Below are 1,127,008 nucleotides of genomic sequence, written 5' to 3'. Positions count from 1 at the left end.
AAGTGCTGAAGAACTGAGGCCTACCTGTCCAGTTGGAACCACAGAGTTGCCGTCGGGAACTTCCAAGCCACAGGGAACACAGAGAACACCAGCTAGGCTAAGTATTACAATGGCGCCCGTCTTGTCTCCACAAGATGGCGCCGGCTTCTTGATGAAATCGACTGACGTCGACCCGTGCGTTCGCGATGTCATGCGCGCAGACGACCCGATTGAACAAAGAGCCCTTGGGCCCGCGCTGCCGTCAGGGGAGTCGGGGACATGCAGGAAGGCGTTGGAGACCGCCCCTGCGCAGTCCCTGGCCCTGCCAGGCATGCGCGGTGCATCCAGGGTCCGCAATTTATTGGAGCATGTGTGGTCTGCGGGGGAGCCTGAGCAGCAGTGCCCCAATGTGGTCGGGGTGCCGTTGTCGGGTGTCCAGACCCGCAGGCGCACGGGAAAAGTCCTGACAATGCTGGAACAAGAAGAAGACTTACCTTTCATGGCCAGTTCACAGGAACAATTGTAGAAGGTGGGTCTCAAGATGTGGCACTGGAATATGGATTGAACTCTATTTTTACTGTGCCGGAAGGGATTGCTTACCATATGGATACTATGGCTCATCAAATGACTCAAATGCAATCTACAATGTTTAATGTCTCTGAAGATCTATCTACACTTAAGAGAAATGTTAATAAATGCCTTACTTCAGTAGATGAAGTACAAGAACATTTTAAAAAGCTCGAGACAGCTTTCTTTGAATGTAAAGAGCAGGTTGTACATAATAAAGATAAAATAGAGAAAGTGGATTGGGGAATTCAGAAGAAAGATTTATTGAAAAAAATTGATTCATTGGAAAATCAAAGTCAGAGAAATAATGTAAAAATTGTGGGTTTTCCAGAAGATATTGAAGGTGCAGATCCAATAAATTTTTTTAAGAACTGGATCCCTGAGATGTTAGGTAAAGAGTTCTTTCTGGGTGGTTTGGTACTGGAAAGGGCACATAGAGCGTTGAGGAGGAAACCATTATCGGGTCAACCATCACGAGCAGTATTAATTCAGTGCTTGAATTATCAGGATAGAGAAATTATTTTGCGGTTGGCGGTACAGAAGGCAAGACAAAGTCAAGCTCCAATGATAATTCAGAATAATAGAGTTTTTTTCTATGCTGATTTGAGGCAAGAAATTATTAGACGTCGACGTGAGTTTAATTCGGCCAAGGATGTGCTGTGACAGAAAGGATATAAATTTGCTTTTCAATACCCTGCAGTGTTGAAGGATTTTTATGGCAATTATCAGTCTCAATTTTTTGAGAATGATCATGATGCAATGGTTTTTGCTAATTCGTTACCGGATTTACATGGTCACGGAAGAATTTCACCATTGTCACCTAAAAGAAGGGCCAAAGGACATGGAAATGGACAGAATGGAAAGAATGGGAAGAATGGGAAAGATGTGAAGAAGAAGGCTTTGGCACACAGTCCTAGTGATGTTGAAGATTCGAATCAATCTCTGGAACTGGAGTCCCAGGGCTGAATATATTAATTATGTTGAATTTCATTATTATATATATTGTATTTCTGGCTGGGGGGGGGGGAGGTGGATGGCAGTAATATCTTTGATAGTCATCTGCCACTGGTGGGGTGTTCCACACCCAGTTTTTTAGGGAAGTACTACCTTTGGGTGGATTTTTCTTCTTTTTTTGGGGGGGAATTAATTGTATCCCTTTTCATATTAACTTTTTTATAACATTAGGTGAGGAAGAGTAGATTTTGTTTATTAACAGGAGAGCATTTTTTTATACTGCGTGTTTATATTAATAGTTTATTAAAATGTCTAGTTTTAAATTTGCAACTTTTAATGTTCAGGGATTAAATAATCCAATTAAGCAAAAGCGAGTTTTAACTTATATTAAGAAAATGGAAATTGATATTGCTTTTTTAAAAGAAACACATTTGACTGAAAAAGAACATTTGAAATTGAAAAGAGATTGGGTTAGTCATATTTTTTCTTCTCCATTTAACTCTAAGGCAAAAGGTGTAGCGATTTTAGTTCATAAGAATTTATCTTTGAGTTACAGACTCAGAAAGGGGAATGCTGGGAAGGTTTTAAAAGTGGATTGTAAAATTTTTAATGAACTTTGGACTTTACTTGATATCTATGCACCTAATGTGGATGATCAATGTTTTATTTCAGACGCTTTTTTGTTATTAAGTCAAACTAATGAAAATATTCTAGCTGGGGGAGATTTTAATTGCATTTTAGATCCATTAATGGATAAATTCCCAAAATGTATTAGAAAATCAAAGATGGCGATACAAATAGGGGCTTTAATTGAAGACATAAATTTGGTAGATATTTGGAGAAGGGTTAATTCTATAGTGAAGGATTTTTCTTTTTATTCTTCTAGACATGATTCCTTTTCGAGAATAGATTTTAAAAAAATATCAGCACATTTACAGGGAAAGATATTGCAGGCAGATTATAAAAGTAGAGTAATATCTGATTATTCTTTATTATTGTTTTCTTATGAAAGTTCAGAGGTGTTATGTCCATCTTATAGGTGGAGGTTTAATACAATGTTGTTGAAAAAAACCTGAGTTTGTTGCTTTTGTTAAGAAACAGATTGATTTTTTCTTAATGGAAAATGTTAACTCTGTTCAAAGTAGATTTGTAGTATGGGATGCGTTAAAGGCTTATTTAAGAGGACAAATAATTAGTTATGCTACTAAAGTTAGGAAAGTGTATATGGCTGAAAGTATTAAATTAGAAAAGCAGATTGATGAATTGGAGAAGGAATTTCAGAAAGGAGTAACAGAAGATCAGAAAATAGCTTTGACTAGATTCAAATTGTGATATAATATGTTACAGACTTATCAATTTGAATGTTTACTTAATTGAACCAAACGACAATATTATGAGTGGGGTGAGAAGGCACATAAAGTACTTGCGTGGCAGTTAAAGAAGGGGCAAACCTCAAGGGTTATTAATGCTGTCAAAACGGATTCATTAGTTACCTATAAACCTCAGGAAATCAATTTTATTCATTTTATAAAAAAATTATATACTTCTGAGGGGAAACAGGATAATGGATCTATTGATTCTTTTTTTTATCTACATTAAAGTTACCAGCATTAGATGAAGAGGACATTATAGATTTGGAAGGTCCATTCACAGATTTAGAAATTAAAACCGCTATGATGGAAATGCCTAATGGTAAGTCACCAGGAGATGATGGGTTTTCCGTGGAATTTTATAAAGTTTGTGAAGGTATTACAACAAGTGACTGAACGTTATGAGTTACCAGAATCTTGTTCTAGTGCTTTAATTACTGTAATTCCAAAGAAAGATAGAGATCCATTAAAAGTGTCTCCATATAGTCCTATTTCTTTATTGAATGTGGACTATAAAATAATAGCTAAATTGTTAGCAAATCAGCTTGCTAAACATTTACCTAAATTGATACATGTAGATCAAACAGGTTTTATTAAAAATAGATATGCTTTGGATATTCTTCAACTAATTAGTTTGACTAATGCATACCGACAGCAGCCCAACCATCCAATCAATGGTGGTTGCACTTGATGCAGAAAAAGCTTTTGATAGGGTCGAATGGAATCTTTTATTTAAGGTCTTGGAAAAGTTTAAACTTGGCCCTTTTTTTATTGGCTGGGTTAAAGCTTTATATACAAACCCAACTGCTAGAGTGATGACAAATTGACAGATTTTGTCGTTATTTAAATTAACACATTCTACTTGACGTGGTGGTCCATTGTCACCAGCCCTAATTGCGTTGGTTATTGAACCATTCTCTCAATTAATATGGCAAAATGAGCAAATACAAGGGATGAGAGTTTTGGATGAAGAGTACAAGATTAATTTATTTGCAGATGATGTTTTGATATACTTAACAAATCCAGAACAATCTTTGCCGCACTTACGGGAATGTTTATTACAGTATACCCTGTCTGGGTATAAAGTTAATTGGGATAAAAGTGAAATTTTACTGGTAGGTGAAGGAGATTATTCAGTTTATAAAAATGTTATTAATTTGAAATGGACAGATAAAATTAAATATTTAGGAATAATTGCGAATACTGAGTATCAATCTTTATATAAATTGAATTATGTTCCATTGTTGAAAAAGATAAAAGTGGACTTAATTAAGTGGAAAGACCTTCCGTTAACTTTAATTGGCTGGGATAATTAAATTGAATTATGTTCCATTGTTGAAAAAGATAAAAGTGGACTTAATTAAGTGGAAAGACCTTCCGTTAACTTTAATTGGCTGGGATAATTGTATTAAGATAAATATTTTTCCATGTATTCAATATTTGTTTCAAACAATACCGTGTTTTCTTACAAAGAACTTTTTCCAGGATTTAAATAAAACTACCAAGGAATTTTTATGTAAAGGTAAGTTACCAAGGGTAGCACTAAATAAGCTTACTTGGAAGGTGGCTTGCAATTACCTCATTTTCAGAATTATTATGAGGCAGCCCAACTTAAATTTATTGGTGGTTTGATTGGTTTGGATCAATCTCCAACTGGGGCTAAAGTTGAGATGGCATGAATTTCTGAAACTGCAGTACATCAATTTATATTTTGGTGGAATATAGATTTAATACAGGAGTATAATGTGCTGATATTAAAACATCTGTTGATGTTATGGACAAAAAAGAATAAGATTATAGGATCAAAAGGTAAATTATCTATTTTAACGCTATTATATAATAATCATCTTATTCCTTTTTCATTGTTTAACACTCATTTAAAGAATTGGGATTTTAAAGGTATAAAAATATTGCAGGATTCTTTCGTAGAAGGTCAATTTCTTTTTTTTACTCAATTGAAAGAACATTTTGATATTGCTGAAAATTCTTCATTTGTTTATTATCGACTTCTATCGTTGGTAAAAAAAAATGTATGGTAGAGAGATGATTTTACCTGTATTGTCGGAGTTTGAGTCTTTGATTTCTTCTATGCCTGAAAAGGGTGATATTTCTGTTATGTATCAAGTATTACAAGATAATATGGATGTCGGAATGGGAAAAATCTAAATTTAAATGGGAAAATGATTTAACTTTTGGTTTTTCTGAAGATTATTGGATGGATATATGTCATGTGTTACTAAATTGACAAATGCATGATACAGTATGGTTAATTATAATTTTTTGCATCAGTTATATTTAACTCCTGAGAAATTCAAAAAATATGGCTTTAGTAATTCAGATTCCTGTTTTAGATGTGGTACCTGTGTTGGAACTTTTTTTACATGCTGTTTGGTCTTGTATGTATGTACAACCATTTTGGGAAGAAATTAAGTCAATTTTGGAAAAATTCTATAAATTAAGTTACCATTAGATCCATCTGTTTTTTTTTAACTGGATTATGTGATTCCCTTAAGGGGATTGGGGTTGGATAAATTTCAAATTGCATTTGTATATTTTGTGTTGTCCGTAGCTCTAAAATGTATAGCAAGTACATGGAAGGATAATACAGTGATTAGTATAATGAGATGGGATAATGAAATGAAAGCTTGTATTGTTATGGATAAAATTACCTATGTTCTGCATGATAATTATTCTTTTTTTTGTTTATAAGTGATCATTGTATTTGGAATATATGGATTTAGAGGTACTTTGATTTATTTTAATTTTTTCATATATATTTCTTTGACTCTCCTTAAGAGAGCTGGCTGAAGGGGTGGGAGGGGGGTGGGGTTTCATTTCTTTTTTATTCTTTTTCTTTTTATATATATAAAAATTTTGTTGTGAAGTGTATTTTGTATGTTTACCAATAATTTTTAATAAATAAAGTTTGAAAAAAAAACTTGGAGGAGTTGACATTTTTACCCTGTGAAAAAGATTAGTGGTGTCACTAGGGTTGGTGTCACCCCCTTCCCAACCTCCACCATGGACTGAGTGTATGAGTGTATTGAGCATAGAAGAAGTAGGTGTGTGTTCCTTGTATGCCTGTGGTGGCAGTGGCACTGAGCGACAGGGGAGGGAGGGTGGTAGTGGTGGCACTGAGTGGGGGGGGGTCAGGGGGAGGGGAGTGGCATAGCGGCAGCGGTGCTCAAAATGTAAATTAGCATAGAATTTTAGCCTTGTACATGTAAGATGGGCTTACGAACAATGTTTTTGTTGTTATAACAACTATAGGGATATGTTTATAAAAAATAATAAATTTCTGCCAAAACTGAACAAAAGTTTTTTAGACAGTCATTTTGGTGTCACCCCCTCTGATGATGTCACATATCCCAAGGCGGTTCACAACCCCCTCAACCCCCTAGTGACGCCAGTGTAAAAGATGCCTATGTAAAAGATTCCGAATGATTATCTATAGCTCTAGTTAATAGTTTTGATGAAGGGTTTCAACCTGAAATGTTGACAGTTCCCTTCCCCCCTACCATTGATGCTGCCTGACCTGCGGAGTTACTCCAGATTTGTTTTTTGCTCCAGACCACAGATTCATCAGAGTCTTGGTCTAACTATCAGTAAAAACAGTTTAGTTATTGTCTGATTGCAGTTTATGTGTCAATTACATTTAAATTTTACATTTATTTACAACATGGTAGAATCGGATTCCAGCCATTGAAACGTTCTGCCCAATTAACTACTGAATGTGCATTTATTTGGACAGTAGGAGAAAATTGCAGCACAAGGGGAAAACCTATTCAAGCCATTAATTTACAGCAGTGCTGGATTCGAACCTGGGTTACTAGTGCTGTAATAAAGTAGCACTAATCACTATGCTAATTGTGCTGGCTGTGTTTCCTACCTTACTTCAATAGCCACAAAGGTAGTTCTGTGGCTGAAAGCACTTTGCGATTTCCCCAAAAGGATGTGATGGATGTTATTTAAGAGTGAGTATTTATTTCAGTAATTATATGATCATGAGTGGAGGTCACAATCAGTTACTCTTTCCCCTCCCCTTCTCTCCTTGTCACTGTCTCCCACTTTTATATTCAGGCATTTACCAATTTTTCCAGATTCCCAATGAAGAGTTCATGCCTAAAATATTGGTTACCCTTTACTTCCAATGGATGCTGCGTGACCTGCTGAGTTTCTCCAGCAATTATGTTTACCCTGTATCGGACTAGACTGCAAATTTTCTTGTTTAACTCCACCTGAATACCTCTCTGATTTCTATTGGTTAACCATCCTCTATTCATGCTAATACATCACCCCCAATTCCATCCATCTATATCTTCTGTATAAGTCTTTTATGCACCACCTTATCGAATGCCTCCAGGAAATCTAAGTAAACAACGTCCATTTGTTCCCCTCAATCTACTGCACTCATTACATCCTCAAAGAACTCCAGTAAATTTGTCAAAAAGGTCTTCCCTCTACTGAATCCATGCTGCATCTGCCTGATGGGTCCATTTTTCTCCAGATACCTCGCTATTTCTTCTTTAATGATTGATTAAAGCATTTTCCCATTCACTGGTGTTAAACTAACTGGCCTATAGTTCCATGCCTTTTGCCTGCATCCTTTTTTGAATAGTGGCATTACATTCACCATCTTCCAATCCACCAGGACCTGCCCGGACTGAGAGAATTTTAGTAAATTATCACTAAAGCCTTGACTCTAACATGCCATTTCTTTCAGTACCCTGGGATATATTTTATCAGGACCAAGGGATTTATCTATAGAAACTCATTTTCTGAGTATGACATCTTTAGTGATAGCTATTACATCCAAGTCCTCACCTCCTATCACATTCATAACATCTGTCTTTGGCATACTTGATGTCTCCTCCATTGTGAATACTGCCACAATAGGGAAGCATAGTTAGTGTAGAGGTTTGTGCAGGATCAGTGCTGCCGATCGGGACTGGCGTTCAAATTCCGAGCTCTCTGTATGGAGTTTGTATGTTCACCCCACGTCTATAGGCCATCCAATAATAACATTACAGTGGCACAGGCAATAAACCAAGAAATATTGGAGGCATCTTTATGGAACAGCAGTTATTGTGGGGACTTTAACATGCATATAGATTGGGTAAATAAGGTTGGTTGAGGCAACCTTGAAGAGGACTTCATAGAATGCATACGGGATGGCTTTCTTGAACAGTATTTCACTGAACTGGGTTTTCTCCCAGCATTCAAAACATACTGGGGTTGAAGGTTATTTGGGTGTAATTAGACGGCACAGGCTCATGGACTGAAAAGGCCTGTTATCCTGTTGTATGTTTAAAAAAAAGTAATTCAAAGCCTCAGCCATTTCATCATTATTCATATCAATTCTCCTTTCTCATCTTCCAAGGGTCCAACCTTCACTTTAGTCACCTTTTTGTGCTTTAAATAATTATAACAACTTTTACTGTCTATTTTTGTATTTTGTGAAAATCTTTTCTCATGATCAACCTTCCCTCTCGTTTTGTGGTTCTTTGTTGCTTGTTAAAGTTTTCCCATTCTTCTAGTTTCCCAATGTTCTTGGCAGCTTTGAATGCATGAGCTTTTAGAGCTGGCTGACCCTGCCCTTACTGTCCTCACTTTTAACTGGAATATACTTTTGTTGAGCATTGTGAAGAATATCTTTGAAAGTCTTCCACTGCTCCTCAATCATCCTCTATATCACCTGCATTCCCAGTCTACAATGGCCAACTCCTCCCTCATCCCCTTGTAGTTTCATTTGTGTAGGCATAACACATTGGTTTTAGACCAAGCTATTGTGCCCTTTATTTTTTATGAGAAACTTAATCATACTGTGATCACTCTTTTGAGGAGGATCCCTAACTACAAGATTGCCAGTTTAATCTGTGTCATTGCACAGGACCAGATCCATGATAGTATGTTCCCTTGTAGGTTTAGTAATATGCTGTTTAAGTATATACATATATACTGTGCACACACACACACACACACACACACACACACACACACACACCTTAAGAAAAACTATTTTTTTTTCATCCATATGCCTATGAGTCTCTTAAATGCCCCTATGTTCCATCTCCTCCACCACCCTAGCAATGCATTACAGGCACCTGCAACTCTCCCCTGATGCCTTCCCTAAACCTCCCTCCCTTCACTTTGTACAGATATCCTCTGGTGTTTTTGAATCATCCCCTGGGAAAAAGGTGCTGACTGTCTACCTTATCTATACCTCTCATAATCTTGTGGGACTACTAACAAGCACATATACTCCATGACCCCGTTTTCCGGACTGTTTTTATACCCAACTACCAGCTGGTTTGTAGAACCACAGAACCATAGAACACTACAGCACAGAAAAGAGGCCTTCTAGTCTGTGCTGAAATATCATTCCACTAGTGCCACTGACCTGCACCCACTCCATAACCCTCCAGACCTCTCCCATCCATGTACCTATCCAATTTATACTTAAAACTTTAAGAGTGAGCCAGCATTTACCACTTCATGTGGCAGCTCATTCCAAACTCCCACTACTCTCTGAGTGAAGAATTTCCCCCTTTTCCCCTAAACCTTTCCCCTTTCACACTAATGCCATGTCCTCTCATATTTATCTCTCCTAATCTAACTGGAAAGAGCCTACTCGCATTTACACTGTCTATACCCCTCATAATTTTGTAAACCTATATCAAATCTCCCCTCATTCTTCTACACTCCAGAGAATAAAGTCCTAACCTGTTTCCCTGTAACTCAACTCCTGAAGACCCAGCAACATCCTAGTAAATCTGCAGGCACCTGCAACTCTCCCTGATGCCTTCTCTAAACCTCCCTCCTTTCACTTTGTACAGATGTCCTCTGGTGTTTGTGAATCATGCCCTGGGAAAGAGATGCTGACTGTCTACCTTATTTATGCCTCTCAAAATCTTGTAAACCTCTTGCTCCAATCTTACTAATATCCCTCATGTAGTTAGATGACCAGAACTGCACACAATGCTTCAAATTTGGCCGATTCGCACTGCCATTCTCTCCACCTTGCCTGCCCAACTCACACTGCCAGTCTTCCCCTCTCACCCACCCAACTCGCGCTGCCGTCTCTTGCCTGCCCGACTCACGGTACTGGTCTCCCGCCCGCCTGACTCGTGCTGCTGGTCTTTCGCTCGCCTGACTTGTGCTGCCGGTCTCTCCCCCTCACCCGCCCGACTTGCGCTGCCGGTCTCACCACCTCGCCAGCCTGACTTGCGCTGCCGTCACTCTCCCCATTTGCCGGATTTTGGAGCTTTCCTGATTTTAGATGTCCGGATAAAGGATTGTGTACCTGTATCTGTTTTCCCAGATCTCTTTGTTTCTCCGTCCTCCTCACTGCTCTACCATTTACTGTGTGCATCCTACCTTGGTTTGTCCTTCCAAAATGCAACACCTCACACTTGTCTGCATTAAATTCCACTTGCCATTTACCGTCCCATTTTTCCAGTTGGTTCTGATCCCTCTGCAAGCTTTGAAAGTCTTCCACAACGCCACCAATTTTAATGTCATCAGCAAACTTGCTGATCCATTCAGGTCATTGATATGACAACAAACAACAATGGTCCCAGCACCGATCCCTGAGGGACACCACTAATCACAGTCTGAGAAGCAATCATCTACTACTGTCTGTCTTCTCCCATTCAGCCAATTTTGATTCCAGTTTTCACTCTCCCATGGATAATTAGTGTCTCAACCTTCTGAACTAACATCCTGTGTGGGACCTTGTCATACTCGGGTTCATATTGTAATTACCCACGGACCCAGTGTAGTATATATTATGAAAGGTTAAAAATGGTCGGAATCGAAAGTGTTAATTGAAAAAAAGACTATTATAAATTAATTTCTTCTTTATTAGTACCATTCCCTCTGCATATTGTAAATGTATTTTAATTTACACTCTGAATTCTAACTGAGTTGTAACTTACAGTTGCATTGCAACTTATGGCTTGTTGTGGTTTTGAACACTGTGGGTATTCAAAACACCTCCCTTACAATGTATGTTAAAGCATTTTCTGTGGCACGTGAGAATGCGATATTTCACACATTTTAATGTGGCTTATGTTGTGCTCTTTGCATTGTGGGTGCCTTGTAGCTCATAATGTGAATGTGTCGTGGTTCACACAGCACCCTCCATATGTGGCAAGCATCTTATGACTCACTTTGTATGCTATTAGTATGCTGTGTTTCACTGTACTCTCTTTTTGTTGTGGTTCATCTCATGTCCTCTATCTATTGTGCTTTTCATTACCATTTCATTATTTATCCTTAGCCTTTAATATTTCTATCTTCAACTACATTTTGTTTTACTCAGAGGTAACAATTAAATGTGAATCAAAAGTCATGCTTCCATATTTTAATAAGTAGGTAATTTACCGAGTTTTGTGGCATGGCTATTTCATTTGCAAATGTTATAATTTTTTTTTAGCGTGTTTCATCTCACTTGGTAGGGATATTTTTAAAAAATTGCTCTGGTCTCCAGTGTTCCAGCCTCTCCCACAAATCAGCATGTGTTTGAAGTGTAGGGCACAAGTGATGATGGATTTTATATTTCTTCCCTTCACAAGGGAAGAATCAAACCATCAAGATGCTTCAGAATCTCTCGCTTTGTTCATTCAAGCAAGCTGTAATCACTAGCTCCAGAAAATTGTTGATGGTTTTCCATTTTCGCACCTGGATCTGAAGTTCTAGAATGCCTTGAATGAGCATTCTGAGCAGGCGCTCTCATTTTCTTTAAAACATCCTAAAATAAAACAAGTAAGACCTATAAAATATAAACAAAAATCAAATATAAATAGAAAATGCTGGAAATACTCAGCAGGCCTGGCAGCAACCCTCAGGAGAGAAGCAGAGCTAATGTTTCAGGTCAACAGCCCTTTGCCAGAACTGGAAAAATGTCTTTAAAGTTGCCAAGAGCAGGAGGAGTGCAGAGAACAAGGGGAATATTTTCCATAAGATCAGGGTTGTCATGGTGAACCAATGCTAAGGGTGACACAGTGGCATAGTGCAATGTCAGCAACCCAGGTTTGAAATTTGGTGCTGTCTATTTATTTATTTAGACATACAGTGCGGAAACAGGCCATTTTAGCCTATGAGTTCGTGCTGCCCAATTTACACCCAATTAACCTACACCCTGCTATGTGTTTGAAGGGTAGGAGGAAACCAGAGTCCCCAGGGAAAACCCACGCAGACATAGAGAGAAGTTACAAACTCCTTACAGACAGCATGGGATTCGAACCCTGGTCTCAATCACTATGCCAACCGCACTGCCTGTTAAAGAGTTTATGTTGTTAAAGAGTTGTATGCTCTTCCTTTGTTTGTGTGGGTTTCCTCCTGGTGCTCCAGTTTGCTCTCTCATTCCAAAGATGTATGGGGTTAGCAGTTAATTGGTCACATGGGTGTATTTGGGAGGTGTGAGCTCATGGGTTGGAAGCGCCTGTTACTTTGCGGTATGTTACAGAGTTCTGTGTTGTGGCCTATGTGTTGTGTGGTTTTGTGTTGGAAAGTGACAGTTTGCCTTAGAGAGCTATGGTGAAGGTGGACTGCTGAGAGAATGGGAGATGGATTGGGCATGTGCAGAAAATGATCTAGAAATTTCTGGACTTGGAAGACAAACCACCACTGGGTATAGCTGTGAAGTGGAAGGAGGTCCAAGCAGAGTCATCGTCTGGGAGGCAGTTTAGAATGTTGGGCATTTTAAAAGGGATGAACATTCGGAAGGCAGCCAGAAGGATCCAGACCAAGCTATTGTTCCTCTCTCTGCAAGCAACACAAGAAAACAACTTCAAATTCTGTGCTCTCTCTCTCTCTCTCTCTCTCTCTCTCTCTCTGAAAAGATCTTTTGGCTTCAGTTTACCAAACAAACTGAATTTTGTTTATGATCTTTGCTTCAGTTGAGATCGAAGTTTTGTGTTTGTTTTGTGACTAGGTTTTTCCCTGGGCTGGTTGGAAATATAACTTAGACTTTAATTACATATGTTATATTTAGGCTGGGGAATTTATTAGTTTTACACTGTTATGGAAATTTGCATAGTAACCAGTGGGCATTGTTATAAAATGGGGGATTTTGAATTAAAGTTTGAAGGTGAATTTTTGTTAATAAAGTAATTGTTCATCTTTACCCCTGTGTGATAAGTCTTCTTTGTGGTTGCTGGTTTGATCTTGTAACAGGTATCTCTAAATTAAATAAGACATAAGAGCAGGCGTAGACAATCTGGCCTGTTGAGCCAGCTCCACCATTCGATAAGATCTTGCCTATGGACTCAGCTGCACTTACCATCCAGTCTCCATAGCCACAAATTCCCTTATACTTCAAAAACCTCTCTATCTATGTCTTACATACATTTAATGTGACCATCTCTAGTTTAATTGGGTAGGGAATTGCACTGATTCATTTTTCTCAGGGAGGAAGTGTTCCTCCTCATCCCTGTCTGGAATCTTCTCCTTGAAACTTGAATCAATGTCTCTGAATTTTAGTCTCATCTGCTAGTGAAAACTATCTCCTTGTTCTATCTTACCAATTCCTTTCATAATTTTATGTTTCTATAAGATCTCCCCATCCTAAACTGAGTTGTATATAGTCACGAGCCTTTTAATCTCTCTGATTAATCTAACACCTTCACTTCCAGAATCAACCCCATGAATCTCCTCTACACTGCTTCCAAAGCTAGCGTATTCTTCCACAAGTAAAGAGACCAGAGGGATGATCAATGTTTTGTGCTGAGACCCTGTATCAGGACTGAATTCTTGTATCCAGTCCCTCCCTATCTACATCCTGGACAATTCACATGCCCTCCAAAAACCTCCAGTTCCTTGAACTTGATCGCCTCATATTTACCGTGAACCTCCAATCCCTATACACCTCCATACCTCATACAGAAGGCTTCAAAGCCCTTTGTTTCTTTCTGGACAAAAGACTCATCCAGTCCACCCTTGTCTGGCTGGCAGAACGTCCTCACCCTCAATAACCTCTTTTTACTCTTAGGTCAAAGGGGTAGCCAAGCATGCCCACATGGGCCCCAGCAATGCCTGCCTTTTTGTTGGCTATGTGAAGCAATCCATGCTACAAGCCTACAAGGGCAAGGGCCCTCAACCAGGGCTGGATTAAGCTAGTACGAGGCCTGTAGCAAATGTTATAAAAGGGCCCTAAATTTTAAAATTACACATAAATATTAGAACATCTAATGGTTTAAAGGAGAGAATGAAATGCCAGGGGAAGCTAAATTCAAAGGATAGAGATGAACTTAAAGCGATAAATCATTGCAAATGTAGCCTCACGCATTTTATGAATGGACACAAACATGGGTGACTTGAGGAAATAGGTTCTCTGCTTTTCTGGTGACTAGGAGAAAGTCTGCTGTGGTTTATTCTAAGCATGGCAGTATAACAAACTGTGTGCTATTGTTTTTTTTCAGAATTGCGGAGAGGGTGCTCTTTACGTTTATCAGGCAGCAGGCTGATAAATTGTTTTCCCTTGGGGATTGTGTAATTTTTAGGGTGGCTACAGAAGGGCTACCCGGAGAAAGGTTTCTACAGAAACCCTTTTAGCCCACAACTAGATTAGCATATTCATGAGGCTGTAGTTTAATCCAGAATTGTCCACAATTGCATAGTGGCCAGGATTTACTATGCAAATAGACTGGTTTTATAGATGGATAGTCCATCTTCTCACTAAAAGGCAATCTAGCTGCAGATTAATCTGCCCTTGTTTGCTGCCATTCTTTCCTTTTAAGGTAAACATCAGGATTTGTAAAGGGAAGCAAGAGTCATTGCTTTGCACTTTGTCAATATTATTTTCAGCTAACTCTTCCTCACAACTAACTACATGACCTGAAAGTTCTTGTTTCCTGAATACAACATTATCATCCACCCATGAACTTCTAGCGTAACTGCATTTCCACAGTCACTGCGAGGTTGTCAATATAATTGGTAAATCAGTTATCATCATGTGCTTCTTCTAATCCACCAGTGATAATGTTGCCTTCCTTGCAGATTGCTGTGGCTGGGTCTTTTTCCATGTCACCTGTTTTGTCTTTAGGTTGGAAGGGGAGTGGGGAATTGCTTTCTCAGCTTTGTTGAAAATAACAATTGTTTTAGTTTGCCTTTATTATCCTACCTTTTAACAAGAACCGTTGTGCTGCTTATCTATCTTTAATAGGATTTATTGCTATTTGCATAATCGTCCATGTATTAAAATGGCATTTGGTCTTTTGATGAAAGATTGCCTATTTCAAAAGAAAGCAGGCAAAATGCATTACAAAGTAAAGAAGAGAAGTGCAGAAGAATTTGTTCTTTGTTCAGAGCAGATTTAATCTTTTAGATCACCTGGTATTTGTGGGGGATGAAAAGATGTGTCCCTATCTCTGGCTCCATCCCATTCTGATGCTAAAAGGGTGCATGTCAGAGCTGAGTCAGCTGGTTGAGCCTGCGATTCCCTGTCCCATTCAAGCCAGCTTGATGATTTGACTCTGCAAAGGTATTGTTATTGAGCAATATTGGAACAAAGAAACAGTTGCTTTTTGACATTTGAAATCATGCCCTGGGCTCTCCACATGTCTTATAATGTAAAATAAAAGGTGATATATCTCCTACCCCACCCTGCGTGGCAGATAATCATGTTTCAAATCCATTAATATGAGTTCCTGGTTGGAATTGATAGCTTACAAGCATTTAGCGTGGGGCCCTTGAAAATGCCCATAGCATATGCTACTTTTACTACCAATGAAATCTGGCCCTGCCCTCAACTCTTCTTCTGGTATATTGATGATTACTTTGATGCTGCCTCATGCCCCCATGATGAGCTCATCGACTTCATCTACTTTGCTCCCAACTTCTACCCCAACCTCAAATTCACTTGGACAACACTCTTCCTTTCCCTGATCTCTCTGTCTCTATCTCAGGAGGCAAACTCTTCACAGATATCTTCTTTTCTTCTTTGGCTTGGCTTCGCGGACGAAGATTTATGGAGGGGGTAAAAAGTCCACGTCAGCTGCAGGCTCGCTTGTGGCTGACAAGTCCGATGCGGGACAGGCAGACACGATTGTAGCGGTTGCAAGGGAAAATTGGTTGGTTGGGGTTGGGTGTTGGGTTTTTCCTCCTTTGCCTTTTGTCAGTGAGGTGGGCTCTGCGGTCTTCTTCAAAGGAGGTTGCTGCCCGCCAAACTGTGAGGCGCCAAGATGCACGGTTTGAGGCGTTATCAGCCCACTGGCGGTGGTCAATGTGGCAGGCACCAAGAGATTTCTTTAGGCAGTCCTTGTACCTTTTCTTTGGTGCACCTCTGTCACGGTGGCCAGTGGAGAGCTCGCCATATAACACGATCTTGGGAAGGCGATGGTCCTCCATTCTGGAGATGTGACCCACCCAGCGCAGCTGGATCTTCAGCAGCGTGGACTCGATGCTGTCGACCTCTGCCATCTCGAGTACTTCGACGTTAGGGATGAAAGCGCTTCAATGGATGTTGAGGATGGAGCGGAGACAACGCTGGTGGAAGCGTTCTAGGAGCCGTAGGTGGTGCCGGTAGAGGACCCATGATTCGGAGCCGAACAGGAGTGTGGGTATGACAACGGCTCTGTATACACTTATCTTTGTGAGGTTTTTCAGTTGGTTGTTTTTCCAGACTCTTTTGTGTAGTCTTCCAAAGGCGCTATTTGCCTTGGCGAGTCTGTTGTCTATCTCATTGTCGATCCTTGCATCTGATGAAATGGTGCAAGGATCGAGATATCTTCTACAAATCCACCAACTCCCACAGCTACCTTGACTACACCTCTTCCCACCCTGTCCCCTGTAAGGATTCCATTCCATTCTCTCAATTCCTCCATCTCTGTTGCATCTGCACCCAGGATGAGGATTTCCATGCCAGATCATCAGAAATGTCCTCCTTCTTCAAACAACGTGGCTTTCCCTCGGCCCTGACCTGCTTATCCTTCAATACCCACACAACTGCTCTGGCCCCCTCTGCCCCCATGTGCAACAAAGACAAGATTCCTCTTGTCCTCATCTAACACCTCACCAGCCTCCGCATCCAGCACATTCTCCTTCACGATTTCTGCCACCAACTACATGATTCCCCCACTAGACACATATTCCCCTCTCCACTCCTCTCCACCTTCTGCAGGAACCATTCCGTCCATGACTCCCTCCCCACCAATTTTCCTCTTGGTATCTATTCCTGTGACTGCAGGAGATGGTCCACTTCTGCCCACACCTCCTCCCTCACCACCATTCAGGGCCCCAAATGGTCCTTCCAAGTAAAGCCACATTTCACTTGTGAATCTGCAGGGGTCATCCACTATATCCAATGCTCCCATTGTGGTCTCTTCTACATTGGAGAGTCTGGGTGCAAACTGGGTGATCGCTTTGTTGAGCACCTCAGCTCTGTCTGCTGCAAAAGCGTGGATCTCCCAATGGCCTCCCATTTCAATTCCCATCCCATCCCCTTGCTGACATGTCTGTCCACGGCTCATGGACTGCCAGACTGAGACCACCTGTAAATTGGAGGAACGACATTTCATCTTCTAACTGGGCACCCTTCAACCGGATGGCATTAATATCGGCTTCTCTGGCTTTAGTTAAATCACACCACCCACCCCCACTTTTCCCCCCCATCACCTTCCCTCAGCTCTGTTTCTCTCCCTTTTCCTTGTCTCCTTTCACACAAACAAAATGATTTCTCACCTCTCCCCATTTTGTTGGTCGGGACTCCTCCCTCAGCAAGCACTTATGGCTTTTAGACTGCAATGACAGGAAGATCACGGAAAAAAATTACATAATTACTGCCCATGTGATCATTCACCCTGGGCTCCTTTTTAGACTGCAAATACCTGAGTGCAACAGTCCCAGTGGGTGAACGTGCAGCCGAGTGGATGACCGTCAACAAATTCTTCCAGTACGATTTACGCTGCAGGCTTCCTTCCAACAAGTTGTAGGGGTCCAGCAGGATAAATTGTGGAGCAGGAATTGACTCAAGATTCCTGCACATTCCTTTTTGGACTGACCGTGTAACATGCCTGCAGTCTAAAAGCCATAACCGTCTCTATTCTGATATTTCCTGTTTTTTGCTTATATTGTGTATTCTGCGGCTTTGGCCTAAAACGTCGGCAATATATCTTCTATGGACGCTGAAAGACTTGTTGAGTTCCTCCAGCATTTTGATGTATTCTTACTATAATCGCAGTGTCTGCAGACCTTCGTGTTGCACTGAATTTTTGTGTCGCCCATCAACATTGAGTGAGGAAAAGCTTATAAGAGCTCAGTTAATAATGTTACAGGAAAAAGTCACAGTTCAGGAAGAAGCAGGATATTTCATAAAGACTGAGATGGAAAGGCTTTTCATCAAAGGTGTAAGAGAAATACTGAAAATGGAATGGGGTGAGAAATTTAAATTCAGGTGATTACATAATCCTAGAATGAAAAACTAGCATCACTTTAGAGCTGTGAAACCATTTAATCGGAAACTCTTGGTTCTCTTGTGTTCTTCATGGAAGGAAATCCTAGTTTACATGGCACCTACATTAGCATGACTGTCTTTTGATTCCCACAGCGTCATTAAGTTCAAAAGGTTGTTAAATTTAATTGGAAACAGAAGACATAATCGGGAGGAGGTTATCACAGTGTCAGACACTGAGGTAGCATCAGTTAATTGGGAGGAGGCTGCGGAACTCTTGGGACACCCCAAAAATACACATCTGAGTGACTCGTAGGAAAGAGCTCCATTGCTGGAGCTGAACCAATCTCACAGTTCTCTGTAATGAAAGGACTCCCAAGCAAAGAACTGTAAGTAATGGTATCCTACAATCAAGATTCCTTTGTTCTGCGTAGTGATTGGACGATACCTTTTTTATTGCAGAATATGACTCACATGACAGCAAGGTGTCAATCTTCATTGGGGCACAGAACTGAGGGATGCAAATTTTGTGCCACTTAATTTACAGTGTAATTTAAACCTATCATGTTTGAAACCCATGCACTGTGCAACTGAATCTGTAGGTCTAGAGATTGAAAAAAGATGCAGAAAGTTGGGGAACTTTTAAAAAAATTAATCTATTAATCAATCTAAACTGTTTGATTCTCTGTGACACCGTCCACTTTGGATCAAAACAAGATTAACCAGGATATTTTCTTAATGGAGAAAGCTAAGGCACCAAGAGCACCAAAAGGTTTTAAAGTGTCTGTGGACACCAAGCTGTAAAAGCTAATGCACTTATGCAAAATCTAATCACAATATCCTTTGGAATGTCAGGAGGACTGAAATTCAAACACAAGGAAGAGAAGCTTCAGCTGGGCAGATTGGCCAGATCCACTTCGAATACTAATTTTGGACACTGGATATCAAGACAGAAATAGATGATTTACAGCAAAGATTCACTGGAATTATTCCAGTGTTTAAAGAGTTAAAAACGGGCATATGGCCCTGTTCTGTAAACTTTGGTTTGTTTACATTAGAATGTAGAAGGTGAATTGTAACATAGTTAAGGTCTCTACAATGATCACTGATTTGACAGTGTGAATAGAGTAAATCGATTTCTCTTCAGGGACAGAAACCAAATCAAGGCTGCACAACTGTAAACTCATTGTTCACCCATTTCAGAGTGAAAGCAGGAAGCAGCTCTTTACACAAGGATAATGGAAATCGGAAACCTGGTCCCCGAAAGACATTGGGCACTGGGCCAGTTAAAATTTATAAATTGGTGTTGGGTAAAGGAATTAAGATTACTATGTGGAAATAGGTGCTGGGTTATAAATGGTAGAATAAACTAACAGGGTTAAGTGGCCTGTTCTTCATTCCTATATTCTGGAGATGCTTTGTTTTATTTTGAGAAGTGACTGAAGTTTTGAAGTCATTACATTATAAACAGCACTGTTGGTCATTCAAAACTTTATGATTTCTGCACACTTGGTTGTTTGATTAAAAGAACTGCATATTGAACAGTAAGATTACTCTCTGGGCATTGGTTGTATAAAATTAGATGTATGGCACAGTAACAGGCTCTTCTGGCCTGCAGTGAAATGGTATTGTTCAGATTGCTGGCTCCTCCCCTCGCTCCACTCTCACCTACCCCAATATAAACCTTGGTTTTTCCGCCTTACCTCAGATTCACCTGAGGACTATTGTGTCTACCGGCCATTGATTGTAAGCTATTAAAAGTATGTTTGTACTTCTCACTTGTCTCCGAGTGTATTCAGTCGTGTTACGCAGCCCACGAGCCTTTGCCGCCCAAATACCCCAATCAACCTTCAATCCCCAAACGTTTTCAAGGGGCAAGGAAACCGGAGAACCTGGGGAAAGCCCATGTAAATAGGGGGAAAACATACAAACTCCTTACAGATAGTGCTGGATTTGAACCCGCTAACCATTATGCTAGCTGTGTAATTTATAAATTTGGATTCACAGAGAGAATGTGGGATTTTTAGAACTACTCACAAACTTTGCTTCAGCTTTCTCCAAGCAATATAGTTGGAATGTTTTATTAGCATGGTCTGTAACTGCTTCAAAAGACTGGTACCACAGGGCATTCTTACCCAATGTTCTTTGCACATGACAGAATTCAGTATAGTTGTGGTTGTCAGAAAGATACGAGAATAGTTTGTCAGTGACTGACAGGATCAAAAGACCTCTCTCTGTAGGAGATGGATTTCACTCAGCTTTGATCCATCGGGATAACGTTTTACTGTTGTCATCTGATAGTGAGTGATAGAAGACAGGATATAGGGACTTGAAACATTAATAGACCATTTCTACCCATGGTTGGTGTCTGACCTGCTGAGTTCCTCAGCGACTCCTTGTCTGTTCAGGATTCCCGCATCTGCAGCATTTATGTTTCTCTAATTTATGTGAAACATTGGCAAGGACTATGGGAAGACAGAGGAGTTCAGCAAATCAAATAATGCCATGGCATTTAAGAGAAAGAGACAGAAAGAGGGAGGGGGAGATTTTTGGCTTATAACTCAGCCAGCACAAAGTATTCCAATCAGTCAAGAGCATTCTCATTCAAACTATCTGTGATTTGAAGCTGGCCAGAATTATTACACAAAAAATGTTATAGAACAGGGAAATTGTACTTTTGATTGTTGCCACAAATTGTTCAATGTATTTTGAGTTTCAATAAAAGACCACTGTCCTGTTAGTTGCAGGACATCTGTTGAATATGAATACTTATCAAATGGATATATTTCACCATTGATAAGAATCATTTTTAATAATTATGTAAAGAGGAAAAGGATAGCTAGAGTGAACGTAGATCTCTTGGAAGATGATTAATATGGAAATGGCTGTATTAATATTGGGTAATGTAGAAATTGCTGAGTTGTTGAATGACTGTTTGCGGTTGGTCTTCATGGTGGAAGACATGTCTAACATGCAAAAAAATTATATCGACTGGATGGGAGGCAAGAATCTTGATACAATTGATGTCACTTAAAGAGGTAGTGCTGAACAAACTAATAGATCTAAAGGTAGATAAATATCCTGGTACTGAAAGGAATGACAGTTTTAATTGAGGCACAATTTAACAAAATTTGCTGGACTCTGGGTAGACACCCCCACCCTCCTGGACTGGAAGGCAGCCAATATCACAACACTGTTTAATAAAGGATGTAGGAAAAATGTACGTAACTAGAGGCTAGTTAGCTTAACATCTGTGTCAGGAAAGTACTCAAAGCTATCATTAAGGAAGAAATAGTGAGACATTTGGATAGCTCTTCATTTCTGTCCTTTATCTGCTCACCCAAATCTTGAGGATATATTTCCTGGTTCAAGTCTCACTTGCTAGTGGAAGGAACTTTCCTTCCTCCAGCTTGTTTAACCCTTTTACAATTTTCTATGTTTCAATAAGATCCTCTCTTATTCTTCTGAATTGCAGTGAATATGGTCCTAGGATATTCAGTCTCTCATAGTGAATCTGTGAAATTCTGACCAAGGAAGCATATGAGGCTCCCTTATTAAATATATTTAAGAGAGATTTTGATAAATATTTGCATAGTAGAGGAATTAGAATTATGGGGACAAGGCAAGTAAATGGAACTGAGTCCACAGCCAGTTTATCTTTGATCTTACTGAATGGCTTGACAGACCAGATGGTCTACTCCTGCTCTATTTTCTATGTTCTTATGTTGAGTGCATAGATTCTTTTAGATTTTTTTTTAATTGTTCAAAACTCCCTGTGTATTTCCATTGTTCCTGGCGAAGTTGGGAAATTTGATTTCAGTTCAAAATTGCAATTACATCACAGGATGTTTAAAAGTATGTTATCAAAAATATATTTAATTCAGATAAGATCAGGTCTTGCATTTTGGTCATATTCACCAGTGAACGCTGATGATTAAAGCAATTGTATGGAAAAGCTTTTGTTTTGCTTTTTTTCCCCTTTGGTCTCTGCCAGGGTAGATACGATAAGAATTAGGATAACATCGGAAACTGACGACAACAAGGAAAATAAATCAAATTTGGCTTGGACAAAGGCTCTTGTTTTCTCCAAATCACAAAGTCATGTTAACATGCTGCTCAGTTATTTTTTAACATGGGTAGAGGTTTCTTCCTGACTTACTTGAATTGTGTATAAAATGCAGTGGGAGTGAAAGGAGTAGATTCCAGTCTTTCAGAGTATTGTCCTCTAGCTTCTGACTTGTCATGACAAATCAGTTTATGAAATTGAAGGTTAATTATTGACTTATTTAGATGCTGTAAGGTTGAGGAAAGGGATAATAGGATCCATTTAAATTGAGAGGAACAAATTACATCCCCTCTGTGCAGTAGTCTCTAATTATGAACCATAAAAGGATAGATCTAATTTGCGTAAAAAATATGAAAGGCAATTCAAAAGTAGAAATGAGCTGTGTCAGTTGAAGGGAACAACCGCATGAATGACTGGAACCCTTTTGTTGGAATCTATCACAAGCAGCTCGCTAGCACAAAGCATCTTGTGGTCTTCCACTGCATTAAATGCAGCACAGCAATGGAAATTGTTTTGCCACTAATGGAATCCTCCTTCCCCTTAAAAATCGTGACATATATGGTTTTCACACAGCCACTGTGTAACGGGAAATAGTCACAAAATTCCCACAACACAGGCTGAGTAAAAAGTTTGGAACGGAAATGAGTGACTCTTTCCCGATCCTAAATTTTTCCCGTGGCAGTCCTCGACATTTTTGTGGACAACCTGCAGACTAAACTGAACTACCGGCAGTCTGCAACAATGGTCTAATGCAGGGTTTCCCAACCAGGGGTGCTATCTCGCACCCCAAAGGGGTGCGAGATAGCATTCCAGGGGGTGCGAGATAACATTTCAGTTTTTTTGTTTATATTAAGGGTACTGTCCTAGATATTCAAGATAAAAATATCGATTTTTTAAAAAAAGTCCAAATTAAAGATGGGGATGTCCTCTTTTTTCTCTATTCAATAGAATGAGATTTTCTATGAATTTTAGTACATTTCTACGTGCTGTTTCCTTTTAAATGGCATCGCCCGATTACTTTTTTTTAATTGGGACATTTAAAATGGGGGCTAAACTTATTGTTTCGTGCTTTGTAGTGAATTACATTCGATTTTTATTTCTTATTATTTATTTGTGTTATGTAAATTATTAATTAACCCTTCGTTATGTCAAAGAAAAGGAAATGGAATGATGATGATGTGCAGTTTGGTTTCACTTGCACCTGAGGAACAACTGAGGATCTGCAAAAACCCCAGTGCATGCTTTGTGACGTTGTCTTTTCAAACACAAATTTGAAGCCATCTAAGCTGCAGGAATACTTCAACAACCGGCACGGTGGAGCAGATGTTGCAGGCCATGTTGTTGAATCATTGAAAACTAAAAGGGCCCGCTTTGATTCTTGAGTAACCCTTCCAAAATTAGGTTTTATATCTGCTGACAAACCACTGCTGATGGCTTCATAACACGTGGCGTATAAAGTAGCCAAATCCAAGAAGCCCCATACAGAAGAGGTGATAAAACCGTGTGCATTAGAAATGGTAACAATTGTTCTGGGAAAAGAAGCCTCAAACAAGTGCTGTTATCAAATAAGAGCCGAATTGGTGATTTGAGTTTGGACATTTTGGACCTGGTTATCGCAGAGATCAGGGCTAGTCCCTTGAAAATCTCTCTCCAGTTGGATGAAACAACTGATGTTGCAAATTGCAGTCAACTCATCGCATTAGTGAGATATGTCCATGATGGTGTCATAATGGAAGATTTCCTGTTCTGTGAAGATCTGAAAATAACCACAAAAGGAAAAGATGTCTTCTAGTGTGTGAAGGACTTCTTTGCAAAATATGACTTAGATATCCAAATTGTTGGTTCTGTGTGTACCGACGGTGCCCCTGCTATGCTAGGAAATACATCAGGATTTTTTGCATTGATGTAACTAGAGATTCCGCACTTGCAAGGTACCCACTGTTTTCTTCATCGACACGCTTTGGCATCAAAAACATTGCCTCCAAAGTTGAAAAAGGTCCTTGACACTTCTGTGAAGACCATCAACTGGATTAGGGGTTGTGCTCTGAACCACTGCCTCTTCAAGTTGCTTTGTGAAGATATTGGAAGTGAGCATTCAGTTTTGGTTTTCCACACGGAAGTCCACTGACTGTCATGTGGGAGAGCTTTAACGTGCTTCTTCGAACTGCGAGAAGAAGTCAAAGCTTTTCTGAGGAACGTGACTATGATCTGCCCGGAGAAATGGAATCACAAGAATTCAACCAAATGCTAGCCTATTTGAGTGATATTCTCACTCGTATGAATGACCTGAGTGTATCTATTCAAGGGAAAATCATAAACATATTGAAATGCTGCGAAAAGTTAAATGCTTTCAAAGAAAAGTTACATCTTTGGTGTCGACGAGTTGAAAGAGGGAATCTTTCAAATTTTCCATCACTTGAAGAAAAGGTTGATGACGATGAGTCCCTAATTCCAAGTGTGTGTGAAGAAATTGTGGATCATTTGGAAATACTATTAAACTCATTTGATGAATATTTTGGAGGAGGAGAACTGGAAACTTCTGAAGAATGGATTATAAATCCATACTCCTTCAATTTGGATAATATGTCGGATAGTGAAGAGCTGAAGGAATATCTTATTGAACTGTGCACAAATCGTGTTCTTGAAATGCAGTTTGAAAGCAAAACTTTGGAACAATATTGGTGTTCGGCAATGGGCATGTTTCCAAGACTTCGTGAAAAAGCACTAACTGTGCTCATCCCATTCGAGTCTGGATTTAGTGCCCTTTTGTCAATCAAGACAAAATCTAGAAATCGCTTGGGTACACAGGCAGACGTGTGGATTGCTGTCAGGAACAAAGTGCCACATTTTGAAAAACTTTTAAGCAATAAACAGGAACAAAAGAGTCATTAAATTTAAATTGGCTTATGAACATTTGAACATTAGTTCTTTAATTTTTTTAAAGAAATTTCATGCATGGATGAAAATTTAATTTTTTTGTAGGGTTTATGCAACTTTTAATTTGTTGCAATATTTTTTTCTTTTCCATATGTTTCATTTTTGTTTATATATTATTAAAAATTGATTATACAAATTTGTTTTTGTCACCTTCACCTTTATTCTTAAATAAATTATTACTTTAAGGGGTGCGAGAACATATTAAAATTTTTTAGGGGTGCGGAGCATAAAAAAGGTTGGGAACCACTGATCTAATGAATATGACATACTTGATGACGCGTTCAGCTCGTGACAATGTAACACAGGAGATTTAAATGTGAAGCAAGGTGACACTTACTTTCCAGCAGCAGTCAACTATTATGTTGAATCATGGGAGTGATGCTGACTTTACATGATCTGTGGATCGAAGAGCCATTTTGCTCTTCTTTCTTGAGGCATTTTGGATGCAGATGAATGACATCATTAACAATGTCAATGCAGTGATGGCATGTGTCGATTGTACATCACAGTCATACATCACGGCCGATGTTGACTCACGTTCAGCCTACGTAAGTACTGCACCTATGGTACTTTGTTTAAACATGCGGTGATATGTCCATACATTTGTCGTTCTGTGTGAGCGACCACTCCAGAAGGTAAGTCTGAAGACTGACTTAGCAAAAATTACGTTCTTTATGTGTAAAGACCATGACTACGGCCTTCCAAATTGCTTCCTGTAAGGACACCATTCTGTTTTCCCTGTTGTTCCACCTTTTGCAGCTCAATTGTAGCTGGTGTGATAGTTACTGTGACACGCTGTGGTAACAGAAAGCAGAATCAAAACATAAAAGACTGTACTACAGGCTTTATTCTGCTAAAAGTGTGTACACACCAGTTTCAGCTGTGGTGGCTCCCGAGTGACTGGCTCAGGAGGGGCCGACTCAGGCTTATATTCAGGTCGGCTGATTGACAACTGGCCAGGTGGAGTCAGCCCCCAGGTGGTCCTTCTGCAGGTACAGAGATCGCCCCCTGCAGTAGGCTAGTGGTCGTATCACCACAGTGACACCTATGATGCTGGTGCTTCCTACCACCCACCATCATGAGCATCAATTTACAGCAGCTAATTAGCCCAGCAATCAGCCTGTTGTTTGAATATGAGAGAGTACCCAGGAGAACTCATGTGGTTGAAGGAGAATGTGAAAAACCACAGAGACCTCACCGGAGGTTAAAACTGAACAGTGGTTCCTGAGCTGTGAAATTGCCTGCAACATCCATTATTTGTAGTAAAAATAAACTGTGTTGATAAAGAGAGACAAAAAATGAGCTGATGGTGGAACTCAGCATTCATGGATAGAAATGGTCAAGCAGCTTTTCGGGTGGGAACCTTTATATAGTTTCAAGTAGGAAAGGGAGATATCTTATCAAGGAGCAGAAGCTGGGGAGGTACTAACAGGGACTGGGGAGGTGATGAACTCCGGACAAAAGGGTCTTAATCTAGAGGTAGATATGAGGAGGTGTCTGAGAGCTGATGACTGATCAAAGGATGATAAAGCTTGCTCTTGTGCATTTTGAAGTGAAAGCCACCTTTATAGCAAGGTTCAATTCAGGTTTGTCATCCAAATTTCCAAAGCAAGGGAATGTACAGACATTTAAATTTGAGTCCTTTGAACATATGTATATTTTCACTACACACACACACACACACACACACACACACACACACACACACACACACACACACACACACACACACTCACACACACAATGATTATCGGGGGAAGGAAGCATACCTATGAAACCAGTAAAACATGAAAATCTGCAAACACAATGTTTGAAGTAAAAACACAATGCTGGAGAAACTTAGCAGATCAAAGAGTGTGCTTAATATAGCAAAGATAAAGATACAAAACCAATGTTTCAGGTTTGAGCCCCTCATCAGGTATGACACCTTTGTGCTCATTCCTGGTTTAAAATTTCAGGTAATGAATTTAGCAAATGTTTGAAGTGAGTGCATTCAGTCGCATGTTTGATGACATGGTTATGCTTATTCTTTCAAGAAGAACAACTTTACTTAACCAACCTTATTTTCCTTGAGCTGTTTCAACCGACTTCCAAAGTTAACCCCCATCATATGTCACTTGCAGTTTCCACCCTTCTGTGAGCATTGCATGCTGGGAAATGTAGTTCTTATTTACAGGCATAATAATATATTTTTCCCCTTAAAAACAATAAAAGAACCACAAAAATAATAGTATGTCTACATACCAAAAGTATCTACATTGCATGGTCAGTCTCTTTCCACCAGTTGCATTTGATGACTTCTGGCTTCAAAAAGTCATTCAAGTTCATTTAGGGTATCCACAAGACTCAGCTGAAGTTCAGAAATCCGTGAAGAGGTTTTTTTCCTGCTCTTCTTTTTCATGTTTATCAGCAAGTTCACGAACAGTCACCAGTAGCTGTTGATTTTGCTGTTGCAGTTCCTCAACATTATGATAGGTCACCAGATGCTGAGAACTCACTTTAGAGGAACTGCTTATGTCATCAGAACTAACTTCATCTTCACATAAAATATGATTTCCTTACGCATCTTCTAGTTCCATTAAAAACACCCTATTCTGCTGCGAAAGATCTGACACTTGCAATTTGTATCTCTGATTCTCCCTGTTGAGTAATAATGCATGTTTATTCATTTCATCAGTGCATTTTTGTAAATGGCAAATTTAATTTATGGCATCTTCTAATTTAGCTAGGAGGTTTGCCACAGATTTTTGCACTCGTTCATATTCTACACACTGGTTCTTCAGAAGCGAAGCTTTTATCTTCACTTATTTCACAATTTCATCCAAATATTTATTCAGTCTCTTATTTTCCTGTTTTGCAAATAGCAATTGATTTTGGGCTTCAACATATCCGTTATACATCTCTGTGAGCTTCACAATCTTGGCCACAGCTGCTGCAGTGGGCGACATAGCTGCCAGTTCCTGTTCTGACAATGTGGCACCTCCTTTAAGTTTTGCAGTTGAAGGAAGACGGTTTGCATTTTCCTAATCCTTATCATGAAGAGACTCTTCAAATTGTTTTCTTAAGAGTTCTGATTCTCATGCAGCCATTCTTTCTTTTAGATGCAGATGAAGCCATTCATTAGACATTGTCAACAATCCGACCACTGTGTCTGACAGTCGCTTATTGTGTTCTTCATTCATTTTCTCTCTCTGTTGGACCCTTTGCAGTTCCTGATTCTTTTCTTCAAGCGGAGCCCCTAAATGTCTCAAACATTCTTCTATGCTGCCATGCCGCTCTTCAACCTTTGTCAGAGCTGCAATTTGCTGGGCAAGTTCAGCTTCTACTTCTGGTAACATTTCTGCTTGCTTCACTGTTTGTTGCAGTTTCTGTTCAGCAAGTTCCAGATGTTCCTGTAAGTATCTATTTTTGTCTTCTAGCTGGTTTAAGAAGGCATCCTAATTTGTCAATTCATTTTCCAGTTTGTCATTCATGTCATGTAATAAGGTTGATTCTCTCTGTTACGAGCCCAGAGGACCCCAAAACCCAGCAACAATAGATATTCACCAAGACAAATGGTTACTTAAACAAAACTTGTTCTTAACTATCTTTAAACATGAAAACAGAATCACACTCTAACTTATCACTATTAACTTAACCTAATTTAACCCCCTTCTAATCCTAAGCGCATGTGTTTGTAATGTGTGTGTAAGTTCAGAAAAGTTCTTTGATTCACAGTCCAATCTCACTTCTCATTCCTCTAAGTTCACCGGTATCAGGCAATTCTTATACTGTGCACAGAGTTTAACATTTATGAAGTTAACCAGGCTCAGGACAGTTCTTGAGGGTTTTCAGAGAGAGATTTTTTGTTCGCTGGTTACGCACAACTGATTCCTTTTAATCAGCCACTTCAATGTCTTGTCGAAGAAACTTGCCCCATCGCGGTTTTCCAGATGATAACCTCTTTCTTAAGGTAACCACAGAGTTCCTTTTTGTTTCTCTTATTTAAAGTGAAACATTAGGCAGCCAGTCCTCTCCTCTTGTATGAACCATAAGGGCTTTGACCAGGTTGAACTAAGCACTCACAACCCAACATCCAAATGTGGTTTTCAACAAGCTTGCCACTTTGTCCTGTTCCAGTCCCAGCTGTTGCTCCTGACTATAAAACTGCAGAACTGATCTCCCCCCCTCTCTCTCTCTCTCTCTCTCTCTCTCTCTCTCTCTCTCTCTTTCTCAGAGAAAAACCTGTTTGACTCCCTCTCTGCTTGCAAAACCACATGATCCTCTTAGAACAGCAAGCAGAAATCCCAGACAGCCTGTGGCTCTGAACCTACTCCTTCGACTTTTTTCATCTATTGCTTTTCAAGACAACAATCCATTAATGAAGTCCCCTGGGCACACTTCAAAGCTTTTGCAAAGGCTCTTGGAGCTAGCCTGTCTAGCTTGAGCAGAGCTCCAGTATTTTAAATGAGATTTGGTTTGAAGTGTTTGTATGTGACCTACACTAAAAAACCTGGCCCAATTTATCGCCCAAAAACATATCTATACTTTGTCACACATTCACCCTACAAAGGAATTTTAACTAAATTGACTTTAAAATCATTAAAGAGATAACAATACACAATATATAACACAGTATAACAATGTAACTTAATGTTGAGAGTATTTTTTCTATACATGATCAATTTAACAGCTTGACAAACAATTTGCTATCTCTTATATGATTAATTTGCAGATTATATTCTTGTAATATTAAACTCCAGTTTAACAATCTTCTGTTTTTATTCTTCACTTTATTCAAAAACACCAGAGGATTGTGGTCAGTAAATATCACAATTGGTTCATGAGAGGTACCGAGATGTACATCAAAATTCTGCAGAGCAAATATGATAGACAATAGTTCTCTTTCAATAGTGGAATAGTTCCTTTGATGAACATTGAATATTTTTGAAAAGTAGGCAACTGGATGGTCAATTTCATTATGTTTTTGTAATAAAACTGCACCTGTTTCCCCCTCACTGGCATCCACTGCTAAAGAAAATGGTTTGTCAAAATCAGGAGATTTTAAAACAAGGTAATGGCATAGCATCTCTTAAATTTTCCAAAGCTGCCTGATAAACTTTAGTGCACACAAATTTCTTCCCTTTCTTCAAAAGAGTGGTTAAAGGAAGAGCAACCTCAACAAAATTTGCTATAATATCCTGCCATTCTTAAAAAAACCTTCTGATTGCTTTCTTGCCATTGGGAATAGGAAATTCAGGAATTGCATTTACCTTAGCTTGAATAGGTGCAACTTTGCCATATCACAGTAGCATTTACAAATTCACTTTTTGCTAAATTAACAGTTAAGTTTGCTTTGGATAATCTTGCAAACAATTTGCCCATCTCCCTCAGATGTTCTTCCCATGTGTCACTTTTTGTGACCAAGTCATCAATATAAGCATCTGTATGTGTTAACCCTTGGATTACTGAATTAATCATCCTTTGGAATGTTGCAAAAGCCAAAATATTCTTTCCTCTCTTAGTTAGAGGTATCACTTTTCCAATGGAGTTATCCCTCCTTCCATGAGTGTTGTGTGCTTACCTTCGGTCTGTTAAGCCACTATGAAAACTTTTTTCACCAGGATGAGCTCTTCACATGCACACAGACCTAATATTGGCTGTACTCTCCTTTCTACAATCAATAGCTGTGACTTTAGTTGCCGCCCTTTGTGTTTGAAGGTTGCCATACAGCCACCTTTTTCTGGACATTCTCTCCAGTATAGCCTGTCATTTTAATTTCACAGGATAAATCTTGCTCTTTACGGTGAGGGTCTTGTAATCATCCATAGTTAATAGATTCACCTGGGCCCCAGTGCTAAGTTTAAATGGAATTACTGCCTCATCACATTCACTGGAACAATCCATTCTGTTTTACCAGCAGGAGCAATCTGTAGTGAATTCACAAAGAATTCCTTCATTTCTTCATCCACTGTGTGCACCTTTCTCTTGGCAGCACTTTACAAAATGATTCTTCTTCCCTCATTTATGGCAGGACTTTCCACAGGAAGGGCACATCTTTGGAATATGTCTACCTCTCCACCTGCTGCATTTGCTGTTTGAGTTTACCACTTTGCCTTGTTGTTGCTTTGGGAAACTCCTGATGCTCTGCTTCTCTGTTTCACCACATGCACTGTTGTGTCCATCCTGTGCAGCTCCTTAACTGTTGTGTCTATCTCATGCAGCTCCTTTGCTTGTGCTTGTGTGGTCTCTGCTGCCTTAAACAAATTCACAGCCTTTTCCAGAGTCAAATCTTTTTCATTCAACAGTCTCTCTCTAAGTTCATTATCTGGGATTCTGCAAACTATTCTGTCGTTAATTTGTGAATTTTTGTGAAGCTTGGCTAAGTATTGGTCAAAGCTCATACTTTGTTTCTAGTTGTAGGAGAAAAACTTGAATGTCTCAAATGTGATGTTTTTACTTGGAACAAAATACTCCTCAAATTTTGTCATCAGTGTCCAATGTGAAAGCTCTCTGTCTCATCAATTTGAAAACTGTTATAGATGTCCAAGGCATCTTCACCATCACATGGAGAAACAGACACTTCCCGTTTTCCAACGATTTCTCCTGTTCCACCAGCTTCTAAATAAATGTTGATTTGCTGTTTGAAATATTTTAAATTATCGGCTAGATTGCTGGTAAACTTCATCAGTGTGGGAGGATTTAACGTATCCATGCTTATGAACTACAAACTATAATGAACACTTCTGACACCTTGTTATGCTTGTTATTTCAAGAAGAATGACTTTACATGGGTTTAACACTCAACCAACTTTATTTTCCTTGAGTAGCTTCCACCAAATTCCAACAACATCCCCTGTCATATGTCACTTCTGGTTTCTGCCCAACCATGCACATTGCATGCTGGGAAACGCTGTTCTTATTTACACCCATTCTTTGGCTTGGCTTTGCGGACGAAGATTTATGGAGGGGTATGTCCACGACTGCTGCAGGCTCATTGGTGACTGACAGGTCCGATGCGGGACAGGCAGGCACGGTTGCAGCGGTTGCAAGGGAAAATTGGTTGGTTGGGGTTGGGTGTTGGGTTTTTCCTCCTTTGTCTTTTGTCAGTGAGGTGGGCTCTGCGGTCTTCTTCAAAGGAGGTTGCTGCCCGCCGAACTGTGAGGCGCCAAGATGCACGGTTGGAGGCGATATCAGCCCACTGGCGGTGGTCAATGTGGCAGGCACCAAGAGATTTCTTTAAGCAGTCCTTGTACCTCTTCTTTGGTGCACCTGTCTTGGTGGCCAGTGGAGAGCTCGCCATAGGACACGATCTTGGGAAGGCGATGGTCCTCCATTCTGAAGATGTGACCCACCCAGCGCAGTTGGGTCTTCAGCAGCATGGATTCGATGCTTGTGGACTCTGCCAGTTCGAGTACTTTGATATTGGTGATGAAGTCATTCCAATGAATGTTGAGGATGGAGTGGAGACAGCGCTGATGGAAGCATTCTAGGAGCCATAGGTGATGCCGGTAGAGGACCCATGATTCGGAGCCAAACAGGAGCGTGGGTATGACAACGGCTCTGTACACGCTGATCTTTGTGTGTTTCTTCAGGTGGTTGTTTTTAATCAGATTTCAGGATAAGGTTCATGAACCAGTCCAAGTGAGCTTTATCTGAAGAGATCCTTGATAAACCTGAGCAAAGTTTTAGTATTTGATGACAACATAAAAATCTGTGAACTTGAACTGCTGGTGACAACAACTATACTATAAAAAAATAGCACTAACTAATTCTGAATCATGAATGAGACAACTTTTTAATGCTAGCATTTCCATCCAAATGTAAAAGAATGAAATTAAGAATTTTGGGATCTATACATTGTACTTGTATGAATGACAATGAACTCATTATTATTATCAGTTACTGTTGATATCTTTGCAATTTTTAAACATCAATTTATCACTTGGACTTGACAATCCTGTTCATTCATTTTCCTTTTTGGATTGTTGTTAGATAATCTCAGCCAGCAATAGACACCAGAGAGGGAAAAAAACTCCTGAGATAATGGGTACAAAAAGTCACCATCAATGGAGCAGTCTCACTGATGGCAACCTACTCTTCACAATTTACTTCATTGTTGTGAAATACTTTACCCAGCAACCCTTGATCAAAAGTCATTAAAGCAAACGGCCATTCTGATATGAGAAGGACAAAGCAGCTCTTGGAGATCAAGTGAATGATGGTTGTGGATGCTACCCATTAGTGACAGCTGTGATCAATCTTTATAAAAGCTGCATTCGCCAGAAGTCTGTCCTCATTACAGAGCAAGGGTCATCGTAAGGTGGAAATAATCAAGCTGGAGGGCAATTTGGTAGATGTTGTATTTGGATATGATAGGCAAGGGAACGGTGCTTACCTCTACAGGCACTAATCAGACATGATGTCACCTTCAAGCAGCTCCCGCATGGGCTGAAAAGCACTGGACTTTGTATTAGTTTTGGAGGAAAGAAATGAATTATCATCAAATAATAGCTTTAACTCTGTATTTTAATGACATGTACATTAATTATATGAACAGCGTTAGGATCAGTGATAGGTTTAAAAATTTCTTGTTCCCTTTCTCCTTTTTTCTCTCTTTTTCTACTTTGCTTTCCCCTTTCTCTGCTTTCCTTTCTTTCTTTCTCTCTCTCTCTCCTTTTTATTTTGCATATAAAAGGAACGGCTCCCCATTTCTTGCATTTCTGGAATCCCATTTCTGGGATTAAGATGCCAATGTAATTTTACATGGGATGGAGATCCACTCTTGGTGATGAACTAAAGCCCCATATCTCCTCTTGGGAGGATGTTGAATTGTCCTTGCCACAATTTCAAGATGAATAGGAAGTTCTCCATGGTGAATCTATCAATACACATTACTAATGTAGACTTGCCAAGATATTCTAGTGTGTGTTCGTATGTGAAATATATAGGTCTTGCAATGACACACTGATGGCTATTTTGATTATGGGACTGCCGTAAAAAGTTTCAAATATTGGGGAAAATAATAGGTTGGCAGTCATAAACCATTGAGAATCTGGGGACTGGTTGGGTTACAATCAAATATGTGGATGGGTAAGAGGGGGAGGAGGGAGTACATTCAATGCCAAAGAGTTAGGAGTTGGAATGGGGTGGATTGGCAATCAAGTTGGAGATCTTGCATGGGCTGTGACCTTCAAAACCAGGAACCAGAGGGAGGAGGAAGGGTTGGGGGAAGTGGTGGGCAAGCAATTTGGTAACATTTTCAAGATGGAGAGAAATGGAGGTTGGAGCATCTGGAAATCCTTAGTTCTGGGGCCTTTTGGTCAGAAGTTCCAAAAATCAGAATGGGAGTATGGGCTAAACAAAAGGTTAGGAGAGGTTGCTGGGTGGGTACAGAACTCCAGGGGGATGACAAAGGAACTGGTCAATGCCAGCTAATCATGGGACATTGCTGCCTAATTTTCCCAGCAATGCCTCAGAAGGGTCTTGGTATGGGGAAATGACATTATTTGATATGTAGTTGGTGCAGGGGGATGTACAAATGCAACTCATTTCAGAAGTGAAGCAAAATGACTGAGAATTCATGGGTTATCAGATTTCACTCCCTGATAAGTACATTTCCATCATGTCCTCCAGAAATGAATAACGCTGTGTGATCTAATTTCTAGGCCATTTTCACATTTGTCCTTTGTGGGAGTCCTTGCACAGGTTTTTACTTTCACTACAACAATGACTACATTTCAAAGGGACTCCTTTTCCAGCAGTGTTTGGGCTGCCCTGACATCATGACAGGTGCCGTATAAATGCATGTCTTTCTTCCATTTCCCATTCCTTAACCATCATGTAAACCTAGTTCGGTACTCCTTTTTAAATAAATTATAATAAATTGTTTATTACAATTTAAGGTGATACATACGTCCAAACTTAAATTATCTAATTTTTATGCAGATGTTGATACACTATGTGAGGAGTGTAAAATTTTTAAAGCTTCATTGATCCATATGTTTTGGGAGTGTCCCAATTTAGGAAGGTTTTGGGGAAACCTTTCTCAATCTTTATCAATGATTTTTAAGATCAAAATAGAAACATGCCCTTTAATTGCCTTGTGTGTTTTTTTTTCTCATGAACTGGATATACTTCTATCTGCAACTCAAGAGAAAGTTTGTCTTTTACCATATTGATAGCCAGACAGGCAATTTTAATGAAATGGAAAAATGAATCTTCACTTACTCATGCACAGTGGTTACATGATGTCACATCATATTTAAACTTGGATAAATTTAGATTCAACATTATAGATAGAAAGTTTCAATTTGAAAAGTTGTGGGACCCATTCATAGAATACTCTCATGACTGGCAGATTTAAGTAAATTGGATGCTTCAGCGATTCACTGTCTGGTTTCTGAAGGTCGTTATTTGATCCATATCTTTACTTTTTTTTCTACAACATAACCTTGTGGGGGTAGATTAGTGGATCTCAACCTTTTTTGCCCTAGGCCCCACTTTAATTTTTCAAAAGAATGTACACCCCACCATTCAAAATAGGTTTTAATTAAATCATTTACTGCTAGTATATTTCAGTGCAATTAAGGTTGGGAATACATTGGAACACATATTTCATATTCAACTACTACTTCAATACGTCAACCATCTCAAACACACATTCAACAATGGTTATCACTTCAGTGGGAACCTTGCCCCTGATGCTGGCTGCAGATTTTTTTGATTTGAGGACTAATTTTGTTAGTTTCAAACTTAAATCTCCACGTTTTGTAATTTCCAGTTGGTTTCTCTGATCTTTTAGCAACTCTCTAACAGCATTGAAGCTACATTCTACTAAATAATATGATGGAAAATGTATCAATATTTCTCTTGCTAAAGTAGTTGAGTTTGGGTATTTCATTTCAATCTTGTTAGGCAGTCGTATCATGGTTCCTTTAATTTTGAACAGAGTTTTCACAGATTCATTATGTTGCAACTCCTCTTAGTATTGCACTGGAACTTCAGATAAGTCCACCAGCAATGGCTGAATTAACTAAGAGTGAAAATCCATTGCCTTTAATCACAAAGCCAATCATTGAAGTCGGTGACAAACATTTTCAAATGGTCAACAATGACATTTGTAGCAGCATTAATTACCTCACACTTATTCAACTAATAGAATTGACTGAAATTTCCTGTAGAAATATTCCTTTAGCATAATTCTAGAAGTGCCATGAATCCAAATATCTTTGTTTTTGCATCAGCGAGTGTCATATTTGCTACTTGGAGTTACTTGTTCAATGTAATTAGTTTCTCAAAAATGTCCGTCAAGTGACTCACATAAGCTTTGCCATCTGTTGTTAGCAAGAGCTTCATTTCAGGTTTGTCCTTCAAAAACTCGCTGAGGAGATCGAACAGTTCCATAAACCTTTTGAAGTAGTTTCCCTTTGACAACCATATTACTTCAGTGTGAAGCAATAATCTCACATGTTCTGCATTTTTATCAACACAAAACTGATTAAACAGATGTTCATATTTGGTATTAGCTTTGTTGACATTGATACACTTGATCACAGAATGCAATATCTCATGTAGAACAGCAGAAACTTTCTTGGCAACTAAGTTTCCTCGGTGGATAACACAATGCACAACCAACATGTTTGGATTTTCATCCTTCATTAATTTTAAACATCCTGTTTTTCTTTACCCATCATAACAAGTGCACCATCTTCAGCACCAGATACAAAAATGTTTCCTTTTGGTATTTCATTTTCATCCCAATAATTTTTGAGCTTGCTGTAGATATCTACTGCAGTAGTGGTATATTTCCAATGATTCACAAAACAACATCTTCTTGAAACTCTTCCTGATCAATATATCTCACATATGCCAATAACAGAGCCTCACTGTCCTATATGGTAGATTCATCCAGTTGTATAGAGAACTTTTGTGATTTCAACTTCTCACTAAGCTGTTTTTCAACATCTTGATCCAGGTCATCTATTTTGTTGCAGACTCAACGGCATTGCTCAGTCATCTTTGTCATCCTTTTGCAGAACTGTTTTGAGAAACAATGATATTGCGGGTTTAATAAGTTTCTCCCAGTCTTTTGATTCTTCCCATGTTTTGCTATCAGCAGAGAAATTTCATAGCTCAAGGGTAGGATTCAGGGCTGTAGTTTGCGCAGTGAATAATGAAGTGATTTTTAATCTATTTTCAAACTTCTCTTTCAGTAATTTAAAAGATTCCAATTTCGAATTGATATGGTTAGGATGCTTTACCCACAAATGAGCTTCAAGACGGCCTGCTTTCATTTATTCATTTTTCAAAGTCTGTTGGCATAATAGGCAAAAAGGACCACATTCATTGTGTACAGCAGGTATAAACCCAAACTTCAAGAACTCCACTGAATATTAACAAACCTTTGGCTTGCTTGTTGCTCATTTTGAATATACAATAGCTCAAGCTCCCTGAAACAGATTAATACAACAGTGCAAGCTCGCTGAAACAGATTAATCAATATTTTACTATGTCTTAGAATTTAAAAATGTAATAAAAGTAATGATCGAATCAAAGGAAGCATACTGACCCTTAAAAACATGAAAAAAAACATTAGTGCGGTTTCTGACATTTTTTTTCTCGAAGAGAGTGCATCAAAACTGCACTAGCCTCATGCTTAACTTTTTGGGGGTCCTTTTTATTCCGATGTTGCCATCTCCTCAGGCTGGCACTTGGGACAGAACCCCACCCCCTCAATATGCTTGTGCACAAAGATACATACCATGTAAATGGTAAAGGGGTATGGACGGAGACATGATTGTTGAGATAATTTGGAATCCTCATCGCCAATGAAATAATTTGGAATGGATGACAATAAGACTGGTTAGAAAAAATATAATTATAATGTTAACCAAGGATAAAAACAGTTAAAATAAGAGAAACAATGAAAAAACATTGGAAGAACAAAAAACACATGTTATGAAAATAAAAAGAACAAAGTGATTTTACTGGGAAATTACCTCAATTGTGTTATACTGACAATATGGCCAAGCAACACCAACATAATGAGTTTATTTTTTCAAACCAACTTTTTAATTATTTCCCAAAATATTCTTATGCCCCATTAAAATACTCTTAAGCCCCACACCCCATCTTGAGAATCTATGAGGTAAATTAGATTTTGTTTGCTCAGTTTTGTCCAAGGATTGGTATTATGTGACTCAATTGGTTTCTATCCAGAATTATTTTTAAGAAATAGTCGAAAAATATGGATAGATTTTTTAAAATTAAATTTATATTAATTTGTGATATGTATATGATATGACATGCTTTCTTTTCTATTAATAGACTTTGTATGTGGGATTATTATGTTAAACTCAATAAAATATTTTAAAAAGAAAGATACTCCTTCTCAAGCTTCGCACCACAGGAGGATGTAAAACTGAGGCTGTGGTCATCCTTGAGTTTGCTTTTCTGTTTTTATATTCTCCCCCTTCCTTCCCTCAGCAAAGCAAATAAGCAAGCCTACACTTGGACCAACAGCTGTGATGATAGAAGCAAATAGTTTTTTTTCCATTTGACTAATATAAATCACTAACAGAGGATTGATGACTTTTAAGCAACCTAAATGTTCAATGAAATAGATTGATTAATAAACCACTGCATAACACATAACCTGTCCATGATGGCTTCAGATAATGAGTTGCAGAAATGAACATTTCCCCATGAGTAGACAACTGAGAAAGGGAGGGCATGAATTCAAGGTGATTGGACAAAGAATCAAATACAACATGAGGACAATCATATTTACCTGGTGAATGTTTAGCAATGTAGATGGAGAATGAAATGTTGGTGAATCTTTGTGGTTCATGCTCTCACTCCTAAACCAATCAACAAACTGCTACCTGCCTCTGCACTCTTATGGGAACACTACTTTGTGAAACCCTAAGGTTATTTGATGAATAACCCAGGGAACAGAATGTACAGATGGCAGACGTATGTTCATGGAAAAAGAAGAAGAATCACAGCAGTGTAGTGTGAATAAAAGCTAGCATAACTGGAGGGAGAACAAACTCTTTTATCAGCTTATAACTAAGTGTAGAGTCTCACAGTAGTCTTCATAAGGGTTCTGGGTTTAGGCGGGAAACCAGGGTTATATGTGAGCAGATGGGGGTGGAACCAGGAGGCCTGGCCAGCCATCAGCACAACACTCTACCAGTGAATCCCATTTCACTGTATTCACTCCTTCCTGTAGAATTTATGGGCTGTGAATTAAGACAGAGAACATGGGTTCAGAAAAAAAGGTTGAAAAATATAATTATTTACAAATTTACAGATTTAGGTGGTCCGGGGGTCCTTGGACTCCTGGGGTCTCCTGGTCCTCTTGTGAGGGAAAAGAGGCGGGTTGGGCCTCCGGCTCTACGGTGGATGGATGCACTTTCCTCCTGAACCAGATTCCCTGAGGCCCTGACTGGAGATGGCGAAAATGAGCTTAGTGGCTCACAGGGCACCTGAGGCAATGGACCCTCTATTCCAGCGGGTGCCAGGAACCTGATGAAGACGGTGTCCTCCCTGACATCTGAACACTCCACATAGGCATATATGGCATTGGCATGGGGCAGTTTCACCCTTTCCACCAGAGGGTCAGTCTTGCTTCTCCTCACATGCTTCCTGAGAAGGATTGGACTAGGAGTGGTGAGCCAGTTTAGGAGTGTAGTTCCCGATGGCAATCTTCTTTCAAAATTGAATAGGAGCTCGTGAGGAGTAGCGATGGTCATGGTACATAATAGCAACCAGATGGAATGCAGCGCCATAGGAGGACTAGCTGCCATCATGAGTCTGGAAGGCTTTTTGACCTCAGGGCCAGTTTGACAGCCTTCCAGACCATTCCCCTTTTCAACCTGCCCATTCCCCCGGGGGTTGTAGCTAGTAGTCCTGCTGGACGCAATGCCCCTCACGAGCAGGTACTGACATACCTCGTCACTCATAAAGGATGAGCCTTGGTCGCTATGAATATAGCTAGGATACCCGAACGAGGCAAAAATAGAATCTAGGGCCTTTATGACTGATGAAGTGGACGTGTCTGGATACGGAATGGTGAAAGGGAAGCGAGAGTACTCATCAATGATAGAGAGGAAGAAAATGTTCCTGTTTGTGGAGGGAAGAGATCTCTTAAAATTGACACTGAGCCATTTGAAGGGCCTGGATGACTTGATCAGGTGCACCTTTGTGGAGAGGTAGAAGTGTGGCTTTCACTCCTTGCAGATCTGGTCATTTCCCTAATATTCTCCAAGGTGTAGGGCAGATTGTGCACCTTAATAAAATGAGCCATGCAGGTGACGCCTGAATGGCAGAGCTCATTATGCAGAAACTGCAGTTGACCAGTGTGGGCAGCGAAACAGCTTCCTCTGCATAAGGCATCTGGAGGGTCATTAAGGGTTCATGGCTGATAGACAATGTTATAATTGTAGGTGGAGGGCTCGATCCTCCACCTCGCAATCTTGTCATTCTTGATTTTTCCCCTCTTGACATTATTAAACATGAATGTATCCGAGCACTGGTCAGTGAGGAGCATAAATTTCCTACCAGCCAGGTTGTGTCTCCAATGCCTTACGGCTTCTACAATGGTTTGAGCCTCCTTTTCCACAGATGGGTTCTGGAGCTTGTGCCCTTGCAATGTCCAAGAAAAAAATACAACCAACCTGCCTGCCTGGTTGAGGGTAGCGGCCAGGGCTACATACAAAGCATCGCTTTCCACTTGGAAAAGTACATTCTTGTCCACCGTGTGCATGGCGGCTTTTACAATGTGGTTCCAGAGGTAGTTAAAAGCCTTTTGGGCTTCAGCCAAGAGGGGGAAAGTAATGGCTTTTAAGAGAGGGTGAACCTTATCAGTGTTTTGAGGGATCCACTGGGTGTAATATGAGAAAAACCCCAGGCATCTCCTTAAAACCTTTGTGGTCCTGAGAACGGGGACCTCTAACAGTGGGTGCATCCTAGCGGGATCATGGCCATGATGCAATTCTCCACCACGTAGCCAAGGATAGCCAACCGTTTAGTCCTGAATACGCACTTGTCAGAGTTATAAGTGAGGTTCAGCATTTTCGCCGGGTGGAGAAAACTTTGGAGGTTGGCGTCAAGGTCTTCCAAGGTATGGCCACAGATGGTGATGTTACTGAGATATGGGAAGGTAGGCTTCAACCCATACTTATCGACCATTCTGTCCATCTGTCTTTGGAAGATTGAAACTACATTAGTGATACTGAAAGGGACCCTCTGGAATTGATAGAGATGACCATTAGCCTCAAATGTTGTATATGGATGGTCCTCGGATCAGATTGGCAGTTGGTGATAAGTAGCTTTCAGGTTGATAGTCGAATAGACTCGATATTGCACAATATCATTCACCATGTTTGAAATTTGAGGGAGGGGGTAAGCGTCCAGGTGTGTGCACCAATTAATGGTTTGGCTATAGTCAATTACTAGTCTGGACTTGTTTTCCCCTTTTACCACTACCACTTGCGCTCTCCATGGGCTGGAGCTAGGTTCAATTATACCTTTGTCAAGCAGACGTTGTGTCTCAGACTTTATAAAATCTCGGTCTGCTGTACTGTACCTCCTGCTCTTGGTAGCAATAGGTGTACAGTCTGAGGACAGATCCAATATTCAGTGTGGAGAGGCTGCATATGGGTTCAGATTTTAGGGGCCCTCTGTTCTGAACCGTTACTGGGGGGAGGGGACCAGAATACTCCAAGGTCACGCTTTTAAGGTGACACGAGAAGTCCAGACCCAACAACACCAGAGCACACAATTCATTAAGTATATACAAGCCAATCTTACAGAATTCCCCCCCCCCCCACCTTCAAATGACAGATGTACTATACAATGTTATTGAATACCCAAGAAATATATGGTAATTAGAAGGATATATGTCAGCTTGTAATTTTGCACAGTCTTTGAGTCTATGAAGCTTTCAGTGGAGCCTGTGTCAATTAGGCATTTAGTGGAATGTCCATTTACCTTTACAGTCACTATGGAGTTGCTGAGCTGGTGAGGTCTGTCCTGATCTTGGCCAATCGAAGCTAGGTCCCCGGAGACTCCATACTCTTCACTTGGCCACCACCGTCCTGAGCTCCCTCGCATGGGTAAGATGGCATAAATCTCGTGGCGCGGCAAGATGGCCGCCCTCCTTCTTCCTCTGATGATGATGGCACCAAGTTTGAATTTGGGATAGTAAGAAGGCTGCTAAGCCTTTTCGCGCCATTTCCTCACTGCCACCCTCCATCGGCATGTCATGCAGCAAGAGGGTTTGGGCGAATTCAGGTCCGATGGCTTGGGGCTGGAATCGGATCCAGGAATGGTGCAGGCTGATGACTTTCCTGGGGTTCCCCTCGCACGACAAAACCTCGCCTAATTCTTTCCAAAGCTGGAACACTGTCTTTAGCCAGGTAATGAAATCAGGGATGCTGGTCTTGCACAGAAAAAGCACTCCCTTGCATAGGAAGTGGCAGCCATTAGGGCAGGGGTAGCAGGAGCAGACGGTCCTTGGAATGGGTGAGCGAGCTCGCTGGGTTCGAGGTTGTCGTTCTCAAGCTTGGCCTGTTCCAGCGATTTTGCCAGCTCAACATGATTAGCCAGGTCCTTCTTTCCCGACTCGAGCAGTCGCTGCCTCATGTACCTTGAGCAGACCCTCGTGACTAGAGTGTCCTGGATCTGTTCTTCCTCACGAATGCGACCCGCAGCTGCTTTGTACCTGCACTTCTTGGCAAGCGTCCACAGATCCAGCAGGTAGTCATCGATGGTCTCTCCTGGCTGCTGGTGATGTAGAGTGAGTTGGTGCCTCGCTAGAACCTTATTCTGTGACTTCCAGTACCAAGCCCTCAACGCCTCGATGGCAGCGTCATATGCAGAGCAGTCCCTGATGACTGCATATCCTTTTGTTCCTACCCTGGAAACGAGTGCGGACCTCCTGAGTTCATCGGTGTAGAAGACGTCTCTGGTCATGTTCGTGTAGGCCTGGAAGCAGTCTAGTCAGTATGTGAATGCGTCAGGGGACAGAGGGTCTATCAGTAGCATACATGGCTTGAGTAGCGCTTCCATCGTTAGGGAATAAGCTAATAACATTGTAGTGTGAATAAAAGCTCTCACGACTGGAGGGAGAACAAACACTTTTATTAGTTTATAACTATTGGGTAGGGTCACACAGTAGTCTTCAGTAGGGTTCTGTGTTTAGGCGGGAAACCAGGGTTATATGTGAGCAGATGGGGGTGGAACCGGGAGGTGGGGCAAGCACTACCAGTGAATCCCAGTTCACTCTAGGCAGTGGACAAGTGAGAGGGCTCTGCAGCTGAAAGGCCATGGATGTGGAGGGCTGCTCATGACTCAAGGCGAGGAACATAAGGAGGCTGCTGGATACTACTGTTGGGGGTCTCACGCTGGGCTGCCAACTGCTGGAGACTGGCTTGAAACTGGCTATTGGAACTGAGATGCGAGGAAGTGCCGAATGTGCTGAAAGGTTCCTGATGGTGTCAGAGGTTTGGATCTGGAGCTCGGATTGCCAATGGTCTGGACTGTGAGGCTGCAGAGGTGCTGGAGGTGAAGCTACAGACACTTGATGACTCTGGGAGACTCTCTTTAGCTTCTCTTCCTCTGACTGTAAGAGGCGCTTCACGCAATTTCTGCTGATGGCGAATCTGCCTTACAGCAGGCAAAAGCAATTTTGTGTAATATGACACTTTTAATGCATGGCAATAAATTGAATCTTGAATTTCTTACATTTTTGAGTGTTATGTTTCAAAGCTTCCCCATCTCTCAGCATAACTTTCTGTTCCTTTCTCCCTCATCAGCTTATTGAGCTTTCCTTTCCCTGCCTGAAAACCCATTTGTAGCGAAAACCACATTTTAATCACTTCCTTGATAAAGATGATTTGGTGATTTTTTTAAAAAGATCTGTTGCCGTGAGTTTCTGACCTTTAGTTTTGGACTTGCATGTTGATGCTCGTGATTTGTTTTACTTCATAATATGACTACCTATGTGTCTCTAACCACTTGCATAACTGGATACAAACTATGTCTCGGGTGTAAACAGTGCACTACAGCAGAAGAATGCCAAAACACATCAAATGTTTGTTGCTTCCTCCCTAATTTACAAAAATACTTTCTGTTCAAAATAATTATATCAGAAAGGATGAACTGTTATTTCATTCTGCACATTCTTTCAGTTCAACTTGGTTCGTTTTGATATGTTCCAGGTGGGTATTTTTTCCCAGGTCACCTTTGCAAAGTTCTGAAATTACAATCGGGGAATTGACAAAACATAGGTCTGATGATGAGAATGCAAGGGCTGTAGATGTTGGAATCTTCATCAAGCACTGAGAAGCTGGAAGGTCTCAGCAAGTCAGCCAGAATCCATAGAAGGTAATGGACAGTTAATGTTCCGGCAGAGACCATTTTAAAGTCTCAAACTTTGATCTGTCCATTTCTATCCCTGGATGATGCCCGAGCTTTCTTATCTCTGAACCTTCTCATTGTATGCTCAAACATCTGATGTGCCTCTTTTCCCCTTGAAACTATGCTCCATCCCATGGAATTCCCATGAAGTGAATTTCTTGATGAAAAAAGTGAATCATCTAAATCCAGTGGACTGTTGACTTGCGAGCTGCTTCATTGTGCATCACAATTATGCGCAATGATCTCAATATATCAGATATGTTATGCTGAGACCTCTTGTTATCTCTTTGATGCGCTATCAATAACTCCAAAGACTAGAAGTTACCTGACTTATAGGCTTTTATTACCACAAATAGAAGGCACTTCTCATTTGCTGACCCAAGTCCTGAACTTGTTCTGGGGGAGGGGTTATGGGGTTACCGCCTTTATTAGGGGAACCAAGGGGGAGGAGCTCTTTGCATGTTTAGACTCTCCGAAGACCTCACTTCTTGGTAAACCTCTAATGTAGAGTTCAAATGTTTTTCTTTATTTTCTTTATTTTCTTTAGGGGTTGGGGGAGGGGAGGTGAGAGGATGGGATGGTGGGGTGGGATTATCTATACCACATGTTTAATTTTTTGAATAATTTTTGAAATTGAATGTAATGTAACTATTACTGTGGTTTAAAATTCATAAATAAAATGATTTTAAAAAGGGGAGGAGCCACAGCTACAATCAGCAAAGGGGCGGGCACATATACAAACAGTATTAACAGTGGTTCCACCACATTCTTCATTCTAGAAAGATCCATTTCTGAAGAAAGGGCAGTTCTCCCGGTGTCTTTGCCGGTTTTCACCTGCCAATCAAAGCACAAAACAAATGATTTGCATGATACTACTTTGCTGCTTGTGAGTCATTGCTATTCAAATCTTAGTCACCACACTTCTTACTTTACAAAGGTGATTACATTCAAAACAATTCATTGACTATAAATAGGGCCTGCACTGGCCTGTAGTGTTCAATGTTCTATAATGTACCTTGTGCTGTCCTATATTGTGAAATGCATTCTATATTAATGCAATTTACAAATTTCCTCCTTTGACTCTCTCACTTTAATTTGAATATTTCTCACTATCTCCAGGAAAATGCAAAAATTCCAATTCCAAATGCTTAGATAAACATGCAAATGAGAGAATTCTGAAATCAAAGTTGTTTACTCTGATTGGACTTTTACCATGACTTTTAAGAAATATCTGTATGCTGATTTTTAAAAAAAAAAGTATTTTCTTTTTTGTTTAATTTCTTCAGTGCTTAATTGCAGTATTTTTCAGTGCTTCTGAAATGCTAATTTTCAAGAAACTTGTGCTACAATGAATAAAAGTGAGAGCAGTCAAACAGGCTCCTGAAACATGAACACAATCACGGAGGCAAGCAAGAAACTGGTGAAGAGAAGGGGGGAAGAGTCAAATTCTAGAAGAACTCAGCAGGCTGGGTAACGTCTGTGGAAGGAAAGAGATGGTCAATGTTTTGGGTTGAGGGCCTGCATCAGGACTGCAGGTTTCAACCTGCAACTGCAGAGGTCTGTTCCCAAGATGCTCAGCAGTGGCCATGAGGGGTGCAGAATCTAGGGCCTGGTGGACCGGTGCAGGGCACCAGAAATGTTAAGACACCCCCTGATGAAAAGGAGAAGCAGCAGAGATTACCCTACAGGACAATGACCAGACCAGCGAGGGTTCAGTGGCTGAAGGACCCTAAAGGGAAGGTGGCGGATGAGTGAGGGGCTCTGCGGCTGAGGGTCCCAGACAGTCTGCAAGAAACCTACGTTCGAGGGAGCTACTGGAGACTGGCTCAGGCAACCACATATCAGGGCTAGGATTCGAGAGGGTGCTGAGGGCAAGAAGGGCACCTGAAGAGCCTCAGCTGAAGGCTTCCTGGTTGTGTCGGAGGTTTGGATCTGGAGCTCTGGCTGCTGATAAACAGGAGTATGTATGGCTGGACAGGCTGTGGGATTGCTGGAGGCAAATCTACAGAGTGATTCTGAAGGGAGTCTCTATTACTTCTCTTTCTCTTACTGTAAGGGGTGCCGGGCAACACTAATGGCGGCACGTTATCTGCCTCAAGGCAGGCAGAAGGAAATTTTGCGTAGTATTGCATGACAATAAAGGAATCTTGGATCTTGGATCTCTCTGCAAACGTTGCCAGACCTGTGAGTTCCACCATCAGTTTGTCTTTTGCCCCAGATTCCAGATTCTGCAGTCTCCTGTGTGTCACACTCTCTCTGTTCTGACTTTCACATATGTCTGGATATTAATTGGGGAACTGTTCACCATATAGGGTTCAGTGTCAGAGCTCAGTGAATTCTGAGTCCTCGTCTGCCTTGCAGGCAAGTAGTTGTGACAGATTTTAAATGGAAAGAGTGGCATCCTAAAAAGCTTTCAAGGTCACGGGAAACGAGCAGGCATCACACAACTTGTTGAAATGTAAAAAGCCAAGATGGTCTTGATGAAGGGTTTCAACCCAAAACATTGACAATTCTTTTTCTCCCACGGATGCTGCTCAACTCGCTGAGTTCCACCAGGGATTTTATTTTAACATTGTAAAAGATTTTGTTTGTAGATTGTACAGGTGTGGTGGTACACCACCGGCCTACTGCAGGGAACAACCTCTGTACCTGCAGGAGTGTAAGGGGACAGGACAACACCTGATGGCTGTCAATCAGTCGGCCTGAATGGAACAAGCCCCACCCGGTTGGGTGTCAATCACCCTCTGGGATATAAGCCTGCGCCGGCCTCCCGAGGCCTCACTCAGAGTTGCTGCAGCCACAGCCAGCCTGGCTCTGTGGAAGTCTTTGTGGATTAAAGCCTGTTGTACAGTCTTTATCTTTGCCTGTGTCTGATTCTGGCTAACAGTGCACCACAACAGGGTTCCCTTGAGAATAATCATCCAAAGCAATTTGGGTGATTGGCAATAGCGTTTAGTGCCACACTTACAGCATCAACGACCGAATCCGGTGCTGTAATGAGTTTGTATGTTGTCGCCGTTTCTGTGTGAGTTTCCTTGGCTGATCTGGTTTCCTCCCACCCTTCAAAGCCTATGGTGGTTGTGGGTTAAATGGGAAATTTGGGCTTCACAGACTCGTGGGCCAGAAGGTCTTGTTATCATGCTGTATGTCTATATTTAAAAAATAAATAAATATTGTAGAGCTCGTCGAAAGAACCAAAGACTTGTTGATCCAAACCAAGGCTTTTATTAGCAAAAGACCGGAGCTCTTCACAGGTGGCCGACCAGTCCGGAATGAACCGACCTGGCTAGGGACACAACCCTTTAAGGCCCAAACAATAGGTGTGGCTTAGCTCTCAGCCAATCGCTGTAAGCACAGTCTAGATACAGTAACTATATACACTATGTACATTGGTGATAGATCTGTACTATCACATTCACCCCTTCTTGGAGAATTGACCCTGGGAAAAAAAAAAACAAAAACGAGGGAGAGAATGAAAAGGAAGGGGTAGGTCAAGGACTGTAGCGGTCAGGGGGTCTGACCATCCGGCGTGACCGCCGTGGTGCCGGGATTGGGGTCACTGGAGTGGTGTCGCCAGCGGGCTCATCGGGTGCGACTGCTCCGTCGCTCAATTCCCCAGTCGTTTTGTCGGCAGGGTGGCCCGGGTCATTGGGGTGCTGTTGGTCCTTCTGCTGCGGCACGGGGCCTGGAGAATAAAGAGTTGGGGAAGGTTGGGTTGGGGGGGTTTGCTGGGTCTACCGCGTCCTGAGCTAGGTCCCGCACCGAAACAGTGTCCTCCCGCCCATCTGGGAACTGTTAGGTCTGCTTTGTTCATGAATGAGTGAGACAAACACCAGGCTGAGTCGAAATCAGGGTTCTTTGTTCTTTATTACCGGATTGTAACACTTGCGACTAACAAAGTTAGTCGGAGAATGCATTCTGCCGTTATCAGCAAAATGGTGATTTTTTATACCCTTGGATATGTGCTTAGAACATCATCATATCATTACTTGTCCAATGACTAAAACTGTTGCTATCCTTTCCCTGCTAGCTTCCTGCCTCTCAATCCATCAATGTCTCTCTTATCTTGTAAGTACAAGGATGCATTCTGTTACTCCTTAGTACTGGGTGACTCCTTCTCCGGTCCCATCTCATGATGTTTTACCCAACAGGAGTACAAGGACACCTCCCCTTCTTGTTACTGCCCTGTACAGGGTAACTCCCTACACATTCCCATCTCATGATGTTTTACCTTACAGAACTCAACGTAGGCATAATGTGGGTTCGCGTGGAGTAGAGTCACTCGGTCGACCAAGGGATCGTTCTTTGAGTGCCGGACGTGGCGTTGCAAAAGGACGGGGCCAGGGATGGTGAGCCATGCCGGTACAGTGGTTCCTGATTCGGATTTCCTCGGGAAAAGGAACATCCTTTCGTGGGGGGTGGCATTTGTTGCAGTACATAGGAGGGAGCGGATGGAGTGTAAGGCACTAGTGAGAACCTCCTGCCAGTGAGAGGTGGGGAGTCCTTTAGACTGGAGAGCCAGTGTAACTGCTCTCCATATGGTGGCATTCTCCCTCTCGACCTGGCCGTTACCGCGTGGTTTATAGCTCGTGGTCCTGCTTGAAGCAATACCACACTCCAGAAGGTACTGTCGCAGCTCTGCATTCATGAATGAGGACCCCCTATTACTGTGGATGGAATTGGGGTACCCGAAGATGGTGAAAATACTGTGAAGGGCCTGTATCACTAAGGTGGCAGTGGTGTCTGGGCAGGCCACAGCGAATGGGAAGCGGGAGTACTCGTCGATGGCTGTAAGGATGTAGGTATTACGGTTGGTCGACGGTAGGGGCCCCTTAAAGTCTACGCTAAGACGCTCGAAGGGGCGGGTGGCTTTGATAACGTGGGAGTTATCCGGACGGAAGAAGTGGGGCTTGCATTCAACGCACACCGCACAGGCTCGGGTCATGGAGTGGATCTCCTCGACTATGTAGGGTAAGTTGCGCGCCTTGACAAAGTGAGCAAACCTAGTGACCCCTGGATGACAGAGCGCCTCATGGAGTTTCCGTAGTCTGTCCATCTGTATGCTGGCGCACGTCCCCCTGGAGAGCGCGTCAGGCGGGTCGTTGAGCTTACCAGGCCGGTACAGGATGTCATAGTTAAAGGTGGAGAGTTCGATTCTCCATCTGGCGATTTTGTCGTTTTTTTATCTTACCACGCTGGGTGTTGCTGAACATGAAAGAGACCGCGCGTTGATCAATCAACAGTGTAAAGCGCCTCCCAGCGTGGTAATGTCTCCAACGACGCACCGCTTCAACTATGGCCTGGGCCTCCTTCTCGATCGAGGAGTGTCTACTCTCAGGACCCTGGAGGGTTCTGGAGAAGAAGGCTACAGGCCGACCGGCCTGGTTCAAGGTGGCTGCCAGGGCGAAGTCGGATGCATCGCTCTCGACTTGAAACAGGACAGACTCATCAATCGCGTGCAGCATCGCAGCAGCAATGTCGGATTTGATTCGATCGAAAGCCGCTGTGGCTTTGGTCAAGAGGGGAAAGGAGGTGGTCTTGATAAGAGGACGCGCCTTGTCGGCGTAGTGTGGAACCCATTGGGCGTAATACGAGAAAAGGCCCAGGCAACGTTTGAAAGCTTTCTGGGTATGTGGGGGGGGGGTAAGTCCATTAGGGGACGCATGCGGTCAGGATCTGGCATGACTATCCCGTTCTCCACCACACAACCTAGAATAGCGAGTCGAGTGGTCCTGAAGACACACTTGTCCAAATTGTAAGTCAGGTTCAGCCGACGGACAGTTTGAAGAAATTTGTCTAGGTTGGCGTCGTGGTCCTGCATGTCGTGGCCGCAGATGGTGATATTGTCCAGATACGGGAAGGTAGTGGTTAGCCTGTTCTGGTCCACCATCCTGTCCATTTCCCGCTGGAAGACCGCGACACTATTCATGACCCCGAATGGTACCCTGAAAAATTGATATAGCCGCCCATTCGCTTCAAATGCCGTGAATGGTCGGTCATCGCAGCGGATCGGGAGCTGGTGGTAGGCCGAACGTAGGTCAATAGTGGAGAAAATGCGGTATTGGGCGATCTGGTTCACCACATCTGTGATGCGTGGCAGGGGGTACGCATCCAGGAGCGTGAAGCGGTTAATGGTCTGGCTATAGTCGACCACCATCCGTAGTTTTTCCCCATTCTTGACAACCACCACCTGGGCTCTCCAGGGGCTTGAACTGGGTTCGATGATGCCCTCATCCAGCAATCTACGCACCTCACTCCTAATGAATTGCCTGTTTTCGTAACTATATTGCCGACTTTTGGTGGCCACAGGCTTCCAGCCAGGGGTGAGGTTTGCGAAGAGTGCTGGCAGGGCAATCCGGAGTGTGGAAAGGCCGCAGGATTGGCCCCGGGGCACGGGGGCGGGTTGCTCGGGTGCTTCGGGGGTGGGGCGATGGCAGACCGAGAGGGGGGCATGGGGACCCCAAAGTGTAGGGACACCATTTGGAACTGACACTGGAAGTCTAATCCCAGCAACACTGGGGCGCACAATTGGGGAAGGATGAATAATTTGAAGTGGGTGATCGTTATGCCCTGTACTTCCAGCGTGGCGATGCAATACCCGTTTATCCCAGTCAAGTGCGACCTCGTCGCTAATGAGATCCTCTGTGTAGTGGGGATAATGTCAAGTCCCCAACGGAGAGCCAGATCTGGCTGGATAAAACTGTCAGTTGACCCAGAGTCAAATAAGCAATTGGTGTAGTGTCCATGCACTTTAATCAGTTCCATTGCTCTGGTGAGGGGATGAGAGCATTGCTGGTTTAGTGTTATTGAAGCAGTTGACAGGGGAGTTTTGCGCGATGACGTCACGCAACGGGATGATGTCACGCAACGGGATGATGTCATGACACGGGATGACGTAGTCAATACTCGAGGAGCAGGTTGGAGGACCTCCCGGAAGTGCTGTTGTGGCGGCGTTGGTGGGTGAATGGTAAGTAGTGGGGTTTGTAGTTGCTCGCGATTGGCGGTGGGTAGGTTGTTGGTCGCGGCAGTCGGGCCCTGGCGGTCGTCGGCGATGGACGCTAGGGTGAGTACCTGGTTGGCCACGGGGGTGGCCGTGGCGGTGGCAGCAGCGGCAGTAGCGTCGGCCCCGGGGCTGGCTGTGGCGGCGGCAGCAGCGGCAGTAGCGGCGGCCCCGGGGGTGTCTGTGGCGGCGGCAGCAGCGGCGGCCCCGGGCGTGGCTGTGGTGGCGGCAGCAGCGGCGGTAGCGTCGAGTGTTCCGCACGGGGGCGAGAGGCGGGCCAACACCATGGTTGCGAGGGTGGGCTGCCCCTTCCGGGTTCGGCGTCTCCGTGACGTCAGGCGTTGCCATGCAGGGGAGCCCTCGCTCTCATTGGACGAGAGCTCTGGGGAAGAAGAGTTTGAATGGGATAGTGGCGATTGGGCTTCACACGAGGCACTGTGTTTGCTGGCGGCCATTTTAGACCTACAGACTGCAGCAAAGTGGCTGTTTTTAAGGCACTTCTGGCACTTGGCTTTTCTTGCTGGACACTGGGACCTGCTGTGCTTGTCCCTCCCGCATAAATAACATTTTGGATTCGCATGGGGCAGGGTAGCAGCAGCCGACAGGCCGTCAGTATCTCGGGGGGTGGTAGGGTAAAAGGGCACTCTACTCACATCAGAACGAGGGGTCCAGTCCCTAGAGAGCTCGGTGGACTTTAAGGCTGCATCTTCCATTGTGATTGCAATCCGGGCCACGTCCTCTAGTTTTTCTACCCCTTGTTCGAGCAAGCGCAGCCTCACTTCATTCGATCGGAGCCCGGCCACATAGGCATCCCGGACGAGATCATTTGTGATCTCGGCAGCAGTTTTGTCCACACAGTTACAGTCCTTGCCCAATGCCTTTAATACTTGTAAATATGCCCTGCTGGACTCGCCGGGCTGTTGCTTCCTCGACGCAAGCACGAGCCGGGCATGAACTCTGTTCACCGGTTGATTATACAGTCCTTTCAGTACCTTTATGCCTGCGGTGTAAGAGGTCTCATCCTGGATGTTCTCGTAAACTCTCAAGGACACCATAGACAGCAATGCTGTTAGACGCTGGTTATCCTCCTCCACCTCAATGAGTCTCAGGAAGTTTTCAAAGTTCAGCAGCCAGAAGTTAAAGGCTTTGAAGGCTGTAGCTGACCGTGGGTCGATATCAAGTTTTTCTGGCCGAATTAAACGCTCCATCCCTTTCAAAAAAAATTCTTTTGCTAATAAAATTGTTGAGCTCGTCGAAAGAACCAAAGACTTGTTGATCCAAACCAAGGCTTTTATTAGCAAAAGACCGGAGCTCTTCACAGGTGGCCGACCAGTCCGGAATGATCCGACCTGGCTAGGGACATAACCCTTTAAGGCCCAGCCAATAGGTGTGGCTTATCTCTCAGCCAATCGCTGTAAGCACAGTCTAGATACAGTAACTATATACACTATGTACATTGGTGATAGATCTGTACTATCACAGCAGTAAAAGCTGTTCTCGGTCAATGGAATGGAGTTAGAGTTTCTGTTTCCATAAGAATCACTCAGCAAACATCTGGACCACCACAGTTAGTGTAGCGGTTTGGTGCAATGTTATTACAGCACCAATGACCCAGGTACAAATCTGACACCATCTGTAAAGAGTTTGCACATTCTCCCCATGACCACTTAGGTTTACGCCGGGTGCTCTGGTTTCCTCCCACATTCCAAAGATGTGCGGTGGGGTTTGTAGGTTAATTGGTGAACTGGAAGGGCCTGTCACCATGCAGTATTTCTATATTGATAACATTGCATGAGATTACATGATGTTAGCATAGGGGAAATCCTTGCGCCCACAGATAATCTCATGGGGAATTTCAAAAATGACATTGTAAAACCACACAAAGTCAGTACTTCTGGGAATTTGTGATATTTCTGTTCTTTGCTCTGCTGGTTCAAACTAGTTTTGGAGTTTCTGCTGAAAATGTGTACCATAGTAACAATGTTATAGGAGAGGCTATAAACTTAAAAATGCTAGAAGGTAAACACTACTGCTAGATAGCATTTACCTAAATTTAGTTTGGCTGATTGTAAATGGCATCAGAAAGATTGGCAGCAAAATAAATAGCTCAAAATACAGAGGGGAACATGAATGGAAGATCAGTTTGATTCTCAGAACCTACCAACAACAACCATTTTTGTATTAGATTTAGAGGGACTTAAAAGCACTACAAAGTGAAATGAAATGAGAGGAAGAAGTGAAATGAGGATGATCTACACCAAGTGACAGGGAAAGGTTTCAGCTTTGGATTTTCCTAAAGGCCGTGATGGATTCGTGAATCACCTTCACTCTCAAAGTCAAGTGTCAGGATGGGAGCTAGCTGCTGGTTCCTCTCTGAAACCCTTCAACAGATACAGAGCAATTCTCGTCTTCCCCAATTTCTGGACGCACCCTATCCCTGTTCTCTAGCCTTCACATCCTTCTGACTCCGTGTTGTGTTTGGGAATAGTATCGGGGTTGGTAGATTCACAGAGTGATGAGTCTGGACATGTGTTACATTTAAAGGTAACTTAATTGAACATACAGCACACAAACAGGGGATGTCATCAAACTGTACTTAATTACTCTACTACTAAACAACTCTATGGACAATACATCGGACCCGGGTTGGATTCTGACACTAGTGGCCGCCTGTCTTCTACATGCTCCCACACATGAACATACTTCACAGACAGGGACTTTCAAACACACTCCCAATTCCCTGTATTAACAGGGATGCAGCTCTCTGCAAGCACTGATCTATCACAGTACTATGGATCAACTGAGGTGTAGTATGCATCTAACTCCCAACTCCTCCAGCAATGTCCATAGTAGTGACCTGGTGTGGAGGGAAGTCCGGCACTTGGATCAAGAGGTAGCGAGAGAGAAATATGGTGTCCATCAAATATTTATACTGTTTTGAGCTGGGCATTTGGCCAGTGATGACGCTGAATCATTTAAATGAGCCAACGGTAAGGTGTGCACTAATGGGTGGCTGGAGTCCGACCTTGATTGGCAGGTGATGCGACTACTGAATACATTTCAGACAGAGGTTACATGATCCTCCCCCCCCCCCAATCCACAATGTTCCAGACAGAGAAGCAATGTGTTCCTCCACAATCCACATATAACACTACTTCCTCTCTTCCCTCTGCCCATCATCCACACCTTCCTTTCTCCAGTTCTACAGGCCCGCCCCTTCCTTTCTCCCATTAACAAGCATCTTTATCAGCCCTCTGCCCCCTCCGTTACCACCCAGCTTCTTATCCCCTTCCCCCCTATCACTTGCAAGGCTTCCCCTTCCCCTCCCCCACCCACCTTCTTATTCGAGTGTTTTCCTGATTTTTAGCATTCCTGAAGAAGGGATCATGCCCGTAATCTCAACTGACCATTCTTTCTATGGATACTGAGTGACCTGCTGAGTTCCTCTAGCACGTTTGTGTATTGTCCCAAATTTCTGTGTGGGGGTGTGAAGTCAAGGGGCATTGAGGTAGCAAGAGGGACCTGCTCTGCCCAAGTCAGCAAGAAATTGCAGAGTTATGAGTGCAGCACAGGTAATCACACAAACCAAACTCCCTTCCATCGACTCCATCCATACTCCTGCTGATTCAGGAAAACTGCCGACATGTTAGAGCAATGGTTCTCAAACCTTTTTTGTCCTAGCCCCACATTTAATTTTTCAAAAAAATATACACCCCACCATTAGCAGAAAAATGTTATATATTCAAAATAAGTTTTAATTAAATCATTACTGCATATGTATTTCAATGCAATTAAGGTTGGAATACACTGGAACACACATTTCATGTACTACTTCAATATGTCAACCATCTCAAACATACATTCAACAATGGTCATCACTTCAGATGCTGCCTGCAGATTTTTTTTTTAATTTGAGGGACTAATTTTTTTGTTTCAACCTTAAATCTCCACGTGTTGTAATTTACAGTCAGTTCCCTTAGTTTGTAGCAAACCACTAACAGCACTAGACCCACATTCTACTAAATAAATCAAGCTGCTTTCAGATGGCCACAATACCTGACTGTAAAGCCGCACATTATACTCCTGTGCGGCTGTCGGGTGGCCATCTGAAACCGGAAAAGCTGGCCGGGGGCTTACTTACCTAACTCTTCTCTGAGAGGTATTACAATCATACTCGGAGTATCGATTCTGGCTGCTGAAAGCTGTCTGGGCTGCCAGGGGGTGCGCTGATGATGTCATGGTGACAACGTCAGCCATCGATTTCTGAGTCAAGGAAACCAGACTAAAGCAAGTTAGACTTCAAATTTTTTTCGCACCCTCTCCCGCTGCCACTGCCGGTATCCCCCCCCCACCACCCTCGCCCGCCTGACTCCCGCTGCCACTGCCGGTCTCCCCCCCCCACTGCCCTCGACTGCCTGACTCCTGCTACCGGTCTCCCTTCTCCTCCCCTCGCCCACCTGACTCCCGCTGCCACTGCTGGTCTCCCCCGCTCGCCCAACTCCCACTGCCAGTGCCGGTCTCCCTTGCCTCCCCCTCGCCCGCCCAACTCCCGCTGCCGCTGCCAGTCTCCCTCACCCGCCTGACTCCTGCTGCCGGTGCCCGTCTCCTCGCCCACCCAACTCCCGCTGCCGCTGGCGGTGTTGCCCCCACCACACTCGCCCACCTGACTCCCGCTGCCACTGTCGGTTCCCCCCCCCCACCCTCGCCCGCCTGACTCCCGCTGCCGGTCTCCCCCCACCACCCTCACCTACCCTGCCATCAGTTTGTGCTACTCACATCTGTAACTCTTACTGATGCTGAAGTCATGATAATTGTATGGATTTTCTATTGCTACAGGTTCCCTGTTTGAAATTCAGAATCAGCTGCTCCAAAAGCTCGTTCTTCTTATGTACTTTGCAAATTGTGATAAACATTCTCCATAAGTACAAAATTCACTAATTCAAATTTATTTAATCTGTAATACCAGGTTGATCAATTGCGTCAACTCTTCTATAAACCACATAAATGCACTTCCCCCAGTTTTTCTGCCTGGCAGAAAATCTTGGAAATTGTGTTCCCCTCTCAGAATTAATGTTGACCGATCTCTACAGCCAATGATTTTAACACTAAATTATTCAAAGCCATAATGTCTCAACAATGTGAAGTGTGACTGACTACCTACTAAAGGCAATTCTCATGATATTACCATCAAACAGTTTGAGACTCATACAGGACCATAGCCAGAAACTGCTTTGCTTTATCCATACCAGACTTGGTGAATGTCATGTACTTGCCATATGCACTCTCTCACTTGATAATCAACATGTAGATTCATAACTGAATTCAAAGTCAGATTGACAGATTTATCACAAGTTTCTCATACCAATACTTTAATTCTAATGCTCATTTCAAATGTTATAATCATTCCCTATATTTCCATTGGGTCACTGAATAAACTATATTTGAATTTTTTTTGTCTTCAATATATGATTTCCTGTTCCTCTAGATCAGTGGTTCCCAACCTTTTTCTTTCCACTCACATACCACTTTAAGTAATCCCAATGCTATTGGTGCTCTGAGATGAGTAAGGGATTGCTTAAGGTGGTATGTGAGTGGAAAGAAAAAGGTTGAAAACCACTGTTTTAATTGTACCTAATTGACTCGTTATGTCCATAGTTTCACAATTCCAAAGGAAATGGGCCAATGACAATTTGTCTTGAGCAAAATATTTCAGTAACAATTGGGTCTAGAGCAGTGATTCTCAACCTTCCCTTCCCACTCACATACCACCTTAAGCAATCCCTTACTAATCACAAAGCACCAATAGCATTGGGATTACTTAAAGTGGTATGTGAGTGGAAAGAAAAAGGTTGGGAACCACTGCTCTAGATCAAAATTAAGTTGGTCATTTCACTTGATTAATCTCATTCTCAATTCTTGCAAATTCTGGTTTCAACTGAATCCCTATCCTCGTTTCCCAGTCAACAGGTTTAATACTCCATCCCACCTGACTCTAATTGCCGCTGCCAGTCTCCCAACCCCCCCACCCCCAAAACGGCAGCGGGAGTCAGGCGGGCGAGGGTGGGGTGGAGACCAGCAGCGGGAGTTGGGCGGGTGAGGATTGGGGGGGTGGGAGACCAGCAGTGGCAGCGGGAGTTGGGCAGGTGAGGGGGGAGGCCGGCAGTGGCAGCAGGAGTCGGGCGGGCAAGCGTGGGGGGGAGACCAGCAACAGGAGTCGGGTAGGTGAAGGTGGGGGTGAGACCAGCAGCGGGAGACAAGTTATGCTGAGTTATTTCTCAGGCATGTCTTGACGCGCTGCTATGACGTAAGGTCAGCGTGGGTGGGACTAGGCCCCTGTCTGGAGTAGCTGACTTTCTCTGCTAGATGGCTAGCAGTCAGCTGGCACGTTTAGGTGCCAGAAAGCTATTCATTCTGTAGCCAGCTGAACTCTTCTAGCTGCGCCTGCAGGCGCCTAATCTTCTATCAGAACACCTAAAAGCGGCTTCAGATAATTCATCTTGGTGCTGCACTAGAACTTCACATAAGTCCACCAGCAATGGCTGAGTTAACCAAGAGGGAAAGTCCATTGCCTTTAATCCCAAAATCTATTATTGAAGTTGGTAACAAACATTTTCAAATGGTCAACAATGACGTTTGTAGCAGCATCAGTTACTTCTCATTTATTCAGCCAATGGAATTGACTGAAATTTCTTGCAGAAATATTCCTTTGGCATAAGTCTAGAAGTGCCACGAATCTAAATATCTTTGTTTTTGCATCAACAAGCATCATATTTACTACTTGGAGTTACTTGTTCAATGTAATTAGTTTCTCAAAAATGTCTGTCAAGTGACTCACATAAGCTTTGCCATCTGTTGTTAGCAAGAGCTTAATTTCAGGCATGTCCTTCAAAAACTCTCTGAGGAGATCAAACAGTTCTATAAACCTTTTGAAGCAGTTTCCCTTTGACAACCACCTTACCTCATTGTGAAGCAATAATCTTACATGTTCTGCATTTTTATCAACACAAAAAACTGCTTAAACACTTGATCACAGAATGCAGTATCTCTGATAGAACAGGGGAAACTTCCTTGGCATCTAAGTTTCCTCGGTGGATAACACAACCAACATGTTTGGATTTTCATCCTTCATTAATTTTAAACATCCTGTTTTTCTTTACCCATCATAACAAGTGCACTATCTTCAGCACCAGATACAAAAATGTTTCCTTTTGGTATTTCATTTTCATCCCAATAATTTTTGAGCTTGCTGTAGATATCTACTGCAGTAGTGGCTGTTTCCAATGATTCACAAAACAACATCTCTTCTTGAAACTCTTCCTGATCTATATATCTCACATATGCCAATAACAGAGCCTCACTGTCCCATATGGTAGATTCATCCAGTTGTATAGAGAACTTTTGTGATTTAAACTTCTCACTAAGCTGTTTTTAAACATCTTGATCCAGGTCATCTATTCTGTTGCAAACAGTACTATTACATAATGGCATTGCTCAGACATCTTTATCATCCTTTTGCAGAACTGTTTTGAGTGGCAATGATATTGTGAGTTTAATCAATTCCTCCCCAATCGTTTGATTCTTCTCATGTTTTGCTAACAGCAGAGAAATTTCATGGCTGTAGTTTGTGCAGTGAATAATGAAGTGATTTTTGATCTATTTTCAAATTTCTCCTTCAGTGATTTAAAATATTCCAATTTCAAATTGATATGGTTAGGATGCTTTACCCACAAAATGAGTTTCAAGACGGCCTGATTTCATTCATTCATTTGTCAAAGTCTGTTGGCATAATAGGCAAAAAGGTGCACGTTCATCATGTACAGCAGATATAAACCCAAACTTCAAATACTCCACTGAATATTGACAAATCTTTGCTTGCTTGGCCTACTTATTTTGAATATACAACAACGCAAACTCCCTGAAACAGATTAATACAACAGCGTGAGCTCCCTGAAACAGATTAATCAATATTTTATTTCGTCTTAGAATTGAAAAATGTAATAAAAGTAATGATCGAATCAAAGGAAGAATACTGACCCTTAAAAAACATGAAAAATAACACTAGCGTGGTTTCTGACATTTTTTTCTCACCGAGAGTGCCTCAAAACTGTGCTAGCCTCATGCTTTATTTTCTGGGGTCCATTTTTTTCCAATTTTTGTATCCCCCTCAGGCTGAGGCAGACCCCCCAACCCTGTTTCCTCCCCCCCCATCAATACGCTAGTGCACAAAGATACATACAGATACAAGTTTCACTCATTACTGAACTGAAAAAGTAAAGGGATATGGATGGAGACATGATTGTTGAGATAATTTGGAATCCGCATCGCCAATGAGATAATTTGGAATGGATGATAATAAGACCAGTCAGAAAAAATATAATTTTAATATTAACCAAGGATAAAAACCAGTTAAAATAAGAGAAAGAATAGAGAAACAACAGAGAAACATCGGAAGAGCAAAAACAAATGTTATGAAAATAAAAAGAAGAAAGTGATTTTACTTGGATGTTGGAGGCTCCCGAACCTCCCCATGTCACATGAACCAAAACATTACTTCAAGACCACCAACGATCTGTTAACACCACTGACCCAGCACATTTTTTGCCCTACTGCCCAACTACGAATATTTGTTAATAATTTTGTTTTTCTCTTCCTTTTTGTATTTCGTTCCTCTTCTCATGTGTAGTCTTACTTAGACTATTGTTTGTGTGTTTTATGTTCCAACAGGCTGCAGCAAGTAAAACTTTGATGTGTGTAAAATCATAAAAGCCCATCTTAGGGTAAATGGGGAGGTTCACTTTCCCATAGCAGAGGAGAAAAAAACAAATTTAAAATAAATAATAGAAAGGTTGGAGGAGAGATGAGCAGAAATATTTTCACCCTGGGGTTAGTATAGGGGACTGGAACTCAGTGTGTGGCAAAGTGAAAGAGGCAGGACCCCTCAACATATTTAAATTGTGGTTAAATATGTACTTGAAAGGTTGTGAACTGTAGTGTCATAGACCTAATACTGGAAAGTGGGATTGGCATGAACATGATGGGCTTCTTCTTTACCATGTGATTCTCTTCAAGGAGGTGATAGACGCTTTGTGTTTTTCTTATTGGAGAAGCTGTTTTGAAATGTTCCTTGAATATCTTTTTTATTCAAAATCCCTGCCTGCATCCATGGTAACTGTAAGCATCATGTACTTGGATATTAATTGAACAACTTTTTCGTGAGTACAATTTCTTTCAGCTTTAGCGGAGGAGTGCAATTGTTTCTTTTAATTTCACAATGCCTTGCTGTGGACAGGTATCCGGATTAACTGGCTATGAGAAGAAATATGCAGGCATTTGAACAACTGTAAAGCTCAAATGAAATGAGCTGTAGTTGCAAAGAGAGCTTCTCTAGGGTTATAGATGTTCAGGAATGGATTGCAACCTATCGAAGAGAAGATAAAAGTAATTGTGGAGTGAAGGAAATCTGAAAATGTCACAAAATGTAAGTAATTCCTTGGCTTCATGCAGGAATATTTGATGTCTCTGCCATATTGTAACAATACTGGTGAGATTGCCCTTTTTTAGTTCATGATGTGGTGACCAGCACACTGAAACTTGAATGTGATGTTTCAAATTGTGGATTGGGATCTGTAATCAGACATAAAATAGACAGTGGTCAAAGAAAACTAAATATATCTGCATCACATGCCTACACCTCCTCACTCACCACTATTCTGGACCCCAAAAAGTCCTTCCAAGGGAAGCAACACTTCACTTGTAAACCTGTAGGAGTTACTCACTGCATCCTATGCTCTCGATGCAGCCTCCTTTACATCAGGGAGACTGGGAGCAGACTGGGAGATCATTTCATTTATCGCCTTTGCTCTGTCCACCACAACAGCAAGGACCTCCCAATGGCCAACCATTTCAATTCTACACACCTTTACCACACAGACATGTCTGCCAAACCGAGGCCACCTGAAAATTGGAGGCACACCACCATCTCGGCATTCTCCAACTAGAGAGCATTAACGTTAACTTCTCAAATTTCTGTTAACTATGGGTGAGGTGACAGAGGATTGGAGGGTAGCTCATGTTGTTCCTTTGTTTAAAAAAAGCTCCAAAAGTAAACCAGGAAATTACAGGCTGGTAAGCCTGACGTCAGTAGTAGGTAAATTATTAGAGGGTGTTCTGAGAGATCAGATATACAAGTAGTTGAACAGCCAAGGGTTGATTAAGAATAGTCAGTATGGCTATGTGCATGGTAGGTTATGTTCAACAAATCTTACAGAGCTTTTCCAAAGAGATGACCAAGAAGGTAGATGAAGGAAAGGCTGTGGATTTTATCTACATGAACTTTGTGGATTTTGTCTACATGAACTTTGTGGATGTTGCCTACATGAACTTTAGTAAGGCCTTTGACAAGGTTGCACATGAGAGGTTAGTTTAGAACTTTCAGACACTAGGTTATCTATCCATGGAGGGGTTGGAAACTGGATTTGAAATTGGCTGAATGGGAGAGGGCAGAGAGTGGGAGTGGATAATTGCTTCACAGACTGGAGGCCTGTGACTAGTGATGTGCCTCAGTGATTGGTGCTGGGACTATTGTTGTTTGTTGTCTATATTAATGATCTGGATGATAATGTGGTCAATTGGAGCAGCAGGTTTGCTGATGACACTTAGTTTGGGGGTGTTGTTGACAGGGAGGAAGGTTTTCAGAACTTGGACCAACTGGAAAAATGGGAAAGAAAATGGCTGATGGAATTTAATGCAGACAAGTGTGAGATGTTACATTTTGGAAGGACGAGTCAAGGTTAAGACATACTTAGGAAATGGTAGGCACTGAGGAGTGGGGAGTAACAAAGGGATCTGGGAATACAGATACATAATTCCCTGAAAGTCACATCACAGGTAGACGGGATTATGAAGAGAGCTTTTGACATTTTGGCCTTCATAAATCAAACTATTGAGTACAGGAGTTGGGATGCTATGGTGAAGCCAAATTTGGAGTATTGTGTGTAGTTCTGGTTGTCTCACTACAGGAAGGATATTAGTAAGATCAAAAGAGTAGAGAAGATTTACTAGGATGTTGCTGGGTCTTCAGGAGTTGAGTTACAGGGAAAGATTAAACAGGCTAGGACTTTATTCTCTTGAATGTAGAAGAATGAGAGGAGATTTGATAGTGGTTTGCAAAATTATGAGAGGTATAGACAATAAATGCGAGTGGGTTTTTTCCACTTAGATTAGGAGAGATGGCTTTAGGGTGAAAGGGGAGAGATTTAGGAGGAACATTAGGGGGAACTTCTTCACTCAGAGAGTAGTGTGAGTGTGGAAAGAGCTGCATCTGATGTGGTAAATGCAGACTCACTCTTAGGTTTTAAGAATAAATTGGATGGATATGTGGATGGGAGCGGTCTGGAAGGTTATAGAATAGGTGCAAGTCATTGGGACTAGTGGGATGATGTTTTGGCACAGATTAGACAGGCCAAATGGCCTGTTTTATGTGTTATAGTGTTGAATGGTTCTAGCCCCCTCTACTGTGTCTCTTTCTTTCCCTGTCCCTCTGTCTCCTTTCCACCAGATCCCCACTCCCTTCCCTTCCATCTCCTATCAGAGAGCAACCCTTAGTTCTGTCAGTTCTCACCTTTTTTTCTCATCTACCCTCCCATCTATATCAACCTATGACCTCTTACCTGTTAGCCTGTACTCCTCCCCTTTCCTCTCCTCTCCTCTCTCTTCTCTCCTTCCCCTTCCTCCACCTTTTTGTTCAGGTGCCTGCCTGTTTTGGCTTGTACCTGATGAAGGGGGTAGGACAGAAATGTTGGTTACTCCCTTTACTACCTATGGATGCCTAGTGACCTGCTGGGTTTCTCCAGCAGTCTTGTGCATTGCACTTGACCCTAGCATTTGCAGACATTGTTTTAAACTATATGTATGCTGTGTAATGGTATACTTTCAATTATACTTCATATTGGTGGGATAGTTTCCAAACAAAAAGTAAAGAACACATACAGTCCTTTGAAAGTTGAAATATCTTAAATAACACTGACTCCTTTTAACAAGGAACAGCAGATTGTTAATTAATAAATGGCTAGTTAAAGGATGTAGCTCAGAGATTACATGTTTCAAAGGTCTTATGATTGCACAGTGTTAAAATGGAGGAAGGATCATCTGTTTTTTTTATTGCAAGTGGAATTTTTATCCTCAGTTAAACAAGAAAGTGCAGATTCTGGGGTTGAGTGTAATGCACAAACATGCTGGGGGAACTCAGCAGGTCATGCAGCGTCTATAGAAAGAAAGATGTGACCAACATTTCAGGTCTGATCCCTTCGGAAAGTATGTGTGCTCCAGGCCTGTAATGTTAGTTATCCTTTACAGGATCTGCTGAGTTTCTCCAGCACATTTGTATATTGCAAATATCTATCCATGTTCTAGAATGATTTGTTCCGCTGATTTGGAAAGGTCCTTCATTTATCTAAATCTGTTCTAACAGGTTTCACGACATTTCTATTCTATCCCTCAAGAAATTAACTCTAGTGATTAATTTGCAATTTTAATGAGCATGGTGACCCCTTGAACAACACTTTTTTATTAGTCCATTATACCTGGATTCTTTTTGGCTCCTCAACTCTTCCCAGTCTTCTACCTTCCAAGTATTATGTTTCATCTCTGCTAAAATGCGTTGAACGTTGTTTGCCAATTATTTGACCATTCTTTAATGTCCATCTGTAATCTGTTGCAGACGTTCACCGATGATAATCTAATTTGGTATGATCTGTTAATTCAGAAATCTTTCTTTAACCAATTCCAAAATCTGAACAGCATTAGTCCAGGCAGTATTCTTCATGGAATACACTGTCAATCTTCTTCTATAGATAGCTATCCTTTACCTCCATTCTTTGCTCTCTGTCTAGAAACCAGCAAGCAAACCATTTGACCCTAAATCCACCTTCTCTGAACTTGTTCATTAGTTATGGGAAACTGAAAACCATTTGAAACTTTAAATACTGAAACAGCATTGCCTATTCTCTCCGATAGCTCAAAATAACCCTGTAAGATTGGACAGGCAGAATCTTTGAAATCCAGGCAATTCTAAACATGCTTCAATGCTCCTTTTCAGTTGGCTTCTATTATATTTTCTACTACTGATGCTAAACCAAATGATCTACAGCTCCCTATTTATTCTCTGCTTCATGTTCTGTATTTTTTTAATATATATATTCTACCCTCCAAGGAAATAAAATGGGAGAGGGGGGTGGGGTTGGGGGGATGAGGGCAGATGGGACTGATGGGACTATGCGCTTTCAAAACAAATGATCAAATTATGCAAATTATTCTGTCATCTCTGGATTATTTGAATCCAGTCATTATCCTTTATCCTTCTTTATTTTACTTAACATTTCCCTGTTTTCTATTTTAAATGCACTCTTTTATTATCTTTTTGTCTAATGACATATCCACCATTCTATGTCTTTAGTAAATATTGAAGCAAAATATTTCTACCATCTCCCTATTGTGGCATTTACCCACGAATTACATAATGGCCTTCCTTTCATTATTGATGTGTTTAGATCATTTTACTATTTAGGAGACCCAATTTTTTTTTTGTTTTCTTCCTTAATAATTTCATACCCATTGAGGATGATGAGAGTTTATTGCCTTACACATAAGTTCTTGCCTGGTGCGGGTCCTCAGGTACATAAAACACTCGGTGGTTCATGTATTGATTTATCCCAAAATCTATCTGATTATTTCTTCTCTCTGATTTGATGATCAGTAAACAACAGCTTTTGGTGTAATTATTATTTATCCATATCCATACTGATAATTTTTTTGTTTCCCTTCTCAGTCTATTTGCTAGTATTATTACTTGAATCGAGTATTGTTGCTCCAACTTCAACCCCACTTTTTCCCCTCTCTGTTATACCCAACAATATTTATTTCCCAGACCACAAAATCCAAATGGCTTCTTTTTATACCAGTGTAATTTGAGAAGTGCCTGAGGTTAATTAATTTCCATTCTTTTCCTATGCATCACAAGTCTGGGATAAAACTAAATGAAATCCAGTTGGTTGCTTCATTTAGATCAGTGGTTCTCAAGCCTTTTTCTTTCCACTCACACACCACTTTAAGTAATCCCTATGCCATTGGTGCTCTGTGATTAGTAAGGGATTTGCTTAAGGTGGTTTGTGAGTGGGGAGGGAAAGTTGAGAATCACTGCTCTAGACCCAATTGTTCCTGAAATTAGGAAAAATTGTCATTGGTTCATTTCCTTTGGGGTTATGAAACTGTGTACATAACGAGTCAATGAGGTATGATTAAATTAGGTAAGGTTTTCAACCTTTTTATTTTCATCCACATTCCATCTTAAGCAATCCCTTACTAATCACAGAGCACCTATGGCATAGGGAATACTTAAAGTGGTATGTGAGTGGAAAGAAAAAGGTTGAGAACCACTGATTTAGATGTAATTATTTCACCAACTGAAGCTCTCTGTAAGTGATATGTAAGCTCATGCTGAATGCCTGCCAATGAAGATCACAATTAAGGCAACTGAAATCGAAATCGAAGACTAACTGGAAAAAGTAAAGTATAAATTTTTACCACTAATAATCATAAAACTCCATCTATAAGATCGACTTCTTTTAAAACGTGACAATATATTTTATATCGAGTGAAACACGAAAGTCTGCAGACACTGTGATTGTAGTAAGAACACAGAAATGCTGGAGGAACCTCGATGGTGTCGCAGCGTCCATAGATGGTAAAGATATATTACTGACATTTTAGGCCTGAGCCCTTCTTCATACTGTTATTGACATCTTTTTTTTTAAATTTTTTATTTTTCACACCATAAATCACGTTAGCCATGATATACACTTTTTCTTTTTCACACATATACAGTGACTTTTTCTCCCCCCCCCCCCTCCCTCCTCCCAAGCCAGCCCCCCACCCCCTCTCTCATCCATTTTAGGTATACAATCTAGGTTGCATTAAGCCAGTCAGACAATGTTGTCATTCAACAAAAATACACCAGAAATTCTACTGAGTCCATTCTTTTCTTTTCTTCTCCTTCCATCAACTTAGGTAATGTTTGTTCCCGGTAGGTTTTCGCTATTGTATTTAATGTAAGGCTCCCATACTTGTTCGAATATTTCAATATTATTTCTTAAACTATATGTTATTTTTTCTAATGGAATACATTTATTCATTTCTATATACCATTGTTGTATTTTCAAATTATCTTCCAATTTCCAGGTTGACATAATACATTTTTTTGCTACGGCTAGGGCTATCTTAACAAATCTTTTTTGTGCATCCTCCAAGTCAATTCCAAATTCTTTATTTTTTATGTTACTTAGGAGAAAGATCTCTGGATTCTTTGGTATATTGTTATTGACATCTTTGAAACGTGGTTATCTGTGCATAGAGGAATAAACTATGACCGTTGCAAAGTCATTGGAGCTGAGCATGAGAAAAGAAAAACAGATAATCTTTCCTCCATGAGAGACGCAATCTCTCTGGTCTGAGCCAACAGTGGGTACAGTGTGTCTTCTATCAGAAGGTTTAAATTTATTTATTATAGTCCATTGTCATGAGAAACGGCGAAAAGCATTCTTTTGCCATTCCAAAGCTGGCAAGGAGTTGCCACATTTCGCTGCCATTTTGGAAAGAAAGTAGAAAAGGAAAGAAAGAGCATCCCTTCAAAGGCAGAGAGGAGAGCTCCACCTCCTCTGAAGTAAGCCCTGGCTCCCACATGCTTGGTTCAAACCCCAAAACCAGCTGCTTACTCTCCATCCCCTCCCTGGTCCCGATTCCTCAAAGCTGTCGGGTCCTGCGGGATGGTGGGAGACCAGCTCGACATCCCACCTCCTCGATCCTTGGTCCCGATTCGCTTCAGTGCCTGCAGCCTGGCCAAAGACTTCGATCACTGAGCCCAAGGTGGAGCCTGTCTTATCTAAGTGCTTTCATTCACAAGTTCAAGCCCCTCTCCAAAATCCTCAGTGAAAAAAATGGAGAATGATGTTCCAGTGAGAGTGCTTCACTCTTGTAGGTATCATTTTGTTTTCCATTGTGGCATTAAACTGAGAGTTGCAGAAGATCTTATGCCATTACTATCAAGAACAGGGAAGTTATTCCTAATAACCTGGTTATATTTCTATCAGTCAGCAATTCTAAATCAGATGATCTGAACATTACTGATTGTGGAAGGTTACCAAGCAAAAGTCTTTAATTGACTTGACAGAGATGTGAAAAGAGCTACAAAATTGTAATTTTATTTCATTTTTTTTCTCAGGAAGATGATGCTCTAAAAACAGTTTTCAAACTAACATTCCACTTTAAGTATTCCCTATGCCATAAGTGCTCTGTGATCAGTAAGGGATTGCTTAAGGTGGGATGTGAGTGGGAAGGGAAGGTTGAGAATCACTGCTCCAGACCCAATTGTTACTGAAATATTTTGCTTGAGAAAAATTGCCATTGGCAATTATGAAATTATGAAACTGTGTACATAACGAGTCAATTTGGTACGATTAAAACAGTGGTTTTCAAACTTTTTTCTTTCCACTCACATCCCACCTTAAGCAATCCCTTACTAATCACATGGCTTAGGGATTACTTAGGGTGGAATGTGAGTTTGGGGGGGGGCAGTTTGAAAACTGCTGCAGATGGATGCACCTGTTGTTGGATCACTGATCAGAGATTACTCATGGAATTAAACTTTTCAGAATACAGGACCAATGGATATAATTTCTTTGATGGCTTTCTCATTTTCCTTTCAAATCTTCCTTGTAAGAACAGTGATTCATTGCACTTGAGGTTTATGTTGGTTAATCATGATATTTATCTCCATTTTGTTTATATTTTCAGATGCCCACTGAGAAAATAACATCTTGCTTTATGTGGAAGGCGAGAGAGGGGGAGGATCGTTTTCAGGTGGGAAATGGTGAAGAGGTCCATTTGCCCCATCAAATTGATGTGAAAGACACCACCTTTTCACTGAATGTAAAGCATTCCGAGGTTGCAAATGGGACAGAGTGCTATTGAACAGGATCATTTTAAACCTTGCAGAGGGCACAAGGTCATTTATCCCTGCCATCTGTTGACCGTTCCAAAATGTGCAAACTTTGGAGAAGTATTTAAAATGGAGGGAGATGAATAAAATGACATTAATCCACAGAATGACTCAGATTTCTAATCCCAATTTCCAACCTCTATTCTGTCTCTGGATGTCAGATGCAGCAGACGCTACTTGCTCCCTATGCTTTATCAGTGTGCTGCTGCCACGCAAGTCACTCTATTGCTCGTGGACTTGCTTTACTACTACCATGTAATTTAATCCCAAACTAATATCAAAGACAACATTTCAGCATGGTGAGGCTAATGAGCTTGTGCTACTTTCCTGTCTGATCCCATTTTGTAATGCAGCAACTTATTTAATTTGGGCTTACTTCTGCACTATACTGGCATGTGGAAGATGCTGCACATTGGTAGGTAGTGCTTAGAAATAGCTACTGTATTTGTATTTATTTCTCAAAGAACTATAATGAATGTAAAAGAATTACATTTTCAGTGTGAGGTCTCTTGCTTCATTTCTGAGCTATTCAGTTCTTTAGTGCAGCCTTTCTCAACGGGGTCAAATGCCACACCTCACCCTCCCAGGGTCCACAGCACATTTAAAGGGAGGCTACGGACTGAAATCATAAAAATATTTTTATGTAGTCTGCAGGACAGAAGTACAGAAGAAACCAACTAAATTTCACTGTTTCACAGTTAAGAGGGGACATAAGCTTTGAGCAGAGTCCTGAAGGGGCCATAGGCAGATTGAGAATGGCTGCTCTAGAAGATGGATGAGACCTGGCCTGTAACTTCTTTGCTTTGTCCCTTAGTCACAAGAACATTAAACTGTAGGAGCAGGAGTATTTCCCTCAACCCCAGCCATTCAATATGATCATGGCCGATCAACCTCATGCCTCAATCCTCTGTGGCAGATCTCAGTAGCTCGCAATCCCCAATCCATCGAAGGCATCTAACTCCACTTTAAAAACTTCTAATGAGCAAGCATCTACACTCCGGAGACAGAGAATTCCAGAGGTTCACCTCCATCTGTTCTATCTCCTTTGATTTTAAGTGAACAACCCATTATGTTTGTGATTCTTCCATGAGTGAAAACATCACAACATCTAACCTATCATGCCTCTTTAAGACTTTTTACATTTCAGGAAGATTACCCTTCATTCATCAATACTTCAAAGAATATAGGCTCAACCTATTTAGTCTCTCCTGATAGAACAATGCTTTCATAGATGCTAGAGCCTTTCAGCACAGAAGCAGTCCCATAGTCTGAGCTTGTTCATTCGTAACAAAGTGGCCTCCTGCATTAATCCCATGCCCACATTTAGCACATACCCATCCAAGTCCCTCCATCATGCAATTGTTCAACTGCCTCCACCACTTTGTCTAGCAGTTATGCCCACCTCTCACTGAGTGAAGAACTGTCCCCTTGTGATCCTTCTAAATCCCACCCTCCTCATCTTAATAGTCATGTCCTCTTTTCTTAGGTTCTTCACTCTGGGAAGCAAACTGTCACTTTTCACCTTATCTCTGTTTTTCATGATTTTATAGACCATAATGAGATCCCCTCTCAGCCTCCTCCACTCCAAGGAAAACAGGTCTAGTTTTTCCAATCTCTCACAATAACTCCCCTTTCCTAATTTGTAAACCTCCTTCATAACCTTTCCAACTTTATAATGCCCTTCCCATAGCTAGGCAACCAAAACTGCACACGATATTCCAAGTGTGGCCTCACCAACATCTTGTTTAACTTCAATATCACATCCTAACACTTGTATTCAGTGCCCTAACTGATAAAGTCAAGTGTCTGAAATGCTCTCAGCACTACTCTGTCCACCTGTGCTGCCATCTTTACAGAGTTACATATCTGAACCCTAGGCTCCTCTGCTTGATAGCACGCTTGCTTTTAAAAGAGTAAGTTCGATTTACTAAATGCACTACCTCACACTTCTGCGAGTCAAACAGCACCTGCCATTCCTTAGTCCACGTTCCCATCTATCTTGATCTCGTTGGAAACTGAGGTAATTTTCACTGGAGCACATATTTTCGTGTCATCAGCAAACTTACGTTGCCACAAATAACTTTGTCCAAATCATTCCTGATTATTACAAAATTCAAGGGTCCTAAGCCACTCCACTGATCAGAGTGCTTGTCCGAAAAACTGCCTTATACAACTACTCTATGACTCCTACCACTAAGGTTTTATCTAATTGGCCAGATGGCTTCCTGTTCCGTGTGCTTAAGCGTCCATACTGACCTAAAAAGTGGGACCTTATCAAATGCTTTACTAAAAACCATATAAATAATGTCAACTGCCGTGCCCTCGTTTACCTTCTTTCTCACCTCTTTGAATAATTCTATCGTCATGAAGCATGATTTTCCATGCACAAATTTAATTTTCAAATGTTTATAGATTCTATCTCTCAGAATCCCCAGCAGCAGTTTCCCTACCACTAATGTCAGACTAATGCATCTGTAGTCAGCTCTTTTGAAACTATGGCACCTGTAGTGTGACCTCTCTGGTTGGAACCAAGTCAGAAGTCACCTCACCTGCTAATCCCCGCCCACATGTCAGTGCACACCTGGTCATTGGCCCCTTTAATTTCCTCACCGATTCCTGGGCTGGACTCTCCAGCAGATATAAAGCCCAGCACATGTGGACTATCTGTCTCTCTTCTGGGACAAACCCCAGCTCCACTCCAGGTTGTGCAGTGTAGGCGACACTGGCGAGTCATTGATAAGCTGTGCACAGACAAAGAGTTGGGAGCTGTGTATTGTGTGTCTAGAAATCACTGTCCCTAGTTTAGAGTAGTTAAGAGTCGTGCCTGCATTATGTCACTGGGTGGTGGGTAGTAATTTGATTATAAACCTTTCTATCTTCGAGTGGTTGAGAGTGCATCATATAATACGGCGAGTGTGTGTGTGCGTGTGCGTGTGCGTGTGCGTGTGCGTGTGCGTGTGCGTGTGTGTTTCTCCCCTACACAGACCCACCAAGAGGGCACCCTGCCGACCCTACAGAACGTGGAAGCTTCAGAGACCAGAGCAGCTGGGGTGGACGTACCTGTGGCTGTGGAGAAATCATGCAGACCCAGGATTATTCAGTGAAAGAACGGATTGCGCAGGGGGACAGACACCACCAGTGACTGGATGAACACCTGGCTGCATGGCTGCTCAGGCTCTGGGATGAGGGGGCCCCCAATGTGAACCTCTCCAATCAGGAAGTAAGTGCCTTGGGCAGCTTACTGGACTAGCAGACAATTAAAGATGCCCTGTGGGAGCTGCATAAAAGGATCTGCAATGGCACCTCCCCATGGGACTGCGGATTGAGACTGATACTCCACTCTTCTAGAATGGGACCTATACCGCCGGGTATATTAGTGAGGGAACGAAGGTCATTTTAGAATGGAAGTTGATTACAGGCACTTATGGGGGAGCCCATGACTGTCATTTCTCAGAGAACATGAGAGTGACTGAGGCACTGGTGGGCTATCTAGTCATCACGGTGTGCCCCAATTTAAAATCAGTGGTCCTGCCCCTTATGAGACTGGCAATCAGAAAAACTGTCTGGGAAGCCATCAGATCATTAAAAGGACTTGAATACATGGAGCAGGGGCACCCAGTCAAGTCCACAAGGCTGAGGCAAGAATGGGTGATGAGGGCCTCTGGTTTTATCCACAAGGATTGGTGCATGCCAGCATTGAGCATGTTCGAATTAAGGGGATCCCCAACCGCTTTGTACCTGGTCTGTAAAGAGCACTGCGGTGGAATCACAGTTGTGGAGGAGCTCAGAATTCCCCATCTATGGCTCAAACCAAAACTCCCTCAGCTCCTACCCCACCTACAGTAGCCCTCGATGCTTTTAGGTTAGAAGTAAGAACCTTGCTGCGAGAGGAAATGGCCCATATCCAGCACTAGGAAGCATCACCCAAGGGGTGACAGATTTCCAATAGGAAAGTGGCCAGGGCACCCGACAGATATGCTTAGCTAGCCTATCCCAGCTGGGCGACCAACGGCCATACATCCCAGTGAGGCAAGCAAAATATGCAGCATTGGACGGCCCTAGTTGACACTGGGGCCGAACATACCATCACACCCAATAATCACACAGTTTAGGGAGGACTGCAGAGGAGTTAGGAGGGTCCGTAATCTCAGCCAGAGAGGACACTCTCTGCCAATCCATAGGAAGTGATTCACCCGATCCATTCCCATTTTGGTTGTTAATTCCCCCAAGGGCATCTTGGGCATGAACACATTAAGGGGCAGCCTCTGCACTCCAACATGGAGAAATTTGCCTTTGGAGGGTCACTCATGCAACCATGGTAGTTGGAGCGGCTAAATTGGAGCCCACAATCATTTCCCCAACCTCCAAGGTAGTCAGCAACCAACAATACAAGGTGCCTGGGGGCACCAAGGAGATCACAGATTCTGTCCACACATTATTGGAACTGAACAAAGTTGCCCCCATTCCCCCTCCCCTCATTGCTGCAGTTCTCAATATGGTAACTGTAGTGGAGGACATTGGGGGATGGGAAAACAAACAGTAGTTGTCCATCTCGCTAACACTTTCTTCTCCATCCTCCTCAGTCCTGAGTCCCAGGATCAATTTGCCTTTACCTGAAAGGGAAGACCATATACCTTTTGCTATCTGCCCCAGGGCTATGTGCGCAGCCCCACATTATGTCATGGGTTAATCGACTGGGAGTGAAAAAATATCGACCTCCCCTGGATATCTCAGTGGCACACTTCATTGATGATATCCTTCTCCAGGGCCCCTCAGAGGTAGTGGTAGCACAAGCCCTCAACATGTTAATCACTTCACTGCGGGCCATTAACCTAGAAAAGGTACAGGGACCTAGTCAAAATGTCCTCTTCCTGGGCATCAAGTGGCACTCGCCACAGAGAAATTCCTGCGGCCACCAAGCATGCAATCCTCAATGTGGTGATACCCTCTAACAAAATGGAAACAAAATGTTCTTTTGGGCCTTTCAGGTTACTGGCGCCAACTCATTATGCTCTTTCACCTACTACACAGTGTTTCCAGGAAAAAAAGCTGTTCCAGTGGGGACCTGAACAACAAACTGCTTTTGAGGTGGCCAAACAGGCCATTGAGCAGGCACTGCTGCTGGACCCCACCAGACTGGAGTGCCCTTAGAACTACAAGTCTCTGCCACAAAAGCCATAGCTGAGTGGAGCCTCTGGTAGATGTGGCAAAGTCACAGAGTCCCACTCAGCTTCTGGACCAAGTCCCTCCCAGAAGCTGCCTCCCCATTTCAGTGCCAGCTCCTCACTAGCTACTGAGCACCAGACAGCAGCAGAGACCATTACATTCTGGCCGCACCTCCCCATTATGTGATGGGTTAAATCTGCAGATACCACCCACAAGGAGGGCCGTGCCCAGCGGTCCTCCATAGTCAAGTGGAAGTTGTACATCGCAGACTGTGCAGAGGCTGGTCCCGAGGGAGTCAGCTCAGCTGCTTACATGAACAGATTATGTTCCTGCCTGAAGGCGAAGGCCCCCTCGCCTGAGGTACCCATGATATAGCCTTCCCCCGAGGCTTAAGGCCAACCGTTTGACACCCTGGACCCCGACCATCAGCAGGAAACTTGGTTTATTGATGGCTCCATCCGGTGGAAATGTGGCAAACAGCTTTCGAAGGCAGCGGTGCTCTATCCAGTCACCTGTTGCTTACTCCTGTCTGATCATTGGCCTTGGCCCAATTTATGATTCTAACTTGAGGACAAGTACTATCCTTTTCTATAACTATCTCAAAGCTAATGGAATTGTGATTACTGGCCCCAAAGTGCTTCCCTACTGATACCTCAGTTATTTGACCAGCTACAGTCCTCAGTACAATATTACCCCCTTCCCTAGCAAACCTATTGTAGTGAACTAGCATTCATTAGAAGTGTCCTGTACTGACGACTGGTCCTGCCTCCTGGCCCCACCCCTGGGGATCCATATGTAACCCTGGTTTCCCGCCTAAACCCAGAACCCCTTTGAAGCCTGTTCATGAACTCTACCTGTATTGTAAGCTAATAAAAGTGATAGTTGCCCCTCCAGTCGAGTGTGAACTTTTATCTATGACACTTCACCAGGTTCACCCCATCCAATTCCCTAACACTTTGCCATTCCTAATTAACATTGGGGAGGTTGAAATCACCTACAATTACAGCCTTGCTCTTTTCACAGACATCAGCAATGCCTCGACATATTTGATCCCTGAGCTCCAGGGGACCTATATTATAAAACTATTGATGTGATTTATTCCTTTTCAGTTCCTGATTTCCACCCACATGACAATTCTCCTGCAATATCCTCTCTAAAGACTAGAATGGTTTCTTCTTCAACTAATATTGCAATTCCACCACCCCCACCTCTCTTCTCACTGTTGTTATCACATCTGTAACTACAGTAGAAAAACAAAAAAAAAAAATCTGCAGACACGGTGATTGAAGTAAAAGCACAACACTGCAGAAACTCAGCAGGTCAAACAGTGTATTTTATGTAGCCAAGGTAAAGATACAGAACCAAAGTTTAGGGCTTGAGCCCTTCATCAAGGTACGAGCAAAATGACGGCAGGTGCCCGAACAAAATGGTGGTGGGGAGGGACAGGGAGAGAAGCACAGGCAAGAGGCCAGAGGTGGATATGGGTGGGAGGCAGAAGAGAAAAAAAAAATCTGAGGTGCTAGGTGGAGGGGCTTGATCTCTGAATGGTGAGAGAAAGGGGATGGGAAGCTGAAGGAAAAGTGACAGATGAATGGAGAAAGAAGGAGAGAGTGAGACAGGGAAGTAGCCAAACGGAAACCAAAAAGGTTGATGTTAATGCCATCTGGTTGGAGAATGGCCATATGTAACATTAGGTATTATTCCTCCAATTTGCATGTAGCCTTGACTTGAGAGTGTATGAGGCCATGGACAGACATATCACCATGGGAGAGGGGCACAGTATTGAAATGGTTGCCCATTGGAAGTTCCCTGGTATTACAGAGTAAAGGTGCTCAATGAAACAATCTCCAAGTCTGTGTCCAGTCTCTCCAATGTAAAGGAGGCCATGACAGGAGCACCGGATGCAGTAGATGACTCCTGCAGTGGACAAGGTTTGCCTTGCTCTCACCTACCACGCCCACCAGCCTCTGCTGTAATTTCCATCAACTAAAACGTGATACCACCAGCAGCCAAATCTTCCCCTCTCCTCTCTTCTCCACCTTCCGTAGGGACCACTCCCTCTGTGATTCCCTTGTCCACCTCCCATTAATTGTCTCCTTGGCACCTTCCCCTGTGGCTGCAGGAAGTGTCACACTTGCTCCCACACCTCCTCCCTTACCACTATTCAAATCCCCAAAAAATCCTTCCAAGTGAAGCAACACTTCACAGGTATCTATGGGAGCCATCTACTGCATCTGATGCTCCCATTGTGGCCTTCTATACATCAGAGTCGCTGGACGCAGACTAGGAGATCACTTTGCTGATGATCTTCACTCTATCCGCATCAGTGACAGGGATATCCCAGTCGCCAACCACTTCAATTCTGCGCCCCACTCCTGTGTTGACATGTCTCTATCCGTGGCCTCGTACTGCTAAACCAAGACCATCCATAAACTGGAGGAGCAACATCTAATTTTCCATCTAGGCACTCTCCAACTGAATGGCATTAATATCGGTTTCTGCTACCCTACTCCTTGTTCTCCGACTCTTTCCCATCCCCCTGTCTTTCCTCCAGGTCTCCACCTCCTTCCCTCTCCATTCATAGAGCCTTCCCCCCCCCTCCCCTCTGTTTGCTGTTGTGCCCTCCCTCCCTTATCCACATATTACCTCCTACCTGTGGGCCTGTGCTCCTCCCTGCCCCTGCCCCTCTACCATTTTGTTCAGGCGCTTGCCTAAATTTTGCTCATACCTTGATGAAGGGCTCAGGCCTGAATTGTTGGTTATGTATCTTTAGCTTTACCACATAAAGCACAAAGTTTGACCTGCTGAGTTTCTCCAGCATTGTGTTTTTACTGTAACTACAGTACCCTGGAATATTTAAATGAACAGTCCTGCTCCTCCTTCTCTATGGCTTCTATATCCCATGGTTCTAGTTCTAACCACAACTGCTTTCCCTGTCAGGCTTCTCACATTAAAATAAACACAATGAAGCTTACCTGTCTTACATAAAAGCTTGTTCTCCACTATCCTTTTCTACTTCCTTCGCCTCCCTCGCTATCCTCAACCCTTTCAGTTGCTTACTCTCCATCTTGGATCCCATCTCACATCAGACACGTTAAAAGCCATTTAAGTGAATTTAGAAAAACTCTCTGGCAGAACATTGGTCCCCTTCCAGTTCAGGTGCAATCCCTTTCACTTGTACATGTGCAGTGAACTGAGATTCGCTGGTGGTGTGTTATACTGAGGGCTTCTGCCCCTGGTTTCCTGCCTAAACCCTGAGCCCCTCTGGACCAATGTAAGACCCTACCCTCAGTTATTAGCTAATAAAAATGTATGTTCTCCCTCCAGTCGTGAGATCTTCTATTCACACTACAATTTTATTTGCTTATTCGCTAACAGTGGAAATACTATTCAAGCCTGGTTTGCTGCTGATAGACCCTCTGTCCCCTGTCGTGGATGAGGAGTTCATGTACTGACTAGACTACTTCCTGGCCTACCTGAATGTGACCAGAGATGTCTTCCACACTGATTAACTCAGGAGGTCAACACTCGTTTCCAGAGTAGGAATGAATGTGTATGTAGTCATTAGAAAGGCCAAAAATAGGCATGAAGAGGCTTTGGCTGACAGAGTAGAAACAAATCCAAAGGGTTTCTATAAGTACATTAAAAGTAAAAGATTAGTGAGAGATAAAATTGGACCCCTTGTAGATAGCGAGGGTAGGCTGAGTGAGAAGTCTGAGGAAATGGGGGAAATTTTGAATGATTTCTTTGCCTCGGTATTCACTAGGGAAAAAAATGTTGAACCAGTTGAAGTAAAGAAAAATAGTGGGGAGGTCATGAAGCATATAAGGATAACTGAGGAGGTAGTGATGGCTGTGTTAAAAAGGATAAAGGTGGATAAATCTCCCGGACCGGACAAAATATTCCCTAGGACACTCAGGGAGGCTAGTGGACAGTTAGTGGGGCCATTAACAGAGATATTTAGGATGTCACTGGCCACGGGGGTGGTACCAAAGGATTGGAGGGTGGCGCATGTGGTTCTTCTATTTAAGAAAGGGTCTAAATGCAAACCTGGGAATTATAGGCCTGTAAGTCTGACGTCTGTGGTGGGCAAGTTGATGGAAAGTGTTCTGAGGGATGCTATTTACAAATTTTTGGACGTACAAGGATTGATAGGGAGTAATCAGCATGGTTTTGTCAGGGATAGATCATGCTTGACAAACCTGATTGAGTTCTTCGAGGGGGTTACAAAAATGGTTGATGAAGGGAAAGCTGTGGATGTTGTCTATTTGGACTTTAGTAAAGCTTTTGACAAAGTTCCCCACAGGAGGTTAGGAAAAAAGGTGGAGGCATTAGGTATAAATAAGGAGGCAGTGAAATGGATTCAGCAGTGGTTGGATGGAAGGTGTCAGAGAGTAGTGGTAGACAATTGTTTGTCCAATTGGAGGCCGGTGACTAGTGGAGTTCCTCAGGGTTTGGTCCTGGGTCCACTATTATTTGTTATATATATTAACGATCTGGACGTAGGGGTAGAGAATTGGATAAGCAAGTTTGCGGATGACACAAAGATTGGCGGTGTTGTGGACAGTGAGGTAGATTACCGTAGATTAAAAGGTGATTTAGGAAGACTGGAGGTGTGGGCTGAGAAATGGCTGATGGGATTTAATACAGATAAATGTGAGGTGCTGCATTTTGGAAAGGCAAATTTAAATAGGTCATATACATTGAATGGTAGACAATTGAGGAGTGCAGAGCAACAAAGGGATTTAGGAGTTATGGTAAATAGTACCGTCAAGGCTGATACTCAGGTAGATGGTGTGGTGAAGAAGGCATTTGGAATGTTGGCCTTCATAAATCGGAGTATTGAATTCAAGAGTAGGGAGGTTATGATGAAATTTTACAAGGCATTGGTGAGGCCAAATTTGGAGTACTGTGTACAGTTTTGGTCACCAAATTATAGGAAAGATATAAACAAATTAGAGAGAGTGCAGAGAAGGTTCACGAGAATGTTGACAGGATTTCAGGGTCTGAGTTACAGGGAAAGGTTGTGCAGACTGGGGCTTTTTTCTCTGGAGCGTAGAAGATTAAGAGGGGACTTGATAGAGGTGTTTAAGATTTTAAAAGAGACAGACAGAGTAAATGTGGATAGGCTTTTTCAATTAAGAAAGGGGGAGATTCAAACTAGAGGACATGGTTTAAGATTGAAGGGGGAAAATTATAAGGGGAACATGAGGGGAAATTTCTTTACGCAGAGGGTGGTGGGGATGTGGAATGAGCTTCCGGCAGACGTGGTCAAGGCGGGATCATTGGTTACATTTAAGGAAAGACTGGATCATTACATGGAGAGGAGAGGACTGGAGGGGTATGGACCGGGTGCTGGTCAGTGGGACTAGGAGGGTGGGGATTTGCTACGGCATGGACTAGTAGGGCCGAACTGGCCTGTTCTGTGCTGTAAGTGGTTATATGGTTATTATATGGTTACATATGACGCTGCCATTGAGGCATTGAAGGCTCGGAACCTGAAATTGCAAAACAAAGTCCGAGTGAGGCACGGACTTGCTCTACGTCACCAATGGCCAGGAAAGACCATCAATGACTACCTGCTGGATCTATGGATGCTTGCCAAGAAGTGCAAGTATGAAGTGGCTAAGGGCCACATTTGTGAAGAACAGATCTGGGACCCTCTAGTCTCGGGGTGACTGAGGCAGTGACTGCTCAAATCGGGTAAGAAGGACCTGGCTAGCCACGTTGAGCTGTCCAAGTTGTTGGGACAGGCCAAGCTCGAGAACGACGACATTGAAGCCAGCAATCATGCTCACCCAGGTGACCCCTTCCAAGGACTGGCTGCTACTACTACCCCAGCCCTAATGGCTGCCGCTTCCCTTGCTAATGTGTGCTCCTGTGTTAGGGAGAGCCTTTTCTTTGGCAAGAGCCAGCTTCTCGATCTCATTGTCCAGATAAAGACTCAGTGAGTTCCAGCTGGGGCAAGAAAGGACATTGGGTGAGGGTTTGCCATGCAAGGGGAAGCCCGGGAAAATCCGCGGCCTACTTCCCTCCCGGATCTGACTCCAGTCCAAAGCCATTTTCCCCCAAGTTCACTTGAACCCACTTGCTGCACGGCATGCCGATGGAGGGTGGCAGTGAGGAAACGGCGCCAAAAAGGCTCGGTGGCTATCTTGCCATGACCCAAATGCCAACTCGGCACCATCACTGGCAGAGGAGGAAGGAGGGTGACCATCTTGCCGTGCCACGATGTCGATGCCATCTTACCTACGAGCAATCTAGGAAGGTGGGGGCCACTCGAATGTGGAGTATGGAGTCTCCAGTGTCCTAGCCTCATTGATCCTAGATCAGGACAGACCTCACCAGCTCAGCAATTACATACTCATTGTGAAGGTAAACAGACATTCCACTAAATGCCTAATTGACACGTGCTCTACTGAAAACTTCATAGACTCACAGACTATGCAAGAATACAACCTAAAGGTGTATCCTTCCAATTATTGTATATTCCTTGCATCTCAGTCGCACTATACGCGTATTCAACAATATTGTATAGTATATTTGTCATTTGAAGAGGGGGAGTTTTATAAGATATGCCTGTATGTACTTGATGAATTGAGTGCTCCGGTGCTGTTGGGTCTGGACATCCTGTGTCACCTTAAAAATGTGACCTTGGAGTATTCTGGTCCCATCCCCACGTAATCGTTCGGAACAGAGGGCCCCAAATTCAGATCCCACATGCAGCCTCTCCACAATGAATATCAACCCCTCACCTCTCTTCCCGAATCTATCCTCTGATTGTAAACCTATTGCTACCAAGAGCAGGAGGTACAGTACAGCAGATCGAGATTTTATGAAGTCTGAGACACAATGTCTGCTCGATGAAGGTATCATTGAACCTAGCTAGCATCAGCCCATGGAGAGTGCAAGTGGTAGCGGTAAAAGGGGAAAACAAGTCCAGACTAGTAATTGACTATAGCCAAACCATTAATTGGTACAGACACCTGAACGCTTACCCCCTCCCTCAAATTTCAGACATGATGAATGATATTGTGCAGTATTGGGTCTATTCAACCATTTACCCGAAAACTGCTTATCACCAGCTGCCAATCTATTATGAGAACTGTCCATATACGGCATTTGAGGCTAATGGTCATCTCTATCAATTCCAGAGGGTCCTTTTCGGTATTACTAATGGGGCTTCTATCTTCCAGAGGCAGATGAACAGAATGGTCGATGAGTATGAGTGAAGGCTACCTTCCCCTATCTCAATAATGTCACCATCTATGGCCACACCTTGGAAGACCTTGAAGCCAACCTCCAGAACTTTATCCATGCGGCGAAAGCCTTGAACCTCACTTATAACTCACTAAGTTTGTGTTCAGGACTAATCGTCTGGCTATCCTTGGCTATGTGATGGAGAATGGCATAGTTGGTCCCAATCCTGATAGGATGCACCCCCTGTTAGAGCTCCCCTCCCCAGAACCACAAAGGCTTTGAGGAAGTGCCTGGGGTTTTTCTCATATTACACTCAGTGGATTCCTCAAAATGCTGATAAAGTTCAATCCCTCTTAAAAGTCACTACTTTCCCCCTCTTTGTTGAAGCACAAATGGCTTTTAACTATCTCCGAAACCACATTGCAAAAGCCGCCATGCATGTGGTGGGCAAGAATGTACCTTTCCAAGTGGAAAGCAATACTTCGGACGTAGTCCTGGCTGCTACCCTCAACCAGGCAGGCAGGCTGGTTGTATTTTTTTCTTGGACATTGCAAGGCCATGAGCTCCAGAACCCATCTGTGGAAAAGGAGGTTCAAGCCATTATAGAAGCCATGAGGCACTGGAGACACAACCTGGCTGGTAGGAAATTTACGTTCCTTGCTGACCAGCACTCTGTCACATTCATGTCAAGAGGGGAAAAATCAAAAATGACAAGATTGCTAGGTGGAGGATCGAGCTCTCCACCTACAATTATGACATTGCCTACCAGCCAGTGACCCTCCTGATGCCTTATCCAGAGGAAGCTGTGCCTCTGCACACACCAGCCAACTGCAGTCTCTGCATAATGAGCTCTGCCACCCAGGCATTACCCGCATGGCTCATTTTGTCAAGGTGCGCAATCAGCCCTATGCCATGGAAGATGTTAAGGAAATGACCAGGTCTTGCCAGGTGTGCATGGAGTGCAAGCCGCACTTCTCTTGCCCTGCAAAGGTGCACCTAATCAAGTTTTCAGGCTCTTTGAATGGCTCAGTGTTGATTTTAAGGGACCTCTCCCCTGCACGAATGGGAACACTTTCTTCCTCTCTATCATTGATGAGTACTCTCGCTTCCCATCCACCATTGCATATCCAGACACGTCCACTTCATCAGTCATAATGTCCTTAGATTCTATCTTCACCCTGTTTGGGAATCCCATATCCTTTATGAGTGACGAACTACATCAGTACCTGCTGATGAGGGGCATCACATCCAGCAGGACTACTAGCTACAACCCTCGACGGAATGGGCAGGTTGTAAAGGAAAACACCATGGTCTGGAAGGCTATCAAACTGGCCCTGAAATCAAGAGGCCTTCCAGACTCACACGGCGATCCATTCCATCCGGTCGCTGCTATGTTCTGCAACCAACGCTACTCTTCATGAGCTCCAATTCAATTTCAAAAGAAGGTCGTCCATCAGGAACTACACTCCCAAGCTGGCTTACGACTCCCGGTCCAGTTCTTCTCAGGACAAAACAAGACCAACCCTCTGGTGGAAAGGGTGAAACTGCTCCATGCCAATCCCATGTGTGCCAATGTGGAATACCTGGATGGCAGGGAGGACGCCGTCTCCATCAGGGATCTGGCACCCGCCAGAACAAGGGTCCATTGCCTCAAGTGCCCTGTGAGCCACAGAGCTCATTCTCACTGCCCCCATTCAGGGCCTCAGGGAATCCAGTTCAGGAGCAAAGTGCATCCCCTCCACTGTAGAGCCGGAGACCCTGCTCACCACTCCTCCCCCACAAGGGGGAATCAGTGTTCTCTGTCTTCATCCACAGACCCTAAATTCTGCAGAAAGGGGTGAATGCAATGAGCTGGGATTCACTAGTGTTGTGTTATACTCATGTCTGGTTCCGTCCGCATCTACCTACATATAACCCTGGTTTCCTGCCTATAAACCCTGAGCCCCTCTGAAGACCACTGTAAGACCGTACCCTCAGTTATAAGCTGATAAAAGTGTTTGTTCTCCCTTCAGTCATGAAAGCTTTTATTCACATTACAACATGTCACCTCTGCCGCAGAAGAGATCCCAATTGCACCCTCCTTGCACCAACTGTTCAGCCACGTGCACATGTGCCTTACTCTCTACTCCTGCTGTCACTGGCACTTGGCACTGGTAGTACTTCAGAGATTATTCCAGAAATTATCTAGGTAAGTCTCTTTTGGACTGCCCAATGCTACTCTGCCTTTTCTGAGGAAAGAAGTCCAAAAATATGCGTCGTACTCCAGGTGTGGACTCACCCTGTACAATTGTAATAATTGCAATGGGGAGAGAAAGCTTGAGTTTGCTCTGCGACCGAATGATCCAATTTCTTCCCAGATCCCTTTTGAAAGTTTTTTTAAAACCCCAAAATGGTAAAGGATCTATGGAAAAGGAGGAATAAAAAATGAATAGCAGAACTGGCTCCAGAGGCTAAGTTGCCTATGTTGAGAGCACAGTAATTGGCCGTTTGGTCTACTGAGCTTGTGCCAATTAGCCAGCATTTATATTAATCCTATGACAACCTCATCTTAAGCCTTACTTCCCCCCACCCCACCTCCGCTTCCCCTTCCACATCAACTTCAATCAGATTCATCTGTGAGTTTACATTTACATTTGCCATGTAGCCTGACTTCAGGATGTGGGAAGAAACTGGAGCTCTGGAGCTGGTCTAGGAGAACTCCACACAGACAACATCGGAGGTCAGGATTCAAGCAGTGACACTTGGTGGATGCATCTTCATCAGCTGTACCATTGGACCATCCTCTTGATACTTTGTTCCTGTGTCCCTAAAAGCCATTCTAAACTTTGTCTGTGTCCATCAGCTTTCCTGTGACCATGCAGGAGAAGATTTTTCAAATCTAAATATGACATTTGATCTTAGCCAAAGATTGAGACCAATGGCAATCATAGATCTTCAAGTTCATTATTATCTGATTTCCATATACAACCTGACAAAACAGCATCTCTACAGACGCACAAAAATACACAATACACAGTATATGGAGATCACATAAATAATCATAATAAATATGCTGCATTTAAATATTTAGGATGATTTACCTCAGCTTTGTGATCCATTTTTTTCTTTGGCTTGGCTTCGTAGATGAAGATTTATGGAGGGGTATGTCCACGTCTGCTGCAGGCTCATTGGTGACTGACAAGTCCGATGCGGGACAGGCAGGCACGGTTGCAGCGGTTGCAAGGGAAAATTGGTTGGTTGGGATTGGGTGTTGGGCTTTTCCTCCTTTGTCTTTTGTCAGTGAGGTGGGCTCTGCGGTCTTCTTCAAAGGAGGTTGCTGCCCGCCGAACTGTGAGGCGCCAAGATGCACGGTTGGAGGTGATATCAGCCCACTGGCGGTGGTCAATGTGGCAGGCACCAAGATATTTATTTAAGCAGTCCTTGTACCTCTTCTTTGGTGCACCTCTGCCTTGGTGGCCAGTGGAGAGCTCGCCATAGAACACGATCTTGGGAAGGCGATGGTCCTCCATTCTGGAGACGTGACCCACCCAACTCTTCAGCAGCATGGATTCGATGCTTGCGGACTCTGCCAGCTCGAGTACTTCGATATTGGTGATGAAGTCATTCCAATGAATGTTGAGGATGGAGCGGAGACAGCGTTGATGGAAGCATTCTAAGAGCCGTAGGTGATGCCCGTAGAGGACCCATGATTCAGAGCCAAACAGGAGCGTGGGTATGACAATGGCTCTGTACACGCTGATCCTTGTGTGTTTCTTCAGGTGGTTGTTTTTCCAGACTCTTTTGTGTAGTCTTCCAAAGGCGCTATTTGCCTTGGTGAGTCTGTTGTCTATCTCTTTGTCGATCCTTGCATCAGATGAAATGGTGCAGCCGAGGTAGGTAAATTGGTTGACCGTTTTGAGTTCTGTGTGCACGATGGAGATGTAGGGAGTGGGGGGGGGGGGGCTGGTAGTCATGGTGGGGAGCTGGCTGATGGAGGACCTCAGTTTTCTTCAGGCTGACTTCCAGGCCAAACATTTTGGCAGTTTCCGCAAAACAGGACATCATGCGTTGGAGAGCTGGCTCTGAATGGGCAACTGAAGCGGCATCGTCTGCAAAGAGTAGTTCATGGACAAGTTGCTCTTGTGTCTTGGTGTGAGCTTGCAGGCGCCTGAAATTGAAGAGACTGCCATCCGTGCGGTACCAGATGTAAACAGCATCTTCATTGTTGAGGTCTTTCATATCTTGTTTCAGCATCATGCTGAAGAAGATAGTAAAGAGGGTTGGTGCGAGGACGCAGCCTTGCTTCATGCCATTGTCAATGGAGAAGGGTTCGGAGAGCTCATTGCTGTATCTGACCCGACCTTGTTGGTTTTCGTGCAGTTGCAGTTGAGGAACTTTGGGGGGCATCCGAGGCGCTCTAGTATTTGCCAAAGCCCTTTCCTGCTCACGGTGTCAAAGGCTTTGGTGAGGTCAACAAAGGTGATGTAGAGTCCTTTGTTTTGTTCTCTGCACTTTTCTTGGAGCTGTCTGAGGGCAAAGACCATGTCAGTCGTTCCTCTGCGCGAAAGCCACACTATGATTCTGGGAGGACATTTTCGGCGACACTAGGTATTAGTCTATTTAGGAGAATCCTAGCAAAGATTTTGCCTGCAATGGAGAGCAGAGTGATTCCCCTGTAGTTTGTGCAGTCTGATTTCTCGCCTTTGTTTTTGTACAGGGTGATGATGATGGCATCACGAAGGTCCTGAGGCAGCTTTCCTTGGTCCCAGCAGAGCATGAAAATCTCATGCAGCTTTGTGATCCAGAGCTCTGTTAAACATATAACTTAACATCCACTGAGCTTGTTCCAACTAACAAGCATTTACACTAATCCTATCCTAATCTCAATTTATTCCCAACGCCTTCCCTCCTTTCCCGAACTCCACTCAGATTCTACCACTCACCTTTCATCTGGCGTGAATTACAGAGTCCTCGTGTGACTTCTAAGTAGGAGCAAATTACAAAGTGAGATCAAGTGAATTTCTTATCCCATTGGTGTAAGTGAGAACTGATTACAGACCCCATTGAAATGTATAGGGAACCTGCTACTTGGACACCATTCCTTCAGTAGAAGCAGAGGAAGCCCTTTTGTTCAAGGCACCAGGAGGATTATTTGTGCTTGTGTGCTGCATGTGTGGACTGAATGCAGACTAACCTTTCGTCAATGAGGAGTGTACAGCTGGGCTCTGCAGAGACCGGGCCTGTGGGTAACCAGGTTCTCGAAGCACAGCTGTGGTGAACATTTTAAAGCTACCCGAAGACGTAGTGAGGACTGTGTTCACTGTCCGTGCTACACAGTGGAGCCTTTGACGCAATACTGAAAGGCAAATAGGGCTCGCTTTCTGTTTTCTCAGCAGCCAGTTTGGCCGAGGTTGGGGTCTGTGGTTTCTCCTGTGCCCCACAGGGAAATTGGTGTGAAAATATGGGCAGTGTTGAACTGCAATGGGATCCCTTCTGAATTGTTTGCTTTCAGGAGTAGTTGAGCTGAAAGCAAGTCTTTCATTCTATGTCATCATTTGAACCTCTGACTGAAGCATTTACTTCTGTAATGTTACTTTAACAAGCACCCTCCAAGTTAGAACTAAGGCAGTGGGAGCTGAGTTCAGCTCACTGTCTGATTTACATTGTAGTTTCACTCTGAATATCACTTCAAGGTCAATTTTGTCATTTTAATGAAAATTAATTTTCTTTGCCTTCTTTATGGATGTCTTTGAGTGCCACAGAATAGACCCAGCCATGTCTGTCTAAATTCCATAGGATTTTTACCTCTTGCTTCCGTCCTTGTGTGTTAATATTCCTCTCCTTCCTGGACTATTTTAGGGTGGGGGGGGGGGGAAGTCTAAGAAAGAAACAAAATAATTAATTCTACATGCAAGTTTTCTAGTCAGAGGTGAGTGATTTCAGCCAACTTAACTATCTTCTCACTTAAAGCTCTTTATACAGCAGTAATGAATCTGCTATGCAATGATAATTTTCCCTTGAAACCCTTTCTGCTCTCCTCTTTGAGTCTTCTTGAATATGATTGCACAGAGTCCTGTCTGCACTCTCATATCCTTTATTTAGAGGGCCTAGTGTCTGGATTTTGAACTATCTCTTCCACTACTCAGGATAATCAATGGACTTATTTTGAAATGCTAACATAATTTTCCTAAGGCACGCTATGGATGTGCTTGCCCCTGTGCCTACTGATAGCTTCTGTCCAGATGGCTCCATTCCCCTTAAAAGACTTGCCTAATTGGGAATTCACTAAACCAACAATGATAATGATGGGGCTCAACCTTAAACCTAGCCTTTGACATCCTGTACAGAGAATCAATGCTGTACTGCCTTTTAATTTCCCATTAATAACCTTGATCTCCTCTGCACCAGCTGAGGCAGTATTAGAATGGAAAATATCCAGAAAATGATTGTGTGTGTGTGTGTGTGTGTGTGTGTGTGTGTGTGTGTGTGTGTGTGTGTGTGTGTGTGTGTGTGTGTGTGTGTGTGTGTGTGTGTGTGTGTGTGTGTGTGTGTGTGAGTGAGATTGGATGTCAAGGCAATGATATCAACATCAGTTAGAAGGACCTACACAGTAATCAAATGCGCTGTTCTATGTAACATTTTAAAATGCAATAAATCTGAAAGAAACGAATTTAAAAACTCATTTGTAAGAATTTTTGACAGCTTCGAAGATGGTTGGCAGCTCAAGTGATGCTTGAGAATGCTGGTAGTTGCCATCACTGATTAAATTTGGGCACCAAAAGATGTCAGTACTAAGCCTCAAGGAACAAGGGCTTCTGTCTAGTAAGATAACACTTATGGATGTGTTTCAGAGTAAAGGAAGAAGTTGATCGGGGTGGGAAACTTTGTTGAATTTAGAATTTGGCTGAGCCTACCAAACTTTGGGCTGTGACACTTCTGATTTGCCCCAGAATTATGATGTGTCTGTATTATGTCCTTGGATGGTATTCAGTTTAAGATGAAGAATAATTTAACTGTTGAATATCTACAGGAATCAAAGTTTACCTGTAAGATGCAACACTGAATATTAAATTGAAGAAATCAGATGCTTTTTCGGCTGATGTTGCTGTCTCGAGAATCTGTCCCCAGCAGTAAAAACTGTCAGATAGGATCAGCATTTTGCATCTGTTGTCAGCATGGATAATTCAACTTTTGTTTCATGAATACCAATACGATCTCTTCACAGATTCAGATATCAAGTTCTGAAAGCATCTGGGATATCACTGGTTGGAGGCTAGTACATTAGTTGTCCACTGTTGAATTTGCAAATCGCTTTTCAATTCACTATTACATTTCACTTGCAGATTGCACAGGTCTACCACCATTCAGATTTTAGGTAAAGCAGGATTGAGAGTGAGAGAAGGACAAATAGGCAGCACAGCATGGATTCTCTGTACAAGATGTCAATTATGGATCAAGGCCCAAAGATATAATTAATTTCCTTATTCTTTACATTTTCATAACAATTTCCCATGGTTAGAATAAGAACAGCTCATGCAAACTTTGCCACGTTGTATTTACACACTCTTTAAAAAACTATATTTTTTAATAATACAATAGACAATAGACAATAGGAGCTGGAGTAGGCCCTTCGGCCCGTCGAGTCAGCACCGCCATTTTACAGATCATGGCTGATCACTACCATCAGTACCCCTTTCCAGTCTTATCCAGAAGAAGGCCATTCCAGCCCATGAAACCCATGCTGCCCAATTACATCCAATTAACCATTTTGGAGGGTGGGAGGAAAAATCTATTCAATCTAATAAAAGATTTTATCCCGGAGGATAAAATCTACGCACGTTTACAGCAAGCACTGGATTTGAACCCAAGTCTCTGGCACTTTAACAGCATTGCGCTAACAGTCTTGTCCACAGTGACATGATCATTGAGCTGTATAGCATGGAAAGAGGCCTTTCAGCCCAATTCTTCCATGCCGACCATGTTACCCATCCAAGCAACATTATAAATGATGACATTTAAAAATAATGTCAAAAGCCATACCAAAATAAAATCAAAGACTGCTGCTCTTGATGCTAAAGAACCATTCATTCAGGGAACAATTGTGATTTTAGATCATGGGATGTGAAGCATCACATGCCAATCAACTTGCCCTGAAGCAATTTGTTGACCAGCCAATGTGAAATGTTACAAGCATTCCTACTCACTGTGGCAGACATGGTTTCCAGCACAGTTTTCAGAAATAGTATTCGTTTGTCAGGTTGGAATAGACCATGAATCCTTCCTTGTGAATAGTCATTAAACAATATGACACATTGTGAATAGTCTGCAGATGCTGGGGTTAAGTGCAATACACAAACATACTGGAGAAACTTTGACCTGTGCTCCTCCCTCTGATCTCCTCTCCACCCCCACCTTTTCATTTAGGTGCCTGCCTGCCTGCCTCATGAAGGGCCCAGGCCCAAAATGTTGGTTATCCTTTACTTCCTATGGAGGCTGCATGACCTGCTGAGTTTCTCCAGAACGTTTGTGCCTTGTATTGTGAATAGTTGTGTCGCTTCTTGTCACATAAGAGGGATGATACTTAGCACAATTTTGGACGAATCAGCTTGCTTGCTCATAAACTTTACTTCATTTTTAGTGCATTTTGATTGCACGGCCCATAATTTGGACACCACAAATCACCAAAATTTCTTTCAATCACTCCCTTATCTGTACTATTTGAAACCTAATCCCTAAGAACTAGTGTTGTACTATGGGAAACGCAGTATCCCAAGCCTAGCTGTTTCACTTGTGGCAATCCCAGGGGGACAGATTGATGAATTTCACCACTTGTACCCACAGAATTGGAATTCGCAGAACCAAAAGCCCCTGTATTAAATGGAGCTTGAGTCACAAGTTGGTGAGGATATGGAGTTTCAGATGAAATGAGGAAAGAGGCCAGAAATCCACTGAGAAATGTGGAGACGTCAGAAACCCTGGTATTGCTCAGTGAGAATCAGGGTTCACATTTGCGATCAATTATCTTGCATCAGACCTGGAAAATGGAGGAAGGTGCAGTGAAAACTAAGTTACAGGTAACATGTTGAGAAGTATGTAGGAACAGAGGAAGTGAAGGGAGCAAGAATGAGAGTTAAGGATAAGATGGCAGATTATATATTTTCCCTTATTAGCTGGTACGATAAGAGCAAGAATGTCATGCTGAACTAAAGAAAATACATGCCTTGTTCTGGTGAGAAACAAGAATCAATGTTTCGGATCAAGGACCCTTCAGAACTGGAGAAGTGTAATTTAGGTTCTGGAGAGTGCAAGGATAGGGAACAACTCTGATAGGATAGATACTAAATCTGTCAAGGTAATTATTACTTTCACAAACAGCAATTGGAGAAGAGAAGAAAAATAACACAGATGAAATCAGAAATGAAACATCCACATTCCTAGAGAGAGATGAAGAAAAGGAGTAATTTGTTATTAGTTTCTTTTAGCTGTGAAGATTCATTGAAGGAGGATGCCACAATCCTTGGGCTCATCTTCAACATTGTTGGAGAACTAGAGGAGGTCAAAGAGAGAGAGAGAGGTTCTCTTCATCCATTCACATACTGACCTCTCTGTCTTCAGCTTCATCGTTTATCTCACCAGTTGTTAGCAATTAGAATCATAGAACACTACACCACAGAAACAGGCCCTTCAGCCCATCTAGTCCACTCCGTACTATTATTCCACCTGGTCCCATTGACTTGCACCCGGACCATACCCCTCTCAATATCATTTACCTGTACAAACTTTTCTTAAATATCAAAACTGAGCCCACATTCACCAATTCAGCTGGCAGCTCATTCCACACTCCTATCACTCTGCATGGAAAAGTTCCTCTGAATGTTTCCTTTAAACATTTCACATTTTACTCTTAACCCATGTCCTCTGGCTTTTGTCTCATCTAACTTTAGTTGAAAAAGCCTGTTTTCATCTATCTATACCCCTCATAATTGGGATTTAATATTGAATGTAGCAATTTCAGGTAATCTGTTTTATCTCTCCAAGATATGGTTATTTAATTACAGCTTGTTTTATTTTTCTTTCTGACTTAGATCTGCACTCTTACCACAAACAAGCCCTCTGTTCTAACTCCCCACACCACCCCCACCCTCATTCCCCTTTTCAACTAAAACACAGCGGCTTTCTCACTTTTCCACATGATGGAGAGTCACTAGGCCCTTTCAAATTGCCATGTAAAGTGCGGTTAACCTGGCAATTTGATCAGTTAAGGACCCAGGTACACGGCTATTTGAAAGGGTCCAACTGGGTCAACCTAGTCAAAATCAAACCAGGTCCCAGTTCTACCTCAGAGGTGATCAGGGGACCCAGTAAAACTTACCCAGGCATCCTGCTTTGGCTGACATGGTTACTCTGGTGAAGTCAGTGCTTTTGTGTGTGCATCACATGGAAACCCCTTGTAGATAGCGAGGGTAGGCTGAGTGAGAAGTCAGAGGAAATGGGGGAAATTTTGAATGATTTCTTTGCCTGGGTATTCACTAGGGAAAAAAAATATTGAACCAGTTGAAGTAAAGAAAAATAGTGGGGAGGTCATGAAGCATATAAGGATAACCGAGGAGGTAGTGATGGCTGTGTTGAAAAAGATAAAGGTGGATTAAATCTCCGGGACTGGACAAAATATTCCTAAGGACACTCAGGGAAGCTAGTGGACAGATAGTGGGGCCATTAACAGAGATATTTAGGATGTCACTAAAGGTAGTGCCAAAGGATTGGAGGGTGACTCATGTGGTTCTGCTGTTTAAGAAAGGGTCCAAATGTAAACCTGGGAATTATAGGCCCGTAAGTCTGTCTGTGGTGGGCAAGTTGATGGAAAATGTTCTGAGGGATGGTATTTACAAATATTTGGAGGTACAGGGATTGATAGGGAGTAATCAGCATGGTTTTGTCAGGGGTAGATCATGCTTGACAAACCTGATTGAGATTTTCGAGGGGGTTACAAAAAAGGTTGATGAAGGGAAAGCTATGGATGTTGTCTATTTAGACTTTAGTAAAGCTTTTGACAAAGTTCCCCACAGGAGGTTAGGGAAAAAGGTGGAGGCATTAGGTATCAATAAGGAGGTAGTGAAATGGATTCAGCAATGGTTGGATGGGAGGTGTCAGAGAGTAGTGGTAGAAAATTGTTTGTCCAATTGGAGGCCGGTGACTAGTGGAGTTCCCCAGGGATCGGTCCTGGGTCCACTATTGTTTGTTATATATATTAACGATCTGGAAGTAGGGGTGGAGAATTGGACAAGCAAGTTTGTGGATGATACAAAGACTGGTGGTGTTGTGGACAGTGAGGAAGATTACCATAGGTTAAAAGGTGATTTAGGAAGGCTGGAGGTGTGGGCTGAGAAATGGCTGATGGAATTTAATACAGATAAGTATGAGGTGTTACATTTTGGAAAGGCAAATCTAAATAGGTCATATGCATTAAATGGTAGGCTATTGAGATGTGCAGAGCAACAAAGGGATTTAGGAGTGATGGTAAATAGTACCCTCAGGGCTGATACTCAGGTAAATGGTGTGGTGAAGAAGGCATTTGAAATGTTGGCCTTCATAACTCGGAGTATTGAATTCAAGAGTAGGGAGGTTATGATGAAATTGTCCAAGGCATTGGTGAGGCCAAATTTGGAGTACTGTGTACAGTTTTGGTCACCAAATTATAGGAAAGATATAAACAAAATAGAGAGAGTGCAGAGAAGGTTCACGAGAATGTTGACAGGACTTCAAGGTTTGAGTTATGGGGAATGGTTGTGCAGACTAGGGCTTTTTTTTCTGGAGCGTAGAAGATTGAGGGGGGACTTGATAGAGGTGTTTAAGATATTAAAAGGGGCAGACAGAGTAAATGTGGATAGGCTTTTTCAATTAAGAGTGTGGGAGATTCAAACTAGAGGGCATGGTTTAAGATTGAAGGGGGAAAATTATAAGGGGAACATGAGGGGAAATTGCTTTACGCAAAGGGTGGTAGGGATGTGGAATGAGCTTCCAGCAGACGTGGTTGAGGCGGGATCATTGGTTACATTTAAGGAAAGACTGGATAGTTACATGGAGAGGAGAGGACTGGAGGGGTATGGACCGGGTGCTGGTCAGTGGGACTAGGAGGGTGGGAATTTGTTACGGCATGGACTAGTAGGGCTGAACTGGCCTGTTCTGTGCTGTAAGTGGTTATATGGTTATATGAAATGCTGCTACTGCGAATGGGGGGAGGTGTTGCCATGATCAGGGGGGTCTTCAATGTGCTGCTATCATGAATGGGGGGAATGGTGATCAGGGGGGGCCGCGATATGCCACTGCTGCGAACAGCGCTTCGGTTCGCAGTGATGGCTTGATGCGGAAGTGCGGGAGTAATGGCTGTCTTCCTTACCCATAATCCCCCACACTGCTGGAACTGCTCTGGAGCTGATGGTGGGGAAGGGCGAGGACTGATGGGGGGACTGATGGGGTGGGGGGGGGGGAACTGACTGCCAGAGGGGTGGTGACTGACAGCTGGGAGTGGGTGGCAACTGACAGCCGGCGGGGGCGGGGTGGTGACTGACGGCCATGAGCAGGGGACAACTGATGGCTGGGGGGGGGGGGGGTGACTGGTGGTGGGGGGACGTTTAGGAGAACTTTGAAACAGAAAGGGAACTGACTGCGTGACATGTCACTCATCATCGCTGGGGTGGGATCCCCCTTAAATCGCCGGGTTGGTGATTTATCAGGTAGGCCTGGCTGCGATTTGAAAGGTGCATCCTGCACCCACAACCCAGTAATCACACCTGGGTTCCAGGAGGGCTACCCTGGTGCTGCAATTTGAAGGCATCTATTGACTTGGGTCATCATGTCTGTTTCTCCCACTGATGCCACTGGCCTGCTGACCAGTTGCAGCTTTTTTTTTGTCTCGGACTTCCTGTATTTGCAGTATTTTTATTCCAATTAAATATCATGCTAAAATGGCGTGTGGCACAACGGTTCAGCATAATTAAAGAAGACGTAGACATTTTGAGTCACTGTATTATTTCAAAGTTGAAAGACAATGGAGGATAACCCATTCTGTTGTTTCTAGAATTGAATAAATTTGGTCATGAGGCAATTTTATACATTCTTAGCTGTTCTTCACATACCAGAAATGATCCATTTATGCCTGGGATGGAAGATTTCAATTATAAGAAGAGATTGGATAGGGTAGATTTGTTTCCCTTGGAATACATAAGGTTGAGGGGAGATCCAAGAGATATACACAATTATTAGGAGCACAGAGAAAGTATATAGTCAAGAACTTTCCCCCAAAGCAGTGGCATCTAAAACTCAAAGTAAAAGGGTTAGGGATAGGGGTAAATGATTTACGTGGGACCCAAGGAAATTTATTCATCAAGCGGGTGATTGGAATCTGGAACACATTTTGTGAATTGATGATAGAGGTGGTTATTCCCACAGCATTTAAGAAGTATATGGATGAACACCTGAATTGCCAAGACATAGAAGGCTGAGGATTAAGTGATGGAAAATGGAATCTATATTGATATGTACATGATGTCGGGATAGACATGGTTAGTCAAAGGGACTGTTTCTGCACTGTATGACTCTATATAAAAAAAAGAGACTTGCCCTATGATAAATTGAGTGTCTTAGAATGGATGAGAAGGAGAAATCAATAACTGGATGGCACAGATATCAAGTAATATGTAGGAGGAGGAGGGAGTTGATGAAAATGTAGGGGTGTGGAATTCACTGCCTGGAAAAGTAGTAAAGGGCAGTGTCTTTCTCCTTTGATTTTCATTTTCCAGCACTTATTACTTTTTTGGAAACTATGGACCGAGGTTTGGGAATTAGGCTCCACAGCCCCATTATGGCCCACAATGCAGAAGATGGGCTGAATCGTCTCATTGTGTTCCAACATTAAATGATTGTATGAACATAAAGGCAGATAAAATGGATAAAGAAGAAAGAAGGAGAAATTAAATGGAAAAGAAAGATAATGGCACAAGGCAAATAGTTGAAAGAAAAGGGCTTGTTCTGCACACTCTTCATAATGATGTCGAAACATCCAGGAGCAAATCCACCCCAAATGAATGAAAGAAAAGTCTACAACTTAGTGCAAACATTTATCAATTTATTGCAACAAAAAGTGAGCCTTTGGCACTCTCTAATTACTGTGATTTGATTGAAAAAGTGCATCAAATGATTATCTCCACTTTTTATTTGGTCTTTAGAAGTTACTATCTTGATGAAGGTTTAAACCTAAAACATCCATAATCCTTTTTCTCCCATTGCTGCTGCTCAACTTATCATTTTCTTTGACTGAGTTCCATTCTGGATCCTTTTTCTCTCTCAGGGCTCCTGTTAAGTGCAGGTCCCTCACTGCCCTTTGTTGTTGCTTCTTTTTTAAATCGGAGGCTCTCAAATGACCAGATGATTCTATTTATAGTGACCATTTACGTGATTGGGCTGGGAGGAAGAAAATACTATTTTGTTTTAAATGGCAGTGACTCAGTATAATGTATTAAGCAAATTGGTGAATTAGAGCTTACTGAAATTGACAAATAGCTTGTCATTTTCTTAGTGTCTAGTCAGAAATGACAAAAAGAAATAATGTAGCCCATGTAATCTTACCTGAAATTATACTCAAAGCACTCGCGTATTCTGTAATGCTGCTGTTTGGTTTAGCAAACTAATTTTTCTACAAACTACTCTAGAACATTAAAAATATTAAGCATTTGTGGATGAGTTCTCTCATTCTTGGTGATGTTCTGGGCTACATATTTGATTCTTCATTCTGATTCTGCGAAGTCCAAACCTCACACTCACAGCTTCAAAGGTTACAAGTTGATTACTATGAATTCTAGACCCATTTTTCAGTTGATTTTTTACTGCTGGCGCAACATGAACTTCACACTTACTTGCTACTGCTTTCAAATCTATCCTGATGTACCTGTGAAGAGATTTTCCAGGCTAAAATAAAATGGGAGACACTTAAAAGATTCCACATAGTTTAGTATGCAAACATTTACTTCAAGTTCAACACATTCAATATCTCTCACACATAACTGTCTCATTTATACAAAAATATCTCTTAATAACGAGTTGGAGCATATTTTGATTTTTGCAGAGGAATGATTTTTCAACTGAACTGGTATCTTTTATTTTCCTTGTTTCATTCTTCCATAGATTATATGTATTGTGAGCATATCAGAATCTTATCCTCCCTCCAATCGCCCATGAGAAGATATCATGAATGTGGCTTCTTGAACTGCAGCCATTCTTGTATGAGAGCGATACCAAGGATTAGAGGGTTAATGTATGAAGAGTGTTTGATGGCTCCAGGCCTGTAATACCAAGTGTTTTGAAGGATGGGGGGTGGGGGGGCGGGGGAGGGAGTTCTCATTGAAACATACTAAATATTAAAAGGGCTGGATGGAGTGGATGTGGCAGAGCGATGTTTCCAGTGGTGCGAGAGTCGAGGACTAGAGAGCACAGTCTCAGAACAAAAGGAGTTCTGTTTAAAACAGATATGAGGAGAAATTTCTTCAGCCAGAGGGTACAGATGGCTGTTGCAGCTGTTATTGAGTACATTTAAAGCAGAAGTTGATAGGTTCTTGATTTGTAAGGGCATCACAAGTTATGGGGAAAGGCAAGAAAATGGGTTGAAAGGAAGAACATATCAGCCATGATTCGAATAGTGGAGCAGACTCGTTGGAGTGAATGGCCTAGTTCTGCTCCTAGTTCTTATGGAGAGAATTGGCCATTAACTGTTAATCCTACATATGATGCCAAGGATTTGAGAGAGAATTTTCAGATTAAGATTTCAGATTAATTGTTAGAGTACATAAATGAGATTACCTACAACCCTAAGATTCTTTTCCTGCAGGCGAGGGGCAATTACCTCTTATTGGTAGTGCAAAAATAAACTTGTACACAGAGTATACATGTAAACAAATAAAGACTGAAAACAGATAATGAATGTAAACAAACTGACTGAGCAATATAGAGAGAATTTTTATAAAGCATACAAGTAAGGGTTCTTAAATGAGTCCCTGTCATTGAGAAGTCTGATGGTGCAGAGGTAGCAGCTGTTTTTAAACCTGGTGCAGCAAGTCTTGTGGCACGTACCTCTTTCCTGATGGCAGCAGTGGGAATGGAGTGTGTGCTGTGTAGTGTGGATCCTTGATGATTGCTGCTGCTCTCTGATGCAGTGTCCCCTGTAGATGTTCTGGATAATGGGGAGGGTTTTGCCTGTGATGTCCTGGGCTGTGTCCAATACCTTTTGGAGGGCTTAATGCTCATGGGTATTTACCAGACTGTGGTGCAGCCAGTCAGCACACGTTCCACCGCACCTCCATAGAAATTTGCCAAGGTTTTCAGTGTCATACCAAAGCTCCGCAAACTCCTAAGGAAATGGAGGCGCTGACGTGCTTTCTTCATGATGCCATTAATGTGTTGATTCTAAGAAAGATCTTCCAAGATAGGGACTCCCAAGAATTTAAATTTGCTCACCCTCTCTAGGAATTTTAATAAAAGGATTATTTTAGATGTTCCAGGAATCCAAAAGCATAACAATAAAGGGACTGTCATATTTTTAAGTCAGTATTGTGTGTGAATTGCAGGGCTAATCTGTAGGAAATGGAAATTCCTCCAGGTATTATTGATCACAGCTTTTGGAGGTCCTGTTGGTAAGTGGCTGCAGTGGACAATACACACAACAGATACATTGTGGTAATGATAGAGGGAATGAATGCTCATGGTCGTGGACTGGATATGTGTTAAACAGTTCATTTTACCTTGGATGGCATATAGCATTCTTAATATCAAGGGAAGAAAGGTCATTGACTTGAAAGGGTTATTTTATCTCTCCACATATGCTATCTGACCAGTTAAGTATCTCCAGAAATTTCCATTTTAATTTCAGATATTCAACCTCTGCAGTTCTTGTTTTTCAGTTTTATATTCCATTTCACACTTGCTTATGCCTTATAGATTGGACTCTGGAGAGTCGGAAACAAATCATTGTTTCAGAATGTCCTGCCTCTGATTGGCTCTTGTAGTCGGGGTAATAATATTGCTAATTCATTTAAGTTTATGGGCAGTGACAACACATAGGATGTTGATGCTGAGTGGAACAGCAATGAATGTCCATTTAAGGCCAAATCTAGACTCTCTGCAAGTCATAGATTTATATACCATAGAAACAGATCCTTTGCCCACCCCACCCTGAGTCCGTGCTGGCCATCATTAATTTCATATCTCCTCATATTTTGCTCATTCAAAATCTGGTCCAAATGCCTCTTTAATCTTGTTTCTGTTCCTGCCTCCATCACCTCATCTGACAGCTCATTCCAGATACCAGCTACATTTTCAAAATAAGATTCACCCCTTAGGTCCTCCATCTAACTTTAAAACCATACCGTCTAGTTTTAGATACCCCTACCACAGGAAATACACTCTTCTATCTACACTCTCTGTACTGCTCATATTTTTATATAGTTTATTATGTCCCAGCCTCCTTCACTCCAAGGAAAACAGGCTCAGCCTATCAAATCCCTAATCCAGGCAACATCCTTGTAGACCTTTACTGCATCCTCTCAAGTTTAACATCTTTCCTGTCGTGTGTCTACCAGAACTGCACATAATACTCCAAGTGTGGCCTCTGCAAAGTATTGGACAAAAGTATCGTGTCCCAACTCTCCTGCTCAGTGTCTCAACTGATTAAGGCAAGTATACTATACCTCTTCCTCAATCCCTGTCCACCTGTGATACCACTTTCAGGGATCTATGTATTTGTCCCCAATTGTTCTCTATTCAACAACATCCCCCAGCTCCAACATACACTATGCATATCCTGCACTGCTTTAATTTCCCAAAATGTACCCACTTTGCATTTGTTCACGTTTAATAATATCCGCCATTCCCATTGTCCATTGACCACCAATTTACTTCCTACATTCTCATCCACATCATTGATAAATATGATGAAAAATAAAGGATGCAGCACCAATTTCTCTGGGACAGTATTTGCCACCACCCTCCAATTTAAAAAAAAACCCTATTATACCTGCCTCTGCCTCCTATCACTAAACCAAAACCTCCTCTGTAATCTCGATGTGCAGCCGGATATCACTACTCCCTCCCCTGGACTATCACTTCTTTGTTTTCTTTCCCCTCTACCCTCTCATCTATATCCTGTGCTTCTCCCCTTCCCCTTTCTCCCTCCTCTCCTGCACTTTTATAGTCAGGAACCTGTATCTGTTTTTCCAGATTCCCGACAAAGGGCTCAGATTCAAATGCTAATTGCCTTTTACTTCCTTTGGTTGCTGCATGACATGTTGAGTTTCTCCAGCATTTCACATTAAATACAGATGATAAGACCTTATTTAAGACTTTGCCAATTACCATGGCTCTTGTGATGGAGATAGTTATTGCACAGAAGATAGAACAGTGCAGCGCAGCACAGGAACAGCCCTATTTGGTTCACAATCTTTGCTGCCAACACAGGATACATATCCTTCCATTCCCTGCATATTAATGGACATATGGGAGAAATTTTAACGGGATGTTCAGGGCAGTGAAGGTCTGCCCTGAACACAGAGAGTGGTAGGTGTCTGGAACAGGCTACCAGGGTTAATGGTTGAAGCAGACACAATACAGTGAAACCCCATTATAACACGCCCTGATTTTATGCAAATTCAGATATAATGTGATGAGATATATGGGCTTGGGCGTCAGGCTGCTGGCAGGAGCGGGGGCGTCGGGAAAGACATGGCAGTTTCTGACCGACTTACCATGACCCTGCTTCTTTTGCAATGAAATTTTATGGACCCCAACAATCGTGTTATAATGGGGTTTCACTGTAGTAATATTTAAGGGACTTCCAGATAGATACATGAATATGTGGGAACTAAAGGGATATGTATTCTTCCTTCCATTTTACCCTCCCAACCCACTATTTACACCCTCTAAACCTGATCTTGATAAAGCTAATATTTTCTCACTGAAAGTTATATTTTCTGATTCAGCAAATTTTTACCCACCTTCCTTCTTATGAAGTTCAGCAGGGACAATACATGGCTAGGATTAGTTTAGGGTGGCAGGGTAGTGTAGCAACTAGTGCCAGTGACCAGGTTTCGAATCTGGCCTTGTTTGTAAGCAGTTTGTACATTCTCCCCATATCAGGGTGGGTTTTCACGGCTGCTCCCATCCTTTAGAACGTATGGAGGTCATAGATTAATTGGGTGTTTGGGTGGCATAGGCTCATGGACCGGAAGAGCCTGTTTCTGTGCAGTATGTGTAAATTTAATTTAAGTTTGGTTACTGCTGAGGCCATTGGAAGAATGAACATAAATGATGGTGAAAATCATGATATTCATGAATTATTTCCTGTTGCTCTCCTGTTGTCATCTGAACTGTTAAAATTGTCCAAACAAAATACTGATGTCAGCAATGGAGAACTTGATTTTTTTATATATATATCCCAGTTCAGGACTAGGCACTGCCAGTTTACAATGAAATGCATCACTTTCATATGACTGGAAGTAATCCAAAAAGGATAGGAAAGATATCCTTGGCGTCTTGCCATATTAAAAAAAGTAGTGTAAAATTCCAGAAAAACTCAGTAGGTCAGGCTGCATCTGTAAAAGTAGGAAGATAATTTCTCTTCGATGCCCTCTGGATACAACATGAAGAGCAGTGGAGAGAGAGAGAGAGAGAGAGAGAGAAGAAGCAAATGAACTTGGAGCTGTGAGATCCAGAATAGAGCATTTGCTGGAAATGTGAAAAAAAAATGTGCTGGAACTATGAGACAGAACAAGTAACATCTTAAGAAAACCAGCAACTGTCAGGCTCTTGAACATCTCCAAATTTCTCCAAACATTACTCTATTCCAAAGACCACCAAAAATCTCTGCATTGGTGTTTCAACATATTTTGCACTTTGACCAACACTGAATATTTATTATTTACTTTTGATCTTCTTTTCACAGATTTACACTGGACAATATTTTTTTTTCCCTCAAAAGGGTTGCTTCCTGAAAAAATGGGGATTATGATATACAACTTAAAGCTGAACACAAAGTTAATTTCAGATTTGCTGTATTACATGGGAAGTTGGAGAAATTAACTTTTGTTGGATTGAGCATGTTCAATCACATAATATACATCTATGCCAAGGTCTGAGGTTAACTGCAAATGTTGCACAACAAATTGAGGAGCACAATTTTATCTTGGTCACTAATTTTATAATTGAAGTAGAGCTCATAGACTTTTTTAATAAGTGCAGTCATGCTGCATCTTTGACCATTAAGCATGTACTCGCCACAAATGTAACAGAATGTAATGCAGCTGTGGCAACATTGATGAGACATTTCTGCTGTACTGTATTGAATCTTTCTCAAGACAAAAAATGCTATCCTATTGTTAACTACACTTACTCTGCTATTGGTTGAAGAACATGTGTGTCACCATGATAAATATATATCAATGTAATGCACAGCACCTCTATATGTGAGCTGCTTTTATATCCTATCTGCATCTATCCGGACTATGCATACCCAGGCCTAAGACAATATTTGCATAGAACTTGCACAGAGTGCATGCCTCGGCCTACTTGGCCTGACCAAAAACAGATTACTTTGTGGGCAATATACTAGTCAACTTAAAATATGACAGGAAATAGATTCCAGCTTAAAAAAAAAATCAGTATGTGATAGGATAAATGTTAGGTGACTTTTGTGATCATCAAAAATCCATAAAATATACCCAAAAGTGTTCAGGAAGCAAAATCTTCATTGTCCAGTGTTATTTTTCTCTTCTTGCATGCGTGTTTCATGTACCTAGGAAGTTGCTGCATGTAAGATTTCCAATATGTCTGTACATTGTAATTGTATAAATGACAATAAACTTCATTCATTAAAAAAACCATAGATAGTTTTAACGGTGGATTTTCTGCATCTGCAATTATTTCTCCTTAAACTACAAAAACAGGTCAAACAGCTGAAATTACATTATTGATAATGCAGCACACTGAGTGCAAATTGGTGCTCTCATTCCCGACCACAGTCTTTTTAAAATTATTTTTCATACTATGAACCATATTAACCAAAATACACACAAACATTTCCCTCTTGAATATACAGTGTCATTTTCTCCCATTTCCCCCCTCCCTTCCCTCCCTCCTTCCCATCCCCCTCCCCACCCACTAAATGTTCAACATATACAATAAACCCATTAAACAATGTCATCACACAATGAAAATAAACAAGAAAATTGTGTCATTTACTTTTAAGCACTGGGTCAGTTCATTTCGTCGTCTTCTCATTCTGTCATTTTAGGGGGTGGAGGTCCGCGGTAGGCCCTCTCTGTTGTGTTCCATGTACTGTGCCCAAATTTGTTCGAATACTGCGACATTATTTCTTAAATTATATGTTATTTTTTTCCAATGGAATACATTTATTCATTTCTATGTAGCATTGCTGAACTCTCAGGCTCTCTTCTTCAACTACAAAAACAGGTGGAACAGCTGAAATTACATTATTGATAATGCAGCCCACTGAGTGCAAATTGGTGCTCTGCTTCCAGACCACAGTTCTGAAAGATAAAATAAAATCTGCAGATCCTGGAAATCCGAAACAAAAATAGGATTTGTTGGAAATATTCAGCAGGTCAGGAAGCATCTTTGGAAAGAGAAGGTCCACGACTCTTCTGTAGGCTGTATAACGTTTCAAGTGTCCTGAAGGGAATGTTAAAAGGTACAATAGAAACACAGGTCTCTTCTTCCTTAACAATCGTCTTTGTGTTCCTTTCCTTCTTAACTGTGAGAAGAGCAATAGAATGCGTTGAACTGCAACCATTTATTTAATGACTGGAGCTTCCATTTGCTCGTCTCGTCTCTGAACCAACGTCAATCCCTTTCCTCGTCACTGGCTGTGTTAATAACACTCGTCTAAATTGGGAAATGAGTCATAGCCCGTTTACAATTGGCAACCTGGTGCCACTTTTCTTGAATAAAAGCTGTCGAAAATGTCTTCAATTTATTGCGTGTCAGGAGATGAAGAGAATTCGGGGTTGAACTAAAGCAATAACATGCCCCCAACACTTAATAAAGTCCTGGAAAAAGGACCGAATTTGAACTCCCTCGGCGTGGGTGTGGCAACGCTGACGGAATCAGCACCGAGCTCTCATTACGCTGCCCCTTGCAATAGGAAACACCCTCTCCTGAACAGCAAGACAACAGAGACTGCCTTTAATATTTCACCAGGCTTTGCTGCACGTTGCCTTTTAAGCCAGTGTGGGTCAAATCTATACGAGGCTTTCCTTTCTAAATAACTGTTCCGCAAGGTAAGTGCAGTGTGGCAACGATGCCTTTCCCTTTCATATAAAATTCCTAGTAAACTACAGACCGTTAATCCTGCAGACCGTTTTTTAAAATCAACCGGGTTAGTGTTAAGAAAGAAAGTCTTTGCTTCAGTCCATTCTCTGTTAATATCAATTATAATGTTGGAGAGCCACTATTTTTGTTAATTTCAACGAGGTCGCAAGTGTGTTTGAGGGAGGGGGAGGGTGTTTGTCTTGAACAAGACCTTATCCTGGACGTGTTGAATACAGTATTTCGCAGTTCTGGGCGACGTTTGCGAATCCTGGTTTCGTGTACAATTTGGAGAGAAATAGGTATATTTTCCCTCTCGCTGTGTGGTTACTTTGGATTTCTACTCGCAACATCCTAACTTTGTATTGTGGCTGGGTAGCAGCACTCGCTCGGTTACTGGAGCATGCAATTGAATTGGAAGAAATACCTTGAAGTGAAATAATAGTTGGTCCTTGGTTTAAGGCGATGATTTTGCACGTGAGAAATAGTTGGAGACGGTGCAACAGCCTGGTGAGTTTCCAGTGTTACAAACTGCTGGCAAGAGGTTTGGGTGGGGTGGGGTGGGGTGGGGGGCAATGGTCGCTGAATGTAGTTGGATTCACAACACCAAAAACTTGCTGAAAAGAAAACTCCACCAAGCTGTTATATCCACAGTCTGATCTATCCTGCTTGTTGGGCTCTGAGACGACAGGCAATAGGGGGTGCGAGAGACTGCGTTGGCCACTCTATCAACTTGCCTTTTGATGCAACGCACACTTTTCTATTTCACGAAGTTGAGAGATCCGGAACAGTGAGAACGTTCTTTGTCTGAGTGACCAACATGAAATGTATCAAGTGGAAGATGAAACAAAAGTTGCAGATGCTTCTATCCCCTTTACATGCACGAAGTGTCACCGCTTTTCATTCTTGACTCGATAAAGGCCCCGAAACGAGAACTGATCTGGGTGCAGATGCTGCTGTCCATTGAATTTCTCCATCAGCTTTGTTCAAGATGTATTACGCAGATTCTTGTAACCATTATTTCCACAGGGCTAGTTCTGTTTTGTGGCCAACAGCTTTCTCAGTGACACAAATGCTCAAGCGTTTAATAACTTGATTGTAACTCGTTGAATTAAGAGACCCAACACATTGAATGTGGGCATTTTTTTTTGGGCTACAAACAAAATCCATTCAATTGAGTTTTCTGATTTTTTTTGAGATGCCAACTTCCACTAAAACGTTATGTTAATTAAAATATTAATTTATTTAGTGGAATCCATTATTAATGTGTTTGGAATACAAATTTTCTTCGTAAACACTCTAATTACCCTCTCCCCCGCCCCCACATTCAATGGAGCTTCCGCCGTCCCATCCAGGACAGGAAGGTGTAATTAAAGGGTGGAAAATTTACATCGGTAGTTTCCATTATAAATATGGTCAAGATTTATAATAGGAATCTGAAACCAGAGAAAGCTATGCTTTAAATTGGGGAATTTGTTACTTTGCTCGTGTTGAAACAACCTTGTGCTCTTCAATTCAGCTTTGTCTTCAGCACCACTTTGCCACGTCTAACTCCACAATGATAAACTTTTAATGAAGGGCTGCTAAGGATTGGAAAAAGTGGTGGGCCATCCAGTCCTTTGAGACCATCTTGCTATTCAAGTCTGTGAGTCCAGAGGTGCATTGCAACATTCTGTGCCTCTAAATGTGACCCCAAATGCAGACTTGTTGGGTAGAGCTAGGGGCTCACTAGGAAGGGATAATTGTTGGTGCAGAAATGTATGGTGGTTTCAATTTGATTAATTATTAACTGATTTACACTGGTGACAGAGGGATCTGATCAGTGGTCAAATATTTAAATATGGAGATTGGCCCATTATTCCTATGTGCTGAGTGCCATCTAAGGTAAATTTATGTATTGGGTAGCTGCCTAGAACCTGGATGTGACGTTTGTTGTACTATTTGACTGGATAAATCTTAGCCATGCTTTATTCTGTCCTCATTTAACATCTAGACAGCAACAGGGGAAACTGGATAATGACTTTAAAAATACTCACTGCTGCTTGATTAAACCCCTGCCCCCTCCTTTTATGGGGGCCTTTGGATCTGCATCTGAGAGCACTGAAATCTGTTTGTCACAGATGCCCTGGGTGTTGTTAGAACTCAGCATATCAGAGTTGAATCGGGATCTAAGATCCAGACCACTTGCTGCATTTGCTTACCATACCACTAAGGGGCACAATTTTCATGCAACACAAGCTAACTACATCCTGTCAGCAAATGTAATTTGCTCTGACTTAAGGTAACAGGGTCTTTATATACTTTACAGTTGGCTTTTGATGTTTTTGGAGTAGCTTCTCACTCATCCTTCCTCCCCATAAATATACTTATCCTGTGCTATGAGAGTATGTTTATTGTTCCACGAAAAGATGGTTTCCAGAAGTTTGCAGCAAAGCTAATCATGTTTTTTTTTTAAAAAAAGATTAATTGTGGTTAAAGACATCAGTTTTTTTCTATTAGGCAATAAATTTTCCTGTAGTATTTTCAGGAGTTATTGAATAGTGAATTTTGCATTTCTGCATGTGCATGCAGAACAAGTTTGCTTATTTTCTTCTTTTATGTCATCATTCTTTCTGAGTTTCTAATTTTCCTCAAGAATTGTTCTGTATGTGATGTTTCTTTTATTACAATAAAGAAACCTGGGTTCTTTTTAAAACAACTAGATTACTAGATTAATTAACTAAGCAACTAGTGCTAAAAACAGAACACACATGCAGACCTCATGGGAAGGCATCCATTCTGAATCTACTAAAGATGCAACAACATCCACCAAATGCAACATTCTTCAGATGCTACATACTCCATCTCTGACTCCTCCTCTATCACTGCATCCCCTTTCCTTGAGATATTTAATAAAATATGACACATTAATACAGTTTATTTCAATTTAAAGTTCAACACAAATGCAACATGAACATCAGCAGCACAAACTTTTAAGTGTGCAGTTTTTCTTTCTTTTGTAGATTGTCTGTCAGGTGCTTTGACAACTTGGGTGGATCTTCTTAACATGAGTGCTTGTGTCAGCTCTGCAGGTCCACTATTGTCTAGCCTGAGTGGTGTTTCCTCTGTTTCTGTGAATCCTCTGCATTTATCTGTTTCTGCCGTATCTCTGGCATTTTCAGCAGGCTCCTTCGATTCCTTCTCAGTATTTGACCCTCCTCTGTTCTGACAGGGTAGGATCTTGGATTTATTTCTCCCAGAACAGTAGCCTTTTTTGTTCCAAGTGTTAGAATCTCTGAGTCTCATTATGTCATGTTGTGCCAATGGCACTAAGCTAACTTTTTTCTCCCTTGTAGATGCTTTTCTTTCTGTTTGACAGCTCAGTTCTTGTTTGCGTCTGCAGAGTAGGGAAGTGTGGTGCATAGTGTACATCCCATCAGAAGCTCAGCAGGTGACATGTCATGTTCAAGTGGCAAAGCTCTGTAACTCAATAGAGCTAGATACGGATCTGAGCCACTGTCGAGTGCTTTCATGAGCAACAGTTTAACTATGTAAATACCTTCCTCAACTTTGCTGTTTGACTGTGGATGCAGAGGACTTGAAGTCGCATGTCAAAAACCATACTCTTCTGCAAAGTTCTGGAATTCTCTACTGGTGTAGCAAGGTCCATTGTCACTGTAGACAATCTGAAAAATTCCATGTCTTGCAAAGATCGGTTTCCTATGTTTAATCACAAGCAGCAGACATGTTGGGAAGCAGCACAATCTCAGGATGGTTCAATAGTCAATAACCAGCAATTAATTCTTTCCATCCACGTGGAGCAGATCAGTCCCAACCTTTTGCCGTAGTTCTGCTGGTAAGTCAGTTATTATTATCATGTGTTCCTTTGTCTGCTTTGCATGATGATTCAAACAGGTCTCACAGCTGGAAACCATCTTATCAATGTCAGCATTTATCTCTGGCCAATAAACAGCTGTTCTGGTCCTCCTCTTGCATTTTTCAATTCCAAGGTGCCCTCATGCACCCTTTTCAGCATTTCGTGTCACAGTGATTGAGGAATGACAATTCTGCTCTGTCTGAAGAGAAGCCCATTGACAGCGCTCAGCTCTGAAGTTGTAGTATGGCTGACATTCACCTTTAGGCCATCCTTTATTCAGATTCTTGATGACTTTCTCTAGAACTGTTCTTTTTCAGCTGCAATCTGCTTGAATTTCATGTCAGATATGGGAAGAGATTCAGTGATCAAGTTCACATGCAGATTCACATCTGTCTCTGTGAAACTCATATGCGCATCACTCTGTATTGTTGCCATGGATAACACATCAGCTAACACTATGTTTCCCTGGTGTGTACACCAATTTAAAGTCATAAAGTTGTAGCTTCAACATCATTCTTTGGATTCTCAGTGACATTTTACTGAGATTTTTCTTGATTATTGCTATTAATGGCTTGTGGTCTGTTTCTGACATGAATGTTGGTAGACTATACACATAACTGTGGAATTTCTTGAGTCCATAGACCAGACCTAGACACACTTTATCAATCTGTGCGTATTGACATTCAGATGTTGTCGTCGTCCTTGATGCTTATGTTACTGGCCTCCATTTTCTCCTTTGGCATGAAGTAGTATGGTACCTATTCCATTTAATCTTTTTGGATGCTTCAAAGAAAGTCAAAAGTACTGGTTCTGTAGTTAGAATGGTCTTCAATCGTCCCCATTCTTCCTCGTGGTTAGCCGTCCACTTGAATTCACATTTGTCCTGTAACAACGTCCTTGGGTATATTGTTTGGGAAGACAGGCTTGGTATGTATTTACCAATGAAAATTATAATTCCCAGCACTGTCAATACGCATTTTTTGTCTGCAAGTCTGGACAATTTTTGGAATATTTTATTTAAATTTTCACCATACATACAGATTAATATAATAATACAAATTACAAAAATAAAATAAACTAGAAATTACATACATATCAGAATATATATAAAATAATTTTTATATAGATATATATCATTACAAAAAATGAAAGAAAAATGAACTTTCAGGATTGCACAGAGGGATGCCGTCTAACACACATGCTTAAACAAAGTTCTTTAATATAATTCAGAGGAGATTCTTGCAGGTCTAGAGGTACAGGAAGCACATTACAAATTTAAACATAATATTAGAGAACACAGGTGCTAAATTTGTAAAAATATAGAACATTTATTTCTCAAATTATGTAATTTTTTTCTGAAGGAATACAACTTTGAATTTCTGCATTCCATCTTTTCATACCCAAATGTGCATCTGATTTCCAAGTAACTGCAATACATTTCCTTGCCACCACTAATGTAACTTTACAAATTTCAATTAATATAGTGACAGTTTGAATTTAGGTCTTGTTCCTTCAATATTTCCTAATCAAAATAAAGCTGGATTTTGTGAAAATAAAACACCTGTAACTTGTTCCAAAATATTCCCTAAATCCACCCAAAAAGGTCTTACCTTAGGACAAGACCAAGTTTAATTCAAAAATGTTCCTACGTCCTCGCCACACCTAAAACAATGATCTGATAAATCTGACTTCAATCTATTCAATTTTTATGGTGGAAGATATAACTGATGCTTACAAAAATACTGAACTAATCTATACCTTGCTTTAATAGTATCAGTCATACAATCCCTGACCATATTTGCTCATGAATCACAATATTCAAATCTAGTTCCCACCTCTGTCTAGATTTATGAACTCCACATTTAGGAGATCATATTTGTAATAAAGAATATTGTAGATGTAAACTTCTTCACAATTCCTCTCCTAATAAGAATTTCTACTTTGCTACAACCAGGTAGTAACATGGCTGGTCCTAACTTGTCCCTCAAATATACTCTTAATTGAAAATAGCAAAAAAGAGTACCTTGGGTTATTCCATATTTATTTCTCAATTGTTCAAATGACATTAATTGATCCTTTTCATAACAATCTTCAACATGTTATAATCCCCCTTATAAAACCAAATATCTAAAAATTGATTATCTTTTGAAAACTGATGATAGAATTTTGAGTTGGGAATTTTGGGCGATAGATGTGCTCTTGCACCAATTTCATCACTTATTTTATTCCAAATATTAATCAAATGCTTCAGCATGGTGTTTCTTTTACACCAACCATCTATTTTGCATCCCATTTGTATATGAATTCTCCTGCTTGTCTCTCCCTTATTTTATTTAATTCTATTTTTAACTCGTGCCACTTTTCTTTATATTTAAAAAAAAAGTAAGAAATTTCATTTGTGCAGCTCGATAATAATTCATGAAATTAGGAAGATGAAGGCCTCCCAATTCATATTTCCATGTTAACTTTTCTATTGAAACTCTTGACATTTTACTTTCCCAGAGGAATTTCCTTACATATTTATTAAATAAAAAAAAATTTTTGAGAGATTTAATAGGTAATGTTTGAAAAGTATGTTGTATTCTTGGAAATGTAATAATCTTAATACAATTAACTCTTCCCACTAAGGGTGGGTGTGGGTGTGGGTGTGGGTGTGGGTGTGTGTGTGTGTGTGTGTGTGTGTGTGTGTGTGTGTGTGTGTGTGTGTGTGTGTGTGTGTGTGTGTGTGTGGGGAAAGGGCTTTGGCAAATACTAGAGTGCCTCGGATGCCCCCCCAAAGTTCCTCAACATCGTTATCCAACTGCACATAAACCAACAAGGTCGGGTCAGATACAACAATGAGCTCTCTGGGGGGGCGTGGCAAGATGGCGTAGGGAACAGACGTGCCTTCCAGACCTCTCCTGACTCCGATTTATTGTTTTGTCTTTAAGTGCCCGTTAAAGTTCTTTTAAAAGTTTATAAATAATAAGAGGTGTTGGATTAGTGCCTAATGGTTTATATGCAAAAAAAGAGGTAAAAGAAAACATTTTCCAAAAATGTCTGAGCCTACTTGTTTACAAGAAGCCAGGACTCAGTGTAGAATGGATCCAGAGGAGGACGTGCAGAGTTCAGCATTGAAGCTCCGTTTTAAGCCGGTGAGGCTCTTTGAAGGTCGCATTCAACAGCTTTCGGACCAAGGAGCTGGACGGGTGCCAGTATTTCACACAACGGCAACTGTGAGTGCTGTTACTCAGTCTTTGACAGTTGAATCAGCTGGGGCGCCACCAGCTGGAGAGTTAAAGAGCTGTCATTCGACTGCTACAGTGGTGGCGCTGCAAAATGCATCTTCAATTACAACGCTTTTTCCAGATATCGATTCAGTGAAGATGATTAAAGAGATTTGGCTTAAAGATAACTCTGATCTTCAGTCTCCTGGCATTGCTGGGGGGACTTTGAGAGGGATTTTTATACGAAGTCAAACTGCTAGAAAAGATACTAAATTAAGGGAAGGGACAGAAGATCCCGTGGTCTCTAAGGAACAGCAAGACCCCATTATGCCTGAATCTACTTCTGTTGAAATGTCTGTTAAGGATCTTGAAGATAAGATATATTCTGTATCGAGTCACTTAGCTAATTTTGTGAGCCTGTTTATTTCTAAGATTAATGCGATGGCGGAAGTCATTAATGGAGCTTTTAAGCTTGAAACCATTGAAAGATTTGAAATGTGTGATCAAGGTTTAGTCGATACACAGGATCAACTGCAAGATGAAAAAAGAATAATTGAAACATTGCAGATCCAAAATAAAAATTTAGCAAAAAAGGTTGATTATTTGGAGAATCAATCTAGACGGAACAACGTGAAAATTGTTGGCTTGCCAGAAGGCATAGAAGGACCAGATCCAAGAAAATTTTTTACTGAATGGATTCCACGAGTGTTAGGACAGGATAAATTCCCTGAAGGTTTAATACTGGAACATGCTTATAGAGTTTTAAGAAGAAAATCTTTTTCAGGACAGAATCCAAGATCTGTTTTGATCTGTTGTTTAAACTATTGTGACAGAGAGACAATTTTACGTACGGCTACTAGAAATGCCCAGCAAAATAGATCTCCTTTGATGGTTCAGAATAATTCTGTTTTCTTCTATCAAGATTTGAGTCAAGAAATTATGTTTCAACGACGCAAATTTAATTCTGTGAAAGAACGGTTGTGGAAAAAAAGACATAAGGCAACATTCAGGTATCCTGCGGTACTGAAGAATTTTTAGGATGGAAATTAGCCAAAGTTCTTTGATAATCCTAAAGAGGTTATGGACTTTGCTCAGCCTCTACCAATCATGCAGTTTTAGGAACGATGTAGTCCTTCAAGGTCTCCAAAGAGAGTAGAGATGCAAGGTGGGATCCAGATTTTTAAAAGAAATGGAAGCAATGGTGACCGAAGTGGTAACGTTGATTATATAAAAAAAAATCTTTTTTTTTTTGAGAAGAGTTTAAATAGTTTAAATAATGATGATAGTTTAATGAAATGGGAGTTGGGAGAGGGAACTGGGTGGGCACTAGTTTCCAGAAGTCATCAGCTACCTGTGAGTTATCTCACACCCAATATTTTGGGGGAGTAACCGCTTTGGACGGTTTAAACAGGAGGAGGTAGTTGTGACCTCCGACCTGTTTTTTTTTCTTTTTAAATTTTTGGGTTAAGAAGTGAAGGTTTTTTATTATTTTTTAAAAAATAAATATTTTTTTTTAACTCATTTTGTTTTCTGATTGTAATTGAGAGGGAATTAGGAGGTTTTTTTCACTCCTTTTTTTCTCTTTTTTGGGTTTTTTTCTCTTTTTTCTTTTTTAAGAGGATGATATCACAGAAGATAATAAGTCAAAAATTGAGGATGTTGAATTAGATGAAGAGGAGGATGAGGGGAAAGGTGATAAGAAGAAAAAGAAGAAAATTAAGTACAAATACATTGAGGGAGAAGAGTTTAATAAAATTAAGTTAATTTCGATAGAGAATTTTGAAGATGTTATAAATGAAGAATATGGAGAATTTTATAAGAGTTTGAACTTTTTTTTCTTATATAAGGGGAGGGGAAGGGAATAAAAAGTTTATCTGATTGTTTTTCTAAGGGATGTTTTTGTTCTCTCGATGAATTATAAAGGAAACTTGGTATTAATGGAAATTCTGTATTTATGTATTATTAATTATGATTTTTTGTATAACAGATATGTGGTTGATATATGATTTTAATATTTGAACTTAGTTTTAAACTGGATTTCATTTCTTAAATACATGTATTATGTTTGATTTAAATATATGTGTAAGGGTATTGTTTTAGTATTGATTTTTTTGTTGTTAGTAATTTTTTTTGTTAAGTTTTATCCTTTTTTTTGTAAGTGGGGTTTTTTCTATTTTATTTACAACATTGTTAATGAATTCTTCACTCTTTATTTTGGGCGGAGTGTTGGACTAATTTTAAATTAGAAGATTAATGTTGTGTTATAATTATTGGGGGGTTAATTTGTGTAGTTTAATGATGTAGTATTCTAATTTTTATTATCTTATTTTTTATTATTTAAATGTAATTTTTATTTTATTCATGTCATAAAATTTTAAATAAAGTTTAAAAAAAAAAACAATGAGCTCTCTGAACCCTTCTCCATTAACAATGGCGTGAAGCAAGGCTGCGTTCTCGCACAAACCCTCTTTTCAATCTTCAGCATGATGCTGAAACAAGCCATGAAAGACCTCAACAATGAAGACGCTGTTTACATCTGGTACCGCACGGATGGCAGTCTCTTCAATCTGAGGCACCTGCAAGCTCACACCAAGACACAAGAGCAACTCGTCCGTGAACTACTCTTTGCAGACGATGCCGCTTTAGTTGCCCATTCAGAGCCAGCTCTTCAGCGCTTGACGTCCTGTTTTGCATAAACTGCCAAAATGTTTGGCCTGGAAGTCAGCCTGAAGAAAACTGAGGTCCTCCATCAGCCAGCTCCCCACCATGACTACCAGCCCCCCCCACATCTCCATCGGGCACACAAAACTCAAAACGGTCAACTAGTTTACCTATCTCGGCTGCACCATTTCATCGGATGCAAGGATCGACAATGAGATAGACAACAGACTTGCCAATGCAAATAGTGCTTTTGGAAGACTACACAAAAGAGTCTGGAAAAACAACCAACTGAAAAACCTCACAAAGATTAGCGTATACAGAGCCGTTGTCATACGCACACTCCTGTTCGGCTCTGAATCATGGGTCCTCTACTGGCATCACCTATGGCTCCTAGAACGCTTCCACCAGCATTGTCTCCGCTCCATCCTCAACATTCATTGGAGCGACTTCATCACCAACATCGAAGTACTCGAGATGGTAGAGGCCGACAGCATTGAATCCACGCTGCTGAAGATCAAACTGCGCTGGGTAGGTCACGTCTCCAGAATGGAGGACCATCGCCTTCCCAAGATCGTGTTCTATGGCGAGCTCTCCACTGGCCATTGAGACAGAAGTGCACCAAAGAAGAGGTACAAGGACTGCCTAAAGAAATCTCTTGGTGCCTGCCACATTGACCACCGCCAGTGGGCTGATATCGCCTCAAACCGTGCATCTTGGCGCCTCACAGTTCGGCGGGCAGCAACCTCCTTTGAAGAAGACTGCAGAGCCCACCTCACTGACAAAAGACAAAGGAGGAAAAACCCAACCCCAACCAACTAATTTTCCCTTGCAACCGCTGCAACCGTGTCTGCCTGTCCCGCATCGGACTTGTCAACCACAAAACAGTTTCTCCCAGAAAGGTGATTTAATTCCCACCAAACTGACATTTTGCTCTGTTTATCTTTAATCCATGCTTCTGGATGTGTTGTAGCACTTTGAGCCTTTTGTTGTGTTGCTCCTGTGTGGATCCCCGTAGAATCATGTCATCCATGTACATGCATATCCCATTTATGCCTTCTCTAATGTGCTCCATTGTTCTGTGGAATACCTCCGGAGCTGAGGAAATTCCAAAAGGCATCCTCAGACAGGAGTATTGGCCAAGTGTTATATTAAATGTACAGTATTTTGTGCTAACATCATACAGTTTAATTTTCCAGAAGCCCTGGGATGCATCCTATTTGGTGAAAAACTTTGTACCAGCCATCTCACTTGTAATTTCATCCATGATTGGAATCTGATGATGTTCTTTCTTTATATTTGCATTCAAGTCTTTTGGGTAGTTCACCATTCTTCTTTTTGACATATACCATTGAATTCACCCATTTTGTGAGATCCTCCACTTTCTTTATGACCCCAAGTGCAGTATTTTGGTCAAGTTCTTGCTTGAGCTTTTAATGGCGCCAGAACCAGCCTTTAGCCATGCACTACTGACTCTGCTTTCTCTTTTAACTGTATCTTATTGGTGAATGGTAGAACTCCGAACCCCTTGATATCCGGAAATAGATCCAGTATTTCCTCTATGCTGTTCTGTGCATGGTCATTTTTAATGTGATACACCCTCTTGACTAGGTTTAAGTTTTCACATGCTTTGTCACCAAGCAGTGAATAATGTCCATCTGGGGTTACTGTGAACCTGAGGTGGTGTACTTTATCTTTAGCTTTCACCTTGAGTTTATATGTACCTTTTGTGTCGATGCTCTGTTCATTGTATGCTTTGAGCTTTACAGGATTAGCATGGATGTATGGCTTTATCTTCATTGCGCTGATGTTGTACTTGCAGATCAAATTGACCTTTGCCCTTGTGTCTAACTGGAAAGGAATATTTGTTCTCTTTGTATGCAATGACACAGTCCATTTATCCTGCTCGACACTGTTCATTTCTGCACCACCATGGCCATGAAAAATGTATGACTGAGAGCAGTTTCTTCAATAGTGAGCACAGTGCCTTCTACAGCACGTACACTTTTTACTTCTGTTTAGTTTTCCTTGGAAAATATTGCTTTGCATAGTGATTCTGCCCTTTGCACTTGTTACAGACATTTCCGTAAGTTAGGCTTTGCTTTAGTGCATGCTTAGTGCCACATCATTTACAATTGAATGTCTCTCCATCTTTTTGTTTGTTCCTGTATCTAATTTTTTGTTCGTGTGTCTAGACATTGTGGCTAAGATGATGCCTTCATTATCTCTGGCTTTTACATTATCACCAAACTTTTTCACGTGCTGCAGAGCTAGTTCATGCATGGCACATCTTTACAGCTCCAACTAAGGTAAGCTCTGTCTCTCGCAGCAATCTCTCTCTCACTTTCTTATCAATAATTCCGAACACCATTTGATCAAAGATCATTGAATCTTGCAGCAATCAAAAATTGCACGTTTTTGTTTTTAGTTTTTGTCATTAAAAAAAAAAGTATCAAAGCTCTCTTCCTGAAGCCGCGTGTGCGAGCAAAAGACGTACCTCTCGAAGGTTTCATTTTTCTTTGGTGAAATGTTCGTTAAACATCTTGATAACCTTGTCGAATTTGCTCTGGTCTTCTGCCTCAGCAAAAACAAATGTGTTGAAAGCCTTTAGAGCTTGAGGTTCCTCAAGGTAAGTAACATTGCAATCTTCTGTGTATCCGGTTGGCTATCGATTTGAATCGCTTGCAGGTAAAGCATAACATTTTCTTAAACAGCCTCCACTCATGGTCAATATTTCAAGTCCAATTTACAGCATTAGGATTTTTTAAAACCTTCCATATTTTCTCTGCTGATACTGACTTTTACTCACTATGCACACTGCGTTTTTCCCCCCCCCCCCCTTTCACTCTTGCGCACAGCAGAACTTAACTTTTTTTCCCCACTCTTGATTGTTTCTTCCACTATGTGACATTTCATTACATTAAAGAAACTTGGGTTCTTTTTTAAAACAACTAGATTTATTAACTAACCAACCTGCACTCTCTCACCGCACTGTATGTTCATCATTTTACAGATTTAAAGGTTTTATTTCCCTCTGTTGCCTTGGATGCATTTGGGGATGTGCCTTAATGCAGGGATCTGGATTACTTAATACTGGTCTCCACCTTTCCAATATCTCAAGTATTTTTTTGTTTTTAACAATGTTTGAATATTCTGGTTATCAGACCTCGGATTCTGTCTGTTGCCACCAAAAGAAAGTTCTATAGTTTGTAATATCTATTACATTAATAACATTGTTAGAAGGTTGAGGAATAAACATAACTTTAGTCTTGGGTATAAAATCTAGAGAAAGGTTTTTGAGTGCAGGACTGGGAGGTGTGGTAATTGCTCCTTTACAGAGACATGACATTCCTAATTGACACTATTGAAAAGAAGCAAGAAAGTGTGAAGGAAAATCATTTGTAGTGTTAGCTTCATTGGCAAGGATAGCATTTATTGCAGATTATAAAAGAAAACCTCAAACTGATGCTGGAATATTGAGCAAAGAAAGGGACTTAGCAGATCTGGAAGCATCCATGGGGAATTCGGAGAAGTCAATGTTAATGCCATCTGGTTGGAAAGTGCTCAGATGGAATATTAGATATTACTTGGGTGGCCTTGATTTGGAAGTACACGTGGGTGGGAAGTGGAGTGCAGAATTGAAATGGTTGGCCTTTCCCAATCCCTCCAAATCTCCCATCTTTTTTCTCTCATGCCTTCCCTCCTATATCCACTTATGACCTTTTGCTTGTAGGTCTGTGCTCCTCTCCCTGCCTCTTCCCCCCCTCTTTTTAGTCAGGCTGTTTGCTCCTACCTTGTTGGAGATCAAGCCTGAATTGTTGTTTATGTATCTACCACATAAGAACGCTGCATTTTTCCAGCAATTTTGTATAAACTACAATCGTGGTGTTTGCAGACATTTAAAAAAAAAAACTGTATAAATGAAAAGTAGTTCTTTGCTTTTTGGCAATCCAAACTGAACAGAAAGATTATTGATTAGAAAAGGATTACCTGGTTGATCAGTTAGTATCATTGTAGTTGTGGTCAGGAGGATTCAAACCTACTGTTGATGTGAATCGTTGAATATCCAACATGATGGAAACTCTGTAAGCCAAATGTATTTCTTTTGGGGAAGTGAGAGAATTTTATTGAAGGAAAAATTGTTTCGGTTAAATTAATTTCAGACATGAACATTTAGTTTTAAGCAATGGTTAATTTAAATATTAAAAATGACAACAGTTCTTAAGGTTAGACTACATGATTTCAGTATAGTTGAAAGTCTTGCATACATTTGTACTGTTCAATGAGTATAATGCACTGAAGGCTGGATCTTCGTGGAAGATAAATTGATCAGTTTTGATCCAAAGGGGAGCTCGTAGTCATGGAGCATGGGCAGAAAAGTGGAGCGAAGGCCAAAATCTTACTGAGTGGAAGAGGAGGGTTGGGGGCTGTGGTCTATTTCTTTCATTTTTATTGCCAGGGGCTTTATCAGAGGTTAAGGTTGGAGGGAGGTGGCTGTGCTCACTCTGTTAATTGGTGGTTTTTAGGGTCTTGAGTTGAAAGTAATTATCAAGCATTTTATTGTTGTGTCTAAAGATGAGATGAAAATTTTCATCCATTAATTTTTTTGTTGCTGAAATGTTTTTTCTAAAGTCAGTCAAAAGGGAAATAAGAATCTATTGTATGCATAAAAGGTTATTGTCATGTTTTTTAAAAATAAAACTGCTGGAGGAATTCAGTAGGTCATGCAAAATCCATGGAGGGAACTCAATATTATGAGTTGAATTTCTGGTTCAGGACTGAGAAGGAAAGGGAAGATGGGCAGTATTAAAGAGTGGTGGGGAGGGGTGGAAAGGGGTTGGTAGCTGATAGATGGAATGGCGGAGGGTGAAGGTTGACAGACAAGGAGCTCATCTCCTTCCCTCTCTCTAAACAGGGTTTCAATGTGAAGCATCAACTGTCTCTATTTCCCTCTGTGGATGCTGTCTAACCTGATGAGTACCTCAAGCACTTTGTTTACCTGCTCAAGATTTGAGCGCCAGTAGTCTCTTGTCTCCTTCTGATTCTTGAAACTGGTTACAAAGATTGAACAAATAGTGCTAATAGAATTATTGCAGAAGAAAACTGTTTAGCTATGTCTGGCCAAAAGAGACTTTGGGCCAGGTCAGCAGTACAAGATATTACATTCAGCCTACTAGGTCTGTCCCAACTGACACACGATCAATTCCGCCAAAAGACAGGGTTTTGTTACCATAAGGCTGGACACATGCTCCTGTTGCTGGCCTGATTCCAGGATTCGTACTGATGAAGGGACTTGGTTGTAATCGCCTTTATTGGGGAATTTCAGGGGGTATGAGTTACAAGGAGGAGGCAGGCCAGACATACACAGAGATCCAGTACAAATGCAATAATAGCATCACTGTGGTATCATCACACCAACTATCTGAGCGGGTGGTCAGGCTAACTGTGACGAGGTGATTTTAATCTGCTTGCTTGATAATGGCATTTTTGTTTCTTTTGGACATGCTTTAAAGTTGATTGCATTTCTTTGGTGTCATTCTGCATGTAGCTTTAGGTCGTGGCTTGGGACAGTTAAATGAATTGTGCTCACTGATGTGAGAACTCAGAAGGCCATGACATTGATTCTACTCAGTTTACTGGTTAGATCGCATTTGATCTATATTTCAGTTTTGTTTTCTGCTTTGTCTGTTTTTTCCCATTGATTTTCTTTTAATAATAAAGACGGTTGGAAAGCCAAAATCCATGATTTTGAAAGCTGTGTGCTGAAGTTCGCTTGAAACAAAATTGTTAAGTAGAGATGGTATTTCTGCTCGAGGCATTTTACTCTGAATTGCGCGATTGTTCTGGTTATCCATTCCATAGGATGATGAGGGTTCCTTTCAATCAGTTTGTGGGGGTTGATATGCGAATACTCCAATCCTCAAAGGAATAGCGTGTGTGTCAATTGATTTAGGTGAGTAGGAGTTGGACACGTCCAGACCCACTCTATCAACATCCTCCCCCAGATCCAGTGGTATGGTGAGGTCCAAGACAGCTGGGGGAATTTCTTTTCCAGTCAATGGCTGCACCAAGCTTTGATGCCATTTCTGCGCTTCACATCATGTGTTTGCTAGGTGGCTGTTGACCCTATGAGAAGGTTCATCTGCCATTTTTTTCATCCAGGAGGGAGTCTAGCCACCCTCCCCAGCAGGCAAGCCTGGTAGGGGAGTTGGTTTAGTCGTTGACCACCTGACCACACAACAGGTAGTACTGGGTGACGTGGTAGCAGTGACCTGACATAAATTGTGACAATTGAGCAATTGGCTAAATTGCGGCACCACTCCTGGTCATTTGACATGCTTCCACTGTTTAATTTTTAAAATCCTGATATAACTCACCTGCTTTCTTCATTTATTTAAACTACATTTTGATTAATTGTCATCAAAGGTCAACCTCCAAGTTGGCTCCAGAGTTGTGTAAAAGGCAGACTAAGAAAGGATCATGCCAGAAGTACGTGACCCTTTTACAACAGCAAGCTCTTTTCCAGACAGCAGTGGCTCCAGCATGCTCTTTCAGCTGGTAAACAACAATCCATTAGTGAAGTCACTTGAGCACTCTTCAAAGCTCTTGCAAAAGCTGTGTAGCCAATATGTCTGGCATGTGGCAGAGCTCCAGTATTTCAAATAAGATCTGTTTTAAATTGTTTGTATGTGATCTATTCCATCAAATCTTTCCCAATTTATCTCCCAAAAACATATCTATCTACTCTGTCCCACAGGCTAGATCCAAGAAAGGGGTTTTCCTGAATAGAGGAGTGGGAGAGTGAAGTTTGAGCAGAAGGGACAAAACTGTTTCAAGAGTGGAATGAGGTTTCTCTTTCATTCAGAAGATGTGGAACCCTTGGGATTCTGTACCTCAGATGACTGATCATCTGATCAGAGGGAACGAGGGATTTGGAGATGGTGCTGGAAAATGTCCTGAGAGAAGAAAATTAGCTATGATCTTGTTGAATGGTGGAGTAGACTATTGAAAGCTTTTTGACCTTTTCCTTTTTTTCAATAAAGTGCAAATAAGATCAGAAAATGTTTAGCAGGTCAGATGGAATCTGAAACAGTCGATGCTCCAGATGGATCTTTCACCCGAACTTGGAGGAAAAAAATTAGGAATTGAGTATGCTTTCATTGCAACGAATGGGGTGAGTTGAAGGGAAAATAAAGGGAATGCACAAGATTGGGTAGAAAATTGCATTCTTCTTTGACCGAGGGAGGCTTGCTAATACTGATCTGATTGACATTCTTGAAATCGACTTAGAGGACCAGCAAGCAGGGTTCTGAGAATTCTGTGCTAGTATGGCCAGAATCTGGAGCCTGAACAATAGAAATGTGGTCTGGGTTGATCTGTGTACTCTTGTCTTCCTGGTCCTTTGTGAATCCCATTGCAGAGTTATGAATTCCTGTCTTCATATTCATGAGTTCATTTCCCACTGGAGGCTCACTTGCTCTCCCCCATAAGCTGACACACCTAAACTGCAACCACTCCTGGATGCACCATGGCCTGCCAGAAGCCAGCCCTTCCAGTGAAAGGGCTCAGCGTGGACACAGGCAGTCTCTCAGCAGACGTGAAGGGGAGCACCATACCTGGTGGTAGAACCACAAGTCCAACACAATAGATTGGCACTGAACCACAGCGAGTTAGAATTATTCCTAGTGCTCCCCTGATCAACAGAAAGATGAATGTTACTACTCTGGATATTTTAAGATTTTGATTTGAAATTTGTATTGTTAACTTGAAGCTTGGTTGAGGCTAATAGGAGGTATTGTTATATTCTTCTGACTATTCATTGAGTTTTTGGATTTAAACTTAAATATGGTATTCTTTTTTTCTTCTTTGGCTTGGCTTCGCGGACGAAGATTTATGGAGGGGGTAAAAAGGGGGTAAAAATATGGTATTAACCTTCAAGCATCTCCTGAAATATTAGTAAGCTTTGTCGACCCAGGGGTCCTTCAATATCACGCAGCTATTTCTATTATTTAATGGATTGTGCTAGTTGCATTTCAGGACTGTACCATAAGCTTTACAAGTAGGGATGTAGCAAGTTAAAGGAGATGCAATGGTGTGTGCAAGTTATTTCTATAATGTTCTTTGTGTGGTTGTATATTTATTCAACAATAACGTACTAAAGAGAATGATACAAGGCTGAGTTGGGAGGATTTAATTGTGTTGCATCTGGCCTACGATGGGAAATTTAGAGTGCTGATATTAGTTCTTGTTTGCCCAAATTGCTGAATTCAGGAAAAAAAACAATGTTCCCTCACTGTTCTAATCAAGGAGGGAATTAAACACTGCAGGGTCACAAACAGGCCCCTGAAAAGAGCCTCCATAAAATCCCCAGCTCTGACTGTATTTTGAACTCCGTTCTTCTTGGTGGGTAGATTTTGCTTTCTTTTGACCAAGGGGTTAATTAAGCATAACTCAGTGTTGCTCTCTGCTGCCAGGCCAGTTGCTGCAGCTTGCGGGCATTTTCCAGCATCTTGGTTGTACCAGTGAGTAACTAGCAGTGTTATCTTTTGACATCCACTCAGCATCAAAATTTTGGAATCTTTGCTGAATGGCTGCCAAGTAGGTCAAACAGGTTAAAAGTGTTCCAGAGCATGGGCTTGCTGTGTATCTCTCTTCCCCTATTGCCACCACTTTCTATGGAGCTGCCTTTGTCATGCATGAATTCCCGAGCCATGAGAACTTGGAGCCCTGTAATCAAATCACTAAGCCAGTGTTCTGACTTGAACTAATGTCCTTCATCATGCACTGCAAGCATTGTACTACTTTAGCAGCAGGGCAATGACGTTGTTTTAAGATTCTAATCCTATTCAATGTAGCAATGGAGCCTTGCAATTTTAACAATAATATCCAAGACAATGTTTGCAGGGAGTGTATTGCAGCTGACTTTGGCAGGATCTGAGCGCTGGGTCTGTTTTGGCACAAGCCTTTCGATGGCTGTAATTTTTATTTTCCACAGTATTTAATTAGATTTGACAGAGGTGAAAATTAATGAAAATATTGGGTACTGTTGAATTGGGGAAGGCTGCAAAGTCTGGTTTACTCTATCAGCCAATAAAATGGATTGTAGCTTCAGCGTGTAATTCTTCTTTTGGCTGCTAATCGTTTGCGTCTGTTTGGAAGAGGCCAAAACGTACTTTTAACTATTGTGCCAATTGTAGCCTGGGTTTAATAATTGAATCTAATTGTGTCTGCATTTACTCTTAAACAAGTAAAATAGCAGTTAAAAGTGAGAGCAGGTAAACTGAAGCGCATTGAAGCAGGCCATGTGGCCCCTCACATCTGAGCTGGTAATTTTTTCCATGTGCCATCTGAGCTTGTCCTGCTCATTTCATTTTTTTTAATTTTTTTTTTTATTTTTCACACTATGAACCATACTGACCAAAATTCACACAAACATTTCCCTCTTGAATATACACAGTGTCATTTTCTATCCTTTTCCCCTTCCCTTCCCTCCCTCCTTCACCCCCCTCCCCACCCACTCAACATTCAACGTATATGATACATTAAACAATGTCATCACACAATGAAAATAAACAAGAAATTTGTGTCATCTACTTTTACATACTGGGTCAGTTCATTTCGTCGTCTTCTCCTTCTGTCATTTTAGGGGGTGGAGGTCCGCGGTAGGACTTCTCTGTTGTGTTCCATGTACGGTTCCCAAATTTGTTCGAATACTGTGATATTTCTTAAATTATATGTTATTTTTTTCCAATGGAATACATTTATTCATTTCTCTGTACCATTGCTGTATTCTCAGGCTATCTTCTAATTTCCAGGTTGACATAATACATTATTTTGCTACAGCTAAGGCTATCATAATAAATCTTTTTTGTGCTCCATCCAAATCGAGTCCAAGTTCTTTACTTATATTACTTAGAAGATCTCTGGATTTTTTGGTACGTTACTTTTTGTGATTTTATTTAATACCTGGTTTAGATCTTTCCAAAACTTTTCTACTTTCTCACATGCCCAAACTGTTGTTCCCGTTTCCTTCTTACAGTGAAAACATCTGTCTGATACTGTTGGGTCCCATTTATTTAACTTTTGTGGTGTGGTGTATAGCCTGTGTAACCAATTATATTGTATCATGCGTAACCTCGTGTTTATTGTATTTCTCATAGTTCCGGAGCATAGCTTTTCCCATGTTTCATTCTTTATCTTTATGTTTAGATCTTGTTCCCATTTTTATTTGGGTTTACAGCTTGTTTCCTCGTTCTCTTTCTCTTGCAATTTGATGGACATGTTTGTTATAAATCTTTTAATTATCATTGTGTCTGTAATCACATATTCAAAATTGCTTCCTTCTGGTAACCTCAGCCTGCTTCCCAATTTGTCCTTCAAGCACGTTTTCAGTTGGTGATATGCAAACATTGTACCGTGTGTTATACCATATTTGTCCTTCATTTGTTCAAAAGATAATAATTTATTTCCCGAAAAATAATTTTCTGTTGATTCCTTTTCTCTCCCATTCTCTAAAGGAAAGGTTATCTATTGTGAAAGGGATTAGTTGATTTTGTGTCAATATTAATTTTGGTAATTGATAATTTGTTTTATTCCTTTCTACGTGAATCTTCTTCCAAATGTTGAGCAGATGGTGCAGTACTGGTGAATTCCTATGTTGCACCAGCTTTTCATCCCACTTATATAGTATATGTTCAGGTACCTTCTCCCCTATTTTATCTAGCTCTATCTGGTCCAATCTAGTTTTTCCATTGTTTGATAAAAATCTGATGGGTATCTTAATTGTGCTGCTCTATAATAATTCTTAAAATTTTGTAGCTGTAAGCCCCCTTGTTTGTACCATTCTGTTAATTTATCTAGCGCTATCCTCAGTTTCCCCCTTTCCATAAGATTTTCCTTATTATTTTCTTTTGCTCCTTGAAGAATTTCTCTGTTAGGTGAATTGGTAACTATTGGAATAGGTATTGTATCCTTGGGAAGATGTTCATTTTAATGCAATTTACCCTTCCTATCAGTGTTAGTGGTAAATCTTTCCAATGTTCTAAGTCATCTTGTAATTTCTTCATTAATGGCTGATAATTTAGTTTGTATAGATGGCCTAGATTATTATCTAGTTGTATACCTAGGTATCGGATTGCTTGTGTTTGCCATCTAAATGGTGATTCTTTCTTAAACTTTATGAAATCCGCATTATTCATTGGCATCGCTTCACTTTTATTTGCATTGATCTTGTACACCAATACTTCTCCATATTCCTTCAATTTCTTATGTAATTCTTTTATTGATATTTCTGGTTCTGTTAAGTATACTATGATGTCATCTGCAAATAGACTGATTTTATATTCCTTCTCTTTTATTTTTATCCCTCTTATTTTATTTTCTGTTCTTATCAGTTCTGCCAGTGGTTCCTATAGCTAATGCAAACAGTGAGGGAGATAGTGGACATCCCTGCCTAGTTGATCTGCTTAATTTAAATTGATTTGATATATATCCATTTACTGTCACCTTCGCCAATGGTCCCTTATATAATGCTTTAATCCAATTAATATATTTCTCTGGTAGGTTGAACCTCTGTAGTACTTTGAATAAATAATTCCATTCTACTCTGTCAAAGGCTTTCTCTGCATCTAAGGCAACCACCACTGTTGGAGTTTTGTTTCCCTGTACTGCATGGATTAAGTTAATGAACTTGGATATTGTCCGTTGTTCGTCTTCTCATTTCATTTTCTTTATCTTTTTATTTCTCACCTTTGAGGAGCCAAGTTCTTCATCCTCTTTTATACAACTAAATCTAGCCCCATCATCAATGGTTCCATAAAAATAAATGTCATTTTCTCTAGCCTGAGTGTCAGAAATTGTTGGATTTAATCATGGTTCAAGAATGCATGAGTTTACCTTGGATATGTGGTGCAGTCTTTAGGGCGAGATGACTTTTAGATGAGCTAATAAAGATGCTGTGGTTATTGATCCTAGTATAGAAGTTCCAATGGGCCAGCTGATACACTTCACTCAAAGGATGAACAGGAAAACTTGTGGTTATTTAAGGCAGCACGGTTGGCATAGCAGTTACCACAACATCTTTACAGTGCCGGTGATCAGGACTGAACCTAGGTTCGAATCTTGCAATCTGTAAGGAGTTTGTACATTCCCCCGGTGTCTGCGTAGGTTTTCTCCAGGGGCTCAGATTTCCTCCCACCATTCAGGTTAATGGCAAGTAGGTTAGTGGGGTGTAAATTGGGCAGCATGAATTCGTAGGGCCAAATTGGCCTGTTACAGTGCTGTATGTCTAAAGTTTTAAAAAAAATAAATAAATTTCTCTTCCAATTTGTGTGACCACTTGCTCTATTGCTAAATTTGCCTGAGACAATCAAGAATACACTTTTAATATAATTGATTGTGATATGTTTGGAGCTATGAATTTCTATTAATTTAATTATTGCGCGCTCTCTCAAAGTGAAACATTAAAAACTGCAGAATCTGGAATATTGAGTGAACAAAGATAATATCAGGCAGCGTCCATGGAGAGAAATGGTCTGTCATTGTTTTGGCTGGGGACCCTTTCCTGAAACGTTGACTGACCAGTTCTATATCTGGATGCTGCCTGGCCCATCGATTCTTTCCAGTTTCTCCTTGTTCGCTCCTTAACAAGTTGGTCACTTTCTTGCTCTCCACCAAACTTGTCTTTCATTAGGCATACTCCAAATTTGCCATTTACTCCATTTGCAAATTTTCAATAATTTCCTCTGCTGTCTTCAGAGCCTTTAAATGTGTAATATTTAAACGGAGTGTGCCACTGGAAAAGCAGACACATTTTGCGTTGAATTCTCCGAACTTCATTGTCTTGGTTGATTGTTTCTCCTTGTATAGTTATGTAAGGGTACTCAGAACAACAAACACCATTCTAATTACAAATTGAAACAGTCCAATAAAATGTAAAACCAATTTACAGCTAACTGGTCCAAATTTGTAAGATGATGCCTGCATTTGGTTGGGGCAGGACATGCTCTCTGCTTTCCTACCTCCGGTCCTTCATTGTATGACCTATGTTTATTATTGTGTAGTTTCTCTCTGAGCATGACCCAATTGCAATAAACACCATGAAGAACTATTTGAGCAGCAAATGTAGAATTGGAGTTTTCACTCTTCTGTTGGAATGTAGCTTGTAATGGATTCTGGGATGAGTGTGAGTGAGATCACCACGGGATCATGTTATACTAGTATTTCTCTTTCCCCCCCCCCCCCCCCACCCCCCCAACAAGGTCATATCTTTTTGTACAGGAAAAAAATATTCCTGAAGCCCTTGGGTATTGTTAGTGATGGACCAACTAACTCTGCTCATTGGTAGAGCCTAGAGAGCAAGAGTGAGAATAGGTCCCTTTAAGACAGTATTCGATGGGGAAGAGTGGAGAAAGTCTGGATATACACTATATACACTCTGCTGCTCTGTTTGCTGATTAATGTGATTTCAGTTCCTGTCGAAAAAGGTGATTTCTGCCATTCTTTAATGCCATGGGAAGGAGATTGCTTTCCAGCTCCTTGAACCACCTCTCCATAATGGGGCTTCCATAGTAGTTTCAGATCGCAAGCTCCAAAACTCTAAGCCAGCTGTGATGAAGGAACAACAATGTATGTCTGAACCAAGGTGGACTGATATAACTTGGAGCCAGTGTTGTGAAGACCATGGGGAATATTTCTTTGCTGAAGTTGTAATACAAATGAATCTGCTTGCAACTGCACATTGGAGAAGATTAAATAGTGACAGGGAAAAGTATGAATGTGAGAATTTACATTTGGGACATTTTCATGTCTTTGGAACATCACCAGCATAGAGATTGAAATATGGTCACTCCAGCTAGTTGATGCCTTTTGAGTTGATGAGAGCTCAGGGACACACAAAATGACAAGTATAGCCAAGTGCACCATAGGCACAGGGCCTCCCATCCATTGAAAGCATTTATGTAAGGGACTGCCTCAAGGCAGCCAACGTCCTAAAGAATCCCCATCACCCTGGTCACAACCTCTTTTCATGCTACTGTCAGGCAGAAGATACAGCACCTTGAGGTTCAAGGACAGTTCTTGTCCAACAGGCTTTTAAACCTCCCTGTATTCCCCTAACCATATAACTTGCTGGACACCACCAAAAGATCTGTCTGCATTACTGAAATGCCTTTTTTTTGTAACTGAATATTTATCTATTCAAAAAAAGGGATTTATTTCAGAAATGTATGCTTTGTTACAAGATAAGATGAATAAATCAGATTAAAGTAAATCTAGAATTAAATGGGAGAAAGATTTATCTTTTGATATATCCCAGGAGGAATGGGAAGTTATTTGTCAAGACAGTGTGACTAGATTGATTAATGTAAGATATAGTTTAGTCAATTATAATTTTTTACATCAGTTATTTTTGACTCCTGAAAAGTTAAAAAGATATGGTTTTAGTAATTCAGATTTATGTTTTAGATATGGGATTCATATTGGAACATTTTTATTTTTTGGTCTTGTGACAAAGTTCAACTATTTTGGATAAAAGTTAAAAACTTTTTGGAAGATTTATTTAAGATTAAATTGCCATTGGATCCATTAATTTTTTTGTTGGGTTACAGTGTATCTTTAGCTTCTGGTTTTAAGTTGGATAAGTTTCAGATGGCATTCATTCGTCTGGTATTGGCGGTAGCACGGAAATGTATTGCGATTACATGGAAAGATAATGTGGAATTGAATACGGTTCATTGGCATAATGAGTATTTATTTGGAGAAGATAATGTATAACTTGTATAATAATTAGTCTTTTTTGTTAAGATGTGGTCGCCTTATTTGAAAATTATGCGTTTGGAAATATTTTTTTCTCTCTGGTATTGTTAGTTTGACATGTCACACAGCATATGTAATTAACTAATATGTTTTTTGCTCCCCTTGAAGAGTTAGTTGGGGTTGGTGGGAGGGAGGGTGTAGTGGGGTTGATTGTTTTATTTTGTGTATCTTAAATTTATAAATAAAGTTTTCAAGAAAAAAAAGTAATTGATGCATCTTGTGTACTTGTTTGTATGCAGTGCATCTGTACATTATACATAGTATGATGACAATAAACTCTCATTGCTGATTTTTTGCTTCCAGAACAGCAATTTTTACACAGGAATGTCCAATAATTAGCAATGAGTGAATAACCAATTTATTACTACTGAAGAGCCACAGTGAACCAGGGAACTGAAGGAATTAGTGTGCTTTTCCTCTTTTCCGTACAAGTGGAGGGGTGCTGACAAGATCTCAACTTTTTAAAAAGTTTAGACAAGCAGCACAGTAACAGGCCCTTTTGGCCACAGTGGGAGGAAACTCCGCAGAGCACCCGGAGGAAAGCCACATAGATACAAGCTACTTACAGACAGAGTGGGACTTGAATCCCGGTCCTGGTTGTTGACACTGTAATAGCATTGCGCTAACCCCTGCGCTAACTATGTCGCCCTTGTGTGAATTGTTTTCCTTTGAACAATAACACTTCTGAGATTTCAACACTCCCTTGGTTCTTGTATTGTTTTTGAACTCTGACCCTTTGTTGGGGTATCATGACTGATGACGTTTTGGGTTCAATCATTGATCTAATATTTGAAATGATCTTTAGTATGGATCATAGGGTTTTTTTTAAATCCTGGAAAAATGTAACACCAGTAGTCTCAATTGAATCCTAGGGAGTAGTTGAACCTTGGCTCTAGTCTCAGTAGCTCGCTTTCCCCTCCTCCACGAGAGGAGAGAATCATTCACAGATGTAGTGCTATTAGAAGAGGTCTTCATTTTAAGGAAGAATTAAAAAAAAAACATTAATCCAGCTTGAGATGCTTAAACGCTCCAATTGACAGGAAGTTGATTTTCTCTGTATTTTAAGAGAAAAAATACCTGATGATATCCCCACCCAATCTATCCCCTGCCTTCTAACATCATTACCGTCAACTGTAAACCAATCAGTCATTTCTGATTGAATCATTTGTCATCTCCTTGCCAGAATGTTGTGGGACCAAACTTTGCCCCTGTGCAGTTGTAGCTGCTTTGCTGGGGGATTCTCGTTAGTACAAACTCATTCCATAGAAATTAGCTGCAAGTTTTCTGACTTTTTCCTTAAAAAGTCACTTTAAAATGCGTCTCTTCTGATGGTGATAAAGTGCTTTATATGTACAATTTACTTTTCTGTATCTTGGTTGAGTGGGTTGGCTGCTGCTCGCTTTCTTGAGGCACATTAATCATGATTTGACTTATATTGGCTTCTGGAGGAGAAACTTGTATCAGAGTACTGATTCTAATGAGATTGGAGCTGTCCCTTTCCTGTCTCTCTTTAAATTAAATTGGAGCCATAGATGTGGGGTCAAGTTCATGCAGGAGTTTAAAATGTTTATTGGGACAAATTTATCTGCCTACATCTATTGGATCAGTCTTTTTTTAAGTGATACCCTTATTTTATAACCCTGCAAAAATGGTCATCCAAAATATTTTATTTTACTCTGGAAGTAAACAAATCTAATGAATTGGGTTTGGTGCGTTTTGAATTCAAACTATCACAGTTTACTAGGAATTTGAGGGTCATTTGACCTATGACCTCTTGTAGGTACTCATTCTTCCATCTTGCTGTCTCTTGACTCTTATGGTCATGCATTCCTTTCTCTCAAATATAGTAAAATCCCCATCATCTTGAATTCAAGCAAATGGCAAAAAAAACAAGGAAGTAAATATTAAGATGAATAATAATTTAAATAAAAGTTTTAAATTGTAAAAGTGTTCTGTGAAGCCACACATAAATTTTTTGTGAAAATGGGACCAAGCATTCAGCAAGCAGAGCACCCTGATCATTCCCTACCTGCAGCAGCTATTTGAATAAAATTTAAATAAAGTTGTGTGTTGAATAGTGTTGCCCAGCATGAAGAGCTGATTGATGCTGCTGTGGCGACTCTCCCAAAGTGTCTCCCTACCTAAAAAGAGTCTTTATCTTTATTACTATATTATTAAAGTATATTAGTAAGGCTTTAACTGTAAACTTGGGAAGGGGGTGGTTAATTATGATTTACAGAACGGTTAGCACAATGCTATTGTATTGCCAGCGACTGGGGTTCAAATTTAAAATTTGTACATTATGGGAATGACCTGGTTAAAGTCCTCATCAAGGTCTTAGTAGTGGATAGGGTCAAGAACTTCAAATTCCTGGATGTCAACATTTCCGAGGATCTGTTCTGGAGTTTCCACATTGATGCAATCACAAAGAAGGCTCACCAGCGGTTATACTGTGTGAGGTGTCTGAGGAGATTTGGTGTGTCACTGAAGACTCTCGTAAACTTCTACAAGTGTACCGTGGAGAACATTCTGGCTGATTGCATCTCTGTCTGGTATGGAGGTGCCAACTCTCAGGACAAGAATAAACTCCAGAGGGTTGTTAACTCGGCCTGCGGCATCACAGGCATCAGACTTCACTCCATCGAGGACATCTACATGAGGCGGTGTCTTATTAAAAGCAGCCTCTATCCTCAAAGACCCCCACGACCCAGGCCACACCCTCTTCACTCTGCTATCATCGGGGAAAAGGTTACAGGAGCCTAAAGACGCAAGTACAGCTTCTTCCCCGCTGCCATCAGATTCCTGAATAATCAATGAACCAAAGACATTTCCTGACTTTTCATGCTCTATTATTCTTATTATTATTTATTTGTTTATAGTACTGTTATAAGATGGTTATAATATGTACGTTTACACATGACGCTGCTGTAAACATAGAATTTCATGACTTGTTCATGACAATAAATCCTGATTCTGACATGAAGTTTACATAATTAAGGATTACAATACTGCTTTATTCTTTTACCAAATTACTTTACATTTTGCATTTTTGTTTTAAAAACTGTTTATTCTTTGCATATCTGGCATCTGCAATCCCAGAAGGTGCAAAATACTGGGGGGTTATGGTGGATATCATTGATATCTACTTCAATAGCAACATTCACAAAGCAAGAACACACGAAGGTGCATCGAATGAAGTATTGATGCTGAACTACTGAAGAATGGTAAGGCCAGTGGACCAAAATTGATCAGAAGCAGATTTTAAGACAGGAATTAATGGAGAGGCCCCCAGGAAGGATTCCCAATTCCGCATGAGAATAAACCTGTTGTGGTGCTGTTACATTTGGGGATAATATAAGATCAGAAGTACAAGGTTATAAGCTAGGAAGATGCAGCACTTTCTAAGAAGATAAATAGGACAAGGATGAGCATTTGCCAAATTAAATGCTATTACAAAAGCCATAGCCCAATCAGACATTTCCTTTTATAAATTATTCCTCTATTTCAATTGGTCTGCAAATGCCCTCCTTGTATCTCAGACTAGAAGAATGCACAGTGGTTTATATTAATTTAGCAATGTCACCTTTTCCTTCAAAAGCATCTCCGTGCTTTGTACTGATTTGGATACAGATTTTGACTGCCATTTTCAATGTTTAGATTCAGTCTTCAATCTGCCTGCTTCAGTAATCCTGTTGGTTTTGTTTAATTTCCTGTGACTCACTTTGTGAGTATTACAATCGCAGTACTTCTGTATCCTGGGCTTGGTTTCTGAAATTGCTAGTAAAATGGTTATTTAATTCCGGATACCTTTTGACATTAACAGCTCAATAAAAAAAAGATTTGCTTTTTAAAGGGACTTTCCCAAACACAGCACACATCATTTTGCCTTGCAGTGATTGCTACACAGTTAAAGATAAGTAGTGGTTATAATGCAAGGGAATCCATTTTGCACCATAAGTATAGGTCTGTTTGGGTATAATGTTAACCAGACCTAGTCACAGTAAATACAAATTTTTACCTCAGCCCACAAACTATTAACTTTGCCAACTCCTGGCAGATGTCTCTGTCTGAACGTGGCACCTGGAGAAACACCCCAAGCCTTGGGGAATGCTCCCTGTTCACTCTTTTGTGACATTATCAGACCCAGCCATTGGTAGGTCTTGTGTCAATGACCAAACATTGTCCTTTCATTCTGAATCAAACCACTCATATGCTCCCTGGCTTGGTGTTTGTTCAACATTGCTGCTGCCTTCTGACATGAAATCAAACTAATTTTGAAGTGCTGAGCTGGATCGAGCAGAAACCAACCTCGCCGAACCCCCCCAAAAAAATTTCTGGAGGAACTCTAGTTGCAAACCATTAGTGGGAGAGGGAGATAAAATGGTTGAGGTTTTGAGCTGGAATCCTTTATCAGGACTCTTGATGAAGGGTTCTGATTACAAATTGTTGACTTTTTTTTCTCTCACTGATGCTGTTTCATCCAAGTTCCTCCAGCAGATTTTTTTTTTTTGCTCGCCTATTGCAACATCTGTAGTTTCTTAACCCAAACTCAAATGTTTCAGCAGAATATACACCCAATCTGACTCCAGCCAACATACACTCAAGTCCAATCACTTTGGGGTAACCAGTTAACAGCAAGTGCCCACCAACATCAAATGTGATGACATGATATTGTGTCTTGGAGATGCTGATGAAGAATTATTTATGAAAAGGACACGATTCCTGTCCAGCTCTCCAACAAAATAGATCCTTGGTATACTTTGTGTCTACCTGAAAGAGTTGACAGCTCCTTGGTTTAAGCTCTCGTCTTGAAGGTGGGCATCTACAGCAGTGCTGTACCCAAAAGTGGCAGCCTTAATTGTATGGCCAAGTTTCTGCAGTGGGATTGAAACCCACAAAATTCTGTTTTGGGTGACTGCAATAATTGAAACCATAGCCAGTTTTACATAAAAATTAATTTGGATGACCTTCAGTCAGTGCTGTGGAGGAAATGATAAAGCAGTGTCCAAGCGTAGGTGGGAATGTAGGAAGCAGTTAAGATGATTTATAGTAAAAACCTCTTCTATGGCGTGTGAGATGGAGCAGTCTTGGAAATAATCCAAGGCATTTGGATAAAGGTGGTGAGTGCTAGAGGGAATGAGATGATAAAACCTTGCAAGTGATATGCAGAGCAGGTTTCCTTTTAAATTATGCAGTGTAATCTGCCAATTGCTGTAATAAACTCCCCCAAGCTGTGCTATTCAACTGTCACAACCTATTGTGTTGTTATTTCCATAACTTTTCTGTGGGGGGGGGGGGGGGTTCCATTTGTCTTGTTAGTCTGAGATGCTCTTGCCTGTTGAGTTTTTTTGTACAATAGTTCTTTCTTCCTGAAAGGACATTCACAACAATGAGGTAATTGTGTTTTATTTTCTGGTTTTTTAACAGTTTTGTTTTTTTAAAAAAAAAATGGGGATCCTGCTAAGATTTTTACTTTGATTTCAGACTTCCCTCAATGATCCACCAAAGAAACTGGGCCTTTCAGAGGTAAAAGGCTACGCACTACAGGTTCTTGGTGGTGCCTGACAAGGTGCTAGTTATTTTGTTTCTGCTCTGCAATGATGTTGGGGAATTTTGTAATGTTTGTATGGTAAACAAAGATGGCAATGGTAAGCCCCAGAATTGCTCGCTATCTCTAAAAGGCTGTTTCCTGTTCACCTGGCAACAGAGTTAACAGATTTTGTGCCGTAACTGGTGATGAATAATGAAGGGACAGCTTTGGACACCAACAGCCTTGAAACATGTGAGCATGTTAAACACATTAAACAATGTCAACTCCCTGCAAGCTATTACTTGCAAGCCCAAAATGAAGATTATGTAAGATATTGGATGCATTCTGCATAGATGTAATAGGAACGAGCCTGCAGCAGACATGGACATACCCCTCCGTAAATATTCGTCCGTGAAGCCAAGCCAAAGAATGGGATAATATCAACCATAATAAGTCTTTGGTCTTTGTGTCATGTAGCGACTGATTTGGCCTCTTTACAGCCCTGAGGTTAGAATGAGACTTGAAACGTTGGCTGCCCGTGGCCTGAACAACAGCTGAGCAGTGGGGTTTCAGACATCTGCTCCATTCACCTTCTGATCATGACAAATCATCGATAGGCTTCAGTCGATAATCAGAGACACTAGTTCAAATCCCTCCATGGTAGTGGGAAATTTAAATGGCTAATTAGTTGTATCTTGATTAAGGAAGTTGGTAACCATTACGATGGCTGTAAAGTACCATATTATTGTAAATGCAAAAAACAAATTTTACTGGGTCATTTTGTGTGTGGGGGGGGGGGGGGGGGGCGGGGGTTGGATCTGCTGTCCTAGCCTAGCCTGGTGATACTTATTCCAGGTCCAGACAGATTTCTAGTTGAATTGTTCAAAAGACATGAGATCCCTCCATATAACAATCTTCAATACCTTTTGAAATGACATGGGAAAGAACCCACCCTCCCCCCAAAGCAGAATTAGGATTGGCAATTCATCATTTTTGGCAGTAATATTTGGATTCTATGAAAGAAAATGTATGGTATGGTGTCTGCTTCATTCTTTTGGATGTTTCTCCATTCCATTAGTTTGCTTCTATCTGTTATGACTAACTGTGTCTTTGGGGTTGTTCAAATTCTTTCTCTATACTTCTCACTAGATTGTTTTTCATTGAATTCTTCAGCCAGATCACATTAGGGATTGACATTTAAGTCCAGCTTCTGTCACCCCCTATCTTGGAGTTTTCCCAAAAAAAGGTGGTGGCTCTGCCACTGGTTGCGGACCTGGGGAGATCAGGGAGCGAAGACACAGTGCTCCCCTGCGAGGTCCAACTGCCGTCGACTCCATAGAGGCCTTAAATGGCCTGTTTATATATATATAAAAAAAAAAGCTGATGGTGGTTTATTTTAAAATCCTATGACCTCTCCACAGTGGCCACAAGGGTTTGCAGACTCCAGGAAAGCAGAGGACTGGTGTAGGGTATCAGAAAATGGGGAGGGCACTCCCCGTTTGAGAAGGAGAAGCAGAGGAGACAACCCACGGGATACTGACCACGGCAGTGGACCTGCGTGGAGCTCTGCGGCTAAAGAACATATAGGCAATGGGCTGTTGGTGACTCAAGGCAAGGAACCCAGGCAGGCTGCTGGTAACTGTATTCAAGGGACTCTCACTAGGCTGTGTATCTTGGATATAAATTTAGGTGTATTCCCGAACCAAATTGTTCATTGCATCTCACTAATTTCAGGTGGGGCCAAGTTTTGTCCCCATCTTTGTCTTAAGAATGTTCTTAACGGGAGAAAGCAAAAAAAAGTCCCATTAGCCACTCCATACTTGTTTCTTAATTGTTCAAAAGACGTGAGATACCTCCATATAACAATCATCAACATATCTTATTCATTTGACATGCCATGAATTCAATATTTTGTTACCCAGATTCATAGGCAGTAGTAAATTTTTACATTATGGTGCCCCCAGTGATATATCTGAAATCGGAAAAATCAAAAATCCTCAATTAATCAAAATTTCTTTTGGAACTGAATGGGAACGACAGGCTGCCAGCAGCAGCGGGGCCCTGGTGAGGAGGTGTTGGTGATTGGCGACGGCCAGAATTTTTTTTTGAGAGAGAATTAAACATTATTTTATTGCTTACAAAGCCGTCCCTTGTTGTTTGTTGTTGTTTAAACACTGTTACAATGATTTGCTGTTGCTACTGGGCTGTTTTTGTTTCAAATGACCTGTTCTCTGAAAAAATGTTTATCCAAAATAGGCCCAGTCCTGACCATTTTGGATAATTGGAGTTGTACTGTACCTGCTTTTTTATGATGCATTAATTTATTTTGAACCATATTCTAATCATATGAATTAATATAAGATTATCTGTTTTTAATTAATTGACTTAACATTATAAATAAAGTCCTTAATTGTCTCTTCTTTTATTGAGTTCAGTTCCATTTGAATCCACAAAGGGGGACTGTTTTCTTCAAAGAAAGATGATAGAAATCTTGCTTGTACTGATATTTAATAATTTAAATCCAGAAGTCTAAGTCCTCCCAATTTATAGCCACTTGTTAACTTTTCCATTACAATTCTTGGTACTTTATTCCTTAAGAATGGCCTTATACAATTATGTAATAATTTAAATCAATTTTTAGTTAGTACAATAGGGAATGATTAAAAGAGATACTGTAGTCTTGGCATTACCTTCATTTTTATACAATTTACCCTTCCTATTAATATAATTGGCATATCTTTCTATTTCTGTTGATCTTTTTCTATTATTTTTCTAGTAGAGGGATATAATTAAGCTTGTATAAATTCTAATTATTATCTGTCATTATTCCTAAGTATTTAATTCCCTCTTTCTTCCATTTAAGTCCACTAACTTTTTGATATCTTTCATAATCAAAGATCTGTAATCCCTCTTTCTTCCATTTAAGTCTACTGACTTTTTGATATCTTTCATAATCAAAGATCTGTAATGGCATGATCTCACTTTTATTCATATTTATTTTATATCCTGATATTCTTCCATATTTTTCTTGTATTGTTTGTAATCTTATCAGTGATTTAGCCAGGTCAGACATGTATAATAGCTCATCATAAACTAATTTTATGTTCTTTTCCAACTTTGAAACCTTTAATATCAAGATCTCTTCTTGTAATCTCTACCAGAGGTTCAATAGCTAGGATAAATTATGCTGGTGATGGGGGACACCCCTGTCTACTCGACGTACTCAAGGGAACAATAGATGACATTTGATTATTAGATATATTTTTAGCTTGTGGCTTGTGATAGTTTTTATCCAATTTATAAATTTTCTACATACACCAAATTTTTCCAACATACAAGAAAGAATATTCTAGTCGGTCAAAAGCCTTTTCTCCATCTAAAGAAATAGATAATTTTGGATTCAACCTTGATTTTTGCCAAATGTATTGAATAATCTACCTAGACCATTTGAAGAATGATTTCCTTTAACAAATCCCACCTGATCTAGATGTATTCGTTTTGGTAAATGCTCACCCTGACTGTTGGCTAGTGCCATTTATAGAATTTATCGTCTGTATTCAGAAGTGATATTGGTCAGTATGAGGAGGTTTTTAATGGATCTCTAGCTTTCTTTGGTAGCACTGATTATAGCAATTGAAAAGGTTTCCAGGAGGGGTTGGGCCTCCACTGGCTGTTCTAACACATCTATCAACAATTCTTTAAATAGTCCATAGAACTATGGAACTGAATGGAACCCACTTCCCCCTGAGGACTTGTTAGCTTGTAAAGTACCTAGGGGTTTCTCTATTTCTTCCCTTGTAAAAGGTGCATCTAAGTCATCTTTTTCTCTCTCTTCTCGTTTAGGAAGTTCAAAATTTGTTAAAAATTTTTCCATCTTGTTTTAATCTCCTACTAATTCTGATTTGTATCGTTTCATATAGTATTGTTTAAACATATTGTTTCTTTTGATTATATGTTATAGTGTCACCTTCTGTTTCTATTTCATTATCATTCTGGATGACTCTGCTTTAACCTGCCAAGGCAACACCTTTTGTTCCTGTTCTTCAAGTTCATAATTATTTTTAGTTTTTAGTATCATTTTTTTTACCATTCTTTGTTTCTGGTGCATTATATTGTAACTTATTGCTCTCTATTATTCTATATTTTTCTTGTGTTCCTGATATTCTTTTTCCATTCTTGTTGTATCCTTCTCTAGACCCTTTTAAGTCTCTCACATATTCTCTCAAGATTTTTAGTGCAAGAAATAATGTGTCCCCTCAAATAAGCTTTAAGCATATCCCATATTAGAAAACTTTTCAGTGGAAGGAAGATTGTTTTCACAAAATATTTCTATACATCTCTTAATAAATGATCAAAAATCCTTTTTTTAATAATGTAGCATTAAGGCGCCATCTGTACATTCTTTTCCATTATCATGATAGGCTGATAAGTTTTGCCAAATAATCTGTTTTTAACCACTCTAATTTGTAAATGGACAGACGTTAAAAAAGTAAGTTCTTGTATGTGAATCATGTATGCATGAGTAGAATGAATAGTCTCTTAGGGTTTAGTCACCTCCATATATCAATTAGATTTAAATCCTTCATAAATGATAGTGTTGACTTTGCAGCTTTTGCCCTTGCTACTGTTCTTGCTGATTTGTCCATTATTGGATCTAAAGAAAAATTGAAATCTCCTCCAATCAATATATTTTGTCTTCCCACTGCATACATATCCTTCATAAAAACTTTACTGCCATAATTTAGAGTGAAATATTTATAAACACCCATGATTCTGCACAAATTTTGCATTGTGCCATTACAAATCTTCCAGTTTGATCAGTTAATGTCTCTTCTATTATTATTGGTATATTTTTATTAATTAAAATTGCTACACCTCTTGCTTTTGATCCAAATGAAGATGATACTGTATTACTTACCCCACCTATCCTCTTTAATTTTGCATGTTCTAATTTGGTGAGATGTGTTTCTTGTAAAAAGACGATAACTGCCTTTAATTTTTTTTAGGTATGCCAAGACCTATTTTCTCTTCACTAACCCGTTAATTCCATTAACATTAAAAATAATTAATTCTAATTTTCTCTCCATATTCTTCTTTAAAACAATATTTTTAACAGTAAAATCTCTTCAAATTATAAAATGATCCTTCCCTTTTAAGAAAAACACACAATGTCCCTGCCCCGACAGAGACATTGAATAAAGCCCATGAAAAAAGCCCACAGAATCTCTTTAGGAAGAAGAACCCCTCCCTTTAGTGCCATTCTCACCCTTAGACTGGAGTCTCCACCTTGCTACCATTTTTCCCAGATCTTTTTTCTTCTACTGAGCTCTCTGTGAACATTTCTTTACACTTTTAAACAATAAATACAGATGATTTAAGAAAAAAATTAAAATACAACTTTTACTAGTTTAATTCCATCATAAATATTTTCACAATCTTATCACTCGACAACCTTAATTTGTTTATTTCATTCTTGGTCTTGAAAAATTGCCAGTTCCCTTCCGCTACTTTGACCCTCAAAGTTGCAGGATATATCATTGAGTGTTTCAAGTTTTTAGCCTTTTGGCATCTTCAAATTCTTCTTGTTTAATCAAGGTTAGGCTAAAAAGTCTTGGGGGGGAAAAAGTACATTTTAATGATCAACCTCAGGTGAGCCATTATTCTGCTTAGAGTAATCATGTGCTGCTTCCAGAATTATCTCCTGTTCTCGGTAGCTTTAAAAATCTGGTCTTGGTTCTTGATTTTTTTTTCTTCCTCCGAACACTTGTGGGATCCATTTTTGAAAAATGTTCACCGGGTCTCTTCCCTCTATTCCTTCCTTCAGTCCAATAATTCAGATCTTGTTCTGTCAACTAAAGTTCTCCATGTGGTCAAAAAATTTTGTCAAGCAGTCTTTGTTTATCTGACTCCCATGCTTTGGCTTTTTTTTCCCCAAAGCCTCAAGTATTTCATGCTTTTTGTCAGTTCAATCTCTGCTCGACCCATTCTCTTCATCCTTTTATTTTGGTAATTTTCTTCAGCATTTCTCTCATAGCCGTTTCAACACTTAAGAATCAGTTACTCAAATTCTCTCTTTATTTTCTCCCAGGATGATACCCAAATCTTGACCTGACTCCCCAGTTTTACCTAATTCTGCTGGTCTCATTGCTATTTTTGCCCATCCCCTTTCAGACTTTCACCTGATATTCTCAGTTGAATAGCAGCTTCTTCGCTCTCTATTTTCAGCTGCCTTGGCTTCTTCATACTAGTTCTATTCATTTTTTTTGATGAAGAAAATTTTGATTTTTTTTTTCCCCAAGTTTTTAACAATCTATTTAATATTTTTCATGGAGAGCTCAACCAAAACAATCCTAAGTCCTTCACATAGCCACACCCCCGCTGATGGTCAATCTTTGTTTGCCTTGCAGTAGACTAAAAGGAAATTTTGTGTAATATCACATTTTCTGTTTTGTTACATGTGAATAAAAAAAAATCTGATTCTTGTTTAGAGGAATGTGATGGTGCCTTATTGAAACTTGCAAGATAGTTTGGGATGGCATGAGAGGGTGGGTGTAAAGATAATTCCTCTAGCTGGAGAATCTTGAATGTGGCATGAGAGAATGGCTATTGAGATAATTCCTCTAGCTGGAGAATCTTGAATGATGGGATATCATTACTAGGTTGATAGTGATCATTTAAAAACTGAGGTATTTCAGAACTTCTCCGTATTGGGCATTTCCTTCCCCAGATGATTGTGGAGCTTGAATGATTGGGCGTATTTGAAGAGGAAATAGATCTATTTTTGAAAGTTCAGGGAATTGAGAGCTATATGGAACTTGCACAGAAAAGAGGAGCCCTGGAACAAATTATCCAGGATCATATCGAATGGCAGGGCAGGCATGAGGGACCCACTATTGCCTAGCTTTCTTCTATACTTATCAAAGCTGCTGCATGCAAAGGTTTGAATCATGTTGTTGATCAGTGGTAAGTAAATGCTCTTGATGCCAAACAATTCTGGTTATTTACTTTGGTGGCAATAATAGGAAGGTAGATTATTATCTGAATGGTGAGAACTTGGAGGGAAAGGCTCCATTGAGTAAAATGAGAACGGGGTGTCATAATGCATCAATCACTGAAGTTAGTGTAAGTACAGCAGCAGTATGTTGGCCTTTATTGTGAGATGTTTTGAATATAAAAATGGGAGTCTTGCTGTAGCTATATGGGGCCTTGGTGATGCCACGGATTGAGTGTTGAGTGCAATTTTGGCCTCCTAATTTGAGGAAGGACATTCTTGCTTTTGAGGGGGTGCAATGAAGGTTCACCAGATTGATTCCTGGGATGGCAGGACTGATGGGTGTTGAAAGACTTGAAGGACCAGGATTATACTTATTGAAGTTTAGCAAAATGAGAGGGAATCTCATAAAGCTATGTAAAATTCTGACTGCTCTAGACCAGTTAGATGCAGGAAAGAGTTCCCTAATTTTGGGAAGTCCACAACAAGGGGTTGCGGCCTATGAATAAGGGGTAAGCCAATGATTAACTGAGATGTGGAGAAACCTTTTTACTCAGAGTTATAAACTTGTTGATCTCCCAGTTGTTGAGGCCATTTCAACAGATCTATTTAAAAGAATTGAATTGGAGAAAGGGACCAAGAGATAGGGAGTGAAAGCAAGAGTAGGGTATTGAAGATGTACAATCTGCCATGGTTGAATTGAATGGTGGAGCAGGCTATAAGGACTTGATGGCCATCCCTGCCACAATTTTCTATGTTTATAATCCTTGGCATTCAAGGCAGTTCAGAAATCCTCTGAATCCAGTTTCTCTACCATCTTGATGGGGAAAGATGGCACTTTCAATGTTGTCTGGTGTGAGTTTGCATACATTGTGCAGTAATGAGTAATCAGTTCTTTTTCTATCAATTGCTGAATGACCTGAAGGGTCAAAGGGCTTCATCCAGTGTTATTGCACCTTCCCACCCCCTCCAAGATTAATGCAGCACGATTTTCTTTTATGACTCTGCAGCTCAGCATAACACTGGGCCACAGGGGAAATGCTTTAAAAATCATGTGCTTCCTGGTTCTGATAAAGAAAGCAAGGCTGAAAACTTTAAATGTAAAAACCTGCCTGGAATTGACCTGAACAGTGTTGAGGGTAGTTTTTGCAGTAGGGACAGTTACAGATTAGGTCTGAGGAGAGCACATCTGAGGAGGTGTGCATGGCTTGGGCATTAGGTGAGAGAAACAGACAAAGGAAAAACCTCTAGAGATGAGGGAACTCGTCAGTCACTGCACCCAGTGATGATGTGCACAGGAGATTCTGAGAAGATCCAATGGTGTACAGCTGAGTGAATTTGCATGATTGTAGACGGAAAGGTGACACTTTGTGTAATTGCGCAAGTTGGGAATGTTATTGAAGAAGTCATCTTTTTGTGATATTGGAGCCTTTTGCTGTCTGGGGATTTGCAATATTGATTATATCCATCTGGGAGTGTTCGTGTGTCAGTTTTGCTCCATGGTCTGAAAATAACAAGAGCTGCGGTGTAAGGGCAGTGAGGCACTTGGGCAGAAGCCATTTGCAAAAACCACACAAGGTTGAAAGAAGACCTTAAATGGTATAGTGCCAAGAGAAATGGGGCAAGATGCCTGGAGTGGCAAAGAGTCTGTATAGTTTGTGTATGGAGTGCAGAGGAAGAATGACTGCTTTCAATTTTGTGATACTTAAGGATATTTTGAAGTTCATAAATGTAGTGGTTAATGGACTATTGATCTGCAAATCTTGTGTATCCAAATTGACGCTGAGACATCCATGTGGTATCCTGTGAATATAGTTGAAGTATTCCTACAGTGCAAGATTTGAGATTTTGTCTAGTTAATGTTCTGGTGTTGAATTTAAGTCACATGCACAATTTCTATTTAAATATTTCAGTTATTGATTTCATGGGTTTATTATTTTAGGGATATCTATAAACCTCAAATTATAGTAATTGGCTGGTGTTTGCAAACAGAGTTCAATTTATTGGTGTATTTCAGTATCAATCTCTTTTTTGTTGAAGTGGTTCCTTGTTAAAGGATGTTTGGCTGAATTTATCTTGTCTTAATCACAACGTACAAAAATTCACAGATCTTCTGAAGCAATGGCCCAGATTTTCAGGGTAGTTTATAGCATGATTTCTTCATAATCATCTGAAATTTAAGACTGTTCAAGAATTTCTCTTGATGGCCAGGAAGAAAGCTACAAATACAACCTTCACATCTCTCTAGTCAGTTCATGTAATTGTTTGCAATCCAGGGACAATGGTACAACTCAATCTTGGAGGAACCTCGTGGAACATGCAAGTGCATTGAAACAAGAACAAAAAACAAAATGGGTAAATGAAACAGGTGAGCATTAAGTCAATAGAGCATGGTCCCATTGGTGCAGAAACTTGTGGCACAAACATTAAGATATGTGGAGTGTGAAGGGGTTCTGAGTCACACAACAGCTTTAAATTTCTAGCCCCTCTCGCACTTGGAAGTGATCCTTGGAATTAACCACCAATTGACCTTTAAAGTGCCAAGTGTGAAAGCGAAATCAGATGACATCATCTCACGCCGGGGATTGACTTCCTTGACCCCTAATACATTCTTGGTGTATGCAGACCCCAGCATTGCGATCAGGCAAGTGTGAAATGGGTAATTGCATTGTGGGATTGAAATGACCCAAGTTTTTGCATGATTGCAGGAATGTGAAGGAAGAAAAGATTAAAATGAATATATAAACTTTGCCATGGAAAAGGTGCAATGGTGGGGGGGGGGCGAGAGGGCGAATTAATAGCAAGGGTGGACAATTTTTAAACAGTGTGGGAAAATTGGTAGAGCTATAGTGCACAATTCATAAAGACCATAGGGAAAAAAAGCAGTGGTAAACCTGACATCCCAGAATGCCATGCAGCAGAGTACCCAATATGAATGCTCCATTCATGCGGCCAGGCATACAGCCTGTTCTGTGATGCATGGCATTCTGGGAGGGCTTGTCCGCCATCACTTTATACCCCATAGTATTTATAAATGATATTATAGTGCTACCAACTTTCCCACGCTATATAAATGGTGCGCTAAAGTGCTACAAACATTCTCACACTATATAAATTGTGCACTAAAGCACTACCAACTTTCCCATCCTGTTTAAAAATTACTCGCTATTGCTATTTATTACTAGCACTTTCCCACAGTCCCTTTATAAAGGTTTATATAGATCAGCCCAACAACAACGGGGGCTGAAGGGCTCATACTGTGCTTTACATAAAGTTTAATTATGTTTTAATTAGGCATGATTAATTTTGTTCAGATATAGGATCATAATACATTGATCAGGATTTAGGTTAGGTCCACCATCACTTGATGCGTCATGATGTCGCTGGTTGAAGGTAGAGCAATCTTAACCCTGGGGATGGCTCCTTGCAAGTGTGAAAGTGTTCAGTGTCCTAGTTAGGAGTGGTCAAGTGTGAAAAGCCAAACCCTCATTCCTACCCTGGGACACTGAACAGTCAATTTAGTGGGATGCAAGTGTGAAAGGGTTTTTTGACACAAGTCGTATAGTTGCTGTTAGTTTCATGAAGTACTGATGCTCAATATTATTTGTTTCCTTTTCTGTAAATTGGGGCAAAGCAAGTTTCTTATTTTGGCATTTATTCTGGGTATAAGTTTGGAGCCCCTTTTCCGGATTCCACACTTCTTTGCCATCTACAACCTCTACAGATATTATGTATTGGAATATTACATAACCACCATAAACTTCCCCTGTTGCATGGGGTGTGGTAGAATCTGGGGCGAGTTGCTGAGAATGTGGGAAGAATAAAAATGGTATCAATGTAAATGGGAGCTTGATGGTTGGCATTAGGGGCCTGTTTCTGTGCTGTATAAATGAGAAGTGAATTCCTGTAGTGTATGTAATGCCTAGCATTTAAGTGCTTGCTTAGTAATAAGGTAAACAAGAAAAATTGCAGATGCTGGGATCTAGTGCAATACATGAAAGAGCTAGAGAAACTCAACAAGCATCACAGCATCCATTGGAAGACAACATTTGGGGCACAGCCCCTTCTCCAGGGAAGTGGAAAAACAGGAGGACATGAATAAAAAAGTGGGAGGAGGAAGGGGGGAGGGGAAAACTATTGTATTTATCTATCTGGTGTTTATTCATTGGAACGTAGATGACTGAGAGGGAACTTGATAGAGGTATTTAAAATTATGAAAGGAATAGATAGATTAGACATAGACTCTTTCCCTTGAGGGCAGGGGAGGTTGGAACAAGAGGCTGAGTTAAGTGTAAGGGGGCAACACTTTTGGAGAAATATTAGAGGTGGCTTTTTCACTCTGCGAGTGGTGGCAGAATGGAATGAACTTCCGAATGAGATAGTTGCGTCAGGATCCCTTCTGTCATTTAAGAGAAGGTTGGATGTGTACATGGAGCTGTGGGGGTCGGAGGGTTAGTGGCGATAAGCGGGAGGTTTGAGCTAGTGGAGTTGTTCTAGTGAACCGGTGTGGACTCGAAAGGCCGACATGGCCTGTTTTTGCTCCGTATATGGTTATATGGTGATCAGTTTATGTTCCCAGGTGTTGCATCATTGTCTGAATTGCATGAGCTGTGATAGATTTGTCACTGAGGGTGTGAAAGTTTGCTTTGCCATATATTGTGAAATAATTTTGTGACCTGACAAGTTGAATTTCTGTTGTTTGCCTTGGAGTTCTCTGTAAACATGTTAAAATATTTAAATCCATCTCCATTACTAGAAGAACCTTTGAGGGGATAGGGAGGAAAAGATGGAGGGTGAAGAATTGTTTGAACAAATTTGTTTTATCAGTTTGCTGTGAAAGGAACCATTAAATTTCTTATTAATGGAAAGTTTCCATGGCGTTCCCAAGACTGGTCAAATATCTTGTGATACTTAAAAGGAGTGAGGAAAATTCAATCAGTTACACAATCTGAAACTCTTCTTGGTGAAAATTGGATTGCTGAGCTGGGGTTTTCCCATGTTGATGCAGGACTGTGTGACCAATTCAAATGAGCTGGCACAGATTCATGAGCTGTGAATGCTTGGGATTGCTTTCATGAAGGCAGCAGAATGTGGGAATGACATACTTAGACATCTGGGAACATTGAGGATGCAAGGCAATTGGTTGGATGTCTTCACTGGCATGTAATTAGATACTTGTTATAAATGTTAATTCTCATATTACCACGTCTTGTGTTCAGTCTTTCTGCCAATCAATTAACAGAAACATTCTGAGTACAGCTGCTGTTTGGAGCATCACCATCCTATTAGTTTGGATGTAGGTAATTGGACAAGTAGATTTGTGTACAGCACTGGAAAGAGTGGAGACCCTTTTTACATAATGCAACACAGGCATGCAATTACAAATTGAATAATTACCCAACCCCCAAAACATTGAAGAGGACAGCATTGTATATTATAAATTGCATTAAAGGCAAGATATTTTGAGTGCTGGATTCTGTGAAGACAGTGATTTGGACATTGGATCTTCTGGGCTTGCTTTACAGTTTGCGAAATCTTCATCTTGCAGGATAGCTAGGTTGTTTGGTGTGTTCAAGCCCACAACAGGGGTTTCTGCCTTGGTGAATGATGCATTTTTTTTTTGACCAACCCTCAAGAATTATGAAATCAACTTCAGGGGCAAGGAGTGGAAATGGGCGTTACTTCTGTCCACCCCATCACTGAAATTGGGCTGCAAATTTATTTACTAACCTTTGTGACATACACATCATGTATTGAGAGATGCAATGGAGGACATCCAGAAATCTTGGCCAACGTGCATCTCTCAACCAATCCAGTAACAAGTAATGTGTTGACCTCCCATTGAATCTTGAGGTCTTATGTGCAGATCATGTTTCTATACTTTAAATTCACAATTGGACATCCTGAAGATGTATGTAAACAAAGATCTTTCTTGCCTCCACTGGATTTGCAGTGTTTCTGTTTTTATAATTAGTGAGTTCAGTCTGGTTCCAAAGTGACCTTTACAGCTCTCTGATTCCTTCTATTTATTGTCAACTGTGGTGACGTTTTTGCAGACCACACTAATACTATGCAGCAAATGAAGGTGAATGCCTCTTTTAGCTGTCAGATCAATGCTGGATGGTAGAATGACCATTGGAAAACACTAGTTAAACTCCCCTGCAAATCAGAGGTCTTCTGTTGAAAGAGAGAAGTTATGGTTAATGGTTGTGTAGCAGTTAGTGCAACACCTTTACAGTGCCACCATTCGGGACCTGGATTCAAATTCTCTGCTGTTTGTAAGGAATTTTTATGTTCTCCCCATTTCTGTGTGGTGTTTCCCCAAGGGCTTGTTTCCTCCAGCATTTGAAATGTACAGGGGGTGTAATTGGGTGGCACATACTTGTGGGCTAACAAGGCCTGTTACCATGCTGTATGTCTAAAAATCAAGAAGTGCTTAATATAGCACCCTTCATACCCCGATTATAATATACAAGGAGTCCCGAGGTTAAGAATGAGATCTGTTCCTTCATCTGTCTTTAAGTCGAATTTGTAGACAAGTAGGAATAGCTACATATGGTTCTTATTTAGCATCAGTTAGTCAAATGTTTGTCTTAGTACTGTAAAAAAAAAAAAGAATCTATTCTTAAAACAGTTTAGGGGAAAAAAGATCATAATTGACAGTCAACACTTACTCTTGTTCCGTCGATGCCTTGTATACTGGAAGGGGCATTTATGAGGTAACATTATGCCCATGTGGAAATTTGGGGCACAATTTGTTCGTAAGTATGAGTTGTCTGTAAGTCATACATTCGTAACCTGGGACTTCCTGTAAAATCTATGAGCATATTTAAGTTCTGAAAAAGATGTGCTGAGGATATGCCCTCAATGAGTTTGAAAATGTTAGGACATGAGGGCCAGTGGATGTGGCTTGAGTGATGAATGTTGGCCAGGATACACTCAGGATAATTGCCTGCTATTGATTGAGATGGGATCTTTTGCAGGAAATTTTGGTTTAATTTTACATTCAAAACAAGGGCACTTGTGATGATGTGGTGCTCCAGGTCCACAACACTAAGGCATCTCAGGAGCAACTCTTAAACTGAGAACCGCTGTAATGTGCGTCAAAAGAACCAAAGACTTGTTGATCCAAACCAAGGCTTTTATTAACTAAAAGACTGGAGCATATCACAAGTAGGTTGACCAGTCCAGAATGACCTGGTCTGGCTAGGAGCAATCCTTTAAGACCTGCCAGTAGGTGTGGCTACACTCTCAGCCAATCACAGTCATTCTACACTACCATCTGTACATATACACATTGGTGATAGAATCTGTACTATCACAACCGCATCAGAGATCATAGAACACGGTACAGTAGAGCACAGGAACGGCCTTTGGTACATAATGTCTGAGAAGTGCACAGTGCTACGCTAAAGTTGACTGGGCTGAGTCATAGCTCAGTATGTAGCAAGAGTTGTAAGCAAATCCAAGTTGTGTAGGTTGATTTCTTTATCAACTGTCTCATTATTTATAAATTATTTGATGACATTTGTACTGCATGTTGTAATTTGAGATGCTAATTATTTGAATTGGAAATCCATCTATATAAAAGAAAGAGCCTCTTGGCATGCTTTCATCCATTTAAAAATAAAATGGTTGGTTTATTAGATGCTAAAGTTTGCTTACCTTTCTGTTTGTTTTAATTTTTACTCAAACTTGAGAGAACAGAAATTCAGATGGAATTAACTAATTCCAACCAGAGCTTCATGCTGATGGCTTAAATGAAGGGCAAGAATTTGTTTTGTACCTTTGTTGCCCAATGATCCAGAACCACCATCATCAAACACTTATAAGGCTTCTGTATCACATCTTGTTTCCTCCAAATGGGTCTACTCTTGCATTCATTGATATTTCCATGAAGGTAAATCTAATGATAAAATATGTTGATGGAAAATTGGTTTTGAATTAAGTTTGTATGGGAGTGGATAATGTGATATGTGCTATCTAGTTGCACTGAGGCTGTACATCTGACACTGTTACTAAAATAACAAACGTGTACTTCTGGCCCATGTACAGTCATGTCAACTGCTGAACAGAGATGGGTTGAAGCATCGTTTGCTGAAATAAACTACAGAGCTAAAACCGTGGCAACATTCCCTTGGACACCAACTCCATAACTCAAACTGGTCACAATCTGGTGTATACCCATGGAATCAACATAACCTGAGACCAGATACAAACCCCCTTTAAATTGACTTCCCTTTCACCCCCTTAACTTTCTCAGCTCCTTGGATGATCTGGTCTTCTGCCACATTTGCATCATCCTCTGTCTCCACCTTTGGCAGGTATTTAGCATCTGTGAGACCGGCTTCAATTTGTCCTACTGCCCTTTTTTTTTACTGTCCTCCTGGTTTCCACATTCCCTGAAGAACTTTGCCACGTTCACTGAGTTGTGAGGGTAAAGCCATCCTATCATGCTACTCAATTACTCAATTGATCAGTTCATCTGCTGGACACACTACCTCTATGAATAGGTGTGCAGCTTCCTAGTTTACTGTGATATCCTCAATGCTGCAGGTTTTCCATGACTTGTTGCTTCTCATGATGCTTTGCTCAGGAGGATATAGCACATTGCTCCTGATTTGTATTGCAATGTTGTTGCTTGCTCTTGCACCAACACGTTTGCATTGATTCATCTTGTCGTGGGTCCTTTCACAAAAGTGACCTTGCTTGATTAGAGTAAAATTGGAAAGTCTGCAAATGCTATGACTGTGGTAAAAACATAGATGCTGGAGGAAATAGGCCAGTCTTGCAGCATACATAGGAGGTAAAGATATATTACTGATGTTTTGGGCCTGGAATGGCTCTTTACCTCCTATGGACATTGTGAGACCTGTAGAGTTCCTCCAGTTTTCTGTGTTTTTACTTGCTTGATTAGAACTAGCGATTCTGTCCCTGAGCTTGCCATGGATTTTACTTCTGGATTTAGTTTTTTTTTAAAAAAAGGTCCTCTTCTTTATGCACTGCTTAAAGAAATAATTTTCTGACCTACGTTGTTACACTCTTCTTAATGCATGGTGTTTTAGCCACTCATTGGTTCCGTTGTACTTGCAACATCTAAATCACCTTGGCTGAATGTTCTTTGCACTAACTGTTAACTCACATTTTAAAAAAATATTTTATTTAATACTCCATACATGCAGTAACTACAATTATTATAATATACAGATTTCAAAAAACCAAATTGATGGTTTTCAACCTATCCCAAAACCCCTCCCTTCCACCACAAAAAGAGGAAAAAATGCAAAATGAAAAATAAAAATGTATAAAAAGATAGAAAAAGAGAAAGAAACAAAGAACCTTGGATTGTAGAGAGATGCCGTGCAGTGCAACTCATCAGTTCTAAGATAAACGTATAGAGGAGGATTCTGCAGGGCCAGAGGGGTAAAAAGGATATCACTATAAATTTAATCCCATTACCTGAGTATACAGGTGTCAAATTTGCAAAAACATAGAATACTTGTTTTTTAGATTATAAGTAATTTTTTTCCAAGGGATACAGCTTTGAATTTAGCATGCCACCTTGGCAATGTTAAAGATATATCCGATTTCCAAGTAATTGTAATACATTTTCTCACAATTGCAAATGCTAATTTAACAAATTTCAATTTAGGAATTGTATCTTCAATATTTCCTAAGAAAAACGGATCGGGATTTAACGGGAAAACTGCTCCTGTATCTTGATGTTAAAAAAAATTACTCAAGACACCCAAAAGGCTCCCATATTTGAACAAGATCACGATGAATCCTCACCACATCTAAAACATTGATCTGATGAATCTGATTTCAATCTATTCAACTTCTGTGGTGTAAGATATAATTGATGTAAAAAAAAATTGTATTGAACTTATCTGTACCTTACATTAATAGTATTAATCGTAGAATTTCTACATAAATTTTCCCAAATTTGTTATCTATTGTAATATTCAAATCTGTTTCCCATTTCGGCCTAAATCTATACAATCCTAATTTAGGAGTTCCTTCTTGCAATAATGAATATATAAAATAAATAAATTTTTTGACATTCCCACTCCTAATAAGAAGTTCTACCTCAGTAAATGAGGCAAAAACATTGCTGGCCCTAATTTATCTCTCAAATATGCCCTTAATTGAAAATAATAAAGAGTAGTATATGGTATATAATATTTATTCCTCAATTGTTCAATCAACAATAATTGTCCTCTCTCATAGCAGTCTTCTACATTAACAATTCTTTACAATAATATGTATTTAATAACTGATTATCTCAGTTCTCCAAAAGAGGATTAATCAATGGCATTTTAGGTGATGAAGACCTTCCACCAATATCTTGATTCATTTTATTCCATAGTAGTGTGTCTTTATCAGCAACCAACAATTTTGATTCCCACTTGTATATAAATACTTCTGATTTCTTTTCTCCAATTTTAAGTTCTATGTTAACCCATACAGGTTTTACATTTTTAAACAAAGAAACAAGAAATCTCAGCTGTGCTGCTCAATAATAATTAAAATTAGGTAGCTGTAATCCTCCTAATCCATGGTAACTTCTCTATAGAAACTCTTGCCATTTTATCTTTCCAAAGAAATTTCCTTATTTGTTTGTTTAATTCTTAATTTTTTTGGAGGTATTAATATTGGTATTGTCTGAAAAAGATATTGTATCATTAGTAATACATTCATCTTTATACAATTCACCCTTCCAACTAAAGTTGTACGAAAATGTTTCCAATTTAAAAAAAAATTCCTCAATCTTTTTTAAGTAAAGATAAATAATTCAATTTCTATAAATTCTTCAAATTGTTATCTGTACGTATTCCTAAATATTTAATACCTTCCTTTGGACATTTAAATTTCATACCTCTCTGATACTGAGTATAGTTATCCACTGTCAAAGGTATAATTTCACTTTTACCCCAATTTATTTTATTACCCAAAACTTTCCCATATTCTTCCAGTTTGGCATACAATCCACGTAAAGATGACTTTGGTTCAGTCAAATATGTTAAAGCATCAACTGCAAATAAACTGATTTTGTGTTCCTCTTGACCTACCCTAAAGCCTTTAACTTGTAAATTGGAGCAAATCATCGAGACAAGTGGTTCTATAGCTTAAACAAATAAACCTGCTGATAAGGGACATCCTTGTCTATTTGATCTTGCTAAATTAAATGGCAGGGATACCTGTCCATTTGTTACTACTTTAGCTTTAGGACTATTATATAATACTTCAAACCCAATTTTTAAAAAAAATTAATCCAAATCCAAACTTTTCTAATACATTTTTAAAAGAAAAAAAAATCTCATTCTAATCAATCAAATGACTTTTCTGCATCTAAAGACACTGCAACATTTAGGTCACTTTTTTTGTGTTAAATGAATTATACTAAGCAATCTAGCTACATTTTTCGAAGATTGTCTATTTTTTTCTAAACAAATCCTGTCTGATCCATATTAATTAATGTAGGTAATAACACATTATTCATTCTATTTGCCAAAACTTTTGCTGCTATTCTATAATCTACATTTAATAATGAAATGGGTCTATACGATGAAGGTTTCAATTGATTTTTTTTAGGAATCACAGTAATTATTGCCATTGAAGATGATTCTGGAAGAGTTCTAGCTTGTGAAGCTTGATCCAATACTTGCATAAATTTAGGAATTAATAAATCCTTACATTCTTTATAAAATTCAGATGAGAAACCATCTCTTGGAGATTTATTACTTTGAAGAGTTCTAGCTTGTGAAGCTTGATCCAATACTTGCATAAATATAGGAATTAATAAATCCTTAAATTCTTTATAAAATTCAGATGAGAAACCATCTCCTGGAGATTTATTACTTTGTAAAGAATTCATTGCTTCTCTTACTTCTGCCTCAGTAAATGGTGCATCAAGTTCAGTTTTTTCTAAACTTAATCTAAGCAATACTATCTGTGATAAATAATCACTTATTTTAGTTTCATCTAAAGATTCCGAAGTATATAATTTCATGAAAAATTCCTAAAAGTTTAATTATTTCTTGAGGTTTATATGTAATTGTATTAGTATCCTTTTTTATTGAATTAATTATTCTCAAAGCTTGCTCCGCTTTTAATTGCCAAGCCAAAACTTTATGCGATCTTTCATAATATTGTTGCCTCATCCTAATAATAACTTTTCTCAGTCTTATAAATTTGCAATGTATTATAATGAAGCTTTTTATTAATCAATTGTCTGCATTTATCTTCAGAAACAGACTTTTGAAGATCTTTTTCTAAAACAGTAATTTCTTTTTCTAATTGGTCTACTTCTTTCATATAATCCTTTTTAATTTCAGATGTAAAACATAAATTGCCCTTGCAAATATGTTTTTAAAGCAAAGGTTCTCAGCTTTTTTCTTTCCACTCACATATCACTTTAAGTAATCCCTATGCCACAATTGCTCTGTGATTAGTAAGGGATTACTTAAGGTGGTATGTGAGTTGGAAGGAAAGGTTGAGAATCACTGTTCTGGACCCAATTGTTTCTGAAATATTTTGCTTGAGAAAAATTGTAATTTGCCCACTTCCTTGGAGTTATGATACAGTTGTTTTCAAACTTTTCTTTCCAGTCACATGCCACTTTACGCAATCCTTTACAAACTATGGCATAGGGATTACGTAAAGTGGTATGTGACTGGAAGAAAAAGATTGAGAACCACTGTTTTAAAGCATCTCATATAATTATAATAATAATAAATGTATCATTTATCAAATTCAAATTTGTATCACAAAATATTCTAAAATGATTTTGAACAAAGTCACAAAAATCTTTCCTTTTCAACAACAGAGAATTTAATCTCCACCTATTATATCAACTTTGCTTTAACAGGTATTTCCATAAATATTAACAAAGGTGAATGATCAGATAAAATCCTTGTCTTATAAACTGCGTCAAGAATCCTATCTTGTATTTGAGCTGAAACCAAAAATAAATCAATTCTAGAATAAGAATCAAACCTATGAGAGTAAAATGAATAATCTTTCTCTCTAGGGTGAATTCTTCATACATCAATCAAATTCAGATCTCTCATCAGACTCAATGTAGCTTTGGCAGCTTTCGTTCTTGTTGTTACACGATTAGCTCTATCTAACAAAGGATCTAAACAAAAATTAAAATCTCCTCCTGTTAAAATATTTTCACGAGCCTCTGCTAATTAAAAAAAAAATCTTGAATAAATTTCTCATCAACAATATTTGGAGCAAACAAATTCAAAAGTGTCTACATTTCTGGAAAAAAAAATTGACAATGTATCATTACATATCTACCTCTTGGGTCTATAGTATTGTTTTGAACCTTAATAGGAAGATTTTTTAAATCAAAATTGCTACCCCTCTTGCTTTAGAATTAAATGAAGAAGATATCGCACATATTACCCAATCTCTTTTTAATTTCAAATGTTCTTTTTTTGGTTAAATATGTTTCTTGTACAGGTATATGCATTTAAAAAAAAAACTATATCCACTCCCAATTTTTAAATATATATATATGTTAACACTCTTTCTCTTTGTCCCATTTGACCCATTAACATTAAAATTTACAAACTTAATTACTTTACTCATCAAACCAAATATTAATTAATCCCTCCCTCTTACTTTGTCCCGCAGACTTCCTCACAATCCAACAATGTGTAGTGCACTGTTAGTTAGAATCAGACACACACAAAGATAAAGACTGTACAACAGGCTTTAATCCACAAAGACTTCCACAGAGCCAGGCTGGCTGTGGCTTCAGCAACTGAGTGAGGCCTTAGGAGGCCGGCGCAGGCTTATATCCCAGAGGGTGATTGACACCCGACCGGGTGGGGTTTGATCCATTCAGACTGAGTGATTGACAGCCGGCCAGGTGTTGTCCTGTCCCCTTACACTCCTGTAGGTACAGAAGTTGCCCCCTGCAGTAGGCCAGTGGTGTACGACCACAGTATGCATCTGCACGCACCTCCTCCAGCAATCCAAAGGAGATGGGGGGGGGAGGAAATACTACACACACTCACACCTATACTTACAACAATGCAAAGAAAAGCCCTCCCAACAAATGTTGTCTTAAACAACACAAATTCCCTCCATTTTACAGGTTGTGACCAGAGTCACAAACATACACATTATCCCACTGTTGTTCTCTTGATTTATGACTTCTCGCCGATCCGCAGTGGGATACTTGATTCATTCTTAAGCAATGTTGGTGATCCAAGTGCAGTGTTTGTTTGTGTACCCAGCTAATCTTGGAAAAGAGCCATAATATTGTACTCTCTTGGATGGATAATAACACTGACCATACATTTTAATATTGTGACTGAATTATGATCACCTCTAATTGCCTCATTTGGTTTTTCCTCAAGAAGAGGATTTGTTCCTAACCTCAACCCGAAAGAAAATCCTAGCTTTTACCTCACTGATAGCAAGACGAGAAATTCTATTGAAATGGAAAGCTAGCACTTCACCTACTCGTATCCAATGCTGATATGATATTATTATCTTATTTAAGTTTGGAAAAAATTAGATACGATATTAAAGATGTGAAGTTTGAATTTGATAAAATATGGGGCCCATTCACGGATTATTATCATGAATTGAAGATTAAAGAGGTATAGATGCTCCAGAGATTTCCTGACTGCTATCTGAAGGTCGTTACTTGATCCATATCTTTATAATTTATACAACTTAACCTTGTTTAGACGGAGGGGTAGATTACAATGGGGGGGGGGGGGGGGGGAGTTGATTTTTTTTTTCTTCCAATTTTTCTTGGTGGAATTATTAGATAAAATTGGGTTTAAGTGTGGGTTATTAGAGATCATATCACAGAATAAAATGAAAATACTTTTTTAATAGAATTTTAATTGTATCTTATCTATTTTCTATTCAATGGTAATTTTGTTATATTATGAAGAATGGATTGACTCTTTAATTATAGAATTCAATGTTTTGAAGGAGACAAGTAAACAACTATGGGTATATTTCTGATTTACAGTTTATCTGTTATGTATATGATATGACCTGTTGTATGCTATTAACTAGAAGATTATGTACATATGGTTTTATCTATTAAACTCAATAAAAATATTTGTAAAAAGATATATGATCAACTTTGTAGATCTTTGAAAATGATGGTTCTATTTTCCCTTTGTACCCACCAAAGAAACTTTTGAAGATTGATTCATGGAACGGATCAAAAGTAATGCCATGGAATACTATGTGTATTGGCATATGAGATGGTACTTGAAACTTTAAAAATGTCACCCAAAAACAAGTATAAAATCCAAACCTTGCATTAAAACAACAAAACTGTATTATAAACCTATCCAACATGCCTTTACAATAAGAGCACAGCAAGCAACATACACCAGTCACCATTTTCAACAGCTGACTAACTGCGAAGACTCAGCCCTCCCCTATTGGGTCCATCCACCTAGTCTGACTGCTGTTGGCTCTGTGCAGGCTTTAAATTGGCCTGTTACAGGAGCGGATGGTGGTTTATTTTAAATTATGCTCATAAAATTTAAACCTTTACTGGGTAATTTGCTTTTGAAATATTGTGAATTAGTATATTAAATGTGCCAAGCAGCATCACTCCATTGGTCAGCATTAAGAGCCAGACTTGGGGTAATCTTGTATAGCTCAAAACCTACATTTTAGGTGGAAATGCTAAATGTCATATTATACACAAATTGTCTTGTACACTGACATGCACGGTATTTATTTCCATTCATTAGAGATTTAGTCTTGGGATACAGTACTACTGAAAAGCCATTAAAAGTCTAACATTGCCTAGAGATTCAGGAATTGGATGAAGTAATTGCTGATGTATTTGTGGAAGCTGTAAGTCAGTTTAAATCAAGTTCATTCTTATCTGATTGGACAGGTACAACCCGACGAAAGAGTGTTCTCTGATCCTCGGTGCAAAACATGCAGGCATGTGACCAGACATTATCCACATACAGACAAACAACAAATATGCAGTTGTTAACATGATCAAATCTGGTTCAAGTCATGGCAAATGATGTTCACTAGGAGTCTTTTTATATATGCTAGATCTTGGGTACAATTACTATGTATAATAGCCCTTTAGATAGACAATGAAATGGTACTATATGGTCCTAATGTGGGCAAATGTGAGAGCATAGATTGCCAGAGATGTTGGTATGGATATGGAGCACTGAGGGCCTTTTTCTGTGCTGTATAATTCTAACTCCACAGTAGCATTATTTCAATGGCCAACCACAAGTCTCATACAGGCTGCACAACTCTCTGGAAAATGTGTCAAGTAGACTGATCAAAACCAAGATCACAGTTCTCACACCTACAGCTGGCTTCAGCAGAACATTCTTCAAAATGGAGTAATCAGAAATACCAGAAGAAATCTTAGAAATACTTAAAAGTATCAAGTAAGGATTAGGGGGGAAGAAAATCAGGCAAAAGTGATGCAAAAGACCATTGCCTTGTACAACTCCTGCAAGAGATGCTGTCTGTACAGACTGACCTTCCACAAGGTAGCTTTTGTGCACATGATCTTGGAAAGCCAAACTTGCCAAGGAACTTGGACTTCATTCGGAGTCAAAGTCCTCGAACTTGTAGAAATCTGTTGCATGCACACAAAAGCTGTCCTGGTGAGGAAACTCCACTCCAGCATTCGGAGTTTTTATGGAATCTTGACTGCATTTATGGTTCCCCAAAGCCCAGTCTTCCTCGCAGGGACTTCCACATTATTCAGATGCGTGGGAAGCTTTCAGCCAGAAGTTCCATAAAGCAAGGAGGACACCTCCTGTGTGGACTTGCTCAACAGCTTTCTCCTCAGCTAGAAATATATTCACTACCTGTGATCAGCATTCACCAGTCGTTGGCAGAGTAGTTTGTTTATTGTGATTTTTGCCAAGTTTGCTTCTGAGGTCAGACCTTGCAGGCATAAGTTTGAGAAATTTGCTAACCTCTGAAGTGGCCATGTTATACAATGAAGTCTAACTGAACTCCAAATGGATACTGCCACATTTTGCTTTTTTTGTTTTACAAAAACCATTTTAGGAAAGAGGTTATCGCTGTTTTATTTATTTAAAGCAGCACAGCTGTTTTTCCAATGATAAAATCTAGATGTAGCTACATGAAGAGCACATGCTTTAATTCAGGCACCTGCCTGTCTTTTGCTCATACCTTGACGAAGGGCTCCAGCCTAAAATGTTGGCGATCCTTTAGTTCCTGTGGATGCTGTATGACCTGCTGAGTTTCTCCAGCATTTTTGTGTATTTCATTCGACCCCAACATCTGCAGGCTTTCTTGTTTAACTTTGAATTGAAGAATGTTTTTGAACCCCTTCTGTGATGTTTCCTAGTCTTTAATGTATTCATTTTCTTTCATTTCCATGGGATTACTGCCAAAAATTCAGATTTGAGAATTCAATTTCAGTACTTGCCACAGTAGGGTTTGAGCTCTTGCTTCAATTCTTCTGACAGTAATTTTGCAAAGTCAAATTAATTTTAATTTGAAGTTCATCAATTTTAGATTCAATCTTACTTATTTCTTTCTTGTCTTTTTTCCCCCCCCTCTCATCTGTTCTTCTGAACTTGATGTATCATCTTCACTTTCATACTCTTCTGAAGCTTCTTCCAGTGGGCTTGTGTTTCCTTCATGCTCTGAACTTGACCTACCGGCCTGTCCCTTTAAGAGACTTGGAATTTTTTTTTCTCGGCCTTTTCTATTGCACCCGTGCATGCCCAACTTCTCGTGCATGCACGGTGCAGTTTTAAGTTTTCCTCTGGCGCCATCTTTACGGCTTGACGCGAAGAAGGCTCCGGAGGAAGGTGCCTCTCCTGGGTCCTCGCCGGCGGATCCAGAAAGTATCTCAGCGGCCTGCTTCGATGCTAAGGTTGGCCCCTTTTCTTTTACCTTCTCTTCTGACAACTTAAGAGATAGCTTAGTTTTTTCCTTCTTAGATGACATCTTAAAAAGTTTAGTTAGATGGTTTATACTGACTTTAAAAATTTTTTTTAAAAAAGGTTAGATTTTTACTAATCCCACGGGAGACATGAGGTTGCTTGTCATCTCTCATGGCATCACCTGACGTCCCCCAGGTTTGAGCTCATGACTGGAGGGTTGGTAGTCTGATTTTGATCCCAGTCCTAGAATAATGCACTGGAGAGAGAGTTTCAGACATCAATTATACCAATTTCTGTCAGAAATTTTTAAAATATTAAAGAAATGTCATGGTTAGCGTATAGTGGTAAGGATGGCGTGGTTAACATAATGGTATTACAGCTCCAGTGCCTTGGGTTTGAGTCCGCTGCTGTCTGTAAGGTGTTTGTGTTCTCCCTGTCGGTGTGGGTTTCCTTCCAGTGCTCAAGTTTCCTCCCACGTTCCAAACAATTCCATGGTTTATAGATTAGTTTATTGTGTGTGCATATTTGAGGGCTCGTGGGTGAGATCGGCCTGTTACTGTGCTGTATCTCTTAAACCAAAAATATCATTTTGTCCCAAAGAACTTTGTTCTCATTCTGAAAGTTCTGCTGTTTTTCAGTGATCTCTGCAATGATTAATCTTTATATAAATCTGCACGATTTGTAGAAGTCACAACACAGAAGTAAACATTTAGTCTAACCAATCTTCATTTGTTTAAAAATGGGTCTAATCAGTTTACTCTTTCTCATCAACAGATTTATGTTCTGTGAATTAAAAAAAAATATATCCTCCCCAATTTTTTTTATGTAAAGTTTTTTTTTCTCTACCTTTCTCTTAAATCTCCTTTAATCTGATGTTTAGGGATGTTCATTTAGGACTCTTTATCAGGCTTCCACTTGTGCTTAAATATTGTGTCTCAATAAGATAGGGGATCAATTTTATCCTGCCACAAACTGTTCTCTTAAAAAATAATTTTGAAAGTTCCTCGTGAATCTGTGTTGCATCCATCTAAGGTGACATTCTGTGGTGCACTGTGAGCCAGAATCAGACACACACAAAGATTTCTCTTTGGCTTGGCTTCGCGGACGAAGATTCATGGAGGGGGCAAAAAGTCCACGTCAGCTGCAGGCTCGTTTGTGGCTGACCAGTCCGATGCGGGACAGGCAGACACGATTGCAGCGGTTGCAAGGGAAAATTGGTTGGTTGGGGTTGGGTGTTGGGTTTTTCCTCCTTTGCCTTTTGTCAGTGAGGTGGGCTCTGCGGTCTTCTTCAAAGGAGGCTGCTGCCCGCCAAACTGTGAGGCGCCAAGATGCACGGTTTGAGGCGTTATCAGCCCACTGGCGGTGGTCAATGTGGCAGGCACCAAGAGATTTCTTTAGGCAGTCCTTGTACCTTTTCTTTGGTGCACCTCTGTCACGGTGGCCAGTGGAGAGCTCGCCATATAATACGATCTTGGGAAGGCGATGGTCCTCCATTCTGGAGACGTGACCCATCCAGCGCAGCTGGATCTTCAGCAGCGTGGACTCGATGCTGTCGACCTCTGCCATCTCGAGTACCTCGACGTTAGGGGTGTGAGCGCTCCAATGGATGTTGAGGATGGAGCGGAGACAACGCTGGTGGAAGCGTTCTAGGAGCCGTAGGTGGTGCCGGTAGAGGACCCATGATTCAGAGCCGAACAGGAGTGTGGGTATGACAACGGCTCTGTATACGCTTATCTTTGTGAGGTTTTTCAGTTGGTTGTTTTTCCAGACTCTTTTGTGTAGTCTTCCAAAGGCGCTATTTGCCTTGGCGAGTCTGTTGTCTATCTCATTGTCGATCCTTGCATCTGATGAAATGGTGCAGCCGAGATAGGTAAACTGGTTGACCGTTTTGAGTTTTGTGTGCCCGATGGAGATGTGGGGGGGCTGGTAGTCATGGTGGGGAGCTGGCTGATGGAGGACCTCAGTTTTCTTCAGGCTGACTTCCAGGCCAAACATTTTGGCAGTTTCCGCAAAGCAGGACGTCAAGCAATGAAGACGCTGTTTACATCCGGTACCGCACGGATGGCAGTCTCTTCAATCTGAGGCGCCTGCAAGCTCACACCAAGACACAAGAGAAACTTGTCCGTGAACTACTCTTTGCAGATGATGCCGCTTTAGTTGCCCATTCAGAGCCAGCTCCTCAGCGCTTGACGTCCTGCTTTACACACAAAGATAAAGACTGTACAACAGCCTTTAATCCACAAAGACTTTCACAGAGCTAGGCTGGCTGTGGCTGCAGCCATTCTGAGTGAGGCCTTGGGAGGCCAGCGCAGGCTTATATCCCAGAGGGTGATTGACACCCAACCGGGTGGGGCTTGATCCATTCAGGCTGAGTGATTGACAGCTGGCCAGGTGTTGTCCTGTCCCCTTACACTCCTGCAGGTACAGAGGTTGCCCCCTGCAGTAGGCCGGTGGTGTAGCACCACACATTCTCCTATACAAAAGTATGGGGCCTTGTAGTACTCACAATTGTTAACTCTTGTGACGAACTTATTTTAAAATCAAATAATTTTCAGGCATTTGTATTCCCAACAACTTGTGATTTTTTGTTTTAAATGACCTTAAAATCTCAGGTTGATTTCTATAATTGAAGGACTTCTGAAGTACAATACATAATAAATCAGTTTCACTGAGAAGCATTGGTGCTTGCATGGGGAAAACCAAACCTTGCAGTTGTGTATTTGTGTCCTCGCTCACTTCTGAAATCACTAATGCTTGCCCTGGAATGTCAGCACAGCATGGGTGAAAGCAGAAAATTACTTCCCTGCTTTAGGGGAGATTGGAACTGAAGTTTTAAATATTGGAATTGTTGGGTAGGGAAAGTAGAAACACATATTGAAAAGCATTTTGTTCCAAGGTAATAAAATTGCAGGAGAAGAAAAAAGCTGATTTTTATGAGAACTTCTGTTAATAAATAATTAGCATTGGCTTTAAATTTTCAAAGGACATTATACTTATTAAAAATGGCACAAGTAAAATCCAAAATATTTAACCACTTAGTGGAATCGAAGTTAAATATGTCTAACATCTGTGAAGGAAAAAGACAGTAAATGTTTCAGACTGTGACCCATTGTCAGGAATGATAAAGTCACGAGTGAGTTATGTCTAACTGAAGCCCCAAATGATATAAAGCATATGTAATTACACAAGTTGTCTGGTTTGGGGATTTTTATTTTTCTTTAGTCATTTTTGCTTTTGGAGCAATAACACGTCCCTGGCTGCAGAAAGAAGTGGGAAATTTCCCATCCCCCGGTCTGTCCTCATTCTAACCAGGTGTAAAATGCTTGGGAAATCTGCATTCTGTTTCAGTGCTCTGTTTGGAGATTGGATTCTATTTTGGTCCAATTTTCAATCTGGTAAATGGGCACAATTTTATTACATAGTTTGTGTCAAACTGGGGCAGAAAGTCCTTTCTGTAGTCTCAACTGGCAGTGAAGCTCCATCCAATAACTTTTTAAAAAAAAAGGTTTGGGTGATAATTGCCAGTAACCAATATCTTTTACATTTTGTTGCTTGGGTCTCTGAATTGTTTTGCCATTACCTATCCTATTGATTCTTTTGAATTTTGGGGGAAAATAACTACCATCCAGATTCGAGGTTTTCTTGTGCAGCCTGAGCTGGTATGAATTGGAGGAAGACTTGTCCAGTTGTGCTGGTGGCTGCATTACAAAGTGGTTTGTGCAGGCTCCTTTTAATGGTGTTTTTGAAATCAACTTCCCTTAATGATCTGCATTTATCAGATCTGCATCTTTTTGGATGTCTCTGGACTTTTAAAAAAGAAACTGGGATCTCGGTTGAAACGTTGGAGTGGAAAGAATGAGGTTGGGAATGTGGCCCTCTTAAGGAGCAGGCAGTTCCTGCACTTTCCAAGGAAACATTGATTCTTCACCCAATGCTATCAAATCTTGCACAGTTCTGTAGGGATTTTCTAATATTTATGTTTTCCAAAACATTGTTAGACTGACTTGCATCAAGTTTCACTCACTGCAGGGCAAGGATCCCTCTAAATTGACCTTTTGTGATCCGGATGGATAATCCTACGACATCAAAGAAACAATGTGATTGGCTAGGCAGTTTCTCCAGCTGTGCATTCTGATCCCATTTGCAAATAACCAAGATGTCAATCAGGTTATATGATACATCTTGATTTGTGTTCATTGCAAATATTTTTTATATTTTGAAAGGACCCTTCCGGTCCACAAACCCACATCACTCAAATACACCTACTGTGACTTCTGGTTTCCTTCAAAAAGGTGTTACCTGAGCCAGTCACAGTAACCATGTAATGCAGATATCTCCCCTAGTGTTTATAGCCAGTTTTATCTGATCTTAATGCTCTGGCAGTGAAGCTTTGACGTGCCCTCTGATCAGTTGTGCAAACTGCATTTGTTCCACAAGTAGCTGCAGTGAAATCTACTTGGCATGTGATCTGACTCTCTTCATTATTCACAAATGATTCACATTGTCTGTGACTGATGCAGTTGACAGTCATCTCTTTGTGTGTAATTAATACCAGGTCTCTGAACCATTGAGGGAGGAAAATGTAGGTTTACATTTCTGGGTGAAACTCTTCGTTGGAATGAGCCACTGCATTTCCAGGATTTTATGTCTGAATTCCAGCATTCATGGGTTTTTCATGTCAGGTTTCAATATTTTAAACATTTATGCAGAAATTCTACTTTGATCATCAGCCAGCAATTTACTGAGGAATGGGGAAGTGGAGTGTCTTCCCTGGAATTTCCAGCAAGTCTTTGGGGTCAAAACCATGGCAAGAAAATTGCTAAAGGATTCTTCTGACTGCATGTTATGACCATGAGGCAAAAAGGTTATTGTAGGAAAGAGAGACAAGCTTAGATCTTAGATTAGGATTATGATGTTGCGGCTATTGTTGAAACTTGGCTGCAGTAAGGGCAGGCATCCACTCAATGCAATGGAGGAATGATGAGGGAAGGTTGGGGGGGGGGTGGAATTTAACAAAAGCCAGAGAAGCCTATATTAATGCCATCTGGTTGGAGGGTGTCCAATCAGAAGATGTGTCATTCCTCCAATTTACAGGTGGTCTCAGTCTGGCAGTACATGAGACCATGACAGACATGTTGGCAAGGGAATGGGATGGGGAATTGAAATGGATGGCCACTGGGAGATCCACGTTATTGCAATGGACAGTCACTTCGATGTAGAGGAGACCACAGCGGGAGTTCTGGATGCAGTAGAGGACCCCTACAGATTCACAAGTGAAGTGTTGCTTCACCTGGGAGGACTGTTTGGGCCCCGAATGGTGGTGAGGGAGGAGGTGTGGGCGCAATTGGAGCATCTCTTGTGGTCTCAGGGATAGATCCCAAGGGAACAATTGGTGGGGAGGGAGGAGTGGACAAGGGATTCACAGAGGGAGTGATCCCTCCGGAAGACTGAGAGGGGAATATGTGTCTAGTGGTGGGATCACATAGTAGGTGGCAGAAATGGCAGAGGAATTCTTTGGATGCAGAGGCTGGTGGGGTGGTAGGTAAGGACCAAAGGAATCCAGGGAACTAGAAGTTGATGAAGAGATGGAGAGCATGTGAAGTGTTCCTGATGTAGGTGGGTAGGGACTGGATCAGGGGGGAACAAAACAAAGTCAAGGTAAGTGGAGACCAGTTCATTGGAGCAGGAGGACGCAGACATGTTGGATCTATCAGGACATTTGGGTTTGTGGATCTTGGTAGGAGGTAAAATGGGCAGTACAGGGTTGTGAAACAATAAGGTTGGAGGCTGTGCCAGGGAAGTGACTGGAGGTGATAAGTGGTTTGATGAGTTTTGGTGGGGTAAGTAAGAAGAGGTGTCTGAGAGTTGCTGTCTGGCTTCAGCCAGTTAGAGGTCAGTGCTCCAGACCACAACCATGCCACCCTTGTCTACTAAATGATGGGGAAGCAAGGGGGAGGTATTTAGTGAAAGCCAGGGAAGTCCATATATTAATGCTATCTGGTGGAGGGTGCCCAGATGGAAGATGAGGTGTTGTTTCTCAGGAGGGTAGAACTGGCAGCTCAATGTTCTGGGCTTCTGTTGCTTCAGAGATGTTAGAATGGGGAGAAATTAAAGGGGGAGGAGTGGCATTACTCATTAGGGAAAATATCACGCCTGTGCTCAGAGAGACAGACCAGAGAGCTTGTCTACTGAGGCTATATCAGTGATGGTGAAGGATGGGAAAGAAATGACCACACCCATTGGTTTGTATTGTAAAATGCCCAATAGTCAATGAGAATTGGAGGGGCAAATCTGTGGAGATAGCAAACAGCTGCAGGAAACATAAGATTTTAACTTTCCATATATATTGACAGGGACTTCCATCCTTAAAAGGGCTGAATGGCTTGGAATTTGTAAAATATATTCAGTAAAGTTTTCTAAATCAATATTTTGAGGTACCAACTAGAGAGAGTTCAATACTTCATCTCCAATTGGGGGAACGTGACAGGACAGGTGACAGAAGTATGTATAGGGAAACATTTTATGTCAGGTGATCATAAAACTATTAGGTTCAAGTTAATTTTGGAGAAGGTTTGGTTTGGGTCTTGGGTTGAGATTCTAAATTGGAGAAAGATCAATTTTGAAGAAATGAGAAAGTATCTAGAATGTGTGGATTGGGATAAATTGATTTCAGGCCAGGATGTGCGAGGTAAGTGGAAGACCTTCAAAGGTTAAATTTTGAGAATACAAAGTTTGTGTGCTCCTGTCAGGATTAAACCAAGGTTTTCGAGGGATATTGGGAATCTAGTTTGGAAGAATCTAGTTTAGCAGGTATCGGCAACACACAGCAAATGAGGTTCATGAGGAATATTTAAAAAAACTCAAGAAAGAAATCAGGAAGGCTAAAAGAAAACATGAGGTCGCTTTGGCAGACAATGTGAAGGAAAATCCTCAGGGTTTCTACACGTTTATTAAGAATAAAAGAATAGTAAAGGACAAAATTGGAGATCCGAGTGGTCGGCCATGTACAGAACCAAAAGTGATGGGGGTAATTTGAAATAGGTTTTCTGTGGGAAGTAAGGAAAATGAGCAGTGAGGTAATGGAACCTGTACAGATTAAAGAGGAGTTGTTTGCTGTCTTAAAGCAAAAAAGGTGAATAAATAGATCGGTACGGACTGGGGGGGGGGGGGGGCCGAGATGGCCTGTTTCCAACCTGTAATTGTTATATGGTTATATGGTTAAATCCCCAGGGCCTGACAAGATATTACCTTGGATCTTGAGGGAGGCCAGTGTAGAAATTGCAGGGGTTCTGGCAGAAATATTTAAAATGTCCTTGGCCATGGGTGTGGTGCCAGAGGATTGGAGGGTAGTTTGTGTTGTTCTGTTTAAAAAGGCTGCAAAAGTAATGCTGGTAGTAGGTAAATTAGGAAGGTTCTCTAAGAGGTCAGATGTACACGTATTTTTGTAGCTAGAGACGGATTAGGAATAGTCATCGTGGTTTTGTGCTTTGCTTAACCAATTTTGTAGAGATTTTCAAAGAGGTTACCAGGAAACTTGATGAAGTAAATGTTGTGGATGCTGTTACATCGACCTTTGTAAGGCCTTTTACAAGGTTCCACTGGGAGGTTAGTCAGGAAGGTTCAGATGCTTGAAATTCATGGTGAAGTAGTGAACTGGATTTGACAGTGGTTGGGTGGGAGATGCCAGAGGGAATGGTGGATGACTGCTGCTTAGAATGGAGGCCTCTCTTGTGGTGTGCCTCTGGGACAATTGTTGTTTGTAATCTATATCAATGGTCTGGATGATAATGTGGTAAATTGGATCAGCAAATATGCAGACGACACAAAGATTGGAGGAGTTGTGGACAGGGAGGAAGGCTTTTAAAGTTTGCAGAGGGATCTGGACCAAATGGAAAAATGATCTGAAAATTATCAGATGGAATTTAATGCAGACAAGTGTGAGGTGATGTATTTTGGAAGGATAAACCAAGAAAGGACATACACAGTAAATGATAGGGCACTGAGGAGTGCAGTAGAACAGAGGGATCTGGGAATACTGATAGATAATTCCCTGAAAGTGGTGTCAGTTAGTTAGATAAGGTTGTAAAGAGAGCTTTTGGCATATTGGCCTTCGTAAATCAAAGTATTGAGTACAGGAGTTGGGATGTTATGGTAAAGTAGTACAAGACATTGGTGAGGCCAAATTTGAAGTATTGTGTACAATTTTGGTCACCTAACAACAGGAAAGATATAAATAAAATGAAAAGAGTGCAGAGAAGATTTACTAGGATGTTGCCTGGACTTCAGGAACTGAGTTACAGGGAAAGGTTAAACAGGTTAGAACTTTATTTCCTGGAGCATAGAAGAATGAGGGCAGATTTGATATTCTTATGATCTATGTGACTGTGACCATCCCTACATATGACTGATTTTTATAAATAAAAATAATATCTAGTGATGGATGAATATTGGGAGAATTTGGTAAGATTAGTGGGCTACATACATACACACATTTTAAAACAGATCTTATTTGAAAGACTGAAGAATTCATAATCAGTAACATTGCAGGGATCTTTGGAGACTTTTATGCACATTTCATAAGTAGGTGCTAATTGAATTGACATCATAAAATGAATAGCCATTGTTTGGAGGAGACAAACTGGTTGTTAAAAAGTACTTACACTGTGCTCACAGAAAGGTTACACCTGGGTTTTGTTTATGTAAGACAACAGCTTGACCAAAGAGAAGAACTCCTGTTGTTTACTGAAGAAGGTGGGAGTTTTGCAAGTGAGAGAGTCACATGGACCTTCTGGCAGTCTTAGTTGGAGAGAGAGAGAGAGAGAGAGAGACAGTTTGACAAGCTCTCTCAGCCAGTGTGGGTGACACTGAAAACAGCTGAACCAGTGCAAGCCAGGAAGAGCTGGTTGGAAACAGAAAGTTCCAGAGCAGTGGATGGCTGGAAGTGCTATCTGTCTGATGTTTCTCTTGGAATAAAAGGAATAGAAAGCAACTCTGTGATAGCCTGAAGAAAGAGGTTACCATCTGGAAAACCCTGATGGGGCAAGTTTCAACAGCAAGACCTTGAGGTGACTATTGGTGGTACCTCAGTTGTGGAAATCCTGGAACAACAAATCATTTTCTGCAAACCCTTCAACAACCTTCCTGAACAGTAAACATTTAGCTTTCGAGCACCAAAGGCTGGTAAACTTTATATATGTTAAATTCTTTGCACAGTATAAGAATTGCCTGCATCCAGAGAACTTGAAAGAGGGAGAAGTGAGATTGAACTGTGAACCAAAGAACTTTTCTTAAATTTACATACACATAACACACACGTGTGCTTAGAATTAGAAGGGTGTGAGAGATGGGAAAATTGATCTAAAATTATGAACATGGAAGAAACTAAAGTTCATCAGTAAAATGGCTGAAACCAGTTCAAACAGGATAAGTTTGGGGCTTAGGATGCAGGAAAGCAGAGTCAGCACGATTAACATAAGAATCTTCTATCCTTTGTGACAAGACCATAGGACTAAGATAAGGAATGGTAAGGTACAATAGAATGTAGGAAGTTGAGGTAGTCTGGATCAGATAAGGGTCTCCTAGCCCTGGACAGAAGTACCAAGTCATACATTTCTAATTAGCTAACCATACACAGATTTATACATATGAAATTAGCCAACCCTAGATAGAATGAGTCAACTCTGCATATCAAGAGACTGTAGCCCAGAGAATCAGGAAGGTGTGAATAAGGACAATGACATGAAGGGACACCGACAGGATAACCCCCCCTGGTTCTCCAAGTATACTGAAATTGCACGTAGGCAGGCAGGATTGCCTAATGCCAAACCTCTCCAGCAGGAGGCAGAAGAATGTAAGGGGGAGGGTATTCCTACACTGAAATCAACTGTATAAAAGTTGGGTGAGCCCCAGTGTGTGTGTGTATTCCCAGGGTAAGGGGAAGCACCCAACTTTGCATTGTTGTAGTAATAAATGTTCTTTGTTCTCAATTTTTGTCTCGAGCAATTTCTTTAAAGGTACTTTAATTCCTAACAAATGGGGGCTCGTCCGGGATCACACTCCCTCCACTGACAGAGTGCCCCGACGACGAGAGTAGGTGCACCCCGGCTGATTCAGCTGGACTCACGGGCGACGGGTGGCTGGTCAGTGGAAGAAGCGAGTGATATCCGAGAAGAGGCATTGAGAACAAACGGCGGAAGGACGCACGCTAGAGCAGTACTGCCAGAACTCGGTAAGAGTATTTTACTTGTTCCTAAGTATGGGAATAGCGGGCAGTAGAGATGAGAGTCCTGACACAGGACGTGACCACCAGATAGCTACGTACAGCCCGCTTGGGATGATGTTATCTGAGTGGGGCACAGGAAAGACCCGCGGTAAAGACAAACTGACGACGGTCAGGTATTGTTGTAATGAATGGGTGAGATACCCGGTTAAAGGGAGCTCCGTGTACTGGCCAAAATTCGGATCCGAGGATGAATGGATGTGTGAAGCTTTGAACTTATGGCTCTATCAAAACCAGAAAGACAATGTTGAGAGCAGGGAATATGCAGCCTGCTGGCTCAAGGGATCCATTGAACAGCTGGTTTTGAATGAGAAAGAATCCAGGGATAAGAGAGAGGAGGAACCTCTTGTCCCTGAATCACAGGGTTGGGATGTGTTACATTCCCTCCCTCCACCCTATGTTCCTCCTATGCCAGCTCCTATCTTTCCTTCCCCTCCTATGACCTACCCTTCTGCACCTTCCCCACCTCCCCCACCACTAGAGAAGAGAGAAGAGAGCAGGAGTGGTATGATAACTTGCTCACAAAGCACTCGATTACCACCTCTGTTGGCAGGAGAGAGAGGTAACTTTAATTCAGAACAGCGTGAGACTCTTCAGGAAGAAAGGGCAGAACCCTTTGATTCATTTCCCAGGGAGCAGGAACCCAGACCTAATAAGCCAGAAACCAATTGGATGAGACCACTGCGGGAATTTCCCATGAGAGAGGGTCTCGGTTTCGTAAATGTGCCCCTGACCAGTACTGAAGTGTGTAACTTTAAGAAAGAACTGACCTCCCTGATAGAAGATCCCCAGGGATGTGCCGAACAGTTAGACCAATTTTTGGGACCAAATATATATACAATATGGGGGTCTCGACATAGAATCCCCAGCAGGGGAACAATTGGTACTAACAGGTTTTGTTACCAACTCAGCCCCAGACATTAAGAGAAAATTACAAAAGACAGAAAATTGGCATGAGCAGGGAATAACCCAGCTTCTACAGATCACACAAAAAGCATTTGTCCAGACATCTGAGGATAAGCAGAAAGCAAAGGCTAACATTTTGATGCAAGCAGTTAAAGGAATAGTAGATGAGTAACATGAAAAAAAAGGCAGGGACTGTGTGCCAGCTCCTGAATGTTGGGAGAAGTGCAGGGAGTGGGAGAGTAGAGACCAGAGATAATTTCATAAATCACGACTTCCCACTTCAGTCACTGACCAATATTGATTAAAATTCATGCTAAAAATTAAATGTCATAAATGATCGTTTTTCAATACTGTAGAATTAGCGAATTTAACTACCAGTTAATTCCAATTTATGAAATAAATTGTATTTAAATGTGATTTTGCACAGGGAGTACCTGAGAGTTGAGTGATGTTATAACATTTGCAGGGAGAAATGTTTGCGCAAATAGGGTGAGTTCTATACATCTTAACTTTAAGTGTATGTGAGATAAAGAAAGGATCTGATGTGTAAAGTGGCTGGATCAGCCAGTTGAAGGGGGAGTGTGCATGTCCCTTTAAGTGCACTGTGGCACTTGAAATTGAGGCTTCAGGCTCTTGTCTTGCAGTTAGAGGTATGGAGCCCTATCAACACATTTAATACATTTCTTCTACACATTCAGCAGTCAAGGTCCGTGAGTTTAAAGATCACCCACCTCTGGAGAATAAAGATACCTCTGGGGATTCCTATGGGGATTCCTATAAGTTTAATCATTCATTTCTCTGGTGCATTTTCCTCCGGAGTGAAATTAATGCCTCAGCACAATTTCTCTGTATTGCCGCTGTTATTTAATTCATGATAACTTTCCCCCATTCATCAGGTTTATATTTAAATCCGGTAGTGCGGAAGTTACATTGTAAATAATCACGGAGGTAAATCCTGCGCAACTGGATTCAGCTTAATGGAGAAATAAACCTGCGAACTGGTCTATGGTGGTGTGTGAGTACTGCAATAGGTGGAATATGATTTAAATTGGTGGCATAGTGCAGAACAATTGGGTGCATAAGAATAATAATATCATTAAGAACTCACAGATCTTGTACCAGATGCTATTCAGTACATCTTGACTTAAGGACTGGAGAAATTGGCATGTTAGAATGAGATTGGCATGGTACCAATATTTCTTGATTCAATAATGACTCCACAAGCTCCAGGATTCATGCAGCAGAACTTTTAAGTGGAATATAATAGAAACTAGCCTGTACTTAAATTATTGTGTGTGCAATCTTCATAAGAACATCTTTTAACTTTTTTTTGGTGCCTGTTTTACAGACTGTTTTAAATAAGGCCAGCTCCTGTGAGCTGTGGCACAAGGCATTTTACTTAAGGCAGAACTAAAGGTTGAATATGTTTCAAGTTCTCTTGCAGGGGCTCTTGTGCTGCAATGTCTGTTATGTACTCACTCTAACAAATTGGAGGGTTGTGCCCCATACAGACAAGCAGCTCCAACTGCATTTTAATAAGGTCTAACATATTCAAAACCCATGCAAATATGGTTTGTGTTTCATTTTACAATTTTTACACTAACACAAGGGAAAGTCAGATTGTTACAAAGTGCCGTAATTTAACATTTTTTTTCGTTTCTTTAATGGTTTATTCAGTTATTGTTGTATTTTACTTGTCTTTTGATTATTCAGTTATTGTTGTATTTTATTGCAGTTTTCAATGAGCTTTACATTTATTGTGTTTTATTCAGTTCTTATTGTATTTTATTGCAGTTTTCAATGAGCTTTACATTTATTGTGTTTTATTCAGTTCTTATTGTATTTTATTGCAGTTTTCAATGAGCTTTACATTTATTGTGCTTTATTCAGTTCTTGTTGTATTTTAATGCTGTTTTTAATGAGCTTTACATGTATTGTTCATTGTTGTTTACTAATTTCTTTGGAATATTGTTCGTTAATGTTTTAAGCCCCCCTGGAATAGGGGCAGCAGAGGTTACAATTCAGCTCCTTTAGAATGTAGACAGGGCATAGATTTAATGTATAATCATAATGGGATATAAGGGATCCCAATACGGACCAGGGGAATTAAACAGCTTTAGTGGAGTACATCTAATTTGTATCATAGCCTACACAGGTATTAAAGACAGGAGTTTTGAAGCGATAGCACAAAGGACATGGTGGGACAAAGACAGACAGAATGGTAGTCAGCATTGTACATGTAACAGAGAGAGAGAGAGTTAATACATATGCTAATGTACACAGACAGGCTGCAACTCACAAGTTCAATGATATATATGCTAATGTTAGCAGACAAGCTGCAACACACAGTTAAATCACAAGAAACAATCCCGCCCCCTGCTTGGTCACTTTTCATCACCCCATGAAAGGGAGCACCAGTTTCCAACAACGTGAGCTGCTTGACACTTTAATATCAGGCTCCAAACAGCCTTCGGAGATCGGTGGCCCTAGGGTTCGGGGCTGAAGAGGACATCAGATACGAGCCACAATCAAACGGAACCGCCTGACTACTGCTACTCGTTCGCTGCTGAAGGCAGCGCTTCTCATAGACTGCTACTCGTTCGCTGCTGAAGGCAGCGCTTCTCATAGACTGCTACTCGTTCGCTGCTGAAGGCAGCGCTTCTCATAGACTGCTACTTGTTCGCTGCTGAAGGCAGCGCCTCTCACAGACTTCGTCGGGACAACACTTACAAAGGTCGTGTGCTTCAAAGACACTGCTTCAATATTTCAACGTATGGGATGGACTAGACTCTTTACTGAGAACTGGAGCCTGATACTCCAAACCCTAATAAGCAGCTGGACTCACTCCCCTGACCTTCATGGTGCTCCCCTACCTAAAGACTTTACACAGACATTACAATTCGGTTATTGACCAGCTGGGTAAAACTACACCTTACACTTGAAAGATCAGTGTTACTGATCTAAAAGAAAAGTGAGGAGAGGGGGGGGGGGGGGGATCAGTCACACTGACACTAGTAACCAAAGATCAGTAACACTGATCATGGTGAAAGATCAGTATTACTGATCTAAAAGAAAAGTGAGGATTGTGAGAGATGGGAAAATTGATCTAAAATTATGAACATGGAAGAAACTAAAGTTCATCAGTAAAATGGCTGAAACCAGTTCAAACAGGATAAGTTTGGGGCTTAGGATGCAGGAAAGCAGAGTCAGCACGATTAACATAAGAATCTTCTATCCTTTGTGACAAGACCATAGGACTAAGATAAGGAATGGTAAGGTACAATAGAATGTAGGAAGTTGAGGTAGTCTGGATCAGATAAGGGTCTCCTAGCCCTGGACAGAAGTACCAAGTCATACATTTCTAATTAGCTAACCATACACAGATTTATACATATGAAATTAGCCAACCCTAGATAGAATGAGTCAACTCTGCATATCAAGAGACTGTAGCCCAGAGAATCAGGAAGGTGTGAATAAGGACAATGACATGAAGGGACACCGACAGGATAACCCCCCCTGGTTCTCCAAGTATACTGAAATTGCACGTAGGCAGGCAGGATTGCCTAATGCCAAACCTCTCCAGCAGGAGGCAGAAGAATGTAAGGGGGAGGGTATTCCTACACTGAAATCAACTGTATAAAAGTTGGGTGAGCCCCAGTGTGTGTGTGTATTCCCAGGGTAAGGGGAAGCACCCAACTTTGCATTGTTGTAGTAATAAATGTTCTTTGTTCTCAATTTTTGTCTCGAGCAATTTCTTTAAAGGTACTTTAATTCCTAACAAGGGGATTAACTTGGGTTACTTAAGTATAGAGATAAGTTAAAGTTTGATTCTATTTTCATGTTTAAAGTTGATTAAACACAACTTACATTTTAAAAAAACTACTTGTCTTGGTGAATGTCTTGCTGGGTTTTGGGGTCCTTTGGGCTCGTAACTATATATTATATACATATACACACATTATATTATATAATATATATATGTATTGTAAATTTTATATATATATATTATAGCCACGGGTCAGGAGGGTGCTAAGACATCACTGCTGCCGAATATGTTCTATTTTTGGGATATGAAGGCAGTGGACCTGGCATTTGGGGGGTGGGGGGGGGGGGAGAGTGCGCAGGCCCAGACTTGCAAACATTTCAAGGTTCAACCTTTCGGTTAAAATGGAACTTGAATGCATGTTGGGGACCACCACCTTGCATTTAAAATTGAGGGGGTAGATTGGCTTTTTCCACTGAGGGTAGGTGAGATACCAACCGGAGGACATATGTTAAGAGTGAAAGGGGAAAAGTTTAGGGGGAATGTGAGAAGAATCTTCTTCACACACAGAATGATGGGAGTGTAGAATGAGTTTCCAGCTGAAGTAATGAATGCAGGCTCGATCTTGTGTTTTTAAACATAAATTGGATAGCTGCATGGATGAGAGAGGTCTGCTCAGGGTGCAGATCAGTGGGACAAGAGAGAATAGTCTATCACTGACTAGAAGGGGAAAGGGCCTGCTTCTATGCTGTAATGTTCTATGGTTCGAAAAAGAAAAACCTGACCCTTTTTGTCAGAAGTAGATGCAGTTGCATGTGATTCATTCAGGTGTTTGAGTTGAGGATAACCAGCAAAATCATTAGGTGAACTGAAAGCAACTGTGGTGTAATTCTCACCATTTGGAAATGTGACCGAACTCCATGTTAAATTCTAACTCTGTGTTAAAGGTGGGCTCAATTTTAACATTTAAAAGAATTTGGACAGGTACATGGATGGAAGAGGTATGGAGGGCTATGGACTTGGTGCAGGTCAGTGGGACTAAGCAAAATAAAAATAGTTTGGCACAGACTAGAAGGGCTGAAGGGCCAGTTTCTGTGCTGTAATGATCTATGATTCTAAGTGTTAAATAGAAATTTAATCAAAATATAAATACACTCCAGAATTTAAAAAAATAAATTTATGGTGGACAAAATGACTGGAGATGGTATTCACTTCTGGAAAGCAGTGTTGAAGAAAAGATTCTCTCAAAAGAAATCTCATTTCACAGTAAAACATTTATTTTACTTTTGCATGCGATTCTGAGTCACATGGCACTCTTTGCTTTCCTGTTGGGATTCTGTCCCAATCGCTCCTTGGTAAATTTTCTTGGCGCCGTTTGTCGCTGAAAATGTCTGGAGTCCGGTTACTCCTCTGAATCGGTGAGATGGTGAAAGCCAGAATGGCATTTTTAAACATAAACTCTGATATTGGATTTCCTCACTGTATCTTTCTCGCTTGTGTATATTGCAAGTTCTTTGTTCTTGATGAGCTGGTAATGTCTCTGCTCTTCAAAGATGAAGTTATTAGTATTGGCATCTTGGTTTTTCAATTAATGCATGACCTAATATGAAGTGAACGGAGTTTGTAGATCTTGCATTGTGATGGTGACACTTCAGGCTAGCCTCTGTGTACCCTGGTGAGGTAGCATAGACTCACTCAGGAAGATGCCAAGCAGACAATTTAACTTACCCTTTTCTGATAGAGGGAAATTTTAGAGGAGGATGTGAACCAGAGCTGGTGTCAAGTTTTTAAATCAAACCTAATTATTAAAATAATTCACTTCTATAATAAAGCTACACACTGTTTCGATTGTGCTTACAATTTTACAAGGTTGTAATTTATCAAATTTAGATGATCTTAAGGCAGTTATAGGAGCTAATGTATGAGATTTAGTTTTGTTTACCTTTGAGTTTACACAAGTATTGGTTGAAAATGAACACAGGCACATGTGTACTCTCTGGCTCAGAATGGAGACTTCCGTTGTTACAGGCTCTGGCTTCCAAACTTGAAGTTTCCTCTGACAACCAAACAGAAAATTCTCAACATTGCTCTTCAAGAACTTGAGAACCCAGCTCATTTGGTCTTTGCAGCTCTCAGTGCACATTTACAATGGTGCCTGTTGACTTGGTGAATCATTTCTCTGCAATGCACACCACCTTTAACCAAGAAGGTGCTGGAATCTTGCACACTAAATCAAGCCAAGTTTTTTTTTGTTCTGAGCTGGACTTAAAAATGTATCTGGAGCCTATGTAAGATGTTCTATTTTCTGGCTCTCCAGCCATATGCCTTCCATCTGTTTCCTTCCCAATGCTGTGAATGTGATCTGCTTGAAGAAAAGAATCAATCAGAATTTTGGATATGGCTTCTCATGATGAGGCAGGTTTGGGTTTAAGTGACATCCACATTCTGTATGAATAATATATATGACCCAGCTGTACCACAGCATATTGTTTCTGGATACTGTGAGGTCATGTCAACATTTTATTTTTAAAATCCTCCTTCCCATTTCAGGGCCTGTGTTGAAGCCTCAGCCTCTGGCAAGCTAACTGCATTCAGTCATCTGGAGACTGCAGATTACTGTGAACATTCTTCCAATGTGATTTTTAATTTTGGAGCCAAAATATTTTATGCACGTTGCCCAATTACACCCATGTGACCAATCAACCTATTAACCCCTGTACCCAGAGGAATCCCACGTGGTCACAAGGAGAACAAATAAACTCCCTGCAGATGGCGGCAGATTCAAACCCATGTTTCTGGCATTGTAATCTTCTTCTTCTTTGGCTTGGCTTCGCGGACGAAGATTTATGGAGGGGGTAAATGTCCACGTCAGCTGCAGGCTCGTTTGTGGCTGACAAGTCCGATGCGGGACAGGCAGACACGGTTGCAGCGGTTGCAGGGGAAAATTGGTTGGTTGGGGTTGGGTGTTGGGTTTTTCCTCCTTTGCCTTTTGTCAGTGAGGTGGGCTCTGCGGTCTTCTTCAAAGGAGGTTGCTGCCCGCCCAACTGTGAGGTGCCAAGATGCCGGTTTGAGGCGATATCAGCCCACTGGCGGTGGTCAATGTGGCAGGCACCAAGTGATTTCTTTAGGCAGTCCTTGTACCTTTTTTTTGGTGCACCTCTGTCACGGTGGCCAGTGGAGAGCTCGCCATATAACACGATCTTGGGAAGGCGATGGTCCTCCATTCTGGAGACGTGACCCACCCAGCGCAGCTGGATCTTCAGCAGCGTGGACTCGATGCTGTCGACCTCTGCCATCTCGAGTACTTCGACATTAGGGATGAAAGCGCTCCAATGAATGTTGAGGATGGAGCGGAGACAACGCTGGTGGAAGCGTTCTAGGAGCCGTAGGTGATGCATTGTAATAGCTTTGCGCTAACTGCCATTTGACCAAACCTCATGGAACCTACTGTATAGTTTGTTCTAACAGGTCTGAAAACAGTGTAATTTACCATTTTACTTTGGCTGAGAGTTTATGTAATGCCAAGGAAGCATGTTTTTGTACTCTTCAGATACAGAGTTAATGTTTTCTAATTACAATAAAATCCCTGGTATCTAGCAGCCCTGGGGATTGGTAGAGGCCAAATAAGTTTATATTCTGATTGCTTGAGACTTGCTCTTACAATGCCTAACTACAGTATTTTCATTCATATAATGTACACATGCATTGAAACACACAAAATCATGAACTGTCTAAAATATTTTTGTACAATGCACACACGCATATACTGCGCTGGTGCCAGTAATTCTAAATTCTGACAAAACAATTTGCATTTAAATAGGACATGAGACAAAGTATCTGCCACAGTTAATTGCAATTAACACCCAATCCACTTGCCCCAGAGGTGTCAATTGTCTATAGATGTAATCCTGCTGCAACACATTAAAAAGGATTGGATAGGAATCAATTAAATAGATCAAAGACAGATTGGAGCAGAATTTTAATGTAAATGTTGTCTCAAATCAGAGGCACTTGATATGGTAATCTCCTTCCTCCTTCAGGGATGGGTCTGGGCAATTAACATCGATAAGGTGCAGTGCCCAAGCCAGAAGGTCCTATTTATAGGAATACCAAGATCAAAAATTTCCACAGCCACTATAAATTGTGCGTGTTCTTTCAATGCTGCTATCATATTCCCATGCATAATATAACCATATAACAATTACAGCTCAGAAACAGGCCATTTCAGCCCTTATAATCCATGCCAAACATCTCCCACCTAGTTCCATTGACCCACACCTGGCCCATAACCCTCCACACCCCTCTCGTCCATATACCTATCCAACTTTTCCTTAAATATTAAAATCGAACCCACATCTACTGCTTTACCTTGAAGCTCATTCCACACTCCCGCCACCCTCTGTGAAGAAATTTTCCCTCATGTTTCCCCTAAATGTTTTCCTCTATAATCTCAATCCATGACCTCTTGTTTGAATCTCCCCCATTCTCAACGGAAAAAAAAACTGCCCTTATTGACTCTGTCTCCCTCATAATTTTAAATACCTCTTGCAAATCACCCCTCAATCTTCTATGCTCCATGAAATAAAGTCCCAGCCTGCTCAACCTTTCCCTGTAACTCAAACCCTGAAACCCAGACAATATTCTTGAAAACCTCCTCTCCACTGTTTATATTCTTCGTATAATTCTGGAACCAAAACCACACACAATATTCCAAATTTGGCCTCACAACTGCCTTATACAACTTCAACATGTCATCCCAACTTGTGTATTCAATACTCTGATTTATGAAGGCCAACCCGCCAAATGCTTTCCTTACCATGTGACTCAACTTTCAGATAATTATATACCAGAATTCCTAAATCTCTTTGTTCTACTGCACTCCTCAATTGCTAGTTTGACTTTCCCATGCCTGCTATTAATTGTGTGTTCTTTCAACATGTAAAAATACCCACACACCCACCCTTGGTAAAGTAATAGCAGACAATTAATAATGAATGTGGGGAAAATAACATGGGAACAAAATACGCACATGCACTCCCCGCCCTGCGCAGTGAGGGGGGTGTGTGTCTGGTTTGTAAAATATGCATATAACATGCACGCTATATGTGTAAAAATACGGTAATATATCAGCATCAAGAATAAACAGTTTAAAAGACAAAAATACAATGCTGTACTTAGAATGAACAAACTTTTATTGCATGAATATATAAACCTCAAAGCATTTGACTTTGTTTTCTTTTACATTCTTTGAAAACATTTAATCTGTAGGTTCCTTTCCCCCTCCACGAAGCCGCCTGAAAGATGGATAATGATAATATATATAATTAACCCCGCAAATTTACAGATAAAGCCTCTGACCCAGGCGACTCTTACTAAGTTGAAATAAGCGGACACTTTGAGAGAGTCACCCCAATAGCAAGTGGCTTCAGCCAGCTCTTCATCCTGGGCAACAGTATTGTTGTTTCACACAACTTTTTTCAAACAGTTGCTACATGCAAGCATGACCAAGGCAATCTGCTGGCTGAATATTTGCTCCCATCCTCACTAAAGGTTTATGTGTTACTTCAGCGAACACTCATATTCTTTAACTATTTAAAAAAAATTCTTATTTATTTTATTTTTTAAAATTTATTTTCCTTTTTCAGCCGGTTGCTTGAATTCCAGATAAAAGGGGTTTTGTTGTAGTTATAATTGGAGATAATCTTGTAAATAAAGTACTTGGCTAAGAGTCCTGTAAAAGGGTGAGGTCCTTCTATTTCTAATAAGCTAGTTGTTGGCAGCCGCTGCCATCAGCTGTTCTGCACCTACTGCAATCGCTTTGCAGCCACCGTACTCGCAACAGTGCGCTGTGCATATGCGAGCACCATGAGGGCACATTAGTTGAATCGAGTATTGGCAGGGAGTAGAGGCCACACTGTGGTCGTGCTCTTGCTCGTTTACTCTCGCTCTCTCTCTCTCTAGCATGTTTCGTTGTGTTCATTAAAATATTTGGTTTATCTTACCTGCCAACTTGCCTCGTTATTAAGCATGCAATAACGAACATAAGTGGGATCAAGAGTATCCCAAGTCTGAAGTCTTCTAATCTTAAATCAGTCGCACAACCACATTTTTCACAGTTGCCAGGCGGCCCGACCCACTTGTGTTTGATGGGAATATGGCAGAAAACTGGTGTACCTTTGAACAGGAATATGACGTATTCATAGCGGCAGCACATAGCGATAAGCCTGCCTGTACCAGGGTATACATTCTGTAACATTTAGCGGGCCCGGAAGCCATTGAAAGGGAAAGGTCAGTTGTATATGTGGGCAAAGTGCGTGACGAGAACCTTGTTACTAGCCTGGCTGAGTTGAGAGAGGACCCCGAATGTTTAAAAAGTAAACTTAGAGAAATGTGCAACCCTCGAAGAAATGGGACAAAGGAAAGAGACAAAGTCAACATGAGAGACCAAAAGCCTGGCAAGTTGATACACTCATGAGTCAGAGATTTTAAAAATCAGGGCGGAAACCTGCAATTTCGACACACTTTGCGATGAACTCATTAAAGACAGTGGTACTTGTGGTTAAAATATGTGGCAGGCACTCCTGCGAGACAGTGGGCTGACACTAGCAAAGGCCATCACGACATGTTTGGTACATGTTATGTATGAAACTACCGAGGAAAACCAAAAAGGCTGGCCTCTCCACAACAGCAGGCCACAAGCTTCGACGTGATACAGGCAGGACCAGTGAGCAGACAATGACTGGAGGCCAGAAAGGAGAGCCAACCAAGCCAGCCAGGTCACCCCAGACCCAGGACATGATGTGGCAACAGCGGAGGAGACCATATACCGAGAAGGGAGATATGCCCAGTGTTCAGACAGCAGTACAAGAATTACGGCAAATGGAACCACTTCAGCAGATTTGCTGCAGATCCAGGTAGCAGACCACCACATGGACCAGACTCGAGAGGACCATCAACCACTTGGAACCGAAGCACAGAGGGAGTGACCCTGATGAGTACTATGTCGATGGGCTCATTGCAAGGGCAGCAGGCAACCCAGCAGAAACCTGGATCAGAGGTAACAACGTGGCTTTCATATCATTGGAAGTCAATGGCAAGATGGCCGAGATGAAGGTCTAAACCAGGGCCAAATGTAATGTCATATCACTGAAGACATTTAATCTGCTGAGAAAGATGGGTCAAATCAAACCATGCATCATGTCTACGAACCTGGTGGCTTATGGAGGTAGTAGAATCCAGATCAATGGCACAGCTGCGGTATTTCATACAAGAATGGCACCATGTGCTAACCTTCATGTTCCATGAAGACATCCTGCCTCTGCTAGGCCTCTGTGGTGAATGAAACTAGCCCCATGTTAATACACACTGAGATCCATCAGACAAGCCCACCTGAGGATGATTTGTCACAGAAGTCTTTTCTGAGTATGGTGAATTTTTCAAAGATGAGCTGGGGAAGCTGCCTGGGATGTGCTCCATGCGGCTTGACCTGGAGGTAAGACCCATACTCCCGCCAGTGCACCACATTCCAGTAGCAATGAAGGATAAAGTCAAGGCCAAGCTGGACAGAATGTAGAACTTGGGCGTCATTGCTCCAGTCTCGGAACCAACTGAATGGGTGTCCTCCACGGTGGCCGCCAAGATAAAAGATTGTCAGGAAATCCAAATTTGTATAAATCCACGAGACCTCAACGTGGCCCTAAAAAGACTACATCACCCCATGTACACCTTAGAGGAAGATGCTGTACAGATGGCCGGTGCGACGGTATTCTCTGTCTTGGATGCAAAGAACTCATTCTGGCAGGTCTCACTCGACTACTGCTCATTGCTACCTGACCACATTCTGCACCGCATTTGGTCGATACAGGTTCCTGAGGATGCCATTTGGCTAATGAGGTATTCCAAAGGTCCATGGAATAAATTTTTGCCTTGTACTCCTGTGCCATCATAGTCGACAACATACTAGTAGGGAGTAGGACATTAGAAGAACACGATGCCAACCTAAAGAAGGTGCTCGCCTGGCACAGAAGGTAAAACTGTGGCTCAACCCCTGCAAGTGCAGGTTCCACCTAAATTAAGTCAGCTATGCAGGACACCATGTTCACCAGCAAGGACCTGCAGTCAGACCTGTCCAAAACTAGGGCTGTCAGAAAAATGCCAGTGCAAGTGGGTGTGGCTGCCTTGCATCGGTTCCTGGACATGTTGAACTACCTGGGCATGTTCATACCCAACTCCGCTCTGTTGACCTATAGAGACGTTGAATGGACCAGGCACGAACAACAACAAAATGCCTTCGATGTCATAAAGAAACACATGTCCTTCCCTCCAGTCCTCGCCTACTACGATGTACGTAGACCAGTGATGGTGACCTGTGATGCCTCACAGTATGGTTTAGGGGCAGCATGCCTGCAGAATGGAAGACCAGTGGCATATGTTTTCAGGTCCCTTACAGACATGGAAAGGGAGTATGCTAAGATTGGGGGAAAAAAAGCTACTGGCAATGGTTTTTGCCTGCTCAAAATTGAATGATTATTTCTATGGCTGGTCAAAAACTGACCACGGCCTCTTGTGATTGTAATAAACAAGCCTATTCATGCAGCTCTGGCGAGACTGTAGCGTAAGATGCTCAGGCTCCAGAAATACCACATTGCCCTCGTACACAAATGCGGCAAGGAAATGCATTTAGCTGATGCTCTTTATCATGGGCTTCCAGAAAATGCACAGTCCAGTAAGTCGAGGAAGAGGACAGTTTTAACGTGATGATGGTAACCCATATATCCTCGGCCCATTTGGACAAACTAAGAAGGCACATGGCAGAAGATGGACCCCTAAACACCCTGGGCACCTTCATTAAGGGCGGCTGGCTGGCCAAGCATCGCAACCCTTCTTTTCTTACTGCGACAAACTGCTTATTTATGAAGGGGTAATCACGAAGGGCCAAAGGGCAGTGACCCCCAGCATACATACGTTGAGATATTGCACAGAGGGCACTGTGGCATAGAAGCGACATAATGCAGAGCAAGGACATTGTCTTCTGGGCAGGTACAACAGAGAATATAGATGATGAGATACAGTCCTGCTCGGGGTACAACAGTACCAAGCCACACCAGTAAAAAGAGCCACTGCAACTGCACCCAGTACCCAACCTACTCTGGTCGACCATGGCTACCAACATCTTTGAATGGTGGACCCAATAGTACCTAGTACTAATGGATTCATACTCAGGTTGGTTCGAGATCAACCTGCTCCAGGATACAATCTCTGAGGCTGTCATTACCAAACTAAAATGGCATTTTTCAGTACACGCAGCACCTCATACACTTCCCTCGGACGATGGCAGACAGTTCACCACCCAGAGGTTCCGCGACTTTGCGACAGCGTGGGACTTCACCCAGATCACCAGCAGCCTAGAGTACCCACAATCAAACTGGCTGGGTGAAGGAGCGGTGAGAAGAGCCAAGCAGTTAATGGAGCAGTCCCTCAGAGAGAAGACAGAGGTCTTCCTCCGCCTACTCAACTTAAGAAATGTCCTTTGCAACATTACCCTGGCCTCGCCAGCACAACGGTTAGTGTTGAGGCAGACCAGGACTATCCTACCTGTGGCAAGGAAACATCTGGAGCCCCAACTGAAGGACCTGCAGGATGTCAAGGGTCAGCTGCGAAACAGAAGGCTGGTACAAAAGAAAAGTTACCACAAAACCAGCTGGCCTCTTGTCCCATTGACCGAAGGGCAAGTCGTAAGGATGCAGACTCGCGGGTATAGTGGAAATGAGCTGCCAGGAACCCAGGTCATACCTGGTTCATTCAGGGGCAGAAATATGCAGGGGGAACAGACGACTCATCCTCCCAGTAAGAGAGCCACCCCCATCTCAAACCGACCAAGACAAATTGTGTTTTCTTGGAGTTGGAATGTGAGCCCCCTTGTAACCACAGGTGAAGGAAGAGATGGATGATGTCCTTGAGACTATGGACAGCAGAGACAATCAGAACAAGGTGTCCCAAGCGTCCACATCAGAAGAGGGTTATTACAAAACATGTGCTGGGCATGTCCATAAGCCCAACCCAAAATACCACGACTGAGTATATATTCTTTGAATGTATATATTGTTGTACTAGTGAAAGTTGTATATATCCACTGTATCATGGGGGGGAGGGGGGTAGCTCAAGAAATGAGATGTAGACAGACATTGCCATCAGACTGCGGTCACTGTACTCGCAACAGCACACTGTTCATGCGCGAGCACCACAAGGGCGCGTTAGTTGAATCGAGTAATGGCAGGGAGCATACGCCATGCTGCTCTTGAGCTCTCCTCTTGCGGGTGCTCGCGCTCTTTCTCTCTCTCTCTCTTGTTTGGTTGTGTTCAGTCAAGTCTTTTGTTTGATTTACCTCACCTGCTGACTGTACTTGTGATTAAGCACGCAATAACAAACACTAGTTTATCCCAATAACCCATTTCTATGTCAGAATTTGTATTTTTTTAAAAATAAACTCAACACATAACGCAAACAGAACTCCTCCACTTCCCACCATAAACGTTGGCGGGAGTGAACAGAGGCTACCAATCAGATAAGCATAAGCAGTTAAGAAATTAATATTAATCAAGTGTTAACAGGGCACTTTAGTAAATAGTAGGAGCAGGAAGAAGTTAAATGGATTAATTAAAAGGCAATCCTATTCAGTATGTCTGGCTCTTGATTGTAACTTGCAGAGTAGATCAGGGGAAATGGTTGATCTTGTACTTTTAGACATATAAAAGCCCTGAAAGTACTACACAAAAAGTTTTTAAACAGTAAAACTTATGGATTGAAGGCAAAATGTTGGCATGATTGAGGATTGTTCAAGGACAGAAAATAGAATATGAATAAATGGTTCATATCAAGCTTAGGAGGCTAGTACTGGTAGGATACCTCCTTGATAATTGCTGGGACTTTGATATAATGTGTACAGCAATGGTTTGGATGAGGAGTAACTGCAATACCTCTCGTGACACTAAACTGGTGTCGACTGTGTGTTGTGAGGAGGATGCAGAGGGGATTCATGGAGTTCTAAGAAGCAAATGGAATATGGAAGAATGGCAAATGGAATATTACTTGAGATCATCCATTTTTGTTTTAAAAATGGAGAAGTGTTTTATTTTAATAAAAAGTGGCAATGTTTAGAGGGACCTGGTTATTCTCATGCATGAATCACTGCAAGCTATAGTCTGGTACAAGATCTTGGGAAGACCAAAGGTGCTTTGCTCTTTTTTTGCAGAGAAATTTAAATACAATAGTAGAGACCTCTTGCTGGTATTGTTTTGGAACTGGTACAAGTACACCTATGTACAGGTGTGGTGTCCCTCCCTGTCTGAAGAGGGATAATTTTTGTAACTGAAGGAGTCTGATTTCTGTGATGCAGGATTATACTCTGACAATCAGATCCATGCACTTGAGGAATGAGAGGTGATCTCAGGGAAATTAAGAATTTCTTGCATCACATGACAGGGGTAAAACTGGCATTTCCTCTAGCTGTGTTAACTGGGGGTTTTGCTTAGAATCTGCCAGGTATTCAGAACTGAGGTGAGAGGAAAACTCTTCACCCAGAGCAATATTTTTCAACTTGTGGTCCACGGGTGGTCTGGTGAAGACCAATACAATAAATAAGTTGTATGGAAAAAAAATTGTAAATTTTCCATGAAAGAAAGAAGCAATTTTCAAAAAAAAAAACAATTCTTACCAAAACATTAATCCCTTAATTGGTCTTGGAAACTGCTTCCCCCACCTAAACTGGTGGTCCATGTGTTTGTAGTACATGATCCATATGAAGTAAAATAACACTTAAGTGGTCTACGGGTGATAAAAGAATGAGAACCACTGGTGTAGTGAATCTTGGAAACGTGTGCCTGTGAGGGCGATGGAGGCTCAGTCATTGTGTATTGAAGACAGATGACATGGTTCGTACTGGGACGTAACAATTAGCAGGATCTTAATGAATGGAAGATGCATGGATCTGAATGGCCTGACCCTGCTATCTCTTTGTTCTTTTATATTTAATAACATTGCAAGATCCCAAAAGATTTTATATTACTAATTTATGCACAGCTACCTCCTATAGACATCAGTGAGATGCGCATATTCTGGTTTAATGATTTGGGGTGCAGGATAAATATGGAAAGCCCTACTATCCTTCTTTTGAACAGCATGAATTCTTGTGCTTTTGTTCATCCAAAAGGTTATCTTGGGGTCTTCAAAAAAATCAACAGGTCAGAGTGTAGACATTGTTTGATTCTGCACAGATTTGTTAACCTGGATTATTTCCTCACAATTTTGGAACCCTGGACCCAATGAAATATTTTATCACCAGGCTTCACTGGGCACTGATTTTTTTTAAAAATTGCATTTGTTGTGGAGATGTTTACTGTTTGCTTCACTGATTCTCTGAGCCAATTTTGTTCCTAGTATTTACTGAACTGGCGCGCTGAGGTGATGTGGAGGAATTTAATTATTTATTGCCATATTTACCAAGGTAAAATGAAAAAAATCTTTGTGTTCTATCGAGGCAAGTAAACCAGTAGCTCAGTGGTGAGAGCACTGGCCTCGTAAACTAGGGATTGTGAGTTTGTTCCTCGTTTCTGTCAGCAGGACTTGACAAAGAGCGACTCTGTCTTATGATAGACAAAGAATTTTGTGTATGTTACATTCTAAATGCAGTAGATCGTGACAATAATGGGACCTTTACCTTTTACCTTTACATCGTACAACAGGTAGCATAAGAATAAAAACAAAAGTGCGGGCTATAATTTTGTAGGGAAGATACAGCTACATAGGAATTGTCTATTAATGTTGAGATCCATTCAAGAGTCTGATAACAGTTCTTGAAAACTCGAGCTGTTTTCAAATATATATTTCCTGCCAAGGAGGAGGACGGAAAGTGATTGAGGTGGGATGTGTTCTTTTGAAAATATGCTACTATTGGAATAACAATGAAACAAGAATAAAGCACTGATTTCTTAATGCAGTATAAGTCAGGAGACAGAGGCTACTTAGTTGTTCATATATTTCTATGACTATGGCAAGTAAGAGGTTGCAGAATGGACTATGATAAATAATTTTGGCATATTTGTAGCATAAAGTCTACTCTTTGGTTCATCATTTGGGGCAATCGCTGCATTTGTACTCAATGCTTTTCTAAGCATTGGAATAACGTTGTTTTCTTGGTGAAAGCTAAAACAAAATGCATTAATTATGTTTAGCACAGTCAGATTTCCTGTAAATGCCTCACTTTCTATAAACAACACCCTTTTTCTGTGAGTGTCAGATTTCACACATCAGGTGTTGCATCCTAATTTAACGTGCATTTCAACACAAGAAGTTCTGAGGTTAACTGTACTATATACAAAACTGTTCCTTGTTCATGTAAATATTGCCTAAGGGAAAGAAGATATCAAAACTGTTCCAGGACATTGACACAGGTGGCCCAAACGCCCTTGTTAAAGGTGAAGATTATACCCCCTTGTGGCTAAATACTTACCTACCTGAATGCCCTGAGAGTGCTTCTGAGGCGCCGATGCCAACCCTTCTCGAGGAGGGATAATTGGCAGAGCGCTGTGCTCCGCCGATTCACCTGAATGTACAGCCTCACTAAGTGGCTGTTTAGGGGCAGGCCAATGACTCCATCAGCCCGTGACCCAACCCCCTGCTGCCTGATGGAACCCGGGGCAGGGGAAGTCGGCGGGGGCCGCCGGGGATGGCCAGTGCAGGCTGTGACAGCCTGGCTGGCCACTCCGACCCCTCACTGGGCGCTTCGGTCTTTGGGGCAGCTCTCTGCGACTCAAAATGCGGCATACCCATAATCTCCCACGCAGCTGGAACTATTCTGGGAAACACAGTGGTTCCACCCTGTGTAGGGTATTATGGGCAGGGAAGGCATATTTTTTGATGGGTGGAGCTGCGGCACCAATCTCCCCGCCTCCATCAGATCCGGAAGTTGCTACAAGGTGCCTCTGGGTATGAATGGGACACTGCAACCACCTTTTAGAGCTGCTGCCTGAAAGGTGAGTTCGTAGTTTTCAATCTGCTCCCGTCACCAGCCTCAAGGGTTCACCTGAAATGGCCTAGTATGCAGCTCTCTACTTGTGTTAATAGTCGAATATATTTGGCTGGGAAAAAGAAAACCACTTCTGTTGAGTTTTTGAAGTTTATACATACAAATGTATATTTGTGCCTCCTAATCAATACGAGGGTTGAAGACTGCTTTTGTGATTTGGTTCCACCAAGGTCACTTGAACAGAATTTCAAAGTGGAGTTCAAGACTTGTATTTTACTGGTAATGTGTTTAGTGCCGATGTGAGCAGATGATTTCCTACTCACTGTCTGAATGGAGCAATTCATGGAGAACTGAAAATGAGCAACAACCAATTTTTTTTATTAGTTGTCTGTTCCCTCCATCCTCTACTCCCAAAAGCTTGTTTGAATTTTTTTTAAAACCTTTCATACTTGGTTCCTTCAATTGATTCCTTCAATTCCTTCAATCATCAAATGTTACTCATTACATTTTAAATTAAATTTAAATTTAGAAATACAACACAGTAACAGGCCATTTTGGCCCACCACCCAATTAACCTACAACCCCCAATATGTTTTGAATAGTGGGATGAAACTGGATTACCCCCCCCCCCCTCCAACCAATGGTAAACCCACATGTACAAACTCCTTACAGACAGCGTGGGATTTGAACACTAGTCCTGATTGCTGGCGCTGTAGCGGTGTGGCGCTAACCGCTGCGCCAGCTGCAAAGCCCTCCTATTTTATCATTAATGGAGTCCATTTAAATACATTGACTTCAGAAGTCAAAATGCTGCTTTAACTCCAAGCTAACCTTCGATCCATGCAGATGAGCAGTCACTCCTGGATCATGTCTCACTGCATAGATCACTTGTACCTCATTGTCATCATATTCTCCCTGTGGGCTTCTGATCTGATGAGTAATTGTTTTTTTTCCTTTCCTCCAGCAAAGGTAGTTTTAATTGGGCTCGCCTTTGTTCACCATGTTCCAGAAAATTTACATTCATCATTTCTACATAGAAAGATTACTTTCATTAAGTGGTAGGGTTGCATGTTTGCTTGGTTCTGCAGCATCTCCTCTCGAGATTATAAACCCAACTTTCCTTTATTTGCAGTAAATGGAAACACAGGGCATGTGTGGTTTACATATTACCGACAAAATCCTTTAAGCCTTGGCCAAGCTTCTCATTGTATCACAATTTTACAGCTATTCACAAAAGTTGAACAGGGGTTTGCTCCATATTATTACCTCCACCTAGTAATGTCCTATTTTTTCTTGTTCTGCTTTATTATCAGCATTGCAATTTGTTCATTTACTTTTTGTTGAGGATATTTAATTCAGCGGAACCTTGGAATTTGCCACGTGATTGGATTGGCAATGCCCTTTCAATCATGTGCTTGCAAATGTCAAGATGGCTATAAATATGGTCTAATATAATGTAAACAATGCTAAATTGGGGGAGAGAAAATTGTGACATGAGGCAAGAGTTGGGGTGTTGATTGGGAGCAGCTGTTATTGGGGAATGTCCATAACTGTCATATATGTACAGATTTGAGTGTGAGTTCTGGCTGGTAAATCATGTAAAAGCAATGAACTGTTTTGTGTGAAAATGAATGCATTGAAGTTATTGAATAATTTTTTTTTGGTGTTTACAGTAAGCGTGTCTTTGTTCTTCCAGATCCTTGTCTCCTGGTAACTACTAGAAAAGGAACTTGGTCAGAAATGAGAAGATTTGAAAGAACTAAAACATTTTGTGCAGAGACTGATGGTGTGGCTGCTAAATCCTACTGGACTGAGTCTCTGGACTGATGGTCCAGAAAGGGGAGATGTGGTTAAGAATAATGCGAAGAGGAACACCGGCTTGGATTTGGCAGTTTGCCACAGTATTGGTTTTCCTATGCAGCATAGTCTCCCTGTTGTACATGCTGGCATGCACTCCAAAGGTGGAAGATGGACAGCCCTTGTTGCCTGGGGTTAGTGGGCCAACTGGGAAAGATAACTTTCAGGTGTTGCTCGAGGAGCGTGAAGAGCAACACCGTAACTACATCACTAGCCTAAAGAACCAAATAGCACAGTTGAAGGAGGAGCTTCAGGAACAAAGTGATCAGCTGAAGATTGTACATAACCGCCATGGTGACTCACTGGGAGGACATTCTGATTGGAGCAACTCAGCAAAAACACACGAGGACCTTTTACGATTTCTGCACTCCCAGATCGACAAAGCGGAGATCCGTTCTGGTGTCAAATTGCCGACTGAATATTCGGTGGTACCATTTGAGAGCTTCACCCTCCAGAAGGTGTACCAGCTGGAAATGGGCCTCACCCGACATCCTGAGGAGAAACCAATCCGAAAGGACAAACGGGATGAATTGGTGGAAGCCATTGAGGTTGCGCTAGGGATTTTGAACACCCCTGAAGATGGAGCAGCAGCAAACCATCGGATGCACGATGCTGCTGAATTTATTGAAGGTTGGTTTGTTCATTTTTTGACCACTGATTTTTTTTTTCTCTCTGTTTTGAAGATGGAATGATCATGTAACTCTGAGGTAGAATCAGTTCTCACCTTTCCTCTTATCATATCCACTTAACACTTTTTGTGGCTCTCCCAGTCAGTCTCAGTCTTTATTCTGATGCCTTCCTGTTCTTTGCTCACAATTTGAAGGGCTCAGGAACAAAACGTAGGTAATGTATTTTTACATCCTATAAAAACTGTGAGACTGGCCGAGTTCCTTCAGTATTTGTGTATGTTTTTACTTTAAAGGCTTGATTGTAGGTAGTGAGTTAATTATACCAGCAATTGGTAAATAGTCAATCACCTATGAAGTGAATTCTACAACTTCAGGTAACTTAATTTCCATCTATATCATAAACCCGTCTGTTATATTGGCAGGGTTTATTTGTTTTCCTCTCTGGAAGCAGAGGACACGCCTGACCTGCCATATTCTTGCTCTTGAACTGCTCTCATTCACTCACTGGCTAAATAACCTTGTTGACAACTTATCTCACGGTCACCAGCTTATCCTATCAGAGGCGGCCTTCCTCGCCAATCTCCCCCACCCCTGCCCCATCTTAATGAGCTGCCTATGTCTCTTTCCCAGTTGTGTTGAAGGGTCTTCCACCTGATAAGTCGATGCTATTTCTTTCCCACAGATTCAATCGGTCCTGTCAAGTATTTCCAGCATTTTCTGTTTTTATTTTAGATTTCCAACATCTACAGGTTTGATTTTTATCTAGTATGTCATGATGCTTTGTCTTGTGAAATGAACAGATATGCAGGAGAGGACTCACAGAGCCTTGTGCTAGATGTCCAAATAAGAATCTCATCTTGTGACATCATTATCTTTGCTAAACTGATGCCTCAGCTAATGCTCGGACTGTGGTTGAGTTCCAGTGCTGGCATGGGATAAAGCTAGCATTGGCATCTTCACACCTGCTGCCTTTGACAGCTGCCCTGTGCTGCACTAATAAATTCCTCACTGAGCCTCATGGGGAGGGAATATGTGTAGGCTTCCAGCCTGGAAGCGCCTGCCTTGTCAACTGAGCCTGCACTAGGTTAAACCTGACATAGGAAGAAAAGTCACCATACAAATAAATGCAGAAATTTCCCATCAGAAGAAAAATCAAGTCGTCAAGTTTATTGTCATCTGATTGTACAAGTACAGTACAACCTGAGGGGACAGTGTTCTCCTGTCCTCAGTGCAAACACACACAGACATTCAACCAGACATAACATTCATACAGGAAAACAAGACCTATGCATGGCAAGTACTTCCTCTATACAAATAAATAAATATTGCTTTGCAAATGAGAGTCTCGGATAGTTAGTGTGAGCACTTCCTTTCTCACTACCTGTGGGAAGAAGCTGTTCCTCAACCCGATACTCCTGTATTTCTTTTCTGATGGGAACACCTGATGGATGCTGTGTCCAGGTGGAAGGGGTACTCAATAGTTTTGCGCGCCCTCTTCAGACAATGATCCTGGTAGATTATGTAGTGAGGGAGATTCCAGTGATCCTCTCTACCACTCTTATGGTCCTGTGAATTCACCTCTGATCCATTTCTCTGCAGCAACCTGACTGCGCTGTGATGCAGCTGGCCAGGACACCCTAAAGCTCCTATGGAAGGGTGATGTAATGGAGGCCAGTAGCATTTCCCACTTCAGTCTTCTCAGGAAGTACAGTCGCTGTTGTGCCTTCCTGATGAGTGAGGAGATGTTGAGTGTTCATGATAGGTCACCAGCTAAGTACTTGGTTCTCTCCACTGCTGATGTGCAGTGGAGGGTGGTTGTTCTTAGTCCTTCTGAAGTCCATGATCATCTCTGATGTCTTGTCCACAGTGAGACTTGGGTTGCTAACTCTTAGGCCATTTCATGAGCTTTTCTGTAGTGCGACTCATCATTGTCGGTGATGAAGTCATCTACTGTTGTGTTATCAGCAAACTTGATTACTCTGTTGGAGCTAGGTCTGGCGATGCAGTTGTGGGTCAGTAGCGAGAATAGGAGTGGGCTGAGCACACAGCCCTTGGGTGCGCCGCGTGATGGTGCTCGATGATTAGGTTTCATATGCAGTAGTTTGGCATAGTATACTGCATATGCTGTACGAAAGTAGGAAATCTTCAGTTTAAATGGTGACATAGGAATTTACTGTGCAAAATAAAAATAGAAAAACATATTGTACTGATAAGTAACTGTTATGTCTCTATTGCTCAAATACAGTTTTCCTAGTTCTCTAACCCTGCTTCACTTTACAACTGCAGTTAATCTTAATTTTGCAACACAAGAGAAATATCTAACGTGTTGTGATTTGAACTAAATGTCTGTTACACTGTCAATCAAGCTCTCTAAGGACATACAAAAACCACTGATTATTCTTAGGGGTAAGAACCTTTCTATATAACAGAACATGAACAGAAATGAAAAATGTGAACATGCATTTTCCATGCTTTTTTTCTAGCTGCCATTTTGGTCTTGATGGAATTGATGTCTTTATTTATGAAATTACCTTTCCAACTGATTGAAGTGTTATAAATAAAGAAACGTTAACAAAACAATATGATATAGCGATTGAGAGTTGAGCCTGTTTTGTGGATTTTCCCGAGTGGTGATAATACCATTTTAAAGCAATTTAAATGAATTATTCTCTGTGGAAGTTAGTAATGTATTCCTTTTGATTTTATGGATAACTGACCTGTTGGTTTTGATGATACGATTAGTGGACTTTGGAGAAATAATATCTTCACATTAACTGTACTTAAATGTTATTGCCAGGAAGACATCCATTGGATATTGTGTGTTGTTAATTCAAAGACCAAAGCAACAAATCTTTTCAAGATGTACCTCAAAATATTTACTGATGAAATCCACTCCAAATTGGTCTAGTTTGTTATGAGTTCATTTTCAATGTTGGAAAGGGTTCTGGATTAATCAGGAGATCGATGAATATTAGAAACTGAACCCTTTGGCTGGTTCAGCTGCTTTCAATTTGGATCAAGTTGGCTCTTATAATTACACGTTCAATAGTTCAGGCTCTTTCAGATAAAATGCTGACTAATGGCATGTGCAAAATATTAGGGGAATGGCTGGATGATAGTTTCAAGAGTGAGCTGAAGGGCTCTAACTTTGGAATCAGTTGTGAGAATTCTATAGTGAATGATGAGTGGAGTAATAAGATTTCCAATCTTGAGAGGTTTTCACATCTGCAAATGAATGCATTCTGCTGTCCATAATCCATATTACACATTTAATATTGTGTACATATTTTGCAAATATAACACTTCATGAAGGATTATTCTGTCACAGTTTGTAATGCTCCATCACTTTTAATCAGAGTCGATTTGTGATCAGCCCAAAGTTGATATTAACGGGGTTGATTTGAGTTTGCTTTTGTGTCACTTACTTCTTGCAACCTCTGGGAGATGCCACAGATTTTGGAAATGTTAATTTAATGAACAAGAATCCAAACAGCCTTGAAATAAAGTGTGCTTGTATTTTATTACAATGGAAGTATTGCAGCAAGGAGAAATTGGTCAACCTTGTGCTGGGACTCCTAACATTAGATGCTCCTAGCACTAGTGTTTATCATTGTGCATTCCAAAAACCACATACTGAAAGGACTCAGAAAACTAAGCAACATCTGTGGGGAGAGGTACAGAGTTATTGTTTGCAACTACTGACCTTCTATTAGAATAGCTTTATGGAAACTTATGAAGCTAAATGATATTTCTGTTTCTTTCTCCACAGCTTCTGGCATGCCTACTAAATTAACATTGGTGCTGGATTGGGATGCCACCAAGTCCAATTGCTTCTATCCTTTGTGCTCTCCTATTTCAACCCAATATCCTCATCCCAGATTGTCTGACTCCTCAATACTACTCCCACCAACCCTGGCCTCTTCAATAGAGGCCCCATAATAACCCTGCCCTCATTCTCCCTGTCTCAACTGTGTGTCTGGCTGTTACTGTCCACAGCATCTTGGGCCTATCTATTCAGAAATACTGTGTAACAACCATGGCATGATTTTCACCACATTCTTGATCCTGAAGTGTGTAGCTTTTTGAAAAGCCATCCAATCAGTGGAATTCATTTTGTTGTTTTTCCGTAGTGCTTTGAGGTGCTCTTTTACTCTCTTAAGTGCGCATCATGTCAGGATTACAGTGGAGAGCATCACTTTGCTATGACTCATTCTGTACCAAGCTTCTTCACTGACTTGTAGTGAATGACTGAAAGATTTACTAATGTCAATAAAGATACATTTCTTCATTATACATTGCCTTTCTATGATTAAATGCTGTGTGGGAAATTTCTTGTTTATTTTCTTTTGCTGATTGGCTGGCGATAAGACTCTTTGCAACCTGAAATATTCCACCCTTTTCTTTTTCCATACATGCTGAGAGTTTCCAACATCTTCTGCTTTTATCATAGATTTCTAACATCTGATTTAAAAAATAAACTATTTACAAAACATTGTAATCTTAAAATAATCCATTGTTTCTAGCTAATAGGCTTCAAAACTAGGTATTTGTCTTTTGGTTTGTTATCATTTTGTTAGGATCTACTTCTCATTTCACAACAGGCTCCCTGCAGATCACATGATTAAAAAAAGATCCCTTTCAAGTTGAATGGATGTTGATTTGGAATAAAATCATTTGGCCATTTTTCCTTTGTTCATAGCTAAGAAAGGCAAGTCAAACTCTACACTTGAGGGAAAAATCTTTCTAATTTAGTCAAATATTCTCTGCTATTTGGTGATTCTTTGCTTACTCAATAAAGATGACAGAATTTAAATCTATTCTAATCCTGATCATTTGGTAGGCTGATGTAGGTTTGATTTAAGTGGCAAAGAAAATGATGAGTAAATGCAGCAAGTCATGTGGCAGCTGTGGTAAAAGAAGCTATTAATATCTTGGGTTTTAGACCCATGTCGGAACACTTTATTTCAGGTTGGAGCAATGTATAAAATGCTGGAGGGACTCTATGGTGAGGCAATGTCCATGCAAGGTAATAAATAGTCAACACTTTGGATGGGAAAATTGATTGTCGATTGGCATCCATGGATTCTGCCTTGCCCACTGGGTTTCTCCAGTATTCTGTGCATTGTTCCAGTTTTCTAGCACCTGCAGTCTTTCTTATTCACTTTGATTTCAGATTTTCTGAAGACGCTGCAGTCTTTTTCACTTTAATGAAATGGCCATTCTAGCAGCATGCCAGGATTTTGTTAAGGTAAGCTTGAGTTGATCTGTGGAAATCATAGTCGAACAGCATGGAACAGACCTTTCAACCCAACTTGTCCATGCCAACTGAGTTGGCAGACTGGGCTAGTCATGCAAGTGATTTATATGCTTCCAAGCCCTTCTTATCCATATATTTGTCTGAAAATCTCTTTTAAATATTTGTAAATGTCAAAAAATGTAATAAATTTAAATGGGCTAGAAGTCGATTCCCACCATTGAAACCCATCCTGCCTAATCTACTTACCAACTTGGTAGATTTTTGGAGGGTGAGAGGAAATTGTAACACCAGGGGAAAACTCATGCAGGTCACTGGAAGAGCATGTGAACTCCATGCAGACAGTACCAGATTTGGGCCCAGACTCTTGTTGCTGTAATAGTGTTGTGCTAATGGCTACGCTAACTATGTTGCGCATTAAAGTTGTGCTGAATGTCGTAATTTAACTTAAGGGTCCTCAGATGCTGTTACACTGGGACACTGAGCTCCATGATTTGGTCAAAATCCAACACTTTCTGGTGAAATTAGACTGCATACAGGGGGTGGTGAGCAGGCGAAAGGTCATCAATTTTACTTTGCCAAGGTGAAAGTGTTGAATTTGTGAAGGGATTGGGCAAAATGAGGGAACATGCACTGAAACCTGCATCATGACAATTTCTTTTGCTTCTGATAGCCCTTGGGAGTGTGGTAGATAGTTCAAGGAATAATCGAAGGGAATAGAAATGGTTGGATCTGCTATTTTCAGATTTCAAATATATTGTCAGAGTACATACATGATATTACATTAAACTCTGAGATTCTTTTTCTATAGGTGAGGCAGTTTTACCACTTATTGGTAGTGCAAAAAAATATACGCAGAACATGTAAACAAGTAAAGAACTGTAAACTCTAAACAAATGTAAACAAAAACGTGCAACAGAAAAGAAAAAAATGCACAAGAGTCCTTAAATGAGTCCCTGATTGAGTTTGTTGTTGAGTCTGGTGATGGAGGGGTAGCAACTGTTGAATTTGGTGGTGCGAGTCTTGTGGCCCCTATAGCTTTTTCTTGATGGCAACAGCGAGAACTGAGCATGTGCTGGGTGAAGTGGATCCTTGATGATTGCTGCTACTGCTTTCAGATGGCAGCGTTCCCTGTAGATGTTCTGGATAGTGGGGAGAGTTTTGCCTGTGATGTCCTGGATTTTGTCCACTACCTTATGCAGGGCTTTACGCCCAGGGGTATTGCTGTCCCCATACTAGCCCACGATGCAGCTGGTCAGCACACATTCCACCACACATCTGTAGAAATTTGCCAGTTTTCTGGTGTCATACCAAACCTCCGCAAACTCCTGATGAAGTAGAGGTTCTGACATGCTTTTTTCATGTTGACTTTAGTGCATTCAGTCCAGGAAAGATCCTCTGAAATAGTACCTCCTAAGAAATGAAATTTGCTCACTCTCTCTACCTCTGATTTCCCCCCCCAATAATTACTGGATTGTTTTCTTCTAGCTTTCCCTTTCTGAAGTCAACAATCAGCTCCTTAGTTTTGGTGACATTGAGTGAAAGGTTATTGTTGGTGCACCATTCAGCCAAGTTTTCAATCTCCCTCCTATATCCTGACTCATCACCTTTCTTTATACAACCCACTACAGTGGTGTCATCAGCACATTTTGGCGCACAAGACAAAAGGAGAGGTATTTTAAGGCAAGATATCACTACCTTCTTAATTTAAAAAAAGTGGGTTGAACAAAGTGAAAGAGAACTTGATTCATGTTCCATTCCTTTGCATTGCACAGGATGGTCTTCTGCTACCTCTAGTCAAAGATGAGACCTTCCTATTCCCATTGTGGCCCTTGAACCATCTGAATGCTTACGACATCTGCTCGCCAGCACCCTGTAATATTGGTGGCTCTGACCATCATGCTCGTTGGTAACTTGCAAGTGTGAAGCCAGCTCTTGCACCAAAAAATGGAACAGTGCCACCAGACAACAGAATGCAGCCCTTATACGTAAGGGTCTTCATGGACACTTTAGTTAGTTAGTATTCAAAATGGGGCACTGTTGGAATGCTTTAGCATGAATAACTCATTTTATAGCCTATGCCAATATTTTCTTTAGAAGATATTGATCAGCTTAGATTACATACAAGGAGAAATTGTGCTTAATTTTATGATTCAATTGCTTTGCCAGTAACTCCAGGCATCCACCCCATCTTGCAGGATTCCTATTGAAGTTCAGTGGCTTTCTGATTAGGAGTGGAGAAAATGATAGCACTGCATTTCTGGTCTCGATAGGGCTGTGACTGAAGAGGCTTGGGTGCAGGATTAGAATGGGAGAGAAAGATTGTGGTACTTCTGTCTTGTGCTTTCTGCAATTAGATATTTGGAATCTGGGTTGGTCAGCCTTTATTTGTGTCCCTTGACCAAACAAGTGCTTCAGGCTTCAATTTCAGATAGCAAAGAGCATGGGTGGACAAACAACAAGAGAGGGGTGGAGCTCATTCCTTGGTGCTGAGGTGGAGATGATGGACAGCTCTGTTCCTGGGGGTAAATGTCTCCAGTGAGTTGATTGCACATCAATGTAGTGGCCAATTAAGCACACAGCACCTCCAATATCTAAGAAACCTGAGGAGATTTAGCATGTCACTAGCATCCCTTAACTTTCATAGGTACACCATTGAAAGCGTCCTGTAAGGGTGTTGCTCCGTCAAGACCACAAGAATCAACAGTGAGTTGTGAACATGGTTCAGGACATAACACAAACCACCCTCCCCTCTGTCAACCCCATCTATAAATTCCTACTGCCTTGCAAAAGCAACCAACATATTAAAATGCTCATCCCATCTCATCTACACTCCCTTCACTCCCATCCTGTCAGGAATAAAGATTCGTGAATATGAACTTGCGCTCCCCCAGATCCAAGGATTGTTTCTTTCCTGCTGTCATCAGACTTCTGAATGAACCCTCAGATAGTAAAATTATGTTGGTTTTGCTCCAAACCATCAGACTTCACTCTGAAATAGCACTTTTTTGTATTATCTTCTTTGTTGTACAATGTACGAGATATCAACTGGTCTGCTCGTAAGCACCCACAATCGCTACATCTTAGTAAATGTGACAATTAAGTTGAACAAGGGAAGAAACTTTGTGATCGGCTTTTTCAATATCCATGGATGCATGACAGGCAGCATTGAGATGTCAACTATGGCTCAAGGAGTGTTCCACTCTCTGTATCAGGAGTTGCAAGGTCTTCATTGCATTCCTTCCCCCTTCCATTACATATCTGTTCCTCTGCCTTTCTCTTGCACTCATTCCCCACCTGCTCATTCAATACTACCTGTCTTCTAGCAAAAGGCATTAAAGCATCAATCCATTACCTCCAGTCCCAGCTGTTGCTAGGTCAGGCTGGGATATGGCCTACCTTTTATTCCTGCATCTTGCCTCAATATGTCATCCAATCCAGAGGGGCATGGGTTTGGTGGGCCCCAGAGGGATGTGCCATTTCTATCACTGGGGACCTGCTCCAGAGATGTGCAGCATTAAGGATGGAGCCAAGCTCTTGTTCGGGGGTGGGGAAGGGGAACAATCACCATTTGGTTTACAAGTGACCATGTAAGATTTTTCTGATTTTAACTCTGCAGAACTTAAAAATATTGGGCATCCAAAGAGTTGAAAGGTGTGACTTTACTTATTTCTTGCAAACTGCCAGTAACTTGTGCTGCAACAGTGACGAAACTATAAACTCCCTGAACATAGTATAAGAAATAGGAGTAGATCATCTGGCCTGTGAACCTGCACCACCATATAATAAGAATGTGGCTGTTCTGACCATGGACTCAACTCCCCCCACCTGTCTTTTCCCACTTAATTCCCAGAATGTGGTAAGTTTAACGAGACAGCAGTGACTGTTCTCTTGGGCAGAGAATTCCCCAGATAATTAAAGTCTGTGCAGAGTATATGTGTTCTGCATGGGTTTCCTCGCACATCCCAGGTATGTTCAGGTTGATTGGCCAATGTAAAATCTGAGGTTTAATGGAAAAAGTGTGGTGTATAAAAGCAGAGATGAATGTAGAGTTTGTGTAAATGAATGGTTGATGTATAGTACAGAATTGGTGGGCTGAGGGGTCTGTTACTGTGCTGTATCTTTCTGTATTCCTTTTCCTCAACTGGTAGCAAGTTGTCCTATCTCCATGGACTCTCTATAATCTGCTTCTCTCGTGGTCTGCTTTGCAGTTTCCTTGGAAATTTTGAAGTTTGGGAAATATGTCATAAGTGTGCAAATCTTTCTTCCCTCAAATGTACCCAAAACATTTCAATTAATCTCATTTTCCCAATTACTTCACTAATAGGTATTGTCTCATTAATTTCCCCCTAATTTTCTGATAGCACCTCAACCCTAGGAGCAACGTACACTTGCACTATTTCTTTGGGATGCAAAATGAACCCGAGGGCCCCGGGACAACCTCCATGGTTGTAGGGAGAATATACAAAGAGCGCACACACAATATTGGTGATTAGTGCTGAATCCAGGGCACTGCAGCAATATGGCCAACTGCACTACCTGCTGTGCGATTTATTTTTATTTTTTGCAGCGGTGAATGCCAAATGAATGTTCCAGCCTCTGAGGGCTGCATTAGTCAGCAGATGTATATTTTTAAATGCAAGCCCTCATTTATTTTCATCACCTTTAAGTCCCTGTTGCAAGATCTGTTCCTGTGCTCCTAACTTAATGCTCTCAACCTTAACTGTCTGAAACTAAACTGGAATATTTTTAGGAGCTGGGTGTTACTGGAAAAGTTAGCATTTATTGCCTGTCCCCATTTGCCTTGATCTGTATGGGTTATTGGGCTATTTTGGGTGTTATTGAAGTTAATCACATTGGATCTAGAATTGCCTGTAAATATGTAAAGTGATAGTAGATTTCCTCTGCTGAAGGATATTAGATTTCAGATTTATTGTCACAGTACATACATGACATCACTTATAACCTGAGATTTTTTGTCCTGTGGGTGTGGCAGGATTACCTCTTATTGGTGGTGCAAAAAATAACTGTACACAACAGATACATGTAAACAAATAAAGAACTGTAAAACAGATGATGATTGTGAACAAACTGTTCAATTACAGTAAGAATTTTTTAAAAATCAATAAAGTGCACAAGTGAGTTCCCGATTGAGTTTGTCGTTGAGGAGTCTGATGGTTGAGGGGTCGCAGCTGATCCTGAACCTGTGGTACCTCTACCTCTTTCCTGGCAGCAGCAGTGAGAATAGAGCATGTGGTGTGGGACTTTGATGGTTACTGCTCTCCAACAGCAGTGTTCCATGTAGATGTGCTCAGTAGTGGAGAGGGTTTTGCCTGTGATATCCTGGGCTGTGTCCACTACCTTTTTCAGGGTTTTAAGCTCAGAGGTAATAGCATCCCCATACCAGACCGTGATGCAGCCAGTCAGCACACTTTCCACCACACCTCTGTAGAAATTTACCAGAGTTTCTGGTGTCATACCAAAGCTCTGCAAACTGCTGTGAAGGCTGTCTACTACAACTGAATCTGTCCCCGTCTCAGCTCATTGGCTGAGCCCTTCATTTGTGTAAACATCTAATTTTACTCCAGCAACTCTTTCATTCAACTCTGTAAACTTGAGGTCATAGTGTAGTCTGACCTTTCATGCCACAAATTATATTTGGCCATCACCCTTCAATGTGCCATTGTTTTGAGTAAACATCCTTTTAACAAACATGTCCCTGAGTTTTCCATTTGAATTTTTAATTCTCTCCAGTCCTACAACCATTCACGAGTCCTGTACTCTTGTCATTCTGGCTTCTTAATTCTATGAAAACGTTAATTGTTCCATCATCAGGATCCATGCATTCAGCTATCAGGGACCCAAGTTCATGAATTCCCTCCAGCTCTCTGTTTCTCCTCATTTTTTAAACTGCAGCTCTTTGTGTCTTTTGTAGCTGCGGCAAGCAAGAATTTCAGTGCATCTGTACATGATGATTAACTCAACATGCATTTTCTTTTGGTTAGCTGTCCTTTTTTTGTTTGGGGCATCCAACTTTATCCTTCTGTGAAACACCTTGGGATGGTTTTCTTTACAGTGTGCTGTTGAAAGAGTTGTTAGACTGAGCAAAGCATTTCTCTTGAACTCGAAGCACATGTGTCTTGCAACATATTTCCATTCCATCATAGAACACTAATCTAATATCTGAGCAACTTCACACAAGGTAACATTTTGTCTTGTACCCAAGCAGAATGGATCTGTCCGTGTAATGTAATTTTAAAGCTCAACTGAAATCTATATTGGCTGATTCTGTTCCAGAAAAATTACTTTATAAGATGATTTCTGTGCTGTGAGTGTATAGGTATGTGGAAGAGAATCTTAGAATCCTCAAGCCTTTTTCCATATTTCTTTGAAACGGAGAAGCACTTGGCCCATTGAGACCGAGTCCCACATTGCAATTCTATTTTCCTTGCATTGTGTTAACCCCTCGACTCCCCCCAGATTCTACCACTCATCTACATTCAGGATAACTTAAAGTGACAAATTAACCCTCAATTAGCTTGTGATCTGGAAAAGCATGTGGTCACAGGGAGAAAGGGAAAAAAAAATGAGACAGATAGGACTTAATTGAATCTGAATCACTGGAGCTGTAATTTGGGAATGAATGGTATTTTCCCTTTTTGCATCCATTGAACTGAATGGTGTGTTTCTATTTTGTAGCATTCCCTGAATTCCGAGTATTTGTTTAACAGCCAGAGAAGGATGTTTGATGCATAGTTATTGTAGTATCAAAGCTCGTGGGCAGCTATTTTGAAGTATCTTAAGTACCACCAACAGTGCAGATGATTGGAGTGGGCAGGTAATCTATTTGACTGATAATGCTCTTCAAAACTGTTGCATGGATTCGTTTCCATTCACCTGGGGATCTGCTTGATGCCCTTTCTGAGAGTGACACCAATTGTTGTGCTCTCTTGGTGCTAGTCAAAACAGAAAGCTGGAGAAACTCAGCGGGTCAAGCAGTGTCCTTGTGGAGCAAAGGTAAAAATACAGTACTGACGTTTCAGGCTTGAGTCCTTCTTCAAGGTATGGGCAATGTTGGTAGGTGTCTGAACAAATGAGTAAGGGGGGGGAGGGGAGAAGGGTGATCACAAGACAGGAGGTGATGGGTGGAGAAGGGAGGGAAGGGTCAGCAGAGATCAAGGGGAGGAGGGATGGCTGGGTGAAGGAAGGGGAAGGGGGGAGGGTGTTTTTACTTCAACCACAGAGCCTGAAGATTTGTGTTTTTCTGCTCTCTTGGTGTTTGTTGCCTAGCATTTGGTGCTCTAGTCAACACAGTAGAAATTAAAGAAAAAAACAGTAGTCATATTGTGCATAGCATAAATCCATAACAGGATGAAGAGAATAGTGTACTTTTTAAATATGTGTTGGGTGTGGTACCATTGTTCAGATTTAGTTTCTTAAAATTGTTCCTTGGGATCCATCATTCATACAAAAATGAATGCGGACCATGTTTCAACATATCAAGGGCACCCCCGATGGTGCAGACCTCCTTCTGACCTCAACTCAGATGGTAGTTTTCTAACTTGAATGTGAGAACAACAGAACTATTGTCACTTAGACACATTGATTCAAATTGTGACATTGTGCATCCTGAGATCAGAAAGTGTGATTTGATATTCTGGAAACCCAGTTTGTTTTTGGGGGGTGGGGAGAGGAGGGTTGGAGAAGGGGGAGAAATATCTATGTTTCAGTTTGGACTTCTGGGATTCAAGTTTATTCTGCTGATTTATTTGCTGTTCTGTTGCATGGTTTCATTTGGTCAGAGCCTATTAAGTCAACGCATCATCACATTTACAAGTCCTCTTTTCCCATTTGAACTTTTCCTCACCTGAAGCACACCCCAAACTAATTGTGAAACAAAGCTTGATTTCAGTTCATAGTTCATTTCTATTTCTATGTCTAGCGTCAGGAGCAAAAAGATTTGAAATCTTTTACAGTGAAGAAGGTAATTGAGGTAATGAGTTCATTATAAAGTTCTAAGTCACCAGGGAACGATGGATTTCCTGTAGAGTTTTATTTTTAAAAAAATAAGGATCTTTTGATACCTCCATTAATGGAGGTATTAAACCAAACATTGAAAACTCATTCTCTGCAGGATTTCTTTTCAACATCAATCATTACTCTAATAACTAAGAAAGATAGAGATCTGTTGAAACCAGCTTCATATAGACTAATTTTGTTATTAAATGCTGATTATAAGATATTAGTTAGTGTTAGCAAATATATTGATAAAATATTTACCAAAATTGATACATATGGACTAAACTGGATTTGTTAAAAATATGAAATCTGCAGGTAATGTGGCATAATTGATCAGTTTAATATATTTAGTTCAAATAAGGGGTGGGATAAGGGTTTAGATGCAGAAAAAAGCATTTGGTAGATTAGAATGGGATTTTCTCTTCAAAGTTTTGGAAATATATGGGTTAGAATCAATATTTATTGATTGGATTAAAATAATATATAAGGACCCTACTGCAAAAGTAATGACTAATGGTCAAATTTCAACAACTTTTCGATTGACTAGATCAAGTAGACAAGGTTGTCCATTGTCACTGGCTTTATTTGTTTTAGCAATTAAACCCTTTTTTAACAGCTGTGTAGCAGGCCGAGTGCGTGCTCAGTGTGGTAAAGCTAACCGCCACCATCAGTGCAGTGCACTGAATTATCTAAGGGCTGCCATGCTAGTGGTACTGAGGGACAGCACGTTGATCAGCTGGGTCCCCTGCTGAAAGGCACGGGACATTAACAAGTCTCAATTTAAACTGCTGGGCCCGTGAACTAGCAGCTGTCCCTTAACAAGGTCCCACCTTGTCCCGTGGAGCCCGGGACAGGCAGGGAATAAAAGCTGCTTGTAAAGCTTCAATAAACCAGTCTTGAGTTGACTACTCTGGCGTGTGTTTGTATTTCTGTAGTAGCTCTACCATAGTAGCCGCTACACTTTGCTGAATTAATAAAATAGGATTCAAAGATAAAAGGTATTAAAGTGAATGAGAGAGAACATAAAATAAGTATGTTTGCAGATGATGTTTTGATTTATTTAACAGAACTGTTAAATTTGTTGCGACAACTTAAATTTAGATTAAAAGAATATGGAGAATTATCTGGTGTGCAGATTGTTATATTTTGTATTGTATAGATATGTTTTAAAGAAGATGAATTGTGTGTGTGTGTGTGTGTGTGTGTGTGTGTGTGTGTGTGTGTGTGTGAGAGAGAGAATTCAGTTCTAAGTTCAGCAGCTGGGACTCGAACATGACAAGCTCGCAAGCTTGTGGAAAAGCCCTATTTTGAAAACTGGTTGTGAGTTCTTAGTTCAGCCTGGTCAAACCCCTTGTGGTCCATACAAGAGGAGATGGCTGGCTGTGTGGTGTTTTGCCTGAGATAAGGTAAACAGAAAAGGAACTCTGTGGTGACCTGAAAGAAAGAGGTTATCATCTGGAAAACCCTGATGGGGCAAGTTTCTTTGGCAAGACACTGAAGTGGCTGATAGGAAAGAATCAGTTTTTGTCCAATGAGCAACAACTCTCTCTCTGAAAACCAACAACAACCTTCCTGAGTGGTAACCATTAACCTTTCAAGCACCAAAGCCTGGTGAATTTCATAAATATTAAATTCTGTGCACAGTATAATAATTGCCTGCAACCAGTGAACTTGGAGGAATGAGAAGTGAGATTAGACTGTGAATCAAAGAACTTTACTGAACTTGTACACACTTTATATACACATGCGCTTAGAATTAGAATGGGGTTAAGTTTATTTAATAGTAATAAGTTAAAGTTTGATCCCGTTTTCATGTTTAAAGAAAATTAAAAGGAACTTTTGTTTAAGTAACCATTTGTCTTGATGAATTTCTATTGCTGCTGGGTTTTGGGGTCCTCTGGGCCCATAACATTGGTTATAAAATTAATTGGTGAAAAAAGTAAAATTATGCCTTTAATAGAGGAAGATTATGTAAAATGTAAGAAAGTAATTGATTTTAAATGGCCAGATGAGGAAATAAAATAATTATTTGAATGGAAGCATAATTTTAAAAATATATATAAATTATTCCCAATTATTAAAAAAATAAAATAAAATTTGGAAAGATGGAATATGTTACCGATGACTTTAATAGGTAGAGGAAATTGTGTTAAGATGAATGGTTCTTCCTATATTACAATATCTTTTTCAATTGATTTCTATAGCAATTTCTCAAAAATTCTTTAAAGAATTAAATGCATGTGTTAGGAAATTTTTATGGAAAGGAAAGATGGCAAGAGTTTCTTTGGATAAATTAAAGTGGAATTATGATTTAGGAGGTTTGCAGATCCCAAATTTTATGAGTTATATAAATCAGCCCAGCTGTGTTTCGTTAAATTAATGCATGATTTAAATAAATTTCCATCTTTGGTATATTATAGAACTTAGTAAAATAGGGGAAATAAACCCACAAGATTTTATTTTTAAATGGAATCCAAGATTGTTAACAATGAATAGAGAAACTCCTATATTGAAGCATTTCATTGAGCTTTGGAATAAGGTTGATAAAGAAATTGGGGGAGGAGATTTATTGTCTGGAAATACATCATTATTACAGTATAGATTGATTCTGTTTTCCATGGGAAATATTTTTTTTAAAGACTTGGCAATGTCAGACAATTAAAAAGATGTTTTTGAAGCAGGGAAATTTATTTCTTTTAATAGAATGAAGAACTTCAAGAAACCTTAAAATACTAGATTAATATCAGGTTATGCAATTTCTAAATGAAAATTTTGATCTAGAGCCATTTTTTCTAGTCAAGATTTAATTAGAATTATTGTTATGTAGTGGAGATATAAAGAAATTTATTTCAAAGATGTATAGCTTAATTTAGAAGGAAGCTCAAAAAAATAGGGCTTTATAAATCTAGACAAAGATTGGAAGTAAATTTGATTTTAAAAATAGATAAACAAGATTGGATTGGGATATGGAGAGAAAATATGAAAAGTACAATAAATATAAGATACAGAATGGAGCAATATAATTCATCAGTTATATTTAACACCATACAACTTTAAAAAAAAACAGAATTAGACTTTCTTGGATTTATGTTTTAGATGTGGACAGGAAATTGGTACATTTTTGCATTCTACTTGACAGTGTCCTAAAGTTAAACCTTTTTGGTTAGAAATAGTTAATATATTGGAACAAATAATGGGGATTAAATTCCCACAGGATCCAATTTTATTTTTACTGAGTGATGTTAAGGGTGTTGAACTGTAGTTGAAATTGAATATTTATCAAAGGAAGTTTGCTTATATTGCAATAACAAGAAAATGTATTGCCATAACTTGGAAGTCTGATATAAATTTGGATAAAGAAAGATGGTACGTTGAATTTCGGAGTTGTATACCACTTGAGAAAATTACTTATAATTTAAGAGATAAATAAATATGGGTGTAAATATTTAAATGAAGTTCTGACATCCCCTTTCTCCTCAAGCTCTCTGTATACTATAAGAAACTTTAAAGTAATAGGCACCTCTGTTGAGAGTCTCTTGTCCCTTTTTCTTTTGAATAGGGATAGAGGGGGTAGGTGGTAGAGGTTTCTCATCTTTTTTTCCTCTTTTTATAAGTCACATGTATTTGTATTGATTATTATTTTTAATTATGTGTAATTTTATAATTTTAAATTCATAAAATTTATAAAAAAAAATAGTTAATGGGCAGAAAGGGAAAATAGTTGCAAGGTTTTTCAAATTATGCTTCATGGTCACAATCATTTTATTATGTGAGCTTCTAAATAAAAGTGACTCACAGTTGCGGACCAGGTTCTGCAAACTTAACCATGTCTGTTTTTGATAAGATATTTTCTGTGTGCAGAAAATTATAATCAACTAATTTAAATCTGTTAATACTGGTTCGTGTTTCCTTGTCAAAATGCTGAGCATTAGAGTTTCATGCCGCTCCACCCATGATGATAGATGGTTACTCAGAGTTTCTCTGGAGTCGGAATTCAAGTATGAGACTAATTTTTATTTCTGTGTCACATCAGTGTGGCAATACAGATATAACTATGCAAAGAAAGGAAAGCTGGTTTGTGAGTAGAGAATGTTGTTGTGTCAAGTTTCATACTGGAGCTGGCTTTCTCAAATGTAATATTTAAAATTGTTTTCAAGTCTCAGAGATGTAAATTCCAGACATGGTCATGACCTGATAGCAACCATTCATCAGGTGGAGATTTTGAGCATAATTTTTTTCATGCTGTCTTAGGGAATGTGGCACTTGATAAAAATCCAGGGATAAGGGTGCCCTGCCAGGATGCTCTAAGGATGAACATCTCAAATACTGTTGCATCCTGCTTTCACTCCCATTGCACTGTTGCCAGGTTCTAGCTCTCACACCCATGGCCCCTCTGCCTGTCTCTATACTCATGTCCTGTCTGATTTCTCTTGTACCCTTCATAGTGGGGGCCATGTAAAGAGACCACTTTTCCAGATGTATGACCTTATAGAGTTCTACAACCAGGTGACAGGTCATTTGATGTCCATGCTGACCAAGCATGTCTGTTTTGCTTCCATTTGGCCCATATCCTTCCTCAACCTTTCACATCAATGTAGCTGTCTAACCTATTCATGTGCACCTCGGGTCTTGTGCATTTTTGGAGCAGTTGGGCTGTGAATTAGATTGTCCATTTGAAATCTCCAGTCAAAGGCCCAAACTGATTTCAATGTGGCTATTTTTATTTATTTATTCAGTGAATTTATCTTAAAGAATACTCTTGAATCTGTGGCACAGAGAGAGGCATGTACTGTACTCAGATAGCTTTTGTTGATATTGAGTGGGCAGCAATGGGTCAACTCATAAAGATTTGTAATCTGGAGTTGCAGTCAACTGAAAAGGGAAGATTATATTACACATCAATTTTGGAGAGCTTCTGACTTTGCAGTTTTTGATCCAAGAGCAAAGTGATGATATGACCAAATAGCAGACAACTCCCCATGTGTTCCTCATTTAGTTCACGCTGTGTGGAAAAAGTTTTGAGTGTCTGCCCAATTCCATCTCAGAATTTCTACCAGTGCCACGTTGCTTTTTATAATAATTTGAATGCTGTGCAATAAATTTCCAGTGAGTTTGTGTTTTTTTTAAAATTCTCTCATCCTTTGTTATATCTGAGGCAGTGGCACACAATGCATGATTGACAGTGGTTCTTTGATTTGAGCCACTCGCAAATGATTCCAACCTGCCTCTGTTAACCGAATTCCTCCCTACCTCTCTTATTCTTGATGGGAAGCCACCCAATGTAACCTAATTGCCTGAAGCAATGACTCACCATTGAGTCTCCTGCTGCTCTCTGCAACTTCAATGTGCTGCTCTCTCCCATCTCCCCATCCACTCACTAATTTCCTACTTCTCAATGTCTCCACCACCTGCTTGCCCACGTCCTCCCTCCCTACCCTTACTGCTGTCTTGTTTTCTGAGCCAGTTTCCATCCCCATTTACTACCTAATTCACCCCCTCCTCTCCCAATCCTGAGTCTCACTCCCACCATCCATTTCCTTGCCCACTGTACTCAGTTTTGCCTGGTTTCTTTTGTGGTTTTACAGAGTAAATGTTTTTCCAAGTGTAGTTGGTTCACTATTGCTAAATGCCCTAAGCCTTGAATACTGAATTCTGTAGTACCATGTCCTAAAACAAAATGCTCACTGGCTTATTTGCAGCCTCTGCAATGCACAAGTAAATGGACATGACTGTCCATGCATGTGTTTTCCTTTCTTCATGCACGCTGGATGTTTATTTTTCTAGGTACATGTATATTGGAACTAATGTATGACCTTGTGGTGTCTGAAATAGAAAGAGCAAAGTTTCTTCATTGTGGTTTTCACATTAATTTGTTTTTAAGTGGGAGTGGTAACAAGCTGGGAGTACGAGGGTTGGTGACTTTTCTCAAAGGGAACATAATTTGTGACAAATTTTCAATGCCTTGTAACTTGGCATAGGTTGGGTGAACTTGGACTCGTTTCCTTGGAACAACATAGAATGGTGACATGAGATGTACCATTGATTAAGGAGAGGCATTGATTATGTGGATGGCTAGAGGCTTTTTTTTAATCCCCAGGGCTGAAATGGCTAAAACCAGGGGGCATAGTTTAAGGTGCTTGGCAGTAAGTACAGGGGGGATATAAGAGGTAGTTTTTTCATGCAGAGAATGGTGGGTGCATAGAATGCGCTGCTGGCAACAATGGGAGAAATGAGTACAATAGGATCTTTAAAGAGACGGTAGACAGCTGCTCCCATCAGCTGCTGTACTCACCACAGCGCTACTGTGCATGTGCAAGTCTCGACAAGGTGCAGCAGTTGAGAATGGAGCTTGGCTGATATCAGATGCCATTACACAAAGCTCCTGTTGTACAAAGTGTTATGTAAGTTTAGCAGTGAAGCATTGACTAAGGTTACCACTTGTGCTGCCCGTTTATTCGGTGCAATAACAGACAGGCTATAGGATAGATATTTTTACGCTTACAAACCTCACAAAGATAAGCGTATACAGAGCCGTTGTCATACCCACACTCCTGTTCGGCTCCGAATCATGGGTCCTCTACCGGCACCACCTACGGCTCCTAGAACGCTTCCACCAGCGTTGTCTCCGCTCCATCCTCAACATCCATTGGAGCGCTTACACCCCTAACGTCGAAGTACTCGAGATGGCAGAGGTCGACAGCATCGAGTCCACGCTGCTGAAGATCCAGCTGCGCTGGATGGGTCACGTCTCCAGAATGGAGGACCATCGCCTTCCCAAGATCGTGTTATATGGCGAGCTCTCCACTGGCCACCGTGACAGAGGTGCACCAAAGAAAAGGTACAAGGACTGCCTAAAGAAATCTCTTGGTGCCTGCCACATTGACCACCGCCAGTGGGCTGATAACGCCTCAAACCGTGCATCTTGGCGCCTCACAGTTTGGCGGGCAGCAACCTCCTTTGAAGAAGACCGCAGAGCCCACCTCACTGACAAAAGGCAAAGGAGGAAAAACCCAACACCCAACCCCAACCAACCAATTTTCCCTTGCAACCGCTGCAATCGTGTCTGCCTGTCCCGCATCGGACTGGTCAGCCACAAACGAGCCTGCAGCTGACGTGGACTTTTTACCCCCTCCATAAATCTTCGTCCGCGAAGCCAAGCCAAAGAAGAAGGGATAGGATAGATATGTGGAACTGAGGAAAAATTGAGGTTTATACACTAGAGAAATTCTAGGTAGTTGATAGAATAGGTTATTAGGTCAGCACGATAATGTTGGCTGAGGGACCTCTCCTGTAGATTTCTGTACATTTCTTCCAACTCTCCCCTCCTACCCAAAGAGAAAAACCATAGCTTATTCATTATCAAATTACGTTTTTTAATCTATGGTAGGGGTGGGGTAGGTCGAATAATGCAAGCCTCTTTTGTAATATTGATCAGTAATACCACTGGGATTCAGGATAATGATCAGCATTGTAGAGCATCTTTTCATAACTCTCTTATCCACATTGGAGTCTGGGTAATTCCCTTCCTCACTCGTGTAAGATTTAGAGAGCATGTAGACAAGAATTACCAGGATGCCACCTAGATTAGAGAACATGTTTTAAAAGGAAAGATTGAATAAGATACGGATTTTCTCTTTGGAGTGACAAAGAATGAGAGGAACTTCAGTGCCCTCCATAATGTTTGGGACAAAGGGACTTTTCCCCCCCTCTATTTGCCATGTGCTCCATAATTTTAAATTTGTAATCAAATAATGTGATTAAAGTGCACAATCCAGATTTTATTCAAGGTTGTTTGAATACCTTTTCATTTGACCATGTAGCAATTTCAGATTTTTTATTCATAGTCCCCTCATTTCAGGGCACCATAGTGTTTGGCGCATTTGGCTTCACAGATATTTGTGAGTACTCGGGTACATTTAACTACTTCATTGGTGCAGGTATAAGAGAGCTAGGCTTGCTTCTAAACTTTTGATCACCTTTGGAATGTTAGTTGCCATTTTTATTTTTAAAATATTTTATTGAGTTTAGCATATAAATCCTACATACAAAGTCCTCTAATAAAACAAATAACAGATCATGTCATATACATAATACAAAATAATATAATGTAAATCAAAAAATGGATCCATATTTGTTCATTTAACAATATTTCTTAAAAATAATTCTGGATAGAAACCAAATAAGCTACATTAGACAATCCCTTGATCTAAGCAAAGGGTAAATTCTGTCCAATTTAATATGATTTATGACAACCATAATTAAACTCCTATTAACAAGCTAATCTAATAGAAACAAAAAAATAGAAACAAAAAAAACTAAATCTAATCTACTCCCTCCTCTAATCAAGGTTACCTTGTAGAAAATGATGTAAAGTTATGGAGCAAATAGCAACCAGTAGTATTCTATGAATGGGCCCCACATGTTTAAACTTTCCATCTTTAATATTTTAATATCTTTAAAAATTTTGATTTTATTATTGGATAATTAATATGTTTAATCTACTTTTATTAGTACATTTTGATAAATTAGTGAATCACCTTCTTGAGTAGAAATGGAACTGAAGTTTTCTAAAAAATCATCTATGTTAGCAATGTTAGGTTTCGTTTTACCCTTTTCCTTTTCTAAACTGACACATAATCTGATAATGAGAAATGGGTTGAGAATATGGGATTGTTTAAAAAAAATGTTGCCCTTGACAGTTTTTCCCTTGCTAATTACATTATAGATAACCATCTTTTTCAGCCATCTGTGTTAGACTCAGGCTTTAAGGAATGGTTCAGATTAGGTATCAAAAGTTATAAAGATCTTTTTGTTTGAGATAACTTTGCCTCTTTTAAATGTTAGCTAAATTTAATCTTTCTAATAGACATTTTTTTTAGATATTTACAAGTTAGGCATTTTGTTCAGTCCAAACTTTGATTTTCCTCGAACCTCAAATTCTAATATTCTTGATTTATTCTTTAACTTACAGTTTGTTCATGGTGGATTAATATCATCTATTTATAATGATTTATTTGAATTAATATCAGCCTCAATGATTGGGAATGTGACTTGAATATAAGATTTTCAGATGAAGATTGGTGCTCTACTTTTAGCTTGATTAATGATTCCTTATTTTGTACAAGGCATTGTTTATTACAATTTAAGGAGGTGCATGGAACACATACGTCCAAATTCAAATAACCTTGTTTTTATGCAGATATTGATCCATTATGTGAGAAGTGTAAAATTTTTGAAGCTTCATTGATTCAAATGTTTTGGGAGTGCCCCAATTTGGGAAGATTTTGAGGAAACATTTTCCAAACTTGATCAATAATTTTTAACATGAAAATAGAACCATGCCCTTTAATTGCCTTGTTTGATTTTTCTCGTGAACCGGATATCCATTTGTCCACATCCCAGGAGAAAGTTTTAGCTTTTATCATGTGAATAGCCAGACAAGCAATATTATTGAAATGGAATGTTGACTTGTCACCTACTCATACACAGTGGTAACATGATGTCATGTCTATTTAAGCTTGGACAAAATTAGATACAATATTAAAGATGGTTGCCATTTTTCAACATGAGGATCAGAGTTGTGCCAATGAAAGTCAAAGAAGCCACTGAGGTTGAAAAGCAAGAATAAATCAATAAGAGACATCACCCAAACCTTAAAATTATCAAAATCAACTCTTTGGAACATCGTTAAGAAGAAAGAGTGTACCAGTGAGCTCAGTCATCGCAGAGACTTGAAAGCCAAGGAAGACCTCCATTGCTGACGACAGAAGAATTCTTATTTTGATGAAAATCCTCAAACTCCTGTTTGACAGATCAGAAACACACTTCAGGAGGAAGGTGTGAATATGTCAGTGGCCACTGGTACTGTCCACAGAAGACTTCATAAACAGAAACAGTGGCTATGCTGCAAGATGCAAACCACTAAATTAGCCAGATTACAGTTTGCCAAGAAGTATTTAAAAGAGCCTGCAGAATTCTGGAAAACAAAAATTTATTTTTGACAGATGAGACCAAGATTAAACTATCAGAGTGATGGCAAGGGCAAAGTGTGGGGGTGGAAAGGATCTGCCTAAGATCCAAAGCATGTCACCTCATCTGTGAAATGAGGAGATGTTATGGCCTGGGCATGTATGGCTGCCACAGGTACCGGCGCAGTTATCTTCATTGATGATGTAATTGCTGATGATGGTAGCAAAATGAATTCTGAGGTGGATAGAAACATCTTTTCTGCTCAATTTCGAGCAAATGTCTCCAAGCGCATTGGACGGCACTTCATCCTATAGCAACTCAAGGATCCCAAACATGCCGCTAAAGCAACAAGGAATTTTTCAAAGTTTAAAAACTGGAAAATTCTTGAAATGCCAAGTCAGTCTACCTGATCTAAATCCATTTGGCAGGAGTTGAAGATGGCTGTAATAGAGGCCTGGTAGAGCACCACCAGAGAAGATACTCAGCACTTGATGTGTATGAATCACAGTCTTCTAGCAGTAATTGCATGCAAGGGATATGCAACAAGCACTAAAAATGACTAATAAACATATCATTGCTATGTCCCAAATATTATGGGACTATGCATAAAAAGTGCTATCATGGGGGGCATGGCAAGATGGCGTAGAGTCTAGACGTGTAATCTCGACCTCTCTGGCCAGACTTTTTAAGTACCTGCTTTTTAACCCTTTGTTTTCAAGTTTAAACTTTTTAAAGTTTAGTTTAAAGTATTAAGGAACTATTATGGCCATAATGGTAAAAATATTAAACCTCAAGTGCAGAAGAAGTTACATTTTCGAAGTCCTGAAGATTTGGGGCCTAAAAGACTTGATACAGCTTCAGGTTTAATTTCTTCAGTGTCTAAACCTCAAAGACTGCCTGTGGGAGCTGAAAAAAAAATGTCTACTACTCACCAAGTGAAGGATGCGCTGGAATTACCCATTCTCTGGAAGAAGGTGTGTGTTCCCAAGAAGTGGATTCAGATTCTGGAAGCCTTTCGATTTTAACGGAGAGAGCACGCAGGAAGACGACTCCATTGGTGGAAATGCATCAGGTGGAAATTGGTGGAAATTTAACCTGAAGATATTGCTTTCCTCCGTGATTTTGTGAAAAAACAACAAGCTGCGGGAGGATACCAGCAGCAACCCCCTGAGGAAGTCGGGGTGCCGTCGCTGGGAGTCTAGACCAGCAGTTAAACTTTTAAAATGCCTTTTGTTGAGTTGCAGCAGGAGCTGCAGTTACCTGGTCCTGCCACTACGTCAGAGAAAGCAGGGCTGAGCTTTTCTGATTTACAGTGTAAGCAACTAAATGCAGTCATTCAGCCTTTAATGAATGAGATGGTTCAAATGATAAGTTCAGAATTGAATACAGTTAAAGCACGTGTGGTGCATCTTATAAAGAATTTTAAAAAATTTCAGACAGATTTTTTTTGGACTGTAAACAACAAGTGGTTTCTCACACAGAAAAAGTGATGAAGGTTGAAAAATCAGTCATAGAATTGGGAGAACGTGAGAAGGAATTAGAGAGGAAAATAGACTACTTGGAGAATCAAAGTAGAAGGAATAATGTGAAAATCGTTGGTTTGCTAGAAGGTATAGAAGGACAAGATCCTCTTCGTTTTTTTAAAGACTGGATCCCACAAGTATTAGGGCAAGAAGTTTTTTCTGGAGGCTTGGTACTGGAAAGAGCTCATAGAGCTTTAAGAAGAACACCTTTACCTGGTCAACCACCGAGACCGGTAATAATTCGATGTTTGAATTATTTCGACAGAGAAGCAATACTTCGACTAGCAGTGCAAAATGCGAGACAACGACAAACTCCGTTATTGATTCAGAATAGCAGAGTTTTTTATTATCCTGACTTGAGTCAAGAGGTCATTCAACGCCAATGTCGATTTAATCCAGTTAAAGAAGTTTTGTGGCGTAAAGGTTATAAAAGTCTACTTTTTGCTACCCGGCAGTGTTGAAGGTGTTTTATGGAGACCATCCATTTTGGTTTTTTGAAAATGATCGTGAAGCAATGATTTGTGCTGATTCATTGCTAGATATAAGAGGACAAAGACATAGCCCACCATTGTCTCCTAAAGAAAAATCTGGTTGTTCTGGAAACGGAAGAAATGGCAGAAATGGGAAAAACTGGAATGGAAAGAGTCCAACTTCTTCTGAAATGGGATCTTCGAGATTGGAATTTCTTGGATGAAAAGAAGAATATTCTTATTCTTATTCTACATTTTTTTTGTTATTATGATATTTTGATGTTACTGATTGTTTGGCTGGGGAGGTAGAGATTGGCTCCAAGTTCTTTACTAGTCATCAGCCACTGGTGGGTGATCCACACCCAATTCTTGTTTAGGGATCACTACCCTTTGGTAGTTTTTTTTTTGGGGGGGGGGGATTTATTTATTTATTTTTTAATTTTCATTTTAGTTAGCTTTTAATTTGTGATTTTTTTTCCTCCTACTGGAGGGTCTATATACGTTGATTACTCGAGATGGCAGAGGTCGACAGCATCGAGTCCACGCTGCTGAAGATCCAGCTGCGCTGGATGGGTCACGTCTCCAGAATGGAGGACCATCGCCTTCCCAAGATCGTATTATATGGCGAGCTCTCCACTGGCCACCGTGACAGAGGTGCACCAAAGAAAAGGTACAAGGACTGCCTAAAGAAATCTCTTGGTGCCTGCCACATTGACCACCGCCAGTGGGCTGATAACGCCTCAAACCGTGCATCTTGGCGCCTCACAGTTTGGCGGGCAGCAGCCTCCTTTGAAGAAGACCGCAGAGCCCACCTCACTGACAAAAGGCAAAGGAGGAAAAACCCAACACCCAACCCCAACCAACCAATTTTCCCTTGCAACCGCTGCAATCGTGTCTGCCTGTCCCGCATCGGACTGGTCAGCCACAAACGAGCCTGCAGCTGACGTGGACTTTTTACCCCCTCCATAAATCTTCGTCCGCGAAGCCAAGCCAAAGAAAGAAAGAGTTTTCATATAAAGATATTATTGGTATTTAGTAACAATAGTAGATATGTCAAAGTTGAGGTTTGCTACTTTTAATGTTCGAGGTTTAAATAGTCCGATCAAGCATAAGCGAGTCTTGGCGTATATTAAGAAAATGAAAATTGATGTTGCTTTTTCACAAGAAACACATTTGAATGTGAAGGAAAGTATGAAATTAAAGAGGGACTGGGTTGGGCATGTATATTCTTCTTCATTTAATTCTCGGGCTAAAGGCGTAGCAATTTTGATACATAAAAATTTATCTTTTGAATTACAATCAATGGAGGAAAAGGCAGGATGTATTCTTAAATTGAATTGTAAGATTTTTAGCGAATTTTGGACTTAATATTTATGCCCCAAATGTAGATGATGAAATATTTATTTCAGATGCATTTTTATATTTGGGTCAGGCTAATGATAATATTTTAGCTGGTGGTGATTTTAATTGTGTTTTGGAACCTTTATTAGATAAATCTTCAAATAAAGTTAAGAAATCTAAGATGGCAGTTCAGTTTCAAGCGTTGATGAAAGATCTTAATTTAGTGGATATTTGGAGATGTCTTAATCTGACAGAGAAAGATTTCTCCTTTTATTCATCTAGACATGAATCATTTTCAAGGATTGACTGTTTTTTAGTATGGGCACTTTTACAAGGGAAAATACAACAAGTGGAATACAAAAGCAGGATGATTTCAGATCATTCTTTGTTATATTTTACATATGCAACTTCTGAGAAAATTCAAGTGGCCTATCGTTGGAGGTTTAATACAATGTTATTAAAAAATACGGAATTTATTGATTTTTTTGAAAAAACAAATTAATTTTTTTTTGAAAGAAAATTCTAATTTTGTTCAAAGTAAGTTTGTATTATGGGATGCTATGAAAGCTTACTTGAGAGGACAAATAATTAGTTATACTTCTAAAATAAAAAAAATCAATTAAATCAGTGTCTTGAATTAGAGAAACAGATTGATGAGTTAGAAAAGGAATTCCAGAAAGATGCTACAGAAGATCAGAAAATAGAATTATCTAGGTTGAAATTGGAATATAATACTTTGCAATCTTATCAATTTGAATGTGTGATTAATAGGACTAAACAATGGTATTATGAATGGGGAGAGAAAGCACATCAGGTATTGGCATGGCAATTAAAGAAAGAACAGGTTTCGAGGTCTATTAATGCTGTTAGATGGAATTCTCTTATTACTTATAAACCAAGTGAGATTAATGATGAATTTTGTTCATTTTATAAAAATTATATACATCGGAAGAAAAACAAGAAACTGGATTGATTGATCTTTTTTTAATCACAGTTGAATTTACTGATATTAGAGGATGCAGATATACAGGAGTATGAAGAACCATTTAATTATTCAGAAATTAAAATGGCTATGATGGAAATGCCGAACGGTAAATTGCCTGGTGATGATGGATTTTTGGTTGAATTTTATAAAATTTTTAATGATGATTTATCTACAGTGTTTGGGGATGTATTACGTCAAGTTGGAGAACATTATGAATTACCTGAGTCTTGTTCTAGTGCTTTAATTACAGTAATCCCAAAAAAAGATAGAGATCCTTTGAAAGTATCTTCATATAGACCAATTTCATTGTTAAATGTAGATTATAAAATAGCTAAAATATTAGCGAATAGATTGGCTAAATTTTTACCCAAGTTGATTCATATTGATCAAACAGGTTTTATAAAGAATAGATATGCTTCAGATAACATTTTGCGCGTGATTAGTTTGATTAATAGATTTTGACAATCTTTAGATCACCCGATGGTGATATCCTTAGATGCAGAAAAAGCATTTGATAGAGTTGAATGGAAGTTTTTGTTTAAAGTTTTGGAGAAATTTAAGTAAACCGGTAGCTAGAGTATTGACGAATGGTTTGATTTTGGAATCTTTCAAGTGAACTCAATCAACTTGTCAAGGTTGTCCTTTACACCAGCTTTGTTTGCGTTAGTGATTGAACTTTTAGCACAGTTGATAAGACAAAATACACAGATACAAGGTATGAAAGTTTTAGATGAGGAGTATAAAATTAATTTATTTGTCGATGATGTATTGGTGTATTTAATAAACCCAGCTCAGTCACTTTTGCATTTGAAGGAATGTTTAATACAATATGGATGTCTTTCTGGATATAAAGTTAATTGGGAAAAAAGTGAAATATTACCAGTAAGTGAAGGAGATTATTCAGTCTATAAGAATATTATTAATTTGAAGTGGACTGATCGAATTAAATATTTGGGTATAATTTTGAATGTTAATTATCATCTTTATATAAATTAAATTATGCTCTGTTAATCAAAAATTATTATGAAGCACCCCAACTTAAATTTATTAGTTCATTGATGGATTTGGTAAGGCCTCCTCGTTGGGCTAAAATTGAGATGGCAAGTATTTCTGAATTTGAAATACATCAATTTTTGTTTAGATGGAATATAAATTTGTTACAGCAATATAATGTGCCTATACTAAAACATCTAATGAAGTTATGGATTAAGAAAAATAAAATGATAGGCTCTAGGGGTGAATTATCGGCTTTGACTCCGTTGTATAATAATCAACTTATTTCTTTTTCAATACATAATCGGTTTATTGCATTGGAGATTTAAAGGTGTGAAAAATTTGGGAGATTGTTTTAAAAAGGGTAAATTTTTATCTTTTAATCAGATGAGGGACAGTTTTGGTATTGATAAGAACTCTTTGTTTCTCTATTATCAAATTTGATCTTTGGTAAAACGTAATTTTGGTAGAGATATGATTTTACCTGAAATAACTAAATTTGAGACTTCTTATGAAGGTACCAGAGAAGGGTTATATTTCTTCTATGTCAAATATTACAGGATGGTATGGATAAAAAGGGTTGGGACAGATCTAAAAGTAAATGGGAAGCGGATACTGGTTTTATTTTTTCCGAGGATGATTGGTTAGATATTTGTTATGATAGTGTAACTAGATTGATAAATGCACGTTATGCAATGATTAACTATAATTTTTTACATCAATTATACTTCACACCTGAAAAATTTAAAAAGTATGGTTTTCATGAATCAGATTTATGTTTTAGATGAGGTAATTCTGTTGGAACTTTTTTTCATGCTGTTTGGTCGTGTGTGTGTGTTTGTGTGTGTGTGTGTGTGTGTGTGTGTGTGTGTGTGTGTGTGTGTGTATATATATATATATATATATATATACACACACAATCTTTTTGGAAGAAAATTCAATTGTTTTTAGAATACCTGTATAGGATTAAAATACTTTTAACCCGACAGTATTTTTATTGGGTAGTTTGCAACCTTTGAAAGGTTTGGGATTAGATAAGTTCCAGCTTGATTTTGTATATTTAGCTTATCTGTAGCGAAAAAATGTATTGCTAGTACGTGGAAAGATACAAATATGATTGATATTAATAGATGGAATAATGTGATGAAATATTGTTTAATAATGGAAAAAATTACATATGTTTCATGTGATAATTATAGTTTTATTATTAATAAGTGGTTGTTATATTCAGAATATTTACATTTCAATTTATGTTGATTAGATCTTAATATGTATGTTTAATTTTTTTTAAATATTTTTTCTTTTTTCTTTATGGCTCTCCTTAGGAGAGTTGGCTGAAGGGGGGGTTCTTTTCTTTTTTTTCTATATATAAAACATAATGTTCATGTTTATGGTTAATTGTTGTATATGTTATGTACTATTTTTTGAATGAATAAATAAAGTTTAAAAAAAAAAGTGCTATGATTTCTGTAATGTCAAAACAAAATTTGTACAAATAACCTTAATTAACATCTAGAATGTGCACTTCAATCATATGTGAATTGTATAATTACAAATTGAAAACTCTGCAGCACAGTGGTAAATAAAGGAAATAAGTGTCTTTGTCCCATACATTATGGAGGGCACTGTTTGATTATGAGAGGTATAGAGTGGATATAGCTAGCATGCTTACCATGTGGTGCCAATGGCCAACACCAGAGGATGTGTATAATGTGATTGGAGGAAAGTTTAGGGGAGGTGTCAGAGTTATGTTTTTGTCCAAACAGGCTGGTGTGTGCCTGGACTGCATTGCTGAGAGTGGTGGTGGAACCTGGTACAATAGGGGCATTTAAAACCCTCTTAGACAGGCACATAAATGTAAGAAAAAGAGGGTTGTGGGTGTGACGTTGGAAAGAATTAATTTGTTGGGAGGAAGTTTATATAGGTCGGCACAATGACATGAGCTAAAGGGGCTGCTCTGTGCTCTAATGTTCTATACAAGATTATGAAGGAGCATGGAGTGGACAGTGAACTTTTTCCCAGGGTGGCAATGGCCAATACCAGAGGTTTAAGGTGAGTAGAGGAAAATTTTGGGGAGATGTCAGATTAAGAAAGAAAATTGTTTACACAGAGACTGGTGGGTTCCTGGAATGCCCACCTTTGGGTGGAGGGTAGTGGTTGAGGCTCGACAATGGGGATATTTTAAATGCTCTTAGGCTGTAAAGAAAAGGGTAGGAAGATAGATTGCAAGGCAGTGAAGGGTTAGATTGATAATGGCGTAGGTATAAACAGTATAGGTTGGCACAATATTCCATTCTCAACCCAGCTAAAGTAGGACGAACAATCCAAGACTGCCTTAGCTGATTATCCACTGTGTACTAGCATTATGTATAATAATCAGAATAACATTTTGGAGATTCAATACTGCCTTGTAAATGGGATTCCAGGATATAACAAATCTATATGTATTTTACTTTCCAAAATAATTGTCATTATTGGATGTGACTCAATTCTTGCACATAAGAGACATTTTCCCCTTGCAATATCCATTTTTTTTTTGTTGCAGTCTTTGATTTCCAAGGCCCAATTGCATTATTCATCATCCACCTCTAATGAACTTTCTCTCCATAATTGCAGTGCAGCTGATAGATAATGGAAACTGACCAATGGCTGCAGTAATATTGCACACAGTTTAACTCGTTGGTGATTGAAGTATGAGAAGCATCATAGGTAATTGCCTAAATTGATTGGCTCCTCCAAACTCTGCATCATGCCAACAACTTACTGGCAGCCTCATCTCAAATCAAATCAAATCAAATAGCTTTTTATTGTCATTGTACAAGTTATACAACGAGATTTATGACAGCAGTACAAGGTTACCAATGCAGTGACGCAACCACAGGCAGCACCACAGAAGTTAAATAAATAATTTAATTTACAGTGCCGTTTATGTCCTTTATGTGAATGGAGGTGGGAGGGGGGGGGTATCGCCTGTATGTATGATAGATGTAGAGGACAGAGAGGGGAATTTGTGGATATGTGTGTTCAGTATAGAGACAGCCTGGGGGAAAAAACTGTTTCTGAGTCTGTTCTTGTCTTGATTGACCTGTAGCGTCTGCCAGAGGGTAGTAGGTCAAACAGATGCAGGGCAGGGTGGGTGGGATCCTTTATAATTGCTTGTGCTCTGCTGAGGCAACGAGAGGTGTTGAGATCCTTCAGGGAGGGTAGGGGACATCCAATTATCTTTTCTGCTGCCCTCACCACCCGTTGAAGTCTTTGCCGCTCTTCTTCAATGCAATGGGAGAACCATACTGTGCTGCAGTACAGCAGGATGCTCGTATGGTGGAACTGTAGAAGGTAATCAGCAGCTTCTGACCCACCTTGCTCTTTTTGAGCATTCTCAGGAAGTACAGGCGCCTCTGGGCCTTTTTGATGACTGCTGAAGTGTTTACAGTCCAGGAGAGGTCGTCTGAGATATTGATGCCCAGGAGGGTGAAACTGTGGACCCTCGTCACACAGTCACCATCTATGTAGAGGGGGAGCGGGTCAGACCTGTGCTTCTTGAAGTCCAGAATGATTTCCTTTGTTTTTGTGGTGTTTAGGATCTGATTCGATGAGCTCATAGTCTTTCATTTCTGAGCCTCTGAATATTGGAGTTTTGATGTGAATTCATGATGCGATGATAACTCTGACTGTGAAAGGATAAGTGAAGGAGTTATTTGCATGCTCCAGTTTGATGTTGCACAGGAAGGGATTATATTATCAATGCTCAAACAACAGTGTCTCAGTGATTCACAGTTGGTTTTGTGATATCGGAGGAGCTGTGTCAGCGCTGAAATAGAAGTTGAGATTCAGGAATGATATTTTACAACCAAAAGAGTGTTTTTTGAAGAATGATCCTGATGCAGTCTGGAGAAATATTGACCCACCTGTATAAGCTCTGGCAAAAAGGAAATCTAAGATACTCTACAAGTTAAACAGTATCAGTGTGGAACGAGAACTAGAGTTAATATTTCTGGTCAATGATATCTGTTTAAGGTAAGAGTGGGAAAGTTTAGGGGAGATGTCAGGCATGTTTTTTTTTACTCAGAGTGGTAAGTGTCTGGGGAGTGGTTTTGGAGACTGGTACAATAGGGATATTTTGAAGACTCTTGGATAGGCTCAGGGATAGCCTATCACTTTAGCTGGCAGCTCGATCCAACTCTCGCCACTCTGCATGAAGTTTCCCCTTGATGTTCCATTTAAATGTTTCACCTTTCACCCTTAACCCATATCCTCCAGTTATTGTTTCACCTAACCTCAGTGGAAAAAGCCTGGTTGCATAATTTCCATCATATTTTTCCCTCATGGATGTGAGACAGGGAAAAATTAGATTGTCATGGAGTAGGTTTACACAGGATCGAGGACTGAAGGGCCTGTTTTGTGCTGTAAAGGTTTTAAAGGAGATGAAAGTCTATCACAGAGAAATGCAGCTGCTAAAGGTTCTGATGAAAGTTTATCAACTGAAATGTTAACTTGATTCTTGCCCAATCTCTTGGGTATTTCCGAGTGATAACAGTCAGATCATTTGGTTCTGTGTTTGATGGAGGTGAATCCACGGACACTCAGTGTCTCTGAAGTGAGACTCTTTTGCTTTTGATTTCATGTCAGATTTATTTCAGAGTACATACATGACATCACATACAACCTTGAGATTCCTTTTTCCTGTGGGCATAGCAGAATTACCACTAATTGGTAGTGCAAAAAAAAACTGTACACAGCATAAACATGTAAACAAATAAAATCTCTGAACAGATAATGAATGTAAACAAACTGAAATACAGAGAGAAGTGCACAAGTAAGAGTCCTTAAATGAGTCTCTGATTGAATTTGTCATTGAAGATTCTGGTGGTGGAGGGGTAGCAGCTGTTCCTGAACCTGGTGGCATGAGTCTTGTGGCACCAATACCTCTTTCCTGATGGCAGCAGCGAGAACAGAGCGTGTGCTGGGTGGTGTGAATCTTTTTTTCCAGTTTATACAAATCTTTATTACTAAATCTAAAGCTGATTTCAAACTGCAATATGCAAGCCCTTCCCAATTATACTTATCAATGTCTGGACTGGTCCCAAATGCCGAAGCGAGGCAATGACCGCACACTTGTAGTAGGTTGTCGGGGCGCCGGTAGCAGCTTCTTCATCTCCCCTGACCGGGACGTTGGTTGGACTTGAGAAATTCTTGCTGAGAGACGTTTCCACCCCTCGGAGAGTCTCTGGTGGTGTGAATCTTTGATGATTGCTGCTGCCCTTCAATGCCAACATTCCCTGTAGATGTACTCAATAGTGGGGAGGGTTTTACCTGTGATGTCCTGGGCTGTGTCCACTATTTTTTGGAGGGCTTTACAGTCAGGGGTATTGGTGTTCCCATACCAAACCATGATGCAGCTGATCGGTACACTTTCCATCACACCTCTGTAGAAATTTGCCAGGGTTTCTAGTGTCATACCAAAGCTCTGCAATCTCAGAAGTAGAGGTGCTGATATGCTTTCTTCATGATACCTTTAGTGCATTCAGTCCAGGAAAGATCCTCTGAGATAGTGTCTCCAAAGAACTTAAATTTGCTCACCCTCTCCATCTCTGATCGCCCAATGATTACTGGATTGTATACCTCTGGCTTTCTGTTCCTGAAGTCAACGATCAGCTCCTTAGTTTTGGTGGACATTAAGTGCAAGGTTGTTGTTGGTGCACCATCAGTCAAGTTTTCAACCTCCATCCTGTATTCTGACTCATCCCTTCCTTTGTACAACCCACCACCATGGTGTCGTCGGCAAATTTGTAGATGGTGATATTGTTGCACTGAGCTACACAGTCGTAGATATAAAGTGAGTAGAGCAGGGGGCTAAGAGCACAGTCCTGTGGTGCTCCAGTACTGATGGAGATTGTGGAGGAGATGTTACCAGTCTTCACTGATTGTGGTCTGGAGGTGAAGAAATCCATGATCCAATTACACAGTGGGGTGTTAACTCCCAGGTCTTGGAGTTTTCTGATCAGATTTGAGCGGACAATGATGTTAAATGCCGAACTGTAGTCAATAAAGAGCATCCTGATGAATGTATTTTTATTATCCAAGTGATGTAGCACTTTCTGTAGAGCCAGTGAGATGGCATCCGCTGGAGACCTGTTTCTACAATAGGTGAACTGGAATGGATGCATGTCACCATGCAGACAGGAGCTGATATGTTTCATCACCAACCTTTCAAAACACTTCATCACTGTTGATGTAAGTGTTACTGGTTGATGGTTGTTAAGGCTGGTTACTACACCCTTCTTGGGGCACCAGCGTGATTGAGGCTTGTTTGAAACAGGTTGGTACCACGCCCTGCTGGAATGAGATATTGAAAATGTTTGTGAATACCTTGGTAAGTTGATCAACACAGATCTTTAATACTTGGCCAGGTACTCCTTCTGGGCCAGATGCTTTCCTTGGATTCACTCTCCTGACAGTGAAAGGAATCTATCAACTTTTGATTAAGAATTGAAATAGTTAAGAGGAGCATAAAAATAGTTTTTTCTGGGCTGGTCAGGCAGGATGTGTAGAAAGAGAGTTGCAGGAGACAATGTAGGCACTGAATATGTAGAATTCATTTGGGAGGAAGTTCAAAAAAACGAAGGAAGGAAGGCAGCAGTTGGAGCTTTCCAGCCGCAAACAGTAATCGCTGTAGAAAGACATAAATGAAGAAATAATGGGAGGGTGATAAAGATTAGTGAATTAATCATGGGTGGCTTTAAACTTCATGTAAATTGGATTAATCAAATTGAAAATAGTTGCATAAGAATCAATTCATAATTTTATAAATTCGCATTCCATTGAATCATAGAACACTACAGTACAGAAACTGCTCCTTTGGCCCATCTAGTCTGTTCCAAACTATTATTCTGCCTAGTCCTATTGCCTTGCACCCAGACCATATCCCTCCATACCCCTCCCATCCATGTGCCTATACTATTTTTCCTAAGATGTCAGAATCGAGCTCACTTTAACTTTAGCTGGCAGCTCAATCCAACTCTCGCCACTCTGCATGAAGTTTCCCCTGATGTTCCATTTAAATGTTTCACCTTTCACCCTTAACCCATATCCTCTAGTTATTGTTTCACCTCTTCTTCTTTGGCTTGGCTTCGCGGACTAAGATTTATGGAGGGGGTAAAAAGTCCACGTCAGCTGCAGACTCATTTGTGGCTGACAAGTCCGATGCGGGACAGGCAGACACGATTGCAGCGGTTGCAGGGGAAAATTGGTTGGTTGGGGATGGGTGTTGGGTTTTTCCTCCTTTGCCTTTTGTCAGTGAGGTAGGCTCTGCGGTCTTCTTCAAATGAGGTTGCTGCCCGCCAAACTGTGAGGCGCCAAGATGCACGATTTGAGGCGATATCAGCCCACTGGCGGTGGTCAATGTGGCAGGCACCAAGAGATTTCTTTAGGCAGTCCTTGTACCTTTTCTTTGGTGCACCTCTGTCACGGTGGCCAATGGAGAGCTCGCCATATAACACGATCTTGGGAAGGCGATGGTCCTCCATTCTGGAGACGTGACCCATCCAGCGCAGCTGGATCTTCAGCAGCGTGGACTCGATGCTGTCGACCTCTGCCATCTCGAGTACTTCGACGTTAGGGATGTAAGCGCTCCAATGGATGTTGAGGATGGAGCGGAGACAACGCTGGTGGAAGCGTTCTAGGAGCCGTAGGTGGTGCCGGTAGAGGACCCATGATTCGGAGCCGAACAGGAGTGTGGGTATGACAACGGCTCTGTATACGCTTATCTTTGTTTCACCTAACCTCAGTGGAAAAAGCCTGGTTGCATTTACTGTATATACCCTTCATAATTTCCATCATATTTTTTCCCTCATTTGCAGTCGCTCCAGTTTTAAAAAAATATTTAATAAACATGTATAAGACCAAATAATTGACAATAATATACCAAAATAGTATATTAGAATGCTAACAAATATATGTTGAAACTATATATAAGAAAAAAAACTAAAATCTAAAATCAAAAAACTACCTTCTACAAATAAAAACTAAAACCTCTATTAACCCACCTTCCCCCCTAAAACTAATCTAATCCCAAAACTAAAATACATAATATTTCATTATAAAACAATTACAATTGATTAATTTGGATTGCGTCTGTTGACTGATCATTATTCTAGCATAGGGACACCAAATTTGCAAAAATAAGGAATATTTATCCCTTAAATTGTATATAACTGTTTCTAAATGAATACAACTTTGAATCTCAGCACGCCATCTATCTACTGTTAATGAAACATCAGATTGCCATGCGAGTACTAAAACCAACTTAACAAATTTTAATTGAGAATCTGACAGCAACAATTTAGGAGTGGCTCTTCCAAAATTTCCTAATAAAAGTAATACAAGGTTTAGAGGAAAATTCACCCGTTGCAAAAATTTACGATTAGAAACTTAGAAAGAGTTGACCTTTGAACAAGTCCACGTAGCATGAAAAAAAGTTCCAATTTCTATTCCACATCTAAAACATTGATCTGATAAATTCGATCTCCATCTACTCAATTTTTGAAGAGTAATATATAATTGATGTAGAAAATTATAATGATGTAATCTATATCTTAAATTAATAGTATTTGTCATAACTTCTTTACACAAATTTTGCCAATCTTATTGATTTATAATCATATCGAAATCTTTTTTGCATCTTTCTTTTGAGCCTACTTTAGGAGTCTGTTCTTGTAATACAGGTACACAATCCTTTATCCGGAACCCTTGGGGGTCTGTGTGTTCCAAATTTTGGACTTTTCTAGATTTTGGAAAGTCAGATTTAAGCCCACCTGGGTTGTGCTGCCGTCTATCCACCCCCACCCCCTTCCAGTCTCGCTGGTGTCTATCCACCCCACCCCCTTCCAGTCGCGCTGCTGTCTATCCACCTCCACCCCCTTCCAGTCACGCTGCCATCTATCCACCCCCACCCCCTTCCAGTCACGCTGCCGTCTTCCCCCCACCCTGCCCAGCTGACTCGCACTGCCGGTCTACCTCCTGTCCACCTCACCCGCCCGACTTGCGCTGCTGGTCTCTCCCCACTTGCTGGATTTTAGATGTCTGGATAAAGGATTGTGTACCTGTAGTATATATGTAATTGAAAAAAAACTTTTTAGTCATTCCATCAAGCATAATTTGTTCCAAATTTGAAAAATCTTTTAAAATAATTTTTGATCTTAATTTCTCTCTTAAATAAGCCCTTAATTGAAAATATCAAAATAATGTATTATGAGGCATATCATATTTAATCATTAATTGATCAAAAGACATCAATCTATTATTACCATAGTAATCCTCCAAATTAGAAATTCTCTTATATTTAAAAAAAAGATTATCTTTTGAAAAAATCAATAAAGGATTAATTAATAGCCATTTTAAAGAAAAAGTATTTCCATCAGTTTCTAATTTAACTTTATTCCAAATATTCAATAAATGTTTTGATATTGGATCTTCTTTATCATTTACACGAGATTTAGGTTCCCATTTATAAAAAAAACTCATCTGGTCTAACTTCTCCTATCTTATTTAATATCCACCCATGATATTTTAATATTGGCAAACTGCAAACTATAAACCTTAGATGTGTTGCTCTATAATAATTTTAAAATTAGGAAGTTGTAATCCTCCTTGTTCAAATTTTCATGTTAGTTTTCTAGTTACTTTCTTACCATTTTCCATTTCCAAAGAAAATTGCTGACTCGCTTGAAAACATTTTTGAGGTAAAAGTAGAGGTAGAGTTTAAAATAAAGACAGTTTCTTGAAGCCATACGAAAAAAAAACATTATTCATTATTATCAAAGATGATCTGCTCCATTCTCCTCTCCTTTTCTGTGCCAGTTCCCTATCTAAATTAATCAAAATATATCTACTTCTTTAACACTACCAATGATCAGGTTTCCACAATCCTCTGAGGCAGAGAATTTCAGCTGTCGTCCCTCCTTCCATGCCTCCACAACTTGCAGCAAGAAGTCTGATGTATCTCTGTTTTAAATGGACGAAGAAGTAGAGGGATGGATCGGTAACTGGGACAAAGAGATAGATGGATGGGTCAGTAGGTTTGTAGATGATATAAAGGCTGGAAGAGTGTAGATAGCGCTGAAAGTTGTCATAGGTTACAACAGGATATAGACAGGGTGCAGAGTTGAGTGGAAAAGTGGTAGATGAGGTTCAATCTGGATCAGTATGAGGTGATGCAGTTTGGAAGGCCAAGCTTGAAGGCAGTGTACATGCTTAATTGTAGGATATTTAACAATGTGGAAGAACAGAGGGACCTTGAGGTCCAAATACATCATTCTCTCAAGATTGCTGGATGGTTAGGCTTAGATGATGCTGGGCTTCATTAGTTGGGGGCGGGGGGGGGGAGGGAGGATTGAGTTCAGGCCTCAAGTAATGTTGCAGCTCCATAAATCTCCAGTGAGACCACATTTAGAGTATTCTGTTCAGTTCTGGTCACCTCATTACAGGAAGGATGTGGAGACTTACCAGAATGTTGCCTGGATTGGAAAGGGCAAGGTTAGCAGAGTGAGGGCTTTTCTCTTTGGAGCTAAGAAGGACGAGGGGTGACTTAATATAGTTCTAGAAGATTATGAGAGGCATAGATAAGGTTGACAGCCAGCATCTTTTTTTTTCCCCCAGGGCAGGAGTAGCAATGTACAAAATGAAGTGAGGAAAGTTTAGGGGAGACATCAGGCGTAATTTCTTCTATACACACAGAGTTGTGGGAGCTTGGAATGCATTGCCAGAGGTGGTGGTGGTGGAGGCTGGAACATTATGGGTATTTAAGAGATGCTTCGACAGGCACATGGATAAAAGAAAGATAGAAGGTTATGAGGTAAGAGAGGTTTTTTGGGGGGGGGGGGGAATAGATATTTATAGATCAGCAGAACATTGTGGGCTGAAGGGCCTGTACTGTGCTGTAATGTTGTATGTTCTATGACATTTCCCTAACTTTGTAACTATGTCCTATTGTTTGAGTGTCTTGGTCATGTGAACATTTTGACATCAACCCTATCAAAAGCCTCCTGAGGATTTGGGGTTTCCTTAATTATGCCTGCTGATTCGATTAAATTTGGAAAAAATATGGATTTAATTTCTTCAGCACTTACGATTTGTTCATGACAATAAATTAAGACTGGTTCATGGAAATAAATTCTGATTCTGAGTTTATTCTGGACAGGATCCAATGCCATTGTATCTTTTCTAAAATAAAGGGCCCATATCTTTCCACAGCAGCTTGTCTAGCATGCTGTACAAATGTAAAACTTCTTCCTGATTTCAAAACTCTAGCTCTCTTGTAATAAAAACCAATATGCAATTTGCCTTCTGCTGTACCCTCTTGTTGACGTTTTACATTCATAAACAAGGACATTTAAATCCCTCAGTACTTCACCTGTCTGCAATCTTAATCCATTTCGATAATAGTCTGCCATAAGATTCCTCTTCCCAAAGTACATGACCTCTCACTTTTGCACTTTAAATTTCCATTTGCTAACTCTTTCAACCTATCTATATCCTGTTGCAGAATCCAAATATCCTCATTGCAACATGCCCTTATGCCACTTTTAATTAGCACACTTAATTAGCACTCCTGGAAGTAATTGATATGAATTGGAAATCATTGAGGGGTAATATTGATTCTTGAGGCTCTCTTTCCAGCCTAAAAATGAACTGTTTATCCTGAAACTCTATGTGATATCTTCAGTCTTTGCTGGTACATTTTCCTGAATGCCATGAATCATGTCTTGTGCACTAGCTTTTCAAGTGCTTCCTTGTCAAATGCCTTCTGAAAATCCAGATGCTCTACTTCTTCAGGTTCCCCTGATGGTCGTCATCTTGAGAAGTTTGAGATAAGCAGTTGTTTTAAACTTGAAAAGGAGGAATTGCAAAGGGAAGAGGATAGAACTGATTGAAGTAGATTGGGAAAATAAGTTGGCATGTAAGCTACAAGTTATAGTTTATTGTTACATTATACCTGGTACAACAAGAAGGGCTCTTTTGCAGTCTGACAAGTTGACTAACATACAGCTGTACACAGTAGATAACAAGAAGCTAACTACAGAGTATAGAGTTAAAATAATCAGTTAGTAATGTTGCAGCTCCATAAATCTCCAGTGAGACCACATTTAGAGTATTCTGTTCAGTTCTGGTCACCTCATTACAGGAAGGATGTGGAGACTTACCAGAATGTTGCCTGGATTGGAAAGGGCAAGGTTAGCAGAGTGAGGGCAAGGGAACCAGTTGTGGGGTTCACTCAGGAGACTGATGGCTCGAGGGGAGAAGCTGTCTTCAACCCTGTTGGTGCATGATTTCACACTCTTTAATCTTCTCCCTGATGGGAGTGGAGAGTGTGTATGGGTCCTTCAGTACATTCACAGACTTTACCAGGCAGCAGCACGATGTTCTGAGCTGCATTCACATCCTTCTGCAGCTTCTTCTGATCTTGGCCGTGTCACTTCCTGCAGCACACTGATGCATCCTGCTTGGATGCTTTCAGTGGTGCATTGGTCGAAGTGGTAAAGAGACCTAGGAAACCAGATAAACTTCATGGCATTCCAAGGAAGTAGAGGCATTGATGTTGCTTCTTGACTGTCGTGGCAACATGGTTGGTTCAGGTCACTGGAAATATTTGCTCCCAAGAACTTCAAGTTCTTCACTGTCTTCACTTCAGGAAAGTGAGCTCTACCTGTTCTCCCTGAAGTCTGTAATATGCTCCTTTGACTTACTATCATTGAGAGAAAGGTTGTTATCTTAGCACCAGGTCAGTATATTCCCAATCTCCTTCCTGTATTCGCTTCATCTTTATTTGTGATATTCTGCTGATGATGGATGTTGTCAGTGAACTTAAAGATTTGGAGTGGTATTCAATTACATTGTCATCTTTGCAGTAGGTGTATAGTAGAGTATGAGTACATGGGCAGCACAGTTGGCATCGTGTTTAGTGCAACGCCTTTACAGCACCAGGAATTGGGACAGGGTTCGAATCCCATGCTGTCTGTAAGGAGTTTGTACATTCTCCTGCTGTCTGCATGGCTTTTCCCCAGGGGTTCTGGTTTCCTCTGATCATTTGAAAAATACTGGGGTGTATGTTAATGGAGTGTAAATTGGGCGGCACGGACTCGTGGGTTGAAATCGCCTGTTACTGTGTGGTATGCCTAAAATTTGGAAAAAAAAACATGCTCATGGGGTGCTATTATTGAGTGTGATCATGGAGGAGTTGCTGATTGTAGTCTCCTAGACAAGATCAAAGTGGCAGATGTGGGCGCTGAAATTTTGCAAGGAGTTTGTTGAGGACAATGGGATTGAAGGTAGTATTTTAGTCAATGAATAGTAGTATGCCATGGTTGACCTTGTGGTCCTGGTGTTCCAGGGCTGAGTGGAGGACCTCTGTGATAGTGTCTGTTATGGACCTGTTTGGACGAAAAGCAAATGAAATAGGTTAAGGTTGGCTGAGAGGCTAGAGTTCATCTGAGCCAGGACCAGCCTCTCGAAGCACTTCATGATGGTGAATGTCAGAGCCACTGATCAATCATTATTCAGACCTGCTATTGGACATTTTTTTTTCCAAATGTTGGCCTTCTTGAAGCAGTTGAGATCTATGGCATATTGCAGAGAAGAATAAAAAATATCTGAGTTGCCCAGTGTCTGTGATGTTCTGTGAGACTTGAGCCTAAAGCAGTACTGCCTCTTGGCTCCCTTGATGGCCTTGTGAGGATCGAACTTTGATTTCTTATCTAGGGCTGAGTCCCTTACCTGGTCTTCAGTCATGAGATGACTTAGTGGTTCATTCACCTTCTCCAAATTTGCAATGTCTGTATTGCCCTCAGTCGCACGGTCTTCCACGTACTTTCTGATGAAATTGATAATGGCAGCATGTTCGTTGAACTCAGTAAGACAAGTATATAGCAAAGATAGAGACACGTAATCAACGTTTCAGGCTTGAGTCCTTCATAAAATATGAAAAAATGTTGGCAGGCACATGGTACCAAAGGCAGGAGATTGTTATCTGAAGAGCGCAAAATTATCGAGGACCCCTTCCAACCTTGCATAGCGTCTTTCAGGTGCTCTCGTCCGGGAAGAGATACAGGAGTATCAGAGCCAGCACCACCAGGCTGAGGAACAGCTTCTTCCCACGGGCATTGAAAGTGCTGAACAATCAAAGGAACTGTTTGCACTAGCTGTTGTATATGCACTCACACAATTAAGACTCAGAGACGTGATTCTTTCTTGTCCTTTAGTTCTATTAGACTACATGGCTACTGACAGACAGGGTTATATATATGGAAGGATGACATCATGACATGGGTGACATGATGTCTAGCAGAGGGTGGGCTTATGCCCAACATTCTTTTCCCCCTCTGTGTGATAAATGCTGGCTGGGCCCCTTCAAACTAATAAGATTACATCTGGCTCAGGACTACAAATGAGAATTAGAATACATCCCATGAGTAATTATAAAAAGGCAAAGTATTTAATAATGATCAGGGCACATAGTCCTTAAAGCATTTAGATGGCCTTCTTTCTCTTTCAGACTGCCTTGGCATGGTTTGCTGTGCCGGTCTTTGCTCGGGACCTGTAGATAGTCGGGTCGACGATTGAATCGGCGGTGACTGCCTGTCTTCGCTGTCCTCCTGGCTGTGTCACACAGTTACTGGACTCCTTACTGGACTGATCAGCTCCGCGACCATCTCTGCCCCTGCCCTCCCAACACTTGGTCTGAGGGGTGGGATGGTCGGGGCAGGTCTGATTCCACCTCCTCCAGTTCATGAGGCAGTTTGTGGACCTTAGTGTCAGTCAATGCTTATAATTGGTCAATGTGTCACTTCCACAATCTGTCCCCCACTAGAAGAGTATGAGCAGGTGTTCAATTTTTGTAAGATTACTCTTACCACCCATAATATAAAGATATTATCTCTAATTTTGTACCAGAACACTCTTGCCCACTTCCAATGTTCTAAGTGAAGTTTGTTGTTTTTTTGCAATTGGAGACCTATATCTGGTTGAACTGTGGACAGCCTGGTCTGCAGGTTGTGGCCAAACATTAGTTCTGCTGGGGTTCATTTTGTGGTAGAATGCAGTGTGTTTCTGTATCCCAATAGGAAATCTGTGATTTTGTGTGTCCAGGAGGCATTTAGAAGTTTCATGGTTTTCATTGTTTTTTGTGAAAAACTTTCTGCCTCCCCATTAGTACTTGGGTTATAGGGTGCAGCAAAATACGCCTGATATTGTTGGGATCTGCTTTGGTGTTTCTCAGCTGTGAAACTACTGGCCATTTGGAGTGTGCAACTACAACTATTAGGAAAGTCTCACCCATGAATAGTCCAGCAAAGTCTACATGAATCTGATGCCAGGGTTTGGATGGCCATTTCTCTGGGTTACCTTTGGTTGGTGGCACTTTTAGCTGCATTGACTGACGTACTTTGCATTCTCTTACTGTTGTTTCAATATCTGTCCATGGCGTGCCACCAGACATGTATCCGGGCCAGTGCTTTCATTTGTATCATTCCTGGATGGTTGTGGTGCAGTTTTGATAACATGGTAGTTTGCCATTTGGCTGGAATAATTATACACGTACCCCATAGTAAACATCCTTCTTCAACTGATAGTTCATGATGATGTGTGTGATAACATTTTAGATCTTCTGAAATGACTTGAGATTCAATCCATCTATTAAGGGTGAAGTATAGGATCTTGCTTAATGTTGCTTCTTTTTGGGTTTCCTTTGTGATCATCTATGCTGTAATGGGCAGTTGTTGAAGTTGTTCTTGGTTGATGGCTGGTACTTCTGTCCATTTAATAATTTCTTCTCGTTCTGTCTTGGGTAGTGGGATGTGTGATAAGGCATCTGCATGGCTGTTGAGTGTTCCTGTTTTATATCATAGTTATACACCGCTAGTAGCATGGCCCATCTTTGAATTCTGGCCACAGCTAAACTCAGAGGCTTGTTGTCTGTGATCAGGGTGAATTTTTTTTCTATAAAGATATTGGTGAAATTTCTTTACACCAAAAATTATTGCTAATCCTTCTTTTTCTAGTTGGGCGTAATTGCGTTCGCTTGTGGTTAATGTTTGCGAAGCATAAACTACTGGTTGCTCGCCTTTTTCTGTGATTTGGAATAATACCGCTCCTAGTCCCACTGGTGAAGCATCCATGGCCAGTGTAACTTCTTTACTAGGGTCGTAGTGGATCAGCACCTTATTTATTGATGTTAGTATTTCTTTTAGTTGATCAACTGTGTTCTTAGTTTCTGTGTTCGAATACCATGTTCGATCTTTCTTGAGTAATTGGTTCAGTGGGCTGCATAGTATCGACATATTAGGGATATGTTTTTGGTAGTGATTAATAAGTCCTAAGAAGGACTGTAATTCCGAATTGATGGTTGGGTGTGTGGCCTTCCGAATGGCTTCTGTTCCTGCTGGATTTATCTGCACCCCATCTTTGTCGATTGTAAACCCAAGAAACATTACTGATGGGCGCATGAAGACACATTTGTCCTTCTGTAATCGTATATTAGCCTGTTGTAGTCTGGTTAAAACCTTTTCAAGGTTTTGTAAGTGTTCACTGATGTTTCGGCCCGTGATGATGATATCATCTCGGTAACATCTAACTGAGAGTTCATGTAGTAATTTGTCCATTGTTCATTGAAAAATCACAGGCGCTGCTTAAATTCTGTAAGGCCCATGTATAGGTGAATAATCCCAGATCGGTATTGTCACATATTCCCTTGATTTTTTTTTTGTCCAATTCTATCTGTTGATATGCTTGTGACAAATCTAGTTTTGTGAATTTTTTGCTGTCCGTTTAGTGCTTGGAACAATTCTTCTGCCTTGGACATGGACTGTTCAGGTGTTTTGAGTGATGGATTGATGGTGACTTTGTAATCGCCGCAAATGCGAATCTCACTTTTTTGTAAGGGTACGATGGGCGCTGCCCAATTGCTGTATTGTATTGGTTAAAATATGCCTTCATGTTTTAGTCTGTTTAATTCAGCTTCAATGTTTCCTTTCATAGTAAATGGGACTGTTCAAGCTTTGAAGAATTTTGGTTCTGCATCATCTTTTAATTGCAGTTTGGCTTGAACACTTTGACTTTCCCCAATTCTCGTTGGAAAACCACTGCGTGGTTGTTGAGGATTTGGTCGAGTTCTGGCTGGGAGGTGTCCGTGTGGTTTACATTTAGTGCTGAACTGATTTCTTGCCAGTCTATGGGAATGTGTTGTAGCTAGTTTCTTCCGAAAAGTGCTGGACCCTGGGTATCTACATGTAGAGAGAGAGTGTTTTTTGTTGCTGTTGTTTGTTTTGTACTTGGACCATACATTTTCCAAACACTTTGACTCTGTCTCCTGTAACAGATCTTAGTTATTTCATTTGTTTTACTGGGAGGTGTGGTAGGAAGCGTTCCTGTGCCTCTGCCCCTGTGTTGAACTCCAAATTCCGGGGGGTGTCCATTTATTTTTAGCTGTATAAAGACTGCTGTGTTTCCTCAGATGTGTAATATCTCAGGAGCTGAAATGTCAGGAGCTTGAAGGACAGCCATTGGGCTGTTATCAATATCGTTGCTGGGTTGCCTCTCTCTCTCTCTCTCTCTCTCTTCAATTGCTTTGACTTTAGCTGCCTGTTTAATTGCAGGCTACTTGCACTTTGTAAGTGAATATTTAGTTTTGATATGTCCTTGTGTTTTGCAATGGTTGCATTAAGAATTTTTGAAGAAACAGTTTTCTGGTCAATGGTTGTATTTCCCACAACGGAAGCATTGTTGGTGGGAAGACCTCTCAACCAGTAGGTCTGGTTGACTCACATCTATATTCTTATCTGCCATTTCAGAGCTGTAGGTAGTTCTGTATGGAATTTGTAATGTAACGTCTTGATCCATTCATAATAATTTTTGCCTTGCTGGGCGATTTGCCAGCCCCCCTGCTTGCTGTGTCTGATTTAGAAATTGCTCGAAATGACAATGCTATGCCAGTTTGTGCAACGATGCCAGGTATTCACTTATTGTTCCTCCTGGTTCTTGTCTCCTTTCATGGAATCGTTACCTTTCTGCTGTAAACTGGTGGTTTGGGACTTGAATGGTTTCTTAGAGCTGTGCATAATTCATTGAATGTCTTTATCCCTGGATCCTCCGGGGCTAGCAAAGTCTTAAGGAGGTCAAATGTTTTGCTGTCCATTATACTGAGGAAGAGAGGGCACATTTGCGATTTACTGGACCTTCCACAATATCCGCAGTAGTGGTTAAACTGTTCTAGCGAGTTATTCCAACTTTCTTCTACTTCGTTGAATTTCCAGAACTTTCCCTCTGCCATCTTGGCGTGTTTTCACCTTGATCTCTTGGCGGAAATTTGTTGGGGTTATTGGGTAGTAATTTTCTACCTTTCTTCTGTTGCTTTTTGTCTCACAGTTGGCGCATAGAATATGCGTAGGGTTCGTTTCATTCCTCGTCGCCACTGTTGTGTATGCACTCACACAATTTAGACTCTGAGACGTGATGCTTTCTCATCCTTTACTTCTAAAAGATTAACATGGCTACTGACACACAGGGTGACATCATGACGTGAGCATATGATGTGGAGCAGAGAGAGGGCCTATACCCAACACTAACCATCCAGGACTCGTATGTGCAAAATTTTATTATTATTATTATTGATAAATACTTGTCCTGTATATGTATTATTTATCTGTATGTGTGTTATGTCTGGTTATGTGTCTGCATGTTTTTGCACTGAGCAATGGAGAACACAGCTTCGTCGGGTTGTATTGATACAATCAGATGACAATAAATTTGTCTTCACTAATAGGTGGAGAAGGGAGGGGGGACACAGCAGCAAGCAGGAGGAAAGATGGCTCGGTGAATTGAGAGGGAATGGGAAAGAAGACATGGGAAAAGGAGGGAGAATGGAGAGTAGGTTAGCTGAAACTAGAGAAGTCTATGTTAATCTGGTTGGAGAGTGCTCAATCAAGTGTTGCCCCTAAAGTTTACGGGTGGTCTTGGTTGGATAGTGCATGAGGACATGGACAGGCATGTGTGAGGGAAGTAGAATTGAAATGATTGGCCACTGGGAGATCCCTGTCACTGATGCAGCAGAGCAAAGGTGCTCAAGAAGCGATCTACCAGTCTGCATCCTATCTCTCCAATGTAGAGAAGGCCACAAAGGGAACAATGGATGCAGTAGATCACTCCTGCAGATGTACAATTGAAAAGACACTTTAGGGCCCCTAATTGTGATGATGGAAGAGGTGTGGTCACAAGTGTGGCATTTCCTGTAGCCACAGGTGAAGGTTTTGGCGGGGAGGGAGGTAGGTGATTGGTGGGGAGGGATGAGTAAATGAGGGAATCATGGAGGGAGCGGTCCCTATGCAAGATGGAGAAGATAAAATGCATCTAGTTGTGGAATCATGTTGAAGGTAGTGGAAATTACGGAGGATAATATATTGGGTGTGGAGGCTGGTGGGGTGGTAGATGAGGACAAGGGGAATCCTGTGTTGGGTTTTTTTCATCTGGGGGTAGAGTGGGCTAGGGCAGATGTATGGGAAATGGAGAAGATGTGGGTAAAGGGTGAGTTGAAGTGTTTGGAAAAGGCAGATTTTTTTGATGATCTGGACTAGAAGACTTTATCTTGGGAACAATTGCGTCAGAGCGGAGACATTGAGAGAAGGGAATAGAATCCTTGCAAGAGATTGGGTGTGAGGAAGTGAAGTTGTGGGAGTTGGTGGGTTTGTGAAATGTGTCTGTGGAAAATTGGTCTCCTGATATGGAGGCAGGGAGTGTGTTGTCGGAGATGGACCAAGTGAGTTTGAGATCAGGGTGGAAGTTGGCGGCGAAGTGAATGAAATTGATGAGCTCATCACAGGTCTGTGAAGTAGCCTGGAGGTAGTCTGCAATATAGTGGAGGAAGAGTTTGGGGGGGGGGGGGGGGTCTTACCTGTCTAGGCTTGCAGCATGGATTTCTCCACAAAGCCTAGAATAAGGCAGGTGTAGCTGGGACCCATGCAGGTACCTGTGGCTACTCCTTTGATTTAAAGGAAGTGAGATGAGTGGAAGGATAAGTTATTAAGAGTGAGAACAAGTTCTTCCAGGCGGAGGAGGGTTGTGGTGGACGGTAACTGCTTGGGTCCCTTGTAAACCAAGGAACAAAGTGCTTTCTGTATGGGGAGGGAGGTGTAAAGTGATTGGACGTCCATAATTGAAATGAGGAGGTCCAGTTCAGGGAATTTGAAGTCATCGAAGAGATGGAGGGCATATGAGGTATTGGGAATATAGGTAAGGAGAGATTGGACCAGAGGAGAAAGAAACAAGTGCTTTGAGACCTTCTGTATGGGGGAGAAACCTAGACAATAGATGAACAGTGCAAATGTTGAACATGCAGTTGTAACAGATTGTTATATTTTATATTGTACAGTATATAGATATGTTTTAAAGGAGATATTTGTGGCAGGATTTTTTTTAGTGTAGATCACATACAAACACTTCAAAACAGATCTCATTTAAAATGCCTGAGCTCTGCTCAAGCCAGAATGTCCAGGGTCCAAGTGCCTTTGTAAAAACTTTGAAGAATGCTTATAAGGACTTCACAAGTAGCTGTTAATTGCACATGCTGTAGAGTTTTGGAAAGCAACAGATGAACGAACACATAAGATTGGGTCTGGTGCTGCAGTCAGAGTGCAGTTTGCACTTCTAATGTCATTTTCTGAGTGAGAGAGAGAGAACTTGATTCTACAGTTCAGCAGCTGGGACTGGAACATGACAACCTGGCAAGCTTGTGGAAAAACCCCATTTTGTGAGTTCTAGTCCAGCCTGGTCAAAGCTCTTGTGGTCCATACAAGAAGAGATGGCTGGCTGTATAATGTTTCATTTGAAATAAGGGAAGCAGAAAAGGAACTCTGTTATCATCAGGGTTATCATCTGAAAACCCTGATGGGGTAAGTTTCTTTGGCAAGACACTGAAGTGACTAATTGGAAGGAATCAGTTTGTGTCCAATGAGCAACATATTTCCCTCTGTAAACCAACAAGAACCTTCCTGAGCAGTAACCATTTACCTTTCAAGCACCAAAGCCTGGTGAACTTCATAAATGTTAAATTTTGTGCACAGTATAAGAATTGCCTGAGACCAGTGAACTTGGAGGAGTGAGAAGTGAGATTGGACTGTGAATCAAAGAACTTTTCTGAACTTGTACACATGTGCTTAGAATTAGAAGGGGGTTAAGTTAAGCTAAATAGTAATAAGTTAAAGTTTGATCCTGTTTTTATGTTTAAATTGAAAACAACTTCTGTTTAAGTAACCATTTGTCTTCATGAATTTCTATTGCTGCTGGGTTTTGAAGACCTCTTGGCCCATAACACAGTAAAGTACAGCAAAAGGACCTTTACAGGCCCATGACAACTTTGCCAAACATGATGTCCAATTAAACCAAGTCTCTCTTCTTGCACATGATCCAGACTCTAAAGTTCCCTGAATATTTCTTGTCACTGTCCCAAAATCTGATAAATAGTATATTTGTATCTGCTTTCACCATTGCTCTTGGCTGCTCATTCTAGGAAACATCCACTTTTTAAAAATTGCTCTTTTAAACCTTTCCCCTTCACTTTACATTTATGCCCTCTTAACATTTTTACCCTGGGAAAATATTTCTGACATTTTATCCTATCTATCATAATAATTTTATCAACTTATATCAGGTCTCCCCTCTGCCTATGACACCCTGGAGGAAAAAAACAAGTTTATCCAACCTCGCCCAAACCCTCCAATTCAGACAGCATCCTGGTAAATCTCTTCTGTACCCTTTCCAAAGCCTCCACATCCTGTAATGGGGCAACCAGAACTGTACACATTTAAGATATTTCACAATTTACAGCAAGTATATGTCATAATGAGGATTCTAAGCGAGCAATGAATCAGCTAAGAAATTAAAGGATAATATAAAACTTATAAAAAAATATAAGGTGACAAAAGTTAGTGGGAGACCTGACGGATGGGATAAATTCAGAATCCAGCAAAATAGGAATAAAAAACAGGGGAAAGTAAATGGAAGGCAAAGTAGTGTGAATTAAGAATTGACAATGAGAGTTTCTTTAAGTACATGAAAAAATTAAGAGAAAGATAAAAATGAATATAAATGTCTCAGAGGATCAGGTTGGGAGAACGATAATGGAATGGTGGAAGAACTAAACCTATTTTGCATCAATCTTTATAACAGATGTAATGACCACTAGCAAGGCCTTGATTATAGTTCCTGTTTGATTAGACTTGGCTTCCAGCAGGGGGCTGACACAGAGACTGCAGTAAGTGAGATCTGTAATGGAGACTTGCAGCCTCATGGTGCTGTTTACAACAACTTTAAAGTTTAAAAAAAACCTTTTCCTTCATCCATGTTTTGTCTAAAAACTCACACATACAAGATGAAACATGGTGTCAGATGAGGGATGAAGGAAATTAAAAGAAAATACTTTAAAAGGAAAATCTAAAGTCAGCAACTGATCAGTGAAGAAAACCTAACACAGTGAAAAATGGAAGGATTACATCCATCAGTGAAACTTCAGCTGACGGGCAATGTGGCTGAAAATTGGAACAGATTTAAACAATGTTTTGGATTGTAGTTAGTAGCAGTTGAAGCTGATGAGAAAAGTGATAAAGTAATAGTGTCAGTTTTCTTGCATGTTGTGGGTGATGAAGTCCTGTAGGTATATAATAGTTCACATTTGCTGCTGAAGGAGACAAAATGAAACTGGAAAAAGTAATAAAGTAGTTTGAGGCATACTGCATACCTAAATGTAATGTGACATTTGAGAGGCACAGATTTTTCACATATGTACCAAAAATGGAAGAAAGCATTGATTCGTATGTGACTGAATTGAGAAACAGAAGCAAAACTTGTGATTTTGGAGGACTGACCGACAAGCTAATAAAAGACACTTGTTTGTGGTATTCCAGATAATTGTCTTAGGGAAAGACTGTTAAGAGAGCAAAATCTAGACCTAGAAAAAGCCATAGCACTTTGTAGGGCTACAGAAACTGTAAAATTGCAAGCAAAAGAGCTGTTCAGTGGAACGAGCTGCAACATGGATGCAGTGAGCAAGAACTGACATAAACTGTTTAACAAAAAGCACGCCAAAGTGGAAAGAAAGGTGTGGCCAGCGAACAAAAATGAAAGGGACAATCGAAAGCCATGTCTTCGATGCAGTACACAACACCTACCAAAAAAGTGTCCAGCATATGGTGAAACATGCAATATGTGCAACAAAAGCAACCATTATGCATGTTGCTGTAGGAACCAAGTGCAACAAAGCAAGGTTCATGCAGTAGATGAAAGGGAGATAGAGGAATTCTATGTAGATGTTGTTACTGAAAACAAGAAAGAAAACAGACTGAATGTTGAGATTAAAAGTGAATGACATATACATTTCAATTAAATTGGATACTGGAGCACAAATTAATGTAATATTGGAGACTGATTTTAAGAAAATTAGGCCCAGACCAAAGATGTATGGAACAAAAATGAAGGTGACAGGATATTCAGGTACCGATATACCAGTGCAAGGAGAATGTATGGTCAAAGTGAAGCACGCGGACAAAGAGCATATGCTAGCATTCATCGAGGTACTAAAGGATATACGAGGTTTCACGGCCTGTGAGAAACTGAACCTGGTAAAAAGTATCCTCGTGGTGGAAAGCGAAGGAGTGACAGTCTATGATGAACTCGTGAAAGAGAACAATGACCTATTTCAGGGTCTAGGCTGCCTTCCAGGAGAAAAAACACAATCAGAGTTGATAAACGTCCATGCAGAAAAGATCCATTTGCACTTCAAAAGCAACTAAAAGGAGAGTGGACAGGATGGAAAGCCTGAACGTGATTCAGAAGTTAGATGAGCCAACAGAGTGAGTGAGTTCACTTATTGTTGTGGACAAAAAGAATGGAAAGCTTAGAATGTGCATGGATCCCAGAGATCTAAACAGAGCAATAAAGAGAGAATATTTTAAGCTTCCACCATGTGAAGATATCATGTCACAGTTTGCAAATGCAAAGTTTTTCAGCAAGTTAGATGCATCATCAGGATTTTGGCAGTTAAAATTGGATGAAGCAAGTTCAAGACTGTGCACGTTCAATAGTCCAGTTGTCAGATACAGAGTCCTAATGTTACCTTTTTGTATTTCCTCAGCTCCTCTAAGTGTATCACAAAACTATCCATATGGTCTATGAGCATCTGGATGAAGTTGATACCATAATGGATGACATCATATTATGGGAAACCATGAAAATGAAGCATGATGAGAGACTAAGGAAAGTGCTGGAAGCAACAAGGAAAGCAAACCTGAAGCTGAATGGAGAGAAATGTCAGCTCGGGGTGACAGAACTAACATTTGTAGGAGATATTATTGGCAATAAGGGTATCAGACCAGATCCCCGAAAGGTGTCCGCAAATGGGAACATGCCAAGGCCACAATGCATAAAAAAGGATATACAGAGATTTAATGGAATGGTCAACTATATGGGTAAATTCATATCCAACCTCTCAGAAAAGATGGCTCCATTGAGAAGACTAACAGAAAAAATACATTGAATGGGAGTGGAATCATGAACATGAAAAGTCATGGAGGGAACTAAAGAAACTGCTCACAGAGGAACCAGTTCTAAGGTTTTATGTCCCAGCGATACCCATCAAGATATCATCAGATGCACCACGTAGTGGGCTCAGTGTAGTTCGTCTGCAAAAATATGATGACTAGCAACCCACTGCATATGCATCACACTCAATGACAGACTCGGAGACACGATGCGCTCAAATTGAGATGGAGCGTATGAAAGATTTCATTAATTTGTGTCAGGACAAGCAATCAGTGGAGAGACTGGCCATAAGCCCTTGATTGCATTGCTCCAAAAGCCATTAAATGAATGTCCACTTAGAATACAAAGAATGATGATGAGACTGCAATGCTATACATTGAATGTGGCGAGCATTCCGGGTAATCTAATGTACGCAGCAGACATATTGTCTAGAGCTGTTGACAGGAGAGAGCCCACAAACACCAAAATGGATGAAGACGTGAACACCTTCATGGACAGGATCATAAGTGCACTGCCCATATCAGATGCAAAAATGGAGCTCATAACGTCAAAGACAAACAAAGATGAAACACTGAGACAACTGAGAAAAAGCATCTTGGATGGATGGCCCAATATGAAGCTGGACTGCTCACTTGATATTGCAGAGTACTGGAATTGCAGGGCGGAACTATCAGAGGTTGAAGATATCATCTACAAAGGAAATAAAATCCTTATCCCAAAAAGTCTGAGAAAAGAGATGCTAAAAAGGATCCATGGAGGACATTCGGAATCGAAAAGTGTAAGAAAAGAACACGAGAGGTGATGTACTGGCCAAGAATCAACAGTGATACAACAAATGAAGTGTCAAACTGTACAATATGCAGGAACTATCAAGCAAGCAATCCTGAAGAACACTAAAGTCACACCCAGCACCCCATAAACTTTACCAGAAGGTGGGCACTGACCTATTTGAATGTCAAGGGAAGGATTATCTTGTAGTTAGAGATTATTACTCCCTGTATCCAGAGGTGTGTAAACTGAACACCACCACTGCAGATTGCTGTAATAATAGGTATGAAAGCCATATTCTCAAGACATGGCATGGCAAGCAAGTTCTTCACAGACAATGGACCCCAGTTTTGCAATTTAAAGTTAGATGGTTTGCCAAAGAGTGCAACTTTGTACAGACCAGGTCAAGTCCTCATTTTCCACAGTCTAGTGGAAAAATCAGTACAGACAGTGAAAAGACCGATGAACAAGGCAAAAGACAGTGGAACAGACTTCTGCCAGACTATGCTAGTATACCACACAGCGCCGCTTGAGTGTGGTATGTCACCAGCACAACTCCTTATGGGATGTAGGCTAAGATCAAACCTATCCATCCAGGAGAACCTCCTAAAAACAAAAGAGGGGGCGAAAGTGAGGAAATTAAAAGAACAACAGAAGGAAAAGCTAAAGTATTTCTTTGACAGAGGAACAAAAAACCTACTGGAACTGTACACTGGTGACCAAGTAAGGTTAAAAGACAAAACAAACTTAACGACTCAGAAGAGAACTGTCCTTCGTGAAGTCCAGCCAAGATCATACACATTCAGACAGATGAAGGTGCTGTTCTGCAAAGAAATCGTCGAGATCTTCAAATGGGATCAGCCACAGTAGATGGAAAGATGGATAATGTTGAACAACCTGAATACACAGGTGAGAAGATATCATCTGAGGTAACAAATGAGATTCAAGGATAATCAATTAGGAGATCATCAAGACCCGTGAATCCTCCTAAGAGTCTAATTGAGCAAATTTAAAGACTCCTATTATAGAATGAAGAAGTGCTATCTTATTCACTCTTCAAGTTTTAGCGTATCTAAATGTGAACACACGAAACAAGTTTAAAAAATGTTAACAATGTTGATAATAATGAAAATGCATGTTCCTAGTGTTAAAGTTAAAATTGCAGAGTTATGCAAAGAAATCATGTTAGTTAAAAGTAAGCTACTTTTGTTTTAAGAAAGGGAGATGTATTGATAGTGATCATGTTTGCATGGCCACTAACAAGGCTTTGATTTGATTATACTTGCTGTTTGATTAGACTTGGCTACCAGCAGGGAGCTGAGACACGGTATACAGATCTGTAAATGAGGTTTGCAGCCTCATGACATGCCTCATGTGCTGTTTACATGAATTTTAAAATAAAGAACTTTTTCCTTCATCCATGTGCTGTCTAAGAACTCACACAAACGAATATAAGATCAAACAACAGAAGATCCTCCTTTTTTTAAAATGAGGGATTGAATTAGTATTAAGCAAATCCAGTTCAATTCCAAGGATTTGACTGTTTTCATTGAAAGATACTAACAGAAGAGGTGACTGAGATTATGAAATGTTCTAAAAACCCTCCCCAACTTCTGAAGTTATCCTTATGAATCCCTTGTTCAAAATGGATGGAATGTGTACAACTGCAGATTGGTTAGTTAGATTAATGTCTGTTATTTATAAAAAATACAATTCAAAACTGAACATGTGGAAAGTTACAATGTGATCAAGCAAAATGAACATACCTTCATGAAGTCATATCGGACAAATGTATTTGTGGCTTCAGAGGCAGTATCAGCCAGAGTGGATAGATAGGAATACGTAAACATAATATGCTTGGATTTGAAAAAAATTGACAAAATGCCACACAAAGTATTACTTTGCAAGATAACAACTCATTACTCTGAAGGCAAATTATTAGCATTGATAGTGAATTGTAGCAAATGCGGCCATCTTGAGTTTCCAACCTGTTACCATGTGGGAGCGAGGGTGTAGAGATCATTGCTTGGAACCACAACTATTTACAATTTTCCATTTCTCATTTAGAGCAGCGATTTTCAATTTTTTTTCTTTCCACTCATATCCCACTTTAAGTATTCCCTATGCCATAGGTACTCTGTGATTAGTAAGGGATTACTTAAGGTGGTATGTGGGTGGAAAGAAAAAGTTTGAAAACTACTGTTTTAATTGTACCTAATTGTACTCGTTATGTGCATAGTTTTCATAACTCCAAAGGAAATGTGCTAATGACAGTTTTTCTCAAGCAAAATTTTTCAGTAACAATTGGGACTAGAGCAGTGGTTTTTCAACCTTTTTTCCCCCACTCACATACCACCTTAAGCAATCCCTTACAAATCACAGAGCACCCATGACATAGGGATTACTTAAGGTGGTATGTGAGTGAAAAGAAAAAGTTAAAACACCACTGATTTAGAGGAAAGAAGCAAAAGTACTATCACCAAATTTGCCAATGTCACAAAAGGTAGGTGGGAAGGCAAGCTTTGAGGAGAATGTGTGCAGAGAAATTGATAGGTTAAGCAGTCGGCAAAATGTTGGCAAATGGCCTATAATGTGGGAAAATGTGAACAATGTTCACTTTGGAAGGAAGAATAATGCAACAGATTATTGTTCAAATTAAGAAATATTGCAGAAAGCTTGGAATACAAATCTAACCAAAGAAATTTGAGATAACAAATCCATTCAAAGTAATATGCAAAAAAAAAGAGAGTTAGGATCCTGAAAATGAGAAGTCTGTCGCATCATCTCAAATCTCTTTTCGAGAAAGAAACCTTGGGCCCAGACTCTGGACAGCAATTGATTGCAATCCCATGTGTTTCTCCAGCCACAGTGGGATTCCACCCCCCCCCCCCCAACCCAACAGTCACAAATACCCATTGTAGCGTGAATAAAAGCACTCAAGTCTACAGAGAGAACAAATGCTTTTATTAGCTAATAACTAAGGATAGGGTCTCACAGTAGTCTTTGGAAGGGTTCTGGGTTTAGGCAGCAATCTAGGGTTATATGTGAGCAGATGGGGGTGGAGCCGGGAGGCGAAGACAGCCATCAGCACAACATTCTACCAGTGAATCCCAGTTCACTGCACCTTCACTTGGATTTTTTTTTTAAAAGAGCACTTTCTTACACTGCGTGGCAGAAGTGTCATGAACTGTTGCAAAATGAAGAAACTGCAAACACTCTGTCGATCCTGTTTTGGAATGCAGGTTAGTCACTCCGGTTAGTGCTCTGGATCTGTGAGTAGGCCTACATGCAAGAGAAAAAATTATAAGCATGAAGAACAATTGAAAAGTTTGGCTGGAATGTGTCCGTTGGGAAGTGAACTTGGGGCAGTCAACAGTGCTGCGTAGTTATTTACAGAATTCCTGAAGTTGTCGTCAGTGTTTCCTGCCCCTCCACAGTTGGTTGGCAATCCACAAACTGGATGAATTGATGAGAATTTTAGGCACAAGTGCCTGTGTACTTCATAAATACATTGTGCAGGAAATGGGTTTTTCTCCATTTAGCATTAGGGATCTCCTGTTCTTGGCTGCAGCAACACATTGCTGTCTTTCTCCAATATGATTTAGTTTTGTTTTAGAGATTTCTGTTGTGTTAAAGTCAACAATGACAGTTTTTTCAATGAAAAAGCTTGTGCATTGACGTTGGGTCATCTGTGCTTATAGCCTCTCTGCTCAGGCGAAGTATTTGTGAACAGACTTGTTTCATTTTCAGAAAAGCATTTACTTCAGAGATTGGAAACAACTGATATTTTTCAGATACAGCACTTGAGTTGAAAGGGCATTGTCTTTGACTCCTGTCTGATATGTGCAGCTCTCCTCTCATGATACCTTCCCTACAGGGGTCTGTCTATTAGTTTGCCAGCAATGATTCGGTTTGATCTATAATATTGGCCAAGAACATTTTTTCAGTGGAAATTAAATTGAAAAACAAGAGTTAAAAGCACCTGACTTGCCTACCTTTCTTTAATCCTATAGTTTTACTTGCACTTGGAAGTTCGCCATTTGAAAAAATCAAGCTCAAAGACCTTTGCTTCAATCTACTATATTTTGTTTGCAATCTGCACTTTTTGCATGGCGACAATTTTTAATTGATCAAAGTATATCAGAAATCATAAATTAGACACTTGACCTTGAGAGGCTTTACAGTGGGTGGCCTGGAAGAGGTGATAATCCTTCATTTGGATTCCTCTGGTCATCTTAAACACATGAAATGAATAAAATAATGAACCAGCTGGAAAACATGGCTTGCGTTAGGAGCCAGAGTTCTGGGGGTTTGAACAGCTGCCAAGATATTCATCCAATGTATTTTGCCACCATATCTGCTGCATTGTAACAGCTGTTTCTGAACTTGGATTCCATGTATTGTAGCCTGAAAAGCAATACTGACCAGGGATGAATTTCTGGATGAGCATTCCAAATACAGATGTCCAGCTGTGTGGCTACTATTGCTTATTTTGTGTCTTTGGAGCAGAAAGTAGATGGAAGAAAATGGCAGGATTACAAGCTTGGAAAGTAGGAGTAGGCCATTTTTCCTTTCAGGTTTTGGCTGATTATCGGTGTAATTGCCTTGTTCCCATCCTATCCTGTTCTTCTTGATGCCTTTTGGTCCATGTTCTTCTCAAAAATATCCAGTGTCATGGCCCCAGAGCCCTCATTGCAAACTCCATAGGTTTACTACCCTCTTAAATTAAGTAAAGAAAGTTCTTTGAAACTCAATCCTAAATCAGTTGCACTCCAACCTCCAAATGTGACCCTTTGTTCTACATAACCCACCTGAGGGAAACATCCTCTCCAGATCCAGTTCATCCCTGACAAACATTTTTCATGATTCCATTGGATCCCTTTTCAGGGAATACAACTTGGTTGATTACCCTCTCATAGAGTGGTACAGCCATCCCAGGTGTCAATCTGGTGAACCTTCACTGCTCTCCGTCAATAGCAAGTACAGCCTTTCTTAGGAAAGGAAACCAAAAGTGTACCTAATTCAGTACAACTCCAATGTTGCAAAATTGGATTCTCTGAAATCCTCACTTATCCAAAATTTTGGATAAATGAAAGGATTTCTGATTTATTTGGAATATCCTCATTTATCCAAAAAAACTTTTCAGAGCTGAACTGACCTCAGGTGGTGGCAGTGGGGGCATCGGGCTCCCAATGGCAGCAAACTCCCAGTCACGAGCTCCCAGCACGTGCGGGGCCTCGGTGGGGAGGTGTTGGTGATTGCGGTGGCCAGCATTTTTTTTAGTGAGAATGAAAAATTATTTTAATGCTTAAAAAGTCTTCCCTTGTAGTTTGTTGCTGTATAAATGCTGATACAAGTGATTTTCTGTTGCTACTGGGCTGCTTTTAAAAATAAAATGACCAGTTTTCCGAAAAACCATTTATCCAAAATAGGCCTGGTCCTGACCATTTTGGATAATCGGAGTTGTACTGTACCTAGTAGCAGATTAGCCATTAGGCTGAGTAGGCTGAACCCCACACATGTCAAACTCTGGCCCGCGGGCCAAATTTGGCCTGCGATATAATTATATTTGGCCTGCAAGATCATATTAAATATATATTAGAGTTGGCCCGCTGGCCGCCGCGCCAGTATAGCGCATACACACTGAAGGTGAAAATGAAGACGCCGGAGGTGTGGAGGGATCTGAGTCCCGAATCCCGGGGATCGGAGCGCCGCACTCAGCCCGCCCGGCTCCCGGACACACAGACGCGGCTGGAGTTGGGGACCATCCTCGCTGGGTCTGCGCTTCAGCGGCGACGCCGGACCGAATGTCTCGTTGGCGATGCCTTCCCCCTCGCTCCGTGCGCGGCGGACCCTGCCTCCTGCTCCTATTGTTGGAGACGAGCCCGGCGCCGTGAGATCGCAGTTTAATCCCTCTCCAACCGTGGGAGGGGGGTGGGAGCAACGCGCTCTTCTCAACCAATTCCTCCACCGCCCCGGATGCCGGCGTTTCAACGGGGGGTTTGGGTGCCTTTGTCAGTTGACCGACCTGTTGGTCCAAGACAAGGGGAGAGCGTACAAACTCCACACAGACAGCACCTGAACTCGGGTGAACGTGGAGCTGCGACCCCACATTCCACATCAGGACTGTGTGTAAGATTGGGAGCAGTGAGACGGAAGCTTATTTTGTTCCTGTGATTTAAGCCTTTCTTGGGGTGGGGGGGGGGGGTCCTTCTCTGACCACTTGCCTAACAATTAACCTAATCAGATGTGGAGTTACCACAATACAACAGTTCTCAACCTTTTTCTTTCCACTCGCGTCCCTGTGCCATTGGTGCTCTGTGATTAGTAAGGGATTGCTTAAGGTGGTCTGTGGGTGGAAAGAAAAAATTTGAAGACCACTGCTTTAATCATCCCTCATTGACTCGTCATGTGCACGGTTTCAGAACGCTAAAGGAAATGGGCCAATGACAATGAGAGTTTATCCAAAACTATTATTAAACATTTATTTTAATAAGAAAAAGTTTAACATTACATATGTTGAAAGAAGAGAAAACATGCAGATGTTGTTGAAAATTTTCAATAAATATTTAGTTCGGCCCTCAACTTAGTCCAAGTTTTTAATTTTGGCCCTCTGTGAATTTGTGTTTGACACCCCTGCTGAACCCAAAGAGACCAAGCTGCCTCAGATATTTCAGAACTTAACTTTTGTGCGTATTATTTTCATCAAAAAGACTATTTTGTTGGTAAATTTAGCTTCAAACATATAAATAGTTTGAAGTAAAATGCTTTGGTTTTAGGGACTTATTTCATACTCAATCGCTGCATTCAAACAATGTGGAAGCAATCTCCAGTTTGTAAATCCTGTCAGAGGTTTCTCCTTGACTTGAGTCCTTCACTCACTCTCTGTCTGTCACTGTGTACCGTCCTAGTCAGACGAGATGATCCAGTTATCCAAATCCTGCTGTCAACACTAACAGTCAGTACTGCTCCACTGGTACTGCCTATGCTTCTGCAGCCACTATTGCCAAATGCTGGGTTTGGGAGAGATGTGCAAACCGTGCAGTCACTTGGCACTGGAATCTGGAGCATCGTTCCTTGCCCTTGCTGCATTCAGTGAGTTGGCCTCAGTCAGTCACCCAGAGGCACCCAGCAGAGTGCCACTAACTGCCTCAAGGCACTCTGGGAGAGCTGCTTTAGTTCAACCCCTACTCCCAATCCTCCATCTTCCCACCACCAAACTATTAGATTTTTAATATCCAATTTGGTCAGAGAGATGTTAAAAATCTAATAGTTTTGTGGAAGTTGGAGGATTGGTGGGGGTTCACGCTGGTTAAAAGGAAGAGTTTAGGAGCCATCCCACAACAAGTATGACACGACCCAACAGCAGGCCCAGAACTACCTATCCCCCAAGTTTGGTGCCTTCACTCCAGCTGGGTGGTATCATACCTGTTGGGACTCGTAGTTGTTCTAGCAGGGCGGCGTAGCAGTTAGCACAATGTTTTTACAGTGCCAGCATTCGGGACTGGAGTTCAAATCCAGACTGTCTGTAAGGAGTTTGCACATACTCCTCACGTCTGCATTAGTTTTCTCTGAGAGCTCTGGATTGCTCTCACTGTTCAAAATATACCAGAGGTGTAGGTTAATTGGGTGTATGTCTACATTTTAAAAAAAAAAATTAAAATATTTAAAAAATATAAAATGCATAAATGACTTGGTCTTAAAAATTGAGGGTCATCTGTTGAAAACTGGGCACTCGAGAATGAGGATGTGATAAGTGCATTTCGCAGGAGGATCAGAATATACTGGCAGAGCAGTGAAGTGTAGAAATATGTGAGGATGTGATTTGTAACATCTCAAGGCCTTCCACCATGAAGGATCATAGAACATTACAACTAGGAAAAACAGGTCCTTGTAGTGTGTGGTGGAACTATTATTCTGCCAAGACCCAGTGACCAGCAGCCAGTCCATATCCCTCTGTAACCCTCTCGTCCATGCACTTGTCCAAATTGTTCTTGCATATTAAAACTGAGTCCCATTCACCACTTAAGCTGGCAGCTCATTCCATTCTCTGTGAGAAGAAAATATGCCTAATGTTTTTCCTATACTTCTCTCATTTCACCCTTCACCCATGTCCTCTGATTTGTTTCTCACCCAACCTCACAGGGGGAAAAAAACTACTTGCATTTACTGTCTATACCCATCATAATTTTGTATAGCTCTATCAAACCTCCCTTCATTCTTCTACACTCTATGGAATAAAGTCCTAATTTGTTTAACCTTTCCCTATAAACTCAGTTCCTCAAAATCCTGGCAACATCAAAGTAAATCTTTTCTGCATTTTTTCAATGCTATTGATATCTTTCCTGTAGTTAGGTGACCAAAACTGCACACAATACTCCAAATATGACCTTACCAATGCCTTGTATATCTTTACTATAATGCCTGTATTACTATACTCAATACTTTCATTTATGAAGCCCAGAGTACCAAAAGCTCTCTTTACAACCCTATCTACCATGGACCCATAATCCTCCAACATAATTAGGAGATAGAGATGCAAGGAAAACTGGGTGGAACAGGACGGAACAGGCTCTCTGGCCCGACTTGTACATGCTGACCATGTTGGTATTCTGGGCTATTCCCACTTTCAGGGAATTATGTATCTGTATTCACAGGTCCCTTTGATCTATCATACTCTTCATCTACTACCAATTACTGTTTATGTCATTCCTTAGTTCGTCCTTCCAAAATGCAAAAGTCATAGTATGTGCTGGTTAATTTTTAAAAATACAGATGTCTAGATGAATGGAGAACAGGTTTTATTAATGCTAAATTGATTTTTATTTTAAACTGCACATTTAATAATGGAAATCTGAATGCAGGGTGTTGCAAATCCAAATAATATTGAATTGGTAACTTGTGTGATAAAGCCCAATCTTTTCAATTGTAATCAGGAAAAATAGATTTTTACAGTGAGGCTTTAAGAATACTTTTCCATTGATTAATTTGTCATTGCAGAAAAATTGAAATGAAGCCTGATTTTGTTCACTGACTGCTCAAAGGACACTACAGTTCTTTCATCAGTGCTTTGTTGAGAGAACAATTGAACATATCATCATACTTCAGATATTTCTTAATTGGTCTTGTATATAGGTGAAATTGAACTGCAGAAATGCATGTAGCCTGTGAAAAGCAGCCCACAGTTAAAACGTATGACCAATTTATGAAAGCTATTGTCATAATCGCAATGTAATTAGTGAGCATTTGCCCATACTGTCAGAAACCACTCAGTATTGTTTTGAAATGTTCTCCATTTATTTCCCTGACTCCTGCGGGAAAAATGGATTGTAATTGCAAGCCTAATCTACATTAGTGCATCTCCTAAACATGTAACCTGTACCACTAAGGTCTGTTGACATGCAGGAATACTACCCACTGTCCCATGCTAGGTGGCACACCATCCTGACTTGGAAATGTATGGCATGCTTTATGGTGGCTTGGTCTAAATCTTAGAACAATTTTGCCCATAGCACTTTGAAGTGTCTTAACTAGAAGGACTGCAGTGCTTCGCAAAGGCTGCTCACTACCTCCTAGGGATGGGCAGGACGAGAGATACCCAGATACATTATTAAAAAAAACATTTAATCTTACTTGATCTCTATTCATCCCGTTTCTTAGAAATTTTAAACTTGATCTCTAATTTTTCCAAGATCTGGTAGAATGTCTTTTCCATGTAACATTTAAGCACAAAACAAATTGCTGGAGAAACTGAGTGGGTCAGGCAAAGGGATGGGAACCCTTCAACTTTTTCTTTCTCTATGTGAATGCTGTCTGGCCTGCTGAGTGTCTACACCATTTTGCTTTTCCCTCATTCTTTATTGAGTTTCTTTGTCATCTGTTTCCATGCCTGGTGCATGGGTTAGGTGGGCATACATATAGGACATCCCTGAATTTATCCATGGATCCAGATTCCCACAGTAAGGGATAGGCCAATCTACAAGGGTAAAAGGGAGCTTCCAAATGAGGCAGTAACTTAGCAGAAAGATGCAATTGTTGATCCAAGTGGTGAAAATGCCCACTTTTGTTTTTGTTCATAGGATGAATGGGGAAGGGTTTAGGAGGAACATGAAGGGGAAATCCTTCACTCAGAGAGTGATGTGAGTGTGGAACGAGCTGCCATCTGATGTGGTAAATGTGTGCTCACTCTTAGGTTTTAAGAATAAATTGGATAGATAGATGGATGGGAGAGGTCTGGAGGGTTATGGCTCAGCGGGACTAGCGGAATGATGTTTTGGCAGAGATACCATTTGCCCCTTCTAATGGCCTGTTTTCTATGGTTCCAATGGTGTTTCCAGTAATTGATTATGGAATGACTTCCTAGGTTATTTCTTACTGTTTTGGTGTTTCCACCACAGTGGAAGCTTTTCTTTCATCATTTAAATAACTAGAGGCTCCTTGTCATGTCAAGCAAGGATTGATTTTATTCAGTGCAAATAGGATCAGTTTATTCTTGTATTAAAGGCATTCTAATTATCCCATAATTCCTAATTCCCATTGGAGTGGGAGGGTGTGGGTGGGAGGGAAGGGGAGAAAATTGTTGGAAAAAGCATGTATTGATTTTGGTATATTATCTATCCATCTATTATATTTGTATATGATCTTTAATACATGTAACAAATTAAATAAAGTTCTTTAAAAAGGAAGAATTGATTTATTGAGTGTTTAGGTTGCCTTGTCTCTACCATCTGATCTCTCCCTGCAATTGCATTTTTAGCTCTATGCTACATATGGGTTTTCAAGCTCCACTGCTGGTGAAACAAACCTTCTCGCTCTACCTTCTACACACCAATGTAAGCGTGTTAACGTACTTCCAATGGAAGAGAGCACATACAGTACTTCTGCCCATAATTGTGATCTGTACATTTGGCTGGAATACACAATGAAAACCAAACCAGGATCTTTGTGCAGTGGGAGAGATTGAATTTTCTGAAAGATCTCAGCAATCTAGAATTAAAAAGAAAGACCTTGCAGCCACAATAAGAAGTTTGATGCTTTGTAGTATTGAGACTCCTTTATACACACTTGCAGTTACCAGACAGAAATAAGATAATGCTCAGATAGTCTTTGATTTGGGAATAAACATTGGCTGGATAATGGGATAACTTCAAAATAGTCTCATGGGACTTTTATTTTACCTGAAAGTGCATAATGATCCCCGGCTTGACGTACGAACAGAAGTAGGCTATCAGCCCTTCAAGTCTGCCCCACCATTCAATCATGAGCTGATCCATTTTCCCACTCTGCCCCACTTCCCAGATTTCTCCTCATCACCTTTGATGCCCTGACTAATCAAGGACCTATCAATCTCTGCCTTAAGTACACCCGATTGCTTGGCCTTTGCAACTGCCAGTGGCAACAAATTCCACAGATTCACCACCCTCCCACCCTCCGGCCAAAGCAATTGCAGTCTGATTCTCTCTGAAGGATGGCCCCTTCAGTCACGAAGAACACCCATCTTTTGCTCTGCAGGTGCAGTCTTGATTTTTTTTTTAAAAACACTTGGCCTTAAGAGTTTACTCTGGGGCGAGAGTGCTGGCAACTGAGCCACAGCTTGTTCCCTTCTTTCTTGGGTTCCTCAGCCCATGCTTTATGAAGCATGTACTGTCGATAATATTAAAGAGTCTGTTGTTAACCTCCTACCATCATCACAGGAGCAGCACATTTGTCCTCAAATATAACTCGATACTGCTCCTCTGGCCCCTGGTGTGATTTGTGGATACTTTTTCCAGCATTAGAATAGAAACTGGAATTTTATTTTAAAAATCATTAAAGATAACAATTTTCTTACAAGATTGGTTTCCAAACTGTATGTAGCAAGCTTTCCATATTTCTCAAATATTAATAAACCGGATGTGAGCAGCTTATTCTCAAGGCTAGCTTTTTTGCTCATTGTCCTTGAAAGTGTTTTGTCTTCCGATGTGATTCAATTCATAATTAGAACTAGATGAGAGCCTTGCATTTCCATTATCTGTGACCAACAGGGAACAGCCACTTTAATCAGTCTTTTCATCCAGATACTTTGTCAAACATTCATCATCTGTGCTGCAGGCTTGACATAGTGGCTCAGAGCCCAACTACTGCAGTTGTCATGAAGAATGGTTTCAATGAGCATGGTGGGATTTTTTAATAAGTTTAATTTATTGATTTCTCTTTGGATTAAAGCAATTTGCAGCAAGAATCTGTGACTCTCAGATATGTATACGAGGAGGAGCAAGAGATAGAATGATAGAATTGTAGCGCTATAGGGCAGGGAAACTGTTCATTCAACTCACCTTGTCCATGCCAACTAGATTGTCTGTATGATCTAAACCTGTTCATCTATGTTTGGCTGATATTCCTCCAAACATTTCCTATCCAAACAACTATTTAAATGTCTTTGAAACATCACTATTGTACCTGTCTCTTTATGCACAACCCTCTGAATGCCCCTCCAGTCTCTTTTTAAATCTTTTCTCTTCCACCTCAAACTATGTTCCAAGATTTGGACTCCTTGACCAGGAAAAAGGCTGTGACTATATCTATACCCCTTAAGATTTTAAGATCACCCCTCAGCCTCCTATGCTTCAAGGGAAGAAAGCTGAGTGGGGGGGCGGAGTGAGCGGGGGGGGCGGAGTGAGCGGGGGGGCGGAGTGAGCGGGGGGGCGGAGTGAGCGGGGGGGGCGGAGTGAGCGGGGGGGCGGAGTGAGCGGGGGGGGCGGAGTGAGCGGGGGGGCGGAGTGAGCGGGGGGGCGGAGTGAGCGGGGGGGGCGGAGTGAGCGGGGGGGCGGAGTGAGCGGGGGGGGCGGAGTGAGCGGGGGGCCTGGAGAGCCCCCCCCTCCAGAGGCCCCCCCCTCCAGAGCCCCCCCCTCCAGAGGCCCCCCCCTCCAGAGGCCCCCCCCCTCCAGAGGCCCCCCCCCTCCAGAGGCCCCCCCCCTCCAGAGGCCCCCCCCTCCAGAGGCCCCCCCCCTCCAGAGGCCCCCCCCTCCAGAGGCCCCCCCCTCCAGAGGCCCCCCCCTCCAGAGGCCCCCCCTCCAGAGGCCCCCCCCTCCAGAGGCCCCCCCCTCCAGAGGCCCCCCCCTCCAGAGGCCCCCCCCTCCAGAGGCCCCCCCCCTCCAGAGGGCCCCCCCCCCTCTCCAGCCATTGGTGATCTGAGCTGCAGATGCAAACCTTCAACATGGTCAGGAACCCTTCAGCGCTCTCAGCACCTTCTCGTATTCTGGTTCCAAATCCTGATACCCCTCCAGCCATTTTGAGGTGGTCCACGGGCCAGCGAGAGTCTCTCCACAACAGCCCGCAGAAACTCTGTTCAATCACCAGCAGCCCACCACGTGCCCTGGTCCCTCAGCCGCAGAGCCCCCTCACTGGTCAGCTGCCGAGGCTTCTTCTCTATTTCTTCTCAGACAGGGGATGATCTTTCTCTTTGTTGGTACCCTGCTCCAGTCCTCTGCTCCCCTGGAGTCTGCAGCCCATTGTGGCTGCTGCCAATCAATAGGCATTGTCATCTTGGCACAGACCCATGGTCGCAGGATTTCAAATAAAACTGTCAGCTCCCTCAATGGGGCATTCAAACCCCGTGTAGAGCTGGCGGCAGTCGCACCCCGTGTAGAGCTGGCGGCAGTCGACCCCTGTGTAGAGCTGGCGGCAGTCGACCCCCGTGTAGAGCTGGCGGCAGTCGACCCCCGTGTAGAGCTGGCGGCAGTCGACCCCCGTGTAGAGCTGGCGGCAGTCGACCCCCGTGTAGAGCTGGCGGCAGTCGACTTGGCTGATGGATCCCATGGGAATGCTACATCTCTGCTCCCTGTGGGACCACGGCAGCACTGCTGCTTCAGTGGCTTTGGCAGCACCACCATCGATGTGAACCCTATGAACTCCTTTCTCTGCTTTACTATTTGACTGTGGAAGCAGAGGACTGGCAAAAATCATGCTCTTCTGCGAAATTCTGGAATTCTCTACTGGTGTAGCAAGGTCCATTGTCACTGTAGACAATCTGAAAAATTCCATGTCTTGCAAAGATCGGTTTCCTATGTTTAATCATAAGCAGCAGACATGTTGGGAAGGAGCACAATCTCTGGATGGTTCAATAGTCAATAACCAGCAATTAATTCTTTCCATCCACGTGGAGCAGATCAGTCCCAACCTTTTGCCGTGGTTCTGCTGGTAAGTCAGTTATTATTATCATTAGTTCCTTTGTCTGCTTTGCATGATGTTTTAAACAGGTCTCACAGCTGGAAACCATCCTGTCAATGTCAGCATTTATTTCTGGCCAATAAACAGCTGTTCTGGCCCTCCTCTTGCATTTTTCAATTCCAAGGTGCCCTCATGCACTCTTTTCAGGATCTCTTGTCACAGTGATTGAGGAATGACAATTCTGCTCTGTCTGAGTAGAAGCCCATTGACAGCGCTCAGCTGTGAAGTTGTAGTATGGCTGACATTCACCTTTAGGCCATCCTTCATTCAGATTTCTGATGACCTTCTCTAGAACTGTGTCCTTTTCAGTTTCAGCTGCAATCTGCTTGGATTTCATTTCAGATATGGGAAGAGATTCAGTGATCAGGTTCATGTGGAGATTCACATCTGTCACTGTGGAACTCTCTTTGTGTGCTTCACTCTGTTGTTGCCCTGCATAATGCATCAGCTAGCACAATAAGTTTACCTGGTGTGGGGACCAATTCATAGTCATAACGTTATAGCTACATCATCAGTCTTTGGATTCTCAGTGACATTTTATTGAGATTTTTCTCAATTATTGCTATTAATAGCTTGTGGTCTGCCTCTCGCATAAATGTTGGTAGACTATACACTTAACCGTAGAATTTCTAGAGTCCATTAGACCAGACCTAGACAGTCTTTCTCAATTGTGCATATCGACATTCAGATGTGGTCATCGTCCTTGGTAAGTATTCTACTGGCTTTCAATCTTCTCTCTCAGCCTGAAGTAGTACGGCATCTATTCCATCTTTTGAAGCATCCAGAGATATTTTTGTCCTTCTGGATGCAACAAAGAATGTAAAAAAATACTGGTTCTGTAGTTAGAATGGTCTTCATTCATCCCCATTCTTCCTCGAGGTTGGCCGTCCACTTGCATTCCCATTTGTCCTGCAACAACTTGCTGACCTACATTGTTTTGGAAGACAGGTTTGGTATGAATTTACCAATGAAATTGATCATTCCCAGCAGACTCAATATGCCTTTCTTTGCCAGTGGATCTGGGCATCTCTAAAATTGTTTTTACCTTGTTCTTGTCTGGCTCCACACTCCACTGTCAGAAGGTGATTTCCCTCACACCAAACTGACATTTTGCTCTGTTTAACTTCTGGATGCATTGTAGCATTTTGATGAGCCTCTTGTTGCGTTGCTCTTGTGTAGATCCAAATAGGATCATGTCATCAATGTACACACGTACCCCATTTAAGCATCCTCTGATTTGCTCGTGTCCCGTGGAACACTTTTAGAGCTGAATAAATTCCAAAAGACATTCTAAGACAGAAGTATTGGCCATGGTGTATTAAATGTACAGTATTTAGTGCTAACTTTATGAAGTTTTATTTGCCAGAAGCCCTGGGATGCATCCAATTTAGTGAAAAACTTTGCACCGGCCATCTCTCTTGTAATTTTATCATTGGTCGGTACCTGACAATGTTCCTCTTCATATTGGCATTCAAGTCTTCTGGGTCCATCCACACGAGTAGGTCACAGTTCTTCTTTTTGACACTCACCATTGAATTCACCCATTCTGTGGGCTCCTCCAATTCCCTTATGACCCCTAGTGACGTCATTCAGTTGAGTTCCTGCTTGAGCCTTTAGTGGCACTGAAACCTGCCTTTGGTTGTGCACTACTGCCTGGGCATCCTCTTTTAACTGAATCTTATAGGTGGTAGATTTCCAAACCCCTTGAAGATGTCTGGAAATTGATGCAGTATTTCCTCTATTCTGTTCCATGCATTGCCCTGTTAATGTGGTTCACCCTTTTGACTAGGTTTAACTTTTCACATGCTTTGTCACCAAGCAGTGATTCATGTCCATCTGGGACTACTACAAACCTGAGGTGGTGCTCTTTATCTTTAACTTTCACCTTGAGTTTATTTGTGGTTTTCATGTCAATGCTCTATCCATTGTAGGCTTTGAACTGTACAGGATTTGCAAGGGTGTATAGCTTTATCTTCATTAGCCTGATGTTGTGCTTACAGATCAAATTGACATTTTCCCCTGTGCCCAGCTTGAAAGGAATATTTGTCTCATTTGTATGCACTTGTTCTGATCGACTCTTCATATTTGGCTGTTCAGGGTCTGTTGGTTTATAATCTTCTTGCCCCACCATGCTGTTATGTTGGCAAGGTAACCATACCTCTGATATCAGAAGTTGCACAGAACTGACCATCATCCCTTAGGCACTGTCCAGCCTCTCCAGCCTGCCAATCAGGTGTGTACCTGCCCACCAGTTGGAACACACGCACTGTCATTGTCTGGCCCTGTACATCACAGCCCCTGCTCAGCTGACCGGGATATTTAAACCTAAGCACACCATTGTTCATTTTCTTTGCCATGTGGTCAGCTCCTGCACTTGTTCTAGGACATTGTCACCATGGTAGACACCATGGAAGGCAGGTAAAGGGCTAGCAACCCTTAGACTGATCAAGATATCACTGGTAACCCAGTATATATCGGCAATTTTAGCCACAGTCCTCTGTTTATTTGGAGTTAGAGGCTGTGTTACTTCCCCATAGGTAGCCAGTTAGGACATCTCATGAGAGACCCTCTGCCCATGGGTCATTACTCCTGGGCTAGGCGATGGTTCGAACACTCTTCTTTGTCACTTAGGCCCTTCCTTCGGTCAGGATTCCAAGGCTGGGTGCAAGTCAGTAACCTTACCCTGTGTGTGAAAAGCTGCTTCTATTGAACCTGTTTAGCTTAACTTGTGTGTAGGTGTTGTAGCTGATTAACTGTATTTGCACTGGGACTGCCCCAGAACCCTTTTTACTGTGAACTGTTTAAATAAAGCATGTGTATTGTTGCATCGTACTGTGCCCGGACTTGCTTGCCTGCTGTACCCAAAAATGAACCCTTTCCACACAATACACATGCCAGCAGAAAGTGTAACTGAGGCCAATTTCTTTTATCGTGTGTACGATGTGTGCGCTTTTTCTTCTCTTTTGTTTCCTCTTGGAAAAACATTGTTTTCCATAGTGATTCTGCCCTTTGCACATATTACAGACTTTTCCATAGACTGGCCATTGTTTTGGTGCATGTTGAGTGCCACATCATTTGCACTTAAATGTCTCTCCATCTTTATGTTGTTTCCTATATCTCATTTTTTTGTTTGTGGACTCACACTGTAGCTATAATGATGTTCATTTCCACTGTCTTTTGCACTATCACTGAATTTTTTCACATGCTCTAGAGTTAAATCACTGGTGTGGCATATCCTCACAACTCCTGCTAAGGTAAGCTCTGTCTCTCATAGTAACCTTTCTTTCACTTTCTTATCAATAATCCTGAACACAATTACATATGGATCATTGAATCTTGCAGCAATCCAAAATTGCATGTTCTTGCTTTTAATTTTGTCCATTAAAGAAGCATCAAAGCTCTCCCCCTGCAGCTGTGTGCATGAGCAAAACATGTACCTCTCAAATGTTTCATTTTCTTTGGTGAACAATGTTCATCAAACATCTCAATAACCTTGTTGAACTTGCCCTGGTACTCTGCCTTTGCAAAAGAAAATGGATTGAAAGCCTCTAGTGCTTGCAGTCCCACCACAGTAAGTATTAGTGCAATCTTCCAAGCATCAGGTTTGCTATCCAGTCCAATGACTTGCAGGAACAGCATGAATCTTTGTTTAAACAACATCCACTCATGGTTGACACTTCCAGTCCAATTTACAGCATTAGGAATCTTCACACTTCCCATTTCTTTGCTCCTTTCAACTGATTCTAATTCCTGGCACCATGTGATATTTCTTTTATTGTAATGAAGAAACTTGGGTTCTTTTAAAACAATTATATTAGCTAAAAACCTCACTCAGGATCATGTGGAGGCATCCATCCTGAATCCAACCGAAGCTGCCAACAAACTAGTATCTGACTCCCTCTAGTGGTCAGGGGAATCACTAGTACTCTGCCAGTACAAAATTATTTTTGGACCTTTTCTGGACCATGACATTCTTCCTATAGGGCAACCAAAGCCGTCCACAATCTTTCAAGTGTAGCCTCATCAATGTCCTGTATAGCTGTAATATATTCTTCTGACTCAATACTCTTCCTTGTGAAGATAAACATGCCAAATGCCTTTGCCACCCTGTCCACTTGTGGTGCCACATTCAGGGAGCGATGTACCTGTACCCTTTAATCTCCCTGTTCTACAGCACTCTCCAGGGGTCTGCCATTTACTGTGTAAAACCTATCCCATTTGCCACTTACAGCAAACTATGCATAATCATCCAGCTCTCCTAATTCCACTGTTAGTTCATGCCACAACTGACATGTCATTTGAGCCTCAGTTGATTGGCACTTGAACTTTATTTGGTTCCATGAAATCAATGTCAAATGATGACCCTCCTTCCTCTTCCCTAAGTCCCAGCAGTGATTTGGGAACAGTAAATTCAGCATTTCATTGTTCTCATTGTGAAGATCTGCTTCAAGTCTTCAGTCCCGAATGGCATGATGTTAATTTTAATGTTTGTCCTCATTGTTTTGAATCAAAGAATTGGAATTCCACTCTACTATATCGGAAGAGGTGACTGCACCTTATTCTGTTTTGGGTCTGTACAGGAGCATTTATAGACATCCCATGCCTCTCCTTTTCCTTAACATCTCTGCATTTAATTTCTTCATTTAAATCCATGACACTTTTTGAATGCAGCTTAAGAACTATTTCAATTATCCCATCAAGGAGAGAGTTAAACTTTAATTTCAATGGTGGGGCTGTTGGGGAGTGGGGGTGTGGCCATGCAGAGGATCTGAGCAGATGTGTTCTGAAAGAGCTCTCCAGCATAAGTATTAAAAGCTCAAAAATCCAGAATTAGCATCAAAAATGGATAAAACTATTGCTAAATGACTAAGGCAACAAAAAATGAAAACTGAAGAAGCAACAACTCAGCCAGGATCATTGAGTGAAAGCGCGGTGGGGAGCAGATCGGGAGGGGCCTTGGGATTGGCTGAATCTGGCAGAGCTGGGGGGTTGGCCCAAGATATAGCCAACATCCTGAACAAGATGGAAACTTTATGCACTCTCTTTACAAGCATTGAATGAACGATAAGAGATAATGGAAATGATATTGGAAATTAAGGAAATTGTGGAAGATTTAATGGAACGAATGATGCAATTGAAGGCTGACATGGACAAAACAAATGCCAGGCTACAGGCTCTGGAAGAAAAAGCAAAAACATGGGACACAGTCAGAAAATGATTGATGGACAAGATCGATCATATGGAAAATTTCTGCATATGTAATAATTTAATAATCATTGTACTGAGAGAAGGAATCAAGGGGAAAGACCTGGTGAGCTTCTTTGAAACGTGGATTCCACAAGTGCTGGGGCAAAACAAGCTAAATGCAAAGCTTCAAATTTGAAAGGGACCAGACCCTCAGACCCAGAAGAACCAGTGATCCACGACCAGAACTGGTAAGACTTTTAGTTTACCGGGAGTGAGATGCCATCTTGGAAGCAGCACATGAATAATCAAAAAATAACAATGGCCAATAAATAACGAAGAAGTAATGTTTTTCCAGGACTTGGCTCTGCCTTGGTCAAAGAAAGAAAATAATTTGATGAGCTAAAGAGACAACTGCGATTCAAAAGCTTAAAATATTCAATGACTTATCCAGCGATGCTGAGAGTTGATGTCTCAGAAGGTCATTGAAGAATTTTCAAGAATAAGAAAGAAGTAAAAGAATTTTTACAAAACCTATGAAAAGATTAAAGCTGCCAGATAAGAAGATTGAAAAGATCATTTTAAAACGGGACTAACTGAAAGATCTTTTTTTAAAATCTTAGAACATTGAACCATCTTAGTTTTACTGATAACAGAAAAAAAAATCACTGTAATATACATGGCAAGCTCTAGAGAGAAAGGAATGTGGAGAGGAAAGTGGCAGGGTGGAGACTCCGATCTAAAGGGGAAAATAGCGCCAGGAGAGGAGGGGTTTTTAAAAAAGGTGCTAAAGGGAGGGGTTCTTCTGAAAATTCCATAGGCCTTTTATTGCGGGCTTCTGGGTTTTATTGCTTTCAAAACAAAAGTTATTTTTAATCAACTTCAAACATGAAAATAGAATCAAACTTTAACTTAACTCGATTCTTACACTATATACTACTGAGCTGTTAACTCTTTCTCTTTTCCAACTGAAACTCCAAAGACAGCACGTTACTCATGTCTTGCAAAACCCCCACTTTCTCCAGCAAACAACAGGAGTTATTTCTTCTTCTCAAGTTGTTATCTTAGGTAAACAATCCAGAATTGACCTTTCTGTGAGCACTTTGCAGAAAGAGTGCTGATAGACAGCATAACTCCAGCAAGACAATGGTCAAGCATTTTATGATGTCAGTTCAATTATGTGAAAGGTGCTTACATTCTCCAGAGATCTTGCAATGCGAATTCTTGAGTCTTTCAAATAAGATCTGTTTTAAAATGTGCGTGTGTATGTGACCTACTCTAAATCTTATAAATTCTCCCCATATATCAATATTGTTACAGTAGAATGATTAAAAACAGTATACAGTGAGTCTTTTATCAGACCACTAATATTAACTATTGCAATAATGGAAAAGCAGGAAAATGTATACAGATGGCATCTTAATGCCATGATGCTCAAAAGAACAAATTTTTACAAGTTTATTAAGAGACAGATTTTTTTTTCATTTTGTGAAACAAATCAGCCATCTACTAATAATAGCCTTTTGTTATGGGACACACTTAAAGCGATAAATTATATCCTATATTTTAAAAAAAACTCTTAAAAGAGAATATATGGCAGAAGTAAACAGTTTGGAGAAAGATATTACAAAATTAGAAATAAAAATCAACGAACAGGACTACAAGAAGATTACAGACTTCTGGGGAATAAAACCTAAGATACAATACAAACATAGAACAGAAAAAAAAGCTATATTAAAAACTAAACAAAAATATGAGGCAAAGATAAACAGGAGTCATTAAGAATAATAAGTGCTATTAAAACAGACAGATATTCTAACATATAAACAAAAGGAAATTAATGATACCTTTAGACAATATTACACAAAATTATACAAATCAGAATTACTAGGAGACGAGAATGAAATGTGAGAATTTCTTTTGAATGTTGAATTTGCATACTAGAAGAGAGAAAAGATAGAACTAGACACCCCTTTTACAAGAGGGGATAATGAAAAGGCCCTGGGTACCCTACAGGCTAATAAATCACCGGGGGAGGATGGATTCCCAACTGAGTTTTACAGACAATTCAAAGAATTACTAATTCCCTTATGAATCAATGCTCTGGACCAAGCAGTAGGGATACAGACACTCCCAAAATCATTCTCAAATGCTATTATTTTAATACTACCAAAAAAAAGGACCCATTAAAAACTTCATCATATAGACCAATTTTGCTGTTAAGTGCTGATTATAAGATACTAGCAAAAGTGTTGGCTAATAGGTAGGACAATACCTACCAAAACTGATCTATACAAACCAGATAGGATTTGTTAAAGGAAGACATTTCCTCAAACAGTCTAGGAAGTTTATTTAATATATTAGATGTGGCAAAATTTGAATGGAATCCCTGTACACAGAAAAAGCATTCAACTATTTGGAATGGCCATTTTTATTCAAAACTCTGGAAAAATTTGGCATAGGCAGAACATTTATAAACGGAATAAAAACTTTATATCATAAACCACAAGCTGAAATTATAACCAATAGCCAGATGTTAGCATTGTTTCCCTTGAGTAGATTGAGTAGACAGGGATGTCCCCTGTCCCCATCACTTTTTATACTAGCATTTGAACTGGTAGCGGAGATGATAAGAGGAGATCCAGATATAAAAGTCTTCAAAGTTGAACAAGAAGAACACAATCAGTCTATTTGCCGATGACGTGCTATTGTACCTATCAGACCCAATTAAATCTTTGGAAAAATTGCAAGGAACATTAGAAAAATATGGAAGAGTATCTGGCTATAAAATAAATATGGACAAAAGCAAGATAATGCCATTGACACATGTAGAATGCAAAAGGTATCAAAAAACAAACAAATTTAAATGGCAGACAGATGGAATAAAATATGCTGGGATAGCAACTGACAATAATCTAAAGAATCTGTACAAACTAAATTATGTTCCTCTTTTGGGAATGAAATGGAGAGGTATGCCGATTTCATTAGAAGGAAGAGTTAATTGTGTCAAAATGAAAGTAATGCCAAGACTACCATTTTTTTTTCAATCACTGCCTATTCTGTAACTAAACATTTCTTTAAATTATTAAATAATTATATTGGACAGTTCATATGGAATAACAAAAGTTACATTGCATTGGAAAAACTGACATGGGATTATGAGCTGGGATGACTTAGACTTCTGGATTTTAAAAACTACTACCTAGCTGCATAGGCTAGATTTCTTGCAGCCTTCTTTGTGGGTAGAAAATGGTTTGACACAATGGAGTGTCAAATCACTAAAACAAGAAAGATAATTCCATCAGAACATGGCAGAAAATTAGCAAATGTATAGAGGGGGGAAAAGTAGGAATATCAATAATGGCTCTACTGTGTAAAAAAAAAAAATGTATTATTGCCAATGAACATAGGCAATAGAATATTGAATCCATGGTATAACAAAAGAATAAGATAAATTAAAGACTGTTACACAGAATGAAGTTTTATGACCTTCGAGCAACTAAAACATAAATACTGAGTGGTCAATGGGACTTTCTATTGTTTTCTCCAGCTAAGATCCTTCCTAAGAGAAGGATGGGGACCAACGTTGACCCCACCTGAAATTAGTGAAAAGGAACAAATGGTATGGATAGGGAATACACCCAAATTTATAACAAAAAATTATTATGCTCCCCAAAGTGAAAGTGCAAAACCAGGTCAAGGGAAAAATGGGAGTCAGATTTGGGTGTAGTAATCTCAGAAAGAAGCTGGTCAGACTGGTGTACAGACAGTATGACATCAATTATAAATGCAAGATATAGACTAGTTCCGTATAATTTTACTCCACAAAGGTTACATAGATCAAAAGCAGAAATTTCAGAGACGTGTTTCAAATGTGGGAATGAAATAGGAATTTTTCTATATGTTATTTGATCGTGCGCAAAGATGAGGCCATTTTGGCAAGATATCGTGGAAAAATTATCCAGGTTAACAGGAGTGGCATTCACGGGAGACCCGGAGCTATATCTATGAAGAAATTTTATTGAAATAAGCAACAAATTGACTAAATATCAAATCTTTTTTATATTTTAAAAAATGCACTGGCAGTACCAAAAAAAAATTGCAATCACTTGGAAGTCCGACTCCCCGCTACTTATAGCACGATGGACTGCGGAAATGGACAGCTGTATGCCTATAAGGAAAAAAAATTCACATAGAATTTAAATAATAAATATACATTTGTAAAAATCTAGCAGCCATAGAGGCCCAAATACAGTAACAGAAAGGAATATAAATGTGGATATTATACATACCCAAAAGTGATTTCCCCATCCATATTCAATATGTTTTAAAAATTTGTAAGCTCTGATAATGTGTGGATCTGTATGTATAAAAGGGGGAGGAAGTGATTTTTTTTGTTTGTTTTTGTTTGTAAGAATAGTTTAATATTTTGTGTTATTTAAAATATTTTTGAAAAAAAAATCAAAAAGAAAATATTCAAAAAGAAAAAGTTTAATTTCAGTTTAAATGACCAGATATGTCCCTGAATTGTATAGACTAAGTGACCGGACCTACTAGCATTGGATAGGCAGGGACTGATTTAGAATAGTCTGTATGGACAAAGTCAAGGTGACGAGACGAGAGCTACAGGGCATAGGTTTAAGGTTAGAAGTGAGAGATTTGAGGGACCCGAGGAGCAACATTTTACTCTGAGGGTGGTCCCTCTCTGGAACAAGCTGCTGGAAGAAACTGGGTATAATTTTGACAGCAGAAGAACATGTGGACAGGTTTCTGGATAGGAAGAACTTAGAAAAATATGGACCAAATACAGCTAAGTGAGGCTAGTCCTGACTGCCAGCTTTCGTTTTTGGCAATTTTGTTTCGCTCACTCTTATTTATAAAATTTTCTTTTAAATCATGTTCTAGCCTTGTGATCTCTTAGAAAATCAACCATCTACAATGACCTCTTTGAGAAATTGATGTTAACCACAACCACTGTGAACATCATTGATGAAATTGTTTCTGCAGGGGCTGTGGATTCGTGTTGTTTTGACTTCTTGTTGTTTCTACAGGTATCTACCGCACAGAGAAGGACAAAGGGACTTTGTATGAGCTGACATTCAAAGGTGACCGAGCTCATGAGTTCAAACAACTGGCTTTATTTCGCCCCTTTGGACCTCTCATGAAAGTCAAGATGGAAAAGGTGGACACGACCAATGTGCTGATTAATATCATTGTACCACTGGCAAAGAGGGCCGATACGTTTCGGCAATTCATGCATAATTTCAGGTAAATTATTTCATTCTTTTATCAATTTGAAAATTATGTAGAGTTTTGGAAGCATGCAAATCATTTTCCATCCACATATTTGATCAAGTTCAAGTTATTGACTAATGGTGAATTACCTTTTCACCAACATTAGGACATTAGAAACAGGAGCAGGAGTGCACTATGTTGTATCTACTCCAATCTGGAATAAAATGATGGCTGATCCTTGCACTCAATTCACCTTTTTTTGCCAAATTCTAAAAATCAGTCTCAGCTTTGAATATACCTAATGACCCAGCACCACATATCTTTGTGCCTTTGTAATGCAGTTACTACCCACTACCTACATCAAGGTGCACCTTTGGTTCTGTTTTGTTGAAGCTCGCAGTTAAAAGGATGGTATTTAAAGGAGACAAAAGTGACTGTAGATGCTAGAATCCGCATAAAATAAAGTGGACTGCTGGAGGAAACTATTGATGCAGGGTCTTGGCCTGAAAAGTAGCTAATCCCTTTGCCTTTACAGATGCTCACTGACTTATTGAAGCTCTCCAGCAAGTTGCTATTTTTGCTCTAATAAATACATTAGTACACCATTGGCATAGATAGAGGGAGCCGTCTGGAAACAGTCTTTTTACCTTTTGGTCAGTCTCAAAAATCTCCAGGGGTCAGGTCTAAGGGTAGTTTGCTTCTTCCATGTGAGTGCAGGAGGGCCCATATAGTAGTGGGGATAAATGTTGGTGATTCTGCACAAAATTTCCAGCTTGTTAGCTTTTCTTTACTTTATTGTTGTTTATGGGAGCCTGCATCATGCAAACTGCTGGTCACAGTGGCTAATTCATTAACAGAGAAGAGCTATTGGATAGGTTGAGGTTAAGTCTTCCCTATAGCACAAGGCTTGCTCCACTTCTATTGTCTCTACAAAGTCCTACCAAGTCATGCACATGCATGGAGCAAGTTCTTCAGCTCAACTGCTCCTTGGTGACTGTGTTGGCATTTCCTTGTATTTGATCTATATCCTGCTAAGCCCCTCCTAACTATAAATCTATCCAGATGTCTTTTGAATACCAAAATTTTATTGCTTCTACAGAAATGGAGTGAAAAAAGTTGTCCCTCAAGTTCCTCTTGAATCTCTTGCCTCTCATCTTTAAACCCTTACCCCCTCATTCTAGAGTTGTCCATTCTGGGAAAAACGACTTTGAGGATTCATACTGATCCATGTCCCACATAATCTTATAAACCTCAATGAGATTAACCCTCAGCCTCTTATACTCTGGGAAATAAAGACCCAGCCTACCTATCATTTTCCTATAATTCAAGCCCTCTAGTCCAAATGTGGTGGGAGAACATGAAGCATTGGTAGAAGTATAATGTGCTGTTTATTTCCATACACCCAACTTTGGTCAATTTTCCCTCTCTGGAAAGGGGAAACTTGGAGCTGGTCAGATCTCCTATTCAGTTGTAAAATGTTTGGAAAATAGCATTGGGGAACAGATGAGCAATGAGTAAAATCTCCCTGAAATGGATTCTGTCAGGAGCAAGAGGCTTGAAGGATTGCAGGGTGGATGTGAGCTAAACAGAAAAGTCTGCTGATGCTGGGATTGAGTGCAAGACACAAATGTGCTGGAGAAACTCATCAGGTCATGTAGCATTCATAGAAAGTAAAGTGTAATGAATGTTTCAGGCCTGAACCCTTTGTCAGGGTGTATGTGAGATTGGAGTAACCTCATTAAGTATTGAGGCCAATGGAAAATTGAAAGAGTTTCAATGATTGACCTGAAACATTAATTTGGTTTCTCTCTCCATAGATCCTGATAGGCCTGCTCAGTATTTCCAGAATCTTCTGTTATCTTTCAAACTTCCAGCATTTTGCTTTGGCATCATGACTAAATGCTGGTTCTGGTCAAGATGCAGGATCTGCTTGACTGGGAATGGAAATGCTGATTTCAAACTCGTGTGTTAATTTGTAATGTGATTTTAAGAAATAGTGCAATAGATTGGAACTGGGAGAACAGGTGATATGATGATAACAAGTGACACAGTGATTGAAAATTCAAATCAAATCTTATGAAGGGCCCAGGGCCAAAAAACTGGTCACCTTTTACTTTGTTTGGATGCTATATGACTTGCTGAGTTTCTCAGCAAAATTTGTGTATTGCAGTTGGTGCCGGTAGATTGACCATGAATTGAGAATAAACAAAGCTGTAGTGTGTTTTAAAAACACGAGCCCTGTGCAAACATTCTGTGATTCAGCAGTAAGCTGGTGGAACAGATGCACAGAATTTTCTAAAGCTTTGGCTCGCAGTGGAGGCTTGCTGAAGTCCATCTGCATCCTCATGCTGGCGCCATGATATGTTTTTGGACACATTCATTGCAAGCTTCCATTGATTTCCTTCTGTTTTGTTCTTTCGGCAACCAATATTTAATTGGAGGAGGGAAAGAGAGCCCTTTTCACTTAAAAAATAAAGCAAAGCAAATCCAACCTGTTTATCCTCCACTGCTTTGGAAGCAATCAAGGGCCGACCACATTTAGACCCATTGGCCCAAACAGCCATATAAAGGCAGCAGATATTGTACTCTAAAAATGTGGCAATCCATGGTCACTTTCGCTGACAATCTTCAGTCTGATACTTAAACTCTGTTTGTGGTCCATTCAGATAAATTATTTGTCAAAAGCATTACCATTATTCTATCATTGTATTGCTGTTCAACCTGTTTCTCAATGTTACCTAAGGCAGAATCCCATAAGAAAAATAACTTCTGATTATCTGTTGATAAGGTGGGATCAAAGCTGCTGGTGAATGGGACACTGATCAAACTTTGTCACAACTCTGACACTCCTTGCTTTTCTTTTCCTCTATCTGGCATCTACCTCTGTCCTTCATTTCAACATGGCCCACTAATCCCTCACTGGCCCCAGTTCTACTCCTTCTATCCTGTCCTCAGTACACCAACTCTCTGTCCTCCATGATTTCTGTCCTGATGGAGGGTTCTGACATGTAACACTGTCATTTTTTTACTCCCTTGCTGCTTGACCGGCTAGGTTGCTGCAGATTCCAGCATCTGCAGTCTCGTGTGTGTCTCTACCACTCTTTGCCTTGCACACTGCAGTGTTCGAAGATCTTAAAGATTGCTTCGCAGTGAATTTGAGTCTGAATTGCTGAAAGCATCAGTATATAAACAAACAAAATATAAGAGTAGAAGTAGGCCCATTGGCCCATCAAGTCTACTTTGCATTCTCATCATGAGCTGATCCATCTACCCACTCAGCCCCACTACCTGGTTTTCTTGTTTAGCAGCCATGTCAAAGGCCTTTTGAAAGACCAAGTACACAACATCCACTGCATCTCCCCATCTTTCCTATTTGTGATCACTTCAAAAAAATTGCAATAGGTTTGTTAGGCATGATTTTTCTTTAAGGAAACCATGCTGATGTGCCTATCTTTTCATGTACCTCCAAGTATTCCATGATCTTATCCTTGATAATTGACTGCAACAGCTTCCCAACCACCAACATCAGGCTAATAGGTCTATAATTTCCTTTCTGCTGCCTCACTCCCTTCTTAAACGGCAGAGTGATATTTGCGATACTCCATTCCACTGGAACCATACCAGATTCCATTGATTCTTGGAAGATCATTACCAATGAGCGTGCATTCATTCGGCCCAGGAAAGTTATTTACCCTTATATATTTAGTTTTCTAAGTACCTTCTCTCTCGTAATCTTGACCATACTCACTTCCCTTCCAAGAGAGCCATGAGAGTATGGTACGCTACTAATGTCTTCCACAGTGAAGAATGAGCCAAAATACTAATTTAGTTCATCTGCTATCTCCTTGACTTCCATTACAATTTCTCCAGCATCATTTTCTATTGGTCCTATGTCTATTTTATATACAGTATTTTAAAAAGCTTTTAATATCCTCTTTGATTTTATAGTACATTTCCAATTATCTGAAATCTTCCAAAATTTTTTTAAAATTATAGATAAATGAGGATATCAAAAACAAATCAGAAATCCTTATTCATCTGAATTATTTTTTGGAGCTGAACTGGCCTCACAGGTTGGGAAGATGATTTTTCTAATAATCATGACATGGTTTAAAGCTGAGGTTGCAATGTAGATTGGCATTCATCTAATTTTTTTTAAACTTTATTTATTTGTTCAAAAACAAATACTATATGACATATACAGCAATTGAACATGAACGTTTTTTTTCTATATAAAAAAAGAAAAAAAAAGGAAAGAACCCCCCCCCCCCCCCTTCAGCCAACTCTCCTTTGATACCAGCACAGGCTGGAGGGGCTGTCTCCTGAATCCCTTTTTTTTCCCCACTTAAGCTGTATAGTTTTACCCACAGCCAGATTTTTCTTTGTTGGCTACTTGTGGTCAAACTTCTACTTGCAACTTAAATAGAACTGGCTCAACAGGGCGTGCAAATGATTGCATTGTCTTTTTTTTTTAAATTTTTTTATTTTTCACACCATAAATCACATTAGCCATGATATACACTATTTCTTTTTCACACATATACAGTGACTTTTCCCCCCCCCCCCCTTTCCTCCCAAACCACCCCCCCACCCCCCCTTTCCTCCCAAACCACCCCCCCACCCCCCCCTCTCATCCATTTTAGGTATACAATCTAGGTTGCATTAAGCCAATCAGACAATGTTGTCATTCAACAAAATTACACCAGAAATTCTACTGAGTCCATTCTTTTCTTTCCTTCTCCTTCCATCAACTTAGGTAATGTTTGTCCCCGGTAGGTTTTCGCTATTGTATTTAATGTAAGGCTCCTATACTTGTTCGAATATTTCAATATTATTTCTTAACCAATATGTTATTTTTTCTAATGGAATACATTTATTCATTTAAATTTGGTAGTTTCTTCCTTTTAATTTGGTTATGTATTCCATTAATATTTAAAGACATATAGTTCAGCGTAGCCCTTTTATATTTTGTTTATCTTCTCTTTCCGTTTTTCCCTCATTACCTTTCCTCCTTTTCCATTTCTGTTTTCTTATTTTCAACTCTTTATAAGACAACATTCCTACAACATCCAACATTTTCCTTATTCTCCTATTTCTATCTTATTTATCCCCAATCTCCCCTTCACCTCCTGAGTTGTCCTTTATCCCTTGTCGGACAACCACATCTCCCCTCTCCATTTGGATTTGCGAATCCATTCGCAAGCGTCAACTGATTTTGCAGTGACCGCTATTTCCCCCCACCCCGCCTCCCCCAGAAAAGATTTCACTTTTCATATGTCACAAAGGTCACTCTTTTAATTCCCTCCTTATTCTCTCTATTCCATTACCTTCCCTTATTAATTCTTGTCTATACTATCTATATTTTCCTCTAAGTACAGATACATTCATGTATGCTCATTGTCTCTATTCCCTCTTATACCTCTTTACCCGCATACATATCAATCGTGATCATTTTTACTCTCATTACCCGTCTTCATCCCTCAGTCTATTTTTGTCTTTACCCACATACATATCAATCGTGATCATTTTAACTCTCATTACCCCTCTTCCTCCCTCAGTCTATTTTTGTAATTGTTCTGCAAATTTTCGTGCTTCTTCTGGATCCGAGAATAGTCTGTTTTGTTGTCCTGGAATAAATATTTTCAATACCGCTGGATGCTTTAGTATAAATTTATACCCTTCCATAAAATCGCCTTTGCTGTATTTTCTTTTCTTTAGGAGTTCAAAACTTATATCTGGATAAATGAAGATTTTTTGCCCTTTATACTCCAGTGGTTTGTTGCCCTCTCTTACTTTTTCCATTGTCTTCTCCAGTACCTTTTCTCTTGTAGTATATCTTAGGAATTTTACTACAATAGATCTTGGTTTTTGTTATGGTTGTGGTTTAGAGGCCAATACTCTATGTGCCCTTTCTATTTCCAATTCTTGCTGTAGTTCTGGACATCCTAGGGTCTTAGGGATCCACTCTTTTATAAACTCCCTCATATTCTTGCCTTCTTCATCTTCCTTAAGGCCCACTATCTTTATGTTATTTCTTCTGTTATGGTTTTTCATTGTATCTATTTTTTGAGCTAGTAGTTCTTGTGTCTCTTTAGTTTTTTTATTAGATTTCTCCAATTTCTTTTTTAAGTCTTCTACCTCCATTTCTGCTGCTACTGCCCGCTCTTCCATCTTGTCCATTTTTTTTCCCATTTCTGTTAAGGTCATCTCCATTTTATTTATTTTCTCTTCTGTGTTGTTTATTCTTTTTCTTAAATCCTTAAATTCCTGTGTTTGCCATTCTTTAAATGACTCCATGTATCCTTTAATAAGAGCAAGTATATCCTTTACCTTGCCTTTCTTTTCTTCTTCTATTTCACCATACTCTTCCTCTTCTTCTTCTTCTGGGTTGGCCATCTGTTGTTTCTTTGTTGCCCTTTCCTGCTCTTCTTTCTTGTTTCTATTGTCTTCTGTGGTCTCTTCTTGCTGCAGGTGTTCTGCAGCTGTCGTTGCCGGCTGTGGAGATCGACTCCCCAGCTGGTCCCCCCTCCCGTCGGTGTGTTTTTTTTCATTCGCATCGGCGAAGTATCGCGCATGCGCGGTTGCGCACTTTTACTCGGCTCTGCGAGCCATTTTTGTAGTCCATTATTTACCGACCTGAGGGAGCGGGTTTCTCGCTCCGCAGCGGGCCTCTTCGGACAGGTAAGGCCTTCACCTTTTTCCTCCTTTGTCTTCTCTTCCTCTCTTCTTACCGTTGGTTTCGATTTTTCTTTTTTTGTCGCCATCTTCTTTCCACCTTTATACTCACTTTTCTGTAACTTTTATTTCTGTGCCTTTGTGTTTTCTCTTGTTTTTCCCGAATTTTCTGGAGAGGGCTGGAGTTCACCGTCCGGCCACTACTCCATCACGTGACTCCTCCAGCCAAATGATTGCATTGTCAATGACCTATGTCCTTGTTGCCCTTGGATTTTCAAGGATTAATTTGTGAAACATGAGATCAGAAGCATCTATTGACCCTTTGAATTTGCACCATGGTTCAGTAAGATGATGGCTGCATCTGTGCCGCAGGTCCATTTAATCCCCACTGTTCTTTTGTGATCTAAAAACTAAATCTCACAAATATCAAAATAGAAAACACATGTAACACTCAAAAGGTCAAACATCTCTTTATAGATGCTGCCAGGCCCACCTTTTCACACACTGTTTTCATTTTAACTTTCCAACAATAGCAGATTTTTAAAAAAACATTCAATTTTTAATATAATTTGGACCTTCATCCCTTGAAGAGAGAGAGGTTTAAATTTACATGTACATACCATAATGCCTCTCAGATCTCACAATATGCATAGTTATGACCAGTAGCCCTGGACTTTGTCGGCACAATAACTGCCTTGCAGTCTCTACGCTTTCAGAAAGTTGCATGCCTTAGAGAGATCACCACTCAATTTTTCAACCATCTCTGGGGCCAGGCCAATCTCCTGAAAAGATCCATCCTGTACCAATTTTGAACAACATTAAAAGAGGGGTGGGGGGGGGGGGGGAAGTAACTTTGGGTGGTTGAGGAAATGTGAAGATCCTGAATGCAATACAGTAACCCTACAATAATCTGGTCGAAGTTGCTGCAAGTCCCCTGAAGTTAAGGTGAACATTAAAACAAAGTGCTAAAAGTTTATGCCTGTGACCAAGCAGCACATGTGCAGAGAGAAACAGAGCGAGTGGATCAAGTCCATGACCTTTCATAAGAAACCTCCTATCTTTGAGTTGCTCTATCTGTACACAGCATAGCTTGTGCTTATCCGTCAATATCACACCCAGAGTTGCATCATCACTTTTGAAGGTCACCTTACTTAGGTCTTGAGTTTTGCCTTCTCATAGGTACTTGGACAATTTTTGTTTTGCTTTGTTTGTGTTAGTACAAGGAGAATAAATTGTAACACTAAGCATAGATCTCTGCCAAGATTTATTCCACATTTTCTGTTATTGGTCAAAATTTGCATTTTATTGAAACTCTTCAGGATCATGCTAAGATTTTTTTAAAAAAAAGCTTTTTTAATAAGTAGAAAAATAATAAATTATAGATGCTGGAAATTTGAAATGAGAAAAGAAAATGCTGGAAACACTAGGGTGGGCAAAGCGTGGAAAGTAAAACAGCTAACATTTCAGGAGGGGCAAAAGCTACTGATAGCATCCTAAGAGGGTATTGGAGGTTTGCTGGTCACAGCTGATCTATCAGTAAAAATGGAAAGAGAAAAAATGCAGGAATTGTTCTGGGAATCTGAAATAAGACGCAGGAGAGGAATTGGGTTATTTGGCCACTCGAGTGCACCATGCCATTTCATCACAGCTAGGATGACCATTTCCAAATGTCCAAAATGGAGGACATCCTCTAAACTGTGAACATGGAAGTGCTGTGTGCACATTTGCCCATGTGTGCGTGCATAAGACATGCACAGAGTAGAGGGAACACAGCGTCAGAAAACTCAGAAGATAGCAAAAAAGTCAACCACTCTGTCTCCAACTCTCCACATCTCCACTGTATTAATGTGTTTTTAAATTTATTTTTTTACTGTATAAACAAACATTTCCATAAGATGTATCTCAAATAGAATGCATATATTGTATATTTATATTTGCCATGATTTCCCACATAATACTTATCTGAGGTATACACTTATAGAGGGAAGACTGAACAAGAAAAGGAAGAAAGCTAAATGCAAATAGGGAGTGGGTTTTTTTATAACATAATCATTGATTTGTAAGAATAAGGTCAGGCCTATAAGGTACTATGTAGTTAAACCATTTTTCCCCAGTATGAATCAAGTTGTTCCAATTTGTAATTAATAGATGCTGTTAGCTTCCCTATTTTATAAACGTCCATTATCATTTCCTTCCATGTGTTTAAAGTTGGGCTCTTCTGTGATAACCATTTCCTAGTCGGTCTTTTTACTGGCCACAAGCATATTAATTAAATATTTATCTCTTTTCAACTATTCTTGAGCTATATCCCCAAAATATATGGACTTAGTACCTTCTAAGGGTATTTCACATATAGAAATGTCTTGTAGCACATTATGTATCCCACTCCAATTCAGGGCTGTCCCAAAAAATATGGTAGTAGTTTGCATTTTGATTTCTAGAATTTCTTCAGCAAGCAGGGAGATTGCTATCATAATGGGATTTCTGAGAGGGTATAATAAAATATATTTTCAGGTTTTTACACCCAAACTCCTTCTTTTTCTGTAATCTGGTTGCTTCCATTGGTACCTCCATATTATTTTCCATTCTTCCTCAGATATAGTTATCCCTCCTTTTTCCATTTTATTTTAATTTATGAAGTCGAATGTGTTTTAAAGTTTGACAGACCTTTATATGCACTTGAAATGATTTTACTATCATTATCTGAATTATGCACTTCTTTAAAAAAAAAGTTCTATCAAACATGTACTTGCCTTGGTTACATTTTTAATTCTCTTATTAACAATGTCACATCTGCAAATACCGATAAAAGTCTTGTTTTTCTAAGACAAAAGTTTTGAAATGCTTAAAGAGAATCACTCGTTAGAAAATTTTTAAAAAATTTAAAAATTGAATCAAAACGGAATACTCCCCCCCCTCAAAGATCACAGACCACAATCCACTCGACGTCAACTTAAGCAATACACAGCTGACGATCATTTGCGTCAGAAGTACGCACTGCCCTAAACATTCCTGAGTCCCAACCTGAATCCCTCCACACTCCCCCTCATTTGCATGCCCATCGTGCATGCGCCGGCCAGCCCCAGTACTCAAATCCATCCTGCATGTGCGAGTGCTGGCTGACATATGTGCACAAGAGGAAACATGGCTACAAATGTGCACAAGAAGAAACGTGGCCGTTCATGGCCTTCGGACTCTGCGACGCTGCAAATTAACTGGTAGATGTATGCCCCTGCCACCTCCCTTGCTATTTTTGTAAATTCTGACCCTTAAATTAGGGCCTAAACCCCCAAATTGGGGACAAATTGATGTCTACCTTGAGGTGGCGCTGGGCGGAGGACAGAGGGCTCAAAAGCGGGATTTTCTAGCCTAAAATCGGACATCTGGCCACCATAATGACAGCTGATTTGCTATCCTTTTCAGCCACATTTTCTTGCCCTCTCCCTGTAACCGTTGATTCCCTTTCTACTAATAATACGCCAGATAAGATTGTATCTGTGTGAGGAAGGATTGCCAGGGGAGGAAGCACAAACATAGTCAGAAGGCTTGAAATGTGTCTATTTCAATGTAGGAATATTAGGAATAAAGGAGATGAACTTAAAGCATGGATTAGTACGTGGAGTTACTACGTTATGGTCATTACAGAGACTTGGCTGGCAGAAGGATGGGATTGGCTGATGCAGGTACTGGGGTTTAGATGTTTTTAAAGGAATGGATGGGAGGTAAGAGAGTGTAGGGGGAATAGCATTATTGGTCAGGGATAGTATCACAGTTGTAGAAAGGGATGACGCTGGAGAGGGAGTGTGGGTGGAAGTTAGAAATGGGAAGGAAGTAATCACTATACTGGGAGTAGTCTATAGGCTCCAAATGTCCCACAGGACAGTGAGGAACAGATAAGCTGGCAGATTTTGGAATGGTGCAGAAATTACAGGGTTGTTGTCATGGAAGACATCAATTTACCTAATATTGACTGGCACCTCCTGACTGCGATGGATAGATGGAGCAGAATTTGTCAGGTATGTCCAACAAGTATTCCTGACACAGTATGTGGGCCAGCTGATGAGAGGAGAGGCCATACTAGGTCTAATTCTGGGGAAATAACTTTTTCAGGTGGCAATCCTCTATGTGGGGGAGCATTTTGGTAATAGTGATCAGAACTCTCTGAGCTTAAGCGTAGCTATGGACAAAGATTAGATCAGACAAAATGGGAAAGTGTTCTTTTGGGGAAGGGCTAATTATGATGGGATGAGGCAGGAACTAGGGAGAGTAAATTGGGAACAGATGTTCACAGGAGAAAGTACAGAAGTAAAATGGAGGATGTTTTGGGACCACTTGCGCCAGGCTCAGGATAGGTTTGTCCCACTGAGACAGGGAAAAGATGGTAGGAAAAAGGAACCATGGTTGACAAAACAGGTGGGACAGCTAGTTAAGAGGAAGAAGGAAGTATACATTAGATTTAGGAAGCAGACAATTGGAAGGGCTCATGAGAATTGTATGGTAGTCAGGCAGGAACTTGAGAAATAATTTGAGAGAGCTTGAAGGGGGCACAAGAAGGCCTTGGCAAATTGGATTAAGGAGAACCCCAATGTGTTTGTGAAGAAGAGAAGATGATGAGGATAAAGGAAGCAACATGTGCCTGGAGGTGCAGGAGTTTTGCGAAGTCATAAACGAATACTTTGCTTCCATATTCACCAAAGAAAAGGACCTTGATCAGGGAGAGTTTGGAATAAAACAGGCATGAGAACTGGATGATGCTCAGATGAGGGAAGAGGAAATATTGGATCTTCTGAAAAATATTAAGATTGATAAGTCACTGGGACCAGATGCGATATACCCCAGGATGCTGTGAGAAGGGAGGGAAGAAATAGCTGATACATTGGCTATGATCTTTGAGTCCTTCTTGGCCTCAGGGGAGGTGCTGGAGGATTCAAGAATGGCAAATGTGATCCTCTTGTTTCTAAAAAATGTTATAGGGTGAATCCTGAGAATTATAGACTGGTGAGTCTTGGGTCAGTGGTTTGAAAGCTATTGGAGAGGTTTCTTTAGGATTTATGAGCATTTTGAGAAGAACTGTCTTCTCCGGGATAGTCAGCATGGCTTTGTGAGTTTTTTGAGAAGGTAACAAAAGGAATTGATGAAAGTAGGGAGGTAGATGTGATCTTTTTGGATTTTAGTAAAGCATTTGACAAGGTTCGCCATGAGAGACTTATTCAGAAAGTCATGAGGCATGGAATCTATGGAACCTTGGCTGTGTGGATTTAAAAAGATTGGCTTGCATGTAGAAAGAGATTAGTAGTGGATGGAAAGTATTGTGCCTGGAGGTCAGTGATTAGTGGAGTCCATAGGGATCTGTTCTGGGACCCCTGCTCTTTGTAATTTTTATAAATGACCAAGATGAAAAGGCAGAAGGATGGGTAAATTTACGGGTGATATGAAGGTTGGGGGGGGTAGTGGATAGCGCTGAAGGTTATCTTTGGTTACAAAAGAATATAGACAAGATGCAGAGTTGGGTGAAAAAGTGGCAGATGAAGTTCAATCCTGATAAGTGTGAGCTGATGCATTTTGGAAGGTCAGTCCAGAAGGCTGAGTACAGGGTCAATGGTTGGATACTTAACAGTATGGAGGAACAGAGGGATCTTGTGGTCTACATCAAACATCTTTCAAGGTTGCTGCACAGGTTGATAGGTTAGTTAAGAAGTCTTGTGGGATGCTAGGCTTTATTAATAGGGGAATTGAGGAGATTTACCAGGATGTGCCTGGATTGGAAAATAGGATTTTTCTCTTTGAAAAGAAGGGTGAGAGGAGTCTTAATAGAGGTCTATAAGATGCTGGAAGGCATAGATAAGGTGGACAACCAGCACTTTTTACCCAAGGGCAAGAATAGCAAACTCTGGAGGACATCTCTGCAAAGTGAAGAGAGGAAAGTTTAGGGGAGCCATCAGGGCTAAGTTGTTAACAGAGTTGTGGGTGCCTGGAATGCTTTGTCAGGGATGATGGTGGAGGCCGAAACATTAGGGCCATTTAAGAGACTCTTCAACAGGCACATGGATGCAAGACAGGCATGTGGACAAAAGGAAAATAGAGGGATATGAGATAGAAAGGGTTTCGCATTTTGTTTTGGTTGGAATATATAGGTTGGCATAACATTGAGGGCTAAAGTACTTGTACTGTGTTGTAATATTCCATGTTCTATCTGTAGGGAGGGAAGCACTGAGTTATATTATAAATGGATAATCTGACAGGACCAGGTCTGACACAAGCAGGAAAGTCTGGTTATGAGAACATGTTGATATTAATATTGAGCCCTGAGAGATGCAGTGCCTTGCTAAATGAAGTGCTGTTCCTCGAGCTTTTGTTGGACTTTGTTTGATCAACATAGGAGATTATAGACAGATCCAAGCAGGCATGGGTTGGAGAATTACTGTAGTGGTCACATGGAAGTCTAGGGTCAACTTTGCAGATTGAATGGCAGTGTTTTGTAAAGCAGTCACTTGGACTATGTTGATTTCTTTGGTTATGTGATATATTTGGTGCTCACAAATTTGGAAGAAATGCAAATGAATTCTTTTAACAATGAGCTTTTCACTGGATGACTGATATCAATGTTGCCAAATTAAGAATTGTGGAGAATCTCATTATAAAGGGGACAGCAGGTTGGGCAGGTGAGAGATAGTTCCATGTAGCATTCCAACTTGATGGGAATATAAAATGGACAGATATTGGCTTGGGCCTTGGAATGCATTGAAATACTGGCTCAAGATCATTTATAAGTACCTAAAAGTGGCTATGGTTGTTTGATGTTTTTTAACTGAAAGTTTGCACCTCAAAAGTGTATTAGCCCTTTGGTACTGAACTGGAACAAAGACCATATCCTTGTGTTTGGCTCTGGGATGGGGCTTGAACTCACAAGCTTTTGATTTGGGATGAGGTGCGTTACAACTAATTGCAAATACTCACAATGTGACAGTGATTCAAATATACTTAAATCCTAACACAGTCCTGAAAGAGGTGCAAAGTACATAAAGTAATGGAAGTCTGTTTTTCTTGCAAACCAAGTTGTGTTTTGGGAAGCCTTCTGGTCATTGGGAAGAAGGGAAGTGAGAGAGAAAAGCTGTAGCAAGAGACCTTGGTGTTTTATAGGAAGATGTCCAATTTTCTCTCTTCTGTGAACTGTAGTTTTTTTTTAACTTAATTTCCATTGTCTGGAGATTAATTTAAACAAAGGAAGGAAAGTGACAAATAAAGAAAGTTCAATCACCTCGACTTTCAGAGGTGTTTGACAGCTGTGCAAGTATTTTTATGTGTGTGGAGTATAAACCTACAGAAGCTGATAAGATAATGACCTGACTCTCTTGTGTAAGGCTCAAATGACAATGTCACTGCTCCCTCTGTAGATGGCATGTTAGTTTCTTCACACGAGATTCATACTTGGAGTTCTACAGCACAAAGCCAGGCCTTTAGGCCCAACATCTCCATGTCAACCAAGATCGATTTTTTTTAACCATTTGGTCCATATTTTTTTAAACCTTTTCTATATATGTATTCCTTCAAAAGGTCTTTTAAACATTACATTGCCCTGCTTATACCACTTCCTCTGGCAGCTCATTCCTTACATCCTGTGTGAAGAAGGTGCCCCTTGGGTCCCTTTTATATCTTTCCCCTCTCACCTTAAATCAATGCCCTCTATAATTTTGGATACCTCTCCCCTGAAAAAAAACCTGATTATTTGCATTTGCCCCTCGACATCCTATCCAGCCTCTGCTTATAATTCAAGCTTGCAAATCCCAGTAACATTCTTGTGAATCTTTGGAACATAACAACACAGTACGGACATTTGGCCCACAATGTTGTGCTGAGCTTATATAAACCTATTCCTCCATCAATCTAACTGTTCCCAACCTCACAGCTCTTAGCCCTCTATTTTTCATACATCCATGTCCTTTAAATGTCCCAATTGTACAAATCCCTTCCATCACCTCCAGCAATGTATTCCAGGCACCTACCACTCTTTGTGTGTGTGTGTATTTGTGTGTGTGTGAGGGTGAGGGGGAACCTTTTACCTCTGATGTCTTCCATAAACTTTCCTCCACTCACCTTAAACTTGATGCATGATATTTACATGGGAGTTTATCGTCATATACAAGTACAAAGCACCTTTCTCAGCTTAATTAATTCTTTCCTATAGCTGGATGACCAGATCTACATTCTCACCAATGTTCTGTATGGTTGTAAAGTCACATCCCTGCTCCGTGATGCCATGACTAATGAAGGAAAGTGTGTCACATGCCTTCTTTATCACCCTTTCAAAAGATGGCCTTTGTATTTCACTGGATTGATCACCTTGATTTTTCGGCTTTAGTCCTTGATGATAATGATGCCTCAATCATAATTTATGGATTCATTTTTTCCTTGATGTGCTCTGGAGATTTTAGCTTCTCTTACATATTAATCATACTGGGAAAGTTTCTGGCTATAAGAATCGCTGCTTTTCCAATAATGGGATGGTATGAAGATGCACCCTTTGACATTGAGATGGAGATGTATTCCTCAGCCATCCCTGTAGCCACGACCTCATTTGCTCTGCTATTCTGAAGAGTATCTAATTTACTCAAGGGACGAGAGAGAGAGAAAGAGCCAGGAAAATATAATTGTGCCCTGTAAGTGCGACAACTGTTTCCATATACTTTGATGGCACTTCGAACAAAGGTCCTATTTCCCTTTTGGGCAGGATTGCTCCTTGATTTGATTTGTCACATTGTCAGCAGGCCCTAACCAATTCTGGACTGGACAAAGTTTCATGTCTAGTCAAGTATTCCGTTGAGATGTCTGAGGTGATAAACCATGCACACATTTTGGTTGGGTGCCTGTGATCAAATTCACGGGTGGACTGAGAGCTCCACTTGATCCCATGAATGCCACTAACTGGTTTAGAATCCATGAAAATTCTAAATACATAGCAGAAAGGTTGTGATATGTCTGATTTGAATTGGTGAAAAGATGATGCATTTTCATTAAGTAAAAGTGAACTGCTTAGACTGAAGAGTTGAAGCCAATAATGCTACCACTTTTATTTCCTATTTCTCATCTTACACTCCAGGGATTTTAATCTATATTACTTGGCCAGGATCCCAGATATTAAGTAAACTCTTCATGAATTGTTTTCCAGGGCCAATCCAATATTTGCCTTGCTCTGTCTGTACTTGGTTGTCTTGTGACTGACTATCAGAAGAATTGTGGTATTTGCTTCCATCACGTAATTGTTTTTTTCTCTCATAAGGAATTGACTTCAATTTGGTTTGACTGTAAATCCCATTTAGTCTTTATCTTTAGCTTGCATTTCAAACAATGAGACTGAGTACAGGAAGGAGATAGAGAGTTTAGTGGCACCAACATCTTTAACAATGTCAGCAAAATAAAGGAGCTGATCATTGACTTCAGGAAAGGGGTGGGGTGGGGGAGGGGGGCTGTCCTTGTGTATGTCGATGGCCTGTGGTGGAGAGCTTCAAGTTTTGAGGAGTGAATATCACTCCTAACCTATCCTGGTCCAACGAAATTGAAGTTATGACCATGAAAGTACACCAACAATTTGACTTTCTCAGAAGTCTGAGAAAATTGGAATGTCTTTGAGGACTTTTATCATTTTTCACAGATGCATCAAAAATGTATGCTGTCCAGGTGCTTCACAGCTGAGTATGGGAACTGTTCTGCCCTCAAAGTGGAATAACAGGAGTTATTAGCATGCTGAGTTTGCTAGAGCTAACAGCAAAGAACTATTACTGTACCTTAATTTCAGACTCAAACAAAAGCTCAGTTAGCAACTAGTGTTTAGTTGTACCTTTCATCTCATTACAAGCCAAGCATCTAAAATTAGTTCTGACATGCAGCACAGTAACAGGCCCTTCAGGCTCATAAGCCTGCGCTGTCTCATTTACATCCTTGTGACCAAAAATTAATGTTGCAATTGATATAATATGCTGACTCAGGATATTAAGATGGTGTCGAGAATTAAAACTGGGCAGACACTACCAAGCTGGTCTGAGGGAGTGCTGCTTTGTTACATGTGCAGTTTTTCAGATAAGATGATATACTGCAGAGAAATGGATTGGATGTCAATCCACAAGACCATAACAGCAGAGAGGATCACTGGAGTCTCCCTCATCCCTCCCCACCACCCCCAATCGACATGATTTACTGGGGTCGTTGCCTGAAGAGGGCATGCAAAATCATTGAGGACCTCTTCCACCCTGCACGCACCATCTTTCAGCTGCTCCCATTGGGAAAGAGGTACAGGAGTGTCAAAGCCAGAACTACCAGTCTGAGGAACACGGGCAGTGAGAATGCTGAATTACCAAAGGAACTTAACACCCTAACCATCCAAAACTCTCATATTCACAAAACAACATCTATTTGCTACAAATATGTTAATGGTAAAAGGAAAGCTAGAGACAAAATTGGTCCCTTAGAGAATCAGAGCGGAAAACTGTGTGTGGAGCCTAGAGAAATGGGGGAGATATTGAACAGTTTCTTTTCTTCAGTATTCAATAAGGAGAAGGATATTGGGAGATGTGAGATTAAAAAAAGCAAATTGGGTAAATATGGGGAATATAGAGATTACAAAAGATGTAGTTTTAGGGCTTTTGAAGAATATAAAGGTGGATAAGTCTCCGGGACCAGACGGGATCTTCCCCAGGACATTGAGAGAAGTGAAGGAGGAAATAGCAGAGGCTCTGGTGGTAATTTTCCAAATGTCATTAGATATGGGGATAGTGCCGGAGGATTGGCGCATTGCGCATGTGGTTCCGTTATTTAAAAAGGGTTCAAGGAGGAAGCCTGGCAACTATCGGCCTGTAAGTTTGACGTCTGTGGTAGGTAAATTAATGGAGAAAATTCTTAGAGATAGTACTTATAAACATCTGCATAGACAGGGTCTGATCAGGAGCACTCAACATGGATTTGTGGGAGGAAGGTCATGTTTGACCAATCTGATTGAATTTTTTGAAGAGGTGACTAGGAATGTGGATGTTGTCTATATGGACTTCAGTAAGGCCTTCGATAAGGTACCACATGGAAGGTTAGTTAAGAAGGTGCAGTCTTTAGGTATAAATTTTGAGATAGTCAAATGGATTGAACATTGGCTGAAAGGGAGAGGCCAGAGAGTGGTAGTGGATAATTGTCTGTCAGGTTGGAGGCTGGTGACCAGTGGTGTGCCTCAAGGATCTGTATTGGGCCCATTGTTGTTCGTTATATACATTAATGATCTAGATGATGGGGTGGTAAATTGGATTAGTAAATATGCAGACGATACTAAGATAGGTGGAATAGTGGATAATGAAGAAGATTTTCAAGGATTGCAGAGGGATTTGGGCTGCTTAGAAAAGTGGGCTGAAAAATGGCAGATGGAATTTAATGCTGATAAGTGTGAGGTGCTTCATTTTGGTAAGAAGAATCAGAACAGGACATACGTGGTAAATGGAAGAGCATTGATGAATACAGAAGAGCAGAAATATTTATGAGTAACGGTACATCATTCCCTGAAGGTAGAAACTCACGTGAATAGGGTGGTGAAGAAGGCTTTTAGTATGCTGGCCTTTATCAATCATTGCATGGAATATAGGAGTTGGGAGGTGATGTTGAGACTGTATAAGACGTTGGTGTGGCCTAATTTGGAGTTCTGTGTGCAGTTCTGGTTGCCTAATTATAGGAAGGATATAAACAGAGTGGAGAGAGTGCAGAGAAGGTTTACCAGAATGTTACCTGGGTTTAAGCATCTAGAGTATAGGGAGAGATTGGACAGATTAGGTCTTTATCCTTTGGAGCGTAGAAGGTTGAGAGGGGATTTGATAGAAGTATTTAAGATTATGAAAGGGATAGACAGAGTGGATGTGGATAGACTATTTCCGTTAAGAGGAGGAAAGATTAAAACAAGAGGACATGAGTTAAGAATTAAGGGGCAGAGGTTTAGAGGTAACATGAGGGGGAACTTCTTTACTCAGAGAGTGGTAGACGTGTGGAATGAGCTTCCGGGAGAAATAGTGGCGGCGGAGTCAATTGTATTATTTAAGAAAAGGTTGGACAGGTATATGGATGAGAAGAAGATGGAGGGTTATGGGCATTGTGCAGGGAGGTGGGACTAGAGAGGGGTGTTTGGTTTGGTGCGGACTAGAAGGGCCTAATGGCCTGTTTCCGTTCTGTAAATTATGTTATGTTATTTATCTATTTATTTATTTACTTATTTATTTGTATAGATTAAAAACTTGACCTGCATATTTGACTGTATATGTGTTTATGTCTGACTGTTTTCCATCGAGGACCAGAGAACGTGGTTTTGTTGGGTTGTGCTTGTACATCAAATGACAAATAGACTTGACTTGAAAACAAGATAATTTCTGATCAGGTGGATGTAAAAAGAACCTATGCAAACCACAATCTATAGAGTACTGTCTCTGGAACTGGTGGATGCAGGATTTCTTAGAGCATTTGTGTCCAGATGAACGTTGAATCACCTAGGCATGGAAAGCTATGGACCAAGACGGGTGCCTAGAGGTTGGTATGGACCGAATGGCCTAAGCCAATGTTGTGTGTTTTTGACAATCTGATTTAGAACAAGGATATTCTTCTCAACGTACTGCTCAATATTTTTCCGGAACCAAAATTAAATTTTAAGTGGATTATCTGGTCACTGTAATAGGTGTTATTCCTTGGATCTTGCTGTGTACAGCAATGGCTGCACCTTAGAATCTCAAACAATGGTAAGAAAAGGCACTGCACTGATCAATCTGACACTTGTGGAAGAAAAAATCATTTTGCCCATAGAGTTTCTGTTGATTACATCAAAGAAAAATAAAATCACTTCCTAATTTTTAGGTTCATCTATATCCCATGTTTCCTTCAATGTTTACAATGATGTGCATTGTTTACTTTTTTCTTTTTCTTTTTTTTTTCTTTGGCTTGGCTTAGCAGATGAAGATTTATGGAGGGGTATGTCCACGTCTGCTGCAGGCTCGTTGGTGACTGACAAGTCCGATGCGGGACAGGCAGGCACGGTTGCAGAGTTTGCAAGGGAAAATTGGTGGGTTGGGGTTGGGTGTTGGGTTTTTCCTCCTTTGTCTTTTGTCAGTGAGGTGGGCTCTGCAGTCTTCTTCAAAGGAGGTTGCTGTCCACCGAACTGTGAGGCACCAAAATGCACGGTTGAAGGCGATATCAGCTCACTGGTGGTGGTCAATGTGGCAGGCACCAAGAGATTTCTTTAGGCAGTCCTTGTACCTCTTCTTTGGTACACCTCTGTCTCGGTGGCCAGTGGAGAGCTTGCCATATAACACGATCTTGGGAAGGCGGTGGTCCTCGATTCTGGAGACATGACCCACCCAGTGCAGTTGGGTCTTCAGCAGCATGGATTCGATGCTTGCGGACTCTGCCAGCTCGAGTACTTCGATGTTGGTGATGAAGTCATTCCAATGAATGTTGAGGATGGAGCGGAGACAGCACTGATGGAAGCGTTCTAGGAGCCACAGGTGATGTTGATAGAGGACCCATGATTCGGAGCCGAACAGGAGCGTGGGTATGACAACGGCTCTGTACACGCTGATCTTTGTGTGTTTCTTCAGGTGGTTGTTTTTCCAGACTCTTTTGTGTAGTCTTCCAAAGGCGCTATTTGCCTTGGCGAGTCTGTTGTCTATCTCTTTGTTGATCTTTGCATCAGATGAAATGGTGCAGCCGAGGTAGGTAAACTGGTTGACTGTTTTGAGTTCAGTGTGCCTGATGGAGATGTGGGGGCGGGGGGGGGGGGGTGGTGGTCATGGTGGGGAGCTGGCTGACAAAATCTTCGCTAGGATTGTCCTTAATAGATTAATACCTAGTGTCGCCGAAAATGTCCTCCCAGAATCACAGTGTGACTTTTGCGCAAACAGAGGAACTACTGACATGGTCTTTGCCATCAGACAGCTCCAAGAAAAGTGCAGAGAACAAAACAAAGGACTCTACATCACCTTTGTTGACCTCACCAAAGCCTTTGACACCGTGAGCAGGAAAGGGCTTTGGCAAATACTAGAGTGCCTCGGATGCTCCCCCCAAGTTCCTCAACATGGTTATCCAACTGCACGAAAACCAACAAGGTCGGGTCAGATACAGCAATGAGCTCTCCGAACCCTTCTCCATTGACAACGGCGTGAAGCAAGGCTGCGTCCTCGCACCAACCCTCTTTACTATCTTCTTCAGCATGATGCTGAAACAAGCCAATAAAGACCTCAACAATGAAGACGCTGTTTACATCCGGTACCGCACAGATGGCAGTCTCTTCAATCTGAGGCGCCTGCAAGCTCACACCAAGACACAAGAGCAACTTGTCCGTGAACTACTCTTTGCAGACGATGCCGCTTTAGTTGCCCATTCAGAGCCAGCTCTCCAGCGCATGAACTCCTGTTTTGCGTAAACTGCCAAAATGTTTGGCCTGGAAGTCAGCCTGAAGAAAACTGAGGTCCTCCATCAGCCAGCTCCCCACCATGCATTTACTTTAGATCCTGTGAAAATCACACGAGACCCAATAGAGATTGTTGCTTCCCTCAAGAGAATGGCTGTTAGAAGTTGCCACTGAACAGTTGTCAGATCTTTCTTTGCAAGTGTCTTCAGTTATGACTGGTATAAATGATTAAAGGTGTCGGAATTTAATTGCTCTAAACATTTCTGCTGATGCCAGACAGAAGGAACGTAAACACAACTTCTGGTGCATTGCAAGATGATCCTTTAGCTGTCCAGCTGTTGAGGGAAAAATAACAAGAATAAATTTCCACATGTCCCAAACAAGTTGCAGATGTCTATGCTGCCTTGACATGCAATACCTGAAAGAAATCACAATCAGCTCCTGAACTCCCATTGTAAAACTGCCACAGCATTCCACCTTTCTATTTTTTATATCTTTCCTATTCCTTCTCATCCACACTTTCTCATTTTTCTCTTATGTTCTCCCCCCTCATCCCCTACCCCTTGTTTTCCTTTCCAGTCCCCCAATAACTGCAAATTTGTTATAAACCTTGGATTTTAACTGAAGAATATCGCGTCTTGTAGGAGGATGAAAATAACCATGCCTTTGCACAGCAGTCTCCCATTGGCAACCTGACTTAAGTTGGCAAACTTTATCTATCCGGACTTGAAGGACTGAATGCTGAGATGCCCTTGGATGTGTTCATGACATCTCGAACAGGAATACAATGCTTGACCCAAGAGAGAAGTGCATAGTCACACAGTTACACCTATTTACAATATGTAGTACAAGTTGCAACTATTCAGTCTTCATGTGCCATGATAACAATAAATTGGGGCCAGAAGAAAATGAAGTGCAAAGCATATTTCTGAAGCCTACTGTTCAGAAACAGAATCTGAAACAAAAGCTTTCAAAAAGGGGGGAAAAAAATGGTGGCACTGCCAGAGCTACCGTAATGGCAGTGCTGGTGCGGGCCCACAGAGAGCAAAGTCACAGGTCTCCTGCGGGGTCCAACCACGCACTCTGACTGCCATCAGCTCCGTGCAGGCTTTAAATGGCCTGTAAATTGCGCCGACGGTGGTTTTATTTAAAAAAATACTGCAACCGCAGGGTCTGCACCCAAGATGGCAGTTCCTACGATTGGCAGCAGCCACAAGGGGTGCAGAGGACCTGCGCAGGGCACCAGAAAAGGGGAGACTACTCACCCTTGTTTGAGAAGAAGAAGCACAGGAGACGACCATGAGATGGTGAACATGACGGAATGCCAGTGAAGGTTCGGTGGTTGAAGAAACACACAGGCGGTGAGCTGTTGGTGACTCAAGATGAGGAACCCACACAGGCCGTGGGCTGATGGTGACTACAGTCAAGGGAATCACACTGGGCTGGAGACTGGCTCAAGGGGTATTAGGTGTTGGAACTGGGATGCAGGAGGGTGCTGATGGGTTCCTGATTGTGTTGGAGCTCGGGCTGCTAATGGTTTGGATTATGTGGCTGCAGGAGCGCTGGAGGTGAATCCATGGACACACACTGATTCTAAGGGGTCTCTCTTTTCAGATTTCAGATCAGAGATTATTCCTCCTCCCTTGAGCTAGACCTTTAATGAACCGCTAATAAGAATCAGAAATAAGAAAAGATATTAATCATGAACAGCAGAATGCCAGAAATGAGATATTCATTTCCTCTAAGTTCATAGTGAGTGCAAATGTGTTTCCAACTCTGAATTGGACAGTTATTCTGAGTCAAAAATGAGCAGACTGAGGATTTGATGAAATTGCTCTGGAACAATTTGTAGGTAAAATCAAAGAAGCAAAAACAAAATAAAATTTACAATATTGTTTGTCTTCTCAGTAAATGCCAGTCTGTGGCTTAACCATCAAAATATTTACGGGACGGTTATCCACACCAATATTTTGAGGAACCAACTCGGGAGCAGGCCATTTTAGACTGGGTATTATGCAATGAAAAGGGGCTAATCAGCAATCTTGTTGTACGAGGCCCCTTGGGTAGGAGTGATCACAATATGATCGAATTCTCACTCGACATGGAGAGTGAAGAAATTAAATCGAAACTAAGGTCCTGAATTTAAATAAAGGGAATTATGATGCTATGAGACGGGAGTTGAGTAAGATTGATTGGGTGGTGTTTATGGGGGGTTGACGGTGGATAGACAATGGAAAGCATTCACAGATCTAATGGAAGAATTGCAGAAATCGTTTATACCGGTTTGGCATAAAAATAAACCAAAAAAGGTGACTCAACCGTGGATAACAAGGGAAATTAGAGACAGCATTAGGTCCAAAGAGAGAGCATATCAATTGGCCAAAAAAAAGTACCAAATCCGAAGACTGGGGACAGTTCAAGATGCAGCAAAGGAGGACAAAGGGATTAATCAAGAGGGCAAAAATAAATTACGAAAGTAAGCTTGCGGCAAATATAAAAACCAACTGCAAAAGCTTTTATAGATATGTCAAGAGGAAAAGATTGGTGAAATCCAGAGTAGGTCCCTTGCAGTCAGAATCAGGGGAATATAAGGGGAATAAGGAAATGGCAGACCAATTAAATTCTTACTTTAGTTCTTACAAGAGAGTTTACAAATAACCTCCCAAGGATGTTGGGAAACATAGAGACTAATGCAAGGGAGGAGCTGAAAGAAATCAGTATCACTAAGGACATGGTCTTGGGGAGATTGAAGGTCGATAAATCCCAAGGGCCTGATAATCTACATCCTAGGGTACTTAAGGAAGTAGACATTCAGATAGCAGATGCTTTAAGAATTATTTTCCAGAACTCGATAGACTCAGGATCAGTACCCATGGATTGGAGGGTAGCTAATGTTACCCCACTATTTAAAAAGGGGGGTAGAGAAAAAGTGGGGAATTATAGGCCAGTGAGCCTTACATCAGTAGTGGACAAAATGATGGAATCCATTATTAAGGATGTAATAGCGGAGCATATGACTAGCAGAGAAGGGATCGGACAGAGTCAACATGGATTTACAAAAGATAAGTTGTGCTTGACAAATCTATTGGAATTCTTTGAGATGGTGACAGGTAAAATAGATGGGGGAGAGCCAGTGGATGTGGTGTACCTGGACTTCCAAAAGGCCTTTGATAAGGTCCCACATAAATGACTGGCATGCAAAATCAAGGCTCATGGGATTGGGGGAAAGGTATTGATGTGGATTGAGAACTGGCTGGCAGATAGAAGACAGAGAGTTGGGATAAACGGCTCATTTTCTGAGTGGCAGGCGGTGACCAGTGGGGCGCCACAGAGATCTGTACTGAGACCCCAGCTGTTCACAATTTACATTAATGATCTAGATGAGGGGATTGGATGTAATATCTCCAAATTTGCTGATGACACTAAGCTAGGAGGGGTTGTGTGCACTGAAGAGGGGGTCAGGAAGCTCCAATGTGATTTGGATAAATTGGGGGACTGGGCAGATACATGGCAAATGCACTATGATGTGGATAAATGTGAGGTTATCCACTTTGGTAATACAAACCGGAGGGCAGATTACTATTTGAATGGCAATAGATTGGGAGATGAGGAATTGCAGAGAGACCTAAGGGTTCTTGTGCACCAGTCACTGAAGGCAAGCATGCAGGTACAGCAGGTGGTTAAAAAGACAAATGGTATGTTGGCCTTCATATCAAGAGGGTTTGAGTATAGGAACAAGGATACCTTACTGCAGCTGTACAGGGCCTTGGTGAGACCACACCTGGAGTATTGTGTGCAGTTTTGGTCACCTTATCTAAGGAAAGATGTTCTTGCAATGGAGGGAGTGCAGAGGCGATTCACCAGGCTGATACCTGGAATGGCAGGAATGACTTATGAGGAAAGATTGCACAAATTGGGATTGTACTCGCTGGAGTTTAGAAGATTGAGAGGGGATCCCATAGAGACATATAAAATTCTGGCAGGACTGGACAGAATGGATGCAGAAGGGATGTTTCCAATGGTGGGGAGTCCAGAACCCAGGGCCATGGTTCGAGGATAATAGGCAAACCATTTAGGACCGAGATGAGGAGGAATTTCTTTACCCAGAGGGTGGTGAATCTGTGGAATTCATTGCCACAGAGGGCAGTAGAGGCAGGTTCATTTAATATATTTAAGAGGGAATTAGATATATTTCTTCAGTATAAGGGAATTAGGGGTTATGGAGAAAAGGCGGGGATGGGTTACTGAACTTTAAGATCAACCATGATCTCATTGAATGGTGGAGCAGGCTCAAAGGGCCGAATGATCTACTCCTGCTCCCATCTTCTGTGTTTCTATAAGAGAAGTTTATAAGATCACAAAATATGGAAGGAAAAATAGACTATTAAGCCCATCAAGTCTTCACTGCCATTCAATCATGAACTGATCCCACCCTCCCACTTAGACCACTCCATGACCTTCTCTCCATAACCTTTGAGCCCTTGGCTAATCAAGAACCTATTGATCTCCGACTTAAATACACTGAATGACATGGCATCTACAACCATCTCTGGCTAAAGTATTTTCCCCACATCTCTGTTTTAAGTTGTGCCCTTTTGTCCTAGGCTTTCTCACCATGGGAAACAACATTTCTTTGACTACTCTGTCCATGTCTAACAAAATTTGAAATGCTTCATTGAGATTTCCCTTGATTCTCCTGAACTATAACTAGTGCAGGCCAAGAGCTGTCAAACATTACCCATATGATAACACACTTTTATTCCCAGAATCATCCTTGTGAACCTCTTCTGAATCCTCTCTATTGTCAGCACATCCTTTCTTAAATTTGGAGCCTAAAACTGCTCACAACACTAGAAGTGAGGTCTCATCAGTGCCTTTTAAAGCCTCAACATTACTTTCCTGATCTTGTACTCTATTCCTCTTGAAATGAATGACAACATTGCATTTGTCTTCTTCACCACTGATTCAATATGTAAGTTTACATTCAGGGTATCCTGCATAAGGACTCCCAGGTCCCTTTGTATCTAGATATTTTATCCACATTTTAAAAGTAGTTTGTCCATTTATTTATTCTACCAAAGTGTACGACCATACACTTTGCAACGTTTTATTTCATTTTCCACTTCTTTGCCCATTCTAATTGGTCTAAGTCCCTCTTCAGCCTTCCTGTTCCCGCAACCCTACCTGCTCCTCCACCTACCTTCATATCACCTACAAACTTGGCCATAATCTAAATTATTGATATGCAATATAAAAAGATGTGGTCCTAACATCGAACCCTGTGGAACACCTCTAGTAACTGGCAACCAACAAAAATATGGTCTCTGTGTTCCTACTCTACTTCCTGACAATCAGCCAATGCTTCAACCATGCTTGTCTGTTTCCTGTTATACCATGGGCTCTTATCTTAGGAACATAGGAATATAGAAAGTAGGAACAGGAGTAGGCCAAAAATGGCCCATCGAGCCTGCTCCGCCATTCAATACGATCATGGCTGATCTAATTTATGACCTAACTCCACCTACCTGCCTTCTCCCCATATCCCCTAATTCCTCTATCATGTAAAAATTTATCTAATCGAATTTTAAATATGTTTAATGAGGCAGCCTCAACCACTTCCCTGGTTAGAGAATTCCAAACATTCTCTACTCTCTGGGAAAAACTATTTTTCTTCATCTCTGTCCTAAATCTACTCCCACGAATCTTGAGATTGTGTCCTCTCGTTTTAGTTTCCCCGGCCAACTCAAAAAACATTCCTACATCTATCCTATCCATACCCTTCATAATCCTATATGTTTCTATAAGATCTCCTCTCATTCTTCTGAACTCGAGCGAATATAATCCTAGATGATTTAATCTTTCATCATAAGTCAACCCCTTCATACCAGGGATCAACCTAGTAAACCTCCTCTGGACCGTCTCCAAAGCCAGTATATCCCTCCTCAAATATGGAGAATAGAACTGGACACAGTACTCCAGGTGCGGTCTCACCCCTACCATATACAGTTGCAACATTGCCTCCCTACTCCTGAATTCAATTCCTCTAGCGATGAAGGCCAACATTCCATTTGCCTTCTTAATAACCTGCTGCACCTGCAACCTAACTTTTTGTGATTCATGCACAAGCACTCCCAAGTCCCTCTGCACAACAGCATGCTGTAGTTTTTCACCCTTTAAATAATATTCAGCTCTTTTATTTTTCTTGCCAAAGTGGATAACCTCACACTTACTAACATTGTACTCCATCTGCCAGACCTTTGCCCACTCATCCAGCTTAACTATATCCCTCTGCAGACTCTCCACATCCTCATTACAATTTGCTCTTCCACTCAATTTGGTGTCATCTGCAAACTTGGCTACACCATATTTTGTCCCCTCCTCCAAGTCATCAATTTAAATGATGAACAGTTGTGGGCCTAACACTGACCCCTGCGGCACCCCACTTACCACTCTCTGCCAACCTGAAAAACTCCCATTTATCCCGACTCTCTGCCTACTGTCAGACAACCAATTTTCAATCCAGCCCAATATACTTCCCTGGACTCCACTTTCCTGTAACTTACTGATAGGTCTCTTGTGCGGCACCTTATCAAATGCTTTCTGGAAATCCAAATATACAACATCAACCTGTTCCCCTCTATCCACCGCACCCATTATATCCTCAAAGAATCCTAACAAGTTTGTCAAACAAGATCTTCCCTTTCTAAAACCATGCTGCGTCCACCTGATTGAACCCTTACATTCCAAAAGTTTCACTATTTCATCTTTAATGATGGCACCTCCTGGTGTGGTGAGAGCCAACATTGAGAAGATGGGACAAGATATCCTTCATACTTTTGATTAAATATGCCTCTTGAGTTTTAATGCTCTAAAATTCTGATATTGATTCATTGAAACCCAAAGTACAGCCCCATGTACCAATTCAATGTGAAGTTAATAAAGCTATGAATGAAGATTTAGTGATGCTACTCATCTCATTGGGCACTTCATCTGCTGATACCTCAGGGTGGTCCACTTCAATCTCAGATTTAATACCTTGCTCACCACTCCAAACACCAGTTGGCTTGGAGAAAATTCAAATCCTGATCACTGCACCTTAACCCACAATCAACTGAGTAGGGATTTATGAGATAAGTTTCCCAGAGTCCAGTTTCCACCAAAAACGCATCACCCTCCATCTCCCTTCATTTCCCACTCTAACCAATGAAAATAACAAAGTTGAAGGGTTCAAGAAAATTTAAGGTTTGATCAGAAATAAGAATAAAGAAAATGTTTTGCATAGGCTTTTGGCATCAACTGTGTTGTTTGAGGTTTAAAGTGGGTGAAGGAGAGAAATTAAAGAAATGAGGGAAGGCAAAAGGGATACATGAAATGTCATTTTCTCCCCTTTTCCCCCCTCCCTTCCCTCCCTCCTTCCCACCCCGCTCCAAACCCATTAAACTTTCAACATATATAATACAATAAACCCATTAAACAATGTCATCACACAATGAAAATAAACAAGAAAATTGTCATCTACTGTTTCACACTGTGTCAGTTCATTTCGTCTTCTTCTCATTCTATCATTTTAGGGCGTGGAGGTCCGCAGTAGGCCCTCTCTGTTGTGTTCCATGTACGGTTCCCAAATTTGTTCAAATAGTGTGACTTTATTTTTTAAAATTATATGTTATTTTTTCCAGTGGAATACATTTATTCATTTCGATGTACCATTGCTGTACTCTCAGGCTCTCTTCTGATTTCCAAGTTGACATTATACATTTTTTTGCTACAGCTAAGGCTATCATAATAAAATCTTTTTTGCGCTTCATCCAGTTTGAGGCCTAATTCTTTACTTCTTGTATTAGAAGAAAGATCTCTGGATTTTTTGGTATGTTGCTTTTTGTGATTTTATTTAATACCTGATTTAGATCTTCCCAAAATGTTTCCACTTTCTCACATGCCCAAATTGCATGTACTGTTATTCCCGTTTCCTTCTTATAGCTAAAACATCTATCTAATACCATTGGGTCCCATTTATTTAACTTTTGGGGCATGATGTATAGCCTGTGTAACCAATTATATTGTATCATGCATAACCTCGTGTTTATTGTATTTCTCATAGTTCTGGGGCATAGCTTTTCCCATATTTCATTTTTATCTTTATGTTTAGATCTTGTTCCCACTTTTGTTTGAGTTTACAGCTTATTTCATCATTTTCTTTATCTTGCAGCTTGATGTACATGTTTGTTATAAATCTTTTAATTATCATTGTGTCTGTAATCACATATTCAAAGGTGCTTCCTTCTGGTAATATCAGTCTGCTTCCCCATTTGTCTTTTAAGTAGGTTTTCAGTTGGTGGTATCCAAACATTCTACTGTGAGTTATTCCATATTTGTACTTCATTTGTTCAAATGATAATAAATTATTTCCCAAAAAATTTTTTTCTCTATTCTTTTAATCCCTTTTCTCTCCCATTCTCTAAAGGAAAGGTTATCTATTGTGAAAGGGATTAGTTGATTTTGCGTCAATAGTAATTTTTGTAGTTGGTAATTTGTTTTTTTTCCTTTCTATGTGAATATTCTTCCAAATGTTGAGCAGATGGTACAGTACTGGTGAACTATATTGCACCAGTTTTTCATCCCACTTATAAAGTATATGTTCTGGTACCTTCTCCCCTATTTTATCTAGCTCTATCCTGGTCCAATCCCTTGTTTGATAAAAATTTGACAGATATCTTAATTGTGCTGCTCTATAATAATTTTTAAAGTCTGGTAGCTGCAAACCACCTTATTTGTACCATTCTGTTAATTTATCTAGTGCTATCCTCTGTTTCCCCCTTTCCATAAGAATTTCCTTATTATTTTCTTTAGTTCATTGAAGAATTTCTCTGTCAAGGGAATTTGTAACGATTGAAATAGGTATTGTATCCTTGGGAAGATATTCATTTTAATGAAATTTACCCTTTCTATCAGTGTTAGTAGGAAATCTTTCCAATGTTCTAAGTCGTCTTGTAATTTCTTCATTAAGGGCTGATAATTTAATTTGTATAGATGACCTAGATTATTATCCAGTCTAAAATGCCTAGGTATCGGATTGCTTGTGTTTGCCATTTAAATGGTGATTCTTTTTTAAACTTTGTGAAATCTGCATTATTCATTCACTTTTATTTGCATTGATCTTGTACCCCGATATTTCTTCATATTCCTTCAATTTCTTATGTAATCCTTTTATTGATAATTCTGGTTCTGTTAAGTGTAATATGATGTCATCTCCAAATAGACTGATTTTATATTCCCTCTCTTTTATTTTTATCCCTTTTATTTTCTGTTCTTATCAGTTCTGCCAATGGTGCTTGCTAAAGTGTACAGTGAGGGAGATAGTGGACATCCCTGCCTAGTTGACCTGCTTAATTTAAATTAGTTCGATTATATATCCATTTACTGTCACCTTTGCCATTGGATCCTTATATAATGCTTTAATCCAATTAATATATTTCTCTGGTAGGTTGAACTTCTGTAATACTTTGAATAAATAATTCCATTCTACCCTGTCAAAGGCTTTCTCTGCATCTAAAGCAACAGCCACTGTTGGTGTCTTATTTCCTTGTACTGCATGGATTAAGTTAATGAACTTACAAACATTGTTCGTTGTTTCTTAATAAATCCAGTTTGATCTAGTTTTACTATTTTTGGTATACAGTCGGCCAATCTGTTTGCTAATAGTTTTGCTATTATCTTATAATCTGAGTTAAGTAGAGTTATTGGTCTATTCGATGCTGGTGTTAGTGGATCTTTCCCCATCTTTGGTATTACTGTAATTATTGCTGTTTTACATGAATCTGGCAAGTTTTGTGTTTCTTCTATCTGGTTCATTACTTCTAGGAGAGGAGGAATTAGTAACTCTTTAAATGTTTTATAGAATTCTATTGGGAGTCCGTCCTCCCCAGGCATTTTATTGTTCGGCAGCTATTTTAATATATCTTGTATTTCGTCTATTTCAAATTATTTTATCCATTTGTTTTGCTCCTCTTCTTGCAATTTCAAAGTAGTTCAATTTTAGCTAGAAACTCATCTCTTTTGTTTTCTTTCCCTTTGTTCTCAGTTCAGTATAATTGCTCGTAGAATTTCTTAAAGTTTTCATTGATCTCTGTTGAGTTATATGTAATTTGTTTGTCCTTTTTCCTTGATGCCAATACAGTTCTTTTAGCTTGTTCTATTTTAAGTTGCCAGGCTAGTATTTTGTGCATTTTTTCTGAGCTCGTAATACTTCTGCATTATTTTCATTATGCTCTTCTCCACCTTGTATGTTTGTAATGTTTTGTATTTTATTTTTTTGTCCGCCAATTCTCATCTTTTTGTTGTATCTTCCCTTGTTGCTAGTTCTTTTTCTGTACTTACTATTTCCCTTTACAGCTGTTCTATTTCCTGATTGTAGTCCTTTTTCATCTTAGTTACATAACTTATTATCTGCCCTCTGATGAAGGCTTTCATTGCATCCCATAATATCAATTTATCTTTCACTGATTCCATATTTATTTCAAAGTACATTTTAATTTGGCGCTCAATAAATTCTCTAAATTCCTGTCTTTTATGTAGCATGGAGTTTAATCTCCATCTATATGTTCTTGGTGGGATCTCCTCCAGTTCTATTGCTAATAACAGGGGTGAGTAATCAGATAAACCTAGCTTTATATTCCATTTTCCTAACTCTCCCTTGGATATGGACTGAAAACAGGAACAGGTCAATCCATGAGTATATTTTATGTCTTCTCGAATAATATGAGTATTCCTTCTCCTTTGGGTGTTGTCTCCTCCATATATCAAAAAGTTGAATTTCCTGCATTGATTTAACCATAAATTTGGTTACTTTGTTCTTTTTGCTAGTCTTTTGTCCAGTTTTATCCATTTTTGGATCCAAATTATTAACCTTAATTTAATTGATAGTCCCCTCCTATCAATATATTCCCCTGCGTATTTACAATCCTCAAAAAAATATCTTGCATAAATTTTTGATCCTCTTCATTAGGTGCATATATATTGACCAAATTCCAGACTTCTGAATATATCTGACATTTTAACATTACATATCTCCCTGCTGGATCTATTATTTCCTCCTCTATTTTGATTGGTACATTTTTATTGATTAATATAGCTACACCTCTGGCTTTTGAATTATATGATGCTGCCGTTACATGCCCTCCCCAGTTCTCCTTAATTTATTGTGTTCCACTTCAGTTAGATGCATTTCCTGCATGAATGCTATATCTATTTTTTTCTTTTTTCAGTAAATTTAATAGTCTCTTCCTTTTGATTTGGTTATGTATTCCATTAATATTTATAGTCATATAGTTCTACATGGCCATCTCATACTCTGTTTACATCTAATTTCCACTTCCTCACCACCACCTTTCCCCTTTTTCCCATTTTCATTTCTCAGTTTTCTTTTTTTGAGCGCACTATATGACAACACTTCTAAAACATAAAATATTTCAACCATTCCCACATCTAAAATTCCCTTAACCCCATGTGTTCCCCCCCGCACCTTCTGAGTCGCCCCTTGTCCCTTGCTGGGCAACCACAACTCTCCATTCGGACTGTGATCTCATTCGCAAGTGTCAATTGATTTCGCAGTGACTGTTATTCTCTCCCACCCAACCAGAAAAGACTTTTATCTTCACATTACAACAAAGCTCCCCCTCTTCTTCTCTTTTTATTTTTATTTTTTAAATTTTTTAATCCCTCCTCCTTTTTCCCTTCTCCCTTTCTTCCCTTTTCTTCCCTCCTTTAGTCCTTACTTATACATTATTTTTACATCTTTATATGTAGTTTCTCTTTGTTCTTGTTACATCTCTTCATCTCTCTTTCTTTCTTGCAGGCGTTCTGCAACTTCTCGTGCTTTCTCCAGATCCAAGAACAGTCTGTTTTGCTGACCCGGGATAACTATTTTAAGCACCACTGGATATCTTAACATAAATTTATAGCCTTTTTTCCATAGGATCGATTTCGCTGCGTTAAACTCCTTCCTCTTCTTTTGGAGCTCAAAACTAATGTCTGAGTAGAAAAAAATTTTTTGACCTTTGTATTCCAGTGCTTTATTGTCTTCTCTAATTTTATTCATTGCCTTCTCCAATATATTTTCTCGTCCTGTATCTCAGAAATTTTACTAAAACGGATCTTGGTTTTTGTTGTGACTGTGGTTTCGGGGTTAATGTTCTGTGTGCACTTTCTATTTCCATTCCTTCCTGCATTTCTGGCATTCCCAGGACTTTTGGGATCCATTCTTTTATAAATTCTTTCATATCTTTGCCTTCTTCATCTTCCTTAAGGCCCACTATCTTTATATTGTTTCGCCTACTATAGTTTTCCATTATATCCATCTTCTGAGCTAACAACTCCTGTATTTCAAGTTTTTTTGTCACTTTCTTCCAATTTTCTTTTTAAGTCGTTCACTTCCATTTCTACAGCCATTACACATTCGTTCACATTTTCTAATCCTTTCCCTACATTTGTTATGACCAGCTCTATTCTACTCACTTTTTCTTCTGTACTTTTCATTTTTCTTTTCATTTCACTAAATTCTAGTGTCATCCATTCTTTTAATGCTTTCATTTGTTCTTGAAATTTTTTTTTATCTATGTACTGTCCATTCATTTTACCTCCTATTCCTCTGTGCAGAGCTTGGTCTTCTTCTTCTTCTTGGTCTGCTCTTGGGTTTGTGTCTTCTATTTCTCATCCTTGTATCTGTGTCTCTTCTGACTTTCTTGTTGAGCTGCTTGTCTTAGTTTGTTGGGTATTTTTTTTCCATGATTTCTTGATGTTGGTCCTCTTCTTCTGGGCTGGTTATCTGTTGTGTCTCTTGCTTTGTTTTTTCTTTCTCACCCCTCCCTTTCCCATTGCTTTCTTTATTTTCTAGCTGGGAGCCCTGCTGTCGGGCATCTCTCAGCTGTTTGTGCTGTGGAGTTTCACTCCACAGCTGGTCCCCCTTCCCATCGGTGTTCTCCTTGTCATGCGCATCGCACCTCTGTTTGGCTCAGTGAGCCATTTTTGAAGTCCCACAGTCACTGGGTTGCGACCCTGTGGGGTCTCCACCAACCTCGGGGAGCAGGCTCCTCTTTCCACGGCGGATCCCTGCTTTTTCGTGCAGGTAAGGCCTTCACCTTTCTCTTCCGGCGTCTTTCGTTCTTCTTTTCTTCCTGTTGTTTTTGGCTTTTCTTTCTTATGTGCCATTTTCTCCACACCTTTATTTTTTATTTATTTGTTGTGATTTGTATGTCTGGGGCTTTGCTTTTTCTTCACTTTTTTTCTTCTTTTCTGGAGAGGGCTGGTATTCTCCTACCGGCCACTACTCCATCACATGACTCCGCGACAATCCAGGTTTCTGAGCATCTTCTTCCTTGAAATAGTAATTGCATTAATTTCCCTTCCCTGACACCTTTGGACATCTGGCATACTGTTAATGTCTTCCACAGTGAGGACTGATGCAAAAAAATAATTTAGCTCCTCTTCCATCTCCATGTCTCCCATTATTATTTTTCTGGGTTTATATTTAAGTAGCCTCTCTCATTATCACAGGGGGATATCACCATTGAACTGTCTTTTGAAAGTAGTTATTGTTGAAACTTAACTAAGATCACCAAGTCTTAAATCACTGTTTTCTAACAACTATCAATTACACATTTCCAACAGTTATCCTCAAGCTCTCCAGAGCAAAAAAACTGGCCAATATTCCCTTTTCAACTCAGTCATTTATGCTGGCTGAAGTGTGCCTTCTGCCTCACTATGTTCAACAACAGTTTCAAACTTTTATACCTGAGGCTCATTTTTAGATAGTTTTGAACATTGATGGAATATCAATACTTCTAGGAATATTTTAGAGGAGACGTGGAGAGATTTAGTGAGGGAATTCAGGAACTTAAATCCACAATCTTGTGCCTTGGAGGTGAAAATTCTATCCACTGAGTCGCAGGTAAAGAGGGAGCTCCATCTTCAATTAGAAAAAGGCCTTGTGATCCAAATCTTTAGATCTCTTGGTTCCCATGCTGGTTGATAGGACAGTTCAGAAGGCTTATGGTATGCCGGCCTTCATTAGTTGATGGATTGAGCGCAAGAGGTAATGTTGCAGCTCTGTAAAACTCTGGTGAGACCACACTGGGAATTTTTTTTTGTTCAATTCTCGTCACCTCATTACAGGAAGGATGTGGAAGCTATGGAGAGGGTGCAGAGGAGATTTACTAGGATGTTGCCTGGAATGGAGAACATGACTTATGAGGCAAGGTTAGCAGAGCTAGGGCTCTTCTCTTTGGAGAGAAGAAGGATGAGAAGTGACAATAGAAGTCTACAAGATTATGAGCATAGTTAGGGTGGACAGCCAACACCTTTTTCCCATGACGAGAGAAGAAAACACCAGAGGACATCTGTAAAAAGTGAGGAAAGGAAAGTTGTAAAACAATACAGCACAGTTCAGGCCTTTGGCCCTCTATATTTTTCTGACCCATATATCCCTTCCTTTTTGGAAAATAAAGTACTAAACCCTCCCTTCCCCATAACCCTCTATTTTTCTTTCATCCATATGCCTGTCTATGAGTCCCTTAAATGGCCCCAATGTTTCAGTTTCCACCATCATCCCTGGCAAGACATTCCAGGCACCCACAACTCTCTCTGTATTAAAAAAAAATGCCCCTGATGTCTCCCCTAAACTTTCCTCCCTTAACTTTCTACATGTGTCCTCTGGTGTTTTCCGATCCTGCCCTGGGAAATGGGTGCTGGTTGACCACCCTATCTATGCCTCTTAGGGTTAAGTTTTTTAATACACACTGGAATAGTGGGAGCCAGGGGTGGTGGTGGAGGCTGGTACAATAGGGACATGTAAAAGACTCTTAGACAACCACATGGATGAAAGAAAAATAGAGGGTTATGAGGTAGGGAAGATTGAGTTTTTTGAGACGGTTTATATGGGTGCCTACAACATTATGGGCCAAAGGGCCTGTACTGTAATGTTTTATTAAAAATGAAATCAAATTCAAAAGTAATAAATTCAGCTTTAATGTTATCTCTAGGTGCTCCACAGAAGAGTTTGTCAGACACATTTTGACATCAAGGCTACGTAAGATATCCAGTTAGAGAGATGAGTGAATGTGAGGTTTTAAGGCACAAGCTCCAGGAGCAGAAAGTCAATTTGTGCAGAGGACAAAAGTAGGCACCTTGGATAGCTAAAAGCATGGCAGCAATAGTGGAACGAAGAGTCCGAATTGTGGATTGCCTTAATGGAATTGGAAAACCAGATTGAAAATTGCGCTGCTTCAGCCAAGGGTCCAGTTCATAATCCTGATGGGCTCCAGATGTGGGGCTGTGTATTTGACCCATATGCACAGTATACTGGGCACTAAGCCCTACACAACCATCATCCTGATGGTCTTTATAATATAAATATTAAAGCACTCTGTAAATAATTGAAAAGCACCCGCACAATGACCTCATCCTGCAATGTTGACAGTAAGTTCACGTATAGGGCAATGTGGGAGAGCCAGCGTAAGGTCTGGAGTGATTCCAATGGCTTCTCATTGTTCTGACATCTGTCTCCATTCTGATTCTGAGACTTGACATTAACATGGATAGTCAAAAGGAGCCGTGCCTTGCATGATGCTGTGATTCTTTAAAACTAAAGGCACTGGACCTATTTTCATTTGAAATGCTGATTTAATTAATGCCCCTCTTGCTCATCTTGATGTCCTCTTTCTTTTCAAAGACTTGGTGCTTTATTCAAACTCAAAACTTTGCTGCCTTATTACTTCAAAATAGGAATTGAGTGTTGCTTCTATAATTTGCCGGTTAGGGTCAAGCACAATTTGAAGAATATTAAAATCAAAGGAAAGGTGCAAATCCTCAACTGCCGGAGATTTGTTGCCATATCTCAGTTGTAAAGCACAGATGTAATGTGGGGCCTTCTGAATATTTCCTTCAGAAGTGTGAACTGAAGTGGTCTCTTAGCAGTACACTAACTAAGCACAGATGTCATGACAGCATTCAGAGCACTGAGTAAAGGTTTATATCACTTCTTCATTTAATTAATTGCAGACATCTTATGGAGAGCTTTAGATACTTATGTGCATTTCTGCTTGTTCAAAGCAAGCTGAAGGCAGAATCTGACGCTTGTTTTTCTGGAGAAGGAATTAGCATTATGGAGGGTGACGGACAGGGAAGGCTGTTCAAAGCTGAGGCTAATCTCCAGCTGTCAGATTTGGTGAGGCTTCTCCTGTCAGGTTATAAGTTCTCACCAGAGGCATGTTCTACAAGACTTCTAACTTGCCTTCTGACCCATTATTCATCCCAGGGATATAAAAGTCAACTGTCACTCTGTCTAATGTTGAACTGTGTGCAAGACAATAAAAGTTCCTTCAATAGCCAAGACATTAGGCTACTTACCACACTTTTGGACATACCACTAAGGTTTCAAAAGGACTGTATCACCCAGGAACAATTTTCATTTCTTTTCCCCCCAAGAACATCTGAGGTACGTGGCTCCTTTGAAGTAATCTTGCTTGTGTGCTCACTCTATAAATCTCTCAATACCCAAATTATTGTGTTAAAATGCAAAAGAAGAAAGATCAGGTACTGGAGGAACATTGGAGCAGGAGTAGGTTATTCAGCCCCTCAGGTTGATTCCACCTTTTCATTAAATCCCAGCTGATATGCATCAATACTTAATTTATCTGCTGTGGTTCTCAATCCATTAATAACCTTGCCCAACAAAAATGGATTGATGTTAAAGAAATTGGATTCTAATTTTCCTCAAATTCCCGATACCAATGCTCTTGATTTATTTTTGATTTAAAGTTTTCCCATGGTGGGTCAATAGCAATTATTTATAGCAATTTGATGGACAAGATTATGTTTGGGGACAGGAATCAAGAATGAATGGGAATGAAATTTGAATACATCAATTTCAGATGAAAATTGGGATAACATGCTTGATCTGATTAATAATACTTTGTTCTGTATGTGACATTGTTTAATACAATTCAAAGTTGTACTTAGAATACATATGTCCAAAGTTAGTGTCTCTTTTTTTGCTGATGTTGATCCACTATGTGACAATGTAAAATTTTTGAGGCCCCTCTGATTCCTATGTTCTGGGAGCGTCCAGAACTATAAGAATATTGGGAACAAATCTTTAAAACTCTATCACATTTTTAAGATTAAATTAGAACTATGTCCTTTTAATGCTTTGTTTGGTTATTCTCTAGAAGAGAGGATTTCCTTGAATGCAACTCAAAAAAAAAATAGTAGCCTTTACTTCATTGATGGCCAGAGGAGCAATTTTGATAAGATAGAAAGACAGTATAACACCAACTTGTATGCAATGGTTACAAGATGTTATGTCTTGCTTGAGTTTGGAAAAAATTAGATATAATGTAAAGAGATTCATGTTGAATTTGACATGACATGGGGCCTATTCATGGACTATTATTATAGTATGATTATTTAAGCAGGAGTGCTCTGGGGGCTTCCTATCTGAGAGCCGATACTCAATTCTTTACAATTTATTTGCTGGTGACTGTTCAGTGGGAGGGGTAATCAAAAGGAAATTTTAAAAAAAGAAAGAAATTGGAGATGGCTTTCCTTCACTATATGACTTTTGGGAACAGATAATCCCAAACCTTCCATCTTTCTGAGTGGAAAATTACTACTTTCTTTCACTCCTTTATTCTGTCCTTTACAATCAGGAGATTAGATCCTTTTGGATACCTCAATTAGATGGCTGCTCAACTATCAAAGCACCTTGGACTGGTGAACGTTAAATCATTTGGGGGAAAAAAAGCACAAATGCTGGAGAAACTCAGCAGGTCATACAGTGCCTTTCTGTAGCAAAGGTGAAGGTACATCACCAATGGTTCGGGCTCAAGCATTTGTGTGTTTCTTCACTTAACCACGGTGTCAACAGAATCCTGTGTTTTATCCCCAAGTTAATTCAATTAGTTGTCCTGATCTAATATTTTAAAAGGCAATTTGAATAGAAGGGTTGCAGTTTGGGATAGGTGTTCATTTCCTGAAAGTATAATTACTAAGATTTGTAATGGTAGGGTTTTTATTTGTATTTTTAACTTCTCTGAATGTGAGAGTCTTTGGTTTTTTTTCCCTTTATTTTAAGGGAAGCACGATACATTGAGCTTCTGTTGCCACTCTGTGAGTGACTGGTAAGGATAATAGTTTATCTCTCTTGTCACCTTACCTTCTCCAATTTAATACTGATCTCAATTTTACTTTCTTTCTCCCTTGCATCCTTTCTCCTCTTGTGAAAATACTTTATTCCAGCTCTCCGCATTCTTGGCACAGTTGTCCCCTGAGTCTTTTGAAGGAGTCCCTGGCTAATTACCATGGTCATCAATTTATAAAAAGCATTTGAGGAAATAAAATTACTTAAGGGACATTTTAGTATTGTTATCAAACCAGCCCATCAGTAAATTAATTTGAAATCCATTTGTGCATGAGCTGAAGAACTTGTTTTGTTGCATATGAATAAAGCCCACACTATCCAGGAGAGACTGCATTAGTTCTTGGTGGAATGAAACAAATTTCAGACCTTTCAACCTCTCTCTGGATCACCTACACCAGCAAAGTGTGAGGATCTGCTGCCATAGCCTTTTTGTTCTTTTCCAGTTCTGATGAAGGGTCACAGATCCAAACCATTGACAGTTTCTCTTTCCACAGATGCTGCCTGAACTGATGAGTGTTTCCAGCACTTTCTGTATTTGTTTCAGATTTACAGCATCTGCATTTTAAAAAATTTGCATTTCTTCTGTTCACTCATTCTAGCTTCTTAAATTCATTGGTTATAACTAGTTGCTGAACATTATAAAAGGCTTCCCTCCCTTTCTTGATCACCATTTCAAATGGTTTGCCCAACTTCAATGAAATGTATTCAATGGTTTATACAATGCATATCTGAAGTTGTCCTTTATTTCTTCTGAGAACTTTCATGAGCCCTGACATGACATGGGAGATGAACTCAGATACAAGCAGTTTTAAATAGGGTGGCCTGGTTAGTGTAGCAGTTAGCATAACACTGTTACAGCGCTTCTGATCAGGACAGGAGTTTCAACCCTGAGCTGTGTGTAAAGAGTTTGTATGTTCTCCCTATATCTTCGTGAGTTTTTCTTGGGTTTTCTATTTTCTTCCCACCCTCCAAAAAATGTAACAGTGTTTGTAGGTCAATTGGGTGTAATTGGGCAGCATGGGCTCGTGGGCCAAAAGGGCCCTGTAACTGTGTTGTATGTATAAGTTAAAAAATAAATTAAATGTAACTAATGGCTCTTACCTCTTTAAAAGGATCCAAGTCTAGAACTTCTGTCGTGATTCCAAATACTTTCATTTGCTTCATCTCACTGAAGTTCCACAGACTTGTCTCTGATCTGTGTGCCAGTGCACTTTGTACACATGGAGGACTTTGTACACATGTATGACCATCAGTGTTCACGTGCTATATGTACACAATTACCTGGCCAAGTTTCGCACATGGAATCTAGATACATCAAATTTGTGCCACATGAACGAATTTCCAACCCTTGCAGAAAATGGCATACAATAATATTATTTTTGAGATGCCCTTGCACCTCAAAATGATTTAATTTCAAATTGATTTTTGATATATATAGAATTTTCTAAGAGATTCCATCATGGGCATTTTATTAAAGGAGAGTATTTTGTTTCCATGGGTTCTGAATTATTTTTGGAATGTCCCAAGTTAGTTGAACAACCAGCTCTGTTGAAATGAGAAGAATGTTTATCATATTGGTCATCTGTCAACAATTTAATAGTTACTTGTTAATCTACTTTGGTAAATCTACATTTTAATATAGTGCACATTTTTTTGTCTCCTTGCTTGAAGGGTGTGGTTGGTGTAGAGGGAGTGGAGCAAAGGTTCACCAGACTGGTTCCTGAATAACAGGTCTACCCAATGAGTGTTTAGAAGAATTAAAGGTGATATTGAAACATACAAGTACCATGCCATTTCAGACTCTGATGAGGTTGTTGTGGAGAATAATAACATGACTCTGAACTGATAGATAGATTAGTAAGTTTAAAGAAATGAGCAATATAACAAGACAGCAAAATGATGTTAAAACAAATGATCAGCCATGATCGTGTTAATTATAGAGCAAGTTTAAGGGGCTGAATGGCTGATCCTGCACCTATTTTGTTAGTCTGTACTTTGGTGATGTTGAGGCAAGGATAAGCCAGAATGTTGGCTTGTTCTTCAACATTTCTGTGGGGTATAATTTTAAACAAAATGAGAAACAACACAAGGAACCTTGGTTTAACTGTACTCAAGCTGGGATTTCCCTTAGAACAGCACTTTGCGAAAGTGTCCTTGATTAAATCCTCAAGTTCCCTTAAGTAAAGCTAAAAACCCACAACATTCTGACACTGGGATGAGAATGGCCTTTTGAGACAAAACAGACCTCCAAAGACTGGGGTTAAATGGGGTTCAGTATCCTGTTCTCTCAGAGTCAAATTGGTATAATTATCAAGTAATTTTTGCATTAACTTTCCATGCAGCCAAAGATGAAAACAGTTCTTTCTGTCTGTGTCTTGTAGGGAGGTGGGTGTCGGACTGGATGGCAGAGTTCACCTCACTGTGGTTTATTTTGGGAGAGAACAAATGACTGAAGTAAGAGCCATACTTGAATATGTGTGCAGGTGAGTGCTGGTCACTGAAGTGTGAGGTTCCATCTATAAATCTATAAGACGTTGGGGCAGATTTAAGCCATTCAGCCCATCAAATCTGCTCAGCCATTCAAATCATGGCAGATGTATTTTCATGTCAACCCCATTCCCTTGCCTTTTCCCCATAACCTTTGGCACCCTTTGTAATCAAGAATCTATTAACTTCCGCTTTAAATCCCTGTGAGTTAACATACCACCTTCTTATATCAACAGTTAAGGCTCAGTGAGTGGAGTTTAGCTGCTCCAACAAGGAGACAACCCACTTGTGGGAGAAGGTGGAAGAGATTTAAAACAAAAGAAAAACAAAAATGAGGGAGAGCTTTAACAAGGCAGTTGCACTGATTAGCAGAGTAATAAAATAGGCAAAAGTTGTTTTAATTTTCCTACATATTCTGTGCAATATGCATGCCTTACCTGTCTGCTCGACTATCTCGTGCAGAAACAAAACAAGATCTAGATGCAATGAGAGTCACACATTTACCTGGATGTCAGTCCTAGGAAGAGGTAGCAAAGGAAAAAGACTTGCAAAAAGTTATTTGAAATGTCCCCTGTGGCAATAACCTCACTGGGAGTGTGGTGGGCATCATGTCTCCATGAGCAAAGCAAGTTGAACCCAGCTTGTCCATGCTAAACAACGCACCCTATTGCTTTAGTCCCGCTTGCTAGGGTGACTAAAGCAATGTCATACCCCTCAAATTCCCTCCCTTCTCTGTAATTATCCAGTATTTCTTGAAGGAAACTAACATACCTGCCTCTACCACCTTGTCTGGCAGCTCATTCATTATGTTCACAACCCTCCGAGAGAAGAACTGTCCATATAGTTATGCCCTCAGGTCTTATATTTTTCTACTCTAGGAAACAGTGTCACTATTCACCCACCTAATCATGATTTTATAGACATCAATGGGATCCCCTCTTGACCTCCAAGGCTCTAAGGAAAAGAGGTCTAATTTTTCCAGTTTCCATAACTCAGCTTTTCTAATCCTGCCAAAAACTTTGTAAAAACATGATGCTGGAGAAAATCAGCAGGCAAACAGTGTACATTATATAGGAAGGATAAAGATACATAACCAATGTTTTGGGCTTGAGTCCTTCATTAAGATAGGGACAAAATGTAGGCAGGTGTCCAAACAAAATGGTGGTGGGGAGGGTGGAAGGGGCAGGATAGGAGCACAGTCCCACAGACAGGAGTTATAGGTGGTTAAGGGAGAGAAAGCACACCAGCAAATGAGCTGGAGGTGGGGGGGAGAATGGCTCTGTGAATGTGGAAGGAAGGGGGTGGAGAGCTGGAGGAAAGAAAATAAAGAGAGAGGGAGAAAGGGGAGTGGGCTAGTAGAAACTTTAGTTGATGTTAATGCCATTCAGTTGGAGGGTGCTCAGATGGAATATGAAGTGTTACTCCCCCAATTTACAGGTAGTCTTGGTTTGTCAGTATATGAAGCCATGGACACAGATGTCAGCACAGGAGTGGGGTTCAGAATTGAAATATTTGGCTATTGGGAGATCCCTGTTATTGATGCTCAGTGTAGGCATCTCCCAGTCTGCGTCCAGACTCTCCGACATAGAGAAGGCCACAATGGGAGCGCCGGCTGCAGTAGATAACTCCCGCAGATTCACAAGAAAAGTGTTAGTTCACTCAGAGGACTATTTGAGGCCCCTAATGGTGGAGAGGGAGGAGGCGTAAGTGCAAATGTGACACTTCCTTTTGCTGCAGTGGAAGGGGCAGGGAGGGCAATTGGTGAGAAGAGATGAGTGGATGAAGGAGACACAGAGAGGGCAGTCCCCACAGAAGGTGGAGAGGGGATTATGGGTCTGGTGGTAGAATAGTGTTGTAGATGACAAAAATTGCAGAGGGTAATGTGTTGGATGCAGAGGTTGGTGGGATGGTAGGATAGGACAAGGGGAATCCCGTATTTGTGGCAGCTGGGGAGAGTGGAGACTAGGGCCAGATGAATGGGAAATGGAGGAGATGTGGGAGAGGGGAAGCCATGTTTTTGGAAGAAGGAAGACATCTGGGATGACATGGATTGGGAGACCTCAGCTTAGATGCAGATGTGACGGAGACATTGAGAGAAAGGAATAGAATCCTTGCAGGGGATTGGGTGTGAAGATATGTAGTGGTGGGAGTTCTTGGGTGTTTTTTGAAAAAAAAATATTTGTAGAAAGTTTGTCTCCCAAGATGGAGAGAGATCAAGAAAGGGGAGAGTGTTGCTGGAGATGGAACAAGTGAATTTGAGATCATGGTGAAAGTGAGCAACAAAGTGAATAAAGTTGACCAGCTCATCATGGGTGCATGAGGCAGCAACTATGTAGTTGTCAACTTCGAAAACCTCTTCGGTAATCTTTCCAACACAACAATGTACTTCCTATAGCTGGACGACCAAAACTACAGGTCATCCAATGGTCACTATCCCATCTTGTTTGCTGGTTTCTATCACATCCACGACTGGGTTGTAAATACTGATGCTGTATATCCAATCCCTTCCGATATACTTCTCCCAACCAACCCAGTCCCAGACTGAGGCAAAGATTTCTCCCTCATCAGATCTCACTCAACCAAAAGCCTCCGCAATCTGATGCTCCATCATCTGCCAAATCATTTCCCTCAATGATGTTGCTCAACATTTTTCAGCAAATAATATGCAAAAAAAGGTTGTAGATTTGTCAACAAAATCTTCTACATCCCTGTAGGTGGTTTGGGAAGGGCATAGATTTGCCAAACCCTATCCACTCATTGGTAGCCTGTGGGCTTGTTCCAGGTAATCCTTTACTTGCATAGGTGGTCTATGGGTGAAAAAGGTTGAGGACCATTGATCCAGCTGACACCCTTCTCCGGAAAATCCATGGACACTTGTTGACACTGGGGGTTGGGGGGGATGGGGGAGAGATTCACTTTTGCTTCTCTTTCTCTGATGGTAAGAGGTGCTTCAGGCCATTTCTGCCTGACAGCAGACAAAAGCCAATTTTGTGTAATATGACACTGTTTTTATTACATAACAATAAACTCAACCTTGAATCTTGGATAACTGCTCTGTGCATCTCCTGGTCCCTCCAGAACAATCTTCTTCATAATCCATTCCCAATCTTCTTTCTAGAATAAATAAAACCTTCATCTCTTAGTGAGTTATTGAGTTATGCAGTAACTGAGGTAACATGTGGAGATGACACAATATATTTCATTATTCCTGCAGATGTCTTTTTGGATCATACAAGTTGGCACAATTACTTATCTCCACTTAGTCAGAAGTTTGGAAAATGTACATTCCTTTTTCAGGATCATCCCAATCTGATTAATCTCTATTTGCCTCAGATGGTTTAACAGCAAAGCAGCCCTTTGCCAAATTGAAGTTTATTTGAAGTGGCCAGTTCATGAAATAAAATCCTTTTCTGCTGCTCATCATCTCCCTATGGTGAGATGCTAGTTACACACACAAAGAACATAAGAATAGGAGCAGGTGTAGGCCATCCGGCCGATTGAGCCTGCTCCACCATTCAATAAGATCATGGTTGATCTGGCCCTGGGCTAAGTGCCATTTACCCAACTGTTCCCCTTAACTCACCATTATTCAAAAAAATCTGTCTATATAGAACACTACAGGACAGAAACAGGCCCTTTGGCCCTTCTAGTCTGTGCCAAACTATTGTTCTGCCTCGTCCCACTGACCTGCACTCAGTCCATGGCCCTCCATTACCTCTCCCATCCATGTACCAGTCCAAATTCTTCTCGTGTTAAAATTGAGCCTGCATTCACCACATTCACCACACTCCCACCATTCTCTGTGTGAAGAAGTTCCCCCTCGTGTTCTCCCTAAACCTATTCCCTTTCACCCTTAACCCATGTCCTCTGGTTTGTATCGCACCTACCCTCAGTGGAAAAAAACTTGCTTACATTTATTCTGTCTATCCCCCTCATAATTTTAAATACCTATATGTGTCTTTAAAAAATTCAATAGGCTTTGTTAGGCAGCGAGTTGCACAGATTCATTAGTCTCTGGGAGAACCAGTTCCTCCTTATCTTTGTCTCACGTTTAGTTGAAGAAATATCCCCTCTTTCTAGTGTCACCTGTGAAGTGGAAATGACCTCTCTGCTTCTATCTTATCTATTTATAATAATGTATGTCTTTTGAAGGTCGCCACTCATCCTTCAAAACTTTCATGAGTATAGTCCTAGTCTGCTCAATCTTTTTTCATAAACTCACCCCCTCATTTCCAGAATCAGTCCAAGGTCCTTTCGGGCCTCGTTCCTTGTAAATAATTTTAATTGTAATTTAGATCCACACAGGAAAGGTAATTTCTTTGACTTTGGTAGTGATTGGCTTTTGAAAGTCGATACAGGAGCAGAAGGTTCCGATTTTATTTTTTGAGCTGTGTAATTTCTGTTCTGGTCACTGCATTACAGGAAAGGTGTAGAAGCTTTAGTGAGAGTGCAGAGGAAATTCACCAGCATATTTCTTGGATTGGAGAACTTGTCTTATAAAGCAAGATTGACAGGGCTGAGGCTTTTCTCTTTGGAGCAACAAAGGAAAACAGTAAAACCCTGTTATCCAGAATTCAAGCAACCGACAGCCTCAAGCAACCAGCAAAACAGTTGTGTAAAATAAATAGGTTAAAATTTTGTCCATTTAAAATTGATCCACCTCGCTATTATATTGCCAATCATGCAATATGCAATCTCAGGCAATCGGACAATACACTTATCTGGCATCTACTGATCCCCATAGGTGCCAGAGACCGGGGTTTTCACTGTATGTAAGCTTGAGTGGTGAACAGCCAGCTCCTTTTTCCAGGTGACAATAGAAATACCAGAGGATATTTGTTTAAGGAGAGGGGAGGTGTGTTTAGGAAAGATGTCAGGGGTAAATTTTAATACTCAGAGTGGTGGGTGCATGGAATACATTGCCTAGGTGGTGGTTGAGGCTGGAAAAATAAGGAGATTTAAAAGACTTTCAAACAGGCACATGGATGCAATAAGTAGTGTTATGGGTGTGGGGTAGGGAAGGATTAAGATTGTTGTCGAGCAGGTTTCCTAAATCCAACCCAACATCATGGGCCAAAGGGCCTGTAGTGTGCTGTAATGTTCCATGTTCTAATGTTCCAAGCAATTAGAAATCCCCCACCATTTTCTAATCAGGAGCAAAATATATGGATCATCTCTGGGATTGCACTTGGCCAAAGATTCAGGCACTTTATGGGAGAGCACAGAGGTGTCGCTGCTGCCTCGGCACTTCAGTGACTTGTGTTCAATCCTGAATTCCTGTGGTGTCTATGTGGTGCTTGCATATCCACCTTGTTGTTACTTCCTACACCCCCTCCTTCCATCCCTCCCCCACCACTTTCCACCCACCACCAGGTACACCAGTTCCTTCTGACATCAAAAATATATGGCCACTCTAATTTGCTTCCTGTGTGCAGAAGAGCGAAAGAACATTACACCACAGAACAGGGCCTTCGCCCCACAATGTTGTGCTCACCTAAATAAACCTATTCAAAAACTAAACCTTCCTGACCTCGTAACCCACTTTTACTTTCATCCATTATTGTTCTAGCCTCCACCCCCAGCCCTGGCATCCACTACACTGGGGTGGGGTGGGGGGGGAGGAGAGGGGTGGGAAACATACCCCTAAACTTTCCTCCCCTTGCTTTCTACAGATGTCCACTGGTGTTTGCTACTCTCATCATGGGAAAAAGGTGAAGGCTGTCCACCCTATCTATGCCTGTTATAATCTTGACTAATCTATGAAGTCACTTCTCATCCTTCACTCCAAAGAGAAAAGCCCAAGCTCTGCTAACCTTGCCTTGAAAGTCATTTACTCCAATCCAGGCAACATCCTAGTAAATCTCCACTGCACCCTCTCCAGAGTTTCCACATGCTTCCTGTAATAACCAGAACTGAACACGTATTCCAAGTATGGTCCATCCAGAGTTTTTGAGAGCTGCAACGTTACCTCATGACTCTTGAACTCAATCCCTCAACAAATGAAGGCCAGCCTACTATAAGCCTTCTTAACTATACTAACCTGCGTAGCAACCTTGAGAGAGGTATGGCTTTGGGTCCCCTACTGTTCTTCCACACAGTTAAGAATCCTGCCATTCACCATGAACGCCATCTTCATATTTGACCTTCCAAAATGCATCACCTCACTCTTGTCCTGATTGAATTCTATCTGCCACTTTTCCATCCAACTCTGCATCCTTCCTATAAAATCTGGAAAGAACTGGGTGAGAATAAAATCGGTGGGGGTAGGATTCATGCAAACTTTGGTGGTTAATGGTCCATGCATGCCTAGTGGGATGAAGGATGTGTTTCTCTGGCTGTCTGTTACACAGACTTGCTAACAATTCTGTTAAAGCAGTGCAAGTTGATTTGAAAGCTGAGGGATCGCTTGGTCCAAGCAGTGCAGAAGAAGACAGCTTTGTGGATCTTGCCATCATGGAATCGAATGAATGATCTGATGGCCAACAAATAGAATGGCCCATTATTTTCAACCTTTTGCCACTGGGGTCATTGTGTGATCAGCCCGTTAACCAATGGTAACTCTACAATTCTGAGCATGTTTGTGAACCCACGTCCTCCCCATTATAAAGAGTTCAACCTTCCTCCCACAAAAGCCTTCCCCTCCCACTCCCATCCCACACAGAGGCCTCCCATCTCTCCCCCCCCACCAAGGCCGCCCCACAAAGGCCGCCTCCCCTCTCTTCCACCCCGCACACAAGGTCTCCCTTCCTCCTCCCACCATTTCCCCAGTGGCCTCCCCTACTAACAAAGTCCTTCCCCCTTCTTACGCCCCCCCCCCGCAAAGTCCTTCCCCTCCCTGCCAAGTCTTTCCTCCCCCGCCAAGTCATTCCCCTTTTCTCTTCCCCCCCCCCCACCTGCAATGGCTTCTCCTCCCTTTATGCCTTTGCATTACCACCCAACTCCATTCGAATCTCAGCTGACAGTGTTGAAATTCTCAGTCCTCCTTCATTCCCCACCATCCTCCTCCCACTGTAACTCTCAGCTCCTCTCCTCACTCATGAGCGACAGCAACCAACTTGTCTTAATCCTTGTACTTTAAAAAAAAATGCTGGGAATTAAATAAAATGTAGATAAATAACTTTGAATCTGAAATGGGTATAATGTTAAATTCTAGGATCAGGGGTGTGACCTGGATATAAAAAAACAGATCCAAGCAATTAGTGGGGAGTGATGGGTGAATAGAATTTCTGAAGCATTAGTTCCTTTCCAAGTGATTACTATTAGACATGGACATGGCTAATAAGTAGTGCATTTACTGCCTGTAGCTCTCACCTTTGTGGTAATTGGGAATGGAATGTGGACAAAGGAACACCTTATTTTCGGCATGTCAGCTTGTTGGGTGCCTTGGATGTTCACACGTCTTTGGGTTGCACTGGATGCCATGTTAGAACTTTTAACAAACTGTTACTTGGGAGGCTTCTTAAGTAGCTGAGAGATGCAAAATTCAAATAACAAAAGAGATTTTACTTACTAATGTCTTCCATCATCTCAGGAGACTGTTCACACAGATACATATACCCTACAGCAGTGCACTACAGTTACTATAGTGAGAAGGGTGTATTCTTACACAGTTATAAAATAGTTCACATTATCCTGACTATCAATGTTCCATATAAATGATCTAAACCCAAACAGCTGCAACTTCATGTTTTGCAAATTATATAACCAGTGTTTCCCATGCAAAGCAGAGATGCTAATCATTTGTGCAGGGAAAGGGACTAACAGTGGAGTAAGATGTTCACCTATTTTGTTCTTTGTAATATAGAGAAGCAAACTACAAGAACTACACCTTCATTCCCTTGGAGGAGGATTTCTCCCGAGGGAAAGGCCTGGATGTCGGTGCACGTGCTTGGAAGGGAAACAATGTCCTGTTGTTTTTCTGCGACGTGGATATATACTTCACAGCGGAGTTTCTGAACACATGTAGATTGAACACCCAACCAGGTATATCACTGATTAATCCCACGAAGGGACCTGACCCTCTTCAAAAAGTTGGCATAAACATGATGAACTAAATGGTCTCCTTTCACATTGTAGGATTCTGTAGCTTCCTTTCATGTAGGCTATTTTTGTGTCCCATGGATATTGAGAAGCACTTTATGATTTTGAATTGTATCCACTATTGGTATATATATTTTTATATGACATTTTTATAAAAGTACAGTCGTAAATTTGTGCACAGCAATGAAGTCATTAGTAGATGCTTTAGTCCTATTGCTTGATAAACATTGGCAAAGAAAATTCACAAGGTCATCTTTGAATTTGTGCATGGGACTTTCAGATAGTGTTCCCAATTGAAAAGATTCACCACCAGCAGTGCAGCATTTCCACATGATAGTAGATCAGGACTCTGCACAAAAAGTAATGGCTACAACTGAACCAAAATATTAGCAGCAACTTGTCATGCTGGTTTATTGTCCTGCAATGCATCTTGGAACACTTGGTAAAGTTGATGGCTTTGTAGAAATGATATTTTAGTGATTGTGAAGGCACCAGAGCTTTCTCGAAGAAGTGCCACCGTCTGCCTGGTGAAGCTGCTCCCACAGAGTTGTAGAGAGTTCTGGGTTGCTAAACAGAGATGGCAAAGGAATAGCCGAGAATTGCAGAGATTCACTTCCCTCAGGTGGGGGGGGGGGTGGTGGAAAGCAGTTCCTCCTCGGCTCTGTCGTAAATGTCCCAGTTCGAACACGAGATGCCCTCATGATATTGATTCTTTTGCCTTGTTGGAAAGTGAAGAGACGTGGGTCCCAAAATGTTGATCCACTGTCTTGCATCTAAAAAAGGTCAATGGATTGTTCAGTTCCAGAATCGGTGTCAATCAACAAATCTCCGTGTATTTTGAGGTGATCTAGTACATCCAAACAAAAGAAGCTGAGGTGTGATGCTCTATTTTGTAGTTGGCATTGAGAATGATGGATGGTAGGAGCTCCCTAGTCCTAATGTACCTGCCTTTGTTGTGACACTGTTGACATGTCCATTTCCATTCTGCATGTGTCTAATTTCAAATTTCAAACTCTAACTCAGGAGGCAGCTGCTCTATTTCCCACATATCTACTTATTGGTGAGAAAATCATCACAATCGCTGCATAGGCACATATTTCCTGAGCTCAACTATTAAAGTTTCTGCCACAATTGCTGTCATTCACATTGCAAAAAATGAGCAGTTTCTGTTGGTTTATCCATCACTGCAGTGGATTTAAGTGAGAGAGGTACAAGACTGTATTCATAATTTTACCAGTTTGGAAATCAATGGGAATAGAATGGCTAAGGGGCAGCTCAGTTAGCGTAGCGGTGAATGCAATGACAACACTGCACCTGCAACTCAGGTTTGAATCCGCTGCTGTCTGTAAGGAATTTGTATGTCCTCCCTGTGTCCGTGTGACTTTCTCCCTGTACTCGAGGTCCTCCCATGTTCCAAAGATGTACTGGGTTAGCAGGTTAATTGGTCACATGGATATATTTGGGTGGTCCGGGCTCATGGGTTGCAATAGTCTATTACCATGCTTTATCTCCATATTAAAAATTAAATCTGAATGCTGTCCTTTGCACATTTTTTTAATTTAAAAACTTTTATTTCAATTTCCTGTGCCTGTACTTGCCTTCCGCAGAAATCTCTTTCAATCCTATCTGCCTCATTCTAAGTTTTCAACATACCCCTGTATCCCTTTCTATTTCTTGTTTTGCTGGGTTTTAATTTTGGAGTTGTTGAAGCCATTTGCCTCAGCCACCTCCCATAGCAGAGACTGGATACCATCACTGTTGTGGACAATATCCACCAGTACTAACAAGGCAAGCAGGTTGCTTTATGGATAGAAGTGGATTTGAAATTGTGCCTTAACTCTGATAGATAAGTGCATGACCTTCAGATGAATGCCACATCACACCTTTGGATGTTTTACTGAATGTGAATGCCAAATTTCTCAACATTCAGTTTCCCCATTAGTCTGAAGAATGGCCATCACTGAGAACTGAAAACAACACTGGCTTTACTGCAGCAGTACGTGGCACTGATCAAGTGCAGGGACAGCAATGTAAACATTTGCAATGGATTCCCCAAAAAATGCATCAGTTCACAGTTTGCTATGCTTTGTCTAAAGGAAGTAAAAGATTGGTTTCATTCACTGTGCTCTTTAATCATTGGTCTTCGACACCAAGCTTATTGACGATTTTGGTCTGAGCTGATGTTAGTCATTTCCTGGCATCGTCTGTGCTCCCACATGTCAGGAAATTCCAAAGAAATAAGGTTACCTGTTTTGATCAGTCTTCATGCTTTGGATGAAGCAATCTGGAGCAGTTTAGAGAAACTGGTCCAACCTTTTGTGATTCTAAATGTTCCAACATTTTTTGCTGCTGTTAGATGACTTCATTGGACTATGATGTGATTCCATGCCCTTTTTTATTTGAACAGTCTATTGGTCTAAAATCTTTCTTTGGCTTGGCTTCGCGGACGAAGATTTATGGAGGGGTAAATGTCCACGTCAGCTGCAGGCTCGTTTGTGGCTGACAAGTCCAATGCGGGACAGGCAGACATGGTTGCAAGGGAAAATTGGTTGGTTGGGGTTGGATGTTGGGTTTTTCCTCCTTTGTCTTTTGTCAGTGAGGTGGGCTCTGCAGTCTTCTTCAAAGGAAGTTGCTGCCTGCCGAACTGTGAGGCGCCAAGATGCACGGTTTGAGGTGAGATCAGCCCACTGGCGGTGGTCAATGTGGCAGGCACCAAGAGATTTCTTTAGGCAGTCCTTGTACCTCTTCTTTGGTGCACCTCTGACACGATGGCCAGTGGAGAGCTCGCCTTAGAACATGATCTTGGGAAGGCAATAGACAATAGACAATAGGAGCTGGAGTAGGCCCTTCGGCCCGTCGAGCCAGCACCGCCATTTTACAGATCATGGCTGATCACTACCATCAGTACCCCTTTCCAGCCTTATCCCCATAACCCTTAACTCCTTTGTCCACTAGAGTCTTATCTAACTCTCTTTTGAACATAATCAGCGAATCTACCTCTACCACCCTCTGTGGCAGAGCATTCCACAGATTCACACTTCTCTGGGTAAAAAAATGTTTTCTCATCTCCGTCCTAAAGGGCCTACCCTGTATTCTTAAACTATGCCCTCTAGTCCTCGTCTCCCCCATCATTGGGAACAAGTAATCCGACTTCACCCTGTCTATCCCCCTGATGATTTTGTATACCTCAATCATGTGCCCCCCTCATCCTTCTAAACTCCATCGGATACAAGTCCAGTTTTTCTAGCCTTTCAGCATATGTCAACCCCGCCATCCCTGGAACTAACCTTGTAAATCTGCGCTGCACACCCTCTATAGCTAGTATGTCCTTCCACAAAATTGGAGACCAGAACTGGACGCAATACTCCAGGTGGGGTCTCACCAGGGCCCTGTACAACTGCAGAAGGGCGTCTCTGTTCCTATACTCCAATCCCCTCTTTATGAAAGCCAACATGCTATTAGCCTTCTTCACAGCTTTCTGAACCTGCATGCTAGTCTTCAGTGACTGGTGAAAAAGTACTCCCAGATCCATTTGCTCCTCCCCACTCCCTCGCTTGTCTCCATTTAAATAATACTCAGCTTTCCTATTATTGCCCCCAAAATGGATAACCTCACATTTGCTTACATTGAATTTGCTTACATTTGCTTACATTTGCTGAATCTTCCATTCAGCAGCCCACTCCCCCAACCTGTCCAAGTCCCTCTGCATTTTCCTGACATCCTCCTCACATCCCACACCGCCACCCAGTTTCGTGTCATCTGCAAATTTGCTCAAATTATTAATAATCCCTTCATCCAAATCATTTACATAAATTACAAACAACTGAGGACCCAATACCGATCCTTGCGGCACTCCACTCGTCACATCCTGCCATCCTGAAAAAGACCCGCTTACCCCAACCCTTTGTTTCCTATTTCTTAACCAATTTCCTATCCATGTCAGCACCTTTCTTCCAATACCATGCTCCCTGATCTTGCCCACTAGTCTCCCGTGCGGTACCTTATCAAAGGCCTTCTGGAAGTCCAAATACACCACATCCACAGGCTCTCCCAAGTCCACCCTCTTTGTCACATCCTCGAAAAATTCCAGAAGGTTAGTCAAGCATGACTTACCCTTAAGGAATCCATGCTGACTAGCCCTTATACTATTATTTCTGCCTAAGTGTTCTGCTATTACTCCTTTTATGATAGACTCCAATATCTTCCCCACCACCGACGTCAGGCTGACCGGTCTATAATTTCCCGTTTTCTCCCTCCCTCCCTTCTTAAAAATTGGCACCACATCAGCCACTCTCCAATCTTCAGGGACCTCCCCCGAATCTATGGAACTTTGGAAAATGTCGACCACTGCTTCCACAATTTCCATAGCAACTTCTTTAAGCACCCTGGGATGTAGCCCATCAGGCCCTGAGGATTTATCAGCCCTCAGTCCCAACAATTTACTCACAACCTCCTGTTTCTGGATCCGGATATCCATTAGATCCCCTACTTCCCCAGGAAAGTTCCCCAAGTCTCTTGACACCGCATGACTATTACCCCCTAACTGACCATAACCTATATCCTCCTTGGTGAAGACAGTTGCAAAGTATTTGTTAAATTCCTCAGCCATCTCCTTGTTTCGGGTAATAATTTCACCCTTTTCCATTCTTAATGGACCAATTTTGGACCGAACCAATTTCTTCCTCTTCACATATTTAAAAAAGCTTTTGCTATCCTCCATTATATTATTTGCTAATTTCCTCTCGTACTTAATTTTCCCCTCTCTTATGACTTTCTTAGTTACCCTCTGATGCTCTTTGAAGGTTTCCCAATCCTCTAACTTCCCACTCCGCTTCGCTATCCTATACTTACACCCTTTGGATTTGATATTACACTTGATTTCATTAGTTAGCCGCGGCTGCCATTTGCATCTCCTAGAGCCTTTCCTCCACTTTGGAATAAATTTGTCCTGAAACCTGTGAAAAATGTCCAAAAATACCTGCCATTTTTCCCCAGTTGTCCTCCCAGCTAGTGTATCTTTCAATTTTATTTTGGCTAGCTCCTCCCTCATAGCTGCATATTCCCCATTATTTAACTGCAGTACAGATGCTTCCGACTTCCTTTCTTTTTCCCTTTCTAATTGCAGCTCAAAAGCCACTATTCCCTAATGGCGATGGTCCTCCATTCTGGAGACGTGACCTACCCAGCGCAGTTGGATCTTCAACAGCGGGGATTCGATGCTAAACTTTTACATCCATAAAGGTCTGTAAGGTTGAGAGCCAGCACCTAAGGACTGATGAAAGACTTATTCTGGGTTAAGTAGCCTCCTTCATTGACACCCTAAATCACACATGTCAAACTCAGGACCGCGGGCCAAATTTGGCCCGTGATATAATTATATTTGGCCCGCAAGATCATATCAAATATGTATTAGAGCTGGCCCGCTGGACCTTTCTGAACGAGAAGCAAAAGCTCCAGAAGGTGGAGGAGATGAAAAGAAGTCTGGTTTTACAGCAAACTATGTTCACCAAAGCAGAATCCCAAAGTGAGCCTGCTGTAAAAGTTAGTTTTATTGTGGCCGCAGAGATCGCCAAATCAGCCAGGCCCTTTACGGAGGGAGAGTTTGTTAAAAAATGCCTGCTCAAAGTTTGCGATGTCATTTGCCCAGATAAAAAGCAAGCGTTTTTAAATGTGAACCTGAGCAGAAACACCGTGGCTGCGCGTGCTTGTGAGCTTGCTACTAATCTAGAAGAACAACTGAAGGAGAAGGGGAAAGATTTTATGGCATACTCACTTGCTGTAGACGAGAGCAGCAACACATCAGATACTGCCCAGCTATCAATATTCATCCGTGGAGTGGACACGAAACTTTCCATTACAGAGGAACTTTTAGGATGGCACAATCACAGGAAAAGAAATCTTCGAGGAGGTGTCCAAATGTCTCAATGAAATGATGCTGCCTTGGGATAAACTTGTGGGACTAACGACAGATGGTGCACCCGCGATGTGCGGTCAGAAAAGTGGACTGGTGGGCAGGATTCGGGAGAAGATGCTGGAGAATCATGCAGGTGAGCTTACAGTTTACCACTGCATAATCCACGAGGAAGCCTTGTGTGGCAAAGCCTTGAAAAGGCTTATGAACACTGTAACTCGAATAGTTAACTTCATAAGAGCCAAAGGTTTAAATCACTGCCAGTTCAAGTCCTTTCTGGAGGAGTTAGGGTCAGAATACGGAGACGTGCCCTATCACACACAGGTGCGATGGATTAGCCGAGGAAAAGTACTGAAGAGATGCTTTGAGCTGCGTGAAGAAATATGTCTGTTTATGGAGAGCAAAAGCAAAGACACAACAGAGCTCAGGGATAAAAAGTTTCAATGTGAGCTGGCATTCCTGTGTGACATCGTGAGCCATCTCGATGCGCTAAACCTGCAGCTGCAGGGACGAGGGCACGTCATTACAGACATGTACAGTGCAGTGAGGGCTTTTAGAACCAAGTTGTGCTTGTGGGAGACTCAGATGCTGCAGGGAAACACGGCTCATTTTCTGTGCTGCCAAATTATGAAAGAACAGATCTCACCTGCCGTGTTGCCCAGAGTTTGCTGAAAAACTAAGTGTACTTCGTGCGGAGTTTTCCCGGTGGTTTGCTGACTTTGAAGCCCAGAAATGCAGATTTGAACTACTCAGCAATCCGTTTGTAGTTGACGTGACAAGTGCTCCAACCAACCTCCAAATGGAGCTGATTGAGCTCCAGTGTAATGACACACTCGAGTCAAAGTATGACTCTGTCGGTGCTGCGCAGTTCCCACAGTTCCTTCCCGACACACTGCCCCCAACTCCATGGACAAGCTGCTCAAATGCTGTCAATGTTCGGCAGCACGTATCTCTGCGAATAACTCTTCTCTTTGATGAAGATAAACAAAACACCACACAGGAGTCATCTTACTGACGAGCACCTTCATTCAGTCCTGAAGATTTCCTCAGCTCAGAGTCTGACCCCAGAGTTTGATGAACTTGCATCTAAGAAGAGATGCCAAGTATCTGGTTTAGACCCAGATGCATCAGAGAGTAGCAAGCTAAGCTTGGATTAATATTTTCTTTGGTTAACTTTGGACTGTTCATAGTTGAAAGATTAGATTTTCATTGAAGCAATTTGTTATTTTTTTGACTTGTTGGCTTGTGAAAAAAAACATTTAAAAGGAGCTTAAAGGCTATAAAGAAATATTATTTATTGAATATTTTATTTCTCATTTGTTAATGCTTCTTCTGGAAAGAGTTTAACCAAAACTATTGTTAAACATTTATTTTAATAAGGAAAACTTTAACATTACATATGTTGAAAGAAGAGAAAACATGCAGATGTTGAAAATTTTCAATAAATATTTAGTTCGGCCCTCGACTTAGTCTAAGTTTTTAATTTTGGCCCTTGGTGAATTTGAGTTTGACACCTCTGCCCTAAATGTTCATTCCCTTGACCACGAGGACATGGCTGTGAAATGTGGTATTTCTTGATTGAACTTGCCAAAACATTTTCAGTTGTTCTTCCCAAAGGCACATTCTCCACCATTTTAAGACCAACAAAGACGGGAGGTATGTGGGAATGTCACTCCCTGCCAGATTTCCACCAAGTCTTGCATTATCCACACCTGGCAGTACTTCATAATTCCTTGAAGAAGGGCTCAGGCCCGAAACATTGACAATATATCTTTGTCTCCTGAAGATGCTGAAAAGACAGTTGAGTTCCTCCAGCATTTTGGTGTTTTTACTACAATCACAGTGACGGCAGTCTACTTCTCTCTCCTCGTAATTCCTTCATAATCACATGCTCAAAATCCTGGAATTCATAAGAACATTAGAAATAGGAGTAAGAAAAGCCCACGAGGCCTGTTGTGCCTGCTCCTCCATTCAATAAGACCATGGCTAATGTAGCCATGGACTCAACACCACCTACCTGCCTTTTCTTCGAGTTAACTCCCCTGTTATGTAAAAATCTATCTGTCTTAAATGTATTTAATGAGGCAGCCCCTAATTGCTTCCTTGGGCAGAGAATTCTACAGATTCCCTTCTCTCTGGGAAAAACTGTTTCTCCCTCCTAAATCTACTCCCCCAAATCTTCTTGTAATTGTATGATTTGAGAAGATCGCCTCTCATTCGCCACTCTGGGAAAAGCAGTTCTTCCTCAGCTCTGTCCTAAATCTGCTTCCCCAAATCCTGAAGCTTTCCCATCCAGCTCTGCTATGTGAGTAGTATCCAATAATTAAAGTAAACTGCAATGATTAAAGAAAACAGCTTACCTCTGACTTCCTCGTATCCAGTTGATGTCAATGTTGTTTGCATTTTTTCTTTGACGGTACGCACGTGGGAAAAAAAATCAGACTTCTGGGGCATTTGCCAATTAAGTGATAATGAGAAATTGATGTAAACTAATGCTCACCACTTCAGAATGATTATCCTTGGGAATTCTTCACATTCCTCTTAAACACTTAACGGGACTACTTCATTTGCATGAACATTAAGCATTTAAGCAAAACCCTGTCACGACATTGAAACAGTTACCTCCCCCTGCCCTCACCCACTCCGTCCCATTCCTTGTAGGCCATTCTGGCTTTCAATTGATTGGAAAGTACTTTCAGAAGGAAGGTTACAACATTCTCTATTAGCTCATTGTAACTGGGAGTGAGAGGCCATCTTATCAAGAAACTTGAAATGAGTTCACGAACATCCTACAGTACCCACAATTTCCTCTTTCTTGCATCTTTCTCCTTCTGATCTCCATTCGGTTCTCATTTGTTTGTGTTTTTTTTTAAAAACCTTCCCCTGGTATTTTAGTTCAAACTATTTGTCAGTGAACAATTTTATGCTGTTGATGGATGAGAAGAAGATGGAGGGTTATGGGCATTGTGCAGGGAGGTGGGACTAGAAAGGGGTGTTTGGTTCGGTGCGGACTAGAAGGGCCTAATGGCCTGTTTCCGTGCTGTAATTGTTATGTTATGTTATCATTGGGTCCTTGGCTTTAGCCTTGTTTGGTAGAGCCCCCCCACTCGCCCTCAAACGGTACAGGGCACTCGTGACCCAGCTATCTGAATAGCTCTCCAGCTGTCTTAAATGTATTTAATGAGGCAGCCCCTAATTGTCCCTGTGTTCTTGTTATTTTGCTCCTGACTAGTTTGAAATCTCACACTATAAGCCATTTATCAGTGCCTGAAACTGACCTGTGGAACATTGATTGCATTCTTTTTTGTTACCCTTTGCTAACTACCTCCAAAGGAGATTGAGAAGGGCAAAGCGAGCAGACACCATCTTGACAAAATTGTATAGCAGCACAATTCAGTATCCTGTCTGGCAGCAACGTTGCGTGGTATGGTAGCTGCAAAGCATAGAACCAGAAATTAAAACCAAGGATAATCAAAATGGTTGAGAAGATCACTGTTTGCCCCCATTTCTTCTATTGATGAAATTCGTCGGGAGTATTGCTTAAGTAGGGCTCAAAGAATTATTGAAGACCATTTCCATTCAATACATAATACTTTTTTTTCTATTATCAGGAAAGAGGTACAGGAGCATCAAAATTAGGAGTGTTGATCTGGGAAGTAACTTCTTGACACAGGCTGTGAGATTGATGAATGGTATTCTGTAATTGAGTGAATTATCCCAAAATATTTAAGTATTTATTTTATATTGCATCATACATGTGATATTTTTATGCTGTGTAGTGTGTCCGCCCATAGTCTGGAGAAACGCTGTTTCATCTGGTTGTATATGTACAGTCAGATGATGATAAATGTCTGGCTTTGTGTTCCTGCTGCCACTTTGCCATACACCCACTCTTATTCTTTAGCCTGACTACCAAAAGACAATGTGTGAATAGATAGAAGGAGCGGCTAATTATGTGGAATGAGATGGCCCTCTTTTCACTGAGGAAGCGTTCACAATTTAAACATCTTCTGTAAAAATAATATTTTCTTTCTGCTTTGCAGGAAAGAAGGTTTTCTACCCTGTACTCTTCAGTCAATACAACCCAGCCATTATCTACGGTCATCACGAAGCTGTCCCGCCCATTCTACAGCAGCTGGTAGGTGTGGAGTTGCAGCATTTAGATACTGACTCTGGAACTTGGGAAGAAAATGTGCTCTTTGGTGGACTTGTTAACACAGGTTGCTTTGAATCCGCTTACAAAAGTGAGACCTGGTGGTGCTCATTGCATGAGGTCTGCTGTTTAGGGTTTGGGACAAGTTCCTTCAATGTCTCCTCTTGCTCCTGCAGTGGTAGTCTTGTCCTTAGCTCAGTAGGTTTGGAGTTCAAGTTCCCATTAGATACAAATTAAAGAAAGAAAGTTTCAATTTATTAAGATGTGGGGCCTAATCATGACTGGAAGCATTACGAATTTTGAATGTTCTAGAGATTCTCTGTCCAATGTCAGGAGGTTGCCATCAGATTCACAATTTCCCCTTTTTTTTAAATATAAGGTAACCTTGATTAGAGGGAGGGGTTAGATTAGATTAGGTCTTTTTTTTTGGTCAATTTTTATTTGGTTTAATGTGGCAAATATGGGTATTGCATGGTTATTATAGATTAATTACTTGTTTCTCATGTGGATCAAGGAACTGTCGAATATAGTTCCATCAATTTATATATGTACACACACTTGGATATTCATGAGATAACTGGTTATGTGTTTTTTTCCAAAAAAAAATTGTATGCTAAACTCAGTAAAAATATTTGAAAAAGGAAAGGAGTTCAAGTTCCCCTCTCGCAACCCGAACAGCGATATCTACACTGAGACTTCATTGAGTATTGGAGGTTCCAGCTTTTAGATGAAATGTTGAAAGTGTAGTCTTAAAGTCTCAAACTCAATGCTAATTATAGGAAAAAGTTGGCTAATACTGAAATGTGTGTTTTAATATTTTCCTTCCACCGCTATGTGTACGTGTCTTGTGATACTGTTGGACTGAAGTCATCTGGTGTGCCTGCTAGGGAAGCAAAGTATCAATTTTATTGCTAAGCTGCAAACAAGATTTTATAGACTCAGCCATATAAACACTCTGCTGGGTTTTAACTGAAGTTCTGCCTCTTTGGGGTATTTCTTTGCCCTCTGAATTCTGCAAACTTTACAAAGATAGTTTGAAAAATAGGAGTTAACGGCTTTTCAGCAAACATTTATAGAAATATTTCTAAACTCTCGTGGAGAAACAAAAACTCCCTGGGAAAAATTCATGGCATACTTAAGAGGGGTGAGGACAGCACGTTACAGGAAGAAGCTCATCAGGTTGCTGAGGATTCAGAGTTTTAAAGAACCAGCAACAACCACAGACAACTAATTAATAGAGGCAGAGAATGAATTACGATAATAAATTAGGATTAAAATATAATACTCCTTACAATGTTTCTAACTATTTAAAAAGGAAGAGGGAAGCAAATATAAATGGCATAGGCATAGGAATTATTATGGAGAATGATAAAACAGCCAAGGCATTGGGTTTACTGCATCTATCCTCACTGGAGGAGACACAAATACGGCAGAAATAGAGGGGAATAGATTCAGGGAGAAACAATGTAATTAACAACATTGCAACACAAGAAATGGAGAGGCTAAGGGGACTTAAACCTGACGCATCTCCCTGAATTTGATAACCTGCATCCAAGGGTTTTAAAAGAGATGGTTGATGTATTGGAGATGGGGTTCCAAGGTTCACTGAATTCTGTCATATTTGATCCCTTCTGTTTAAGAAGGGAGCAGGGAAAAGAAGATGGATAATTATAGACTGGTTGGTCTGACATCAATAGTTAATAAAATACTGGAATCCATCATAAAGGACACGGTCATAGAAAATCATGGTGAAATGAGTAGGGTGTAATTGTGATTTGCTGAAGAGAAAATAGTGTTTGATAAATCAAGTTGTTTCCTCCTGTTAGAAGGGCCGACACTTTAGGACTAATACCAGGAGAAATTATTTTACCTTGGTGATTTTAAATCTTCTGAATTCCATAAATGAGAACTGTAGATATTCTGGAGAGGATTAACAAAGCTGATACTGATCGCTGAAGCAGGCTCGTGGCTAAAGAATCTATTTCTTGAATCCGTGAGTGTGTTTCAATAACATCTGACTTGCAAGGACGTAAGGGACAGAAACAGGTGTAGACCTTCTATTGTACAGGGGCTGCTCAGATCAAGATTAGAAGAAACTGCAGAAGGAAGAGAATGCAGCTCATAGCATAACACAAAGTTTCATGGACTTTATCTGCCCACTGCCTTGAAAAGGCAGCCAACACACCACAGGCACACTCTCTTCTCCTTTTTCCCCATTGGAGAGAAGGCACGCCAACAGGCTTAAAGACAGCTTCTTCCCTGCAAGCATCAGCTTCCTGAATGAAGCCCATAACAGTGCCATACCACAGATTTTTGCTTGGGGCTAATTAATCTTTCTTTTTCTTTGCAATCGTATATAATCAAAACCTGTACTAATCAAAACGGTATTATACAGGGTATGCATGTACTCTATTATAGTTCTCCTTGTACAGCTGTGTGAAAGTTAAAGATAATTTGTTAGTCTGTTTGCAGAAGAAACCTTGATATTCTGTAACAAATAAAATTGAACCTTTGAGTCTACTATGCTGTTCAGGAAGAACATGGCTGATCTGATAGTGGTCTGAACACCACTTCTTGCCTGATCTCCAAAGTACCTGATTCCCCTGTCATTCAATGAACCTACTTACACAGCTACAATATAGTTCTAACAATTATATATTGTTAAACTAACACATTAATTAAAAAATCTAACTCATTTTGAGCTTGTTTACCTTTCTTAGAAGCAACCCTTTCCATAGGAATGAATAGATCTGTTGCACATTTGAACAAATGAACTAATAATTGGTTCCTTAATTTTGTTAAAGGTGATTAAAAAGGATTCTGGCTTCTGGAGAGATTTTGGCTTTGGAATGACCTGCCAATATAGATCAGACTTCATCAATATAGGTAAGAATATGCGTAAAAGATCTCCTTTCAGAACAGATGGAACAAGCATGCTTGTTCTTCAACTAGTTGCAAGACTGCCACCTTCTGCAATGTTGCTGCATTGACAGGATACGGCCTGTAGAGGCAAGTGCTGCCTTTAAAAGAACCCTGTGAACAGATATGTGAGATTTGCACTGGTCTCTACCAATCAATGCCGGAGAGGTTTGGTTTCTGAGAAATGGAAAGAGCACAAGTGAAATGTACTTTTAAATCATTTTGTACCATTTAGTTCATCAGTACTTAGAATCATAGGTTTTAAAAAAAAACATGTTGGAATCTCTCAGTAGATTTTTAAAAATCTTCCCTTACCAGTGGACAGCTTCAAAATAGTTTTCACATTCCTCAGTGAAAATGAATGTATTTACATTTATGCAGTGCTTTTCACACCTACTGGAGATCCCAACACAAGGGTTGTAATGCAGGAAATACAGGAGCCAGCCCATTTGTGGCAGTGAGATCCCACAAAGGACAATGTAGAAATGATGAGATGGTTCTCCCCTAAGTACAGCAAAATCAACTGCAGATTTGAAAACTGGCTTTTAGAGTGGATTTTGAACCCATGGCTTTTTAACTCCAATCCATGAATGTTGCTACCTGACCAGACAATGAAATCGTAGTGATATGTGGAAATCAGTTGAGATTTTTCAGTGTGTGCTTAATGTAAACATTAAAGGCCCTTTCTCTTTAATGTTCATAAAATCTCAATTTCTCAACCATTTCTTATGTATCAGCCAATCCAAATGATGGAGTCGAAGGAAACATTCCCCAAGTCACAGGAAATGTCATTACTCTTATAATTGCATGCAAAGGATTTGAGAATCAAGTCTGTGATGCTTGATGTACAAGTATCCAAGTGTTGAGCAAATAACAATACTGCACATTGATGACAATCATACCTACACTGGTTATGTACAGTGTTTTGTGTTGTGCTCTGATATATGAGCCCTCATGAATCATTTTATTATTTTAAGCTCCTCAGTTGAATGTCATTGATAAGTCATCACAATTTATCCGAGTTGGGCTCATAATTTAACCCTTTGAGGTGCTGGTATCCTTCAGATGCGAATGCTTTATTTGGTAGTGTTTGAAGGATGCCAATGCTTTACTTAGTAACTTTAAGAATGCCAATCCTTTGTAAGATTTGTAGTGCTGAAAAAAACAATTAATAATTTGGGTTAGATACAGGTAAACTATTTTGCTGAGGGAATGCAGAATGGGGTATAACTGGAAGTGGTCCATTGTGGCTACAAGTCTGAAAACATTTCAAAAGTGATTGGGGAAGGAGTAACCTGGAACTAACTTCCACAAAAGACTAGATATTTTGGTGGCTTTGAATATTAAAGGTAGATTATGTTGGGTAATGTATTAAGGAAGGTGGATTGTATGATTGAATAGGTTCAACTCATTGAATCACCTACAAAGTAAGGTTTCTTTGGAAAAAAAATATATTTGCGCCATCGGCATTTTAAGTTATCTTTCCTTTCTGTAGCCAACTCTTAGGATTGATGTCTGGGTGGGGATTCATGTTAACCAGCCAAACCTTTGTCGTTTTAACTTAATCCAGATGTTCAAGCATTTCATGATCATCTGTTCTTATAGGTGGCTTTGACTTGGATATTAAAGGATGGGGAGGTGAAGATGTTCACCTCTACCGCAAATACCTCCATAGTGACCTGATAGTGGTTCGGACGCCAGTACGCGGACTCTTCCATCTCTGGCATGAGAAGCGGTGTGTGGATGAGCTGACACCTGAGCAGTATCGTATGTGCATGCAGTCTAAAGCCATGAATGAGGCTTCGCATGGACAGCTTGGAATGCTAGTCTTCCGGCATGAGATTGAAGCGCATCTCCGCAAAGAGCGACACAAGGTCAACCCAAAGAAAACGTAAGGGAAGCCTGTGCCACTTTGTCTTTAACATCAGAGTGCCTAACACTGGTGAAAATCCAGGATGGAAGCAAGTTTCCACATCAGATGGAGTGGCACTGAACTACTCTGTAATGCTGCAGTGTTGGTCAAAAGTGCATCCGTTGTGCTTGCAGATCTGAAAATCCTGCCCTTCAAGATTAACACTGGTGATGTGAGACAATGATCAGGGTGATGGCACTTAGAATTGTGGACAATTACAACAATATCTGGGAGTGGTGCAAAAATCAATCTGCTGGAGAAATGCTATGGGTCAAGCAGCATCTGTGGGGGTGGGGGGGAGGTGGGGAGTTTATTCCAATGGGTGGTCGAGTTCTTTCTAACTGAAGATTTCCTCTGAAGCATGATCCTGTTTGGGGTTTGATTGAGTCTCGTGAGCCAATCATGAGTAACGTGGAGAAAACTAATTTGGCCCAAGATAGCTTAATATATTGCAACTATCTCCATGGCTCTAACTGGGAATCTTCTTAAATGGACTTTAGTCATTTTAACATACTACCCACATGTTCCTATGTCTGTTTAATTCATTTTATCTAACTTGCTTGCTCATGTACGTCTTTGTGAGGTCACCTTTATGTGATCTTTTCAGGCCATAACTTGTTAGCTTCTTAAAAGCTTTAATTTAAATGTTGACAATGGGATGAATCTCATTTAATGTTTCCCTGCATTGACAGTAATAGATTGCCTCTCTGTTCTCCGAAGACTGGAACTGGACTTATTAGGGAAGATGCAGTCTGATGAACACACTCTAAAAGAGAAAAAAGTGCATTTCTGAAGCACCTTATAATTTCTCTGTTCTAAACTTGATTTGCTTCAAAGTGCTTATTATTTTTTTGGAAGTAATTTTCACATGGTAGTGGGGGAGGAGGGGGGGGTGGGGTAGGGTTGGTGGAAATATTGGTTTGGTCCAGGGAGAACATCTTGATTTTTTTTTCTTAAAGTGAATTTTCACAGGATTTCCTCGAACTTGTTTAACTGCACCCAATGGCGATGGTGTTTGCTGCTGTATAGTATACAACTTTGTCTTTAATATCATCCACTGCCATTCTGACAGAGAGTACTCAACACATGCTTGTATTACCCTTTCTTGATTCTTCCTGAGTGCATTATTCCATATTGAGTGTCATCTGTTGTCATTGTTCTAATCCAATCTGTCAGTCTCTGGTTCCTTCCTTGGATAAAAAGGAGGATTGCTTTAATCAGCTCAATATTAATAGGTGGCACAAATTATCAAATGTGTAAACCAAAGCTCGAGGGTTTTTTTGAAAGTATCCAAAAGCAAACTGCAGCAAATAGCAGTTTGCAAATAGAGATCCATGCTTATAGGATTTGTGAGCATATTTTCCTTGGAACTAGGTATGTTGGAACTATTTTCAGTCCAAAATAGTGATTCTGAAACTTCTCTCTAAACCATCTAGTGCACTTCTGCTTGTTTTCTTCATGACTTCTAGAACACTGCTGCGTTTAAAATTTTTAAAAAAAGTAGAAGACTTGGTAACAAAAGCACAGTGCAGAGAATAAACGATGGAATTATAAGTGGAAAAAATTGCTTCCATTACCATCTCCTGATCACCATAACCAAATTTACAATCATAAGCCAGGCCTTCAGAGTACTTTTGATAATTGTGCATTATCTATGGATTCAGAAACTGGATTCAACAAAGGATCATTTTACTACTGGACTCTTGCAAATCATCCTAGTGGTTAGCCATTCTCCATTGATTGAGCTTGTTGTTTGTAGTCTATCCCAAAAACAACTGTCTTGAGACTGACACAAAGGCGAAGGATGTCCAGATTGTTTTTATTGTTCAGTTTTGGAACATGAATATTTACTGTCAGAAACCATTGCAATCCATTTATCAAAGGCAGTGTTTGATTGGGATTTCCATGATTTGAACAAAGTGGTGATCTATAAATTGAGAGGTTTGCCCAAGTCAGGGTGGTGTATGATTTGGAGGTGGTACAGTCACCTCACTATAGCTTTAGTTCAAAGATGATGGCGGTCAGCCTTTAAACTTTTTTGTTAATTTATTTTTTTTTCTGGCACTTGTAGTCTCTGCCATTCTTTATGTATTTATAACTGTTTCAATGTACTTGCAATGGTCAGCTACGGTAGTAGCATTTGTCTAACTAGTGTCACGAAGATGCAGAGAGACTAATGACAAAAACATACAAGAATTTTTTTTTGATGACCAGCTGTCAACCAATCAGAATTCACAGAGAAGTGCTGAAAGAAATCTGCACGGACATTTTCTTGACAAGGCTGTCCAGGAATTCCTGGTGTTACGTTATGAGACTGGCAGCAACTTGAGATTTTTTGTATTTAATTCCATTAGAAGTTGCTGGATTGACAACTTTTTGCAAATAAGTTCCTTTTTGTAAAAAGGAACTTAAGCAATAATTACAGCTAAAAATCTCTTGATTCCTGAAACACCCATCTCCGATGCACAGTCATATTCTGTGAGAACAAATACAGATGACCTCTGTTTTGTGGGTTGGGGAGATGGGTAACAGATTGTGATAGTCAGCCTGCATTCTAATAGAAAAAAAACAACTATGGAGCATACAACCTACTTTATTATATTATGCTCCCGGGAGGAAGAGATATAAAGAAGAGTAGACATTAGCTCCTTTTATACTGCAAAGCAGCACTATTCCCATAAACGTGACCCATCTTAGGAAGCTGGCTAGCATGTTCACACAGAACCAATAAAAGCCAGCTCCGTGAGTCAAATATGCTCCACCGCTAAGACTATCAACCTAGGTGGATCAAAGATGGGTGTCTAGAACCCCCACCCCCCCAATACACCTTGCAATTCTTTCACACAACATTCAAAAGGCGTGTAAAAGGGGCTAGTGTCACTTATTCCCTGCACTGAGCCTTACTCAAAGTATACAGCTTTTTGGCACATTTTATATGGTCCTTTTTGGCATTTTTCACAAGTTTCTTTCACAATGTTTTGAGGTGGATTGTTCCTTTTCCCATGAGCATCTGTCTTTGTGTTTTTAAGCAATGTAAATTGCTTAATCACATTAACAGTTAATCTCATTTAATTTTCAAGTCCCTGTATATTTAAGGTGATGTCTCGAGATTTTGTTTTTAAGATCCATCAGGCACCTTTGTGTTTATTCAGCCTTGGTTTTGGCCTTATTGTCTAATACTAATTCATTATCTGCAGTGTTAATCAAATCTTTATCACACACATAGCAGAAGAAGCTTCCCTTAGTGTTTAACATTCCTGTGTGATATTTCTGCATTTTTCTTAAAAATTCCTTAAAAATGGTCTGTATCAGAATTTTCCGTAACACAAACCCACATCCTCTGTTCCTACATCACGAAGCATGAATTGAAAAATAGTTTATTTATTGGCTTATTCCACACAAGCTCTGTAAGATCAAATTTAATTCTGCATCTCAAATTTTTTTGTTGTGATTTCCATTACCCAAACAGTCATTCTGCAGGATTCCAAAATTCCATACCATTTAATAATGATTTAAGAGTATTTTTTTATGTTTTGAAAATTGTTTATAAAATTTAATGATCTTTCTCAAATCAAGATTTTATCACTTTAAATGTTAGTTAAAAATTAAGTGTATTTTGCTCCTCAGTTTGCTGTTTGAGGATTCTCCAATGTCATTGGCTATAATCATCTGCTTGATAACATCAGTCTTGCAGGATGTCCTCATCTCCTGTGGTGAAACTGGATTACAACTAACTTTTGGAAAGGATGATCCACATGGGACAGACCACTGGACAATTGTGAGCAGTTTGGACAATGACAAACCCTAAGCCCTCAGGTTCAAGATTTTCAGGGAGGACAATGCCTTATGGAGTCTTTTCTCTCAATTAGAAACAAATATTTACTGGGACCATGATGGCTGTTTTCGTTCTGATTCTCAGGAGGTGAGGGAGGGAAAAGCATAATTTGTTACCAAAGGCTGTGTGATTTAATCCCACTCTCATTAAATCTTATTTGCACTTTACAATTGTATTTTTGATGTTTATGAAAAAAGAGAGCATTTATTCTTCCAGATATTTCTCAGAGGCGGATAACCGATTTCTTAAGGCACGATAGCAATAGAGATTTCTGAGAAAATTCCTTATGAGGTGTAAGATTTCCATTTGACCCATCTCTGTTCCTTAAGCCTAGACAGTACTGCCTGTGTATTGATTGCCATTAATCTTAATCATGGAGGTCTGAGCACCCTCACGTTTTTCCTTTTTCTTTTCAAAGCAAACTGCTCAATATTACTGCTGAGGTTTGGGGGGTGGGGGGAGAGAGAGGATCAACAGCAAGAAGAGAGATGCCTTCCCCCTTTTTGGTATGGTTGGACTCAGACAAGAGATAAATCCAGGGTATTTTAAAAATATATCAAACAAGTTTTGTTAATTACTTTGAGCTAAACGTGATAATTAATATCTATGCAGTACTTGTAAATCTGTTGATTTATAAGGCCTGTAGATTGCTGTTAATATTTTAAAAATTGTTTAGTACTTCAGTGCGAGGAGTATCATGTTTACTGAATTTTGTTTTTAAAAGTTAGGGCTGGACATAATTTAATTTCATTAAAGATGTTCCCAGATTACACTGGTTGAGCCTGTACCCTCTTACTTCCTATCTAATGCCTTCTCAAATATGTGGACCCAGATTCTGGACTTATTGGACATTTTAAATCATAGAAACAGACTAAGAAACACAACTTAACCCATTCATCTTTAATTATTCCCCTCCCTCTGTCCTCATAAGTTAAAAAAATACTTTCTAGAGAATTTGATACATTGTTTCATGAAGCTACTGTCACCAGCTTTGTATATTCTTTGAAATTAGTGGCATTAACAATCACCTGATCTCTTCCACTGGTCTTTTTACTATTATCTTAAATCTGTAATTTTTTTTGTTTACTGCCTGTCTTCTCTATCTTAATCAAAAGCTTTCCCAATCCCCTGTGTTCAATAATAAAGGCTGCTTGGTTTCATTTTACAGTGATGACATGAAAACTTCTGGAATCACAATGTGAATTTGTTCTTGTTATTCACTTGCATCCACAGCCACCCTTTTTTTAATGCATTTGGTCATCCATACACACCTAAATCCCCATAGAAACTTAATGCAATCAAGGTCTATCATTTCAAAGAGTTCCTATGGTTGGAGTAACCAAGAGTGAGATTTTTAAAAATGCATTTATACCCTTTCTCTTAACTTTCTACTTCTGATTTATTAAAACCATATGACTCCCTGTAATATTCTGCATTTATTCTAACCTTCCCCCCCCCCCCCCCCCCCCCAATTCTTCACTAGAATAGTGCACCTCATGTTGGGAACCAGTGATCTGAGGGTACAGGCCAAACTTCATATAAACTCATCGATTCTACCTGGAATGTATTCCAAATGTATTAACAGCCATTTGTTACATGAACTTTACTATGGTCCAATGTTAATGTCCAGCTGACTTCTGAACCTCATGACTACATTAGAAATGTCTTATGATTGAACTGCTGCTGGAATGTATTTGTGCCTGAAAAACAGTAGGACCTTCTATACTGCTTCTGAGATCTTCGGTCTCTCTCACAATAGGCTCCTTGTTGGAATAAATTGACAAATTCCACTAATGGTGGTCATATGACAGCTACTGTCTGAAATAGAAAAAAAGCCAAAGTCATTGAAGTCTGGAGATATTGGTAAGACAAAGATTTATGGGAAATGTCAGCTGGAGGAACTAAAATCTTTTTTTTTAAAAAGTAACTAAATTTGTAATTAATCTCAAGTTTTCCTCGTTGATCACGTGATAAACTTTCACAATTAAAATCTTCTGGGAAATAAACACAAGAAACTGAGCATTAAGAAAGGAAATATTTTTAGATAGAAATAAATTTACACTTTATGGTGTAATGTTTGACTATTGGTGTTTTTGAGTTTGGTTCAAAATTCATGGATGCCCAGCCTCACCAAATTACATTTAAAAGGTTTTGCTTGCAGATTTCCATTGTATCACACACCTTGAGGGTAAATAATTTATGACACTTTAAATTCTGTAAAGTTATTGAATTTGGACAAGCTCAAGTTTGGTTTTGTTAATGCTAAACAGTGAACAAGTGAATAAAGGTACAAACACTTCTCGTCATTGGAGTTGACTTTCAACTGATGAAAATGGTGGTTATTTTGGAGGAACATTCTGTTTAACCCTTCCAGATGTAACACTGAAACAGAAAATCCTGAAATCCACAGCCTGAATTGCCTTGTATTTCCACCATTTTCTGCTTTCATTTCAGGTCTACCCATCTATCTTGTCCCAATATGACTGCCTTGTGCCCTGTTTCATGTCAAGCTAGTCTCAATTATATGGACCATAAATCGTTGCTTTTACTTCCAAATGGGGAATGGAGAGCTGCAACCAGTTGTAATGATGGATTTGAGCTGCAGTAATGAAAGCTGCAACATAATGAGCATTACAGATGCTGCATAGCCCTTTAAATTTTTGGTTGTACAGAAATCTGAAAGTAATTGTTGCAAATTATGAATAGAATTATTCAATGTAAAAGCTAGATATTGGGCATTCAGCCTTTTACTTCCAGAAGCGCCGCACATCTTTAAGGCACCATGATTCTTTTTGCAGTTGGAGAGTAAACATTTTCTACCCAAGGTAGAAAACTCAAACATAGCTTTCAGGTGAGAGGAAAATTTAAAGATGTACAAGACCAGCTTTTTTAATAGTTGTAAGAGGTTGAAATGTGCTGCAAATACAATAGCAATGTTTTGGAGGCATTTAAACAGCACTGGGTATGTCCTAGTTACAGGCAGATGGGATGAGTTGAAATTGGCATGGTCAGTGCAGTCATGGGCTAAACACCTGTTCTATGTTTTTTTCCCAGTCAAATTCAACTAAAGTCAGAGCAAAGGGGATGGTATACTTCCTTATGGGCTGTTATTAATAGCTCTGAATTTCTCATTGTGCTGATTACAGATACAGGCACCAGCACCAGAGGCCTGAAAAATCTACCTACACTTAGCTGGATACTGCAGGAACAAAAGTTTTAATTCAGTTGAATGGAGAGATGATGCAATGAGAGAAAATTTATTTAATTTGCATCCTTTTGAAGTTAGTTTTAAGTCAGTGGTCGCTATCAACCCCTGGAGGTTAATAATGCTGGTTTGGTGGGGGTCCAATTGAAAATAATGCCAAAGGCAGTGTTGGCCAACCACTTTCAACAGTGGGCTTTGGTGGCTTCCATGTTATTTGATTTTGGTCTTTGAATTAATTTAGAGCAAACAGGTGGACAGAACAAGGGATGTGTTCTATGTTTTATACACAAAAGAGTCTGGAAAAACCTCACAAAGATTAGCGTATACAGAGCCGTTGTCATACCCACACTCCTGTTCGGCTCCGAGTCATGGGTCCTCTACCGGCATCACCTACGGCTCCTAGGACGCTTCCACCAGCGTTGTCTCCGCTCCATCCTCAATATTCATTGGAGCGACTTCATCTCCAACATCGAAGTACTCGAGATGGCAGAGGCCGACAGCATCGAATCCACGCTGCTGAAGATCAGACTGCGCTGGGTAGGTCACGTCTCCAGAATGGAGGACCATCGCCTTCCCAAGATAGTGTTATATGGCGAGCTCTCCACTGGCCACTGAGACAGAGGTGCACCAAAGAAGTACAAGGACTGCCTAAAGAAATCTCTTGGTGCCTGCCACACTGACCACCGCCAGTGGGCTGATATCGCCTCAAACCGTACATCTTGGCGCCTCACAGTTCGGCAGGCAGCAACCTCCTTTGAAGAAGACTGCAGAGCCCACCTCACTGACAAAAGGCAAAGGAGGAAAAACCCAACACCCAACCCCAACAAACCAGTTTTCCCCTGCAACCGTGAATCCTGTCCCGCATTGGACTTATCAGCCACAAACGAGCCTGCATTACCCCTCCATAAATATTCGTCCACAAAGCCAAGCCAAAGAAGAAGAATCATTGAATTTTTTGGCCCACTTTTTGGGGAAAAAAGGAGGGGGGGGGGTTGACCTCAGGATTACCTGCATTGTTCAAGGCTACAGGAAATTGAATGGCCCGGTGGTATGTTTATGGTTGGGAGTTTGGATAGGCATGCGTCAGAGGAAAGGATCCACGGTCGGAGTGTTGGGGAAATGGATGGATGTGCAGCTAACTTTAACATGGGATTGAGTATTATGAGAGTATATATGGTTCCTATATTAAGTCTCTCTTTCCACCCCCCCCCCCTCCCCCCTCCTGTCCAGTGCTAGGATTCCATTCTTGGGGGTTGATGAGATCAAATATTCCACGAAGGAGTTGATGGTCTAAAGTTTGGGGACCCCCCTGTTTTAAGTGTTTTTCAGTTAAGATACCATTAATTGAAAAAATAACCTTTTAAATGGTTTTGAATATTTCTGGTATTCAAAGATGCTTCCTTCACTTTGATTACTAGTTAAGGCGTGGTTCAGTTGGCCAAAAAGATGTAGCTATTTTAGAGCTTAATCTTGGTAAATGCAACATTTATTATAGTGTAGCCTTCATTATTACAGCTGGTAACACCTCTCAATTCCACATATACCACTATTAATTAATAAAGCTTTAATGGGAAACAAGACTGGTTCACCATTGCTTGAGCAGGAGAGAGAGTTGATTATGGTTCGATTAAAACAGACAGATACACCTTCAGTGAAATAAGAGACTACAACATCTGCTGTAAACCGGAGATAGCAGGGAAACAGATCTGGCAGCATCTCAGCAATAGTCTGAGCCTTCAAATGTTCCCAAGATGACACATCTGTGTGCGGCAGGCTGCACACCATGTTGAGACCCACTGCTAAGGCTTCAGCTAGCCTTTATCCAACCTATTGTTGGTTTGAATGAACAACAGCCAATAGTTAAATGCATTCTTTGTTGATCAGGCTTGTTACTGTCTGGAAGAACTAGGCTTTTAACAAAGATTCATAGTTCCACTTTATTAAATACAAAGTACAACAATAATTGAATGGCTTGGATGATGTTCAGAAATTACCCTACTTATCTAGAACACATGGCTCTTCAGTTTCCCTTTATTTTCCTAAATCAGACAGCACAGTTCATTTTTAAAATTGGCAGCTGTATCAAAATACATTTCTTTCATTATTATAATGATAAGAGGTTTGCATCATGAACATAGGCCCTGTCAATTAACAAAAGGACAGAATGCAAACAAATCAAATTTACAAGAAATATTATTTTGGTAAATGTACTCTTAAGAATAGTTTGCATAGTTCATTCAAACTCCAAAGGATTTCTAATCTGCAATATACGAGGTCTGTTCTATCAAAACAAGTAACAGCTTTCAACTTGAATGTAAACTGGTTCTTAAAAATAACCAAGCAAATACTGTCTACTTCCCATTTTTTTTCCTTACAATGTTACATCTTAAAGGAAGTACAATTTTATTGGTGGGCCTAGTAATTTCACTTGATCCTCTCTGAAGTGAATGTGTTGAAGACACATGAATGTGGTTGTTCGTCATTGGACACTGACTGCAGAGGGACTCAGTTGAAGAGATTGGCATAATCTGGAGGCTCCCTTTGCTGGCCACAAGGTTCGCGCAAGAGTTCAGCGCCTGCTAATGTGACTGGTTCATCCTGGCAAGAGCAAGGTTCAAGATAAGGAAACTGACTGTATATAAAATGTGCAAAACATTTCAAACTACAGATGAAATTCAATATGCATATCTTTCAACATTCACTCAGATATTAATGGGAAGAACACCTGACACACTCTAAAACATTAGCCAGGTATTAAGGGAAATTGAGAAATAGTGAGATCTTATTGCATATTTTTGCAAGACAAAAAGGTATAAATGATCTCCTGTACTTGCTATGGATTAAAAAAAAATTAACCAACCCCACGTGTCTTTGAAATGTGGGAGGAAACTAGAGCTCTCACAGGAGACCCACACAGTCCAAGTGAAAATGTACAAGCTCCTTATTGATAGTACTTGATTCAAACCTGGGTCACTGGTGATGCGCCTTTTACTAAAAAGGACTAAACACAAACTAGTTATTGAAAATTATGATGCCACTGATTTTGTTTTTATTGGTAGTGACAGGCTGCAGTTGCCAAACATCATTTTAATACTGGGAGGATGGGAGAAGATTATTTCTGTAATTGATGAGATGGGCATTTTTCTCCCACCATGTATAAAGAATGGACTGGGGTCCATGATAATTTTTACAGTCCTAACCACATTTTACTCAATGATCACTAACTCTCTATCTGCCTCTCAAAATAAATGACTTCTCCCCTCAAAGACCAACAACATTTTCTTCTGAAGTTTTCTACTCTTCTCCCACACCCAATTCAACCATTGAGGTCATGCTAAGTGAATACTCCTCATTATGTAAATGTTATAATGAGAGGTACAGTGCTTATTTATCTTAATTAATGATCAGTAGCAATCTTCAAGATATATTACAGAATGCAAAGAGAGACTGCTAGGCTGGAAAGAGGATGGGCAAGGAGAGCAGCAAAGAGGTCAGTGAGAATGTTGGTGATGTTAATGAGAATTGGATGGATACAAGTTAGATAATCTGAACTTCTGTGATGGATAACAGATAATGAAAAGAAATTAATGACTCAGTGAGAGGACTGGGGGTGTGGGGGGGCATGTGGATGGGCTATAGCTAGATTACTCTTGCAAAGAGTCAGCAGGGATGCAATGGTCAGAAATAACCTGTGCTGCAACCAGATTTTATGAGCAATACAGAATATAGCTCTTACCTTGTGGTACTCTACCATGTCTGCTAGTGTCGCATGCTGCAACTGGTCTACACCAAAGAATGTGTACGAGTCCTTGGAGGAATCAATCAGGAAGTGCTTGAATCCATCGCTGCTTCGATACGACAGGCAGTAACCAATCATCCGCTCACTGATTCGGATTAGAAATGACCCAGCTTCCTTCTTACTCAGGAGCTCCTCAGCCTCTTGTCTGGTTATGATGCCTAAAAAATAAATTAGTGCTCAGTAGAGGCTTCCCATTTGGGTTCTGATCACATTGTATTGAAATAATATATTCAGTATCCAAAACAAAATATCCCAAAATTTCAGTCATGAAGATGTTACGCTATCTAGAATGAGTGACCCTCTTGAAAATAAAAAAAATCAGACAACAAAAATGTTTTCCTGGGTCAGGAGGGTCAGCAAGTAGAAAACATTTAAAGTAGATCAGACGACACAGCAGGGAAGGGGGTCATTCAACCCATTGTGTCTGAGCTAGCTCTATGCAAGAGCAATCCAGCTAGACCTCGTGCCCAATCTTGCCATGACTCTTCAAATTCTATTTTCATAATTATCTGGCTTAATTTCACACATTACAATTGAATCTGCCTCTTCTCACAAGGGCAGTATGCACCAAAGCCTAACCATTCATTCCTCATCACAACTTCAGTCACATTTATTGTATGTCCTCTCGACCTTGAGCTGTCTGCCAAAGGAAACTGTTGCTTTCCTCTATATAAACCCCTCACTATTTTAAATGCCTCAAACCCTCCTGTTTCAGCTCTTAAATGCCAGGTTCCTTTCTGTGAAAACTGGCAGTCCATTTGCACATGGTCAGAGATAGACCACCAGATGTCTGAGTATCTTGTACAGATTTTAAAGTAGCATTGTTTGTTTTCACACTCTGCTATGCTGTATTTAATCTGGCATACCGAATCATAAATACGGTGTCTTGGAATTTTTTTTGGACATCACTGCAAATGTAGGAAAGGCATTTCCTTTGAAAAATAGATATAGCTCTTTTTTTTTGCTGGCACTGGTTGTGCTCTGCAAAGTTTCTTTTTGTCAGAAGCTTGATTTCCTTACCTTTCATCAAACCAGTCTGGTGGTGTGCCTTTTGGGCTAAAACCTTCCATTCACAGTTCAGTTCACTGTTACCTTGTTAAAGAATGGGACGACAGAAGTAAGTCCAGACAGTAAATTAGAAATTGGTCACTGCGGGTAGTCTGAGAGCATCCTTCAATCTGTCAAGCAGTTACTGGATCCAGAGTTGTCTCAAGCCCTTTTGACTGCCTTGCCACTGGAGCCAAATGTGCCCGATGAGAAAGAGGATAAACCTCTGCAATTTTGCCTCCACTAAAATCCAAGACACACACAAGGCATGGCATTGAGTTCTATGGTGACAGAAGCGTCATAGCAGCAGGAAGGAAACAATGAATCTACACACAGGTGACCCAAGTCTCTTCTCACAGGACAGAAGCAGCAATGAAATTCAGCAGCCTTCAAGATAACTGAGGGCCCCTTATCTAGGATCACATTGCTCACCTACATGGAATGAGGAAGGCCCGAGAAATATACCAGAAATATTGCCTGCTATACTTGTATCCCTCAGATTTCAGATTTATTGTGAGAGTACATGCATGACATCATACAACCCTGAATCTCTGCCTACCACACTGCAGCAGAAGGGGTTCCCTATCCCAGAAGGGGCACAAGAATAATTAAAAGGAGAAAGTCTTCACTCACTTTTGGCACATGGAATGTGTGTTCCCCAATGAGCAACTAATGCTGTCAGGCCAGAGAGAAGAACTGATTTGGTTGGAAGGGACCTTGCTAGAAACAACATTAATATTGCTGCACCAAGCAAAACTTGTCGAGCAGACAATGGGCAACTGACAGAACGAAAAGTCTGCAGACCCTGTGATTACAGTAAAAACACACAGAAATGCAGGAGGAACTCAGTCTTACAGCATCCATAGGAGGTAAAAATTTATTACTAGCATTTCAGGGCTGAGCTTTTTAAGGTATAAGCAAAGAGCAGGAAGGCATTTGGGGTGGCGGGGGGGGGGGGGGGAGAAGAATGAAGAGAGAGACAGAACACACCCGCTGAGTGAAATGGGGAAAGGAGTCAGAGGGAAGAAGAATGGCAAGCGGTTTAAATGGAAACTGAAGAAGTTGATCTTAATGCCATCCAGTTGGAGGGTGCCCAGATGAAGATGAGATGTTATATAACTATATAACAATTACAGCAAGGAAAGAGGCCAAAATGGCCCTTCTAGACTGCACTGATCCAAGTACCCTCCTCTAATCCCACTTACCAGCACTCTACCCATATCCCTTCATCCCCCTCCCATCCATATACTTATCCAACTCTTTCTTAAATGATGAAATTGACCCTGCCTCCACCACCTTTCCCAGAAGCCTATTCCACACAGTAACCACTGTGAGTAAAGAAGATCCCCTTCATGTTATTCCTAAACCTTTGCCCGTCAACTCTCAACCCATAACCTCTCGTATCCATCTCTCCTACTCTCAATGGGAAAAGCTTTTGCACATCAACTCTATTTATCCCTCTCATTATCTTAAACACCTCTATCAAATCCCCTCTCAGCCTTCTACATTCCAAGGAATAAAGACCTAATTTGCTCAATCTCTCTTTGTATTCCAGATGCTGAAACCCAGGCAACATTTTTGTAAATCTTCTCTGCACTCTCTCTATCTTGTTAATATCCTTCCTATAAATCGGTGACCAGAACTGCACACAGTGCTCTAAATTTGGCCTCACCAATGCCTTGTTCATCCAATTTGCTGGTGGTCCAAGTCTGGCAGTGCACGAGACCATGGACAGACACGTCAGCAAGAGAATGGGTCGGGGAATTGAAATTGTTGGTGTAGTGTGGATTGTGGAGGGATCATGTGGCCTCTTCATCTGGAACCTAGTCAGAAGTCGCATCACCTGTCAATCAAGGTTGGACTCTGCCCACCCACTAGTGCACATCAGAACTTTCAGTGCTTTAAGTCACTTACTGATTACCTGGGCCAACTCCCAAGCTTATTGCACTTTTAAAAGCCAGCCACATGCAGCAGTTCATTCTCTTTGCTCCTTGGTCCTGACTATGAAGATTGCTCTATGTCAGGTCAGAAACTCTGGACATCGCTGGAGGAGTTGTTGGTAAGGTGTGCAATACACTGAGTGGGACCGTAGTATTGTGTGAGAATACTTAGCATTGAGCCGTACCTATTGGAATAGGGAAAAGGAAGTACGTGAAGTCACTGTATGTAAAAATTGTGCTAGTTACTGAATATTACTGCAGCTGTGTGAGAGAGAGTACGCAGCTACTTGTATCAGAGATCACTGTATCCAATGTGACTACTTTTATTGTTTAAAAGTACCAAGTGTTGTTTCATGTCTTCCTCGAGGATGCAATAAAGACCATCCTTTGCTTAGCCTATGTCTGGACCCCCTTTACTCTGTGAACCCACCAAACTGGATTTGATCACACAAAACAATTGCTGCTGCGAGCAGGGTTCAAGGAGTCTTGGCAAGACACATGCAAAATAACTAGAGGTTTGATAGAGGTGTTTAATGTGGGAGATTGTACTCACATGTGCAGTTTACCTCCTCACAAACAGGGGTGGCAGGAGGTGACCCATGAGTTTCAAGGGAACATCAGGGGTAGGAATAAGGATCCCCTGATGGAGAAATGATAGTAGCTTGGCTGGTGGGCCGCTCGACATGCTGGACTACTGCAGGGAGAAAATTGGGCACCACGTGGCCTCCCTCTTGAGGAATCGGGATTTCACAAAGCCAGGGGAAGCCTTATGGTTGCTGGTTTTCCTGCTGTGGTGCTAGTGGCATATCACCCAGGAGTTGACAAATCAGGGTACTCAGAAAGATGAGTAAATCAAACCTCTGAAGCAGTACCATGGCTCAGTGTAAGAGATACTGGACACTGCCTGGGCATGCATCAGCAGCTTCAAGGCCAAATATACTGAGGGTGTCTGCCAATTGGCCAAAGCAGGTTGCCCACCGATCCAGCTGGCAGGTGATTCCGTAATACAAGTGCCATTATTATGCAAGGAGGAGAGGGCATGTGGTCATGGATGGGGATGTTTGGATGGACAATGATGACCATAAGGAGGCCAAGTCCCATCACATGCATCCTCCCCTCCTGCAAACCCAAGACCCTGCAAATAGTTGCAGACCCTCCACAAGGACCACCCCCCCTCCCCATACCAGCCTTCCAATGGGAAGGTAGCTGAGAATGGGGAGTGGACGTGGCTGTTATGAGGTCATAGAGACCTGGACTACTCTACCAAGGAGTTAGCCAGGCTGGGAGAGATAGCACCAACTGCCAGATGAGCAATTAGCTGCATGGCTACTCTGGGTGTGAGATGAGGAGATTCCACTTTCCACCTCTCCCATTTAGATGCCAGTGCCCTGAGCAGCCTGTCAGCAAGCTGACAGTGAACTCCTTGTGGGTGCCACCCGAAGGGATAGATGAGGGCATCACCCGGTGGGATCCAGTGGTGCTGCGGTGCAGGCCAGGTTCCCCATGCTCCAGGCACAGGACCTGAAGGGCCAGACAAAGTGACACACATTGAGGGCACAAAGGTAATCAGGAAGTGGGCTCTCATTACCAGCATTTACCACTCCAAAAGCGAGGGAAAATCCTTTGCCCTGATGTGGTGGCATGGATGATCATGCCCACATCCATGGTATCTCCACCCCTGCCATGTTTGTGCTTTGGCTAGAGCAAGAGCAGAACACCAATCACACTGCCCACCTTGCCCCAGACTACTCTGGCTTCTGCTCATCCCCCACCAGAGGTGGCTCCTGCCACCCTCAGGGCAGAGATGATCTCCCTGGTGCAATAGGAAATGACCAGTACACAAATCAGACATCATCCCCTGCAGCATGGCACACCTCTGTCCCCATCCCACTGGGTGGAGGCCAGGCCCCCAGCAGATTCATTCATCAGGCCTTTCCGGGAAATCAGAGACCATTTACTCCAGTGGCTGTTCACTGGAAACAGGGGAACATCCAGAACCGTCGAAGGGCCGAACATATGATTATCCCTGGGAAACTTGAGAGGTGACAGGGATTTCTGGTTTCTATAGAAGAGCAAGGGGGCTCAATTCTCGAGCAAGCCATGCCCTTCCCAAGAGTGACTGTCTTCTTCCTGAGATCCCTGCTATACATCCCTCGCCAATCATCTTGGGGTCAGCTGTTCAATTCCCTCAAAAAAGAGCAGCAGCAGTAGGCGTGGTTTACCAATGGCCCGAGTCATTGGAACAACAGAAAGCAACAATGGAGAGCAGCACCTCTACACTCTGCCAACATTAAGACCCCGACACAGGAGGGACGGGGGAATCCAGTAAACCCGCGGAGCTGGCTGTGGTAGCGCTCACGCTTAAAGAGTCAATGGGTCTGCCCTGCATCGATACGGACTAGTGGGCAGTGGCGAACAGGATGGCAGTGTGAATGGCCCATTGGCACAAGACGGGGCAGGAGTTTCACAGCCTCCTGCTTTGTGTCTGCAGCCCTGGAAATACATATGGGAGCCAGCTGTGCAGTGGGTGCTCATGGTCCACCATGTGGACACCCATACCAATAGGGACATGTCAGAGGCAGCACATAGTGCTGCCCTTGACCGTGGAGCACAAATCTGCTTAGCCTCCACCCACTCCAACAAGAGAGACACAAGTAACCTGGCAGTATGGGCACATAGAATGGGGGCGTCCGATAGCACATGACAGTGGGCGGAGGGCTTGGGGTGACTCTTACATATTATGAGATGTGGACAATGGTGAATAACTGCCCACCTTCCAGCAGTCTAAACTGCAGGGCTGGCTGACAGAGTACTGGGGCACATCCGTGGCAACACGGGAGCAGGCCAAGCCTGGAAAATAGACTGTCAGCCATCTCCCACACAAAAAAATTTCCTCCTGACATGGACACTTACTCCAGTGTCCTGGTGGCAGTGCTCTGAGAGTGGGCCAACCAGGACAATACCATCCGAAGCACCTCTCCTTCATTCATGGAGTCCAATGGGAGGTACAGTCTGATCATGGCTCACTTATGGGGGAGTGGAGGCTAGTATCTCGTGGCTGCTGCACATCACTGACCACCCACAGGCATCAGGTCTCAGAAAGGATGAATGGTCTCCTCAAACAAAAACTGCACATGCTGACACCCGACCACACATTGAAGGGGTGGCTCAGCGTGCTGCAAGAAGCAGTGAACCAGATTAAACTCATGGCCACTGCACAGGGGCAGTCTCCACTTTCATAACATCTAGCCATTTCAGTTCTGCAGAAAAGAGACATGGTCAGCCTACTGAGGAGTCCAGTAGGGCGTGGGTGCAGCAGGCACAGGGTCCACCTAAAAAGGGGGAAATAATTGCAAGGGGAATGGGAGACATGCGATGGATTGCATTCCTGGAAGAAACATCATTGTCATGCCAACATACTAACATACTCTCCAAATGAGAGTGACATATTCCCACCCACCCTGCAAGCTCAGCACTGAGGAAGACTACAACATCGAGACACCAGAGCACCTCCACTCTAGACTGTTGCACTCTCATCACTCCTTCTGACAGTCTTCCACCCATCACCAGCCGATGGCAACAGGAGCAGCTTGAATAACCCTTTGAACAATGTAACCTTTCAGACCACTCCCCCCTCATAATATCACACCTAATAAGTCCCCATGGGGTGAGTGCTTCAGGAACTTTTTGTTTTAAAAAGCCTCAATTCAGACAATACACAGTCTTGACTCTCCCTGCAAGTCCATTAAGGGAGTCAGAGCAGGCAATAAGTTGCACCCATTTCTGTAGATATAGGTCCACATACAATGAGAAAGTGAGCAGGAACAGCATCCCGATGCCAGACCTAGGGAAGTACTGGTACACCCTGGATGCACACCTGCTGGACCGACCCCTGCTTCCTCACAGGACAGCACAGAGGCAGACATCTGGGTTTCATGCCTCACAATGACAGGGGAACACCCTGACGATGGGCAACGCACAGGTGGCACTGGTCAAGGAATGGCTATGGCATTTGAAGGATGGCATTGCACTGCCTGCTCACAGATGGAGATGGCACTGCTACTGATATTGGTGGCACAGGTACACTTGAATGTCAGACAACTCAGAGAGACCACATGTGAATCAGTGACTAAAAAAAATTCTTTCACACTGGGGAGCAGTTCCCACAGCACCCTGCTCCATCAGAAATACAATGACCCTGTTCGGTTGGGGAGAGAGCTAGTAGAGCATTGTCATTTCTAGAAACATCACCTTCTTCCCATTTGCCTCGACTCATTTAAAAGGCACTTGCATTACTACTGTGTTTTGTTTAGTGTGGCTTATGTAGACTTCATTTATTAAAGATATTGTAACCTGATAGTTGAAGCTTATTTTTAAATAAAACATTATACATGTTTGTTGTTCACATTTGTAGGTGATTGGCAAATGGTGACCTCCAAGGCACAGAATGCAGTGTGGGTTGTGGAGGGTCACATGACATCTCCATCTGGTAGTCACATCACCTGCCAATCAATGTTGAATTCTCCCCATTAATCCACACCCAATTATTAGGCCCTTTAAAGCACTTACTGATTACCTGGGCTGGACTCCCCATCTCCCTGCGCTTTAACAGCCCACCGTGTGCAGCAACTCATTCTCTTTGCTTATTGGTCCTGCTGACAAATGCTGCTCTATGCCAGGTCAAGAACTGTGGACATTGCTGGAGGAGTTGTTGGTAAGGTGTGCACTACACTGAGAATTATGTGAGAATTCTTAGCATTGAGCTGTACCCTGTTGGAACTGGGAGTACAAGTTGAAGTCCTTGTATAGAAAGAGCGTGCTAGTTACTGAATATTACTGCTCGTGTGTAAGATAGAGAGTAAGTAGCCACTGGTATTGGATATCACTCTATCCGATGTGACTACCTGTATTGTTTAACGTACTGAGTGTTGTTTTGTGTCTTCCCCATTACTATTTCCCCTTGTGTACAATAAAGATCATACTTTGTTTAGTGTGCGTCTGGACTCGTTTCTCCGTAAACCCAATGAAGCAGATCTGATCACACATAACAGGTGGTCACTGGGAGATCCAGGCTATTGCGGGATATGAGTGTACACTCTTCTAGAAGGGTGGTAGTAATAGGGAGGTAGGTGTTGGCTTCACTATCAAAGCTAAAATTCTCAGCATTCCTACATGCTTCCTCCAGGAATGAATGGCAAGCTCATGAGAAATGACAATGAAGGCAAAAAAAAAGAGATTTCTGCAGAGATCTGGGCTCTGTGATATCAGCTGTAACTAAGTGAATATTCTTGGAGCTTTAATTTAATACAGGAGCTGGAACAGACGACCAAGCCTGGAAAGGACCTACTGGCAAAAAAGTTGGGAACTTGCTCTTCAGACAGAATCATATCCAATACCATCTTTTGCTAAACAAGCCAAGCCAAAGAATCCTAATTGGATGCATCCACAGGAAACTCCAGTATCTGACTATGTTATTGTCAGCAAAGAGACCAGCAAGGCAAAAGTGACCAAGGCCACGTGTGCTGCGATTGTTGAACAGATCAGACTCATTCATGATCACCAAACTCAATCTATACGGAAAAGGCATCCATAAACCTAACGACTGTTAAACAACTTCACGGAAACAAACAAGGATGAAACAGTGAAATGAAAAGGGCCTCCATAAAGTACATTAAGCAATTCAATGGAAACAAACTCAAGGATGGTACAATGAAGCAAAAGTTTGAAGCTAAGTTTAACAACCAGTTTGTGAGAAACATGAAAGTCTGCAGACCTTGTGATTGTAGCAAAAAAACATATTAGAGGAATTCAGCAGGTTCTGCAGCATCTGCACGCCACACAACCTACTGAGTTCCAGCATTATTCTATTCAGACTCCATATACAAAACTGCTCAGGGAAAGCATGAGCCAACAACATTGAAGCAATCAGACTAGATCAAAATTAGGAATCCTGCTTTACCCAGAACCAAACGGGAATGAACACTAAAGACAACAGCAACACTTTCAACTCAATCCTGTCAGCACATCAAACTTAAACTTGAGCAAGAAGGAAGTGGTGAGGTGAAAAAAGATCAGATTACAACATCTTACCATGAAACCAGGGTGCTATGACATCATTGTACTTTTCACATCCTGCTCGCAGTGGGATCTGCTGTTCCTTGAACCATCTGATGATGCTCTCCCGGCTGTTGTTGCTTAGTTTCTGGGGTTGTGCTTCTGTCCTGTAGTGATAACAGGCAATGGCATTAACTACAACCAGGGGCTCTTTGCCGCTACAGTTTTCAGCCTCCCAGATATTACATTTAAGAACACTGAAGTACAAATGAAATTGGCCTTTCAACCCAATAGCTCTGCAATATTAACACCTCCACCTTCCCCCATACCTGTTCAAATGCATCAGACTACACTCCTTTTTGCTTCATTAAGGGAAATTAATTGCTTTGCTAAATCATAATTAAACTTCCAAGTTATAGTTCCCCGCACAAAACAAGATTTCCTGTCTCCCAACCATCTTAATGGAAGTGAATTATGGAACTGTTGAACAGTAACAGTTGGGATAGTAATTAAATGAAAGCTGTTTACTCACACCTTGAGCTCATGATCATTAGAAGCTTTGTGCTAAAAATGAGGGGGAGGGAAAAGAGTGGAAATGTATCTAGTATCAAGATAACATAACAATTACAGCACGGAAACAGGCCAGTAGGCCCTTCTAGTCCGCACCAAACCAAACACCCCTTTCTAGTCCCACCTCCCTGCACAATGCCCATAACCCTCCATCTTCTTCTCATCCATATACCTGTCCAACCTTTTCTTAAATAATACAATTGACTCCGCCGCCACTATTTCTCCCGGAAGATGATTCCACACAGCTACCACTCTCTGAGTAAAGAAGTTCCCCCTCATGTTACCTCTAAACCTCTGCCCCTTAATTCTTAACTCATGTCCTCTTGTTTTAATCTTTCCTCCTCTTAACGGAAATAGTCTATCCACATCCATTTTGTCTATCCCTTTCATAATCTTAAATACTTCTATCAAATCCCCTCTCAACCTTCTACGCTCCAAAGAATAAAGACCCAATCTGTCCAATCTCTCCCCATACTCCAGATACTTAAACCCAGGCAACATTCTGGTAAACCTTCTCTGCACTCTCTCCACTCTGTTTATATCCTTCCTATAATTAGGCGACCAGAACTGCACACAGAACTCCAAATTAGGCCGCACCAACGTCTTATACAATCTCAACATCACCTCCCAACTCCTATATTCCATGCAATGATTGATAAAGGCCAGCATACTAAAAGCCTTCTTCACCACCCTATTCACGTGAGTTTCTACCTTCAGGGAATGATGTACCGTTACTCATAAATATTTCTGCTCTTCTGTATTCCTCAATGCTCTCCCATTTACCACATATGTCCTATTCTGATTCTTCTTACCAAAATGAAGCACCTCACACTTATCAGCATTAAATTCCATCTGCCATTTTTCAGCCCACTTTTCTAAGCAGCCCAAATCCCTCTGCAATCCTTGAAAACATTCTTCATTATCCACTATTCCACCTACCTTAGTATCGTCTGCAAACATAGCTGTGTCATCTCCTAGAAATCTGGTTTGATATGGAGGCTCCGGTAATATGACATTGCCATGTTGAGGACAGTGAGTCACTCATCAGCCTTGGGCATTTCACAGGTTGGGTACCAATTGATGCTTTTGCACCCAACATCTGATGGATGGATTGCTATGTGTACTTTAATTGGCCTCTCACAGCCTAAAGGGACTCGATAGGAACTTAATATTGGAGTTTCCATGCAAGGTAGTGATAAATTTGAGCACTGAGAGGTCCAGAAGATACACTGTAATCTTTGAGCTCCTGCAGCCTAGTTCGTGGTAGAGTTTGCACCAGTTTCCTATACAGGTACACGATCCTTTATCTGGACATCTAAAATCCGGAAAGCTCCAAAATCTGGCAATTGGGGACCGGCGGCCGGGGGACCGGCAGCTGGGGGACCGGCGGCCAGGGGAGGCTGCTGGGCAACTGGAAGGGGTTGGGGGTGGATATGGCAGCACAATTCAGGTGGGTTTTCCGAAATCCGGAAAAATCCAAAATTCAGAATACACTGTCCCCCAAGGGTTCAGATAAAGGATCGTGTACCTGTACAACTGAATATCGTCGTACAAATGTAGGAAGTGCAGGAAGCATTGGAACAGATGCAGCTGGGAGATTCTGCATTGCTGGAAAACGTCAAAGGGCAATGAAGTGACACAAAGTTGGTATGTAATTAGGGAGGAATCCCATCCTCTGGCAGATACTTTATTAAATAAATTAAACAGGCCAATAATGCCTCCGTTGATATTAGGCAAACCTGGCTTTGTTCACCACACAGAATAAAATGGCACAATGTTAAAGGTCATGTGCAATCAATACTTCAAGTCAAGAGTGAATTTAACTACCATCCAAACTAAGAATTCAGCCCTTATTTCACCATGTTCACAGACATCTCAGGTTTGTTCATGCTTTCAATATCTTCACCAGTTACAATGTCAAACTGCTCAGGAACCACCACATTGAAAAGGTTCTCAAAGAGAGTCAAGCAGGAAGCAGCACAGAATTTTAAGATAGTATTTTAAACACTGTTGATATTGGCAACTCACACATGACTCAAAAGTTCATCGCACAAATCAAAAATCAATAGTGATTTGGTTGCAAGCAAAAGGGGTTGAGCTATGGGGAACTACACCATATCCCCAAATACTTGACATTAAACTGTATCCAAGTCATGCCTTGGGGATTCACAGGTGGCTCACCTCATGTTGCATTCCTTCCGATTGACTCCAAATCGACGAGGTGGAATGGGAGGTTTCACTGGAGGCTGGAGCTTTTGAAAATTCTGGGAAATTGCAGATACCTTTCCCCTCTCAATCCCCTTCAGAGAATGACGCTTATAGTCATCACGTGCTTGCTTAGCAATTGACCTTCTCCTCTCATCAGCAACCTTGGATTTCCTTACTGGCAGAGAAACCAGATAGGAAAGGGGAGTGGTCAGAAAAGTTTTGTATTTTATTTGAAATACTCTTACCTGTGTGGCTGCAGCAAGAATTTTGGTGCATCTATACATTGCATTTAAGTATGACAATAAGCTCATTCACAAGAGCACTCACTCAAATGCCAATTAACTTTTTTTTTAAAGCAATGGAAAAAGCTTAAATATTAACAATTTGATATGCTGCATCAACCATGTCAAATCAAATCACACGCAACAGGAACAACACAACATACTTCGTTATTTAAGCCACACAGTAGATATTTATCGTTTTTATCCACTCCTGGAATGGGTAATTAAACTCAAATCAAAAAATAGAGAACTTTGATTTGGTCCATTTATATACACTTGGAGGGAGTGGGCTGAACCGCTCCAGTCTTGTGACAGCTAGACACAACAGCCTCCTATCTATGGCAACAAGCATAGTAACTTCAGCAGCAACCATTGGTCTACTGAGAAGCCCTGGCCTACTCAACATAGCTATGTCATAAGGTCATTAGTACTTCATGATGCCAGGTCACGTGTTGTATGTCTATATTAAGCCTGATAACACTGTAATAAACGCACTTTGCTGGCTGACAACTTCAGGTGTGGTCTCGTTATTTCAACATGATGGCGTATAAGCGCAAACATCATCCGCCACAGACTCACATATTCGTCTCCCTAAACCTGCAATTTGTTGGATTCTTTTGTTCAATATAAACCTTGAAACTTATTTTTGAGATGAGCAGAATATTTCTTATCAAAGCAATCATTCAGCACAGGACTAAAGACTCCATCTATCTATGAAACAATTGTCCTGACTTAATAGGGATGTGTGGCCGTCCAGCCATATATTTTCAATGAGTCTTATTAAATAGTTATGAACGTAGCCAGGTATCCACATTGTGTTTGGAAAGAGGTCCTGTCAATTATGATCTGATTGCACCTGGCTAATTTCATTAGTGGACGACAAGAACTACATCCAGCCAACAGGCAAACGGTTTCCCACAGCTCAGTAATCAGGAACCCCAACCAACCAATTTTCCCCTGCAACCGTGTCTGCCTGTCCCGCATCGAACTTGTCAGCCACAATCGAGCCTGCAGCTGACGTGGACTTTTACCCCCTCCATAAATCTTCGTCCGCGAAGCCAAGCCAAAGAAGAAGAATCAGGAATCCAGTGTTAAATTAGAAGTCATATCAAATCATGACAGGTCAAGCTTGAAACCACACAGACGAGCAAGTTTTTCTATAAACAATATCACTTTCAGGAATGCAGAAAGGTGACAGGACTTCAGATGAACAAAGGACCATTTCTTTTCTACAGATAGGAGGAAGTAGCAAGAGTGAGCATGCAGGATAGTTACAGCAAAAAGAATTGCCCCATTGGCCTGTGAATTTGCTGTGGCACATCAAGGCATTTCTAATCAATGACAGAGTGGAACTGAATGCCTGTGCATAATAAACATACAAAAAGGTTATTCCAGTTACCCCATAAGCAAGTCAAATTTAGTTGCCTATACACAAACTTGAAATTTTCTTTCAACACTGCATTTAGCAGTAAATATTGCCTCTTCATTACAAATCCATGTTTCCTCTGCATTGTGTTAATTTTGGAGTTACAAATTCACCTTTGAATCATTAGGTATTTTCAAACTGCCCCGTATAACGGGGTTAACCTGGCAATTTGCCCAGTTAGCGCCCCATTCACAGGGTAGTTTGAAAGAGTCTGACACGGTTATTAACACGAGAAATTAACCTGGATTCTGCCCTCCCTCAGAGGTAGTCAGGTAACCCAGTAATACTCACCTAGGTTGCATCCTCCTGCAGCTTGAAATCGAAAATAGCTGACCCGGTTGTTCTGGTGAAGTGCCTGCCACGATTGGGATGGGAGAGAGAGGCCGTTGCCGCGGGGAAGGGGTGAGGGGCCGCTGCCGTGGTGGGAGGGAGACTGGCAGCCGGTGGGGGAGTGACTGACAGCTATGGGGGTGGGGGGGGGGGGGTGGGGAGAGACTAGTTTGCGTGACGTGTCACTTACCATGTCATTACGGGGAAGGATCCCCCTTAAATCACCGGGTTGGTGATTTATTGGGGCGTTTCAGCCCCAGCTGAAAGGTACTGGGAGCACCTTTCACCCATTTAACGCACCTGGGTCCCAGGAGGGCTACCCAGGTGTGGCAATTTAAAAGAACTTAGAGAGATTGGTTGAAAGCTGTGACCCAGGTTTTTTTTTTGCTAAGAGCAAATTAATGTTTTCCCTCAGGACAGGGAGACTTGAGTTAATGAACCAGCTGACAGGGAGCTCCAGTAATGAAGTACTTAGGTGGCTGATGTCTAAATGGAAAATGGCACCAAGCTCAGAACCAGGCAGAATCTCAAGCAAAATCATGGAAAAAAAATTAATTAGCAAATTTACTTTAAGATTTGAATTCCCCCAGCAAGTGCTTTACCAAACAAATAGGATTATTAAATACTATGCTTCTAAAAAAAAAATAAATCAGTGGGTGATGGGATGATTCCAAGTTCTCAGGAAATGTGCATCAAGGTTTTACCAATACTATCCCTGGTGTTTTCTCAATACAGTAAAATTTCAATAATCAGCTCTCCGACCATTCTTGAATTCTGATAGCTTACAAACCTTTTGTCGGAATCCATTTGACCTAAAACAGCAACTCTTGCCACAGGTGACCGCATTCCATCACCACCATTTGGTGCCTCAAACAGTCCTTCCAAATGAAGCAATTCCTCAATTGTGAATCTGCAGGAGTTAATTACTGGATTCGGTGCGGTACCCCTCAGAGAGACTGGACACAGACTGGGAGATCCCTTTGTTCAGCACGTTAGCTTTGCCCACTAGAATAGCAGTGATCCAGTAGCCACCCACTTCAAGTCCCTGCCCCATTCCCTTGCCAACATGTCTGCCCGTGGTCTCATGCACTGCCAGACTGATACCACCCTTTCCTCTCCCTCTATCCATGTTTACCAATGGCCTATTGGCATATGCTCCTCCCTTTGCCCCTTCTTCCCTCCTCCCCCTAGCTTTTTATTCAGGGGTTTGCCTGCTTTATGCTCACACTTTGATGCAGGGCTCAGGCCTGAAATATTGGCTATATATCCTTACCACCTATGGACGCTGTGAGATCTGCTGAGTTTCTCCAGTATCTTTATGGTTTTACTCCAATCAAAGTCTGCAGACTTTGTTTCACCTCTTTCCTCAGGTATTATTTGATCTGCTGAGTGTCACCAGCATTGTTTTTGTTCCAATACATAGCAATTTTTTTGTAAATCAGATCATTTCATTATCATGTTACTGTTTCAAAATATCTTCATTTTTACAAGGATCATACTTCTAGAGTGTTTAATTGGTAAATATTTTGGAACATCCATTTTATAGCACCCGTCACAACCAGAAGAAATAGTTTTTTTTTAAATTTGCTTTATATTTCATTCAAAGCCACACAAAGACCATCTAATCCCTCCCTTGAACCCAAGTAAACTCCATTACACTTCAACACATCTTTCTTAACTGTAAAACTGAGGATCGAAGACATTTTAGTTTCTGCCACTGCAAGGCAGTGAAAAATCTGAAGGCCAACATACAATAATGCACACCCGTGTTTGCAGTACACATCAAGGAAGAGTAATGTAGGGATCTAGGTACCCCAATAAATCATTTTCCTGCATTCACCCAAGGAGACATCTCCTAGCGTGAATGCAGGAAATTATGTGCAGTAAAACCTATTTCTGGAATTCAAGCAACCTGCCACCTCAAACAACCAGCAAAAAATAGCTGAAAATAAATAGGTAAAAAAATACAGTAGTTTAAAATTGGCGCACCTCACTGTTAGTTTGCCAATCAAGCAATATGCAGTCTCAAGCAACCAGAGCATCCAGCATCTACCAATCTTATACATTGTGAGAAGCACATCAAACACACCCAAAGTGGTCAGATTTAAATTCCTGTCAATTCCCCAGGCCCTCAATAAGTGGGATCTCATCCCTTAAATGACATTTACAAGAAGTGACTTGCACTCACAGCTCTCACGCCAGACTGGATCTTCCCTTTCATTCCTTTGCACCATTTCCTGCGCCTCTTTCAAGTTAATGTACAACTGCTGAGTCCTTTCCTCTTCCAGACGTCTGATCTCTTCCTCTTGTCTCCTCCGTTCTTCTTCTTCTTTTTGCTTTGCGGAAAAAGGCACATTTTGTAACTTACTGACACCAGCCAATGAAGTTCCTATTTATTTCACACATTTCATATGCCCAAACAACCTTTTCCCCTCCCACCAAAAGCAAAAATTCTTAACCATTTCATTCAAAGATTTAGAAACACAAAAACCCTTTTGTATCAAATTGTGCATGATTAAAAAAAATGCCAGGACTACTATAAACTTTACAAATTACCAAAAACAAGAAACAGCTCAAGCAGATGGTGCACAACTATCTAGAAGTGCAGTGGCCAGTTGGTTCGTTCTCAGTTTTAGAATTGTTGTCTTTTTTCATATCCTTCATTGTTTCAGGGTCATTTATTTTCATGCTAAACATGAAACCATTGAGCAACTAAGAGATGTAACATTCCTTGTTATTGCTCAAAATACATGCAATGGAAAAGTAAAATTTTGATTTAAAATCATAGGGTTGTACAGGAATATTGAAAACAGATAATGTAATTGTCTACGATTCACAACTCCCAAGAGTATTGAACAGCAGAGAAGGCTTTAAGATTTCCACAGGATTTATTTCTCAGGACAAGGGTTTAAAACTCAGTGTCGCGCAAAACGGCAACGAGTTTAGAAGAGATTACAATTAATCTTGCCTCAATTTGCTTTAATAAACATGATGAATGTTCATTTGTGTGCATATATCTGCCAAACATTATTCATTTATATTATTCATCACATATAAAAACAGAATTCAGCAGGTCTATCAATATCTGTGCAAAAGATAAAAGCTAACTTTTCAGGTCAAGACACTACACAAGAACTGAAGGGCAAAAAGATAACTGGTGTATGGTACAGAACATTTCCGATTATAACAATTACAGCACAGAAACAGGCTAACTTGGCCCTTCTAGACCCTGCCGAACACTTTCTCCCACCTAACCCCACTGACCTACGCACAACCCATAACCCTCCATTCCACTCCCGTCCGTATACATATCCAACTCCTCTTGAAATGCTAATATCGAGCCTGCCTCCACCACTTCGTCTGGAAGCTAGTTCCACACACCCACCGATCTCTGAGTAAAGAAGTCCCTCCCCCTCATGCTTCTGCTAAACTTTTGCCCTCTCTCATGTCCTCTCATTTGTATTTCCCCCTTAAAGGAAAAAGCCTCTCCGCGACAACGCTATATTATACCCCTAATAATTTTAATTACCTCAATCAAATCCCTTCACAACCTTCCATGCTCCAAAGAATACAGACCTAAATTATTTAACTTTTCCCTACAACTTAGACCTTTTAACACAGGCAACATTAGAGTAAATCTTATCTGCACTCTCTCCAATTAGTTGATATCTTTCTCTACTTTGGTGACCAAAACTGTACACAATACTCCATGTTTGGCCTCACCAATCCCTTGGACAATTTTAACATAACATCCCAGCTCCTATACTCAATGCTCTGATTTATGAAGGCCAACAGACCATAAGCTTTCTTCATCTTCTCCACCTTTAGGGAATTATGAACCATTATTCCAAGCATAAATTTACAAGTTTTTTTTCCAACTTGTGACATCATGTCGCCACCAAAAAAAAATTCAGATAAATGAGAATTTCAGTTAAGTGGTTTTCGGTAATCGGAAATGTACTGTAGTACTTAATAGGGTGAGATAGAGGCTAAAATCTTGCCCATCTATCATAAGGCCCTCTCATGCAGTGAAAAGGCCCAATTGTAAAGGTGGAGATTCTCCACCCTTATTCTGGGAGACTTTCCTCACTGAATGTGCTGTGATCAGTACCAAGGCGCCAACTGCAATCCCTCTCGGGGAAGGATAATTTCTGCCGCCTCACATGAATGTTCAGCCACTGCAAGCGGCTGGCTAGGTGCGGGCTGATGATGTTGCAATGACACCATCAGCCAGCGACCCATCTTCCTTCTCTCTCCCACTCACTCACTCCTCTCCCTCCAATGACCCTCTCAGGGCAGGGGCAGCGGGTCATCAGGGTGCAGCCAGTATGGGCTGTGACAGCCCCACCAACTGCTTCAGCCTTTGGGGCCACTTGTCAGCGGCTCAAAACGCGGCAGAGCAATGGCCGTCTTCCTTACCCATAATGTCCCACGCAGCTGGAATCGCTTTGTGCTTCCCAGAACAGTTCCAGCTGCGTGAGGGATTATGGGTAGGGAAGACAGCCATTGCTCTGCCACGTATTTATGACAGGTGGTGCTTTTAGGGCTGCTCCATGAAAGGTAAGCTTATGTTTTCCCTCTGTGCTTATAGCCGGCCTCCAGGTGCATGAAAGGGCCTACAGTCTCCATTCTGTCACCCTGCGTAACATCTACATTCCCTCTCAGTCCTGATGCAGGGTCTCAACACGACTTGCACTTTTTGATGCAGATATTCATAGATCTAGAGTTCTTCCAGCATTCTGTTTTAGTTCTATATTCCAGCGTCTCCAGTCCTTTCAGACTTCAAAATTCTCAATATGCAAGTACGAATGCTGATATCAACACCAAACTTTAAAAGCATCCATTTAAGGACAAGTCCGAGCACTGGCCTGAGAGCCCATTCACACCAAGTCTCTGCCATCTCATGTACTTAGCTATACGAATCCCATTTACCTACTTTGGTCTGTAGTCTTCTAAGCCTTGGTGATTCAAATTCTCGTTCAGAGATTTCTAAATGTGATAAGCATCTGCTTCCACCTTTCCAGGGAGAGCACTCGAGTTCCATCATCTGCTGTACAAAAAATGTCTGCCACCACCCCTCAATCTTACCTCTTTCCTTAAGGCACTGAATCAATTAAGAGGTTGCATCAATGAAAGAAAATAAAAAGCCATTGATAGGAGATTACCCCACCACGCCACCCCCCCACCCCACCTCTCGGGAACCATAGTGAGGAGCTGAAGAGTTGAATATTCCACAACAATCAATTAAGTTAGCTATTCTACCAGGATCCTGCTCAATTATACCTCTTCATTCACATTCATGTCTGCTACACTGCTGATGGGCACTGGATCCAAAGGGAATGTTTGATATTTTATTTCATTTCTTCAGTTTGTGAAGAAATCAAATATGGTGATAGCTGGGGCTCTCAGTCTAGAAAAAATTTCTTAATCTGATAAAAGTTCAATTTGTGTTCAGATAAGCAGAGATGTAGTTCTGAACTAGTTAATCAAATGGAAATAACTTGTAATTTCTTCACAGCAAGACCCTGAAAGTAGACTCAGTTTTATCGGTGAATTGCAATAAGCTGCTTCACGTACAATAGGGAGCACTGCGTTGACAAAACCCCACAGCCATATTTCATACAAATGAAACACACAGGCACAGCAAGATGAATGGAGCATACCACATGAATGTGCACCACTATTTTATGCACCTCATCCAAGTTTTCGTGTCAGATTCTCACAGCCCTCAATTTTCCTTATCAGTTTATACACACACAGTTAGCGCAATGCTGTTACATTGCCAGCAATTGGGATCAAGGTTCAAATCCTGCCTGTCTGTAAGGAGTATGCACGTTCTCCCTTTGTCTGCGGGGGTTTCTCTGGTTTCCTCCCATTCAAAAAAACATACTGGGGGCTTGGTGATCAATTGGATGGCATTGGTTCGTGGGCTGAAATGGCCTGTTATCGTGCTGTATGTCTATTTGTGTCTTGGGAAGGAAGATAATGGTAATGGAAGTTTAATAAGAGATGAAACAACATTAGCAATACATTGAAAAGGAAGTGACAGAAACAAAATATAGTAACTGTTGGCAATTTGAAACAAAAAGAGCAGGAAATACTCAGCATATCAGACAGCAATTGAAAGGCAATGATACCATTTTGGGATTAAAGTGTTCAAGACAAACTGCAAATCAGCCAGCTACGTGTTTCCTATCCAAGCATTGAGAGAAAAAAAAAATCACACTTTATACAATTAGAAATATTAATCATTGTTCCACTTCCTTGATTAACTACATCTCCCGCACTCTTCTGAATGTCAAGATTACTGAAGGCAACTCAAAGTTAATCCCAAACTAAGCCCAATTCAGAACTGAAAACATTTTAGGGGAATTATTTTTGGTATGGAATATGGAAGATATGATCTTTTTCCTTATAATCAGTCTCAAACAAAACAGAATCTCAGTCATCAGCGTCCTTCCTCTGCCAATATCATGCCATTCACAACTGTGGAAAACTGAAAACAGGGAAGATCAAACAGAAATAAAAGCAGAGCAGAAGGTTGCTTTGTGATTGAAGGCCCACCACTGGAGAGGTGGAGGAATCCGTACTGGGACCCTTGATGCTTCACGTAACCTCCTGCCTTCATATCCAAAACAGTATTTAAATTTGTAGATTACATTAAAATCAATGGTATTGACTACTAGATGATATTGATCAATCGGTAAGGTGGGGAAGGTTGATGGAGTTTAACCCTGACAGGCATGAAATAAAATGATGAATTCTGGAAGGACTAATAAATGTCAAAAAACACACAATGAACAGTAGAGCCTTCAAAATCTCTGTTCAAACCTAATGACCCCTGAGGGCAGCATCTCAAATAGGTAGAATGGACAAGGAAACATTTAATACCAAGGCACAATACAAGAACAAGAGGGTTTGAGAATGTCTTGATGAAACTTTGATGAGATTGGAGCATTGTGTGCCATTCTAGCCACAACAGAAGGATCTCTGGCTCCTGTGCAATACATTTCTTCATGATGGGCATCCTTCAAAGAGACTTTGCAGTGGAACAGCTGAGTGGAGTTAAGTAGGGAAGATTGCACGACAATCAAAGCATCTTCAGACTTTCCTGTTTAGCGCTGGCTACCACACAAATCTGCTTCTAAACTTTGCAAGGTCAGGAAAAGTGGTGACATTCTTATAGCCATTTCATACCCACCTCCAGCTCCATAATGCCAATTAGAACTGTACCATTGTAGGAACAGTCACCCGGTGGTGTATGGGGGAAAGATGAGAATATTCACCATGGGAAGAAGGGCACAAGAATGGATCCATCTTACCTTGAGTTCCATTTGGATTTGTGTATGTTCTGCAGCTGCTTTGGTAGCCTGATCAGCTTCTGCTTTCTTCTCAACTTCCTTCTGCCTTGAAGTATTCTTGGCAGATTTCTCGCCCAATTTAAATGCACCCGAGAACCTTCGAATCAATTCCTTTTCTTTCTCTTTCCTATGAAAGAAAAGCAGAAACACAAAGTTGGCTTCGTAGATTATTCACTATTCAGCCTGTGTGAACCTCTATTAGAATTTGTTTATTCCAAGAGCTATTATCACAGAATTGAGAAGAGACAAATTGATTGAACACAAATTTTATTAATGTGTTGTTATCAAGGTTCCAACAGGGTTACCTATCCATTCAAATGCATTAAAACCAGGAACAATGGCACAAAGTCAGTATTGCTCCTCAGTACTCCGGGACCAGTGCTCAATCCAGACCTTTAGTGCTGTGTGCAGAATTTGGATACTTGCTCTAAATGCATGTGCGTTCCAGTTTCCTCCCAGTTCTGAAAATATGCTGGTATATTACTTACCATCTGTAAATAACCCTTTGTGTAGATAATAAGCAAAATAATTAAATGGAATTTTCTGGGAACTCAAGGAATGAGTAACTAGGATAACTAGTAATACAGTTGCACAGGATGCTCTCGATACATCCTCTGCAGAATGTAACGAGGATGGAAGGTGGGAGATCAACTTTCCTCAGCTTTTGCAGGAAATAGAGGCACTGCTGGGCTTTCTTGGCTATGGAATTGCTGTTAAGGGACTGGGGTAAAAGAGGAATAATGGGAAGGGGAGGTAATGAGACTGAAGGGATGAATCTTCTGGAAGCCAGCATTGAACACAAAATCAAAATGACAGAAAATTTTGTCTCAACAACTGATCCAGAAAAGATTCACAGGAATGTTTCTGGGATGAATTACAAAGGAGGCTAGGACTCCTCCCCTCCCCCCACCCGTGCATAGGAGGGACCTTGAGTGGCTTACAAAACCATGAGAGGCACAAATAAGGTAAATAGTCAAGTATTTTTGAGACTGGTCAAGGGAATCTAAAATGAGAGCGCATATATTAAAAGTGAGAAAATAGGTGTTAGTGCCCAGAGATTCACTGGTCCCACGAGGATCAAAGCTTCCACCAAGGCTTCAAGGTTCCTTTTATTATCACGTGTCAAAATGATAGGCCAACATTAGTCTTTTGGTTTGCGGAGGAGCTAGTGGAGTTGTTCAAGTGAACCGGTATGGACTTGAAGGGCCAACATGGCCTGTTTCCGTGCTGTAAACGGTTATATGGTTATATAAGGAATCTGAGAACCTACTTTTTCCACATAGAGGGAGACGTTAGAGCAAGCGTCAGCGGCAGGTAGAGTTGTAACATTTAAGACATTTAGATGGGTACAGGGATAGTGAAGGTTCAGCTGATAACAGACTAATGTGGCTAATTTGGGGAGACAACTTGGTTGTCATGGACAAGCTGGATTGTAGACCAATTTTTGTGCTGTATAACTCCAAGCTCTACAAGTCTCATAGGATATTCAAATCTGCCAGAAAAGTAGCTGACCCAATTATCATCCCCTCACCCTCCCTGGCTTGAGAAAGATCAAGCCAGCTCTGTATACGGGATCAAAATAATATGCAGATCCATAACATGAGCTGTCATGTTGACACAATAAATGGGATTGGGACACCAGGGGAATTTTGATTCCTTGGACTCTAACCATCTTCTATTAATGAGTATGCCAGGGTCAACAGCAGTACTGAAACTGCACCCAGATCAATAGAGACCTTTCATTGCATCACTGGGCAAGTCTTCTCGGATGATTAAGTGACAACATTATTACAATTCAGAACTCAACAGGACTCAAGGCTGGACACCCTGGTCACTCATTAGCCAGTGTAGAAAAAGGGGAGAAATTGGTCAGAATGGAAAAAAAAAATATTTTGTTTAAAAAATCTAATCATCATTTAAAAAAATGTTTGGATACTATCGACAAAATGTAGAGATAACAGATCAAGCCATATTTCTGTGTAGATTTGTCAAATCACCTTTATTTATAGTTCATACCATGCTCTCACAATAAAAACAAGGACCACGGAGCATATTTAAATAGGGTACATGGTACCCTATCCACAAATATTCTGGGAATTCAGGAGTCTGATGGCTTATGGGGAAAAAAATTGTTGCCCAATCAGGACACAAGGGCCCGAGTGCTGCAGTACCTCTTACCAGATCGCAGAAGGGAGAACAGTTTACATGAGGGTTGTGTGGAATCCTTCACTATATTTATTGCCTTTCACCTGCATCGAGCGCTGTAGATCTCCTTCATGGTAGGAAGAGAGCCCCCAGTGACCTTTTCCGCTGACTTCACTATCCTCTGCAGGGTCTTGCAGTCTAAGGTGGTACAGCTTCCAAACCAGAAGGTGATACAGTTGGACAGGATGCTCTCGATACATCCTCTGTAGAATGTGACGAGGATGGAAGATGGAAGATTAAATTTCCTCAGCCTTTGCAGGAAATAGAGGCACTGCTGGGCTTTCCTGGCTATGGAGCTGGTGTTAAGGGACCAGGTAAGATCCTCCGCCAAAAGCACTCCAATGAACTTGACACTCTTGATGGCCTCATTGTGAATTCTATTGTGAATGTCCATAACCCAAACACCAGTGATGTGGAGATTGCCCAAAATCTTAACAACAATTTATTACAGGTGAAGTAAAAAAGCTGAATTTTGATTCCATAGTGTGTGGCTTGGTGAAAATTGCTACGTAATAATAGCTGAGAAGCAACTCAGACCACAAAGTGTTGATTATTAATTCCATATAGTAGGAGAAAATTAAAACATCCCAGAATCTCTACAGAATGGGCAGGTTCCTAATCCCTAACCACAAAACATCAGACACAAGTATCCTCCACTAGATGCTAAAACTACAGTGCCCTCCATAATATTTGGGACAAAGATATTTTTCCTTTATTTGTCCCTGTGATCTACACTTTTAGATTTAAAATCAAATGATTCAAATGTGATTAAAGTGCACAATCCAGATTTTATTCAAGGTTATTTTTTTCATTTTACTTTGACCATGTAGAAATTAGAACACTTTTATACATAGTCCCCTCATTTCAGGACACTATATTTGGGACACACCAATAGCATGTATATTATTACGCTCCCCAGCAGCAATTGGGAGGCACACAAATGAATGGGTCAAGTTTAATACAAAATTTATTAACAAACTAACAATAATTGAATTAACCCACTAAACTTAACACCCTTAATGGCAACTCTATATAAACAAGATTATTATGCAGCATATGAGAAGGAAAAAAAACCCAGACCATTACACACCACATTAAAATGCCCTTAAATAAATAAAAAAATCACCAAAATTCCCAAGTCAAAATCCCCATGTTGGTCATGTCAAGTCTGTCAGTCACGAAGGAACTGGTCTCTAGGCTTGGAATTATTTGTTTCCTTGCCCACTGGTCTTTTAGTTTGAGGTTGTATCCAGATGATGGTGGACTTTCAACCCTGTAAGGTGAACACGAGACTGGCTTGAGTTTCGAAAGCGATAACCACCACCTTTACTTTTTTCACCCGGGAAATTTTCATCACCACCTCCTGGTCACCACGAGATTCATTCCTCTGAAGCCCTCTTTAGGGTTAACAAGTGACCATCTGTCACACAAGTCCTCTCCTTTGGACACCCTGGCTTGAGTGGTTCCGTGACTCCTGTCACACAAAATGCTCCTCTTGAAAGAGATGGGAGAGGCACTGGTCAGTCCAGCACACACTCTGCAATTCAGTTTCCCCAAACTGCTGTCAGAACACAGCTGATACCTGTGCAGTGTAGCTCAGTGTCCCTTTTTCCACTGAAATGACTGGGTGAGCACACTAATATACAGCTCCAGATGGCAGTGCTACCACCTGTGAACAAAGCAATCAACGTGTGGGTTGCTGAAGTTGCTAACCTCTCCAAAACCAATGCGTTGGGCTTTTTAAACTGCCCAGCATGTACCTCCAGCTTTCCCCTTTGATGGGGAGAGATTAACAGCTGCAGGCTCGCTCTCCTTTGAGCCCATGGACTTCCAGAGTGTGGAAGTAGCCCAGTGCTATTACAGCTCCTAGCTGCTATCAAAATTTCCTAGCAGTAGCCCAGCGTTACCACAGCACCTAGCAGCTGTCAAATTCCCCACAGTAGTTTCAGTCCTGTCATCTATCAAAAATAAAATTGTCCAAGGTGCTTAACAATATTAAGGTAGTCATATTTAGTAATTTGTTGCATATCCCTTGCTTGAAGTTGGTGATTCAAAGACATTACCAGGTGCTGAGTATCTTCTCTGGTGATGCTCTGCCTGGTCCCTACTGCATCCATCTTCATCCCCTGCTTGTTTCGGGGGCTTGTCTGCTCAAGTTTCCTCTTCAGCATCTGGAAGGCATGCTCAATTGGATTTACTTGGCCATTCATAGAATTTTGCAGTTTTTAAAGCTTTGAAAAACTCCTTTGTTGCTTAACAGTATGTTTGGGATCCTTGTCTTTCTGTAGGATGAGTTTGGAGACACTTGCTCGAACTTGAGCAGAGCTATTTCTGTGCACCTCAAAATTTATTTTGGTACTGCCATCAGCAGTTCTATCGATGAAGATTGCGTGCAAGCACCTGTGACAGCCATACATGCCCAGGCTATAACATCCCTACCACTACGTTTCACAGATGAGGTGGTATGCTTTGGACTTGGCCAATACTTCCACATTTTGTTCTTGCCATCACTCTGTGACACTGGTTTCATCAGTACACAATAAATTGTTCTAGAATTCTGCAGGCTCTTAAAATACTTCTTGGCAAACTGTAATCTGGCCATCCTGTTTCTGTGGCAAACTAATGGTTTACATCTTGCAGTGTAACCTCTCTATTTCAGTTCATGAAGTCTTCTGCAGACACTAGTCATTGACATTTCCACACCTGCTTCCTGAAGAGTATTTCTGATCTGTTGGACAGGCATTAGGGATATATTTCTTCATTATGATGAGAATTCTTGTCATCAACAGCGGAGATCTTCCTTGGCCGACCAGTCTCTTGGAAATTAGTGAGTTTACCAGTGCATTCTTTCCTCTTTATGATGCTCCAAACAGTTGATTTTGGTAATACTAAGGTTTGGATGATGTCTCTTACCGTTTTATTCTTGTTTTTCGGCTTCATAATGGCTTCTTTCACTGTCATTGGCACAACTCTGGACTTCATGTTGAAAAATGCCAACTATAGGCTCCAAAGCTTAGAAGCAAGCCTAGGTCTCGTATACTAATGAAGCAATTAAATTTATCATAGTAATCTCAAACACCTGTGAAGACAAATGTCCCAAACATTTTAATGCCCTGAAATGGGGAACAATGTATAAAAAGTGCTGTAATTTCTACATGGACAAACCAAATTTTATACAAATAACCTTGAATAAAATCTGGATTGTGCACTTTAATCACATGAATTGTTTGATTACAAATCTAAAACTGTGGAGCACAGGGCAAATAAAGGAAAAAAAAGTGTATTTGTTCCAAACAGTACAGAGGCCACTGCATATTGAAAGCTATTGTTCAAGTCTCCACTAGATTAGAGGGTCTGAAATACCATTCAACTCCAGTGGCAGCAACATCATGCCAAGCCACAGTTACATCCCAGAACTTGCATGCAAGAATTAATGCTATTTGTAGTTTAAAATCACTGGATTAAGGATCTCAAAACTTGCTGAAATCTTCCCATGACAACTGGGGATTGCAAATTCAGTTAATGTCAAATTCAGGAATAAAAAGCCAACTTTGCTAAAGGTTGCCATGAAACCAGCAGAAACACAAATGGCTCACTAATTCTATAGCGAGTCAAAAATCTAGTGGCATTCTCTCATCTAGCCAATACATCAGCCACAGAATGGTCAATTCTTGACTGTTCTCTGAAATAGCCATTTTAAGTGCAGTAAGGGGTAGGCAACGACCATACCAGTGGCATCTACACTCTGCAAATTAATAGGTTACCGTGGAGTTTAGAGTTAATTTTCCCCATTAGAGTTCCAAATCAGACACAGTAATACCTATAATTAAATTAAAATGCTGGATTGCCTCCATCTCCCAGTAACATCACCAGGTCAACACTGGGATTATGGGTCCCTCTGAGGGTTTACTGTGGAGAATGGGTTCATGCAAGAAGAGTGAAAAATTCGTTCACCTACTCTAAGTGTCAGAATGCAAGGTAGAATCACAGTTATTGCTTTTCACCCAAATAAACAAAATCCTGAATTTTCTTTTATGTTTACATTATTAAAAGTTAAGGGTTCAGCAATTGACAACAGCTTGGTGATTGGCCAAGAGAAACAATTTTGGGGCAAGAACCTGTCATGAGATGTATGCAGATAGAGGTTGAGCTATTAACCTGACCGGAATTGAGAGGGCATGCGAGTGTTGTATGCAGGCGCGAAATGGTGGAATAACGGAAGCAGAGAAATAAAGACATGCTGATGTTCAACAGGTAAATCATGTGTTGATGGTGTTATCAATTTCACATTTCGGGCCACAGATGTGACATTGGCGACGAGGAGAAACATTTTGGATTTTGAATCTGTGGCTTTGAGCTGGAACATTTCATCATGGCAGTCACTGGAGCTGAATTTCTCGCACTTCGCGGTGTTCCTCAGTTTGACCCGACAGGCGATGTAAGCACTGTAAGCGTGAAGTGGAAGGCATGGCTTGAAGAGTTTGAAGCTTATGCCGACAGTCGTGGCCTATTTCTCGATGGGAGTACGGCGGAGCAGAAAGCGCAGCGGAGGGCGTAACTTCTCTTCACCGCAGGACCTGCAGCTCGGGAAACTTTTAAGACGCTTTCGAATACTGAAAGAAAGGAGGAATACCAGAAAGCTGTAGATGCAATGAATGCACACTATGTAGTGACACCAAATGCCACATTTCAACGCCATTTGTTTCACAAAACAGGAAGATGGAGAAATGGTCACCCAGTACGTGATAAGATTGCGACAACTGGCTGTTGGATGCAATTACGTGGCAGCTGATTTGGACAACCAGTTATTGGATCAAGTCGTGCAGCACTGCAGATCAGACAAACTCAGAAGGCGATTGCTGGAAAAAGGGGGTGAGTTGAAACTTACCAATGCTTTAGCAATTGCTGCTGCATTAGAGGCTGTTGAGGGGCAATTTCATACCATGAAACTGAAAGACAACTCAAGCCAGCCCAGTAAAAACAAAGTTGGTCAACAAGTAAATAGGCTCTCACATAGCCATAGCCAGCCAAGAAATATGCCGACACGTGACTTGGAGTGTTACAGATGTGGAGACAGAGGTCATTTTGGAAAAGACCCATGCTGCCCAGCAAAAGACGAAGTTTGTAGAAAGTGTGGAGGTAAAGACCACTTTGCAAAGAAGTGCAAAAGCAAGTCAAATGCAAACCAGAATGGGAAGAGTACAGCTTCTAAGGGCAAAGCTTGGGGGAAAGGAAAGTCTCCTGGAAAGAAAGGCACTATTCGCCATATAGAAGGTGACCCAGAAAGTGACGATGATGACGACAACCAGGATGGGCAGAAATACTATCAGTTTACATTGAATGATGACCATCATGAGAAAGTCCCAGTGATAATTGGTGGTGTGACAGTTCCGGCCATTGTAGACTCAGGCAGTGACAGTAATGTAATTGACCGACACTTATGGGAGAAATTGAAAAAAAAAGATCATTTGTACGTCAAAGAAGTGTTCAAAGAAACTGTATCCATACACAGCAACCAAGCCATTGCAGACCATTGGATGTTTCACTGCGACTGTTGAAGCTGGAGACAAGCACGCCGAAGCAGACTTTGTTGTCATAGACGAGAGGGGAGAACCATTGCTGAGTAGACGCACGGTGCAAGATCTGGCAATACTTCATATTGGAGCTCGTGTCAATTCAGTTCAGTCATACGAGGATATGAAGCAAAAATTTCCCGCAGTTTTCCAGGGAGTAGGAAAGCTGAAAGGTCGACAACTAAAGCTAGCAGTGGACAAAACGGTCAAACCCAAGGCGCAACCAGTGCACAGAACCCCATTTGGACTTCGTGGGAAAGTCGAGGCCCAAAATCAAAGAGTTGATTGAGCAAGACATTATTGAACCTGCAGAACATTCAACGCAATGGGTCAGCCCAGTAGTGATTGTGCCCAAACCAAATGGTGACATGAGACTGTGTGTAGATATGAGGATGGCCAATGAAGCTATATTTCAAGAACGACACCCCATACCAACAGTAGAAGTACTCCAGGAGTTAACAACCAGTCAGGTGTTCTCAAAAATCGATTTAAAATGGGGCTATCATCAACTAGAGCTGGACCCAGAATCCAGGGACGTGACAACATTTGTGACTCACTGTGGATTGTACCGGTACAAGAGAGGCTATCGTTCGGCATCAATGCAGCTCCTGAGATCTACCAGTACGAAATCCATCGAGTGATTCAAGGCATTCCTGGAGTCGCCAACATTTCTGATGACATCATAGTCTATGTGGCTACACAGGAAGAGCATGATAGACGGTTGAGGATTGTGCTATCCAGACTACAGGGGACAGGCCTTACTGTGAATGGAGACAAGTGCCAGTTCGGTGTCTCAGAGATGGACTTCATGGGACACAGCCTTACATGGGAAGGACTGAACCAAGCTGATGCCAAGGTGAAAGCTGTTGCCGATGCACGTGAACCCCAGAATGCAACGGAGATGAGGAGTTTCTTGGGATTGGTCAATTATTGCGCAAAGTTCATCCCTAATTTTGCTACACTGGCAGAACCACTGAGGAAACTAACCAGGAAAGGTGTACCATTCCATTATGGCCCTGAGCAGAAGGAAGCATTCACAGCTCTGAAACAAAGTCTGACGAATGCCGATACTCTTGGGTATTATGATCTGGATGCACCAACCAAAGTCATAGCGATGCTAGCCCTGTTGGTTTAGGAGCCGTGTTGGTCCAGACGCATGATGAGGGACCAAGAATCATTGCCTATGCCAGCAGATCTTTGACAGACGTTGAAAGGAGATATTCTCAGACAGAGAAAGAAGCACTCGGACTTGTATGGGCCTGCGAGAGATTCCATGCATATTTGTATGGCATTGAATTTGAACTCATCACGGACCATAAGCCATTGGAGGTGATCTACGCCGCCAGGCCCAAACCGTGTGCCAGGATAGAACGATGGGTGCTCAGACTCCAACCGTACAAGTACAGAGTAGTCCACATTGCTGGGAAAGCGAACATTGCTGATCTGCTGTTCAGATTGTTGAACTGGGGACAGAAGCTTTGTATGCTTCGTAGCTATCCAGTCGACACCGGGAGCTGTGACAACGAGGGAAGTCGAGAGAGAGTCTGAACATGACCCAGAACTCATGGAAGTTAGAGAATGTATCCAAAGTGGACAATGGGACAAATGCACTCACAAGGCATATGTTCCCATTAGAAACGAACTTTGTTGCATCGGGCAGTGTGAGTTGAGGGGTTGTAGATTGGTGATACCACAGAGGTTGAGACCGAAGATCGTATCATTAGCTCATGAAGGACACCTAGGTATTGTTGGTACCAAGCAAAACCTCAGGAGTATGGTGGCCAGGTTGTGATAAAGATACGGAGAAATTAGTCAAAACCTGCTATGGGTGTCAACTCACAAGTAGGAGTAATCCCCCAGAGCCGATCCGGAGTACGCAACTCCCAACAGGACCATGGAGCGATGTAGCTGTTGATTTTCTCGGTCCTTTACCAACTGGTGAGTCAATCATGGTAGTGGAGGACTACTACAGCAGATACTATGAGTACTCTGTGATGAGGTCAATGACCACTGAAAAAACGATACAAGCATTGGCAGAGATCTTTGCGAGACATGGATTGCCTGCTACGCTATACTCTGACAATGGTCCACAGTTCATCTCAGAGACATTTGCTGAATATATGAGGACCACAGGCATCCACCATCACAAAGTAACTCCTAAATGGCCGCAAGCCAATGGAGAAGTAGAGAGACAAAATCAGTCCATCGAAAAACGACTACGGATCACTCATGCAGAAGGACAGAACTGGAGAGAAGCATTGCTATTCTATGTAGCTGTCTATTGGGCAATCCCTCATGCAACCACAGGAAAAAGTCCAGCAGAAGTACTCTTTGGGAGGAAAATCCACACAAAAATGCCCGAACTGAAGGAAATCAGGGATGACCAGGAGATGAGGGACCATGATGCTGAAAAGAAGGGGGCAGCAAAGCTGGATGCAGACTCAAGACGTGGGGGCAGGTACTCAGACATCATGCCCGGAGATAATGTTCTTGTGAGGCAAGAGAGTGGTGGTAAGCTAGACACACCTTATTACCATCAACCCTACACTGTTGTATCCAGAAGCGGCAGTATGGTGACAGTCAGGTCTCCAGCTGGAGTCCTCTACAAAAGAAACGTGTCTGGTGTCAAAAAGTACCAATCCAGAGTGGCACCGAGTGAAGTGGTTGGAAATCCAGTACGAGTTGTTAAACCTAAGGGACCAGACGACGTTCCAGAGGTAGTTACCAGTTTTCCTGATGAAGTGGCCAGAGTAGCAGAAAAACCAGAGGCCGTAACGAGCAGTGTTTCCGGTGCTGAGGGTGAGCAACCAAGTCACGACAGTGGCATTGCAGGAAGGCTGAGACGGAACAGGAAACCACCTAAGCGATATGAAGATTTTGTGCCATTTTTCTAATCGTGCCCGCATTATCATGAAAGTGAAAGTTTGTGATAGTTGGAATGAGTTTCAATTAAGAAAAAAAAAGTGCATTGATACGATGGAAGCGCAGTAATGATACACGCCAAGGAAAAGTGGAAATGTGTGATGATTGTGAAAAAAAGAGAAATAATGAAAAGGGTGTACGCCGAACGCTGCCCTTGTGAAAAACGCAGTGAATGAGTATATGTGGATGTCAGGAAGGAAACCATCGTGAACTCCGAGAAGTATTTTGATGCAGGAAGAGGAATGATAAGGGGAACATTTGGACAGTGATTTTGATAAATACATCATAAAGTACATGTATGAGTACTGTAAAAATTGCATTTTTGTTTGGTCGACTATTTGGTATTAAATGGAAAAAAAAATGTATAATTTTAAACGTGTACATTTTGCATATGAGGTGACTATTGTATTAGTATAACTACAGAAGAAATATTGAGCCATTACATTACATTTGGTTATAACATAGTTACGTTACATTTTGTGACGAGGGAATTTGATGTTGCTTTTGTTGGTTTGAAGGCAGAAAAATACTATTGATAGTGTTAAAGTGTTTGCATTTAAACAGAAAGAAACACATCAATGTATTATGTTCGGTGATATTCATACGAGATATACACTTAGATTGAAAGGTTAAGGCACATAAAGATATAACGTTTATTTCTGGTGAAAGGAGGGATGTCATGATAATGAATATGCATGAGATGTATGCAGATAGAGGTTGAGGTATTAACCTGACCGGAAGTGAGAGGACATGCGATTGTTGTATGCAGGCGCGAAATGGTGGAATAATGGAAGCAGAGAAATAAAGACACGCTGATGTTCAACAGGTAAATCATGTGTTGATGGTGTTATCAATTTCACATTTCGGGCCACAAATGTGACAGAACCCTGAGCATACCAACATTTTTTTCAATCATTGCTTACAATGCACAGCCATTGCTAACCACCCAATTATGTGGGACTACTCAGTAGCTTAGCAGGATTAGTGAAACACCTTTACTGATCCATTTGAACATGCATTAAAAATTAATGGTCTCAAAAGCATCACTCCAACCTTGCCCTTCAAAAAACTTGTAAGCATTCGCTGATGCAAACATGGGCATCTCTGACTCGATGTGAATCAGGCATTCTGAATTCAAAATTCACATGAAGTATTTAAATTATGCTAAAATCATTTCCTGGTTGGAAGGGGTTTTGACAACCAGGCACTGGCCTGCACTGTACAATATTTTCCTTCTGAGAACAGTTCAGAGCTTTTTTTTTATATATAAAGAAAAACACTATTTTCATATTCAGTCTCTGCAAACTGTAATTATGCTGATGCAACAAGGTTAGAAGGAATTTTAAAAAAAAGATTTCCATACCTCAATTCTCCTGCCTCCTTTTGAGCTTGTTGTCTTGCTCTCTCTGCAATTATTTCATCGCAAATTTGATCGTAGGGTTTGTCTCCTGGACCTTCACCCATCACCCAGACCCAAACGTCATTATCTGCTGCCAGCAGCCAGTTGACCGATTTCACTTTCTCCACTTTCTCTGTATATGGAAGAGTTTGAACACCATTTTATTTTCTGTCAAAGAAAGCAGTTTACCTTTCTAATTAGGGGATCTCTGCAGAACATGCTTCCCTTCTCAAATGAAACATGAGAGAGTGCTGCAGGCTCCCTGGTCCTGAAGCCTTCAAGTGCCCTGTCATGTTATCACAGCTTCCTTTCCTTTCATCAGTGCAACATGGACATTGGCTGCTTTAAATAAGGTTCTGTGAGAAAAATATGATCCTCCCCATGCCACTGATCCAGCCTTATCCCTTGCAAAGAAAAAGGTTGGAGGGATGGGGAGAATGACTGAGCAAATTAACAGTTTTTAAGGACATGATAGAAAGTCCTAGGCCATCATTAAAAGAGTGCACTATTTTTATGAGTGTACAATAGTCCTTCTATTCTTAGCTTTAACGAAACAGGGAGTTGATTCAAGCATACACGACTTACAATGAGCTATTGAAGCAGTCTTCAAGATAATGAAATAGGACTGCTAGTCAAGGTCTGGCCTACTTATATAGAGATAAGTTTAAACTCTACAATGGCATCTGGGAAATTTAAATTCAAACTCAAGTAATTAATGAAATTTGCAATAAAAAGAAAATATCAATAATTGTAAGCACGAGACCAGGGAAGAGAATTAGATTGAGTCAACCCTAAAAGAAAATTATTTTGTCTTAAATGGCAACCTCTTATTTTGAAAGAATGAATCCTGGTTTCAGCATTGCCACACTAATGGAAACATTGAGTCAGTTTCCACCCTGTCAAGACTACTTGGTTGTGTTTCAATAAGATTCCCCCCAATTTTAAATCAATTTGAGTGGGCCTAACTTCCTCGATTGTAAAACAAACCTTTCTTCCAGTAATCAAGCTAATCCACCTGTACTATATTGTCTATGACTCAAGTATATCCCTTCTTAAAGAGGACAAACTGAACACTTTACTCAAGGTTCAGTCTGGCAGTGCACGAGGCCGTAGTCAGACACGTTGGCAAGAGAATGGGTCGGGAAATTGAAATAGATGGCCGCTGGGAGATCCACGCTGTTGCGATGGACAGAGCAGAGGTGCTCATCGAAGCGATCTCCCAGACTGCGCCCAGTCTCTCCCATGGATGCGCTAGACAACCCCTGCAGATTCACCAAGTGAAATGTTGTTTCAATTGGAAGGAGTGTTTGGGGCCCCAAATGGTGGTTGTGGGCTGCTGGAGTCCGGTTCATGGGAACCAAGTGGGGGAACTGGGATTTGGGCGGGTGCTAAGGGCAAGAAAGACTCCCGAAGGGCCTCCGGCACTGAACACTGAAGGCTCCCAGATCGTTTCGGAGGACATGGATGTGAGGGGGTAGGCGGGTTATGGGCAGGGAGCAGGTAGGTGGAATTAGAGGAGTTTCACATAAATTAGTGCGGACTAGAAAGGCCGTGATGGCCTGTTTCCGTACTGTAATTGATATATGGTTATATGTTATATGGTTATATGGTGTGCCAAGATTTCCCTACCTCTCCACACTCACTCCTTTGTTATCCAGCTTTCTGTTAAATTTTCATGCTTTCACCCTGACCATTGCATTATGATGAGCTACAGATGGTTGGTCCAATCACATTCAACAAGTCTGCTTGACTAAATCAGAACACAAAGCAACACACCCTACATGTTTCTCTGTAGAGTGATAGAACCCCCCGCCTTTATTTGCCCCTGTGCTCCAGTTTTAAATTTAACAAACAATTCACATGATTAAAGTGCACATTCCAGATTTTATTCAAGGTTATTTGTATACATTTTGGTTTGATCGTGTAGTAATTTCAGTACTTTTTTTGTACATAATTCCTCCATTTCAGGGCATCATAATGTTTGGGACATTTGGCTTCACAGGTGTTTGTGGAATTGCTTCATTGGTGCAGGTATAAGAGAGCTAGGCTTGCTTCTAAGCTTTTGATCACCTTTGGAGTTTGTAGTTTCTATTTTTCAACAGGACCAGAGATGTGCCAACATGAGGGTGTTTACAAGAATCAAACAGTAAGAGACATCACCCAAACATTAGGACTTCCAAAATCAACTGTTTAGAAGATCATTAAGAAGAAAGAATGCACTGGTGAGCTCAGTAACTGCAAAGGGACGGGTAGGCCGAGTAAGATCTCCACTGCTGATGACAGAAGAATTCTCATAATGAAGAAAAATCCCTAAATACCTGTCCGACAGATATGAAACACTCTTCAGGAAGCAGGTATGGATGTGTCAATTACTACTGTCTGCAGAAGACTTCATGAACAGAAATACAGATACTATACTGGAAGATGCAAACCATTAGTTAATCACAGAAGCAGGATAGCCAGATTTGCCAAATATTTAAAAGAGCCTGCAGAATTCTGAAAAAAAAGATCTCATGGACAGATGAAACCAGTGTATCGGAGTGATGCAAGAGCAAAATCTGGAGGCGTAAAGGAACTGGCCAAGATCCAAAGCATACAACCTCATCTGTGAAGCATGGTGGTGGAGATGTTATGGCCCGGGCATGTATGGCTGTCATAGGTACTTGCACAATATCTACTAAATGCAGTAGCAAAATGAATTCTGATTATCTTTAATTCTTGATATAAATCTGAGCCCTTTTATTGCTATTTTTGGAATGAATGGACCAATGGACTTAATTTTTTACTCCATTTCAATCTCGGGTTGTTGCTTTTGCTTTCCTGATTGCTAGAAGGTTCATTCTGCTGCTGTGGAAAGATCTTATCCCTCCCACACATACACAATGGTTATTGGATTTGATGGCATCCCTTTCTCTAGAGAAAAATCAACTACTAAAACGAGTACTAATTTTTTTTCCTCTTTGGGCCTTTTTTTCCCCCCATTATTTTCAAAATATATAGATCAATTATATTTGGACTTTTTTTTCTTTTTCATTTTTTCCCCCATGAACCTATTAATATTGAAATTAGTAATTGATGTCAGACTTTGATTGTAATAAATTAGTTATAGACTTTTATCCCCATTAAAAAAAAATCAACATAGATCATGCTTATTTTGTTTATTGTTGCTTTCTATCTGCAATTTTAATTTACTGTTACCTGAACATTATATCATATGTATTTAATTATCTGATTTTTTTCCCCAAAACCCCAATTAAATAGGAAACATCTCATGTGCTCAAATCTGAGAAAATGCCTCCAAACTCTGTCTTGCTGTCAGATAAAGCGCTGTCCAATGATCCAAAACATATTACCTCTAAAACAAAAGGGGTTTTACAAAGTTTAAAAAAAACAGGAAAATTCTTGAATGACCAAGTCAGTCTCCAGATCTAAATCTAATTGAGTATGCCTTCCATATGCTGAAAAGAAAACTTAAAGGTTCAAGCCTTTAAGCAGGAGCTGAAGATGGCTGCAGTAGAGGCCTTGCAAAGCATCACCAAAGATACTCAGCACCTGGTAATGTCTATAATTGCACGCAGGGGATATGCAACAAAGTACTAAACATGACTAATGTGACAGAATATAGATATGTTTTTGGGAGAAAAATTGGGGCAGTTTTGTTTTTAGTGTAGGTCACATACAAACACTTTAAAAAGATTTTATTTAAAATACTGGAGCTCTGTAAATGCTGGACCTGTCGGCCCCAGAGCCTTTGCAAAAGCTTTGGAGAGTGCCCAAGAGACTTCACTAATGGATTGTTATTTACAAAAAGGTAACAGATGAAAGAATTTGTCAGATCCACAGATTGTCTGGGGTGGAACTTGCTGTTCTGGGAGGGTCATGTCGTTTTGCAAGCAGAGAGGGTTGAATAGGTTTTTTTTTTCTAAGAGAAAGGGAGACAGATATCAGTTCTGTAGTTTTACAGTCAGCAGCAGCAACTGGGACTAGAACAGGACAAGCTGGCAAGCTTGTGGAAAACCCCATTTGGAAGATGGGTTGTGAATTCTTATTTCAGCCTGGTCAAACCCCTTTTGAGGAGAGGAGTGAACTGGCTGTCTAATGTTTCATTTGAAATAAGAGAAACAAAAAGGAACTCTGTGGTGACCTGAAAGAAAGAGGTTATCATCTGGAGAACCCTAAGGGGGCAAGTTTCTTCGGCAAGACACTGAAGTGGCTGATTAAAAAGGAATCCGTTGAGGATGTCCTGGAACAACAAATCTCTCTCTGAAAACCGACAAGAACCTTCCTGAGCAGTAACTATTTACTTTTCAAGCACCAAAGCCGGATAAACTTTATACATGTTAAATTCTGTGCACAGTATAAGAATTGCCTGCAACCATTGAACTTGAAGGAATGAGAAGTGAGATTAGACTGTGAACCAAAGAACTTTTCCAAACTTTCACACATTACATATATGTGCGTTTAGAATTAGAAGGGGGTTAAGTTAGGTTAGTTAAGTTAATAGTGATCAGTTAAAGTGTGATTTTGTTTTCATGCTTAAAGATAATTTTAAACAACTTTTGCTTAATTAACCATTTGTCTTGGCGAATATCTATTGCTGCTGGGTTTTGGGGTCCTCTGGGCTTGTAACACGAAATCCAATGCTGGAGAAACTCACCAGGTCAAACAGTGTACTTTAACTTTGGCAATATAAAGCACATTGTTTGACTTGCTTAGTTTCTCCAGCATTGTGTTTTTATTTCAATCACAGAGTCTGCAGACTTTCTTGTTTTACTAAATATGGAGACTGAAATGAGGGGACAATGCAGAAAAGGTGTTGCAATTTCTACATGGTCAAACCAAAATGTATACAATTAACCTTGAATAAAATCTGGATTGTTCACTTTACAAATTTAAAACTGGAGCACAGGCCCAAATAAATGGAAAACAAGTGCCTTCACTCCAAACATTATGGAGGGCACTGTAGATGGTTGCAAAGTCAGCCAATATTGTCAAACTATGCATCCATTAATAGATTTTTTTTTAAATGACTTCCATGCCAATAAGAACATTCCTACCCAGTTATCCAGTGATTGAGTTTATGGCATACCTATCTTATATCCCCAGTTGCAACTGCACATCAGGAGTATTGTTGCTGCACAATAATATTCCATTCCTCAGTTAATGACACTGCACATGTCCTTCTTAAGGAGATTGTCTGGTTAGGATCTTGCCAGTATTTCAAGTAAGGGATTAAAGAAAGCAGCTATGCTTCTATTATAGTCAACTGTAAATCTCTGCAGTTGAAATCACAAATATAAATGCTGATACCAGAGTTCACAAACCTTTTGTTTAGTTGGAAAGCACTTTGGGATTATGATGATGAGTACTTCAAAAACCAAGTTTTTTTTTCCTCCACCTTCTCCCATAAGCTGAAGCTGTACCAATTCATTAGCTGAACACCAGTAAATAGTTCACTTACACACCAGCTGCTTTGCCAATATTTCCAGCAATGGTGAATGAAGACTTCACTTGTTCCTATTTTGTATTTTTCATGCTGCACCAGTTGATTTCAGTCCAAGTGGAAAGTTGGATAGCAGTACACCATTTCCTGATTAAATTACATTACTGGGCCAAGTAATGCAAGGTAAATACACAACAGAAGGGATGGGCTAGACAACCATACACACTTGCTCTGCCATTCAAATAGGTCAGGGCTGATTCTATCTTGGCATTACACCACTTTCCCAAGCTCTCCCCACATTGCCCATTGATTGACTATCTGTTTATCACCTTCTGGAATGTATTTAATATTTCTCTCTTTACAGCTCTCTCGACTGAAGCATTTTCATGTTCTTCTAAGAGAAAAAGTTCCTCTTCATCTTAAATGTCAATCCACAAAATTATGCATTTCAACAGGATCAACACTCCTACACTGGATATATGCCGAACGTGCCTTCATAAATCAGCCCCTTCAACACAATACCAACCACACGGTCACCAGAGCAAGTACATCTTTTCCTAAATATAGAAGTAGAAACTTAAGCAAATACAATTTTGGTTTGTGCAGTTTTTAAACCAGGTCACAGGAACCTTTACTTTTCAACTTGACAACCTTTGCAATAAAATCCAATGATCCACTGGCCTTCTGAATTGCTTTCACTACTTGTATGCTATCATTTCAAGTTCCATGACCCATAGACCTCTCTACTCTGCAATAATTATCTCACTGCATTTAATCAGCATGTTGCAGCTTCATTTTTACTTCAAAAATACACAACTCATGTCTTGTGCATCCTGGATTTGCCAACTTCTGGTCTATTTGCTTACCCTTTGCACACTTTCTTACAATGTTGTAACTTGTATTCATAACCATCAATAAATTTGGCTGCGTTACTCTGTCCCCCTCATCAATATTGTGATAAATAATTTAAGTTTCTGCAGCATGGGTTAATAATTGCCAATACCAAAATTATTTGAATATCCTGGTTTTATTTTTTGTTACTTAGCTACTTCTATCATGCAGATAAATTACCCTCAACCCAGCAGTTTTTTTTTTAAAACAAAATGTGGTACTATACTTCCACAAATACATTTTGGTTATCCAAACTTAATAGCTCCCCTGCATGCATAGTTTGAAACAAATGGATGGCACTGGGAAAGCTAAGTCACACTTTCTCTTTATGCCTTTCTTCCTGAAGTGTTAGAAGAGAGCAGGGAGCTCGACAACTCGCTGCCTAATTTGATGAGCAACACAGAGTGCCGTCCCATGGTTAGGGTAGCAGTTAGCTCAATGTTAATACAGCGCCAGCATTGGGCACTGTCTGTTTTCCCCGTGTCTGCATGGGTTTCCTCCAGGTGCTCGTTTACTCCTACTCTTCAAAAACATACCAGGGTTGTAAGTTCTTGGGGTGGCATGGGCTCATGGGGCAGAAGGGCCTGTTACCATGCTGTATGTCTAAATTCAAAAATAAACTTCCTTTTACCATGGCCTACTTTTCCCCAGAAAATTATTTTTTAAATGTTTCTAACCATTGAAACTATTTTGTTGACATATCCGCTTCCCATTACTAGAACCCAAGAAGGTATCATTAACCATCTCTTTGTTAATGAACTAATCTTCCCTCATGAAATACCAGGATTCACATCATTGGTAGCACAGTGGTGCAGTTTGTAGAACTGCTTCTCAAGGCTCCAGTGTCAATGATGACCTCTTGTGCTGTTTGTGTAGAGTTTGCCTGTTATCCCTGTGATGTGTAGTTTTCCTCCCACAGCCCAAAGTATGTTGGGTGATAGGCTATTGTATATTACCCATAGTGTAGGTGGGTGATGGAATTGAGACAACAGGTTATAGTGAAAATCAGTGGAAAATTGAGAACATTCAAGAGTATCAACTCAATGGACCAAATGGCCTCCAATGTTGCAAGAAAATTAGAAACTCTTACAAATTTGTACATGAAGCTTCTCTAACTTGCTGCTTAACAAATTCAATTTTATTTTAAAAATCACCACAAGGAATTTAGGAAACTGTACACACCAATGTAGAAGTTCCAAACTGACAGATAATACTTCATCTGTCCCTGCGTCCTTCGTGCTCCACCTTACTGAGATTTTCTACCCATGTAAATGCACGATAAACAACAACAAAAAATGCTCAAATCCTTTTAGTTTGTTCTGCCACAGTTTTCACTCTCTTTTTGATTTACGTACTTCAAGGCTTTGGACAAAGTTAACAAAGGGAGAGGAATTTTTGGGGGGAGGGGTTTGTTTCTTGCATTTATTATTTGGTTTGTTTAGTTCATTTTTTTGAAAAATTGTCTGAATTCAGAAACATTGACTGACATAGAACCAGCATAAGCATAATGGCTCAATGGCCTTTCTGCAGAATGTCATTATTGAAGTTGGATTCATCTCAGACAGCTGTTTATAAACATGCTATATACACAAAATATTCTGTACTCTCTCTTTAGGACTGGAGCCAATGTTATAAAACCATCAAGCTGCAATCTGATTGATGCCACAAATGTATTCTCTCTGAAATGATATCATTTCAAAACTTTTTTTTTTAAACATAATTGTAGCTGATGAATTATATTTAAAAGGAACTTTTCCCTCTTGTAAATTCAGGAGTAAAAATATCCCAGAGACACCTTAAATAGAACAGAACAAAACCCCATTTGTTCCAAGAACAGTCTATGTGAATCAGTGAAGTATTTAGTCTGGTCACAGCAGTACATCAAGGTCAATCTTAGTCTAGACTTGAGAAATTATTCACTTAGCTACAAGACTGACAAGTTTGGGACCATTCATTCACTTTTGTAAGAAATAATTAGTGTTAAATGTTGTTGAAGCATTACACACTGGATATAAAAGCAAAAAAGCTGACACCCTTTCAGCAGCTCTGGACTCACTGAGTTTTGAGATCTACAATAATGGAGTCACTGGATTGTTATGAAACCGATCAGCATCTCGAATGTTCTTTTAGGAAAGAAAATTTGTTATCCTTCGTGTCAGGAACATCACAGAGAGAGGAGGAACAAGGAGACCAGAGAGAGTCAGGACAAGGCTTTGTGTAAGTATCTTTTAAAAGAGAACAGAGCAGGGCCTCATTCACTGGGAAATGTCAGGACATTCACAGAGAGAGGAGAAACGGGGGTAAGCTCAGTCAGGGAAGATCTTTGCATATAAGCAAAGAATAGGTAATGGAGACAGAAGCTAGGGCAGTGGAATGCTCTGAATGCAAGATGTGGGAAGTCTGGGAGAGAACAATTGTCCCTGATGACTACATCTGCAAGAGGTGCATTCAGCTGCAGCTTCTGACAGATTGAGTTAGGGAACTGGAGCTGGATGAATGCCAGATTATTCAGGAGGCAGAGGGGGTGATAGACAGGAGCTTCAGGGAGAAAGTCACCCTCAAAAGTCAGGAGGCAGGTAGATTGATGAGTGCTTGGAGAGGGAAAGTGAAATAGGCAGACAATGCAGAGTGCTCGTCAACAATAAATATACAGTTTTGGATACTGTTAGGAAGGGAAAGAACAATCTACTGGGGACATCATAATGGTCATGTCTCTGGAACTTTGGCCCTTTGGTTCAGAAGGGATGAGGGAGAAGAGGAGAGCAATAGTGATTGGGGATTCTAGTTAAACTAGCATTAGGCAAACTAGTTAGATGGTCCTGTGAATGAGATTGAGGCTCTGGAATGTAGTCTCCCAGGTGCCAGGGTCGTCTCAGATTATGTCCACAATATTCTCAAGTGAAAAGTGAGCAGCCAGCTGTCGTGGTACACATTAACACTAATGACATAGGAGTATGGATGAGGTCCTGAAGAGGGAATATAGGGAGTTAGGAAGGAAGCTGAAAAGCAGGACCTCAAAGGTAGTAATCTCACAATGGCTGCCTGTGCCACACACCAGTGAGGGGAGGAATAAGAAGTTGTGGCAAATGAATGTGTGGCTGAAGAGTTGGTGCAGGGTTCAGATTTGGGGATTATTGGGATCTCTTCTGGGGAAGGTCTGATCTGTACAAAAAGGACAGGCTGCACCCGAACTGGAAAGGACCAATATCCTGGCAGGCAGGTTTGCCATAGCTGTTGGGGAAGGTTGAAACTAGTTTGGTAGGAGGATGGGAATCAAAATGAGAGTACAGAGACTAGGGAAGATGGTTCAATGTGTTGTGAGTTTGTGAGGAAGGACAGACAGGCGATCAAACAAATGTAGCCAGTCAGAGGATTTGAAATGTGTCTATTTCAATGCAAGGAATATTGGGAAAAAAGGAGATGAACTTTGAGCATGGATCAGTTTGTAGATTTGTGACCTTGTGGCCATTATGGACAGCTGGCAGGACAGGGATGGCTAATGCAGGTAATGGAGATTAGGTGTTTTAAAAGAAATGGGATAGGGGAGGTCAGAGAGTGGCATTACTGGTCAGAGATAGTATCACATCTGCAAAAAGGGCTGCGAGGGAGTGTCTACTGAGTAAGTGCTTCCTTCCTCTTTGATTTCCACTCTCAATCACTGTACTGGGAGTAGTCTGTAGATCCCCAAACAACCCTCTAGACACTGAGGAACATTTAAGTAGACAGATTTTGGAATGGTGCAGAAATTACAGGGTGGTTGTCATGGAAGATTTCAACTTCCCTCATGTTGACTGGCACCTCCTGACTGCAAGAGGGTTAGATGGGGCAGAATGTCAGGTGTGAATCCCAAGAAGGATTCCTGACACAGTACATGGGCCAGCTGATGAGATGCCATACTGGATCTAGTTCTGGGTAATTAATCTGGTCAGGTGGAGGACCTCTCAGTGTGGGAGCATTTCAGTGATCGTGACCACAACTACCTGAGCTTTAGCATAGCTATGGACAAGGATTGAAGCAGACAAAATGGGAAAGAGTTTAATGGGATGAGGCAGGAATGAGGGAGAGTAAATTGTAAAAGACCAAAATGGCCTATTTTCTGTGCTGTAGTGTTCTATGGATCTAACAGATGTTCACTAGAGAAAGCACATAAGTTACATAGAGGATGTTTAGGGGTCATTTAGGGTTCAGGAATGTTATGTCCCACTGAAACAGGGAAAAGATGGAAGGAAAAGGGAACTGTGGTTGACAAAACAAACAAGTCAAGAGGAAGAAGGAAGCATACACTAGAATTAGAAATCAGGAAACAGGGCTCACAAGAATTATATGAGAAGGTCTTGGCAAGTAGAATTAAGGAGAATCCCAAGGTATTCAATGCATATGTGAAGAACAGAAGGATGATGAGAATGAACATGGGGCTGCTTAAGGTTAATGAGGCCCAGCTATGGTCCTACCGGGTGTGCAGTATATGGAGGTCCTGATTCGAAAGTGAAACACATGCAGGTTTATTACGCCAATGTATTTCTTACTCCAAGTGGAAAGCCTGGTCAATTCTTCATAAATCTAGAGTCAGATTTGGGTGCAATGATTGATGAATGGTGCTGGTCAGACCTATGTCATGACAGCATGTCCTCAATTATTAATACTTGATACAGGCTGGTGCAGTATAATTTTCTACACGCTGCAAAAATGAACAATGCTAAGCCAGAAATTTCAGATCAATGTTTCAGGTGCACCATAGAGACAGGGACCTTTGTGCACTCAGCTTGGTCATGCTCAAAGGTGAGGCTCATTTCAGTAAAGCTAGGCCAAGCCCAAGAGAAAATCATTGGTAGAAGAGTCTCCACACCCACAGTTGTTCTTGTTGGGAAACATCATGGACAGAAGACTTACAATGAAGCTGTCCAAATTTCAAATCTGTGTTGGTTGCTTTGGCAGTGGCCAGGAAGTGCATTGTGGTTACTTGGAAGTCAGACTCTCATCCAGGCATTGCGCGCTGAAATGCAGAAATGCAGAGCTGTGTTCCCCCTAGAGAAAATTACCTACAATGAGGAAATAGGACACCTCCCTTAAAATTTGGCAACTGTATGTTATATAGTTGCAAAGATATAGTGCAGTTTCTTGTGCTTCGTCGCTGTCCATCCCGCCTACCCTCTCCTGGGATGGGGGGAAGAGGAAGATGGGAGGCCGGCGGATTTATGCGAATTAAGAATAACCAGCAAAGGGGAGCATGGCAAGATGGCGTAGGGAACAGACGTGCCTTCCAGACCTCTCCTGACTCTGATTTATTGTTTTGTCTTTAAGTGCCCGTTAAAGTTCTTTTAAAAGTTTATAAATAATATGAGGTGCTGGATTAGTGCCTAATGGTTTATATGCAAAAAAAAAAGGTAAAAGAAAACATCAACAGACTGTTAAAAAACTACATTTGTCGAAATTGTCTGAGCCTACTTGTTTACAAGAAGCCAGGACTCAACGTAGAATAGATCCAGAAGAAGACGTACAGAATTCGGCATTGAAACTCCGTTTTAAACTGGTAAGACTCTCTGAAGGTCGCATTCAGCAGCTTTCAGAACAAAGAGCTGGCCGGGTGCCAGTATTTCACACAACTGCCACTGTGAGTGCTGTAACTGAGACTTTGACAGTTGAATCAGCTGGGGTGCCACCAGCTGGAGAGTTAAAGAGCTGTCATTCGACTGCTACAGTGGCGGCGCCGCAAAATGCATCTTCAATTACAACGGTTTTTCCAGACATCGATTCAGTGAAGATGATTGAAGAGATTTGGCTTAAAGATAACCCTGATCTTCAGTCTCCTGGCATTGCTGGGGGGACTTTGAGAGGGATTTTTATACAAAGTCAAACTGCTAGAAAAGATACTAAATTAAGGGAAGGGACAGAAGATCCCGTGGTCTCTAAGGAACAGCAAGACCCCATTATGCCTGAATCTACTTCTGTTGAAATGTTTGTTAAGGATCTTGAAGATAAGATATATTCTGTATCGAGCCACTTAGCTAATTTTGCGAACCTGTTTATTTCCAAGATTAATGCGATGGCGGAAGCCATTAATGGAGCTTTTAAGCTTGAAACATTGAAAGATTTGAAATGTGTGATCAAGGTTTAGTCGATGTACAGGATCAACTGCAAGATGAAAATAGAATAATTGAAACATTGCAGATCCAAAATAAAAATTTAGCAAAAAAGGTTGATTATTTGGAGAATCAATCTAGATGGAACAACGTGAAAATTGTTGGTTTGCCAGAAGGCATAGAAGAACCATATCCAAGAAAATTTTTTACTGAATGGATTCCACGAGTGTTAGGACAGGATAAATTCCCTGAAGGTTTAATACTGGAACGTGCTCATAGAGTTTTAAGAAGAAAATCTTTTTCAGGACAGAATCCAAGACCTGTTTTGATCCGTTGTTTAAACTATTGTGACAGAGAGACAATTTTACATACGGCTATTAGAAATGGCCAACAAAATAGATCTCCTTTGATGGTTCAGAATAATCCTGTTTTCTTCTATCAAGATTTGAGTCAAGAAATTATGTTTCAACGATGCAAATTTAATTCTGTGAAAGAACAGTTGTGGAATAAAAGACATAAGGCAACATTCAGGTATCCTGCGGTACTGAAGATTTTTCAGGATGGAAATCAGCCAAAGTTCTTTGACAATCCTAAAGAGGTTATGGACTTTGCTCAGTCTCTACCAATCATGCAGTTTTAGGAACGATGTAGTCCTTCAAGGTCTCCAAAGAGAGTAGAGATGTAAGGTGGGATCCAGATTTTTAAAAGAAATGGAAGCAATGGTGACCGAAGTGGTAACGTTGTTTTAAAAAAATAAATCTTTTATCTTTTTTTTGAGAAAGTTTAAATAGTTTAAATAATGATGATAGTTTAATGAAATGGGAGTTGGGAGAGGTAACTGGGTGGGCACTAGTTTCCAGAAGTCATCAGCTACCTGTGAGTTATCTCACACCCAATATTTTGGGGGAGTTACCGCTTTGGGCGGTTTAAACAGGAGGAGGTAGTCGTGACCTCCGACCTGTTTTATTTTCTTTTTAATTTTTGGGTTAAGAAGTGAAGGTTTTTTTAAAAATAAATAATTTTTTTTAAACTCTTTTTGTTTTCTGATTGTAATTGAGAGGGAATTAGGAGGTTTTTTTCTCTCCTTTTTTCTCTCTTTTTTAAGAGGATGATGTCACAGAAGATAATAAGTCAAAAATTGAGGATGTTGAATTGGATGAAGAGGAAGATGAGGGGAAAGGTGATAAGAAGAAAAAGAAGAAAACCAAGTACAAATACATTGAGGGAGAAGAGTTTAATAAAATTAAGTTAATTTCGATAGAGAATTTTGAAGATGTTATAAATGAAGAATATGGAGAATTTTATAAAAGTTTGAACTTTTTTTTCTTTTTTTCTTTTTTTTATACAAGGGGAGGGGAAGGGAATAAAAAGTTTATCTGATTGTTTTTCTAAGGGATGTTTTTGTTCTCTCGATGAATTATAAATGAAACTTGGTATTAATGGAAATTCTGTATTTATGTATTATTAATTATGATTTTTTTGTATAACAGATATGTGGTTGATATATGATTTTAATATTTGAACTTAGTTTTAAAGTGGATTTCATTTGTTAAATACATGTATTATGTTTGATTTAAATATATGTTTAAGGGTATTATTTTAGTGTTGATTTTTTTTGTTAAGTTTTATCTTTTTTTGTAAGTGGGGTTTTTTCTATTTTATTTACAACATTGTTAATTAATTCTTCACTCTTTATTTTGGGGAGGAGGGTTGGACTAATTTTAAATTAGATGATTAATGTTGTGTTATAATTATTGGGGGGGGTTAATTTGTGTAGTTTAATGATGTAGTATTCTAATTTTTATTATCTTATTTTTTATTATTTCTTTAAATGTAATTTTTATTTTATTCATGTCATAAAATTTTAAATAAAGTTAAAAAAAAATAACCAGCAAAGTTGTGAAGGGAAGGTGGTGCCTCACATGCTTAATTAAGTTTATTTAAGGAGGTAACAAAAGAAATTGATGTAGGGTGGTAGATGTGATCTATATGGATTTTTAGTAAGGCATCTGACAAGGTCCCCCATGAGTGACATGTTTAGAAAGTCATGAGGCATGGGGATCCATGGAACCTTGGTTGTATGGATTAAAAATAGGCTTGCATGTAGAAAACAGAGAGTGGTAGTAGATGCAAAGTTTTCTGTCTGGAGGTCAGTGACGAGTGGAGTCCACAGGTATCTGTTCTGGGACCCCTGCTCTTTGTGATTTTTATAAATGACTTGGATGAAGAAATGGAAGATGAGCCAATAAGTTTGCAAATTATAATGAAGGTTAGAGGGGTTGTGGACAGTGCTGAAGGTTAACATAGGTTACAAAAGGATTTGGAATGGATGCAAAGATGGGCAGAAAAGTGGCAGATGGAGTTCAATCCAGATAAGTGTGAGGTGATGCATTTTGGAAGGTCAACCAGAAGAATGAGTACAGGGTTAATGGCCAGATATTTGACAGTGTGGAGGAACAGAGGGACCTTGGGGTTCAAATCCATACAACTCAGTTGCCAAGCAGGTTATAGGATAGTTAAGGTGGCCTATAGGATGCTGGGCTTCATTAATAGGGGAACTGAGTTCAAGAGATGAGGTCATGTTGCAACTCTACAAATTTCTGGTGAGACCAGAGTATTGTGTTCATTTGCACTACAGAGATGGCCCCTAAAAATTTTGTGAAATGATGTGAGTGTAACAACCAGAGTCAACAAGGAGAAAAATGATGATCGTGGACTTCAAGAGGCACAGGAATGACCACCTTCCACTACACATCCACAATGTTGCTATAAAGAGAGAGAAAAGCATCAAGAGTGAAACAATCAAGGCTACTGGCCACCATGACATCAACCTTCTATAAGAGATTTATCAAGAGCATCCTGGCTATAATCACAGTGCGGTATGGTTGCTGCAGAGAAATGGTTCAGAAGTCAATCTCCAGGGCCGTAAGAGTGGCAGAAAGGACCAATAGAGACTCCCTCCGCCTCCCTAATCAACCTGATCTACTGGAATTGATGTCTGAAGATGGCGCACAAAATCATCAAGGCCATCTTCCACCTGCTCTCGTCAGAGATGAGATTATAGGAGTATCAGACCCAGCACCACCAGGTTGACGAACAGCTTCTTCCCACAGGTGATGTGAATGCTGAATGACTGAAGGAACTGCTCATGCTAACCATCTCATATGACCAAAACAATATTTATTTATTTGTACAGATTAAATACTCGTCCTGCACATGTATTGTTTGGCTATATGCATGTTATGTCTAGTTGTGTGTCTGCATGTTTTACAGAGGACTGGAGAACACTTTAATCGGGTTGTACTTGTGCTACAAGCCCAGAGGACCCCAAAACTGAGCAGCAATATTCTCCAAGACAAATGGTTACTTAAACAAAAGTTGCTTTTAAATATCTTTAAACATCAAAACAGTATCAAACTTTAACTTATTATTATTAACTTAACCCCCCTTCTAATTCTAAGCACACATGTATGTAACGTGTATTCAACTTCAGAAAAGTTATTTGATTCAAAGTCCAAGTTCACTGGTTGCAGGCAATTCTTACATTGTGCTTTTGTTTGAAAGGTAAATGGTTACCACTCAGGAAAGGTTTTGTCAGTTTTTAGAGAGATTTGTTGCTCATTTGACACAAACTGATTCCTTCTAATCAGCCACACCCATGTCTTGCTGAAAGAAACTTGCCCCATCAGGTTTTTCCAGATGGTGACCCCTTTCTTTCAGGTCACCAGAATTCCTTTTTGTTTCTCTTATATCAAGTGAAACATTAGGCGGCCAATCTTCTCCTCTTGTATGGACCTCAGGGGCTTTGACCAGGCTGAAATAAGCACTCACAACCAGTCTTCAAAATGGAGTTTTTCCACAAGCTTGTCAACTTGTCCTGTTCCAGTCCCAGTTGCTGAAGCTGAACTCTAGCATTACTGAACTGAATTCTCTCTCACAAACACAGAAAACATTTTTACTCTCTGCTGGCAAAACCACATGACTCTCTTAGAACAGCAATCTCCACTCAGACAGACTGAAGCTCCGAACCGAATCCTCAGAGTTCTTTCATCTGTTGCTTTTCAAACAATCCATTAGTGAAGTCCCTTGGGCACTCTGCAAAGCTTTCGCAAAGGTATTCGGACCCGGAATGTCTAGCTTGAGCAGAGCTCCAGTATTTTAAATGAGATCTGTTTTGAAGTGTTTGTATGTGACCTACACTAAAAAAACTGCCACACTTTATCTCCCAAAAATCATATCTATATACAATATAAAACATATACCGTCACACTTTCCCCCTACAAAGGGATTTTTAGCAATTCAATTATAACTAAACTGACTTTAAAATCACTAGTGATAACAGTACACAATATATAACATGTTATAACAATGTAACCCATGTTGAGTATATATATTTCTATACATAATCAATTTTAACATCTTGACAATCTGCTATCACATTATTTGTACCTCTGATACAATTAATTTGCAGATTATATTCTTGAAATATTAAACTCCAGTTTAACAATCTTCTGTTTTTATTTTCTTCATTTGATTCAGAAATGCCAGAGGATTGTGGTCAGTCAATATCACAAATGATTCATGAGGTACTGAGATATACATCAAAATTCTACAGAGCAAATATTATAGACAACAGTTCCTTCTCTATAATGGAATAGTTCCTTTCATGAACATTGAATTTTTTTTTGAGAAGCAGACAACTGGATGGTCAATTTCATTATGTTTTTGTAATAAAACTGCTGGAGGAGAGACAGCAGAGGGTCATGGTGGACAACTGTCTGTCAGGATGGAAGCGGGTGGCAAGCGGCATGCCTCAAGGATTGGTGCTAGGTCCCTTGCTGATCATAATTTATATTAATGATTTGGATGATGGTGTGGTTAGCTGGTTAAGTAAATACACAGATGATATGAAAATAGGGGGAGTGGTGGATAGCAAGGAAGGTTTTTAGAGATTACAGACAGATTTGGTTTGTCTGGAAAATTGGGCTAAAAGATGGCAGATGGAATTTAATGTAGGTGCTTCATTTCAGAAAAAATAATCAAAATAGGACATATGTAGTAAAGGGGAGGACATTGGGGAATGCACAAGAATAAAGATCTTGGGAGTTATGGTGCAGCGTTCCTTGAAGGTGGATTCCCATGTTGACAGGGTGGTTAAGAAGGCATTTGGTATGTTAGCCTTCATAAATCATAGCATAGAGTATAGGAGCTGGAAAGTGATGCTGCGACTGTTTGAGGTGTTGGTGAGCCCAGGTTTGGAGTATTGTGTTCAGCTCTGGTCTCCAAATTATTTTTTTTCTTCTTTGGCTTGGCTTCGCGGACGAAGATTTATGGAGGGGGTAAAAAGTCCACGTCAGCTGCAGGCTCGTTTGTGGCTGACAAGTCCGATGCGGGACAGGCAGACACGATTGCAGCGGTTGCAAGGGAAAATTGGTTGGTTGGGGTTGGGTGTTGGGTTTTTCCTCCTTTGCCTTTTGTCAGTGAGGTGGGCTCTGCGGTCTTCTTCAAAGGAGGTTGCTGCCCGCCAAACTGTGAGGCGCCAAGATGCACGGTTTGAGGCGTTATCAGCCCACTGGCGGTGGTCAATGTGGCAGGCACCAAGAGATTTCTTTAGGCAGTCCTTGTACCTTTTCTTTGGTGCACCTCTGTCACGGTGGCCAGTGGAGAGCTCGCCATATAACACGATCTTGGGAAGGCGATGGTCCTCCATTCTGGAGACGTGACCCATCCAGCGCAGCTGGATCTTCAGCAGCGTGGACTCGATGCTGTCGACCTCTGCCATCTCGAGTACTTCGACGTTAGGGGTGTAAGCGCTCCAATGGATGTTGAGGATGGAGCGGAGACAACGCTGGTGGAAGCGTTCTAGGAGCCGTAGGTGGTGCCGGTAGAGGACCCATGATTCGGAGCCGAACAGGAGTGTGGGTATGACAACGGCTCTGTATACGCTTATCTTTGTGAGGTTCTTCAGTTGGTTGTTTTTCCAGACTCTTTTGTGTAGTCTTCCAAAGGCGCTATTTGCCTTGGAGAGTCTGTTGTCTATCTCATTGTCGATCCTTGCATCTGATGAAATGGTGCAGCCGAGATACCATCTCCAAATTATAGGAAGGATATAAATAAGGTGGAGAGGGTGCAGATAAGATTTACAAGGATGATGCCTGGCTTAAAATACCTAGAGTACAGAGAAAGATTGAACAGGTTAGGACTTTATTCAATGGAACGTAGACGGTTGAGAGGGGATTTGATAGAGGTATTTAAAATTATGAACGGAATAGACAGACTAGATGCAAGTAGACTCTTACCCCTGAGAGCAGGGAAGGTTGAAACAAGAGGACACGAGTTGAGGGTAATGGGGCAAAATTTTAGGAGAAATATTTGAGGATGCTTCACTCAGAGAGTGGTGGCAGAATGGAATAATCTTCCGAAGGAAATCGTTGAAACAGAGTCAATTCTTTCATTTAAGAGGAGGCGGGATATATATACACTGATAGGAGGGGGTTGGAGGGTTATGGGTGGAGAATAGGTGGGGGGGGGGGAATCTAGCAGAGTTGTTTGAGTGAATCGGTGTGGACTTGAAGGGCCGAGATGGCCTGTTTCCATGCCATAAACTGTTATATGCTACCCCCTCACTGGCATCCACTGCTAAAGAAAATGGTCTGTCAAAATCATTATTTATTCCTTTTGAGGAGCACCAACGGTCAAAACATACAGATTTTCCCCAGAGCAAAATCCATACAAGATTGTTTTCATGTTATCACCAAACTCCTAAATTTTTGTCTATATGCTTCTGAAACCAAATCATTAGCTTTCCATGCTGCTTGTTTAACTGTATCATAATTTGCCACTTGTTCTGTAGTCAAGCTAGAGTATGCAAGTTGTGCTTTTCCCTTCCATACACTTTGGAGTATAAGAGGCCATTTTTATTTTGGACATCCTGAGCTCTCAGCAACCTTTTCAAAAAGCTGAAAATATGTATCTATATTTCCCTCATCAAAATGAGGAACAAGATTTACCTCTCTACTAGCCAAAATCCTCTCCTCAGGAGTTACAGCCTCAATTTTCTTACCTCCCTCCGTTTTAATTTTTAACTTGTCTAATTGAAACCATCCATCCCTTTCAATCTTTTCAAAGCCTATTTTCTTTGTCTCAGTTTTTCAATTTCCTCTCATATTTCCTCAGTTTTCAGCTTCCTCTGCCTCAATGTGGTTTCTGTAACTCAAAGTTCCCTTTCTCTTTCTTCCAACATCCTCAGTTTATCCAACTCCAATTGCAATTCAGTAGATCTATCCTCCAGAAAATTATCCAAGTTTTTTCTCAAAAAACTTTTCCTCACCTATATAATATTCCACTATAATCCTGTGTTGGTATTTTCCTCATTCAATGCTAGACCACTCAATTTAAATGCCTTAGAAATAACCACCAGTTCCTCTTTTCTCTTCCTCTACAGGTGTTGGTTGTGACAAAAATGTATCAACCCATTGCTGCTGTTTTCCCACACACACAAGCTTTAAATTAGCTTGGTAAAACCAATTAACTAATAAATTACAATAACTCCAAAAGTTTAAGATCCAAAAACCACAATTTTCAATCTGAAAGAACAATCCCCCAAAGTGTTACAAGCCCAGAGGACCCCAAAACCCAGCAGCAATAGATATTCACCAAAACAAATGGTTACTTAAACAAAAGTTGCTTTTAATTATCTTTAAACATGAAAATAGAATCACACTTTAACTTGTCACTATTGACTTAATTAACCTAATTTAATCCCCTTCTGATTCTAAGCACACGCGTATGTAATGTGTGTACAAGTTCAGAAAAGTTCTTTGGTTCACAGTCCAATCTCACGTCTCATTCCTCCAAGTTTAATGGCTGCACGCAATTCTTATACTGTACACAGAATTTAACATTTATGAATTTCACCAGACTTTGGTGTCTGAAAGGTAAATTGTTATCGCTCAGGAAAATTCTTGTCAGTTTTCAGAGAGAGAATTGTTCCTAGACACAAACTGATTCCTTGTAACTAGTCTCATCAATATCTTGCCGAAGAAACTTGCCCCGTCAGGGTTTTCCAGATGATAATCTCTTTCTTTCAGGTCACCACAGAGTTCCATTTTGTTTCTCTTATTTAAAGTGAAACATTAGGCAGCCAGTCCTCTCCTCTTGCATGAAAAACAAGGGCATTGACCAGGCTGAACTGAGCATTCACAATCGGTCTTCAAAATGGAGTTTTTCCACAAGCTTTCCAGCTTGTCCTGTTCCAGTCCCAGCTGCTGCTGAACTGTAGCACTGCAAAACTGATTCTCTCTCACACACATAGAAAAGGCTGTTTTACTATTTACAAAACCACATGAACCTCTTAGAACACTCAGACAGATGTGGATCCGAACCAAATCTTCCAAGTTCTTTCATCTGTTGCTTTTCAAAACAAAAATCCATTTGCAAAGGTATTTGGAGCCAGCCTGTCTAACTTGAGCAGAGCTTCAGTATTTTAAATGAGGTGCACTTTGAAGTGTTTGTATGTGACCTACACCAAAATCATGTAGATATATATATACACACATTCAGAGCCAGCTCTTCAGCGCTTGACGTCCTGTTTTGCGGAAACTGCCAAAATGTTTGGCCTGGAAGTCAGCCTGAAGAAAACTGAGGTCCTCCATCAGCCAGCTCCCCACCATGACTACCAGCCCCCCCACATCTCCATCGGGCACACAAAACTCAAAACGGTCAACCAGTTTGCCTATCTCGGCTGCACCATTTCATCAGATGCAAGGATCGACAACGAGATAGAAAACAGACTCGCCAAGGCAAATAGCACCTTTGGAAGACTACACAAAAGAGTCTGGAAAAACAACCAACTGAAAAACCTCACAAAGATAAGCGTATACAGAGTCGTTGTCATACCCACACTCCTGTTCGGCTCCGAATCATGGGTCCTCTACCGGCATCACCTACGGCTCCTAGAAACGCTTCCACCAGCATTGTCTCCGCTCCATCCTCAACATTCATTGGAGCGCCTTCATCCCTAACGTCGAAGTACTCGAGATGGCAGAGGTCGACAGCATCGAGTCCACGCTGCTGAAGATCCAGCTGCGCTGGGTGGGTTACGTCTCCAGAATGGAGGACCATCGCCTTCCCAAGATCGTGTTCTATGGCGAGCTCTCCACTGGCCACCGTGACAGAGGTGCACCAAAGAAGAGGTAGAAGGACTGCCTAAAGAAATTTCTTGGTGCCTGCCCCATTGACCACCGCCAGTGGGCTGATCTCGCCTCAAACCGTGCATCTTGGCCCCTCATAGTTCGGCGGGCAGCAACCTCCTTTGAAGAAGACCGCAGAGCCCACCTCACTGACAAAGGAGGAAAAACCCAACACCCAACCCACCAATTTTCCCCTGCAACCATGCCTGCCTGTCCCGCATCGGACTTGTCGGCCACCAACGAGCCTGCAGCTGACGTGGACATTACCCCTCCATAAATCTTCGTCCGCGAAACCAAGCCAAAGAACACACACACACACACACACACACACACAATAGACAATATTCTGTCACACTTGTATAATTAGATGACAAACTTGACTTGAATTAAGTAGTTAAACCATGAAAGGGTAAATGCACCAAATAACGATCATTAGAAGTTATCTCCAATTAATCCAATTGGGAACAAACATCTTCCCAAAGAATGGTTAGAATATGGAACCCACCAACCCCAAGATGTAATTGGGACAGATGCATTTAAGAAAGGCTGGAAAATATAAAGATTGTGCTAACAAGTTTAACTGGAACACTCAGAGAATTTACATAGAACACCTTAGCACAGTACAGGTCCTCCAACCCTCGATGTTGTGCCAAACCATATAGTTAAAAAAAGTGCTAAACCTCCCTACCCCATAACCCTCTATTTTTTTCCCCATCCATGTGCTTCATAGTCTCTTGAATGTCCCTAATGTTTTAGGCTCCACCACCATCCCTGGCACGGCATTCCAGGCACTCACAACTCTGTTAAAACCTTACCCCTGATGTCGCCCCTAAATGTCCCTCTTGTGTTTGTCATTCTTGCCCTGAGAAACAGGTGCTGGTTGTCCACTCTATCTACACCTCTCAATCTTGTAAACATCTCCCAAGTTTCCCATCATCCTTCTACGCTCCAAAGAGAAAAGTCCCAGCTCTGTCAACCTTGCCTCATAAGCCTTATTTTCCAAACCAGGTAACATGCTGGTAAATCTCTTCTGCACTCTCTCCATTATATTGAACTCTCAGGTCAATGACCTGGTTCAGTTTTTCACTTAAATTAAAGACTCTCAGGAGGACATACATAGATAAGAAGGAATAACATAAATCGTGAGAGAAGCTGTTTAAATAGTGCACAAAAATCAGGGCTTTCAGACTGCAATGATGCCAATTTAAACTCATCCCAACCAGTCTGCACATTGTCTATACTCCTCCATTCTCTACACTTTCATGAACCAGTTTAAAATTTGAACATCGCAAGCATACCCGCTTCCACCACTTCCTCTGACAGCATGCTCAAGGCACCCATAACCCACCATGGTTTTTGGGGTGGCGGGAGGGGGAAACCAGTGGAAATTGCCTTGCACATCTCTTAAATATTCCACCTTTCACATCAAAACATGATGGCCAGAGGTGTTTTTGCAACTCTGCTGCTTCCTGTAGCCTTGGACAAAGCAGTTCCCGTACCAAAATGTCACGCATCTAGACAGGAAACTTGCATGGTGTAACCATCCATCTTCTTGTGTGACTCATTTAAGGAACCTATAGATTAGCTTTAACATTGCACAAAAATAAAGTGTGGTACTGTTAGATTTTAAGTGTACAATATTTGTTCAGGAATATTACAAAACATTTCAGTTATTTATCCAAGGCTGCAATAAAAGCCCCTGGATTAATATAGAATGGAAAAAAGCTGCAATGAATCATTACTTCTATTTTGCATCTGGGTGGGTTGCAGCCTTCCAGGCTGCACCAATTTCTCCTACCTTGGGGAACAACTTCTTCCTTTTGTCATTTTAACCAGTTCTGCTTTTTCTGTTCAAAGACTCTGGCCTACTATTAACTACACTTTACACAGGCAGCACTGTGTACTTGTAACTGCTACTCTAATTTTCTCCATTAATCCATCTGGGCTCATCATTTCAAAGGTATTCCCTTTGTTCTATACCCCACCTTCCCTACTATTAAAAACTAATCAGTTTTCTTTCCCAGTTCTGATGAAGGCTCTTGGTCCTAAATCAATAACTGTTTTTCCCCCACTGATGCTGATCTGCTAAAGGCTTGCTCTCTGCATTTTCTTTCAGATTTCTGAAATGTGTTTTTTTTTAAAATTAACAATAAAGCAGCAATGGACAGAAGCCTTAAATGAAACCTCTTGGTAAAAGTCTATCATGATCAATCAGGCTTGAATGATGGAAGAAACCTCATAATTGGAGTTTTAAACAAAGCTCAATTCTCTGCTCATTTTGCAATTGTGGAGTGAGGAGGAAGGCGAGTACACCATGGATGGCCAGTAAGGTTAGAGCAGGACTGGGAACTCGAATAGTGGAGGAGGTCATTTGGGGGAGGGGAGAATGGGGAAAGAACCAAGTGGTACAAGCACCAACTGAAGAATGTACACATTCAGGTCATCAAGAGGAATTCAACAATGAAACCAAAGAAGAAATGGGAGTCACCCATTCAGCCCGCTGTACCTGTTCCACCAACTGAGCTTCTTCTGCTTTCTTTGGTAGAAAATTCCAAAGACTATCAACCCTTTGCTAAGATCTTTATAAAATTTGTGGACCAAACATGCTGGCCAGGTTAAAGTAGGCCAATCTTACCAATACACAACCTGACACCCCATTCAGGCTGTATTTGATATGAGTTGTTCCTGCCCTTTGTAATTTCAGATTTTAAACCGTGCACAGAATACCATCAATGTCTCTGCACCATTAGCCACTTTCAGGTGGAATCGCTTGGAAAATGCGGCTCCGGAGCAGGCTGCAAGTATCTGTGAAGAGACATTCAGGTGGCAGCACTGAAGGAGGTGTTCTGCCATATGAAAGGTCTGCATCAGGGAAAGGGGCCACAGAGCAAAAGCTGGCTCCCGAGTCCGAGAAAGGGCAGCTATCTGACAGCTCACCTCTCCACTGCCTGACTGGGCGGCTGGCCCCGAGAATCCTGATTTATTGAAAGCTCTCACCTATTAAATTTAGGGGGATTTTGTGAACATGCATAAGCCCTGTAGTCCCCCGCCGGGGGGCCGTCAGGCAGTGGGGAGGGTAGGTTTCGGCAACGGGTCTCCAGCTGACTGTCAACAGCCTGCCCGCTGCTAGGCACCTGAAAGCTGGTACCAACATTGCCTGAGCTGCTTTCAGGTGCAACGGGGGATTCTTGAAGCAGGATATTATACATACAGGAGAAGGGTTAGGTAGGTAAGCCTCCTGACCGGGTTCTCCACTTTCAGGTGGCCACCCGACAGCCGCATAGGAGTACAATAGGCTGCTTTACAGTCGGGTATTGTGGCCACCTGAAAGTGGCTATTGTCACCAAGACCCGGATCAAACATGCATGTGCATAAAGAACTTCAATGTACACAATTAGTAAGATTTGAGAAAAAACACATGACATTACACAAAATACTATACTGCAGTTAAAATTCAGAATCTTTTGGATTCAAACTTATTCACAGCTCCCTTGAGCTCCCCAACTCAAAATTAAGTTAGAACAGTCAGAAACAAAAGTAAAAGCACAATGTTGGAGAAACTCAGCAGGTCAAACAAAATACTTTACATTGCAAAGATACATAATCAATATTTTGAGCTTGAGCCCTTCATCAAGCAGTTCAAATGTAGGCAGACACTAGAACAAAATGGTATTGGGGGAAAGGAAGGAGCAGGTGGAGGAACACAGTCCCACATGCAGGAGGTAATAGGTGGCTAAGTGTGAGAGGGCACACCAGCAAACAAGGGGAAGGTGGTTGGGTCTGTGAATGGAGAGGAAAGGGGAATTGAGAGCTAGAGGAAAGACTGAGGGATGTGGAAGAGAGGGAGAATAGAGAGTAGATGAGCAGAAACTAGAGAGGTCTATGTTAATATCATCCAGTTGGATAGTGACCAGATGAAAAATTACATGTTGCTCCTCCAACTTACAGATGATCTTTGTTTGACAGTACATGGATTTGTGTTGCAGGCTAAATGATAGGAGGTTGGCCAACAGACCACTGATAGAGGTAATAGAGGGGCATGGGATTTTTGCATTGGGTGGGGCTAGAGCAAGGTTATGGAAATAGATGCAAGAACTTAGGCTTTGATGGTGTAAAAGTTACTACCCATTGATCCAGAGGCAAGTTCAAATTGAACCGTGGCAGCTGGACAATGCAAATAAATGTGGAATTGAAGCTGGTCTTAGCAATAGTAAACAAAACTGCCAAACAGTTAAAGAAACTTGTCCAGCAGTGTTGTGATGCCACTTGTGCAATGTCTTGGATGCCAGAGTCTTCAAGTTCTAAGACCTAATCAGGTTTAGCTGAAATTCACTTAAAATAGCACATAAAAAGTGATGTGCTGCTCAAGAAAATTTTAGACTGATCAGGTCAGAGGTTCAGCTTGGGGAGATTATCTTCAACCAAGGCTATTTCACCTCCACCTCAGGCAGCAAGTGTGGAGATGGAGAACCAATGGACGATTGCCCAACACACAACAGAAACAGACAGGTGCACCAGCAAATTCTCCAGTGTTCATTTAGCTCACTTATAACAGATTTTCCTTTTAGGATACTGGCAAGAGCAATAATTCCCAAGAGCAGTGCAGTCAGAGACACATGGCTGAATGCATAGGAGAAAAAAAATCAAGAGAAAAGTGATGAAAGGGATTCATTTGTTAGAAGGTCAACATTTCTGAAGCAGCAGGCACAGCTCCAGGATGGTGCCTCTCACGTCATCCCATGCACTAGCCACAAGGATGACATCCCATGGTTGGAGGGCATCCTGAAGGGCTACGACAAAATGCCACAAGATATGGTCCACATCGGAAGGAGCACAGTGGATAGGAGGGGGGGGGGTAAAATTCCACAGAAACATTTTAGGAAAATTTTGGAAAGTAGGACCTCAAAAAGATACCAATCTTAGGATTATAACCTGTATCAACAAGAATAGAAATAAGATGGAGACAATGAACATTGATAGAGTTGGTGCAAATGGAAGAGCTTTGAACTACTGAAATTTTGAGACTACTTTAGAAAACTCTGAACTTTAAATGGATGAAGCCTCAACAGCTACACGGGCCCCTTTGTCAGTTCTGACAAAATATCACAGACCCAAAATGATGACTTTTCCTCTTTCCATAGATTCTGCCAAACATGCTGAATTTTTTTTATTTATTTGCCATTGCCCCCACCCCCCAGATTTCCAGCATATTTTTTTTTTTAAGTTTCATTCATGAAAGTGTGTTTGTTAGTATGTTGGGGGATGTTTAAATTAACTTGGCAAGAGATATAAAGATAGAACTCAATGTTAGAAACGTTATGCAATCAAAATTAATATTCAGAAGAAACAAAGGCAAAAAAACAGGGTCAGAATATGGAAAATGAGAACAAGACATTACATCTAAATGCATGCTACATCCTCAACAAGGAGAGCATTAATAGCTCAGTCATAATTAAGTGACATCTTGTTCCTGCTAGAAAAAGAAATGGCCATAGACTAATCAAAGCGAGAACCAAATGGTTTAAAGGACACCTTGGAATAAGATGTGGTAGCACTCTTGTTGTGGGGCAATATTAGTTCAGTAGTTAGATGCGATTTTGAATTAACAGATCTTGAACAGATTTGGATGGAAATTGTTACAGGCCTTAATAGTCATTTTAATTTCAAGCCTGGTACATGTAAGAAAGTGTAAGTAACAGGATAAAACAGATGTCAAAGGGACATGTAGACCAGGCAAATGAAACTCAAGCAATGTAAAAGGGATAAAGAGGATACAATTTTCTAGATTAGAAAGTCAAAATTTAAATGGCTCAGAGCTTCATCTCTGCAACAAGTGTTAATTAATCTTTTGAAGGGACCTACTTTGTAAAGAATGTAAAATTCTACCTGTATTATGCCATCAAGTTCAAAAGTGATTAGTTCAATCTGAATCCAGGGATTTTTTTTTCCCCACAATCCAAAAAACAGGATTGGGAAAAGACAAAGGGCATGTCAATGGATTGGAAAGAAATAGTACAAGTTGCAGCAAATATGCATTCCTTGAAAACAGACGCAACATGAAAAGTGAATAACAGAAGAGTTTTTTTTTTCTTAAAAAAACCTACTCTAAAGGTGCCAGTAATTGGGAGCATTTTCGATTTTAAATGATTAAGAAATTGATAAAGGTAATAAAGAGTAAACATTGAAGAATCAAAAAAAAATACTGCAAGAGCCTCCAAGAGCAAAAAGAAAAAAATGTCGGGCCCTTTAAAGCCAATTATGACAAAGGTTATAATGGGGAATAAGGAAACAGAAACTACTAACCTAATTCAGTGACATCAATACTTGACAAAATGCTGGAATTATAATGATAGGCATGATGGCAAGTCACTTAGAAAATGTGGCCGAGCAGAGTCAACAGATATTTATGATTAATGTTTTGGAGTGGGTGCAATGAAATTGAGTTTTCGTAAGGTTTTTGACAAGGTTTCATGTAGGAGAGAGCTGCACAAATTTAGAGCACAGTGTTAGATGATGTTATTACATAGCGTGAATTGAGAGTAGAGGAAAAAATCAGTTGGAATTACTGATCCTTCTTCAGTTAGCTGATTAGCGACTGGGCCCCAACTGTTCACAATTCATATTAGCAATTTTGTCGAGGATACTAAAAGTAATATTTCCAAGTTTGCTGATGGCATGAAACAAAGCAGGAATTGGGTAGTGATGAGGATGAAGGGGACAGAATGTGCAACAATGTAGCAAACAGATTGCGAGATGGAAAAAAACATGACACACTGCAATTAAGAGCAATTTGATTTTTAAATGACACCAAAATAAAAATCAGGAAATTTGATGTTCCAGAAGCTCTTGTTCACATGTCATGGAACAACAAGGAGTGCAGCAGAATTTTAAAAAAACAAATGGAATGTTGCCATTTTTAATAGAAGATTTCAGTGCAAGAATCAAGATATTGTATCAGCCCACGGCCCACAGTAAACAGTCGTTGAACACTACTAATGGGCAGACAGCACGTGGGATGAGACACCTACTCCCATAGGCCGCAGGAATAGTGATCGAATCAGCCAATCACAGCTTTCAGATCGCAGGGGGTCCAATCTGGGCCCACACACCTGGGACAACCAATTAGCAGCCAGCCTCATTCAAGCAATGCCCCAGTGATGACATGGCCGACTGTCTATAAAAGCCCAATAAAGTCAGTGTCGATTACACTCCCCTGGTGTACGAGTCTTCTTTCTACCTCGAGCTATGACCATAGTGTCCCCGCTACAGTGGTGATCCTGAGTGATCCAATCGGCACTTTGGACCCAATGATGGAGGAACAGCCTACAATCAACACCATAATGTTGAAGTTGCCAGGCTTCTGGACGTTGCAACCACAGGTGTGGTTCCAGCAGGCAGAGGCACAGTTCTCCATTTGCTGGATATCCACAGATGACAGGCGCTACTACCACGTAGTTAGTGCCCTCGATCAGGACACCGCAGCCCACATCATTGACTTCCTCCAGCAGTCCCCGGAGCAAGGGAAGTATGTGACCATTAAGGAGCTATTAACCCGCACTTTTGGGCTCTCAAAACACGAGCGTGCAACCTGACTGCTGCACATCGACGGTTTGGGAGACAGGGCCCCTTCCACCCTCATGAATGACATGTTGGCCACACCTCTTGCCCGCTGATCCAGCAGATCTTTCTGGAGTGGCTGCCTGAAGACATCCGTCTGCTCATCACAGAGGAAGACTTCGATGACCCCAGGAGAGTGGTTGCCCGAGCAGACATGCAAGGCAGCAAAGAGGGAAGCCTGCATTTCGTTTGAACAGGTGATGGCACCTCATCAGCAATACCCAGCCAGGATCCGACCGACCACCCGATCGATGCACCCCACCGGTGAGAAGTACTGTTTCCATCATCAACAGTGGGTTACCGAGGCAATTGATGCCACTCTCCCTGTGCGTTCCAGGGAAATACCGAGGCCAGCCATCGTTGATGGCTGTGCCAACCAGCCACTGCATAGCCTCCTCCACATCCAAATCTCCAATGTTTCATGGTGGACACCGGGGCACAGAACAGTGTCTTCCCCCATCCGGCCTAGAAGCTCGCAATGTCAAGGTGGACTGAGAGCTTCGAGCAGCAAACGGCTCTAACATTCAGACATTTGACAACCATACAATTCCCCTCCACTTTGGGGACAGACAATTCACCTGGATGTTTATCGTAGCGCCATAAAACAGCTACTGGGTGCTGATTTCCTGAAAGTCAACTCACTACTGGTGGACATTAAAGGGTGTCGGCTGGTAACGCCCAGACATTTCAGACACTCTCGCTCGAGGGCACCTAATTTACTAAACCCCATCTACAATTGGTGAGTTCTGCCAACAATGAATTCGCTTGAGTCTTAGTGGAATTCTCCTCCATCACTACCATTACACTCCATTTCAACTCAGCAGAACCCAAACACTGGGTGAGACACCAAATTATTAGGGAGGGCCTTCCACGCCAGGGCACAGCGTCTTCTCCCAAGAAATTCAACCTGGCTAGAGAAGAGTATCGAAAGATGGAGGAACTTGGCATTGTACGGTGCTGATAGCGCATGGGTCTCCCCCCCCCTCCATGTGGTACTTAAGACAGCTGGAGGTTGGAGGCAGTGGGCAGACTACTGCTGCCTTAACAAGGCCACCATGCCTGGCAGGTATCCCATGCCCCATATTCAGGACTTCACTAATCTGCAAGGCGGACCTCATCGGGGTTATCATCAGATCCCAGTTCACCCCAATGACATTCCCAAAACTGCCATCTTAGCCCCCTTTAGATTGTTTGAATTCCTCCACATGCCATTCTGGCTGAAAAATGCAGCTCTAACTTTCCAAAGGTTGATGGACACGGTGGGCTGGGATCTGCACTTCGTCTTAGTCTACCTCGATGACATTTTAATAGCCAGCCACCCCCACACCGAGCATGCCGCTTACTTAAGACTATTGTTCTCCAGGCCAAGTGAGTTCGGTTTAACCATCAATCCAGCCAAATGCCTGTTTGGCTGAGAGACAATTGATTTCCTGGGCTATCGCATTGACCAACATGGGGCCAGGCTGTTACCCACCAAAGTGGATGCTATTTGTTCCTTCCACAGACCAACGACCATGAAGGGACTGCAAATGTTTGCAGTTATCATCAATTTTTAATCATTGCTTCATACCTGCAGCGGCCCCACATCATGAGTCTGCTATTTACCCTCGCAGCAGGGCTCAGTAAAAACATTCGATGTACACAGAAGGCGACTGAGGCTTTCCAAGCAACCAAAGATGCCCTGGCCAAAGCCACCCTCCTTGTGCATCCTTGTACTTCATGGATTAAGTTAATGAACTTACAGATATTGTCCGTTGTTCGTCTTTTCTTAATAAATCCAGTTTGATCCAGTTTTACTATTTTTGGTACACAGTCAGCCAATCTGTTTGCTAATAGTTTTGCTATTATCTTATCATCTGAGTCAAGTAGAGATATTAGTCTATACAATGCTGGTGTTAGTGGATCTTTCCCCATCTTTGACATTACTGTAATTATTACTGTTTTATATGAATCTGGCATGTTTTGTGTTCCTTCAATCTGGTTCATTATTTCCAGGAGAGGAGGAATTAGTAACTCTTTAAATGTTTTATAGAATTCTATTGGGAATCCGTCCTCCCCAGGCGTTTTATTGTTCGGCAGCTTTTTTAATATATCTTGTATTTCCTCCATTTCAAATGGTTTTATCAATTTGTTTTGTTCCTCTTCTTACAATTTCGGTAGTTCAATTTTAGCTAAAAACTCACCTAATTTGTCTTCTTTCCCTTCGTTCTCAGTTCTGTGTAATTACTCGTAGAATTCCTTAAAGTTTTCACTGATCTCTGTTGGGTTATATATAATTTGTTTGTCCTTTTTCCTTGATACCAATACCGCTCTTTTAGCTTGTTCTGTTTTAAGCTGCCAAGCCAGTATTTTGTGCTTTTTTTCTCCTAGCTCTTAATACTTCTGTTTTATTTTCATTATGTTCTTCTCCACCTTATATGTTTGTAATGTTTCGTATTTTTTTCTTTGTCCGCCAATTCTCTTCTTTATGTTGTATCTTCCCTTGTTGCTAGTTCTTTTTTCTGTACCTACTGTTTCCCTTTCCAACTGTTCTATTTCCCGATTGTAGTCCTTTTTCATCTTAGCATGCTGCTGAAGATCCAGCTGCGCTGGCTGGGTCACGTCTCCAGAATGGAGGACCATCGCTTTCCCAAGATCATGTTATATGGCGAGCTCTCCACTGGCCACCGTGACAGAGGTGCACCAAAGAAAAGGTACAAGGACTGCCTAAAGAAATCTCTTGGTGCCTGCCACATTGACCACTGCCAGTGGGCTGAAATCGCCTCAAACCGTGCATCTTGGCGCCTCACAGTTTGGCGGGCAGCAACCTCCTTTGAAGAAGACCGCAGAGCCCACCTCACTGACAAAAGGCAAAGGAGGAAAAACCCAACACCCAACCCCAACCAACCAATTTTCCCGTGCAACCGCTGCAACCGTGTCTGCCTGTCCCGCATCGGACTTGTCAGCCACAAATGAGCCTGCAGCTGACGTGGACATTACCCCTCCATAAATCTTCGTCCGCGAAGCCAAGCCAAAGAAAAAAAAACATAACTTATTATCTGCCCTCTAATGAAAGCTTTCATTGCATCCTATAGTATAAATTTCTCTTTCACTGATTCCGTATTTATTTCAAAGTACATTTTAATTTGGCGCTCAATAAATTCTCTAAAATCCTGTCTTTTAAGTAGCATGGCGTTTAATCTCCATCTATAAGTTCTTGGTGGGATGTTCTCCAGTTCTGTTGCTAATAGCAGGGGTGAGTGATCCGATAACAATCTAGCTATATATTCCGTTTTCCTAACTCTTCCTTGGATATGGGCTGACAACAGGAACAGGTCAATCCTTGAGTATGTTTTAGGTCTACTCGAATAATATGAGTATTCCTTCTCCTTTGGGTGTTGTCTCCTCCATATATCCAAAAGTTGCATTGATTTAACCATAAATTTGGCTACTTTGTTCTTTCTGCTAGTCTTTTGTCCAGTTTTATCCATCTTTGAATCTAAATTAAGGTTAAAGTCCCTCCTATCAATATATTCCCATGCGTATCTACAATCTTCAAAAAAAAATCTTGCATAAACTTTGAATCCTCTTCATTAGGTGCATATATATTGACCAAATTCCAGACTTCTGAATATATCTCCCTGCTGGATCTATTATTTCCTCCTCTATTTTGATTGGTACATTTTTATTGATTAATATAGCTACACCTCTGGCTTTTGAATTATATGATGCTGCCGTTACGTGCCCTACCCGGTCTCTCCTTAATTTATTGTGTTCCACTTCAGTTAGATGAGTTTCCTGCACTAATGTTTTATCTATTTTTTATTTTTTCAGTAAATTTAATAGCCTCTTCCTTTTGATTTGGTTATGTATTCCATTAATATTTATAGTCATGTGTTTCAACGTGGCCATCTCATACTCTGTTTACATCTCATTTCCACTTCCTCATCACCACCTTTCCCCTTTTCCCCATTTCCATTTCTCAGTTTTCTTTTTTTGAACTTAATGTATGACAACACTTCTAAAACACAAAATATTTCAACTATTCCTACATCTATAATTCCCTTAACCCCAAGTGTCTCCCCCTCCCCCCCCCCACCCCCCGAGTTGCCCCTTGTCCCTTGCCGGGCAATCACAACTCCCCTCTCCATTCGGACTGCAAACCCATTCGCAAGTGTCAACTGATTTCGCAGTGACTGCTATTCTCTCCCACCCAACCCCCTCCAGAAGACTTTTATCTTCACATTACAACAAAGCTCCACCTCTTTTTTTCTCTTTCTTTTTATTTATTTAAACCCCTCCTCTTCCCCCCTTCTCCCTTACTTCCCTTTTTCCCCCTCCTTTAGTTTTTACTTATACATTAGTTTTACTTCTTTATATGTAGTTTGTCATCGTTTTTTGTTCTTGTTACATCTCTTCATCTCTCTTTGCCGTTCTGCAAATTCTCGTGCTTTCTCTGGATCCGAGAACAGTCTGTTTGCTGCCCTGGAATAACTATTTTAAGCACTGCTGGATATCTTAACATAATTTATAGCCTTTTTTCCATAGGATCGATTTTGCTGCGTTAAACTCCTTCCTTTTCTTTAGGAGCTCAAAACTTATGTCTGGGTAGAAAAAAAATTTTGACCTTTGTATTCCAGTGGTTTTTTTTGTCTTCTCTTATTTTATTCATTGCTTTCTCCAATATATTTTCTCTTGTCGTGTATCTCAGGAATTTTACTAAAACGGATCTTGGTTTTTGTTGTGACTGTGGTTTCGGGGCTAATGTTCTGTGTGCCCTTTCTTTTTCCATTCCTTCCTGTATTTCTGACATTCCCAGGACTTTTGGGATCCATTCTTTTATAAATTCTTTCATGTCTTTGCCTTCTTCATCTTCCTTAAGGCCCACTATCATTATATTGTTTCACCTACTATAGTTTTTCATTATATCCATCTTCTGAGCTAACAACTCCTGTGTTTCTTTAACTTTTTTGTCACTTTCTTCCAATTTTCTTTTAAAGTAATTCACTTCCATTTCTACAGCCATTACACGTTCTTCCATATTTTCTAATCTTTTCCCTACATCTGTTATAACCAGCTCTATTCTACTCACTTTTTCTTCTGTACTTTTCATTTTACTAAATTCTAGTGTTAGCTATTCTTTTAATGCTTTCATTTGTTCTTGAAATTTTTTTTTAATCTATGCACTGTCCATTCATTTTACCTATTCCTTTGTGCAGAGCTTGGTATTCTTCTTCTTCTTGTGTCTGCTCTTGGGTTTGTCTTCTATTTCTCTTCCTTGTATCTGTGTCTCTTCTGACTTCCTCGTTGAGCTGCTTGTCTCAGTTTGTTGGGTATTTTTTTTCCTCCAATGATTTCTTGACATTGTTCCTCTTCTTCTGGGCTGGTTATCTGTTGTGTCTCTTGCTTTGTTTTTTTTTCTCACCCCTCCCGTTCCCATTGCTTTCTTTATCTTCCAGCTGGGGGCCCTGCTGTCGGGCCTCTCTCAGCTGTTGGTGCTGTGGAGTGAAACTCCACAGCTGGTCCCCCCTCCCGTCGGTCTTCTCCTTGACGTGTGCAGTAGCACACCCCTGTTTGTAATCCTGCGGTCAGTGGGTCGTGACCCTGCGAGATCTCCACTAACCTCGGGGAGTGGCCTCCTCTTTCCATGGCAGGTCCCTGCTTTCTCGTGCAGGTTAGGCCTTCACCTTTCTCTTCCAGCGTCCTTCTTTCTTCCTGTTGTTTGTGGCTTTTCTTTCTTAGGTTCCATTTTCTCCACACCTTTATTTTTTATTTGTTGTGATTTGTGTGTCTGGGGCTTTGCTTTTTCTTCACTTTTTTCCTTCTTTTCTGGAGAGGGCTGGTATTCTCCTACCAGCCACTACTCTATCAGGTGGCTCCTCATGTTGTCTCCCTCCTTGTGCATCCCAGGATAGACACCCCGACCGCCCTCACGGTAGACGCCTCCTGCACAGCGGTCAGGGGTGTACTTGAGCAACTGGTTAATGGACAGTGGCAGCCGCTGACCTTTTTCAGTATACATCTCAGGCCACCAGAGGTCAAGTACAGTGTATTCGATAGGGAGCTGTTAGCCTTATACCTGTCAATTTGGCATTTCTGTTACTTCCTGGAGGGCAGCAAGTTCAAATTTACACAGACCACAAACCACTTACTTTTGCTTTCAGCAAGGTGTCAGACCCGTAGTCAACCAGACAACAGTGGCACCTACATATCTGAATTCTCAATGGACACTGAACATATCGTTGGGTCTAATGTGGTAGCTGATGCCCTATCCGGTCCGGCTATCTTACCAGTGCACGGCCCCATCCCGGGTATCGACTATGCAGCCTGGCAGATGCGCAGAAAGCAGACCCTGACATACCAGGGTACCGGACAGCACTCACCAGCCTGCAACTGGACGACATCCACATCGCCCTAGGTAACCACACGCTGCTCTGCGACACCTCAACTGGTAAACTGCACCCCATCATTCCAGTCACATGGAAGAGGCGAGTTTTCGATTGGTCCACAATTTGGCTCACCCCGCTATCGGGACTACAGTTAGAATGATTGTCAACAGATATGTCTGACACAGCCTCCGTAAAGAGGTCACTCAGTGTGCCAAAATACGTACTCAGTGCCAGGCATCCAAGGTCCAGACCTCTGCAGCCTTTCAAACCAGCACAATGCCATTTCAGCCATGTGCACTTAGATATTGTGGTGAACGTTTTCTATTGATCATGGTCGACCAGATGACTAGATGGCCAGAAGCAGTGCCGCTACCTGAAATCTCCATGGAGACGTGCAGATGAACTCCCTTGGGTCCTGCTAGGCATCTGCACTGTCCTGAAAGAGTATCTCAAGGCATTCTCTGATGAGTTGATCTATGGGTCGCCCCTAATCATCCAGGACGAATTCTGACAGCTTCCGAGGACTTGGGCAGCTCCCAGCAGCTACATTGTCTCGACTGTGTGAGCACCTGGCTTCAGAAACCCCAGTTAAACCCAGAGCTCACATGCAAGCAGAACCTTTGTCACAAAAAACTTTGCAGACTGTCACTACGTTTTTGACCGACATGGGGCTCACTGGACATCCCTTCAATGGCCTTATGAAGAGCCATACTGCGTCATCAGACAATGGATCTGCTTGCATGTTGGACGTTGGTGGTTCTCGACCAGCTGAAACTGGTCCATTTGGATGTTAACCAGCCAGTTACTCACCCAACCCCACAATGCAGGGGTCGGTCAGCAAAAGTGTCCAAATCGTTGGTTCGGGGAAGGGAGAAAAAAAAAAGTTATGTAGTGGCCCACTCCACGGGCTGATAGCAAACAGTCAAACACGATGGTCAGGCAGACAGCACATGGGATAAGATGCCCACTCCCTTAGGCCGCAGGAGCAGTTGAATCAGCCAATCACAGCCAGCAGATTGCAGGGAGTTCAATCCGACCTGACGCATTCAGGACAACCAATCAGCAGCTGGCCTCACTCAGGTGGTGACAAGGTCGGCTGCCTATAAAAGGCAGAGCTGCAGTCCAATAAAGTCAGTGTCAATTACACTCCCTTGGTATGCGAGTCTTCTTTCATCCTCGAGATATAACCATAGCGACCCCGCTACAATATCTTTTTATTGTAAATTTTATTTTTCATTTGTATCAATACAAGTACAGTATTTATCTATATCATAAATTAATAAAAACACCACAAAAAGAATACACAATTTCATATTTTCTCTCCCCCCACTCCCCAAAAAAGTAGGAAAGATAGAAAATAAATAAAGCCTGGCTGATAATCATATAACCTCTTGATTAATTAAATTTAAATTTACATAGTGATCATGAATCTTGAATTAACTAAGGTGAGCTGGAGTGGGAATGGCAGACAGTAGATGAAGTCATAGCAATAAAATCCATACAAGGTTTCCAAATTTTTCTGGTTAATTCCATAAATTTTACCTTATTTTCTCCAATGGTATACAATGTAATAGTTCTGTTTGCTATCTATTCAACCCCACATTATTTCCACATTACGGCTATATATTTCTTTCCTATTGCTACACTTAAAAACTTCTGCTAAGTATCTAACTTCGAATCAAAAATATCTCCCATTAGAAATATTTTGGGATCTTTCAAAACTTACACCTTCATAACTCATTCCAATTTTTTTTCTTTTTCACATTGTCAAACTGCATGGAGAAAAGTTCCTACTTCTTTATTACATCTAAAACATTTATCAGAATAATTTGAATTAATTCCTTGTAATTTGTATGGAGTATATAATTGATGTAAAAAAATTAAATTGTACAATATTTTAATACAATTACAATATTCTCCATTACATGTTGGACCCCTGCACCCACACTCTACAATGCATTAGAACTCATCTGCAAATAGAAAACAAACCTGAAACTTTTTCCTGCAACCTTGAAACTCAGAACATTGCAACATGTACTAGCCACTAATAAAAACTTCCACTAGTTTTCAAACCACCGTCGATATAACCAATTTTTCACAGAATAATTACTAATACAAGAAAATTATGTTGATATAGGGCCAGATTCCCAAATGTTTGATTAAAGTATATGTAAATCCAGAGTCTCAAAGGAAGGAAGAGAACATTTTAGCTAAGGAAGGAAATCCAAAGTTTAATGACTTGACAGTCATCTTCATGGCTACATTTATCAGATGCTTAACTATTAAATCTCGAGATGAAGAAACCTAAACTGGTTTGGAGAGAATTTACATCCTCAGAGATTAATAGTCTTTGCACTATACTTTTCTACTACACTAACAAGTGGAGATTATCTGATGCAATAGCCATGATTTATCAGGAATAAAGAGATGGGCAAGGTGGAATAAGATCATTCATCTCTCTGCACCAATGCTTTTTGAGAGCTTTGCATTTATCCCAATTCCCCAAATCTTGCCTCAGAGGCCTGTAAGGAGGTTTCTTTGTAGATCAAATTCCTTTTTCAAAGGGAATTGGATCCAATAACTAAACATTGTTTCAGAGTCTCTCCATCACCTGCCTGATTATTCTACCAGCTGTTCCAAATCCATCACAGGAAACTTTCCTCTTATTTATTCTATCCAGATATACATGGATTTAAAAGCCTGATAAATCTTTAGTTAATCTTTTATGCTTACAGAACAGCAGTACTTTTACAAGGTTTAGTTTAATAAATATTTAACCTTCAGAACAGGACAAACATTGACTTACTTGTTGAAGGTTTCCTTTCTTCTGGTTCCAGTTTCTTTTCATTTTCCTTCCACCTTCGAATCTGCTCCTGTCTCATTTTAAAGAACAGAATCTGTTTTTGTTCTTCATTAAGTTCAGCCAGAAGCTCTGGGTCGATAAACATAGTCTCCAATATCTGTTGCAGCATTTTCACAGCCTCGTTCTTTTACCAGTTACTCGAATTTCAAAACCAAGCTCAAGGTCACAGTTTAGAGAGTGGCTAAAAGTCAGCAGGACTGACCCAAATCCTGATAACTCGTGGTTCCTGCTCAGGTCACCTGCAGACAACAAGAAAACAAAAGCAGCTCAGTGTCAAACTGACCAGGTTGCAGTGCAAGATGAATTTCAAACTTTTCGTTCATCATTCCCAATATGAAAAGTTCAATAGGATGTCTGTCAAAGTAACAAAAGAAAAAATAAATAGAAATATGCAGGAATCTCCTCCCCCCCCCCCCCCCCCCAATGAAACTCTTATGGATTTGAAGGTGTCCAGAAGAAAGTGCCAATTATTTTGTCGATTAATCACCAAAGTCAAATAAAAAATGAGGAAAGTTGCTCCATTTTAAAATTTTAGACATAGAACATGGTAACAGGCCATTCTGGCCCATGAGCCAGGCTGCCCAAATACACTCAATTAACCTACAACCTCTTGTACATTTTGAAGGGTGGGAGGAAACAGGAGAACTCTGAGGAAACCCACGCCGACACAGGCAGAATGTACAAACTCTTACAGACTGCACCTGATTGGAAACTGTGTCACTGGTGCTGTAATAGTGTTGCGCTAACCATTATGCTAACTGTTAGTCTAATGAAAGAGTAAAGAAAGACCATCAGCCACTGCCTGCAAACATGACTAGATTTTCAAAATGTCAGGTTTCAGACTCAAAGTGAGATAGTGTGGAGACAAGCCTTTTATCCATCAGGTCGGCACCTCTCACCTACCATCCATTTACATTAATACATTATTTTTATTTATTCTCTGCACACTTCCATCAGTTCCTTCCCAGATTCTACCCCTCATCTGCACACTGGGGGCAATTCACAGTGGCCAATTGACCCACACCACTTTGGAAGGAAGGAGGAAGCTAAATACCCATTGGAAATCCATGAAGTCACAAGAAGGACATTCAACCACCACCCTAAGCAAGGAGGGAACATAGGTCTCTTGGGCCACAAGACAGTGGCTTCATGAGCTGTGTCGCCTTCTGAAGACTCCAGGAGCTGGATGACTGATATCACATTAATTCTGAAATTCAATGTCATATAATGCTGTTAAAACCATTTAATCTTGACACCAAAAGCCATTCTGCCCAATGTATCCATACTGGCACCTAGCAGAGCAATCCCATTAATTCAATTTCCACTCTTTATTCCCCAAGATTTTTTTGCCACTTACCTGTGGCAAGGAGCAATGTAGCAGCCAGTTAACCTGCCAGCCTATCATCAGAACGTGGGAAGAAACCAAAGCACCACGAGGAAACCCACGCAAATCACAAAGAAAACAAGCTTTACACTAGAGATCAGGAGAAAACCAGGTCTCTGGTCAGCTATGCAGTAACTCTAACTGCTGATAAAAATCAAAAAGTGTAGATGCTGGAATCTTGAATAAACAGGAAGTTAAAGGGACTCACCACGTCAGGAAGCATCTATGGGTAGAAATGACCAGCTAATGTTTCAGATCTGGACCCTTTATGAAGCCGCTTACCATCTTTATGGCTCAAGGGGCAGAGTGGAGGACACTGAATTCCATGAAAACTATAGAGCTTCTTCCTGCTATTTATCAGATCCTTAAATGGACCACAATAGTAAAAGATAGTCTTGCCCTGTTTAACTGTTCTTTTCTCTATTGCATTTTTGTTTAATTGTTACACTATCTCCTGCACCTTTGTTTTATTCTTGCACTGTTGAATAGGCTGATTTGCCTGGATATCATGCAAAACAAAGTGTTTTACTTTGTACATGGTACATGTGGCAATAAACAATACAAAAACCACTAGAATTGTCTAGCAAGTTCTTGACAATAAGAAACTTCTTTCTTCCCAAACGATAGACTCAACAATAATAATCCAGCACTGATACTCTACAACGAATTGGGCTTGATCTACTAATCACACCACAAGATGGAATGAACTTGGAACTCGCAGAACAAAATTGAAATACTTAATTTTCAAATAAGAATGCATCAAATTAAAATTCATGCCACTGACTGAACTGCGTCACGACAGCATTCACTGGTCTAAAACGCAATTGCAGTTTGGTTAACTTGGCAGGGCTTTCCAGTGGACAAGCACATCATTGAAAGAGGGTTTCAAACAGAAGGTCACTGGTGCCACAGGCTCTCGCAATCAATGTAATGCATGAATCACGGGGGCGAAGTGGCATTAAACTTTAGCTCCCATTTTAAGAGAGCATTTGATTTAAAATAGGTAGATTGAATGGTTGTGATTGAAAACATGCCGTTCCATCGGCTTCCCGGTTTTCTGCCAAAAATGTCATGTGCTACGAGAAATGTACGGAGTTTTCCTTTTGAACTTGAAGTTATTTCCCTTTGTGGAAATAGACTTTCTAATAACGCTGGATGGACAAACTTCGCCCCAATCCTCGAAGCGCCTCGTTTCTAAACCCTTTGGCAGTCGTCTCGCATTTCAAAAGTTCATCCCATCACAGCGTGCTCAGGCAACGTTAAATCACCCTCTTTCAAGGGGTGACTCACTCACTTTGGTTTGAATGATTGATTAATTAAACCCAACCTGCACCATGCGGTACAATGGGTTGTTTAACTTCCTTCACAAGGGTCCAGAGTGCAAACCAGGAACGGCGACGCGATTCAGTTTCTTTCTATTTGGGACCCAGGAGCTGAAGGGACTCCCACGTTTTAGTCAGCGGAAGATTTCGCCGAGCGGTACACACCTTCTGCTTCGAGCAAGGCAACTCGTCGCACTTTGCTCCCGGGGCTGGAGCTCCTTCCTGGCGAAGGATCAGAGAGCGTGACCGACCATCACTCCCGACTTTCGGCCAAGATGACGGTCAGAGTCCGTGTGGATGTTGTGGCGGGCTGATGGGAGCGACGACTCCCCGCCAGCTGCCTCCGCCCAGCACAAAAACTCTCCGCCAGTGTTGGCCCCAACTGAGACACGGTGGCAGCTCTTCCAGAGCACTCCGACCGGGACCTTGGGCTCCAGCGCTAACCTCGCACCGGCCCGTGGAGCGGAGATCTCCGGCCGCTCACCCCGCGAAGTTACGGCAGCATGACATGTCTACACTTCCACCGCATGCCGCGCATTCCTGCCCACTGCTTCATGAACGTGTCCACGCCCCCCTCTCCCTTGCTACTGACTGATGGGCCACTCGACCGATCGTGTCGACGCGCCGCCCCGTTAGTCGCCCCGCCTTCTCCCCTTTGACTGACGCGTTTGCTCACCAATCAGACTCCCAACGCTGGTTACCCTCCCCGCCTCTTACGCTCGTTCCACCTTCACCTGCGAATAGGTCAAGAGACGTGTGGCCGAGGTTAAATGTTGAACACTTCCCCGCAGCCAGTAGGTGAAGGCGGAGATGTGATCTGCTGCAACCTGTTGGTAAATTGAGCAGGAGGCGGGAGAGACTGGAGTTTGGAGCAAAAAGTAAACTGAAGCGGAGGTAAACGAGGTCTAAAACCGGAGCAACGCACAAAGGGCTGGAGGAACTCAGTGGGTCGCCAAAATCCCTTCATCGGGAGTACATCTGCCCTCGGTCACAAAACAGGGAAAGGATTCCCCTCAACCACACCGATCACCCCACTAGCCTCCGCATCCAACCTATAATTTTCCCTGTCATTTCCAAGCAGACCCCACCACCACTTCCCTCCCATTTTCCCTTGCCCCGGGGATCGCGCTCTCCTTGACTGCCAGGTCCACTCGTCCCTTCCGATGAATTGGCGCCTCCCTCCCCTGACAGCTTCTCCCCGAATTGGGGGTCCGCCTTCCTCTCACCTCCACCTCTTTTCCTCCCCTTCCCACCTGTGACCTGTGGTTTCTCCCCCCTCTTGCCTCCCACCCCAACCTTTCATTCGGACACCTGCCCGGTTCTTGCTATTACTGATGGATTTCAGCCCAAAACGCCTTCCATGGGTGCTGCTGGACTCGCTGGGTTCCCCCAGCGCTTTGAGTGGGGTTGAAGGAGCATTACTCCCGATGCCTCATTAGTGGTAATGGCGGTGTGTGGGATAAATGATTGGCTCTCATTTACAGTGTTGAGGGGAGATACAGGAACCCGCAGATGCTAAAAGCTGCTCAGCCAGTGGAGTTCTTCAATGTATAGTCTAAATACATAGAGTATAAGACATCAAGAATGTAAAAGACTATTGCCCCATTTTCCTTTGCATGTGTTTCATTGAGTATAAAATGTATTTTAAAAAAAAACAAAATCTAGCCACTGTGTTCTGATGCAAGGTGTCAACCTAAGATGGTGACCATCTCTTCACCCACACCCCGGAAGATGCTGCGTGTCCTGCTGGGTTCCTCCAGCAGCTTAGTTTACGGTCAGTAGAACATGACTTGGTTTCAAATGAGGCAGACTTTTAAAAAGTTATTTGAGGTTGAGGATGACCAGTCTCTCCAACAGATGGCTGTGTGATTTTCTTTAAGATGAGATGGACACTGTGCCCCAGGCTTGGCAGGGTGAGGTGAGATCTTTGCCCACTGACAAGGGTACCATAAGAGCTGGAGACTGCACTTTGCTGGTGGTCAAACACAGACATGCTCTGGTGAAACCACTATTGTACATATTTGCCATATCTAAGTAATATGACCTTTTCTGTTTGACCCTGCTCTCACTGACTGGCTCATTTCTTCCCCATAAAGGCCACAAGCCTACCCCCAGTTCAAATCTAGGTCAGTGCGAATGACCCACACAGGGACGCTGGCCATCTCTTGCAAATAAAAGTCTTCAGTGTTGGGAACTTTCAGTCTTTGTGTAATTGATTTTGCGCACACACTGCTGGAAATCTGGAAATGCAGGGAAAACTCACGAGGTAAGGGTACATCTGTAGAAAAGTTGACTGTTTCTCTTTCCACAGATGCTGCAGGAGTTACTGTTTTTTTATAGAATTTTCTGGTTTTGTTTTTAATTATATGCACTTAAACTATATTTGGACACACACAAGCGCTATTTATACAGTGACTTTTGAGTGATGATCATTGAAGCCAGCACCACCCCTGGTGCTGAATGGGATGAAACATAGAATGGTCATAGACTACAGTCAGACTATCAGTAGGTATACACAGCTGGACATGTACCCTCGCCCTCGCATATCCGACATGGTAAATCAAATTGCCCAACATCGGATATTCTCCACTATCGATTTAAAGTCAGCATATTATCAGCTCCTCATTCGCCCGGCTGCCTCGAACATTTCCTGTGTGTTCCCTTTGGAGTCACCAGTGGGGTCTTGGCCTTCAGGCAGGAGATGACTGCATGGTAGACCAGTACATGCTGCAAGCCACTTTCCATATCTGGACAACATCACCATTTGTGGCCATGACATGCAGGATCATGAAGCCAATCTCCAAAATTTTCTTCAGGCCACCAAACTCCTTAACCTCACATACAATAAGGATAAGAGTGTGTTTTTCACAACTCACCTTACCATCCTTGGCTGTGTCATAGAGAACGGAGTAATTGGCACCAATCCCGACTGCATGCACCCTCTTCTGGAACTCCCCCTCTCCCACAGCCTCAAGGCTCTGAAAGGTGCCTGGGTTTTTTCTTTTACTATGCAGACAAGGCCCACCCCTTTGTAAAATCCACCTCTTTTCCCCTGATGTCAGAGGCCTGTGTGGCCTTCAGCCACATCAGGCAGACATTGCCAAGGCCACAATGGACAATTTCACTTCATTTCAGATGGAGAGCGATGCATCTGAATTTACTCTGGCAGCTACCTTTAACCAGGCAGGCAGACCCGTAACCCTTCTTCTCCTGCACCCTTCAGGGCCCCAAAATCTTACACTTCTCAGTCGAGAAGGAGGCCCAGACCATTGTTGAGGCGGTACAGCACTGGAGACACTACCTTGCTGGCAAACTATTTATCTTGCTGACTGACCAATGTGCAGCCATTTTTGTTCAACCACCAACAGCTAGATAAAATCAAAATCAACAAGATATTGAGGTGGAGAATCAAACTTTCCACCTACAATTATGATATCTTTAACAGCACGGGAAACTCAATGAACCTCCAGATGCCCTATCCTGCGGAACATGTGCTAGCACACAAATAGACCAGCTACAGGCCTCCCCACAATGACCTCTGCCATATCGGGGTCACCAAGTTCTACCACTTTATCAAAGCCCACAACTTACCTTACTCCAGTGAGGAGATCAGGAACATGACCAGAAATTGCCAAGTCTGTGTGGAATTGTGGTGTGCTGAGGTAACAGCAAAAAAGCACAAAACTCAATAGACTGTACAACAGGCTTTATACAGGTAAAAGTCTGAACACCAGTTCAGTGGCTCCCGTGTGACTGGCTCAGGAGGAGCCGGCTTAGGTCTACATTCGGGTCGCCTGGTTGACAGCCGGCCAAGTGGAGTCACCCCTTAGGTATCTTCCTGCAGGTACAGAGATTTCCTCCTGCTGGTGGTCGTATCACCACATTCACCCCTTCTTAAAATTGTCCTGGGGGGTGGGCGGGCATGTGGAACGGTGCTGGGTGATATTTACAAGTTTAGACACAGGTTTAAGATGAGAAGGAGGAGATGTGGTGCGGAAAGTTTTTCACACACCTGGTGGACCTTAACTGGAATGCAATGCCAGAGGAGGTGTGAAGGCAGATGCAATCACATAATTCAAGAGGCATTTCGGCAGGTACTTGAAAAGCCAAGCATAGAGGGATATAGACCTAACGCGGGCAAATGAGGTTCATACAGATAGGTGGCATGGATGTGGTGGGCTGAGGTCCACTTTCTTCATTGTACTATTCTGTGATTTGAGCAGTCTATGATCCTATGGATCGTTGTCTGGAGAGCATCCAAAATCATTGACAATTCCTTCCATCCCACGCACAGCAACTTTCTTTCATCCTTTTCATTAATGATATTATAGGTAAATAATACATAAGGAGAATAGGAGAACATAATCATAAAGGGAAAAAATCGCTATGTGACACCATGTGATATAACATATTGTATAACACCATAATTAATGAATATGTTCTTATTTCCTCAAACTGAAGTGTTCAAAAAATAGAATTTTTTTATTATAGAAAATCTTTAAAAAAAAAAAGAAAGAAAAAGACTGGGCAGTCTATCCTGAGAATTTATCAATAAAATTTAATTATCTGGGCTTCACCAACAAAAAGAAGAGAAATAAAATATAGTCCAGAAGGGAAAATAGTTATATTATACTAACTAAGTCATAAGGAAGTCATTTATAAAAGATTGCCAAGTCTCATCTAATTTAACAGAAGTATCAAATATATGGCTCCTAACTTGCTCTAAACTTAAACATGACATAAAATTAGAGAGCCACTGAGAAAAAGTAGGTAGATTATAATCTTTCCATTTAAATAAGATAGCTCTTCTAGCCAGCAATGCAGAAAAGGCTACAACCCAATGTGTGGAAGTGGGAACTTGTCCTAATTCCAAAACGAGTAGTTAGGTTGCAAACTGATATCCAGTAGAGCTGACAACATCTTAAAAATATCTATCCAACATAGGACATGACCAAAACATATGAGTTGGAGAAGCCACTTCTGATTTACCTCTATCACAAATAGGACTAACATTAAAAAAAATAAAAGCCAATTTGTCTTTTGACATGTGACCCTGATGTGATGTACCACTTTAAACTGAATCAAGGAATGACGAGTGCATATTGAAGCAGTATTAACCAATCAAAAAATCTTCTCCCATAATTCCTCTGGAAGATGTAACTGAAGTTCCTATTCCCAGGCCCTTTTAATTTTGTCATTAGAATTTAATTGCAATCTTATTATAAATGTTGCCTATGAGAAAGGTTCAAATTTTGAAAAAAGTATCAACTAAATCCGGTTAGTAAAGTATTCAGAAAATTTTCAATTTGAAAGTATCTAAAAAAAAGTGACTGAGGTATATTATATTTATTAGATAATTGTTCAAAAGACATTAAACTACAGTACCATTTATAAAGAAATCTAAAGAAGAAATGATTCATTTAACTTTCAAAAATGAGAAGGCTTGATCAATTATAGACAGATGAAAAAAATAAGACAAATGTTGCTAGATAAAATAAAATTTTTCAAGTCAATGAACTTCCGAAATTGAAACCAAATTTGTAATGTGTGTTTAAGTATTGGGTTGAGGGTATGTCTACTGATCATAGACAGTGTAAAATGAAGAGCTGCTCCCAATAAAGAGGCTACTGAATACCTCTGCACAGAATTCAATTCCAAACCTACCCAATAAATTGATCAGAATAGTAGATACAGAAAATAATATAACAAAAGTTAATATAGAGTCTACAATTTGGTAAAACCATACCACCATCTTTCTTTAATTTCTGCAAATGTAATTTACTCAATTGGGATTCTTTTTATTTCAGGTATAAGATATTTTGGAGTCAATACTGTCAAAAAAAGATTTTGGAATGAAAACTGGGCCTGCTTGAAATAAATACAAAAATTTAGGGAAGATTATCATTTTAATAGCATTAATACGACCTATTAAAGATAAAGCCAATGGAGACCATTTAACATAACAATTACAGCACGGAAACAGGCCATTAGGCCCTTCTAGTCCGCACCGAACCAAACCCCCCTTTCTAGTCCCACCTCCCTGCACAATGCCCATAACCCTCCATCTTCTTCTCATCCATATACCTGTCCAACCTGCTGCTCCCATCGGGAAAGAGATTCAGGAGTATTCAGAAGCAGCACCACCAGGCTGAAGAACAGCTTCTTCCGACGTGCAGTAAGAATGCTGAACAACTAAAGGAACTGCTGGCTCCAACATTCAAGACAATGCTGGATTAAGCTATTGCGGAGCCTGTAGCATTTATTTTAAAGGGGCCCTAAATTGTGCCGGCTTGCACATGCACAGTGAGGGGGAAGTATGTCAGCAGTGCACAAAGTGCCAGCTGGTGCATGCACAAAGAGGGGGAAGTGTGACTGTGGCACCCCCCCCCTCCCCACCTCGAGAGAGTTTCTGATGCTGACCCCTGCATGTCCGTTTTGGGAAGTTTGAAATAGTCTTAATTATTCTTAACATAATGATGCTAGCTTTCTCAGAATACTATATATTTCGTGATTCCCAGTGGCATATCGAGGGAACATGATCCCTACGGCAAGCACTGAAATTGTGCCCCCCCCCACTTAAACTGAAATTTCTCCCCCCCCCACACCCTCCCCTGTTAAAGCTTACTTCCACATTTTGTTAAAACTTACAGCGGCCGTGGCGACTCAATGCGGGATCAATTACCGTCTTCATTACTCATAATCCCCCACGCAGCTGGAACCGCTCTGCATTTCCCATTGCTATCTGCAGCATGCAGCTCCCCCGACATGTAAAGGAATGAAACCAGCCAGCTGACTGAGGGGCTGAGATGAGGATTACTTTTTGTTCCACTAAGGCGCATTTCCGTTTACATTTTCATTTTCGTACAGCGGCAATGAGAAACCGATTAAAGGTGATAATTGGATAAAATCGCTAACCTTAAACTTAACACAGACTATCAGTGTGGAATCTCATCGCTGCTGCCCCAAGATAAAAACCAAAATGTTTCTCATTATTTATAGTACATAAATGCAAGGCCCTTGAAAATCCAGGGCCTGATGCATATGCTACTTTTGCTACTACATTATTCCAGCACTGATCCAAGACTCTCATATTTACGAAACAACATTTACACGTATTTATTTATTTGATTCTTTACATGAATACTTGTCCTGCACATGTATTGTGTATCTGTATGAGTGTTATGTCTAGTTGAGTGTCTGCATGTTTTGCACCAAGATCCAGAGAATTCTGTTTCGTCAGGTTGTACTTGGTAATCAGATAATAATAAACTTGATGACTTGATTGTTGATGTGGAGGACAGGCTCAAGGGACTGAGAGGCCTACTCCTGCTCTTAATTCAAATGCTTGATGTTCTTGTAAACCAAGGTTAAAAAAAACCTGATGCTGGAGTACTTCAATAGCAAAATTTCCTCCCAGCAGGCCACAGATCCAAGCAAGCATGACAGAGAAATCTTGCCATAGACATCCCTAGAGACACCCTCTCCTAATGCTACAATCCACAATTGCTACCACAACAACCCCCCCACTCCCAAAACCAATCTATGACTGCAAACTTCAGGCTGACCAGAGCAATTCTCATCACTTTCAGTAAACAGTTCATTGTGTAGTTAATTATAGATTAGACAGGGGAGAAATAGTTTGGATTGAACATCAGGCAAACAGAGAGGATCAAGGCAGCAGAGATGAAATAGGCAGTCAGGTGATGGAAAGTGCATTAAAGGAATTAGATGAACAAAGAAAGTGTCAATTACCAGAGAAGGGGGAGGCCCAGGGGAAATGGGATGGGATAGGTTTCCAATGTAAACAAAGTACAGTACATCATGAGTGAATCTCACTGCTCCTGTAGAAGAGACAGATAAACAAGAAAGACTTGGTTAGAATGGAACACAGGAGCACAGAGCCACTAAACACGAGGAGGCATATGCCGTGATCAGCCATTCTCAACAAGGGCCATACCTCTCCCATCCCTGGGGGCCACAGCACATTTAAGGGAGGCACAGACAGAAATCATAAAATATGGTTTTTTTTTCTGCCATCAGTAAGAAAGAAGTACAGAAGAAACCAATTAAATTTGACTACTTCACAGGGAAGGGGGCTCATAAACTAGAGTCCTGAGGGGCTCATAGCCAAAACAAAATGTTGGGAATGGCTGGGCTAGATTATGTGAGGGGAAAGGATAGAGGATCTTTTCTTATAAATGGACATTGAAGGTAAATGCAGTGAAGGAAATGAACAAGCCAAGGTGGAACATAATAAAACACATTATGGGTTTAACATGGTTTTTGCGGACAGTATCCTTATTAATAGAAGATGATTAAAAAATCACATTTATGATGTCATTAGATGGCAAAGTCACAATCCAGATTAATAAGGTCAGCATATTTTAATGCAGTCGACTGCAAGATTAACATAGAAAAACTTCTGTTTAAAGACCCAAACCAGATTAAGTGGGTGGAAGGGCTAGAAATCCAGGAGAGGAGAGCTGGCAATACAGTACATAATCCAGGTTGATGAAGTATTACAGCAGAGAAACAGACCCTTCGACCCAATGTCCATGCCAACCAAGTTGCTTTCCTAAGATAGTTCCATAAACCTAATGTGAAGTGGTGCCTGAGTAAATGTGAGAATCAGCTTAAGTCAAATTTATTATCATCTGATTGCGCAAGTACAACCTGACAAAACTGCATTCTCCAATTTTTGATGCAAAACATGTAGACACATAACCAGACATAACTCGCAGACAGACAAACAATACAAAACACCTCAAGCAGGACAAGTATTCATATGTACAAATAAATATTGCTTTCTGAAGATGAGAGGAAATTGTCATTGACATTCAGTACGAGTGAGAAGAAATGTTCAGATGAACAGAGTGCAGAACCTTATGTTTTGTAGTTAGCTGTAGCCTTACAGCTCCAGGGACTTGGGTTCAATCCTGATTTTGGGTACTATCTGGGTGGAGTTTGTACAATTTTCCTGCCACTATCGATCTCCTGTGGGTGCAGTGGTTTCCTCTTACATCCCAAGCACATGGTGGTAGGCTACTATTAATGACCTCTAGGAGTATCAGAAGAATCTAAGGGGAAATTGACAGTCTTATTAAGAATAAGGTTGAGGACAAGAGAAGAAATTGAGAAGGCTCTGAGCACTTTGCAGGCTAAAAAGTCTCCAGAGGAGGATGAGTTCCCACCTGAGTTTTATAGACAAGTTAATGATTTATTGATGCCTCTCATGAGGGATGTACTGGACCAGGCAGACTCTTCTGACACTTTTTCAACAGCTATTATTGCAATGTTGATGAAGAAGAATAGGGACCCCCTTAAAAACTTCATCATATCAGCCTATCTCATTTCTTAATGCAGATTATAAGATATTGGCAAAGACTTTAGCCAACAGCTGGGGCAATATTTACCTAAATTGATACATTCAGATCAGGTGGGATTTGTTAAAGGAAGATACTCTACATATAGTATGGGCAGGCTATTTAATAAGTACATACAGCTAAATCAAAATTGAAATCTAGAATAACAGTCTCTTTGAATGCTGAAAAGGCATTCGACCAGTTAGAATGGCCTTTTTTATTTAAAATATTGGATAAATTTGGTATAGGTTACCACAAGGTAACATTTTAGCTAATTGTCAGATATCAGTGGTCTTCCCTTTGAGTAGATTAAGTAGGTGGGGTGGCCCCTGTCACCAGTGTTTTTTATCATTGCGATTGAACCACTGGCGGAGATTATAAGCAGAGATCTGGACAAAAAGAGCTTCAAAGTTGGATAAGAAAAACATAAAATCAGCTTCTTTGCTGCTGATGTTCTATTATATCTATCCAATCTGATTGAGTCCTTGGAGAAATTATAAACAACACTAGAAAAATATGAAAGAATCTCAGGTTACAAAGTTAATATGGATAAAAGTGAGATAATGCCATTGACAAAATTTGATTATGAAAGATATCAAAGAGGAAGTCGATTTAAATGGAAGGTAGATGGAATTAAATATTTAGTGATAATAACTGGTAATAGCTTACAGAATTTGTATAAATTAAACAAAGATTTACCGATTACTGATGGGAAGAGTTAATTCTGTTAAAATGAAAGTGATGCCAATATTACAATATTTTTTTCCAATCACTCCTATTTATTTGCCAAAAATTATTTAAATTACTAAATAATTGTAATAAGCAGTTCCTTTGGAATAATAAGGTGCTGAAGATTTTGCTGGAAAAGTTAACGTGAGGGGTCTTAGGCTTCTAGATTTCAAAAAGTACTATTTGGCTGCACAAGCTAGATTTATTTCATTCTTCTTTGAGGAAGGAACTCCCCCTTCTTGGATTCATATGCGACTGTACTCAATGAGAGAGTGGGCAGCAAAAGATTTTATTTGTAAATGGAATGTTAAGTCAATAACAAAACGACAGACAATCCTATATTAATCCATATGATTAGAGTATGGGAAGAACTCAATGAGTGTATCGGGGGAAAAAGCAGGGATATTGTTAAGAGAACCATTATTTAAGAACGTGTTTCTGCCTATTAATCTAGTTAATAGAATACTAAACTCTTGGTGTAACAAAGGAATAAGATACATTGAAGACTGCAATGCAGAGGGAGTTCTTGCGTCTTTTGATCAACTAAAACAGAAATATGGAACAGCCAATGGAACTCTACCTAAGGTCGTTCTTGAGAGAAAGATGGGGACTGGCATTGGTCCCACCTGAAATTAGTGAAATGGACCAAATGATTTGGCTGGGGAATGCACCTAAATTTATAACAAAAATGTATTTTGCTCTCCAGAGTGAAAGTGCAAAACCAGGCTTACAGAGGTCGAGGGAGAGATGGGAGTCAGATTTAGGTGTTGTAATAAAACCATAACCATATAACCATTAACAGAGCGGAAACAGGCCAATTTGGCCTTTCGAGTCCGCACCAGTTCACTGATTTTGTGCGCCCTCTTCAGGCATTGGTCCCGGTAGATCTTCATTCAATAACGATGGGCGAATTCAATGCAGGTGGATCAAAAAGATGTTGGTCTGATTGGTGGTTGGATAGTATGACATCAATTATAAATGCAAGATTAGTTCAGTATAACTTCCTTCGCCAATTATATCCTATGTCACAGAAGCTACATAGGTCAAAATCTGAAATATCGGAGATGAGATTTGGATGTTGGATTGAAACAGGAATGTTTTTACATGCTACGTGGTCGTGTGTGAAAGTTAGACCTTTTTGGCAGGACATTGCTGAAATATTAACAATGATAACAGGGTGGCCTTTGTGGACGCCCGGAGCTTTATCATTTGGGTAATCTAATTGAAATAATAAATTAACTAAATTCCAATTTTTTTTGTCAAAGTAGCTTTAGCAGTGGCGAAGAAGTGTATTGCAACTAGTTGGAGGTCTAACTCTCCTTTACTCATAGCACGATGGATTGCATAGTTGGAGAAAATTACATACAATCTAAAAAACAAGTATGATAAATTTGTCCAATTATAATAATGATAATAACAGATGCTGTTACAATATAAGCAGATGTGATTTCTCAGCATCAATTTTTTATATGGATAGTATAAGTCTGAGTGAGCTCTGAAAGAGTGTGGTTTTATATTTTGTATGTGGGAAGGGATTTTTCTTTGTTTTTTTGTATGGAAAAAGTTTAATGCACTGTGATATTAAAGATTTTACTCTGTATATGTATTAAAAAAAAATTGAGGGTTAAAGTGAAATAATATGGGGTAATGGGGCTGATGGGTTTACTTTGCTGGGAGCTGGCACTGGCCTGGTGGGCTGAATCATCTACTTCACTATAATAACGTGAGGCTAATGGAGATTGCTGCTAATTTATTGGAACTATAATCTTGGTGCCTGCCACATTGACCACCGCCAGTGGGCTGATCTGCCTCCAACCGTGCATCTTGGCGCCTCACAGTTCGGCGGGCAGCAACCTCCTTTGAAGAAGACCGCAGAGCCCACCGCACTGACAAAAGACAAAGGAGGAAAAACCCAACACCCAACCCCAACCAACCAATTTTCCCTTGCAACCGCTGCAACCGTGTCTGCCTGTCCCGCATCAGACTTGTCAGCCACCAACGAGCCTGCAGCTGACGTGGACTTTACCCCTCCATAAATCTTCATCCGCGAAGCCAAGCCAAAGATATTGATAATGAATGGGAGTTGGGGGGGGGTGGAGGGACACAATTCTAGTTACTGGGAAGTGCAAACCAGATAATTAGCAAGCGGGGTCACTTATTGGACAGAATCCAGGTTATTGGAGGGGAAACGCGGAACGTGAGAGCAATTCAGCAAAGTGCAGACAAATAACTGTTGGGCTGAGAGGGCACATTGCTCCCAATAAAATAAAATAAAAAAAATCAGCCTACTCTTTTCTCCAAGACATTGCAAATACAGGCTTGGTTATAATATGGTGATATTTAGTCAAGAAGGCTGTGTTTTTATGGAGAAGCTTTAAAAATGATAGGCATGGGAAGAGAGGATCTCTCATCTTTCTTTGGCTTGGCTTCGCGGACGAAGATTTATGGAGGGGTAATGTCCACGTCAGCTGCAGGCTTGTTTGTGGCTGACAAGTCCGATGCGGGACAGGCAGACACGGTTGCAGCGGTTGCAAGGGAAAATTGGTTGGTTGGGGTTGGGTGTTGGGTTTTTCTTCCTTTGTCTTTTGTTAGTGAGGTGGGCTCTGCAGTCTTCTTCAAAGGAGGTTGCTGCCCGTCGAACTGTGAGGCGCCAAGATGCATGGTTTGAGGCGATATCAGCCCACTGGCGGTGGTCAATGTGGCAGGCACCAAGAGATTTCTTTAGGCAGTCCTTGTACCTCTTCTTTGGTGCACCTCTGTCACGGTGGCCAGTGGAGAGCTCGCCATAGAACACGATCTTGGGAAGGCGATGGTCCTCCATTCTGGAGACGTGACCTACCCAGCGCAGTTGGATCTTCAGCAGCATGGATTCGATGCTGTCGGCCTCTGCCATCTCAAGTACTTCGATGTTGGAGATGAAGTCGCTCCAATGAATGTTGAGGATGGAGTGGAGACAACGCTGGTGGAAGCGTTCTAGGAGCCGTAGGTGATGCCGGTAAAGGACCCATGATTCGGAGCCAAACAGGGAGTGTGGGTATGACAACGGCTCTGTATACGCTAATCTTTGTGAGGTTTTTCAGTTGGTTGTTTTTCCTGACTCTTTTGTGTAGTCTTCCAAAGGCGCTATTTGCCTTGGCAAGTCTGTTGTCTATCTCGTTGTCGATCCTTGCATGTGATGAAATGGTGCAGCCAAGATAGGTAAACTGGTTGACTGTTTTGAGTTTTGTGTGCCCAATGGAGATGTGGGGGGGCTGGTAGTCATGGTGGGGAGCTGGCTGATGGAGGACCTCAGTTTTCTTCAGGCTGACTTCCAGGCCAAACATTTTGGCAGTTTCCGCAAAACAGGATGTCAAGCGTTGGCTCTGAATGGGCAACTAAAGTGGCATCGTCTGCAAAGAGTAGTTCACGGACAAGTTTCTCTTGTGTCTTGGTGTGAGCTTGCAGGCGCCTCAGATTGAAGAGACTGCCATCCGTGTGGTACCAGATGTAAACAGCATCTTCATTGTTGAGGTCTTTCATGGCTTGTTTCAGCATCACGCTGAAGAAGATTGAAAAGAGGGTTGGTGCGAGAACGTAGCCTTGCTTCACACCATTGTTAATGGAGAAGGGTTCAGAGAGCTCATTGTTGTATCTGACCCGACCTTGTTGGTTTTTGTTGGATAACCATGTTGAGGAATGTTTGGGGGGCATCCGAGGTGCTCTAGTATTTGCCAAAGCCCTTTCCTGCTCACAGTGTCGAAGGCTTTGGTGAGGTCAACAAAGGTGATGTAGAGTCCTTTGTTTTGTTCTCTGCATTTTCTTGGAGCTGTCTGAGGGCAAAGACCATGTCAGTAGTTCCTCTGTTTGCGTGAAAGCCGCACTGTGATTTTGGGAGAACATTTTCGGCGACACTCGGTATTATTCTATTTAGGAGAAATCCTAGTGAAGATTTTGCCTGCAATGGAGAGCAGCGTGATTCCCCTATAGTTTAAACAGTCTGATTTCTCGCCTTTGTTTTTGAACAGGGTGATGACGATGGCATCACGAAGGTCCTGAGGCAGCTTTCCTTGGTCCCAGCAGAGCTTGAAAAACTCATGCAGTTTGGCATGCAGAGTTTTGCCGCCAGCCTTCCAGACCTCTGGGGGGATTCCATCCATACCTGCTGCTTTGCCACTTTTCAGTTGTTCATTTGCCTTATATGTCTCTTCCCGGGTGAGGACCTCATCCAGCTCTAGCCTTAAGGGCTGTTGAGGGAGCTGGAGCAGGGCGGATTCTTGGACTGAGTGGTTGGCACTGAAAAGAAATTGGAAGTGTTCTGACCATCGGTTGAGGATGCGGACAAATAATTGTTGGGCTGAGAGGGCACATTGCTCCCAATAAAATAAAATTTAAAAAATCAGCCTACTCCTTTCTCCAAGACATTGCAAATACAGTGCTTGGTTATAATATGGTGATATTTAGTCAAGAAGGCTATGTTTTTATCGAGAAGCTTTAAAAATGATAGGCATGGGAAGAGAGGATCTCTCATCACCTCCTCGTTAATTCCCAGCCAAACGCTTTAGTCGGTGAGAGTGCGGCAGTGATTAGGTTTCAACAGGCGGTTCACAGCAAAAAGGAGGGGCAGCTACCGCCTGGGGGAGCTCAGTCCCAGATAGTTACAGATTGACTTCTTCACTCCCTCTCCCGGATACGTTACTCCGTCCGCAGCAATGTGTGCTTCACTGTCCGACGAACAAAACTGAGCCCAACTCACAGTAACAGAGCCTTCGCAGAGAAACAATCGGCGTGCGCTTTCAAATACGACTTGGCAAATAGTGTTAGAATGAACGAACTAAAATTCAGCAAGAGTTACCGACGCGCAAATAGCGAGCTGCTGGAGGAACTCAACGGGTCAGGCAACATCTCTCGGGACCTTTTATCGAGACTAACAACGTATCACGTTAATGAATACGCGAATGATTTTTTTTAAATGGGAGAAAATCTTCCAGCACGAAGAAACAAACATTTTATCCCTCTTTCTTTCATTGAACACACACGCGCCTGGGAAGTATGGACAAATCATGTTGGATGAGTATTGTCTCTTCTGGGATCGAGTGTATCCTCATGCTCGACAAGTCGAGCGCTCTGAACCAATCCCACCCCAAAATGACCACTGGTATTTATCTGAGATTAATAAAAGCTTGAAAAAAAATCTTGCTGAGTTTCTGAGGAATTCACCAGGGACATTGATTACCCTGGGAAAATGCTGTGGTGATACCCTACCTAGATCTTGGATATTTGACCATTCGTCCATTGATTTCAGTTTTACCAGAAGGCCTTGAAGCGAAACAGCCAAATTCTGCCTCAGTGAGCTATTTAGTTCCTTATATCTTGTGCTGTCATTTAATGGGACAATGGCTGATTTCTGCTTACCTTAACTGTTTATTTCTCCATATCTTCCACAATCTATCACCACTTCATTTGTGTATCTGCAGGAGTTATATATTGCATCCAGACACTGCCTTCACTGAGGGAGGGGGGGGGGGGTGTGCAGACTGCACTGGGTGACATCAGAGGAGGGTAACACCAATATGACTGTCTATAAAATTTTTGTGCTGTGTTTCAGTAGAAATTCATTATTTTTAATAAAAATATCCCTGTAGTTAGTTATAACAACAAAATAATTTTTCATAAGTCCAGCTTACATGTATCAATCTACCTACAAGGGTAAAACTCTCAGCTAATTTACTTTTTGAACTTTCTAATGCACTCAGGTCAGAGCTGGCATTATTACCCAATTACCAATGACACATCAAGTCACGTGGTTTCGTCTACATGCACTACAACACGCACTGTTTTCATTGCTGCTGTGCATATGATATTGTAATTTAAAAGTGTGATTTTAATTTTGCTAGTTGTTTATCTCACTACTCTTGCCATTGCATTCAGTGATACCAAGATCGATCCTACCCACAACCCCATGCATGCTCCCCATTCATTCTGCCAGGGTCAAATGATGAGGCTGGCTGTTGCACAGGACTATAGTCAATCAAAGCCTATCGGTTTCACAACCTCAGTCTTTTGTGGTAATTGATGCATCAGTGATTCTAGAGTAAAAGAACATAGGTTTAAGATGGAAGGGGAGAGATTTGAGGGGCAATATTTTCTCTGTAACTGGAGTGAACTGACAGAGAAAGCTGTAGAAGTGGGCACGATTTTGATAGAAGACATTTGGAGAGATATTATGGATAGGAGGGCTGAAAAGGAAATGGGCCAAATGCAGGAAAATGGGACCAGCCCAGAATGCTAATCGAGTTGTGCTGAAGGGCCTGTTCCACAATGTATAGCTCTATAATCACAAGAGGATTCAAATTGGATAATGAATGTAATGCTTTTTAATGTTGTGATCTCAATGGATTATGATTAGTTAAGTAAGCAAAAGTTACAAACCCCAGAGTTCCTCTTCTTTCCCAGTTTGGATTATTCAGGTTTTTGGCTATACAAAGTTATTCTATATTTTATAAATGTCATGGGTATTTATTCGGGTTTCACCCTTATCCTCTTTGGAGCGGGTTGCTGATCCAATTCAGCCATGAATACTTCCAGTGTTATGGTTGCTAAGAAACCCTTCCCAGGAGACTGCTTCTCGTGTACTGAGAGGAAGTGCACATGTCAAAAGAAATCCTTATTCTACCCAACAGACATTGTAGACAATTTCCTACAAAAGTAGACAGGGTTCACATTGACTCAGAGGATCAGTTAACTTTCTGAAATGTAAGTTGGAAACCAGAACAAATGTCAATGAGAAAGGAAACATTGCCACTTACTGGATGGCAAAGTATTTTGAAGATAAATCCCTTCTTTATTCAAAAACAAGGACTAATATGTCCTATTTATAATGGAAATGCTTTGAAATATTTGGATGCTGAAGATCTATGGATCTACTTGCATTATCCCACAGTTACTGGAGAGGATCTATGATAGATAGGATAGAAAGTGATCTGAAATGGATAAGATCAATCTTTGGCCTGTGCCAAGTTTGGTTAGACCCTTGTTGGGGGTAACAGTTCATATAAGATAAAGGATCAGGGACAATCTGCAATGCTGGGAATTGGCTCAAGTTATAGGTTTTGATACTGGGGAGGGAGATGGAAGGGAAACGATGTGGATGCGATGCCCACAGTTCCATAGGTTTCCAAATTTTGATTCTAATAACCCCTGGCTGGTGGCCATTTTTTCCACCTGTTGGCCCAGGGTAGGGATGACAATTCTGAGCATCCACCTCCTTCTCTCTTCACCGTTCCCCTTGATATACCCCTTCCCTGAAACGATCATCCTTTTTAATATTGTTTATTAATCGTAATCCATTTGTAAGAGAGACTGTTAACTGTTTATTCTAAGAATAAACAAATTCCCTTCTGTATGCAGCGTCCATTCTGCAGTTTGTGGGTATTGTGGATACCCATTCCTGGAGCCATGGCATTCCCCAAAGTCACACTCCCCCACAGTCAGTGGAGGTCAGTGCTCAAACACATGTGACCTTTACAGAAATGTGGCAATAACATCAACATGTTTAATCCTTATTGGCATCTTTCACTTTCCCCAACCACATCTCTCCTTGAGCATTTGAAATTCAGTTGCAGACATTCAAAGTAATTCTGTGAAAACTCCGTCTGTTTTCACAGATACTGTATATATTACATTACATCGACTTTGGGCTCAAATCTCTAAGATCTGGTTTACTGATATAGAAGGGTTAATGGAACATCAGACCTCACCTCATGGCTACAATGAATAAGTCAGGAAATTATGCTTAAGTGATTTAAAGTGACAACCAAGATGGAATCCAAAAAACAACTTCATGCACAAAGGAAACTGAAAATCATCCTTTGCTTTCACTGGTTCAGGATGCTCGATCAGTTGAAGGGTTCATGATTTAAGTCATTAGTTGGTTAGGCAAAATTATTAAGGACTATGGTTCAAAGGAGGGGCTGAATAGTGCCTGGGGTGAGTTACAATCTGGTTCAAAGACAGACAGGTCTTGATGGCCTGAATGGCCAACTCATACTCCTGAGTTGCTCGAAAGCTTTATGACCGAAAGAAACCTTTGATCATTAAATGTCAGAATGACCACAGTGTTAAAGCTTCCAGTGTTGGGAGTCTGAGAACGAAGGGCATGGAAACCATTTGCACCAACAAATGGAAACATAAGGCAATGTTTGAATAGCTTTCTTGCCAAGAGCAATACATGAAGAAATGAGGCGTGCTTGTTTTTTTTTCATTGAACACTGTTATAAGTCCTCTTTAAATTCCTATGAAGTCAGGAAAAATTACTGAATTTTGACCAGTAGGAATTTCCCAAGCCCAATGTAGATGAACATTCAGCTCTATTTTTATTGTTATAGCTTTGGTTGATCTTAGTGCTTGTCCAATAGAAATACAGTTCATTACATCACAATCAGTAATTTTCCCTCAGTATTTAGTACATCCAAGTAGGAATAGATATTGATGCTCCAATATTATATGCGTACTCATCTTCAGTAGGCTTTCCACATGAAGAGTCTCAAATCCAAATGTCGACTAACCATTTACCTCCACAGGTGCTGCCTGACTGTGGAGTTCCTTAAGAAATCTGTGGTTTATTTTTCATTAGGTGTAGCAACAGTCGGTCAATGTAAATCATGAGCAAAGACAGGAGCATAGTGTGGAACAGGGCAACACTCCCTGCCTGATGAGTTGAATGTATCTATACTCTCTTTGCATAGGGAGCTATTGAGGCAGCAACATCTACTTCAAATACTATCTGCACTCCCGTGTCAATAGTTACTGCTGCTGACATTAGGTCAGTCTTCCAGAGGGTGTGTCCATGAAAAAAAACTGGCTTTATACAGATGACCTCTGGTGCTTGCTATTCCTGCTCTGGGAAAAAAAGATGCTCACTGTCTACCTTATCTGTGCCTCTCATAATCTTGTAGACCTTTATTAAGTCACCTTTCGGTTCAAAGAGAAAAGCCCAGCTCTGCTAACTTTGCCTCATACAGTATTTTTCAAACTAGGCAATATCCTGGTAAATCTCCTCTCACTTTCTCCATAGTTATCACATCATTCCTGAAATGAGGTGAGGCAGGGCCTCACATAGATGTCTGCAATGGATGAGAGGTTGAAGCCATTATACCAGTACTGAAGAAAAGCATAACCATGTGCCTAAATGACCACTGACCAGTGGCTCTGACATCTATCATCATGAAGTGCTTGGAAGGGCTATTAAGGCTCATATCAACTCTAGCCTCCAAGCCAGATGACCCACTTCAATTTGGCTACTGTCCAAGCAGATCCACGGCCATCTACATCTCACGTTGCATAGGACCCATAAATCCCCAACACACTCTCTTTCTTTTCTATCTTCCTATCAGGAAGAAGATTCCAGAGCGTGAAATTTTGCATCAATGAGCTAAAAGACATAGAACAGTACAGGACCTTCGACCCTTGATGTTGTGCCAACCCATATATTTCTTCTTAAAAGAACTCCTAAACCTCCCTACCCATAACCTTCTATTTTTCTTCCATCCATGTGTCTTGGCTTAGAGTCTCTTAAATGCCTCCAATGTTTCAGCCTCCACCACCATCCCTAGCAAGGCATTCTAGGCACCCACAACTCTGTAAAAAAAAACTTACCCCTGATGTCTCCTCTAAACATCCCTCCCTTAACTTTGTACATATGTCCTCTGGTGTTTGGTGATCCTGCCCTGGGAAACAGGTGCTGGCTGTCCACCCTATCTATGCCCCTCATAATCTTGTAGACCTCTAGCAAGTCTCCTCTCATCTTTTATGCTCCAAAATGAAAAGATCCAGCTCTGCTAACCTTGTCTCATAGGACTTATTTTCCAATCCAGGCAATATCCTGGTAAATCTCCTCTGCACTCTTTCCATAGCTTCCACATCCTTCCAATAATTAGGCGACCAGAACTGAATATAATACTCTTAAGTGTGGTCTTATCAAAGATTTGTAGAGTTGCAACATGACCTCTCTACTGCTGAATTCAATCCCCCATTAATGCATTCCAGCATCTCATAGGCCTGCTTAACTATCCTGTCAACCTGTGTGGCGACCTTGAGGGATGTAAGGATTTGCACCAAGTTCCCGCTGTTCATCCACACTCTTAAGTAACCGACCATTAATCCTGTACTCAGTCTTCTGGTTTGTCTTTCCAAACTGCATCACCTCACACTTATCTAGATTGAAATCCATCTGCCACTTTTCTGCCCAACTCTGCATCCTGTCTATATCCTCTTGTAACCTTCGACAACCGACAGTTCTATCAAAAACTTTTCCAACCTTCGTGTCATCCACAAACCTACAGACTCATCGTTCCACCTCTTCATCCAGGTCATTTATAAAAATCACAAAAAGCAGGGATCTCAGAACAGATCCCTGTGGCACTCCACTAGTCACTGACCTCCAGGTAGATTACTTTCCTTCCACTACTACTCTCTGTTTTCTTCATAGAAGCCAATTTTTTATCCACAAAACTAATGCCCCAGCTATCTCTTCTCTCACTTCCCACAGCAGCCTGGGGCATATTGCATTCAGCTTCGGGGACATCAATCTTGATGTTTCTTCCTTGCAGTTATTATGCTCCTGAACAAACCTCACAATAATGTTCTCATGCTGCCTTTACTTAGAACTAAATTATCATTTTTAGTAACTCTGAAATTGTGCTCTTAACCTTCTTCCCATCTATGTAAATGTTAGAATTTACCTGTTAGATCTTGCAAAAGTTTAACATGACTGTAAACCTGATGTTGAAAGACCTCAACAATGAAGACGCTGTTTACATCCGGTACCGCACGGATGGCAGTCTCTTCAATCTGAGGCGCCTGCAAGCTCACACCAAGACACAAGAGAAACTTGTCCGTGAACTACTCTTTGCAGATGATGCCGCTTTAGTTGCCCATTCAGAGCCAGCTCTTCAGCGCTTGACGTCCTGTTTTGCGGAAACTGCCAAAATGTTTGGCCTGGAAGTCAGCCTGAAGAAAGCTGAGGTCCTCCATCAGCCAGCTCCCCACCATGACTACCAGCCCCCCAACATCTCCATCGGGCACACAGAACTCAAAACGGTCAACCAGTTTACCTATCTCGGCTGCACCATTTCATCAGATGCAAGGATCGACAACGAGACAGACAACAGACTTGCCAAGGCAAATAGCGCCTTTGGAAGACTACAAAAAAGAGTCTGGAAAAACAACCAACTGAAAAACCTCACAAAGATTAGCGTATACAGAGCTGTTGCAATACCCACACTCCTGTTCGGCTCCGAATCATGGGTCCTCTACCAGCATCACTTACGGCTCCTAGAACGCTTCCACCAGCGTTGTCTCCGCTCCATCCTCAACATTCATTGGAGCGACTTCATCTCCAACATCGAAGTACTCGAGATGGCAAAGGCCGACAGCATCGAATCCACGCTGCTGAAGATCCAACTGCGCTGGGTAGGTCACGTCTCCAAAATGGAGAACCATTGCCTTCCCAAGATCATGTTATATGGCGAGCTCACCACTGGCCACCGTGACAGAGGTGCACCAAAGAAGAGGTACAAGGACTGCCTAAAGAAATCTCTTGGTGCCTGCCACATTGACCACCGCCAGTGGGCTGATATCGCCTCAAACCATGCATCTTGGTGCCTCACAGTTCGGCGGGCAGCAACCTCCTTTGAAGAAGACCGCAGATCCCATCTCACTGACAAAAGACAAAGGAGGAAAAACCCAACACCCAACCCCAACCAACCAATTTTCCCTTGAAACTGCTGCAACCGTGTCTGCCTGTCCCGCATCGGACTTGTCAGCCACAAACGAGCCTGCAGCTGACGTGGACATTACCCCTCCATAAATCTTCGTCCGCGAAGCCAAGCCAAAGAATGGAATTATGTGATTTGATTTTGATCAGATTCTTTATTGGATGCATTACCAATTACATCACTGCAATTCTTATTGCTTTGTTCGAAGGCAATGGTGACTAAATACTGGAGAGGTCCTCTTTTCATGATCTAGTCTCCTCAAGGCATTTGAAATATTTTGTTCTTTGCAAGGTTTATACTTGTATTCTGGTGGCTGTATCAGAATCGGAAATATTAAGTTAAAATAATAAGTGACAGAATTTTGCTCATTGATGGGGAAACCCCTGGACACTTGATGTCTAATGCATTGACAGATGAAATCTGTAGGCTGGAGCGTATGGGAAAGGTTAAGCTTTCTGGGCTATTAGCTTAGAATATAGACTTGGTAAAAGTTTTATCGGCATATGTTGCTTTTGCACATTTATTCAAATAACTCCCAGTTGATCCATTTCAATGATTGCCAAATCTTAGGTCATAATCAGGCCATGGATTTAGTTCCCTCAGATGAAACTGCTTTGCCAAGAAAGTCATCATTAAAAAAACATTTTGGAAAATCAGCCAATTTTGATTTAAAAAAAAATCTCTGCTCAAAGAAAATTTGCATTTGTGGATTAAAGTCCTGTGTTTTTATTGAATAAATCTGGCTTGCCAGCAGAGTCATGCAACATGCAGTCACTTTAATAGTTAAATGATGCATGTCATCTGGATGGCTGTGTTGGTGACGGGATGGATTGCCAATTTGCAATATTTCTTCTATGTGAGTTGAAATGAACCGTGTCACCTGTACAGAGAGACAGTGAAAAGTTTAGTCTTGTGTGCCATGCAGGCAGCTCACAAATTGTCACAATGTTCCAGCACCATTTTGATCCATGAAAAATTGTTCACAGAAAATGGTAACAAGGTTAATCATGCCATTGATAGCATTTAACTTTAATACCAGCATCGGCATGGCTGGCCTGGTTAGCACAACATGGTTACTGTGCCAGGGATCGGCACTGCGGCTCGTATCTGCCGTGGTTTGTAAGGAGTTTGTACATTCTTCCCATGTCTGTGTGGGTTTTCTTCGAGTGATCCTGTTTCCTTCAACCATCCAAAATGTATGGGGTTGTAGGTCAATTGGGTGGAATTGGGCGGTACAGGTTCATGAACCGGAAGGGCCTGTTACCATCCTGTATGCTTAAATTTAAGAATTAATGTTCACATTACAGGCAAATCAAATTTAAATCAAAAATATCAGCAGAACCCTGATGAAAATTAAGCATGATCCTTGCATCCGTCATAGTCCCCTAACTGTTTTGACTTTGGTCTAGCCCCCTTCTCTCACTGTTTTAGGCTTTCCCTGTTCACACCAGCCTCCCCTGCCAAAGCTGCTTTTCTCATTCTCCACAACTACCGATTCTTACCCCACAGAACACTCAGTGTGGTCTCCAGGATGGATTTTTTTTCAACCTCCCCTGCAGCCGTATCGGTGTACTTCCCTGCTAGGCTCTATGGGAGGCAGAAAGGAGCCACAAGCCATTACACTTCTGACCAGGAATGCAGAAGGCTCCAAAAGGTAGCAAACATAGCCAGATCCATTACAGGTTCTGACCTCCCATCCATTGAATGCATTTCCATGTGGCACCTCCGCAAGAAGGCAGTCAACATGATAAAGAACCCCCATCACACTGGTCACCACTTCTCAGAAGGTACAAAAGCCTGAAGTCAAGAAACTTTAGGTTTAATAACAGGTACTTTCCAACAGTTCATCAATCTCTTCAGCCTACCCTTGTTATTGAGGAATGCTGTGACCCTACCAAAGGACTGCACTATTACTGCACAAGTATAACTGTGAATACTTATTATGTATTTATTGTCTCTTTCTTAATTCAATGAAGTATGTTATTGGAGCAATTTTTCAGTTGTTTTTTTTTCTTACAAAGTTCCTGTCTAGATGCAGCAAGTAAGAATTTTGGTGCACATGCACATTGTACAATGTATACAACAAAATGACTCGTTATAATTGTTATCAATGTAGATCATGTGAAATTCCAGCCTTCCTTTCAAAATGAGCCAAGCTTCCAGAGTGGCACTTTAACAGTTAACCCACATATAGTACAGCAGTTAAAATCATACAACATGCTACAGAGATACATAGAGAGAGAGAGAGAGAGAGATCAGTTCAGAGCGAAGACAACATTATTTTAATGGTGTAGACTTCACTCAGGAGTTTGCTAATGCTGAGAAAGAAAATCTTCTTGAATCTGATGATGCTTGATCTTGCACTCATTAATCTTCTTCCTGACAGGAGGAAAGAGAGGAAGGTGATGCTGGGTCTTCTAAAATGATGATTGCTTTTCCGAGGCAGTCGGAAGTGTGGATGGAATTTCTGGAGGGGAGGCGGTGGGGTGGGGTGGGGGTGGGGGGGGGGGTGCGGAAGAGTGGTTTGAGATGGTCTGAGCTGAGTTTGGTACTCTTTGTAAAAGGAATGGTTTGTAACTTACTGTTTCCCATCCAAAGAAAGAAAAAGGTGGGTATGATAGAAGTATGTTGTACTTTAATTGATGTTTTTAAATGACTCCACAATCCTACTTTTATTTCTAAAGGAAAATATCTGTGATAACTGACTTTTTACCTATAATTCAGTTGCTTTCAAGTGGTGGTGTAATTCCTGCCATTCCGAAAGTAAATTGGCTCACCATCAATACATCTTTTGACAACCAAGGGGGTCAGAGGTGACCTCTGTTTATCCAGTGTTTCAGTTGCCAGCTTCAGGTCAGTGAGAAGAAAGAAAGACTTGCAGTTACATCATGCCAAACAGCCTCAAGAGATCGCAAAGCCATCTACAGTCAATGAATACTTGGGTAGATCACTTCTGTTCGCATTTTTAAAAAAATGCAACAGGCAGTTTGTGAACAGCAAGTTCCCACAAGAAACAATATGTCCTCTAATCCCTATTTTCTCTTTACATGGCTGGCCCTCTTACTCATGTGGTGAACTGCTGTACACTCCTTTATCTAGCTCCACCCCATTCTGTGACTGTACCTGTGGCTCCTCGCTCTTGAGTCTGCATAAAGGCTCCAACACCATAACCCCTCCCCAGAAAGCCTAGATCACAGCACGGGACGCTTGTAAATAAGCGTAAATAAGCTTGTAAATAAAAGCTTATAGTTCTGTAACCCTAGTCTTTTGAGTTATTAATAGTGCATCAACTCAGAGAATCAATGGATTACATTTGGATATTCCTCTAAAATTGTGAATATCCTACTGAGTACTCAAATCAGATGCTATTCTTTTTATTTGAATATTTTTTGTCATTATAGCAGAATAGAAAGCTCTTCTGGCCTGGAACCCGTGATGCTCAAATACACCCAATTAACCGAACAACCTTGTACATTTTGGAGGGTAAGAGGAAACCAGAACATCGAGATAAAGCCTATCATTCCCCTTAGTCTTTGTCTCTGTGATTATTGGGGCAACTGGTAGTGCCCAACAATTCATTGCACAAGATTTTGAAGGTCTCTGGTAATGGAGAAGTTGCTGCGCTCCAATCGGTTAGAGGTAGACACCCATGTCCCGGGTGCATCTGTACTCTTCAAACAGTGGGTGAACTGTTTTAATAATTTCCTCGATGCCACCACTGAAGTGGTCAATTCCGACGAGAAGAAGCTGAATGCTACAGGCATGAGTTGGCCAGAGGGCTTTCCAGGCCATCCAAAGCAGCGTTACCTACATCGAGGCGATTGCTGAGCTGCGAATGCTGTACAAGCCAAAGGTGAACGAAGTCTACTCCCGTTACCTGCTGGCGTCCCGAAAACAACAGCTTGGTGAGTCCACTGAAGAGTTCATCTGATTCTTGGTCACACTGGAAAAAGACTGTTTGGGGAACCCCACGGCCACAATATCGTTGACCATGCATGGAAGATCTGGTCCGAGGAGCCTGTGTGTCGGGATTGAGGTTGGATTATATCAAGGAGGATCAACTCCCACTAAAAATGGTGATCTGCCTGATCATAACTCTAGCCTCGGCCCAGCGCCACACAGAGTCGATCACGGGCAGAAGTGGGCCTACCACATATATCCCACCATGAGGGCCACCATCCTGGGACTCAGCATTGGGGGATACTGACTTGAACACTGCTGCGATGATGCTGTCGGCATCGTTGAGATGCAACTTCTGCGGGCAGGCTAGGCACTCGAGATGCCTCCGCCTTGCGAAAGGAGCCACCTGCTTGGGCTGCAGGAAGAAGGGCCATTACCAGAAGGTCTGTAGGTCCAGACCCCTGTCCAGGAGCAGCACGGCGTGTATGCCCGAGGAACTTCCGGTACCAACCGCATGCGCAGTAAGGGGGGGGGTGCCATCTTACCTGCTACCACTCCCAACCTCTACGCCATGGCCTACCACACCGATGACGTCACTTCCACCCACCACGACTCCATTTCCCCCCTTCTCCGACGAAGGCAACGTGGCCAACATGGAGGTTGCCATCTTGGGCGGGTCTCCCTACCGACGAGGAGGAGGAAGAGATGCCTGACCTGGCATCAGTAACCCTGAATCAAGGCAACCCTCACCTGATCTCGAACTCCATGATGCAGATTGAGATGAATGGGCATAAGACAATCTGCCTCTTTGATAGTGGCAGTACCGAAATTTTTGTCCATCCCGACATGGTCTGCGGACTCTCCCTTCCCTTCAGGCCGATGACCAGATTGGTATCAATGGCAGCGAAGGACCAACAAATTTGTATCCGGGGGTACTGTGTCGTGTCTCTAATGGTGGGGGAGGAGGGAGTGTCACAATGATTTTGTATTTTTGATCATGCCCTAGCTCTGCGTGCCGATCCTCCTGGGCCTCGAATTCTAGAGTCAGTTAAGAAGTGTGACAATGGCGTTGGGGGCCCCCAACCGCTGCTGACCATTCACAACCCCCAGCTCTCGGAACCTCCCCCCAAACCAAGCACCCAGTCTCCGGCACCATCCTGTAGTCTCACCACCTTACGGGTGGCCCCTCCATCATTATTCACGAACCTCACCCTGGACTGTAAGCTGATCGCCACCAAGCGTAGACGCTATAGCACAGAGGATATGGAGTTCATCTGGGCTGAGGTTCAGCGACTTCTGGCACATGGGATCATCGCCCCTGGCTCCAGCCCCTGGAGGGCGCAGGTCCTCATCGTCAGAGGGACAGGCAAGCCTCAAATGGTGATTGACTATATTCAGACCATCAACCGTTTCACCCAGTTGGACACATACCTGCTACTCCGGAGAGCCGACTTGGTTAATAAGGTCATGCGATATAGAGTTTTTTCGATCATTGACCTTAAGTCGGCTTACCACCAACTCCCCCTTCGCCCAAGTGATCAAATCTACATGGGATTTGAGGCTGATGGCAAATTTTTCCATTTCCTGTCGGTGCCTTTTGCTGTGACTAACGGTGTCTCTGCTATTTACAGAGTTATGGACCGGATGGTGGATGAGCACAAGCTGATGGCAATGTTCCCATATCTCGACAATGTCACCATCTGCGGCCACGACCAGCAGGACCACGACATTAACCTCGACAAGTTCTTACGTACGGCAAAGACCCTCAACTTGACGTACAACAGGGACAAGTGCGTGTTTAATACAGATCGCCTGGTCCTTCTCGGATGCATCGTGGCACATGGTGTCATTGCCCCAGACCCTGACCACATGCGCCCCCTCATGGAGCTCCCTGTCCCAAACACCCTAAAGGCGCTGAAGAGGTGCCTGAGGATGTTTTCCTACTACGCACAATGGGTGCCCAATTACGTTGATAAAGCCCACCCCCTGATTAAGTCCACAACCTTCCGATTATTGGTGGAAGCCCAGGCTGCGTTTCACCAGATCCGAGGAGACATCACAAAGGCCACGATGCATGCTGTGGTGGAATTCATCCCCTTCCAGGTGGAGAGAGATGCCTCCGACTTCGCACTGGCCGCCACACTTAACCAGGCAGGCAGGCTGGTAGCGTTTTTCTCCCACACCCTGCATGGTCCCAAAGTCCGGCACTCCTCCATCGAGAAGGAGGCACAAGCAATCGTTGAGGCAGTGCGCTACTGGTGGCATCACCTGGCCAGTAAAAGGTTTACCCTGCTGACTGACCAGAGGACAGAGGCCTTCATGTTCAATACAAAACAGCGGGGTAAAATCAAAAATGACAAGATTCTTAGGTGGAAGATCGAGTTATCCACCTAGAATTATGATATCTTGTATCAGCCAGGCAAACTCAATGATCCTCCATCCCTTATCCCGAGGGACATGCGCCAGCGCGCATCTCAACCATCTCCAGGTCCTGCCCAACAATCTGTGCCACCCTGGAGTCACGAGGCTGTGTCATTTCGTTAAGACTCGGAACCTCCCATACTCCGTTGAGGACATCCGGTCCACTACCAGATGCTGCCAGATCTGCGCCAAATGTAAGCCACAGCTCTACTGGCCAGAAAAGACACACCTCATTAAGGCCACATGCCACCTTGAATGACTCAGTGTCGATTTCAAGGGCCCCCTCCCAACCTCTAATAGGTTGGCCATACTTCCTGATGGTGGTGGACGAATTCTCCATGTTTTCCTTTACTATTCCCTGCCTGGATATGACCTCGACGACTGTTGTTAAGACGCTGCACAGCATCTTCAGCCTCTTCGGGTACCCCGACTATATTCATAGCGACCCAGGGTCCTTGTTCATGAGTGAGGAGCTGCAACAGTACTTCCTAGCCAGAGGCAAAACCACCAGCAGGACCACCAGATATAAACACAGGGGTAATGGCCAGGTGGAAAGGGAGAATGCCACTGTCTGGAAGGCAGCACTCCTGGCCCTCAGGTCTCAGAACATGTCAGTGTCCCGCTGGCAGGACGTTTTGCCCGAGGCCCTCCACGCCATTTGGTCATTGCTATGCACCGCTGCTAACACCACCCCGCATGAACGCCTCTTTGCTTTCCCAAGGAGATCGGCGAACGGTTCATCCATTCCTCCCTGCTACGGAAGCACATCAGGGGCCATAAGACGGACCCACTGGTGGAAGCGGTGCCAACCCCCAATATGCATTTGTGAGGTACCCTGATGGCCACAAGGACACTGTACTGATCCAAGACCTGGCGAGGGCTGAAGACCCGAAACGGCTCTGCCGGCCACCGACCAGACTGCAGATCTGATCGCACTGTATAGGAGCCACCTGCCTCACCACTGGACATCTAGGAACCTACCCCCGCGAGGCAGCGGACCTTCCATCGCCCCAGGAGTCGGCCGCCAGCCCCCTGACCCAGACGGTTCCTACCTTGGACTTTCCTGCGACGGCCTCCTCTATGGAAGAGTGATGCACGGACACGCCGGCCCCTCGGCGGTCCAGCAGAAGGAGAAGTCACCCATACAACTAAACCTCTAGTGAGAGGGAGCGTCTGCCTTTCCATCCATTCTCCCCCCCCCACCCCTTTTTTTTCTTTGATTTTTCCCCGGTGGTTTCTATTTGAAAAGAGGTGGTGAATGTAATGATATGGTTGTATGTACAGGCTGGCCCACCCTCCTGATGACATCCTCTCCTAGACTCCTCCCTGGACTTCTCCCATGTGACCCAGGCCATAAAGGTCAAGTCCCCTCTTCCTCTTCTCATTTTCCCTAGCCTGGACCAGGGACAGCAGTCTCTTGTATAATAAAGCCTATTGTTCCCCTCAGTCTTTGTCTCTGTAATTATTGGGGCAACTGATAGTGCTCAACACAGGGAGAATGTATAAACTTCTTGCAGACAGCGATGGATTCAAACCCGGGTATCTGGCACTGTAATAGTGTTGCACTATCTGCTACCTTAACCATGTCATGACCCTTGTGTTAAAGCTAAAGTGGAAGAGCAATGATAATGAGGTTGTTAAATTAGACAGTGATGGGACCTACTCTCAGATATCTTTTGGTGTTTGTAATCCTAACCTCCAAAACATATCGGCATCATATTACATACAGGCCAGAAAACTGACATGGACATCTGTGGACTTCGGCAATGACTCCTAATTAGGTGGATTGAACTGTTTATTAGGATCACAGAGTTTTAAGCTGTATAAAACAAAATAAAGGCAGGTCATCGTTTGTAGAACCAAGTCAACAGCATTTTCATGCTAATGGTTTCATAAGAAGTTGGTAATAAAAAGAAAACACATTTAATCATGACTATAAAGTCTTCTTTGAAAGCTTCGATACATATTGATTTGTATGGTGAAGGCAGTAAATATTCCCACAAGTACTTCCTAAAAATGAAATTTTCTGGTAATTCTGGTAAATGGAATTTTTAACATGAAAGCTGAAATCTGTCAAAGGGGAGCTAGGTTTTCAAATGTTAAAAAAAATCTCATTGCAATTGACCATAATTTAAAGTGGTTTACATTCTGAAAGAATGTTCAGTGATCCTGTGTTTTATCCTTGACAAGAAATGAAAGACACCAATCCCCAAATCAAAGAATCCTAGAACTGATGGAGTACAGAAGGCCATTCAGATCCTTACATTTGTCCGTTCTTCCAGAAGAGCAATTCCATTAGCTTCATGCTCCTTGGTCTTTTCTGACAGCCCTACAATTTATTAGTATCTGTCCAATTCTACAAGGCAGAAGGTCCTATTTTATGATGTATGAAGTTATGGTATTGACAACCCTGGTTCCACTTTCTCGACAAGTGAGTAAATTCCAGATCTTAATTAATGTCTGTGTAAAAATATTTTTTATACCTGTGTTTTGTGTTTATTTACCAAAAGATGTAAATATATATCACTTGATCCTCAGATCATTTTTAAAAGCAGCACCTGTTACCTACCGTATCTAAACCAGTAATGGTCCAAGAGCAATCTCCTTGCACAGGACTGATTGGGAATACCATAAATTGAGATGGTGGCTTTTGTCAGCATTTTGATGTCCAGCAATGATTTAAAGCCCTCTCCTCTCAGATGACCAGCTGGCATATTCACACATTGCCTCACTTTACTAGGAAAACATCAATGCAAGATTGTGCATTGTGTACATTATTAGTTGCCTGCAGATACTATTGAATTTCCAGTAGGTGTGTCCACAACTGAACATCCATTACATCAATGCACAACAATTGCCTAATGTGCTTGGGAAGTCACAGAGTCATATAACAAAGAAAAAAATCTCTGGTTCACTTAAGTACATGCTGATCATGCAGCCATTTACATGAATTCTACTCTGATCCCATTTTATCTTTCCCATATTCCCCTCATTGTCCTCCTACTCCACATATTTTATCACTCACCTCCATAGTACTTAAGAAATTCTAGGCAAGCACTTTCTACAATGCACCACCACCTTAAATTACAATGGAGTTTCATCATGCGCTTCATGTTCAAGCCCCTAAGATGGGACTTAAATTTGCATTCTATAGGCCAAAAGGTTTCTAACTGAATGACACCTGCTAATGAACAATATTTAGCCTCATAGCTTCCTAGTTTATTCAGATCTACTTCGGTCAGTTCCCCAGAAAGTTCAAGGTGCTTACTATTATTCTAAACTGAACAAAAGATACTTCTTACTCATGATGGTGACATAAGGACTTAGTTTTCCATCCTGTGTAATCATGTGATGCCTCATCAAGGTCATGTGATCTTTTAACATCTTGAGTGCAATATAAAGCCTTCGCTTCCTCCTTTGTTTTGATTTGCCGGGATCCATGTTCGTAACACAAAAGCTGCTTGCAATCTGTTCATGTGAAAGCTGTGTAATCTGTAACTTCAAAATTACCAAAAATACTTCTATTGTTTTCATGAATAACAGTGACAGTGAGATGAATTTAGAGTTGATTTTTCTACTCTGGGTAAACCGGATGATTTATCCCAAAAACAAAGTTGATATTTGGTGACCAGTTCAAGCCGTTGCCTCTTTCAATTTGTAAGTAAAATTTGGAGATGCAAATGATACCAATCGGTAATTTGAGTTGGAAAAATGAACACAATAATGACAGGTAGATCTTAATTTTCTTACCACCACATACACTGGTGCTGCTGCTATCAAGTATTCTTGAGCACATAAATATTCAAAGATTCCTTCTGTTTCTCACTATCTCCAAGAGCCCTATCATTCATTGTATTTACCAGTCTCTTCAGTCCTCCCAAAATGCATGACCTCATGTCTTTCAGCACATATAAGGTACTTCTTCCATTAGCTGAGCAATCGAACCCAAAAGCACAATAACATAAAGTATTGATTTGGCCTCAGCGGAGTACAGCACGCAATTCCCATCACTACAATACAAACAGCGTGGTTGTATAGGAAATGTTGCAAAGGAGATTTGCCAGGATGTTGCCTGCAATATATATATATTTAAGCTATGGAGAGAAACAGGATTTTGCTGAATTTATTTGCTTAGAAGTGGAAAAATGTGCAGAGCACATGAAAGTCATACACAAAAGGAATGAGAGGTAGTGTAGTTGGTGAGAATGTTGCCCCCTTGCAGTGATCCCTATAAAATGAGGGCTTTGATTTTGGATATGGAGTCGGAAGTTTGGAACAGACTTAAGAATACCAAAGGGCTTTGACTGCCCTGCTAGAGGACTGGCATTTAAGAACAATTTAAATGAGCAGTTAAATTGCCCTGACAAAGAAGGAAGCAGCTATGAATATTTAATTACAGTCATACTAATGATAGTAAAAAAAAATATAAAAAACATGTACATTAAACTGCAATGCAAAGAAGTGGATGAAACAAGGTATAAACCTAAACAAAACTGGGAAAAAGATTTAAACATAAAGATAAAAAATGAAATATGGGACGAGCTATGTACAGGAACTATGAGGAATAAACACAAGATTACGCATGATACAATATAATTGGTTACACAGAATATTTATCACCCCTCAGAAATTAAAAGAGTGGGACTCAACAATATCGGGCAGATGCTTTCACTGTAAACAAGAAATTGGAACAACAATCCACGCAATTTAGGCATGTACAAAAGAAAATTTTCTGGGAAGAACTAAGTCAGATATTAAGCAAAATTACAAAAAACAACATGGCAAAAATCCCAGAAATTTTTCTGTTAAGTAATAAAAGAGGCAAAGAACTAGGTCTCAAATTAGATAGAGCCCAAAAAAGTTATATTATGATAGCCCTAGCAGTAACAAAAAAGTGCATAATGACAACCAGGAAAATGGAAGAGAACCTAAAAATACAACAATTGTATATAGAAATGAATAAGTGTACTCCATTAGAAAACATTACATATAACCTAGAGACAAATATACATTGTGCGAACAAATTTGGGAACCATATATGAAATATGACAAAAAATGCCGACTGGACCTCCATGTCCTAAAGAGACAAGAAACACAGATGAGACTTAAATATGTAAAAGTGGACGTCATGACTTTTCTTTGCTTTTTCTGTGTGGATTTTGTTTTCTTGTATTTTGTATGTTTAATATTTATTGGTTTTTGAGGGAGTTGGGAAGGGAGGGGAGGGAGGGAAGGGAGAAAAAGGAAAATAATGTCGCTGTATATTTAATGAAGAACATTGTATATATTGTGGTTGATAGGGTTCATAGTGCAATAAATAAAAAGTTACAAAAAGAAGCAAAGTCTGCAGCACTAACAAAGGGATTAGTATGGAGTGGTACATGATAGCTGGTACACACAACTGGCACTCTGTTTCCATATTAAGTGGCTCCATCTCTATGATTCAAATTAAATTCACGTTTTATGGTGGGTGGGGGGGGGTGGATTTACCATTTTCAATAGCTTTCTGTGTTCTTGGGCACTCAATTTTCCAAACTGGGCAGTGATGCAGTAACTTATCATAGTTTCCACAGTACACCTATAAAAATATGATCGCATATTCCACTACCTGACGAATCTCTTCAGAGTTTGAGAGCAGGACTCAAACTGCTGTGTTCTTCATAGATGTCTTGATGTGCTGGCTCCCTGAGAGGTCCTCGAAGTGTGGATGCCCAGAAACTTGATATTGTCCTGTCCACTGCCATTCCATCAACAAAGATGGGTGCATGGCTCCTCACTGGATATTCTTTCTTTTTAAAATATTTTTAATGAGTTTAACATATAAATCCTACATAATTCTAATAAAACAAATAAAAGGTCATATTATATACATATCACAAATTAATATCAATATAAATTGAAAACCTATCTATATTTGTTTATTTAACAGTACTTCTTAAAAATAATTCTGGATAGAAAATAAGAAAACAACATTAGACAATCCCTTGATCTAAGAAGAGGATCAATTCTCTCTAATTTAATATGATCTATGACAGCCATATTTAAATCCATGTTCAAAACTGCCGAGGAAATGTGTACCAGCAGCTTGGAGAGGAACAGGGCCTCAAAGAGGAAAGAGTCTGTATGCTCATCCACTAGGGCCACCATCTTGTACATGAGCTCGGAGGGATTCTTCTTGCCCAGGCTCTGCATGTTTAAGATCCGAATGGCGCGCTCGTGCCAGCTGAGTTCTAGGGAGTCAAGGAAGAACCACCTGAACTGTTTGTACTTGCACTCCAGTGGCGGGTTCTCCACGAAGGAACTTACTTTGGTGGCGGTGGCGGCATCCAGAGATTAACAATGTGCCAGAACTTGGTGTTCTCTGAGATGACTCAGCCAGTTGCAGCCAGTTCCTCAGCTTGTTTGCCCAGAAGGGCAGTAAATGCATGCCCACCACGTTGGTCGCGGCTATTGTGACTGTAGTAGTAGTGGATTCTTGCATTCTAATGTGTTTGATGCGGGTTCCAAGACATTGGAACCGTCGGGGTCACCACTGTAGCAACAGACATCCACACATTACAAGGGTGAACTAAAAAAACTAACTTTATTATTTGAATTCATCGCATTACCCTGTGGGGAACGCCCACTTCCAGTGATGTATGCGCTGGCTTTTGGAAGTGACATCAGCGTGTCGCTGCTTCACTCCTCGGCTGGCAGTGTGTCACACAGAAGTGGGGGGTTTCCCTTAGCTCACACGTGGCATCAACTGCGGGCTTCTTCTCAGTAGTGAAGGAGGGCCTGCGCCATCTTAGAATGGCTGACTGCTGCGGCGATTCGGCCCGTCCACCTTTGTGGTTGCTCGGCCCGCTACAAACTTATGCCATTATTATTTTTTTCTACTTTGCTGATGAAACTTTTGTCTTTCTCCACAGATATTGTCCAGCTGCTGAATAACTGCAGCACTTTCTGAGTTTGTTTCTATAATTGAAGAGCCTGCCTAAATAATGCAGGGGGAAAACAAAGGCAAGTATTTAGTTGGCGGGAATTTAAAGTGAGTCCATGCAAAACAGCTGTTCAATTCCAAAGCCATTGTGAAAGTGCAAGAGCATGTCCTGCCTAGTATGATGTCCTTGTTGGAATCAAGCTAATGGGAGAACAGTCTCATTCTTCAAGACAAATGGTTGAGGGCTTTAAACTGACAGGAAAATGTGGTGAAGGATTGCGACATAAAACAACAACTGAGGAATATAAATGGCAAAAGACTAGGATGATCTAATGTGCCTTCTGTCATCCAAAATTATCTGTTCGCCCAACACATGCTTTACTTAACACATATCATGTCTCTAATTCCTCATTTATTAGTTCCTAAAGCATTATCTCCTGAAAATTCCAATAAAGTGAGCATTAGAAAAACTAGAACCATTTCCTTATAAATTCCTCTATGATGATAAAATAGGGTAAGGGTTTGGGTTTGTTGGTTGAGCACCTCCAATTGACAAAGCTGATATGATTCCCTTGTACTCCCTTTGGAGAGTGCTAAAGGCTGTTTGAGAAGGAAGGGGTTGATCAGAGGATCAGTGTAGCAGCAGCCTTCATTCTGTTATAAATCAAGAAGGTGATTTCATCCCACTACGAGCCAGACAGCTCATTGTCGCCATCACACTGTGTAATATATTCTGCAGATGGAGGTCCCAATTAGACCCAGATGACTGCTTTCAATAAATGAATGTTCATTTTCATTTTGAGTACTCCAATGTATTATTTCAAAGCATTTCTACCTTTAACTTTTTTTTCATTTGTCTATACAATTTTTCCCTTTGGATTATTTTTGTCCTCATGCCCTTTTATCTCATTCAATTTTGTTCTGTTGCTTATTGGTTAATTACGACTAATTTTGCTTGCCATTTTTTATGGGTGAAATATAATTAGGAGTAACCAGTACTTTGCACAGTTTTCATATAGTCACCCCTCTAATGTTGGGAAAGCGCAGCAGTCAGTTGGTATATAGCAAGGTCCTACAGAGAACCATAAGATAAATGGCCATGACATTTTGCTGCCCATTGTGCCCAACATTCAATTCTATCTTTAACAAACTCTGAATATTGGTTAGCGACTGGGGTATATGGAGATATATAAATCATGAAGAGCATAGAATAGGTAAATGGTGACAGACTTTTTTCAGGAGTAGGGGAGTCTAAAACTAAAGGGTATGATTTAAGGTGAGAGAGATTGATTTAAAAGTAACCTGAGGGGTTATCAAATAGATGGAACGAGCTGTCAGAGAAGGTATAGTTGTAATGGTTAAAGGACATTTAGACAGGTACAGGGGAGGAAACTTTGGGAGGGATGTGGGCTGAATGCAGGGATGTAGGACTAACTTGTCTCGATAATTTGCTGACATGGATAAGTTGGGCTGAAAGGCCTGTTTCTGTGCTGTAAAACTGACTAAAAATCCATTGGAAAGCAGAAATTCTGCATAGTGTTTATGAAATAGAACAAGGTTATGCCTTTCAGTAAGGTCACAGCTAATCTCAATGTCAGCACCATTTTCCTTTACTAATTCCATATCCTTTGATCCCTTTGCTATCAACATCTATTAAACTCTATCTTCAACATACTCTGCAGTTGAGATTCCACAACTCCAATTGATTGAGACTCTCTGGGTGATGACGTTTCTGATCTATGGTTCTTTGTTTTATTTCTTTTCCTAAATGCTGGACATAAATTTCAGAATCATTCTAGAGCCATGAGAATTTGGAAAGTGTCAACCAATACATTTGCTCCCTCGAGCCATCTCTTTCAAAACCTTGGGATTCAGATCAGCAGTTTTCCTGAGGATATATCAGTTTTCAGTCCAATTTAATTCCTTCACTACTGATTTGAAACACTGCTGATTTCTTTCAGCTTTTCATTCTCGAAAGACCAATTGTTCTTCACTATTTTGATGGTTTCTTGTGTTTTCTTCCATGAAGGCAAACATAAAATATTTATTTCCTTTCCTTGTTAATTCCTTCCTTCCACAAATAATTGATTCTATCGCATGTTAAATTTTCTTACATTCTCCTTTTAATACGTCTGTGGAAGATTTCCCTGACTAGTTTTATGTTTCTCATTTGACTATTCTCATGTCCTACTTTCCCCTATCTTGTTTCTCATTTGTGAAATTCTGAAATTTCCCAAATCCTGAAGTGTTCAGTTCTTCTGGATAACTTTTTAAAGTTTTTGATCTTATATAATCTGTAACTTCTCTTGTTAACCAAAGTTAAGCCACTTCTCCTTTTTTTAAAATTTTGTTGTAAACTATGTAACATTTCCTAGGTTCTACCATTCACTAAGACATAAGGGGGCAATTTACACTGGCCAAGTAACTTCTGAACTCACATCATCGGCATGTGGGCACCCAGAAGAAATCTTCCCATTCACAGGGAGAACATGCAAACTCTACATTGCCAGTGCCAGAGGTCAGGATTGAACTGATATGTCTGGAGCTGGGGTGAGTGTGTAGCTGGAGTGAGACAGCAGCTCTACCAGCTGCCACTATTAGGATCAAGAAAATTATTTAGTATACACACCCTTATTTTGTTCTTCTCACTATTCCTTCTAGTTCTGTCTCCTTAATCTTTGTGTAGATCACCACTGCTTTATAGCCCTTATTTTATGTACCTCCTATTTCCTGATTTATATTACGTCTTTTATTACCATTACTGTTTAGGGACTATAGACAATTCCTACCAATGTTTGAAGTAAAACCCGAAAATTTGTAGACGCCGTGAAAACAAAAAGCTGGAGAAACTCAGAAGGTCAAACAGTGACCTTTAAATAGCAAAGGTGAAAATACATAACTGACATTTTGGGCTTGAGCCCTTTATCAAGTTTTTCTCCAATCCTTTATCACCAGGGCTAGACTCCCTCTTTTCCATGATGAAGGGTTCTGACCTAAAAACAACAAACCATTTGTTCTCTCCCACCGAGGCTTCTCAACCTGTTGAGCTCCTCCCAGCAGTTTGTTTTTAGCTGCACATTCCAGTGTCTGCCATCTCTCAACGTCTCCACTTTTCCATTTTGCTTAGTCCTTCCAAAATTTGAGTATCCTGGAATATTTAATTACCAATGTGGGTCATGTCATGAAAATATCTCCACAATACCTCATAGGTCCATTTATTTTTATTTGCCCAATAATTGTCCCTCTTATGAATGCTGTGTTCATTCAGATTAAAAAAATCAGTTGTCTTTTTACTATTGTTCCTTCTCTGACTTCAACTGAAGGTGTGCTCTTATGTTTTTATGTGTACTGCCCCTTTCTGAGCAACTAACTGTGTTTCTTATTAACCATTTTGCCACCCTGCCTCTTTAACTTTATATAATTTCCCTTACCCAGACCCTGTCACAACATCATTGTTCGAAGCCTCATTATACACCACTGCTTATCTGGTGTTAGGACATTAATCCCAACCTGATTCAAGTGAAGATATCCCAGTGGAAAACCTGCCTGGAGCCAGAGTTCCATGAATTTAAAACATTTTCTCCCACACCTGCTATATCATAATGTTTCACCTGAAAGTATGAAAGCCATCTGTGTAGTATTCCCTGTGTGCTGCATACAAGTAGATAAGCTTGGGAAGGGGACCTGAAGGATCAATCTTAAACCATAAGACATTTGAGTGGAATTAGTCCATTCAGCCCATCAAATTTGTCCTGCCATGACTGATTTCCTGTTCTTTTCAACAACTTTCTCCTGCCTTCTCCTGATGACCCTTGATTCACTTCCTATCACCCTCTGTCTTAAATATACCCAATGAATCTTCTGATTCAGAGGGAAGATGACATCACTTGACCATTGCTGATTCTATAACTGACTCAAATCCTTCCTTTGATTGAGTGTTTTTTGCTTGATATTTCTTTTTTTTTCTTGTGTGCTCAGCATCAATCTTCTACATTATGAATATTAATTAATCTCTTTTCTTCCCAATCATCTGAGATGCACAGGAGACTGCAGGTGGAGGCCAGTATGGAGAGGGCAATGGAACTAAATAACAAAGAAAACTGCATAATGACTGTTGTATTGGTTTCCATGCAATAAGATCAATTGCACTGGAGATTCTGAGGAGATCTATCATGCTCTAGCTTTTGTGCATTCCGCATCCTGAGTCAGGGAGAAGAATCTTAATGATTTTTCTTGGGATTGGGCAGTGCTGATGAAGTCAGTTACCCTGAGGGCATTGTGAATCGACCACATGGTGTTGAACTGGAGTCATTTATAAGCTGATCGAGTCAGAGATGGCAGGCTGCCTTCCTTGAAGTGGAGCAGTGGGGCTTCTATAAAAATGTCAGCTTTTAAAATGAGGTTCCCCACAAAATACTGCAAGCTTTATTAAATGAATTGCACAAGAGTCAGGGTTGGATTCAAACCTATAATCTCAACCATATGGAAAAGAGGAAATGTTTCATGAAGTCTTCTTAAATTCTTTTCTCTATTAGTTCAGTGACGAAGAACAATTAAGCTCAATGAATTTATGCCCCTACCATCCTGATACTGGATATTACTACACTGCCTGTCAAATTACCAACCTGCAAACATATGTTTAGTGTTATAAAAGTCACACTTTAGCTTTAGCTGTTATTTTTAATTTATTAATTTAGAGATACAATAGGGTCACAGGCCCTTCTGGCCCATGAGCCTCTACTAACCCCATATGTTTTGGAGTGTGGGAGAAAACTGGAACGCCTGGAGGAAACCCATGAGGTCACAGGGAGAATGAACAAACTCCATACTGACAGTGCCAGATTCGAACCTGGGTCGCTAGTGCCCTAGTCATGTTGCGCTAACTGCTACACTAGCCAATTTATCTTGTCCCTTCTCTGGGAGCCTGGTACAATCTACTTTTTAATCTTCAGAACACAGGACCCTTCCAACAATCAAGAAGCTCCTTGAGTTCACTTGGCCCTCTAAGGTTCCTTGAGTTTATTCATCGCTCAAGGATAATTTGCTTTCTTTTTTGTTTTGTGGGCTCTGAGGTTTTGAGAACTTTGGCAAATGGGATTAACTTGATCAGCATGGACAAAAATTGAGGGGCTGGTTCCATGCTGAAGAAATCTTGTCTCTCAATGTGAGGTTTTGAGAGGGCTTAATAAAGTTAGAATATATACAATGAATGGTAAGACCACTGGAATTACTGAACAATATCAAAGTCTAGATATACATGTCCAATAATCCCCAATGCCAACAGCACATGGATGGATAAAGTGGCTGCAAAGACACACTGGATGCTTGCCTTCATTCATAGGAACATAGACTATAAGAATGGGTAATTGATGATAAAACTGTATAAGACATTAATTAATTAAGTCACAGTTAGAGGAAGGGTGGGATTGCATTGGAGAGGCCATAATGGACATTAATTAGAATGTTGCCTGCGCTGGATATGAGGATAGACTGGATACCTTAGGTTTGTATTTTTCTGGAGGGAAGACCTCATGGAGATTTACAAAATTATAAGGGACACAATTAGAATAGAGAGTGAGAAGAGAAGTCAATAATCAGATGACATCAGTTTAACTTAAGGGGTAGGAGGTTTAGAAGGGATATTAGTAATGATTTTTTTCATGCAAGAAAGGTTAAAGGTGATAGGTTGAAAATGTCAAGGAGACATGAATCACCTCGGAATTTACTCATTAGAGTTCAGAGGAGTGGCAATAAGACAATTGTTACTATTGCACACATTGTGCAATGTGCACGTGGACCAAAATTCTTATTTGTTGCAACTGGAAAGGCACTTTGTAAAAACAAACAGAAGTATGAGAGGGGACCTTATAGAAACATACAAAATTATGAAAAGAATTATATAAAATCGAGTCAGGAAAGTTGTTTTCACTGGTTGGTGAGACTAGAACTAGGGGACATTGCTTCAAGTTGTAGAGGAGTAGATTTAGAATGGAGAAAAGGAGGAATTGCTTTTCCCAAAGAATAGTGAATGTGGCATTCTCTGTGCAAAGAAGCAGTAGAGGCTGCCTCATTAAATATATTTAAAATAACAGTTAGATAAATTTTTGCATAGAAGGTGAATTGAGGGTTTTGGAGAATAAACAAGTGAAATGGAGTCCACATGCAGATCAGGAATGATCTTATTAAATGGCGGAGCTTGACAGGCCAGATAACCTATTTCTTATGTTCTTATCCTCTCACAAGTAATAAATGAGATTGAAATGCTGCAGCATTGAAGTTAGGAGGTAAACAGCTGATAAACACTACTGGTGTAGATACACAGGTGTGTGATTTCCAGTACTGATGCAATTTCCCAAAGAAATGTTCATGCTGAGTAATTCTTTGAGGACTCTTTAAATGAAATTGATGGAGTTTCAACATTTGTTTTGACTTTTTAAAAAATTATTGGGCTAAAGCTTACAGGGGAATTGCTGAATGCATTTTAAACTAAAGGAAGTTGGTTTATAAAGTGAAGTCCTCCAAAAGTTAATGAGACTGATATACTGATGGAAATTATACACTACTCTTTTGGGTAAGGATGAAAAATATTTTCTGTTGTGTTATTAATCTACCATTACTTTGTTGGGGTTGGTATTCTAGTGAATGTTTTGCCCAACAATCAGATCAATTTAACACTTTTGCTTTTAATATGTTAGACAATCTCTCAATCTGTTTACACAGCGTTGAAAGACATTCTTTCAAGGGACTCAAACACTTACGACCTTGCAGCAAAATGATATGTAAGCAATAGAGATATTTTGTAAACCTGCCTTAAGTGGTTAAGAATAATATGTCATAAATACTCACAGACTTCTATATCTAATTTCTTACTATAACCTAACTTGCTCAACATTTTGAGACCAATATCTTTTCTATAATAAAACAAATCTCTTACTGTAAAAAAAATCACTGGATTAGAGAATAGTCCATTATAAAGTGGTCAGCTTGAATTCTGTCACATATCTTTCAGCCCATTCTCACCAGATCTTTCCTCAGTTACTGCAACAATATAAATTGGACAATGAATGCCTCTTTGACCCTGAAAATCAACTTACTGCATGTCACTGCCAGTATTACTGTTGGCCAAAATTCAGCTTAGTTTCTTCCCTCTCAGCGCCTCTTACTAATTAATAAAGGGAAAGAATGATCTGTGTTAATACAGTGCCTTTCACAAGCTCAGGGGATCTAAAAGTACTGCCAAGTATGTATTACTGTAGGAATCACTAATACATTGCAATAAATATATCAGCCAATTTGAACACAGGCTCCCACAAACATTCAACTGGTCATGGCCAAATAGAATAATGAAGTTCAGAAAGGAGCCATTTCAGCCCACCTCATTCATGCCTAATGCGATGCCTATCTCATCCTATTTGTCCAAATTAGGTCCATGCCCCTCTACCCCTTTCTCTGCCAAATACCTTTCTAAACTTTTATTGACAACAGTAATTCAGAGATAAAATCGGTTGGGAAACTCAACAGAACTGGGCCATTTTTTTGCAAAGCAGTGCCATGGGTGATGTTGCACCTTTGTTTATGTGAGGGAGAAGGCAAAGCATCAGTGTAACACCCCATCCTGATGTGCTGTGTTAGAATGCTAAGCAAGATATGAGCCCTTGGATTTTCAGACTGAGGTTTGAACTTGTGAATAGACTCCATGTGGCAATATTGCTACCAATGAAGGCACTACTGTAGGTAGGAAAGAAACAAGATTTCTTTAAAGGGAAAATGTCCATAGGAGTGGCACAATGAGGGAACTAGAAAGGATCAGGATTAAGATGGATCACGATGTGAGTTGAAAGGCCAGGGAAATGAATAGGATTCATATTATATTGGTTGAGCAATTTTCGAGGTGTTGGTCAGTCTTTGATGGTTTTCTGAATTGATAGTTGCTTTGACTATTAACAAATGAGAATAGTTACTGGATTTCCACACAGTCTAAGTGCATTTATTTGTCATAAAATGGCAAGTTAATTGAGTAGGGTTCTTCTGCAAACAGGTTAGCTCTGACCAAACAACAGCCATGTCTAGAACACAATCTACAGAGTATAGGATTACAATGAAAAGTAAAATCAACTATCTCCAAGTAAAGGCAGCATTACAGCACTGCTATGGGGTTCATTCTGGATCCTAATGGGTGCTGGGAAGAAGCCTGTTGGTGCAAACTTTCACACTTTTAAACCTGTTTCTCAATGAGAGGAGAGAGAAGTGAGTGTGTCTGGGGTGTGATGGGTCTTTCAGTATGCTGACTGCCTTACCTCAGCACCGGGAGATATCGATGGAGTCCATAGACGGGAGGAAAGTTTGGTTATGTTCTGATATATTAAAAGACATTTGAATGAACATGAAGTGTAATTGAGGATAAATATTTGGGAGAATTTGGTAAGATTTAGAGTAGGTTACATACATACACACATTTTAAAACAGGTCTTATTTGAAAGACTGAAGAATTCATATTCAGTACATTGCAGGATCTTTGGAGACTTTTATACACATTTCACAAGTAGGAGCTAATTGAAATGATGTCATGAAATGCATAGACTTGTTTGGAATTGGAGACAGGCTGGATGGTTGGATAACTACAAGGCTTCTGATCGACCTTCCTGCAAAGTGCTCACAGAAAATTCATTGAGTAGGGTTCTTCTGCAAACAGGTTAGCTCTGACCATACAACAGTCATGTCTAGAACACAATCTACAGAGTATAGGATTACAATGAAAAGTAAAATCAGCTATCTCTTGAGTTTTGTTTATCTTAGATGACAGCTTGACCAAGGGGGAAAACTCCTGTGGTTTGCTGAAGAAGGTGGGGTTTTTTTGCAAGTGAGAAACATGGCTTTCTGGCAGTCAGAGAGGGAGAGAAGACAAACCCTCTCAGCCAGTATGTGTGACACTGAAAAGAGACTGAACAGTCATGGCTGAAACAAGCCAGGAAGAGCTGGTTGGAAACAGAAAGTTCCAGAGCAGTGGAGGGCTGGAAGTGCTGTTTGTCTGATAAGAGCAAAAATATACTCTGTGATGGCCTGAAAGAAAGAGGTTACCATCTGGAAAACCCTGATGGGGCAAGTTTCATCAGCGAGACCTTGAGGTGACTAATGGTGGTACCTCAGTTGTGGAAATCCTGGAACAACAAATCTCTCTCTGCAAACCCTACAAGAACCTTCCTGAGTGGTAAACATTTACCTTTCGAGCACCAAAGACTGGTGAACTTTATACCTGTTAAATTCTGTGCACAGTATAAGAATTGCCTGCATCCAGAGTAAGAAGGAGAAATGAGATTGAACTGTGAACTAAAGAACTTCTCTTAAATTATACACACATTACATACATGTGCGCTTAGAATTAGAAGGGGGTTAATTTGAGTTAGTTAAGTATAGAGATAAGTTAAAGTTTAATCTGTTTTCATGTTTAAAGTTCATTAAAGACAACTTTTGTTTTAAAAACCACTGGTCTTGGTGAATATCTTGCTGCTGGGTTTTGGGGTCCTTTGGGCTTGTAACAGAAGACATGACAGGATGAGAATACATTAAGAAAGTGCATAGGTGTCAAAGGGGCCCAAAGGTATTAAAGGAGCATAAAGGTATAATTGAGGCATAAGGACATTAACCATATAACAATGACAGTAGAGAAAGCGGTGTTAAAGCAGAACAGAAATACTAAATATGACAGAAGATTAACAGGCAATGAAGGTATGAAAAGAGTATGAAGACATTAAACAGATGTAAAGCTTTAAAGGGAAGCAAAAAGGTAAAGGGTCATGCAAGGCACAAAATTGACATGAAGGATGAATGAAACATGAAGACAAATCAAAACAGAGGCCCCAAAAGGTCACTGAGACTTGAAAGTGACATGAAACCATTAATAAAACTTGAAGACTTTAGGAGGACATTAAGACATTAAAGGAGCAGGAATTCATTTGAAGAATAAATGGACATTAAAGGGACATGAATACATTTGTTGTGACACTGAGAAATTTGAATAGACATTCACATAAAGTTATAGACATAGTCATATAGAATAGAATCAGGTCATTCAGCTCAGTAAGTTCACACCAACCATTGAATATCCATTTACACTAATCCTACCTTAATTCCATTTTATTTTCCCCACATTCCTTTCAACTCTTCCAGATTCTATCACACACTTACACACTAGGGGCAGTTTAAAATGGACAATTAACCTACAGACCCACATGTCCTTGGAATGAAGGATAAAACAGCACCTGGAGGAATCCTACACAATCCCAGGGAGGATATAAAAATGCCACACATAGCACTGGTGGTCAGGACTGAGCCCAAGTCACAGGAGCAGTGAGGCTGCAGCTTTACAAGCTAGGCCACAAATCTTTTAATACATGCCCATGATTCATCTTTATCCTGAAATACAAGACAATGTTTCCACTGTAAAAAAACATTATGAGGTGTTAAATTATCCTGTGCAATTCACAAACATGCTGTAGAAATTCAGCAGGTCACACAGCATCCATAGGAAATAAAGAATAATCATCATTTTGGGTCTGATCCCTTCTTCATTCGTACCTGACAAAGGATCCAGGCCTGAAACATTGGTTACTCTAAACATTCCATGGATACTGCGTGACTTGCTGGGTTTCTTCACGTTCAAGTATTGCACTGCAGGAAGTCACGTGATGGAGTAGTGACCGGTAAGAAAATACCAGCCCTCTCCAGAAAAGTAAAAAAAAGGTAGAGAAAAAACAAAGTCACTAACACAGAAATCATAACAAATTGAAAGTGAAAGTGTGGAGAAAATGGCAGCAAAGAAAGAAAAACCAAAAACAACAGGAAGAAAAGAAGAAGGAAGGACGTCGGAAGAGGAAGGTGAAGGCCTTACCGGTATGAGGAAGCCTGCCGTGGAGAGAGAAGCCCGCTCCCTGAGGTCAGTGGAAACCCCAAACTCAGGACTACAAAGATGGCTCACAGAGACAAACAAAAGTGCGCAACTGCGCATGCGTGAATCCTCGCACATGCGCGATGCACAAGACAAAAACAACACTGATGGAAGGGGTGACCAGCTGAGGAGTAAATCTCCACAGCTGAAACAGACAAGTATAACATGACAGCAAGACTCTCAACAGGAAAACATAGAAAATAATGGGAACAAGAAGGAAGAGAATAAAAATAGGAAATCAAAGAAACAACAGATGACCAACTCAGAGGAAGAAGACCAACACCAAGACACTTTTAATAAAAATAAGAAGAACAAAAATACCCAACAAAATAAAATAAACAACCCAACAAGAAAACCAGAAGAGACAGAGGTAAAAGACACAGATCCTGGAGTGGAATCAGAAGAAGAGGAGGAGGGAGAACATCAAACTCTACACAGAGAAATTTGAGATGAAGGGAAGGGCAAGTACATGGATATATATTTTTTAAAAGAATATATGGAAACATTAAAAGAATGGCTGACACAAGAATTCAGTGAAATAAAAAGAAGAAGAAAAAGTAAAGAAGAAAAAGTGAATAGATTAGAGATGATCATGACAGAAATAGGAAAAAGAGTAGACAAGGTGGAAGAATGAGAAACAGCCATAGAAATGGAGGTAGATGACTTAAAAAAGAAATTAGAAGAATCTGATAAAAAAGTTAAAGAAACACAGGAGCTGTTTGCTCAGAAGATAGATATAATGGAAAATTGTAATAGAAGAAACAATATAAAGATAATGGGCCTTAAGGAAGATGAAGAAGGCAAAAATATGAAAGAATTTATAAAAGAATGGATCCCAGGGTCCTAAGAAGACCAGAATTACAGGAAGAAATCGAAAAAGAAAGGGCACATAGAACATTAGCCCCTAAACCACAACCACAACAAAAACCAAGGTCCATTCTAGTAAAATTCCTAAGATATACAACAAGAGAAAATATATTGGAGAAGGCAATGAAAAAAATAAGGGAAGACAAAAAAACCACTGCAATACAAGGGTCAAGAAATTTTTTTCTATCCAGATATAAGTTTTGAACTCCTGAAGAAGAGGAAGGAGTTTAATGCAGCAAAAACGACCCTATGGAAAAAAGGTTATAAATTTATGTTAAAATACCAGCGGTACTTAAAATAGTTAACCCGGGGCAGCTAAGCAAACTATTCTCGGATCCGGAAAAAGCACGAAAATTTGCAGAACTACAAAACAGACAGAGAGATGAAGAGATGTAACAAGAACAAAAATGACAACAAACTATATTAAAAAAAATAGAGTACAAGTAAGAACTAAGAAGGGAAAGAAAGGGAAGAAAGGAAGTAAGGAGGGAATTAAGAGAGTGACCTTTGTTATATATGAAGATTAAAATCTTTTCGGGGGGGGCTGGGTGGGGAAGAATAACCGTCATTGCAAAATCAGTTGGCGCTTGCGAGCGGATTCGCAAATCCAAATGGAGAGGGGAGATGTGGTTGACCGACAAGGGACAAAGGGCAACTCAGAAAGGGGAGGGACTATTGGAGTTAAAGGAATTTTAGATATGAGAATAGTGGAAATATTTTATGTTTTAGAAATGTTGTCTTATAATGTGTTCAAAAAAAGAAACCAGAAATGGATAAGAAGGGAAGGTGGTGATGAGGAAACGGAAAGGAAAGATAAACAAAGTATGAAATGACTATGTTGAACTATATGACTTTAAATATTAATGGAATACATAACCAAATCAAAAAGAAGAAACTGTTAAATTTACTGAAAAAAGAAAAAAATTGATATAGCATTCGTACAAGAAACACATCTAACTGAAGTGGAACACAAGAAATTAAAGAGAGATTGGATAGGACATGTAACAGCAGCATCATATAATTCAAAAGCCAGAGGAGTAGCTATATTAATCAGTAAAAATGTACTGATCAAAATAGAAGAGGAAATAATAGATCCAGCAGGGAGATATGCAATGATAATATGTCAGATATATTCAGAATTTTGGAATTTACTCAATGTATACTCACCTAATGAAGAAGATCAAAAATTTATGCAAGATATCTTTTTGAAGATAGCGGATACGCAAGGGAACATAGTAATAGGAGGGGATTTTAACCTTAATTTGGACTCAAACATGGATAAAACTGGAAAAAAAAAATAACAGAAAGAACAAAGTAACCAAATTTATAATTAAATCGATGCAAGAACTGCAACTTTTGGATATATGGAGGAAACAGCACCCAAAGGAAAAGGAATATTCATATTATTCGGGTAGACACAAAACATACTCAAGGATAGACCTATTCCAGTTATCAGCCCACATTCAAGGGAGAGTTAGGAAAACAGAATATAAAGCTAGACTATTATCGTATCACTCACCCCTGTTATTGGCAATAGAGCTAGAGGACATCCCACCAAGAATGTATAGATGGAGATTAAACAGCATGCTACTTAAAAGACAGGATTTTAGAAAATTCATTGAACGACAAATTAAAATGTACTTTGAAATAAATACGGAATCAGTGAAAGATAAGTTTATACTATGGGACGCAATGAAAGCATTCATCAGAGGGCAAATAATAAGTTATGTAACTAAGATGAAGAAGGACTACAATCAGGAAACAGAACAGTTGGAAAGGGAAATAACAAATACAGAAAAAGAATTAGCAATAAAGGAAGATACAACTAAAAGAAGAGAATTGACAGACAAGAAAATAAAATATGAAACACTACAAACATATAAGGTGGAGAAGAACATAATGAAGACAAAACAGAAATATTATGAGCTAGGAGAAAAAACGCACAAAATTCTAGCATGGCAGCTTAAGATAGAACAAACTAAAAGTATGGCATTGGCATCAAGGAAAAAGGACAAACAAATTACATATAATCCAACAGAGGTCAATGAAAACTTCAGGGAATTCTACGAACAACTATATCAAACTGAAAATGAAGGGAAAGAAGACAAAATAGATGAATTTCTAACTAAAATTGAACTACCGAAATTACAAACTGAGGAGCAAAATAAATTAATAAAACCATTTGAAATAGAAGAATTACAGGAGATATTAAAAAAACTACTGAACAATAAAACACCAGGAGAGGATGGACTCCCAATAGAATTCTATAAAACATTTAAAGACTTATTAATTCCTCCCCTCCTGGAAGTAATCAACCAGATTGATAAAACACAAAACATACCAGATTCATGCAAAACAGCAATAATTACAGTAATACCAAAGACAGGGCAAGATCCACTAGCACCAGCATCATATAGACCAATATCTTTACTTAACACAGATTATAAGATAATAGCTAAACTATTAGCAAACAGATTGGCCGACTATGTACCAAAAATAGTAAATCTAGACCAAACTGGATTTATTAAAAAAAGATGAACAATGGACAATATCTGTAAATTTATTAACTTAATTCATGCAGTAGAAGGAAATAAAACTCCAACAGTAGCGTTTGCTTTAGACGCAGAGAAGGCCTTTGACAGAATAGAATGGAATTATTTATTCAAAGTACTACAAAAATTCAGCCTACCAGAGAAATATATTAATTGGATTAAAGCATTATATAAGGGGCCATTGGCGAAAGTGACAGTAAATGGATATATATCAAAACAATTTAACTTAAGCAGATCAACAAGGCAGGGATGTCCGCTATCTCCCTCACTGTTCGCGTTAGCTATAGAACCACTAGCAGAACTGATAAGAACAGAAAATAAAATAAGAGGGATAAAAATAAAAGAGAAGGAATATAAAATCAGTCTATTTGCAGATGACATTATAATATACTTAACAGAACCAGAAATATCAATAAAATAATTACATAGGAAATTGAAGGAATATTGAGAAGTATCAGGGTATAAGATCAACGCAAATAAAAGTGAGGCAATGCCAATGAATAATGCGGATTTCACAAAGTTTAAGAAAGAATCACTATTTAGATGGCAAACACAAACAATGCGATACCTAGGTATACAACTAAATAAAAATCTCGGCCATCTATATAAACTATATTATCATCCATTAATGAAAAAATTACAAGACGACTTAGAGCATTGGAAAGACTTACCACTAACACTGATAGGAAGGATAAACTGTATTAAAATAAACATCTTCCCAAGGATACAATACCTATTTCAGTCATTACCAATTCACCTAACAGAGAAATTCTTCAAGGAGCTAAAGAAAATAATAAGGAAATTCTTATGGAAAGGGGGGAAACCGAGGAGAGCACTAGATAAATTAACAGAATGGTACAAACAAGGAGGCTTACAACTACCAAACTTTAAGAATTATTATAGAGCCGCACAATTAAGATACCTATCAGATTTTTATCAAACAAAGGAAAAAGCAGATTGGACCAGATTAGAACTAGATAAAATAGGGGAGAAGATACCTGAACTTATACTATATAAATAGGATGAAAAATTGGTGCAACGTAGGAATTCACCAGTATTGCATCATCTGCTCAACATTTGGAAGAAGATTCACGCAGAAAGGAATAAAACAAATGCCAACTACCAAAACTAATATTGACGCAAAATCAACTAATCCCTTTCACAATAGATAACCTTTCCTTCAGAGAATGGGAGAGAAAAGGGATCAAAAGAATAGAAAATTGTTTTTCGGGAAATAAATTATTATCCTTTGAACAAATGAAGGATAAATATAATATAACTCACAATACAATGTTTGCATACCACCAACTGAAAACCTACTTGAAGGACAAATTGGGAAACAATCTGAGGTTACCAGAAGGAAGCAATTTTGAATATGTGATTACAGACACAATGATAATTTAAAAATTTATAACAAACATGTACATCAAACTGCAAGAAAAGGAGAACGAGGAAACAAATGGTAAACCTAAACAAAAATGGGAACAAGATCTAAACATAAAGATAAAGAATGAAACATGGGAAAAGCTATGCTCCGGAACTATGAGAAATACAATAAACACGAGGTTACGCATGATACAATATAACTGGATACACAGGCTATACATCACACCTCAAAAGTTAATGGGACCCAACAGTATCAGACACATGTTTTCACTGTAAAAAGGAAACGGGAACAACAATTCATGCAATTTGGACATGTGAGAAAGTGGAAAAATTTTGGGAAGATCTAAACCAGATATTAAATAAAATCACAAAAAGCAATATACCAAAAAACCCAGAGATCCTCCTCCTAAGTAATATAAGAAATAAAGAATTTGGACTCAATTTGCGTGGAGCACAAAAAAGATTTGTTATGATAGCCCTAGCTGGAGCAAAAAAATGTATTATGTCAACCTAGAAATTAGAAGACAACTTGAGAATACAACAATGGTACATAGAAATGAATAAATGTATTCCATTAGAAAAAATAACATATAATTTAAGAAATAACATCACAATATTTGAACAAATATGGGAGCCATACATGAAAAACAATAGAGAAATCCTACCATGGACTTCCACCACCTAAAATGACAGAAGGAGCAGACAACATAAAGAACTGACTCAGTAAAATTTCTTGTTTATTTTTATTAAGTGACAACATTGTTTAATGGGTTTAATGTATCTTATAGATTGAAGTTCAAATAAATGGGAAGGGGGGTGAGGGAGGGAGGGAAGGGAGGGGGAAAAAGGGGGAGAAAATGACACTGTATATATTCAAGAGAAAAAATGTCTGCATGTATCTTGGTCAATATGGTTTATAGTGTGAAAAATAAAAAAAAAATTAAAAAAGTACGAGGCTCAGGAATATGAGGTAAAGAAAATATTTAAATCATGAAAATGGTTTGTGAAGGACATAGCGATAATACTGTAATCAGCCTTGAACTTGAAATGATAGTTTCTCTAAAGAATTATTGGAGGGCTTCATAGAGCTTGGTATATGGCACCAACAGGGATTGGTAGATGCTGGATGTGTATTTTACAGTTGCTTGAGACTATTCTTAATGCAGGTGTATTAGTTAGGTACTGTAAAGAGTACGTCTCAAGCAACTGTAAAAATTATACTGTATTTACACTGAATAAACCTGACTTGCATGAATATATATATATAAAAAAAGTATTGCACTGCAGTGAATTGAGATTCACTGGTAGAGTGTTGTACTGATGGCTGGCCCTGCCTCCTTGCTCCACCCCCATCTTCCCACATATAACCCTGGTTTCCCGCCTAAACACAAAACCCTTCTGAAGACTACTGTTGAAACCTACTCTTAGTTATAAGCTAATAAAAGCATTTGTTCTCTCTCCAATCGTAAGAGATTTTATTCATGCTACATGCGCTCAATCGCAGCATCTGCAGACTTTCTTGTTTAATGTCAAATCATCCCAATCTGCTTCATTTATTACCCAGTGTGGCCTGTTTGCCCTATCATGATCTCATGATTATTGAAACCCTCCACAACTAGTAGACACTGAAAACTTTCTCCCTAAAAGTCCTGCTTTTCTTTTGACAGGTCTCTACTTTGAATTGATTCTCCAAATGTCAAAAGGAATTAAGACCCAAAACATTGTCTGACTAACCTACCCATGGGTGCTGCCTGACCCACTGACTTCCTCAATTATCTATTGTTTGCACATCTTTTCAGTCAAGGTCAGTGATCCCGTTCAAACAAATGGTGTTCTACTACTTGCACACTATGTAATGATAAAGGGACAGATGCAAAGTGTAACCAGTTTCTCAGCTCACAAATGGTGTTCTACTACTTGCACACTATGTAATGATAAAGGGACAGATGCAAAGTGTAACCAGTTTCTCAGGTCAGGACCTCTAATTTGTTCCATATTGGAATGCATGCAACCAGAAGTCAAGATCAAGCTGACCCATGTGGTTAACAAACTGGTTCTCAACCTTTTTCTTTCCTCTCACATACCACTTTAAGTAATCCCTATGCCATAAGTACTCTGTAAGGGATTGCTTAAGGTTTTATGTGGGTGGAAAGGGAAGGTTCAGAATCACTGCTCTAGACCCAATTGTTACTGAAATATTTTGCTTGATAAAAATTGTAATTGGTCCATTTCCTTTGGAGTTATGAAACCGTGCACATAACAAGTTAATTAGGTAGGATTAAAACAGCAGTCTTCAAACTTTTTCTTTCCACCTTCATGCCACCTTAAGCAATCCCATACTAACCACAGAGCACTTATGGCATAGAGAATACTTAAAGTGGTATGCAAGTGGAAAGGAAAAAGGTTGAGAACCATTAGGTTAACCATTTGTTTGCTGTGAGAAAATGAGATAAAATGTGAATCTTCTGGCCCACTTTAAGCTGTCTTAACATGAGGAATCAATGCAATACAATGCCAGACTCAGTAGTATCTTTGATTTATAGTGAGCACCTCTCTCCAGCTTATCCATAACAGAGAAGATGTTGGCAGTAACATCCCTCAGACTCTTATCTGTTTCTATACAGAATACAAGTATGAATCTCACACGTTTCTTATGGGCAGGGGTGCAGTGCTAATGTTTTGGGTGCCGGAGCTCTTCAAAAATGGTGACAAGGGTGTGCCAGAGCCACTCCATGAGGTGCCTGGAGCTTCCCCCTGAGGTGCTGGAGTGGTGCTCCGGGGAGCTCCGGCGGTACTGCTCCCCTGCTTATGGGAACCATTCTTCATGCAGGAAACAAATGCTATTCAAAAGTTGTATGAATGAAAAAGAAATGAAAGCCTGCCTCATTCATCATTAGACATCTCCCCACACCCACCTCATCATCACATCCATCTCCTATTCCTGCCAACCATCAGTTGTAACTTTTTTCCTCCCTCCTATGAAACATCCGTGCTTCTTATGAGTTAATAAAATAATATGATATATGAAATGAGATGTGAGAATTTATTGTCATTTACAGAAGCACAATGTACATGTGCACCTAAATTCCATAGAAATATCTATTTTTGATCTCTGTAATGGTAACTCCTTCTACATATGCAGACGATTGGTAATAAAATATATAGAAAACCATTCTATTGAAATATAAAAAAATCATAGATCAATAGAACAATACACCACAGAAACTGGTCCTTCTGCTCTTCTAGTCTGTGAAGAAGTTCCCCCTTATGTTGCCTTTAAACTTTTACCCTTTCACTTAACCCAAGTTCTCTAGTTTTTATCTCACCTAACCTCAAAGGAAAAAGTCTGTTTGCATTTACTCTATCATAATTTTGTATATAACATTTATGTATATTCAAACACACTGAGCTGTTTCCTGGAATTTAGAAGAAACTATCTAAAGACAATTGTTGCTTTCCAAACTTCCTGTATTGATGGAAAGATTAGCATAACGGCTAGCACAATGCTGTTGCAGCTACTGGGTTCAAATCCAGCACCAGTCTGGAAGAAATTTGAACAATTTTGCCATGCACTGGTTTCCTCTCCCCCCTCCAAAAATGTATGGGTTTTCAGGTTAATTAGTGTATTTGAGCGACACGGGCTCATGGCCGGAAGGGTCTGGTTACTCTAATTTTCTTTTATTGTAAAAAAGAAACTCGGGTTTATTAGCTACAAGACTCACAGCCTTGTGGAGGCATCCATTGTGAATCTATTCTGAGCTGCAACAGCTCGACTCTGACTCCCTTTAGTAGTCAGGATTATCACTAGGTACTCTATCATTACAGTAATGAGGCTGTATGTCTAAATTAAATTAAATTAGTGGGAAAAGGTCATTTGAAATTAAAAATTATTGATACTGATACTAAAACAATTTCTGGACTATTTCTTTGCAATAATTGTTTATTCCATACTCAGGAAGAAAATAGTCACTTAATTTTTTTTATTGCAATACCGAGACTTTAGTTGTTGTTTCACGCATCCAACCTCATCACTAAAATAACTGTTTTCAGTGGGCTGCCCCATGAGATATTCAGCTATACAAGCTTTTAGAAAGTGAAACAAACCATGCATTCCTGGACGTTCTTTTACATTTTTTTTAGGAAGCCCGAGAGCACTTTGTGGCTGCAGAAGAATTATTGAAGTATAGTCACTGTTGTATGTAATCAATTTGAACAGAGGAAATCCCCAAATTGCTTTCTATCGGTCAAACGATTTAAAAAAATTTTTGTAATTTTGTATAGGAATAAAAATTAGTCAGGACACTGAAAAGGTATTGCCCAAAGCCCTTAATTGATCATTCATGCACGATCACATTGGCTCATGCTGTAGAAATTTGTCAAATTCTTTTCCTCTGAAACAGCAACTATTGAATAAACATTTCTCTTGGAAAATCTTAGTTCTGATCAGAATATCATGCTTCCCCATTAAGATCTGAGATAGGAGTAGGAACAAATCTTTCATTACTCAAAGGGGGACATAGGAGTGTTTGTTGATATTAAAAGGCATTTACCTCTTAAGATGTAGAGTGATGAACAGAATTTGTTTGCCTGGATTATTATCTGATGCGGTGAGTTTGGGCCTCACACAGGGCACTCGTTTTATGGAAAACAATGACAGTTCATCACTCAGTTCATTATTTGCTGTTGAGACCTATAGAAGGAGAATTTACCGTGTAGTGATTCTGATTAAAAGATCTCCAATATTTACAAAGTTCTGAAAGTTCAGAAACCAAAATATAAATTTGCACGGAGTTTTCAAAGTTTCTCCAAATCGAGTCATTCAGCATGCTTCATTAAAGAGGCTTTGGTGCTTGGCCTTTGTGCACGTACACAAAATTCCTTTATTGTCATGCAAACAAAGACACTGCTCTATTACACTGAATTTGTTAATGTCCTGCTGTAAGGCAGACAGATTCACATCAGCAGAAATTACCTCTGACAGAGAGAGAGAAGCAAAAGAGAATCCCCTCAGAGTCACAGAATGTCCGTGGATTTGCCTCCAGTGCTGCCAGACCCCCTGCAGCCACACAGAGTCCCATCCAAACCATCAGCAGCCCGAGCCTCAGATCTGAAACTCCAACATAATCAGGAAACCTTCAGCGCCCTTGGCACCCTCTCACATCCCGGATCCAATACCTGGTACCCCTTCACCCAATTACGAGCCATTCTCCAGCTGTCTGCCACCTGGTGTGAATCCCTTGACTGCAGTTGCTGGCAGCCTGCAGCCTGCACAGGTTCCTCACCTTGAGTTGTCAACAGCCTGCCAACAGCCTGTATATTTCAGCTGCTGAACCCCTCACTGGTCCGCCTCCGTCGTCACCATGGGGGGTCGTCTCCTCTGCTCTCCTTCTCAAACAGGGGTGTTCTCCCTATTTTCTGGTGCCCTGTGTCAGTCCTCTGCTTCCCCAGTTTCTGCAACTCCTTGTGGCCTGTTGCTGATCATAGTTGCAGTGACCTCGGGCACAGACCCTGCAGTCGTAGAATTTTTAAATAGAATTACCGTTGGCTCCATTAACAGGCGGCTTAAAGCCTGTACGTGGCTGACAGTAGTCGGGCTGGGCGGATGGATCACACGGGAGCACTATGTCTCTGCTCCACGCTCTCTGCGGGTCTGCACCAGTGGCAGTAGTATGAGTGGAGTGAGTTGTTCTGGATCAAAATTGTTTAGGTTGAACAGTTTGACTATCTGCCCTGCCTTGCAGGGAGAAAATCTAAGTGATGATCCAGCCTTGCTTAACACCAGTCTGTCTAAGATTCAGTCTATTTTGGATCTCTGGTTACCATTATGTTATCAGGGAATGGACACAAATTTCTGTGGGCAGTTAAATTTGAGAAGGGTACCCCCAAACCCTTCTATGATGATGGAGGCAAAGACATTTCTAAGGCCAAAAGGGACCATTTATAGGGGGTGCTGCTGTTCCCTGCATTTCTGTTGGAATTGTTACCTGGTGAGGATCGGTCCAAACACGCAATGTGACTGCAAGAACAGATCAGAAATTCTATGGCAAGTAACCTCTAATTCCCCTAAATCTATCAATAAGGCTCAAGCCAGGAGTGTAATGGAATACTATCCCCTTGCCTGGATGAATGTGCCTTCAACAATACTCAAGAGGCTCGGCAACATACAGGTCATAGCAGTCAACTCGGTAGGCATTTCATTCACAACCAATCACTCACTCCATTCTTTGGCTTGGCTTCGCGGACGAAGATTTATGGAGGGGGTAAAAAGTCCACGTCAGCTGCAGGCTCGTTTGTGGCTGACCAGTCCGATGCGGGACAGGCAGACACGATTGCAGCGGTTGCAAGGGAAAATTGGTTGGTTGGGGTTGGGTGTTGGGTTTTTCCTCCTTTGCCTTTTGTCAGTGAGGTGGGCTCTGCGGTCTTCTTCAAAGGAGGCTGCTGCCCGCCAAACTGTGAGGCGCCAAGATGCACGGTTTGAGGCGTTATCAGCCCACTGGCGGTGGTCAATGTGGCAGGCACCAAGAGATTTCTTTAGGCAGTCCTTGTACCTTTTCTTTGGTGCACCTCTGTCACGGTGGCCAGTGGAGAGCTCGCCATATAATACGATCTTGGGAAGGCGATGGTCCTCCATTCTGGAGACGTGACCCATCCAGCGCAGCTGGATCTTCAGCAGCGTGGACTCGATGCTGTCGACCTCTGCCATCTCGAGTACCTCGAGTACTCACTCCATTACCAACACATAAAACAGCAGTTTGTACTATCTACAGCATTGGTTCTCAACCTTTTTCTTCCCCCTCACATACCACTTTAAGTATTCCCTATGCCATTGGTGCTCTGTGATTAGTAAGGGATTGCTTAAGGTGGTATGTGGGTGGAAAGAAATAGTTTGATAACCACTGTTTTAATCGTACCTAATCATATGTGTATGGTTTCATAACTCCAAAGGAAATGGGCCAATGACAATTTTTCTCAAGCAAAATATTTCAGTTACAATTGGGTCAAGAGCAGTGATTCTCAACCTTCCCTCCCACCCACATACCACCTTAAGCAATCCTTTACTAATCACAGAATACCAATGGCATAGGGATTACTTAAAGTGGCATGTGAGTGGAAAGAAAAAAGGTTGAGAACCACTGATCCATAGAATACACTGCAGCAACTCACTAAAGCACTTTAGACAACACCTTCCATGACCTCTACCAGCTAGAAGGATATGGCAGCAAAAGCAGGGGAACACCATCTCCTGGAAGCAGCTCTCCAAGCCACACATCAATATCCTGGGTCAAAATCTTGAAATTCCCTCACTAACACCGTTCTGGGATTCCGACAACTCAATGATTGCAACGGCTCAAGAAGGTAGCTCACCACCAGGTTCTCAAATGTAATATGGGAGGGGCAAATAAATGCTGGCTTATTCATTTCCCTTGAATGAAAACATACTTCCATTTTGTGATTCAGAGAGCAGTATGTCAGCCTTTGGGCAGCTGTGGTTCTTTAAAAAAAAAATTATTTTTCACACTGTGAACCATATCAATCAAAATACATACATACATTTTCCTCTTAAATATACATAGTGGCGTTTTCTCTCTTTTTTTCCCCCTGACCTTCCCTCCCCCCTTCCCACCCCCTTCCAAACCCATTAAACGTTCAACATATACAATACATTAAACCCATTAAACAATGTCACCACACAATGAAAATAAACAAGAAAATTGTGTCATCTACTTTTACACACTGGATCAAGTCATTTTGTCTTCTTATCACTTTATCATTTTAGGGGGTGGAGGTCCGAGGCAAGCATTCTCTGTTATGTTCCATGTACGGTTCCCAAATTTGTTCAAATAAGGTGATTTTATTTTTTTAATTATATGTTCTTTTTTCTAATGGAATACATTTATTCATTTCTATGTACCATTGATGTACTCTTAGGCTCTCTTCCGATTTCCAAGTTGACATTATAATTTTTTTGCTACAGCTAAGGCTATCATAATAAATCTTTTTTGCGCTTCATCCAGTTTGAGGCCTAATTCTTTACTTCTTGTATTACTTAGAAGAAAGATCTCTGGATTTTTTGGTATGTTGCTTTTTGTGATTTTATTTAATATCTGATTTAGATCTTCCCAAAACTTATTCACTTTCTCACATGCCCAAATTGCATGTACTGTTGTTCCCATTTCCTTCTTACAGGAAAACATCTATTTGATAATGTTGGATCCCATTCTTTTAACTTTTGGGGCGTAATATATAACCTGTGTAGCCAATTATACTGTATCATGCGTAACCTTGTGTTTATTATATTCTTCATAGTTCCAGAGCATAATTTTTCCCATATTTCATTTTTATCTTTATGATTAAATATTTTTCCCACTTTTGTTTGGGTTTATAGCTTATTTCATCATTTTCCTTCTCTTGCAGCTTGATGTACATGTTCATTATAGATCTTTTAATTATCATTGTGTCTGTAATCACATATTCAAAGCTGCTTCCTTCTGGTAATCTCAGTCTGTTTCCCAATTTATCCTTTAAGTAGGCTTTCAGATGATGGTATGCAAACATTGTACCATGAGTTATTTCATATTTGTACTTCATTTGTTCAAATGTTAATAAATTATTTCCCAAAAAACAATCTTCTATTCTTTTAATTCCTTTTCTCTCCCATTCTCTAAAGGAAAGGTTATCTATTCTAAAAGGGATGAGTTGATTCTGCGTCAGTAATTATTTTGGTAGTTGGTAATTTGTTTTTTTCCTTTCTAAGTGAATCTTCTTACATATATTGAGTAAATAATGCAGTACTGGTGACCTTTTATATTGCACCAGCTTTTATCCCACTTATAAAGTATATGTTCTGGTACTTTCTCCCCTATTTTATCTAGCTCTATCTTAGTCCAATCTGGTTTTTCCCTTGTCTGATAAAAATCTGATAAATACTTTAATTGCGCTGCTCTATAATAATTTTTAAAGTTTGGTAACTGCAAACCACCTTGTTCGTACCACTCTGTTAATTTATCTAGTGCTATCCTCGGTTTCTCCCCTTTCCATAAGAATTTCCTTATTATTCTCTTTAGTTCATTGAAGAATTTCTCTGTTAAGGGAATTGGCAATGATTGAAATAAGTATTGTATCCTTGGGAAGACATTCATTTTAATGTAATTTACCCTGCCTATCAATGTTAGTGGTAATTCTTTCCAATGTTCTAAGTCTTCCTGTCATTTCTTCATTAATAGCTGATAATTTAGTTTGTACAGGTGGCTTAAATTATTATATAATCTAATACCTAGGTATCAGATTGCTTGTGTTTGCCATTTAAATGATGATTCTTTTTAAAATTCTGTATAATCCGCATTGTTTCACTTTTATTTGCGTTGATTTGTACCCCAATATTTCTCCATATTCCTTCAATTTCTTATGTAGTTCTTTTATTGATATTTCTGGTTCTGTTAAGTATACTATGATGTCATCTGCAAATAAACTGATTTTATACTCCTTCTTTATTTTTATCCCTTTTATTTTATTTTCTGTTCTTATCAGTTCTGCCAATGGTTCTATTGCTAAAGCGAACAGTGAGGGAGATAGTGGACATGCCTGCCTAGTTGACCTACTTAATTTAAATTGGTTCAATATATATCCATTTACTGTCACCTTCGCCAATGGTTCATTATATAATGCTTTAATCCAATTAATATATTTTTCAGGTAGGTTGAACCTCTGTATTACTTTGAATAAATAATTCCATTCTACCCTGTCAAAGGCTTTTTCTGCATCTAAAGCAACAGCCACTGTTGGCATCTTATTTCCTTGAACTCCATGAATTAAATTAATAAATTTACAGACATTATCCGCTGTTTGTCTTTTCTTAATAAATGTAGTTTGATCTTGTTTTACTATTTTTGGTACACAGTCGGCCAATCTATTTGCTAATAATTTTGTTATTATCTTATAATCTGAATTAAGTAGAGATATTGGTCTATATGATGCTGGTATTAGTGGATCATTCCCCGTCTTTGGTATTACTGTAATTATTGCTGTCTTACATGAATCTGGCAAGTTTTGTGTTTCTTCTATCTGGTTCATTAATTCCAGGAGAGGAGGAATTAATAACTCTTTAAATGTTTTATAGAATTCTATTGGGAATCAATCCTCTCCAGGCGTTTTATTGTTCAGCAGCTTTTTTAATATATCCTGTATTTCCTCCATTTCAAATGGTTTTATCAGCTTGTTTTGCTCCACTTCTTGCAATTTCAGCAGTTCAATTTTAGCTAAAAACTCTTCTATTTTATCATTTTCCCCCCCGTCTCAGTTTGGTATAATTGTTCATAAAATTCCTTAAAGTTCTCATTAATCTCCATTGGATTATATGTAATTTGTTTGTTCTTTTTTCTTGATGCCAATACAGTTCTTTTAGCTTGTTCTGTTTTAAGTTTCCAGGCTAATATTTTGTGTGTTTTTTCTCCTAGCTCATAATACTTTTGCTTTATTTTCATTATGTTCTTCACCTTATACGTTTGTAATGTTTTGTATTTTTTTTTGTCCTCCAATTCTCTTCTTTTTGTTATATCTTCCCTTGTTGCTAGTTCTTTTTCTGTACTTACTATCTCCCTTTCCAACTGTTCTATTTCCTGATTGTCATCCTCTGGCTTTTGAATTATATTTTGCTGCCGCTGCATGCCCTACCCAGTCTCTCCTTAATTTATTATGCTCCACTTCAGTTAGATGCTTTTCCTGCACAAATGCTATGTCTATTTTTTCTTTTTTTCAGGAAATTTAATAGCCTTTTTCATTTAATTTGGTTATGTATTCCATTAATATTTATAGTCATATAGTTCAACATGGCCATCTCATATTCTGTTTACACCTCATTTCTGCTTCTTCACCACCACCTTCCCCCTTTTCCCCATTTTCATCTCTCAGGTTTCCCTTTTTGAACTCAATGTATGACAACACTTTTAAAATATAAAATACTTGAACAACTCCCACATCTAAAATTCCCTTAACCCCAAATGCCCCCACCCCTCTCTGAGTTTCCCCTTGTCCCTTGCCGGGCAACCACAACTCCCCTCTCCACTTGGATTGTGAACCCGCTCGCAAGCATCAACTGATTTCGCAATGACTGTTATTGTCTCCCACCCAACCCCCTCCAGAAAATACTTTTATCTTCACATATAACAAAGCTCACCCTCTTTTTTTTCCCCCTTACTTCCTTTCTTCCCTTTCCTTTTCCTTCTTTAGTTCTTACTTACACATTATTTTTACATCTTTATATGTAGTTTGTTATCGTTCTTGTTACATCTTTTCATCTCTCCTTCTGTCCTGCAGGTGTTCTGCAAATTCTCGTGATTTCTCAGGATCCGAGAGCAGTCTGTTTTGCTTCCCCGGGATAAATATTTTAAGCACAGCTGGATATCTTAACATAAATTTATAGCCTTTTTTCCATAGGATCGATTTTGCTGTGTTAAACTCTTTCCTCTTCTTTAGGAGTTCAAAATTTATGTCTGGGTAAAAAAATATTTTTTGAACCTTGTATTCCAATGGTTTTTTTGTCTTCTCTAATTTTATTCCATGCCCTCTCCAGTATATTTTCTCTTGTCGTGTATCTCAGAAATTTTACTAAAACAGATCTTGGTTTTTGTTGTATCTGTGGTTTTGGGGCTAGTGAACTGTGTGCCCTATTTCCATTCCTTCCTGTATTTCTGGCATTCCCAGGACCTTTGGGATCCATTCTTTTATAAATTCTTTCATATTTGTGTCTTCTTCATCTTCCTTTAAGCCCATTATCTTTATGTTGTTTCGCCTACTATAGTTTTCCATTATTTCCATCTTCTGAGCTAACAACTCTTGTGACTCTTTAACACTGTCTTCCAATTTTCTTCTTAAGTCATTCACTTCCATTTCTACAGCCGTTTATCATTATTCCACATTTTCTAATCTTTTCCCTATTTCTGTCATGACCAGCTCTTTTCTACTCTTTTTCTTCTGTACTTTTCATCTTTCTTTTAATTTCACTAAATTCTAATATCAACCATTCTTTTAATGCTCTCATTTGTTCTTGAATTTTTTTTAATCTATCTACTGTCCATCTATTTTACCTTCTATTCCACTGTGCAGAGCTTGGTCTTCTTCTTCCTCTTCTTCTGTGTCTGCACCTATGTTTGTGTCTTCTATTTCTCTTCCTTGTATCTGTGTCTCTTCTGACTTTCTTGTTGAGCTGCTTGCCTCAGTTTGCTGGGTGTTTTTTTGCATGGCTTCTTGCTGTTGGTCCTCTTCTTCTGGGCTAGTCATCTGTTGGGCCTCCTGTTGCTGTTCTTCTTTTCTATCACTCCCTTTCCTGTTGCTTTCCTCTTCTTCCAGCTGAAAGCCCTGATGTCGGGCATCCCTCAGCTGGTCACGCTGTGTTAGTTTGCTCCTCAGATGGGTCCCCCTCCCATCGGTGTTTTCTTTTTCCTTAGTGTGCACATTGCGCGGTTCTGTTTGTAGTCCAGCGGTCGGGAGGTCGTAACTCTGCAGGGTCGTCACCAACCTTCGGGAGCGGGCTCTTTTCTCCACGATGGCTCCCTGTTTCTTCATGCAGGTAAGGCCTTCTCCTTTCTCTTCCGGCGTCTTTTCTTCTTTTTTTTCCCATTGTTTTTACTTTTTCCTTTTTGGGTGCCATTTTCTTTCTTTTCTCCACAACTTTATCTTTTATTTGTTGTGTTTTGTGTTTCTTGAACTTTGTATTTTCTCTCTTTATTTCTTCTTTTCTGGAGAGGGCTGGTATTCTCCTACCGGCCCCTAATCCATCACGTGACTCCTCTGGGCAGCTGTGGTTGAAGAACATCCCAGTGAAGACATTCCTAAGGGCCTCAAATTTTCTTCCTTTCCTGAAGATGGTAACAATTTCAGCACCGCTGAGGTCACTGCCAGCTCTACTTCTTCCTAGTTGTGGGGATGAGACTGTAATTTGCACTCATCTTCCCAAAGTTTTAGAATTTCAACAGTGATATTATTAGCTCCCAAGGCTTTTCAATTGGCACAAGGCCTTTCTGGCTACTTGTTCACCTGGGGTAGTGGCAAGGCTGGACCAGATAGCTTGTAAGATTGACTCAACAACACTCATGCCAAGGAGAGTCATGGTTAAGGAGGTCCCTCCAGTTGCAGCTGACTGTCTCTTTATCATTGGTAACCTCTCCTATTGTTGGTTTCTTCAGTGTGGTCTTTTAGGTGCCTGAGCATAGACAGTACTGAACTGAAATCACAAAATCTGTGGTTATTACGGATCCTTCCATTCGCCACCTATTCCTTAGATTACAATTTTTTGTTTGACCTCACCCTTCAGATATGTGGGTGCTTTCCACTCCAAGAATACATTGTGTTTGCAGTTATTTAGCTCCTGGCCACAGAGGAAGTTTGAGAAGGATCCCTGTCTGATCTCTACTGTCAGGCAGCAGAGTGCCCATGACTGAGTTGGGAAGATCTCTCAGCAATTTTGGGGGCCAGTCGATGGCATGGTGGCAGGCAAAATGTTGTCTCCATTCTATTCCTGTCATTGGATAGTAAGAGTCACATGGACACAATTACCTAAAGTTACAACACAAAGTAAGCAGGTCAATTTGTGTTGATGTTAAGTCTTCACATCAGCATCATTCCCAATCCAAGGGCACATATACCTTCACCTGCCTTTTCTCAGCCATCTGGGGCTTGGCTGGCAGTTCTCTTAGCTGAAAAGTTCATGCCATCAGCAGTGTGATCCACAGAGAATCAACTGCCATGGTACAGCCAGTGGAGGAGCTGAAGAGACAGGGGTGTGTGGAAGACAGGAACCAAGGGATGGTTAGCTTATTTCTGATGGGTATTACAAACTAAGAGAATGGGCCTAGAACCATTGAACACTACAACACAGAAACAAGTCCTGTGATCTTCAAATTTCCTATGAAGTAGTTGCATAGAACATCCTCCTATGGATGCTGTAAGACCAGCTGAGTTCCTCCAGCAATTGAACAATTTTAAGCCGAGTTCCTCTGACCTTCACCCAGACCATATCCCTCCATGTATCTATCTAAATTTTTCTTAACTGTTAAAATTGATCCTGTATTCACCAATTAAGCAGGAAGCTCATTCCATACTCCCACCACTGTTTGAGTGAAGAAGTTTCCCCTAGTGCTCCCTTTAAACTTTTCCCCTTTCACCCTTAAACCATTTCCTCTACTTTTTCTCACCTAACCTCAGTGGAAAAAAGCTGGAAGACTTCCTGGATGGAAAATTGGCAGCTGCATAGTAGCCAGCCACCTTCTTCCTGTTTGTCTACCCCACCAGCAGGAACAGTTTCCCTGTAATGGCCAGTGTTCTCATACAAAGGTTAACAATGTCGCTTCCTGAAAAAGGAGAGGATGCAATGATAAAGGTTTTTCTTCCCCCTTTTGCTTGTATTCATCAGTCATTCTCCACAGAATCAACTACATGAAGAGCAGCGAGGTGGTGCTGCAACTGCGCAAGGTCCTGGTGAGGACGTTCCAGTCCTGCTTTCTTTATTTGACAAGCGATATACTAGTTTTGGAGGTGGTGCAGAGGTTAACCTGATTTATTCAAAAAATGAGGGCTTTATCTTATGAGGAGAAATTGAGGAGTGTGGGACTATGCTTATTGGAGTTCAGAAGGATGAGGGATCTAATAGATCCAATAGGGACATATAAAATTATAAGACTAAGATATAGGAGCAGAGTGGGTCATTCGGCCCATCTCTGCTATTCCATCATTCTCCCACTCAGTCCCTCTCCCCTGCCTTCTCCCCATAATCTTTGATACCCTGACTATTCAGATACCTATCAATCTCTACCTTAATATACCTAGCAACTTAATCTCCACAGCTGCCTCTGGTAGCAAATTCCAGAGATTCACCACTCTCTGGCAAAAGAAATTCCTAAGCATTTCTGTTTTAAATGGCCACTCTTCAATTCAGAAGTTGAGGCTCTACCATGCGAAGCAATTTTGCCACATCTACTCTGACCAGGCCTTTCAACCATTGATATCCTTCTTTAAAGTTCCTCCCCCTCATTCATCTGAAGTCCAATGGGAACATTTCAAGAGCCATCAAATGTTCCTTATATGCTAATCCCTTCATTCCAGAAATTATTATCGTGAATCTTCTCTGAACCCTCTCCAATGCCAGCTCATCCTTTATTTTTGTTTTAATACTTGTTTGGGGGGAGAGTGAGGGGGATGGGATTGTTTGGAGATATGGACAACTTGTACCATTGATTTTTTTCATTTCAATTTATGTATTTAAGTAATGGTTATTTTTGATCCATGTTGTCCTCAAAATTAATATATTCAGCTCATCTTTTCTTAAATAAGGAGCCCAAAGCTGTATCCCATACTCTAGGTGAGGCCACCCCAGTGCCTCTAAGGCCTCAACATCACATCCCTGGTCTTCTATCCTCTTTGCCTAAATATAAATGGCAACATTGTATTCATCTTCTTCACTACCATTTCAGTCTGGTGGTTAGCCTTTAGTCTCCCAAGTCCGTTTTCACCTTTGAATTTTGAAGTTTCTCCAAATCCAAATAATAGCCTGCCCTTTTATTCATTTCAACATCATGTTTCATTTGTCATTTCTTTGCCCCTTCTCCTAATCTATCCAAGTTTCTCTGCAGTCTCTCCATTTCCCCATCGCTACCTGCCCCTCCACCTATCTTTCCATCATCTGCAACCTTGGTCAAAAAGCCATTTATTCCACAATCCAAATCATTCACATACAACATAGAAATAAGTGGTCCCAACACCGACCCCTGTGGAACACCATTGGTTACTAGATAGGATCCCTTTATTCCCATTTGGCTTCCAGCTGATCAACCAATCCTCTACCCATGCTATTATCTTTCCTGCATTTCCAAGGGGTCTTATCTTGTTAAGCAGCTTCATGTATGGCACAATGTCGAAGGTCTTTTGAAAATCTAAATATACAACATCCACTGTATCCCCTTTCTCTAACCTGCTTGTGGTGTTCTCAAAAAATTGCAGTAGACTTGTCAGGCAAGATTTTCCCTATATTGTCATGCACCTTCAGGTACTCTATAACTTTATCCTTGACAATCAACTCCAACTACTTCCCAACCACCGATGTTTCACTTACAAGTCTACAATATCCTTTGTACTACCTCCCTCATTTTTAAATAGCGGAGTGACCTTTGCATTTTTCCAGTCCTCTGGAACCATGCCAGAATCTATTGATTCTTGGAAGATCATTACTAATGTCTCCACAATCTCTATAGTTACTTCGTTCATGACCCAAGGGAACATTCCATCTGGTCTAGGAGATATATCTACCCTTATGGAAGGAATAGATAAGATAAAAGCAGTAAGGGTGTTTCCACTGGCAAGTAAGAGTAAAACTAGAAGACATAGCCTCAGATTCAGGGGTGTAGATTTTAAACAGAAATAAAGAGGAACTGATTCTCCCAGAGGGTAATGCATCTGTGGAATTCACTGCCCAAGGAAGCAATAGAGACTGCCACAGATTGGTGTTTTCGAAGAATTGGGGAATAAAGGGTTATGGGAGAAATGTCACAAATCACGTCACCTTTATTTATTGTTCATACCATGCTCGCACGGTAAAGGCAAAATAGTGTTTCTCCAGGACCACAGAGCATATTTGCACAAATCTGCATCTACAGAGTTTGGTTTATTGGATTGATAAGATAGTAATTTGGAATATCATCCTTACATTTCATTGAAGATGGCACGTTTTGAAATTGTGAAGTACTAGAAAATGGGAAGTGTCGTCTATACGCTGTAATACCAAGGTGCTAACCACTGCACTAACTGTGCCACCCAAGCTTCATCTATAGTTCACCTATATACAGTGACACCTTGATAGCACTGTGCAATGCAGTCCACACCTTACTTTATGTTAGTGGCAGTGTGCGCCGCTCAATGTCACTTTGTCAATTTAGTGATGAAAATATCGCGTTTAAGAGGAATGAAAGAATCGTTCTGTAAAGACTCAAGACAGATGTTGCTCACTGCATTGTTTACCTTTCCTCATCACTCCCTGTAAAACCAGTTCACTTTTGCAGTCATGTTTAATATCAAGTTGGGGGGAGGGGGGGGTGAAATGACGTCTTCCAGTATCTAGTTTCTACTGAAGCTTTTTCTAACCAGAAGACTCCTCCTGGAGTCCGAAAATTCAGGAGAGAGTAATGGAAAACTGCAACGCATGCCTGAAAGAAGAAGAAATAACCCATCATTTAATTTGGAGTAAAACAGTGAAGGAAGGTTAATGGTGAGGAGGGGTTTGATATTTACTTTTAGGTCATGTTCACGTGAGGAAGACGAAGAGAGGTTGTAGGCCAAAGCATTTTATTGGAACACATCAGCACTGTCGCACTCAGTATATGATTGACTGTTGTTAGATACTGAGGCCATGTCCTGAACCAAGATGGAATCATATTTGAGGCTCTCCAATGTTAATACAAATCACAAAGTGTCCATATAACATCAAAGATGACCAAATTTAAATTCATAACACTGCAGCGTTTTACTGTTTTCATCTATACTGTAGCCGCACGCTTCTTGACACACACACACACACACATACTGTAGTCAGGTTAAGCTCTGAGTTTTATTAGGGCTCAGGCCCGACTTTTATACTTGCACTGTTCCCGCTGTGGACCCAGCATAACAAAAACGGGTTTCCCCCGCGCAGGTACATTCCTGCATAACAATGCCTTTCTTCCCCTTGCGCTGTCCCTGTCTGTTGGCTGCGCAGCAAGGCTAGCGCCATTTTGGGGTGACTGGCCTTTAAGCTGCCCTTGCTGTTCACCTGCCAGTTTTCTTAATGGGGCCAGCGCTGCTGCGTGGGCTACTGTCCTTTGGTTGCACTCGCCACCCGGAGCACCGGCTCGATCGCTGCAGTAGCAGGCCACCACAAAACAATACAACTCTGACAACCCAGCAAACTTGAGACTTTGGTGATGAGAGACCAGCAGATTTTTGGACAATTAATACATTTAAATTTCTTTCTGATATTAATAGATTTTCCAGTGAGCCAGGGAAGTTTAGGGAGAGAGCATAGGAACAAAGGGAACATGGAGCAATGAGTCACAGGATGAGTGGTGAAAATCACTTGCTGAGTTAGATGCTGAGTCACTGGGATTTCTAAATCATTAGGTTTTGGACTATTGACACTTTATTGAGCTGGGGAATTCTTGCATGAAAATAACAAAAGACAAACAAACAGGCCATTCAATCATGTCCTCCTGCACCAGAGAAGAGAGTCCATGTAATATTTACCCATTGTATTCCTATGCAGTAATATATCTGAAGTATTCATTAACATTACCTTGCCTTTTGTAGGGGTCGTCCGCCTGGCAGATGTAGGCAGAAAAGGTACAAGGACTGCCTAAAGAAATCTCTTGGTGCCTGCCACATTGACCACCGCCAGTGGGCTGATAACGCCTCAAACCGTGCATCTTGGCGCCTCACAGTTTGGCGGGCAGCAACCTCCTTTGAAGAAGTCCGCAGAGCCCACCTCACTGACAAAAGGCAAAGGAGGAAAAACCCAACACCCAACCCCAACCAACCAATTTTCCCCTGCAACCGCTGCAACCGTGTCTGCCTGTCCCGCATCGGACTTGTCAGCCACAAACGAGCCTGCAGCTGACGTGGACTTTTTACCCCCTCCATAAATCTTCGTCCGCGAAGCCAAGCCAAAGAAGAAACTCTGTAACTGCACTCAACACCTCCAAATCCTCAATGTTAAAAAATTTTCTCCAATTCTTTGTCGTAAGATTCTTAAATATTTCCACACATACTCATTCTGTCCTTGAAAAGAGATGACAGAATGGATACATCATACAATATATATGCAGTGACAATGATCCTTAAATCACAGGAGCTTGGGGTAATAGTTGGACATGACAAAATTCAAGGCAATTTGTACTGTTTAGTGTCCTAGTTCTGAGCTTGAGTGGAGCAAGGGAGATATCAAAATGAGTCATAGACTGGGATTATTCAGCCCAGTGAATCCATACTGATTGTCAGACCAATTCCATCAATCATTCCCCCCCCCCCCATTCTTTCCTCCTGTTAGCCTTTTCTTCCATGTGGCCATCAATGTCTGGTTCTCATGCCATTCAGCTACACAAATGATCATTTATGGTGGCCAATTAAAGAATCAATCTATGGGATGTGTGAGAAAACTGGAGCACCCAGAAGAAGCAAGGAAGAGATCCAAACTCCACATATGTAGCATGGGAAGCCAGGGTTAATCCTGGGTCACTTGATCTGTGAGCAGTACTGTCCTGGTAGTTCTTTAAATTAAATTAAATTAGACATACAACATTGTAACAGGCCAATTCAGCCCTATGAATCTGTGCTGCCCAAATTACACCCCATTAATCTACATCCCGGTACATTTTGAAGGAAACAGGAGCCCCCAGAGAAATCTCACGCAGACACGAGAGAATGTACAAACTCCTTACAGAGAGCGTAGGATTCGAACCCTGGTCCGGTCCTGATCACTAGTGCTGTAAAGGCGTTGCACTAACTGCTACGCCAATCTTCATACCTCAATAGTCCCACAGAGGTAATGGGAAATCTTCATATTTAATATGTTCATATACACTGCACTAAATAGATTTAATCAATTATAATAATTATTAAACTATCTAGCACAGGAAGCCATTCAGCCCATCATGTCTATGACAATTCATGAGGAACTGAAGTACATTACCCTGCTCCCTTCCATTGAGCCCTGCATCTAATTCTGTTTTGGTATATAACATTAGCCACAATTTCTGCGTATGCAACACAGTTCTCCTCTTGACTGTGCTTTCTTTCCCATCTCTTTTAAATTTCAGTCCTCTTGTTACAGTCAAGAAAGAAATGAGTTTTCCATCTAACAATCAAAGACCTTTTCTTCAAGAAAGGAAGGAAAATTGGGGAGGGTGGGGTAGGGAAGCAGTGAGAAAAATTGCTATTTTTTAAGAGTCCCAACTTTTTTCTTCAGGTGTTGTGACAGAAAAAAACAGCGAATAGTTTAATGCACTGAGTGATTTAAAAACACTAAAAATAAGTTGTGCTATTTTAAAAACAAGTAATTCAAAACTGGTTCACCACAAACAACCTGGCAGAATTCCTAACTAATAATTTGTACATTCTTTAACCACAGACTAAAGCTGAACTATAGTTTGCCTGGGCACCATATGCTTACTGAATTAAGTGGCTGCATGTTGGTTCGTACCGACCATTTTGGTTGGGAACCACAAATCCGAAGACCTTTTCGATTAGATGTTGATCGTGGGTTAATAAATTGATTAAAACAAAAGATTTCCATCTCCTAAGGTGTTCTTCTGCAGGACCTCTCTGAGCTCTTTTCCAGAATGAGTTCTCTTCCTGGAAGGAGAAGGACTCCTTGATGATAGTACCCTCAGGACCACAAATCTTGTGGGCTGGTAAGTTTTAAAAACAAACAAGAGTGTCTGTTCTGCATCTCCTCTTGTGCCCGTGTTTCGTTTAAGTTCTCCCTGTTGTCCTTGCTAATATTTATCCCTAACTAATAGTATAGAAAAGAAACAATGAATAAGTTTTAATCACATTGCTCTTTTGTGGGATATTGCTGTGTGTAAACCGTTTTCCATTACTTCCTGCAATACCACTGTATGTGCTCATCAGAAATCACTACTTGAATGTAAAATGCTTTGTCATGTCTGGCTTTGTGCAGAGCTTGTATGAATGTAAATCCCTTCATTTTCTTTCTTTTGACCTTACTCTTTTCAAATACCAAATGTGACTTTTTAAGGATTACATAAACTATAGTTTTCACATGCCTCCAGATATTGGGATTATGATGAACTAGATTAGGCCTAGATTTAATATCTGTATGACAGCGTTGTATAACTTTAAAAATTCATGTTTAATTTGTTGTAATTGTGATTCAGAGACAAAGTCTATGCACTCATGCAGTATGGATAAAAGCCCTTCAGTCTACTACGTTGATCATCAACCACGCATTTACACTAACACTGCATTAGTCCTATTTTATTCTCTCCACCTTTCCATCAGCCCTCCCCAAATACTCCCAAACAACCACACATTTGGGGGAAAATTTATGATGGCCAATTAACTGACTAACCTGCACATCTTTGAGATGTGGGGAAAATTCCGAAGTTGTGAAGTCCATGCAGGCAGCAGTGGAGGTCAAGACTACTTTCTCAGCTGCACCTCTGCGGCATCACACACCAGAGTAAAAATCCTTTCTCGGGGACATTTAAACATTTTATGACTGCTCTAACAAATAATTAGACAATTTCCAACCATTTAAAAGAATGCAATTACGTCACAATTTTTTAAACAATAATTGTCACCCAGGCTAACATACTAGTGGCTAATCACATTAACAAACCCAGTGGGGGAAAAAATGGCAGTGATGCTGGAGCTGAGGCCAACTGCAACACTGCTTCTGGTGCGGTCCCAGGGAGATTGTAGAGCAGATACACAGTGATCCTCTGAGGGGATCTACCACTGATGGCACTGTACAGGCCTTAAGTGGCCTTTTAAAGGAGCTGACTGTTTTTTATTTTAAAATCCTGTGACTGCTGGTAGCATCTAAGCTGGCAGCAGGCCCAAGGGTTTTCTGACTCTGGGGAAGCAGAGGACGGTGCAGGACACCAGAAAAGAGGGAGACCCTCCCCCCTCCCCCCTGTTTGAGAAGGACAACCAGAAGGGATGACCCTATGGGACGGTGTCCAAAGTAGTAGTCCAGTGAGGAGCTCTGCAGCTGAAGAACACACAGGTAGTAGGGCTGTTTTTGATTTGAGGCAAGGAATCACAGGCTTCGGGCTGCTGGAGACTTGCTATCAATGGACTCATACCAGGCTGCGGACTGCTGGAGACTGGCTCGAGACTGGTTGAAGGGGTAGAAATGGAATGTGAGAGGGTACTGAGGGTGGGACGGATTCCCGAGGGCCCTCAGGTGCTGAAAGCTTCATGATGGTGCCGGAGGTTTGGATCTGGAGCTTGAGTTGTTGATGGCTTAGACTGAAGGTTGTGTGTCCGCAGAAGTTACGGGAGCAATAATGGCAATTCCATGGACAGCCAGTGACTCTGAATGGACTGTCTTTTGCTTCTCTTTCTCTGACTGTAAAGGGTGTTGGGCAATTTCTAATAATGATGAATCTTTGTCTGCCTTTTGGCAGACTAAATACAATTTTGTATAAAATTCCATCTGCTTTCTTACATGACAATAAAAGAATCTTGAATAATTTCACTTTGGCTTTTTTTCATTTTTTTAGTTTATTTTCTGCTGTTATCAGACTCCAAAATTGATCTCTCATTTGCAAAAGAACTGTTTTTTAACTGTAGATTTCTGTATACTCTATGTTGAATATGTTGATATAACAATAACTCACACATTCAATCATGGGAAGATTCAAACAGATGCTTTATTAGAGTCTTAACTGTGTGCAGCTTGCAGCCATGGAGGGCCTTCAACATGAACCAAAACGTCACATAATGATGTCACACACATATATCATTTGCATACATTACACTCTTCACTATGCTTTGCACTCTTTTCTGTATCCTGCATTATTTGACTTATAATAACACTATTCCCAATGCTGTTGTCTTATTGATTTGTTTGTTCATTATTATTGTACTACCTGCTGCATGTGTTGACTTGTCTGCTTAGCACGCACAACAACTCTCTTTACTGTATCTCAGTACATGTGACTATTTAAATTCATTTTTAATTAACTTGAGGATTTCTGGCTTTCAATTCTAGATATTCTCCCACTAGTTCAGTCTATTTTAGGAGGAAGTGCAGAATGTTATGTGTAGCTGTTTAACAATCACTAGTGGTTTAAATTAACCATTCGCATCCTTTTTTTTGGCTATGACCCTCTTTAAAACTCTGCTCAAAGTTTATGGGCCCCCTTCCCTGTGAAGTAGTCAAGTTTAGTCGGTTTCTTCCATACTTCTGACAGACTACATAAACGAATTTTAAAAATTAGTAATTTCAGTCTGTGGTCCTCCTTACCAAATGGTCCCCTGTGGAGAATGGCTAATTTAAATGGTTAGATCACCATTTAACATCAAACACAAGCATGCAGAAGACTCTGGTCTCCCCTCCTATAATATGAATACAAAATATTAGTAGTGGCTTGATTGGTTGCATGCATGTCTTTAAGCCAGGAATTGGTAGCTCTACTCCTGGCCTAGAACAGGGAGCACATAATGTTAATGGATGTTTCTTGCCAAAGTGGTGTTCAGTCTGTCTTACCAGAGTGAGACTTCCACTCAGATTTAAGTGAAAAGTTCCACAGCATAGATTTACCATGGCCAACAATGTCCTGTGATACAATCATATCAATTCACCACCGATAAATCATTAAACTTGAGTGTCAGCGTTTTTTTGCAAGTCTTCCTGCTAGTAACTGGTCAAGTTCTCTATCTGAGATTCAGATTTGGAGAGGAACTATGACTAGGGGTGACAGTATGAGCTCAGAACTCCCAATTCCATGCTGCCCTCTTTGTGGTAAAACCCAAAGAAGATTACTGAGGAAGCTGAGAAAGTAAAAGCAGTACACCTGTGAGGAATTGGTTCAACAGAATGATGTCTGTTAATGTCTTTTATTGCCACACAAAAAAGGCAAACTTAAATGAGCAGGACCAAGCTGCTCTCATTTTTCCCTTGTGTGGTCTCTCTGCCCTTGGGATTTAAATTATATTACTGTGCCTCATTTCAAGCTGGACTCTTTCAGGGAGCACCACCTGTGTCACTGTTCGTTGTCAGTGCGAAGTCAATAGCTTTTCTGACATTGATGGATATGCAGGCTATAAAAGCAAGATGTTGGGGTGTCACATAGTGCAAAACTGTTACAAGTTCAGCATCTTCTACTTTGTCAGTCAAAGGTAAACCAGATAACTCATTTCCTTCTTGTGTCGAGTTTGTACTCCTGTCTGCACTTAGTTAACCAAATAGTTGGACAACAACCACAATAAAAGCCTTTAAGGTGGTAAAATAGCCCAAGACACTTTCCAGCAGAATTAACAAAGTCTAATTCCAAGCCATGTAGGGTAATTTTGGATTGAAGGAACACATTCTTAGTTAGGGAGGTAGGTTTTGAGGAATGTCTTAAAAGAGAAGGCAGAAAAAAATTTTGAAGGGAGAACTGGAGCCTGTAGCTTCCACAGATAGAGTAATGTGTGCCGGAATGGATATAATCATGTGGATGTCAGCATCCAGAATTGTAAAATTCTGTTTGGGCTGAAAGAAAATTCTGAGATGTGAATGGGCAGGTTTGAGAGATTTGAAAAGGAGAATATTTTTTTAAAAATGGATCTATTGCCAGCTGGAATCTATATGAAAGAACTACTTCTTACTGCTTCCAGGGTTTATAGAATACAATTGCTATTGTATCCTATTACTGATAAAAACCATTTACCAGAACATGATTCTAGCTGGATGTGATGAACACCAAGGTCAAATAGCTTCCCCCCCCCCCCCCCCCCCAATTTATGTGGAAAGAATAATTAGGAGATGGACAAAATTGATGATAATTCTTACACTTCTGAAGTTGTATCCCATTCAACTGGGAAAATTATTATTATGTCTATGATGTGGTTACTAACTGAGTTCTTGCTCATTCACTGAGAAGGAGAAACCAGGAAAAGGCAATTAAAATGAACTGTTGGCACTGGAAGTGTCAAATTAGGCTGACTGGCAATACTGAGAATTTTTCAAACCAAAAGTGAAGCTGTTATAATATTCACATACAGCTGGAAACTCTTGGGGTTCTGTCCTGGGGAACATTTGAAGAGTTCAATGAGTCATAGATCTGGACCCGTGGTAGAAAAGCCATGAATCTTATTTACAATGAGGAGCAAATATGCAACAGGAGGCAACTGATTTTGCTGTCATACAAGTTAACTTTACAAATAACCACAATTATATAGGGCTAAACAAATCAATACCTGTCACCCCTCACCCAGCAGGCAGGCACGGCACTTAACTTACAGAAGCTAGTTACAAATTAGATCAGGTGACCCACAATGGTTCCCTTTGAGGAGTATAGGAAAGAGAACCCCTACCCATCACAATTAGTTCATTCTCCAGCGCTTTTCATGATCCCCAGGCTGGAGTGGCTTGGGCAGTTCCCTCAGAAAGAGGGCACAGAAGAAAGTGAATGGCGGAGCCACATAGTCGGGTTTTATACCTGGCATCTGGGGGATGACCCAGGTACTGGTTCATGAGACTCCAGCTGACAAATTATAAGGTAACTTTAGATGAACAACCTGAAGGGATCTGATATTTAATGACATATTTGTGTGTATGTGTGTGTGTGTGTGGGGGGGGGGGGGGGGGGGGGGCAGTGACCTTCAACTTCTTTCCCTGTCCATCCAGTAAGATGATCCTCAGTATTACAGGCTCCAGTAAGGGTTTCACTGGCTGATTGGTTATGATGGGAAATAAGCAGAATTCCAAATGCGTAAAACATATAGAAATGCCAGACAAAATCAGCTGGTCTCAGAGTGTCCATAGGAGGCAAAAAATATATTATCGATGCTTCAGGCCTGAGCCCTGCTTCAAGGATTAAGCAAAGAATTGGAAGGCATTAGAATAAATATTGAAGACTGGCAGAGGGAGGAGTCCAAACCAACAAAAGGCGTTAATTGGATAATTGGATAAGATGAGAGGTGAGAATTGATTTTGGCTTTGTGAAAGGAGACTGAGTGAAAAGGGGATAGAGAGAGCAAGAGAGAAAGAGAAGAGTTGGGAGAAAGGTGACATGAGGAGGAAGAAAGGGACGGGGGTTTCAACAGAAACCAGAGAAGTCAATGTTAATGCCATCCAATTGGAGGGTGCCCAGATGGTAGATAAGGTGTTCTTACTCAAATTTGTGGATGGTCTCAGTCTGGCAGTGCATGATACCAGGAACAGATATCAGCAAGCGAATGGGACGGGGGATTGAAATGAGTTCCATGTTATAGTGGTAGGCAGAGCCGAGGTGCTCAACAAAGCAATCTCCCAGTCTGCGCCCAATCTCTCCGATGTAGAAGAGACCACAATCGGAGCACCAGATGCAGTAGCTGACCCCTGAAGATATGTAAGTGCACTATGTCAAAGACCATTTAAAAAAATGTAATTTAGTGATACAGCATGGCAACAGGCCTTTCTAGTCTATGGGCCTGCATTGCCCAAATACACCCACATGACTAATTAACTAAAAACCCTTCAGATCTTTGGAGTGTATGAGGAAACTGGAGCATCTACAGGTAACCTACAGCAACATGAGTAGAATGTATAAACTCCTTACAGGGAGCGCCAGATTCGAACCCAAGTCATTGGCACTATAATAGCATTGCACTAACCACTACGCAAACTGTACTGCCACTTTATGTACTGGGATCTCAACTTAATATGAGGCAATAAATGGTTTCCCATTGAGCCATGGGTGTCAAAAAGCTACTACATATAAAACAAAGCCTAATCTTAGTGTAGCACCTTCCCTAACCTCGGAACATTTCCAAATACAGCAAAACCTCGTTAGAATGCAGTAGTTGGGGTCCAAGATTTCATACCCCATTACAGCCAAGTCGTGGAACAGATATGACATGATTCAGGAAGCAGGAAAACAGAATATTGTGATTCAAACCCTATAATAAGACCTTTAAACTCCACATATTAACATACACATCTTGTAAATGAGTCTTAAGTGTCCATTTCTGAGTTTGTGGCTGTTAGCCATTGTTAGCCTGGCATCCTAAAATCAATGTTTGGGGTCCACAGACACCCGCGCTATAAGCGATTCCACGGATTAATGAATCGCATTCTAACGAAGTTTCACTGTACTTGTACAGGCCACTGAGTACTTTTGAAGGACAGCAAATAGCAACTGACTAATGCAGTGCAAGATCCAACAGACGTGAGTGTATCATGACACCTAATTTGTTTCATTTATTCGTCAAGGGATAAGTTGAGGTCAGAACACTAGGGAACTAATCTTTTACATCCATTACTGATTGTTTAGAAACAGTCTTGAAAGTGTACAGGATAACATTCCAAGACCTTTTTGTGAATTTTCTTCTCTCAGGCTGTTAACTACAGTGGCAAGTTTGGGATTTATTGTCAGCACATGAAGGTGCTGGGTCAGCCTTTGTGCTTTAGGTGATGGAGTTTCCAAAACAATAAATGTGGTTGCTTATCGAAGTCACGAACCAACAGTGCAAAAACGTGCCTGTAGCATGGTTCTAATTAAGACTATTCAGGGTCAGATCAGGTTGTGCTCTACATCACATACAGTGCCAGACAGGCCTATTCTAAAACCTTTGACCTTCTGGAATGAGGTAATGGTTCAAGGATGGAAGAAGGGATGCATAATTACTCTTAAGCATGCATTACCAAAACAATAAATAGAAAAAAAGAAAGAAAAATGAGAGCATTAGTATGTTAGAATTTGAAAGAGTAAACCAGCTTCAAATCTCAATGTGATCAAATCTCAGTGTGAGTCCTTGCATCATTTCATTCTTGTCCCAATTGCATTTGGCTGCTCAGCTTCATTGTTTTTGCTAACTATGCCTGATGTTCAAAGACAGATTTTCCTTTAAAACAGGGAAGCAAAGAGTTTGAACAACTGATGCAACCTTGCTGCAGGGTTTTAATCCACGTGATTTGTCTATTCACCTGTGGTGGATTGTTTTGTGTTTATTTGCAGACGGTGTTGTCTCCCTCTACTTGTGTAATGCAAGATTCACCCAGTGCAAGAACAACATTATTATAAAACCTGACATTAGAACCTAAGTTTAGCTCATCCTTATAGCGTGCTGTCTGCAGCTTTCAATCTGTTTGAAGCCTGTTGTTCTGACAATGGACACAGCCCCCAACTCCAATTCACATGGAAATCCTTTTGCAGTGTTCTGACCAGGGAGAATAATTGAAAGAGGACAACAACATAGGTGAGATATTTGCGCAAAGTAATTTAAGGGATCACTCATAACTCATCTATATTCTTTTCCTTAATTTTTAAGTGGAGCTTTTGCAGTGGTTTAGCTGAAATAATTTAATTGCAAGACAACTTTCCCATCTGGGGTATTTCAGGATGTGATTATCTGGGCCTCAAAAAAAGGAAACTAACTTCCTGTATCCAATTTGGCCAGTCTGGATAGGGATCACAAATTGGTACCTACTCAATAATCCCTGCTATGAAATTTTACCATAGCAATTATAACCGAAAAGGAAGGATTTGAACAATTTTGATCCAGCTACAACATGCTGTAGTCCGTATTGCAGTGAGCACCATTTTAAATCTGCAATCACTTTGCACATTGACTAATGTTAAATTTGCCTTTGAGTCTCATTTTCCCATGATTTCATTTGAACATTAAAAACTTAAGGAATATGGTTGTCTCTCTCGCTGAGACTCTGCCATGCTATATGAGCAGATGCTCTTTTACAAATATGCCTTTGTTATGTTTTCTAATCAAGGCATTTAATGCAGTCATTAGTGCCTGGCCATTAATAGGTGGAAATTGCTCTATTTTTGTACAAAGGGCGTACATTTATACAGCGCCTTTTATTACTGACACAAATTTAGAACATCACAAGCTATTAAAAATTATACATGAGGTTAGACGCTTGTTATGGAGGGAAATAAGGTAACCAACATAAAGCAAGCTCCGATAAATGTAATTTAATAATGAACAGATTGTTTTATTTTTATTGATGCTGGTCTGGCTGGTCAGGACACTGACATTGCTCCAAACCTCTTTGAATCAAAAGACCTTAAGACGTAGAAGCAAAATAGGCCACTCAGCCCATCAAGTCTGTCCCACTATTCAATCATGAGTTGATACATTTTTCCACAAAGCCCCACTGATTGGCTTTCTCCTCCATAAGCTTTGATGCCCTGGCTAATCAAAAACCTATTGATTTGTACCTTAAATAAACCTAACAATGGCCTCTAAACAGCCGGTGGCAACCAATTCCACAGATTCACCATCCTCTGGCTAAAGAAATTCTTCTGCATCTCTGTTCTAAGCGCATGCCCTTCAATCCTGAAATTATGTTCTTTTGTCCTAAACTCTCCCATCATGGGACAGAACCTTTCTACTATCTATTGTTTGCATGCTTTTCAACATTCAAAATGGTTCAATGAGAGCCCCCCCCCCCCCCCCTCATTCTCCTAAATTCTAACAAATACAGGACAAGAGCCATCAAATGTTCCTCATATGATAACCCTTTCATTCCTGGAGTTATCCTTGTGAACCTCCTCTGAAATTTTTCAATTTGAATATTTCCTCATTTTTTTGTTTTGTATTTGTCTTGCACCTTCCTCGTTTCTTGTAGAATCGCAAACCACTGTGGCTCTGCCATCTTTCCTACCAGTGCCCCCTTCCAATCTACTTTGGCCAGTTCCTTTTCTCGTGCCACCGTAATTTGTTTAACTCCACTAAATACCATCCCATCAACTTTAATTTCTCCTTGTAAAATCTCAAATTGAACTCAATCATATTGCAATCACTGCCACCTAATGGTTCCTTTATTAATTACCCTGGTGCATTACATAGCGCTCATTCCAGTGCAGCCGACCCCCTTGTGGGCTCATCAATAAGCTTCTCCGAAAAGCCACCTCAAAGGTATTCTACAAATGAGCCAGTTCCAATCTAGTTTTCCCAATCTACTTGTAAAACAGAAGACTGCAGACACTGTGGTTGAATTAAGAGCAGAATGCTGAGGAAGAATGACATTACATATGAAATGTCCGCCTTCTTCCACAAACGTGGCTTCTCCTTCACCACCATCGACCCTTATCTGCATCCCCTCCATTTCATTCTCAACTGCCCTTGCCCCATCTGCCCCCAGACATTACAAACACAGGAATCCCCTTGTCCTTATCTATCACCCCACCAGCCTCCGCATCCAACACATTATTCTCCATGATGTTCAGCACCTAAAACATGATCCCACTACCAGACACATCTTCCCCTCTCCTCTCTTTCTGCCTTCCGTAGCAACTTCTCCCTCCGTGACTCCCTTGTGCACTCATCCCTCCCCACCAATCACCCTTCCCCCCCCACCCCCCAGTACCTTCCCCTGCGGCCACAGGAAGTGCAACATCTGCATCCAACCCTCTCCCCCACCACAGTTTGGGTCCCCAAACAGGCCATTCAAGTGAAGCAACACTTCACTTGTGTATCTGCTGGAGTGATCGTCTATCTCGGGTCCTCCCTTAGTGGCCTTCTCCACATCAGGAGACTGGGCGTAAACTGGGAGATCACTTCACTGAGCACCTTTGCTCTCTCTGCATCAGTGACAGGGATCTTGCAGAGGCCAACCACTTCAATTATATGTCCTACTCCCATAGTCACATGTCTGTCCATGGCCTCACATACTATCCCACCAAGGCCACCCATAAATTAGAGGAACAACACTTGATTTTCCGTCTGGAGACTCTCCAGATGAATAGCATTAACATCGACCTCCGGTTTCTGATAACCTACTCTCCATTCTCCCTCCCTTCCCTCCCCTTGTCTTCTTTCCCTTAGATCTCCTGCTCCTTCCCTCTCTATTCACTGAGTCACCCCTCCTTCCCCTGCTTGTTGCTATGCCCTTCCTCCCTTATCTACCTATTACCTCCTGACTTTGGGGCCGTGCTTCTCCCTTCACCCATCTCCCCTTACCTTTTTGTTTGGATTTTCCATACCTTGATGAAGGGCTCAAGCCCAAAACAATGGTTATGTATCTTTATCTTTGCTATATGAAGTTCACTGTTTGACCTGCTGAGTTCCAGCATTGTGTTTTTACTTTTACCAATCCACTTGCATGTTAAAATCCTCCGTGACTACCAGAACATTGCTTCTGATGTGCCTTTTCTATTTCCCATTGTAATTTGTTATCCACATCCCGGCTACTGTTTTGTGGCCTATATCGGTTGTGGTTGACCATAGGTACTCTGCCTCTGGTAGTCACTGGAAGCTGAAGCAGTCTCTTCAGGGCACCAGCCAGGGCAGAGTTGATATGGAGATCCATCTGTTGCCCATGCAGTGGGATCCCTCTCTCCACGCTGATGAAAGTCAATACAGTTTGGTACCAGCAGCATCACAGGAATTTCCCTGCCAGAGCTGGTTACAGCAATTAGCTGCTTTTGGGACTCCGACTCTGGATTTTACCTCAGGGTTTACTCCCAAGCCTTTCCCATGAGCGGGTATAGCCACAAGGCAGCGAGGTTTAAAATTGGAGTTTTCCCTCTCTGAGATGAGTTGCCATCTGTGGTTAATGAGGCCCATCTTCAACTGCTTTCAAGACACCAGTGGCCCACTTTTTCCCCCTTCTCCTGTCAGTGAGAACAGCTCTGCTGGGTATAAGAATTAAGCCACAAATTAAAGCCAGGATTTGGACTTGGTTGTTTGAGATGCATGCCATGAAGAGCATTTGTGTAGCAGTGGGAGCTCGTCCCCACTACAACCCTTCGGCTATGCCAACCTTTAGAACCCAACTTCAGCTACCGTTTGGAGGTCTGTTTATAACTGCTAACAGTGTCCTTTTATCCTTCCCATTTCTTAACCCACAATAATTCTCAATCTTCTGATCCTCTGTAATCTCTTTCTAATGATTTCATGTTATTCCTTACCTACAGAGCCACATCATGCCCCTGCTTACCTGCTATCCTTTCAATACACTGTGTATCCTTGGACATTCAGCTCTTAATGACATCCATCCTTTAACCACAACTCCGTGATGGCCACAAATTCATAATTGCCAATCTGTAGCTGTACCACAAGGTCATCCACTTTATCCACTGCATTTAAATATAAAATATTTAGTCATATACTGGTGACATTTTTAAACTCTGTGTCCATTTTTCATTTCAATGGTTGTAATTTTGCCCATTCTGCCTGTCTTTCCACACAAAATCCCCACCAGCGGTGTCTACTTGTGCACTGACCACAGCTTCCTCTACACCCGCCTATGCATCTAGTTTAAAAATCACCACCCCCACTTCATGAGCATCAGCAAACCTCCAGAATATTGGGCCCTCTATGGTTGAGGTGTACCCCATCCCACCTGTACATTTACCCCTTCCCCAGAAAAAGTTCCAGTTATCCAAGAACTTGAAACCTTGCCCTCTGCACATCTCCTCAGCCACAATGTTTGGGCTACCTTCCTGTTCTGGCTCTTCCCTAGCTCATGGCACCTTGGAGGTCCTGCTCTTCAGCTTCTTTCCTACACTTACTTTGGAGGACCTCTACCCCACTCCTGCCTATGTCATTGATACCAATATATGCCACAACCTCTGGCTGCTCTCCTCCCCCCTATTTTGAATCACTCAGAAACATCCGAGCATGGGGGAGGTAACACACTTTTGCAGCTGCAGAATCTCCTACCTGTTTCATTAACTGCACAGCCCCCTGTAATTATTGCTGTACCTGATCACCCTTCCCTTCTGAAGCTCAGAGTCAACCACAATGCTATTTGTCTGGCTGCTGCCTTGCCCAGATAGGTCATCCCCTCAACAGTATCCAAAGAGGTACACTTGTTGTCTAGAGGAATAGCCATAGGGTGACCATGCACTGACTTCTTTCTCACCTTGCCTCTCTCGGTGTTCACCCATCTACTAGCAAAATTCTGGACTCTGGGGGCAACCACCTGCTCAACAGTCTTATCTATGACTTACTCAGTGTCCCGAATGATCCTCAATTCATCCAACTCCAGCTCTAGTTCCTTAATGCAATCTTTCAGGAGCTGGAGATGGCTGCACTTCCCTCGTGTGTAATCATCAGGGAAACTATCAGATTCCATAGAACATTACAGCACAGTAAAAGGCACCTTTGGCCCTTCTAGTCTGTGCTGAACCATGTTTCTGCCTAGTCCCACTGACCTGCACCCAATCCATAGCCTTCCATACCTCTCCCATCCATGTACCTGTCCAAATTCTTCTTAATATTAAAATTGAGCCTGGATTCACCCCTTATGTTCCCTCTAAACCTTCCCCTATCACCCATGTCCTGGTTTGTATCTCCCCTACCCTCAGCAGAAAATGCCTACCTACATTTTCTCTGTCTATCCTCCTCATAATTTTAAATACCTCGATCAAATCTCTCCTCATTCTTCTATGCTCCAGGGAATAAAGAACAAACCTGCTTAACCTTTACCTGTAACTCAGTTCCTAAAGGCCGGGGAACATCCTAGTAAATAATCTCTGCACTCTTTTTATCTTATTGATATCTTTCCTGTAGTTCGGTGACCAAAATTGCACACCAATTTGGCCTCACCAATGTCTTATATAACTTTACAGTAACATCCAAACTTCTATACTCAATACTTCAATTTATGAAGGCCAATATGATAAAAGATTTCTTTATAACCCTATCTACTTGTTGCCCCATTTTCAGAGAATTATGTGTCTGTATTCCCACATCTCTCTGTTCCACTGCACTCCTCAGTGCCCTACCATTTACTATGTATGTCCTTTCTTGGTTTGTCCTTCCACAATGCAACACCTCACCCTTGCCTGCATTAAATTCCATCTGCCATTTTCAGCCCACTTTTCCAGCTGGTCCAGATCCCTCTGTAAGCTTTGAAAACCTTTTTTGGTGTCCACAACACCTCCAATCTTAGTACCATCTGCTAACTTATTGATCCAATTTACCACATTATCATCCAGATCATTGATATAGATGGCAAATAACAATGGTCCCAGCACTGATCCCTGAGGCACACCACTAGTCACAGGCCTCTCAAGTCCAAGGGAATATCTTGTCAGTCCCTGGGGATTTATCCACCCTTATTTTGCGTTAAGCCAGCAGGCACCTCCTCCTCTTTAATCTGTATAGGTTCCATGACATCATTGTTTGTTTTCTTTACTACCCTCAACCCTATACCAGTTTCCTGAATGATATTGAAGTAAAAAAACAACATTTTGGATTACTCCCATCACTTTTGGCTCCATACAAAGCCGATAACTCTGATCTTCAAGGGGACACATTTTGTCAATTACTATCCTTTTGCTCTTAATATATCTGTAGAAACCCTTAGGATTCTCCTTTCTGTTATCTGCTAAAGCAACCTCATCTTATTTTGCCTTCCTGATTTCTTTCTTGAGGTTTTTCTTGCATTCTTTATACTCCTCAAGTACCTCATGTGCTCCATGTTGCCTATACCTGCTATACACCTATCACTTCTTCTGAACCAGATCTCCAATATCCCTCAAAAACCAACATTGTCTTTAATCTTGATAGGAGCATACAAATTGTGTACTCAAAATTTCACCTTTGAAGGACTTCCACTTACCTTGCACATCATTGCCTGAAAACAACTTATCCCAATCCATGCATTCTAGATCCTTTCTCATTTCCTCAAAATTGGCCTTTCTCCAATTTAGAATCTCAATCCACGGCCCAGACCTACGCTTCTCCATAATTAACATCAAACTAATGACATTATGATCACTGGACCCAAAATGTTCCTCTACACACACTTCTGACAACTGTCCTGTCTTATTCTCTAATAGGAGATCCAGTACTGTACTGCATTTTCTCTCATTAATACTTTTATATATTGATTTAGAAAACTTTCTTGAACACATTTGACACACTCCAAGCCATCCAGTTCTTTAACAGTATGGGCATCCAAGTCAATATGTGGATAGTTAAAATTTCCTACTATTATAACCTTATATTTTCTGCAGCTGTCTGCTATCTCTCTGTAGCGCTATCAAATAAATCCAATAGGCCAGAAGTCGAGATTAACAGGCTTTAATCACTACAATTTTATTTTACATGCTGTTGGCCTGATTTCAAGGCTGTACTGAGGGGAGGGGATTGTGAGATACTGCCTGATGAACTGCAGCCCTGTTTTTGGTTTCCAGGTATAGGAGGTGATCTTCCTCTGGACCTTCCCGGGCGATGTTGGTGGTGTGGCTTGAGGGAAATCCATCTGTGCTCCTGTGTCTTCATCTCTTGATTGGCTTTTCCTGGAATTGGGGGTGGGTGCAACAGCTTCTGCACTGGTCCTGGTCTCCTGCTGCAGGGGAGTGACAACATCTGCAATGCTCCTGGTCTCCTGGAGCTGGCGGTGGGTGGGTGTACTGCACCCAGTCTCATGGCACTGGAAGTCACTAGGTGCTGTACATCCCTCAATTGGACTTACCTGTAACCCATTGTCCCCCTTTCCTCTCCCTTCATCGGATACTCATGCTGACTTCATCCTCGAGCGACGAGTGGTTGCTGGCTTTTGTTTCTTCTCACTGCTTGCAGTGTTGGTTGCCAGTTTATTTCATGGGGCTTTTTGGGGTTTAGTTTATTTCTTGATCGTCTGCCACTATTCCTCATAGCTCCCTCCTTCATTGATTCTACCTCTTCAGGAGGGCCCTCTGACCTCATGGCTAGGATTTGGACATGCTTATGGACTCCTCAATCCCTCTGGTCTTGGTCTCTACCGGGGTCTCTGTCACAGTCAAGATTTAGGGGGTGTTGACCTCACTGGGTGATATTGGTTGTTTCCCCTCTTATTTTCTGTGATACATTTTGAGCAGGCTCTGTAGAGCTGGCCTGTTTCCCCCACACAAGTGGCAACTCTTGCTCTCTGAACAGTACTTGGTTTGGTGGTCTTCCTGCTTGCAGTTCTTGCAATTGACTGCACTCCATTGAGATAGATCAGTTCAGGTTTGTTGCAGTTCTCGCACACCTTGGGCTGTCCAGTGTAAGCCGAGTACCCACGGTTCCCTCCAATGGCAAACACTGAGGAGGGGTGGATGATGGTTCCATTGCTGTCCTCTCTCAGCTTCACCTTCACTTGCCTCTTGCTGGTCCAGATTCCAAACGGGTCTTAGACATCCACACAGGTATCTGTTCCCTCAACATAATGGCCCAGGAAGCTGAGCATGTCCTTGACTGGCACATGTGGTGTTGCACTTGTGCATTACTATCACCATTCCTTCTGCTTTGGAAGGGTGAAGAGAGGCTGTGCCTTGAATAGTGCGAGTGTCACCACGTTCCCTTTCTCCTGAAGTCCCAGAGTATTCTCTGCTAACTTTCCAGGGTCTTGAAGGTCACATCAGAGTGACTATTATCCGTGATATCGTGGGAGCAGGAGGCGTCCATCACCTCAAATTTGCAGCAATCCATCAAGACCTTCCTAATGAAGAGGTCTGTGGAAAATGGGATCCTTTCACTCATGACCTTCCCTGCTACCCTGACTGTTTTACAGATTCTTTGTTCTCCTGTGGAGATATTGCCACACCCATCTTCGTGAGACTGGTCAAGGTGGGCTTACTGGTGAATAGGGCATTAGATCTGCCCCTGTGTCAGCAGGCCATCTCTCACCATATCATCTCTTCCATGCCAACTCTTTTCCCAGATATCCATAAGACACAGGAGCAGAATTGGGCCATTCAGCCCATCGAGTCCATCCCATCATTCCATCATGGCTGATTTACTATAATTTTCAAACCCATTCTCCTGCCTTCTCCCTATAAACCTTGATACCCTTCCTAGTCTTCCTATCCTTTCCTCTTCCTTCTTGATGATACAGCTTCTCATGAATCATGTTGATCTACACGATCTTAGCCAAAGCGGAGAGGGAAGGCGAGAGGAAGATTTGTCTCTGATGGGATTATATTATAGGTGGCGGATATTGCGGAGGATAATATGTTGGATGTGAAGGCTGGTGGGGTGGTAGGTGGGTATAAGGAGAATTCTGTCCTTGTTACATCTAGAGGCAGAGGGGTGCCAAGGAAGATGTGCAGCAGGCACGACACAAAGTGTGGCATCCATGGACAATGCTCCCCCCAAATGAGATCCTGTTTCTCCCCCAAATGAGATGCTGTGCCCCCCCCCCCCCATATGGCTGCAGTCATCCCTGGCCATCAAATCCATCCTACTCCCTCCCATGTCAATAGTGTCTAGGTAGACACATGCTAACAACTCTCCATCCACCCCTGGATGCATCACTAGTGTGAATCAAGCTTAACACAATAAAAAAATAAAAAGAGCACTCTCCTGTCCCACGTCGGAGGGATGGCCTCAATGACAAGTAGGCTCCTGCTAGCACCCCTCCCCATTGACAGGCCAGTGCCTGTCTCCCTCTAACTTGCTAATGCTCCCCCTCTAACATACATTCTGGCGCCGACCCTGATGTGTGGGAAATAGAGGAGATGCAGGTGAGGACTAAGTTGATGACAGTAGAGAGGAAGCTATGTTTTTTTAAAGAAGAAAGTCTTCTCTGATGCTCTGGAATGGAAGACCACATTCTGGGAGCAGATGTGATGGTGACAAAGGAACTGAGAGAAAGGAATAGATCCTTACAACAGGACAGAGAGTGAAAAGGTATATTTGAGGTAGGTATCTGTGGGAGTTGGTGGGTTGTGAAAAATGTCCGCAAAATGTTTGTCTCCTGAGTTAGTATCAGGAGATTTAGAAAGGGAAGAAGTGTTGCAAGAAATAAACTAAATGTATTTGAGGACAGCGTGAAAGTTAGTGCAAGTGAATAAAACTGATGAGCTCATCATGGGTGCATGAGACAGCACCAATGCAGTCATCAATTTAGCAGAAGAAGAGTTGCAGATCCTTGCCTGTGTAGGCTTGTACTACGTTTTGTGCCACATAACTAACAAAAAGGCAGGCATAGCTGGGACCCATGGCTACCCTTTGGAGTTGGAGAAAGTGAGATGCATCATAAAGGAGAAGTTACTGAGGGTGAGAACAAGTTCTGCTGGGCAGAGAAGGACAGCTGTGGGCCACTGGTTGGGCCTGTTTTTACAAAAGAAACAAAGGGCTTTTAAACCTTCATTATGAGGGATGGAGGTGTATAGAGATTGAATGTACACAGTGAAAATGAAGCAGTCGAGTTCAGGGAACTGAACGTTTTTGAAGCGATGAAGGCATGTGAGGTATCGCGGTTGGAGATAGGGAGTGACTAGACCAGGGGTGCGACAAAATAGAGTCAAGGTAAGATAATATCAGACACATCTTCCCCCTTATTCCCCTCTCTGCTTTCCACAGGGATTGCTTCTTCCATTACTCCCTCACCCACTTATTCCTTTCCACTAATTGTCCCCTCGGTACCTACCCCTGTGATTGCAGGAAATGCTATATGCACCCATAACTCATTCCTCACCACCATTCAGGCCTCCAAACACTCCTATGATTGAAGCCACACTTCACTTGTGAATCTGCAGGGATCAACTACTGCATCCGGTGCTCCCATTATGGTCTCCTCTATCAGAGAGACTGGACACAGACTGGTAGATTGTTTCATTAAGCACCTTTGCTCTGTTTACTGCAATAGCAGGAATCTCTCAGTCGCCAACCATTTTAATTCCACACCCTCTTTCCACACTGACATGCACTGCCACACTGAGGCCATCTGTAAATTGGATTGCTTAATAGTCCATCTGGGCACTCACCAACCAACGGCATTAACATCGACTTCAACAGTTTCCATTAGGCCCCTCCTCTCTCTCTCTCTCCCACTCTCTCTCTCTCAAATACTCTCTCTCTTTCTTACCCTATTCCTGTCTCCTTTCCTCCAGCTCCCTACCCCTTCCCTCCATTCAGAGAGCTATATCCTTCCTCTATAATCTCAGCTTTTTTTCTCATGGCCTCCCACCCATATCTACCTATGTCCTCTTGCCTGGGCTCCTTCATCTGCCCCTGTTTCCCTCCTTCCCCCAGCATTTTATTCAAGCACCTGCCTGCTTTCTGCTCATCCCTCGATGATGGGCTCAGGTCCAAAACATCGGTAATATACCTCTGTTTCTTATGGATGCTGCATAACCTACTGACTTTCTCCACCATTTTTGTGTATTGCACATCTTTCACTGAGTTGATGATCTTACAGCAGGACTTGATAGGTGTTGGTTTGTGTCCCCAGGAACAGGCTGTAGATTAGAGGCATATGTTACGTATAATGCTCAGGACAAATCTTGACAAGAAATTCTGCATATTTTTCCATACCTGCAAAAAAATACAGCACATAAAGTGATGGCAGTCATCTATCTAATCCTCATTGCAGGTATCTTGAGGGCAGCATGCATTAGGAGTGAGATTCTGACCATACAGGAAAGATCTGCTGGGGAGGGCCTCTCCCTTTGCCAAATGAGGTTCTTGCAGGTGATGAGGCAATCTGTATTCTTCTTCCAAAATAAGCATTTTCACAATAAAAAAGTACAAAGGAAAGCAACGCAAAGTCTCTTCGCATTCTTAGTGTCATATTCATAACTATGTTCCATTACTGTACATTGTAATGTTAGCCATTTATTTTACTACATACCTTTGATGTTGATGTGGCATCATGGGGTAATTCCCTTCACTGGTCTCAGCCCATCAAGATCCAAGACTGTGGTTCTTCCTCTCAATGCCCTTGCACTGGCTGCACCAAGCCCCCAATTGTCCCTCAGCATGTACTCTTGCAGCCATTCCAGAGCATTCCCTCACTAGCCCCTTTTCCACTGGCATCCCAGTGTCCTGGGAATAGAAAGCCCTTATGTACCATTTCCACTGGGACACTAATTGCTTTTCCACTGAACACACTCATCCCCGGGGATCAGAGTGTTCTACCTTCAACTGGAAATGGGTGACTTTCTGCTTTCCCTTTTCCACTGGTTTTATCAGCACACGGGCATCAGTAAACACAGGGGATATGAGTAGGGGTAGAGATGGTTAATCCCCAGTGTGAAATGACATCACTTGACACCGGTGTTCAGACAGTTCCTTTTCTACTGGACCTTGTCCCAGTAAATTCCCAGTTAATTCCTGGGATAGGGCTCCAGTGGAAAAGGGGTGATTGATGACTCAATTTGTTGGAAAGCCAACAAATTTTTGGGCGTCTTTCATCAAGAAGATCTTCCAGCAGCAGTCCGTCCCTGCCTGCATTTGTATTCTTACTTCACAAGTATTTCCTTGGGATAAAGGAATAAATATCTGTGAAAGACCCTGGAAAACATGGATCACCTGCCACATTTCACTAGTTGTAGACAAAGAATCCTTCAGTCCAGTACAGGTCCTTGGTCCCAAGATGTTGTTCCAACCTATACACCCCTAGTCCACGTCAATCTAACCTCTTCCCAAAGGCAGACGTTGATAATGAAATTCACCTTCAGTACACCAGAAGGATGGTTAAAGATTCAAGAGCCTGGTAAAAACCTCTGGGAAGTCCAGGTCAGCAGTGAACCTTCAAAGATCAGGTACCACCAGAACCTATTGTTACATAGTTCCTGAAGGTAGGTATCATCATTCACACGCCTCCACCATTTGATCTTAACCTCTCTATAGCGGTCTAAAATTGTATACAATAGTTTATACGCAACCCCAGTCCCTCTGACACGGACGGGATGGCATCCCCATGGAGAACGGCTCTTAAAATAAAGCATTAGAATTTAATTTTCCCACTGGCAATCAACAGCTACCACGTGAAAAATTCCAGGACATCATTATTGTTATGATGTAATTGAGCACTTTTCTTGCATTTCTTTGTAATTCTCTCTAAAGCGTCGTGCACTTTAGAAGTTCCAGAACGACTACCGTATCCGGACTGCTTCGGATATGCATTGATACATTTTAAATAAAAGGGCTCTTCTTGCGTGATTCGGGGGTGGGGGGTCTCCCCATGCGGTGGATTTGAGTTGATCTGCTGGTTCAGAATGAATAGAAGAATCTCTCCGGGGACACAATGCACTGGGAAGCCTGTTGTAATTGCTCATGCTGCAGTCAGCTCGCCGTCTGCAATAAAGTGGCAACTATACCGTTAATCTTAAGTATATTCTGTCCGGCTGCCGTCGGTAGGTTTTAGTGTACAAAGCGAACCCCTTCCTGTTTTGGCGCTGTGTCAATTGGAGGAGGGAGGTGGTGGGGAGGGGGGAGGGGGGAGGGGAGTTGGGTGGGTTGCTTTGCGTTGGGGACGGGGTTGTTTTCTGAGGCCTCAGGAAGAACGAGGGAAAGTTTGACAAGGAGCGTGTGTCAGAATGAGCGAGGTACAGTCTGAAGTCTGCAATTCTTGCTGAGCGACTACTTTTGTTTTATTGTGATTGTTTTGCGCCCACTTTTGTTAATGGGAACTTCCAATTTATTGTAATAAGCCAGGACTATTTGAAACTGCATGGGAAGTCCTAAAACCGAATGGCAGAACAGAGAGAGTGTGAGGGAGAGGAATTGGCAAGTGGTTGTTCTTCAGGGAAAGCAAGCTTTCCTCTTTAGACTTTTGATCTCTTCCTCAACATGGTAAGTGACTGTTTCATCTGTGAGTGTGGCTGCTAAATTCATCTCGTGGAGCCCGAGCGAGAGATTGCTAAAATGTTTGGCTAACACGCATTGCGGACCATCAGACCAGATCGACGGGCATTTACAAACTACAATGTAGTTTTATGGCAGTTGTATTGTGTATTTAGCTGTGATAATATCTAGAGCGGAAACCGAACTATAAACATCGGGCAACAAAAAGAAACGTTGCTCTAAGGCATTAATTTTGTGTGTGTGTGTGTGTTCGTGTGTTCTGATGTATGTGTGTGTGTGTGTGTCTGGGTGCTCGTTCGAACGCGCGCATTGTTGTTTCCATAAATTTATTATGGAGACATTATTTATTGCTTTTCATTTTTCACGTCTCGGTCTTGTAATCGTGATACTTCTAGGACAGATTTGCATACCTATGCAAAAGTCAGAGGTTGTTATTTCACTTACGAGGATTTATTTAATCGCGGTCCAAACAAAACAGTCTGAATGAGACACTGAATTTCTGCCAGAGGAAAACGACACTCGCTAGCTTGGGCCCTTTGTGAATGATTTTGTCAAGCCTGCACCCAGAGCAGCTGGATCATCCGTGCTGTTGTTCACATCTCTTTTATTGCTCACCTTTTCCATCTCCTGGATTGCTTTGCCGTTTATCAGTGCGACCAGGAGACAGACGTAGTTTTGCTGACACTTGTATGTGTGTCTGGCTGGAAAGGTAATGCTTTCATTTATTATTATAATAGACTAGGGGAGCTGATAGAAAACACAGAACAAGTTACAGGTTGGAAAGCCATTGAGACTTCAATGATTTATATAACTCTTGGATGAAAATGTCCTTAGGTCTTGTAACACAAGCAATTTCTGTTATTTCTAGCCATCTGAGTTGTTATCAAAGGATAATGTGTTAATGAAAATTCCCTGCAGAGGCCCCACTTTTCAGCATGTGCATTGAAGTTAGATGAAGCAGACGGAACGGAAGTTCAGACAGAGAATAAGCACCCACTTTTGGCTGTTCTGGTGCTCTGTTTTCTATGTAGTTCCATCCTGTCTGTTTCTTGAGGTAACCTCTTTTCACCTGGAATGTGTGTGCAATCAGAGGCTTAGATGTTTTCCAACATGTTCAGCGAATCCTGATTTTGAGGTCATTCTGGATCACCCCCCACACACACAGTGGTTAGATAGTTTGAGCCATAGTTTCTTTTCCAGAAGTTTTCAAAACTAACTCCATCCTCATTTTCACTCTACATTGCTTCCTGCATTATCTGAAGTAATCTTTACAGTAGTTTTCGACTTAATCACTATCTTAGGCAAAATATTTCATGTGTGGCGCTTGCAGGAGCTGAAGGTCGTTAACAACTGTTTTCACTCAAATTCAGCACGCCCCTTTAAGGGCAGCACGAGCTCAGTCACCTGGTGCATTGTGACATCATAATTGCTGCCCAGGGTGCGCGCTGGAAAGGAGTCAGAGAGAAATTTCTGACGACGCCATTTTCCCATGGCTGCCCCGCCACGTGGCGATACAAACGGGGCCGGTTCGCCATGAGGATGTGCGTCGCCACACAACCCCCCTCAGAACTGGCTACGCGTCCTGTTGCTTTGGTGGGCGGCCCCGGCGCTTGGGCACAGCCGTCTGCACCAGCTGTGATAAGTCCAAATGAGCAGCCTTTAAGTGGTCCACAGTAAACAGTTCTTCCCTGCCTCCCACATCTAAAGTAAAAGTCCCACCGGACCACCGGAGAACCTTGTACGGTCCTTCGTATGGGCACTGCAGCGGGGCTCTCTGTGGTCCTCTCCGGACAAACACAAATTGCACCACATCCAGATCTTTCAGTCGATGGGATGGTTGGGTGCCATGGTGCAATGGGGTCAGCGGGGTTAGGTTGCCCAGTCGTTTATGGTGGTCCGCGAGCCGCTAACCTTCATTGTGCATCGTCTTGGCCTCCTGGCCGAAGAATTTGTCTGGCAGGGAGAGTGGCGCACCGTAAAGCATTTTTGCTGATGAGGCTTGCAGGTCCTCCTTGGGCACCGTCCTAATCCCAAGGAGAACCCAGGGCAACTCGTCGACCCAGTCGGAGCCGGTAAGTCTTGCCATCAGAGCAGACTTAAGGTGTCGGTGGAACCTCTCTACCAACCCGTTAGACTGTGGGTGGTAGGCTGTGGTGTGGTGCAGTGTTACCCCCCCCCCCCCCCAAAACCCTTGCCAGCTGCGACCATAGTGGGGAGGTAAATTGGGCACCTCTGTCGCTCGTGATGTGCACTGGCACGCCGAAATGAGCGATCCACTGGCTGACCAGGGCTGTAGCACACGTTTCCGCTGATGCCTCATGGACCGAGATGGCTTTCAGCCACCTAGTTGCTCTGTCCACTATGGTAAACAGGCACCATGACTCCCTGGACACCGGCAAGGGGCCCACGACATCCATGTGGATATGCTGGAACCTGCACGTTGCCAAGTTGAAATGTTGAACAGAGGCCTGCTTGTGCCTGTGGACTTTAGACGTCTGGCACCTGATGCAGTGGCAGGTTAGCGCTGCTACCTCCTTCTTGGGGCCATGCCAGATGAATCGCTGTGCCACCATACTCACGGAAGTTTTACTGAGGGGTGGGTGAGATTGTGGATAGAGCTGATGACCCTTGCCCTCCACTCCTGTGGGACTACCGGGCGCGGTGAGCCGGTGGAGATGTCGCAGAGCTGCGGCTGGGTGGAGTCTGGAAGCTGAATATCCTCGAGCTGGAGACCTGAGATGGTGGTCTGTAGAGCTTGAATTTTGCGATAGTTGCGCGTAGTCAAGGCCAGGAGCTAGTGTGCTGATGGCCGGGTGGGAGAGCGCATCAATGACCACATTGTCGAGGAGGAGTCACGTGATGGAGTAGTGGCCGGACGGTGAACTCCAGCCCTCTCCAGAAAAGTCGGGAAAAACAAGAGAAAACACAAAGGCACAGAAATAAAAGTTACAGAAAAGTGAGTATAAAGGTGGAAAGAAGATGGCGACAAAAAAAGAAAAGTCGAAAGCAACGGTAAGAAGAGAGGAAGAGAAGACAAAGGAGGAAAAAGGTGAAGGCCTTACCTGTCCGAAGAGGCCCGATGCGGAGAGAGAAACCCGCTCCCTCAGGTCGGTAAATAATGGACTACAAAAATGGCTCGCAGAGCCAAACAAAAGTGCGCAACCGCGCATGCGCGAAGTTTCGCGCATGCGCGATGCGAATGAAAAAAAACACACCGACGGGAGGGGGGACCAGCTGGGGAGTCGATCTCCACAGCCGGCAACGACAGCTGCAGAACACCTGCAGCAAGAAGAGACCACAGAAGACAATAGAAACAAGATAGAAGAGGAGGAAAGGGCAACAAAGAAACAACAGATGGAAGAGGAAGAGTATGGTGAAATAGAAGAAGAAAAGAGAGGCAAGGTAAAGGATATACTTGCTCTTATTAGAGGATACATGGAATCATTTAAAGAATGGCAAACACAGGAATTTAAGGATTTAAGAAAAAGAATAAACAACACAGAGGAGAAAATAATTAAAATGGAGATGACCTTAACAGAAATGGGAAAAAAAATGGACAAGATGGAAGAGCGGGCAGTAGCAGCAGAAATGGAGGTAGAAGACTTAAAAAAGAAATTGGAGAAATCTAATAAAAAAACTAAAGAGACACAAGAACTACTAGCTCAAAAAATAGATACAATGGAAAACCATAACAGAAGAAATAACATAAAGATAGTGGGCCTTAAGGAAGATGAAGAAGGCAAGAATATGAGGGAGTTTATAAAAGAGTGGATCCCTAAGACCCTAGGATGTCCAGAACTACAGCATGAAATGGAAATAGAAAGGGCACATAGAGTATTGGCCTCTAAACCACAACCACAACAAAAACCAAGATCTATTGTAGTAAAATTCCTAAGATATACTACAAGAGAAAAGGTACTGGAGAAGACAATGGAAAAAGTAAGAGAGGGCAACAAACCACTGGAGTATAAAGGGCAAAAAATCTTCATTTATCCAGATATAAGTTTTGAACTCCTAAAGAAGAGAAAAGAGTTCAATACAGCAAAGGCGATTTTATGGAAGAAAGGGTATAAATTTATACTAAAGCATCCAGCGGTATTGAAAATATTTATTCCAGGACAGCAAAACAGACTATTCTCGGATCCAGAAGAAGCACGAAAATTTGCAGAACAATTACAAAAATAGACTGAGGGAGGAAGACGGGTAATGAGAGTTAAAATGATCACGACTGATATGTATGTGGGTAAAGACAAAAATAGACTGAGGGATGAAGACGGGTAATGAGAGTAAAAATGATCACGATTGATATGTATGCAGGTAAAGAGGTATAAGAGTGAATAGAGACAATGAGCATACATGAATGTATCTGTACTTAGAGGAAAATATAGATAGTATAGACAAGAATTAATAAGGGAAGGTAATGGAATAGAGAGAATAAGGAGGGAATTAAAAGAGGGACCTTTGTGACATATGAAAAGTGAAATCTTTTCTGGGGGAGGCGGGGTGGGGGGAAATAGCGGTCACTGCACAATCAGCTGACGCTTGCGAGTGGATTCGCAAATCCAAATGGAGAGGGGAGATGTGGTTGTCCGACAAGGGATAAAGGACAACTCAGGAGGTGAAGGGGAGATTGGGGATAAATAAGATAGAAATAGGAGAATAAGGAAAATGTTAGATGTTGTAGGAATGTTGTCTTATAAAGAGTTGAAAATAAGAAAACAGAAATGGAAAAGGAGGAAAGGTAATGATGGAAAAACGGAAAGAGAAGATAAACAAAATATAAAAGGGCTACGCTGAACTATATGTCTTTAAATATTAATGGAATACATAACCAAATTAAAAGGAAGAAACTACCAAATTTAAATGAATAAATGTATTCCATTAGAAAAAAATAACATATTGGTTAAGAAATAATATTGAAATATTCGAACAAGTATAGGAGCCTTACATTAAATACAATAGCGAAAACCTACCGGGGACAAACATTACCTAAGTTGATGGAAGGAGAAGGAAAGAAAAGAATGGACTCAGTAGAATTTCTGGTGTAATTTTGTTGAATGACAACATTGCCTGACTGGATTAATGCAACCTAGATTGTATACCTAAAATGGATGAGAGGGGGGGGTGGGGGGGTGGTTTGGGAGGAAAGGGGGGGGGGAGAAAAAGTCACTGTATATGTGTGAAAAGAAATAGTGTATATCATGGCTAATGTGATTTATGGTGTGAAAAATAAAAAAATTTATTAAAAAAAAAAAATAATAAAAAAAAAAATGACCACATTGTCCTTCCCTGCCCTGTGCCGGATATCTGTCATGAATTTGGACATGTAGGACAGGTGGTGCTGTTCCCTGGCCGACCATGGGTCCTTGGCCATAGCCAGTCTTGGGTGAGGGGCTTGTGATCGTTGAAAATCGTGAAAGTTCTGCCCTCCAAGAAGTATCGGAAGGGGTGGATGGCCAGGCACAGTGCCAAGAGCTCCCGGTTGATCGCATTGCATTTAAGTTCCAGCAGCTGCAACTGCTTACTGAAAAAGTCCAGCAGGCGCCACTGCCCGTCCAGCCACTGTTCCAGTACTCCCCCGACTGCCGTGGCAGAAGTGTCGACCAAGAGTGCCGTGTGAGTGAGTGTACCAACAAAGTCGCCTCTGTGAGGGCCTGTTTCGTTGCAGTGAAGGCCTCATCTGCCTCCTCCGACTAGGCCAGGGTCTTCTCTTTTGTTGCGATCAGCGTGAAAAGAGGCTGATGTGGGTGGCGTTGGGGATGAATCTCTGGTAAACATTTACTATTCCCACAAATTCTTGCAGGCCCTTGAAGGAGGAGGGTTTGGGGAAAATGCTGGACGGTTGCCTCTTTCTCTGGTGCAGGAGCTGCCCAGATGCTGAGATGGTGTGCCCCAGGAACTGTTTCCCAAACTGGCATTTGGCCTTGTTGACTGTGAGGCCAAATTCTGCCAGCCGGGCGAACAGGGTACGGAGATGGGCCTTATGCTCGTGCTACCAGGATCTAGGTAGATAAAGACAAAGTCCAAATCTCTACCCACTGCATCCATGAGGTGCTGGAACGTCTGGGCCGCGTACTTCAACCCGAACGGCATCCGGAGGAATTTGTACAAGCTGAAAGAGGTGATAATGGCAGTCTTTCAAATGTCATCGGGGTGTACTGGGATCTGGTGGTATGCACGCACCAGATCGACTTTTGAAAAGAACTGCATGCCGTGGAGGTTGGCCGCGAAGTCCTGGATCTGGGGGACCGGGTACCTGTCTGGAGTCATGGCATAATTTAGCCATCTGTAGTCTCCGCAGGGCCTTCAACCCCCTGATGACTTCGGGACCAGGGTTCAGGGTGCGAGTTTCCAGCGCTATATGGGGGAGGGCGCTCACTCAGCCACTGTGTCCATCAGGAACCGGTGGCCCGTGGACTTGTCAGTGATGTAAAGGAGACTGTTCACGTGGCCAACCGTCGCAGCTATCAATGGCGGTTGGCCTGGCTGTTTTCCCTGGAAGTCGCAGGGCTGGTGGCACTTGCAGGCTTTCACTCCCCAGTGCTGGTGATAAAAGCACCATGTTGACTGGGTTTCCTCTGGCTTGTGCTTGGGGGTATTCTGCGGACGGCAGGGCTGCGGCTTGGAGACTTGGCTGAGGACTGCCTCATTCTTCTGTTTTGCATTCCAGAGGACATCTGCCTGGGCTGTGGCCTTACAGGGGTCGTAAAAGTCCTCTTCGGACAGATGGAGTCGGATATTTTCTAGCATCTGTTCAAGGAATATCTGGCAGAAGAGAAAACACAGTTCATGATCATCCAGGTGTAAGATCCTGGAAGCATGCTGCTGGGACGTGAGGCCAAACTTCGCCAGGAGTAGATTTTTGAGGGTGGTGTACTTGCCCACTGCTGGTTGCTGGTGAATGATGTCATCCACCCTCGCCGCCGTGTCCTAGTCCAGTATGCCCACGAAGTGGTAAAATTTTGTGGCGTCGGCTGAGATGTTGCGGAAATGGAATTGTGCCTCCACCTGCCCTAACCATGTCCGTGGGCGATGGGGCCTGAAGGGGGGAAGTTTGAGGACTACTGCGAGCACCTTGACTGCATCCATCATTCACTGGGTCCAGATAGCCGTCTGGCCCTGTCGGGGTCACCACTGTGGCGCTTGCAGGAGCTGAAAGAAATCACTGCTGTGGCGCTTGCAGGAGCTGAAGGAAATCACTGTTGCCACACCGAAGGTCGTTAACGACTATTTTTATTCAAATTCACCGCACTCCTTTGAGGGCAGCATGAACTCAGTCACCTGGTGCATTGTGACGTCATAATCTCTGCCCAGGGTGCGTGCTGGAAGGGATGCTGGAGTCAGAGTAAAACCTCTGACAATGCCATTTCCCCATGGCTGCCCCACCATGTGGCAATACAAGTGGGGCCGGTTTGCCATGAGGATGTGTGCCGCCACGCATGTTTGATTTGAGGCGGAGGGCTAGAAGAGGAGAGTAAGATTGCTGTGTGGGAAGGGTTTCTATTCCTTGTGTACTAACTACAAACATTCTTGTAAGAAGACATTTTATCTACATTCTCTCCCTCAGTCCCTTGATACCACATAACCACATAACAATTACAGCACCATACCAACTTGAAAAATTGATAACCCCTTGATGACCCCTTGTCACCAACTCCTCAGCTGGAGGAAATAGTCTTTCTCAACTCACCTTATCTAATTCCTTCATTTTACAAGCCCCTCTTATCTGTCTGTTTTGGTAAAAATAGTGCATATTATCTTCAATCTTTCCTGTCCCTGATATCATGAGGAGTGAATGTTCCTTTAGCTATTTTTTAAATCTTAAGAACTTAACAAAATATTCTATTTGGACAAAGCAACAACTTACCAATTCAAAATTATTTCCTCAGTTTCAGCACATATTCCTATAGCCTAGAATATGCCCATGTTAAGTAGTCAGTATTCTAAAAGCTGTCTGGTACATATGCAGTATTTCAATTCCATCAAATTTTGTGGAGTATCAGGTGAAATAGCTGGTCAACATTGTATAATCTATTTTGCAATTCCATTGGAGACCAATGCCTATCCATTTGCGCCTTTTAAAAACTCAAGTCTATCGCTGGTCTCCCATATGCCTTTATCTGCAGGTTTCCCTGTAAATGTGCTTGCATATTAAAGTTACAGGTGTGTTCTTGAAGCACAGAGTCTAAATGAGACGGTGTGCATTCACCAAACTGATTTTTGGTACAGACGTTGATGGGAACACTAGGCATATACCAATTTGCATTCTCCTCTGACATTTGCATATTCCTGGGTACTTGATAATTTTCACAATTGAGGGAGAAGTAATCAGGGTCTTTTTCTTTATCAAAAATAGACTGTATACATAATAAATATTTCACAAAACTTTTCAAAGACCCTTCCCACCTTTAGTTTTGTATCCATACATTTCTATTCCTAAAGATTGTTCCATTCATTTCTAATTAAACTTTTGTCTCCACCATGGAACCTTGTCATTTTCCCCACCCCTTCCACTTTGTTGTTTGATGGCTTCCCCTTGGTCTCAGCCCCTCACTGCCCGTTAATGGAGGGCTCTCGACTATGGTCCTTACCCACAGTGTCCTCGTGTTGGCTGTGTATTCAGCACATATTCCTATAGCCTGGAATATGCAGTCGGCAGCATTTCCACACCGACATCTTCATGTGCTGAAAGACCAACAGGATTTGGGCTGACCAAAGTGTGTCTTTCACTGAGCTGATGGTCTTCTAGCAGTTCTAAATGTTGGGTCTTGTTCCTGAGATAATTCCTTGTTCCCTTTGAGACTGATTTGTGTATTTAGTGCTTAGCCAATAATAACAAAAACATCCACCATACAGAATATGATCCAATAACAATTAAAATACTGGAGCGTTATTCAGATGCGTACATTATTGATCTGAAGGCATGGATTTGAATCCCATCATGGCAGCCAGGGAGTTTGCATTATTTTAAAAAAATGCATACAATGTTTGTGTTGGTAATGGTGGATTTGAAACTATTGGCTTGTAATGATCAGGGTCATCATTGCTGTGCACATCTTATTTGCCCTTAATCACAGATCTTTATTTGCCCCTGAAATGCCCTAATCACCTATTCAGAAGTTAGAGATAGTGATGTTGCTGTGTGCTGCAAACAAATAAAACAAAAGCACCTCAAATGCTCCTCAGTGAGTAATCTATTTGATGCCACTTGAATTAACATTTTTGCAGAATCTCACCTGTGTCCACCTCAGTCAAAAGCCTCAACCCAGTTTGGAATCAACAAGCTGACAGTGGGACACATTCTATTTCAGGCATCTGGCATTTGCAAGAGCACTTCTGGAGCTTGTTCAACTGCACTGTAAACTTTGTTTCCTCTCAACAGGGTGCAATGTTATTCAAACATTGGCTACTGTATTTATGAGATTTCTTCCACTTTCCACAAGTCTAGTGCCATAAGCAGGATGATTGGCTGGAGACAGATGTCTGGCATGTCTTAGACACCTGCACCCAGCCCACTTCTTGGTCCATTTTCCATCCTGACAATAATAACAGAGATGTTTGAGTAACATCATAGTGGTAACATGAAATTAGGAAAAGACTTCTCAAACCTGCTGCCCCACGCATCCAGATCATTGGTGATTCAGACTTGGACTCCAATCTAATTTTTTCATTCCTTCAAACACTTTAGTCCTCTGTTGCACTTTTCAATAAATTTAGTAAAGTAGTTCATGCTGTACTATTAATAGTAGCCTGCCTTTTCAGGAACAGTGATATGGTACAATTGCAGAGATAATCTTTCTGACAATCACTGTACCTTCAATGCTTAAATGAAGAAGATTACTTCTAAACAGTAAACATAACAATTTCTGAAGCCTCAGTCAATTTATAAAAAAATTGAAGTTTTGAAATTTGCTATCTTTCTCCTTTTGCTAAAATGACAGTTTAGTTACAGACACAATTTTCCTTTTGATATTTTACCCAGGTTGGCATTCTTCAGCTTAGGCTTGGATGAGTTTGAAGGGTTCAGTTTCTATTTCAGTTGAGTGCTTATCACCATATTAGTCATTCATTCTGAACATTCAGGGAGGGATTTTAAAGTTGGTGATGGTGTATAAGAAATTATGTTGAAAAATCAGTTCATTCATTATACTTCAGGCCAGATGTTTTGTTCTGGACAAAGTAAGTGAAAACCAAATACCTACCTGTGGATACCAGTTCACTAGTTGAGCACACACTTCTGGTGCTGAACTTATGCCCTACAGTTCCATGATTTTTTACACCACCTAAATGAAGAAATAACAACTTCAAAAGTGTGGTGCGCTGTTAGACAGAATCAGACACACACAAGGTAAAGACTGAACAACAGGCTTTAATCCACAAAATCCTCCAGAGCCAAGCTGGCTGCGGCTGCAGCAACTCAGTGTGAGGCCTGCACAGGTTTATAATCCCAGAGGGTGATTGACACCCGACCGGGTGGGGCTTGATCCATTCAGGCCGACTGATTGGCAGCTGGCCAGGAGTTGTCCTGTCCCCTTACACTTCTGCAAGTACAGAGGTTGCCCCCTGCAGTAGGCTGGTGGTGTACCACCACAAACAGTAAAAGCATGATCTCATTGCGTTGAATGGGAATTGGTCCACTGAAGACCGTGAGAAACTGCATTGGGTTGTGAATGTATTTCAGGGCAATCACACATATCCCCCTCCCTTCCATAAACCCCATCTATAGCTCCAGCTAACTTGGAGAAGCGGCCATCGCATTTTAAAAAAACTCATCTTATCCCAGCTAGACTTTTCAGCCCCCTCCTTTCAGTTAGACTCAAAGGCATGAAATCACACACCACCAGGCTCAAGGACAGTTTATTTCCTGCTGTTATTAGACTCATGAATAAATTCAGTATACTCAAATTATCCAGGCTTTGCTCTGAAACAATTTATCTCCCTTTGTAAATCTGCACTTTTGTACTGTGATGCTAACTGGTCTGCTTGCAAACCAATCCCCATCATTGCATATATGACAATAAAGAATCCATAAAGAATCACAGAGAGTGACCCAATGTTTTCAGAAGGACCTAGGTCATGGCTCTATTTGTTTTATGGTTTAAACCTAATGGTGGATTAAGGAGATTCTTAAATCCTGGCTGAAGCATGATTGATGGCTGTCAGTTTCTCAGGATTCATGCAGTTTATTATATAACAGGCAAACGATGTCATATCTTTTAGGCCTTTTGTACACCTGGTCATCCACTTTTCCTTGAATGTATTTTTCCAGCTGTGCATAGGTTATAAACATTCCATTCTGATGACTTTTAGATCCATTTGGGGCGTCAATATAACATGACGTATTTGTGAATTCTGTGGTATTTGTTTAATGAGCTAAATATATAGTTCATTGTAAATGTTTGAATGTGTGTAGTGGATGTAACTAATGCTACTAATGGTGTTACATTTATGAGGCTGGATGCATTAGGTCTGCCTTCTTTTGAAAATAAAAGGATGACTAATGGAGGTATTCAAGAATTACAAGATTTAATGGAAATGAAGAGGACAAAAATCTTCTGTGGGAAAGAAGGGGGATTAACTGCAAGATTATAGCTAGGCAGATCAAGAATGCAAAGGATGGTGAAAACCTGGAATTCTCTCCAATCAAAAGAAATTGAATCGTGATACATTATACATTTCAAGATCTGTTTGATTTTAATAGACTAGGTTACAGAATGAAAGAAGGAAAATGAAGCAGACCAATATCAGATCAGATATTATTTACTGTCATGTAATAAAACAGAAATGTAATATTACACAAAATTGCTTTTAGTTTGCCATAGGGCAGTTAAAGATTTTCCATGAACATTTCCTGGTGTCCCTTACAGTCAGAGACAGAGAAGCAAAAGAGAGTCTCCTGCACCATTCCCCACACCCCCCAACAGAGTCACTGAGTATCCATGGATCTGCCTCCAGCATGCCTGCAGCCTCTGCAGCTTCACAAGAAGCCAGTTAAGTTTAAACCACTGGCAATCCAAGCCGAAATCCAATCATCTGACATGACAAAGAAACTTTCAGCACCTAGGGCCCTTCAGGATCCCTTCTGCCTTTCAACATTTTCTCGAATCCCGGTTCCGATACTTGGTTCTCATGAGTTAGTCTCCAGCAGCCTGCAGTCTGTGTGGCTTCTTCGACCTAAAGTCACCAGCAGCCAGCAGCCTGAATGGGTTCTTACCCCGCAAGTCACTAATATCTCATTGTCCTTCAGCTGCTGGTCCACCACTGTAATCACTGTCCTTAGGGTAATTTTCTCTGCCATTTGCCAAGTAATCTGATATCATTCTAGACAGACATGAAAAGAGTAAACAGGCTTGACAGGCTGGTTGGCTTATTCCTAAGCTTATGTTCCTAAGCATTTTCATATTTCTTCTTACATAGAAAGAGGTAATGCCAATTCTCAGAACAATCCCACCATTCTCATTCCATGCAACATTTTTTTCTCATAACCTTCAACTCTGCTCAAATTGTCGTTCCTGTCACCCTCCCACTTACCAATAATAAGTGCAATAATTTACTGAGGCCAATTAACCTACCAACATGCACATCTTTAGGATATGAGAGGAAACCAGAGCACCTGGTTTGGCAAGACAATCAACAAGGTGAGCATGCCCATCCAAAAAGAGCTCGGTTAATTTAATGAGCTTGATTGAGAATCAGCATATTCACTCAAAGTTTAACAGTGAACAGAGCAGTTTTCAGTGTTGAGTCAACAGCTGTAATATGTGATAACTGCAAGCCATAGTCTGCTGAATGGCAGAATCAAAATTTCAGAGCACCAAAATCAAACTTGCCATTGTCATGAACTCCCATGGAAAGCTCTGTGGAACAGAAATAAGAAAACACAAAAGAAATGAATTGGAGGCTGGAGAAATATCACAGAATCAAAGAGCCTAACAGAATAATTCAGAGCCAATATTGAATTAAACAGCCCATAAGCAGGTTGTACTTAAAGGGTACCTATTACCTGGGTAAGATGCTTCCCAGGAAATCAATAAGATAAAAAATGAAAGTTCTCTATTGCTGGTCATGTCACTTTTTTGCTTGGTTGTTATCTAAAACCTTTCTGCCCACTCGAATGGAGATAAAAGATTTTGCACCATTCTTTCAAAGTGCATAAAATGCTTTTGGAAACCCCTTCATGCATTACCACCTAACACAATCCTTAAAAAAAAAGCAGACACTTAAAAAAATTTATGCCAGTGAGGCAGTGAAGGAGGTGAACATTGTTCAATCATCTTGGAATTTAAAAAAACCTAACATTTGCTTAGCCCTCTAAGACTGTTATTTGTTGTTCTTGCAAGAAGAAAGAGATTAATTTGTTTGGTTGACTAACTTGAACATCAGGTGACTGAGATTTTGGTTGTTGATGATACCGGGACTGGTAATGACTCCAACTCCAGACAGATGTGGGATGGTGCTATGGCAGTGAAGAGGCTTGGCTGCAGATCACCATTCAGTTCTTGGGCAGTTCCTGGTTGATAAAAGACCTGACTGCAGGTGTTTCTGATCTTATGGAGAACCTAAACCACATTTGTTCTTGGAATCCATCTGACAATAGCTGGATCTAACCCAGATTAATTCTTGTTTCAAGCAGCATCTGATCCAATTGAATTATGGTGATGTGGCACTGATTTCAAACTGCACCCAATTTAGTGACCCCCTCGCGGACTGTAACTTGATGTGAGAAATACAAAAGCTACAGATGCTGCAATCTTTAGAAAACAAAGAATTGCTGAAGACACTCAGCAGGTCAGACAGTATCCATAGGTTGAAATGGTCAGTCAACGTTTTGGATCTGAAACTCAGATCAAGACTCTCAGAATAGGTAAAATTACACATATAAAGAGGAAAGAAGCCAGGGGATGGGCATATTCTCCCTGGACAACCTTAAACCTAAGTGCATGAAGATTGATTTTTCTCATGCTGGGTAACCTTCACCCTCATCTGATTCCACTTTTCCCATTTTTACCCACTCCTGTACGTATTTTTTTCTCTCTAGCCTCCTCTCCCCACTGACCCCTCTCCTCATGGTTTCTCCCTCCACCTGTCTCTCCACCTCCCGCATCTTCTGTCCTCCACACTATCACCACAGGGCTCCTTCCACTTTCCCTTTTATATATGTAATTTCAGATCTAAGACTTGACTGACTATTTCTAATCGTGGATGCTGTCTGACATGTTGAGTTCCTCCAGTAATTCTTTGTACTTGATGTGATCCTGTTCTTGGATATTGTGTGAACATGACCTTTTTCTCCAACATGACCTAATGATCCATTAATGAGAGGGGAGAGGGAAATGTTATCTGCCCTTCCCAAAGATAAGGTGTGTTTTAAAATAAAATTCCTGGGAAATTGTCTAACCTTTAACTCAATAACTATTTATTTATTCTAAGCAAATTAATCCAGTCGTAAAAGGACACTTGAGAAATATTAGCTCAAGGCAGCAATTAATGTCTACATTTAATTGCTTCATGTTATTTGCTTGGGGTTGGAGCTGTGTTCTGGTCAACCGCTAGTGCGATTCTGTCCCCATCAAAGATCACATTGACTCTGGGATTTGCACAGTTCTCAACTGAACAGAGACTCGATTATATAAAAGTCATACATTTGGCAGCGATTCCCTAAACACCCCTTTGTGTGGAGGCTGCTCTTCATAAACAGCGTTGTAAGTTATCAGTAAATGTTATTCGTCAACCTCCTCCGGCTGCCAGTTGTCCCTGGAGATTACTTTATGGTTCTCCAGGGCTGGCCGAAGCGTAGGCGGCTTTTCAATGAATGCCAGATGCAGCCTGGCCTGTGGAACGCGAGTGTGCGCTCTCTCCATGAAGCACCCCTGTTTTAGGCTGCAGATCCTTCAATTTCGAGAGACATCTTACATTGGGAAGTAAGTGGATAAAACTCCCCCCCCTCCCCCATTACACTGGCAAAAAGAGATTAATGCCGAGCATTGGATGGAAATGCATTCAAATGGGGTTCTTGTTTGTGAACTTTTTTGGTGTATTTTATATCGTGAGCGATGGAAGTCCTGAATTCCGTGCCCCTGTGAGTTTCAAGAAGATTAGTTCTAAGTAGGAAGGATGCATCGGAGACCTCATCGCCAGGATGACTAAGTTCCTGATGCTGTGAATGGTAGTTTCCTTGAACGAATTAATCACATTACAGCATATCCCCCCGGTGATTCCCAACTCTATTCAGCCCCACACTGGCGATCGAGTGAAGAGGAGGGGAAAAAGAAGCGATGTGTAATTCCTGTGCGTTATGCGCCGCTTTCCGAAGAGTCTTGGGATCAAACCAACTTGTGGGTGTTTTGGACTGTGAGTTTTGCTTCAGGTTCTAGCATCTGGACTCTCTTGTGGTTGCAATGTAACTTTGACCAGCAACTTTTGAGAGGGAACATAGACGGGGTGTGGTCAAGATGACAGCTGGTTGGGCGATATTGGGTGCCGGCTGTGCACATCCCATGGTTAATGTGGCTGTGGTTTGGCCGATGAACGGTTAATACCTTCTCCAATATGCCACAATTCCTCAGAGTAATTCCCCATGCCGCGGGAGAAACGTGGTTGCCAATATATAATGTTTACTTTGTTTTGGACAAGATTGTGAGCAAATAGCGTCTTTTGTTATCTTTTAAAGACTTTAATTAGCAAGACTGAACTTTCTCAATCATTGCTTTTTGGCTTTAAAATTTTAATTTTAATCTCTTCTAGGAAATCTTCCCTTTATCTGAGTGTGGATAATGATGTGAACAGGAAATGGCTGAGAAACAAGTCAAGACTTCCTTCCTCTTTATTCGGCTGCAATCTCCATCCAATTCAGCCTGGCACGCCGCACCAAGCTGCACAGAGGGTCGCGTCGGTCGGGACCCTGGCCCCGTTCTCGCCAACCAATGGCTGCGGTCGGTGAGGGACGACGGAGGCGTGGCTTCCGGCTACCATGACAACCGCAAACAGCTGGGCGAAGTCTGGCGTGTTGATGGACGTGGGGGCGGCTGCCGCCGGCCAGATGTTGGGTGCTGTGAAGCGTGTCGCATCAGCGGTGCCCGTGCGCTTGGCTCAAGGGTAGGCTTGTCTGCCGCACTGCCACCCTCTACCGGTTGCCCTGGCGCCGAGACGGTGCCCTCTCAAAGAGGACTGCAGGCTGGCACCTGGGACCGGGAGAGGAAGGGCTCGGAGCGAACTCCAAGGCTGCTGCAGTCTCCGGCTGCCCTCTGTGCCCCAGTGGTCGGCTCCTGCAACGCGCATGTGTCCAGTTCGAGGAAGGACGGGGTCAGATGGAAAGTGGAGGTCAGCAAGCCCAACGTGGTGGAGGCGCCCATCTTTGGGAAATCCCCCTTCTCATTGAATCAGAGATTCAGTTCTGAGGTTGTGGACTGGTCGCCAAGATCATCGGAAAGGGGTTGCCACCCTCACCACCCTGATCCCAGACTGTCTGGTATAGCCAGCTCTCCAACAAGTCCGAACCCTCTGCAAAAGGTAAGAGTTGTTGCTTAATCTTGTTTTAAAGAGCCTTGGATTTCTGAGAGATTGTCTAAATATGTTTTATTCAATAGAATGCCACCTATGATGTGGCAGGTGGCAATTTGGGGTGCAGTCTTCATACTGACTGCAACATGTAATCTTCTTGTCCATTTAGGGAACAAAAGTCAGACATGATTACCTTCCGCTTCTTGCGAAATACAACCCAAACATTGTTTAGATATTGGAAAAGAAATAAAAAAAAAACTGAAGACACTTCAGAAGTCGCATCAGAACTAAAACCAGAAATGATGGAAGAACAGAAGAAGCAGGATCTGTGACAAAAGAAACCAGTTAAAGTTTCAGGTCAGGGATCTTTCCCAGAAGCTCATTGACTGGGGTAGGGTTGCTGACCTGAAATGTTAAACTGAAGTATCTTTTCACAGCTGCTGTTCAATTGGCTGAGTTCTTCCAACATATCTGTAATTGTTCAGATGTAGTTTATTGAGATGGTAAGAAATACAGTAATAATTCAATGATATTCATTGAATTAAATATACCATGGAGTACCATTAATAGAAGGACAGTGTGTGGGAATGGGGTGACTTTGGGTTGGATTTCCATTATATATTCCACACAACTGAGTGAGAAATTAGCAGGAAATTGGCATTAGATAATAATGTAGGATGCAGATAGGACATTAAGTTTCTTAAAATATAAATATGGCTACTGTTGTGGAAAGGGTTATCACACGAGGCAAAAATTCATTTTCGGGGAAGACTGAATTTCACAGCAATCATTAAGTAGCTGTGAAACAACATCAATATGTGGGATTGGTTTTACTGTGGATAGTGTCCATCGTTTTGGATTAATGAAAAGGAAGAAAATTATTGGCTACTTCTGCATGTACTATAAGTTTTCTGCCAGTGCTTCCCAATCGTTTTTCATTCTACCAATCACCGTAGGTATTCCTTTATTTACCATAGAGCACCCATAACAAATTTGCAGAGCACCAATGGGGTGGGTGGGGAGATGATGGCAAACTGGAGACCCTTTTCAGACTGCTGACAGAATGCTTTTAATTTTTGTGGGAATATATTTTTACAAATATATTTTCCTTTTTCATCAAATTTAACATTTTATTAGCATGTTGTATCATTAATTCTGGTCTTTGTTACCACACTGTGGACACCTACAACAAACCCAGGAATCAGCAGTGGTCTGCAGACCATAAGTTGAGAGATACTGTTTTATGGCAATGGTATCACATAGTTGGAAGAGACTAGTGCTCAGATGAGCAGTAAAATTATGTGATTTTTATTTTGAAGTATACTGAGGGCCGTTGGCAAAATGCTGCATTCAATGCTTCTAATTTGTATAGTTTTTTTAATGGTGTTGATTGAAAGGGATGTTTTAAGGGTAAAATTCAGAGCCTTTTTGTAATTATTTTGTTGCCTTTCATCTGGTTTAGGGAGGGACATAATTCAAATTGAAATAATTATTTTACACACTTAATTTTGAAGAGAAAAGTACATTTCAACATTGCAAAGAAGCAGAAAGAAAGTACCCTTTGTATTAAGTGGTGTGAAAAGTATTAAAAAAAATATGTGCAGGCGAGAGTAGGATGTGAGGAAATTAAAGGAATCAATATATGTTGTAAAATATTTCCAAACAATTATTACGGTTGCAGTGCGGGGATGTCGGTGAAGATGAAATTGGGTAAAGGTGCTAAATAGGCAATTACCAATATCTACTTTTTATCTTCATGCAAAGTCAGTGGGGCAAATATTGCCGACTTTGGCCCAGTGTTCAGACTTGCTCTCATTCCTTGTTTTCCCTCCTTGCCTAGTACTATCCTTATTTGAAAATGTGGGTCCTATTACCCTGGGCCTCCTGATCCCAGTCAAATAGCAAAGTGTAGCGAGGCCTTAGTAGCGAATATGCTTCCTCTGGAATGCCCCTGAAGTCCTCCCCTGGCACTCCCTGACAGTCTTTGTTTCAAAAGGCAAGACTTGGAGGAGGACCCTAGCCTCCTGTCAAAGTTTGTCAGCATTTTTGAATGCTTTTGATATTTAAGAATTTTAAAATTGTTTCAAATAATTGAACACTTAAAATTTAAACAAAAATGATTAGGGACTCATTAAAGCATTAATATGAGTAAAAAAAACCCCCACCAAAAAAGTAGGCCAAGAGAAAATGGAACACCTCAGTAATTTCCAGATTGGACATGCCCATTTTAAGACATGGGGGTTCCAATCCCACAACAGGATCTCCCAGTGTCATGTTGGGGAATCTCAGGTTTTCTGTTCCCCAGCTCATTTTGGCTCAAATCACCTTCAACCTAATGATTATACTGATACGTATGATTGGGTACTATGTAACAAAAAATTGGTATTCTGAAATTGATTTTAAAAAAAAATATACAGCACAGTAGAAGGTTCTTCTGGCCCATGAAACCTGTGTCACCCAATTACACCCAATTAACCTACTAACCCGATACGTTTTGGAGGGTGGGAGGAAATCGGGGAAACTCAATTCAGGTCACAGGGAGAATGTACAGGCTCCTTAAAGACAGTGTCAGATTTTAATCCATGGTCGTTGGCACTGCAACAGTGTTCTGCTATTCGCACTGCCCTTTGATATTTTGGTACTGTGAAAACCATGCAATCAATCCTGCTTGTTGCTAATGGTTCCCTGTATGATCATGCAAGAATAAATATGGCTGTATATGGTCTTAACTGCTTACTTGTACATTGTTTATACTTAATCATAGAACATATGAGTGGTGACATTATGATGATGGCAGTGAAGATGAACAAAGAGGTTTCAGAATAAGTGCTCCTTGTTTTTCAGGGAATTTTGTGGGGGTTTTTCTCTGAAATTCTGGAGCAGCATCATGCATCAGTTGTTTTGTAACAAAGTCAAGATGATCACAAATGGCACTTTAGAATCCTTTATAGTTCAATTGAACCATGAATAGAATATGTAGAAAGAACACATTTTAATGAAAATAACACAGCATAAGTTAAAAATGTTTGCTCTCAGTTGTAGTTACCAAGCAGGAAAGTTGATAAAAACTTTGGCTCCAGGCCAACCAGGTGATGGGGGGCATTGAAACAGTTCATTGACTACTTGAACAACAAGCGGGTCCCACACTCTTACCAGTATTAATTTTAGTTTAGAGATACCAGATACACCGACGTAACCAATTAACCTTCTAACTCTGTACATCTTTGGAATGTGGGAGAAGACCAGAGCATGGACTAGTTGACCCTGTATTGAATGTGCTGAGAAGTATTGAACTGCACGTTTTACAAACATTTCTACGACTGATTTCACCTGCATTGAATTCGCCCATTGTTATTGAATGAAGATCTACCGGGACCAATGCCTGAAGAGGGCGCACAAAATCAGTGAACTGGTGCAGACTCGAAAGGCCAACATGGCCTGTTTCTGCTCCGTAAATGGTTATGGTTATATGCAGGGGAAATCCTTGTGGACATGAGGAGAACTTAAAAACTCCTTATAGACAGTGCCAGATAAGAACCTGGGTTGCTGGTGCTGTGATAGGATCACGCTAACCATTACATTTACTGTTCGACAAGGCAAGATTAACAGTTAGAAACCAGCTGAAAATGTTGTTTTGAGATGGTTTGCTAAACACTGTGAGTATGTGTCAAATTTGGAAAGTTTTAGAGTTTGTGGAATCTGAGGTGTATGTAATTAAAGAAGCGTGATATTGTGCAAGCAATGGAGTCTGTGTTAAAACAAGCACAAGGAGATCACCCAGCAAATGTTTAGAGATTTAACACACCAGGGCCAAGCTCTAGGCAGGGCATCTTCAGGAAAAGGGAAGAATAATGTGAAGGGGAGATATTATCTGTGTGGTAGCATATCAAACTAATGTATGCAGACATAATGTCTGTTTGCTATAATTGTGGTATCAAGAGACATTTACTGATTGTTTTCTTGAGAGAAAAGTAAGTGAAATCAGTGAGAACTCGGGAGATCAAGAAACACAAAGCTTGCAGGAAATGATGGTAAAAATGAATGAGGCGCAGAAAGTGGTGGCCCAGATGCATCTACTGGTCATGATGTTCTTCATTTCCTCATGCTGCAATGGGATCTTGCCACAGGCCACATCTTCCCCTCCCTACACCTTTCCTCTTTCTGGAGAGACTCCCTAGTCTTCTCATGCTTCCTCATCCACCCCTTCCTGATCCCTAGTAATTTTTCTTGCAACTGCAGGAGGTGTAACATTTGTCCCTAGTCTTCTTTCCTCACCATCAAGGGATCTAAGCACTGTAACCACCTCAACCCTAACTAACCCACTTCAATTTCCCACCCCATTCCAATGTCACATGTCGGTTTATGGTCTCATGTACAGTCCAACCGAGACCACCCGCAAATTTGAGGAACAATGCCTTGTATTCCATCTGGGCACCCCCCAACCAGATGGATTAATGTTGACCTGCGGTTTCCTTTAGTCCCCCACCCCTTGTCTCTCTCTCTCTTTCTCTCACCCTATCCTTCCGTCTCCTTTATTCCAGCTCTGCATTAACATAGTTAGCCCCCCCTTCCCCTGATCAATTCTCAGCTTTTCTCTCCTGGCCTCCAATCCACGACCTCTTGGCTGTTGGCCTATGCACCTCCCCCTGTCCTTTTTCCCTTCTCCCCCTACCTTTTTTATTCAGACACTTGCCTGCTTTTTAACTCATACTTTGATGAAAGGCTCAGGCCTGAAATGTTGCTTATATATCTTTGCCTCCTATGGATGGTGTGGGAACTTCTGAGTTTCTCCCAACATTTTTTGTGTTTTGTGTATTTACTACAATCTCAGTGTCTGTAGGTTTTTTTATTTCACTCAATGCTGTTGAAGAGGAGCCAAGAGCAGATCCGGTGAATGGGCTGAAGACCACCTGTGTTCTGTCCATAATGGCGAATGGTTGCATACTATTTCATCTCCATTTCCCATTCCCACACTGAATTGCCCTTCATATACCACTTCATCTCCATTTCCCATTTCCACACGGAACTGTCCTTTTGCAACCTTCTCAACTGTAAGTTGAGGCCAATGCAGACTGGAAGAACACCACCTTGTATTCTATCAGGGTAGTCTATATTGAACTTTCTAATGCTATGAAATGCTTACATTCCATTCTCCTGCCCCTCCAGACCCTCTCTCCATTCCTCCTCTGGTTCTTCCATTTATGTTTCCTTTTCTGACCACCTTCCAGCACACCCAACCACCAATTTTCCACTCCTTCCTATTTCAATCTACCTACTACCCACACATTTCACCAACTGCATCCCCTCCCCATTTGGTTCCTTTGGCCCTTTGCCTTTTAGTTGATTCCAATATCATCTTCCTTCTTATCAGAATCCAGAATATACCATTTATGTTCCTGTACACAAAAACAATAAACTCAGTTTCATTACTGTATTATATAGTGATATATAATATCGCAAGGCCGCTGCTGCTTTCCCTGTGCCCTGACTGGGTCTGCCGCCTCCTACTTTCTGCCCGGACCGGGGCCTCCGCCAGCCTCACTCGACCGAGGCCGGGGCCATAGTCCGGGCAGTATGGACCGACCTAGGAGAGGGGGCAGTATGGACCGACCTAGGAGGGGAGGCAGACCCCTCCAGCCCGAGTAAGAAACCTGCATAGGAGAAGGCAACTCCGATATAAAAACCTATGACCCAAGGACCTCGCTGCCACGTCCCAGCTTGCTTGGCCACGGCGCACGAACCATGGGTGAAAAGGGTGGGGCCAGTACTGCGTGCACTGCACTCCACCTAAGAGCTCCTTTGCGCAGGCCCGAGGACAGGTCCACATCCTCCCCCTCCACGTCCTCCCCCTCCACGTCCTCCCCCTCCACGTCCTCCCCCTCCACGTCCTCCCCCTCAAAAGATGCTCACAAACTCAAGCTAGCATGCTGGAACATCAGAACCATGCTAGACAAGGCTGACCGACCTGAACGTCGGTCTGCCCTCATTGCACATGAACTCCTCAGACTTGACATCGACATAGCCGCTCTCAGTGAAGTCCGCCTTGCAGATGTAGGCAGCCTCCAAGAACGCGGCGCGGGCTACACACTCTACTGGTCTGGCAAGCCTATGGATGAACGACGCCTATCTGGTGTAGGCTTCATGGTCAAGAACTCCATTGCCTCCAAACTCGAAAACCTCCCGATAGGCCACTCGGACCGGATCATGTCCATGCGACTCCCCCTTCAAAACAAGCGTCGCATCACCCTCATCAGTGTCTATGCTCCAACCCTCCAGGTGGAACCAGCAGAAAAGGACAAGTTCTACACTGACCTGCGCAACCTTATTCAACGCACCCCTACAGCCGACAAGGTTGTCATCCTTGCGACTTCAACGCTCGCGTCGGCAAAGACTCAGAAACCTGGCCAGGAATCCTGGGCAAGCATGGTGTCGGTAAGTGCAATGACAATGGGCGCCTCCTGTTGGAGGTCTGCGCAGAACAGCGGCTTGTCATTACAAACACCCTTTTTCAGCAGAGGGACAGCCTGAAGACTACCTGGATGCATCCCCGATACAAACACTGGCACCTCCTGGACTACGTCCTGGTGCGAGAAAGAGACAAACGAGATGTGCTCCACACCAGGGTCATGCCCAGCGCGGAATGCCACACTGACCACCGGCTGGTTCGCTGCAAGCTCAACCTTCACTTCAAGCCAAAGCCCAGGAACAGTAAAGCCCCCAGAAAGAGGTTCAATGTTGGAAACCTGCAGTCAGACGAAGTGAGAGGAAACTTCCAGGCAAACCTCAAAACAAAGCTCGAGGATGCAATCCGCCTCACGGACTCGTCCCCTGAAACCCTCTGGGATCAGCTGAAGACTACCATACTGCAATCCACTGAAGAGGTACTGGGCTTCTCCTCCAGGAAAAACAAGGACTGGTTCGACGAAAACAGCCAGGAAATCCAGGAGCTGCTGGCAAAGAAGCGAGCTGCCCACCAGGCTCACCTTACAAAGCCGTCCTGGCCAGAGAAGAAACAAGCCTTCCGTCGAGCATGCAGCCATCTTCAGCGCAAACTCCGGGAGATCCAAAATGAGTGGTGGGCTAGTCTCGCCAAGCGAACCCAGCTCAGCGCGGACATTGGCGACTTCAGGGGTTTTTACGAGGCTCTAAAGGCTGTATACAGCCCCTCACCCCAAGTCCAAAGCCTGCCGCGCAGCTCAGACGGCAAAGTCCTCCTCAGCGACAAGATCTCCATCCTCAACCGATGGTCAGAACACTTCCAATCTCTTCAGTGCCAACCGCTCAGTCCAAGATTCCGTCCTACTCCAGCTCCCTCAACAGCCCCTAAGGCTAGAGCTGGATGAGGTCCTCACCCAGGAAGAGACATATAAGGCAATTGAACAACTGAAAAGTGGCAAAGCAGAAGGTATGGATGGAATCCCCCCCCAGAGGTCTGGAAGGCTGGCGGCAAAACTCTGCATGTCAAACTGCATGAGTTTTTCAAGCTTTGTTGGGACCAAGGAAAACCTCCTCAGGACCTTCGTGATGCCATCATCATCACCCTGTACAAAAACAAAGGCGAGAAATCAGACTGCTCAAACTACAGGGGAATCACGCTGCTCTCCATTGCAGGCAAAATCTTCGCTAGGATTCTCCTAAATAGAATAATACCTAGTGTTGCCGAGAATGTTCTCCCAGAATCTCAGTGTGGCTTTTGCACAAACAGAGGAACTACTGACATGGTCTTTGCCCTCAGACAGCTCCAAGAAAAGTGCAGAGAACAAAACAAAGGACTCTACATCACCTTTGTTGACCTCACCAAAGCCTTCGACACCGTGAGCAGGAAAGGGCTTTGGCAAATACTAGAGCGCCTCGGATGCCCCCCAAAGTTCGTCAACATGGTTATCCAACTGCACGAAAACCAACAAGGTCGGGTCAGATACAGCAATGAGCTCTCTGAACCCTTCTCCATTAACAATGGCGTGAAGCAAGGCTGCGTTCTCGCACAAACCCTCTTTTCAATCTTCTTCAGCATGATGCTGAACCAAGCCATGAAAGATCTCAACAATGAAGACGCTGTTTACATCTGGTACCGCATGGATGGCAATCTCTTTAATCTGAGGCGCCTGCAAGCTCACACCAAGACACAAGAGCAACTTGTCCGTGAACTACTCTTTGCAGACGATGCCGCTTTAGTTGCCTATTCAGAGCCAGCTCTTCAGCGCTTGACGTCTTGTTTTGCGGAAATGCCTAAATGTTTGGTCTGGAAGTCAGCCTGAAGAAAACTGAGGCCCTCCATCAGCCAGCTCCCCACCATGACTACCAGCTCCCCACCATGACTACCAGCCCCCCCACATCTCCATCGGGCACACAAAACTCAAAATGGTCAACCAGTTTACCTATCTCGGCTGCACCATTTCATCAGATGCAAGGATCGACAACGAGATAGACAACAGACTCGCCAAGGCAAATAGCGCCTTTCGAAGACTACACAAAAGAGTCTGGAAAAACAACCAACTGAAAAACCTCACAAAGATAAGTGTATACAGAGCCGTTGTCATACCCACACTCCTGTTTGGCTCTGAATCATGGGTCCTCTACCGGCATCACCTACGGCTCCTAGAATGCTTCCTCCAGCGTTGTCTCCGCTCCATCCTCAACATTCATTGGAGCGACTTCATCCCTAACATCGAAGTACTCGAGATGGCAGAGGCCGACAGCATCGAATCCACGCTGCTGAAGATCCAACTGCGCTGGGTAGGTCACATCTCCAGAATGGAGGACCATCGCCTTCCCAAGATCATGTTATATGGCGAGCTCTCCACTGGCCACCGTGACAGAGGTGCACCAAAGAAGAGGTACAAGGACTGCCTAAAGAAATCTCTTGGTGCCTGCCACATTGACCACCGCCAGTGGGCTGATATCACCTCAAACCGTGCATCTTGGCGCCTCACTTTGAAGAAGACCGCAGAGCCCACCTCACTGACAAAAGACAAAGGAGGAAAAACCCAACACCCAACCCCAACCAACCAATTTTCCCCTGCAACCGCTGCAACCGTGTCTGCCTGTCCCGCATTGGACTTGTCAGCCACAAACGAGCCTGCAGCTGGCGTGGACATTTTACCCCCTCCATAAATCTTCGTCCGCGAAGCCAAGCCAAAGAAAGATAATATCGCAACAAAGCAGCTGGAGAATTTGAATTCAAGCAAGTTACTCATGAATGAAAAGGAAATATTAACAATGAAACCATGAAATTACTAGATTTATAATAAAGCTACACATGGCTCAGCAGACATTTGTTAAATATGTCTTTGGACTTCAAACACCCAATGTTGTTGACTTGCCACTTCCTGCACTGTTGATATCCAACCAGTAATGAACAGTAAATGTTGAAGTCCACATCCTGTGAATGAATAAATAAAGCCAAAAATACTTTTACATCTTGCCCTTTGGAAAGAGGCAGTGGGGGGGATTTGAGCTTGAAACCAACTCCAGAACCATCAAAGTGTTCTACTCCCTTTGTATTGGACTGGAGTTTCAATTGGATTGCATGGCCTTGCAGCTATTTTTAACCTTTTTTTTGTTGCCTATGGCCACTTTAGGACTCTGCTCAAAGTTTATGGACTCCTTTCCCTGTGAAGCAATCAAGTTTATCTGGTTTCTTCCAAACTTCTAACCAACGAGATTAAAAAAAAGCTTTTAAAATATTTTGTGTTTTTTAGTCTGTGCCCCCTTTAAATGTTCTGTGGCCCTCAGGGAGGGCCATACGGCCTGGTTGTGAATGGCTGGTCGACAATTTCATCCAGGATTTAAACCCACAAGCTAAGGACTCTGTGGGGAGAATGCTACCCAGTAAGCCAAGAAGCAAAAATTGCATGATCTAAGATTCTAATACTGAAAATGAGATTTCTAAAAGTGATAAGCCAAGACATTAAGCATCTATGTTTAATAATTTCCTGTAGGTATGCATATCTTTTTATCTAAATACCTAGAAAGAGTTAAACCAATTTTTTTTTAATGTATGTAGCCATTGATTTCTATGGACAAAAGTTGATGTTTGCTGAACTGGAGTATAGTAAACCTGGTTTACCACCAGGAAACATCTGTGGCAATGATGCCCTCTGGTGTTCATCAATGGATACTTCCTGAAGCCAAAGGCAACTATTTGTCAGGAACAAGATTACAGAAGTTGATCAAAACATATGTTGTGTTCATAAATTTAAAGCAATGCTCAAGCATAGTGTCAAGAATTTGACAGTTTGTGTTCCTTTTGTTACTGTACTGATCATAAATAAAATTGCAATTAAAGAGGTGAAGTTACTCTTAAATTTATTGCAATGGTTTAAAAGTTTATGACTTCACTAAGTTTGGAATTTTGATTCAGCGTTTATGCTATTACATAAAAATACAAAGTATATATGAACCACCATATTACAACCAAAGGGTATTCCAGGGCCATTTAAGAATAATGTAGTGGCTTGTGTGTTTGCTGTGGTTTTTTGGTGAAAGCTGAACACAGCCCAGATTCAGATTCAGATGAGATTTCAGATTTATTGTCTTGATTACATACATGACATCACATACAACCCTGAGATTCTTTCCCTGTGGGCTCGGCGAAGTTACCACTTATTGGTAGTGCAAAACAAAACTGTACACAATGTACACATATAAACAAAGGAAAGTAAACCGATAACAAATATAAGCAAACTGAGCAATAAAGAGAGTATTAAAAAATCAATGAAAGGCACAAGAAAGAGTCCTTAAATGATTCATTAATTCATTAATAGAATTTGTTGTTGAGGAGTCTGATGGTGGAAGGGTAAAGCTGTTCCTGAACCTGTTGGTGCAAGTCTTGTGGCACCTATACCTTTTTCCTGATGGCCGCAGCAAGAGCAGTAGCAGTTACTGCTGGGTGGTGGGTGGTGTGGATCCTTTATGATTGCTGCTGCTCTCCGATGGCACCATTCTCTGTAGATGTTCTTAGAGTGAGTTTTGCCTGTGGTGTCCTGGGCTGTGTCCACTATATTTGCAGGGCTTTATGCTCATGTGTATTGGTGTACACCAAATCAAACCATGATGCAGCCACTTAGTAAGCTTTCCACCACACATCTGTAGAAATTGGCCGGGGTTTCAGGTGACATATCAAATCTCCGCAAATTCCTGTGGTTCTGATGTGCTTTCTTCGTGATGCCATTAGTATGTTGGGTCAAGCAAAGATCCTCCGAGATGGTGACTCACAAGAACTTAAATTTTCTCACCCTCTCCACCTCTGATTTCCCCAATGATCATTGAATCCTATACCCCTGGCTTTCCTTTCCTGAAGTCAACAATCAACTCACAGTAGTGGGTTTGGGTGACATTGAGTGCAAGGTTGTTGTTGGAGTACCATTCAGCCAAATTTTCAATTTGCTATGATAGGTGAAATGGAACATATCCACATCACTGCTCTGACAGGAGCTGATGTGCTTTTACACCAGCCTTTCAAAACACTTCATTACTGTTGATGTAAGTATTACTGGCTTATAGTGCTACACAGAGATGCAGAAGGCAGACTTGCTGCCTCACAACTGTAGTGAGCTGGGCTGGATTCCAATTTTGAGATAAATCTGGGCATTCTCCTTGTAGCTGTGTGATTTGTTTTTTTTCCCCAGTTGTTCTGGTTTTTCATTTAATCTATTCAATGAGATTTCTGGTTTAGTCAAATATACTATAACATCATCTGCAAAAAGACTAATTTTATGAACTTTATCTCCTATCTCAAAACCAGTAATTTCCTCATCTCTTCAAATCATTTCAGCTCATGTTTCTATTGCCAATGCAAATAGAAATGGTGAAAGACCTTTCTAATCTAATCAAGCTTGACATTTGACCATTTACTACTACTTTCACCTTTGGTTCATTATACAATGCTTTCATTCCTTTTATAAATGTCTCAGGAAGTCCAAACTTAAATAAAAAGTTCCATTCTAATCTATCAAATGCTTTTTCTGCATCTAAAGTAACTGCTACTGCTGGATCTTTCCTTTCTTGAGCTACATTTATCAAACTTAAAAATCTCACTATAAGCCGTCTTTTTGTAATAAACCCCATCTGGTCCATATTGATTAATTTTGGAAGTATCTTAACTAAATGATTGGCCCACAATTTAGATACAATTTTATAATCTACATTTAACAAAAATATTGGTCTATATGAGGCTGCTTGTAGAGGGTCTTTCCCTTTTTTTAGTATTACTGTTATCAATACCATCTTAAAAGATTCTGGAACATCATTTACTTCTCTCATTTGATCTAGTATCCCTTTAAAAATTAGCACTAATAATTTTTTTAATTCTTTATAAAATTCCACTGGGAAGCCATCTTCTCCTGACATTTTATTATTTTGCATTGTTTTCAAAACATCATATATCTCATCTTCTGCAAAGGAATTAAATAATTCTTTCTTCTCCTCTTCACACAAATTTGGTCATTTGCAAATATTTCTCAATTTTAATTTCATCTTGTTTTAACTCAGACATATAGTTTCTCATAAATCATTCCCTTGGCTACCCCGAATCTTGTACGAACTAGCCTCTACATATATCTTGTCATTTACTTAACTACCTATTAATCTTGTCTTAATTCCCTACTCTTATAATTTTAAGAAAAGTCAAATAAACATATTAATCTTCCAGCTTTACCGTCAGTCCTTACCCCTTCCCCCCTTAGCAGGCAAAGATTCAGCAAAAACTTTGGCTTTATTGGGATCTGAAAAAAAAATTATGTTTATCATCAAAATCAAGAAAATTTTTTAATACAGCAGGATATCTCAAAACAAATGCATGACCCTTTTTCCACAATACATTTTCAACAGTTCAAAACTTCTATCTGGATAGGAAAAAAAATCTTGTTTTCATTGTTGATCATTGGGACTTGTCTGGCTTTCGCTTGTTTTGCTGTTAGTTCCAACACTTTCTCTCTCATCTTGTAGCAAAAGAAATTGACCAATATTGGATGAGGGCTTTTTTCCTTCTTGTGGTTTTGGTCTTAAAGCCAAAACTGATTTTGGTTCTCTCAATTTTGATGTCTCCTTTAAGGAGACATCTTCCATTCCCAATACTTGTGGTATCCAACTTTGTAAAAACTTCTTCATCACCTTCTCTCAGCCCCATGATTTTAATGTTATCTCTTCTACTATAGTTTTCCAAAGTATCCATCTTCAGACTAAATTGTTCCTTTGTTACTTTTGACTCTGCTTGAAGATTTTTTACTTGATCTTTTGATTGCTGTATTTGAAATTCATTTCCTTTTATTCTTCCTTCCATAACTTTGAGTTTCTTATCCACTTGCTTTATGGTACTCTGCATCTGGCCAGTCACATCCCTAGTTTCTGTCACTTTATCAGATATGACTTTAAGTGATTCTTCCAAAGTCTTTTGCAAATTGCTCATATACATTTTAACCTCTGAAGCAAGTAGTAAAGTTTCCTTACCAACTTCTCTGAATCCTTGTTTGGAGTCTGATTCAGCTTCTACCTCTATTAATTATTCACTAGGTTCACCCCTGGAGCTGTCAGCTTCTGGATATTTTTTAAAAAGTGCCTCCATTTTATTTCTTCTTTGCGCATGCGTAACTCCTTGTGTCTGCGCAGTAAATGTTCTTCTTCAGTTAGCACCGGCCATTGTCGGGGAGTCCTTGGGTAAAGGTGCTCAAGGTTTCCCCAGCTCCCTGGTGTTCACTGTCGAGGACCAGCTTCCGGACAGCTCCAGGTGAGGTAAGCCTTATTTCTCTCTCCTTGTCCTTTTCTTTTTCCAGTTCTGATGCTGTAGTAACAATTCTTTCCTTCTTTGGTGGTATTCTGTTCTTCAACTCTTTCGATGGCTTCTTTCATTGTCCTTTTGACCTTTCTAATATTTTTTTGACTCTTTTTTTGAAACTTTTTTGGGGAGAGTAGGGATTTTGTTATTAATCCCACGTCATCACGTGACATACCCCCACGTGTAGAACTTGATAATTTTTGACAATCTGTCAAATGCCCTTTTAAATATTAGAAAGTAAAGTACCCACAGTTACTCAAATGATTAACTTGTAAAGCAATACAAGTCCTTAGTCACACAGTAAAATGATTCACTCAATTGTTAAAATCCTAATTTTGTGGTTGAAATATTGGTTTTGCAGTTAAATCTTATGCCCTCATGCATAATTATGTCAAGTGTCATATTTTGAGAAGGTTCCCTGTGGCTAAATTGGGAGAATATGGCACTTGATGAAGTTGGTCACCAGAAAATTCTGATTGAGGTACAATTTATACATCTTTATTGTCTAAGACACCTAACAGAAGAAAGTATTACGGAAGTATTCAATTGCTTTACTGAGTTAGTGAAGCAAAAAACGTTGAAAAACCCAAAAGGTATATCATCTTCAAGATCTGTTTGACTGCTGTTGTGTGTGGAGAAAAGTTGAAGTTGCATTTGCGGGAGTTTAAAAAAGTGAGGGAGTTCTACAAATATGTTAATGTTAAAAGGAAAGCTAGAGACAAAATTGGTCCCTTAGAAAATCAGAGCGGAAAACTGTGCGTGGAGCCTAGAGAAACGGGGGAGATATTGAACAGTTTCTTTTCTTCGGTATTCACTAAGGAGAAGGATATTGGGAGATGTGAGATAAAAAAAGCAAATTGGGTAAATATGGGGAATATAGAGATTACAAAAGGTGTAGTTTTAGGGCTTTTGAAGAATATAAAGGTGGATAAGTCTCCGGGACCAGACGGGATCTTCCCCAGGACATTGAGAGAAGTGGAGGAAATAGCAGAGGCTCTGGCGGTAATTTTCCAGATGTCATTAGATATGGGGATGGTGCCGGAGGATTGGCGCATTGTGCATGTGGTTCCATTATTTAAAAAGGGTTCAAGGAGGAAGCCTGGCAACTATTGGCCTGTAAGTTTGACGTCTGTGGTAGGTAAATTAATGGAGAAAATTCTTAGAGATAGTACTTATAAACATCTGGATAGACAGGGTCTGATCAGGAGCACTCAACATGGATTTGTGGGAGGAAGGTCATGTTTGACCAATCTGATTGAATTTTTTGAAGAGGTGACTAGGAATGTGGATGAGGGTAGCGCAGTGGATGTTGTCTATATGGACTTCAGTAAGGCCTTCGATAAGGTACCACATGGAAGGTTAGTTAGGAAGGTGCAGTCTTTAGGTATAAATTTTGAGATAGTCAAATGGATTGAACATTGGCTGAAAGGGAGAGGCCAGAGAGTGGTAGTGGATAATTGTCTGTCAGGTTGGAGGCCGGTGACCAGTGGTGTGCCTCAAGGATCTGTATTGGGCCCAATGTTGTTCGTTATATACATTAATGATCTAGATGATGGGGTGGTGAATTGGATTAGTAAATATGCAGACGATACTAAGATAGGTGGAATAGTGGATAATGAAGAAGGTTTTCAAGGATTGCAGAGGGATTTGGGCTGCTTAGAAAAGTGGGCTGAAAAATGGCAGATGGAATTTAATGCTGATAAGTGTGAGGTGCTTCATTTTGGTAAGAAGAATCAGAATAGGACATACATGGTAAATGGGAGAGCATTGACGAATACAGAAGAGCAGAAAGATTTAGGAGTAACGGTACATCGTTCCCTGAAGGTAGAAACTCACGTGAATAGGGTGGTGAAGAAGGCTTTTAGTATGCTGGCCTTTATCAATCATTGCATGGAATATAGGAGTTGGGAGGTGATGTTGAGATTGTATAAGACGTTGGTGCGGCCTAATTTGGAGTTCTGTGTGCAGTTCTGGTCGCCTAATTATAGGAAGGATATAAACAGTGGAGAGAGTGCAGAGAAGGTTTACCAGAATGTTACCTGGGTTTAAGCATCTAGAGTATAGGGAGAGATTGGACAGATTAGGTCTTTATTCTTTGGAGCGTAGAAGGTTGAGAGGGGATTTGATAGAAGTATTTAAGATTATGAAAGGGATAGACAGAGTGGATGTGGATAGACTATTTCCGTTAAGAGGAGGAAAGATTAAAACAAGAGGACATGAGTTAAGAATTAAGGGGCAGAGGTTTAGAGGTAACATGAGGGGGAACTTCTTTACTCAGAGAGTGGTAGCCGTTTGAAATGAGCTTCCGGGAGAAATAGTGGAGGCGGAGTCAATTGTATTATTTAAGAAAAGGTTGGACAGGTATATGGATGAGAAGAAGATGGAGGGTTATGGGCATTGTGCAGGGAGGTGGGACTAGAGAGGGGTGTTTGGTTCGGTGCGGACTGGAAGGGCCTAATGGCCTGTTTCCGTGCTGTAATTGTTATGTTATGTTATGTTAAACTTGATTGAAGTTCTGGAAAAGTCTTGATTGGTGGATGTAGAGAAGATGTTTCCTCTTGTAGGAGAATCTAGAACTGGCACGTTTTAAAAGCAAGTAGCTGCCAATTTAGGACAGAGATGAAGATATTTTTTCCTCTCTGTCAGTGGGTTGTGTGTCTTTTTGAATTCTCTTCCGTAAAAGGGCAATGGAAATGGAATCTTCCAACATTTTTAAGGTAGAAGCTGATGGATCTGATTAACTATGTAGTGAAATGTTACTGTGGGTTTTTAATTGTGTTTTGCAATGAAAAGACTTGAAGCCAGTAGTTTAAATACAATCAAGAACTTTATTAAAGAAATACAAATGCCATATACTGCGGGAGAGACTGGAGGAGCTCCTGCTCCCGGCCAGCACTAGATTCAATTGATAGATGTCACTGCTGGTCCCACGCCTGTGCAATGCATGGGCCCAAGTACGGTGGCTCCAATACAATTCTAACAGGGCAAGAACAGCCGATTGTAGTGGCTGTCTACATTGAATCCATTCTATCCACAGTATCATTCTATCTGCACCAATCAGATTCCTGAATGATCAATGACACTGCCTTGCATTGATTTTTCGTGTTCCATTTTTGTAAGGTGGTTTATATAAATGTTTGCACTCTGATGCTACTGCAAAATAATGAATTTCATGACTTGTTCATGACGACGAATTCTTATTCTGATGGTTTATGGAGCTGTGAAGACAATTGGATCAGTCATGAACTTATTGAATGGTGGACCAGGTGTGAGGAGCTGCTGCTCTACTCCATCTCCTAGTGTTTATGTTCTATCTTCGTACATTCACCATCAGCCCCTATAGTTGCTGAACAGCACTGGCTCTTGGTTAAGCTATGGCTCGATTTTTATAATTTTCATTCCAATTTCCAAAGGAGAAATTTCCATTCTGAGGAATTGTGAAATTTTAGAATCCTCAGTTGAAAAAGAGCTGTGAAGATTAAATCCTTGAATGTAGTCACAGTCATATAGACAGAATTTTGAGCTTCAAAGGCACCGGGGGTTATGGGTAATAGAGCAGAGGGCAAGATCTTGTTGGATGACAGAGGGGCCATATGATCTAATGCTCCTCTTATTGTTATGTTCTTTTGTTATCCCTCCACAAAGTGGTTCCTCACTCATGCTTGAATTCCTCTCTCCTCTTGAGATAACCTCTACAGTCTAGTCTCTCTCTTGTTCTCTAATTCCTTTCAAGTTCATTTATTATTATTTGATTGTACACATGCATATACAACCCCTCAAAGCAACTTGTGTCTGGACCATAGGGCAGACACACGGTACATCTTACACAGAAATGACATATATACATAGCAATCTAACATAAATATATATAAAATTAATTTACTGGTTTATAGGGTTGATCAACAGTCTCGCTGCCTGTGGGAAGAGGGTATTTCCCAGCCTGGCAGTCCTCGTTTTTATACTTCTGTACCCTTTTCTTGAATGTAGTGTCTTGAAGATAATGTGGCCTCAATGATTATCTGAGCCCTCTTAAGTATTCTTCCCTATGGATATCATTGATAGAGGGAAAGGAGATCCCAGTGATCTTCTCAGCAGTTTTAATTACCCTCTGTACTGACCTCTGATCTGATGCTTTGCAGCTACCATAACACCATTATGATGTAGCCAACCAGGTCACTCTATTGTGCTCCTGTAGAATGTTATTAAGATAACAGCCAATAGCCTTGCCCTCTTCAATCTCCTTAGGAAGCGTAGGTGCTGCTGCCCCTTTCTGACTAATAAGGAGGTGTTGTGGTTCTTGGACAGGTCATCCTTTAAATCAGGGGTCCCCAAACCTTTTAGACCATCAACCCCTAGCCATGGAGGTGGGGGCGCTGCTACCAAAGGTACATCTTTCTTCTACGCTTAGTCTATCCTCCTGTTTGCACTCAACTTATTCAAGGCCAAGGCCAAATACAACATGGCAGCCAACAAGGCCCACTGCCATAGGTGCTATTTTCTGATGATCTGCTCCTGCTTTCTACTGCAAAATTTCAATTGGCCCACCACGGCATTATCAACCCCCTTTCGACCCTCTGGCATTTATCAACCCCTTTGATGGTCCCTTTGATCCCCAGGGGTCTATATCAACCACTTTTGAGACCCCTACTTTAAATGGACACCAAGGAACTTTGTGCTTCTCTTTCCTTGACAGAGAATTGATATACAGTGGGGCGTGGCCCTTCATTTTCCTGAAGTCCACATTTCTCTCATTTGTCTTGTCAACATTGAGACTAGGGTTGTTGCTCTTGCTCCATTGTATAAGTATTTCACCTATGCTGACTCATCATTGTTGCCAATGAGGCCAATTGCCGTTATGTAACCTGCAAATTTTGAATTCTGTTGGAGCTGAACCTGGCAGCGCAGTCATGGGTTTGAAGTGCAAAGGTACACAGGCCTGAGGTGCACCAGTGCTCAGTATGATTGGGCTTGAAATTTTGGTGCCTGGACTTTCAACCAAGAAGTCCAGGTTCCAGTTGTAAGGAGGGAACTAAGACCCAGTGAAGATAGTTTATCCACCAGACTCTGAGGTATTATTGTGTTGAACATTGAGCTATTTCACCTGTTATGTTATCTCTCCACAGTCCCTTCCTTGTTCTCTAATTCCTCTCATCTTTTGTGACTTAGAGATCTCTGCACTTCTTTGACTCTGACCTCTCTGTCTACCATTTATGGCCGTGCCTTCCGCGGTCAGGGCTTCACGAATTCCCTCTCTAAACCATTGTGTCTCTCTTTCCTTCTTTAATGCTCAGCAAAACAAATTATTTTAGTAGCGCCTTTGATCATCTGAGACCATAGCTCACAATATGGCTCAAAAACAACACTTTCATTAAGGTTTATTTCAGGGGACAAAATTAAATTAAAGAATGAAAGAAGTTTATTGTCATGTACAAGGTAGAGATGCCACAAAAGTCCTATTGGTTGTAGCTTCCCAGGTACTGTTGGATGCTATTTATTGTATACTATTGGAATAGTTTTATTTCGCAAAACTTTCCTGTTGGGCTGCAGCAAGTAAGAATATTTTTGTTATAATTATCTTCATCATCCTTAACGTAAAGCACACATACATAGCACCACATAAGAAACAAACAAGATCATAAGAAGAGGAAAAGATTTTTTTCAATGATAGAGGTAGTTGCTTCAGTGTGATGTGTGATCTTATGGCCATGAAGCACCTTCTGCTAGAAGATTGATGCAAGCCTAAAGTTCACCACTATTTATAATTCACTATGAATGCTGGCAGTGTGTTGAAGACTCAAGGCATGTGCGTGCTTGCTGATGCCACAGTCTATTGCTAATGCATACATTAACAATGCATTCTTCCCAAAATGTCTTTCAATTCCAGATTTACAAGGTTGTAATTGACTAGCCCAACTATAAGGCAGTTTTTCATTGGAATACAAGTCTTCAGAAGTGTTACCTGCCAATCTGTTTCTCTATCTGGATCCTTGATTGTCCCTGATTACAATAAAGGAAGTCTGAGAAACAGTTGGTGCCTAGTTCAGGGTTCATAGTTGCCAAACTTGCATTATCCCAGAACCTCCAGGAATTAATGATAGATTTCCTTGATGTTGACCTGAACAAACCCTTAAGAAAAAAAATAAGAGCATTGAATAATTTGTATTTGTTTGTTTTGGAATATTATTGCATGTCAATTAATAAAATATTGGAAATGTAGTGTGATTGTCAAGTGGCATGGTGGATTTTGAAATTCCTCACTATTAATCAAAAGTCATAGACTAATATTCTGGTGACATAAATTGAAATACCGCCATGGAAGTTGGGGAATTTAAATTGTTAATAAAGTAATCTGGTGAAAAGCAGCAGTATTGGTGATGGAGATATCAGGTTGCCATAACAACATATTTGGTTCATTAACTTATGAACTTTATTCAGCCTGGTTCAGATGCATCCGCATTCCATGACAACATGATTGATTTTTAACTGTAGCAATCTGAAAAGCTTCCCTTGTGGTTGGTGTGCTGTGCAGTGAACGAAAGGAAAAAAAACACACAGAAGCTGTGAGTGAGTTGAACCAATCAATTGACTTTACTGGAACTCTTTGAGAGATTATTAGCATGATCCTTTTTGGCCCCTCCCACCAGGACCATTGTGATGTCAGCCCAGTGTGAACCTGCACCTCCATGACCTGGTTCACTTGCAGATCAATGCAGCCTACTACATGACACCGCTCCCGTCCCCGTCCCCCTCAGCGAACCGGTGTTCGGAGATGTCGAGTCCATGTGTTCCTGGAAAGTCTGTGCTGTGTTTTTCAGGCTGAGTGGCATGTGGGGGTACTCAAAAAGGCTGAACGGGATGATGAGAGCTGTCTTGGGGACGTTGCTGGGATTCACAGGGATCTGGTGGTATCCCTGGAATTTTTTTTTTTGGAGAAGATCTTCACTCCATGTAGATTGGCCGAGAAGTCTGAATGTGGGGAATTGGGTACTGATTGCCTGTCTTGGCATAATTGAGCTGGTGGCAGTTCCCACAAGGTCTCCATCCCCCAGAAGACTTTGGCACCATTTATAAGAGGAGAGGCCCATGGGCTGTCCAAGTGCAGAATAATTCTCATCTCCTCCATCTTTCTGAATTCTTCCTTGGCGTGCAACAGCTTATCGGGAGGATGCCTACTTGCCCATGTGTGTAGCACTGGTCCCTGCATGGGATTTGGTGTTCCCTATGTCATCAGGCCACGCCCCCCTTGGGATTTGGTGCTAGATGCCATGTTTTGGGTGAAAAACTGTGGCATTAAACTAGCTGGGAATCTTGACAGGATTCTGGCAAACTCATTGCTTGATCAAGTGGGAACTTGGCTTCTCGAAGGGTAAAGGTCTGGAAGGTCCTAGAATCGACCAGACGACACCCTTTCAGGTCCACCAGGAGGCAGTGGGCTCAAAGGAAGTCTGCGCCCAGTAGGGGTTGAGACAAGGCAGTCAAAGTGAAGGTCCAGGTAAAACAGCAGGAGCCAAACTCGAGTGGGATGGGCCGCACCCCGTATGTGTGTATGCTGCTATTGATGGGGGTGGTGAGGGATGTTCTCAACTTCGCAGTGCAGGTTTCTCAGTTCAAGGGGGGTAAGACACTGATCTCCTCCTGTGTCCACAAGGATACAACTTCCTGAGTATCGGTTCCATAGATAAAGGAGGCTGTCTCGGTGGCCGACCATCGTAGCCATCAGTGATGGGCAGCCCCAGTGTTTCCCAGATGGCAGCAAAGTGGACAGCATTAGCGGGCTTCAGAACCCCATTTCTGGTGGTAGAAACACCACCACTCCAAGGTTGAGTCTCCACCTGCTGCGGCCGTTGCTGGCTGCCACGGTGGAGTGGGAGAAAGACGAGTCGCTGGGAATGATGCAGCAATTAGGTCAACAGATGCCCTATCATATTGCTTGGCATGCCACAGGACATCTGCATGGGCTGCTAACCTGCAAGGTTCACTGAAGACATTGACCGCGAGGAGTAGGTGTATGTCTTCCGGCATATGTTCGAGAAATATCTGCTCGAACAGTAAGCAGGGCCTGTGGCTGCCCAATTAATGCCAGTATATCATTCATATTAGTGTGCGGTCACCCAGGCCATCCATGTGGAGCAGCCATGCCACTCGTTCATGGCGGGAAAGGCTAAAGGTGTGGATAAGGAGCGCTTTAATTGCCTCATAAATGTTGACGGATGGCAGCTGATATAAGAAGTAAATGATTGGTCTGGCAGTCTCCTTGTTGAGCAAACTGACCATGTAGTAATATCTTGTGGAGTCTGCAGTGATCTGCCTGACCAGAAACTGGGCCTCAGCCTGTTTGAGCCAGACTAGCGGCTGTGAGGTCTAAAAGGTCAGCAGCTTCAGTGACACTGCATTCTGTGCACTCGTGTCATTCATTATGGGATCCAAATTGCCATTTTGGACTGTCAGGATCACCACTGCGGTTGGTGTGCAGTGCAGCGAATGAAAGAACAAAACCGCATAGAAGCAGACTTTATTGGAACTCTCCGAGAGCTTCTCAGCATGACTCCCATGATTCTTTGTGGCCCTCTCCACCAGGACCATTGTGATGTCAGCCGAGTGTGAGCCTGCACCTCTGTGACCCAGTTCGCTTGCAGATCAGTGCTGCCCATTACACCCTGTTATTTCAAAATTGTTGTGAACTGTGGATCATGTGGTGTAGGCTTCACCTTCAAGAAGGTGGCTCATGTACACTGTCCCAAGGACAATAAGATAGGTGTTGAAGTCTTCCTGCATTGCATACTTATCTGTGAATAAAGAAGACAGCAGAGAACTACAGAATCAGTTTTAAAATACAAACTTTAAATACTCCAATTGTAACACCGGTGGGAGAGAACGGCAACACCTAAATATTAATGATTTTCCTATAGTGGTGATACCCTGTCTCAAAGTTCATACAGAAATGGATCAATTTATATAGTAAAGTTAGATCAATGCCTACGTCTGATTCCGTGTGTTCTAACTAATTGGAAACAGCTTTTGCATTTTCTCATGGACTTAGAATTTCTTTGTTTAGTCAGAGATGTCTCCAAAAACCTTTAATTACCTCTTAGATTCAATTATTCATTCAACAGTGTCACAGCTAATGTCTCCTACAGATGTAGAATTGTTGCTCTTTCTTGATGCCAGAACCATTACAACTGATTTATTTTGACAGCCCTTCTGGGGAGATGTAAACCTTAAGTCTTCCTTTCAGAAAGTTCACTCTTAGTTAGAAAGTTCATCTATAGTTACAATCCAATAATCTTTAGCAATAAGAGACAGACAATGTAAAAACTCCCAGAATTCTTTACAATGTCACAAAATAATGCTTAATTAACCACAAAGGTTTTACATTTCCCCCCTTTTATCATTCCATGATAACTAATTAGATTATACTGTTAAAGGTATTTAGTTGTACACATTTTATCAAGACACACATAGCCTTGAGTAGGACCATAACAGAAAGGATAATCACAAAAGGGCTGTGGAGAATACTTGGACAGCACAGAAACAGTAAATCTACAAGGGAGCTGGGAGCATAAAAGTTTTTTTTCCTCCTGCTACTGATTTCATCCAGGAGCAAAGCATTGTGCACTGAAATAGGTGTGATGGTCAGGCATTTCGAATCAATTTCTCATCCTGTATCTCCCTTTTTACATGTGATTTACATTTAGTGATGTTGTTGGAGCTGTTCGTTCAGTAGCCTTGACCTATTAACTTACAGGTCTCCCCACAATCAGCTAGAATAGTCAGGGTCCATTTGGTTCTGGATTGTCACTATACAGAAGGCAACCACCTCTGTTGACGTCATCTTTCCAGCTGCTTGGAGCTCCTTAGACCTTTCATTAGCCAATAGACCCAGCTTCTGATTCAGCCAACCAGCCCTTTGGATGCCTTTCTCATACTGTCAAAGGGCAACAGAATCATAAAGACCTGCTCCTTCTTAAAGATATCTCTCTTTATCCTCTGGCCAATCAGGGTATTGGTATAACTTCTGTACATTATGTATAGAGGGTAGCACATATCTCAATTAACAGAACTCCATTCAATTAGTAGTCAGCTGTGGATATGTCTTGTGTCAAAAATAAAATGTCTTATTTTTATAGTAAAACTTTTACATTAATGTTCTACCAACTTTGGTATGGTTATAAAATTGTAGGCACAATTTAATAAAACATGTCATGTTATACCCTGCTGTCTTCCATATGTCTGTAATCTGTCCTGATTTAAAATCTATTCTATCATTTCCTGTCTAGGGTAGAGTATTTAAGGGAACTCCTCCCATTGGGTTGGTTAGAATACGGGAATAGAGTCAACAGCTATAAACATTCATCTTATCAACATATAAGTAAGACACATTTACAAAAGTATCATGCTGTTACCAAAAATTCCTCCTTTCAGTCACAACTCTGGCATTCAGTTGAAGTTTCAAGGTGACAAAAGGTCATAACAATAAAAGTTCTCATGTTGTAGTTGAGCTTTAGTTCTTTTTCAGTCTGTTATAATAAAAAGTCTTAATATCTTAGGTGGGCTGTTTTCCTTCAGTTGATGTGGTGTACCCAGTGAGTCTGTCATTCAAGCTTTTACTGAAGTCAATGGTATTGGCAGCACTTTAAATGGCCCTTTCCACCAAGTTCCCAATTTCTTCCGATCCCAATTTTTTACTAGGACATAATTCTCAAATTCTATGTTGGCACATTCACGTGATGGTCAAGGGAACTCTATCCATATTCTATCCTTGGCGGACGGTGGGTTGAGAGCAGAAGTACATGAAATGGAGGAGATGTGTGTATGAAGTTCCAGTATCTCCATGTTTCATGTTTCTCTGCTCTTTATATTCACCATGTTCAGACCAACTCTCTTTTTAACTTCCAATATGTAAGATAACAGTTAAGTTAATAAGATAAAACAGAGCAGTTCTTTCTGGCACTAGAAATAAGATTCTTGCAGATGCCCTGTCATCTATCAGCTTCATCTGTTTGAGGTATAGTGATAGGTTTAATGATTTCCTTTGCAACATTCCTTGAAGCCACTGTACTTAAATCAGTTGGGACCCAATACATGTCAATGTTGTTAATAATAGGCCATCAGATAATGGTGTAAAGGAAACTCCCATCACAATTCATCTTCATGTTTCTTTAAAAAAAATGTCCTGTTGTCAGTGGATATCAGCCAGGGGTGCTGACAAGAATTTGAGCACTTACATTGATGTACCACCTTTCAAATTTGAGGCTTTCCCCAAAGCATATCACAACTCTGTGAACCTTTGAAGTGTGCACATCTGTTATGAAAACCTGCACAGGAACTAGGTTGTACTTATTCGCAGGATCCAATGAAACTATCATTCATTGTGTATTCCTAAGCATTCCTGAATGGAGGAGAATATTAAGAGTCCACCACATTGGTGGGTTAGGGATTACAGGTAAGCCACATTGGATAAAGTGGGCAAGTTTCCTATCCTGAATGGGGCTAGCATAGATGGCAACTTGATCAGCATGGATGAGTTGGGCCAAAGGGCCTGTTTCTATGCTGTATGGATCCATGACTTTATGCCTCTAGGCAAGAATGCAAGAGTTTTATGTTTGCCCTCACTAAGATTAACTTTAATTTTGTAAGACACGATTAATTTTTAATCACCTAAATTTAAATTTTGCAGCAACTTAAGAGGAATTTAAACTTGTGTGTTTGAATCACTCATCTAGACTTTTGTTTACCATTCTACTATGCCATATATAGTAAAACAGATCGATGGTCAGACAATCGGCACAGCTGATATTGATTGAAGTGAACATTGGGCAAGATATTGCAAGAACCTTCTCTTCCCATGTTCGCTTGGGCAGGGAGTTGGAATGCTGGGTTTAAGTCTCATCCAATAATAAATGCTTCCTTGTCAACAGTGAGAACTACAGCCTGGATTATATATTCATCCTTAGGAGCAGGTACTCTGACCATCTGATCAGAGTGAGCCACCACTGGGCCATTCCTGGAATTAAAATAAGCTCCAGGAAGTTTGGATCTCAAGAGAAGCATCGCACAAAGAGTTTTAGCCCTTAGAGTGTGGTTTTCACTGCTTTCTTTGTAGATACAGTCAAATGTCAGTTTAATTCCTATCCTACTTTGATCTATTGAACTGTGGTCTCCTCCACTGTTTCATTGAGCTTGAGAAACAGCCCCAAATTTTTGACTGGGCACTTTACAGATCTCTGCCCTCACTATTAAATTCTACAACTGCAGGTGACTTTTGTAACCACATATTCTTTTGTCCATGTTTTTGTTTGTTCTCTTTTTCTTATTATTCCCATTCACTCATTGAGCAGATAAGCTTTATCTCATACTCATCCAGTTTTAACCTATCAGAGACAAGCACTTCCACCACAAGCTTCTTTTGTCTCCTTTTCAGTTCTGACAAAAGCTCTCCAACCTGAAATGGTAGCTCTGTTTCTCTTTTCAAATCTGCAGTCTGACCCACTGAGCATTTCCATCATTTTCTCTTTTTATATAACAAAACTCACCTTTCGATTCCTGGCTATAATTTGAGTGGGACTTGTGATTGTAATGTCTACTTGGATTGAGAGACTTCAACTTTCAACCTTGGTTGGGACAACGAGAAATCTGGAGGGATGCAGGCAAGTAGGACTACGTTGGAAAGACAACCTGCTCGGCATGGGTTTTTTTTTCCCCACTCTGTAGGTCTATGACTCCATGATATTGTAGTTTCCTATACAAGAAATGGAGCAAGTTATCCCGAATCAAGAGAATGGTGTGAATAAATAGAAATCTAGAAGAACTGCATTGGCTTTTTTTTGTGCAGAGAAACCGAGTAAATGTTTCAGGTTGGTAATGCTTTCTCTCTCTTCACAAATTCTGTTTCCTATTTCCAGCATTTTCTGTTTATATTTTAGATTTCCAGGATCAGTGGCTTTGTTTTTGGACCAGTTTAACATACTGTATTTGTGTTATGTAATGCACCCATTAGCTGACATTTCAGTGCTTTATTACAGATATAACATAATTATGCAAAGTATTGAAATACAGCATTCACAATGATCTCATTGACACTATTCAGAAGTGTTACATCTGCAGCTGAGGGTTTTTTTCAGGAAAATTGTCAAATGTGTGGTGCATATCAATTATACATTCTGGAGGAGAGAAGATCTGCTGTTTGTGTATCTGTAACATATGCTCTCATTGTAACCTGTAGTTCTGCAGGTATCCCTTACATTGTTATAAAGGTTCAATTCTCAATGATACCAAAACCAAGGAGATGATTGTTGATTTTATGAAGGGAAAACCAGAGGTGTAAAATCAAGTAATCATTGGGGCACCAGAGGTGGAGAGAGAGTGAGCAAATTTAAATTCCTAGGAGTAACTATTTTGGAGGACCTTTCCTGGACTCAACTCATGAATGTCATCATGAAGAAAGCCCATTATTGCCTTTACTTTGTCAAGAGTTTGTGGAGGTATGGTATGCCATTGAAAACTTGGACAAACTTGTACAGATATGTAGTTGAAAGTGTGCTGACTGGCTGCATCATGGCCTCATATGGGGGCACAATATCTCTGAGTGGAATGCCCTGCAAAAGGTAGTAGACACAGCCCAGCACATCAAAGACCAAACTCTCCTCACCATCGACAAAATCTACATGGAAAGCTGTGATTGGAGAGCAGCAGGAATCATCAAGGATCCACATCACCCAGCACACACTCTGTTTCTCACTGTTGCATCAGGAAAGAAATGCCACATAACTTGCGTCACCAGTTTCAGGAACAGTTGCTACCCATCCACATTAGACTTTTAAACAACAAAGTCAATCAGAGACTTATTTAAAGACTCTTACTTTGCATGTTATTTATTATTGAATATTTATTTTCTGTATTGCACAGTCAGTTTGCACTTCCTTCTTTGTTTATTTCTCTCTTTTGTGTACACATCTTTTCTTGAGTATAGTTTTTTTGCACTTCCAAGAAATAAAAATTCTGCCGGGCCCACAGGAAAAAGGATCTCAGAATTGTGTGTAGTCTGACAATAGATCTGAACTTTACACTGGTACCAGCCCAGACCTGTGAATGTAAACAACAGACCATTTCCCTCCTTAACCTAGTATCAGTTGAAGGGCCCTCATTGTTCGTCTGAGAGCCACAACAGCAACTGGAACTTAAACTTCAGTAACCAGAATTCGTATGTAAAAGAAACAGAGGTGGCATAGGGAGAACCTATTGCTGGCTAGCAATTAAAATGTTGCACTGTAGAGATAATTGTATTTATGATTGAATCCAAATTAGTCTCATTCAAATTAATAGGAGAAACTTACTGTGTTGAGTGATTTTTTTTTTATGATCTGGAATGCAAAGCCTAATAGGTCAGTGTAAGAGGACTCAGCAGCAAATTTCTAATAGACAGGTAAATGAAAATGAAATCCTTTTCTGAGGGAAACAGCATTGGAGCAGGACTAATTTAGATACTGACTATAAAACTAAATACCAGAGTAGCAAGCATCTAATACTTCAGCATAAAGCTGGAAAATGCCCTTCTACTGAATAAATTTCCAATTTTTACTGTAGTTTCTAGTTCTATATACCGCTATTAATAATGTAAGAGCAACTGAATGCTCTCCTTCTGAGCAGCAAGGTTCTAATCACTCATCAATCACTGCTAAAGCTTGTTGAGAAGCTGACAAAATAATTGAATGATGCCTTGATTCATTCATTTTGTTAGTAGCGTGCATTATTTGGCACACACGAAGTACTTCATGCAATCTTCATTACTTCCACACCAAAGTGTGGGCTCACTGAGCTAAGAGGTGAAATAGTGAAGGAGGTACAGGTTCTTCAATCAGTTGCATTTTTCTCCTTTCCCTCAGTGACAAGTCAGGTGTGTTTAACCCATTCTTACTCCAAGTAATGAATTGCAGATTGTGGCAGGAGGCAGATAATGTCCTTTGGTAGTAACACACTTCACTTTGACCCTTTTCTTCATTTGACCCTTTTCTTCATTTGAAGAGCTGCTAATTTCCACCCCACTAAGAATGTAAATCTTTCTGTGACATTTTCAATGCCAAATTTAAGTGTAGTTGAACTGATAGATACCAGCAGACCAGTTAGTGCAATGCTATTACGGAGCCAGCCACCTGGTTTTAAATCCAGCGATGCCCTTTCAGGAATTTGTGCATTTTTCCTATGACCTGCGTGACTTTTCCCGAGGTGGTCCATTTCCAAAACCTATAGGGTTGGTAGGTGTAAATGGGGTTCAATGGCTGGAATGAGCATCTACTGCGCTGTATCATTTGGTTATTGGCCATTGCAGCGAGCAAAATCTGGGGAACTCTGCAAAATGAGTGCGGCTTAAAAATTCAGTGCTACTTTTCCTGATGCCTATGCTTCCAATGTTCAGGGTGGTGAATAAGCGCGGGTTCTTCGCTTGATGTCTATTGCTTACCATCATTACAGTGGCTCCTCCATATGCTTAGAAATAATGAGCATTCAAAGAATATGCATGGCACTCAGGAAAAAAATGGTGATGCAGTTGGAGTTGCCGTAATGGCAGGGCTGCTGCTGGTGTGGACCTGGGAGAGGGGAGCAGAGATCCCGTGCTGCTCTGCAGAGTCCAACCACTCTTCATGACAGTAGCTCTATACAGGCTTTAAGCAACCTGTTTAAGGAGCCGATGGCATTTTGTTTTAAATCTTGCAACCTCGTGGATATGTGCCTAAGATAATGGTGCCTGTGCCGGGCAGCGTTACCACGAGAGTTTGCAGACTCCTGAGAAGCAGGGTAAGAGAAATAGGGAGAACATCCCACATTGAGAAAGAGAAGCACAGGAGGCGACTCCACAAGGTGGTGACCACAGCAGAGGACCAGCAAGGGGCTCAGCAACTGAAGGACTCGCGCAGGCTGGGTGCTGTTGGCGATTTGCGGTTGAAAGACTCATACAGTCTGTGGGCTGCTGGAGAGTGGCTCATTGGAACCATATATTGAAAGTGCTGAGTGCAAGAGGGATCCCGAAGGGCCGCATGTTCTGAAAGCTTTCTGATCGTATTGGAATTGGAATCTGGTGCTCGGGTTGCCGAGGGTCTGAACTGTGTGCAGCTGCAGAGGTTGCAGGAGCACTGGAGGTGAGTCCTCTTGACATTCAGTGTCTCTGAAAGGACTTTTTTTTGTTTTTCTTTCTCTGTTAGTGGTACCAGGCAATGCTAATGGCGACTCTTTGTTTGCCTTACAGCAGACAAAAATTGAAGAATATCATGTATATTACATTTTTAATGTATTGTTACATGACAGCAAAAGGAACCCTTCAAACCTTTGAACATCCCTGAGATTCTTTTTCTTTCGGGCCAGGCAAAATTTCTAGTGCAAAAAAACTATACTCAAAAAAAGATATGTTTGCAAAAGAGGGAAATGTTAACAAACTGTGCAATACAGAAAAAACATCGGTAATAAATAATGTGCAAAGTAGGAATCCTTACATGAGTCTCTGATTGAGTTTGTTGTTTAAGAGTCTGATGGTTTGTGGGGGGGGGGGGTGTAGCAGCTATTCCTGAGTCTTGTGGCCTCTTTCCTGATGCCAGCAGTAAAATCAGAGCATGCCCTGAGTGAAGTGTATCCTTGATGATTGCTGCTGTTTTCTGACGGCAGCTTTCCATCTAGATTTTCTTGCTAATGGGGAGAGTTTTTCCTGTGATGTACTGGGCTGTGCCCACTACATTTTGCAGAGCTTTCTGCTTGAGGTGTTGGTTCCCCCATACCAGGCTGTGATGTAGCCAGTAAGCACCCTTTCACCACACATCTGTAAAAGTTTGCTAAGGTTTCCTTTTTTTAAAACTTTATTTAAAGATTTTATCACATGAATAAAACAAAAAAATTACATTTAAATAAAAATAAAAATAAAGTAATTATTACAACACAGCATTAATGACCTAACTTAAATCAGTCTAACCCCCCCCCCCATATATATGGCCACTAAAAAAATCTATATATATATATTAAAAAAAACCTCACCCTTCCCCCCAAAATAAAGAGTGAAGAATTAATAAAGTTAATAATATATATAAAAAAATACATTCACAAACAAAAAAAATAACAAGTAAAAATACTAATAAAAAAAGTTATCAAATCTAAAATATCACACATAAAACATATTTAAGTCAAACTTAATTGCATGTACTTAACAAATGGAGTCCACTTCAGCTTATAAAAAGACATCTTATCTTGAATTGAAAAACATATCTTTTCCATAATTAAACAAGACTTCATCTCTAAATACCACCTATCTAAGGTTAATATATTTCTGTCTTTCCAAGTAAGCGCTATACATTTCTTGGCCACTGCTAAGGCTAAATGGATAAAAGAAATCTGATAAGGTTTCCGATGTCATATCAAACCTCTGCAAACTTCTGACGAAGTAGAGGTCCTGGTTTGCCTTCTTTGTGATGACATTAGAATGTTGGGTCCAGGAAAGGTCCTCTGAGATAGTGACTCCCAGGAATTTAAATGTACTCACCTCTTATCCCCCAATGATCACTGGTTATATGGATCATACACCTCAGAGTTTGCCTTCATAATATCCACAATCAGCTCCTTGGTTTAGTGATATTGAGTGCGAGGTTGTTGTTAGTCCACCATTCAGCCAAGTTTCCAATTGCCCTCCTGTATTCTGACTCATCGCCTCTTTTTATACAACCCACTACTGTGGTTCTGTCAGCAAATTTGTAGATGATATTGTTGTTTTACTGAACCATGCAGTCAGAGGAGTAAAGTGAGGAGTGCAGGAATCTAAGTATGCAGCCCTGTGGTACTCCAGTACTGATGGAGATTGTGGAGGTGATGTTCTTAGCAATCCTCACTGACTGGGGTCTGGAGGTGAGGAAACTCGAGATCTAATTAAAATGTGGGGTCTTGAGGCCCATTTCTTGGCGTTTTATGATCAACTGCTATTCTGTGAGAGCCTCTGTTTCCCTTGTGTCTGTGATGAAGGGGAATTTGGTGTGTTTGCTCACAGTAAATCTAAATGATACTTCAGGCCCCTAGGATTCCAAACAGCAAAACCTCGTTAGAACGCGATTCATTAATCTGCGGAATCACTTATAAACGCGGGTGTCTGTGGACCCCAAACTGCTAAGGGGAGGGAGGGCTGATGATAATCAGCCGGCAACCCATCTCCCTATGCCTGACAGCCCCCCTCCCCACTGCCTTGTCCCCTGCCACGGGACGCATCTGTTCCGCAACTCGGCTATAATGCGGTATGAAATCTTGGACCCCAACTACTGAGTTCTAATGAAGTTTTACTATAGTTGGATAAATGATTCAAATCAACAGATGGGCAAAAACACAAACCTAAGTGATTTGCAGAACTCATCCATGAGTGCAGTGAATGTGAAGGCCTTGTATTGAAGCAACTTTTCCTATTTCATGAACAACCAACTATAGTTTTTGCCTGATGGAGTTGAGTCAGTTCCTAAATGTTGACAACCGCAAACTTCTTATCTATTAAGGGGTTATTAAAGCTTTCTAGGTTTACAGCAGGAAGATAAAAATCTACACCAGTTTGCGGACCAACCCTTTAGCATTGCCAGCATTCCCTACTCCCCGAAGGCTGAATGCCTCCTCCCACACCCAATTCCCTCCTTAAAGGTTGGGGTCTTCATGTTGCCCACCTCATCCATGGTGTCTGTTGCCTCAATGTCATGCTCTGATCTCTGGTATGGGTATGAAGGCAGAATTGAGCTTGATACGACATCCCTGAGCTTTTCACTCTTGAAGCTGGGAGGATAGAGTGTGAGATAGACTAGAGAGAGGAGTGAAGAGGGAGGGGAAGATGCAGCAAAGGAGCAACCTCCTGAGGATCGGAGTCTGAATTTGGTTTCTTTGATTAAAGCAGTGGCTCTGACTCGCTGTCTGCTCCTCAGCTACTGATGTCATATCTCCTCTCTCTTATTTTCCTTTCTTTCTTTTTTCTCTCTCTGCCTCCTAATCTTTCTTCCTCTATCTTTCCTGTTTAGCCTCACCCTTCCCCACTCTTCCTTTCTATGCTTCTTCTCTCCCATCCTGAACCTCCTCTCCATCTCCTGTATCTTCATTCTGGACAACTCTCTCTCTACCTTCTTTCTGACCCCCCCCCTGCTCTCCTCTCCAACCCCTGACTCTCCTTTTACCCAAGTTCTATTTGCCTCATTCCATCCCACTCCCTCCATTCCACCCCTCTCTCCCAGCCTCATTTCCATCTCTCAACCCATTTCTCTTCCCCTCACTTAGTTTCTCCCCTTTCTCCATATGCCATGTTCTCTCCATATCCTCCTGCCGTTTTTATACTCCCCACACCCCCTTTTCCTTCATTCACACATTCCACTCCCCTCCTCATTCTGACCCTTCATCCTCCACATCCCTTTAGTGTATGTACCCCCACCTCTCAACTACCCTACTGCATGTGCTACTCTCAGCTCCCCTTCCCTCGAGCATTCATTCTTGCTCTTTTTTATTTCTATTTTTACAATATTTAGAAATACTGGTATATCATAATAGTTTTATTATGTGATTAAACCTCAATGAACTCAGTTTTAATAAATGTGTAATTAGCTCTTTTAATTATGTGACAGCCTTAATTATTATGTTAAATATGTTGATAAAACCAAATTTCATAATGTTGTAAGATTGTGGTATAAATAATGATCACAATAGCTGATTGGACATTTTCTGATATGAAAGAAAAAGATAGATTAGACGTGAGTAGACTCTTTCCCCTGAGGGCAGGGGAGGTTGGAACAAGAGGACATAAGTTAAGACTAAGGGGGCAAAACCTTAGGAGAAATGTTAGAGGATGCTTCTTCCCTCAGAGAGTGGTGGCATAATCGAATGATCTTTTAGAGGAGATAGTTGCGGCAGGGTCCTTTCTGTCCTTTAAGAGAAGAATAGATGTGTACATGAATATGAGGGGGTTGGAGGGTTGTGGGCAGAGAGTGGGAGGAGGGAACTAGTGGAGTTGTTCAAGTGAACTGGCGCGGACTCGAAGGGCCGATATGGCCTGTTTCCACGCTGTAAATGGTTATATGGTTAATTCCGTTTATATAAAAAAAAAGGTTGAAATTTTGTGATTTGCATTGTTATATATTGTAATTTGTTCTTTGAATCAATTGAATTTGTTAAGGGTTTGAATGCTTTTGCATAGAACATGGGATCAAAAGCAGTAGACAAGTACATCATCAAGCTAATGGGTTCTTACAGGCAGGATCTGTCTCTTGAAAGGTAAGTGTTGATAACACATCTTGCCTTGGTGCAATTAGGATTTGGAGTAATCCACCAAATGTACATTAAGGTATACGGCCACTGCAGACCAACCTCCAGAATGCCAGCCCATCTTGCATTGGCCAGTGAGCCAGCTGACTGATCGGCATTCTAGCCTGCACTTGTGAGCTGCCTCTGCACTGCAACTGATGTCTATAGCTCACAGGTTATAAAGAAAGCCCTTAAGTGTGCGCAGCAGGATTGTGGCTTGATGTCTTCATAAGCCAGTTCTTAGATGTGAGCTTTCTTTTCATTAAACTCTCTGCTTCGTAGTTGTGGGAAAAAAGAGGTGTATTGGAAATTTTTTTTGTACTACAAACTTGAATAATTATCTTTCCTTTTACTTTATTTTTTTTGTTTGGTGGTGCATTGGATTAACTTAATTTATAGATTATTTGTTAGTTTTTTTAAGTACCTGTGTAGTTGAAGCAAGGAAGAATTTCATTGCATCTGCACATTGTACTTGTGTCCTATATATGATAATAAACCCATCTCATCTTGTTGTCTAGGATACTTGGAAAAAGGGAATAAATTAACCTAAATAAAGAATATGGAGACAAATCTCTCTCATGTTTCCTTTTGTAGCCCATTGCTACTCCCAGACCCAACCTGTTCAATGTTATCACTGTTACAATATGGACATAAAGAGCAATTGAACATATGTTACAACACATAATGCAGAAATGGATAATGAATGCTGAACTTCACTGTGAATCAACAATTCTCCAGTTGTGAGGGCATCCAGTTAATGGTAGGTATAGGAAATGGTAGATGGGCTGGAAACACGAGCATCTTAATTCAAATCCTGGATGCATCTACCCACAGTTCGCAACAATGGAGTGCAGATTACCAAGACCCTACTTTACCCCCTTTGGCTTATGATAAGATGGCTGGATTTTAGCCACATGATGATACTCCAGCCCTTGATGAGTGACAGACAGGGAACTTGATGTGCAGCACTTTGCATTGACATGGTTTGCTGGGAAGAGCATATTAAGAAAGTACTCGATGAGTCCCAACCAACTCATGTCTTTACATAACTAGGGATTGCTAAAACAAAGTTAGCTCCCTAGTAAAATATCTCAAAGTGATGCTGTGGTGGTACACCACCGGCCTACTGCAGGGGGCAACACCTGTACCTGCAGGAGTGTACCGGCGGCCTACTGCAGGGGGCAACCTCTATACCTGCAGGAGTATAAGGGGACAGGACAACATCTGGCCGGCTGTCAATCAGTCGACCTGAAGGGATCAAGCCCCACCCGGTCGGGTGTCAATCACCCTCCGGGATATAAGCCTGCACTGGCCTCCTGAACCCTCACTCCGAGATACTGCAGCTACAGCCAGTCTGGCTCTGTGGAATTCTTTGTGGATTAAAGCCTGTTGTACAGTCTTTACCTTGTGTGTGTCTGATTCTGGCTAACAGCGCACCACAGATGCAGGAGTTGAAGAAATTGGATATAGAATTCAAATGTTCTGCTATTCTGTAAGAGGCTGATGAGTGAAAACATTTTATTCACTGATGGCTTTCTATAGGACCAGAAACAATTGGTAAACATTGTATTTGATATTTGCTCACATCATCTCACTCTTTGAATTTAGATTTGGTGCTTCCAGCCTAATAGTGTGTGATCTTTATACTGATCAGCTATAAAACAGCTGTGGCTTCAGACATGTATGTTTCATGATCCTGGATAAGCTTGTATCAGATATTTACAAATTACTCTGCTGTCTCACTATCATACATCTGTAAAAACTCTCTTTATTAGTCACATTTAGATCATGTTTCCTCTCTAGCTGGTTACCTGTCCCATACATATCAAAAATTTCCTGGTTCAATTGTGCTGGTAAAGGTTCCATTATTGGAATATTATTGTCACCTAATACTATATTTAGAATGTAACATGCATGAAATTCTTTAACTTTGTCTACCGTAAGGAAGACAGAGAGTCACCACTTTGTCCAGCACCCCTTACACAAATGGTGTACCACCACAGCATCACTTTGAGATATTTTACTAGGGAGCTAACTTTGTTTTAGCAATCCCTAGTTGTGTAAAGGCATGAGTTGGTTGGGACTCATCTAATACTTTCTTAATATTTTCTAGCGAAGGATAAACTCACAATTCTTGATTTAAAAGACCAGTGCTCTAACCTCTGAGCTATCAGGGCCACTGATGTGACTTTTTTTTGCCATCCTCCGGGTTATAAAAATAAAAATACACCACTGTCCCCTTTCCTGTGAGTTATCCATTGTGAAGGTTGGCCAAGGATAGAATCAGAGTAAAACAAGATAGGTTGCAGATGCTGTGATTGTAGTTAGCATACCAAAATGCTGGAGGAACTCAGCTGGTCTTTTCAGCATATATATAGGAGACGTTAGTGCGATATACTGCCGACAATTTAGGCCTGAGCCCTTTTTCAAGGAAAAATCAAAAAAGACAGAGAGGGGAAGGTTGTAGGGGATGGTGAAGGCCAGGCAGAGGTTAGGTGGAGGGTGTTGGGGAGGGGAGGAGGGTAGAGTGAATCAGGAGGTGGAGGGTAGGAATGGTCCAAGGGAGGATGGGGAGGATTGGGAAAGTCAGAGGGTGGAGAGAGTAGCTCTTGAAGTCAGGGTGAGAGTTCGCAATGGAGGCTCGGTCCTTTAGGTTGCAGGGGCCAAGATGGAAATGTCTGAAGCTCGTTTTTGTTAGTCACCAAGTTCAGGGGGAAAGTTCATATCAGCGGCTTGATTCTGCACGTTGCCGGGGCCGAAACAGACCCACATGTGGCCCTGTGGGCCTGCGGGTTCAGGATGAAAGTTCATGTGGGATGCTTGATCCTGTAGGTCACCGGAGCTAAGGTAGAGACCTGCGTCAGGAACTTGGTCCAACAGAAGATGAAGTGTAGTGGAGGTCTGTGGTGAGTGAGGTACCAGAGCCATGGTAGTGAGAGAGCGAGGGTCTACTGGTACCTGTGCATTGAGGTGAGGATGGTGTCCTGGGTAAACTTGTACCTCTCACTTTGTTCGTTTTCGATTGATCACAGTGTTTAAGCTACCGAAAGAAAACAGAGACACATGCCGAGAGCACTTCAGTTTATACAAATCTTTATTACAAAATCTTTTATATGGTTATATGGTTATTTTAAGCTGATTTCAAACTACAATATGCAAGCCCTTCCCAATTATACTTATCAACGCCTGGACTGGTCCCAACTGCCGAAGCGAGGCAACGACCACACACGTAGTAGGTTGTCGGGGCGCCAGTACCAGCTTCTCCACCTCCCCCGACCGGGATGTTGGTTGGACTCTAGAAGTTCTTCTTCTTTCTGAGAGACGTTTCCACCCCTCAGAGAGTCTGAAACTTCAGCAGCGGGACCACGGCTTATATTACCCATTCTAGCTTATCACTTTGAATACAATGATTTACTTAGCTTCAAGGTCTCACCTGACAGTCTGCGACCAACAATCTCATCAATCTCAAACAGCAACCAGCTAACAAGTAGGAAGATTAAACGTTCTTGGTACCAGATGTCTTTTTGTCAGATTCCCCATGGTGGAATTTAGCTTATGTCTACTGATTCTTACATTATTCTCAAATTAGGTTACTGCATAAGCAAAAGCATGGTTTAAATCCCCCATTACAGATAGTCTGCAGAATATGGCAGGAGAAATGAAGAGAGCAGGAGTCAATGCAACGCAGGTACTTGAGATTCTGGTGGGGGCCAAACTGGAAGGCTTGGAACTGGAGCTGGAATCCACATGGCACCAGATGGTGATGGAGACAAGTAGCTAGGAAGGAGAGGTGGCTGTGGAAGTGAGTCTGGCTGAGAACATGGTCATAGAGCTTGAGAACAGAAGCGGTGCAGATGGAGAGCAGTGAGAGAGACTCTTACAGAAGTCCCTTTAAAGAGAGATGGGGAACCTCTTTAGGCTAGGCGTCCCTTGAAGAGATTTCGCAGTGGATCAAGCTATAATGGAATCAGGCTGTGATATGATGTACCTTGTTGCTTGTGATGTGCCTGCATTCACAATTTGTTGCCCATATAAATAGCTAGGTCAGTTGTTAGTGCCCAGTGAATCATGAAACAATACCACCTTAAAGAACCTATGAGCTGAGAATAAATGAAGGGAAAAGATTCTGTGAATAGTTTATTTATTAATGTTTTCTAGTATATTTCAATTAACACCTACTTTGCTTTGGATTGTTCCATGATAATCTATGCCGATGCACATTAGATTTAACTGAGTTAGTCAGGAAGGGTAGTCATGACTTAATTTTATGAAGTAACCTTTGGCCGACTGAATTGTGCAGAGCTAACCATTTGGATATGTGTCAGCAGCGAGCTGGCACCAACGATATTAACTCAGTGAATGGATATTTTCTGTTTCTCTCCAGCTGTGTATGAGAAATTGAACTTTTATTGGTTTTTCTGTTAAGTCAAGCTGGCTTGAGATCAATTTGTGATCTTTTATTGCATAATTAGCCTACTCTGTTATCTGTGTTCCAACAAAAGCTTAACATGTTGCTGCTTAACATAAAACAGGCATGTGATTCAGGACAATCTGTCAATACCTTATTGCAGCCGTGAGGAAGGACATGTTGCGCATATGTTAATGTTTCATAGCAAGCTGTAATATTCAGCAGAGGAAGACTGTGCTCCTTTCTGCACTGGTTCCAAAATTCAGTAAATCTAGCTGTGGCCACGTTGATTACCCTTATGGATACTGCATGATCTGCTGAATCTCTCCAGCACATTTGTGTATTGCATCTGAAATATTTGGTAATAGATTTGGAAATTTCCTTGGCGCTGAAAGTATAGATTGCGATTTATTACTTTGATAAATTTGATCGTTCACTCTGAGAGGATTTGGAATGGAAATCGTTTGAGAATGATTCCTTAGCTTCTTTTTTAGGACCAGCATTACCTTTTAGATTATCTTTAAGATCAGTAAGTATATTTCCAATCCAATTATTAAATATTCATTACATATTTGGTTTCAATTGTGAAGGTTTTTGGACTAATTTTTTTGTTTTACCTTAGCTAATATATATCTTAATTTTTTTTTTTTTACACATCATCTACTCTTGACCAAACCTTCCTTATTTGGAAGATTAAAGGAATTATCTCTTTTATAGATTTATTCGCTGATGGTGATTTGATGTCTTCTGAACAACTTTCTACAAAACATAATTTACCATACACGCATTTACAGATTAGAAGTTTCCTGAATAAGGTAATATCTAATTATCTAACATTACACAATCAGATTTACTTTACACTTTGTTCAGGTTAAGCCCCTTTCAGTAGGGTTTAATTGGTACTATTTATACTGTTATATTAAATTTGAGATCAATCCCCATGGATAAGATTCAACAAACGTGGGAATCAGAACTTCAACTAACATTATTTTCTGAAACATGGGGAAGATTTACTAGACTAGTTAATACTTCTTCACTTTGTGCACATCATTCTTTAATACAGTTTAAAATAGTTCATCGAGCTTGTATGTCTAAAGATAAACTGGATCACATCTTTCCCAATACAAGCTCTACTTGTGATAGGTGCAGTACTGATGTGGTTTCATTGACTTGTATATTTTGGTCATGTCCTGTGTTGAAAAGATATTTTAAAAACTTTATCAATTATACTGGTTATTCAATTACAACCTAACCCCTTAACTGCTCTTTTTGGAATTACTGATGTAGGTTCTTTGCCTTCTTCTACATATTGAGTTATAGCTTTTTTTGCACTATTAGCTAGAAGAGCCCACCTCACTGACAAAAGACAAAGGAGGAAAAACCCAACACCCAACCCCAACCAACCAATTTTCCCCTGCAACCGCTGCAACCGTGTCTGCCTGTCCCGCATCAGACTTGTCAGCCACAAACGAGCCTGCAGATGACGTGGACATTACCCCTCCATAAATCTTCGTCCATGAAGCCAAGCCAAAGCTAGAAGAGCTATTTCACTTAAATGGAAAGACTCTGATTCTCCTACATTATTTTAATGGCTTTCTCATGAAATGCCTTTCTTAAATCTAGAAATAAAGTCATAAGTCGTACTTTAGATTCAACTACTAAATTTAAAGGAACATGGAAGCCATTTATTGATTAATTTCTTGGGATATAACTGGCATTATTCTATTAATTAACTCTTACTTTCCAGAGGTAATATAACTCTTGCCATTTTTGTTATCTGTAGGTGTGGACCAGAGCTATGTTTTAAACTATTCTACATATCCTTGGGATAGGCTGCTCAGTTATTTTTTTCATTTGTAGATTAGTTGTTTTTTTATATAATATGAAAAATTCTTTATCTCTGTTTTCTTTGTTAGGAGAATTATTTCTAATATGTCACATTTTCACTCTGCAATTTATATATGAATCTTATCCTATGTAGACTTGGATGTAGCATTCTAATTGTGTTATTTCTATTCTTCTTAAGCTGAGTATATTAGGAAATGTGAATAAAAAGAAAGAAAGTATAGATTGTGTTTGAAGTCAGATGCAGGCGCATCTGATGCTCAGATGAGTAATGGATTCAGTGGTGAGTTGTTCAGCACATTGAGCCAAGGGGTCAGATATACTTTGTATCTCTCCAGCACAATTAGCGCTGCCCCGTTCATCTCAATAGGATGCTGACCTTCATTAGAAATGTAAGTTTAACCTAGAGATCTTGTTACTTTTCTTTATTTCACTCCTTGGCTACGTTCTGAATTCATGAGTAGTAAAGAATTCTGAAATATATTTTGGTTATAATTTTTAATTCTTTTTAAAACCGTTTCAACTGTTTGCAAATATCTTCTGCTCATTAAACAAAGTGAAACAGTTCCATGTCAGCATGGAACTGGAGATGGATTCTCCACTGAAAGCAAATGGATGCATAGCTCAGAGACTTCATTTTGATGAAAGACTCCAGCCTCAAACGTTGACCATTGATGCTCCCTCTGTTGCTGCTTGATCAATTGAGTTCCCCAAGTAGATTGGTTTTTACTCCAGATTCCAGCATCAGCCATCTCTGTCTGCAGAACAGAGGGTTATTCTCTTTACCCAGCCTAACCTACTTGAGGGATGGCTGCAAATCTGAGGGTGCAAGGTCATCTAGGGGCAGTATGGTATTCACTTTGCTCTACTATGTTCATAATTATTCTTGACAATATTTAATCACTGCAAATAAAGGGACTATCTATGTTTTCTGTTCATCGCCTCAAGAAGTTCAGTGGCAATAGGGATGCATTCACATGCAAGTTGGAGACACAGGAGACCATGGATGCAGTAATCTAGACAAGTAAATCTCAACCTTTTGTTGGCTATGCTCCCCCCCTCCTTTCTTAGGAATCTGCTCAAAATATATGACCCTCTTCCCTGTGAAGCAGTCAAGTTTAATCAGTTTCTTTTGTGTTTCTCTCCTATAGACCACATACAAAACATTTTTTTAAACTATGATTTTTTTTTCCTGTTGCCCCCTTTAAATGTTCTGGCCCCAGTTTTATCCCTAATGACCTGAAACTGCAACTGTCCCTGTTTCCATGGATGCTGTCTTTCCCTGCTGTGTTCTTCCTGCATTTTGTTTTGTCTTGCTTATCAGTTAAGTTTCTCTGTGTCATTCTGATTTGGTTTGGGCAATGTTGCTAGGTGTAATTTAAATTTAGACTTACAGTACAGTAACAGACCCTTTCGGCCCATGAGCTCGTGCTGCCCAATTACACCCAATTGACCTACAAGCCCATTTATGTTTTGAATGGTGGGAAGTGTGACAGATTATGTTATATTTTGTATTGTATATAGATATGTTTTAGAGGAGATAAATTCTGGCACTTTTTTTTAGTGTAGGTCACAAACAAACACTTCACAACAGATTTAATTTAATATGCCAGACCTCTGCTCAAGCCAGACAGTTCATTCTCCCAGTGCCTTTGTCTTTGGCTTGGCTTCGCGGACGAAGATTTATGGAGGAGTAAATGTCCACGTCAGCTGCAGGCTCGTTGGTGGCTGACAAGTCCGATGTGGGACAGCCAGACACGGTTGCAGGGGAAAATTTGTTGGTTGGGGTTGGGTGTTGGGTTTTTCCTCCTTTGTCTTTTGTCAGTGAGGTGGGCTCTGCGGTCTTCTTCAAAGGAGGTTGCTGCCCGCCGAACTGTGAGGCGCCAAGATGCACAGTTTGAGGCGATATCAGCCCACTGGCGGTGGTCAATGTGGCAGGCACCAAGAGATTTCTTTAGGCTGTCCTTGTACCTCTTCTTTAGTGCACCTCTGACACGATGGCCAGTGGAGAGCTCGCCATATAACACGATCTTGGGAAGGCGATGGTCCTCCATTCTGGAGAGATGACCTACCCAGCGCAGTTGGATCTTCAGCAGCGTGGATTCGATGCTGTCGGCCTCTGCCATCTCGAGTACTTCGATGTTAGGGATGAAGTCGCTCCAATGAATGTTGAGGATGGAGCGGAGACAACGCTGGTGGAAGCGTTCTAGGAGCCGTAGGTGATGCCGGTAGAGGACCCATGATTCGGAGCCGAACAGGAGTGTGGCTATGACAACGGCTCTGTATACGCTTATCTTTGTGAGGTTTTTCAGTGGGTTGTTTTTCAAGACTCTTTTGTGTAGTCTTCCAAAGGCGCTATTTGCCTTGGCGAGTCTGTTGTCTATCTCGTTGTTGATCCTTGCATCTGATGAAATGGTGCAGCCGAGATAGGAAAACTGGTTGACCGTTTTGAGTTTGGAGATGTGGGGGTGGGGGCTGGTAGTCATGGTGGGGAGCTTGCTGAAGGACTTCACAGGTAGGTTAATTGGACATGCTGTGGAGTAATGGATTGGTCATGTGGTTTTGTGTGTGTGTGTGTGTGTGTGTGTGTGTGTGTGTGTGTGTGTGTGTGTGTGTGTGTGTGTGTGTGTGTGTGTGAGACAGAGAGAGAATTCAGTTCTACAGTTCAGCAGCATCAGCTGGGACTGGAACAAGCTTGTGGAAAAACCCCATTTTGAAGATGGGTTGTGAGTTCTAAGTTCAGCCTATTGGGAACTCTTGTGGTCCATACAAGAAGAGATGGCTGGCTGTATTATGTTTCACCTGAGATAAAGGAAACAAAAAAGGAACTCTGGTGACCTGAAACAAAGAGGTTATCACCCGGAAAACCCTGATGGGGAAAGTTTCTTCGGCAAGACACTGAAGTGGCTGATCGGAAGGAATCAATTTGTGTCCAATGAGCAACAAATCTCTCTCTGAAAACTAACAAGAACCTTCCGGAGTGGTAACCATTTACCTTTCAAGCACCAAAGCCTGGTGAAATTCATAAATATTAAATTCTGGGCACAGTATAAGAATTGCCTACAACCAGTGAACTTGGAGGAGTGAGAAGTGAGATTGGATGGTGAATCAAAGAACTTTTCTAAACTTACACACACATTACATACACATGAGCTTAGAAATTGAAGGGGATTAAGTTAATAGTAATAATTTAGTTTGATCCTGTTATTATGTTTAAAAATAATTGAAAGCAACTTTTGTTTAAGTAATAATTTGTCATGGTGAATTTCTATTGTTGCTATGTTTTGGGGTCCTCTAGGCTCATAACAGAGGAAGCTGGAACCCCTGGAGGAAAACCCATACAGAGAGAAAGAACACCTACAAACTCCTTCAGATGGCATGGGATTCGAACCTTTGTCCTGATCACTGGCACTGTAACAGTATTGCACTAACTGCTACGGTAACTGTGCCACTCTGATCTTGGAACTCCTTCCTTAACTACATTATTTGACCATTTCTTTACATGAACTTTCAAAAATATAACATCCTTTTCTCAAGGGCAAAAAAGAAAGAACAACAATGGCAGCAAGTTGAATATTACAAAAATGATTATATTTTTAAGTGTATTTATTTATTATGATATAGTGTGAGGCATATCATCAGTGCAAGTGAATCCACGTACATTCCAGTCACAATTGCCGATGAACTGGAGCACAAATAAACATATGAACAAGAAACTAAGCTGAAGCTTAGAAAGGGTATCATAAATGCGTACAAGTTGAGATGACCGTAAAAACTTTTTTAAGGTCTCCTTTCAGATAATTGTCTTAATAAATGGGATCCTTCCATTTGAATGCAGCACCTTCGGAGCCTGATCCATTTTAGGAGATGTGTTCTTCAAGGCAATCTTATACTTGACATTTCCCTGATCATAATTTTTCATCAGTTCTCATCAGTCAGAGACATGGGGAAGCCGTAAAATTATCAGCCATCTTCCATGATGTGTGTGTGTGTGTGTGGGGCTATCCATGACCATTACATGGAACACGTTAGTTTTGATGATTGATGGGAGGAGCCTGAGTCCTACCTATTCCACCGTGTCATCACTTTATGTTCGCTAACAATTTCAGACACAAAATATCTCAAATCCATTATAATCAAACGTTTGTTTTTCATTATGTCAAACCAGATTTCCTTATGCGCTTTTTTGGTCTCAAAGTGACAGAGTTTGTGATTACGTCAAACCACATGATTTCCTTATGTGCTTTTTTTGGTCTCAAAGTGACAGAGTGAGTTTGTGATTTGTCTCACTGGCAGTTTTGAGCAGTGTTCAAAGTGTCATCCTTCTGCTCCTGTTACGTTGTCAAGGGACAGAGAGGTGACAGCTTGTCCATCCTGCCCCAGGATAACCTTCCTCTTGTTGGCCAGCCTTGTGCAATTAATGGCTTATGACAGTCAGGTATTCCCTTATTAGCAGAGGCTGAACATCCATTATTTATTGACCATATTTTATAGTGGATTACTCAAAGCATCAATGGTAACTATTTCCTTCTCTATCACTCTTCAATCTATGTACATGTGTTGTGCATTATGCAGCTTCATGAAATGATGTAGCTGCGTTTCAGGCTAGAAAGGAAGGTTTCAAGTCTGGTTAATTCTAGTTGTGGAACTCATGGAGATTTCAGGCCTTCATTAAGAGAAGGCCTGGAGGCTAGGCAGCAATGTAGAGGAACTACCTCAAACAGGGAATGAATAAAATCAGGGTTAATACCGCTGTCAAGGACAGCTCAACTCTCACCATACAATCCATTAATGGATTGTGATATCATCACAGCTGGTAATGTGTCACTCTCTCCCCTCCCCCACCTCCCTCCACCCCCAGCCGACCTCCAGCCTCACCCAAGATACTTAAAATTCCGCTGTAATGGAAAATAAATTGAAATGGAAATGTTTTAAAAAAAAAACATGGTGATGGATACATTTGTCTCACAGGCTTGTTTGGTCTTTGTAATGCGCGTCGAAAGAATCAAAGACTTGTTGATCCAAACCAAGGCTTTTATTAACTAAAAGACTGGAGCATATCACAAGTAGGTCGACCAGTCCAGAATGACCTGGTCTGGCTAGGAGCAATCCTTTAAGACCTGCCAGTAGGTGTGGCTACACTCTCAGCCAATCACAGTCATCCTACACTACCATCTGTACATATGTAGATATACACAATGATGATAGAATCTGTACTATCACATTCACCCCATCTTTGAGAACCGACCCAGGGTGGATGGAGGTTAGGATCTGTACCGTTCAGGGTGTCTGACCGTGGTCAGACCGGCGTGGGTCCGGGATTGGGGTCACTGGAGTCGTGTTGCCGGCAGGCCCGTGGCCCCTGCTTCGTTCAATTCCCCAACGGCATTGTTGACAGTTTGGCCTGAGCTGTTGGGGTGGTGTTGGTCCCTCTGTTCAAGCACATGACTTGGGGGAGAAGGAATAGGGGGAACTTGGGTTAAAGGCACTGCTGCGCCTGATCCATCTTGGGCTAGGTCCCTTACCGAGACCGTGTCCTCCCATCCATCTTGGTACTCAACGTAGGCATAATGCTGGTTCGCGTGGATCAGAGTCACTCGGTTAACCAAGGGGTCATTCTTAGAGTACTGGACGTGGCGACGTAAAAGGACTAGACCAGGAACCGTGAGCCATTCCGGTATGGTCGTACCCGACTCGGATTTCCTCGAGAAAGAGAACATCCTTTCATGGGGGGTGGCATTGGTCACAGTGCATAGGAGGGAGTGGATGGAGTGTAGGGCACTAGTGAGCACATCCTGCCAGCGAGAGGTGGGGAGACCTTTGGACCGGAGGGCAAGTGTAACCGCTTTCCAGACAGTGACATTTTCTTTTTCGATTTGCCCATTACCACGTGGGTTATAGCTGGTGGTCCTGTTTGAAGCAATACCACGCTCCAGAAGGTATTGCCGCAGCTCTGCACTCATAAATGAGGACCCCCTGTCACTGTGGATGTAACTGGGGTACCCGAAGATGGCGAAGATGCTGTGCAGGGCTTCTATAACTGAGGAGGCAGTCATGTCCGAGCAGGGCACAGTGAATGGGAAGCGGGAGTACTCATTGATGGCTATAAGGATGTAGGTGTTATGGTTGGTCGACAGTAGGGGCCACTTGAAGTCTATGCTGAGACCCTCAAAGGGGCGGGTGGCTTTGATGATGTGGGTGTTCTCCGGACGGAAGAAGTGGGGCTTGCACTCAGCGCGCACTGGGCAGGCTCGGGTCATGGAGCGAATCTCCTCGACCGTGTAGGGCAGGTTGCGAGCTTTGACAAAGTGCGCGAACCTAGTGACCCCTGGATGACCGAGCTCCTTGTGGAGTTTCTGCAGTCTGTCCAGTTGTATGTTGGCGCAAGCCCCCCTGGAGAGCTCATCTGGCGGGTTTACCTGGCTGATACAGTATGTCATAATTAAAGGTGGAGAGCTCAATTCTCCATCTGGTGATTTTAGGGTAGAGAGAGGGCATTCTACTCACATCAGAGTGTGGGGTCCAGCCCCGAGAGTACATGTCCATACTTAAGACCGCAGCCTCCATCGTCTCTGCGATCCGGAACACATCCTTTAGGTTTTCTCCCCTGTGCTCTAGCAGGCGCTGCCTCACCTCATTCGATCGAACCCAGCCACATAGGCATCCCGAATGAGATTGTCTGTGGTCTCCACAGCAGTTCTGTCTGTGCAGGCACAGTCCCTGCCCATTGCCCTTAGTGCCTGAATATAAGCTTTACAGGACTCACCCGGGCTGTTGCCTCCTTGTAACAAGTTTGTACTGAGCATAGACCCTGTTCACCGGTTGCTCGTAGAGCCCTTTCAGCACCTTCATGGCTGCAGTGTAAATGGTCGCGTCCTGGACACTCTGGTAGACTCTTGGGGCACCATAGTCATCAATATTAGTAGTCAATAGTTGTCCTCTATCACGGCAGGATCAGAGAGCTGTAAGTATGTTTCGAAGCATCTCACCCAGTGCTTAAAGTCATTTGAGGCTGTAGCTGTTTGTGGGTTGATGTCGAGGTGTTCCAGCCGTAGCATACGCTCCATCTCTTCAAAATTTCTTTAGTTAAGAAAATTGTAATGCACGTTAAAAGAACCAAAGACTTGTTGATCCAAACCAAGGCTTTTATTAACTAAAAGACTGGAGCATATCACAAGTAGGTCGACCAGTCCAGAATGACCTGGTCTGGCTAGGAGCAATCCTTTAAGACCTGCCAGTAGGTGTGGCTACACTCTCAGCCAATCACAGTCATCCTACACTACCATCTGTACATATGTACATATACACATTGGTGATAGAATCTGTACTATCACAGTCTTCCTATTGGAGTTCCTTAGACCAGGGATCCCACAGAAGAAATGGGTACAAATAACTAAAACTTTAAACACTGTTTTTATTTAATTTAAACTGTTTTACGTGTTTCTGAACAGTTGCCTCAACACCAACATAACAATGGTGTCTTGAGGCCTCGTGTCAGTAGCATAGACGTCAGACCTCAAGATGCAATTTTTAAGCAATGAGACTCTGATTTCTTTTGGTGTGAGGCTGGCCACAGATTAAATATTTAAACTGTCTCCCCATTCTCAATCACGCACTTGCTCGCTCCTTCCCTCTACCACTCTCACTCAATGGCTCGCTCCCTAAACAGGAAGCAAGGAACGGCGGAGGCAGTCTGGCCTGTGGTGATTAATGAGGTGTGATGAATGCGGCCTGGGACATGGCAGGGAGCGACGTACAGCAGAGGCAGCCTGAGCTGCATTGGAACGAGGGGCAGTGGAAGCAATGGGGGGTGAGTGTGGCAGAGATGGCCTGGACCATGGCAGGGAGCGAGGGACAGTGGGGTTACTCAGATCTATGGCGGGACAAGGTCAGAGTGGGGGGGAGGGCGGTGGACTTACTACAGTTCAGCCTAGGACTCAGGTGGAAGTTAATCCACTACTGTTGAGATATTTACTTTTTAAAAATATGCTTATATTGTGGCGGTACGCCATTAGGCAGGCGAACCGGCCCCGCTTGTCACGCATGCGATAGGGCAGCCGGCCAAAATAGCGCCATCGGGGGTTTCCTCCCAACCTCGGCACCAGGCTCAGAAGCCTGTGCTTGGGGCCCCACGTGATCCCCAGTGATCTTGGGGGGGGCCCCCAGTGTGGTTCTCAGCCAGGTCTGGGCTGGGAGTATAAGATCAACCAGGTAGCCTGCAATAAATCAGTTTTTGCTCACTGAGCTCAACCCGTCTGGTTGTGCGATCCTTCAGTTAGCAGTATAGCCGCTGCTACAATTGGTGACCCCGACAGGTTCAAACATCTTTGAACCTAACATGAACAACCCTTTGATCAACACTATAGCCATCAAGCTTCCTGACTTCTGGGTTCAGGAGCCGGAGACCTGGTTCAGCCGTGCAGAGGCTTAGTTTCACCTCCGCCAGATTTCATCAGATTCAACCAAGTTTTACCATGTGGTCGCTGCCCTGGACCAGGCCACCGCCAAACGAGTGCTGCACCTTGTTCAGAACCCACCCACGGAAGATAAGTACGAGACCATCAAGCGGGTGCTCACCAGCTCCCTTGGCCTCTTCAGGCACCAGCGTGCCGTACCTTGATGCCTTAGGGAACAGAACTCCAATCAAGTTGATGGACGAGATCCTCACACTCATGGGCGATCACACCAACTGTCCACTCTTTAAGCCCATCTTCCTCGACCATCTGCATGAAGACATCCGGCCGTTACTGTCCCAGGAGAGCTTTGTTGATGCTAGGAAGGTCGCTAAGAAGGCTCAGGAGCTATGGCCTGAATGTTTCCCGGAGGACTCAGCAGTCCAGCAGGTTACGAGTCACGGGCATGACCACACCAAGCCTTCCTCTAGCACTGCAGTGGAACACCTGGCCCCTGCAGGGGCCTCAAAGAGCATAGCCAGAAGCAAGTCATCCATTTCAGGCCTCTGCTTCTTCCACCAGCGCTGCGAAATCGAGGCTCAGAAGTGTCGTCAGCCCTGCTCGTTCCAGGAAAACAAGCAGGCTGGCCGCTGTTAATGGCTGCTATGGCTGGCTAAGAACACAGCCTCCTCTACCTGCGGAATTCAGTCAGTGGCCGACACTTCCTCGTCGACACCGGGGCACAGATCAGCGTCATCCCGGCCACAGCCATTGAGTCCCAGAATCGGCCTCTAGGACCTCCCCTCCATGCAGCCAGTTCCACAGAGATCCAGACATATGGAGACAAGACCGTCCACTTCCAGATAGGCCAGCGGAAGTTCTCATGGAGGTTCATCGTTTCGTCCCTTCCAATTGCCATCCTGGGTGTCAACTTCCTTCTTGCCCACAGACTCCTGGTTGACATTCGAGGTAGGCGACTGATAGATGCCCATACCTTCCAATCTGTTCACCTCAACGCCTCCTGCACAGAGCAGCTGCAGATGGCCACAGTCACCATGCCCAAAGATGAGTTTCAGCGTATCCTGGACGAGTTCCCATCCCTCCTCAAGCTGCAGTTCTCCGCCACCTCACCACGCCACAGGCTGTTTCCATTACATCCCCACCCAAGGCCCACCGGTCCACGCCAAGGCACGCCAGCTCCCACCGGACAAGCTCTAGATAATGAAGGAAGAGTTCTCGCATCTGCATGAGCTGGGGATCATTCAACACTCTAACAGTCCTTGGGCCTCACCACTCCACCTGGTCCTGAAAGCCTCCGGTGGCTTGCGCCCCTGCGGAGATTATCGACGGCTTAATGACGTGTCGGTACCTGACCATTACCCGATTCCCTCACATCTATGATCTTACGACCAACCTGCATGGTGCGAGGGTATTCTCCAAGGTTGACCTGGTGCACAGGTATCACCAAATCCCGGTGTACCCCGAGGACATACTCAAAACAGCCATCATCATCCCCTTCGGCTTGTTCGAGTTCCTACGCATGCCGTTCAGGCTCAAGAACGCCATCCAGATTTTCCAGTGCCTTATGGACATAGTGGACAGGGATTTGAATTTCGTGTTCATTTACCTGGATGACATTCTTGTCGCCAGCAGAGTCCGGACACAACACAAGTCTCACCTGCTCACCCTCTTCTCCCGACTGCCGACTTCGGCCTTATGATCAATCCGTCCAAGAACCAGTTCGGGAAAGAATTCATGCAGTTCCTGGGCCATACCATCACATCGGAAGGAGCCACACCTGCCACGACGAAGGTCACTGCAATCAGGGAGTTCCCACACCCGGACAACCTCAAGGGGCTACATGAGTTCACGGGTATGGTCAATTTCTATAATTGCTTCATTCCAGGCACTGTACGCATCATGCAGTTGCTCTTTACCCTCATCGTGGCCAAAGACAAGACACTCGCCTGGACTCCAGAGGCCAGCAGGGCATTCGAAGCCACGAAAGATGCCCTCGTGAAGGCTACCCTGCTCGTCCACCCACGCACCGACCTGTATATGGTGCTCTCCATCAATGCCTCCACCACAGCCGTTGGCACCGTCCTGGAGCAGCAGGTGAACGGACAGTGGAAACCACTGGCATTCTTTAGCTGACTTCTTTGCCCGCCAGAGCACAAGTATAGCGCTTTCGATCATGAGTTGCTGGTCATGTACTTGGCGGTGAATCATTTCCGCTATTTCTTGGAGGGGAGGCCTTTCACTATATTTATTGACCACAAACCCCTCACTCAGGCGCTTGCTATGGCAAGAGATCCCTGGTCGGCCCGTCAACAGCGTCACCTCTCCTTCATGTCGAAATTCACCACCAACATTCGGCACATGGCAGAAAAAGACAACGTGGTCGCTGATGCACTCTCACGACCAGCCATTTGCGCACTGACACCCAGCCTCGACTTCGACCAGCTCGCCCGGGACCAGAAGTCCGACGAGGAGACGCAGGCCTTCAGGACTGCCATCATGGGCCTGCGGTTCCAGGACCTCCTGACTCCTTATGGTGAGGGCACCGTCCTGTGCGATGTTTCCATGGGCACCCCGCGACCAGTGGTTCCCCAGCAGTGGCACAGGCAAGTCTTCCACCATATCCATGACCTTTCCCACCCTTCCATCAGGTCCACTATCCATATGGTGGCAGAACATTTCGTCTGGCATGGGCTTCGGAAGCAGATGGCAGATTGGGCCAGAACCTGCACCCATTGCCAGCTTTCCAAGCTACACAGGCACACCAGAGCGCCCTTACAAGATTTCGAACATGTCTGGGAACGGTTCAGTCACATACACGTGGACATCGTCGGACCCTTGCCCATTTCCCGAGGTAACTGTTCCCTTTTCACAGTGGTAGACCGAACCACTCGTTGGCCCGAGGTGATCCTGATGCCAGATGCCTCGATGGACTCCTGTTCATGAGCGCTTTTGAACGGTTGGGTTGCCCGGTTCGGTGTCCCGAACCACCTCACCAATGATCGAGCTACATCACTAGCCAATGGGCTAGTCGAGCAAATGCACCGCCACCTTAAGTCGGCACTTATGGCCCACCTCACTGAACCCGACTGGGTGGACAAGCTGCCTTGGTTGCTCCAGGGCATCCGCTCGACACCCAAAGAAGACCTACAGATGTCATCAGCTGAGCTGGTCTATGGTGCAGCACTAGCCCAACCCGATGAGTTTATCAACGTACCTCACAACCCCCAGCAGTCACTGCATGGTCTACTTCCATGCCTCTGGGCCGTGTTGGACTCCTTCACACCCCCACTGCCGCTCAGACACAGCACACGGGCCTCGTATGTCCCCAGCGAGCTGTACTCCGCAGAGTACGTTTTTGTCAGGCGGGGCCCATCCACAGCACCTCGAGAAAGACCATACGAAGGGCCATACAAAGTTGTCCAGCGTTCAGGATCCACTTTCACACTGGACATCGGTGGTAAGAGGGAACTGTTTACGGTGGACAAGTTAAAGCCAGCCCACCTCAACCCCACCGAACCAGTAGTTGTGGCCCAACCCAAGAGGTGAGGCCACCTGGCAAAAAAGGACATTGGCGCCGGTTCTGGGGGGGCCAGTGTGGCAGTACGCCATTAGGCAGATGAACCAGCCCTGTTTGTCACGCACATGGCGGGGTAGCTGGCCAAAATGGCGCAGTCGGGGGTTTCCTCCTGACCTCGGCAATGGGCTCAGAAGCCCGCGCTTGGGGACCCACGTGATGCCCCGGTGACATCGGGGGCCCCCAGCGCAGTTCTCAGCCAGGTCCGGGCTGGGAGTATAAGACCAGCCAGGCAGCCTGCAATAAATCAGTTTTTGCTTTCTGAGCTTAACCCGTCTGGTTGTGCGATCCTTCAATTAGCAGTGTAGCTGCCGCTACAATACATGCTTTATATTTATTTATTTATATGTTTTTTTAATATACTAGGTCTTTTAAACTGTAAATGACGACTGGGGTTCCGCGATTTCCAAGTGCTTCCCAAGAGCTTTCCTTGAGTTAAAAAGTTTGGGATGCCCTGCCTTAGACCAAGTAGGATTTCTTCACAAAGAGTTTAATTATAAATATAACCTGTGGTTTAAATCCAGAATTGCATCAGTTTTCTTTTTGGGTGTAATTACAGATCCTCATTTCAAAGTAGTTTTCATTTCATCATTCTACCAATTATTGTGCATTTTAATTTTTTTATTACTCATTCACTATTCCCTAGAATTTCCAAGTTTTTTTTTTAACATAATCTGTAAGTGCACTTTCCAATATAAAAAAAATCTGTAAGTATCTTCATGGCTAAAATGATTGGTTTTTGTTCAGAGGATCATCTCTGGGGCATGTACAGCAATGAGCTTGTTGAATGATCTAGGTTTGCTCCTGTCTCCTCTTGGGTTCTCAGAGAAGTAACATTTTAATTTCTTTATTCTGTAATTCAAAGCAAATAAAATAATAACAACTACAAGATAAGAGAAACTTTGCATGTGGTACTTTGAACAATGGTTTTCAAACTCTTTTCTTTCCATTCACATTCCACTTTAAGTATTCCCTATGCCAGAGGTGTCAAACTCAAATTCACGGAGGGCCGAACTAAATATTTATTGAAAATTTTCAACAACATCTGCATGTTTTCTCTTCTTTCAACATATATAATGTTAAACTTTTTCTTATTAAAATAAATGTTTAATAATTTGTTCAGAAGCATGAACAAATGAGAAATAAAATATTCAATAAATAATATTTCTCTATAGAGGATTTGTCAAATGTTGCTAGTGTGCTGTCGAATAGTAAAATCTGAGGGCTATTGAGAATGTGGGAGAATAACATGATTCCTGAAACAATCAAATGGGTGACTGATTGTGGGCATGAACTCTAGCAGGGTTATTTGCCATGCCCTTTTTCCATTGGTACAGCTATCCTTTGATTTACACACTTTTCAAGTTTTATGCCTAATGAGCTTGTATCCAGGTACAGGACCATTTTTAACCAGGAATATATTTATCACTGTGACATGAAACTATTGGAAGATCGTTTTATCCTGAGATTAAAGTTCATAATACTTACTCAGGCCAGTGTGCGGGAGGGCGGGGTTTGCGGGCGATTGGGTTGGACAACGACAGTGCGGGGGCATCGGCTCTCGCTGCAGGGCGGCATCTCAGCGGATCAGCGGCCCCGTCACCGTGAGTCGTGGATCGGCCTGCGGCAGGGAGGGGGAGTGGGCCACGGTCCTGGCGAGGTCAGGCCCGAGGCCTCCGGTTCCGGGCGCTGGGAAGTGGCCTTGGCTTCCCCTGACACCGGCCAGGCCCCAAAACCAGAGTCCACGGTGAGACCCTGCAACGTAAACAGAGGAGGTGGGGGCGATTAGCAGGCTGATGCCAATGCATTCTGGGATTTGTTGTATTACTGTGCATGCGCTATACTGGCGCGGCGGCCAGCGGGCCACCTCTAATACATTTTTGAAATGATCTTGTAGGCCAAATATAATTATCCCGCGGGCCAGAGTTTGACATGTGTGCCCTATGCCATAGGTGCTCTGCAATTAATAAGGGATTACTTAAAGTGTTATGTAAGTGGAAAGAAAATGGGTGAGAACCACTGTTCTAGTTTCAATTGTTACTGAGATATTTCGCTTGAGAAAAATTGTGATTGGCCCATTTCCGTTGGAGTTATGAAACTGCACATAACGAGTTAATTAGGTACAATTAAAACAATGATTTTCAAACTTTTTATTTCCACTCACATACCATTTTAAGTAATCCCTTACTAATCACAGATCATCTATGACATAGGGATTACTTAAGGTAGTATGTGAGTAGAAAGAAAATGTTTGAAAACCACTGCTTTGGAAAGCCCCAAAACATTTTAGAATAATTAAAACATATTTTGAAGTCCATTGTTATGTGGGGTGCACAGCAGGATCCAACAAACACCAGTGTTTTTATGACCCAGATCTCGTCTGTTCTTCAGTAATTCTGACTGAGGACTATATATCTACCTTCCCTGCTTCAGATGCAAAGCCCTGAAGCTGTTTCACCTATAGGTCTGCAGTTACTAAAACTATCAAGAACTACCATTGTAATTGGCCATGACTATATTGTTCAATTGAATTGTTTATTCTTAAATTTGCTGCGATAATTGAAGACTTTTGTGTGCTATCCAGGCAAGTTAATCCATCCTTTACAGCAGGTAGTGCAAGAATAAAACAAAAATGTGGAGTGTAACGTAACTCTAAATTACAAGGACAAAGTGCTGGCTGTAGGGAAAAGTGCAATTAAAACATTTCAAGGCTATCATCTTTGACAAATGAGAGGTCCATTTAAGAGTCTGATGGGAGCAGGAAAGAAACTATCCTTGAATCTTGTGCTCCTTCACCCCAGAAGAAGAAGGTACAAGAGTGTGACTGGTTGGGATGGGTCCTTTAATATATTGCCAGTTTTCCTGAGACAACAGGAGGTACAGACTGCGATGGTGAAGGGAAGGTTGGATTGACCTGCAATCATAACTCAGCAGTTTCAAACTGACTTGGGCAAAGCAGACTCTGTAACAGTTGAGATCAGATACAAGAAGGTTGAATGATTGTAATACATGTAAGTAGAGTTCTTCCAGAAGCAGCTTTTGAATGTCACAACACTCCAGTGCCATAAAAAAGGAATAATTTGCTTATTATACAAAAATGGAGAAAATCAGATCAAAGCTATCTCAATAATATCTTAACTATCATGTTTGATTTTTTTTTTTCATATGACTTCAAAAAGTAATTGAAAGCTACTTCTCTAAGATCGCTCATAGGTTCTGAGCCAAGAGGGAGAAATTAATTGGGGATTTCCTTTTTTCACATGATTCTTCCTCAGAGCTGAAGAGGGAGTATCTTTGTCAAGCTCAAGATAATCCTTGAAATATGGCTTGGAGACATCAGACCCAGCAAAAGATATCTTCATTGAAAAATTCTGAAATATTGGCTACTTCTGGATTTCGCTGACATCTGTGAGATGTGACAGCCCCCAAAAACTTTATTTAATACCTATTTTAGATATAGTATGTTTCCCCATATCTGAAAAACTTGGGGCTGGATGGTTTTAAGTTATTGGATTTTTTTTGGTTAGCGGAAGAAAACTGGAAAAAAAACCCCAAAAATAGAACAGTAGCATTACCCGAAACTTCCCCACCACCAGTCCCCAACACCTCCCCACTGAGGTCCACACACCTGCCCACGAGGCTGAGGTCCCCACTCTTGCCTGTGATGCTATTCTCCTTGATGACACTGGGACACTGGAGAACCAAGTACAGCAAAGGGCAAAGAATAAATGGAAAGAAATAGGGGAGGGAGTTACCTGAAACAAGGATAATTAGCATTCTAATTTCTTTCCATGTGCTGCCTGACCCACCGACTTCCTCCAGTTACTCACCGATAGCTTGAGATTCCAACATGCTTCTCTGAGCTGACATCTAGCTGTTTAGCATCTATCTTCCCAGTGCCAACAGAGTCCCACGTGGGCAAGTCAGGTGATAAGTTTGTTTCAAATTGTGACTTCATGTCGGCACTGAGAAAAAGTTTGGTTAATAGAACTTTTTTGGTTAATGGAATTTTGGATATAGGGAAATGTACTGTAGAAGCTGTTCTTCGGTCTGACTATCTGAACAATTTGTTTTTGTCACCTGTTACAAGAATTTTCAAACACTGCAGCTCGGTGAAAACTTCAGATTTTCTTTAAGATGAGGTTGGTATGATGTATTACAATTTGAACACCTATATCCTGGATAAATAATGATATCTGACCTTCATTCATCTAGTATTGGAAACCTGCATTGGTGTAGACATTTTATTGCCATGTTCTGGAAAAGTGTTGAAATAGCAGTTGACAGTGAATCATTAATTATAAACAGATTGGATATTTTTGGGAACTAAAACTAATGAAGAATATGGGGAAAATGCAAGCATGTGAACCTGGGTTACATGTAATAATGAAGAATAATAAAAAAAACAAGGAAATATGTTAGTCTGCACTTATTTCTATATTCTTAAGTGATTCCTATATTTAGTATATAAAATTATTATTTTCTATGCTTTTTTGTTTCTCTCCTTCTCTCTCACACACATTTTGCTCTTTCTCACTCCCTTTTTCTCTTTTTCTATTCAATTTATCTTGTAGCCCTCTTTTTTGCTTTGATTCTGCCTCATTTGTTCTTTCCCTTTTGATTTCCTTGTTTTTCTTCATTCTTTTGTTCTCTGATTCTTCTTTACTCTTTACTTCTGCTTCTGATTTTAACTTTCTTTTGACTCACGAGAGACTGAAGATGCAGAAATCTGGAACAAAATAACAGGAGGAACCAAGCACATTTTGCAGTATGAGTGAGAGAGAGAGAATGGTCCTGATGAAGGGTTGCAGCCTGAATGATCGACCATTCTTTTTCTCCCACTGATGCTGCTCAACCCACTAATTTCCTCCAGTAGATTGATTGCTTTTTTGCTCACTTTCTTTTGCACTCTTTCATTCTTTTCTCTCTCTCTTTCTATTTTCTGTTTCTCATTCATTCTTTATTACATTCTTCCTTTTTCACTTTTTTCCATCCTATTTTGTTCCAATCTCTCTGAAATTTTCTTTCAAAATTGTTTAATTACAAAATTGTGCATGAACAAAATGGAAATGTTAAGCCTCTAATCCTACTTCACTATTGTATGTGATCATTTTATTGACTGCAAAATCCTAACCAAAGTCCATAACTGTCAAGGTGCTGCTACCTGCTGTCATGAGCCACAGGTTAGTGCTGATGACCTTGCACTTGATGATCTCCACACCTCAGAAGATCCACTGTTATCTTACAGTGGAGTCCAGACGGGAGGCCCTAAACTTCATTTCCACAGGAAGGGCAACGAACCTTCTTGACAGCCTATTTAGAATCTTCCTTTCCCACAGTTTGTGGGTGGCAAGAAAAGAAACATCAGGGAAAGTGACAGGCACTGAGGAAAAACTCACTCACTCACAGCAACACAGACTCCTGTTCATTCTTGCTTCGGGCATTGTCTGCGTGGAATTTGCATGATCTCCCAGTGAGTGCACGGATTTCCTTTGGGGACTCCTGTTTGCCGCGACACCTGAAACCTGAATGAGTCTGCAGTGACCTGACTTCACACTGTCCTTTCATCTTCATGCTGACCAGATCTCCTTTTCTGCTATTTCCATATCTTCTATTTAACTTTTTTCTTCCCCAGCCCCCTCCCCCCCTCCAAAGTTCTCTCATCAGTCGACTGCAGGGAAATTGTCTCGAGTGTGTGCATGAGTGGTATATCTGGAAATGGGGAGGAGTGGAGCCGATGGCATTGTGCGGAAAATAAAAAAAGTATTAATGTAGGATTAGTGCAATATGGTTCAATGATAGTCATTGCAGACTTAGTGGCCAAATGGTACTTTTCCCTGCTATATTTCTCCAAGCCACAAAAAGAGGATCAAATGGGTGTCCATGAGGCAGTGTGACTTTTGGGCATCATCAGTAAATGAGATGTGGGTTTCAAACTCATGATATAATACTATCACCTGAAGATGGATCCTTTAGCTTTCCTTGATAGTTATTCCCTTGAAGTTAAACTATTTTAGAATAATTTGCTTTACCAGAGAATGCTTTGGCTGGACAGCTAGCTCCTGGCCCATTCTCAGAGATGGGCTCAGACTCCTGGTGGCAATATTTCTTTGTCTCCTTTAGATGCTAAAAAAGACTGGCTGAGTTCCTCCAGCATTTTGGTGTGTTTACTACATTCACATGATCTGCAGCCTATCATGTTTCAGAGTCTCCTGGTGGAATTCTTCCTCTAATATGATGACCACATATTCCATTTCCCTCATACAAATATTCCAGATTTTCTTTGTTGAGTCTGCACACCAGTATCATTTGGTTTTATACATCTACAAATACCCACACACTGTCCACTTTTGCAACATCTTTGTCTTTTCCACAGTCTCTGCCTCTCTTTTCTCTCTCTTTGTGTCCCTCCATCACTTTCCCTTCAAGATGTGTTTCTCCATTGATGGTTCCCTCCATTTGTTTCTCTTTGTCTCTTTCCCCACCTTTCCCTGACTCACAGTGGCATTTTCTCCCACTCTGTATTTCTCTCTTTCTCTTCCCCATCTTTATCACTCACTCTCTCCACTGCTCGCAATATCTCACTCTTTTGCTCTATTCCTTGTCTCTCCATCTTTCTCCCTGTTTTGTTTTATCTCCCCACCTCTTTCCCCCTTCCATTTCCTCCCTCCCCTCCCCCCACTCTCAAACAAACCACTTACAGACAGTACTAGATTTGATACTGGGTCACTGGTGGTGTAATAACATTGCACTACCTCTAAATTAAATATAGCACCCTTTTTTGTGGTTGTTTGTGAGACTCTACTGTGCACTGATTGATACTGACATTTCCTCACTATTTCATGCACCCATGAGGTTCAATGCAAAGTTACAAAAGGTCCTGCCTAAACTCGAGGAAAAAAATGTATAGTCTTTGAATGCTGTAACAAAGACTCAAATGACTAATCTCTCTCAGACTTTCAAATGAAAACTCCTTCTACTGTTGCAGATGTCGCAATGTTAGCTGGGTAGCTTTATCAGGCCAAATGCTCTGTTCAGCTCATGTTAACTCCCTAATGCAAAAGACAGACACAAATTTTATGAGAGGCTTTTGAGAGTGTCTGAGATGGATAATTTTCAAAACCACTGTACCTAACTATTGAAATATGAGCCACAACAGCTAAATCTTTACAATGACCATAGACTTGGAAGTTTATTACAGTTGAAAGTGGCTAGGATCCATAAATTGGATTAGTGCGCATCCATTTTAACCAGAATAGATTATGAATTGTTACAGGGGTTTAATTCCCTTTTTTTTATACCTCTACATCTGCTGATGTATTTGCTTACATGTTTTTGGAAACTAGTTAGAAGGCAGAATTAATCCCCCAGCTATTTCTGTCAAGTGTCAGCTTGGAGCAGAACAAAGACAAAATCATTGAATTTTCCAGCTTAAGGATCTCAGTAGCTAGGGCTCATCACACAGGCACACAGTTAAAGATCAGGCAGAGCTTAGCCAAGTCTGCAGGAAATTCTCTTCCAATCTGCTGTAACAAATGTGGCTGCAGAACAGCACCCTCTGTCAAACAGGCTGACGTCTCCAGTGTACTCACTAGTGAGCCTTCCTGAATGAAGCTGCCAGTTCTATAGTGTTGGGTCTATAAGCAGCCTCTAAATGGATTAAACCCTTCTCACTGAAGAATGTCTAGGCAGCAGGATAGGAAAGCTTTTGTTCCATTTATCTGGACTGGATTCTGACCACATCCCAGAGGTAATGGAACATGATATTAACCCACTGTGCCTCTCAGACTCCGCTTTCAGGCTTTTATTTATGTGGAAAGTCACATTTACTTGATTTCTTTGAACACTGCTCTGCAATAGCATTAACAAGCATAAATGTGAAGATCAATTCTGTCCGACATCAGTCAATAAAATCAGTAAAACTCCTGGACTAGATCATGTTGACTGTTGCCAGCATTTCAGCTTTTGAAACTGAAGTCATAGGCTTCTACACTGTTAATGGCTATGCAATCATCTCAGATGCAATCCCAGGTCTGACCTGGTGCTGATTCTGAGAGCCCCTTTGTTTTGGATGTGATCTCTTGGTTAAAAAAAAATTGGGAAGCAACAAGAAGGTAATTAAACAGTTATTTTGTAACCATTTGCAATGTTTTTAAAAAATTTTAATTAATTCAATGTTCGTTTTAAATGTCTCTGAATGTCAGCGATATTTAAAAGTTATTAAAATTAATGATGGACTTTACAGCTGATAGAGTGCAACACTGAAACGTGCTGAAGAAACTTGGGAGGTCCTACAGCATCCATAGGAAGTAAAGGATAACCAATGTTTCAGGCCTGGGCCCTTTGTCAGGTAAGTTCTGCTCCCAGCTCTACCAATAAGTAAGATGCTGTTGGGGCATTTTGGAGGCAGGGATGTTGCCATCCAAACAACACTGCAGGTGTTGTGAGAAGTCAGCAAGATGTACCCTCCACATCTGGCATGGATTGAGGATGAAGAGACAAACTGAACCAGTGACACCTCGCCCAGGACCATTGAAATGCAGTTAAGTGCTCAGTATAAGAAAATGCAAAACCCAATGGGGTAGCAATTTGACAGGAGTCACATGCAAAGAAATATATAATCCACTGACTTTAATTGAGCTGAATTTCAAAAACTGACCACAGGCTCCACACATTAAATATCAAATGTGGAAGGATGCATTCCTTCCCATTGTGGTGAATGATCTTTGTGCTGGCACAGTTCGTGTTGTTGTTTAGTGCAACCATAACCACCCAGGTTTGAATCTGCTGCTGTCTGTAAGGAGTAAAACCACAATGCTGGAGAAACTCTGCAGGTCAAACAGTGTACTTTATGTAGCAAAGATAAAGATTCATAACCAATGTCTCAGGCTGAGCCCTTCATCAAGGTATGAAAAATATAGGCATGCACCCAAACAAAATAGCAGAGGGGAGGAGAGAGTCACATGGTCCCAAAGGCAAGAGGTAATAGGTGGACAAGGGAGAGAGGGCACAGCAGCAAGCAGGGGGAGGAGGGATGGTTCTGTACCTCACAGGTGCTTCTCTATCAAAGCAAACAAAAGATAATATTGGGGGAGTTGATGCTGCATTGACAAATCATCATAATTGTTTGTTTTATACTTTGATGAAGGCCATTCAGCTCATTGAATATATGATGGTCTCATCATCAGTCTATTTATTTCCTTGAAATGTATTCTCTCACACATTACCATCAACTTGTTCTGCAAATCATCTGCACTTTTACAGTGCAATTAACCTATCAGCACATCTTTGTGATGTGGGAGGAAATGGTGCAACCGCACGTAACCCACATGATCACAGAGAGCGCGAGCAAACTCTGCTATAGCAACACCAGAGGTAGGATTAAACCAAAGTGGCTGGAGCTGTGTGGCTGCAGTACTAACTACAATGGCATTGTGCTACCCTTGCATTTGAATCCAGTCAATTCCTATCCTCTGAGCTATGCTAATCACAAGAGGTTTCAGCTAAATATTTATAAAAGAGAAGGGCTCTATTGATTATGCAGGTAACCAATAAGGATGAGGTATTCCATTCATATACTGAAAGGACCAGTCACATATCTATCTCTATAGAGAGGACATTTTATCACATATTATCGAAATAAACAGCTGGAGAGCCAATTCAATGTGTATTATATTCAATGTCAGGCAGAACCATGTTTATATTATAAATTGAGATGGGCAACCCTGTGTACATTACACAAAGCAGAAACAGACCTACTTAGTGAATGATAATCCCACTTATTATAAGTATTAACATACAGTTGTTAGAAGAGAAGGAGAATTTGTTTTCTATTTGACCCAGAGATTTAATAACTTTTGTAAATTACTGAAGGTCATGGGCATGGGGGGGTAAATGTGAAATTTTTCCAGATATGATCCCATCCCAGTATAGAACTTGCTTTTGATAATATCTAGCATTTGTGTTCCTACCTCCTGTTTATTTGTTGTTGTTCTTCCCATCCTCTTTCAAAATTCAGAAGAATTGTAATGTTCACTTGTGCGTTTGTAAAACAGACTGAATGTGTGAGACCACACAAACAGCACAAGCTAAGTGAAAAGAGAAGCTTCTATTAGAACCAAAGAACACTATAGCACAGAAACAGGCTCTTCTACCCATCTAGTTCAGGACAAAGTATTTTTCTGCCTTGTCCCATCACCTGCACTCGGATCATAGCTCTTCATACTTCTCCCATCCATGTACCCATCCATTAGTGAACTTATCTTAGTGTTGTTGATTAGGCCTGTTTGATATTGGCAGGAACTAACCATAAAGTCATTTTCACAATTGTTTCCCATTCTATTTAAGTGTTTAACATCTGGATGCTATATATTTTATAAACTGCTGATTTGGTCATTTGAAATGGATGAAAATTGTTTTAATCTCAGTGTTTCTTTTTAAAAGAAAACAGAAAAGATTAAACATTTTGCATTTCAAATGGCATTTTTTTTATGGGGAGACAAGATCTGGGATGTACTTCCTGAAAGAATAATGGATGCAAATTCATGACGTCCATAACAGAATTGTTATTGTAAGTTGGGAAAAACCAAAGAAATACAAACACTGGAGATGCTGGACTCCTGAGTAAAAACTGAAGGCATTCAGTGTCCATGGGTAGAAATGGTCAGTCAACGTTTCAGGTCAGAACCCTTTATTGAGACTAAACTAAAAGCCGTAATGTCGGAAAAGTTAAACAGGAAAGTCTACCGACACTGGGGATATAGTATAATACAGTACTCAAATGTTCTGGAGAAACTCAGCAGGTTATACAGCATCAATAGGGTAACCTACATTTGTACCTGAACCCTTTGTCGAGGTGTGAGCAAAAATAAAAAGTTGGGGGAGGGTGCGAGGTATGTGGTCAAAGGTAGATGTAGATGAGTAGGCAGATGAGAAAAAAGCTGAGGTGATAGGGTGAAGGATTAGCTCTGAATAGAGAGGGAAGAGGTGGGGAAACAGAAGGGGTGGAGAGCTGGAGGATATGAAACAGAGGGTTAGGAAAAGAGAGAGACTTGAGGAAGGGCTTAAATGGAAACTGGAGAAGTTGATGTTAATGTTTCTGGTAAGAGAACGCACAGACTGAATATTAGGTGTTCCTTGAATTTATGGGTTGCCTCAGTTTGGCAGTACATGAAGTCATAGATAGCATGTTGGTGTGGGAATGGTGCAGTGAATTAAAAGGGTTGGCCACTGAAATGTCCTTATTATTGCAGCGGACAGATCAAAAGTGCTCAATGAAATGATCTCTCTGTCTGCGTCCAGTCTCTCTGATGTAGAGGAGATCACCACAGGAGCATTGGATGCAGTAAATGACCTATGCATATTGACAAGTGAAGTATTGCTTCACTTAGAAGGACTGGGCCCTAAATGGTGGTGAAGTAGGAGGTCTGAGCACATATCACATTTCCTGCTGTCACAGGGGTAGGTACCAAGGGAGTGATTAGTGGAAGTAGATGAGTGGACAAGGGAGTCCCAGATGGAATGGTCCCTACAGAAAGATGAGACGAGTGAAGAGAAAGATGTCTAGTGGTGGGATCACATTAAGGGTGGTAGAAATTCTGGAGTATAATATATTGGATGCGGAAGCTAGTAGAGTGGTAGATGAGGTCAAGGGGAATCCTGCCCTTGTTACATCAGGAGGAGCCAGGACAGATGTGCAGGAAATAGATGCTAGTAAGGCTTGAATTGATGGCAGCCAACAAGGGCAAGCATTTTTTGAAGAAGGTGGACATCATTGATGTTCTGGAATGGAAGATCACATCTGGGGAGCAGGTATGATGGAGAATGAGGAATTGAGAGAGAGGAATAGAAGACAGGCTATGAAGAGGTGTAGCCATAGGTGGTAGAAAAGTTGGTAAGCTCTGCTATACTATGGAGAATAGACAGACATGTATATTTAATTTTTCTTTAATATTTTTTCTTTTTTCTTTATGGCTCCTCTTAGGAGAGTTGGCTGAAGGGGGGGTTCTTTTTTCTTTTTTTTTCTATATATAAAAAATAACATTAATGTTTATGGTTAATTGTTGTATATGTCATATATCATTTGTTTTTTGAACGAATAAATAAAGTTTAAAAAAAAGAGAATGGACAGATGCATTGGATTAATTAGATCATTCTGAAATGGATCAAGTGGCCTCTTTCAGTGTTTTCCAAAAAACATTCTTCATTAACTATTGATCTGCTGGATGATTGATTTTCTCAGTGACAACCATTGATATGGCCTGTTTCGAGTTCAGTTAAACACAGTTTTAGTAGAAGGTTAAGGGTGAAATGTTTAAAGGGAACATTAGGAAGAACTTCTTCATGCAGAGAGTATTGAGAGTGTGGAACAAATTCCCTGGTGAAGTGGTGAATGCAGGATGAATTCTTACATTTAAGAAAAATTTGGATGGATCTATGGATGGGAGGGGTATGATCTGGATGCAGGTTAGTGGGATGAGGCAGAAAAATAATTTGAAACAGACTTAATGGGCAAATAGCCTGATTCAGTGTTGTAGTGTTCTAAGGTTCTAAAGAAACTCAACACCCATTTTACAATGACTTTATTATGTGCTTTTTTTCCCTACTGCAGGAGTAATTCAGGCCCATGGGGCAGGAAAAAAAAACAAGGAGGTAACTTGTTTGTCTGGTTACCATCTATCTGAAGCATGATATAAAGAGATGGCCGATACATCCATTCAGTTGACTTTTGCATCTTTTGACCAAATATTTAATTATACATGCATTTATCACACTAAATTCATAATTCTGACATTTTAGCCCAAATAAGCTCTTCATTCCTGCAGCTTGATAAAGTTAGACATGTTCTATATGTGACCTGGCAAAGATTGAAGTGACTTGAACTTGACTTGGTTAAAGATTTTGTGATGTGCATTTTTCACGATAAATATTGACATGAACTATATTTGGCATGGTGAGTGGTGAATGAATTTCAATGCAATGGAGTAAGCACGAGAAGCAAAAATGCAAGGTAAATGTGCTCCAAAGGCAGCATGCATAGTGCAAAGAGAAATCTAAAGGATGGACATAGTCTGCAGCTGGTAGACTCTATTTCACAGCTCCAATGACCCAGGATCAATTCTGACATTTGGTGATGTGTGTGTCGCATTTTGCAATTCTCTCTAGACTGTATGGTTTTATTCCAGGGGCTCTGGTATCCTCCCACATTACAAAGACTTGCAGATTAATTGGCCACTGTAAATTGCCTCTTGTATGCAGTTGAATGCTAGAATCTGGGGTGAGTTGACGGGAATATGGGTAGAGTCAATAAAAATGGGATCTGTGTAAGTGAGTACTTGATAGTTGATTGGGGGTGTGTTTCCATGCAGGTATGACTTTATAACTCTGAGTTGAACAACAGCACTAAAGCAATGACTGGGAATATTCTGATAATCACCGTACAAGAAACAAACCAGTCAATGATTCTGATCCTCAGGGAACAGAACTCTGAAGAAGAATTGTTTATGCTAACAGATGACTCTCATAGATTAATGAAATAAGGAAGTAGAGCAGGAGATTACTGAGCTTTGATGGTGAAGAGTAAAATCAAAGCAAGGGTCAAAAGGTTTTTGAACATAAACAGCAGGGAGTCAACAAATACATTTGATTGATGTTTGAATTCTGGATGAATTCAAAAATGAAAAAAAAATTGTAAATCACATCGGCTTATGGGATTTCAATGCACTGCTACAAAAGTATATTGAGCCAAGTTCACAGGATTTAGAAGGATGGTTCTGTACCCAGAAATTGATCCTTAAACTGGAAGTGATTGGCGAACCATTGATACATAACAGCAATAATTAAACAGACTGGGACTCTATTCTCTAAAAAGAGGATAATTGAGAAAATAAATATTTAAATTCATGAAAGGGGTTGAAAGGCTGAGTAATCATGTGAAAAGAATAAAATTAGTGTCTATAAATATGAGAAAGTCACACAAGTTCAGTGAGTATTTCAACACAAAGTCAAAATCTCTTCACCATCTATCAGATCAGATAGTTTGCACAGTGCAGAAGCTGAAGAAAAATGGGTTTTGTTGTTGAGATTCAGACTCAAAGGGTTGGAAGGGATGAACCAAGTGCACCAAGCATCTTATTTCTGCATGATGTTCTATGCAACGTTACACATATTCAATTGGATTTTCTGGTTTGCCTTCATATAGTTCGTGATCCATCCGTGTGTGTGTGTGTGTGTGTGTGTGTGTGTGCTATATGGCATCTCTTTGTGCAGGTCTGCTTGGCATAGAGGTAGCAAGAAATAGGATTGTTTTGAAGTAAGTTATGACTTGCACAGAATCCTAAGGTCTTGTGTAATCATTCAAAATACCACCTTGCAGCTAGATGGAAAGCTGAAGAACTAAAGATCTTTCAGTAAGGAAAAACTGAGTGACCCAGGTTCAGTCCTGAGCTCTTGTGGTGTCTGTGTTGAGTTTACGGATTTTCCCTGTGACTGCACAGGCTTCTTTTGTGTGCTCTGATTTCCTCCTACATCTCAAAATTGTTTGGATGGTAGGTAATTAGTGAGCGTCAGTTGTCCCTGATGAGTAGATGAGAGGTAGAAACTGGGGAGGATTTGATGGGAATGAATGGAGCATCAATATAAGACCAGGTGGTTAATGGTCAATGTCGACCCACTGGGCTCATGGGCACCACTCTGGTACTGTTAATACTGAAGGCAACACATTATATGAACTTTAAAAGATTTTAAAGATTTAAGGAAAGAGTTTGATTTATTTAGGGGCCAGTTTATTGCTGGGAATTAGTAACAGGAGAATGGAAAGGGAGAATGATTGGGGATAATAAAGAGGAGCTGTTTTAAACACCATATAAATCGCAGCAAAGATAAATTGGGCTGAATATTCTGTGCCATAAATTCTATATAATTCCCCAAAACACTTGTTTTCATTAATATTGTGACTGCATGGACTATTACTTCACTGATAGAGTTAATGGTGTATAAACTAGTGAAACTGTTTGGACAACATTTCCTTTATGTTTGTTTGTCAAACACTTAATGCAATGACATAATTTGTGCCATGATTTCCTTAACAAAAACTTTCCTAAAAGCACTGCCAGCTCTTCCTCCTGAAGGAGCACCGTTCCAGTTAGAAATAGAAATACAGTCAGAAAGAAATGTAGAAAATGTTGCTGGTCTCTGTGTGGACTGCACATTCCATGGAGCCAATTACATTTAATGGGAATGAGATATTCATTTTCAGAATTGTCATCACCAAAATACACGAATTTCCTGATGAAAGGATAACTCAACAGAAGATATGATTAGCTGTCTGTCCAGCACCAATGATTCACCTGTAGAATATCAGCCTTAATCCAAGATTCCAATGAAACATGCAGCCAGTGAAACAGAGCTTCACACAGTGGGATTCTAAAAGGAAGCTCCCTCATTTGCCTTTCTTTATAGGATATGTTCTGTCTGAAGCAGTATTACTGGATGAGATCAAGTTGCTCCTTATCAGAAAAATTGTGAAAAAAGCAGCCTGTTGGAAGGACTTGAAGGCAAGCAGCATCATTGTGGGGGATAAGGAGCTGTTAGCCTTCCTCCCTCCTCTCCTTCCCATATTTTTATTCATTTTGCCACCTGCTTTTTCACTTACACCTTAATGAAGGGCCAAAGCCTGAAATGTTAGTTACCTTTTACTTTCTTTGGATGTTGCATGACCAGTTGAGATTCTCCAGTGCTTTTATGTATTACACTACATCCCCTGTGATGGGTAGCTTCCACAGCTGGCCACAAGGCTGAGCTGACTTTCCCAATAAAGTGTTGACATCAAAAGGAGCAGGTCATTAAAATTTGTCCGCAGCGCACAATTGTATTACCAACATTCTGATCCAAAGGCATCCAAATAAGCAGAATGTGAGAGATTATGCAAACAGGTGGGCTGAATTAATGCAATATGATGATTGGTTTCCATTAATGCAGCAGCTGCACACATTGACCTATCACTTTTTGGTTTATCCTGCTGTTCAGGCTCTGCATACCAAGAAATTCTGACTGCCATTAAAATTGGCAATGGTGCATCTATGGGACAAAGATGCAGCCTGATCTGCTGAGTTTGGTCATCATTTCTAGCTTTTATTTTGCGCATTCATTTACCATTCTTACTGCAGAGTCTTGATTAACCTCCTTTAGTTTATCAAAGAAAAATAGAGAAATTAAATAAATAAATGCACAAAACCTATAGGAATAATTTTTCAGAAAAGAGGAAACTTTTGAGTTTGCTAAAGCTGTGGGTTTATTTTTTGTTTAATTTTGTATCATAAAATTCAAAGTTGTCTGTCAGGAAATGACAGGAAACTGGAGATTCCTTTTGACTACAGATCATGATTTTCAAATACAGGGTGGGCGTGGCGTGATGGTGTAGGCAGGAGACGTGGGAAGACACCTCTCCCGACAGAATTTTTAAAAACATGACATTAAAAAAACTTTTTTGACAGTAAAAAGTATTTAAAAAGTTATAAGAAACATTATTAAAATTACTGACAGCTAAAATGAGGAAAACTAAAACACAGATAGCAAAAAAAAAACAACTCAGAGACAACAAGCAAGTTTGGAAGAGGTGAGGCCTACCTTTGAATCACAGTCTGGGGACTCTATTTCATCTAATCTGCATCCCCATCGACAACAACCACACAGTACAACTGAATCTGGCCTCGACTCCCCGGACCACTGGGAAAGATGGTGCCGGAGCCCGAAGAAGTCCTCCTTTCAACCAAGAGGATCAAACATGCACACATGGGACTTCGCACGTGCGTGCTACACTGAGTGTATGCCACCCTGCTGGAGGAGAGAGGGCTGACCTCTCTCGATTCAGCGACTCTGGATTGTTAAGAGAGGGACCCAGAACTCGGGGGCAGATGGAATTGTCATCTCGATCTACGGAGGTGGCAGGAGACATCACTGGAGGATTTGAAGAGGAAGATACAGTAATCTATCAAGGCGGGCCTACTAAGCATTCAGAAGGATTTCAGATTGGCTATTTGACTAAACAGATTGAGGCTATGTCTAAATAAATAAGTCAAGGTTTTTTGTCAATGAAACATTGATTTATTAGTGTAAAAGAAGAAATTTCAACTATGAAAGCTGATGTAGCAAAATATGCAAGAGTAGAGGATAAAGTACAGGATATAGTTAAGATTGAAGAAGGACTTTGTCATGATGAAGTTGAGCAATGTAAAGGAAAAATGAATATGATGGAGGTGTGGCGCTCTGCGCAGTTGAAGAAAATACAGCTGCCACATTGAGGGTTGTTAACTGTTTATTTGAATTTAGTGCATGCCCCTTTAAGGGCAGCGCTGGCTCAGTCACCACGTGCGTGGTGACATCATAATTATTGCCCAAGGCACACGCTGAGAGGAAGGTTTGAGTCAGGGAGAACCCCTGACGGCGCCATATTCCCATGGCTGCCCCGCCACGTGACGTTACACGCAGGGCCGGTTCGCCATGAGAGAGTGCACCGCCACACAACCCCCACCAGAACCGGCTATGTGTTCCACCACTTGGGCAGGCGGCCTCTGCGCTTGGGCACGGCCATTTGTACTGGCGTGGGCTACCTTCAAGTGGTCCACTATAAAAAGTTCATCCTTCCCCCACATCTAGAGTGAAAGTTCAGCCAGATCGCCGGAGGACCTCATACGGACCTTTGTACTGGCGCTGCAATAGTGCCCTCTGTGGTCCCCTCCAGACGAGTGTAAACTGTGCCGAGTCCAGTTTCTTGGATGAGGTGGGATGGCTGGATGCCATGCCGTGATGGGAGCGAAGGGGCCAGGGAAGCCAGTTTCCTGCAGAGATCCGCCAGCAGGTTTGTGTCCTTGGCTACTATGTCGATTTCTGGGCCAAAGAACTCACCGGGCAGGGAGAGTGGTGCACCAACAAGGCTTTCAGGTCCTCCTTGGGTGCAGTCCTGATCCCAAGGAGGACCCAGGGCAGTTCATCTGCCCAGTCTGGGCCAGTGAGTCGGGCCTTGAGAGCAGACTTTAGGTGTCGGTGAAACTTCTCCACCAAACCGTTGGATTGCGGGTGATAGGCCGTGGTGTGGTGGAGTTTAACCCCCCAAGAGTCTTGCCAGCTGGGCCCATAGTACAGTGGTAAACTGGGCGCCCCTGTCACTGGTGATGTGCACTGGCACGTCGAAACAAGATATCCACTGACTAACCAGGGTCTGAGAACACGTCTCTGTTGAAGCTTCTCTGACCGGGATTGCCTCGAGCAATCTCGTGGTTCGATCTACTACCATAAGGAGGTAGCGCGCCTTCCTAGACACTGCAAGGGGCCAATGACATCAATGTAGATGTGCTGGAATCTCCGAGCTGACGAGTCGAAAGGTTGGATTGGGGCCTGCATGTGTCTGAGGATCTTGGAGCCCTGGCACCTGGTGCAGTTCCTAGCCAACTCTGCCACCTCCTTCTTGAGCCTATATCACACGAACCGCTCCGCCACCATCTTCATGGTCGTCTTCACCAAGGGATGAGCAAGGTCATGGATCAGGCAAAAGCCTCTTGCCCTCCACTGTGGCTGGATTACCAGGTGTGGTGGGAAATGGAGACCTCACAGAGCTACACATCCAGGCATTTGGCCAATGGAATGTCCTTGAGGTCAAGGCCTGAGATGGAAGTCCGGAGGGCTTGTGTCTCTGCGTCATGCTGTTGGGCCTGGGCTAACTGCGAATAGTCTAGGACAGGGGCTAGAGTGTTGATGGACGGGGATGAGAGTCCATATGCTACCACATTGTCCTTGCCTGCCCTGTGCCAGATGTCGGTAGTGAATTCTGACTCGTTAGAGGTGGTGCTGTTATCTGGCTGACCACGGGTCCTTTGCCATAATGAGTGCCTGGATGAGGGGCTTGTGGTCCGTGAAGGATCTGTCCTCCAGGAAATAGTGGAAATGGCGGATGGCCAAGTACAGCGCCAGGAGCTCCTGATCGAATGCACTGTAGTTGAGCTCCGGTGGGCGCAGCTGTTTACTGAAAAAGGTGAGCAGGCGCCATTGTCCATCAAGCCATTGCTCCATAACTCCCGCGACTGCCGTAGCTGAGGCGTCCATCAAGAGTGCTGGGTGCGCCTCCAGGCGTGGGTGCACCATCATCGTCGCACTGGTGAGGTCTTCTTTTGCTGCCGTAAATGCTTTGTCCACCTCTTCCGACCAGGATAAAGTCTTTTCCTTCGCGGCGATCAGGGCAAAGAGTGGACGCATGATACGGGCGGCACTGGGGATGAACCGATGATAAAAGTTCACCATCCCCACAAACTCCTGCAGGCCTTTGAGGGTGGAGAGTTTGGGGAAACGTTGGACAGCTGCCACCTTCTCTGGAGCCGGGGCGGCCCCAGCCTCCGAGATGCTGTGCCCCAGGAACTGCAGCAACTGCTTGCCAAACTGGCATTTGGCCGCGTTGACCGTGAGGCCAAACTCTGCCAGCCGGCCAAACAGGGTGTGGAGATGGGCCTTGTGTTCTTCGTGACTGCGACTGGTGATAAGGATAACATCTAAGTAGATGAACACAAAGTCCAAGTCCTTACCCACTGTATCCATGAGGCACTGAAACATCTGGGCCACATTCTTTAACTCGAAAGGCATCCGGACGAACTTGAAAAGCCTGAAAGGGGTGATGATCGCAGTCTTTCCCACGTCGTCGAGGTGCACTGAGATCTGGTAATATCCCCGCACTAGGTCGACTTTGGAAAAGAGCTGCGCACCGTAGAGGTTGGCCAAGAAATCCTGTATGTGGGGGACTGGGTACCTGTCTGAGGTTGTGGCATCGTTCAGTATTGGTAATCTCCACAGGGTCTCTAGCCTCCAGATGATTTGGGGACCATGTGGAGCAGTGATGCCCAGGCACTGTCTGACTGCCAGATGATCCCCAACTCCTGGAGCCTTGAAAGTTCTTCCTTAGTCTGCTGTAGCCTTTTGGGCAGCAGCCTTCTGGGCTTGGTGTGCAGTGGGGGGCCTTGCGTGCTGATGTGTTGGAAAACTCCGTGGCGGGGAAAAGGGGCATTGAAACATGGCTCCAAGATGGCGTGGAATTCGTGGAGTATATTGGCCTCTTGTCCTTCATATCGACCAGCAAGCCGTGAGCCCACAGGAAGTTGGCCCCTAACAGCGCGGTGCCCACCGAGGCTAACATGAACCTCCAGAGGAATTTTTCTTTACCGATCTGGATCTGCACCCTGCAGGTGCTGTAGGTTTTGATGGTGGAACCATTGGCCGTGCGCAGGATTGGACTAGGAGATCGGGTGCGAGTCTCTAGCGCTATATGGGGTAGGACGCTCAGCTTGGCCCATGTCCACCAGGAAACGCCGGCTGGTGGATTTATCGGTGACATGAAGGAGGCTGTTCATGCAGCCAGCTCTCACAGCCATCAACGGCAGCTGGCCTGGTCATTTCCCTGGAAGCTGCAGGGTTGGCGGCACTTACGGGCTTGCGCTCCCCAGCGCTGGTGATGAAAGCACCAGGTCAAATGGCTCTCTTCTGGCTTGTGCTTGGGGGCGGATTGCGGTTGACTAGTTCCTGGTCTTGGAACCTGGTTGAGGTCTGCCGCATTCTCCCTCTTCGTGCGCCAGAGGGCATCTGCTTGGGCTGCGACCTTACGTGGGTCCATAAAATCCTCTGGCATTTGTTCAGGAAAATCTGACAGAAGAGGAAACAAGGCTTATGATCCTCCACCAGGGCCAGCATCTCGTCCATTAACGCTGATGGGCTGCGGTCCCCAAGCCCATCCAGGTGCAAGAGCCTGGATGCCCATTGCTGGTGGGGGAGTCCAAATGTCCCTAGGTGCAAGTTCTTGAGGGCAGTATATTTACCCTCAGCCGGAGGATGATGGATGTGGTCGTCAACCCTGGCTGCTGTGTCTTGATCCAGCGCGCTCACGACATGGTAGAGCATCGTGGCATCCGTTGAGATGTTTCTTAGGTGGAATTGCACTTCTGCCTGCCCAAACCACGTCCACAGGCGATGGGTCCAGAAGGGGGTGAGCTTGATTGCCGTGGCATTAACCTCAGCCGAATCCATGTCTGAGTCCAGAAAGGCATCTGGGCTCATCAGGGTCACCACTGTGGCACTTTGCACAGTTGAAGAAAGCACAGCTGCCACGTTGAGGGTCGTTAATGACTTTATTTGAATTTAGCGCACGCCCCTTTAAGGGCAGCACTGGTCAGTAATCACATGCATGGTGATGTCATAATCGCTTCCCGAGGCGCGTGCTGAGAGGAAGGTTTGAGTCAGGGAGAACCCCTGACGTCACCATCTTCCCATGGCTGCCCTGCCACATGACATTACATGTGGGGCTGGTGCACCATGAGAGAGTGCGCTGCCACAGAGGATTCCTTTACTGGTTGGGAAATTCAAAGAAATTACATTAAAGAAAATTGATGCTTTAGAGAACCGGAGCTGTAGAAATAATATTAAAATTGTTGGACTCCTGGAAGATTTGGACCCAGTATAGATTTTTCAAAAATGGATTTCTGATGTTTTGTGAAAGGAATATTTTCTGAATGGACTGGAATTAGATAGAGCTCATTGAGCACTTAGTAAAAAACCTCTTCCTGGTCAACCACCACGCTCTATTCTAATTAGTTATCTGCGTTATCAAGATAAAGAAACAATTCTGCGTGTAGCAGTTCAGAATGCGAGAAAACATCAGGGTCATTTTGTGGTTAAGAATAGAAGAGTTTTATGAATTCTTAAGCCAAGTTATTATCAAACTCCAGAAAGAGTTTAATCTGGCTAAAGCAGTTTTGTGGAAGAAAGTATATAAGTTTGCCTTCAGATATCCAGCAGTGTTAAAGGTTTTCCATGGAGAGTATCAAACCCAATTTTTTAAGGATGAAGGTGAGGCTCTGGTATTTGCTAATTCTTTGCCAGATTATAAACAGCAAAGAAGTCAAGAAGGTTTATTTTGAGCAGCCACAACTAGCTCAAGAAGGGAAGAAGAATGGAGTGCACAAAGTGGAAGAGTGTAAATCAGCTGAAATTGATATTGATGATCAAATTAACAGATATTTGGAAGAAGCTTATCATACTTGAACTGTTTTATTTACTGTCTTTTAATATTGTTCTGTTTGGGAGGGGTGATATTTGTTGCTTCTCCTTTTGAAGTCATTAGCCACTTAGTGGCATAGGTCACTTCCTGTGCGGTAGAGGGAGGTAATACCGTGGTACAGTATTTTTTATTTTATTTTATTGGGAGGGGGATCTTTTTGGGTGTTTTCTTTTGCTTTATTAAGGAGATGAACATTGTATTTAAGTTAACTGTGGATTGGAATTTCACTACATAGGGTAAAGAGGTTTTAAGGTTTAAATAAATAAGATGACTAATTTAATATTTGCAATATTTAATGTTAAAGGGCTCAATAACCCAATTAAAAGGAAGTGAGTATTGGCTTACACTAAAAAAAATAAAGTAGATTTTGCTTTTTTACAGGAAACTCATTTAACTGAAAAAAAATAACATCAGAGATTGAAAAGAGATTGGGTTGGTCAAGTTGTTGCTTTGTCTTTTAATTCCAAAGCAAGAGGAGTTGCTATTTTGATAAATAAGAAATTGTCATTTAAGTTGGAATCTGTCATTGAATTGGTTGGTAGACTTTTAATTGTAAATTGTAAAATTTATTTGGAATCTTGGACTCTTATGAAACTAATGTGGATGATAAAAAAATTATTCAAGATTCTTTTCTTAATTTGTCACAATCATATGACAAAGTTATGATAGGAGGTGATTTTAATTGTCGTCTGGATCCATTGTTAGATAGGTCTCCGAAAACAGTAACTAGAACTAAAATGGCAATAAAAAGTATTAACCTTAATGAAAGAAATGAATTTGGTTGATATATGGAGAAAAATAAATCCTAAAGAGAAAGATTTTTCTTTTACTTCATTTTGATATGATTTTTATTCTGGAAAATATTTATTTTTGTTATCGGCACAATTACAAGATCAGATAGTATCTGCTGAGTATAAAACTAGACTTTTGTCAGATCATTCTCTTTTACTAATAACATACCGGATCAGAAAAAATGGACATTACATATCGGTGGAGATTTAATTCTTTATTATTAAAATGTTGACTTTTGTAATTTTATGAGGGATAAAATACAGCAATTTTTGAAAATAAATGTAAATTCTGTTAACAGTAAGTTTATATTATGGGATGCTTTGAAAGCATATTTGAGAGGACAAATGATCAGTTATACTTGTAAAATTAAGAAACATTTAGCTGAAGTAAATAAATTAGAAAGGGAAATATAAAGATTTACAATGGAATCCAACAGAGATTAATAAGATACAACTGATTATCAAAAAAAATTACAGTTGTTATGGGCCCAGAGGACCCCAAAACCCAGGAGCCATAGATATTCACCAAGACAAATGGTTACTTAAATAAAAGTTGCTTTTAATTATCTTTAAGCATAAAAATAGAATCACACTTTAACTTGTCACTATTGACTTAATTAACCTAACTTAATCCCCTTCTAATTCTAAGCGCATGTGTATGTAATGTGTGTACAAGTTCAGAAAAGTTCTTTGGTTCACAGTCCAATCTCACGTCTCATTCCTCCAAGTTTAATGGTTGCACACAATTCTTATACTGTCCACAGAATTTAACATTTATGAAGTTCACCAGGCTTTGCTGCTTGAAAGGTCAATGGTTACTGTCATGATAATGAATATGTATGAGATGAACCGGAAGTCACGTGGTATGAGAGAGAGATAAGAGCACAAGCAGGAGAACAAAGGAAACTGGAAAAATAAAGACCCTGAGAAGTTTACCTGATAAAACTTGTGTTTAATGTTTTATTAACTTCACATTTCGGGCCACAAATGTGACAGTTACCACTCAGGAAGGTTCCTGTCAGTTTTCAGAGAGAGATTTGTTGTTCCTGGACACCCACAACTGATTCCTTGTAACCAGCTACTTCACTGTCTTTCCGAAGAAACATGGCCCATCAGGGTATTCCCGATGATAACGTCTTTCTTTCAGGTCACCACAGAGTTCCTTTTTGTTTCACTTATTTCAAGTGAAACATTAGGCTGCCAGTCCTCAGCTCTTGCATGAACCACAAGAGCTTTGACCAGGCTGAACTAAGCACTCATAACCCATCTTCCAAATGGTGTTTTTCCACAAGCTTTCCAGCTTGTCCTGTTCTAGTCCCAGCTGCTGCTGCTTACTGTAAAACTGAAGAATTGAACTCTCTCTCTCTCTCTCTCTCTCTCTCTCTCTCTCTCTCTCTCAGAAAGAAAGCCTGTTTTACTTTCTCTGCTTGCAAAACCTCATGACCCTCTTGGAACAATAATTCCACTCCAGACTGCCTGCGGCTGCAATGAGTTCTTTCATCTGTGGCCTTTTTGTAAACATCAATCCATTAGTGAAGTCCCTTGGGTACTCCCTAAAGCTTTTGCAAAGGCTCTTGGCATCAGCCTGTCTAGCATGAGCAGGGCTCCAGTATTTTAAATAAGATCTGTTTTGAAGTATTTGCATGTAACCTACACTAAAAAACCGCCACAAATTATCTCCTTTAAAACATATCTATAATCTGACATAAATTTGAAAAATTACTACAAAGAAGTAACCAGAAGTATTATGAGTTAGGGGAAAGGGCTCAAAGTTTTAGCTTAGCAATTGATATTAGAACAAGTTTCAAGAATGATAAATGCTATTAAAAAAAGATTCAGATATTACTGCAAGAGATAAATGATGTATTTAAGGAATTCTATTAAAAAATTAATTATTTCTGAGGTTGTGAAAGATGAAGTTAAGCTAAAAATTTTTTAAAATCTGATCTTAAATTGCCATCATTAACTAATAAGGAAATTAATGAATTGGAGACACCTTTTATTCAAAAGGAAATTACAGAAGCACTTAAATCAATGCCGAATGGGAAATCTCCAGGTGAAGATGGGTTTACGGCTGAGTTTTATAATGAATTTCCAGATTTATTGATAACTTTACTGTTTGAGGTTCTTAAACAAGCTAAGGAAATTCATTCTTTACCAGATTCTTTTTCTCAAGCAATTATTAGTTATTCTTAAGAAAGATGGAGATCATTTGAAAGCAAATTCTTATAGACCTATATCTTTGTTAAATGTTGATTATAAAATGGTAATGAAAGTTCTAGCCAATAGACTGGCAAGGTATTTACCTCTTTGATTTGTATAAACCAAACTGGATTTATTAAAGACTGTTATTCTGCTGATAATATTACAAAGTTAATTAGTTTGATAAATATTTTGCAGGATATATCTTTATCATTACATGCTGAAAAAGCATTTGACAGAGTGGAATGGGGATTTTTATTTAAAGTGTTGGAAAAATTTAAATTTGGACCAATATTTGTTAGTTGGATTAAGGCAATTTATAAAAAAGCCAGTGGCTAGAGTTGTGATGAATGGTCAGATATTATCGCTGTTTACATTGGAGAGGTCTTCTAGGCAGGGTTGGCCTTTGTCATTGGCATTGTTTGCATTGGCTATTGAACCTCTGGCTCAATTAATAAGACAAGATAGTAATATTAAAGTCATTAAAGTGAAATCTGATGAATTTTAAATTAATTTATTTGCTGATGATGTTTTGATCTATTTAACAGAACAAAAAGAATCTTTGAGATTTTTACATGACAGATTAGAACAATATGGAGTAATATTGGGGAAAAAAGTGAAAATATGTTATTGATTTGAAGATGAAAATTGTTAAATTTAAATGGTAAAATCAAATTAAATATTTAGGTATTAAAGTTGACAAAAAATGTAATCATTTTTTATATGAATTAAATTATTTACCTTTATTATATAAAATAAAAAATGATTTAAATCGATGGAATAAATGTCCTAGATTACAATATATTTTTCTGTCTATCCCTTTTAAAGTTCCTCAGAATTTTTAAAAATATTTGTATTTTATAGTTAGGAAGTTTTTACAGAAAGATAAAATGTCAAGTCTCTTTCCAAAAATTACAACTTCCAAATTTTCAAAATTATTATAAGGCAGTACCATTAAAGTTTATTAATAGAATGTTTGATTTGGAAAGTCGATTGCAATGGGCAGATATTGAATTAAATTGAATTAATGAGAATAAGAAGGATCAATTTGTATATAAATGGAATTTGAAGTTGTTATGTAAATATAATTCACCAATTTTGATAGATTTGATGGAAATATGGAATAAGATAAATGAAGAGATAGGTACATGTGGTAAAGTTTCTATGAAAACACCTTTGTATCAGAATAAACTTTTTCCTTTTATGGTTAATAATCAACTTTGGAAAATATGGGATCAAAAAGGAATTCAATTTGTACAAGATTGTTATGAAGCAGGATATTTGATTACTTTTCAAAGGATGAAGGAAAAATATAAAATCTTTGAAATACTCTTTTTGTTATTATCAAGTTAGAGCTTTGTTACTGAATCAATTTGGGAATACTATGGGGTTGCCCAGACAGATTAATTATGAAATTTTAATTATAATGGTAGATAAAAAGATTTGCATCAGAAATGTATGCATTATTACAGAATAAAATGTTTAAGACAGATTTACAAAAATCTAGGTTAAAATGGGAAAAAGATTTAGAAACAGAAATTACTCAGGAGGAGTGGAGAAATTTGTGTAAATATAGTATGACAAAAATAGTGAATATAAGATATAGATTAGTTCATTATAATTTTATACATCAATTATATTTAACTCCTGAGAAATTAATGAGATATAATTTACTTTCTACAGATTTATGTTTTAGATGCCAGGAGAAAAAAAGGACCGTTTTTACATTCAACATGACTGCGTAAAGGTGAAACTTTTTTGGATGCGGTTTAAGGAACCTTTACAAAATATTTTTAAAGTTAAATTCCCAATGGATCCATCAATATTTTTGCTAAGTAATATTAAAAATATTTGTTTAGAATTAAGATTAAATAAATTTCATATAGCATTTTTTGAGATTAGTGTTAGCAGTTGTGAGAAAATGTATTGCGATTACTTGAAAAAATGATATAGAGTTGAATTTACTTCGATGGCATACAGAATTGAGATCTTGTATACCATTTGAAAAAATAACATATAATTTATAAAACGATTATCTTTTTTATCGGAAAGTTTGGAGCCCTTATTTGGATTATATGGGTTTAAGATTTTGAATGCCTCAATTCCACAATATTTATCTATGTTGTTATAGTTTACATTTTTTTTCTTCTTTTCATTTTTATTTTTAGAGGTGGTAGTTAGGGGAAAGTTTAGAGGTGGTTTTAGGTAAGGGTATATAAAGGGGGAGGGTTTACTGAATAAGGGGGGTAGATGCTTTTTTTTTCTGTTATATGCCATGTAATATATATTTTGTATTGTGTTTATTAACTTTATGTATCATAGTTTTTAAAATTTTAGATAAAGTATTAAAAAAATTTCCAACTACAGTTGAAATGAAAGCAATTCCTTTTTTTATCCAGCCTAAGTTTATCCAGCCCTTCCCCCTTTCTACGCTTCTATAGTTTTTGCTCAATGTCGTGATCTATTGCTGTGTGAAGTCCTAACAGCAGTGTAGGTGAGAGAGTGACAGCAAACATGCAGGTGCTGCACAAATGTCTGTGTGTATTTTGGTCAGTATGGTTCATAGTATGAAAAATTAAAAAATTTTTTAAAAAGTGTCTTAATTCAAGCAATCTGTTGGCATAATCTCTTCTTTTCACTTCAGTTGGATTTGTTCTGATCCTTCCCTCTAGTGAAGGATGAGCGTGTGGAGACAACACATGGGCATTTGCTATCTGCTCTCTCAGTTCAAATAACTGAAGCTTGAAGTGTCTTCATGAAATGAATTTTGCATATTTTTGCAATTTATCCTTCAAGGGAAGTTTAGCAAATCTGGGTAGTTGACTATGGCAAAGCTATTTCCTGTAGGTGCAAACACAACAAATTACCAAAAAAAAAAATCTTGGCCACCAAATATGTCCGCATTCACAGGATTTAAACTAAACACAATGCGGTCTTTGTTGCACCTTCACGTGATTAATGACAATTTGCAAAAGAGCCTTTCCACGCATGTACAACAATTTTTTGTAACTAAAAATCTTCAGAGATCTTAAACAAGAAAGTTTTCAGATGCTGGGATTGATTGCTAAACACAAACATGGTGGAAAGAGTCAGCAGGTCACACAGCATTTATTAAGGGTAACCAAGGTTTTGGACCCTTTATCAGTTATAAGCAAAACAAACAGGTGCCTAAAGAAAATGATGGGGGAATGGGGGAGGAGGAGAGGAGGGAGGAAATAACAGGAGGATGGTAGAAGAGAAAAAAAACTGAAGTGATGTGGGAGAGGATTACTCTCTGAAAGTGTGAAGGGAAGGGATGGGGAGCTGGAGGAAGGGAGTCAGAGGGATAGGGAAAGAGCGAGACTCCTGGGAGAAGATTAAAGAAAATTGGAGGTCAATGTTAATGCTGTCTAGCTGGAGACTGCCCAGATGGTATATAAGGTGTTGTTCCTCAAATTTGTAGGAGCCTTAGTTTGGCAGTATACAAGGCCATGAACAGGCATGTCAGTTTGGCAATCGTACATGGAATTGAAATGTTGAAAAAAACTCTCTTGGAATCAATCACCAGAGCAATCCTGGAGGGCTGGTAACATGGCCCTGAGTCATGTGTTTGAGCATTTTTCAGATCATATGTCATTCCTTTGAGGGAATGTTGGTAAAATGAGCAGGTCAATTCATGGCTAGCTAAAATCATTTGCATGAAAAAGCCAGCAATAATTTGAAACTGTATACCGAAGCTGAAGGAAATGTGTGTGTCCATACCAGTAACAATACAGTGTACACAGGATTAAGTCAAAGCATTTATTTTATCCAGAGAGGATCCATCTTCTGAAACTTTCTATCTTGGATCTCAATCCTGTTCGTGTGCAAAAGCTTTGGACTACCTCATGGCTGTTAAAATGGAATCATCCCTACTCAGTGAAACCCACTCTTTGGTCCTGCTGGATTCCCTCTAGATGATTGATGATGTACTGTATCAATCTTGAGGCACAAGGCTGAATGCTTGGCTGGTGAGAAATGCTTCACAGAGCATGCCCAATATTGGACTGGTGGATCACTGAAAGCAGGTGTCATTCAGTATTGGATTAATCACAACTCTATATACTAAAATCAAGTTTTTGCTAAATTGTTCTTAATTATGTTCTTCTCTTTGGCTTGGCTTCGCGGATGAAGATTTATGGAGGGGGTAAAAAAAGTCCACGTCAGCTGCAGGCTCGTTTGTGGCTGACAAGTCCGATGCGGGACAGGCAGACACGATTGCAGCAGTTGCAGGGGAAAATTGGTTGGTTGGGGTTGGGTGTTGGGTTTTTCCTCCTTTGCCTTTTGTCAGTGAGGTGGGCTCTGCGGTCTTCTTCAAAGGAGGTTGCTGCCCGCCAAACTGTGAGGCGCCAAGGTGCACGGTTTGAGGCGTTATCAGCCCACTGGCGGTGGTCAATGTGGCAGGCACCAAGAGATTTCTTTAGGCAGTCCTTGTACCTTTTCTTTGGTGCACCTCTGTCACGGTGGCCAGTGGAGAGCTCGCCATATAACACGATCTTGGGAAGGCGATGGTCCTCCATTCTGGAGACGTGACCCATCCAGCGCAGCTGGATCTTCAGCAGTTATAAAGCACCATGCTTGTAATAGCAGAAGCATTGTATCGCATTCTGCAGCTCAGTTGCCACTGTACTTTATCATTTACTCTAATTGCTGTCATTTAATGAGTGTAAACTGGGAATGTGGAGGACTATGAGTTTAATCCCCATCAGTAAGCAATCTTTGCAGATTGATAGATGTGTGCAGATAATTAACTCCAAAAAACTGCACAAAATGAATGCCTTTCGTTTTCATTCCTTTTTGAATTGCAATAGATACAGCATGTTGAGGTTTAAACTGAGAGGTTGCCAGTGGCAGTGCTTGAAGTGAGTGATGAGAGGTACTTTGTAACAGAGCATTTTGTACTATTCAGGGCTTGACATCAGGCAATAAATAAGTACAACTGCATTTTTAATTGAAATTTATTTGACAGTTTTGCTCATATTTTGGAGACAATCATGTGCCTATATGCCAATATTTCTGTTTATGTTGTGCACTTAGAAATAATAATCATAAAACTCATGGAGGCATTTCTGTCCATCTTTCTTGTGTTCGCAAAACCTACTGCTCTTTCATTTACTATTTTCTGCAAAAAGGCAAATCCAGTTTCTTTACTACTAAAAGGATGCAGGTAATGGATTTGACAGGACACAGTGATATCTGTTAGGATTGGTTTGAGTGTGTATTTGAATAAAAGGTTTGGCTTTGGTTAGGGTCATGACAAACTGGGTTTATTTGGAGTGAAGGAAGGTCAGAGGAGATACAATTCAAGTCAACAAAGTTGGGGATAGATAGGTTACATTGTAAGAAACATTTTCTCCATTACAAAGATGTTTAAAGCTTGAAGACATTGCTTTAAGGTTAAGGGAAGGAGGTTTAGAAGGAACTAGAAGAAAGGGTTGTCTGAATATGAAAGGTACTCTCTAGGGGTTGGTGGAAGCTGAGAGTTTCACAATATTTAGAAACTATCTGGGTGATCTCTTAAATTGTCAAAACATGGGAAGGGAAGTGCTGGTAAATGGGATTGGTATTGATGGATGTTTAATGACCAATACAGATGTGGAGGGACCAGGGGCCCATTTCTGTGCTGTATGACTTGATGACTTTATGTCTGCTATAATTAGGCCAGGATGGTTTGCTCACTGTTTCCTCTTGACCAACATTCAGTGTTTATTTCTCAAACAGATCAATGGCTTTTTTGTAATTGATGTATCTGTGTTACTAATTCAGTCAAACCAATCATAGAAGAAAGTAAATTCCTCTGTACAGGTTTGATTAGTTAGAGTCTAGTTGGGCTGTTGGGTTTTAATCTTAACCTAGATCCATTTTCTACCAAAAACTCATTTTCCACCATCTTTGTCATAATTACATGTCGTAATTCAATGATATATAACAATAAAAATCAACCTCCTCTTATTTATGATTTATCAATGATCATAAAACTGACAAATATCACAGACTTTCTTTCAAGTAAAAACAGGTCCCCAGACCCTGTTTATCTTGATATCTCATAATTTTGAACATGTAATAAATATTTGTGGGCAACGTGGTTAGCACAACACTATTACAAATGCCAGCAACTTGAGTTTGAATCAGGCACTGTCTAAAAGGAGTTTGCATGTTCTCTCTGTGTTTGTGTGGGTTTCTTCTGGATGCTCCCATTTCCTCCTACTTTACAGAGGTATGGGGTTAGTAGGTTAATTGGTCACGTGGGTGTAATTTGGCGGCACAGGTTCATGGGCCAGAAAGGCCTGTACCATGCTGTATCTCTAAAAACAAAATCAAATAAATATTCTTGTAATCTGATTTTAAATTGGCATCTGTCCAAGTGGGCATCCATGTGAAAGAGAATTTTTCTGTGTTTTTTTTGCCACATGGTGGCAGATCTTCCTGCCCAACTTCTGCGAGGTGGGAGGGCTCAAAACTCTGCCTGGAGAAAGTTCTACTGGCAGATAGCTTTGATGCAAATGACCACTGGTGACTTAAAGAACGAAACAAATTGAAAAGATTAGTCTAATCATCACTCAAATGTAAGTACTGTAGTAAACCAAACAAACACCATTCCTGACTTCTCCTTTCTCAGATAATGATCCTCTTTAGATAATCAGATATATTTATGATTGTCATATGTGCCAAGACTCAGTGAAAAGTTTTCTTTTGTGTGCCATTCAAAGAGTTGCCATGCTCTGGTGCCATTTTTGCAAAAGAAAGAAAGGAGAAAAAAGAAAGTAACATTGAAAAGACTTAGATAGGCCTTTATACATAACAGAAATAGCAGGTCATGTGTGTGAGGTAGGAAAGGATTAGATAGTGGTGGTGAATGTTTATATGTCAGCACAATATTCTGGGCCTGTACTATGCTGTAATTTATCCTAAAAGAAAATAAAATCCCTTCAGAGGCAGAGGTTGGCCAAAGGTCACAGTCCCCCTCTCCTCTAATGTAGTTCTCTATCCTCTGATGCCAGGTTCAAGCCCCGAACCAGTTTCCTGCTGTCCATCACAAACCTGGCCCAAATTCCCTATAGCTCTCAATGCCTGTGGCCTGGCAGGAGGCCTACTGTCCATCGCAACTCCTCAGTCATAACTCATGTTGGTGGCTGAGGCCTGGCAGGAGGCTTTGGCAACTGGGCCCAAGCTGGGGCCCAAGCTGGAGCCCATCTTGACAAGCTGCCTTCACTCCATATCATTCCAGTAAGATGGATAGAACCTGTGCCATATTCCTATGCTCTGGTCCTAGCTGACCCGGTCAATGCCTGTAAGATCACTCCTCAACCCCCAAAGGGCTGTTGGCCTCTCCCAGTGACAACCATTTCCACCACTGCCTCCCAACTTAATTGCTGCTGCCTCCACCTCTGTCATCATCACAACCATCTCCCCACTACTCTCGGCATAGCCCAGCATCAGAAAGATCTAATGTGAACCTCCTCTCGATTTAACTGCCTGTGCCACTATGAAAGCATGAATTGGATCAGTACTTTGCATCCTTTTCTACCACATAGGAAGAGAATTACCCCCACCCCCCCCCCCCCCCCCCAGCAGTTCAAACTAGAATTGAGGAGATTATATGGGATTCAAATTAACAAAATGATCATAAAAATTAATGGGAGTTATGATGCATAAATATTCAGGAGCTCAGCATCACAGAATAGTTGCGGCATGTTGGGATACTATTTTAACTGTCAAATCCATTGGTTCTATGCAAAGGAATCTAGTGAGTTCCCTCCCTGCTTTTTGCCCTCAGCCCTGCAATTTCTTGCTTTTCAACGCATTTGTATGTGGCTCCACTACCAGGCCTTAACTACTTACTGCAAGATGAAAAAGGTCGCCCTTTCTTTTGCCAATCATCCTCTTTCCCTGTCCAATTTATTCTTGACCACATGTCCATTGACCCCGGTTAGAGAGAGAGGAAATTGGCCAAAGTTCCTGCTCTTGACAACTGCCACGTGGTCCTGAAACCGATAGTTTTCACCCCTAATATTAAAAGCAGTAGGTCGAGGGGCTTCACTGGTTTTGGTATTCACCTTTAAAATCTTTAGATTTGAGAATTGTGCCGATAGATTTGCAATTTACTCATGTTGTTCCACCCTTGAGAAAGCTGTAAGAGGAACCAGGTAATTACTGTTAAACATCAATTGTTGGCAAATTATTACAGTTTCTCTTTAAGACAGGGTGACTGAAACAAAGAAAGCCAACATGCCTTTGTTAAGGATAAGTTATGCTTGAGTAATCCAGTTGGATTTTCTGAGGCAGTTTTCAATTGGATAGGAAAGTCATTATTTATGGATATCATCTCAATGGGCCTCAAGGAAACAGTTAAAAAGATCCAACAAAAGAGGAGATCAGAAATATGAAGGTGAGTCTAGCTGGAATAGTCCTTTTGTCTTGGATTGGTTTCTGGTTGGAAACAGAAGAGGGATAGGGGTGTTAAGCTCTGATTGGCAAGGCTGTGACAAGTAGTGTCCTTCAGGAATTTGTGGTAGAGCCTCATTTTTTTCAAAATGACAGGCAATTGGATATCCAACTTTCCAAAATGACTCCTGTTCAAAAGTAGTGCAGATGAGAACAGGAATTGCAAAGAGAAGTTGACAGATTGTGAACAAAATTATGCCAAATGGCATCCATTGCAAACTAATGGAGTAATCCAAGAGAGATAAATCCGATTAGTTTCCAAAAAGTGGCATAAAGAGAGAATTTGGGACTTCAAGTGTACAAAATATTAAAAGTCAACAGTCTAAAAACCAACTATTAGAAATGCTGCAAATCAAAAAAAAAATGCTAGAAATAGTCAGCAGATCAGGCAGTATCTGTGGAGAGATGAACTTACCATTTCAGACTGACGTTCCACCAAAACTATGGTAATACTGGTGTGTGTTATTACACTGACAGAGTCTAATAACCTGCTCTGTTAGGTGAGAAGCCTTCATTGGGTTGCTCCACTTTCCAACATCAGTAACCCCCCCCAACCCCGTCAATAAAGATCTATCAGGATCCCATGGCTTTCAAGATCTGTCCTTTATGGGAGTAACAATGATGCCTGCCCGACCATCACAGTTCACTCTCAGTGAGGTCCTTGCTCATATTCTGATCATTACTCTGGAGCCCTTTTCCATCTTATTCCAACTGGATATACATATTTCAAATTGAGTTAATGAACTTGGAAGGGTTAGAAGTAAAGATGCAAACATTTCTGTCCATTGTCTCATGTACTGTCAAACTGAGACCACCCACAAATTGGAGGAACAACACCTCATCTTTCCAATGGGCACCCTCCAACAGGATGACTTCTCTGGCTTTTGTGGAAACCCTCCCCACTTCTTCCCCCGTTGCCTTCCTCCAGCCCTGTCTCTCTCCCTTTTCTCTGTCTCCTTTTGCACAGACATGATCAACTCTTACCTTTTATTAGTCTGGACTCCTCCCCCAGCCAGCATTGTCTGTACTCTGAGATTTATTGTTCTTTGCTCATTCTGATTATTCTTTAAAGATGGGCTCAGGCCTGAAACATCGGCAATATATCTTTGTCTCCTAGACAAAGATGTATTACTGAAAGACCGGCCGATTTTCTTCAGCATTTTGGTGTATTTTTACCACAATCACAGCTTTTGCAAACTTTGGTGTTTTATACAAAGAGAGAAAGAGAGGGATATAAGCAGAGAGGGAGAGAATTCTGCACAGTGAGATAATTCAAAATGGAGAAAAATAACTTAGCATGGAGAAAAAGAGAGAATTCAAATAAAGAGATGTGAGAATTCAGCATAGAGAGAGAGACAATTCGGCAGAGAGATTGAATATTCAACAAGTATATTATTTTATAAAATTATGGAGAAATCAAGTTGGGAATTAAGAAGAAATGCCTTTACCTAAGAATGTTCATGGAGAGTTATTTAGACCATTTGGCCCATGTGTCCATCCTTGCTCCAACTCCCCCTCTTGTTTCTCTGCAGTAGACAATTTATCTGGTGAATAGTCTGGTGGAATCTGGACAAGCATATTAGAGTTGTGAAAAAAAAATGAAGCCTCAAATTATTATAACTTCTGGCATGGATGAGGATAGTTGGACCAAAAGGGTTATTTTAGTGTTCTATTTCTTATTAAAATATCCATTCCCAGGGCTATTCAAAGCAGAAGTTTTTAAAGTGAAACCTAGTCATCTGGTAGATGTGTTCTTAACTCATATAGAAGAGCTGGGAATTATGAGGTCATTCAGTAGATTATGTTTCTATTTTTCAGCCTCAGATTTGAAACAATGACTTTTTTTTAAAAAAGAAAATAATTTTTTTCACCCACTGTTTATTCGGATATGTGATCCTATTAGCTAATGTTTCCTGGCAGAGAACTCCTGGGAAATCGAAATGTAGTATCTTATTGAATTTCTGTGTGAGCAGTAACTTAAGCATAGTGGCAAGAGAATAACGTATGCCATTATTAAGTTAATGTTATAAACACATCTACAGACAAGAATGCTCAACGTGCAAGACTTGCTGCAGAACTGTTTCCTACACTGAAGTTTGCCTCAAAAGCTATTTGCATCTTCCCATTCCCCATATTTTTCTGATGCTGTGAGAGTTCATTCACATTATTATCTGTCATCACTTGTGAGGATGAAATCTATGTGTACTTCACCAAATCTATATCCTTATATAATGCGACCTCTAACACTGTCATATTGCGTAATGCAGGGAGCCAGCTGTACCTCTGATCTTTGAGCCAGAAAGTCATTGTGGACAAGCTTCACTCCAGGGATTTACTCATATAATCCAGACAGCCTTTTAAGTATAGCAATTACTGTTTTCTGCATAAGAATTTGGACCTTTTGTTTTTATTTAAAAAAAAAACTTTATTTCATATAATTGTTGATTTCTGGTCTCCACAAAGTGAATGGAAATTAAAATTGGTAATAATGATTACACACTGCTTCAGGCTTTTGTTTTCATTTTGTTTCATGCCATTGAAAATATTTTTAGTCATCTGCCTCATCTTTTACTCTTCCAGCTTGCTTCATGTTTTCTTACAATATGCAGAGACCCCAGAAAGCAATGGGAAATGGATTTAAATATTAACATTGATGAACAAAATTGGTCAGTTATATTGAGATAACAGGACATATACAATAAATGTTAAATATAGATTAGTTGAATATAATTTTTTTACATCAATTATATCTCACACCATAGAAGTTAAATAAATTAAAATCAGATTTATCAGACCAGTGTTTTAGGTGTGGCCGGGAGACTGATACTTTCTTACATTCTACTGTCCTTAGTATATAAAAAAGTATTTGTAAAGGTTGACTTGGCTGTAGCAAGAAAATGTACAGCAGTAACATGGAAATCAGACACCCATCTAGATATAGAGCAATTGAACAGAGAAATGTATAGCTGTGTTCCTCTTAAGAAGATTACTTATAATCTGAGAAATAAATATGATGTGCTTTTGAAAATTTGGCACCCATATTTACAAATTGAGGGAATTAATTTATGAATGTTTTTCCTAAGTTTCGAACATCATTAACCTCCCTGGAAGAATTAAAAGATACAAATTGTCAGAGGGGTTTCCTCTGGCAACCATGTTTCTATTCTTGTTTTTCATATGTTTCTTTATTCTTTTTCTCTATACTTTTTCTTTTCTTGGGATTTTTAGGGGTGGAGGGGATTGGGGTTTTATGTATAATCGATTTAATACTAAGACTTGACTATTGTATTTTGCATTTGGCTATGATTATATGTATGGAAAAACTTTTTAAATTAAATTTTCATTAAAAACACACAGAGGCCATTCAGCCCATTGTCCATGCTTGGTGAAATCTCATCAGCCCTAGACCCATTCCCCAAATTATTGCCTTACAATCTATTCTCTTGCATGCCCAGGTTCTCCAGCCAACCACCTTGACTTAAGATAATTTACCTTCCATGGTCCCAATTTGGCCTTTTCTATATCGGTGAGACCAACCACAGACCCGGGAAATCAATTTGCAGAATATTTGCACTCCATCCACAATGGCCTGTAGTTCCTTGGCTTGACTTTGCAGCCCTTCTTTAACAAAAGCAACATTAGCCTCCTCCAATCCTTCAGGATCTCGCCCATGCCTAACAAATATCTCTGCTGTGACCACAGCTTTTTCTACCCTTGAATCTCATTAGGGTCTTTTGAGATCAGAAATCAACATAAACTTGTTATTTCTCCCACACTCATTCATGAAGCATAAACCCAACTCAAAATTTAAAAAAATCCCTCAAAAATGATTTATCTTGCTACTTTATTCAGTGTTGTCAAAAGCCTCAAAACCTTTACAAGCTGAATTGTTGTCCTACTGAGCTATGTCATTTGCTCACTCTTTCTGGTAAGTGATATAACTTGGGATGCTTCATAGATATGAGGGTGCTTTACACATAAAAGTTTGAGTTGTTTGGAAACATGGTGAGTGACAGCAAACCAATCTTTATTGTTAATAATTCTTAGCAAGAATTACATGCCCTTATTCTCCACATTGCATTCCCTTGTCAGTTCCTGAAATGACCTTGGCATGTCCCATTTATTACATGTGGCTGCAGATTTGCAACATGGATGTATTTTAGCAAATCCTTTTATTTAGAAGAAAAAAATAAATACAAAACAAATAGGCTGCTTGCATTAGGCAGCTGACTAATTTACATTTCAAAACTTTTGTTGAAAATGTCAATTTCATAATGGTATTCATCTCTTTCTTTGGCTTGGCTTCGCGGACGAAGATTTATGGAGGGGGTAAAAAGTCCACGTCAGCTGCAGGCTCGTTTGTGGCTGACCAGTCCGATGCGGGACAGGCAGACACGATTGCAGCGGTTGCAAGGGAAAATTGGTTGGTTGGGGTTGGGTGTTGGGTTTTTCCTCCTTTGCCTTTTGTCAGTGAGGTGGGCTCTGCGGTCTTCTTCAAAGGAGGCTGCTGCCCGCCAAACTGTGAGGCGCCAAGATGCACGGTTTGAGGCGTTATCAGCCCACTGGCGGTGGTCAATGTGGCAGGCACCAAGAGATTTCTTTAGGCAGTCCTTGTACCTTTTCTTTGGTGCACCTCTGTCACGGTGGCCAGTGGAGAGCTCGCCATATAATACGATCTTGGGAAGGCGATGGTCCTCCATTCTGGAGACGTGACCCATCCAGCGCAGCTGGATCTTCAGCAGCGTGGACTCGATGCTGTCGACCTCTGCCATCTCGAGTACCTCGACGTTAGGGGTGTGAGCGCTCCAATGGATGTTGAGGATGGAGCGGAGACAACGCTGGTGGAAGCGTTCTAGGAGCCGTAGGTGGTGCCGGTAGAGGACCCATGATTCGGAGCCGAACAGGAGTGTGGGTATGACAACGGCTCTGTATACGCTTATCTTTGTGAGGTTTTTCAGTTGGTTGTTTTTCCAGACTCTTTTGTGTAGTCTTCCAAAGGCGCTATTTGCCTTGGCGAGTCTGTTGTCTATCTCATTGTCGATCCTTGCATCTGATGAAATGGTGCAGCCGAGATAGGTAAACTGGTTGACCGTTTTGAGTTTTGTGTGCCCGATGGAGATGTGGGGGGGCTGGTAGTCATGGTGGGGAGCTGGCTGATGGAGGACCTCAGTTTTCTTCAGGCTGACTTCCAGGCCAAACATTTTGGCAGTTTCCGCAAAGCAGGACGTCAAGCGCTGAAGAGCTGGCTCTGAATGGGCAACTAAAGCGGCATCATCTGCAAAGAGTAGTTCACGGACAAGTTTCTCTTGTGTCTTGGTGTGAGCTTGCAGGCGCCTCAGATTGAAGAGACTGCCATCCGTGCGGTACCGGATGTAAACAGCGTCTTCATTGTTGGGGTCTTTCATGGCTTGGTTCAGCATCATGCTGAAGAAGATTGAAAAGAGGGTTGGTGCGAGAACACAGCCTTGCTTCACGCCATTGTTAATGGAGAAGGGTTCAGAGAGCTCATTGCTGTATCTGACCCGACCTTGTTGGTTTTCGTGCAGTTGGATAATCATGTTGAGGAACTTTGGGGGACATCCGATGCGCTCTAGTATTTGCCAAAGCCCTTTCCTGCTCACGGTGTCGAAGGCTTTGGTGAGGTCAACAAAGGTGATGTAGAGTCCTTTGTTTTGTTCTCTGCACTTTTCTTGGAGCTGTCTGAGGGCAAAGACCATGTCAGTGGTTCCTCTGTTTGCGCGAAAGCCGCACTGTGATTCTGGGAGAATATTCTCAGCGACACTAGGTATTATTCTACCTAGCCAGGAAAGCCAGGTATTCATCTAAAGAATTGGCATAGGGACACAAAGAAAGTGACCCATGGCTTATCCAGCCTTTCCTACACAACTACTATGCCTTGTCAATTAGAATTTTTAAAACCGATTTCCCCCCCGCCCCCAACTAAGAATGGGCATGTGGTCTCCTCTGAGAAAAAAAACACATTAAAAAACACAGCAAACTTTATCCAATTATAGAAGTAAATCTATTTGGAATGGGAATTTGCTGTCTTTCATATATGGTACAGGATATGTTTAAGAAATATGATTACCTTGAATCTAAATGTATTTCAGTTCAAACAACATTGTTGAATTGATTAAACCCAAGTGCTACTAATTCATCTTTGTTTCAGAATCTGCTACTGCATCTAAGTATTTATCTGAGTTTGTTTCTGAATCTGTGGTTGGATCTCAATATCAGCCCATCTATTAATATTGTACTGCAAATCTCATGGTATTCACAAAATTTTGGGTTAATCTGATTTTCACAAAAGTATAACTGAAATTCTTAACATGCTACTTAAGCTTTTATATCACTGAAGCTGAACTTTCTGTATTATTAAATCTCACAGGTTTACAGGTTCAACATAACCTTATCTCACAATATTACCTACTGTATTACCGAATCCCTGTTGTTTTACTTCACAGCATTCTGAAGCGTGAAGTTATTTCAATTCAGAGCGCAACTAAATGGTATTATTCTCAGTGTTATTTTATCTCCTGCTATTATTTCACTGTGTTACTGAATTGGAGTTATTTTATGTAACAATAATAGTTTACGTTATCTGATAATATTCTCAGTTAAGTCCTTGCTATTTACCTCTGTTTCACTCTACTTTATCTTACGGTTATATTAACTCACTATGACTGAGCCTGTCATTATTTCAATCACATGGTTGTGGAATCGCGGGCTTCAGTTGCCGGTTGCCTGGTCACTTCTGGAAGCAGTGCTTTTGCCACGGGTGAAATGTTGCATCCGCCGTCTCCGCCCTTCACCTTGCATCAGCGGCGCTCGCACACACAGGTAGTAGGGACGGGTTTCACGGCGCAGAGGTCCGATCTACAGGAAAAGGTGAGGGGACGGCGATCTCGTCGATCTGGTGCGGATATGTGCACGTTGTTTCGCCTCCCCCCCCCACCCCAAAAAAAACCCTCCATCCCCCCCCCCCCCCCCAGGCTGCACTGGGCCCTGCATGGGGGATGGTAAGTGGTTCAGCCACGTGTGTAAGAAGTGGGTTCGTCTGGAGACCTCCTCGGAGGCACTGACACACACACACACTTGCGCTATCTCTGCTCCATCAACCAGTTATGAGAGGGGAGAAGAGAGAGAGAGCGATAAACTGTATGAGTGAAAGTCAAAGCACTTGGTCTATAGGAAGGTTCAGGCACACACTACAGATGCACAGAGACTGCAGAAAGAGGAACACGTTCTGGAAATGGGAAGGCGCAGTGTACTGGAGGGGTCACTGGCTAGAAAGACAACTGGACTTCTGGACAGGAGAGGAGGGAGATGGGAAGGTTGGGGGGAGTTGGGAAGGTTGGGGGGAGTTGGGAGAGGAGGAAAGCCGGGAGGTGGTGAAAGTTGGGGAGGGGCTGAGAGGAGGAAGTTGGGAGGGAAAGGAGAGTTGAGAGGGGAGAGTTGGGAGGAGAGGGTCGGGAGTCGGAAAGGGGTGGGGGGGGGGGGGGAGGAAGGGGAGAGTTTGGAGATGTAGACATCGTACAGAGACTATTGGCGTAACGGGAATAAACCGAGGGACCAAGAAAGAAGAAGAAAAAAACGACAGCCTGGTGGGAGGACGGGGGAAAGAGAGCCCACAGAGAGACGCAGCCCGAGTAACTGGGGGAGTGAGACGGAGCGTGAGAGACTGCACAGAGCCACGGAGCACAGGGAGCCAGGGAGAGAAGAGATGTGTGTAGAGACATAGTCTAGAGTCACGCGAACTGGGTGCAGAGGGGAGGGGAAAATCAAGGATTGAACCGAGTCACACAGAAGGGGGAGAGGGCGCGCGCGCCCGTGTGCGCAGAGGAGCCGTGGGCAGCGAGGCTCGCCGCACGGAAAGGAGCGATAGGCTGCAGAGAGGGAACCGGCGCTCTCCCGGCACTCTCCGCTCAGTTTAAGAGTCAGAGCGACGGCGGCAATGACGGGGTAAGAGGCACTAGCTGGTTGTTTGCACCGTATGGATCTGTTCTTCACAGCCGGAGGGCTGATCGGACCGTTTGATCTTGGCTGCCAAGTGTGGGGTTGGGGGGGTGGGGGGGAGGAAACCTCCCTCCTCTCTTTGTCTGCACTCCCGCCGGCCACTGTCATCGCTTCGAGCATTTTAGTGAAAGCGAAAGGAAAAGCACCGAGTCACAGCCAGTCTGCCGGCTGAATTCTAATTTCCAGAATGAGGATCTAAAGCGCCTTGCACTCCATCTGTCACCCGTTCATCATTGTCTCCGAGAAAGCGCTGTTTATTCTCGTGTTTCTTTTTTCCAGCGGAGGGTACAGTGATGGCATTAATGCTGACACTTTGGAAATAGAACAGTGCTGTCACCAGAATGAAATGGGAGGTGGGGTGGGGGCGAGGGGTCCCCAGGGACCTGAACTTTACCAGCGACCTGCGAACGTGGCCAGGGACTGAAGGTTCCAAGGGCTGTCCCCGTCCCCTGGTCTCAATGAGATGGGTCGAACTCAGGCCACTCGTGTGGAGCGAGGGAAAATAAGTCCAAGCTCGCCTTCCCTTCACTCGCCAGTAACTTTTGCTGGTATGACTTCAGTCTCGTCCCGTGTAGTCTGCTTGCTACTGTCTGGAAAACAGAAAGGGAACGTGGGGTGGGGGAGAGTGCTGCCCCCCCCCCCCCAGTAATAGACAATGCATTCAAGAGGAGAGGAGATCGGAACATTGGGGAGGAATTTGCTGTGAACCGAGCATCTCAAGGCGCGCATCGCTTATAAATAAATTCATGCTGTACACCAGACGGTGCAGTCCTCAAACTATCCGCAGTCTATTCTTGGTGCTTTGTTGGCCTGACACGCAAAGTGGGTTCTTTGTGTCCCTGGTGCTCGACATTAAAGGGAGGTGATGCTGTACAGTTTGAGGCAATTAAAAAAAATCTAGTTGTCAATTATACACATTCCGTGGTTACTTGTACACTCTAATACTTGGAAAACGTGATGGGTTCAAAAATAATTTTGGTCTTAATCTTGAAATTAACAAGGTGTGAAAGTTAAGTCACTTTCATTGACGCTTTGTAGTCAGTGTGTTGTGCACAGTTCAGTGCACCACACCCCAGCAAAGATGTTTTGGTCTCAGAGAGGGTTACAGGACAAAACTATCAGATAATATCTGAAGCTGGACTTCATTTGATCACCAATGAAGATTAAAGGATGATCTGATTGAAGTTCAAGTTGTAAGAATGAATGGCAATTTCTATCCCCCAGTAGAGTCCGAGAGCGCTTTCCCTTTCTCCTTGCAACTTCTAACATCTCTAATACAAACAGCTTCACCAAACAAAATACTTGGGGAGTTGTGGGGTTCAATTATGTGAACAACACTGAAATGACTGATTTTTTTTTGTCAAGGAAGGTGGTAGCAACCACAAAGGCAAAAGGTGTTAAATTTCAGGTCACTCATAGAATGACTGATGAGGTTTGAAGGGCTGAATGGCCTTCTCTGGTTTCTTTGTTAATAATTTTTTTTCATTGCAATTAGGGCTCTACAATGGTTGTAACATTATACATTTCTGAGATGATGTGCAAGATGTTCAGCAAGTACTTGATGGTGCATCCCCCAACACTTTATCTAGATTATCTTCAGATTGAGATGACATTTTATCAAGTCTAGGTAAACTGTTTTATTTTCTGAGGCATCACTGGCTGAAACCATTTCATAGAATTGTAGATATTTTCTCCATGGAAGGAGGCCATTCAGTCTATTTGGACAATGCCAAGTCAAAATGGAATTTTACAAAACCACAAAAATCTATAGACACCGTGGGTGAAGTAAAAACACAAAATGCTGGAGAAACTCAGCAGATCAAACTGTCCTTTATGTAGCAAAGATACATAACCAATGTTTTGGGCTTGAGCCCTTCATCAAGGTATGGGCCTTTAGGATGTTCTAGCTCTTGTTCTGGATTCCCAGAGGTTACAGGTCTCTTGGTGTTCAATGGGCACTTTTTAAAGATGGTGCGATTTTCTACTTCCTCATCCATTCAGGCAGCAAGTTCATGCTCACCCCCCCACCCCCACACAGTCATTGATGCTGTTCTATTCTTTAATCCTTTTAGCAATTAGTTAAAATCTCCTTTTTTGCAGAATAACATTTTGAACAAGTTAATTCAAATGAGTTGATTAAGTCACTTCTTTACGTCCTCCAAAATGTTTCTAATTGAATCAATGAAGCCAAAATCATTCTTTGATGATTAAGCCAGAGAGGTAAATAGTTCAATTATTGTTACAGGCTCAAACTTGCGTCCTTTCTATAAAGTTTTGTAGTTTCTGCATTTTGGATACACTGAAAAATAATCAGTGATCCTACTGGCCTCAAATGAATAGCTGTGTAATACCTTGAATACATATGCAGTGCCACAAATATTGTATTAATTATTTTCATATGAAAGATACCTTGGATCTTGATATGTCCCATGAGTGAAGATTAGAAAATGAATGAACAGTATTTCTGATTGTGGGTTAAATGTGGAAGTATCTTAAATAATTCAAACATCAAAGAAATAATACTTTGTAATATGATTTGTTTCTTTGTTCTATAATCACCATTTGTGAATACAAGTTGACCAATTTTCATTTTTTGTTGAACATACATATTTTTCAACTGGAACATAAAAAAATAGCACGTTACTCTTTTAGATACCACATTGATAGATCGTCGATGAATTCTTATTTGAAAATTATATTTTGAACATCTGTTTTCTCCTAACTTCTCAAAATTGGATAACTTATTCTGCTTTTATTTAATTCAAAAATAATTACAACCATTGCTGGAACATATAAATGGTGGCCAAGAAAAGTTGTTGTCAGCACATTCATTGAAATTAGTCAGGCTGAGGTTAATGCTGAGCAATTCTGAGTAATTGCCATGGCACAGTTTATTGTACTGTATTATTGAAACCAGTAACAACGCCTCACACTCGACTGAAGGCATTCATGGACAGTATTCCAAGGATACTGAACACCCATGGGAATGCTAATTTACGGCCATTCTAGTCTATAAGTATTCACAAATTATTTCACGTCTGATCATTGTAATTAGGAATCACCAGTGGGATAAGTGGGCACTGAACAGAAGGGGGGACCTGCGCTAATTCAAATCAACATGAGAGGTTGAGGTCAGTTGCAACTTACCTGCTGCTAACCCTCCTTCACCCATCTCCCTTCCTCTGGGTCTTACACCAGGCACAGCAAACTAATTGATCCATTGATTAAGTATTACGCCATGCACAAAGAGAAAGCAGTATAACTTAATTTGTTGGTGTAACTTGGTGATGTAGTGGCATGTTCATTACCCATTGCACACTATCTCTTTGTTTAACTCCTGAATAAATCTATGCAGTGATGACATTTCCCCTTTAAAAACAACAGTTCTTTTTTAAAGAACTGGTTGTCTAACCTCTAACCTAACTCCATGGCAACTGTTGCCCTGAAGTCAGCAATCTTTTCCCATCTGATTTATTTTACAAATTGCAAAATATAATCTAAACATACATTGGTTTGCATGAGCAACAAACCCAAAATAGTTACTTAAATGTTTTAACTTGCGTCCTCATTCAAGACAAAAACTGTCGGTCTATTGGGGAAGAGGAGAGAAAGGGAGAGGACAGAAAAGAATACCAATTGGACAGATCTTTCAAAGAGTTGGCATATGCTGATAAGGCTACAATAGTGTAACTAAAAATATTATTTGCATATAGTTATGAGCATTAAAAGCTGTAAATACACACTGAAGTCATGTTTTACCATTCACATATTATAGTTGATAAATTTAATCACTGTAATTAGTTTTATTTTAAATTTTAGTGGGATTTGCTATTAAAAGTAATTCCTTTAACATTGTTTAACAATTACATAATGTTGAATTGAGCTAGCAATGCATTTGTGGAGAGGATGTCTTGGGCAGCTTAAGGAAGAGTATCAACATTGTTTGTTTAAAATGCAAATTAAGGGATGATAAAATCTTTACTGTGAGATTCTTTGAACTTGACAAGTTGTAATGGTAAGCAATAATCAAGCAGATTTTCTTCTGTGCCATCACTGTTTGACTGCAAAACATGTGCTCCCTTTTGCACTGCATTGAAAGAAAGGAAACTTTATTCTTTTTCAGGGATTGGGCACTGCCAGCAAGGCCAAGCCGATTCCTAATTGATCCTGAGGAGCTGGTGCTGAGCCGCTGCTTGGATTGGCGCAGTCCCTTTACTGAGGGAACATTCATATTGCTGTGAGCAGGAAGTTTCAAGATTTAGACCCAGGAATGATGATGGTCCCGCAATATATTTCCAAGTCAGGATGATACATGATTTGCAGGAAAACTGTAGATGGTGGTGCTCCCCTGTGCTTGTTGCTCCTGACCTTTTTGGGTTTGGGGTTTCGTGTTAGAGTAATGGAAAAATGGTCAAGTCACTGCAGTACATTTTGTATATGGTGCACTGTATGTCATTGGTGGAGGCAACAAATGTTTAGGGTAATTAGCTGGATGTTGGTCAAGTGGGCTGCTTTGTCCTATATAATGTCAAGCATCTTGAGATTTGTTTCCATGCAATCATTCAGGCAAATAGAGAATATTCCATCACATTCCTGATTGGCGGTGGAAAGATCTTGGGGTGTAAGAAGGTGACACATTCACTGTATGATCACTGGCCATCTAAATTCTTGGACATTGGTGATTCCAGAATATTGATGGCAGGGAACTTGGCCATAGCAACATCAATGAATATCAGGGATTGTCTGGCACTCTGGTGGCACAAATGTTTAACTCAGTCCATGCCTGGATGTTGTCTTGGTCTTGCTGTCATGCATGCATGGACAACATGGTATGATCGAATTGAACTTTGCAAAATCATCAGCAGGTGCTCCCACTTCTGATCATACGGTGGAAGATTGGTCATACATGAACTACATGTTGGCTGTGCTAGGACACTGCCTTGAGGAGCTCGTGCAGTGATGACCTGGAGCTGGTATGCTGAGACAACTGCAACCACCTCCCTTTTGACTCCAGCCATGGGAGGGCTTCACCTTTGATATCCAAGGGGTTGGGTTTTACCAGAACTCTTTGATGCCATACTGCCTCTCCCCTCTCTAGTTCAAGCTTGGATTAAAACTGCGATGAGGTCTGGAGTTGAATGGTCATTGCGAAACCCAGTCTGGGCCTCTTTGACCAGGTTATTGGATGGAAAGTGCCACTTTATAACGCTGTTGCCAGTGGTTCCATCACATGATTGAGAGTAGCAGGGCTATACATCCAATCATCTTTCACAGTCTCAAAATGGCCCAAAATACCACACAGGTAATGAAGTAGTTTTGAAGTATAATCACTGTCGTGAAAGTGAAACACACAGAACCATCTTACAGTCTGTTCTTGATAACGACCAGGTGATCTACATTAGAATTGCTGATAGAGGGTTAAGCGCTGACTCCATATAGACACTGCAGTGGGCAGACAAACACAGAATGAAGAAATCTCTAGTTGCGCAGTGTTCCCCACTCCCCATTGACAACCTTGTTAAAGTGTTCCAAGGTATTTGAGGGAAGTAATCTTATATAGCAAGCTTTTATCATTACTTATAATTATTTCAAAATCTTACGTTTACTATTGATTGGAAATTTGGAGTCAATGTTAGAAATCGAAATAAAACAAGATGAAAAGGAACTGAGAACCTAACTTTCAAAAATGGACTCTTAATCCCTTTATTTCTGATGCCATCATATATGTGTCTGTTTTACAAACTGGTGTCATTTTGAGCCAAAAATAATCTCTGGCACTATCCCCTTCCTTTATCTTCTCTGCTGGATATACACATGAATTTATATCATTGCGTAAACAATAATTTACCATGTATATCAGTGGTTCCCAAACTTTATCAAGCTGCTGCCCCCTTGGCTCCCAGGCCACATCCCAAGCACTACCCTCCCCCCATACAACAGCACTGAGGGGTGGCAGTGGCACTGAGCAGGGGAGATAGTGGCAGTGGCGCTGAGCTGGGGGGTTGTAGTGGCAGCACAGAGCAATGGGTAGTGGTGGTACAGTGCAGGAGGGGGGTGGGAGGGGGGTAGGAGTGGTGGCGGCATGGTGGGTACTGGTGGTGGAACTGAGTGGGGGGGGGGCGGGTAGTGACACCTGTGCAACATGATGGCCACCGAGATCAGCTCTCGTGAGAATGCCTTGTCGCCATTTATTTTGCTCACTACTGCCACCCTGAGACAGGCCATGGTAACTGACAGCCCTTCCAGAAACTTCAATGCCAGAAAATGACTGCTTTATTAAACTTTGCAGTCGAGTGAATGATAACAAGACTGAAGGTTTGGACAGCCCCTTTTTTCCTCACCATTCCCTTGGATTTTTCCACCACCCCCGGGGAGAGGGGAGGTGGCACCACCCACTTTTGGAATCACTAATGTAAACTCCTTCCGACCTTAGTCATTGGATCATGAGTACATATTTGTTCAGTCCGATGTGACTGATATAGTGGTTGTTGGAGTAAGTGACTTACTGAGCAAATACACTGCAGTAAACAAAAGTGCTGGAGAGACTCAGCAGGACACACCACATCCATAGACAGCAAAAGGCAGTAAACGTTTCAGGCCTGACCCATTCTTCCTCTTGAGCCTTTGCTTCCTATCGATGCTGAATGACCTGCTGAATTTCTCCAGCACGTTTGTATACTGCACTAGAAACCCAGCGTCTGCAGATTTTTTTACTCACTTCCTGCGCAAATACACTGGTGAATTTAGGCTGGTGTACAGTATCAACACAAGCTGAATCTATTGCTGCAAGGTTCGTCAGAACAATAGGAATGGAAAACTTTTTCTGTCAGGAGAACCCAAATGGGTTCATTTAGCAGGGAGATTATGAAATCCCTGTTTCTGCAGTAATACAAGAGGTTCTGTTACAACATGTCGACCAGCAAGGAATGTAGAGGTAATGTACTCCAGTGTTATCTTTGCTCCAAAGAAATTGTTCCAATAAGTGATGGTTTATATTTGTATTTACCCTATGTAAATAATGACTGCCACTTAATTCCAAAGCACATTACTATTTTCAAAAACATTTTTTTGCTGGCCTTGAGATTCTTAATAATTGCCTATGCATTTAACAGCACACTCAGAATAATTGATGGAGCCAAGAGACTTGTAATTAACAGGGAAAATGCTCTCCAAACAAATCCACAACCACCTTCCACTTTAATTTGCTCCTCCTATGGTTCAAAGTCCATAATGTTGCACAGCGAGGCTACTTATTTCTCTGTGGAAATCTTAAACTAAAGAACTTTGTGGAACAATGTAATGTATGGTCAAGTCTGAGCTTGTGGATATCACATGGCTTCACAAAGTAGTTAAGGAATGTCCTGTATTGTTGCAAAGAGACCAAATTAATGGCCTCATACTGAACTCAGAGGAATATGTTTTGAACTTTACACTACATTCCATTTTTTGGGAGCTACCTCAATGAAGGCAGGAAGTCAATGAATTTCACAATCATCTTCAGTGCCCCAACACTGTCTGTGGGCAGTGGGGGAAATGTACTGGCAGCACAGAGCAATGGGTAGTGGTGGTGCAGTGCAGGAGGGGGGTAGGTCAAGCTTTCACATCCATCCCAAGCAGCAGTGATTCCTGTCCATTTATATTCTCGTTGAGGTTTGATTTTCTTACACCAGGCACTGCAAAGCATTTGAAAAATTTAAGAATCCTTTATTGTCAGGTAATGGCTTCTTCAATAATGAGAGAAAGAGAGTCCCTTCAGCTACATTGAGTGTCTGGATTTGTCTCCAGTGGTCCCACAGCCTTTGCACAAACTCCCATTCAATTCGTTGGCAACTCGAGCTTCAGATCCAAACTTCCAATATGATCAGAAAGCTTTCAGTGCCCAAGCCCTTCTGGGAGCCCTTCTTGTCCTCAGCACTCTCTCATATCCTGCTGCCTGATTCCCATGAGTCAGCCTCCAGCAGCCCACAAACTGGTGTGAATTTGACCACGTCATTAGCAGCCTATAGACTTCAGCCTCACTCAGTTCCACCACTCAGTTCCACCACCAGTACCCACCACCCACTCAGTTCCACCACCAGTACCCACCACCCACTCAGTGCCACCACCAGTACCCACCACCAGTACCCACCACCCACTCAGTTCCACCACTCAGTTCCACCACCAGTACCCACCACCCACTCAGTTCCACCACTCAGTTCCACGACCAGTACCCACCACCCACTCAGTTCCACCACCAGTACCCACCATCCACTCAGTTCCACCACTCAGTGCCGCCACCAGTACCCACCACCCACTCAGTGCCGCCACCAGTACCCACCACCCACTCAGTGCCGCCACCAGTACCTACCACCCACTCAGTGCCGCCGCCAATACCCACCACCCACTCAGTGCCGCCACCAGTACCCACCACCCACTCAGTGCCACCACCAGTACCCACCACCCACTCAGTGCCGCCACCACTCCTACCCCCCTCCTGCACTGCACCACCACTACCCATTGCTCTGTGCTGCCAGTACAACCCCCCAGCTCAGCGCCACTGCCACTATCTCCCCTGCTCAGCGCCACTGCCACCCCATCCCCCCCTCAGTGCTGTTGTATGGGGGGAGGGGAGTGCTTGGGATGTGGCCTGGGATCCAAGGGGGCAGCAGCTTGATAAGGAAGGGGATAGTGCCAGAGATTATTTTTGGCTCCCAGACGCCTTCTCACGGGTGGTGTCCTTCTGTTTCTGGTGCCATGCATCGGTCTTTTGCTCCTCAGGAGTCTACAACCCCTTGTGGTCTGCTGCCAAACTCGGGTACCACCATCTTGGGCACAGACTTCCATGGTTACAGGATATTTTAAATAAAAAACATCGTCAGCTCCTCTAACAGGCTGTTTAAAGCCTCTATGGAGCTGTTGGTATCACAGCCCTGGGTAGTAGGTCCCTTCAGAGGGCACTGTGTATCTGCTTTCCTGGTCTGCACCAGCAGCATTGCTGCTGTTACAGTAGCTCAGGCAGTGCCACCAATATTTTACAAACCTTCCATCTGACTGGAGAAGTGAACTAATGTCAGTGTCTCCTCTCAAATATCCCGAGCAGTGAGATCTTAATTGCACTCAGGTGGCTCCAAATTGAGGCCACATCATTTGTTTGCCCAACAGCTGGAACTATGTTCTCTTCTGAGTGCTGTTATGGAGGGGAGTCCCATATGGGGTGAAGAAAATATCCAAGTGCAATTTCAAAACCTCCTCGAAAATGCAACATTTCCACTGACCAGGGAATCCTTATCCCATGACCAAAGTGAAGTAGGACTATTTGGCTCAGGAAGGAGAGTGGAGTAAGTCCAAGCATAGGGTTATGAGGGGGATAGATAGGGTGGCCAGTCAGCATCTTTTCCTCCAGGTTGGCAATGGCCTGTACCAGAGAACATAAGTTTAAGGTGAGTGGAGGAAAGTTTAGAGGTAATGTTAGAGGTTGGTGGTGGGTGCCTGGAATTCATTGCTGGAGGAGTGGTGGTGGAGACTGCTACAACAGGGACATTCAAAGAGGCTTTTAGATAGGCACATGGATGTAAGAAAAAACGGAGGGATGTTGGCTACGAGGGAGAGAAGGTTTAGATTGATGTGGAGTAGAAATCTATGCATCAGCATAATATTGTGGGTGAAAAGGCCCATGCTGTGTTCTAAGTAATTTCCCTCTATGGATAGCCTGGGGTGGAGGAGGGCAATGGTGAAGGGCTGCATGTTCGATTCACAGAGGATGGAATTTCACCTCCATTCAAGAAAGCCCAATCTGAACAACATTGGAATACTTTCATTGAAATATATCTGTGCTCACTCCACAAACACTGTGGTAAATGAATGTACTGAGTTTAATTCAACAGGACTGGCAGAATTCTGAATGATTGATTTGGCTGAAATGTATTGACCACATGGACCATCTGTGCAGGTTCCAAAACCAGAGAACCTAATTTTGCTGATGACTACCACCATTAGGACCTTCCCTATCATTGTTGTTCCCTTTCACTTCCAAGTTTATTATCCTCTGACTGTACGTATATAACCTGCCTCTCCAGTAGGGATGTAGCCAGGTTCTAAAGTTAGGGGGAACGAACACATAGAAAAAAGACGCCTCAACACATGCCAGATGGTGAATCAGTTGAATGTTTTATGATGGGCCACACTGATATTTTGACTGTGTCGGACAGAGGTGGGGGTTGGGGAGGGGTGGGTGTTGGACCAGGGGGATAGCGTTAGACTGGGGGGGGGGGGCGGCGTGGCAGTGGTGTCAGACTGGGAGGAGCGTTGGATTGGAGGCGGGGGGGGGAGGTGACATCAGACTTGGGAGAATGGGGTAGTGGTGGTGTCAGACAGGGGTAGATAGCAGTGGCATTGGACCCGGTGGGGAGTGGGGGGGGGGGGAGAGACGTCATACTGGGAGATGGGGTGGCATCGGTGTCAGACTGGTGGAGGATGGAAGTGGTGGCACCTCAAACCAGGAGGGGGCAAGGTGCCACGTTTGAAAAAATGTGCTCGCTCCCTGCACCACACCCCCCCCTCCCCCAGGTACACCACTGCTGTCCAGTCCACGTAGCACACACAAAAAACATGCCATACATAGAATATAATGATCGCCTAATTAATCAAAATAAATAAACATAAATATTTGGGATGATTTACACATTTGCTCGACACATGGCTCTCCAGGTGAAAACTAACCTTTATCTGTTTTATCCAAAAACAGTTGTTTGTTTCAATGAAGGTTTTTACCTGAAATATCGGTAATTCCTCCCCACACAACACCTCCACCTCCCCCACTGATGCCGCTTGCCTTGCTGAATTCCTCCAGGAAATTGTTTTTTTTTGGTCAAGATTTCCCAGTTCTGATCAAGAGTTGCAGGCCTGAAACATTGATAGTTTATCTTTCCACAGATGCCACCTGGACCTATTGAATATTTCCAACATATTCTGTTTCTGCTGTGAAGGTTTGAATTCTTCCTGTGGTGTATTTCATTGAAACCCTTGCTATTCAAAATCTCATCCAAGTGGATAAACCACCCCAGGCAGTGAAGAATGCAATATTCTCCTCAACCCTGGCTGGGGCAGAGGCACATTCTGTTCTCAATGGGTAGATTTGGCTCAGCTGACAACACTTGTTTCTGAGGCACAAACTCACAGGTAGTATTCTGGAACAGAATATAAAATAATTACTTTCACTCCAGTCCAGCCCTGCGAATGTGATTGTTCATCAGAGATGCTGTCATTCAGATGAGATAAAAATCCATGTTCAGTTGGCTATAAATGGCACTTACTGCTGGTATTCAGGACGTTCTTCATACATCTGTGGACAATATGTTTCTTCTGCTGATTAATGAAACATTTATATTAGTTATTATTGGTGGGAACTTGCTGCATGAAAATTCTCTAAAGTAACAGGGGGACGAACTTCAATGATGGGAGATCTTCACTGTATAAAAGTGCTGGTTCTCTCTTTTCTTTATAAGATGCCTTGCTTCCTTCTTCCTTTTACCAGCAGCAGTTATTCCTAACACCTAAACATTGCTCCATTTGAAATCTGATAACCCAGGCAGAGAACAGCAAACAAAGGTTATGTTTTACCAGAGTTTGACAGTTGCTGAATAATATGAAGCAAAATCTTTCCAGTAAATCATGTGCTTAACTTTTACTTCTTCATTCATTTGTGGAATGTGGATATTCAAGTCATTGTTTATTGTCCATTTCTAATTTTTGATAAATTATATTTAAAAGATTTGAAGATATGTAGTTTAGTACATTGATAAGTCACCTACCACAGTTCAAAATATATCATGCTGTCTGCTGAGGTTGGGAACTAATAACTAGGGCTGGGCAACTTGCAATAGCCAGATTTTCTTTTGTTTCATTCTGGGTGTCTTTACTTGAACCTTGATGGGTGGAGGGGTTTGTTGTCTTCAGCTGGAGGGACAGGCTTCTTCACCAGGAGACGGATAAGGGAGATAACTGGCTGCATCTCCTCCACTGACTGAACCACTTGCTTTCCTCGCAATGTCTGGTCTGGTCCCCTTGCTATTTGCAGTCTCTGCAATCAATGGTGATGCAGGTGGCCAACACCAGTCCTTTTTGTCATGAGTGTTGTATACTCCAATAAGCCATGGCTTCGAGTTGTGGCGAAGCCAGAGGGGGAGGTGCTGGGTGCTGACCCCGCCCCCCCCCCACCCCCACCACTTCCATTCACTTGTATTTCCACCCTGACCCGTCGCTTGCTTGTTCGTGTCCTGAGGAAGACATGGATTTTAATGGAGCTTTCCACTCAAGGAAGGTTGAAAGGTCTACAACATTTGGGTTGTCTGTGCTGGGATTGTTCGGGCTCTTTGTATGGGGAGAGAGCACCAAGTTTCTGCTTGTGATGGTTTCCCTCTCTCTGCCCTTTCCAGAAAGCCTGCAGGAGCAGAACATGTTTTGAACATGTAACTTGCAGTGAACTGAACATTTAGTTACTTCGCTGTATGTTTCATTAGCCACCATGGCAGCTTGGAGAGACCATATCAACATGGACATCAAGCCATCAGGAAAGAATACATCAACAAGATGAGATAATAGCAGGAAGGAAAATGCAAAAACGTACAGATTATTAACTTTTTTCAAAAATGTTGAGATATGCATGGTAACAGGCTTTTTCAGCCCACTAGCCTGCACTGTCCAACTGTGTCCAATTGACCTACTAACCCTGTCCGTAAGTCTTTAAAACATGGGTGGAAACTAGAGCACCCAGAAGAAACATACATGGTCACAGGGAAAACGCACAAACTCCTTATAGACAGTGGTGGATTTGAACCTAGGTCACTAGTGCTGTAACAGCATTGAGCTTAACTGCTATGCTAGCCTTGCCACCCTATGCTGGAATCTAAATGCTGGAAGGGCTTGACTAGTGAAGTGGTATCTATGGAAAGAGAAACCAGCCAAGGCACACAAAATTACTGTCAATGAACAATTTGACTTTGTGTGAGGGAACCTTTCTCTGCAAGTAGTGAGGCAGCAATTTCTAGACACTCCAGTTTTTATGAAGGTTGCCCGATCTGAAAGCTTCACTTTATTTATCTTTCCACAGATGATGGTGGACAGGCTGAGCTTTTCTCAGCATTTCCTGTTTTCATACGAGAAGCAGTAGGGAACTAATGAACTGTAAACACACCCCCTCAGACTGAAACATGCAAATCCCGTTTCTCAGGAACCAGCAGTTCACCTGATCTGAGTCAAAAGGCCAAAGATCTTCCGTCATACTCTAAATCGGGACATACACATCACCTGAGTCAACTCTGGTTCGTTCAATCCCTGCATCTGGTTGGCCTTAAACTCTCCTTGTACTTGATTCCATGGGTGCCACTGTGGAAGGTCAATTAACATTTTAGAGAAAGAATGCACTGAATATATATGCATTCAGCGTTCTCAGGTGAACATTTTTAAATGATGTGATGTTTGACCTTTCTGTTCGGGATAGTGTCAGGAAGCAACTCGGTCTTTTTGGATTACATTGGAATTGAGGGTATGGCGATGAGGTAAGAAAGTGGAAGTGTAGACCAAGATCAGATCAGCCACATCCTTATTCAATGACATGACAGAGGTCCTGCGCCTATTTCTTCCAGCCCACGAGCCCGTGTCGCCCAAATACAGAGAGGCCCCTGGATATAAATGTCCAACTTTATGGACAACTCACACTCACAAACAAGTTGTGTCCCCAATTCACACATGCGCAAGATGTCGATGGAATGAGAGTAAGGGTTAACTTTTATTCATGATCTTTTTTTTCTATCTAAATGGTTTTAAGAACTGTTTCTTTAACTTTATTTACAGTACCTTTGACTAACTGACACTATATAAGAACCGTATGTACCTGTTCTGACTTATCTGCAAATTCGACTTAAAGACCTGGGGACTTCCTGCACATCAATTAACCTAAAAACCCTGTATGTATGTGAAGGGTAGAAAGAAACTGAAGCACCTGAAAGGATCCCATTAAAATACATGGAGAGAATGTACAAACTCATTATAGGCAGCACTGGATTAAAACCTGGGTTGCTGGCACGGTTATAGCGTTGTGCTAAACCATTATGCTAATCTTGTTGCCATACGCTAACTATTACTCCTTTTGGTATTTCATATTTCTCTTTTGGAAGTGGACACTAAAAATCCACAGTTAAACAAGAAAATCTGCAGAAGCTGTGTTCGTAATTCACACAAAAAAAGTTGGAGGAACTCAGCAAATCACACAGCATTCTTTATGTAGCAAAGATAAAGATACATAACCAATGTTTCAGGCCTGATCCCGTCATTAAGGTATGAACAAAATGCAGGCAGGCAACTGAACAAAATAGTGGGGGGAGGGGCAGGGGGAAGATCCCGGCCCAAGGCAAGAGGTCAAGGGTGCATATGAGTGGGAGGGCACAGGATAAAAAAAAATTGAGGTGACAGGGAGAGGGGATAGCTCTGAATGGAGATCTTGAGGAAAGGAGACAGTAGGATTGGGAACAGAGAGAGAGAAAGACAGGTAAGTGGCCTTTCCTTTGACTCATCCCACTTTCTTCAAGTCAAAGAGGTGTCCATGGGTCCCAGTTATGCCTGCCTTTTTGTTGGCTATGTGGAGCAATCCATGCTACAAGCCCTCCTGGACAAGGCCCCTCAACTCTTCTTCCACACATTGATGACTACATTAGTGCTGCCTTGCACATCCATGATGAGCTTGTCAACTTTATCCACTTTACTGCTCTCTTTCACTCGGACCCCAAATTCACCTGGTCCATTTCTGGTGACACTCCCCTTTCTCAATTTCTCTGTCTTCATCTCGGGAGACAAATTTTCTACAGACGTTTTCTACAAATCCTCCCAGAATTACCTATCCCCTGTAAGGATTCTATTCCTTTCTCTCAATTCCTCCATCTCCTTTGCGTTAGCTCCCAGGATGAGGTTGTCCAATCCAGATCATCTGAGATGTCCTTTAAAAAATGTGGCTTTCCTTCCACCATCAACTCAGCTTATCTCCTCCATTTCCCACACATCTACCCTGCCCCCTACTGCCCCTAGATGAAACAAGGACAGGATTCCCCTTGTCCTCATCACCCTACCATCCTCCACATCTATCATATTATTGCCTGTAATATCTGTCACCTACAATGTGATCCCATCACTAGACATATCTTCCCTTCTTCCCTCTTCACCTTCCGTAGGGAATGCCTGCTCCATGACTCATCCACTCCTCCCTTCCCACTAATCACTTACTTATCCTTGTGACTGCAGCAGGTGCCACACTTGTGCCTACTTGTCCACCCTCCCAACATTTGGGTCCCCAAATAGTCCTTCCAAGTGAAACAACACTTCACGAGAATCTGCGGGGGTCATTTACTCTATCCAGTGTGCCATTATGGCTTCTTTACATCAGAGAGACTGGATGCAGACTGGGAGATCATTTCGCTGAGCACCTTCACTCTGTCCACAGCAATTCAATTCCACACCCCACTACTGTGCCGATGTTTCTGTCTGTGGCCTCATGCTCTGCCAAAACAAGGCCACCTGTAAATTGGAGGAGCAACACCTAATATTATGTCTGAGCACTCACCAACTGGATGGCATTAACATCGACTTCTTTAGGCCACTCACCTGTCTTCCCATCCCTCTGTCTCCTTTTCTCCAGCTCTCCGCCTCCATTCAGTGAGCTATTTCCTCCCCATCACTTCTCAGTTTTTTTTCTCTTATGCCCTCCTACCCTGTGGGCCTGTGCTCCTCCTCCTGCCCCTTCCCCCTCCATTTTATGCAGATACCTGTCTGCAATTTGCTCATACCTTGATGAAGGGCTCATGCCCGAAACGTTGGTTGTGCATCTTTACCTTTGCTTCATAAAGAACACTCTGACTTGGTGAGTTGCTCTAGCATTTTGGTGTAAACTGAAAATCTACAGGCCAGCTCAGAAGAAAACTGGGAGGTCTGATCACCAATTTTAGTGCTTCATCCATTTTGCTGTCATTGAGATGGTACTGATACTGCACCTTAGAAATAGCAGGCATTATGCATTTGGTGTCATTGAGCTGTTCTGATGTCTTGTTATACAATTGCAAATATCTCTGTTATTTGTACCCCTGAGATGAATTATGCACTACCTCACAGATGGTAGTCTGTTTGTCCTCACTTAAGTCTCATTCTTTCCATTCACAACATCAATTTTTAAAATAGCAAATTAATAAAAACACAATTAACAAGCGTGGCATTCTTCCTTCCTCCTCCCCTTTGAAACTTAGCTGGTTGCTTCTGTAGCTTTCTAGCTGGTGGGTACATTATTGATTGTCACGATGGTCATTTGAGGAATGGAAGGAATAGAATACCACCTGGCCTTGAAGCAATGATAGACGAATGCTGGAGGCGAACAACATACCCTGACTCCAACTTGGGGGCTGATGAAATTTTCCAATTGTAAGTGAAAGGGATCTCACTTTTATCAAGCTTTTACCTCCCCAAAGTCATAAATATGAAGCAATAGCTTAAGCCACTATCAAAACAGAGAGAACTGAGAAATGGTGAAGTCACAGAGGGTTTAAAAATGATGTCGAGGAGGCCCATTGGGGCCATCGTGTCTGTACGAGATCCCAGTTCTTACACTCATTTCATAGTATTGCAGGTTATGGATCTTCACGATGTGAAAGAGGTCACTGGGTTTCCACACCCATCATAATTTCAAGCAGTGATATTTAGATCCCTACTGCTTTCTGAAATAAAAACAAGTTTACTTGCCTCTCTTTTGATCACATTTCCCTTCAACTAAAGGAAATAGGCCCTTCCTTTGGAGCAGAAAGGGCTTAATTGAGGTCTAAAATTATAATACCAAAGGGAACATCCTTAGTCTGCCCAATCTTTATTCATCATTACAATTTTCCAGTCCTGGTAACATCCTCATAAATCTCCACAATTTCATACTCATCCTCCCACCCCCTCAATTGACTTGATCAATAACTCTCACTGCCTTAGAAAGGTAAGCAACACTTGAAAAAAATTCATCCCACCTGGCAACACTCTCCTTACTCCCTCGTCGACAAAGATTCACGAGTACGAGATCATGTATGTCCAAATTCAAGAATAGTTTCTTTACTGCTATTATCAGACTTCTGAATTAATCCTAAAATTATGCTGCTTTTTTTTTGTACCAACTGATCTCTCACTTCTGTACTCTGAGATATCTACTGGTCTGCTTGCAAAATAAGCTCTCCAAAATATTTTGGTACGTGTGAGAATAAATTTGAACAGTGAACAGCTATCAGCTGTTAGGTGTAGCTTGGTTTACTGTTTGCCTGAGTCATCCTCTTGTATGAAGGTCTTCAGTTGTAGGTGTATTATAGTACAGCCTGTAGCCGACTGCTACAAAGAAACACACACATTCTCAGTGTGGGAGGTTAAGGTCTGAAATTTATTGAGGCTGGAAAAGCTCCTTTTATACAGTTGGAGTTCCCGCTGTTTGATTGGTTGACATCAGTCACATGAATAACAATAGCGGTGGGAACATTCTAACGTATGAATACCCTTCCTTCCCAGCCTGTTATTGATCTGTTAGCTGGGCAGCTTGGCAGGTGCTATTTTAGGGCTGCTGGTCTTGTACTGCTCCAGCTTTCAACCACGCCAATTTACTGTGTTAAGGGATGTGTTACAGTGTGTTATGTTGCTGCTTTTTACTTCTGTGCACCGCGAGATGTATCAGCACGATCTCCGCGGTGGTGGGCCACCACATGACCCCCCCCCCCAGAACTGGCGCTACAGTTCATAGTGTCTTTGGATGCAGTCCCCAATGTTCTTGGTGGTCTGCCTCTGCGTCGAGATGCTGGCATTTCTACAGGTTGAGTCGGGTCTGTGTGTACCGGCTTGAGCCTGTCTGCGGTGAAAGCCTCTGGTTTGCCATCGATGTCCAGTTTCAAGGTGGCCTCGTTGTTCTGAATGACTCAGAAGGCCCTTTGTAGGGCTTCTGTAGCAGTGGATGGTGTGGCCCTCTGCGCACGAGCACATACTCACAGTCTTGGAGTTCTTTAGGGATGTTGAACTTGGCTTGTCCGTGTCTGGAGGGTGGGATTAGAGCTAGGTTACCGACCTTTTCCTGCAGCCTGTCTGGCCGGTGGGACGAAATTCCCAAGGACCGTGAGTGGAGTTCCGTAGATGAGCTCGGAGGAGGATGTGACGAGGTCTTTCTTTGGGGCTGTACAAATCCCTAGCAGAGCCCATGGCAGTTTGTCCACCCAATTTGGTCCCTTGAGTCTGATCATAAGGATGGCCTTGAGGTGCCTGTAGAAATGTTCAACCAGCCTTTTAGACTGCGGGTAGTATGCTGTCGTGTGGTGTGGCTGAGCGCCCCACAGGTTGGCAACGTTGGTCCACAGGCTGGAGGTAAATTATGCGCCTCTGTCAGAGGTTATGTGCCATGGTAGCCCGAACCTTGCTACCCAGGACGAGATGAGTGCCTTGGCGCAGGACCTGGTGGATGTGTAGGCCAGAGGGATTGCTTCTGGCCACCTGGTGAAATGGTTGACCACCATGAACAGGTAGCAGAAACCCTGTGAGATTGGTAAGGGCCGCACTAAGTCCACGTGAATGTGGTGAAACCTTCGTTCTGTTGGCTCGAAAGGCTGCGGGGTGACCTTGGTGTGCCGCTGTACCTTGCCTGTTTGGCCCACCCGTTGACTTGTTTCCGCAACACATGGCCACCAACCGGACCGTGGCCCTGATTGATGGATGTGCCAGCCCGTGGATGGAGTTGAAAACTCATCGCCTCCATGCCATTGGGACAATAGGTCGAATCTGCCCGGTGGTCACGTCGCACAGGAGGGTAGTGTTACCTGTGCTGACTGGGATGTCCTGAAGCTTTGTGACGACGGTCCTGTACTGACTTATCTCGTCGTCCTGCTGCTGTGCCTTTGCCAGTGCCACGAAATCCAGTTCGTTAGCCAGAAAGTGGATGCTCTCTCTCGACAAGGAGTCCGCGACCACGTTGTCTTTTCCCAAGATGTGCCTTATGTTGGTGGTGTACTCCAAGACGTAAGACAAGTGTCTGCTGGCGGACTAACCAGGGGTCAGAGATCTTGGTCAGGGTGAACATCAGTGGCTTGTGGTCCGTGAAAGCCCTTCCCTCTAGGAAGTACCGGAAGTGGCAGATGGCTAAGCACAGCGCCAGTAGCTCTCGGTGGAAAGCACTGTTCTTTAGTTCAGAGGGCGGCAGATGTTTGCTGAAGAAAGCTAGCAGACGCCAACTTCCTTCTATCTGCTGCTGCAGGACTCCACCAATCACCGTTCCTGAGGCATCGACCATGAGGGCTGTGGGTGTGTCTGACGTGGAGTGGGCCAGGAGTGCAACATTAGCCAGGGCTTCCTTTGCTTCCACGAAAGCTCGTGCGGAGTTATCATCCCAGGTCGTCCTTTTCCTTGCTGGTCATCAGGGTGAAGAGTGAGCGCATGGTTCGAGCCGCTGCAGGGACAAATCTGTGATAAAAGTTGACCATCCCCACAAACTCCTGTAGTCCTTTGGTTATACTGGGCCTTTGGGAAGTTGTGGATAGCCTCCACTTTGCTGGGTAGTGGTGTGGCCCAGCATTTAGTAATCCTGTGGCCCAGGAAGTCAATCGTGCTCAGCCCAAACTGGCATTTAGCCAGGTTGATAGTAATGCCGAACTCACGTAGGCAACTGTAGAGGATACGGAGGTGTTGTAGATGATCCTGCTGGGTTCTGCTCGCCACCAGAATATCGTCTAAGTAGACGAAGGTGCCGTCCAGGTTTCAGCCTACCACGTCCATCAGTCACTGCAAGGTCTGTGCTGCATTCTTGAACCCGAATGGCATCCTCAGGAACTCGAATAGTCCAAATGGAGTGATGGATGGCCATTTTGGGGATGTTGTCAGGGTGCACCACGATTTGGTGGTATCCTCTCACCAAGTCCACTTTGGAGAAGATTGTCACTCCATGTAGGTTTGCCGCAAAGTCCTGGATATGCGGCACGGTGTAACGATCTGGAGTGGTGGCCTCGTTAAGCTGAAGGTAGTCGCTACACGGTTTTCAGCCCCCAGATGCTTTAGGCACCATGTGCAGGGGAGAATTTCATGGACTGTCCGACTGCTGAATGATGCCTAACTCCTCGAGCTTGCGGAACTCCTCCTTGGCCAATTGGAGCTTCTCCGGGGGAATTTGTCTTGCCCTTACATGGAGAGGTGGTCCGTTGGTAAGAATGTGATGACTGATGCCATGTTGGGGCACCTCCAACATGAACTGAGGGGAAAGTATTGCCGGGAACTCAGCCAACACCTTGGAGAACTCATTGTCCGAGCTGTGGACGGAGTCCAGGTGCAGTTCCAGTGCGAAGGTTTGGAACGTCTCTGCGTGCACAGGTCTATTGCCCTTGAGGTCTACTAGGAGGCCATGGGCCTGCAGGAAGTCCTCTCTGAGGAGTGGTTGTTCCTCTGCAGCCAGCGTGAACTCCTATGAGAAGTGACTGCCTCTGAACTGCAGCTCGGCCCTATGCGTGCCATAGGTCAGTATGCTGCTGTTGTTGGCAGCCCTCAATGCGGGGCCTGCTTGCCTGCATCTAATGTCCAAACCTGTCGGGGGAATCACGCTGACCTCCCCTCCTTTATCCACCAAGAATCGTCTACTGGAAAGGCCATCCCATATGCACAGGAGGCTCTCTCGATGGCCAGCCACCATGGCCATCAGCGACGAATGGCCTTGTTGATTCCCTGGAACTTGCAGGGAGACCGGCATTGGCGGGCCTCGGAGCCCCATCTTTGGTGGTAGAAGCACCCTCTCTCCTTGGATGTCCCTGCCTCTTGCCTGCCTTGGTCTGGTTGCGAGACTTCATGAGGAGCCCCATGGTAGCTGAGCACTTCTGTTTCTGCTCCCACAGAATATCGGCCTGTGCTGCGACTTTCCGGGGGTCACTGAAATCCATGTCAGCCAGGAGCAGTTAGATGTCCTTGGGCAGCTGCTCCAAGAACGCCTGCTCGAACATGATGTAGGGCTCATGGTCTCCCATTAGGGAGCATCTCGTTCATGAGCACTGATGGGGAACTGTCCCCTAGCCCATCCAGGTGGAGCAGCCGTGCCCTTCTCCCTCACTGCGAGAGCCCAAAGGTCTTGGTTAATAGCTCTTTGAAAGTAGTGTAAGTGCCTTCCAATGGTGGCCTGTGGATGAAGTTGCCCACTCTGTCTGCAATCTCTGGATCCAGGGCACTGACCACGTGGTAGTGCCATGTGGTCTCAGATGTGATGCCCCGAATCTGGAACTGAGACACTGCCTGGTCGAACCACATGCCGGGTCAAACTGTCCAGAAGGTCGGGAGCTTGAGGCCGATTGCGCTGATCGCTGCTTTGTTATCCATTGTTAGGTTTAGATGCTGTCTAAACTGTTGGGGTCACCAATTGTAGCCGACTGCTACAAAGAAACACACACTCGCAGTGTGGGAGATTAAGATTTGAGATTTATTGAGGCTGGAAAGATTCCTTTTATACAGTTTTGGAGTTCCCGCTGTTTGTCTGATTGGCTGACTTCAGCCGCATGAATAACAATAGCGGGCGGGAACATTCTAGCATGTGACTACCCTTTTTCCCCAGCCTGTAATTGATCTGTTAGCTGGGCAGTTTGGCTCGTGCCATTTTAGGGCTGCTCGTCTTGTTCTGCTCCAGCTTTCAACCGCACCACTTCGTTGTGTTAAGGGACGAGTTACAGTGTGTTATGCTGCTGTTTACTACCGCACGTGCTGCGCAATGTGCCGGCTGGATGTTTTAGATGAAGCTATGTGAAGTCACTGGCAGTTTGGCTGTAAACATCCCTGGAGCATGATATTCAGTTTGGTTGCTTTGTTCTTCCTGAAACATTTGGAGCCCTCTGAAAAAATTGCTGAGTTACACATTTATAACTTAGTTTTCTCCAAGTGTACCATGCATTCATTTCTGATTAGTCAGGAATTAATGATTAAACTGGAAACAGCTATGGGATTCAGATGGTTTCAATCACAAGTATTATTTAGATCTTCAAATTTAGTCTTGTCATTTCTATAATTTTAGAGCAAGAGAAACAATGTTAAATTAGCTGTGGCCAATTTGATATGTGGTATTTTGATTTAAGCAAATTAGAATGATTACTGTTCAACGAGATCAGACTTGAACTTGAAAGTGCTTGTGAGATAGGGTGGGAGGGATCTGAGGCAGTTATGTGCAACATGCAGAAAAAAAAGCAGAGTAACCGATTTACCTTGAGTGTCACCTCTACCAGCAGGACTGAGACCTGAATGTACTCAGTTACCTCTCCTGTTCTCTTGCTCAGAAGGAGGCATGAGCAGGTATTGTATTTTGTCAAAACTGGTTCAGAGGATTGTTGGGTCATTGGATCAGGATGCTAAACTTAATTCACCTCCCATCTTAATGTCATCTGCTGTATTTATTCTTCTTTCGTTAATTCCTAAGCCTACATTTGTAATGGGAAAATCCTATGCTGATCTCTCTTGTGAATAGGTTTCTGTTGATACTCTGTGCACAGCTGGAGAAAGCGATTTGATTTTTGCTGCTGATGGGCTCAACGTGAAGCTTTCTATGGATGGGAGCAAAGCAGTTATCACAGAGTGAGATTGTGGTTGTTCATTGTGGGGAAGGTTCTAAGTTTCCAATAACGAAACACAACTGGACACTGACTGTGGTGCGCTGTTAGCGAGAATCAGACACACACAAAGATAAAGACTATACAACAGGCTTTAATCCACAAAGACTTCCACAGAGCAAGGATGGCTGAGCAACTCGGAGTGAGACCTCGGGAGGCCGGTGCAGGCTTATATCCCGGAGGGTGATTGACACTCGACTGGGTGGGGCTTGATCCCTTCAGGCCAACTGAAGCCAGGTGTTGTCCTGTCCCCTTACACTCCTGCAGGTACAGAGGTTGCCCCCTGCAGTAGGCCGGTGGTGTACCACCACACTTACCTACTTGGTTAAATTTATGGGCTCTATCTGCCAAAAGTTAGTCATTCATACCTCTGTACACTTCAAGGTGGGAAAAACACTGAGCTGGAAGTATTGTCTGACCTCATTTCTTTGAGGTATATATTTTCTAATTTTATTGGTTCTATTCCTCATGCTGTGGTCTCCTGAAGAAACATGATCCTCCTAATATCTCTCGGAGAGTGTTTGTGATTAGAATTAACCACAGATTAACAAAAGAGCAAACATGAAATGGAAAGGATTGATGGACTGTATGGAAAAGGCAAAGAGATGGCACTAATTTGACAGCAGGGCATATTGACCTGTTGGTGTTTTCCATGTGCAGTCACACAAAATCCTTCCACATTTACCTCAGACCGAAGGAAATAGCTCATCTCCCTCCATCATGACTGGTTTGAATAGTAACTGCTTTTGAACATTGCAATGGAAATCTCCTGCTGTCAGTAATACTTGATTAAATTTATAAGGGTTCTCCACTGATCCAACTGACATCGCATTGAACAATTCTACACTGAAATCAGAGATCTGGATTTATTAATGATGATATGTGTAGTTTGTTTAGTGACCATGTTCAAAGCACAAAACCTTCCAGGACAGGGTAAAGTTTTATGTGGAAAATAATTAAAGCTTTAGACTGGATGACTAGGAAGAGACTGTCTTCTCTGCCACAAAGTACCTGGACAATGCATATGCAGATATTGAGGAAAAAAAGATGGGGAGAAGAAAGGTTATGAAAGAGTGGTTGAAACAAATTCAAGAATTACTTTCAAAAATAAGCAGAAATGAAGGGAAGTTGTGGGGGGGGGGGGGGGGGGCGGTGGTGAAGAGTGAGATGGATTGCATTTTTCTTTCACTGAGCCAAGAATTTCTTCTGTATGATTCCATGAAATAGTAGTTGAAGAGCTTTAAAGGGGTAGACATACTTGCTGGTTTTCTCTTATGGTAATTTTGCCCTTGGGTATGCGCAATGAATTTATTTGAAGTACAAGGAACAAAACACTATTTTAAGCTCTGTAACAGTACCAGTCAATGCATTGAATTATTTTTGCTGATGTAATAAGGTCTGTCTATATGCTTCATCTTTAGCCTCCAAAACTCCAGGGAGAAAATGTCCCAGCCTTATTTAAGCCTGTCAGTTTTGGTAACTTGTTGTGAATCATTTCTGCACCCTTTCCAGCTTAATGATATCTTTCCTATAGCTGGGTGACCAGGACTGCTGACATTACTCCAAGTGCATTCACCAACGTTTTACCCTGTACTCAATGCCTTAACCAATGAAGACAATCGGGATAAGTGCTTTCTTCACCACCCTGTTTATCTGTGTTGCCATCTTCATGGAACAGTATACCTGTACCTCAAGTCTCATTGTATTTTCATACTGTCCAAATCTTGTTTTGACCCACCAAAGTCAACAATACTTTGGAATTCTCTTCTATTGGATGGCAGTTTATGCCAGGTTAAATTTAAACCCAAAATTGATCAATTTTGATTAGCATAGATGTTACATCATAGAAGAAAGTTCTAAATGGAGTTGGGTTGATTTCACTAAATGGTGAATTGCTTGGGTCTTCTACTGGTTTTGTGCTTGATTGGGGTCTCAGTGGGAATGACGACACTGCAGAAGTTCAGTGCTCTGCCAATTGGCCTCTCCTTCTAGTGAAAAGGCACAAAAACTGAGATACATAGTCAAGTTTATTGTCCTCTGATTGCACACATGCAACTTGACAAAACAGCATTCTCTGATCCTTGGTGCAAAACACACGAGCAGACAAACAATACATATGCAGGACAAGCACTCACCTATACAAATAAATAAATAAATATTGTTTCATGTGTCTCGGATGATTAGTGTGAGCAGTTTTCTTGGTCATTCAGCATTCTCACTGCCCATGGGTTGCAACTCTTCGCCAGCCTGGTGGTGCTGGCTCTGATAACCATATAACCATATAACCATTTACAGAGCGGAAACTTCTGTATCTCTTTCTCAATGGAAGCAACTGAAAGATATTGTGTGTAGGGTGGAAGGGGTCTTCAAGAATTTTGCTTGCCCTCTTCAGACAATGATCCCGGTAAATTACTTCTAGGGGGTGCGGGTGCTTGAGGGAGACTCCAGTGATCCTCTCTGCCACTCTTCTGGTCCTGTGGATTAACCTCTGATCCTTTTCTCTGCAGCAACCATACCATAGTGTGATGCAACTGGCCAGGATGCTCTCAATAGAGCTCCTATAGAAGGTTGATATAATAGTGGCCTAGCCTTGCCCGGTTCAGTTTTCTCAAGAAGAACAGTCATTGTTGTGTCTTCCTGACAAGTGAGGAAATGTTGATTGTCCATGATAGGTCACTAGTTAAGTGAACTTCAAGGAACTTGGTGCTCTCTCCACTCTCTCTACTACAGAGTTGTTGATGTGTAGTGGAGGGTGGTCATTCCTGGTCCTCCTGAAGTCCACAATCATCTCCTTCCCCTTATCCACATTTAGACTTAGGTTGTTACTCTCCCACCATTTCACGAGACTTTTCACCTCTTTTCTGTAGTGTGACTCGTGGTGGTTGCTGCTGTGTCATCTGCAAACTCGATGACACCATCAGAGCTGTATCTGGTGATGCAGTCGTGGGTCAGTAGGGTGAACTGGAGCAGGCTGAGCACAGATCCCGGTGATGCACCAGTGCTCAGTGTGACGTTCTGCTACCGAATCAGACAGACTGTAAGGAAGTCCAGAATCAAGTTCAGAGTGGGGTGTTGAGTCAAAATATGCAAAGATCCAAAGTAACTTCTTTGTTCCATTTTCTCCTCTTTATTTTTACCCCTGATTAATGGAACAACCAAAGGATTTCAATAAATTCTAACGTATGCATATGTTCCTGTGCTGGAAAAAGGACACAAATTTATAAAAAACTCTTGATTTTGCAGTCTGTTAACATTTGCCGAACTGTTGCTCATATGCTTTGACCAAAAGTCTATAAATAAACTTCCTGCTTTGCATTTAAAATTCATGGTAATGCTTATTCACAGAAATTAATGCTTAATTTTCTGAGTGAATTTCATCTGTTGGACCAGTGGGTGGAGGCTAGGGTGGCCATTTCAAACTGACCAAAACAGAAGATTATGTAGGGTCAGCATCAGAAACTCTCTTGGGTGGGGGGGGGAACGACGACACTGCCATCACACTTACCCCTCATTGCGTATACGCCAGTTGGCACTTTGTACGCTGCCTTCACACTTCCTCCTCACTATGCGTGCGCCACCGCTTTGGGATTAAGTGTAAATGCAAATAAGGTGGAAAAAGGGAATCAGGGGAAAGACAGACTGTAAATATTGTAATTGTGAGGAATACAAAGGGGATTATGTGTTTTTTCATAATGTTAATGATTAAAGATGAATGTATATTAAGTAAGAATGAATACGGGTAGCTCAAGGAAAAGAGGGAGATACAAAGTGGTAGATGGGTGCATTAGGCACATCTCAAAAAGGCTGGGGGATTGGCACCAATAGCTTGGTTATTGGTGCTGGGGGGTGGGGTAAAGATAAATTGGGAGGGGGGAATATATGGGTTGTTTTCGTTTTGCTATCAAGGTAATTTAGTTGATGGTTCTTTCAGTTGTATGAGGGTGGGGGGGGATAACTACAGACTTTGTGTGTTACATGAATGTTAAACAAGATTATAATGTTTGATGAGTCTATGAAAATTAAAATATTAAAGAAAATAATAGGCGCGCACGCCTCATTTAATGGGTAAGTGCCTTTTCTGCCACTTAATTTGTCCAACTCGAGGTGGCACCAGACGGAGGACAGAGGGCTCAAAAGCCGGACTGTCCAGCCAAAAACTGGGCATCTGGCCACCCTAGAGGCACAATACAGCAAAACTCATTCATGACCAGTTACCATATTCTCATTCATTAAGGTGATTATAGCACATAGATCATAGAACATTGAAATAGAACATAAAACAATACAGCACAGGAACAGGCCCTTTGGCCTATGTGATGCCCAATTAAAGTAAAAAGTTATTAATTGGTTTATTATTGATGTAAGGTGATTCAAAAAGTTTTTATGAGGTGAATATTCCTTCTTTCCTTCCAGCTTTTTTCATTTTGTGTTGATAGGTTTCCAGTGCTTTGCCCAGGCAGTCCTTGTTTCCCTTGTAATATGTACTGGGAAACAGGACTGGGAAGAGGTTGGTCATGGTCAGAATTAACATGTTCCTAAGCAAAGAACTGGGCCCACTGCAATTTGCTTATCATCACAATTGTTCTGCAGTAGATGTAATATCGCTGGCTGTCCACTCAGCTCTGGATCACCTCAAACACAGCAACTCATACATATGGCTGCTCTTCATCGACTACAGCTCATCCTTCAACCCTATTATTCTCTCAGCGCTGGTCAACAAGTTCCATACCCTGGGCCTCTGCAACTAGACCCTTGACTTCCTCATCAGAAGACCACAGTTAGTATGAATTGGAAACAACATCGCTTCCTCACTGACTCTCGATGAAGGAGCACCTCAAGGATGTGTGCTTAGCCCATTGCTTTACTCAATATACACCCATGACTGTGTGGCCACGCATATTTTGAACGCTATCTATAAATTTGCCGATGATACCACAGTTGTTGGCAAAATCACAAATGGCAATGAGGATGTGTACAGAAGGGAGGTAGATCAGCTTGTTGAGTAGTGTCAATGTTAGCAAAACCAAGGAGATGATTGTGGAGTTTAGGAGGAAGTCAGAAGAACACAAAGTAGTCTTCATCAAGGGCTCAGTAGTGGACACAGTCAAGACATTCAAATTCCTGGGTGTCAACTTCTCCGAAGATCTGTCCTGGAGCCTCCATGTTGATGCAAACAGGAAGAAGGCTTGCCAGCAGCTATACTTTGTGAGCTGTTTGAAGAGATTTGATATGTCTCTGAAGGTTTGTGTAAACTTCTACAGGTGCACTGTGGAAAGTATTCTGGCTTGTAGCATCACTGCCTGGTACCGAAGTGTTCAGGACAAGAAAATACTCCAGAAGATTGTTAACTTGGACTGCGACATCATGGGCACTGGTCTTCCTCCATTGAGGACATCTACAAGTGGTGGTGGCTTCAGAATGTAGCCGCTATTCTCAAAGACCCCACCACCCAGGCCATGCCATCTTTAATCTGCTACAATCGGGAAAAAAGTACAAGAGCCTAAAGACGAGCACTCAGAGGCATAAGGACAGCTTCTTCCCTGCTGCCTTCAGTTTCCTGAATGATCAATGAACGAAAGACACTGCCTTACTTTAACTTTTCGTGCACTATTTTTATTTATTTTCGAAAGATAGTTTATATAAATGATTGCGCACTTTGCACTACACATTCTTCGAAATTTACCAAGGTTTCCAATGTCATGCCAAATCTCTGCAAACACCTGAGGAAGTAAAGGCACTGACCTGGTTTCTTCACGATGCCATTAGTGTGTTGGTTCCAGGAAAGATCCTCTGAGATAATGGCTCCCAAAAACTTAAATTTGCTCACCCTCTTCACCTCTGAAAATATTATATACCGTATAAATAGCTGGACTGTGTGAACAATCTTCCATTTTCAAAAGAAAACGATCACATAAAGTAACTGCTCCACATGAAATGGACTTCGTGGCTTTAAGTTGAAATGTGATATTCTTTTGAACTGGCAGTGGTAATATGAGGATTACTTCTTCTGTAGAATTGACCCTTTGAAAATGAGAAGACCATCTTAATTATTTAGCATGAAATACTTTCCTAACTTCTTCAGAGTAGTAACTTGTGTGAGGTGCAAATAATGATTATGCAGGAACATTATTTCAGTATGAGCCCAGGCGGTCGGTCTCTTCTTTGCTTAAAAGTGGCACAAAAAAGTGTTGAGGACCCTTTCCATCCAGTCCACAGAATCTTTATTTTGAATATTTTATTTTTGTTTTTTTTCCAAAAATATACATAGTAATATTTAAAATATACAATATATTAAACTTTTTTCTCACAAACACAACAAACAAAAACAAAACAGTCCCTCCCTCCTCCCCTTCCACACATACAGATCCATATACAGTTGGGGAAACTACCGTTTTGTATATATAAATAGTTATTTTATACCCTTTTTTTGTTCCTATTTATTACTGTATCTGGGCCCCTATGAGGTCCAGGTGTGGCTGCCAGACCTTCACAAAAGTGTCATTTATTCTTTAAGTTATATGTGATTTATTTCCATAGGTTCATTGCGCTATGAGTTGAGGGGAGTTGGACTTCAAATTGATCGTGATACATTTTTTTTGCTACCACTAGTACTATTTTTATGAATGATATTTGATCTTTTTTTCTCTATTCTCATGAAACTGCCTAATAGATATTAGCTCCGGGTCGCCCGTGAAGGCCACTCGAGTTATTGTAGTTAATTTTTCTACAATTTCTTGTCAAAATGGCCTCACTTTCAGCCACGACCACATGGCATGTAAAAAAGTTCCTATCTTAGTCCCACATCTGAAACACATCTCTGAAATTTCAGCTTTTGATCTGTGTGACTTTTGTGGGGTAAGATATAATTGGTGTAAAAAATTATACTGAACCAGTCCATATCTTGCATTTATAATTGATGTCATGCTGCCCTTACTCCAATCTGACCAGTTTCTTTCTAAAATCACAACACCCAAGTCCCTTGACTTCTGCCACCCTGGTTTTGCACTTTTGCTCTGGAGTTCATAGTACATTCTTGTTATAAGTTTGGGTGTATTCCCCATCCAGACCATTAGTTCAGTTTCACTAATTTTAGCTGGGGTCAGTCCACAGAATCTTTGACCTATTACCATCAGAAGGAGGTACAGGAGTATCAAAATCAGGACTGCCATGCTGGGATAGAGCTTCTTCATGTAGGTTGTGAGATTGATGAACAGTATTCTGTGACTGTATAAATGATTCCAAATATATATATTGATTTTAAATTGTATTTCTATGTATATATGTGATTTTTATGTTCTATGTATGCATATACACTGTGGTCCAGAGAAATGCCATTTCATCTGATTGTTTATGTATAGTAAGATAGGCTTGAACTGGAACTTCAATGTAAGAGAAATGGTGCAATATGTGTCACACTTGATCTTGATTCTGTTTAGGGAGATTCATGTTTACCCCCCAGACCTGGTAGCTCTGCTCTAACTGTAGTATTCATAGCCATCACCTCAAGACCCCATCTGGCCTGTACCAGAGTAAATCCTGCTGTCTTTGCCCCAGTTCCTTTGTAGTGTACACACAGCTGTTGGTCAGGTGAGAGTTTGCTGAAACCTTGTCAAATAGTAAAGCCTTTGTTTGTTTTTCCTGCCATGGAACAGATGTGAAAAAAATCCAACTCTGTATTTCACATTTCACAAATTGTTTCCAATAAATAAGTGTGCTGTAGTGGTTTAAATGTGGATTAAAAATATCTCATCGGGATTTGATCCTGAATTAAATGCCTGAGGACAACCACAAAATTTTTCACTCTTCTGAGCAAGTCATCATGTAAGTCATCTGATGGAACTTTATAGACGTGGCAATGATTTTTCCTTTTTTGACATGGTAGATGTCAGGAACTTGTGGTGTTGGAGTCAGGGAGAAGATTACCATATAAAAGACAGCAGAAAAAAAACTGATGGAAAGACCCTATTTAGCATCCTGAGGGAATTGTGTCCTGTGCCTATTAATATCAGAGACCCTTATCTTATGGCAATTTGAGTTACATAACTTTGCCCTTGAAGAATTTACAAATCACAATCTAAAAATTTAAGATATGGAAGAAAATTTGCTTCTTCAGAATTGGTACGAAAAATAATGTAAGATAACCCTGCTTTCCTGACGCATTTGCAGATGACTTGGATTTCCATGATGGAAAATTGCCATACGGATCATTTTCTAGAACTGCAACCCACATCACCACCCCTCCTGCAACACCAGTGTTGCCTTACTTTATTGGCATGTAACGTACACAAATGTAATACACCAAATTCATCAACTTTTGCCTGCCTTAAGGATACACAAAGTGGCACCACTAGCCTAGCCCAGGACCCCCAACAATCAGAGAAAGGGAAGCAAAAGAGAGTCTCTTCAGAGTCACCATGTTTGAGGATTTGCCTCCAGTGCTATAACAACCTCTGCAGCCACATGGCCTCCTGTTCAAAGGCCTCCTGTCCAACTGGTGAACCTGAGCTTCCAGTTCTGAACCTCTGATATGATCACCTGATCAGGAAGCTTTCAGCACCAGAGATCTCTCAGAAACTCTTCTTGCCATTGGCTTCCTCATGAATCCCAATCCTGATATCTGGTTTCTATGAGCCAAGCTCCAGCAGCCCTCTTCTCGTGGGGATCCTTCATCCACTGAGCCCCTCATTGATCCACTGCCTTAATCAGCTTTTTAGTGGGGTCCTCTCTCAGGCTTCTCCTCAGTATGGTGGTGGGGGGGGGGGGGTGCGGTGGTGTGGTGTTGTGGTTATCTCCTGCTCTGATGCCCTGTGCCAGTCCATTGATTCCACAGAGAGTACAACCCCTTGTGTTCTCCTATCAAGCAATGGCGGTGCCATCTTGGATGTGGAGCTCTGTATTTTAAAATTTAATTTAGAGATACAGCACGGTAACAGGACCTTTCAGCCCATGCTGACCAAATACATTCAACCATGACTGGGCAGTAGGACCCTGCCCATTCCCCATTACAGCAGCTCCCACAACAATGCCATTTTCAACATTAATTACTTTACAAATATTATGATGAATACAAATCACCAGAATTGACACAAACATGTGCAAAAGGAAAAATAAACAGCTGTATGGTACAAAACCTTTTTAAAGCTCCAATGGGTGAACAAGCGGATGAACCAACCAATGCACTCTTCACAATGGTCCACCGTGACAACATTTTAATTAAGATTCACTGTACAGTAGCTCAGGGTGTTCTGAAGACATGAGACTGACTAATTCTGTTGCTTCCCTCTTCTCCTTCCTCAGACTGAGACATTTGTCTGGATCAACAAGACCTCTCCACATGCTCAGAGTGTCGCAAAGGCAAAATACCAATTTTTATTTGGCACGCCTGCAGAAGATGACTCTTTGGAAAGGGGTAAGAGATGACTGGGAATATTGGTATTTAGTTTAAATGGATTAGACCATATAAGACAGGAGCAGCATTTGGCCATTCAGCCCATCATCTGCTCTGCCATTCAAATCATGGCTGATGTGTTCTTCCTTTCAACCACATTCTCCTGCCTTCTCCCTGTAACCCTTGATGTCCTTATGAATCAAGAACCCATCAACCTTTGCTTTAAATATGCCCCATGAATTGACTGCCACAGGTGTCTGTGGCAACAGATTTCACAGATTTTCCACCCTGTGGCTGAAGAAATTGCTCCTCTTCTCTGATCTAAGGGGATGTCCTTTTATTTTGAGCCTGGGGCCTCTGATCATAGACTCTCCCACTACTGGAAACATCTTCTCCATGCCCACTTTATCCAGCCCTTTCCTTCAGCTACGAGACCAAAATGGCACACTATATTTGGTGCAGTCTCACCAACATCGTCTTTCTTTACAGTTGTAACCTATCTTCCCCACTCCTGTTCTCAACGCCCTCAGCAATGAATGCAGGCACCAACCTGCATTGCAGCTTTCATGGAAATATGTACCTGTACCTGCACGTCTCTTTATTCTACCATTCTCCCCAAGGGTCTACCATCCACCATGTACAACCTGCCCTGGTTTAATCTACTAAAGTACAACACCATGCACTTGTCAGAGTTAAATTGCATTTGCCATTCCTTGGCTCAAGATCATGGTCAGAGAACAACATAGCATAGTTTTTTAAAAAACTTTATTGATTCGTTCAAAAAACAAATAATATGATGTATACAGCAATTAAACATGAACATGAACATTAAAAAAAAATATAGAAAAAAAAAGAACCCCCCCCCTTCAGCCAACTCTCCTAAGGAGAGCCATAAAAAAAGAAAAAAGAAAGAATATTAAAAAAAAATTAAATATACATATTAAAATCTAATCACTATAACTTGAAATATAAATATTGCGAGTATAACTGCCATTTATTAATAAAAAAAATATAATTATCATGTGAAACATATGTATTTTTTTCCATTATTAAATAATATTTCATCTCATTATGCCATCTATTAATATCAAGCATATTTGTATCTTTCCACATACTAGCAATACATTTTTTCTCTACAGATAAAGCTAAATATACAAAATCAAGCTGGAACTTATCTAATCCCAAACCTTTCAAAGGTTGCAAACTACCCAATAAAAATACTGTTGGATCTAAAACTATTTTAATCTTATACAGATATTCTAAAAACGATTGAATTTTCTTCCAAAAAGATTGTACATGCCCAAACAGCATGAAAAAAAGTTCCAACCGTATCACCACATCTAAAACACAAATCTGATTTATTAAAACCATATTTTTTTAATTTTTCAGGTGTCATATATAATTGATGTAAAAAGTTGTAATTAATCATTGCATAACATGCATTTATCAATCTAGTTACACTATCATAACAGATATCTAACCAATCATCTTCAGAAAAAATAAACCAATATCCGCTTCCCATTTAATTTTAGATTTATCCCAACCCTTTTTATCCATACCATCCTGTAATATTTGATACATAAATGAAATATACCCCTTCTCTGGTACCTTCATAAGAAAAGTCTCAAATTTAGTCATTTTAGGTAAAATCATATCTCTACCAAACATACATTTTACCAAAGATTGAATTTGATAATAAAGAAATAAAGAATTCTTATCAATACCAAAATCTTCCCTCATCTGATTAAAAGATAAAAACTTACCCTCTTTAAAACAATCTCCCAAATTTTTCACACCTTTAAATCTCCAATGCAATGAACTTTGATTATGTATTGATAAAGAAATACGTTGATTATTATACAACGGAGTCAAAGCCAATAATTTACCCCTAGAACCTATCATTTTCTTTTTCTTTATTCATAACTTCATTAAATGTTTTAATATAGGCACATTATATTGTTGTAACAAATTCATATTCCACCTAAATAAAAATTGATGTATTTCAAATTCAGAAATACTTGCCATCTCAATTTTAGCCCAACTAGGAGGCCGTACCAAATCCATCAATGAGCTAATAAATTTAAGTTTGGCTGCCTCATAATAATTTTGAAAATATGGTAAACGTAATCCCCCTAACTCATATTTTCAAGTTAATTTATTCAAAGCTATTCTCGAAAATTTACCCCTCCATAAAAACTCCCTAACCATTTTATTTAAATCTTGAAAAAAAATTTTATTAAGTAAATACGGAATAGATTGAAACAGATATTGTATGCGCGGAAAGATATTCATCTTAATTGTATTTATCCTTCCCACTAAATTAATAGGTAAATCTTTCCATTTAATCAAATCAGTTTTGATTTTTTTCATTAACAGAGCATAATTTAATTTATATAAAGATTGATAATTAACATTCAAAATTATACCCAGATATTTAATTCGGTCAGTCCACTTCAAATTAATAATATTCTTATAAACTGAATAATCTCATTCACTTACCAGTAATATTTCACTTTTTTCCCCAATTAATTTTATATTCAGAAAGACATCCATATTGTATTAAACATTCCTTCAAATGTAAAAGTGACTGAGCTGGGTTTATTAAATACACCAATACGTCATCAGCAAATAAATTCATTTTATGCTCCTCATCTAAAACTTTCATACCTTATATCTGTGTATTTTGTCTTATCAACTGTGCTAAATAAAGGTTCAATCACTAACGCAAACAAAGCTGGTGATAAAGGACAACCTTGACGAGTTGATCGAGTTAACTTAAAAGATTCCGAAATCAAACCATTCGTCAATACTCTAGCTACCGGTTTACTAGATAGAGCCTTAATCCAACCAATAAAAGAAGGACCAAACTTAAATTTCTTCAAAACTTTAAACAAAAAATTCAATTCTGCATCTAAGGATATCACCATCAGATGATCTAAAGATTGTCAAAATCTATTAATCAAACTAATCATGTGCAAAATGTTATCTGAAGCATATCTATTCTTTATAAAACCTGTTTGATCAATATGAATCAACTTTGGTAAAAATTTAGCCAATCTATTCGCTAATATTTTAGCTATTATTTTATAATCTACATTTAACAACGAAATTGGTCTATATGAAGATACTTTCAAAGGATCTCTATCTTTTTTAGGAATTACTGTAATTAAAGCACTAGAACAAGACTCAGGTAATTCATAATGTTCTCCAACTTGATGTAATACATCCCCAAACATTGTAGATAAATCATCATAAAAAATTTTATAAAATTCAACTGAGAATCCATCATCGCCAGGCGATTTACCATTCGTCATTTCCATCATAGCCATTTTAATTTCCGAATCAGTAAATGGTTCTTCTAACTCCTGTATATCTCCATCCTCTAATATTGGTAAATTCAGCTGTGATAAAAAAAGATCAATCGATCCAGTTTCCTGTTTTCCTTCAAATGTATATAATTTTTTATAAAACATAGCATAGTTCAGGCTCTTCAGCCCACAATGTTGTGCCTACCCATATAAACCTACTCAACAATCTAAGCATTCACTATCTAACATTCATAATCCTCTTTTTCCTGCATCCCTGTGGCAATCTGAGTTTTGTCTAAATGCCCCTATTGCACCAGCCTCCACCATCACCCCTGGCAATACATTCCTGGCACCCACTGCTTTCTGTGTAAAAACATACCACTGACATCGCCCCTAAATTTTCATCCCTTCACCTTGTACAGATGTCCTTTGATATTTTCTACTGTCACCCTGGGAAAAATGTCCTGGCTGTTCACCTTATCTATGCCTCTCATAATCTTATCGACCTCTTTTAAGTCACCTCTTATCCTTCTTCGCTCCAAAAAGAAAAGTCATAGCTCTGCTAACTTTACCTTCTTCAATTGAGGCATCATCATGGTAAATCTCCTCTGCATCTTCTCCAAAACTTCAGCATCCTTCCTGTAATGTCGTAAAAGCCTGTTTATATTCTTAGATAACCTTCTTCACTAGCTACTAGACCACTGGTCACAGGCTTCCAATCTGAGTCAAAACCCTACTCTCCCAACTTTTGTTTCCTATCATCAAGCTAATTATGTATCCAATTGACCAACTCATCCTGTATCCCATGTGATCCAATGACTCCCAATCAATTATTAGCTTTCCAAATGCAAATAAATCCTGTCTCTCAGAATCCCCATCAGTAACAAACCCACAAATGACTTTAAGCTCACAAGCCTGTTGTTTCCTGGCTATCCTTGCGTCCTTTTATAAAATAAATGCACAGATTTAGCTAACCTCTGTTCTGGATGTGGATTGGCTAATGCTATGGTTTCTGGGCTTGGGAGCTGTGAGTGTCATTTCAATCAAGATATCTTTATTTATCATTCATACCACAACTGCTAATGCAGATTAAGTGTTTCTCCATGGCGATAGAGCAAATTTACATAAATAAGATATAAATATTGAAACACAATACAATAAAAATCCATGATATATTAGAGCACATATGTTTTAGGAATTGAGGAGCATGGGGGCAAAAAAAACTGTTGCAAAATCTGAACATATGGTATGCTATGATACCTCCTTCCAGATGGCAGAAGAGAGAAGAGTTTACAAGAGGATTGTGAAAAGTCATTCACAATGTTATTTGCCTTCCTCCTGCATCATGTGTTGTAGATATTCATCATAGTAGGGAAGAGATCCCCCAAAGGTCTTTTTCCACTCACTTCACTATCCTCTTCAGGGCCTGTGGTGGTACAGTTTCCCAAACCAGGTGATGATGCAATTACTCAAAATGCTCTCAATGCATCCTCTGGAGAATGTAGTGAGGATGGAGGTGAACTTTCCTCAGCCTTCGCAGGAAGTAGACGTGCTGCTGGATTTTCTTAGCTATCTTAGCTATTGATGGTGTTTAGGGACCAGGTGAGACTCTCTGCAAAGTTCACGCTGAGAAACTTGGTTCTCTTGACGACCTCAATGGTAGAACCATCAATGGGCAATGTAGAGTGATTCCCCCCCCACCCCCCCCCCCCCCCGGCCCTCCTGAAGTCAGATTGTTGGCTCTGCACCTCATCTCTGTAAGCTGACTCATTGCTCTTGCTGATAAGGTCCACTACGGTCGTATTGTCAGCGAACTTGATGATGTAGTTTGAACTGTGTATTGCTGCACAGTCATGAGCCAGCAGAGTGAACAGCAATAGACTAAGCACACAGCCCTGGGGTTGGGGAGGGGGGTGGGTGGTGGGGGGTGGGCCATGTCCCGTGTAATGGTCTTTGAAGTGCTGTTTCCAATCTGGACTGCCTGAGGTCCCCACGTCAGTAAGTCAAGGATCCAATTGCTGAGGGAGGTGTTTAGACCCAGCAGGCTCAACTTCCGTATTAAGTACTGCGGTATGATTGTGTTGAATGCTGAACTGAAATCAATAAACAGCATTCGAACATACGTGTCCTTATTTTTCAGGTGGGTGAGGGCTAGATGGAGGGTGGTGGTGATGGCATCATCCGTCGAGCAATTGGATCTATATGTGAACTGTATGGGGTCCATTGAGGGGGGCAGCAAGAGCCTGATGTGTCCCATGATGAGGCTCTCAAATCACTCCATGATGGTAGACGTGAGTGCGACAGGGTGGTTCATGCTTGTTGCTGGTGGTGAAAATTCAGGTAGAGCTGGAACTATCTGTTGATATTAGAGACACACACTTAATAACCCTTTGGGAGCAATGGGCCATGGATTTGGCAGCCTCTTGATTTTTACTGGGATGCTTTAGTTGTGTTTGCTCTTTACAAAATTAGCATTGTGTGAAGTTTTAGAAATAATAAATTAGTGAACACCTGAAAGCATGATATTTTCCTCCCAGATGTAGCATTGATATTGATAAGATCAAATGAAGGGCAGAATTTTCAATCATAGAGGTATAGACAGATACAACACGGAAATAGGCCTGAGCACCTATTTTACATGAATGTTACATTAATTCTTGTTTGCATTCTCCTTGCATTCTCTTCGGATTCCTCCCAGATTTCACCCACACATGAGGGGCAATTTATGGTTGCTGATTAACCTACCAATCCCATGTGCCTGGGATGTGGAAGGATGCTGCGGCATCTGGAGGAAACCCATGTGGTCACAGGGAAAAGGTGCGAACACCATCCAGACAGCGTTCAAGTCTAAAGTTGGGCCGCTGGTAGTATGAGGAAGCGGCTCTTCCATCTGTATAACGCTGCTGGCTTAATGGCAAGCAACCTTCCTGCTAATCCAGAAGGTTGTGGGTTCAAGTGCATATCCTTGAATTGAGCACAAAAGTCTTGATTTAAATTCCATATAATATTCTTGCTATTGAGGGGGTGCTGTGAAGGATCTCCAGGCTGATTCCTGGGATGGCAGGACTGAAAAATGAAGAAAGACTGGAAAATGAGGGTTATTCTCGTTGACATTTTGAAGAATGGGAGGGATCTCTTTGAAACATAAAATTCTGAAAGGATTAGACAAGATGAAGGAAGAATGTTCCCGATGTTGGGCAAGTCCAGAACAAGGAGGTCACAACCTAAAGATAAAGGGTAAGCCATTTAGGACTGAGATAACCAACACTTTTCCATTCAGGGTTTTGTAAACTTGTGGAATTCCCAAGCATAGAGGGTCATTCATGAAATATATACAAATGGAGTTGGATATGCCCCATTGCCTAATGAAATCAAGAAGTGTGGAGTGAAAGCAGGATTTAAGGTACTGAAGTATGATTGTAGTGAATTGCAGCAGGCTTGAAGGGCTGAAGTGTCTTCTACATTTTGATGCTTCTATGAGTTCTGCGCTCACTGTTATGCTAGCATATTGATGAGATGTTAATCCATGGTCACAACTATCCTTCAAATGGGTGTTAAAGATCCCAGGGTGTCCTTGTATAGAGGAGCAGCTGAGTTCACTGTTGGCCAACTCAAGGTGTAATGTCTTAAAAACAAGTTATCTTGCAATTACCATAGACTTCAGTGTAGAAGATTGTTGCATGCTCTATTAGTTGATTTTGCACTACTGTGGCACAATTACATAGCAGTTAGTGCGGGACTATTATAGCGCCAGCAACTCAGGTTCGAATCCAAAGCTGTCTGTATGGAGTTTGTACATTCTCCCCATGTCAGCGTGGGTTTTCCCTGGGTGCTCCGGTTTCATCCCACCCTTCAAAACATACGGGGCTGCAGGTGTTTGGGTGTAATTAGGCAACATGAGTTTAAATGGATAGAATTGGCTTCTATCTTGTTGTAATAAAATTATGAAAAAAATATATTTAAACTTTAATTAGCTTAGTACATGGAAAGATCTTCTGATAATGATAGGCAACCATACAAATGTAACTGTTATCAATGAACACTTCGAATGAAATGCTTTCAGATGTGGAAGAGAAAGAAAGGAAGGAGGGAGGGGTGGGGGAGGGAGAGAGAGAGAGAGAGAGAGAGAGAGAGAGAGAGAGAGAAAATCTGCATGGTTGGTAGGTTTTCAAAGCAGGGCCCACACCATTTCCAGAGGGCCTTGTGACATTTGTTTAAGTTAATTTATTAAACTAAAGTGGCTCCAGAGTCTATTTAATTCTGTAAAAAGCAAGATTCTTGAAATTGAATAGAATAAATTAGTTACTCAAGGAGCCACCATGGAAAGACAACTAATATCCAACTGGTCTTTCATTCTCTGTAACATTCATACTGAAACTTACTTTTCAAAGCTGCTCATTGTGGCTGAAAAATTAATTGTATGTGGTTCCTTCAGAGAGATTTCCTTTGTAGTCGTTTTATGTATATTAATGAACAATGTCGAATAAGGAATAAAGCCTATGTCATATTATACAATGGAGATTAAAATTTTGGACAGAAAATATCCCCAAAATTAATTTGGTGTTCTAAATGTATCTTTTAAAGATCAATTTACTATTGTTCGTTGAGTAATTGGACCTTCAAATTCTACACTTAGAGAATTAATTTGCAATATTTTGTTAACTTTAATCTCAGTTCAGTTCTTGTTTAATCTTTGATTCCCTACTCATTTCTAATTGAGCAAACTAACTCAAAGCTTTTGCAAATTGTTTTTATTTTGCTGATTTGTTCACAGGATGTGAGCATCTCTAACAATTGTCTGCCTCAAATTACCCCTGAGCTGGTTGCAGGATCATTGACCTTTCAGCTACCCTTTTAGCACAGGTTTAATATGCATGTTGAAGAATATCTTTCACACACTTTCAGGACATAAATTTTTCACAGTGAAGTGTCTACAAAGCTCCCTTATGGGATTAGTGAAGGCCTCTTTGGTTCACTCTAACACAGAACCAATGCTCTGAGGTCATCAATGCACATCCCTGGACCCTCAATCGGGACACAGAGGACTTCTACTTCAACTTTGTGGAAGAAAAAAATCACCTGCATCCTAAGGAAATTGATCCTCCCAGATGACATCAATGCCAAGAGAAGAAAGAAGATAACCTGATAGCAAGGCCTGATCGGCAAACAGAGCAGGGAAGGATGACTTTCAGGTTCTCCTGATGAAATGTTTGGATAATGGTTTTGCTGGTATCAACCCCCTGTTTCCTCAGAGAGACAAGCACAAAACCTTTGGAAATCTTCAGCACGGGCTCTTGAATCTCTGCTTCGGCTACACCAAGACAGTTACTGATCATGACCTAAATCACTTGGTTCTCTCCATCAGCCTGGCCCAAGGCTGTAGAGTTTAAAAAAATGACCATTTGAACTGTCACTGTTGCTATTGCTTAAGCTCAGCTGCACTGAAAGGGAAGCAATGTCTGACCCAGATAATTTATTTCATGGCTCCTGGTTACCTTTCTGGCAATGATGTGATGACTTGGCCCCATTCAAATGAATTCTGTTGCAATCAGTGGCTTTGGGCGAAATTTGCGAGCCAGAGAAAATATTGTTTCATATCAGAGGAAGGAACTTCCTTCCTAAACATGGGTCAGTTTGGCTAAAGTCTATGAGAGTCAGATATGGTGGCCATAAATGATGCACCCCAATAATTCTTACAGTATATCGGGATTATATTAGGATCAGATATATTAGGGTATGATAAAGGGAGAATTTAAGCTTGAGTTCTGACTTCTGCAATTGTACATGCTGAATTGCTGGAGTCAGTGAGCAGGTCAAATTATTATGGTCAGCTTGAAATCGATAGAGAAGTAAAGTAATTCTGAACAAAATAGTTTGCATCTTTGAACTGCCACTGCAGATTTGACTGGGGAAGGATTGTTGTGATTTTCAGTGATTAACAAAATGTGAGACAGTGTCCTCTCAACCACCCAGAAATGACAACACTTACTTTTCTGTGAATGGATGGACACTTTTTCCTCACTTTGACACCTCATCCAAATGTCTACTCTCGACCTGGACAGGGGAAGAGCGCTCCAACAGGTGTGTTAATGGCTATGCTACTTCACCACATTACAGATAGTCCCTTTACTCATTGATTTCTTCCACCTTCTCTGCTACTTAGAGAAATTTGTTTTCTCTTCTTCCCTGGTCTTTGAACTGAAACATTGACAATGTTAGTAGTTTTTAAAAAGAAGTGTGTGTGTGTGTGTGTACTTTTGACTGCCATCCACATCTCATTTTCCAGCAATGATCACTTTGATTATGGATTAATTCTGGGAGCATTTTGCTAACATTTTGTATCTCTTGCTTTGGAATGTTCCCTTACCCACTGAGCCATCAGAAGTTCAGCGAGCAACAAGTAGTGTAGGGGTGATATGACAAGTTAGCCATGAAAAAAAAATTGCAGACTCTGGAAATCTGAAATACAAATGGTAACTGGTGGCAAAAACCAGAAGGTCAAGCAGCATGTGTGGAAAGAGGAACAGATGAGATCCATTAGTGACGGAACTGAAACATGAACTATTTCTCTTTAACATACACGTACTTTGTGACCTGTAGTTTTTCCAGCATTTTCTGGTTTTGACCTAACTGTCAGCAACTGGCAGTGTTGGAAGTTTGAAATGCTATCCAGTGACTTTTATCTGCCAACAACCTAGTCTCATTGTTTACTTTTCCCAATCATTGCAGGGGACTTCAGTTAGGGCAAACTGAAGAAGTCTCCAACGAACTATCACCAACACATCATTTGTGAGACCAGAGGAGCCAACACACTTGGCCACTGAAACACCACTATGAAGAATGCCTACCAAGTCATCTCATGACTATATTTTGGCAAGTCTGATCACCTGGCTGTACTACTTCTGGCATACAAGCAGAGAGTGAGGACCACAGCACCAGTGGTGAAAACTGTGAAAGTACAGTTGAGGGAGGCAGAGCATCATCTGCAGGACTGCTTTGAATTGGTAGACTGGATGATATTCAAGGATACATCCTTAGACTTGAATGAAGGTGCAACATGGTCACCGACTTAAATAACACCTGTGTAGACAAATGTGTGCCCATGTGCACATACCGGGAGTTTCCCAACCAGAAGCCTTCGATCAACACAGCCACACCTCTACCTACTCTACATCCATGACTTTGTCGGTAGGTATGATTCAAATGCTATCTACAAATTTGCTGATGTCACCACAGTTGTCAGCAGGATCATAGTTAGCAATGAGGAAGCATAAGGGAGGGAGATAGATCAGTTCATTGAATGGTGTCACAATAATTTTGCACTCAACAGTAGCGAAGCCAAGGAGATGATTGTGGACTTCAGGAGGAAATCAGGAGAGCACAAACAAGTCCTGATCAAGGGGTCAACTGTGGAGAGGGCCAGGAACATCAATTTCTTGGATGTCAACATCTCTGATGATCTCTCCTGGAGCCTCCATGTCGATGCAATCACAAAGAAGTCTCACCATTGGCTATACTTTATGAAGAGTTTGAGGAGATTTGGTAGGTCACCAAAGACTCTTCAAAACTTCTACAGGTGTACCATGGTGAGCATTCTGGCTTGTTACATCACTGTTTGGTACAGAGGTGCCAATGTTCAGGACAGGAAAAAACTCCAGAGGGTTGTTAACTTGGCCTGTGATGTCATGGGCACTAGTCTTCATTCCATTGAGGATATCTACAAGAGGCAGTGTCTTCAGAAAGCAGCCTTTATCCTCAAAGACTCCACTCTCTTCATGGTCTCTTCACTCTGCTATCCTTGGGGAAAAAGGTACAGGAGACTGAAGATGAGCTCTTGGCGGCACAAGGACAGCTTCTTTACCACGACTATCAGATTCCTGAATGAACAATGGACCACTGACACTAGTCTTACTTTGACTTTTTGTTGCACTATTTTTATTTATTTTGTAAGGTGGTATGAAAATATAGATATGTTTTTGGGAGATAAATTGGGAAAGGTTTGTTAGAGTAGGTTACATACAAACACTTTAAAACAGATCTTATTTGAAATACTGGAGCTCTGCTAATGCTAGACATATTGGCTCTGCAGCTTTTGCAAGAGCTTTGGAGAGTGCCCAAGAGACTTCACTAATGGATTGTTGTTAACAAAAGGCAACACATGAAAGATCTCGTTGGAGATGCAGATTGTCTGGAAGAAAACTTGCTGTTCTAAGAGGGTCATGTGGTTTTGCAAACAGAGAGTGTCAAACAGGTTTTCTTTCTAAGAGAGAGAGAGATTTCGACAGTGTTACTGTCAGTAGAAGCAGCTGGGACTGGAACAGGACAAACTGGCAAGCTTGTGGAAAGCACCATTTGGAAGACAGTCTGGTCAAAGCTCTTATGGTTCATGCGAGAAGAGAGAACTGGCTGTCTAATGTTTCACTTGGAATAAGAGAAACAAAAAGGAATTCTTTGGTGACCTGAAAGAAAGAGGTTATCATCTGGAGAACCCTGAAGGGGCAAGTTTCATCAGCAAAACACTGAAGTGACTAATGGAAGTACATCAGTTGTGGATGTCCTGGAACAACAAATCTCTCTCTGAAAACCGACAAGAACCTTCCTGAACAATAACCATTTAACTTTCAAGCACCAAAGCCTGGTGAACTTTATAAATATTAAATTCTGTGCACAGTATAAGAATTGCCTGCAACCAGTAGACATGGAGGAATGAGAAGTAAGATTGGACTGTGAACCAAAGAACTTTTCTGAACCTACACACATATTACACACAAGTGCGCTTAGAATTAGAAGGGGGTTAAGCTAAGTTCATTAAGTTAAGTTAAAGTGTGATTCTGTTTTCACATTTAAAGATAATTAAAAGCAACCTTTGTTTAAGTAGCCATTTGTCTTGGTGAATATCTATTGCTGCTGAGTTTATGGGTCTTCTGGGCTTGTTACAGTAGTTTATATAAATGTTTGCACTGTGATGCTGTTGCAAAGTAACAAATTTTGTGACATGTTCATATCAATAAATTCTGATTCTAGGGGGTGGGTTATCCAATTAGATCCTCTCTTCTAGCTTTGTCCTGCATTATTTTTCATTTTGAATACGCTGCAGCATCCATTCGACAGTGTAATCGGTAAGTTCAATCGCATTATAGCTAAGTTAAAAAATAGCTTTCTTTATCACCCCTCTGGATCTATAGCCAATTTAAATTTGTATTCTTTCATTAGCACCCCTCATGCCTTGCAATTAATTTCTTCTTCTGTGCTCATTTAAATCCCCTCTTAATTTTGAGTGGCTGTTTTATCTCCCCTTAACTTTCTTCACACTGAAGAGAACTATTCCAGCTTTACCAGTCTCTGGACATTACGAAAGTCTCAACTCTGCAATCATTCTGTTAAATTTCCACTGCATTCCTCCCAATGGTTTTAACACCTAATTCTCTCAGCTAATTAATGAAAACCATTCATTTCCCTGAGCCCTCACCTAATATAGTGAACTGGTTAACAAGCTGGTCTTCAGCATGGTTATACAGAATTTATACCAAAGAAACAAGCCGAACAACCGAACTCCACTATTTTGATAATGACCTTGCCTTATCTATTCTTTGCAGTAGCAGGTTCCATGTTTAAGTGGTTCACAGACAGGAAGGTGTGGGGGGCGTGGCAAGATGGCGTAGAGGGCAGATGTGCGATCCCTCCCCTCCTCAGCCAGTTTTCTAAGCACCCATCTTTAAAGTTTATCTGAGTGATTAAAAGTTGTATCTTTATTTTTGGGAACATTAGTGGGTCATAATGGCGACTAATGTTAAAAAAACAAAAGCTCAATTACAGAAGAAATTACCTTTTAAAAGTGCTGAAGAATTGAGGCCTACCTGTTCAGCTGAAGCCATGGAATTGTCGTTTGGAACCTCCAAGGCACAGAGAACTCCTGCCAGGCTGAGTATTACACCTGCACCAACCTCGTCTCCACAAGATGGCGCCGGCATGATGATGAGCTCGGCTGGAGTTGATTCGCGTGTTTGCGATGTCGGATGCGCAGGCGACCCGGCTGAGAGAAGAGCCCTTGAGCCCGGGCTGCCATTGTGTGAGCCGGGGATGCGCAGAATGGCGTCGGAAGCTGCCTCTATGAAGTCCCTGGCCTTGCTTGGCATGCGCAATGCTTCAAGGGTTCATCAGTTACTGGACCACATGTGGGCTGTGGGGGGGGGTGGACCCGAGCGGTGACGCCCTGACATGGTCAGGATGCTGCCGTCAGGTGTGCAGACCCGCAGCCACACTGGGAAGGGCCCGACAACATTAGAAGAAGAGGAAGACTTACTTTTAATGAACTGTTCACGGGAACAATTGGAGGTGGAGTCTTGAGAAGGTAGGCCTCAAAATGTGGAACTGGAATCTAGAATGGAGACTGTTTGCACAGTCTTGGAAGGGATTGCCTATCAAATGGACAATATGTCTAAATAAATGACTCAAGGACTTTTGGATGTGACAACTAAAATATCTAATATGTCTGAAGATATATCTACAGTTAAGAGGGATGTCAGTAAATGTATTAAATCAGTGGATTTAAAATTGAAACAGCTTTTTCTAATGTAAAATTCAAGTTGAAAGTAACAAGGAAAAAATAGAGAAATTGGAAGATTTGTTTGTGGATTGGGGACTTACTGAAACAAATTGATTCATTGGAAAATCAAAGTCGGAGAAGCAATGTGAAAATTGTGGATCTTCCAGAAGACATTGAAGGGTCTGACCTAATAAAATTTTTCAACAGTTGGATTCCCGAGGTGTTGGGCAAAGAGTTTTTTTCGGAAAGTATTTTTTTATGCAGATTTGAGTCAAGAAATTATTAGGCGACTACGGGAATTTAATTCAGCTAAAGAAGTGCTGTGGCGAAAGGGTTATAAATTTGCTTTTTGATATTCTGCTGTGTTAAAAGTCTTTTATGGTAACTTTCAATCTCAGTTTTTTGAGAATGGTCACGATGCATTAATTTTTGCTAATTCATTACTGGATTTATGAGGACATGGAAGAGTTTTGCCACCGTCACCTAAAAAGAGGGTAAATGGAAATGGAAATGGGCAGAATGGAAAATGGAAAGAAAGAGGTTTTAACACAAAGTTTTATTGACATTGACGATCTGGAGAAATCATTGGGAATGGAGTCATTGGGTTGAATATATTTACAGTACTGGATTGTATTTTTTTAAAATTTTTTTTATTTTTCACACCATAAACCACATTGACCATGATACATACATTTTCCTTTTCAAATATATACAGTGTCATTTTCTCCCCCCCCTCCTCCCATCCCACCCTCCCTACCTCCCCCCCCCCATCCACTTAAAGTACAAAATCTAAGATACATTAAACCAGTCAAACAATGTTGTCATTCAATAAAAATAAACAAGAAATTCCACTGAGTCAATTCTTTTCATTTCCTTCTCCTTTCGTTAATTTAGGTGGTAAATGTCCCCGGTAGGTTTTCTCAATTGTGTTTCATGTATGGCTCCCATATTTGTTCAAATATTTCAATATTATTTCTTAAACTATATGTTATTTTTTAATTTCTATATACCATTGTTGTATTCTCAAATTATCTTCCAATTTCCAGGTTGACATAATACATTTTTTTGCTATGACTAGAGCTATCTTAACAAATCTTTTTTGTGCACCATCCAAATCAAGTCCAAATTCTTTGTTTTTTATGTTACTTAGGTGGAAGATCTCTGGGTTTTTTGGTATATTGTTTTCTGTAATTTTATTTAATATCTGGTTTAGATCTTCCCAAAATTTTTCTACTTTCTCACATGTCCAGATTGCATGAATTGTTGTTCCCATTTCTTTTTTACAATGAAAACATCTGTCAGATACTGTTGGGTCCCATTTATTTAACTTTTGAGGTGTAATGTATAGCCTGTGTATCCAGTTATATTGTATCATACGTAACCTCGTATTTATTGTATTTCTCATCGTTCCAGAACATAACTTCTCCCATGTTTCCTTTTTTATCTTTATATTTAAATCTTGTTCCCATTTTTGTTTAGTTTTACCATTTGTTTCCTCATTCTCCTTTTCTTGCAGTTTAATATACATATTTGTTATAAATCTTTTGATTATCATTGTATCTGTAATCACATATTCAAAGTTACTTCTCTCTGGTAACCTCAGACTGCTTCCTAATTTGTCCTTCAAGTAGGATCTCAATTGGTAATATGCCAGCACTGTACCTTGAGTTATATTGTATTTATCTTTCATTTGTTCAAAGGATAATAATCTATTTCCTGAAAAACAATTTTCTATTCTTTTGATCCCTTTTTTCTCCCATTCTCTAAAGGAAAGGTTATCTATTGTAAAAGGGAGTAACTGATTTTGCGTCATTATTAGTTTTGGTAATTGGTAATTTGTTTTATTCCTTTCTACATGAATCTTCTTCCAGATATTGAGCAGATGATGTAATACTGGAGAACTCCTACGTTGTACCAATTTTTCATCCCATTTATATAATATGTCTTCAGGTATCTTTTCCCCAATTTTATCTAGTTCTAATCTAGTCCAATCTGGCTTTTCCCTTGTTTGATAAAAATCTGATAGGTATCTTAATTTTTAAATAATAATTTTTAAAGTTTGGCAGTTGTAAGCCTCCTTGTTTATACCATTCTGTTAATTTATCTAGTGCTATCCTCGGTTTCCCCCTTTCCATAAAAATTTCCTTATTATTTTCTTTAACTCCTTGAAGAATTTCTCCGTCAAGTGTATTGGCAATGCCTGAAATAGGTATAATATCCTTGGGAAAATGTTCATTTTAATACAGTTTATCCTTCCTATTAGTGTTAATGGTAAATCTTTCCAATGCTCTAAATCGCCCTGTAATTTTTTCATTAGTGGATAATAATTGAGTTTATATAGATGGACGAGATTTTTATTTATTTGTATACCTAGGTATCTTATTGCTTGCATTTGCCATCTGAATGGTGATTCCTTCTTAAATTTTGTGAAATCCACATTATTCATTGGCATTGCTTCACTTTAATTTACGTTAATCTTGTAACCTGACACTTCTCCATATTCCTTCAATTTCTTATATAATTCTTTTATTGATAGTTCTGGTTCTGTTAAGTATACTATAACATCATCCGCAAATAAACTGATTTTATATTCCTTGTCTTTTATTTTTATCCCTCTTATATTATTTTCTGTTCTTATCCATTCTGCTAGTGGTTCTATAGCTAACGCGAACAATAAGGGTGATAGTGGGCATCCCTGCCTTGTTGATCTGCTTAAGTTAAATTGCTTTGATATATATCCATTTACTGTCACTTTCGCCAATGGCCCCTTATATAATACTTTTGTCCAATTAATATACTTCTCTGGTAAACTGAATTTTTGCAATACTTTGAATAAATAATTCCATTCTACTCTGTCAAAGGCCTTCTCTGTGTCTAAAGCAACTGCTACTGTTGGCCCTTCTACTGCATGAATTAAGTTAATAAATTTACAAATATTGTCTGTTGTGCGTCTTTTTTTAATAAATCCAGTTTGGTCTAGATTTACTATTTTTGGTACATAGTCGGTTAATCTGTTTGCTAATAGTTTAGCTATTATCTTATAATCTGTGTTAAGTAATGATATATGACGCTGGTGCGAGTGGATCTTTCCCTGTCTTTGGTATTACTGTAATTATTGCTGTTTTGCATGAATCTGGTAAACTTTGTGTTTTATCAATCTGGTTATTTACTTCCAGGAGGGGAGGAATTAATAAATCTTTAAATGTTTTATAGAATTCTATTGGGAATCCATCCTCTCCTGGTGTTTTATTATTCGGTAGTTTTTTTTATTATCTCTTGTATTTCTACTATTCCAAATGGTTCTGTTAATTTATTTTGTTCCTCTATTTGTAATTTTGTTAGTTCAATTTTAGTTAAAAATTCATCTATTTTCTCTTCTTTCCCTTCGTTTTCAGTTTGGTATAATTGTTCGTAGAATTCTCTGAAGTTTTCATTGATCTCCTTTGGATTATATGTGATTTGTTTGTCTTTTTCCTTGATGCCAATACCATTTTCTTAGCTTGTTCTGTCTTAAGCTGCCATGCTAGAATTTTGTGCGTTTTTTCCCCTAGTTCATAATATTTCTGTTTTGTCTTCATTATGTTCTTCTCCACCTTATATGTTTGTAGTGTTTCATATTTTATTTTTTTATCTGCCAATTCTCTTCTTTTAGTTGTGTCTTCCTTCATTGCTAATTCTTTTTCTATATTTACTATTTCCCTTTCCAACTGCTCTGTTTCCTGATTATAGTCCTTCTTCATCTTGGTTACATAACTTATTATTTGCCCTCTAATGAACGCTTTCATTGCATCCCATAGTATAAACTTATCTTTCACTGATTCCGTATTTATTGCAAAGTACATTTTAATTTGTCTTTCAATGAATTCTCTAAAATCCTGCCTTTTAAGTAGCATGGAGTTTAACCTCCATCTATACATTCTTGGAGGGATGTCCTCTAACTCTATTGTCAATATCAAGGGTGAATGGTCCGATAATATTCTCGCTTTATATTCTGTTTTTCTTACTCTATCTTGCATACGAGCTGATAACAGAAATAGGTCTATTCTTGAGTATGTTTTATGTCTACCCGAATAATATGAATATTCCTTTTCCTTTGGGTGTTGTTTCCTCCATATATCCAAAAGTTGCATTTCTTGCATCGATTTAATTATAAATTTGGTTACTTTGTTCTTTCTGTTAATTTTTTTCCCAGTTTTATCCATATTTGAATCCAAATTAAGGTTGAAATCCCCTCCTATTAATATGTTCCCTTGCGTATCTGCTATCTTCAAAAAATATCTTGCATAAACTTTTGATCTTCTTCGTTAGGTGAATATACATTGAGTAGATTCCAAAACTCCGAATATATCTGACATTTTATCATTACATATCTCCCTGCTGGATCTATTATTTTCTCTTCTATTTTAATTGGTACATTTTTACTGATTAATATAGCTACTCCTCTTGCTTTTGAATTATACGACGCTGCTGTTACATGTCCTACCCAATCTCTCTTTAATTTCGTGTGCTCCAATTCAGTTAAATGTGTTTCTTGCACAAATGCTATATCAATTTTTTCTTTTTTCAGTAAATTTAGCAGTTTCTTCCTTTTGATTTGGTTATGTATTCCGTTAATATTTAAAGTCATATAGTTCAACATAGCCATTTCATACTTTGTTTATCTTCCCTTTCCGTTTCCTCATCATCACCTTTCCTTCTTATCCATTTCTGCTTTCTTGTTTTGAACACTTTATAAGACAACATTTCTAAAACATCAAATATTTTCCTTATTCTCCTATTTAAAACTTCTTTAACCCCATTCTCCCCTCCCCCTCCTGAGTTGCCCTTTATCCCTTGTCGGGCAACCACATCTCCCCTCTCCATTTGGATTTGCGAATTCACTCGCAAAAGTCAACTGATTTTGCAGTGACCGTAACTCCTCCCCACCCAGCCCCCCCGGAAAAGATTTCAATTTTCATATATAACAAAGGTCACTCTTTTAATTCCCTCCTTATTCCCTCTGTTGCCTTTCATTCCCTTATTAATTCTTATCTATACTCTATATATTTTCCTCTAAATATGGATATATTCATGTATACACACATATACATACACATCCAAATATATATATATATATATATATACACCCATATACACACATACATATAATTCGTGGTCATTTTTACTCTCATTACATGTCTTCATCTCTCTGCTTGTTTTGCAGTTGTTCTGCAAATTTTCGTGCTTCCTCTTGATCCGAGAATAGTCTGTTTTGTTGCCCTGGAATAACTATTTTAAGTACTGCTGGGTACTTTAACATAAATTTATATCCTTTTTTCCATAAGATCATTTTTGCTGTATTGAACTCCTTCCTCTTCTTCAGGAGTTCAAAACTTATGTCTGGATAGAAAAAAAAATTTTGACCTTTGTATTCCAGTGGCATTTTGTCTTCTCTTATTTTCTTCATTGCTTTCTCCAATATATTTTCTCTTGTTGTATATCTTAAAAATTTTACTAAAATGGATCTTGGTTTTTGCTGCGGTTGTGGTTTCAGGGCTAATGTTCTATGTGCCCTCTCTATTTCCATTTCTTCCTGTAATTCTGGTCTTTTTACGACTCTGGGGATCCAATCTTTTATAAATTCTCTCATATTCTTGCCTTCTTCATCTTCCTTAAGGCCCACTATCTTTATATTATTTCTTCTATTATAGTTTTCCATTATATCTATCTTCTGAGCTAACAGCTCATGTGCTTCTTTAACTTTTTATTAGATTCTTCTAATTTCTCTTTTAAGTCCTCTCCTTCCATTTCTACGATTATTTCTTGTTTTTCCCCATTATCCACTCTTTTTCCTATCTCTGATATGACCATTTCTATTTTATTCATTTTTTCTTCTGCATTCTTAATTCTTCTTTTTATCTCATTAAATTCTTGTAATTGCCATTCTTTCACTGATTCCATAAATTCTTTAAAAAAACTATATACATTGTCTTGCCTTTCTCTTCTTCTTCCATTTCTTTCTGTTCTTCTTCTTCTTCCTCTGGGTTGACCATCTGTTGTTTCCTTGTTTTCTTTTTACCTTCTTCTTTCTTGTTGTTGTTATTTTCCATGTTCTGCATCTGCTGCTGTGTTGCAGGTGTCTCTCTCAGCTGTGGAGATCGACTCCGCAGCTGGTCCCCCCTCCCGTCAGTGTGTTTTTTTTTCATGCGCGGTTGCACACTTTTACTCGTCTCTCGAGCCATTTTTGTAGTCCTGAGCCCGGGACTTCCGGGCTCCGTGAGCCCGAGGCTCCGCAGCGGGCCTCTTCGGACAGGTAAGGCCTTCACCTTCTTATTCCGACGTTCTTTCTTCTTCTCTTCTTCCCGTTGTTTTCGACTTTTCTCTCTTCGCTGCCATTTTCTTCTCACCTTTATTTTTACTTTGTTTTAAATTTTAATCTTGTACCTTTGTGTTTTGTGCAGTTTTTTTTAACTTTTCCGGAGAGGGCTGGAATTCCCTGACCGGCCACTACTCCATCATGTGACTCCTCAGTACTTGATTGTATTGATGTGAATGATGTATTTCTGGCTGGGGGGTGTGGATAGCATTGAAATATTTGATAGTCTTCTGCCATTAATGGGGTTTACCACACCCAGTTTTTTAGGGCGTTATTATCTTTGGGTAGTTTTTTTTTGGGGGGATAATTAAAAATTTTTATATATACTTTTAAAAAAAATATTTAGGGGAGGGAGAGTGGTTTTAATTTATGTCTGATTTGAAATTTGCAACTTTTAATGTTCAGGGGTTAAATAATCCGATTAAGTATAAGCGAGTTTTGGCTTATATCAAGAAAATGAAAATTGATGTTGCCTTTTTACAAGAAACACATTTGACTGAAAAAGAACATTTGAAATTGAAGAGAGATTGGGTTGGACATGTGTTTTTTTTCTTCATTTAATTCTAAGGCAAGAGGTGTAGCAATTTTAATTCATAAGAATTTGTCTTTTGAGTTGCAAACTATGGAAGGGAATGCTGGAAGGGTTTTAAAGGTGAATTGTAAAATTTCTACTGAACTTGGCCTTTGCTTAATGTTTATGCACCTAATGTGGACAATGAGTGTTTTATTTCGGATGCTTTTTTGTTATTGAATCAAGCTAATGAAAATATTTTAGTTGGGGGAGATTTTAATTGTGTCTTGGATCCTTTGTTGGATAGATCCCCAAAAAGTATAAAGAAATCAAAGATGGCGATACAAATTGGGGCCTTAACAAAGGATTTAAATTTGGTGGATATTGGGAGAAGAGTTAATCCTACAGAGAAGGATTTTTCTTTCTACTCGTCTTGACATGATTCATTTTCTAGAATAGATTTTTTTTAGTATTGGCACATTTACAAGGAAGGGTATTACAGGCAGAATATAAAAGCAGGGTTATATCAGATCATTCTTTATTATTTTTTTCTTATGTAAGTTCAGAAGTGGTACGCTCATCTTATAGATGGAGATTTAACACAATGTTGTTGTAAAAACCAGAGTTCGTTATCTTTGTTAAAGAACAGATTACTTTTTTTTGTCTGAAAATGCTAATTCAGTAAAAAGTCATTTTGTGTTATGGGATGCGTTAAAAGCTTCTTTAAGAGGACAGATTATTAGCTATACCACTAAAGTTAAGAAGCAGTATATGGCAGAAAGTTTAGAATTAGAAAAGCAAATTGATGAATTGGAGAAGGAATTTCAGAAGGAAATGACAGAAGATAAAAAAAAGTGGCTTTGACTAAATTGAAATTGTGTTATAATACGTTGCAGACTTATCAATTTGAATGTTTAATTAATTGATCTAAGCAGCGTTACTATGAGTTGGGTGAGAGGGCAGATAAGGTACCTGCATGGCAGTTAAAGAAGGAACAGGTTTCACAGATTATTAATGCTGTTGAAAAAGAATTCAGCAGTTACCTATAAACCTCTGGAAATTAATGATGAGTTTTATTCATTTTATAAAACTTATATACTTCTGAGGGGAAACAGGAGAGTGGTTCTATTGATTCTTATTTATCTGTTAACGTTATCAGCATTAGAAGAGGAGGATGTTATGGATCTGGAAGCTCCATTTACAGAATTAGAGATTAAAGTGGCCATGTTGGAAATGCCCAATGGGAAGTCACCAGGTGACGACGGGTTTTCGGTGGAATTTTATAAAACATTTTATGAAGATTTATCTTTGGTGTTTGAGGAGATATTACAACAAATGACTGAACAGCATGAGCTACCAGAATCTTGCTTTAGTGCTTTAATTACTGTAATCCTGATAAAAGATAGAGACCCGTTGAAAGTGTCTTCATATAGACCTATTTCTTTATTGAATGTTGATTATAAAATTATAGCAAAAGTGTTAGCAAATCAACTTGCTAAGTATTTACCTAAATTGATACATGTTGATCAAACAGGTTTTTATTAAAAATAGAAATGCTTCAGATAATATTCTTCGATTGATTAGTTTGGTCAATGCATATCGAGAGCCGCCCAACCATCCAATGGTGGTTGCGCTTGACGTGGAAAAAGCCTTTGTTAGGGTCGAATGGGATTTTTTATTTAAAGTATTGGAGAAGTTTAAATTTGACCCTTTTTTTATTGGTTGGGTTAAAGCTTTATATACAAACCCACTAGGGTGGTGACAAATGGTCAAGTTTCATCATCATTTAAATTGACATGTTCAACTCGACAAGGTTGTCCATTGTCACCAGCTCTGTTTGCATTGGCTATTGAACCGTTAGCTCAAACAATAAGGCAGAATGAACAGATAAGAGGGATGAGAGTTATGGATGAAGAGTATAAGATTAATTTATTTGCAGATGATGTTTTGATACATTTAACAAACCCAGAACAATCATTGCCACATTTGCAGGAATGTTTATTACAATATGGAACATTATCTGGATATAAAGTTAACTGGAATAGGAGTGAAATTTTGCCAGTCGGAGAAGGAGATTATTCAGAGTATAAAAATATTATAAAACTGAAATGGTCTGATAAAATTAAATATTTAGGAATAATTGTAAATACTGAGTATCAATCTTTATACATTAAATTATGTTCCATTATTAAAAAAGATTGAAGCAGATTTAATTAAGTGGTAAGATCTTCCGTTAACTTTAATTGGTTGAGTTAACTGTATTAAGATGAATATTTTTCCTCGTATTCAATATTTATTTCAATCAATACCATGTTCTCTTTCAAAGAGTTTCTTTCAGGATTTAAATAAAGTTACGAGAGATTTTTTATGGAAAGTTAAACTACCACGGATAGCATTATATAAACTTACTTGGAAGTATGCATTAGGTGGGCTTCAATTACCTCATTTTCAAAATTATTATGAAGCAGCCCAGTTGAAATTTATTAGTAGACTGATGGATTTGGATCATCCCACGAGTTGGGCTAAAGTTGTGTGGCTTGTATTTCTGAAGTCAAGGTCTATCAATTTATACTTCGATGGAATGTAAATTTGTTGAGGGAATATAATATGCCAATATTAAAACATCTATTAAATCTATGATTTAAAAAAAGATTTTAGGATCAAAAGGTAAATTGTTAATTTTACTCCATTATCTAATTTCTTTTTCAATGTTTAATAGTCTTTTAAAAAGTTGGGATTCTAAGGGTATAAAAACATTACAGGATTGTTTTGTAAGGACAGTTTCTTTCTTTTAATCATTTGAAAGAGCATTTTGGTATTGCTGAAAATTCTTTATTTGTTTATTATCAACTTCGAGCTTTGGTGAAAAATATGTATGGTAGAGAGATGATTTTACCTGTATTGACGGAATATGAATCTTTGATTTCTTCTATACCAAATAGGGGTTATATTTCTGTTATGTACCAAGTATTACAAGACAATATGGATAAGCCGGAATGGGAGAAGTCTAAGCTTAAATGGAAAAATAATTTAGCTTTTGATTTTCCTGAAGACAACTGGGCAGATATGTGTCATGATATGTTACTAAATTGACGAATGTGCGGTATGGAATGGTTAATTATAACTTTCTATATCAGTTGTATTTAATTTCAGAGAAATTGAAACAATATGATTTTAGTAATTCAGATTCTTGTTTTAGATGTGTATGTACTGAAACTTTTTTACATGCTGTTTGGTCTTGTGTGCATGTACAACCATTCTGGGATGAAATTAAGTTAATTTTGAAAAAAATTATATAGTTTTGTTACCATTAGATCCATATTTTTTTAATGATTCCTTTAAAGGGATTAAGGTTGGATAAATTTCCAATTGCATTTATATATTTAGCATTGTCTGTAGCTCAAAAACGTGTAGCAAGTACATGGAAAAATAATAAAGTGATTAATATAATGCGATGGCATAATGAATCGAAAGCTTGTATTGTTATGGGAAAAATTACATATAATCTGCATGACAATTATTCTTTTTTTTGTTAATAAGTGGTTACCATATTTAGAATATATGCATTTAGATATATTTTTATTTATTATATACTTTTAGTTTCTGTTTATATATTTTTAGCTCTTCTTAAGATAGGGTGGGAGGATGGTTGGGGATTTGATTTAATTTTTTGTGTTTTTCTTTCTTTTTGTTTTCTTAATTTAATTTATTTATATATTTTTAAAATATATATATTCATATAAAATTCTCTTTATGGAATGTATTCTGTATTACTATTAATGATTCTTCAAATAAATAAAGTTTAATTAAAAAAAAAGACGGGAAGGTGTGGTGTTTGGAGTCTTCAATATTAACTCCAATCCCCGTGGCAGCAAGCTAAACAGAAGCAAGGAAACCTCCTGATTACACTGCTAATCTTCTCTCTGATGATAAATCAGCACTACTCATCTATGTTATGCAGCACTTGAAATAAAAAGTTAGAAAGTAGTTGGGTAGGGGGGGGGGGGGGCTCAAATATCTGCCAAAGAGACTGGCTAATTGACAACTTTACTGACTGATTGGGTCCTGAAAGAGTTTGTACCTGACTGCATCTGCATCACGTAGTAAGTAAATTTATCCTCCCCAATTTACTTGTCCATAATCACCAGACAGAACTTGTGGAGAAAAAGTCCTGTTTTCTCCATCATGTGTCACACCTTAGTGGAATGGAACAGAATTGATTTGGGTCCTCAAAATAGGGCACCTGAAGGAGCTGTGGATCAGCATCAATGTATTCCATCAATCTTTACCGCCTTGTGACCGGACCTATCCCTCAGTCCACTCTCACATTCATGTCAGTGATTAAATGTGTTTCAATAAGGAGTCCAACTAGCATCAACAATGAACCGACAAATGAGTTGCCAACCTGCCACACACTTGCTGAAAAGCAAATCAGCATATGTTAGATTGCAGCAACTGGTAGTCAAAGTTCAGCTGAGCTGCCACGTCCAGTTCTCATTGGTGGTGGACATTGGGAGGAGGAGTCTCCAAGAGCATCCAGGTCCTCAGTAACAAGGGGCCTAACATGTGGATGCTCAAGATCAGGTTGAATTAATCCTAAGAAAGTCTAAATTCACCTCAGCTCTTGACATGGGAGCTCTACCATTGCAGTACCCAGTCTCCAGCTACTATGTGAAATCTAGAAACTGCTGATAGCATTATAAATAGAAAAGACTATGAGACTAATACTTCCAAAGCTGGCTGAACCTCTATCCAAGTTGTCCCAATACAGTGGCAACACTGACATTTACCTGATAATGTGGAAAATGGCCATGACAAATGCTGTTCACAGAAGAAGCACAAATCCAGTCTGGGTGATTTCTATTCGATCAGTCCAAACTCATCATTAGCTTGGTAATGGAAAATGTCAGTGACAGTGCAGTCAGGATGAACTTGCCCAGTACTAACCTACTTATCAGTTTAGTTTCAGAAGGAGCAGTTGATTCTGGACCTCACCCTCACCTTGGTCCAAATGTGAATGAAAGAGCTAAAATCCGGAAGTGAGTGACAACCCTCAACATCTATCTAATATTCAACTGACTATGGTTCGAGGGAAAGTAAAGTCAGCTGACTGACTTGGTTGCTGGAGGTCAAATATCTCAACCCCAGGACATCATTAAAAGACGTTTCTTCCCTCAGCTACCACTGAGCAACCACCACAAATTGTACTACCTGCCATTACTTACCTTGGCTACTTTGATAGCACCTCCTAAGTGTACCCTCCAGGATATTCCAGCAGCATATACAGGAGATGCACGAGAACACCACCATCTGTAGATTCCCTTCCACTTCTCTGCGCTAAGGAGAACAATGTCAATGAATGGTATTCCTTATCATTCAGAGGGCATGCTGAGCTATTTACTGGGAATCTAGACAGGGCAGGTCATAGCGGTGGTGGCTGAGGCTCACCCAGGTAACCTATGTTTTGGGTGGCGTGGGGGCAGGGACTATGAACAGAAGTAGGTGAGAAATCTCAGAGTGCATACCTGCAGGAGAAACTGAGATTCAAAGCACTCAGAACTTTTAAATGTCATCTAACAAGACTGCCCTGGAGAGTCAATTCATTGCAAAGTCAGCAAGGAAAAGCCATCTGTTTGGAGCTAATCAATGTGGATGTAGTTATATATTCTCCTGGGATCCACAAGAATGAGTATCGATTTAAACACTGATGCAGGAGAAATTCAGTTAAAGGTTGATGTAAGACTCTGAGGTACTAATTTCAGGAAGATAAACAGTTGTGCTTGCATTGGCATCTCACTTATTTGATGATAAAATTAATTTTGGCTTTATTTTGATGAGGTCATCCTTAACACTTTCAGTATCTCACAGCTTTCAGATGTCCATGGGAGCAAGAGGTCCCATTGTAGAGGAAATAGATAATTTGTGTGCTTCTCTGAAAGCTTCCCAGGCTGTGTGTTGATGGATTCTGCCTGAGAATGATAACCCAGAACACCCAAGAGAAGAAAGCATGTTTGTTCACAGGATTTCACATTCAGATACAAATTTATTGTCAGAATATATGTACATAACATCACATACAACCCTGAGCTTATTTTTTCCTGCAGGCGAAGCAGAATTACCACACTTAACGTACACCTGTAAACAATTAAAGAAATGCAAACAATCTGTGCCACACAGAGAAATAAATCAATAAAGTGCGAAAGTAAGGGTCCTTAAATAAGATTGAGATTGTTGTTGAGGAGTCTGATGGTAGAGGGGTAGCAACTATTCCTGAATCTGGTGCTTTGAGTCTTGTGGCACCTATACCTCTTTCCTGACAGTAGCAGCGAGAACAGAGCGTGTGCTGGGTGGTGATGATTGCTGCTGCTCTCCGACGGCAGCGTTCCCTGTAGATCAGTGGTTTTCAACCTTTTTCTTTCCACTTGCATACCACTTTAAGTATTCCCCAAGCCATATGTGCCCTGTGATTGGTAAGGGATTGCTTAAGGTGGTATATGAGTGGATTGAGAATCACTGCTCTAGACCCAATTGTTACTGAAATATTTTGCCTGAGAAAAATTGTCATTGGCCCATTTCCTTTGGAGTTAGGAAACCGTCCATGTAACGGGTCAATTAGGTACGATTAAAACGGTGGTTTTCAAACTTTTTATTTCCACCCACAAACCATCTTAAGCAATCCCTTACTAATCACAGAGCACCTATGGGATAGGGAATACTTAAAGGGGTATGTGAATGGAAAGAAAAAAGTTGAGAGCCACTGCTGTAGATGTTCTCAGGATGGGGAGGGTTTACCCCTGATGTTCTGGGCTGTGTCCACCACCTTTTGAAGGGTTTTTCACTCAGGGGTATTGTTCTCCCCATACCAAATCATGATACAGCCAGTCAGCACACTTTCCACCACACACCTGTTGCAATTTGCCAGGTTGTCTGGTATTATACCAAACCTCTGCAAACTCCTGAGGAAGTAGAGTTGCTGTTGTGCTGTCTTCACGATGCCATTAGTGTGTTGGGTCCAGGAAAGATCCTCCGAGAACTTAAATTTGCTCACCTTCTCTACCTCTGATCCCCCAATAATCACTGGAATGTACACATCTGGTTTTCCCTTCCTCAAGTCAACAATCAACCCCATGGTTGTGGCGACCCTATCTGCAGCACTTTGGTGCACAGATGTAATTATACCCTTTGACATAAAGTAAATAAAACATCCGTGGCAGTAGTGGAATGCTAGAGATCAGTGAAGTGGGTCGAGGCACAGGCAATGCACTCTTGTATTTTGTTCCTCATCTTTTTAGTTTAGGTTTCTTTTGGTTCTTCTTAAATTCCCTTAAAGGTCTTTGTATTTAACAATATTTTGTTCTTTGTATTTGTTTAATTTATATAATCTTTTCTTTTTGTATTCAGGTATGGGAGGGAGGGGAAAGGGGTAAAATAGAAAAAAATGTATTGTTTATTTGGATTTATATGAGTGTTATATGGCGAGCTCTCCACTGGCCACCGTGACAGAGGTGCACCAAAGAAAAGGTACAAGGACTGCCTAAAGAAATCTCTTGGTGCCTGCCACATTGACCACCGCCAGTGGGCTGATATCGCCTCAAACCGTGCATCTTGGCGCCTCACAGTTTGGCAGGCAGCAACCTCCTTTGAAGAAGACCGCAGAGCCTACCTCACTGACAAAAGGCAAAGGAGGAAAAACCCAACCCCAACCCACCAATTTTCCCCTGCAACCGCTGCAATCGTGTCTGCCTGTCCCGCATCGGACTTGTCAGCCACAAACGAGCCTGCAGCTGACGTGGACTTTTTACCCCCTCCATAAATCTTCGTCTGCGAAGCCAAGCCAAAGATATGAGTGTTATAAAATCAAAAATAAAATATTCAGAAAAAACATAATCTTGTTGGTTTGGATGACATTGAGTGCGAGGTTGTTGTTGGTGCACTATTCAGCCAAGTTTTCAACGTCGCTCCTGTATGCGGTCTCATCGCCCTTTTTTTTATACAACCCGCTACTGTGGTATCATCACTGAATTTGTAGATGATATAATTGTCATGCTGAGCCACACAGTCGTAGGTGTCAAGTGAGTAGAACAGGGGGTTAAGAACGCAGCTCTGTGGTGTTCCCGTTCTGGTGGAGATTGTGGAGGAGATGTTCTTACCAATCCTCACTGATTGTGTTCTGGAGGTGAGAAAATCCAGGATCCAATTACACAATGCTGTGTTGAATCCCAGGTAGAGGTGCGCGTGTTGGTTAATTTTGAGGGGATGATGCTGTTAAATACCAAACTGTAGTCAATAAGGAACATCCTGTTGAATGCATCTTTGCTGTCCAGGAGTTCCAGTGCTTTGTGTAGAACCAGTGAGATGGCAAGCGCCAAAGACCTGTTGCTACAATAGGTGAATTGGAACATTTCAATGTCACTGCTCAGACAGGAGCTGATGGGCTTCAACAGCAGCCTTTCAAAACACTTCTTCACTTTTGATGCGAGTGCCACTGGTCGATAGATATTTTGGCAGGTTACCACACTCTTCTTGGGCACCGGTAAGACTCACACCTGTTTGAAACAGATGGGTACCATGCCCTGCCTGAGTGTGATGTTCAGAATATCCGTGAATACATTAATAATTTGGTCAGCACAGATTTTTAATACTTGGCCGTGTTCTCTATCCACACTGGATGCTTTCCTTGGATTCACTCTCCAAATGTTATCCTGGGTTAGGAAGAGGAGAGGGTCGTCAGGGGACATGGGAGCACACAGTGGTGGTTCTTCCTTGTTCTTATGGTCAAATCAGGTGTAGAAGGCATTAAGTTAATCTGGGAGTGAATCTTTGCTGTCAGCTACTGCATGGAGTTTGAGCTTTTAGCAGGTTATGTCAGTTAGACCCTGCCACAGCTGTCGGACATCCTTTATTGTTTCCATTTTCATCCGGAAACTCCACTTTGCCCTGGAGATGGCTTTCTGCGACTTATAACTGATCCTTCTATAGTGATCTGGATCTTTGAACTTAAATGCCTGTGATCTGGCTCCAGTAGGTTCCAGATTTCATTATTCATTCAGGGCTTCTGATTGGGGAAAACCCTGAACAATTCTGTGTGGGCACCCTCATCCACAGCTGCTTTGATAAAGTCTGTAACAGCACTGGTGTAATTATTCAGATCCTCAGCCACATCCTTGAACACCGCTCAATCCGTTAACTCGAAGGAGTGCTGTATCTATTCTTCAGCCTCCTACGACCACCATCGAGCTGTCCTGATCGCTGGAGCCTCTCTCTTTAGGCTCTGTATTTTTGAAGGCAGAAAGAGCACAGCCAGGCAATCCGACTTTCTAAAGTGCAGTCTCGGGAGATACGGTAGGTCTTCCTTATCTTGGTGTAGCTGTTATCGAGTGCGCTGGGATCTCTGGTTGCAGCAGGTTACATGCTGGTGGTAGTTCAGCAGGATTTTCTTGAGGCAGGCGTGTTTAAAGTCATGCATTAGGGTGGGGCATCTCTTATTTAATGGCTATATCATGCAGGTCTGCAAGTGCAACTTTGTAATCAGCATTGGGAGGGATATGAACTCAGAGGAGAATCACTGATGAGAACTCTCGGGGTAGATAGGAAGGTCTGTATTTAATCAAGATTTGCTCTAAGGCAGTAGAGTAGGAGATTGACATAACCCCAATGCCCATGCACCACCTAGTATTAACAAAAAAGCATATATCGCCCCCCCTCTCCTTTTTCCAGAATCTGAGTTCTGATCCAGTGAAACCCTTTGGTTGATTTCAAAGCAATACCGGGCTGCTGGTATGGTTGAAATCTGTTGCAGCCTCTAAGCATGATTGTTTACGTGAGAACGGACATGGTGCAGGGGATGAAGTTGTAGAGAGTTGGGAAGGTGAGCAAAGTACAGGTTGAAATCAGTAAGGATAGAATTTTGGGTGAGAGTTTTTTTCACACTTTCACAGTGTGATGAATGGAAAGGATTACATTGGCAAATGTTAGAATCTTGGAATCTTTTCACAGGGATGGGTGTAACCTTATAAGAAGTATCCTAATACTGGTCAGTCAATCAGGGAAGATTGCTCAGGTTCCTCCTTGATAGAGCGGTCATGTTCTGAGGTGCTTACTGGGGCTGATGGGGTGTCATTTTTTCTGATGAAGAAGCAACTTATAGTTGAAATTGTACTTTAGAAAAATGTGTAATTTTTAGTTGGTTTATGAGATGTATGGTTGATAAATAATTATCAGAATGAAATGCTTTAAAAAATATTTTTATTGTTTGTTATTAAATAGGAAAAAGTTGCTACAGAATTAGTATAAAAATTACAAAAATGATAATATGTAGAAATTCAGAAGAACAAACATAATGAGATACAATAGAACGTAACGAAAAAGTAAACAAAGTAAAAAGATAAATTCTAAACCCCTTCCCCCAAGCAAGGTTGAAGGCTGACATTTAAAAAAATTCAAGTGGCAGAATCTTGTGGAGAAACAGCACCATGCCAAAATTCCAAATCAACACGAAAGGTAGTCCATAAATGAGGCCAGATCATTTGGAATTTGGTATTTGAATCGATAGCAGCATCTAATTTTTTTCCAAGTTTAAACAAGCCATAATATCCCTTTGCCTTCGTGCATATACAGGTGAAATATCGTCTTTCCATTTAATCAAAATTGCACGTCTGGCCATTAATGAAGAAAAGGGTAAAATGTGACATTGAATTGAAGTTAGTATAACCTCATTATCATGAAGTATTCCCAAAAAAGCTAAAGCTTTAGATTCAACTTTTAAAATTTTTTTTTATTTTTCACACTATAAACCACATCGATCAAGATACATACATTTTTCTTTTCAAATATATACAGTGTCGTTTTATCCCCCCCCTTCCCATCCCACCCTCCCTACCTCCCCTCCCATTCATTTAAAGTTCAGAATCTAAGATACATTAAACCCGTCAAACAATGTTGTCACTCAATAAAAATAAACAAGAAATTCCACTGAGTCAATTCTTTTCATTTCCTTTTCCTTCTGTCATTTTAGGTGGTAGATGTCCCCGGTAGGTTTTCTCTATTGTGTTTCATGTATGGCTCCCATATTTGTTCAAATATTGTAATATTATTTCTTAAATTATATGTTATTTTTTCTAATGGAATACATTTATTCATTTCTATATACCATTGTTGTATTCTCAAGTTATCTTCTAATTTCCAGGCTGACATAATACATTTTTTTGCTACAGCTAGGGCTATCCTAACAAATCTTTTTTGTGCACCATCCAAATCAAGTCCAAATTCTTTGTTTTTTATGTTACTTAGGAGGAAGATCTCTGGGTTTTTTGGTATATTGCTTTTTGTGATTTTATTTAATATCTGGTTTAGATCTTCCCAAAATTTTTTCACTTTCTCACATGTCCAGATTGCATGAATTGTTGTTCCCATTTCCTTTTTACAGCGAAAACATCTGTCAGAAACTGTTGGGTCCCATTTATTTAACTTTTGAGGTGTAATATATAGCCTGTGTATCCAGTTATATTGTATCATACATAACCTCGTGTTTATTGTATTTCTCATAGTTCCAGAGCATAACTTCTCCCATGTTTCCTTCTTTATCTTTATGTTTAAATCTTGTTCCCATTTTTGTTTAGTTTTACCATTTGTTTCCTCATTCTCCTTTTCTTGCAGTTTAATATACATATTTGTGATAAATTTTTTGGTTATCATTGTGTCTGTAATCACATATTCAAAATTACTTCCCTCTGGTAACCTCAGACTGCTTCCCAATTTGTCCTTCAAGTAGATAGTATGCCAACACTGTATCGTGAGTTATATTATATTTATCCTTCATTTGTTCAAAGGATAATAATTTATTTCCTAAAAATCAATTTTCTATTCTTTTGATCCCTTTTTTCTCCCATTCTCTAAAGGAAAGGTTATCTATTGTAAAAGGGATTAGCTGATTTTGCGTCAGTATTAGTTTTGGTAATTGGTAATTTGTTTTATTCCTTTCTACATGAATCTTCTTCCAAATATTGAGCAGATGATGTAATACTGGAGAATTCCTACGTTGTACCAATTTTTCATCCCATTTATATAATATGTCTTCAGGTATCTTTTCCCCAATTTTATCTAGTTCTAATCTAGTCCAATCTGGCTTTTCCCTTGTTTGATAAAAATCTGATAGGTATCTTAATTTTTAAATAATAATTTTTAAAGTTTGGCAGTTGTAAGCCTCCTTGTTTATACCATTCTGTTAATTTATCTAGTGCTATCCTCGGTTTCCCCCTTTCCATAAAAATTTCCTTATTATTTTCTTTAAATCCTTGAAGAATTTCTCCGTCAAGTGTATTGGCAATGCCTGAAATAGGTATTGTATCCTTGGCAAAATGTTCATTTTAATACAGTTTATCCTTCCTATTAATGTTAGTGGTAAGTCTTTCCAATGCTCTAAGTCGTCCTGTAATTTTTGAGTTTATGTAGATGGATAATAATTGAATTTATATAGATGGCCGAGGTTTTTATTTATTTGTATACCTAGTATTGTATTGCTTGCATTTGCCATCTGAATGGTGATTCTTTCTTAAATTTTGAGAAATATGCATTATTCATTGGCATTGCTTCACTTTTATTTGCGTTAATCTTGTATCCCGACAATTCTCCATATTCCTTCAATTTCTTATGTAATTCTTTTATTGATAGTTCTGGTTCTGTTAAGTATACTATAACATCATCCGCAAATAAATTGATTTTATATTCCTTGTCTTTTATTTTTATCCCTTTTATATTATTTTCTGTTCTTATCCATTCTGCTAGTGTTTCTATAGCTAACGCGAACAATAAGGGTGATAGTGGGCATCCCTGCCTTGTTGATCTGCTTAAGTTAAATTGCTTTGATATATATCCATTTACTGTCACTTTCGTCAATGGCCCCTTATATAATGCTTTAATCCAATTAATATATTTCTCTGGTAAGCTGAATTTTTGTAGTACTTTGAATAAATAATTCCATTCTACTCTGTCAAAGGCCCTCTCTGCGTCTAAAGCAACCGCTACTGTTGGAGCTTTATTTCCTTCTACTGCATGAATTAAGTTAATAAATTTACAAATATTGTCTGTTGTTCGTGTTTTTTTAATAAATCCAGTTTGGTCTAGATTTACTATTTTTGTTACATAGTCGGCTAATCTGTTTGCTAATAGTTTAGCTATTATCTTATAATCTGTGTTAAGTAAAGATATTGGTCTATATGACGCTGGTGCGAGTGTATCTTTCCCTGTCTTTGGTATTACTGTAATTATTGCTGTTTTGCATGAATCTGGTAAACTTTGTGTTTTATCAATCTGGTTGTTTACTTCCAGGAGGGGAGGAATTAATAAATCTTTAAATGTTTTATAGAATTCTATTGGGAATCCATCCTCTCCTGGTGTTTTATTATTCGGTAGTTTTTTTTATTATCTCTTGTATTTCTACTATTCCAAATGGTTCTGTTAATTTATTTTGTTCCTCTATTTGTAATTTTGTTAGTTCAATTTTAGTTAAAAATTCATCTATTTTGCCTTCTTTCCCTTCGTTTTCAGTTTGGTATAATTGTTCATAGAATTCTCTGAAGTTTTCATTGATCTCCGTTGGATTATATGTGATTTGTTTGTCTTTTTCCTTGATGCCAATACCATTTTCTTAGCTTGTTCTGTCTTAAGCTGCCATGCTAGAATTTTGTGCGTTTTTTCCCCTAGTTCATAATATTTCTGTTTTGTCTTCATTATGTTCTTCTCCACCTTATATGTTTGTAGTGTTTCATATTTTATTTTTTTATCTGCCAATTCTCTTCTTTTAGTTGTGTCTTCCTTCATTGCTAATTCTTTTTCTATATTTACTATTTCCCTTTCCAACTGCTCTGTTTCCTGATTATAGTCCTTCTTCATCTTGGTTACATAACTTATTATTTGCCCTCTAATGAACGCTTTCATTGCATCCCATAGTATAAACTTATCTTGCACTGATTCCGTATTTATAGCAAAGTACATTTTAATTTGTCTTTCAATGAATTCTCTAAAATCCTGCCTTTTAAGTAGCATGGAGTTTAACCTCCATCTATACATTCTTGGAGAGATGTCCTCTAACTCTATTGTCAATATCAAGGGTGAATGGTCCGATAGTATTCTCGCTTTATATTCTGTTTTTCTTACTCTATCTTGCATACGAGCTGATAACAGAAATAGGTCTATTCTTGAGTATGTTTTATGTCTACCCGAATAATATAAATATTCCTTTTCATTTGGGTGTTGTTTCCTCCATATATCCAAAAGTTGCATTTCTTGCATCGATTTAATTATAAATTTGGTTACTTTGTTCTTTCTGTTAATTTTTTTCCCAGTTTTATCCATATTTGAATCCAAATTAAGGTTGAAATCCCCTCCTATTAATATGTTCCCTTGCGTGTCTGCTATCTTCAAAAAAATATCTTGCATAAACTTTTGATCTTCTTCGTTAGGTGAATATACATTGAGTAGATTCCAAAACTCTGAATATATCTGACATTTTATCATTACATATCTCCCTGCTGGATCTATTATTTCCTCTTCTATTTTAATTGGCACATTTTACTGATTAATATAGCTACTCCTCTTGCTTTTGAATTATACGACACTGCTGTTACATGTCCTACCCAATCTCTCTTTAATTTTGTGTGCTCCAATTCAGTTAAATGTGTTTCTTGCACAAATGCTATATCAATTTTTTCTTTTTTCAGTAAATTTAGCAGTTTCTTCCTTTTGATTTGGTTATGTATTCCGTTAATATTTAAAGTCATATAGTTCAACATAGCCATTTCATACTTTGTTTATCTTTCCTTTCCATTTCCTCATCATCACCTTTCCTTCTTATCCATTTCTGCTTTCTTGTTTTGAACACTTTATAAGACAACATTTCTAAAACATCAAATATTTTCCTTATTCTCCTATTTAAAACTTCTTTAACCCCATTCTCCCCTCCCCCTCCTGAGTTGCCCTTTATCCCTTGTCGGGCAACCACATCTCCCCTCTCCATTTGGATTTGCGAATTCACTCGCAAACGTCAACTGATTTTGCAGTGACCGTAACTCCTCCCCACCCAGCCCCCCCGGAAAAGATTTCAATTTTCATATATAACAAAGGTCACTCTTTTAATTCCCTCCTTATTCCCTCTATTCCCTTTCATTCCCTTATTAATTCTTATCTATACTCTATACATTTTCCTCTAAATATGGATATATTCATGTATACACACGTATACATACACATCCATATATATATATATATATATATATATATATATACACCCATATACACACATACATATAATTCGTGGTCATTTTTACTCTCATTACATGTCTTCATCTCTCTGCTTGTTTTGTAGTTGTTCTGCAAATTTTCGTGCTTCCTCTTGATCCGAGAATAGTCTGTTTTGTTGCCCTGGAATAACTATTTTAAGTACTGCTGGGTACTTTAACATAAATTTATATCCTTTTTTCCATAAGATCATTTTTGCTGTATTGAACTCCTTCCTCTTCTTCAGGAGTTCAAAACTTATGTCTGGATAGAAAAAAAATTTTTGACCTTTGTATTCCAGTGGCTTTTTGTCTTCTCTTATTTTCTTCATTGCTTTCTCCAATATATTTTCTCTTGTTGTATATCTTAAAAATTTTACTAAAATGGATCTTGGTTTTTGCTGCGGTTGTGGTTTCGGGGCTAATGTTCTATGTGCCCTCTCTATTTCCATTTCTTCCTGTAATTCTGGTCTTTCTAGGACCCTGGGGATCCAATCTTTTATAAATTCTCTCATATTCTTGCCTTCTTCATCTTCCTTAAGGCCCACTATCTTTATATTATTTCTTCTATTATAGTTTTCCATTATATCTATCTTCTGAGCTAACAGCTCATGTGCTTCTTTAACTTTTTATTAGATTCTTCTAATTTCTCTTTTAAGTCCTCTCCTTCCATTTCTACGATTATTTCTTGTTTTTCCCCATTATCCACTCTTTTTCCTATCTCTGATATGACCATTTCTATTTTATTCATTTTTTCTTCTGCATTCTCAATTCTTCTTTTTATCTCATTAAATTCTTGTAATTGCCATTCTTTCATTGATTCCATATATTCTTTAAAAAAACTATATACATTGTCTTGCCTTTCTCTTCTTCCATTTCTTTCTGTTCTTCTTCTTTTTCCTCTGGGTTGACCATCTGTTGTTTCCTTGTTTTCTTTTTACCTTCTTCTTTCTTGTTGTCATTATTTTCCATGTTCTGCACCTGCTGCTGTGTTGCAGGTGTCTCTCTCAGCTGTGGAGATCGACTCCGCAGCTGGTCCCCCCTCCCGTCAGTGTGTTTTTTTTCATGCGCGGTTGCGCACTTTTACTCGTCTCTCGAGCCATTTTTGTAGTCCCGAGCCCGGGACTTCCGGGCACCGTGAGCCCGAGGCTCCGCAGCGGGCCTCTTCGGACAGGTAAGGCCTTCACCTTCTTCTTCCGACGTTCTTTCTTCTTCTCTTCTTTTCGTTGTTTTCGACTTTTCTCTCTTCGCTGCCATTTTCTTCTCACCTTTATTTTTACTTTGTTTTAAATTTTAATCTTGTACCTTTGTGTTTTGTGCAGTTTTTTTTAACTTTTCCGGAGAGGGCTGGAATTCCCTGACCGGCCACTACTCCATCACGTGACTCCTCAGTACTTGATTGTATTGATGTGAATGATGTATTTCTGGCTGGGGGGGTGTGGATAGCATTTTTACTGATTAATATAGCTACTCCTCTAGCTTTTGAATTATATGACTTTGCTGTTACATGTCCTATCCAATCTCTCTTTAATTTCTTGTGCTCCATTTCAGTTAAATGTGTTTCTTGCACGAATGCTATATCAGTTTTTTCTTTTTTCAGTAACTTTAGCAGTTTCTTCCTTTTGATTTGGTTATGTATTCCATTAATATTTAAAGTCATACAGTTCAACGTAGCCATTTCATACTTTGTTTATCTTTCCTTTCCGTTTCCTCATCATCACCTTTCCTTCTTATCCATTTCTGCTTTCTTGTTTTGAACCCTTTATAAGACAACATTTCTAAAACATCAAACATTTCCTTTATTCCCCTATCTAAAATTTCTTTAACCCCACTATCCCCTCCCCTTCCTGTGTTTCCCTTTATCCCTTGTCGGGCAACCACATCTCCCCTCTCCATTTGGATTTGCGAATTCACTCGCAAGCGTCAACTGATTTCGCAGTGACTGTAACTCCTCCCCACCCAGCCCCCCCAGAAAAGATTTTAATTTTCATATATAACAAAGGTCACTCTCTTAATTCCCTCCGTACTTCCTCTCTTCCCTTTCTTTCCCTTATTAATTCTTATCTATACTCTATATATTTTCTCTTAAGTACGGATACACTCATGTACACACATATATACATACACACATATACCCATATACACACATACATATAGTTCGTGGTCATTTTTGCTCTCGTTACATGTCTTCATCTCTCTGTCTGTCTTGTAGTTGTTCTGCAAATTTTCGTGCTTCCTCCGGATCCGAGAATAGTCTGTTTTGCTGCCCTGGAATAACTATTTTAAGTACCGCTGGGTACTTTAGCATAAATTTATATCCTTTTTTTCCATAGGATTGCTTTTGCTGTATTAAACTCCTTTCTCTTCTTCAGGAGTTCAAAACTTATGTCTGGTTAGAAAAAATTTTTTTGACCTTTGTATTCCAGTGGCTTTTTGTCTTCTCTTATTTTTTTCATTGCTTTCTCTAATATATTTTCTCTTGTTGGATATCTGAGGAATTTTACTAAAATGGATCTTGGTTTTTGTTGTGGTTGCGGTTTCGGGGCTAATGTTCTATGTGCCCTTTCTATTTCCATTTCTTCCTGTAATTCTGGTCTTTCTTGGACCCTGGGGATCCAATCTTTTATAAATTCTCTCATATTCTTGCCTTCTTCATCTTCCTTAAGGCCCACTATCTTTATATTATTTCTTCTATTATAATTTTCAATTATATCAATCTTCTGAGCTAACAGCTCTTGTCTCTCTTTAACTTTTTTATTTGATTCTTCTAATTTCTTTTTTAAGTCCTCTACTTCCATTTCTACGGCTGTTTCTCGTTCTTCCACCTTGTCCACTCTTTTTCCTATATCTGACATGACCATCTCTAATCTATTCATTTTTTCTTCTGTACTTTTAATTCTTCTTTTTATTTCACTAAATTCTTGTGATTGCCATTCTTTTACTGATTCCATATATTCTTTAAAAAAAAATATATCCATTGTCTTGCCTTTCCCTTCTTCTTCCATTTCTCTATGTTCTTCTTCTTCTTCTTCCTCTGGGTTGGTCATCTGTTGTTTCCTTGTTTTCTTTTTACTCTTTTCTTTCTTGTTCTCGTTGTTTTCTATGTTCTCTTCCTGTTGCTGTGCTGTAGCTATCATTCTCAGCTGTGGAGATCGACTCATCAGCTGGTCCTCCCTCCCGTCAGTGTTTTTTTTGCCATGCGCATCACGCATGCACGAGGAGTCGCGCATGCGCGGTTGTGCACTTTTGTTTGGCTCTGCGAGCCATTTTTATAGTCCCGAGCTCGGGACTTCGACTGACCTTAGGGAACGGGCTTCTCTCTCCGCGGCGGGCCTCCTCGGACAGGTAAGGCCTTCACCTTCTTCTTCCGACGTCCTTTCTTCTTCTCTTCTTCCCATTGTTTTCGACTTTTCTTTCTTCGCTGCCATTTTCTTCCCACCTTTACTTTCACTTTATTTTAATTTTTATGTTTGTGCCTTTGTGTTTTCTGTGTTTTTTTTAAACTTTTCCGGAGAGGGCTGGAGTTCCCCGACCGGCCACTACTCCATCACGTGACTACTCCAGATTCATATTTTAATTTAAAAATAACCAAGAGAGTTTGAAAAATTCCATCAGAATTAAGTCCAAATAAATTTTATAGGAACAGTGGCTTTGGGATATATCAAACTGTTCTATGAGTCGTAATACAATTCTCTGAGCTTTTGGTGTTGTGAAACCTTCTCTGAAATGTTCTCTGGATCTTCAACAGTCAACAAACTTTGCATTTCTCCAAATCTGGCTACGTGAATATCAATTGTTTCCTCAACGCCACCATTGGAGGCAACACTTCCACCCTCATAAAGCATTATTCTCTGCCGTCCCCTCCCTCAATCTCCCTTCTCTCTCTCCCTTTTTCTTTCTGTCTCTTCTCTCTGTCTATCTCTGGCCCTCTCTGTCTCTGTCTCTGTCTCTGTCTCTGTCTCTGTCTCTGTCTCTGTCTCTCTCTCTCTCTCTCTCTCTCTCTCTCGCTCTTTCAAATCCCAGATGTTTGACCAAGATTTTACTCACCCATCTTAGTGTCTCCTTCTTCATCTTGTATCAATTGGTATGAATAACTTTGTGAGTGTACTGCAGTTCTACATATATTCGATTTGCTGTTAGAGTACCCGCTCTCAATTGTGCATGATAATCCTCATACCCAACAATACTTCCCATGCAATAAAGTTCTACACCAATTCAAGTCACTTGAAATATCCTTTAACTCTCATGTTGAGCAAACTTCTCATGGATGTTTCAGAAAGAAGGCCACGTAGAAATAATGCTGCTGGAACTTTCTGACAACCAGGTTGGGATTCAACTGATGAACATGCTGTGAAAACAGACAGTAGGTGCTTTCAAACTACCTTGTAAAATGGGATTAACTGGGCAATTTGCCCAGTTAGTGCCCCACTCATATGGCAGCTTGAAAGGGTCCAACCTGGTCAGCATCGTCCAAAGTCAACCGGGTCCTTGCCCTACCTTGGAGGTAGTCATGGAACCCAGTTAAACTTGCCCAGGATGAGTCGACTGGCAGAACAGCAGAATGGCTGACCCGGAAACCCCAGCTAAAGGGTCTGTGGTGATCAGAGGGAGAGAGGGGTCGCTGCCAGGGCCCAGGGTGGAGAATTTGGGGGGGGGGTGAGAGGTTGCTGCTGTGAGGGGGAGAGACAGGGGCCACAATCGGCTGGGAGTGACATTACTGCCACGGGGGTGAGGTCAATGTGGGGGTGGGGGGGGGGTGCCATGATCAGTGGGAGAGGAGTTGCTGCCGCGTGGGAGGAAGGAGAGGGGTCGGCTGCCACGTGGGCAGAGGGGTCGGCTGCTGTGGGTTGGTGGGGAGCTTGATTGACGGAAGGAAGGAGACTGACAGCTGGTGGGGTAGATGGGGGAGACTAGTTTGTGTGATGCTTAAAAGGCGCTGAAGGCACCTTTGCCCCACTAATCGCACCTGGATCCCAGGAGGGCTAGCCGGGTGCTGCAGCTTAAAGGCACCAAATGATAGTATTAACCAGCCTTGGAATCCACAGGCAGCAGTCTTTCTGTGGCTTCCTCATCTCATGTGAAGATGGTAATATCCCAGTTACTGTTGATTATCGCTCAGCACATTTACAGTGATTATATTATTGCCTGCTCTCTCCACAATGTGAATTGCAACTTTGATCAATGGCAGGAAGCATATTGTCTTCTGGCATCTGGCGAGTCAGCTGGAGTTCCCACGAAGGATATAGCTGAATGCATTCAAGCTCACTCAGCCTCTCAGATTTGTAACACTAAAAATAACAGCTATGCTGAAATGACTGCACTGTTGACTTCTCATCCAGGCTCCAAATATCTATTCACATTCACATTCATGATGTAACCCGAATCCTGGATGAGGTGACTATCTGTTCTCTTTCACCTGTGCTTTTTTTTTCAAAAGGTTTGCTTCCTGAAAAAATTTGGGGATTATGATAGACAACTTCAAACTGAACAGAAAGTTAATTCTGGATTTGATGTATCACATAGGAAGTTGAAGAAATGCTAAATTAACTTTTTAAAAATATAGCATAATGATGCTGATACACTAGATTAGTTCAACTGACCTAAAAATATTTTGCCACTGATTTTTGTTTGTACTCAGCACCTGATTGATGCCTCTTGTGTCAGTGTCCAACAATAGTCGGCCAGCATCGATGGATTCCAGTTTCCCTGATTCCATTTTTCCATGGCCGCAATGTCCTGGTGAAAACTTTCACCACGTTCGTCACTAACCGCACCAAGATCAGCCCGGGAAAAGTACAAGTGCGAATTCAGAATATAAATTTTCAATGACATATTGCATTTCATGGTTTGTATGCTTGAAGCATGTTGTCAAATCAGCTGGATGTAGTTTGGTGCTCTGTAGTTGCCAAGAAAATTCTCCACAACATCTTTAAATGCTTCCAAGCATGCCCAGGCTCATAACAATATTTGCATAGCACCTGAACTGACTAAAACAGATTGCTTTGTGGACAATATACTAGTAGACTTCAAATATGATAGGCATTCACAAAAATAGGTTATATCTAAAATACGGTACACGATAGAAAATATTTAAGTTGATTTTCGTGATCAGCAGCCCAAAATCCAAAAGTGTTGAGGAAGCTAAATATTTGATGTCCAGGGTAATCAATATGTGCAGGCTTTCTTAACAACCTTGCTTGTTTTAATCATGTTCTTACCCTGCCTCTGGCAGTTCATTCTATGTACCCACTAAGGTGTGAGAAAAGTACCTCTCAGATCCTTTTCTCTCCAACTTTAAATCTGTGCCCTCTGGTATCGGACTCTGAGAAAAAGGCAATGACTGTACCTTATTTATGTCCGTCATGATTTCATTGGTCACCTCTTAGATTTGTACACTCCAGAAAGAAAAATTCCAACCTATCCAGCGCAATACACAAAAATGCTGGAGAAACTCAGCAGGTCACACAGTATCCAATGGAAGTAAAAAGTAGTCAATAGGCCATTTCATGTCGGGCCTCCGCCTTGAAACCAGCTGCGGAGTGGATGGAAAAATGGGAACTTATCTTTCAGACAGCAGCCCATTCATATCTGGAGGCACCTCATAGCGTCTCCGGAAACAACGGAGGTGGGCCAACTGGTGCCATAGCGCCACCCATCATAAATATGCGGCAGAGCAATGACTGTCTTCCTTACCTATAATCCCTCACGTAGCTGAAACTGCTCTATGGTTCCCATGGTAGGGAAGACGGCCATTGCTTTTCCATGTTTTGAGCTGCAGAGAGCGGCTCCAAAGGCTGAAGAGGCCCAATGTGACTATCCCAGCCAGCACTGGCCGCCCTCTGATGGCTCCCGCTACCGCGCCGACTCCTGCTGCCATGCCAGCTCCTGCTGCCGCGAGGGCTCCCGCTGCCCCTGACTTGGAGGGAGAGGGGTGAGTGAGGAGATGGGTCGCGGGCTGACGATCATTTAGTGCAGCTGTACATTCAGATTGATCGGCGGAGGACTGCGCTGTGGAGATTATCCCTCTTGGAGAGTGATTGAAATATGCGGCTCGGAGACCGCCTCCGCACATTCCGAAAGGTAGATGATTATGCAGTTTGGTGGAGTTTCTCCGCCTTTACATCTCAACTTTAGGCCTATCTGAAATGGTCTAATATTTCAGGCTTGAGTCCTTCATCAAAGCAATCGGTCCTTGCTTTTCAAAATGCAAATAGATCCTGTCTCTCGCACTGTTCCCTCAGGTAATTTGCTCATGATTAATGGTAAGGTCATTGGCCTTGCAAGTTCCCTGGCTTGCCCTTGTAGTTTTTCTTAAATAATGACACATTAGTTAACCTCCAGTCTTCCCCCACCTGATCTGTCCCTAAGATTTGTCATATTTGTGGATGGAGAGAAGAGAAAGTAATTTATCTAGATGGATATAGGTGACAAGCATCTCTTCACTTTTTTTTCATATATAGAAGCTTCAGTAGCAAAATGTATCATGGGTTCATGGGGGTATGTCATAAAATAAATATTGCTCCTTACTGACATACTGTCCCCTCTATAATGTTTGGGACAAAGACATTTTTTTCATTTCTTTGCCCCTATGCTCCACAGCTTTAAATTTGTAATCAAACCATTCACAAGTCATTAAAGTGTACATTCCAGATTTTATTCATGGTTAATTGTATACATTTTGGTTTGACCATGTAGAAATTACAGTACTTTTTATTCATAGTCCCCTCATTTCAGGGCACCAACATTTGGCTTCACAAGTGTTTGTGAGTACTTAGGTATGTTTAATTGCTTCATTGGTGCAGGTATAAGAGAGTTAAGCTTACTTCTAAATGTTAGATCACCTTTGGAGCCTGTGGTTGCCATTTTTCAACATGAGGACCAGAGTTTTGCCAATAAAAGTCAAAGAAGCCTGTATGAGGCTGAAAAACAAGAATAAAACAGTAAGAGACATCACCCAAACCCAAGGATTACCAAAATAAACAGTTTGGAACATCATTAAGAAGAAAAAGTGTACTGGTGAGTTCAGTAATTGCAAAGGAACTTCCAAGGAAGATCTCCACTGTTGATGACAGAAAAATTCTCGCCATAATAAAGAAAAATCCCAAAACGCATGTCTGACAGATCATAAACACTCTTTAGGAGACTAGTGTGAATGTGCCAGCGATCAGAATCAGGGTTCCTTTCTCCCTGTGTCTGCATGGGTATTCCCTGGGGGCTCTGGTTTCCTCCCACCATTCAAAACATACCAGGTTGATCAGGTGTAATAAGGTGGCATGGGTTTATGGGCTGAAATGACCTGTTACCATGCTGTATGTCTAAATTTAAAAAAAAATAACTTCTGACATTTCCAGCAATTAATGAATCGAAGAAAATGTCAAGAAAATAAGTACCTTCACATGTGAGGAAAATGAGAATAGAACTTGTTCATGGCTGTGAAAATGGTATCATTTTCCTCAATCAAAAACACAAGTAAAATCAGTTCTACAAATGGAATACACACAAGACCACTGGTGTCCATTGCTGATTCCAACAGTTTCATTTTATTTCAGATTTCCTGCATCTTTAAATTTAAATTTCATCAACTAAATAAGTTGATGGTTTATCTCATTTTTATTAATGGGGCTTTTCTCTGTCAAATTGGCTGTCATATTTTTTTATTGGACCTCACTAATAAATATTTGGCTGTGGTATACTTGGAATGTTCTCCAGGTGTGAAAAGTTCTGCACAAATGTTTTTTTCCTTGTGAGATTTTCATACGTCACAGTTAAAGTTATCCAGTTCTGTTTTAAAATTAGATTGCAGTGATAAATAGGATGCATCTTGTACATTAATCAGTGCTTAGTGAGGAGATGTAGGAACTGGTACTGGGGCCCTAACTTTTCAAAATATAGGGCAATAAGTTTGAGAAAGGGATCAAGTTTGCTGATGTCACTAAATTGAATAGAAAAAAACATTGTATAGAGGATACAGGGAGGCTGCAGACATATAGATAGGGTAAGTGAATGGACATGGGTCAGGCAGATGGAGTATGACATCAGAAAATGTGAGGTCTCACACTTTGGAAAGAATGGGAATAGATCGGATTATTATTTAATTGGTGAAAAATTGCAGCATGCTGTTGTACAGAAACCTTAGAGTGCTTGCACATTAATAAAAAATGTCCATTTGCAGATGCCGCAGGTAATCAAGAAGATGCTTGCCTTTATTGCTAGAGGGATTGAACTTAAGAGTAGGGAGGTTTGGCTACAACTGTCCAGAAGGCTGGTGAGGTCGCACCTGGCATACTGTGTGCAATTCTAGTCTCCTTACTTGAGAAGGAATATTTTGCCAGGGCACATTCACCAGGTTGATTCTGAAAATTAAGGTTTTAGCTCATGAGGAGAATATTTTATGACTATGTTAATCAGATGAGGGTAGATCTTACAGAGATGTATAAAATTATAAAAGGAACAAAGAAGATTGAATCAGAAAGGTTGATTTCATAGGCAAGTAAGACTCCAACTAGAGGACAAAGCTTCATGATTTGAGGAGAAAATTTAAAACAAAGGGATAATGAGGAACTGCTTCTGCTGGAGAATAGTGAATCTGTGGATGTCTTGGCCCAAGGAAGCATTAGAGACATCCTCATTGAATGTATTCAAGACACAGAAAGATAGTTTTTAAAGAATAAAGGAACTAGGGTAAGTGGAGCTGTGTTTATGACTGGATCAACGATGATCTTATTGAGTGGTGGAGCAGACTCAATTGGGAGATGACCTATTTCTGCTCCTACTTCTTATTTTCTTGAGTTCTCATCTTATTCTCTTGGCCTTTTTGCTGACGATGTTATAATTAGATCAAATTCTGTGCCTAACACATGTATTAAAAATGCTCCCATTAGTGAGATACTTTTGAATTAGGAGGCACAAACCTTTTATGGTTTCATTGTTAAACACATAGTAGTTTTATTATATCTCACATCACTTCATAAGTCTGTGACTATCCATCATGCTGACTCTTTTGGACCAACTGGGAGTAGTTAACACAAAATCTTCTCAAACAACTGTTGATCATAAGAGAGTGTAAGGCAGAATGATATTACCTGCAGTGAGTTCATGAAAGGGCTAAATCATTTTCAGTGACATTTATAAAAACCCTTGCCACACATTGATAAAGCAACTGTGTTTCAGAATGAGTTTTGAGGTGTGGAATCAAGCAGCAAAGAAGGACCACATTTGTCAATTTTGCCTTTGTCATCTTATTCTGAAAACATAGAACAGTACAACAGAGGAACAAGCCTTTAGACCCACATGTCTTCACCGAACATGATGTCCAAACCTCTGTTGCTTGCACTTAATAGAAAATCCCTCCATTGCCTTCGTATTCAATGTGCCGATCTGGAACCTCTTTAAATGTTAATATTGTTTCTGCTTCCAGCTGTACTCTTGGTAGACTGTTACAGGCACCCAGCACTTTCTGTGTAAAAGTATCAAAGAAAAAATGCCCCATACATCTCCCTCAAACCCCCCCCACCCCCACCCCACCAGCTTAACTGCATGTCTTCTTGTACCCCTTTACCCTAAGGAAAAAATTCTGAAGGTCAATGCCTTTCTATCAGGTCCCCCTTTACCCTCTGACACTACAGAAAGAAAACAAACCAAGTTTGCCTAACCTCTTCCTGTAGCTTATAGCCACTAAACCAGGAAATAGCCTGGTAAAACTATTTTGACTCTTTCCAAAGCAACCACATCCTTCCTGTAATGGGGCGACCAAAATTCCACACAATACTCCAAATATGACCTAACTAAATCATCACCCTGTACAAAAACAAAGGCGAGAAATCAGACTGCTCAAACTATAGGGGAATCACGCTGCTCTCCATTGCAGGCAAAATCTTTGCTAGGATTCTATTAAATAGAATAATACCTAGTGTCGCCAAGAATATTCTCCCAGAATCACAGTGCGGCTTTCGCGCAAACAGAGGAACTACTGACATGGTCTTTGCCCTCAGACAGCTCCAAGAAAAGTGCAGAGAACAAAACAAAGGACTCTACATCACCTTTGTTGACCTCACCAAAGCCTTCGACACCGTGAGGAGGAAAGGGCTTTGGCAAATACTAGAGCGCATCGGATGTCCCCCAAAGTTCCTCAACATGATTATCCAACTGCACGAAGACCAACAAGGTCGCGTCAGATACAGCAATGAGCTCTCTGAACCCTTCTCCATTAACAATGGCGTGAAGCAAGGCTGTGTTCTCGCACCAACCCTCTTTTCAATCTTCTTCAGCATGATGCTGAACCAAGCCATGAAAGACCTCAACAGTGAAGACGCTGTTTACATCCGGTACCGCACGGATGGCAGTCTCTTCAATCTGAGGCGCCTGCAAGCTCACACCAAGACACAAGAGAAACTTGTCCGTGAAGTACTCTTTGCAGACGATGCCGCTTTAGTTGCCCATTCAGAGCCAGCTCTTCAGCGCTTGACGTCCTGCTTTGCGGAAACTGCCAAAATGTTTGGCCTGGAAGTCAGCCTGAAGAAAACTGAGGTCCTACATCAGCCAGCTCCCCACCATGACTACCAGCCCCCCCCCCCCACATCTCCATCGGGCACACAAAACTCAAAACGGTCAACCAGTTTACCTATCTCGGCTGCACTATTTCATCAGATGCAAGGATTGACAATGAGATAGACAACAGATTCGCCAAGGCAAATAGCGCCTTTGGAAGACTACACAAAAGAGTCTGGAAAAACAACCAACTGAAAAACCTCACAAAGATAAGTGTATACAGAGCCGTTGTCATGCCCACACTCCTGTTCGGCTCCGAATCATGGGTCCTCTACCGGCATCACCTACGGCTCCTAGAACACTTCCACCAGCATTGTCTCCGCTCCATCCTCAACATCCATTGGAGCGCTTTCATCCCTAACGTCGAAGTACTCGAGATGGCAGAGGTCGACAGCATCGAGTCCACGCTGCTGAAGATCCAGCTGCGCTGGGTGGGTCACGTCTCCAGAATGGAGGACCATCGCTTTCCCAAGATCGTGTTATATGGCGAGCTCTCCACTGGCCACCGTGACAGAGGTGCACCAAAGAAAAGGTACAAGGACTGCCTAAACAAATCTCTTGGTGCCTGCCACATTGACCACCGCCAGTGGGCTGATATCGCCTCAAACCGTGCATCTTGGCGCCTCACAGTTTGGCGGGCAGCAACCTCCTTTGAAGAAGACCGCAGAGCCCACCTCACTGACAAAAGGCAAAGGAGGAAAAACCCAACACCCAACCCCAACCAACCAATTTTCCCCTGCAGCCGCTGCAACCGTGTCTGCCTGTCCCGCATCGGACTTGTCAGCCACAAACGAGCCTGCAGCTGACGTGGACTTTTACCCCCTCCATAAATCTTCGTCCGCGAAGCCAAGTCAAAGAAGAAAGATTTATACAGCTGCAACATTTCTTCTTCACTCTTGTACTCAGGGCTCTGACCTAGCAAGGCATATGACATACAAGTATGTGCCTTCATTACTACCCTATCTACTTTTGTGGCCTCCTTCAGGACCCTGTCCCAGAACCCCCTCTGCACATCAATGTTTTCAAGAGTCCTACCATTAACTCTTTACTTTCTCCTTGCATTTAAACCTCCAAAGTGCAACACTTGGCCTATGTCATTTCTCTGTAACTACCTATATCCTGTTGGATTCTTTGATAGGCCTTTACACTGTCCACAACTCCACCAATCTTGTTGAGCCACTAGCACTCAATTTTCTGAACTTCTTCTGTGCCCTGCAAAAATATTCTCCTTTATTCCCACGTTGAGGAGTTTTGTCAAATCTACTTCAATTTTCCTTTCAGATAGTGTACACTGGATCACATGTTACAACTACAAAACCAATCTCACCTCTCTCATTTGTCCATGCTTGATTGCTGTGCCTCCTGTCAGACTTTCTTCCAAATGACTTCATTAAAACCACTCACGAGTTTGAACTCCTCTATTACATTGCTCCTTGATTTTCTCTGTCCCAGAAAACAATTGTTCAAGTTCGTTGTCATGTGTACCGTGGTAAAGTGAGAAGGTTCGTTTTGCATGCTTTCCAGCAAGTGAACCCATACATAAGTATACCAAGTAAAACACAATACAGAGTGCCATGTTCAGTTAGGAGCAAGGGCAACATAATTTTATTGGTGTGAGAATCAGTCCAGGAGTCTAACCACGGCAAGGAAGACTGGTCGTGAGTGGTCTCACACTGGTGAGTCAATTTGTAAATGGGAGGAAGGAGAAGAGAGTGTGGCCAGGGTGGGGTGTGTCCTTTAACATGTTGGCTAGTTTTCTGAAGCAGCAGGAGGCGTAGATGGTCAATGGAGGGAGGGGAAGGAGGGATTATGTAATGGTCTGAACAGCATTCAGAACTTGCTGAAGTTTCTTGGAGTCTTAGGTAAAGCAGTTCCCGTACCTCACAGTGATGCAACCTGACAGGATACATTTGGTAGTGCATCTGTAAAAGTTGTTAAGGGATGCAGGGACATGCCAAATGTCCTCAGGTTTCTGAGGAGGGAGAGGAGTGATGCACTTTCCTGGCTGTTGTGGTGATGTGGTTAGACCAGGTCATTGGACCAAGAATTTAAAGCTGTCTCCACCTCAGTGCCATTGTTGCTGTCAAGAAGTGAACTCCCATCATTTTCTGAAAGAATGTGACCAGCTCCTTTTTCTTCCTGACGTTGAGGGAGAGGTTGTTATCTTGGCACGGCCTTCGATCTCTCTTCCATATTCTGGCCTGTTGTTGGTTGAGATCTGGCCCACAACGGTAGTGCCACATGAGGCACTGTTCAAGGATGTACAGGAAAATAGTAAGGGGGTGGAGTACACAACTTTGTTGGGTATCATTGTGGAGGATGATCATGGAGGAGGTACCGTCTCCAATCCTCAATATGGAAGGATCCAATTGAAGGGGGAGGTGCTGAGATCAGGTCTGAAAAATTGGGGATGTTGAAGGGAGGGCTGAAGTTAATCAATATTATGAGGTGTCCAAGTGTTCCAGGGCTGAGTGGATGGTGTCTGCAACACCAACTTCCCTGGTCTAAATCAACAAAACTGAAGTCAGTCAAGGTAGATATTGAGACATTTTCACGATTGAATAAGTTGGTAATGAAGGGATACAATTACTAGATGAGGAGACAGTTAATTTAAATTGAGCAGCCTGGGAATTTCTTATTGCAGAGGATGGTGAATACCTGACATTTTCTATCCCAAAGGGTAAATCACTGGATGCCTACATTTTTGCATGATTGAGAGTTTCAGGGCAATGAGGGAAAGGCACAGAGGAGTTAAGGCCAGGCGCATATCAGCCGCGAACAAATTGAATGATTTAGCAGAGCTGAGGAGCTGAATGGCCCCCTCCCATGTTCCTCTGATCATCTTTTTCTTATGCAACGGCTTGCATGCTAGTATACATGTATATTGTTCATTTGACAGTAATGATATTTAACATTCTTTTGAATGTTAAAACAATTTCTTGTGATGAGATTCACAGTGCATTTATCAAGATACCTAACAAGTTAATGAGCTAGCTACCTGGCAGGACTGATGGATGGACAGCTGAATGCAATTAAGGAACTGTTCTACTGGGATATTGACACTTGATTTTCAATTGAAATATTAGCTGATCGAAGACCGTCATTCTCTCAGAACTGTTATGTGTTAACCCAGACCAGCTGGCTCCCAGCAGTAAGCCTGTTATTTCCAGCAAAGGACTAACTTTTACCTTAGCCCTTTTCACACTGAAAAGCCATGCTATTGCCGTAGAAAGATAACTATTTTAAATGCAGAAACAAATGGATTGGATATTCACCTTTTGAATCACACTTTTCTCCATAAGTGGAGAGGTGGATTCAATTAGTGGTGTTCAGCTCCTGTGCATTAAAACTTCAGACCTTGAGTCTAGTATAAATTGTAAAGTGTTCAGCAATAGTTGTTGAGTAGCCAGAGTGTTTTTGTTGCATTGGAGGATTCATAGTTTGGCCTAACCATGATTCTGTTATTTTGAGAAGAGTGAATAATGCATTCTCACAATTCATCTTTGAAATGGAAAGACTTTCAAAACTGATAATCAAGTTTAATTTCATGTTGAATTGTAAAAAAAAGTGTATGTGACCAAGATATCAAAGTTATTGTAAATATAGAAACAATTAATCAACTGTACAATGGTAATATTGTAAAACACCTGGTATCCAGAATTCAAGCAACCGGCAAAAAAAAAAAGAAAAACATATAATAATAAATAAGAATAAAATACATAAGTTTAAAATTGTAAATGTTTTTCTGAAGTTGCACATAAGCCTTTGGTGAGGATGGGAGCAAATATTCAGCCAGTGAAGTCCCTTGGTCGTGCTTTGCTCGTAGCAGCTGTTCGAATAAAGTGTGAAACAGCAAAGATGTCATCCAGGATGAAGAGCTAGTTGCTGCTGCTCCACGCTGAGGTGACTCTCTTAAAGTGCCTCCTTATCCCTGCTTAGAAAACGTCACCCCGATCAGAGGCTTTATCTGTAAACTTGGCAGAGGTGGGGGTGGGGTGGGGTGGGTGTTAATTATCTATAATGTTATCATTAATCTTTTGGGTCACTCCGAAGAGAGGGAGGAACCTGCAGATGCAGCAATGATTAAATTTTTTCAAAGAATGTGAAAATAAAGTAAAATTCTTTAAGGTTTATATATTCTGTATATGTTCAGTATAAATACAGTATTTTTTGTTTTTTTTAAACTGTTTATAGGAAAGTCTCAAGCAACTGGAAAATACACTTATCCGACATCTACCAATCCTCATAAGTGCCAGATACCAGAGTTTTTTTTTACTGTATCTTTGTATGGATAGGCAAGGTGCTGGATTAGCATGTGTACTTGAACCCAGAACATTTGTCTCAGAAGCAAAAATGCCACCAATAACCAAATCAATGGCTTAGCTAGGTATTGCTTTTAAACAGGTTTGCAATTTTTTGGTTACAAACAAGAATTGTGGGAATAAATACTGAAATTTATGAAAGCAGAATTAAGAATCTGCTGCAAGAAATTTCTATATAAAACATTTTATTGCAATTACATAGATAGGCTGTAAGAAATAAGTGATGAGAAATCCACTCAAAGGATGTGCGCGAGGACTGGAGATGGCCTTTGGTTCAAATTTTGGAGTTTGAGGGAACAAAATAGGTGCCTTCATTACACCCTTGCTGTGATCTTAGAATTTCATAGGTCAGTGAGAATGCTTCTCATTAACCCAGGACAAACACATTTCAGAGTAGCCAAGTCAGAGTGGAGAAATCGAGTTTATTGTCATCTGATCATACAAGTACTGTACAAACTGATGAAACAGCATTCTCCTGTCCTCAGTCCAAAAACATGCAGACACACAATGAGACATAACACACATACCGACAAATAATACATATGCAGGACAAATATTATATCTATAAAAATAATAAATAAATATTGTTTTGTACGAATGAGTCTCGGATGGTTAGTGTGAGCAGCTCCTTTGGTTGTTCAGCATTCTCACTGTGGGAAGAAGCTGTTTCTCAGCCTGATGGTGCTGGCTCTGATCTCTTCCCCGATGGGAGCAGCTGAAAGATACTGGGCAGGGTGGAAGGGATCTCAATGATTTTGCATTCCCTATTCAGACAACAATCCCAGTAGATCATGTCGATGGTGGGGAGGGAGACTGCAGTGATCCTCTCTACCACTCTTATGGTCCTGTGGATTGACCTCCGATCCATTTCTCTGGAGCAACCATACACACTGTGATTTAGCCAGGCAGGATGCTCTTGATAGAGATCCTATAGAAGGTTCACATTAATGGTGGCTGCTTCAGTCTTCTCCGGAAGTGCAGTCACTGTTGCGCCTTCCTGTCAAGTGAGGAGATGTTGAGTGTCCACGATAGGTCACTAGTTAAGTGAACTCCAAGGAACTTGGTGCTCTCCACTCCCTCTTCTACAGAGTTGTTGAGGTACAGTGGAGGTTGTTCCTTGTCCTCCTGAAGTCCACGGTCATCTCCTTTGTCTTGTCCTTGTTGAGACGCAGGTTGTTACACTCGCATCATTTCACAAAACTTTCCACCTCTTTTCTGTAGTGCGACTCGGAGAAATTGCTGTTGTTGATGAGGCCCAGATACTGTTGTGTCATCTGTAAACTTGATGACACTATTGGAGGTGGATCTGGCGATGCAGTTGTGGACAGTGTGTTGAATCAAACTGAATATGAGGAGTACAGTGCACCCATCTAATGGAAAGAGTCTGGTCTCTGTTGCTACCTTAGAAGGTGCAGATGAACACTCACTGCAGTGGGGTCACAGCCATTTTCAGAGGGTTGCTGGATTAACTGGAGTTGTGGTGGGTTGCAGGCTTACAGAAACCTCAGGGAATTTCATTGCCTGTGTGTTGAGAACTGGAGAATTTTAAACCTCATCCATTAAGACAATTGCTGACAAAGCTTTCAAAGTTAATAGGATATGAATATGATTGCTTCGGCAACACTGATAGATTTTCTTGGAAGCTCATCTTGCTGAAAGCTTAAAAGCTTGTTAATAATGTGAAACTTTATGGTCTTTTGAAGTTGAAAACTGTAGATGACCTAATGGACTGATGTACTACGTCTTTCTGAAGATGTCTATTAAGTCTTTTGGCTCAGTACTTTGAAATCGAATGCTTGTGTGGCTGTGCGAGTACCTTCAGTTCTGGTGGCAAACATAAAATAGATTTCCCTGCGTGCATGCAGGGCTGCCTGCTGACACTGGTTGTCAAATTTTAGACGTGTCGTTTCCCCAATATTGAAGATGGTGGGGAGGGAGGGAGGTTTCTCAAATGTGCAAATTACACTGGTGGTCTGAGACCTCAGCCAGGCATGCTTGGGCAATACCAGCAACTCCAGGCCGGAGGAGCAGCTGTTAATTTGTTGTTGCACTATTGCTGAACCTGTCACTGTATGGGATTGCCTGCTGGCAGTCATGAAACATCATTTATTATACAATAAAACTGCTGGAAGCAAGGTTTCCTCTGGTTCTAGTGAATGCACAAAAGTGCTAGAGAAACTCAGGAGATCCTGCAGCATCCATTGGAGGCATAGATTTGTATCTAGCATTTCAGGCCTGAGCCCTTTGTCATAGTATGAGCAAAAAGCTGGCAGGTACCTGAATGAAAGGGTAGTGGTAGGAATGAAAAGGGACAGGGGAAGGAGCAAAGGCCAAGAGGCCATGGGTAGGAGGGCAGTAGAGAAAATCCGAGGGTTGATCGGGGGTGGGGGGGGGGGGCGGGGAAGTGTGGTTCTTTGAATGCAGAGCTGGAAGAAAAGAGATAGAGGGAGAGAGAAGGGGTGGGGAAAGGAGATGTAGGGATAGGAAATGAGAGTGAAGGGGGATTGAGTGGGCAAATGGAAACTGGGGAAGTCGATGTTAATGCAATCTGGTTAGAGGGTGCCCAGATGGAATATGAACATCCCCCACCCCCGGTTTCTCTCCTTCCCTGTCCATATGTCTTATTTTTCCAGCTCTGTATTCAAAGCCACCCATCCCCCCAATCATTTCTCAACTTTTCTCTCTTGCTGTCTTATCCATATCTACCTTTGGCCTCTTGCCTATTGGCTTGAACTCCTCCCCCTGCCCCTTCTTCCCTCCTTCTCTTCCTACCTTTTTATTCAGGTGCCTGCCTACTTTTTGCTCTTGATGAAGGGCACAGGGCCAAAACGTTGGTTATATACCTTTGCCTCCTACGGATGCTGCGGGACCCTCCTGAGTTTCTCCAGCCCTTTTGTGTATTCACTGTAATCCCAATGTCTGCAGACTGTCTTGTTTCACTTCCTCTGATTCCATCCATGTACAATCAATGCTCCCATCAACAATGTATTGAGGTGCCTAATGGACTATAATAGATGTTGAAGGGAGTACAGTGTCTTTTCAGACCAACTATTGTATTATCTGCTACCTTTTTTTTGATATATTGATCGCTCACTTTTCTTCTGAATGCTCTCAACAAACACTTTGTAATCATTGATTCAATATGCCCTGTAATGTCTAGAGTTGTCTGAAGGGTGGACAATATCGATTCATGGACAGATTGTTACCTTGGACCATAGTGCTTGGACACCAAAGTGTAAACAAGGTGACTGCACTCTTTGTCTCCTTGCAACCTGTTTTCACTTTGATTTGCATTGGGAATATCTCTCTTTCTTGAGGTTTGCTGCCTTTAATCGTGAGTCCCTGATCCAAAGGTAATGAACTCCCACCCCCCACCCCCATGAAAGGTCAGTGGTAACTGTGTGGAGGTTTGTGAGTAATCAAGTACTGAAAATGATGAGATAAAATGAGATAAGGGGCAGTAACTTTAAAAAAAATGTAAACTAAATAAAAAATCTGTCCATTCAAAGATCCTTCATTAGAACTTTTTAAAAAAAATCATGTCTCTAGTTTTCTCCCTACCCCAGTTCTGATGAAAGGACTTTAAGCTGAAACATTTACTGTTTCACTTTCCACAGATGATGCCTGACCTGCTGAGTGTTTCCACTGCACTAGGCACCACACCTCAAAAATGAAGAGTTGCTCCTTGGCAAGGGTTTAGTAGAACTTTACTGGGTTCCTACCAGGACTTAAATGGGTTATATCCTGTATTCCCCAAGAAGAAGATGCTTGAATGAACTGGTAGAGTGGATGGACATAAAATGATCTCCTGTGGAGGGGAAATGCAGGATTAAGACTGCATGGTATGGAAAAACAACTAATCTCAATAATGATAACCATGAAATAATTGGGTCAATGTTTAGAAAACTATTGTGTTTTGGGGAAGGAAATTGTTATGCTACTTTGACCTATAATGGACTTCAGACCTTGAGCAATGAATTACCCTCTGAAATGACTGACTAATCAGTCAGGCATTTAGGAACGACAACCAGGTGAGCCTTGTCAGTGATACCTATGCCCGTGAATAAATAAATAATAAGAGCTTCACTATTTAAGAAGCACCATCCACACAAAAGGTGGCTGGACTTGATTTAAGAGACCGCAGATGCTAGAATCATGAACAAAACTGCTTGAGGATTTCAGTGGGTCAAGCAACATCCATATAAACAAAGGTATAGTTGTTTCCCAGTGCTTGGCAACTCCGCAGGTTCTCTGTGGGGTTGCCTATGGCTCTGACCACAAGGCACCAGCAAGGGTACCAAATCATCCCAACTTGTATTTTATTGCAGTTGCTTCACCATCACTGGATCTAAATTGTGGATCTCTTACCCACCATCACAATGGGACTACCTTCATCACGATAACTGCAGTGGTTCAAGAACCTTCCCTAGGACATCCAGAAATTGGATTTAAATGCTAGTCCTATCTATGAAACCCACATCTTGAAGAATAAATGGAAAGAGGAATATGTTTCTCTATTGAAAGCAGGGCATCTGAAGAGATTCCGGCGCTTTTACGAATTTTGTCCAATGCATGGATGCAACTGAAGCCATTCGGAGGCTGTCAGAGATCAAACTCTTCTGAAAATAACCCCCGAAAAAGTCCATTTATGTTATGAGGAACAAAAGGGATTGTTTTGGAATTTCCCTGGTTTTCCCTTCCTAAGGTTACTGTGCTGTGGCTTCAGCCTGAATTTAAGAGCTGCCACCTGTGGATGTACCTTCAGAAGGAATGGGCTGCCTGGGTACCTTGATTGAGCATGTGAATCACCTCACCTGGCAATTTGAAGTGATTACACTCAGGTCAGTCTGATGTATCTCTTTTGGTGAGATTATTGGCACAGAGTGTGCTCCTCTAAAGACGAATCACTTCTCCTGCAGCCTTTTGAACCTACTCCTCTCCAGGCCTCCAAGATCATTGCTGCTCTCTCTGGGTCCTTGAACAGTGGACAACGCATCCAGGCTTTGATCAGTTCTGGTGAATGCATTTAACTTTGGTTATTTTGAAGACTTGGGTCATTATGAGTGCACAATAGTTGATGTCTGATGATACACCATTGGGTTGCATAGGTTTCCTGGATCGTAAGAGGCTTCCACTGTGCTCTTTTGTTTTAAAAAAACATCCAAGGACCAGTTACCCCTCAATTTATCTCTGTAGCCATCATAGTAAACACATTGTTGGATGCCAAAGTATCTATAATTTGACAAACCTTTCATTTCATTCAGAATTGTTTATTGTCATATATATTTAGATACAGTTGAAAAAAAATGTTTTGTGAACTTTCCAGGCAAATTTTTTTTGAATATTTCTTGATATTTTTTCAAAAATATACATAGTAACATTTTAAATATGCAATATATTAAACTTTTTCTTACAAGCGCAACAAGCAAAACAAAAACAAAATAGCTCCCCCCCACACACACACACAAATCCGTTCGCCATCAGAGCTTCTTCTTCTTTTCTTTCTTTGGCTTGGCTCGCGGACGAAGATTTATGGAGGGGGTAAATGTCCACGTCAGCTGCAGGCTCGTTTGTAGCTGACAAGTCCGATGCGGGACAGGCAGACACGGTTGCAGCGGTTGCAGGGGAAAATTGGTTGGTTGGGGTTGGGTGTTGGGTTTTTCCTCCTTTGCCTTTTGTCAGTGAGGTGGGCTCTGCGGTCTTCTTCAAAGGAGGTTGCTGCCCGCCAAACTGTGAGGCGCCAAGATGCACGGTTTGAGGCGATATCAGCCCACTGGCGGTGGTCAATGTGGCAGGCACCAAGAGATTTCTTTAGGCAGTCCTTGTACCTTTTCTTTGGTGCACCTCTGTTACGGTGGCCAGTGGAGAGCTTGCCATATAACACGATCTTGGGAAGGCGATGGTCCTCCATTCTGGAGACATGACCCACCCAGCGCAGCTGGATCTTCAGCAGCGTGGACTCGATGCTGTCGACCTCTGCCATCTCGAGTACTTCGACGTTAGGGACGAAAGCGCTCCAATGAATGTTGAGGATGGAGCGGAGACAACGCTGGTGGAAACGTTCTAGGAAACGTTCTAGGAGCCGGTGATGCCGGTAGAGGACCCATGATTCGGAGCCGAACAGGAGTGTGGGTATGACAACGGCTCTGTATACGCTTATCTTTGTGAGGTTTTTCAGTGGGTTGTTTTTCCAGACTCTTTTGTGTAGTCTTCCAAAGGCGCTATTTGCCTTGGCGAGTCTGTTGTCTATCTCATTGTCGATCCTTGCATCTGATGAAATGGTGCAGCCGAGATAGGTAAACTGGTTGACCGTTTTGAGTTTTGTGTGCCCGATGGAGATGTGGGGGGGCTGGTAGTCATGGTGGGGAGCTGGCTGATGGAGGACCTCAGTTTTCTTCAGGCTGACTTCCAGGCCAAACATTTTGGCAGTTTCCGCAAAACAGGACGTCAAGCGCTGAAGAGCTGGCGCTGAATGGGCAACTAAAGCATCATCGTCTGCAGAGTAGTTCACGGACAAGTTTCTCTTGTGTCTTGGTGTGAGCTTGCAGGCGCCTCAGATTGATGAGACTGCCATCCGTGCGGTACCGGATGTAAACAGCGTCTTCATTGTTGAGGTCTTTCATGGCTTGGTTCAGCATCATGCTGAAGAAGCTTACATATATTTTAAATATATAGAGAACAGTTGGGGAAATTACATTTTTACTTTTGTAACCTTTTTATTACTGTATCTGGGCCCCGATGTGGTCCAGGTATGGCTGCCAGACCTTTACAAAAGTGTCATATTTATTCTTTAAATTGGATGTGATTTTTTCCCCCTCATAGGTATACAGCTGTTCATTTCCACAGTCCATAGAGCTATAAGTCGAGGGGAGTTAGACTCTCAAGTGATCGCATACTTTTTTTTACTACTTCTAGTGCTATTTTTATAAATGAGGTTTGATATTTGGTTAATTTGTCACTTATTTCCATGAAATTACCTAATAGATATTAGCTTCGGGTCGCCCGTGAAGGCCACTCATGTTATCCTGATTCATTTTCAATGATTTCTTGCCAAAATAGCCTCACCTTCACACACGACCACATGGCATGTCTTTGGTATTGTCCAGCTCAGCCTCCGAATGAGTCATTTGTTTCATTAAGTCTTGCATGACTTCTTTGATTTCCGTTACCGTATCTGATATGTCTCTCATCGCTGATTCCACACTCATGAAACGAGCCCATAACATTTCCATTTTGTTTGGGGATATTGGTTATATCTTGGGCTGACTTCCCCCCAACCACCCACCACCCCAGCTCTGCTGGGTTCAGCCTGTTCCAAGGGCCCTCCTGAGTCACTCCTCATCAGGCTGCCACTTAATGTTCCTGGCTGAGCTGTTGTTTCTTTAGTTTTTACTTTTGGTTTCCTTGGTCATTTGGGACTTGTTTATCCATGTCTGGTTTTGAGCTTTCTAACCATCCGTTTAATTTTTTTTGTAGAGAGCTTTTTCAAAGCATGTCTGCTCAGCTCCTTAGCATGGCCACACCCCCCTCCAGGCAAATTAAACCATATTTAAGTGCAGCAAACAGTGCTAAAAATGATACAAAAGTGCCAAATCCAATGCCATAGAGAAAACAGTGCGAGAGGCATGATTAACTTGAGTTTTACTTATGTAAAGTCTATTTAAGTGTGTGTTAACAGCCGGAAGGAAAATTGTCCTTGAATCTGCTCATCTTCAAGCTCACTTTTCTTCTGCTTGACAGGAGGGGAAGAAGGGAGAGCCTTTCATATGCTAGTTATGTCCCTGAGCAGTGGACGAGTTAGGTCGAGGGGGTTGTTTCTGAGCTGTAAAACGTTTTGTTAAGTCAATGGATGGGAGGTTGTCTTGTGTGATGGCCTGAGCTAGGTTGTATGGTCTTGAGCAGGATATTTCATGTACCATGTTGTGATGAACTGGACAAAAACTTTCCATGGTGCACCCATTAAAAATTGGAATCTGACACTGGGAACATGCCAAATTTCCCAGGCGTCTGGGGAAGTGGAGACAGGCATTGGTGCACTTTCGTGTCATAGCATCAACATGGTTAGACCAGGATGAGATGTTGGCTCTCTGCCATCTCCACTTTAGCACCATTAATACAGATAGGAGTACTCACTCCAACCTGTTTCCTGAAGTTGATGACTAAATCCTTCATTATTCTGATATTGAAAGAGATGTGGTTGCCCTCACACCATGCCACCAGGTTCTCTATCTCCTTCCTCTATGTTGTTCGAGATCCATCTATTACAGTGGTGTATCTGCACAATTGTAGATGGAATTTGTGTAATATTTGACCACAAAGTCATGACTGTGGAATAAAGTTTGGGACTGAGAATGCAGCCTTTCAGACACAGGTTTTGAGGATTATTGTGAATGAGGTGTTAACAATCCTCACTGATTGTGGTTGGTAGGCTAAAAAGCCGAGTATCTAGTTTCACAGGTGGATGCTGAGGTCCAGAAGTTTGGAGAAGTATTAGTTTGGGACAGATGTATTGAAGGTGGAGCTATATTCGGTAAATCAGAGTCTGACATTGGCATTCATGTCATCCAGCTGCTTTAGGTTAGGTGTAGGGCAGGGAGATGGCATCTGTCTTAGAACTGTTGCAATGGTAGGCAAATTGTTGGAAGTTGAACCATGTCCAGCCTCTTGGCACAATTCATGATGAAGAATGTCAGATCCCATGGGCCGTAGTCATTTAGGCATGTTATTTTCCTTATGGAGAATAGGGCATCATGGTTAATGGAGTGGTTAGCGCAATGTTACTACAGTGCCAATAACTCAGGTTCAAATCTGACACTGCAAGGAGTTTGTACATTCTTATTGTGTCTGTGTGGGTTTTTCCTGGGTGCTCTGGATTCCTCCCTTATTCCAAATTCGTACTGGGTTAGTAGATTAATTGGTCAGCATGGGCTGGAAGTGCCTGTAACTGTGCTGCATCTCTCAATTAAATATAGTGATCTAGAGGTAGGTGGGATCTTCAGCCATTCTATGAATACTCCCAGGGTCTCCATCCAGACCAGTCACTTTGAGTGGATTCACTCTCATGAAGGCTGATATGACATTTGCGATGGTAATTATGGGTGCAAATCTCTCTGGGATTGTCAGGGCAGATGATGTAACTTCACTGACCTTCTGTTCACAATGCATTGAGCTTGTTGGGGACGGATGCATTATTGCCTGCAATTCTGCCTGACTTCACTTTGTTTCTAATTGTACATGAGCAGCACAAAATCTGTGTTAATGGTTAACAAAAGTGTCAGTACTTGGTATATTCTAGTTGTTGAATTTGTAGAGCTCTCGATTTCATTGCCAGATTGGGAGGTATAGTTCCAAAAACCCACATTTTGTTTTAAAAAAATACCAGAATGAGCACATACTGTAACTACAAAAACAGAGCTCAAGAACGGGCAGCACAGTTGGCATAACGGTCAGCGCAACACCTTTACAGCACCAGTGATTGAGACTGGGGTTCAAGTCTTGCACTGTCTGTAAGGAGTTGGTATGTTCTTCCTGTGTCTGCGTGGGTTTTCCCGGGGGCTCTGGTTTCCTCCCACCATTTGAAACGTACAGAGGCTGTAAATTGGGCGGCACGGACTCGTGGGCCGAAATGGCCTGTTACCGTGCTGTCAATGTTCCCTCTAATTTTTAGCATCGGTGTGTGGAAAAATCTATGTTGTGCAAATTTTTTTTCCCCTGTAACAAAAGTATGTGCACACTGACTGCTTGGTCAAATGTAAACTTGAAATTGTTTCAATATAATTTTGGCACAGCCTATCTCACATGGCTAATAAAATGGTATTGGCATGTTTTAAAATAATACAAGTAAGAGAGCTGAGAGATTATTTTAAAGAAGTATAATTAATAATTTCAACATTATTTAAGGAAACTTTACCTTTTGTGTGCATGTTAATTTCCTTTCTGTGCTGGTTGGAAAACAAGTGTTCACGCGCGCATGGTTGAGAAGGAGCAGCTCGTTCTGGAGGTCTAAATTTAAAAGTAAACTGAGATTAGCTGCAATATTATTCTGGCCAGGACGGCCATGATGGACTGAATTATTCTGTCATGAATTTTGATAATTCAGTATGTTTTGCTTATTTATTTAATGTTTCTTCTTTTTTTTCTTTGGCTTGGCTTCGCGGACGAAGATTTATGGAGGGGGTAAAAAGTCCACGTCAGCTGCAGGCTCGTTTGTGGCTGACCAGTCCGATGCGGGACAGGCAGACACGATTGCAGCGGTTGCAAGGGAAAATTGGTTGGTTGGGGTTGGGTGTTGGGTTTTTCCTCCTTTGCCTTTTGTCAGTGAGGTGGGCTCTGCGGTCTTCTTCAAAGGAGGCTGCTGCCCGCCAAACTGTGAGGCGCCAAGATGCACGGTTTGAGGCGTTATCAGCCCACTGGCGGTGGTCAATGTGGCAGGCACCAAGAGATTTCTTTAGGCAGTCCTTGTACCTTTTCTTTGGTGCACCTCTGTCACGGTGGCCAGTGGAGAGCTCGCCATATAATACGATCTTGGGAAGGCGATGGTCCTCCATTCTGGAGACGTGACCCATCCAGCGCAGCTGGATCTTCAGCAGCGTGGACTCGATGCTGTCGACCTCTGCCATCTCGAGTACCTCGACGTTAGGGGTGTGAGCGCTCCAATGGATGTTGAGGATGGAGCGGAGACAACGCTGGTGGAAGCGTTCTAGGAGCCGAACAGGAGTGTGGGTATGACAACGGCTCTGTATACGCTTATCTTTGTGAGGTTTTTCAGTTGGTTGTTTTTCCAGACTCTTTTGTGTAGTCTTCCAAAGGCGCTATTTGCCTTGGCGAGTCTGTGTGTGCATGCTCATGAAATGTCTTTTGGTTATTTTATAACATGTTTCGTGTAAATACTGGGCTAGATCTGTGAATCAAAACCTTAGATTCCTGCTGCATTAAAACTGTGGCATCTTAGACCTGTCTAATATTAGCGTGCTTTGGTGAAATACATGCTTTATAAATTGGAGTGAGATGTACTTGAGATTACACATGGTCCTGTCAGAATGTACTGAGCTGACTGACTGGCATTTGACTTTCCTACTGATCAGATGGTGTCGTAATAAAGAGACCAAGCTGTTGTTTTAAAAAAGCAGCATTAATATTTGAATAAACTAGCAGCACAGAGCAGCTCTGGTCAGTGGGAGGATATGATATTTCTAGAACAGCGTAGTTCTGTGTGAGGGGTGTGGGCAGAGGTGATTTCCCTTGGTTTAGAGGGAGGATAATGTGTTTCTGAGAGCAAGCAGTGGAAGTGGTTGCAGTCTGGTAGCACGGAGGCACTTTGTCAGTCGTTTCAGATGTATGATTAGCAGAGTGGGGTAAATTCAATGAAGAGAGTTGAGTACAATGCACTGTTCACCTCTGGTGACTACTGACGATAAATGGATGGCTTTGAGACAAGTGAGTTTCTAAAGCAGTGTAGTAAAATGTACTTGACTGGAAGTAGTGTGGAAGTGTATGTGTTCCTTTACCATTAATAGACAATGTTAATGTTGATGCAATGGACAAGATTTAGCAGCTAATGTGGTTTATATATTGTTAGCAGTATTCAGATAATGAATTAAAACCTTTATAAGATTATTTGCAATGTTTTAATACTTTTATTCTGGGACTGTATAAATCCCTGGCACGCAGAAAACCCTCTTGATTTTATCTATTGAAATGTGCAAACAATCTGATTAACAAAGAGGAGCAAAAGGAGATGACTTAGAGCACATCACTTCTTTTCCAGGCAGAGCAGTTCTTTGCATCTTGTAAAATGAAGTTTCTTTGATGTGCCTGACTCAATAAAAGTGGTGAATTGATTTGATTTGAACTGATGCTAGAGATATGTATGCGAAAAAATGTTCAAATTGCAAACATTTTAGTGGTGTAGTCTAGAATTGGACATGTGATAAATGGCTTCAATTGGTTGAGTTAAACAGGAAAATCTGCAGTCGCTATGATTGCAATGCAATACACTAAAGTGCTGGAGAAACTCAGCAGGTCATGCAGCGACAATGAAGCAAAGGGATATAACCAATGTTTTGGCTCAGGCCCGAAATGTTAGTTATATCCCTTTGCTTCCAATAGATGCTGAGGGACCTACTGAGCTTCTCCAGTACTTTGGTTAATTGGTTGAGATCTGTTCAGGCGATTATATTAATTGCATAGTGTGTACTTTCAGTGGTTCAAAACTGGAAAATAACATGGAGGAGATGATAGTGTTTGTAAGCTTGAACTGAGGAAGGTTGCTTTGTCTTTCACTTTTCTTATTTTCTGGGAAGATCAATAAGTGTCCATTCCTACCAGCACTTTAAATTTGCTACTTGATTGACTTACATTTCAGTTTACTGCATAACTGAGATGGGAAAACCTGCCTTAAAAGGGGCAACAGTCAAAATCATAAATGGCCAAAATTAGGAGTCCATTCTGTTGAGAATTGGATTCACAAACAGGCAACTAACTACTGGTGAAAAGGAAAGAGTTCGTTTCTGAAGGAGGTTCGGTATTGTAGTGAAGAAATATGAAGTAGTTCCTACCCTCTGTCTCGTGTACACCCTTCCCAATACATCAATGCCTTTTGATATATGATATCGAAATGGATTCTGTTGCAACACTCAATTGGAGCTGTAATAGGAGTATTTAATTTTTAAACGTGGAGTAAAATTTTACATAAACCATTAAAAATATTGGCATTGAAAACCAATGAGAATTTAGTTTTATTTTTCTAAAGAATAATTGAAAAAAATGAAATTCCTACATGTGTTCTGACTGAATGACTGGTATTCTTTAGTTTGATAACATTCCTCTGAAAGGGGAATGGGATATTTCTATACAGTTATTGGCTTTTTAATGGTCCAGGTCACACAGCAGCATCCTCGCTGATCATCGAGAGAGTGGATGTTTCTGCAGTCCCAACCCAAGCCTGCCATCTGTGACTGGGTTGCCACTCACTGATTTTTATGCATCATTTGCTGCATAAAGATCGATTATACTGATATTTCTGATGTTGAGCCAAAAACAACAACCATTTGTATTGTGCCTTAAAGTGGTATAAATGCCCATCGCCAAAAAAACCCCACACGAGGTAATGCAAATGGAAATAACATCAAGCCACATAAGAATATATTAGACCAGTTTGACCCAAAGCTTGGCTTCAATCAAGAGAAGCCTGTTTAACTCAGAACAGGCAAGTAAGGATGAGTCTTCTCGCAGAGGATTTGGAACAGATGGGAATTGTATCCTTCCTGATTTTTTTTTTCCGATTTTCCACTGAGCTCATTCCCCAACTATTTATTATCCTGAGCAGGCTCTTTAAGCTCCAATCTATTTTTGCATCAGTTCAATATCGTAGCCAGACTCTACATATGTGTCCCACATAACATTACCCAATATTCATTCTGACTAATTTATATACAGCCAGCAAACATGATGGCCAAGTTACTGCATTAGTAACTAAAGAGCTGTAATACTGATCTGGAAGCATGAGTTAAAATCCCAGGATTCTGTGGAATTTAATTTCAAGTAATTAAATAAAAATCAATAGCTAGTGTTGGTAATGATGACTATAATACTAATGGCTTCAGGGAAGAATCAGTTGTCTTTATCTTTGGTTTTGCCTACATAAAAGGCAGTGAGGAACAGTAAAACCCCTGTTATCTGGAACTCAAGCAACTGGCAAAAAGAAATGTGGAAAATAAATAGGTAAAAAAATACAGAAGTTAAAAATTGACGCACTTCACCATTAGTTCACCAATCACATAACACACAATCTCTAGCAACTGGAAAATTCACTTACCTGGCATCTACTCAATCCCCATAGTTGCTGGATACCAGGATACTGGATGTACATTAAATGCCAGTCTTGCCAAGAGTGGCTATGTTATATGAATGAATAACTAATTAAAACTTTGTGCCTCTCCAAGTGGGACGATAGGACCCATGGGCACAGATATATTTCAGTCTCCATTTTAAATACATATCCTTTGTCTTTTCATGTAAATATTTGGTTTTGTGTTATAATCAAATAGTCATAAGGATTACATACATTGGCTGGTGTCTCACAATTGCTGTCCTGAGGAACTAGGAAATGCTAAGTATGACAGTGGGGAAGTATAAAGTGGGGAAGAGTAAGAATAATATGATGTTTATATAGGCAGCTCACATAGTAAATGGAGGCATTTTTAACCATTAAAATTGGTGATCAGGTATTACTAAAGCATATTAGGAAGAAGTGTTACAGTTATGTTTGAAAAGTTTGTTAGTTTCAGTCTGTCTGAACACACACGCTCCTTTCCCCTCGATTGACTCCGTCTATACCCATGCCGCCTTAGAAAAGCAAGTACCATGTGAAAAGATGTATCCCATCCAGCCACACTCTCTTCACCCTCCTCCTACTGGAAGAAAATTAACGAATGTGAAATCACTCACCATCAGATTCAAGGACAGCTTCTTCTCTGCCATTATCAAACTCCTGAATGAACCATGTTATGTGAATGAATAACTGTAAAATTATGTTGCCTTTACATGAAGTCAACTGTGCTCTCTTATCTCCTCTCCTCTTCTCTCTCTCTCTCTCTCTCTCTCTCTCTCTTCTGTACTGTGTCTGACTTGCTGTACTATGTATGAGATGTCAAGCTGGCCTACACACAAAACAAATTTTATCACTGCATTTTGATGCATGAGTCAGTAAAGTTGAATTTTTTTGACATTTGTTTCCTAATGATGTGAAGTATGATTTTCTCACTTATGTAAGAGTGTGAGCTTGTGGCCTTGCAATTCACTTTGCATCATCTCTGGCAATCAATGGCTAAACAGATGAATGAGCTCTTTCTCTCCTGCTAATCTGTATAAATTTTATATGGAACATACTGTTCTAATTCTCCATGTGACTTTCACTATGCAGATGCTGGCAGGCTCAGTATTCAGAGTATGGGGAGAGGAGAGTGATGTGGGTTGAGGGGAAGGGATGGTAAGAGAGCGCTGTACTGGTCCCCACCCTTCTGCACACAAGAGAGACATGGGAAACTATTAATACCATGGAAGCACCAGCAATGCCACCTCTCCATTGCCCTCTAAAGATGGACTCCCTCCAAGCCATCATCCCGAGCAGCCAGGCCCAGACTGTTTTCAAACACTTCTGATCGGTTGGTCGACATTGTCCACTTGCCTGATGCCAGGTTCTTGAAACAACTGTTACAAACTAGCAAGCGCTTAACTAGCTCTAACATAGGAACAGCAGTGGAAAAGTCACCAGAAAATGGTAAATTGAAAAAAAAAAGTTATTTAATTAAACTATTCCTCACATAACATCTCTCGAACCTCTAAACTTTACTGTCGATCAGTCACTGTGTTCCTATCCTGTACATCTGTGTGGCTGGGGTTCCAGGGGATTCCTTATACTGGAGCATTCTAGTGGCCAGGTTCTGTTACTTTGCATACTCTATGTATATAAACTAGGTTTGAAGTTAATCCACTTGCTTTCATTTCTCTAAACTTGCAACATGGTGTCAAAAGTCCCTGACTTTTCAAGGTTAATGTTTTTTGTCCGGGGTTTTTATTTGAACGAGGACAACGAAGCCACCCATGACAGCACAGTTAAATATGGCGGGTGGATTCTGGAGGCCTGACCCATTTAACATCACCAAAAACTGGTGGATCTGTGAACAAGAATATGATATTTTCCTTGCAGCAGTACACTCTGACAAGCCAGCCTGAGCATACATTCTCCTCAATCTAGCAGGACCAAAGGCCATTGAACATGAACAGTCTTTCATGTAAGTGGGAGAAGTGAGAGAGGACCAATCCTTGTTCCTGGAGAATCCAAAGAGGATCCTGGATGCCTCAAGAGAAAATTTAGAGAGATGTGCAACCATCAAACCATTATTACTATGGAAAGATGCAAGTTCACCACACGAAATCAGAAAGCTGGTGAGACAATTGATTTAAGAATCAAAGCGAAAAGCTGCAGTTTTGGAGTTCTCTGTGAGGAGCTTATTAGAGATGGACTAGTCTGTGGTATTAATAAGGACAATATGAGAAAGGTGGTACTGGGCGGTAGTGATGTGACATTAGCTAAGGCTATCTCCATCTGTCAAATTCATGAGTTGACTGAAGAGCACAACAAAGCATTGGCTTCTCCACAGCACTGTCACAAATGTTGAAGCGGTCCAGGCCAGGTTCATGAGAAAACAGATGTATGAGACTAAAATGAAAAACCAGACAAAAAGAATTGTGACACAGTTTATTGCCGACTGCAATAAGAGAAAAATGTCCAGCTTTTGGTCATGCCTGTAACAAATGGAACCATTTTTTAAAAATGCTGCAAGTCCAAGCAATAGGCAGAGACTTAGGGGAACTGTTCACCAGAGAGAACCAGACCAAGCTGATAGTGATACAGATGCTATAACTCTGCAAATGGCTGTTGATTCAACTGATGCACAGATAAAGGAAAATGACAAAACTTTTGTCTCTTCAAGTTAATGGCACTTCAGTTAAAATGAAAGTTGACACTGTGTAATGTCTTGTCAAAAAAGTTATTTGAGCGAGAAAAGAATGAAGAACAAATTTGGCCATGCACTGATTTCACAAGCCTTATTGTATATGGGGGTAGCAAAATCCAAATGGTTGGTATGGTTAAGTTGTAGTTCTACCTAGAGGGACACTTATACACATTGCCCTTATCAATGAGGATGTTCTACCATTGCTAGGGCTATGTGCAGTCATACAAATGGGGATGGTCTCATTCAAGTCAACTTCTGTTTATTTGTCATTCATACCGCAAACATTGCAGTGTACAGTGAAAAATGAAATAGTGTTTCTCCAGACCTTGGAACTGGTTATTTACATGGATAAATTACATAAAAACCTTTTTTTTAATAAATATCATGTTATATATGCTAGCACTGTGCTACTGAAATTCAGGATCCTCACTGCTTGGGGAAAAAGCTGTTTCGCAATATGGTTGTGAGGGTTCGAATGCTTCAGTACCTGTTCCTGGATGATGGGAGGAAGAATAGATTGTGGGAGGGGTGTGTGGAGTCCTTCACAATGTTTATTACTTTCCACAAACGGCCATTATAAATGTCTATCATGGCAGGGAGAGAGACTGCAATGATCCCCTCAGTAGTCCCCTCATTAGGGACTTGCATTATGGGACGGTGCAGTTCCCGAACCAGGTGATGCTCTCAACACATCCCCTGTAGAATGTCGTGAGGGTGGAAGGTGGAAGCTGGACTTTTCTCAACCTCTGCAGGAAGTAAAGGCATTGTTCGGCCTTCTTGGCAATGGATCTGGTGTTGGGGGACAAGGAGAGATTCTCCACCAGATGCACAACAAGGAATTTGGTGCTCATGACTACCTCAATGGTAGAGCTATTGATGGCCAGCACAGAGTGATTTCCCCCAGGCTCTTCTGACGTCAACCACCATCTCCTTTGTTTTGTTGACGTTCAGGTAGAGGTTGTTGTCTCTGCACCAGTTCATTAGTGATTGCACCTCTTCTCTGTAAGCTGACTTAACATTCTTGATGATGAGTCCTTCCACGATCATGTCATCAGTGAACTTGATCAGTTAACTGTGTCTCGCTGCACAGTCATAAGTCAGCAGAGTAAACAGCAGTGGGCTGTGCACGCAGCCCTGGGGGGCCCCCATGCTCAGTGTGATGGTGTCTGGAAGTTTAGGATCCAGTTACTGAGGAAGGTGTTTAGGCCCAACAGGTTCAACTTCCTAATCAGGTGCTGCAGTATGATTGTGTTGAATGCTGAGCTGAAGTCTAGGAACAGCATTCGAACATATGAGTCTTTGTTTTGAGTGAGGGTTAGGTGGAGCGTGGTAGCAATGGCATCTTCTATAGATCGGTTGGGACGGTACACAAATTGCTGGGGATTGAATGGTTGGGGGGCGGGGGGGCAGCTGAGCCTTGATGTGCTCCATGACTAGCCTCTCGAAGCACTTCATGACGGTGGTCGTGGGTGCGACAGGACAGTAGTCGTTGAGACAGGACATCGAGGACTTCTGCACAGGGATGATAGTGGCCATCTTGAAGAATGTAGGTTCATCAGTGCTGCTCAGGGAGATGTTGAAGATGTCTGTGAAGACATCAGCTCGTTGGTCTGCACATCCTCTGAGCACCCTGTCAGTGATGTTATCTGGTTGACCTTGAGCACCATCTTTCTCACTTCAGCTCTCACTTCAGCCTTTTTGAGACGCAGTGCCTGTTTGTATGGAGGAGGTGTAGAAGTCATTCAAAGCATCTAGGAGGGAGGCATTCCCGGCACAGGCAAAGTCATTCAGCAGTTAAGCCCCACTGAAGATAATCTGTCACATCAAAATCAAGCTGAATACAGCAATCTTTTTTTCCGGTGAGCTTGGAAAGATACCAATAACCTATTCCATGTGATTTGACGTGGAAGTGAGACCAGTTGTTCATCCTGCACATCATATTCCTGTGGCTATGAAGGACTGAGTCAAAGCTGAGCTCGACAGGATGCAGGAATTGGGTGTCATCACTCCTGTTTCTGAACTAGCTGATTGGGTATCTTCTATGGTTGCTGTCAACATAAAGGACAAACAAGAAATCAGAATATTCATCAATCCAAGAGACCCGAACGCTGCTCTGAAGAGGCCACATTACCCTATGTGAACCGTGGAAGAAATTGCTGCACAATTATCAAGTGTAACTGGGTTTTCGGTCTTAGATATGAGATACTCCTTTTGGCAGATTTCACTTCACCACAAATCGCCATTGCTAACTACATTTAGCACTCGTTCTGGTCGCCACAGATTTCTATGGATGTCATTCGGACTCAACTCTGCCAGTGAAGTGAACCAACACTTCATGGAACAGATTTTTGCTGGATATCTCTGTGCAATTATGAACTTGAGGCTTAATCTCTTCAAGTGAAGGTTCTGGCTGAACCAGGTCAGCTATGTTAGTCATGTTTTCACAAGTGAAGGCCTCAAAGCTGATCCCTCCAAAACAAAAGCAATCAGTCAAGTGCTGGTACCAGGAGATGTCCCAGCTCTGCAAAGATTCCTGGGGATGGTCAACTCTCTAGGAAAATTTATTCCAAATTCCCACCAACTGAAAACCTACTTGAAGGACAAATTGGGAAACAGTCTGAGGTTACCAGAAGGAAGCAATTTTGAATATGTGATTACAGACACAATGATAATTAAAAAATTTGTAACAAACATGTACATCAAACAGCAATAAAATGAGAATGAGGAAACAAACAGTAAACCTAAACAAAAATGGGAACAAGATCTAAACATAAAGATAAAGAATGAAACATGGGAAAAGCTATGCTCCGGAACTATGAGAAATACAATAAACACGAGGTTATGCATGATACAATATAACTGGATACACAGGCTATACATCACACCTCAAAAGTTAAATAAATGGGACCCAACAGTATCAGACAGATGTTTTTGTTGTAAAAAGGAAATGGAAACAACAATTCATGCAATTTGGACATGTGAGAAAGTGGAAAAATTTTGGGAAGATCTAAACCAGATATTAAATAAAATCACAAAAAGCAATATACCAAAAAACCCAGAGATCCTCCTCCTAAGTAATATAAGAAATAAAGAATTTGGACTCGATTTGGATGGAGCACAAAAAAGATTTGTTATGATAGCCCTAGCTGTAGCAAAAAAATGTATTATGTCAACCTGGAAATTAGAAGACAACTTGAGAATACAAGAATGGTACATAGAAATGAATAAATGTATTCCATGAGAAAAAATAACATATAATTTAAGAAATAACATCACAATATTCGAACAAATATGAAATACATGAAATACAATAGAGAAATCCTACCGTGGACTTCCATCACCTAAAATGACAGAAGGAGAAGATAACGAAAAGAACTGACTCAGTAAAATTTCTTGTTTATTTTTATTAAGTGACAACATTGTTTAACGGGTTTAATGTATCTTATAGATTGAACTTCAAATAAATGGGGAAGGGGGTGAGGGAGGGAGGGAAGGGAGGGGGGAAAAAGGGGGAGAAAATGACACTGTATATATTCAAGAAAGAAAATGTCTGTATGTATCTTGGTCAATATGGTTTATAGTGTGAAAAATAAAAAAATTTAAAAAAAGAAAATTTATTCCAAATTTCAGTCAGCTGATGGTGTAGATGACACTTTCCAAGTTCTAGTCATTTTCAATTCCAAAACTTGTCATCTTCTAAGAAACGTAAGTGTCAATATTCTGAATTACTATCTTATCACTCAAATAAACCAAACTTCGTATTTTCAGCTAAGTAGCTTTAATTCATTAATATTGATAAACATTTTACATAACTTCGCATCAAGATTTTCATAACTTGAGTAAATAAAGCATACTGAATAATAATGATATAAAACAATAATAAGATGATAAGAGACAAAATAAGATGATGAGATAAGATGACAAGATGAGACGAATTCAAAGATGCTTACGCCTCCTCCATGGTTCTTCAAAGATTGAACACAAGCTCCCAGTTTGCCTGGATATTATGACATATGACCTCATAGTAACTATGGTAACTCTAAAAAAAACAAATTTATCCTTAAAGGGATGGTCATAAAATTAACAAAAATCAAAAACAGAAGGTTTTGACTTTTACAGATAGCTCCACTGTGAAAAGGACAATGAATGGACTTGGCATGAGCAGCATAAAAATGCTTTTTAAGCACTGAAGAAGCACATGTCCTGCCCACCAGTTCTGTCTTATTACAATGTCAGTAAGCCGGTGACATTCGCCAGTGATGTTTCACAGTATGGATTGGGAGCAGCCTATTTGCAGGAAGGAAAACCCGTAGCCTATACTTCACAAACACTAACTGACACAGAAACCAGATATGCTCAAATCGAAAAAGAGCCGTCGGCAGTGGTTTTTGCATGTTCAAAATTCCATGGTTATATTTACAGCAAGCTGCTGACCATAGAAACTGACCACCAGCCCCTGGTCACTATACTACAGAAACCCATACATGCAGCACCAGCAAGACTACAAAGGATGATGTTATGACTTCAAAAGTACAGCATCACCCTCGTGCATAAAAGCAGAAAGCAAATGTACCTGGCTGACACTGTCTCGAGCACCCAGGAGTTCCACAGTTCAGCAAGCTGACGAGGAAGACAACTTTGGCGTAATGACAATCAACTACATATCCCCTTCTCACTTAGAGGAGTTAAAGAGACACACAGTAGATGACACAACCCTGCAGACAGTCAGCAGTATCATCAGACATGAGTGGCCCAGCAAACAGCGTAGTCTTCCACATGCTGTTCATTCTTATTTTCCTTTCTGAGACTAACTAACTATTGAAGACAGGGCAGGAAACCATCATTCCCGGATACAAAAGGAGTACATCAGGATTATGCACAGAGGGCATCTTGGTGCAAAAATCTACTAAATGGAGAGCAAGAGGCATAGTTGACTGGCCTACAATAACTTCAAAAAGCAGATATACTCTGTAATAGCACAAAACCACACCAACAAAAGGAACCGCTTTTCCTTCATCCAGTTCCAGATCTGCCTTGGTCGACCATTGCAAAGAGATAGAACTGATGTTTTCCTCAATCTCAGAAACGTGCCATGAGACACAATGCTAGGGTCTCCTGCATAAAGACTAATATCAAGGGAAACACACACTACTCTCCCTGTCTCAAGGAAGCTACTTGAACTTCATATGTGTAGGCCACAAGAGGTAAAATCCCATCTTCTCAATAAGAGACTGTCACAAAAGTTGTGCTATGACAGATCAAGCCAATCCCTTCAGACTTTAATGGAAGGACAGCTTGTCAGGTTGCAGACCCCATAAGGTTACAATCAGACAGGCACGATAAAGGAGAGTTGCAAGGAGCCCAGATCTTATCTTGTTCTCCTAGAGGCAAGCTATACAGGAGGAACTGTTGACATGTTCTACCTGTAGCTGAGCCTGCGATAGCCAAGCCCAGTCTAAGTGACACAGACTATCAGGATCCTGGATCTGGGTCAAAAAACTACAACACTCCCACGAGAGTAGGACGGGAAAGAATGGACACTGAGGTTGAGGTGCCTCCAGTTGAGTCACCTCAAACGCAACTGAAAATCTGTATAGAACATACTCAGGTCATGTTAGAAAGCCAAATCCAAATACAGAGATTGAATTGTGTTTTACAGCGATATATTTTCTTGGCTATAGTAATTGATATTCATATTTTTTACATGTAGCAGAGTGTTTTCTTATGTTTCTCACCTAATATGGATGCCACTTCAGTTACTGGATGTGTCTGCTAAATATTGGTCATTCTGTGACAATTTGAGAGCACTGAAGTTTAACAAGGTAATTTTGTCACAGAAAGGAGATGTAGATCAGTCATTGTGCTCATATCCTGTATAATCCAGGTTACTGGGGTTCCGGGGGATTCTTTATGCAAATGCACTCCACTGGCCATGTTCAGCTACTCTGCATCCTTCAGTTACCTAACTAGGGTTGAAGATGCTTTCATCTATCTAAACTTGTAACATTCTTCTTTTTCTTTGGCTTGGCTTCGCGGACGAAGATTTATGGAGGGGGTAAAAAGTCCACGTCAGCTGCAGGCTCGTTTGTGGCTGACCAGTCCGATGCGGGACAGGCAGACACGATTGCAGCGGTTGCAAGGGAAAATTGGTTGGTTGGGGTTGGGTGTTGGGTTTTTCCTCCTTTGCCTTTTGTCAGTGAGGTGGGCTCTGCGGTCTTCTTCAAAGGAGGCTGCTGCCCGCCAAACTGTGAGGCGCCAAGATGCACGGTTTGAGGCGTTATCAGCCCACTGGCGGTGGTCAATGTGGCAGGCACCAAGAGATTTCTTTAGGCAGTCCTTGTACCTTTTCTTTGGTGCACCTCTGTCACGGTGGCCAGTGGAGAGCTCGCCATATAATACGATCTTGGGAAGGCGATGGTCCTCCATTCTGGAGACGTGACCCATCCAGCGCAGCTGGATCTTCAGCAGCGTCCACTTGTAACATTAATGCTAAATTAACCTCCATTATTTGCAAGTGGGTGTGCGTGTGGTGTGGTGTATTGTTTTGTGTGTGGTTTCAAAGCCCAGATCATTACAAGGGCTTGCTTCTGGAGTCATTAATTTGAACATCCCATTTCAAATCTCTTGTTGAATGCCAGAATCTTTACTTTGAATTACGTTCCAAAAAAGTTTTTATAGAGCAAGTATGGAGAACATCAGTTTTCTTACGAACTCACACCTCTTTCAATAAGTTGGCGTTTAGAGAACATTCTTTTGGCTGGTATATTCACACGTTGTCCTGCCTTCTCAGAGATGGCTGCTTTCACCCTGTCCTTCACAAAGGACAGATTTAATTCTGGTTCATGTGCTCTGCCTCCAAAAACAATGTCTTCCAGCCTTCTTCATCCTGCATCCCTACCCACGTGACCTGACATCACACAGCTTCAGTCTGTTTTACAAAACCTCTCCTGTTCCAACATTTGATTTTGCAAAGTTTGGCACCTGTCACTCAAATGGATCTGGGGTTTGCAGCACTGCCCACAAGGTTGAATATATCCAATACTGTTCCCATACAGCGCACCTTGATCTGCCATCCATTTAATTCCATTATTGGCGTCTGCAATACTTGGAGTCTCCAAACTAACATCTTCACAAGATAAGATAAAGGAACAGAGTAAGCCATTAGGCCCATCAAATCTGTTCTTGTTCTTTCCAAATGTCGTAGTGTTTGTCAAATGTGTGTATACCCCTGTAACCAAGCCTACTACATAACCTAAGAGATATAATTCTATGTTAACTTCAAATATTATCAACACATCCATTACAAAACCAAGCTCTATCATGCCATAAGATTCCAGAAAGACAGGAACTATTTCAAGGCTCTTTCCTTGAAGATTTATAATCCTCACCAAGGGAATCCTTGGTCAGTAGAAAGTAAAGAGTTTCTCCAATGTGCAGGTGGACACACAAAAATCTGGATGTATGGCCTGCTGCCTTGTTGAACTTGTGCAGAGTCTGTAGATCTGTGGTGTGCTGTTAGACAGAATCAGACACATGCAAGGTAAAGACTGTACAACAGAGTTTAATCCACAAAGACTTCCACAGAGCCAGGCTGGCTGTGGCTGCAGCAACTCAGTGTGAGGACTCGGGAGGCCGGCGCAGGCTTATATCCTGGAGGGTGATTGACATCCGACCGGGTGGGGCTTGATCCATTCAGGCCGACTGATTGGCAGCCGGCCAGGTGTTGTCCTGTCCCCTTACATTCCTGCAAGTACAGAGGTTGCCCCCTGCAGTAGGCTGCTGGTGTACCAGCACATTCACCCCCTTTAAAATTGTCCCGGGGGGGGGGCAGTAACAAGGAATCGCACCCACTATGTATATACAATATTTACAGGTTGAGACGATTCGGCGGCCGCGGGGTCTCTGTGACCGTCGTAGGTCTGGCTCCTAGTCACTGGTTAGAGGGGAAGTGGGGGGGGGGCTGGCGGCAGGGGTGTGTATGGCTGGTGTGGTGCCACGCAGAGGGGTGGCCAGGGGGGCCGGGGTCGACGTATGCGGGTCGTATTGGATGGGTGGGGGGGTGGGTTCGTCTCCTAAGACTGAAGCGGGCCCCTGCTGGTCAAGGAGGCCCTGCGTGCCCCAAAGCTGCTTGGGGATGGGGATGTATGCCCGGTCATTGTCGTCCTGGGTTGGAGGGTGGTGTGATGTGGTGGGTGCTCCTGCTGGTGCCAGGTCCCTGGTTGAGACAGTGTCCTCCCTGCCACTGCCGAACCTAATGTAAGCGTAGTTATGGTTTGCATGAAGGAGGAAAACCTGCTCCACCAGGGCTTTGGCCTTGTGTGTCCGTACATGCTTATGCAGAAACACCGGTCTCAGGGACATGAGCCATGCTGGGAGTGACATTCCAGTCACCGACCTCCTGGGGAATGAGAACAGGCATTCGTGAGGGGTCTCGTTGGTAGCCGTGCACAGCAGGGACCGAATGGCATTGAGCGCCTCGGGCAGGGTGTCCTGCCAGTAATCAATGGCCCACCCTTTTGACCTGAGAGCCAGGAGGACTGCCTTTCAGACCACCCCATTCTCACTTTCCATTTACCCGTTGCCTCTTGGGTTATAGCTTGTCGTGCGACTGGTCACGATGTCCCTCGCCGTCAGGTACTTGCGCAGCTCGTCGCTCATGAAACTAGACCCCTGGTCACTGTGGATGAAGGCGGGGTGGCCAAACATGGTGAAAATCTGCTCCAAGGTCCTGATGATGGTGGCCGTGGAGATGTCCGGACAAGGGGTGGCGAAAGGGAAACGTGAGTACTTGTCCACTACTGTGAGGAAGTAGACATTTCGGTTCGTGGAAGGCAGAGGCCTTTTGAAGTCCATGCCGAGACGCTCAAAAGGCCGAGTAGCCTTTAAAATGTGGGCCTGGGGGGGTTGGGGAGGGCGGAAGAAGTGGTGTTTACACTCTGCAGAGACCCGACAGGCCTCAGTCATGACCCTGACGTCCCTGATGGTGTACGGCAGATTTTGGGACTTAACAAAATGGTACAACCGGGTGACGCCTGGATGGCAGAAGGACTCATGCAATGCCTGCAACCTGTCATCATGCATAGACGTGCAGGTGTGAGAAAGGGCATCAGGGGAGTCATTAAACTTCCCGGAACGGTATTAGATGTCGTAGCTGTAGGTTGCCAGCTCGACTCTCCAGCTCAGGATCTTGTCATTCTTGATCTTGCTCTTGTGGGAAGTGTTAAACATGAATGCCATGGCCCACTGGTCTGTGAGGACCGTGAATCTCCTGCCGGCCAGGTAGTGGCGCCAGTGGTAGACTGCTTCCACAATTGCCTGGGGCTCCTTTTCAATGGCTGAGTGCCCTTGCTTGGAACCGTGGAGGGTCCTGGAGAAGAAGGCGACGGGGCGCTCCCCTTGGTTGAGGGTAGTAGCGAGGGCCACCTCGAAGTTATCGGTCTCCACCTGGAAGAGGGTGTTCTCATCCACAGCCTGCATTGTGGCGTCCACGATGTCTTGGCTGATACGGGTGAAGGCTGCCTGCGCCTCAGGTGGGAGGGGAAAAGCTGTGGCTTGGGCCAGTGGGTGGACCTTGACTGAAAAGTGAGGGGCCCACTGCCAGTAATAAGAAAACAGGTCCAGGCACCTGCGGAGCGCCTTTAGTGTGGGAGGGGGAGAGGTAACTCCATGAATGGCTGCATCCTTTCTGGATCTGGGCCGACGACTCATTGGACCACGATGTACCCCAGGGTGGTGAGGCAGGTGGTGCTGAACACACATTTCTCCTTGTTGTAAGTGAGGTTCAGCTCCGCGACCATCTGGAGGAATTTTTCCAGGTTACCATCATGGTCCTGTTGGTCACAGCTGCAGATAGTGACGTTATCCAGATATGGGAATGTCGCCTTCAGCTTGTGCTGGTCTACCATGCGATGCATCTCCCACTGGAAGATGGAGACCCCGTTCGTGACCCCAAAAGGAACCCGGTGGAACTGGTACAGGTGCCCGTCCACCTTAAAGCCAGTGTAGGGCTTGTCCTTCGGGTGGATAGGGATTTAGTGATACGCTGACTTCAGGTCAATCGTGGAGAAAACCCGGTAGTGGGCTATCTCATTGACCATGTCGGCAATCCTCAGCAGGGGGTAGGCATCCTGCTGGGTGTACCGATTAATGGTCTGGCTGTAATCCATGACCATCCTCGGCTTACTTCCCCCTTTGACCACCAGGACTTGGGCTCTCCAAGGGCTGTTACTGGGCTCTATAATGCCTTCCGCCAAGAGTCACCACACCTCTGCCTTGATGAAGTCCTTGTCTGCAGCGGAATAGTGCCTACTGGCGGTGATCAACTTGCAGCCTAGCGCAAGATGTGGAAAGAATGCCAGTGGGGTGATGCGCAGTGTGGAGAGGCCGCAGGTTGGCTGGGGCTGGTAGGTTGGCATGCTGTGCAATGTCAGTGGAGGTTGGGGCTCACCGAAGGCAAGGGTGACACACTGCAGGGCTTGCAGCCTAGCGCAAGATGTGGAAAGAATGCCAGTGGGGTGATGCGCAGTGTGGAGAGGCCGCAGGTTGGCTGGGGCTGGTAGGTTGGCATGCTGTGCAATGTCAGTGGAGGTTGGGGCTCACCGAAGACACACTGCAGGGCTTGCAGCCTAGTGCAAGATGTGGAAAGAATGCCAGTGGGGTGATGCGCAGTGTGGAGAGGCCACAGGTTGGCTGGGGCTGGTAGGTTGGCATGCTGTGCAATGTGAGTGGAGGTTGGGGCCCATTGAAGGCAAGGGTGACACTCTGCAGGTGGCACTGGAAATCCAGGCCCAGGAGGAGTGGTGCACAGAGTTTGGGCATGACCAGGAGCCTGAATCCTGTGTAAGTCTCCCCTCCCACTGTTATATCGACCGAGCAGCACCCGAGGGTATCAACAGTCTTAACCTTGGTGGTGAGGGCGATCGAGCATGTGGTGGGGTGGACCTTTAACCTTAGGGAGTGGGCCACGCTCGGGTGAATGAAGCTCTCGGTGCTGCCACTGTCCAACAGGCACTTTGTTACCTGCCCATTGACTCGCACACCCATCATCAAGTGCACAAGATCGTGGTGGATGTCCTTGGTCAGTGTGGTGGTGGCAAGGACTGTCTCAGAGTCGGAGTTGTCGCTATCCAGAGGGATGGGGAGCGTCGATAGAGCGGCCTGGTCATTGCCCATGTTTACCATGTCGACATCGGTCGTGAGGTGCAGCGTGCGGTAGCCGATGCCCTCCAGAGGCGTGGGGAGCATCAGTAGGGCAGCTTGGTCATCACCTATGTTGACCATGTCGTTCTCAACGTCGTCGAGGGCCCTCCGTGTCCAGCTCTGCCTGGCCCAAGATGGCGGCGGCATGTGGGGAGATGCTGTGTGGCTGGCCTCCTTCCCCAGCTGTTTCTGCTGCGTCAGGGGAAGTGACATCATCATGGCCAGTGGCAGTGATGTTGTTACATCACTGTAGTTCTCAGTGAGCGGCGCCAGTGAGGGCCGGGGCTGGTGCAGATGCTTGTGGCACCCGCTATGACGGTTGCTGTCGGGGCCGGATGTTGCGTGGTTGAAGTCAGGGAAGGGGGAAGTCGTCACGGAGACAATGGCGCCACCCGGCATGTGCAGGTGGGGGGATCCGCAGGGGAGGTAGGGAGGTCATAGAGAGCCGCTGAGCTGCCGGCAGGTTTAGAGAAGCACACTTTTGCAAAGTGGCTTTTCTTGCCGCATCGGGAATAATACTGGTTCTTAGCTGGCCAGTTTTGGCGCGATCGTCGATCTGACCCACACCAGGACCCACAATACTTACAGGGGCACTGGGCTCCTGCCGCAGCGGCGTTCTCCTCCCCAGCTCGGCCTGGGGCTGCAGCTGCAGTTTGAGAGTGCCATGAAGGAGCCTGGGTGAACCTGGAATCGAAGGCTTCGATGTGCAGGGCTGCTTCTTTCAGGGTTTGGGCCACTTCCACAGTCCTGGTTAGGGCATAGATGTTGTCTTCCAGCAACTTCTGCCGGATGGCCCTTGAGCGTGGCCCTCGAGTGTAGCCCTCGGACAAAGGCGTCCCAGATCAGCCTCTCGACCTCCTCTACACCTACCCTGGGTTCAGCCAGACAAGGTCGGGCCAACTCTCGCAAGTGTCCCAAGTAAGGCTCAGCCGTCTCCCTGGGTTGCTGGGCTTGGGTGTTGAGGAGGTACCTTGTGCAGACCACATTCATGGGGGGCTTGTACAAGTTATCAAGAGTGTCCATTGCGCTCTTGTACATGGAGCAGCCTTTGGTTACCTGGAAGGCGCGGGGACCCAGCTTCACCAGAGTAGGACCAACCTCTTCCGATCAGAGTCCGGGATGTTGCCCTCTTGTGCCTCAGTGATTGCCTCGACCGCATGCTGCCAGATCTCGAAGCATGTCTGGGCTTCCGGGTGGCGTGGGTCGACCTTGGGGCTCCCTATGCTCAAGAGTTTTTCCATGGCAGCCGTGGGAAAATTTTGTGGATTAAATTGTGGTGCGCTGTTCGACAGAATCAGACACACACAAGGTAAAGACTGTACAACACGCTTTAATCCTCAAAGACTTCCACAGAGCCAGGCTGGCTGTGGCTGCAGCAACTCAGTGTGAGGCCTCGGGAGGCCGGCGCAGGCTTATATCCCGGAGGCTGATTGACATCCGACCGGGTGGGACGATCCATTCAGGCTGACTGATTGGCAGCTGGCCAGGTGTTGTCATGTCCCATTACACTCCTGCAGGTACAGAGGTTGCCCCCTGCAGTAGGTCGGTGGTGTACCACCACAAGATCCTAAATCAGGGGTGTCAAACTCAAATTCACGGAGGGCCAAAATTAAAAACTTGGACTAAGTCGAGGGCCAAACTAAATATTTATTGAAAATTTTCAACAACATCTGCATGTTTTCTATTCTTTCAACATATGTAATGTTAAACTTTTTCTTATTAAAATAAATGTTTAATAATAGTTTTGGATAAACTCTTTCCAGAAGCATTAACAAATGAGAAATAAAATATTCAATAAATAATATTTCTCTATAGAGGATTTGTCAAATGTTGCTAGTGTGCTGTCGAATAGTAAAATCTGAGGGCTATTGAGAATGTGGGAGAATAACATGATTCCTGAAACAATCAAATGGGTGACTGATTGTGGGCATGAACTCAAGCAGGGTTATTTGCCATGCCCTTTTTCCATTGGTACAGATATCCTTTGATTTACACACTTTTCAAGTTTTATGCCTAATGAGCTTGTATCCAGGTGCAGGACCATTTTTAACCAGGAATATATTTATCACTGTGACATGAAACTATTGGAAGATCGTTTTATCCTGAGATTAAAGTTCATAATCCTTACTCAGGCCTGTGTGCGGGAGGGTGGGGTTTGCGGGCGATCGGGTTGGACAACGACAGTGCGGGGGCATCGGCTCTCGCTGCAGGGCGGCATCTCGGCGGATCAGCGGCTCCGTCACCGTGAGTCGCAGATTGGCCTGCGGCAGGGAGGGGGAGTGGGCAACGGTCCTGGTGAGGTCAAGCCCGAGGCCTCCAGTTCTGGGTGCTGGGAAGTGCCCTTGGCTTCCCCTGACACCGGCCAGGCCCCAAAACCAGAGTCCATGGTGAGACCCTGCAACGTAAACAGAGGAGGTGGGGGCGATTAGCAGGCTGACGCCAATGCATTCTGGGATTTGTTGTATTACTGTGCATGTGCTATACTGGCGCGGCGGCCAGTGGGCCACCTCAAATACATTTTTGAAATGATCTTGCGGGCCAAATATAATTATATCGCGGACCAAATTTGGCCCGCGTGCCAGAGTTTGACATGTGTGTCCTAAATGGAACTCAACAGTCATCTCAGACCCCCACCCTACTCTGAAGAAACAAATCATCCTTGACTGTAAAGGTGGCCTAAGATGACAAGAGTGCCTGGTTTAATTGAAGTCACAGGGCTCTTCTTGCGTAACAAAATGATGTTCATTCCAAGACAAAATATTTGCTGATATTTTGCTTCAGCTGCTTGGTGAAAAAGACAGGATGGATAAAATTAGTGCCTTTAGAAGCTTTCAGATTGCAAATACAGCCTACCATCTGGTTAATTGAGCAGTCAGGGCCTCAGAATGAAAGAATGCAGGACAAGATGAAAAGCAATTGCCATCTATTGTCCTGAAGGGATGTATGCGCTTGAAGGCTATTGTTCACTTGTCATGTCATAATTAATTATCAGAGACCGAGTTTGTGGGAAGGAACAAAGGGAAGAAATTGTGGCCCTTGATGTTTGCAACTTGTTGCCAGAGTGGAATTCCTGCAAACTCAGCAGGAGTGGTGTTAAGACAGCGTAGCGGTTAGCGCAATGCTGTTACAGCACCAGCAAATGGGCTTTGAATCCAGCACTCTCTATAAGGAGATTGTGTGTTGTCCCTGTATAAAGTGTGGATTTCCTCTGGGTGCTCCAGTTTCCTCCCATCGTTCAAAAACCTACTGGGGTTGTTGGTCATTTGGGTTTAATTGAGCAGCATGGGGGCTTGTGGGCCGAAAGGGTCTGTTACCCTACTGTATGTTTAAATGCCTAAATTAAAAATTTAGTTTAAAATTTTAATTATAAATTTAAACTTAAGAAAGATAAACAGGAGACTGCAGATCCTGGAGTCCACTGCAATTGATAATCCGCTGAAGGAACTCAGCAGGTAGAGCAACATTGGTGGGAGAAAACAAAATTGTCAGCATTTTGGGCCATGACCCTTGACAAAGATTTGATGAAGCGTTCCAACCTGAAACATCGACCAATCTTTTTCGCTCACTGGTGTTGCTCAACCTGCTAAGTTTCTCTTATTTTCTTCTTTGCCACTACCTTGTGATTAAGGATGGCTTGCTTCCACATTCGTTCTTTGTATTCGAAGGTGACCGATGAGACCAGTCTGGGACATACAGACTCTGCTGCAGGTGTAGCAGAAGTGCTTGATAGGGCAAGCAGGTGGGTAGCATTGGAGTGGTGGGGGGGGGGGGGTGTGGGGGGGGGGGAGGGGAGCATCTTTTTCCTTTGCTCCCACAATAGAAACTCAGAACTCACAGGCTAATGATTCCATGAGTCGGTGAGTTCCATTTTCCCAAAGAAGCTTTGAGAACATCTTTGAAGCAATTTGCCTGTCCTCCCAAAACTGATATCAGCATTCCTGTCCTGAGAGCCAGATGCTGGCTATAGGATCACGAGATGACCTACTGGAATTTGCTGGGTATGATGCCAGTCTCTGCTCTAGGGTGTAGGTGTGCTGGAAAAGTCTGGCTTTGATTCACTTATCCTACCAGTGGATTTGGAGAATTTTGTGGTATATATTTTATTGAAGTGCTTGTGTCTGGCATTGCATCACACATTATCACACAAACTTGTGGAGTTGTCAAATTTAGCAACTGTTAATAAGACAACAAATATACCGTGCTTTCAGTGCTCTGTGCCTTTTAAAACTTCTTCAGTACTAGCAGAGATGTTGCAAATGCATCTTTTATCACACTGGTTAGTATGTGTTGTGACATCCTGGTCCATTGCAATATTCACATTGAGGAAGGAGACAAGATTGTGGCTTGGAATTTCCACTGCCTTTAGTTGGAGTGTTCTATGGAATATTGTTAACTACAACACATCTATGTAAGGCTGATATGAAAACATAGCGAAAAAAAAAGTTTTGTAACACCATCACTTTTGTGAAAAAATATACAGATGGCAGAAAGAGTGGGGTTTCATGGATAATGGGGCATGGGTGAGCTGGTTAATGGTTAATTGCATTGGTTGATCCAATAACACTACCAACCAAGGTTGTGTTTTGGGTTTCTTATTACAGGTACACAATCCTTTATCCGGACATCTAAAATCCAGAAAGCTCCAAAATCCTACAAGTGGGGAGGGAGACGGCAGCGCGAGTCGGGCGGGCGAGGGGAAGAGACTGGCAGCGCGAGTTGGGCGGGCGAGAGACCAGCAGCGCGAGTCGGGCGGGCAAGGGGGAGACTGGCAGTGCGAGTCGAGTAGGCGAGGTGGGGGGAGGGTGGGGGGGGTGGGGAGACCGGCATCATGATAGGGTGGGTTGAGGGGGGCAGACCGGCAGCATGACTGGAAGGGGGTGGGGGTGGATATGGCAGCATAATTTGTGTGGGCTTAAATCTGGCTTTCTGAAATCTGGAAAAATCCAAAATTTGGAACACACTGTCCCCCAAGGGTTCCTGATAAAGGATTGTGTACCTGTACTTTTTCATATTTTGCATATTATAGAAGGAGGTCATTTGACCCATTCACTCCATGCTGGTTACATAGAACAGAGAGCAATACAGTTTGGGAACTTGCCCTTTAGCCCATGAAGTTGATGCTGAAATTTATGCCAAATTAAATTAAATTAAATTTCTGCTGCTTGCAAAGTTGCCATTCCAATAATCCATTCCTTCACACATGCCCAATGGTGCACCACTCATTTTCTCATCGCTCTCCTACACCAGAGGTAAATTAGATCTATGTGTCTCTGGCATGTGGGAAGAAACCAGGGCACTTAGAGTACATCAATGGGCAATGTTTTTATTAGTTATACCCCTGGATTGGGAAAACTTGCCTAGCTCTCTGATTCCTGATTGCCGCCCATAAGCCTTGCACCAGGACAGATTGAACTGCACAGCCTGTCGATCTGACTTGCATTTGAAGGCAGTTTGTCTTTTGACAATCCTCAATATGCCAGTGAGCAAAGGTTGGGTGAACAAATGAATGGGGTCACTGTACAGTAGACAACACCAATTTAATCAGAAGAGAGTCAACTTAGGGTAGAGGACGCTGAACTTTATGACCAAAACTCCAGTAACTTCTCCACATAAAAGCTGGGGTAATTTATCCAGATAAGTTGAATGAGTGGAAGAAAGATAAATATTATGCACACAAAATCAATGCCAGTCACTCTTTTGAATGTGAATCGTTGACTTTCAATTTTACAAGGATGAAATGTTGTTCTTATTACATGAAATTCTGGCATGATTGCATGAATGAAAGAGAACACTGCCTACAATCTTTCCTCCAAACTTCCTACAAACAGCCCAGTGGTTTGACTACAAATTAAAGCAATTTATCAAGATCATTTCAATATTGATTTTCAGTTTTTTAATGACAGGACAGAGCTGGCAGTAAACTGCCTGTGTACCTGGTTTCTCTGAGAAATTGATGGGGGCACTTCTCTAAAATGTGATGGGACATTACTTTGGCTAGAAGAAAGTGCCACATATTTGTCATTGGTACCTGGAATATATGGTACAGGGTCAGCAACATTGGGGGGCATCCGTAGGCAATGCTCCTCCCCCACTAATGAGTTATTGTCCACCCCCACCCGAACAAGAATGCACGAAAGGCAGACGAGCAGCAGTCTGTGCCCCCCCCACGTTGGTTATCCTAATACCCCCCCCCCCCATTGGATTTGTTCTGACGCCAACTCTAGTATGATGTAATACTGGGACAAGTTGAGCTGGCGGTGACATGAATCCAGAGAGATGAACTAAATGTCAGAGACTCAGTATTGGCTGGAATTTAGACACTGCCATGACTTTAGGATTAGGAGCCCTAGGATGATTGGATTCATGCACCCACACCGGATTAGGACCGCCACAGTGAGAGTGTGGGCGTGGTGAGTCCAGCGAAACACTGAGCTGTTTGCAGGTGATTATGAAAAGCATTAAAGTGGATAAATTATAAGGAAAATAAAACAGCTAAAACCTTGATTGTATTTTTGGATGTGTTATTTCTGGTAACCAGTGCTAAATTAGCAGTGTTTTCTAGGTGTGACTGTTCTTGAATGTGTGAAAAGTGATTTCTTCACTTGCTCTGTCTTCACCTCCTCTTCACCCCTCACCCTCAGAGCATGCAATTAGCGACCATCCATGCATTTCTAAGCTGAAAATCTGCAGAATCCCATTTTCTGCCTCTGCCTTCTGATGAAATCCCTTGATTTCCCATGCCATTTCTCTTTATTTGTAGAAGTGGATTAGGAAGGCATTAAAATTACATCATTGCATTCCTCCCTTCTCCCGTAACAAACCAACCACACACATTGTTGAGATCAGCAGAGAAGAGAAAATTAATATAATCAATAGTTATTTTATAACTTCAAAAGGAATTGCAGTGAGGACAGTGAATTCAATAAATCATGCTTTGCTTTTGCAAGTACAGTTACTCCCATCTATTTACCGACTAATGGATGGCTCAGTGAGTTGCATAATCCTCCTAAATCATTGAGTTGTGGGTTCAAGCCCCATTCTGAATACTTGAGTAATTGGTGCAAGATGAAATTACAAAGCAATCTGGTGTAATACCATGTAGCCAGGAGTGCTTCTTTCTACTAAATTATTAAACCTAAGCTTCACATACTGTATGTAATCCTGTGGATGTTAAAGATTTCCCTCCCAAATCCATGGAAAATTTAGCACAGTTTATCTTCATTACCTAATAAGCCTAAGGAAGATTGACATGTCCAGATGCCTCTCACCATCAGATAGAACATAGAAAGTATCCTGTGTAAATGGATCACGGCTCCATTTGGGAACTGCTTTGCTCAAGACTGCTAGAAACTGCAGAGAACTGTGAACACAGGTCAGGCAATCACGTGAACCAACATTTTCCCCTCCCCCCCCACCACAGACTGTCCGAATCTCCAAGACCCTCAGGAAAGCTTCCAGTGTCTTAATGGACCCATCCACCCTGGTTGTAATCTCTTCTCCCCATCCCTGTCAGGCAAAAGACACATGAGTTTGAAAACATGAACTTCCAGTTTCAAGGACAGTTATCAGACTCATGGGTAAAAAAATGTCATCACTGCACTGTTTAATTGTCATGTTCTCGTTCTGCTGCATTTGGTAAAAGTCTGGACAATGCCATCTTCTGCCTTTTTGCCCTATGATGAAACACAGAGATTCCTCATGTTCAAGTAACACCATACCCTGCAGTTTTAAACTGTAGTGCTATACCCTATGCTTTTGTTTTATTATTGCATTATCTGCTGTACTGTGTGGGTTGATTTGCCCCGAAATCATGCAAAGCAAAGCTTTTCACTGTGATTTGCTAAATATAATAATAAATTTAATTCATAGGATCTTGCAGAGTAAAAAAAATTCCATTGCAGTCATAATAATGGTCAGTGCATTTCAAGGGTAATTCAGTGGCTGAGAAATAAGGGGCATTGCATAAATTAATTTTGTGCAATAGCAGATATGTTAACATGGTTTTGTCAAGGTCAATCTTGTGTTTTATTCCCAGACCATCGCTGGACTTTACCCATGTGATCTCAGCTCCTAACTGATGTGTGACATGAGTAAACAATAATGTAATGGAATACCCAAGAAATCAGTCTGGATCACCCTCAGGCTTAATTTGGAGTGTTGACAAAATGAGATAAAGAATTTAATTGCTTTAAAAGAAATCTCTCCTTTTTAAACATGGTAACTGTGTTTTCAAGAGCAATCCTCCCTCTCTCTCTCTCCCCTCCACAAACCTTTGAATCTACCCAAGCGATAAGATAAAGGTTCATCATTAAGTAACCAAACACAGAGATCAGCATTAATCACCCAACTTAGTGCAATGTTTAGAGTGCACTGATGTTTCTCCTTGCACCTGGGGTAAACACAGGAGTCTACTGACACGTGGTTAAGTGAAAGCACACACAAATACTGGAGAAACTCAGCAGGTCAAACAGTGCCTTTTATGTAGCAAAGGTGAAGGTGATGTACCTCTGAGCTTCCCTGTCCTCTGTGTGTTTTTTCTCCTCACACTTCATGATTTGCTAGCACCTCAGGTTCCTGTGCCTAACCATTCACCGTAAGGGTGGGTACAGTGAGAGGATGATTAAAGGGTACAGCGATTGTGTAAGTGCAGGGACCACAACCCTAATCATCTACTCCTGAGTTAGAACACAACTGGGCTTCGACAAAGAAATGCAAATGAAACAGGAAAGGTTGGTTTCAAGTCAAGGTATCACATTTCTCACTGTTTGTTACGCATTTGTTGAAATTAATTTTTACGTGGGGCCACCATCATATTGTAACCTTCCATATTCTGTGGAAAAATAGTCAATATGAGTGTGTTACCTGGTGTTGTGTAGTTTAAATATACTGAAAGGGTATATAAACTCATTGAATTAGCCGTTGTGTGTGATTCCTTCAGTTCTGCTCATTTAATTCAATATTACTAGTGATACCTCACTCGACTGAGGCCGGGGCCGCCGCCTCCCCTTTGTTCTTGCCCGGATTGGGGCCGCCGCCGCCTACCCTCTGCCCGGACCGGGGCCGAGGCCGCCGCTGCTTTCCCTGTGCCCAGACTGGGGCCGCCGCCTCCAACTTTCTGCCCGGGCCAGTCCGGGCAGAAAGTTGGAGGCGGCGGCCCCAGTCTGGGCACAGGGAAAGCAGCGGCGGCCTCGGCCCCGGTCTGGGCAGTATGGACCGACCTAGGAGGGGAGGCAGACCCCTCCAACCCGGGTAAGAAACCTGCATAGGAGAAGGCCACTCCGATATAAAACCTACGATCCAAGGACCTCGCTGCCACGTCCCAGCTTGCTTAGCCACGGCACACGAACCATGGGTGTAAAGGATGGGGCCAGTACTGCGCGCACTGCACTCCACTTAAAAGCTCCTTTGCGCAGGCCTGAGGACAGGTCCACGTCCTCCCCCTCCATGTCCTCCCCCTCCACGTCCTCCCCCTCAAAAGATGCTCACAAACTCAAGCTAGCATGCTGGAACATCAGAATCATGCTAGACAAGGCTGACAGCCACTGACTTGAACGCCGGTCTGCCCTCATTGCACATGAACTCCTCAGACTTGACATCGACATAGCCGCTCTCAGTGAAGTCCACCTGGCAGATGTAGGCAGCCTCCAAGAACGCGGCGCGGGCTACACACTCTACTGGTCTGGCAAGCCTTTGGATGAACGACGCCTATCTGGAATAGGCTTCATGGTCAAGAACTCCATTGCCTCCAAACTCGAAAACCTCCTGACAGGCCACTCGGACCGGATCATGTCCATGCGACTTCCCCTTCAAAACAAACCTCATCAGTGTCTATGCTCCAACCCTCCAGGCGGAACCAGCAGAAAAGGACAAGTTCTACACTGACTTGCGCAACCTCATTCAACGCACCCTACAGCCGACAAGGTTGTCATCCTTGGCGACTTCAATGCTCGTGTCGGCAAAGACTCAGAAACCTGGCCAGGAATCCTGGGCAAGCATGGTGTCGGCAAGTGCAATGACAATGGGCGCCTCCTGTTGGAGGTCTGCGCAGAACAGCGGCTTGTCATTACAAACACCCTTTTTCAGCAGAGGGACAGCCTGAAGACTACCTGGATGCATCCCCGATCCAAATACTGGCACCTCCTGGACTACGTCCTGGTGCGAGAAAGAGACAAACGAGATGTGCTCCACACCAGGGTCATGCCCAGCGCGGAATGCCACACTGACCACCGGCTGGTTCGCTGCAAGCTCAACCTTCACTTCAAGCCAAAGCCCAGGAACAGTAAAGCCCCCAGAAAGAGGTTCAATGTTGGAAACCTGCAGTCAGGCGAAGTGAGAGGAAACTTCCAGGCAAACCTCAAAGCAAAGCTCGAGGATGCAATCCGCCTCACGGACTCGTCCCCTGAAACCCTCTGGGATCAGCTGAAGACTACCATACTGCAATCCACTGAAGAGGTACTGGGCTTCTCCTCCAGGAAAAACAAGGACTGGTTCGACGATAACAGCCAGGAAATCCAGGAGCTGCTGGCAAAGAAGCGAGCTGCCCATCAGGCTCACCTTACAAAGCCGTCCTGGCCAGAGAAGAAACAAGCCTTCCGTCGCGCATGCAGCCATCTTCAGCGCAAACTCCGGGAGATCCAAAATGAGTGGTGGACTAGCCTCGCCAAACGAAGCCAGCTCAGCGCGGACATTGGCGACTTCAGGGGTTTTTACGATACTCTAAAGGCTGTGTACGGCCCCTCACCCCAAGTCCAAAGCCCGCTGCGCAGCTCAGATGGCAAAATCCTCCTCAGCGACAAGATCTCCATCCTCAACCGATGGTCAGAACACTTCCAATCTCTTTTCAGTGCCAACCGCTCAGTCCAAGATTCCGCCCTGCTCCAGCTCCCTCAACAGCCCCTAAGGCTAGAGCTGGATGAGGTCCTCACCCGGGAAGAGACATATAAGGCAATTGAACTGAAAAGTGGCAAAGCAGCAGGTATGGATGGAATCCCCCCAGAGGTCTGGAAGGCTGGCGGCAAAACTCTGCATGTCAAACTGCATGAGTTTTTCAAGCTTTGTTGGGACCAAGGAAAACTGCCTCAGGACCTTCGTGATGCCATCATCATCACCCTGTACAAAAACAAAGGCGAGAAATCAGACTGCTCAAACTACAGGGGAATCACGCTGCTCTCCATTGCAGGCAAAATCTTCGCTAGGATTCTCCTAAATAGAATAATACCTAGTGTCGCCGAGAATATTCTCCCAGAATCACAGTGCGGCTTTCGCACAAACAGAGGAACTACTGACATGGTCTTTGCCCTCAGACAGCTCCAAGAAAAGTGCAGAGAACAAAACAAAGGACTCTACATCACCTTTGTTGACCTCACCAAAGCCTTCGACACCGTGAGCAGGAAAGGGCTTTGGCAAATACTAGAGCGCATCGGATGCCCCCCCAAGTTCCTCAACATGGTTATCCAACTGCACGAAAACCAACAAGGTCGGGTCAGATACAGCAATGAGCTCTATGAACCCTTCTTCATTAACAATGGCGTGAAGCAAGGCTGCGTTCTCGCACCAACCCTCTTTTCATTCTTCTTCAGCATGATGCTGAACCAAGCCATGAAAGACCTCAACAATGAAGATGCTGTTTACATCTGGTACCGCACGGATGGCAGTCTCTTCAATCTGAGGCGCCTGCAAGCTCACACCAAGACACAAGAGAAACTTGTCCATGAACTACTCTTTGCAGACGATGCTGCTTTAGTTGCCCATTCAGAGCCAGCTCTTCAGCGCTTGACGTCCTGTTTTGCGGAAACTGCCAAAATGTTTGGCCTGGAAGTCAGCCTGAAGAAAACTGAGGTCCTCCATCAGCCAGCTCCCCACCATGACTACCAGCCCCCCCACATCTCCATCGGGCACACAGAACTCAAAACGGTCAACCAGTTTACCTATCTCGGCTGCACCATTTCATCAGATGCAAGGATCGACAACGAGATAGACAACAGACTCGCCAAGGCAAATAGCGCCTTTGGAAGACTACACAAAAGAGTCTGGAAAAACAACCAACTGAAAAACCTCACAAAGATAAGCGTATACAGAGCCGTTGTCATACCCACACTCCTGTTCGGCTCCGAATCATGGGTCCTCTACCGGCATCACCTACGGCTCCTAGAACGCTTCCACCAGTGTTGTCTCCGCTCCATCCTCAACATTCATTAGAGCGACTTCATCCCTAACATCAAAGTACTCGAGATGGCAGAGGCCGACAGCATCGCGTCCATGCTGCTGAAGATCCAGCTGCGCTGGGTGGGTCATGTCTCCAGAATGGAGACCATCGCCTTCCCAAGATCGTGTTATATGGCGAGCTCTCCACTGGCCACCGTGACAGATGTGCACCAAAGAAGAGGTACAAGGACTGCCTAAAGAAATCTCTTGGTGCCTGCCACATTGACCACCGCCAGTGGGCTGATATCGCCTCAAACCGTACATCTTGGCGCCTCACAGTTCGGCGGGCAGCAACCTCCTTTGAAGAAGACCGCAGAGCCCACCTCACTGACAAAAGACAAAGGAGGAAAAACCCAACACCCAACCCCAACCAACCAATTTTCCCCTGCAACCGCTGCAACCGTGTCTGCCTGTCCCGCATCGGACTTGTCAGCCACAAATGAGCCTGCAGCTGACGTGGACATTCAACCCATCCATAAATCTTCGTCCGCGAAGCCAAGCCAAAGACTAGTGATACAATACAGACAGATTATTGTGCTTGTTTAAGTTGAAGAGGCAAGATAAATTGCTAATGCTAGGACATCAGCAGTGCTTTGTTGGATAATTATGATGGGGTGCCTTGAAGGTGTTGGAAACCAGGAAGCGTGAGGTATAAATTAAAAACCCAAGGGATTGGAGTAAGTGTGTTAGCATGGGTGAAAATATTCTGCCATATAAAATTCAGAGTTGGAATCAATGTGGAGAGTTGGATCCTTTTCCGGTTGGAAGGATGTAACTAGTAGAGTACCCCAGGTATTGGTTCTTGGCTCTCCATTGGATACAATTTAATATGTAAGGTGTGCAAGTTTGTCAAAAATAGCTGGAAAGAAATATTTTGATGAGGACGCTGTGATTCTGCTGTGATATATAGTTAGACTGTGATTGGCAAAAACCTGGCGAATGGAGGCCATGAAATTTGGTAACTAAAGGAACTAAAAGGGAAATTATTGTCAAAATGGAGAAGGACTGAAAATAAGTGAAGTTTGGAGGGACTTGGGTGTTTTAGTGCACGAATCTTGAAATGTTTGCAGACTGATCCAACATGTTGCCTTTATTGTGAAGGTCAGTGTTAAAGAGTAGGGGAATTTTGCTGCTATTGTTCAGGGTGTTGGCGAGGCCATACCTTCAGTTTTGATCCCCTTACCAAAAAGTAGGATGTAGTAGCCTTCGAGGCAGTCCAAAGGAGATTCACTGAACTAATTCTTGAGATGAGAGGATTTTCCTATCAACAGAGGGTAAACAAGTTTGGGCCTGTATTCCTCAGAAGATCGAGGGGTGACCTTCATTAAATATAAGATTCTCAGGGGGGCTTAATTCATTATGTTGAAATGTTTTCACCAGTGGGTGAGTCTTAAACGAAAGAATTTAGTTACAAAATAAAGTTCTGGACATTGAAAGCAGAGGTATATAGAAAGTTCCTTTTTTTAAGGGTTGGTGAATCTCTGGAGTTCTCTGCCCCAAAGGAAGCTTGAGCCACATCATTAGATGTATTTAGATGTGGAGATTTTATTTTTTTAGAAACTGAATGAAAATGAGAAAATTTCTAAGGTTAATAAAGAGTTATAGGTTCTCCTTGCCAATGGGAGTGTTCATTAAAGAGTTGAATTCTAGGTCAGTCATAGTCCAACAGTGTGGCAGAGATGGAAATGCTACTAAGCGGACCATGGCTGGCATTACTTCAGTGAGTGGAAGAGATGTACAGCCTTTTCCTGTCCTGTCTGGATGGGATGAGAGGAAGATTCAACTACTGCCAATAAAGCTCCATGAGTAGCCTTGAACGGTACACGTCACAAATGACTTATCTGACCGTGGGGTGACTTTCAACCATATTGATTAGAGCAGGGGTGGCCAAACTGGGGATTGCAAGCAGCGACCTACATGTGGTTCTTTAACATGTAATGTTTGGCTCGCAGAAATACGTTGGCTGAGACAGGAATTGCACTGAATGTTTTATACAACTCTTGTTCTCAATACTTTGATTGATGGCCAACATGCCAAAAGCTCTCTTTACTGCTCCACATGGAGAAAGTACCTGAAAATTGAGCTGAAATAAGGTCCAGACATGATTGGTAAAATGCCCCAATTCTGCTTCTGTTTCTTTTGTGATCGTTTTGTTCTTCTATCTGACCAGTTTCTCCCATCTGCCAATGAACCGATCCTGCTCAAGGTTAGAACATAATTATCAAAGAGTTTTAGCAGGTTATAATTAGTGAGAGTGTTACCTTGGCTAAAAAGGAGAGTGAAGATTCCCTTTCTCCCTTTACTCCATGAATTTTTCTGTTGCTGGCCTTGGAGCTCCCTTCAATAATTAATTGCAGATTTCAGAATTGAGTGCTAAAATATTCCCAACCTTATCAAGCAGATATCGGCATGAAGCCATACCTGGTAAATCGGGATGGATGACAAAAGCCTATAGATTTGAAAAGGGGAAGAAAGCTAGAGAGTTCAGAGATTTAGAAAATAAAAGCAGAATTGAGACTGGAAAACTGTGATGATTTCTTCCTGACATCATAGAAAGGGGAAGCTACATAGAAAGCAGCCAATGAACAGTTTCCAGGTCTCCCTTTAATGCTTATCTCATTTGAGCACAGTTCCTTATTGTTTCTTCTTTTGATTAAGATGTTACTGAAAAAGAAAGACTGGTCCTGTCACATGTCGAAGTACTGAATGGCCCCCATGCACAACGATTGCTGTTTAGTTCTGTTGTACCCAATGGTCAATGCAACCCCAGGGCCCAATCTCTAGGTTTACTGTTAAGACACAATTCTTTTTTCTTTTACTGACATGCCAGCCTGTTATTTTCTTATACCTGACAAATTGGCCAGACCTGAAATGTTGGGTCCCCTTTATTTCCTATGCATGTTGCATGACCAGGTGGGTTGCAGCAGCACATTTGTGTATTGCACTCCACTCCAGATTCGGCAGATTTCCTTGTTTACCACAATGCCCTCTTCAAAATGTATCCTCCCCTTCAAATAGGATGAGGTTAGATGTTTGGAGAAAGCCAAGCTTGTTGAGGAAATCAGCTGCTGAGCTCAGCTCACAAGCAGGTGTGAATTAACATGCTTTTTTTTCATTCACACATCTCTGTCACCTACATTTTTAGTCCCAATGATCTGTCAGGTATTTGTTCAGAGAAAATAGTTCCAAAATAGAAGGCACAATTCCACCTAAACAGAAGTAAAACAGCATTTAAATAAATTGTCCTATTTTTGTTGCTTGAAGGTGTATGATGATATGAGATTCTCTTTTAAATCAATCAGATACTCAGTGAACCACATGAACTAGTAGAAGGAGTCAAGATTTAAAAAAAATACTCTGGTGTTATTTCAGTTTAAATTGAATGTGCCACATTTTTGCTGCAATTTTAAAATATGACCATTGTAGTAATAAAAGTTCTGATGGAAATATTAGTCTGTGTAAATTGGATTATGAAGACACTGCTATTCACAAGAGACTGCAGACGCTGGAGCAAGAACACATTCTGCTGGGGTATCTGTGGGAGGAAATGGAATTGGTGATGTTTTGAGCCAAATCTTTCATCATAGCTGATAGAGGCGAGGATGGGACGGAAGAGAGAAGGGCTGGTAAGGGATTGCTGAACCAGGGAGGGGTAAAAGGTGATGGACAGATGGGGATGGCAAAAGGTTGGAGTTGGGAGACAGACAGAGAGGAAGAGTAAAACAAAAGGGGGCATGTGGTTTAAAATGAGCCAGGGGGTGGGAAGGTTGAGACTGCTGGTGGAGGGTGATAAGTGGAAACAAAGTCTAGTAGTGCTGGGATTTGATGAGCAACCAATGTGATAATGCTGGTGAATGGACCATCAGGGGAGAGATGAAAATGAGTGTAATCTAGGAGAAGAAAGCAGTGGTGAGGAGTGGTCAACAATATCGACCTCTGATTTTGCCTTAGACCTACCCATATCCTGTTTGTGTTTCCCAGTCCACCTCCTGCTTTTTTTCCACTGCCCCCTGGCCCACCCTCTCCTCACACTGCGTCCCACCACTCTCCCCAATCAAACTTGATGAAGGGCCTTGATCTAGAATGTTGACCATTCCCCTGTTAATGCTGCTCCTTCTGCCGCGTTCCTCTGGCAGCTTTTTGCTGCACTTTAATTGACCAAGCTGTTTCCTCTTTGTTCATTGCTTTCGTTGTTATTCATGGGTATTCGGCATAACTGCATCAGTATTGTAGGCATTCAGGTTAAGAAGTTTTGATTAAATATTTGATTTTCTTATCTATGCATATGAAGAAGTTTATGTGAATGAAATAAAATCACATGAACAAAACTGAAGAAAAGCACAAAACTGCAGATGCTGGAATCTTGAGTGAACAAAAGTAGTGGTTGGACGCCACAAATAAAGCAACATCCATGGAAAAGTGCATGAGTTCTGCTTGACCCACTGAATCCCTCCAGTTCTGTTCACAGATCAATACCATTGTCTGGGTTTGGAGAATGAGTGGGATTTTGTACTCGGGTCTGTGAACCACAAGCGCCATCTATTGGCAGTCTGGTCATTTATACGCAAAGTCTGACTCATCTGCGTGCAATACACAAATGTGTTGGACCAATTCAGCAGGTCACACAGCATCTATTAGGAAGAAAAGGGTAACCAATATTTTGGGCCTAACCCCTTTCATCAATGTATGAAAGAGACAGGTCTCTTAATAAGTAGGTGGTGGTGAAGGTGGTGGGGGGGTGGGGGGCTGAAGAGGGAGGAGTACAGGGCTAACAGGTAAGAGAGATCATTGGTGCATATAGGTGACGCATCGGATGTCCCCCAAAGTTCCTCAACATGATTATCCAACTGCACGAAAACCAACAAGGTCGGGTCAGATACAGCAATGAGCTCTCTGAACCCTTCTCCATTAACAATGGCGTGAAGCAAGGCTGTGTTCTCGCACCAACCCTCTTTTCAATCTTCTTCAGCATGATGCTGAACCAAGCCATGAAAGACCCCAACAATGAAGATGCTGTTTACATCTGGTACCGCATGGATGGCAGTCTCTTCAATCTGAGGCGCCTGCAAGCTCACACCAAGACACAAGAGAAACTTGTCCGTGAACTACTCTTTGCAGATGATGCCGCTTTAGTTGCCCATTCAGAGCCAGCTCTTCAGCGCTTGACGTCCTGCTTTGCGGAAACTGCCAAAATGTTTGGCCTGGAAGTCAGCCTGAAGAAAACTGAGGTCCTCCATCAGCCAGCTCCCCACCATGACTACCAGCCCCCCCACATCTCCATCGGGCACACAAAACTCAAAACGGTCAACCAGTTTACCTATCTCGGCTGCACCATTTCATCAGATGCAAGGATCGACAATGAGATAGACAACAGACTCGCCAAGGCAAATAGCGCCTTTGGAAGACTACACAAAAGAGTCTGGAAAAACAACCAACTGAAAAACCTCACAAAGATAAGCGTATACAGAGCCGTTGTCATACCCACACTCCTGTTCGGCTCCGAATCATGGGTCCTCTACCGGCACCACCTACGGCTCCTAGAACGCTTCCACCAGCGTTGTCTCCGCTCCATCCTCAACATCCATTGGAGCGCTTACACCCCTAACGTCGAAGTACTCGAGATGGCAGAGGTCGACAGCATCGAGTCCACGCTGCTGAAGATCCAGCTGCGCTGGATGGGTCACGTCTCCAGAATGGAGGACCATCGCCTTCCCAAGATCGTATTATATGGCGAGCTCTCCACTGGCCACTGTGACAGAGGTGCACCAAAGAAAAGGTACAAGGACTGCCTAAAGAAATCTCTTGGTGCCTGCCACATTGACCACCGCCAGTGGGCTGATAACACCTCAAACCGTGCATCTTGGCACCTCACAGTTTGGCGGGCAGCAACCTCCTTTGAAGAAGACCGCAGAGCCCACCTCACTGACAAAAGGCAAAGGAGGAAAAACCCAACACCCAACCCCAACCAACCAATTTTCCCTTGCAACCGCTGCAATCGTGTCTGCCTGTCCCGCATCGGACTTGTCAGCCACAAACGAGCCTGCAGCTGACGTGGACTTTTTACCCCCTCCATAAATCTTCGTCCGCGAAGCCAAGCCAAAGAAAATAGGTGACATGGTAGAAGAGAAAAAAAAACTTGAGAAGTGATAGGGTAAGGGGTAGCTTAACTGTTTAACAGCCTCACCTGAGGTTCCCACTCAAATTTGAATTGAATGTAATGGTGTAATTAAAGGCTCATTCAGATTGGTAGTAATGAACTCAGCTGGGGTGTGTGTGGCTGAGGAAGGGTCATTGGATTATGGACTGCTGTTTACAGCCAAGAGATGCATTTTTATTTGTCCTTCTTCTTCACTACCTCCTCAAATACATAGGATTATAAAACTGGTAATTCTACCCCAAAAGAGAGTGCCTTTTCTGAACATAGTGCACTTTGGCAGACAGGTAAGAACTGCATTTAGACCATAATGAGAGTTGGGCAGTGCCCAGCTGACATTGTGATACTCTTGTGAAAATTCTGTGGAATCTGTCAAAGGTCGGGAATCTTCAAAGATGTCCCCAGTACTCACTTTCTGGAAAATGTTTTAATATTTTGTTGTCAAAAAGGGAGGGCAAAAAGCATTTTAGGGACACAACAATCCCTCTCCAAGGGTGCCCAGCTCTGTCTGCATCATCATCCTTCACTTGTCAGAGATGTGTGGTGCTCATTATTATCATCCATCTGCTGCACCAGGGCAAATCTGCTTCAACAGTACACCAAGGTACAGGAGGAACTCAGCAGGTCATGTAGTTCCCATGGGAAGTCAAAAGTAGTTGATGTTTCAGACCTGAGCCCTTCTTCAAGTGTGCTGAATATCAGTCTGGTGTTCTCTTAAGAAGGTGGTGGTGGGGGGGGGGGGGGGTGGGGGGAAGAGAAGGGTAGGGGGAGAAGGGAAGGGGGAGGAACACAAGCTAGCAGGTGATCGGTGGATACAAGTTGGTGTAAAAGAGATAGGAGCTGAGAGGTGATATGGGTAGGGGTAGAGGACTGAGACAGATGCTCTTTGATAGGAGATGGAAGCAAAGGGATTGGGAAGGGATGAGGGAAAGTGCGAGAGGAGAACAGGGGAGGGGGATTATCAGAAAACATAGAAGCTAATATTGATGTCATCTTGTTGGAGATTACTGAGACAGAATTATAAGGTTTTCTTCCACAACTGATGCGCTGTGGGCACACATGATCCCACAGGTGGGTCAGATTTAAGACCCACAGCAGAAAGGAATTAGCAAATGGTGGTGCTCTCTCTCTCTCTCTCTCTCTCTCTCTCTCTCTCTCTCTCTCTCTCTTTTCTCTCTCTCTCTCTTTCTCCTCCCTCTTTTCTCTCTCTCTTTCCTTGCAGAGTTTCAGTAAAATGTAAGCTTTGAAAATGAAACAAATTTCAAACAAATTGCCAGATCTACACTGCCAGAAATGTACAGGGATTCCTTGATTTATGAATTTTTGTTGTAATGCCCTTGATACTTTGGGATTGACAAATTTATTTTGCATATTATAGAGCATTTCACTGTCAGTAAATTGGAATATGCTGTACCATAATGCTCATAAAGCAATTCAGCTAATCTTTAAAATTTATGAACTTTGAAGTTTCTCTAAAAACATTTTCCAGGAATCCAAACATGCATAAAATTGAGAAATGACCACATAGTATAAGTGTATTTCAAGCTCCACTCGGCGCATAATTAGATGAAAATGATCTTTAATGGTCCTTCTCAATCTGTTGTCTGCAGACCACTGGCAGCTTATGGGTTAGTTATAGGTGGCTCAAAGTGACAAAGCAAGGACAAATGTTGCTGATTTAATAAACAATGAATATGCAAATCAAGGTTGAAAGTTTACTGATACTAATTTAAGTGAGATTAATCAGTTTAATAATGGTAGCAACTGTAGCATAGTTGGATCGTACAGTTCTGGTAGGAAGTAGGAGCATGATTGGTGGTGCAGTTCTGGTAGGATGCATAAGAGACCTCTCTGGTCATCTTACAGAGGAACATAAGAAATAGGACCAAGAGTCAACCATCTGGTCTGTCAAGCCTGCTCTACCATTCATTGAAATCGTAGCTGATCTGGCTGTGGATTCACGTCCATTTACCTGCTTGTTCCTCATGACCATTAATTCCCCTATTCTTCACACGTCTGTCTGAATTTTGAATAAATTAATTGAAGCAGCCTCTGCTCTTTCCTTGAGAAGAGAAATCCACAGATTCAGTACTCTTTTACAGAAACAGTTTCTTCTTATCTTTGAGTTAAATCTACTCTCTGAACCTTGAGGCTTTGTTCCCAGTAGAGACATTCATAATTTTATCTTATCTATTCCTTTCATAAATTTATATGGCTTTACAAGACCTCCCCCAATCCTTCTAAAGTTCAATGAGTATCAACCCAGTTGCACTCACTTAGAGTTTTTAGACTGCTGGCGTGTAACGGCACAATCAACGAAATTTGTCGTTACATGGGCAGTCTAAAAAGGAAAGTGCAGTCAATTCCTGCACTGTGATTTATCCTGCAGGACACCTACTACTTTGCGGGGGAGGCCTGCAGTCTAAATGGCACCGCAAAACTCACCTCATGAATTCAATTCAGGCTTCGTTGCTCCATATAAAAGCACTGGGACTGAAGCACACAGGACGCAAGGTGTGCAGTGTAAACGACCATAAGGTGAGTTAGTATGTTAAAATTTTCAGATTTTTCCAACATTGCTGTCTAAAAAACACTCATGTTTCCTCATAACGTAACCCCTACCCCTCATTTCTGGAATCAATCCACTAAATATCCTCTGCACCACCTCAGGTTCATGAATGAATCAGTTTATTAAGTCAAAGCAAAAAGTGCTACTTCCATCCCAGAGAGTTCAATGGCCAGTGTTGCCTGCTGTAATGGTTGACTGTGGGGGCTGAAAGAACCCTAAAAATCGATTACTGGTGGTAAGAACTTCTCCATGATCTCCATCAGTACTGGAACACCACAGGACTGTGTTCTTAGCCCCCTGCTCTACTCACTTTACACTTAGGACTGTGTAGCTCGATACGACAATAACCCCATCTATAAATTTTGCTTGTGGTGATACGACCACCAGCCTACTTCAAGGGCGATCTCTGTACCTGCAGGAAGACCACCTAAGGGGATGACTCCACCTGGGCAGCTGTCAATCAGCCGACCTGAATGTAAACCTGAGTCAGTCATGTGGGGAGCCACCAAGGCTTGAACTGGTGTTCACCTTTCACTGAAAGTTGTACAGTCTTTTGAGTTTTCTGCTTGCTTGCTGCTACCTCAGTGTACCACAATTTATTCCAGTAAAATTTTAAAGAGAGACCATAGAGAAGTTTCTGGCGATCAGGAGCCTTGAGATTGACCCCCAACACTCGGATGCCCAGGCACGCTTCGAGATCTGGAAGCACGCGATTGAGGCAATCATCCTAACACAGGCTGAGGTGATCAACACCAACCACAAAAGGCTGGGCCCACGAGCTTTCCAAGCCATCAAAGACTGCACAAACTATGAAGCTGCGATGGTCATCCTGGAGAGCATGTACAAACCCCTGACAAACATTGTCTACACCCGGTACCTGCTCAGCATCAGGTCCCAACAGCCAGGTAAGACAGCAAATATTTATCTGGTGGTCCTACATGACTAGACTGTCTGTACCTGGCCGAGACTGGGGTGACCGAAGGGGAAGTGGAGCGACTGATCTGGGATGCCTGTGTGTGAGGGCTGAGCTCAAACAGTGCCCGACAGAAGCTGCTGGAGGAAAACATTGCCTCATTTACCAGGACAATGGAGGTAGTCCACTCCCTGAAGGCTGCAGCTCATCATGCAGAGTTCTTTGATGCTTGACTCCCCCAACCTTCTGCCGTCGCCAAAGGGCCCTACGTGGAGGAGACGATCGCAGCCGCTGGTGCAGTTTGCCCCTGTAAGTACTACAGACAGGCAATCCCACAAAGGGTGCCCAGCGAGGAACTCGCAATGCTCCTGATGCAGGAAGAAAGGCCACTTCACTAAGTTGTGCCTTCCCAGGCCCATCAGGAGCACTGCGGCCCTCTGCAACCAGCTGGGAGCCCTCCAGAAGGCCGCCACATGCGAGGACTGGGCGACGCCATTACTCGCACCGCCACTTCCGCCCTCACAGCTGACATCACGTCTGGCCCAGCCACCAACCCGCTCCGCTGCAGTGAGCTCTCCCCGGGCGCCGCCATCTCCCTCCGGATGACTTCTTCCCCCACTGAAGACATCACTTCAGTTTGCTCAGATGATGTCACCTCCAGCTTCACTGCCAGTCGGGTCACCCGACCACACCGACGCCACATGCGTCTACTGGGTGCTGCCATCTTGGGCCAGCTGGCCCCTGACTGCCTCAACGCATGCACCACATCGATGGGACAACATAGTTAACATGGGCGCATACCAGATCACCCACCTGATGCAACCCATGCCCTGGAAGGAAGCCTCATCCATCAGGGAGCAGCAACTTGGACACTGAGATGATCCTAGTGTCCACCACCTTAAAAAGGCACAATCCCCATGGACTCAATGATGGACATTGCTGTCAATGGGAAGGTAACAAAATGCCTCTTCGATAGGGTTAATACTGAGAGCTTCGTGCACCCGAATGTGGCCTGGACAATAAAGCTCAAAATCTATCCCACGAACTTTTCCATCACTTTTGCTGCCCAGGACCACTCCATCTCGGCTTCAGGCGCTGCTCAGTGGAATTGACAGTTGGGGGTGGGGGACATTCCAAGGGTTCAGGCTAGGTCATGCCCCAGCTCTGTGCCCCAGTCCTCAGGGCTGGACTTCCAGTGCCACCTCCAAAGCCTTACCCCCACTTTCGGTGGGCCTCTCCCCCCCCGCTCACACTCCACAGCACAAAGCCCAGTGACTGCCCTCAATTCACCTGCTGCCTCTCCATCCTATGGGTAACCCCTCAGCCCTCTTCAAGTACCTTACGTCAATATGCAAACCCACAGCTGCCAAGAGCAGGCACTATTGCGGCCGACAGGACTTTCATTTCAGAAATGAGGCAGCTTCTGGCGGAAGGTATCAGAGAGCCCAGCACCAGTCCCTGGAGAGCCCAAGTCCTAGTGGTAAAAGGGGGTAGCAAACCGAGGATGGTAATTGATTATAGCCGGACCATAAATCGTTACACCCAACTGGACGCCTACCCCCTACCTCAAATAATTGACATGGTCAATAAGATAGCCGCTATAAAGTCTTCTCGACAAGTGACCTAAAGTCAGCCTACCACCAGGTCCCTATCTACCCCAGGATAAACCATACACCGCCTTCGAGGCAGACGGGCACCTCTACCAGTTCTGCCAGGTCCCATTTGGGGTCACTAATGGGACCTCTTTTTTCCAGCGGGAGATGGACCGCATAGTAGACCAGCACAACCTAAGAGTGACCTTCCTGTACTTGGACAATGTCACCAACTGTGGCCATGAACAATGGGGCCACGATGACAAGCTGAGGAGATTTCTCTGGATGGCCAAAGAGCTGAACTTCACTGACAAGAAAGAGAAGTGTGTGTTCAGCACCACCCGCCTCACCATCCTGGAACATGGTGTTATTGGTCCTGACCCAGAACGCATGTGTCCACTAATGGAACTGCCCCTCCCCCACACGCTCAAGGCCCTCTGCAGGTGTCTTGGACTTTTCTCCTATTGTTCCCAGTGGGTCCCCCACTTCTTGGACACAATCCGCCCATTGGCCCAAGCCACCACTTTTCCCCTCCCCCCTGAGGTGCAAGCAGCTTCTGCTCATATCAGGCAGGACACCACATTTCAAGTGGACTGCGATGCCTCTGATGTTGCCATTGCTGCCACCCTCAACCAAGAGCGGGGTGAACCATGGCCTTCTTCTCCGGGACCCTCCACGGTTCCAAGCTCGGGCACTCCGCCATTGAAAAGGAGGCCCAGGCGATTGTGGAAGCGGTCTGCCACTGGCACCACTACCTGGCAGGCAGGAGGTTCACCCTCCTCATCGACCAACGTGTAGTGGCTTTCATGTTCAGCACCACCCATAACGATAAGATCTTGCACTGGAGAATTGTGCTGGCCACGTTCAGCTATGACCTCCATTACAGACTGGGTAAATTCAACAACTCCCCCGACGCCCTGTCCTGGACCTGCACCACTGTGCAGTCTGACCAACTGCAGGTGCTGCACGACACCCTTTGACACCCGGGCGTTGTGCACCTGTACCATTTCAAGTACCGGAACCTCCCCTTCACCGTCCAAGAAGTCCAAACCATAATAACCGAGTCATGCAGAGACTGTCTGGAGCGCAAATTGCACTTCTTCTGCCTGCCACAAGCCCACATCATCAAGGCCATTTGGCCCTTTGAACAGCTTAGCATCAACTTCAAGGGCCCCCTGCCTTCCATGAATAAGAACATCTACTTCCTCGCAGTCGTAGATGAATATTCCCGTTTTCCCTTTGCCATCCCTTGCCCTGACACTTCCACAGCTACCATTATCAGGGCACTAACACAGATCTTCACCATCTTTGGATACCTGGCATTCATCCACAGTGATCTGAGGTCTGGCTTCGTGAGTGAGGAGCTGCGCCAATACCTGGTAGCGTGATTGATGCACTGAGGTGGCAGCAAGCAAGCACAAAACTCAAAAGACTGTACAACAGGCTTTATTCCAGTAAAAGTCTGAACACCAGTTCAAGCCTTGGTGGCTCCCATGTGACTGGCTCAGGAGGGGCTGACTCAGGTTTATATTCAGGTCAGCTGATTGACAGCCGGCCAGGTGGAGTCAGCCCCTTAGGTGATCTTCCTGCAGGTACAGAGATCGCCCCCTGCAGTAGACTGGTGGTTGTATCACCACATTCCAACAATACCAAAATAGTCTGTTTAAAGGAAATGGATGAGTCAGCAAACAGGGGGGAGATTGAAAACTTGGCTGAATGGTGCACCAACAACAACCTTGCACTCAATGTCACCAAAACCTGATTGTCGAGCAGGAAAGGAAAGCCAGAGGTACACAATCCATTCATTGACCATTGGGGGATCAGAGATGGAAAGGGTGAACAAATAAGTTCATGGGAGTCACTATCTCAGAGGATATTTCCTGGAACCAACACACCAATGGCAACATGAAGAAAGCACGTCAGTGCCTCTACTTCTTCAGGAGTTTACGGAGGTTTGGAATGACACCAGAAACCCTGGCAAATTTCTACAGAGATGTGGTGGAAAGTGTGCTGACCGGCTGCATCACAGTCTGGTATGGCATCCCCAATCCCTCCAAATGGTAGTAGACACTGTCCAAGACATCACAAATTAAGCACATCTGCTGCAGCAATCATCAAAATCCCTCACTACCCATCACACTCTCTGTTCTTGCTGCTGCCATCAGGAAAGAGGTATCTGTGCCACAAGACTCGCACCACCAGGTTCAGGAACAGCTGCTACCCCTCCACCATCAGACTCCTCAACAACAAACTCAATCAGAGACTCTTTTGAAGACTTTTACTTGTGCACCTTATTGATTTTCTTCTTGTTCTCTTGTATTACACAGTTAGTTTATTGACATTCATTATCTGTTTACATTTCTTTGTTTACATGTTTTACACTGTGTACATTTTCTTTTTTGTACTACCAATTAGGGGTAATTCTGTCGCGCCTGTAGGAAAAAGGAATCTCAGGGTTGTATGTGATGCTATATATGTAATCTGACAATAAACCTAAAGCCACAGCATAGTTATGGACTTTATCATTGTATGGTTATATTGAATGGTGTAAGAAGAAAGAGAGAGAGAGATGGAATTAACTTTAAATACCCTGCTGATGTTGTAGAATTGGAATAGAAATCTCTGGATGTGTGAGAGGACGTGAGAAATTTGAGTAGGTGTAGATTGTTCAGCTGCTTGAATCTGCTGTGCAATCCACTGAGATACTGGGCTCATATACATTTTCCTGTATATTCCCCATCAGCCTCACCCACACCACCCCCCCTCCCCCACCGCCCTCTGCCGTCTAAAATTGTGGCTTGAAAATATGCAATGACTTAACGTGCATAGTTCTCAGGGGTAGAGAAACAAAATTCCTCATCATCTTCTTTAATTGGCAATCTGAAATTATTTAAATATGTATTCCCTGCTGATGTTGTGCGATTGGACTATGGATCTCCAGAGTTCTCTTAAAGTGTGCGGGCGTGTGTCATCAGTCGTTTAGCTGATTTGTTTCTTTATATATAAAAAAAACTTCCGTTAGTCCTTAGAAGCCTTGGAGGAGTTCTATCTTTTACAGCTATGCCAAAGTTTGACAAGTTATACATTTGAGAAATACGATGTTTTCTCTGCAATTCACTAACATAAATGTAGTCATTTATGCCTGTATTCGTTTGCCTTTAATTGAACAATGAACCAAAGACACTACCTTACCTTGACTTTTTGTGCACTATTTTTATTAATTTTTGTAAGGTGGTTTATAAAAATGTTTCCACTGTGACCCTGCTGCAAAATAACGAATTTTGTGACTTGTTCATGACAATAAATTCTGATTCTCAATCTGCTTGCAGTTTTCATTCCCACTTTAAATAAATTAATAAAATTACGCTTCTAGTCATGAAAATTCTCAGATTTGACTTCTGAAAATGGTCATAAAAATTATAACTTGCCATGGCAACAAATGCTCCAGAAAATATATTCTTAAATCATAAATTTAAAATTACCCATGGGCTAAGGAGACTTCATTATTTCTTAGTGCTCATTTCACAGGTCAGCGCCAGGGAAGGGTAGCCTTTGGAGGACTGATGTTTTAAATATTTATGTTCCCTGTGTCAGTGTTTTTCAATTATACATCCATCTGTCTGTCAACATTTCACTATAACTACATGCTTTCACCAGAGATAGCTCTGTGACCTGATTATTGGTATCTCCTGGACACAGTACACATCACTGAAAACCTCTTGGATGCAGGGATCTCCCAGTGGCAATCCATTTTAATTCCTCACCCCATTCCCATGCCGATATGTCATACGCATTGCCAGACTAAGAACAGCTGCAAATTGGTGGAACAACACGTCATATTCCATCTGGAAACTCTCCCACTGGATGGCATTAACTTTGGTTTCATTTCCCTTTCTCCTTTCCTCAGTCTCTCTTCCTCCAGCTCTGTATTCACAGAGCCACCACCCTCCCCTGATCAATTCTAACCTTTCCTCTCATCCTCCTATACAGGCCCAGTGGCTTTTACTCTCCCCCCCCTGTCCTTTCTTCCCCTCTCCCCCAGCCTTTTAATCCTAAATTTTTGTGTTTTTACCATATGGCAACCTTGCTCACTTTCCATCTTCCTATCCGTTTATCCTACTTTACTCTGAACAGTAATCAGATAAGGAAAGCAAGGACAGAATGCATCCCTTTTCAGTTTTATCTGCACACCCAGGACCTTTTATGGAGTAGCTCTTAAGCTGTTACAAAGAAATAATACCTATGGGAATTGGTAGATACCAGATAAGTGTATTTGTTGCCATGCATGTTGCATGATTGGCAAACTAACTGCCAGAGGTGCAAATTTTAAACTTTCATATTTTTTACCTATTTATGTTCTGTGATTTTTTTTTTTGCTGGTTGCTTGAATTCTGGATAATAGGATTTTACTGCATACAGACTCTACACACACAGCACACAAAATTAGTATTCAATCGCTTCGATCCAGTGAAGTAGCAGATGGCAAAGCTTCACTCCCGGAGGAACTCAATGCCTTCTCTGCCCAATGTGACAACAGTTTAAGCAAAGAACCACCCCTCCACACCCTCTCATCCTCTGATGATTTCATCTTCTCCTTATCTGAGGATGACCTGAGTCTTCAGCATCTGGACTGGACAGAGTACCTGGCTGAATATTAAAAATCTGTGCAGCTCACTTACCAATATATCCATCTATATCATCAATATCTCACTCCAGCAGGGTATGGTACCCACCTGTTTCAAACAGGCATCAATCATATCAGTGCCCAAGAAGAGTGTAGCAACCTGCTTTAATGAATATCCTCCAGTAGCACTTGTATCAACCATGATGAAGTGTTTTGAAAGGCTGGCGTGGAAGCATATCAGCTCCTGTCTGAGCAGTGACATGGATATGTTCCAGTTTTCCTGTTGGAATAACGGGTCTACAGAGGATGCCATCTCACTGGTTCTACACAAAGCCCTGGAACACCTGGACAATAAAGAAGCATTCATCAGGATGCTCTTTATTGACCACAGTTCAGCATTTAACACCATCAACCCCTCAAAACTGATCAGCAAACTCCATGCCCTGGGACTCAACACCCCACTATGCAATTGAATCATGGATTTCCTCACCTCCAGACCACAATCAGTGAGGATTGGCAAGAATATCTCCTCCACAATCTCCATCAGAACCGCAGCACCACAGGCTGCGTCCTTAGCCCCCTGCTCTATCACTTTACACCTATGACAGTGTGGCTCGGTACAACAATAAGACCATCTACAAATCTGCCGATGATACCACGTTAGTGGGTTGTATAAAAGATTTAAATGAGTCAGCATATAGGAGGGAAATTGAAAACTTTGCTGAATGGGGCACCATCAACATCCTCGCACTCAATGTCACCAAAACTACGGAGCTGATTGTTGACTTTAGGAAAGGAAAGCCAGATGTGTACAATCCAGTGATCATTGGGGAGCAGAGGTGGAGAGAGTGAGCAAATTTAAGTTCTTGAAAGTCACTATCTCGGAGGATCTTTCCTGGACCCAACATACTCATGGCATTGTGAAGAAAGCATGCCAGTGCCTCTACTTCCTCAGGAGTTTGTGGAGGTTTGGTATGACACCAGAAACCCTGGTGGAAAGTATGTTGACTGGCCTCATCACGGACTGGTTTGGGGCTACCATTACCCATCAACATAAAGCCCTCCAAAAGGTAGTGTACACAGTCCAGAACATCACAGGCAAAACCCTCCCCACTATTGAGAACATCTACAGGGGATGCTGCCGTCGGAGAGCAGCAGCAATCAAGGATCCACACCACCCAGTACACGCTTTGTTCTTGCTACCACCATCAGGAAAGAGGTATAGGTGCCACAAGACTCATCACCAGGTTGAGGAACAGATGCTACCCCTCCACCATTAGGCTCCTCCACAACAAATTCTATCAGGGACTAATTTAAGGTCTCTTATTTGTGTACTTCATTGAATTTTTAATTCTCTCTGTATTGCACAGTCAGTTTGTTTAGATTTGTTATATTTATAGTTCTATTTATGTTTGTTTACTTGTACATGCTGTGTACAACTTTTTTTTTTAAACACTACCTCTATGTAATAATTCTGCCTTGCCTGCAGAAAAAAGAATCTTAGGGTGATATGTGATGTCATGTATGTACTCTGACAATACATCTGAAATCTGAACCTGGGTCTTAGACTTTGCAGGGCAGCAGCTCTGCTTGCTGCACCACTGCCCTGCAGGAGTGCATGGAAAGACTCTTCACCCCATTATCTTTCAGACATGTTTTCATATCCTTGCCATATCTATGTTACATCATTGCCACATCACAATATTATTATGACTTGTGTGTACTTTCCTGCTTTGGGCTGCCAGGCATCTGGTGTGGTTCTGTCATTGTTTCAATGCTTGCAATAGTGGTTCCAGATTATTAATTTAACCAGAGGCTTACACTACAGAATTTATGTAAAACATACTGCAGTTGAGCTTATGTTGCTGAAGTTGTGGTTTTAGGAATGTTAAGGATTACAATAGCCAGAGATGAAGTGCTTTCGCTGTTTCAGACCCAGTGAGTACCATAAATATTAGTAAGGCACACATATCTTGCATAAAGTTTCACAGGATTCACAGCCAAGCTTAAGTGTTTCAGATGCTTATGTGGTGACCAAAGAACTGGACACCAAGGACTAATTTGTATAGGGTTAAAACTGCAATCTTGTGGTTATGATGGAGAAATATATCATCCAATTTCACCTGATACACTGAAAACTAATCTCTTTTCTTAAATCATTTTCAATAATGAGAGGGAAATTTATATCAATAATTTTATACAGAGAAAATATTGGAACTTACTCAACAGGAATAAAGAACCCTAGATCAGAATATGGGACTGGGCAAGGAGTCGAGTTATAACCAATAATTAATAATTGATGGAATGCATCTGGGAAATGATCTATGGGATAGACTATGGTCTGGAAACGCTCAATCGAATAGACCATGGAATGTGAAATCATGAAATAGACGATGGATATAGACTACAATTAATGTTCTGGATCCCAGAGCTGGAAAATTATCCATGAACTGACTCCTAGATCTGGACATCAATCCATGGAATGGAGCAATGAAGAATTTTTGATGGAACAGACAACAGATCCTGACAACATTCCATAGAATGGACATCAGATCTGGATAGCATTTCAAGAATGGATCATGGATCTCAATAGATCATACATCTGGGCAGTTTTTCTGGAATAGACCACTAGTCTGGGTACCCCTTGATAGAAAAGAGTGCAAAATTGAGCAATACCCTATTTTTATGCATATAACGCACATTATATGCATATTTTACAGGCCAGGTACCACCCCAACCCTGCGTGTTATATGCATGTGCACGCTATATGAGAATATTTTTATATGTTGACAGAACACGCACAATTAATTGCAGGCACGGGAAGTCGATCTGGCAATTTATAGCAGGCATGGGAATATTCTAGCGGCATTGAAAGAATTCACTTAATTAATAGTGGCTTTAGGAAAGATATGCTGACAATTTATGGTGAGTGTGGGAACATTATAGTGATAATGAGAATAGAATAGTGGTAATGAAAGAGCACGCAATTTATAGTGGGCGTGGGAAATTTTGATTTTGGGAATATCTCTTTGAATTGAATGCCATGGTATCTAAAAACAGGACATTCTGGCTCGGGCACTGCACCTTATCAATATCAATTGCCCAGACCCGGAGGAGATTAACATATCAAGTGCCTCTGATTTGAGACAACATTAGAATTAAAATCCTGCTTAACTCTGAAGCCTGTCTTAGATATATTTCTATAGGCCATTTCATGTCAGGCTTCTGCCTGGAGGTCAGCTACAAGAGCGGATTGAAAACTTAAACCTTGCCTTGCAGACAGCAGCCCTAAAAGGCTGCTTCAAGGTCCTATTCATATCCAGAGGTGCCTCATAGCACCCTCCGGAGCTGATGGAGATGGGGCGACTTGTGCTGCAGTGCCACCCATCATAAATACACTGCAGAGCAATGGACATCTTCCCTACCCATAATCCTCCACTCAGCTGGAACTGTTCTGCGGTTCCCAGAACAGTTCCAGCTGCATTGGGGATTGAGTAGGGAAGACAACCATTGCTCAGCCACGTTTTGAGCCACAGAGAGCAGTCCTGAAGGCCGAAGCAGCCTGGTGAGATTGTCACAGCCTGGACTGGCCACTCCCTGATGACTCCCACTGCCCCAATGGCCCCCACGGCTCCTGTCACTGCTGCCCCTGCTTTGAGGGAGTCATGGAGGGAGAGGGGTCACGGGCTGACGGCATCATCAGTTTGGCGTAATCAGCTGCTTGCAGCTGCTGTATGTTCAGGTTAGGCGGTGGAGCGTAGTGCTCCGTTGATTATCTTTCCCCATGGCGCATTCAGAAAGGTACATCTTTAGGCATAAGCGTGAAGAACAGATGGGTGTTTTCCCTGCTTGAAAGTGACTATTGATTCCTCTCCAAAGCTTGTTAATGCATTGCAGCAGGGGTGATTGATACCTTTTGGGGAAGTTGATTAGGTGTTAATTGCAGGAGATTAACTGTGCTGTGGCAGATACTGGTATGTGCTTTGTCTCATGTCCCATTTAAATGCAAGTTGCTTTTGCCATTTGGAATTTAGAATACTACACTCGTGCATTACACGCGTGTGCTCATTATACAAAAATAATTTTACACAATTTATGATTTTCTCTGCGTTATGTGTGTGTTACGAGTGAAAGTACAGTAGTGTGCAGGTCACACTGATGGAAAGGACGATCAGAGAGTGGGCATTATTTATTTGCTGCTGTTTTGCTTATCATTGGGATTAATAAGATGAAAATTGACTTTTATTTGGATATGCTGACACTATAATTTGAAGTAGCCAAATTTTTAACCCATATTTATCCTTTTAATTGTAAATGTGATTGACTCATGAAAATAGGACAAAGATGTAAACCAGTGAAATTGATCACAAACCGACAAAAGTTTTTGGAGATGGCGCATCCCAGAACTTTACCGACCACGTTAAGATCCACTTATCCCACCAGCTTCCTCACAAACCTTCTCCCATCTCATTAATTTTTATTATTCATAAATGACCACAGCTGCCACTGTCAATAACAGCTTGTATTTATGCTGTATCTTTACCATAATAAACCTTTGTAGGGGATGTCACTGGATAGGACAGGAGGTGCAAGTTGTTAGCTTTAAAGAAGTGCAGAGGGATGAATAGATATAATGGGGGGAATTCAGGAGTGTAGGGCCTACATACCTGGAACTAATGGTCACCAAGGCTAGTGATCAAGAGTTAGAGTTAGAACATAAGAAAGTGGAACAGGAATTTGTTGTGTGCACCCATATTCTTCTCCACCCAACAGTTAGAACTGACTTGGGCCTCAAGATCCATGTTCCTGCTTTTCCCCCATAACTCTATAGGCCTTTATGGTTGAAAAGGCTATCAGTAGCTTCATCTCCACAGAGACAGAATTCCAAGCTTCTGCAGCGTGTGAGGGGTAGGTCTTAGGAGGGTGGTCTCATCAAGTTATATATCGTCTCATTATCTCCTCTGTTAAGCCCTCTAAAATATTGTGCCTTCATGAGATCAGCTTTCCTGAATGCAAAAGAAAACCTCCTTCTTGCAATCAATCTAGTGAAAAAAAATGTAGACAATGGAAAGCTGAGATTAAAAACAGTGTTGGACGCACCCAACAGGTCAGACGGCAGCTAATCTGATGAGAGATCATCAACTTGAAATATAAGTTCGCCCTCTCTCTCCACAGATGCTGCCTGAGCTGCTGAGTATTCCCAGCATTTTGTTTTTAATGTATTTCAGTGAACCTCAACTGCACTGCATGTAAGGCAAGTTTATCCTTAAATAAGGGGGGCCGGAATTGTACATTGTTCTATCTGTGTTCCCATTCAGGCCCTGTACAGTTGCAGCATGCTGTTCTTACTGTTGGATTCCATTTCCTACACAATAAAGGATAACGTACCCTTTGTCTTGCTAATTACTTGCCAACTTTCTGTGTTTTAAATGAGGACACCTGGATAAAAATGATGCTCCACTTGCAATGTAGTAACTGAACTTGTTCTTTCCTGTAACAATATCCTCTGCAATTGTTACACTCAAGGATAGGCTGACTTGCCTGGTTAGCACACAAAACAAAGTATTTCAGAAAACATGACAATAAACTATTCAATTCACATTTTGAACTGTAATACTTGTATCATAACCAGTGAACTAATATTTGGTCATTCCATTATTTCAACCAAACCCTCATATTTCCCATTTATACTTTATTTGCAACATTTAACCTGACTATATAAACATTGAGCATGGAAAATTACAGCACTGTACAGGCCCTTCAGACCACGATGTTGTGCCAACCTATATAAACCTACTCAACAAACAAAACCTTCCCTACGTCACACGCATAATCCTGTATTTTTCTTGTATCCATGTGCTTGAAAGACTTTCAAATGGTCCTATTATACCAGACTCCACTATCACCCATGGTAATGCATTCCAGGCACCCACCACTCTTTGTGTATATAAAATTTAAAAAAAACACACCCCTGACATCTCCCCTAAAGTATCCCCTCACTTTGTACAGATATTCTCTGGTGTTTGCTACTATCACCCCAGGAAATAGGTGCCTGCTGTCCACCTTATCTATGCCTCCCATAATCTTGTATTCCTCTATTAAGTGACCTTTCATCATTGTTTGCTCCAAAGAGAAAAGCCCTAGCTCTGCGAACCTTCTCCAAACTAGGCAAAATCCTGGAAAATCTCCTCTGACCCTCTCCATAGCTTCCACATCCTTCCTATAATGAGGTGATAAGAACTGAGTGCAATATGCCAAGTATGGACTACTCAGAGTGTTATAAAACTGCAACATTACCTCGTGACTCTTGAACACCATTCCCCAACTAATGAAGTCTAGCCTTCTTAACAACCTGTGTGACAACCTAGCGAGATTTAAGGATTTGGACCCCAAGGTTCCTCTTCCACTGTTAAGAGTCCTGCCATTAACCCTGTCCTCTGTCTTCACATTTGTCACTTCACTTCATAATTATCCAGATTAAATGCCATCTGCCACTTCTCTGCATACTGTCTATATTCTGTTGTAATCTACGACAATCTTCTATGCTAATCACAACACCTTCAACTTGCTGTCCCATCCTTCAACTTCTTCGTACATGTTATTTATAAAAATTACAAAGAACAGGTGGAACAGAACCTTGTAGAACTCCACTAGTCATTGACCTCCAGGCAGAATATGTTCCATCCATTACTACCCTCTGTTTTCTGCAGACAAGCCAATTCTGAATCCACACAGCCAAGGTTCCATGGATTCCACGGCTCATTGACTTTCTGAATGAGTCTATTATGGGGAAACCTTGTAAAATGCCTTTCTAAAATCCCTATGTACCACCCTACCTTCATCAATTTCATTTGTTACTTCCTAAAAAAAAATCTCAGTCTCATGAGGCATGACCTCATCACAGTCATGCTGACTACCTGAGAAGGCTATACTAAATGCTGATAAATCCTGTCCCTAAGAATCCTCTTCAATAGTTTGGTCACCATTGACCTAAGACTCGCTGGTCTATAACTCCCAGAATTTTCTCTAATTCCTTTTTAAAACAAGGCGACCACACTTGCCGTTCTGCAATCCTCCAGTCCCCACTGTGGCCAGGGAGGATGCAAAGATCATTGCTAAAGCCCCAGTAATCTCTTGCTTCCTGTAGTAACCAAGGTTATATCACGTCTGGTCACGGAAAGCTATCAATCCTAATGTTCTTAAGAAGATCCAGCACTTTCTCTTTCTTAACCTCAATATGCTCCAGTATATAAGCTTATACTCACAATGACCTACTTCCCCCTCTCTCTGGTGATCACTTGTATTCATTGAGACCTCCCCTACTACTTCTGCCTCCAGGCACATGTTGTCTCCTTTATCCTTAAGCAGCCCTACCTTCACTATCAGCATCCTTCTGTTCTTCACATAAGCTAAGGCCTTCTCATACCCACTTCTACCTCTCCTAAGACTTTCTTAAGCTAAATAATTCGCATGAACCTTTCTTGTCTTGTTTCCTAAACCTTCTGTATCCTTCCTTTTTCCTCTTTACTAGCCTCTTCTGTCAACCACAGTTCCCTTATCCTACCATCGTTTCTCTGACTCAGTGGGACAAACTTATCCAGAACCTCACAAGTGGTCCCTAAACATCCTCTACATTATCTCTATGCTCTTCCCCGAAAACATCTGTTCCCAATTTACTCTCCCCAGTGCCTACTTAATTTTATCATAATTAGCCTTTCCCAATTAAACACTTTGACATTTTGTCTACTCCTAATCTTGCTCAGAGTGTTGTCATCACTTTTACCAAAAACCTCTCCCAATGAAAGGCCTGTCACCTGACCTGGTTCATTACCCAGTACTAGATCCAGTATGGCCTCCCCTCTAGTTGGCTTGAACACATACATTTATTTAGGCATACGTACACCCCATTGACTAACAACCCTCTGGTATGTTTTGAATGGTGAGAGGAAACCCATGCAGACATGGGGAGAACATACAAACTCCTTACAGACAGTGTGGGATTCAAACCCTGGTCCCAACCTCTAGTGCTGTAACAACATTATGCTAACCGCACTGCCCCACTACTTTTAACTGTGCCACCCACAGCATCAAAAATCTCTCTTGGATACACCAGACAAATTCTGCCCCATCATCCCTCTTGCAGTCAGTATTTGGGAAGTTGAAATCTTCCATAACAATAACAGTAAAATTTTTGAGATATATGACAAGAGAAAATATACTGGAGCGGGCAAGGAATAAAATTAGAGAAGACAATAAACCATTGGAATACAAGGGTCAAAAAATATTTTCTTACCCAGACATAAGTTTTGAACTCTTAAAGAAGAGGAAGGAGTTTAATACAGCAAAATCGATCCTATGGAAAAAAGGTTATAAATTTATGTTAAGACATCCATCTGTGCTTAAAATATTTATCCCTGGAGAGCAAAACAGACTGTTCTCGGATCCGGAGGAAGCACGAGAATTTGCAGAATGCATGCAGGACAGAAGGAGAGATGAAGAGTTGTAACAAGAATGAAGAACGGCGATAAAATATATATAAAGATGTAAAAATAATGTATATGTAAGAACTAAAGAAGGGAAAGAGAAGGGAAGAAAAGAAGTAAGGGAAAAAAGAGGGTGAACTTTGTTATATGTGTAAAAAAAAAGTTTTTTGGCGGGGTTGGGTGGGAGAGAATAACCGTCACTGCGAAATCGGTTGACGCTTGCAAGTGGGTTCGCAATCAAAATGGAGAGAGGAGTTGTGGTTGCCTGGTAAGGGATAAGGGGCAACTCAGAGAGGGGGAGGGGGGACATTTGGGGCTAAGGGAATATTGGATGTGGGAGTTGTTGAAGTATTTTATGTTTTAAAAGTATTGTCATACATTGAGTTTAAAAAGGGAAAACTGAGAGATGAAAATGGGGAAAAGGTGGATGGTGGTGGTGAGGAAGCGGAAATGAGGTGTAAACAGGATATGAGATGGCCATGTTGAATTATATGACTATAAATATTAATGGAATACATAACCAAATTAAACAGAAGAGGCTATTAAATTTACTGAAAAAAGAAAAAAATAGACATAGCATTTTGCAGGAAACGCATCTAACTGAAGTGGAACATAATAAATTAAAGAGAGACTGGGTAGGGCAAGTAGCGGCAGCATCATATAATTCAAAAGCTAGAGGTGTAGCTATATTAATTAATAAAATAGAGGAGGAAATAATAGATCCAGCAGGGAGGTATGTAATAATAAAGTGTCAGATATATTCAGAATTTTGGAATTTGCTCTATATTTATGCATCTAATGAAGAGGATCAAAAGTTTATGCAAGATATTTTTTTGAAAATTGTTGATACGCAAGGGAATATATTGATAGGAGGGGATTTTAACCGTAATTTGGATCCAATGTTGGATAAAACTTGACAAAAGACTAGCAAAAAGAATAAAGTGGCCAAATTTATGGTTATATCAATGCAGGAAGTGATACTTATGGATATATGGAGGAGGCACCACCCAAGAGAGAAGGAATACTCATATTATTCGAGTAGGCATAAAACATACTCAAGGATTGATATGTTTTTGTTGTCAGCCCATATTCAAGGGAGAGTTAGGAAAACTGAATATAAAGCTAGATTGCTATCTGATCACTCACCCCTGTTATTAGCAATAGAACTGGAGGACATCCCACCAAGAACCTAGAGATGGAGGATAAACTCCATGCTTAAAAGGCAGGAATTTAGAGAGTTTATTGAATGCCAAATTAAAGCGTACTTTGAAATAAATACGGAATCAGTGAAAGACAAATTTATATTATGGGATGCAATGAAAGCTTTCATTAGAGGGCAGATAATAAGTTATGTAACTAAGACGAAAAAGGACTACAATCAGGAAATAGAATAGCTGGAAAGGGAAATAGTAAGTACAGAAAAGGAACTAGCAACAAGGGACGATATAACAAAAAGAAGAGAATTGGCGGGCAAAACAATAAAATACGAAACATTACAAATGTATAAGGTGGAGAAGAACATAATGAAAATAAAGCAAAAGTATTATGAACTAGGAGAAAAAACACACAAAATATTAGCCTGGCAACTTAAAACAGAACAAGCTAAAAGAACTGTATTGGCATCAAGGAAAAAGGACAAACAAATTACATATAATCCAATGGAGATTAATGAGAACTTTAAGGAATTTTATGAACAATTATACCAAACTGAGAATGAGGGGAAAGAAGACAAAATAGAAGAGTTTTTAGCTAAAATTGAACTGCTGAAATTGCAAGAAGAGGAACAAAACAAACTGATAAAACCATTTGAAATAGAGGAAGTACAGGATATATTAAATAAGCTGCCGAACAATAAAATGCCTGGAGATGATGGATTCCCAATAGAATTCTATAAAACATTTAAAGAGTTATTAATTCCTCCTCTCCTGGAAGTAATGTACCAGATAGAAGAGACAAAAAACTTGCCAGATTCATGTAAGATGGCAATAATTACAGTAATACCAAAGATGGGGAAGGATCCACTAACACCAGCATCACACAGATCAATATCTCTACTTAATTCAGATTATAAGATAATAGCAAAATTATTAGCAAACAGATTAGCCAATTGTGCACCAAAAAGAGTAAAACAAGATCAAACTGGATTTATTAAGAAAAGACGAACAGCGGATAATGTCTATAAATTTATTAATTTAATTCATGCAGTTCAAGGAAATAAGATGCCAACAGAGGCTGTTGCTTTAGACGCAGAAAAAGCCTTTGACAGGGTAGAATGGAATTATTTATTCAAAGTATTACAGAGGTTCAGCCTACCAGAAAAATATATTAATTGGATTAAAGCATTATATAATGGACCATTGGTGAAGGTAACAGTAAATGGATATGTATCGAACCAATTTAAATTAAGTAGGTCAATTTAAATTAAGAATCTCCCTCACTGTTCGCTTTAGCAATAGAACCGTTGGCAGAACTGATAAGAACAGAAAAATAAAATAAAAGGGATAAAAATAAAGGAGAAGGATTATAAAATCAGTTTATTTGCAGATGACATCATAGTATACTTAACAGAGCCAGAAATATCAATAAAAGAACTTGAAGGAGTATGGAGAAATATCGGGGTACAAGATCAATGCAAATAAAAGTGAAATGATGCCAATGAGTAATGTGGATTATACAGAATTTAAAAAAGAATCACCATTTAAATGACAAACACAAGCAATCCAATACCTAGGTATTAGGTGAGATAATAATTTAAGACACTTGTACAAATTAAATTATCAGCCATTAATAAAGAAATTGCAGGAAGACTTAGAATATTGGAAAGAATTACTGCTAATGTTGATAGGGAGGGTAAATTGCATTAAAATGAATGTCTTCCCAAGGATACAATATTTATTTCAATCGTTACCAATTCCCTTAACAGAAAAATTCTTTAATGAACTAAAGAGAATAATGACATTTTTGTGGAAAGGGGTGAAACCGAGGATAGCGTTAAATAAATTAAGAGAGAGGTAAAACCAAGGTGGTTTGCAGTTACCAAACTTTAAAAATTATTATAGAGCAGCACAATTAAGGTATTTATCAGATTTTTATCAGACAAGGGAAAAACCAAATTGAACTAAGATAGAGATAGATAAAATAGGGGAGAGGTACCGGAACATATACTTTATAAGTGGGATGAAAAGCTGATACGATATAAAATCTCACCAGTACTGCATCATTTACTCAATATATGGAAGAAGATTCACATATAAAGGAAAAAAAAACAAATGACTAAATACCAAAATTATTATTGACGCAAAATCAGCGAATCCCTTTTACAATAGATAACCTTTCCTTTAGAGAATGGGAGAGAAAAGGAATTAAAAGAATAGAAAATTGTTTTTTAGGAAATAATTTATTAACATTTGAATAATTGAAGTACAAATATAGAATAACTTATGGTACAATGTTTGCATATCATCAACTGAAAGCTTACTTAAAGGATAAATTGGGAAACAGACTGAGCTTACGAGAAGGAAGAAGCTTTGAATATGTGATTACAGACAGAATAATAATTAAAAGATTTATAACGAACATGTACATCAAGCAGCAAGATAAGGAAAATGATGAAATAAGCTATAAACCCAAACAAAAGTGGGAAAAGGGTTTAAACATAAAGATAAAAAATGAAACATGGGAAAAGTTATGTTCTGGAACTATGAAGAATATAATAAACACAAGGATATGCATGATACAGTATAATTGGTTACACAGGTTATATATCACGCCCAAAAGTTAAATAAATGTGATCCAACATTATCAGATAGATGTTTTCGCTGTAAGAAGGAAATGGGAACAACAGTACATGCAATTTGGGGATGTGAGAAAGTGAAAAAGTTTTGGGAAGATCTAAATCAGGTATTAAATAAAATCACAAAAAGCAACATACCAAAAAATCCAGAAATCTTTCTTCTAAGTAATATAAGAAGTAAAGAATTAGGCCTCAAACTAGGTGAAGCGCAAAATAGATTTATTAAGATAGCCTTAGCTGTAGCAAAAAAATGTATAATGTCAACATAGAAATCGGAAGAGAGCCTGAGAGTACAGCAATGTTACATAGAAATGAATAAATGTATTCCATTGGAAAAAATAACATATAATTAAAAAAAATAAAGTCACATTATTTGAACAAGTTTGGGAACCGTACATGGAACATAACAGAGAGGGCTTGCCTCGGACCTCCACCCCCTAAAATGATAAAATGACGATCCAATGTGCAAAAGCAGATGACACAATTTTCTTGTTTATTTTCATTGTGTGATGACATTGTTTAATGGTTTTATTGTATTGTATATTTTGAATGTTTATTGGTTTTGGAGGGGGGAGGGAAGGTCGGGGGGGGGGGGGGAAAGGGAGAAAATGCCACTGTGTATATTTAAGAGGGAAATGTTTGTATGCCCTTTGGTTGATATGGTTCACAGTGTGAAAAATAAAAAAAATATTAAAAAAAATAAATGTAGAATCAGAACATTAAGAAAGTCCTTGATCCTCTATTTTCATCCTATATCCCTACCTCCATCCATTCCTCTTGATGCTGTTTGAGTCTAGAAATGTATCTACCTCCTTTATTCATTAACACCCTCCACAGCTTTTTGAGTTTCTAAATATATTACCCTGTTCTTTGATACTGTGATCCCTGGTTCCAGACTCCAAAGGCAGGGGAACCATTCTCCTCGTTTTCAACTGTCCTGGAGCTATTTATGCCCATTTTATGTACTTTTGTGCAGGAATTGATAGGTTTGTGGTTCATTAAAGGCTTCCCCATACTGTTGCTGTTTTCTGACAGATATTAAAGGTAAATTTCAGTTTATGCAGTAATTTGTAAAGTCATCATCATGTTTCATTTGCAACAAAAGTGCTCCGTTCTAGAGCTGGAAGAGGAAAGTCATCATGGCCTGAGTGAAGTTTATAATCTGAGTCTGCTTAATGAATGGATAACTCTCAGTGTCAGACTTTTGATCAAGGTTCTGAGGCTTGAATAGCTTAATCTGATATTTTAAGTCTTGACAGGAATAAGAAGTGATTTAGAATGTGCTTACAGGATTAGAGTGTGAGAGATCATTCAACCTTGAAACAAATTCTGCTTCTTTGATCCTTGTGGTGTTTTGCATCTGAACTTGTTTAGATATAGTTTCATACCTCTTAGCATTCTGTTGGTGAGAAGTTATGAGTCCTGCATATTGCATATCCGAGATGAAGTCTTAACATACATTACACACAATGCCTTTTCAATATATCAGGCTGGTGGTAATTCCCTGTTGTGAAGGAACACTTGTGATGTCAACTGGTTATGGTCAGTCAGAGCAATACACAAAAGTGCTGGAGAATCTCAACAGGACATTCAGCATGGATGGAAAGCAATAGGCAGTCTATATTTCAGCTCTATGCCCTTCAGATAATCCTTGTCTTTAACTCTGTTTTGGATATCATTTCTGTAAGGGCCAGCTTTGCTGAAAATGCATCTGTATAGATATTCAACATTTACCTCCATAAGTTATAGAACATGTTATGTTCAAACCTTGATGGCCTCACTACCCCACATTTGATTAGAGATGCAATACAAGGTATAATAAACATTAAGTCAGATACATGAATAGGAAAGAGTTGGAGGGATTTGAGCCAAACACAGGCTAATGGGATTATTTAAGGCAGGCATCTTGGCCAGCATGGTCGTGTTGGGCTGAAGAGTTTGTTCCTATGCTGTATAACTCTTTGAATCTGTGAATCTAATTCCCCCCCCCCCCCCCCCCCCCCACTACTCTGATCTTCTCTATCTCCTGTAATAATTTCCTTCAGATTTAAAAAAAAAAATTTTGGATCCAATTCTGAACTCATATACATATTTGATTTTCACAATTGTTAATCTTCCTTTCAGTTACCGAAGCTTAAATTCTACAATCCTCTCTCCAAAACTCTGATTCTCTTCCTCTTCAACTTTAAAACACACTCTGAAGCCTTCCTCCTTGACCACGTTTGGCTCATCTTAAAATTTTATAATCTTTCAGTGAAGCAAGTTTGGATGGCTCTCCATCCTCAAGAAGCTATCTAGATACAACTGGCTGTTCCTCACTATTTCATTTTGTTGCATTGAATCTATTTCTTGGAAAGAATATGGGTATCCTTCAATTCATGAATAATTTCCTCTGCAACGCCTTTGACTCTTTGTGATTTGCATCTTTAGTTTACAAAGTTATTCTTCATGAAGGACCACATCACTTATTGTGCATAGGAATACAATGTACTCAGAGTTTTCACATAACTAATATCTATAACAGGAGTGTCAAACTCAAATTCACGGAGGGCCAAAATTAAAAACTTGGACTAAGTCGAGGGCCGAACTAAATATTTATTGAAAATTTTCAACAACATCTGCATGTTTTCTCTTCTTTCAATATATGTAATGTTAAACTTTAGGATATAACTTTAGGAGGATAATGTTACAGGTCAGGAGTAGGTAGCTCAAGTTCACCCTTTGCTTGACCTGAGGGAAACATATTTGGTCCCTGTGGAGATGTAGTCAGCATTTACAGGCTGTGTCCATTTTGGCCTGCATCAGGACTCAGCATTTCCTGCTCACTCCTCTGGCTCTAGGCCTCTATTCACCCTCGACCCACCATCCCTCTACCTGACCAGTCCTTTACCCAACCTCTACTCACCCCTCACTCCACTCGCTCTGCCTCTACCCACCCCATCCTATACACGCCCCTCTACTGCCTCTCCCCTCAACCTGTTCCTCCCTCTACCCATCTCTCACCCTCTAATCACCCCTCCCCTACTCGCCCTGCCCCTCCCCTTTTACCTCTTCCCTATCCACCCCTCCTTCTACTCATCCCTCCCTCTAACTGCCCCTCGCACCACCATAACTTCCCCTGCCCATTACTCCTCACCTACACCCTCTGCCGATCAGCCTTTGCGGACAGCCACCATCTCTCTCTTCACGTGCAGGGCCGAACCAGCCGTCCCTGGGGTCCGTGCAGGTGCAAGCACTGAAGGCCGTGGCGACCGGGAAAAGTGCGCTCGCGCTGTGGAAGGGCCGTCCGGTGCCTGTCGCGCGGGGCTCGCTCAGCCCGGGGACTGGGCGCAGCCTGCCATGCCCGTCGCGCTGACAGGAAATCACAGGCGCTCGCCCATCCGCCGCACCGCTTGACAGGTGGGAGAAGTGACTGGTTGTGCGGGGAGCCTTCCAACTGGCTTGCTGGCTGATGACATCGACAGACTTCTCGTGTTACAATTTCTCGTGTTACAATGGGGAAGGATGTGCAATGAAAGGGGAGGATGGTTACCAAAAAACAGCATCGGCTCTCGCTGCAGGGCGGGCCACCTCTAATACATTTTTTAAATGATCTTGCAGGCCAAAATGGCCCGCGGGCCAGAGTTTGACATGTGTGATCTATAATGTTAATAGGCTGCAAAGATATGACCAAGCTGGCTACCCCGAATAGGGCACAGCCAGGGGCAAAACTTCCTATCAAAGCTTCATTCCTTTTAGTAACTTATAAATGTCTCCAACATTCAATACAAAAAAAAATCTATTACAATTGAAATAACTAACTCAAAGAAAATAAAAGCAAATGTTTAATTAAAATACATACTGGACAGAAATAATTAAATACATTAGAACGAAATGATGTTAAAATGTAACTAACATTTCCTGCTGCTTCCTGGAAACCCCATTGAAATTGATGGGCCTTGAATGTCAGGTATGACCTGGTGAAAGATCAAACAAGCTATATTCCCAATGCCTGGTGAGACCGGAGCACTTTCTATCAGTGAGTATTTGTCAACAGAAGCGCTCAACTTTGAATCACTGAGCTGGTGATTCTGACCAGCCTTGGCCAGCAAAATTTATCTTATTTGTTCCAACAGCAATTGGGAACCAGAGGAAAAGATGGTTTAGACTAAATTTGTAAGATGTTCTGCAAATGCTGGATATAGAAAGTCTTGTTATCAATCATTTAAAAATATAAGTCTGATATATTCTTTGCTTTGATTTCACTTCCATTTGTACTTCATTAAAATGAAATGCTTGTAGATTGAGAGAGGTGATTTTGTTAAATAATATTTTGCACATTTTAACCAAATGGGGTTAACTTGAATATTCTTGTAGAGACACCAGAGACTGCATATCTGGAGCAAAAAATAACTGCTGGAAGAACTCAGCGCACCTAAATTCTGGGGCACCCTCTCTAAATCTTTTTTTTACTCATCTACTTCAACTCAAAGGCACTCTCTAAAGTTTCCCCGATGCAAAGTCTTTCCTGAATCGTTAATAATTCCTTTCTGCCCCACAGATGCTGTTGGACCTGCTGAGTTTTCCCAGCAGTTTGGTTTTTGAGTGTAGTTATATCTAGTCATCCATTTTGGTATAAGACCTAGACCTGATCTGACCCTTTTCAACCACAGATAATATGAATGCAGCATTTAAGGCAGGGAGGGGTTTTTTTTGTATATCTATGCCCCTTGCCTCAAATGTAGTGATCTGAAATATGCTATTGAGTTTCAAAGGGCAGCTGCAGGAAAGTGTTTTTACAGAGATTTGGAGCTTGCTGCTGGTGGAGGTTGTGGAATCAGACATAATCACTACATTTAACAGGCATTTAGAGAAGCACTTGTATAGGTGATGTATAGAAGGATTCATGACTTAATGTGGGCAAATGGGATTGGGATAGATAGGCAAAAACTTACCACTCAATGATTGTATCATCAGGTATTGAATAATACCAGATGACAGACATGTGTCGTGAGACTAATCAAATCATCATGTCCTGGATAAAGTAATGAGCTGAGTCATGATGACCCCATCTAAATATCTTATCAAACATGAGATGGCACAAAAATTGTTACAGAGATGTGAATAGTGAAGAAGATTATCACAGCAGGAAAAATGACAGATGGAGTTTTGGAGGTTGAATAGAGGAAAGTATGCAGTAAATGGCAGGACTCTTAGAATCTTTGATTTACTAAAGGATCTTGAGTACAAGTTCATTTCTCCCTAAAAGACAACTCAACTCAAAAGGGTGGTGAGGCCTTTATTGGTTGAGGCAATGAGTATAACATTAGGGAAATCATGTTGCAGCTGTATAAAACTTCTGTTCATCCACCTTTGGAGTACAGTGTGTAGTTCTGGTCACTCAAAAGAGGAAGGATGTCGAGCAGGGGTGGCCAAACCTTTATGGTTGTTGGCCATGTATAGAAAAATATAAGGAGCGATGGCTAAACAATATTAAGCTTAGCAGTTTTCAGCCAGTTACACTGCAAAAGAAGAATGATGTTTTTAGACCAGAAAACCCCTGTTCGATCAAAAGTCAATTTTCTATCAATATAACTAGATGACACTACTGAATAGTTTAATTATTGACATTACAGTAGTTTACTGATGTGCTCACATATTACAGCAGGCATTTCTGTATATACTGTTCTTCTTCAATTTAATTTACGTGAATACAATAAAACCCTTTAAAACTGTCATTCAAAAAGCAGTGCAAAATAAAAAGCTGGGTACAAAATAAGAACAGGAGAAAAGATCAAGAAAGTCTCCAGCATTCCTCCATAACTCTCAGCGAATACAGTTCATGGCCCAAGTGTCCATCTCGATGATTATAATGCAATGTGTAAATCTGTAGATAGGCTATTAGAGATAGACGATTAAAGTTAACAGATTCCTTCCACATCAAGCAAACACACTTCCCCTTGACTTTTGAAAAAGTATTAATTTTCCCACCATGTCTGAAATTTTCAGCACCCCCTTGCTATTTTCCACATTTTTGGTTCCTCCGTGTTGAATCAACTGAGGTAAACATTTTTCTAAATAGAGGAAAGCGTTTTCATCGATGAGTAACATTGCAAAGGTCGGTCTAGTACAGAATGGCCAAATTTGCTTAATGTAAGTGCCAAATACAAAAAGCTTCAAATGTGTGAGAGCCGCAAGGTGTGAAAAAATGTTTTTATTCATACATGCATTTTTGTAAAAAAAACTTGAATATACATAATAATATTTATTAATGTTTTAAACTAATTTTATTAGTTTCAATAGTCAAAAATTGCACTAATACATTAAAATTTTTTTCAAAATCTTGACTGATTTTCTGTGGAAATCTCTGCCCAAGGAAGCAGTAGAGGCTATATATTTAAGATATAGTAAAAGATTTTTGCATCATTGGGGAATTAAGGGTTATGGGGAAATGCCGAGCTGGGTTCATGGCCAGATCAGCTGTGATCTCACTGAATGTGCGAGCCGGCTCAATGGGCTGGATGGACAACTCCTGCTCCTGTTTCTGATGTGTATTCTTCAGGAGTGCTGCTGCCACTGGTCTCTGCAGATAACTGAACCATTGCAGAGTCGAGCACATGATGTGAGAAGTGACACGATGCAAAGCTGCCTCCTGTGACAGGATGAGGCCAGGGAGCCCACAGCTCTGCTCCCCTCTTCGCCAGCAGAATGGGGGAGCGGCTGCTGGGATATGGAGATTCTAGTATTTGTGCAAAATGGCAGTGATATCTAGAGTTAAAACTAAGAGTTCAAAGTACATACAGTGCAATTTGTTGTTAGAGAGTATGTTCTCATGAGCCACAAAAATGGGTAATGGGCCGCAGTTGGCCCGTGGGCTATAGTTTGGCCACCTCTGATGTAGAGGATTTGGAGATTATGCAACAGAACTTTACCAGGATGTGGACTGGATTAGAGAGCACTGAATGGAGATGTTGTACAAACTTAGATTATTTTTTCTATGGGATGTCCTAATATATGGAAAAAAAAATGAGTTGTATACATGATCTTTTTCCCAGCATGAAATGGTAAATACTTGAGAGATGGTGAGATGGGGTAAGTTCAAAGGAGATGGTTGAGCTAAATTGTTTTGCACAGAGAGTAGAGTATGCCTGGTTGGAGTTGCCAGTGGAGTGGTGGAACTAGATACAATAGGAACACTTAAAAGGTAATTCAATAGGGACGAGCATCAGGGAATAGAAAAATGCAGTCCATGTGCAGGCATCGTTCTCAGCACAGGCATGGTAGGCTGAAGGATCTGTTCCCATACTGTACTGTTTTATGTACCTGACCCATTGTAAACTGTTCAGATTTAGATTCAGGACCAAGGCTTTACTTACATAAAAGGGTGATACATCTAGTAGAATGTGTCCCACACCCCCACAGACCTGGGTTTAATCCTAACCTCTTTGGGAGTCGATGGAGTTTGTATGTTTTTCCTGCAACTGAATGGATTTCCTCCATGAGGTCTGATTTTCTCCTATGTCCTAAAGATGTTGGTTAAGTTGCCCATGCAGATTGCTACTATTTTTGTAAGTGAGGGGTAGTATCAGAGGGATGTCTAATGGGAATGTGGGGAGAATAAAAGTGACAGTGTAGAATCAGTGGAAAAAATTGTACTTGGTGCTTTGTGGGCTTGGTGGGTTGAAGGGTCTACTCTTGTGTCATACCTCTCCATGACCATGGATTAATGACGATATTTTTATTTTGGATGCTTTGAGACCACCAGTCTTTTTGGGACCGAAACACTTGACTTCTGTTTGGCTTCCCATAATATTTCACATGCAATAGCTTTCTGGAAAAGAAATAAGTTAGGTAATTTAAAGAAAAATGCAGAAGCTAGTTGCACTGGCAAATTATCTGCTGAGATGGATTCCCATTTTATTTCATGGATCTACTGGAAAACTGGGGACAGGTGAACAAGATGCCTGAGAGTCTGATTGATAAGAATGTGTAAACTCTTTTACCCCATTAAATATGCTCTGAGGAAGAGCAATCGAACAATGTATGAAGGTGGGATTTTAAATAATGTTTTTGTTCCAAACAATATTTCAGAGATTTATGAGTGTTTTGGAAGAGTGTTAGATTTATAGAGTTCAAATTGTGTTTACTCGACAAATAAGCATTTCTGCTCTGATTCAATGCAAGACTGATGAGCAACCCGATTTAGACTTGATATAAAATAACATTAAAAATAACGGAACAACTTGAGAAGTTTTTAAATCGAAATGCCACTAGCTGAATAATCCAGCTTAATTTTTAGAACCGGCTCAAGGGCTTGGAATGCAGAATGATTGGAGAAAACACCCAAAGGTGGGGAGGTCAGTCTGCGAGCACGGCCAGATGTCCATTTCCACTGCAATGCTTTTTTTAAAACTAGCACACAGAAAACTCAGTTTGCATTGCTGTAAAATTTACTCAAATTCCTGTGATGTTTTTCATCTGTTTTCACTGATTTCTCGTATTTTTAGCTGATTAAAGACAGCACAATTAAGCAGGAAGGTCAGATCTATATTTTCAGTGTGTAAGCTGTTTCTTCCAGCTCAGAAGCTGCACTGATTGCTATTAACAAAGCTTTCCCCAAGAAATCATAAATCTGAACTGAAGTGCCTAGGGCTATTGCCATGGAGGGGCACTTACAGTTTTATGTACTGTGCTACTTGCTGTTTAATTTACTGGGCACCTGCAAAGAGCACACATTTAACTCCTGATGCTTAATCCACCCTTCCAGTTTAATTAATGACCTAATTTCTCGCGCATGTCTTCTATCCCTTTAGATTTTTGGCTAACACAAATCCAATCAGTCTCGGCTCTAAAATTATATGTGACTTGGCATCAATTGCTATTTGCAGAAGAGAGTTTCAACTCCCCATTGCTTGTTGAAACATTTTCTCAATTCACTGGATAAACCTGACTGATTTTCAGACAATGCACATGTTCCAGGCTTGGCAACCCACAGAAATAGTTCCTTCCTACTGTCAACTCTCTTTACTTGAATATGTTGATCAACTCACCTATTAAATTATAGGGATATAACTTTCTGTTTGTTAATCTCTTCTTGAAATATACCCAGTGGAGTTCCATCACATTCTGTGCTGTACTCCTGTTGTGATATAAGCCCCTTTCACACTTGCAAGTTGTCCCAAGAATTAATGGCCAATTGGCCTTTAAAATGTCGAGTGTGAAAGGAAAATCTTCTCAATGCCAGCATCACATGATGTCATTTCATGCCGGGGATTGACAGCCTCGACCCCTAATACAATCCCCAGCCTCTGCAGATGTTGGCGTTGCAATCAGGCAAGTATAGAATGAACAATTGCATTGTGGGATTGAAATGACCCAAGTTTTTGCATGAGTGCAAGAACGTGAAGGAAGAAAAGATTAAAATGAAGGTATAAACTTTGCCGTGGGAAAGTCGCAGTGGGGGAGAGAGAGAGGAAATAAATAGCAATAAATAGCAATAGCAGACAATTTTTAAACAGCGTGGGAAGCGTACAATTTATAAATACTGTGGGAAAAAGCAATGGCGGACCTGACTTCCCAGAATGCTGTGTAGCAGAGAAACACCTCCATGAATGCTCCTTGCATGCCGCTAAATATACAACCTTTTCTCTGCCTCATGAAATTCTGGGAAGGCAGATCCGCCATCGCTTTTTCCCACATTCTTTATAAATTGTACACAATAGTGCTACCAACTTTCCCATGCTGTATAAATTGTGTGCTATAGCATTCCAACTTTCCCACGCTTTTTAAAAATTGTCCACTATTGCTATTTATTGCTAGCACTTTCCCACGGTCCCCTATAAATGTTTATACAGGTCGGCACAGCCATAACTGGTGCTGAAGGGCTCATACTGTGCTGTACATAAAACTTAATTATGATATAATTAAGTATGATTAATTTTGTTCAAATATAAGATCATAATACATTGCTCAGGATTTAGGGCAGGTCACCATCACTCATTGCATCATGACATCATTGGTAGAAGGTAGAGCAGTCCTAACCCCAGGGATAGTTCCTTGCAAGTGTGAACGCGTTCTGTGTCCCAGTTAGGAGTGGTCAAGTGTGAAAAGCCAAACCCCCATTTCTATCCTGGGACACTGAATGACCGATTTAGTGGGATACAAGTGTGAAAGGTGCTATAGATTCACAAAGCTGTTATGATGGAAGTTCTGTTAGAACTCAAGGTGTGGTAGTGATTCTTTGTATAGCTATGGGATTACCTCCATCCCCTTGTATTCATCTTCTTGACAAGAAGGGCAGCATTCCATTAGCCTAATTGAAATATTTGTATTCCAGCCTTTGCTGCTCATCTTTGAACTATTTTTGATGCAAGGTCAGTGATCTGTCGCCAAACAGAATGTGATACATTGTTCATTTGGTTTGTTTTCCCTCACCCTGGCACTGGATGAGGCTGAGGACAGACATGTCTGTGAATGGTGAGGGAGATTTAAATGAAGTGATCTGCAGAATTAACTCATTTTCTTCCTATCTCCACAGATGTTGCCTGACATTTAGATATTTCCAATGTTTCCCTTTCTTTCAAATTTCCACCAACTACCATGTCTATCACCTTACAGTTCCAGCATTGTTTTTTCTCTTCCTTTTCTCCTCAATCATAACCTGTTTACACCTCCTTCAGACAGATCAGCTGTGATTAACAAGCCTTCCCCAGCCTCTCTCACCAGGCACCACCATCGTCATGTCTCATGCAGTTCCCCTTGGTCTCCATCACATCTCAGACCTTCTTTCTTGCTTCCCTGCAACATTCAACAGGAATGTTAACTCTTTCTCCACAGAAGCTCTCTGCCTTCTTGCTTCCCTGCAACATTCAACAGGAATGTTAACTCTTTCTCCACAGAAGCTCTCTGCCTTCTTGCTTCCCTGCAACATTCAACAGGAATGTTAACTCTTTCTCCACAGAAGCTCTCTGCCTTGCTAAGTACTTCCAACCTTTTCTTTTTTTATTCCATGAACTGTTTGATTATTTTCAGAATCTTCCTGTAAAATGTTAATGGTCTTTTAATGTGGACCTCTGCTTCCAACTTTTTACCATATGGAAAATACTCTATTAATTCTTGGGAACCTTATAGAGATTTATAAAATCATGAGAGGCATGGATGAAATAAAAAACCATGGTCTTTCTTTTCCCAGCATACAGGAATCTAAAGCTCGAAAGCATAGAATTAAGATGAGAAGGGGAGGGTTTAGAAAGAACCTGAGGGCAACATTTTTCATGTGGAGGATGGGTGTGCCCATGGAACAAGCAGCAGTTGAAGTGGAAGAGATGGGTAAAATTAAAATGTTTGGTACAGCACAGGAACAGGCCCTTTGGCCCACGTGTCTGTGCTGAACACAATGTCCAAATCAAACTAAAAACCTGCTGTTTGCATCAGTGGATATCCTTCCATCCCCTTCATCGTCAAACTTCCATCAATTAGCCTCTGATTCCACCTCCACTCTTGGCAGGCCTTTCCAGATACCTAGCACTCATTATGTAAAATATTTGCCCATCACATCTCTCTTAAACTTCTCCCCCCCACCTATCTTAAATGCAAATCCTCCAGTTTGTGACACATTCGCCCTGGGGAAGAAGTGATTTGGAAGGTCTACCCTATCAATGCTTCTCGTGATCTTATACACCTCTCAGATCGCCTCTCAGATAAAATAACCCAAGTTTGTCCAATCTCTCCCCATAACTCGTACCCTCTAAACCAGGCAACATCCTGGTAACCTTTTCTGTGCCTTTTCCTGGCCAATTGCCAGTTCAGGAAAGAGTCCATGCAGTTCCTGGGCCATAACATCATGGCTGAAGGAGCCATGTGCGTCGCTGCGATGGATGCCGCCATCAGGGAGTTCCCATGCCCAAACAGCCTCAAGGGTCTGCAGGAGTTTGCGGGTATGGTTAACTTTTACAACCGCTTCATTCCGGGAGCTGCGCATATCATGCAGCTGCTGTTTGCCCTCATCGCAGCCAAGCACAAGATGCTTGCTTGGAACCCAGAAGCCTGCACCGCATTCGAGGCCACCAAGGACATCCTACTGATTGTCGCCATGCTCACCCACCCGCACACCGACCTGCATATGGCACTCTCTGTCGATTCCTCTGCCACAGCTGTCGGTCGTAGGTGAATGGACATTGGAAGCCGCTGGCATTCTTCAGCTGCCTGGTACGCCCGCCGGAATGCAAGTATAGTACCTTCGACCTTGAGTTACTGGGCATGTACCTGGCGGTGCGGCATTTCCACTATTTTTTGGAGGGGAGGACTTTTACCAATTTCACCAACCACAAACCCCTCACCCAGGTGCTCGCGATAGCAAAGGATCCGTGGTCGGCCCGCCAGCAGTGTCACCTCTCCTTCATGTCGGAGTTCACCACTGACATTCAGCACAAGGTGGGGAAGAACAATGTGGTTGCCGATGCAGGCTCATGACCGGCCATCTGTGCGCTAACACCCAGCCTCGACTTAGACCAGCTCGCCCGGGACCAGGAAGCTGATGAGGAGACGAGGGCCTTCAAGATTGCCATCACCAGCCTGCGGTCCTGAGACCAGGAAGCTGATGAGGAGACGAGGGCCTTCAAGACTGCCATCACCAGCCTGCGGTTCTGAGACCTTCCGACTCCGAGCAGCGAAGGCATCATCTTGTGCTATATCTCGCACAGTGATTCTGCACCAGTGGTGCAGGCAGATCTTCCGTCATATCCACGACCTTTCACATCCGTCCATCAGGTCCACAGTCCAGAGGGTGGCAGAACGGTTCATATGGCATGGGCTGTGGAAGCAGATCACGGACTGGGCCAGATCATGCATCCATTGCCAGATGTCCAAGGTGAACAGGCACACCAGGGCACCCGTACAGGAGTTCGAACATGTCCAGGAACAGTTCAGCCACATTCACGTGGACATTGTCGGGCCCTTTTCCATTTTCCGGGGCAACCGTTACCTGTTTACGGTGGTGGACCGCACCACTTGCTGGGCCAAGGTGATCCCGATGCCAGACGCCTCCACCGACTCCTGCTCCCGAGCCCTGTTGCAAGGTTGGGTCGCCCAGTTCGGTGTCTTGGCTCACCTCACTAGCGATCAAGGTGCCCAGTTCACATCTGTGCTCTAGGCACAGCTTGCCAACAGGTTGGGGATACAGCTACACCGCACCATGGCCTACCACCCGCAGGCCAATGGACTGGTCGAATGTCTGCACTGCCACCTTAAGTCAGCGCTCATGGCCTGCCTCACCAGTCCCAATGGACAGACAAACTTCCTTGGGTGCTCCTGAGCATCTGGTCCACTCCCAAGGAAGATCTGCAGGCTTCATTAGCAGAGCTGGTCTACGGTGCACCGCTGGCACTACCTGGTGAGTTTATCAACACACCTCATAATCCCTAGCAGTCACTGCACGAACTACTTCCTCACCTCAGGGCATGCTTGGACTCTTTCGAACCCCCACCGCCACCCAGGCATGGCACCCGTCCGACTCACGTTCCTGGCGAGCTGCTTTCCGCGGAGTTTGTTTTCATTTGGTGGGGTCCGACTGCGGCACCTCTGCAGCGACCGTACGAGGGGCTGTATAGGGTTATACAGCGTTCTAGCTCAACATTCATGCTGGACTTGGGTGGGAGGCATGAGCTGTTTACCATGGACAGGCTGAAGCCAGCGCACCTCGATCCCACCGAGCCCGTGGTCATTGCCCACCCGGCAAAAAAGGACATTAGTGCTGGTTCTGGGGGGAGCTGTGTGGCAGCTCACCACAAGGCAGGCGAACCAGCCCCACTTGTAAGCCACGCGGCGGGTCAGCCAGCCAAAATGGCGCCGTCGAGAGGGGAGGGGTTTCCCTTCCTTCCAGCTCGGGGCTCAGAAACCTGCGCCCTCCAGCGCGGTTCTCAGCCAGGGCTGGGCTGGGAGTATAAGTGCAGCCCAGCAGCCTGCAATAAACTAGTCTGGTCATTGAGCTCAACCCATCTGGTTGCGTGTGTTATTGTGGGAGCAGTGTAACTACCGCTACACTCTGATATTTCCTTTGATTTTTCTTATTTAAAATGGCATCTTTTCCATCCACCTGTGAAGCCAGATGGGTCATAGTTTAGCCTTTTAACCCCAAACCAGAAAGCTCTGAATCAGTGCTGCAGAGCAGGGCCAGCCAAAATATCTTCCTGCCCAATCTCAATTGTGAATCTGAGACCAAAGACTTTGTGAATGAATGTCAAATATGGACCCCACTGATCAGCAGCTGAAAAGCCTCCATGCTAACTAAAATGTGGAAGATACCCCAACTAATGCCGACAAGCTCTCAGATGATAAAAATTTGGAAAGAAAGGGACAGAGGAAGCAGGAGAAAATAGTTCCAATAAGTTTGAGATTGAGAGCAAGGAGCAGGATAAAGTAGTAGAGAGGTTGAAAATGTGAATTTAAAAATCCTCACTACATGAGACGTGAGGGAACAAAATTTGTGAGAGAAAGTGAACATTGCAAAGATTAGTGTTCATTAATTCGTGTACCCTTTGAGGAGGGTGAATGGCTTTATCGCTGGATGACTTTGAAAGGAAAGATATGTCTTTCAATTGTGAATTATCTAAAAAAATTACTGATGGTGCTGGTAAAATAAAATTAAGAACTGCTAAAACTTCTCTTCATCCCAAGCAGCATCTGAGAAGACAACAGTTTTATACCTTAGACATGAAAATCAAAACAAAAACTGCCGATGATGGAAATCTTAAAATAAAAGTATAGTGATGCAGAAAACATTCAGCAGATCAAACAGCATCTGTGGACAGAGAAACAGTTAACATTTTTGTTCAGAGATTTGAAAAATGAACTCTATTTCCTTTTCCACAAATTTTTTGTATATGCTTTGAATTGGTAAAATCTTAGTCACATTGTGTGTTGGCCCTGGAAAAGAATGAGAGAGTTACCTGTGCAGGACGCCCATATGGAGGCTTTGGTTGAGGGTCAGAACACCAGGTGTGTGCTTTCACCTCATTCTGTCTTTGCACAGCTGTGTGCGAGTTAAGAAAGTCTGCAGATGCTCAATGCACAAATGTGCTGGAGAAACTCAGTAGTTCACGCAAGATCTTTAAGAAGTAAAGGGAAATCAACACTCCGAACCTGAGCCCTTTGTCAAGGTTTAAGCAAAATCGTCCCCCTCCCTCATCTTTTGATCCACCTCCTACCTATTAGCCTGTGCTCCTCCCACTGCCCCCTCCTCCCTCCTCTCCACCTTCCCCCACCTTTTTATTCAGACACTTGCTTGCCTGTTTAATCCTCATATCGTGACAAAGGGCCCAGGCCTGAAATGTTGGTTACCCTTTACTTCATGTAGATGCTGCACGACCTGTCGAGTTTCTCCAGCACACGTGTCTACAACTGTGTATGAGTCTAGGATCCTCCCAACCCTATCAGTGGGACCACAAGAAGAAGGAATTAAATTTTTGAAACCATAATTGTTTACTGCTTGAAATTTTAGTGAGCCTTCCAGTGTGTAGGTATTATAGCTTGCAGTTAATGTTTAGTCTCTTTATTGGTTTGACAGTGGAAGTTAACTTGCAGATAATTGTTAAGCTTCCTTGCATTTTCTCTCTTCCACTTTTGTCATTGGTTTTATGTAGAACATCAGATTTCAGATTTATTATCGGAGTATATACATGGTATCACAGACAACCCTGAGATTCCTTTTCTGTGGGTGAGGCAGAATTACCACCTATTGTTAGTGTAAACGTGTAAATTTAAACAAATAAAGACTGTAAACAGATAAATGAAAACAAACTGACTGTGCAACACAGAGAAAATTTAAAAAATCGATAAAGCACACAAGTAAGAGTCCTTAAATGAGATTGAGTTTGTTGCTGAGGAGTCTGATGGTGGAGGGGTAGCAGCTGTTCCTGACCCTGGTGGTGTGAGTCTTGTGGCACCTACACCTCTTTCCTGATGGCAGCGGTGAGAACAGAGCATGTGCTGGGTGGTGTGGATTCTTGATGATTGCTGCTGATCTCCAATGACAGCGTTCCCTGTAGATGTATTAAATAGTGGGGAGGGTTTTGCTTGTGATGTCCTTGGCTATGTCCACTACCTTTTTCAGGGCTTTACACTCAGGGGTATTGGTATCCCCATACCAGAACGTGATGCACTCGGTCAGCACACTTTCTACCATACATTTGTAGGAATTTGCTGGGCTTTCTGGTGTCATACCAAACCTCCGCAAACACCTGAGGAAGTAGAGGCTCTGACGTGATTTCTTCATGATGCCATGAGTGTGCTGGGTCCACTAGAGATCCTGTTAGATTGTGACTCTCAAGAAATTATATTTGCTCACCTCTCCACCTCTGATCCCCCCCAATGATCACTGGATTGTACACCTCTGGCTTTCCTTTCTTGAAGTCAACAATCAGCTCCTTAGTTTTGATGACCTTGAGTGCAAGGTTGTTGTTGGTGTGCCATTCAGCCAAGTTTTCAATCTCCCTCCCATATTCAGACTCATCCCCTTTCTTTATACAACCCACTACCATGGTATCGTTGGCAAATTTATAGATGGTGTTATTGTTGTACCGTAGGTGTAAAATGAGTAGAGCACTGGGCTAAGAACATAGCCCTGTGGTGCTTCGGTACTGATGGAGAATGTGGAGGAGATGTTCTTACTAATCCTCACTGATTGTGATCTGGAGGTGAGGAAATCCATGATCCAATTACACAGTGGGGTGTTAAATCCCAGGTCTTGGAGTTTGCGAGGAGTCGCGCATGCGCGATGCGCATGAAAAAAAACACACTGATGGGAGGGGGGAACAGCTGCGGAGTCGATCTCCACAGCTGAGAGAGACACCTGCAGCACAGCAGCAGGTGCAGAACACAGACAATAACGACAACAAGAAAGAAGAGGGTAAAAAGAAAACAAGGAAACAACAGATGGTCAACCCGGAGGAAGAAGAAGAAGAAGAACAGAAAGAAGTGGAAGAAGAAGAGAAAAGCAAGACAATGGATGTAGCTTTTTTTAAAGAATATATGGAATCAGGGAAAGAATGGCAATTACAAGAATTTGATGAGATAAAAAGAAGAATTAAGAATGCAGAAGAAAGAATGAATAAAATGGAAGTAGCCATATCAGAATTGGCAAAAAGAGTGGAAAATAAGGAAAAACGAGAAACATTTGTAGATATGGAAGTAAAAGACTTAAAAGAGAAATTAGAAGAATCTAATAAAAAAGCTAAAGAAGCACAGGAGCTGTTAGCTCAGAAGATAGATATGATAGAAAACTATAATAGAAGAAATAATATAAAGATAGTGGGCCTTAAGGAAGATGAAGAAGGCAAGAATATGAGAGAATTTATAAAAGATTGGATCCCCAGGGTCCTGGGAAGACCAGAATTACAGGAAGAAATGGAAATAGAGAGGGCACATAGAACTTTAGCCCCGAAACCACAACCACAGCAAAAACCAAGATCCATTTTAGTAAAATTCTTAAGATATACAACAAGAGAAAATATATTGGAGAAAGCAATGAAGAAAGTAAGAGAGGACAAAAAGCCACTGGAATATAAAGGTCAAAAAATTTTTCTCTATCCAGACATAAGTTTTGAACTCCTGAAGAAGAGGAAGGAGTTCAATACAGCGAAAACGATCTTATGGAAAAAAGGATATAAATTTATGTTAAGGTACCCAGCGGTACTTAAAATAATTATTCCAGGGCAACAAAACAAGCTATTCTCGGATCCAGAGGAAGCAAGGAAATTTGCATAACAACTACAAAACAAGCAGAGAGATAAAGACATGTAATAAGAGTAAAAATGACCACGATCTATATGTATGTGTGTAAAGGGGTATATGTGTGTATATATATATATATATATATATATAGTGTGCATACATGAATGTACCTTATCTTTGTGAGGTTTTTCAGTTGGTTGTTTTTCCAGACTCTTTTGTGTAGTCTCTGAATCATGGGTCCTCTACCGGCATCACCTACGGCTCCTAGAACGCTTCCACCAGCGTTGTCTCCGCTCCATCCTCAACATTCATTGGAGCGCTTTCATCCCTAACGTCGAAGTACTTGAGATGGCAGAGGTCGACAGCATCGAGTCCACGCTGCTGAAGATCCAGCTGCGCTGGGTGGGTCACGTCTCCAGAATGGAGGACCATCGCCTTCCCAAGATCGTGTTATATGGCGAGCTCTCCACTGGCCACCGTGACAGAGGCGCACCAAAGAAGAGGTACAAGGACTGCCTAAAGAAATCTCTTGGTGCCTGCCACATTGACCACCGCCAGTGGGCTGATATCGCCTCAAACCGTGCATCTTGGCGCCTCACAGTTTGGCGGGTAGCAACCTCCTTTGAAGAAGACCGCAGAGCCCACCTCACTGACAAAAGGCAAAGGAGGAAAAACCCAACACCCAACCCCAACCAACCAATTTTCCCCTGCAACCGCTGCAACCGTGTCTGCCTGTCCCGCATCTGACTTGTCAGCCACAAACGAGCCTGCAGCTGACGTGGACATTTACCCCCTCCATAAATCTTCGTCCGCGAAGCCAAGCCAAAGAAAAAAAAAGACATGAATGTATCCGTATTTAAAGGAAAATATATAGAGTATAGACAAGAATTAATAAGGGAGGGAAATGGAATAGAGGGAATAAGGAGGGAATTAAAAGAGTGACCTTTGTTACATATGAAAATTGAAATCTTTTCTGGGGGGGCTGGGTGGGGAGGAGTTACGGTCACTGCAAAATCAGCTGACGTTTGCGAGTGAATTCACAAATCCAATTGGAGAGGGGAGATGTGGTTGTCCAACAAGGGATAAAGGACAACTCAGGAGGGGGAGGGTAGATTGGGGTTAAAGAAGTTTTAAATAGGAGAATAGGGAAAATGTTTGATGTTTTAGAAATGTTGTCTTATAAAGTGTTCAAAACAAGAAAGCAGAAATGGATAAGAAGTAAAGGTAATGATGGAGAAACGGAAAGGGAAGATAAACAAAGTATGAAATGGCTACGCTGAACTATATGACTTTAAATATTAACGGAATACATAACCAAATTAAAAGGAAGAAACTGCTAAATTTACTGAAAAAAGAAAAAATTGATATAGCATTTGTGCAAGAAACACATTTAACTGAATTGGAGCACAAGAAATTAAAGAGAGATTGGGTAGGACACGTAACAGCAGCGTCGTATAATTCAAAAGCAAGAGGAGTAGCTATATTAATTAGTAAAAATGTGCCAATTAAAATAGAAGAGGACATAATAGATCCAGCAGGGAGATATGTAATGATAAAATGTCAGATATATTCAGAGTTTTGGAATCTACTCAATGTATATTCACCTAACGAAGAAGATCAAAAGGTTATGCAAGATATTTTTTTGAAGATAGCAGATACGCAAGGGAACATATTAATAGGAGGGGATTTCAACCTGAATTTGGATTCAAATATGGACAAAAGTGGGAAAAAAATTAACAGAAAGAACAAAGTAACCAAATTTATAATTAAATCGATGGAAGAAATGCAACTTTTGGATATATGGAGGAAATAACACCCAAAGGAAAAGGAATATTCATATTACTCGGCTAGACATAAACATACTCAAGAATAGACCTATTTTTGTTATCAGCTCGTATGCAAGTAAGAAAAACAGAATATAAAGCTAGAATATTATCGGACCATTCACCCTTAATATTGACAATAAAGTTAGAGGACATCCCTCCAAGAATGTATAGATGGAGATTAAACTCCATGTAACTCAAAAGGCAGGATTTTAGAGAATTAATTGAAAGACAAATTAAAATGTATTTTGAAATAAACACGGAATCAGTGAAAGATAAGTTTATACTATGGGATGCAATGAAAGCGTTCATTAGAGGGCAAATAATAAGTTATGTAACCAAGATGAAGAAGGACTATAATCAGGAAACAGAGCAGTTGGAAAGGGAAATAGTAAATATAGAAAAAGAATTAGCAATGAAGGAAGATACAACTAAAAGAAGAGAATTGGCAGATAAAAAAATAAAATATGAAACACTACAAACATATAAGGTGGAGAAGAACATAATGAAGACAAAACAGAAATATTATGAACTAGGGGAAAAAACGCACAAAATTCTAGCATGGCAGCTTAAGACAGAACAAGCTAAGAAAATGGTATTGGCATCAAGGAAAAAAGACAAACAAATCACATATAATCCAACGGAGATCAAGGAAAACTTTAGAGAATTCTATGAACAATTATACCAAACTGAAAACGAAGGGAAAGAAGGGAAAATAGATGAATTTCTAACTAAAATTGAACTACCAAAACTACAAATAGAGGAACAAAATAAATTAACAGAACCATTTGGAATAGTAGAAATACAAGAGATAATAAAAAAATTACCAAATAATAAAACACCAGGAGAGGATGTATTCCCAATAGAATTCTATACAACATTTAAAGATTTATTAATTCCTCCCCTCCTGGAAGTAATCAACCAGATTGATAAAACACAAAGCTTACCAGATTCATGTAAAACAGCAATAATTACAGTAATACTAAAGCAAGGGAAAGATCCACTCGCACCAGCATCATATAGACCAATATCTTTACTTAACACTGATTATAAGATAATAGCTAAACTATTAGCAAACAGATTAGCAGAGTATGTACCGGGAAAATGGTAAATCTAGACCAAACTGGATTTATTAAAAAAAGACGCACAACAGACAATATTTGTAAATTTATTAACTTAATTCATGCAGTAGAAGGGAGTAAAGCGCCAACAGTAGCAGTTGCTTTAGACGCAGAGAAGGCCATTGACAGAGTAGAATGGAATTATTTATTCAAAGTATTGCAAAAATTCAGTTTACCAGAGAAGTATATTAATTGGATTAAAGCATTATATAAGGGACCATTGGCAAAAGTGACAGTAAATGGATATGTATCAAAGCAATTTAACTTAAGCAGGTCAACACGGCAGGGATGCCCACTATCACCCTTATTGTTCGCGTTAGCTATAGAACCACTAGCAGAATTGATAAGAACAGAAAATAATATAAAAGGGATAAAAATAAAAGACAAGGAATATAAAATCAGTTTATTTGCAGATGATATTATAGTATACTTAACAGAACCAGAACTATCAATAAAAGAATTATATAAGAAATTGAAGGAATATGGAGAAGTGTCGGGTTACAAGATTAACGTAAATAAAAGTGAAGCAATGGCTATGAATAATGCGGATTTCTCAAAATTTAAGAAGGAATCACCATTCAGATGGCAAATGCAAGCAATAAGATACCTAGGTATACAAATAAATAAAAATCTCGGCCAACTATATAAACTCAATTATTATCCACTAATGAAAAAAATTACAGGACGATTTAGAGCATTGGAAAGATTTACCACTAACACTAATAGGAAGGATAAACTGTATTAAAATGAACATTTTTCCAAGGATATTATACCTATTTCAGGCATTGCCAATACACCTGACAGAGAAATTCTTCAAGGAGTTAAAGAAAATAATAAGGAAATTTTTATGGAAAGGGGGGAAACCGAGGATAGCACTAGATAAATTAACAGAATGGTATAAACAAGGAGGCTTACAACTGCCAAACTTTAAAAATTATTATAGAGCCGCACAATTAAGATACCTATCAGATTTTTATCAAACAAGGGAAAAGCCAAATTGGACTAGATTAGAATTAGATAAAATAGGGGAAAAGATACCTGAACACATATTATATAAATGGGATGAAAAATTGGTACAACATAGAAGTTCTCCAGTATTACATCATCTACTCAATATTTGGAAGAAGGTTCATGTAGAAAGAAATAAAACAAATTATCAATTACCAAAACTAATATTGACGCAAAATAAGTTACTCCCTTTTACAATAGATAACCTTTCATTTAGAGAATGGGAGAAAAAAGGGATCAAAAGAATAGAAAATTGTTTTTCAGGAAATAGATTAGTATCCTTTGAACAAATGAAAGATAAATACAATATAACTCAAGATACAGTTCTGGCATATTACCAATTGAGATCCTACTTGAAGGACAAATTAGGAAGCAGTCTGAGTTTACCAGAGGGAAGTAACTTTGAATATGTGATTACAGATACAATGATAATCAAAAGATTTATAACAAATATGTATATTAAACTGCAAGAAAAGGAGAATGAGGAAACAAATGGTAAAACTAAACAAAAATGGGAACAAGATTTAAATATAAAGATAAAAAAGGAAACATGGGAGAAGTTATGTTCTGGAACGATGAGAAATACAATAAATACGAGGTTACGTATGATACAATATAACTGGATACACAGGCTATACATTACACCTCAAAAGTTAAATAAATGGGACCCAACAGTATCTGATAGATGTTTTTGATGTAAAAAAGAAATGGGAACAACAATTCATGCAATCTGGACATGTGAGAAAGTAGAAATATTAAATAAAATTACAGAAAACAATATACCAAAGAATCCAGAGATCTTCCTCCTAAGTAACATAAAAAATAAAGAATTTGGAATTGATTTGGATGGTGCACAAAAAAGATTTGTTAAGATAGCTCTAGCCGTAGCAAAAAAATGTATTATGTCAACCTGGAAATCGGAAGATAATTTGAAAATACAACAATGGTATATAGAAATGAATAAATATATTCCATTAGAAAAAATAACATATAGTTTAAGAAATAATATTGAAATATTTGAACAAATATGGGAGCCTCACATGAAACACAATAGCGAAAACCTACCGGGGACATTCACTACCTAAATTAACGAAAGGAGAAGGAAATGAAAAGAATTGACTCAGTGGAATTTCTTGTTTATTTTTATTGAATGACAACATTGTTTGACTGGTTTAATGTATCCTAGATTTTGTACTTTAAATGGACGGGAGGGGGGAGGTAGGGAGGGTGGGATGGGAGGAGGGAGGGTGGGGGGAGAAAATGGCACTCTATATATTTGAAAAGGAAAAAGTATGTATCATGGTTAATGTGGTTTATGGTGTGAAAAATAAAAAAATTTAAAAAAAAAACTCCCTCTACTAGAAATAAAGAACTTTTAAAAAAATTATTTGTTAATCGGGTGTGGGAGTTGTTGGCAAGGACAACGTTTATTGTCTGTGATGAATTGACCTGGAACTAAGGAGGAAGCCAAGGATCTGGAGTGACACAGACCAGATCGGGAGATTCATAAACCAGCTGAGTTATTATCGTCTGTAGGTTTATGGTCACAGTTACTGACACCACTTTTTTCAATTCTAGATTTACTTAAATGCTTCAGTTTAACTTCTCCAGCTGCTGTGGTGATATTTGAACTCATGTATCCAGGTTTACATCCAGACCTGTGGATGATTGTTCAGGAGGATCTGTGGAACTTTCTACAACCTCCTCACGTTACAACCTATTGACCTACTTTGGAAGTGGTGTGCTTTGGAAAGGTGCAGTAGCCAAAATGCCAACAAGATCTCACAGAGATCTTGTGATAATAATCTGATCATTAATGGAGCTTCTATCCTTCAAATATAGCTGGTTGGTCTTTTGGTCCAAGGGAGCACATAAAGGCTTGGTTTAACAAGAGTTTAAATGATAGCCCTTAAGTATCTGGTTAGAATTTGAAGCTGAACCTTTGGACTCAGACCCAAGAGTATTATTGCATTTTAACAATCATAGACATTTTGCATGATCTGAGTTGATAAACAAGATCCTGTTAGAACTTTACAACACACTACAGACCCTTCAGCTCATGATGTTAGGCAGACCTATGGAAACCTAGCCCACAACAATCTAATCTTGACCTACCTCACATCCATCCATAACCCTTTGTTTTTCTTCCATCCTTCTGTCTAAGAGTCTTTTAAATGTCCTTATCATACCAGCCTCCACCACCATCTCCAAGCAACCACTACGCCATGCAATAAAAAAACGCTTATCAGTTAATTGAGGAAAACTGATTAAAATGCCTGAAATCTTCAATAAAGGCTTACTGTGTGAGGGTGTCTGTTCACATTAGCCCCATAGCCTATCTTAACCCATAACAAGATGGGGAAGGGAAGGGTTGTTTAAGGTCAAAATGGAGGAATAGATGCAGCAAAAGCTTGTTTCATCCTTAGTTGGACGCTGCCAATCAGTAATAATTTTGGTGCTTTCCACTTCTGAGTGCCCTTGAGCTTGGAATACTCATGCCCAATAGCTGTGCAATTTGCAGTTTTTGCCTAATCGGGACAAAGAGAAGATTGCAGACTGCGAGCTTTAGATTCTGTAACCCTCCTGCCCTGTCTCGTGAGTGCTAATTCTGTGTTCAGCTGTTATGTTTCTGGCTCCTTGCCCTCTGCTGGGAAAGGAGGATGCTTTCCAATCATGTGTGCTTCCAACACTCAGGGTCATCACCTGCTCCCACTCATAAGCAGAAACTGATGGGCAAAGAACAGTTGATTTTTCCTTTTTCCTTTCCACTACGCCCCAGTCTGCCTCTTGTGTCACCTCCCCAACTGCTATGACCCACATACTTCCACATGGATATCAGAAACCAGGAGCTCTAAATCTGAAAAAAAAAGAATAAAATGTGGGAAAGACTCAACAGGTTAAAAGGCATTTGTGGAGAAAGAAACAGAGTTAATAGCTCCTTTTTCACTGGCACCTTGTCCTAGGAATTCATGGCCAATTTACTGGTTAAGAGTTCAGTGGAAAAGCGGATTAATCAGCACTCTGGCATCAAATCTCGTAAAATCACACAGGGGATTGACAGCCTCAACCCTTACTCACATCCCCGATGTCAGCTGATGCCAGTGTGTTGATTAATCCAGTGAAAAAAGGACAAGTTGCATCCCGGGGCAAAGATATTGAAGGTAGACTCTCCTATCCCCGGGGATGACGTGGTCAATGTGAAAGCAGGTAGTGTGCCCGGTTAAAAGTGGCCCAATAGGAACAGAAAAAAATGGCTTCTTTCACCGGGACACTGAACGGCCAATTAACTGGGATGCCAGAGAAAAAAGGACTTCTGTTTTGTATTGAATCAAGAAAGTTTGCATATGCTGTGATTGTAGTTAATACACAAAAGTGCAGGAGAAACTCAGCAGGTCCCATAGTTTCCATAGGACCTACTGAGTTTCTCCAGCACTTGTGCGTATTAGTATTTCACATTCATTATTTTTTTTAGACCTTAATCCAACTTTGTTTTGGTCTAGAGGTAGCTAGCAATTTGCTATAAAGTGGAAGGTAAAGATGAAAGTAGGGTCTGAATGTATTTTCTACCTACCATTCATGTACCACTTAACATCCACGATACATTCTGTGAAATAGGGTGTTATGCGATTTGGACGTTGTGCGAACTCCATATTATAGTAACATAGGCATTTATTATGACTATCAAGACATATGTATTATAGGTTTTATTTATTTATATATATTTATAAGACTGGTAGTGCAATCGCTTTTGTGTACAAGAGACATGAGATACATGTGTTGCGTGTGGGAAGCTGCTACATCCTGTTTTCAGATTGGGATTTCCAAGCTCGCTTATAACCTTATGAACGTGTGATTGGACGTTGCCTGAACAGATGTTAGGTGGCACATGACTGTATTCTCTTCTGGAGTTTTTGTGTTAAGGACCCACGACCAATGTTGTCGGCCAGGCTCCATATCCAAATGGATGGTTGGGTATTGGAGCTAGCTGCCCAGGGAATTGTCCTGAGAACTAATGTGAATGTCAGTCAGAAGAGAGGGATTTTTTCCCAGTAAGAGAAGCCCAACATTTTCTTGTGGGGCCCAGAATTGTGGCTCAGAGGATGAATCTGTTAACTCTGGGTTGGTGACTCAGGCATTTGAATTCAGAAAGTCTTGCACTGAAACACAGTTGCACTATCAGAGATGCCCTCCTTCAAATAAACCATCTAACACACTGACGTCCACTACATCCTTCCACATGCAGTCTCACATGTAGTGCTAAAGGCACTGAATCATCTTCTGTTCATTGTCCAACACAACAATAGGTTATATGCTCCAACAAAGCTGAGCAGTTATGGGTACTCGCAGGACCTTGCCTCCTCCCATCTCTCTAGACTTGATTTTGAATGGCATCCCCTACTAAACAACAATGCAAGTATATTGCACTCTGCCTCTGGAATTAATTTCTCTGTAGACAGTCGAATGATGTTTCGAGGCAGAGTATAATATGATTTACATAGTTAAGCAGTGCATTCAGTCGTACTGACCTGGGATTAATCTCTGGGCACAAATTTTAATTTAGACATAAAGCCTGGTTACAGGCCCTTCCAGGCCACTAGTCCACCCAAATGCGCATATGACTCCAGTACGTTTTGAAGGGTGGAAGGAAACCGGGGTACCCGGAAGAAACTCACGCAGACGTATGGAGAATGTACAACCTCCTTATAGATAGCGTCAGAATTGAACCTGGTTACTGGCACTATAAAAATGTTGTGGTAACTGTGCAGCCACATACACTAATTGTGGTGCCCTGAAATAGCTGATTTGCTTATCCATTTTGTGCTTATCTTGCTTCTATTCTTCAATGGGATGGGGAGGATGCCAAACATCAATCTATATTTTGTCTGGTATGGTTTGATTTGCAAGAGAGCCTTGAAACAATCTCTTGGCCAGATAATGTTATTACAGATTATTTTTCAGTCAAGCCCAAAGCAGCAATAGCTTATTGGATGGCAGTCGATTGTAGCACCCTGCCCAAACCCAGACCAGTTGCTAACACTCCCAGTTTCCTGAGATAAGATAAATGAGCACAGGCAAGGGAGCTTCACTGTTAATAAACTCAAAAGAAATTCCAGGGAGGGGGTTGGGGTGGGGGGGGGGGGGTACAAGAAACTGCAGATGCTGAATGAGTAACAATGCCATTTTTAAAAGGGAGGCAATGGATGAAATTAAGCAATATCAGCCAACATCAAAAAGGGCAAAAGGGACAGAAGCCTGAAGTCCAGCACTGTTAGATTCAAGAACAGCTTCTTTCCAATAGCTATCAGGTCCCTGAACCTCTCCTTGTTATAATCACGGACTGCTCTGACATCACAAAAAGACTTTCTACACTATTGTAATTTCACTTTTTTTGCACTCGATAACTGAATATTTATGATCTTTTTTTTGTATATTTATTTTTAATTCTATTAAGTATTTGTTATGTAATTGCTTATAAAGCTGCAGCAGGAAATTCAGTGCATAGGTTTATGACAATAAATATTATTTATGTTTGATAAAATGGTTTGTTGAAAATAAAAGGGCTTCCTTTCACTCCTTCTTCCTTTTTCTTAATCCACAGGTTGCTACCAGCCTGCAGAAGAGGATAGGTGCATGAACACCAAATTCCCCGCAGAGCAGAGGGCCAGGGAGACTGACGACCGCATCAAGGTACCAGAACTGGATGCAAGGTTTTGGGAGGCAGACCAGATTGTGCAGGACTTTGGGGAGGAGAAGCAGAAGACCACGGACGAGTCCACGCCAGGATGCTCTGGCATTTCCAGCGACATGGTGCTAACGATGGCAGGCTCCGACAGAGGACGCACGGTGACTGAGCTGGACCAGGACATTCCTGAAAGCACCACGGGAGAGCCAAAACACAGCCAAGGTGCGGAAGGAGCAGCTGTGAGAGGGTTTCCAGAGGCGCTGGTTAGCAAAACCCAGGTTGCCGCAGTGGCCATGTTTTCGGCCATCCAGAGCCAGGAAGCTGAGTTGCTGCAACTGAACCGGGGGATGTTGACTGCGGGGGAGAACGAACTAGTGAAGCTAATGACTGACAACCGGGGCCGGCAAGAGCTCGCTGGTGGAGACAAAGAATCAGTGCCATCTCCACCTTTGACCCACAAAGACATTGGCCTGGTTGTGTTGGAGGAAGGAGGGGCTCAGGCATTCCCTTTGGCAGAGGGGCACATGGGTGTAGTGCTGGAGAGGACCAGAGAACCACAGCCAACAAAAGACAGTGAGGTATCACCAATGGGGAGCAAACACACTGAGAAGATGGAACTGAGCCCAGGACTGGGCCTCGCTAATAATAAGGACAAGGGTCAAGGAGTCCACTTTAGAACCAGCAGTAACAGTGGAGCTTCCAGGGACAGTGAGAAGGTTCCTTTGAGTCCAGCTCAATCTGAAGTCAAAAGTGACGAGGATGACGATGTCTTTGTGAGCGCTAGAGAGAGCGAACAGAGTGTAACGAGTGAAATTTCCAAGGGAGACAAATCAGCAAAGTAATTCTATTGCCATTTACCATTACTATTCTATTGGATTGCATCTGAATGTATGGTTATAACAAATTGCAGTGAATTAAATGATCTCAACCCCATATGATAACCATGCATGATGGAAACATCGTCTCAGTTCTGCTGATTTTAGTTGGTGTCATTTTCAACAGCCATTTCATGCCCCAACCCCATTGGTTAAATGATGTGTTGGTCCATGATGTATCCTTACCACCTTCCTGTGAGCGAACTATGATCCAGGCAATTGTCTTTCATAAATAAGATGAAAATGATCGCTTTGTGGTAATACAAGGATAACGGAAGCTGGCTTTTACTGCTTCACTCTAGTAATACCCAGAGGTTTTTAAAAATTTTTTTTGCATGGGTGTCAATGTCCCTACTCCATCACAGCCAAACTGGTCCTTGACAAGCCCGAGAGAAATGGGAGCAGCTTAGCGCAACAGGCAGCATCCATGAGTCGAAATGGTCAGTTAATGTTTCAGGTCAGGACCTTTCATCTCAACCTGAAATGTTGATGGACCATTTGTCTTCACGGTTAGCCACTGACCATGTTGAGTTCTTCCAGTTTCTCAAATATTTACTCTAGATTCTAGGGGCGGCAGGTTTTGTGTTGCTCCAAGCCTTGTTCAAGCTGGAGTTTACACCCCACCACCCCAGAGAAGGAAATGGCAAAAATGCTATAGGAACATTCCCAGTGAAGGGTGTTGGCCCAAAAAGTTAACTGTCGATCGCCTTCCGTGGATGCCACCTGACCTGCTGAGTTCCTCTTTGTTTTATGTGTTGCTTCAGTTTTCAAGCCTCTATTCGTTAGCCTCCAGCAGAGGGCACTGGGATCCGGGGATCCCAATCTGTTGTTGAGCTCAGTTACTGCACCCTCTGCAGATTGAGCTTCTTTGTAGATCTCTCCATTCCCCATGACTTGGTAATGCACCCACTAGCAGAAAAGGGTACCTTCTTCAGACGAAATACTGCTGTGTATCTACAGTGATGCTGAATGGCAGATTCATCCTCTTTTCACTGATGAAGATTCAGAGCTTTTCGGACCACGATTTAACAATTTTATAGTTATGCACTGTCAACATGATTAAGATTTATTGTCTATGCTGTATCAGAATTGGGAACAGAGAATCAGTACATATAATGTCTTAAACAAGAAAACAGAGGCTATAGCTAATGCTGGAAAAACACAGCAGATCATGCAGCATACACTGAAAGTAAAAGGTAGTCAGAATTATGATATTTTTGAATTGAGAAGGAAAGGAGCCCATGTGATGTTTCAAAGGGAGCAATAGTATCATCTGGATGGAAAAAAAAGAGGGACACAAATTTGGCAAGACAAATTTTACAGGGAGAGTAGAGAAGCTTAGGAAGGAGCCCAGAAGATGAGGTGGAGGAGTAGGAATGGTGTCTTCCTTCAGTAGCATTGCTTTCTCCAGGGTGGTTGAATGGCAAGTGTACTGGAACTAAGACGTGAGGTGCCTTACTTGAAACTGAAGAGGAGCTGTAATGCACAGGGCTACATATCCATCTGTTAAATTTAAAAATTAGACATGGACAGGCCCTTCTAACCCATGAACCCATGCCATTCAAATAAGCCAATTGATCTACAAATCCCATATGTTTTTGGAGGGGGGAGGAAACCCAGCAGGGAGAATGTACAAACTCCTTACAGACAGCTCCGGATTCAAACCCAAGTCGCAATCACTGTAACAGCATTGCACTAACTGCTGCCCTAAAGTTCTTGTACATTTGCTGTTGATCTGAATGTTACAGTGTGGAGGAGGGAGTTTCAGGGTCTGTTATTTTGAAGTTCCCAATTTTTATTTAACTTTAATGTAGGTGGAAATCCAGCCCCACTGGTGAGATGTGATTCTTGTCTTCTCTTCCCAATTAGCTCCGTTGTCCTTCCATTTGTTTCTTATTATATGTTGATCTTTCAATTCTCTTCAGTCGCCATCCTCGACCTTTTTTTGGGTATGGTCCCCTAAGGACTCTGCTCAATGTTTATGTCCCCCCCACCTCCCCATGTGAATCAGTCAAGTTTAGTTGGTTTCTTCCAAACTTTAATCCCACCAACTACGGATTAAAAAAAATATTTTATTATTTCAGTCCTTGGCTCCCCTTAAATGTGCTGTGACCCTCGGGGGGCATATGGCCCTCATTCCCCATTGAGAATGGCTGGGATAGAGCCTTCCTTGAAAATAACCCAGAAAAGGCAGCACGTTATAGATTCAGTAACATTTATAGCTTATTGTGCAGAACAGGAGACTGTTCAGTTTATTGGTCACATGACAAGAACCATCCCAAACCTCTGCTCTCTCAATTGATTCAACAAAATGTATGCTTCCAAGTTTGTATTGAATTCCACTTTTAAAGGAGTTATGAAATCCACTCTTTCAGATAATAGCTTATAGATCATATCATTAAAATGAGGTAGAGCATAGAACATTATAGCACAGAACAGGCCCTTCAGCCCACAATGCTGTGCTGACCTATAGAAACCCACTTCACAACAATCTAATCCTTCCCTACCATACAGCCCATAACCCTCTATTTTTCTTGTATGCATAGGCTCCCCTTAAATGTGTCTAAGAGTCTTTTAAATGTCACTGTAGATGTCAAATGCAGGTCTCATTTAATATTCAGAATACGAATACTTCTATTCTCTTCTGGGTTCAGTTTTCCATCATTTGATTCCAGACAATAACATAGAGGAGTGGTGGTAACTAACAAAATAATTTTCCATCTGCTGAGATTATTGCACAGACAATGTGTCAGTAACACCCCAGTCTCAAAATGTGCTGGCAGTGGTGGGATCCCTAAATAAACATTTACTGAGAGGATTTATCCAAGAATTGATTGTTTTTTTGACTCCACTAAGAAAGAAAGGCTTCTTAAAGTCCAACCATTGGTCCAAAGGACATTCGATTAAACTCTGGAATCTACTGCAGTAAGGCTCCTACAATTAGACATTCTATTTCAGTCTTCAAGTAAGGATCCTTTGTCCACAGTTTTAGGTTACAATATTTAAAAGATTTTTAGTCAGGTACAAGGATAAGAAAGGTTCAGAGGGATATGCGCCAAACACTGGAAAGTGTGATTACCTCAGGTACGTAACTTGGATGAGTTGAACAAAGGAGCCTGTTGCTGTGCTGTAAACCTCTGACTCGAGAAGGGAAAATTTAGAAAAAAAAAACATTTGACATTTTTAAAATCTCCCCCAACAATTCAAAAACAGATATTTATCTTGCTATATGATGTACTGGGTAGCCTAAAGCCCCACAGCATGAACATTGAATTTTGCAATTCCCTAATTAGGTTCCACTGTTTACAGATGCCCTTTATATGTTCCCATTTCCTACCCCTCTCCTGAGTGGTCTCCTTCCCTACCCAAATCCCCCACCTTCATTCATCCTGTCTCCTGTCACTTCTTAGCCCCTCCCCTGCTCCGTTTAATGCTTGCTATCTCCCCTTTCCACCTTAGACTTGATAAAGGGCCCCAACATGAAATGAAAGGGGTCCATTTCTCTCCATGGACGCTGCCTGACAACCAGCTTCTGTTTGCTCTTGGTTTCATTTATAGCTTTGTTCAAATGCAGCCACTCAGTACCATGTATATCAACAGTGAAGCAGGCCGGTTGAGAAGGTACTTTCAGAAAGCAAGAACAAAACTTGGTGGATATCCACATTTAACTCACATCTGCTGTGCTTGCAGCTGGTTTGACCTGAAAATAATGAGGAGATCCCATTTTCTTCATGATTAGTGCACCAGCGATTGGGGCCAGGGTTTAAATCTCAATGTCTGTATGGAGTTTGTACGTTCTCCCCTTATTTGCTTGGGTTTTCCCAAGGAGCTCTGGTTTCCTCCCACATAACATATCTCAGGTTTAGATCAATTGGGTATAATTGGGTGGCATGGTCTTGTGGGCCAAAATGGCCTGTTACCATGCTGTATATCTAAATTTCTTTTTTTTTCTTTTGGCTTGGCTTTGCGGACGAAGAATTTATGGAGAGGGTAAAAAGTCCACGTCAGCTGCAGGCTCGTTTGTGGCTGACAACTCCGATGCGGGACAGGCAGACACGATTGCAGCGGTTGCAAGGGAAAATTGGTTGGTTGGGGTTGGGTGTTGGGTTTTTCCTCCTTTGCCTTTTGTCAGTGAGGTGGGCTCTGCGGTCTTCTTCAAAGGAGGTTGCTGCCCGCCAAACTGTGAGGCGCCAAGATGCACGGTTTGAGGCGTTATCAGCCCACTGGCGGTGGTCAATGTGGCAGGCACCAAGAGATTTCTTTAGGCAGTCCTTGTACCTTTTCTTTGGTGCACCTCTGTCACGGTGGCCAGTGGAGAGCTCGCCATATAACACGATCTTGGGAAGGCGATGGTCCTCCATTCTGGAGACGTGACCCATCCAGCGCAGCTGGATCTTCAGTAGCGTGGACTCGATGCTGTCGACCTCTGCCATCTCGAGTACTTCGAAGTTAGGGGTGTAAGCGCTCCAATGGATGTTGAGGATGGAGCGGAGACAACGCTGGTGGAAGCATTCTAGGAGCCGTAGGTGGTGCCGGTAGAGGACCCATGATTCGGAGCCGAACAGGAGTGTGGGTATGACAACGGCTCTGTATACGCTTATCTTTGTGAGGTTTTTCAGTTGGTTGTTTTTCCAGACTCTTTTGTGTAGTCTTCCAAAGGCGCTATTTGCCTTGGCGAGTCTGTTGTCTATCTCTTTGTCGATCCTTGCATCTGATGAAATGGTGCAGCCGAGATAGGTAAACTGGTTGACCGTTTTGAGTTTTGTGTGCCCGATGGAGATGTGGGGGGGCTGGTAGTCATGGTGGGGAGCTGGCTGATGGAGGACCTCAGTTTTCTTCAGGCTGACTTCCAGGCCAAACATTTTGGCAGTTTCCGCAAAGCAGGACGTCAAGCGCTGAAGAGCTGGCTCTGAATGGGCAACTAAAGCGGCATCATCTGCAAAGAGTAGTTCACGGACAAGTTTTTCTTGTGTCTTGGTGTGAGCTTGCAGGCGCCTCAGATTGAAGAGACTGCCATCCGTGCGGTTCCGGATGTAAACAGCGTCTTCATTGTTGGGGTCTTTCATGGCTTGGTTCAGCATCATGCTGAAGAAGATTGAAAAGAGGGTTGGTGCGAGAACACAGCCTTGCTTCACGCCATTGTTAATGGAGAAGGGTTCAGAGAGCTCATTGCTGTATCTGACCCGACCTTGTTGGTTTTCGTGCAGTTGGATAATCATGTTGAGGAACTTTGGGGGACATCCGATGCGCTCTAGTATTTGCCAAAGCCCTTCCTGCTCACGGTGTCGAAGGCTTTGGTGAGGTCAACAAAGGTGATGTAGAGTCCTTTGTTTTGTTCTCTGCACTTTTCTTGGAGCTGTCTGAGGGCAAAGACCATGTCAGTGGTTCCTCTGTTTGCGCGAAAGCCGCACTGTGATTCTGGGAGAATATTCTCGGCGACACTAGGTATTATTCTATTTAGTAGAATCCTAGCGAAGATTTTGCCTGCAATGGAGAGCAACGTGATTCCCCTGTAGTTTGAGCAGTCTGATTTCTCGCCTTTGTTTTTGTACAGGGTGATGATGGTGGCATCACTAAGATCCTGAGGCAGTTTACCTTGGTCCCAACAAAGCTTGAAAAACTCATGCAGTTTGGCATGCAGAGTTTTGCCGCCAGCCTTCCAGACTTCTGGGGGGATTCCATCCATACCTGCTGCTTTGCCACTTTTCAGTTGTTCGATTGCCTTATATGTCTCATCCAGGGTGGGAACCTCATCCAGCTCTAGCCTTAGGGGCTGTTGAGGGAGCTGGAGCAGGGCGGAATCTTGGACTGAGCGGTTGGCACTGAAAAGAGATTGGAAGTGTTCTGACCATCGGTTGAGGATGGAGATCTTGTCGCTGAGGAGGACTTTGCCGTCTGAGCTGCGCAGCGGGCTTTGGACTTGGGGTGAGGGGCCGTACACAGCCTTTAGAGCCTCGTAGAAACCCCTGAAGTCGCCAATGTCCGCGCTGAGCTGGGTTCGTTTGGCGAGGCTAGTCCACCACTCATTTTGGATCTCCCGGAGTTTGCGCTGAAGATGGCTGCATGCGCGACGGAAGGCTTGTTTCTTCTCTGGACAGGACGGCTTTGTAAGGTGAGCCTGGTGGGCAGCTCGCTTCTTTGCCAGGAGCTCCTGGATTTCCTGGCTGTTTTCGTCAAACCAGTCCTTGTTTTTCCTGGAGGAGAAGCCCAGTACCTCTTCAGTGGATTGCAGTATGGTAGTCTTCAACTGATCCCAGAGGGTTTCAGGGGACGGGTCCGTGAGGCGGGTTGCAACGTCGAGCTTTGCTTTGAGGTTTGCCTGGAAGTTTCCTCTCGCTTCGTCTGACTGCAGGTTTCCAACATTGAACCTCTTTCTGGGGGCTTTATTGTTCCTGGGCTTTGGCTTGAAGTGAAGGTTGAGCTTGCAGCGAACCAGCCGGTGGTCAGTGTGGCATTCCGCGCTAGGCATGACCCTGGTGTGGAGCACATCTTGTTTGTCACTTTCTCGCACCAGGATGTAGTCCAGGAGGTGCCAGTGTTTGGATCGGGGATGCATCCAGGTGGTCTTAAGGCTTTGGTGAGGTCAACAAAGGTGATGTAGAGTCCTTTGTTTTGTTCTCTGCACTTTTCTTGGAGCTGTCTGAGGGCAAAGACCATGTCAGTGGTTCCTCTGTTTGCGCGAAAGCCGCACTGTGATTCTGGGAGAATATTCTCGGCGACACTAGGTATTATTCTATTTAGTAGAATCCTAGCGAAGATTTTGCCTGCAATGGAGAGCAACGTGATTCCCCTGTAGTTTGAGCAGTCTGATTTCTCGCCTTTGTTTTTGTACAGGGTGATGATGGTGGCATCACTAAGATCCTGAGGCAGTTTACCTTGGTCCCAACAAAGCTTGAAAAACTCATGCAGTTTGGCATGCAGAGTTTTGCCGCCAGCCTAAATTAATTTGACACTAAATGGTAACCTATTGTGCTATTGTGCTAGAAGTCCACAATGGGAAGAGTTACTGAACCTTAGCAGAAAATTATGATATTTAACCATTCTTAGTGTGATGAAGTCCTGACTCAGAACAATCACACAGTCCCAGTAGCCATTGTTATGTTAAAAAATCAAGAATGCAGTCAAATAATCTCAAGCAATTGTGTTGGAGAGTATGAGCATTGTACTAATGAAATACAACCTGTTCCCAAAGCCACTAACCGGTTTGCTCTGGGTCTTCCTCCAGTTACTGAACAGTCTGTTCATTGTCCTTCTCCCACAAGGTTTTAATTATAAATATTATTGGTTGTTGCTGAATGAAGTTAGAACTTGTGTCTATGACTTGACACTTAAAAGTGTTAACTTATTGAAATCTTTATTTGGTAGGAGATATCTACCTTACCTTTAAAGCATTGTAGAGATACTTAATATTTGATGATCTAGGTGAAAGTTGATTTACAAATTAATTTTAGCTATTGGTCAAATAACACCAATAAAATCCACAAATTGCTTAAAATAAAAATTGAAGTTTTTAACCACATCAATAAATTCTACTCAGTTCTTGGGGAAGGTCTTTGAAGTTAACCAGCAGTACAGTATCATTCTATCAAATCCAAAGGAATATCGGCCTCCCTGGGACCTTAAGATTTTTAGCGCTCGATGGAATGAAATTTATGGCAACAACCTGGGAGTACTATCTATATTCTGTGTATATAGAAAGAACAAATGCTGTGGAGTTAGCCATGGGCTTCACAACAAAAATGGCACTTTCAGCCTAGTTGATAGATTTTTGTTTTGATAATATCACATATTTCCAATGAATTGTCAAATTGCCTTGCTTTTGCCATTGAGAAAAATGGGAAGGATTTGCACAGTGGGACCTAAATTTCTGCAATATCAAAGAAGCTCCCACAATCACGTAATCTTCATGCCAGCCCACAATTACCACAACTTCTCATTGGAGGATATGAATATGACTGCCAATAGCAATGCCACCTCCATTGATGCCTCAAACATGGTTGGTCTGTTTCAAAATAGTTTGGAGATTTTAAACACAGTAAAATAATTTAGTTCCTAGTCTTCCAGGAGTTTTGCCCATGGTTGTCCCTCGACTGTCCTCTTGAACTATCTCTATTTTTTATGGTTCACTCTCTCCCAAAAGCCTTGGGGATGTTTTTGAGTTTCCACTTATGGAGCTTGTAACACAGCTGGAATTTCCTAGACCACACTGGCCATTTCACAGAAATGGTTTAAAGACCCCACGTTCCAACTCAAACAATATGACAAAATGGACAAGAGAAAAAAAATATCTATAATCAAACCAAGGGAGAATGATATAGCTCTTCATGCAATGTAACAGTGATAGAATGACTTAAAATGGAGAAAGGAAGAGATAAAATAACACAAAACAAATTAAATTTAAAAGAATTATTTTAAAGGGCTCTTAAATTGATGTGAAGAGCATCATGAAAAACTCTGGCATTACTGATGCATTTTTCAAAGATATTTTGTATATTGAGTTACCTCCAGGCTCAGTACACCTGCAATTTCATTGGATTTTGCCCATCTTGCTGTTTTTCTAATCTGGGATGATAGGCTGGTGATCTGCTCCAAGCCCCCAGCAAGGGGGCCAGTATGGGATGAGTTGAGGGTGGTTGCACTCTTCTTCCATGTCTGACGTGCAATCAGCAAACTCTTGCACACACTTAGAAAGCAAATGTCAACATTAATGAAAATGAGAGAGATCAATATCCAAAATCAACATTATCTTCTCTCTCTTATTCTTCATATCAGAATATCTGCAGAACAAGATTGTACCTTGACTCTGTTTTTCCACATGATCTAATACCTATTACCCAGGTTAATTCTTGAAGGAAAGTCACTGAGACAAGAATTGATATTCAGAGATGGGAAAATGTAGAAGCAAGGAAAGGTGTTATCTTGTTGAGAGTCAATCACAGCACTGTTATAACAACATCTTCATCAGATTTGTGGTTATCAACATTTTCTTTCCACTCACATACCACCTTTAAGTAATCCCTATCTCATTGGTGCTCTGTGATTAGTAAGGGATTGCTTAAGATGGTTTGTGAGTGGGAAGGGATGGTTGAAAATTATTTCTGAAATATTTTGCTTGGGAATAATTGTCATTGGCCCATTTCGTTTGGAGTTATGAAATCGTTCACATAACGAGTCAATTAGGTACAATTAAAACAGTGGTTTTTGAACTTTTTCATTCCACTCACATACCACCTTAATCACAGAGCACCAATGGCATAGGGATTACTTAGGTGGTATGTGAGTGGAGCGAAAAAGTTTGAAAACCAATGCTGTAGATGGATTCTGTTACATTCCTGTCATTCTTGACCTGCATTTATTCAAGGGTCATGGATCCAGTGGGATACATTTTGTCCGGCTTCCACTCTGACGTGATGTCACAAAGATTACCACTGGTGATGCTGGATTTTTGGTGGGACAGTGACGTAGCCTGATTGCTGTGCATGTGATATTATTATGATGTCACTTTGCTATGAATATGCCTACTGACATGTTGCATGGAGACTCTGGCTAGAGTTACTGTCTTAAAAACTCCTCCAGAGCTCTGCTTTTACTGTTTATTCATGCATTAAAAAAAAACCAATCAAATTTTCAGCCTCTGAGTACATCACAATAAATCAGAAATCCAAAAATTAATTCTTTTAAGAAATTTGACAAATTTATTTAAATCAATTTTGTGATCAAATCTATGGGATAAAACTTAATGCCTTATTGAATGCACTGATTTCTTCCACAGAGCAATTAACCTTTGGCTATCTAGATTAGGACTTCTGCTACCTACAAGAACAATCACAGTTATTTTTATCCAATGACAATATTTCGGTCAACTCTTATGAAATATTGTATATAGCATCCTACTCAAAGAGCCAGGACTTCCAAATTTCTTCAATCCCTATGAAGTGTTTAAACATAAAGATTTTACACAGAGTTGTGGGTGCCTGGAATACATTGCTTAGGGTAGGTGGAGGAGGTGGGTATGATGGTGGAGATTGGTACAATGATGACCTTCTAAAGACTCTTAGGCAGAGGGAATTAAGCAAAAAAATAGTGGGTTATGGTGGTAAGGTAGTGGAAAAAAATAGATTGTGGTAGATAGATCTACATAGATTGACACAATATCATGGGCTGAAGCGCCTTTACTGTGCTGTAATGTACTATGTTCTATAAGCTATTAGTACACTGAGTTTTAAGCATGTCATGTCAATAAATGCCAGTCCTGGTGTCTGGGCTTACACTTTCAATTTGTAGTCCAAAATGTTTTTCTCTTTGAGGTGCAGGATCTAACAATCTAAACACACAGACATGATGAAAAAGGAACTACATGCTGATGGATATTTACTAATGATGAAGCTGCTAGACCTGCTAAGTTCCTCCAGTAGATTGTGTTTAGCTTCAGATTCCTGCATCTGCAGTGAGATAAATAGAGTTTAAAATGTTATAGATCAGTGACCTTTCATAAGGCCCATTCTGATGACAGGTAATTGATCTGAAATATTGACTCTATTTCTCTTTTCACAGATGCCACTGGATTTACTGACTGCTTCTAGTATTCTGTAGTTATGTATATAGTCATGCAGTTTATTCATCCAGAATCTGGGCAAGACTTAGAAGATATGAAATCGCAGCACATTACTGGCCTTTCAGCCCTTGATGTTGTGCAGACCTATATAAACTAATTCAACAATCTGTAACGACACTGATTTACCACAGCTTACAAACAAATAAAGAATACACTCACTCGTTTCCTTCAGCACACCATGAAATCGACTTTCTTTCATTATTCACTAGACACAACATTGCATTCTTCAACTCCCCAAACACCCCCAACCCCCCACAGCGAAACTCCTCTGACCTTTTCATTGGCTCACCGCCACACGGGTGATCCTGACACTCTTTCCTCCTCCCGACAAAGGTAAGTACGTGACCGCAACAAATCCAAACCTTTCCTACCCCTCTATTTTTTCTTACATCCATGTGCCTGTCCAAGAGTCTTTTAAATGCCTCTATTGTTCAGCCTTCAGCACTGCCCTGGCAATGCATTTCAGGCACCCACCACTCTCTATGTAAAAAATAAAACAACACACGTACCCCTGATGTTTCCCCTAAACATTCTTCCCCTCACTTTTTTACCAATGTCCTCTGGTAATTACAACTGTCACCCCAGGAAGAAAGGTGCCACCTTTCCACCCTATCTATACTTCTCATAATCTCATTAAATCACCTCTCATCCTTCTTCACACCAAAGAGGAAAGCCCCATCTCTGATCACCTTCGTGGGAGTAAGGTGGCCAATTCCTGCCTAGTCAGTATTTTGTGTCGGTGAGCTGATAGAATAACAATTCCCTGCAACCTTGAGTCCATGTGAATGAAATGAGTCCTGTGAAAAGGACATTGGAAACAAATGCCACAGACTGAAGGCTAAGTTGAGTGGAATGCAGCTGAGTTGTGCATTTCAGCAAAATCCCTGATTTTATTTGCTCTGTGTCAGCTGAAAACCACATTTACCTTCAAAGTTTCTCTGGTCGCAGTCTGACCTTGACTGTCCACTCCTTGGTTTGGCTGGACTGAATGGGTCTGGCCAAGGCTAGGTTTGCCTGAACAGACCTGGGCCGAGTTCATTTGGCAGGTCAAAGCTGGTACGGAACAAGAGGAAACCTACAGAGGAGGGTGATAAACTGTAAATAACTGTTAAATATTGATGATATAGAAGAGAATAATGATTTCTAAAGTAATATGGGAGCATTGGTCAAAATGTGAAAGAATTTGCTGTTTAAATAATTGTTTAAAAAAATAGTGTATTAAAAGATGAAAAGGCAAATCATCAAGTGGGACAGCAAAGGAGTAGGCCCTTTAATTATGTCCACACACCAACCATCAAGAAGCCCTTTACACTAATCCTATTTGCACTAATCCCTGCATTCCCATCCTCTGCTCAGATCTCTCCAATCACTCACATACTAGGGGAAATGTTCAGTGTCCAATTAACTGACTGACTAACCCATGTGTCATTGGGAAGCTGAGAAGAAACCCACACAGTCACAGGGTGAATATGCAAACCCCACACAGACAGCACTGCAGGGCAGGATCAAACTCTGGTCACTGGAGCTACCTCTGGGTCTTTCATGCTGGAGGTTTTTCAGCCACGATTCTTTTGATTATGAGTGTCATGGAGCAATTTTCATGTATCTAACTGTATGTCCTACTGTTGTCTCCCTAGTTTACTAACGCTGGCAGCAATGAATCAGCCTGAATTTGAATACCCATGGACCTCACAGAATGAAGTGACTGACATTTTTAGCTCACAATTTGAACATATCATGGAGTGCCAGCAGTTGAAAGGCACCTCTTACAATAGCCTGGACTCACTGGACATGATCTCTTCCACGGATGAGAGCGAGTGTGGCTTCAGCTTTGAGATGCCTCTCACCCCCTTGATTCAGCAGCGGATCAAGGAAGAAAGCAGTCACTTCCTGGATGATGGGCTCTTGGAGACTGCCCTTGGTGGTCAAGCACTGCAACGCACTGTTACAGACTTAAATGGCACTTTGGAGAGCAGCACAGAGGAGTCGACAAACACTAGTGTGTTGGACAATGCATTCCACAAATATTCTCCAAGTTCCATTGTAAATGGAGCACCACACCATTTGGAAATGAAGGAGGAGAGGCGAAAGGGGCATTCCACCTCGAGGTAAGCATCTCCCCCCCCGCCCCCCCCCCCCCCGCCAATTATTGAACTGCCAAAGAACTAATTATGATCTGTGGGTAAAACTACACTTTTTAAAACCTGATACCTTTGCTTTACAAAACTATTTTAGCCCACAGATAGGATCATGTTCAAATCAATTGAGTCAAAAAGAGCCATTACTTAGCATTGTCTGTTTGTACCTTGTTAGTGCACTTGAGGGCCAATGGCTTCCTCTGTTACTCATCAATGTAAATGTGTTCGTGCTGATTAATGGATTCCCTCTCAGTGATGTGGATGACAAGCTTTAGGAGTTCTGGGGCGCTCACCGAGTAATGCAAACTATTATTCTGTCACAGAAGTATTCCTTTCAGCAAATCTATTTGCTGTTAAATAAATAAGGAATTCGTAAATAAAAATAGAATTGTTTGCAGTATTAACCATGCTGCCGACTGAAAGGTAGGTTATGTTATTTTTCTGTCATTCATAATATAATATAAATTAAAAGACTGATGTGATTCCAGTGTGTTTCTAGCCAGAACACTCAAGAAGGATGTTTGTTTTATTGCATTATCTTATTTATGCACACAAATGCAACAATTCACACTAGTAAGATAGCATGCAAGATATGCTGATAATAATGTGAAATAGTGTGTATTAATAGATTATTAGAAGATCTTCTGTAGTATTGCTTATAAATTGATACTCGTTTTATTAGGGTAAAATGTTATGCAAGATTGTTCTTTGAGAAACAATCTCTCCCCTTGAGGTCTGAGGGTCTGGTGCTTACTCAAAGCTCAAACAAGGTCATGCAGAATTTAATTGGCATTGAACGGGTGCACTTTGGAAATCAGAATCTGGTTGTCAGACAAAACCTCCCACTTAATCATTTAAATGTATTTTGTGTCTCTTACAGAGAGTAACATTCAGTTTTTAACTTACTGGATGTGCTGTAGTGGTCACTTGTCTCTTACAGGGTGAAGGGGAGGAGGACCGGCATTATTTCAAGAGGACAGAACTTAGAAAGTAATGCCCAAGGGATCTTGCAATAGGCAGTGAAGCAATTTTTTAATGTTTAATTTCCATGTAAAATAAATAATGTCTCCATTTGTTCAGTGAATAACCAGCTGGCGCAGATATATAAATAATTTTTTCTTGCAGACAATTATAGTTTTTGAATTTGCTGAGTCTAAACAAGAGCTTGCATTATTTAATCGCTCCTCTTTACCAACTTCTCCATCCCTGCTTTACAAAAATGCCAAATACTTTTCTTATAAAATATTTATCTCCATAAAGCTTATTTGGCTTGCTTTCAAGTTCAATGATAACTAATCATTTGCAAGGTTACCCGACCCACCTTAATTTCTTCATCAAAAATTACTTCCATCTTACTACATTTCAAGATCCTGTTTAATGTTATGTACACAAAAATGCACAAAATATGATTTTCCTCAATTTGCCTGTAAACTGCAAAAATACTGCTCCAACTTGAAGTTGAGTCATTGGAAAAACAAGGTACTTTTTCTGTTACACAGAAATTCTTAGAGTCATTGAGCATGGAAACAGACCCTTTGGCCCAACTTGTCTATGCCAGGCGAGCTGCCTACCTGAGCCATTCACACTTGCCTGCCATTGGCCCATATTCCTCTATACCTTTCCTTCCATGCACTTATCCAAATGACTTTTGAATGTCATCTCCAACTCCAAGTAACATGGCATGAAACAGACCCTATAGCCCATCTTAAACTATACCTATACTCTCAGAATTTATTCTACTCCATCCATAAGATCATGCCAGGTACAACATCAATTCCTGGACTTGAGTAAAAATATAAATATTGAAAAATATAAAGAGTAATTTGACAAGTGAGTTTCTTTGTGTTATGGTAAAATAGTTATTTTTCTCTTTAGTTGCTGTATTAGAAATTTCGGTTGGAGCCCAATATTTTTTTTTGATTTTGGAGAAAGGAAAATGCTGTAAAAGAAATTTCTTTTGAATATGTAATTTGAGTAATTTTGGTTATTTTGGATGATTTTGCACATTTTTCATAGTTCCATTTGTTGCCGTTTTGAAAGTTAATCCATCCAAGAAACTGATGTCAACACAGGATGTGTGATAACTGAACTGTGAACAGAGTGTTCCCATAGCTCTGCTGTCTTACCTTTGGGATTTGGGGGCATATCAGATGTCTTGCTGGGGGTAACTAGGAAGTGTAAACTAGGACCGACCAGAAAATCCAAAGTATTTCACTGATCTAAATTCTATTGTTCAAACAACACAGGTCCTTATTATTAGATTAGGAAGAAAATTAGGCTGCAGCGAGAATGTGCTTTTCATTTTGTTCCTGATTTAGTCTTTCCTTTCTTACATAGAACAATACAGCACAGTACAGGTCCTTTGGCCCTCTATGTAGTGCCGACCCATATACTCCTTAAAAAAAAGTACTAAATCATCCCTACCCCATAACCCTCTATTTTCCATTCATCTATACTACAGCCTGCAGCCGAGATAGGTAAACTGGTTGACCGTTTTGAGTTTTGTGTGCCCGATGGAGATGTGGGTGGGCTGGTAGTCATGGTGGGGAGCTGGCTGATGGAGGACCTCAGTTTTCTTCAGGCTGACTTCCAGGCCAAACATTTTGGCAGTTTCCGCAAAGCAGGACGTCAAGCGCTGAAGAGCTGGCTCTGAATGGGCAACTAAAGCGGCACCATTTCATCAGATGCAAGGATCGACAATGAGATAGACAACAGACTCGCCAAGGCAAATAGCGCCTTTGGAAGACTACACAAAAGAGTCTGGAAAAACAACCAACTGAAAAACCTCACAAAGATAAGCGTATACAGAGCCGTTGTCATACCCACACTCCTGTTCGGCTCTGAATCATGGGTCCTCTACCGGCACCACCTACGGCTCCTAGAACGCTTCCACCAGCGTTGTCTCCGCTCCATCCTCAACATCCATTGGAGCGCTTTCATCCCTAACGTCGAAGTACTCGAGATGGCAGAGGTCGACAGCATCGAGTCCACGCTGCTGAAGATCCAGCTGCGCTGGATGGCTCACGTCTCCAGAATGGAGGACCATCGCCTTCCCAAGATCGTGTTATATGGCGAGCTCTCCACTGGCCACCGTGACAGAGGTGCACCAAAGAAAAGGTACAAGGACTGCCTAAAGAAATCTCTTGGTGCCTGCCACATTGACCACCGCCAGTGGGCTGATAACGCCTCAAACCATGCATCTTGGCGCCTCACAGTTTGGCGGGCAGCAACCTCCTTTGAAGAAGACCGCAGAGCCCACCTCACTGACAAAAGGCAAAGGAGGAAAAACCCAACCCCAACCAACCAATTTTCCCCTGCAACCGCTGCAACCGTGTCTGCCTGTCCCGCATTGGACTTGTCAGCCACAAACGAGCCTGCAGCTGACGTGGACTTTTTACCCCCTCCATAAATATTCGTCCGCGAAGCCAAGCCAAAGAAAAACAAAGAAACTACAACCTCCATCACCATCCCTACCAAGGCATTCCAGGTACCCACAACTCTCTATGCTTTAAAAAAACTTATCCCTGATGTCTCCCCTAAACTTCCCTCCCTTAACTTTGTACATATGTTCTTCTTGCATTTGCTAATCCTGCCTTGGAAAACAGGTGGTAGCTGTCCACCCTATCTATGCCTCTCATAATCTTGTAGTCCTCTATCAAGTATCCGCTCATTCTTCTATGCTCCAAAGTTAAAAGTCTCAGCTCTGCTAACTTTCCCCTCATAAGATTGTTTCCTAACCCAGGCTGCATCTTCGTAAATTTCCTTAGCATCTTCTCCAAAGCTTCCACATCATTCCTGTAATGAGGTGACCAGATTGAATACAATACTCTAAGTGTGGTCTTACCAAAAAATTTGTAGAGTTGTAACAGGACCTTTCAACTTCTGAATTCAATCCCCCTATTAATGAAGCCCAGCAGCTTATAGGCCTTCTTAACTATCTTATCACCCTGTGTGGTGATCTTGAGGGATGTATGGATTTGGACCCCAAGGTCTCTGTTCATCCACACTCTTAAGTAACCAACCATTAACCCTGTACTCAACCTTCTGGTTAGTCCTTTCAAAATACATCACCTCACACGTACCCGGATTGAAATCCATCTGCCACTTTTCTGCCCGACTCTGCATCCTTTCTATATACTCTTGTAACCTTCAACAACTTTCAGCTCCATCTACAACTCCTCCAACTTTCATATCATCCAAAAACTTACTGGCCCATCCTTCTTCTTCATACAGGCCTTTTATAAAAATCACAAAGAGCAAGGCTCCCAGAATGGATCCCTGTGACACTCTACTAGTCAATGACCTCCAAGCAGAATACTTCCCTAGATAACATTGACTACCCTACCCTCATCAATTTCTTTGGTTACCTCCTCAAAAAAGTCAATTAGACTCATGAGGCACAAAGCCATGCTGACTATCCTTTTTTTTTAAATATCATGGCTACTGCCCCAGCTATCTCTTCTGTCACTTCCCACAGTCGCCTGGGGTATATTGCAACTTGCTCCAGGGATTTATCAATGTTGATATTTTTAAAAAGATCCAACACTTCCATATTGTCCAACACAGGCCTGTTCAATTTCGACTTAACCGTGATCAAGGTCCTTTTCTCTTGTGAATACTGATGCAAAGTATACATTTAGGACCTCCCCATCCTCCTTTGCCTCCAGGCATATGTTGCCTCCCTTATCCTTTAGTGGCCCTACCTTCATTCTCATAATCCTTCTGTTCTTCACATACACATAGAACACCTTGGGGTTCTCCTTAATGCAAAATGCCAAGGCCTCCTCATGCCCTCTTTTAGCTCTCCTAAGTCGTTTCTTAAGCTCCATCCTGGTTACCATATACTTCTCATAAGCCCTTCCTATTTCCTATATCTAATGTATGCTTCCTTCATCCTCTTGAGAGTTACCTGACCTGTTTCATCAGCCAAGTTTCCCTTTTCCTACCATCTTTTCCTTGTCCCAGTGGGACAAACCTATCTTGAACCCTGCACAAGTGGTCCCTAAACTTCCTCCACGTTACTTCTGTGCCTTCACCCTTAAACATCTGTTTCCAATTTACTCTCGCAAGTTTCTGTCTCATCCCTTCATAATTAGCTCTTCCCCAGTTAAGCAATTTCCCTATTTGACTGTTTATATTCTTTTCCATAGCTATGTTGAAGCTAAGGGAGTTGTGGTCACTCTCACCAAAATGCTCCCTCACTGAGAGGTCCGCCGCCTGACCAGGTTCGCTTCCCAGAACCAGATCTGTAATGGCTTCTCCTCCAGTCAGCCAGTCCACATACTGCGTTATGAATCCTTCTTATACACACCTGACAAATTCAGCCCCATCTCTCCCTCGCAGTCAGTAGGTGCCAGTCAATATTAGCGAAGATGAAGTCACTACAACTCTGTATTTCTTGTGCCATTCCAAATTCTGCCTGCTTATCTGTTCTTCAGTGTCCCAAGGAATATTCGGGGGCCTATAGACTACTCCCAGCACAGTTATAGCTCCCTTCCTTTCTGACTTCCACCCACACCAAATCAGTGGGCACTCCCTCTGCAGCATCCTCCCTTTCTATAGCTGTGATTCTATCCCTGACCAGTAATGCTACTCCACTCCCTTTTTCTACCTCTTATCCTATTTCTTTTTAAAATACCTAAACTCAGGTACCTGCATCAACTAATCTTTCCCTTCCTCCAGCCAAGTTTCAGTATTGGCCACAACATTGTAGATCCGCATACTGATCTAAGTTCATCCCAGTTATTCCTCATACTCCTAGCGCTGAAATAGACACATTTCAACCCCTCTAACTGGCTACCTTTATGCTTTTCCCCCTTCCTGACCTTCCTCACCAACTCAGAGCACATGGGTTCATGCTTTTGTCCTTCTATCCTAATCTCTGCACTCTTATTCTGATTCTCACCCCCCCTGCCAAATTAGTTTAAAGCCTCCCCCAACTGCTCTAGCAAACCTGGTTTGTTACTTCCTTTTATGACTCTTGGTTTGGTCTCCTTTATTGAACTTAGCTAGCTCCTCCTTTTTATGGCTCTGCATGTAATGCTGTCTCATATTGCTGCCATTTATTGGGCGTGGTTTGGTGGTTCCTTTTATTGTTCTGTGTTGATACTCTCTTTTATTGTTTGTGGTTTGACATTCACTTTTATTGTTCCTCATTCGGTGCTCCATTTTATTTTTAAAATTTAAATTTAATAGGCCATTTTGGCCCACAAGTCCGTGCTGCATACACCCCAGGTATATTTCGAATAGTGGGAAGAAGCTGATGCCTCCGGGGAAAACCCACTCAGGCATGAGGAGAACATACAAACTCCTTACAGTCAGCACAGGATTTGAACCCCGGACCCGATCGCTGTCTGTAAAGGCATTGGTCTAAACGCTATGCTAACTGTGTCGCCCATTGTACTTGGTTTGATGCTCCCTTTTATTGTACCAGTTTGATGCTGCCTTTAACTGCTCTACTTTTATTCTGCCTCATTTTGTTCCTGCCAAGGGAATGACTAACCCTGGGAAATGTTTCACCATTTTTGTTTTATTTAGGTGCTTGCCTACATATTTTGATACATTGATGAAGGGCTCAAGCCTGAAACGTTGGTTGTGTATCTTTATCTTTGCTATATAAAGTACATTGTTGGATCTGCTGAGTTTCTCCAGCATTGTGTTTTTACTTTGACCTCCTGGACAGACCAAACAAGTTTGGTAACAACTTTCCTCTGTAGGGAGTTGCATAAGTTCACAACTCTCTCTGAGTGTCAATAAATGCTCCTCATTTCAGTCCTGAATGGGTTCCCATCATGTTCTTAAATTGTGAGCCCTTTTTCAGGACCTGTCCTACATCGGAAACATTCTTCCAATATCAAACCAGACTAGTCCTGTCAGAATCTTGTATATCACAATGAGATAGTCTCTCAATCTTGTAAATTCCAATAGCCCTCATCAGTCCAAATTTTATTCATGTCGATCCTGCCATACCAACTGCACCTTCACTGCACCCTGCCAATAGCAAGTATGCCCTTCCTCAGATTAGGAGACCAAAACTGCACACAATACTCAAGGTTTGGCCTCACCAAATACCCTATATAACTGCAGTACAATCCCCTGCTATATTCAAAACTTCAAACATGTTTAATTATTTTGAATGTACCATACTGCATCATGAAGCTTAAATCTTGCGTTTTGTATTTTTTAAAATCGTAATCGGCTTTTGCAGTTTCCCTGCTTTGTGCTGAGTTCAAGTTCAAATTTGTTTATTAACATCTGACTCTACATATGCCACCTGATGAAACAGAGGTATAGGACAGTAACAGGTCCTTCTGGCCCATGAGTTCATGCTTCTCATATACACCAATTAATCTACAAACCCTGTACTGTTCTAAGACTATGAGGATGTGAGTTCACTTTTGAGTTTGTTCTTAGGAAGGCATCAAACAAATTGAACGAAGGAAGTTCAATACAAAACTATGAAGGCTTCAAATCCATTAAAATTTTTAACCATTTTCACCACTGTTACAGACCATTTGGCCCATTAATCCCTCCCAGTTCTAATGCTTCACATCCTCCAGTCCCATTAGCATGTCCGACTATTTTTCCTCACATTTATTTGGCTTCGTTTTAAATCTACTCATGCTGGATATCTGGTCTCGTCTCTGTGATCATCAGTTCCACGTCATAAGACTGACTGAATTTTGCTTAAATATCCTCTTGAACATGGTAGTGATTATATCAAATTAATGGCTAAGTATCACCCACTGGTGGAATCATTAAATCAATCCCTTTCTCTATTGTTAATCCTTAAACCCAAATGCTGAAACTTTTCATTAAAACTTCTCTGACATTAATTCTTGGTGACTTTGGACAATGCTCCATCTACCTTATTGATAATTGTTTGCTTCTGGAACACATGTCCTATCAGTCATGGAATCCATAGAACATGACAGCACAGAAACAGGCCCTTTGTCCCCTCTAGACTGTGCCAACCTATTATTCTGCCTAGTCCCACTGACCTACATATGGACCATATTCTTCCATGCTCCTTCCATCCATGTATGTGTCTAATTTTTCTTAAATGTCAAAATTGAGCCTATGTTTACCAGTTCAGCTTGCACTTTGTTCCACAGTTCTATCACCCTGTGTGAATGCTGCTTGGTTTTAATGCAGCTGGACGAGAATCAGAATTTATTGTCATGAAATTAGATGTTTTTAAAATATTATAATTTTAAAATCATATAATATTAATTATGACAAATTCATACAGATATATAATTAAGTAAACACCACCCCCCCAACCTCCCACATCCACCCCACTAACACCCTCCCTCCTCTCCCTTCCAATTACAAAGATTAAAGAAAGGAACTCAGTACTAAAAAACAACAATAATCAACTTTTTAGCTGTGGAAACCGAGACACCCACCAGAGCGGGTTGAGAGATTAAATCTTTAAATCAAAATTTTTAAATATGGGCTCCATACTTTTACAAAAATATGATATTTATCTCTCAAATTATACATTATCTTTTCTAAAGGAATACAGGATTTCATTTCACTATGCCATCTTTGCATTCCTAAAATTAAATCAGATTTCCCAGTAATAGCCAAACATTTGTTTAGAAATGGCCAAAGCTAAACGTAAAAATTCAATTTGATACATAGTCAGTCTCAGTTCTAAAGCAACTGACTTAACGCCCCCTAATAAAAACAACATTGGACCAAACAGTTGGCTCACTTTTAATACTTTCTCCAAAAACAATTTAACTTGTATCCCAAAATTCTTAACTTTAGAACAAGTCCAGGTTGAATGAAAGAAAGTACCTATCTCTTGTCCACATCTAAAACACAAATCCAAAGAAATTAATTCAAATTTATTTAACTTTTGAGGGGTTAAATACAATTGATGTAAAAAATTATATTGTACTAATCTATATCTTACATTTATAACCTTAATCATACGATCCTTACAAAAATTTCTCCAAACATTTTTGTCTTATCTTCCTGTTTAGATCAAGTTCCCATTTCATTCAACTTAGGCATTTTATTTTGTAATAACTTGTACATCTCAGAAATAAACATTTGTTTCTTCCTTCATAATCAATAATTCCAAAGCAGATTGTCAAGGTAATTTTAAACTATGACCTCATTTTCCCAATAAAAAAGTTTTAACCCGATAATAACAAAAAAAATTACTAGGATCTTGAAACTTCTCCTTCATTCGATTATAAGATACAAACATCCCTGCTTCAAAACAATCTTCAACTTTTTAAATCCCCAATTGATTCCATATCTTTAAAAACTGATTATTTACAGTTTGATATAAAGGTATTTTTGCTGAAATATTTCCTTTTCCACCTATCTTATGATCAATTTTATTCCATATTTCAATTAAATGTTTCAAAATTGGTGAATCCTTATCACTTAACAATTTTCAATTCCATTTATAAATAAATTCTGACATAGACTCCTCATCAATTTTATTTAACTCTATATTCGCCCAAATAGAAGGTTTATTTAAATTGAACATTGCATTAATAAATTTCAATTGTGCAGCTTTATAATAATTCTGAAAATGTGGAAGTTGTAAACCACCTAATTCAAATTTTCAAGTTAATTTTACCAAAAATACCCTATTCATCAAATTCGTTGTTTGTGGCAAACATTCATGTAAACAACCTTACAAAAATAAATAAAAATAGTGCACAAAAAGTCAAATTAAGGCAGTATTATTAATCATTCAAGAATCTGATGGCAATGGGAAAGAAGCTATCCTTGAGCCACTGAGTTCTCATCTTTTGGCTCCTGTACCTTTTTCCTGATGGTAGCAGAGTGAAAAGGAGATGGCCTGGGAGGTGGGGATCTGAGGATAGAGGCTGATTTTTTAAGACAATGCCTTTTGAAAGAGCCCTCGATGGAGTGAAGTCCATGATGTTGCAGGCCAAGTTAACAACCCTCTGGAGTTTTTTCTTGACCTGAGCTTTGGCACCTCCATACCAAACAGTGATGCAATAAGCCTGAATGCTCTCCACAGTATACCTGTAGAAGTTTTCAAGTGTCTTCAGTGACATGCCGAATCTCCTCAAAGCACCTCATAAAATATAGCTGCTGAGCCTTCTTCATGATGGCATTAACATGGAGGCTCTAGGACAGATATTTGGAGTTGTTGACACCCAGGAATTTGAAGTTCTTGACCCTCTGGACTACTGGGCCATCAATGAGGACTGGTTCATGATCTCCTTCTGAAGTCCACAATCATTTCTTTGGTTTTGCTAACATTGAGTGCAGGGTTGTTGGTGTGACACTACTCAACGAGGTGATCTATCTCACTCCTGTATGTTTCCACATTGCCATTTGTGATTCCGCCGACATTTGCCATTGGAAAATTTGTAGATAGCATTGGAATTGTACCTGGCCCCACAGTAATGGCTGTATAGTGAGTAGATCAGTGAGGTAAACACGCATCCTTGAGGTGCATCTGTGTTGATAGTCAGTGAGGAGGAGGTATTGTTTTCAATTCATACTGTGTCTTCCGATCAAGGATCTAGTTGCAGAGTGGGGTTCAGGGGCCCAGGGTATGGAGCTTGGTGACCAGTGCTGAGGAAATAATGGTGTTGAAGGCAGAGCTGTAGTCAATAAAGAGCAGCCATATGTATGAGTTGCTGTTTTCGAGGTGACCCAGAGCTGAGTGGAGAGCCAGTAATATTACGTCTGCTGTGGAGCGATTGTGATGATAGAGGAATTGCAGAAGATCTAGTCCTTTGTTTAGGTACGTGTTCAATTCTGGCTATTTCATCACAGAAGATGTTAGTGGGTGATGGTCGTTGAGGCAACTCATTTCCTCTTTCTGGGCTCTGGGATGATTTATGCCCTTTTGACGCAGGAGGGAACCTCTGACTGCAGCAATGAGAGATTTCTTAATTATTACATTTCTCTATTTTCTCAAATCACAGTAGGAGGATATTCAGTTCTTTGTTTTTGCTAGATACCAGAGCATTTCCATCAATCCCACTTATTTACCTGTAACTCCTTGCCCCTTTGAATCTCCTGTCACCCATCTGCACAAGGGAAAACACACATTAGAAAGTTAATTTAGAAACCAGCACATATCTTGAAGATGTAGAAGGAAACTAGAATGTCTGGGGGAAAAGATGCATGTTCATATGAAGAGTTCCAGCAGCTGAGGTCAGAATCAAACTTGGGTCACTCAAGCTGCTCAGGAGCACCCACTGAGCAGACCAAGGAGAGAGCCCTCTTTTCCCCATTGGCTTGAATCTTCCTTTGTGCTGTGGATTCAGCTCAGGGCCCAGTGGCACTTATTCGGCTATCACTAGTGGGTGGTTGTATAACATTCCAGAGAGGGGTGAGTGTACAGGAAAGAGCTCTGATGAAAGAAGGAACACTCTCTGTGATATCTGGAACTTTCTTGAAGTTGGCATTAAGATGCACAAATGAGGCAGATTTAGTTTTAGTTTAATTTTATTGTCATTGAACAGTTTAGTTTTGTGCCCCATCCAGGCTTTGCATTAAAGCCCTCACTCTCTGCCGCTATTTTGGATTTAAAATCCAATTCTGCCCAATAGATTTGGGGTAGAGTGGGGTAACATTAATATGCCAGGAAATGGGTCAGAACTATTTTAAAGCCATAGGCCTCATCAAATAAGCTGTGGCCAAAACTGGCAAGGAGAATACTAGTGAGCGGCTTGTGGGATCCCAATATACAGGCCAAGTGATAAGATCGGGGCCCACCTTCTGGCCCCAGAAAAGAGGAAGAATTAGATTTATTTATTATTGACATGTACCCTGAGTTACTGTGGAAAAGCCTTCTAGAGCTTGCCATGCAAAGGCAAGCAAAGAGTCACCGCAGTCCAGTGCCAATCTTGCTAAAAAATAGGAGAAAAAAAATTAAAAATGAGAAAGTAAGTCCTTTTAGAGACAGTGAGTGGTCCAGAATCTCACCCCCCTGCCCTCCATTCCATCCTGGCCCCAGTTCCCTGAAGCTGACAGGAGCTTAGCCTTAAGCTGCTAGGCTCGAGGTGGAACTCACCTTATCCAGTTGTCCTCACTCTGCCAATTTCAGCCACCTATGCCCCCCTCCCCCCCACTCTCTGTAACACTCCAGAAGGACTGACTGAACTGCACTGGCAGAACAGTTACTTCAGCTTGGTGCTTGCCTAGTCTGTGGCTCTCTATCACTACAGACCTCTGAGATCTGCTCCTCCTAATTCGCCCACCTTCAACCTGTGAGACCCACCTTCCTTGAGCAGAAAGGGAAGTGGTGTGGCCTTGCTGCTCAACCCAGAGTTAAAATTGACTGATCTGAAAATGATCTGATGTGCAGGAGAATAGAAAGAAGATCTGAACCCATCTCTGGGGGTATGTCGCACGTTATCAAGTTCAAGTTTGTTATCATCTGACTGTACATATACAACCAGATGAAACAGTGTTTCTCCAGACCATGGTGCACACATATACACATGCAAGCTGGAAACATTCACACATAGAGTTCACGGGAGCACCATATTGCTGCTGCAGCGGGGTCATTGCGTCCTCGTACTTTTCATAGTCCCGTATTATTTGGTAAGCTTGGTGGCCCACTGATGAAAAGAGCAGATCATATGTCTACATCTGTGGGGATCTTGTGGCATCTCATGTAGGCCTTCAAACAGTGCAGTCACATATCAAACTTGACAGAGGCCTCTGAATCCCTGGGGTCAGTCTCCAGCTTCTCCACTCAGATCACCTTGTCCAAGGCAAATATTCTGAATATTAAATTGTGGCACGATCAATAACCACAAGCAGACCCAAAGTGAGTGATTAAAGGCTTTAATATCTAGAAATGTCTCTACATGCTGCTGGCCCAGATCCAAGGCTAGTATGGAGGGAGGAGATGAGGCCTATCAGCCTTTATTGGGAATCTATGGGGAGGAGTTACAGGGTCAGAGGCGGACCAGCTTGGACAGTCTAGTGAGGTCACACCTGCACTACTGTGCTCTACCACTACCCTTAATTGTGCTTCCAGCCTATCCTGGGAGGTTTTAACTGACTGCACCCAGCCTTTTCATGAAAATTAATAAAGTTGCAGATCTGAAATGAATGCAGAAAACAAAGTGACCCTGGCTTGAAATAGTTCCCTTTCCACAGAAACTGCCTGTCTGACTGATTTTTTGCAGCATGTTTGTTTCTCTGTCAGACATGGGTTAAGGCAAAATTCAGTCCCTGAACATAAAGGAGATATTATTACTCCATCTTACCGATGGTAAACCTGAATCTGAACGTTTTTGGGGCAACCATACGAATCCCTTGCAACAACTGACATTAATTAACTTGATACACAACAGAATTTTTAAGAAGACAAGACATTATGAGGTGGGCACTTCACAACATATTTGTTGCATTGCAAGCATTTGATTATTGCTGCAGTCCAAGATTTTGATTTTGTTTTGGAGTGGATGACTGTTTAATACATTTTGTATGATTTGTGTCCTTTTAAACCTCTGGGTGTTGAGAGATGTCTATATGATCAGTTATTTGAGGTTGTTAGATTGTAGGCTAGCAGGCATAGTTTAAAATCTCATGCTTTATTAGCAAAACATTTCAGAAGGCTGGGTCATTGCTCAGTCACACGGGGCCTGAATTTAGAAGTGCATGGTGGTAAAGGATTTCTCTTCTCTATGGCCTGCTTTGTTTATGGTTGCTTCTTGTGGCCAAGAATCTTCTTTGTAGCTGAAAATGATTTGTATCGGTAAGTCTCAACCCTTGACTCTGCATGACAATTGTTTCCTGACAATGCTCTTTAATAGTCTCCAAGAGTAAGCTGCTTCATGTGTGTGGGCTATGCTTTACTAAGTTGTCATTTATTTAAGCATCACAGACAGCTAAGAGTTATATTTACAATTTGCATGTTAACTCTGCTCTGATTAAGCTGGTGAATGAGTCCTGAGTGCCACTCGTAAACCTGATAATTCCAGGCCCCCCTACGGTGTTGTAAGTGTCTTACTGAAAGTGAGGGGTGCATGTGTGAAAATCAGGGTGTGTTTGTGAAAGTAATCTGTCTTCTCATTGCAGTGACACCATTTTGCACACTGGAACTTTTAGGATGCTGCTGATGTCTGTGAGAAACTCTTTGCAAGGCCTTTCATTAAAGTAAATTCCAGTTCACCATTTGATAGCCAAATAATTGAAATTGTCCGCATTTTTCATCAATGACGTTAACTGTACTTAACCTGCTCCCTAAAGTTAATGTATAGAAAACATGCAATGGGTAATGGTCTCTTCAAAGAAAGTAAGTAACATGCTATCTAAAAAAAATACTTGGGTTGGTTAGCCAGTGTTGCTGCATTTGTCTATCCTATCTGTTGCTTTTCCAATGTGGGCAAGTCCCATTTCTGTGCAGAATCTCATCAAGATTGATGCAAAAACCAGGCAAAATATGTTCAAAGGTCTACAACAGGGCAACATCTGCTGACCTCAGATTCTAGGCCAGAAAGGCTCAGAGACAAGTGCTGTCCCAGGGTCACTGCCATTGGACCATCTTTGTGAGGAGTGCCCTGAGTGAACAGAGATGCTTTGTCACCCAAATATGAATGGGCTTTATGCAGATCTGAACTAAAAAAAGATTGAACATTGATTGAACCCCAGGTTATTGTGAGTGCAACGCAAAAGCATTTTTTATTTATTCTTTTATTTTTAATTTTAGAGATATAGCCCTGCTGCCCAAATACATCTTTCCTTTTTTTTCTTTGGCTTGGTTTCGCGGACGAAGATTTATGGAGGGGTATGTCCATGTCTGCAGCAGGCTCGTTGGTGACTGACAAGTCCGATGCGGGACAGGCAGGCACGGTTGCAGCGGTTGCAAGGGAAAATTGGTTGGTTGGGGTTGGGTGTTGGGTTTTTCCTCCTTTGTCTTTTGTCAGTGAGGTGGGCTCTGCGGTCTTCTTCAAAGGAGGTTGCTGCCTGCCGAACTGTGAGGTGCTAAGATGCACGGTTGAAGGCGAGATCAGCCCACTGGCGGTGGTCAATGTGGTAGGCACCAAGAGATTTCTTTAAGCAGTCCTTGTACCTCTTCTTTGGTGCACCTTTGTCTCGGTGGCCAGTGGAGAGCTCGCCATATAACACGATCTTGGGAAGGCGATGGTCCTCCATTCTGGAGACGTGACCCACCCAGAGCAGTTGGGTCTTCAGCAGCGTGGATTCGATGCTTGCGGACTCTGCCAGCTCGAGTACTTCAATGTTGGTGATGAAGTCATTCCAATTAATGTTGAGGATGGAGCGGAGTCAGCGCTGATGGAAGCATTCTAGGAGCCATAGGTGATGCCGGTAGAGGACCCATGATTCGGAGCCGAACAGGAGCGTGGGTATGACAACGGCTCTGTACACGCTGATCTTTGTGCGTTTCTTCAGGTGGTTGTTTTTCCAGACTCTTTTGTGTAGTCTTCCAAAAGTGCTATTTGCCTTGGCGAGTCTGTTGTCTATCTCTTTGTCGATCCTTGCATCAGATGAAATGTTGCAGCCGAGGTAGGTAAACTGGTTGACCGTTTTGAGTTCTGTGTGCCCGATGGAGATGTGGGGGGGGGGTGGCTGGTAGTCATGGTGGGGAGCTGGCTGATGGAGGACCTCAGTTTTCTTCAGGCTGACTTCCAGGCCAAACATTTTGGCAGTTTCCACAAAACAGGACGTCATGCGCTGGAGAGCTGGCTCTGAATGGGCAACTAAAGTGGCATCGTCTGCAAAGAGTAGTTCACGGACAAGTTGCTCTTGTGTCTTGGTGTGAGCTTGCAGGCGCCTCAGATTGAAGAGACTGCCATCCGTGCGGTTCCGGATATAAACAGCATCTTCATTGTTGAGGTCTTTCATGGCTTGTTTCATCATCAATTAACCAACAAACCCCCACACATTTTTGGAGGATGGGATTAAACCGGAGCATCCGGAGGAAACACACGCAGTCACGAGAACAAATTTCCACAATGTTGCCTGGACTAAAGGATTTGTTCCTGCTGGCCATCAACAGTTACACTAATCCAATTTTACTCTGCATTTCCATTATCTTCCACCAGATTCTCTTACCTATACACAGTGGGCAGTTAACCAGCCACCCTGCCCATCTATGCAATGTGGGAGGAAACCAGAGCACTCAAAGGAAGCCTGCAGGGAGTATGTGCAGACTCCATACAGATATCACTGGAGGTCAAGATCAATCCTAGATGTATAAAGAAAAGCTAGAGGGACTCAGTGGGTCAGACAGAATCAGAAATGCTCAGTAAATGTTTCAGGATGGAATCCTCTATTTAAACTGAACGTGGATCGCTGGAACTGTGAGTCTGATAAAAATCCAAATAGCTCCCTACGTTACTTTAGGGAAGAAAATTTGCCTCCTTTTTATCTCATGTAGGTGACTCACAACCCCTGCTCTGCTCTGTGATATAGTTAAGCAAGCCAGTTTGCACTAAATGCTTGCCTCACCAATTTATATTCCAGGTAACTTATAACATCTCCTCAGCATTGATGATGGCGATGTCATAAAGACCTGATGGCATCATGGAGCAACCAAAATGCTCATCCTGTTCCATTCATGTTCTAGTCTTCCCCAGTCAATCAGCAGGGGCCTTTATGCTGGTGAAATACAATTGTCCTTTTGTGAGCTGATGCATTCAATGAGCTATTTTATTTTTAAACCATGCTCTCGTGTGTTTTTAACCACAATCCTACATCAAATCCTCGAGCCTCAAGTGCAGATGCTGAAACTTTGAGCAAAGCACCATCAGCTGGAGGAACTCAGTGGGAGAGAAAAAATGGTCAGTGTTTCAAGTCAGGACCCTTCTTCAAGACTGAAGCATCACAAATCTGCTGAGTTCCTCCTGCACAAGGTTTTGGCACCACATTAATCATGTCACTCTGCTCCACACACAAAAGAAATCCTGGCAGATTGCAATAAAATATCCACACTTCGATGTTAAATAGTAAAAGAATATTGTTAAAAATAATCAAACAAATGGAAAAAATTATTTTCATGATCTGCTTTGGAAAAATAATGATGCCTCAACTCAAGTGTGGAATTGTCTTTGATATGCTTGTGTTACAAGTACTTCTTCAACTTTTTCACTGAGCATTGAATTGGCTAGCACATAAATCTCAGCATGTAACTCTCCCGATAGAAAACATGGTCAATGACTTTCCTAAAACAGTGGCTAGGATGGCATTTGGGAGTCCGTCAATGTGGCATCCTAATAATGTCAGAGTTAAACTGAATTTGTGATCTGAATGTGGAGTAAGCAGGTTTTCTCATTTGAAATTGCATTGTGATGAGTGCAGTATGTAAAACATAGAACCATTCATCGCAGAACAGGCCCTTCAGCTGATGTGCCTGCACCCAACATGATCCCCAACTTAAATTAAAAGTCTCCAACTTGCAAATAATCCTTATCCCTCTATTTATATATCTATCTAGAAGCCTCTTCAACACTATGATGTATTTGTTTAGCATTTGATGTTCTCATCCTGGGGAAAAGACTCTGACTGTCTACCCTACCTATGCCGGTCACAATTTTACGAACCTCTATAAGGTTTTCCCTCAGCTTCTGATGCTCCAGAGAAAGTGAGTCCAACCTCTCCCCATAACTCATATTCTCTAATCCAGGCAGCATCCTACTAGGTCTTTTCTGTACCCTTTCCAAAGCCTCCACATCATTCCTGCAATGAGGTGAACAGAATTGCACACAATGCTTGAGGTGGGGCCTAACTAGTCAAGTCAAGTTTATTGTCGTCTAATTGCACAAGTACATTCTGTTGAAACAGCGTTCTCTGGTTCTTGGTGAAAAACACATGGACACACAACCAGTCATAACACACGAACAGACAGACAATACATATGCAGAACAAATATTCAGATATACAATTTAAAAAAATTACATTTTGTGAATATGAGAGACTCCGATGATTAGTGTGAGCAGTTTCTTTGGTCATTCAGCATTCTCACTGGTCCATGGGAAGAAGCTGTTCCTCAACTTGGGAGGTGCTGGCTTTGATACTCCTGTATCTCTTCCCTGATGGGAGCAGCTGAAAGATGTGTGTGGGATGGAATGATTATGTGCACCCTCTTCAGACAATGATCCCAGCAGAAATGTTCAGTGGAAGGGAGGGTGACCCCAGTGATCCTCTCGACCACTCTTTTGGCATTGTAGATTGACCTCCATTTCATTTCTCTGCAGCAACAAACCACACTGTGATGCAGCTGGCCAAGACACTCTCATATAGAGCTGATGTAGAAGGTTAACGTAATGGTATCTGGTACCCTTGCCCGCTTTGGTCTTCTCGGGAAGTGTAATTGCTGTGGCACCTTCCTGACAAGTGAGGAGATGTAGGTCCATTAAAGTTTTATATAGCTGCAACATGACTCCCTTACTATTATACTTAGTTCTACCCAATGAAAGCAAGCATCCACCTTCTTTATCACTATGAATATTTGAGTGGCCATTGTAAAGGATTTAAGAATTGTGCCCTTTTGTTTGCCCTCCCAAAGTGCAGCACTTTATACTTGTCCAGATTAAACTTCATTTTTCATTTCTCCGCCCATAACTGTAACTCAACCTGTTCTTCTTTGATAGATCTCTGGGCTGCCAAAAGGCCAGCAATTTTTACATCACCTGAAAACATACGAACAAACAGTACATTCTATCACAGTCACATGTTCTCTGCAGAAGCCATGAATGAGAATTCTATCTCACTCAGATGCAGCTACCTGTACCATTGCATAACTGGCCAGTTCTTCCCAGTTGTGTGCTCTGACATCCCCTTGTTTACAGCATGGGTTGTGACAAGAAAACTCCCCCGTATAATTGGTTCTGAATGCTGTGATTCCCCTTCACCCTCTATTCCCCTCTGCTTTGTCGGTCTGTTTCAATTTCTGCCTTTCCTTCCCTCTTTTTCCTTTCTCCTTCATGTTAGCTGTTGTCTGCTACCCCTGATTAAGTAGTTCAGAGGATAATTTGGTTTTTTTTTAGTCTCTAGGTTTTCCAAACTTTTTTTGTAACTTTTTTCATCCATTTTCCACATTACCCTTCCTTATCCACACTGAGTACATGAAAAAGGAATGAACACTCGTGTTCCTGTTTCCCACTGGTTTCATGTGCCTGGTCTGATATCATACTGGCAGGAAGAATTTTGAAGTCAAATGAGCTGCAGGATTAGCTTTATGGGCAGGGTGGCAACACATTGCTCCAATAAACGATATCAAATGCATTGCCTGAGTCATCTTTGTCATCTTCCGGTAATTGAGTCCTCAAGTTACACAAGCATGCAATGTCTTGCCCATTGTGATTCTCTCTGCTTTATTACAGGATTGTGGTGTAATTACATATCCTCAGCGAATCAACCAGAGTGCTTTGGACCTTCACACTGAAGGTCAGAGTCAGAGCTTTGATCAAAGCATCTCAATGGCTTTGTACATTGCGCTTCCTCCTGGGGATGATTTTATAAAATCTATTTTACATATAAATGCTTCCCACAGTGAAAGATGACATGACCTCCCACCCACCTTACTTCATTCAATCTTATCCATTCCTTATGGCTTCTGTATGCTCATTTGGCTCAGGCAAGGCATCCCAGCAAATTTTCTCTACCGCGCCACATTTTACCATCTTTGGTCTGGGGTCTGCTCTGTACTGAGTGCAATGAATGAGTACAGGTTTACAGCCAGTGCAGGGTTAGAATGAAACACTCTGTTGTTGACAGAGAGATAACAGCATTATGGATGGCTTCTTAGCAGCAAGTAGCACTCACTGACGCTAGTGCAGAACTAATCAGTTAATGTGGGGGGATGCCCTTTATTTCATAGACTCAACTCTGAAGACAGTGGGTTTAATTGCATTAACTCTTAAACGAACCTCACTTTCCCTTTGAAGAATATAAGTGCTGATAAATAAAGCAAAAATAAATACTGACTGAAACTTTTAGACTTTGAGATAAACAATTTGAACATAAAACAAAACAGTATAGGAACAGGTTCTTCAGCCCACCATGTCTGCCAATCTAAACTAATCCTATCTGACTGTATCACTCTATTCCTTGCTGCTCATATGTCTGTGTATATGCCTCACAAATATTGCTCAATCTGCTTCCACCATCATCCCTTACAGTGCAGTCTACTGTGACAGAGTATATAGATATGTTTTTGGGAGATACATTGGGAAAGGTTTGTTAGAGTAGGTTACATACAAACACTTTAAAACAGATCTTATTTGAAATACTGGAGCTCTGCCCAATGCTAGACATATCAGGGTCTCAGAGCTTTTGCAAGAGCTTTGAAGAGTGCTCAAGAAACTTCACTAATGGATTGTTGTTTACAAAAGGCAACAGATGAAAGTGCTTGTTGGAGCCGTGTATTGTCTGGAGGAGAGCTTGCTGTTGTAAGAGGGTCATGTGCTTTTGCAAGCAGAGAGAGTAAAACAGGCTTTTCTCTGTGTGTGTGTGAAAGACAGAGATCACTTGTACAGTATTACAGCCAGCAGACAGCAACAGGGACTGGAAACGGACAAGCTGGCAAGCTTATGGAAAGCCCCCTTTTGGAAGACAGCCTGGTCAAAGCCCATGTGGTTCATGTAAGAGGAGAGGACTGGCTGTCTAATGTTTCACTTGGAATAAGTGAAACAGAAAGGAACTCTGTGGTGACTTGAAAGAAAGGTTATCATAAGGAGAACACTGAAGGGGCAGGTTTTATCAGCAAGACACTGAAGTGGCTGATTAAAAAGGAATCAGTTATGGATGTCATCGTACAATAAATCTCTCTCTGAAAACTGACAAGAACCTTCCTGAGCAGTAACCATTTACCTTTCAAGCACCAAAGCCTGGTGAACTTTATAAGTGTTAAATTCTACGCACAGTAGAAGAATTGCCTGCAACCAGTGAACTTGGAGGAATGAGAAATGAGTTTGGACTGTGAATCAAAGAACATTTCTGAACATTACACACAAGTCCACTTAGAATTAGAAGGGGGTTAAATTAGGTTAGTTAAGTCAATAGAGATAAGTTAAAGTTTGATTCTATTTTCATGTTTAAAGATAATTAAAAACAACTTTTGTTTAAGTAACCATTTGTCTTAGTGAATATCTATTGCTGCTGGGTTTATGGGTCCTCTGGGTTTGTAACATTACCACCCTCTGTATTTAAAAAAAATGCCTCACAAATCTCTTTTAAACTTTTCCCTTCTCATCTAAAACCTATGCCCTCTAGGACTTGACATTTCTACCTTGGGCAAAAAGAATTGCTACCATATCTTTCATCATTTTATTCATGCTTATTAAGTTACAACTCTTCCTTCAACACTCCAGAGAAAACTATCTGCTCGTCCAACCTCTCCTGATGGGTAGTACAGTCCAATGCAGATAACATCCTGGTGAACATCTTTTGCACCCTCTTCAAAGCTTCCAAATCCTTCCTATTGCCAGAACAACACATAGTTGTTATGGTTCCTTCTCTGAGTATCCAAGAGTGTTAAAAAAGAGACATCCATTTAAGCAGTTTGAAAATCTTACGACATCAGGTAATGTTAAACATAGAAATCTATAGGCCCTTTGGCCCACAGTGTTGTGCCAACATAATAACCCACCACCTAGAATTTTTCTCCCATTTTTCTCAGTTCCATGTACCTATCGATCTCTGAAAAGATCCTGTGGTACCTGCCTCCACCACCATTTTCAGCAGTGCATTCTATGCACCCACCATATTCTGTGTGAAGAACCTACCTCTTACATCCCAACTGTACTTACCCCCAAGCACCTTAAAACTTGTCTCCTGGTGTAAGTCATTTCAGGGTGTCGTCCTAATTTATACAAATTGAAAAAGTCCTGACCCAAAAAATAAAAATTTTTTTGAGGTAGCTGAGGTGTGGAGATAAACAATTCTCCCCTATTCTAGAGAATATCACAAAATGAAGGCATCACAGTTGGCATAGAGTTAGTGTGGCTATTACAGATCGCCAATGACCCAGGTTTGAATCCGGCACTGTCTGTAAGGAATTTGTACAATTTTCCACATGTCTGCATGGGTTTCCTCCCACCCTCCAAAATGTATGGGTTTGTAGGTTAATTGGTATATTTATACGACAGAGCCTCGTTGGTCAGAATGGCCTGTTCGGTGCTGTATCACTAAATTAAAGCATCAGAATCAGAGGGAGCTTGCTGTTCGTTGGTTCTTACTGTGCCTATATTTTTTTCTCTCTGTGGTCTCGACACATAAGGGGCCGTGTAGGAGTTTCTGGCCTGTTGGGGGATGCCACATAAATGCAAATCTGCTTTTCTTTGCCTTTTGTTCTTTTCTAGGCGTTATATATGTTAACAGTTCTTACAAATCAAATCATCTGATGGGAATAGAATTAGTTTGTTTAATTCATTGAACTGCATATTTTCCTAACACGTTAATTGAAATCATAGCCCTGGGCTAACTATATGCTTTCAATATGTGTATCAGAAGAAAATTACATGCTTTAATTAGACAGTGTATTTTGAGCAGCTCAGCATTTCAGAGTGGTCCAGAACAAATACTGACATGGAATTAATTACAGAAAGATCCCTACAGATCAGGATGGACACGCGTGGCCTCTTTCCATGCGGTATGACCGTATAATGTGTAGATGAGGTGGTTGTTCTGAACTTGAAGGACCCTTTTGAGGTGGTCTGTTATACCACAGTATGCTCAGTGCTTGTCAAAAAGTTAGTATCCCAAACAAGATGATGTCATCGCACTATCATTGACATGCTGCAACTTAGTGCCCAGTTTAACTTAACCCCCAACCTGGAGAAAGCACCTGGTTTGATACCGTTGAATCGAGACGGGCGGTGACTGGGTCATGAAGGGTTAATGTTTACACTATTCCAATGAGATTTCAGGCAGGAGCTCTTCGATCAGCTGCTCAAGCCTGACTGAAACCGCGGACTGGCAGTCAGCGGCGATGGGAAACCAGCTGTGCGAGCATCCCTGCTCAAACGTGGCAGCTGCGCAGCGCGGGAGCTGCTGTCTGTCACTCTGAACTGTTGCAATATGTGGCCAGCCATGCCTCGGACAGGAAAGGAGAGGACTTGACGCTGCTGTGGGGCTCGCCCAGTAGCAACGGGTAGGATGCCTCTTAAAGCCGCTGTCACCTTTGGCAACAATGAGCTTTCCCCTGCCGACAGGAGGAATACGAATGGATGGCTGAACGGTGGGAGGGGAGAGTCCCTGTGGTTCTGAAGTCCCACACATGGGTCATGGAAGGCCCGCAGCTCCACTGGATTGTGGGAACCACCTCAGGCTGCAAGCTGCACTCTTTTTGTAAAGGAATGAAGGGGCTACTTCAGTGATCCTTTTGGACAGTGACTCCCGACTCACGGTAACGTTTCTGCTCCACCATGTAACGAGGGGGGGACAAAGTTACGGCTCGCAGCTTCTAAGTGCACCCTTTAAAAAAAATACCAAGAGATTGGAACCAACCGGCTCCTTTAATTTAGTGCTCAGCTCAGGAAAGTTTGAAGGAATGCATGGGAGCACGCCGTGGGGATCCGAGCGGGGCTTTTTCCCCCTTATCTCCTGTGGAATTCGGGCACCGGGCGTAACGAGCAGAGGTGGGGATGTTTGTGGTGCAGGGTCCGACACTGTCTGGAAACACACAAGTGGGAGTGAGTGGGACATTTCCAGGGTCTCTTCGTGTGTGTGTGGGGAGAGCCCGTGTTGGGAATGTGACGCGACGTGCATTGGAGTTCAGGAAAGTATTCACCCCGTGAGCTGTGCGGGGGGAGAGGACTGGGGCTGGTTCCGCCAGGTTTCTCCGGGTTTGTTGTAACGTGCCGGGAGTTCGGTGCGGTGACACCCGGCCCCCGATGCACAGGTCTGTCTGTCACTCGAGTGGGAATAAAAGCGCGTCTCCGTTTTATTTTTACTCCTCTCGCCTTCCTGCTGTCGAAGCCTGGAAATGCCTTTCCCAACCACTAGTAAAACCCTGGGTTTTTTTCTGTCCTTTTAACGCTTTTGTCTCTCGGTTCTCTGCAGTCTGGAAATTCTGCGAGGAAGCCCCGGCTCAGCTCCACTGGGGCCGGAGTCTGCGGGAGAGGTTCGCTCCCAGGCGCACATCCATGGGCTACGGGTGTGGTCCAGGAGAAGGAAACGTGCCCCTGCCGACGAGAGTCCAAAACAAATGTGCCCAAGCGTGCACACATTATCCCAGTACATTTAGGAACTGGCTGTTGTATTTCCAAGAGTCAGCACGTTTCAAATTCCTGCAGATGGTTGGTCTCAAACCGCTCCTGATGTTTGGGATAAAGGCACTTTTTTTCCCCCTTGATTTGCCCCTATGCTCCACGGTTTAAAATTTGTAATCAAATAATTCACGTGATTGAAGGCTCATTTCAGATTTTATTCAGGTTATTTGTGTACATATTGGTTTGACCTTGTAAAAATTAGAGCACCTTGTATAGAGTAGAGGCCAGGCCTCTACTACAGCCGCCTTCAGCTTTTTCTTGTTTTATGGGCTTGTCCACTCAAGTTTTTTCTTCAGCACGTGGAAGGCTCAATTGGATTTGGATCAGGTGACTGACTTGGCCATTCAAAAATTTTCCAGTTTTTAGCTTTGAAAAAAGCTCCTTTGTTGTTGCTGCAGTATGTTTGGGATCTTTTGTAAAATGAATTTGGAGGCATTTGCTTGAACTTGCACAAATAAGATGTTTAGATACACCTCAGAAATCATTTTTCTACTGTCATCAGTGGTTACATCATCAATGAAGTGACAGTACCTGTGGCAGCCACACGTGCCCAGACCCCCACCACCAAGTCTCACAGATGAGGTATGCTTTGAATCTTGGGCAGTTCCTTTATGTCTCCACACTTTGCTCTTGCCATCACTTTGATACATTTTAATTTTGGTCTTGTCTGTCCACAAGACCTTTTTCCAGAATTCTGCAGGCTGCTTTAAATGCTTCTTGGCAAACTAATCTAGCCATCCTGTTTCTGTGGTTTGCATCTGGCAGTGTAGCCTCTGCATTTCTATTCATGAAGTTTTCTGTGAATAGTAGTCATTGACGTATCCACACCTGCCTCCTGAAAAATGTTTCTGATTTGTTGGGCAGACATTTGGGGATTTTTCTTCATTATGATGAGAATCTTTCTGTCGTTAGCAGTGGCAGTCTTCCTTGCCTTCCAGTCCCTTTGCAATTACTGAGGTCACCAGTTCTCTCTTTTTAATGATGTTCCAAACGGTTGATTTTTGTAATCCTAAGGTTTGGGTGATGTGTCTTACTGTTCTATTCTTGTTTTCACCCTCATAATGGCTTCTTTGACTTTCATTGGCGCATCTCTGGTCCTTGTGTTGAAAGATGCCAGCTACAGACTCCAAAGGTGATCAAACTCTTTGAAGCAAGCCTTGCTCTCTTATACCTGCACCAATGAAGCAAGTGAACATACCTTAATCATAATCATTATGTTGCTGTGAAATGGGGAATAATGTGTAAAAAGTGCTTTAATTTCTACATGGTCAAACCCAAATGTATACAAATAACCTTGAATAAAATCTGGAATGTACACTTTAATCACATGAATAGTTTGATTGCAGATCAAGGAAAGTCGTTTTTTGTCCCAAACTTTATGGAGGGCACCGTATATCCCTCTGAGATACTTAACACCTCTGACTTTGCACCAGTCCCTCAGTTGTGGTCGCTCCACATTGGTGGCATCCTTTCTACTGCCAAGCCTTTGGCTCTGGAATTTCCTCCCAAAAACTCTCACTCATTTAAACTGCCGAAACTTTGACTTGGATCAAACAGTCCTGATGATGACTATTGTCATTTTTTTTGTTTGTTTTTGAACACCCTGGTGAAGCGCAATGGGAGAGATTATTGCTGTAGTAAGTCGACGATATAGATTAAAGTTGTTACTTGGTTGGCTCTTACAGTCACAGTAGGAGTGTCAGCTGGAGAATGGCCTTGGTTTTCTCTCCCTTTCCCAGCTCTGATTAAAGTGCAGTAAGTAGCATGAAGCTGATATAGCAGAGGTTACACCTGTGACCTTGGTTGACTGATTACAAAGGGGAATTGATCCCATGAGGCTATTTGTCAAAATCATCAACAGCAAATGAGAGAACAAGTTGGTGTGGTGTGTTTAGTAACCTTGGTCTGATCACTGGGCTGCTAAGGTAACCATATAACAATCCAACCATATAACAATTACAGCACAGAAACAGGCCAGTACTTACATGTTTGTTCTTCTGCTGGTCAAAAATCATACAAAAAAAAATGCAGAAGGACCAACTCATTGAAAGAACGATACAAGAGTCCAACTCCCCAGCTCTAATTCCTCTAGTCAGCAAATTATATCCTCAAGTATATAATTAAAATTTGAAATTCTCTACTGAGCTAAACTCCCCTGTTCTTCAGGCTGTACTTTCCAGATTACCACAACTTCTTAAAAATAATCTCCTCTGCTTTTACCAATTACCTTTGTCATATGTTCAATATTACCACTGCTAATGGAAACTACTTCACATTTATTCTATAAACTTCTTTTGTAATTTTGATTATCCTTGTTTAATTTCTTCTTGACCTTCCGGACATTATGGAGTGGCACAGTTTGCGTTGCAGTTAGCACAATGCCATTAATAGTGTCAGTGATCGGGACTTGGGTTTGAATCCTGTGCTGGCTGTAAGGAGTTTGTACATTTTCTGCATGGGCTTTCCCCAAGGGCTCTGGTTTCCTCCCACCATTCGAAACATACTGGGGGTGTAGGTTTATGGAGTGTAAATTGGGCGGCACAGACCCATGGTCCGAAATGGGCTGTTACGGTGCTGTACGTCTAAGTTCAAATGATCTTAACTTCCAAAGTCACCCTTTGCAGGTACCATTTTAGTTGATCTCTTCCTCAACTTGTAAAATGATCAGTCATCCTCCTGAAGTTATGGCACCAATAACTGAACACAGAGATTCAACTGAAATCAGTGATTTATGAAGTTTCACTTTAACAACCTTGCTTTCACATTTCTGCTATTTTATGAGTTAATCCAAGATCTGATACATTTGCTGAAACCTGTCCTGCCACTTTAATTCAGTACATTCTAGGATCTTTCTACTCCCTCACCCTTTGCAAATTGTTTAATTTACAGAATTTCTTACTGGTTCACACTGCATTGCCACAGTCCATTAAACTTCCCTTTTAACTAATCTCTTTATCCTTGTGACATCCCTAAATATAATTTGATACCTTACAGAATTTTATATTGAAAGTGAAAACAATTTAAGTTGACTCTAAGGAAGTAATGAATTATTTTGTTTTTTAGTTTGTAAGGCACCCATGGCACCATTTGGCATCATCCTAGAGTTTATCAATGCTGCAAGGCAGAAATGGAACATGTTCCTTTCACTCTTCCATCATTCCCCACACCCATTTGGCTCCTCTACAATTCTCTTTCAGAGAGAGTTTTTGAAATTAAATAAGGTCTTTTGAAACTTGGGTGCATGTCAATGTGGTTTGAAGCTAATGATGTCTATTTATGTTCAAAAATGGGAATTGAGTTGTTCTCATAATGGTTACCTAATCAAAGGAAAGTTTTAATAAAAGTGGAAAGGGTGCAAAAAAAGATTCACATGAATGTTACTGGGATTAGTGATCTTAAAATATGAGGATAGACTGGGGCCTTTCTCCCTGGAGTATAGGAGGCTGCTAGGGCAACTAGATAGAGTTGGGGGGCATAAAAAAGGCAAATAGTCATAATTTTGTTTCTGAAGTTGGGGAGTCTAAAACTTGAGGGCTGCCAGAGGAAGTGATAGAGTTGGGTACAGTTGTTATTTAAAAAGATGTTTGGGTATGTGGATTGGAAAGGTTCAGAGGGATATCAGCTGAACATCAACATATGGGTCTAGCATAGTCAGCGTGGACAAGTTGGGCCAAAACCCTGTTTCTATGCTGTAAAACTGACCCCACGACAAATTAAAATGGGATGAGCAAGTTGTAATGTTAACTGGGCAAAGAGGAACTAGTAAATACACCAAAGTGCTGGAAAAACTCAGCAGGTCCTGTAGTGTCCACAGTAGGCAAAAACGAGCAAAATGCAGGCAGGCAGACATCTGAATAAAAAGTTAGGGGGAGGAGCAGAGGCCAACAACCGAGAGCCCGTATGTAGGTCGACATGGATAAAGAAGGAAGGAGAGAAAAGTTGAGAATTGTTAGGGGAAGGGAGGTGGTGGCTTTGTGAATGTAGAGCTGGAGGATGGAGACATGGGGTTAGGAAAAAGAGAGAGCCCAAGGGATGGGGTGCTGGAGGATGGAGACATGGGGATCGAACAAGATGAGGAGTTGGGAAGGTTGTGTTTATTTTTCCCCAAAGGAGAGATGGAATCAGGTTTAATGTATCATCAGGAAGAGGTCTCTGACTGTGTAACACCTCCTTGACGTTGAACTGATGTCACCTTAAATTATTTCTGGGATCGGACTGAATCCATAACTGCTTGTTTCTAAACTACAGCAGCTACAGGGACAGGGGGAGGGGGTTGGGGGGGGGGTGTGTGTGTGGAAGGGGAACCAGCCAGTTATTGCATCTTGCAATTCAGTGGCTACAAAACATGTTGGGTTCTCTTATTACACAAATTTCCTTGAAGCTGTTTGGCTGCTTTTGAGATGATATCTAGGGTGTCAACAGGAAGTTAACCATTTCCATGATAATGATGAGCTTTCTAATATTCTTATAGGGGCTTGCCCAGGTTATAGGTGACCAAGGAAAATAGTCAGGGTTCTGGTGGAGCTGAAAATGGAAACCTTTCCCATTGTTAACATGTTAGCTCCCCACCCTCTGATTCCCAGGTTAATACACAAGTCACAATCCGCTAACTAGACACAGATCCAGGAATAAACAGACCTCTGCTTATGGTAGTATGTGGGTGGAAAGAAAAAGTTTGAAAACCACTGTTTTAATCATAGTAATTGACTCGTTATGTGCACAGTTTCATAAATCCAAAGGAAATGGGCAAATGACAATTTTTCTCAAGCAAAATATTTCTGTAACAATTGGGTCTAGAGTAGTGATTCTCAACCTTCCCTTCCCACTCACTTACCACCTTAAGCAATCCCTTATTAATCACAGAGCACTGATGGCATAGGGATTACTTAAAGTGGTATGTGAGTGACAATAGACAATAGACAATAGGAGCTGGAGTAGGCCATTTGGCCCGTCGGGCCAGCACCGCCATTTTAGATCATGGCTGATCATTACCATCAGTACCCCTTTCCAGCCTTATCCCCATAACCCTTAACTCCGTTACCCACAAGAGTCTTATCTAACTCTCTTTTGAACATAGTCAGTGAATCCGCCACTACCACCCTCTGTGGCAGAGCATTCCACAGATTCACACTTCTCTGGGTAAAAAAATGCTTTCTCATCTCCGTCCTAAAGGGCCTACCCTGTATTCTTAAACTATGCCCTCTAGTCCTCGTCTCCCCCATCATTGGGAACAAGTAATCAGACTTCACCTTGTCTATCCCCCTGATGATTTTGTATACCTCAATCATGTCCCCCCTCATCCTTCTAAACTCCAATGGATACAAGTCCAGTTTTTCTAGCCTTGCTGCATATGACAACCCTGCCATCCCTGGAACTAACCTTGTAAATCTGCGCTGCACACCCTCTATAGCTAGTATGTCCTTCCTCAAGTTTGGAGACCAGAACTGGACGCAATACTCCAGGTGGGGTCTCACCAGGGCCCTGTATAACTGCAGAAGGGCGTCTCTGTTCCTATACTCCAATCCCCTCTTTATGAAAGCCAACATTCCATTTGCCTTCTTCACAGCTTTCTGAACCTGCATGCTAGCCTTCAGTGACCGGTGAACAAGTACACCCAGATCCATTTGCACTTCCCCACTCCCTAGCTTGTCTCCATTTAAATAATACTCAGCTTTCCTATTACTTCCCCCAAAATGAATAATCTCACATTTGTTCACATTGAAATTCATCTTCCATTTAGCCGCCCACTCCTCCAGCCTGTCCAAGTCCCTCTGCATTTTCCTTGCATCCTCCTCACACCCCACACCGCCACCCAGTTTAGTGTCATCTGCAAATTTGCTCATGTTATTTATAATCCCCTCATCCAAATCATTAACATAAATTACAAACAACTGAGGACCCAACACCGATCCCTGAGGCACTCCACTCGTCACATCCTGCCATTCTGAAAAAGACCCATTTACTCCAACCCTTTGTTTCCTATCTCTTAACCAATTTCCTATCCATGTCAGCACCTTACCTCCAATACCATGCTCCCTGATCTTGCCCACTAGACTCCCGTGCGGTACCTTATCAAAGGCCTTCTGGAAGTCCAAATACACCACATCCACTGGCTCTCCCGAGTCCACCTTCTTTGTCACATCCTCAAAAAATTCCAGAAGGTTAGTCAAGCATGACTAAGTGGGAAGAATAAGGTTGAGAACCACTGGTTTAGAGGGATTTGGGCAAAATGCAGGTAAACGGGGGAAGATCAGACAGGTAACTCTGTGGGCATGGACATGTTGGGATGGAAGATCTGTTTCTGTGGCCTTTCTGATTTCCTGCTGCATCTGCCTGATGAAATCCCTTAGTTCTAAATGTCTTGCTATTTCATCCTTAATGACAGCTTCAAGCATTTTCCCGACTATAGATGTTAAGCTAACTGGGCGATAGTTACTCGTCTTCTGCCTCCATCCCCTTTTAAAAAAAAAAAAGTGGTATGATATTTGCTGTCTTCCAATCTACCAGGACCTGCCCAGAATCCAGAGAATTTTAGTAAATGACTACCAACGCATCAACTATAACTTCTGCCATTTCCTTCAGTACCCTGGGATGCATCTCATCAGGACCAGGGGATTTGGCCACCTTCAGTCCCATTAGTTTGCTCATCACTATCTCTTTTGTAACAATTATTTTATCGAGACCCTCACCTTCCTTCTCATCCCTATCACCACTCTTTGGCATGCTGGACATGTCTTCTGCTGTGAAGTCTGACACAAAATATCTGTTCAGTGCCTCAGCAGTTCAATTCCTCATTACTCAATATCAATTTCCCTTTCTCATCTTCCAAGGGAACTATGTTGACTCTCGTCACGCTCTTCCGTTTTATATATTTATACTATTTTTTGCTTTCTGTTTTTATATTTTTTGTTAATTTACTTTCATAATCCTTCCCTTTCCTTATTTCCCATTTAGTTGACTTTGTTGCCTTTTAAAGATTTCCCAATCCTTCTCTTTCCCACCTCTCTTGGCGACTTTGTACACATGAACTTTTAATTTTATACTTTGCTTTATTTCCTTAGTTAACCAAGGCTGGCTCTTCCCTCTCTTACTGCCCTTATTTTTAAATGGGAATATATTTTTGTTGAGCGCTGTGAAAAATCTCTTTGAAAGTCTTCTACTATTCCTCAACTCTTCTGCCAACTAGCCTGTGCTCCCAGTCCACGCTGACCAATTCCTCCCTCATCCTGTTGTAGTCTCTCCTGTCCAAGCATAATACACTAGTTTAAGATCCATCTTTTTCACCCTTCATACTATGATTGCTTTTTCCAAGAGGGTCTCTAACTACTAGATTGTTAATTTTACCTATCTCTTTGCACGATACTAGATCCAAAATAGCATTCTCTCTTGTTGGGTCCTTAACGTGCTGCTCAAGAAAGCTATCATGGATACATTCTATGAAGTCGCCCTCCAGGCTACCTCGACCAACATAATTTTCCCAATCTATGTGAAAGTTTTTTGAAGTTTATTTAAAATCAACACATATATAACAATTAGTAAAATCATGAATCACATTGTTATAAAACTGAGATACATGTTGATTTATATAGAAAAAAAGAAAATGCGTGGAAGTTAATGTCCTCCATGACAACTGCCATTCCGTTCTTGCATGCCTCATTTATCTCTGTTAATTTGCCTGCGCCACTGTGATATTGTTATTTGGTGGGTGATAGACAGCTCCCACCAGTGATTTTACCCCCCCCCCCCGCCTTTAATATTCTTAATCTCTACCCAGATGGACTCAACATTCTGCTCCTTAGATCTTGTATCATCTCTCACTATTGCCCTGATCTCATCCTTAATTAAGAGCACCAACCACCTCCTTTTACTTCCTATCTTTTCGTATTACCTGATACCCTTGAATACTTAATTTGGTGTCAAGAGTTCAATTACTCCACCCTTGTGTAGCCATTGTATTGATGTAGCTTGTCCAATTAAGTTTCTGGTCAGTGTTGATTTCCACCCCCTCCACATCCCAGAATGATGATGGAGGATTCAGTAATGATATGCCATAAAAATAGCAAGTTAGCCCATCTTCTGAGAGTTGATTATTGCATGGCATTTTTGTGCTATGAATACTTGGGCCTTAAGAAGCTTCTGCAATCAAGAATGATCAACTTCCCTTCCTTTAAGGATGATTAGGGATTGAATGTCATTTAATTAGAACACCCTGAAACATTCACCTTAAAATTTGGATTTTGTTTTTACATTGACCTAATTATGTTTTATGTCTGTTGTTCTCATTGCTGTAAATATACAGTTTTAAAAATGTAGGTATTGTACCTAACTAACTGGTCAAGTGCATTTCTTTGTGCAAAATAGAATAACTAAGTCACTGGGGTGACAAAGATTATTTGTAAACCTTTAATAGTAAAATTATGGATTTGGTGGGTCAGCTTTGAACGTGTAAGTATTATTGTCATTCCTAATTGTAAATTATAAAAAGATGATTAATTCACCTAAGTATTTTAGCAATCAAATATGCACAATGAATCTCTTGTAATAAATCAATGTTTAAAAAGCTGGTAAATTTATGCTATCAGATGAAGACACTTGCATCCCACTAAATTGGCCATTCAGTGTCCCAGGATAGGAATGAGGGTTTGCCTTTTCACACTTGACCACTCCTAACTGGGACAGTGAATGCTTTCCTACCTGCATGGAGCCAAAACTGGGGTTAGGACTGTTCTACCTTCAACTGGTGACAGCATGACACATCGAGTGATGGTGGACTTGCCCTAAATCCTAATCAATGTATTATGGTTGAATAAAATTAATCAAGCCTAATTTTAACATAATTAAGCTTTATGTTCAGCACAGTATGAGCCCTTCAGCCCCTGTTGTGGTTGTGCTGACCTATATAAAACTTTATAAGGGACTGTGGGAAAATGCCAACCATAAATAGCAATAGGCAAAAAATTTTGAACAGGGTGGGGAAATTAGTAGCGCTATAGCGCTCCATTTGTACAGAGTGGGAATATTTGTAGTGCTACAGCACACAATTTGTATGGTGTGGGAAAGTTGTAGCACTATTGCATACAATTTATAAATACCATGGGAGGAAAGCGATGCAGACTTGCCCTACCAGAATTCCATGTGGCAGAGAAAGGGTTGTATGCCCAGCTGCAGCAATGGAACATTTATGGAGGGCTTTCTCTGCCACAAGACATTCTGGGAAGTGAGGTCCGCCATTGGTCTTTATTCTTTGGAGCATAGAAGGTTGAGAGGGGATTTGATAGAGGTATTTAAGATTATGAAAGGGATAGACAGAGTGGATGTGGATAGACTATTTCCGTTGAGAGTAGGAGAGATTGAAACAAGAGGACATGAGTTAAGAGTTAAGGGGCAGAGGTTTAGAGGTAACATGAGGGGGAACTTCTTTACTCAGAGAGTGGTAGCGGTGTGGAATGAGCTTCCGGGAGAAATAGTGGCGGCAGAGTCAATTTTATTATTTAAGAAAAAGCTGGACAAGTATATGGATGAGAAGAAGGTGGAGGGTTATGGTCATTGTGTAGGTAGGTGGGACTAGAGAGGAGTGTTTGGTTCAGTGCGGACTAGAAGGGCCTAATGACCTGTTTCCGTGCTGTAATTGTTATGTTTATATGTTATTGCTACCAACTTTCCCACACTATTTAAAAATTGTTTACTATTCTAATTTTCTCTCTCTCTCTCTCTCTCTCTCTCTCTCTCTCTCTCTCTCTGAGAAAGCCTGTTTTTTTTCTCTCTGCTTGCCAAACCACAAGACCCTCAGAACTGTTCCAGGCAATCTGCGGCTCTGACAAGATCTTTCATCTGTTGCCTTTTTGCAAACAACGATGCATTAGTGAAGTCTCTTGGGCACTCTCCAAAGCTCTTGCAAAGGTTGTGGGGCCAATATGTCTAGGATTAGTAGAGCTCCAGTAATTCAAATAAGCTGTTTTAAATTGTTTGTATGTGTCCTACTCTAACAAACCTTTCCCAATTTATCTCCCAAAAACATCCATATGCTCTGTCACACTTTTCCCACTTTAAAGGAATTTTAACTCTTAGTTTAGTTATAACAGAATTTTAACTCGTCTTTAAAATCGCTAGAGATGACAATGCCCAATATATAACATTTTATTATAAAGTAACCCAATGTTGAGAGTAAATTTTTCTATACATGATCAATTTTAACATCTTGACAAACAATCTGCTATCACAATATTTGTACCTCTGATATGATTAATTTGCTGATTATATTCTTGTAATATTAAACTCAAGTTTAACAATCTTCTGTTTTTATTCAAAAACACCAGAGGATTGTGGTCAGTAAATATCACAATTGGTTCATGAGAGGTACCGAGATGTACATCAAAATTCTACAGAGCAAATATGATAGACGAAAGTTTTTTTTTCAATAGTGGAATAGTTCCTTTGATGAACATTGAATATTTTTGAAAAGTAGGCAACTGGATGGTCAATTTCATTATGTTTTTGTAATAAAACTGCACCTGTTTCCCCCTCAGTGGTGTCCACTGCTAAATAAAATGGTCTGTCAAAATCAGGAGATTTTAACACAGGGCAATGGCATAACATCTTTAAATTTTCGAAAGCTGTCTGACAAACTTTAGTCCACATAAATTTCTCCTCTTTCTTCAAAAGGTTGGTTAAAGGAAGCGCAACATTTCCTATCATATCCTGCCAATCCTAAAAATCTTCTCACTGCTTTCATGCCATTGGGAATAGGAAACTCAGAAACTGCATTCACCTTAGCTTGAATAGGTGCAACTTTGTCATGACCAACTACATGGCTCAAGTATGTTACAGTGGCCTTTGCAAATTAAATTTTTGCTAAATTAACAGTTAAGTTTGCTTTGGATAATCTTGCAAAGAATTTGTCCAATTCCTTTTGTCCAATTCCTTTTGTCCAATTCCTTTTGTCCAATTCCATGTGTCACTTTTTGGGACCAAGTCATCAATATAAGCATCTGTATGTGTTAACCCCTGGATTGCCAAATTAATCATCCTTTGGAATGCTGCAGGGGCATTTTTCATGCCAAAATGTAAAACATATAAACTGGATGAAGTTACAAAAGCTGAATTATTCTTTTCTCATTTAAAGACACACTCAGTAACCCTTCAACAAATCCAACTTAGTAAGATATTTAGCTTTGCCAATTTTATCAATACAGTCATCTATTCTCTGAATAGGATAAGCATCTATTTTAGTTACTGAATTAACCTTCCTATAATCCACGCAGAACCTAACAGTTCCATCTGGTTTCAGTACCAGATTATAAGGAGAACTCCAATAACAAGTACCCATGGTTTCTTTAAGGTTACCCTCACATTTGGTTTCCATAATCGTATGATCCATTACTTCCTCAACCCAGTGAGCAAATTGTTAGAACCGAGGCTTGATAAGTCCTCAGGGTCTGATGGGCTGCATCCCAGGTTGCTTAGAGAGGTTGCTCTGGAAATTGTGGAAGTACTTTTCGACCTTTTCTAAAGTTCTTTAGATTGAGGCGAAGTGCCTGCAGACTGGAGAGTGGCTGATGTTGTACCACTTTTTAAGAAGGGAAGGAGAGCGAATACTGGAAATTATAGATCGGTCAGCCTGATGTCGGTCATGGGGAAGATAAGAATACAGGGAGGCCATTTAAGACAGAAATGAGGATAATTCTTTTTTTACCCAGAGAGTTGTGGATCTGTGGAATGCATTGCCACACAAGGTAGTGGGGGTGGATTCACTGGATAGATACAAGAGAGAGTTGGATAAGGCTCTTGTGGGCAGGGGAGTTGAGGGTTATGGGGATAAAGCTGGGATTGGTTATTGAAAGAGAAAGATCAGCCATGATCCGATAAATGGAGGTGCTGGCTCAATGGGCCAATTGGGCTACTCCAGCACCTATTATCTAACAATTTACACCTCTGATACAGATTGTTCTCCACTACCCTTATCCTCATGATGAGGTTTCATCTTGTCTATATACTCTGTAACACCTCTTGTTCCCCAACCCCTTCCTTCTGCATTTAGAGAGCTATTCTCTTCCCCATCACTTCTCAATTTTTCTCTCTTGCCTGCCCATCCACCCCATCCATTATTTACAAAGTCTTGCTTGTGGGTCTGTGTTCCTCCTCTGCCCCTCCCCCACCATTTTATTCAGGTACCTGACTGCTTTTTGATCGTATCTTGGCAAAGATATCAGACCCAAAACATTGGTTAAATATTTTTGCTCCTTAAAGAATGCTCTGTGACCTGCTGAGTTTGTCCAGCACTTTTGTGTATTGAACAAACATCACAACTTATGCTGATGTTCTTGTTCAACTTCAGTTCTGGCATCTGGTATTATCTGTGTGAAGTGTTCCATTCACCCTGGGTTTTCTCCTGGTGCTCCATTTTCCTTCCGCCTTCCAAAGGTGTGAAGGTTGCTGGTTTAGTTGCAACAGTAATTGGCTGAGTGAGTAGTTGAGTGGTAGAATCTGGGAGGCATTGATGGGGATGTGGAAGAATAAAATTACTTTTGTCTAAGTGATTGTCTACAAAATTATGAGGGATGTAGATGATGTGGACAGACAGCATCTTTTTCCAAGGGTGAGAGGAACAAACACCAGAGAACATCTGTACAATGTGAGGGGTGGAAAGCTTAGGGGAGAAGTGAGTGGTGTGTGTTATTTCACTGAGAGTAGTGGGTGCATGGAAAGCATTGCCGGGGTGGAGATGGGGACTAGTACAATAGAGAACGCTTCCACCAGCGTTGTCTCCGCTCCATCCTCAACATTCATTGGAGCGACTTCATCCCTAACATCGAAGTACTCGAGATGGCAGAGGCCGACAGCATCGAGTCCACGCTGCTGAAGATCCAGCTGTGCTGGGTGGGTCACGTCTCCAGAATGGAGGACCATCGCCTTCCCAAGATCGTGTTATATGGCGAGCTCTCCACTGGCCACCGTGACAGAGGTGCACCAAAGAAGAGGTACAAGGACTGCCTAAAGAAATCTCTTGGTGCCTGCCACATTGACCACCGCCAGTGGGCTGATATCGCCTCAAACCGTACATCTTGGCGCCTCACAGTTTGGCGGGCAGCAACCTCCTTTGAAGAAGACCGCAGAGCCCACCTCACTGACAAAAGACAAAGGAGGAAAAACCCTACACCCAACCCCAACCAACCAATTTTCCCCTGCAACCGCTGCAACCGTGTCTGCCTGTCCAGCATCGGACTTGTCAGCCACAAACGAGCCTGCAGCTGACGTGGACATTTACCCCCTCCATAAATCTTCGTCCGCGAAGCCAAGCTAAAAAGAAGATAGTCACATGGGTACAAGAACAATAGAGGGGTTATGAGTTTAGTTTGTTGAGCGGATTTATATTAAATTGGCGCCACATTGTGGGCCGAAGGGCCTGTACTGTAATGTTCTATTTTCTTATGTTCTCTGAATTCTTGATGGTGCGGTGTACTCTCGGTGGGCCAGACAACCTGCTTTGAGCTATACAGATGATCATTGATGTTGTCCTACTATGAAAAGCAACTATTCAGGCCTGGCTCGATGGATTTTCAAGGGCCATAGCGATGCTCTGATCTGGAACATTACTGAGACCAATCTTAAAGGGGAGTTTGAGTACAGGGTGAGCCAAGTAAGTTTGTGTAACTGGAGTAAGATTAATGGTGGAGAACAAAATAACAAGAGATTTTTTTGCCAAAACAAATGGGACACACCCCAGAAATATCAAGCTGATTTTTTTTTCAAACACTAGGAGCAAGCAGATCATCCAAAGTTCAACATGAATCCAACAGTCATGGGGCCACTCTTGAATCCTGTCGCACTGCACTGCTCTGTTTATTTGTCTGATTTACAATCCAGTTTCAAACACTTACCACTGAGTAGGAGCAGGGGAGGAGATTGAAAGAAAGGGGCAGTGGAACTAATATTATATGTACAAAACAATTGTCTGAAATGCTTCTTTGGAGAGGGACTTTGTCTGGATGTGTCCTTCCAAACTGATTTTACAACTGTAGGTTAAGCTTTGACTGTATCCATTGGTTTTCTTGCTATTTCCATCTTCTGCAACTTTTGGAGATGAATGTGAAACAAAAGTCACACATTTATGTTCTTCCCTTTGAGACACCCCTCTGTTACTTCACAAGACTGTATGTAGTGAGGTGCTGTAGACTTTCTCCGATGCGTCTGTTTAACATTTTTCATGCACGATGACTGCACTCTACACTTCTAGCAGACAATGTCTATAATCAATGAAGGAACAGGAATGAGTCAAGTGTTTGGCCATTACTCAACAAACTGGAAAGCATACCACTTGCCTATGATTTTCTTGGGTGGAGAGGAGTCAGTTGCCTCATTTCTAGGGAAACTATTGACAGCAGGATGAGCCTGGTCTATTATTGGACAGAAGAGGTGGAGAAGTTTGTGCAGGCAGTCAAAAGGAAAAAAAAAACAAACCCAGTTTATTTCTGCTTTAAAAGTGGATCCAGTGCAGTTTGGTGAAATGTAGAAGTGCTGTTTCTAATTCAAGATTTATTATGGGAAACTGTGCCAGAAATTCTGTGTGAAGTTGCGAAACGTAGCCCACAAGTCAGGCCCAAGTATTTGTTCCACTGGCATTGCTCTACATTGTTGTTACAGCTGGTCTAACTGCCAAAATAACTTGGCATGGATGGCCAACTTTTGCCTTGCCTAGGTGAGCACTCCTATCCTCATAATATGCTCCTGCCAACATCCCACACCCATCTTCCATCCCTTGTTCTGCTACCCCTGCCCCATGTTTGCTCTCCCTCCACCCCACCCCAAGTCTCATTTGTAAGGTCTGGTATGTTGTAGCCATGTTATCTTGATCATCGAAGGATTGAATGACTGACAAACAAATATCTTCATTATCATTGAAATAAAAGCCTGGAATATTTTGCAAGTAATTAAACAAAATTTTAGACCGAGGCATACAAGTGTTAATGTTATGTATGTTTTAAGAACATCATAAAGAAAGAGAGAAAAATATTCATGAATGGGCAGTCCAAATAGCTGAAGCAAAATGTTTTTTTTAAAACCTCAGTCAGCCCCTATTTTGAAATTGATATAAATTGAGGAACATTCACTTCATCTTTAAAGCCTTGGTTTGAATCAATTTGAACTACCTTCCTCTCCCAACCTTTAAGTTCAACAAGGGAAGTGATGCTTCTTTTAATGAGTATTCCCTTTCAGAATAGGGAAATGGACAGCTTGTGTGGGGGCAGTCTAAGATGTGGATTTGTTGGTGTTCACATATTGGAACCGAGTAAATCGTTGGGGTGACTCCTTACTCAACCTGATGCACGTGTGAACTTTATGTTGTGGCTGAACTTTGAGGATTTTTTTTAATGTGTAGTGGGGACTTCCAATCCTGCCATGACTACTTGAATTCCTTTCAAAACAAAATCTGAAAAGTAGGTAATACAAAAGTAACCAGGAAATAAAGTTTAATGTAAAACCACATGGAAGGAAGCTACTAACCTAATATGGTCTGCTTTCTGTACAAACCAGTTCTGCACCACTTTGAACTGCCCTCTGAAGTGGACTAGGAAGCCACTCAGTCTGATTGAACTGAATGGAGTCTGACACCATATTGTGTGACTAAATAGAAATAGAAGTTCAGCAATTGTGCTGTTAGTACAGAATCCTCTACCAGGTAAGCTAATGTTGGTGTAAATAAAACCCCTGCTGTATAGTTTTTAGTAGTATTTAGAACACTAACTTTTTAACTGACCACTTCAGAAAATCCTCCCCACATGCTCCGTGCCTGTGACCATAAAACTAAGAAATTTGCACCCTATCTAATATCTCACTACTTCTTATGTCGCATGCAAGATTTGAGTGAATGGAAAGAATCTGTAGTGTTGCATAGAGGTCATTCCTGTTACACTGAGATTGTCACATCTGGTTTCCAATACCCATCCAGTATCCTATTGGAAATTCACTGAAAACTAATCTGGAGAGGATCCTGAACTAGGATCAGGGTATGGGACATGTTGCCTCTCCTGACACCAGGAAATCCAAGAAAGTATCAAGAGATTCAGGAAATTAGTTTCTTGCTCCTGTGGATGGAATGTAATGATCAGTGGTTCTGCCCAATTGACACCCTTTCCATGGCATTACTTCTGATGTGGATCAATTACTCTGGATTTTGCATCTCACTGGAGGCTTATTCAGGCAACTCTGGCAGCAGGCATGAGATGTTACAGTTGACAAACCAGAAAATCCCAAAAAAAAGGTCTTTAGATACTGGAAATCTGAAACAAAAACAAAATGCTGGAAACACTCAGCAGGTCTGCCAGCATCCATCCAAGATGCTTCACAGATGGGGTCACTGATGAGAGTGAAGAAGGCTTTTGGAAATGTGATATCCTGGGGCAATTTTTTTTTGAAAAAACTTTACATATATATATATTTATAAAATAGAACCTGAGAGCCAAAGTCATCCATCTGCCCCCTAAGACAGTGACTTGTTTTTTTTTGTGCTAGTACCAGTAACTTGGGAATTTCCAAATTACATTTTCACTTGGTGTCGATGGTCAAAGCATTTGCAGAACAATCTATTTTTGTGCTACTCTCACAGAGACGAGCATTTAAAACAGATGGATTTCCTTCCTTTTCTGTTAAATATTAGTACAAAATACTTTAATTTGCCCTGCTTCTCTGGTGATGAAGGGATTCATAAACACAAATGTAAAAGCTTCTCTGCATCTGCAGGATTGGATATATTTGTGGAAACTCATTTATTTTTAATAAAGAATTTTCTCTGATGCATTGAAATGTTTATAGGAGCAGTGATCTTCTATATTTTTATTATTCCTGCAAAGTTAGGTTTATCAGAGAAAGTGAATATTTTTTGAATTTAGCACCTCATTTGATTTTGTATCACTAAAAATGACCAAAATTAAGAGTATTTTAGTTTACCAATTATAAAAACGATGTATCCTAATTTGAAATGTTATCTTTAAAAGTCATAACTGAAACTTTATGATTGCTTTTTCATTCTAGGAATGTGACCAGTTTTGTGGATAAGAATGGTTATTAAACCATTATTTTTAAAAAAATTGGAAACTCGATTTCTACTTTGTGCAATTTATGCCACAATTTTTAAAACTAACAATCAAATATACAGCATAAAATTAAAGAACAGTCAATGTGAGGATTTTAAGCAGTTTTCCAGTATATATTACGTGTCTGATTTTATAACTTTAAGAAGAACCGATTTTTGGTATAAAATAGAACAGGAATGCTGTACAAACGTGCTGTGATTGCGCTTACCATCCCACATGTACACCTGCAGTTCATTGGGAAACAGGTTGTAGCATCTTCTTATTCAGAAGGTTGAGTGTTCAAAACCTTTTCAAAATGGGATGAAATTATCAAATGATTCTACACTGTAGCACTGAGGGAGTTTTGCACAGTTTGGAGGTGCTATCCCTCAGAGCAGACAAATTGAATATAAAAGTTTAATTGACATTTTATATTGTAGGAATAGATTTGATAGATATACTTTATAGAAGTTTATGAAAATTCTGAGGACGTGCTCACAGAATTGATGTTTCCAGAACTAGAAGGCATAGGTTTAAGATAAATGAGAGATTCAAGAGGGCAACCTTTTCTCATGGGGGATAGTCTATATGTGGATTGATCTGCCAGAAAAAAAGTCTAAAAGCAGGCACCGTTATAATCTTAAAAAAACATTTGGACAGATGTATGAATTAGAATGCTTTAGAAGAATATTGTCCAAGTGCAGGCAACATGATGACTAGCTATGAATGTCAAATTGGAAACATGAACAAGTTGGGCAGAAGGGTGTCACATTTGTGGCCCGAAATGTGAAGTTAATAAAACATCAAACACAAGCTTTATCAGGTAAACTTCTCAGTGTCTTTATTTTCCAGTTTCCTTTGTTCTCCTGCTTGTGCTCTTATCTCTCTCTCATACCACGTGACTTCTGGTACATCTCATACATATTCATTATCATGACATCCCTCCTTTAATCAGAAATAAACTTTACCTTCACTCACCAATATCTCTCAGAAACCTACAAACATCGTAACTAATGGTAATACTATAACTCAACTACATAAAATTTACTTCCTACAGCACTCATACTTTATGATATAAGATTAAAATACTGTCAAAAGTTCTTATTAAAACTATGGCACAAAGTCTTCGTATAGTTTGGGCGCTTTCCGGTTTCGTTTCGGCCTGCCTGCAATATTGTCGTCGCTTCTCGGTTGTTCACTCTCAGCGTCGGAAATACTGCTCGCCACGGCTTCGGGTGTTTCTGGCACTCTAGTCACTTCTTCAGGAGTGCTGGTAACTCCCTCTGGAACATCATCAGGTCTCTCAGTTTCAGCATCTCGTATTGGCCTTTCAACCTCTTCGCTCGATGTATCTCTGGACTGGTACCTTTTTACACCTGATACATTTCTCTTATACAGGACTCCAGTCGCAGACTTGACTGTCACCATACTGCCACTTCTGGATATGTCAGTATAGGGTTGATGGTAATAAGGTGTGTCTAGCTTACCACCAGTTTCATGCCTCACTTGAACATTATCTCCTGGCATGATGTCTGAGTACTTGGCTCCACGTTTCGAATCTGTGTACAGCTTTGCTGCACCTTTCTTTTCAGCATCGTGGTCCCTCATCTCCTGGTCGTCTCGGATTTCCTTTATTTCTGGCATTTTTGTGCGGATTTTTCTCCCAAAAAATGCTTCTGCAGGACTTTTTCCAGTGGTTGCATGAGGCGTTGCTCTATAGACAGCCACATAAGATAGCAATGCTTCTCGCCAATTTTGTCCTTCAGCGTGTGCAATCCTCAATCGTTTTTCAATTGACTGATTTTGTCTCTCTACTTCTCCGTTGGCTTGCAGCCATTTCGGAGTTACTTTATGATGGTGGATGCCTGTGGTCCTCATGTATTCCGCAAATGTCTCTGAAATGAATTGTGGACCATTGTCAGAGTATAATGTAACAGGTAATCCATATCTTGCGAATATCTCTGCTAACGCTTATATTGTTTTTTCAATGGTTGTGGACTTCAACACCACGTACTCATAGTATCTACTGTAGTAATCTATCACTACCATAATTGATTCACCCGTCGGTAAAGGTCCAAGAAAATCAACAGCTACGTCGATCCATGGTCCTGTCGGGAGTTGCGTACTCCGGATCGGTTCTGGCGGATTACTCCTACTTGTGATTTGACATCCGTGACAAGTTTTAACAAATCTCTCTGCATCTTTATCACAACCTGGCCACCATACCTTGGTCCTGAGGTTTTGCTTGGTACCAACAATACCTAGGTGTCCTTCATGCGCTAAGGATACGATCTTCTGTCTCAATCTTTGCGGTATCACCAATCTGCAACCTCTTAATACACACTGTCCGACGCAACAAAGTTCGTCTCTAATGGGAATGTAAGCCTTGTGAGTACACTTGTCCCATTGTCCACTCTGTATGCATTCTCTTACTTCCATGAGTTCTGGATCACGTTCGGATTCTCTCTCGACTTCCTTCGTAGTCACAGCTTTCGGTGTCGACTGAATAGCTACGAAGCGTACAAAGCTCTCTGTTTCTGTTCCCAATTCTGACTTGAATTGTGGACCACCAACCTTCACCAATCTGGACAGCGGATCAGCAATGTTTGCTTTCCCTGCAATGTAGATTACTTTATATTTGTAGGGTTGTATTCTGAGTACCCATCTCTCTATTCTGGCACATGGTTTGGATCTATGTGCATAGATCACCTCTAATGGCTTATGATCTGTGATGAGTTCAAATTCAATGCCGTATAAATATGCATGGAACCTCTCACAGGCCCATACAAGTCCGAGTGCTTCTTTCTCTGTCTGAGAGTATCTTCTTTCCACATCTGATAACGATCTGCTGGCATAGGCAATGATTCTCGGTCCTCCATCATGCATCTGGATCAACACGGCTCCTAAACCAACCGGGCTGGCATCCGCTATGACTTTGGTTGATGCCGCCGGATCGTAATATCCAAGAGTTTTTGCATCTGTCAGGCTTTGCTTCAGCGCTGTGAACGCTTTCTTCTGCTCAGATCCAAAATGAAATGGTACACCTTTCCTGGTTAGTTTCCTTAGTGGTTCTGCCACTGTAGCAAAATTAGGAATGAACTTTGCACAAAAATTGACCAATCCCAGGAAACTCCTCACCTCTGTTGCGTTCTGAGGTGCACGTGCCTTTGCAATAGCTTTCACCTTGGCCTCTGCAGGGTTTAGTCCTTCCCGTGTAAGTCTGTGACACATGAAGTCCATTTCTGACACACCGAACTGGCACTTGTTTCCATTCACGGTAAGGCCTGCTTCCTGTAACCTAGATAGTACACGCCTCAACCGTTTATCATGCTCTTCCTTCGTTGGTGCATGGACTATGATGTCGTCAGAAATGTTGACAACTCCAGGAATGCCTTGAATCACTCGATGGATTTCATACTGGTAGATCTCTGAAGCTGCATTAATTCCAAATGATAGTCTCTTGTAACGATACAATCCACAGTGAGTCACAAATGTTGTTACATCTCGGGAACCTGGATCCAGCTCTAATTGATGATAGCCCCATTTCAGATCAATTTTTGAGAATACCTTGCTGGTAGTTAGTTCTTGAAGTATTTCCTCCACTGTTGGTATAGGGTGTTGTTCTCTAATTATAGCTTCATTGGCCATTCTCATGTCAACACATAGTCTTATGTCACCCTTTGATTTGGGCACAATCACTATGGGACTGACCCATTGTGTCGAATGTTCCACCGATTCAATAATGTCTTGTTCGATCAATTCTTTAATTTTGGCTTCGACTTTCCCACGAAGTCCAAACGGAGTTCGGTGCATTGGTTGTGCCTTGGGTTTGACCGTTTCATCTACCGCTAGCTTCAACTGTCGACCTTTCAGCTTTCCTACTCCTTGGAAGACTGCGGGGAATTCTTGCTTCATATCCTCGTATGACTGAATTGAATTGACACAAGCTCCAATATGAAGTATTGCCAGGTCTTGCGCTGTGCTTCTACTCAGCAATGGTTCTCCCCTCTCTTCTATGACCATAAACTCTGCTTCGGTGTACTTATCTCCAGCTTCAATAGTTGCAGTAAAACATCCAATGGTCTGCAATGGCTTGGTTGCTGTGTATGGATATAGTTTCTTGGAACACTTCTTTGAGGTACAGATGATCTTTTTCCTTTTCAACTTCTCCCATAAATGTCGATCAATCACATTACTGTCACTGCCTGAGTCTACAATGACCTGCACTGTCACTCCACCAATGATCACTGGGACCTTCTCATGACGTACATCATTCAACGTAAATTGGTAACAACTCTGTCCCTCCTGGGTATCATCATCGTCACCGTCTATCTGGCGAATCGTATCTTTCTTTCCAGGATACTTTCCTTTCCCCCAGGCTTTGCCTTTGGAAGTTGTACTCTTCCTCTTCTGGTCTGCATTGGACTTGCTTTTGCACTTTGCAAAGTGGTCCTTACCTCCACACTTTCTGCAAACTTTGCCTTTGGCCGGGCAATATGGGTCTTTTCCAAAGTGACGTCGGTTTCCACATCGATAACACTCCACGTCCTGTGTTGACGTATATCTTGGCTGGTTATGGCGATGTGAGAGCCTCTTAATTTGCTGGCTTGAGTTGTCTTTCAGGGTCATGGTATGAAATTGCCCTTCAACAGCTTCTAATGCAGCAGCAATGGCTAAAGCATCGGTGAGTTCCAACTCACTCCCTCTTTCCAGTAGACGTCTTCTGAGTTTATCTGATCTACAGTGCTGTACGACTTGATCCAATAATTGGTTGTCCAAATCAGTTGGCATGTAATTGCATCCATCAGCTAGCTGGCATAGTCTCGTCACGTACTGAGCAATTGTCTGGCCATCTTCTTGTCTCGTTCTCCGAAACAAATGGTGTTGAAATGTAGCATTCGGTGTCACTACATAGTGTGCATTTAATGCATCTACCGCTTTCCGGTACTCATCCTTTCTTCCAGTATTCAAAAGTGTCTTAAATGTTTCCCGAACCGTGGGACCAGCAGTGAAAAGAAGTAACGCCCTGCTCTGCGCTTTTTGTTCAACTGTACCGGTATCTAGAAATAGGCCACGACTGTCGGCGTAGTATTCAAATTCTTCCAGCCATGTCTTCCACTTCACACTTACAGTGCTTGCATCACCAGTCGGGTCAAAATGAGCAATTCCACTATGTGTTAGAAAGTCACCGTCTGCCCCAGCCATGAGGAAATATTCCAGCCGCAAAAGTACTGAGTCAAAGAGAAAATTCTTATCACCTTGAAGTTCTGTTTAATCCTTTGTAATCTTCTTTAGTCTTTAATTTTCTTCAAGCTTCTTTCATCCTCGTCGCCAATGTCACATTTGTGGCCCGAAATGTGAAGTAAATAAAACATCAAACACAAGTTTTATCAGGTAAACTCAGTGTCTTTATTTTCCAGTTTCCTTTGTTCTCTTGCTTGTGCTCTTATCGCTCTCTCATACCACGTGACTTCCGGTACATCTCATACATATTCATTATCATGACAAAGGGCATTTTCTGTGGTTTCAAAAGTGTGCAGGGAAATCATACATGTTCTAGCCAATATTTAACTCTCCTGCAGCATCATTGAAAATGGTTCAATATGTATCAAAGCAATTTAACTTAAGCAGGTCAACACGGCAGGGATGCCCACTATCACCTTTATTGTTCGTGTTAGCTATAGAACCACTAGCAGAATTGATAAGAACAGAAAATAATATAAAAGGGATAAAAATAAAAGACAAGGAATATAAAATCAGTTTATTTGCGGATGATGTTATAGTATACTTAACAGAACCAGAACTATCAATAAAAGAATTATATAAGAAATTGAAGGAATATGGAGAAGTGTCGGGTTACAAGATTAACGTAAATAAAAGTGAAGCAATGCCTATGAATAATGCGGATTTCTCAAAATTTAAGAAGGAATCACCATTCAGATGGCAAATGCAAGCAATAAGATACCTAGGTATACAAATAAATAAAAATCTTGGCCAACTATATAAACTCAATTATTATCCACTATTGAAAAAATTACAGGACGATTTAGAGCATTGGAAAGATTTACCACTAACACTAATAGGAAGGATAAACTGTATTAAAATGAACATTTTTCCAAGGATATTATACCTATTTCAGGCATTGCCAATACACCTGACAGAGAAATTCTTCAAGGAGTTAAAGAAAATAATAAGGAAATTTTTATGGAAAGGGGGAAACCGAGGATAGCACTAGATAAATTAACAGAATGGTATAAACAAGGAGGCTTACAACTGCCAAACTTTAAAAATTATTATAGAGCCGCACAATTAAGATACCTATCAGGTTTTTATCAAAGAAGGGAAAAGCCAGATTGGACTAGATTAGAATTAGATAAAATAGGGGAAAAGATACCTGAACATATATTATATAAATGGGATGAAAAATTGGTACAACATAGAAGTTCTCCAGTATTACATCATCTACTCAATATTTGGAAGAAGGTTCATGTAGAAAGAAATAAAACAAATTATCAATTACCAAAACTAATATTGACGCAAAATAAGTTACTCCCTTTTACAATAGATAACCTTTCCTTTAGAGAATGGGAGAAAAAAGGGATCAAAAGAATAGAAAATTGTTTTTCAGGAAATAGATTAGTATCCTTTGAACAAATGAAAGACAAATACAATATAACTCAAGATACAGTGCTGGCATATTGCCAATTGAGATCCTACTTGAAGGACAAATTAGGAAGCAGTCTGAGTTTACCAGAGGGAAGTAACTTTGAATATTTGATTATAGATACAATGATAATCAAAAGATTTATAACAAATATGTATATTAAACTGCAAGAAAAGGAGATTGAGGAAACAAATGGTAAAACTAAACAAAAATGGGAACAAGATTTAAATGTAAAGATAAAAAAGGAAACATGGGAGAAGTTATGTTCTGGAACGATGAGAAATACAATAAATACGAGGTTACGTATGATACAATATAACTGGATACACATGCTATACATTACACCTCAAAAGTTAAATAAATGGGACCCAACAGTATCTGATAGATGTTTTCGATGTAAAAAAAGAAATGGGAACAACAATTCATGCAATCTGGACATGTGAGAAAGTAGAAAAATTTTGGGAAGATCTAAACCAAATATTAAATAAAATTACAGAAAACAATATACCAAAGAATCCAGAGATCTTCCTCCTAAGTAACATAAAAAACAAAGAATTTGGAATTGATTTGGAGGATGCACAAAAAAGATTTGTTAAGATAGCTCTAGCAGTAGCAAAAAAATGTATTATGTCAACCTGGAAATCGGAAGATAATTTGAAAATACAACAATGGTATATAGAAAAGAATAAATGTATTCCATTAGAAAAAATAACATATAGTTTAAGAAATAATATTGAAATATTTGAACAAATATGGGAGCCTTACATGAAACACAATAGTGAAAACCTACCAGGGACATTCACTACCTAAATTAACGAAAGGAGAAGGAAATGAAAAGAATTGACTCAGTGGAATTTCTTGTTTATTTTTATTGAATGACAACATTGTTTGACTGGTTTAATGTATCCTAGATTTTGTACTTTAAATGGACGGGAGGGGGGAGGTAGGGAGGGTGGGATGGGAGTAGGCCGGGGGTGAGAAAATGGCACTGTATATATTTGAAAAGGAAAAAGTATGTATCATGGTTAATGTGGTTTATGGTGTGAAAAATAAAAAATAAAAATAGTTCAATCTGGAGTTACATCTGGTTATATTCTGCATACAATGCAGCTTGGAACCAAATTGAAAACACTTGGTTGAACCCATTTTTTGGCACTTTCTTCTTTTCCTTAATTCACCAGAGAATATAATTAGTGAAGACATTTTGTCCATCTTTTACAGTACATTCTTGCAATGTTATTAACACTCTTCTACCATCACTCCACAATCTTAGAATTTTTATTAGCATCTTTCTCCAAGTCCTTTTAATATGCTCACCATTTTCTATGAGAAGGAAACATTCCTGCCATTAGTCAGTTTTTAGTTCATCTCTGAACCAGGTTGTGGTTGGGTTTCTTGATCAATTGTTTGTGCAGGGTAGTACATATTTGAAACTACCAAAATAATTCCATGTTCTAAAATCTCTCTATAACACAATGGTTCTGAACCTTTTTATTTCCACTCACATACCACTTTTAAATAATCCCTATGCCATAAATGCTATATGATTAGTAAGGGATTGCTTAAGTGGGATTGCTGTGAGTGGGAAGGGAAGGTTGAGAATCACTGCTCTAGACCCAATTGTTACTGGAATATTTTGCTTGAGAAAAATTGCCATTGGCCAGTTTCCTTTGGAGTTCTGAAACCATGCATAACGTGAGTTATTGTCTTGTTGATTGGCACAGTTACTGACAGTAGTGTTCAGATTTCTTTACCTTTCGTAAAGTTACCTTTGGTTATCTCTGTGTCATCTAAAGATGCTGAGCAGAATGCAAAATATGTGTTGGTAACTTGACTGATTGAAGGAAGAATTTTAAGTAGATAGGGCCTCTGACTGAAGTTGTGGGCATCAACAGAGGAAGAGAACAAGAGGGCTTAATGCGGGCAACTAGAGGAATGGGGGCTCCACGCTCTGTAGATTTTGTAAATGGGAAGGGAGGTGACTTGAAGGAATTGAAACAAAATAATGCAAGCTTGAGAAGTCAGTGTAGGTCAGCAAGAACAGGTGTGGTGGATGTACTGTTGGTCAGGACATATACAGTGGAGTTTTATTGAGCTGAAACATGTGGATCCTAGAAGATTGGAGCCCTTCCAGAGGAACATGGATGGTAGCTCTAGTCGGACTTGAGCAAAGGGAGAGGTGAGACCGTTTGAGCTTCTGTTGGAAGTGAATGGTCTTTGTGACGAGGAAAAATAGAACTGAGGTGTCATATTTTAGCTTGGCAACAGAGAATGCAGAATTTTATCAGTAATGAATGTCCTGTTGTGACATCACCAGCTACCAACAATGAAATACCTAGGGTCCAACCAAAGGAGAAACAAAATGGGTTCTCAGTTGGAGATGTATTTCTAGAATGTCACCTGCCATGTGTCTGCTTTAGACCCCTCTGCCTAGGATCGCCTTTCAACTGGAAAAGTATAGAGGTGGATACTGTGAGATTGTGGTTTATTTGGAAGAGGAACGTTGCTGAGATGAAGTCTTATGAGTGAGTAGGACTTGTTGCAGATCTGCTTGAAGCACACAGTTCCTGTTTATTTTTTTTCTGTATTCAGTCTCATCTGGTGAAATTGCTCAATTCCTTTGTTGCCTCTGTAGCCAAATATCTGCTTCAGGTGAATAAACCAAATTGATCTACTGCATTCTCAGTAGAACAGTATATGGGAAGGGATGTGGACTTCGTGAGCTAATTATCCATCTCCATAGATTAATTGCTAGATGAATTCAGAACATGTTCCATCTTCTTTACCTTTTAACCTTCCTAAAAGGAGCGATGATTAACCAGGTCAGTTGTTGTCTAACAATGGTCTGCAACAGACTGGAACTTATGAGAGTGCCTCCACAATGCTGGTAAGTCTTGGGACCCAGGGGTCCAATATTGTCTGGTCCCTCAAGTGTTCAAGATCCCAGCTTAGAAGTTGCATTGTAAAATACTGCATTTGCACGTGCTATCCTGGAGAATTTTACTAAAATTTAGTTGGATACTTCGTATCGCCAGCTCTATCCTGCTCTCCTTCCATAGGAAATGGAAGTGCACGTAGACACTATGATGTCAGTTGGAGTATAATGCATAATCTGCATGAGGCATGACTTTCTCTAACTGCACATCTGCAACTGATGAACCAATGGGATTTGGACACTGGAGCAGGTGTTACCCAATGGTTGAAGATCTGTTTGTGCATTAGTAAAGGCCTCAAGCCTACCTGGATTACCACTAAAGGAATGAAGATTCTTTCGTCATTCTGGAAGAAAGTTGTTTTCCCTTTATGCCTTAAATGAATTTCCTCCCTCCCCAAGTGAACTGCGATCTTTCTCCACTCCTTGCTTTTGGTTGTTGATCTTTGCTCCAGTCCACTACAACTGTTCTCCTTCCCAGTCCTATTGCCTCATTCTCCTGAATCTCCACTAACACCCCCACTCCCCTTCCCATTACCCACACACTGGTCTACTCCTTGTTCCATCATGGTAGGAGGTGAGGGCGAGGGGTGGTGGAAGTCCTGTGTGCATGTTTGCACATTGCGAGGCCACCTCATCATGAGTGTTGTTCGTGGTGTCTTGTATTGAATAAAGTGCAGGACTGATTTGGCAAATGCCCCACACCATCTCAAGCCCTAAAAGAATGTTAAAGAATTTTCAGGACCGTGAGGATCAGAGGATTCCGCCCTTTTTTTTTCTCTTTAAACTTGTAGCTGTTGACCTCTGAGACCATTAGCTTGAAACTGGTCTGTGCAGCTTTTGATGTCCATCACAGATTATTGACATATACATAAGTACAGTGCAAAAATACAATGAAATTCTTGTTTGCTGCAGCTACGAGCTATCAAAATGCTAACAAACAATAAGTATACATTCAAATTAACACAATGTACCACACAGGAAAAAAATATCAATATAAAAGGATAAATAATTATTCACATTTACAGAAGTGCTTAAAATGTGCTGTTCCAATAAGGAGGCAAGACTGTCTGCACTTTTGGAAATCACATTTTTCTTGCATTTGAATTATTGTGAATGTTTATTATCTTCCCATCCTGTGCATTGTCTGTTTAAATTCATTGTAGTTTACTTTTATAGTTTTTTAAGTACTGGTTTAAGCTGCAGCAAGTAAGAATTTCAGTGCATATTGCATAATGTATATGGTAATCTATTCACAATCGTCTTTGCTGGTCTTGGAGTAGTGTTATTGAACCTTCTTTAATTCATCCTGCCAATTTGTCGAGTATACTGGAGAGCAGAGAGTTGGCAGCTGGTGCCTCATAGGCCAAAAGCACTGGTTCAAACCTAACCTCCAGCATTTCCGGGTGGAGTTTGCCCATACTCTCTATTACCATGCGAGTTTTTCCTGGGTGTTCTTGTTTCTTTCATATTCCCAAAGATGCGCAGTTTAGTGGTTTAATTAACCATTCTAAACCCCTTCGTGTGTGGATGAAATGGTAGAATCTGGGAGGAGTTAGTGGGGAAAATTAGCAGAAAATTAATGGGTTCATTCTATCATCTGGCCCAGGCTTAATGGACAGGGTAGTCTCATATGAATGGAGTTATATGATGAAATGGTGTAATACATTGGAAATTGATGTTAGATTGGACCATATTTGAGGCGAAACTTCTTGGCACAATGCTATGTTAATATTTACTGCCGAAGTGCCAAATTCCATGGTAAATATACTGCACATCTAGACTAATCCTTAGAATCTTTCATTTCTGCTTGACTAAATTGTCTGTCTGCTTTTATACTTCAAGGAATTGCTCAGTATTCCTCAGCTGTTTAGGGTTAGAATTTATTCCACTAACTGAAGGCCTGGGTTGCAGGTTGATGTAGTTGGTGTAGGAGAAACCTAACATTCAGCAAGTACTCTTTATGCTGAGATGGAGATCTGCATTTGACATTTAAATTAACTGACTCTCTGTGGTGATATGACCATGTGAATATGTGACTGTCAATAGAGAGCTGGCCCATTCCCCCACTGGTGACTCGCTCCCTGGTAAGTCCTCTTGTGACCCTGGAATAAAGGCTGACTTCCTCCGGAATCAGGCCAACTACAAGTCTAAAATATAATAAAGCCTATCATTCCTCACTCTACAGCTTTGGAGTTATTGGTAGAGCCTTTAAATCACATAAATTGCCTTTATTTTACACTTTAAATCTTCTACACGGGATGGACAAACTTTTGCGACCCGACAGACTAGACCTCGACCCACAGATGCCCGGAGCTGTACGAGCAGTGGATCGAGTGCTTCACAGACCCTGGAAGCTTCTGAGGAACTCATGGACTCTGACAAGAAGAAACTCAAGTTACTGCGAGCGAAGGTCAGCCACCGTGCGTACTTGGCAATCAGGGGCTGCACAACTTACCCTGCAGCCATGACCAAGCTCTACAACCTCTACAAACTGCAGGTAAAAGAAAGGTAAAAGAAGTCTATTCACGGAACCTCCTGGCCTTGAGAAAGCAGCAACCCGGTGAGACTCTGGATGATTTCTTTCGGGACTTGCATGATCTGGGGCGAGTATGCAGGGGTGATGTCCCTGCCCCAGCATCGACAGACCAGTAGGTGGAAGAGCTGATCTTGGATGCCTGTGTGACTGGGGTGAGGTCCTATTACATCCACTAGTAACTGCTCAAGGAAGACAGGCTGCCGTTACAGAGAGCCCTCCCGCTCTCTAAGACTGTAGATTTAACCCACCGCAATGCTGAATCCACTGCCAGCAATGAACTCTCTACGTGCAGGCCGTGGGCGCAGCCATGCTGGGACATGGCGTCACAGACTGCCTCCATACATGGAGTCCCCACCGCCACAGCTGATTATCCAAAATGCTACTCGTATGGCCAGCAGTAGGACCCCCGGTGACGCTATCTGGTGAGAAAAGCCACCTACTCGGGATGCGGGAAAAAAGGACCCTATGAAAGAGTGTATAAGTTGTAGCCTTCCCTACCAAACAGCATTGTGTGCACCTCCGGGAGTCGGCCATTGAACCCAATTTCACTCCCTCCTGCAGCGATGATGTCACTTCCTGCCTCGAACAGCTCGACCGCATGCACAACCCGGGGATTGCCATCTTGCCTGACTCCACTTCTGTCATTGTGGATGGCATCACTTCCACCTTATTCATCCACCTCTCCGACCGCATGGTCAACGTGGGGGCCGCCATCTTACCGACCAGGCTCTCCCTCCAATAGCGACCTGGTACTGGTGTCCATCATCGTGAATCAGGCAGTCCCTACCCAATCACTCACTCGATGATGGAGATTGAAGTAAATGGGAAATGAACTAACTGCCTGTTCAACAGTGAAAGCTTCATACACACAGACACTGCTCATAAACTCTCTCTCCCCATCAGACCAATGAGCGGCACGGTATCAATGACTGCAAAGGACCAATCTGCCGAGATCCGTGGGTAGGGTATTACGTTGTTAACCGTGCGGGGCAAATATTATGACAATTTCCATTTACTGTTAATGCCTCAGGTCTGCGCACCAATCCTTCTGGGGCTGGACTTACAAAGCCAGTTCAGGAATGTCATATTCGAGGGGGCACCAACCACCCATCACTGTATACAGCTCCCAGTTCATGGACCTTCCACAGCCAGTCCCTCTCTGCGGTCTCTCCACCCTCCTTATACCCCCACCATCATTGTTTGAGAACCTGACCCAGACTGTGCAGAATGCAAACCACAGTTTTTCCGGCCTGACAAGTCGCACCTAATAAAAGCCACATGCCCCTTTGAATGACTCAGCATTGATTTCAAGGGGCCCCTGACCTTAAACAACAGGAACGTATATTTCCTGAATGTCAGTGACGTGTACCCCAGGTTCCCTTTTGCTATCCCCTGTCCCAACATGACCTCCACTATCTTTTAGGCGCTCCGCATCATATTTACCCGAATTCTCCACAGTGATCGGGGGTCCTCTTTTATGAGCAATGAACTGCAGCAGTACCTGGTAGCTAGAGGCATTGCCACTAGTAGAATGATCAGTTACAACCCCCGGGGGAACGGCCAGGAAGAGAGAGAAAAGACCACAGTTTGGAAACCTCTCCTCCTGGTTCTTAAATCTAAAGGCTTGGCAGTGTCCCATTGGCAGGAAGTCCTGCTGGAAGCACTCCATGCCATCCAATCTCTGTTATGCATGGCTACCAACGCAACCCCACATGAACACATGTTTTCCTTCCCTAGGAAGTCTGTGACTGGATCCACACTGGCTCTCATCCCCAGACCCATCCTGTTGCAGAAGGGTCACAAGTTCAACCCATTGGTCGAAGAGATGCAACTCATGCACGCCAACCCTCAGTGTGCTTACATAGTGCACCCAGATGGCTATGAGGACATGGTCCCCATCTGGAATCTGACGCACGCTGGAGATCCCTGCCCATTCCCCACCCACTTCAATCCAGGCCTTACCTACTCCCATGCCCTCAGGGATTCAGTGCAGGTCAGTGACCCACCCCTAACCACCATGCATGCCCTACACCCCAGAACCAATTTCAGCTGCTCCGACCACCATGACTACCCCCATGTACAACCAAGCCCCACCTCCTACAGAGCCAGCCCTCCCTCCCCAGCCTCAGGACACATGACAGGCAATGGAGCCGACCATTATACCACTGGCAGAAATGCACCGGTCACAGAGGCAGAGGAGACCATCTGACCTGCTGAGTCCCTTGGACTTTTAACTTGGCTGGGCTTTTGTTTTAAAAGAGGGGGTGAATGTAGTGATATGAATATGTGACTGCCAATGGATAGCTGGCCCGTCCCCCACTGGTGACTCGCTCTCTGGTAACTCTTCCCCTTGTGACCCTGGAATAAAGGTCGACCTCCCTTTCCCTGTCCTCAGTCGAGTACATGGAATTGGGCCAGCTACAAATCTAAAGTTTAATAGAGCCTATCATTCCTCACTCCACAGCTTTGGAGTTATTGATGGAGTCCATCACTGTTCTTCCACCATCAGCATTTCACAGCCTGCATGGATAGTTATTTCGACCTTCTTTCTACTTCAAATCGTCTTTATTCCTGGGGTCTGGTTCAGTGATGGAAAATAAATACTGAGAATGATTTTTAAGCAGATCAAAAGGATTGGGTCAAATGCAGATTTCAATGGACAGGGAATTGGGGAAGAGCATAAAACAATGGGCTACCTCATTTAAGATTAAAGGGTTAAAAAGAAAAAGAAAAAGCCGGGAGCATCATTGGGAGAAAAAAAAGTTGCTGTTTCAGGCTAGGACTCTTCACAAAGACTAGAGATTAAGTTTAAATTGTCTATTAAAATGATTTAAAAGCTGCATTGAAAACAAGTGGACATGTCATCCAATTAGAGCCAAAACTATACAGTGTGATGCCTCTGTCAAGGATGGTTAAAATCTCTAAACAGCTGAGTTTATAGGTCATTTGCACGATTTAAAGTGGATTGTATAAAGTGACCTATGTAAAGTTTGTTCTCTCTCACTCTGGAATGCTGATTACCTTTTTCTATTTTTTTTCTAATTTCAACAGGTTGGCCCAGAAACCTGTTGGGTGTTTGCTCAGTTTGGTGGGATTGGTGAATCTGGAAGTTCACATGTCTTCTCTTTCTCTTTGCCTTGCCTCTCTTTTGCCTCCTCCTTTATCACAGTGAGTGCGGCCTGAAAGAAATGCGTCCAGATGGGGACCTTGAAGCAGGCAGTATGGAGCAGTTCTCACACCACAGTGGCATAGACGTGGTGACCAACGGCAACAAGAGTGACCTGGAGGCAGCTAGGAGGCTGGCCAAGCGGCTGTACAATCTAGAAGGGTTCAAGCGATCCGATGTTGCAAGACACTTGGGTAAAAAGTAAGTCTGTGGCCCTCTATATTTACTAGTGTCTGCTGAAAGTTTTTGATGATCTCTACTTGACTGATTACTTGTTTGCAAAGCCAATTTGTTGCATTAACTGCTCATATTTCCTCAACTGTAGATAGAAGGGTGTTTAAGGTGTGCAGTAAGATAATTTTTAGAAGTTGCATGGGTAAGTGTCCTTTGATTTATGTGGTGCAATAAGTAGGTACATCCTGTTGAGATTAGGCTACTTGGGAATGATGTCTCTTGGCATTTTTACACAAACTTCAGAATTTTCTTTTTTAGCACACTTGCCTCTGGTGTGTCCCAATCTGGTCATTTGCTCAGGGCACATTTAAGGCACTTTTACACAGCCTTCCTGTGTTGTGGAGTTTGCTAGAGGAGAAACAATGTATTCATTAGGCTTATTTCTTACGGGGTGGCTGCAATCAATTTATACTGCTGTTGCTTTGTAAGAATGCTTTGTATGAGGAGAAAAATTATGAGCTGGAATTTGCATTAAAAATTCTGTCCTGACATTTTTATACTAGCACTGGAGCAGAAACTTTCCTGAAATTTTCTGCTGTTTAGTGGCTGTGTAAAAATGCCTTCTGTCAAAGCATTGTGAAAGTATAGAACTATCTTGTTTAGAGTAACTGTTGTCTGCTGCTCTGCACCACTTAGACAGTAAATTTATGATATGAAGATTGTTAGCAGTGTGGAGGGTTGTCTTGGATACAGGATGATATTGAGGTGTTGGGCGGCTAAGATAAATGTGAGGATGTAGTAGGATAGAGATCATGAATGGTACAGTCCTTGGAGGAATTGGGGAACAGAGAGATTTTGGTCTGCAAGTCCAAAGAAAGATCCTTGAAATTAGCAGTGCTGTTAGATTATATGGTCAAGGAGGCGTACGGGACTCTGACCTTCACTAGTCAAGGCATTCACTTCTATAGCAGGGAGCTAGTGCTCCAACTTTGAAACCCCAGCTAGAGTTCCCATGCACTTATAGACACCATGCCAGTGAAAGATGTGCTGATGCTAGAGAGGGTGGTGAGGAAGTTCATGAGGATGTTATCTGAGTGTTTCAGTTATGAGGAGACTGATGAGGATAGTCAATTTTCCCTGGAGCACAGGAGGAGATGATGGCAGATGACTGAGCCATATTGAGTAGACTAGAGGTGAATGAAACTGGAGAGTATAGATTTGGTCAAAGGGTTAAAGAGATTTGGAGGAGATCTGACGAGGATCTATTTTACTCAAAAAATGGTAAGCACGAGAGAGTGGTGGAATTAGATTCACTGGCAGCATTTAAGAAGAGTCTGGAAGAGTTCTTGAGGCTCACACCATGAGGTTCAGGAACAGCTGCTACCCATAGAACATTACTGCACAGAAAACAGGCCATTTGGCCCTTCTAGTCTATGCTGAAAGTTTCACATCGCTAGTTTCACTGATCTGCACCTATCCATGTATCTATCCAGCTTATTTTTAAAACTTAAGAAAGCTCACATTTACCACATCAAATGGCAACTCATTCCATACTCCCACCTCTCTGAGTGAAGAAGTACCCTCTAAACTTTCCCCTTTCATCCTAAAGCCATGTCCTCTTGTATTTATCTATCTTAATCTGTGGAAAGAGCCTATTCACATTTACTCTATCTATCCCCTCATAATTTTGTAAATCTCTATCAAATCTCCCTTCATTCTTCTGTGCTCCAAGGAATAAAGTCCTAACCTGTTTAATCTTTCCCTGTAACTCAATTCCTGAAGACCCAGCAACATCCTAGTAAATCTTTGCTACACTCTTTCAATTTTACTGATAGTCTTCCTGTAGGTTGGTGACCAAAACTGCAGACAATACTCCAAATTTGGCCTCACCAGTGTCTTATGCAACCTCACCATAACATCCCAACTCCTGTACTCAAAACTTTGATTTATGAAAGCCAAGATGCCAAAAGCTTTCTTCACAACAATGTCTACCTGTGATGCCACTTCCATGAAATTATGTATCTGAATTCCCAGGTCCCTTTGTTCCTCTGCACTCCCAAACTGTGTATGTCCAACCTTAGATTGTCCTTCCAGAATGCAACACCTCACACTTTCTCCAGTTAAGAATCTCAGCTCGAGGACCAGACCTATCCTCTCCATAATTAACTTGAAACTAATTAAATTATGGTCACTGCACCCAAAATGTTCTGACACATACTTCTGTCATCTGACCTATCTGGCTCCCTAATAGGAGGTCAAGTATTGCATCCTCTCTCTCTCATTGGTACTTCTATATATTGATTTTAAAAACTTTCTAAATCTCTCCACCATCAGATTCCTCAACAACAAACTCAATCAGAGACTCCTTTGAAGACTTGTGCACTTTATTGATTTTCTTTTTGTTTTCTCTGTATTTTGCACAGTTTGTTTGCATTAATTATCTGTTGAAGATCTTTATTTGTTTACATGTTTACGCTGTGTTCAGTTTATTTTTGCACGACTAATTAGTGGTAATTCTGCTGTACCCACGGGACAAAGGAATCTCAGGGTAGTGTGTGATGTCATGTATGTACTCTGACAATACATTTGAAATCTGGTACAGATGAGTGCCCAGCGGTCGATGTGGGTGCGGTAGATTGAATGATCAGTTTCTGTGTCAACTAACTATGACTTCTGTGCTTGTTACAATTAGTGATCAGTATTGAGCTGCAGGTCAAAACAGATCCTATTTCATGACGCATAAGATAGTGTTGCCACACTATGGTACTTCTATCATGTGGCACATTGCCAATTTAGGAGAAGACTTTTTATTTTTGAAAATTTTATTTAATTGTTTGCATCATGACAGAAAAAAATAAAACATTAATCAAATATCCGTATCCAATGATACAAAAAACTTCTATATTTTTCTTCCCATCCACCCAAAAGTAAGAAAAGAAACACCTACCATTTTATGTACAATAATATTAACATATACAATCATTGATTATTATTAAAAAAAATTATTAATAAAGAGGAGTGAATAAGATAGAAGAGGTGGATGGAGGGAATGAATACTACTGATAAGAGGCAGTGAAAATTCCTTTATTGTCATGTAATATAATATAAATTAAAAAGAAGTGAAGCTCAAGCAGAGTAGCCAGTGTGTGAGTGACTCAGTGAAGGAGTGGGACTTTGCAGCTTTGTCAAGCAGAGGCTGAGGACAAGCTAGTTTCTAGTAAGGTGAGATCAGTTAAGACTATTTTATTTTAACCAGGAATAGATAATGGAGACAACAGTTAGGGCAGTGGAATGCTGCGATTGCATCATGTGGGAAATCTGGGACAGCACAATTGTCCTTGATCAGAATCAGAATTTATTGTCATGAACAAGTCATGAAATTCGGTGTTTTGCGGCAGTATCATAGAGTAAACATTCATATTATAACCATCTTGCAACAATAAAATGCAATAAATAAATAGATAGAAATAATAGTGCACGAAAAGTAAGGCAGTGTCTTTGGAATCTGATGGTGGTGGGAAAGAAGCTGTCCTTGTGCCTCTGAGTGCTCATCTTTAGGCTCCTGTACCTTTTTCCCTATGGTAGCAGAGTGAAGAGGGTGTGCCTGGATGGTGGGTGTCTTTGAGGATAGAGGCTGCTTGTTTTAAGACACCACCTTATGTAGATATCCTTGATGGAGTGAAGTCTGATATCTGTGATGTTGCAGACTGAGTTAACAACCCTCTGGAGATTTTTCTTGTCCTGAGAGTTGGCACCTCCATACTAGACAGTGATGCAACCAGCCAGTATGCTCTCCACGGTACACCTATAGAAGTTTATGAGAGTCTTACCGAATCTTCTCTGTGACTCCACAAAATAAAGCCGCAGGCGAGCCGCATTTGTGATTGCTTCAATGTGGAGGGTCCAGGACAGATCCTCGGAGATGTTGACACCCAAGAATTTTTAGTTCTTGATCCTCTCCACGACTGAGCCCTCGATGAGGATTGTGCCACGTTCCCCTGGCTTCCTCCTGAAGTCCACAATCATCTCCTTGGTTTTGCTGATGTTCAGTGCAAGGTTGTTGTCATTATACCATTCAATGAACTGATCTATCTCCCTCCTGTACACTACTCATTGGCATTTGTTAATTTGCCAACAACTGCGGTGTCGTCAGCCAACTTGTGAATGGCATTGGAATTGTGCCTGGCCACACAGTCATGGGTGTCTAATGAGTAGAGCAGTGGGCTTTACACAGAGTTGTGGGTGCTTGGAATACCTTGCCAGGGATGGTTGTGGAAGTTGAAACATTAGGGGTATTTAAGAAAGTCTTACACAGGCACATGGAAGAAAAATAGAGAGTTACAAGGTAGGGAGGGTTTAGTTTTTTTAATGAATATATAGGTCGGCACAGCATTGAGGGCTGAAGGGCTTGTACTTTGGTGTAGAATTCTATGTTCTAAGTATGATAAGTTTGTGTGGGCAACTTGGTCAGCATGAACAAGCTGGGACTGAAGGGCCTGTTTCAGTGCTGCAAACTGGTCTTATCTGGAAAGAATGAAATTGGAGCCAAAACTTTATATGCCCAAAATAGGGAAGTTGTGATTGTGGTTCCTTTTATTGAAAACCTCAACAGCTCTCTCACTGTTTCATTTATGTGCCATCATGGAATGAATGGACTGGCTCAATGGTACAGCTAGTAGAGAGGTGACATGAGTTCAATCCTGACTGCGGTCATGGTCTTTGTTGAATTTTCACACTCTCTTTTGTGACCTCATCGGTGTTCTGTTTCCACCTATATCCCAGATATAGCTGGTAGGTCAACTGGCCATTGTCTGTGTAGGTGGATGGTAAAATCTGAAGGGATTTGATGGACTGCAGAGAGAGCAGGGTAATTGGGAGAAGTACTGTGTGATTGAAATTGTTCTGTGGTGTAGACTTGGTGGAAACATTGGATGTTGCTTTTGCCCTGATTATGTATATTGCTGTGATCATAAATTCTCAACATGCTTTGGAGTAAAAGGCAATTCTCAACAATAAGAGAAGGAGAAGCAAAAGAGTGTCCTGATCTCCATTGCACTCTGTGCAGAGTTTGCAAGGTCTCCTAATAACTAAGTGAATTTCATCCCACATCCTACAAATGTGCAGTTTGGTTAATTGGCCATCATAAATTATCCCTTGTGTATAGATGGTTGGGGAGGGCTGAACTGAAGGGAATGGTGTGGAAATAAATGTATAAGTTTAGAATTAATATAAAAACAGATGCCTGATGGTCAATATGGACTGATGGGGTGAAAGGCCTGTTCTACACTGTATCTCTCTGACAAAGTCATGTCATTATGTCAACTCCTGGTGTGGGTGATCTGTTGAACACGAATGCAATAGCAATATGGATACTCCCCAACTTACGACCATAATTGGAACTGAAGGTTCAGTCATATCTCAGAATGGACGCAAGTTGGAATTTTGCCCGCACATGTTGGACAGGTAAAGTCTTAAAACAAACTTTTTAATCAAATCTTTTTTTATCACAGATTTTTGTTATATTTGACAAACTATAACAGGGATACAAGACATGTAAGACCCAAAATATGTGTACTTACATTGTAGTCAGTGTTCTGGGGTCCATAGGCTGGGCACGGCTATCTTGATTCCTATACGCATGTGTGAGTCTTCGTTTGGCGCATGCACGAGAGTGAATTCAATATTATCAATGTGCTTAACTCTCACACATGTGCCAACCAAACTCCGATATGCGAACTCATCATGCTCGGAAACTCATCCATGCGCACAGGAACCAAGGTGCCGTGCACAGACTATGGACACTGGGATGCTGACTAACAAGATGAATGCACACATTTTGGCTCTTGTACCCCCTGTATCCCTGTTACAGTTTGTCAAATATAACATAAACTACTTAAATTTTATATTTAAAAAAAAAAAAAAATCTGGTCATATCTCCGGATGGATGCAAGTTGAATAGGTCGTACGTTGGGGAGAACCTGTACACAAAAGTGCCGCTTGACCTACTGTGTTTCTTCAGCATGTTTGTGTAATGTACTTGACCTTAATATCTGCAGATTTTCTTGTTCCATTAATTGTGGTAGATTTTTTGTAGAGTGATTAATGTAGAAACCAAGAGGGGAAAATAGAGATCAGTAATTTTCAACGGAATGGCCGAGCAGACTGCAGGAGCTGAGTGGTCTTTCCATGTTGCCCTGGGCGATGTGGTTGGTCTGTGGTTGGGGGGAAGGGACAGGTGAAGGGAGGAAGGAGTGTGGTCCTGGCACATCATGGGTGACAACATTTGCCAGGACTGGAGTGTGGTCAGCAGCAGGTTCAAAGAGCCCCAAGATGGCAGTGAGGGGGAGTGTCTGTTGGTTGTTGATTGCGGTCAGAAGGGTGACCAATGGTGCCAAATCCCAGATGGAAACCATGTCTGTGCTCAGTGGGGAAAGCTACATTGGCACACTGGGGATTTGCATAGAGGAGGCGGACCCTCTCAACCAGTGGGTCCTTGTCTCGAGTGGTTGGATGAAAAATGTTTGTAAACTTGAATGAATGGAGCTTCATTCCAGGTCTGTGGTGAAGTATCACACACCAGCCAGACTAAGAAGGGCTAATTGTACTAATTTCAAAGGATGGTATGTCAATCAGTTTTCACCAACAGAGAACATCTTAACTGGCCTTTAAGTAAGGATGGATTGGTTGATTAACCACTAAACTACACTTTTACTGGATTATATGAGAAGACTAGGACAAGCATCATTTTCTACATTGTCTGAAGGAATGATGCTATGTGTTTAATTTTGTCTCGTTCCATTGGGAATCCACTGATATAAAAATGCTCTTATAATCTATATAATGTATTTTCCTCTTTTATTGCAGTAATGAGTTCAGCAAGTTAGTAGCAGAAGAATACCTCAGATTTTTTGACTTCACTGGGTTGTCCTTGGACCAGTCATTAAGGTAAGCTGGGGAAGATGCAAGCTTCGTTCTACCTGTGCAGTGATTTCACCAGCTGCTCCTGTCTCCCATCATTAAGCCCCCACCATCTCCCACTGATTTGTGAATGAAAAGAAACAATTATCCACTTCTTCCTGTGGTTTGATTGAGAATTGAGAAGGCACTCACTTTGTTGAATGTAGTTTAAGCAGATCAGGGGAAAGCTACAAATCTATTGGCGATTCTCCTGATGAGGTGTGATTTGAGCAACTCAATAGTGACAGCTGCAGGAAGATTATCAGTACTGCCTCCAGTCTTTTTAAATTTTAGGGATGCATCACAGTAACAGGCCCTTCCGGCCCATGAGTCTGTGCAGCCCAAATTCACCAATTAACAGACAAACCCTATATGTTTATGGAATGTGAGAGGCACCCAGAGAAAACCCATGTGGTCACAGGGAGAATGTACAAATTCCTTGCAGACAGCATTGGATTCAAACTCAGGTTGCCGGTGCTATAACAGTGTGTTAACTGCTACTGTGGTTTTCAAGAAGCTAATTTTTGATGCCTTGTAGGATCTGATTAAATATTGTATTTTTTTTTCCTTGGTCCTCAATGGCCTTTCTACACACTGGCTGGGATGCTTCCCATTGGCCTTCTCTTTCAGTGCATTACCTCTTGTATCTCCACCTTCAGAAAGGTGGGATGGATCTGTTTGGCCCAGCATTTATTCAAAATGGGCAAGTCTGCAAAGTCTTTCCAGAGCCTTTTGTTACGTATTCATCCTTGTATAGTTGGCTGTAACATGACACTCTTACTCCATTTACACGTGTGCAGGTAGGGTCTCTGTTACCTAGCCCTGTTTATGATTGGTCTTATTTTACCTGCTTCATTAATGTCTCCTGGTGTTATTAAGGAAGAATCTTCATAACCACACGCAATATGATATCTGGTAAAGAGATTCTGTGTCGTAAAGATACTCCACAATGAGCGATTCACCATCAATTACCACAAAAGACTAAGGTGATGAAACTGATGGACTTTCATTGTCTATAGACTGGAGCAGCAACCAACCTCATTAAATGATCACGGCAGGAAGAGTGGGGAGCATACAGAGGAGTTATGGGTAGGATCAGTCTCAGGAGGCGTGTCTAGCCGACAGTAGCCAATCACAGTATAACAGTGGTTTGCCACATTTACCCTTCCTCTTTTTTAAAGAAGAGACCTGCAGGGTGGGAGAAGAAAACGAAGCAAATATATACACATATACATATTTTACAGGTCAAGTCTGTCAGGGGGATCTCTTTTGCTGCAGCGAACAAATGTGATAATGGTTGGGGTGCCACCATGTCGCCCTGGGCGATGTGGATGGTCTGTCATCACAGTTCGCCGGGGGGGGGGGGGGGGTGGTGGGAAGGGACAGTTGAAGGGAGGATGGAGTGTGGTCCTGGCACATCATGGGTGACAACATTTGCCAGGACTGCAGTGTGGTCAGCAGCAGGTTCAAAGAGCCCCAAGATGGCAGTGAGGGGGAGTGTCTGTTGGTTGTTGATTGCAGTCAGAAGGGCGCTCAATGGTCCCAAATCCCAGATGGAAACCATGTCTGTACTCATCGGGGAAAGCTACATTGGCACACTGGGGATTTGCATAGAGGAGGCAGACCCTCTCAACCAGTGGATCAGTCTCAGATTTCCTGGCATTTAACCCTTTCCACTTGCCCATTCCTTCTGTGATTGTAGTTGGTGGTCCTGCTTGTGGCGATGCCCCTGGGAAGCAGTTAGTCCTGCAGATCGTCGCTCATGAATGAGGTACCCTGGTCGCTGTGGATGAAGCAGGGGTACCCAAAGAGTGTAAAGGCATTGTGGAGGGCCATGATGACTGTAGCCGTGGTCATGTCTGGGTAGGGGATGGCGAAAGGGAAGCGAGAAAACTCATTGACGATGATGAGGAAGGGGAGGCCCCTTGAAGTTGATTCTCAACTGCTCGAGAGGTGGGTAGCTTTAATCAGGTGTGCCTCGTCCAGGTGGTAGAAGTGCGGTTTGCACTCGGTGCAGACCTGGCAGTTTTTAGTAATTGTTCTAACTTCCTCAGTGGAGTAGGGTAGGTTCCAGGCTTTAATGAAATGGAAGAACCCAGTATACTGGAGGAAGAGTTTGTTGTGGAGGGTCTGCAATCTGTCAATTTGGATACTGGCACAAGTCCCACAGGACAAGGCATCGGGGGCTCATAATTATAGCTGGAGAGTTTGATTCTCCACCTGACAATTTTATCATAGTTGATTTTTCTCCTCTGCTTGTTGTTGAACATGAAGGTGACCCCCTGCTGGTCTGTGAGGAGGGTGAAGCATTTGCCAGTAAGGTAGTGCCTCTAGTGTCTTACCGCCTCCACAATCGCCTGGGCCTCCTTTTCAACTGAGGAATGGCGGATTTCAGGGCCTTGGAGGGTGCGAGAAGGAGGTGACTGGTCTGCCCACTTGGTTGAGTGTGGCAGCCAGGGCAAAGCTAGACGCATCACTCTCCACCTAGAAAGGCATGGACTCCTCTGTCGCATGCATCGTCACCTTGGTGAAATTGTCTTTGTTATGGGCGGAGGATGTGCGGGCTTCTGCTGAAAGGGAAAAGAGCTGGCTTTTACTAATGGGTGAGTCTTATCCACAAAGTTGGGGACCCATTGAACGTAGTACGAGAAGAAACCCAGGTATGTCTTCAGGGCTCTGAGGATGTGGGTGGGGGGGGAGGGGCAGCTCCAGTAGAGGGTGCACACAGTCGGGGTCTGGGCCAATGATGCCATTTTCGACAATGCAGCCGAGAATGGCTAGTCGGGTTGTCTGGAAAACATTTCTCCCTGTTAATTGTAAGGTTCAGGAGCTTTGCGGCCCGGAGGAACTTTCAAAGGTTGGCGACGTGGTCCTGCAGGTCATCACTGCAGATAGTCACATTGTCAAGATATGGAAAAGTGGCTTGTAGTTTATAATGGTCCACCATGTGATCCATCTCCTGCTGGAAAATAGAGGCTCTGCTGGTGACACCGAAAGGGACCTGGCGGAAGAGGTAAAGAGAGCCATCCACCTCAAATGTAGTATACTGGTGGTCCTCCAAGGGAGCTGGTGATAGGTTGACTTGAAGTCCATCTATATTGTCCAATTTGATTAACCATATCGGATATGCGGGAAAGGGAGTATGCATCAAACTGTGTGCACTGGTTGATGGTCTGGCTATAGTTATAACCATCCTATTCTTCAACCTGTTCTTTACTATGACCACCTGGTCTCTCCAGGGAGTATTGCTAGCCTTGATAATGCCTTCGCCCAACAAACGCTGCATCTCTGACTTGATGAAAACCCTGTCTGCGGCACAGTAACGCCTACACCTGGTGGACACTGGCTTGCAGACAGGGGTGAGATTCACAAACAGTGGTGGAGGGGTGACCTTGAAGGTTGAGAGCCCACAGGTCATGCACAGAGGACCATCTAAGAACTTTTCATTGCAAATGGTGAGGGGGTATGGGGCCCATCAAACTTCAATGTGAAGCTCATAAGTTGGCACTGGAAGTCCACTCCCAGCAGGAAACGGGTTCAGGGCTGCGGCGTGACGAAGAGCCTGAGGTGTTTGTAAACTGCCTCCAATGGTCAAAGTCACCATACAGGACCCATGGACATCTGCCAAATTTGATCTGGATGAGAATGATATCTTATGGCCGAATGGCTGCACTTCAAGGGATAGGCGCATAGTGATATCAGGGTGGATAAAGCTTTCTGTACTCCCGCTATCAAACAAGCATATACCTGGAAGTCCATCATGAACCTGGCAAGGTCATGTGGTCTCTCTTGGTTCAGGGTGATAGAGGCCAGTATGAACTTACTGAGTCCGATGAGGGCCAGAGTTCCCAAGGTGGCCACCTTCACTGTTCCCCCATGGTGCTGCAGGCACAAGAAGATGGCACTGGCCGTGCGGTCCAAAATGATGGCTCCAATGGCTTGCATGTGGTGTCACTGTTTCACAGAGGTGATGCCGCTGATCAAACTGCCCAGGGTGGCATGTGTCACTGCAAGGTTTTGTGGGTGGGTTAAACTGGCAGATTTTTGCATAATGCCCCCTTTTCCCCACATCAAGTGCATACCACCTCCTTGACAGAACAGCATTTCCTTGAGTGCTTGCCCTGCCCACAGAAGTAGCATTCGGGGCGATAACCCGCCATGGTGGCTGAAGTCTGGTTGCTAGAGGAGTGCGATGATGCCTGTGACAATTCACTCATGGCGCAAGACGCTCCCCTGTCCAGAGATAGCAGCATCCGGGGTGGCTAAGAGGCAGCCAAGTAGTCATCCAAGTTTTGGAGGGCCACCTCTAGTGTCTCTGTTAATTTAACCACCCCTTGCAGGTTGTGTACCTTCTGATTCAGGTGTCATTGTCTAATATATCTGGACCATGCGCCAGCTATATAGGCATCCTAGATGAGGTCCTCTGCATTCTGGGCAGTCGTCACATACCCTGTAGAGAGCATGTATGTACTCTGCGCTCGACTCACCAGGTCGCTGCTTCCTGATGGTCAGGAGATGCTGTGCATAGACCTCATTCACCCTTCTACGATACTGGACCTTCAATGTACCGATGGGCTCTGTATATGATTTGGTGTCGTTGATCATTGGGAAGACCAGGATCTGACTCCTTTGACCTTGTTTGTGTTAACAACATTTGCAGTCACTGTCAGGAAGTCCTCAAAGTAACATAGCCAGAGTTCAAATGTGCTCGGGGCGCCAGAGGATTGAGGGTCCATGTTGAGTCTTTCTGGTTTCAGGTATTGCTCCATTTTCTTTGAAAAATATAATTAATAAAATTGATGCACTATCATTTACCACAAAGACTGAGGTTGTGAAACTGATAGGCTTATATTGACTATAGACTGGAGCAGCAACCAACCTCATTGACTGATCATGGCAAGAAGAGTAGGGAGCGTACAAAGTGGTGATGGGTAGGATCGGTCTCAGGAGGCATGTCCAGCCAGCAGTAGGCAATCACAGTATAACAATGTTTTACCACAATGAGCAGTGGGAATTTGAAGGCAGTACTCTAGCTAAAGTATTTTTAATTGTAGTGAGGATTTGATCTATGCAACGTGTGTGAATATGTATTGATGCTGCATTCTCAGGTTGTGCATCTTACTTGCTGAGCTCCATAAATACAGGTGGAACACTTGTCATGTAAGCAAGGCATGAGAAAAATGCCCCTGAGATTTGATACTCCAGTTTCTGTACTTGAAAGGTGGTGGGGGTGTACTGTTTGGAAGAACTCATTCTGTTCTATCAGTCTGCCCACATTTAATGACCAAAACTAGATTTGCTTAGTCTTAGTTACCCCTCATGAAGATTTGACATCAAATATTGATGGATCATCAATCCCTGTTTTGCTTAATCTTTTTGTTTTGTCACAGATATTTCTTGAAAGCATTTGCACTAATGGGAGAGACTCAGGAACGAGAGCGGGTTTTAATCCACTTCTCCAACAGATATTATCAGTGTAACCGGGACTCTATTCCTTCTCAAGGTAGGTCAGTGACAAGTGATGTATGTGTAATTTTTATTTGTGTTTTGTAGTGAGGATGTTGGAAGTCATTTATTGCCCTTCCTGGAATTAGCCTTGAGAACTTTTGCTGTCCCCGTAGTGAAGATACTTGTACCATGCTGTGGTAGGGCAGGGAGTTCAGGCATTTAGATCCAGTTACAGTGGCACAATATTTATAAGGCCTTATGACTGTGTCTTAAAGAACAATTTTGGTGCCTAGTCTGCTCCCAGTTTAGTCTCACCGGTTTAGTTTTATTCTCTTTGCAGATCAGAATCAGAATTTATTGTCATGAACAGGTGTCATGAAATTTGTTGTTTTGTGGCAGCTTTACAGGCACAAAATTGCTATAAATTATATTTTTTTCAAAAAGAAAAAAAAAAGTGAGGTAGTGATTGTGATTCATTGTCCATTCACAAATCTGATGGCAGAAGGGAAGAAGCTGTTTTTTGTACCATTTTTGTACCATTGGCTCCTGTACCTCCTTTTTGAGAAGAGGGAATGGCCTAGGTGGTGAGGGTCCTTGAGGATAGAGGCTGCTTTATTGAAACACCACCTCTTGTTGATGTCCTTAATGGAGTGTAGACTGATACCCATGATGGTCCTGGCAGAGTTAATCTCCATAGTACACCAGTAGAAATTTGCAAGAATCTTTGGTGACATACCAAATTACTTTGAACTCCAGTGAATAATTTTGCCTGTTAGTCAAAAAGATGTTAGAGAGTGACAACTTTTTTGTGGGCTACTTGATGGAATACAACAGAGTGGCTTTTTGGGCCATTTCAAAGGATAATTAAGATGTGAAAGTAACTGTGTGTCTAGTGTCAAATACAAGCTAGACCAAGCAAACATGGAACATTTCCACCAGATGGGTCTTTCCATCAGATGGGTGGCAGACTTTGCCTGTTCAATTCCACATCTGCCTTGAAGAGTTTTGAATATGAGATTTTGGATAATTACCATAAATTACGTGGAGAGCTACAGTAAAGCACAGACAATCCACTGTCCAATTCTGCAGATGCCTTGAATGTTTGGTTCCCTGCCCTGAATGTTTGGCTCCCAGTCCTTTGAACTGACTTGGGTCCTGGTTCTAATCCTTCCTCATTCTACCACCTCTCCCCATTGGACTTCCCTGGTTCACTGAAATAAAATTACCATTGTAACATCGAACAAAATAGTGAATTGATACAAAATAGTACATTGATACATTGGTGGAAGTAACATCCAATAATCTGGAAAAATGCGCAGTTTCTGCACACTAAATCCTGAGAAATACTGGATTGTAGGAATTTTTCCGTAAGTACATCAGCAGCACCTCACAGAGTTCAGCTCCATTTTTAAAGCCCCCACCACAGTGCTGTCCTAATTCTGCAAGTTTTTGCATGTTCAATTTTGACATCCCAGCTATTGATGTAACTTCAGATTTTTTAATTTATTGTCATATGATAAAACAAAAATGAATTAATACACAAAATTACCTTTGGGCAGACGAAGATTTTCCATTAGCATTGCCCAGCGCTCCTTTAGATTCAGAAAGAGAGAGTCCCCTCAGAGTCGAGTAAAGCACAAAGGTCTGCAGACCAGTGATTGAAATATCAACACAAAGCTGGAGAAACTTAGCAGGTCAACAGTGTACTTAATGTAGGAATGATAAAGATACGTAATCAACGTTTTGGGCCTGAGCCCTTCATCAAGGTATGAGCAAAATATAGACAAGCGCCTGAATAAAATGGTGGGTGGGCAGGGAGGAAGAACACTGGCAAAAGATGGATAACCACCACAGTAAACAAGGAGAGGAGGGATAGGTCTGTGAATGGAAAGAGAAGGGGTGGAGAGCTGAAGGGAAGAGGGGGAGAATGGGGAGTGGTCTATCAGAAACCGAAGTCTATGTTAATGCCATTTGGTTAGAGAGTGCCCAGACAGAATATTAGGTATTACTCCTCTAATTTACAGGTGGCCTTGGTTTGGCAATGCATGAAGTCAGGGATAGTCATGTCACATGGGAGTCAGGTGCAGAATTGAAATGGTTGTCCTCCAGGAGATCCCTATCATTGATATGGACAGAGCGAAGGTGCTCAGCGAAGTGATCTCCCAGTCTGCATCCAGTCTCTCCAATGTAGAGAAGGCCACAATGCAAGCACCAGATAAAGTAGACATCTCCAGCAATACACAAGTGAAGTTTTGCTTCACTTGGAAGAAAGGTTGGGAGCCCCGTATGGTGGTGATGGAGGAGATTTGGCACAAGTGTGGCACTTTCTGTAATCACAGGAAGATGCCAAGGGGGTGATTGGTAGGAAGGGATGAGTGGATGAGGGAGTCAAGGAGGGGGCAGCCCCTACAGAAGGCAGGGAGGAGAGGGGAAGATGTGTGTGTTGGTGGTTTTATGTTGTATGTTTTGGAAATTTCAGAGGATCTGTTGTATTAGTCCCCTCTGAGTTAATGTCCATGGATTTTCCTCCAGCACTTGCGCAGCCTCGGTAGCCATGCAAGTCTCCAGTTTAGTTCAAACCATCGGCAATCCAAGCTCAGATCCAAACCTCCAACGCAATCAGAAAGCCTTTAGTGCCCAGGTCCCTTTAGGCATCCTTTTGAATCCCGGTTCCGATACCTGCAGCCTTGTGTGAGTCCTTTGATTGCAAGTTGCCAACAGCTTGTTGCCTATATGTATCTTCCATTCGCAAAGCCCCTTGCTGTAGTCACCATCTTTGGGGTCATCTTCTCTACTTCTCCTATTCAACTGAAAATGTTCTCCCCGTTACTGGTGCCCTGTACCAATCTGCTGCTCCCCTGTGGTCTCTTGCCCCTCATAACATGCTACCAAACATAGGCACCTTCATCTTGGGCCCAGACATTCACAGGATTTCAAATAAAACCCATCTACGCCTTTAGCAAGCGTACGACTGGGCAGTAGGACTCTTCAGGGTCTACCCAGGCCTGCGGCTGCTCTGCGGAGCCATTATTTTTTCTCTTTCAATCTTTTTATTGAGTTTTATAGAACAAGAACACATTGTATAGAGAACACAAGGTTACCAAATATGAAAAATGGAAGTACACTTCCAAAATATAGGTAGAGAGTTTGCCTCGACCTATACCCCTTCCCCATACAATGTTGTAGGAATGACAAAAAAAACCCAAAGAACTCTTTTTTACAAAAGAAACTGAAATGTTTTGACATAAATTAAAGATGGTACAGTTCTGCAGAATCTATAATACATTACTATCTGAAGGAAAAACCATATACACCTGTACATAAATAAATATATTCAATGATCAAGGCAAACAGATTTAATGAGCATTAAAATAGTCCATAAAAGGACTCCAAATTTTATAAAAATTAGTATTAGAGTACAATGTGGAACACCTGATCATTTCTAAATTAAGACATGACATAACCACTGAGTACTAGTGGATGGAACAGGATCTTTCCATCTAAGTAGGATAGCTCTTTGTGCCATAAGAGTTGTAAGTAGTATGACTTGACGATCAGATGAAAATAACTCGTTAATATCATCCAACACTCCAAGCAAAGCCGTTAGGTTCAAGATGAAGAAGTAATATTCTTGACAAAACATGAAAAATCTCCATCCAATAAGGTTCAAGAACTCGACAAGACCAGAACACGTATCAAGGTTGCTTCCCTGTCATTACATCTGTCATGTTCGGCGTCATTTTTTTCATATGATCTTCAACAATCGTCACCATCTTATGGATTCTGTTCAAAGTTTAGATTTATTGTCAGAGTACACCCAAGACATCACATACAACCTTGAGATTCTTTTTCCTCTCGGTCAGACAGAATTTCTGTCAGTAGTGCTCAAGAAAATATATGGATACAAATAGAGAACTGTAAATGAAAGAAGTGCAAACAAAATGTGCAATACAGAAAATAAATATTCAATAATAAGGTGCAAAGTAAGAGTCCTCAGGAGTTTGTTGTTGAGGAGTCTGATGGTGGAGGGGTAGCAACTGTTCCTGAACCTGGTGGTGCAAGTTTTGTGGCATGTATACCTCTTTCCTAATGGCAGCAGTGAGAAGAGAACATGTCCTGTGTGGTGTTGATCCTTGATGATTGGTGCTGCTCTATGATGGCAGCGTTTCCTGTAGATGTTCTTAATGGTAGGGAGAGTGTTGCCTGTGATGCACTGGACTGTGTCCACTATCTTTTCAGGTTTTTCCACTCATTGGTGTCCTCAAACCAAGCTGTGATACAGCTGATCAGCACACATTCCACTACACATCTATGGAAGTTTGCCAAGGTTTACGATGTCATACCAATTCTCTGCAAACTCCTGAGAAAGTAGGGGTTCTGGAAAAATGTGCAATTCTACTGTGCAGAATTGTCAGTGAACCTTGGCATTCCTTAATATCCATCTAGTTTTCCACATACTGTCCAAACCTTTGCTATTCCACCTTTCGTCAATCAGTTTGCAGAACTCATAGCCCCTAACTATGCCTGATAGATACTTCTGCTCCAAAATAATTCTCCTAAGAAAACAGAGAAACTTATTTATATTAAACAACTAAGCAGCCTATCCTGAGGATCTGTAGAATAGTTTCCAACAGTGGTTCTCAACCTTTTTCTTTCCACTCATATACCACGAACCATTCCCTATGCCTTCGGTGCTCGGTGATTAGGAAGGGATTGCTTAAGGGGGTGGAAAGAAAAAGGTCTGAAAACCACTGTTTCAATCATCCTTAATAGTCTCGTTATATGCACTGTTTCATCACTCCAAAGGAAATGGGCCAATGACAATTTTTCTTAAGCAAAATATTTCAGTAACAATTGGGTCTAGAACAGTGATTCTCACCCTTCCCTTCCCACTTACATACCACCTTAAGCAATTCCTTCCTAATCACAGAGCACCAGTGGCATAGGGATTACTCAAAGTGGTATGTGAGTGGAAAGAAAAAGTTTGAGAGCCACTGCTTTAGACGCACAAGCTCTAGGAACTATTTTAAACTGAATAAATAGCTGGACTTACCGGGGCTCGGACTTAGAAAGGTCGGACTCGGGGTCGGAGGAGGCAGTGAGTCAGCGCCTGGTGTTGGGTGAGAGGAGGAAGAGCCAGGAGTCAGCATCAGAGAGGTGAGTAGAATAAATAGCTGGACTTACCAGGGGTCGGACTCGGGGTCGGAGGAGGCAGTGAGTCAGCGCCTGGTGTCGGGTGAGAGGAGGAGGAGCAAGGAGTTAATTGGGGTTAATTGGTAAGGGCTAATAAAAGGGGTAAAAAGAGAGGGAGCAGCCAGCGAGGAACGGCGCAGTGAGTGAGTGGCCCAGTGAAGGAGTGGGGACTTGGGACTTTGGCTCGAGGGACCAGTGAAGGAGTGGGGACTTGGGACTTTGGCTCGAGGGACCAGTGAAGGAGTGGGGACTTGGGACTTTGGCTCGAGGGACCAGTGAAGGAGTGGGGACTTGGGACTTTGGCTCGAGGGACCAGTGAAGGAGTGGGGACTTGGGACTTTGGCTCGAGGGACCAGTGAAGGAGTGGGGACTTGGGACTTTGGCTCGAGGGACTTCGGCGAGCAGGGGCTGAAAAGGAGCTCCTTGTGTGGTAAGGTATCTTTATAACAACATATTATAGTAAGAAAGGAGGAAATGGAGTCAGTTGGGGTAGTTAAGTGCTCCAGTTGTGGGATGTGGGAAGTCAAAGACACCACAGCTGTTTCTGATGACTACACCTGCAAAAGGTGCATCCAATTGCATATAATGAGTGACCGCATTAGGGAGCTTGAGTTGCAGTTGGATGAACTGAGGATCATAAGGGAAGCAGAGGCAGTGATAGAGAGGAGTTACAGGGAGACAGTCACCCCTAGAAGGCAGGAGTCAGGGAATTGGGTGACTGTGAGGAAAGGAGGGAGAGTGCCTGTGCAGAGTACCCCTGTGGAAGTGCCGCTTAGCAACATGTATTTGGCATTGGATACCGCTGGGGGGAACAGCCTACCAGGGACGAGTCGTGGGGGTCAGATCTCTGGCACAGGGGCTGCCCCTGAGGTTCAGAAGGGAAGGAGGGATAAGAACAGGATACTTGTAGTTGGGGATTCATTAGTCAGAGGGACAGATAGAAGGTTTTTGGGACAAGATCAGGGATCCAGGTTGGTCTGTTGCCTCCCTGGTGCCAGGGTCAGGGATATCTCTGATCGAGTTCATGGCATTCTGCAAGGGGAAGGAGAACAGCCAGAAGTCGTGGTCCATGTGGGGACCAATGACTTAGTTAGAAGTGGGGATGAGGTCCTGAAACAGGATTATGTGGAATTAGGTAGGAAGTTAAAAAATAGGACCTCCAAGGTAGTAATCTCTGGATTGCTGCCGGTGCCACGCGCTAGTGAGGGTAGAAATAGGAGGATGTGGAGGATGAATGCGTGGCTAAAGAGATGGTGCAGGGGGCAAGGGATAAGATTTCTGGATCATTGGGATCTCTTCTGGGGAAGGTCGGACCTGTACAAAAGGAACGGACTCCACTTGAACTGGAGGGGGACCAATGTGCTGGCAAGCAGATTTGCTAGAGCTGTGGGGGAAGGTTTAAACTAGTTTGGCAGGGGGGGTGGGGATCAGAGTGTGAGAGCAGTGTCAAGGGAGCATGGCCACCTATATAGGAATAATAACAACAAAATAGGTAGGATGGAGATTAGGGTAAAAGGTAGAAAAGAGAATATATGTGGGGGTCATTCTCTGAAATGCATATATTTTAATGCAAGAAGCATAGTGAATAAGGCAGATGAGCTTAGAGCATGGACAGATACTTGGGGTCATGATATTGTGGCAATTAGTGAGACCTGGCTACAGGAGGGGCAGGACTGGCAACTTAATATTCCAGGATATATTTGTTTTAGATGTGATAGATCAGGGGGTAAAAAAGGGGGAGGAGTTGCTCTGCTTGTTAAGGAGGACATTACTGCCGTGAGGTGGCAGGATGGTCTGGAGGGATCGTCCAGTGAGGCTGTTTGGGTGGAATTGAGGGGTGAAGGAGACATGAGGGTGCTAATAGGGGTGTATTACAGACCGCCAAATGGGCCAAGAGAATTAGAGGAACAAATTTGTAGGGAGATAACGTGTATGTGTGAGAATCATAAGGTAGTGATCATGGGAGATTTTAACTTCCCTCACATTGATTGGGATACCCACACAGTTAGAGGGCTGGATGGGCTAGAGTTCGTTAAATGTGTTCAAGATTGTTTTCTAAATCAATTAGTAGAAGAACTGACTCGGGACAGTGTAATACTGGATCTCCTGTTAGGGAACGAGCTAGGTTAGGTATGGGACATTAATGTTGGAGAACAACTTGGGTCTAGTGATCATAACTCTGTTAGTTTTAGGCTGAGTGAGAAGTCTGAGGAAATGGGGGGAATTTTGAATGATTTCTTTCCCTCGGTATTCACTAGGGAAAAAAATGTTGAACCAGTTGAAGTAAAGAAAAATAGTGGGGAGGTCATGAAGCATATAAGGATAACCAAGGAGGTAGTGATGGCTGTGTTAAAAAAGATAAAGGTGGATAAATCTCCCAGACCGGACAAAATATTCCCTAGGACACTCAGGGAGGCTAGTGGACAGTTAGTGGGGCCATTAACAGAGATATTTAGGATGTCACTGGCCACGGGGGTGGTACCAAAGGATTGGAGGGAGGTGCATGTGGTTCCTCTGTTTAAGATGCAAACCTGGGAATTATAGGCCTGTAAGTCTGACGTCTGTGGTGGGCAAGTTGATGGAAAGTGTTCTGAGGGATGCTATTTACAAATTTTTGGAGGTACAGGGATTGATAGGGAGTAATCAGCATGGCTTTGTCAGGGGTAGATCATGCTTGACAAACCTGATTGAGTTCTTCGAGGGGGTTACAAAAAAGGTTGATGAAGGGAAAGCTGTGGATGTTGTCTATTTGGACTTTAGTGAAGCTTTTGACAAAGTTCCCCACAGGAGGTTAGGAAAAAAGGTGGAGGCCTTAGGTATAAATAAGGAGGTAGTGAAATGGATTCAGCAGTGGTTGGATGGGAGGTGTCAGAGAGTAGTGGTAGAAAATTGTTTGTCCAATTGGAGGCCGGTGACTAGTGGAGTTCCTCAGGGTTCGGTCCTGGGTCCACTATTATTTGTTATATATATTAACGATCTGGAAGTAGGGGTGGAGATTGGGTAAGCAAGTTTGTGGATGATACAAAGATTGGTGGTGTTGTGGACAGTGAGGAAGATTACCATAGATTAAAAGGTGATTTAGGAAGGCTGGAGGTGTGGGCTAAGAAATGGCTGATGGAATTTAATACAGATAAATGTGAGGTGTTACATTTTTGAAAGGCAAATCAAAATAGGTCATATGCATTAAATGGTAGGCTATTGAGATGTGCAGAGCAACAAAGGGATTTAGGAGTGATGGTAAATAGTACCCTCAAGGCTGATACTCAGGTAGATGGTGTGGTGAAGAAGGCATTTGGAATGTTGGCCTTCATAAATCGGAGTATTGAATTCAAGAGTTGGGAAGTTATGATGAAATTGTACAAGGCATTGGTGAGGCCAAATTTGGAGTACTGTGTACAGTTTTGGTCATCAAATTATAGGAAAGATATAAACAAAATAGAGAGAGTGCAGAGAAGGTTCATGAGAATGTTGACAGGATTTCAAGGTTTGAGTTACAGGGAAATGTTGTGCAGACTGGGGCTTTTTTCTCTGGAGCGTAGAAGATTGAGGGGGGACTTGATAGAGGTGTTTAAGATTTTAAAAGGGACAGACAGAGTAAATGTGGATAGGCTTTTTCAATTAAGAGTGGGGGAGATTCAAACTAGAGGGCATGGTTTAAGGTTGAAGGGGGAGAATTATAAGGGGAACATGAGGGGAAATTTCTTTACGCAAAGGGTGGTAGGGATGTGGAATGAGCTTCCGGCAGACGTGGTTGAGGCGGGATCATTGGTTACATTTAAGGATAGACTGGATAGTTACATGGAGAGGAGAGGACTGGAGGGGTATGGACCGGGTGCTGGTCAGTGGGACTAGGAGGGTGGGGATTTGTTACGGCATGGACTAGTAGGGCTGAACTGGCCTGTTCTGTGCTGTAAGTGGTTATATGGTTATATGGTATTAAAGAATAACCTGCAAAAGTGAATCTTACTGGGTTCTAACGTAATTATTTCCTATGACTGCACAACATTTAATTTCTCTTCAAAACACATTGCTAAATTGCTTTTTCTGTGTCCTGGTGATTGAGTTCATTTCAAGGAATTGATTAAAACTTTTTGCTACATGAATTTTCTTGTTCATTTTCTGGTGCTTAAGAAATTCTCATAATTGTTGCTCCCCAATTGGGAATCTTGCAATAAGTCGGTTGAATTTAGGCTCGTATTAATGGTTTGATTGGCATCCATGAACTATGCTGTTGAGGTTTGTTCCATGTGAAGAGGTTCCAAAGTTGTGTCAGTGGTTGGAGATATACTGCAGGTACTGGAATCTGAAGACATTCCACTGAAGGAACTCGGTGGGTTGAGCAGCAACTGTGGGAGAAAAGGAATGGTTGATATTTCCAGCTGAAACTCTTTATCGAGACTAACGGCTCAATTAAAGAGTTCAAAATGTTGACCATTCTTTTTCTCCCACTGATGCTGCTAAGTTCCTCTGGCAGAGTTTACGTCAGTGGCTCCTTCATGAGTTCTTGGATGACTCCTGCCCACAGATTAACCTTGTCTGACAAAAGAAGGGGCAAGGGGACAGAATTATAGATAAAGTTAATGGACCAATTGGAGTAGTAAACCAGTCCAATGGTATGAATATTGAATTTTCTAATTTCAGGTACTATCCCCTCTCAATTCTTCAGAGATGCTTTCATTCTACTCCCTCTCCCTTTGCCTCTACCTATTCTCATTCATCTTCCTCTTTTGTTTCCATCTTCTTCCACCCATATCACCCATATTTCCCAGCTGAATTTGTTTCCTCTCTTTTCCACTCTCACACCCCCCCCCCCCCCCCCCCACAGACATCTCCAATTTTCGATCTGCTCAGTCAGTCATGACACCATTACTTTGAGCTGGCAGCCTTTGTCTCCTCTTATCACCACTCCCCTCCTGTATGACTCATCATCCTTCATCCAACCTCCTTGTTTCTCGAGCTTCTCTCTCCCTTTTGTCTGACACCTGCCATTCAACTTCGCACCTTCGTGGTGCCTCAGTTTTCCACTTGCTCCTGTGCAGCCCCTCAGTCTACTGGCTGTCTCCCCTCTGCATTCTGTCTTGGTGAAAGGTTCTGGGCTGAAACACCAATCGTTCTTTTCCTCCCACTAATGCTGCTCAACCAGCAGAGTTCCTCCAGCAGATTGTGTTTTGCTCCAGATTCCAGCACCTAAATTCTCTTGTTTGTACCCGATTTATGTTGCACTTTGCAGAATTTCTGCACTAGTTCACTTTAGGTAGTTGTCGTTGGGGGTGCAGAATAATTAAGTGTCTCTTATACAACATCTCAACTCTTTAGTCAGAATTAACATGCACAATGCTGGTCAGATTGTGGAATTAGTACTATTCTGCTTATTGGCTCACCACTCACCATCCTTTCTGACCTCTCTACAGATGGAGTCCACTGCCTTACTTGTGCACTGATGTTACTGAATACAGATCTCCATGGCCATGTGAGTATTGGGATCCAGGAGTGCATAATGCAACCTAAACTGATGTGTTAGAATAGAAAACAAAGTGAGCTCCTATTGTAAGGCATGACTTTGTGCATTATTTTTACTCAGCTTCCTGGTTTTGATGGGGAAACAAAAGGCATTTGATAATACTAGAACATAGAACATTACAGCACAGCACAGACCCTTCATCTCACAATGATGTGCCAACATTCTCAACAATCTAAACCTTCCCTACACTTCATACCCATAACCACCTGAATCTGCAAGCTGTTGATTAATTCCTTCTCTATTTGATTTGAAGAGGTAGTCTATATTTGGAATGTAATCTTCATGGTTAGCTCACCAAGATTGATTCAAAATGCTTTGTCATCCATGAACATAATATTTCCTCTTAATTGCCAGCTGAGTTTACAACATATTCTGAAAAATACCAGAAACATGCTTGTTTATTCACTCCGATCCAGACCCATCAGTATGGTTATCTGAGAAAACTGTTAATTGAAATTCTGTTCCAGTTGACTGATTCAGATTGCAAGTTATTGCTTTATCATTCGATCTACTTTTGTCTTTACATGTACTTAATTTAATAACTCAATGCTTTTTGCCTCTTTTTTATTAAATAAAGCTCTCATTCATATGATTTGGGAATTAATTTTTCTTTTACTGTTTCCCTGGGGCCATAAAGACCAAACTCACACTCCTCATCACTTGTGTTTCCAGAACTTCTAATTTTTTGTGTGTTGTTTTGTGTACCATCGTAAGCAGGCAGTGTTGGAAGGCAATGCATAGGAAATAGTAGGTCATTTGGTCCCTTGAACCTGATCTGCTTTTCACTGATATGGCTGTGGACTCAACCCATTCCCGATAACCCTTAATTCCCCTAGCTAAAGATCTAAGTATGGGTGTCTTAAATACAGTAAATGAGGCTGCCTTCACTGCTTCCTTGCGCTGAGAATTTCATGTAGTAAATATCATGAGAACATTTTCATCTCTTTTATATAAAAAAAATTAAAAATTATTAACCTGTGCACTCATTATCTTTGCACAATCAGTTATAAACGATTTGTCACATTCAAGCATAGCAGGATGACCAATGGATGGATATTTGCCATTGTTTGATACAAATTTCATTAGGTGGGCTGTAACGCCACGGGGAGGAACATGGTGCAAAAGTACAAGATGTTTAGACTACCCTCATTTTTTAGGGGTTGGCGATCTGTAAGCAGCTTGGGAATTTTGACCTTGAGTCAAGTAGAAACAGAGTATTGAGTGTATAGATATGCCTTCCTGTTGGCCATTTTGTAAGTTCAATCTGCCACTCAGGTTTAATTTCTGTTACCCATTTGGGAACCTGTCATGAGGTAAGCAAGCATTGAGTCTGACTGCAGTCGAGGAGCTTATGTTGGCAGCATTGTTGGTTCTTTTGGTGTTTCATAGCTTGAGTTTTTGAGCCTTGTATATTGCTAATGGGATAAAAGTGATGTGTGGATTTTGACCCCCTCATTACTCAAAATGCTTTCAACTCCATTGGTTTTTTTTTAAATTTGCTCTCAGACGGAAGTCCTGTACCATATTTACCAAATTCTCTTATGACATGAGGAAGCCCTTTTGGCCCATTAGTCCATGCTGCCTCTCAAAACAATTTCAATTCCCCACCCCCACTCCCCCACTCATTAATTTACACTGCAACTTTTACTATTTACGCTCTCTGTTCCATTTTACCCTAAAAATATTAATTTAACTGGTATTGCCACCAGTGGAGACATTTCAGTGCTAGTCTTTTCAAATCAACGAGACCAACAACACAAGGTGCTCAGCAGAATGTCTCCTGCCCAAGACATTCATCTTTAGTTGCTCAGATTTGCACTCCAGGTGCAATGTGTCGGTTGCATCCAAACTGTTCGGTGTAAAGAGACAGCACACTATTTAACAACCAGGGTGCTTATTAATGAAGTGAGGGGTTGATGCTGCAGGAGGTGATTTTTTTCTCTCCCCTGCCTGGTGTTGTGTGAGATAGGAGGACCCTTATGATCTCATAATTAAAGGAACCCTCCACAATGGGGTCTCAACTGGAAAAAATTAACTATACTACTCTCCACAGATGCTGTCTGTCTTGCTCAGTGGCTTGTTTTTTTTTGCTCCAGATTCTCTTGTACAATATCAAGCCATATATACTCAGTTGCATCATTGGTTACAAGAAGAATAAACTATCTTGGCATGTGGGCAAGGAATTTTGTAAAGGAATTGTGGAGCTTGTGTGTCATTGGCTTTTTTTTTGGACACCAACTCAGAGCTTCCCAAATCAGCTGTATTTTTCTTGGGAATAGACAGGGCTGTTAAGATCATGTTCCTTCAGCACCAATCCTTGAATGGAAGTTGGTCGGGGAAGAAATATTTTTTAGCTGTGACAGATTTTCTTCCTGATTTAGTTTATTTTCATCAAAGAAATGTGCTGAATGCAGCTCCTGCCGTTAATATGTAGTACCTGCAGGTGGCACCACTACTCCACTGCATTCAGTAGGAGAGTGTTTCTGTGGTGAACGACAGGCAGTCCCTGGGTTGAAAACGCCTGTTTTATGAACAACTCGTACTTGCGTACTGTGAAGGTGACTGGAAGTAAAGTGCCAGGAACTTCCGGTTTGAGTGTAGTTATACTGAACTCTTGCCGTTTCCCAGCATTGGATAGCGTATTACATTCCGTGGGAACAATTGATATTAAAGGTACCAAGTCAAACATTGCACTTGTATGCCTGTATTTCGTCTGCTTTAAAAGTGACTCTACCGACAGTTTTAAAGGGGGAAAGCCCTGAAACAACTGTACACACCTAACAGAGTAACCATGCCTCCAAAACATAAACCCAATCCAAGTGCTAGTGATGCATCAAAGAAAAGGAAAACCATAATAAAAATAAACAAGGAATTTGTGTCTTCTACTTTTTCATACTGGGTCAGTTCATTTCGTTGTCTTCTCCTTCTGTCATTTTAGGTGGTGAAGGTCCGTGGTTGGATTTCTCTATTGTGTTCCATGTATGGTTCCCATATTTGTTCGAATACTGTGATGTTATTTCTTAAATTATATGTTATTTTTTCCAATTGAATACATTTATTCATTTCTATGTACCATTGCTGTATTCTCAGGTTATCTTCTAATTTCCAGGTTGACATAATGCTTTTTTTTGCTCCAGCTAGGGCTATCGTAATAAATCTTTTTTGTGCTCCATCCAAATAGAGTTTAAGTGCTTTATTCCTTATATTACTTAGAAGAAAGATCTCTGGGTTTTTTTGGTATATTGCTTTTTGTGATTTTATTTAATATCTGGTTTAGATCTTCCCAAAATATTTCCACTTTCTCACATGCCAAAATTGCATGTATTGTTGTTCCCGTTTCCTTCTTACAGAGAAAACATCTGTCTGATACTGTTGGGTCCCATTTATTTAACTTTTGGGGTGTGATGTATCTCCTGTGTAACCAATTATATTGTATCATGCGTAACCTCGTGTTTATTGTATTTCTCATGGTTCTGGAGCATAGCTTTTCCCATGTTTCATTCTTTATCTTTATGTTTAGATCTTGTTCCCATTTTTGTTTAGGTTTACAGCTTGTTTCCGTGTTCTCCTTTTCTTGCAGTTTGATGTGCATGTTTGTTATAAATTTTTAAATTATTATTGTGTCTGTAATCACATATTCAAAATTGCTTCCTTCTGGTAACCTCACACTGTTTCCCAATTTGTCCTTCAAGTAGGTTTTCAGTTGGTGGTATGCAAACATTGTATCGTGAGTTATACTATATTTGTACTTCATTTGTTCAAAAGATAATAATTTATTTCCCAAAAAACAATTTTCTATTCTTTTGATCCCTTTTCTCTCCCATTCTCTAAATGAAAGGTTATCCATTGTGAAAGGGATTAACATAACATAACAATTACAGCACGGAAACAGGCCATTAGGCCCTTCTAGTCCGCACCGAACCAAACACCCCTTTCTAGTCCCACCTCCCTGCACAATGCCCATAACCCTCCATCTTCTTCTCATCCATATACCTGTCCAACCTTTTCTTAAATAATACAATTGACTCCGCTGCCACTATTTCTCCCAGAAGATCATTCCACACGGCTACCACTCTCTGAGTAAAGAAGTTCCCCCTCACGTTACCTCTAAACCTCTGCCCCTTAATTCTTAACTCATGTCCTCTTGTTTTAATCTTTCCTCCTCTTAACGGAAATAGTCTATCCACATCCACTCTGTCTATCCCTTTCATAATCTTAAATACTTCTATCAAATCCCCTCTCAACCTTCTACGCTCCAAAGAATAAAGACCTAATCTGTCCAATCTCTCCCTATACTCTAGATGCTTAAACCCAGGTAACATTCTGGTAAACCTTCTCTGCACTCTCTCCACTCTGTTTATATCCTTCCTATAATTAGGCGACCAGAACTGCACACAGAACTCCAAATTAGGCCGCACCAACGTCTTATACAATCTCAACATCACCTCCCAACTCCTATATTCCATGCAATGATTGATAAAGGCCAGCATACTAAAAGCCTTCTTCACCACCCTATTCACGTGAGTTTCTACCTTCAGGGAACGATGTACCGTTACTCCTAAATCTTTCTGCTCTTCTGTATTCCTCAATGCTCTCCCATTTACCACGTATGTCCTATTCTGATTCTTCTTACCAAAATGAAGCACCTCACACTTATCAGCATTAAATTCCATCTGCCATTTTTCAGCCCATTTTTCTAAGCAGCCCAAATCCCTCTGCAATCCTTGAAAACCTTCTTCATTATCCACTATTCCACCTATCTTAGTATAGTCTGCATATTTACTAATCCAATTCACCACCCCATCATCTAGATCATTAATGTATATAACGAACAACAATGGGCCCAATACAGATCCTTGAGGCACACCACTGGTCACCGGCCTCCAACCTGACAGACAATTATCCACTACCACTCTCTGGCCTCTCCCTTTCAGCCAATGTTCAATCCATTTGACTATCTTAAAATTTATACCTAAAGACTGCACCTTCCTAACTAACCTTCCATGTGGTACCTTATCGAAGGCCTTACTGAAGTCCATATAGACAACATCCACTGCGCTACCCTCATCCACATTCCTAGTCACCTCTTCAAAAAATTCAATCAGATTGGTCAAACATGACCTTCCTCCCACAAATCCATGTTGAGTGCTCCTGATCAGACCCTGTCTATCCAGATGTTTATAAGTACTTTCTCTAAGAATTTTCTCCATTAATTTACCTACCACAGACGTCAAACTGACAGGCCGATAGTTACCAGGCTTCCTCCTTGAACCCTTTTTAAATAACGGAACCACATGCGCAATGCGCCAATCCTACGGCACTATCCCCATATCTAATGACATTTGGAAAATTACCGCCAGAGCCTCTGCTATTTCCTCCTTCACTTCTCTCAATGTCCTGGGGAAGATCCCGTTTGGTCCCGGAGACTTATCCACCTTTATATTCTTCAAAAGCCTTAAAACTACACCTTTTGTAATCTCTATATTCCCCATATTTACCCAATTTGCTTTTTTTTATCTCACATCTCCCAATATCCTTCTCCTTAGTGAATACCGAAGAAAAGAAACTGTTCAATATCTCCCCCATTTTTCTAGGCTCCACACACAGTTTTCCGCTCTGATTTTCTAAGGGACCAATTTTGTCTCTAGCTTTCCTCTTACCATTAACAAATTTGTAGAACTCTTTTGGATTAGTTTTCACCCTGCTTGCCATAGTTTTCTCGTACCTTCTTTTAGCTTTCCTAATTCCTCTATTAAGATTCCTCTTACATTCAATGTATCTTTCAAACATCTCCTTAACTCCATGCTTCTTATATCTAATGTACTTTATACAATGGACCATTTGCTCCTTTTGTTTCATTGACACTGCCAAACATTTACAGGAGAGCATTTCTGCTTAGTTCAAAATAATTTATTTTATTCCTTTCTACGTGAATCTTCTTCCAAATGTTGAGCAGATGGTGCAATACTGGTGAATTCCTATGTTGTACCAACTTTTCATCCGACTTATATAGTATATGTTCAGGTACCTTCTCCCCTATTTTATCTAGTTCTAATCTGGTCCAATCTGGTTTTTCCCTTGTTTGATAAAAATCTGATAGGTATCTTAATTGTGCTGCTCTATAATAATTCTTAAAGTTTGGTAGCTGTAAGCCCCCTTGATTGTACCATTCTGTTAATTTATCTAGCGCTATCCTCAGTTTCCCCACTTTCCATAAGAATTTCCTTATTATTTTCTTTAGCTCCTTGAAGAATTTCTCTGTTAGGTGAATTGGTAATGATTGAAATAGGTATTGTATCCTTGGGAAGATGTTCATTTTAATACAGTTTATCCTTCCTATCAGTGTTAGTGGTAAGTCTTTCCAGTGCTCTGAGTCATCTTGTAATTTTTTCATTAATGGCTGATAATTTAGTTTGTATAGATGTCCGAGATTATTATCTAGTTGTATACCTAGGTATCAAATTGCTTGTGTTTGCCATCTAAATGGTGATTCTTTCTTAAACTTTGTGAAGTCTGCATTATTCATTGGCATTGCTTCATTTTTATTTGCGTTGATCTTGTACCCCGATAATTCTCCATATTCCTTCAATTTCTTATGTAATTCTTTTATTGATATTTCTGGTTCTGTTAAGTATACTATGACGTCATCTGCAAATAGACTGATTTTATATTCCTTCTCTTTTATTTTTATCCCTCTTATTTTATTTTCTCTTTTTATCAGTTCTGCTAGTGGTTTTAAAGCTAATGCGAACAGTGAGGGAGATGGTGGACATCCCTGCCTTGTTAATCTGCTTAATTTAAATTGGTTTAATGTATATCCATTTACTGTCACCTTCGCCAATGGTCCCTTATATAATGCTTTAATACAATTAATATATTTCTCTGGTAGGTTGAATTTCTGTAGTACTTTGAATAAATAATTCCATTCTACTCTGTCAAAGGCTTTCTCTGCGTCTAAAGCAACCACCAGTGTTGGTGTCTTGTTTCCTTGTACTGCATGGATTAAATTAATGAATTTACAGATATTGTCCATTGTTCGTCTTTTTTTAATAAATCCAGTTTTACTATTTTTGGTACACAGTCGGCCAATCTGTTTACTAATAGTTTAGCTATTATCTTATAATCTCTGTTAAGTAGAGATATTGGTCTATACGATGCTGGTGTTAGTGGATCTTTCCCCGTCTTTAGTATTACTGTAATTATTGGTGTTTTGCATGAATCTGGCATGTTTTGTGTTTCTTCAATCTGGTTCATTACTTCCAGGAGAGGAGGAATTAATAAGTCTTTAAATGTTTTATAGAATTCTATTGGGAGTCCATTCTCTCCCGGCATTTTATTGTTCGGTAGTTTTTTTAATATCTCCTGTATTTCTTCTATTTCAAATGGTTTTATTAATTTATTTTGCTCCTCTGTTTGCAATTTCGGTAGTTCAGTTTTAGTTAGAAATTCATCTATTTTGTCTTTTTTCCCTTCGTTTTCAGTTTGATATAGTTGCTCGTAGAATTCCCTGAAGTTTTCATTGATCTCCGTTGGGTTATATGTAATTTGTTTGTCCTTTTTCCTTGATGCCAATACTATTCTTTTAGTTTGTTCTGTCTTGAGCTGCCACGCTAGTATTTTGTGTGTTTTTTCGCTTATCTCATAATACTTCTGTTTTGTCTTCATTATGTTCTTCTCCACCTTATATGTTTGTAGTGTTTCATATTTTATTTTTTTGTCTGTCAATTCTCTTCTTTTAGTTGTATCTTCCTTTATTGCTAATTATTTTTCTGTACTTGCTATTTCCCTTTCCAACTGTTCTATTTCCTGATTGTAGTCCTTCTTCATCTTAGTTACATAACTTATTATCTGCCCTCTGATGAATGCTTTCATTGTGTCCCATAGTATAAACTTATCTTTCACTGATTCCATATTTATTTCAAAGTACATTTTAATTTGTCGCTTAATGAATTCTCTAAAATCCTGTCTTTTAAGTAGCATGGAGTTTAATCTCCATCTATACGTTCTCAGTGGGATGTCCTCCAGCTCTATTGCCAATAACAGGGGTGAGTGATCCGCTAACAATCTAGCTTTATATTCCCTTGAATGTGGGCTGATAACAGAAACAGGTCTATCCTTGAGTATGTTTTGTGTCTACCTGAATAATATGAATATTCCTTTTCCTTTGGGTGTTGTTTCCTCCATATATCCAAAAGTTGTATTTCCTGCATCGATTTTATCATAAATTTGTTTACTTTGTTCTTTCTGCTAGTCTTTTTTTCCAGTTTTATCCATGTTTGAGTCCAAATAAAGGTTAAAATCCCCTCCGGTTAGTATATTCCCTTGCGTATCTGCGATCCTCAAAAAGATATCTTGCATACATTTTTGATCTTCTTCATTAGGTGCATATACATTGAGCAAATTCTGAATATATCTGACATTTTATCATTACATATCTCCCTGCTGGATCTATTATTTCCTCTTCTATTTTGATTGGTACATTTTTATTGATTAATATAGCTATTCCTCTGGCATTTGGATTATATGATGCTGCTGTTACATGTCCTATCCAGTCTCTCTTTGATTTCTTGTGTTCCACTTCAGTTAGATGTGTTTCTTGCACGAATGCTATATCAATTTTTTCTTCAGTATATTTAACAGCTTCTTCCTTTTGATTTGGTTATGTATTCCGTTAATATTTAAAGTTATATAGTTCAGCATGGCCATTTCATATTTTGTTTACCTTTCCTTTCCGTTTCCTCATCATCACCTTTCCTTCTTATCCATTTCTGGTTTTTTTTATACACACTGTAAGACTTCTAAAACATAAAATATTTCCACTATTCCCACATCTAAAATTCCCTTAACCCCAATAGTCCCTCCCCTCTCTGAGTTGCCCTTTGTCCCTTGTCGGGCAACCACATCTCCCCTCTCCAATTGGATTGCAAACCCACTCGCAAGCGTCAACTGATTTTGCAGTGACTGTTATTCTTCCCCACCCATGTTTAATGTATCATATAGATTGAACACTGAATGAATGGGGGGGGGGGGTGAGGGAGGGAAGGGAGGGGGGAAAAGGGGAGAAAATGACACTGTGTATATTCAAGAGAAAAATGTCTGTCTGTATTTTGGTCAGTATGGTTCATAGTGTGAAAAATTAAAAAAAAATTAAAAAAAAGAAAAGGAAAACCATCATGACTGAAAATATAGTGGAAATAATAAAACAATTACAGAGGTGAAACACCATCTGTCATTGGAAAAGCTTTGGGGGTTCAGGCAATGATCGGAACAATTTTAAGCAATAAAGTGAGAATAATGGAGCATGGGAAAGGCCCTGCCCTGATGAATGGGAAAGCATGGGAATGATTAAGCCACGCAGCAGTTTAATTATTGAAATGGAAAGGCTATTGATCATTTGGTTAGATGATCAAAATCAGTGTAATATGCCTGATAGCCTTACTTTAGTGCAAGGTCGAAGCCTTTTCAATGGTTTAAAAGCTGCACGTGCAGCAAGTGAAGGTGATTGGGATGACGAATTTGTTGCGAGTAGGGGTTGGTTCAATAGTTTCTAAGTGAGGGCAAATTTACAGAATATTAAAGTGCAAGGCGAAGCAGAAAGTGAAGATGGAAGTGCAGCAAGTGATTTTTTTTTTAACTGAAATGTTGAAAGAAATTATTGAAGAGCAAGGTTATTTACAAGACCAAATATTTAATGAAGATGAAACTGGCTTATTTTTGGGGGGGTGGGGGGAATGCCTGGATTTCAAAAGAGGAAAAAGGTGCAGCAGGGTGCAAGGCATCGAAGGATAGGCTCAGGGGTATTTGCTCAGGGGTAACACATCCAGGGATTTCAAGCTCAAGCCTTTGCTTGTGTATCACTCCCTAAATCCAAGGGAACTTTGCCATATCATTAAGGCATCTCTACCTGTTATTTGGAAGGCAAATGCAAAGGCTTGGGTTACAATTGCCATCTTTGAAGATTGGTCCCTGCTGTTGAATGGTATTGCTTGGCAAAGAAAATTCCTTTCAAGATTCTCCTTGTGCTTGACTGTGAACCCAATTATCCAAGCACGTTAGATAACCTTCACCCCAATGTGAAGGTTGTGTTATTACCCCTCCTACCTCAGCCAATGGCTCAGGGAGTCGTGGACTCCTTCGAGGCCTATTATTTACGGCAGACCCTCTCACAAGCAGTCAGGGCTCCCCAAGATGATGAGATGAGATTAAGGGGGCTCTGGAGGAATTATAACATCTGTGAAGCAGTCAAAAATATTGCTGATTCTTGGGATGAAGTGAAACAGTCAAATAGGAAAGGAGTATGGAATAAATTGTGCCTCCAATTCACGCATGCTTTTCAGGGGTTTACAGCTTACGACCTCGCCAAAGCCAGGCAAGCTGTGGTTGATATTGGTAATCAACTACAGTTAAATGTCAGTGAAAATTACGTTGCAGAGTTACTCAACTCTCATGCTTAAGAACTGACCAATGAAGACCTTCCAGAACTAGAGCAGCAGATGACAACATTTGAGGAAGACTCAGACCTAAACACTCCAGAACCAAAAAAGAGTTAGTTGAAGCCTTTAGTCTAATGAAGCAAGGAGCAAGAACCTGAAATGGAGAGGTTCACCAAATTTTACCGTATAGTTACCGAGGACCTCAGCTGCTTCAAGGCCATTTAAGATGAGAAAAAGTAAAGCTCTGTACAAACCTCCCTTAATGCCTATCTGAAGAAATTGACTCCAGTAGTAAACCTAACTCCACCCCCAGCAGCAGAATCAAGCCCTGACTCAGCACGAGGTCAATCCTCTCCAGCAGTAGCCATCTCTCCATCTTCTACAGCATCCCATTATGTACTGTATTATTATGTTTGTGTTGTAGAGTATTTGGAAATGTTTCTTAAATGTTTTCATGCATAGAAAGGTAAAATAAATACCATATATGTTCTACACTAAGATAAACATTTGATTAACTAATGCTAAATAAGGACCATATGTACTTGTTCTGATACAAATTCAAGTTGAAGACAGACCTAGATAACAGAACTCATATTTAACCCGAGAACTGCCTGTATATGGAGTGCAGTTGTTAGTTTGGTATCCAGAGAAGAGGAAAGGTTTGAATACGGTGTGGTGCACATTGAGTAACAACATCATATTTAAAAGGGAAGCAATAGAAGGAATTAATTTCAATTTCTGCCAACATCCTGGCCACAGACAGAAGGTACAGTGTTCAAAGCTCAAATTTATTGTCAGAGGACAGACACAATATCACATACAACCCTCAGATGCTTTTTCTGCAAGCCAAGCAGAATTTCTATTTATTGGTAAATGTAAACTGTACTCAAGTAAAGATGCATTACAAAAGAGAGAAATGTAAACAAAGAGCAACGCATAAAAATATCCAGTAATAAATACTGTGCAAAGTAAGAGTCCCTAAATGAGTCTCTGATTGAGTCTATTGTTTAGGAGTATGATGGTGGAGGCATAACAACTGTGCCTGAACCTGATGGTACAAATCTTGTGGCACCTCTATCCCTTTCCTGATGTGTATCCTTGATCATTGTTGCTGCTCTCTGACGGCAGTGTTTCACGTAGATTTTCTTGGTGGGGAATGTTTTGTCTGTGATGTACTGGGCTATGTACACTACCTTTTGCAGAACTTTCTGCTCAGAGATGTCAGTGTCCTGATGCCAGGCTGTAATGCAGCCAGTCAGCGCACTTTCCTCTACACATCTGTAGAAATTTGACAAGGTTTTCAGTGTCATACCAAACTTCTGTAAATTCTTGAGGAAGTAGAGGTGCTTATGTGCTTTCTTCACAATGACATTTGTGTGTTGGGTCTAGTAAAGATCCTGAGAATGACTTTCAGGAATTTAAATGTTCTTACCCTCTCCACATCTGATTGCCAACTGATTGCTATGAAGCATGAAAACCAGCACCTCGAGGTTAAAACAAAATGTTTTCTTTCCCTCTTCCCCAAACAGTTGAGCCTCCCCTTGGTACATAAAAGGACTATCTGCACAATTGGAAATCACTTTTTTTTTGCACAAGGGTGACTCAATATTTATCATCCATATTGTGCATTTATTGTCTCTTAATTTAATTCCATTCCACCTCTGAGATGGTGTCTTCCAGGAATTTAAATTTGCTCACCCTCTCGACCCCGAATGTTCACTGGATCATACACCTCTAGTTTTCCTTTCCTAATGTCTGCAATCAGATCCTTGGTTTTGGTGACATTGAGAGGTTGTTGTTAATACACTATTCAGTCAAGTTTTCAATCTCCCTTCTCTATGCTGACTCATCACCCCCTTTTATACACCCCCTTTTATACACCCCATAACCGTGCTATAATCAGTAAATCTGTAGATGATGTAATTATGATACCGAGCCCCGCAGTCATAGATGTAAAATGAGTAGAGCAGGGCGGTAAGAACACACCCCTGTGGTGCTCTGGTACTGATGGAGATTGTGGAGGAGATGTTCTTGTCAATCTGCGTCAACTGTGGTCTGGAGGTGAGGAAATCCATGATCCAATTACCCAGTAGATTATTGAAGCCCAGATCTTGGAATTTTCTGATTAGTTTTGAGGTGAGTGAAACGTGTAAGTTTGTAATTTGCTGCAGGAACTCGGCCTGTCTTTTTATTGTCTTTCGGAGACAAAAATATATTGGTGACATTTTGGCCCTGAGCCCCCCGCTCCCCCCCTTCAAGGAATAAGACAGAAGCAGGAAATCTCAGAATTCGGACAATGCTGGCTGGCAGACGAATTCAGACCAACAAAAGGTGTTAATTGGATACTATAAGGTGAGAATTTATAATGTTTGTGGGAAGGGAGAGATAGGGAAAGGTGAGTGGAGAAGAAGGGGAGGGTTAACAAAAGCCAGAGTTGTCAATATTAATACCATCCGGTTAGAAGTCTCTCCCCTTCCCCATTCCCCTTTCTCCTCTTTCTCTCATCTCCTGTCTCCTTTCCTCCAGCTCTGCATTCACAGAGCCACCACCCCCTCCCCGATTAAAACTCCTATCTATCCTGCTATCTCTCCAATTATGGCCTTTTGGTTATTGCCCTGTACCCAGCCCTTTCATATTTCCTCCCACAGCCTTTTCATTTCAGCACCTGCCTCATTTTTGATCATACCTTGAAGAAAGGCTCAGGCCTGAAATGATGGTTAAATATCCTCTGGACACCGCAGGACATGCTATGCTCCTCTAGCATTTTTGTGCTTTTTACTACAGTTGCAGCATCTACAGACTTTCTGGGAGTGTAGGCTAATCGGGTATAAATTGGGCAGCACAGACTTGTGGACCAAAATGGCCTGTTATTGTGCTGAATGTCTAAATGTAAAAAAAAAAATTAAATTTAAATTTATCAGAGTTGAGAATTGATTTTAAGTTGCAGGAAAAGTAGGGAGGTGTGGAGAGAATGAAAAGAGAGTGGTACAAAAGGATGGAGTTGAGGAAGATGCTGGTGATGCCCATCCTGATAGTTGCTCCCACCTCAAGTTTCATGCTCATTGGCTATGTTGTGTTTTTACAAAGCAACTTCACAATATCTCAGGTCCCATTGCTGATTACCTGGAAGGGCTAGAGTCATCAACAGTCCTAATCTGCCCTAGTGTGAGATTTTCTCCCAACATGAACATCAATGTCAGCATTGCGATGTTTGATATGTTCATGCTTCCACATGCCAAAGGTTTTAATGAAACATTGGCTGAGGCTTTGTCGGTTTTTATTAGTGGTGTTGTGGCGACCAACGTGGTTGGTGTACAGGCGAATGGGCTCTGATTGTAATGCGTGCGCAGTCGGAGCAGCCTGCACCAAAGATGGCGCCAGGCACTTTCCCCTTCCCCTCAAGGAAAGAGCCCATACGTGCAAAATCTGAAGAGCTGCCACTCAGCGACGCCACTTCCCGTTCCCAAATGTGGGAACAGGTTGCGTCTTTAAAAAGCCTCTGAACCAAGTTTAAATCAGTAAACTGTGGAACGAACCTGTCGTCTGCCAGTCTCATTATTCGCTCTGTAGCATGCGCTACATTGGTGACCCCAATAGTCCAAAAGCTATTTTGAATCCAGCATTACAGATGCAGCAGCAGTGAAAATTATCTAACTTCTGGACACTGCAACCCCGCACTTGGTTCAGCCAAGCGGAGGCATGGTTCCAGATCAGACAAATAACATCAGGCTCCACAGTATTTCCACATGGTGAGGTATTTGGATCAAGAAACTGCTGCCCAGGTAGATTACTTCATCCATGCCCCATCAGAGGAAGGCAAATATGTGGGAACTGAAATTGGTACTCCTTAGCACCTTTGGACTTTCTAGGTGCAAAAGAGCAGCTAGGTTGATGCACCTAGATAGCCTGGGAGACAGGACCCCATCAGCTTTAAGGAACAAAATGTTGGTGCTGGCAGAGAGACACAAGCCCTGCATCATGCTCAAACAGGCATTTCTTGAACAACTGCCTGACCACATCCAGCTGATACTTGCAGACACAGACTTCAGCAACCCCCAGGAAGGTAGCAGCCAGAGCAGACATCCTCTGCAGAACCAAGAGAGAGAACAATGCTGTCATCAGCCAGTTAACCAGAATACAGACCCCGCAGCTAACTAGGCCCAGAGGGACACAGGAGCGCCAGCAACCCCGACAGAAGACGGAGGACACCTGGTGCTTCTACCATCAGAGATGGGGAACAGAAGCCCGTAGCTGCTGACCACCTGCGCATTTCAGGGAAATGCCAGGGCCAGTCACTGCTGATGGCTTTGGTGGCTGGCCACCCAGACAGCCTGCTGCAGGTGTGGGACAAAAGGTCCGGACGCTATTCCCTTGTGGACATGGGGGCAGAAATCAGTGTCATCCCACCAACTGCACTAGAGACAAGGACAAGACGGTGTGGATCCACCTTGAGAGCCACAAACAACCATTCCATATGGACCTATGACAAAAGCAAGGTCCAACTACAGCTCGGCGCCAACACATTTAAATGGGACTTTACATTGGCCATCATGGACAAACCGCTCCTGGGGACAGACTTCCTTTGGGGCCATGGTTTGCTGGTAGATCTGAAGGGCAGGAGGCTGGTCCATGTCAAAACCTTTCAAATGTTCCCTCTCAGGGAAGCCAGATTATCTGCATCTCCCCTAGACTCAGTTGCATTGTCCAGCGATGAGTACAGCAGGCTCCTTGCCGATTTCCCATCAGTACTCAAACCACAGTTCACCTCAACTATGCTGATGCATGGATTGTGGCACCACATCACCACCCAAGGGCCACCCCTATATGCAAGAGCAAGAAGACTACCCCATGACAAGCTCTGTCTGGCCAAAGAGGAGTTCAGGGGCATGGAAGAGCTGGGATGATCTACAGGTCCAACATTCCCTGGGCCTCACCGCTACACATGGTGCCAAAGACAGCCAGAGGTTGGCGACCATGTGGAGACTATAGACAGCTGAACGAAGCCACCACACCAGACCGCTACCCCCTACCATACATCCAAGACTTTGCAGCCAACATCTATGGAGCCTGTATCTTTTCAAAGGTGGACCTGGTATGTGGCTACCATCAAATCCTGGTGCAGACAGAAGACATCCAGAAAACTACTTTGATCACCTCTTTTGGCTGTTTGAGTTCCTATGATGCCTTTTGGGCTTAAAACACACTGCACCTTATTGGATGCATTGGGCCAGGATTTGGACTTCCTATTCCTATAACTGGATCGCCAGCACTTAGCCCACCTCTGCTGACTGTACACCCGACTGAGCAAGATTGGCCTGACTATTAACCCAGCCAAATGCCAGTTTGGGCGGAAGTCCATCAATTTCAAAGGACAGTGCGACGCTCCTGCCAAACAAAGTAGAAGTCATCTGGAAGTTCAACAGACCTGCCACAGTCAAAGGGCTGCAGGAATTTATGGGCATGGTAAACGTCAACCACTGCTTCCTCTCAGTGGCAGCCAGCATCATGCAACCACTGTTCACCCTGATGTCGGGTAAAAAGAAAGACATCACTTGGAACCCGGAGGCCAAAGCAACTTTTGTCCAAATGAAGGAGGCCCTGGCAAACTCTGCCATGTTAATACATCCCAGGACCAATGTTCTAATGGCCCTCACAGTGGACACATCAAACACTGCAATTGGTGGAGTATTCAAACAACTTCTGGATGGTCACTGGAAGCTCTTCGCTTTCTTCAGTAGACATTTAAGACCATCAAACTTTAAATACAGTGCTTTCGACAGAGAGATGTTAGCACTATCTGGTGATCTGACACTTCAAATACTTTCTAGACAGGAGACTGTTTACAGCCTTTACTGACCACAAGCATTCACCAAGGTCCAGAGGCACACCAAGGTATCAAATCCAAGGTATCACACCAAGGTGGTCAGCCCGGCAGCAGCTGCACTTTTCGGAGTTCATGACAGCAGTCCAGCACATCTTCAGTAAAGACAACATTGTGGCAGATGCTCTCTCCAGGCCAACCATCCAAGCATTGGCACAGGGGATTAACTACTCGGAGCTAGCAGGGGTGCAATGAGGAGATACCCAGCAACAGGACTGCAATCTCAGGCCTGCTGCTGCAGGGCGTACCCTTGGGTACGCGTGAACAGACTCTCCTTTGAGACACAGCCACCGGCCATCTCCGCCTCATCAACACTGCAGTCTGGAGACAGCATGATCAACTCTGTGCACGGTTTAGCGCACCCCTCCATCCAAACCACAGTCATATGATATCCAGTTGGTTCATGTGACACGGCCTCAAAAGAAATGTCAGCGATTGGGTGAGAAAATGCACAGTGTCGGTCAGCCAAGGTCCAGAGGCACACCAAGGCCCCCCCCCACAGCAGTTCCAACCCACAACCCGCAGATTCGATCCACGTCAACATTGTAGGGCCACTGCCAGTATCACAGGGAGCTTGGTACCTCCTCACCATGGTGGACCATTTCACTAAATGGCCACAGACACTACCACCAATTCCTGTGCCAGGGCCCTAATTACAACTTTTGTAGGATGTTTCAACATCCCAGCCCACATCACATCAGACAGAGGGGCCCAGTTCACATCAAGCCTGTGGGCCACCATGGCCAGCTTGTTGGGGACCCAGCTGCATGACACTACAGCCTATCACCCACAGTCAAATGGCACCTGAAGTCAGCTCTGATGGCCAGGCTGAAAAAGCCCTAATTGGGTGGATGAGCATCCCTGGGTCCTACTCAGGATCTACACAACACCCAAAGAAGACCTGCAAGCTTTTTCAGCCAAATTGGTCTATGGAACACCCCCCACCCCGCCCTGGCAGTCCCCAGCAAGTTCCCTGCCACCCCAAGGGGGCAAGTGGCAGACAGGACGGCGGCCCTGAACAAGCTCCGTGAGAGACTGGATAACTTGGCACCTATCGCAACCTCCTGACACGGGCAAGCACTGACCTTTGTTCCAAGAGACAAAGGACTGACAAAGTATATCTTTGTCAGGTGGGGTGCGCACCAGCCACTGCTGCAGCGGCCTTACGAAGGGCCATTTAGAGGAGTAAAAAAAAAAGTCTACATTTGTGTTGGACATGGGGGGTAAAGAGATGTTCACTATTGATCGATTGAAGCCAGCACACGTGGACTTGGAAAGGCTGGTTGAAGTGCAAGCAGGCCAGCCAAACAAAAAGTGCAGAACTTGGGTTTTGGAGTGGGGGGGGGGGGTGTTGTGTGGCGACCAACGTGGTTGGTGAACCGGCTCCGATTGTAATGAGCATGCAGTCGGAGCAGCCTGCACCAAAGTTGGCACTGGGCATCTTTCTCTTTCCCCAAAGGAAAGCACACGCACAAAATCTGAATAGCAGCCAGTCAGCGGTGCAACTTCCAGTTCCCAATGGTGGGAACAGGTTGCATCTTTAAAAAGCTTCAGCAAACCAAATAATAAATCAACAAACTTTAAAACTAACATATCAACTGCTGGTCTCATTATTTGCTCAGTTAGCACTAACACGACAGAGTATTCTTTCCATGGAATTTATTGAGAAGTGCCTGGCACTTGTGCTGCAGCTCAGCAACTCATGAGAATGCTGGGGGAAAATGTGGTTTTATGCAGAAGCTTGAACTTATCTTGAGGATGCTGTGGTAGATGTGCAAACAATGGACTTGGAGTGGAACTGAGTGAGAGAATGGATCAGTTTATAATGGAATGGAAGAACAGACATCTACATCTTATGAATATGCAAACCTGCTTTTAATTTTTAAAATTTTAAAATTAATTGATAGAGAGAAATATTACATATGTACATATTAATTACATAGCTTTTATATAATGAAATACAGAATGAGTCATATAAATTGAACATTGCCTTATATAATCCTCAAAAATCCTTGAGAATTTCATCTCATATTTTACTATTGAGATACACATTGTGATTATCTAAATTTACCAATCTCTTCTAGGTGTAGGAAAAAAAACCCAAATTAATAATAAAGAAAAAACCCATACTAATCTAACCCCTCTCACTTAACAGTCACCAACAAATAATTGTAAGGAAAAGTATCAACTCAGACCATCAGATAGAAAGCCCCCAGAGCACCCCTGCTTAAGTAATCAAATTCTGAAATAGTCCATGATTGAGCCCCCTATCCTGTCAAATTCAATCTTAATCTCTAAGACGCAACATCCTGTTACCATTACATACAAGTTGGTGTTATACTGTCTTTCCATCTTATCAAAATTGCTCGTCTGGCCATCAATGAAGTAAAGGCTACTATTTTTTGAGTTGCATTCAAGGAAATCCTCTCTTCTAGAGAATAACCAAACAAAGCAATAAAAGGACACGGTTCTAATTTAATCTTAAGAATCGGTGATCAAGTTTTAAAGATTTGTTCCTAAAATTCTTGTAGTTCTGGACACTCCTATCAGTGTGAATCAGAAAGACCTAAATTTTTTTTTAACATTTGTCACATAGTGGATCAACATCAGGATATAAACAAGAATCTAACTTTGGTCCATATGTATATTATGTACAACTTAATAATAATACTTAATAATAATAACTTAATAATACAGAGCCGTTGTCATACCCACACTCCTGTTCGGCTCCGAATCATGGGTCCTCTACCAGCATCACCTACGGCTCCCAGAACGCTTCCACCAGCGTTGTCTCCGCTCCATCCTCAACATTCATTGGAGCACTTTCATCCCTAACGTCGAAGTACTCGAGATGGCAGAGGTCGACAGCATCGAGTCCACGCTGCTGAAGATCCAGCTGCGCTGGGTGGGTCACGTCTCCAAAATGGAGGACCATCGCCTTCCCAAGATCGTGTTATATGGCGAGCTCTCCACTGCCTAAAGAAATCTCTTGGTGCCTGCCACATTGACCACCGCCAGTGGGCTGATATCGCCTCAAACCGTGCATCTTGGCGCCTCACAGTCTGGCGGGCAGTGACCTCTTTTGAAGAAGACCGCAGAGCCCACCTCACTAACAAAAGGCAAAGGAGGAAAAACCCAACACCCAACCCCAACCCACCAATTTTCCCCTGCAACCGCTGCAACCATTTCTGCCTGTCCCGCATCGGACTTGTCAGCCACAAACGAGCCTGCAGCTGACGTGGACATTTACCCCCTCCATAAATCTTCGTCCGCGAAGTCAAGCCAAAGAAGAATAAATTGTATTAAACAATGTCACATACAGAATGAAGTATTTTTAATCAGATCAAACATGTTATCCCAATTTTCATCTGAAATTGATATATTCAAATCTCATTCCCATAGTTTCATAACATCAAAGTGAAAATGAGAACAAACTTGGTGATCATTAATTACACTTTGTGTTTGGTTGGCAGCATTGATCAAAACTAGAGTGCATACTTTAGCAATGAGAGAACAATTGTAATGGTAAATATAAGGGGACTCTCCTGCTCTAATACAACACTAGAGAGGCTTAGTACAAAAAAAAACATTTCAGTTCAAAGGTTTGTAAGGGTATGTAGAGGAGAAAAAAACTAGTTAGTTGTAAATTTCCTACTTAATGCTGCATGTACTTTGTGGAACTCCAATCAATAGTACCATCTCTAGACTGCTGAGTTGAAGTGAATTAATATCATTCTGTGTCACAAAATCACTTAATCTCTATTGCCCAGTCAGCTTCCTGCTGATCTGAGCTTTTCAAATCCAACTCCCTGAATTACCTGACTCCATTTGCTAGGTGCAGTTTTCAGATAAAATTCATTTTGAAGTCTGCTACAGGTAGAATCTTTTGCTTTTGTTAAGAGTGGTTCTTATCAGATTGTAACTTCCTCCGATTTGGAAGTAAATTGCTTTATAGTCAAGTGCATGAATCTAGAGTACAAAGTTTTATTTTGTGTGCAGCAGGTTGTGGAGTAATAGCCACACAATAGGGCAGTGGTTCTCAACCTTTTTCTTTCCACTCACATCCCACTTTAAGTATACCCTATGCCAAAGGTGCTCTGTGATTAGTAAGGGGGTTGCTTAAGGTGGTATGTGGGTGGAAAGAAAAAGTTTGAAAACCACTGTTTTAATTGACTCACAATGTGCATAGTTTCATAACTCCAAAGGAAATGGGCCAATGACAATTTTTCTCAAGCAAAATATTTCAGTAACAATTGGGTCTAGAGCAGTGGTTCTCAACCTTCCCTTCCCATTCGCATACCAGCTTAATCAAAGAGCACCAATGGCATAGGGATTACTTAAAGTGGAATGTGAGTGGAAAGAAAAAGATTGAGAACCCCTAGTGTAGGGAGTCACATTGTAATGTCAAATAGTGCAGGGTGTAGAAAAAAGGTTTTTTTTTAAAAAAAAAAGTATCTTTTGCCAGTGTGAGATCTATTTAAGAGTCTGATATCAGCAAGAAAGAAGGTGTTCTTGAATCTGGGGGTTTGTCTTCAATCACATGCACCTTCTGCCTGATAATAGTGGAGAAAAGAGCATTTGAATGTGGTTGGATGGGTCCTTTTAATATGTTGGCACCTTTCCTGAGATAGAGGGAGATTCGGACAGGAAGGGAGGCTGTTTAGTGTGATAGCCTGAGCTATGTTCACAATTCTCTGCATTTTCTTGCAGTCTTGGGCAGAGTAGTTCCCATTCCAAGCTGTGATGCCTCTGGACAGGATGCTGTAAAAGCTGGTGCAAGACCTTGGAGATGCATTGAATTTCCTTTGGCTTCTGGAAAGTCTATTCTTAGATGTGTTCTTTGGAATGTAACATTGTCTTAGTTTGACTAGGACACATTGTTGGTAATATGTACTCCTGAGTCCTTGAAACTCTCCATGTTGTCCACTCCAAACCATTGATGTGCACTCTCCGTTTCCTGAAATCAATTACTAGTTTTTCTGACACTGATGGGAAGGTTATTCTAACACTGCCACCAAATTAAAAATCCTTCCTATGCTGCATCTCATCGTTGTTTGAGATCTTGCCCAATGATGGTGGTGTCAACTTCAGTCTTTTAGACCAATGGTTCTCAACCTTTTTCTTTTCACTCACATCCCACTTTAAGCAATCCCTATGCCATCGGTGCTCTGTGATCAGTAAGGGATTGCATAAGGTGGTATGTGAGTGGGAAGGGAAGGTTGAGAATCACTGCTCTAGACGCAATTGTCCTGAAATATTTTGTTTGACAAAAATGATAAATGGCTCATTTCCTTTGGAGTTATGAAACCGTGCACATAACGAGCCAATGAGGTATGATTAAAACGGTGGTTTTCAACCTTTTTCTTTCCACTCACATACCACCTTAAGCAATCCCTTCCTAATCACAGAGCACATGGAAATAAAAAGGTTGAGAACTACTGACCTAGATACTCATTGGATGAGACAGCAACCATGGAGAGAATTGGTTAGTCAACATTTTTGGCTCGGGACACTTTACAAGTCTTGAAAGATCCTGACCATTTCTCTGTGAGTTTTTTGTCTGAGTTCTTCCAGATTTGTTCACACAAGATTCTAGCAACTGCAGTTTGTGTGTTTTTAACATGCATCAATCTTTGCAATTCTTTCCAGAATATTGGGAAGAAGATGACTTGCCAGGACTTCATTAACAACTTGGATGGATTGAATGGTGGGAAGGACTTTCCAAAAGATCTACTAAAGGTATGGGATATGAATCTACTAACGTTATGGAAATAAATGGACTGAATTAGTATCACTTTTGATCTGTTTGAAGATGGTTTAGAAACTCAAGTGCTTGTGAGCGTTAATTGAGAATGGTAAGCTGTGATCGTTGATGTTTTTTACTCATTCAACTAATGGGTGTGGCTGGATTGTTGCTTTTTAATGATGGTCTTTTGTTGTCCTGGATTCAGAATTTGGTTCTAAATCAATGTATTTGATTGGGCAGAGATGATCTACAGGCTAGAAAGTGCAAGGATGGCAAGTTTTGGTTTGCTGAAGGATATTATCAAACCTGCTGAGTCTGTGTGATGATCCATTTTTCTCAGGGCTACAGTTATGGAAACTAGCTTTTCTATTAAACTATTTGAATTTCCCAGCTGCCATGGTGGGACTCAGTCTTGTGTATATGGATCGCTGTTCTAAGAGTCTGGTTTCTCAAGCAGTGACTCAAACATTGCACTCCCATAAGCAAAGTGGGATGGACGTGTGTCTGGATTCAGTATCTTCACTTTTTTTGGCCTATCAGAGATGCAGGCTCAGTTTGTGACATTTCCAATCTCCCACATCAATATAATTTCCAGCTAATGAGGAATTCTCTCTTTCCTTAATTTCCTATAATCTTTAGTCTTTAAACACAAGTCTTTCCTTTCTAAGCTCTCTTTTCCACTGGTGCATCCTAATTTCTTGTGCTTGCCGGTCCACATTGTTCTAATGCAGGGCCTGGAAGCAATTTAACATTTACAAATACCCTTTCATTACCATGTTCCATCCCACCAATGGCCTTGCCCTTCCCAAACTCTGAAGTCTTTTCTATAACCTTGCAATCCTTTGAGATCTTCGTACTGCTCTGGTCTTGCACTCATTGACAATTCCCTGAATTAGATGCCACACAGAACCAGTTTAGAACTCCCACTTTTAAACCTCTCCACATCTGTTCCGCTCTCTTTTAAACTGTCCATTTGATGTGGCTTGTGGTTGTCTTCTCCAATAAATATGCCCCCATCTGGCTGTTGAAACTTTTCACAAGTTGTCGATGAGAGCTCCACTCCCAGTTTAATGATGTTCAATGAAGCAAGATGTAATCCAGATCTTAGGATATCAGTGATGCATGTTATTCAGCTTGGAGTGTGGTTGCTGCCCATTAGAAATGGGCTCCAGAATACTTCTACACCTAGGTGCTTCAAGAATCATCTATATGGGACTATTTGTTGTCATAGCCAAGGGCAGTTAAGTGTGGAAAGTACATTAGTTATCACTGGTTGTTTAAGTTAAGTTTGTTTGTTTTTAACAAAATACCTAGTACCATGAGAAGTGTCCTTGTGAAAACGGGTTATATAGGACATTATATACAGCTGTACAAGAGCAGAGTACAGATTACCCTGAGAAAGAAGATGCTCCCATGCCAAGGTAGCATGAGAACTCTTGAGTGGTTCCTTCAGGAGCCTGATGGGTGCAGGGAAGAAACTGTCTTTGAGCCGATTGGCGTGTGCTTTCACACTCTTGAGTCTTTTTCCGCATTGGAAGGAGCTTCCAGCAGTATATTGAAGCAAGTCAAGTGCTGGAAGCTCAATGAATCTTCTTCTATCAGTACGTAATGACTTCCGTAAGGCAATGAAAATGAGATACTGGAATCTGATTTGCAGTACCTCTGTGAAGGTCTGAGATATTCTTGGTGCATCTAGATTCATTGCATGCCACATTATTTATTTTTAAATTTTTTAGACATTTATCATTCATTCATGTGATTGTCTGATCATGTCTCTCCAACCATCCAAGATCTCTGATCTTACCCTTTTTGGGTTTCTATTAGTAATTTTTTTGCAATGGGATAACAGGAGTGAACTTTCCTTTAAGTCCTGAATTACCTTTGTTAGGAAATTTCGAAAGTGTCACTCCTAAATTATTGCTGTCATATTTTCAATTAAAATTTAAGTTGGTTTTAGCAAGGAAATGTGTCACTGTAATATGGAAATCTGATGTTTTATGAACATTAGATAGATGGTGTGCTGAGATTCAAAGTTGTATTCCATTAGAAAAAAAATATGTATAATTTAAAGGATAAATATTCTTTAGTTTTGCAAATTTGGGGTCCGCATGCTAAAATAATGAAATTAAAATTATGATTTTATTAATTTATTTTTCCTGATCAGTGAAGTTTTCCCTGAAGGTATAATAATTTTATGATGTTTTTGTGGTCTCTGAGTGTCAACTGATGCAATCTGAATTAATTATTTGTAATCATTTTATAATGAAATATCATATATTTTAGATTTGGTATTAGATTAGTTTAGGGGAAGCTGGGTTAATAGGGGTTTAATTTTTATTTGTAGTAGTTTTATTTCTTTTTATTTTAGTTTTTGTTTTTTTATAGTTTCACCATACATTGGTTAACATTTTATTATGTTACGATAGTATAATATTGTTAATTCTTGATATATATCAGGGGTGGCCAAACTTACTTAATGTAAGAGCCACAAATGATAAAGCTCAGATGCTTGAGAGGTGCAGGACATGAACAAAATTCACACATACATTATTATTGTTACATAAACATTTTGTTACAAAAATTTTAACAAATACATGTTAAATGCAATAATATTTATTCATGCATGCAGTTTTTAAACTGTTAATTTGTATTAGTTTCAGTAATCACAAAGACACAAATATGTAAAAAAAGTAAACCAAAAAATTAGAGATATTTTAATCAGATTTCCACCTTACAAAATTAGTCTTACTTTTAATTATATTTTTATGACTAAAATACAATGCTACAAATATTAAGGACATCAAAGTAAGTCCATAATCTGGGCCAAATCTGCCTTTATTGGAAATTGTATAGCATTTTTTGTGATTCTGTATTCTTCCTGCTGCTGATATAGATTGAATTACTGTCATCTTTTAGTCTTGAATTGATCAATATCGTAGTTAAGAAAGACAGCAAAAAAAAATTAAACACACCACTTGAAAAGAAAGTAAAATTTGTAGACTAGCAAGAATTAAATTGCTTGTAAATCTGTAGCCATTAAATTGTTAGGATGTGGTGGCGGGGGAGGAGAGATTTTTTTTGGATTAAAAGTTTAAAAAGTCTAAACAAGCTCCAATGTTGACGGCATACTCTTTTTCTGGGTTAATTTGCTGTCAGCTTGCAGCCACGTTGGTGCATTCAAACATTACCCCCTGAGTACATTGTAATTAAAGTTCTATTTGAGCTACCTACAATTCAATTCAATTATTTAAAATGTCATATAGGTGGGGGAAGTTAAGTTTGATTAAACCATCGTGCCATTCTCTATAGTTCTTGTTACGTACTCAGGCAGCAGCAATAGAAATTAGCCAAGACTGTTATATTTAAAATAATATTTTCTATTATTAATTAACAATAATATAACTCCTCTAATTTATCTAAACTTATCTCCTTAACCCCAACTATGCACAAATATATTTGTGTGTGGAATGCCCCAAGCCACTACAACTCAGGCATGATTCTGGAAAGACATTTCAGTCTCAGAAAATCCAGTGTTGACTACAGGCTTTAAATTGATGCAAAGAATTAGTCACAGAGAGGTGGGAGAGATTGGGGTGACAGACTGTATATAAACTCACAAAATCCTTGTCGAGATGCTTCCAGAGAAATGTCCTTTTCAGATGAGAAATTTCTCCTCTCTGTTAAGGGAACACACCAACAACCCTTTAACAAGTCCATCTTTGTGAGAAACTTAGCCTTTCCAATCTTGTCCACACAATCATCCATCCTACAGATAGGATAAGCAATAGGATTGTCACTGCATTAACTTTCCTATAATCAATGCAAAATCTAACTGTCCCATCTGATTTTAGCACCAGGACATAGGTGAGGTAGAGTGTCTAATAATATCATTCTTTAACATGTATTCAATCTCTTGATCTACCAGTTTGCCCTTTTCTACATTCATTCAATAGGAATGTTGTTTGATAGGGTTGGCATCTCCAACATCAGCATCATGACAAACTATTGGGGTTCTCTTAAGCACATCTGGAAACAGGTTCCTTAATTTTAAAAGGAGTAACTTTATTTTTTCCTTTTCCTGGTGCTGAAGATAAGGCAACTTAGTATTAAATTCTGCAAAATAACCACATTAGACAGATGAACTGGAACAATGTTTTGCTTGAAGTGACCCTCACAAGAGTCAGCATGTGCTGTCTCAGGGTCTCTAAACTCCTCAGTTTTCTCAACAACCAACACCTCGGGTGAAGGCTGTTCCTTGCTTCCAGCCAAGTTTTCAAAATAAGGCTTTAACACATTGACATGGCAACTCTACGTTTTACGACTCCGATCAGGTGTTTTAACTACATAGTTATCTTCAATCACTTTGAATCTATTTCATACGGGCCTGAAAATTTTGCTCTCAGGGGATTAAAATTTATTGGGAAAAGAATTAACACTTTATCCCCTGGTTTAAAAGTTCTTGCCCTAGCTTTTTTTTAAAATCATACCAGACCTTCATTTTTCCTTGGGCAGTTTTCAAATTCTCCTGGGCTAATTCGCAGACTTTCTGCAAATAATCTTTAAATTTTGAGACATAATCTAACAAATTCAATTGTACATCTTCAACAATACTAAAGATCCTTTAACTTGATGTCCAAACACTAACTCAAAAGGACTAAAGCCTAATAATTCTTGTACAGACCCTCTCAATACAAAAAAAAATGCTAATGGACACCCTCATCCCAGTCCTCATTCTCCAAACAATAGGTCCTCATCATGGTTTTTAGGGTCAAATAGAATCTCTCTAAGGCCCCTTGAGAATTTGAATGTGATTTGATTGGCTCCCAATTCATAAACTATCTGCTGAAACAATCCTGACATAAACCTTGACATAGTCTTAGCTTTAATATTTTTAAATGATATTCCTTCTGGAAACCTGGAGGCTATACACATGACGGACAACAAATACTATTCCCACCTTTTATCTTGGGCATTGGATCAAAACAAACCCTAATAACTTTACAAAAGGGTTGCCAGAAGCAGGAATAAGTTTTAAAGGAGCTTTAAAGGCAGTTTCCCCACAATCTGTCATGTCTTGCAAAATGTCACTTTTTTTTTTAGGCTAGGCCAATGGAATTATTTCATAATTTTAGATCTAGTTTTCTTTACACCAAGATGGCCACCCAAGGGCGTGCTGTAGGCCAAGGTTACAATTTCATCCCTATAGGCTTTAGGAACCACACCCTGGTGAAAAATTGCCTATTCTTTATTGACATAGATATCAAGTGGTCTCCACTTCCTTCCTTAAAATAATATCCATCTGGCACTTTCTTAATTTGCTCCTCAGAGAGAGCCTTATCTCTCACCTCAGCAAGGTCAGGATCTCTATTCTGCCCTGCTAGAAACTCTTTTCAGGACAACAACATATCCTTACTCTTGGATTTAACACCAGAACTCTGGTCCAAACCATTTGCACTGGCAGGCTTTTTAGCTTGCATCACTGCACAGGCAGGATATACATCAAAATCTGTCTTGGTTTCATCAGTGATCATCTTGGCAGTCAACGTCACCACAGGGATAACTTTATCCTCTACAAGGTCATTTCCCAATAATAGCGAGATCTCTTCCACTGGTAAACTTGATCGGATCCATATGGCAACAGACCCATTAACTAATTCTGATTTCAACATTATCCTTTGCAGAGATATCAACTCTGAATTCCCCCCACACCCCCCCCCCCAACCTCAAATTAAATTTATGTCACCCATGGCAGTCTCATCACCAAACTCCAAAATGCTGTCCAACGTGAAAGACTGGACGGTCCCAGAATCTCAAAAGATTTTTACTGTCATTTGTGGTGACCCTTCCTTCAATGAAACAAAACCCTCTGACATAAAACATTTGAACTCCTTCCTAATATTACCAGCATGTCTGGAACCCTTTTAGTTTCCATGATCTTCATCTTTTTGAATACAGGCATTTGGCACTGCCTCCTTTTCTCTACTTTTCCTCAGCATGGAACAATTTGCTATCACATGACCAGGTTTCTTGTAATAGTGGCAAAGGGGATTCGAATGTTTTTCCTTTCTTGCTTCCCTTCACACTACCTCTAAATTTATTTTCTATCTTACATGGATATTATACATTACTCCTCTGGAAGGTTTTACTTGGCATAAATTTAACCTTGTGGGTTAAAGCATACTCATCTGCCACTTGGAAGATTCCTGCCTAGTTTCCACTCCTTTCATACAAATAAGCTTTTATGTCATCCGGAATATATCTCTTACTTTTCTTAAATAACACCAGCTTTCTTCTGTCAAACTCCCCATTTATATTTCTTGACGTGCACCACTGGTCAAAGCACTGGGTTTATCATAGGCAAAATCTGTGCAAGTCTGGTTCCTCGATTTTTTTTTTTTTTTTTTCTCTCTCAAATTCCTAAATTTTTGTCTATAGGCTTCTGGAACCAGTTTATAAGCCTTGAGCACAACTTCCTTTACAGTTTCCTAATGAGCTGCTTGTCAGGTTGTAAGGGCAGAGTAAAACTGCTGGGGATTCCCTGTTATCAAACTCTGTAACAGGAGGGACCAGTGGTCTTTTGGCCATTTTAAACTTTCAGATACTTTTTCAAAATGCTGAAAGTACTTGTCAATCTTTGCCCTTTCAAGCAGAGGAACTAACTTCAACTCTCTACTGGTGATAAACATCTCGCTAGTACCAGAGGGTGGACCTCCTTCACTCCTCTCTTTCATTCTATAGTTGAAGTTTTTCTAACTCAAACAGCCTTTGTCTCAGCATCTCTGTTTTTCTCTCTCCAACTCCAATTTAAGTTTTGTCAACTCAATTTGTTCAACTGATTACCTCTGCTCACGAAATTCACTCTGGAGAAATTGTTTTACCTCCTCTCCAAACTTCCCTTTCATTGCATAATAGTCACCTTGAATTTTCTGAATCGGTGCCTTTTTATCACTTGTTTTACCATTGGAAGTTCAACTAGTCAACAACTCGCTCTTTTTCGCCCCCTGCAAATTTGCAATTTATCAATGCCCTTCACTGCTATCATTCCACACACAAGCCTTTTATTTCTCAAAAAATTCTGATCAATCAAAATGAAAATTAACTGATCACTCAGCTCCCAATTTGATGTGATCCCAGATGACGAGCCCCAATTTTGTTCTCAGGCAGCAGCAATAGAAATTAGCCAAGACCATGTGACATTTAAAAATAATACTTTAATTATTAATTAACAATAATATAACATCTTAGCTAATTTATCTAAATTTATCTACTTAACCCCCAACTATGCATGTGTCAGGCATGATCTTGAAAGACAGTTCAGTCTTAGAAAATCCAATGTTGACATGCAGGCTTTAAATTGATGTGGAGAGGTGGGAGAGATAGGGGTGACAGACTGTTTATAAACTCACTAAATCTTGGTCGCGGTGCTTCCAGATAAGTGTCCTTTACAGGTGAGTGGCAATCAAAATTCCCCTTCTCTTTGCATATGGGACACAAAGCGAGTGATTCTCACAAAGCTTTCAGAACCCTTCCATGGGTCAGCCATTCGAAGTAAACTTCCCTTTTTGTCACAATGTGGCAGACTCATTCCCCTATAACATCAGACATATTGTCTATAACCACACGAGGCTACTTCAGCACATTATTACATCCAAGAGCTTTGCTCCAAAGTGCAGACCCCTGAGCAAACAGTGTACTGTCTTTAATCTGTTGGTCAAATGGTCTCTGTACCCTTGCTTTCCAGGGGTTCCCCTCTCTTCAGAAGTATCCAACTTGGATACATGCTGTCCCCAACCTGTCAACCCACAGTCAATCTCCAAAGCCTGCAGGGCTTGCAATTGATTTGTTCCTTTTAGATGACAGTCCCACTTAAATGAAAATGAACTGAAAATGGGAGCACGCAATAATATATTGAGATGAGACAAACAAATGTGGTTTTGTCTCCATTCAGTTGCACAAGTTGTCAGGAAGGCCTGTGAGAGTGAAAGATGCCAGTTAGATAAAGGTGGTTAAATCTTTGTTATCAACCATGCCCCGGAGATCTGCTTGGTTCAAGTATTCAGTGGGGATTCCAGCTTTGAAGAACAAAGAGTTCTAAGTGTATTACAAACCTAGTGATGTTGTAGCATGCAATCCCTCCATTTTGGAGATTTTGCTATTGTCCCATCCTTGATGAAAATTTATGGTCAATTCTGGAAATTTTACATTGAAGATGAATTACTTCCTTCATTGCAAGTTTAAAAAAAAATAATTACTTTGTCCAGAGCTTTGCATGGCATAGGGGCATGCAGATCTTTCCCCCGTTGTTTTGTCTAGCTGGAGTTTTGATCCATGTAGATCAAAGAATTTTTCTGATGACTGAATAGCCTAATAGTAGTCTGTTTCCCAGTCACCTTTATACAAACAAGAGTTTGTTAATTCTTTGGGATGTCATTGAGCAGATGTGAAGATGTGAATGAAGAACCGAAAATTAAGTTTTTAATGTTCAGGGAGCATTCTGAACCATTGAACATCACAGCTACTTGTGAACAGGCCTCTTCAGCCCTTCTAGTCTGTGCCAAATCATTTTTCTGCCCAGTCCTACTGACCTGTAGCCTCTCCTATCCATGTTCCTGTCCAAATTCTTCTTAAATGTTAAAATTGAGCCCACATTCACCATCTCAGTTGGCAACTCATTCCACACTCCCACTCTCTCTGAATGAAGAAGTTCCCCTTCAACTTCTCCCCTTTCAATCTTAACCCATGTCCTCTGGTTTGCATCTCACCTAGCCTCAGTGGAAAAAGCCTATTTACATACTCTGTCTATCCCCCTCATAATTTTAAGACCTCTATCAAATCTCCCCTAATTCCAGGGAATAAGTCCTAACCTGTTTAACCTTTTCCTGTAACTCTGTTCCTGAAGCTCGGGCAGCATCCTAGTAAATCTTTTCTGCACTCTTTCTGTCTTATTGATATGTTACCTGTAGATAGATGACCAAAACTGCACACAATACTCCATATTTGGCCTCACCAATGTTTTGTATAACTTTACCATAAAATACCAATGCCTATACTCAATACTTTGATTTATGAAAATCAATATGCCAAAAGCTCTCTTTACAACCCTATCTACCTGTGACACCACTTTCATAGAACTAGTTATCTGTATTCTCAGATCCTTCTGTTCTATTGCACTCCTCAGTGCCCTACCATTTACCGTGTATTTTCTTTCTTGGTCTGTTCTTCCAAAATGCAACACCTCACACTTGTCTGCATTAAATTCCATCTGCCATTTTTCAGCCCATTTTTCCAGCTGGTCCAGATCCCTTTGCAAGATTTGAAAAACATCTTTGCTGTCCACAACACCTCCAATCTTAATGTCATATAAAAACTTGCTAATCCGCTTTACCACATTATCATCCGGATCATTGAAATAGACAAACAACAGTGGTCACAGCACCGATCCCTGGGCACACCACTAGGCATAGGCCTCCTGTCTGAGAAGCAATCATCCGCCATTACACTCTGGTTTCTCCCATTCAGCCATTGTCGAATCCACTTCACTACTTAACTATGAATACTGAGCACCTGAACCTTCCTAAATAACATCCCATGTGGGACCTTCTCAAAAGCCATGTAGACAACATTCACATCCTTTCCTTCATTAACTTTCCTGATAACCTCCTTGAAAAACTCTGTCAGATTGTTTAAACGTGACCTATCATGCACAAAGCCATGTTGATTTTCCCTAATCAGTTCCTGGCTATCCAAATAATTGTATATTTGATCTCTTAGAACACCTTCCAATAATTTATCTACTACTGACATCAGGCTCGCCGGCCTATAATTTCCAGGGTTACTTTTGGAGCCTTTTTTAAACAATGGAACAATGTGAGCTACAATGTGGGCACCAATGCCTGTGGCTAAGGACATTTTAAATATTTCTGCCAGAGCCCCTGCAATTTCTACACTAGCCTCCCTCAAGGTCCGAATGAATATCATGTTAGGCCCTGGGGATTTATCCACCCTTATTTGCTTTAAGACAGCAAACACTCCTCCTCTTTAGTCTGTATAGGTTTCATGATCTCACTGCTTGTTTTACTTCCTTCCCAAAACTTTGTGGCTGTTTCCTGAGTAACACTGCTGGAAAAAAAAATGATTTAAGATTCCCCCCATCTCTTTTGGCTCCAAACAAAGCTGACCACTTTGATCTTCAAGGAGACCAATTTTGTCCCTTACTATCCTTTTACTCTTAATATAACTGTAGAAATTCTTAGGATTTTCCATCACATTGTTTGCCAAAGCATCCTCGTGTCTTCTTTTAGCCTTCCTGATTTTATTTTTTCCCCTGAGGTTTTTTCTTGCATTTTTTAATTCTCCTCAAGTATCTTATTTGCTCCAAGTTGCCTATACCTGTTTTAAACCTCTCTCTTCTTCTGAACCAGATCCCCAATATCCCTCAAAAACCATGGTTCCCTATGCCTGCTAACCTTGTCTTTAATCCTGTCAGGAACATACAAACTCTCTACACTCACAATTTCATCTTTGAAGGTCTTCCACTTACCTTGCACATCATTGCCTGAAAAGCAACTTATCCCAAACCACACATTCTAGATCCTTTCTCATTTCCTCAAAATTAGCCTTTCTCTAAATTAGAATCTCAACTCAAGGCCCAGATGTTCTCCATAATTAAACTTGAAAATCTGACAGATGATGCTATATTTTATATAGTACATAGATATGTTTTAAAGAAGATAAATTGTGAAGATTTTTTTTAGTGTAGAACACATAACAAACACTTCAAAACTGATCTCATTTAAAATGCCAGAGCTCTGCTCAAGCCAAAAAGTTCAGACTCCGAGTGCCTTTGTAAAATCTTTGAAGAATGCTTATAGAGACTTCACAATTAGCTGTTAATTGGACATGCTGTGGAGTAATGGATTATTGTTTTGGAAAGCAACAGGTGAACTAACTCAGAAGATTGGGTCTGGTGCTGCAGTCTGAGTGCAGTTTGCTATTCTAAGAGGATCATGTGGTTTTTTTCTGTGTGAGTGTGTGAGAGAGAATTCAGTTTTACACCTCTACAGTATAGCAGCAGCAGCTGGGACTGGAATATGACAAGCTGGCAAGCTTGTGGAAAAACCCCATTTGGAAGACGGGTTGTGAGTTCTTAGATCAGCCTGGTCAAAGCCCTTGTGGTCTATACAAGAGGAGAGGACTGGTTGTATAATGTTTCTCTTGAAATAAGGGAAACAGAAAAGGAACTCTGTGGTGATCTGAAAGAAAGAGGTTATCATCTGGAAAACCCTGATAGGGCAAGTTTCTTCGGCAAGACACTGATGTGGCTGATTAGAAGGAATCAGTTTGTGTCCTACGAGCAACAAATCTCTCTCTGAAAACTGACAAGAACCTTCCTGAGTGGTAACCATTTACTTTTCAAGTACTAAAGCCTGGTAAAGTTCATAATTCTGTGCACAGTATAAGAATTGCCTGCAACCAGTGAACTTGGAGAAATGAGATTGGACTGTGAATTAAAGAACGTTTCTGAACTTGTACACACATTACATACATGTGTGCTTAGAAGGGGTTTAAGTTTGGATAAGTTAAAGTTTGATCCTGTTTTCTTTTTTAAAGATAATTAAAAACAACTTTTGTTTAAGTAACCATTTGTCTTAGTGAATTTCTATTGCTGCTGGGTTTTGGGGTCCTCTGGGCTCATAACAAAACTAATGCCGTTATGATCACTTGACCCAAAATTTTCTCCTACACATACTTCTGTCACCTGTCCTGTCTCAATCCCCAATAGAAGATCCAGTATTGTACTCTCTTTCGATGGTACCCCTATATTGATTTAGAATACTTTCTTGAACACATTTGACAGACTCCAAGCCATTCAGCCCTTTTACAGTATGGGGGTACCAGTCAAAATGTGGAAAGTTAAAATCCCTTACTATCACAACCTTATGTTTTCTGCTGCTGTCTGCTATCTCTCTACAGATTTGCTCCTTCAATTCCCATTGACCATTAGGCAGTTTATAATGCAACCCCATGAGTGTGCTCATACCTTTCCTGTTCCTCCACTCCACCCATATAACCTCAGTAGACAATGTTATGAGCCCAAAGGACCCCAAAACCCAGCATCAATAGACATTTACCAAGACAAGTGGCTTTCAAAACAAAAGTTATTTTTAATCAACTTCAAACATGAAAATAGAATCAAACTTTAACTTAACTCTATACTTAACTAACCCAAATTACCCCTTCTAATTCTAAGTGCACGTGTATGTAATGTGTGTGTAAATTCAAGAAAAGATCTTTGATTCACAGTTCAATCTCACTTCTCCTTCTTCCAAGTTCTCTGGTTGAAGGCAATCACCATACTGTGCACAAAATTAAACATTATTAAAGTTCACAAGGCTTGGTGCTTGAAAGGTAAATATTTACCACTCAGGAAAGTTCTTGTAGGGTTTGCAGAGAGAGATATTTGTTGCTCCAGGATTTCCACAACTGAAGTACCACCACTAGTCACCGCAGGGTCTTGCTGATGAAACTTGCCCCATCAGGAACTTCTAGATGGTAACCTCTTTCATCAAGCTACCACAGAGTTCCATTCCTTCTTCTATTTCAAGAGAAACATCAGACAGATAGCACTTGCAGCCATCTACTGCTCTGGAACTTGCTTTCATCAGTTTCAAATAGTTTTCCCTGGATTGGACTTTTCAGTTACTTGTCAGTATCCCGCACACTGACTGACTGAGCTGTTAGCTCAACACTCTCTCTCTTCCAACTGAAACTCCAAAGAGAGCATGTGAATCATGTCTTGCAAACCCCCCACCTTCTCCAGGAAAACAACAGGAGTTCTTTCTTCTGCTCCCATCTGTTGTTAGATAAACAAAATCTAGGAGTGACCTTTCTATGAGCACTTGCAGAAAGGGTACTGATAGACATGTTGACTCCAGCAAGACAATGGTCAAAGATTTTATGATGTCAGTTCAATTAACACCTACTTGTGAAAGGTGTTTCCATTCTCCAGAGATCCTGCAATGTGAATTCTTCAGTCTTTCAAATAAGATCTGTTCCAAAATGTGTGTATGTATGTGACCTACTCTAAATCTTATAAATTCTCCCCAAATATTAATATTGTTGCTACAAACCCTTGGTTTGTCCTGCCTGAGCACAGCAGTGATATTTTTCATGACGAGTAATGCCACTCCTCCCCTTTTCATTCCTCCTTTTCTCACATCTAAAGCAACAGAAGCCCAGAACATTGAGCTACCAGTCCTGCCCCTCCTGCAACCAATGACCACAATGTCATAACTCCACGTGCCAATCCATGCTCTAGCTCGTCTGCCTTTTCTACAATACTCCTTGCACTGAAATAGATGCACCTGAGAACATTTCCACCATGTTCTCACCACTGACCTTTGATGAAACATGCAATTTTCACATTATCTTTTCCCTCCTCCACTCCTCTATCTGCTCTGGCACTCTGGTTCCCATCCCCTGCAAATCTACTTTAAACCCACTGGAGTAGCTCTTGCAAATCTTACTTCAAGGATATTAGTCCCCCTCTAGTTCAGATACAGACCATCCTTGGAAGAGAACCCAATGATCCAGAAACCTGAAATCCTTCCTCATGCACCATGTGTTATGTATTAAGCTGCATTATCCTCCTATTTCTAACTTCACTGGCACATGGCACAGGTAGCAATCTGAGATTACTACCCGTACTTCAACCTAGCGCCTAACTTCTTGAACTAACCTTGCAGGATCTCTTTACCCACTTCATTGGTCACTTTCTGGACCACAACATCTCGCTGCTCACCCTCTCTTCTGAGAATGTCATGTATCTGATCTGAGCTATTTTAGACCCTGGCACCAGGAAAGCAACATACCATCAGGGATAATCAATCTCTTCCACAGAACCTCTTATCTGTCCCCATAACTATCGAATCCCCTATCACTACAGCTCGCCTCTTCTACCTTCCCTTCAGCCACAGGATCAGACTCCATGCCAGAGACCTGATTGCTGCGGCTTGTCCCTGATAGGCCCCCTCACCCTCAACAATAACCAAAATGGGTATATTTGTTATTGAGGGAAATGTTCACTTTCCGTCACCTGATTGTTACTTACCTACGCTCCTCCTGCCGACTAGGTGTGATAGTGTCGCCTGTAACTCCTCTCTATCTCCCCCTCTGCCTCCTGAATGATCTGGAGTTCATCCAACTGTAGCTTCAATTCCTTAACCCACTTGTAAGGAGCTGCAATGTGATGCACTTCTCACGGATGAAGTCGTCAGCTTCACTGATGACCCACATTCTGCAAGAGGAGCATTGTTCTGAAAAAGCACTAAAATCTCCTTTATTAGATCCAGTAGAGGTTGAAATAGGTTGACTTGAGATGCCTGATTAATATTGATTTAACTCTGATGTCCACAGGATGACTCAAAACCATCTGCATGGTCCTTCCAGATGGGGGTTTCTGATCCCTCGAGTTAAAATCTGAATTGGATTCAGTTCTTAAATTGGTAATTCTGAAATATTTTCCACTTGTTTTGTATAAGTGAATCATCATCCTTTTCAAAATTTACATTTGATTGCTGTTACCTTCTAAAAATATTTACTCCCTGTTTTCATTCTGTAATCACTTTTTTCCCCCCAAGGCTTGATTCCTGGGATTGCAATTTCACAACCATGAATTGTGGCAGGGCACACTTTCTATTGTATACCTCTTGGTTTCTGCCAAGATTTGTTAAAAGCACATGGAATTTATTACCTCTTTTCAAATTTGCAATCATAGGTTCTAATCTTGATGATTGGTGAATCTATATAATCTCGCGCTTTTTTTTTTTGCCTTCTCCTTGATGAAAACTTCTCATTGGGAAATTTTGATGCACTATTATTTCTCCTCAGGAAGTGAAATTTCTATTTTCCAAAATAATGGATTAATTGTACACAACATTGAAATATTAAAATTATATTTTCTGCAAATTGTCTTGTGTGCCTTTCAATATCTTCATTTAAGTTTTGTTTTTAACTCGACCATGTATCACCTCAAGCTTTGACTGGGAAATTTTATTTCAAACTATTGCAAATCTTCAGGCTGACCACACAGATGTTGATTTCATAATTTCTATTTAGTCAACAGCATGAATAAAATATTTTTCCTTGATTTGCAATTGTTTTTGGTCAGTTAATTTTCAAACATATGAAATAAAGTATGAGGAGCAATGAAGGAAGTATGATGCTCTACTGATGGATGTACAAATTTCAGAAAGTGATGAAGTTCACTTCAGGAGGACCAGAAATCACCATCCTCCACTACACATCCACTGCTCAGTAGTGGAGAGTGAAGAGCTCAAGTTCCTTGGAGTTCACTTAACAAGTGACCTATCATGGACACACAACATCTCCTCACTTGTCAAGTAGGCAAAACAGCAACTGAGAAGACAGAAACAGGCAAGGCTACTGACCGCCATTATGTCAACCTTCTATAGGAGCTCTATCTAGAGCATCCTGGCAGGCTCCATCACAGTGTGGGGCAGTTGCTGCAGAGAAATAGATTGGAGGTCAATCCACAGGAGCAGAAGAGTGAAGATCACTGGACTCTCCCTTTCTCCACTATCCCACCCCCCTCCATCAATGTGATTTACTTGGATCATTGTCTGAAGAGGTAGAGCAAAATCATTGAGGACCCCTTCCACCCTGCACACAGCATCTCTCATCAGGGAAGAGTTACCAGAGTATCAGAGCCAGCACCACCAGGCTGAGAAACTCCTTCTTCCCACAGGCAGTGATAAAATGCTGAAAGACCATAGGAACTGCTCACACTAACCATCCGAGACTCTCATATTCATGAAACAATATTTTATTTGTATAGATGAAACACTTGTCCTGCATTTGTATTGTCTATATGTGTGTTATGTCTGGTTGTGTGTCTGCATGTTTTGCACAGAGGATGGGAGAACAGAGTTTTATTGGGTTGTGGAATAAATTTGCCTTGACTTGAAGTTGAGACTTTGTGTGCTAGTTTGCAAAAATGTTACTTTATCAATATTTTGCTGAGCCTATAAGTCAGAGGTCACTCTGCTAACATGAGCAATAGGGAGAGAGACAGTACAGAAATCTTAATGATTCTCAGCTGTCCTGCTTTTTGCCCCTTGCTGCTGGGTGAGGTAATGGATGTAAAGTAAGAGCCCAAATTCCAGCTTCCGCTGATACACTGATCCCAGGGATTGTCCAGAAAAATGGGGCAAATATACCTAGGATAATTATTGCAGATATGAATACTCCATACGTACAATAATTATGTTTTGCTCAATATTGACTACAAATAGCTTCAAGGAAAATATTGCTTCAGTTCTCAGACATATTCTGGTGTTGCACATTTCTCCACAATAGTGGTGGAGGTGAATAGATTGTGAAGAATCCTTGAGAGGAAGGGAGTGTTATGAACCCAGAGGACCCCAAAACCTAGCAGTAATAGAAATTCATCAAGACAAATGGTTACTTAAACTAAAGTTACTTTTAATTTTCTTTAAACATAAAAACAGGATCAAACTTTAACTTATTACTATTAACTTAACCCCCTTCTCATCTAAGCACACGTGTATATAATGTGCGTGTAAGTTCAGAAAAGTTCTTTGATTCACAGTTCAATCTCACCTCCAAGTTTACTGGTTGCAGGCAATTCTTATACGGTGCACAGAATTTAACATTTATGAATTTCACCAGGCTTTGGTGCTTGAAAAGTAAATGGTTACCACTCAGGAAGGTTCTTGTCAGTTTTCAGAGAGAGGTTTGTTGCTCGATGGACATCCACAACTGATTCCTTTAGATCAGCCACTTCAGTGTCTTGCTGAAGAAACATGCCCCATCAGAGTTTTCTAGATGATAACCTCTTTCTTTCAGGTCACCCCAGAGTTCCTTTTCTGTTTCCCTTATTTCAAATGAAACATTATACAGCCAGTCCTCTCCTCTTGTATGGACCACAAGGGCTTTGAACAGGCTGAACAAAGAACTCACAACCTGTCTTCAAAATGGGGTTTCTCCACATGCTCCAGTCCTAGCTGCTACTGCTAAACTGTAGAAATAATTTTTTTTTCTCTCTCTCTCTCTCTCTCTTTCTCTCTCTCTCTCTCTCTCTGAGAGAAAAGCTACATGACTCTCTTAGAACAGCAAACTGCATTCAGACAGACTGCAGCACCATTCATCTGTTGCTTTCCAAAACAATAATCCATTACTCCACAGCATGTCCAATTAACACCTACTTGTAAAGTCCTTATAGGCATTCTTCAAAGTTTTTGCCAAGGCTCTCAGAGCCTGGACTGTCTGGCTTGAGCAGAGCTCTGGCATTTTAAATGAGATCTGTTTTGAAATGTTTGTATGGGACTTGCACTCAAAAAAAACTGCCACAATTGATCTCCTTTAAAACATATCTATATACAAAATATAACATTATCTGTCACAGGAGTCATCAGAAGAAGGAGAGAGAACCAGAGGCAGAAAGGCACCAGCAGCTTCTTGTAATAAAGATGTATTTTCTAATAGTCTCTGTGCAGTAGGATGAGAGATTGCCTGCTGTACGTGTGCATATGTTTGGGATGCGAGTGTTGGAAAAAGAACTGATCTTTGTGGACCAAGAGAAAATGTAATCTTCCAGGGTATCGAGGGCAGGAATTGAAGATGTAGCAATTGTGAATATTCTTCTGTGGCATAAAATTTAAAGGTTGCATCAGTGAAGCTTGAGGGGAAAGTGTACAGAATGTGTGCCTCCTGTTTTTAAAAAAACTGTAGACTACTGCTCGTGGAAGAGTGTGGGGAAAGGGTGCAGGAGATCTATGCAAGCAGGGAGATATCAATTGACATAGGTATGTTCATAAGAGACATCTTCTTTGGCTTGGCTTCGCGGACGAAGATTTATGGAGGGGGTAAAAGTCCACGTCAGCTGCAGGCTCGTTTATGGCTGACAAGTCCGACGCGGGACAGGCAGACACGGTTGCAGCGGCTGCAGGGGAAAATTGGTTGGTTGGGGTTGGGTGTTGGGTTTTTCCTCCTTTGCCTTTTCACATAGACAACAAATTTCTGATGCACAACATTGAAGATGAGATGGTGTTAATATAGTCAAGAGAAAATTGAAATAGCAGATGCTCGAATTATGTGGCATGCATAACTAAAATGAGTGAAATGTCAGGATCCACACTAGTGATCAGCTTTAGAAGGGACAAGCCTGGCAAAAAGATGTGGTCGTCTAAATTCCTCTTCACATTTATATTGGAAACTGCTGATACATATTTGTTCATTTAATTCCACACACAGCAAACCAAGTACTGCAGGTTAAGGCAAATGGCATCCTCAGTTTCTATAAGTTGAAATTCTGTAGTGATTTAGTTTTAAGGTTGGGTTGCAGAGAAGATGGGGTTGTTCATTTTGAAGCAAAAGGGAAGAGACTTGATAGAGGTATATATCATTGTGGTGTATTCTTCTTCTTTGGCTTGGTTTCGCGGACGAAGGTTAATGGAGGGGTAATGTCCACGTCAGCTGCAGGCTCGTTGGTGGCTGACAAGTCCGATGCGGGACAGGCAGACACGGTTGCAGCGGTTGCAAGGGAAAATTGGTTGATGTTCATGTGTTCAATAAATAGACCTATCCTGTTCCTATTAGCATATAGTACAGGGAATGCAGATTCAAACTGATGGACAAGAAGGTGATGAGAAAGAAATATTGAGAGTGGTTTTAGTTAGAAACTTGCCTCCTGTAAGAGTCGTGGAACTTTTTAATTAAAAAAAAAAATTTAAAACAATACATACAGCATTGTAACAGGCCATTTCGGCCCTACAAGTCCATACTACCCAATTTCCACCCCCTTAACCTACACCATGGTACTTTTTTGAAGAGTGGGAGGACACCAGAGCCCCCGGAGAAAACCCACACAGACACGGGGAGAACATACAAGCACCTTACAGACAGTGTGGGATTCAAACCCAAGTCCGGTCCTGATCCCTGGTGCTGTAAAGGTGTTGCACTAAACTGCTATGCCAACTGTGCTGCCCTGTGGGGCTTTTAAAAGGGAAGTGGCTTGACAATTGATGGACGTGCTTTGCATGACCACTGTGAATGAGCTTAAGAAATAGTGCTGATAAGGTTATTTATGAACCCCTTCATGGCTGCAATGGACCGGATGGCTGCCTCCTGTGTTGCATTGATTGGAAGTACAGGCAAACTAATAGAAAATTCTTGAACATATTAAAATATAATTACAAGGTGTGTGGAAAGAAACATAATGGTAATTTTACATTTGTTTTGAGCTGTGCAGTGTAACTCATCCTGATATGAATATTTAACTCTCTCTTCCCCACTCTTGCATATGTCAAAGGACCTCTCTGTTAGGTTGTGTGTATATGTAAATTTGTTTATAACCTTTTAAATTTTTTTTGTTTTTGTTTACAGCACGGTAGAAGCTGATTCTGGCCATTTAGACCCATGCTGCCCAGTTGCACCCAAATTAACCTACAACACCATATGTTTTGGAGGGTGGGAGGAAACTAGAGCACTTGGGGAAAATCCATGCAGACACTGAGAGACCGTACAAACTCCTTACTGAGAGCACCGGATACAAGCCCTGATCGCTGATGCTGTAATAACATTGTGCTAACTGTGCCGGTCGGTCAGTGTTGAAAATCTTCTTTTCCTAACAGTTATGGAGAAAAAAGTAAGGCCTTGAGACTTGAACTTTGTAGAGGATATTATTGACTGCATTGCTTAATTTGATGAGGCTTCAAAGAGCTGTGATTTAAAAAAAACTGAAATATTGATCATTAACACATGGCTTTGTCAGAGGTTGAGCTTATTAATAAATGAGTGAGCTTTTATTTTCCTTCTGCAAAGTTGAAAAAGATGAGCAGATTTTGTATAACTTTAAACGCCAGGTGGCAACCTTGATCCCAAAGTAAGCTTGCATTTTTGGGTGCCATAGCAACAGTAACAATGTCGAGAGTATGCTGCAATGTTCATTAGATCTGCTTTTGCAGAAATATGTAACCTTTTCTTCCATCTCCTGGCAGAAGCATGTGCAGGCAAAAATAGAGCTGTTTGCGCAGTGCACTGTCTTCGGTTCCGCCCAAAACTTGCAGAAATGGCATTTTCAATGCTTAGCAAATCATTGGTTTTGGCTTTGATGCAGCTGCCACCCATAAGAAAGCAAAGAGCTATTTGCACATTTGTGACCCCCGACCGTTGGCTATCTTGCAGTACAAAAACTATTGGCGTGGTTGGGGACAGGGGGCACCGGCTTTAAGAACTAGTCATTCACCATTTGCTTATCTGAAGAAGGGCTTCAGTCAGTTCAAATGTAGTTTTGATGGGGATTGTTTTTTAAAAAAAAGTAAACTCACCTTTTGTGACAATGAAACTGGTGCATGGGCAGCAAATGAAACAATTCTGACAGAGATGATGGAAAACAGGACATTCGCTGCTCAAGGTGATGTGTCTTCATTCGTGCAAGTTGTGGCTAACCCAGCCTGCTAGATCTGACTAATTCCATCCCAATGGATGAATTAAGATCCTCTGTTTGAAACTTTTCTTTGAGGCCTGAGCTGGCAGGACACTGGACAGAATGTGTGAAACACCGATCCTGTCAAGAGCAATCACTGCATGGCACAGAAACTCCTCTGCTCAAAACTGCATTCAATTAGTAATACCTAGTTAACAGCAGTGCTTTATAAACAGAAGATTTTAGTACAATCAGAACCATGTTCATAGAAAATTGTATGGCACCTATCTGGAATTAGATCAATAATGCTTCAGAAAAGTGAAGGCCAAATCTTCTGGTCAGTTACAAAATGGAGACACTTTGACATTATAGTAACTTGCATTTTGTTGTTTTTAAATTTAGACATGCAACACGGTAACAGGATCTTCTGGCCCATGACCCTGTGCCACCCAAATCAATTAACCTACTCACCCCATATGTCTTTTGGAATGTACATGGGTGTATGGGGACTCTTTGGTTGGGGGGGGGGGGGGTGGTGGGTAGACGGGTTGATTTTCCTGAAATTTTACACAGATAAAAACCCAAGCACCAATTTCTAATAAAAGACTTTTTATCAATTGACGATATAAAGTTAGCACATTTGCCCAACATGCAACTTAAAAGAAATGTTGTTTTCCCATTGTTTTGCCCAAATTTGTGGGGGGGGGGCACTAAGTTGTACACCCTTGGAAACTAGTATCCAGAGGAAACACACAGTCACGGGGAGAATGTACAGGTAGTGCTGGATGCCGCTGGCGCTGTAATTGTGTTGTTCTAACTGCTACCTAACTGTGCTGCCCAAACGTTATTGACACAGGATAATTTTACCTGAGGCAGCGTTGTAATCTGGGGAGCTAAACTGTGAACCATTAACTGCCTTGAAAACAGAAAATGTTCAAGATGTCCAGCAGGTCAGGCAGTATCTGTGAAAAATAAAAACCACAGGACTAAATTCAATGATGGCTCATCAGCCTGAAAATTCACTGCCTCTCTCTGACCTGCTGAATATTTTAAGCATTTCCTGTTATTATTTCAGACTTCCTGCATCAGTATCTTTTTTGACAAGCTGAATTAAAGTATGTTTATTTACATTGTAATTAAGATCACTACTCCTAAAGCTAGGAGGTGAGTTGGAAGTTGCAGGTTATTGGTTTGAAGTTTTTTAAACCTCATTCATGAGTGGATGAGAGTTGTTGTCATAGGCACAAGGGAAATATAGAAATGGACTTGCTGCAGCTATGCAGTAAAATACACTAGTAAACAATAAATATAAATTACCACATGAAATAAAGAATATACAAAATATAGAGAAATATTCACAATTGCAGTTTTTACAAATAAAGGTGGTATTACAATAGCACAAGCCTATTTGAGGAGCAAGGTACTCTGGAGAGCAGTGAGTGTTGGATCCAAGTTTTTGGTAAGTGCATTTAAGAAGGGAGCGGAGGACCACTTAAGTGTGAAGCAGAACAGTGATTGGTGGGAGTGAGTACTACAGGTAAAGGACAGTGACAAACAAAAAAAAAGGGTAGCTTAAGCGGAGTGTGAATGGCACAGTGTAGGACTGGGACTTTGAGCTGTAGCTCAAGAGGCTTTGGCGAGAAGAGTCTGAGGACAAGCTTGTTTCCAGTAAGATAAGGCCAGATAAGACCTCTGCATTTACACAAAGAATAGTTGATGGGGATGACACCTAGGGCAGTGGAGGGCTCGGAATGCAGTATGTGGGAAACCCTGATGATTACACCTGCAAGAGGTTTGTCCAGTTGCAGCTCCTGGGAGACAAGCTGAATGAACTCCAGATCATTTAGGAGGTAGTGGCAGTGATAGACAAAATCTTCAGGAAGACAGTCATCTCTAAAGATCAGGAGGGTGATGGTTTGGAGAGGAAAGGGAATAGACAGACAGCGCAGAGCATGCTTACAGATGCACCCCTCAACAATAAGTATCCATTTTGGATACTTTTGGCGAGGGGATGATCTACCAGGACAAGTTGTTGTGGTTCAGAGTCTGGTCCTTTGGCTCAGAAGGGAAGGGAAGGGGGAGAAGGGGAGAGCTATAGAGATTGGCGACTCATTGGTTAAGAGACCAGGTAGGAGGTTCTGTGAATGAAATCGAAGCTCTTAGATGATATGTTGCCTCCCAGGTGCAAGGGTCAGGATGTCTCTGAGTCCACAGCATTCCCAAGCAGGAGGGTGAGCAGCCAGATGTCATGATCCACATGGGCACCAATAACATAGATAGGAGTAGGGATGAGGTCCTGAAAAGGGAATGTAGGGAGGTAGGAAAGAAGTTGAAAAGTAGGACCTCAAGGGTGGTACTCTCAGGATTGCTGCCTATGCCACGTGTCAAAGAGGGTAGAATTAGGAAGTTGTGGTAGATGAATGAATGGCTGAAGAGTTGGTGCCAGGGGCAGGGATTCAGATTTGTGGATTATTGGGATCTCTTCTGGGGAAAATCTGACCTGTACAAAAATTATGGCTGCTCGTGAACTGGAAAGGAACCAATATCCGGGTGGGCAGGTTTTCTAGAGCTATTGAGGATGTGAGTGCAGAGAATAGAGCGGAAAGTCAAAATCATGAGGCAATGTGTTGTGAGTTTGTGAGGAAGGAAAGGGGAGGAAATGTAAAATAAATAGTCAGTTAAAGGGTTTGAAATGTATTTATTTCAATCCTAGGTGTATTGGGAATAAACTAAATGAACTTAAGAGCATGCGTCAGTACGTGGAACTGTGATATAGTGATGTTACAGAGACTTGGCTAGAAAAAGGGCATGATTGGCTGATTCGGGTACCAGGGTTTTGATGTTTTAAAAGGAATAAGATGGGAGGTAGGAGAGGGGGAAATAGTATTACTGGTCAAGGATAGTATCATGGCTATAGAAAGGGATGGCACTGCTGAGATAGTGTCTACTGAGACGTTGTAGGTAGGGAGCAATCACTGTACTGTGAGTAGTCAAGAGGCCCTCAAGCAGCCCTCGAGACACTGAGGAACAGATAAGTAGGCAGATTTTGGAATGGTATAAAAGGTTTGTTGTTATGGGAGATATCAACTTCCCTAAAATTGACTGGCACTTCCTGACAGCAAGAGGGATAGATAGGGCTGAATTTATCAGGCGTGTTCTAGAAGGATTCCTGAAACAGAATGTGAACCAGCCGACAAGATGAGAGGTTCATACTGGACTGTTTTTGGGTAATAAACCTGGTCAGGTGGGAGAGCATTTTGGTGAGAGTGACCACAACTCGCTGAGCTTTAGCATTGTTATGGATAAGTATAAAAGTAGACAAAATGGGAAATTTTAATTGGGGAAGGGCTAATTATGACGGGATGAGGCAAGAACTAGTGAGAGTAAATTGGAAACAAATGTTCAAGGGAGAAATCACAGAACTAATGTGGAGGAAGTTTAGAGACCACTTGTGCTGGGTTCAAGATGGGTTTGTCCCAGGGAAAAGATAGTAGGAAAAGGGAACCATGGCTGACAAAACAGGTGAGGCAACTAGTCAAGAGGAAGAAGGAAGCATACGTAAGATTTAGGAAACAGGAAGGGCTTATGAGAATTTTCTTTAGACTGAAGGAGCTTAAAGGATTTAGAAGAGCTCGAAGGGCCATGAGAAGGCCTTGGTAAATAGGATTGAGGAAAACACCAAGGCATTCTATGCATTATGTGAAGAACAGAAGGATGACGAGAATGAAGGTGGGGCAACTGAATGATAAAGGAGGAAACAAATGCCTGGAGGCGGAGGAGGTTGGGGAGGTCCTAAATGAATACTTTGCTTCAGTATTCACAAGAGTAAAGGGCTTTGATTATGGTGAGGTTGGAGTAGAACAGTCTTATGTGCTGGACGATGTTGAGATTAAGGAAGAGGAAGTGTTGGATCTTTTAAAAAACATTAAGATTGATAAGTTGCCTGGGTCAGACACAATATACTCCAGGTTGGTGTGGGAAGTGAGGGAAGAGATAGCTGGGGCAGTGGTTATGATTTTTGAGTCCTCTTTAGCCACAGGGGAGGTGCAGGAGGATTGGAGAATGGCCAATGTAGTCCTCTTGTTTAAAAAAAAAGTTAATAATGAGAATCCTGGGAATTATAGACTGGTAAGTTTTACGTCAGTGGTGTGCAAACTATTGGAAAGGATTCTTAAGGATAGGATCTATGAGCATTTGGAAAAGTACAGTCAACTTAAGGATAGTTAGCATGGTTTTGTGAAGGGAAGGTTGTGTCCCACCAACCTAATTGTTTTTTGAGGAAGTAACAAAAGTCTTATGACACAAGGTTAGCAAAGCTGGGACTTCTCTTTAGCATGAAGAAGGATGAGAGGTAACCTAATGGAGGTCTATAATGTTAGACCAGATGGACTGCCAGGACCTTTTCCCAAGGCAGGAATACCAAATATAAAGGATATACATACAAAGTGAAGGGAGGGAAGTTTATGGGGACATCAGGGATAAGCTTTTTACATAGAGACTTGTGGTGCCTGGAAAGTCTTGCCAGGTGGTGGAGGCTGAAAGATTAGGGGCATTTAAGAGACTCTGAGACATGCACATGGATGAAAGAAAAATAGAGGGTTACGAGGAGGAAGGGTTTAGTACTTTTTATTTTGGAAGGAATATATTGGCCTGCACAACATCAAAGTACAGTCAACTCAAGAATAGTTAGCATGGTTTTGTGAAGGGAAGGTTGTGTCCCACCAACCTAATTGTTTTTTGAGGAAGTAACAAAAGTCTTATGACACAAGGTTAGCAAAGCTGGGACTTTGCTATAGTGTTCTATATTCTACTGAATGTTCTATCCTCTCATCCTGGAGTAGTTTCACTGTTGGGATTATAATGAGTTCAAGAGTTGCTATGAGGAACTGGTAGAGTGCAAACCATTTTTTGAGAACCAAAGAGTGTAATTCCAAAAATTAGAACCAGGCCTTTTTGAAGGGAATCACCAGTAAATGTAAAGAGAGATGGAGATTCCAAGCTCCCTATCAACAAATTTTGATGCCCTTGTGTGGTGCCTGTGGAAATGTTTGTTCCATTGGCAAAAGTGGCAGTGATTTTTGTGCACCCAGACATCACACAAAATTTGTCCTTTACAGTATTATTCTGATTGTTTGGTCAGAATGTTGATGAGGATGTTAGGACAATGCTTGAATGAAGAACTGGGATTTGAGAGATCTTCGCCATTAGAGAATGGCATATTTCCTTCAGTTGAATGTTGGGAACGGTTATAGAGTTAACCCCTTTGTATTTGGCATATGGGAGGATACCTACGATATCAGACAAAGAATATATAATTCCATACAGATAGTACCAGAGATCTGGATTGAATAGGGGTCCTGGAGTTGTGAAGCCACAGCACTCCCAACTAGTTCACTGTCACCCTTAAGGTCTTGAAAATTATTCTTGACTCACTGTACCTTTCTGATGGGAATAGTGTTGTTGAGGCAGTGGCGTGTCAACAGGATGGAGGGTTCAGGGGTTCAAGGGATTTTTTTTCCCAAAAATGAGCTTTATTCACAATAAAATATATATGCAAAGGAAAACATTGTGTAAAGGTGTTTTACATTCTTATCATCATACACCTTATACTGTACGATCCTATTGCCATTTAGTCTATGCAATCAGACGCTGTATATCAGGGATGGCCAAACCATGACTCTCAAGCCACATGAGACTCTTTGACGTACAATGTGCATCTCATGGAAATATGTTGGCTGAGACAGGAATTGTACGAACTGGTGCTCAGAATGGTAGTTTTAGTGGGAATGGCTTGCTATCACTTAATTACGGCTCTCAAACATCTGAAGTTTATCATATGTTGTTCTTATGATGAGCAATTTTGGCCACCCCTGCCTCATATTGTAGTGTTCGCAATTCGCTATCCCATATGTTGCAACCCACTGGAGTGGGCTATTTGAGGGGCTACCTCACAGGTATCAGCTCCTCAATCTTCAGTAGCAGAGGAACCTCAGACTGTCATCCTTTCCCACAAAGCCCTTGCACTGGCTGCAGCAAACTTCATTGCGTCCCTTGACAACATTCCCTCACTGACATCTCTTACTGGCTGACCAGTAAGTTTCAGGCAGACCAAAGTGTGTCTTTTTCAGAGTTGATGATTTCCCTGCAGCACTGAATGTCTATCTCTATTTGTGTCCCCAGGAAAAACATAGGAATCAAAGTCCTCTCTTGCGGAGCTGCTGGGGATGAACCATGACCAGGATCTTTGCAATCAGCCTCCAGACCCTCTTAGTCCTGGGCAATGTGCATTGGGATAATACTCTGAATGTACAGGAAGGATCTAATTGCTAATTGGGAGGACTCCTCTCACTCCCAGCCAGGCCAGGTTCTGGTGCTTATTTGTGAATTCTGGCAATGAGGCATTTTGCCAGATGAACTGAACATTCTGCTCTGGGAACCTCATGCTAACCATGAGGCTTTGTCTCTTAGTGCCTGCAGGGTGTTCTATGCCGACCACTGCTTGATGGACTTGTGGTCAAATGTTTTTGTCTGGAAAATCTTTTCCATGAAGGATGGGTAATGTGGCAATTCCCACCTGACTGGGATATTGTATGGACATGGAGACAGGTCCATACTTCACAACACCTGGGGTAGATAGAACTTCTGCTCACAGCAGCATTTGGTGCCCTCATACAGCTTGATGTATTCTGTCTCCAGAATTGAGGACCATCGCCTTCCCAAGATCGTGTTATATGGCGAGCTCTCCACTGGCCACTGAGACAGAGGTGCACCAAATAAGAGGTACAAGGACTGCTTAAAGAAATCTCTTGGTGCCTGCCACATTGACCACCGCCAGTGGGCTCATATCGCCTCCAACCGTGCATCTTGGCACCTCACAGTTCGGCGGGCGAAGACCGCAGAGCCCACCTCACTGACAAAAGACAAAAGAGGAAAAACCCAACACCCAACCCCAACCAACCAATTTTCCCTTGCAACCACTGCAACCGTGCCTGCCTGTCCCACATCGGACTTGTCAGTCACCAACGAGCCTGCAGCAGACGTGGACATACCCCTCCATAAATCTTCGTCCGCGAAGCCAAGCCAAAGAAAAGAAGAAAAAAGAAAAGAACAGCTTGATGCAGCCATACACAAAAGTTACTGCATTGGAAATTGATTAGTCTTAAAACAGAATTAACTCATGTGTCCCAGTGATGGAGCCTCCTGTTTTTTTGTGAAGCTGAAGACAGTCATGCAGGTTTTTATCCTCCACAAGGGACTTGGAAACAGCTGATAGTTTTAATAAGGATGGCATTTTGCTGGATATTCAGGTACCATTCTGCTTAAACAGATCGTTTGCATGGAAGATACGGAAATAAAATGCAACTTGTGTCACATAATGTGCATAAATGTGTTACACAATACAATTTCCATTCCCATGTACTCTACATGTTTTTTTTGAAAGAAATGTATTTTCCATCTGGGAGCTATTCTTTGTGTGAGCTGACAGATTGCATCTGTGCTATGAATTCCATCCAACTGCCTAAAATATTGAGTGCCGTGCTTGTGTGGCACTTTTTTAGTTTAACAGCATGGAAGGTGTGAGCCATCTGCTTTGTGCCCCATACGCAGTGAGCAGGTTATACAAGGCTTGCTCCTCTATGCTCACCTTGTTCTGAGAAGGTGATGGAAAAACTTGAAGAATAGAGCTTTTAGGAGTGTTTTGTGTTCTGATTTGAAGTCCGAGTTGAATGCATGTCTGATTTACTCGATTGCAATCTGCATACCAGTGAGTGTGCTTTCTAAAGAAATAGATGTAATCATTCGGCCCTTCTATGTCACGGTACTGATCTGATTAGCCACACCTCTACTATCCTTCCTGTTCTCCATAATTTCCAGGAGACTAAGTATCTGTCTCAGTCCAAACATAGTCAGTGATTCAACCTCCAAAGCAGTCTAGGGTAGAGAATGGCAAAGGTTTTATATTTGAGAGGAAAAAGCTACTCACAATAGTCATTTCAAATGAGTGACACCTTATTTTAAATTGTACATCCTGGTTCTTGACTCTTCCAATGGAACATTGATGTTTTCATGCCCCTTCAGAATCTAATGTGATTCATTACTGTCACCTCCCATACTTGTAAGTGCTTCCGGTTTCAAGCCAACCTGGTCTATCATTCCTCATACCCAATCCTTCCTTTCTCAAGAAGGACACACATGAGCATTCAGATGAATTGCCTGCAGTGCAAGTAGATATTTCTTTAAATAAAGAGATCTAAACTGTGTTCTCTAATAGCTGTATCTATCGTGTGCTCCATAGTGGCCTCCGTTGGTTGTGGTCGACCATGGGTTCTGCACCTCCGGTAGTAGCTGAAGTGGCCTCTCCAGGGTGCTAGCCAGGGTAGAGTTGATATGGAAATCCATCTTTTTCCAATTCAGTGGGTCCCCTCTCTCCATGATAATGACAGGCCAAAAGGAACGACAGCATTGGTGCCAGCAGCATTGCAGGAGTTGCCGTGCAGGAGCTGGTTACAGCAGTCAGCCACCTTCGGAACTTTGTCTCCAGATTTTTGCTCAGGGTTTACTCCCAAAGCCTTTCCGGTGAGCAGGTATAGCCACAAGGCAGCGAAGGTGTGAAATTGGAGTTTTCTCTCTCCTAGATGAGTTACCAACTGTGGTAAATAAGCTGCATCTGCCTCTGCCTGGAGCATTTGGTTTAATCTAGTTTCAAGGTGCCTTTGCCCATTCTATCAGTGAGAACAGCTCCACCTGGAATAAGAAGTATGCCACATGTGAAGGTCAGGAGTTGGACTGGTTGTCAGAGGCTGTTTGAGAGACACGCCGAGAAGAGCATTTGTGTAGCAATGGGAGATCATCCCCATTACCACACTTCGGCTATGACAATGTTTAGACCCTGTAGGTACTCCATAATCTTTGCCATAATAGCCAATGTTCTACTTGCTTTCTGCAGTACTTGTATGGTTCTTTGTTTCACTTGGCCTCCTGTATATTGTGTGCACTCTTCATCATCAGTTAATAACCACAGGATCGTCCATCCTCAGTAATTTGAAGCCATGAGATATCTTGAATGAGCACAGTGATGAGATAAATGGATCATCTATCTTTCCAGCTAAAGGTTGAGTACCCTTATCCAAAACGCTTGACACCAGAAGTTTTTCGGTAATTGGGTTTTTTTAACTTTTTCGGAACAATGGAACTAAGTGGCACAGTAGCATCAGCAGTTAAACAACAACAATGGCAGGCTATTTGAGCGCCGACATTGAAAATTCACATGAAATAATGTTTAATAGTTACCAAAAAAAAACCCTGAACTCTGCTTACCAAAGAAGATTATCTCCCCACTGCTGGTTCCCGGCACCTCCACACCGCCACCACCGCCAGCCAAGACACCTCCCCACTCCTGCCTGGGAGTCTGATGCAACTTCTTCGATGCATTATCCGATGTTGAGAATCAGGTTGCCATCCGACTCCAGCTGCAGCCAATGCTGAAGACTTGGACCCAGCTTCATTTGGCATCTTCCTGGCTAGAAGCAAAGATTTGTTTTTACTGTTATTGTAATCAAACTGGCTTATCTTTGTGAGGTTTTTCAGTTGGTTGTTTTTTCAGACTCTTTTGTGTAGTCTTCCAAAGGCGCTATTTGCCTTGGCGAGTCTGTTGTCTATCTCGTTGTCGATCCTTGCATCTGATGAAATGGTGCAGCCGAGATAGGTAAACTGGTTGACCGTTTTGAGTTTTGTGTGCCCGATGGAGATGTGAGTGGGCTGGTAGTCATGGTGGGGAGCTGGCTGATGGAGGACCTCAGTTTTCTTCAGGCTGACTTCCAGGCCAATCATTTTGGCAGTTTCCGCAAAACAGGACGTCAAGCGCTGAAGAGCTGGCTCTGAATGGGAAACTAAAGCGACATCGTCTGCAAAGAGTAGTTCACGGACAAGTTTCTCTTGTGTCTTGGTGTGAGCTTGCAGGCGCCTCAGATTGAAGAGACTGCCATCCGTGCGGTACCGGATGTAAACAGCGTCTTCATTGTTGAGGTCTTTCATGGCTTGGTTCAGCATCATGCTGAAGAAGATTGAAAAGAGGGTTGGTGCGAGAACACAGCCTTGCTTCACACCATTGTTAATGGAGAAGGGTTCAGAGAGCTCATTGCTGTATCTGACCCGACCTTGTTGGTTTTCGTGCAGTTGGATAATCATGTTGAGGAACTTTGGGGGGCATCCGATGCGCTCTAGTATTTGCCAAAGCCCTTTCCTGCTCACGGTGTCGAAGGTTTTGGTGAGGTCAACAAAGGTGATGTAGAGTCCTTTGTTTTGTTCTCTGCACTTTTCTTGGAGCTGTCTGAGGGCAAAGACCAACTGAAAAACCTCACAAAGATAAGCGTATACAGAGCCGTTGTCATACCCACACTCCTGTTCAGCTCCGAATCATGGGTCCTCTACCGGCATCACCTACGGCTCCCAGAACGCTTCCACCAGCGTTGTCTCCGCTCCATCCTCAACATTCATTGGAGCGCTTTCATCCCTAACGTCGAAGTACTCGAGATGGCAGAGGTCGTCAGCATCGAGTCCACGCTGCTGAAGATCCAGCTGCACTGGGTGGGTCACGTCTCCAGAATGGAGGACCATCGCCTTCCCAAGATCGTGTTATATGGCGAGCTCTCCACTGGCCACCGTGACAGAGGTGCACCAAAGAAGAGGTACAAGGACTGCCTAAAGAAATCTCTTGGTGCCTGCCACATTGACCACGGCCAGTGGGCTGATATCGCCTCAAACCGTGCATCTTGGTGCCTCACAGTTTGGCGGGCAGCAACCTCCTTTGAAGAAGACTGCAGAGCCCGCCTCACTGTCAAAAGGCAAAGGAGGAAAAACCCAACACCCAACCCCAACCAACCAATTTTCCCCTGCAACCGCTGCAACCGTGTCTGCCTGTCCCGCATCGGACTTGTCAGCCACAAACGAGCCTGCAGCTGACGTGGACATTTACCCCCTCCATAAATCTTCGTCCGCGAAGCCAAGCCAAAGAAAAGAAAGAATCAAACTGGCACCAACAGAGCTTAGGAGCCCCACATGGGCAAGTCAGGTGTTGAATTTTTTTCCATTTGTGATGCCTTTTTGGATCTTCAGATAAGGGGTACTCGACCTGTAGTTGTATTTATCATCTATGCTTTTGCCATTTTAAATGCTCCTTTTGGTCTGAAGGATGAGGTAAGCTGCCGCTGTGTACCTTCAGGTGCAAATGATTGATGTTTCTGCTACTTTATTAGCTCATTGCTTATTTACATAGGCCTTCAGTAAATTATTCTTTACCCATGGCAGAAATTAAACAATCTCATGAATGATGGCGACCACAAACCCACACCTTCAAGGAGTTCCTACCCTTTGCCACTTTCATAAATACATGTACTCCCGGACATATGTCCGTGTTCCATTCTGGATGATTGGTCATATCTGGGAATGGACGTATGTTGCCCTGCCTGTGAAACTGAGGAATAAAACAATTGATTTCTCTCCATTCTCCATCTCTGAATCCTTCTCATTTTCTCCGTTGCTGCAGACCCTGAGCACACTGCGGACTACTGGCTTCTAAAATCTGTCTGACCATTAGAATATTGAGCAACAAAATCAGGAAAAAAGGGACACAAGGAGTTAAAATGTGGTGAAATATCTTGAATGACACTGGATGTGAATTAATTAAAGTGTGCCTTGGCAAAGGCCTCGAAGTCTTGGACTGGTTCCACCAATAAACTTTGCTCTGCATTTCTCACTTATTGACTATCTCATCATTGTTTGATTGCCTTAAGATATCACACTTTGCCTTGAAGATCGATAAGGTCCTGCTTTTCCTTCTGAGATTGTAAGGATCCTTCAGAATGCTTAGGCAATATAATTGTTGTGTACTGTGCCACTCGTTCCCAGTCCTCTAAAGTTTAGTGCTGATAAACACATCAACTAATTAAATTACAAGTGTTGGTGTTTACAGATGAATTACTGACTTTCCAGTTTCTCCCATGTTGGATCCCTTTTTGATTGATTCTTGGGATGCAAGTGATAGGTGGCATCTCAAACAAGTACTGAAGAGGAAGTGACAATAGGCTATCCTCTTGGATTCCTTGTACAGTTTATTGTAAACCAAGCTGGTTGCCCTGAAACTGCAAAGCAGATCATTGTTGTATTTGCGGCCAGCCACAGATTTTTTGAACTGGATTTCTCAAACTGGATCACTGGTCAATTCCTGACACAGCTGAATGAAATGATGGAAAAATATCTCAATGTTTATTTATCTGTTGAGATCCTAGAATCTTGAGCAGACAAAGGATTGCTGGAGGAACTTGGCTGGTCAGACAGCATCCAGGGGTAGAAACAGTTGGTCAATGCTTCTGATCTGAGCCCTTTATCAAGTCAGACTCCACTTGAATTTTGTTATGAAACAAAATCTGCAGATGCTGTGAATTGTAGTTGATATACAAAAGTGCTGGAGACATAGATATATAATCAACTTTTTGGGTCTGAGCCCTTCGACAAGGTATGAGCAAAATTCAGGGAGATGCCTGTATATATTTAAAAAAAAAGTGAAGGGCAAAGGAAAGAAGCACAGGCCAGCAGGCAAGTCCCACTTTTTTTTTTAATTTTAGGCACCTTCTTGCTTTTTGCACAAACCTTGATGAAGGGCTCAGGCCCAAAATATTGGAATATCTTTGCTTCTGTTGAATGCTGCTGGACCTCCTGAGTTTCTCCAGCATTTTGTGAATAAACTTGATTTTTGTTTGTTTTTATTTCTTGCATCAATTTTTTTTTCTCCAGGTTGTCTGGGTCTTTGTTCATAGTCTCCAACCAAACAAAGTCTCCAACCAAACAAAGTCTCCACCTTCCTCCATAAAGGCTAACTAGTGGCACATATGACGGCTGTCAATGGAATTCCATTGTGGATGTTTAAGGGCTATCCAAGATTTTGGAGGTTCTGGAATGGCACACAATTCTTGTCAAAATCAAAATTTATTGTCATGAACATGTCAAGAAATTAGTTGTTTTGTGGCAAAATCATAGTGCAAATATTTATATAAACCACATTTCAATAAATAAAATAGAGCAAGAAGAAGAAAAGAGACAAAATGAGGTGGTGTCTGTGGTCATTGTTCATTCAGAAATCTGATGGCAAAGGGGAAGAAGCTGTCCTTGTGCTGCTGAGTGCTCGTCTTCAGGCTCTTGTACCTCCTTCCTGATGGTAGCAGAGTGAAAGGGCATGGCCAATATGATGGGGGTCCTTGAGGATAGAGGCTGCTTTCTTAAGACACCGCCTCTTGTAGATATCCTTGATGGAGTGAAGGCTGATGCCTGTGATGTTGCAGGCCGAAATAACATCCCTTTGGAGTTTTTTTTTCTCCTGAGCATTAGCACCTCTGTACCAGATAGTGATGCAACCAGCCAGAATGCTCTCCATAACTAGAAGTTTTCAAGAATTTTTGGTGTCATAACAAATCTCAAACTCCTCATGAAGTAAAACCACTGGTGAGCTTTCTTCATGATTGCATTGACATAGAAGCTCCAAGATAGATCCTCAGAGATGTTGACACCCAGGAATTTTAAGTTCTTGACCCTCTCTACAGTTGACCCCCCTGATGATGACTGGTTCGTATTCTCCTGGTTTCCTTCTAAAGTCCACAATCACCTCCTTGGTTTTGCTGTTGTTGAGTGCAAGGTTGTTGTTGTGAAATCACTCAATGAGATTATCTATCTCCCTTCTGTACGCTTCCTCATTGCTGTCTTTGAATCTGCTGACAACTGTGATGTCAACAAATTTGCAGATAGCATTTGAATTGTGCCTGGCCACACAGTCATGGGCATAGAAGAGTAGAGCACTGGGCTAAGCACATATCCTTGAGGTGCACCTATGTTGATTGTCATTGAGGAGGAGACATTGTTTCCAGTTCATACCATTCCTCCTTCCAGCTTCACAAAAGCATGTTAATACCTTCTTCCCTAAAAGGTTAAGGCCCTTTAGTGCTACTTAAGAAATTAATATAATTTTGGTCCAGAATATTAATGACTGCTTGATGCATGCAGTATTGCAGACTGATTATTTATTTGAATGTTCTGCATGTAAATTCCACACAGGATGTGGGAGTTTGGATATTAGTTAAGTTTTACCCCCTACCCCCAATCCAAAGTTGGGCTTGTTGAATTTGATAGCGAAGGTGGACAATGAACTGAGCTGGGGCGCTCTGACCCTATGTTTAACAGGAAGAGGCTCACTTTTTTCCCACCAGGATCAGCAGCTTGCAACTTCTGTTTCTTGAATGGAAGATGGCAAAACCTTGTCCCGAGAAAGGATCTCAACCAAAGCACCAACTCCTCCACCTTTCTCCTTCGATCCTGCCTGACTTCCAGCAACTTGTTTATTTTACTCCAGATTCCAACATTGACTCAACTTTCTGCTTTAATGAAGAGTCATAAACAGGTGGTTCAGTCAGGATAGAGTAGGTCCACCCAATGGAGTTTATTGTCATATGCACAAGTACAATATATAGATGTAATGAAATTCTTACTTCTACAGCCAAACCAGTTCATAGATACACCAACTACCAGAGTAAAAGTTAAATTGCCACAATTTGCCATGGCCGAAAAAGAGATGATAAATATCAAAGAATAGATGAATGTTCACATCTTCAGTTGGTGCAGAAAAAGAAATGACATTTCAGTATGCAGACTGATCCTTTGGTTGTACCAGAGTTTGGGATTTTCCTGAAACTGATTACTGCTCTTGAACCAAGAGTGTCAGACTTCATGTTTCTGTATTTCTGTCTAAGAGGAGCATGGAGAATAGATAGTGACCAGGATGATGGGAACCCTTTATGCTGATGTCTGCTCTCTTGTTTTCAATGGATGGGAAGCCGGTGCCTGTGCTGCACTAGGCAAAGTTTGCCATTTTTGCAGCTTAAATTCCTGGTCAATTGTGTTTCCAAACAAGGTCATCATGCAACCAGTCAATGTACTTTTCCACATTGCACCCGTTGGAGTTTGATATGCCAAATTCGGCGACATGCCAAATGTCCTCACATTTCTTTGACAGTGCTATAGGCATTGGTGTGCTTTTCTCACGGTTGCCTTGAAGTACTGGCCTCAGCAGTCCTCTGATAGGTGGGCTTCAGGAATTTGAAGGTGTTTTCCCTCTCCACCTCCATTCTGTCAATGAAGACAGGTGTGTGTTCCCTCAGCCTCCCTTCCCTAAATTCCACAATAAATTTTGTAATCTTGCTGACATTGAAAGTAATATGGTTGTTCTGGCACTACCTCGATCCTGATCTCCATCCTGCTTTCTGACTCATCATTTCCTTAGGCCAACAACAGCGGCGACATTAGCGAATCTATAGATTTCACTGGAACTGAACTTAGCAATGCAATCATGAGTATAGAGCAGTGGTTTTCAATCTCCCACCCCTCCCCCCAAACTTGCATTCCACCTCAAGTATTCCCTATGTCATCAGTGCTCTGTGATTAGGAAGGGATTGCTTAAGGTGGTATGTGAGTGGGAAGGGAAGGTTAAGAATCACTGCTCTAGACCCAATTGTTACTGAAATATTTTGCTTGAGAAAAATTGTCATTGGCCCATTTCCTTTGGAGTTAGGAAACTGTGCACATAATGAGACAATTATGCACAATTTAAACAATGGTTTTCAAACCTTTTTCTTCCCACTCACATACCACTTTAAGCAATCCCTTACTAATCACAGAGCACTTATGGCACAGGTGGACTGTGAGTTTAGGTGGCAGTTTGAAAACCACTGGTGGAGAGTGACTAGAGGAGTGGACTAAACACACAGCCTTGAGTTGTCCCCTGTTGATGATCAGCAAGGAGGAGGTGATGTTACCAATGTACACTGATGGGGACCTGTAGCATAATAGGTTAACAGGACATTGTAAAACGTAACAGTTTAATCTTACAAGGCACAAACTCCATTTTTTTACATTTTTAATCTGTAGTAATATGGATTGGATTGTTTTTTTGCTTTGGTTGCTGTAAATTACATCATCAGTGGGTGATGGGGTAAACCATTAAACAGGATTATAAAGATTAAATGACTATGTTGCTACAGAATTCATGAAACCTTGAGCGAATTAGAGTTCTGACAAAATGTCTCTGTGGAGCAATTTCCCATCTGCAGGCTTCTGTGATTCAGTGGTGGTAATGGTTCGCACTGATGCTTTGCACAAACCCGCTGTGCAAGCCATTGTGCGTTGAACACTGGCATATGTTTGCCTGATGTTTGGTGTTCATTTGTTGGCTTTTGGTGCTAAAATCAGATTTTTCCTTTTTTCCCTGCTGGAGTAAGAGCACATGCGCAGCAACCATAACGGAATTTTTAGTTAATTAACAATTGTACAGAGTTAATATGGTCCACAACAGCCCAGGGTTTTGAATCAACAATGCCCTTCGATAGACATTTGCTCTGTAGTAACCTCTGTACACAGTGAAATAAATATGTTTTATTATTTTGTTCTCCCCATGCACATAAACGAGTGATGGTAATCATTCAAATGGCTTGAAGTGGAATCCTTTCCTTGAGTTTCACATTTTAAATGATCAAAATGAAGTTTTATTAAAGCAAAAAATGAACAAATTCCCTGAAAAAATGAATGAGTTTTACCTTTTGCATATACAAGTTTATTGTCATCCAATTTTACAAGTAAAATCTGAAGAAACAGCATTTTCATTCCTCAGTGCAAAGCATACAAACACGCGTCCAGACATAATACACTAACATTAAAATGATACATATGCAGTTTGTATAAACATATATAAAATAAATACATATTGTTTCATATTGTTATGTGCTAAAATATTGCTTTGTGAGCTGCCTTTCTCAAAGGGCAATATTATTTTTGTCAACTATTACCCGCTTTGCTCTTCTTTCCTCCCATATCCACAGCACCTCTTGTGATCTCCTATGGACCCTCTTGTCCTGCAGACTATCCCATTTCTACCCACTTTCCTTCTCTCTGTTTAACTTTTCTCTCCCTCTGTCTTGTGCCCAACTATCACCTATTGTTTTTCCTTCCTTCCCTCCCTACTTCAACAACTCCATGTCTTTCAGGAACACTTTCTTCCCTGCTCCAATCTCTTTGCCCTCTGCACTTTATCTTGCCACCTATTTACCTTTATCCAAATCTGCACCTCCCTTGTACTGTTGCCCCCACCCCCATTGTCTCTCCTCACATTCTCTTCACTCCTTTTTCCAACTCATCATCCTGTCCCACTGCCTTCTCCTCACTTGTCCTTAATTTCCCTCTCCCTCTCATCCAGCATTGTCCCCGAGGATTTCAGTGACAGTATCCTCTTCTCCTCTACTGTCTTTCACAGCCAGTATATCACCATCTGGAGAGTAAATAAATGCACAACATTAAATATGAATTCCCCTTTCCATTTATTTCTTTCTCGATGTGTTAATATAAATTATAAAATCATGTTCTTTTAGCATTTTCAACTGGTGCAAAATAGGTTTGAATGCAATGTTTTAAAATGAACAGCATTCAGCCAGAATCTTGGATACAACTACTAGAAGTAGGTAACTGTTCTGATTTGAATGTGTGATCATTTATAATTGGGAATTGTAAGAGTGCAGGAATGGAGAGATGTTACTCTAGTTGTGTGGGGTCTTGCTGAATCTATGCCTGGAAGGTTGAGTGCATGTCTGATCTTGTGTGCTGTGGAGGGGTGAGCAGAGAAAAGGCACCAGTGTTCACCCAGGATTGGTTCTGGTCTGAGGCATTTATGGGTCTTTGGATATTCAGAAAATCCAGCAATATGAGGTAAGTGGTGCTGATGTAAAAGTTTTCCCCTTATTGGACTATAGAAGAATCATCTGGGACTGAATGATCTGTTACTTAATATGTTCTTGGGCAATAAGTGGCTAAATTCCATACCAGACTCTTATAGGCTCTTGTTTCACCAGGGGCAACAATTGATAATACTAGAGGACATCTGTTTAAGGTGAGGCGAGGAAAGTTTAGGGGAGATGTCAGGGGTAAGTTATTTTTACTGCGAGTAGTTGGTGCCTGGAATGTATTGCTGAGGGGGTGGTGGTTGGGGCTGGTACAATAGGGACATTTAAAAGACTCTTGGGCACATGATTATAAGAAAAAAAGAGGGTTATAAGTTTGAGGTGGGGAAGGATTAGATTGTTGAGGAGTTGGTTTACGTTGGTTGGCACACTGTCATGGGCTTGTAATGTTCGATGTTCTACTATGCTCATTTCCATTTGATGATATGGTCTTCATCTACAAGTAGCAAGACCTGCATAAATGAGGACTGGGGAAAATAATGCTTGCACTATACATTTGTTGGGCAATGACCAACTTGTACCAGACAAAGTTTAACTGCTGCTCTCTGCCACCATTGAATTCTCCTACTGCTCTCGTTGTCCAGAGAATAATCTGGTTCAACTGCATGGACACCATGGTTACAAAGGCAATTCATAAGTTGGGTATCCTATGGTGAGTGATGCTCCTTCAAAGCTTTTCCACCATGAACACGTCAACAATATGATGGAATATTGTATTTATCAGGATGACTGCATTGCTAATAATACAAGAAACTCGACAAATCCAGGATAAAGTGGCCACCTGTCTGGCACCCTATTTACTGCCCTAACTATTATTTCCATCACCAGCCCGTCATATGAAAAGCAGTGCTTTCAGACTGTCAGAATTTACCACCACTTACCTGATTTGTCAAGGTCTGCCAATCCTCTAAGTTACTCATCATGCTAACTAGGAAATATATTAATGTTCTTTCATCTCTGTTAGGTTTATATTTCCTAGCATTCTGCCCATTCTCATGAAGGAGTTGACTTCAGAGGATCAAGATCTTAGCTTATTGTCAGAATTATGGCTGAGCATATTGTTGGTTTTCAATTATCTCTCAATTCCATTGTGGGACTCTTTGTTTAATAAAATTAACGCTGCCCACTGTGTGGAAAGGAAATATCCACCAGAAAGAATGGTACATTAGCTAATATGAAGGCCAGTCATTTTATGACCTGGAATTCTCAACGTCACCACCCTGACCACAGTAAAGTGCATTCCCATATGAAGACTAAAGTTCAAACTAAAGAGCAAGAAGTAGGACTGAGGATGATGGCATGTGTATCGATGAGCATGTGAGAACAGCAGTCGTGTAGTTGAGCATGGTGGGAGTGGATGTGGTGGCGGCTGGGTGTGTATGGGTCTGGAGTGTTTAAAGAGTGTGAGGTGGTTAGGGTCCAAGGAAGATGCATGAGATTCCCCCTATCTGGAGTTCATCCAAAGCATTCGCTGCTCAACGTTAGCATCTGCTGCTAATACAGTAGTATTCCCTGTGCTGCATTTCAGATTTAGATACAGAAACTAGCTGTACAACTTGGGAAGTATTAGCTGACCCCAGAGATTAAAACTTGGTCTCAACAAAGAGCAGAGACACTGTACTGTAACATTAAATGAACTGTTCTTTCCAAACAGAAAGACTGTTGCTACTGCTCACAGTTTTCAAATATGGACCAGTTTGGTGTTGATGACTTTGAATCTTGCTCTGTAACACTACCCCAAATACCCTGGCCTTCATGCTTCATTATGGATAACCTACCTATGCCTCACACAATTTTTCTCATCCTGTGGTACAGTAGGTGGTTTCAATGCTATAATTAATTTCATCTTGTATTCAGTGTTCATATTCTTTGGGGAAGGAACCTGCATTTATATTTCACTTTGCCATCTGTGGGAAATTAATCCTGTTTATAAACCAACATGACAGCGATTCACGAAATAAATGCCCATTTCTTCATTTAAGCATTGTGGTTTAAGTCAGGGTACTGGGAGATTGTCATGGGAAATATTCTATTAATAAAAAGGCAGCCCGTTTGTGATTTCATAACTCCTTTAAAGAACGTGAGATTTGAAACTGCCACACTCAATACTCAGCTGTTTATTTTGCCCAACACTGGGATTTGAACATAGACCTCAATTCTGAAGTGGAAATACCACAACTGAGACATGGCTGATACCCTTAGTACATGGAAAACCATTAGAGGTAGCAATATTCAATGTAATTCTGTCTTAATATTCATCCTCGTGGTATGTTTGGAAGAGTTGGTAGGATTAGAGCCGTAGTTTTCAAACTGCCTCCTAAACTCACGTTCCACCTTAAGCAATCCCTTTTCCATCGGTGCTCTGTGATTAGTAAGGGATTGCTTAAAGTGGTATGTGAGTGGAAAGATAAGGTTGTGAACCACTGCTCTAGACCCAATTATTACTGAAACATTTGGCTTGAGAAAAATTGTCATTGGCCCATTTCCTTTGGAATTATGAATCTGTGCACATAACGAGACAATTAGGTACAATTAAAACAATGGCTTTCAAACTTTTTCTTTACATTCTCAAACCACCTTAAGCAATCCCTTACTAATCATGGAGCACTTATGGCACAGGGATTGCTCAATGTAGAATGTAAGTTTAGGGGGCAGTTTGAAAACCACTGCCATATTGATGAAATGTGGTTGTCAGTTGATAGATCAGTTCTCCTATCCTCCACAACATTGTTAGTTATCTTGATCTTAATATGGAGGGGGTCCGCGAAGCCAAGCCAAAGAAAGAATATGGAGAAAGTACTGGATGTTGAAAACCAAAGTGTTAGGAACAGTTTGATATTGAATCTACAGTATTGGTTGCATTAATTATGAGTGAGCGAGAAGGAAGGATTTGCATTGCACAGATCCTTTCCCAACCTTAAGGTTCTTGAGGTACTTTACAGCATGTAATTTTACAGGAAATTTCCCTTCAGCAAAATCCAACAAGCATGATGACAACATTTAATTTGTTGATTTAACCCGCAAATTGCTAAATTGCTCTTGGAAATAATACATTTGTCTCCTATAGGTCTATTTAAGAGAGTTTATTTAGTTTAAACTAATGGATCGTGACCTTTTTCTTTTCACTCACAGACCTCTAAGTATTCCCTGTGCCATAGATGCTCTGTGATTAGTAAGAGATTGCTTAAAGTGGTATATGGGAGGAAAGAAAATGTTTGAAAACCACCATTTTAATCATACCTAATTGGCTCATTCTGTGCATGTCACTCCAAACAAAATGGGCCAATGACAATCTTTCTCAAGCAAAATATGAAAGTAACAATTGGGTCTAGAGCAGTGGTTCTTAACCTTCCCACTCACATGCCACCTTAAGTAATCCCTTACCAATCATAAAGCACTTATGGCATAGGGATTGCTTAAGGTGGCATGTGAGTTAGTGGGGCAGTTTGCAAACCACTGATCCATAGTATAGCAAAATGCACTGGGATCTGGGGAGGTGTAATTTTGTCTGGACACCACTTCCATAAATATTCAAAAGATCCTCTTATTGTCATGTAATGCATTAAAAATGAAGTATACATGATATTCTTCAACTTTTGTCTGCTGCAAGGCAAACAACAAGTCACCATTAACATTGCCCAGCACCCCTAACAATATGAGAAAATGAAGCAAAAGAGAGTCCCTTCACAGTCATTAGAGGTTTACAAATTGGATTGTAACATGAGTTTAACCTGCCAATTTGGGAGGTTATCTACCCATGTATAGCCCAATTGGTGGGTAGAATTTTAAAACAATCTGCGCAGGAAGGCAAACCACCTCAGAAATGGATTGTCTACCAGTGTACATGCACTATGTAGCTGCTGTTGGTCAATTTTTAAGCAATTGATAGCTGCCTGGGTAGAAAATGACATCAGCACTTGTGTGCAATGACTGTCTTCCTTCTGTTTAATCCTCCACACCGCTGGAACACCAGAACAGGGGGATTATGGGTAAGAAGGACACCCATTGCACTGGCCCAGTCCGCTCCCCGACAGGCGACTCCAATACTTGCTAGACCTGGCAGCATTCTCCCCTGGCCCCGACAGCGTTCCGATTCCACACTCTTCCAAGCCCCAATGCAGCCTACCCCTCCCTGATCTGATTCCATCCCTGCCCCAGCCACTTACCATTTGGAGCCAACACAGGGAACAGGAAATCCCTGCAGGATCTCTGGTGAGCTGGTGAACGTGTGACATGTCACTCACTGTGTTGCCATTTGACTTGGAAATTTAGGGTCCAGTGGGTAACTGGCTGCAGGGGCCCACTTCACGGGTAGGATACAAGGGTCCCAAGCAGTCCCAGCTTGTAAACACCTACTGCGTGTCCATGGATTCACCTTCAGTGCACCTGCAGCCTCTGCAGTTGCACAGACTCCAGTTCAAAACATCAGCAACCCGAGCTCCAGATCCAAACCTCCAAAACGCTCAGGATGCCTTCAGCACCAGAGGCCATTCGGGAGCCCTTTCTTACCCTCAGCACCCTCTCAAATCTGGTTCTGGGACCTGGTTCCCAGGAGTCCTCTAACTGCAATTTACCAACAGCCCACGGCCTGTTTGGGTCCTTCAGCTGCTGAATGCCTTGTTGGTCCGCTTCCACGGTCACTGTCCTGTAGGTCCAGCTCTCATGCTTCTCCTTAATGGGAGAAGGTCCCCTGGAGTCTGCAACCCCTTATGGAATTCTTCCCAGCCCAGATGCCACCATCTTTGGCACAGGCTCCAAGTTTGCAGGATTTTTAAAAATAAAGAGTCAATTCCTTAACATGCCATTTAAAGACATTAGAACCAGGCAGTAGGACCCAGAGGAGCAGCATTGCATCTCTGCTCCCTGCTCTCCCAGGTCCGCACCAATGACAGGACAATAATTATAGCAGCTCGGACAGTGTCACTATGTAGCATATAATTGCCCTGCAGATGGTGAGAGGCACCTGTGCAGAAGCAAACCATTACAGGAGGGTATAAGGTCTTACCCTCTGGGGACCAGCTCTGGGATTCTGTTTAGGTAGGCACAATTAATCTTTTATATAAAAAAGGTTATTTTTTGCAACAGTTATCATTTAGGGCTCTTGTAAGTAGCAAATTCCATTTGCCACTTTCCCATAAAATATCCTTTGCAGTCTTAATAGTTTTTTGTCCTTGCCCTTCTCCCTCATTCTGTGTCCTCTTGGCATTGCAGTAAATTGAGGCAAGGTCTTAAAATATATTCATTGTACAAAGGTCGTTTCATAGCACGCACAACTTGGCCCTCTCATGCAATGTTCATTACTAGGCTTGTTAAAGTAAGCATTTGTTGTGCCTTTTCCAACTGTGTTTAAGCTGCCTTTCCATTCAATGAAGAAATTTCAGAACAGTTAAATTCTGATTGAGACACTTTATCTACTAATTGGAAAATTATGAGGGGACAAAACCTGGCAACCTTGAGCCACCCATGATGGATCAATCACTGGGGCTGGGGAGTCAAATCTTGTTAGCAATCAATGGTAACTTTCTTTTGAGATTGATTGTTAATACACGGTATGGACAGCATTTCTGAAGCCACAGACTTTCTACATTTGGATTCTGTGAAGTCGAAGATGTAGAACGCAATGGTGTTACAGTGAAAGCTATTTTGAGAGGCTTCATATAGCCTGGGGCAAGTCAAATATCTGAGACCTCTTGCCTGATGTGCCTTCACTGAGACAGCACTGCAATCAATCCTTTGAGTGATCATGTGGCTGCTAACCAGAGTGTATAGCACCATAGAATCACCTGACTGTCTGGTAACGCACCTCCTGCCACTAATTATAGAAGAAAAAAATGACTTGCTAACTTCACATTAATGTTAGCTATTAATATTCTTCGATCATTACTCAAATGTCATCTTTTTGGCCTCTGCAAGTTATAGGCTAAATTAACGAAAAATTTGATTTCTTCAACTGTAGTGCAGGGGGAAATGGAGATACTTTTCCAGCTTCCTTTTCTTTGCTACTGAATGCTACCAAAAAAAAATGTTGCTTATCAGCAGAAGGACTGAGATCTTTGATTATATTTTAGTCCTGTGCTGAACAATTCAACTTTTATGTTGGGAAATGCTGTAGGCTGGAACAACTTGAAAGAGTTTAATGTTAGAAATATAATGGATCAACTGAAGCATGAATTAGGTTACTGGGTTTCGTTTCCTTAAGCCCTGCAAACTGCAGTTGGAATTGGCAGGACTCTAATTAATAAAAGAAGAAAGACATAAGAGGTCATTTGGCACCAATGGTTGTTAATAACAATCCTGTTCTGTTGGAAAGTCAATGGAATGTTTAAACCTGTTTCTCTCTCCAGAGACGCTGACTTGACCTGCTGACTATTTCCAGCACTTTTTACATATTTTGATCATCTGCAGTACTTTGTTCTCATATTTTGAATTTGATACAAGGGGAGAAACCTTCCCAAACAAAAACTAAATCGCTGTTTAGGTTATTAAAATTCTTCGTATAAATTTAATTTGCAAATATCCAGTTAATAATGTTTGACCATTGAATATATAGTACATTTGTAATTGTATACTACAACAAAGTTAGAATAATGGTTAGCGCAGGGCTATTACAGCGCCAGGGACCCGGGTTCGAATCTAACGGTGTCTGTAAGGAATTTGTAAATTCTCCCATTGTTTGCATGGATTTTATCCGGTTGCTCCAGTTTGCTCCAACCCTTCAAAACGTACCGGGATCATAGAATAATTGGGGTATTTGGGAGGCAGCAAGGGCCTGTTACTGTGCTGTGTGTCTAAAATAATATTAAAAAAATACATGCACTTTCAGTTCAGACTCGTCACCTGCTTTATTTACCTTCGCTAACCATCCAGTTTACTCTTCCTTGCCTTCATGTCAACTGATATTGTGAATGGTTCTCAACCTTTCAGAGAGACTGAAACTATCTCCTTCTTAGACAATCCAGACTTAATTTTTTAATACAAGCAATGCCGCCATTTATAACCACCCCCTGCATTGATTATTCAAAGTCCTTAAGTATTGTTTGGTTCCGGGCCCATATATTCTGAAAAATATCATAAGTGTTCTGGCTGTTTCATCTAACTTCAGCTTCAGCCCAACTTCCCCTTATCCAGCACCAGGTCCCATTAGCCTTTGCTGGCATGTACAAACTCCAATATACATTTTTAAAAATTTTTGTGTTTAAACCTCATTTAATCTCTCAACAGTTTTCTAACTCCACCCCAAATCTTTTCTCCTCATTCCAATGGCACCTTAGGTATTTTCCTTCCTTTTTTCCCCAGATCTAGAGGTTGCTTTTTTGCCCTTTTAGACTCACACTCACGAATTCCCACTCTGCTACTCCATCTTAAAGTTCATCTCTTTTGATCACTCTCCAGATGTTCATTTCGCCCCCATTGCATCCATTGTTGGGCATCTGCATCTATATGAAGCATCTTGAGATGTTGCGTCAAATTAAAGGTGTTCATAGAAATGAAGATTGTTGTTGCTTTTTAAATATTTGTTTGTTCTTGGGATATGACAGTTGATGAAGCTGACATTTATTGTCCATCCCTAATTTCCCTTCAATTGAAGAGAGAAAAGTAACCATTGATAGTCCACAAACCACAATGGTGAGCTGAATCACAGAGCCTGGAACTATTAAGGATGACAGATTTTCTTTTCTGACATATTATTTTCATGGTTACTATTTGCTGCAATATTCTTTTCATTAAGTTTTTATTTTTTTATGTAATTATTTGACTCTTAAGATCTCCAGATGCTTTTGTGGAATTTGAACATGATTTTCTTGATTATTTGTCAGGAACTATGTCTGACAGTGCGATAATTCACCACAGTATCTATGATTTACAACTCCCATTCTTTACAGACCCAAACATTTCTGGGAGGGACCAGAAAAGGGGAAAATGGTGACAAAGCCCAGTTTATTAATCAACAACTCAATGCTTTGCTGCTCAATGTTTGCATTACTGGGAAGACATTCTCAAGCAGGACGGAGAGAATTTGAATTGAGGTAGGCTAGTTAAATACCAATCAGCCTCCGAATAGAAATTAAAAACTAAAACTGCAAAGCCCATCATATTTTGGGACTCTCTGTAGCCCTTCCTGTCAGCAGATTTCCATGTCATTAGTGCTCTGATCAAACACTTCTGTTTTTTTTAATAAAAGGCTAAAAACACTCCTGATAATAGCCTTAAGGAAACGTTTCGGCAATTTGCAGGAGGTCTGATTAATGCAGGTTTTATGTCACCTGCACAGTTCCTTTTTTCTCATTCCAGTTTGCTTTAGTTTCCAAAGTGCAGATGAAGGTTTGGTATAATCTTTATTTGTAGTATTTCAATTCCTATCTTTCATGAGCTTGGAGTTCAATAATTGAGAAATAATGATGTTGCTATTTTGAATATAAATGAACTGCTTGTTTGGCTATTTGCCATTGGCTTGGACCATTCAGGGGATGGTTTTTGTGTCTGTATGTGTGAGTGTGACTTAAAACCCCTAATGTGAGCCTACACTGAAATAGCAGTCCAAATCTGAACAGTGTGGGAAATAGCTGGGGAAGGCAGCACAGTTCTCCTTCTGAAGCTGGAAGATTCTCGTACTGTGAAAGCTGCCTCTTGATCAGATGCTGATTGCTGAGCTTGAGACTTGACACAGCATCGGTGATCCTGCTCCCCACCATCCGTCCGACCACTGAGATCGCAGCAAGTGCCTTCGGTGAAATGATCGGTGTGAACAGCGTGCAAGGGACTAGCAAAGTCCGGGTGAAAAGCGGTGGGTCAGTGAGGTATCAGCGGGAGGACTTGAGGCATCAGCCCCGCCGCTCCAAGTCACTGAAGACTTCCTATTCATCCGAATTTTCAGCTTCCAATCCATCGACAGGCAAGGTATGCAAAAGAAAATACAAAGACCAACCCTTTCACTGGGAAATACACAAATAAGGTTTGAGAACAGCATACAGTATTACCTGAACATGTCCCACCACAATGGGAACATAACTAATATATTTGTGAATTCTATCTTTTCATATTCTTGCAGCATTTTTTATCTACTTAAAGCTATTTCATGTCTGCCATATGTATCTCTGTCCCCTGTGTTAAGTCCTTTATTCTGTATCATCTGCATCCCTCACTAACTGCTGCAATTGATTTTAGCTCCATACATACTGGAGCTTCAATATTTAAAGGCTCTTCTATTTGATAAAAGAACCAGCCATACTCCTAATTCACCGAAGGCAAGAAATACCTTTGTAGCTGTGATATATGCATATTGCTATGAAGCATGAATCTCGATATGTATTTTGTTTTTTTTTAAAAACTGCCTTATGTCTAAGGATTAAAACAATGCAGCACCGATTTGTACAATAAAACATTCTCTTTCATTATGAATCTGAATTTCCCTTTGGAAGACCTGATAATTGCTGTGGGAAATTGTTGAATGGTGATTTAGCTTCATTATTTAGAGTGTGCATTTGTGTTGATTTTGAGTGTGGATAATTTATTTAATTTATTTTTCTGAATAATTCTACTGGGAAAGATTTTGGGCTGGTGATGATCGTCTCATCAGTTTAATTTCTCAATGGCTTTAATATTGATTAGCCATGATTAGTCCTTGCACCTCCTGTACATGGTCAAAGACCTACAGGATTGTTATTTAACACAACAATATCAGTGAATACACAGTGGGAAAAGATGAGCAAATGGAGACCAGGTTTTTATGCTGCTGCTTCTCAGTCATGTTCCAACTATGCCCCACGAATTTATCAGCAATTATTCCTTAAAATCACTCAACAGTTAACTTCAACTTCTTGTGATTTGATCGTCTGATCAACATTCATCCACCGAAATCTTGGTTCTCCAAGAACAGTACATGTGCAAGGTGCATTCAAAGGCTTGTGTATGTTTGTGTAGTAAGTTATTATATGGCTGCAGAATTTGAACAGCTATTGCAATCAGCAAAAATAATTCTTCCAAAGATCCACTTGCTTGCATTTTAATCTTGATGGAATTCAACTTAGTTTCAAAATTGTTCTTGAAGCACTATTGAATTGAGGGGTGAAACTGAAAAGATTTGCTATATTTTATGTGTTTTTGGTATTAACCTGTTAGAGATCCTGTTTAAATGAGCCAAATCATAGTAAGTACATCTATTGTATATCCCAGTAAAATTTTTTGTATGGACTTTTGGACATTCCTTGAAGTATTTCATCCAAGCAGAAAAAATGAAATAATACTTATAACTGTATATATTGTTGTATTAGTAGCAGATTAAAAGTGGCTTTCAAGAAAATCTCTGCAGTCCTTTTGCTAATTGAAGGAAAATTTGAGTGGATGATTTAGGAAATGTATTTAATTGACAAATATTTATTTCTCATTCATTTGTGCCAAAGTGTCATTGTTTGTAATGATGTTTCTAATTTGGATGAACACATGGAATATTTGAATTGATTTAGAACTAGTAGAGGGAACCTTCTGCTTAATATTTCATTAATATGGGGAAGGTGTATAGAATTACAGTGACAATAAATAAATCATAGGGACCCTTGGAAAACACATTCCTATCTAGTATACCTAATCCTGTTATTATCATGACCTAATTTGTGTATGTATTAGAGAGAAATAGTTCCCTAAATAATAAAACGATAAATTGACTTCTGTTTATATTGCAGGCATTGTACAATTCAATCAAGAATGAAAAGCTGGAATGGGCGATGTAAGTAGCAAGGATGGTTTTTCTGCTGATGTGCTTCTTTGGAGCTATGTGTTGTGTGTACCTTTCTCCTAATTTCAAAATATGTTCTGTAATGAGGCTAATGATGTTTTGGTTGTGAAATTCTTGTCTCACGTGCTTGTGCATCAAGCCGAGTCATGTATGAATGCAAGTTGGTTTGTGGGACCATATTGCTCTGTTTATCAATGGATTCATAGAAATGTTGCTTGTCCATTTCTTATTTCTCTTGCGCTACATTTGGGCTGGGTAATGAAGACCTCCTGTGTTTCTGATGGCCCTTTCCAAGTATCACCATGGATGAAAGGTGGACTTAACCTTCTGTGCTCACCTGAAAAACTGTCAATATCCCAGCATCATAGAACACCATCCACTGCACCACCCTATCCTAATGTTCCAAGAAGACTTCCAACAAACTGAATGATAAATAAGTTGTCGGTTAAAGTGCTAAACGCTGCCAAGTGAGCTGAGGACATTTCATTTGAAGCTCTTTGTATATTTGAATGGATAAGTATTTTACTATCCATATCAACCAGCCAGTCTTTATAAATTTTCTATTTCCTTCCTCATCTCTGAAGCTTCCAAGAATATGAAAATCTGTCATTTCCTTAATGTGACTGCCAGTTTATCATTGAATGTTAGCTTGCCAGCCAAATGACTTAGACAATAAATCTTCAGTTGATTCAGGGCTCAGTTGTCAACTTGCCTGTATCAGTCAGGCTCTTAGCTGTGGATCTGTCTTTCTCTTGGATATCATGGCACTCTTCTCATTCTCTCTCTTAAAGAAAGATGCCTTTCAGTGACATCATTAACAAACACAGAATCCATTTTCCCAATTAGGCTGCTGACATCCCAAGCCATTGGTTACTTCTGTGCTGTGAGTTACTAGGATCCAGAAGAACTAAAACTTTGAGTTCAGTATTGGGAAGGTTGAAGCTATCCACTCTGATCCTTGTTACAAACTCCATGCCTTTAGCACTGATCTCTCTAACCTGCACATTCCACTCACCTCAATTTTCTATTTCCTTCTCTAATAATTGCCTGACATGGGTCATTCTTGCACTGGAATAAACTTGAGTTTGGTTTTGAGGAGGTAAGGAGTTTGCTTTTATACATCATTTCACATCTTTTCAGGATATTGCAAAGCCAAATAATTATATTTGGAACACTGTTCCTTATTATCAAGGCAATAATAACAGGTGTAACGAGTGGAGCAAAATCCCAAATTTCACACTAATCTGTTTTGCTCTTAAGACAAGGAAAAATGTTGCTGAGAATACCAAAAGGACTCTTTTTCTCCGCTAACTGTGCCGACTTTTTCTGTAATTAACTGCAGGGAAAATGGGACCTCAGTGTATTGTCATATCCAATTGGTAGCCTTCTGTTTTGACAACATTAATAGGACATGTTTCTGTTGTGGAATGTATGAATGTACAACACACTGTCTTGGGATATGGTTAATGTATTGAAGACCAAAGTTTTCGCTCAAAAACCCTGCTTTTCATTAAGAGTTCTAATGCTTGGTTTTTCCCACAGTTCAGCCTCTACTTTATTTACACACTTGGGTTCACTGTGTTGTCCTCTGAGGTTCTCCTCCTATCATATCCAGAATAAATCTTATTCACCTGCCAGTATTGTCTCTAGTAACTTCATCAGGCTCCATCTTCCTCACCACGATGTGAGAACTTCGAGCTTCCTTCCATTGTTTTTCCCATAATCCTTATTTGCCTTCTCAAAACCCTTGTTCTTAATAATCTTTGATGCCTCATCATTCCTGACTCTATCTTTTTGGCCTATTCCTCATGTTATTATGTCAATATGTGAAGCATTTTGGAAGTATTTCCTGAGGTCAATAGGTTTGTGTTTGCTAGGTTTTGTTTATCTCACTGAGGCTCATGTATATGTATTTCTCTTTAAGTAGTGCCCCTAAGATAAAGTAGCATATAAAATCAATTACTGGGATGCTCCAGTATCTACTGGGTTGCATTAATCTGTCAAGGCACTGGTAGAATACCTATGACCATGATGCAGGTTCAAATCTCATGCTGACATATGAAAATACAGCATTGTTACCACATCAAGGTTCATTCATTCTCTCTCCACTGTCAGTTCTGATGCACAATCTCATCGTAAGACAGTGATAATTTCTTTCACCTCCACAGGTGCTGCTCGACTGCTGAGTTCTTCCAGCAAGTTGGATTTTGCTGGAGACTAAAGCATCTACTGCTTCTTGTGCCTTTGTGGTTTATTCATTACCTAGCCCTTCGAAAAATCTCTTCACTAAGATTCATTAATGTGCATATTAGTTCATGCTCTTAATTTGGAGTTCTTGCTTTGCTCAAGCTTTGTCACTGATTAGATGCTTGATGACTTCCAATGTGGTGGAAACAAAGCAAACTGCATTTGTTCATTGTCCCAGATCACTAACCACTCATTAATCTGTAATGTGCTTAAAATCTAGCCCTCTGCACAGTGTAAATCAACATATATCAATGGTAACTATTATTGCCTCAAAATGCTTCATTGATTTTTCATAACGATTTATCGACCTAATCTTATCAGATTCTGTATTTTGTTTCTGAGCAACACAATCCAATTTACACTTTGTAAAAATAATTTTATCATTAGCTGTCATTTATTCTGAATGTTGTTTACAAAATGATTTGTGGTATTACTTGACCACAAGTGTCTCTCTAGGTACTGATCTGTCACACTATGTTTTTCAGGTATTTTTTTAAATAAATTGCATTTTAAGAAAAGTGTGACGTGACTCATGTTGTTGAGAATTTTTTGAGCAGCTAATTATCATCAGTTCAAAAGTTAAATGCCACGGATGCTGGAATTATGAAATGACAATAGAGAATGCAGGAAGTGATCAGTATGTCAGACATTCATCATGGGTGGCTCAAGGTTGCCAGGTTTTGTCCCTTCATAATTTCCATGTCATTGATCCACTCAAAGCCTCTAGAATCCATTACATGGAACAGTGGATAATGATAATGAGTTCATTGTCATATACATTGGATATTGTACATATATGGACCAAAATTCTTTGTTCGTGTCTGATTATCTTTGGAAAGAAGCTTCTGTATCTGCTACCCAAAGGTAACAGTGAGAAGAGGTTGTAAATAGGGTGATGGGGTAATTTATGATGTTGGCTGCCTTTTTGAGGCACCTCACGTAGATGTCTGCAACTAGTCACTGTATGTTTCACAGTGCACCTGTGGAAGATCAATTGAGTTTTCCACAAGTAATGGAATGGAGAAATGTGGGTCTGCAGATACTGGCATTTGGAGCAGAATGTACAATACTAGAAGAACTAAAAACTCCAAACATAGTCACAGAGCGGTGATGTATTTACACTTCTAATCATTAGATCTTTTAAAATTTACAGTACCTTTTCATTGCACAGATCACCCAGAACACTGTTGCTATGGAAATCTGTAAAGTGATGAAGAAACCCTTAAACAATGAAGTAATTTTCTCTCTCTTCAGGCATTACCATTTGAGAAGCTTTGATATTTTTGCTGAATATGGATTGGTTTCTTTCTCAAGCACTGGGAGATTAGATTTAATTCCGTCCACTCAGCGGCTGACTCCAATCACCCCAGCATTTCACTCCCAATTTTAAATTTTCATTGATTCTCATTGACATACCCAATCAACTCCCCAATGTTTAACAAAACTCCTCTGATCTGATACTTAACTGGATCAATTTCAGTGGGTGGCGTTGATGTGTCAGTCTTCTCGCTGTTACCTTTGGGTAGCAGATACAGAAACAATACCTCTTAATTAATTGTTTCCCTGTACAAGGTTAAGTGTTGGGGTGCTAGATGTGAAGGGACAAACTGCTGAGCATTGGGGGAAAATTGATCTACTGTTCCCTCAAATCCATTAGAATTATCTTCATGTCCCTTTGAGTAGAGAATGGGGGTTCAAACCCTCTTGAAGATATTGAGCATGATGTAATTGATGCAGAAAAAAAGCCCTTCAGCCATGCCAACCGAATTGTCGAACTAACCTAGTTCTGTTGACCTTGTGTTTGTCCCATATCCTTCTACCCTTTTCATGTACCTGTTAGAAATAGAAGTACCTTAACAGAAATTGCTCGAGACAAAAATTGAGAACAAAGAACATTTATTTTACAACAATGCAAAGTTGGGTGCTTCCCCTTACCCTGGGAATACACACATACACTGGGGCTCACCCAACTTTTATACAGTAAATTTCAGTATCAGAATACCCTCCCCCTTACATTCTTCCGCCCCCTGGATGGGTTTGGCAGAGGCAATCCTTCCTGCCTATGTGCAGTTTCAGTATACTTGGAGGACCAGGGGGTATCCTGTTGGTGTCCCTTCATGTTATTGTCCTTATTCACACCTTCCTGATTCTCGGAGCTACAGTCTCTTGGTATGTAGAGGTGGCTCATCCTGTCTAGGGTTGACTAATTTAATATGTATAACTTTGTAAATCTGTATAAGGTTAACTAATTAGATATGTAGAACTTGGCACTTCTGTCTATCCAGACTACCTCAACTTCCTACATTCTATTGTTCCTTACCGCTCCTTATCTTATTCTTATGGTGGCTCATTGATCTTGTCACAAAGACTAGAAGATTCTTATGTTAATCGTGCTGACTCTGCTTTCCTGCATCCTAATTCCCAAGCTCATCCTGTTTGTACTGGTTACAGCCATTAACTGATGTATGAATTTTAGTTTCCTTCATGTTCATAATTTTAGATCAGTTTTCCCATCTGTCACATACCCATCCAATCGAATTTGAAATGTCAAAATTTGACCTGCCTCTACAGCTTCCTCTGGCACCTTATTCGTCAAATAATGTATCCTAGACACTGACACAGAGGGTTCAGCAAATGGGGATCAAGTGCATGCCATGGACACGATGGGCTCTTCAAAAGGCTTCACTTGCCTAACTTGCGCATTCATCAGGTCTCATTCAACCATCTATTTAATCAAAAATAAATCCAATTTATGTCCTTGTTACTTTTTACTTTAAAAAATATTTTTATTGATTTTAATAAAGAACTTATACAAAGAAGAGTACGATTCAATAAAATGATATGGACTAAACTAAATAAGACATTCTGTATAACACTAAATGCATGAATTGTAAATCATATTAATAATTCATATTCTAAATAATATATACCTTTTTAGAAAAAAAACCTTTAATATAGTATTAAAAGAAAAACGAAGGTAGGAAAAAAAATGCAAGTGGAAAAGATGCAAGTCAGACAATTTAATTACACTGAAGTAAAATTATAAAGTAAGATACTGAGTCATAAATGACCCCCATAATTGCTTGAATCTTGTATCTGAATTATTAATTGAATAACAAATCTTTTTCATGATGTCACGCAACCACCGATCACAAGTGGGGCAGCATCCTTCGACATCCTTGTTATTTTGGATATTTGTTTGGTCCACAGTTGCCCATAGAAATGGCACTGTAAAGATGGCTGATCCATGGGGATTTCGAGGTGGATGCAAAACAAAAACTGAGCATTGAATTGCCTTAGTTCTCACCCTCCTTCAGTTGTAATGAACAGATTACTGTCCAGTTCCCCAAACCTGGGGGCAGTAGCAGAGTTTTAATTTGAACCCAGTTCCAATTTTCTGAGTGTATGAGGAACTTTCTTCAAGCAGAGAGTGGCGAGAGTGTAGAACGAGCTGCCAGCTGAAACAGTGAATGCGGACTTGATTTCATCATTGAAGAAAAATTTGGATAGATAATTGCATGAGAGGAGTATGGAGGGATATGCTCCAGGTACAGGTCAGTGGGATAAGGCAAAATAATAGATTGGCACAGACTGGATGGGATGAAGGGCCTGTTTCTGTGCTGTCGTGTTCTTTAGCTGAAAGATGGAAATGGAGATATTCCTGGGTGAAAACATGAGCAGGTCACACACTGAACTTCTGGAACTTTGGATGAGCTAAGAACAGAAACTGTTGCAAATCCCCAATAGGTCAGGCCAAACCCATGGAAAGAGAATCACAGCCAACTTTTTGGGTCAAAGCCCCTTTGTCAGAACTGTTAGCAGGGTCTGGGAAAGGTCTTTGACTTGAAGCAATCTTTATCTTCCCACAGAAATACTGCTCTGTTAAGTATTTTCTCGTTTTATTTGAGGTTTACAGCATTGGCAGTTTCTCTCTCTCTCTCTCTCTCTCTCTAAATATCTAGGTTTTCCCTCCTCACACTTGAATGTGAATCTCAAACACCCCATTTGTGTAATGCTCCTGCGCGCTGATGCTACTTTGAGTGTCATGCCGTGAGCTGGTATTGTTCATCCAGAATTTAGTACCTTCCCTAGAGTCATGCTTTCCCAGTCATGCTTTCAAGTCCAGTGCTGTTTTTTGAGCGTTCTCCATGTGATCTGTCTGGGTTTTCTCTGGGTTTTCCCAGCTGCTGCTACTTTGAGTGTCATGCCGTGAGCTGGTATTGTTCATCCAGAATTTAGTACCTTCCCTAGAGTCATGCTTTCCCAGCCATTGATGTTTACAGCAATTAATCCAGCCATTTTCTACACTTGTACCAAGTAAAGTAAATGAAACTGCTATATTCCCATAAAAATCCACCTGCTTTAACAACATCAGTCAGGGAAGAGAGGCCATCAGCAGTGTCCTAGTCCAAGGCTCTGTCTGATTCTAGTCTGATGCTTATATAGTTAACTCTGTAATGGGTGGCACAATCAATATAGGGGTTAACGCAACTCAATTAAATTTGCTGTGTCCTGGGTTCAAGTCCAGTGCTGTTTTTTGAGCGTTCTCCATGTGATCTGTCTGGGTTTTCTCTGGGTGCCCTGATCTTCTACTGTGTTATATCATTAAAAAAAAACCTCCCCTTGCATCTAGGTTGTGTGTGAGTGATGGGCATTAAATTCAGCAGTCTCTCTCTTGTAAACAAATATAATTTAGTGTGGCTAGACATGCATGTTACCATTTTAGAACAATAAGTCCATTCCCCATTTTGGTTTCCACAATGAGAGGTTATGAACTCGGCGGGAATAACATTTAAAACGTTGTTAGGGTGGTTTGCAGAGGAGTTGTGTGATCCCCAATGAGCTTTCTTCAATTTAAATCAACTGTTGGCATACTTCTATACACCGATTTTTGAAGGATCTCTGGTTAAAGGCATACTCCCATGGCAACCAAACAATAAACAAACCTGGCTGCCATGGCGATCAAAGCAGCAGGCATGAAGGCCTGACTTGTGTGACAGAGCTGCTGCCCAGATCATTGGGAGAACATGGCTGTTTTAATGCTTGTGAATCAATGGGTATGATAACTTCTCACCATTGATACGTGCATGAGCACACACCACACATGCACACTCACACTCACAGTTCATCTCATAAGTTTTGTTCCATCAGCACCCTCATAAACCTTGGTCTCTTCCACCCTCAGCCTGACATTAACATTCTACTTTTGAATTATTTCTCAATGTTGGTAAGTGACAAAAGAACCCAAAGGGGACAATTGGTCAGCAGATTGATCAGCATCTGCGGCCAGTTTGAATCTGCATTGGTACCAGGGAGGACTAGAAGAAGAACGAGACATTGCTCTTCAGTAACTGTTCTGACCAGTCCGCCATCCCTTTCACAGTCAGATCGGATTACCCAAAGGTTTGGAGGGGCCGAGGCAAGCAACAAAAATTGGTCAGAATGGATCGCAAAGGTTCTCCAGAAATTGTATCTGTGGGTAGATTTGAATAATGGAAAAACCTGGTCATAATGTGTGACATACTCTCAGTACTGCTGTACACGGTGCAGTTGTGACGCATCACACGCACCTCCATTCTTGCAGTCACTAGAGCAGTTTTCCTGTTCATATGGGATTGGAAAGGATCTGAAGGGTGGCCATGTACAATATGCCATGCAATGGGTACAAGGCAACCTATCAAGTGAGGATGCATCAGGCTGTGCATGCCACTATGTGGTGAGGTTCTAACTGTCCGAGTTGTTGTGAAGTATGAGCCTGGCCCCATTTCTGTGCAAAGTCCCAGCTGGACTTCACCACACATCCTTTGTGCAGACGTTTTTCCAGGCAAACATATTTGACCACAAAGTGATCTGACGGTGGTTAGCATAGGATATACTGCTGATGAAGACTCGATGAATGATGCCTGGTGGTTCACAGAGCAGACCATCCAGGTCATCTGGCAGAATGCCTTATCACTATTGCTTACAAACAAGCACCAGGAACTGCCTGGCTGGCAGTGGGAGGAACCCTCCCAATCAGAACCTTTCATTACAAATGGAATATCACCCACAATACACACTGTCACCGAGCTGATTGCGAAGTGAAAACAGTTGCTCACCTCTTTGTAGAATGCAGATTCACTAAGAATGTGTGAAGAAAGATGCAAACGTCCTTGACATTCCCAGCAGTAGTGTGACAGAGGACTTTAATTTACAGACTGTTCCCAGGGATGCACACAGAGACAGGCACTCAGAACTGCTGAAGACCATCAACTCGGTGAAAGAAGCCCTTTGGTCTGCCTGAAATGTGATGGTCTTTCAGCACATGAAGATGTTGGTGAGGGAATGTTGCCGACTAGCACATTCCAGGCAGCAGGAGTATACCTGAGGAACGCGCTGAGCTTTGGCACAGCCAGCATGAGGGCACCGTGGGGAAGGTCTGCAGTCTAGAGTGTTATGAGCCCAGAGGACCCCAAAACCCAGCAAAAATAGATATTCACTAAGACAAATGGTTACTTAAACAAAAGTTGTTTTTAATTATCTTTAAACATGAAAACAGAATCACACTTCAACTTATCACTATTGACTTAACTAATCTAACTTAACCCCCTTCTAATTCTAAGCGCATGTGAATGTAATGTGTGTGCAAGTTCAGAAACATTCTTTGATTCACAGTCCAAACTCACTTCTCATTCCTCCAAGTTCACTGGTTGCAGGCAATTGCCCAGATTTTAACATTTATAAAGTTCACCAGGCTTTAGTGCTTGAAAGGTAAATTGTTAACGCTCAGGAAGGTTCTTGTCAGTTTTCAAAGAGAAATTTGTTGTTCGCTGGACATCCACAACTGATTCCTTTTTAATCAGCCACTTCAGTATCTTACTGACAAAACATTCCCCTTCAGTGTTCTCCAGATGATGACCTCTTTCTTTCAGATCACCACAGAGTTTCTTTTTGTTTCTCTAATTTCAAGTGAAACATTCGACAGCCAGTCCTCTCTCCTCGTGCATGAACCACAAGGGCTTTGATCAGGCTGAACTAAACATTCACAACCTATCTTCCAAATGGGGTTTTCCACAAGCTTGCCAGCTTGTCCTGTTCCAGTCCCAGCTGCTGCTGCTGATTGTAAAACTGCAGAACTGAATTCTCTCTCTCTCTCTCTCTCTCTCTCTGAGAGAAAGCTTGTTTTACCCTCTCTGCTTGCAAAACCACATGACCCTCTTAGAACAGCAAGTTCCACTCCAGACAGTCTGCGGTTCCGACAAGTTCTTACATCTGTGGTCTTTTTGTAAACAACAATCCATTAGTGAAGTCACTTGGGCACTCTGTCAAGCTCTTGCAAAGGCTCTGGGGCCAACATGTCTAGCATAAGCAGAGATACAATATGTTAAATAAGATCTGTTTTAAAGTGTTTGTATATGATCTACATTAAAAAACCTGCTCTAATTTATCTCCCAAAAACATATCTATGTACAATACAAACATTCTATTACCAGGAATTGAATGACTGAGACTGAGGGAAGCCCCTTAAGCAACAAAGTGGGGGGTGGGGGTAGTAATAACAAGGTTCCACAGTGGTGTCAATGGCGTAGAGAGCATATGAATCAATATGCAGTGATGGAATTGTATGGACACAGCACCAAGGATGTGAAGAGACTTCAACCAGTTTTCAATTTTGTAAATAATGTATTTTGAGTAAAGTCTAATTTTGGAAAAAAATGTGAGTGAATAAAAATTGCAGGAGAGATGGCAATGGGATTTTGCTTTTGCAAGCCCACCTGGAGCAGATGGGCAAATAACTTCCTGCCATGTGGTAATGTCATTTTATGCCAAGACCAGATGATATGCATGACTACCCAACCACTAATCTAGTTAGTTGTATGTCTGATGGTAATAAACACTAAATACAGCAAATGGAATTGTGCATAGAAGTGCCCAATCTAATTTCCTGATGCTTGTGAATTCTCACGAAAGTGATCACTAGCATGACCTAATCCAGATTAAAACATTTGATCAATTTGCCTGTTAAAAACAAGCATTTAGAAATGCAATTTCTATTCCTTGGCTTTTTTTTGGGGCTTTGGAGTGAGCTCACCTTAGGGATGTGGTACCCCTGATTAGCACAAGTTTCTAGGCCAACACTTCTAATTAGCTTGTTAGAAATGGCACAAAAGCCCGGGTTGTTTGCTTTGACGTAAGGTAGATAGTGTTGGAAAATGCCAGTACACAGGAAGATGTAATGGTTTTATTTACTAGTACACAATCACTTCCTGTGCTGTAACTTTTCATTGGAATGGTAACGATCTCTCCTTCTCTTCAAGATGTCTTGTGTGTTATTCTTTGATAAAATTACTATATATTTCGGCATATAATTCAAGTCGTGAAACTCTTTAAAAAATTTCAAAGTTGGGGGGGTGGGGGTGTCGACTTATACACCAGATACTCTTTTGAGACCTTAAATTCACAGAGAAAAAAAAACAGATTTGCATCAATTCGGCCTATAAGTCAATGCTGGAAGCATCTCCACACTGCTGGTGCTGCCACTCCATGTCACCTCCCCACTGCCACCATAACTGCTCGTACCTGAGACCCTGAGGTCACCATTGCCATTCCTGCCTGGTAGGCTGAGGTTTCTGCTTCTGCTGGAGCATGAACTCACCACTCTAGCTCTCCCATGGGCTGTCACCATTGGTGTTTGTTAGGCCAAGATTTCTGTTGCCACTGGGAGCACAATGTCACCGTTCAAGCTCAGTGGGCCATCGCTGTTCTTGCCTGATAGGCTGAGAGTTTTTTAAAACTTACTTAATTTACAGCTTTGTTTCCTGCAGTGGGGTTTTAAAAAAATGTTTTGGGTTATTCCTGGGAGGCCCGGACAGCCCGAAATATGGGGGTCCACTTATACACCAGATATACCATAGACCCTTAAAATTAAGCTGAAAAATTGGGGTCGACTTATACACTGAAATATACGGTTGCTATTTCTTGCTCACTTTCTGCCCTGAAGTACACCAGCAGGAGGAAAAATAATCTTATGTTACATCTCTTTACTGAAAAATATTTGTTTATTTAGTGTTGGCCTGTTGAATGCATTGTACATTCTTGGTATATTCAGATTTATATTCATTTATGCTTAATATTCAAGTACCAGAGCATGATAGGGCTGTGTTCTTAGCCCCCTGCTCTACTCACTTTACACCTACATCTGTGTGGCTTGGTATAACAGCAACACTGTCTACAAATTCGCTGACTTTACCACGGTATTGGGTTGTATATAAAGGGGTGATAAGTCAGCATTACAGGAGGGAGATTGAAAATGTAGCTGAATGGTGCACCAACAACAACCTTGCACTCAATGTTACCAAATCCAAGGTTGACTTAAGGGAAAACCAGAGGTATACGATCCAGTGATCATGAAGGAATCAGAGGTGGAGAGGGTGGGCAAATTTAAGTTCTTGGGAGTCACTGTCTTGGAGGGTCTTTCCTGGATCCATAAAGCAAATATCAACGTAAAGAAAGCACGTCACACCTCTACTTCCTCAGGAGTTTGTGGAGGTTTGGCATGACATTGGAGACCCTGGCTCATTTCTAAAGATGTGTTGTGGAAAGTGTACTGACCAGCTGCATCACAGTCTGGTATGGAGACTCAAATACCCTTGAGCCTAAAGCCCTGCAAAAGGTAGTGGACACAGCCCAGGACATTACAGGCAAAAAAACGCTCCCCACCATCGAGAACATCTACAGGGAACGCTGCCATCGGAGAGCAGCAGCAAACATCAAGCATCCACACCACCCAGCACATGCTCTGTTCTCACTGCTGCCATCAGAAAAGAGGTAACGGTGCCACAAGACTTGCACCACCAGGTTCAGGAACAGCTGCTACGCCTCCACCATCAGGCTCCTAAACAATAAACTCGTTTAAGGACTCCGACTTTTGCACTTTATTGATTTTTTTCTTTCTCCATATTGTACAGTCAGTGTATTGTTTAAATTTGTCTATTTGTTTCATGTGTACGTTGAGTAAGTTTTTTTTCACTGCCAATAGAGGGCAACTCTGCCTTGCCCACAGGAAAAAGTATCTTAGGGTTGTATGAGATGTCATGCATATAGTCTAATGATAAATCTGAAATCTGAAGCTTTATAAATCTGACGACTATTCATATTGTGGTATTATCTGGCCAAATAAAACTTGCATCAATAGCAACTGCTTTGTTCACTGCTTTTAATCCTTCCTTCCTACTATTCATGTCTTTTCTCTCTCTCCCTCCCCCACCCCATTCTTGTATCTTCATCTGTTTGTTAAATCTCCAGGAGAGAAGGAGCTGCAGGGTGAAGCAAAGTGTTGACCAGGAACACGTGTACTTACCCTTTTGAATATGGGAGTTAGTGCAATCTTTTTAGTTCACCAGTGGACCTCTAGCATTATATACCTTGATGATTAGTTAATAATATGACTATCTGACTAATATGCTATATTACTATCGGCAGAAATTGATTTAACAATACCAACATGTACAATTGAGACTCAGTATAGCAATAAGGAGAAATCAAAGCAAAGGACTAGGTCTTCCATTTGAGCGGAAGACTCTGTTAAACTATGGTACAGGCCTGTATATGAGAGAGAGTTATAAACTCGTATGCTCTGTCCTCATCTTTGATTTCCGTTGTAAATGCCTGTCCACTTTTTGAATAAAAATTGTGAGGAAACTTGTCATGCTGTAATTACACCCACTCACCAGTAGTGACACTATCGTACCACCACTTAATTGCAACGTGACAAGTTTACACAGGCAGTTTCCATTATTAGCAAAAACAGTACAAAACAAATGCAAGTCTATATGCAAACAAATGGCTTCCTGAAGAGGAAATGCATTTTAAAATGTTGTTTGATGCTGTATGAAAGTGTTGTGCATCTACCTTTTTACCCTGAGTCTGTGATTGGGTTTTAGTCGGAATTTTCTTTGAACATATGGCTTCTTTGGGTTGTTGTTAACCCTGGGTCCTCCTACAATGTTATCCGCTTTGCACAGATTGGAGAGAGAGAACAGACTCTTATCTTAGATTTAGATTTGTCTTAGAATTAGATTTGGAGCAAAGGGTTCAAAAATCAGGCTTCCACAATCATTTGACTGGAAAGAGATAAAATAATGTCCTGTATATAGTACTCTTCTTTCATATAATGTGATTGACAATACAGTGATGGCTTATCAGAAAGAAATGAATGCTTGTTTTAATGTGTATCACAGAGCAGATCAAATTTCTTTCTTTCACCAAATGCAATTTTAGTGATGTATTATAACAAAGATTAAATTGTGCTGGAATAATTGACAAAAAAAAATCAAATCTAGACTCGCTATTACACAAGATTTTTTTTAAGCTGGGGAAGTGATTGAAGGTGATGCATGTTGTGTAACATTAAAACAATAAATGCATCAATGACTGCACTTTAAAATTATTAGCCATAAATTGTCTTGGCAATCCCTGAAGTAAATACTGATATAAAAATTTCTTAGCAATGATAAAATAATAAGAGGAGCCTAAAAATGAAGTAAGCAAGCTATTTAAATTGCTCTGTCTTAAAATGAGATCATATAAATATGAAGTTTTCAGTTGATACTGACCTTTCATACAGGAATCTGTAGAATTAAGGGTCAATTTGCCAAAACTTCACTCCACAACCCCCACTCCCCCACTCCCCAGAACCATTGAATCATGGGCAAATTTTGTTCACTCCAAAATGGCACCGCGATCACAGCAGCTTTCTGTGGGTTACAGAACCCCTTACTATCTTTACTGCTAAATTTACTGTTAAATCTGAAATGCAATATGACCTCTTTTTCCTGAATCCAGGAATGTTTGTGTTAACGCACTAATTTTTAATTCCTGAATGTGGCAGTGTAATAGAGTTAACATACAAGTCGCATAGCGTCGTGGGCTGAACAACAAATTTTGTGACTTGTTCGTGACAGTAAATTCTGATTCTGTACTGTTCTGCACTGTGACATTCTATGTTCATTCATTGTGATATTCAAAATTTCTAACTTTGATGTACTAGAACAGGGGTGGGAAACCTATGCCCGTGGGCAGGATCCAAATTTATCTGGCCTGCAACCCAATGCAAATGTACAATTTGCACCCGGCCCACCGATACAAGTAGTGCAAAAAAGTCAAATTCACGTTTCATTGATTCAAATTCGTGTCATGTAAAATTTGCATCTCGTTGCATTACGTCAAAGTTGCGTTGCGTCACGGTCGAGTCGCGTCGCGTCAGAATTCCGTCGTGTCAAGTCAGAGTCGGTTTGGCAGTACATATACATGTGTGCCACTGTTCTTAAAAATGAAGTACACCAAGAACCACTTGAGAAGGAATGTGACTAATACTCATGTAGATGATGTCTTGCTATTGGCATCAACAACTATGTCACCCAATATCGAAAAGCCTTCAAACAACAAACAAAATCAAGTTTCCCACTGATTGAAGTCCTGTCTGTTTTGAGGTTAGTTATTTTGTTTTTATTATGACTTATTTTTCTCCATTTTGACTTTTGTGTAATTTTAATGATTAGTGATTTATAGTGCATTTCCAGATTTGAAGATGCCTTCCCTGGCCTAAAATACATCATAGTTTTTTTTTGGAAGGAATACGGTTGATCCTGTTGCTTGGACTTTTTCTGTGGATTAGTTTTTGATAAATTCTCGTTAGTTATGCTCATTGTACATGACGTACTTCAAGCAGAGACAATCACAAACTTAAATTACATAATGTCTGTGTTTCAGTATTTATTTCATTTATGGTAGCATCAGTGCGGCCTGCCGTTCAACCACTGACATACAGCCCACACATGGTAAAAAGTTGCCTGCCCCTGACATAATGATCACTAACTGCTGAAACTAAATAATAATCTGGTGAGAGGAATGCTGCTTCTTCACTAGAACCCACCCACTCTTCAGATAAATGAGCTTACCTTCCCTTGTCTCTCGGTCTGTGAATTAAAACATGTCAATTTTATATGTTGAAATTAATTTGGAAGCAATATTATGAACATAGACTAAGCCACATAAATGTTCAATAGTAAGCACACATGCACAATCTTTTTGCCTGCATGTATTTACTCATGCTAATATGCATGCAAAATCTCATGAACTTGCACGTGTACACAAATTCACACACGCACTCATTTTCAGTTGTTATGTCACCTCAAGTCAACACAAAAGATGAGTGCTACTTTTAAAATGACCTTAAACTAATCGCAAGCATTAGACCTCCAGCCCTATAATTTGTTCTGAAGCCATTTTTCATCAGGAGACATCTCTTTCACACTTCAAATACGTGTATTTTGTCACTGAATCTCATCAGACTTTTAAAAGCGTTAAGAACTTCAAATTTCAATCAATTACTCTGCAGGCGAACATTGGACTGTTTATACATACACTTGTCTATGCATCCCTTCTTGCATGCAGATGTTCATAGGTGACTCTTTCATAAAGTATATTATTGTAGCTGTATAGGTATTTTTCTTGCAGATGGTATATTTTTGAAGATAGCAAGATTGCAAATTGATGCTCTGTTCTTAATTGTTTCTAATGATGTGATTGTGAGGAATGTAATCTTATTTGGAGTAAATGGCTGGTTCAATCATCAACCCATGACATGAAAGCCTAAATGGAGCATTCTCTGCTTCTTCCACCATGAATTGTTATATCAAGAATGAAATTTTCCTCCCACTAAATTACAGTAGGTGTAGGGCTTTGGCCATTTCAAGGGACCATTCCATTAACCAAGCCACTGCTCATTCTATTTGAGCAAAAGAACAATAAACTGCACAATGCCAGATGAGGTGCTTCATTGAAATTAGTCAAAGAAAATATGACACTAAAGCTAAGGGAGTTGTTTATCATGAGGGAGAGGTAGAAATGGGGAATTCAGTTTAGAAACTCCATATCTGGAACCAATGACACCAGCGTGGAAATACTCAAGAGGTCAAAAGTAAGGCATAAGAAATCACATGAAGGTTAGTTCATTTTGGACCCATCTGGCTTCTCCACCCAGCAGTAAGGCCATGACAGATCTGATCTGCTTCCTCCCTCCCTTCACTCACCACTGTCAATGCCACTGCAAGTCATTGGATTTATTTAAAGCAGAGGTTGATAGGTTCTTGATGAGTAAGGGCATCAAAGGTTGGAGAATGGAGTTGAAAAGAATAACACATTAACCATGATTTTAAAGGCAGCAGACTCATTGCGTTGAATGGCAGTAGACTCAGTTCTGCTCTTAAGTCTTATGGTCTTGTGTAATGACTTTCTGAATTTTGACCATTGAGTATTTGATCTTCATTCTTGTTTTAGTTGTTCCTATTTGCTTGGACTCTGATGACCCTTGTCATGTGAGTCCAATGATCTTCCAGATCATTTCTAGATGTTTCTTGGCTGTTTCCCACAGAATTATGATTTAACATTTGTAATGGATAAATATTTGGGGGAATTTGTAAGATTTAGAGTAAGGCTACATACATACACACATTTTGAGACATTTGGAAGACTGAAGAATTCATATTCAATAACATTCCAGGATCTTTGGAGAATGTGATACACATTTCACGAGTAGGTGCTAATTGAACTGATGTCATAAAATGAATGGACTGGAGACACGATGGCTGTTGGAAGCTCTTTTCAAGGCTTTTGACAGAGTGCACGGAAAGATCACGTCTGGGTTTTGTTTATCTAAGACAACTTCTTAACTAAGGAGAAGAACTCCTGATGTTTGCTGAAAAAGGTGGTGGGTTTTTGCAAGTGAGAGAGTCACATGGGCTTTCTGGCAGTTGAAGAGAGAGAAAGAGGGAGAGAAAACAAGCCCTCTCAGCTGGTGTGTGTGACACTAAAGCAGCTGAACAGTACAAGCCAGGAAGCTTGTTGGAACTGAAGAAAAGCTCCAGAGCGGTGGATGACTGGAAGTGCTATCTGTCTGATCTTTCTCTTGGAATAATAGGAACAGAAAGGAACTCTGTGGTGTAGCCTGAAGAAAAAGGTTACCATCTGGAAAACACCTGATGGGCAAGTTTCATCAGCGAGACCTTGAGGTGACTAATGGTGATACCTCAGTTGTGGAAATGCTGGAGCAACAAATCTTTCTCTGCAAACCCTATAAGAAGTTTTCTGAGTGGTAAACATTGACCTTTCGAGCACCAAAGCCTGGTGAACTTTATACATGTTAAATTCTGTGCACAATATAAAAATTGCCTGCATCCAGAGAATTTGGAAGAAGGAGAAGTGAGATTGAACTGTGAACCAAAGAACTTTTCTTAAATTTACACACACATTACATACACGTGCACTTAGAATTAGAAGGGGGTTAATTAAGTATAGAGATAAGTTAAAGTTTGATTCTGTTTTCATGTTTAAAGTTGATTAAAGACAAATTTTGTTTTAAAAACCACTTGTCTTGGTGAATGTTCATTGCTGCTGGGTTTTGGGGTCCTTTGGACTCGTAACACATTACATATTTATTGGAGTGAAAGAATGATCAGGGGCAAAATGACTAAGGGACCATATACTCTCAGGTTATGGAAATAAACATTGACCCTTATGGAATTTATAAATTGTTTCCAAAAAGTTTGAGATAGGGAAGAACATTTTGTTCTTATAGAATTTGTATGAATAAATAAATGAACACAAAATGTATACAGAGAATCAAACTAATTTACGAAGGACAATGATTATAACCTGCTAGTTTGCAGTTTGAGGCCACTTAAGGGATTTATTTTTGAAATTGACAAGGCAATCTCTTCCATTGACATTTGTGCAACAATGTTAGGTTACTGGTTCAGAGCAGGAGGCTACGTAAAGAGATTTGTTTTGGAAACTGACCAGACAAAATCTATTGATACTTTAACAAGCAGAATAACATCCATTTTTGGTTAATTAAAGCAACCATCCTTTCTCTTTGCCTACAGTGCCATACAGACTCATGCTGTGTATAGAGTATGCTCCCAACAAGGCATTACTCTTGAGATGCGGTTATGCAGTACTTGGAGGCACAGGACAAAATGTCCCAAAGCCAGGATGGTTTGCTCAAGGGAAAATGTTGCTTGACAAACCTTTTGGAATTCTTTGAAGGAGTGACAAGCAGGCTGGATAAGGGAGATGCAGAGAATGTTGTGTATTTGGATTCTCAGAAATTAGAGCCCATGGTATAACAAGAAATATACCATTGCGGGTAGAGCATTGGTTGATTGGCAGAAAGCAGAGAGTCCAAATACAGGGGTCATATGGCTGCCAGTTGCTAGTGGAGTTCCACAGGGGTCAGTGTTGGGCTGCTAATTTTTGTGTTGTATATTAATGATTTGGATTATGGAATTGTGATAGTACAGATCTATCACCAATGTATATAGTGTATATAGTTACAGTATCTAGACTGTGCTTACAGCAATTGGCTGAGAGCTAAGCCACGCCTACTGTCTGGGCCTTAAAGGGTTGTGTCCCTAGCCAGGTCGGATCATTCCGGACTTGTCGGCCACCTGTGAAGAGCTCCTGTCTTTTGCTAATAAAAGCCTTGGTTTGGATCAACAAGTCTTTGATTCTTTCGACGAGCTCTACAGGAATGAATGGCTTTGTGGCCACGTTTGCACATGATATGAAGGTAGGTGGAGGAGCAGGTACTTTTGAGAGAATAGTGTGGCTTCAGAAAGACAGATTAGGAGAACGGGCTGAGAAGTGGCAAATAAAATACAATGTCAGAAAGTGTACAGGCATACACTTAGGTTGACAAAATAAACAGGAAGATTATATTTTAAATGAGGAGAAAATTGAAAATACCCAGGTGCAAAGCAACCTTGGGAACCTGAAACTTGCATATTGAGTCAGTGGTGAAGAGAAAAGTGCAATGCTAACATTAATTTCAAGAGGAATAGAATCCAAGAACAGGGTGTGATGATGAGGCTTTTTAAGGCACTAGTGAGACCTCACTTGGAGTTCTGTGCTCCTCATTTAAGAAAGGATGTGCTGACATTGGAGAGGGGTCAGAGGATGTTCGCAAGGATGATTCCTGGAATGAGAGGTTTGTCACATGAGGAATGTTTGACAGCTCCTGGCCTGCGCTCATTGGAATTTAGGAGAATGGAAGGGGGGCGGGGGGGAGAATCTCATTCAACCATTTTGAGTATTGAAAGGCGTGGACAGATTAAATGTAGAAAAGTTGGGAGAGTCTAGGACAAGATGACACAACTTTAGGATTGAAGGGTTTCAACTTAGAACCAAGATGTGTGGCAATTTCTTCAGCCAGACTGTGGTAAATCTTTAGAATTTGTTGCCACAGGTGGTTGTGGAGGGCGGGTCATTCGGTGTATTTAAGCCAGAGATTGAAAGGTTATGGGGATAAGGCTGGGCAGTATGTCTGAATGGGAAAATAGATCAGCTCATGATTAAATGGAGGGACAGACACGAAGGGTTGAATAGCCTATTTCTTCCCTTGTATATCATGATCTTTAAATGCTTCTCATTTGAATGCATCTCCATTTATAACATGGAATTCAACGGGGTAAATGGCTTTGCATTACGGAAATATTTTGTAGGAATGATATACCTTCACAATATGGGGTATTCTGTACATCCCTTTACTCTTTCATTGGGTGTGAATGTCACTGGCTAGGTTAGTATGAATTGTACATTCCCTATTTGTCATTGAGAAGGAGAATGATGAGCTGCTGTCTTTAACCATAGAAGTCCTTGTCCTGATTGGTACCTACACATGAGTATTTGGCCCAGGAGCTTCAGAAATTAACTACCACATTGATAATGTTAAACACCTAGGTGAAGTTTAGTCGTCAATCTCTTATCAATCAATTATAACAAATTTACATCAGTCAGAAGGCAAGAAAAGTTCTTAGGCCAGAAAGCTGAGGAATGCACGTCGAGAAATCAACTGTTCTTACCAATGTAATAATCTCCATAGATTTCTCAGAATTTCCAGGAGAGAAAGCCATTGTGCTAGTCAAAATTGGCATGAAATCAATGCTGGTTCTGAAGTCTTGGTCCCTGGGTTTTCAGGATGTGATTTTAGGAATGCTCATGTCGGAACATTTTAAACATGGTGAGAGTTTCTTCTTCCTATTCAGGTGGTGAGTTGTAGACCATTCCTTTTCATCACCTCCTGTCTGATTTACTGCATTAGATCAAAACCAAAAACTTGCAGGTGCTGGAAATCTGAAACAAAAAAGACAAAGTGCTGGAAACATTCAGCAGATCAAACAACAGCTATGGAGAAAAAGTCACAAGAAGCTTGCAGATGCTGACATCAAGAAATCTATCCAAGGAACAACAGCTTTAAATCAACATTGTCTAGTTGCTGCATTATTTGCTGAGGGATCACACATCATGTTTCAAATTTCTCAGACTGCAACCTAAAATGTCGTTTCCTTAAATTTAAATTTAAATATACAGCATGGAAATGGGCCATTTTGGCCCATGAATCTGTGCAATCCAAATTACTCCCCATTAACTTCCACCCCCGGTACGTTATGAATGGTGGGAGAAAACTTGAGCCTCCAGAGAAAACCCATGCAGACACAAGGAGAACGTACAAACTCCTTACGGACAGCGCGGGACTCAAACCCTGGTCCCGATCACTGGCACTGTGAAGACGTTGCACAAACCGCTGCGCCAACTGTGCTGCCATCAATGTAATAAAGATATCGATATAATTTATATTTGATGGAATCAATTATAACAGACTTCACCATCTCCTCTGGATGTCTGTTAATTAAAATCATCTTTTATTGAAACACAGAGTTTGCATAAAATTGTTTCATTGTACCTGAGTTCAGATGAACTAAAGTGGAAACATCAACACTAATTTGCCTCCTGATAAGATGCAATTTCTGATAAAGCTTTTGACTGATAGCATTAGGAAATGTTCTTATAAAATCACTGAACATTTTGCAGGAGGATTTCTAGTGGCTTTACCAATATTTTCCAGAGGAAATGACCAACCTACGAATACGGCTAACTGAGTCATTGACACAAATTCTCCTGAAGTTCATAGTCAGGTTCCTTGGCCATTTGTATTTCTGTGTGTCGGGTAGTGTATCAGCATTAACCTTTTCCTAAGGTGACATATTTTTATTATACTGTGAGGTCTAATACTGAATTCAGTACTCTAACCAAGGACATAAAGATTTTATATAGGCTGATTATTATGTTTTCACTTTTGTGTTTTATGCCTCAATTAATAATACCCAGGCTCTTTGCTTTCATAAATGTATCATTAACCTCTGAGCACTACCCTAATAGTTTAAAGCTCTGGAAATTAAAAGAAAACTTGTGCCAGAAAACAGTGAATGAAGCAATTGGAATTTTATAAAGTACTTGGTTCCAAGATGTCCTCTAGACTGAGTCAAATTGTCCACTCTTGGACGGGACTGTATATAATTCCAGATCCAAGCAATGTATATGACTCAACACTGCTCTCTGAAGTTATGCAGAAAGCCACTGTCCATGTTCAACATGGCATCTAAGTGCTGGGCAATCACACTCATACTCTCACTCACACACACACACACACACACACACACACACACACACACACACACACACACACACACACACACACACACACACACACACACACACACACACAAGAATTCAAAGACATGTTGCCTTTAATGTCCAATGAGCTTGTACTGTAAACACCTGTGTAACAAACACCAAGCCAATTTCTGACAAGTGAATATTTAATGCACTTTTATTTTTAACTATAATGAATTACATCATGTTTACTAGCAAGGAATTTTATCTATCGCCGATCTCTCAATGTAGATTCCATCAGCCTTAACGATTATTATTTTTACCTCTAATTTATTTATGTTGCTGAAACTTGATGTGCATTTATTTTCTGAAAATGAATAGCTTTGTTTAAAGTAATTAATGAAAACACCATTTGCCTTGGAATGACATCAGAGTTTACTCTCTCAGGTCTGAGTCAGAAGGTTCTGTTTGGAAATTTTAAGCACAAAATTCAAGGCTGAGTTCCCTGTGCAATGTTGAACATGTGCTGTACTTTCTTTTGGTTAAGTCATGAAAGCCATCTGCCATCTCAGGTATAAGTAGGAATCTGAATACATTTAATTGCTGAAGATTGTTTTATTATAGGTCAATTGTAGTTTAAACCTGCCACAGTGCTGTTTCACCTTCTGCCAACTTACTGCAAAACCTGGGCTTAATATTAGATGTATGAAAGTAGGGCCAAAATGTATGCCTGAAAATGGCAATGCACCAGTCTTGATGAAGAGTTCCAGCCTAAAATGTTGATAATTATGTTTCTTCCACTGATGCTTCTCAGCCTGTTGAATTCCTCAAGCAGATGGTGTTTTGTTCCAAGTTCCAGCATCTGCAGTCTCTGGTGTGTCTTAAGTTCACAAAATTCTAGCACCTTTTCTTTCCTCCATTCCTTCCCCCACGTTCCACCACCCACTGATACCTCCTCACATTAAGAGCCAAACTAATAGTCTCCATCCAAAGAATGAGTAACAGCATAACAAATAGAAGCAGGAGTAGACTTCACACCCTATTCTAAATCTGTAAGATCATAGCTAATCTCCTGCCTCAGAGATAGTTTACCTCATTAACCCTTTTCTTCATAATTCCATTCAGTCCAGAGAGCACAGGCATTTGTAAAGCTAATCAAGTGAACCATTTTCTTGACCAGGGATTTACTTCCAACAAAGAAAACATCTTATCGATAAATTAACACCCAGGCTTGCAGTTCCCAATTTTAATTCCCTGGCAACTTAGGCACATTCAATATAGGCAAGAATTGGAATGTGTTGAAGTCAGCAAGTTGTCCTATTGTCATTGGAAATGAGAATTAAAAACAAACCTAACAGATGGAAAGGATTTATTTGACCTTCTGTTCTTCTCCATACTTTTTATTTAAAAACAGTTAACACGAGAGTAAGTACAGAGGAGGATGGAAGAGGTATATTTTTCCTTGAGAGTAAGTACAGAGGAGGATGGAAGAGGTATATTTTTCCTTGAGAGTAAGTACAGAGGAGGATGGAAGAGGTATATTTTTCCTTGAGAGGAAGTACAGAGGAGGATGGAAGAGGTATATTTTTCCTTGAGAGGAAGTACAGAGGAGGATGGAAGAGGTATATTTTTCCTTGAGAGTAAGTACAGAGGAGGATGGAAGAGGTATATTTTTCCTTGAGAGTAAGTACAGAGGAGGATGGAAGAGGTATATTTTTCCTTGAGAGTAAGTACAGAGGAGGATGGAAGAGGTATATTTTTCCTTGAGAGTAAGTACAGAGGAGGATGGAAGAGGTATATTTTTCCTTGAAAGTAAGTACAGAGGAGGATGTAAGAGGTATATTTTTCCTTGAGAGTAAGTACAGAGGAGAATGGAAGAGGTATATTTTTCCTTGAGAGTAAGTACAGAGGAGGATGGAAGAGGTATATTTTTCCTTGAGAGTAAGTACAGAGGAGGATGGAAGAGGTATATTTTTCCTTGAAAGTAAGTACAGAGGAGGATGGAAGAGGTATATTTTTCCTTGAAAGTAAGTACAGAGGAGGATGGAAGAGGCATATTTTTCCTTGAGAGTAAGTACAGAGGAGGATGGAAGAGGTATATTTTTCCTTGAGAGTAAGTACAGAGGAGGATGGAAGAGGTATATTTTTCCTTGAGAGTAAGTACAGAGGAGGATGGAAGAGGTATATTTTTCCTTTAAAGTAAGTACAGAGGAGGATGGAAGAGGTATATTTTTCCTTGAAAGTAAGTACAGAGGAGGATGGAAGAGGTATATTTTTCCTTGAGAGTAAGTACAGAGGAGGATGGAAGAGGTATATTTTTCCTTGAGAGTAAGTACAGAGGAGGATGGAAGAGGTATATTTTTCCTTGAAAGTAAGTACAGAGGAGGATGGAAGAGGTATATTTTTCCTTGAGAGTAAGTACAGAGGAGGATGGAAGAGGTATATTTTTCCTTGAAAGTAAGTACAGAGGAGGATGGAAGAGGTATATTTTTCCTTGAAAGTAAGTACAGAGGAGGATGGAAGAGGTATATTTTTACTTGAGAGTAAGTACAGAGGAGGATGGAAGAGGTATATTTTTCCTTGAGAGTAAGTACAGAGGAGGATGGAAGAGGTATATTTTTCCTTGAGAGTAAGTACAGAGGAGGATGGAAGAGGTATATATTTCCTTGAGAGTAAGTACAGAGGAGGATGGAAGAGGTATATTTTTCCTTGAAAGTAAGTACAGAGGAGGATGGAAGAGGTATATTTTTCCTTGAAAGTAAGTACAGAGGAGGATGGAAGAGGTATATTTTTCCTTGAGAGTAAGTACAGAGGAGGATGGAAGAGGTATATTTTTCCTTGAGAGTAAGTACAGAGGAGGATGGAAGAGGTATATTTTTCCTTGAAAGTAAGTACAGAGGAGGATGGAAGAGGTATATTTTTCCTTGAAAGTAAGTACAGAGGAGGATGGAAGAGGTATATTTTTCCTTGAGAGTAAGTACAGAGGAGGATGGAAGAGGTATATTTTTCCTTGAGAGTAAGTACAGAGGAGGATGGAAGAGGTATATTTTTCCTTGAAAGTAAGTACAGAGGAGGATGGAAGAGGTATATTTTTCCTTGAGAGTATGTACAGAGGAGGATGGAAGAGGTATATTTTTCCTTGAGAGTAAGTACAGAGGAGGATGGAAGAGGTATATTTTTCCTTGAAAGTAAGTACAGAGGAGGATGGAAGAGGTATATTTTTCCTTGAAAGTAAGTACAGAGGAGGATGGAAGAGGTATATTTTTCCTTGAGAGTAAGTACAGAGGAGGATGGAAGAGGTATATTTTTCCTTGAGAGTAAGTACAAAGGAGGATGGAAGAGGTATATTTTTCCTTGAAAGTAAGTACAGAGGAGGATGGAAGAGGTATATTTTTCCTTGAGAGTAAGTACAGAGGAGGATGGAAGAGGTATATTTTTCCTTGAAAGTAAGTACAGAGGAGGATGGAAGAGGTATATTTTTCCTTGAAAGTAAGTACAGAGGAGGATGTAAGAGGTATATTTTTCCTTGAGAGTAAGTACAGAGGAGGATGTAAGAGGTGTATTTTTCCTTGAGAGTAAGTACAGAGGAGGATGGAAGAGGTATATTTTTCCTTGAGAGTAAGTACAGAGGAGGATGTAAGAGGTATATTTTTCCTTGAGAGTAAGTACAGAGGAGGATGGAAGAGGTATATTTTTCCTTGAGAGTAAGTACAGAGGAGGATGGAAGAGGTATATTTTTCTTTGAAAGTAAGTACAGAGGAGGATGGAAGAGGTATATTTTTCCTTGAGAGTAAGTACAGAGGAGGATGGAAGAGGTATATTTTTCCTTGAGAGTAAGTACAGAGGAGGATGGAAGAGGTATATTTTTCTTTGAAAGTAAGTACAGAGGAGGATGGAAGAGGTATATTTTTCCTTGAGAGTAAGTACAGAGGAGGATGGAAGAGGTATATTTTTCCTTGAAAGTAAGTACAGAGGAGGATGGAAGAGGTATATTTTTCCTTGAAAGTAAGTACAGAGGAGGATGGAAGAGGTATATTTTTCCTTGAGAGTAAGTACAGAGGAGGATGGAAGAGGTATATTTTTCCTTGAGAGTAAGTACAGAGGAGGATGGAAGAGGTATATTTTTCCTTGAGAGTAAGTACAGAGGAGGATGGAAGAGGTATATTTTTCCTTGAAAGTAAGTACAGAGGAGGATGGAAGAGGTATATTTTTCCTTGAAAGTAAGTACAGAGGAGGATGTAAGAGGTATATTTTTCCTTGAGAGTAAGTACAGAGGAGGATGTAAGAGGTGTATTTTTCCTTGAGAGTAAGTACAGAGGAGGATGGAAGAGGTATATTTTTCCTTGAGAGTAAGTACAGAGGAGGATGGAAGAGGTATATTTTTCCTTGAGAGTAAGTACAGAGGAGGATGGAAGAGGTATATTTTTCCTTGAGAGTAAGTACAGAGGAGGATGGAAGAGGTATATTTTTCTTTGAAAGTAAGTACAGAGGAGGATGGAAGAGGTATATTTTTCCTTGAGAGTAAGTACAGAGGAGGATGGAAGAGGTATATTTTTCCTTGAGAGTAAGTACAGAGGAGGATGGAAGAGGTATATTTTTCTTTGAAAGTAAGTACAGAGGAGGATGGAAGAGGTATATTTTTCCTTGAGAGTAAATACAGAGGAGGATGGAAGAGGCATATTTTTCCTTGAGAGTAAGTACAGAGGAGGATGGAAGAGGTATATTTTTCCTTGAGAGTAAGTACAAAGGAAGATGTAAGAGGTATATTTTTCCTTGAAAGTAAGTACAGAGGAGGATGGAAGAGGTATATTTTTCCTTTAAAGTAAGTACAGAGTAGGATGGAAGAGGCATATTTTTCCTTGAGAGTAAGTACAGAGGAGGATGGAAGAGGTATATTTTTCCTTGAGAGTAAGTACAGAGGAGGATAGAAGAGGTATATTTTTCCTTGAGAGTAAGTACAGAGGAGGATGGAAGAGGTATATTTTTCCTTGAAAGTAAGTACAGAGGAGGATGGAAGAGGTATATTTTTCCTTGAAAGTAAGTACAGAGGAGGATGGAAGAGGTATATTTTTCCTTGAGAGTAAGTACAGAGGAGGATGTAAGAGGTGTATTTTTCCTTGAGAGTAAGTACAGAGGAGGATGGAAGAGGTATATTTTTCCTTGAGAGTAAGTACAGAGGAGGATGGAAGAGGTATATTTTTCCTTGAGAGTAAGTACAGAGGAGGATGGAAGAGGTATATTTTTCCTTGAGAGTAAGTACAGAGGAGGATGGAAGAGGTATATTTTTCCTTGAAAGTAAGTACAGAGGAGGATGGAAGAGGTATATTTTTCCTTGAGAGTAAGTACAGAGGAGGATGGAAGAGGTATATTTTTCCTTGAAAGTAAGTACAGAGGAGGATGGAAGAGGTATATTTTTCCTTGAGAGTAAGTACAGAGGAGGATGGAAGAGGTATATTTTTCCTTGAGAGTAAGTACAGAGGAGGATGGAAGAGGTATATTTTTCCTTGAAAGTAAGTACAGAGGAGGATGGAAGAGGTATATTTTTCCTTGAGAGTAAGTACAGAGGAGGATGGAAGAGGTATATTTTTCCTTGAGAGTAAGTACAGAGGAGGATGGAAGAGGTATATTTTTCCTTGACAGTAAGTACAGAGGAGGATGGAAGAGGTATATTTTTCCTTGAAAGTAAGTACAGAGGAGGATGGAAGAGGTATATTTTTCCTTGAGAGTAAGTACAGAGGAGGATGGAAGAGGTATATTTTTCCTTGAGAGTAAGTACAAAGGAGGATGGAAGAGGTATATTTTTCCTTGAAAGTAAGTACAGAGGAGGATGGAAGAGGTATATTTTTCCTTGAGAGTAAGTACAGAGGAGGATGGAAGAGGTATATTTTTCCTTGAATGTAAGTACAGAGGAGGATGGAAGAGGTATATTTTTCCTTGAAAGTAAGTACAGAGGAGGATGTAAGAGGTATATTTTTCCTTGAGAGTAAGTACAGAGGAGGATGTAAGAGGTGTATTTTTCCTTGAGAGTAAGTACAGAGGAGGATGGAAGAGGTATATTTTTCCTTGAGAGTAAGTACAGAGGAGGATGGAAGAGGTATATTTTTCCTTGAGAGTAAGTACAGAGGAGGATGGAAGAGGTATATTTTTCCTTGAGAGTAAGTACAGAGGAGGATGGAAGAGGTATATTTTTCCTTGAGAGTAAGTACAGAGGAGGATGGAAGAGGTATATTTTTCCTTGAGAGTAAATACAGAGGAGGATGGAAGAGGCATATTTTTCCTTGAGAGTAAGTACAGAGGAGGATGGAAGAGGTATATTTTTCCTTGAGAGTAAGTACAAAGGAAGATGTAAGAGGTATATTTTTCCTTGAAAGTGAGTACAGAGGAGGATGGAAGAGGTATATTTTTCCTTTAAAGTAAGTACAGAGGAGGATGGAAGAGGCATATTTTTCCTTGAGAGTAAGTACAAAGGAAGATGTTAGAGGTATATTTTTCCTTGAGAGTAAGTACAGAGGAGGATGGAAGAGGTATATTTTTCCTTGAAAGTAAGTACAGAGGAGGATGGAAGAGGTATATTTTTCCTTGAAAGTAAGTACAGAGGAGGATGTAAGAGGTATATTTTTCCTTGAGAGTAAGTACAGAGGAGGATGTAAGAGGTGTATTTTTCCTTGAGAGTAAGTACAGAGGAGGATGGAAGAGGTATATTTTTCCTTGAGAGTAAGTACAGAGGAGGATGGAAGAGGTATATTTTTCCTTGAGAGTAAGTACAGAGGAGGATGGAAGAGGTATATTTTTCCTTGAGAGTAAGTACAGAGGAGGATGGAAGAGGTATATTTTTCCTTGAAAGTAAGTACAGAGGAGGATGGAAGAGGTATATTTTTCCTTGGGAGTAAGTACAGAGGAGGATGGAAGAGGTATATTTTTCCTTGAGAGTAAGTACAGAGGAGGATGGAAGAGGCATATTTTTCCTTGAAAGTAAGTACAGAGGAGGATGGAAGAGGTATATTTTTCCTTGAAAGTAAGTACAGAGGAGGATGGAAGAGGCATATTTTTCCTTGAGAGTAAGTACAGAGGAGGATGGAAGAGGTATATTTTTCCTTGAATGTAAGTACAGAGGAGGATGGAAGAGGCATATTTTTCCTTGAGAGTAAGTACAGAGGAGGATGGAAGAGGTATATTTTTCCTTGAGAGTAAGTACAGAGGAGGATGGAAGAGGTATATTTTTCCTTGAGAGTAAGTACAGAGGAGGATGGAAGAGGTATATTTTTCCTTGAGAGTAAGTACAGAGGAGGATGGAAGAGGTATATTTTTCCTTGAGAGTAAGTACAAAGGAAGATGTAAGAGGTATATTTTTCCTTGAAAGTAAGTACAGAGGAGGATGGAAGAGGTATATTTTTCCTTGAAAGTAAGTACAGAGGAGGATGGAAGACGCATATTTTTCCTTGAGAGTAAGTACAGAGGAGGATGGAAGAGGTATATTTTTCCTTGAGAGTAAGTACAGAGGAGGATGGAAGAAGTATATTTTTCCTTGAGAGTAAGTACAGAGGAGGATGTAAGAGGTATATTTTTCCTTGAGAGTAAGTACAGAGGAGGATGGAAGAAGTATATTTTTCCTTGAGAGTAAGTACAGAGGAGGATGGAAGAAGTATATTTTTCCTTGAGAGTAAGTACAGAGGAGGATGGAAGAGGTATATTTTTCCTTGAGAGTAAGTACAGAGGAGGATGGAAGAGGTATATTTTTCCTTGAAAGTAAGTACAGAGGAGGATGGAAGAGGTATATTTTTCCTTGAAAGTAAGTACAGAGGAGGATGGAAGAGGTATATTTTTCCTTGAGAGTAAGTACAGAGGAGGATGGAAGAGGTATGTTTTTCCTTGAAAGTAAGTACAGAGGAGGATGGAAGAGGTATATTTTTCCTTGAAAGTAAGTACAGAGGAGGATGGAAGAGGTATATTTTTCCTTTAAAGTAAGTACAGAGGAGGATGGAAGAGGTATATTTTTCCTTGAGAGTAAGTACAGAGGATGATGGAAGAAGTATATTTTTCCTTGAAAGTAAGTACAGAGGAGGATGGAAGAGGTATATTTTTCCTTTAAAGTAAGTACAGAGGAGGATGGAAGAGGTATATTTTTCCTTGAGAGTAAGTACAGAGGAGGATGGAAGAAGTATATTTTTCCTTGAGAGTAAGTACAGAGGAGGATGGAAGAGGTATATTTTTCCTTGAGAGTAAGTACAGAGGAGGATGGAAGAGGTATATTTTTCCTTGAGAGTAAGTACAGAGGAGGATGGAAGAGGTATATTTTTCCTTGAAAGTAAGTACAGAGGAGGATGGAAGAGGTATATTTTTCCTTTAAAGTAAGTACAGAGGAGGATGGAAGAGGTATATTTTTCCTTGAGAGTAAGTACAGAGGAGGATGGAAGAAGTATATTTTTCCTTGAGAGTAAGTACAGAGGAGGATGGAAGAAGTATATTTTTCCTTGAGAGTAAGTACAGAGGAGGATGGAAGAGGTATATTTTTCCTTGAGAGTAAGTACAGAGGAGGATGGAAGAGGTATATTTTTCCTTGAGAGTAAGTACAGAGGAGGATGGAAGAGGTATATTTTTCCTTGAGAGTAAGTACAGAGGAGGATGGAAGAGGTATATTTTTCCTTGAGAGTAAGTACAGAGGAGGATGGAAGAGGTATATTTTTCCTTGAGAGTAAGTACAGAGGAGGATGGAAGAGGTATATTTTTCCTTGAGAGTAAGTACAGAGGAGGATGGAAGAGGCATATTTTTCCTTGAAAGTAAGTACAGAGGAGGATGGAAGAGGTATATTTTTCCTTGAGAGTAAGTACAAAGGAAGATGTAAGAGGTATATTTTTCCTTGAGAGTAAGTACAGAGGAGGATGGAAGAGGTATATTTTTCCTTGAAAGTAAGTACAGAGGAGGATGGAAGAGGTATATTTTTCCTTGAAAGTAAGTACAGAGGAGGATGGAAGAGGTATATTTTTCCTTGAGAGTAAGTACAGAGGAGGATGGAAGAGGTATATTTTTCCTTGAAAGTAAGTACAGAGGAGGATGGAAGAGGTATATTTTTCCTTGAAAGTAAGTACAGAGGAGGATGGAAGAGGTATATTTTTCCTTGAGAGTAAGTACAGAGGAGGAAGGAAGAGGTATATTTTTCCTTGAAAGTAAGTACAGAGGAGGATGGAAGAGGTATATTTTTCCTTGAAAGTAAGTACAGAGGAGGATGGAAGAGGTATATTTTTCCTTGAGAGTAAGTACAGAGGAGGATGGAAGAGGTATTTTTTTTTCTTGAAAGTAAGTACAGAGGAGGATGGAAGAGGTATATTTTTCCTTGAGAGTAAATACAGAGGAGGATGGAAGAGGTATATTTTTCCTTGAGAGTAAGTACAGAGGAGGATGGAAGAGGCATATTTTTCCTTGAGAGTAAGTACAGAGGAGGATGGAAGAGGTATATTTTTCCTTGAGAGTAAGAACAGAGGAGGATGGTAGAGGCATATTTTTCTTTGAGAGTAAGTACAGAGGAGGATGGAAGAGGCATATTTTTCCTTGAGAGTAAGTACAGAGGAGGATGGAAGAGGTATATTTTTCCTTGAGAGTAAGTACAGAGGAGGATGGAAGAGGCATATTTTTCCTTGAGAGTAAGTACAGAGGAGGATGGAAGAGGTATATTTTTCCTTGAGAGTAAGTACAGAGGAAGATGTAAGAGGTATATTTTTCCACTCAGGAAGTGGCAGGCACATGGAATGCACTGCCAGTAATGATGGTGGAGATGGGTACAGTAGTATTTATTGAGAAACTATTAGATAGGTACATGGAATTGAGAAAAATGGAGGGAAATTCTAGGCAGGTGTTAGAATATAGGTTATTAAGTTGGTACAACACTAGGCCAAAGGGCTTGTACTGTGCTGCTATGTTTTATGTCAATCACATTTTTTTATAGTAATTGAACTTTAATATACCACTTGATAATTTTAGGTTCCTATTGATGGTTTGAAAATCTCGATTTCTTCCCAAGTAACTAATTAGAACATCAGCATTTGACTTTGGAGGCTATGCTATTTGACAATGATTTTGCTTCAGTAATAAAATCTGTCTGATTGCTTTGCAAAAAGTACAATCTACTGGAGAAACTTGGTGGATTGAGCAGCATCAGTGAATGGAGGGGTGGGGGGGGGTGAAAGAATGGTCAATGTTTCACCAAAACTCACTCTGATGCTTCACCCACTGATGCTGCTCGACCCGCTGAGTTCCTCCAGCAGATTTTTTTTTCACTCCTCATTCCAGCATCTGCAGTGAGTCCGATACAACAGAAAACATGAAATACCCAGCATATTAGGCAGCATCCGTGGAGAGAGAGGAACGGAGCTACCGCTCTATATCTTGTTCCGCACATGTCATATGACATGCTGTGCACTCCCAGTATTGTCTGTTTTTATTTTAGTTGCTCAGCATTCGTTGTGTTTTGGTTTTAACATCTGGTGAGCACATTCATATACCGAGTTGCTTTGTTTCTTCAAAGAATATTTGAAATGACCATTTCCCTCAGACCTGGAATCTACAATTTCAATCTTTAATTTGGCACACTGGAGGATTTTGAAGAACATGGTGCAATTCCATTGATAAATGCTTTTTCTTTCTCTACCTCTTCTGTCTTCCAGAAATGAAGAAGAGTTGAGGAAGTCTCTCTCGGAACTTGCTAATGACAAGACAGACAATGCTGGATCCAAGACCAGCAATCGTATTGGCTCCAGTACTAATCCGTTCCTTGACATTCCACAGGATCCCAATGCTAAAACATACAAAGCTGGCTTCCTCTCCCGAAAGATTCATGCAGATATGGACGGAAAGAAAAGCAAGTTACCACTGCTCTTTCAATGTTTCTTTTTAAGCTGCATTATTGATCTAAGTTGATTTGTTTCCTCACAGCAAGAAGATTAAGCAACATAATGTCCTTGCGAATTTAAAAGCTCTGGTAGGATTAATTTATGGTTTCCTGAGAGCAATCATTTCTGCAAGCTATAAAATTAACAGATCATACAATTATATAAAAATGTCCATTCAGCCCATGCAATTACTTCCTTTTTAAAATATTTTTTATTCAGTTTAACATATAAGCTTACATACTTTTAGAAAATAAAGTGTATACTAAATCATTTATATATATATATATATATATATATGTAAGCACACAAAAAAGATGAAATTAAGTCGAGAATTCCTTAATAAATATGAAACAATAATTTGAATTGATCTGTAAAACCATGTTAAACCCGTTTACCAAATTTTTTTTAAAAGTGGGAGGAAAAAAGGAAAAACTTCTAAAAATTACATCAAATCTATCCCCTCCCTCTAATCAAAGTTACCTTATATAATAAATAAAAACGAAAACGTGGATCAAATGGTGACTCCCCAGCCAATGGACAATGAATCTCCAGACCACATGATAATTCTTAATTCTTTCAATTATAATAAAATTCTAAGAATGGGCCCAGAACTTTACAAATTGAAATTATGGATTCCTCCCACCCCATGGCCCTGTAAATTTACTTTCCCAAACATATCAATTTCTTTGACATCTACATCTGTCAAAATGCTGGGTCTAAAACAACGAAATTAGTCCAATTTTCCCTCTGATTCCTTGGCTATTTACTTTACTTGTGTTTTGAGTGTTTACCAAACCCAAACCCAGAGTGGCTGCTAATTCTTTGCAAATATGCTTTCTTCAAACGTTCCTTCTTATTAGAATATCTAACCAAAAGGAAGAACAATTTGAAAATAGTACACTGATAAATTGCTTTCAAACAACATCACTTGTACAATATAAAGTGACTTTAATACAGTGCATTAAGAATTAATTGTCTGCCTTGATGCCATAATGATGGTCCATGCCTGCTGTTGAACAAAATGGACACAAATACTATTCATTCATTCTTCATTAGACTAACACAGGCAAACAGAACTAGTAGACAGTATGGCTGGCATGCATGAGTAGGGCTGAAGGGCCTGTTGCCATGCTGTACAAGTCTTGGTATACAGAGAGGCTGAGGTTTGATTTTAGGAAGAAATATTACCAAGAAAATTTTTTGCTGAAGCATAAATTGTCATTATGAAGTTTTCCGCTGCCTTATTATTTTTGGCCATTGATGCGGAATCTAATAAAAAACGATTTTGAAGGATCTGTCTCCAACAGCAATATAATTCCACAGAGACTTGAATTTGTGTACTTCTACTCAAGATCTGCTAACTTGCACTATGAAGTATAATCACTTCTAGCAATAAATGCACCACAATATACTCACTGATAATAATCCTCAATTTAGAAATTGGTACATGACTGTAAATTGTTGAGATTTTGGAACATAGGAAATAGGAGCAGGAGTAGGCCAAAAATGGCCCATCGAGCCTGCTCCGCCATTCAATACGATCATGGCTGATCTAATTTATGACCTAACTCCACCTACCTGCCTTCTCCCCATATCCCCTAATTCCTCTATCATGAAAAAATGTATCTAACCGAATTTTAATTATGTTTAATGAGGCAGCCTCAACCACTTCCCTGGTTAGAGAATTCCAAACATTCACTACTCTCTGGGAAAAACTATTTTTCCTCATCTCTGTCCTAAATCTACTCCCCTGAATCTTGAGACTGTGTCCTCACGTTTTAGTTTCCCTGGCCAGCTCAAAAAACCTTCCTACATCTATCCTATCCATACCCTTCATAATCCTATATGTTTCTATAAGATCTTCTCTCATTCTTCTGAACTCGAGCGAATACAATCCTAGATGATTTAATCTTTCATCATAAGTCAACCCCTTCATCGCAGGGATCAACCTAGTAAACCTCCTCTGGACCGTCTCCAAAGCCAGTATCTTAAAGACATATCTTTAAAAATAAAATTCATCTGCAAGAAGGATGTTGATTCTACATAACTTCTGCTCCTGCAATTTCTTTGAAGTTTCCTTTAAAATTATTTTTAGTTATTTTTCCACGGGTTGTTTAATTTTGAAATAATAAAAAAAGTCAAGGGATATAGTTTAGCCCAAATTTCAAGGACATAATCTTGCAATGGGCAATTATCTTTTGATGCTGTTTTCCTCCTTTACCTTTAAATGTTTGGAACCCAACACTCCCCTCCACAATCCTTCTGCTTCATAAATAGACCTTTAACAGTTGACAGTTCATCAACGTCAATGTCATGACCTGAACTTCTGAAGTCGAAGTAGAAAATTCCAGAAATGATCAGCAAGTCAGACAACATCTGTGGAGAGAGCAACACAGTTAACATTACTGGATTAATTCGGGAGCAAGGTAAAACAAATGTTAAGATGAAGGTACAGGAGACTGCAGATGCTACAGTTTAGAGTGGGAAAGAAAAGAACAAACTGCAGACAGCAGCATCTGTGGAGGCCAAGAGATAGTTGATGTTTTAGATCAAGACCTTGCAGCAGGACTACATTTTAAGATTACATGTTTTCTCAATTTTTCTTTCTCTGTGAATGCTACCTTTAGTACTTCTTAAAACCTGTTTTGTCTCAAATTTCTAAGTTTTGATGATCAGCATAAAATTTTTCCTTTTCCACATAAGCTGCTTGACACTTTGAGAATTTCCAGTTTTTATTGCAGTTAATATCAAGCTATGCTTTAAAATTCCAGGCCAACTTTTCTGAGAGCCAACTTTTCTTAGCACCCAGTGCTGATTGTCCATCCTTGCAGTTACGGAATCCTTATGGTTAATGCTTTGAGTTAATACTCGGTATCTTTGCCAAAGGTAGCCACTGAGCAATCTACTACCAACAACTCATTTTCTTTAGAAATCGATTTTTTTTCTGCATTAACATTATTAGAGCAAATCCACTCTCAGCTGAATGGGCACCATGTAATTTCACTGAATGCATTTTTGGCTATCTGCTTATATCCTGAATTTCATACTGAGAGTCCAGCTTACAAGTTAGGCTCCAATAAATCTGGAATGCTGCCAGTTGCCTATGGAACAAAACTGTGCACATTTGAAACATGGCGATTGTGGTTTGCCAGTACAGTGAAGCACAAAACCATTTGTTTGGAGGGTCTGCTACTGGGGCATTGCAACACAATGAATTTGTGTGATGCTATCTTTGACCGTGATTTGGAAATTTTTAGCAGGATGTATGGTGCTGTGTAGATTGGGGGTATCATAAACACTATGATTGAGGTCAGACTCGTACTGAAAACTAGTCCATGCATATTTGTTTCTACAATTTACACCTCTAATTTAGGCTTCCACCTCAGTGTACACAAGTAAATAACCACTAGTTATGCCCACCTGTTTTGCTGTCTTTATCCAATATAATCAATTCTCCTTTAAATAGCTGGAGCTGGGAAAATGGAGCAGCTAAAAGTATATTTTTTATAAATTGGTACAAATTGGAAGACATGGAATAATTTTGAGATCATATTTGATGTCTTAATTCTAGATTTGGTCAATAACTGTTTCCAACTGCATTTTCCTTGGAAATCTGGTTCAAAACCAACTGATAGCCATTCAGCTGTTAGCTTTTGTTTTGAACTTATGATATATACTCCATAATAAAGGAGGCATTTTATCTGTTTGTTCACAAACATTCTAGAACTATTCCTGAAAGGACTGCCACTTACATGACCACATTATGTTCATCTTGCCAAGGCTAAATCAATGGCACTGGTATAGACTCTGACACTCAATCCTCTGTCTGATTCCTACCTGTGTTTGTTTTACCTCATTGCAGCTCCAAGGGGAAAAAGAGGTTGGAAGACATTTTACGCTGTGCTCAAAGGCATGATTCTTTACTTACAGAAGGTAAATGCATCCTCTTTTGATCCAGTTAGGCCATCCAATAAATCCATGGCTTTGCAACAAATGTGCTGTAAATCCTGGTTTGTCTGTGTCCCTTTGGATATGCTCCAGTAAAGGAACAAAAAAGCAACACAAGTAAACGGCAGTAAAACTGTTCTCAGAGCCACATAGTGTACAAAAAACAATAAAGGCTGGTTCAGTCAATTTATCAATGACTCCATTACCACTTTTGTTCCTGATGATATCACCTCCTTTTCCTCCTTGCTTTGTAATTCATATTAGTTTGGACATGAAGAAAATGAGACTGTTTCATCAAGAAATCCGGCAGGAAATTCAGAAGAAACTTTCCCTAACCAAAGTTTGGTGAGGTTTAGATACATTGAAAGGAGGCGAGACAGGAAAAAGACTAGAGAATTATACAAATAGATTTATGTGCAGAGCATAAGTTCTCAGGTGGACTAGCTGGGCAGAATGGTCTGTTTTGGCACTAAGTATCCAGATTCGTGAAGCCAGATTTCTGAATATGCCTCAATTTGTCTTCTAATGGGAAAGAGAAAGCATAGGATCTTTATCTTTCTTTGCAGATTGTGTGAATAGTCTTCAACATATGGTTTGAACTCATTTTAAACAGAGGTTGAAGTCATTTTAAATCAGTGATTAATGGAAGCAATTTTTCAGCTGTAGGAACTACTTGACAATGGCACTTCTCTACTGGAAAGTAATGGCCTGTTGACAAAGAGTAATTATTGCTGCAAGCAGCACATTTGTTGATTACTTTTAGAAACAGCCAATTTAAATTAGTTGAGAGGCAATGGGAGGAGCCTGTTTTTGATGAATTGGCAGTTCCCATATCCTGGAAATGTTTTGCATTTTATTTTTGGGTTGAAATTCATCAAATGTTCACTTTCAGGGCATATGCTATTCTTAGTCATGCTATGCTGCCCTCAACAGAGCTGTGAAGTAGCATTTTGGACCCTTCTGGGTTGGGAATAAACGCAAAGAGTGAGAATGGTCCTTACACTTTTCAGCTTTGATAGTCGGACATGCATTTTCTTCACCACTTTTGTTTGTCTTTGTATTGTCCTTCCTTGATATTTTTTTTTCAATCACATCCTGCCCTTGACACACATTTGCCAGGGAATCCCTGAATCCATTACATGGGTGGCATGGTTAATGTAGCAGTTAGCACAACATTGGTACAGTGCCAATGACCTTGGTTTGAATCCGGCATTGTCTGGAAGGAGTTTGTACTTTCTCACATTCTCCCCATCTCTGTATGGGTTTCCTTCAGATGTTCCAGTTTCCTCCCACCCGTCCAAAATGTATGGGAGTTGCAGGTTAATTGGATTATTTGGGTGGCATGGGCTCATGGGCCAGAGGGCCTGTTACCATGCTCTATGTATGTCTAAATTTAAATTTCTTAACTTCTATCCACTTTATTTCTAACAGAATCAGTAAATTATTAACCCAATAATACATAGTTTTAAGCTTTCAGAAATTACGGTTCATGCCATTGTCCAAGTCTTTCAATAAGAAGAAACTGTCTTTGAGATCAAGTACATCCAATGCCACATTTATTCAAGTGATGTATGGGCAGGGATTTCCACTTGTTGACTGAATGCAGTACCAAGGCTCTCTTTGTGTGCCAATGAGCAGCAAAAAAAGTTCTCCTGATTCTTATTGAAAATTCAGGAGTAATTGATGGAATTTGAGCCAAGACCTCTTCGGTGTATCTGAATGTTGTGGACCCCACTGCAACCAGAAATGTGATGTTCTTGAATTTTTATCTTGCTTTCATGTTATAAGGGTCTAAATCCATATTTCAGTAGCTAAATAAGATATGGTGTCTTGGATATAAGAGGATATCTTTTCACTTATGCCTTATGCAGGACAACGTTGAAGTTCCCTAGTGAAGACACTGTATTGGCATTCACCAGGTGGTCACTGGTAAACTTTAAATTAAGAAGTTCAGAATGATTTTTTTGTCCAAGCACTTTGAATGATTGAGGAGTGATCTAATTGACATGTTTAAGATAATGAAGCATTTGAGAAGAGTGGATTGCAAAGAAATTCTTCTGGAGGAATTAAAAGCTCAAGTAGGAATAGAAGGCCATTCATTCCCTCAAGAATCCTTCACCATTGAGGAGTTACGTTATGGAGTAGTGGCTGGTAGGGGAATACCAGCCCTCTCCAGAAAAGAAGGAAATACAAAGTTCAAGAAACACAAAACATTACAAATAAAGATAAAGTTGTGGAGAAAAGAAAGAAAATGGCACCCAAGAAGGAAAAAGTAAAAACAACGGGAAAAAAAGAAGAAAAGATGCCAGAAGAGAAAGGAGAAGGCCTTACCTGCATGAACAGGGAACCGTCATGGAGAAGAGAGCCCGTTCCCCAAGGTTAGTGACGACCCCGCAGAGTCGTGACCTCCCGACCGCTGGACTACAAAAATGGCTCTCTGAGCCAAACAAAAGCGTACAACTGCGCATGCGTGAGGAGTCGAGCATGCGCATTGCGTTCACTAAGGAAAAAGAGAACACCGATGAGAGGGGGGCCCAGCTGAGGAGCGAGCAAACACAGTGCGACCAGCTGAGGGATGCCTGACACCAGGCCTCTCAGCTGGAAGAAGAGGAAAGCAACAGGAAAGGGAGTGATAGGAAAGAAGAACAGCAACAGGAGGCCCAACAGATGACTAGCCCAGAAGAAGAGGACCAACAGCAAGAACCCAAGCAAGAAGGAGCCCAGCAAAGTGAGGCAAGCAACTCCACAGGAAAGTTAGAAGAGACACAGATACAAGGAAGAGAAGTAGAAGATACAAACACAGGAGCAGACACAGAAAAAGAAGAAGAAGAAGACCAAGCTCTGCACAGAGGAATAGAAGGTAAAATAGATGGACAGTATATAGATAAAAATATTTCAAGAACAAATGAGAGTATTAAAAGAATGGTTGACATTAGAATTTAGTGAAATGAAAAGTAAGAAGAAAAAGTGAGTAGAAAAGACCTGGTCATGATAGAAATAGGGAAAAGATTAGAAAATGTGGAAGAACGAGAAACGGCTGGAGAAATGGAAGTGAATTACTTAAGAAGAAAATTGGAAGAAAGTGTCAAAAAAGTTAAAGAGTCACAGGAGTTGTTAGCTCAGAAGATGGATATAATGGAAAACTATAGTAGGCGAAACAACATAAAGATAGTGGGCCTAAAGGAAGATGAAGAAGGCACAAACATGAAGGAATTTATAAAAGAATGGATCCTGAAGGTCCTGGGAATGCCAGAAATACAGGAAAGAATGGAAATAGAAAGGGCACACAGAATATTAGCTCCAAAACCACAGCAAAAACAAAGATCTGTTTTAGTAACATTTCTGAGATACATGACAAGAGATAATATACTGGAGAGGGCAAGGAATAAAATTAGAGAAGACAAAAAACCATTGGAATACAAGGATCAAAAAATATTTTTTTTACCCAGACATAAGTTTTGAACTCTTAAAGAAGAGGAAGGAGTTAATACAGCAAAATTGATCCTATGGAAAAAAGGTTATAAATTTATATTAAGATATCCAGCTGTGCTTAAAGTATTCATCCCGGGTGAGCCAAGCAGACTGTTCTCAGATCCAGAGGAAGCACGAGAATTTGCAGAACGCCTGCAGAACAGAAGGAGAGATGAAGAGATGTAACAAGAATGAAAAATGATGATAAAATAGATATAAAGATGTAAAAATAATGTATAAGAACTAAAGAAGGGAAAGAAAAGAGAAGAAAAGAAGTAAGGGGGGGAAAGAGGGTGAGCTTTGTTATATGTGAAGATAAAAGTCTTTTCTGGAAGGGGTTGGGTGGGAGAGAATAACCGTCACTGCAAAATCAGTTGACGCTTGCGAGCGGGTTTGCAATCCAAAAGGAGAGGGGAGTTGTGGTTGCCCGGCAAGGGATAAGGGGAAACTCAGAGGTGGGGGGGGGGACATTTTGGGTTAAGGGAATTTTAGATATGGGAGTTGTTGAAGTATTTTATGTTTTAAAACTGTTGTCATACATTGAGTTCAAAAAGGGCAAACTGAGAAATGAAAATGGGGAAAAGGTGGATTGTGGTGGTGAGGAAGCGGAAATGAGGTGTAAACAGGACATGAGATGGCCATGTTGAACTATATGACTATAAATATTGAAGGAATACATTACCAAATTAAATGAAAAAGGCTATTAAATTTCCTGAAAAAAGAAAAAATAGACATAGCATTTGTACAGGAAACGCATCTAAGTGAAGTGGAACATAATAAATTAAGGAGAGACTGGGTAGGGCACGTAACGGCAGCAAAATATAATTCAAAAGCTAGAGATGTAGCTATATTAATTAATAAAAATGTTCCAATCAAAATAGAGGAGGAAATAATAGATCCAGCAGGGAGGTATGTAATGATAAAGTGTCAGATATATTCAGAATTTTGGAATTTGATCAATATATATGCACCTAATGAAGAGGATCAAAAGTTTATGCAAGATATTTTTTTGAAAATTGTAGATATGTAGGGGAATATATTGATAGGAGGGGATTTTAACCTTAATTTGGCTCCACTGTTGGATAAAACTGGACAAAAGACTAGCAGAAAGAATAAAGTGATCAAATTTATGGTTAAATCAATGCAGGAAATGAAACTTATGGATATATGGAGGAGGCAGCACCCAAGGGAGAAGGAATACTCAAATTATTTGAGTAGGCATAAAACATAATCAAGGATTGATATGTTTTTGTTGTCGGCCCATATTTAAGGGAGAGTTAGGAAAACTGAATATAAAGCTAGATTACTATCTGATCATTCACCCCTGTTATTAGCAATAGAACTGAAGGACATCCCACCAAGAACATATAGATGGAGGTTAAACTCCATGCTACTTAAAAGACAGGAATTTAGAGAATTTATTGAATGCCAAATTAAAATGTACTTTGAAATAAATACAGAAATAGTGAAAGACAAATTTATATTATGGGATGCAATGAAATCCTTCATTAGAAGGCAGATAATAAGTTATGTAACTAAGATAAAAAAGGACTACAATCAGGAAATAGAACAGTTGGAAAGGGAGATAGTAATTACAGAAAAAGAACTAGCAACAAGGGACGATGTAACAAAAAGAAGAGAATTGGCGGACAAAAAAAAAAACATTACAAACGTATAAGGTGGAGAAGAACATAATGAAATTAAAGCAAAAGTATTATGAGCTAGGAGAAAAAACACACAAAATATTAGCCTGGCAATTTAAAACAGAACAAGCTAAAAGAATTGTATTGGCATCAAGGAAAAAGGACAAACAAATTACGTATAATCCAATGGAGAATAATGAGAACTTTAAGGAATTTTATGAACAATTATACCAAACTGAGAACGAGGGGAAAGATGATAAAATAGAAGAGTTTGAACTGCCAAATTTGCAAGAGGAACAAAACAAGCTGATAAAACCATTTGAAATAGAGGAAGTACAGGATATGTTAAAAATGCTGCCGAACATAAAAAAAAACACCTGGAGAGGATGGATTCCCAATAGAATTATATAAAACATTGAGAGTTATTAATTCCTCCTCTCCTGGAATTAATGAACCAGATAGAAGAAACACAAAACTTGCCAGATTCATGTAAGACAGCAATAATTACATTAATATCAAAGACGGGGAAGGATCCACTAACACAAGCATCATGTAGACCAATATCTCTAATTCAGATTATAAGATACTAGCAAAATTATTAGCAAACAGATTGGCTGACTGTGTATCAAAAATATTAAACAAGATCAAACTGGATTTATTAAGAAAAGATGAACAGCTGATAATGTCTGTAAATTTATTAATTTAATTTATGCAGTTCAAGGAAATAAGATGCCAACAGTGGCTGTTGCTTTAGACGCAGAAAAAGCCTTTGATAGGGTAGAATGGAATTATTTATTCAAAGTATTACAGAGGTTCAATCTACCAGAAAAATATATTAATTGGATTAAAGCATTATATAATGGACCATTGGCGAAGGTGACAGTGAACGGATATGTATTGAACCAATTTAAATTATGTAGGTCTACTAGGCAGGGATGTCCACTATCTACCTTACTGTTCATGTTAGCAAAAGAACCATTGGCAGAATCTGATAAGAACAGAAAATAAAATAAAATGGAGAAAAATAAAGGAGAAGGAGTATAAAATCAGTTTATTTGCAGATGACATCATAGTATACTTAACAGAACCAGAAATATCAATAAAAGAACTACATAAGAAATTGAAGGAATATGGAGAAATATCAGGGTACAAGATCAATGCAAATAAAAGTGAAGCGATGCCAATGAATAAATTTAAAAAAGAATCTCCATTTAAATGGCAAACAAGCAATCCGATTCCTAGGTATTAGATTAGATAATAATTTAAGCCACCTGTACAAATTAATTTATTAGCCATTAATAAAGAAATTGCAGGAAGACTTAGAACATTGGAAAGAATTACCACTAACGTTGATAGGGAGGGTAAATTGCATTAAAATGAATGTCCTCCCATGGATACAATATTTATTTAAATAGTTACCAATTCCCTTAACAGAGAAATTCTTCATTGAACTAAAGAGAATAAGAAGTACATTTTTTATGGAAAGGGGGGATAAATTAACAGAGGTACTACCAAGGTGGTTTGCAGTTACCAAACTTTAAAAATTATTATAGAGCAGCACAATTTATCAGATTTTTATCAGACAAGAGAAAAACCAGATTGAACCAAGATAGAGCTAGATAAAATATGGGAGAATGTACTGGAACATATACTTTATAAGTGGGATGAAAAGCTGATACAATATAAAGCTCACCAGTACTGCATCATTTACTCAATATATGGAAGAAGATTCACTTAGAAAGGAAAAAAACAAATTACCAACTACCAAAATTATTATTGATGCAAAATCAGCTAATCCCTTTTACAATAGATAACCTTTCCTTTAGAGAATGGGAGAGAAAAGGAATTAAAAGAATAGAAAATTGTTTTTTGGGAAATAATTTATTAACATTTGAACAAATGAAGTACAAATATGAAATGACTCATGGTACAATGTTTGCATACCATCAACTGAAAGCCTACTTAAAGGATAAAATGGGAAACAGACTGAGATTACCAGAAGGAAGCAGTTTTGAATATTTGATTACAGACACAATGATAATAAAAAGATTTATAATGAACGTGTAGTTCAAGCTGCAAGAGAAGGAAAATGTGAAATAAGCTATAAACCCAAACAAAAGTGGGAAAAAGATTTAAACATAAAGATAAAAAATGAAACATGGAAAAATTTATGCTCTGGAACTATGAAGAATATAACAAACACAAGGTTACTTATGATACAGTATAATTGGTTACCCAGGTTATATAACACTCCCGAAAAATTTAAAAAAATGGGATCCAACATTATCAGATAGATGTTTTCACTGTAAGAAGGAAATGGGAACAACAGTACATGCAATTTGGGCATGTGAGAAAGCGAGTAAGTATTGGGAAGATCTAAATCAGTTCTTAAGTAAAATCTCAAAAAGCAACATACCAAAAAATCCAGAAATCTTTCTTCTAAGTAATATAAGAAGTAAAGAATTAGGCCTCAAACTGAATGAAGCGCAAAAAAGATTTATTATGATAGCCTTAGCTGTAGCAAAAAAATGTATAATGTCAACTTGGAAATCAGAAGAGAGCCTGAGAGAAATTAATAAATGTATTCCATTGGAAAAAATAACATAAAGTCACATTGTTTGAACAAATTTGGGAACCGTACATGGAACATAACAGAGAGGGCCTACCGCAGACCTCCACCCCCTAAAATGATAAAATGATAAGAAGACAAAATGACTTGATCCAGTGTGTAAAAGTAGATCACACAATTTTCTTGTTAATTTCATTGTGTGATGACATTGTTTAATGGGTTTATTGTATTGTATATGTTGAACGTTTAATGGGTTTGGAGGGGGGTGGGAAGGAGGGAGAGAAGGTAGGGGGGGAAAAGGGGAGAAAAATGCCACTGTGTATATTTAAGAGGGAAATATTTGTATGTATTTTGATTGATATGGTTCACAGTGTGAAAAGTTAAAAAAAAAGAATCCTCCATTCAGCAAGATCATGACATCTTCCAACTCATCTCCATATACTTTGATTTCTATAATTAGGTAGGAGAAAGTGAATTCAAATCAGGCAATCATTTTAAGATTGGCAGTTTGGGAGTGAATTCTGGGAGTCATCACAAAAGGTAGCTGCTGGTCTCTACAAAGATCTGGATTTTAAGATGTTGGTTGAGAAATTTTGTTTAAACAAGTCTATCATGAGACAACTGGAGTTGAATGGTGTTATGGTGCAGGTGATTTGTGGAAAAAAATTAAATGGCAGAACTGGCTTGAGTACTGCATGGTGTGATACTGTACCCATGATGCAGTGAAATCCATTGTTAAAAAAAGGTGTAGCCAGTAATTGATATAATCAGTTTGCAACTCACAAGCAAAGCAGGAATGTGAAGGTTTAAATGCCTTGAATTATTTTGCCTATAGTCTATGTTTTGTTTCTTTCATGTATTTTTTAATGCTTTAAAGCCATTCTTGAGTTGTTTATGAATGGGTAAGTGATAGTGGAAGGAAAACAAGAAGCAAAGCATTTGTGAAGTGGATTTAAGAAATAACAGATTTTGAAAATACTTGGAGACTGAGGGGGAACAGATGTTTTAGAAAGCATATGAGTGTCCTTATCTACGTAGATCATCAAAGCAGTTTTATAGCAAAAGAATTGCCATTGAATTTATGCCAAATAACCTCTACAAACACAGACAAAAACCAATCCACACCTGTAGAGCGGGTCAAAAGAATCAAAGGCTTGTTGATCCAAACCAAGGTTTTATTAACTAGAAGACTGGAGCGTATCATATATAGGTCAACCAGTCCAGAATGACCTGGTCTGGCTAGGAGCAACCCTTTAAGACCTGCCAGTAGGCATGGCTACACTCTCAGCCAATCACAATCATCCTACACTACAGTCTATCCATATACACATTGGTGATAGAATCTGTACTATCACAACACCCTTCAAATATCATTTGAGTTTGCAAAATAAGAAATTCAGCTTTGCTTGTGGATCATGTTTTTTTTAAATCAAAAATCTGTTTCCTTCTTTCTCCTTTTCTCCTGCAAACTTTGTCTACTCGCAGGACTACCTGTTGATAGGTCACCTAAAGAGGTGAACAAGGCACTCTGGTGAAGCATTATCCTGCACTTGCATGTCATTCAAGCTTGGACCATCTAACCAGATTGCTTTGGGAGCAGGAGTTCTGATTAATTGGAGTAGATATTTTTCCTCAGTTGAATGCGCTATTGAATAATGCATTTGAAATTCAGTCCTATTGTTACTGACACACCACCTTTCACAAGCAGTACAATTAGTATATTTTACATGTAATAAAAATTATATATCTATCTGCCATGCTGTTACATTGCATAATAAATTTTCAATAATATATTCCAATGTAGTTCAAAGGTTTACTCTCCGAATACGTTTTTTATTCAAGCCTCAGTAGATCATCTTGGTGAAAACAATATACTTAAGTCTTGGCAGGATCTATTATAATTTCTTTTGAAAAATCAGAACACAGAAGAGAAAACAACCCACAAAAATTGTAAGGAGTTTGTCGGTAATTTAAATTGTAATCAGTCTTCAGCAATGTGAAAGTAATGAAAGCAATCCAATAAGATTAAAATACAATTGCAGATAAAGAGTCTAACATAAGTGTGCTCTCCACAATTCAATTGATTATTTGCCTCGATGTAATCTGCCTAGGGCTAATGTGTGTATTCCATTGATATTCCACTGATATCCAAACTTTCCTGAATCCCAGCACTTGCTGGTTCTGCTGTCCACCTGCTCTTTCTTTCCTCTAGAATAGATGCAGAGGTAACAGATTAATAGGCCCTTACTAAGATGGCTCATGTAGCTTTTACCAAGAGCTATCAGCTTTTAAATAACTCTAATAGACACCTTAAAACAATTAAATACATTTAAGTAATTTAAATAAAAATAATGTGCTGAATATTAAAAAGGTTGAAGAAAGTACTTCTGTTTTCTCAAAGGGAGGTGTTATTCTTTCATTGAGTTGCCCTGGATGAGAGCTGAGACCTTGATGTAAGGTGGACTTGGATCTTTCTCCAGTACAACTCTGGCCCACCCCTGTTCCTTGTCTTATACATCAGTATAATGTATGTAAGCACAAAAATTCTTACTTGTTTCTAAACAGGTACATGAAGCACACCAACAACAATAGCATAAATTAAAATAACCATAGTATGCCATGCTTGCCATTGCTTGCCATAGCTGTATAGGTACATATGATGCTGTTTTGGTACATATGATGCACTAAGAACAACTAGGCGAGTAAAGTTGTCACAATGTGCTATGAGGCAGAAAAGGAGAAAATAAATATAAAAGGATGGATAAATAATGGAGTGGAGAGGTGTGCTGATTCTTGACGTCTAGGACTTCATGACGTAGGATGACCAGCTTTGGGTCCACCAGCTGTCAGTAAGCAGAATTTTGAGATATTGACCAAATGTATTGACTGAAGGTAGTGAATGGACTATAAAAGATTATTTCTTTTTATTAAACAAACTTGTATATTAATTACATAATTACATAATATTAGTCAGTTATAAAGATATGGCATGGTTTAACTGGGAAGATGGGCTCAGATACATTTTGGCAACCTGGACAACTTTCAGGTTTCAATTAAGAGAAAATAGATTGTAGGAAGTTGAGGTAATTTGGCAAGCTCCTACAGTTAACTTAGAACCATAGAAAAAAAAACACTACAGTTCAGCAACAGGCTTTTGGCCCATCTAGTCCATGCTGAACTATTATTCTGCCTGATCCAATTGACCTGCAACCAGGCCATCGGCCTCCATACCATACTCATCCATGTAAATTTTTCCTAAATGTAAAAATCACATTCATCACTTCAGCTCATCTGTCCTCAGCTCTGTTCTGCTATTCAACTATTATGTGACTGATCTGGGATCTGCCTCTGTGCACTGCCTTTCCTCAACAAGAGACGCATCAGTCTTTGCATTGTAAGTTCCATTTACCTCAGATTTGGGGAAACTACACACTTCTTGTGTCCATTATGTACAGACAGATTCCCTTTTCGGATTGATAAATGAACTGGCTCAAGCATTGAGAATAAAATCTTCTCCTGCCTCCAATAGAGATGATAGTCTCTATATGTACCAGAACAAATCCCTTTATCAATCAATCTAAGCTATAGAGAAAGAGCACATAAGAGCAGAACTAATTGGAGAACAGAGGCAGCAGACTAACAATGAATTGAATGATCTTTCTTTGTGCTGTATTACGTGTTCTTGCTATCCAGTGAATGAATAGCATCTGATGTTGGAAAAAATTCATCTTTTGTACATCGTATTCTGTGAAGCACAGAGCTGACAATTCAAGGTCAAGATTCAATTTACTGCCAATACACAAAATGCACAAAGCCCTTTTTCCTTTGTTTGTCTTGAAAGGGCACACAAAGAAGTACTGCTACTCCAATCTCACTATCATGAGACATCAAGTATCTGTGGATCTTGTCACCTCCTCCAATGCCATTGGTTCCTGCACCCCCACAATCACATGAATGCTCGAACCTGAGCTCAAGGTTTCCCAGCTAACTCTGGTTCTGAGCCTCTCATCTGATGAGGAAGCTGTCAGTCCCCAAGGTCCATTGGGAGCCCTGCTTGCCATTGGCACCCTCATGAATGCAGGTCCCCGGAAACTGGTGAGCAGCATTCCACAGCCGAGTGTAAGGCCTTGGGCTGTCTAGCCTGGTGCTGGTTTACTGCTCTGCTTTTCTACCCTGTTGGCCCCTCTCCTGGGCTTCTCCATTTCAATTGGCACTACTCAAGCCCTAAATTTTCCACCACTCAATGTTTCAAATTGTTTTGTTGGACATCATTCCATGTTGATGTGTTTATCATCTGCTTTCCCTGAGATCGGAGGATCGAATATACTCTGTCACTAACGCCATATCCTGTGAGCTTCATCAGTGAAGAAAAGTCATAATCAGGGAAAAATATATGGAAGTGAAGTAAAAGGTAGATTGTGAATGATGAAAATGGAGAAATTGGGATCCAGCAATGCAATGCGTCATCCTGAATTGTTTTTAAATGAGTATTGCTCAATTTCCATTGACAATAACAGTGACCAGGATGAACCCTCTGTAGGATCAGCCTCACCAGTGTTCCAAAAATTGGTACTGCAGTATGATGAAATTTGGCCTGGTCTTCAGTTCTCCAAAACAGGAAATAGGAAACAGGAAAAAGAAAGCAAATGTGAAATTCTAACCAGTTAAGTCAGTCCACTCTCCTTACACTGGTGGTGAAGGAGAAGCAGAGGTGGCAGAGAAATGAACAATTATCCAATAAAATATTAAATCATTGAATATCTGATGCCTTTCTTTCAGTAGATAGTGAGAGGTGGATACTGAACACCTCACACAGCATGGATAAAGATCATTTAATTCATCGTGACTCTGTTGGCTTTATTTTCCAATTAGTTCTACTCTCACTTGGTCTCTTCCCCATAGCTCAGCATATTTTCCTTTTACCAACTAATTATACAATTCTCTTCTAAAAGTCACTATTAAATTTGCTTCCAGCAAGTCTGCTCTAGGTCATAACCAATCAGTGTGTAATAATGGTTGACTCCATTTCCCTCTCACAATACCTCAAATCTGTGTCTTCTGATTACTGACCTTTGCAATTGAAAAATATTTCTATGTTTCAAGGTGTAGAACTATTTTTCTTACGATTACCAGCTTATCAACATTATTTACTGTTATTGGCATTTACTGCTAATGAACAGAATAGCAGTAATTTTATTTAGCTTAAAGGCTGAGCATTGACTTCTTTGCTAATTTAGGTAAAATTTTGAATCAGGCTTGTGGCGCAAGTTGTTAAAAGTTTTATTGACTTAGGACAGCAATTTTTCTGTTGACATTCAGAGCGATCCAGATAAATGAGTGTGCTGTTCACTGTTTTGGGGGACAGTTGGCACAGGGCTTAATTGACGAACTTGGATAAACTAGACAGAGAGAAACGATGATATTTATAATACAGTACCTTTCCCCATATCTGAAAAGCTTGGGACTGGACGTTTTTTCAGTTAACTAAATTTTTCGGATAACTGAACAATGGCTTTAAGCAGCTCGATAGCATCAATAGAACACTTGTATCAGTTATCGGAAGATTAGCCATCACCTATACCCGACACCTCTCCACCGCCATCGCCGATTCCCTGACATCTCTCCACTGCCATCGCCGATCCTGCCTGGAGCCCAAAGTCTTCATTCCTGCCTGGAAGGCCACTATCCTTGATGATGCTGGGACAGCAGAGAACCAAGTACAATGGAGGTAAAGAAGAAATGGAAAGAGAGAGGGAAGGGAGCTCTCTGAAATAAGGACATTCTTCCCATGTACTGCCTGACCAGCTGACTTCCTCCAGATGCCCACTGATGGCTCTGCTTCTCTAAGTGACATCCAGCCATTCACCATCTGTCTTCCCAGCTGGTTCTGACCTCCATTGCTACCAAACTGGGACTAACAGCGCATCAGAGTCCCACATGAGCACATCGAGTGAAATTTTTTTCAATTTGTGATGGCATGTCACCGCCGAAAAAAGTTTGGAATAATTAAAGATTTTGGTTAACCAAATTTCAGAAATGAGGAAACGTACTGTACAGTCACCAGCTAGGTTTGTCAAATCTTATTAATTATTGATGCAACCAACTCCTGGTAAGATATTTTCTCTGGATAGTATGGGGTAGGTTGAAAATTTTTACTATGTTATTTAACTGGTTTATGTGTGAGCAAGTAGAATCTTCCTTGGACTCTTCAGTAACAGAATTGTTTTTCTTTTAATAATGTGTATTGAAGAGATAGCTCTGTGAAAATAAGCTGTTATTGCACAAGTCTGCTAGACATTGGTATTTCATTGATCATTTATTAATATATTGGTAAGCAGTTCACATCCTTAAGTCACCACAAGCAGTTATTCCCCAGTCTTGCTTTTGTAGTGGAGATTGAGATCATCAGGTTATCTTAATCTATCCCTCTCTGAAATGGGTAGGGAGGCTTCCCTGAATCTGCACAAGGGCCAGAAAGTTGCTGATAAATTGGACACAGTGCATCACAAGCAAGCTCTTGAATTTGCTTTGTTTTCTTAATGATTAATGTGATTAAACAATTCCAGCAGCTGGCCCGTGGAAGTTTCCCTTGGGAACACTGGAATTTTACTGAAGAAAATATCTGGGGAAGAGAAGCATCATGTCAGATAAAAAAGAATACTTGAATGCCATTTTGGCTCTTGGAGTGCTGGGTGCCAGGGTCTGATGAGAGGGAGCTCAAAGTCACATGGAAGGAAATTGCAGCAACCTTGGGAACACATTACATTTACGTAGCCTTCTGTTGAAATGAAGAAAAGCAATTAACATACAACACCCATATATTTCAAAGGCTTGGGGGGAACTGGAACACCTGGTGGAGGACCACGCAGACATGGGGAGAACTTACAAACTCCTAACTGATAGCGATGGATTCGAACCCAGGTCATTGGCACCATGACAGCATTGTGCTAAACTGTTTCACTAACCATACCATCCATGGAGAGAAATGGACAGTCAAAGTTCTGAGTTAGAAGAGTCTCGTTGAAGGCTCCTATCCTAAAACTGTGACCATTCTCTCCATGGATCCTGCCTGAGTCTCTCAAGCTTCTCTTTGTTCACTTGAGAAAGAAACGTGTCAGGGTTGAAGATTAGATAAGAAGGAAAGATGAAGGGATGAAGGAACAGGATGGTTGGAGCTAACTACTTGTGTGTAGAATAAATCCCAGCAAGTCTCAACAGTTTCTTGTGTTTTTATTAGATTTCATCCAACAGTGGCCCACATTTAATATTATGTCATCATCAAGGATGTGGAAAAAGTCTTTATTTTGTAGCATATTAGCAATCTCTGCAAAGCACCAAATCTTTTGGACTGACCTCATTTTTTTAGTAGTAGATTGTATATTCCAGCTTTTGGAAAGGATGATACTAAGATAACATTTAATACCAAAAAACCAAAAAACTTTGCCAGGTTAAGCATGGAGAGGCAATTGAAACAGACATAATTCTAAAATATCAGATAAATCTACAGTGCAGAGGCCATTGAAAGTGGCAGAACAGGTTGAGAAAGAGGTTAATGTAAAACAAACAGAATACTGGGCTTTTCATGAATACAACCTTCATATGGAAGAACTCGACATTCCGTTTCAGTTCCGTGTGCAACAGTATAAATTGGAGATGGTGCAGAGGACATTTATACAAATTGTTCCAGTGATGAGGAACTTTGGTAATGCAAGTAAGCTGGAGAAGCAGGGGTTGGATTGGAAGAGTGGAGATCAAATAGAGACAGCTATAAGCCAGAAAGGAACCAGACAAAGAAGAATTTCCCATTGGCCAAAGTGTAAAGAACCTGAGGGGATAGAATAAAAATGATTGGCCAAGTGGACTAAAATGAGGAAAAAATTTATTTTTAATCCACAGTGAGTGGTTCAGCTCTGGAATATATTGCTGTCACTGGGTCTGAGGGGTCATCCAAAAGTGTTGTTCAGAAGGGAGCAGACAGGTATCTGAAAGGAAAGAATATGCATGCTGTAGAGAGAAGCAACGGAGTGGGACCAGAAAGGTTGTTCTTGCATAGAGTCAGAACTTGCCCAATGGCCAAATTGCCTCCATTTGAGCTGCATTCTTCTGTGACTCCCCCCCCCCCCCCCCAACCCCACTCTGTCTATTTGTGTTCTCCTTTCCTGCAAGCATTGTCATTTCAGAGGAAAGAACTCAAGTATCTCCCCAAGTGCCTATCAACTTATTTTCCCTTTCACGGACTACTCATCAATAGGCTGTTTGGCCACGGAGGTTGTCATGTATGAGTGTCATGCTACCCATAGACAATTCTGTATGGTTTCACTGGAGGCAGTTTGCAATATGTCCCCGTTTAATCCCTCTTGAACTACTCTTCCCTTCCCTCGCCACCAATCCATAATTATTTCCCGTCGCATGTTTATCAGGACAGTTATTGCAACAACAGTTGAAATTAACAACAGGATATAGACAGGATGCAGAGTTGCGTGGAAAAGTGGCAGTTGGGGTTCAATCTGGATATGTGTGAAATTATGCATTTGGAAAGGTCAAACATGGTTAATGGCAGGATTCTTAACAGTGTGGAAGAACAGAGGGATTCTTAGGATCGAAATTCATAGATTTCTCAAGGTTGCCATGCTGGTTGATAAGACAGTTAAGAATGCTGGTCTTCATTAGTGAGAGGATTGAGTTCAAGAGTCATGAGGTAATGTTGCAGTTCTGTGAAATTCTGGTTAGACAACACTGGGAAATATTGTGTTCATTTCTGGTCACCTCATTATAAGAAGGATGAGGAATCAATGGAGAGAGTGCAGAGAAGATTTACCAGGATGTTGCCTGGAATGGAAAGCATGTCTTGGGCAGCAAGGTTTTCTCTTCTAAAAGCTAGGTTTTTCTCTTAGAAGCAAAGAAGGATGAGAGGTTACTTAATAGAGGTCCACAAGATTATGAGAGGTATCAATAGGGTGGATAGCCAACACCTTTTTCCCAGAGCAAAAGTAGAAAACAACAGAGGACATCTATACAAGGTGAGGGGAGATGTCAGGAGTATTTTTTACACAGAGTGTAGTGGGTGCCTGGAATGCATTGCCTGGGGTGGTGGTGGAAGCTGCTACAATAGGTTCATTCAAAACACAGTTAGACAGGCACATGGATGTAAGAAAAATAGAGGGTAATGGGTGTGAGATCAGGAAGGTTTTGTTAGTGGAGTAGGTTCATGTTGGTCTGCACCAGCAACATGGTCTGAAGAGCCTATATTTGTGCCTAAATATTGTATGAACCAATCCAGTGAGACTGGTCTTTAAATTTGGGACCTTTCTGCTCCTTGTATTTATGCAGATTTTGACGGAGTTGTTGCTTCCTTGAGCCTTCTCTCATATGTGCACAGATACTATCTCTAATGCAATGCAACTGATGATGCAGAGAATAGAGCTGACCATGACTGAAACCTCCAGAGCAGGGAAAGGGTTAGGCATTTACAATTTCACAGCGAAGCTGGTCAGTCAGCTGGGTGGATGAAGAATTCTGACCTTTGCAACGAGCACAGCAATCTTTCCTGGACACTGGCATCTGAGGAAAGCCACTGACTCCCTCAATTTTTCACATTTCCTCCAAAGGATGAATACAAGCCAGAAAAAAATCTGTCTGAAGAAGATTTGAAAAATGCCGTCAGCATACATCACACTCTGGCAATAAAGGCAACTGAGTACGAGAAGCGGCCCAACGTGTTCAAGCTGAAAACAGCTGACTGGAGGGTCTTCCTCTTCCAAGCACAGTGCGTGATCTTTATGAATACAGAGAGGTGGAAGGTTTGTGGGAGTGGGGTGTTGAAGGGATGAGGAATACCAGCTGAGTTACAATTTTGTGAAATCAGAGCATGGAGGGGTGGGTGGGGGCTAGTGTGTTGTTTGTATACTCTTGTCTCACTTAAACATGTCTTAAGGAGTGTGTCTGGACATGGGCGGAGGTGACATCACATACTACATTCCTCATTCATTACATCATGAAAAAGTATCTTTCTGTAGTAGTTGCCAGGTTCCTTCAAAGCTGCATTACTAAAGCTTTATTTCCCCCTTAACCTTCATTGTCCTTTGATTAAACCCTCCTCTGCCCTGGGACAGATGTCTGTTCCCTACCTCAGTGACTTCCCTTTTATTTTAAGCCACCTGTGCACCTTCATATATCACCCACTGCACTGGAGAGATTATCTAGATTTCTAACCACTATCTCTAAAACAGGCATTGAGCCCACAGCCTTCTTAATTGGAGGTGAAAGTGATCATGGCTTGCAAGGGGGAAGAACATATAGCAACTAAGTTCCAAATATTTAAGCTATAATTGTTGTGTGGGTAAGAAAGGTAGCAGGATATTTACATAAAAAGGCTACTGGATAAAATAGTCTGAGCCCACTGTTGTATATTTTTACAGTTGCCGCTTTATTTTTTCTGTAACTGTCTGGGTGTTCATCATTTCACAGAAGCCCTGAAGAAATGGAATCTTGGATAAATAAAATGAATCTTGTAGCGGCCATATTTTCTGCCCCTCCATTTCCAGCTGCTATTGGTTCGCAGAAGAGGTTCAGCCGTCCACTTTTGCCAGCTACCACCACCAAGATGTCACAAGTAAGATTTACATATGAGCAAATATGTTAGCTCCAGGAGTAGGTGGCCTGGCCCCTTGAGTCAGCTTCGGCATTTATTAAGATCATGGTTGATTTGACTGTAACCAGTGTTGCATTCCTGGTAACCTTTCACTGCTCATTTATCTCTGTGCCTTAAGGTTCAAAGACTGTGTTTCAACTGCTCTTCGAGGAAGAGAGTTCTAAGCACTCCGAGTTAACAACTCCCTGTAGTTTATTCTTGTCCTGAGAGTTGGCACCTCCATACCAGGCAGTGACCAGCCAGAATGATCTCCACAATACACCTGTAAAAGTTGACTAGACTTTTCGATGACATACCAAATCTCCTCAGACACCTCACAAAGTATAGCTGCTAGCGAGCTTTCTTTGTGAATGCATCAACATGGCGGCTCTGGGACAGATCTTCAGAGATGTTGAAACCCAGGAATTTGAAGTTCTTGACCCTCTCTGCTACTGAGCCCTCGATGAGGACTGGGTCATGTAACTCTGACTTCCTCCTGAAGTCTACAATCATCTTCTTGGTTTTGCTGACATTGAGTGCAAGGTTGTTGTCAATACACCATTCAATGAGTTGATCTATCTCCCTCCTGCACACTTTCTCATTGCCGATTGTGATTCTGCCAACAACTGTGGTGTAATTGGCAAATCTGTAGATGGCAGAGGGGCTGCATTGTCTTGTCTCAGAGCAAATGCAATGTTAATTTCTTTGCAAGAGGTTAAGTTCAGAGGGAATAAAATACACACCCAGTTAAAAATGCAGTGATGATGTGGCAGAGTTTTGAAGGAGTAATTTTAATCTCATTCCCTCAGGGGAAGCTGACCACTACCCACTTTACACCTGCTATATTTTGTAATTAATGGCAAGTCAACTGATGGAGTGTTGAATTGGAATATGATCAAACATCAGTTTCATTGTGATTGTATTCAGTCAACATTATCTCAGTTAGGTGGGTGGACAAGGACAATTACTTTCCTTTATTTTGTAATTTGAGTAAAACTCATGTTATCTTTCTTTTCCCTTACTGGACTATGATGAGAACTTTATTAACATAATTCCTGAACGACACAGGGGATTGGTGCTTGAACACACATAGCGGAAATTGACATTCTGGTTTGATGTCCACAAACAGTGAGGTTGAAACTTTTGGGACTTAACATTTCCAATACCTTCCCAGAGTGAATTGATGAAGATCAATAGATATTACCTCGGCATATTCCAGTTCCCATTGCACCTCAGATATTCCACTGTAGACTTGCCCCCATGACATTCCAGAGGTCACTTTACCACCCCTGGGTATTTCATTAGTCACTGTTCCCCACGTTTATTCCAGTGGTCACAGTACGCACCCCCCCCTCCAACCTAGGGTATTCCAATGGTGACTCTAACCCCAATATTCCGGTAGTTCCTATGTGCTTAGATTTTCCAATGGTTATTGTGCCCTCCAAATATTCCAAATGTCTCTATACCCTGGATATTCCTGTGGTCACTATACATCCAAATATTCTGTGGTCACTGCATCCCCAATTATTTGATTTCCCAATACAGATGATCAGTGCATCTAAAAGAATCCAAGAGAAAGCGGTGTTATAGGATGGGCTATCAGTTTTTGTGTCTTCTCTATGTTAGTTCCTTAGCCCCTTTAAAAGGTAAGCCTGAACTCCTTGGTGTTCTAAAGTAAAAACAGAAAATCCTGGAAAATCTCAGCAGGTCAAGATCATGGAAGGAAGAGTTTATGTCTCAGGTGGAAAATCATTTATTGGGATTCCTTGCTACTGGACTGTTGGGGATGGATATCCAATCAAATAAACTGCCCTGGTCACAACTTACACAATGGCCTCTTCACTTCACAAGCTCTTATGACCTTATTGACAAACAAAGTTTGATTGTAGTTTGGTAAAGGGGAGAGCCATGATTTGTCTCCTTCTGCCATGCAACTCCCTGTGCATTTCTTCAATTTTAGTTGCTGGGGCATAAGTGGGCACAGTGGCGCAGTTAGCAAATCTGCAGCCTCAGAGTGGCAGAGACCCAGTTTAAATCCTGACTTCCAGAGCTGTCTGTGTGGAGTTTGCATGTTCTCCTGATGACTGCGTGCATTTTCTTTGGCTGCGGCAGTTTTCCTCCCATGTTCCAAAGATGTGTGGGTTGGTATGTTGGTTGGCCTCTGTAAATTGCTCTCTAATTTAGGTGAATGGTGGATTCCCTGATCAGAAGAGGCATCAGATCAGAGGTCAAGGGGCCTGTGAACCACAGTTAACCTTGACCTTCACCACTTTTATGTGAATATACAGTGGAGGAACTGATTTTCAACAGAGGCAGGCCCCTACTCCCTTTACCATGATGCACTGGGAGTTGAGAACAAAGGTCATGCTCCCAAACTGATGGTGTAAATTCTATGGTCAACTGTGGAGGTAATGCATTGACACTTGTGTTGGAATGGATTCCAACAGGAGGTGTCCAGTCCACTGGGCAAGACTAGAACAAGAAATGGCTTCAAACATGCTTCTGAATAGCTTCTTTATGCCCGATTTAAACATTGAAAATGGGCTTAGTCAAATCCAGTTTTGGGGCTAATGATGTACATTTTTGTAGCAATTTTCATGACTCTGTCTGGAAGTCCCAAGGTTTGTTACAACTAATGAAGTTCTTGTAAAGCCATGGACACAGAGTAGGAAATGCAGCTGCCAATTTGTGAATAGTTGCCTGAATGGCCAATATTGCACAAAGCAAAATGTGGCAGATGTTGCAAATCTGAAATAAGGACAGAAAATGCCGAAAATATCCAGCATTTGGGCAGCATGTAGAGAAAGAGAGAGGGAGTTAATGACTGATATTGGTGTCATTTCATTAGACAGATCAGATAAAGAAGCACTCAAGTTTCTGCTGATCTGCTGAGTACCGCTCTAATTCCTGATTAAAACCCACCTATCCTTCAAAGTAACAGCTTTGGTCTTCCTCCCATTTGAAAACCTAATCATGATTTGGTTAAATGTCTCATTTGAAATAAGGATCTATCGCCTAGACTTTTGTGTTCAGTTCTCTGGGTTTGGGGTTTAAATGCTCATATCATACTGTGCATAACTGACCAGATACACTTTTTATATGGTGACAGGAAGACAAATCAGATGAAGCATTTTTGAATTTGCTGCAATAATGGCAGGCAGAGCCCACAGATGAATAGATATTCAGAGTTGACACTGAATTATTGCCTCAGAATGTGTGTTCCTCCAAGCATCTTGTCCAATAATCTCATTCACCTCCTGGATAATGAAAGCAAAAATAAATCAGTAACACCCAGCAATAAAGGAAGAATAAATTAATTATATATGACAGCTATTCTTTAATTATTAAAAAGATTCAATTTCATAAATCATCCACCTTAATTTGCAAACGGGAGGAATTCAAGCCAGCAGAATCTAAAACCTGGAGGAATACTAAAGCATCCTTCAGATCCTCATATGGGCAGTTTCCTTACAGTGCTTTCAGGCTTCCCTCTCTTTGTGCGACAGGCACTGCTGATTTGAAGGTTATTCCTTCATAAAACTAAAAATGGATTAATCAGGAAAAAGTCAGAATTGCCTGAAAGTGGAATTAAATCAGTGCAAGGTTGTTGAGATGTTCCAATCACGCGGTGGACCCTTTTTCCTCAATCATCCTTCAACATTCAGGATTGGATTTGCTCATGCACCATTTACAGTTGTTTTAGTTCAAATGTGTTGAATTTTGATTGTCAGCACCCAGCTATGAGTCAGCCTTCTGTGATTTCTAATGATATGCTTGTTTTAAGCCTAAGGTTCCTGATGGTGAAATGCATGGAGCAGATTAGTGGAAATGATAAGCCAATGCCTAACAAATGGTTAAGTCTGCCTTCTGCAAAACTGTAAATAATCATGTTCATTGTTGTCCAATGAAAGTGTGTGTCACAGGTATCTCCTCATCCCATACCTGGTCCTGAATTCTATGTGAAGGTGAATGCAGTCATGGATGTAAATCCCAAAGTTATTCCCCACCCACAATTTTAACAATTCTTGCAAAATTTGAAGAATACAATCCAGCAGAAAACCGAAGGTGCAAAATTCTGCCAGGAGGCCATCAACCTGAAGAGTTAACTCTCTTTCAGTATCCACAGATACTGCCTGATTTCCTGACTGTTCCCAAATTTTATTAACTAAGACTTGCTTTGAAATTCTGATTTCTCACTTCATCCTCCCTGGACAATTGTGACCACACCTGTGTGGCCTTTCCTGGCCCCTTTAACACTTGACACATGAAGCTCGGTTGCATTCAGGGCTGTTTAGGAAATCATTTTCACTGGAATTGTGGAATCTCCAACTTAACCTCTGTAACGTGCAGAAAAGGTGTGCAGATTGCAGAGTATTTAGCGCTGCACTTCATGGTCTTGTATACTATGCCCCCTTTTACAACATATTTTGAGTTATCTCATAAAGATTTTGTTACTCCGGGTGCTGTGGGTTTCTGTGAGGCGTGCTGCACAAACTGGCGACTCTGTCTGCTTTACGGTAGACAAAAATTAAAAGAATTTCATGTATGTTCCATTCTAAATGTAGTATTATATGACAATAATGGAACCTTTTTAACTTTTTAATATTGTTCATTAATGTCCAGTGTTAAAGCATGATATGATACTTTTACATCTGTAGTGCTGAATAGTTATCCCACTATTGACCAGAATGCTTAAAATGTTTTTAAAAAACATCATTTACATGCAAGCAGATATACAAATTAGAAGCAGAAGAACACCATTCAACTCAGGCCTTCACTACCATTTAATAAGATCATGGCTAATATGATAATAACCTTAAATCCACCTTTCTTTCTACCTTGGTAACCTTCCATCCCACTTTGTGGAAGTGAATTCCAAAGATTCATGATCCTCTGAGTGAAAAAAAATACTTTGCTTCATTTCTGTCTTAAATTATTGGCCTCTAATTATTAAATAGTGGCTCTTAATTCTAAATTCTCCCTCATGCAGAAACAACCTCTCCTCAAATATCCTTTCCAAATCCCTCAGTATCATAAAACATCTGCTGGAGGAATTCAGCAGGTCGAGCAGCAGAAGTGGGAGAAAAAGTTCTTGATGAAGAGTTCTGACCTGAAACATTAACCATTCTTTGTCTCCCACAGAAGCTGCTCGATCCACTGAGTTCCTCATCAGCTTGGTTTATACTCAGGATTCCAGCATCTGTAGTCTCTAATATCTCCTGAGTGCTCTCTCGATCTTATTTAGTCAAGTCCCTGTTTGCTGTTCTCTACTACAGTGGATGTACACCTAGCCTGACCAACAATCCCTCATCAGCCTACCCACCCTTTCCAATTTTTAGTCCATAACCATATTCTTCTTTGCATCTTTGGCTTGGCTTCGCGGACGACGATTTATGGAGGGGGTAAAAGTCCACGTCCATATAACCATTTACGGAGCGGAAACAGGCCATGTTGGCCTTTCGAGTCCGCACCGGTTCACTGATTTTGTGCGCCCTCTTTAGGCATTGGTCCCGGTAGATCTTCATTCAATAACGATGGACGAATTCAATGCAGGTGGAATCAGTCGTAGAAATGTTTGTTAACAGGTCCAATCTTGACTTGGGCCTGTACCCCATCAGCATCTGCACTGAACTGCGTGTAGCTGTAGTTTGTGGCTTCTTGGCAATTATTTCTAGGGTCTGTCCAGTCAACCTTGGAACAGCATCCAATACATTAACATAATTGCTTAAATAAGGAGGCCCATACTTTGCATTGTACGTCACTATGCAAGCAATATATTCTTAATTCATTGTGTGAATTCCTGTTGTGTTCTGTACAACAGCTCAAAAACAGTTAGTGAAAGAAGATCACACTATTGTACTAAACATCCATCCACAGATATCTTTACAATATTGTTACCAAGGTAACTGGCTATCTGGGCCAATAAATCACTGCTGGTGTTTTTGTTTGACAAGAGTCACTGTCCACTGTGTGTTTGCTCTGATCAGCCTTCCTCTCCCATGGAATTATTTGGCTTCTCCTTCATAATGCCTTTGTGGTTTAGCTTCACCACTTAATTTGGCAGCAAATTTCATTTTCTCACTAGCCTCTTGGCTAATAGAACATTAAGTACTGACTGTTAGAAATAAAAGCAGGACTTGACCATTCAACCTTCTATGTCACCAAGTAAGATCATCTGATATATTATTTCAATGCCACCTACCCCATGATTTCCTTAACATCCAAAACTTCCACTGATATGTATCAATGACTCAGCCTTCACAGCCCTCTTGGGTAAAACAAAATTCTTAAGATTCACTGCTCTCTTGTTGAAAATATTTCTGTTGCCTGTCCAGAATAACCAAACCCATATAAATTTATAATTCTTGCTTTTGAGCTCCTGAACTAGGGAAAGCATCTGCCGCTTATATCCCTGACAAGCACTGGAAGAGCAGTGAGGCCATTTCTCATTTTTCCCCACTATGGAGAGTTGAGCACCAATCTGCTTAAGCTCTTCTCATAAGACGAGAACACATTTGGGACTCGTTCTTCTATGGAGAGACTCAATCTCAAGCATAGCATCCCTTTGCTAGGGAGACCAAACCTGTACACAGTATTCCAGATCTTGAAAATCAAAAGCTGAAGATGATGAGAAACTAAAATAAAAGCAAAAATAAAGGCTAGACACACTCAGCAGAATCCATGGGAAGAGAAACAAAATTCATCACCAGAGACAAAAGAGGACTCAGATATTGGAACCTAAAGCAAACAGCAGCAGCCAGTGGTCAGGCATCCAATGAGTGGGGTGGGGGGAGATGGGGGAATGAATCATGGATGTTTCAGATTTGACAAGGGGGTTTGATCTGAAATGTCAACAATTCCTAACCCTCATAGATGCTGCTCAACTGCTGAATTTCTCCAGCAGGTTTTTTTTTGTTCTAGAGTTCATCACAATTCTAATGAAGGGTTTTCAACCAGAAACATCGACTTTGCTTCACTTCCTAAAATGTTGTCTGACCTGCTGGGCATTTCCAGCATTTCCTGTGTTCTATTAACATCCTCCTGACACATTCTCCTCGGGACCCTGTATGACTGCCGTATGACCTCCTTGGATCTAACAACATTGATCTATGAGGTTTTAGCTTTATTATTTGCCTGCTGTTTGTTCCTGTACTGACTTTCCTTTCCAGGAAATGGCTGCTTCCCTCTGCACAACAAATGGTGCATCCTGGCACTCAATGCCTTTTCAGTTCATGCTTCTTCCGTTCCCATTAGTGTCAGCAGTGCTGGCATCTTGTGCTACCCTGCTCTCCAAGTTTTGAAGCCAGTTGAGTTTCTGGCTGCGTTTTACCTGTTTCTGAGCCACGAGCATATGGCATTGCCATGGAAACATGACATGACATGCGGTAATGTGAGAATTTTTTTGAGCGTTGCATTACAAATTGCACCTACTGCCGTGATACTGCCAGCTGCCCCTTAAATGATGATGGAACAAAGTTAATAATAATTTCCATCTCTGTGGTTAAGTTCCTGGCCTTGAGTTCCCAGTTTCTTTTATGTTACTTTACACCTTAATGCCACAAAGTTGTACTGCACCGAAACAGGATGTTTGGTCTCCTTTGTCCATACTGAATTTTATAGCCCATCTACACTAATTCAATTTGCCTAAATTAGGTCTGGAACCTTCTACACCATGCTTATTTAAGCGCCTGTCTAAATATGACATAGCGACTGTATCTGATTCCACCACCTCCTCTGGCAGTGATCAACCACTCTATTTATTAAACCTCCCTGTAAATTCCCTTTACAATTCCTTCCTCTCAACATTTGTGCTCTTATTTTTAAACACTGAGCATGGTGGCGGTGGGGGGGGGGGGGGGGGCGGGGGGTGGGGAGTTTATGAATATCTACCCTATATGTGACTCTTGTAATTTTGTATTACGGTCTGCTGACAGCCTCATCTTCCAGCCCTCCAGGGAAAACAAGTGCAGCTTAAACAATCTCTCCCCATGACAACAATTCAGGTGACATCCTGGTAAATTTACTCTGCACTTTCTCTAGCATAACCACATCCTTCTAATGATATAAGCACCATGCTCCAAGTGTGCTTCCACAAGTATTCTGCAAAGTTGGAACATAATATCCCACCTTTTATATTCAGTACCCCCACTCTATGAAGGTGAAAGTGACAGATGCCTTCTTCACATCTTAGATGTGTTGCCATTTTCAGAGAATCCCCAAGCTCCTTCTGTTCATCAACATTCCTTACCATTTACTGTCTATGTTCTAATCCTATTTGATGTTCCAAAATGGATCACCTGGCAGTTCCTTGGATTAAATTCCATTTGCCAATGCTCTGCCCAATTTTTGACTGGCCTATATCCTGGTATAGCTTTAGATGAACTTTCTCACATTCCAGAACAACACTGACTTTTGCCATCTACAAACTTATTAATCATACTGCCTATCTTCAACATCCATCATTGATAAATATCACAAACAACAAAAGGGTTCGAGACCTTTCCCTGCAGTACGCCACTGATCATAGGCTTTCAATGAGAAAACCATCCCTTCACAACAACCCTTTGCCTTATCCTTGCACCGTATTAGTATTTGTGTTCGGCCGACTGTAGAGCAAAGGGTTTAAAGATCATGAAGCAAAAACATATGGGGCCTCTCTAGAAAGTATTGATGGCTACAGGGAGGTGCAGTCATTCTGTGTTTCTTGGAGAAGTGGAAGAAAAAAGTGGAAATAATTATCCAGCTCTTGGTCAGAGCTGCCTGAAGCACCCTTCAGTGTTTCTGAGTAAATATTCATTAACTTCCTGGGATTCTGATAAATTGTTCAAATTAATATTTTTTTTAGCATCAAAGGAAACATTTAGCCCTTTGAGCCTGCTACAGGTCCAAGCAGAGCAATCTCATCAGTACTGCTCCCTCGCTCCTTCACCTGGGCCCTGCTATTTTTTCTCTCTGAAATGCCTTTCCAAATAAGTTTTAAAATTCTGGATTGATTCATTTTAAAGGTGGTGGATTCCCGTCACTTTCCATCAGAAAACAATTGTCCCATCTTCCTTGTATCTTTGGCCCTCTCCCCTACTTCTTGAATCATCTGCTAAATCAGAACATTTCCCCTCTACCCTCTCTAAAGCAGATGCAATTTTATCTCCTTAATCAAGTCTCTCCTCAAATCCAAGGAGAGCTGCTCCAGCTTCTCTGATCTAATCCTGTGGTGGAATCCCTTATTGTAGAAATAGTTTCCATGGAGGTGTCCTTACAACAGCAAGTTGCTGTTTTAAATTGACTTCTGTTTGGTTTCAGTACATTTTTCAAAGCACAGGGAGCATTTTGGTTCATCGAACGAATGCTTGTCCTTTAGAAGAGCTGTCCACTTCATTTTGCTGCTCTTGTCCTTTCCCTGGAGAAACAAAAGACTGCAGATGCTGGAATCTGCTATTAATGAAGCCCAGTATCCCATAGGCCTTCTTAACTATCCTATCAACATGTGTGGTGACCTTGAGGGATTTTAACCAACAATTAACCCTGTACTCAACCTTTTGATTTGTCCTTCCAAAATTCTTCACTTCATACTTATCCAGATTGAAATCCATCTGCCACTTTTCTGCCCAACTCTGCATCCTGTTTATATCCTCTTGTAACCTTCTACAACCTTCAGCTCTATCCACAACTCCTCCAACCTTCTTGTCATCTGCAAATTTACTGACCCATCCTTCAGCCTCTTCACCCGGGTCATTTATAAAAATCACAGGGGTTCCAGAAAAGATCCTTGCAGCTCTCCACTAGCATCTGTCTGTGGATGTAATGTGAAGATCTGCAAAGAGTCCATCAGGATTGTTGATATTTAAAATGATCAAACAATTTATGGTATCTGAAAAAAGCCATTCAAACAAGACACATTATATCTATTATTTCAATTATTCAGAATTCTAAATTAGTATATTATTTTACTGTTGTATTTTCTTTTGCAGGAAGATCAGATGAAATCTCATGAGGCCAAACTGAAGCAGATATCCACTGAACTCACTGAACATCGGTCTTACCCACCTGATAAGAAGGTCAAAGCCAAGGAAATTGATGAGTACAGGCTGAAGGAGCACTACTTGGAATTTGAGGTAAGGTCTGGAATAAAGCATTTTGCAGTTGACGCTCTGATATATTAATGAAATAGGGTGAACAAATAAGGGATAATGCATGTCAGTGCACAGAAGTAAAGTGTACTCATTTTGATGATTAATTACAACAACATCTTCACCAAAATAATTTAGTAATTGCTGTGCCATTGCTCCTTTAGCAGGTATGACTCCAGCATTTGGATTTTTACTACAGAATTACTGCCACCCCCCCCCCCCCCCCACTCCCTTTCCTTCATTGGAACTCCTCTATCAACTTCATCTCACTTTTTGGATCCTTGCTTCAACATCCCCCTGGGTCAGCTCACAGCTCAACTTTGATTGATGATCTTTTGATCTAACTTGAGAGATGCTTACTTTTAAAGGAGATCCTGTCATTGTTATTTGAATCAGCCAGCTTGTAAGCATTTGACACCTATTGCTATTCCTCAGTTGCAAGAACATTCTTAGTGTAGTCATAACTGTTGGATAAATACATGTGACAGGAACTATTTTGGGGAATTGTTGAATTGACAAAGCCATTCAACCAACTGACTCTGTCAGCTCCTAATTCAGCCGTCTTTTCCAACCTGTTCCCCACCATATCCTCGGAACTTGTTTATAACTCACTTTATAATCTAGTCTTTCTGCACGTTACAGGCACTAAATTTCTTTGCCCAGAGAAGGATTTCCCTGTGTATCCATTTGTATCTTTTGACCACAAATAAGGTCTCTGCCCTCTTGCTCCTTGACACATCTGCAAATGATGAATGTCCATTTTATGGACCCTGCATAAACCCTACACATCTCCGTCAAGTGTCCAACTGATGCCAAGTTGCTTTGCTGAGCCTTTCTGGAGACATTTCCTCTCCTACCTTTTCCACCTCAAATATTGGAACAAGAAATGTAGATAAAATAAATTTAATTCTTCCATCCCATGAGGCTGCCAGCTATTGTGTTACCAGTCATGATCAGCTCTTTTTTTAAAATCTCTTCCAATTATTTTCACAATTTCCTTGAAGATGCTTAGTCATGAATGTTGGAGAAATGAAAGACCTGCACTAGAGGTGCATAGTTCCCTGCGAGCAGTGGTTCAATGGACAGGTGCTTGGCGCACTTGCCTTCATTGGGCAGGGCCCTGTATACAAAAGTTTGGACATCATGATACTGCCGAACTAGTCTTTTGTTTGACTACACTTGGGATACCATGTGGTGGTCTATTCATTCAGCCATAGGAAGAATGTCATGACGTAAAAATGGTGCAGAAGAAAATTCAACAGGATGTTATCATGACTTGAGTTAGAGGGATCTGCTGAGTCTTTATGCTCTGGAGCAAAGGACATGGGGCTGACCTTATAGACATAGAAGTCATGGGGAGCAAGGATAATGTGAATCCTCACACTTTTTATTCAGGATAGATCATTCTTGGATGAGATGGAATGGACATAATATGAGATGGGAAAGATTTAAAAAGGACTTGAGGGGCAGCATTTTCAATCAGAGGTACTCCATATCTGGATCCAGCTGCCAGTGGAAGCTATGGAAGTGGGTGCAATTACCACATTCAAAAGATACATGATTTGGAAATGTTTAGAAAGACATGGATCAAATGCAGGCAAATGGGTCTAGCCTCAAAGGATAGCAAGGTCAAGGTGGGCTGAAGTATCTCTTCCATACATGAACCAAAATGCTCATATTAAGGAAAACTTTTGTTTATCAGCTCGAGGGACCTCTCGACTCCTACCTCTTCTTTAAAAAAAGGTGGTGGCAAATTCAATCCATCCCCACCTATTGCTTAATTCTGCATTAATTTTACTTTTACAATCTTTTACTAGCATTTATTGCCTGTGCCTAATTTCCCTTGAGAGGATGTTGGGGAAAGTGCTTAAGCTTGTCAACAACCCTTTGATCTAGTCTAGAGTTGTGTGTAGACTGGGTTAGGTCAGGGGAGTAGACAAGAAAATACTAATGTATCAGATATGATTCAATGACAATTGAATTGTTTCATTATTAGCATTACTGCACTAGATTTTTTTTCTCCATTTTTAACTAATTGAATTTTTTAACCTCCAGAGCTGCCCGGATAGAACTTCAATGCATCTCTAGATCATTATTCCAGGGAATTAGTTTTCAATTGCCTTCTAAGCAGTGAAGAATGCTATTATTGGGTAAAGCTGCAAACACAGATTCTCTGTGTACCAACCATCAAATTCCAGGTTCAATACAGTGGGACGTAGTACAGACAATTTGTCTAAAGGTTCATTAGGAGTTGCAGTCTGTTCGGTTTAACAATTTTATATTCCTGTTAAGGTTGTTGCTTGCTAGAAGCTCAATGGCACAATTTGGGATGGAAGCCATGCTGAATTCTGTCCCCTGTTCTTCTAATTAAAACTTAGCCTCATAAACATCACCCCCTGCTTGGGATGTTGATTTCGATAATAAAATTCTTTACAAAGTGCAGTTTAGATTGGGTTTTAAAATGTGAGGATGGACATATACACAGTAATTTACACACAAATTAATTAAGCACATACAGCAGGACAACGTGAATCAGAGAGAGCCAGTAGCAGTCTGTTAAGATTTGCTCTGGATCTGCTGACCTATCTCTGCAGAATGGGGCTTGTTGAATGATTGACAAGGTGCATTCATATTTCTAGCAACCATCTATTGGGACTGACTCAAGGGCAAGGCCTACCATTAGCCTTGTGTTGTTGGTCATTATGTGGCTTTGGGTTAAAATGTGTATTAATTTGAAAATTCTATTTTATTGAACACAATAGAAGAAAGAAGAAAAAGCCAACATCTTCTGAAGTGCAGAAATTGCAGATGTCAGAAACCTGAGTGAACAAAGATAAATTGGATGGACTTAGTGGTAAACAAGAGAGACTGATTCCAGGTGCTGGAAAAAGTGGAGAGCATAAGTCAAATGTGTGGTAGAGAGAGAATGAGGGACTTAGTGCATCAGGCATGGATAGAAATGGTCAGTAAACATTTTGGGCTTGGACCTATTTTGGGACTTTGTTTTTCCTTTATTTGGAGATGTTTGTTTGCTTTGGACCTTCAACGATTGCCAGACAATGATCCAATCAATTTGGACCTTCAACGATTGCCAGACAATGATCCAATCAATTTGGACCTTCAACGATTGCCGGTCAATGATCAAATCAATTTGGATCTTCAACGATTGCTGGACAATAAGCCAATCAATTTGGACCTTCAACGATTTCCGGACAATGATCCAATCAATTTGGACCTTCAACGATTGCCAGACAATGATCCAATCAATTTGGACCTTCAACGATTGCCGGACAATGATCCAATCAATTTGGACCTTCAACGATTGCCGGACAATGATCCAATCAATTTGGTCCTTCAACGATTGCCGGACAATGATCCAATCAATTTGGACCTTCAAAGATTACCGGACAATGATCCAATCAATTTGGACCTTCAACGATTGCCGGACAATGATCCAATCAATTTGGACCTACAACGATTGCCGGACAATGATCCAATCAATTTGACAATTAGCAGAGTTAGTGCACATCAATTCTCCTCTCTCATTTTCTCAACCAAGCCACTCATTGGATATACGAGGCTGCAGATGTTGGAATCCAGAGTAGAAAAATGATTTGCTGCAGGAACTTAGCAGTCAGGCATATCTCTGGAGAGAAATTCAGGGTTGACATTTTGGATCAAGATCTTTTTGTTAATGCACCACTTCCCTCCACAGATGCAGTCCATCCTGTGGAATTCCTTCACCAACTCATTTGTTTTGGGTGTGAGGGCGATCTGGCTGCGACATCTGTCACCCCATTGATCGCTAGGGATGATTCGGCTGATCTGGCTGGCTAGGCGGGTGTCACCCTTCCCTCACAGCTCCATGTGCGTCCCTCCCGAAGCTCAGCGCTCGGTCGCAGAGGATGGCCCCCTAGAAGAGGACCGCTCCGCCGGTCTAGGGTATATGACGTAGCTACTCCCCTGCTAGTCTAAACCTCAAAGACCAACTCATTTGTTTTGCTGCAGCTTCCCATTGACTAGTTACCCCTCCTCTATTGTCCATTACACAAAGTGCAATTGATGAACCAATACTAACTCATTCTTCCCCCTTCCTCTTCCTCTCCCTCCCCTCTCCTTCCCCCCCTCTCCCCCTCTCTTCCCTCCTCTCCTCCTCTCCCTCCTTCTCTCCCCCTCTCCTCTTCCTCACCCCTATTCTACCACCCTCCCTTCCACTCCCCCATCCTTCCTTCCCTTCCTCTCCCTCCCTCCCTAAGATTTCCCCCCCCCTCCCTCCTCTTTGAATCCATTGTCACCTCATCACAGGGTGTGGAATTATTTGAGATTCATCTTGCTCTCAGGTTGGTGGGTTAAATGGGTGTAGTTGGCAGCATGGGCCATAGACCAGACAGGCTTTCTACTGAGCTGTATTGTTTTAAAAAAAAACATGCACAGCCCGCTCTGGAGAATCTACTCTTTCTGTGTACTTTGGGTTAAACTACAGATGTCTGATGAAATAACTTTGCCATTCCTTTTCTTTGGATATACCTTTGGTTTTATTGCCACTAGACCAACTCTCTAAGCATCCTTCTTCGCTTGTCAATCTTACCCATTGGGAATACACCCATATTTTTGAGGGGCATAAATGAATAATATTAGATGAAATCACAAACAGGCAGCAATAGCAAGGCATCAACTGTGCCCTTTCCATTCAGTCTAACATATCACGTCTCCTAAAATATCCAAGATACAAATGATTAATTTTAGAGCAATACCTTTGACAATGTGTGTGACAATTCTTGCTTTGAAAAAAAAGAACCAAACAGTGCTACCAGAATCCCTGAAAAAGCTGAAGACTCTGTGGTATCTGTCTCTGAGGGCAATGTCAGAACATAATTCAAGAGGGTGAACCCTCACAAGGCAATAGGCCCGGATGGTGTATCTAGCAGGGTACTGTAAACCTGCGCCAACCTACTAGCCGATGTGTTCACAGACATTTTTAACTTCTCTTTATGACAGTCAAATTATTCAAAAGGGCATCAATCATCCTGGTACCCAAGAAGAGCAGTGTGAGCTGCTTCAACGACCACTGCCCAGTAGCACTAACTTCTACTGTGATGAAATGCTTTGAGATGATGGTCTTAGCCAGGATTAACATGTACCTAAGCAAAGTTCTTGACCTATTGCAGTTTGCCTATCATCATAATTGTTCCACAGCAGATGTAATATCGCTGGCTCTCCATGCAGCTCTGGACCACCTCGAAAAAAATAATTGATGTATGCGGTTGCATATTCCCTCAGTGCTGGTTGAGAAGCTACAAATTCTAGGTCTCTGAAACCCCATCTGCAACTGGATCCTTGAGTTTCTCATTGGAAGATCACAGTCAGTACGAATTGGAAACAACATCTTCTCCTCACTGATTATCAACACAGGCACACCCCAAGGATATATGCTTAGCTGACTGCTATACTCACTATACACCCATGACTGTGTGGCCAGGCTCAATTTCAATGCCATCTACAAATTTGCCGACAACACCACAGTTGTAGGCAGAATCACAGGCGGCCATAAAAAGACCTTCAGGAGGGAGATAAATCAGCTCTTTTTTTTAACATTTTATTTAAGAATTTTAAAACCACATCCATGTATACATATTCAGTAATCAGCTTGTTGAAAGGTGCAATGATAACAACCTTGTGTTCAATGTCAGCAAAACCAAGGAGATGATTGTGGACTTCAGGAGGAAGCCAGGGGAACACGACCCAGTCCTCACCAAGGGCTCAGCAGCGGAGAGGGTCAAGAAATTCCTGGGTGTGAACATCTCTGAGGATCTCTCCTTGAACCGTCACGTTGATGAAATCTTAAAGAAGGCACACCAGCAGCTATACTTTGTTAGGCATCTGAGGAGATTTGGTATGTCACCAGAGACTCTTGTAAACTTCTACAGGTGTACTGTGGAGAGTATTCTGGCTGGTTGCATCATTGCCTGGTATGGAGGTGCCAACTCTCAGGACAGAAATAAACTCCAGAGGGTTGTTAACTCGGCCTGCATCATCACAGACACCAGACCACTCCATTGAGGACATCTACATGAGAGGGTGCCTTAAAAAAGCAGCCTCTTACCTCAAATACCTCCATCACCCAGGCATGCTTGCTACCATTGGGGAGAAAGTACAGAAGCCTAAAGATGAGCACTCAACGGCTCAAGGACAGCTTCTACCCCACTGGCATCAGACTCCTGAATAATCAATAATTTTTTGAACTCAAATACACTGTCTTATTTCCCCTGCATTATTATTATTTTTTTTCCCTTACATTGATGTAGTAAGATGGTATGAAATGAATGTTTACACCACGATGCTGCCGCAAAACACAAATTTTCATGACTTGTTCATGATAATAAATTCTGATTCTGACTGGAAGCCCTTTTCTTTTTTTCTTTGGCTTGGCTTTGCGGACGAAGATTTATGGAGGGGGTAAATGTCCACGTCAGCTGCAGGCTCGTTTGTGGCTGACAAGTCAAATGCGGGACAGGCAGACACGGTTGCAGCGGTTGCAGGGGAAAATTGGTTGGTTGGGGTTGGGTGTTGGGTTTTTCCTCCTTTGCCTTTTGTCAGTGAGGTGGGCTCTGCGGTCTTCTTCAAAGGAGGTTGCTGCCCGCCAAACTGTGAGGCGCCAAGATGCACGGTTTGAGGCGATATCAGCCCACTGGCGGTGGTCAATGTGGCAGTCACCAAGAGATTTCTTTAGGCAGTCCTTGCACCTTTTCTTTGGTGCACCTCTGTCACGGTGGCCAGTGGAGAGCTCACCATATAACACGATCTTGGGAAGGCGATGGTCCTCCATTCTGGAGACGTGACCCACACAGCTCAGCTGGATCTTCAGCAGCGTGGACTCGATGCTGTCGACCTCTGCCATCTCGAGTACTTCGACGTTAGGGATGAAAGCGCTCCAATGAATGTTGAGGATGGAGCGGAGACAACGCTGGTGGAAGCGTTCTGGGAGCCGTAGATGATGCCGGTAGAGGACCCATGATTCGGAGCCGAACAGGAGTGTGGGTATGACAACGGCTCTGTATACGCTTATCTTTGTGAGGTTTTTCAGTTGGTTGTTTTTCCAGACTCTTTTGTGTAGTCTTCCAAAGGCGCTATTTGCCTTGGCGAGTCTGTTGTCTATCTCGTTGTCGATCCTTGCATCTGATGAAATTGTGCAGCCGAGATAGGTAAACTGGTTGACCGTTTTGAGTTTTGTGTGCCCGATGGAGATGTGGGGGGGCTGGTAGTCATGGTGGGGAGCTGGCTGATGGAGGACCTCAGTTTTCTTCAGGCTGACTTCCAGGCCAAACATTTTGGCAGTTTCCGCAAAACAGGACGTCAAGCGCTGAAGAGCTGGCTCTGAATGGGCAACTAAAGCGGCATCGTCTGCAAAGAGTAGTTCACGGACAAGTTTCTCTTGTGTCTTGGTGTGAGCTTGCAGGCGCCTCAGATTGAAGAGACTGCCATCCGTGCGGTACCGGATGTAAACAGCGTCTTCATTGTTGAGGTCTTTCATGGCTTGGTTCAGCATCATGCTGAAGAAGATTGAAAAGAGGGTTGGTGCGAGAACACAGCCTTGCTTCATGCCATTGTTAATGGAGAAGGGTTCAGAGAGCTGATTGCTGTATCTGACCCGACCTTGTTGGTTTTCATGCAGTTGGATAATCATGTTGAGGAACTTTGGGGGGCATCCGAGGCGCTCTAGTATTTGCCAAAGCCCTTTCCTGCTCACGGTGTCGAAGGCTTTGGTGAGGTCAACAAAGGTGATGTAGAGTCCTTTGTTTTGTTCTCTGCACTTTTCTTGGAGCTGTCTGAGGACAAAGACCATGTCAGTAGTTCCTCTGTTTGCGCGAAAGCCGCACTGTGATTCTGGGAGAATATTCTCGGCGACACTTGGTATTATTCTATTTAGGAGAATCCTAGCGAAGATTTTGCCTGCAATGGAGAGCAGCGTGATTCCCCTGTAGTTTGAGCAGTCTGATTTCTCGCCTTTGTTTTTGTACAGGGTGATGATGGTGGCATCACGAAGGTCCTGAGGCAGTTTTCCTTGGTCCCAACAAAGCTTGAAAAACTCATGCAGTTTGACATGCAGAGTTTTGCCGCCAGCCTTCCAGACCTCTGGGGGGATTCCATCCATACCTGCTGCTTTGCCACTTTTCAGTTATTCGATTGCCTTATATGTCTCATCCTGGGTGAGGACCTCATCCAGCTCTCGCCTTAGGGGCTGTTGAGGGAGCTGGAGTAGGGCGGAATCTTGGACTGAGCGGTTGGCACTGAAAAGAGATTGGAAGTGTTCTGACCATCGGTTGAGGATGGAGATCTTGTCGCTGAGGAGGACTTTGCCATCTGAGCTGCGCAGCGGGCTTTGGACTTGGGGTGAGGGGCCATACACAGCCTTTAGAGCCTCGTAGAAACCCCTGAAGTCGCCAATGTCTGCGCTGAGCTGGGTTCATTTGGCGAGGCTAGTCCACCACTCATTTTGGATCTCCCGGAGTTTGCGTTGAAGATGGCTGCATGCGCGACGGAAGGCTTGTTTCTTCTCTGGACAGGACAGCTTTACAAAGAAATATGGGTCTCATGGTACAGAAGTTTAAGCTTTATTAGGATAAGTCCAGCATTAAGAGCCTGCGATCAATTAAACAAACAGTGGGATCAGTTGATAGATCTTATAAAAGGAAAAGGAAAAATAAATCTTTGGATGCCAGAAATCTGAAATAAAAACAGAAGGCTTTGGTAAATCTGTTGGCAGCCAGAATCCGTGCAGAAAAAAACCAGTTAAAATTTCAGTTTAGAACTGCTGACATCTCCTGATCTGCAGATCCTCTGAAATGATTTACAAAATATGCTGGAGAAACTCAGCCGGCCACACTGCTTCTACAGGAAGTACAGGATAACAAACATTCCAGAGCTGAGCCCTTTGTCAGGAATAAAAGACAAAACAGGGAGATTCTTGAATGAAATGATAGGGAAGTGGTGGGGGGTGGGGGGTGGGGGAGGAGAGAAAAGGAGGAAAAGTGAGAAGCACATGCTAATAGCTAAGAGGGAAAAGGTAGATATAGGTGGCCGGGTAGATGTTAAAGTAGCTGAGAAGTGAAAAGAAGAGCGAGCAGAGGGCAAAGAAAGGCAGCTCTCAAAGGAGAAGGAAGGGAAGGGAGTTGGGAACTGGAGGAAAGGAGTCAGAAGGATAGTGAGTCCTCCAATTTTTGGGTGAACCACACCTTATATTCTGCCTTGGCAGTCACCAACGAGATGGTATTAACATAGACCTCCAATTTCCATTAACCCTCTCCCCTGCTTCTCACTATGAACTGGACTGTTTGGGCTGCTTCTCAACTATGCAATTTATGTAATTTCAAAGAAAGCTGATTATTCCAATAAATTTTAAAATTACTGAGCAATGGCTGATAACTTGTGCTCTCTGTTTCAGAACTGGCCAAATTTGCTTAGCTTTCCTCTTTCCATTTGTATGGCCTAAACTGTTAGGCATTACCTCCAGCTTTCACACTGTTCCTTTATTTGTGTTTGCTCTCCAACTCCCTCACTTATGTAACAACCAGATGGCTTCATCAATAGCTTAATACCATGCCACCTGATCAGAGAAACTCCATTTGTCTTACCTAAGTGTCTCCCAACCTCTCAAAATTAATGTTTTCACTCTCAGTTCTGAAGAAGGTCTTGGTTCTGCAATGTTAATACCTCTATTTCCATGAATGCTTCCTGATCTGTTTAGTGTATTGCACGATAGAAATGCAGTCCTTTTCCAGAGAAAAACCTGATTATTTGTGACTGTACTAAATATTGGACATCATATTTGGACATAAACTAAAAGAACCATTGAAATATATTTAACTTGCTTAGTTATTACTCTTGGACTTTGCAGATACATTAGTTTATATTTGTTGGAGAATGCTGGAGTTAAGGTTTTATCTGCTTCCTTCTCTAGGGATGTAGCGGTGATATCTTATCAATTTTCTCACCTTGTCAGAGAGAACAAGGTTGATTTGTTTCCTTTCTTTGGTTTTTCACCTCAGTGGAAGGCTGACATTTGAATGGAGAAATCACAAGTTCCGGATTTCTGATGACTAGATCCAATGATCAGCGGCTATGTGCATTCCACAGGGAATGAAGTGCACTGAGGTGCATTTTCTTTTGTATCAAAATATATGACTGACTCCCAGGATACCAAAGGGTGTTAATCTTCATTTAATCTGAGAAAACAGAAACATTAGTAATTATTGGCATTTATTTATCATTCCTAATTCATTCCATTGGTGATTGTTATTGACTGAGGAGCTTCAAGGAATTGGATACAGGAAGAATTCTAGCATAGAAAAACTGACACTATTTGTATTCCATACCCTGTATGTATTCTAAGATATAGAAATTGGATGTGGCTTTAAAGAGACAAGCGATTACTGGATGTGGTGCTTTCCTTTACCAGCAGACAGTTAATTCCTTTTATAGTTCCTTTCTCTATTTTCTGCTAATAACCATATAACCACTTACAGCACAGAACAGGCCCTACTAGTCCATGCCGTGACAAATGCCCACCCTCCTAGTCCCACTGACCAGCACCCGGTCCATACCCCTCCAGTCCTCTCCTCTCCATGTAACTATCCAGTCTATCCTTAAATGTAACCAATGATCCCGCCTCAACCACGTCTGCCGGAAGCTCATTCCACATCTCTACCACCCTTTGCGTAAAGAAATTTCCCCTCATGTTCCCCTTATAATTTTCCCCCTTCAATCTTAAACCATGCCCTCTAGTTTGAATCTCCCCCACTCTTAATTGAAAAAACCTATCCACATTTACTCTGTCTGTCCCTTTTTAAATCTTAAACACCTCTATCAAGTCCCCTCTTAATCTTCTACACTCCAGAGAAAAAAGCCCTAGTCTGCACAACCTTTCCCTGTAACTCAAACCTTGAATTCCTGTCAACATTCTCGTGAACCTTCTCTGTACTCTCTCTATTTTGTTTATATCTTTCCTATAATTTGGTGACCAAAACTGTACACAGTACTCCAAATTTGGCCTCACCAATGCCTTGTACAATTTCATCATAACCTCCCTACTCTTGAATTCAATACTCCGATTTATGAAGTCCAACATTCCAAATACCTTCTTCACCACACCATCTACCTGAGTATCAGCCTTGAGGGTACTATTTACCATCACTCCTAAATCCCTTTGTTGCTCTGCACATCTCAATAGCCTACCAAAATGTAACACCTCACACTTATCTGTATTAAATTACATCAGCCATTTCTCAGCCCACACCTCCAGCCTTCCTAAATCACCTTTTAATCTACGGTAATCTTCCTCACTGTCCACAACACCACCAATCTTTGTATCATCCGCAAACTTACTTATCCAATTCTCCACCCCTACTTCCAGATCGTTAATATATATAACAAACTATAGTGGACCCAGGACCAATCCCTGAGGAACTCCACTAGTCACCGGCCTCCAATTGGACAAACAATTTTCTACCACTACTCTCTGACACCTCCCATCCAACCATTGCTGAATCCATTTCACTACCTCCTTATTTATACCTAATGCCTCCACCTTTTTTCCTAACCTCCTGTGGGGAATTTTGTCAAAAGCTTTACTAAAGTCTAAATAGACAACATCCACTGCTTTCCCTTCATCAACCTTTTTTGTAACCCCTTCGAAAAACTCAATCAGGTTTGTCAAGCATGATCTACCCCTGACAAAACCATGCTGATTACTCCCTATCAATCCCTGTACCTCCAAATATTTGTAAATACCATCCCTCAGAACACTTTCCATCAACTTACCCACCACAGACGTCAGACTCACGGGCCTATAATTCCCAGGCTTACATTTGGACCCTTTCTTAAACACTGGAACCACATGCGCCACTTTCTAATCATTTGGCACTACCCCCGTGAGCAGTGACATCCTAAATATCTCTGTTAATGGCCCCATTATCTGTCCACAAGCCTCCTTGAGTGTCCTTGGGAATATTTTGTCCGATCCCGGAGATTTATCCACCTTTATCTTTTTCAACACAGCCATCACTACCTCCTCGGTTATCCTTATATGCTTCATGACCTCCCCACTATTTTTCTTTACTTCAACTGGTTCAATATTTTTTTCCCTAGTGAATACTGAGGCAAAGAAATCATTCAAAATTTCCCCCATTTCCTCTGACTTCTCACTCAGCCTACCTTCGCTATCTACAAGGGGTCCAATTATATCCCTCACTAATCTTTTACTTTTAATGTACCTATAGAAACCGTTTGGATTTATTTTTACTCTGTCTGCCAAAGCCTCTTCGTGCCTTTTTTTGGCCTTTCTAATTTCTTTCTTAAGATTCCTTCAACACTCCTTGTAGTCCTCCTTCAAACTCTCAGCTCCCTGCTCTTTATTCCTCTTGTACACCTCCCTTTTTCTCCTAACCAAATTTCCAATATTCCTCGAAAGGAAGTATCAGCAACAGGTATGTTCCTTGCTACTGGAAGGTTTATGCACGAGGACATCATCCCATATAACTATGATTCAATAAGCTGCCCATGCATGGTCTCAAGGTCAAACAATCACAAGCCTCCCTATGACTTCCAAACTTTCCTTTGATCCTCACTGGGACATATCTACTCTGTACCCTCAAAATTTGTTTTTTGAATATTCTCCATTTTTCATTTACATCCTTACATGAAAATATCCTGTCCCACTCAATACTCCCCAAATCCCTTCTTATTCCTTCGAAATTTGCTCTTCTCCAATCCAGAACCTCAACTTTAGGCCCCTCCTTGCTCTTCCCTAAAACTACCTGAAAACTAACAGAGTTATGATTACTAGACCCAATTTGTTCTCCAACAATAACGTCCGATACCTGACCTAGCTCATTCCCTAACAGGAGATCTAATATTACACCGTCCCGAGTCGGTTCTTCTACTAATTGATTTAATGAGAGAGCAAAATGTAATATAGTACTGATGAGAGAGGTTATCTATCTGAAGATTTACATTAATTGGACTATGAGTCACAATGCTTTATTGTGAAACAATTCCACAATTGTTTTCTTTTTATTCTTTTATTATTCCTTGGTGCACCATATTCTGCCAAAATATTTCCCTCACCTGCAGATTTATGCCCAATCAATGTTCATTCTCCAAGCAGGAATACGTTGAGTTACTGGTCTCAGTGTATCACCTGTTGCTGTAGCTAGAATTATTCAGTTGCCTTTCCAACCTTTGGTCTATACACCACTCGTCTTGTTCGCTCCATTGGAAAGAATAATCTGGCTTCACCATTCATTTATTTGAAATGTGTTCATTGTTCAGCATGTGATCATTAATGGTGAGGCCAACCCCTATCCCCTATCCTTTATTGCCCTTGAAAAGGGTGACTTGTTGGGATATATCAGAGTCAACTACTTAGCTGTATCTATAAATATTGACTGTCAATTGCTTTCCATGAATCCTACGTGAATTGCTAAATTCTTCCAGCACTTTTGTATTATTGTTGTACACAGACTACATTAGGGAGGATTGGTAGATTTCCATCCCAGAGGCTTTTTCTAACAATTCCAAATAATTAGTTTAACTAAATGTTAATTCCAGATCCTATAGCTAGATTTGAACTCAAGTCACTGGATGACTTCTTTGGCTTGGCTTTGCGGACGAAGATTTATGGAGGGGGTAAAAAGTCCACGTCAGCTGCAGGCTCGTTTGTGGCTCACAAGTCCGATGCGGGACAGGCAGACACGATTGCAGCGGTTGGGGTTGGGTGTTGGGTTTTTCCTCCTTTGCCTTTTGTCAGTGAGGTGGGCTCTGCGGTCTTCTTCAAAGGAGGTTGCTGCCCGCCAAACTGTGAGGCGCCAAGATGCACGGTTTGAGGCGTTATCAGCCCACTGGCGGTGGTCAATGTGACAGGCACCAAGAGATTTCTTTAGGCAGTCCTTGTACCTTTTCTTTGGTGCACCTCTGTCACGGTGGCCAGTGGAGAGCTCGCCATATAATACGATCTTGGGAAGGCGATGGTCCTCCATTCTGGAGACGTGACCCATCCAGCGCAGCTGGATCTTCAGCAGCGTGGACTCGATGCTGTCGACCTCTGCCATCTCGAGTACTTCGACGTTAGGGGTGTAAGCGCTCCAATGGATGTTGAGGATGGAGCGGAGACAACGCTGGTGGAAGCGTTCTAGGAGCCGTAGGTGGTGCCGGTAGAGGACCCATGATTCGGAGCCGAACAGGAGTGTGGGTATGACAACGGCTCTGTATACGCTTATCTTTGTGAGGTTTTTCAGTTGGTTGTTTTTCCAGACTCTTTTGTGTAGTCTTCCAAAGGCGCTATTTGCCTTGGCGAGTCTGTTGTCTATCTCATTGTCGATCCTTGCATCTGATGAAATGGTGCAGCCGAGATAGGTAAACTGGTTGACCGTTTTGAGTTTTGTGTGCCCGATGGAGATGTGGGGGGGCTGGTAGTCATGGTGGGGAGCTGGCTGATGGAGGACCTGAGTTTTCTTCAGGCTGACTTCCAGGCCAAACATTTTGGCAGTTTCCGCAAAGCAGGACGTCAAGCGCTGAAGAGCTGGCTCTGAATGGGCAACTAAAGCGGCATCATCTGCAAAGAGTAGTTCACGGACAAGTTTCTCTTTTGTCTTGGTGTGAGCTTGCAGGCGCCTCAGATTGAAGAGACTGCCATCCGTGCGGTACCGGATGTAAACAGCGTCTTCATTGTTGGGGTCTTTCATGGCTTGGTTCAACATCATGCTGAAGAAGATTGAAAAGAGGGTTGGTGCGAGAACACAGCCTTGCTTCACGCCATTGTTAATGGAGAAGGGTTCAGAGAGCTCATTGCTGTATCTGACCCGACCTTGTTGGTTTTCGTGCAGTTGGATAATCATGTTGAGGAACTTTGGGGGACATCCGATGCGCTCTAGTATTTGCCAAAGCCCTTTCCTGCTCACGGTGTCGAAGGCTTTGGTGAGGTCAACAAAGGTGATGTAGAGTCCTTTGTTTTGTTCTCTGCACTTTTTCTAACAATTCCAAATAATTAGTTTAACTAAATGTTAATTCCAGATCCTATAGCTAGATTTGAACTCAAGTCACTGGATGACTACTACAGTAATTTAATCACTATGTCAATGCTGCAGATTTTCTGAATCACTCAAACCTTCTAGGATAAAATTGCACAAATCCCATCTGCTGGCCTCTTCCCAATAGGACATTGTGATTGTTTGACCTTGGGACCATGCACGGGCAGCTTATTGAATCATAGTCATATGGGATGGTGTCCTCGTGTATAAACCTTCCAGTCGTAAGGAACATACCTGTTGCTGATACTTCCTTTCCTAGCACAGTGGTGCTGGAGCCAACCATCCTGTCAGTTTGGCAGATCTGATGATCAAGAGCTCAGACTTAGACCTTACCTGTTTGATTTGTGCAAAATGATGCATAGAGCCCCTGAGATAAAGCAGCTTATTGATGGCTTAAAGATGGACTCCGTAAGTTTGAACCAACAGTAGCCTGCTGGAGGAACTCAGTGGGTCAGACAGCATCCATGGGTAGAAATGGTCAGTTAGTATTCCAGATTCTGACCCTTTATCAGAACTGGATCAGCTAATGTTCTCCTGGATTTTCCCAAAGTATTTGCATCTCACCTCAAGGACAGGGCAGAACGGTTTAACGTAGCAGTTGGTGCAGCGCTGTTACAGTGCCAGCAATCGGGACTGGGGATCGAATCCTGTACTGTGTCTGTAAGGAGTTTGTTAGTTCTCCTTTTGTCTGCATAGGGTTTTCCCCCAGGGGCTCTGGTTTCCTCCCACCATTCAAAACATACCGTGGCTTATAGGTCAATTGGGTGTAATTGGGCGGCATGGGCTGAAAGGGCCAGTTACTCTGCTGTATATCTAATTTTTTTAAAAATTAACATAAAAAAAATACTTTAAAAAAATTAGTCATGGCATTGCTTAATTAAGGAATATGGCGATGAAGCCTAATATTTTCAAAAGCAGAGGATTTTAATTGCCTGCAATTAAATGGTAAATTTTCTGATCCCATTGTATTCCAACATGATTTGCAAATTGTGATGTACTCTTAACATGTGGTCGCTGTTGCAAGATGGAAAACACAAGTCATGTTTGCTTCAACATGAGTGCTGCATCAGTGTCCGTGATATCAGTTCAATTCTGATCTTGTGTGTTGTCCATGTGGTATTTGCACATTGTCCCAGTGACTATGAAGATTTTCTCAAAGATGCGTGGATTAATTAGTCACTGTAACCTTCTACATCTGGGGAATGTTGGGGAATAAACAATGGGGATCAATGATAATGATTCTCATAACATTAACCTTGCATACACTTCATTGTCATATACATTGTTCTATATTCATATACTGAAATTACTACAATTGAATTAAAAGAGTCAATAAATACCAAAGATAGGAAATAAATATTCAGTTATCTTAGTTCAAAAATGTGACTTTGCAATCACGCAGACAATCCTCCTGTAATGTTGGAGCAGCCTATGATTAGTGTAGCAAGGGGAGGTTTCCAAGTCTAATCACTGTTCTTGAATATAGAATTAGTGAAAATGGATGGTTGATGGGGAGCCTGGACTCTGGGCTGAAGGGCATGTTTTTGATCTCTATCTATTGTTGACTCCATGAGTAGTCTAAACCAATGATCATCCCATGCTGCATCAACCTTTTCCTGATCCAAATTTGTGTGAGAAACACAAAAGCTGCCGATGCTGGAATCTTTAGTAACTCAGCAAGTCAGACAGATAAATTTGTGGGAACTGGTATTTTCTTCCTTGCTTCAATAGAAAAAGAAACACTTCCTTACTTTAGTTATAGGTTGGGTAATCCCTTGCCTGAAAACATAAACCGTAATCAGGAGTAAAATATATCATTCATCCAAAGTGAAATGGTATCTGAAGTACACAGAGTCATACTGAGCATATTATTTACCTTATCTCCACTTATGTGTGAGAACATGGTTTGATTTGGTTGGAGCAACCTGTACTTTTGATGAATGAAAGGAGGTAGAGGATGTAAATAAGAGAATGATGACGGGCTCCGGCTCAAAACTTTGGTTTACCTCCTATGGGTGCTGCATAACTTGCTGAGTTCCTCCAGCATTTTTTGTGTTTTTAACTACAATCACAGTGTTGACAGACCTTTGTGATTCATTCATTATTCACTTCATTATTCAAAAGAGAGATGAAGCCATTTTTGAATGTTTCAATCTTTGTTCTGAAGGGTGCACCCTGCACCATGGCAACATTGTTTTTGTACTGAGCAATTACCATGCTGTTTTTTTTGTTACAGAAAACCAGATATGAGACTTATGTTCAACTGCTGAAGGATGGAGGACAGGAGATACTGAACAGCATGGAAAACGATGGCAGTGGGATGAAAAAGTCACACTCCAGCCCATCACTGAACCAAGAGATGTATCCTGTAAATGCAAAAGTCAAGCGTAATGTCTCAGAAAGGAAAGACCATAGGCCTGAGACAGCCAACAACAAGCAGAAGTCTTAATTCCACAGCTGGAAATACCCCTCCCAACCCCAGCCACCAAAACGTAACCAAGTGACGCAATCTGTGACTTGTATATTTTTGTGTAAAATATTATTTAGATGTCAAATTTTGGTAACATAAATTGTGAGTATGTGACTGATATGCTAGTCCTTCATTTGCAGACACTCCTATAGCTTTTAATATATTTTTTGGTTGTTTGTAGATTGACTTTTTTTAAATATTGCCTTAAAGAGACAAATGTGTTGATCGGCTATTTTAAAAACCAGTGAAGGTCATTCAGTCCAAAGTGTTCACAAGGTGACTATCAATGATTGCCAGCCTGTAAATGGGTACGTGTCATTTCCCAGGCAGGGAAATAACATTGGCTGCATTTCAGTGTCTGAATTTGAGAGCAGGATGGCTGCTGATCTTCACACTCCCCCGTTAATTGTTGTTTCTGATCTTTTAAATTATTTAAGCCAAACACTCACAAAGGAAGTAGAGCTAAGTAAAGGTTTCCATGAGTGTCTTTATTTGTGAAGAAACATGGCTTTGTACAGTGTTGCTTTTTGAGATCAACTAAACACGTTGATGGGCTGTTGGCTGGACCCTTGATTGTTTTTCCTTACTGCAAGTAAGAAGACAAATCTCTCAACCTTCTCCTCAAACTTCATTCCCACCCCATCCCCCTCCAGTACTTAATTCTGCTCATTAGATTACTTGAGCCACTGCATTTCAGTCATTCCTGCGAAGCAGGCACATTTGTGAGCATTTTCACTCCAAAGAAAGCATCCGAATGTCCCCGTCTTTTGCGTGCCAGTAACTTAGCAGAAGTGTTAATTCAGCATTTAACTACACAACATACCAGTAGCCCAACTACCTAGCACATCCCACTCCCATGTCAACAGCTGCTACTGAGCCATGAAACTAATTTTTCCAGTATTGGGGAAAAAGAATAGTTTGAAATATTTCTGTTCTGAAATGATCATGCGACTTCATTTTACACTGATGAGAAATGCCAACTGGCCTTGTTACCTGTATATGCTGTTTTCTTTACAAGAATATAACAAATATAGAGAAGGTACCATTTGAATCCTATTGATTGTATCTTTAAAAACTAGTATTTATAGTGCACTTTAAACAGGACACGTAGCTTTACCACTTGTTTTTATTATTTTTTTTAAAGAATGTGTGTTTGTCTTCCATTTCGTTGAATAATTCCAGGCACTTACATTCGGACAAGTTCTGGCACCAGTCAGACAAGTTAAACAGGCAGTATTGTCAGAGAATTGCAATTGATCTGCTGGAATGTTTGCTTCAAACAGGAAATTGCATTTTGTCCTCCAGAACCACTGCTGTTATTGAATTTCTATCGTAACCAAGCTATATTTTAACCCTCATCATGCCAGTCAAGTTGCAGTCTGAAGGAAGAGCACAAAAGCTGTGCCTAATTGTGGACTCGATTGATCACATTGAGTGTGAACAGCTCATTTCTTTTCTATAAAGAAATTGTATCATGCTCACCAGAGAATGTCACTCATACTTCTTGCATCTGCAGATAATAAACGGCTGCAATGGAATTTATAGTGAAAAGTGGTATCTGCTAAGTAATGCATTTACAGAGGCAAATAAATGTCTCTGCTCAATGACATTGGGTATTTCTTTGTGCTGTTATAATATTTATTGAGGTTCTTTGTTGCATCTCCACTCAGTTCTGTAGGCCAGTGGATTTTTTAAATGTTTTCTGTATATAATCGATTTACTGTACAATAGTATGCAGGAAACCTTTCTGCTACAAATGTTCCTTGTTTTTGCATGCCGTCTTCTCCAAGAGACTAGAGCTCGCATCAATAAATCTATTAGATGTTATATTGATTCTTGATTCTTGATTACAAGTCAGCTTAAAGTTGATTTATTTTTCCATGCTGCAATGCTGTCAGATTTACTTTGAGAAAAGTACAGTTGGCCAGCAGAAAGCATTGGGAAATGCAGTGCATAGTTATTATAATCTAGAACTAGAATCCTCCGTCCTAAATGTTGCAAGATCATCCCAACATCCATCATGTATGAGCATCATCAAACTGATCAGTTCTGAGCCACGTGAACAAATAACATTGGACAATGAAAATTTTTTCTTCCTGAACACTTTTGGGTGTACCTTATGGATTTTGGGCTGCTGATCATGAAAGTTGCCTTAAAAATTTCCTTTCTCGTACTGTTTTAGATATAACCTATTTTTGTGAATTCCTAGCATGACAAAAACGATGAAGTGCAATATGACACTGAAATATCATTTTCTGCATTCACACTTGGACTTCTTCCCTGTTGATCTTGCTGGGGTCAGTGACGAACATGGTAAAAGTTTTCACCGGGAATTATGACCATGGAAAAGCGGTGTCTGTGTAACTGAAATCCATCAATGTTGGCCAACTATTGTTAGACTCTGACAAGAGAGGCATCAGATGCTGAGTACAAAAATCAGCAGCAAAACATTTTTAGGTCAGTTGAACTAACACAAAGTGTCAGCATCATTATGCGATTAAACATGACTAAATTCAATAAAAGTTTATTTAATGTTTCTCTAAGTTCCTACATGATGCAGAAAATCACACATTATCTTTGTGTTCAGCTTGAAGTTGTCTATAATAATCCTCAATTTTTTTTAAGGAAGAAAACCTTTTGGGAACAAAAAATTGTTGTCTAGTGTAAGTAGGGCAGCTGAAGGAAAAGATGACTCTAGGGGTGGGTGTGTTTGTGTGTTTACAACAATATGTCATGAGATGCAAAAAGGGATAACAAGTAAAACGTGTCACTGGTAGCGTCACAGCTGGCACAACGTTATCACAGTGCCAGTGACACCGGGTTCAAATCCATCACTGTCTCAATAGAGTTTGTACGTTCTGCCCATGTCTGCATGGGTTTCCTCCGGGTGCTCTGGTTTCCTCACATGTTCCAAAGAGGTACAGGGTTGGGAGGTAAATTGGTTGCATGGGTGTAATTGGGCAGCGTGAGCTTGTGGGACCGACGGGCCTAACACCATGCTGTATCTCTGAAAGATTAAATTAATTGAAGAAATATATTCACCAGTGTGCATGAGTGTGTTCATGTTTATCTGATAAGCCTTACCTTTGAGCAATACCTGGAAGTGAGTATACAATGAGCGATGAATATGTTGAAATGTGGCAAATTTCATAATTAAGTTTTCCAGTTCAAGTTTATTTATCATCCAATTGTACCAGTACAACTCGACGAAACAGCGATCTTCAGTTCTCAGTGCAAAACACTGCAAACATATACACACATAATATGAATACATTCAAGTACAGTACATGTATACATATGTTTAAAATAAATATTATTAATAAATAGTTGAGTCTCATAGAATTGCTTTAGTGGTTCATAGAACATTTGTCATTCAGCATTCTCACTGCCCATGGCCAGAAGGCTTGACCACCTCAGCCTTCTGAAGAAGTGCAGTTGCTGTTGGGCCTTCATGGCAAGTGAGGAGATGCTGTGTGTCCAGGATAGGTCATTTCTTAAGTAGATTCCTATTTAGTATTCTACTCTCTCCACTACCAACTTATTAATGTGTGATGGAGGGTGGTTGTTCCTGGTCCTCCACAATCATCTCCATTGTTTTGTCCACATTGAGACTCGGGTTGTTATTGCACCATTTCTCCATTCTCACACCGTTCTCACAGTTGTAATCAGATGGTGTTTCCTGACCAGACCCAAGACAGTCATACAGCACTGTGACCAATTCCTTGGGGACCAATTGCACAGGCCACCTTCACCACATGGGGCACCCTGAGCTCCTGGTGTGCTAGACATCCATTGAAGTGCCTAGCTCTTTCAGTAGCATGTGGAAGTCATTGTCAGTAAACCACATTACCTCCTCTCATGCCAGTGTTGGGTCTTCCTCAGTCAGCCCCCCACTGCACATCAGCCTCCAGCCGTGGATGGATTCAGTGTCATTGATTAGTTTCAGTTCTGAGTCTGTTGAACTAAATTGAGGGAATGTGGGCAGGACATCACCAGGAGGAACAGGTCGAGTGTTAACAACTGTGTCTTCACAATTCTCAGAAGCTTGAGGAAATTTGACACCTTTGACAATAGCAAGACTAGAGGACACCAGTTTAAAATGAGTGGATGAAAGTTTAGGGGAAACATCACAGGTAAGCTTTTTTTACTCAAAGGGTGGTGTGTGCCTGGAATGCATTGCCATGGGTAGTGGTGAAGGCTGGTGTTCTATAGTCAAGATAATGTGAACTCTTTTGTAACCATGTAAGAATGCACTCTTCTCATTGTCGTGCACCACTGTGGGGTGTATGTATATATGAGTGTGTGTGAACAGTTTCCTGAGATGGTGGAAGACATCAGTAAGCAAATTCTCATCTGTTATCTGAATCTTGCATCTCTCAGTTATTTAAGAAGCCTCCCAAGTAACACAGAAACATAATAGCTAGTAAAATGGAGACATTCAAAAGATTCTTACGAAGTCAAATTATGTAAAAAAATAGTGGAGGTGAGTTAGATTGTTTTGGAGTAGATTTGCATCAGTTAGCACAACATTGTGAATTGAAGGACCTGTACTGTGCTGTAATGCTCTATGTTCTAACACACTCTTGCACCAATAAGCTAAATATTGCAAATGCCACCCCCATAATGTACCTTGCATGGATCACGTATACAAAAATCACAAAGCTGAGACAAATTAGCATTGGTTTTCCACACTCTGGGACTTTTCCACATGTATAAATAAATCCCTCGGCTTGATTGTTTAATGGTTAGGCCTGCAAGACACAGCTTCACTGATATCCCAGCCAAAATTGACATGTTTGGGAGGGCTTAGCATGTTGTTTATCCTTGATGATTCCTCATTTCTATTTCCATTTTTCAACACAAGCCTTTTTATCCTTGAAATGCCACAGCACCAATATTCCCAACAACTAGTTCACAGCTGTTTACAAATTTGAATTGAGAAGTAATTTTACATTGATTGAGGGCTGCGTGGTTTAAGTGAACATGTTGCCAAACAAGTCAAATAACTCTCAGCAGATTCTCCCAAGGGAAGAACCAATGCCAATGTTAAATTGAAATTAGCTGCTGTGTTTGCAGTCTTTGTTCATTCTAGCATCCCGGGAAGCTGAATGTAAGAGATAAAATGATCTTATTTATATATTAAAATAAATTTAAATTAAAAGAAAAATAAACTAGTTATTGTAATGTCAGAGCACCTTCCACACATTTTATTTGTTTATTTGTATCAGTTGCTTATTTATTTCAAATTGAGTACATGTCAAACCTGGTAACAGAAAGGATCTTGCTTAGGTTCAACCTGGCACACAGATAACTAAATATCTGAGCACGTACATAATTAAAAGCAACATCAACTGGCTTATACGTTTGTTTTTACTGACCATCGCTGTGTCATGGTGATTTGCTAGAGAATGAATTATTAAAGAAAGGAAGACATGAGGTAGACCTGTCCTGGAAAAAGTACAGAACCTACCATCACACCAAGGCATACCCCACTCTCCAGTGCACCAGGAATTTACACTCTGAAACAAGAATATGCAATCGATTCATGTCGAGGTCAGATAACCAAATCTAATTAGAATAGAAATCTAATTGGAGATGGAAGCCATATTGACCACGGTTCCTCTTTAATGAAGCCTTCCAATTAATTCTCTACCCTGTTCTTTGCCATGACAAAATTTTTTGTTCCCTTCATGAATTTTATCCAATGCTCTTTTCAGCACCATGATTGAATTTTCTTCCACCACCATATCAAACAGTACATTCTGGACCACAATAATCCATAATCTTGTGTTGCCGCTTTGTAGAGCGCGTCGAAAGAATCAAAGGCTCGTTGATCCAAACCAAGGCTTTTATTAACTAGAAGACTGGAGCGTATCACATGTTGGTCGACCAGTCCAGAATGACCTGGTCTGGCTAGGAGCAACCCTTTAAGACCTGCCAGTAGGTGTGGCTACACTCTCAGCCAAACACATTCATCCTACACTACAATCTATACATATACACAGTGGTGATAGAACTGATTTAGGAAGGGGCCAGCTCGACTCTTTATATGGCCCGGTGATTGATGGCGGGTAGGAGGAGCCAGCCTCCAAGGTTGCCTACCTGCAGGTACAGTGGTTGACCCCTGCGGTAAGCTGGTAGGAGTGCGGCTATAGTAATGGTTGTATCACCACATTCACCCCTTTATTAAAAGGTCCCGGGGTGGGTGGTGTTCTAGGGTATTTACAATATTTACAAGTTCAAGTGGTCCCCTTTGTCACTGAGTCCATCTCAGGGCAGGCTCCTGGTCATGGTAAGTGGGAGCAGGGCCATTTGAAGGTTGGACATATTCAGGGTGGTCAGAGCGGCTGGTGGCGCAAGTGGGGTGGTGCCTGATGGAGTGGGGGCATATATGTAAGGTTGCTCCATGGAGGGTGGGGGCCTGTGGAGAGGCAGCAGTTGGGCGTTGTCCCTGGGTGGAGGCCCTGGATGGGCCAGGGGTGGCCAGGGTAGGGGGCTGGGTCCCTGCCAATGCCAGACCTCTGGTTGAGACGGTGTCCTGTTCATTGGTGTACCTGATGTAGGTGAGGTTTGGGTTTTTCTGTTCGAGCAGAGGGTTGGACTTGTGGGTCCTCAGGTGTTTACAGAGGAGTACAGGTCCCAGAAATGTCAGCCATGCTGGCAGGGAGATGCCAGTCACCGATTTCCTAGGAAAGGAGAAAAGGTGTTTGTGATGGGTCTGATTGGTAGCCATGCACAAGAGCGACCATATGACGTGAAGCGCTTCAGTAAGGTCTCTTGCCAATAGTTGGTAGTTGTGCAACTAGATGCAATGCCTTGCACTGCCAGTTACTGGGTCAGCTCCTCACTCATGAAGCTGACCCCTGGTCACTGTGGATGAATGCTGGGTATCTGAACATGGTGAAGATCTACTTCAGTGCCTTGATAATGGAGGCGGTGGAGGAGTCAAGGCAAGGGATGGCGAAGGGAAAACGGGAATATTCATCTATGACCAAAAGTAAATAGACATTCTTATTTGTGGAAGGCAGTGGACCCTTGAAGTTAATACTGAGTCGCTTGAAGGTCTGAGTGACCTTCACCACATGGGCTTGTGGTGGGCAGAAGAAGCATGGTTTGTACTCTGCACAGACGCTGCAGGACTCAGTCATGTTCCAGACTTCTTGGACAGAGAAAGGGGGGGCTCTGAGACTTAATGAAGTGGTACAGGCTTGTGATGCCCGGGTGGCAAAAGGTTTTGTTTGGGCTGTGCACTGGCACAGGTCTGGGACAGGGCGCTGGGGGACTCATTGAACTTCCCTGGTCTGTACTGGATGTCATAGCTGAATGTGGCCAGCTCGACTCTCCAGTGCAAGGTCTTTTCATTCTTGATCTTGCCTTTGTAGGTGGTGCTGAATGTGAATGCCACTACGCATTTGTCGGTGAGGAGGGTGAACCTCCTGCCTCCCAGGTACTGGTGCCAGTGGCAGACTGCTTCCATGATCACTTGGGCCTCATTTTCGATGCAGGAGTGTCCAAGCTCTGAACCGTAGAGGATCCTGGAGAAAAGGCCACGGGTTGGACCCCTTGATTGAGACTGGCAGCAAGGGCAATGTCAGAGGCATTGCACTCCACCTGGAATGGGGTGGTCTTATCTATGGCATGGATCGTGGTAATGGTGTTGTATTGTCTGATGCGGGCAAAGGCCTCTTATGCCTCTGTGGGGAGTGGAAAGGTGGTGGCTTGGGCCAGTGGGCAGACCTTGTTGGAGAAGCGGTGGACTCCTGGGAGTAATACATAAAAAGACCTAGGCACCTGCGGTGGGCCTTGAGCATGTGGGGGAGGGGCAGTTCCATTAGAGGACACATGCGTTTGGGATTGGGACGGATGACACCGTGTTTCACGTTGCATCCCAGGATTGCGAGGCGGGTGGTGCTCAACACGCACTTCTCCCTGATATAAGGATCAATGCCTCTGCTATCTGGTGAAATCTCTCCAGGTTGGCATCATGGTCCCACTGGTCGTGGCCGCAGATGGTGACATTTTTACCCAGAGAGTTGTGGGTCTGTGGAATGCATTGCCACAGAGGGTAGTGAGGGTGGATTCATTGGATAGATTTAAGAGAGAGTTGGATAAGGCTCTTGTGGGCAGGGGAGTTGAGGGTTATGGGGATAAGGCTGGGATTGGTTATTGAAAGGGAAAGATCAGCCATGATCCGATAAATGGCGGTGCTGGCTCGAAGGGCCAATGGCCAACCCCAGCACCTATTGTCTTTTATCTATTGTTGAGGTACGGGAAGGTCGCTTTTAGTTTGTGCCAGTCTATCATGCAGTCCATCTCCCACTGAAAAACAGAGACTTCTTTTGTGACCCCAAACAGGACCCAATGGAACTGGTGGAGGCATCTGTCTGCGTCAAAGGCAGAATAAGGTTTATCCCAGTCGTGAATGGGGAGCTGATGGTAGGCTGACTTCAGTACTGAGCTATCTCATTGACCATGTCAGCGATGTGGGGTAGTGGGTAGGTGTCCAGTTGATGGTCTGGCTAAAATCAGTGACCATCTGCTCCCTTTTACTACTAGGACCTGGGCTCTCCAGGAGCTCTTGCTGGATTCTATAACACCCTCTGCCAGGAGTCGTTTCACCTTAGCCTTGATAAAGGCCCTGTCAGCTGAACAGTAACAGCTGCTTTTGGCCACTATAGGTTTGCAATCCGGCATTGGGTAATTGAAAAGGGATGGCAGGGGTACCTGAAGGGTGGAGAGTCTGGACATGGATTTTGAAAGGTCGCTGAACTATATGATGTTGACGGTGAGTGGGGGGAGTGGGCCACCGGAGGCAAGAGTGGGGCTGTGGAGGTGACATTGGAAGTCTAGTCCCACACAGAGCTTGGGCATGACCAGTAGCCTGAACCCTTGGTATGTCTCCCCCTTCACTGCCAAGTTCACTGAGCCATGATCGAGTGGTCCTGAGATGGAAAAGCAGTGGCAAAGTGTGCTGGGTAGACCCTGAGTTTCATTGTTTGGACCACATTTGGTGCATGAAGCTCTCTGTACTACCACTATAAAACATGAATTTTGTTACCTTCCCATTGACAGTGTTGTCCATGATTGAGTGCCCGAGTCTATGGGGAATGTCCTTCGTCAGTGTGGTGGACGCTAAGACCACTTCAGATTCCGAGTGTCTGCTCCTCAACGGTTGTGGTGAGCAGCAGGCAGTGGGTAGCCTTTGGAGTGAGAAGGCTGTGGTCCTGTGCATGCACACATTGACCAGGATGACTGGTCAGTATGCCGGTGCGGCTCAGGCTAGCCCCTGATGGCTGCACCCAAGGGATGCACGCAGCATCAGCTTGGCCTGGCAGGCCAGCTGGAAGTGACATAATTGGTCTGGCCAGAAGTGAAGTTGGATGGTGAAAGATGATGGCACCCGTGGTGAGCACAAGGCAGTAGCGTGGTTCAATGGCCAAGCCGGAAGTGATGTCAGGGTGGGCAGAAAAGGTGGGCAGGGTAATGGCATTGCCCAGTACCTGCATGTGGAGGGGCCCAGAGGGTTGGTGGGGGGGGGGTTCCCTGGCTGGTCGCAAAGGGCGGCAGTGCTCCTGGTGGGTTTGGAGAGGCACACTTTAGCGAAGTAGCCTTTCTTTCCGCATTGGGACCAGTGCGAGTTCCTCACGGGGAAGTTCTTATGGGAGCATCTGTCTGACCTTCACTGGGACCCACATAGTGGCGGCTACGATTGTCTCTTCCTTGTGGGGCCCTACAGCAAGTGCTGCTGTTGTCGGCGTTGGCCAGGCCGCTGAGTGGGGAAGGCGAACATTGAAGACCTCCACATGGTGAATTGCAGCTTCTATGGAGCGGACCACTTCCATGAACCTGACGAGGGAGGCATTGTTTTCCTCCAACAGTCTCTGTTGGGTTGCTCTCGACCACAGCCCTCGCATGCCAACATCTCGGACGAATCGCTCCACTTCCCCAGTAGACCCCCCCGTTAAGTGTCTGCCATCTCATCTGGCTGCTGTAATCTGATGCTGAATACATACTGGACATAGAGTATATTTGTCAAGGGCTGGTACGTACCTTCCAGGCAGACCATTGCAGATTCAAAATCTGTGTAGTCTCTGATGGCTTGGAAAACATAGGTGCCCAGCTTTGTGCATAGGACCACATGCTTTCAGATCTCAAAGTATGCTGGAGCGTCTGGGTGCTGAGGTTCTTCATCCAGCCTCTCAAGGGTGAGGAATCTCTCCATGGTCCTCAAATTTTTAAGCTGATTAAATTGTGTTGCAGCAAACAAACACAAAACTCAAGGAGACTGTACTACAGGCTTTGATCAGCTTAAAGTTGAACATCAGGTGAATACCAGGTCTGTGTAGCTTCTGGTTGCACATGACCGACTGATTTAGGAAGGGGCTGGCTCAATTCTTTACATGGGCCGGTGATTGACAGCCAGCAGTTGGGGCCAGCCTCCCAGGTTGCCTACCTGCTGGTACAGCGATTGCTTTCTGCAGTAGGCTGGTAGGAGTGGGGCTATAGTAATGGTGGTATCACCACACCATGATTTTGAATGCCTTTAGTAAACTTATAAGATGCTCGTCTCTGAGAACAATCACAGCCTCTCTAGACTCTGCCTTTACTGATTCTCTTCCTGACCTTCCTTCTTAAAGTGCACCATCCAAAATCCAACCAGTTTTCTCATTTTCCAACATTTGTTTAATTTTGCATATCTTTATGTTTATGGAACAAATAAACTTTTATTTGAGGTTTTCTCCACAATCTCAGTTTCTTTCAAGTATTGTGCATGTACATTCCCAGGTCGAGGGGTTCCTGTACCCTTACTCAAGAATATTTCCATCTAACTCGTATTTTCTTCCTCCCCCCCCCCCTTCACCCTTCTCTGTGGTTAGCAGTATCTGTCACGTCTCTACCTGTTGCTGCAGCCTCTATGTTCCCCTGAAGCTTCACTGTTTCTCATTACTTCAGATACTCCATTTTCAGTTTGATTTGTTTCTATTTATTCTGTTGCATGTCTGCTTATATTAACTTTATTTTATTTTGTATTTGCTCTCTGACTTTGGTATTTATTATCTATTTTTAATTTAATGTACACTATTGTAGTTTTTTCATGTATTATTTGTTGGCTGCAGCAAGCAAGAATTTCAGTGCATGTGTACATAGTACAGTGTATATGACAATAAACTCATAATCATTATCAAATATTCCATGTACAGCTTTGTCTTTATGCCCAAGCTCTCCCTCTGTCTATAGTCTCCACTGTTCATGGTTCAATTGGAAGCACTTTCCAAAGGAAGAGATGTGCAGCAAACCCAAATGACCTGCTCAGAGCATTAATTCAAAGATCCTTGTTTGTTATTGCTTCCCTGAACTACAATCTCAGCAACATGGTAGCTTGCCATTTATTCACCTGTTACCTTTGAACTCCTACTGGGCACAAAATTAGATCCAGCATTTCCCCACTGAAAACCAACAATTTGACTTTTAAATTCATCCACTTGCTGGGTGCTATTGCTTCCATTGACAATATGGCAGGAACTTGTACTTCCATTGAGGGCTGGATTGCCTGCTGTTGGCAGGATTATGGAGAGCTGTCACGGATAATGGGCTGAATGGCCTCCTATGTCATTAGAAATTGCGAGGCAAAATGTAATGTGCTACACCAGGCAGCTAGCAGAAGGGAGCAGGTGACAGTGCCAAGAACTGTGCCCTGCTTGCTCTGAGCTGGGTAAAGGTTTTTGCTACAGAGGGTTCCATGAACAGTGGTGCTGGAAATGTCCATTTCATTCACCAGAAGCATCATTAATGTGCTTCTGGGGTCTTGATTCTCCCACACACTGTCTCCAGGTAGGCAGTCTATCATGTCTAACAAGTGACCACTTGAAATCTTTTTTCACAGTTGCCAGGAAACCAATGATAGTGCTATCTAGTTTAAAACATGTGAGTGAGTAACTTCAGTCATTAACGTGGCTGACAGATATTTCTGTTTTTATTTAATTGCTGTTCTACACTGTCACTTACTCTATAAGCTATTAAAATTCTCCTCTGTGACACAGCAGATTACACCTTTGATGGAATGAAAATATTCAAAAGGAAATTTGCCTCTGTTTTGGAAAGGAAAGGAGAAATGGTAACAGAGGGACACTGGTCATGTCAGGCAGTATGACTAATATCTAGAAGACTGTCAGTGCAAGGAAAGCATTGCGCAGGAGAAGCGAAGACTTTAACATCTTAACAAGAGAAAAAGACTTGAGGAGAGCACTGGGCATTGGAATAGCTTGGAAATCTTCTAACACCATCTACACATTTATACTAGGCTAACTGACCTCTTTCTGTATCCTTCTAAAGCTCCATAATTCCAGCAAGAGAGAACATGAAATCTAAGGCTATTGAGAGAGGCAAGTTGTAAGGGATGCATGTTATTATTAAGACTTACAGGCATGCATGGTAGATAACAGATTCATTCAAATACCACAATACAGTGGCTCATTAAGGACAAAATGGATGACAATGTATTTTGTGAGTTCAGATGTACAACACACAGTATTTGATAACATTCTGTAAAAAAAAAATTACAAACACCCCATCCTTTAGAAATATTATGGCTTTATAAGATTATAGAACCATAGAACACTACAGCACTGGTACAGGCCCTTCTGTGCCAAACTATTTTCTGCCTATATCCCTCATCCCCCTCCCATCCATATACCTCTCTAAATTTTTCTTGAATGTCAAAATTGAGCCTGCATTTACCAATTCTGCTGGAAGCTTAAGTGAGTGCACTTAACCTATGTCCTCTAGTTTTATCTCATCTAGCTAAAATTGAACTACCAAAATTGCAAGGAGAGGAGCAAAACAAATTAATAAAATCATTTGAAATAGAGGAAATACATGATATATTTAAAAAAAACTACCAAACAATAAAAAGCCGGGAGAGGACGGACTCCCAAATGAATTCTATAAAACATTTAAAGACAAAACATGTTAGATTCATGCAAAACAGCAATAATTACAGTAATACCAGACAGGGAAAGATCCACTAACACCAGCATCGTATAGACCAATATCTCTACTCAACTCAGATTATAAGATAATAGCAACACTATTAGCAAACAGATTGGCCAACTGTGTACCAAAAATAGTTAAACTAGATCAAACTGGATTTATTAAGAAAAGACAAACAACGGACAATATCTGTAAGTTCATTAACTTTATCCATGCAGTACAAGGAAACAAGACGCCAACAGTGGCGATTGCTTTAGATGCAGAGAAAGCCTTTGACAGAGTGGAATGGAATTATTTATTCAAAGTACTACAGAGGTTCAACCTACCAGAGAAATACATTAATTGGATTAAAGCATTATATAAGGGACCATTGGTGAAGGTGACAGTAAATGGATATATATCAAACCAATTTAAATTAAGCAGGTCAACTAGGCAGGGATGTCCACTATCTCCCTCACTGTTTGCATTAGCTACAGAACCCTTGGCAGAACTGATAAGAAAAGAAAGTAAAATAAGAGGGATAAAAATAAAAGAGAAGGAATATAAAATCAGTCTATTTTCAGATGACGTAATAGTATATTTAACAGAACTAGAATTATCAATAAAAGAATTACATAAGATATTGAAAGAATATGGAGAAATATCGGGGTACAAGATCAATGCAAATAAAAGTGAAGCGATGCCAATGAATAATGCGGATTTCACAAAGTTTAAGAAAGAACCACCATTTAAATGGCAAACACAAGCAATCCGATACCTAGGTATTCAACTAAATAATAACTGTTGGAACCAAAGGGTTAAGTAATCATGGAAAATATGCCTATGTACTATTCATTATGTATTCATTAATCCATTACTATGTAACAATTTACTATTTACTTCAATTATACTGTATAAGGGAAATATTAATGCAATTAAGTAACAGCCACAGTATGTAGAAAAGTTGGCTGATTATAGTATGTTTAGAATTTGCTGCCTCCAAACACAAAATGGATAAACCAATTTAGTAGGAATTAGTAAGTCATAAGGATACACGGGAGGTGTTGATTAGAACAGAAGACTATGGCCAGACAAGAACAAAGAAATAATTAGAAATATCTGGGGTATGAATTGACTTCTGATCAAAACAACAGGATGTTCTGGGCTTGGGGATTAAGATAAGAGGTCTACACCATCGATAATTGCAGAGCAGGAAATTGCTGGAGATAAATTTTATGCAAGGAGTTTATCAAAGAAAGCCAACTCGTGGTCAAAGTAACAATGTTGATCTATATAAACAGAATAGACTGGACAGTAGGAGTCAGTCTTGGGGAATAGCTCACCGAGCAGGTGACCTATGAACTAACGACTGAACCAGAGCTCTGTTAAGCTTTATTCTTGTACTATGTAATAAACTGATTGTGAAACCGAATACCTTCTCCTATCACTTCATTCAATGAGCACGCTAGACTCAGACGACACATAGACCAAATTGAGGGTAGGGTAAAGCCAGAGTCTGACATAACCTAGGTCATCTATACAAATTAAATTATCAGCCATTAATTAAGAAATTACAAGATGACTTAGAACATTGGAAAGATATACCACTAACACTGAATATCTTCCCAAGGATACAATACCTATTTCAATCATTACCAATTCACCTAACAGAGAAATTTTTCAAGGAGCTAAAGAAAATAATAAGGAAATTCTTATGGAAAGGGGGGAAACCGAGGATAGCGCTAGATAAATTAACAGAATGGTACAAATAAGGGGGCTTACAGCTACCAAACTTTAAGAATTATTATAGAGCAGCACAATTAAGATACCTATCAGATTTTTATCAAACAAAGGAAAAACCAGATTGGACCAGATTAGATCTAGATGAAATAGGGGAGAAGGTACCTGAACATATACTATATAAGTGGGATGAAAAGCTGGTGCAACATAGGAATTCATCAGTACTGCACCATCTGCTCAACATTTGGAAGAAGATTCACGTAGAAAGGAATAAAACGAATTATCAACTACCAAAATTAATATTGATGCAAAATCAACTAATCCCTTTCACCTTTCCTTTGGAGAATGGGAGAGAAAAGGGATCAAGAGAATAGAAAATTGTTTTTCCGGAAATAAATTATTATCTTTTGAACAAATGAAGTACAGATATGGTATAACTCAGTACAATGTTTGCATACCACCAACTGAAAACCTACTTGAAGGACAAATTGGGAAACAGTCTGAGGTTACCAGAAGATAGCAATTTTGAATATGTGATTACAGACACATTGATAATTAAAAGATTTATAACAAACATGTACATCAAACTGCAAGAGAAAGAGAACGAGAAAACCAGCTGTAAACCCAAACAAAAATGGGAACAAGATCTAAACATAAAGATAAAGAATGAAACATGGGAAAAGCTATGCTCCGGAAGTATGAGAAATACAATAGACATGAGGTTACTCATGACACAATATAATTGGTTGCACAGGCTGTACACCATGCCCCAAAAGTTAAATAAATGGGACCCAACCATATCTGATAGATGTTTTAGTTGTAAGAAGGAAACGGGAACAACAGTACATGCAATTTGGGCATCTGAGAAAGTGGACAAGCTTTGGGAAGATCTAAATCAGGAATTAAATAAAATCACAAAAAGCAACATACCAAAAAATCCAGAGATCTTTCTTATAAGTAATATAAGAAGTAAAGAATTAGGCCTTGAACTAGATGAAGTGCAAAAAAGATTTATTATTGAAGCCTTAGCTGGAGCAAAAAATGTATAATGTCAACCTGGAAATCAGAAGATAGCCTGATAGCAATAGTACATAGAAATGAATAAATGTATTCTATTGGAAAAAATAACATATAATTTAAGAAATAACATCACAGTATTCGAACAAATTTGGGAACCATACATGGAACACAACAGAGAAGTCCTACGGCGGATTAAGTCCACCACCTAAAATGACAGAATGAGAAGAAGACGAAATGAACTGACCAAGTGTGTAAAAATAGATGACACAATTTTCTTGTTTATTTTCATTGTGTGATGACATTGTTTAATGGGTTTATTGTATTGTATATGTTGAACGTTTAATGGGTGGGGAGGGGATGGGAAGGAGGGAGGGAAGGAGAAGGAAAAAGGGGAGAAAATGACACTGTGTATATTCAAGAGGGAAATGTTTATGTGTGTTTTGGTCAATATGGTTCATAGTGTGAAAAATAAAAAAAATTAAAAAATAAGGATACTCCAATTCAGGCGAGACCCATCATTCTTGTACAGATTGTCTGTGCCCCCGGAAGAGATCCTAATGATCAAAGAACCTGAAACCCTCCCTTCTCTGCCAGCTCTTCAGCCATGCCTTCATTTGCTCTATCCTCCCATTCCATCCCTCTTGAACACATGCCATAAAAAGTAATCTAGGGATTACAATAATTAATGTTCTTTTTTTAACCTTCTGCCTAATTCCCTGCATTCACTCTACTGGATCTCATCCCTTTTTCTATCCACCTTGTTGATACCAGTGTGTACAAGGACATCTGGATGCTTTCACTCTCCCTTTAGAATGGTTTACATTCTCTTGGAGACACCCTTGATGCTGGCCCAACCTGGAGCCTCAATCTCGTTGACAGGATCCCCTGTCAGTCCCCCTTGCTATTAAATCTCAAATCACTATCATTCTTCTTTTATCTTCTCTTCCTCTCAATGTACATCAGAGCCAGTTTGGGGCAGATCTAATTTAAGGGGAGTAGAGGAAGTGGGCGAGGGGGGAACAGGATTGAAAAACAGTTCCTGTATAAATCCATAAAAACTGAAGACCCAGTAAACTGCAGTCACTGATCTCTCAAAGGAATTGTTGCAGATAAAAAAAAAATCCATGAGAATTTCAATCCAAATTAACATTATAAATGTTTGCCCTGGTGCCAGCCATTATTATTCAATTAAAAATTAACTACAAGAAATGGAAGGATATGTCTGTGTCCGCATGGAAATAAAAACCCATCAAGGTGGATTTCAAAACACGTCATACTGAACTTGAAGCCAACCATAAGAGGTGAGCAGGCTAGGAAGGAATGACTAATTTTGAATTTAACTGGCTATAAGGTTGTAGTGATCTTCAGGGCTGTGAGGCTGGTACCTGTTACTGAGAAATGTTTATAATTTTGTGTACACACAATGAAAGGATGAATACAATTTGAGAGAAAGCCAAAATAACCAAATGTACTATCATAGATTGTTTATAAATTTAAATTATATGAATCTTTGGACATGGAGTGAGTTTAACTGAAGAAGGGTTTGGGCCTGAAATGTTGGCTACTTTTCTTCCTGCTGAGTGCCTCCAGCACACTTGTGCATTGCAGATGGTTTTAATGGTTAGATTTAACAAAATAAATCAGAGCAAGACCAATCTTCAATAGTAAGATAGAGGGAGAAAGGGATGGTTCAAATAATTGGCAAATCATTTTGCCCAATCCAAAGATCAGCAAAAAAAAAATACATGGAATGATTTAATGGGACATGATCACGGCAGAAGAGTTAGGTATTTGTTGACAGCTGTGCAAGGTTTGGAAGGTTTGGAAAAGGTAAGAGTAAAATCTGTAAAGGTCAGTACAACCCTCCAGGGAAATAGGGCTGGATAAATTAAAAGATGGAAAGAGCAGCCAAGCTAGATTTAATTTATCCTTGAGTAATGAAAGAGATGGCAGAGGTTTAGTGTGAATCCCTAGTAAATACAATCTTTGATTAAGCCCAGATGATTGGAGAAAGCATATGTGATGTCTTACTTAAAAAAAAGAAGGATTAAAATTAAATCTGGAAAGTGGAAACCTGTAAGTCTAAACACTGTTGTCAAACATTTAATGGCAATGGCCAGTATTAAATCTGGAAGGTGATATATTTGCCTTGAAAAAAAATTGAGAGAGTGACAAGAATAATTTCTAGCTTAAGGAAGCTTAGATAGTCTTATGGACTTTGACCTATATACTTTAAAACATACTTTAAAACCTGATTGAAGACCTTAAGTTAATGAAAAGACTGGACAGTGGGCCAAATGAAAATTTATTCCAATTGAACTGAATAGACAGGTCCAGCAAGATTCAATTAATGTATGCAGGATCAGATACTAGGTGGCTCTATCCTCTTAACACAGATTCTTTGGATATATTATCAGCTGGTACATACTGTATGTTCTGACATCCTGCTGACCTTCAAGTGGAATTGCACCGGTTCCTGATCGATGTAGAGAATCCCTTGGTAATAGAGTATAATCCTTGGATGTAACACTTGGCTTGTAATGCTTGGTTTATCAGGTTTTGTGAGGCAGGCATAATTGAATTCACTGAGTACTTTTGCCAATGTTTGTAATGTGTTTTACCCACTCTTCCTTGGGAGTTTTCTTCTCCTTTCTCTAACCTTAGCCCACTAAAGTTGTGGATTCTTCATCAGTGGATACCAAGGGATTGGTTCCCTCGCAATGAGGAATTGGCAATAAGAAATGTCCCCAGGGCTGCAGTGTATAGATGCCAAAGGCTCAAATATGTGGACACAAATGGCAAACAAAACTAAAAGTCCAAGTGTCTCTCACAGATATCTTGACAAATTTTTTTGAGTAATATTACAAGACGGCATGGCAAATATGTTAGATTGCATTGGCTTCATAGACAGTTAAAAGGCAAATGAACAGTAAAACAGTAACAATAAAAGGCAGTTAAATGAACATCATTAGCAGGTATCAGTTAAAGTTGGAATCATTCTCGGTGCCAACATCATGGTCCAAATTTCCCAGTTCCTAAGCTGTACTGTTCTATGTTTTATATTCTATTGATCACTAATTTATTGAAAAATTGATTAGCAAGATAAGGCTCAGCTGCCTTGAGCCATGTCAGGCAAGTGCAATATTAGAGGATCCAAAATAAAATATTGTAGACTGTAGTTCCACGGAGAAAAACATGGCATAAAAATTCATTGATAATGTTTTAAAATAGAATGCATTGAGGGAGATTCAAAATGCTCTCAAGATCAGCAAATGGCCATCTGTAAAATGAGAGCAGAGTGGCCCAGGGAAAAGAGACAAGAAATATAACATGACAGTGAATGAGAGAGAAGAAAATGGCTCCAGGAGAGTCCTGAATTGTTGAGCTTGGTCTACTCTGTGCAAAATTAGATCCATGATAACATCGTGTAGAAGACTTCAATAAAGCTTCATCTGGTGGCACTTGCTGTAGTTTGTCTAGGCTTTGGAAGCATTTGCAAGGCCAGGGATCACTGCTGCTCCGTAGACCATGAATCTTGTGCCAGATCTCAGGTCTTAATGTGAAAATAGCCATTTTGTCAATCAACCTAAGGCTGAACTGGCAAATTGAAGACAGGGATGAATTTCATCAAATTGGCTATCTCCTGAGATACTGGAAGAAAGCATTAACAATACTCTGAAATATAACACAGGCAATGAGCAGACTGGCCTCCTCTTGTGCTGAAGCATTCTAGGGCCTTCTGTGTGAGATAAGGACATATGTGCCCAATGGTGTAGTCTTGTCCTTGGTAAGCAATGTACCTTGTACTGTGTTCATGCTCTGGGGTGTTACAACACAGAACAAAATAACATAGAATAACGAGCAGCGCAGCATAACCAAATAACTACTTTTTATTGGCCTGAAAATTGGGAATCCTTGTGCAATGAAAAGATGAAAAGACCAATAATGAAAAAATGTTGACGAGAGAAGTAACAATATAACATGGTGACAGTAGATTTCATGATTTTGTAAAACTACATAAATTACTAGCTCCTTCCTCACTCCTATTACCATGACAGCAACTTTAAACTCATGTCATAAATCTCACTAATTTTAGAAAATGCAAATCTACAGCAGCTTGTGTTATTGTCTTGGAATTTTGAGTGAGAAGTGAGTGATCAGATTGAGAGAACTTTTCATTTACTGCTCAGAACCTTAGTGCTCCTGTCCACAGATAATAAATTCTGCATAATTTTAAGAATGCAATGATTTATTATTTTCGCATCCTGCTTATTATCTCCTTGAAGGCTCAATATATATTGCAACTTGTTTTCTAATGGTACACAAACTTTCATTCTAATAGCTTAGAATGTTGAAACGAAAGAAGAGATTTGGGTTTCTAATGGTGATTTTCTTGTCACGAGTGGGCCCCACAATTATTTTAAAATCCGTAATCTTGCTTCAGAATGTAGACATAGTTTCAAACTATGAAAAAAAAGCCGACACACCAACAACAACAGTTCCAGGACCAAATTATTCATTTTAAGTGTCAGCCAGAGGCTGGAAGGGTGTTCTTCAACTAAGAAAGTAGTATCATTCATGTTTAACTGGGAGAGGCTATAGATTAATGGTTCACCTACATTGCTCCCAGGACTCTCAATTTGGCTCAGCAATGTCTTCCCAGTGAAGTTTCCTATAGAAGAAAGCATTCCACACATGGTGCTATAGCCTGGCTGCTTCACCTCGTCTGACCCACCTGGAGAATGATGCCTCATATGCCAGGCGGTGTTTAATACGATCACTCCCAGAGGTTGGTAGAGAAGCTGTTCTTGCTGGGACTCAACATTCCCCCCTGTAACTGGATCCTGGACTTCCTACTGGAAAAACCACAGTCTGTCCAGGTTGGTAGTAGATTGTCAAGCACCATCAAGCTTTGCACTGACACTCCTCAGGGCTAAGTGCTCAGACCACTACTGCTCATGCTACTGACCTACGACTGCATCACCAGATCCTGCTCCAACAGTGTCATCAAGTTTGCAGATGACACAACAGTAGTTAGCCTCATCATCAACAACGAGAAGTCGCACTACAGAGAAGAGGTGGAAAATATCATGAAATGTTGTGACAGTAACAAGCTGCTTCTAAACGTGGACAAGATGAAGGAGATGATTGTGAACATCAGGAGGACCAGGAATGACCAGCCTCCACTACATATCAACAATTCTGTAGTGCAGAGAGTGGAGAACAGCAAGTTCCTTGGAGTTCCCTTAACTAATGACCTATTGTGGACACTCAACATCTCCTCACTTTTCAGGAAGGCGCAACAGCGACTGCACTTCCTGAGAAGATTGAAGCAGGCAAGGCTACCAGCCACTATTATGTCAACCTTTCATAGATACTATCAATAGTATCTTGGCTGGCTTCATCACAATATGGTACGGTTACTGCAGAGAAATGCATGGAGGTCAATCCACAGGACCCTAAGAGTGGCAGAGAGGATCACTGAAGTTTCCCTCCCCTCCATCGACATTATCTACCGGGATTGTTAGCTGAAGAGAGTGTGCAAAATCTTTGATGACCCCTTCCATCCTGCACACAGCATCTTTCAGCTGCTTCCATCAGGGAAGAGATACAGGAGTATCAGAGCCAGCACCTCCAGGATGAGGAACAGCTTCTTCCCATGGGCAATGAGAATGCCGAATGTCCAAAAGAACTGCTCACACTAACCATCAAAGACTCTCATATTCATGAAGCAACTATTTATTTATTTGTAGAGGTGAAATATTTGTCCTGCAAATGTATTGTTTGTCTGTATGTGTGTTATGTCTGGTTGTGTGTCTGCGTGTTTTGCACCAAGGACCAGAGAATGATATTTTGTCAGGTTGTACTTGTACAATCGGAAGACAATTAACTTGATTTGTCTTTCCTTGACTTGAGGTCTCTTGGTCTTCCTTTCATCTCCTCAAGCTCTGTACCTCAGAACCTTAAACCATTTTAGTTTCCAGTGATTTGCCATGAAAATATTCCCCATACCCTCAAATGATTTAAGACGGAAAGAAGGGGGAACCACTTCTCTAGGAGAATGCTGAATCTGCAGAATTCGCTGCCCAAAGAAACAGCAGAGGCTGCCTTATTTAAAACAAGGTAAATAGACTTGAAGAATAAGAGGATTAATGGTTATGGGGAACAGGTGTCCAAGCAAAGCTGACTCCATGCCAGATCGGCCATGGTCCTCATTGAATGGTGGAGCACAGTCAATGGGTCACGTGGCTGACTCCTACTCCAATTTCTTATGTTCAAACTGTACAAATTCTTACTTCCCTTCTTAAATTATAAATCCCTTCCGAAGAATTTTATCCTGACATTTAGCCACCCACATGCCTCATATAGATTCTTTCTTACAACCAACATCTCACATATTCACAGATTTATCCTTAACGATGGCTTGTTGCCTCTCTCTTTTGGCAGACAAATAGTTTGAGTAGGGGCCAATAACCGTCACCACTGTTTTCTTCAAAGGAAAAATGCAAAGACTTCCGATCGTCAGATCTTATGAAAGCCCAGAGTATCAGAGCTGCAAGTGTTCAGTGTATGGATTAAGTTACATAAACAAATGGAAAGCCTCTACTTTCCAGCTGATACCAAGTGCTGCTCCTTTGTGGGAGCCATAATACTGTAGCAGGTCAAGACAAAAGGCTCTCAGCAACAGAGACCCAGGTTTAATCACAAATTTGAATGTTACATGTGTTGTGTTTGCATGTTGATGTCTCTTCCCAGATTCCACAGTAAACAGTCCTGAGCGTGTAGATGAGTGGTAGAATCTGGGGTGGGGGGGGGGGGTGGTGGAGAGGGGTAGTTGATGAGACTACAGGGAGAATAATAAATTAGATTGATGTGGGATTAGTGTAAATGGGTGGTTGATGGTCGGTGCAGTGAGCTTAAGAGTCTGTTTCTCTGCTGTAACATTCATTGATTCTGTTACAATGACTTGTATTGCATAGTGAATGTTAAACAACATACCTGTTGGATTTATTTAATGTTCTTAATATCGAAAAGTACAGCCAGTCAATCAACAGCAAAGGAAAGGGACAAGGAAATGAATAGAGAAGACAATTCATTCCTACCATTCTTGCAGTGATCATTATTTGGAAGTAAGCTGACAATTGGTGTGTGGAGAAGTGCAGTGTGCTAGTTACACATACAGCTCTGTTGAAACACCCTTTGAATGCAGCACTGGATTCTAAAATCTAAACTAAATTGTTTGCAAATTGTCAAATTTTTAAAATTCATTCTCAAAATGTGGAAATGGTGATGATGGGCCACTTTCTTTAAGGTATGATGTAAATGAGGCTTGCAACCATGTTGGTTGGAGACAAGAGTATCATATTATCCAGGTCAGGTTAGGTCAGGAGGACAGATACTAGATATGGTGTGAATTCCCTATTAATCTTCTGCTTCTATTTCATAATCTTCCAATCAGCTTTTATTTTACTGATATTGTTTAAAATGTGCAGCATGACCTTAAACTTAATTAATAAAACCTGGCAGTATACTTTAACAATGTGGCCTTCCTCTTTATTAACATCTGTATTACAACCTTTAACAATAGGTAAAGACCTATTTGAGGGGTTAGTGTGCAAAACTAAAGCATGTAGAATGGGGGTGATACACTTGCATGGACAAAATTGCTTGACAATGGGAAACAGGAGGTAGGAATGAATTAATCTTTTTCAGTGGGCAGATGGTGACGAGTGATCAGTTCCACGGAGCCCAGTGCTGGAGCCCCGGCTGTTCACAATATATCTCAGCGATTTGCATGGGGGAAATAGAATGTCAGATTGCAAAAATTGCCAGTGACTCAAAATTCAGGATTGTGAATTATGGGGAGGATGCAGGGAGGTCTCCAGGCAACTTAGACAAGTTGAATGAGTTGGTAAATACGTGGCATGCATTTTAACACGGATATCAGCTCAATAAGAAACATGCAAAAAGCTGTGCTATTTAAAATTTTAGATGGTGTTAGATTGGGAAATGTTGATTTTTTTTAAATAATAAATCTCAGTGTCTTTGTATACCATTTATGGAATGAAAATGTGCAGCTGAAGGAAATAGCTAAGCAGACAATTGTATGTTGGCCTTTACTTGGGAATTGTGAAGATAGCTAGAAGGATCGCTTCCTAAATCTGAGGGCATTGGTGAATTGTACCTGGAGAAATGCAGCTTTGTTCTACGAAGGTACATTTTCCATAGAAAGAGAGCAATGGATGTTAACCAGAATAGTTCCTGTGATGAGTGAACAGTCGCCAGAGGATAAATTAGGGTAACTAGTCCTGTACATGTTGGAGCTTAGAACAGTGAGGGGAGATCGAATTAAATGACCAAATTCTTGGAGGATGATTCACTGTGGGATTAAAAGTGCAGGATTGTGGTGATGAATTTTAACTCAGACAAATACAAAGTGTTGCATTTTAAACCAGGGTCGGACTTGCAAAAGTGAATGTTAAGGACCTGAAGCATGTGGTCGAGCAGAAAGCCTGAGGGCTACAGGTACATAGTTCCATGAAAGTTATGAGATAGGTAGATAAGGTGGTGAAGAAGGTATATGGCTTGCCTTCATTGGTCAGGGGATTGAGTCCTAGAGCTGAGATATCATTTACAAGACATTGGTAAGACCCCACTTGGAATAGTTTGGGCAGTTTTGGTCACCCAGATGTCATGAAGCAAGAAAGGGTGCAGAAAATATTCACAAGAATTTTACTGGGTCAGTTGGCCTTGAATTACAAGGAGTTGCTGGAACCATTGGAACATTTCTCCCTGGAGCGAAGAAGGTTGAAAGAGGACCATATGGAGGATTATAAAATCATGAGTAACATAGATAGGATAAATAGTCATAGACTTTCTCCCAGGGCAGGTGATCTTAAAATAGAGGGCATAGATTTAAGGTGAGAGGATAAGATTGAAAAGTGACCTGAGGGGAACCTTTTCCACACAAGAGTTGGTGGGTTCATCAAGCAAGTTACTGGAGGAGGTGTTAGTGGTCAGTACAATTGTAAACTTTTAAAGACTTTTGAACAGATGTATGGATAGGAAAGATCTAGAGAGATATGCGCTGATTCCAGGCAAATGGGATTATTTTGGGTAGACTCAGTCAGAATGGACAATTTTGGCTTCAGGGCTTATTTCCGAGATGTAAAACTTTATGACTCTAATAATCTCAGGGTACGAGGTAAGGTATTTATTATGGTGACAAAATATCTTCATTAGCAGGTGGTACCACAGATTTCTAGGCACAAGGGGTTGAAAGGTACAGACAACAAAAGAATATGGTAATGAAGTAAAAAGTCAGGCTTCATTGTGTTCATGGCAGAGCAGTTTGAAGGGCTGATTTTCCTTTTCCTGATCCTGTTTCTATGTTCCTATGTTTATAGAGTCTAAGAGTTGGAGACCATGGAAACCGTCCCTTTGGTCGCCATGTCTATGACCATCTTATTCAATCTACATTAATCCTATCTATCTACCATATCTATACCTCTTACAATTTGATATAAATTTTAAATTTAGACATCCAGCATGGTAACAGGCCTTTCTGGCCCATGAGCCCATACCCCCCAAATACACCTATTAACCTATAACCCCCATACCTTTTAGAAGAGTGGGAAGAAATTGGATCACCTGTAAGAAACCCATGCAGACACGGGGAGAACGTACAAACACCTTACACACAATATTGGGTTCAAACCTGGGTCGCTGTTGCTATAATAGTGTTGCATTCACTGCTACGATAACTGTGCCACACAGTACACTAACCGTAATGCCCAGGTTTCCCCTCAGCCTCCATTGTACAGGGAAAACAAACCCAGCCTCTCCAACCTCTCCCCAAAATTAAACTCCTCCAATGGAAACAACCTTCTAGTGAATATGATTTAGACTCTCTCTAGCACACCCATACCCTTCCCTTAGATAGGTACCAGAACTGCACACAGTACTCCAAGTGTGGTCTAACCAGTGTTTTGTAAGTTGCAGCCCATATCCTTTTCCTTGCCTTCATTTCCCCTAATCTATGAAGGCAAACTTGCCACATGCCCTTTTTCACCACCCTTATCTATCTATGCTGCCACTTTATGAGAATTATGAACTTGAACTCCAATATCTATATCAGTGTTTTTAGACAATCCCAGGATCCACCCTAATAATCCTTATATATTTCAATGAATCTTGTCAGAATCTTGTATGTTTCAACAAAACTTTGGCTTGAAGGACCACTTCAAGGAAATCCAGTAGCGCAGAAGACTCAATACAAATCAATTCACTGAGGAGTCTTCCTTGATGAGACCTTGTGTGAGCAGTGGAAGCTTGTTTCAGAGTCCAGGCATATGTGGGATGATGCTCATTGTTGTTCTCTATGTCTGGGGCCCTTGGTGTGCTGGCACATTCAAATCACAGGAGGACAGAAATGAAAATTGTGACATTTGTACATCGTTCATGAGTCCTGGATTTTCAGTTCCATAGATTTTTTACCTGAAATTGGTTTGCAAAGTGCACAAAGATGAAGTACAATGCAGATGCTGTGATTGTAGTTGAGTACACAAGTGCTGGAGAAATTCAGAAGGTCACATAGCATTCTTTATGGCAAAATGGCCCAAAATGTTGGTATAAAGAATGCCTCATGACTGGCTGACTTTCTCCAGCACTTTTGTGCAGTGAAGCACAACGTGATTCAGTTTCAAGGAAAAAGCATTCCCTGCCGATTGACATGCTCAAGTCTCCTTTAAAGTAGATCTTCCAGCTACTCCCATCGGGGAAAAAGATACAGAAGTCTCAGAGCTAGAACTACCAGGCTGTAGAACAGCTTCTTCCCATGGGTAAGTAAGAATGCTGAATGACTACTAAAAACAACTCTCTGTGACTACTATTTATTTGGCCATGCAGATATAGTTTGTCCTGTTAGAGACAGGAATATTTAACTCAGCCATTCAGATGTAGTTTGTCCTGGTTATGCGTGCTATGTCTGTACATGTTTTTTACACTGTTCTGTACTGTGAACTGGAGAACACTATTTTGTCAGGTTGAACTTAATTAACTGTTCTATTCAAACATGGTTTCCTTTCTTATCTGCTTCAGATTCCCGTTTGGTGCTATTCTTATTAGGTAGCCCTCAATACTTGATGGTATTGTATCCAAAGATTCTTTCGTATTACTTTGGTTCTGATAACTACAACTAGTTTCAATGATTCGATGAAAAGTTTAATAAGCACTTATAATGAATATTGGTATTTGAACACAGCAGAATGCTTTCTTCCTGTTCGTAATTGAGTTAAAGCAGAGTTACAGGGGACAAAGAGTTTACTTAACACAAGCAACAGGACGCTGCAGGAACTATATTTGTTGTATTGTACCATGTGTTGGTGATGATCAGGCCATATAATTAGCTTCTCAGCATGGTTTGGTAGCAAGGACACTGGCTATGCACGAATGCTCTGTCATACTACACACACTACACACTACTGACTTTGCAGTTAGATACAGAGGATGTGATTTTGCAGTAAATAATGAAGTAAGGTTCATTATTATCTCAAAGGTCAATGCAACCAATCACACATATTAGGCTTTGCTGGGCATCTGAAACTGCTCTGGCCCTTTGAAACTAGAAATTAATCTCCTCCACGTTTACGGCAGCAGGAAAAGCAAAAGATCATTGTATGGAATAATACTGGTTATCACATAATAATGACTTTTTTTATGACTGTCGCTTCTTTAAGGATTGTGCCACACGCCTCATTGCTCTCTGAGCTGTAAAAATGTTTATAGAATATGTGGAGGACATGGTTCAATAAGACATCCTCTTGCTTTCTGTGTACATTTTGCAGTGGACTTTTGTTAACAGGTAAGAACTCACAGAACACATTATTTTGCACTCCTCAAAAAAGCCTCTCTGTTTTACTATTTTGTTTCATGTAATTAATGACAACACCGATGAAGATTGGGGCACATTGTCTGGTTTGAGCAATTTAGAGGATGTCACATTAAACCTCTAGTAATGTATCTAATCACAGCTGGCATCCTTGTCTATGGTGTCGTTGCAAATGAATTCCCTGGGTGGGATCTTGGATGGGCTGTGACAGAAAGTTGCTATTCAGCAGAAGATGATTCAGACCATATGTCTCACACCACCTAGAAGGACAAGGGAGGAAAAGGCATGATAACCATCCAAAGTTGCACACCATCCTGACTTGGAAATATACCGCCATTCCTTCACCATCATTGGATACTCTTCCAATTAGTAATGTGTGTACATTCAGATCTCAAGGACTTTGACAGTTCAAGCAGTCAGCTCACCACCATATTCCCAATGCCATTTATAGATAGGCAATTAAATGCTGTGATGGTTTATGCAGCCCAAATTCCCTGAATAAAAACAAGGGTGCCAAAAAGCAAGAAAGAAAGTTGGGTGGGAGGAATGATGAGAAGTTGGGGTGAAGGGAGGAAATTGAAAGTGGGTGGGTGGAGTCTATATGCTGAAGGTGAGGAGATTCAGGAAGGCCAAAGGTATCAAATTTACGACTGTGAATTTAAGGTAGTGTCTTGTTATGTACTTTGTCCTTTGATTGACTGCTCTAAGAATTGTGGCAATTATCTGCAGAGGTTTGCTGGAAAATCAATTTGGAAAAATTCATTCCGTTGTGCTTTGATCTGTGAGTTTGATCTATTCCTTAAGCACAGAAACCCAGAGGGTAACATTTCAAAGGCACATTTTCTGGCTGAAAACCCCCCTTTGAAGTGTCCTGAAATGAAAAGACTGATCTTAGTTCCATTCCCTGCTCTCTCTTTCCCCCCTCTCCTCCCCTCATCTTGTTATTCAGGTGCCTGCCTGTTTTGTACTCACATCTTATCAAAGGGCTCAAGCCCGAAACTTTGGTTATCCTTCACTTCCTATAGATGCTGCATGACCTCCTGAGTTTCTCCAGCACATTTGTGTATTGCTTCAAGTGCTATTTTGCTCCTTTAAATCAAAACACTCTAAATGCAAAATATTGCAGATGCTACCTGATGCACCATCAATAACTCCAAAAGGCTGATGTTATGCAAAACACAGGGCCCTGGTGAGACCCCACCTGGAGTATTGCGTCCAGTTCTGGTCTCCAAACTTGAGGAAGGACATACTAGCTATAGAGGGTGTGCAGTGCAGATTTACAAGGTTAGTTCCAGGGATGGCAGGGTTGTCATATGCAGCAAGGCTAGAAAAACTGGACTTGTATCCATTGGAGTTTAGAAGGATGAGGGGGGACATGATTGAGGTATACAAAATCATCAGGGGGATAGACAAGGTGAAGTCTGATTACTTGTTCCCAATGATGGGGGAGACGAGGACTAGAGGGCATAGTTTAAGAATACAGGGTAGGCCGTTTAGGATGGAGATGAGAAAGCATTTTTTTACCCAGAGAAGTGTGAATCTGTGGAATGCTCTGCCACAGAGGGTGGTAGAGGCGGATTCGCTGACTATGTTCAAAAGAGAGTTAGATAAGACTCTTGTGGGTAACGGAGTTAAGGGTTATGGGGATAAGGCTGGAAAGGGGTACTGATGGTAATGATCAGCCATGATCTAAAATGGTGGTGCTGGCCCGACGGGCCAAATGGCCTACTCCAGCTCCTATTGTCTATTGTCTATTGTCTATTGTCTATTGCCACAGCCATGCCAGTTGACTGCCTTGAACTGAGGAGGGAACTGCAGAGCAGCCACCTTTATTTAAGAGTCTGTGGGAGCAGCCACCGGTGCAGTCAGCCAATGGCCGTGTCCTGACAGGATAAACAAATAAACAGTGGGTTTACCACGTTCACCCCTTGTTTTTAAAGAGTTCAGTGGGAGTGAAGTGTATTTGTCATCATCATAAATTAAGTCTTTCAGGTGGTTTGTTCTGCCGCTGTGACTGTTGTAGTACTGGGTGCGACTGCGTTGCAGCAATAGTATCCTGGACAATTTAGGGTGCTTGTATGCAGTCATCGGGGTTAGTTGGGTGGATTCATGGAAATGACTCTGGCATACCATCCGTTGGGGCTTTGGTAGGATACCATTGGTCCTGGTGCATCATAGGTGAGGTGGGTGCAGGGTGATTGGTCATGGTCTCTGGGACCCCTGAGGGTTCCAGGTCCCTGCCAGAGACTGTGTCCTCATGCCTATCAGGGTACGCCATGTAGGCCTATTGGGGGTTGGAGTAGAGGAGGTGGTCTGTCTCGACCAGGGGGTTGGACTTATGCATTCTCACATGCTTCTGGAGTAGGACCAGCCCTGCCGATGTCAGCCAGGCCAGTGGTCCCCATTGCAAACTTCCTGGGGAAGGAAACATTCTTTCATGTGGAGTGGCATTGGTAAATAGGAGTGATTTGATGGAGTGGAGTGCCTCAGGGTGGACATCTTGCCTGTGGGAAACAGGAAGGCCTCTAGATTTCAGAGCTAGTAGGATAGGCTTCCAGACAGTGGCATTCTCCCTTTCCACCTGCCCATTGCAATGCCCCTGGCCAGCAGGTACTGGCACAGCTCATCACTCATAAAGGATGGTCCCTGATTGCTATGGATATAGCAGGAGATCCCAACCAGAGTGAAGAGGCTGCATAGAGCCTTGATGACTGTGGCAGCTGTCATGTCCGGGCAGGGGATGGTGAATGAAATACGTGAATATTCGTCATGATGTTAAGGAAGTACATGTTGTGGTCAGAGGAAGGGAAAGGTACTTTGAAATCGATACTCTGCTGTTCAAAGGGGCCGGTGCGGGCTTTGACAATGTCATAGAACTGGCTGACTAATGGATGGCAGAGGTCATTGTGGAGGGTTTGCAAATGGTTGATTTGTGCGCTGGCACACATTCCGTAGGAAAGAGCATCTGAGGGCTCATTTAGTTTCCTGGGCTAGTACAACGTAGCAAAATTGTAGGTGGAAATTTCGATTCGCCATCTCAATATTTTGTCATTTTTGATTTTACCTTGCTACTAGTTGTTGAACGTGAAAGCTACTATCCGTTGGTCAGAGAGCAAGGTGAATCAGTTTCCGGCTAGGTAGTGTCTCCCATGCCACACTGCCTCAAGAATAGCTTGGACCTCTTTCTCAACAGAGGAGTTCCACATTTTGGGGCACGGTAGGCTGCATGAAGAAAAGGCAATGGGTGAGTCAGCTTGGTTAAGTGTGGCAGCCAGGTGAAGTCGGATGCATTGCTCTCCATCTGAAATGGGATAGATTCATCAACAACATGCATTGTAGTTTTGATGATGTCTGCCTTGATGCAGCTAAAGGCTGCACTGGCCTCTGGTGTTGGGAGGAAGGTGGTGGATTTAACAAGGGGGACGAGCCTTATCCTCATAATTGGGAACCCACTGGGCATTAGTAGGAAAAGTAGCCCAGGCACAATTTCAGGGCTTTAAGACTGTGAGGAAGAGGAAGTTCCAAAAGCGGGTGCATTTGATCAGGGTCAGCGATGATGATTCCATTCTCCATGACGCAACCAAGGATGACGTGCCTTGTGGCTGGGAACGGTGGGGGAAGAAGCCAGGGGGACTTTGCTGATGGAGTGCAGCAGGCGATTTAAGAACTCTCCTATCACACTCCTTCGTCAGGCTTTTAAGGTGGCATTGGAAATTCAGTCCCAGTAGCAGGGCAGCGCAGATCTGTGACATCACCAGCAGTTTAAAGTCTTTGTAGACAGTGCCCTGCACAGTCAGGGCCACTATGCAGTAGCTACGGACATCAGCCTTATGGGACTTTGAAGCCAAGGAGACTTTGTGACTCATTGGCTTAACCACGAGGGAGTACTGCTGCCCCATGTCTGGGTGAATTAAGCTGTCTGTGCTCCCATTATCGAACAGACAACTCATCACTTGACTGTTTACCTGGATGTCCATCATCGATCTGGCGAGTTGGTAGAGGCTGCCTTGATCCAGCTTGATGGAGGCTAGTGTTGGGTCTGCGGTGGGGGATTAGTGAGTTCAGTTACAATATGGTGGCTTGCATGTGGTGCTGCTGGGTCTCCAAGATGGCAGCGACCAAGATGGTGGCCCCCATGGTTTGCAGGCAGTGCTGCTGGGTCCTGAGGATGATGGCGACCAATATGACAGTGTTAAATATGGCGGCCCTAATGGTCTGCATGTGGTGCTGCTGGGTTGAGGTGGCTTGGGCTTGCATTCTTTCGAATAGTGCCCTCTCTTCCTGCAGCTGGAGCAGGCAGCATCCTTTGCCGGGCAGCATTTTATCAGGTGCTTGCCCAGGCCGCAGAAGTAGCACTTCAGATGCTTGCGGATTGCAGCGACTGTGGTGGGGCCATTGGCACGATGTATCAATAGCGCAGTTCAATGCTCGCAGAGTGCAGCAGCTATAATCGGGTTATTAGCGGTGCGTGGGGGTCGTAGTGTGCCCCAAGATGGCGGCACCCAGGGCAACCACAAGGCAGCCACATTGTCAGCTGAGTAGTCTTCCATATTCTTGAGGGCCACCTCCAGTGTTTCTGCCAGTTCAATTATCCTCTGCAAATTGAACTCACCTTACTCTAATAGTCTCTGGTGGATGTAATGCGTCCTGATGCCTGCTATGTATGCATCCCTGATCAGGTCCTCTGAGTTTTCCGCAGCCATCATGGCCTTACAGTCGCAGGCTCATTCAAGATTCTCCAGGTCACTGTTTTCACATGGCTAGGAGGTGTCTCGTGTAGACCTCATTCACCTTCTTCAGGTACTGGTCTTTCAGGACGTTAATTGGCAGCATCCATGACCATGGAGCATACCAGGGACCTGTCCCAGGAGTGTAGTACCTGCAGCTTGTCGTTCTGTGATCGAAAGATGGCAGATGATGCCTGCAGGAATGCTTTGAAATAATGTAACTAGAGTTTGAAGTTGATGGAGGCTTCAGATGATTGAGGGTCGATTTCCAACTTCTCTGGCTTCAGGATCTGCTCCACTGTCAAAATTTATAGTGAATAAAATTGATGCACCATCAATAACTCCAAAAGACTGAAGTTATGCATAACCGATAGGCTTTTATTCACTATAGACTGGAGCCACGTTCATACTAGTTGATTGCCCTGAAGTATGGAGGGGGCTATGGAGCAGTCTCCTTTATTCAGGAATCTGTGGGAGTGGCCACATGTACAGTCAGCCAATGGGTGTTCCCAGACAGGATAAACATATAAACAGTGGTTTACCACATTACTAATAATAAAATAAAGAAAATAGTGGAAATGTTCATCAGCTCAGGCAGCATCTGAGGAGCAGAGAAATGTTTCAGCTCAGTAACATCTTATTGGAGACTCTTGAACCTTCCGAAAGTACCTCAAGCTGAACCATAAACTACACAGGCACCACCAAAAGATCTGCCTGCATTACTGAAACATCACTTTTCTTGCAATAATTGTAAGAACAATGGTGGGGTGGGGGGTTGTGTATGTGTGTGGGTGCAGTTAGATTGTTGTGCAGTAGTATATGTCTTTCTTCTTTGGCTTGGCTTCGCGGACGAAGATTTATGGAGGGGGTAAAAAGTCCACGTCAGCTGCAGGCTCGTTTGTGGCTGACAAGTCTGATGCGGGACAGGCAGACACGATTGCAGCGGTTGCAAGGGAAAATTGGTTGGTTGGGGTTGGGTGTTGGGTTTTTCCTCCTTTGCCTTTTGTCAGTGAGGTGGGCTCTGCGGTCTTCTTCAAAGGAGGTTGCTGCCCGCCAAACTGTGAGGCGCCAAGATGCACGGTTTGAGATGTTATCAGCCCACTGGCGGTGGTCAATGTGACAGGCACCAAGAGATTTCTTTAGGCAGTCCTTGTACCTTTTCTTTGGTGCACCTCTGTCACGGTGGCCAGTGGAGAGCTCGCCATATAACACGATCTTGGGAAGGCGATGGTCCTCCATTCTGGAGACGTGACCCATCCAGCGCAGCTGGATCTTCAGCAGCGTGGACTCGATGCTGTCGACCTCTGCCATCTCGAGTACTTCGACGTTAGGGGTGTAAGCGCTCCAATGGATGTTGAGGATGGAGCGGAGACAACGCTGGTGGAAGCGTTCTAGGAGCCGTAGGTGGTGCCGGTAGAGGACCCATGATTCGGAGCCGAACAGGAGTGTGGGTATGACAACGGCTCTGTATACGCTTATCTTTGTGAGGTTTTTCAGTTGGTTGTTTTTCCAGACTCTTTTGTGTAGTCTTCCAAAGGCGCTATTTGCCTTGGCGAGTCTGTTGTCTATCTCATTGTCGATCCTTGCATCTGATGAAATGGTGCAGCCGAGAGAGGTAAACTGGTTGACCGTTTTGAGTTTTGTGTGCCCGATGGAGATGTGGGGGGGGCTGGTAGACATGGTGGGGAGCTGGCTGATGGAGGACCTCAGTTTTCTTCAGGCTGACTTCCAGGCCAAACATTTTGGCAGATTCCGCAAAGCAGGACGTCAAGCGCTGAAGAGCTGGCTCTGAATGGGCAACTAAAGCGGCATCATCTGCAAAGAGTAGTTCATGGACAAGTTTCTCTTGTGTCTTGGTGTGAGCTTGCAGGCGCCTCAGATTGAAGAGACTGCCATCCGTGCGGTACCGGATGTAAACAGCGTCTTCATTGTAGGTTAGTACTAAATCTTATTTACATAAATGTTTGGCTGAAGCAAGTAAGAATTTTGGTGCATCTATATATTGTACTTGTGTATAGGACAATAGAACTCTCATTGAACATTGTCTAATTTGCAGCCTTGATTCGATTTCTTCATCTGCTGCCCTCATGTGCAGAGTTTTCCAGTATTTTCTGATTTTACACACATCTTTCTTGACCATTTACTGTTTTGTGCCAGCATTACCACTTGGTAGCTGTAGTTGATTGCATTTTTGTTATTTGCTCCTTGAAGTGAGTCAAGTTTCCCCCTTTAAATCAATTGAAAGCAAAAAGACTTGAGAAATGCTTTGAATTAATTGGGTAAAGCACAACATGGGTAATCAAAGGGCAAATTAGTTAAGCAAAGTGTAATGAAATATGAGTATTACTTCAGATGTCACTTAAAAAGGAACAATAAAAGGCAATGTACAAACTTAGCCTGGGGAAATAAAAACCTGTTAAATTTTGACATTGTAAAATATGATTCTCCAGGACCTGGGTTTCTGCCATCGTGTGAACTCTTATGTTTTGCCTCCAGTTATATTTCTGTTCTGTAGTGCAGGTAATTGCTTATTTGTATTGTCTTGATTAATGCTAACTGTTTGCTCTAATCATTTTGATGTGCTGTTTAATGCAGTCATTTTATTTTGACTGTAGTGCTGGATTCGAGCACAGGAGACTGTTCAAAGCAAAAGTTGGAAAATTTAAAGGAGGATTTATTCCTGCTATATTCGATTAACTCTTTTGGGAGCAAAACCTCTTGTCAAAGGGATGCCAAATGCTTTCCTGCTCTCTCTCCACCTCTCTCTCTTTCTCTCCCTTCCCCCCTCCCCTTCTCTCTCGCCACCCTCCTCCTGCTGCAAGGCACAATCTCTGGAGGAACTCTGCATCAGTGGAAGAGAAAGAATTGTCAACCGAACTCTAGAAGGGTTACAGCCCGAATCCATTCTTCAATGGCCACTCCCACTGATGCTGCTTGATTTGTTTTCCTTCAGCAGATTGTGCTTTGATCCAAATTCTTGCATCTGCACTCTTATGTGGCCCCTCCCTGCTGCTTCCTTTCTTTGTTACCCTTTCAATGCTGCGCTCCAGTACCTGTGCTTTCCCCTTCTCTTTCTATCTCTTCCATCCATTTCTGTTTCTGCACTTCTATTGTCTTCCCACTTCTGTACAACCTCTCTCCCATCATCCCTCTTCCACCATACCTGTCCTCTTTAGCCCATTCTCCTGTCCTCTCCCTTCCCTCTTCCCCACCCCACTGCTCCATTCCCTCTCTGCTCTTTGCCTTCCAATTCTCCTTCTGTTGCTCCTCCTTCACTCCCCTCTCTACCTGAGGCAAGAACAAACCATATAAATGATGTGAGGGGTGTGCACTTCCTAGCTCTGATAAACTTTCAGGGAATGTAATTGGTTAATTTTCGAGCACTCCAGATCCATTGTATTTGATGTCAGTTTTGCTAATTAACAAAAAGTAGATTGGATATTATGAAATCAATTTGAAGGTCACGTCAATGGTACAGCTTGTTTCATTGCTCGTTATATAACTCATTCCTTGAGAGGCTTGGGACTTAACTACAGTGGGGGGGGAAAGACTGAAGATCTTTGCTTGTGCCTTGTGTGATCAAGAGATGACCCCTCAGAAGAGAAGCTGAGTTTGTTGTGGACACACATATAAACAAATTTGAAAGAACATTAGTAAATCATGGATATCTGAAGATGCTTGGGTCAAGTGCAATACACAAACATGCCTGGAAACTCAGCAGATCACACATGGAAACTAAAATGTAACCAACATTTTAGGCTTCAGCCCTTTGTCGGGAATTGTGAAAATAGGTAGATGGCTGAAATTAAAAAGGAGTGGGGTTAGGAAAGGAATAAGATGGGAAATGGGAGTGTGTATATGATTTTGCAGCACTGCTTTATTTTTCTGCAGGTCAAATTTAATCCTTTTTCGCCACTCGTCTTCACCACGACCACATTCTGACCCAGACTTGTTATTTTCCTTCCTTGCTACTTATCTTCAGTGGCATAGCACACTCCTGCAACACTATCCTTTCTCCTCACCCCAGCCCTCCTGATCCCCCACATCATTTATATGGTTTGTTCTTGCTGAGGCAGAGAGAGGGGAGTGAAGGAGGTGCAACAGAAGAAGAATTGGAAACAAAGAGCAGAGAGGGAATGGAGCAGTGGGGTGGGGAAGAGGGAAGGGAGAGGACAGGAGGATGGGCTAAAGAGGACAGGTATGATAGAAGAGAGATGATGGGAGAGAGGTTGTATAGAAGTGGGAAGACAACAGAAGTGCAGAAAGGGATGGAAGAGATAGAAAGAGGAAGGGAAAGTACAGGAACTGGAGAGATCTTGTACAGGCACAAGATCTATCCATCATTCTTCACTCCTCCTCTCATTCCACCAATCCTTTCTCCTTTCCTTAATGCTGCCTGTCTTCCCTCTCCTTTCTCCATTCTGAAGCAAACTTTCAATGTAAAGCATTGACTGTCCATTTCCTTCATGGATGTTCATGATTCAAGATTATTGTCTTGTAATAAAACAGAAAATGTGATATTACATAAACTTTCCTTTAGTCCACCCTATGGCAGAAAAAGATTAACTATCAGCAGAAATTGCCCAGCACCCCTTGCAGCCAGAGAAAGAGAGTGCCCTCAGAGTCACTGAATGTCCGTGGATTCATTTGCAGCTCTCCTGCAGCCTTTCCAGCCACACAGCCTTTGGCTTAAAACATTAGCAACCCGACCCCAGATGCAAACCTCTGACAAGATCAGGAAGCCCTCAATGCCCTCTGCTCCCTCTCGCATCTTAGTACCAAAATCTGATAACCCTTTGGCCAGTTTCAAATCATTCTCCAGCTGTTTGCAGCCTGGTGTGAGACCTTTGACCGTAGTTGTCAGCAACCCGCAGCCCAAGTTTGTGCCCCACCTCGGGTCATCAAGAGCCCGCTGCCTGTGCATTCTTCAGCCTCCTAGTCTCTCTGGTCCACCAGTGTGGTTACCGTCCCGTGGGTCAACTCATCTGCTTCTCCGTCTCAAACAAAGGGTGTTCTCATTTTCTGGTGCCCTGTGCCAGTCCTCTGCTTCTCTGGAGTCTGCAATCTCGCGGCTGCTGCCGATCATAGGCTCTGCCATCTTGGGCCAGATCCTGTGGTTGGAGGATTTTAACAGGCCATTTAAAGTCGTACAGAGCCAATGTAGTTGGACTGGGCAGATAGACTCTGCGGGGGAGTGCTGTGTTTTCTCTCTCCAAGGGTCCACAACAGCAGCGGTGCTGCCATTACAGGAGCTCCACCAGTGCCACCATTGTTGCCTGATCTGCTGAATTTGGCCAGCTGTTTGTTTACTTTGTGCATTTAGTTTTTTTTGCTTTCACGCATTCAGTTTCCTCAGCCTTCCTTCCTCATCTGGTGACCACATATTTGGACTTTCCCTAGAGTAGCAGGGCACCATTTGTGAATTTCACTTCCATATTGGGAAGTTGTGGGGACAAATATGACTGCAAGTACTTGAGCATTTCAGTGCTGGACAGATGTGATTCTATTGGAGATCCATTCTTTGGATGAGTCTTTAATCTCCATCTCATGTAGAAACACAGTGCATATCAATAAAACCATGCATTTCTCAAACATAGCCTGTTATTTAAGCAGATGAGCAAGGATTTGAAGGAAGGAGGTTTTGGAGCGGAAAGAGGGATGAAGAGGCGTAGATGTTTTGAGACTGAATTCTGGCCTCCTTGTTATCTCCTCTGGTGATGCTTCAACATCTGGCAAAGGAAATCCAGGTGGAGCGGGGTCATGTTTGGAGGTGATCATTGGTCCTCAGTTGGATATCTCCAGTTTTGGAGGAATGGAGCAGATTAAATTACATGGGGATTAGGATATAGGGATTTGAAAGAACTAAGTGAATCAGTGGAGAGAAGCGGCAAAGAAATAGAGCTCTGTGTTGCCAGATTGTGATGTGGAAGCTGGGGCAGCGTGTTTAGGTGCTGATGGGCAGAATGGAGATGAGAAAAGATGGAGCCAGTCAGAGATCAGGGGCAGAAAATTCTTACCAGATGTGCATGAGAAGGGGATGCTTCCAGATATAATTAAATTTTGATGAAGCTTGCAGGAGTAACCAGCTACCAATGTCATAATTACAATGGATGCCTGTTGTAACTTTGATAGAGGTTGTTTTGCGAGAGTGCCACAGACACTCGGTCACTCTGAAGGGACTCACTTTTACTCTGACTGTAATGGGCACCAGGCAATGCTAGTGGTGTATGCTTGTTTCCCTTCTGGTAGACTAAAGCCAGTCTTGTGTAATATTACATTTCTGTTTAATTACATGATAATAAATAGTATCTGATCTGAAAATCTGATAGGTGTCTGAATAAAAGGTTTTGGGGGAAGAGGAAAGAAGGGGCAGGAGGAGGAGCCCAGGCCAACAGCCAAGTGGCCATAGATGGTATGGCCACTTGGCTGTTGGCCTGGGCTCCTCCTCCTGCCCCTTCTTCCCAACCTTTTTATTCAGGGTCCTGCCTGCTTTTTGTTTGTATCTTGATGAAGAGCTCAGGCCCGAAATGTTGAAAGCACAATTAGTCTTGAAGGCTACACCTGCAAGAAGTATATCCAGCTGCAACTCCATGCAGTGCATGTTAGGGAACTGGGGCTGGAGCTGGATGAATTCTGGATCATTCAGAGGGCAGGGTGGAGCTACAAGGGGCACATTCTCCCCCAAAAGCCAAGAGGCAGATAACTGGGTGACTGTTAGGAGAGGGAAGGTTAATGCAGAGCATCTCTTTGGCCCTTCCCCTCAACATTAAGTATACCATTTTGGATACTGTTGGGGGGATGATCCATCAGGAACAGGTCATAGTGTTCAGGTCTCTGACACAGCGTCAGGCCTTTTGGCTAAGAAGGGAATGGAGAACTATAGTGATTCAGGATTAGGATTAGATAGTTAGGCAAATACATAGGAGATTCTGTAGGCCTTTTTTTAGAGTGAAAAAATGTGACCATAAAGGCAGAGATTTTCCACCTTACGTTGCAGGATTTACTATCATAAATCCTCCATGAGCGTCTGCGGAGGAGTGGAGCGTTCCACCACGCGTCATAAATGCACAGCTGCTGCAAGCGGTTGGCTAGGTGCGGGCTGATGATGCCATCAGCCAGCGACCCAGGCGCCAACACCAGGGCTCCCAAGGTATTTGGTGCTGGGGTTAGGGTTCTTTATTGCCACCTGGAACTGTCCTCTTCACTTTCTCCCTCCGTCCCTTGCTCCTTCACCAAGGTCATTGAGACTGAGGAGCAGGAGGGCAGCGAGGAGCCAGAGAGAGATGGAGGCCGAGCCGGGGCAAGGGGAGTTAGAGCCTGCCAAGCCACCAGAGCTGAGCTCCATGGCCCAGGAGGAAGGAAGACAGATGCTGAGATGTGGACATGAAGAAGCAGAGCCGGGGAGTCCAATGGATGCAAGAGGGGAGTGAAGAGCTGTGCTCAGTGCACCAGAGGGGGCAGTGCCGGGCGTTTCCCAGAGCAGTTCCAGCTGCCTGGGAGATTATGGGTAATGAAGACAACCATTACTCAGCACGATTTTTAGACCTCATGATGACGGGCAGCACTATGGCACCCCACCTCCATAAGCTCTGGAGGACGCTACGAGACACCGCTCTTCATAAAACCGGTGCAAGTTAGGGCTGCTCCATAAAAAAGGTAAGTTCCAATTTCTCTCCACTGATGGAGCGGGCCTCAAGGGAGAGGCTGGCATAAAAGTACCTGGTGAAAAAGATCATTACTCAGATGGTATGTTGCCTCGCAGGTTCCAGGGTCAGTGACGTCTCAGATCAAGTCCACAGCATTCTCAAGCAGGAGGGTGAGCATCCAGATGTCGTGGTGCACGTTGGTACCAATGATATAGATAGGAGCAAGGATGAGGTCCTGAAGATGGAATATAAGAGTTAGGAATAAGGCTGTAAAGCAGGATCTCCAAAAGGTGGTAATCTTGGGATTTCTGCTGAGCAACATACAACAGTGAGGGCAGGAATAGGAAATGTGACAGAGTGGCTGAAGATTTAGAGCAGGGGACAGTGGATCATTGGGATCTCTTCTGGGAAAGGAATGACCTGTAGTACAAAAAGAGAAGGCTGCACCTGAACTGGAGAGGGAACAATATCCTGGTGCGCAGGTTTGCCAGAACTGGGAGAGTTTATACTAGTTTGGCAGGCAGATGAGAGAGAAATGGTGGCACTTCCAGAGCTGCTGTAATTGCCACACTGCCCTGGTGGGGACTCCCAGAGAGAGAGGAGCAAAGATACAGCACTTCCATGGGGTCCACCTGCCCAGGAAACTGCCGTAAAATCCACACAGGTTTTGAACATTCAGTTCAAGGAGCCAGCGGTAGTTTTATTGAAATCCTGCGACCTTGGGGTCTGTGCCCAAAATGGCAATGCCTAAAAATGGCAGGAGCCATGAGGAGTTGCAAACTCCAGGGAAGCAGAGGACCCCTGTCTGAGAAGGAGAAGCAGAGGGGATGACACATGGTTCGGTGACCATGGCAGCAGACCAGAGAGGGGGCTCTGCCGCAGAAAAAGCCATTAATAAGGGGGACCACTGGCAACTCGAGGCGAGGAAGACACGGAGGCCCTGGGGTGCTGGAGTCTGCTGACGATTGGCTCGAAACTGACTGAAAGGATACCAGATATCGGAACCGGGATGTGAGGGGGTGCCAAAGGCACTGAAGGGTTCCTGATCATGTCGGAGGTTTAGACCTGGAGCTCAGGATGCTAATGGTTTAGACTGGGCTCTGTGTGGCTGCAGAGGCACTGGAGGTGAATCTACAGACACTCAGTGACTCTAGGAGACTCTCTTTTGCTTGTCTTTCTCTGACTGTAAGAGGCGCTTCAGGCAATTTCTGCCGATGGAGAACCTGTCTGCCTTACAGCAGGCAAAAGCAATTCCTTGTAATATGACACTGCTTTATTATACAACAATAAATTGCAATGAAGACGCTGTTTACATCCAGTACCGCACGGATGGCAGTCTCTTCAATCTGAGGCGCCTCCAAGCTCACACCAAGACACAAGAGAAACTTGTCCGCGAACTACTCTTTGCAGACGATGCCGCTTTAGTTGCCCATTCAGAGCCAGCTCTTCAGCGCTTGACGTCCTGTTTTGCGGAAACTGCCAAAATGTTTGGCCTGGAAGTCAGCCTGAAGAAAACTGAGGTCCTCCATCAGCCAGCTCCCCACCATGACTACCAGCCACCCCACATCTCCATCAGGCACTCAAAACTCAAAACGGTCAACCAGTTTACCTATCTCGGCTGCACCATTTCATCAGATGCAAGGATCGACAACGAGACAGACAACAGACTCGCCAAGGCAAATAGCGCCTTTGGAAGACTACACAAAAGAGTCTGGAAAAACAACCAACTGAAAAACCTCACAAAGATAAGCGTATACTGAGCCGTTGTCATACCCACACTCCTGTTTGGCTCCGAATCATGGGTCCTCTACCGGCATCACCTACGGCTCCTAGAACGCTTCCACCAGCATTGTCTCCGCTCCATCCTCAACATTCACTGGAGCGCCTTCAGCCCTAATGTCGAAGTACTCAAGATGGCAGAGGTCGACAGCATCGAGTCCACGCTGCTGAAGATCCAGCTGCGCTGGGTGGGTCACGTCTCCAGAATGGAGGACCATCGCCTTCCCAAGATCGTGTTATATGGCGAGCTCTCCACTGGCCACCGTGACAGAGGTGCACCAAAGAAGAGGTACAAGGACTGCCTAAAGAAATCTCTTGGTGCCTGCCACATTGACCACCGCCAGTGGGCTGATATCGCCTCAAACCGTGCATCTTGGCGCCTCACAGTTCGGCGGGCAGCAACCTCCTTTGAAGAAGACCGCAGAGCCCACCTCACTGACAAAAGACAAAGGAGGAAAAACCCTACACCCAACCCCAACCAACCAATTTTCCCCTGCAACCGCTGCAACCGTGTCTGCCTGTCCCGCATCGGACTTGTCAGCCACAAACGAGCCTGCAGCTGACGAGGACATTTACCCCCTCCATAAATCTTCATCCGTGAAGCCAAGCCAAAGAAATTGAATCTTGAATCTTGATGGGAACCAGCATGAGAAGGCAGAGAATGGAGCAGTTGGTGAAAAGGATGATGTAATGTGTTGTGGGTTTGTGAGGCAGGGCAGGCAGGGGAGGAAGCATAAATGTAGTCAGTTGGAGGGATTGAAATGTATCTATTTCAGTACAAGGTGTATTGGAAACAAAGGAGATAAACAGAGCATGGATCAGTATGTAGAATTACAATGTCGTGTCCATTACAGAGACTTGGCTGACACAAGGACAGGATTGGCTGAGGCAGGTGTGGGGGTTGGTTAATGGTAGGATATTTAATAGTGTGGAGGAATAGGGGGACCTTGGGGTCCAAATCGCTCCAGGTTGCTATGCAGATTAATAGGATAGTTAAGAAGGACCATGGTATGTTGGGCTTCATTAATTGGGGGATTGAATTCAAAAGTTTTTTTTAATTTTTATTTTTCACACTATAAACCATACTGACCAAAATACACACAAACATTTCCCTCTTGAATATACACAGTGTCATTTACTCACTTTTCCCCCTCCCTTCCCTCCCTCCTTCATCCCCCCTCCCCACCCACTCAACGTTCAACATATATGATACATTAAACCCATTAAACAATGTCATCATACAATGAAAATAAGCAAGAAATTTGTGTCATCTACTTTTACATACTGGGTCAGTTCATTTCGTCTTCTTCTCCTTCTGTCATTTTAGGGGGTGGAGGTCCGCGGTAGAACTTCTCTGTTGTGTTCCATGTACGGTTCCCAAATTTGTTCGAATACTGTGATGTTATTTCTTAAATTATATGTTACTTTTTCCAATGGAATACATTCATTCATTTCTATGTACCATTGCTGTATTATCAGGCTATCCTTTAATTTCCAGGTTGACATAATGCATTTTTTTGCTACAGCTAAGGCTATCATAATAAATCTTTTTTGTGCTCCATCCAAATCGAGTCCAAGTTCTTCACTTCTTATATAACTTAGAAGAAAGATCTCTGGATTTTTTGGTATGTTGCTTTTTGTGATTTTAGGTCAACTAGGCAGGGATGTCCACTATCTCCCTCACAGTTCGCGTTAGCTATAGAACCACTGGAAGAACTGATAAGAACAGAAAATAAAATAACAGGGATAAAAATAAAAGAGAAGGAATATAAAATCAGTCTATTTGCAGATGACATCATAGTATACTTAACAGAACCAGAAATATCAATAAAAGAATTACATAAGAAATTGAAGGAATATGGAGAAGTATCGGGGTACAAGATCAATGCAAATAAAAGTGAAGCGATGCCAATGAATAATGCGGATTTCACAAAGTTTAAGAAAGAATCACCATTTAGATGGCAAACACAAGCAATCCGATACCTAGGTATACAATTAGATAATAACCTAGGCCATCTTTCAAATTAAATTATCAGCCATTAATGAAGAAATTACAAGACGACTTAGAACATTGGAAAGATTTACCACTAATACTGATAGAAAGGGTAAATTGCATTAAAATGAATATCTTCCCAAGGATACAATACCTATTCCAATCATTACCAATTCACCTAACAGAGAAATTCTTCAAGGAGCTAAAGAAAATAATAAGGAAATTCTTATGGAAAGGTGGGGGGAAACCGAGGATAGCGCTAGATAAATTAACAGAATGGTACAAACAAGGGGGCTTACAGCTACCAAACTTTAAGAATTATTATAGAGCAGCACAATTAAGATACCTATCAGATTTTTATCAAACAAGGGAAAAATCAGATTGGACCAGATTAGATCTAGATGAAATAGGGGAGAAGGTACCTGAATATATACTATATAAGTGGGATGAAAAGCTGGCGCAACATAGGAATTCATCAGTACTGCACCATCTGCTCAACATTTGGAAGAAGATTCACTAGAAAGGAATAAAACAAATTATCAACTCCCAAAATTAATATTGACGGAAAATCAACTAATCCCTTTCACAATAGATAACCTTTCCTTTAGAGAATGGGAGAAAAAAGGGATCAAAAGAATAGAAAATTGTTTTTTGGCAAATAAATTATTATCTTTTGAACAAATGAAGTACAAATATGGTATAACTCACGGTACAATGTTTGCATACCACCAACTGAAAACCTACTTGAAGGACAAATTGGGAAACAGTCTGAGGTTACCAGAAGGAAGAAATTTTGAATATGTGATTACAGACACAATGATAATTAAAAGATTTATAACAAACATGTACATCAAACTGCAAGAGAAAGAGAACGAGGAAACAATCTGTAAACCTAAACAAAAATGGGAACAAGATCTAAACATAAAGATGAAGAATGAAACATGGGAAAAGCTATGCTCTGGAACTATGAGAAATACAATAAACATGAGGTTATGCATGATACAATATAATTGGTTACACAGGCTATACACCACGCCCCAAAAGTTAAATAAATGGGACCCAACAGTATCAGATAGATGTTTTCGCTGTAAGAGGGAAACGGGAACAACAGTTCATGCAATTTGGGCATGTAAGAAAGTGGACAAGTTTTGGGAAGATCTAAATCAGGTATTGAGTTCAAAAGTTTTGAGGTAATGTTGCAGCTCTATAAATATCTGGTGACACTATACTTGGAATATTGCGTTCAGTTCTGGTCATCTCATTATAGGAAGGATGTGGAAGGTGTAGAGAGGATGCAGAGGTGATTTGCCTGGATTGGAAAATGTGCCTAATGAAGCAAGGTTATCAAAGCTAGGGTTTTTCTCTTTGAAGCGAAGAAGGATGAGATGTAACTTAATAGAGGTCTACAAGATTACGAGAGGCATAGATAAGGATTCCCAGGGTGGGAGTACAAAACACAAGAGGACATCTGTGCAAAGTAAAGGGAGGAAAATTTAGGGGAGACATCAGGGGTAATTTTTTTTACACAGAGAGTTGTGGGTACTTGGAATTCATTGGCAGGGATGGTGGAGGAGGCTGGAACAAGACGAGCATTTAACAGGCTCTTAGGCACAGGATGAATGAAAAATAGAGTGTTATGAGGTAGGGAAGGTTTTTTTTTTGCAGGGATATTTAGGTCAGCATGACATTGTGGGATGAAGGTTCTATGTTCCATATTTCTTTGCCTCAGATAGATGCTGCGAGATCCGCTGAGTTTCTTTATTAACTACAATCACCGTGTCTGCAGACGTTTTTGTTTCACTCCGGTGGAATACCGGAATATGCTTTGGGATGTTTTAAGTCGTGGAAGAAGTTCATGGTGCTTCTGCTTTTAACAATCCTTTCTAATTAGAAACATATTTTTTTAAAAGTTGGTTGCATTGCACTGGGGTTAAGTGGAACACTGGTACAGTAAACTAACATTACAACAGAAGGTTGGAAAGACCTATATTGTCCTTACCAATGTAGGTTTTCAAAGGACATCACTTCTATTGTTTCAAGTCAGTTGCTATTGCAATTAAATGACTTTCACACATTCTGAAAATCACACTATGCTTGCAATCTCATTTAGTCAGAACCTTTTACACAGAGCTTTAACAAATGTGTTTTTTTTTAATTTAAGGAGCCATTTCCATTGCCTGTACACTATGTGAATACTGTGTAGGCAAATGTCAGAATTTCACACTGTTCAATATCCATAGTTACATAAAGTGATTTTTTTTTGCCCGCAGTAAAATGGAGCAGGATCATTATGTATTCATCATGATGTTAGTAGTTGACATTTCTATCACATAATTGTAAAGCCTGTCAAATTCAAACAGTTTTGTCAGAGTTGAATAAAATGTGTGGGTGTGTGGGTGGGTGGAAGGCTTTCAAATCTTACTCTTCTTAATCTTTTCTCCCTCTTGATTCGAGGGTGCTGAGTCATGTTGGGGATTTGGTCCTCAGGGTATTTCGATAAAATCCTACTCCTAGAATGTGGAACTTGGGAGGCTAATCAACTGTGGGAAAGTTGCAACCAATCTTGGGCTCACCCTAAACTAACCCTCTGAACCACCCAGCATATCTGCACGGTGGAACAGTGGGCCCAATGGTGGCATGGTGGCACAACGTGAATCTTCCATCACCAAAATCATTGCAGACCATTACTTCTGTAACATTTACTTAACAACCAAGCAAGTTGAGGATTGTTTAAGGTGAGTGATTGTGGCAAAGTGAGTGCCTTAATTTGAATTGTGGTGCGCTGTTAGACAGAATCAGACACACACAAGGTAAAGACTGAACAACAGGCTTTAATCCACAAAGACTTTCACAGAACCAACCTGGCTGTAGCGTGGTCGAACTCAGGGAACGCGGAAGTCATCATGGGAATAATGGCATCGCCCGGCACGTGCACATGGAGGGGAGGGAGGGAGGTCATAGAGGGCCACTGAGCTGCCAGCAGGTTTTGAGAGGCACATTTTTGCAAAGTGGCCTTTATTGCCACATCAGGAACAATACTGGTTCCTAGCTGGGCAGTTTTGGTGCGATCGTCGATCTGACCCACACTAGGACCCACAGTACTTACAAGAGTGCCGAGCGCCTGCTGCAGTGATGTTCTCCTCCCCAGCTCAGCCTGGGGCTGCAGCTGCAGTATGAGAGGGCCATGAGGGAGCCTGGGGGAACCTGGAATCGAAGGCTTCAATGTGCCAGGGTTTGGACCACTTCCATAGTTCTGGGTAAGGCATAGATGTTGTCTTCCAGCAGCTTCTGCCAGATGGCCTTCGAGCGTAGCCCTCGGACAAAGGTGTCCCGGATCAGCCTCTCGACCTCCTCTACACCTACCCCAAGTTCAGCCAGACACGGTCGGGACAACTCTCACAAGTGTCCCAGGTAAGACTCAGCCGTCTCCCCAGGTTGCTGGGCTCGGGTGTTGAGGAGGTACCTTGCACAGACCACATTCATGGGGGGCTTGTACAAGTTCTCGAGAGTGTCCATTGCGCTCTTGTATGTGGAGCAGCCTTTGGTTACCTGGAAGGCGTGGGGACCCAGCTTTGACCGGAGTAGGACCAACCTCTTCCGATCGGAGTCCAGGATGTCATCCTTGTGTGCCTCGATGATTGCTTCGACTGCGTGCTGCCAGATCTCGAAGCGTATTTGGACTTCCGGGTGGTGTGGGTCGACCTTGAGGCTCCCTGAGCTCAGGAGTATTTCCATGGCAGCCATGGGAAAATTTTGTGGATTAAATTGTGGTGTGCTGTTAGACAGAATCAGACACACACAAGGTAAAGACTGAACAGCAGGCTTTAATCCACAAAAACCTCCACAGAGCCAGGCTGGCTGTGGCTGCAGCAACTCAGTGTGAGGCCTCGGGAGGCTGGCGCAGGCTTATAGCTCAGAGGGTGATTGACACCCGACCGGGTGGGGCTTGATCTATTCAGGCTGACTGATTGACAATCGGCCAGGTGTTGTCCTGTCCCCTTACACTCCTGCAGGTACAGAGGTTGCCCCCTGGAGTAAGCCGGTGGTGTACCACCACATGAATAGTCTGAAAACTTCCTCTTTTTAAGTGGCAAAATGGAGAGATTTTTGAATCGAGGCTTGCATCTCTTGAGTAATTTTCCTGACATCGGGTCTTTTCAAAGGGATCTAACCATAAACTGTTGTCACTGCTGTGATGTCAGACCACAGACCATTGATTATGACACCATTTGACTCACAATGTATGCATTGTTGCATTAGCAGACCAACAGCTCATTTCCAGTTGTATCTGTTGCACTTTTTTACTTGATCGGTGCATATCTTGAGCTCAGTACATCACACTCTCTGCCTTGTTTTTTTAATTCAAGCTTTAGATTGCACCTTAATATTTTATAAAAGCAGGAGCACTGCCAGAGCTGGTGCAACGGCAGTGCTGGCCCTAGAACAGATATGTGGAGAGTGAAGATACAGCGCTCCCACGTGGGGTCCAACTGACCTGTTGACTTCCATCGACTCCATACAAGTTTTAAACGGCTTGTTAAAGGAGCCAACAGTGATTTATTTTAAAATCCCATGACCACAGGATCTGGACCCAAGATCTAGGTACAGCAGCAGCCACGACAGGTTTCAGTCTCCGGGGAAGTAAAGGAGACCACCACCCCCCTCATTTGAGAAGAAGAAGCATCGGAGATAGTGACCATTGAGGTAGACCAGTGAGGGTCTCTGGGGTTGATGAACACACAGGCAGTGGGCTCTTGGTGATTGCATTCAAGGGACTCGCACCAGGTTGCGGGTTGCTGGAGACTGGCTCGAGACTGGCTGAAGGAGTACCGGGTATTAGAACCAAGACCAAAGAAGGTGCTAAGGGTGCTGGAGGCTTCCTGATAGCATCAGAGATTTACATCTGGAGCTCGAGTTGCTGATGGTTTGGACAGAATGCTGCGTGGCTGCGAGGCTGTGGGAGCGCAGGGAGCCTCGAGGTCGACCCACGCCACCCGGAAGCCCAAACACGATTCGAGATCTGGCAGCACGCGGTCGAGGCAATCATCAAAGCACACGAGGGCGACATCCTGGACTCCGATCGGAAGAAGTTGATCCTACTCTGGTCAAAGCTGGGTCCCCGTGCTTTCCAGTAAAGCAAAGGCTGCTCCACATGCAAAATGCCAATGATTCCGCAAGGATCTCTCTTTTGCTTCTTTTTCTCTGATTATAAGGGTATTTTGGCAATTTCTGCTGAAAGAGAATCTTTGTCTGCTTATGGTAGATTAAGGAAATTTCAAGTAATATGTTATTTTCTGTTTTCTTATGAGAATAAAATAATCTTGAATCTTAAATCTAATATCCCTTTCACCACGATGTATACACCCAACCCCAACCAACCAATTTTCCCCTGCAACCGCTGCAACCGTGCCTGCCTGTCCCGCATTGGACTTGTCAGCCACAAACGTGCCTGCAGCTGACGTGGACATTTACCCCCTCCATAAATCTTCGTCCGCGAAGCCAAGCCAAAGAGAGAGAGAGAAAGAGAGATACTTTTGTCTAGTATTGCACATTTAATTCTTTGATCTGAAACACCCATTTGAAATTTGGGATTTATTTAAAGTTGTCACATAATCAAGAGAGTCATCTTAGTTCTATTTTATCCTTTAAACAGAGCAATAAACTGGTTATTTGTTTGGAGAGTCATGCTAGACAGTGTGGAGATGGATTTCTCCACAAAGTATGATTGGGCCATTGCTCGTGGACGTTTCAGTATCGAGCCCTTTAAACTGAATTTTCAGTACATGCACGTTGTTCCATGTGTAATAGAAATGCAGAGGAAATGCTGAAGCAATGAGTCAAGGTCAAGAAACAGATGATTGGCCATCCAAATAATGCAACACAAAAATGTAAGTGTTGAAAATATCCACCAGGCCTGGAAACAAAACAATTAATTTTTGAGGTCAATGATATTTCCTGGGGACATCACATGATACTCTAAAATCAGCACATGGGGACCTGACTGCCTTGGTAGATTAGTTTAAAAAGTGCTAACAAATATTTTAAACTAATTAATACTTTTAAAATACATCTAAGTACTTCTACTTTACAATAAAAATGCCTCTGAAAAGAGATAAACTGGCTGAAACCTTATGTGGAGCCTGATGAGAAGAAAGGATGAGAAGAGATTCGAGGCCTACTTCGTCGACAAAGCAGAGAGCTAGCGCCCCAATTGCTCCCCAGGTGAGTAATCCTTTAAAGGGCTCTCTACTGGTGTCACTCACCTGCAACTATGGAAAGATGGTGTCAGAGTAGAACCTGGAACTGAACTGAACATGCGGAGTAGTTGCACATGTATAGTACAGCAAAGCACAAGGCATTATTGGAGTAGGGCCACAAGTAATGGAGAAGTCGGGGACCAGAGGAAGATCTGCAAGCAAAGATGAAGAAGAAGAACAACAACAGGAAAAGGAAGTTCTTAAAGGAGTTTAGACTATTTCACAGAGAAAAGTAGAGATTTAACCACGAAAATAATGTATCAGTTTAAAGTAATGAAAGCTAGAGTGTAAGAGGTGGTGAATAAAATGAAGAAGAAATGAGATAAAATAGATGAGAAAATCATGAGAATATAGGAGGAAATGCAGTTAATTGAAGACAGGGTATCGATGTGAAAAATACAACTACTGGTTTAATCATGGTGAATCAAAAGCTTTTGGAGAAAATGGATGTATGGAAAACTCAGTAGAAAGAATAATATTAAAATAGTGGGACTTGCGGAAGAGAAAGAGGGTTCAGATTCAATTCTTTTTTTTTCAAAATTGATCCCTGAAGTTTTGGAAGAGCAAAATTTTGAAAATCCAATTGAAATTGCAAGAGCTCATAGGCCTCTGAGAGCAAAACCTCTTCCAAACCAGAAGCCGCATTCTTTATTAATCAAATTTTTACGTTATTCAAGCTGGAGAGAAGGTTTTAAATCTTTCTATGAGAGGGACAAGGGAATGGAAAGGCCCGCTTCAACAGGACAGAAATAGAATTTTATTTTATCTGCATTAGAGTGAAGATTTACTGAAGAGAAGGAAATAATTCAACTCAGCTAAGAAAGCTCTTTTCAATAAAGGCTACAAATTTCTGCTGCATTACCCTGCAACTTTGAAGGTTTCGTACTGGGAGACCAAAATAATTTTTTTCTAATTTTACTCAACCAGAGGAATTAGTTTGAGGTCTCCCTAGAAGGCAGTCCCAAGAAGATACTTTATCTCTGCTGGAATGAACTGTTTCCTTTTTCCTGTTTCATTATTATTGGAAAAGAGCCAGTTTGTAAGATGAAAGAAATTAAAATAAGAATTATTCAATTTTTCTTCTTGCTTTTTTTTAATTTCTGGGAAGTTATTTTAGTTCTGGATAACTAACTAAATGTACCAAGGGAGTTGGGAGGAGTGGGAGGTACTAATTGCTATGGGATTATGTGCGCTTTTGTGACCTTGGTCACAGGCTGTAAAATGGAGGGAGGTAGTCTTGTACATTATTTAAACAATGTGTGTGTGTGTGTGTGTGTGTGTGTGTGTGTGTGTGTGTGTGTGTGTGTGTGTGTGTGTGTGTGTGTGTGTGTGTGTGTGTGTGTGTGTGAGAGAGAGAGAGAGTTATGTGTGGGATTATATATTTTTTGAATGCATATCTGTCCTTTTTTATTTGGATTGCTGGAGGAGATCTGACACATAGGATATAAAACAATGAAATTATGAGGAGATTTGAAGGGCGGTGGTAGGGGAAATTATGAGTAGATTTGAAGGGCGGTGGTAGGGGAAATGGAAGTAACATGAAAGGGATTGATCATGGTTTATCAAGATGAGTAAGGTAATGAAATTTATAAATTTTAATGTTAGTGGATTAAATGGACACATAAAAAGGAAAAACTGTTAACACAAAGAAAGAAAATGGGAGTTGATGTGGCTTTTTTCCAAGAAACACATTTAACTGAAAAAGAACACTTTAAATTAAAAAGGGAATGAGTTGGATAAGTAGTGTCTTCTAAGGCAAGAGATGTGGTAATTTTGATTAAAAATAGAATCTTCCAATTTAAATTCAAAATGTGATGGACCATGCAGAGAGACATGTAATGGTACATTATCAAGTATATTCTGAATTGTGGACATTTTACATTTGTATGCTCCAAATATTGATGATGAGAAATTTATTCAAGAAGGATTTTTTAATTTATCAGAGGCACATGAAAATATTTTAATAGGAGAGGATTTTAATTTCTGTTTAGATCCATTGTTAGCCAGATACACTTGAGTAGTGATGAAAACTTTACATTGGTATTAATGAGAGACTTGAATTTAGTAGATGTATGGAGGAGGATTCATCCTAGAGAGAAAGATTATTTATTTTATTCGAGTAGGCATGAATCTTATTCTAGAATTGATTTCAGCATAAATGCAAACTAGGATTCTTGAATTGAGGATCTTATCTGATCATTCACCTTTATTATTAAAGGAGAAAAAAAGGAGAAAAAAATAATAGGTGCAGATTGAATTCTTTATTATTGAAAAGATTTTTGTGAGTTTGTTAGAATAAACAAATAAATATATCAAATAAAGATTGTAAAAATTGCCTTAGCAGTATTTAGGAAATGTATTTCTATAATTTGGAAATCAGATATGGACTTAGGAATGGAGAGATGGAATGTGGAAATTTGTAGTTGTATACCACTTAGGATAATTGCATATAGCTTAATTACTTATCACATATATTTTGGAAAATATGGTGCCCATATTTGCAGAGTGTTGGAATGAAGGTTTATCATTTCTCTGGTAACCTCAATCCTTGATTACCTCCTTTATTTGATGGTAAATATGATTTCTGGGAAAGGACTCTTTGGGCTATCTCCAGTCTTTCTTCTTACATCTATCTTTTTCATTCTTGGGGCTTTAGGGCGAGGAGGTGGGAGAGTGGGATATATACCACATGTATAACGAAATAGACTATTTTAAAGATTTCTATTGTAAATTTTATTTGGTGGTTGAAATTTATAAATAAAATATTTTTAAAAAGAGTTTATTAGAACACAAATTTGAACATTCTGTGATATAAATTTGAACCCAGTAAATGATGTTTATTATATTGGATGCTTTGAATGTGTATTTAAGAGGTCAAATTATGTGCTTTCTAAAATTAAAAAGGAATACACGAGAGAGACTGATCAGTTAGAAAGAAATTTCAGTTTTGGAAAAGGATCTTCAATAACAGAGTTCTGAAGGTAAGCGTAGGCAATTAATTAATAACATCTTCAGTATAACACATAACAAACTTATAGAACAGAGGAAGCAATTACAAAAACAAAACAAAGATATTACAAATTTCTCTTCTTCTTTGGCTTGGCTTCGCGGACGAAGATTTATGGAGGGGGTAAAAAAGTCCACGTCAGCTGCAGGCTCGTTTGTGGCTGACCAGTCCGATGCGGGACAGGCAGACACGATTGCAGCGGTTGCAAGGGAAAATTGGTTGGTTGGGGTTGGGTGTTGGGTTTTTCCTCCTTTGCCTTTTGTCAGTGAGGTGGGCTCTGCGGTCTTCTTCAAAGGAGGCTGCTGCCCGCCAAATTGTGAGGCGCCAAGATGCACGGTTTGAGGCGTTATCAGCCCACTGGCGGTGGTCAATGTGGCAGGCACCAAGAGATTTCTTTAGGCAGTCCTTGTACCTTTTCTTTGGTGCACCTCTGTCACGGTGGCCAGTGGAGAGCTCGCCATATAATACGATCTTGGGAAGGCGATGGTCCTCCATTCTGGAGACGTGACCCATCCAGCGCAGCTGGATCTTCAGCAGCGTGGACTCGATGCTGTCGACCTCTGCCATCTCGAGTACCTCGACGTTAGGGGTGTGAGCGCTCCAATGGATGTTGAGGATGGAGCGGAGACAACGCTGGTGGAAGCGTTCTAGGAGCCGTAGGTGGTGCCGGTAGAGGACCCATGATTCGGAGCCGAACAGGAGTGTGGGTATGACAACTGCTCTGTATACGCTTATCTTTGTGAGGTTTTTCAGTTGGTTGTTTTTCCAGACTCTATTGTGTAGTCTTCCAAAGGCGCTATTTGCCTTGGCGAGTCTGTTGTCTATCTCATTGTCGATCCTTGCATCTGATGAAATGGTGCAGCCGAGATAGGTAAACTGGTTGACCGTTTTGATATGAAAGATCACATAAAGTACTTGTTTAGCAATTAAAAATAGAGCAAGTCTCAAGATCAATTAATGCAATTAAAAAGGACACTAATTTTATTACTTGTACGCCTCAAGAAATAAATTAATTCTTTAAGAATTTTTATTTGAAATTGTATAGCTTCAAATTTTTAAAAGACAAAAATAAAATAGATACATTTTATCACAGATAATTTTGCCTAGATTAGGTTTGGAAGAGCAAATTGAATTAAATGCTCCCTTTACTTGTTTAGAGGTGAGGGAGGGTTTGAGTTCATTACAGAGTAATACATTTCCAGGAAAGGATGGATTGCCACCTGAATTTCATAAAGAATTTAAAGATTTACTAATTCTTATTTTTATGGAAGTATTAGATCAGGCTTTGAAAACCCATACTTCCCCAGAATAATTTTTGATGGCAATAATTACAGTGATACCTAAAAAAAATAGGTCTATAAAATGAAGGATTTAAAGGGTGTAGTGGCCTACCTGATGACACTACCGTACGCAAATGGCAATAAATGACACTGGAGTCAGTAGAGTCAGGAATCAGTAGCTTTATTGTGCTTAACCACAGCTTTTATAGTTACCACTGCACGTTTCACGCTAAGCCTTCTGGGATGCAGTAGTGACATCACTTTCCAGCCTCGGGTGTTAGAAAAAGCGTGGGCTCTTATTCGTGTGCTTTTCCTAATTGCTTGTGCCTGACCTGCAGCTGGAGGACTGGGACGTCGTTGGAGGCTAAGCACTCTGGTAATGCGTTTGCTTAACTGTTGTGGCTGTACGCGATTCTGCTGTACGCGTGGGGCTCCCACTACAAGGGTCTCTATTTCATTATTAAATGTAGATTATAAGATTATTGCAAAAAATTTGGCAAATAGAATGACTAAATTGTTACCTAAATTAATGCATATGGATCAGACAGGTTTTGTAAAAAGAGACAGACAGCTGAAAATGTGGCCAGTTTACTTGGTGTAGTCCATTTAGTCCAAAATAGATGTGAGTGTTGCAGTGGCTCTAGATGCATAAAAAAGCATTTGATAGACTGGAATGGGAAATTTTGTTTAAGCTGTTTGAAAAATTTGGATTTGGATTGACCTTGGTAAACTGGATAAGGGCATTATATAATAATCCTAAAGCTAAACTAGTGACTAATGGACAAATATCTGCACTGTTTCAGCTGTTGATGTCAAGTAGACAAGGATGTCCCTCATCTCGAGCTTTGTTTATTTTAGCTATAGAACAACTTGCAGAAGCAATTTGGAGTGATTTAGAAATTAAGGAATTTAGGGTTGGTCAAGAAGAGCATAAAATTAGTTTATTTGCAATAATGTTTTATATATTTGATTGAATCTGAGACTTCTTTATGAAAATGATATGTTAAATTGGAAGAATACGGAAAAAATTCAGGTTATAAAATAAATTGGGATAAAAGTGAAATTTTGCCATTAATGGAAGGAGCCTATAGCCAATGCCAAAAGGATACCCTGTTTAAATGACCAAAAGATGGTATTAAATATTTAGAGTTTGTACAGATAATAATCTGAAGAATTTATATAAATTGAATAATTTATCATTACCTAAAAAGTTGGAGGAAGTTTTTTAAAAAATGGTTCTTTTTACCACTAACTTTAGTGGGAAGGGTATTAAGATGAATATATTTCCACAAATACAATATCTTTTTCAAACATTACCTATTTTAATATAGCAACATTCTTTTCAAGGATTGAACAAATATGTAAGGAAAATCCTCTGGAAATGTAGATCGATCCAGTTTCTATAGAAAGTTAATATGGAAATATGAATTCAGAGGCTTACAACTTCCTAATTTCAAAAAATATTATCGAGAGGCACAAATGAAATTTCTTACTTGTTTTGAGAGAGAAAAAAACTGGCATGGGTTAAAATAGAATTAAATAAAATAGGAGAGAAAAAAGCAGAAGAATTCATATACAAATGTGATGAAAAATTGATGGTCAGTGAAAAAAAAGACATCATTGTTGATGCATTTGATTAATATTTGGAATAAAATAAGTGATGAAATTGGTGCACGAAGACATATTATGCCCAAAATGCCTGACTCAAAATTCTATCATCCTATTCAAAAGATAATCAACTTTTAGATAGTTGTGTTTTTTCTTCCTTTTCTTTTTTTTAAAAATTTTCCATTACAAGTTGAAGAGATTAGTCCAATTAGATAACCAACAATGAATATGTCATAATATTAGCATATGAGGTGAAGTTTTTATAAGGGAATTTCTATTCAATATTGTATACAAGACAATATATAAATCAGTTGTGATTCATATTCTGTATTGCATTATATAAAGGTTATGTAATTAAATATATTGACAATATATAACAGGTAATAGTTCCCTCTTCCAAATCAATAAAATATTTTAAAAAGAAAGGAAACTGTGCTGACTGGCTACATCTTGTTCTGGTATTGGGACACCAATATTCCTATCTGTAAAACTCTCCAAAAGATAGTGGGCAAAGCCCAGGACATCATAGGCAAAACCTTTCCAACTATTGAGAATATCCACAGTGAAGGTTGCTGTCAGAGGACAGCAGCAATCATTAAGGATCCACACCACCCAGCACACACTCTGTTCTCACTGCTGACATCGGGAATGAGATAAAGGTGATACAGTTCTCGCACCACCGGGTTGAGGAACAGCTGCTACCCTTCCACCATCAGACTCCTCAATGACAAACTCAATCAGCGACTCACTTAAGGACTCTTACTTGTGTGTGTATTCATAGACTCCCACAGCTGGAAGAGGAGCAGCTTGAAGGGTAGTCTTCTCCTATTGGGGTGGGGGTCTGGGAGAACTCACTCATATCTGGTGAGTTAGTGTGATAACATGAAAGCTTTGATTCTCCCGGTAACCAAGCTCAATGGTCTTCAATTTTTTTGGCAGACCCTGTGGCTGCTCTACCCTTACTCTACTGGACTCCTTGGACACTTGTATGTTGACTTTGTCAGTTTGTGGGCATCAGAGGATACCAGGTGGCATGAGAGTGGGGAACTCATGCCCAGTGGAGTACGAATTTAACTCATCTACTGCCTGCTGGAGAACTCTGAGCCACCCCTGCAATGTATGTACAAGCTTCAGTGTATGAATTTTCTCTTTAAGTAGACCATTCATATGTTCTATTAAGCCAGATGCTTGTGGGTGGAAGGGGATGTGTAGCAGCCCTGGCCTTCATTCTATGGGGGGGGAGGGGGGTGGTTTGAGGTCTGCCATCCCACAGGTGATGTTTCCTGCTGCTTGATATAGGCTACGTTCTTTCGCACCAAGGATATGTTTAGCCCTGAGGGAGTGATGTCTGGTGGGGAAGGGTGGTCTGAGTCAGAGTGGGTGAAAAACTAGAAGCTCCACCCTTATGGGACTTCCCCCACAATGCTCTTTCCAAAGAGCATACATAGTGGACATGGGAATTATATGAATGCGAGCACGATTCATGTTAGTGCAGGTTAGATCCATGTACATGTCTCTACGAGTAACTGGCAAGTTGGCACTGTTGTGCTTTGTCTCATCCCTGCAAACCTGAATGTTTGCTCCCCACTCCATGTAATCTGGGCCCTCCAGGAGGGTAATGGCTTCCCAGATGGTTTTCCTGTTCACCTTTCCCTTGAGGGGCAAGACCACCCCTCTAAGATCAAGCTAAATGTCTGTGATTAGTGCCCATTCCCTAATGTCCTTTGTTCTTTTATTGACAGTGTGCCATTGTGACTGGCCATTTAGGTCCCATTCTAGAAGGGGAAGGAACCTGGCTTGCATTGCAGTCACTACCCAATCCCATAGGATGATGCCATCACTGCCCCATTCTGCTGACTCCCCTTGTATGTTATTAATCATCTGTTAATCAGGCAGGCTGCCTAGGGTACTTGATTCCAGGTGAGAGAGATGAATATTGGGCCCTCCATCATCCCACAGCTGTAACAGTCACATAGCTAGGTGTTTGCCTGGCCACAGGCGGTATTGGTCCCCTAACCTGTTAGCTCCTTGGTGAAGTAGTCTTGGATTTCTACTGTGCTTTCACATTGACAGCATGCATGCCCACCTGAGGTGTTTCCTCCCCCCCACCCCACCCCCATTTTGGAGGTTTGGTGGTGTGACCTTGTGCTGGGTCTGGGATATAGTGTGCATTGAAAGAACCAAAGACTTGTTGATCTAAACCAAGGCTTTTATTAACTAAAAGACTGGAGCATATCACAAGTAGGTTGACTAGTACAGAATGACCTGGTCTGACTAGGAGTAATCCTTTAAGACCTGCCAGTAGGTATGGTTACACTCTCAGCCAATCCCAGTCATCCTACACTACCATCTGTACATATGTACATATACACATTGGTGATAGAATCTGTACTATCACATGGGACAGTACAGTCACTGGTTGGGCTTGCTAGTGCTTGGGCACACATGGGGGAAGGCACATGTAATAGGACTCAGGTTCTTCACAGTCATCCATACATCCCCATCCCCCGACAACATGTCAACCTCTCCCCGCCAAAGTACAATGGCTTGGACCTTAACTGGATCAAGCTGTCAGCCAGACTAGAAAGTTCTTTGTAGCTATTGCTTCTGTACTCTTGATTTTTAAGTTGGTGGCTTGAACTTAGGTTCTGCCTCCTACTGGGCACAACAGCGATACTGGAGGGATACTATTTCCCTAACTTTCTGGGCAACATGTTGACCTAATTCTGCTGTAATTCCCTAGTGGTGTATCTGGAGAGATGCCATAAGCCAAAGGGCATCCCTATGATTCCCCTCGGTCTCAGAAAATCCTGACTTATCAAGGAGGAACGCCAGGTGGTGCCCAATCTTCTCCCCCTGTGGATGCAAACTGTCAGCTCAGTTATCGGTCTACTGTGGTCTGCCAGTAAACTCGCTAACCTACTAAACCCCGCGCTATCATCAGTCTACCTGGGAATTCTACCCCTATGCCTGAAGTTCTCTTACTAGCTGTGGGGGCCTTCCTGCTGGTCCTGCTCATGAGGAAGTATGCCATCACACACACACACACACACACACACACACAGACACAGACACACACACACACACACACACACACACACACACACACACACACACACACACACACACACACACACACACACACACACACACACACTGGTTAGTATCACTTCACATATTTTGACCACATGTGTGTCCAGCTGAGACTCTTTTATAAAATTTTTTAAATTTCTCACACTGTAAACCATACCAACCAAAATATTTACAAATGTTTCTCATTAAATATACACAGTGACATTTTCCCCTTTTAACCCCCTTCCCTCCCTCCCCCTTTCCACCCCCTCCAAAACCAATAACTATTAAACATGCACAATACAATAAAACCATAAAACAATGTCTTCACAAGAAAAATTTGTCATCTACTTTTACACACTAAATCTAATCGTTTTTGTCTTCTTATCATTTTAGGAGATGGAGTTCCGAAGTAAGCTCTCTCTGTAATGTTCCATGTATGGTTCAAACAATGTAACTTTATTTTTTAAATTATATGTTATTTTTTCCAATGGAATACACTTATTCATTTCCATGTACTATTGCTGTATTCTCAGGCTCTCTTATATTTTCCAAGTTGACATTGTACATTTTTTTTGCTACTGCTAAGGCTATCATAATGAATCTATTTTGCACTTTATCCAATTTGAGGCCTAATTCTTAACTTTTTATGTTATTTAAAAGAAACATTTTTGGATTTTTTGGTATGTTGTTGTTTGTAATTTTATTTAATATCTGATTTAGTTCTTCCCAAACCATATTCACTTTTGTACATGACCAAATTGCATGTATTGTTGTTCCCATTTCATTTTTTCAGCGAAAACATCTAACCGATAATGTTGAATCCCATTCTTTTATAAAGTTTCAAGAGTATCAGGTGGTGCAAAGAGATAGACAGGATGGTAAGGGAGGTGGAGTTGCACTCTTAATCAAAGATGAGCTCCAGGCAGTAGTGAGGGATGATATAAGATCTAAAGAGCATAATGTTGAGTCCATTTGGGTAGAGATAAAGAATAACAAAGGGAAAAAAATATTGGTGGGTGTTATCTATCGCCCACCAAATAACAATAGTTTAGTGGCACAGGAAATAAATAGAGAGATAAGTGAGGCATGTAATAATGATACGGCAGTAGTCATGGAGGACTTTAACTTCCACATAGATTGGGAAAATCAAGTTGGTCGTGGGAGTCTGGAAGAGGAGTTCATAGAATGCATCCGCGATAGCTTTCTTGAGCAGCATGTTAAGGAACCCACAAGAGAAAATGCTCTCCTGGATCTAGTGTTGTGCAATGAGATAGATAGAGTAAATGATGTAATAGTCAGAGACCATCTGGGAAATAGTGATCATAGTATGATTAAATTTCTCATTCAGATGGAAGATCTAAAAGTTAGATCTAAAACTAATACATTATGCTTAAACAGGGGTGACTGCCATAGGATGAGGGATGAATTGGGCAGAGTGGACTGGGAGCACAGGCTATAATTGATGAAACAGTTGAGGAACAGTGGAAGATATTCAAAGAAATATTTTGTAATGCTCAACAAAAATATATTCCGGTCAGGAAAAAGGGCAGCAAGGGAGGGAAAAATCAACTGAGGTTAACAAAGGAAATAAAGGAGAGTATAAAATTGAAGGCGCAGGTGTACAAAGCTGCAAAGAGCAGTGGGAAACTGGAAGATTGGGATAACTTTAAGAGACAACAAGGGGTTACAAAGCAGGTAATAAGAAATGGGAAAAAGGATTATGAAAGTAAATTGGCAGAAAATATAAAAACAGAAAGCAAAAAATTTTATAAATATATAAAACGGAAGAGGGTGGCCAGAGTTAACATAGGACCCTTGGAGGATAAGAAAGGAAAACTGGTAGCAAAAAATGAAGAAATGGCCAAGGCATTGAACAAATATTTTGTGTCAGACTTCACGGTGGAAGACATGTCCAGCATGCCCAAGTGCGGAGTTAAGGATGCGAATGTTGGGGAGGGCCTAGATAAAATAGTTGTTACAAAGGAAGTAGTGATGGAGAAACTAATGGGACTAAAGCCAGACAAATCACCTGGTCTTGAAGATATGCATCCAAGGGTTCTGAAGGAAATGGCAGAAGTTATAGTTGATGCATTGGTGGTCATATACCAAAATTCCATAGATTCTGGGCAGCTCCCTGCAGACTGGAAGACAGCAAATGTTACGTCACTTTTTAAGAAGGGATGTAGGCAGAAGACTGGAAATTATCGGCCAATTAGCTTGATGTCTGTAGTTTGAAAAATGCTTGCAGCCGTCATTAAAGATGAAATAGTGAAACTTTTGGAACGTAAGGGTTCAATCAGGCAGACGCAACATGGTTTTATAAAGGGAAGATCTTGTTTGACAAACTTGTTAGGATTCTTTGAGGATATAATGGGTGCGGTGGATAGAGGGAAACAGGTTGATGTTGTATATTTGGATTTCCAGAAAGCGTTTGATAAGGTGCCGCACAAGAGACTTATCAGTAAGTTACAGGAAAGTGGAGTCCGGGGAAGTATATTGGCCTGGACTGAAAATTGGTTGTCTGACAGGAGGCAGAGAGTCGGGATAAGTGGGAGTTTTTCAGGTTGGCAGAGAGTGGTAAGTGCGGTGCTGCAGGGGCCGGTGTTAGGCCCATAACTGATCATCATTTACGTTGATGACTTGGAGGAGGGGACAAAATGTGGTGTAGCCAAGTTTGCGGATGACACCAAATTGAGTGGAAGAGCAAATTGTAATGAGGATGTGGAGAGTCTGCAGAGGGATATAGTTAAGCTGGATGAGTGGGCAAAGGTCTGGCAGATGGAGTACAATGTTAGTAAGTGTGAGGTTATCCACTTTGGCAAGAAAAATAAAAGAGCTGAATATTATTTAAAGGGTGAAAAACTATGGCATGCTGTTGTGCAGAGGGACTTGGGAATGCTTGTGCATGAATCGCAGAAAGTTAGGTTGCAGGTGCAGCAGGTTATTAAGAAGGCAAATGGAATGTTGGCCTTCATCGCTAGAGGAATTGAATTCAGGAGTAGGGAGGCAATGTTGCAACTATATAAGGTACTGATGAGACTGCACCTGGAGTACTGTGTCCAGTTCTGTTCTCCATATTTGAGGAGGGATATACTAGCTTTGGAGACGGTCCAGAGGAGGTTTACTAGGTTGATCCCTGGGATGAAGGGGTTGACTTATGATGAAAGATTAAATCATCTAGGATTGTATTCGCTTGAGTTCAGAGAATGAGAGGAGATCTTATAGAAACATATAGGATTATGAAGGGTATGGATAGGATAGATGTAGGAAGGTTTTTTGAGCTGGCCAGGGAAACTAAAATGAGAGGACAAAGTCTCAAGATTCGGGGGAGTAGATTTAGGACAGAGATGAGGAAAAATAGTTTTTCCCAGAGAGTAGTGAATGTTTGGAATTCTCTAACCAGGGAAGTTGTTGAGGCTGTCTCAAGATTCGGGGGAGTAGATTTAGGACAGAGATGAGGAAAAATAGTTTTTCCCAGAGAGTAGTGAATGTTTGGAATTCTCTAACCAGGGAAGTTGTTGAGGCTGTCTCATTAAACATATTTAAAATACGGTTAGATAAATTTTTACATGATAGAGGAATTAGGGGATATGGGGAGAAGGCAGGTAGGTGGAGTTAGGTCATAAATTAGATCAGCCATGATATTATTGAATGGCGGAGCAGGCTCAATAGACCATTTTTGGCCTACTCCTGTTCCTACTTCCTATGTTCCTATGTTCCTATATGTTCCAGTACCTTCTCTCTTATTTTATCTAATTCTATCTTAGTCCAGTCTGGTTTTTCTCTCGTCTGGTAAAAATCTGATAAATACCTTAATTGTGCGGCTCTGTAATAATTTCTGAAGTTTGGTAACTGTAAACCACCTTGGTTATACCTCTCTGTTAATTTATCTAATGCTACCCTCGGTTTTCCCCCTTTCCACAAGAATTTCCTTATTTTTCTCTTTAGTTCAACAAAGAATTTTAAGGGAATTAAGGGAATTGGTAACGTTTGAAATAAGTATTGTATCCTTGGGAACACATTAATTTTACTGCAGTTCACCCCCCCTATCAACATTAGCAGTAATTCTTTCCAATGTTCTAAGTCTTCCTGTAATTTCTTTATTAATGGCTGATAATTTAGTTTGTACAAGTGGCTTAAGTTATTGTCTAACCTGATACCTAGGTATTGGATTGCTTGTGTTTGCCATTTAAATGGTGATTCTTTTTTAAGTTCTGCATAATCCGCATTACTTATTGGCATCACTTCACTTTTATTTGTGTTGACCTTGTACCCCAATATTTCTCCATATTCCTTCAATTTCTTATGTAGTTCTTTTATTGATATCTCTGGTTCTGTTAGATATACTATGATGTCATCTGCAAATAAACTGATTTTATACACCTTCTCCTTTATTTTTATGCCTTTTATTTTATTTTATTTTCTTATCAGCTCTACCAATGGTTCTATTGCTAAGGCAAATAATGAGGGGGATAATGGACATCCCTGCCTAGTTGATCTATTTAATTTGAATTGGTTCGATACATATCCATTTACTATTACCTTTGCCAACAGTCCATTATATAATGCTTTAATCCAGTTAATATATTTTTCTGGCAGATTGAACTTCTGTAACACTTTAAATAAGTAGTTCCATACTACCCTGTCAAAGGCTTTTTCTGCATCTAAAGCAACTACCACCGTTAGTTTTTTCCTTCCTTGAGCTGCATGAATTAAATTAATAAGTTTACAGACATTATCCGCTCTTCGTCTTTTCTTGACAAATCCAATTTGTTCTTTTTTTACTATTTTTGGTACACAATCAGCCAATCTGTTTGCTAATAATTTCACTATTATCTTATAATCTGAGTTAAGTAGGGATATTCGTCTATATGATGTTGATGTTAATGGATCCTTCCCCATCTTTTGTATTACTGTAATTATTGCTGTCTTAAATGAGTCTGGTAAGTTTTGTGTTTCTTCTACCTGATTAATTACTTCCAGGAGAGGAGGAATTAATAACTTTTTAAATGTTTTATAAAATCCATCCTCTCCTGGTGTTTTATTGTTTGGCAGCTTTTTTAATATATCCTGTACTTCCTCTATTTCAAATGGTTTTATCAGTTTGTTTTGTTCCTCTTCTTGCAATTTCGGCAGTTCAATTTTAGCTAAAAGCTCTTCTGTTTTATCATCTTTCCCCTCATTCTCAGTTTGGTATAATTGTTCATAAAATTCCTTAAAGTTTTCATTAATCTCTATTAGGTTATATATGATTTGTTTGTCCTTTTTCCTTGATGCTGATACAGTTCTTTTAGCTTGTTCTGTTTTAAGTTGCCAGGCCAATATTTTCTCCAAATTCGTAATACTTTTGCTTTGTTTTCATTATGTTCTTCTCCACCTTGTATGTTTGTAATGTTTCATTTTTTTATTTTTTTGTTCGCCAATTCTCTTTTTTTCTTTATATCGTCCCTTTTCACTGGTTTCTTTTCTGTACTTACTATCTCCCTTTCCAGCTGCTCTATTTCCCGATTGTGTTCCTTTTTCATCTTAGTTACATAACTTATTATCTGTCCTCTAATGAAGGCTTTCCTTGCATCCCATAGTATACATTTATCTTTAACCGATTCTGTTTATTTCAAAATATGTTTTAATTTGATGTTCAATAAACTCTCTAAATTCCTGCCCTTTAAGTAGCATGGGGTTTAACTTCCATCTATGTGTTCTTGGTGGGATGTCCTCCAGTTCTATTGCTAATAGCAGGGGTGAATGATCTGAAAGTAGTCTAGCTTTATACTCAGTTTTCCTGACTCTCCCTTGAATATGAGCCGACAAGAAAAACATATCAATCCTTAAGTATGTTTTATGCCTACTCGAGTAATATGAATATTCTTTCTCTTTTGGGTGCTGTCTCCTTCATATATCCATAAGTTTCATTTCCTGCATTGATTTAACCATAAATCTGGATAATTTATTCTTTTTGCTTTTCTTTTGTTCAGTTTTATCCAACATTGGATCCAAATTAAGGTTAAAATACCCTCCTATTTTTCCTATATTTCCTTGTGTATCTGCAATCTTCAAAAGAAATCTTGCATAAATTTTTGATCCTCATTGTTAGGTGCATATATATTGAGCAAATTCCAAAATTCTGAATATATTTGACACTTTATCATTACATACCTCCCTGCTGGATCTGTTATTTCCTCCTCTATCTTGATTGGTACAGTTTTGTTAACTAATATGGCTACACCTTTAGCCTTTGAATTGTATGATACTGCTGCTACGTGTCCTACCTAGTCTCTTTTCAATTTGTTATGTTCTACTTTGGTTGGATGCGTTTCCTGCAAAAATTCTGTATCTATTTTTAATTTTTTCAGTAAATTTAGTAGCCTCTTCCTTTTAGTTTGGTTATGTATTCCATTAATGTTTCTAGTCATATTGTTCAAAGTGGCCGTCTTATATCTTGTTTACAATTCTTTTCCGTCTCCTCGCCACCTCCATCCCCTTTGTTCCAATTTTTGTCTTTTAAGTTTCCCTTTTTAAACTCATGACCAAACATTTAAAACATAAAATACTCCAACAATTTCCAAATCCAATAACACCTTAACCCCAAATGAACCCCCCCCCCCCCCCTCTGAGTTTCCCCTTATCCCTTGCCAGGCAACCACAACTCCCCTTTCCATTTGGTTTGCGATCTTGCTCACAAGCATCAACTGATATCGCAGTGACATTCATTCTCTCTCCCCAGCCACCCCCCAGAAAACACTTTTTTTATACATATAACAAAGCTCTCTCTTTTTCCCCTTCTTTCTTCCTTCCCTTCCCTTCTCTTTTCCATCTTTAGTTCTTTACATATACATTATTTTTACTTTATATTATTACATCTTTATATATACCTTATTGCCAGTCTTCTTTCTTGTTACATCTCTTCATCTCTTCTTCTATCCTGCAAATAATCTGTGAATTCTTGTGCTTCCTCTGGATCCGAGAACAGTCGGTTTTGCTCCCTGGGGATAAATATTTTAAGCACAGATGGATATCTGAACATGAATTTATAACCTTTTTTCCATAAAATCGTTTTCGGCATATTAAATTCCTTCCTCTTCTTTAAGAGTTCAAAACTTATGTCTGGGTAAAAAATATATTTTTTGTCCCTTATATTCCAATGGCTTATTATCTTCTCTAACTTTATTCCTTGCCCGCTCCAGTATATTCTCTCTTGTCGTATATCTTGAAAGTTTTATTAAGATGGATCTTGGTTTTTGATCTGTCTGTGGTTTCGGAGCTAGTGCTCTGTGTGCTCTTTCTATTTCCATTTCTTCATCCAATTCTGTCATTCCCAAAACCTTTGGGATCCATCCTTTTATAAATTTCTTCATGTCTGAGCCTTCTTCATCCTCCTACAGGCCCACTATTTTTATGTTGTTTTGCCTACTGTAGTTTTCTAACATATCAATTTTCTGAGATAACAACTCTTGAATTTTTTTTGTCACTTTCTTCCAATTTTTCTCTTAAATCATTTACTTCCAATTCTATAGCAGTTTCCTGCTCTTCCACATTCTCTACTCTTTTCTCTATTTCTGTCATAACCAGTTCTAAACTTTGCATTTTATCTTCTGCTCTTTTCATTTTTTTAATTGCACTAAATTCTAATGATAACCATTCTTTTAATGATTTCATTTGTTCTTCAAAAAAGGCTTTATCTATATTCTATCCATCAGTTTTACCTTCTATTTCCCTGTGAAGGTCTTATTCTTCTTCTTCCTCTTCTTCTGTTTCTGTACCTGTGTTTATGTCTTCTTCTTTTCTTTGTATCTGTGTCTCTTATGCTCTTTCTGATGAATTACTTCTATGTCTTTGTCGGACCTCCTCTTGCTGGGCCTGTTGCTGTTGGGCCTCTAGACACAGTCCGTCTGTCTGTCGGGCCTCCTGCTGTTGAACATCTTGTCGTCGGTCACCCTGCTGCCGTTCTCCCTCTTCCTGCTCCTCCATCCTTTCCTTGCTGTTATTTTGTTCCTCCAGTTGAGCGCCCCGATGCCGGGTGTCCCTCAGCTGGGCGCGTTCTAGTAGCCCGCTCCTCGCCTGAGCCCCCCTCCTGCTGGTGTTGACTTTATCCTTTGATTGAGCAGTTGCGCATTTATGTTTGGCTCCGAGAGCCATTTTTGGAGTCCACCAGTCGGGAGGTCGTGACTTCGCAGGGCACTCACCAAACTCAGAGATCGGCTGCTCTTCACCATCTCAGCTTCCTGCTCCTGCGTGCAAGTAAGGCCTTCTTTCTTCTCTGGTGATTTTCCTTTTTTTTCCCCATCATTCTTACTTTCTCTTTTTTGGATGCCATCTTCTGGTTCTTCTCTGTAACTTTATCTTCCATTTTTGAGTTTTATATTTGTTGAGCTCTGTTTTTTTCCAAACGTTTTTTTCTTTTTTCTGGAGAGGGCTGGTTCAACCCAACCGGCCACTATTCCATCATGTGACTATCCAGCTGAGACTCCTCAAACCCTATTTGCAGTGCAAATTATTTAGTCGGAAGGGAAAAGTTCGATGGATTCAAAGAATAGCAGGTCTGGACACAGGGTGAATGCAGAAATTATCTTTATTGAAACTCACGTAAGGGGATCATAAAAGGGATTACACACGCAATTATCCTCAATCACACAGCACAGTGTAGCCAGTCACATCAGACTTAATGCTACCAGTACCAACAATTGCTTACACTCTCACAAGCATCATTCAACCAAGTCACATCAGACTTAATGCTACTGATACTAGCAACTGTTTACACAGACTTATAACCACTATCATAAGAACTGTGGTGACTGGGAGTTAGTGATCCTTCTGACCACTAGAGGGAGTCAGAGATGAGTCCTCCACCACAGGTTAGATTCAAAATGGATGTCCCACAAGGTTGTGAGTTGGTAATAAAATATAATGAATAAAAAAAAGAACCAAAATTTCTTAATTACAATGGAAGAAACGTCATATTAGAACCAGGAGTCGGTATCAGCAGGACACACGAAGAGCGTGAAGCCTCCTTACGCTGCGAATTGGATTGGGAATTTTGACCACAAGTAGCGATTGTTCATACAACGATTCATGTGGTACTCGCAGGCTATTGGACTCGATAGCAAGCCACATACACGGAAGATTGCACTGTTACTTACTGTTGCAGGACCTCAAGCACTAGAGGTTTTCAACACATTTATTTTTGCTGAGGCAGATGTCCAAGGCAAGTTTGACAAGGATATCGAGATGTTTGATGAACATTGCTCACCAAAGAAAAAAATGTTCGAGATGTATGTGTTTTAGTCACGCACACAGCTGCTGGCAGAGAGCTTCGATCATTTTTTTTTTGCAGACTTGAAATGGAAAGCAAGAACATGCAATTTTGGATTGCTGCAAGATTCAAAGATCAATGATCAGATTGTATTTGGGATTATTGATAAAAAAGTGAGAGAGAGGTTGCTGCAAGAGACAGAGTTTGCCTTACTAGAGCTGTGAAGATATGCCACGCCAGTGAATTAACATTCGGTGACAGTGCAAGGGCCACTGAAAATGAAAGCACAGTCTTAGCCACAGTGTCTGGATGCACACATAAACAGATAACGAGACATAGAAACAATAAAAAGGATGCATAGACATTCAATTTTAAATGATATGGCACTCAACATGCATCAAAACAATGCCCAGCTTATGGAAAAGTCTGTTACAAGGGCAAAGCAAAGTTTTTTCAAAGGGAAACAAAAACAGAAGTGAAAGTGTGCACACTGTAGAAGAAACTGCCCTCAGACATACATTCTTCATGGTCATGGTAGTGCAGGAAGGTTTCAAACTGACAGACACTGAACAGCCAAGTGTGAACAGGGTTGAGCAGGATGAATAGACTGTGTCTTTGCATGAAAATGGAGCAGAAATTCCTTTCAAGCTGAACATGGGGGCAAAGGCCAATTTGATCTGTGAGCACAACATCAGGGCAAAGAAGATAAAGCCAAATAACCATCCAAATTCTGTTCAGCTCAAGGCCTACAATGGGCAGGGTATTGACATGAAAGGCACATGCAGACTTAAGGTGAAAGTTAGAGGTAAAGAGCATCACCTCATGGTTACAGTGGTCTCAGATGGACATGAATCACTGCCTGATGACAAAGCATGTGAAGATTAGATTTAGACCTAGTCAAGTAGGTGTACCGCATTAACAGTGCCAATACACAGAGCAGTGTAAAGGAAATCAATTTCCAGACATCTTCAAGCAGTTTGGTGTATTACCATTCATCTATAAGATACCGTTAAAGGAGGATGGGCAGCCAGTAGTGGATGCCCCGAGGTGGGTTCTAGCTCCAGTTAAAGAAAAGTTCAAACAGGAACTCGACTGAATAGTGGCACCAGGGGTTATAAAGAGATTGGAGGAGTCCTCAGAATGGGTGATTTCAATGATACGTGTCAAAAAAAGAGAACGGTGACCTATGTGTGTGCATGGACCCAAAAGACCAATAAAAGAGGGAACATTATCAGATTCCAACCAGGGATAAAATTACAAGTGAGATGGCCTGTGCAACATTTTTCACCAAATTAGATGCATCCCAGGGCTTCTGGCAAATAAAACTGCATGAAGGTAGCACAAAATACATAATTTGGCCGATAATCCTGTTTAAAGATGTTTTTGGAATTTCATCAGCTCTTGAAATGTTCCAGAGGACAATGGAGCACATCATAAAAGGCATAAATGGGGTACATGTGTACATGGATGACATGATCCTATGGGGATCCACACAGGAGCAACACAACGAGAGGCTCATTAAAGTGCTACAACACATGCAGAAGTATGGATTAAAGTTAAATAGAGCAAAATGTAAGTTTGATGTAAAGGAAATCACCTTTCTAGGTGATAAGCTGTCAGAAGCAGGTGTTGAACCAGGCAAGAGCAAGGTGAAAGTAATTCTAGAAATGCCCAGACCCCACTGGAATGTTCAATTTCATTGGTGAATTCATTCCAAATCTGGCTTCCAAAACAAGGTACCTGAGGAAGTTGTTACAGGACAAATGTGAATTCAAGTGGGTGGCCAACCATGGGGAAAAATGGGGACAACTGAAGACAATTCTAACTACAGAACCAGATTTTTGATGTTCTTTACCCATCCAGAAAGATGAAAATATTTACAGATGCTTCAAAAGATGGAATAGGTGCTGTACTACTTCAGGCTGTGGGAGAAGATTGGAGGCCAGGTGCATACACATCAAGAATAATGACCACAACTGAATGTCGATATGCACAGTCAAGAAAGACTGTCTAAGTCTGGTCTATGGACTTGAGAAATTCTATGGTTATGTATATAGTCAACCAACATTCATAGGAGAGGCAGGCCACAAGTCATTAATAGCAATGATCAGGAAAATTCTCAATAAAATGTCACTGAGAATCCAAAGACTAATGATGAAGCTATAATGTTATCACTATGAATTGGTGTCCACATCAAGGAAACTTATTGAGTTGGCTAATGTGCTGTCCAGGTCAATGACACAGAGTAAAGCACACAATGGGAATTCCACAGAGACAGATGTGAATCTCCACATGAACCTGATCACTGACTTTCTTCCCGATTCTGACATGAAACCAAGCAGAAAAGGACACAGTTCTAGAGAAGGTCGCCAAGAATCAGAATGAAGGTTGGTCTGGAGGTGAATGTCAGCAATACTACAACATCAGAGCAGAGCAGAGTCAATGGTCTTCTACTCAGAGCAGAATTGTCATACCTCAATCACAAGATCAAAAGATAAAGAAACAGAAGTAGCCCTTTTGGCCCATCAAGTCTGCTCTGAAAATTCACTCTGAGCTAAACTGTTCTCACATCCATATTCAGGCCTTTTCCCCTTATCCCTTAATACCCTGACTAATTTGATACCTAACAATCTCCCCCTTAAATTTCCTCAATAATTGGACATCCACTGCTGTATGTGTCAACAAATTTGACAAATCCATGACCCTCTGGCTAAAAATAATTATCCTCATCTCTTTTAAATGGGTTCCTTCTAATTCTAAGATTGAGGCCCCATGACCTAGATTCACCCACCAAGGGAAACATCTTATTCACATCTGCTATGTTCAATTCTTTCATCATTCAAAATGTTTCTATGAGATCCGCTCTCATTCTTCTATACTCCAATGAATACAGTCCAAGAGCTGCCAAACATTCCTCATATGTTAGCCCTTGCATTGCAGGTATCATCCTGGTAAGATATGGTGAAAAGGTTTGTTACGGGCCCAGAGGACCCTAAAACCCAGCAGCAATAGAAATTAACAAAGACAAATGGTTACTTAAACAAAAGTTGATATTTATTTTCTTTAAACATAAAAACAAGATCAAACTTTAACTTATTGCTATTAACTTAACCTAAGCCCTTTCTAATTCTAAGCGCATGTATATGTAAAATGTATATGTTCAGGAAAGTTCTTTGATTCACAGTCCAATCATTGACTTTTCACTTCTTCAAGTTCACCAGTATCAGGCAATTCTTATACTGTGACAGATTATGTTATATTTTATATTGTATATAGATATATTTTAAAGGAGATCAATTGTGGCAAGTTTTTTAGTTAGGTCACACACAGATACAAACATTTCAAAACAGATCTCATTTAAAATGCCAGAGCTCTGGTCAAGCCAGACAGTCCAGGCTCTGAGAGCCTTTGCAAAATCTTTGAAGAATGCCTATAAGGACTTCACAAGCAGGTGTCAATTGGACATGCTGTGGAGTAATGGATTATTGTTTTGGAAAACAACAGATGAATGAACTCGGAAGATTAGGTCCGGAGCTGCAGTCTGTCTGAGTGCAGTTGGCTGTTCTAAGCGGGTCATGTGGTTTTCTCTGAGATAGAGAATTCAGTTCTACAGTTCAGCAGCAACAGCTGGGACTGGAACAGGACAAGCTGGCAAACTTGTGGGGAAAACCCCATTTGTGAGTTCTTAGTTCAGCCTGGTCAAAGACATTGTGGTCCATACAAGAAGAGAGGTCTGGCTGCGTAATGTTTCACTTGAAATAAGGAAAACCAAAAGGAACTCTGTGGTGACCTGAAGGAAAGAGGATATCATCTGGAAAACCCTGTGGGGGCAAGTTTCTTCGGCAAGACACTGAAGAGGCTGATCAGAAGGAAGCAGTTTTGGGTGTCCATTGAGCAACAAATCTCTCTCTGAAAACCGACATGAACTTTCCTGAGCAGTAATCATTTACCTTTCAAGCACCAAAGCCTGGTGAAATTCATAAATGTTAAACTCTGTGCACAGTATAAGAATTGCCTACAATCAGTGAACTTGGAGGAGTGAGAAGTGAGATTAGACTGTGAATCAAAGAACTTTTCTGAACTTATATATGCATTACATACACATGTGTTTAGAATTAGAAGGGGGTTAAGTTACTTAAAGTTAATAACAATAAGTTAAAGATTGATCCTGTTAATTAAATGCAACTTATGTTTAAGTAACCATTTTTTTGGGGTCCTCTGGGCTCATAACAATACTGTGCACAGAATTTAACATTTATGAATTTCACCAGGCCCTGGTGCTTAAAAATAAATGGTTACCACTCAGGAAGGTTCTTGTTGGCTTCAGAGAGATATTTCTTGCTTGTTAGATACACACAAACTGATTTCCTATGATCAGTCACTTCAATGTCTTGCCAAAGAACTTTGCTCCATCATGGGTTTTCCAAATGATAACCTCTTCTTCCAGGTCACCACAGAGTTCCTCTTGTTTCCCCTATTTCAGGAGAAACACTCTAGCCAGCCATTTCCTTTTGTAAGGACCACAGAGGTTTTGCTCAGGCTGATCTCAGAACTTGTAACCCATCTTCAAAATAAGGTTTTCAACAAGCCTTCCAGCTTGCCATGTTGCAGCCTTAAAAATCTACTGCAGAACTCACTTCTCTCTCTGCTTGTAAATCCAGAACCCCTCCCAAGGCTCCAAATCCAATCCTTGAAAGATCTTTATTGGCACTTGAGCCTGGACTTTGTTCCATTTGCACCTACTTCTGAAGTTCCTTCCAAAGCAGTTCCACTGTCTTTTGCAAAGCCACTGGTGCCTGAATGTCTGGCTTCAGCAAAGCTCTTGCATTTTAAATGTGATGTAAAGTATAAGTATCTGTTTGTGAAGTGACCTACACTAACCCCCCCCCCCCCCCCCCATGTAGAGCACGTCAAAAGAATCAAAGGCTTGTTGATCCAAACCAAGGCTTTTATTAAGTACTAGAGCGTATCACATGTAGGTCGACCAGTCCAGGATGATCTGGTCTGGCTAGGAGCAACCCTTTAAGACCTGCCAGTAAGCGTGGCTACGCTCTCAGCCAATCACAATCATCCTATACTACAATATATACATATACACATTGGTGACAGAATCTGTACTAACACACACCCACAATCTATTTCTTTTAAAGACATATTTATATAAAATATAATATAATGCATAACAGGATGCATGAGGGGTACCTTGGAATGGAAAAATACAAGAGGAGAGCCAGAAATTCTGTTTATTGGCCAGGTATGAATGCTGACATTGACAGAATGGTTTCAAGTTGTGAGACCTGTCTGAAACATCACACAAAGCAGCTGAAGGAACCCATGACCATAACTGACTTACCAGATGAGCCATGGGAGAAAGTTGACACTGACTCGTTCCATCTGGATGGAAAGAATTACTTGCTGGTTATTGACTATCTTTCGAGCTATCATGAGATTGTGCCACTTCCTAGTATCTCTGCTGCTAGTGTGATCAAATATATGAAATCGATCTTTGCAAGACATGGAATTCCTCAAATAGTCTGCAAGGATAATGGTTTGTGCTAGTAAGAGAAATCCAAAACTTTGCAAGAGTATGATTTTCAACATGTGACTTCAAGTCCTCTGCATCCTCAGTCAAATGGTAAAGCAGAGAAAGGAGTTCACATAATTAAACAACTGTTCAGGAAAGCACAAAATATTGGCTTACATCCTTATCTTGCTCCGTTTGAGTTACTGAGCTTCACAACTTGAACATGGCATGTCACCTGTTGAACACCTGATGAGGCGCAGAGTATGCACCACATTTCCCTACTCTGCAGACCCAAACAAAAACAGAGATGTCAAATGGAAACAAAAGCATCTGCAAAGGAGTCAAAAGGAAAACTATGACAAGTTAGCAAGAATTTTAGGGCCACTGGCACAACACAACACAGTGAGACTCAGAGAATCCAACACCTGGGACAAGAAGGCCATTGTTCTGGAGGAAGTAAACACCAGATCTTACACTGTCAGAACAGAGGATGGTCAAATACTGAGAAGGAATCGAAAGAGTCTCCTGAAAACGCAATTGACACTGCAGGAACAGACAAAAGCAAAAGATCCAGCCTGCACAGCAACAGAGGAAACACTACCAGTGCTAGACTGTAGTGGTGCAGAGGAGCTAACACAAGCACTTGTGTTAATAAGATCCACAGACGTTATCAAAGCACCTGACAGACTGAATCTCTAAAAGAAAAAGAACTGCACACTTAAAATGTTTGTGCTGCTTATGTTTGTGTTTATGTTTGTTTTAACTTTAAATTGAAATGAATACTCTTTTACTGTGTAATGTTGCAAGATTGAAAATCTTAAGGAAAGGTGATGTGGTGATTGGGAGTTGATGATCCTCTGATCATGACAGAAAGTCAGAGATGAATGCTCCACCTCATGTTATTTGCAAAATGAATGTGTCCCACAAGGTTGTGAGTTGTTAATAAAACATAATTAATACAAAATAACCAAAGTTTCTTTATTACAATAAATGATACCACCAAGAACTACAATATGCTACCCACAGTTCCTTGTCTAATGTGGGCACAGCTTAGATGCTATCTACAACAGTATATCACAGCTCTGATCCCTATGTAGTGCACTCCTTATCAGTGACTCCTCCAGCATTTTCCACAGCAGGGTTTGTCTCAGGGCTGGAACAAAAGAGGGCGAGCTACAGCATGTGGTGGGCTTTGTAGTACAGTAAGCTCAAGGGTCCATCCCAGGATAATGGTCAGGTGAGGACTAATGGGTGGGCAGAATCCAACCTTGATTAGCAGGTGATACAACTTCCGACTAGGTTCCAGGCGGAGAGGACAGGCGACCCTCCACAATCCACATTCCCACCAGGTTAGAGATGGAGAGGCCACATGACCCTACACAATCCACACGACATCACCAACAGGTCCAAGAGAGAAAACTAATTAAAATTCTTTCATTTATAGAGCCCTATCATTTTTTAAGCAATCTTTAAATGATTTAGAAATAATGAAATCTTTTAATGTAGGAATACAATTATATTTAAACTCCCACAAACAGCTGTGATGATTGAGATAATTTGCTGTTGTTAATGTTGATTGAGGGATAAATATTAGGCAAGACACCTGCCCATCTTCAATATAGCTAGCTGTAAAAGATCCCATAACCAAAGTAAAGGGTTCCAGCATGGAAGGTAAGTGTGGAGCAAAGGTTAAAATTGGATTGGGCAAGACCTTAGTCAATGGCAAAGCAAGATCACAAAGCAGTGGTTGTACATTCATGTCCTAACTAATAATTACCCCAAGACTAACTAAGTCAAATACACATTTCAGCTGGTTCACTCATGTGCTTCAGAATAGGAAATCTAGGATCCTTGCCTTGTCTGGCCATTTTCTCTCCAAATCCACCAAAGTGGTTCTCTTTCAACATCCTAACAATGGATTCTGCTCGGTAGTAAATATGGAAAGGGTAATGATTACTGACTATTTAAAATAATTACAAATAAGGTTAGTAGCACTTCTTTGTGAGTCAAGGCAGAAACTTTTAGAAGTTGTGCAAGACAGTGTATAAATGAACTTTCTTAAGTAAAAACAACAAAATGCTGGAGAAACTCAGCAGGTCAAACAGTATCCTTTATATAGCAAAGATAAAAATACAGAACCAACATTTCGGGCTTGAGCCCTTCATCAAGGTATGTGGCCTTTGTAGTCCATTGAAGCCCAAGTTCTTATTCTATAGCACACAAAAGCAGAAACTTCTGGAAGCACAAAGCAAGCCAGGCAGCATCTGTGGAAGAGAATCAGTCTTTGTTTCTCTCCACACAGACGCCATCAGACCAGCTGACTTTTTTCTATTTTGTTTCAGTTCTTCAGCATCTACCACTTTTTGACTTCCATCTGGTGTTGAATTCATTGCTATTTGTCTTCTAGCAATGCCACCCTTAAAGTTATCCTCCTCCCTACCATGGGGATTCCATCTGCCTGTCCATCCTCTCTCTCTCTCTCTTCTAGTCTTCCGTAAGGAGTTGACCAAATCTCACTTCTACAGCCACATCTCTTTCCCTACCAAATACTCTTGTCACCAATTCATCCCACATAGATTCCAACAGAAGTTCACTCTGCAATACTGATCCACCTTGGACCACAAGTATGTTCAGACTATCCATTCCTTCTCAAGGCACTGTTCTCCACTAATCCTGCAGTCCATGCTTAATGCCATGTGTTGGCACATGCATGTTCTTGACCACTCTCTGCAGCAACACTGATTCACTTGATCTCAAACCTGCCATGTCTGCATTTCACCTTGCCCTTTGCCGCTGCAGCAAACTCTGTTTGCCTCTCCGACAGATGCTGTCTAACTTGCTGAATGTTTCCAACATTTTCTTCATTTGTCTTCACTGTTTAGCATCAAAGTTTTATGTGTGTTTTTCTTATTCTTCTTTCGTGAAGTTGCAAACTGTGCTTCACCCATATATTACCCAGCACTGAGGACAACCCACCAGAACAGAGAATCTGACACAGGGTATCAGTTGCTAAGATCTGAACTACCCAATGAACTGTCCACAATCACCTACATTGCCTGTCCATTAAGGTACTTTAAAGAAAATAAAAACAGATGTCCATAAATTTGTGGTTTCGATCCTGAATTTTATCTGAGAAATATACTGTATATATTTTCATCTATGATTTTTGGAAAAAAGGAATCTGAAATTAAAATGTTCCTAAAATAGCCTCGAATGTCCAGTCTGAGCAAAACTGCTCGAGAGGTATCATTGGGATAGGACTTCTCCACCCCTTCATTCCACCTCACAAAGTAAAGGGTTCCAGCATGGAAGGTAAGTTGTGAGCCTGGTCACTGTTGCAGCTGAAGCATTCATGTCAAACTGGTCCTTTGTTGGTGTCATTGAGTTTCAGTTCCCACCTTCTTTTTCCTTTTATTATTCCATCTCTTTACATCTTATCCTGATGCAGATATTTCCTTTGTTCTTATACCCTGCTTCTTGCATATGTTCAACCTGTTCATCCAGTTCTTATGGAAGGTCATCAACCTGCAACATGTTCCATCTTGGTCACACTCTCTTACACCACCATCGTTTCCACCCCTCCCACTCAACCACCACCAACCCCCATTCCCCCACCTGCCCTCACACTGGGCAGAAGATACATTTGCTTGGAAATGCATACCACCAGATTGAAGAACAATTTCTTTTCTGGTGTTAACAGACTATTAAACATATCTCTCACTGGGAAAATGCTGATTCTCCTGCACTGTTCCAAGTGAACTATTTCTCTGCAATGCTACCTTCTGATTTTTGTTTTATTTTGCACTACCTTTTGTATTTAAGTATGGGTTAACTTGGCTGGATAGGAAAATGAAGACTTTGACAGCATCTCAGTGTGACAATAAAGATTCCAACTCTCTTGCTCTGTCCACAGACGATGTTGATTGAGTGTTTTCAGTATTTCTCGTATTTCAGAATTTACTTCTTTTGCAGCATTTTGCTTTAATTTTGAAGATTCAAGGTTTCATTTTTGGCATGTGCACAAAGTTTATTTCCCTTTTTCTTGCTCTGTATAGACACATCGAGGCACCAATAGACCAGTTCCACTATCAAGATGAGAATGAAAAGTTCCTTCAGAGACCATGTTGGTGAATCCTGCTACTTCCTCTGAGGCTGTCGTCTTCTGTGTCCCCTTAACTACCATAGCTGCACAGCTTCTTGTCCGCTCCAACAATGAAACGGAGCTTGATGCAATCATATTGTCCACCTTGGCCCCTGCTCAGAATATATTCACAATTTTTAGTCTATCTCCTGATTTCCTTTTTCCTGAAAGCAATAAACAATCTATTCTGCTGATATTTTTGCAACCAGATAATTGATGATTTCAGTGCCTTAATATTTTTCCACTTGGAAAATGTTGGAGAGGGGGGTGGAAGAGCCTGGGATGTTAACCTAGTCTGCAGCACTAGAGTGACACATAGACATAGCAGGCAGAGCTGTTGCCTTCCCCTCCAGTGACGTGGGTTCAATTCTAACCTCAGTGATGCTTGTGCGAAGGTTGCACATCCTCTCTGATCAGAGTTGGGTTTTCCTTGGCTTTTCCAGTTTTGTCCAAACTCTAAATGACACTCCCCCCCCCCCCCCCCAACTCCTACCAACCCCATTGAACGTGGGTAGAACGAGAATCTGGATGTAGAGTTGGGAGAGGGAATTGGTTATAGGAGTGATACGTATGGGGAATTAAACTATTAGGAATAGTCTGTAGAGCTGGCAAATACTTGATGAACTGAATCACCTTCTCCTACATCATGAAAAAAGGAGAAATCCATATGACTCCTGACCTTCAATATGGTGGACTCTTCCCGGCCAACCACAGGGCTTAAAAAATATCTATTAACCACATCTTCTGAATGTGCCTAATTTATTGACCACTGTGGCTTTTGTCTCTTTCATCAATGCATTTCATTTATGTATTATCTGATGCCACAAGACACTTCACTCACACAAAGAAGCCCTACTTCTATCTGCTTCCACTGTTTCAATATATTCTTTACCCTACTCCCATTCTCATTCTTCTCTCTAATCTGTTCCCAGCTGCCACTCCTCCCAGTGTTCTCTTCCTCTAACTGTCTCTCAACCTCTTCTACCATCATCTGTCCAAAACCCAATCCCCTCTTGGCCCCTTACCCAATCCATCTTCCCCCCCCAACTCCACCTTGTTTTTCTCCCCCTTCTTCTACTTCAGTCTAACAAAACTTTGGCTGTCACCTTATTTTAAATTTATAGATACAATGTGGTATAGGATCTTCCAGCCCATGACCCAGTGCTGTCCAAATACACCCATGTCAAGGCCAGTACAGTTGGCATAGTGGTTAGCACCACCCCTTTACAGTGGCAGCAATCGGGATCAAGGTTCAAATCCTGCACTGTCTGTAAGTAGCTTGTATGTTCTTCTTGTGTCTGTGTGAGTTTTCTCTGGGGGCTCTGGATTCCTTCCACCATTCAAAACATACTGGGGGTGTAGGTTAATGGGGTGTAAGTTGGGTGGCATGGACTCGTGGGCTGAAATGCCCTGTTACTGTGCTGTACATTTAAATTTTAATTATAAATTTAACCAATTAACTACTAACCCAGTATTATTTCTGGAACCTGTATGGAAACCAGAGTACCCTCACATGGATACAGGGTGAATGTATAAACTCCTGACAGACAGTGCCAGATTCAAATGAGAGTCAGTGTTGCCCTAATCACTACACTACCATGCATCTTTTATCTCTGGATGCTGCCGGACCTATTGAATCTCTCAGCTTCTCTTTGTTCACTCAAGAATATACTACAAACACTCTAACTTCCACACTCCCTGGACTACACTTCTTCGCATCCTGTCCCTTTCAAGAATCCCATCCCTTCTCTCAATTTCTCTGTCTCCACCGCATTTGTTCCCAAGATGAAGGGCAGGTGGTTGGACTGCTGAAACACCTCTTGAACCATACATAGCTGCAGAAACAATCGCACCAATCCTAGCTTGCAAGGCTCCCAAGAT

At 41.3% G+C, this 1,127,008-nt stretch overlaps 3 protein-coding genes and 1 long non-coding RNA gene across 23 annotated transcripts; 2 read left to right on the top strand and 2 right to left on the bottom strand.

Annotated features, from left to right (window-relative positions):
- The first annotated feature begins 103,255 nt into the window (after positions 1 to 103,255).
- Positions 103,256 to 347,280, top strand: LOC138757843 (chondroitin sulfate N-acetylgalactosaminyltransferase 1-like). Of its 4 annotated transcripts, none has more exons than XM_069925834.1 (8): positions 103,257 to 103,403; positions 189,057 to 189,847; positions 268,188 to 268,404; positions 310,037 to 310,138; positions 317,947 to 318,125; positions 328,137 to 328,231; positions 331,051 to 331,132; positions 332,771 to 333,969. In XM_069925834.1, exons 2-8 carry the CDS (start codon positions 189,187 to 189,189, stop codon positions 333,058 to 333,060), a joined length of 1,626 nt encoding a protein of 541 aa, XP_069781935.1. In that variant the 5' UTR covers positions 103,257 to 103,403; positions 189,057 to 189,186; the 3' UTR covers positions 333,061 to 333,969. The 4 variants fall into 4 exon arrangements, with proteins under 4 accessions (XP_069781936.1, XP_069781935.1, XP_069781938.1 ...); XM_069925837.1 differs by lacking the exon at positions 332,771 to 333,969 and adding an exon at positions 346,519 to 347,280 and having other exon boundaries at positions 103,258 to 103,403; XM_069925836.1 differs by lacking the exon at positions 332,771 to 333,969 and adding an exon at positions 336,764 to 337,082 and having other exon boundaries at positions 103,259 to 103,403.
- On the bottom strand, positions 342,041 to 418,986 carry sh2d4a (SH2 domain containing 4A). 2 transcript variants are annotated; one of them, XM_069925838.1, is made up of 9 exons: positions 418,557 to 418,986; positions 415,629 to 415,924; positions 377,197 to 377,365; positions 365,095 to 365,260; positions 359,961 to 360,108; positions 355,709 to 355,910; positions 352,994 to 353,124; positions 343,854 to 344,074; positions 342,041 to 342,715 (listed from the first exon to the last, which is right to left on the bottom strand). In XM_069925838.1, exons 2-9 carry the CDS (start codon positions 415,792 to 415,794, stop codon positions 342,623 to 342,625), a joined length of 1,296 nt encoding a protein of 431 aa, XP_069781939.1. In that variant the 5' UTR covers positions 415,795 to 415,924; positions 418,557 to 418,986; the 3' UTR covers positions 342,041 to 342,622. The 2 variants fall into 2 exon arrangements, with proteins under 2 accessions (XP_069781939.1, XP_069781940.1); XM_069925839.1 differs by lacking the exon at positions 418,557 to 418,986 and adding an exon at positions 418,364 to 418,531.
- A 91,414-nt stretch (positions 418,987 to 510,400) lies between these two features.
- Positions 510,401 to 1,049,048, top strand: psd3l (pleckstrin and Sec7 domain containing 3, like). Of its 16 annotated transcripts, XM_069925819.1 has the most exons (18): positions 544,981 to 545,086; positions 566,113 to 566,210; positions 605,995 to 606,058; positions 652,731 to 652,842; positions 799,991 to 800,912; positions 813,202 to 813,672; positions 870,282 to 870,479; positions 877,317 to 877,397; positions 882,800 to 882,912; positions 893,462 to 893,520; positions 915,535 to 915,624; positions 964,606 to 964,649; positions 997,056 to 997,249; positions 1,001,143 to 1,001,213; positions 1,018,520 to 1,018,677; positions 1,019,379 to 1,019,523; positions 1,029,510 to 1,029,653; positions 1,046,988 to 1,049,048. In XM_069925819.1, the coding sequence occupies exons 3-18, from the start codon at positions 606,008 to 606,010 to the stop codon at positions 1,047,198 to 1,047,200; spliced, it is 3,066 nt and encodes a 1,021-aa protein (XP_069781920.1). In that variant the 5' UTR covers positions 544,981 to 545,086; positions 566,113 to 566,210; positions 605,995 to 606,007; the 3' UTR covers positions 1,047,201 to 1,049,048. The 16 variants fall into 16 exon arrangements, with proteins under 16 accessions (XP_069781918.1, XP_069781922.1, XP_069781924.1 ...); XM_069925817.1 differs by lacking the exons at positions 544,981 to 545,086; positions 566,113 to 566,210; positions 605,995 to 606,058 and adding exons at positions 510,401 to 510,415; positions 526,172 to 526,936; XM_069925820.1 differs by lacking the exons at positions 544,981 to 545,086; positions 566,113 to 566,210 and adding an exon at positions 526,877 to 526,936.
- Positions 778,013 to 810,410, bottom strand: LOC138757842 (uncharacterized). Its single transcript, XR_011353923.1, has 3 exons — positions 810,296 to 810,410; positions 809,452 to 809,632; positions 778,013 to 778,234 (listed from the first exon to the last, which is right to left on the bottom strand). It is a non-coding gene; the product is annotated as an uncharacterized lncRNA (long non-coding RNA).
- Positions 1,049,049 to 1,127,008: the final 77,960 nt, after the last annotated feature.

The sequence above is a fragment of the Narcine bancroftii genome, chromosome 3, assembly GCF_036971445.1.
Source record: "Narcine bancroftii isolate sNarBan1 chromosome 3, sNarBan1.hap1, whole genome shotgun sequence".
NCBI classification, from domain to species: Eukaryota; Metazoa; Chordata; class Chondrichthyes; order Torpediniformes; family Narcinidae; genus Narcine; species Narcine bancroftii.
Note: the sequence above shows the minus strand (reverse complement) of the source record. Positions and strands in the feature narration are given on the sequence as shown.

Excerpts from the sequence above, each read along its gene's own strand:
- LOC138757843 (XM_069925834.1), top strand. The coding sequence starts at position 189,187 with ATGGTCCAGAAAGGGGAGATGTGGTTAAGAATAATGCGAAGAGGAACA. Across the intron at positions 268,405-310,036 it reads CAATTCATGCATAATTTCAG|GGAGGTGGGTGTCGGACTGG; the intron begins GTAAATTATTTC and ends TGTGTCTTGTAG. Across the intron at positions 328,232-331,050 it reads CGCCCATTCTACAGCAGCTG|GTGATTAAAAAGGATTCTGG; the intron begins GTAGGTGTGGAG and ends ATTTTGTTAAAG.
- sh2d4a (XM_069925838.1), bottom strand. The coding sequence starts at position 415,794 with ATGCTGCAACAGATATTGGAGACTATGTTTATCGACCCAGAGCTTCTG. Across the intron at positions 377,366-415,628 it reads AGAAAGGAAACCTTCAACAA|AGAAAGTGGAGAAAGTGAAA; the intron begins GTAAGTCAATGT and ends TTCCATATACAG. Across the intron at positions 353,125-355,708 it reads CGGAAGGAATGCAACATGAG|GACAGAAGCACAACCCCAGA; the intron begins GTGAGCCACCTG and ends TTATCACTACAG.
- psd3l (XM_069925817.1), top strand. The coding sequence starts at position 526,217 with ATGGCTGAGAAACAAGTCAAGACTTCCTTCCTCTTTATTCGGCTGCAA. Across the intron at positions 800,913-813,201 it reads AAGGGAGACAAATCAGCAAA|TTTACTAACGCTGGCAGCAA; the intron begins GTAATTCTATTG and ends TTGTCTCCCTAG. Across the intron at positions 1,018,678-1,019,378 it reads GTCTTCCTCTTCCAAGCACA|AAGCCCTGAAGAAATGGAAT; the intron begins GTGCGTGATCTT and ends ATCATTTCACAG.